Source organism: Podarcis vaucheri (assembly GCF_965113315.1).
Source record: "Podarcis vaucheri genome assembly, chromosome: 14".
NCBI classification, from domain to species: Eukaryota; Metazoa; Chordata; class Lepidosauria; order Squamata; family Lacertidae; genus Podarcis; species Podarcis vaucheri.
Genome location: NC_138752.1, coordinates 16,601,389 through 17,625,894, shown reverse-complemented (window position 1 = coordinate 17,625,894; position 1,024,506 = coordinate 16,601,389). Strand labels below are relative to the sequence as shown.

The window sequence follows — 1,024,506 nt, the reverse complement described above, 5'->3', positions numbered from 1 at the left end:
GGGAGGAATGTGCACACACATTCATATATTAGTGAAATCAACATAACAAAAATGCCTTGTTAAAATTGATTGCAAAAATAGGGGTTTCTTGGGAGAAATTCACATTCAAATGCAGATGAATTTTCACGAGGACTTCACAAAAACAAAACAAAAATCAAACTGATGCGAAATTGAAAAACCGAAAATCTGAAAAATGAGTAATTAGCTCTCGGCTATCACAAAGACCTGAGCTAGAGTCACAGTCCAAAATCACTCTGCTGCTCCTGTTTTCTTCATTTTAGCAGCCTTTTTTTGCGGGGGGGGGGCACCTGTAGTTTAAGCCCTCTACAGTTTTATCTCAAGCCCCCCTCTTTCTCCCTTTCCCATTTACTCACCCACACATTGTGTCAAAACTTTGCTTTTGAACTGAAGACAGAAAACTGAGAAAATGAAGAGAGACAACTGTTAAAAGAGCGAGTTCGCCTAATTCTGTGGCAAAATTTCAACTGGTAGAAAGATCAAGAGGGCGGATGCTGTCCACAAATGGCAGAAACAATAAATACACTGAGTTGCCATGTCCTTAGATGACTCTGCAACTGAAGATAGTTTCACTTTAACTATACTGTCAGCTGCATGTGATGGCAGGGGCCTTGGGAGGTGCAGCTTCCCCCCACCCTGTGCTGAAAAAAAATAATCTTCTGACTGGAGATTTTTCCGTGGGAATGTTGGCAGACCTGGCTGTAAACGGAATTAGCTTAGAAGGTTCTTCTCTCATCCCACCCACCTCCTCTGCTTCCCCAAAAGCCCTAGAGTCAAAGTTAACTGAAAGCAGCTCTTATTTTTAGGCACAGAGGCAGTTTGCTGTGCTTCACTCCCCCCCCTTTGGTAAATTCAATTCTATAAAATCCAAAAGAATGACAGGTGCATGCTTGCTAAAAAGGCCTTAAGCCCGATCCCTTATAGCCCAGCTCAGTAGCTGAAATTGTCTCCTGTGCTACAGAGACCTGATAGGCCTTGTGACGTTACCATATGAGAGTGCTGGAGGTGAAATAGTTAAAACAGGTTACCCAATCAGAACCCAGGGGGTGGAGTCAGAGGGACTATAAAACCAGCTCTGCGAGGGGCAAAGGGAGGAGTTCGTTGGGAGTTGGGTGGCTGGTTGGAGTGGGAGTGAATTGGGATAGAGTCTGTGGGTAGGTTGAGTTAGTGTAGAGAAATAAGCTGAGTCAGGAACAGTTAGGAGCTAGGAAGACAAGTAAATTCTGAGAGGTGGTTTAGTGAGTGAGAGCAGGTAGCGGAAGTTATAGGTCTGGATAGGCACCTCATGACTGTAATTGACCAATACCGTTTATGAAACCACACGCTTGTTAAACTGCAATAAATAAACAGAAGTTTATGTTCCAATTTAAACCTGACTGGACTCAGTATTGTACCAGTTAGGGCCTGGGTGGTGGCGGCGAGAAATCTAGTGCTGGCACAGGGATCAATAGACGGTGAAACGTCCGGGGACCCTGTGTGATCACCACAGGCCTCAGCTAGAAGTCAGTCATTTACTGTTGCTTTGCTTTTTGCAGAGATGCTGCAGGCTTCCTCACGGTTGACTTTCAGGTGTCAAATACAATTTTATGCTTGCACTGTAGTGATCATCTATGTATTTTTAAAATGGTATATGATGTTGAACGCTTCCCCTGATATTTTATTATATAGTGGCATAGAAGTACTTTTATAAAGAACCACCTGGCACCTTAGAATCATAGAATTATAGAATCACAGAATCATAGAGTTGGTTGCAGGAATATGAAGTAGCTGTCCTATACAGTGGAACCTCGGGTTACATACGCTTCAGGTTACATACGCTTCAGGTTACAGACTCTGCTAACCCAGAAATAGTACCTCGGCTTAAGAACTTTGCTTCAGGATGAGAACAGAAATTGTGCTTCAGTGGCGCAGCGGCAGCCCCCATTAGCTAAAGTGATGCTTCAGGTTAAGAACAGACCTCCAGAACGAATTAAGTTCTTAACCCGAGGTACCACTGTATAGGGATCAAATCTGCAACCTTGACATTATCAGCACCACGCTCTAACCAACTGAGCTATCCAGGCTGACCTTGATGTAGATAAATATATTTTCAATGATCTGAAATGCTGAGATTGATTTTTCTAGGCCTTTATTTTCATTTTAGAGGCCCTCATTAAGGGAATCTGAAGTTTCTGTCTCTGCTTCTGCAAAGCTCAGGAGTTCCCCAAGTCTGCTGATACCTCCCTCTTGTGTGTGGGTGGTTCCGTTTTCACTAGACAAGGATCCACATTCAGAGCATGCGTTTGCTTTCAGTACATGGGATGGAAACAGCAAATGGTTTTTTAAAAAATGCAGTAAAACAAGCCACAGCAGAGAAAGAAAAGAAAAGACTAACCTAAAACCGCAGTGCTTGAAAAGCCACTGTGCAGATGCAAAGGTTTCCATATGATGCCCCAAAGAACAATAGAGGGGGTGTCACAACCAGAGAGGGCATTGGGTCAACCCACAATTACGCTCTTCTGCATTTCCCCCCATTTTTCCCATGGACCACGTGTAGGAAGCAACAATGTAGACCTGGTTGCCTCTGCCCTTCATTGATTACAAAGTAATTTGCCCGCTTTCATTACTTCCCTTTTCAGACTGGAGGGCATATTCTTATCCGGGCTGTCTTTGGAAGTGGCCACATGCCAGAGGTCAAAGTGGGTGGAGCAATGCATGTCTGTTTTAACCTTTGTACCGTAGGCTACTTTCTACACACACAAGGACATAGCCCATCCAGGCAAAACACTTAGGGAGGGTAGGAATTAGGGCTGGCAGTGTGTGTGCGGCCTGGAGAGAAGAGGTGTGGCCTGGGGCAAGTCTGAAGGGCCAGACAGAGACACTAGGTATAAATAATTATTCTTCTTTCTTTCCTTCCCATCTGGCTGGGTTTCCCCAGCTGCTCTGGGCGGCTCCCAACAGAATATTAAAAACACGATCAAACATCAAACATTAAAAACTTCCCTAAACAGGGCTGCCTTCAGATGTCTTCCATGAGTCAGATACAGTCATATATTGGGTTGAAGTTGCTTCAGGTTGAGCGTTTTCGGGTTGTGCTCCGTGGCGACCCGGAAGTAATGGAATGCTTTACTTCCGGGTTTTGCCGCACGCGCAAGTACAGACACTCAAGATGACGTGCACATGCACAGAAGCGGTGAATCGCGACCCGCAGACGCGGGTTGTGTTCTGCTCTGGATGCGAACTGGGCTCTGGAACGGATCCCGTTTGCATCCAGGGGTACCACTGTAGTTGTTTTGATTTCCTTGACATCTGATAAGGTGGGTGCCACTACCGAGAAGGCCCACTGCTTGGTTCCCTGTAGCTTCACTTCTTGCAGGGAGGGAACTGCCAGAAGGCCCTCGGAGCTGGACCTCAGCTGAACGATGGGGGTGGTGATGCTCTTTCAGGTATACTGGGCCGAGGCGTTTAGGGCTTTAAAGGTCAGCACCAACACTTTGAATTGTGCCCGGAAACGTACTGGGAGCCAATGTAGGTTGTTCAGGACCGGTGTTATATGGTCTCGGCAGCCAGTCACCTGTCTAGCTGCCACATTCTGGATTAGTTGGCAGTTTCCAGGTCACCTTCAAAAGTAGCCCCACGTAGAGCGCATTGCAGTAGTCCGAGTGGGAAATAACCAGAGCACGCACCACTCTGGCGAGACAGAGAAGGTATGAGGTGCTGGGCTTGAGGTTCCCCACCTCAACTCTACAATATAACACTTAAATCTTCTGTAGTCTGTTAAGCTTGGGATCATTCACTCTCTAAACTCATTTGCACACGTGCAGTTCCCCTCTGCCACCACCCATTCTATGTCCCACAGGGATAAAATGTCCGATTAATTATCCATCAGCCTGCTTTTTCATTAAAAGCTTCTGTGCAATTTAATATGCTTTTCAGTCCAAAGGCAAGCTGGCGTTCTACTTCTAATCCCAGGGTCTCCTGGTGACAAATATTTGTCCTTCCTTTTCATTCTTGGCCGTGCCAAAAAACCCTGTTAGTTAGCAACAGGAAACCAATAGCCTGCACTATCGGGAGACATTTCCTTCACCGAGAGAGAGAGAGAGAGAGAAATAAGTCTGAGTAATGATTTCAAGCAAGGCTTCACCCATTTCCTGTAAAAGAAGGAAAGAATGCCTGCCCCACTCCCTTCGACTTCTCCATTTCCATCCCACCAGTGACGTAATGCCTCCTTGCATATGTAAGCAATCTCTCCTCCTCATCACACACACCTTTTCTGGTTTGATATCCTGTCTTTAAAAAGTGTAATTTAACTCAAGAGCAAAATACATATATGGCAGCTCCATGTAATAGGAAGGGCCCATAAGCTCAGAGCAGTGCCACTCTTAATATACACACACAAAGAAAAGGGTTCTGGGTTCAAGTGTGCCTAGTGTTGTTCAATGTGCGGAATCATAGTTCTGTCCTGTTTTCTGCAGATTTTTTTAAAAAAGACAACTGCATGAAAAATGCATTTCATCAATACACATTTTTGTAAGAGCTTTCCCCTAAAATATGTACAGTGGTACCTCGGGTTAAGTACTTACTTCGTTCTGGAGGTCCGTTCTTAACCTGAAACTCTTCTTAACCTGAAGCACCACTTTAGCTAATGGGGTCTCCTGCTGCCGCCGCACCGCCAGAGCACGATTTCTGTTCTCATCCTGATGCAAAGATCTTAACCCGAGGTACTATTTCTGGGTTAGTGGAGTCTGTAACCTGAAGTGTATGTAACCCGAGATACCACTGTATTTTGTTTGCCTTTGCAACTTAAGATACACACTTTTGCATGCTTCTCTATGTGTTCCCACTTGTAAAAAAAGAAAAGAAAAGGTAAAGGACCCCTGACAGTTATGTCCAGTCACAGACGACTCTGGGGTTGCGGTGCTCATCTCGCTTTACAGGCTGAGGGAGCCGGCGTTTGTCCACAGACAGTTTTTCCGGGTCATGTGGCTAGCATGACTAAGCTGCTTCTGGTGAACCAGAGCAGCACACGGAAACGCCGTTTAGCTTCCCGCTGGAGCGATACCTATTTATCTACTTGCACTTTTTTGGCGTGCTTTTGAACTGCTAGGTTGACAGGAGCAGGGACCGAGCAACGGGAGCTCACCCTGTTGCGGGAATTCGAACCGCCGACCTTCTGATTGGCAAGCTCAAGAGGCTCAGTGGTTTAGACCACAGCGCCACCCACGTTCCCACTTGTACACACACACGTATATTTAAAAACTCAAACTGTGCCACAGAATTCAGAGAAGTCTGCTGTCTGATTGTTAACTGCATCCATGTACAGTGGTACCTCAGGTTACATATGCTTCAGGTTACAGGCGCTTCAGGTTACAGACGCCTCTAACTCAGAAATAGTACCTCGGGTTAAGAACTTTGCTTCAGGATGAGAACAGAAATCGTGCGGCGGCGGCGCAGTGGCAGCGGGAGGCCCCATTAGCTAAAGTGGTGCTTCAGGTTAAGAACAGACCTCCAGAACGAATTAAGTTCTTAACCTGAGGTACCACTGTATATGTCTGGAAACTGCAAATTGAGTTCACTTTAAGATGCAAACCAAGCAAAATACAGTACTACAAGCCGGGGCCATCCAGTGAAGCTGAATTATTATTTGTTAAATTTGTAAGAATATTTGGAAGTAAACAATGAGGGTTGCAGCTGTTGCCCAGATCATTACTCACAAATGCCACCTTTGGAGTTATCTACATGGTAAACAGTTTAACACTTTTTTTTACACACAACAAAGGGGAAAAACTAACTCAAAGCCAGATGCAGGGAAGAGGAAAAAAAATACATTCAAAGGTTTCTTCAAAACATTATCTTTTGGACAGATATGCCATGGAAAATTTCATCTCCAAAAGAGATTTTGACAGAAAGCTGGCGTATGCAAAGATGAAAGTTGTAATGGTTCCTGATTTTTCCAGTTTCCACTAGCAGATGGAAGCTATGGTAAATCTTCCGTTCTGATTTTCATTACACCTATCTTTCTTCTGCCTTCATAAAACTGTCACATTTCCCTTGCTAGTTTTTATTACTCTTCTGGAGAGATACAATATTCTGCTAAACCCATACTTGATTACAGAGAAGGAACCAGAAACTTACACATTTCTTCAAGAAGTTACAGCTTCTTATTTATTTATTTACCTGTCTCCCACCTTTCCTTCAACGTGCTCAGGAATCTGCCGTAACCACTTGTAAGAATCTTACCATATAACACCGGTCTTGAAAGACCTGCATTGGCTCCCAGTATGTTTCCGAGCACAATTCAAAGTGTTGGTGGTGACCTTTCAAGCCCTAAACGGCCTCAGCCCAGTATACCTGAAGAAGCATCTCCACCCCCATTGTTCAGCCCGGACACTGAGGTCCAGCGCCGAGGGCCTTCTGGCGGTTCCCTCCCTGCGAGAAGTGAGGTTACAGGAAACCAGGCAGAGGGCCTTCTCGGTAGTGGCGCCCGCACTGCGGAGCGCCCTCCCTCCAGATGTCAAGGAAATAAACAACTATCTGACTTTTAGATGACATCTGAAGGCAGTCCTGTTTAGGGAAGTTTTTAATGTTTGATGTTTTATTGTGCTTTTAATATTCTGTTGGGAGCCGCCCAGAGCGGCTGGGGAAACCCAGCCAGATGGGCGTGGTATAAATATATTATTATTATTATTATTATTATTATTATTATTATTATTATTATTATTAATCACCACCCACCACCACCACCACCTGCCTTTGCCTATCATTTAGGCTCGAAAAGTCTGAAAAGGGTTTCAAAGCTTTGGCCCTCTAAGAGGCTACACATCAACCGACGGTTATCTGCCCGATCGTGCGTTACCTTCACACCTGCTTTGCTAAGCAAAGAACACAGCCTGAGCTTGATCAGGACAGTCAGCGCAGCCTCTTAAGCACTTTTAAGCTGATTTAGGTCAGAGTAACCCTCTTCCAAAAGGCCTTGTGCAGAGTCCTTGAGAAGAGCACACACGTAACTAGGGCAGGGTTGCCCTGAAACGGAGCCAAGGTCAGTGCTTAACTGAAAAAGTTCCCCACCGTCCCCTGATATGATACGGCTAGAAATAATTAGCAAGGCAGATTGCGGTAAGATGCTATTTATGCAGCTGCTAAGCTCCGAAGGTCCAATTAAATGCATTGACTTTAAATTCATTCTCTTGGGCAGTCACCTGAATAAGTCATAGAAGATGGTATTCTCTCCCCTCCTCCACAATCATTTGGGATTTCTGCTCCCAGTGGGTCTGCTTATTCCACTTACGCCTGTACTAAGTAAGTTTTGAAGTTATCTGTACTGTTATCTGCAGAACCCGTTTGAGAGGAGGACAAAAGCAAGCTTCTTAAATTCCCATTCAATGCTTTTTTTGAAAACGTATTTCTGTAAATGGAGATAATGGAGCAAAATGGAGCAGGGGGGGGCTCCTTTTGCAAATAACATGGATTGATTCTGAAAATGGTCTACACATTTCTCCTGAGGGTGATATTGGTGCTAGGCCGATAGCTCCTCATTTACATGGGGGTTCCGTTCCAAACCTCCTCACGCATCAGTGAAGTCACATAAAATGGGGAGTCACCAGTTGAGAGATACGGAATTCCTCGTTAAATTACAGACATTATTTCTAGATTTGCATCTATACGCACATTGCAAACAGCTGTTAAGGTAAAGGAAAAGGACCTCTGGATGGTTAAGTCCAGTCAAAGGTGACTATGGGATTGTGGTGCTCATCTCGCTTTCAGGCTAAGGGAGCCAGTGTTTGTCCACAGATAGCTTTCCGGGTCATGTGGCCAGCAGGACTAAACCACTTCTGGTGCAATGTAACACCGTGACGGAAACCAGAGCACGGAAACGCCATTTACCTTCCCGCCACAGCGGTATCTATTTATCTACTTGGACTGGCGTGCTTTCGAACTGCTAGGTTGGCAGGAGCTGGGACAGAGCAACGGGAGCTCACCCCGTTGTGGGGATTCGAACCGCCGACCTTTCGATCAGCAAGCCCAAGAGGCTCAGTGGTTTAGACCACAGCCCCACCCGGATCCACACTATAGGCTGTGTACACACCAAACATCAAAATTACATTTAAATCCCATGGCTCCCCGCACAAAGCCTCCTGCAGTTTATTCCTCAGAGAGCTACAATTCCCAGCTCCTTAACAAACTACAGTTCCCAGCATTCTTTAGTGGAAGTAATGTGCTTTAAATGTATGGCACAGAAGCAGTCTAAATCATATTTCCAAGTACTGTAAGTAGAAGACCGCAGAGCCCACACCTTCTCCACTCTGTGAATCCGCCCTCACACCCATAATTAGAATGGGGGGAGGGAATCTATAGCTCTCCATCAACATGCTAATACCCCTTTTCAAATGCAAATGAAAACTTAAATAACCCAAGTAGAAAAGGGGTTATGGATAAACATTGGAGCAGAGCCAAAAGCTTTACCATACATCACTCTGAGGATATTCTCAGACCTCAGGATCCCTTTGAGAAATTAACAAAGGCTCTCTGCCACTCAAAAACCCCCACGGATTTTCAGGGAGCCATTTTTCAGTTCCAGATAAGGAAGGGCTGACATTTTAAATACCAGCAAGTCACTGAAAATGGGTATTACTGATACATGATTTAATCCTACATGCTAAAGGAAAGGTAAGTTGGATGAGGGTTTCATAATTTTTACAGCAGGGGTGTTCACACCAATTCATCTATCTGTGCACATAACTGAGCTGTACTAGTAAATAAGTGTATACATTTTCACTTGTGTTTAGTGTAATGTGTGAACAAGCCTACAGTGCTTTTCATTCTGAAACATCAGTCTTTAGTAGGGTGAAAAATAATTAAGCACAGTTTTGTTCTGTGAAGGCAGAATTGTGTATCCAAGCCATTCCAGTCAGTCCTGCCTTTCAAAAATATGTGTTGGGGGCAAATGAGCTGAAGCAAAAAGTAGCAAGATTGTTCTACCTCATTTATTTAATTAAAGTAATATGAGGCTGTTTTGCATTATTATAATCATCATTATTATTTGTATACTGCCCTTCATCCAAAGATCACTGGGCGGTTTGCAACATAAAAATATAAAAAGAGAACACAAATGGTTTTGTAGGTGTATAATTCAAAGTGGTAGTGGCTTGTTTGCCACCTGTTTTTGAAAGCAGTGTGGAATGGTGATTTAGAGAGTTGGAGCAAGGCTGTGGAGACCCAGGGTCAAGTCTGCACTCGAGTTGCCAAGTTTGCTGGATGACCTTGGGTCATTTGCCATCTCTTGGCCTAACCACCCCAAGAGGGTTGTTGCAAAGATCAAAATGGGTACTATCTGTGATAGTAGGACAGAAGCAGAAGGTTCACCAGTGCATCTCTGTAGTGGTAGATTTATGGCCTGTGGGATCTGCGTGTGGCGGGGGGTGGGGCTGGTGCCTATTCATTTTCCTAAATACGGCCATGTCCAAAGAGAAGAAGAGTTTGGATTTGATGTCCCGCTTTATCACCACCCAAAGGAGTCTCAAAGTGGCTCACATTCTCCTTTCCCTTCCTCCCCCACAACAAACACTCTGTGAGGTGAGTGGGGCTGAGAGACTTCAGAGAAGTGTGACTGCTGCATGTGGAGGAGCGGAGACGCGAACCCGGTTCACCAGATTACGAGTCCACCGCTCTTAACCACTACACCACATTGGCTCTCTCTAGTTACAGGAAGAACTGAAAATATGGAACCAGTAAAAGTGTGTAATAGAGTTATATCTAATGTGGGGTCTGCATGTGGTTGGGTTGGGGGGGCTGGCACCTATTCGTTCACATAAATACGGCCATGTCCAAAGAGAAGAGAAGCAATACAATACAAAAAACCCCCTAAATTACTAAAATTCATGAACGACCATTCATCTTTTGTTGTCACGTTTCAAAGATAGCCTCTCGGTTAATGATGTATGGTAATAACCTGGGGGCACTCAGCTCGGTGCCGGATTTTCGTATAAGCTAAACAAGCTATAGCTTAGGGCCCCACTCTGTTGGGGGCCCCCAAAAAAATTAAAGGGAAAAAAACTGGATGCACATTTCCAAAATATAAGATAAAACCAAATAAAATAAAATCTACATACAGCAATAGTGTTTTGTGTTGTGTAGGCTCCTATTTGTTGTGTGCAAATGGCTTTCGATACCTATTAGGTCCATAAATCACCATACAGTGGTACCTCTGGATGCGAATGGGATCCGTTCCGGAGTCCCGTTTGCATCCTGAAGCGAACGCAACCCGCGTCTGCTTCCGCACATGCGCATGAAGTCATTTTGAGCGTCTGTGCGTGCGTGAGCAGCAAAACCTGGAAGTAACGCGTTCCATTACTTCCGGGTTGCCGCGGAGCGCAACCCGAAAACGCTCAACCCAAAGCTACTTCAACCCGAGGTATGACTGTGTAGCATATATTCAACACAAAAAACAGCGACAATTTGTTGTTGACAAAGGACGGCTGGACATATAAAGGGCCCCATTTCCTTCAGTAGCTTAGGGCCTCATCAATCCTAAATCCGGCCCTGGTCCCACATCTGGGTGTACTGTGCATACAGTGGCATCTCTGTGAGCACCAGATCCTGAGCTGGTTTGTGCCTTGTATGTAGGCTTCCTGGGAGCATCGGATTGGCCACTGAGGGAAAGAGGAATGCTGGACAAGATAACCCATTGGTTGGATTCAGCAGAGCAGTTCTGGTCCGGTTTGACTTCTCTTCTGCCGTTATCGTGACATGTTTCCTTTTCCCAGCTTTAAGCCAGACTTGCAAATAACCTCTTGCTTGATTTCTGGGGGTGAGTAAGAACGGCCTCTAGGTGATAAGGCAGAGGGACTTTGCAAAAAATGGATTCCTTTTTTATTATTATTTTAAGCTGCAAATGACTAATATAGGCCACTGTGTGGGTGAATCAGCTGATTAAATACTGATATGAGTTGGTAATACTTGTTGACTTATTTTCAAGATGGCTTTAGGCTGCTAAAGCTAATTTTATGGTATTCAAGACTCCTCCCTCCCCCTGGGTGAACTATATTCTTTCTACTGCTGCTCTGTTCCGATGGCAGAGAATTTCATTCACCAAACCCTGCCAAATGGGATTGGAGGAGAGGCGTCCTCAGTAAACAGCTTGAACGCCTTATTCATAAAGACTGAAATAGCATTAGATTTCATAACAACAAATGTCAGCACGAAGCCTGTGCTATCGGGATCATATTTCATTAGGTTCTCTGCTGAGAAACTTTGCTTGAAAACAGTACAGTATATATACATATTTTAAATCCTCCCTCTCCCTGACCAGATTAATGTATTCTGCAGAATTCATTCGCAATGAATAAAGCCACAAGAATCCCCCCTTTTTTAAAAAAGCTGTATTTCAAAACATCAGAAGTGACTTTCATTCTATGAAACCACAAACAGCGTCAGATATGCTTTAACCAAAACAGATTACGAACTAATAAGCAGAGAAGTTTCCCACCCTTCCCTTCTTCTAAACTTTGGACAAGTTGCAGTTTTAAAGTCGACACACCCAGCTTGTTATTGCCGAGTTCAAATGTTTAAAAGGTGGGTGCTTTCTATATTTTCCCTTAGCCTTTCGCCCTTATTTTTATGACAACATATTCATGTGACATCTGTTTCTCTGGCAAGAACCTTGCATGAAGAAGCTTACTATAAATAACTTCACTATTAAATGAAAAAAAGAGAGCGGGGGAAGGGGAGAGAGAGAGAGAGAAAACTCTCTTCACTGCCGCTAACCCATACTGAGAACTGAACATTGAGCGCAGTCTTCAAGGTTTTCAGAGCTGGAATCCACTTCTAACCCAAAACATGCATTTGGGAACCCATTTGGTTTCTTTCTCTTTTTTACCAGTTATTTGTATGGTGGTATGGTGTCTGTGGGACATGGGTGGTGCTGTGGGTTAAACCACAGAGCCTAGGACTAGCCGATCAGAAGGTTGGCGGTTCGAATCCCCGCAACAGGGTGAGCTCCCGTTGCTTGGTCCCTGCTCCTGCCAACCTAGCAGTTTGAAAGCACGTCAAAGTGCAAGTAGATAAATAGGTACCGCCTCAGCGGGAAGCTAAACGGCCTTTCCGTGTGCTGCTCTGGTTCGCCAGAAGCGGCTTAGTCATGCTGGCCACATGACCCGGAAGCTGTACGCTGGCTCCCTCGGCCAATAAAGCAAGATGAGCGCCGCAACCCCAGAGTCGGTCACGACTGGACCTAACGGTCAGGGGTCCCTTTAACTTTATGGTGTCTGTGGCAACTCATCTTAGATCCAGATATGACCAGGAAGTGGGTCCTGTTCCACCTGTGTAAGACCTTTAGAGAGCCATTTACAAAAGACAGTTCTTTTATCCGAAGGGCTCTCAGACGACCGACCTTCAAGCAACTGCAAGGGTCAGCTCAAGTTTTCCCAAGTGGTCATTACTGATCTGCTAGAGACGCTGGCGGGGGGTGAAAAGAGACCCAGGGCTTCCAAGAGGGTCAGAAAGGGCTTGGGGGTATAAAAGTTTAGGAGATACAGTGCAAAAAATTAATTGCAATATATATATTCCAATATATATATATATATATATATATATATATATATATATATATATATATGCTTTCGTAGATTTTCACGGGTACAGGAATGCAGGTTTTGGTGTCTTCGGGTGTCTTCCCGTGTAAGAGTCGGGGTGTCTGTGCGACGTTTCGACGAGGTCTCACTCGTCATCTTCAGGCTGGTGCTTTCGGCTTCTTGTTACTGGAACAGAGCAGAGTCTGGTGTTTGAGTTCCTATAAATACTGTTGAGGGGTGTGGTGTATAGCCTCCAACGTTCTGGGCAGAGAGGAAGTTCCTAGATTAGTGTGCCTTTTCTTCTTTTGTTCCTTAATTACTTGAGGGATATCTTGGGTGATTTCATGAGTGATATTCTGAATACCACTGGGTGGGTCATTAAGTGTAGATTAGTTGCTAAAGCTTTCGTGTCTTGACCTCTTGAGCTTGTGAAGAGTTTTTCTGAGAAGATGGCTGTGCTGCATTTAGTTGTGTTCTGGCTTGGCTTCGTGTATAGGGGCGAGCTGTGGTTTTGTGCCTTGTGCCAGCCAGATCTGTGTAGGGATTGCAGGGGGGTGCAGCATCCGGAGGTGCCACTATAGTTTGGCTACTGGATGGAGTCTGTAATATGTCTGTGGAGAGGGTCTGGGTTTGGGTCTGGTGTGGTCAAGTGGTCTTTGTCAGCCAGGCGTTTGGTTCTGGAGATGAGAGTCTTGGCTACGGAGTTTATTTGTGCAGGGTGGACTCTCATCTCCAGAACCAAACGCCTGGCTGACAAAGACCACTTGACAACTGAGTTACAGAATCTCTCAAATGTGTTAATCGCCAATGGATACCAGAAAAACAGGGTTACGAAGCTAATCCAAAAAGAAACACCCCCCAAAAACCAAGACACAGAAGAAAACAATGGCATGGCCCTCCTTCCTTATATCAAGGGCACTACAGACAAAATCAGCAAAATCCTCCATAAACACAATATCAAAACAGCCTTCTGCACCAACCAAAAAATAGCCAATATCCTCAGAAACCCAAAAGACAAAATCCAGCTGGAAAACCAAGGGGTCTATGAAATACCCTGCAAAGTCTGCCCAGCCACGTACATTGGACAAACAAACAGACGAATAAATGCACGTATCGCAGAACACAAAAATGCCGTCAAAAAAGAAGAAAAAACTTCCTCTCTTTTCCAACACATGAAAGAAACAGGACACGAAATTAATTTTGCAGATTCCAAATTGCTCTTTAACATGGAACATCACCACAAGAGAATAATCATGGAAGCCATCGAGATAGAGAAACACCCTCACAACATGAACAAGCGTGACGACACGTCCCGCCTGCCAGACATCTGGAAATTAGCCCTCCCCACAAAAACCGACACCAGAACCAGAGGCACACAGAACGCCGTCACCAATCAACCACACCAGACCCAAACCCAGACCCTCTCCACAGACATATTACAGACTCCATCCAGTAGCCAAACTATAGTGGCACCTCCGGATGCTGCACCCCCCTGCAATCCCTACACAGATCTGGCTGGCACAAGGCACAAAACCACAGCTCGCCCCTATACACGAAGCCAAGCCAGAACACAACTAAATGCAGCACAGCCATCTTCTCAGAAAAACTCTTCACAAGCTCAAGAGGTCAAGACACGAAAGCTTTAGCAACTAATCTACACTTAATGACCCACCCAGTGGTATTCAGAATATCACTCATGAAATCACCCAAGATATCCCTCAAGTAATTAAGGAACAAAAGAAGAAAAGGCACACTAATCTAGGAACTTCCTCTCTGCCCAGAACGTTGGAGGCTATACACCACACCCCTCAACAGTATTTATAGGAACTCAAACACCAGACTCTGCTCTGTTCCAGTAACAAGAAGCCGAAAGCACCAGCCTGAAGATGACGAGTGAGACCTCGTCGAAACGTCGCACAGACACCCCGACTCTTACACGGGAAGACACCCGAAGACACCAAAACCTGCATATATATATATATATATATATATATATATATATATATATATATAATACAGTTTTTCCTCACTGGCAAGGGAAATACACTCTGTTCATGCCCATATCCTGTATTTAATATGATGGTTCCACAATGCAACAGTATTCTCAGACCATGCTGCTTTATTGTGGAAGAAAATTGTACACAGATGCAGAGTTTCACTCTTTTATTTTTATTTTTGTGTCAAGAGAATCATTCTAACACCCCTCCTTCCCTGCCTGAAAGATGCAAAGATATAAAAGCAAGCCGCCTTTCGAAAATTTCAAAGAGCTTTTAAAAAGGGTTTGGAACTTGTTCCACTCCCCCCTTCTTCTTCTTCTTCTTCTTCTTCTTCTTCTTCTTCTTCTTCTTCTTCTTCTTCTTCTTCTTTTACCTTTCATGATTCCTAGGAATGATTGATGACTGATGCAATTGATTATATATTGCTGACTGATTCAAGTTAATTATATATTTGTGAATGAGGCAAGTCGATTTTTTAAGGAGGTGTGGATTAGGTAGGCTCTTGGTAAAATACATATGAAACCAAATTTCACTCCTGTCCCTGCTAAGCACACTTACTAGGAGCAGGGGGCTGACTTCTGAGTAAACACAAACAGGATAGCACCGCCTGACTATTCTGATGTGCAAAAGTTCTCTCCACACACAGAGACAAACTTCGTGCTCATACACAAAAAAACCCCAATCTTAATTATACAAGTGCAATCCTATGCATTTCCATTTAAAAGCAAGTCCCATTAACTCATAAGAACACAAGAGCCCTGCTGAATCAGGCCAGAGGCCCGTCGAGTCAATATCCTGTTCTCACAGTGGTCAACTACATGGGTAGTGATTGAAAGCCCGCAAGTGGGATCTGAGGGTGCTGGGTTCTGACACCAGTCCAACTTAAACTGTGATCAGTTCCAAAGATGGGTGGAAATCTGAACGGATGCCTCTTATTTTGTAGATTTTCTTTTGCTGAATCCCAGTGCTGATGTGTCATCTTGCTGCAGCTACATCTGCTTGTTATCTGAAACAGCCCATTTCTATTATTTGGTGTGAGAAAAAGACAGGTGAGCTATGGGACAACACAAATTGCAGGTTGTCAGGTTAGCTTTATATTACCTTTAGAGAAGGGGTCCTCTGAATTCTGAACCTATGGTCCTCTGAATTCAACTCCCATCATGTCCTACCATCTTGCTCAATGATCAGTGGTGATGCTGGGCCAGTAGTTATGAAACAACTGCAAATGTGAATGTTAAGTCGAAGATTTCAGGAAAAGCCAAGGAAACGAAGAAGGAAAGAGACACTCCACTGCTGCTGGCAGAATCAAATAAACATAATTGAGCTCTGACATTAACTTTTGAATGGAATGTCTTCTCCATTTAAGGAACACTAGGCAACTTAAGGAACTAGGTGACGTCAAGAACTGTTCAACCCCCCAGAACCTAACTTCATTCATTGCACCACAGAGAGCCTTTCAGAAATAGCAGTAAAATATATTTCTCTGGAAGTTCCTATATTGTAGACTCAATAGTTATAACTAGAGGCATTGTGAAATTGCCTGCAACTTTCTCAGAACTTGTGGTGTGCATGCCCACCCCCATCCCTGAAATTCCACGCAGAGGACAGGCAACTTTCTATAGTGTGGACGTTCTTATGAGACGTCCTACGTGGTTTGCTGAATTTAGGGACAAGAAATGAATGACTGTTGTAATGCGTGTCCTGCAAGACCAACATTCAACTACAGGTGTGGACCCTACTCCCCACCAGGGAAGAAGAAAATCTACATCAGGAACAAGGTGGGGGGAGAAAGATTGTCAGTGGGATCTGCTGCCTGCCGCTGTGGATTCTGCTGCCTGAGATGGTCGCCTCACCTGGTCTCATGAGTGGGCTGGCCCTGTTCAACTATTCTGGGAGGGAGGGAATCGAAAGGAGGGTGGTAGTTACCAAATTATGGAAGAGGGGAAAACCTTGGTTTGAACTGCTTTGCTCAAATCTGGAGGAAGCTGATTCAAATATTAGTTTGCAAGCTTTGCCTGCACTGTCGCAGAAAGATGGCCTAGTGGTATTACAGTCAGAATCTGGTGATGTAAATCACCCTGATATTGATGTCGTCATTCTTCTATTAGCACATTTTGCTGATATCAACCGGACACACATCCTGGACAGTGCAAATGGAAAAACCAGGAAACCCATTAATGAGGGCTGGGCAAAAACCAGGAAACTGATTAATAAGATCTGTGCAATCCTATCAAACACAGCCGAGAAAGCATTGTTGGAACGGACCACTTTTACTATAAGAAAAGCCCAGCTTTTTCTTTCATCAAAGAATTTAAGGAGCAAATGTAAGGAACTATAAGAAAACTTTGTTCCATTAGGATTGTCTTGGTAGACAATGAGTCCTGGTAATATTTGTATTTTCAAAGCTTAAGGATAGAAGAACAAAGCCCAGTTTGGATGTTTTGGGAGAAGGAATCAGAACTGGAAAAGAGCAGCTAAAACATTTTTTGTTTTAAAAACATTTCACTCATTCTTTCAAGAGCAATAATAGTTCATAAAAGCATCCCCTCAATTTCTCGCAGATTTTGAGTGAACAAAGCCAGCTAAGAAGGAATGTTGAGAGATGTTAAAGTGAGATCTGCTAGAACTGTCCTATCCCAGACTCTCCACATTCTGTGGCCACTGAACATGTCCAGTTCTCACTGGGATGCTTTTCTTGGGGGGGGGGCTGCCCCCTTAGTTTTCCTCCTGCATTCTGTAACAGAGCATAATGCTTAAGCATTAATCTCTTTCACACACAAATTTCAACATGTTGTGGGTACGGAGGTTTTAACATCTCTGAACTTGCACGTCTTGTCTCTCTGACTTTGTTTGCATATCCTATTAAACCGAAATGGGGTGGTGGAGAGTAACTTCCGCTGAACTCAATAGTGCACAGAATCATAAGTGAAGGTTTTTTAGGACACATGGTCCAACTCCCATCTCGATCCAGGAAACCCAGAGCTGAGCATCTCCCCAGAAAATGGGCTGTCCAAATCAATGGGGAACTTTGCCAATTACTTTGATAGAATATGAACCACCTCCCGGGTTACTGTGATTTTATTGTTTACTTATTTCATCTATGAATTGCTTCCTATGAAGCGCCTCAACATGATTTCAAGATAGAATACTAATAAAAAATCATTGGCAAAACAACTGTGCATACCAAAAATCATTTCAAATAAATTCAGATCCCCATTGAGATAAAAAAAGAGAAGTCCGCTTAGAAGCCTTGTTGGAAGTATTTGTATCAACTTGAGGACCCAATTCAAGGTGCTCAAATGAGTGTTTAAAGCCCTGAACAACTTTGGCCCCAAATATCTGAAAGACTGCCTCCTTCGCTATACACCTGCTCAGGTGTTAAGAGCAGTAGAAGATGCCCTCTTAGAGACTGCACCAGCCTCAGAGATTTGGGGAGGGGGGTTGACCCTAGAAAGGGCATGATTCTCTTTGGCACCCCCTAAAGCTCTGGAATTCCCTCCCCACAGATGTGTGTCCTGGCATCTTAACTGTACAGCTTTCATCATATGCTCTATACCAGGAGTCAGCAAACTTTTTCAGCAGGGGGCCGGTCCACTGTCCCTCAGACCTTGTGGGGGGCCGGACTACATTTTGGGGGAAAATAATGAACAAATTCCTATGCCCCACAAATAACCCAGAGATGTATTTTAAATAAAAGGACACATTCTGCTCATGTAAAAACACGCTGACTCCCGGCCCATACGCGGGCCAGATTTAGAAGGCAGTTGGGCCGGATCTGGTCCCTGGGCCTTAGTTTGCTTACCCATGCTCTATACCTTGGCCTTTGACACACACATATCTATGTACAGTTGTACCTCAGAAGTCAAACAGAATCCGTTCTCGAAGTCCGTTTGACTTCCAAAATGGTTCGGGACCCAAGGCGCGGCATCCGATTGGCTGCAGTAAGCCGTGTCGGACGTTTGGGTTCCAAAGAACATTTGTAAACCGGAACAATCACTTCTGGGTTTGCGGTGTTCGGGAGCCAAAATGTTCGCCTCACAAGGCGTTCGACTTCCGAGGTACGACTACGACTGTATTTATAACCTTTAGAAGACATCTGAATGTGTAATGTTTTATTATGTTTTTATATACAGTGGTACCTCTGGTTGCGAACGGGATCCGTTCCGGAGGCCCGTTCACAACATGAAAAGAGCGCAACCCGCAGCGGCGCGTCTGCACAGGCGTGGGTTGTGATTCGCCGCTTCTGCGCATGACGTCATTTTGCGCTTCTGCGCATGCGTGAGTGGCGAAACCCAGAAGTAACCCTGGTTACTTCCAGGTCGCCGCAGGACGTAACCTGAAAGAACGTAACATGAAGCGGATGTAACATGAGGTATGACTGTATGGTGGAAGCTGCCCAAAGCAGCAGGGGCAACCCAGTCAGAGGAGCAGGATACTGATACTACTACTACGACGACTACTACTACTACTGGGACTCAGTGCTATTTTTCTAGAAAAAGAAGTCCTGGAACTCACCAGGAACACCTTCCTTGTTCTCTTATAATGGCAACGGCACCCACTTGAGTGAGTTCCGGCTGGGGAAAAAAAGCCCTGGACTCACTCTAGCTTTTACTGTAGTTTGTTTTAAACTGTTTTTAAGGCTGTATTTATATTGCTGTAACCCACCCTGGGACCTTCTGGTCAAGGGCGGATTAATATAATAACAATAAAACAATACTTTTGAGATATTAGTACAGATTAATTCTTCTGACTCTAGAGTGCTTTAGCTGATTTTAATCTTGTAACTTGATATGGTTGCAACCCGCCCTGGGACCTTATGGCGTAGGGTGGGTAAGAAATCCAATAAATAACAATGAAAGCTAAGGATGTAGCCGTTCCCTTTCCTTTTGTAGACCCCCCTGCTGCCGCCGCCACCGCCCCCTCCACCACCCACTAAAATAGAAAGCTTAACTGCTACAAATCTTGGAGGTACTTTGCATTTAACCGTAAGCTGTTTATCATAATTGTTTCCACATGCTCATTGACAACTGCTGGGGTGCGGTGGGGGCGACGGGGAGGGTGGAGAAAGAAAAAGTAAAGAAAATCTGCAGAACAAAAGCGAGCTGAAGCTTCCAGGAAGTGAACAGCTCCCTCCATTCTAATATTAGAAACAGGCAGCAGAGGAGCAGGATTTTAAGCATTCCTCGCTGTTCCCCACATAGACTTTAACAGAGTTTGGAAAGCAAAAGCCCAAAGTGGACAGGTGGGATATTATTATTATTATTATTATTATTATTATTATTATTATTATTACAAGGTTTGGGCTAAATTCAGGGCAGCAAGGTCAGTTTAACTGCAGGTTAAAACACGCACACTGTGGATTCAGTTAGCTAGGAAGCAGGGCCTAAGAGGCTGAGTTGGGAGCCAGAAGTTCCCAGTTCAAATCCTGGCTCTGGGTTTGAAGGGGCTGCAGGCAGAATGCCCTTCAGTGGGTTCCTGCTTCTATGGGTGACGGAAGTGCTTTTTTCCTGGGAATAAAAGGTGTCAGTGCCCACTACGATCAGTGCCGGATTTACGTATAAGCTAAACAAGCTATAGCTTAGGGCTCCACTCTCTTGGGGGCCCCCCAATTTTTTTTTATAAAAAAATATGGATGCACATTTCCGAAATATAAGATAAAAAAACAAATAAAATAAAACCTACATACAACAACAGTGTTTTATGTTGCGTGTGGACCTATTAGGTCCACAAATTACCATATAGTATATATTCAACACAAAAACAGCAACAATTTGTTGTTGACAGAGGACAGCTGGACATATAAAGGGCCCCATTACCTTCAGTCGCTTAGGGCAGGGGTCAGCAAACTTTTTCAGCAGGGGGCCGGTCCACTGTCCCTCAGACCTTGTGGGGGGCCGGACTATATTTTGGGGGGGAAATGAATGAATTCCTATGCCCCACCAATAACTCAGAGATGCATTTTAAATAAAAGGACACATTCTACTCGTGTAAAAACTGATTCCCGAACCGTCCGCAGGCCGGATTTAGAAGGCGATTGGGCCAGATCCAGCACCCATGGCTTAGGGCCTCATTAAACCTAAATCCGACCCTTAGTCCACAATTCTCTTCCTCCCTTTTCTCTCTCTCCCATACTCTACTGTTCCCCGCCCCCCTCAGTTCATTAAAGCCCTCAATTAATTAAAACCTCTGCAAAAGTAGGAACTGCTAGCATCTTCCCCTCTTCCGCAGCCCTAACCACCTTTGTGGGAAAAGCTCTGGAGAAAAATAAAGAAAAGGGCGCTCAGACACAGAGCTTTAAATTGAGGACTGTACCTGGAAGGAGCAGAGGAAAGGTAAGTGTGGATAAATCCTGGCACAATATTCTCCACGTCTGAGTGCTCCCACGGAGCTTTAAATAAGGAATTCTTTTGCCTTGCTGCAACCCTAAACTCAAAGCAACTGTGAGGGCAGGCTTGCGATTCCCAGCACCAAAAGGCTTAGAATTCCTGGTCCTAGCTTCTGGAGTTTTGTTTTTTAAATTGTTTATATTTCATTTTACAGATAAAAATTTATAACAAAACCAAATACATATTCATATAAAGAGATTTCTCTGAATCCCAAGACTCCCGCCCCATCCCATCCATGGGGCCTATTGTCAACGGTTTCAACTGCATATTGTTTCATAATCTGTATTTTATATCTCTCCATATTGTCCATAGTATTCGTTAAATTACAAGTGAGATTAAAATCCTGCTCATGTTTTCATCTGCTTGCGGTGGTCTCCTAAGTAAATTATACATTCCCCCCATTCTTTCTTGAAGTTTTTGTCTTCTTGGTCCCTGAGTTTTCCAGTCAGTTTTGCAATTCTGGCGTAGTCTAACAGCTTGGTTTGCCATTCCTCTCTGATAGGGAGTCTCCTTCTTCTTCCCATCTCTGGGCTAACAGCATCCGTGCGGCTGTTGTCACATACATAAAAAGTCTTTTCAGCTCCTTTGGCATGTCAGTACCTACAATTCCTAAGAAGAAGACTTCTGGGTTTCTTTGCTTGTTTTTACAAAAGTTGTTTTAAACATTTCTTTCAGTTCATTATATATCATTTCCCAGAAAGCCTTTACAGTGGAACCTCAGGTTAAGTACTTAATTCGTTCCGGAGGTCCGTTCTTAACATGAAACTGGTCTTAACCTGAAGCACCACTTTAGCTATAGGAGCCTCCTGCTGCTGCCGCACCACCGGAGCACAATTTCTGTTCTCATCCTGAAGCAAAGTTCTTAACCTGAAGCACTATTTCCGGGTTAGCAGAGTCTGTAACCTGAAGCGTATGTAACCTGAGGTACCACTGTATTACTTTACATGACCATCATATATGATAAAAGGTACAGTGGTGCCCCGCAAGACGAATGCCTCGCAAGACGGAAAACTCGCTAGACGAAAGAGTTTTCCGTTTTGGAGGTGCTTCGCAAAACGAATCTCCTATGGGCTTGCTTCGCAAGATGACAATGTCTTGCGAGTTCCTGCGGTTCCCCCCCCTTTCCCCCCTTTTTCTAAGCCGCTAAGCTGCTTATCAGCTGATCCGATAAGCTGATAAGCCGCTAAAAGCCGCTAATAGCGCTAATCCGCTAATCCGTCAATGGGCTTGCTTCGCAAGACAAAAAAACCGCTAGACGAAGAGAATCACAGAACAGATTCTTTTCGTCTTGCGAGGCACCACTGTACCTTCTTTTTCTTTACATTCCCAGCAGGTATTTGTACTTCTTCTTGTTGTTCTTTAACTTCAGCAAGCAGGCATACACACAGCTGCAGAAATGCCCTTCCAGCCATTGGATAAGTAACTTTGAATTTTGTCCTATTTTTCATGTCAACTTTTCATGCTTCTGTTCCTTTTCCTCTTATTTCATTAGAAGAGTGATCTCTTTTTATTATTATTAGCTTAAGCTTAAAGGAATGTGCTAGAATATCTCATTTATTAGTTTGGAACTGAAATCTTATTTTCTTCAGGCTGCTGTAATAAACTTCTTCTCGAAATTGTGTCTTTGATGTGAATTTCTGGGTTCAGAATGTTTTAGACATATCCTCAGGGCAGTGTGTGACTGACCCATGCAAAAGGTTCGCTTCTCACACATGCATGTTTAAGGTCATGTGTGAATTGCATATACACGCATGTTCCTAGACACAGAGGCAACAGAATGCTCTTGGGACAGAAGGTGAAGCGTGTGTGTGAAAGAGAGTGGGAGAGATCGAAGCCCTGTTCACACCACACATTTAAAGCACTACGATTTCACTTTGAACAGTCACAGCTTCCCCCAGTGAATTCTGGGAGTTGTAGTTTGTTGATGGTGCTGAGAGATGTTAGGAGACCCCTATTCCCCTCCCAGAGCTACAATTCTCAGAATGGCTTAACAGTCAATTACTCTTCACAGGCAGCTCTTGAAATTATAGCTCTGTAAGCGGAGGATGGCGCTGTGGGTTAAACCACAGAGCCTAGGACTTGCCGGTCAGAAGGTCGGCAGTTCAAATACCCGCAATGGGGTGAGCTCCTGTTGCTTGGTCCCTGCTCCTGCCAACCTAGCAGTTCGAAAGCACGTCAAAGTGCAAGTAGATAAATAGGTACCGCTCCGGCGGGAAGGTAAACGGCGTTTCCGTGCGCTGCTTTGGTTCGCCAGAAGCGGCTTAGTCCTGCTGGCCACATGACCTGGAAGCTGTACGCTGGCTCCCTCGGCCAATAAAGCGAGATGAGCGCCGCAGCCCCAGAGTCAGCCACAACTGGATCTAATAGTCAGGGGTCCCTTTACCTTTACCTAAGAGGAATGGGGTTTCCTAACAACTCTCAGCAATGATAGATTGCTACTCCCTTTGGGCATTAGAGACCCACCAGGTGAATCCTGGGAATCTGAGAACCTCCTGTTTGCAAACAGTCTGAACAGTGGCTATATGAAATTACTAATATTATGATATTGATGCTAATAATTTGAATATTAGTAATTTCACCAAGATCTCATGCTAAGTCAGGCTTGTGAGTTTCCTTGCCACTTGTCCAAAATGACTCACAACTGCCTCTCTCTCTGCAAACTTCTCAGGCCAGACTCCAGAGGGGAACCCAGTTAGCTACATTTTAGTCATATCGGTGCAGTGCCAAACCTCAGCAAGTGTCCCAGAAGCACAGAACGCTGGCTTTCTCAGCGGTTTGCTGATTTTGTGTCAAGTATTTGATGCAAGGGCAATTTTTCCAGGAATTATATCACACGGGTGGGAACTGGAAGAGAGGGCCAAGTTGGCCGATAAAAAGGAAAAGCAGAACTCCAGATCTGCACTCATACTTTGATGTCGTTCTGGAGCCTACATAGAAATCACAGTGCGCAGACATGATTTAAATGAAGACATGCCCTTTGAACTTTGAAAGATGCAAAAGCCAGTGCCAAGGTAAGAATTCATTATGAATTATATTTATTATGCAAATTCTGCAGAGCGGCATGATTCATTCTGCTTTCGATAGTCATAGGAAGGGCAAATAATTACCGTATTTTTTGCTCTATAGGACTCACCGGACAATAAGACGCACCTAGTTTGGGGGGGGGGGAGGAAACAAGAAGAAAAAAATTCTGAACCCCAGAAGCCAGAACAGCAAGAGGGATCTGGCTTCTGGGATAGCCTTTTGCTGTTCTGGATTCGGGGACAGCCTGCGGAGGCTTTGCACAGCCATCCCCAAGCTAGAACAGCGAGACGGAGCGTTGCGCAGCGCTCCGTCTCCCTGTTCTGGCTTTGGGCTTAGTCTCGCATTCGCTCCATAGGACGCACACACATTTTCCCTTACTTTTTAGAAGGGAAAGAGTGTGTCCTATAGAGCGAAAAATACGGTATACAAAGCACTGACTCTTGGCAGAGCAGCTAAACTGCAGCTAGGAAGCCAACATCATGTACAATACAGTGGTACCTCAGGTTAAGTACTTAATTCATTCCGGAGGTCCGTTCTTAACCCGAAACTGTTCTTAACCTGAAGCACCACTTTAGCTAATGGGGCCTCCTGCTGCTGTCACACCGCCGGAGCATGATTTCTGTTCTCACCCTGAAGCAAAGTTCTTAACCCGAGGTACTATTTCTGGGTTAGCGGAGTCTGTAACCTGAAGCGTATGTAACCTGAAGCATATGTAACCCGAGGTACCACTGTACCGACTCTTTTCTTGAAATTAAAACAATGTTCAAACACTTGTTAAAATATTCAAAAGTGCAGAACGTATAGCTAAAAGAGAATATATGCAAGGTATTTACATTCACATGCTGATCCAAGCATGGGCTTAAGTTTATCTTAGTTGAAGATTACAGCGTCTTCTTTAAACATTCAAATAAACTGTGTTTTTCTCTTTCCAGTACTTGTACTCAACCTTCCGTCCATTACCCAGCCAGGCCATTTGCAGTTGCTTCTGAGAGGTTTCCACTTTCTCCTTCCAGAAGACTTCTCCTTACTGCTTCTTTGGGAGAACATCAACTCCTGTATCTCCTTCTGTCAAGTAGATTCACACAGAAACACTAGCCTTCCTCTACTGCGTTTAGAGAGAGACTTGTCTAACACTTGTCTCTTCTTCAGTGTTCACAGAGATGCAGCCATGACTGCCGAGTCGCTTGCACACAAAACAAAACGGAAAATGCCATGAGATACCTCCCTGTGTGAACAGAGTCAACCAATCGCACAAGAGTTACTGTGGAACATTCCAGAATTAAACACACAGTGACACATCTAAGCATTCCCAATTTCAGTAAATTAAATCACTATACTTAACACAGGCTCCTACCAGAGATCTCCTCAGTACTGTTTCCAAGTGACCCTGCCTGCTCCTCAAGGTCTTCAACTAACAGAGGGTCCATTTTGTCCTCTGAGGGCTCTGTGGATGGCCCCGGATCAGGGTGAGGCATAACAGGTTCCTCACAAATTGGCGAGGCGCACCACTTGGTTTTTGTTGCTATATCCATCCTTGATTGCATTACAGGAGTACCTCGTGTTACATAACCCTCTGGTTACATAAACTTCAGGATGTGAACGCGGCAAACGTTTCACCACACGCACATGCACATAAATGCTCTACCGCACCGCACACATGTGCAGAACAGGCACCTCCGGTAGCAAAAACCTTGGGGTCCAACCGGAGCTCTGGAATAGATCCCGTCCGCAACCGGAGGTATCACTGTACTCCAATCAGCGCTGGATGACTAGGCTGGATGACTAGCTGCCATTTTTCTTTCCCATAATGCCTCAGGGCGACAGTGCTTAAGTGAACAGCCAGTTCTTAGCAGGCATGCCAACTCTATGGGGCCAAGGTGCCTTCAGACCCCTCAATATCCACTGACAGGCGGATGGGCCTCTTCAAAGTTGAGGGGGCAGAGGAGATTGAATGCGGAGCTGAGCATGGAGTGGTTCAGTGGCTGGTTCCTCTTGAGTGCAAGAGAGGAGGAGGAGCCAGCCATTGAAGTCACGCCAGGCTAATCTGGGCTCTGCGCTTGGCCTCCTCCTGAAGAAGCGACGTTGTGCATGCAGTTCACATGGGGCTCCCTCAATTTTGGGCGCATGGCAGTGCCTCTTAGCCATCCAGGTCCAATTAAGAGCATGGCCACTGTCTGCTGATGATGCCATGTGAGGCCACCAGGGTCCATTGATGTAGGAAGAGGCGCACCTGAGGCAACTTTCCCAAGGGCCCGGACTGGCCTAGTTTGGCCACATACCATAGTTGAGGACCATGTGCCCTTCTGCCCTTGTTGTCCTCTTGCTCATCTGTCCCATAAAAAAAGAAGGAAGGAAAACAAGAATGAGTAATGAGAATGGAAATGGAAATGGAAGGTAGCAGGGTGGGAGGCACAGTGAGAAGAATCAGACAGTTCCTCTGATTTCTGTGGTACTTTTATGGAGTTTATGTTCCCAGCTGGGAACTTCAGAGAATGATTTTGCATCTAGGAGGTGTTTTTGGCAGGCCTGGGTGTGTCCTTTCCCAACACTATGAATAGGTGGAAGGCTCAAAAAAAATCCCCCTGATGGGGGACTTCCTGCTCAAGAGGAAGTGGACGGCCAAAATGGGTGTGCAAAGATGAATTTAGCTGACACTCCTCTGCTGAAGGGCAATAAACATGAGCTTCTGCAGTCATTCGGATTAAAAATAGAATTGGTCAGATGCCAGCTCTGTGTATAGGAGTTTCTAGAAAAAAAAAGCCACACAAATAAATTATACATATAAGCTAATAGTAGATCTTTCAGCATTTTATCTCTCTTTTCTTAAAAGCAAAACAAAACAGACAGTGGGGAATAGACCCTGATGGATCCCCAGTCCCCAGATAAAAGATTCAGCTGTCTATTGTATAGATGACCAAATGGTGGCTCTTTATCTATGTTTATCTTTATCTGTCTTTATCTTTGGGAAGTGGGTGGCGCTGTGGGTTAAACCACAGAGCCTAGGACTTGCCAATCAGAAGGTCAGCGGTTCGAATCCCCGTGACGGGGTGAGCTCCCATTGCTCGGTCCCTGCTCCTGCCAACCTAGCAGTTCGATAGCACGTCAAAGTGCAAGTAGATAAATAGGTAAACAGCGGGAAGGTAAACGGCGTTTCCATGCGCTGCTCTGGTTTGCCAGAAGCGGCTTAGTCATGCTGGCCACATGACCCGGAAGCTGTACGCCGGCTCCCTCGGCCAGTAAAGCAAGATGGGCACCGCAACCCCAGAGTCGGTCACGACTGAACCTATGGTCAGGGGTCCTTATCTTTATCTTTATATAGTGATAATGACAATAAATTGGTATTGTATTATTGCGACTTTGGCAGCCTAAGGCTCAGTCATTTTGGCAGGAGCTGCTCTGTCCTCCTGGCCTGGGCATTGCCACCCCTTGTACTCCTGGATCTGATATGAGGGGGCACTGTTTACCAAGGGCAAGACACCCAAGAACCGCCACTGACATCCGCAAGTACAGTGGTACTTAATTCGTTCTGGGGGTCCGTTCTTAACCTGAAACTGTTCTGAACCTGAAGCACCACTTTAGCTAATAGGGCCTCCCGCTGCCACCGCGCGATTTCTGTTCTCATCCTGAAGCAAAGTTCTTAACCCGAGGTACTATTTCTGGGTTGGTGGAGTCTGTAACCTGAAGCGTCTGTAACCTGAAGCGTCTGTACCCTGAGGTACCACTGTAGTTGCTGCTCTTAACTGTTTTATGAGGACTGCAACGTTAAGAACTTGTGCCTGAGACTACCGTTTCCTCTTCCCTGCTCCTCGCGTTTTCCTTGCGTGCCAAATCTTTTTAGATGGTAAGCCAGAGGGCAGGTTTCATCTTACTTGTCTTATTTTTGTAAGCCACTCTGGGACTTTTTCGTGTGGCTAAAGAGCAATGGGTCTAAATGTGGCAAATGAATAATATAGGCTACACACCCTCTTAAGCCACACTCCTCACTAGTCCCGCCTTGTACCGTCCTCCCTGAATTTTCTTCCTGGTTGGGAGTGTTCATGTGGCATGGCTGCAGAGGGATTTGATCCTGACCTTCGTTATACTCTGGCACGCAAATTCTCTCTAATGAGATGCTTCTTCAAGAAGGGAAGGAACCACAGTGGCCAATGTCTTCCCGCAGTCCCCCCCCCCCCCCCGGTGCTGAGCTAATATAGGCAGACGGAGGAGAGAACAGCTGCCAGCTGAAGTTCTGAACACCACAATGTTTACAATGCTGTTGGCAGCTGCAAGGGCCCTTGTCTGCAACACCAAGATTTCCCACTGTTTATTGCCATCTGAGGAGCTGAATCAAAAAGCAACAGTAGGAAATGCCGGGATCTTCCCCTCTTCCGTAGCCCTAACCACCTTTGCAAAACGGATCTGTTCAAGACCCCCCAGGGAACAATGCTGTGTACTTAAAATAGGCATTGCTTGCTGAGAACCTTTGTATTTTATCCCCCTCAGTCAGCCCTGCCAGGGAGCTGAAATGCTTCTACATTTACCTAAGGGTGGAAATCAGACCCTCTTAAATGTCCCTATTTTCCAGGGACATCCTAGATTTACAGAAGCCACCCCAGTTTTTGATTTGATCCCAGAATGTTGGAGGGTATGGAGTTATGTGACCCCTGAGCCAAAGAGATAAGTAATTCTACAACCTTTAGAAAGACATCTGATGGCAGCCCTATACAGTGGTACCTCAGGTTACAGACGCTTCAGGTTACAGACTCTGCTAACCCAGAAATAGTACCTCAGGTTAAGAACTTTGCTTCAGGAGAAGAACAGAAATCACACGGCAGCGGTGCGACGGCAGCGGGAGGCCCCATTAGCTAAAGTGGTACCTCAGGTTAAGAACAGTTTCAGGTTAAGAACGGATCTCCAGAATGAATTAAGTTCTTAAATCGAGTTACCACTGTATAGTTTTACTATGTTTTTAAATGTGTTGGAAGCCACCCAGAGTGGCTGGGCAACCCAGTCAGATGGGTGGGGTATTATTATTATTATTATTATTATTATTATTATGAACATCCCTATTCCATCAGAGAAAGTTTGGAGGGTATGGGAAGTTCTCCTCAACTCTAAACTTTTTTTCTAGACCAGGAAGGGGGAACCTCAGGTTCGGGGGCCAAATGTGGCCCTCTGGGTCTCTCTGGCTGTTGGAATTCTCCCTAGACCACACCCCTCCTCAGCCACATCCGTTCTCATCTCAGCCACCTCTCTTACTGGTCTTGCTTTGCACCCTGCTTAAGGGTTTTTGCCTGGCTGGAATGTGTCTTCAAACTCTGACAATTTCTTGACTCGGACCGTGTACAGTGGTACCTCAGGTTAAGAACTTAATTCGTTCTGGAGGTCCGTTCTTAACCTGAAACTGTTCTTAACCTGAGGTACCACTTTAGCTAATGGGACCTCCCGCCGCCGCCGCGCGATTTCTGGTCTCATCCTGAAGCAAAGTTCTTAACCCGAGGTACTATTTCTGGGTTAGCGGAGTCTGTAACCTGAAGCGTCTGTAACCCGAGCTACCACTGTACATGGAAAAGCAGACATTCTACAGCCATTGCCCATATAGCACCATTCTGACTGTTTGTCGGAATAGTGAGATTGGCATATTAAAATGAACACAGACATGTTGCTTTGGTGATCACATGCCGAACTTTTTCCTGGGTCCTCCCCTCTTAGCTGTCAGGATTCCATGGTCACTGAGCTTGCTCAGAGTTCACTGGACCGTTTGGGGGGCAGGTTCCCAACAGCCCGGTACTTTTCTCCAGTAATTTTTGCTTCCGCCAAGCTTCCCAGTGCCTCCTTTAATGAGTGGATGCGCCACTTAAAGGTAAAGGTAAAGGTACCCCTGCCCGAACGGGCCAGTCTTGACAGACTCTGGGGTTTGTGCGCCCATCTCACATCTATAGGCCGGGGGCCAGCGCTGTCCAGAGACACTTCCGGGTCACGTGGCCAGCGTGACAAGCTGCATCTGGTGAGCCAGCGCAGCACACGGAACGCCGTTTACCTTCCCGCTGGTAAGCGGTACCTATTTATCTACTTGCACCCGGGGGTGCTTTCGAACTGCTAGGTTGGCAGGCGCTGGGACCGAGCAGCGGGAGCGCACCCCGCCGCGGGGATTCGAACCGCCGACCTTACGATCGGCAAGCCCTAGGCGCTGAGGCTTTAACCCACAGCGCCACCCGCGTCCCATGCGCCACTTAGCTATGTATATAAAGCCACATCATTCACAGCTTGGAAAGAGAGGAGTCATCTCTCTCTTTTTTGGCATTAGTATATTACCTATCATACAGAGAGAAGCGCAATTAGAAAACAGATGTGCCATCTTCAAAGTCCAAAGACAAGAAAGCAGCCTTTCAGAAAATATGGTACTTGTCAGAGCAGCATATTAAAAAGAAGACCCAGGCAGATTGCTCTGGTGAGCAGATGCTGAAGAGTTGAGTTGTCTTCCTTTTCCACAGTTATTGAGAGGCCGACATGCTATTCACGTGTCCAACAAGAGAAGGAAAAAAATCCCTTGGATGAAAATATGGCAAGAAAATATCCCTTCTTAGAATCCACAACAGAAATAGGTTTGAAAACAATACATTCTCCCTCCCCCCCCCAAAAAAATTGCAAAATGCTATCTGCACACATATAGACAATGGGTTGTACCAACTATGTCTTTCTATGGCCTTCAAAGATGGGCAATAAACACAACTGGGGTAAGAAATTCTTGGGCTTGCGAATTATGAGAGAGATGGATTTTGCCAGTGGGTTTTATTCTAGAATAAAAAATTATTTTATAGGAACTTGGTGGTTAGAAAATGTTTTCAATATTTTAAGAGATCCAAAGGGAAATGTTAGAAAATTCAGAGAACAGCATCAGTAAAACAATCACAACCATGATAAAATTTACCTCTAAATGTCAATGCCAATTGAATGTCTCAAGTTGTTGCTTGGTTCGGCAATGGATTTTAGCACTCCAGTTTTTCAGTTAATACTCATGTTCTATGGCCAGAGTTATATATAAAGAACATTACAGTTCCATTACTTATCAATAAAGCACATGATCGCAAGTATCAAAAGCAAAGCTTAGAACACAAACATTTCCAGACTTCCCCACCTCCTAAAAATCACCAGTTAATATCAACATTCTCCACATTTCTAACCTTTATCACAAATATGAAACCACTTACGAGCCTTCCATAATTTTGCAAATAAGTTTAACAGCAGGATATAAGCATTTTTTGTGTGCTTTGTTGCAGAACCATGTTGACGAACATAGGAAGTTAATTAAACATTGGTTTAATTGTGAAGGGAAAGGGGAAACGAAAACCCAGAGATCCAGTTGCATATAGCTGGGAAATGATTTAATCAGAAGCAACTTGCCTTTCATGTAGTTAAGTCATGTGCATATATAGCTAAAACATCATCTCTGCAAACATGCTTGAGATAAACCAGACATCCTAATTTAATTAAAACCTTCGATTTTGCAAAGACAACGACAAGAAGTTCACATTCTAAAATGTAATCTCTTTATGATGCCGCGCGGTTTCATGTGATTATTCTAAGATGTTCCTAAATCTACACCATACGTGTTGCTTCCAAAATCCTGATTTGGCAGTTATCAATAACCTTAACCAAAAACTAACGCTTATTCATCCTCTTATATAAGCCGCACAGAGGAGGAGTTTTGCAAACCAACTTTAAAAATGAATTTAGCCAGAAAATGAGTTGACCTAAATAAACCACAAGATGGAGCTATTGTACTAAGGTTCACCCACACAATAATATCAGCGCCTAGAATTACATTATTCAAGATGTGTAAGTTGAACTAAGGGCTCCTCCTTTCATGTCACCTTTCTATCACAGGTCCCACTTAAAGCTCCGAGTTTCCCCCCCCGTCCCCCCTCCTTTTTGCCCCGGTGCTTTCCTTGCAAAACCCCACTCTTAACCTCTGAAAGTAATTCCGCAGAAAACCTGAAATGCCAGTTGTTTCGATACAGTGCGGACCTCTGCCTAGAAAGTATGGGGCAAAATGTAATTGCGTGGACAGGCGGAGTCCCCCCAACAACAGGCGACCCCCGAGCGGAATAAAGACCCAAGACAATGCGCTATGGGATTAAAATTGGCCACAACTTTATTAAGTTTCAGATGTAGGGAGACCTTGGCTCAGGCATTGGGTGTTTATCCTTCCCAGTCCCCAGCCGGGGATCTGGGAGACTTCAGGGTTTTCCAGAATGTGTGGGGATTGGGCTGGCTCTGGAGAACATATGTTCAAGCAGAGAGCCTGCCCCCCATTTTGCTGCCGTTGGAGGGGAGAGCAATGACAACCTCTCGCCGTATGGACAATGCCTCCCCTCAAGACCCCTTTAACGGGGAACCCTGGGATCACCACCACAAGGGGGGCATGGGTCACCGCTTCACCACCACCCCATTTAGGGAAGATAGACTAAAGGATTCCACCCAAGGCCTGAAACCGCCAAAGTTGTGACGTTTTGCTCCGGGAAAGGCAAAACCTGCCAATGCAGGGAAATTCCTTTCCGGCCCTTCAGCAGCGACCCTGATGTAGCAGCACCTGCGTACCTGTGGAGAAGAGATTAACCTGCAAAAGAAGACTTAACTGAGGGAGGGCAGGGTGGGAGAAGCTCTGGAGTCAACTGGCGCTTCACAGGTAGGATTCACCTTCTGTTGTGTGGGCAGGACGGTCCCTCCCCTTACCTGGCCGATCCCCTGGCAATCCCTCCCCCAGGTGGGATTGGTCGATTGGCTGAGGTAGGTGGAGACTTCCAGGTATCCAGCCTGGGGAGGGTGAAGGCAGCCTGAACTATCAGGAGCCGCACTGGGATCCGGGGGGCTGCGCCCGACCATGCAAAAGGCACCCCCCATTTGATGTGGGGAATGGTCATTGTGGATGAGCCCTCAGTGTATGACTTCCAGCATGTGACTGACAGGGATTCATATTTCACGTTCAGCTAATTAGGAAATTCTAGTAGGTTATAGTATGTAAGCAAACAAAGAGGACGAGACATTTTTATTGGCGATTCAGGCCATGCTCTGCTAAGTAATTTTCAAAGCATGTACTTAAAACTACACCCTGCAAACCGTAATGCGGATTTTCGTTTAGGTGTGTGCAAATCCCACTTCCAAAAAGAAAAAAAGGCCAGTCATATATTTTAAAAATGACTTAAATCGACAAATCAATCAAAAACAAATATACATAGATCCATCACTAAAAAACAGGACAAAATCAGTAAAAGCGTTTGATACAAATGTAACTAAACCATGTGTCTGGATAGGCTGGCTGAAACAGAAAAGTTTTCAGGAAGCATCTAAAACACTACAGGGAAGGTGTACTCTCTGTGTGTCTATCTATCTGAATCTAAATTATTTGAATCTAGTTTATTTATTTGTACCCTTTGTACATGGTGGTTCACAGTATAACACGATTTACAGTAAAACAAGGAAACAAGAGTATATAAAATCAACTGGATCTTTATTTATTGTTTACAGTTTTTTTTGTGTGTACACAAATCACAGTCCAAAACAGCACAATTAATTCCATTCTCTTGCTTATAAAATATACGTCCCATCTATGGATGGTCCCAGTTTTGTCCCATGGCTAAAGGGATGGCAAGAGCCCCCACCTCCTTTCTCAGCCATTCTTCCCTATTCTGATTGGCTAGCAGCTCTCCTCCAGCAGGGCCAATCCCAGGGGCACACACAAGGTTCCCATAGCAACCTGTAAACACAGATCATCTTTCTCACAGCAGCGTGTGTACCGCTTTGCCCAGGGTGTTTTGTGGCACCTACCTCCTCGACTTTAAGGCTAGCAAAGTGGCCTACTTCAAAGTAATCCAAAATGTTCAACCTAAGGACTAGCATGAGTGGCAGACAATACAGCCCTGGGGTGTTGATTGGCAACTGGAATGAAGATGTGTGTCTGGAAGAGGTAATTAAAAGCTCTTCCTCCCCTCTTGACTTACTTCGTTTACTTTGTGTCTTTATTCCATTTACTGTTCAGTCCTTTCTACATTTACTTGGAAACAAAGTCCACTGTGTCCAGTGAGATTACTCTCAATTTAGTGTGCTGTCAGGGGTTCAGGAGCAGAGGCAAGGGCAAGGGAGGAAACAGAGAGCGAGGGGGAGGAGGCAGAAGAAAAGATGAGTGATGACGACGACCCAAGATCTCCGAGTCTTTCCAGTGAATCAGAAGATTCACAGAAAGGAGCACCAGTGGACAGGGCAAGGGGGGAGCCTAGGGGGACACCCCAGGAAGATAGAGCCAGAGGGGACTCAGAGGGGAGCAGTTGGAAATCGGGACCAGCGTCACCGCCAGAGAGCAGGGAAGAGGAAGGGCGCCAGGGATCAAGCGCTGGCGGCTCACAACAGGGGGGAGGGCACGAGTCAGGAGTGGCCACACCTCCATCTGGGAGCGAAGAAACGGTCAGACGGAAAGTGGAAGGTTGGGCGCGCGCGCCAAGTTCAAATGCACAGGAAAGAGACGCAGTAGGCAGCCCGGAAAGAGAGCCAGGTCCTAAAGCCCGGCGCAAGGAGACAGGAGGGTCTGGGGGGTCGGCGTCAGAAGAATCCCGGAAGGAAGAGACCCCGGGGGGCAGAGGGACCCAGAGGAGAACAGTCAGGCGGAAAAGGTGGAGCAGGGCTAGGATATTAAGTTGGTGTACAAGGGGCGGAGACTCAGACGGAGCTTCGCCGATCTAACGCATAAGACGTAGAGTTGCACGCAGCAGCTTGAGATTGGAAACTGTAACTCAATAAAGACTTTTACTTAATGATCGCTGGCTAGCGTGATCCTCTGTGAGCTAGGATCTGGGAGCAGCTCTGACATGTGCATTGTCTAATTTCTAATATATGATACATGGTTACTGCTTTTTTCCTAAAAAAAATAATGTTTAGGGGTACTCTCATTTTCCTACTCATATTGAAAGACTGCTCCTCAATGAGGCCAAACTTATAGATTCACAAAATGTTTAGGGGTATGCGTCCCCCCAGAAAAAAGCACTGTACATGAGGAAATGTGTTTTGTCAATAAATTTTGTAGCAGAAGTTATTGATATCAATTACTATGGATGTTTTAAGGAAAATCCCCTTAAATCTATGGATATAGTTTTGTACTTTTATTCTTTATATTTTATGAACTTTAATTATGGCAAATAATTGGTAAATGCTTTGTCCAAAACAAAGGACATTTCTTTTCCTGTATTTGGGATATTAAAGAAAAAGTGCTTCTTGCTGATGCCAACTGACCCAGCTTTTTTCTGATTCTGCTTCCTTTTCTACACCCCTTTCTGGATTTTGTAATCGGCTTTGTGTTTTTCGAACTCTATTTGTGGCCCCTGGCTCAATTTGCGGGAGTCTGCCTTAGTTTTGCACACCTCATAATGGTGAAATTTAGCAGACTTTTATTTATTATTATGTTGTTTTTTATTTGCATTTGCCATGGTTTGCGGTGGCTGGAGGTTGCGCTATTCAGACCGAGTCGCGATGAGACAACGGATGCACGTTAAAATGCCAAGCTCACATTTTAAAAATGTCTTTCCCGAAACAGGAACTCCTGAAAGACTTCTTATGTAAAAGAGAAAGAGGGGAGCTTCTAATCCAAAAATCAAAAAAACTGAAAGAGAACCTTTACAAGAAGGTATGTGATCACCCATTGCATTTCTACATTTCTACCAGCACTTGCTAAGCTTTAGCAAAAGGGCAATAATATGTGCCTTTATCCTATGCCTGTACAGAGAACTTGTGACATTATGAACTTATTATGAACAGATATTATGCTGTTGTTTTCCTTAATCTTGAATAACTGGTTCACATACAGTGGTGCCTCACAAGACAAAAAGAATCCGTTCTGTGATTCTCTTCGTCTAGCGGTTTTTTGTCTTGCGAAGCAAGCCCACTGACGGATTAGCGGATTAGCGCTATTAGCGGCTTTTAGCGGCTTATCTGCTGATCGGATCAGCTGATAAGCGGCTTAGAGGCTTAGAAAAAGGGGGGAGGGAAAAAAACCAGCAGGAACACGCAAGACATTGTCGTCTTGTGAAGCAAGCCCATAGGAAATTCGTTTTGCGAAGCACCTCCAAAACGGAAAACTCTTTCGTCTAGCGAGTTTTCCGTCTTGCGAGGCATTCATCTTGCGGGGCACCACTGTATTATTATATGTTATAATACACACACACACACACACATTATTTATACACACACACACATTTTATACACACACACACCATATTTTTTGCTCTATAAGACTCACTTTTTCCCTCCTAAAAAGTAAGGGGAAATGTGTGTGCGTCTTATGGAGCGAATGAAGGCAGCGCAGCTATTCCAGAAGCCAGAACAGCAAGAGGGATTGCTGCTTTTGCTGCACAGCGATCCCTCTTGCTGTTCTGGCTTCTGAGATTCAGAATATTTTTTTTCTTGTTTTTCTCCTCCAAAAACTAGGTGCGTCTTATGGTCTGGTGCATCTTATAGAGCAAAAAATACGGTATATGATATGCGGTGGCAGCGGGAGGCCCCATTAGCTAAGTGATAGCAGTTCGAAAGCATGTCAAAGTGCATGTAGATAAATAGGTACCACTCCGTCGGGAAGGTAAACAACATTTCCGTGCGCTGCTCTGGTTTGCCAGAAGCAGCTTAGTCATGCTGGCCACATGACCCGGAAGCTGTATGCCGGCTCCCTCGGCCAATAAAGCGAGATGAGCGCCGCAACCCCAGAGTCGGCCACAACTGGACCTAATGGTCAGGGGGCCCTTTACCTTTACTATATCTGACTTCTGCCCATCATGCAGGGATTCCAGTAAGGGTCAACCACCGATAGGGGGAGCCCCGTCGTTGCAAACCAACTTGCGCTCCCCCTGGGTTCCCAACAGGATTGTGGCATGGCCCTAGCCCAGCCCCGGACTTTGGACAAGATCCACACCCCCGGATTCCTTTAACGGAATACCCTTAAGTTTGGAGGGGCAGGTGATGGCCACACCTCCCCTCTCCCATCGTAAGATCAACCAATGCCTAACTGCCAAACCTTACAAAGTTGTGATGATTGCTACGAGGTAGGCGAAAACCACAAGGCCTATGCCAATTTGCCAAGTGGAAAAATTCCTACCAGGCCCCGCAATGGTGATTGAGGAAGTGAGCCAAGAGGAAGCTCTCCGGCTTGTGCCTCAGTTTAAATGGGGCCTGGCCACGCCCCCCCAGCCAGCGGATTGGCTGGCAGGTGAATGACATGGCTGGGAACCTCCGGGGGACGCGGGACTTCGTCCCCCACCCCCAGAGGGGAGTGGGTAGCCACATGGTCCACCGCAAGTCTTCCCCACTGGGAAGTGGAGCAGATTTTTGGATGGCAGCTGCCATCATACCAGATCTTTAGCCATGCTGGCTCTGGCTGATGGGAGCTGCAGCTCCAAACATCTACAGGGCACCAGGTTTGGAAATGCTAGTACAGTGGTACCTCGGGTTACATATGCTTCAGGTTACATACGCTTCAGGTTACAGACTCTGCTAACCCAGAAATAGTACCTTGGGTTAAGAACTTTGCTTCAGGATGAGAACAGAAATCGTTCTCCAGCTGCGCGGCAGCAGCAGGAGGCCCCATTAGCTAAAACAAAAATTATTACAATTTGGAAGACAATTGCAGTTTTTTTATTTTAGTTTTTTATTTTCATTGGATTTGATATGTTAATTTGATGTTTTTATTGGAAAATTAATAAACGCTAAAAAAAAAAAAAGAAGAACGGACCTCCGGAACGAATTAAGTACTTAACCCGAGGTACCACTGTATATACCAATGGGCAGCTCCTTGGGGTTTCAGACAGGGGCTCCTTTTTAAGGATTACCTGTAAAATGCCAGGGACTGAACTTGGAATCTGCAAGAGAAGGATGTGCCATATCACAGACCAACAGACCCTTCCCTGACTTGAGGCTGCTTTTGCCAGATGGGCAGTTTCATCTTCAAGGTTGTGTTTGTAAGGATGCGTGGGAAGCCCATATTTTCCAGTGCAGAATGCAAATAATAATAATAATAATAATAATAATAATAATAATAATAATAATTTATTTATACACCACCCATCCGGCAGCATTTCCCCAGCCACTCTGGGCGGCTCCCAACAGAATATTAATAATAAAACATTAAAAACTTCCCTAAACAAGTGTGGCTTGATCATAAAAAATTATCTTTGGAGACAACCAAAGTGAACATCCAAATCATGCTATAACCATCTGAGATCCCACCCCTTCTTCCTATTCTTTTTTTTAAAAAGGAGCAGCTCTCTATTTCAACAGACGGATTTATTCACTTTGGAGATACGGTTATGCTGGTGAGCCCAGATAACAACAATTCACCTGACAAGGAACCTACCATGAGTGGGAATCTATCTCTGGCTGTTAATCCCAAGGAAACAGACATACTCTCAGAGAATGAACTGACAGCTCCCTGTGAAATGAGCGCAATCAGCAGTGTGACCCCAATTGGCCGGAATGCGTTCCGGATTTTAAGGTGGGAGACTGGTTGAATCATTTTGTAACTTCCTAGAATTGGATCTTTCTTTCTTTCTTTTTCATTCATTCTTTCTTTCCTTCTTTCTCCCTCCTTATTTAGTACGCCAAGACTAGTGCTGCTGTTAGCAGGCAAGTTGTCTGCTTCATGTTTTTCTTTGCCTCCATATTGCCAAGGTGGCGCTGTGGTCTAAACCACTGAGCCCCTTGGGCTTGCCGATCAGAAGGTTGGCGGTTCAAATCCCTGTGACAGAGTGAGCTCCCGTTGCTCTGTCTCAGCTCCTGCCAACCTAGCAGTTCGAAAGCAAGCCAGTGCAAGTAGATAAATAGATACCCCTGTGGCAGGAAGGTAAACGGCGTTTCCATGCGCTTTGGCTTCTGTCACGGTGTCCCGCTGCACCAGAAGTGGTTTAGTCCTGCTGACCACATGACCCAGAAAGCTGTCTGTGGACAAATGCCGGCTCCCTTGGCCTGAAAGTGAGATAAGCGCCACAACCCCATAGTCGCCTTTGACTGGACTTAACAGTCCAGGGGTCCTTTACCTTTTTTAACCCTATATTGCCAAGGTGCCTACTTCAGTTGTGTGCACCTTGTAAACATCCTGCCTTGCTTTGCACAAACCCAGAATCCTTCAGGAGAACCTTGCTTTGGGCTTGGGACTGGGATCAATTTGAATCTGCCGCACACCCCTCGTAAACGATCTGTAACATGTCTTCTGTTGAAATAATGACCTTTGTCTGTTTTTTTAAGCATTGAAGGTGAATGCATGGGAGAGCCACTTAGATTCGGGCAGAATTTTGGTCTTGGAGCATCTGGAGGGTTTCCAGAGAAGATGGTAAGTGAATATATGAAACAGAATACAATGTTAATGACTATAATGTTATGTTACCATAAACCTACACAGGATTAAGGATGCAACAGCTATTTGCTAACTGTTCACCATGCTTTCCAAACTTTTCACATTGGTGACACTTTTTAGAAATGCATCATTTTGCGACATAGTGTATGTGTTTCACTAGTAAACCAGAGGTTAAACTAACCCCTTATAAGAGATACGGACACATATCGTGCAACGCACGTACACGCTACAGCTGACACACCAACAAGTTGCGACACACAGTTTGGAAAGCTCTGCGATACCTACTACAGTGGTGCCCCGCAAGACGAATGCCTCGCAAGACGAAAAACTCGCTAGACGAAAGAGTTTTCCGTTTTGGAGGTGCTTCGCAAAACGAATCTCCTATGGGCTTGCTTCGCAAGACGAAAATGTCTTGCGAGTTCCTGCGGGGTTTTTTCCCTCCCCCCCTTTTTCTAAGCCGCTAAGCCACTTATCAGCTGATCCGATAAGCCAATAAGCCGCTAAAAGCCGCTAAAAGCCGCTAAAAGCCGCTAATAGCGCTAATCCGCTAATCCTTCAATGGGCTTGCTTTGCAAGACGAAAAAACCGCTAGACGAAGAGAATCACAGAACGGATTCTTTTCGTCTTGCGAGGCACCAGTGTACAGTTTATGATTATGATGATCGCCTACTTCATAATTTTAACCTGCTTCTCCTTTGAAGAGCTCACACCAACATATTTGGGACCCTGAACCAGTCTCCCATGCAGGATCTCACTAAGCTTGGACCCCTTACCTGAACAATGTTTGACATGGGTTTATTTATTTTGTAAGCCCTGATGATACATTCCTTTTCTCCACTCAAAGCTGATTTCCCACACACCACTATTGTGCTGCATTATTCAGTAATGTCCTTCCAGATGGCCAATTTGCTTCCGTGATGCTCTGGTCCCTAACTCTGTTCTTTTGTATTTTATTGTGGTGAATTGCATATATGTGGAAGTTCTTGTAGCCAGAAAGTGGACCCAAAATCTTCTAAATAGTAAACAAATATTGAAAATTCAGAAGTAAGTCCTGTTGAGTAAAGACTCCTTCCAACGTTAGTTAAAAGCTTCCTCTTTGTGTTGCTAGTGTGTGAAAACAGTCACGATCCAAGGATACCCAGAAATGCACCTCCAGATGGTGGAGATGTCAGGTGCCATCCTGTCACCTTGGGCATCTTCACTTGGCTGCAAGTGGCCAATAGCCAGGTGGAAATGCACCTGACACCTGGCCAATTCTGAACGTCGTCCAATTCTATCCAACATAGATGAAAACCTGCTCCTTGATCTCAGGGACCATTTCACAAAATTTGGCTATGATATCTTAAGAGGTGCCCAATGAAGAGACATCATCAAGCCGGATGCTCAAAGTTGCCTTTGGTTTCTGTGTGGCTTTGATCAATGTAACTTCAGGTAGTATTTCTGCTTTTGGCAAGTCCTGGGATTTGCAGCTCAGTGTCCCTCATTTCCTGAAGTTTTGCAAATGCAAAGTCCTTCACACCCAACCATTCAAGCCAGACTAGTCCATACAGCAAACTTAAGAACGCAACATGTGATTACAGTATGATGTCAGCGCAATACTGGACCCAGATTCGTAACCGCGCTAATATTTGTTTTGCTTGTTCTTTGGCCTCTGTCAATCTACAACAATGTTTATCTAATTCGCAGACAAATCATTCCCACATGTTTCCATTTCCAGCTATTTATTGCGAGTGACCACAGAAGTTTTCGGAACATGACAAAGAAATCCTCCCTCCAGCCTGTGTTCTTGACCGATGAACTTACCTACTTGTGTTCTTGGCAAGCTACCTATCTGGACCCACAGTTACGCTTGGAATATGAAGGGTTCCCAGTTCCTGTAAGAAATGACGCCGAGCCCCTTAAGCGTACCTTGCCTTTCAGACTGTTCTCTCATGTTCTCCAACCGCCTCTCCCTCCTTTTCCTAAACTAGCTCTGCACAAGCTCCTGTGCTCTAGGAGCCTTTAGCTGTCTCCCATGACTCTTACCTCTTTGGCCTCTGCTATGCCAGCCCATAGGGACGCGGGTGGCACTGTGGTCTAAACCACAGAGCCTAGGGCTTACCGATCAGAAGGTCGGCGGTTCAAATCCCCACGACGGGGTGAGCTCCCATTGCTCGGTCCCAGCTCCTGCCCACCTAGCAGCCCAAAAGCACGTCAAAGTGCAAGTAGATAAATAGGTACCTCTCCGACGGGAAGGTAAACAGCATTTCCATGTGCTGTTCTGGTTCGCCAGAAGCGGCTTAGTCATGCTGGCCACATGACCTGGAAGCTGTCTGTGGACAAACGCTAGCTCCCTTGGTCTATAGAGCGAGATGAGTGCACAACCCCAGAGTCGTCTGCGACTGGACTTAACGGTCAGGGGTACCTTTACCTTTACGCCAGCCCATATTCTGGGAATGGCTCTGCATCTTTTACCCATCAAGCCATCTTCAGACATATCCTTACTATACATCTGAAGCACATGGCTTCCCGCCAAAAGAATCCTTGAAACTGTAGCTTGTTAAGAACGGTGGAAATTGTTGCTCTGTGAAAGGGTGCTGGGAATAGCTCTCTAAGTGGTTAAAATATAATTCCCAGCCAGGGGCACCATCTAAGGAGGCCAAGGGGCTGAGAGCGCCCCCAAAGTTTTCAAGGAGGGGCCTGGGTCCCCTCAGTATCCATGGCCTGCAGAGGGCCTTGCTGAGCCTATTTGTGGCTACAGTGGGCCTCACATCTTCCTCCAACTGTGTGACATCACATATGCATATTATGTGTGTGACATCACTCATGTGTGCTGAGCACCCCCCAAAATTGGTGAGAACCTGGCGTCTGTGCTCCCAGCATTCTTTGGGGGAAGAAATGCTTTAAGTTGATGGTGTGGGCAGCTTTTCTTCACCTTCCGCCTTTTCTGCACCGTTTGAACAATAATTCTTCCTTGCCACACCTCTCTCTGCTTTGCTTTTGATTCCCAAGGAAAATTTAATCAAATTCATGCGTAAACAGAATTTAAGCCCTTCTTTCCTTCAAGTATTTCTCTTTCTCTCTCTCTCCCCGCCCCCATTTCTAGGCAAATACAAAGATCCTCATTGTTCACAGTCATACAAATCAGGCCTTGGCAGTTCCTCGGATCTTCTGGATAAGGTGAGCAACTTTTGTAGAAAGGGCACATCTACACTACACTCCAAATATGCATTGGCTTTACACCAGTTTTGAACCCCCTGCTTACCCAAACAATCCTGGGTACCAGGGACAGGGGATAAATTCATTTCAGTTCAACATTTAAAGGCGATCCATCAAATCTGCACTTTGTAAAACAACATGTGAACCAAGACACAGCCACCTTTCAAAATTCACACTTATCTGAATTTTGCGATGCCACTCTCCAACCAAACAATGCTTACAAGAAGGCAGATGTCGGGGGGAGCTGCTTGCAAAAAGAAAGTGTACATTGGCCAAAACTGCCCAATAAAAATTTCCCGGGGAATTTTGGGGACAGTGGGAAGTAGTGTGAGACTATGCTTACAAAGGCTGGACTTCCTCATAAGTAGCAACCACTTCCTCCCCCTAAACCAAAATAAATGCCTCCACTTCCCCAAGAAGGAAAATTGGCCCTTGTTTCTTTTTTTTGGGGGGGGGATACTTTGAGTAACTGGGGAAGGAATATTGGCCGAACCTTATATAAAAAAGTAATGGGAGAACAAGGCCAACATTTGAGGACTGTAAGAAGGCAACTGGCTAAAATGTTTTAAAAAGATCTAATTTTGGTTCCTCTGTTTTTTGTCAGGTTGATGTTGATTAAATGTTTAGTTCGGGTTGGTGGTTATTTTAATTTGTAACTATAAACTGTTTATTATTGCTATTACTATTATTGCTATTGTTGCAGTTGCTATTAGTTTCTGTTGATTTATTGGTTTGTTTGTTGCTCGTATAGGATATTTTGTTATTTCTTAATGTTTGATGCTTTCTTGTATTTTTATATATGTGGTAAGCTGACTTGATTGGCTAGAGAAACCCAGCAAAGTGGGCGGGATATAAATTTAAAAATTATTATTTATTATTATAAACATAAGTCAACACCACAAAGTGAGCTTCCTGCCCCCACTTCAAATAAATGCAAGGTGTGTGGCGGATTGTATTTTCTTTTCTTTTTTAAGTATAAATCATTTAAATATATGTCTGACTCCCCCTTTATCACATACACAGCACAACAGGACAACAACCTACCCCCTCCATTGCGTATGAATCAATATGGCTAACCTACCCAATAACCTATTCCCAACACACATACAAACAAGCCACACTGCAATCAACTGAGAAATTTAAAATTGTATGTGTGCGGGGTCAGCTGACATTCAGGCTGAGGCTACGGAATGCTTAGCCGTTATTGTTGAATTTCTACTCTCTTCTTTTGAAGGACATACTTTGGAAAGGAATTTGAGGTAGACTGCCACACATACCTGGATACACACAGAGCTGAAGAAGACAAGAATTATTGGCTCATGGTTACCGGGAATCCGAGCGACAAATCAACCACGATGTTTGATAGGCCGAAGCCTCCGTCGGACACGGACAGAGAGCAAAACAGCGAAATCCCCAAAGTAATATGCCCCTGCTAAAGCCCATGCTTTAAAAAGGAAATACAAAAATGTCATTTTTTGTGCTCATGTAAACAGAAAGCGAGAGAGAGAGCGCGAGAGCTGAAGATGTAAACTGGCAGCAGAGCACGAAGGATGCATTGCTATTTCTTCATTTGAGCTGAACAGATAGGTGAGGATGTATTCAAATAGCAATAGAAATCTAACATTATTCTATCCTGTAAAAAATAAATAAAAAATCCAGAATACAATATCAGTACAACAAACTTAGACTCGCCTTAGTTTTTTAAGTACCTTGGCCAACATTGTGTCCTCTCCTATTCTGATCACTAGGTGGCAGCATCTTTTAAAAAGAAAGCCAAACATAAAGAAAACTCTCTCCCACCTCTAGTTTAGGGATCTAAAGGTGGAACTACACCAGTGTGGGCCACCTGGTGTCCTTCAGATGTTGCTGGACTACAATTCCCATCATCCCTGAGCATCATCAACATCATCATTTTGTTTGTATACCACTTTTCCATAGTTCAAACCAGTGTTTTTCAACCTTGGGTCTCCAGCATTTTTTCGGACTACAATTCCCACCATCTGTGACCACTGGTCTTGCTAGCTAGGAATGATGGGAGTTGTAGTCCAAAAACAGCTCAAGACCCGAGGTTGGGCAACACTGGTTTAAAGTGGCTTACAACATGAAATGAATTACATAATTGCAAACATAAACAAATGTAGTCATGAACAATAAATAAAACACAGCAAAAAGCCCACAGCCAAATCAAACCATCTGCACATAAATCATAAGAAGATGTAAAGGTGCAAAAATAATAACAGCAACCATGCCCTCAAACAACCCCACAACCTAAGCATCTGTTCAGCAGCCTCTGCTGTTGTAGCTGGAGTCAGTCAAGCTCTGCAAGTGCAGCTTTCTCCCAATTGAAGTGCAGAGTGTTTGAGGACTGGGACATTCGCAGGGAAACCAAAATGCTTGTTTACAAAGCTACTGCACTACCAACCTTACTGTATGCTTGTGAAACATGGACCACTTACAAACGCCATCTCCAACCCCTTGAAAGATTCCATCAACGGTGTCTGAGAAAAGAATTACACATCACTTGGGAAGACAGGCAAACTAATTCCAGTGTACTGGAAGAAGCAAAGATCACCAGTGTCAAAGCCATGATTCTTCAACATCAACTTTGTTGGACTGGTCATGTTGTGCGGATGCCTGATTATTGTCTTCCAAAGCAACTACTCTATTCTGAACTTAAAAATGGAAAGCGTAATGCTAGTGGTCAACAAAAGAGGTTTAAAGACTCTCTCAAGGCAAATATTTAAAAATGTAGTATAAACACTGGCAACTGGGAAACACTGGCCTGCGAGTGCTCCAATTGGAGAATAGCCTTTACCAAAGGTGTCATGGGCTTTGAAGACGCTCAAACTGAGGACAAAAGGGAGAAACGTGCTAAGAGGGAGGCACACTTGGCAAACCCTCACCGTGATCAACTCCCACCCGGAAACTTATGTCCCCCCTGTGGAAGGGTGTGTGGATCCAGAATTGGCCTCCACAGTCACGGACTCACTGTTATGACCATGTTCATGGAAGACAACCTTACTCGGCTACGAGTGATCGCCATAGAAGAAGACCTTTACTCCTGAAGAATCCTTGTCCATAGTCAGGCACCTCTGTGGATAGGTCAGGTTTAAGGTGTTATTTTCCCCACAGGCTTGGGACCTGTTCAGCCTTGATGACAGAGGCTGGAGCCACCCTGGCAGCAGACCACCCCACCTCAGTCTCATTGCAGAACTCCAACTCCTTGACCCCAGATGGAGCCTGACCCAAGCCTTGGCGTAAGGCCGGGTGATAGAATCATAGATTTGGAAGGGACCCTGTGGATCATCTGGTCCAAGCCCCTGCGATGCAGGAATATGCAGCTATCCCTTACGGGGATCAAACCTGCGATCTTGGTGTTAACAGCACCACACTCGAGCCAGCAGAACTATCCTGGTGGCTCCTCCTGGTCCTCCTCTGATGAGGACTCCCCCAGTTGAGACGTGACCATGTGTAGGGATGGAGGAGGCATCTGCAGAAGTCAGATTCCAAAGCCAACTCTCCTGATTTGATCAGGGCAGGTCATGACCCAGATCAGAGTACGAGTTCCCTTTAGAATCTGCAATCCTGTAGATTCTATTACGGGGTTGGACAGAGTTATTGCTGCAGCCATCGGATTCCCACATAAGCACATATATGCTTGTATGTATCTCTATCATAGTTTTTTGTGTTCAAAGGATTTCCTGTAAAATTCACATGGAAATGAGACAGGGCAGACCTATCCCCATCCCCATGAAGAACTGGAACGGACAAGACATTGATGGATCTGTCCATTCCTAAAAACGAGTAGCAAGGTTCCTTGCACCAGGAAAGTGCACCTCAAACAAGACCATGGCTCTCCCCAGCAAGCCCCCAGACTTTCTAAGCCATTTTGCCAGCTCTAGGAGTCTACGGTATGTGATGCATTAGCAGTCAAGAACCTGGAATGCATTTGTTTTCCAGCTACGCTGCTGCAGGATAATTTATGCAGAGGAGTTCCTGGTATATGTTTGCATACAAACTAGTTGGGGCTTGCCTTCTGACTTATGTCAAGCCCAGTCACACGTGGAATATCAGAGCAAAGCTCAGCGGTCAGACCACCCAGAGCAGGAATCTATGCCTGTTATCTGGCTTTCAGCAGGGCTAGCAGTCCAGTCAACTCTAGCTGAGAGACCGCCTTGGGCAGAAACTATTCTCTTCTCTTCTTAAGCATAACATGGTGTGACACAATGCCTAAGGCAGCACCCAGCATGAAACCAGAGTATTTTCCCCCAAACACTTCCACGCATCCTTTGGATGAATTGCTGAACGAACTTTATTTTCACTCAAAGTGGGGTCTTGAGCTAGGACCGCAAGGGGTGGGGTGGTATGTGCACTGTGCATGCAGAAGGCTTCAGGCACATTTCACAGTTAAAACATCAGCTAAGCACTAGTTGGTGATGGGGAAAACCTCTTTCTTTCTGCTGGAGAGTTGCTGTGAGTCAAGGCAAGACAACTTCGGACCAGGTGGACAAACAGGTTGCAGGTTGATGTGGTATCACTGCACGCCATCACTGGCATCTGAAATGTGCTACTTACTCAGGGTAGACCCATTGATGTGAATGAATCCAAGGTGGACATTTCCAGCAACTACAGTGGGTCTGCTTGTGAGTAGGACTGGCACTGGTAAAAAAACCCACAGACTGCAGGTGGGGGGGGGGGAATGTTCCTGGACAGTTTCATTCCTAAAAGGGGGAGGATCACATGACAGAATCCTCTCTCATCACTAGATACAAGTGTATAACCCCAATGCACACAAATATCCATTTACTAGCCCAACTTTCTTCCTTGATGGTTTGCTTTAAAACGCCTGAGTGATTCTCCCTGTCACTCCATGGGGAGGCATTCAGCTGTATGGAACCAGTACAGTCCAAAAGCAGTTTTACTATTTCATCTTTTGTTTGTGTGAATTAAGCCACAAGTGTGTGGGGGGTGGTTAGAGTTTAGCTGCACTTCAAACGGAGCTTGCAAACACATTCATTTTTTTCTGAGCATCATAGCAGCAGCCGAGATCCCTCCAGCTCCCCCAATAAAATATTTGAGGGGCCAGCCCTCCCCAAGTTGATGGTCATTGCCATTCAAATGGTGTGTGTGTGTGTTACCCAGCTCCCTCAATATTTTATTCAAGTTCGCACCCTGGCTGAGTGTGGAGCCCCCAGAAGAATACTTGTGCTTCTCAAAAGAGAAATCGACACCTCTGTACATTTCGTGTTTCCCTCTTTTAAAAGCAGTCCCATCAGCCCCCTCCCTCGACCGACTTGTGAGTTCAGAGAGCCAAATCTCTTGTTGCCTGAATTCATTTTTAAAAGGCTATTACGGGCAGTGGCGGAATTTTGTCTCCAGGTGTCACTGGAAGAGCGAAAGGCTCTTTCGCATGCTTTGCATAAACACAGTAAAAGAAAGACGCCTCTCCCCCCCCCCCTTTGTGCCTGCTTTCTATGAAATTAAATTAGGAGGAGACGGGGACTTGCCATTTGCACTGTATACTAGCGTGTGCACAAACGTCGTCAACCTTCCCCTGCAAGCAATTATTTCCCCCCCTGAACAAAGCACTCATTCATCACACATGCACACAGACTCTCTCCCCTCACAGCCCCCAGTCCAACTCCAGCAGGGCAAAGTTGATTTATGCCACACATTAGGCCTCTTACACAACCCTACTGTAAGCTGTTTAGTTTCAAGAGCTACACATTATATAAAGACCTCGAGGCAGACTGAAAGCTCTTTTTGTTCATAGCATGTGTGGGCCGGACACGAATCAAGCTCTTGTTGCCTTTATTTTGCAATGAAGTAAGGTCCATTGTATGGCCAGGATGCTAATTTAGAAGAAGAGAGGTGATTAAAGGCCATTTCCCCCAAGAAACATAACATTAAAAAAACAACAACCAGCAAAAACAACACAAGCTGTCTCAGCCTAGGCACACTTATGAAATGACTGACACCTTGGGTACGACCGGGTTTTTCTTTTCCCGAATTGTGAACAGGTCTTGTGTTCCTGCGCGCAACCTTCAGGACATGGGTGTGCGGGTGTGATGGGCCTGTAGTTTTCCATCTCATGTGCACAAACAGGATCCCAACTGCCTGGTATGGAGACGCTGAGGTTGGGATAAGCAGCGACCAGTCAAGGAATGAGCGGGAGGAGCCAGTCTCACCGGATCAAAAAGGCACTTCGGCTGCATCACCGGCACTCAACTCTTGTTAACGCAAACTTTTAGGGAGCAGAATTCTGGAAATCTGAAGACGGGGGTCGTCGTCTCGCAGGTAAGTGACTTGTTTCCTGTTTGGCTCGGCTTGCAATCATTTCTCCCGTAAAGTTTGGTCAATTGAACCGCTACTCAGCATGGGGACAGCCTGCTTTTAATTTGAATTTAGCAAACGAAAAAGAGGGAGGAAGAGCTGAGGAGAAGGCTTGAAGGGGCAAAGGAGCTCATTCCAACAATGGCATGTTGGCGAATTGTGTTTGCCATGATGAACATGTTAGTTTTTACACTGTCTTGAGAGACTTGGTACGTTCTGCTAAGGCTGCATAGCCACCCTTTTGGAGTCTCCTAATTTTTCTCTTTTGTGTGTGTATGGGTATGGAGGAAGCTTCCAGACTCTTGCTGGGTTTTTTTTTTTTTTGGGGGGGGGGGGTGTTCATCGCACACTGGCAAATTCAGGTTGTGCAACTAAAGTGGACTTGGCAGTCTTGCATAAGAAACCTGCCTTCAAACCAAAACCTCAAACCATTTTGTGCTTAAGGAAAGTGACAGGAAAATGCACTGGGAAAGATGGGTGAAGAATTGCTTGGGGCAACGTCATGTACCCCCCCCCACCAAAGCACAGTGAATGTTCAATAAACAGATACCTGGAAGGGACCAGAGTTTGTTTGCAAATGCCTCTAAAGTAGAGGTGAGTGAATCTGTCAATGTTAGTTCTCTCAATTGCTCCTTTTTCCAGTGTTAAATCCGGTTCTCTACATTTTCACATCAGTTTTTTTTTTAAGCACATGAAAATTCATCAAACTCTAAATGTGAATTTCTCCTAATTTCTGTTTGCATGCCAATTTCCCTCATATACAAATTTTTGCAAAGCCATTTCCCCATAATATGATGTAATGTAATATAATAATGTATGCTATTGTCACCAATACAGGCATATTTTTATGCACACTTTATAACCCAATATATGTTATTTGTTTGTGCACATTACATGGCTCTGCAAAATTTAGAGACCTGTGAATTTCCAAAGATGGCTGTGTTGGTTCATGTAATGATTTGGAAAGTGTGGTACGTTAGCCTCTCAATGTGAACTGAAGCAAATTTTCAGGTTGGAGAGCAAGGTTGCAAGTTCTCACAATCAGGTTGCTGCCCGGACAACTCAAAATAGCTGGAGTTCCTCTTCCCTAACTTGCTGGACTCCGCCATCTAAGCAGTCTGTCTTGGACCAACTTCAGTGTTAGGTAATTAGCAGCACCTAAAAAGCAATCAGATGAATGGAACCATATTGAGGGCAACTGCATGTTGGTGGCACCAGGCTTCAAATCTCTGAATGATGCCTCCCAGCAACTCCCTAAAGAGGATGAAAAGCATGGAAGGGACAGGATGGAACCCCATGGGACCCCAGAGCACAAATACCAAGGGGCTGAGCAGAAGTTCCCCTAATGTCACTCTCCACTAGTGGTCCTGGTAGCAGGAGCAGAACAACTATAGTAGTTCCCCCACACCCAAGTTTACAGAGTTGCTCCAGGAAATCATGGTTAATGGTATCAAAAGCCGCCGAGAAGGGACCCAACAGGGTTGCATAGGTCACATCTCTCTTGGTATAGGTCTTTAACCTTGGTGACCTAGACAGTTTCAGTGTCAGAATGAGGTCTAACACCAGGCTGAAATAACCCTAGATCATCTGCTTCCTACAGCCATATCTTCAGCTACTCAGCCACCACTCTGTTAGTTGCTTTGCCCAGGAAAGAGACATTAGTGTCCTAGAATCACAGAATTGTAGAGTTGGAAGAGACGCTTAGGGTCGTCTAGTCCAGCCCCCTGCAATGCAGGACTCTCAGCTAAAGCATCTATGGCAGATGGTCATCCAACCGCTGCTTACACACCTCCAAGAAAGGAGAGTCCACCACCTTCTAAGGAAGACCACTGTTGAACAGCTCTTACCGCCATAAAGTTCTTCCTGGCGTCTAGTTGGAATCTCCTTTCTTATAACTTGAAGCCAAGTTACTGTTGGGGTCCTAGCCTCCGGAACAGCAGAAAACAAGCGAGCTCCATCGTCCATTGTCCTTTAGATATTTGAAGATGGCCATCATAACTCCTCTCAGTCTCCTCTTATCCAGGCTAAACACACCAGGGAGGGTCTTTTAGGAATGGCCGCACCTCCAACTCTTTCAAGGCAGCCAGTATCACACCCTCTTGTAACGACATCTTGACCCCCACATCCCGAACCCATCCAGTGCACCCCTCCCAGCTAAATTTGATAAGCTAAATGCCACCCAAGGACTTCCCCTTTGGATAGATTGCACCCAACAATAGTGATCATTACAGTGGTACCTCTGGATGCGAATGGGATCCATTCTGGAGCCCCGTTCGCATCCTGAAGCGAACGCAACCTGTGTTTGCTCATGCGTGGGTCACGTCTACACATGCGCATGACGTAATTTTGAGCGTCTGTGCATGCGCAAGCAGCGAAACCCAGAAGTAATGCGTTCTGCTACTTCTGGGTCGCCGCAGAGCGTAGCCTGAAAACGCTCAGCCTGAAGCATATTTAACCCAAGGTATGACTGTATTTGAGACTCATCAGGATATTTCAGTGACTTCCATGGTGGCAGCAGGGAAAGGAGGAAGCTGGGAGCCCCACTGACATATGCCCCAAAACAGGGAGAGTGGTTTGGCACAAGGAGATAGCAGATGACATCCTGTGCCATAGGTAAGCGTGAGGCGATGCAAGTCAGACGGGCGTCTGAACTTCATCTATCCACTCACAGGCTGTATTTCTAAGTTAACCACTCTAGAAGAAAAAGGAAAATAGTCTTAGGCGTTACTCTGCACGGCTCAGTGGAAACTTCTGCTCAGCTCACAGCAGTGGTTAAAAAAAAAAAGCAAGCAAAACAAAACATTGGGACTGTATTAGAAACCAGACCAGGAAGAATAGGGTACATTATAAGACTAGCTGCATGGTAAGCATTTAGTTTAATGGCGTATATTGAATGCTGGGTATTTTAAGTTTTAAAAACATAGACAACAAATGTGAGGTAAGGAAAGAGGTGGGGGTGAATACGCAGTGTGGACCTAGCAGTTTGAGGGTTGTAGTCAATGCTAGTCCTACTCAGAGTAGACCCATTGATGAACAGGACTACCTTAAGTTCATTATTTTCAGTGGGTCTACTCTGGCTACAACCCCATGATATGCCTCCTACCAAAGGTACTACCCCCCTCCCCAGTAAAACCCCATACAACCCCCCTATAACTGCAGCAGGAACATTAGAAGCTGCCCTATTCCAAGACAGATCATTGCTCATTTTGCTCAATGTTGTCTTACACTGACCACCCAGGGTCTCAGGTAGGGGTCTCTTCCATCCCACACATTGCCAAGAATTGAACCTGGAGCCTTCTGCATGCCAAGCAGGTGCCCTGGCTTAGTCATCAAAGCATCCGCTCAGTATGCAGAAGGTCCCAGGTTCAATCCCTGCCATCGGCCAATAGGATTGGGAGAGAACCCTGGAGAGTCACGACCCGTCAGTGTAGACCAGGCATGGCCAAACTTGGCCCTCCATCTGCTTTAGGACTACAATTCCCATCATCCCTGACCACTGGTCCTGTTAGCTAGGGATGTTGGGAGTTGTAGTCCCAAAACAGCTGGAGGGCCAAGTTTGGCCAGGCCTGGTGTAGACAATACTGAGCTAAATGGACCAATGGCTTGACTCAGTATCAGGGCAGTCTCCTGAATTCTACCCTTGAACGATGGCCTTTCCCTGTACAATAAAAACAATAGGCAAAAATGCTCTCGAAGACCAGGAGCTTTGGGTCAGCCGGATAGCTCAGTTGGTTAGAGCATGGTACTGATAATGCCAAGGTTGCAAGTTCGATCCCTGTATTGGCTAGCTGTGTATTCCTGCACTGCAGGGGGTTGGACTAGATGATCATCAAGGTCCCTTCCAACTCTGTAATTCTATGATTCTTTTCCATGATTCTCTGAAGTTTTCATCGCATACAGAAGAGGCACACACTACATTCCTGTTTTATTAGAAAACGGATTGGTCTGTAGCTCTGTTGCATTTATCACCACGGAGTAGCTAAAGAGAGCTACGAACCTAGCACAATTGCTACCCAATTTGCTGGGAAGTGGCTAACTCCCAATAATGGCACATTCCAGGTGGAAATATCATGCTGTGGTTAGTCACTAGCCCACCCCTTTGGAAAGCTGCCACCCACCTCCTTAGTTACAAGCGACAGATACATTCTCTCTATAAATAGGGACTAGAACTGCCAGCCTTACGTTGTTTAGTCTCAGCCTAAAGTGAAGCAAATGGGAATCCCATCTGCACAGCAACGGCCTGAAGAGGGTGTGGTTGGAAGCAAGAGTTGTTTTCTCTTGGAGAGCCTGTGCTTTTATAACCAGCTCCTTCAGGATCTGGAGGATGTCACAAGGTCCTCTTGCTATGCCCAGCTACGAAAGCAGGAGAGGAAAAAGTGAACCATGACTGAGTTTTATAGAATGAACAAAGTGTGCTTAGTATTCTCTGCAGAGAGGCGAAAGCTGGCCAAGAGATTTAACTGTTTCCTAGGTGAACCAGTTTTATCTTGGAAGCAGGGGCATTCCTGGGTAGGTAAAAGACTCCAGGGAACAAACTCACCATGCAAATTTGCATCGATAGATGATAGATAGATAGATAGATAGATAGATAGATAGATAGATAGATAGATAGATAGATAGATATAGATGATAGATAGATAGATAGATAGATGTTGTTGTTGTTTAGTCATTTAGTTGTGTCCAACTCTTTGTGACCCCATGGACCAGAGCACGCCAGGCACTCCTGTCTTCCACTGCCTCCTGCAGTTTACTCAAACTCATGCTGGTAGCTTCAAGAACACTGTTCAACCATCTTGTCCTCTGTCGTCCCCTTCTCCTTGTGCCCTCCATCTTTCCCAACATCAGGGTCTTTTCCAGGGAGTCTTCTCTTCTCATGAGGTGGCCAAAGTATTGGAGCCTCAGCTTCACGATCTGTCCTTCCAGTGAGCATTCAGGGCTGATTTCCTTCACAATGGATAGGTTTGATCTTCTTGCAGTCCATGGGACTCTCAAGAGTCTCCTCCAGCACCAGAATTCAAAAGCATCAATTCTTTGGCGACCAGCCTTCTTTATGGTCCAGCTCTCACTTCCATACATCACTACTGGGAAAACCATAGCTTTAACTATACGGACCTTTGTTGGCTAGATAGATAGATAGATCCATATTCAGGCCAACTGCCAGAGGAGAAAAACCAGCAAAGCTCTAGATCCAGCTACCTAGCTAATTTGTATACATAATAAAAACAAGAACAAGAAACACACCAATACCTGCGCTCCCACAAACACATTTAAAAGGAGGCCCATGGGGGTCATTTTACTGGACCCCGAGCTGCCCCCGAACCGAGCTGGCTGCCTGGCGAGTCCCCGTGCGCTGCGCTAAACCAGCACAGCATGGCGCAGGGACTCGCTTTTGCAACACCGGGAATCATGTCTGCGCATGCGCAGACGCTGGAAATCGCGGGTGCATGTGCTCACGCGCACCCACAATCCAGCCCACACAGGGGGCTCCGTGGCAGTGAACCGGCCCAGGCAAGGTCTGCTTGAAGGGGAGCGTTTTCACCCAGCACCTAAAGATGTATGATGAAGGTGCCAGGCGAGCTTCTCTGGAGAGAGCATTCCACCAATGGGGAGCCACTGCAGAGAAGGCCCCATTCTCATGTTGCCACCTTCTGGACCTCTCAAGAAGGAGGCACATGAAGAAGGACCTCAGGTGATGGTTGCAGGGTCCAGGTCAGTTCATAGGGGGAGAGGCGGTCCTTGAGGTATTGTGATCCTGAGCACATTCCTTGCCAAAGGTCAAAGTGCACAGTAACAACACTGATGCTTCTTCTCCCTCAGGAGGTTGTGGACTCTCCTTCCTTAGACGTTTTAAAGCAGAAGCTGGACGGCCATCTGTCGTGGATGCTTTAGCTAAGATCCCTGCATTGCAGGGGGTTGGACTACACGACCCTTGGGGTCCCTTCCGAATCTACAATTCTATGAAGGACGTGTGCTAGGATACTAGAAGGTTCTTGTCCTGCCCTGCTGCACAGCAAAGCAAGTCCCCAACTGAGCTTGAGGCAAGGCAGCATTTGGGTACTGCTTTTGTAACACAGCCCTATGAAATTGCTCCAGTAAGAAATGAGCTGAATCTGAGCCCTTATATAATAATAGCAACAAGTGTAGCAAAGTCCTGCTTTACCTAAAGAGGTCTAAAGGTAAAGGTAAAGGTACCCCTGCCCGAACGGGCCAGTCTTGACAGACTCTGGGGTTTGTGCGCCCATCTCACTCAAGAGGCCGGGGGCCAGCGCTGTCCGGAGACACTTCCGGGTCACGTGGCCAGCGTGACGAAGCTGCATCTGGCGAGCCAGCGCAGCACACGGAACGCCGTTTACCTTCCCGCTGGTAAGCGGTCCCTATTTATCTACTTGCACCCGGGGGTGCTTTCGAACTGCTAGGTTGGCAGGCGCTGGGACTGAGCAGCGGGAGCGCACCCCGCCGCGGGGATTCGAACCGCCGACCTTTCGATCGGCAAGCCCTAGGCGCTGAGGATTTTACCCACAGCGCCACCCGCGTCCCTAAAGAGGTCTAGCCTCCTCCAATAATCTCCTACTGTGACGGACTGGAGGGACCTCTGAGTCAAAGGAGGGCGAGGCTGGTTCACCACTCACCACACGAAGGAGTCTGCCCACTTTGTATGGTACCCAACTCTCACCTTACCTCCATTCAGTAAGTCGCCACTGTGGGTGGAGGGCTCGTAATTTTGTGCAGACTTTGCATGAATGGGCCATCCCGTAATTCTTAATACAAAGATGCAGAAAAGTCACCCACCCTCAGAGGATATTGTTATGTACTGAAGTTCTCACCCTGGGCCAGCAGGGGGATACTGTAGATAGTTCAGGTCCACATATGCAAATAAGGGATCGACAGTGACGTTCAGTGATTGGATAGTTACAGAAAATGGTTACTGTTGCGTTCTAGTGGCGCTCTATACAGTGGTGCCCCGCAAGACGAATGCCTCGCAAGACGAAAACCTCGCTAGACGAAAGGGTTTTCCGTTTTTGCGTTGCTTCGCTAGACAAATTTCCCTATGGGCTTGCTTTGCAAGACGAAAACGTCTTGCGCTTTTTTTAAAAAGCCGCTTGAAGAGGCGCAGTTGCGACGGACTGTGCTTCGCAAGATGAAAAACATCGCAAGACGAAAAGACTCGCGGAACGAATTCTTTTCGTCTTGCGAGGCACCACTGTATAAGCAGGCTGACTGAACCCTTCAGTTCAGTTCTGTTCTGGCCATTTTATCTAAGAGTACCATATGGGGTACTCTTTATATCTATATTCTATAATCTATATTATTATTATTATTATTATTATTATTATTATTATTATTATTATTATTATTATTATTATTATTTCAGGAAAAGGTGTGCCTTGACTATGAGAAACTTAACCCCCCCTATATATATATATATATAATTTCAATTGGTTACACTGTGGATAGGGATCCTGTGGCTCTCCAGATATTTCTGGGGCTGGGATCAAACTTCCCCCCACCAGCCAGCATGGCCAGTAGTTGGAGCTGATGGGAGCTGGAGTCCAGCCATATCTGGAGGTTCACTGATCCCCCACCCCTGTATGCTTGCTTGGGGGATGGTGTGATGCAAAATACAGGTTCTCAACCTCGGTTTTCCATCTGTAAAATGGGATTAACCGTGACCTCATCACACAGGGTCACTGTGAAAACCCCCAGCATATGAGGCTGTAATGCCCTCATGCTTGCTGCAGCCTGTGACAGGCCAATTGTAGCTGGTTGAGGTGGCAGCTGAGGCTGGGGTGGGGTGGGGTGGCGAGAGAAAGACAGCGCGTTTCAGGTGAAGGGCTCATGGGACATTTGTCACTCACAAAAGCCTCCATCTGGAAATACTCAAAAGGTAAGAGCCCTTGCTAGAGGAGGAGGAACTGAAAGCGCATGATCTAAAACAGCTGAATAAACTCTTAAGCCAGCAAAGGGGGAGTGTGTGTGTGTGTGTGTGTGTGTGTGTGTGAGAGAGAGAGAGAGAGAGAGAGAGAGAGAGAGAGAGAGAGGGGGGCAGGGGGAGGGAAGGGAAGGAACCAACAACCAAGGACATTGGTGGCTCCAAAATCTTTGTATTATTGCCACATTATTCTTGCAAAGATCTCAGTGGTATTTAAGTCCACCCTTCCCTCTGCAACTGAGCCCTGCTGATCACTACATGGTTTTCATCCTCCACACACACACACACACCATGCCTTCAACACAAGCATCTATGAAAGCCGTTTTTCACCAAGGCTGAAATGAACGAAGTACATTGGGTCTCCTCACCCCCCCTTCTTCTTTTGGGAAAAAAATAGTAATAAATGAATCGTTTCATTTCAACCTTGGGCAACGGGTTTTTAGGTGTTACATTTGAAATGAACCATGCAATTACATAGGAGCAGCCAATGAGGGGAAGGACATGGATTTAGGAAGATTATCTAAACAGTTGAACACATTTTCCATGAGTGTGTCAAAAAAGCTTGGGATGTTTGGGCTGTGCTCCCCCCCCCTCACCGCCTCTCCTGTTGTAGAAGGGAGTCGGTAAATGTCCAAAACGAAAGACTCAGGTTTTCGATTTCTGTTTGTGGTACAGGAAACTGGCGACGACAAATCTTGGTGGCCGATTCAGTGAAATAACATCTCCTCTACCCACACGGCCAGCTCCATCTCGAACAAGCCGGGCAGGAGATTGGAAGCTTAGCTGACTGAGCTATCCAGCCAGCCCAAAGAGGCAAATCAAAATATATTTTGCTGCTGAAGGAAGTTTTAAACTGAAATGTTACTTCGTGTGCCCTGGACTTACACCAAGGTATCTGAAAACTTTTATGGATTTACAGACTGGTTTTTAGCAACAGAACACAACTTTTAACCACTGCAGAAAGTTATTGCATTGTGTATTCCACATTGATCAAGCCACGGCAATGAAAGGCAAAGGATGGATCTGATCTCTTGATAATGGTGAGTGATTATTTTTAACCAAGCTGTTTAAGTTTCCTGTATGATGTTGTAAAGGCTGGGGCCACCTAACATTTGCTTGAGAGTAAGTATAATAGAATCCAGAGGGCGGTACTTCTAGATGGCTATGTTCAAAGAGGTTTAACAGGCGCCCACACATCTTTTGGTCGCCAAAATGAAAGGACTTCATTCAAGAGGCATAGTGATATATAAACCCACAACAGCAAATTCCAGAATGTAAATATGCAAGCTGAAATAAAAACAAAAACAAAAGCATTCAGCTGAATAAGGGAATACTTGAGATTGTAGCGCTGGACAGCAGCATCAGTTGCCCACAAACATCACAAAGTCAGAGACACTGTGGGAAAATTAGATGGGTGAGTAGATTCAGTCACTAGTCGCTGCTTGAAAATAAAGCAAGGGAGGGCCAGGGCATGAGCAGCAGAGAGCCCTGCTGGGATACTGGTGCCCAGGCAGGTACCCAGGGATGTCAGCTGTTGACAATGGGCTTGGATGGAACCATCTAAGGTGAGGCAGGTGGTGACAAGGGAAAGGGCTTTCTTGGTGGTGGCACCCTGCATGCGGAATGCTCTCCCTTGGGAGAGCAGCCTTCTCTGCTGTCTTTTATCTGTTTTATCTGAGCCGATTTATGCTGTTTTTACGTGCCTCTTAGGAAAATGGAAGCTGTCATTTCCCCTATGTATATCATTGTGTCATTTGTATGAAAATGCTATTGTTACATCGCCAGGATTCTTTAAAACGAACAGATTAACGTAAATAAGCAGGTGCAAGAAGCATTTGTAAGTTTATTCACATCTTCGTTCACTCATATTTACTTATATATTCATTTATTTACATATTCATCTTAAGCTTCTCTGAAAATATTATTTCTGAATCTTAAAAATGAAAAGCATATAGATAAATGGTTGTGCAAATCAGACTGGAACTTCAGTGCTGGGGAAAAGGGAATGAACACCTTCTCCTATGTTGTTTCCCCATCAAAAACTGTTTTGGGTTCCCCCGCAACCTGCTCCCCAGAGGTGCTGTTTTCTCTGTCAGAGAAAACATAGCAGGGACATCTCTCCTTGGAGCTAGATTTGAATACCTGCTTAAGCTGGTATATGCAGCGCTGTCTTCCGAAATGTAAACCTGCTGGGTTACATAAGGGCTTTATGTTGAAATAACTAGCCGTGCCTACTATTAATGCTTAGATATTATAGGGGGGAGGCGGCAATAATAGGCTTTCACATCATGCCGGTTACCTGGGTAAGGAGCCAGGTGGCTGGCCGCAAGAGCTTAACAGTGATAATCTTTGGCAGCAAAACCTCACGTTAAAAATGAAACTCTGCTGACAACTTAGAGGAGTTGTCAGAATGTTGGGGGATCAAGGAAAGGAACGTAAGCGAAGGAACGGAGAGCGAAGGAATTCATCCAAGACCAAAAAAAAAAGGGGGGGAAGGAAAATTTTGAACTGAGCAGTTCTGCCTTTTGCTGGGCACATGAAACATATGACAAAAGACTTACAGAATACTTACAGCTAAATCCTTGCAGCTGAAATAACAACAGCTCCCAAAGATGTTGTGAATTCTTCCGACTCGGCCCCAGACATTTTAAGGGGCTAAAGGGGGCCGGTGGCAACATGCTTCTCTAAGCAATAGAGGGAAGCTGCCCCCCCTCCTGCAACAGCAATATTAAACTTTCGGAAAACCTGAAATGAGCTATATTTAGTCCTTGCCGCTTCTTTGTGTGGGCCTCTTAGTGCATTGGCTTTCAAAGAAGAAGGAGCTTGCATTGACTGCCAAGCCCTACTTCCTAGTAGTGTCATTTCTGTGGGAAATATTAAAACCAGCATCACAAACGCAGAGCTGCAGCTTGGTGTAGATGGTACGGATTGGGCCCAGACTAAGATAGTTGTGCATTGGCCTGCAAGCACTCCAATTAGAGAATAGCCTTTACCAAAGGTGTCGTGGGCTTTGAAGACGCTCAAACTCTGGATGAAAGGGAGAAACGTGCTAAGAGGAAGGCATGCTTGGCAAACCCTCACCGTGATTAACTCCCACCCGGAAACCTATGTCCCCACTGTGGAAGGATGTGTGGATCCAGAATTGGCCTCCACAGTCACTTACGGACCCACTATTAAAACTGTGTTCATGGAAGACAATGTTACTCAGCTACGAGTGATAGCCAAAGAAGAAGAGTTGCGCATTGAATTCTCGCTGGACTATGACTCACAGATAGTCTGGAACTGAACCTGGGAGGGCCAACTGCCATATTATTTTTAAAATATGGCTGGGTGCAATGGTGGGGAAATAGCCAAAGTCGGGAAGATTGTGGGATTAGCTAGCCTGTGTGCTTGCCAAGTCTGCTGTCCACGTGCTAATTGTTGATGCGCAACCTCCATGGCCCCTTGTCCCTTCTTCAAGGTAAAGGGACCCCTGACCATTAGGTCCAGTCGCGGACGACTCTGGGATTGCGGTGCTCATCTCGCTTTATTGGCTGAGGGAACCGGCGTACAGCTTCCGGGTCATGTGGCCAGCATGACTAAGCCGCTTCTGGCGAACCAGAGCAGTGCACGGAAACGCCGTTTACCTTCCCGCCAGAGTGGTACCTATTTATCTACTTGCACTTGGACGTGCTTTTGAACTGCTTGGTTGGCAGGAGCAGGGACTGAGCAACGGGAGCTCACCCCGCCGCGGGGATTCGAACTGCCGACCTTCTGATCAGCAAGTCCTAGGCTCTGTGGTTTAACCCACAGCACCTTAGGGTTTTACAAATCTTTAAACCAGAGTTGAACTGGATAGCTTTCCAAATACAGGTTTCCTTCAGACAGAAGCTATCCTCTGTCAAGTAGGACATAAGATCAGCCTAGAAACTAGTCCGTGATGGAACTGAGTTGAATCTACACTAAATAAACCTGGGCACTGTTCGGCTCCAGTTGTTATGCTCCAACTCCCATCAGCTGCAGCCAGCATGGCCAATGGTCATGGATGATGGGAAATGGAGTTCAAAAACATCTGGAGAGCCACATATTCCCCACTCCTGTTACAGCCTATCTGACCACTGTTTCTATAGTATAAAAGGGAAGGGGTGATAAACCTGTGAAAATAAAGGTAAGAGCTTTGGTTGTGGTTAAAATAACTTCTATTTAGTCAAAAACTTCCATCTCCAAATATTCATTCAGTTTCAAATTCAAGTACAGTGGTACCTCGGGTTACAGATGCTTCAGGTTACAGACGTTTCAGGTTACAGACTCCACTAACCCAGAAATAGTACCTCAGGTTAAGAACTTTGCTTCAGGATGAGAACAGAAATTGTGTGGCAGCGGCGTGGAGGCAGTGGGAGGCCCCATTAGCTAAAGTGGTACCTCAGGTTAAGAACAGTTTCAGGTTAAGAACGGACCTCCGGAACGAATTAAGTTCTTAACCCGAGGTACTACTATATTTTTCATATTACCAGACAACTTTTCCTGAAAACTGGGGGGTTGGGGGGGGGGGTTGGCTGTGTGTCAAATGGTATTTTATAATACCTCCTTTAATTCAGGCATTAAAGGGGTCTTTATTTCAGCCTCTGCTTTAGGAGTAACCACTTTAAAAAGAAGCCAGCTTTTTTTTTTTAAGAAACTAGTATTCAAAATGTAGATGAAAGTCCACAAAAACGATTAAAAAAAACACCAGTCGTGGCAATGGCAAATTGGCAATTTCATATAAATCACTACGGCTCCAAAGCCAAAATAATTTATATGCTGCACAGCAACCAGTTATTAGGGGGGGAAATAGTTGGTCATAAGATCCTAGGATCAAAACTGTGCGCTTTAAAGGCACTCTGCTTGAAGACATATTGCAGAACTGAGAAGAATATGGCAAAGAGTAACTATAGTGGTCACAAGTGTTGTAACATATGGTCCCATTACCGGTAATTCAGGCAAAAGTGACTGGGGTTTTTATTTATATACTGCCCTATACCTGGAGGTCTCAGGGCGGTCCACAGAACAAAATCAAACTATAAAACCACAAAATATGTTATCAAAATAAAAGCAACAACCCAATAACCCCTTTTGAGCATAAGGGGGGGGGGGGGAGAGAGATGAAGGCAGGACTATTGTGAGGCTGGTTCCAGGTCTGAATGAGTTCTCAGTGGGCTCTCCTTCTTCCCCAGAGCTCCCTTCTCCCGCCTATGGCTATTCCTGGCTAAAGCAATAGATGGTATCAAGCCATCATTTAAGATTTTAGATAGTGCCTTCACAGTGCCTGATGGTTCCACTGTTTTGGAGCATTGTGGGAAATATAGATTCACATGCAGCCACTTGGCCCAGGACAAACATCAGCTCCACAAAGCCCTGGTGGAATACTCCACTCCCAAAAGCTGTTTGAGGTGTTTGCATGCTGACCCTGGGGCTTGAATTCAAGTTACATGCAAAGCTGGGCTGCCCATCTAGCAGGTTCTCTTTTTGAGACTTGGGGCGGGGGAGAATTTAGTTCAGTTCAAACTGAAATGTAAATCTACCCAATCCACACTTTCCAAAACAATAGAAGAACTGTGGCACAACCACCCTTCAAAATTTGCAGTTCTCTGAATTTAGTTGGGGAGCTCTGTAGCCAAGTAATGTGGACACAAAAATGCACATACTGGGGTAAAGTGTGCATAAAATGCATATATCAATGAAAATATCATTATATTAGGGGAAACTGTTTTGCAAAAATGTGTACATTAGGGAAAACTGCATTTCAGATAGGTGTCTATTAGGGGGGAAAAAATTAATGTTAATGAATTTTCATTATTTTTTTTTTGGAAAAGCCATCACATCAGTTTGCAAACCGAGCTTAAGCTCGGAAAGATGAAAAACCAAGAGAACACGAAATTGACGGATTCGCCCATCCCTCGTTGAGATTACTATCTCCATTATTCTATCAGTTATGAAAACCAACATATCGGGGAGCGTCCTTATTCCTCCAGACAAGCCAGGGTTTCTTTGCATGATTATCTGCAGGGAGTACACCCATTTGGGAACATTCAAAAGCAACATCCCCACCGTGACCTTCAACATGACATGGAAAAGTCTTTCCCACCCCCTTCATCCTCCTCCAGGTCTGAGGTGCCTTCTGTGTTCAAAGCCACCTAGTGAGGCCCTCTTCCTTTCGAGGTCAGGGCTCTCCTCATCAGCAGGCAAATTTATAATTTGTTTATTTATGCTCCCGCCTGCTGGCCTGCCACTGGGGGTCTGCTGCCCCAGACTTCCCAAATCCCTTTCCTCGCTTATCTGTTTCCTGCCTCTCTGCTAAAGCCCCCATTCCCTTTCATATGGCTGTAATCTCTCCTCTCCTAATGCACCACAGGTGATGCTCTGTTCCCTTATTCTGGCTTTAGTCAGGGTCTTACGCCTGCCTCTCATTTCTTCCCCTGTTTTTTGCCTGCTTATTACCCGGCCCTCGGCTTGTTTCTCCTCCTCCTCTGTTTCATGCTCACTCCCACATTCATGCTCCCGTTCTGTCCTCCATTCCAGTCCGCCCACTCTCACCCTCTCATCTTCACGCCAGGCTGCCATCCTACCTTCCCTCCCACGCTCTTCTTTCATTCCACCTCTGTCTCTCACACGCTCCGATTCATCCTTGATCTGCTGCTGCCTCTTTTACTGCTGCTTCCTTTCCTGTATTTCTATCAGCTCCTGCTACCCCTTCTCTGTATCGGTCACCGGCATCCACACCCAATGCATTTCTTATCCTCCGTCAGGCTAAGCAGCGCTGCTTCATCACTGATCTCTCCCTTGCAACCTCACTTCCAGTCTGATTGGCTCACCTTTCAATTGGATTGTCAATACTTTGATGCACTGGAGAGATGTCCCCCCAACCTCTCTTCACAAACCCTTACGTGAAGGGTCACCTTATCTCACATATGCCCTCTCGATTGCTTCTGTTTGCAGAAGTCCGCTCCACTTCACTCCACCCACTCTCCTCTGGGGGCGGGGGACGAAGTCCCACATTGCCCAGGGGATCCCAGCCATGTCATCATCCAGCTGGCCAATCCGGTGGCTGGGAGGGCGTGGCCGGGGTCATTTAAGCTTAGGCGCGAACCAGAGGGCTTCCTCTTGGCTCGCTTCTTTAAACTCCCTCCCCCCTCCCTATTTTACGGGTTTCTGTTTTATCGGCCTTGCTATGGACCTCGGTTGGTTGCCGTTGAGGGGCCTGGTAGGAATTTTTCCACTTGGCAAAATTGGCATGGGGCCTTGTGGTTTTCGCTTACCTTGTAGCAATTGTCACAACTTTGTAAGGTTTTGCGGTTGGGCATTGTTTGACCTTATGATGGAGGAGGGGAGCTGCGGCCATCACCTGCCCCTCCAAGCTTAAGGGTATTCCATTAAAGGAATATGGAGGTGTGGATCTTGTCTGAAGCCCGGGGCAGGGCTAGGGCCATGACACAACCCCAACGGAAACATCTGGGGGAGCTCAAGTTGGTCTGCATCAACGTGGCTCCCCTTTCTGGTGGTTTACCCTTACTGGACTTCCTGCGCAATGGGCAGGAGTCAGATATAGTCGGGTTCATTCAATGCCTAAGCCAATACCACTCACAGTCTGTAAACAATAAAGTTGTGGCCAAAATTTGCCCAATTAACATTAACGTATTATCTGTGTCTTGGTGTCTTCTTTGCAAGGGGTGGCTGCGGGGTCTAGATATGCAACTGGCATTCCTATGAATGCTTCCTAGTGTTTGTCCTGCACTTGCAAGGTAACTAGCCTTCACTGTAGAAACGCTTACACTCTAGAACTCTCTGCACATTGACATTAGGTAGCACTAGCATAGCATGGGTTGCCAGTGCCCGGGGCCATGCAGAGTGAGAGAAACAGAAGGAATATGCATGCACATTCAACTGCCTAACAGCATCTGCATCACCCAGGAGATCGCAGCTGCAGAGATAAGAAAAGAAGAGTTGTTCGGTTGTCTGGAGAGGTCGCTTCCTGGTTCGCATGCAGAAACTTTTTTCAACAGAGCCCAGCAATAGAAGCGTGTAGCTGTATTGTGGCGGCACCAGGTATTGAGATTTTGTGCCGCTAACAATTTTGCCACAACCACCCCATGCCCCTCCCATGCTATGCCACTGCCAGGCAGGCACCTTGGCTGTATTTCTTCTGGCATTAGCTTAAAAACTTTTATTTGTTTAGGTAAGCCTACCCAGGGGTAAGGGACGCAGGTCGTGCTGTGGTCTAAACCACTGAGCCTAGGGCTTGCCGATCAGGAGGTCAGCAGTTCGAATCCCCACAATCGGGTGAGCTCCCATTGCTCTGTCCCAGCTCCTGCTCACCTAGCAGTTCGAAAGCATGTCAAGTGCAAGTAGATAAATAGGTATCGCTCTGGCGGGAAGGTAAACGGCGTTTCTGTGTGCTGCTCTGGTTCACAGAAGCAGCTTAATCATGCTGGCCACATGACCCAGAAGCTGTCTGCGGACAAAACGCCAGCTCCCTCGGCCTTTAGAGCGAGATGAGCGCGCAACCCCAGAGTCGTCCATGACTGGACCTGACATTCAGGGGTACCTTTACCCAGGTGTATACTTTTGAGCTGAATTTTTATTTTATTATGTATATTTTTAATACTGCCAATTTTACTTACATTCTGATCCTTTCTTTAAAGCTCAGCTTGTTCTAATATACAATTTCATTTGTATTTTAAAATGAGTATTTTATATTGTTTCAAGTGATCCACTTAGTGGCTTTCGATTAAAATTCTGTTAAATAAAGAGCTTAGGGAACTTTATGGAGCCTACGTTTTACCAATGGCAATTAAACACGACAGCTAAATTGAGTTTCCATGTTCAGGTGCAGTTTACCAGAGCTCAGTGACAAACAACAGGGGCAGACTTCATGCCCTGCTTGGGAGCTTCCTGGGAGCAACTGACAGGCTGCTATAAGCAGCAGAGGATTATGGCCTAGGCGGGCCTTCGGTCTGATCAAGCAAAGCAATCCTTAAAGACATTCTTTCATCCTCCTCTACCACCCACCCACAGATGCTCTCCATCCCTGAATACATACTCACTCAAAAGTTTTGTTAAAGTGTAACATTCCTATCAGGGCCCACACATCTTAGCAAAACAGTAATGGTTTCACAGCAGTTGCCTTTCGGGAGCCCCTGCTGCTTGTTAGTCCCTCCTTTTTACACACTGCAAATTCTGAATTCACGGTCCTTGCTCGTCACAAGAAATGCCACAAAAAGGCCAGGGCATTTCACCTACACACAAACTGAATCACAGATCCTTGACAGGCTTCCGAGGAATCTGGCTGGGGGTGGCTAGGAGGCACGAGGAGCACCAATCATCAGCAGAGCTCTTTCGGTAGCAAGTCACAGCTGTCAACATTTCCTTTCCTACAAACCCTTTTGCTGTGCAAACTGCAGCTTAACAAATACGTCTCCTCCATTAGCGCCGGGTCTCTTCAGCATCTTAGGAACATTCCATGTACAGTAGAACCTCGGCTTACATTACCCTCGGGTAACGTAAACTTCGGGTTGCGAAAGCGGAAAACCCGGAAGTATTTTTCTGGGTTTCGCTGCTCATGCATGCACAAAAGCACTCTACGCACGGCGCACATGCACAGAAGCACCCTGTCGCACCATGTGCATGCGCAGAACAGGCACCTCTGGTTGTGGAAACCTCAGGATCCGACTGGAGCTCTGGAACGGATCCTGAAGGTACCACTGTACTGTATAAAGGTAAAGGGACCCCTAACCATTAGGTCCAGTTGTGACCGACTTTGGGGTTGCGGCGCTCATCTCGCTTTATTGGCCGAGGGAGCCAGCATACAGCTCCCGGGTCATGTGGCCAGCATGACTAAGCCGCTTCTGGCAAACCAGAGCAGCGCATGGAAACATCATTTACCTTCCCGCCAGAGCGGTATCTATTTATCTACTTGCACTTTGACGTGCTTTCGAACTGCTAGGTGGGCAGGAGCAGGGACCGAACAATGGGAGCTCACCCCATTGCGGGGATTCGAATCGCCAACCTTCTGATTGGCAAGTCCTAGGCTCTGTGGTTTAACCCACAGCGCCACCACTGTATAGAGAGCCGTAATCCTATAGCTCGGTAGCAGAGCGCTTGCTTTCCATGTAAGAAGTCCTAGTTTCAATGCTCACCATCTCTGACAAAAGGTGGCGGGAAACCCCAAGTCTGAGGCCCTGGAGGGCTGCTGCCAGTCAGAGCAAGGATTGAGCTGGAAGGGCAAAAATAGCTTGACTCAATGTAAGGCAGCTTCCTAAGTTGGAGAATGAATAATTGTTTCATGTGTTAAAAAGAATAATGGCTACACACTTGTCAACCATATGGACTTGTAGCATACCCCATAATACTTTTTGCCTTCCTGCTGAGAGTCACATTCCCATGGTGATCATGGGGTGGGGGAATTCAAGTCAGGTTGCATTTAAAGAACAAACAGGCCCATTCCAAAACAACACATGAAGCAAAATACAGCCATCCTGGGAAATTTTCAATTCTCCAGTGCAGTTCTCCAGCCAAGCAATGCATACCAAAATGATAAATTGTGCGTAAAAAGGTATATACTAGTGAAAATAACATACAAAAATATGACAGGCTACGGTTAGAGAGTTGGGGTTAGGACTTCCAGATATTGCTGCACAACATTTCCCATAATCCCTGCCCATCGACATGCCTACTGGGGCTGATGGGGGCTGTAGTTCAGCAAGTTCTGGAGGGTCATACAGTTCTCATGCATGGTCTACACTGGCCATGAATCTCACAGTCCTGATCCAGCTGAGACCCCATATCTGCAACTTTTAGGGAAAGGAAAATGCACTGGCAAATCGCCTCCTCGATCTGTGAACTGGCTCTGAATGACAAGCACTTCAGTTTAACCCTGACCCTCTCAATAGACAATAAAGATGTCTTGGCAGTATGCTGCCTTCTTTCCCTTTGAGTTTATCGCTCTTGAGGCTATATAAATTGTGATGAGGGAGAATATGCCCCTCCAGCTCATCATGCAAACTGTGTCCACCCTGCTGTGTAGTGCCCTTCAGCCCTGTAGATGTAATGGAAACTGTAAGGCCTAGGAACTGAGGAAGCCACCTTGTACAATGTCAGACCTGTTGATCCATCTAGCTCTCCAGGTGTTTTTGGACTACAACTCCCATCATCCCTGACCACTGGCCCCACTAGCTAGGGATGATGGGAGTTGTAGTCCAAAAACAGCTGGAGACCCAAGTTTGGAAAGCTGTGATCTACACTGTCTGGCTGTGGTTCCCTGGGGTTTCAGAAAGGGTTCTCTCCTAGCCCTACCTAGAGATGCTGGGGACCTTCTGCACCCAGGGCAGATGCCATGCCAATGAGCGACAACCTTTCCCCTCTTCCCTGCCTCCATCCTATGAAACTGCAAGCCTTTGTCAGAAGAGTTAACCCTTTATAAGGTAAACCAAAATGGCAAGACCCTACTTGTGGGGGGTGGGGTGCACTAAGACATCTGGTGGGATGCCCTGGACACAAAAAAATCCACTGGGTTCATTTATCATTTTTCTTCCCCCTGCCCCTTTTTGCGGTTAGGAAACAATAGCTGTGTCCCATAGCCCTGTACAGAATTACTGAAAGAAAGTCATGTGACAGTCGGAGGGTGTGTTTTCAATTATTGCACTTGAAGCTTTCTGCCGGGGCCGCAAAGACAAACAGCCTTCTGAGGGAGTCTGCTGCTGCTTTGTTGTAAGTCCCTTTTAACATTTCATTTCTTAGAATGGTTCTATATGCTTCTCTCCTGTTCCCGCTGCAATAACCCCAGGCTCTGCTAGACGAAGTTATAAGAAAGGGGGAACCTACCAATGGGATAGCCCAAGACACATCGGATCCTTCTCCTTTTATTTATGGGAAAAGCTCAAAAGAGGAGGAGGAGGAGGAGGAGGAGGAGGAGGAGGAGGAGGAGGAGGAAGAAGAAGAAGAAGAAGAAGAAGAAGAAGAAGAAGAAGAAGAGAGAGCTGAACCTTCTCGGCTTCTCATCAGAGTGGATGAAAGAAGTCGAACTACGCTGCTCGCGCCAAACGGCACAGAAACCCTCGTGATCTCTACAGCAAGGAAGAAATCTGGCATTTCCTGCCTTTTCATTAAGAGCAATACTCTCCAGTTCAGTTTTGCAATTGCGCCAAACAGTTTTTATTATATTCGTAAATGCTCTGTTTGGTCATCCCAAATGAAGTGTAAACAGGATGGATACTGTTCCTTGCAAGCACATTTGTTTAATAAAGAACCAAAAAAAAAAAGGTTAGGATAATTTAGCACAAAACAGAGGAAGGGAGGTTGGAAGCGGGTGTGTGTGTGTGTGTGTGCATGTGTAGAAGTGAGACCAGCCAGCCAAGCTGTTAAACATTTGATTTGGATTACAAAAACAACGCAAGACAACTTTGTATCTGGAGCGCACACAGGAAACAGAAGAAAAATCCTTAAGGAGGAGGGTGTGCTTCCTCAGGGCATGTTGGCTACACCGACTTATGACTGCATTGGATTTGGCAGGTGGGCAAGTGTCTACAAAATAATTCTCCGTACGTTAGTTCATAAAACTTGTGGGGCATTTGTATTATTCTTTTCTGCATGGTCGATGGTGACAGTGAATCTTATTCCTTCACCTAGCAGCTAAAAAAGGAGGAGGAAAAACTTAAGAAAGTTTCAGATCCACTCAGCCACATCAGGTAAACCTTCTTTCAGGTAGGAGAGCCACCAAAAAGAAGAAAAAGAGGGGGGAAAGAGGACGTGATTTTTCATGTGTTATATTTAAATGTATAAAGGCACATTTAGAAATACTGTAATTTAGATAGATATACTGTCAGTTAGGGATTTTTCCAGTCTTAAATTCAATTCTCCACATTTCCACACCAGTTTGCACATTGCTTTTTAAACAAGTCCTCACGAAAATGCAAAAGCATCTTAGTGCGAATTTCTCCCAAAAGACAATTTTTTTGTATGCAATTTGGCAAAATATATACAGTTTGACAAAGCGTTTCATTTATGCAATGCACTTTTGTATGTCATTTTCACCAATGCATGCATTTCGATGCACACTGTATCCAAATACGTACATTTTTGTACGCATTACTTGGCTGGAGACCTGAATTGCAAAATTCAGAAAAGTGAGAGTTTTCAAAGATGGCTGTATTTGGTTCATGCAATATTCTGGACAGGGCTAATGAGGGTAAGTTTGCGTTTAAATGCAAACTGAATTGAAGTCCCCCCCATCCCTGAATATAGTACATGTCACCACAGTAAGAAAGACTATGACCAGATGACCCGGGCATTTGCTCAGGCTGCTATCCTGGTGCTAACTGGGGATAGGCAATTCTATTGCTCCCAATGCTCTTGTTTCTTTATCTTTAAACCAGACTTGGGTTGGTTGTTGTTTTTGTTTAGTCGTTTAGTCGTGTCCGACTCTTTGTGACCCCATGGACTAGAGCACGCCAGGCACTCCTGTCTTCCACTGCCTGCCACAGTTTGGTCAGACTCATGCTGGTAGCTTCGAAAACACTGTCCAACCATCTTGTCCTCTGTCATCCCCTTCTCCTTGTGCCCTCCATCTTTCCCAACATCAGGGTCTTTTCCAGGGAGTCTTCTCTTCTCATGAGGTGGCCAAAGTATTGGAGCCTCAGCTTCACGATCTGTCCTTCTAGTGAGAACTCAGGGCTGATTTCCTTCAGAATGGATAGGTTTGATCTTCTTGCAGTCCATGGGACTCTCAAGAGTCTCCTCCAGCACCTCAAATGGTAACTTGGTCACATGACCACCTTAGTTTTAAGCTCAGCACACACACGTGTGGATATGTAGGCAGATGTATTATGTTGAACTCTGGGTCAAAATTTAAAGCACTTCGGTCTACCATAAAAACACTTATTCAGCATTGGCCTAGGAAATCCATCTTATCTATCCCCCCTTGTGCTCTTTTGATCCCTGCTTGTGCAGCTTCGACCTGTGCCTTATTAATCCTTTCCCCGAATGCATTCCTTCCAGGAAAACGAACATTTATCAGAAGGTGGTCTCGAATTCCTTTCTTCACTTATTGAGATTTTCCTTTCCAAGGCGATAGATCATGCTTAAGGGAAGCAGCTGGGCTGTTTTCAACGCCAGGCTGGTTTCTGCTGTAAATGCTTCTGTTGTGGTTGCTGTTGTGGCTCTGATTTATGACAGGGTTAGTCCATTTCCATGTACAGCACAAACCCTTTTAGCCAAGGATGAGCAGGTCCTTGATTACCTGGGGTTTACAGATGAGGCAAAGAGGGGCTAGACACTGCTCCGCAAATTTGGTTCTCCTCTGTTATCTTTCTCAAGAAAAAAGAAAGACACAAGCAAAGCCCAGGAGGGAAAACCCCAATAGCCAAAATTGTGGGTGCATGCTTCAATTCTCTTAGAGCACACAAAAGCCCCATAATTTGGTTGCTTGAGGATTTCAGATGTTTAAGTAAAGGTAAAGTGGCCCCTGACCATTAGGTCCAGTCATGACCGACTCTGGGGTTGCGGTGCTCATCTCGCTTTATTAGCTGAGGGAGCCAGCGTACAGCTTCCGGGTCATGTGGCCAGCATGACGAAGCCACTTCTGGTGAACCAGAGCAGCATACGGAAATGCCATTTACCTTCCTGCCGGAGCGGTACCTATTTATCTACTTGCACTTTGTGCTTTCAAATTGCTAGGTTGGCAGGAGCTGGGACCAAACAACGGGAGCTCACCCCGTCGCGGGGATTCAAACTGCCGACCTTCTGATCAACAAGTCCTAGGCTCTGTGGTTTAACCCACAGTGCCACCCACGTCCCTTTCAGATCTTTAAAGAAGAGCAGACTCCTAGCTTTGATACAACAGAAGGACCTGGGGGCCATGTAATCTATACCCTCTCCATGCAGGATCTAAAATGCAGAATGCAATACAACATCTCTGAAAGGTGGCCTTCCAACTCTCATAATGTTTACCCAAAGGAGAGGCTTTCGGGCAGCAAAAGGTGTTCCTAAGGTTCAGAAGATCTATGGCTAACGCTTAGGGAAAGAGCACAAAGAGTTTCCTGAAGACACCTCTGAGTGGTTGGATGTGGAGCAGCAGTGCTTTTCAAAATGCCTCGCACCATTCCTACATCTAGCAAAGCTAAACTAAATTATGCAAAAACTAATATGACATTATGCACCGTTGACTCAATGTGCATTATTCTCCGAATGCTATACAGTGGTACCTCGGGTTACATACGCTTCAAGTTACAGACTCCGCTAACCCAGAAATAGTACCTCGGGTTAAGAACGTTGCTTCAGGATGAGAACAGAAATTGTGCTCCGGTGGTGCGGTGGCAGCAGGAGGCCCCATTAGCTAAAGTGGTGTTTCAGGTTAAGAACAGTTTCAGGTTAAGAACGGACCTCTAGAATGAATTAAGTACATAAACCGAGGTACCACTGTATACAGTCATACCTTGGAAGTTGAAGGGAATCCATTCCGGAAGTCCGTTTGACTTCCAAAGCATTCAAAAACCAAAGCGTGGCTTCTGATTGGCTGCAGGAATTGGAAGCCACGGAAGTCCTATCGGACTTTCAGCTTCCAAAAGAACATTTGAAAACTGGAAAAGTCAGTTCCAGGTTTCGATCATTCGGGAGCCAAAACGTTTGAGAACTAGCCTGTTCAAAAACCAAGGTACGACTGTACAGCTTAGTTTTCTTTGGTTCAGAAATGAAATAGTTTAATACAGAATACATGTATCAAGGAAGACCTTAGTCACCTCTTCCTTGCTAGGTCTCAGCACCAATCATTCCCTGCTATGAAAATCCCATATCCTCCTTTCTAGGGTCACAATATGTGCAGACGACTTGAGGTTTTAAAGGAAAAACAGCCAGAGCTGGTCTGGTCACACATCATGATTCATCAGTACATTAGCAGAAAAGGAATGAAAAGAAGAGGATACTGAGGAGATTCTGTTTGGTGCACTTCCCAAAATTATATGCAAACCAAAACACAGCTACCCTTTAAAATTCGCAGTTCTCTGAATGTTGTGATGGAGCTTTCCGATTAAAGAAATGTGTACAAAAATGTGTATATTAGAGAGAGGGTACATAAAAAGGGCCTTCTTAGTGGCTGCTCCCAGATTTGCTGGTGCAAAACATATATAGAAATGAGAATTCCTGGATACCAGGATCCAAGTTTGGGACAAGTATTCTTTGGTGAGTATTCTTTGGTGAGAGCACTGCAACAGAGATTTAGAGTCACAAAATGTGTAACAAAGTGTAGAAATATAAGCTGCTAGACCTTTAAAATATGCCCTTCCAAGTAAGTGAGTCCCACTTCCCCTAGCATAGATGACAACACGTTTGATAAGTTAAAATTTGGTTTACTTACAAACTCTTCAAAGGCCTGCTTCATGTGCTTTCCCATATATCTGTCAGAAAAGTTGCACAGGCAGTAAAACTAAGCTGAGTTACAAAGTGGTGAAAGTTCCTAGATTATTGATATAGGAACTCAAAAGTATATGGTGAGAGCCATGCTGTTGAGCTGGAGCAACCAGCTCAGACCTCTTAACACACTGAACTTCTCAGGTAGACTTGGAGGAAAACAATAGTGTTGTTTGCCTATTTCCTCCTAAAGTAAGGGAAGTGACATTGCTAGCCGGGCAGGACAGCTTACTCTATGGTATTAACTCCTTCATGTATTAATTAGACTGAAGTATGTTGATTATGTGAGGCTGGTTATCCCACACTCCCTTCCATGGGAGGCTGGCCTCCTTTTTGGTTCCAACAGTTCTTTGGCTACTAACTGGCTGTTGTGGCAGGTCTTTTGAGAGTGGGTGTTGTAGTGTGTGGGTGCTTTTAAATGGTTTTGAGTGCTTTCAGTGTTGCTGAAAATGACATTCATAAATGTGTATATTATGAGAAATGCACACTAAAAAGCTGATGAGTTTTCACAAGGAATTCTAAGATTGGGAAAATGAGATTCTCAGAGATACAGAAAAGGAAAGATTCATCCATTCCTGGTAAGGATAATCAGATCAGTCTATTTCTGGTCTGTGTCAGTTACATGAGCATTCATTCATAAATTTGGTTTCATTTTCACATCATTTTGTGCCTGCACTTTTGGTACACATTTTAACTTGAAATATTTATCCTAAAATATGTAGTTTGCCAAGCTAAAAATTATATTCTAAAATCTGGAGCAACACAAAAGTGAAAGGAAACTGCCTTCTGGGGAAACTAATTCTTGGTTGGTCTACTTACAAAACCCCAAACCTAACAAAATCCTCAAAAGCATCTGTATGATGCATATTTTTGGCTTTTAAACATGTTTCCTTTGCATAATTTAATTCCACAAGGCGTAAATGTATATGCTATCCAATGAGATCTTTTTATTTAAGCACTACCCTTAAGATGTTAGAAGAGGAAATCATCTTTGTAGAGATATGTTACTACAATAGTTAACTATATGCCAATATAGATAACAGCTAGTGTGCCATGAGAAATAAAATTTAAATCAAACTATTACAAGCTACCATAACTCTGAAGAACTACCCACAAGTGGAAGCTGCCCGTTAGCTCTTTTTGAAACTCCATGCTGTCCTCTTGCTTCCTTTCAATCTGCTGAGGATGGCCAGTTCTGCCTCATATGAGTTTGGTGCAATGGACTTATCCCATTATTCCTCATAGAGACACATAGACCTAACTTAAGAGGAGTTCACCCTCTGCTTTTCTGCATGAGTTACCCTTTTGTACCTGAAACAGTGACTCACACAGAACACAGTGGGGCAGACTTCTCTGAAGGTAGGCAATTCCTACTCTCAAAATACTCTTAAAAAGGGGTGAAGTGAAACCAGGTAGCCGATAATAGCAAGCATCCTGGTCTTTGTGGAACTACCAGCAGTGGTATAGCATGGATTGCCAGTGCCCGGGACAAGGCAAGTATTGCACCCTCTAAATATTGCACTGCCAGCCAGAGTGGACAGCACTGGGCTAGATGGGCAAAAACAGTCTGACCAGGGATCAATCAATTTCCTAAGCGTGCCCAAATTCCCCAATGAGGAAAGGCTACAACATGGCAGGGGGTGGGGAGTAGTTTAGAGAAAAGGCAAGTAAGACGGCGTTACTGGGGTGGTTGGGAAAAGAGACTGTGTGTGCAGTTCCATTCCTCTCCATAGGCAGCTGAATATCAGAACAGGACTACAATCACAGCCAATCCTAGACTTCTGCACATCAATGCATTTATTTGGATACAGTTTCTTGACTCCCTCTGTCCCCATCTGGCCAGCCGCCAGCCCAGAGCTTCCTTTCCTTAAGCAGCTACAGGTGGCTTCAGGCTGGACAGATAATCAAGCTACTTGCCTTCCCCAAAGGGAAAAAAGATACAGGGATCCTCTATCTGGCGTACCTGTATTACAGATGTTTGGAAACATGTGCTTGCCACATGCCCACTTTGATTTTTGGGTGTATTTTTGAGGAGGAAGGGGCACAGGAGGATTGCCAAAACTGAAGAGGACCGATGCAAAATATTTGTTTTGAGTCTTCCATGGTGCTTAGAGACAGAAATAGAAAGAATATAAAGCCAAGAGATGAAGGCGGCGAAGGGGGGGGGTGAGGGGAGACATGCCTAGCACTTCTCTGAAAAATACAGAATTAGCAAGTCATGAGGCATCACGTTGCTGTGCCTGAACTGAAGGCCTGTGCCTTAAAAAAAATAAAAATCGCAAATTTGAAACGGTGTGTTATTTTGGGGTGGGGTGGGGAAGAAGAGATGAAACAGCAATATCTACAAGCCAGCTTTCTCTCCTCTGTATCTCTCTCCTCCAGCAGGATGTACAGCTGCAATAATTGGGACAAGCCCCTGTAATAGGCATGGCAAATTGACGGGAAGCAGCAGATTACTGGGTGGGCGAAGATGGAGCGACAGAACAGTGCAAAGAGTCGGAAGTCGAAAACCCTGCGCTCCATTTCGCGCTCCCTCATCCTCTGCAATGGCAAGAACAGCGACGATGGATCGAGCCCGGAGGAGAAGTACCCCAATCCCTTCGAAATGCAGGCCAACTGGGGTCAAGAGGAAAGCGACTACTGCCCTCGGCTTCAATTAACGTGTGCATCGTCAAGCGAGGACAGCCCTCCTGATCCTTTTATGATCACCAGCATGATGCAACTGAGGGCTGCGGCCAGCGATGGCTGCAAGAATATGAAGAGAAAGTTCTTCATCAAGGTAGGAGGTCACACCTGACCACTGGATGTTTGGTGTTCCCTAAGATCTGGGTAAGAGTTACCCCCCCCCCAGTTGAATATGGGTTTTCTCCTGATCAGAGGTTTGGGAGACAAACCCCAGAACCATGTCCCTTTCCCAAGGCAGCATGAATTTCCGTGCCAAGGGTATTACCCCCCCCCCCTACTGTGTGGCTTGCTCATCCAATGTGCTCTCCGTTCTGCAGCACAGCAGGCTCATCCTACCAGGAATACAGAGAGCATTGCTATGATACAAAGCTGTCATTACAGCGCACACAGCAGGGGTAAGCTGGGGTCTTAAAAGGCACCTCTCATCAGCAAAATGTGGCTTAAAAGCTGTTAGTTGGAGGGAAATGCTGGGAGACAGGTCTTCCGACTTGTGTTGCAAACGTTACGGGTGCCCCTTAGGGATGTCACATATATGCAGAGAGAGCCCCAGGCCGTAGGCTGGAAAGACAGGCAATAATCCTAATGCAGTGGAAGGTATCACTATTCATATCTGTTTCTCTCACCTACTGTTATTCACTGGCAAAGGGGATTTTGAAGCAGTGCGAAAGCCTGCATAGCTTGGAGTGGAGTGGATATAGGAATAACTGCATAGTTAGGGACAGCTCAGTTGGTAGAGCATGAGACTCTTAATCTCAGGGTTGTGGGTTTGAGTCCCGTGTTGAGCAAAAATACAACCTTGGCAGTATCAGCATCACTCTCTAAGCAACTAAACTGATCCATTGAACACTGCAGATTTTTTATTTTTATTTAAAGAGAAACACCAATAAAGCCATCATCACAAAAAGTGCAACTAAGCAGAAATAAATAAACTGCAGGTTTTTAAAAAGGAACAGTAATGTGTAAAAACTTTACACATCAGAGGCTGAAATTCTCCTACATATCAGCAATAACGTTTTTAGAACAAGGACAGGCTCCTTCAGAGACTTTCCTGGGCCCAACTACCAACAGAAAGGGAACTAAAATGAAACGAACTGCTTTGCTGCCAGAGGGCACGTCAAAAATATTGAAATGTGCAGTTAAGTAACATCCCTAAAGACCCACAAGGAATCACAATACCACAAAAGCCATCTTGGCTTTTTCTCCAAATCAAGTAGACCTCGTTTGAGAGACAAAGTACTAACAAAAAAGCTCAACTTTATCAAGGACCACAGCACAAACACCCCACACTATCTGCATACCTCCAAGTGTCCCAATTTTCCCAGAACAGTCCCAGAATTACAGAAGTCATCCCAGTTTTTGGCTTGATCCCAGAATGTCCCATGTGTCTATTTAGGACGTCCCTATTTTCAATGGAGGAATGTTGGAGGGGATGTATCTGCTAAGATGCAGATTCAAAGATTGCATGGGATGGGGAATGTCTTCTGATTTGTATGAATACACCAGCACATCTATTTTTAGGCTATCCAAATGTTATAGCTGGCCTCATGAGAAGCATCAGTTCTTACCTTAAATACCGTTCCAAATCTTCCAAACTAGGACAGCTGCATTTGGAAGCTCTGCATAGCCACAGGTACCGATGGGCTGGGAATTCAAGTCTCCAGGACTCCCAACTGCTCTGCTTTTGGAAAAGAATTCACAGTTAGCCACGTGATTGACGGAGGAGCTGCCCAGAGGTACTTCACATCTTCGCTTAAAGATGATGAATATGAATGTATTTGATTACTCATATTTCTAATTTACCTCTTCTAACCAAGGCTCAAAATAGGCAAAGGACATTAGCATAATATCACAATCCACAGTTCTGGTCTGAATAAATTCTATTACTGGAATTAATTATGCATGTATGTATCTATTTGCATGATTCATCACAGTGCACAGGCTGTGTCGAGGTTTGCAAACACTGATACTCTGAAATTGGAACATTGGTGAACATTGCATGACATCACAGCAGCTCAGCCAGAGCAGTATTTTAATAACACAACACATTGTGTTACAGGTTGTGTTGTTATGCCCCATTCCAGCATCACCTGGTCTGTGCAGTCTCCAAATCTCTTAAGTTACCTGAGCTTCAGGGAACGAAGCAGACACAGGGAAGTGATACCAGTTCCAAATAAATACAGTGCTGTGGGTTAAACCACAGAGCCTAGGACTTGCCAACCAGAAGGTCGGCGGTTCAAATCCCTGTGACGGGGTGAGCTCCCATTGCTTGGTCCCTGCTCCTGCCAACCTAGCAGTTCAAAAGCACGTCAAAGTGCAAGTAGATAAATAGGTACCACTCTGGCGGGAAGGTAAGCAGTATTTCCGTGCGCTGCTCTGGTTCTCCAGAAGCGGCTTAGTCATGCTGGCCACATGACCCGGAAGCTGTACACCGGCTCCTTCGGCCAATAAAGCAAGATGAGCGCCGCAACTGCAGAGTCGGCCACAACTGGACCTAATGGTCAGGGGTCTCTTTACCTTTACCTTGGTTCTCGAATGGCTTAGTTGTCGAACAAATCAGCTCCTGAGCACTGCAAACCCGGAAGTGAGTGTTCCTGTTTGCAAATGTTTTTCCTGGAAGCCGAACGTTTCCTGGAAGCTCCTGCAGCCAATCGAAAGCCGCGCCTTGCTTTTCGAATGGTTTCGGGAGTCGGACGGACTCCCAGAACAGATTAAGTTCAAGAACCAAGGTACCACTGTATTTTCTAACATCAATTATAGTGTGTATCTGATGCTGTTTTTAAAGGGATGGCCGTCTAAGCCCTGGCGACGAACTTCTCACTGTCAACGGACAATCTCTTAAGGAGCTCTCCAGCAAAGAAGCGGAATCGCTCATCCGGTCGGCAAAAGGCTTGGTAAACTTAGTCATTGCTAACAAGGTACGTGAGAGAGACCTCCTGGTAGGAGGACCACAGGTCTGCAGGTGTGTGTGTGTGGGGGGGGGAGACTTTGGCAAGATGCCCTACATGACTCCTCCTTCCTCTTTTCTTTTTTGTCTCTGCCCACTTGCTCCTTCAGCCAAAGGGGAGGCAAGTAGCACTTGTTATTCCTTTTTTTTTTCCAGAGGGGAAAAAGCAGGCCAGTGCCTAGCAATAGCCATAGGAGCACCGAGAGATCTCTAGTGATTACTGTTGTGGGGCCATTTCCTAATAAGAGGCCCTGATATGTCCTCCTGGAAGGACTCTGATGGCATGAACATAAAGTCACACATTCTCATAGCAAATAATTTCAATGTTTCCAGGAACAGTAGCTTTCAGTCTTCAAAGGTCTGGGTGTAAACCAGAATGTTTTGTTTTTTTAAAAAAAAAAATTCCTCCTGGAAGTCAGTTATGATGGAGACAGACACACTTCACCAGGTAGGCCATTCCCCAAAGAGGGGAGCCACCACTTACAAGGCCCTGTTGCAAGTCTCTTCTGTAAATGTAAAAGGAAATTCATCAGACGGCAGCATAAGCCACAAGGCAGAACTATGCGTGGCAGGTACCAATTGGGCAGCACCACAAACAGGACCCAAGGTGGTTGGTATTAGGGAAGGTGTGGCCTGTGGGTTAAACCACAGAGCCTGGGACTTGCTGATCAGAAGGTCGGCGGTTCGAATCCCCACGACGGGGTGAGCTCCCGTTGCTCGGTCCCTGCTCCTGCCCACCTAGCAGTTCGAAAGCACTCAGTGCAAGTAGATAAATAGGTACCACTCCGACGGGAAGGTAAACGGCGTTTCCGTGCGCTGCTCTGGTTCACCAGAAGCAGCTTAGTCATGCTGGCCACATGACCCGGAAGCTGTACGCCGGCTCCCTCAGCCAATAAAGCGAGATGAGTGCCGCAACCCCAGAGTCGTCCGCGACTGGAGCTAACAGTCAGGGGTCCCTTTACCTTAAGGTAAAGGTAAAGGTACCCCTGCCCGAACGGGCCAGTCTTGACAGACTCTGGGGTTTGTGCGCCCATCTCACATCTATAGGCCAGGGGCCAGCGCTGTCCGGAGACACTTCCGGGTCACGTGGCCAGCGTGACAAAGCTGCATCTGGCGAGCCAGCGCAGCACACGGAACGCCGTTTACCTTCCCGCTGGTAAGCGGTACCTATTTATCTACTTGCACCCGGGGGTGCTTTCGAACTGCTAGGTTGGCAGGCAACCTAAAGGGTAAAGACCCTTTACCTTACTTTTACACATATTCAACCTCCACCCCTGTGCCTTTAATACCTGCACGGAAGATAGAAATTAAAGAGGCGTTCTTTTCCTCTCCGTGGCGTGGCCACACTGGGGGGGGGGGGGAATATCTTCTCTTGAATTTCTGCCTGTCCCAGAGCTCTTAGTGGCACAGCTGCCACACTAACAAAAAGTAACCATCGAGAACACTGCAGGAAAGAAAGGTGACTATCAGTCTGGATAGCTCAGTTGATTAGATCATGGTGCTGATAGCACCAAGGTTGCAACTTTGATCCCCGTATGGGACAGCTCTGTCTTCCTGCACTGCAGGGGGTTGGACTACATGATCCTCAGGGTCCCTTCCACCTCTACAGTTCTAGGATTCTGTGCTTTTCTACATTAATCTCATCCCCCCAAAAGTGTTCAATAAGGGGAAGATACCCAGCGACGGCGTTTGAGTAACTTAACAAAAGCGCCCTCTGCTGTGGGGAAAAGGGAAGTCGCCATGTCGTCTTGATGGCAGGTTGCGATGGGATTTTCTGAAAATCCAGATGTTGAAAACAGGAGCAAGTATTCCCAAGGGAATTCCTGGCAGGGGGTGGGTGGGGTGGGGTACATGGCTGCCCTAACAGCAATGTCTATCAATGTGGGGATTGTGGAATCCAGGCAGGCATTCAGCACTGCCAGTCAGTGTACATAATGCTTGGCTATATAGACTTAATGGTATAAGGCAGCTTCCTACCTTCCTATCTTCATACTGAAAAGCGCCACCCTTCTCCTGTTTCTGGCCTGCCACATAGCTGTTAAAACTAAGCTTGCTCTGAGCTGTTAGTCAAAGATTCGTTAACCCTAATTAAAAATTATGTAACATATAGGGGACTCATCATCCAAGTCTGCTAAAGTTTTCAAGAATCTCTTGCATGGGTATGACAAATGGCTCTGCCATTTTGGTGAGGGGTATTATTGGTGTTGCACGCCAAGACAGGAGAGAGCTCCAGCGTATTCAGGCAAGCTCAGAGTAAACATTGCCCCCTTAAAAGATTAAGCTAGTCTTTTTCTCCATAAATCTTCCCACTCCAGGAATCCTCAGTTTGTTCTCGCAAAGAACAGCCTGTTAAACAGGACATACACAACGGCTCCATTCTACAGACAAAAGCAAAATGTCAGAGGACTCGCAGCAATTCAGCCAGTAAGTTCTAGCAGCAATTTATATTTTAACACTTAATGCTGTTATTTCCTCCTCCTCCCCACATCCATTTTCCTTTTGTGTCGTGCCTTCTTAGATTGTAAGCTCTCTCTTTTTAGTGATTGACAAACCTCTCTGGGAGCCTTCTTTAGCTGAAGATCAGCATTTTAAAATCTATCTGAATTCAAAGAACTATATAGCACTTTTAGGATATCGAAAGCAATCCACGTATGTTATCTTGGTAATCCTGGCAAACAACACCCTAAGGCAGAACAGAATAATTGTTGCTTTGTTGAACTGGGTGGTTGTTTTTAAAACTGCATAAGTACATCAGCCGGAGATGTATTTTATGAGGCAACAAGTAACCTGAAAAATAATAATAATAATAATAATAATAATAATAATAATAATAATAATAGACGTTGCCATGGTGATATTGCAGATGGGTGTGCGAGGAGGAAGGACTGAGGCTGAAGATGCCCATGGTGGGCAAGGCCAGCGTCCATAGTGGGTGGAGCAATTAAGGGAAAATTTTACTTTATACAGTAGGCTAGCTTCTACACACACACAAACCTCCACAAGTGCTGGGTGGCACACAAGATTGGGGTGGTGGTGCACATTGCATCTGTGATGTCACACACACACCTTCCAATGCTGTGTAGGCCGGGGCAGCCTTTTGCTAGGCCGCACTGGTCTCCATGGTGACAGGAGATGCTGTGGAGACTGTCACAGCCTGGCCTGAGACTAGCGGAAGGCTGCACCAGCCAGCTTGGTGTCAGGAGTAGCTGGTGCGCAGGCCAGTGTGACTTTGCAGCAGGCCATGCCAGTCCTCACAGAATAATAATAATAATAATAATAATAATAATAATAATAATAATAATTCATTATTTATACCCCGCACATCTGGCTGAGTCTCCCCAGCCACTCTGGGCAGCTTCCAATCAAATGTCAAAAACAATACAGCATTAAATATTAAAAACTTCCCTGAACAGGGCTGCCTTCAGATGTCTTTTAAAGATAGGATAGTTGCTTATTTCCTTGACATCTGAAGGGAGGGCGTTCCACAGGGCAGGTGCCACTACCGAGAAGGCCCTCTGTCTGGTTCCCTGTAACCTTACTTCTCGCAATGAGGGAACCGCCAGAAGGCCCTCGGTGCTGGACCTCAGTGTCTGGGCTGAATGATGGGGGTGGCGACGCTCCTTCAGGTATACAGGGTTGAGGCATCTCCCAACATTGCACAGGCCAGCACAACCTTCTATTGATGCTACGCCGTGCTCAGCTCGGCAGTTCGGCCTCCTCTGCCCCCTCAATATTCAGGGGGCTGAGCCCCCCACTAAGGAATATTGAGGGGACTGCACACCTCTCCATCCTCCATATTTGGTAAGTTTGCACATGGTGAGCCTGCACACCTCTCCATCTTCCAAATCTGCCTTGAAAATGTTGCAGTGCTGCAGTTTATCTTCTGGTCCTTGTGATGCACTCCTGATTGTCTCATACCTTCTCCCTTCTCTTGTGTGTTATTGTTAACAGGTGTGAGTCCATACTGGATAGGGGAAATTGACAGCCCCATGGCAAAGAAATCAGCCTCCCGATACAGACAGTCCCATTCTCTTTACAGCAACAGGAAGTCTCTCTCTCAGCAGCTGGACACCTCAGCAGGAAGAGCCTCTGTAAACGTAAGAGGAAATCCATCAGATGGCAGCAGCAACAAGGCAGAGCTATGCTTAGCAGGGAACAGCTGGTATACAACTTTAAGGCTACCAATTTCCCTCCTGTCAAGGGAACAGTCACCTATTTTCCATCACAGCTACAAGAGCATAGGGCTGTTGCTCCCAAACTGTGTGTGCCAGGGCATTAGTTTATTAACTAATAAAAGGGATGCGGGTGGCGCTGTGGCCTAAACCACTGAGCCTCTTGAGCTTGCCGATCAAAAGGTCGGCAGTTCGAATCCCCGCGACAGACTGAGTTCCTGTTGCTCTGTCCCAGTTCCTTCCAACCTAGCAGTTCCAAAAGACGCCAGTGCAAGTAGATAAATAGGTACCGCTGTGGCGGGAAGGTAAATGGCGTTTCCATGCATTCTGGCTTCTGTCACAGTGTCCCGTTGCACCAAAAGCAGTTTAGTCATGCTGGCCACATGACCCAGAAAGCTGTCTGTGGACAAATGCCAGCTCCCTCAGCCTGAAAGCGAGATGAGTGCACAACCCCATAGTCGACTTTGACTGGACTTAACCGTCCAGGCGTCCTTTACCTTATCTTTACTTTATTAACTAATTAATGTCTCCAATGAACCCAAAGCCATCCATACATGGAGGAGGCTGCCCACAGCATCTCTAAGCATCCAGACATTATCTTCTCAGTCTGGCTGAAACTCGGTAGTAGAGCATATGCATCGTGGTGCATAAGGTTTCCAGTTCAAGCCACACTAGGTAGCACGAGGAAAGACTCTCCTGGTAGGAATAGGGGAATTTAATGTTGTGGCCTCCAGATGTTCTCGAATTATAACTCCTATCAGCTCCAGCCTGAGTGACTAATTGTCAGTAATGATGGGAGCAGTGTTAGAAACTCAAATAACTAATCTAGGCACCAAATGACCCCCTTAAACCAGGGTTACAGTTGCCAAAACGGAATGCCTAATTGCCATTTCGGGGCCAGGCAGCTCAAAAATTGCATTTTCCAACACGCCTTTTTGGCTTGTGAAATTTGTTCCGATTGTGCGGAGCGGGCGCCACTACGGAGAAGGCCCTCTGCCTGGTTCCCTGTAACCTCACTTCTCACAGTGAGGGAACTGCCAGAAGGCTCTCGGAGCTGGACCTCAGTGTTCATACTGTTTCAGAAAGTGTGAATTGAGTAGGTTCACGTTAAAATTCAAACTAAACCCTATTTGTATCCTACCCCTAGTCATAACATCCATGGTCTCCTGTCCTTTCAAGTGGCATTGACCTGTTGCTTTTCGTTGAACATGCAGCCCCTTTCCAGGTCTTCGCGGTCGCTGAGTACAGCCCAGCTGATGCATGCGACGTGTGGTCTTCAAGCCTCTGTAATCTCCAATATTGTTTTAATGAAAGGCCAAGGGAAGGTGAGATGCTAATTTTAATCATGTGTCTCCTCTGCTTGGGCAGGAATGGTTTCCAAGAGGCTGCTAAGCAATACTGCTTAGACTTAGGAGGGATGTAGGAAGGCATCATTAATCGTTCTCAAATTCCCATCAGCCCCATTCAGCAAGGCCAACACATTTTTCAGTAAGACTGGAACTGTATTCTCAGTTATCTCAGAGTAATTACACTGAACTCAGTGGAACTCATGGCATATCTGTGAAATTGTAGGTTTTGTCTATCAGTTCATAAGTTCTCTCCCATCTGTATTTTTGAGGGTTGGGTGGCTAGCATTGCCATACGGAATTTCCCAGACATAGCTGGGATTTGGTAAAATCTGGATGCATGGTAACCCATGTCAGAAGTGCAGATTTTGGCGAATTTCCGTAAAAATAGTTGGAAAACTTTGATTTTTGAGCTCAAAAACAACTTTGGGAAAGCTAAAGAAAGCGACACGGGGGGCGCTGTGGGTTAAACCACAGAGCTTAGGACTTGCCGATCAGAAGGTTGGAGTTCGAATCCCCGCAATGGAGTGAGCTCCCGTTGCTCGGTCCCTGCTCCTGCCAACCTGGCAGTTCGAAATTATGCCAATGCAAGTAGAGAAATAGGTACCGCTCCAGCGGGAAGGTAAACGGCGTTTGCATGTGCTGCTCTGGTTTGCCAGAAGTGGCTTTGTCATGCTGGCCACATGACCCGGAAGCTGTACGCCAGCTCCCTCGGCCAATAAAGCGAGATGAGCACTGCAACCCCAGAGTCGGTCACGACTGGACCTAATGATCAGGGGTCCCTTTACCTTTACCTTTAAAGAAAGCTCAAGAACTTTGGCCAAAAATTAAAATAAAATAATGGCAAGACCTTTGTAATGTGCAGCGTTTACATTTAACTGGGAAAGCCTTTTTAAAACCGCTTCATCAACTAAACATGTTCCCCATGCATTCTCCCCTTAGGGCCTTGGTTTCAGCATTGTGGGTGGCAAAGACAGTATTTATGGCCCCATTGGCATATATGTGAAGACTATCTTTCCTGGAGGAGCTGCCGCTGCAGATGGAAGGCTGCAAGAAGGTGAGAGAACTTTGCTTCTGTATATGTAGACCGGCCTTTTCTTTTTATAACAAGTGGGTAACTGAAATAGAATAAATACATCCTGTTGTGCATTGCATCTTCTTTGCAGTATGTTTGTTTGTGCACACTCATTTATACTGAGTGGAAACTGAAAATACACAATGGTTTTCAATCTTCGTTTGTGACCCACAACCTTTGTTCAGGTTGCGTCATTGGCCTTGCTATGGACTTCAGTTGGTTGCCTTTGAGGATCCTGGTAGGACTTTTTCCACTTGGCAAATTGGCACCGGCCACTTGGTTTTCACCTACCTCATAGCAATCGTCACACCTTTGTAAGGTTTGGCGGTTAGGCATTGGAATAGCGTTGTGTGGGGGAGGTGAGGTGTGGCCATTACCCGCTCAGGGGTATTCCACGCTGGGGTATTCTGTTAAAGGAATCCAGGGGTGTGGATCTTGTCCGAAGCCCAGGGAGGGGCTAGGGCCATGCCACGACCCCAGCAGGAACCCAGGGGGTGCTTGAGTCGATCCACATTGGTGGGGCTCCCCCTACTGGTGGTTTACCCTTACCAGACTCCCTGCAAGGCAGGCAGGAGTCAGATATAGTCTGTTGATGCCAATGCCTAAGCCAATACCACTCACATTCTGTAACCAATAAAGTTGTAGCCTAAATTTTGCCCGTTAACACCAACCTAAAATTCTGTGTCCTCGTGTCTTTATTCTCATGGGGGTGGCATGGGGCTTTGACACACAACAAGTGGGTAACTGTGAAACAGAATAAATACATCCTGTTGTGCATTGTATCTTCTTTGTAATGTGTTTGTTTGTGTGTGCGCACACTCATTTATGCTGAGTGGAAACAGAAAATGCACAATGGCTCTGAATCTTCGTTTGTGACATCTATTGGAGCGATGCTGTTACATATAAACAAAGCTAAGGCTCTCTAACAGGATTATTTCTTTCAATTAACAGGGGATGAAATCCTGGAACTGAATGGAGAATCAATGCACGGACTCACACACCATGAAGCTTTGCAGAAATTCAAGGTTACGTCCATCTCTGAAGTCCTGCCCCTCCCCTTGCCCAACACACCCACTCAGGTCATGGTGCAGAGTACAGAAGGTCATCCAAGTTAGTTTGGCACTCAAGACTAGGGTTGAAACATAAATGTGATCTTATTCACACTTTCTGAAAATAATATGCAAACTGAAACACAGCCGTTCTTCAAAAGTTGTGCATCTCTGAATTTTGCAATGCATTTTGCCAGCCAAGTAATGAGTACCGAAACCTGTATCCGGGGGGGGGGGGGAGTGTGTGTGCATAAAAATGAAAATATTAGTGAAAGCAGCATACCAAAAAAGCATCACATGGGGGGGAGAATTGCTTTGCAAAAATGTGTTTATTAGACAAAATGCACACTAAAATGCTGATGAATTTTCTGGAGGACTTTAAAAAATAAATAAATCACAAACTGACCTGAAAATGTGGGCACTGGAACATAAGATGGAAGGATTGTGAAACAGAGAAAAATATAAAAGAACAGATTTGTCCATTTGCAGTTGAGGCAGAAAATGGCACAAGCACGTTCTCCTGCTTTCCGGGCAGCAAAAAACACAAGAATACTAAATCAAGTAACCCAACAATTTGCTGTCCTTTCATTCCCCCCAATCTGCTCCCTGGGGCAGCTGCCTCACTCTGCCTAATGTTTGGGTCTGCCCCATTGCCTCTCTCTTTATACACATAACACACACAACTCATGTTGCTTCCTTGTTTCTAGCAGGCCAAGAAAGGTCTTCTCACACTCACGGTCCGGACGAGCCTCAGTACCCCACATTCTGCCGCAAGCTACTTATCCTCCCATCTCTGCCGTTCCCTGAGCACCAGCATGTCTATCACCAAGGAGAACAGCTCGTTTGGTTCGGAAGGCACCACTTTCCCCTTGAACTCTGCCAACCCCAACGACAGGATCATTATGGAAGTTTCCCTCAAGAAAGGTGAGTGTTAGAAGTAACGGAGCACAAAGGAACAGAAGAAGCAGCTCTGCGATCCCTTGGAAGGCTTTCCCCAAATCGGTGATCTTTCCTGGGCATTGAATTCAACTGAATTGGGATAGCCAGGGAAGTATCCTCTGCATGTTGTGGACTACAGCTCCCATCAGGCCCAGCCAGCATGGCCAATGGCCTAAAAGACATGGAGGGCACAATGTTGACTACCCTTGAATTCAAGTATGATTTAATTCCACTGTAGCTAACATTGTGCCCTCCAGATCTTTTAGAATACTACTTCCATAATTTTTAAGTCCATCGAAATGAATGGTCTTGACTGACATGTCTATTGATTTCAGTGGGGTCTACTCTGAGTAGTTGGATACAACTCCCCCTTTGGGTGGTGGGGGGTGCCAAGTATTTCCCCCCAAACAGATTTAATAAGTCATAGTCTACTGAGAGGAGTAGGGCAAGGTGAGGAGGAAATTGCCAGTGTTTATAAAGGGGTGAGGAAATCTTAAACCTAATTTCCAAATGTCCGTTTTCAAAATTGGGCCGAGCAACAGATGTGACTCCTTCCTTTATACCAGGCATAGGCAAACTCGGCCCCCAAGATGTTTTGGGACTACAACACCCATCATCCCTAGCTAACAGGACCAGTGGTCAGGGATGATGGGAATTGTAGTCTCAAAACATCAGGAGGGCCGAGTTTGCCTATGCCTGCTTTATACAGTAGACATTCTGGCCATGCAAATGATGGATGTCCCTACATGCACACCTCTCTCCAGCCAGGCAAGCACCAACCTCACATTTCAAAGGCACTTCCAGCCAGGCAAAAAACACTCCAAGCCAGCAAGGAGGCGCCGGGCCACTGAGGGGTGGGATCTGGGAAGGAGGGGTGTGGCCTCAAGTCCCAGAGGCAGGAAGGGATAGAGAGACCCAGACGGTTACATTTGGCCCCCAAACCTGATGTTTCCCACACCCGATTTAGACAGAAAGGGGAGAAACCAATCTAATTTTTCATCTAATGACAGTTTATATAATTCAAAAAACATAACAGATTGTCTTTGTTTTGCATCTTTCTGATATATTTTCCTCAGAGGCTGGCGTGGGTTTGGGCGTCGGATTATGCAGCATCCCTTATTTTCAGTGTATATCGGGAATATTCATTCATGCCCTCTCTCCAGGCTCTGTAGCTCACATGGATGGAAGGCTCAGGTATGTTGAGACCAAATAGCTTCAGCAGCAGATATCTCTCTCTGTGTGTGTGTGTGTGTTTGTGTGTGTGTGTGTGTGTGTGTGAGAGAGAGAGAGAGAGAGAGAGAGAGAATTCACATCTCTTTAGAAGGCAGTCACTAACTGTTTTTCACTAACTGAAAAAAAAATACACGAGGAGATCTAATTACAGAAAAGATGTAGAGAAAAGATGGGCCTATATTTGCAGTCGACTTTCATTTATTTGTTTTAGGCATTGACATACCGCTTAACCGTTAGCATTTCTAAGTGACATACATAAACAGTACGCAGAATAAAACATCAAACAGTCAGCATAAAACTGAACATAAAACGCCTACTGGAATCAGAAAGTATTTGATTTGCACTTAAGTTCAGCAAGGACGGGGCCTGTACAATCTCAGTCGGAAGGGGACTGCACAGGCTTGGTCCACAACAGGGAATGCACAGACTTATGAGTCATGCACCTGAGCCATGGAGGACAGAGACCCCAAGACCTCAGTGATTAGATAGTCCTGAGCCCAAGATGTTAAAGGGCCTTCTACAGTGGTACCTTGGTTCTCAAACTTAATCCGTTCTGGAAGTCCGTTCCAAAACCAAAGCGTTCCAAAACCAAGGCATGCTTTCCCATAAAAGTAATGTAAAATGGATTAATCCGTTCCAGATTTTTAAAAACAACCCCTAAAACAGCAATTTAACATGAATTTTACTATCGAACGCAGGTACCCCCAAACTTGGCCCTCCAGATGTTTTGGGACTACAACTCCCACCATCCCTAGCTAATAGAACCAGTGGTCAGGGATGATGGGAATTGTAGTCCCAAAACATCTGGAGGGCTGAGTTTGGGGATGCCTGATCTAACGAGACCATTGAGTTGTTTGAGTACCAAGGCGTATGAGAACCAAAGTACCACTGTAAATTAATACGAGAACCTCAAAACTGATGGTGTCAGCCCCACTTCCCTTCCATACACATGGCAGGGATAAGGGCATGTCTACACAACAAACTTGCACCGGACTGACTCCAAAACAGCCTCCGTACGTAACACATACACACATTTTCTAGGGACAACAGAGCAACCACTTTCAAACCGCCCTAACTGCCGGTGCTTTTAAAAACCACGTGCACACTTCCTAGAATGGTATGAAAAGCTGCACATTAGCAAGCTAAATTGTGCTGCATATACCATGAAGGGCTTGGACCACATTGCTCTTTCAGCCTTCTGTGCTTGAGCTGGAAGTTTTTAAGCAACACTCACCCCCCTACCCCCAAAGTGAAAGGCCAGGCTAAGCAAGGAGGAAGGAAGGAAACTGTGGGTGCAACACACTTGACAAATCACACACCGCAGGTCTGGTTGCAGCTAAAGGCGCATCAGAAGAAAGTTTGTAAAAGTCACCAAAGTGTGAAGGATGAACGGGTGCTTCAGACCTGCACGACTTCCACACGCTGTGTATTTCGGGGATATTCTCCTGGGCAGGCAGCCCTCTGGGACATAGTCATTTGCAACCTAATTCTATCTCCCTCTGCCCCATTACAGACTGAGAGACCAAAAGGGAGGAAAATAGAATTACTGTATTTTTCCACGTATAAGATGCCCCCATGTATTAGACGACCCCTATTTTTTTTAACCCAAAATTAAGAAATTAAGTTGTTTAGCTTTTTTGGGGGGTGGGGGAGGTCACTTCCACCAATTGCTCACCCGCCTGCCCGCCACTGCTGCTCACTTGCTGCAGCCACTGCCGATCACACACTTCGCTGCAGCCGTCAATTGTCTGCTCGCTCACTGCCACCAACAACCCACCCGCCCACTTGCCACAGCCGCCAATCGCCTGCCCAGTTGCCGTAGCCACAGCCAATTGCCAAGCAAGCCTTGCTGCAACCACCAATTACCCACCCAGTCGCCACTGCCAATCTCCTGCTTGCTGCTGCCATTAATCGCATGCCCCCCCTGCATTCACTATCCGTGTATAAGACGACACCCAATTTTTCCCTATTTTTTTTTTTTAGCAAAAAGCATTGTCTTATACACAGGAAAATACGGTATACTGTAGGCCACCTAGGCCACATTTACACCATACATTTAAAGCACGATAATACCACTTTAATCCACCATGGCTCCCCCCAAAGAATTCTGGGAGCTGTAGTTTCTTAAGGGCACTGAGAGTTGTTAGGAGGCTACAATTCGCAGAGTTCCCTGGGAAGAGGGGTTGATACAAAGCGAATTGTAGCTCTGTGAGACAAATAGTGGTCTCCTAACATCCCTCAGCACCCTTAACAAACTGGAGCGTCAAATTTTGGCCTTGTGGGACAGAACTACCTAAATTGTCTAGAAATTTATTTATGTATGCTATTACAGCAGCAAGAATGTTACTTGCCCCAAAGTGGAAAGAAGCAGAGGTCCCAGTAAAGGAAGAATGGATACAAAAACTTATGGAATGTGCAGAAATGGTGAAGCTTACCGGAAAAATGAGAAATCAAGATAACAAACTTTTTATAAAAGAATGGAAATGGTTTATTGAATATTTACAAATAAATTGTAAACAGATAAAAACATTAGCAGGATTATTGTCACAACCTGCAGTCTTATAAGGGTATATATTTACAGTAGATAATTAAATGAGCAAGTCAAATGAATTTGGATATGCAGAAAATATTAAAAAAATAAATTTAAGGAACTGCAGAAAGAGGGGGAAGGAAGTCAAATTTTGAAATGCGAAATTGATTGCAAAACTAATGAAATGTATAAGTTTGAAAAGTATAACTAAAAATCTTTTTTTAAAAAAGCAAAAACAAATTTTGGTCTTGCTCTTCACCTCCACTGCACAACAAGGCTGTGTGTGGCCCCTAGGATCTGGGTCAAAGTACTGTTGTGGCCCACTTGGTATGAAAAGTTGGACTGCCCTGATTTAGGCCATCAATAGTAAATGCATACCTTCTAGCATTTCCCTGAAGAAAATAGGGACGTCCTATTCAATAATAATAATAATAATAATAATAATAATAATAATAATAATAATTTTATTATTTATACCCTGCCTATCTGACTGGGTTGCCCAAGCCACTCTGGGCACCTTCCAACATACAGTGGTGCCCCGCAAGACGAATGCCTCGCAAGACGGAAAACTCGCTAGACGAAAGAGTTTTCCATTTTGGAGGTGCTTCGCTAGACAAATTTCCTATGGGCTTGCTTCGCAAGACGACAATGTCTTGCGAGTTCCTGCGGGGTTTTTTTTCCTTCCCCCCCTTTTTCTAAGCCGCTAAGCTGTTTATCAGCTGATCCGATCAGCCGATAAGCCGCTAAAAGCCGCTAAAAGCCGCTAAAAGCCGCTAAAAGCCGCTAAAAGCCGCTAAAAGCCGCTAATAGCGCTAATCCGCTAATCCGTCAATGGGCTTGCTTCGCAAGACGAAAAAACCGCTAGACGAAGAGAATCACAGAACGGATTCTTTTCGTCTTGCGAGGCACCACTGTATATAAAAACATAACAAAACATAAAACATTTAAAACAAATGCCTTCATATGTCTTCTAAAGGTTGTATAGTTCCTTGGTTCGGGGGTCACATAACTCCATATCCTCCTACATTTCTCCGATGAAAATAGGGACATCCACAACTGGACCTAATGGTCAGGGGTTCCTTTACCCTTTACCTTTAAGGAAAAGGAGGGCATTCTGGAATCAAATCAGAAACCGGGATGGCTTCTGTAAATCCAGGACTGTCCCTGGAAAATAGGGACACTTGGATTATCAGTTGCTGGTGTTCCCAATAACAGAATGGGGAAGTAGTTTATCTTGTTCATGCTATGCTAGTTTTTCTTAAAAGGCTGCCTTTTGTGCATGTATTCAAGTCTGCTATTTAATAAAACTACTGAACTTCCCTCCACTTGCGTTGCTATTGCCCCAAGATCTCTTACGTTTGGCAAAACAGTATTGAAGTTGCACTGATAAGCTTAAATCCATGGCTTCTGTAAATCCGGGTCTGTTCCTCGAAAACAGGGACATTTGGAGGGTCTGTAAATGTCTGCTAAAATAAATAATCACATCTTGGCTTCCGGATTGAAATATGTAAGTTTTCCCCCCTATCCATTTTGGAAGGTGCGGAGATGAAATAGTGGAAATCAACGAGGCATCGGTCCAAAACATGTCGCTCAATGAGGTCCATGCAGTTTTAAGTCATTGCAATCCTGGCGCTGTGCAGATTATCATCAGCAGACACCCTGATCCTCAGGTAAGCTTGAAGCTTCCGTATTCTGATGGTGCTTGAGTGTCAGGACTGAGCCATGGAGTCACAACTGGAAAGACCTTGTTACCTTTACCTTTACCTTCCTGTCTAAGAGGCCCCAATGGGCAGCCTGGGTTTGGTGTGGCATTGATAGTCCAGCCCTGGTTTTCAACTCTTTATTGCTCAGGAAGATATCCCAACTGCAGTTCTGGTGGGATACAGTGCCAGATTTACGTATAAGCTAAATAAGCTATATCCTACGGCCCCACTCTCTTGGAGGCCCCCCAAAAAATTAAACGGAAAAAACCTGGATGCACTTTGATAAAATACATACAGTGGTACCTCGGGTTAAGAACTTAATTCGTTCTGGAGGTCCCTTCTTAACCTGAAACTGTTCTTAACCTGAGGTACCACTTTAGCTAATGGGGCCTCCCGCTGCTGCTACGCTGCTGCTGCGCAATTTTTGTTCTCATCCTGAAGCAAAGTTCTGAACTCTAGGTACTATTTCTGGGTTAGCGGAGTCTGTAATCTGAAGTGTCTGTAACCCAAGGTACCACTGTATTTTGTTATGTGCAAGTGGCTTTAGATACCTATTAGGTTCATAAATTACCATATGGCATATATTCAACACACAAAAACAGCGACAATTTGTTGTTGACAAAGGGCAGCTGGACATATAAAGGGCCCCATTACCTTCAGTAGCTTAGGGCCTCATCAAACCTAAATCTGGCCCTGGTGGGATGCCATATGGGGCAAGCTCACACAGAGCCCAGAGATCATCAACCTTGGTAGACCGACAACTCCCATCAGATCCCCCAGCCAACTTAGCCAACCGTTGGAGGTGATGATTGTAGTCATAGAATTGTAGAATTGTAGAGTTGGAATGGACCCCCAAGGGTAATCTAGTCCTTCTTCTTTCTTCTTTGGCGATCGCTTGTAGCCGAGTAAGATTGTCTTCCATAAACACGGTTTCAACAATGAGTCCGCAAGTCACTGTGGAGGCCAATTCTGGACCCACACGTCCTTCCACAGTGGGGACACAGGTTTCTGGGCAGGAGTTGATCACAGTGTGGATTTGCCAAGTGTGCCTTCCTCTTAGCATGTTTCTCCCTTGCGTCCTGAGTTTGAGCATCTTCAGAGCCCATGACACCTTTGGTCAAGGATGTTCTCCAGTTGGACCGCTTGCAGACCAGTGTTTCCCTGCAATGCAAGACTCTCGACTAGATCATACAAGGCAGAACGGCCACCCAACCTCTGCTTACAAACCTCCAAAGGAGGAGGTTGCACTACCTTCCAAGGTAGTCGCTCCCCAGATGCTTCAACCCTGTTGTTAGGGTTGCTAACAACATGCATTGGGAACCCCCATGGTGGAGAAGAAGCAAAGGAGCTAAGATTGGAGGTTTTTAAGCAGAGGTTGGGTGCCCATCTGTCATGGATGCTTTCATTGACATTCCTGCACTGCAGGGGGTTGGACTAGATGACCCTTGGGGTCCCTTCCAACTCTACAAGTCTATGATTCTATGTGGCGGATGTGGAAAAGATGAAGCTTCTCTTCTACTGCAAATTGGGTGTTCTTCACCGCGTCTTTTTTTCCTTTAAAATGTAAGTGCTCAGGCTTTATGTACAGTCATTTGCATTTACTGTTTGTCTTTAATCCTCATGAGCGAAGTGCCATTAAGCAGCAGCTCAGATGCTTTACATGTTGTTATCTGGTGGCTTTTAGCTTCCTGGATGTAAAAAAAGAAAGCAGTTATTCAAATGATTTCACTTTAGAATTGTTTCCTAGCAATCTATATATATAAGACATTTTCAGTCTTGATAGCGGGTGGCCAGGAATGGATCTACTTTGAAACTAATGAAGTTTAAGCTTAGGGAGCCCCAATCCTGGAGGGGCCCTAGAAGCAACTTGAGTCCACATTGCTTAACAATTTTTGGTCTAGTAAACCCAGTTTGAGTCTCACATCTCAAACTGATTAACTTTTTATGGTACCTATATATCATCAACAACAAAGTCTGAGAGTCAGTAGTGCAGATGTTGTAAAGGCAGAATGTCGCAGTAACACAAAAACTATAAGGCCTAGTGTTATGTACTGAGTTGAATAGGATCCAAAATGCAGCAGTCTGTTTGGTCCTAGAACAATAGGATCCAAAATGCAGCAGTCTGATTGGTCCACAGGAGCCACCCAATCCAGCTCCAGGTGGAAGTGAATCCACAACCTGATTGGCCTACAGGAGAATCCTGGAATTAGCCAATCACGTGCAGCCCATTGTGTAAATAATGTAGATAAAGCAGATATTGTGGTGGAACTTCCATTCCTCCTCACCACTATGAGCTGAATAAAGAGCATGAAATCCACTCTCGACTCCGAGTATATTTCACCTAGGTAATTTTTATTCACAACAGTGACTTTGACTTGCAAGATAATCCAGTACAGTAGTTTTAATCAGAGATGTGGTAGTTCTTTTCTTTTTTAAAATTGTGACCCAACTGAAGAACATAATGGTGGCTACCCAGACCTTGTTGCTGGTTGTGAAGGGGCCCCCATAACAGTTCAAGTTTCAGGGTCCCCAAAATGTAGGTGGCAGGAAAAGGAAATGCTGTCTGTCACCAAAAGACACCCTCTTATCAAGACAGATTTTTATCTGGTGTTAGTCCTATTCAGAGTAGACCCATTGAAAGTAATAGAGATGGCTATTTTAGTCTCAAAGCTACTAACATGAGTTTGACCAAACTGCGGGAGGCAGTGGAAGACAGGAGTGCCTGGCGTGCTCTGGTCCATGGGGTCACGAAGAGTCGGACACGACTAAACAACAACATTTTAGTCTTATTAATTTCAGTGGGTTTACTCTGAGTAGAACTGAGCTAGATACAACTCTCTGGGTTTTATGTATGCTGCAAGTATCAGGTCAAATACAGTATTAGAAAACCCCAAACCTCCTACATATTCTTTGAGCCAAGCTATGTAGTCAGTGGACCTCATGTGATGTCTCTGTTGCTCTACTGTGCTATTTCAGCTTAGTTCCATTTGTAGAACATGAGACTCTTAACCTCAGGGTTCTGGGTTTGAGTTCCACGTTAGGCGGAAGATTCCGGCATTGCAGGGGGTTGGACTTGATAATCCTAACGGTCTTTTCCAACGCTACAATTCTATGATTCCATGATTTCTGAAGCAAAAAAAAAGGCAATACACTGTGGGCAAAAAAATGAAGGGGGCAAAAGCCGCACTCCACAAATCACAAAAAGAAAATTGATAAAGCGCCCAACAGAGACTTGAGTGAAAAGGGGCTCCTATGTGTAAGAAAGGTATTCAGGAAAAGGGAACCAAATTCAGTCTTTAGCCAAACTTTCCAGCTTCCACAAGTAGCTCTGTGATCTGTGACGTTTTGTAGGTTTCTGAACAGCAGCTAAAGGAGGCTATTTCACAAGCAGTGGAGAGCAACAAGTTTGAAAGGGAGAGGTACCAGTGGCGGACAGAAGGTAAGGAAATCCCAATTGGTTTAGAAATTATTAAAAATTGAATGCAGTTTCTGACACTGGCCCACTTGAATTGTATCTCGAAGTCCATTTTCCCCATTTTCTGGAGGTGAAGTAGCTCCAGATGGTCCTGCTATCATATGTGGTGGGCCTTCACCCCTGAAAGTTCTGGAGTTTGGCAATATCAGATATCAGGACCACCGCTGGACAGAGGAGCATCACTCTAGATCCCAGGCTTTCCCTACGAAACATGTTTGTGGGAGAGAATTTGGACCACCATTAGAAAATCATCCACCTGCTGGGGGATGCCTGCTTAATCACAGCGAAAGGGTGGAAGGAGCCTTAATCACGCCTAGGACCCTCATACCTATGGGACCGCCTCTCCTGGTATGCCCCACGGAGGACCTTAAGGTCCATAAATAGTAACACCCTAGAGGTCCCGGGCCCTAAGGAGGTCAGATTAGCCTCAACCAGAGCCAGGGCCTTTTCAACACTGGCTCCAGCCTGGTGGAATGCTCTGTCTCATGAGACCAGGGCCCTGCAAGATCTGAATTCTTTCTGTAGGGCCTGTAAGACAGAGATGGCCTTTGGCTTGGAATCAACTTGATCCCCTCCCTCTCTTTCCTTTTTCCTTTCTCTTTCTGTGATGGAACTCCTATTTGGGGACTTCCCTGGCTTTTTTCTGGCCCACGTAGGACCAGTCTGGATAGTTGGCCTTGGTGAAGACTTGACGTTTTCATCCCCCCCCCCCAAAGTTTTTGATTTGAGTTCCTACTGAAATGAGGCTGCATTTTAATGTTTTAATGTCGCATTTTAATCTTGTTTTTAAGTTGTATTTCAATCAATTGTTTTTACACCTTGTGTCAGCCTCCCTCTTGGCTGGGGAGGGCGGGGTATAAATAAATTTTATTATTATTATTAATCATATCCCATGATGAACTGGCTCTGTAAGTTACAGATAGGTAGCCGTGTTGGTCTGCCATAGTCAAAATAAAAAAAATTCCTTCCAGTAGCATCTTAAAGACCAACTAAGTTAGTTCTTGGTATGAGCTTTCGTGTGTATCTGAAGAAGTGTGCATGCACACGAAAGCTCATACCAAGAACTAACTTAGTTGGTCTTTAAGGGGCTACTGGAAGGATTTTTTTTATTTTGGCTCTGTAAGGCTCATCAGCTGGGAGTTCTTTGAAGAGCCACTGAGACCTGCCGGACTTTGCAGCAGAGTGTTGTCTTTTTGTCATGTATTTGTCATCAGAGACACCGAGTAAGCAGATCCTTTGAAAGTATGGTTCGGAAATGTTTATAGTTTGCAGCTGTACAGGTTTTTCCTCTGCTTTGTGGGGGGACACTGTGACTGGGCCTGCAACAAAACAAACAAACAAACAAACAAACAAACTTTGTAGTGAGTTTCCCCATCCTTTTTCCAGAAAAAAAGCACTGGCTTTGCCATGTAGGTTTGAAATTTGCAGTCATACAGAGGGTTTGGGGTTGTTTTTATATTTCTTTTATTTAAAGTGCAGCTCATGCAGGGAAGCTGTTGTGGTTTTGGAATAACTCCAGAGCTTCTTCAGGTGCACAGAATTAGTTGTGTGGGTGTTTAGATTCTGGCTATTGTCTTATTCCTCACTCAAAAACTGTTTGTTTGTTTTTTAATGCAGGTGTTAAAAGCCTGGAGAACAGCTGGCACAAGAGACCTCCATGTGAAAAATACTCAGAGAGGAATAATGCTCATTCCAGCCACCGCTCCCAAAAGCTTATGATTCGTTCCAGCAGTGACAGCAGTTACAACCCCAGGCCATCATGTGGCAACGGCCTTCCCTACCAGCTGGCTGATATGAAAGAAAAAGGACACAGCATAGATGTACCAATTACAAGACAGCCTGGCTCCTTGTATTCTTCCTCTAGAACAAGCCTGGAGAAAGATTCCTCTCCACCAACGCTGAAAGAAGCCGGTCACCTCTTGCAAAATACAAAAAGGTCGGCAGAGATCCTTGTTAGGAAACCCAGGTCCTCAAAGCCCAAACCGCCACCGAGGAAATATTTCAAGCAGGACTGCACCAGCAGCAAGCAGGCGAGCAGGGAAGCGAAAGAGAAGCCCAAGCTGCAAGGGGATGGGAGCCCACTTCCTTCCAACGCTCAGGTAAGACAACTTCCCAGGGAATGGAACCAACAGAAATAGGAGTCTTAAAGGTGTGGATTTTACCTCCCTGGTAAAATCCACACCTTCTAAGAGCAGTGACTCTTGGTCTAGGAAGAAGGTCCACTTTCACTGGGCAGAAGTGATGTCAATGGGTAAGCTGGGGAGAAATTCAGTTCGGCTCACATTTAAAAGCAAATTTATCCAATTCACACTTTCTGAAACAGAGATGTCCTTTGAAATTCACACTTCTCCAAATTTCACAATGTACAGTGGATGCGTGCGGGATGCACATCTGCAACCTGCAGCTGCGTGTCTGTGCATGTGTGGGTTGCGATTCGGCGCTTCTGCGCATGCGCGATTGCAAAAAGCCGGAAGTAACCCGTTCTGGTACTTCCGGGTTTCAGCGGTCCATAACCTGAAAAAACTCAACCTGAAGTGTCTGTAACCCACGGTATGACTGTAGTTCTTTAACCAAGTAATTCATAACCAAGTACTCATTTAGTGCGAACTGTCAGGTTTTTAGAGGTGCAAACTGTCAGGTTTTTATTTCTGGTAGCCAGTGGTAATGACAATGCAAACTCTCCCCAAATCATTTAAATTTTAAAAATCTCCTTGGTATTAAAACCTGTTTTGGATAAGGGCGCATAACGCTACCCTATACTGTAGGTCACAAACTTGTCTGCATTGCCAGCAGCCATCTAATTCTTAAATAATCTGATTGACCACCTAGAGAATTCTGAAATGAGTGAAGGACTCTATGCCTAGGTGAATTATGTAAAGGACAATGTAACATATAGTCACAATGTCTTCAGTCTGACCTGATCTGTATTCACAAAGATGGTAGCTTGGTCTCACAACTGTGGATGCCTGGGGCCATGGGTGCTATGCAGTCTATGGTGTTGGCTATTTGTATGTGGGATTTACAAAAAGGCTGATTTAAGCGCAATGTATCCAACTGCCCTTGACTGACTGATTCCCAAGAGAACTGTGAGTGCACGCATCTTCTGGTACATTTGCACAAGTATACAAAGCTTCAGCGAAAAAGGAACTAGTTTTTAGATAGCATGAGCTTAACAATGGAAAGTACCAGGTAGCATATATGCAAAGCAAGCAAAACAAATATATCACTGGTACAAAGTTTTGCAAGAACTTATGAAACGCTGCAGAATGATTTAAAAAAAAATTAAGCGCCAATTATGGTAAAAATTTGTAGGTATGATTTTTTGTCTTCCACCCTTCAAATATGCACCAGTAGCATCCACAGATATTTAACCCTATAAGTCACTGAGGAAGGGTAACCCCTTAGATCAGGGTTTCCCAAACCTGCTGGGTCTCCAGCTGTTTTTGGACTACAATTCCCATCATCCTGATCACTGTTCCTGCTAGTTGTAGATGATGGGAGTTGTAGTCCAAAAACAGCTGGAGACCCAAGTTTGGGAAACCCTGCTTTAGATCCTTCCTCCTCAAACTGGTGCCCTGCAGATGTTGGATTGCAACATCCCTTATCACTGGTCATTCATCCTAAAAAGTTTGTGTAAACGTTCAATCATATTCAGTCTTTATCAAGTAATTCACTTTGATTTGTTTGCAGGGCTGCTATATGACTGTGATTAGTCATCTTCTTGATTTGCTTGTGGAGTGTTTCTAAATCTTCCCACTCAATAATTTGTTCATTCCACAGTTTTCAATGCATATCCCTGTCACTTTCCTAACTGCAGAAAGTCATTTTTTAAAAAAGTGGATTTGTTGTGTTAGGACAGTAGAACAGTTTAAATTAGGCATGGGGAGAAATTTGGTGTGATTGAGATTTTAATGTGCACGTATGTAATTTGCACGTTCCTACACAATATGCAAGCAGGAACCACATCCGTCCTTTGAAGCTGAATTTTGTGGTGCAAACCAAATGTCTACAAAATTTGTGTATATTGGGAGAAGTGTAGATAAAAATACATACATTAGTGAAATTAAAATGCACTGAATTGTGGGAAATTGCTTGCAAAGGCGCATATTAAGAGAAATCCTGATAAATTTTCATGAGGACTTTAAAAACAAATCTAAACTGATGTAGAAATGTGGAGAATTGATGACTGAAGGAATGAGAAGCTGGGAGAAACAAAACAAAAAAGGACTTATCTGTCTATTCTGAGCTATAATCCACTTCAATTGCACAACCCTAAATTTCCCAGAATGCACTGGAATCCTTGTCAGAAAATATTGACAATCTGGGGCATCCTTAATTATCGCTTCATTCTTCCTTAGGAGTCCCAGCGTAAATGTTTCGCCGCCATTCTAGAGAGCAGGGGCCAGCTTGTGGGTGCAGAGAATGTAGTTTTTGTGCAACCGAGCCTCATTACACTTGAGCTTCCTGTTTCTTCCACAGGAAGCAGAAGATCTGCTGCGGCAGAGAACTAAGACAGTTGTCACTCACGGTGCTTTTGCGAGCTCTTTAGTACCCAGAGCTTCAGAGCAGCCAGATGCCTGTGTAGGAGCCTCAGCCCAAGACAGAAAAACCAGCAAAGGTATGTTTCCTTGTATGATGACAAACATCACTTGTACTCACCGCAGCAAAGAAACTGAATTTATTTTGGAAGGAAATTTCTGCTCCATGTTAAATTGTGAATTTATGCAAATGTTAAATTATGAACAAGACTGCACACTTATGCAGACTAGGTGTGTATAGGATTGCCCTGTAAATCCCAGTGGAACAAATGAATTTTGGTGAGCTAGCCAGTGCAGTCCTTCCTATACACATCTGCTCTGAAGTAGTCACACTTCTAAAGGAAGTCTCACTATATTCAGTGGTGATTGCTCCCAGGTAAGTGTGTAGGGAATCAAAGCTGCATTGCTTTCGATGAGATTTGCAGGAGAATCCAATGCATAGAAGGAACTGTGTCTTGTGGGACTTACCTTTGCACAGGACTGCAGCCTTGCTGTGCGATCCTGCACATCTCCCCTGAGAAGCAAGCCCCATTGAGTTCAATGGGACTGGTTCCAAGCTAAGTTGTAACCTGAGTCACAAGCCTTAGAAATCAGGGCTGGATTTAGGTTTGATGAGGCCCTAAAGCTATTGAAGGTAATGGAGCCCATTATATGTCCAGCTGTCCTTTGCCAACAACAAATTGTTGCTGTTTTTTGAGTTGAATATATGCTATATGGTAATTTATGGACCTAATAGGTATCTAGAGCCATTTGCACATGTTGCCGTGCAACCAGTCCATGCAGAATGCAGGCACCCTATATATAGAAATGAGCAAACCAGTGATATTTTAGGGAGCAGATGGGGCTCATTACTTACAGCATAGGAGCCTACACAACACAAAACACTGTTGCTGTATGTGGGTTTTATTTTATGTTTTTTTATCTTATATTTTGGAAATGTACTTCCAGTTTTTTTCCCTTTAAATTTTTTGGGGTCCCCAAGAGAGTGGGGCCCTAAGCTATAGCTTGTTTAGCTTAATACATAAATCTGGCACTGTTAGGAATGCAGCCTTAATCACAGCTAACTTTTGGTGTAGAAAGATAAATGGCAGCAAAAGTGGAACATGATCTTGAGGAATGGACGGCTCATTTATTTTACGACGTGGATATGGTGCTTTTAAGATCTGTGTCGGAGATAGTTCCGCATACATAATTTTTAATATACCTGCTGCTATTTTGATATTTATTTTCTACTCTGCTTCATAAACATTTACTAGGAAGTGGTGTATGAATGCATAAATCTTGGTTTATTTCTCATCCTGCCTTAACCCAAAACACCCAGGGAGGAGCAAAATGGGAGCCAAGACATCTGTGCAGCCATGGTAAGCCATACTCTGGCATACCATGATATATGAACCATAATGTTCTCTCTTTATCCTAGCTCACTACATTGTTCTCATGCTCACTGTTCTGAGGTCCTTAGAGGGCTGTTGGAGTAGAAGTGGCACAGAAAAATCTAAATGCAATTAGAAAAATCTAGACCACTCTCTCTATCCCCCAAAGATACTAGAGCTGTATTATGTTTCTTTAAAAAATAAGTAAAACTTAGAGGAGAAATGCAGGTGTTGCTGTGGTCTAAACCACTGAGCCTAGGAGTTGCCGATCAGAAGGTCGGCGGTTCGAATCCATGCGATGGGGTGAGCTCCCGTTGCTCGGTCCCTGCTCCTGCCAACCTAGCAGTTCGAAAGCACGTCAAAGTGTAAGTAGATAAATAGGTACCGCTCTGGCGGGAAGGTAAACGGCGTTTGCGTGTGCTGCTCTGGTTTGCCAGAAGTGGCTTCGTCATGCTGGCCACATGACCCGGAAGCTGTACGCCGGCTCCCTCGGCCAATAAAGCGAGATGAGCGCCGCAACCCCAGAGTCGTCCGCGACTGGACCTAATGGTCAGGGATCCCTTTACCTTTACCTAGCGGAGGCATAAGCAGCTGAGTTGATATTATAATGAATATTTATTCAAATGAAGTAGCCTTAACTTAGATGCTAGAGGGTATTGCTCATTCAGTAAAATGAAATGGCCCCCAAATGAAAATATATGCAGCGTTCAGGCATGGCACTTTCGTTCATTTCCTCTTGCATTAGACTGGAGGGAGGCCAGTAGCTCAGACACAGCTTCAGAAAACTTACCCTGTTGTAAACTGAAATCTGCCTGTCCCACGGAAGAAGCAGGGCTGAGGGAGAGCTCACCTCACCGCCCCCTTGTGGTGGCCTTGTGAGTTTGTGAAGCCATTTTGTAATAATAATAATAATAATAATAATAATAATAATAATAATAATAATATAAAAAATTGTGATGCAATTTCAAGGGTCACTCAGATAGAATCGGACTGAGATCCTTTCTGAGATCCTTTGATTCTTGCTCTTCTCTCTGGAAAATGCAATGGGCGAAAATTTCAAGCTAGCAGATTTAGGTCTGAGAACCAGAAGAGAGGCTTGCAACATCGTTGTTCCTCCAGCACCTCCTGCATCTCTCACCAGAGACAGGGGCTATGGGAGACATCAGCGGCAGCCACTCTATGAGGAAGTCATGGCTTGCATGGGAAAAACATTTAGCTGCTTCAGTAGTCAGCTCTAGGCCAGAAAACTGGCTGCAGAATGGAGCTTTTGTTGAAACATTGGGGAACCAGGGGAAGAAATATATACATTTTTTTGCCCGGCTTGCATCATTATCTGTTTTACTGTGTTTGCAACTTGGGTTAGTAGATGGGGTGGTGTATAAACAAACAATCTCTTTCAACTCTACAATCATATTGACTCAAATTTAAAAAGAGTAAAGAAAACAAGAAAATCATCTCTAGAATGTATAATTTACTTCTTGAATGGGAAATGAAAGATGAGATTATAAAAGAAACGGCCATTAAATGGTCGCAAGACATAGGTCAGACAATCTAGCTGAATAGCTAGGAAAGGTTGTGGAAAACAGATATAGATTTTACAGCTTGCTGTCTAGTAAAATAAAATACAATGAAAATGTGTTATCGATGGTATCTCACCCCAGTAAAATCAGCAAAAATTTATAAAAAAGCATTCAAATCTCTGCTGGAAGTGCAAGAAAGAGGTAGGGACATTATACCATATGTGATGGGGGTGTACAGTGGTAAGACAATTTTGGAACAAGATGCATGAGGAGATCAAAAAGATCCCCAGGAGGCTCTATTTCAAAAAAACCCCAGAGTCATACTTATTGAGTTTATTAACAAACGACATACCCAAGGACAAAAGGAATATATTTTTGTATATAACCGCAGTCTCAAGAATACTTATGGCAAAATATTGGAAAACAGAAAAAGTACCACAAATGGCAAGTTAAGATTTGTGAGTTTGACAAGATGCCAAAATGATGGCATCAGTCAGGGGCTTCTCCAATCAAAAATTCTATACAGAATGGGAATGCATAGGGGAATACATGAAGAAATATGGTGTTAAAGCAGAACTCTTAATAGGCAATTGTTAAGCGTGTAAGGACAAAATAAGTAATTATAATTTATCAGTTTTCATGTTATTCTATTTTGTTAAAGCAACTAGAAAAAAATATTATGATAGGAAGATCTCACATAGGTGAAGGGAAGCAGTGGGGAAGAGGGGAGGGTTAGGTTGAATTTGGGAAATAAAATAATATATGGGACAGCAAAGGATATGATAGATTCTTATAGAATAGTAATATATTGTAACCAGAATAGAAGTTCAAAAGGGGAAGTAAATGTATTTTTAGTATTTTCATTATTGTAATACTGTAGTTACTATTATTTCTTATCGGTAGAAGGCGATGTTAACTTAGACTTCTTCGTTTTGCTGTCTGTATAATTTTCTTAAGTCAATATATTTTTAAATTTTTTTTTAAGCGTAGAAATCTTATGTGATCATGGCCACAGGTTTATGCAGCAGGGGGACAGGGAAATTTGATTCAGTTTGTGTTTAAAGGCAAACCTAACTATTTCACATTTTCCAAAACAAAACTGAAACGCAGCCATCCTTTTAAATTCGTACTTCTCCCAGTTTTGCAATGCAGTTCTTCAGCCAGGTAATGTGTGCAAAAGTGCATATTCTGGGGGGGGGGGCAAAGTTTGCATAAAAACGCACAGATTAATGAAAGTAACAGACAGCAAAGGATTACATTCGGGGAAAGTGCTTGGCAAAAATGCGCACATGGGGCAAAATTGCATACAGAAATGTGTGCATTAGGAGAAATTCACACTAAAACTCTAATGAATTTTCAGAAGGACTTTTAAAAAAGAAATTGCAAAATGATGTGGAAATGAGAACTAAGCTTGAGACTAGAACAATGAGAAACTTAAAGACAATAAAATTGACTTGTTGATTCCTATCTGTGCGAAATCTTGGAATGAAATGCACATCCCTTCTTCACTGTTAACCATTATGGTACATTTACAGGAATGCACGATGTTCCTGTTAAATCACATTTTTTCCCCGATACAGGGAAGACTCTTTCACCAACTCAACGGCCTTTGCTCAGAAGGCAGGCACGGGTAGATTATAGCCTTGAGGCTACAACTGAAGACCCTTGGGTTCGAATTTCGGACTGCATCAAAAGCTTGTTTAACCCCAGCATGTCAGAAGGCAGCTGCCCCTTAAACCTGCACCCAACCATTGATGCAAATGAAGGGAATCAAACCTCTAGCTGCTCAGAAGCAGCCCTGCAGAGATCAGACACGGAAGAGGGGGACTCAAAGGCACCCAGGTCATCCGATGAAGGCGACTTTGCTAAGAAAGGGCCGCCAGTAGCCCCTAAGCCAGCCTGGTTTCGTCAGAGCCTCAAAGGGTTAAAGAAAGGAAATTCTGATGCAGCAGCCGTCAGAAGCACCACTGAGCACCAGAGCGTCTCTGACAACGAAGTAGGTTCTACTTCGAAGATAACCCGGGCCTCGCCTAGAGGGTCGTCAATAAAGCAAAGAATAAGCTCATTTGAGAGTCTGGGCACTCCTCAGTCTCCAGAAAGAGGAAACAGAAAAGTTCTATCAATGCAGAACGAAAGATCTTCCAGTAGGAGGGAGCCAAACTCGGCTGCAGTTCATCCTAAACAAGTTCCCAGTGAGAGTGTTGACCTTCAAGGTCCTGAACACAGCCACTTTCAGCCCTATCCGGATGCCACTGGCCTAGATTCATTGTCTTGTTCAAGAGGAGACTGTGCCCCGAGTCCAAAAGCATGTAGCAGTATCCCCACTGAATCTTCCTTGACATCAACACCATCACAAGGCACGGAGCCCATCTCACAAGTCGCCAAAGCACCCAGCAAAAGAGCCCGGAGTTTCCCACTTACCACGGCCCAATCTTGCGAGATGCAAAAAATGGACGGGGAGAAATGCAGCAAGATCTATTCCATCAGCAACCACTTCTCATCAGCGCTAATGAAATCGTTGCATTCCCTTCCTCAGTCCCCGCTGTGTTCTGGGAAAAACCCACGGAAGCCACACAATGGGTCACCAACCCCCCAAACAGAAGAAAATGGGACAACTCTCGTGCAGACGCATGAAGCTCATTCTTCAGATACCAGCTTTTCTCTTAAGTAAGACCTTCCTACTTGGTATTTTTAAATGTGTGTTTCTGATCAGTGAGCAATTTCCTGTGTGCCATCAGTTGCTCTACTAGGATTGGGGATCTAGGGCCCTTCAGGTGTATGGTGGACTCTCATCTTCCACCAGTCCCAGCCAGCATGGCCAATGGGCAGGGATGAGGGAACCCTCCGACAACATATGGAGAGTTACAGGTACTTTACAGGTACTTTACAGTTTAGGCCAGAGATGGGCAGATGACAGCCCCCCACAAGCCACCTCTGGGTCCCATATCCTGGCTTGATCTCCCTATCACATTTTAATCAGTGTTTACTCTGAGTTTCATTCATAACGTTTCCCAAACTTGGGTCTCCAGCTGTTTTTGGACTACAACTCCCATCATCCCTAGCTAGCAAGAACAGTGGTCAAGAATGATGGCAACTGTAGTCAAAAAAAACAGCTGGAGACCCAAGTTTGGGGAAAACTGAATATTTTCAGGTTCAGAAGGGGGAGAGGAGTGGCCCACACTTCATTGCCACATCTCTTTGGGGATTTTGTCATTTTGCATCCAATGTTAGCCCTAAGAGTAGATCCGTTTAAATGAATGGCTCTAAGGCCTCATCGGCACTATATATTTAAAGGAGTACCGTACCACCTTAAACAGTCACGGTTTCCTTCAAGGAATCCTGGGAAGTGTAGTTTGTTATGGGTCCTGAGCATCTTTAGAAGATCCCTGTCTCCTTCACAGAACTACAGTTCCCAGAGTGCCCTGGGAAGACAGACTGATTGTTAAACCGCTATGTGAATTGTAGCCCTTAACAAACTACAATTCCCAGGATTCTTTGGGGGAAGAATCATTGAACAAGTGTGAGAATGGATTTTTAAAATAGTAAATAACAGGCACAAGACCCCCAATGCAGATCAGAACCACACACCCCTGCCACATCTGCAGCTTGCGTTGGTAGAAAAGTGCCACATGGACCTATGAGAGAAAATCTCTCCCAATGCAAAGAACAGGTGAAGGGGACTTAATTTGGATCAGGCAGGAGGGGGACGATGGAGGGGTAAAGCCTTCCCACCACCCCACCCCAAGTTCCAATTTGGATCAGGTCCTTTGTGCTTACTTTGATAAATGTAAAAAGTACGTATTTGCTAAAGGAATTTGGACATCGAAGTCATTCTGGGAATGAAAAGCACATTCATAATAAACCCACTGCAGTAGACACAACAGCCTCTGGTGTGTGATGGGTCACAGGGAAAGTTTACTATCATAATTTGGTGTTTCTTGTTTCCTATTCTACAATCGGACAGCCTCTCCGAGCTGAGAGACTACAAGGCAAGTAGGTCAGGCAGCGAAAAGGAGGGAAACATGAGGGAGCGCTCTTCTCCTCAACCTTTAGGCGCCTCCTCAGGACAGGCCGTCATATCGCTGCTCACCCCTGAAGAACTGGAGAAACTCATGGAGGAGGTGAAGTCCTTAGACGAGGCAACGTTAAAGGTAAGTCTTTTGCTATGGACACTTCCAGTTTCCCCAACCCCGTCCATGTTCAGTGGTTTTCAACTATTGGGTTAGGACCAGGGCTGGATTTTCCTCTTACTGTGGAGCATTTCATACATGTTGTTTAGCATAAAATGCATGAGTGTGCCTATTTCCACCAAGGCATAAAGAGCAGGCCTCTTGGAGAACCAGAGGGCCACTTTCAGCTGTTCAGGCAAATAAATAATAATAATGACACAGAAAAACAAAAATAATCTATATGACTTAACAACAACAAAGTATTTTACGAAAGCACATCTCTTATTTGCTTAAATTTGCAGCTCTAAGCTGATAGAGTCTGTCACCTTTTGGACTGACGCACAAGTTGCAATGCTGATCAAATACCAAAAAATCAACCAACCAGTGTTTAAATTGGAGACCTGCTTTGCACTTGAGGCCTAGGCCAAATTATCCTCTACAGTGGTACCTTGGTTTAAGTACTTAATTCGTTCCGGAGGTCCGTACTTAACCTGAAACTGTTCTTAACCTGAAGCACCACTTTAGCTAATGGTGCCTCCTGTTGCTGCTGCACCACTGGAGCACGACTTCTGTTCTTATCCTGAAGCAAAGTTCTTAACCTGAAGCACTATTTTTGGGTTAGCAGAGTCTGTAACCTGAAGCGTATGTAACCCAAGGTACCACTGTACTTCACCCACCCCTTCTCTGATAAGCCCAGATAAAGAGTCTTGCACAAGATCTCTATAGACAAACAGTCATATCAATATCATTCTTGTGCAAGACCTCAGCATTACAAAGTAAATGAAAATAAAACCCCATAGGCTCTATTTTGCCCTTTGGATGCAATCCTAACAACCCCACTTACTTTGGGGTTAGCTCCACTCAATTCAGTAGTGCTTACATATGAGTAGACATGGGACTTTTTATTTTATTTTTAAGGTGCACTTGCACAGATAAAGGAATATTTGTGTGGGTGCCCAAAACAGAAAAAGGAAGGAGGTGATGGGAGAAAAAGTGTAAGGGGGGGGGGAGAGAACACCTCCAGAAACATTCCATGAAGTTCCGTCTGCCCAGCCAAACCTCCACAACAAAAGGTTGTGGCTCCGTTTCCACCAGTGTAGTACAGCTTGTTTCTTCAGCAAAGACACCACTGGGAGATAGGCTGCAGGGATGATGGGAACCTGGTGTCATCCAGACTCCAGTTCCCATCAGCCACAGCCAGCATGGGCAGTAGAGTCGTGGATGATGGGAGCTGGAGTCCACCGTCCCCGAGAGGACCACAGGTTTCCTTACCCTTGACCTTCCATATTGGCAAACGTGGCAAAGCTAAAGCCTCTATGAAGTCTGCTTCACTGGCACCGCAAGGGTGCCCACACACAGAGCAATCTTCTTGCAAAGGAAGGCTCCTGCTCCATTAATGAGCCGAAGAGGAGATTTCAGCCAAAAGAAGCTTGTCACATTGGAGAGCTGCTATGGAATCACCTCCTCCAGCCCGCTATTGAGAGCGTAGGCACTCTGGCTGTTATCGCTCCTCTTCCCATTGTGTGTGCATCCTGCCACTGCCTTGACTGAGGTCCACTTTGTTCTCCCTTTGCACAGCAACTCAGCGACATTCATGTCACAATTCTGCACAAAGAAGAAGGCGCTGGTCTTGGTTTCAGCTTGGCAGGCGGAGTAGACCTAGAAAACAAAGCCATTACCGTAAGTTAGCGGAGGGTTAATTCCCCCCCCCCAACCCAAAGGTCACATTCTCTCATGGATGACCTCCCCAGGGAGCTACATTCCAGTGGTGGGGAGGGCCAAAGGAAAAGGGGTGTGGCCAGTGACAAAAGTGGGTGGAGCTCTTACTTTTGTACATGTGATAGGCAATATTCCGGTTATACAAAACTCAGAGATTTCAACAGGCTCAGTTCAAGGACACAGTCTAGCCAGACAGCAGCATCTGCAGAGGGCATGGTGCACGACTGATGAGGGGTGTGGCCCTGTGGAGATTCCCAAGGGCCGGATAGAGAAGCCTGGGGGCCGCATTTGGCTCCAAGGTCTGAGGTTTCCTACCTCTTCCAGAAGCAATCTTGTTCTGTTAGGTTTTTCATCCCAAGGCATATGAAGAGCTATGGGCATGAAAAACGCAGTTCGCTCATTAGCAAATTATAACATTTCTGAGCATAGATTTCCAAGTCTATGATTGCATCTGACTGTTGGCTGTAGCAAGATCCTGAGCTTCGGGCAGCAAAATGTATTGGGTCAGCACTGGCAGGGACATTGCAAGTTAAATGACTTCCCACACGCTCCATTTTTTTTAATGTGTGGAGATGGGACAGATTTGCTAATTTGGGTTGGGAAGTTTGCAGGTCCCAAGACCTGGATGGCTTTCAAAGATGACCTGGCAAATTCATGGAGGATGCATGTCAGTCTGATATGTCAAATTGAAAATGCCACACATCTTTCTTTTATGCATGCGATTGTGTCGTCTAACAGGTCCACAGAGTTTTTCCCAGTGGGCTTGCGTACCAGGAAGGAACTATTCAGAAAGGCGATGAGGTCTTATCGATAAATGGGAAGTCGCTCAAAGGCACCACTCACAACGAAGCACTGGAGATCTTGCGAAATGCCCGGCATCCGAAGCTGGCAGTCATCGTCACGAGAAAACCCAAAGAGGCTGAAAGGAGCCCCAATGTGTCCATTACATCCTCTGTATCTATAGGAAGTGAAACTTCAATGGAGTCTAGTGAGTTATTTGGTAACAAGGCTTAAATAAGCAGTAGGGTCAGTCAGTGCTATTTTTCTAGAAAAAGAGGTGCCAGAACCCACCATGAAGCCTTCCCTTGTTCTCATATACAGTGGTACCTCAGGTTAAGTACTTAATTCGTTCCGGATGTCTGTACTTAACCTGAAACTGTTCTTAACCTGAAGCACCACTTTAGCTAATGGGGCCTTCTGCTGCTGTGCCGCCAGAGCACGATTTCTGTTCTCATCCTGAAGCAAAGTTCTTAACCTGAAGCACTATTTCTGGGTTAGCGGAGTATATAACCTGAAGCGTATGTAACCTGAAGCGTATGTAACCCGAGGTACCACTGTAATGGGAATGGCACCCACCTGAGAGGTGCCAGTACTGAGTTCTGGTGAGTTCCGGCTGAAAAAAGCCCTGGGATCAGAGATGGTGAACTTCAGCCTGAGGGCCACATTCCCTTCTGGGTAACCTTCCAGGGGCCACATAGTACTGCTGGGGCCAGATTCTTCCCAGGTGTACTTGGAGACGCACGCTCTCTACCACTGAGCTTCAGCTCATCCAAAACAACACACACCCCTCTGACGATATTCTGTCTTCTCCACACAGCATCTGAAGACCTGATCTTCACAGTTATACTGGAGAAGACATCTGCAGGTTTGGGTTTCAGTTTAGAAGGAGGGAAAGGCTCCATCAACGGAGATAAGCCTATCATTGTCAACAGACTTTTTAAAGGTATGTAATGGCAGCAAAATAGTTGAGCAGAGAAGGGACAGAGAACCTGTGGCCCTCTAGATATTGTTGGTTTTTTTTGTCTCAGCTAGGATGGCAAACAGTAGGGGATGATGGGATTGTAGTCCAACATCTGCAGGGCCACAGGCTATCCACCCTTGGCATAGAGGCTCAACCCAGGAATGTATTAAACCCCTCTGACCCTAGCAAACAGCACAAATGTACTCATTTAACTTGAAAACGCACAGAACAGACTTCAGCATGTACTTTCCCCAGGTTCAGTGAACTGTGCAGGACCTGACATGTAAGGTAATGTGCCCTATCAAACTCTTTACCTAGAGAGCAGAAAGGTTTATTTCCAAACATGACACATTTAGGACCGTCTGTCTTGAGAGAATCACAGCGCCTGCTGTGGCTGCAGAGATCAGTAACTCGTAACTGGTCTTGCACTGGTTTGCTGCATTTGCAGCACCGAAGTGACCTCTCCAGGGCAAAAGCCTAGGCAGTGTGTATGGAGGTCTTGGGCTGCCTGGACAAGATCCCCTTCTCAGCCTCACTGAAAGCAGAGTAATACATTTGGCCCCAGCTTGGCTGCAGAAGTTGCTGGAAGGAGCAGTGGCGTAGCGTGGGGGTGCAGGGGGGGGCGGCCGCACCGGGCGCAACATCTGGGGGTTAGGGTTAGGGGGCGCAAATCCACGGGTTAGGGGGCGCAAATTACTTGCCTTGCCCCGGGTGCCGACAACCCACGCTACGCCACTGGGAAGGAGGTGTATAAGGCACCATCCAACCGTCTTATGGACTCCACTCTGGATTTGTGTAGGGTTTACTCCTCAGCCTTTTCTTTTCCCAAAAATGTCCTGCACTCCATTAAAAAAAATATAACTTTGCACTGAATTTCTGGCCCAATAAAAGCTGGAGTTTGCAACCTTTTGTGGCGATCACACAGGGTCCCCGGACGTTTAACGGTCTATTGATCCACCACTGTGCTCCCTTCCCCACTGCCACCAACCAGTTACTCTCTGGTAAAACACTGAGTCCAGTCAGTTGTTAAAAGTGAACCAAAAAACAAGTTTATTTTACAAACATTAACAAGTTTATGGTTTCTCAGATAATATTCCTGTCAGTATCTTAACTTTAGTTTCTTTACCGGCCTATACCTTCCTAATACCTTCTGACTGATTATCTCAACTGTTTGACTGACTCCTCTTAACAGGTTCTCTCACTCTCTCACATCAGACTAGCCCAACCCACATATTATCCCCTCTGTTTCTTCTAACTCCAGACCATCTTCTCAACCACCCTAACTCTAACTCCTCCAAAAGCCCTCTGTGCTTAAACCTTATACCCTGTTAACTCTGCCCCCTGGGGTTCCCATTGGTTAGTCATTTTACAGTAAGTTAACCCTTTCCTTATGAACCCAGTATGATGCCACACACCTAGGAGGGAAAATGCCACACCTTTACACTGGTAACATTTGCAGAATGTCTCTTATGTGTATTTTTGCCTCTGGCTCAATGGTCTCAAGCACAATGGGAATTGTGGTACAATGAGACGTATAGGTCACTATGTTGGCAATCCCTGCAGTTAGGAATGGGAACTACTGGTTGTGCCAAAGGCTTCATTGGAAGAGGTGGCTTGGTTCTCCATGTGTTTGTACTGTTTCCCATATACCATATTCTCATAAGCCGCCTATTGTATTCCTTTTAGGGGCGACATTGGAACACAGCCCCACAGTTCAGCCTGGAGACGAGTTGTTACAGGTGCACACAACCCTGATGCAAGGGCTCACTCGTTTCGAAGCCTGGAACATCATCAAGACGTTGCCCGATGGACCGATTAATGCTGTCATCAAGAGAAAAAACTCCATCAGCAAACCTACGGCATCTCTCCATGGAGAGGAATGACAACGATTTTAAAAAAGGAAAGAACAGAGCCTGAACTGCTGCCCATGTTAAACAATGACCAAAAAAGCTTTCATTTATCACTCCAAAGCCACAGAAGAGCCAGGTGCCCAGCACCAGATGTTCGTTGCGAGCAAAGAGAAAGTTGGCCAGGACTGAGAAGAGGTGTATGTCAAAAGCTTGGTTGGTCGTGGTCCCAGTATTAATAAAGCAGCTGCCGCGAGGGTTACACTAATTAAAAGGAGGCTTTGTTAACAAGCACCTCAAGAGCCAAAACCTGTAAATCAGCTTGGGGGTGAAACAGACGCTGATGAATTAACATGTCTTGATTGCATAATGAGTTGATGAAGCACATTGCTCATGCACCCACATCTGGCAGGGAAGAGTGGCTCATGGAAGTGGTTCTGGACATATGGATCCCCATTATGGATGGGAACCACATGTGTAGTCTACGTGGCACGTTTTGACACGAGCCACCCTCTATTGCTGCAAGATGTAGAAAGTGGGCGCGTGGTGCAACACTGACGGGAACACATGGCCTCATCACTTAAGGGCCGTGCATGGATTGTGGGCATATCTGGCTCAGGGACACTTGATTTAGCAACATCTTTCATCTTTGTTCTATGTTGCCCAAATAAATCATCACTGTTGTAATCACTGTAAGTTTACTTGTAATTACCACCCAGCCCTCTTTAATGAACTTGCCTGATCACTCTAAGCACCATGGCTTTCCAGCCACAACACAAACACACCAGCGACAGTTCAAAAGCACCATCTATTCTGACTATGATTATGATTAATTTACAAGGTACTAACCATCTTATGGGATGCGGGTGGCGCTGTGGGTTAAACCACAGAGCCTAGGGCTTGCCGATCAGAAGGTCGGCAGTTCAAATCCCCGCGACGGGGTGAGCTCCCGTTGCTCGGTCCCTGCTCCTGCCAACCTAGCAGTTCGAAAGCACGTCAAAGTACAAGTAGATAAATAGGTACCACTCCAGTGGGAAGGTAAACGGCGCTTCCGTGCGCTGCTCTGGCTCGCCAGAAGTGGCTTAGTTATGCTGGCCACATGACCCGGAAGCTGTACACCAGCTCCCTCAGCCAATAAAGCGAGATGAGCGCCGCAACCCCAGAGTCGGCCACGACTGGACCTAATGGTCAGGGGTCCCTTTACCTTTAACCATCTTATGGTCCATAAAAAACAAAAAGGGTAGAAGAGTTTTATTGCCTGAGCTATGCGAAGAACCAAATCGCACATGGTGGGGCTGTGAAATGGTGCAGGTAGGAGGTCACATGCTTAAATGCTTCTCTTTCTCTCCCTCTCTCTCAAAAAAAATCCCTGCACACAGAAGACTAGCATGTTAGAGAGAAGGCTAAGCCTGAACTTTTCTCCCTGATACATTGGCTTTCTATCAGCAGAGGTGGGTTTTTGTGTGATGCTCTTACCACCACCACAGACACTGTTACCTGAATGCTGTTTGGTAAATGGGAATATGAGCAAATCCACAGCAAGGAGAATTTGTGCTAAGATTACCGTGGCATGGCTAAGGATGCCCACAAACTGTAAGGCCTTGTAGACCAAACGCCAGATCCAAGTGTGTGTGTGTTTTTATTGACCTAGAGCATTTGGACAAAGGTTCCCAGAGTTGCTTACGCATAGCCATGAAAAACAAGGCAGTTCCTTCCTGCAGGCTTACAATAAAAAAAAAACCCAACAACTCAAAACACAAGGAGGAAGGGAAGAAGGCACAGGGGTACGAAGGTCTTCTCCATTCAGCTCAATGGGGTGGAACTGCCTTCATTGGTCAAGCAAACGAGAGCAGGGATATTTCCCCACAGTTCCATGTGTGCATTGCAGCACGCATGGGATTCTGCTTCAGGCTGCTAGGCTACCCAGATCTTATCGACCTGGATTGCAGCTGACTTTATAGGCAGGCGATCACAAGTTACGTGGTTCCCACCCTAGGGCAGAAGTGTGCAGATAGTTTCCCTTCAAGAGCCACCCCCACCCACAGTTTTTCCTGCTAGCATGTTTTGCTTGTCATGCAAGCAGCACCTGATTCCTTGGTGCTTGGATTGGAAACGCATCATTAGAATGAACGACATTGAGTCTATACAGTGGTACCTCGGGTTAAGAACTTAATTCGTTCTGGAGGTCCGTTCTTAACCTGAAACTGTTCTTAACCTGAGGTACTACTTTAGCTAATGGGGTCTCCCGCTGCCACCACGCCACTGGAGCACGATTTCTGTTCTCATCCTGAAGCAAAGTTCTTAACCCGAGGTACTATTTCTGGGCTAGTGGAGTCTGTAACCTGAAGCATCTGTAACCCGAGGTACCACTGTATAGGCGTCTGGACAAGCAAAGCCATCACTGCAGAGATGGTAGCGCCTCCAGAACACACACACAAATATGTTCAGGGATTCCAGAGGTGCTTTAAAGTGGGATGGGACTCATGACAGCCCAGGATTAAAAAAACTGGAATCAAAAGGGGGTCCTTCGCTGTACTGGAAAACCACAGTTCATAATTATTATAGAATGGCAAAAGAACTAGGACAGGGGTAGCCAATGTGGTCTCCTCCCCACCCCAAATGCTGTTGGGACTCTCAATACAGTGGTACCTCGCAAGACGAAAAACGCGCAAGACGAAAGAGTTTTCCGTTTTTTGAGTCGTTCCGCAAGACGAATTTCCCTATGGGCTTGCTTCGCAAGACGAAACGTCTTGCGAGTTCTTGCGAGTTTGTTTCCTTTTTCTTAAAGCCGCTAAGCCGCTAGGCCGTTAATAGCCATGCTTCGCAAGACGAAAAAACCGCAAGACGAAGAGACTCGCGGAACGGATTAATTTCGTCTTGCGAGGCACCACTGTACTCACCAGCCCAGGATTATACCAAAGTACTGTAAGGCAAGCCCTGATGATGTCAAGGCATCTGTTAAAAATCTTCCCCAACTAAAAACCAATGGGATTTGCAATTGCTTAACTTTGTTTCAATCATGCCCCAAAGCTGCCACAGTTTTGAATCCCACATCCCCACATTACTTGCAGAGGGCAATCACAGAATTCTGTGCGCACACATGTGCAATTGGAGTTTGTTTGTTTTTAATTGCTTAAGCCGCTAGTTTCAACACTGCTTTGGTCAGATTGCTGTAAAAACCGGTCATGCTGCTTGGGAAGAAGGACTCCACAACTGTTTGAGGAAGGTTGCCGGCTAGGTCTGTCTGAAAGAAAGTGAGGAGTTGCGTCTTACATGGCTCTCTGTAGGGAGAGAAACAAACCAAAAAGCCCCAAATAAGTCAGCAGAAATCACCAGTTTTAGCCAAAGATGCAGGAGAGCCCATTCCTGTAGTCCCACCCATGTGGCCCAAGGTCTCTGATATTTGAAGCACTAGGATACCACTTCAAGAAGTCATGGCTTCCCCAAAGAATTCTGGGAGCTGTAGTTCGTTAAGGGTGCTCAGAGTTGTTAGGAGGCCCCTATTCCCCTCACATAGTTGTAATTCCCTGAGTTCCCTGTGAAGAGGGATTGGTTGTTAAATCACTCTGGAAAATGTAGCTCTGTGGGAGGAACAGCAGTCTCCTGACAACTCTCAGCACCCTTTGAAAACTACAGCTCCCAGAATGCTTTGGGGGGAAACCACGCCTGTTTAAATTGGTATCACAGTGCTTTTGTATGATGTTAATGTGGCCATTATCAGAATAGCAGGACATGTGGCAATGTCTCCCATGTTGCATTATAAATTTAATTATGGTACCATTTTAATTATGATACCATTTTAACTGGAATGGCTTCCCTCAGAGAATCCTGGGGATTGTGGCCTGTTGAGGGTACAGAGAATTGCTTGTAATTCCCAGAATTCCTTAGGAAGTGAGATTGATTGCTAAACCACTCTGGGAATGTGTGTGCTGTTTGAGCCCCATACTGCAACAGTGCTCAAAGCCTGCATATATTGGAAATAAGAGGGCATTATGATACTCTGGCTTCAAAGGCCCCAACCTCCCAGAAGCCTTTGCAAAAATGAACCAGGAAGAAGCTGCTCACAGAGCAATCAGCCATTTTACCTGCAGCAAGCTGACTGCATCTCTCAGCAAATTCAGTCTCCTTGAATCAAATCGGCCTTTAGAGGCTTTAGCATCTAGTTGGATGGTGGGCAAAACTTTCCCTAAACTTTGCAACAACTCCTCCCACTCAATGAAAGCAAGAACCCAACAACATGCACCATATATATACAGTGGTACCTTGGTTCTCAAACAACTTGGAACCCAAACAGTGCAAACCCGGAAGTGTTCCGGTTTGTGAACTTTTTTTGGAAGCCGAATGTGCTCCGTTTTGAGTGTTACGCTTCCCGTTTGAGTGCCACACTTGCTGTTTTGACTGTTATACTGAGGTCTGTCTGTTTTTGCTAGTTATTTTGCGTTTTTGTGGCTTTGTTGTTTTGTTTTTGTGACTGTGTGGAACCCAGTTCAGCTACCGATTGATTGATTGATTGATTGATTGTGTGACTGAAGTACATTGTTTATTGCTTTCATTTTGTAGATAAATGGTTTCGTTAGATAGTAAAATTCATGTTAAATTGCCCTTTTAGGGGTTGTTTTTAAAAGTCTGGAACGGATTAATCCATTTTGCATTACTTTCTATGGGAAAGCGTGCCTTGGTTTTGGAATGCTTTGGTTTTGGAACAGACTTCCCAAACGGATTAAGTTTGAGAACCAAGGTACCGCTGTACATGCTTGTGGTACTACAACATTTCCACCCATCTTACCCTGGGGCCGGGATGCAGAAACAGCCGCAGGGATAATTAAGGCCTCTCACGTAACTTGGTTGAAGTTGGCAGAGCGGGTGCTCCACATTGGTTGCTGCAAGGAAGAGATATGAAAATAATGCACAAGATAAAGTCCGTTGAGTGCTTTGGGGGAAAGAAAGCCTTTTCAGTTTTATAATAATAGTAGAAATACAGTTGTACCTTGAATCCCCAACACCCTGGAACTCAAACGTTTTGGCTCAAACGTTTTGGCTCCCAAACGCCACAAACCCGGAAGGGATTGTTCCGGTTTGCAAACGTTCTTTCGGAACCTGAACATCTGATGGGGCGTCTGTGGCTTCTGATTGGCTGCAGGAGCTCTGATTGGCTGCAGAAGCCACAATTTGGTTTTCAAACATTTTGGAAGTTGAACGGACTTCCAAAACGGATTCCGTTCGACTTCCAAGGTACAACTGTAATGAAACAGCAAGAGGAGTGTGTCAGGGAACTGCCATCAGTGCTGGAGGGAGAGAGCAAAAGCCAGAGGGATTATAGAGAGCCTCCAGGGATCGGGAGAAGCAGCTCCTCTTCTGGGGAAGAGAATAAACGCAGCTCCAATGGAGAGGGGGTGTAGGAGTCGGATGTGGCGAGGCGGTCCCACGACTCCTTGCCTGGGACAAGCGGGGAAGGAAGGGGTCCTCCGCTGCCCACGCCCTCTCTGCGCAGAAGGCTTTCGCGCAGAGAGGGAAGGCGGAGACTCGGCGTCAAGGAGCTTCTTTGCTGGAAGAAGTTTAAGAAACGCCCACTGACGGATTCTGCCAGCGATTGAGTCAGCCACGGGTGAGTGGCTCTCCGGACAGATAAAGTTTACATTAGCAGCCAGGGAGAGGTTTGCCCTGCTTGCACACAAGCAACCCCTTGTCAACCTAACAGAGTGGAACCCTTTTAAGGTCAGGGTGAGGTGCAACATTATAATGCAATATCTCGCTCAGAATGAGGCAGCTTCTTATGTTTCTTTATCCATGAGGACTAGAGTCTTACTTTATTTTTAGGGGAAAGTCCACTCTTTGGTAGAGCATGCATCCCAAGGACCATAATTTCCCACTGTCAGTCAGTGTAGAAAAGTACACACCCTAGAATGGACCAACGGTCTCATTTGATGCAAGGTAGCTTTCTAGGTGGCAAGAAGCACAAAGTTTGCAGCAGGGGGTAGGCCAGTGTGTGTGTGTGTGTGTGTGTGTGCATCATATTGATTTGAAATAGCCAGTTAATTGCTTGGTTGCCAGCTTCTAGGAATTTGGTTTTTTGTTGGTGGGGATCAAAACTGAAATTTTCAGGCTGTTGCATTCTGTGCTACGTATGAGATTCTTGGGTCTCTCACCTATGCTGTTACGGAATGGCTACTGGCTTTCAGAGCATCAGTTCACACATGTGAGACCATTGCTTGATGGCAGCGATATCTAAGAAGTGGTGTGTGTGTGTGTGTCATAGCCGTCAACTTACAGATTTGAAGATAAGGGACCAGCAGCCTCGAAAATAAGGGATCAGCAGCCAAAATAAGGGATTTTCCAAGCACAGATATGTTCAACTTCTGAGCCCCTCCAAGCCAAAGGCAGAAAGCCCAGCCACCAGCCAAACAAAGACTCAAGCGGTGGTTCCCACAGCGCAGCAACCTGGCAAAGGGGATGCAGCAAGGAAAACCACCGTCACCTCTCCGCTGGGAAGTGCTGAGCAAAGGCGAGTCCCCAGGCAACGCGGCCGATTTGATCGGCACAAGGCATGCAAGCTCCATCCCCTAGTCGTTCTTAGACTCCTTATTGGGTGAGCAACGCAGCCAAGCAACACAGTTGGAGCCTCCCTCCTCCCTGGCTGGCAGGGAGGGAGGGAGAGGAGCTGCTTCCTTTGAAACCCAGGAAATTTAAGGGACATCATCAATAAGGGACAGCAGCGGGACACGGCGCTGGGATAAGGGAGTTTCCCGCCAAATAAGGGACAGTTGACAGCTATGGGGAGTGTGTGTGTGTGTGTGTGTGTGTGTGATGGCGCATGACAGGTCAAGCACCACAGAAAGAGAATTTCCTGGTTGCCTCAGGTTGCTGCCAGTCCATACACCTAGCCACTGGTATTGAGTACTCATACTAACATGGGCACCAGCCTCTGGGGGCCAATATATTTAGGCTTTGGCCATCTTACCATTAGATGTGATGGTTCCATCCTCATCCCGCTGAATCAGGACGACGTCTATGAACTCCCTCGGAGAGATGATCTTCATAAAAGCCGACGGTGTGATAGTTCTGACTATGGAAACATCCTACAAAGTGCAAACCAGGGTTATGATGTAATATTTGGGCGTATTTGTTGACCTACTGCAGGTACCCCATCCCAGCCTTCATCTGCACCATACATTTAAAGAAGTATCATACTCCTTTAAACAGTTATAGCTTCCCCCGGAGAATCCTGGGAGTTGTAGTTTGTTAAGGGCACCAAGAGTTGTTAGGAGACTCTGATTCCCCTACGGAAGCTGCAGTTCCCAGAGTTCCCTGGGAATAGGGACTTATTGTTAAACCACTATAGGAAATGTAGCTCAGTGAAGGGAATAAGGTTCTCTAACGCCTTTCAGCACCCTTAACAAGCTACATTTCCCATGATTTTGGGGACTGTTTAAAAGTGAAATGAGACTACTTTAAATGTTAAGCGCAGATGAATCCAAAATGTAGCAGCTGCACTTTACCAGTTGACACAGTCCAACTGTGCTATACTTACTTCGCTAATCTGTTCAACGACTTCAATCTCCTTCACGTTTGGATCCCATTTTTCTCGAAGTCCACCCGTCTCTGGTTTCAAACATTTAAAGACATCCTCCGGTTTTGCAGGCATAATCCCTTCCGCTTTGTATCTTTCAGGGGAAGGAAGAACAAAAGGGACATACAGACATAAACAAATAATTAAAAAATTGACCTCATTTTATTTCAGTCTCCGTAGGCAGACCTCTGGTGCTAGAGATGATAGGATCCCATTCCAGACTAAAGATTTTTCAATGTCCCATCCACATGATAAACTCAAATCAAATGCCATGTGTATTGGAAATGCATTATTCATGCCAATGACTTTGCTTTGGTCTTGTACTTAACAATCCACCTGCTCCTACAGGTGACTACAAATTTCATACAGGTATGGGCTGGTGGAGGAAAGATGGATTGCTCCATCCCTCTTTCCTCCAGCTCACTCGGTGTCCGTGCTAGTTGAGGAGAAAGTTCGTCTCCCTACAACCAGGATGCACACATAGTGGGTTGATGTAGGGTGGGGAGTGACAGGTCACCCTGTTCTTCTTCCCATAGTCCACTTGGTAGAAGGCATTTTTAAAAATTAGTCTGCCAGTTGGTTGGAGGCTGTGTGGGGAGGTTGGGGAGAAAATCTGCTTCCAACACGATAAAAGATCAAACATTAAAAACTTCCCTATACAGGGCTGCCTTCAGATGTCTTGTAAGAGTCAGATTTCCTGGATGGGAGGGCGTTCCACAGGGCGGGTGCCACTACCAAAAAGGCCCTCTGCCTGGTTCCCTGCAACCTCACTTCTTGCAGTGAGGGAACCGCCAGAAGGCCCTCAGTGCTGGACCTCAGTGTCTGGGCAGAACAATGGGGGTGGAGACGCTCCTTCAGGTTTACTGAGCCAAGGCCATTTAGGGCTTTAAAGGTCAGCACCAACACTTTGAATTGTGCTCGGAATGTACATTTGATAACTCAGATGCATAAAAACTGAATGGAAACTGCCCGTTCAATCCTATACTCAAGTTATTTGGCAATAGGCCCCAGTGGAACTTATTTCTGAACAGACATATATTTTTATTTATTTATTATTTATTAAATATAGATACTGCCCTTCATCAAAAGATCTCAGGATGGTTTATAGAATATATAGGATTGTACTGCAGATGTGACCAAAGTGGTGGGATTAACCTTATTCCCCAAGTAATTTACCTCCTAAATAAATATGCTAATTTTGGGTGTATGTGTGTACAACTTTACTTACATGTTTCCATGAAACTCAGTTGATGGTCTCCAAGATATTGAAACTTCATTCTAGAAAAATTAAATTAAATCAGTCAAAATCCACTCCTACACTATAACTGTGTCAATTGAGATTATTTTTTTTAAAAAACTTTTTTTAAAAAACTCAGCAGTTATATAGCACTTTAGAAGTATTTCAAGCTCTCTCAGTATTATCTCAGTATTTTGCACAGCGTCCTGTAAGATAGTTAGAATGAATATCCTTTTATATTGCAGGTGGGGAAACATGCTTGAGACAGAGTGTGTGGCTTAAACCAGTGTGCTGAATTAGTTAGAACGCTGGATTAAATTCAGGGAAATGCAGGTCTGAATCCCTACGCAGCCCTGAAATTCACTGGGTTATCTTGTGACAGTCACCAACTCTCTGTCTTACATCTTACAGGTTTGCTGAAAAGACAAATGATTAGTATACGATCCAAGTTGCCTTCTTCTCCTTGACGGCAATGTAGGATACAAATGCACCAATAAATGCACCATTCATATTTGGAAGTCTTGTTTATTTGTTTCAGGGGAATAATGCCAAGGACCAGCATTCAAATAGGGTACCATTCGAAACAAAGAGGTCTGCAGCACTTCAAAGGCTAGCACATTTAGTGTGGTATCAATGTTCATAGACTAGACCAGCCTGTCTATAAACAAACGGAACTGCCTTATTTGAAGTCAGACCATTGGGTCCATCTAGATCAATATTATCTACACTGACTGGCAATACTGCAAATGGCACCTGGGACTTTCTACAGTGGATGTTCTACAGAGCATCATCAGGAACAGAGCCGGCTTCTCCCAATATCTATGGGTGCAGTGAAGCTGTTCATTTCTGCCTGTGTATACACCAGGGGGCAGGGACAAGACAGGGGTGCCTTTACACTATGCCAAGGTATTCACACAAGAGACAAATGAGGAACGCCTTAAGGAGCCCGATCAGTGAGAAGTTGGTTTGAGAAATACACACCAACAGTGATATCTTAAAACAAAACACAGGATACATGTGCATTTTGGGGTCCCCCCCCCCAATTTTTGTTATTCATTTTATAACACAAATAAAAAACACAGACAGAAAAGACAAACAAATTCTTGTCATATCCTTATTTTTCTAAACATTGTTAAGTGGGCTTCCCCAAGTCCCCCCTATCTGATTTTCATTTTACTTCATCTTTAGCAGTTTACCGTACATATATCATAATTTCTAACCATCTTTTTATCATACTTAAAATAACTTCACATTTTATCACTTACAAATAATACTATTTTAAAATACCCTATCTTCTACGTCTAACCCTACAGCCTATATCCACTTCCAAAGCTATTCTAAAGTTTAAACATTAACATATTTTTTTCAAACATTCCTTAAACTTCTTCCAGTCTCCTTCCACCATCTCTTGTGGATTTTGGAGAACGTTTGTATATGTTTTTTATTGAATTGTCTGTTTTACAATTTAAAGTACAGTGGTACCTTGGGTTAAGAACTTAATTCGCTCCGGAGGTCTGTTTGTAACCTGAAACTGTTCTTAACCTGAAGCACCACTTTAGCTAATGGGGCCTCCCGCTGCCGCTGCGCCGCCGGAGCACGATTTCTGTTCTTGTCCTGAAGCAAAGTTCTTAACCCGAGGTACTATTTCTGGGTCAGCGGAGTCTGTAACCTGGAGCGTCTGTAACCTGAAGTGTCTGTAACCAGAGGTACCACTGCACTACTGAAAACAAGTTTGGCGGCTGCAGCTTCCTTGAAACCACATTGTCTCCTCCCAGCTGGCAACATCACACTGTAGCATGTCCTCAGATGCACCAATGAGACGTGCTGATGCCTCCCCCCCTCCCCCTCCTCCTCCAGGCTAAACAATGAGTGTCACATTGCTTGCTTGTTCGGGGCAGGAACAGACGCCAAAGAGCATTCAAGGGGAGAGGGAACTGAATGAATTCCCTCCAACATTTCAGAGATGCAGGGGCCGCGGCGTGTGTGTGTGTGTGTGTGTGTGGGAGATTACAAGCCCCTCTTCACGCACTTGGAAAAGGTTCATGCCCTCTCTCGCCCCTTCCAAATAACGCATTGCTCCCCATTTTCTCTCCAAGGTTTCCTTTTCAGATCACCCATGAATCTGCCCAACCCTATTTAAAAGCCACCGCTGCCTCTTGTGGCAGCGAGTTCCACAGATTTAACTGTGCTCTGGGTGAATTGCTCTCTCTTTATCTTCTAGCGTTCAGCTCTGTCTTATGTCCAATACAGTGGTACCTCGGGTTACAGACGTTTTAGGTTACTGACACTTCAGGTTACAGACTCCGCTAACCCAGAAATAGTACCTCGGGTTAAGAACTTTGCTTCAGGATGAGAACAGAAATCGCGCGGCGGCAGCAGGAGGCCCCATTAGCTAAAGTGGTGCTTCAGGTTAAGAACAGTTTCAGGTTAAGAACGGACCTCCGGAGCGAATTAAGTTCTTAACCCGAGGTACCACTGCACTTCTAGCGTTACGAGAGAGGGGACTTTCCCCTCTCCACTTTCTCCAATGCCAGACACAGTTTTATACACTGAGTTACTACTGTTCCTCCTTTCCAATAACCCGTGCGCCCACCCCACGCTTTAAGGTCCCGGGGGACTCAAGCCAGAACAGATGCCTTCTCAACACACATTCAGCAGCTACAGCAAAGCGTCTCGTGGCCCCGGAAAGAACCTTTTGTCACCAATTCCTTCTGCTGCTGCCAAAGCAGACAAACAGGGATAGATTAGAGGAAGCAGCTTGGTGGCATTTTGCGTCCCTGCGCTGCGCATTAAATGCACGCACGAGGGAAGCCACCCACCACACGCCGGGCCAGCTTCTTTTTCCACCTGCCAGCCCGGACCGGCAGCGGCTCACTCAGGACGAACAAGCTAGGCGCATCGCCCCGTCCATAAGCGGTACAATCCTAGAATTGTAGAGTGGAAGGGACCCCGAGAGTCATCTAGTCTAACCCCCCTTCCCCTGCGTGCGCAATGCAGGAATCTCAACTAAGGCACCCATGACAGATGGCCATCCAACCTCTGCTTCAAAAGGAGAGTTACCAGGATTTTACCCCCCTCTCAGCCAGGCTGCAGCGGTGAGAAGGGGGGCAACCTCTCCAAGCGCGCCGCGCGGGCCTCACCGTGCGCTTGCAGCTGCGCCATCCGCTGCAGTCCTTGCGATAGCTCTGCATGCGCTCCGCAGCCCAGCTGGCGGCCTCCCGGTAGTCCATGTCGCCGAGCGGGAGGGCAAAATGGCTCTGGCGCTGCCGGCCGCTGGCCCAGAAGCTCGGAAGCGGGGGAACGGAGCTGCCCAGGCCGGCCCAGAAAAGGGGCCGAGCCTCTGAGGGGAGGCGCCCCCACGTGGAGGCAGCATCGCAGCGCCGGGGCCGCTCTCCTCGGCTTGTCCCAGGGAGCGCCGCTTGCGCACGTGGGCGGATCAATGGCCCGGAGCGGAGCGACGGTCCCCGTGTAAACGGAGGAGGAGGGAAGAGGTTTGTTGCGTGCCATCGCTTGCTGAATCGGGTGGGAGAGGGAGGGAGGGTGGCTGGCTGCCGGTCTCCCGCTGCCCCCGCGCCGCGCTTTTAAAGGTGAAGAAGGCGCGTGCCTTTCATCCATCCAAGAGGAAATTAAAGCAGCGCACAACATTAGCCCCTCTCCGTAAATGGGTTGCCGGGGTAAAATTTCAAAAATAAGGGGCACTTCGCCACGGGAGTGCCCTATATATGGGAACACCCAGTATATTTTAATTGAAGCGGGAATAAGAGTTGGTACTATAAAATAGAGGCCGTGCGCCCAGGAACCTTTCACAGTTCAGTTTCCAGTCGCGTTACTGGCAGAATTCCAGAAGGCACTAACAAGAACAATCAACAAAGCATCGGGTAGCAACTTAAAGGGTATGCAAGACATTACTGGAGTATGTATGAGTTTTTGTAGGATACAGGCAACTCTGCAAAATGCATGAAGTGTTTATGCTCAGCTGGCACTTAAGCAGGTAAGAAAAGAAAAAAGGGGATTGTGCTCCATGTGTTTGAAATAAGATTTATTTCAGCTCCGATGTGTTTTTTGGAACAAATCCTCCCTTGGGCTAAAACGTGAAGGATTTATTCCAAAATAAGTCAGGCCCGGAATAAATCTTATTTCAAGCACCTGATGTTTTTCCTCTTTCTACCTCTGCTAGTAGTGTGTTCTCCATTTTTTTAAAAAAAGTTATATTGAAGTAGCCAGTGTGGTATCCTATTGTTGGTGGTGGACCACAACTCCCATCATTCCATGGGCATAGCCAAGTGGGTGCAGGGGAGCAGCCCCCCCCCCAAATCAAGTAAATAAAAGTACTTATCTAACTGACCAACTGAGTCGCAGATAGCTCGGCTCTACCCTCCCCCCAACAAAAGGCCTCCCCCCCCACAACATAAATCCTGGATCTTCCCTGACCATTGGTCATGCTGGCTAAATCTGATGGGTGTTGCAGTCCACCAATCCCTGTGCTCTATAGATAGGAAGCTGCCCACAGTTTGTCCCATCTGGTTCAGTACTGTCTACTGGGACTGGCAGTGGCCTCACCAAAGGTTTAGGCTTTGCCATCACTTGATCCTGGAGATGCCAGGGACTGAACCCAGAGCCTTCTGCATGATGATCATGACAACTGAGCTGCAGATGGGATAGGAAAGGGGGTGAAAGTATTACTGCAAAATAAGACCCGAAGACCCAGCTGCAGGAGAGAGGTGAGCCACAGCCATGTCCAATTTGTTTCCACTAATCCTCATGAGAGTCCAGTTTCACCAGCTGTAACAGAATGGCAATTGCGTGGACAGGCTGAGTAACCCCCCCCCCCCGCCCCTGGCGACCCCTGAGCGGAATAATGACTCAAGACAACGTGCTAAATTGGCCACAACTTTATTAAGTTTCAGATGTAGGGAGACCTTGGCTCAGGCATTGGGCATTTATCCTTCCCAGTCCCCAGCCGGGGATCTGGGAGACATCAGGTTTATCCAGAATGTGTGGGGATTGGGCTGGCTCTGGAGAACATCTGTTCAAGCAGGGAGCCCACCCCCCATTTTGCCGCTGTTGGAGGGGAGAGCAATGACAACCTCTTGGCGTATGGCCAATGTCACCCCTCAAGACCCCCTTAACGGGGAACCCTGGGATCACCGCTGCAAGGGGGTGTGGGTCACCGCTTCGCGCCCCTCCCCATTTAGGAAGATAGACTAAAGGATTCTGCCCAAGACCTGAAACCGCCAAAGTTGTGACGTTTTGCTATAGGAAAGGTAAAACCTGCCAATGCAGGAAAATTTCTTTCCGGCTTTCAACAGCGACCCTGGTGCAGTAGCACCTGCGTACCTGTGGAGAAGAGATTAACCTGCAAAAGAAGGCTTAACTGAGGGAGGGGAGGGTGGGAGAAGCTCTGGAGCCAACTGACGTCACAGGTAGGATTCACCTTCTGTTGTGTGGGCAGGACGGTCCCTCCCCCTACCTGGCTAATCCCCTGGCAACGCCTCCCCAGGCGGGATTGGGCAATTGGCTGAGGTAGGCAGAGACCTCCAGGTATCCAGCCTGGGGAGGATGAAGCCAGCCTGAACTACCAGGGGCCACACTGGGATCCAGGGGGGCTGCGCCAGACCACGCAAAAAGCACCCCCCATTTGATGTGGGGAGTGGTCATTGCTAGCACGCAATGGCATATATTGCCTGTTGCAAAGGGACGCTTCCAATCTGTTGAGCTGGAATTCATGTGTAATTTGATATTATCAGATTTGGGCTCAACAGAGACTGGGTGTGGCTAGCCCAAATGTAGAAAGTAAATGTGCCCTGTTTGTGCCCGCTACGAATCTTGCTTTGTCAGCTCATTACCAGCTGGGAAAGGGTTACGCCCACTCCGGTTGAACCTTTTACACTTTCGACTGGATCTTGTTTTCACTTATGCCCTATTTAACACGCCTCTCTCTTTCATTGCCAGTCTTCTCATATAACAAGAAGCCTCGCCCTCCCCACTTCCTGGCATCTGCAGATATGGCTGGGGAAGGCGTCTGTCTGAAACCCCAAAGAGCCACTGCCAGTTGCTGTAGACCAGGGTTTCCCAAACCTGGGTCTCCAGCTGCTTTGGGACTACAATTCCCATCATCCCTGACCACTGGTCCTGCTAGCAAGGGATGATGGGAGTTGCAGTCCAAAAGCAGCTGGAGACCCAAGTTTGGGAAACCCTGCTCTTGACAATATCAAGCTAAATCAATCATCTTCAGCCTTTTCAGACTCAAGGCCCATCATTTCCATGATATATCTGTATGTTGGTAGTGCTGCCATGGTGGCCCAGCTTAGAGGAGGTTGTACTGCATTCTCCTGGTCTCCAGCCGAAGACCAATGAGGCAGATGAACTGAAGGTTTGGTTTGGTTTAAGCAGATTGCGAATGCAAAATGGGGAAGGGTCAGAGTTCTTAAGCTTCTGGGAGGAAAGATGGACTATAGTAATTTGCACAGTGGTATCTTGGTTCTCAAACGCCTTGGTACTCAAACGATTTGGAACCCAAACACTGTAAACCCGGAAGTAACTTTTTTCAGAAGCCAAATGTACTCCGTTTTGAGTGCTACACTTCTGTTTTTAATACCACGCTTCCATTTATAGTGCTATGCTGTGGTCTGTCTGTTTTTGCTATTTATTTTGTGTTTTTGTTTTTACGGCTCTTTTTGTTGTTGTTTTTGTGACTGTGTGGGACCCAGTTCAGCTACTGATTGATTGATTGATTGTGTGACTGCAGTACATTGTTTATTGCTTTCATTTTATGAATCAATGGTCTCGTTAGATAGTAAAATTCATGTTAAATTGCTGTTTTAGGAGTTGTTTTTAAAACTCTGGAACAGATTAATCTGTTTGGCATTACTTTCTATGGTAAAGCACACTTTGGTTTTGGAACGCTTTAGTTTTGGAATGGACTTCTGGAACGGATTACGTTTGAGAACAAAGGTACCACTGTAGTCTCCAAGTTGCCATCAGACTTTTTGCTTCACTATAAAGTTACCCTTGTGGAGTACGTCACTAATAAAATAAGAAGGCAGGGTTTACAGACCAACCCTGCAATCCGTTTTGGCCTCCACCTTCCATAAAATGTGGAAGAACCAGTTTCGCTGCTACTGTGTGTAAACAGATGAGGCCAGCATCTCACCTCCTCTGTGTTAGGGTCAGCCCAATATATTTTGCTGTTTCAGTGAGATTTGTCCTCACCTCTTAGAACAATTAAACTTTAAACTGATTTATAATATTGCAGCCTTAATAATTATATTGGAAACGGGCACCGTGCAAAACTGAAGCAAAGCAGATACTAAACACTGATATTAAGAAGGGAGTTGATCAAACGTGAGTTTTCAACTATGTTCAACTACTGCTTTTAATATTTTATTTAATGCCAGTGATGAGCACTGTATTGTACAGAGTTAGAAAGTGCACTGTTGATCTGGAGGCAGAACAGGCAATGAGGTGCTAAGTAGGTTTGCAATCTGAAAGTGGTTGTCATACAAACTCGGAGCAAGGAGGTGCCAATCCGAGTGATTTTATACAGCCAGGTGGAACCCTATTGGGCTACCTGTGTCACGTGGCAACTGCTGAACTGGAAGATGTAGTACCATCCTCCAGCCATAGGTGGTACCCAAGCATAACAGAGAGCAACTCAGCAGCGCCACCTTCTGGCAATGATGCAGAATGCAATACTTCATGTTGTGTTCTTATACACACTTAACCTAGTAATATGTCCTTTTGAATGCATTGTGGCTTACTTGTGAGTACACTACACCAAGATTCATGAGAGGGTGGAGTAAGCTTCACACAATGGTTTCTGTACGTTTCTTTTGAGTGCTTTTAAATGCCTTTCTCTACCGCTGCAATATCATTTCACAGTAACAGTTCAGCCACGAATGATTGAATATAGAGAATAAGGACTGATTGGTATCTGCTCCAAGCACAATGCAATTGCCTCTTTGCTTCAAAAAAATTTTTAAAGCAGGGATGTGTACCATGTGGCACTCTGGGTATGGCTGGACCCCAGCTGCTATCAGCCCCAACCAGCATGGCCAGTTGGGTTGATAGGAAGCTGTGGTTCACCAAGCCCGGAAAGTGGATCTCAGCTTGCCTGCTTATTTGGCCAATGGCAGGTGGGCTGCGACACCACCCCTGGGGCAGATTGGACTCTGGTCCACCCCATGGGTTTTTATTCCCGTGGCCTACCCTACCCTTCGTCCAGTTTTGAAAAACCTTTACTGCGGCGGGGGGGGGGGGAGAGAGAGAGACACAGTACAGTGGTACCTCAGTTTTCAGACATCTCCATTGCCAAAAGTTTCGGTTTTCAAAAGCCAAATACCCGGAAGTAAATGCTTCTGTTTTCTAATGCGCCTCACAAGTCGAACGGCTTCCGCTGCATGTCTCTGTTGTTTTTCACAAATTTCTCTATTGAATTGGGAGACCGCCCTTTGTGCCTCAGTTTTCGAACGTTTCAGAAGTCGAACGGTCTTCCGGAACGGATTACGTTCGAAAACTGAGGTACCACTGCATTTTCTTTTCTGAAAGGGGGGGGGGGCGTTGTAGGCCAAATAAGTTTAGGAACCTCTGCTCTCGAATGAAGCAGGCTCGTCCCTCCCCACTAAACATTTGAGCATATCAGTTCATTAGCCTCGGCCATGTTCAAGTCGGCACCAGTCTTGGATTTCTTCCTCGTTAACGTTGCTCCAGGTTTCAGGTACTTGTCTTTACTGTGGGTGACTTGGATGTATTGGTCGTTGCCGCTAGTTGGCTGGTCACTGCTCGATTCGGCAGAGATGGAGTCAGACTCCGTCGGGGACGGCTCGGGCTTGTGTTTGGATTTCGCCTTCGGGTGCTGCTCCGGGTAACGCGGATCCAGTTCAATGTTCTTCAGGTGAATCTTCCGGTGGGTGTGAGGGGGCCTGCCAAACGTGAGCCCAAAGCCATCCTCCCAAGATTTGTAGTGCATCTTCGCCAGCGCCTTGCTATTCAGGATCTGGCTGTCAGCACACTCCCCAATGTAGAAGCGGGGGGCTGCTCGGAGATCAGAGAGCGACCGTGGGCGGTGGGATCTATTGGCCAGAGCTCTCCTCAACTCCTCTTCTTCCTCCTCTTCGCTGAAATGAGGGGAGTAGGCCCTGTGTGGCGTCCGAACCATGTACCTCCTGATGTTTCTCGGATACAGCTCCACGATGTCCCCTGACTCGTCCATTCGGAAATTCCTCGGCAGCCGCGTGGTGGAGCGGAGGAGCTTTTTCCGGGGTTCGTGCTCGTTGACAAGGAAGTACCTGGCTGTGTGAGACCTGCGGCCCACAAAAGCAGGGGTGCCGCCAGCGCCGCGAGCCTCGGGGTTGGTTTGTCGGAGGCTCTTCCTGAACAGAGGTTCTGAGTGAACATCTTCTAGGCGTTTCTTGTACTTCACAGGGGTGAAAGCCTTGGCTTTGCAGAGGTCGCTTGCACTTCCATGGGCAGCACTTGTGTATCTACAGAGAAAGAGAAAGAGAGAAAGTGTGTGTGAGAGAAGGCAGATTAATTTAGGGCTTATCCACACTTCCACTTCTCCTTCTTTTCTCCCTGGGGAAAACAGCTCTTTAGCGCTCAATTGGGGCCAACTATTTATGGGACGTGGGTGGCGCTGTGGGTTAAACCACAGAGACTAGGACTTGCCGATCAGAAGGTCGGCGGTTCGAATCCCCACAACGGGGTGAGCTCCCGTTGTTCGGTCCCTGCTCCTGCCAACCTAGCAGTTTGAAAGCACAAAGTGCAAGTAGATAAATAGGTACCGCTCTGGAGGGAAGGTAAACGGCGTTTCCGTGCGCTGCTCTGGTTCACCAGAAGAGGCTTAGTCATGCTGGCCACATGACCTGGAAGCTGTACGCCGGCTCCCTCGGCTAATAAAGCGAGATGAGCGCCGCAACCCCAGAGTCGTCCGCGACTGGACCTAATGGTCAGGGGTCCCTTTACCTTTACCTATTTGGGTTTTGCCTGGATTGCCATTTCTTCCTGTCTATCTAAAAAACGGATTTTCCCTGGGAAATGAGCGATAACTGCTCAGAACCATGCTTTCTAGGCAAGCGGAAGTGTGGATTATGATTATTTATTGAATTTATATACCACCCGGTTCACAGAACAAAATCAAAATATAAAACCACAAAATATATAATCAAAATAAAAACAACAACCCAATAACGCCTCACTCCCAAAAACATTTTTAAAGGGCATAAGATGTCAAACAGATCAACCAAAGGCCTGGTTAAAAAGGAATGTTTTTGCCTGGCTCCTAAAGATGTATAATGAAGGCACCGGCGAACTTCCCTGGGGAGAGCATTCCACAGATGGGGGGCCAAAGTAGAGAAGGCCTGTTCTCATGTTAGTTCTCGTCCTTAGTCTACACCAGTTTGTTATCAAATGGGTGTCCTTCTGCAAGATCATCAGTAATGGCCAACTATCTTCCTGAAAGAGACTTTGCCAAATGCTACCAGCTTTGAGGGTTTTTGCCTACCTAGTAGCAATTGCCACAACTTTTGTGACGTTAGGCATTGGGTAAGCCTTTCGTTGGTTGGAGGGGAGGTTGTTGCCTGCCCCTCCTCAGTAAGGATATCCTGCTAAGGGGATCTGGGGTGTGAATACTGTCCGAAGCCTGGGCATGGGCTAGGGCCATGTCACAGCTCCTATGGGGACCCCATGGGGTGCCACTATCTGACCTAATTATAAGTCACCCCCCTATCAGTGGTTTACCCTTCTGTGGACTTCCTGCAGACAGGCAGGAGTCAAGATATAGCCTGGCTTCACCGCCAAACCACTCACATCTGTAACCAATAAAGTTGTGGCCTATTGAACCCATAAACCAAATATCCCATGTCAGTGTGATTTATTGTTCTCCTGGGAACTTTGGGGCTTGGGTGCCTTGGCGTGCAATCTCATGGTTTGGTTTCCAATCTCAGCAACTAGGCCAGTTCTAGCTGGCTCTTCATACTCTGAGGAATAGGACCTCATATTGGTTTAGAGAGGAAAAAGACTTAGTTCTTCTCGTTGTTTTGTTTAATAATAATAAATTTGCAAGTTAAGTCTCCAAAACAATCCAAGGCGAGCTTCAAATAATTCTTCCTATCTCTATTGGTTATCTCCCGCTTGGACTACTGCAATGAGCTCTACGTGGGGCTACCTTTGAAGGTGACCCAGAAGCAACAACTAATCCAGAACGCGTCAGCTAGACTGGTGACTGGGAGTGGTCGCTGAGACCACATAACATCGGTCTTGAAAGACCTGCATTGACTCCCGGTATGTTTCCAAGCACAATTCAAAGTCTTGGTGCTGACCTTTAAAGCCCTAAATGGCCTCGGTCCAGTATATCTGAAGGAGCGTCTCCACCCCCATCGTTCTGCCAGGACACTGATGTCCAGTGCTGAGGGCCTTCTGGCGGTTCCCTCACTGCGAAAAGCAAAGCTACAGGGAACCAGGCAGAGGGCCTTCTTGGAAGTGGCACCCGCCCTGTGGAACACCCTCCCACCAAATGGCAAAGAGAACAACAACTACCAGACTTTTAGAAGACATCTGAAGGCAGCCCTGTTTAGGGAAGCTTTTAATGTTTGATGTATCACAGTATTTTAATATTTTTTTGGAAGCCACCGAGAGAGGCTGGGGAGGCCCGGCCAGATGGGCGGGGTATAAATAAATTATTATTATTATTATTATTATTATTATTATTATTATTATTATTATTATTTATTATTCCACCTCCTCTGCCACAGGCAGCTTGCCTCTGGGTTCCAGTTTCTGAGATTCACCAGTGGGAAGAATGCTGTTGCATCCATGTGGGTCTCCCATAGGCATTTGGTGGCCACTGTGTGAACAGGATACTGGACTACCAGCAGGGCTCTTCTTATGGTCTGCAATAGCATAACATGAACAAAACAACTGAAGCTGCTTCTTGTGGGCCTCCATTTACTTCCAGAGCTCAAGAGGAGGGTTTTACCTGTTGGCAATTGGTTCCGCTCTCGGCTTCGGTACACTGGGCAGAGATGGCTTTGGAGTGACGGGTGTCGGAGCTATGGGCACTGGGGATGCTACGGGCAAGGGAGCCGCTATAGGCGCTGGGGCCGCAGGAGGAGCATTTGCCGGCGGTGGGCTGACTGGCTTGGCTACTTCAGGCTGTGCCACAGACTGGGAGATGGTTTGTATTCTCCTGCCTTTGGGTGATTCAAAGTTCACCACACTGCCGTTCTTCCTCGGCGTCGAGCACCGGGCTGAGGACTCCTGGCTGATGATGTCACTCTCCTGCTGGTCCGGCCTTATGTCGTTTCCTTCCGTAGTTTGTATTCTGGCTAAAGATGTGGATTCAATCAAGAACATGGTTATAGCCTCTTTATTCATCAACTAGGACAGTTGTTTTCACATCTGCAGACCCTCCAAGTGTTCCTCTTTTCCAGGGACAGTCGCAGATTTACAGAAGCTGTCCCAGTTTCTGGTTTCATTCTGGAACATCCTGCTTTTCCTTAGGACGTTCCGATTTTTATTGAAGAAATATTGGAGAGCCAAGGAGATAACTAACTAACTACCGTATTTTTCGCTCTATAACACGCACCCAACCATTACACGCACATAGCTTTAAGAGGAGGAAAATCCGTAGGCATGCCACCCGTAGGCATTCCCTCCATAACACACACAGACATTTCCCCTTACTTTCTAGGAGGAAAAAAGTGAGTGTTATGGGCAAAAAATACGGTATATAATCTTTAGAAGACATCTGAAGGAAGCCCTGTACACTGGTGGAGGAAGAGGAGTGCGGGGGGAGCGCACCGCCCCGGGCAGCGCGATCCTAGTGGGGTGCCATCACGGCTGCCTCCTGCCCGTGCTGGGTGCCACGCCCCTACAGGCGGCACGCCCTGCCTCCAGGATGTGACCACGCCCCTGTGGGTGGCGCGCCCCCCTGGGACGCATGCCAGCCCCGCCCCCACCTGCTCCCCCCCCCCCGGTGCTGGAGCATGAAGCTTCGCCACTGGCCCTGTATAGGGAAGTTGTTTAATGTTGTATTATGCTTTTATATATGTTGGAAGCTGCCCAGCGTACTCTAATTTAGCAAACAAAGCTAAAAACTTTGAAATTGTCAAGCCCGTCTAATATTGTATTTGCATTGTTAGTCACGAGCTCACGAAACAAATTTTTCAGCAGAACAATAAAGCACTGGACAATTTTGCACCCAACAATATTGATGCTAAGTCTCCCGCTGACATAAATGTGACATGATTTCCTAATGGTTCTGGTGGAAGTAGTTGCTGAAATAGATGGTCTGTGCTCCCAAAGAGCATTCAGTCAAACACAACTAAGTGTTTCTTAGGTTCCTGTTTGTGGATTTAGCATTTCTTCTCACCTGCTGCCATTTGGACCACTTTTTTCTTGTCTTCAGTTCTTTCCTAGAATGCACACAAAACACTTGGGATGACTTAATAGGATCTGTCAATAACAGAAACACCCAGTACAAATTGCTAATGCAGAATAAATATTACAGTTCATCTTCCAGTCCTTGCCCACCCAATATTTTGGTGCTAGGTCCTTTATGAAATGCCACTAAACATGAGAAATAAGAGCTTTTAAAAATTAAAAGATAACAGATACTTACATTCTGGATCTGCATCCTCAGTTGATTGTTAGTGAATTTTAACGACCTAGCAATACTCTGCAGATAATAAATTAGCATGCTGGAAGAGAGAAACACAGGGTCATCACTGAACCATATTGCTCTGGTGCCGGGACAGGGAAATGATTATAACTGCAAACCATTCATTTCCATGAAGATCAGTGAATGTTGTGTAAACTTCTAATCTTGCAGAGTTGCTGAAACTAAGCAGCTGTGGACCTGATCAATAAGCTGATCAATACACAGAATTGAGAGACCACTTACATAAGAGCAGATTAGAAGAATACCAGATAGCCTCCAATCCAAAATACACCATGCACCAATCTTCCATTATCAGTAAGACTTAAATACACATTAAATAGTAATAATAATAAATTTTATTTATATCCCGCCCTCCCCAGCCGAAGCCGGGCTCAGGGCGGCTAACAACACTAAAATAGTGCAACATTATAAAAACATTATAAAAATTAATTAAAATCAAAATTGATGGCAACCATAAACTAAAGTTTTGTAAAGATTGCCAGAGGGGGTAGTCAGGCTGCGCCCTGACCAAAGGTCTGGTGGAACAGCTCTGTCTTGCAGGCCCTGCGGAAAGATGTCAAGTCCTGCAGGGCCCTTGTCTCTTGTGACAGAGCGTTCCACCAGGTTGGAGCCGCAGCCGAAAAAGCCCTGGCTCTAGTTGAGGCCAGCCTAACCTCTCTGTGGCCTGGGACCTTCAAGATGTTTTTATTTGAAGACCGTAAGTTCCTCTGTGGGGCATACCAGGAGAGGCGGTCCCGTAGGTACGAGGGTCCTAGGCCGTATAGGGCTTTGAAGGTTGAAACCAGCACCTTAAACCTGATCCTGTACTCCACCGGGAGCCAGTGCAGCTGGTATAGCACCGGATGAATGTGATCTCGCAGCAAAGACCCCGTAAGGAGTCTCGCTGCGGCATTCTGCACCCGCTGGAGTTTCTGGGTCAGTCTCAAGGGCAGCCCCACGTAGAGCGAGTTACAATAATCCAGTCTGGAGGTGACCGTCGCGTGGATCACAGTGGCTAGGTCAGGGTGAGAGAGGTAAGGAGCCAACTGCTTAGCTTGGCTGAGATGAAAAAATGCCGCCTTTGTTATAGCTGCAATCTGTGCCTCCATGGAGAGGGAGGTATCAAAGATTACACGCAAACTCTTAACGGACGGTGCTGGCACTAATTGCACCCCCGCAAGAGATGGGAGTTGCCCCCTCAATCCCATATCGTCCCGTCCCAGCCAGAGGACCTCTGTCTTCGAAGGATTTAACTTCAACCGGCTCCCACGTAACCATCCAGCCACAGCTTCCAAGCATCTGATCAGTGTGTCTGGGGCCGAGTCAGGATGGCCATCCATCAACAGATAGAGTTGGGTGTCATCAGCATACTGATGGCAGCCCAGCCCAAAACTCCGGACAAGCTGGGCGAGGGGGCGCATATAGATGTTGAAAAGCATCAGGGAGAATATCGCACCCTGAGGCACTCCACACACCAAGGAGTGGCACAATGACAATTCCCCCCCAAGCGCCACCCTCTGTCCCCGACCAGAGAGAAACGAGCGCAGCCATTGAAGGACTGTGCCCTGGATCCCCACGTCGGCAAGGCAGTGGTCCAGGAGTTTGTGATCGACCATGTCGAAGGCTGCTGACAGGTCTAGAAGAATCAGCAGCCCCGACCCGCCTCGATCCAGCTGCCTGCGGAGATCATCTGTTAGGGTGACCAGAGCTGTCTCGGTCCCATGACCAGTGCGGAATCCGGACTGGAATGGATCCAGAGCCGATGTTTCATCCAGAAACCTACCAAGCTCCTGATTCAGACCCCTGTGTGAACTATGATGCACACGATTCATTCTTCCCATTCATTTCACTGGAGAACTTTGTGTACAGATTCCTTTCCAAGCCACCTTCAACTGAAGTGTTCAGCTGAAGTGGACAGGGTGGCCTTATTGTATGTGTTATCCTGTGAACCTCCCAGACACCTGAGGACAACATACATGCACAGATGTATGGCCTCAAACCAGAGACAGCTTGTCACACTAAAACCCCCATTGAAATTAGCAGAATGAAAATAAGTCACAGCTCACTTGTCCTATTGAGCTCAATGGGACATAGACCCAAATCCAGACATGTGTGTGTGTGTGTTTATAAATAGGAAGACTGGAAGCTCCTCCACATTGGGGGGGGGGGGAATCTGGAAAGAGCAAGTCAGGAAGAAAGCTTCAGGTCTAAAGTGTTTCTTTATATGCTACTTTTTCTATGCCTGGGGAGAATTTTTCATGGGAGAGCATATTCCACCATGGTGTCATTCATCATTCTAAAATGATACAGTCTGAGAAGGGTCAAAGGATGTTCTGAACATGTAGGTCAACAGCAGCTGTAATGTTGGCAGTGAAATCGATAAAATAGGTTTATAGACTTACAAGAGAAGCAATAAAGCCGGGAGGACAACTACAGGGCTGCTCACATAAATCATCATCTTGTGGAACCAGACAGGAAAGTCAGCTTGAATGGTTTCGGACACAATGTCATATATTTTTTCTTGTCCGCTAGGGTGAAAAACATTCAGTTGCTCTCTCGGGAGAAAAATAATAATAATCCCCAGCATCTTAAGACACTTCATAGTTGTCTTCTGGTAACAGCCATATTACTGATTGCATTCTTATCCCACATTTTTCTCCAAGGAGTTCAAAGTGATGTACAGTGGTACCTTGGGTTAAGAACTTAATTCGTTCTGGAGGTCCATTCTTAACCTGAAACTGTTCTTAACCTGAGGTACTACTTTAGCTAATGGGGCCTCCCACTGGCACCGCACCGCCGCTGCACGATTTCTATTCTCATTCTGAAGCAAAGTTCTTAACCCGAGGTAATATTTCTGGGTTAGCGGAGTCTGTAACCTGAAGTGTATGTAACCTGAAGCATCTGTAACCCGAGGTACCACTGTACATGGTTCTGCCCTTCCACATTTAATCCCTGCAACAACCCTGTGAGGTAGGGTAGGCTGAGAAGCAGTGACTAGCCCAAGGCCACCCAGTAAGCTTCACAGCCATAACTGGAAATCTTGTGTAGGCGTCTAGGCCTGCGTTTGTTGGGGAAGCGGGGAAAGGACTGGGAGAAAAGGATGGAGACAAGCACATCTGAGTTTTGTCTTTCCGAACTTTGTCAGATTCCTGTGCTGAGCAAGGGTGCATGGGCTAGATGACGTCTAAGTGATTGTCTCGCTGTAGGATTCTCACACAACCACAACAAACCCCAAATAAAGCCTCACTAGCATCAACTCACCTAAACGGCCCACAGGTGAGGGATGGCTTATAGCGGGCAATAGCAAATATGGTTGGAAGCATACACAAAAACAGCATGAAGAGCAGCATAGCCAGGTAGAAGTTATTAGATCTACAAGGAAAGAAATAGTTAATACCCAGTTCTTCTGCATAAAGGGTTCTAGCAACACCCTAACTCATTCACAGAAATTCTTTTGCTAGGGGAATCCTCCCTTGAGTAGGATTTTCCTTCTCCCTGGGCATCTTACCCATCAAACTTGAATTCTTGATGCCAAAGTCTTCCTTCCACTGTATCCCGTAGCTAGGAAGGAAGATATATGGCATTGCCCCACCTCGGAAGTTCCTGTTTTGGTTATTGGGGGGCTATAACCAAGGTCTAGAGGGATGTGGGTGGTGCTGTGGGTTAGACCACAGAGCCTAGGGCTTGCCGATCAGAAGGTTGGCGGTTCGGATCCCCGCAACAGGGTGAGCTCCCGTTGCTTGGTCCCTACTCCTGCCAACCTAGCAGTTCAAAAGCACGTCAAAGTGCAAGTAGATAAATGCACACAAACATTCCAAGGTGGCCCTTACAGCCATTGCATAGCTGCAATCAAAATCAGCAGCCGGCTATCTCTTCTTTTGAGGGACATGGGTGGCGCTGTGGGTTAAACCACAGAGCCTAGGACTTGCCGATCAGAAGGTCGGCGGTTCGAATCCCCATGACAGGATGAGCTCCCGTTGCTCGGTCCTGGCTCCTGCCAACCTAGCAGTTCGAAAGAACGTCAAAGTGCAAGTAGATAAATAGGTACCGCTCTGGCGGGAAGGTAAACGGCATTTCCGTGCCCTGCTCTGGTTCACCAGAAGCGGCTTAGTCCTGCTGGCCACATGACCCGGAAGCTGTACGCCGGCTCCCTTGGCCAGTAAAGCAAGATGAGCACCGCAACCCCAGAGTTGGACACGACTGGACCTAATGGTCAGGGATCCCTTTACCTTTTAGCTCTTCCTCACACCCCTCCCAGTAATATTTAATAAAGCATAGCAAGTCACATGGTGGTAAAAATTCGCCCAAGCAGCATCCAAGGAAGAGAGGAAGGAAGGTGATCACATCATATCACAGGTTTTGCTTTATTAAATGTTACTGGCCGAGAGAGGAGCAGGATGGCTGCCATCTCTGGTGGTTAACCACACAGTTGACTGTTGTGCCCTCACTGCCCAGTTGTTATCTGTGCCTTTGATCTGCCCTCACTGCCCAGTTGTTATCTGTGCCTTTGATCTGCCCTCACTGACCAGTTGTCATCCCTCTGACCTATTCTATACAGTGGTGCCCCGCAAGACGAATGCCTCGCAAGACGGAAAACTCGCTAGACGAAAGAGTTTTCCGTTTTGGAGGTGCTTCGCAAAACGAATTTGCTTCGCAAGACGACAATGTCTTGCGAGTTCCTGCTGGTTTTTTCCCCTTTCCCCCCCTTTTTCTAAGCCGCTAAGCTGCTTATCAGCTGATCCGATCAGCAGATAAGCCACTAAAAGCCGCTAAAAGCCGCTAATAGCGCTAATCCGCTAATCCGTCAATGGGCTTGCTTCGCAAGACGAAAAAACCGCTAGACGAAGAGAATCACAGAACGGATTCTTTTCGTCTTGCGAGGCACCACTGTACTTCTTGGTCCAGTTTGGCTTTTGGCATTCACCCTGAGCTGCCCAGCTCCAATCTTTGGCCGACGGCTCCATCTCCTGCCGAGGTCCCATGTGATCCCAGTGCAGTACAGTCACTTAGAAAATGAACTTCGAACAATTCAATTAACAAAGTGCCATCAAGCTATAGCCTTTCTCTCCCCCTTGCTGGCTTCGAATTGATGACCTGGAGGCAAAGAAGCTGATTTGCGATCTATGAGACCTGGGAGGGGAGGAACTTCTGAACCTCCAGATGTCATTGAGCTCCAGCTTCCTTCAACCATTGATGGGGGTCCCAGAACCTCTGGAGGGCTGCAACAGGTCCCCACCCCCTCGTGGCACCATCAGTTCTAATAAACACACCCCTTCCTTTAAGGCATTTGGAACATTCTCGGGATCGACAGTGCCCTGCAAAACTCTACTTCCAGAGGAAACTGAAGGATATATTAAATGGATGCTTGTCTTTGAGGCATCCTGCTAAGGCAGCAATTACATGCAGGGGAATGGCCAGGGATGACAGTTGAAGCACCCACCCTGTGGTGGCTCCCACCCTGTGGAAACCCTCTCCTGTGCCATGCTGGTGGTGGTGATGATGATGATGATAATATGACATCAAAAACATAAAACATTAAAAACTTCCCTAAACAGGCTCCCTTCAGATGACATCTAAAAGTCAGATAGTTGTTTATTTCCTTGACATCTGATGGGAGGGTGTTCCACAGAGTGGGAGCCACCACCGAAAAGGCCCTCTGCCTGGTTCCTGTGACCGCTAGAAGGCCCTTGGAGCTGGACCTCAGTGTCCAGGCTGAACGATGGGGGTGGAGATGCTCCTTCAGGTATACTGGGCCAAGGCCGTTTGTCCTTTTTCCCAGATGCCTCTTCCCCTCTTGCCCCTCCATTGCCATGGAATGCCCATGCTGCTTTGCTTCATTTTCACCCTCTGAGAGGCAGGCATGACACACCCACCCCATTAGCTGCCCCTCACTGGCTGGCCTTATTTGCATCACTGCCACCCCCCACCCCAAGCTGCCCCGGACTTCAGTCACGGAATCTGCACCTAATGTTGCTACTGGCAATGAGAATTGAGACTGCAGTACCCCGAGAGGGAGGTTAACTCTCTCCCCTCACCCCCAGCTCCTTGGTCCCTGTAAAAATCACACGCACAGCCTCCCCAACTGTGTTTCTGGCATCAGGTCAGACCCACTAACGCCCTCTAGGAAAGGGGGGGGTCTTCACAGTGAAGAGGCCACTGTTGATTTCATCTATACTTTGATGGTTTTATAGATGTCTACGTTAAAAAAAGTTTATTGGTCACTGTTTTGTTATAAATATTTTATTCTATTTCATATAAATTGCTTTGAAATCTTTTTTTCTTAAAAAAAATTAAGCAGTCTATACGTTTTGTTACATAAATAAACTAATGAAAGGTGAGTGATTGAAAATCTGCTTCCCGGATGTGTGTTTCCACCAGCCCCAGCCCCCAGCAGTTGTTATTTTTTTAAAAAAAAATAAATTAAAAGCAAGACACACCCATTGATTTAATATATACAAGCAGAAGCTACTGTTTTCCACCTCGCTAGACTGGTGTGAAGCCAACAAAGTCCTACTTAGAGGAGACCAATCAAAATTAGTGGACCTAAGTTGATTGTTAGTGGGTCTACACAGAATAGGACTAGCATTGGAGACAACCCTATGGCCACCTTACTTACTTACTCACTGACTAACCTACCTTGAGGCTCTGAAGACTTGCTGATGGGGGACATTGCAAGTTAGCACAGCCCAGCTCCGCAGGTACATGAGCCCTATCAGCTTGAGAACGTTGAACGCTGGGAGGCAGGGCGAAAAGAAGGCTCCCATCCTAGGAGAGAAAACAAGCATCGTCCCCGCAAGCAGCGATGAATTTGGGGAAAGGAAGGCACAGCGGAGAGGGGAGATACAGGTAAGCAAGCTTGCCATTGCTCATCTCAAAACGGGGGGTAATTGCGAGCTCTCTCAAGCCATGTACACATGACATTTTATTCCAGAATCAGTGAGACAGACTACTTGTTTTTCCTGTGTAGTTCACACACAATCTAGATCTATCGCATAAAAAGTTATTTTGGATCACTATGAGATTGTATTGAAATGTGTTAACAGTTTGGTGAATTTGTTGGTTTTCTGCCTTCTTTATATGCTGTTGCGCTTTTGATATGATTAATAGTGACTGCAATCTTTGTTTAATTTTTAATGCCATTCTGAGCCACGTTGAGCTCAGTATTGTCAGAATGCAAGTATTGAAAAAATTAAAATAAAATCAATTGCAATTACAATTTTAAAAAAATACAACTCTCACAAAATTTCATATGTGTACTCACCAAATCATCCCTTGATTGTAGACCAAATGCAGGACATTTTCTGCTATTTTGAATTCTCCATATTCTGGCTGCAAAGTAAACAAAAGTACAGGACTAGAAAGCCACTCTTTTTTTCAGAGTAAATATTCATCTATGGCACTCTTAATGTAATAATATGCCACAGCCAGTTGTCAATATAATTCTTTGCCCTAAAGAGAGCAGATCTGGCTGGAACACCAGGTGATGCTTACTGTAAAGCAAAGATGGGGAATGTTGCATTGTGGCTAAATGAAATTATTGTTAACACTCACTTAGAACAGCAGACTTTATAGCCAATTAGCAAGTTAAAACAACAGTGCTTTGGTCCCCAGTTTAGATCTGCCCAATTTAGGAAGCCCCAAAGAAAGAACAACAAGATGGACAAGGTATAGAACCTTAGCTGGGCACTAAAGGATGTGGAACAGCATCATCTATTGACTGGAGGTGTTATAATAATCACAGATATAATCATCAGTAGTGGTAGGGAGACTGTGGCCCTCCAGATGTTGTTGGACTGCAACTCACATCAGCTCCACCAGAGTGACTAATGGTCCAACAACATCTGCAGGGTCCACAGATCCCCCGCCATTGTGTTACAGTGAAAGGGCTGGGTGATGCAATATAGGAATGTAGTAGTCAGCAGCTACCTCCATGTCTGTGCAATGTGCCCCCAGTTTTTACCTCCCATTCTCCTTCTTTACTAATAGTAAGTATATACTCACAAATTTGCTTTCCAAATCCCAGCACCAACAGTCACTTAAGTATCGGACAAAAAGCCCACGGAAGAAGTCAATCAACAGGATGCTCGCCACAGTGAAGAGCATGTCAATAATCGACAGCTTCAACATTTCCTGAAACAGGAAGGATGCAAAAATATCACATTCCAGGGCAAGGGATGCGCCTCTGTACCTTCCATTACTGCCAGGAACAGGGAAAGATGGATCAAACTATTTCTATTCTGTGTTGATGTCACACATGCTTCAGTCATGGGTAGGAATGTCAGAGAATTCCAACAAATGCAGATACGGGAGTAGAAATTGCCTAACAAATTTTGTTTGTCTGTCCCATGTTTGGAATGGAAATCAATCCAGTGAATACAATTGGCCCAGCAACATTTTGAGGAAAACAGAATCCCCATCCCCGATTCAAAAGCTGACATATAAAAGGGCTCAACAGATCTCCACAGTGGAACCATTCATCAATCCTGCTGCCATCCCTGCAAAGACCTTGTCTTTGGGTACCTGCCTGTCTAGTCTCACATAAAGGTCAAACCTACTTGCCCAACATAGGTCTCCCAGCATTGATCTTGGTGGCTCTGAGTGTTGGATTCATAAGATGTTGTCTTGTTGGTCACCATGCTGATGGGTAGAGCGTAGCTTTGAGTGTGGTTGTCAACCAGAAGAAAGGTGCTGGTCCTCATAATGTGCATACTAGGAATGATTGTTGAAAAGTTGTCTTCTCTAACAAGTTTAGTAGCTGAAGTGGTTGTGGCAATCACTGTGGTGCTTCCATTGTTGTGAACTTCAGATTCCTGAAATCATGGAGCAAAAGTCAAACTCATAAACTTAAGCCTTAAGAAGGTGGTGCTTAAAATATCCTGGTTCCAGCCAGTTTGGAGATCTAGATCTTTTAGGACAGAGCTAGGGAACCTGTGGCCAACTCTCCGTCTCTCATCAGTCAACAGCCAATGGTCAGGGACAATGGGAATATGGAGTACACCACATTTGGAGGGTGACAGGTTCTCTTCCAGCCCTTATAACAGCCCTATAAGGTAAATCAGTGGGCACAGCATCTTACCAGCTGGGAGCAGTTCAGAGGAGAGCAACAAAGTGTGAGATAACCAGCCTCATATAGCCAGCATAAAAGGTAAAGGGACCCCTGACCGTTAGGTCCAGCCGCGGACGACTCTGGGGTTGCGGCGCTCATCTCACTCTATAGGCCGAGGGAGCCAGCATGCTTAAGTCTAATTAATGCATGAAGGGGTTAATGCCATAGAGTAAGCTGTCCTGTCTGTCTATCTCTTCTTTATGCATTTGGACCCTCTTAATACTTTTGAAATATTGTTTTTGCATTTTGACTTGTTATTCACCTTGAGTTCCTCAGAAAAACAGATGGAACATTAAAGGCCAAAAACATAAATAAAAAGCATAGATCTTACATCCCAAAGATGGTTGAGATTTGCAACTTACAGCGATGCTCATGCTGTCCACTTTGTCCAGAAGTGCAATGATCAAACTGTATAGATTTCCCAGATATAAGACAAGAACTCTGTCAAAACAAAAACAGAAATGTCAAGTGCAGAAAGCTACCATCAGTTCACAGTGCTATATAGGAAACTGAATTATACTGAGTTAGACACTTGGATCTGTTCCAGCTTCTTCTTGCCTATACAGTGGTACCTCGGGTTAAGTACTTAATTCCTTCTGGAGGTCTGTTCTTAACCTGAAACTGTTCTTAACCTGAAGCACCACTTTAGCTAATGGGGCCTCCCGCTGCCGCCGCGCTGCCACCGCACGATTTCTGTTCTCATCCTGAAGCAAAGTTCTTAACCCGAGGTACTATTTCTGGGTTAGCGGAGTCTGTAACCTGAAGTGTCTGTAACCTGAAGGGTCTGTAACCCGAGGTACCACTGTATACAATCAGTCCAGCCCTCCTTCCCATACCTGGCAAGCTGAAAGCGTAGGGTTGTTCGAGGGTGGTACATCTCTAGTGCAGCAACCAATTCGAAGGCAGAAGGAGCGAGCATTGTGATGAGGGAGACGACAACACTTACCTGGAAAGAAGAGGGACACGTGTGATTTTTAGCAGAGGTCCCTGTGGAATTCTTTTTTTAAAAAAATAGTTTTTATTAAGGATTTCAACACAACAAATTATCAAAACATATCATCTTCCTCCCCCCCAATTTTTTCCCCTTCCCAAGAAGAACCTCCCCAAAAACTTCCCTCAGCTCCTCTCTCTGATGTTTCAACACATGTTGTTCTCTGCATATTGTAAAATTGTAAAAATCTTTAAATTATCTGTCTAGTATGTTAACAACCAATAAATTTGTGTATGTTTATTCAAAACCTGCCAAGGAGTCCAATTCATTTTGTGTGGGTTTTTTTAAATAAATTGTAAAAAGTTCTGATTCTTCTTTAAAGTCACAGTTGTCCTTGTCTCACAGTTTGTACCTCAATTTCGCCAGGGGTCCCTATGGGATTCAATCATTTGCTAAACGGGGTGCAGAATAACTTGATCCACACATCTCGGATTAATGTTCAGATCAAACTGCTGCTCTCTCTTGGATTCCACACTTCTACATAAGCCGTGGCTCTCAGTTCTTGGCTCAAAACCCGTATTCAAAATAAGGTTTAAAAATGTAACCAGGGAGAAGAGTCGGTGGAAGAAGATTGGAGGAAATTTAAAACTTATTTACAGAAATATTGTAAAATTTTTGAATGCTGATGACATTGAAATGAATTGAAGGGGTTCTAGCAACAAGGTAAAATGTAAGATGGGATTGATAATAGATAAACTAATAGGATATGAATTTGCTGAACCAATTCTTAAAAGGGATACAAAAAAGGGAGGCGTGAGGAAGTCAGGAAAATAAGTTAACTAAAGATGAGAAATCAAGAAAGAGGGAGTTTTGTTTTCTTTTATATGTGTTTTTTCTTCTTCTTTTTTGTGTTTAATGTTTGTATTTTGTAATTTTGTATTTTTCTGTTTTTGTATTTTCCTGAACTTTTCTATTGATAAAACTTAATAAAATATTAATGAAAAAAATGTGTATTTTGAGAGAAAATTTTTCAAAACCTGTATTTAAGTGTGGATAGCCCAGTAACAAAGGTCAATGTAATCACCCCCATACTGCAGACGGAGACGAATAGAATGTGTTTTTATTACCTCATTCTTTTCCCAGAGTGTTAGTTCCTTTTTCGTGCGCTCTAATTTCTGGGATCGATCCACTACGAAGTAAATGATGTAAATGCTTCCGGCAAGTGAGAGGAGAACAAGGATGTTGGCGATGATCCTTAAGCTTATGGTCACGGCCCTTTACACGAGGGTAGGACAAAGTATGGATATTGCTTCAGCAAGTCATTTTCATATTGTTTCAAAAGGACAGGAGGAAGACAATTCCACTTTTGCAACCGTGGAACACAGGCTGGGAAATTATACATATACATACATGTTTGTGCTTTTCTTCTTTTCCTGTTCTTCTAGTATGGCTTCCTGTGAAACACAAAAATAATAGCATGTAGCAGGGATGCCAACCTGAATAAAACACTGGGGGTGGGGCACGTAAGCCCCGCCCCACATAATCAATCACATGATGCAGTGCACGCTTACCATTTGAATGGCAATGACCATCAACTTTGGGGGGCAGCCCCCTCAAATATTTTATTGGGGGGCAAAGGGACCTTGGCCCCTAGGAGTTGGCTCCTATGGCATGTGATGAGCTTTGTGGGACTTGCTTCTGAGTAGACATGCATAGGATTGCATTGCTGAGTCAGCCCCCTTTTGAACTCTCCTGTCCCTCTCTAAGGCAGGCATAGGCAAACACAGCCCTCCAGATGTTTTGGGACTACAACTTCCATGATCCCTAGCTAACAGGACCAGTGGTCAGGGATGATGGGAATTGTAGTCCCAAAACATCTGGAGGGCCGAGTTTGCCTGTGCCTGCTCTAAGGTATTAGAGAACTGTTAGGGTGCAAGTCAAGCTTTTTAGGCGCCACAACCCCTTTTTGTTGTTTTTACTACCCCCAGTCAGAAAGGAGAGGCAGACTATTTGAATTCTTATGGATAATAGGATTTAGGTGTGACCATGTGCTGCTATTTCCATGTGCACTTAGATTTTACTAGATGATTATTATTCTCTCTTTAGAAATGCGAGGCTTTATCATTTATTGGCAGGTCACAATACTCTGTAGCTAGCAATCCATTAAAAGAAGAGCTCTTAATTCTTCTAAAGTCATCTATTTCCTTGGGATAAAATAGAATCTTTGGTTTTTTTCACAGATCCCTTTGGGGTTCTGTCTGCTGTTTGCAGAGCTGCCTCTACAAACAATTACCACCAAACAGTGTTACTTTCAAACACTAACAAGAATTGCACCTTTGGAGCATTAATGTCTTGCATTTTTCTTTTCTTTTTGCATTCGGTCCGTAACACATTTGCCTCATGCACAACAATCACAGGCAGGCATCTCTTGTGGCTACAGAGACCAGTCGCTTACCCTGATGCTGTTAACTATGGCAGCTGATTTGCTCTCTGCAGCCTCAGGGTTGCCAATGAGATAATCCCAGGCACAGAAGACCCGCCAACAAAACGTGTAATTTTCATCAGAAGCACTTGCTAGGCTCATTCTTGAATTTTTAGCCATCCTGGATAAGAGCAGTGGAAACGTTGCATAAATGTGAGTTGCTCAAGGGCTGGTTCATACATGCACCTGATCCCCAGTCACCGAATTTCTCCGTTGAATGTATGAACTGACTCCACTCCAAAGCACAGTGTTTGAACAGGCACTGAATGATAGTACTGCTCCGATTGCAAATGGCTAATCGTTAATAATTTTAATACTAATCCTCCCATTGCAGGTACAAGAATTCTGGAGGCAAAAGAGTTAAAGATCTCCCATGCAGAGGCGTAGGAAGATCAGGTGGTACCTGGTGCAGATAATTTCTTGTCCCCCCCCATTGATTATTATTTTTTGCCTGCAAAAATGGTTCCATCTTTTCTTACAAAGGAATAATAATAATAATAATAATAATAATAATAAACTTTTATTTATATCCTGCCCTCCTTGGCCGAAGTCGGGCTCAGGGCAGCTAATATCAGATATGTAACATTGGTATAAAATCAAACAATGATTAAATTACTTCCTAAAAACATGTCAAAATAAAATTAAAGTCTAATTAGGTGGCTTTCTGCAGGTTTAGGGTTGGGAACAGTAAGTGTTCCACTGAATTGAAATTTCAGCCTTCATGACATAGGAAAACGGCCAAGTAAACCGCTATTTTCGCGGAGGAGGGTCAAGATATTAACTGATATGCATGAAATTTCAAATATAGCTATATAATCCCTAGTGTATTAAAATAAGACCTTTGGAGCAAGCATTTTTTAAAAAATGTTTTTTATGAACCGCCCTAGTAGGGCAGTGATTGTTCCTTGATAATTTGTCACCCTCCTCCATTATGGAACCTGGGGCAGCCTGTCCCCCCCTTCCTACGCCCCTGCTCCCATGCCTGGTCGCAATCTCTTTGTCGATCTCAAACCACCCCACTACCACACACGATAAGGGTTTTGTTTTTTTTAAGTCAATTAGAAAGGGAAAACTGCACAGCAAACACCATGTCTAATATGGCCTTCAAGGATGGTTCATCCTGCACATCATGCTCATTGCAAATGCTATGGGAAATGGCTTGCAAAAATGGTTATGTGACTTACCCCCAATAAATCAACATACCTGTCCGGCACAGGGTAACCAAGATGGCAAAAGAGGGAATGGGTTTGCACCAAATTTGCACGTGCAAATTTATATGTGTTGCTGCGAATTAAGAAATTATCACTATAATTTAAACGGGAATGCAAGGTATCTCACCATAATAGAGAAGACTGTGGCTAGGTTGTGTGGGTGCCAGTTCAGTCTGCTGCCCACATAATACCTGCAGGTGAGAAACTTTATGGATCTTCCACCTGTTCCTTATTCTATTGTGATTCATCTTGAAACCGAACTTGGACCAGGCAGTTCTTCAAATAAATAGAGGATTCCTCCTGAGAGACGCCTGTTCATGCTGAAATGGGTATTCCCTACCATGGAATCTCTCTTCTAACTAGTCCTGCTCCTAAACACTGTGTTTTAGCACCAGTAGGGATACAGGTAAAGGTAAAGGTCCAGTCGTGGCCGACTCTGGGGTTGCGGCGCTCATCTCGCTTTATTGGCTGAGGGAGCCGGCGTACAGCTTCCGAGTCATGTGGCCAGCATGACTAAGCCGCTTCTGGCAAACCAGAGCAGCGCACAGAAATGTCGTTTACCTTCCCGCCGAGCGGTACCTATTTATCTACTTGCACTTTGACATGCTTTCGAACTGCTAGGTTGGCAGGAGCTGGGACCGAGAACGGGAGCTCACCCCATCGCAGGGATTTGAACTGCCGACCTTCTGATCGGCAAGTCCTAGGCTCTGTGGTTTAACCCACAGCACCACCCGCGTCCCCAGGTATGGTTCAATAAAACACCACCCAAACATCTTTGCTTATTTATGCCTTTGCTTATTTACACATTTTTCAATCCTAGCCAGTTTGTTTGCTTGCAAATGAAGTAATGTAAGCATGGCGGGGGGAGCAATTCCAGTTGGATAACTTTAGTCCAGTGGATATTTTTTTTGGGGGGGGGTTACAAACAGAGGGTTCGATCCTGCTCGGTTTGACTGAGCGTGTGTGTTCCCCTGCAGTGTGGTGCTGTTTGAAACACCTGCTTGCAAACAAACCCATGCAGTTTTTTCACAGAGGCTGTCTGCCTCTGTTTCCCTGCCCAACTCCCTGCCCCCTTACCACTCTGGCTCGCTTCGGGTGGCCCAGCTCGGGGCAACCGTGACCTGACTTGGACAAAGCCTGGATCCCACCTTGAATTCACCCATCTCTGGATTTGGGATTCAGGCATTGGCTGAACCTGATGCCCAGCCCCTACTTGCCCGTCCTCTCCCACATGCCCCGTAGCAACCATTTTGTGACCGCAGCGCTTTCTCGAAAATCAAAAATGTCTGCCCTGAGCCCCAAAGTTTGGCGACTCCTGCCTTAAGCAAAAGAGCTGCATTACTTCTTTAAGAGGATGATGAAGCTGTAAGCAAAGACGGCCATTCCGACGAGGAAGTAAGCAAGGGGCAGCCGGTAGCCTGCTGTCCCAATCTTCCTCGCCTGTCCGTAGTAGCCGTAGAATAAAACCGAGTACTGGAGGTAGCCCTGTGGAAACACCAAGGAAATAAATCAGCATCTAGCAGGGTAGTCACCCAGTCCATCTAAAGAAAAAAGGCCCAATCAATCGCTGATACGATAATATAATTTTTCGCCTTGCCCCCAAAGACCAGATCGTATCGAGATCTTGTGCAGATTCTTCTTGCCCAGCAGGTATGCTCTTGCTTGGAGTGCTTCCAAAGGGCTCTCCAGCCAGGATCTGTAATAACAAAGCAAAGGTTTAAACAGACCCTCCGGGTGTCCCTATTTTCCAGAGAAAGTCCCGGATTTACAGAAGCCGTCCCAGTTTTTTATTTGATCTCAGGGACTGGACTGAGGAGGAATGGTGGGAGCCCCCCCCCCTGCACCTTACGAGAAGAGGAGAACAGTGTAGATTTAGAAGAGTGGTTTGCAGAAGGGCATAGTTCAGAGGCTGCAGAGGGGAAAAGCTGGGAAATATTGAGAGAGCAGCAGGAAGAAGATGCACCAGGGGAGGGACAGCTGACAGACTCGGTGTCTCTAGAAAGCATTCCCGACTCCCCTTGCCCAGAACCAGGCGTGCATTGAGAGTAGTAGAACAGAAAGCTCAGAGGCAGAAAGCTCAGATTAGCCAGCGCAGGGGTGGTGTAGAATAGGAGGGACTGAGGGGGTGGGACTTGGCTTGGAGCAACACCATTACTTAATAGATACGGTGTTCAGGGATTGTAATTCCCTGAAACCTTGACATTTGACCCCAGAATGTCCTGCTTTTCCTTAGGACAGCCCTATTTTCATCAGATAAATGTTGGAGGGTGTGCAGTTATGCAACCCCCCGAAGCCAAGGAGATAAGTAACTATATAACTTTTAGAAGACTTCGGAAGGCAGTTCTGTAAAGGGAAGGTTTTTTATGTTTAATGTTTTATTATGTTTTTATATATGTTAGAAGCTGCCCAGAGTGGTTGGGGCAACCCAGTCTGATGGGCTGGGCATAAATAATAAAATTCTTATTCTTATTCTTATTCTTATTCTTATGGAATAGGATGTCCTTATTTTCATCGGAGAAATGTTGGAGGGTATGTGAAAACAGCTCAGGACCACAATACCACCTAGATATTTATTGCTTTCAATTTTTAAATTGTATGCAAACCACCTGGAATGGCCCTTTTGAGGGCCAAAATGCAATACAGTGGTACCTCGGGATGCGAACGGGATCCGTTCCGCATGTCTGCGCGTGCGTGGGTCACGTTTCAGTGCTTCTGTGCATGTGCATGACATCATTTTGACGGTCTGCACATGTGCGCATGGTGAAACCCGGAGGTAACGTGCTCAGTTACTTCCGGGTTGCCGCAGAGCGCAACCCGAATTTGCCTAACCCGAAGCGTATTCATCCCGAAGTATGACTGTATATACATGCTTTAATTTATAAATAAATAAATAAAATGCACATACCACTGCTTTTTTTTAAAAAAAAAATACTGGCAATAATAAACTTCTGAATAAATAAATAAGAACTCTCCACACATCCCACCAAGAAATACCATCGAACAAGCATTCCTTACCTCTGGTAAAACAACAAATGTTCCTGTCATGATGGTGAGAACAATATTGATTCCAAATAGCCATCTCAAAAAAATAAAGTAAGAGGCGACTCCAGAGCCAAAGTGACCTTCAACCACAAAAGGGGAAGGGAGTATTAGCATGATTATTCTATTCTATTCCCTTCACCCCCATGGTCCCAGGATGGGTTACAACAATTAAAACACAATATTAAAAAGAGTTTCTAACAACTTGCCCCCACAGAAACAACACGGGCCCTAAAAACATACATCTGAAGTGGCAAAAGCCTGGGTCCTCAGCATTTGAAGGTCTTCAGCATTTGATGGTAGCTGCATAACAAAGGTCCCTCCTGTGGGGAGGGAGTTTGGCAACTTAAGAGGCTACCACAGAGATTGCCCTCTCCCAGGCATTAGGAGAAATTCACAGAATAATGCTGGCGAATTTTCACACCGCATTAAAATCATCATCAAGGTATATCTGGCAGGGCAAGAAGCCAAGAATAAAATATAAATTACTAACAGATGTGAAGGAAAGGGGAGGCTTCGCCCTGCCAGACATGAAATTATATTATGAAGCAGCTTGTCTTTGCTGGTTAAAGGAATGGATTAAATTAGAAAATACAGAGTTATTGGATTTAGAAGGTTTTGATAACAGATTTGGGTGGCACACATACTTATGGTGTGATAAGAAGAAAGTTCATAAAGGATTTGGGAACCACATCTTCAGGGGTTCATTAATAGAAGTATGGGACAGGTACAAAAGCCTCCTGGAGCCAAGAGTTCCACACTGGCTATCTCCGTTAGAGGCTATGAGCGTAAAGAAAATTAATATGAGAGGGAAATGGCCCACATACGGAGAATTAACAACTAAAGAAGGAGGAAAATGGAAATTAAAACCATACGTATATGTTAAAGACTATGTCTATGATTGGTTGCATTACTTTCAGGTAAATGAAATGTTTAAAAAAGATATAAAGGAAAGTGGATATGCAGAAAAAGACTCAAAGTTCCAAACAGAGATAATAAATAATGAATATAAAACTCTGTCAAAAATGTATAAGATACTGTTAGAATGGTTTACGAAAGACGAAGAGGTTAAATCGGTAATGAAACAGTGGGCCAAAGATTTTGGATATAACATTCAATTTGAAGACTGGGAAAAATTATGGAAGGAAAGTTTAACATTTACTGCATGCATGGGGTTGAAGGAAAATGTAATGAAAATGTTTTACAGATGGTATATTACTCCGGTAAAATTGGCAAAAATGTATAAAACATGTAATAAGTGTTGGAAATGTAAAGAAAAAGAGGGAACATTCTACCACATGTGGTGGGAATGTAAGAAAGTAAAGAGTTTCTGGGAAGCAATATATAATGAATTGAAAAAGATGTTAAAATACACTTTTGTGAAGAAACCAGAAGCCTTTCTTTTAGGGATTACAGGAAAAGACATAAGAAGAAAAGACTGTAAACTTTTCCAGTATGCAGTTACGGCAGCAAGAATTCTATTGGCTCAGAAATGGAAACAAGAGGAAATACCGACGATTCAAGAATGGAGAATGAAACTGACTGACTATGCGGAACTGGACAAACTGACTGGGAAAATAAGATATGCCCGAAACCAAAAGTTCATCGAGGATTGGGGAAAAATTTGCAGATTATCTGAAAAATATATGTGAGGTGCAAGCAACGCTAGTGGGATTTCAAGAAGCACTGTAAAATTCTAAGAGGTATTGCTGAAAGTAAATAGAAAAGGAAGGGATGACAAATGGCAATGCAATTAAAGGAATGCGTACTGAAGGGTAAAAATGGATGATTACCAGAGAAGTTGAAGGAAGTCCAAAATTTTGTTGAAATCAGGTAAAATTTGGATAAAATTGTATGATTATATTGAAAAATAATAAAAAATTATTTGAAAAAAATAAATAAAATCATCATCATCATCATCATCATCATCAGGGTTTTCCCCCCTGCCGGAACTCACCGGAACCCAGAACCTCTCAGATGGGTGCAATTGCCATGCTAAAAGAACACGGAAGGCATTCGTGGTGAGTTCTGGCACCTCTTTTTCCACCAAAATAGCACTGATAATCACAAACTGATTCAGAAATGAGACGAACTAAACTTTAGGTTGGGAGGAAAAATGACAGACTGAAGTTGTCAGATTCTTCCATCCCTTCTTCCAAGTAGAAACATGCAAGATTGCAGTGTTACTCTGAGGGAAGTGTGCTTTAGAACCTCAGCTCAAGAATAAGGAAATGTTCATTTAATCTTTTTTAATTGGCTCAATTTGACAAATGTTGGAAGCATCTATCTATCTATCTATCTATCTATCTATCTATCTATCTATCTATCTATCATCTATCTATCTATCATCTATCATCTATCATCTATCATCTATCATCTATCTATCTATCTCTATCATCTATCTATCTCTAATATAATATTATATAATATTTTCAATAAGCCAAAGAGAAAGCCTTATTCCCAGCACTTTGCCATGACAGGCAACATCTTAGTTAATTAGCCTCCCTCCCTCCATACTTACTTTCTATTTTCTTAATTCTCATTTCCCAGGGAATAAAGATGACCACAAAGTTATATGCAAGCCGAATAAATTTTCGCCACAGCTAGGAAAAACACAGACATATTAGAAACAGCTTTAGTTCACATGAAAGGAATACACTCTGTCCACACAAGGGATCGTTCTCAACATTTAGGTCCCATCTGCACTGTACATTCAAAGCAGTATCATACCACCTTAAACAGTCACGGCTTTCCCCAAGGAATCCTGGGAAGTGTAGTTTGTTAAGGGCTTGGAAAGTTGTTAAGAGACACCCCCCCCCAATTCCTCTCACAGAACTACAATTCCCAGAGTGGTTTAATAAAAATAATAATTATTAATTTTGTTGTTGTTGTTGTATTTATACCCCACCCATCTGGCTGGGTTTCCCCAGCCACAACCAAGTCTTCTCTATTAATTTTTAATGTTTGATGTTTTATCATATTATTATTATTATTATTATTATTATTATTATTATTATTATTATTATTCTAGGAGCTGCCCAGTGTGGCTGGGGAAACACATCCAGATAGATGGGGTATTAACAACAACAACAACAACAACAACAACAACAACAACAACAACAACAACAACAACAACAACTTTTGTGTTCATATCATATGTTGCAAGCCACTTTGGGCACACTTTTTGGCAAAACAAAATACAAACAAACTTATGACTATAATGACGCTGGGAACCCCCAATGTCCCCCTCAAACCTGGCCCAGAGGAGAAAGTTCTCTGACATTTGATAACATGTACAGTGGTACCTCAGGTTACAGACGCTTCAGGTTACAGACTTCGCTAACCCAGAAATAGTACCTCGGGTTAAGAACTTTGCTTCAGGATGAGAACAGAAATCGTGCTCTGGCGGCGCGGGAGCAGCAGGAGGCCCCATTAGCTAAAGTGGTGCTTCAGGTTAAGAACAGTTTCAGGTTAAGAACAGACCTCCAGAACGAATTAAGTACTTAACCTGAGGTACCACTGTATTTCTTTTAAAATTCCTCAGACATTTTGCTCATGGAGTAACTCTCAATTTCATGCTGAACTGCGATTTGGGCAAAAATTTCTCATTTGACCCTTTTGCTCCATGGTATTGAGAAAGCAATAACATTGCCGTGCCTATGATGGTTCAGCCCATTAGTCAATCTCAAGAGGCCGCCTTCTCTGGTCGCTAGTTGCTCATGCACAGTCCATTTCTTTCAAGCCAGATTTTTCTTAACTCATGAATAATCAATGCTGTGGTCAAAGCTAATTAATTCCATGGGTCTTCCAAGGCTTTATTGCTGTAAGTGGAAGTATTTTAATTAAACAAAAAATTAACAGATGGCACAGACCTTCTTGATCAATCAGAAAACCACACCAATGGCACAGATAAAGCTTTGCAGGCAATATATTGTAAAGCAGCAAAGTGGCATCTGCTGGCCTCCAGATGTGACTAGCCTACAACTTCCATAGGGTGTATGGGGTGTTAAGGGAGGGTCAGTGTTTTGTATTCAGTGGTCTGTGTTTGCCTGAGCTTGAGTCTGGACTAAGGATTCTGAGCTCCTGTGTTCTGATTCGATACATGATGTCCAATCACAGAACATTTCAGGATTTGGGCCTCTGCCATTGGCCCTTGAACTCGTGAGTCATGATTCGCAGCTTGGAAGTTTAGACAGCCAATCACGTTGGGAGTGGGAGTGGCCCAAGCTGTCAAGAATGTATATAAGCAGTTGCTTTGCCCCTGTTTCCCAGTTATGTGGTTCAATAAAGCTTCTTGCTGTTATTGCTGTGTCTTGCCTCGTGGGAACCCACCTACACTTCAGTAAGTACCTCAGCTCCCATCAATGGTTCCTAGAAGCTCTCAGCATGTGACAGCAGCCACACTCCAGGAACAGCTTTGATTGGTCGGCTAAACCAGGTGACGGTAGCTGATGGGTCTCAAATCCTCGGTGAGTCAGCGACTTCCTCTGCATGTGAGAACAAGCTCTGGTGGATTGAGCGAACATGACCATTAGTGGTTGCCAGTGGCGTAGCGTGGGTTGTCAGCACCCGGGGCAAGGCAAGTAATTTGCGCCCCCTAACCCGTGGATTTGCGCCCCCTAACCTGTGGATTTGCGCCCCCTAACCCTAACCCCCAGATGTTGCGCCCGGTGCGGCCGGCCCCCCCCTGCACCCCCCACGCTACGCCACTGGTGGGTGCAACAGTCAAGAAGGTGGTTTCTGCACATTCTGGAGAGGGAAGTGTGGGGTAGATGGGACTTTTCAATCTGAGAAGGTAGACCATCTAAACCTCCACTGCCTTGAAGGATATCGTCAGGAGAAGAAATGGCTAAGGGGTAAACACTACCATTTACAGTGGTACCTCAGGTTAAGTACTTAATTCGTTCTGGAGGTCCGCACTTAACCTGAAACTGTTCTTAACTTGAAGCACCACTTTAGCTAAGGGGGCCTCCTGCTGTCGCCGCGCTGCCGGAGCACAATTTCTGTTCTCATCCTGAAGCAAAGTTCTTAACCTGAGGTACTATTTCTGGGTTAGCGGAGTCTGTAACCTGAAGCGTCTGTAACCCAAGGTACCACTGTATTGGACATAAGACAGAGCTGAATGCTAGAAGATAAAGAGAGAGCAATTCACCCAGAGCACAGTTAAATCTGTGGAACTCACTGCCACAAGAGGCAGTGGTGGCTTTCAAATAGGGTTGGGCAGATTCATGGATGATCTGAAGCGTATGTAACCTGAAGCGTATGTAACCCGAGGTACCACTGTATTAATTTATAGGGTTTGAGGGATCCCTCCCAAATCTGTAACAATATTTGGGAAAACGGTTCTCGAAAAGTTTGGCTGCCTCTTGAAATATTGACACTAAACTTGGCAGGAGGACTCCTGAGGTGGGGGAGCCAGTTTTTGCCCATGTTGCTGTCTGCCATTTTGAATCAAGATGGCAGACCAGCATGTGACTTGGGCATGACTTGGGGCAATTTCTGGCACGATGGGTCCAAACTCAGAAATTACACTTCTAAAAATTCCTGGGTGGTGACAGACACGCCCCACTAGTCCTTTATATATATATTGTCCTATACAGTGGTACCTCAGGTTAAATACTTAATTTGTTCCGGAGGTCCGTACTTAACCTGAAACTGTTCTTAACCTGAAGCACCACTTTAGCTAATGGAGCCTCCCGCTGCTGCCACACCGCCGGAGCACAATTTCTGTTCTCATCCTGAAGCAAAGTTCTTAACCCGAGGTACTATTTCTGGGTTAGCGGAGTCTGTAACCTGAAGCGTATGTAACCTGAGGTACCACTGTATATATATTGCAAGGCTGTGAAAGCTTCGCCTGCAGAATTTGTGCCAGACAGATACGCCGGCAACCTCTACCTTGCTGCCCTCTTTTTCCCCCATTTAGCTAATAATGATGACTTGGAAACATTTCCCTCTGCAAATGGAAATCCTCAATCACTTTCATGGAAAGGGAGTTCAGGAGCTTGTAATGAAAAGCAGACCAACCTCAGCTCCGGCTGCCTGGTAGCCTCTCGTTCGAGTCAGCCGACCTTCGTACTTCAGTACAATCTCTTTGGCTTGTCTGCCGAGGAAGACAAGAGATTCATTCCGCGTGGCCAAAATCTCATTACATCCCCAGCTCCTGACGTCCCCCTCTCATAAATAACATCTAACGAACTTGCCAAGGAGCGCGAATTACTGCTGCAAAATGCAAGCTGCCTTGTGGACCTTCCCCCCCCTCTCTACACTTATAAGAAATTGGAGCATTGCAACAATGCTAAATCCATACCCTCCAACATTTCTCTGATGAAAAGAGGGATGTCCGATTCAATAATAATAATAATAATTTTATTATTTATACCCCACCCATCTGACTGCATTGCTCTAGCCACTCTAGGTGGCTTCCAATACATATAAAAATTTAATAAAACATTCCACATTAGAAAAAACCCTTCCCTATGCAAAGCTGCCTTCAGATGTCTTCTAAAGGTTTACTTGGCTCGGGGGTCGCATAACTCTATAACCTCTAGCATTTCTCCGATGAAACTAGGGATGTCCTAAGAAAAAGTGAGACATTCTGGGATCAAATCAGAAACCGGGATGACTTCTGTAAATCTGGGGCTGTCCCTGGAAAACTGGGACACTTGGAGGGCCTGTAATTCCACTCAATGTTTTCTCTTAAACAAAGAAATTTAAGAAAACAAAAACTAAGGAAGAAGGGGGTTTAACCACTACAGTGCCTGAAGGAGCCCTGACATAGCCTTCTCGGCAGTGGCGCCCGCCCTGTGGAACGCCCTCCCACCAGATTTCAAGGAAATAAACAACTATCTGACTTTCAGAAGACATCTGAAGGCAGCCCTGTTTAGGGAAGTTTTTAATGTTTGATGTTTTATTGTGTTTTTAATATCCTGCTGGAATCTGCCCAGAGTGGCTGGGGAGGCCTGGCCAGATAGTTAGTATGTATGTATGTATGTATGTATGTATGTATTATTTCCAGGTAGACCTAAGAAGATCACCCTCTGAAATCCTGCAGATTAATGGTTCTACTGTTGACTTACAGAATATTACCTACTGCTTATCACTAGGCAGTGTTGAATGGTTTCTTTAAATGTAAAGGTTCATCATTGTTCCACCCGATGTGTATGTCTTTAAGGGGCCGGAGCAAGGGCCAGAGCAAACTAACGAGACCCAGCTTTACAGCTGTGAAACATAGCAGGTGCTGCTGAGTTGTATTTGATTAAGGTGTGTCAGCATCTGGGTAGAGTATATAAGGAGCAGCACCTAGCTCTCCCATTACCCTGGGGGATGGGTTGGTGGTTGGGTCTGGTTTGTTGATGTATTTAGTGTAAATGGAGTTTTTGTTTTTCTTATTAAAACCTTTTTGAAGTTATTTTTGAGTCCCTTCTTTTTAATGTATGGTCTCCCCAGCAAGCTCTCTGCAGCGTCACTATACTGCAAAAAGCCAACATCTTTGGTTATGGGCCTAGCTGCTGAGTGGATGACTGCATATTTTTGGACTCTGAGAAAGGTTTGAAAACTCCTTCTCCTGTTAGCGTAGTTTTTGTGGGACTGGAAGAGTTCCAGAATGGTTGACCGGGTTCCTGAAGCTGAGAAGGCTCTGGTCTTCCCACAGCTGACAGATGAGAACTATAATTTATGGTCTTTTCGGGTGGAGGCGCTTTTGACCTCTAGAGAAGTATGGACCTATGTAACTGATGACCCTCCTGACCCTGTAACTAATGCTTGGTCGAAAGGAGATGCAAAAGCCAGGGCGATAATTAATTTGGCAGTCAGCGACCAGCAAGTAGTCTATATAAGAAATAAGAAAACTGCCAAAGAAATGTGGGACAGTCTTGCAGCAGTGCATGTTAGAAAAGAGTCAGCGTCTGCATTGACCTTTTTCAAGCAGTTGTACCAGACGAAGTTGCAGCCTGGTGGTGATTTGGCAGCACACTTGAGACGTCTGGAGGCAATACGCGGCGAGTTAATTCGAAGGGACATGGAGATACCTGATATTCAGTATGTTTTTGTTCCCTTAATGAGGACTTTGATGGTATAGCTAGCCAGATATCTGCCATTCCACCAGCACAATTAACTGTGGAAGGGGTAACGGCAAGATTAATGGGCGAGTTGGATAGAAGGGAGGCTTGTGCCATAAGCACTCCTGTTTCCAGAAAGAATGAGGAACGCCATATGCAAACCTGTGGTGATACAACTGCATTTAAAGCTGCAAAGTGTTGTTGGTTCTGCAATAAGCAAGGACATTTTGCAAGGGACTGCAGATCCAAAAGAAAGCAAAGTACTCCCAAGCCTGTTTCTGTTCGTCAATCACGGTTGTCAGCCCAACAGCCGGCATCGTATAGTAGGGACAGAAACGAGCCGCGAGCTTTTCACGCTCGGACTACAGATCGTAAAAGAATTAAAGGTGCCAAGTGGAATTCTTTTATTGTCGACTCAGGTGCATCCCAGCACGTCTGCAACAATCGAAGCTTGTTTATTTCTTTCGAAGAGGAAATTGGTAATGTACATTTAGCCAATTCACAAGTCCTGCAGTCGCTTGGCAGGGGGACTGTTAAACTTGACTCTTTAAACATTACAATAGCGAACTGCATTTACTGCCCGTCAGTGGACAATTTATTGTCAGTAAGGTGCTTTGCTCGTCAAGGCATAACTGTGCGTTTCTTAAAGTCAATGTGTGAGTTTTTCGAGGGGAACAAACGTCTATTGTATGCCCGGGAATCTGATGGTTTATATAGACTGTATTTTCGCACATACTCCCAATCGCCTATAAATTGCAGAGCAGAACAGTTAAGCCAGGGGTTGAGGAATGTAAGACCACATTCTGGGTGTGTCCACATGGCGCACAGAATTCTGGGACACCTGAATTTTGCTGATGTAATTAAGACAAAGAATATTGTCGATGGCCTCAACTTAAAACCATGTAAATTCTTTATGCAGTGTCTATCCTGTTGCAAGAATAAGATTAAGGTTGCACGCAAGGGTAGGTGCTCAGATAGGAAAGTAACTGAGCCATTTGAGCGTGTACATTGTGATTTAGTTGGGCCACTCCCACCATCATTAGGAGGTTCTAAGTACTGGCTTACTCTCATAGACCAGTATAGTAGATATTGTTGGACTTATGCAATAGCTGAGAAGTCCCAAGCATTTGAGAAGTACAAGGTTTTTTGCAACTGGGTAAAAACGCACTTTAACAAACCAATTAAGAACCTGTTTTCTGACCGGGGCGGGGAATTTGTTTCTGAAGATTTTGAGAAATTCCTGGAAGCGCAGGGGACTACTCATGAGTTATCTTGCCCCCGAAGTCCCTGGCAAAATGGGCTTGTTGAAGTTGTGCAGCGTGACCTGCAGGCAGGGGTTAAAACTTATCTGCATGATGCTAATCTGCCCAAAGACTTTTGGGCTGAAGCGCTCCATGCCTTTTGTTATGTTAGAAATCGCCGTTATCATTCTGGTTTAGATGTCACCCCCTATGAGAAGTTGTTTAAAAAACGCCCTAATCTGAAATACCTACGTATTTGGGGTTCAGATGTAATTATGCATTATCCTGCTAAGCAGAAATTGGGTGAACGTAGTGTTCAGGGAAAATTAATGGGCTACCAGCAGGGGGCGTACAGAATTTACATACCAGCAACTGGCAAATTTCATATTACCAGAAGCATGATACAAACTGTAAATTGGAATGGAGTTGCTGTTTTCCAAGATACTGATGGTATAAATGATACTGAGGAAGAAGAGGAAGAAGGAGCAGCAGCAGCAGGAAATGGTGATTCTGAATTAATAGAAAAAGACAAAAAGCCTGTTGAATCTGATAATTTGTTTGATGATTTAAAGTCACAGGCACCTGAGGTGAGGTTAGATTCTCTTGAGTTTTCTGACCGTGAGCTTAGCCTACAGGCACCTCTTCAGTCTGACAGTGATGATTTACAACCTGAAACTAGTAGTTCACTGAGTCCCATTAAGTCTGAGGAGTCTGACTCTCCTTCTGGACTGAGACGTTCAGATAGAAAGAGGCAGAAGCCACAACGTTTCGCAGATGAACATTTTAATACTGTGTATGCCAATAAGGCGGTTTTTGAGCCAAAAAGCTACAATGATGTTCAGAATTTACCTAAGCACCAAGCTGTAAATTGGTATAAAGCTATGAACTCTGAGATAGCTTCTTTAAAAGAGCATAACACTTGGTCTCTCGTACCACAAACCCCAGATATGAGACTTATTGATTCAAAATGGGTTTATAGAGTTAAAATGAATGACAAAATGAAGTTGTAAGGTACAAGGCAAGACTAGTTGCTAGAGGTTTTCAACAAATTCCAGGCGAAGATTATGATTTGTGCTATTCACCAAGTGTAAAATATGAAACAGTTAAGCTTTTGTTAAAAGATGCATCAATTTGTGGAAAAGCCCACTACGCAATGTTTCTCTGCTCTTAAGAGAGTGGTAATGTACCTTAAACATACCAAACATTATAGGTTGCAGTTTACAACATGTATTGACAAAGGTTTTGAAATTTTCTGTGATGCATCTCATGCAGTGGAACAAACTAATTGCTGATGAAATGGTTGTATTTGAATATGCTCCAGGTGACAATCAAATTGCAGACATTTTTACAAAAGCACTTCCAAAGGTTACACATGAAAAACATGCACAAAGTATGCTTTATGTTTTTGTTCCACAATGATGAACCGCAGGGGAAATGTTGAATGGTTTCTTTAAATGTAAAGGTTCATCATTGTTCCACCCGATGTGTATGTCTTTAAGGGGCCGGAGCAAGGGCCAGAGCAAACTAACGAGCTTTACAGCTGTGAAACATAGCAGGTGCTGCTGAGTTGTATTTGATTAAGGTGTGTCAGCATCTGGGTAGAGTATATAAGGAGCAGCACCTAGCTCTCCCATTACCCTGGGGGATGGGTTGGTGGTTGGGTCTGGTTTGTTGATGTATTTAGTGTAAATGGAGTTTTTGTTTTTCTTATTAAAACCTTTTTAAAGTTATTTTTGAGTCCCTTCTTTTTAATGCATGGTCTCCCCAGCAAGCTCTCTGCAGCGTCACTATACTGCAAAAAGCCAACAGGCAGATGCAGCCATTGATTTGTTTCTTGGAAAATGTAAATGATTTGAGATCACAAAACCCACAAGGGTGTATATTTCAGAAATGACTGATGTCGTTGGAGAATTTCCATTACCTTAACGCCCTGAGTTTCTGCCTCATGGGCCAGGGTCTGCAACGGATGTTGGCCATGATCTCCTTCTGAAACTGTATATTCTGGAAGATCTGTTCTGGGTCACTGCTGTCAACCTTCTCATCCCCATTATCTTCATCTGAGTTGCTAGGTACAGCCGATATCCCATGGTGCATGTGCACAGACACACAGCGCAAGGTGAGTTATCATCACAGTGATTTTTCAGCCAAAAGCAAAAGGTTGCATCAGTAAAACATACAGGTTGCATCAGTGCAGATTATCTAGAAACCCCCATCATACAAACAGAGGGTTGGATATTTCAATCCTTGTGACTCTGGTACTTAATTTAGTCCACCTTTTCTGAATGCTTCTGCGCTTTAAACAGCAGACTGACACACACACAGCCCCCAACGCCACAATTCAACACATTTCTAATCAGACATTGCTCAGTTTAATGTGGCTTACTCCCAAGTAGAGAAATCTAGCCCAGGGAGGAAATTCAACTCAGTTCACATTTAAAGACACATCTATCACATTTTCACATTCAAAACAATAAGAGAATAAATGATCCGGCCATCTTTTATTCACAGTTACCTGGATTTTTTGTGATGCAGTTTTCCAACCAGTGTTGACAAAAATGGCATACATTAGGAGAATGTGTGCACAATGATGGGCATGTGAGTGAAAATAACTGAAAAAATTGTAGTAGAATTATATTGCTTGCAAAAATGTGCACATTAGTCAAAACTGTATTAAAAATGTGCCTACTGGGAGAAACCTGCAATAAAACGATACGAAAATTTCCTGGGCAGTTTTATTTTCCTTAAGAGAATCCCAGATTGCTGCAGAAATGTGGAGAACTGAATTTAAGATTGTTAAAATAAGAAACTGAGAGAACCGAAATTGTCCCAGATAAGCAGGTCTACCTGTTTTTCTGACTTCAAGGCTTGACCAAGACACTTTATTTGTAGACCAGGATGGTTAACTTTTTATACCAAGTGGGCCACAAGAGTACTTTGACATGGAACCCACTGTCAAGTTCACTGCATGTACGGTGTTAAAGGAAAATATTATGAAAATGATGTATAGATGGTACTTAACCCCTGTAAAACTAGCAAAGATATATCATAATAGTGATCATCTATGCTGGAAATGTAAAGAAAAGGAGGGTACCTTTTATCATATTTGGTGGACCTACCCCAAGGTGAAAGACTGCTGGGAGAAGATTTATAATGAATTGAAAAAAATGTTGAAATATACATTTATTAAGAAACCAGAGGCCTTTCTTCTTGGAATAATAGGTTTGGAATTGCCCCAAAAAGATGTTAGATTGTTTTTGTATGCCACAACTGCAGCTAGAATTTTGTTATCTAAGAATTGGAAATCACCAGAAGTCCCAACAGTGGAGGAATGGCAGATGAAGATGATGGACTTTTCAGAGCTAGCCGACCTGACTGGAAGAGTCCGCGACCAGAAGGAGGAGGAGTACCAGGAGGAATGGATGAAATTCAAAGACTATTTAGTTAAATATGCTAAGATAACTTAATTGGGAAAACTTGTAAATACCAGATAGGCTTAAGATTTAAATATGTGATGTTAGAGAATAATACGTTTAAAGTCAAAATGAAAACAAAGATGTTAAGTGATTAAGTTAATTTTATGAGAAAATTGGTTTTGGGAAACCGTTACAATGATATAAACTGAAATTCAGCCAGGGGGATTTGAGGAAGTCACTTAACAATGTTACCAAGATTGGATCAAGTAAAGTTAAGATGTATGTTTGTTTGTTTGTTCAAAAATTTTGGAAAATCAATAAAAAAAATTGGGGAAAAAGACATGGAACCTATGGGCTGTACTTGTCATGTTGGGGGGGGGGAGGCCAAAATTTGAGTGCCCCCTGCCCTCATGCTGCCTTCCCAAGGCTGTATAAGTGATGTGGTGGGCTTTGGGAAGGAGGCACAAAGCTCTCCCAGGGTCCTAGAGCCCTTCTACCTTCTTCCCAAAGCTGGGAAAGGGCTCTCTAGGCTCTGGGAGGAAGGATGGGGGACTCTAGGTGTTAAGTTGTGGGTGAACATATCAGACGACACAGCGATTCTTCAAACAGCTCTTGTTTATTCACAGGCCAGAACAGAACTGAACTGAAGGGTTCAGCCAGCCTGCTTATATAGAGCTCCAGTACAACGTAACTGTAACAATTTTCAAAAACTATCCAATCACTGAACGTCACTTTCGATCCCTTATTTGCATAACTATCTACAGTATCCCCCTGCTGGCCCAGGGTGAGAACGTCAGTACATAACACTAGGAAGCTGCCAGAGCCCTCATGCTTCCTTCCTCAAGCCCAGCAACTCTCTTACTTGGCTTTGGGAAGGCAGCACAAGGGGTTTTTCGGAGGGGGGGGGAGTTAAAATGTTGCCGAGGGCTGGAAAAAAGGCCTCGGGAACTACCTGCATTTTGGACCACCCTGTTGTAAACACATGGCTCTGTAGGACTGAAGTGGCATGCCTGCGTTTTCCATTACAAGCGCTCGCTGCACATTTAATTGCAGCTCTGCATCGTCTTCCGTCTGAGCCGCACTGATAACACAGTGCTCCTCTCTAGAAATGTGTGTATGTGTAAATAATAAAAGAATAAATGGCTCAAGGCCATCAATTCCCCAGGACTGCAAATAAAGGGTTCTGCAACCAGATCCTCTGCATATTTAGCCAGATATAGGTCCCCCAACTGGATTTGCTCCGAAGTTAATATGCATATGATGACGGCAACCTTAGTTTTAAAAGAACAATATTATTCCTCTGACACTGAGGCTGCCATCCTATATATTTATCTATTTAAGAGCATTTGTACCCCACTCTTTATCCAAAAAGATTCCCAGAGGGGCAAACATATAATCAAGAGAGTCCCTATCCACAGGCTTGCCATCTAAAAAAATCCACAACACACAAGGGAAAAGGGAGGAGGAAAACAATCCTATATATGCTTACTTGGGAGTAAGCCTCACTGAGCTTTATTTGGGTTCCCCTTACATTAGAGTTGATACACACAGGACTACACTCTGAGGGAAGTAGGCAGCATGTGCCTGAAATTTTTTTTAACCAAGACTCATGGCTAACAATTTCCTGTTGCACATAAGAGGGGCAGTGTGGTGCAGTGGTCAGAGGGTTGGGTTGGAACCTGGGAAACCAGGGTTCAAATCCCCACTCAGACATGAAGCTTGAGCCAGAGTCGTTATCTCTCTTCCTAACCTACCTTACCAGTGGCGTAGCGTGGGGGGTGCAGGGGGGCCGACCACACCAGGCGCAACATCTGGGGGTTAGGGTTAGGGGGCGCAAATCCACGGGTTAGGGGGCGCAAATTACTTGCCTTGCCCCGGGTGCTGACAACCCACGCTACGCCACTGTACCTTACAGGCTTGTTGTGAGGGTGGAATGGGAAGAAGGAGACCTATGTAAGTTGCCTTGAACTCATTGGAAAAAAGGTGGGGTACGCATATAACAATACTACTAGTAGTCGTAATAGTAGTAGTAGTAGTAATATACATTTACTGAATTCAGACAGCATCTAGAGGCATAAACTGCATGGACAGTATTCCTCTTTGTAATGGTGGTTGTGAAGATGTGTGTGTGAAGGAGATGCAGAAGACCACACTTTCCTACATTCATAAAACGAGTCTCCGAACAAATAAACAACCAAAGAGATTTAACCGCTTGCCACCCTGCCAAAATCAATCAATCAAAGCTGGGATCTTTCAGAAATAGAAATGCGCTGCGTTGGAATTCAACACTGGAAGTGCAGAGAAACAGCATCTAAAAATTTTAACATGCAGGTTCCTGCACGCGTCATTTCAGGGCATTACAAAAGGCCAGTTGCAAAAGCAGTGCTTGGGTTAGATTGTTAATTTGGACTGCGCGGCTGCTATACCCAGAATACTGTTCTGAGTGTGTTCATTTTTAAACCGTGTGTTAGACTCCTTGGGTATCTGAGTGACAGAAGGAGGGACATCTATGATTTTCTATTAATAAGAACAAGGAAGTAGATGGGGGGAGAGAGAGAGAGAGAGAGAGAGAGAGAGAGAGAATGAGAAAATCCCCAAAGGGACTATGTGAATCAGCACCTAATTAAATTCCCTCTCTTAGGGCTCCTCCAGACTGTCACTATTTTGCGGCGCATACCAGAAATTTAGCTTTGTGCAACTGAAGTGGGTTGAAGTGTGCTGTCACCCAGGTGCAGCAAAGTCCCTTAAAAAAATATGAATCTGACTTTTTGCAGTTTGGAAAGTGACAAGGAAAAGCACTGAAAAGGGTGGCATGAATGAATAACATGAAGATGTATAAACACCCTGTAAGCAAATCAGGATGAATGCAGGACAAATTCACCCTATAAACAAGAGTACTTAATAAGGACTGAACAGAATCTAACCTCAGCAGCAGCTTTGTGAAAGCAACCCTGAACAGGAGCAGTCTCTCTTTGCACCTGGTTCCCCATAGCCTTCCTATTCTAGCCTATCCTATCCAAAGGCAATCTCTCACCTGTGGGGTGGCTCCTGGTAGGTGTAGATGCTGGCATGGCGCTTCACCGTTTTCGACCTCTTGCAGGACTTTGCTGAAGAAGCACCTCCAGACGACATCTCAGGAGTTTCTGGATGTTTCAAAACTCAGGGTTTGGAAAGGCAGCAGCAACAATCAGATCTCGAGAACATGGGGGGAAAGTGTTGGGTACCACCAGGTATCTCAAAGCAGAACCAGAAGCTGACGGATCTTGACGTGGACTCTCTTACTTCCCCTCTTGATGGCATCTGGCACTCCTGAGTCTGGGAAAGACCAGAAAGCTGGAAACACAGACATAATCTTAAAGGCACAGTGCACCACAGCCTGTAGCATAGTAGCAGCGATGCTTGATCTCCTCCTTCACATCCAAGGGAGCAGCTGTGGTGCTCTTGGTCTGTTGCAGCAAAGGAAAAAGACGACATGTCTCGTAGCACCCATTCATCAAGGCATAGCTTTCCCACGGAAAAGCCTACTGCATTAGACGCACAAAAATCGTCATCAAACGATGCAGCCTGCTCTGGATGCTAGAAATAAATAAAACCCTGAGTCAAGAATGATTGTGGTCGCCATTTTAAAAGGGTAATTTTGCAGCGTTTGCATTTCAAGTGTGTAACACCGGAGCTTCCTAAAGCTGTGCCCTGGGGGAACCTCATGTCTGGACAGGTGAGGAGCCTGTTGGAGGTGGGCTCTGTTCACCCTCCATTCGGGCTCTGCATATGCCCCCTAGAGCACCCACCCATACTCCAGCTGCCCAGTCCACCAGGGGGCAAAACACTTGCCCTGCCCTGGGCACCGGCAACCCACGCTACACCGCTGTTCCACAGTATGCCACATTCCACAAACACACACACACAACCCTCTTTCCATCCAGCGAAGGCATTATCACAGCTCAGAGACACATTTCAGCCAGGCAAAAGCACTTGAGAGTTCAGGGCAGGGCCAGTAAGGCATCCTGGGGAGAGTCCTGAGGGCCAGATAAACATGCCTGGAGGGCCACATTCATTTCTTATTGAGTCCTCTGGTTGAGATTTTGCAAGGATGTGAGGCTTCAGCTGCCTATATTAGGCACCCATGGCCTCTGCACACTTTATACGTCTCCTCTCTCAAGACGGAACATTAAGTTCTCTCCACTAGATTTGTAGCTGAGGGCAGCTGGCTTTTCTTCACACTCCCAGCTAATCTACTGTGTCATTGTTAGCTGAAAAAATGTCCCTTTTAAATGGCCATAGTTAAACCCTGTATGCATTCAGGCAACCAAAATGCAATGGCTGAAGTATTCTTCTCTTACCCAACCCGTTTTGTCGCTCTTTGGTAACCATACTAGGTTTTTAAGTGATATTCTCTCTCATGATTAAGAAACATCAAATGCTTTTAAAAGTGTTGTTTTGAAACCAGTGCAGCTTTGGAAAGTTCATTCCACCATCTTGATTCAAAATGGCGTTCAAATGCATCCAAACAAATGAGAACTTACTCCTTGATCCCAGGAAACCATTGTGCAAAAATATATGGTGCCCAAACCTATAACAAACAAGTTTCATGAACACTTTCTCACACGCACATTCCTGTGCTCGACATGTTTTGTCCTTATTGTTAGAAAAAGTGCACTATAATGATAATAAATTAAGTAAGACAGTTTCCTCATTAATTTTTCTTTCTCTCTCTGTCACCTCCCCTGAGTCACAATCCTACAAAATTGCCTGGCTGGCATAATTGCCAATCAGGCCACAGATTAAATTCAAGCACAAATAAGCAGCCAAACATCACAGATATATCAACTCCAAAATACCCTCCTCCAATCTCTCAGCTGCAAGGCTTATCTCAAGTTCCCAGATGGAATGGGTTAAGATAACTGTGTGGAACATCACAGAAGCCCATGAAATTCTGTTTTGCTCATAAACTGGAGTCAAGCTGCCAGATCGCCCCTTTTCATGCCGGTGCTAGATAAACCTCTCATCTAATGATTTAATGACAATAAAATGGAGCAATTAGATTGGCTGATTGACTGGTCTAGTCTCAAGCATCAGTTAATAATCTTGAGCACCTACTTAGGGATGGGTGAATCTGACTATTTTTGACCCATGCCAAATTAACATGTTATCACTCATAATTCCATCCCATTCCCTGTCCGCATTAGTCTGAAAATTAAATGCATATTTAAATTTGAGTATTTTGACACACAATCATATTTAAATGCAGCTTTCATCTAAAAAATAATCTTTAAATTAATTAATGGGGAACCAATTATTTTGTTATAACCAACAGAAATGTCTAGAACAGGGGTGAGGGACCTGTGGCCCTCCAGATGTTATTGGACTCCATCAGCCCCAGTCAGAATGGCCAATGGTCAGGGGTGATGGGAGGTACAGTCCTGTGACAGCACCCCATTCTTTAGTCTAGAACAGGGTTTCCCAGGGTCTCCAGCTGTTTTTTGGAATACAATTCCCATCATCCCTGACCACTCGTCCAACTAGCAAGGGATAATGGGAGTTGTAGTCCAACAACAGCTAGAGACCCACGTTTGAGAAACACTGGTTGAGGACCTTGTCACCAAGCCCAAGTTCCTGTGTGTGGATTTAAGAGTATGTGAACAGCATCAGAAATGGATAAAATGGAACAAGAACAGCAAACGTTGAATTCAGAAGCTTTTACTTAAAAGGAATACCTTTCTGCAAGAAATAATAATTTCCTTAAACTGTTCCCTTGAAGCATCCTGTGACGCTCACAGCCATAACAGCTCAAGTGGGGACCATTTTCCAGAACTACTTAGACATGATATAGTTCCCTGCAGAGACAACATATCCAGCAGCTACATTAGCAGGGCTCCTTGGAGCTGCCCAAGTCTACCAGACCGGATTCCAAGCTCCCCACCTACTTCAGATTCTGAACTAACTTTGCTGGCTGCCCCTATGAGACTAAAGATCTCAGACGAGCATCAGATAATATACAACCTTCCATGTGCGACTCCAGTCAGACTGTCTTTCTCAGGCCCCTTTGAATGTAGGCTGGATGTCACAAATATATTCAGCCCACCAGGGACTTTTCTGAAAGCGTCTTAATTGGATTATTTGGCATTGAACCTGAATCGCTGGAAACCAGGAACAGGATGCAGCTGAAATGCAGAAGGTAGAAATTTGGAGGCAATTGGCAGAGATACAGGAAAGGGGGTGGCTGACACAAGTGGTCCAGCAGAGCTCCTGCCAGTATGATGAGTGGGCGATGGAAGAAGCAGGGTTGGAAGAAGGGAGCAGTGACCTGGGAGAACCTGTATCAGCCAGGAGACAAGAGGTGGAGGCAAGAGAAGCTGCTGGATTGGAGAGTGAAGCGCAGGTGCAGGAGCAGAGAGAGAGAGGTCTGGCTGGTGGAGAGTCAAGGGCTTCTACACCTTCTCCTCCTATTCCACTGTCTTCCAGAACCAGAAGAGGATTGCAGTGAGAGGAACAGAAATAGGTTACACACAGGCAGGGCTGTCTTAAGCATATGCAGCACCGGGATGCAAAGATCCACTCGGTGGGGGCTCCCCCCAGGTTACCCAGTCCCAGGCTGGCTGCCTCAGCGTCTTGCTGGCTCAGTCGCCCCTGAACTTGTGGCACAGAGCCGCCCACAGCAGAAGAGCCTGTCGCGGCGCTCCGACTGATGGGCGGGCTCTTCCCTAGACTCAACTCTCGGGCCCCGGACTCTTGGCATGGCAGCCCTGAGAGCCCAGCACCCAGGTGCCCCGCACCCCTAGCACCTATGGGTAAGATGGCCCTGCACACAGGCGTAGTCTTTGCCTGCTTGCGCACACCTCAAATAAAGGAGATACATAAGCTAAAGTTCAGGCTGGGACCTCTCTGTTGCAGCAATTGCCTCATTGAGTGCACACCTAGGGACAGCTGAGAGACACAGGACTGATGGTCATGCTTTCCCCTAATGTGTAAGTCTACTTTTGACAATAATGATTTAATTCCTCGCTCTGGGCATTCCTATTATTTTTTAAATGAAATTTCTACCCCACCTTTCCTCCCAGTCTCATTTTGCTGCATTCACTGGTCATAATAATTAGTTCATAAACTGCTGAATTCAGTGGGTCTAGGTAAAAAAGGTAAAGGACCCCTGGACGGTTACGTCCAATCAAAGTCAACTATGGGGTTGCGGCGCTCATTTTGCTTTTCAGGCCAAGGGAGCCGCCGTTTGCCGACAGACAGCTTTCCGGGTCGTGGCCAGCATGACCACACCGCTTCTGGCACAACAGGACACCGTGACGGAAACCAGAGTGCACGGAAATGCTGTTTACTGCGACAGCGGTACCTATTTATCTGCTTGCACTGGTGTGCTTTCAAACTGCTAGGTTGGCAGGAGCTGGGACAGAGCAACAGGAGCTCACTCCATCATGGGGATTCAAACTGCCAACTTTCTGATCGGCAAGCCCAAGAGGGACAGTGGTTTAGACCACAACGCCACCCACATCTCTTCTTATCACATAGAAGCAACCCAGGCATCAAAGAGAAAGCAACGATGTGTATTTTGCTGGAACACAGCACCACCTGAGTCCCACACCTAGGAGTAGCTAAGAGATGCAGGACTGATGGGCATGCCTTCCCCTAATATGCAAGTCTACTTTTGACAATAACGAGTTAATTTCTTGATCTGGACATTCCTTGCCTGACAGTGCTGTGACACTCATTCTTTTATTAATCAAATTTCTATCCCGCCTTTCTCCTCAGTCTCACTTTGCTGCATTCACTGGGGAATAGCCAACATTGGCCATAATAAGTAGTTCATAAACTCTTGAATTCAGTGGGTCTTTTCTTGGTAGGACTCATGTTGAATACCATTCATTCTCTCTTCTCTTTTTTTACTGCCGCCTGTGGTGGTTAGCGAGGCCACGGGTCCAACTTTACAGAGGACAACCCTCTGTTTGAAGGGTGGTTTGGTAAAAGTGTGTGGTTTAGACATCAAGAACCAGAAGAGTGACTGCAGAGGCCTTGAAGTTCCCCATCAGCAGTTAGCAGTACTTGGATCATAGACAGAACAGGCCCATAGGCTCCCTGGTCAAAGTCTTTCGCACTATAGAGAGATGGATTGTGCTTCTGTTGAAAGCAGGTGGAGGGAACTTTTGGCTGTATAGACATGGCTGAACTACAACTCCCACCAGTGCCAGCAAGCATAGCCAATGGCCAGGTGTGAGGGGAGTTATAGTTCAGCCAAATATCTGTGCGATATCGAGCAAGCTAGTGATTAAGCCTCTGGTAATAAACATTACAAAATGAATACTATTGATCCATTTTGCTCCCAAGATAAAACACCGAGATACATAAAAAGCAGTGACAGGCAATCGCTGGCATTTTCGGAAGCAATGAAATATAGTAATATCTCCAGGATGTAAAATTGCTCTGTGACTCGGGCACATTTTGTGTTGGACGACCTTGAAATTTCCTGAGTCATGACCACTTTCCGCCTTCAGTTTCTGATGCCTGCCCTAAATCTCACACCCTGTCATGCTGCTCCATGCTTCGTGCACTTTGTATTTCCCTGCCACGGAAGGATCTCCACATAAATTATAAAGGAAATGGAGCAGAGATGTAATCACAGCGCCCAGTGCTGCCATGGCAGAGAGAAAGCGCCAGACAAAAGGGAGCAAGCAAAGGGGCAGGGTTTAAATCAGTGTCACTCCACTTGGTACAACGGATACAAATGGTGAAACCTGCCCCACTGCTTCCAAAGCAGTCCTAGATTATATCATCAGACAATCATGTGACCTCAGTACTTGGAAGGCAAAGGCTGTTTCTGACCATCAGGGGAATGAAATCCTGATGGGAGACCTCAAATTTATGCTGCTTTTGTTTTTCCCTTTGAAAAGGGTGGTATCCCTACAACCTGCTGGGCAGCCCTTAAAACACTGCATAGGTGGGTGGGTGGTTGCCCATATCTTCCTCCAGTTCTGCTTCACAAGTGGATTCCAATGCAGGATCACAGGCTCATGGGGTATAACAGATGCTGGAGCATGCCATAGTCAGCAGACCCCGGTGCTAGGGACATAGTTAGGGACACGGGTGGCGCTGTGGTCTAAACCACTGAGCCTCTTGGGCTTGCTGATTGGAAGGTTGGCAGTTTGAATCCCCATGATGGAATGAGCTCTCATTGTTCGGTCCCAGCTCCTGGCAACCTAGCAGTTCGAAAGCACGCCAGTGCAAGTAGATAAATAGGTACCACTGTGGCAGGAAGGTAAATCATCATCACCATCATTTTCAATTTGTATACCGTCTTTCTATCTTACAATACTCAAAGCGGTTTACAAGCTGAAGAAACAAAAATTGTCCATCTTATAACAATCTAATGCAATACAAAAATGTGGTAATAAAACCTAACTTTAAAATAAGCAACCTACATCAAAAAGTAACATTCAACAATCATTAGAATAGTATAAAATAATATCAGCATTTAAAGTTAAACAGAAATTCACCCTTAACAGTTACGATAAATAATTTCTAAACTATAATCAATAAAATGACGGCAAGCCACAGTACATAAAATAATACAATGGAAATTGAGAAGCAGAGACTAGAGGTTGGAGCAAGGCAGGAGGAAGAGAGCGTCTCTCCCCTCACAGTACTTCCTCTAGGCACAGCTCTCTTATGAGGAGTCCCGGGGCTGGGGGGTGGGATAAGGCAGGTGGACAGAGGCCTTGCCTGATGAAGTCTTTCCCCTCACAGTGCTCCATGCGCTCTGGTTTCCGTCACCGTGTTCTGTTGTGCCAGAAGCGGTTTAGTCCTGCTGGCCACATGACCCGGAGAGCTGTCTGTGGATAAACGCTGGTTTCCTCGGCCTGAAAGTGAGATGTGTGCCACTACCCCATAGTCGCCTTTGACTGAACTTAACTGTCCAGGGGTCCTTTACCTTTGCCTTAGTCAGCAGAGGTCAGTCAGGCCAGGCACTGGTTTCTTTCCAGATTGTGCAAATCTTTTGATTTTGCTCAGCTATCAAGCCAAAGTCTGCCTGTTTCAAATATTCAGCACCTCTACCACTTTGTCTGAAGAGCAGCTTTGGGGCTGGGAGGCCGAGAGGCTAATCTGATTTCCAGCACAATCAGATTTGGTATCTGTAACATGATCTAATGTGAAGCCACCATATCAATAAGACAAACAGCATTCACCTCTCAGAAAAAGCAGCAGGCCCGGCGGAACAGACACAACAGCTGGTATCCAGGAAACCTCGAAGATACGCCGGGGCTGCTGCATTTCCAAAGGGGACTGAAATTGACATCATTTTATTACAGAACAGCAGATCTGGAAATCTGCCCTGTCTATGCCATCCTTGGGGAGCTGTGCCACTGGCATGGGAAGATGCCATATCATCTACTTGTGCATTTCGCTGCATTTCAAGAATCAGTGTTGCAGTGCAGGCAGGGGAGGGAAACGGATCAGGTTCACCTTTAAAGGAGAATAGACCTAATTTGCAGGGACGCGGGTGGCGCTGTGGGTTAAACCACAGAGCCTAGAACTTGCCGATCAGAAGGTCGGCAGTTCGAATCCCCGCGACGGGGTGAGCTCCTGTTGCTCGGTCCCTGCTCCTGCCAACCTAGCAGTTCGAAAGCACGTCAAAGTGCAAGTAGATAAATAGGTACCGCTCAGGCGGGAAGGTAAACGGCGTTTCTGTGCGCTGCTCTGGTTCGCCAGAAGCGGCTTAGTCATGCTGGCCACATGACCCGGAAGCTGTACACCATCTCCCTCAGCCAGTAAAGCGAGATGAGCACCGCAACTCCAGAGTCGGTTACGACTGGACCTAATGGTCAGGGGTCCCTTTACCTTTAGACCTAATTTGCACTTTCAGAATGTGAACTGAAATGCGGGGCTGTGCACAGCCCCCACTGATTTCCCCCATTGCCCTGATCCAGGAGCCCCTAATCAGAGTGATGTTGCATTGAGTCAACCCACGGACCACCTGCCTCGCCCCAGATCCATCCACAACATGATTTGAGGTTCAGGCTCCCAATGGTTGGGGGGGGGAGGAGCAGGAGGAGACACTGTATCTCCTCCTTTCCACAAAGCTGACTAAGAGTGGCCAGGATTTGATCCTGCAGGGTGCTGCTCTTTGCTCATGAAGTAACAGCAACCAGCACCATGAAGTTGGCAGGCTTGGACTACTGCAATGCTCTCTACTTGGGGCTACCTTTGAAGGTGACCAGGAAACTACAACTAATCCAGAATGCAGCAGCTAGACTGGTGATTGGGAGTAGACGCCGAGACCATATAACATTGGTCCTGAAAGACCTACATTGGCTCCCAGTACATTTCCGGGCACAATTTAAAATGTTGGTGCTGACCCTTAAAGCCTTCAACGGCCTCGGCCCAGTATCCCCAAAGGAATGTCTCCACCCCCATCATTCAGCCCAGATACTGAGGTCCAGCTCCGAGGGCCTTCTGGCGGTTCCCTCACTGCAAGAAGTGAGGTTACAGGGAACCAGGCAGAGGGCCTTCTCGGTTGTGTCACCCGCCCTGTGGAATGCCCTCTCACCAGATGTCAAAGAAATAAACAACTATCTGACTTTTAGAAGACATCTGAAGGCAGCCCTGTTTAGGAAAGCTTTTAATATTTGATGAATTGTTGTATTTTAATATTTCGTTGGAAGCTGCCCATAGTGGCTGAGGAAACCCAGCCAGATGGGTGGGGTACAAATAATAAATTATTATTATTATTATTAGCAACAGGATTCGATCCTGCATAGTGCTGCTTCAGAGCCTGGAAAGAAGGAGAGGTCTGGTAGGAAAGGATGTAGGGGTTGCCCTACAGTATCTTGTGAAGATGCAGTTGTGGTGCAATTTGGTGTTGTGCCTCCTGACAGCCCCAGGTCAATGTGGGACCACCCAACCTGACCTGAAGTGAACTGGGGCCTTCCCAACCCAGCCCAACCCAACTGATGTCCTCCCAATATGCCCAATTTGGCTCAGGCCTGAACCGAATCTGGTGCACAGCTCTACCCAAACACACCTATGGTTTGAAATTTGCATTCCTCTGAGTATTGCAACACAACTATATTCTAGCAAAGTAACATGTACAAAAATGCATTGTATTGCAGGAAATTGGTTTGCAAAAATGGTCATAGGGCAAAATTGCATACCAAAATATGTATATTGCGAGAAATGTGTATTAAAATGCTAATGAATTTTCATGAGCAGAGTACTTTTAAAAAAATAAATAAATTGCACACTATTGTGGAAATGTGGAGAAATTGAACTTAAGAGTGGAAAAAATGAGAAATCGAAACTGACAGATTTTGCCCATCCCTAGGTTTGTGATTAAAAAATGTGGACGCAGCAACCATATCACAAATGTAGCATCAAATCAAAGTTTGCTGCAAGAAAAGAAGCAAAGAGTCTTATGGCATCTATTTTAGATATCCTGCTGTGGAAGTTAAAAGAGAACAAGGAATTCCTGCAAATTGCATAAATTACCCAGGAAGCTGCCTTAGACCAAGATCAGATTGTTGATCAAGGGTTCTGGAAGGGGGACTATTGCCCCTGCTAGGATTGACTGAATATGTAATTTTCTCCTATCCTGATGCAGTCCAAAATGCCTAGAGAACACAAGGCTGCCAAAGGCTGAATGAGGTTACCATTTTTATTTTTCCAAGTTAACAGCCAAGACATTTCAGGACATTCCAGCTTTATAGGTACCACTCACCAGACGGCAGCAGAGACTGCAAGATAGCATAATGGGTCAAACTGTTAACATTATCACTAGACATGAAATAATTTCATACTTTAAAAAATTTGTTTTAAAATAATGGGAAACCCCCCAATGCTTCCTCCTTTGTTCACATTGAGGCTAAGCTACACCCTGCACAGCAGATCTGTGACTAGATCCCCCAGTGATTAATAATAATAATAATAATAATAATAATAATAATAATAATAATAATACCCTGCTCATCTGGCTGGGTCTCCCCAGCCACTCTGGGCTGCTCCCAACAGAACATAAAAATCATGATAAAACATAAAATATTATTACTTTTACATTAAAGCAGCCGCATGTGACAAGCCACCCTTGCTGAAATTCCTCTTCTGTGCAACTATTAACTAGAGAGCAGGGGCCCCACCCTCCAACCATGCCTGGGGAAGTGGGTTTTTTTGGGTGGAGTCAAGAAAACCAGACTAGCCATTTTAATGTTTATTTCTTTAGAGCACTTGTACGCTGCTCTTCAGCCAAAAGTGCTCCTAGGGTGGTTAACATTCAAACAAGACAGTCCCTGTCTGCAGTTCTTACAATCTAAAAGTCATGGCACGAAAGGAAAAGGGAACAGGGAGGGAGGAGGGGAAAAATGAAATAACAATACAGGCACCGTTTCTTAAAGTTAAAGAATAATGGAAGGGAATGACCAGCAGGAATGGCAACACTTCAGCAGCAGAAGGGACTCTTCCCATCTCTCTCACTGAAGCAGGCTGCTAGAACGGCAGTTACCAAGCAACAAGTGAGATAGAGGAGGCCTGGCAGCAGTTGCGGAGGAAGCCGCTCAGGCACCTGGCGTGAGCCGCCCATAGGGGCAAGGTGCACTGTGGGGCTTCCAGAGTCTGCCTGCCTCCTCTCACCCAGCTGCCCTACAGCTGGGGGGGCAGGCAGCGGGCAGACCGTTTGGCAGCGTGGAGCCTGCGCGCGCCCAAGCCATTGCATCGCTCCCAGGCCCCGTGGTGAGTGCCACCCGCCATTTTGTCACCCCCCTCAGTGGTGACACCTGGGGTGGCCCACATCCCCCCCACCCCCTTTCTCCACCGCTGCCTGGCAGAGGAAATCCTTCAGCAGAGCTGATTGAATGAGCCTTGCTTCCTATCTCAAGCGATTCTTGCAGCCAGCCTGGGTGGGATGTTAGTATCCAAAATGCCTATGTAAAGGGTTAATTGCGAGAGCTGCAGAACTCTGTGATGTCATATGCTCTGTGGCCGTTATGGCCATTATTTCCGTTATGGCAGTTAACTGAACAGTCTAAACAGTCAGAGCAACAAGTATGTCATGTTGTGCTGCCTGTCTCAGAGCTAGTTAGTCCGTAACAGTTTAATCTATGGCTGGATTGACACTGACATGAAAAAAATGCTACACACACACACACACACACACACACACACACACACACACATATATATAGTGGCACCTCCGGATGCTGCACCCCCCTGCAATCCCTACACAGATCTGGCTGGCACAAGGCACAAAACCACAGCTCGCCCCTATACACGAAGCCAAGCCAGAGCACAACTAAATGCAGCACAGCCATCTTCTCAGAAAAACTCTTCACAAGCTCAAGAGGTCAAGACACGAAAGCTTTAGCAACTAATCTACACTTAATGACCCACCCAGTGGTATTCAGAATATCACTCATGAAATCACCCAAGATATCCCTCAAGTAATTAAGGAACAAAAGAAGAAAAGGCACACTAATCTAGGAACTTCCTCTCTGCCCAGAACGTTGGAGGCTATACACCACACCCCTCAACAGTATTTATAGGAACTCAAACACCAGACTCTGCTCTGTTCCAGTAACAAGAAGCCGAAAGCACCAGCCTGAAGATGACGAGTGAGACCTCGTCGAAACGTCGCACAGACACCCCGACTCTTACACGGGAAGACACCCGAAGACACCAAAACCTGCATTCCTGTACCCGTGAAAATCTACGAAAGCATATATATATATATATATATATATATATATATATATATATATATATAAACACAATTTACCATGGGCGATGGATTGCTGCTCTACAGCACCCTCTGGTGTCACATTTTTAACGTTATAATTGACCAGTGTAGCTGAGTCCTATTTAAGACGTACAGTGGTAACTCTGGATGCGAACAGGATCCGTTCTGGAGCCCCATTTGCATCCTGAAGAGAACACAACCCGCGTGACGTCATTTTGAGCATCTGCGCATGCGCGAGTGGCAAAACCTGGAAGTAACGTATTCCGTTACTTCCGGGTCGCCGCGGAGCATAACCTGAAAACATTCAACCTGAAGCGTATTTAACCCGAGGTATGACTGTATTAGCAACTTAAGAATCACTTACCTGCATTGTCTCTTCAATCTGCAACCGTAAGTACACTAAGTAAAAGTTAATGTGTTCTTTAAACTTCAAAAGAGAGTGTCTTGTGTAGTTTTTCTAGGAGGGAAAAGAAAACTCATTAAAGGGTTAAATGACCCAGGGCTGTCTTCCACATACTCTGTAAATGGGCACCAAGGTCTAATTGCCACAGCCTGCCCCTTCCCTTCAACCACTGTCATCCCGCCCCCATTTGCCTCATAATGCTTATTCATTGGCTCTGCTGTGGCAGGCCCATAGGAGCCAACTCCTAGGGGCCAAGGTCTCTGCGCCCCCCCCATAAAATACTTGAGGGATTTGATGGGCGTTGCCATTCAAATGGTGTGTGCATTCCATTTGATCAATTATGGGCTTACCTGCCCCCTCCTATATTTTATTCAAGTTGGCACCCCTTGGCAGACTAGCTTCATTAGACCTCCTCTGCCATCTGCTTGCCACCTGGGGGCTGCCATTCCCTCAGACTGCCTCAGTGGGAGAGATAGCAAGCAGGGCTCATTCATTTCTTTGGCTTTGCTGGAGATGATTTTCCTCTTCCCTCCCTGTTCCTTTCCCCTTGCGTGTCTTTTTATTTTATTTTATTAGGTTTAGTGGGGACTGTCTTGTTTTGCTTGCAAGTAAGCCGCTTTGGGGGACGCGGGTGGCGCTGTGGGTTAAACCACAGAACCTAGGACTTTCCGATCAGAAGGTCGGCGGTTCAAATCCCCACGATGGAGTGAGCTCCCGTTGCTCGGTCCCTGCTCCTGCCAACCTAGCAGTTTGGAAGCACGTCAAAGTGCAAGTAGATAAATAGATACCACTCCAGTGGGAAGGTAAACGGCGTTTCCGTGTGCTGCTCTGGTTTGCCAGAAGCAGCTTAGTCATGCTGGCCACATGACCCGGAAAGCTGTCTGTGGACAAACGTTGGCTCCCTCGGCCAATAAAGCTAGATGAGCTGGCAACCCCAAAGTTGGTCACGACTGGACCTAATGGTCAGGGGTCCCTTTACCTTTACCTTAAGCCGCTCTGGGAGCCTTTTTGACTGAAGGTGTACAAATGCTCTAGGTCAGGCATCCCCAAACTCGGCCCTCCAGATGTTTTGGGACTACAACTCCCATCATCCCTAGCTAACAGGACCAGTGGTCAGGGATGATGGGAATGTCTGTTCTAGATAAATAAATAACACTCCTTCTGCTGCATGGAACGACTTCATTGGCATAAGTTACTTCTTTAGCATCTCACTGCTACCAGTTTTCCAGTTATGCTCAAGGCATGCCTCTGATTTCCCCGGCATTCATTTGCTCAGCGCACAGCACATAATGAATGGCCTCGGGTCTGTCGGAGGCGCCAAGAGCTTGCCTTAAACTCACCGCCCTCTTCATCAAGAGCAAGGCTACTGATTTGGAAAATTGTCCTTTTCAAAGAAGCTCACTACAAATGTTCCTTTCGGCTTTATCGCTTATGTATATATTCATGCTTCACGGAGAGCTCCAGCGTTTAGACTTCGTCACATGCTGCAGTTTAGAGCCGGAAATTTGCCCAGGAGGGAAGAGGATTTAGGTTTATTCTGTTTCAGACACTTGGCTCTTGGGGAACTGAGAAGGCAAGTCGCTGATAAGCACAGATTGTTCCTGCCTTTGCAAATGCTGATAATTAGGCTCTGCACATAGGGCCGGCCTCGCCATTAGGCAAACTGAGGTAATTGGCTCAGGCGGTGGGATCCCACTGGGACCCCGAGGTGGCAGATACCACCACTGTACGTGCCTGAGGCCACGCTTTCCCGCCCACTGCTGCCACTGCAGGAGAAACAAGGAGAGGTGGTGGCAGCAGCAGTGGCAGGTTCCAGTGAGATCTCATAAGCCGTGGCAGAGCTCTGTGCAAGCTTTCATCACTGCTGCTGTTTCTCCAATGGCAGGGGCCCCTATTAATTCCTTCCTAAAACATGAAGGTAGCTTCATGAATTCAAAAGGAGTTTCTTGTTGTGCTTCTGTTTTATTTTCTCCATAAAGTACAATTGAAAGAAGCAAACGTAAGCCAGCGGTAGCATATGAGGGATTTGGCTCACGCTGATTTTTGCCAGCCAAAGCAAATGATCCAGACATGACATTTGCAAAGTGAAGTCAGATGCCAAACTGGGGAAGATGATGTGCCCAGCTAGCATCAGCATGCATACAACTACCATCACAGACTGGTTTCCAGTGCACAAGCTCAGATTTCTGAATGGTGTCAAGAGAGGGTTCCTGCCCCCCCCATGCCACCAAGGGTGGATCTACACACAGGAAGAAAACACTATAAATAAGTCAGAAATTAAAGCGTTATAACAAATGGGGGGGTGGGGGAAGCACTATGAAAAATCGCATGGAAATTCTTTTGCTCTCCACCTCCACCTGGTGTTCCATGCTTATAACACATTCAAAATTTTGTTTTTAGACTAATGTAGCTGAGTCCTGGGTGCAGCCAGAATCAAAAGCGGGCAGCACAATTAATGCAAACATTACCTCTGCACAGTAGGTGAGGTTCCACACACCCTCACACACATCTTGCGAGCCTTCGTCTAGGGAAACAAGAGGCATTGTTTCATAGGTTCATAGGTTCAAGGATACATTCCAGCCTGGCAAAAAACATTCAGTATGCAAAGCGGGACCATTGGGTGATGTAGCTTGGAGAGAGAGTCTGTGGCCTGGGGGGTGTTCCAAGGGCCAAAATGAGAATCCTGGAGGGGCCGCATGTGTCCCCAAGGCCTGAGGTTCTCCACCCTTGCCTTCAAACAATTGAGATTAAAGATGAGATTGCCTCATGAACAGTTCACATGTTACTTTCTAAGCGAAAATGCCACTTTTAAGATTGAGGGTGGGGGAACGGACAAAAAAACAACCACCAAAGTAGCAAATAGCAACACTAGTGTTGAATATTTGCTCGGAGTTGTTTTGGCTCGTGTCGTGAGCTGGTAAACCGCATTTCTTTGGACACGAACAGCACATATTAAAAGGCCCCACTGACTTCAGTGCGCTTTGATCGCGCAATCTGAAAGCAAAGAGCGCTTGAGCACATTGCCTACTGGAGACCGCTGATGCAGATGGACGCGAGGAACAAAGAAAGCTGTGTGGGCCTTGCAGATTGTATTTAGAATTCAGATGTACAATAAGGGAGGGGGAAATTGGCACAGGACCTCTGTAAGTTAACACAGAGGGTGCCAAGGGTGGCCTGTGAGAGGCACACAGTTGACAGGGTTCATTTCAGGATATTGAAGCCTGCCCATCTGTGCTGGATTTAAACTGCCGGGATACTTTTATGTAGTGAAATGCCACATTTGGGTGCAGCGAAAACAGTAATGATTGAACAGATCCTTTCAGTGTGCAGAATCTGATTGATGTGTCAATACTATATGTCATCTACGTATATCCTGAGCTGTTTCCTCTGCAAAAGTACAACTACTTATAGAGCAGAAAACTCTGCCAAATGTAATTCAGCAGAGACAAGGGCAAAATTCTGCATTTAGACACACACACACACACACACACGAAATGGGATGGTAGATACTCGGCGCTGTGGTCTAAACTACTGAGCCTCTTGGGCTTGCCGATCAAAAGACTGGTGGTTCAAATGCCCATGACGGGGTGAGCTCTCATTGTTCGGTCCCAGCTCCTGCCATTCTAGCAGTTCGAAAGCACACCAGTGCAAGTAGATAAATAGGTACCGCTGTGGCGGGAAGGTAAATGGTGTTTCTGTGCGCTTTGGCACTTGTCACGGTGTCCCATTATGCCAGAAGCGCTTTAGTCCTGCTGGTCACATATCCCAGAAAGCTGTCTGTGGACAAACGCCAGCTCCCTTGGCCTGAAAGTGAGATGAGCGCCGCAATACCATATTCGCCTTTGACTGGACTTAAAGTCCAGAGGTCCTTTACCTTTTACCTTACTTGGCTTTGCACAACTACATGTGCAAAGGATCTTGGGACTGTAGTAGATGACAAGCTGAACATGAATCAGCCCTGCTCAAGGGTAGAGGACAAAGTTAGGAAAAAAGGGTTTTCAGTGCTTATGCTCACAATGTTAAATAAATAAACCAGAAAACAACACCTGCAACTGTAAGTATCTTATTTTTCCTTCTTTTAATAATTTAAATGTGGGCGAGAGGGGTGACAATAAATTTTCCGCACCAGGTACCACCTGGCCTTGCTACCCCACTGGTCCAACCCACAGGAATGCAGGAATAATGCACCCTTCCCATACAGGGATCGAACCTGCAACCTTGGCGTTATCAGCACCATGCTCCAACTGACTGAGCTATCCACTATGTGGCTCTGAAGGAATGATTATTGTTCACTAAGCACAAAACAAAATTATAGGCTTTCAAGAATGTGCTAATAGATACAAATGGCAAGTGTTCAATCTACCAAATGATGCAGATGCGCATATTGATCAGGCTAACAAATGAGACCATTATGGGATGCAGAAGCTGGCCTGCTGGGCCAGGAAGCTGCTTGAAGATTTGACCTTTTCCAAAGGAATCTTCTTTCCTTGGGTAACAGAGACCCAAAGCAGGACTGGCCTGTCCATGAGGTAGGGTGAGGCAGTTGCCTTGGGCAGTGGAAGCCCAAGAGGCAGTGTCTCCATCAGTGCCCTGCCCACCCCGCTACCAGCAGTGGTGCCAGCTTCCGCTGAGATTTTGCAATCTTTGTGGGTGCCACAACCCAACCCAGCTAAAGGAGGTGGTGGCAATGGGGAGGTGCGGCCGTGGCATGGCATGGTGGCCTGTTTCAGTTTTGTCTTAGGGCAGAGAAATGAAACAAACCGCCCCTAACCTGAAGCCTAACACATATCCTTCAAATTATAGTATACTATAGACTACAGTGGTACCGCAGGTTACATACGCTTCAGGTTACAGACTCCGCTAACCCAGAAATAGTACCTCAGGTTAAGAACTTTGCTTCAGGATGAGAACAGAAATTGTGCTCCGATGGCGTGGCAGCAGCGGGAGGCCCCATTAGCTAAAGTGGTGCTTCAGGTTAAGAACAATTTCAGGTTAAGAACGGACCTCCGGAACAAATTAAGTACTTAACCCGAGGTACCACTGTATTGGGGAGCAGTCTGCCCACCTCTGCTCCCTTCTCCCAATTAACCTCCATCTCCAGCATCAGCACCATGATACTAGCAGGAGCTTCCCAGCTTGACATCATCAGGGTGCCACCTCTAGATCTCAGCTTTCAGCTCATACATTTTGTGGTCAAAGATGCTTCTGACTTGGCAACCCTAGCTGCATCTGAAATCATAGACTACAGTGGTTCCCAACATTTTTGGCGTAGTGACTCACAATTCCGAATTCACTTGGTATGGTGACCAGTTGATATATTAGCACAGGAATGCTAGACCTTGGGTCTTCAGCAACCATTGTCTTTCTGCATTTTAACTGCAGGTTAACCAATTCTACAAGCATTTCTTGGGATATCCAAGCCAAAATTAACTTACCACCCATGAGCATCTTGTTGGGTCCATCATTGAATCTTTTGCCTGCCCCCAAAGAGAGGTTCTTTAACATCAAAATGCAAGACCTGATCCTTTCAGTGTTTGCTTACAAGTGTCAACACAGTATTGCAATATTTTGCAGTATTGCAAAAACAAAGTTATAAAGGTTTTGATCACATGCCAGCTAAAGATTAATTATCTGGGGTTTACTTATAAAGCCCACAACCCACAGGCTTTGTGACCCACTTATGGAGCACAACCCACTGCTTGGGAAATCCTGGTCTATGATGTCAGCTGTAGGCAGTGCTATTTTTCTGGAAAAAGAGGTGCTGAAACTCACTATGAATGCCTCCCTTGTTCTCTTATAATGGCAATGGTGCCCACCTGAGTTCTGGTGAGTTCCGGCTGGAAAAAGCCCTGGGTGTAGGGCGGGTGAATATGACTCTGCCAAAACAGTCTCCTGTGTCAAATGGAGGGGGCTGAATTAGACCCATGGGCCAGAGGTTCCCCACTGGTGGCTTAACCCGAGGTTGACACTTCAAAACTGAGTTGTAATAGTCAACTGCCTGAGTGAGCAAGGAGCTGGGAATCAGGGAGAAGGCCTGGAATACCTTATTGCTGGGACAGCATCCTGACCAAAACAGGAAGTCCTTTGCAACTCTTCCTGTCCAGGATTGCCCAATGGCCAGCCTGGCTGGGCGGGGCCTGTTCTGAGCCTGTGAACTCTTCACCGCCCAGATGTTTGGCCAGCTGTAAGGGGAGAGAGAGAGAGAGAGAGAGAGAGAGAGAGAGAGAGAGAGAAGTTGGCTGTAGGGCAAGCAAGAGCACTCTCTCTGGAATTTGCCCCAGGTGTTGGTGTTTAATGGCAAAATGGGGTGAATCAGCAAGTCTGTTTTATATTGGTACTTTTGGCTATATGCTGCGCTAATGAATATTTACACAAAATCCTCCTGCCCAGCAAACATATGATTGATGATAGTATCCATATGGACTTCTGCTTAGAGTTATGGGAGGAATGTAAACCAAGAAAAACAAATAGCCTCGGTCGTAATTAATACCGTAGGACTGCTGCATGTCTCCCACCCCACCCCCGATCCCCTCCTTCGCCTTAGCCCAACTGCTGAGTGCTTTCTTGGAAAGGGACAAAAAGTGATTGCTCTGTCAGTACAAACCTAAATCCAGAGCAAAGAATGAAAACCTGCCCTTCTCTGCTTTGGTGATGGGCAGGTAGCAATTAGGTCCAGCAATAAGTACAGTGGTGCCTCGCAAGACGAAATTAATCCGTTCCGCGAGTCTCTTCATCTAGCGTTTTTTTCGTCTTGCGAAGCAACCCTATTAGCGGCTTAGCGGATTAGCGCTATTAGCGGTTTAGCGGCTATTAAAGGCTTAGCGGATTAGTGGCTAAAAGGCTATTAGCGGCTTAGCGGCTTAGAAAAGGGGGGGAGCGAAAAAAAATCGGAACACTTGCAAGACGTTTTCGTCTTGCAAAGCAAGCCCATAGGGAAAATCGTCTTGCAAAGCAGCTCAAAAACGGAAAACCCTTTCGTCTAGCGGGTTTTCCGTCTTGCGAGGCATTCGTCTTGCGGGGCACCACTGTACTTCAGTAATGAGTGCTTTTGATCCCTACACACACACAAACTTTTTTGTTGTTGTAAGGTAGGTCAGTAGAGCTGGTTCCAGGTTATTTTATTCTTTTATTTGTTTAGGGTTAACATAGGAGCATAAAAAGAGCCCTGCTGGACCATCCTGTTGTCGCAGTGGCCAACCAGTTGCTTGTTTGAAGCCCCACAGTAAGACCTGAGGGCGCAGCACCCTTGTGATTACCAGCAGCTGGCATTCAGAGACATATTGCTTCTGACAGTGTAGATAACACACAGCCACCATAGCTGCAGAGGCGGTTGCACTAGCAAATGGGTTTTAATGTGGCACAGCAGACGAATCCAATGCAACAGCTGCGCTAGTGGCAACTCAGGCAACAGACTGCACAATCTACTGCACAACAGAGTTACCGCCAACCTGTGTATGCATTCTCCAGTGTAACAACGCTCTCCTGGTGCCAAACATTTTCACTCACAGAGCAAGTCTACCACTAAGTGACTTTAACTGAGCACTATGCTGGATACAACCCAATGACTGAAAGAGTTGAGTATCATATTATAAGGACTGGCTGAATCTTTATATCCCTCCCTGATCACTGATGTCTTGTGGGAGTTGCTGTTGGTGGCCTACCACGGTGTAAATGCAGGGTTCGTATCCTCTAGGGCAGGGGTAGGGCAGGGGAAGGCCCAATAGCCTTCTAAATCTGGCCCGCGGATGGTCCGGGAATCAGTGTGTTTTCACATGAGTAGTATGTGTCCTTTTATTTAAAATGCATCCCTGGCTTATTTGTGGGGCATAGGAATTCGTTCATTCCCCCCCCCCAAAAAATATAGTCTGGCCCACCACATGGTCTGAGGGACGGTGGACTGGCTGAAAAAGGTTGCTGACCCCTGCTTTAGGAGCTGTACATTCAGTACTGTGGGTCCAGTTTTACTGAACTCCTTCCTAGTTGAGATCAGCCAGGTCTGCTCCCTGTTGAATGTCTGGCACTTGGTGAAGGCTTTCTTATTTCTGTGTTTCCAATGGTATGGCTAATTTCAACCAATTTTATCTGTATGGTGTCTCTTTGTAACCTCAGTGTACACGGCTTAGAAACTACGGTGTTACATGTTAAATTAGGGATAGGCAAATCTATCTGTTTTGGTTTCTCATTTATCTAATCTTAAATTCCATTTTCCACATTGCCACATCAGTTTCCAATTTTTAAAAAAACACCAGCATTTTAGTGCAAAATTCTGCCTAGCAGATACATTTTTGCAAAGCATTTTTTACTAATATATGCATTTATGTACATTTTACGTATGCGTGTCAACACACACACACACACACACTTTTGTACACATTACTTGGCTGCAGAACTGCATTGCAAAATTCAGAGATGTGTGAATTTTGAAGGATCCCTGCATTTCAGCTTGCATATGGTTTTGCAAAGTGTGAATTAGGTATATCCGCCTTTAAATGGAAACGAATTTCTCTCTCATCCCTAGTGGTACATACATTGTGAAACAATGAATGAATGAATGAATGAATGAATGAATGAATGAATAGGAGTAGCATAAGTAGAACAATAGTGAGATGCAACACAAAGTTCTTACGAATAGTTGACTCTCGGTCTCTCTGTTCTTAATGGTTTGGGATTCATCCTGTGGCAGTGTGTGTGTGGGGGGGGAATGGAATCTGCTCCCAGTGGCACGTGTGTGTTCTTTGCCCGAGGAAAGTTGTATCCAGCTTCATTAACATGTACAAGGAGCTGCCAGCCTTTCATCCTGGTCTCAGGCATCATGAATGAATTTAATCTCATCTCTCACATGTTTCTCTGCAATACAGCCTGAAGCCCTTCTGGAGCCCTCCATTGTCTGCTGCAGGATGTTGATTAACCTCAATGATTCTGTTTCTCTTAACCTTGCCACCACAATAGGCTCTCTGTCTCTTCACATTGCCTCTTCCGGAAGCTGAGTACTGCTCTCGACAAATCCCTGCCAACCGTTTCTGCAGTGCAGGAAACAAACCTCGTGATGGCAGCAGTGAGCTGAGAAGAGGTCCCAGGACACTCAAGTGAGATCTCTCTCTCTCTCGATCTCTCTCTCATTTTTGTGGTTTAATTGTGGTGAGAAATCTCACAGTACGGTGGCGAATCTTCTGTGCTCATCTGCCCATCTGTCCCCCAACAAAAACAATCTAAAAGTTAACAAATAATTTTGCCAGTCAAAATGGTCTACTTTCAGTTGCACAACTCTTGGTTCTGCAAGACTTGGGACTGTTTGGAACACAACCATGAAAAGTGCACTGGGAGTGCATGGACTCCTGCTTTAAAAATAAAAACGCATTGTGTGTCCACATCTAATCTTGCCCCTTTCTAAAAGTTATTTATTGGTGTGAGTTTTTCTTGTTGTAAATGTACCAAAGAATAGAATAAAACAAAATTGGAATTAAGGGGTTTTCTTAGGACAGCGGAGGGTGTTCATGCTGTGCGGTGGTACTTTAGTTCTCGAACACAATCCATTCCAGAAGTCCATTCGATTCCCAAAACTGTTTGAAAACCAAGGTGTGGCTTCCAATTGGCTGCAGGAGCTTCCTGCACTCAATTGGAAGCCACGTCGGATGTTTGGCTTCCAAAAAAATTTCGAAAACTGGAACACTTACTTCCAGGTTTTCGGCGTCTGGGAACCAATTTGTTTGCCAACTAAGCCGTTCGAGAATGAATGTTCGACTGTATTCTGTTGGTGTAGTGTGAGTGGAAATGCTTTGCTAGGGGGCAAGGAATAGGGTCAGTTGGAGGGCGTACTGGGAATTGTTCCTATTTTCATCTGACGAATGTTGGAGAGTATGCATTCAGTTCTGGGGTGTGCCAGAGGCATAACTTAAAGCAACAACTTCCAGCCATCAGTGGGTGGCTTGCACCACACACATCTAAACAATCCGGTACTTTGCAGTGTGTTAAGTGTCCCTCATTCACATTCCCACCACTGCTGCAGGTGGCTTTAAAGAAACCACTCCCTCTCAACCCACAGCAGATGTAATTACTACATGTGTCACTTTTCCAGTGCATAGAACGTAAAGCAGGAAGAGGAAAGAAAAACTTCGTTTAAGCACAAGAAACCTCCCTATTAAACACAAGTGGTCTGCCAACCATAATAAGCTCGCGGGCGCCACCCCAAGAGCAGCACTTGAGAAAATATACTGGCGAGGTGTGCTGTGCCAATTAAATCTCCCTGGCAGGCTAGGCAAACTTCCTAAAAATAACCCCTGTTAATTCATCAGGAGAGATTATCTTGTTAAAATTTGCTCACACCTTGTTCTAACACATTTGCACCCGCGAAATCCAAAGTAGTGATGTTGCAGGGGAAACCAAGGACACTTCCTTATGTCATAGGAAAATCTTTGGTGACTGGTTTCAGGCTGAATAATAATAGCAATATACAATAATTAAACGCTATTGATCCTTCCTCTCTGTGGTCTCCTCTACTATCAAAATGAGGTAGGCCTCTCTCTATCCTCAAGGTGTTTCCTTTTTTCTGTAAAACTATCTATTACCACTAGCAGTGACAGCAATGATATGGGGTAGGTTTTTTTGTGGGGGCATGTTTCACTTGCAAATTATGTTACTTTGCTTGGGGGGGGTATCAGTTTTCCCCAGACAATTATCTGATGCCCTAGAGCAGACTTCCTCAAACTCGGCCCTCCAGATGTTTTGAGACCACAATTCCTATCATCCCTGACCACTGGTCCTCCTTGCTAGGGGTCATGGGAGTTGTAGGCCAAAAACATCTGGAGGGCCGAGTTGGAGGAAGCCTGCCCTAGAGAGTGATCTCATTTAGCACATTTGTTTGACTTCTATTTAGCTAACAAAGCTAAAAACTTTGAAACTGCCAAGCTTGTGTAATATTGTATTTGCAGTTGGCATCAATTCATTGTTACGAATGAATTTATGAAATGGAAGGTTTTTTCCATGGGAAAATAGGGCATTGGAAAGTTTCCCAGAAAATTTTCCGCCCCACATCACTGAGTGATAGTACACAGCACACCCAAACACACACACACACACGAGAGAGAGAGAGAGAGAGAGAGAGAGAGAGAGAGAGAGAGAGATATGTAGTACCTTGAAAATGAAACCATGGACCAAAGCCCAGCTATCTATAAAATACCACATGAATCTGTGCTTTGACTATAATAGACTTACTCTTCTGGAATTCTGCTACCAACAGATATAGCAGTTCTTTCCCCCTACAACATTAACACAACAACAGTGATAACTGAGAATGGGGGAAAAACCCACAAATGCATTCCAACATATAGTCACAGAAGTAAAGTATGTATAGAAAGCAATGGTAGCCTCAGATATTAGGGATCCTTGGGTAAGATGTCCTTCCTAATCACCCTGGCCCATTTGCCGGCCTTCTTTGGGCATCCTGTTTGTGTGGAGAGATGGTGGGAGAGAGGACCTGTCAATTTCGGTTCTTCAAATATTAAGTTCGGTTCTCCACATTTCCACATCAGTTCACTATTCTTTTAAAAGCCGTCATGAATATTCACCAGCATTTTTGTGTGGATTTCTCCCATTTGCATGATTGTATGCAATTTTGTCCAATAAGCATATTTTTATGAGGTAAATTACTCTAAAAGAATGCATCTGTTTCTTTTAAAACTCATATATACATTTTTTTAAAGCACAGTTTACCTCATCATATGCCTTTTTGAACACATTATTCGGCTGGAGAACTGTGCTGCAAAATTCGGAGAAGCGTGAATGTCAAAAGGATGGCTGTGTTTCCCTTCTCATATTATTTCAGAAAAGTGCATATTAGGTAGGTTCACCTTTAAATGTGAACTGAATTGAATTTATCTACCCATTCCTCCCTGCATGGAAAACCAGTGAAGGAATTTGGGGGGCAAATTCAAGCATGCTAAGCTCTGCCCTGTCACCGCTTCCATCACCTTCCATGAGTGGAAGGCAGTGGCGTAGCGTGGGTTGTCAGCACCCGGGGCAAGGCAAGTAATTTGCGCCCCCTAACCCATGGATTTGCGCCCCCTAACCCTAACCCCCAGATGTTGCACCCGGTGTGGCCCCCCCTGCACCCCCACGCTACGCCACTGGTGGAAGGGCAAAGCTCTGGTGCAGGGAGCTTCCTGTACCCGGAAGCCATGATAGGCAGAGTGTAATTCTCAGCTTTCCCACTCACCCCCCTCCAAGCTTGTTCTTTGCTTCAGTTTGTTTTTAAACTGAACGTTAAATTTTCCATCGTCCTAATTAGCTGCTGGTGTAAAGATGGGGGCAATGAAGGATTTTTAAAGATGCTGATGATGTTTATTATTATTTGCTTAGTGGGCCTATTTACAGGTGGATTAATTTGCCTGGTGGTTTCTAAAAGAGAAGCTGTAACCAGATTATACAAGTTTCATATCATGATATATATTGCTTCTGGCATTTGGGAATTTGGGAAGGGCGTGTTCCCTAGCTGTACAGTTGAGCCATTTTGACATGGCCTCTTATAGGGACAAAGCAATTAACTTTCTTTTCACTTTTCTTTCTGTTACTGATAGTTGGAAGTTAGGTCCAGATAAGCCTCAGAAGATACCCAACTCCAATAAAGTTCTTGTTGATAATTGGTCCCAGAAGCAGCATTATTATCCTTACACAATAAGGATGTGAGCTACCAAGCCCAATTCAAAGTTTTGCTGTTAGAATACAGAGCCCTAAACCAAAGACTGAGAACTTCAGGGTGAGGCCGGATTTAGGTTTGATGAGGCCCTAAGCTACTGAAGGTAATGGGGCCCTTTATATGTCCAACTGTCTTTTGTCGACAACAAATTGTCGCTGTTTTCTGTGCTGAATATATGCTATGTGGTAATTATGGACCTAATAGGTCCATACACAACACAAAACACTGTTACTGTATGTAGGTTTTATTTTATTTGTTTTTTATCTTATATTTTGGATATGTACATCCAGTTTTTTTGCCTTAAATTTTTTTGGGGGGCCCCAAGAGAATGGGACCCTAAGCTATAGCTTCTTTAGCTTATATGTAAATCCAGTGTAATAGTTAGCATTCTGGACTCTGAATCCAGCGATCCGAGCTCAAATCTCGGTGGAACCTGCGGATCTCCGCTTTTAGGGACGCAGGTGGTGCTGTGGGTTAAACTACAGAGCCTAGGGCTTGCCGATCAGAAGGTTGGTGGTTCGAATCCCCGCAACGGGGTGAGCTCCCATTGCTCGGTCCCTGCTCCTGCCAACCTAGCAGTTCGAAAGCATGTCAAAATGCAAGTAGATAAATAGGTATTGCTTTGGCGGGAAGGTAAACGGCGTTTCCATGCACTGTTCTGGTTCGCCAAAAGCGGCTTAGTCATGCTGGCCACATGACCCGGAAGCTGTACACCGGCTCCCTCGGCCAATAAAGCGAGATGAGCACCGCAACCCCAGAGTCGGTCACGACTGGACCTAATGGTCAGGGGTCCCTTTACCTTTACCTTTTAAATCCAGCACTGCTCAGGCCTGACAGGCAAATGTGGCCCTCTAAGACTCACTGTCTGGCCCTTGGAAACTCTCTCTAAGCCACACCTGCTTGCCAGCCACACCTGCTCTTTCCCCAGGCCAAACTCTTCACCATCCCTGCTTTGCACCCTCCTTGAGTGTTTTTGCCTGACTGGAATGTGCCCTTGAACTCCGATAATACTTCTTGCTTGCCTAGTTTCTACGCTAGTCTATTGTACAAGGCAAAATTCATAGTCAGGGCTCTGCTTCTTTTGCCACTAGCTCCACCCACCACTGGCATGTCGGCCTGTGTGGCATGATGCCAGAGGTCTGGGGCTGAACAGGGCTCTTAAGCCAAAAACAGATTTCCCACTTCTGGCCTAAATCAGTGTTTCTCAAGCTATCTGATGTGGTGGACAGGCAAGTCCAACCACCCCAATCTGCCAGGGGCCAGGACCATACTTGTGCCATATTACTGTTGTATTCATATACGCAGGCACATAAGCACATCTGTTCAGAAAAATGTTTCTCCCTCACCCCAGCTCAGTGTGTCCAAGACATGAGTATTCTTGCCACCACTGAGTTCAAAGTCTCTGCAGCAGTTACAGAAACTCTGGGCCTCTCCACCCCTCCTGGCTGTCACTTCCCTTCCTGCAGCTGGAATTCCAGTGTGATTTTTCAATTATCCTGTTGTTTCTTTCTTTCCTAGAAACTCGCTGTAGACTGGCAGAGGATGGCTCGTGGGCTGGCATCACTTTGCGGGCCACCATTTTGAGTAACACTGCCCTAAATGACGTTGGACTCAAGTAACTGGTGTTATGTGCATTTTGATAAGCGGGACAGGTCTTGCTCGTTGTCCCACCTGCAACAGAGGCAACAAAGGTGGTGAGACCAGAAAGGGGATTCTCGGTGGTGGCACCTTCCAAGCATAGCTGTCAACTTTTCCCTTTTTTTAAGGGAAATCCTATTCGGAATAAGGGAATTTCCCTTAAAAAATGGGAAACGTTGACAGCTATGCTTCCAAGTGAAATTCTGTCACGATCTTCAGTAGAAATATTTCAGAGGAGGTGAAATATCTTTTTACAGTGGTACCTCAGGTTACAGACGCTTCAGGTTACAGACTCCGCTAACCCTGAAATATTACCTCGGGTTAAGAACTTTGCTTCAGGATGAGAACAGAAATCGGGCTCCGGCGGCGTGGCGGTAGCGGGAGGCCCCATTAGCTAAAGTGGTGCTTCAGGTTAAGAACAGTTTCAGTTTAAGAACGGACCTCCAGAACGAATTAAGTACTTAACTCGAGGTACCACTGTATTTGGCTAAGGTGTTGGTCCATCAGATGAATTACTTTTGGGGTGTTATTTTACAGATGCTATTGCTGTTGATTTTTTTGTAGCTCGATTAGGATTCCGTGTTTTCAAAGGATGCTTTATACTTGCTTTATGCTCTTTATACTTATCTCTGCTCTTAACCACCCCGTGCTCCAGAGCAGCAAGATATAAATGTCCTGTTTAAATAAAATTAAACAAGTTAAGTAGAATTTGGGAAGGCTGCCAAGTGGCCTTCACTACTTAAACCACAGACCTTAAAACCAAAGCAGTAAATCGGGAAAGCCCCCCTGAAACCCAAAGAAACAAATGCTTTTTTGTGCTCCAAAATGCACCTTTTTCTTCAGAAGAGGAACATGGAGTTTGTACAAAGAATACTGTATGTGTTTCCACTCCACTGGTACAATGCGAAAAGAGGATTCTGCTGTTTTTTTTTCTCCTGCAAACAAATTTGCTGATGTGAAGAAGCCAGAGTTATTGTTTTACAAACTATGATTGAGCCTACGCTTTGAAAATATGCACAAAAATTGCTCCTTGTTGCTTAGGGACAAAAGTCCTGTCTTCCTTTGTTCCTTCAGCAAGAAAGCACACAAAGATTTTTATTTTTTTATTTTTTTGGCCTGTGACTGGTTCTTCCTGGAGGTAGAACTTTTCCCTGTTTCAAAAATAAATAAAGAGAAAATGCTTTCAGTGAAAACCTCCCAAACGCTGCAACTTCACTGGAATAACCCTCATAAGATGCCACTTTGTTTTACGTCTGTAACAAGATACAGTGATAGCATAAGTGAACTTGACCTCACCCTAATCTTTGGGCTCAGACAGTGACCTCTGTTTGAAAAATCTCCCTTTCAAGTGCCAGATCGAGACCAAGACCAATCAGATAAAGGAGCGTATCCTGGAGGCTTACATCTCAGCTGTCCACATATTTAACCCTGGTGACAGAAAATCAGATCCCTTCTTTGTCCGGTGGGGTTAGCGGGATCACGGTTATGACATGGATTTCTTAAGAGGCTTTTGGAGAAGGAGGCCACCAAAATAATTTCCTGGATTTTGTGCCATTTCACACAACGTGCACCGATGCTCACACATCCACCCTCAAGTCCTCAGTGGGGTTGACTGGCACACAAGTATGTTCCTTGCTTACTGAAGGCAACATGAATGGGCCACCCTGATCTGAACATCACAGCAGGATTCCCAAGAGTCCCAAGATTCCTCTGTTTGGAGATACAGCCATACCTCGGGTTACAGACGCTTCAGGTTCTGCGTTTTCGGGTTACGGATGCACCGAAACCCGGAAGTACTGGAACAGGTTACTTCCAGGTCTCAGAGCTCGCGCATGCGCACAAATGCTAAATCGCACTTTGCACATGCGCAGAAGCATCAAATTGCAACCCGTGTGTGCGCAGACACTGGCTGTGGGTTGCGAATGCTGTGGGTTGCGAACGTGCCTCCTGCACAGATCACGTTCGCAACCCGAGCGTCCGCTGTATTCTCTAGTTAATGGTCTGCTTGGTCCATGTTCAGATTAAAAGCAAAGAACCACAAGAGGATGCATCGAAGTTGCCTGTCTGCAGTTAGCAGCAGAGACTGAGCAGCAACGTGGCTGTCAAGCTTCAGGGAATCAGCTTCCTCCCCCCGTGGCAGTAGATAAGCATAAGAAAGGAAAAGGAGTCTTCTTGCCAGTTAGAAACTTTAATAATCACAGCGAGAGAACAAAGAACACATCTCCTAGAAATGGTGGTGCTCCCAATTAAGGATCACACCCCTTTCCGCCCCGATTAATCTACGTCACTCCTATGTCTTGTAATCTGAGTTTGTACGCTCTGTGCTTTCTGTGTAATCAAACAACCATTGATTAATTATTCTATACTATTCTATACTGCTCACTGGGACAGACCCTGAAGCTGAGGCTCCAATACTTTGGCCACCTCATGAGAAGAGAAGACTCCCTGGAAAAGACCCTGATATTGGGGAAGATGGGGGGCACAAGGAGAAGGGGACGACAGAGGACGAGATGGTTGGACATTGTTCTCGAAGCTACTAACATGAGTTTGACCCAACTGTGGGAGGCAGTGGAAGACAGGAGTGCCTGGTGTGCTCTGGTCCAGGGAGTCACGAAGAGTCGGACACGACTAAACGACTCAACAACAACAACAAAATGACTAAACAACATTCTATACTATTCTATTCAAGAAGGTCAGAGACACATTGGAGAGTAAGTAAATGCAAAATTTAGCATGAGACCAAGGTAAAGGGACCCCTGACTGTTAGGTCCAGTTGCGGACGACTCTGGGGCTGCAGCGCTCATCTCACTTTACTGGCCGAGGGAGCCAGCGCACAGCTTCCAGGTCATGTGGCTAGCATGACTAAGCCGCTTCTGGCGAACCAAAGCAGCGCACGGAAATGCCGTTTACCTTCCTGCCAGAGCGGTAACTATTTATCTACTTGCACTTTGATGTGCTTTTGAATTGCTAGGTTGGCAGGAGCAGGGACTGAGCAATGGGAGCTCACCCCGTCACGGGGATTCGAACCGCTGACCTTGTTTGACTGTGTAATCAAACAACCATTGATTAATTTTTCTATACAGCCAAGATAAGGTTAGAGACACATTGGAGATTAAGTAAATGCAAAATTAAGCATGAGACTAAAGCACAGGCTAAAGAAACAGTCCTCCTTTTTTTAAGAAACTTTTTTTTAAAGGCACACACAGAAAACATCTGTGTCTTATAAGTGGTCTAATTCAGCAATATTTCACAAGTCCCACCTGTGTTATATTTCCCTGGTCTCTGCCCATCCGTTCCCTGTCACCAGCAGCAAAGTGAATAAAAAGTATAGCAGTTGGTGTCAAAGTATATGGGGGGGAAAGAGCCGCGGTTTTATTGCCATAACAATTTTCTTCAAGACGTTTTAAATGTCCATCGCAGAGTCCATATGTTATGTTCCTCTAAGGAGGTGCACTGTATGCCTCTATGTATTGCCAAGATAAATGTGAGGGGTTTTATAGAGTGGCAGAGAAAAGGGGCTTTGTAAAACCTTGTAATTTGAGTGCCTAATAAGCTACTCCATTGCCCCAGGACATCAATAGCTTGCAGACAATTGAGGTGGAAATTGCATTGACAAGTAAGAGGCAGAAGTATTAAAAACCCCCACACACTTTGGGGAATTGAGGATGGTATTCTTCCACAAGTACTGGGCATGGTGAAAGTCAAGGCATGGTACACAACATGTAGGCAATATTTGGATTGAGGGTGCAGACATCAGTGATTATAGCTGCACACCAGCGTTACAGAAGAGACCTTTTTTTTAAATGAGCATAAGGCATAACATAGAGGTTGGGGATCTTTCTTCAGCCTGTGGGCCACATTCGCTTCTGGGCAGTCTCCCAAGGGCCACATGTCAGCAGTGAGCAGGACCAGAGGCAAAAGTAGGTGGAGCAAGAAATGCAAATTTTACCTCTGCAAATGATACCTTTGTACAAGGTGAAAGGTAAAGTTTGGCTTTCTGCATACACTTCCTTGGCCAGTATACCTGAAGGAGCGTCTCCACCCCCATCGTTCAGCCTGGGCACTGAGGTACACCTCCGAGGGCCTTCTGGTGGTTCCCAGAAGTGAGGTTACAGGGAACCAGGCACAGGGCCTTCTCAGCAGTGGCGCCTGCCCTGTGGAATGCCCTCCCATCAAGGAAAAGTCAGATAGTAGTTTGACTTTTAGAAGACATCTGAAGGCAGCCCTGTACAGTGGCACCTCAGGTTACATACGCTTCAGGTTACATACGCTTCAGGTTACAGACTCTGTTAACCCAGAAATAGTGCCTCAGGTTAAGAACTTCGTACTCCAGCGGTGCGGCAGCAGCAGGAGGCCCCATTAACTAAAGTGGTGCTTCAGGTTAAGAACAGTTTCGGTTAAGAACGGACCTCCAGAACGATTTAAGTACTTAACCTGAGGTACCACTGTATAGGGAAGTTTTTAATGTTTGATATTTTGTATCGTGCTTTTAATATTCTGTTGGGAGCTGCCCAGAGTGGCTGGGGAAACCCAGCCAGATGGGAAAGGTATAAGTAATAAATTATTATTATTATTATTATTATTATTATTATTATTATTATTATTACTTTCCATTCGAGCAAGCAAGGGGCATTATTTGTCATGGTTGGACTCAGAAGAATGGTGGGAGGAACCAGCTGTGAAACCCCTAAGGGAAGAAGGCTCAGAGTCCAGGGACTGGTAGTGAGATGGCAGTGAGTCGTCAGAGGGAGAAGACTGGGAGGAGGATGGGTCAGAAGCTGAAGAGGTCACAGGGCTTAGTGAGCTGGGAGAGACTGTGATGGAGAGAAATCCAGAATCAGACGCAGAGGCAGAATCCAAGAAGCAGACATGAGTCAGGCTTAAGATGAAGCCAAGGTGTCTCCCCCTCCAGCGGTGACAAGCTCCTCTCACCCCTGGTCTCCGAGAACCAGAAGAGGTATGAAAAGGGAGAAGCAAAGACAGGCAAGGTGATGGAGTCTCAGAATGCTTGGGAAGGACCTGGGGATAGGTGAAGGAGGTTTCGGCAACTGTGGGAAGGGGGGAAATTCTGTCCACATAAAGGCAAGATCTACTAAAATAGGTTGGTGTGCTTACTAGTCCTGGCCTCCTGAGCAAACCTTGTTTCAACTTCACTGATGATGTGTGGTTTATTACTGACCTGCTCCTGACGCCTGCTCCTGACATTATCAGAGACCAAGGACACATTTCAGCCAGGAAGAAACACTTGGAGCGCAAAGCAAGACCAGTGAAGGGTGTGGCCTGTGGAAAGGAGGTGTGGCCTGGGAAAAATTCTGTGGGTAAGATAATGGAATCTGGAGGGCAGCATTCTACCCCCACTTACCAGGGTGGTGAAAGTTGAGCTAATTTAGATCTTGCTCATTGCTTTCAATCATGAACCTTCTTTCTCCCTATTAACATAATCTGCCAAGTATTATGGAGCATGGAATAACTTTTCCAGACATAAAACTACCATGGTTCATTGTTGCATGGTGATCTGTGGCTGTATTCATCTTTCGCCTTCAGCAGAAAGTCAAGCTGGAGTTCTCACGCATGACTCATGCTTACTTAAGGTATGCCCTCCATATGTCTCAGAAGAAACATTTGCTTGGGGAACGGCACTACCTGGTGCTTAAAAGGGAGCCCTTCTTCTTCCTGCCATTAGCACTGTGAGCTATTTATGCCACAAAGCAAAAAAAAAAAAAAAAAAAGGCAGAAAAGTTTAAGCTTTGCAGCTTTGAAGTTGAAACCTCAAGCAGATGTCAGCTTGCTGACCCAACACCCCACCTAATGCTTCATTTTGGCTTCCTGCTTATCCTGTCGCCTGTTTTTCTCATTAAGGAGCCTCTCTGGTGAACCGCAGAATCCAAACGCAGACAATCTGCAACATGAGGGTCATCATCCTTTAACAAATTGATCCTTGATGCTCTCTGGCTCATTCTTAGAGCAGAGAAACGTGGGAAAGACGCCATTTCGGAAGGTTAGGAATATGTGAGGCTCATACAATCCGACATTTCCTTACCTGAAATCGTGACACGTGTTGCTCCCGGGTGGGTCATGTGACCCGTGCCACACTCTTACCCCAAAAAATGTGGGGTGAGAGGAGCGCAGGGTGAAAGAGTGGGGCAAGAGCATGGCGCTGGCACTCTGGGTTCATCATAGTGTCGTATCAGAGTGCTGGACCTTCGACACTCTGCCACGACTCTCCTCATGACTGCCAGAGTGGGAGTCTTTTGGTCCACTGCTCTGGTGCAAGGACTTGCATCAGAGCATTGGACCAAAAAAAGGGGACACCTGGAAATCAAAAAGAAGCTGGGATTGGGTTCTGTGATTCCAGGATATCCCACTTAAAACGGGGCAGTTGATGGGCATGTGTTTGTTCCTCAGAAGCAGTGTTTCCCAAACTTGGGTCTACAACTGTTTTTGGACTACAGTTTCCATAATCTCCGACCACTGGTCTTGTTAGGTATGATGGGAGTTGTAGTCCAAAAACAGCTGGAGACCTAAGATGCTGAGAAGCATCTATATCTAGCTAGCTCATTGGTTTTATATAAGACCATAAGACCATGCTGGACCATGCAAAGACTCATCTCATCCAGCTTTCTGTTCTCACAGCAACCAACTAGATGCCTCTTCTGGGAAGCCCACAAGGTGGACATGAGTTCCACAGCACTTTCCCCACCTGTGATTCTCAGCAACTGGTATTTTATTCATCCAAGAACTTGCCGCAGTTGGAAACTTCAGCCATTTCAGGGGCTGGTGATGAAACACAGAGGCAGTTTGCTGGAACATCAGACTCTGTCATCACTTCTGTTTTACTGGCTAGTGATTCTGGGCTTGATTAAAGGTGTTGCTGGTACTTACCTTGAAAGTCTTCTGTGGTTTGGGATGGAGATGTGTATCACCAAAAGCGCAACACGAGGACACAGATTTGTAAAAAATCTGAATATGCTAATTTATTGGTAGTGATACCTAGGGATGGAAGAATCTGATGGTTTTAGTTCATTCCATTTCTCCTCCTTCCAATTTTCAGTTCAGTTCTCCATATTTCCTCAGCAATTTTCATTTTTTGGGGAAAAAATCCTCGTGAACTCTTCAGCATTTTTGTGCAAATTTCTCCTAATAAGTACAATTTTGTGTGCAGTTTTGAATAACTCAAATATTTTTGGGAGCATTTTCTCACAATATAGTGCATTTTTGTATGTTATTTTCACAGATGTATCCATATTTAAGTACCTAATATATGTGCTTTTGTCAATGCTGGTTGGTTGAAGAATTGTAATTGCAAAATTCCAATAACTATGAATTTCAAAGGATGGCTGTGTTTCATTTCTCACATTGTGCTCTCCATGTTGTCAAGTAATCCCAAGTAAGAGCACAGAAAAATACAGCCTTCACATCTCCTCTCTGGAATAATAATATTAATAAAGCCCCTGTTGATTAAGAATCTCACTTTCAGCGATGCATTCAGAGATCAACCGCGTCCACTGTTAAAATACAGCCATCAAAGTCTGAGAATTCACATATTGCTTATTTTGGAGGGCTTTGGTGTAATTGCAGAAATTTTCAGGAAACCCTACTCCGCTTTGCTATTTTTAAACTTCAGGAATGCAATAAAAGCTGCTCGCCACTTAATGGAAATAAATGATTATTGATTTTCTCACAGTTACTACGAGCCAAGTAAAACAAGCCTTAAATCAGGACTGGGAAAGCGGGACAGTATGGCAACAAAGATCCAAAGATACATAACAGTCTGGATAATGGTTTAACAACAAAGAACTAGCATATGATTGACTAGTACATTAGACCCACAGCTAGATCAAAATAAATAATGGAAGGGTTCACTGCGGCAAACAATATAGACTGCTATTATACCGCTGTATGGATACCACAAAGCAACCGCAAAAATTGTTTGCTGTCATTCTCTTTTCCCATAATGGCAACATTATTGGATCCATCAAGGGCAGGGTTCTCCCCCCCTCCCCCCCCCAAATTAGATTGCCATGCTGGAATACAGGATTACAAAAAAACCTGGTTGGTATCCAACTGAGTCCCCATCTGCACTATACATTTGAAGCGGTATCATACTGCTTCAAATAGTCATGGCTTCCCCCCAAGAATCCTGGGAACTGTAGTTTGTCAAGAGTTATTAGGAGACATCCGCTACACCATTCCCCTCACAGAACTACAACACCCAGAGCTCCCTGGGAAGGAAGATTGACTGTTTAACCACACTGGGAATTGTATCTCTGTGAGCCAAATAGGGGTCTCCTAATGACTCTCAGCATCCTTAACAAACAACATCTCCCAGAATTCTTTGGGGGAAGCCATGTGACTGCTTGCGAGGGACGCAGGCGGCACTGTGGGTTAAACCACAGAGCCTAGGACTTGCTGATCAGAAGGTTGGCGGTTCGAATCCCTGCGACGGGGTGAGCTCCCGTTGCTCGGTCCCTGCTCCTGCCAACCTAGCAGTTCAAAAGCATGTCAAAGTGCAAGTAGATAAATAGGTACCACTCCGGTGGGAAGGTAAACAGCGTTTCCGTGCACTGCTCTTGTTCGCCAGAAGCAGCTTAGTCATGCTGGCCACATGACCCGGAAGCTGTACGCTGGCTCCCTCGGCCAATAAAGCGAGATGAGCGCTGCGACCCCTAGAGTCAGTCACGACTGGACCTAATGGTCAGGGGTCCTTTACCTTTATGTGACTGCTTATAAAGTGATATGATTCTGCTTTAAATGTATGGTGTAGCTGTATGGTGTAGCTGAGGCCTAAACCACACACCAGTTTGAGTCCATTGAATTCAATGGATCTAGAATTTTTTTCCCCTTTTCTCATGGTGATCAGTATTGTTTTGTGTGTGTACACACACACACACACACACACACACACAAATAATGAGTGGTATCCAATGTTCTTCATACTCAGAATAGACTCATGGGAATCACTGGGTGTAAGCAACTTACTGATCTCAGTGAGTCTTCTCTATAATATTGAATATCATCCCTTATCTGTATATTATTATTATTATTATTACTATTATTATTTACACAAAACATATTGATAACCAGGCAAAAAAGGAAATTAAAGGGCAAGGAAGGAGAGTAAGTTTTTTAAAAAAACATTTTCAAAAAGACTGTTTAATACAGTTTAGAACAGGAAGAACAAAAATAAATGGCTTGAATTCTGTACATGCTTTCTGAGGAGTAAGCCCTGTGGACTATACAAGAACTTGGTATTCAGAAGCAGACTACCTCTGAATATGGAGGTTTCACATAGTCACCATAACTAATAGCTGTCAATCGTTCTATCCTCCTCCATAGCTCTAGCCCTCAGCTCCAGCTTGCTGCTTTTAACAGAGTGCCACTATTTTCCTCCTGCCTACGCCATCCCCATCTGCTCAACCCTGCTTCATCTCCGCTAACTATCTCTGTTGAAGGAGGGGCTCATACCCACCTGCTGGCCAACACAGAGTACTTGCTTTGTTAATCTCCCATTACCTTCCTTTTGTTCTTCCTAATGGCTCTTTTCCCAGGCGATTTCCTGAACATGGAAACATGAGCCCAACAATTAAGTGTCTGACTTACAGTCTACCACTTACTTCAATTCTAACACTTACTAAATTCAGGAATTTAGGGAAACCTGGCACCTACAATTCATAACAATCCATTTCCTTGTCATGCAGAAGACCCCAGATTCTGACATCTCAAGGTAAGGCTGGGAAAATCTGAAACCCAGGGGAGTGCCTGTCACTCCATGTGGAAAATACCGTGGTAGATGGATGAACAGTCTGTCTCAGCGCAAGGCAACTTCTTTTGTTTTGAGTATCTCTCTCCAGAATGGTTCAACATGAGCATGACAGCTTGGATTTATTTATTTCTTTAAAGTGAGAGAACACAGGTAAAAACATCCCAAAACACTGGTTTTTTTAAAAAAAGAAAAGGAACAATAGTGTCTCAAACAATACACTTACAAGTTGTATTTCTGTTTCTTCCTTGGAACTGAACCTCTCCTGCCATTCTAATAAGAAGCAGAATGATAACAAATTACACACACACACACACACACACACACACACACCACTTGCCAGATGAAAAGGATCCAAGCTCAAGTCACACTCCCATTTTTTTTTTTTAAAAAGTCATAAAAGCGCCGCATTGTTTGAAGTCGGAGACCCAGCAAGGAACGAGCTGCTTTCATATGCGATCGTTAGCCTCCTTCCTTTTCCCTTTCCAGTTGCCCTTCGGGGCGCTCCCCTTATAAAAGTGACAGGACGGGTTAGATCGGCAGCAACTTCTGATTAGCACATGGCAGGCTCTGCTTCTCATTAAGAGGGATCACTTTGCCGTGAGCCCTCGTCGTCCCAGGTAGTTCCAGCCATTTGTTTCATGAGGCTCATCTGGCAGAGAGATCCCGGTGTCTAGCTTTCCTTTCTGTTTTATGATTGCAAGGTTTTTACACACACACACACACACACACACACACACACACACACACGTTGGTCCTTCTGGACCTTGGTGAAATAAGGATCCTTCAAAGCAATACTGGCCCACCCTTCAGACTGGGGTGTTGAATTTTAGGCCCCATTTAAAGCACTATCACACCACTTTAGGCAGCCTCCCTCCAAATAATCCTAGGAACTGTGGGGTTTTTAAAAGGTTCTAAGTAGTGATGTATGGAAGTGAGAGCTGGACCATAAAGAAGGCTGGCTGCCGAAGAATTGATGCTTTTGAATTCTGGTGCTGGAAGAGACTCTTGAGAGTCCCATGGGCTGCAAGAAGATCAAACCTATCCATTCTGAAGGAAATCAGCCCTGAGTGCTCACTGGAAGGACAGACCGTGAAGCTGAGGCTCCAATACTTTGGCCACCTCATGAGAAGAGAAGACTCCCTGGAAAAGACCCTGATGTTAGGAAAGATGGAGGGCACAAGGAGAAGGGGATGACAGAGGACGAGATGGTTGGACAGTGTTCTCGAAGCTACCAGCATGAGTTTGACCAAACTGCAGGAGGCAGTGGAAGACAGGAGCGCCTGGCGTGCTCTGGTCCATGGGGTCACGAAGAGTCGGACATGACTAAACAACTAAACAACAAAGAGTTGCTAGGAGACCCCTATTCGTCTCACAGACCTACAGTTCTCCAAGGGGTTTAACAATCAAACCTTCTTCCTAGGGAACTTGGGGAATTGTAGCTCTGAGGGGAATAGGGGTTCCCAGGATTATTTGGGGGAATCCATGACTGCTTAAAGTGGCATAATACCGCTTTAAATGTATAGTGCAGATGCAGCCTTGGTGTGGAAGAGCGAAAGGGGCTATTTAGAAACCATATGGGACTTGATGCTTCTTGCATGAATGTAGCAACATGACTGTGGAGCAGTTGCCCTATGGCCAAAAGAAACCTTCCTCTTCCCTGACATAAATGCATACAAATGCTGGCATACAATATGAAATAATGTTATTATTTCCATAATTTATTTATTATGACATCCTCTCACACCCTTTTACACAATTTGAAAAGGATTGCGCACAAATTCAAGCTTATCTTGAAATTTTCAAAAAAATTAATCTCAGTCAGCGTAGGTCATTTGTTCTTTATTTTATGATTATATATTTTTTATGTGCTAATGATTTTATTATGATTATTATTTTATGTGTTGATGGGTTACAGACTCCACTAACCCAAAAATAGTGCTTCAGGTTAAGAACTTTGCTTCAGGATGAGAACAGAAATTGTGCAGCGCGCAGCAGCAGGAGGCCCCATTAGCTAAAGTGGTGCTTCAGGTTAAGAACAGTTTCAGGTTAAGAACGGACCTCCGGAACAAATTAAGTACGTAATCCAAGTTACCACTGTATAGCCAATTACATATATATTATATATATGCATCTCTCTCTCTCTCTCTCTCTCTCTCTCTCTCTCTCTCTCTCTCTCACACACACACACACACACACACACACAGAAAACAACAACACACGTACACACATCAATGGACTGGACTTCCAAATAATTCAGCTGGTCTGAACTTGGAGATGGGGACCTTTTCTTTTTTCCCACTTCCCAAAGCCCCAAAAATAGCACATGAGAAAGATTACAGCCATCTTACTACACAAACAAATGCTTTTGCCAGCAGTTTGACAAGCTTGGCAGCAGCACTAACAAGAAACACTGAATAAAACAGAAACTGAAAAGGGGGAAAGGAGGGGTGGGTGGGAGAGACGCTGATGGAAGTTTGAGGGAGCAACACCAGGTTTATTCACTTAAAATACCCCAGCCATTAGGTAATATAGCTCAGAAACACTTGCTCATTCAATAAATACATGCCTGTTTGCAAAATAAAGAAATAAATTAAAGAAAAGCAGGGAAAGTGTTCCACAGTTCACCGCACTTCATTGTTTCCCTCGTTTTCTTCTGGATTTAACTTCCAGGTGCAGATCACTTTTATGCTTCAAAAGGTAAGATGGAAATTTTCTCAGTTCCCAAAAATGAGGAGTAGGAAACCTCTAGGACACCCAGCAAATTTGATGGCAAATTCTTCTGGTCACACCTACTGTACATTTAAAGTACAGAGCTTCCTCGAATGAATCCTGGGAACTGCCATTTACCCACCACAGGGCTACAACTCCCAGCACCCTTAACAAACTACAGTCCCCAAGATTTTTTTTGTGGGGAGCCATATGCTTTAAATGGGTGCTACAGGTGTGCCCTGATGAGTATGAATCTAGTCAGCACAGCACCATACTGCACGAGAAGGTGATGCTTGCCAGAAGCCCAGGGGATGGAGAAGTACCAAAAAATCCTTTGGAACAAAGCCTAGGGGAAGGGGAACTGGGCATGAAGACTGATCACATTCAGTGAGTATGGGAAAGTAGAAAACTGAGAGGTGGATCTATACATGGGGTGTGTGTGTGCTATAAATAAGTCAGAAATTAAGTAAAGGTAAAGACACACCTGACCATTAGGTCCAGTCGTGGCCGACTCTGGGGTTGCGGCGCTCATCTCGCTTTATTGGCCAAGGGAGCCGGTGTACAGCTTCCGGATCATGTGGTGAGCATGACTAAGCTGCTTCTGGCAAACCAGAGCAGCGCACGGAAACGCCGTTTACCTTCCCGCCGGAGCGGTACCTATTTATCTACTTCCACTTTTATGTGCTTTCGAACTGCTTGGTTGGCAGGAGCAGGGACCAAGCTCACCCCGTCGCGAGGATTCGAACCACCGACCTTCTGATCGGCAAGTCCTAGGCTTTGTGGTTTAACCCACAGCGCCACCCATGTCCCTCAAGTCAGAAATTAGTTATAAAAAAAAACCCTATGGAAAAACGCATATAAAAATTTCCTGCTCTCTGGTGCCATCTGGTGTTGCATGTTTATAGCGCATTGAAATCATTTCTTTACTAATGTAGCTGGGTCCTGGGATTTGGTGGTGGTCGCCATGCCCCTTTCCCAAATAATGCTCCCACAATGCCTGCTCTGCACTCTTGTCAAGTGCTTTGCCCCTAAAGGGCCACTTTGAACTCACTAAAGGGTCCCCTGTGATAATGTTCCTTGCTTGCTAGATGGTGTGTGTGTTTAGAACCATCTGCCTTCAATGGCTGAAATGTAGCCTAAAGCCTGCTACAGAAAAGAAAGTGGCTTCTATGGCTCCACCCACTTTTGTCTTTGGCCCCTCCCACCACTGAGGTGTGGCCCCCAGAAGGTTGCTGATGAGGAAATGTGGCCCTTGGACTAAAACCTTCTGCAAACACTATCTCTCCAGAACCAGGAGAAGGAATTGACCATGCACCAGTCTCCAGAGAGATAATGTTTGCACAAGCTTTAAATCAGAAACAAAATGACGTACTGCAGGTTTAATTTAAGAGGAAATAATTCAGAGAATGAAAACCATTTGGTATCCTTAAATAGTTTCTGGAAGGTTGTTCGTGGGGTAGAAAGATGAGGTCTATTTCTTGTCACTAGCTTCGGATGAATCAAGGGTATATTTAGTGCGGTTATTTGCACATTGTCAAAAAGCGGAAATGCAACTGCAAAAGGGAGAACAGAACAGGACAGATATTTGCATAATATCTGCCTATGCTTATGTATATGTAGAAACACACATTTAGAAACAACGGCTGTAATTTAAATAGAAATACACCTCTCCAGAATGGGGAAGACTATGTTCACACCATATGGTCATACCATGGTTGTCGAATGCCCTGGAACTTGTACGTTTCGGCTCCAGAAGGATCGGAAAGTGAGTGTTCCAGTTTTTGAACGATTTTCGGAAGCTGAACATCCGGCGCGGCTTCTGCAGCTTTGGATTGACTGCAGGACACGCCTGCAGCCAATTGGAAGCTGTGTCTTGGTTTTCAAACAGTTCCAGAAGTCGAACGGATTTCTGGAATGCAGTCTGTTCGACAACCAAGGCACGACTGTGCATTGAAAACACATTGATACTACTGTAACAATTATGGCTTCCCCATAATAATCCTTTGGACTGTGGTTTGTTAAGGGTGCTAAGAGTTGTTAAGAGACCCCAAATCAATCCTTTTTCTCAGAGAACTCGGGGTGTTGTCATTCTGTTAGAGGAATAGAGGTCTATTTTTAAGACCCTTGCTGCGTTCCAAATGTAGCAATGTGTCCGTGTTCCTTGGTCCCTTACTGAAGAATGCTTGAAATATGTCTGTAAGTGCCCCTGACGATATCATTCATAACCACAGTCTTGGATTGCAGAGGAGGGAGAATTCATTTTCCTGATGTTGTGGGACTCCAAATCCCATCAGTCTCTGCCACCATGGCCAATGATAGGGGATGATGGGAGTTGGAGTCCAAGCTTCCATCAACATTCGCAGGACTACAGCTTTCCCACTACAGTGGTACCTCGGGTTACATACGCTTCAGGTTACATACGCTTCAGGTTACAGAATCTGCTAACCCAGAAATAGTACCTTGGGTTAAAAACTTTGCTTCAGGATGAGAACAGAAATTGTGCTCCGGCGGCACAGCAGCAGGAGGCCCTATTAGCTAAAGTGGTGCTTCAGGTTAAGAACAGTTTCAGGTTAAGTACGGACCTCCGGAACGAATTAAGTACTTAACCCAAGGTACAACTGTACTGTCTTAGACATTAAGAAGGAAATATAGATAGCTCCAGGTGCACAGATTCTACTATCTGCAGAAGAAGGGGGGGGGATATTTTGTGTGAAGTGAGAAAGAAACCTATCCCAAACCAACAGCTTTCCGATTCATCGGACTCCTCTTATCTCCCTGAAAAATTATTGATGAGTAAAACAGATGCTTTTGTGGGAGCTTCATGCTGAAATATGAGAGGGACTTGTGTTTGTCTGTGTGCAGCAACCATTCCTGAATTTGAAGCAATTTTTAAGGAGATGGATTTTGATAAGCTGGGCCTCCCAGCTTTGACTGGATGCTTATCAGCTATCTGTTTGCTTGAATTGGATATTAAATCTAGAAAGTGATGCTGCTGAAGAACAGAGAGCTACTGAAATATTGTACTAATATTAATGGTTGCTGTAAACAAGTCGGAGCATTCATTGCCTCTCCTTGGCCGCCACCACCAGCCTCCTCTTTTGGACTGCTTGTAGTGGCTACTGGAAAGAGGGAGAGGCTGTGGCCGTCATAGGCCAGCCCCATGTGACGCACCAGCTCTGAAGGGCAGTCCACCCTAAGCAGGAAGAAAGGGGGAGTACAGTGGTACCTCGGGTTACAGATGCTTCAGGTTACAGGTGCTTCAGGTTACAGACTGCTAACCCAGAAATAGTACCTTGGGTTAAGAACTTTGCTTCAGGATGAGAACAGAAATTGCGCAGCAGCGCAGCAGCAGCGGGAGGCCCCATTAGCTAGACTGGTGCTTCAGGTTAAGAACAGTTTCAGGTTAAGAACGGACCTCCAGAAAGAATTAAGTTATTAACCCGAGGTACCACTGTAGTGGATTTCAAAGAGTTCTGATTTTTTGATTTTTAAAAAAATGCTTTGCACTTCCGCGTCTAATCGTGCCCCTTTCTAAAATTCACGATTGGTGAGTGTTTTACTTTTTGTAAACCTACCAAAGAATAAAATAAAATAAAATCAGGATTAGGGTTGGTGTTGTTGTTTTTTAGGAAGGATGTATTTGCTGCGTCCTGTTGGTGACACTCGTCCTTCTTCGGATAGGAAATGCTGGAGGGACAACGACAAAAAAAATAAATGGGGGTGTCAAGAAGGTTCAGTTGTGGGGGAGTGAGAAATGTCCCTGTTTTCATCCGTTCTCTGTGGCCATCTGCAGGGCGCTTTATTTTGACATAGAAATAAGACACAACAGCACTCTTGGGCTTTAAGCAGGCCACAATGTTATTGTATTGGAAGGTTTCAGTGTAGGCATTGGGTATGTCGCTTAAAATCAACAAACCCACCTACTGGTTGCTGATTGGTGGGCTTGAGCATTTTTACAGATTGCAACCCTCCAGGCAACCCTCCAAGCTCACCATTTAGGGGTGCTATTGCCCATCATCCCCCAAGCCAGGAGTCTGGACAAAAAGCTGCTTTTAAGGGGATACCCTGTTATCATGGTGTGGGAGGGGCCACCACCCACTTCCTTAGACTAAAGATCCAAGCCAAAGCCTTATATGCCACTCAAACTGCCCCTTTCTTGCCCACAGTGGGGGGGAGGCTTGTAAGTGCAAAACAGTCCCCTTGGCCAACTGGTTGGTTTTATAAAATGTTATGGAAAAATCTAGGTGTGAGGCTGCTCTGTCACCCAGCTCGTCGGGCAGAGCCCGCGGGTCCCTGCGTAATAAAGGAAGGAGTCCAGCCACCAACTGGAGCAAATAGCCGTAGATCAGTTTATTGCGCAACAGGTTCAAAGAGGAATTTTGAACCCTGAGGATGGGGTGACAAGTACAGTTAAGTACTGAAGTTCTCACCCTGGGCCAGCAGGGGGATACTGTAGATAGTTCAGGTCCACATATGCAAATAAGGGATCGAAAGTGACGTTCAGTGATTGGATAGTTACAGAAAGTTGTTACAGTTACGTTGTACTGGAGCTCTATATAAGCAGGCTGGCTGAATCCTTCAGTTCAGTTCTGTTCTGACCTGTGAATAAACAAGAGCTGCTTGGAGAATTGCTGTGTCATCTGATATGTTTACCCACAACTTAACACAAAGACTTTTAATACTTCCCCATCATATTCCAGAATACAGTTCATACAGCATCATTGCTACATCATTGCTACATCACTGAGATGTCACAAAAGGGGAGGGGTTAACCTTGGCAAGCATGTCCAGACAAGTCCTTGGTACAAGATTAGCATAAGCAGACATGACAGGGCAAGACTCAGGTATAAAATTAGCATAGACAAATATGTCTTAAGTACCCACCACCCAAAAGTACAATAGAAGTTCCTTTGCATGTCTGGAGCCCGAGACAAGTCAGGTGATGAGATTTGGCTTCCCTTGGCTAACAATGAGCCCAGCAATTGTCACCAATGGGAACTTCCTGGAGTCCTTTTTCAAGGGGAAAATAGCTTTGGCATGGAGGAAACTGGCAAAGGAGTTGATTTTATATTATTTTTAAAGCTAGGTAACTTCCCTGAGCTGTCAAGTTGGAAGGATACATTCAGGCATAATATCTGTAACATTTAACTTTAAAGATGTGCCCCCCCCCCGTAATTTCCGTAACATAAAATCACACGCGTATCTTCAAGACACCCTGAGAGAGTTTAAGGTCACTCAGCAGGAGACCCCGGGTTAATGGACCCACTGTAAGGGTGACACATATCTAGACCAACAAATTGTGTCCAGCAGGTTTCCCCTGCTGGTCCAAAGGGTCTTTACCATGAGCACCCACTTGTTAGTGTTCTGATCTTGTATTAAATGTATTTGTTGCTTTGGCTTTTGAATTATCTTATGCATACGCCTATATTTCAGGACACACACACACCCCTCCGAAAAAAGCCAAAGACCACGATTTTCCGATTGACTTGCCTAAGATCGAGGACAAAGCGCCACATTTCGGAAATTCCCCTGGGCATCAATTCTGCCTTGGAAAATCCGGACGTATGGCAGCCCTAATACATCATGGTGGTTCATAAGGTGATTAGTAAATAAATAATGATGGTGATGTTAAAAAAAATAGTAGCAATAATTTATATCCCTCACTTCAGCGTAAATATTTAGTGGTTAACAGCAGCCCACTTCTTATTCTTGCTCTGATGCATAGCATAGAAAGACACAGCTGAGGAATTTCCAAAGTGGAGTTTTATGCTACACGAGGGGTCTAAATATGATTTGTTTTATTTTATTTTCGGTGTGGGGGGGAACCTTCCTGAGTGTGCTCAAGCCTTTGGACATGTCTTAAAGTAGCACTTTGGGATCTAGCCCAAAGAATCTCATTAGTAGGGCTGATTTGTTTGCAGGAAAAGGTCCCCGTCTCATAAAGACCTGGGGAAAGTACAGGGAAGATTTTGGTCTGGGAATAAGTCCTGATCGTTATTCTTTCCCCTATTAAAAAAACAAAATAAAAAGACACACACACTTTTCTCATGTCATGTGCATTTAATTTCACTGTATAGGGTAATCCGGTGGGGCTTCAGATTGTGCCAAGAAATATTTTCCCTGCTCCTTTTATTTCCTCAGGTGAATAGCGAAAATTAGAAAGACAGGGGGAAGATGAAAAAGGACAGGCAAGGGATACAGAGGTCCAAGAAAGTTAAGTAACACCAGTCTAAACAACGTGGTCTCCCGCCCCTTCTTCTTCCTGGCCCGTGCAAGGAGCAGTGATTATTTATAACAAGGGAAGCATCTGTCTTTGATTAGTATTTTCATGGAGACTGCAGACTGTGGAGAAATTACTATGTGCGAGGGACGGCCGCCATCCTGCAGCCTCACATTCCAGCAAACCAAATTCATCATTCTCTCAGTTTGAATGCCCCACTTTGCCCTAAGTGGAGTACATCACAGAGTGCGAAGTTTGTGCCAGGAAATTCGTCAATAAATACACGAAGCTGACTTATGCAGAGTCAAGCCCAGAGCTGTCCACAATGGAACAGCATTGGCTGTCTGGGATTAAAAGCGAGAGGGTTGATCAGTTCAACCTAAAGATTCTAGGGGTTGGAACTGGGACCTTTTGCATGCAGAACCACCGAACATATTGTGACGTTAAGATATGAGAGTTCTGAAGGTGAAATAGTTAAACAGGTTACCCAATCAGAACCCAGGGGGTGGAGTCAGAGGGACTATAAAACCAGCTCTGCGAGGGGCAAAGGGAGGAGTTCGTTGGGAGGTTGGTTGGAGTGGAAGTGAATTGGGATAGAGTCTGTGGGTAGTTGAGTTAGTTTAGAGAAATAAGTTGAGTCAGGAACGGTTAGAAGCTAGGAAGACAAGCAAATATCTGAGAGGTGGTTTAGTGAGTGAGAGCAGGTAGCGGAAGTTATAGGTCTGGATAGGCACCTCATGAATGTAATTGACTGATACCGTTTATGAAACCACATGCTTGTTAAACTGCAATAAATAAACAGAAGTTTATGTTCCAATTTAAACCTGACTGGACTCAGTATTGTCCCAGGTAGGGCCTGGGTGGTGGCAGCGAGAAATCTAGTGGTGGCACAGGGATCAACAGACGGTGGAACGTCTGGGGACCCTGTGTGATCGCCACACATATAACCATGGGCTTCTCCAAAGAAATTCTGTTCAGGTTGGTATCTTCTTGCGTGCATAGCTGGGATTAGGCCCCAATGAACACAGCAGAGCTTAACTCTGAATTCGGATAGGATCAGATTGTTAACTGATGAAGCAGGGGAAGCAGTGAAATCATGCAATGGTTTCTAGGCAAGCATGACAATTCAAAATCTTTTGTGAGGATACTATGACAGTAAATAAAATTTTAAAAAATTTTTCAATGAGAACAGAGTTGTTGTATTTTTGTATATGGCTTTAAAAGAGCTGAAGGCATTGTTACCTATAGTACAGAAAAAAATATTTTATTAGCATTCATTGTTGCTGCTGCTTTCAATCTGCAAATGAAACACAACGTATGTTTTCCCCCCTTCCATTTTCCCAGTGTTTCCTGGGCGTGGAACAACGTAATGACAGGGGAATTTATGTCATTAAATTATGTAAGTTAGGTAGTTTTTGGTTCAAGGCAAACTGCAGCAGCATGGAAACAGCGCCGCAACTGACAAACACAGGGCAGAAGAGAAAATGATGCCTTCTTACATCCCCCAAGGGTGATTGAAAAATTCTCTGAAATATCAAAAATGCAAATTCTCTAAAATAGCAGTCATCTCTCAAGGCTAGGGCAGAGATCAGGTTTCCAGACCTAGTTTTGCATTTATTTATTTAGCCTCCAGGGGACAAATCCTTCTCCATGCGAACGGAAAAGTAGCAGTGTGCAGGTCGGCTGGAAGACAGAAATTACTTACCTACCTTCTCCCCCACCCCACCACAAATTGCTGACAGCCGATCTTAGTTGGGAGCACAAATTGTAATTTGCCCACTTGGTTCTTGACTTTCAGAAACAGCACCGGAGAGGACATTTCGTAACCTGACAGGCAAGCCACATCCCAAGGTGTAGTTGCCCATCAAAATCCGTGCGACTGACAGGCTTTCTTAATGCGTCTCTCCTTCAAGTCATGGTGAGACATATAGATTTGATGCTCAAACATTTTTGCATTTGATATGGTGCCAGGTGATAGCAGCTTGTCACTGGCAGCAAGTCTCCTGCCTGTCTGCTTCAAATCACCCTGAGCAAACTTGGACTCTGCAGACTTCCTTTTTAAAAAAGTGTGTGGGGGGGAATTCAAGCCCTGGAACCAAATATGGTTCCCTTGAGATCTCTGTCTCTTGCCCTGAGAACTCTCCCAAGACCCTTTCTCACATCCCAAGTGTTTTCTCCTGCCTGGAAGGTGTCCTGGAATGCCAGTAATGTCTCTTGCTTGTCTGGATGGATGAGAGAGAGGAGACTGTGAGTGTGCATGTCGAAACTAGCCTACTGTACCAAAGTAAAAGTTGCACATACGGCTCCACCCACTTCTGCAACTGGCCCTGCCCACCACTGGCTTATGGCTCCCAGAAGGCTCAAAACACTTTCCTTTTTTTCAAATATATATATAATTTTTGTTAGATTTTCTGTTTTACCATTTCAAATACTCATTTAAACATCCTTACAACATCAATGACTTCCCTTCTTTTCTTTCCATGGTTCATTTTGCATACCCTAAATCCCTGCATATTTTACATAAACGAAACCATTCAGTATTCCATTATTACATCCTTATTTATACACTGTTGAATTTATCGTTATGCTGCCAGCATTTTCAAGTGTACACAATTTCCCCCCATATAGTCAATAAGCATTTCCCAATCTTCTTTAAACGTATCTTCTTCTTGTTCTCTGATTCTATATGTTAAGACTGCAAGGTGCACATATTCCATCAGTTTAAGTTGCCATTCTTCTTTAGTTGAGACCTCGCTCGTTTTCCATTTTGGGGCTGCAGTAGTGGCATACATAAAGAACCTTTTCTGACACCTGGGAATTTCCATCTGAATTATCCCCAACAAAAAAGGACTCTGTTTTTGGGGGAAGATACTCTTAAAATGCTTCCCTAACCCTGTTTTAATATGTATAACGGTAACTGGGGCTCTGGGGTTGCGGCGCTCATCTCGTTTTATTGGTCGGGGGAGCCAGTGTACAGTTTCCGGGTCATGTGGCCAGCATGACTAAGCCGCTTCTGGTGAACCAGAGCAGCGCATGGAAACGCCATTTACGTTCCCGCTGGAGCGGTACCTATTTATCTACTTGCACTTTGACGTGCTTTCGAACTGCTAGGTTGGCAGGAGCAGAGACCGAACAACGGGAGCTCACCCCGTCGCGGGGATTCGAACTGCCAACCTTCTGATCGGCAAGTCCTGGGCTCTGTGGTTTAACCCACAGTGCCACCCGCGTCCACGTTTCAGTTTAAAATGTTGTAAATTTAAACAGGGAAAACGGGTAGAGAAAAACGGGACTCCATGTCACCATCTGGTGGCACAATGTTATATCGCATATACAACGCATATAAATAGCTTTTCCTTTACCAGTCTAACTGAGTCTTCAGAGAGTCTTTTAAAAATGAGATTGAATGACATCATTTCCTTGGCTCGGGAATACTTCAGAGTCACTGTCTGAACTGTGATTAACTGGACACTCGCCTGGTTGTCACACTGGAAAACACAACTTAAATCACTCCAAAAGAAGATATTGGAGCACTTCCAATTAATTTGCCCATGCGTGTGCACTGAAAATAGTAGATCTATATGAAAGCAATGCATGAAGATCTGCCTTGATCACTGCAATGAATATCTAATTATTATTGTTGTTGTTGTATAAGATTATTTTATAATCTTCAAAGGAGGTGTGGCTATGAGGGGGAGTGACTGTGATTATTACAAAGGGACACTGAACTTCTGAATTTGCCACTACACTACTGGCCAGAAATGTAGTATATATGGAAAGCTAGATTTCTGAGGCTATGTCTTATAGCAGTACTGGATGAGATGATGTAATTCTGGTGGAGGGACAATTGTGGCACATCAGGATGTTGATAGAGAAGGGGGAAGATACATCTATGTCTAAGTAGAAAACTAGCACAGGAGAGAGAGAACTGGGTTACAGTCTTTGTCCCTGATATCCGAGATTTCTACTTGCAGGGAGTTCTTCTAGATGAGCATTCAAAAACAGGAATTCCTACCTGCAGCCTGAAATGATGCGGTCCATTCTGCCAATGCACTTTGTTTCCTGCATACAGACAATGAATAAGAAAGTTTATAGGACAAATATATATGTGAGTCATTATTTTTATTTTTTTAAAAATCTTTGTTGATGGGGATACAATTGATTGATTTTTATTTTATTTTTTTACATTAAAGGTTTTTGATGAAGGACATTAGAATGTTTCCTAGGAAGCATGGAGAAGTTTTATGGCTTTAATTTCCCCCCTTCAAAAGATGCTTCTAATTTTTATGAGAATAAAACTGAAATATTGCAACATTATTAAGATTGTCTATGAAGGAATAGTTAGCAGCGGTTGTGTCTTTGAGTGTGCATACCAATGAGGCAGTTCAAATCAAGGGCATGTGACGTTAATGCTAATGAAGGGAACCACTCATGTTCAATTTTATTACCGTCTTCTGCAATTAGAATTTTTTGAATTATAAGCCCCAGTGCCTATGAAGAGATCTCCGCAGTTCCCTTAATGCTGGGCTCTCAAACCGCCCAGCTGCATCTGTTTACTAAGTACAATGCCTGGTCTATTGCAGATCTATTGATACCGACTTATGTGCTAAAGTAGCAATGCTGGCTGGTTGTAATATAATAAACACTGGTCAATTATGTTATCCCCTCCCACTCCCAATGCTGATATTCAACTTCGCTGCCTCTACATTAAAACACATGGGAATATTGGAACCGTTAGACCAGATGTGGAGAGTCTTTGGACACCCAGATGTTCTTGAATCACAACTACCATCATCCCTGGCCATTGGGCCAAAGGTACTGTATCCTGTGGGAAGGGTACTCACTGTGTGAGGAAACCTTTGAAGCAGGAGTCAGGAAAGGTTCAACAGCAGCATTTATCTGTGAAGAACAGGTTAACAGGAACAGCAACTTACAGCTAGGGCTTACTCCACATGCCAGATGTCAGGGACTGGTTGGATGATGAGGAATGGTGGAAGGAACCAGCTGGGGAACCACCAAAAGAAGAAGGCTCAGAGTCCAAGGAGTGGTGGTGGGACAACAGTGAGTGGTCAGAGAGAGGAGAGGGGGAAGACTAGGAAGTGGAGGCGTTAGAAGCAGAAGAAGTAACAGGGCTTAGTGAGCAGGGTGAGTCTGTGATAGAGAGTAGTCCAGGCACAGAGGCAGAAGCAGAAGAGGAGGGAGGCGAAGAGACAGTGATGGATCAGGTTTGAGAAGAGGCACGGGTGTGTACCCCTCCTGCTGTGACCAGCTCCCTTTCCTCCTTGGTCTCTCAGAATCAGGAGAGGCATGAAACTGCGTTAAGTGCAGGTAAAAACATACAGGTAAAGGACCCCTGGACAGTTAAGTCCAGTCAAAGGCGACTATGGGTTGCAGCACTCATCTCGTTTTCAGACTGAGGAAGCCAGCGTTTGCCCACAGACAGCTTTCCATGTCCTGTGGCCAGCAGGGCTAAACTGCTTCTGGCACAGCAGAATACTGTGACGGAAACCAGAGCGCATGGAAACGCCATTTAACTTCCCGCCACAGCGGTACCTGTTTATCTGCTTGCACTGGCGTGCTTTCGAACTGCTAGGTTGGCAGGAGCTGGGACAGATCAATGGAAGCTCACTCTGTCGTGGGGATTTGAACCGCCGGCCTTCTGATCAGCAATCCCAAGAGGCTCAGTGGTTTCGACTGCAGCGCTACCATGAGGCCTCATGCACGCATTTAACATCGCATCTAGCTTGACTCTTAGATCCACGCCACTTCATAATGCCAGCTTCCATTACTGACTTGGAGGTAGCTCACGGTCTCCTTGATAAGGCAATCTGATATCAGCTAGAATTGTAGTTCAGACAAACCGTTCTGAGCTGGTCCAGTCAGGTAATAGTCTAAAAGGGAGAAGGAAACACAGAACTAACACATATATGCCGGGTTTAACATTTCAAAATCTTCCTTGCTTTCATAAAAAAAAGGGTGGCATTAGGAAATAAGCCAGGCATGATCAAAGCACTGTTCTGCTCACAATCACTGGCGGAGGAAGAGGGGGTGGGGGGAGCACATCGCCCCCGGCAGTGCGATCCTGGTGGGGTGCCATCGTGGCTGCCCCCCCGCCTGTCCTGGGACCAGGCCCCTGAAGGCAGCGCGCCACCCCCCCCGGATGTGCGCCACGCCCCTGCGGGCAGCGTGTCACGCCCCCTGGGAGGGCACCAGACACGCCCCCGCCTGCTCTCCACCCCCCCCACTGCCAGAGCATGAAGCCCTGCCACTGCTCACAATTTGTGTTACAGTGCTGTGGCATAAATAAAAGAGTAATTTGTCGCAAGCCACATGGCTATAAACCCTGAATGGCGTTTTACGTTTAGCAAAGTCATGGGAGGTCTGTGTAAACAGTAATAAGTCCCATCAGAGCTTATATACGTTGAGGGTCATTGTGTTTTCAGTGTACCAGCCGTATTCATTATGACTATCATTATGATGTAATATTTCCATTAATCCTTTCTGCTAATTGTGTTGTTAATCCATTCTCAGCCTCCAACGTTTCTAGATGGAAGAAAACAAATGCTCCAGCCGGTGTTTGATAAAGATACACATCAGGAATACAATTGCATTCTGTTGTAATTGGGGATTGGATCATAATTAACCCCAAGGGCCAAAATAATGGGTATATGTGACCCCTGTAAGACAAAGTATCAGATAGTGGGCTGTATCCAGCTAAGAGTGTCCTACTCAGAGTAGGCTCAACTGAAATTGAGCTAAGTTAGTCACAGCCATACATTTCGGTAGGCCTTCTTTGAGTATGGTTCCATCTTCACGGTACATTTATAGACCCTACAAGTGTCCCTACTTTCCAGGGACAGTCCCGGATTTAGAGAAGCTGTCCCAGTTTCTGATTTGACCCCCAAATGCCCCGCTTTTCCTTAGGATGTCCCTATTTTCATCAGAGGAATGTTGGAGGGTATGGTGTTAGGTGACTCCTGAACCACGAAGATATGTAACAACACAACCTTTAGAAGACATCTGCATAGGGAAGTTGTTTAATGTTTTATTAGGTTTTTATAGATGTTGGAAGCCACTCAGAGTGGCTAGGGCAACCCAGTCAGATGGGTGGGGTAGAAATAAAATTGTTGTTGAATGTTGTTGTTGTTGTTTAGTCGTTTAGTCGTGTCCGACTCTTCGTGACCCCATGGACCAGAGCACGCCAGGCACTTCTGTCCTCCACTGCCTCCCGCAGTTTGATCAAACTCATGCTGGTAGCTTCAAGAACACCATCCAACCATCTCATTCTCTGTCGTCCCCTTCTCCTTGTGCCCTCCATCTTTCCCAACATCAGGGTCTTTTCCAGGGAGTCCTCTCTTCTCATGAGGTGGCCAAAGTATTGGAGCCTCAGCTTCATGATCTGTCCTTCCAGTGAGCGCTCAGGGCTGATTTCCTTCAGAATGGAGAGGTTTGATCTTCTTGCAGTCCATGGGACTCTCAAGAGTCTCCTCCAGCACCATAATTCAAAAGCATCAATTCTTCGGCGATCAGCCTTCTTTATGGTCCAGCTCTCACTTCCATACATCACTACTGGGAAAACCATGGCTTTAACTATACGGACCTTTGTTGGCAAGGTGATGTCTCTGCTTTTTAAGATGTTGTCTAGGTTTGCCATCGCCTTTCTCCCAAGGAGCAGGCGTCTTTTAATTTCGTGACTGCTGTCACCATCTGCACTGATCATGGAGCCCAAGAAAGTAAAATCTCTCACTGCCTCCATTTCTTCCCCTTCTATTTGCCAGGAGGTGATGGGCCCAGTGGCCATGATCTTCGTTTTTTTGATGTTGAGCTTCAGACCATATTTTGCGCTCTCCTCTTTCACCCTCATTAAAAGGTTCTTTAATTCCTCTTCACTTTCTGCCATCAAGGTTGTGTCATCTGCATATCTGAGGTTGTTGATATTTCTTCCGGCAATCTTAATTCCGGCTTGGGATTCATCCAGCCCAGCCTTTCGCATGATGAATTCTGCATATAAGTTAAATAAGCAGGGAGACAATATACAGCCTTGCCGTACTCCTTTCCCAATTTGGAACCAATCAGTTGTTCCATATCCAGTTCTAACTGTAGCTTCTTGTCCCACATAGAGATTTCTCAGGAGACAGATGAGGTGATCAGGCACTCCCATTTCTTTAAGAACTTGCCATAGTTTGCTGTGGTCAACACAGTCAAAGGCTTTTGCATAGTCAATGAAGTAGAAGTAGATGTCTTTCTGGAACTCTCTAGCTTTCTCCATAATCCAGCGCATGTTTGCAATTTGGTCTCTGGTTCCTCTGCCTCTTCTAAATCCAGCTTGCACTTCTGGGAGTTCTCGGTCCACATACTGCTTGAGCCTTCCTTGTAGAATTTTAAGCATAACCTTGCTAGCGTGTGAAATGAGTGCAATTGTGCGGTAGTTGGAGCATTCTTTGGCACTGCCTTTCTTTGGGATTGGGATGTAGACTGATCTTCTCCAATCCTCTGGCCACTGCTGAGTTTTCCAAACTTGCTGGCATATTGAGTGTAGCACCTTAACAGCATCATCTTTTAAAATTTTAAACAGTTCAGCTGGAATACCATCACTTCCACTGGCCTTGTTATTTGCAGTGCTTTCTAAGGCCCATTTGACTTCACTCTCCAGGATGTCTGGCTCAAGGTCAGCAACCACACTACCTGGGGTGTACGAGACATCCATATCTTTCTGGTATAATTCCTCTGTGTATTCTTGCCACCTCTTCTTGATGTCTTCTGCTTCAGTTAGGTCTTTACCACTTTTGTCCTTTATTATGGTAATCTTTGTGCGAAATGTTCCTTTCATATTTCCGATTTTCTTGAACAGATCTCTGGTTCTTCCCATTCTGTTGCTTTCCTCTATTTCTTTGCATTGCTCGTTTAAGAAGGCCTTCTTGTCTCTCCTTGCTATTCTTTGGAAATCTGCATTCAATTTCAATGTTGTTGAATAGGACGTCCCTATTTTCATCAGAGAAATGTCAGAGGGTATGTATTTAAAGCAGTATCATGCCACTTTAAATAGTTATGGCTTCCCCTAAATAATCCTGAGAATTGTAGTTTGTTAACGCGGGTGGCGCTGGGACGCGGGTGGCGCTGTGGGTTAAACCACAGAGCCTAGGGCTTGCCGATCAGAAGGTCGGCAGTTCAAATCCCCGCGACGGGGTGAGCTCCCATTGCTCGGTCCCTGCTCCTGCCAACCTAGCAGTTCGAAAGCACGTCAAAGTGCAAGTAGATAAATAGGTACTGCTCCGGCGGGAAGGTAAACGGCGTTTCTGTGCGCTGCTCTGGTTCGCCAGAAGCGGCTTAGTCATGCTGGCCACATGACCCAGAAGCTGTACGCCGGCTCCCTTGGCCAATAAAGCGAGATGAGCACCGCAACCCCAGAGTCTGGCACGACTAGACCTAAAGGTCAGGGGTCCCTTTACCTTTACCTAAGGATGCTTTATGCACTGGACAAAAGTAGCTGTTTAATACATGTCAGTGACAAAGGATTAGGAACATTTGAAGAACCTGCTAGAGGAACCTGTTAGATCAGGCTGGTGGCCCATCTAGTCCATCATCCTGTTTCCACGTTGGCCACACAGTTGCCTGAGGGAACACTGAAAGCAGGATCCGAGCACAAGATGGAAGTACAGTTTCTAGCAACTGGAAGCTACATGGAGTTTTTACTTCCCTTCACCCTTCCCCTCAAAAGGCAGCAACCCAACTAAGGCTTTGGCCAAAATTCCAATAACTTTTCTTCCCTGAGGGGAGTGGGCGGTATGCAGACACCTGCTTTGATATTTAATGGACAGCCAATCGTTTGCCAGCATTCCTGTGGAAAAGATGAAGCGCCTTCATTTAAAAGGGGGGGGGGATAATAAAGACCCACCTGGCTTAGCCCCCAAAACAACATTCATAGCTATTCACATAGCAGGTCATTAAAAATAAGCTTCCCCATTACCACTAGGAACCAGCTACAAACCATCCAATACGGGCTGAGTACATTGTATATGTAAAGAACATGAGCTCTCTAGATGAGTCTTGGGAACAGTAGTTTTTGAAGGGTGCTGGGGATTGTAGCTACATGAGGGGTAAACTACTTTTCCCAGGATTCAAAGGGGGGGATTATGTGCTTTAAATTCATACCGCCAAATGTTAACACACTGAACTCACACTTACCTGTGTGTCATACCATAATGAAAGGTTAAGCACCTTTCTGAGAAGTGAAAAAGATGAGTTTCAGAAGAAGATGAAAAGGAATGACTAGAAAATACTATCAATGCAGATGTTTTCTGGGGTTCCGTGAGCTGCAAGGGGTTTTTCTGGGGTTCCTTGAGGTGAGCTCCAGTTGCTCTGTCCTAGCTTCTGCCAACATAGCAGTTCGAAACAACGCCAGTGCAAGTAGATAAATAGGTACCACTGAGGTGGGAAGGTAAATGACGTTTACATGCGCCCTGGCTTACGTCACAGTGTTTTGTTGTGCAATAAGCAGTTTAGTCCACAGGACCCAGAAAGCTGTCTGTGGACAAACACCGCCTCCCTCGTCCTGAAAGCGAGATGAGGAACCCCATAGTCGCCTTTGACTGGACTTAACTGTCCAGGGATCCTTTACCTTACCCTTTAATAAGTCTCTGCTTCCCATGCCACCATTTTGAATCTGGATGAAGGTGGTAGAAAAACAAAGGAAATCCTGAGCAAGCCTGAAATCTACCCATGTCTGCTCAAAAGCTCAATGCTCAATACAGGGCAGGCCCACGAAAGCCAAGATGGAAGATCCAAATGCTCCCTCTCCCCTCCAGTCACAACGAATATGGTGCAACTAATTTATCATGGAGAATGCTGGCACACAGAGGAATGTGTGCCAAGCATCCGGCTACACCATCATGCTTGTTTCAGAGTTCTCAGGAATGCTGACTCCATGTCATTAACAGCATTAGCCGAGAGACACCTAATCACTGCAGGAAGAGACCTTGGCAATACTCCCGGGGCAAACCCACAGCATTCCCAAGAGCGATGCTCACACGCCAAACGATCACTTGCGGCTCAGGATAATTACCATCAGATCCTGAAGATTCCACCTGGGAGGTCTGATGGTAACCACAGCTATGGGGCTATGGTTGTGATGCCACACAGGGGTGGAGAACCTTAGTCACAAGGATCAAATCTAGTCCTTCGGGGTTGTCTACCTGGTTCTCAGGCTACACTTCCTCCAGAGCTGAATGTTGGAAGATTCAGAATACAGTGGTACCTCGTGTTAAGTACTTAATTCGTTCCAGAGGTCCGTTCTTAACCTGAAACTGTTCTTAACCTGAAGCACCACTTTAGCTAATGGGGCCTCCTGCTGCTGCCGCGCCGCCGGAGCACAGTTTCTGTTCTCATCCTGAAGCAAAGTTCTTAACCCGAGGTACTATTTCTGGGTTAGCGGAGTCTGTAACCTGAAGCGTATGTTACCCAAGGTACCACTGTAGACAAAAGAGAGGACTTCTTCATGCAGCTCATAGTGAAACTATGGAATTTGCTCCCCCAGGAGGGAGTGGTGACCACCTACTGGGATGGCTTTAAAATAAGATTGGACAAATTCATGGAGGAGAAGACTATTGGTGACTAGTCATGATAGTTAAGCTCGGGATCCACAGTTGGAGGGAGTTATACTTCTGAATAGCAGTTATAGCACTGGATTTGGCAGGAGAAGACCCAGGTTCTAATCGCCACTCAGTGAAGAAGCTCACTTAAGTGATCTTAGACCGAGTCACCCTCCTTCCCTCTAAGCCAGCGGTTCTCAACCGGTGGGTCCCCAGATGTTGTTGGACTACAACTCCCATCACCCCTGAGCTCTGGCCTTGCTAGCTAGGGGTGATGGGAGTTGTAGTTCAACAACATCCGGGGACCCACAGGTTGAGAAAGGCTGCCATCGTGGAATAATTGTGAGGGTCAAAAGTCAGAGAACCATGAGCTCCTCAGAGGAAATATGAGATATAAACATAATAAGCAATGAAGTTGGGCTCCAAGGGGCAAACCACAGGATATGCATCGTCCAGCCACCAAATGGGACATAATAAGAAACAAATCTGTGATCTAAATAAAGTACGGTTTTATTGTCCAGATTCTTTTTTAAAACAATCCATCCTGGAGGGGAATTAAGAACAAAAAAAAAAGCAAGCTATTTACATACTTGCAAAGATGGAGATTAAAAATGAAGGAGCTGTTTGACTGCCAATTATGCCTAAAGCCCCCCCCCCATGAACATACAAACAAATACATGAAAATGTGCTGCAACTGAAAGGGACAACAGATTTTCCCCTCCTTCCCCCTGCAAGATGTTTGCAATTTAGTAGGTATAAAAATATGGTCCTTTGCAGATCTAGCCAAGGTTCACTAAAGCAATTGAATCAGTATGAAGGGGGTTGGAAGGAAGCCGTTGAGCAGACTCTCAGCAGCGATTACAACCATGGACCCCAGCCCAGCACAACAACCATGGACGGTTTTGCTGCTGCCTCCTGCCTCAGTTGCTCACAATAGTCATTCTGATCTCAGCAGGAAAGCATGCCTGTGTTTGCAAGAGACTGGCTCAAGCTGTATATGAAGTAATCATCTCTTTATTAAATCTTTTAGCTGGCACCTGTCAGCAACAGCTTGTAAGCAGGTTGCAGGCTGGGGGCGGGAGTTTATTTTTCAAACCCAGATTTAGGCAGCGCAACAGAATGCTTATTTTGCAGAGCAATGTCTCTCCCCACTTTGTATTTATTTTCTCTTCATGCGATGAGACGAGCAACCCAAATCTATGCACCAAATCTTTTCCTTTTCCCTTTTAAATAGCTGATGTGAGAGAGGGCATAGGATGACTTTCCCAAGTCCATTCCCAAAGCTGAGCAGGGAATTAAACGGGGGAGTTCTGGGTTCAAGTCCAACACTGATGTTCAACTCATGATCAAAGGGATGGAGCAACTCCTCTATGGTGAAAGGTCACAGCCTCTAGGGCTTTTTCAGTTTAGATAAAGGCAACACGAAAGAAGGATACAAACTGATGCGTGAAAATGGTGGGCGGATCCAGGAACAAAAGCGGGAGGAGCAACACATGCAAATACCAGTCCTGCAGAAACGTCTGAGGTGCAGAGCAGGGCGAGTGAGGGATGTGGTTTGGGGAAGCATTGGAGGGTCAGGTAGAAAGGCCCTTGTGGATTGCATTTGGCCTGAGGGTCTGAGGTGCCCCACCCCACAGGAACCAATACATGACACAGCAGTGAGCAGAGGGACATAAAATGCCACCCAGTTACCAGCAGCCCTTTTGAGTATCTTCTCTGGCAAAGACCAGCCAGAGCATCACCAGCGCTTGATCAATTGGCGAAACCAGGATGTTTCATTACAGCAACAGAGAACAAATAATTTCCACACTTTCCCCTCCACTACAGATGTGCAATTAAATACTAGTATAAAAAGGTAAAGGGACCCCTGACCATTAGGTCCAGTCGTGACCGACTCTGGGGTAGCGGCGCTCATCTCGCTTTATTGGCTGAGGGAGCCGGCATACAGCTTCCGTGTCATGTGGCCAGCATGACTAAGCCGCTTCTGGCAAACCAGAGCAGCGCACGGAAACACCATTTACCTTTCCGCCAGAGCGGTACCTATTTATCTACTTGCACTTTGATGTGCTTTCGCACTGCTAGGTTGGCAGGAGCAGGGACCGAGCAACGGGAGCGCACCCCATCGTGGGGATTCGAACCGCCGACCTTCTGATCGACAAGCCCTAGGCTCTGTGGTTTAACTCACAGCACTACCCACGTTCCTCCACTACAGATGTGCAATTAAATACTAGTATACTGAGTGCCGTAATACACAGTGGTACCGCGGGTTATATACGCTTCAGGTTACATACGCTTCAGGTTACAGACTCCGCTAACCCAGAAATACTACCTCGGGTTAAGAACTTTGCTTCAGGATGAGAACAGAAATTGTACCCCCGCGGCGTGGCAGCAGCAGGAGGCCCCATTAGCTAAAGTGGTGCTTCAGGTTAAGAACAGTTTCAGGTTAAGAACGAACATCCGGAACGAATTGAGTACTTAACCCGAGGTACCACTATATCCAACTCAAACGACATCTCTTTTATTCTCCCGCGGGAAAGCTGCTTTCCCCAGTCCCTCCCACCTTTAAACTAAACCTATAAGAGTTCTCCCCTTCCCAGTAAATGCATTTGTTCTTCTTTTATGGAAATAAGGTTCCAGGTTGATTAATGTATTCTTTTTGTGCACTTCCTTATCATTTCCCCCCAGTAAATAATCTCATTGAACAAAATTAAAACGTAGGTCCAACGAGCAGCATAAAACACAACCCACATATCAAAAACTGATTTTTCTTAACAATAAATAAATAAATTCCTTCCAGTAGCACCTTAGGTAAAGGTAAAGGGACCCTGACTATTAGGTCCAGTCGCGGACAACTCTGGGGTCGTGGCGCTCATCTCACTTTGTTGGCCAAGGGAGCCGGTGTACAGCTTCCGGGTCATGTGGCTAGCAGGACTAAGCCGCTTCTGGCAAACTAGAGCAGCACACGGAAACGCCGTTTACTTTCCCGCCGGAGCGGTACCTATTTATCTACTTGCACTTTGATGTGCTTTTGAACTGCTAGGTTGGCAGGAGAAAGGACCAAGCAATGGGAGCTCACCCCGTCGTGGGGATTCGAACCGCCAACCTTCTGATCGGCAAGTCCTAGGCTCTGTGGTTTAACCCACAGCGCCACTCGCATCCCTAGTAGCACCTTAGAGACCAACTAATTTTGTTATTGGTATGAACTTCCGTGTGCATGCACACTTCTTCAGATACACTGAAACAAAAGTCTTAATTACAGAAGATCTTCACGGGGTTAACAATCATACAAAAATCATGCAGAAAGTAAGCCCTTCCAAAGATATCCGTGCTGGTTTGGGAATGGTGTGGCAAAGAACAATCGTCAGTACAAGCAATTGTTGCTGCACCCATTCTTCCATTCCATCAGAGTTCCTTCCTTCCTGTCCATTTCCTCTTTATTCCCCCCTCCCCCTGGCTTTCTAAAATCCTTCGTTACCTCCCACCCTCTCCTCTTCCTATGGCATTTCAGAACAATGGGAATAGCAATGTTTTATGTGATAAAAAAACCCCCACCACACTACAGTGGTACCTCGAGTTACAGACGCTCCAGGTTACAGACTCCGCTAACCCAGAAATGGTACCTCGGGTTAAGAACTTTGCTTCAGGATGAGAACAGAAATTCTGCTCCGGCGGCGTGGCGGCAGCAGGAGGCACCATTAGCTAAAGTGGTACCTCAGGTTAAGAACAATTTCAGGTTAAGAACGGACCTCCAGAACTAATTAAGTTCTTTTTAAAAAAAAAACAACACTTTTTTTATTCAAAATTAAAACAAAACATATTATCCAGAAACATATCATCCTTCTCTCTCCCCCCCATTTTTCCTCCCCCCCCACCCTCCCACACAAAACCCACCCACCCCCGGCTTCCCTCAGTTCCAGCCTTTGATTTCTCTGAGAATGCTGTTTTCTCCATGTTACAAAGTTGTGTAGATCCTCAAGCTATTTAGCTGATTATTATCAATAAAAAGTTTGTGAATGTTTATTCAAAGCCAGCCAAGTAGTCTAGTTCGCTTTGTTGCTTCTTCAAATACTTTGTAAAGGGTTCCCATTCATCTTTAAAGTCACAGTTATCCTTGTCCTGTAGCTTATATGTCAGTTTGGCCAGTTCTGCACCGTCCATCAATTTTTCTTGCCATGATTCTTCAGTTGGGGTTTCTTCAGTCTTCCATCCTAATTAAGTACTTAACCCGAGGTACCACTCTATGTTTTTTCTCCTAGCTGTCCGAGAACAATGGCTGCTAACCATAGCTGTGATGTTCTACCACATCTGCCATAGGCAGTAGAGCTCTGAATCTCAGTCACTGAGATTCACAGGCAGGGAGAGTGCTGTCGAGCTCAGGTGCTACTCACTGGTTTCCCACGAGCATCTTGTTGGCCACTGTAACAATGGGTTGCTGGCCTGATCCTGCACACTCTTCTTATGTTCTTCATAAATCGATAAGCTTCTGCTGTGTGGGTGTTTGTGTGTTTGCATGTTGTTGTTGTTTAGTCGTTTAGTCGTGTCCGACTCTTTGTGACCCCATGGACCAGAGCATGCCAGGCACATTTGTCTTCCACTGCCTCCTGCAGTTTGGTCAAACTCATGCTGGCAGCTTCGAGAACACTGTCCAACCATCTTGTCCTCTGTCATCCCCTTCTCCTTGTGCCCTCCATCTTTCCCAACATCAGGGTCTTTTCCAGGGAGTCTTCTCTTCTCGTGACGTGGCCAAAGTATTGGAGCCTCAGCTTCCGGATCTGTCCTTCCAGTGAGCACTCGGGGCTGATTTCCTTAAGAATGGATAGGTTTGATCTTCTCGCAGTCCATGGGACTCTCAATTCAAAAGCATCAATTCTTCAGCGATCAGCCTTAAATATGGTCCAGCTCTCACTTTCATACATCACTACTGGGAAAACCATAGCTTTAACTATACGGACCTTTGTTGGCAAGGTGATGTCTCTGCTTTCTAAGATGCTGTCTAGGTTTGTCATTGCTTTTCTCCCAAGAAGCAGGCGTCTTTTAATTTTGTGGCTGCTGTCACCATCTGCAGTGATCACGGAGCCCAAGAAAGTACCTTATTTTTCGCCCTATAGGACGCACTTTGCCCCCTCCAAAAATGAAGAGGAAATGTGTGTGCATCCTATGGGGCGAATGCAGGCTTTCGCTGAAGCCTGGAGAGCGAGAGGGGTCGGTGCGCACCAACCCCTCTCACTCTCCAGGCTTCAGGAAGCTATCCGCAAGCCTTGGGAGCCTGCGGGAGTTCCTGCCGGGCTCCCCCGGCTTGCGCAGAGCTGCCTCTTATCCCGAAGCCCCGGCGCTGAGGAGGGCTCCCACGGCTTGCGGAGAGCAGCCTGTTCCGGGGGCTGGGGTCAGGGGAAGCTCGGGCTTCCCCCGCCACAGCCTCGCACCTGGGGGGGGAATAATTTTTTTCCTTTATTCCCCCCCCAAAAAAACTAGGTGTGCCTTATGGGCCGGTGTGCCCTATGGGGCGAAAAATACGGTAAAATCTCTCACTGCCTCCATTTCTTTCCCTTCTATTTGCCAGGAGGTGATGGGACCAGTGGCCATGATCTTCGTTTTTTTGATGTTGAGCTTCAGACCATATTTTGCGCTCTCCTCTTTCACCCTCCAACATTTCTCCGATGAGTATAGGAACGTCCCATTCCATAATGATAATTTTACTATTTATACCCCGCACATCTTACTGGGTTGCCCCAACCACTCTGCGCAGCTTCTAACACATATAAAAACATAGTAAAACTTTTTTTTTAACTTCCCTATAACTCCATACCCTCCAACATTTCTCCAATGAAAATAGAGACATCCTAAAGAAAAGCGAGAGGGATGTGGGTGGTGCTGTGGGTTAAACCACAGAGCCTAGGACTTGCCGATCGGAAGGTCGGCGGTTCGAATCTCCGCGACGGTTTGAGCTCCCATTGCTCGGCCCCTGCTCCTGCCAACCTAGCAGTTCGAAAGCATGTCAAAGTGCAAGTAGATTAATAGGTACCGCTGCGGCAGGAAGGTAAACAGCGTTTCCGTGCGCTGCTCTGGTTCGCCATAAGTGGTTAGTCATGCTGGCCACATGACCCGGAAGCTGTACGCCGGCTCCCTCGGCCAATAAAGCGAGATGAGCGCCGCAACGCCAGAGTCGGCCATGACTGGACCTAATTGTCAGGGGTCCCTTTCCCTTTACCTTTAAGGAAAAGCTGAACATTCCAGGATCAAATCAGAAACCAGGATGACTTCTCTAAATCAGGGATGTCCCTGGAAAATAGGGACACATGGAGGGTCTGGGTTTGTGTAGCACAATAAAGTCGGAATGGAATTACTTCTACTAGCTTTCCAGATCAGCATCTGTATCTATCTGTTGCATTATATTGTTTTTAATAGACTCATAGAATCAGGAGAGGCATGAAAAGGGGAGAGCAATGGCAGGCTCTACACAGACGCAGTCTCTGATTGCTCAGAAAAAGCCCTGGAGAGGAGGAGACGTAGACGGCTTGGGGAGGTGAAGACCTTTAATCTCAGCAATTGATTTCATGGAGTCATACCTACAGGAAATGAGCTGCTGTGCTCATTAGGCCTGAAACTCAGCCAAGTCTGTGAAGATAGTGTTTTTGTACTAATAAAGAGGTAACTCCAACTTTGAACTGTGTAATTTACTGAACAGCTCACTCTGTGACTCTGATGTAGGACCACATCTGATAGTCCCACAGCACTTCCATACATGCCTACTGAGAAATAAGCTCCATGGGTGCTAGCTAACTGAATTATTCTCAGAGCAATCCCATTGGAATTAATGGACACAAGTGAGTCATAATGGGTCTACTCTGAATAGGACCAACATTGGCTATAACCAATTGGATTCAATGGAACTTACTCCCAGGTATGTGTGTTTAAGACTGTAGTCTCTAATAACTGCATCACAGGGTCAGATTCTAACCCATTAAGGGTAAATGGTTGCATGCAAGAGCAATATATTGTTTGAATAAATGTGTTTTGATCAACAGTGTGAGTTGATGAGGCTACAGTAAGAGCCCTACAATATGCTTCTATGAGCAACCGGGAGACGCAATGGTTTTTAACTTTTGCTGGTTCTGTCCTAATTTATTTCCTACTCACCACCTGTCCTAACTCATTTTCTGCTCAAACCCAGACCCTGCCACCCACCAGGGCCCCAAACATCCCACAAATGCCATTTTGTATATCACAGCAATAATAAACACCCCGCTAGTATAAATTATGGATAAGGGAAAATTGGGATTCCCCACCATTACTGTTGCTAACCCTCCACCCAATTTAAAACCAATAGATTGCTGGGAAAGTCATGTTAAGTGCTGGGTAATCCACAATTGACTCCCAACTGGGTTTCTGTTGGGCCTCTGAAAGCCTGAGTAAGTTGATATCCACATGAAAAGAATTCTTGGGCTGACCCTAACTCTTTCCATTTGGAAGACGGAGCGGGTGTGTTTGAGCATGACCTGCACATCCTCAAGGCACCGGGCTGAAGAAAAGCGAACATAGGAGGAACATATGCAGCTGGATCCAATATCCTCAAATGAGCTATTCATTAAACGTGACGATTTCCAGCTAGACAAGGAAAGATTGAGTCATCAGACTGCACAGGTTTTGTGCTCTCTCTTTTTTCTAAATCAGAGAGGGAAAGGGGGCTTGAGGTGTGTGGGGTGTCAATCAACACAACAAGCAGAGACGCAGAATGACCTTGCGGGTGACTGCATTAGACTTACCGCAAGGGGATTAAGAGAGCAGGTTGGTAGCTTAACTCCTAGCTTGATCAGGGCAAAACACAAGAATTAACCTGGATGGGGTCAAAGTGGAATGTGCATGGTCTCAAAGCACTTCCCGTGCCTCCTTAGGGAAGCCCAGCCAGCGTCTGGAAAACTATGGCTCCTGTTACTCATTTTACAATATAAAGAAAATGAAAAAAAGGGGGTGAGTGGGAAGGGAGAAAAGGGGCTAAGCGCCAGGAGAGCAGAACTGCTTATCTTTACATAAGAACATCAGAAAAGCTCTGCTGGATCCAGCCAATGGTCCATCTAATTCAGCAACTTGTTCTCGCAGTGGCATAGCTGTCAACTTACAGATTTGAAAATAAGGGACCAGCAGCCTCGAAAATAAGGGATCAGCAGCCAAAATAAGGGATTTTCAGAGCACAGGTATGTTCAACTTCTGAGCCCCTCTGAGCCATAGGCAGAAAGCCCAGCCAGCAGCCAAACGAAGCCTCAAGCAGTGGTTCCCACAGCGCAGCAACCCGGCAAAGGGGATGCAGCAAGGAAAACCACCGTCACCTCTCCGCTGGGAAGCGCTGAGCAAAGGCGAGTCCCCAGGCAACGCGGCCGACTTGATCGGCACAAGGCATGCAAGCTCCACCCCCCAGTCGTTCTTAGACTCCTTATTGGGTGAGCAACACAGCCAAGCAACACAGTTGGAGCCTCCCTCCTCCCTGGCCGGCAGGGAGGGAGGGAGAGGAGCTGCTTCCTTTGAAACCCGGGAAATTTAAGGGACATCATCAATAAGGGACAGCAGCGGGACACGGCGCTGGGATAAGGGACTTTCCCACCAAATAAGGGACGGTTGACAGCTATGCACAGTGGCCAGTCAGATTCTTCCAGGAAGCCCATAGACGGGGCAGAAAGAAAGCAGCTCCTCTCTCACTGTTACTCAAAAGAACATCAGAACACCTTTGCTGGATCTGGCCATTGGCCCATCTAGTCCAGTATCCTGCTCTCACAGTGGCCAATCAGATGCCCATGGGAAGCCCATAAACAGGACCTGAGCACCACAGCACTATCGCCTCCTACATTTTCCAGAAACATACCACCTTTGACTGTGGGTGCAGAGTGTAGTCATCATGGCAAGTAGCCACCAATAGTTTGAAAAGTAATTTTCCAGGAATGCTCAGGGTACCTGCAAAACCAAATATTGAAAGGGTTCTTCTGAAGGATTGGGTCATGACTCTGTCTGATCTGGTGGACGGACACACCAGAAAGCAGATCTAGATGCTCCAATGCAACTAGGTGGCTTCTCTGCACCATTGTGGGTCATAAGAACAGAAGATCAGTCCGGTTGGGTCACGTCCATGTGTTTCCATTTAGTCCACTGACCTGATTCCCACAGTGAAGTGAAGACAAGTCCGATCAGAGTATTTCAACAAAAGGCACTATGAAAAGGATTAAGTGAGATTGAAACATATTGATAGCTTACTTCCCCCTCTATGTTTAATGGGACATTCATAATAGTTGGCAATTTGAAGAAAGATAATCATGGGTGGATTCAAATTACTGGGGAAAAGATTCCCTCAGAAGCTCCCATATTTGCAAGTGTATTGAATATAATACTCTAGCATAGTACTGATGTCAGGAGCACTGCTATTTTATTCCCCCCCCCCCCCGTGTGCTAGAATGTATTAACAGGAAGCTGCCCTGGTTAGAGTACAGTTTGGGGGGCTAGATACGTACCGTATTTTTTGCTCTATAAGACTCACTTTTTCCCTCCTAAAAAGTAAGGGGAAATATGTGTCCGTCTTATGGAGTGAATGCAGGCTGCGCAGCTATCCCAGAAGCCAGAACAGCAAGAGGGATTGCTGCTTTCACTGCACAGCGATCCCTCTTGCTGTTCTGGCTTCTGAGATTCAGAATTTTTTTTTTCTTGTTTTCCTCCTACAAAAATCTGGTGCGTCTTATAGAGTGAAAAATACTGTATATATTGTACTGGGCATGGCAGCCCTACCCACTTGATGGCAGAAGACAGAAGGTGCTTCCTTTCCATTCTGACATCCCAGAGTCACTGCCTGCATCAAGGAGGCAGGACCAGCAATATGTGCAGTCATGGTGGGTCCCAATCTCCCCCTTTCTCCATACGTTTAATGTATTCATGGAAGCAGTCTGAACAAGTCTAACACAGGGTTTCCAAACTTGGGTCTCCGGCTGTTTTTGAACTACATTTCCCATCATGCCTGAGCACTGGTCCTGTTAGTTATGGGTGATGGGAGCTGTAGTCCAAAAACAGCTGGAGACCCAAGTTTGGGAAACTCTGGACTAACATGTGAAGCACTTAAACCCTTAGAAACGGCATAAATGTTAGAACTAGGAAAGTACCTTCTCCCAAGTCAGCCCATTGGTCCGTCTAGCTGAGTGTTGACAGCTAGAGATGGGAGTGGGGCAGAATGAAATTTGGTTCACATTTAAAGTCAAGCCACCTAAATCCACACTTTCTGAAAGGGGGCGTGAACTGAAACTCAGCCATCCTTTGAAATTCATACTCCTGCGAATTTTGCAACGCACTTGCCCAGACAAGTAGTGTGTGCAAATGGGCATTTACTAAGTGTGCGCATTGGAATTGTAGACAAAAATGCATTATGTTAGAGGAAACTGCTTTGTGAGGGAACATGCTTGTTTTCTCCTGCTCTGGACGGTAGGACTTGAACCAAAGGCTGTTACAAAAAAGGAGATTATGACTAAACCTTCAAAAAAACTTTCTGACAGGTAAGAGTAGTTCGGCAGTGGAACGACTCCCACAAGAGGTGGTGGACTCTCTTTCCTTGAAGGTTTTTAAGCAGAGGTTGGATGGCCATCTGTCATGGATGCTTTAGCTGAGATTCCTGCCATTGCAGGGGGTTGGACTAGATGACCCTCGGGGTCCCTTCAACTCTAAGATTCTATGATTCCATAAATGTGCATATCAATGTGCATGGTAGGAGAAATGCACACCAAAATGATGAATTTTCATGGGGACTATTTTTTAATTTTTTTTAAAAAAAATAATGGAATCTGTTGTGGAAATGCTGAGAGCTGAAAGTAAGATTGAGGTGGGGGGGGGGGAGAGAGAAACTGAAACTGCAAGAAGCCAGGTTACAAGGAACCCGGCAGAGGGCCTTCTCGGTAGTGGCACCTGCCCTGTGGAACGCCCTCCCACCAGATGTCAAAGAGAAAAACAACTACCGGACTTTTAGAAGACATCTGAAGGCAGCCATGTTTAGGGAAGTTTTTAATGTTTAATAGACTATTGTATTTTAATATTCTGTTGGAAGCCGCCCAGAGTGGCTGGGGAAACCCAGTCAGATGGGCGGGGTATAAATAATAAATTATTATTATTATTACAGATTCACCCATGCCTACTGACAACACTGACTTGCATGGCTCTCCTGGGTCTAACGCAGAAGTCCTTCTCAGGCTTCTTGCAGATGGCAGGAATTGAACCCGAGTCCTTCTTCATCGGGTGGCGCTGTGGGTTAAACCACAGAGCCTAGGACTTGCCGATCAGAAGGTCAGTGGTTCGAATCCCTGTGACGGGGTGAGTTCCCATTGCTCAGTCCCTGCTTCTGCCAACCTAGCAGTTCAAAAGTACGTCAAAGTGCAAGTAGATAAATAGGTACCACCCTGGCGGGAAGGTAAACGGCGTTTCCGTGTGCTGCTCTGGTTTGCCAGAAGCGGCTTAGTCATGCTGGCCACATGACCTGGAAGCTGTACACCTCCTCCCTCAGCCAATAAAGCGAGATGAGCGCCGCAACCCCAGAGTCGGCCACGACTGGACCTAATGGTCAGGGGTCCCTTTACCTTTTACCTTCTTCATCGAGCAAAGTCGATGTTCTACCACTGAGCTTTGACTCTTCCCCAAGCAATTTGTTACCAGGTCAAAGTCTCTAAAAGGCCATCACGTTTTCCTGTAGGATGGAATCTGTATCTTCTGTGTGTCTCTTCCTTCCAGTCCCCTTCCCTCATTCCACCCCCCCCCATTCCCTCTTGAGCCAGCAGGATGAACTTGAAATCTGAACCGTCTGCATTCATTGTGCCTGATAAGAGTGAATGAAAGATCCCTAAAGCCATATACCCAGTGCTGTGAATTGACAGGAGTAATTATAAGCTTAACCAAGACTGCAGAAATGTTTAAGACAATGGGCACTATTACAGATGGCCGGGCAGAGGGCTGGGTGCACCGTAAATGTGATGGAATGAGCTTAAATTAATAACAACCTTCCAAAAGATATTTGCCAAGCGGCCATTTAACAGAACTGCTCTACACTGAAGATTTCAAGCACTTGTGAATGGATTAAATTGGATTTCAAGGTCTCCAGCATCTGAAGTGGCTGAATCACTAATGTGACTTCTCTGGTGTTTGATATTTAAAACAGAGGTTTGAGGAGACATCCACAAGGATGCTTCAGTAAAGGAAAAGAAACAGAGCAAGCACAGTAGAGCAGCAAGCGGAGAAAAATCTATCTCTTCTGGCTTCTTTCAGCTTCTCATTTTATCCAGGCTTAAGCTGACTTTGCCTTATTTCCAGTTTGTGATTATTATTTTTGAAAAAGAAAGTCTGCAATAACTGAGTAGCAACGGATAAGAGGAACTAAAAATGAGGGAGCGATTTGGTTCCATACACTTTTTCTTATGAACCTACCTAATTTTGCACATTCCCAAACAATGCATATCCTACAAAAACAGGACTCCTATGAATTTTGTAACCACATCGCAAAATTTGTAGGGGAAGGTGTGCATAACATGCATGTATTTGTAGCAGTGGACAAATCTATCAATTTCAGTTTCTTATCTTTCAGATTTTAAAATCAGTTCTCTTTCCACATCAGTTTCCAATTTTATTATTATTATTTAAAAATTTGCCAGCATTTTAGTACACATTTCTCTTAATATAAGCATTTTTTTGCAAGCAGTTTCCCCTAATATGATGCGTTTCTATATGCCATTTTGGAAATATTCAGCTGGGATTCAGCGGCAGGTCAACAAATTCAGGTTGTGCCGTTTGAGTGGATTTGGTGTTCTTGTGCAACAAACCACCTTCCAAAAAAAGCCCCAAACTCTGGCATTTTACAGTTAGGAAATTGGTGGGAAATGCACCAGAAAGTCTGGGAAAACACTTTTTTTTTTTTACATAACCTCTCTGGAAACAAATCAGAATGCATGCTCAGTAAACAGTGGATGTTGTATAAACTCAATGCAAACGATCAGGATGGATGCTGCATAAACAGACCATCTGGGTGTGACCTCAGACAATCCCTGGCCTGGATTAATTGGAGAATATGACCAAGGCTAAGAGACCAGATGATGTTATGTATGTACCAGCTCTTTGACTCTAGTGTGCCAATCTATACAATCAGCATTAGTGGACAGGTAAAGCTTTACTTTGAGTGTACCAGTTTGGGTTATGGGTGGAGGCAATAGGAACGAAGGTTTTGTTGGACTGTAGAGATGGGTGAATTTGTCAGTTTTTGTTTCTCTCAGTTTCTCATTTTTCCACTTCTCCACATTTCCACAACAGTTTGCTCTCTTAAAAAAAAGGTCCTTTTTAAAATTCTTCAGTATTTAAGTACTGATTTTTCCTAATACACATGCTTGTATGGAATTTTGCCTAACATACACATTTCCCCCATACAATTTCCCCACATATAATTTCACTGTTTGTATATTATTTTCACCAATATACGCATCTTTATGCAGATTAAACTCTACATACTTTTGTACACATTACCTGCCTGGAGAAATGCATTGAAAAATTCAGTTAAGTGTACATTTCGAAGACTGACTGTGTTTCAGTTTGTGCATTGCTTTAAAAGGTGAAAGTTGGGTAGGATCACCTTTACAGTGGTACCTCGGGTTAAGTACTTAATTCGTTCCAGAGGTCTGTTCTTAACCTGAAACTATTCTTAACCTGAAGCACCACTTTAGTTAATGGGGCCTCCTGCTGCCGCTGCCAGAGCACAATTTCTGTTCTCATCCTGAAGCAAAGTTCTTAACCTGAAGCACTACTTCTGGGTTAGCGGAGTCTGTAACCTGAAGCGTATGTAACCCAAGGTACCACTGTAAATGCAAACTGGATCAAATTTCTCCTCCATCCCTGCTGGACTGCACCATTTCATACTGTAGAGGGAGTGAGCAAATTTCTGGTTTTGTTGCAGCTAAGCCGAACCATTCTTCCCAAAATGCTGTGGGTTTTCTTTTCAAGCAGTGTTTTGCTTTTCATAGCAGCACTATTACTGACACACACCTCAGCAGGGCAGTCAAGGAAGAGTTTCTGACACCAGCTTCCACTTTAAGATCTGTGCTCTTGAATCATCCTTTGTCACTATGAGGAGTTTGATGATAAACAATGAGGATTGATGAGGAAGATAAGTGTCAGAAACTATTAAGGAATGTTCAGCTGCTCATTCTGTGCATGAGTGATAACTGCACAAATGTGCTAAAGGAGGTTTTGAAACACCAGGAAAGGTGTAAAATAGGATTAGGATTTGGAAGCATAAGATTGATAGGGGAAGAATTGCTTAGGAGAATACAATGGACAAGATTTCCAAGTAGACTCACTGGAGGCTGATTTAAGACACCGTGAATTACAGCCTGAGCAGCATGTTATAATGTTCATAAAAAATCATGTTGTACAGGCCTCCCACTTCGGAATACAGGTGAGTAAAATTGCATGCTTAAATGTACTTTGAGTCACCATTCCTCCTCTGCCCAGTCCCTGACAGTAAGAATAGAGTCCTATATCTGTGACAGCCAGGCTTTAATGGGATTTACTTTAAGAGTCCTCCAAAACCTGGCAATTGTTACTCTGGCAAATGGGTAAAAAGAACTTTTATAGGCATTCCTTGAGCATCTAAAAGAAAATAAGATAATAGTGCTATTTTGGAGTAAGTATTTCCTAATCTGGTTTGTGGTATGGAAAACTTTTCCCCGCAAAGGAAACAAATTTTGGACACTACCACCATATGTGTGGTACAGTGATTCAGGAAGTTTACAATCTCGCCAGCATAAAGGAGAGGTATTTTGGCTGATTTTATGCAATTTTGCAGGGTGTTTGCGCCATCGGTGTACCTCTTTAAAAGCGTAAGTGGGGACAAAGCCAACTGAACTAGTATCTTATGTATTTGGGAAATTATTCATTTTCCTAACGGGTTAATGGGGTCAACTATTTGCTCAAAGGTGGTTAAAGAGTATGTAGCTTGAGTGATTGTTTTTGGCCAGTTGAGAAAAAGTATGAGTGGATGGATTTCTAATCATCTAAAGCAGGCATGTCCAAAGTCCGCTCTAGGGGCCTAATCCGGCCCACCAGTCAATTTAATCTGGCCCCCATGGCAGTATATGTCCTGGGGTAAAATCCTTTAAAAAGCTCAACAACTTTGGGGTAAAATTGGGGGAAAAAAGGTCAACAACTTTGGTCGGCCCTCACGCATGTTCACTTCATCAGATCTGGCCCTCTTTGAAAAAAGTTTGGGGACCCCTGATCTAAAGGCTTTGTCTCCTAGTCAAAAGTTTAATTCTGGGACTATAAGTGGGTTGTCGTTTTTTCTCCCCCTTAAGCCATTTACTTAGAAGTGTGTCCTATTGAAATTGTAGCTGGATTTGCTTCCAAAACAAGATAGAGAGTGAGGGAGTAGTCCTAGCACCCAGTCCACATTCCCAGATTAGGCTGGTGTACCCTTTCATTGGCCCCAAAGGATAGATTCTGCATAATGTGCTGAAACTACAAAATGCCCCACTAGGGGAGCACCAGACTGTGGATTGTATCCTACTCATTGAAGGATACTACCATGATTTTATTTATTTCAATGGGTCCACTCTGAGTGGGACTAGCATTAACTATAATCACAGAATCGCATAATTGTAGAGTTGGAAGGGACCGTGATGATCATCCAGTGCAACCCCTTGTAGTGCAGGAATCTTTTACCCAACATGAGACTTGAACCCACAACCTTGAGATTAAGAGTCTCATGCTCTACCGACTAAGCTATCTCTCCCCCCCCCATTTGTTTTTAACTGGAGATGGCAGGGACCTTTGGCGCACAAAGTATTTGTTCTGTTGCTAAGCTGTGGTCCCTCCCCTAGCTGTGAAAACGGTGTCCAAACATTTCAGGCTTGCAGGGTGCTGAAATGCAACATTTACACGGCGGGCGCAAAACTGAGATCAATAGGAGTTGATCAGATTATGCTGGCGCAATCGATCTAACTAACTGAAATGGATCGTTCCGCTTCCTTAACGGGGCTGTCATTTCTACCCTGTTCTATTTCCATTCACTGGACCTTTGACATTACAAGCACTCCTGCCTCTTTAATTACAGGCATTTAAAAACCAGTGGCAGGGAACTTGTCACTTAATGCAGAAAATGAGCGTGCTGGCAATGCTAACACATTCATCTCCTGGCTCATTCCTGGAAGCAATAATCATAGCTCGAAAAAGCATAGAGGGTCAGAGAGAGACGGGAGAAGCCAGAAACAGAGGTGATAGGTGGCTGATAATATCTGTTTTGCTGGGAGCTGCGCAGGATTTTAAATTTCAAAATTGGTTGTGGGGAGGGAATAAATAGAGAGGAGCTATTTCAGCTTCACTGCGGAGAGAGGGGGATGCAGCAAGATCAAGCAAAGCGAGCAACGCAAAGCAAATGAAACATTTTCACACGTTACACCGGTTGAGAGCTAAAAATACATGTGGGCAGCAAAGTCCTGGGTCCCAGTGGAAGGCTGGCCCAGTAGGGCAAATGGGGCACTGCCTTCCAGGAGCCCACGGGACAGTGAAAGGGGTGGTCAGAGGCACAAGTGAGCACAGCAATGCGTGTCAAGTGTTGAGTGTTGAAACTAGTATGTTAGTTTCTATACACTTTCACCCATCTCTCTCTATGCTCCACCCAGGGAAGCAAAAGATGCACTTAAGAGTTCAAGGACACATTCCAGCCAGGCAATGACACCCAAGGAGGGTCATTAAAGGTAAAGGGAAAGGGAACCCTGATCATTAGGCCCAGTCGTGACCAACTCTGGGGTTGCGGTGCTCATCTCGCTTTATTGGCCAAGGGAGCCGGCGTACAGCTTCCGGGTCATGTGGCCAGCATGACTAAGCTGCTTCTGGCGAACCAGAGCAGCGCACGGAAACTCCGTTTACCTTCCCGCCGGAGCAGTACTTATTTATCTACTTGCACTTTGACATGCTTTCGAACTGCTAGGTTGGCAGGAGAGGGACCGAGCAACGGGAGCTCACCCTGTCACGGGGATTCGAACCGCCGACCTTCTGATCAGCAAGTCCTAGGCTCTGTGGTTTAACCCACAGCGCCACCTGCGTCCCTGGAGGGCCATTAGGCCACTCCTAATTTCAACCGTCTTGATCAGGGGTGGGTGTCACAGACTGGTTGGATGGAGAGGAATGGAGGGAGTGGTGCGATCACACAGGGTCCCCGAAGGTTTCACCGTATTGATCCCTGTGCCACCACTTTATTTCTCACTGCCACCACCCAGGCCCTACCTGGGACAATACTGAGTCCAGTCAGGGTTAAATTGGAACATAAACATTTGTTTATTTATTGCAGTTTAACAAGCGTGTGGTTTCATAAACTGTATGAGTCAATTACATTCATTACATCCAGACCTACAACTTCCGCTACCTGCTCTCACTCACTAAACCACCCCTCAGATATTTACTTGTCTGCCTAGCTCCTAACTGTTCCTGACTCAACTTATTTCGCTACACTAACTCAACCTACCCTCAACTCTAGCCCAATTCACTTCCACTCCAACCAACCACCCAACTCCCAATGAACTCTCCAACGAACTCTCTCCTTTGGCCCTTCCAGAGCTGGTTTTATAGTCCCACTGACTCCACCCCCCCGGGTCCTGACTAGGCAACCTGTTTAACTATTTCACCTCCAGCACTCTCTCATATGTTAACGTCACAGGGAGGAACCAGCTGGGGAACCCCCGAGGGAAGGAATTTCAGAGCCAGGGGACTGATGGTGGGATGACGATGAGTGGTCAGAGGGATAAGACTGTGAGGAGGTTGTTGCAGAAGCTGAAGAGGAAACAGGGCTTGGTGAGCAGGGAGGGTCTGTAGAAGAGAGATGTCCAGAATCAGGGGCAGAAGCTGGAAGCCAAGAGGCAGGGAGGAGTCTGGCTGGTCAAGAGGCACAGATCTTTGCGACAAGCTCCCCTCCCACCGGTCTGCCAGAACCAGGAGAGGCGTGAAGAGGGAAGAGGAGAAGTTAGCTTTCCACAGCTACAGTCTCAGATTGCTTGGGAAAAAACCCTGGAGAGGAGGGGACTGGAGAGGCAGGGACCTTCAGTCTCAGCAACTGCTTCATAGGGGGCCCGACCTGCCGGAGATGAGTTGCTGTGCTCACTAGGCCTGCCACTCCTGTGTAGATCCTGGTTTTGCTAAGAGTTAACTCCAACTTACTCAGTGCATTTTTCTGCTGGCTCGCTCCTGTCAGTGGGTGCCCATTGGGATAGACTCGAGGTTTGTTCCTCTCCGGTTCAGGAAAGCAAAAATTGGAATGGGCATTATATTTCTACTCTCTTCTCCCTCCAGCAGTTTCTTGTTAAGCGGCAGCCTCAAGATAAACATTTGGCAGGACTTGGTACTTGTGCAGATGGAGAGTCGTTTCTTCCACCATGTTCTCTTCCTGAGAACAGCCACAGGGGCCAGACAGAGAGGCTCAGAGGGCCGCACTGAAGTCCCCTATCGCTGCTCTTATGTGTGAAATAGAAATCTGAACTTTTCATGCTGAATTGGAGAAGAGATTACATTAGATTAACTCATCCCACCTATGGTGGCCTTTGGGCACTGTGGACAGGTCAGGATATCACAAGGCTTCTTCTTCCACTTGAGCCTTACTTGAGCAAACAGGATACATCTGTGTTCAGACGTCCTTGCTTTCTCTTTGATGCCTGGGTTGCTTCTATGTGATAAGAAGGGATGTGGGTGGCGCTGTGGTCTAAACCACTGAGCCTCTTGGGCTTGTTGATCAGAAGGTCGGTGGTTTGAATCCCCGCACCGGAGTGAGCTCCCGTGTCATACCATAATGAAAGGTTAAGCATCTTTCTTAGAAGTGAAAAAGATGAGTTTCAGAAGAAGATGAAAAGAAACTACTAGAAAATGCTACCAATGCAGATATTTTCTGGGGTTCCATGAGATGTAAGGGGTTTTCTGGGGTTCCATGAGGTGAGCTCCCGTTGCTCTGTCCCAGCTCCTGCCAACCTAGCAGTTTGAAAGCACGCCAGTGCAAGTAGATAAATAGGTACTGCTGTGGCGGGAAGGTAAACGGTGTTTCCGTGCACTCTGGTTTCCATCACGGTGTTCCATTGTGCCAGAAGCAGTTAACTCATGCTTGTCCACATGACCTGAAAAGCTGTCTGTTGACAAACATTGGCTCCTTCAGCCTGAAAGCGAGATGAGCGCCACAACCCCATAGTTGCCTTTGACTGGACTTAACCATCCTTGGGTCCTTAACCTTTACCTATGTGAGAAGATTTCTGGCAAAAGCTACCTCCCCACTTCATGAAATGCATTCTGCCCCCTCTGTGCCCTCCCCATTTTTATGGTATAACCACTGCAGTGACAACTTTTCTATAAATGACAAACTCAAATAACCCACTTCTTGAATATTCTTATTTCAAAGCTGTATTTGAGAGTGCTTAACAGTCAAGGCTATTTTTGTCAACACAGCTATGGTAGAGAAATTTGCACACACACACACACACACCCATTTCATTTTCTTATAAGCGCTATTAACTGTTATACGAGATGCTTATTTTCAAAGCTGCAATTGAAAGATTAGAAAGAAACTCAGTAAGCCGTAATAAGCAAGGAAAACATGCTTATTAGGAAAGGACATGAAGTTCAGCTGGGTTCAGGAGGGGTTGCGGAAAGTCTACTTCAGGTTACATTTGCTAAGTTCAAAAGATTTAAGCAACTCAGAAACACACAAAGAGACACATATACACACCTGCTACACAACCTTACCATCAAAAATTAAGAAATATTGTCCTAGAGAAATATTGTTTCTATGTAGATTAGGGATAGAGGGTCTGTCTGGCCTGCATAAGTTACCAGCTTCAAGCTCCAGATAGGACTGTGAGAGACACCTGTCTGAAACTCTGGAGAGTTTTTGCCTGTCAGGGTCAACAGTGCTGAGCTAGGTGGATTACTGTGTTCCCATATTGCAGGACTGAGAAACTTTTGGCCCTCCAGATGTTGCTGAACTACAATTCCCATCAGCCCTAGTAATCAGGTAACCTTATAATGCTGAAGTCCCACCCAACCAGGAAGTATTTGACCCCTGGCACATGTGCAGGTGTCAGGGAGCAAAAGCTGACATTCCAAGGGAGTTTTCTCTCTGTATGTTTCATTGAACGTCTGCCTGCTATGTACAAGGCCTGAACTAAAAAAAGACAAAACCTTCCTGTTCCTTTCTCCTCAAATAATACCCAGTTTTGTTCAGTTTCCTCAGTAAAATGTTATAAGGATTTCTCTCTCCCCCTCCCATTTGTGTCATTTAAGTGACTTTGCTGACAGGGGTGCACCCTGAGAGAGAGGCCTAGAGGTCCATATTTGGAGTCTCCTTTCTGCATTAATGAAAGGTCCCCTTGGGGTCTTACTGGGAGAACCGAGTGCTACCCATTGGCACAATTCTAAGGGAAATCCGAATGGGGGTTTCATAGCCAAGGTCAGCAGGAACCTGTGAAGAGCTGCCGCTTGGCAGAAGTTCGCTCAGAGCTAACGTGGATTTCCAGGATGCATCTGTCACCGAGATGCGCCGCTCAAGTCCACAGCTGGATTTTTCAAGGTCAGATGCTTGCAGAATACACCAGGAAGCTCATCTCTTCTATCGTGAATTGCCTGAAAGGACTTCAGAGCAAAAGTTGACTCCTGACCTTCCCATTATACATTGTCCAATTTTTAGCGTGGCCTTTTGATTGTGGCCCTGGCTGAGCCGCTGCCAAGCTGCTCTAATCTTTCAACCTTCTCCTTTTGAACTCTGCTGCCCTCTTTGGTCTTCCTGAGCTGCGCTGCAGAGTCTCTTGATCTCCTCTGGGCCATTGCTACCCTAGCACAAACTTTTAAATCTTGCCTTTGTCAAGTCTTGTTTTCAGTCGCTTCTCTGGACGGCAGCCCTTGGTTGGTTCATCATTCCACATCCTCCCACCTGGCTAAAATATTAGGCTTCTATTTTTAAAATCTTTCATTTATTGCTAGCTTTCCGTCCAAGCCCTGTGATGGAGCCAGACACCCTAAAGCAAGAAAAGTTTCTCTGTGCTCCAGAATTCCGTCAAAGAATTAGCCCTTTTAAATGCCAGATATGAAAAGGGCAGCTGCCGCAGGCAGATCATAGAGATGGAAGGGACACCAAGGGTAATTTAGTCCAACCCCCAGCAATGCAGGAATCTCAGCTAAAGCATCCATGACAGATGGCCATCCGGCCTCTGCTTATAAACCTCCGAGGAAGGAGAGTCCACAACCTTCCTGCCTTCTGCTGAATGGAGGTAGTGCCTGATTTATGTATAAGCTAAACAAGCTATAGCTTAAGGCCCCACTTTCTTGGGGGCCCCAAAAAAATTAAAGGGAAAAACAACAAGCTGTACATTTCCAAAAGATAAGAGAAAAAACAAAATAAAACCCACATACAGCAACAGTGTTTTGTGTTGTGTAAGCGCCTATGATGTAAATAATGGGCCCCACCTGCTAGCCTGCTCCCTAAAATATCACTGGTTTGCTCATTTCTATATACAGTGGTACCTCGGGTTACAGACACTTCAGGTTACAGTCTCCGCTAACCCAGAAATAGTACCTCGGGTTAAGAACTTTGCTTTAGGATGAGAACAGAAATCGTGTGGCAGCAGGAGGCCCCATTAGCTTAAGTGGTACCTCGGGTTAAGAACAGTTTCAGGTTAAGAACGTACCTCCAGAATGAATTAAGTTCTTAACCTGAGGTACCACCGTATAGGGTGCCTGCATTCTGCATGTGCAAATGGCTTTAGATACCCATTAGGTCCATAAATTACCACATAGCATATATTCAACTCAAAAACCAGTGGCAATTTGTTGTTGACAAAGGACAGCTGGACATATAAAGGGTCCCATTACCTTCAGTAGCTTAGGGCCTCATCAAACCTAAATCCTGCCCTGAATGGAGGCATGCAAGGTAGCTTATATCCAACATTTTGGAGCTTCAGTTTTGCAAGATTCTACTCCCACATAGCAAGGGGAGGATATAATGTAGATCAGGGGTCAGCAAACTTTTTCAGCAGGGGGCTGGTCCACTGTCCCTCAGACCTTGCGGGGGGCTGAACTATATTTTGAAGAAAAAAAGAACGAATTTGTATGCTCCACAAATAACCCAGAGGTGCATTTTAAATAAAAGGACACATTCTACTCATGTAAAAACACGCTGATTCCTGGACCGTCCACAGACCGGATTTAGAAGGCGATTGGGCCGGATCCGGGCCCTGGGCCTTAGTTTTCCTACCCATGATGTAGATAGTCCACTGTGGATGACTTGCCACAAAGGCAGCAACAGGGGTGAAGTTCCTGCAGCCTCTCATGGGTAATTCCGTGCATGTGTGCGTGCGCATGAGTGCTTTAACAATAATGTATAGATCCTAGAAACAGCCACAAGGCCGCTAACATTCTGGGGGGTGGGACAAAATTGGCAGTAGCTGCACCTTGCACCATGACAGCCGCTTTCGCTGCTAACAATCCAGCCCTACGTTCAAATCTTGGCAGCAAAATTAAGGCAGACTCTACTTATCTTGCCCTGAGGTATTTCACCAGGTGCTGAATATTTAATTTTAATTAGGGTTTGAAATGTGGCCTCTAACAATCTCTCTCTCCCCCTCCTCCTCCCCTCGATATTGGATTTAGGCTCAAAGAGGAACTCAGCAAATTACACCAAGTAAAGAGGCAAGCCTCTCTAGACGTTTTCACACAGCTGGTCGCCGAAAGACATTTCTTTACATTGGGGCTGACAGTTGCTTCACTGAGCACTTATGGCTGGTGGCTACTAGCTAGTCAATATCTCCCCACCAGCTTGGTTGGCAGCAGGGCTAGAGAGGAGGAGTTTCACAGTTAGAATGAAGCCAGAGAAGGAGGATACATCTAGGTGGGAGTTTATTGTGAGACAGAATTGTAGAATTGTAGAGTTGGAAGGGACCACTGGGGTCATCTATTCCAACAACAACAACAACAATTTATTATTTGTACCCCGCCCATCCAGCTGGGCTTCCCCAACCACTCTGGGCAGCTTCCAACAAAGATAAAAAATACATTAAAATGTTAAACATTAAAAACTGCCCTGAACATGGCTGCCTTCAGGTGTCTTCTAAATGTCAGGTAGTTGTTGTTCTCTTTGACATCTGATGGGAGGACGTTCCACAGGGAGGGCGCCACTACCGAGAAGGCCCTCTGCCTGGTTCCCTGTAATCTCACTTCTCACAATGAGGGACCCGCCAGAAGGCCCTCGGAGCTGGACCTCAGTGTCTGGGCAGAACGATGGGGGTGGAGACGCTCCTTCAGGTATCCTGGGCCGAGGCCGTTTAGCGCTTTAACGGTCAGCACCAACACTTTGAATTGTGCTCAGAAACATACTGGGAGCCAATATAGGTCTTTCAGGACCAGTGTTATGTGGTCTTGGTGGCCGCTCCCAGTCACCAGCCTTGCTGCCGCATTCTGGATTAGTTGCAGTTTCTGGGTCACCTTCAAAGGTAGCCCCACGTAGAGAGCATTGCAGTTGTCCAACCTCCTGCAGTGCAGGAATTTTTTGCCCAATGTGGGACTCGAACTCATGACCTGAGATCAAGAGTCTCGCACTGTACCAACTGGACTATCCCAGCAATTTCTTTAACAACCTCCACATGACATTGTTGGTATCAAAATGCCAGTCTCTTGTTCCCCCTTCTCCAGATTAATAGTAATTTACCTTTTCCAGGGAAAATCCGATCCCACTGTCAATAATGGGAAACCGAAGTTAGTTGTGTCCATTGATGTCAATGGGTCTACTCTGAGTAGGACTAGCATGCGCTGCAACACAACTTGTTTATGACTTCTCAGTGGTGTAGTTGCATATCACGCCCAAGTCTAGAAGAACCTGCAAGCAGAGGTCCAAGAGGGTTTTTTTTAACAATTATTGCTTTGTGTGCTAGCTGGCAAGAAGGAGCTTTGTCTGCCTGGTTGGCTCAGTTAGTTAAACCATGGTGCTTATAATACCAAGATTGCAAGTTCGAGCCCTGTATGGGACAGTTGCATATTCCTTCATTGTAGGGGGTTGGGACTACAGTGGTACCTCAGGTTACAGATGCTTCAGGTTACAGACTCCGCTAACCCAGAAATACTAATAATAAGAATAATAAGAACATTTTATTATTCATACCCCACCCATCTGGCTGAGTTTCCCCAGCCACTCTGGGCGGCTCCCAATCAAATGTTAAAAACAGTACAACATTAAATATTAAAAATTTCCCGGAACAGGGCTGCCTTCAGATGTCTTTTAAAGATCGGATAACTGCTTATTTCTTTCACATCTGAAGGGAGGGTGTTCCACAGGGTGGGCGCCACTACCGAGAAGGCCCTCTGCCTGGTTCCCTGTAACCTCACTTCTTGCAATGAGGGGACCGCCAAAAGGCCCTCGGCACTGGATCTCAGTGTCCGGGCTGAACAATGGGTGTGGAGATGCTCCTTCAGGTATACAGGACCGAGGCCATTTAGGGCTTTAAAAGTCAGCACCAACACTTTGAATTGTGCTCGGAAACGTACTGGGAGCCAATGCAGATCTCTCAGGACCAGTGTTATGTGGTCCCGGCAGCCACTCCCAGTCACCAGTCTAGCTGCCGCATTCTGGATTAATTGCAATTTCCAGGTCACCTTCAAAGGTAGCTCCACGTAGAGCGCATTGCAGTAGTCCAAGCGGGAGATAACTAGAGCATGCCATAGTACCTCAGGTTAAGAACTTTGCTTCAGAATGAGAACAGAAATCGCGCTGTGGCGGCACCGTAGCAGCGGGAGTCCCTACTAGCTAAAGTGGTGCCTCAGGTTAAGAACAGTTTCAGCTTAAGAACGGACCTCCGGAACGAATTAAGTTCTTAACCCAAGGTACCACTGTAGATGATTCTCAGGGTCCCTTCCACCTCTGCAGTTCTATGATTTTATGGCTTTGCTTTGCTTTGGGGGGAATGGATGCCGATCTACAGAGTAGCATTGTCTTGCCTGGGCATAATTTCAGAGGAATCCCCCTGTTGGAAAGAGCTGCAAAAGAAGTGAAAACATGCATGCAGTTTGGCAGCGAAACCTCTTTCCATTCCTGCCCCCCTCCCCCCTTTTTTGGATATAGTACAGGAATCCTTTTGTGGGTTCTGCATGGTGAAAACTGATATAAAACAGCTTGGGTTGGTTTTATGTATTCCCCCGCTCTCTCCCACCCCTCCCATGTTAAGCACTGGAACAAACTGGTCAGGGAGATTGAATGTTTATGCAGGAGGACGTCATGCAAGTGGGACAAGCCAATTCTCTCTGAGTTTATAAGGAAGCCAGCCAGACGAGGTCTCCAGTCTGTGCTTTGACCCCTGGTCGCCTTTTAATTTTTCAAAGTTTATCTAGCCCCATCTCAGCAGTGCTTGAATGGAAAGCGATCTGCCTACTCCGGGCTTTTGGCAGAAGGAGACTTCCCTCACATGGAAAAGTGTTTAATACCAATTTAATGGTCTGTCTAGCCGCTGTTACATCCCTTCCCTCTCCATTTCTCTCTCTCTCCTACTGACAAACAACGCTGGAACAATTCTGCCAGGGGGGAGTGGGCCTTCTTCGTCCCCCTCGCTGCGATGCAAAAAGCCACCCACTGCCCCCCACTTAAGCTTCCTTTAAAATTTGTTTTTACAATAAGTTGCGTGGCGAAAGACAAAAATCTGTAAAACGTCTTGAATTAGTCAGCAGTTTTATAAAAATGTTGTGGGCTTGCGGTGAATTTGGGGGAAGAGAGAGAGAAGGGATGGGAGGACAATTTGATTTAGTTCACATTTAAAGGCAAACCTACCCAATTCTCCTTTTCCAAAACAAAACGAAATCCACTGGAAACACAGCCCTCCTTCAAAATGCGCACTTATTCTGATTTTGCAGTTCGATTCTCCAGCCAAGAAATGTGTACAAAAATACATACACCAGAGTGAGAAAGAAAGTAGAAAGTAGAAAGAAAGTAACATTCAGAAATGCTTTCTATTAAGGGAAATTGCTTTCCAAAAATATATGTTTTAGGCAAAATTGCATACCAATCTGTTTATCTTCTGAGAAATCCATATGAAAATGCTGATGGATTTCCACAGGCATTTTTTTAATTAAAATAACACAAACTGATGTGGAAATGTGGAGAATAGAATTTAGGACTGGAAGAAATGAGAAACTGAAATCAACAGATCTGACCGTCCCTAACAGCTAATGATAAAAATTTCTCCCACTTTTTTTTAAAAAAAATTACATTCACACACATATTATCTATCAATTAATGAGAAAAGAAATAGCTTTTGAAAATGATCGAGGGGTGGGACGAGGTGGCAGATTTCAGTGAACTTAAGGAAAGACTCATTTAAGGAAAGTGTATTTTTATGTGTTCAAAAAATGGTTTTAAAGAGAAGCTCAGTTCATGCTGCAGGAATTTTTGGGTGACCAAAATAAAGAACAATGCAGCTTTTAGAAGACAACTGAAGACTCCCCTGTATTGGGAAGTTTTTAATCTTTGGCATTTTACTATGTTTTTATATGTGCTGGAAGCTGCCCAGAGTGGCTGGGGAAATCCAGCCAGATGGGTGGAGCATACATCATCATCATCATCATCATCACCTTTTCTCTAAAAAATCCTCAGTGCTTCAACTTTTCTTTAAAAGGTGGTCTCTCTGTCCCATGGATCATTTTGGGTTCGGTTCTTTCTTTTAAGCAGAGGCTTGACAACCATATGTCAGGAGTGCTCTGATGGTGTTTCCTGCTTGGCAGGGGGTTGGACTCGATGGCCCTTGTGGTCTCTTCCAACCCTATTATTCTATGATTCTATGGTTGCAATTGTTTCATGGTGTCCTGGGCTTACGGAAGTATTGGGTTGGTTTCACAGGTTCCTGCTTCCAATACTGTCACATCTGCAAAACCGTAGAGGCAGGTCTGATGCTGTTTCCAATCAGAGCATGTCCTGTGACTTCTCACTGAAATCCTGAAATCTTCTACACCGCAGATGTTCTTGCATTAATGACACGTTGCAGATACAACTATGTACTTGCGAGGTTGGGGAGTCAGAAGGGGCTCCCAACACACACCATAGGAAGCTGCCTTCTACTGACCAGCGGTCCATCTATGTTAGTGTGGTTAATAATAAATTTATTGTTTATACCCCACCCATCTGGTTGGGTTTCCCCAGCCACTCTGGGCGGCTTCCAACCAAATATTAAAAACAATACAGCGTCAGACATTAAAAACTTCCCTAAACAGGGCCGCCTTCAGTTGTCTTTTAAAAGTAAAATAATTGTTTATTGCCTTGACATTTGCTGGGAGGGCATTCCACAGGGTGGGCACCACTACCAAAAACCCCTCTGCCTGCTTCCCTGTAACCTCACTTCTCACAGGGATGGAACCACCAGAAGGCCCTCGGTGCTGGACCTCAGTGTCCGGGCTGAGTGATGGGGGTGGAGATGCTCCTTCAGGTATACTGGGCTGAGGCCGTTTAGGGCTTTAAAGGTCAGCACCAACACTTTGGATTGTGCTCGGAAATGTACTGGGAGCCAATGAAGAGTTTCAGGTGAGCATCTATCTACCTGGATATGCCAAGGCATTCAACTTGGGACCTCCTGCATGCTCTGCCACTGGATGATGGCCCTTCCTCAATTGGAGAAGCATTGCCAAACAACTAAGAAATAAAAAAGTGATGTATGGAAAGAGCCGTAGCTAGGTGATCTTGCGCCCCTGGCAGAACTGTCCAGATTGTGCTCCCTAGCCACAAATTAGTTCTTCTTTCTGCCTCTCTTCCACCCCCCCCCCTTCCACCCATTCAATTCATCCTCTATTTAAAACCATTTTTTATGAGGCAATAATCGATATTTATATTTATGGACATATCTTTAATCCGATTTTGTGTCCCGCAATCGCCTTCGCCCCTGACGGGGGCCCACCTCACCACCCACTAGCTACAGCCCTGTGTATGGACTGCCCGGTAAAAACCTTCCACTCATGCAAAATACAGCAAAATTGTATTCTGCCAAAGTGTGACCCATTGTAATGAATGCACATGACTAACTTGGATCCGTTCATTTCAGTGAGTGGAACTTAGGTGGATACTACCAAAAAAGACAGACTAAAGACACCCATGTTGCAGATAGTCTTGCAAAAGAAAGGAAAGGATGACAAAAACCCCAAAACTGAGAGCCAGTGTGGTGTAGTGGTTAAGAGCGGTAGTCTCGTAATCTGGTGAACCGGGTTCGCGTCTCCACTCCTCCACATGCAGCTGCTGGGTGACCTTGGGCCAGTCACACTTCCCTGAAGTCTCTCAGCCCCACTCACCTCACAGAGTGTTTGTTGTGGGGAAGGAAGGGAAAGGAGAATGTTAGCCGCTTTGAGACTCCTTAAAAGGGAGTGAAAGGCGGGATATCAAATCCAAACTCCTCTTCTTCTTCTTCATATTTGCTGATAATGTCTTTTTCTTTTTAAAACAAAAAACAAAACTTTGAAAACATTGCCTAAGAGAGAGAAGGCAAGACAGCTCTGTGAATGTACAGTAGTGGTTGAACAGTACTCTCCACCAAGACCTTTTCTTTTCCAGCCACCCCACAAAGTGTTTTTTCCCTACCCTTACTGATCAAAGGGATGTTTTCAGCTGTTTGATGTTCAATGTGTCCCCCAATTCCCCTTCCCCCTTCCCCCTTCCTTTCTTCCTTCTGTTGTCCCCCTTCACTCAAATGCTTCAGCCAGCCTCAGGCTTCCCTCACCTTACATATTCTTCTATAGACAGGAGGAGCAACAAAGTCCTGTTTTGAATCAGATCATGAAGTTCAAATGCTGCGCTTTTTATTTCAGCAGCTCCTGGGCTTACCAGCTTTGACTTTCCGGCTAACTTGGCAACGAATATTGTTTGGTACTTTAAAGGGGAGGGAGAGAGGGTTGGAGACTCACTTGAAACCTTCAGAGTTTTCTAACTTCCCAACTGGTATGTCAGAATATATAATACAGTGTAATTTATCTACTAAATCTAAGGCCCGCCTTTTGGTCTGACAAACTCACGAGATGGTTTACAGTAATCTCTGTGCAAAACCTTATTTTGCAAGGGTTTGGCTTTTTTACGAGTTTGTGGAACATTTTGTGCTGAGGCATTTTTTAATTATTTGATATGGTTTTAATTGTGTTTTATGGCTGTTTCTCTTTTATTTTCGAGTCGCTTTGGAGGGGGGAAATGTTTTTTTAAAGTAATGATAAAGGTAAAGGGACCCCTGACCATTAGGTCCGGTCGTGACCGACTGTGGGGTTGTGGCGCTCATCTTGCTTTATTGGCCAAGGGAGCTTCTGGGTCATGTGGCACTCATCTTGCTTTATTGGCCAAGTACAGCTTCCGGGTCATGTGGCCAGCATGACTAAGCCGCTTCTGGCGAACCAGAGCAGCGCACGGAAACACTGTTTACCTTCCCGCCGGAGCAGTACCTATTTATCTACTTGCACTTTGATGTGCTTTCGAACTGCTAGGTTGGCAGGAGCATGGACCGAGAAATGGGAGCTCACCCCATCGCGGGGATTCGAACCGCCGAAATTCTGATCGGCAAGTCCTAGGCTCTGTGGTTTAACTCACAGCGCCACCTGCGTCCCTCAGAGTAATGATATACATAACTAAAAGAACAAAACATGAAACCTATATGGGGCAGTTATCACAAACCTGGGCTCAAAATTTTGGGTGCAAATGTGCGCTCATCTTCAGCCAAGGGTGTCCAGTCTTTCTTGTGTATATTTGGTAAAATGCTAGTGATTTCCCCCCCCATGAGAAACTGAGAGAAACCGAAATAAACAGACTGGTCCTAACCTGAATCTTTAGTGACTACAATCAGCTGATGATGGGCCCGTTCACAGTTTATTTGTTGTATTTGCTAATAACCTTTCTCACAGGGTGCCCCAAAGTTTAGCAAACAGGTTGGCCAATGTGAGAACAGGATGCTGGACTAGATAGGACACTGGCCTGACCCAGCACGCTCTTCTTATGTTCTTAGACTGAGCAGACCCATAGGTCCCCTCACCTGAGACTTCCCCACAAGGTGAGATGTCTTGTATTTCTGTTTAAGTTATACTCATGCTTCCTAAATTGGCATCTTAGCATGCAAATTTAATGCAAATCTATACTCCCCCCTCTTTTTTATGATGTTGTAGCTGATGTATCGGGACGCGGGTGGTGCTGTGGTCTAAACCACTGAGCGTAGGGCTTGCCGATCAGAAGGTCGGTGGTTCGAATCCCCGCGATGGGGTGAGCTCCTGTTGCTCAGTCCCTGCTCCTGCCAACCTAGCAGTTTGAAAGCACACCAGTGCAAGCAGATAAATAGGTACCACTCCAGCGGGAAGGTAAACGGCATTTCCGTACGCAGCTCTGGTTCACCAGAAGTGGCTTAGTCATGCTGGCCACATGACTCGGAAGCTGTACGCAGGCTCCCTTGGTCAATAAAGCGAGATGAGCGCCACAACCCCAGAGTCGTCCGCAACTGGACCTATGTATGATGGAAGCCATCTGGAGTGGCTGGGGTAACACAGTCAGATAGGTGGGGTATATGTATTCTTATTCTTATTCTTGAATAGGACATCCCTATTTTCGTTGGAGAAATGTTGGAGGGTATACAAACCACATCTGTTGTCGGTACATTTTCTGTCAAACACACACACACACAGAGAAAGAGAGAGAGATGAAACCACTTCCTGACCTGGGCAGAATATGCCTTGCACCATTGCTTCAAAAGTAATCTCTGCTGTCCCTAGAAAACCTCCCATTAATCCACATCAACCCTAAGGCTGCAGAGGAGTCATTTCCTCCCAGCACGCAGTACTGGGTTTTTCAACACGCCGGCCATTTGGCAGCAGGCTCCCAAAGCCACAAAAGGAAGAGAATTAGCCGTGTCAGCATCTTCTCTGCCTGCGGAGTGGAACCCGGTCCCCTTTCCCTTGCCAGAAAGGCATTGTTAAAAGCCTGCGTGAAAGCCTGGAGGAAAGTAATTCTCGCCAGCTGTTACTCTGCCTGGAGCCAGCCGCATTGAGCAGAGCTAGCTGGAGCATGCAGCAAGCAATGCAGCGCTGTGCTGAAGGCAGAACAGAATATATGGGGCCCGTGGTATATTGGACAGACGCCTCTAAGCCAGACGCGTTACAAGGGAGGGGCTACGGGTGAAGTCAGAGGCCAAGGCCACATTCATCCCATCCATCTAAAGCACTATGATGCCCTTTTAAACAGCCATGGCTACTTCTCCCAGAGAATTCTGGGAGCTGCAATTTGTTAAGGGAGCTGAAGGTTGTTAGGAGGTCCCAGTTCCCTTCACAGTGCTATAACAGACCCTCCAAGTGTCCCTATTTTCCAGGGACAGTCCCAGATTTACAGAAGCCATCCCAGTTTCTGATCTGATCCCAGAATGTCCTGCGTTTCCTTAGGACGTCCCTGAGCCGAGGAGATAAGTACGGTAACTCGACAACCTTTAGGAAACACCTGAAGACAGCCTTGTATAGGGAAGGTTTAATGTTTAATATTTTATTATATTTTTATATGTGTTGGAATCCATCCAGAGTGGCTGGGGCAACCTAGTCAGATAGGAAGGGTATAAATGATAAAATTATTGTTGTTGTTATGGAATAGGATGTCCCTGTTTTCACTGGAGAAATCTTGGAGGGTATCCTACAATTTCCAAATGATTTAACACTCAATCCCTCTCCACAGGGAATTTAGCAGGACCCGGGCACAACCGCACTCTCTCTACTTGGGGTTCCCAACAACAAGAATTCAGAGGTTATAGTGTCTCCCAATTGGACTACTGCAACGTGCTCTACGTGGGGCTACCTTTGAAGGTGACCTGGAAACTACAACTAATCCAGAATGCGGCAGTTAGACTTGTGACTGGGAGCAGCCGCTGAGACCATATAACACCGGTCTTGAAAGACCTACATTGGCTCCCAGTACATTTCCGAGCACAATTCAAAGTGTTGGTGCTGACCTTTAAAGCCCTAAATGGCCTCGACCCAGTATACCGGAAGAAGCGTCTTCATCCCCATCGTTCACTGAGGTCCAGGGCCAAGGGCCTTCTGGCAGTTCCCTCATTATGAGAAGCAAAGTTACAGGGAACCAGCCAGAGGCCCTTCTCGGTAGTGGTGCCCACCCTGTGGAATACCCTCCCATCAGATGTCAAAGAAATTAACAACTATCTGACGTTTAGAAGACACCTGAAGGCAGCCCTGCTTAGGGAAGTTTTTTATGACTGATGTTTTAATGTATTTTTAGTCTTTTGTTGGAAGCCACCCAGAGTGGCTGGGGAGACCCAGCAAGATGGGCGGGGTATAAATAAATTGTTGTCGTCGTTATCATCATCATCTCCAATACTGGAGGGAGAACATAGCCACTGAAGCCACCGATAGCCTTATCTTCCATTTCCAATGCTCTTTTAAAGCTAGCCAAGTGTAGGGTTGCCATATTTCAAGTTGTTGAGCTTTCTTTGGGAAAACCCCGAAGTTTGTCTAAAAAGCTTTAAAAAAACCAAAAACCTGCCAACCCCCCCACAAATTTTCAATTGCCTGAGATCCAAGACAAAGCACCACCTTTCGTAAATTCCCTCTGGACGTCAATTCTACCTTTGAAGTCCTGGGGGACTTCAAGTGGTTGGGCATCCACACATTTGGTAGGAACGGATTCTATAATTTAACTCTTTTTGGGTCTGTCTTGTCTTGAATCTTACAACAGCCCTACATTTTGATTCAGTGCAGAGAAAAACAGAAGACAACAAGGCCTCTCCCGCTTAAGTCTTCCTCCCTTATGCTTTGACCAGTGGATCTGGGATCTGTTTTTACTTGCTCTGCTTATCCACTTAATACGCACACTAGAAAGAACAAGAGCATTTTGTAGTGTTATTAGGCCCAGAGAGGATGAAGGCATATAGCTGTCATCTAAATATTTTCCATTGAACCCGTAATTAACTATTTCTAAGAGCTTGGCTGCACTACAAAGATAGAGAGCCAAAGAACGAAAGCATATTAAATTTCCTCTGCTATCAATCAGTAGTTCTCCCTCAAACACAAAGTGTCCCTTTGAGGCGATTCTTGTCTTATTGCTGTTTTGCTCAAAGGAGGTGGAGGCAAAAACAACAAAACAGAATCCGTGGCGTTAGGAGTCCTTTGCGTTACATACCTTGAGAAAGTGCAACGTTTTTAGGAGTGCTAACGGAGCCATTTTGCTAATCCGTTCAGATAATTGAATTTAATTAATTTGTAGGTATTGTGGCTTACAACCCATGCCAAAATTCACCTCTTATTTGGGTGCAGAAACAGCTTAATTAGCACCAGGAAACACACCATTCTGTTCTTAAATTAGAGATGTTATCGCAAAGATCACTTTGGGATAATGTGTTTCTTTCCATCCCCATCTAAGCAAATTGCACTCCTAGATTATATTTATTGTGCCTCTGATAACTCAGCAGTTGCCCTTCAGGGTCCAAACCTATAAGAACATGAGCACTCCAGATCATTATTGTCTCACTTCAACATTTTCCATATGCCACAGATTCATACAGAGCAAGCTGTTTGGAGTTGTATAAACTTCCTTTGGAACAAGGATGGCAAACCAAACCTTGCTGAGGTCATCAATGTTTTTCTGTTTCCACCAGAAGAGTAGATGTTCAGAAGATATAACTTCACCGGGCTGAATTTAATTTGTTATAAAGTTGTAGGAGACATGCTGGACATGGTGGTGGGATAGAATTGTGTTGTTGTTGTTTAGTCGTGTCCGACTCTTCGTGACCCCATGGACCAGAGCACGCCAGGCACTCCTGTCTTTCACTGCCTCCCGCAGTTTGGTCAAACTCATGCTGGTTGCTTCAAGAACACTATCCAATCATCTTGTCCTCTGTAGTCCCCTTCTCCTTGCGCCCTCCATCTTTCCCAACTTCAGGGTCTTTTCCAGGGAGTCTTCTCTTCTCATGAGGTGGCCAAAGTATTGGAGCCTCAGCTTCAGGATCTGTCCTTCCGGTGAGCACTCAGGGCTGATTTCCTTCAGAATGGATAGGTTTGATCTTCTTGCAGTCTATGGGACTCTCAAGAGTCTCCTCCAGCACCATAATTCAAAAGCATCAATTCTTGGGCAATCAGCCTTCTTTATGGCCCAGCTCTCATTCCATACATCACTACTGGGAAAACCATAGCTTTAACTATACGGACCTTTGTTGGCAAGGTGATGTCTCTGCTTTTTAAGATGTTGTCTAGGTTTGTCATTGCTTTTCTCCCAAGAAAACTTCTCTGAGTTATTCAAGCCCCTTCACCACAGCAAGGCAGTGATCCATGAAGGGGGGATAGAATTGTAACCACCCCAAACTTAGGACTCTCCTTCTTCCTAATCCTGCTCAATAGGGTTTCCTAACTCTGTTAATCTGGCTGCATCTCATGTCATTTGACTTAGGGAAACAGAAAGAGGACTTAGTTATAACATCCCTATTATCATGCCAAGAATTACTGCCCAGCATTCCCTGCCCCCTCCCTACCCCAATAAGGCAGTGCTCCATCTGCCATTTCCTGTATTCATTAACTGTGAAATAGCCAACTTCTGTACAGTTTTAAGAGCCAAGTGGGTCTTTGTTCATTACATTGGAAAAAGCACTATTGTCCTGCAAGCTGTTCTCAGCAGTTTACAACAGCCCAGTTTGGATGCTTGTACTACAGTTTATTAATCTGAAATACAGTATGTATGAAACTTTTGCTCATGCACGGAACCCATTGGAGTGAGCTGTGATTAATTTTATTAAACTATATATATAGAAGGACACTGAAAAACTGGAACGTGTCCAGCGGAGGGCAACAAAAATGGTCAAAGGCCTGGAAATGATGCCTTATGAGGAACGGCTAAGGGAGCTGGGCATGTTTAGCCTGGAGAAGAGGAGGTTAAGGGGTGATATGATAGCCATGTTCAAATATATAAAAGGATGTCACATAGAGGAGGGAGAAAGGTTGTTTTCTGCTGCTCCAGAGAAGCGGACACGGAGCAATGGATTCAAACTACAAGAAAGAAGATTCCACCTAAACATTAGGAAGAACTTCCTGACAGTAAGAGCTGTTTGACAGTGGAATTTGCTGCCAAGGAGTGTGGTGGAGTCTCCTACTTTGGAGGTCTTTAAGCAGAGGCTTGACAACCATATGTCAGGAGTGCTCTGATGGTGTTTCCTGCTTGGCAGGGGGTTGGATTCGATGGCCCTTGTGGTCTCTTCCAACTCTATGATTCTATGATTCTAATATATATATATATATATATATATATATATATATATATATATATATGCTTTCGTAGATTTTCACGGGTATAGGAATGCAGGTTTTGGTGTCTTCGGGTGTCTTCCCGTGTAAGAGTCGGGGTGTCTGTGCGACGTTTCGACGAGGTCTCACTCGTCATCTTCAGGCTGGTGCTTTCGGCTTCTTGTTACTGGAACAGAGCAGAGTCTGGTGTTTGAGTTCCTATAAATACTGTTGAGGGGTGTGGTGTATAGCCTCCAACGTTCTGGGCAGAGAGGAAGTTCCTAGATTAGTGTGCCTTTTCTTCTTTTGTTCCTTAATTACTTGAGGGATATCTTGGGTGATTTCATGAGTGATATTCTGAATATCACTGGGTGGGTCATTAATTACTTGAGGGATATCTTGGGTGATTTCATGAGTGATATTCTGAATATCACTGGGTGGGTCATTAGGTGTAGATTAGTTGCTAAAGCTCTCGTGTCTTGACCTCTTGAGCTTGTGAAGAGTTTTTCTGAGAAGATGGCTGTGCTGCATTTAGTTGTGCTCTGGCTTGGCTTCGTGTATAGGGGCGAGCTATGGTTTTGTGCCTTGTGCCGGCCAGATCTGTGTAGGGATTGCAGGGGGGTGCAGCATCCGGAGGTGCCACTATAGTTTGGTTGCTGGATGGAGTCTGTAATATGTCTGTGGAGAGGGTCTGGGTTTGGGTCTGGTGTGGTTGATTGGTGACGGCGTTCTGTGTGCCTCTGGTTCTGGTGTCGGTTTTTGTGGGGAGGGCTAATTTCCAGATGTCTGGCAGGCGGGACGTGTCGTCATGCTTGTTCATGTTGTGAGGGTGTTTCTCTATCTCGATGGCTTCCATGATTATTCTCTTGTGGTGATGTTCCATGTTAAAGAGCAATTTGGAATCTGCAAAATTAATTTCGTGTCCTGTTTCTTTCATGTGTTGGAAAAGAGAGGAAGTTTTTTCTTCTTTTTTGACGGCATTCTTGTGTTCTGCGATACGTGCATTTATTCGTCTGTTTGTTTGTCCAATGTACGTGGCTGGGCAGACTTTGCAGGGTATTTCATAGACCCCTTGGTTTTCCAGCTGGATTTTGTCTTTTGGGTTTCTGAGGATATTGGCTATTTTTTGGTTGGTGCAGAAGGCTGTTTTGATATTGTGTTTATGGAGGATTTTGCTGATTTTGTCTGTAGTGCCCTTGATATAAGGAAGGAGGGCCATGCCATTGTTTTCTTCTGTGTCTTGGTTTTTGGGGGGTGTTTCTTTTTGGATTAGCTTCGTAACCCTGTTTTTCTGGTATCCATTGGCGATTAACACATTTGAGAGATTCTGTAACTCAGTTGTCAAGTGGTCTTTGTCAGCCAGGCGTTTGGTTCTGGAGATGAGAGTCTTGGCTACGGAGTTTATTTGTGCAGGGTGGTGGTGTGATTGTGCATGTAAGTAGCGGTTGGTGTGTGTTTTTTTCCGGTAGATAGTGTGTCCTAGGGAGCCATCAGGTTTTTTGTAGATTAGGACGTCAAGAAAGGGGAGTTGGTTGTTGTCTTCTATTTCCATAGTGAATTGTATTTTGGGGTGTAGGCTGTTGAGATGTGTGAGGAAGCTATCTAGTTTTTCTTTCCCGTGTGGCCAAATTACAAAGGTGTCGTCAACATATCTGAGCCAAAGTTTGGGTTTGTGTTCTGACTTGTCTAAAGCATTGGTTTCAAAGTGTTCCATGTACAGATTTGCGATGACCGGTGAGAGGGGTGATCCCATGGGTGCTCCTTCTATCTGTTTGTATCTTTGTCCATTGTACTTTGTCCATTGGATGGACTTACGTGCATGTAAGTAGCGGTTGGTGTGTGTTTTTTTCCGGTAGATAGTGTGTCCTAGGGAGCCATCAGGTTTTTTGTAGATTAGGACGTCAAGAAAGGGCATTTGGTTGTTGTCTTCTATTTCCATAGTGAATTGTATTTTGCGGTGTAGGCTGTTGAGATGTGTGAGGAAGCTATCTAGTTTTTCTTTCCCGTGTGGCCATGTTCCTTTAACATGGAACATCACCACAAGAGAATAATCATGGAAGCCATCGAGATAGAGAAACACCCTCACAACATGAACAAGCGTGACGACACGTCCCGCCTGCCAGACATCTGGAAATTAGCCCTCCCCACAAAAACCGACACCAGAACCAGAGGCACACAGAACGCCGTCACCAATCAACCACACCAGACCCAAACCCAGACCCTCTCCACAGACATATTACAGACTCCATCCAGTAGCCAAACTATAGTGGCACCTCCGGATGCTGCACCCCCCTGCAATCCCTACACAGATCTGGCTGGCACAAGGCACAAAACCACAGCTCGCCCCTATACACGAAGCCAAGCCAGAGCACAACTAAATGCAGCACAGCCATCTTCTCAGAAAAACTCTTCACAAGCTTAAGAGGTCAAGACACAAAAGCTTTAGCAACTAATCTACACTTAATGACCCACCCAGTGGTATTCAGAATATCACTCATGAAATCACTCAAGATATCCCTCAAGTAATTAAGGAACAAAAGAAGAAGAGGCACACTAATCTAGGAACTTCCTCTCTGCCCAGAACGTTGGAGGCTATACACCACACCCCTCAACAGTATTTATAGGAACTCAAACACCAGATTCTGCTCTGTTCCAGTAACAAGAAGCCGAAAGCACCAGCCTGAAGATGATGAGTGAGACCTCGTCGAAACGTCGCACAGACACCTCGACTCTTACACGGGAAGACACCCGAAGACACCAAAACCTGCATATATATATATATATATATATATATATATATATATATATATGGTTTACAAGATAAAACTGGGAATCCCGTAAATAACATTAGTTTTCCATTTTGTCCCAACAAGGAAACAAACCATGGTTACTAACTTTTGAGAAGGCAGTACAGTGGTACCTCGGGTTACATATGCTTCAGGTTACATATGCTTCAGGTTCCAGACTCCGCTAACCCAGAAATAGTGCTTCAGGTTAAGAACTTTGCTTCAGGATAAGAACAGAAATTGTGCTCCGGCGGCACAGCGGCAGCAGGAGGCCCCATTAGCTAAAGTGGTGCTTCAGGTTAAGAACAGTTTCAGGTTAAGATCAGACCTCCAGAATGAATTAAGTACTTAACCCGAGGTACCACTGTAATCTTTAACTTCAAACCATGGCTTACTCTCCTGACTTGCTCTGGAAACCATGGTTCACTATGGTGAGTTAATCATGGCTTGATCATGCCTTGCAGTAAAGTGAGGAGTGAAGGGTGAGTAAAAATTTTCAAACTTTCCAAAGCAATATGAGAACTGAAACACAGTCTTCTTTTCGAATTTTGCAGTGGAGCTGTCCACCCAAGTAGTGTGTTTTTAAAAAAATGCATCAGAATGCAAATGTCAGTGAAAATAACTTACAAAACTATTACGGTATATTAGGAGAAATTGCTTTGCAAAAGTGTGCATATTAGGAGAAACTGCATAGGAAACTTGTGTATACTAGGAGAAGAGGCGAGTGAATTTTCATGATGACTTTTGCAAAATTCGCAAACTGATGTGAAAATTTGGAGAGCTGAAATTTAAGATTGTAAAAATGAGGAGCAGAGAGAAATTGAAATGCACATTTAAAAATCTTAATAAATATTATATATATATATATATATATATATATATATATATATATATATATATATATATATATATATATATATGCAGGTTTTGGTGTCTTCGGGTGTCTTCCCGTGTAAGAGTCGGGGTGTCTGTGCGACGTTTCGACGAGGTCTCACTCGTCATCTTCAGGCTGGTGCTTTCGGCTTCTTGTTACTGTAACAGAGCAGAATCTGGTGTTTGAGTTCCTATAAATACTGTTGAGGGGTGTGGTGTATAGCCTCCAACGTTCTGGGCAGAGAGGAAGTTCCTAGATTAGTGTGCCTTTTCTTCTTTTGTTCCTTAATTACTTGAGGGATATCTTGAGTGATTTCATGAGTGATATTCTGAATACCACTGGGTGGGTCATTAAGTGTAGATTAGTTGCTAAAGCTTTTGTGTCTTGACCTCTTGAGCTTGTGAAGAGTTTTTCTGAGAAGATGGCTGTGCTGCATTTAGTTGTACTCTGGCTTGGCTTCGTGTATAGGGGCGAGCTGTGGTTTTGTGCCTTGTGCCAGCCAGATCTGTGTAGGGATTGCAGGGGGGTGCAGCATCCGGAGGTGCCACTATAGTTTGGCTACTGGATGGAGTCTGTAATATGTCTGTGGAGAGGGTCTGGGTTTGGGTCTGGTGTGGTTGATTGGTGACGGCGTTCTGTGTGCCTCTGGTTCTGGTGTCGGTTTTTGTGGGGAGGGCTAATTTCCAGATGTCTGGCAGGCGGGACGTGTCGTCACGCTTGTTCATGTTGTGAGGGTGTTTCTCTATCTCGATGGCTTCCATGATTATTCTCTTGTGGTGATGTTCCATGTTAAAGAGCAATTTGGAATCTGCAAAATTAATTTCGTGTCCTGTTTCTTTCATGTGTTGGAAAAGAGAGGAAGTTTTTTCTTCTTTTTTGACGGCATTCTTGTGTTCTGCGATACGTGCATTTATTCGTCTATTTGTTTGTCCAATGTACGTGGCTGGGCAGACTTTGCAGGGTATTTCATAGACCCCTTGGTTTTCCAGCTGGATTTTGTCTTTTGGGTTTCTGAGGATATTGGCTATTTTTTGGTTGGTGCAGAAGGCTGTTTTGATATTGTGTTTATGGAGGATTTTGCTGATTTTGTCTGTAGTGCCCTTGATATAAGGAAGGAGGGCCATGCCATTGTTTTCTTCTGTGTCTTGGTTTTTTGGGGGTGTTTCTTTTTGGATTAGCTTCGTAACCCTGTTTTTCTGGTATCCATTGGCGATTAACACATTTGAGAGATTCTGTAACTCAGTTGTCAAGTGGTCTTTGTCAGCCAGGCGTTTGGTTCTGGAGATGAGAGTCTTGGCTACGGAGTTTATTTGTGCAGGGTGGTGGTGTGATTGTGCATGTAAGTAGCGGTTGGTGTGTGTTTTTTTCCGGTAGATAGTGTGTCCTAGGGAGCCATCAGGTTTTTTGTAGATTAGGACGTCAAGAAAGGGCAGTTGGTTGTTGTCTTCTATTTCCATAGTGAATTGTATTTTGCGGTGTAGGCTGTTGAGATGTGTGAGGAAGCTATCTAGTTTTTCTTTCCCGTGTGGCCATGTTCCTTTAACATGGAACATCACCACAAGAGAATAATCATGGAAGCCATCGAGATAGAGAAACACCCTCACAACATGAACAAGCGTGACGACACGTCCCGCCTGCCAGACATCTGGAAATTAGCCCTCCCCACAAAAACCGACACCAGAACCAGAGGCACACAGAACGCCGTCACCAATCAACCACACCAGACCCAAACCCAGACCCTCTCCACAGACATATTACAGACTCCATCCAGTAGCCAAACTATAGTGGCACCTCCGGATGCTGCACCCCCCTGCAATCCCTACACAGATCTGGCTGGCACAAGGCACAAAACCACAGCTCGCCCCTATACACGAAGCCAAGCCAGAGTACAACTAAATGCAGCACAGCCATCTTCTCAGAAAAACTCTTCACAAGCTCAAGAGGTCAAGACACAAAAGCTTTAGCAACTAATCTACACTTAATGACCCACCCAGTGGTATTCAGAATATCACTCATGAAATCACTCAAGATATCCCTCAAGTAATTAAGGAACAAAAGAAGAAAAGGCACACTAATCTAGGAACTTCCTCTCTGCCCAGAACGTTGGAGGCTATACACCACACCCCTCAACAGTATTTATAGGAACTCAAACACCAGATTCTGCTCTGTTCCAGTAACAAGAAGCCGAAAGCACCAGCCTGAAGATGACGAGTGAGACCTCGTCGAAACGTCGCACAGACACCCCGACTCTTACACGGGAAGACACCCGAAGACACCAAAACCTGCATTCCTGTACCCGTGAAAATCTACGAAAGCAAATATATATATATATATATATATATATATATATATATATATATATATATATATATGAGAAATTGAAATGCACAGCTTCAGCCATCCCTAGCCTTGGTCTCCAAGGTCCTAGTCTAAAATTGTAACACTGGCTGATTATAAAATCATTTACTATTTACCATCAATCATTCTTCGTATAGCTGCCTCTTAAAAATTCAAATCAGAAGCATCATCAGAAATCATTCTTTGCTCATGATCATGACAGAAGTCTTTCTTTGCTCATGATCATGATAGCCACAGAAATATTCCATAGAGGCAAAACATAGCATTCCAGTCCCAATGTTTTCTTTTCTTATTATTCAAAATTGCTACCACCACACATAAGATTCCAAGTTAATGAACTGAATACAGAGGCTGGAGTGTATGTACCAAACATTCTATGCCTGAAATATGTATATCCTGGTGGTGGTGGTGGGACCACCTAATTTTTCCCCTAGTGGCACAGTGACCTAGACAAGTCTGGACCTGCCTGGTAGCCTCGACAACAGGAAGAGTGATGAATGGGTCAAGTATCCCTCTTGCTCTGGCTGAGCAGCCTCTGCCATGGCACCATCCATCAGCATGACACTTCAAGAAATGCTGCTCAGATTTATCGACAGGGCATTCTGCAGGCAGAAGGCAAAGGCATATTTCCCCAAAGCTGAAAGAGGAGATAACCAGTAAGGAGCATTATGCCATTTACTTGTCCGAGAAGTAAATTGACAAATTCTACTTGGCTCAGACAGCTAAGTTCAAAGTGTAAGATTGGAAATGTATGCTTCTGCTTTAGATAAACCACAGTTGTTTGTGTCCTCTTGACCCTAATCTCTGGTTAATCTAAAGCAGGCTTCCTCAAACTCGGCCCTCCAGATGTTTTGAGACTACAGTTCCCATCATCCCTGATGACTGGTCCTGCTAGCTAGGAATCATGGGAGTTGTAGGCCCAAAACATCTGGAGGGCCGAGTTTGAGGAAGCCTGATCTAAAGCATGCTTAGTTGAAACTAACTAGCCAGCTTTATACACTATGGTTTGTAGTTGGTTTGTTTCAACTAACCATGGTCAAGACTAGTCACAGTTTGCCTGGGTTTGGTCAACAGGGAAGACTATGGCTGATGAAAAATAGAAGCACATGCTTCTGATCTTCCCACTCCCTTTCTAGAAAAGGTAAGAAGTGTGGAGTGCACAAATCTAAGGCCCATTCTCATAACCATAGTTTATCATTATGAGCGAACGGGGCCAACATGTCCTTTCCTGCTTGGACATCTCTTACCGATTTATTTGGACCTTAACATTTAAATACCTTTGGTCTTGAGTGTTGTGTTTATAGAATGCATTCTAGAAGCTGGGGCTAGTCCTGGTGTACAAAGCCCTATACAGCTTGTGATCAGGACAGCAAAAAGATTGTTTCATCCCTTCTGTACTATACAATGTGTAGTGGTTAAGAGCGGTAGTCTCGTAATCTGGGGAACCGGATTCGCGTCTCCGCTCCTCCACATGCAGCTGCTGGGTGACCTTGGGCTAGTCACACTTCTCTGAAGTCTCTCAGCCTCACTCGCCTCACAGAATGTTTGTTGTGGGGGAGGAAGGGAAAGGAGAATGTTAGCCGCTTTGAGACTCCTTCGGGTAGTGATAAAGCGGGATATCAAATCCAAACTCCTCCTCCTTCTTCCTTCTTCCTTCTTCTTCCTCCTTCTTCCTCCTTCTCTCTCACAGGGAGCCTCCTTGAACACAAAACCTAAAATCACTACTATCACGGTCACTGCAGTACCTTCCAAAACAAATAAAAAGCCTAACCTTGAAAATAAAGAGTATCTGGAAACCTGAGATACTGTATACAGCCCTCCTCACCTTCAGAATAATATAATCATAGATTTGGAAGGGACCCTGAGGAATATGCAGCTGCCCTAGAAGGGAATCGAACCTGCGATCTTGGCGTTATTAGCACCACACTCTAACCAACCGAGCTATCCACAAGTGTCATGACTCAGAGACCATATGATGTGCAATGGATTCAAAGGGGAGAGGAGCCTTTGACTGAATCCTTTTGCGGGGGGGGGGGGACGACGACGACTTTCAGGACTGTCTTCAGTCCCCTCTCAACCACAGGACACAACCTTGCCAGCTTCTGATAGTTAGTTAAACAGAGGGGAAACAATGCTGTCCAGGGTTGTAAAGACTGCGGAGAGAATAACTGGGTGCACTCTTCCCACCTTGGATCAAATCTATGCTTCCAGGTGCTATAAGAAAGCTGCAGAGATAGCGCAGGATAGTGCACACCCCGGAAATGATCTCTTTCAGCTTCTGCCTTCTGGAAGAAGGTACAGGGTTATAAAGACTAGGACTGGCCGCCTGAGAAACAGTTTCTATCCAAACACAATTTTGGTTTTAAATGCAGTGTAAGGAGTCTCTTGGCCTTTGGTTTGGACTCAGTCTGACCCTCCCCTAATGGTCTTGATATTTCGGCTACTTTTAAAATGAGGCTGCATTTTAAATTGCATTTTAACCTGTATTTTAAATTGTCCCCCCCCATTATGTTTTTATTGTAATTTTACTGGTGTTAGCCACCCTGAGCCCAGCTCTGGCCAGGGAGGGCGGGGTATAAATAAAATATTATTATTATTATTATTATTATTATTATTATTATTATTATTATTATTATTATTAAAAACAGGTAGGTTAAAATATTCAGTCATCAGGAAAACCAAATGAAAAATAGCCCAGGTTAGGTAGACAATTTAGAGAGGAGGAAGGATCCTCATATAGGCCTTAAATCTAGTCTGTTCTAGAGCGCAGTGCTATGTTGTCTTTTATGGGCTGACCATATGGAAATCGAGCTTTTGCTGTGTCCCACACAGCCGTTTTCCTAATCCTGCCTCCTGAACCATTTAATTATACTCCATCACAAAACCCAGAGCTGAGTCTTGACAGGAACAATGATCACCTTACTTCCATTGTGGCCATTGGGGGGGGCATTTCTATAGGCAACCAAGAGGGAGGGGGAAACCACATAAGCCTTTTAGACTTCTGGGGTTGAGGAAGAGAGAGAAGCAAAAGCATTTTATCAGTCACGTCACATCCCCTGCCCAATTCTAAGCCCAAAGAATTGCATGCATGCATATATATATATATATATATATATATATATATATACACACCAACCCTTCTCTGACAAGGATATGTTCACAAAGAGGCCATTCATGGGAACTGTGCTGAGGCGAATGCAGGGCACAAAGGTCAGAGGGCCCCGAACTTTGATCTATGGTTTCGAATTTGGCAGGCTTTGAGAAGGCTCCTGCTTCACTGGCCTTCCTTGATTAACCCAGTAAGAATGGCCGGAGAAGGGTCTGTGATCTGCCTCGGATTAGCGGCCTAGACGGTGTTCTGCGAAGCTTAAAAATCTCATCAAGCAGCATAATGAGAAATCAGGGAGAGAAAGGGTGAATGGGGAAAAGGGAGGAGGGTCTCAGCTTTGGGTTTTAATTATGCAGGCACGGATCTGAAATGGAAGAAGTTACCTGGGAAGTTGCATCTGCGGAACAATCAGGGCATTGTCTGCCTGGCAGAAGTGATTTCTATTATTATTTATTTTTTATTTTAAAAAAAAAACTTGGAAGAAACTAGAATTGGACAAAAGGTATTGATTTGATGGGTATGTCTCACCCATTTCACAAAGGCCATCTCTTCTCCCCACAGGAACACTCTCTATTGTTGATTTACCATTTAAAAGAAAGAGAACGGCATCCCTAAACTTAGGAGGAGAGCTTAAAAGAAAAGAAGATTTAAATAGGACAAAATTCTGCTATTACTTATACAGTGGTACCCCGCAAGACGAATGCCTCGCAAGACGGAAAACCCGCAAGACGAAAGGGTTTTCTGTTTTGGAGGCGCTTCGCAAGACGAATTTCCCTATGGGCTTGCATCGCAAGACGAAAGCCCATAGGGAAATGCTGGCGGTCGGGAGCAAAGACTTTCGCCCACAGCCGGCCTTCAGAAGAGGACCTCTTCTGAAGGCCGGCGGGGGGCAAAAGTCTTTGCTCCCCCCCCCGCCTGCCTTCCCCCCCCTGCCCCGGGCGATCTTAAAATGCTGGCGGGTGGGAGCAAAGCGTTCGCTGCCGACCCCCAGAATTTTAAAATCTCCCCGGGACAGCACAGAAGTCTCTGTCCCGGGGAGATTTTAAAATGCTGGGGGTCGGGAGCGAAGCGCTGCCGACCCCCAGCATTTTAAAACGCTGTTCGAAGCGGGGGGCGGGAACATCTGCCCCATCCGCCCCACTTTGGAACGATGTTCCGAAGGGGGGAGGGGGGCGGGAACATCTGCCCCATCCGCCCCACTTCGGAACGATGTTCCGAAGGGGGGAGGTGGGGCGGGAACACCTGCCCCATCCGCCCCACTTCGGAACGATGTTCCGAAGGGGGGAGGTGCGGCGGGAACACCTGCCCCATCCGCCCCCCTTCGGAACGATGTTCCGAAGGGGGGAGGGGGGGCGGGAACAGCTGCCCCATCCGCCCCACTTCGGAACGATGTTCCGAAGGGGGGAGGGGGGCGGGAACAGCTGCCCCATCCGCCCCACTTCGGAACGATGATCCGAAGGGGGGAGGGGGGCGGGAACAGCTGCCCCATCCGCCCCACTTCGGAACGATGTTCCGAAGGGGGGGGCGGGAACAGCTGCCCCAGCCGCCCCACTTCGGAACGATGTTCTGAAGGGGGAGGGGGGCGGGAACAGCTGCCCCAGCCGCCCCACTTCGGAACGATGTTCCGAAGGGGGGGAGGGGGGGCGGGAACAGCTGCCCCAGCCGCCCCACTTCGGAACGATGTTCCGAAGGGGGGGAGGGGGGCGGGAACAGCTGCCCCAGCCGCCCCACTTCGGAACGATGTTCCGAAGGGGGGAGGTGGGGCGGGAACAGCTGCCCCAGCCGCCCCACTTCGGAACGATGTTCCGAAGGGGGGAGGTGGGGCGGGAACAGCTGCCCCAGCCGCCCCACTTCGTAACGATGTTCCGAAGGGGGGAGGTGGGGCGGGAACAGCTGCCCCATCCGCCCCACTTCGTAACGATGTTCCGAAGGGGGGAGGTGGGGCGGGAACAGCTGCCCCATCCGCCCCACTTCGGAACGATGTTCCGAAGGGGGGAGGTGGGGCGGGAACAGCTGCCCCATCCGCCCCACTTCGGAACGATGTTCCGAAGGGGGGAGGTGGGGCGGGAACAGCTGCCCCATCCGCCCCACTTCGGAACGATGTTCCGAAGGGGGGAGGTGGGGCGGGAACAGCTGCCCCATCCGCCCCACTTCGTAACGATGTTCCGAAGGGGGGAGGTGGGGCGGGAACAGCTGCCCCATCCGCCCCACTTCGTAACGATGTTCCGAAGGGGGGAGGTGGGGCGGGAACAGCTGCCCCATCCGCCCCACTTCGTAACGATGTTCCGAAGGGGGGAGGTGGGGCGGGAACAGCTGCCCCATCCGCCCCACTTTGTAACGATGTTCCGAAGGGGGGAGGTGGGGCGGGAACAGCTGCCCCAGCCGCCCCACTTCAGAACGATGTTCCGAAGGGGGGAGGGGGGCGGGAACAGCTGCCCCAGCCGCCCCTCTTCGGAACGATGTTCCGAAGGGGGGAGGTGGGGCGGGAACAGCTGCCCCATCCGCCCCACTTCGGAACGATGTTCCGAAGGGGGGAGGTGGGGCGGGAACAGCTGCCCCATCCGCCCCACTTCGTAACGATGTTCCGAAGGGGGGAGGTGGGGCGGGAACAGCTGCCCCATCCGCCCCACTTCGTAACGATGTTCCGAAGGGGGGAGGTGGGGCGGGAACAGCTGCCCCATCCGCCCCATTTCGTAACGATGTTCCGAAGGGGGGAGGTGGGGCGGGAACAGCTGCCCCATCCGCCCCACTTTGTAACGATGTTCCGAAGGGGGGAGGTGGGGCGGGAACAGCTGCCCCAGCCGCCCCACTTCAGAACGATGTTCCGAAGGGGGGAGGGGGGCGGGAACAGCTGCCCCAGCCGCCCCTCTTCGGAACGATGTTCCGAAGGGGGGAGGGGGGCGGGAACAGCTGCCCCAGCCGCCCCACTTCGGAACGATGTTCCGAAGCGGGGCGGGGGGGACGGGAACACCTTCTGAAGGCGGGCAGGGGGCGAAAGTCTTTGTCCCCCCTGCCTGCCTTCCCAGGGGCTTTTAAATCGCCCCAGACAGCGGAGAAGTCCTCCGCTGTCCGGAGCGATTTTAAAATGCCGCCCGCCAGCATTTTAAGATAGCCCCGCACAGCGGAGAAGTCCTCCGCTGTCCCAGGGTTTTTTAAAATGCTGGGGGTGGGAAGAAAAGCCCTTGTCCCCCCCCCAGCCTTCAGAAGAGGTCCAGGGACAGACTGTCCCCGGACCTGGCCTGAAGGTGGTTTCCCTAGGAATGCATTAATTGATTTTCAATGCATTCCTATGGGAAACCGTGCATCGCAAGACGAAAAAACCGCAAAACGAAGAGAATTGCGGAACGAATTAATTTCGTCTTGCGAGGCACCACTGTATTCATAACTGACCTGGAAGGAGCTTGAGCTGACATGCAGGCTTGTCCCCTCCTCCCTCCTGTTTTATTCTCACAGCGACCCTTTGAGGTAGGTGAGGCTGAGAGACTGTGAATGGCTCAAGGTCCCCCAGTGAGCTTCACAGCTTCCTTCGGATATGAACCCATGTCCTAGTCCAACAGGGACGCGGGTGACGCTGTGGGTTAAACCACAGAGCCTAGGACTTGCCGATCAGAAGGTTGGCGGTTCGAATCCCAGCGACGGGGTGAGTTCCCGTTGCTCGGTCCCTGCTCCTGCCAACCTAGCAGTTTGAAAGCACAAAGTGCAAGTAGATAAATAGGTACCACTCCGGCGGGAAGGTAAATGGTGTTTCTGTGCGCTGTTCTGGTTCGCCAGAAGTGCTTTAGTCATGCTGGCCACATGACCCGGAAGCTGTACGCCGGCTCCCTCAGCCAATAAAGCAAGATGAGCGTCACAACCCCAGAGTCGGCCATGACTGGACCTAATGGTCAGGGGTCCCTTTACCTTTACCTAGTCCAACACTCTAACCAGCACATTGGTTCAATTATTCAGAGGGAAAAATTCATCACAATTCACATAGCCAGACCATGCCCTGAGTCCTGGCATGGCTGTCCTAGAGTGGGAAAATCTGTTAATTTTGGTTTCTCTCGTTTCCCCCCTTTTACCCATCTTAAGTTCAGTCGTCCACATTTGCATATCGCTTTTAGGTGTCCCCCCTCCTCCAAAGTCCTCATGAAATTTCATTAGCATTTCAGTGCAACATTCTCCTCATATACACATTGTTACACAGCAATTTTATGCACACTTTACCCAAGTATATGCAGTTTTGCACTCATTACTTGCAAAAGTTTGGATTGCAAAATTTGGAGACGTGCGAATGTCTAAGGATACAGTTGAATACTGTTTCAGAAAGTATGGATTAGGTATTGTATTGTAATTTTATCTCGTGAACCGCCCTGAGACCCACGGGTATAGGGTAGTATACAAATTTAATTAATTTAATAAATATTAATGAATAAAGGAATGAGTGAGAACTGAATCAAATTTCTCCCTCATTCCTATCTGTCCCACTGTTGGAACTCAGGGTCTAGTTCATCCTCTGATATTGTGTGTGTGTGTGTGTGTGTGTGTGTGTGTGTGTGTGTGTGTGATTTTTATTAAGCTTTCTATTTTACAATTTAAAATATTCATTAAACAGCCTTAAAATGTCAATGACTTCCCTTATTCTCTTTCAATGGTGCAATTTGTATATCATAAATCCCTGCATATTTTACATAAACTGAACCATTCAGTATTCCATTAATACATCCATCAAAACTTGTTTACACTGTTGAATTTATCTTAATACTGCCATTTTCTTGGGTCTACTTCATCCTTCATCCATTCTTACCAGGGGAAGTCTGCTTTTTAATTCTAAAGTAAGCTGGCGCCAGCCATAAAGAGCAGCCACTTGGGTACTGCAAACCTAAGGCCACACCCACCTCATCCCTATGTTGACAACAGCCTCTGTAGCTTGGTACTACCTGTCATGGTCTGGTTCACGGGCGATCGAAGTCCCAGCAGGGGATGTCAGGACCGGGGGCAAAATGGCAGGGTGGGAGCAGGAAAAGGGGTCCAGAAGTCAGGATTCAGGAAGCCAAGGGTCCAAAAGTCAGGAAGCAAGGAGTCAAGAAGTCAGGGGTCCAAGGATCAAGAAGCAGGGAGTCAAGAAGCCGAGGTTCAAGGGTCAGGAAGGAAGAAGCCCAAGACAGGAAGCATGTTGTTGTGGCAAAGAGCTGAATGGAAATGCTGACCTTATAACCCTTCCCAGCTCTTGCCACCAGGGCTGTGAGTTACCTGGTGAGGTACCTCACCTGTGAGGCCGTGCCGTGCCTCTTCAGAACAAACTTAGGAAGGCCCCAGTCCTGCAAAGTCCTATTGGTCACAGGGCTTGGCTCCTGCACGTACACCTGACACTACCTGTGACCAACACATTCACCTTTCAGGGTCTCAGTGTCCTCCATATGGCTCTTCCTCAATCGTTGGACACTTGCTAAGGTGGGACAATGGGAAAAGCTCTCCTCTGCACCTCCCACCAGATGTACCTCTGAGAATGCTATAGAATCAGCAGGTCCTCATTTGTGGACTGCAGTGACCTTGACAGTGTATGCAATCTCTCAGATAGCTGTTTAGGACTTTGTAGACCAGATCTTGGCTCAGCAGATAATCCCCAGCCAGTGCAACTCCCTCTGTGCTGTTATCACATGGCATTGTAGGAATGCAAGTGGTCCATTGGCTCTGTGATGGGGAGGAGAAAGTCCAAATGGAGCAAATGTTGGCTGTTGACCCATTTTCTTATTTTAAGCATAATACTTTTCAATTTTATTCATTTCAAAACTTGACATGCTTCCCGCTCTTTCTACAGTTCCTTAAGTTTATTTTTAACATTTTCTGCATATACAAATTAACTTAGTTTGCTCATTTATTCATCTACAGTGGTGTCTCGCAAGACGAAAAGAATCCGTTCTGTGATTCTCTTCGTCTAACGGTTTTTTTCGTCTTGTGAAGCAAGCCCATTGAAGGATTAGCGGATTAGCGCTATTAGCGCTATTAGAGGCTTTTAGAGGCTTTTAGCGGCTTATCTGCTGATCGGATCAACTGATAAGCGGCTTAGTGGCTTAGAAAGGGGGGGAGGGGAAAAAAACCAGCAGGAACTCGCAAGACATTGTCGTCTTGCGAAGCAAGCCCATAGGAAATTCATTTTGCGAAGCACCTCCAAAACGAAAAACTCTTTCGTCTAGTGAGTTTTCCATCTTGTGAGGCATTCGTCTTGCGGGGCACCACTGTACTTTAAATATATACGCTCATAAAACTGCAGGTTGGTGGGTTTCTGGATGAAACATCGGCTCTGGATCCATTCCAGTCCGGCTTCCGTGCTGGTCATGGGACCGAGACGGCTCTGGTCGCCCTAACAGATGATCTCCGCAGGCAGCTGGATCGAGGCGGGTCGGGGCTGCTGATTCTTCTAGACCTGTCAGTAGCCTCCGACATGATCGATCACAAACTCCTGGACCACCGCCTTGCCGACGTGGGGATCCAGGGCACAGTCCTTAAATGGCTGCGCTCGTTTCTCTCTGGTCAGGGACAGAGGGTGGCACTTGGGGGGGAATTGTCATCGCGCTACTCCTTGGTGTGTGGAGTGCCTCAGGGTGCGATTCTCTCCCCGATGCTTTTTAACATCTTTATGCGCCCCCTCGCCCAGCTTGTCCGGAGTTTTGGGCTGGGCTGCCATCAGTATGCTGATGACACCCAACTCTATCTGTTGATGGATGGCCATCCTGACTCGGCCCCAGACACACTGATCAGATGTTTGGAAGCTATGGCTGGATGGTTACGTGGGAGCCAGTTGAAGTTAAATCCTTCGAAGACAGAGGTCCTTTGGCTGGGAAGGGACGATATGGGATTGAGGGGGCAACTCCCATCTCTTGCGGGGGTGCAATTAGTGCCAGCACCGTCCGTTAAGAGTTTGGGTGTAATCTTCGACACCTCCCTCTCTGTGGAGGTGCAGATTGCAGCTATAACAAAGGCGGCATTTTTTCATCTCCGCCAAGCTAAGCAGTTGGCTCCTTACCTCTCTCGCCCTGACCTAGCCACTGTGATCCACGCGATGGTCACCTCCAGACTGGATTATTGTAACTCGCTCTATGTGGGGCTGTCCTTGAGACTGACCCAGAAACTCCATCAGGTGCAGAATGCCGCAGCGAGATTCCTTACGGGGTCCTCGCTGCGAGATCACATTCACCCGGTGCTATACCAGCTGCACTGGCTCCTGGTGGGGTACAGGATCAGGTTTAAGGTGCTGATTTTAACCTTTAAATCCCTATACGGCCTAGGACCCTTGTATCTACGGGACCACCTCTCCTGGTATGTCCCACAGAGGAACTTACGGTCTTCAAACAAAAACATGCTGAAGGTCCCAGGCCACAGAGAGGTTAGGCTGGCCTCAACTAGAGCCAGGGCTTTTTCGGCTGTGGCTCCAATCTGGTGGAACGCTCTGTCACAAGAGACTAGGGCCCTGTGGGATTTGACATCTTTCCGCAGGGCCTGCAAGACAGAGCTGTTCCACCAGGCCTTTGGTCAGGGCACAGCCTGACTTCCTCCTTTGGCAATCTTCACAGAACTTTAGCCTAATGGTTGCCATCAATTTGAGTTGAATTAATTTTATAATGAAATGATTTTAGAATGTTGTACTATTTTATTGTTGTTAGCCGCCCTGAGCCCGGTTTCGGCTGGGGAGGGCGGGATATAAATAAAATTTATTATTATTATTATTATTATTATTATTATTATTATTATTATTATTATTTGTTTACAGTTTATTTGTAAATATTCAATAAACCATTTCCATTCTTTTATAAAAAGTTTGTTATCTTGATTTCTTATTTTTCAGTAAGTTTCACCATTTCTGCATATTCCATAAGTTTTTGTATCCATTCTTCTTTTGCTGGGACTTCTTTCCATTTTTGGGCAAGTAACTTTCTTGCCACTGCAGTCACATACATGAATAAATTTCTATACAGTCTGTCCCTATAATTCTCAAAAGGAAAGCTTCTGGGTTGTTGGTGTGTTTTTTTTACAAACGTTATTTTAAACATCTTTATCAATTCATTATATCTCATTTCCCAGTAAGCTTTAATATTGCTACAAGACTGCCACATATGATAAAAAGAACCTTCTTTCTCATTACATTTCCAACACTTATTTGATTTGGATTTAAACATTTTTGCCAATTTACTCAGTGTTACGTACCATCGATACAACATTTTCATAAAATTTTCTCTTAGTCCATAACATGCTGTAAATTTTATATCCATATTCCACATTATTAGCATTATAAATTTAATTAATTAATTGCCCTTCACCCAAGGGGACAGGGCAGTGGCGTAGCGTGGATTGCCAGGAAATAGACTGAGTACGCATGTGCATTCAACTGCCTAACGGCATCCATGGCACCCAGGAAACTGCAGCTGCAGAGATAAGAAATTAAGAGTTGCTCTGTTGTCTGGAGAGGCCACTTCCTGGTTTGCATAGAGAACCTGTTTTCAACAGAGCCCAGCAATGGAAGTGCGCAGCTGTGTTGAGGCAGCACCGGGTGTTGAAATTTTGTGCCCCCTAACAGTTTTGCACCCAGGGCAACAACCCTGTGCCCCACACTGTGTCAGCGTGAGTCACAGCAATAGAAAATGCAGCATTAAGAACACCTTAAAACAAAATCAGTCATGGGAGTACGGTGGGTCCTAAGGCCACTATTCAGATAGCCAGCTGCAAGTACCATGTGTTTGTTATTGCGTCGTACTCTTCATTATACAAAAGGATAAAGGTAAAGGGTCCCCTGACCATTAGGTCCAGTCGTGGCCGACTCTGGGGTTGCGGCGCCCAGCTCGCTTTATTGGCCGAGGGAGCCAGCGTACAGCTTCCGGGTCACGTGGCCAGCATGACTAAGCCACTTCTGGAGAACCAGAGCAGCGCACAGAAACGCCGTTTACCTTCCCCCTGGAGCTGTACCTATTTATCTACTTGCACTTTGACGTGCTTTCGAACTGCTAGGTTGGCAGGAGCAGGGACTGAGCAATGGGAGCTCACCCTGTCGCGGGGATTCGAACCGCTGACCTTCTGATTGGCAAGTCCTAGGCTCTGTGGTTTAACCCACAGCGCCACCTGCGTCCCTTATACAAAAGGATACTCAAGACCTTATAAAGGGGGATGGAGGGGGAGGGAGGAATTGGGAGCTGATGGATGGGAAAGAAAAGGACACATGGGGGGGATCTCTATGAAATCCCAGTCGCGAAAACACAGCCACACAGTCAGCTTCTGTAGTAGTCCCATCCATCATCAGGCTAATCCCTTGGCTTCAGCCATCGATGATGGAAAATATCTGACCTGTAATGCATTGCCCTGACTTCTCATGTATCAGCAAGGGGAAGGTTCCCAGGAAAGAGCCTGAAACTATTAAGGGGAAGAGCAGGGAAAGGTCTCTTGTAGGTGATCAGGGTAGCAACAGACAGCATTGTTCTCATCAAGATGGCCAGGGCTGAACAAAACAGGAAAAGGGGGTGGAGACGCCAAATACCTCTCAGTCTCCATGAGAGAAAAGGGTTTATATTTAAAAGTAACTATTATGATTCGTTGGAATTCACCCTGGAGGACAGGAAATTCCCTGTGAGAAAAGGGGAATTTTCCAATTCCACAACACTAGGCCTGACTGTGTGATGACATCCCTGAAGTCAACTTGTTTTAGAGATCACTAGACAAGTCTAATTGGTTCTTGCTTGGAAAGAAGTCAAGAGCTTATAGCTCCAAGCATTTTATTTTATTTTATTTAGTCCTCTTGCTGAACACATTATACTTTTAAAGCACTATGATGCTGTTTTACATGGCTTCCCCTAAATATTCACGGGAACTGTAGTTTGTTATGGGTGCTGGGAATTGTTAGGGCTTCTCCATTCCTCTCACAGTGCAACAGTTCCCAGGATGACAACTGCCCGTGCCAAGCTTATCTGAGGTCTGGAGCAGGAATCTTGTTAGAATAAAGTTATAAACTAAAAAAAGCAGCCGGTATCTGGTGGGGGGTCCTGATCGGCTTAACCCTCTGAGGTCTGGGGTAACTGTACCCGGCTCCCCACCTCCTCTGGGAATTGCAACTCCATGAGGAGAATATGGGACATCTCACAGCTATCAGTTCACATCATTCTTTGGGAGGAAGCCATGACTGAAATAACCCTCAGAGAGCTGTAATTTTCAGGGTTCCTTGGGAGGAGGGGTTGGTTATTAATCCACTTTGGGAACTACAGTTTTGTGAGAGCAGTAGGAATCTCCCAATGATTCTCAGCGCCCTTAAAAGGTAAAGGTAAAGGGACCCCTGACATGAGATACCACTACACTATTGAGTCATGGTTTAAGTTCCTTATATTTACAAAGCCCCAACAACTTGGGTCCTGGTTATTTTAAAGGCAAAGGTAAAGGGACCCCTGACCGTTAGGTCCAGTCATGACCAATTCTGGGGTTGTGGCGCTCATCTCGCTTTATTGGACAAGGGAGCCGGCGTACAGCTTCCGAGTCATGTGCCTAGCATGACTAAGCTGCTTCTGGTGAACCAGAGCAGCGCACGAAAACGCCATTTACCTTCCCGCCGCAGCAGTACCTATTTATCTACTTGCACCTTGATGTGCTTTTGAACTGCTAGGTTGGCAGGAGCAGGGACCGAGCAACGGGAGCTTACCCCGTTGCGGGGATTCGAACCGCCGACCTTCTGATCAGCAAGTCCTAGGCTCTGTGCTTTAACCCACAGCGCCACCTGCATCCCCCTCAGCGCCCTTAAAAAATGACAATTTCCAGGATTTGGGTGTGGGTGTGAACTGTGTGGTATGATGATGCTTGAACTGCATAGGGTCTTTATACAGTTCTCTGCTTTCCTTGATGAGCAAGAAAAGTAAAAGCATACAAGGATCCAATAGGCCTCGAGGCATTTGCCTAATGAAGCTTGAATGAATTTTCTGCTGGCTGTGTGCAATGAGAAGGTGGCTCAATACCAAAGTGGCGAGGAGGCCAGCGCAGTGCACATGCAATGGTGGAGTCAGTCCACTGCATCTGCCAGTGTGTTTGCACCACACCAACCTCTCCTCCATTAGCCCCTCCCCTTCTTATCAGTAAGCAGCAGCAACTCAGCTATAAGGAGGTCAGGTGAGTGATGCTGTCTCACCATGCAGTCTGCTACTGACAACAAGGATACCATGGAGAGAGGAAAGGGTCTAGCAGGTGAGGTTTACAGGCCTTCTGTTGCATGCATACAAAGGTGCATATGCAGGGATGATCTGTGTATAAAAATGCATATATTGTTGAAAATAACACATACAAACACATTATTATTATTATTATTATTATTATTATTATTATTATTATTATGTGAGTGGGTGGAGCCGTGGTCTAAACCACTGAGCCTCTTGGGCTTGCCAATCAGAAGGTCGGCGGTTCAAATCCCCGCGACACGGTGAGCTCCCGTTGCTCGGTCCCTGCTCCTGCCAACCTAGCAGTTCGAAAGCACAAGTAGATAAATAGGTATCGCTGTGGCAGGAAGGTAAACAGAGTTTCCATGCGCTCCAGCACTCACCATGGTTTTGTCGTGCTGGACACATGACCTGGAAAAGCTGTCTGAGGGCAAACGCTAGCTCCCTCGGCCTGAAAGCGGAGGTGAGTGCTGCACCCCATAGTCAAATTCGGCTGAACTTAACCATCCAGGGGTCCTTTACTACTACTACTACTACTACTACTACTACTACTACTACTACTACATCATCATCATCATTGGAAAATGCTTTTCAAAAATGTCTGTGTTAGGCAAAAAAGCATACAAAAAAGGGTATAATAGGATTAATTCACACTAAAATGTGAATGAATTTTTAGGATGACGTTTTTTAAAAATTGCAAACTGATGTGGAAATGTGGAAAGCTGCATTTAAGATTGGAAGAAATGATAAAATGGTACAGAAACTGAAACTGACAGATTCACCTATCCCTAGTGGAGACCCCCTAGAATTCTTTGAAGATCACCAAAAGAGTCAAGATAATTTATGTCCAAATGCACGTGCAATTACAAGAACCTTCTTTCCCCCCAAGTACTTCCATTCAGAAGCTTCTCCCGACATTTCACGTTTCTCTTTGTTCTTGCAAAAGCTTTCTGCAGGCCAGTAGGTGTACTTTTATGAGCCGTCTTAGGAAGAAAAAAAGTGTTTAATGCCTGCCCTTTCACAATCCAGGCAGGGAGAGTAAGTTCATATTTCAGGTTAAGGCACAAAGGCCCACTGGAAGTCATTATTCCCTGGATGTGAAATAAGAGTGATCTAATCAGAGTAAGACTGTGGAGGAATGGAAATTAGCTGATGCATAAAACTACTTGTGGTTCTTGATGAGGCAATGACATCTAAAATACAGAGCATGGCTATGCCCACGATGTTCCGCCCAATTCAAATTCCATCTTGATTTCTAGTTTGGAACCAGCACAGAAAAAATGTAGTATAACCCCCCCTTCCCCCAAAAATATAGAGGTAGAAATGGATAAGTGCATCAGTGTATTCCCATTCCATGCCCATGTTTCGTGTCTCCATTATAAACCTGTTCTGTCCCATTTTCTGTAGTTTTGCTTTTATATCGCTAGTGATGTTAAATTCTCAAGAATAACCTTTTCTCAAGAATATTCTTGATTAATGAGGTGTGTACATTTAAAGCAGCTATGTAGATGGCACAGGATTTATAGTTTATAGAGAATAGTCTCCGGAGAATTTTCTAGTAGAGAATATTCTTGAGAATATTCCCTATATATCGCACAGACAAAAATTGCATTTAAGTTGTACATCTTTTTGTACTCACTTCCCTTTAAAATATGTAAAATATGTAGGTGTTTTAGTGCTAAAACATGCATTTTAGTCTTTTCAATGCATTTCCCCCCAAAAAGTGTGCATATTGTACACATTTTTTTGATCCCAAACAACACAACTGAATTTGTAAAAGGTAAAGGGACCCCTGACCATTAGGGCCAGTCGTGGCCGACTCTGGGGTTGTGGCGCTCATCTTGCTTTACTGGCCGAGGGAGCCGGCATACAGTTTCCGGGTCATGTGGCCAGCATGACTAAGCCGCTTCTGGCGAACCAGAGCAGCGCATGGAAATGCCGTTTACCTTCCCGCCGGAGCGGTACCTATTTATCTACTTGCACTTTGACGTGCTTTCGAACTGCTAGGTTGGCAGGAGCTGGGACCGAGCAACAGGAGCTCACCCTGTCGCGGGGATTCAAACTGCCGACCTTCTGATCAGCAAGTCCTAGATTCTGTGGTTTAACCCACAGTGCCATATTGTACACATTTTTTTGATCCCAAACAACACAACCAAATTTGTAGACGTGGACAATTTGCTTGTTAACTGTGTTGCAGTCAATATACCGTATTTTTTGCACCATAACACTCACTTTTTCCCTCCTAGAAAGTAAGGGGAAATGTCTGTGCGTGTTATGGAGCGAATGCCTACGGGTGGCGGGGGGGATCTGCTGCAGTCGTGAGCAGAGGATCCATGGTTCCCCTTCCTTCCCTCCTCTGTGGTTACAAAGCATGGATCTACACGGATCCTCAGGATTTTTGCATTGGGCTACTCCAAACTCACTGTCAGATCACATGTCTGTGGCCACAGCATGAACCACAAAAATCATATATCCACTATTTCATTTAGAATATTTTTTTCTTGTTTTCCTCCTCTAAAAACTACATGCGTGTTATGGTCTGGTGCGTGTTATAGAGCGAAAAATACGGTATATGTCAGTGAAGTGCAAATGTGGTTAATTTGCTTTAAAATGCAGACCAAATTATATCCTCCCACCCACATTCCTACACATGGTACCGTGCAACCTCTAGCAAGCCACATGTAATATTGAGATTTAAGGTGGGGTTTGGGGGTTAAAAGGTCATATAGATCCAAGTTTTGCCGCTGCAATACCAGGTAGCAGTCACTGAAAGATATCTTGTAATTTAACTCACCAAAATTGTTGCTCCTTGTAAGAAGGGAATGGCATGAATAATTATTTCTCATTCCCTGTTACAGTGACATACGAAGAAGAAGAGGGGGGAGGTTTTCTTCTTCTTTTTTAAAAAAACAATTTCTAGCCCTGCTGATTACCTTACTTTCCACGGGTCACTTAAAGCTTGGGTTGATTAATCTACTGATGAATCTGCTTAAACGGATTGAAGCTTGCAGCATTGATTTTAAACAGAGCTGGGGAACGTATTTCAGGTTGAGGAATGCTGGAAACCTTCCAGGGGCCACATGCATGTGTTGGGTGGGGCCAGAAGCAAAAGTGGTCAGAGCAATGAAGGTAAACTTTCCCTTTGTACAGCAGGATCGTTTCTACACGCACACAAACATATCCCGTACCCTCCCACATTTCTCTGATGAAAACAGGGATGTCCTATTCCATAATAATAATAATTTTATTTATACCCCACCCTTGTGTTTGGGTTGCCCCAGCCACTCTGGGGGCAGCTTCCAACATGTATAAAGGCATAATAAAACATTAACCATTTAAAAAACTTCCCTATCCAGGGCTGCCTTCAGATGTCTTCTAAAGGTTGTATAGTTACTTATCTCCTTAGCTCGCGGGTTGCATAACTCCATGCCCTCCAACATTTCTCCAATGAAAATAGGAACATCCTAAGGAAAAGTGGGACATTCTGGTATCAAATCAGAAACTGGGACAGCTTCTGCAAGTTCAAGAGTTTCCCTGGAAAATACCCCTCCATTGTCCATAGGGACGCGGGTGGCGCTGTGGTCTAAACCACTGAGCCTCTTGGGCTTGCTGACCAGAAGGTCAGTGATTCGAATCCCTGTGATGGAGTGAGCTCCCATTGATCTGTCCCAGTTCCTGCCAACCTAGCTGTTCGAAAGCACACCAGTTCAAGTAGATAAATAGGTACTGCTGCGGTGGGAAGCTAAACACAGTTTCTTTGCGCTCTGGCTTCCATCACAGTGTCCCATTGTGCCAGAAGCAGTTTATTCATGCTGGCCACATGACCCGGAAAGCTGTCTGCAGACAAACATTGGCTCCCTCGGCCTGAAAGTGAGATGAGCACCACAACCTATAGTCGCCTTTGACTGGACATAACCATCCAGGGGTCCTTTACCTTTTACCTTTACCCATTGTCCATTCAGGCAGGCAAGAAGCATTATCGGAATCCGGTGACATATTCCAGCCAAACAAAGGATGGGATGTAAAACATTCACCTTCCTGTTGACTCAGGAAGGTGTGTGGCTTAGAGGGACCTGAGAGCCAGATGGAGAGACCTGAGAGCCACATTGGGCCCACTGTGCCCAAGGTTCCCCACCATATCTGTCAACTTACAGATTTGAAAATAAGGGACCAGCAGCCTTGAAAATAAGGGACCAGCAGCCTTGAAAATAAGGGAGCAGCAGCCAAAATAAGGGATTTTAGTCAACCAGCTGAAATACGAAATTAAAAGGGACCAGATAATTTGGGAGAGCAGCGCCAGTTTTTACCCCTTCGTTTCCAGAGGTTGCTGCTCAAGACACCAGCCGATGAAACACTGCAATTAAATAACTACAAGCAGCAACCACTTTTCGTGCAAAACGAAGTCAAAGCTATGAAGAAGCTGCTGCAGTTCTGTATCTTTTCTCTCGTGCTCCATCTGCAGCTCTCAGTTCCATCAGGCGGGGCGGGAGGAGGAGGGGGGAAATAGCGCCCAAAGTAAACCCGCAGATCGGACCATCTATGCTCGTCTACCACTACAAATCTATGAGAGAAGTGCTTGCGGTCCTTCCTCCGTTTCCCCCCTCTATGGTTAGCCCTTGGAACACCCGCCCGCGCCTCCGCCTCCACCTCCTCTCCCTGAACTGTTTTCTCTATGGTTGACCTTGATCTCCTCTCAAGGCTCCTCAGCAATTCATAGACCATGCCAGGCTGCCCATCTCATTCGGGTCCTTCGACAGCGCGGCCTAGCGGGAGCGGCGGCAGGCAGAGGGGAGGCCCCAGGCAGAGACGCTCAGTTTGGCGGCCGCAAGGAGGATGGCAGTGGAAGGGCCCGAGGCTCCCACCAGTCCCGGCGAGGAGGGGCTCCCGGGAGCCAAGGCTGGTGAGAGAAGGCCGGAGGGGGGCGGGCCGGGCAGCCAAGCAACACAGTTGGAGCCTTCCTCCTCCCTGGCTGGCAGGGAGGGAGGGAGAGGAGCTGCTTCCTTTGAAACCCGGGAAATTTAAGGGACATCATCAATAAGGGACAGCAGCGGGACATGGTGATGGTATAAGGGAGTTTCCCGCCAAATAAGGGACAGTTGACAGCTATGTTCCCCACCTCTGTCTTAATCAAACATTTCAGTAAGCCTTTTGTATACATGTGACTAATACAAAAAATAATAATAGAGATGGAGCAGATCCGAATAAGGAGCATATTGTACTTCTCAAACAGTTAAGCTGGCAGCTTGGTAAATAGGAACTGTGAAGCAGCCTTACAGCCTGTCCTTGGATTTTCTGGTTTATCGCTAACAAGCTGAGATTTCTGAAAACAAGCCTTTGTAGGCATAGCGGTGCCATCCCTAAGTCCGTGCGAATAAAAGGGCCCATTCCAGACACATCTGTACTTAAATAAATAGGATGCAAATACCTTATATAGTTAAGCAACCTAACAAACTGGCCCATTTGCATCATGTTGGCTCCTTTAAATGCTCTTGCAGGAGACTCTGGTGTTGGAAAGACAAAGAGGAGAGACTAGTCAGGATTATTTTTTTCAACAGGCAGCACAGTTGTAAGTAATCCTCTCTGCACCCACAGTCTTCCTTGGATTTTTCAGTCTAAGGAATTGCCTATGACCAGCCAAGATGACCCACAATGTGTGATTGTGATGTGCTTTTGCATGTTCTGTGTGTCTGCGTCGTCCTCATCACAGCTTGCCAGCTGTTCCAGTGGGGCCCAGGCACCCCCAAAAGCTTGGTGGCTCCTGGTCTAACCACTGCATCACACTGTCTCAATCCGTAACTAAAGGAATAGGTTCTGCATATAGTAACCACTAGGTGGCTTCCTCTGCAAACATTGCCGTACTGGCAGAATGTTTGCTTCAAAATTAAAATGCACATGCACTGCCTTCCTTTGATGCCATGGGTTTTAATGGTGCAGGAAAGCCTTAAAAACTCTTGAAGTGCTGCTCATAACGAAAGCAATGTGGGGCTGCCTTCCTTGATAAGCCTGAATAGACTATAGCGATACACCTGTTCAAAAATGGGAATTAAAAGGGCATATGTTGATTTCCAGCACAGTTTAACTTGTTATATGTGTGGCAAAATTGTTATCTGAAATTTGACATATTCATAGACCTTACCAGATGCACATGTGGGCCGTGTTTCAAGTTATTAGTTTAGCAGATGCATTTTTATAAGCTACAGAATTTCGAGGCTTATTACACCAAAGCCTTTTATTTGACTATTCTCCTTAACTGAAGGGTCTCTCTCTCTCTCTTTCTCTCTCTCTCTCTCTCTCTCTCTCTCTCTCTCTCTCTCTTTCACACACACACACACACACACACACACACACACACACACACACCACTGAACAATAGTGCTTAAAAACAACATGTTAGCTACAATTCCTCATCTGGCTTGCAACGGAAGCGCAATGACTGGGTCTCAATGGACCCAGAGTTAAGAACATAGCAGAGCTGTGTTTATTAATTTACTCAGTTTGAATCTCAGTGTCTTAGCCTCTTCAATACACCAACTCTTTGGCCAGGAATTTGCATGCCCTTAAAGAAAATCGGTACCAGCAGAAGTGCCAGAACCACTCTGCTGATGTGCCTGCAGAGGGCCAGCTACTTTGCCACCTCATCTCTCCCAATAAGTGGCAGTCATTCTGCTGCAAGGAGGCCAGGTGTGGTGGTGACTCCTTCCTGTCACCCACTCTTGATCACATGTGGTCTGAAACACAGGCCACATTCACAGCATATTTTTAAAGTGCTATGGTACCACTTTGAACAGGCATGGTTTCCTGCAAATAATTATGGGAGCCTTAGTTTCTGAAGGGTGCTAAGGGCTAGCAGGTGACCCCCTATTCCCCTCCCAAAGCTACAGTTCCCAGAGTGGTTGAGAAATCAACCTCTCTTCCCAGAGAACTCTGGGAATTGTAGCTCAGAAAGGGGAATAAGGGGGTCTCTTAACTGCTCTCCACACTCTTTAACAAGCCACAGGAACCAGAATTCTTTGGGGGAAGCCATGAACATCAAAAAAACGAAGATCTTGGCCACTGGTCCCATCACCTCCTGGCAAATAGAAAGGGAAGAAATGGAGGCAATGAGAGATTTTACTTTCTTGGGCTCCATGATCACTGCAGATGGTGAGAGCAGTCACAAAATTAAAAGACGCCTGCTTCTTGGGAGAAAAGCAATGACAAACCTAGACAGCATCTTAAAAAGCAGAGACATCACCTTGCCAACAAAGGTCCGTATAGTTAAAGCTATGGTTTTCCCCATAGTGATGTATGGAAGTGAGAGCTGGACCATAAAAAAGGCTGATCACCGAAGAATTGATGCTTTTTAATTATGGTGTTGGAGGAGACTCTTGAGAGTCCCATGGACTGCAAGAAGATCAAACCTCCCCATTCTTAAGGAAATCAACCCTGAGTGCTCACAGTGTTCTTGAAGCTACTAGCATGAGTTTGACCAAACTGCAGGAGGCAGTGGAAGACAGGAGTGCCTGGCGTGCTCTGGTCCATGGGGTCACGAAGAGTCCGATATGACTAAATGATTAAACAACAACAACAACGACTGTTTAAAGCGGTGTCATATGGCTCTAAAACTGGTGTGAGTGTGGTTGTGTCATGAGCCTACCAAGCAAGTTCCTGGCTGAGATAAGAGTTGAAGGCTCCAAGCACACCATCTGTCATAGAACCCATGCAGCCATCAGGGCAAACCTTTGTTGTTTATCTTTCTGAACAACGGTCCACCAGCAATGCTGCCATTTTTAAGGTAAGCAACTCTTGACCTTGCTTCTAAAGACCCAGCCTTCATTGCGCATCCCAATTGCCTGGGCACTAGGGACAGACTGTAAACCGGAGGCAAAGGCATTGCGCCTGTTTGAAGGAAGCTTAAAAAGTGAGCCAGAGACAGGTCTTTCTGCTGTGATGAAAGTTGGCCTACAAACCTTGGCTCGGTGCCGATGGTTGACTGGGAAACTGGAATTGGCAGACACAGAGTCTTTGAAATGAAAGGCAAGATGGAGGACTGAGAGCGTCTCTAAATAATTAATTTCAGGTTACTGTGCAATCCAGGAACCCTGTTGATTTTAAAGCCATTAATTGCTTGTTAGGCTCCATTAAGTCACTGGGAAAAGCACGTTGGATTTTTATTTTTTTTAATGCAGAGATTAAACGGCAGCTTTTGCACTTTGGCTAAGTCCCCCCCCCCCAGGAAAACATCTAAAGGAAAAGGGAAAGATGGTATGCAAATACCTTTGTCCATATGTATGAATTTTGGAAATGACCTATTTTATTTTGAAAATCATATCTGTCTGGGTCCTCGAACATTGTAAAATCAGAGCTCTGTACAAGTGTCCCATTACTTACAATGGATTGCTAGGTGCAGAGCTACAGCCCGAAGCTGCCATCCCATCCCCAGTTACCTGGGAGTAAGCCCCACTGAATTCACTGGAACTTATTTCTGAGTAGATGTGTGCTGCAGCTGCACAGGCCAATTTAAACAAGAGTGGCTGCTTAGAAGCAAGTCCCTCTGTTCAGTGGGGATTACTCCCCAGATTAAGGGGAGAGAGAAGGATTGGAGCCTATATGAGACACTGGAATGTATGAGTGTATTTAATAGGTGTCCAACTCTCTTTTCAGACAAATAAATAAATAAATCCCAAAGCTACTTACCACAGTTATTAAAATTCAAATATGCAGTGCCGGTGGCAAATGTGTATAAATGTTCACAAATGGAAAACAAAGGCATGGCGGGCTTACACGTTCAAAGACAAAGGGAAAGGCGGAAGGTCTGAGAGGAAACGCTAGAGGAGGAATGTGAGATTGACAAATCTAGGATTGGTGAGTTACTTACATCAGCAGCAACAGGAGAGGAGGCAGTCACTGTAGTTCTTATTTCTATCCCAAATTGGGATTCAAGGCTGCTTGTTGTTGTTGTTTAGTTGTGTCCGACTCTTTGTGATTCCATGAACCAGAGCACCCCAGGCACTCCTGTCTTCCACTGCCTCCTGCAGCTTGGTCAAACTCATGTTAGTAGCTTCGAGAACACTGTCCAGCCATCTCGTCCTCTGTCGTCCCCTTCTCCTTGTGCCCTCAATCTTTCCCAACATCAGGGTCTTTTCCAGGGAGTCTTCTCTTCTCATGAGGTGGCCAAAGTATTGGAGCCTCAGCTTCAGGATCTGTCCTTCCAGTGAGCACTCAGGGCTGATTTCCTTAAGAATGGAGAGGTTTGATCTTCTTGCAGTCCATGGGACTTTCAAGAGTCTCCTCCAGCACCATAATTCAAAAGCACCAATTCTTCAGTAATCAGCCTTCTTTATGGTCCAGCTCTCACTTCCATACATCATTACTGGGAAAACTATAGCTTTAACTATATGGGCTTTTGTCAGCAAAGTGATGTCTCTGCTTTTACAACCTTTGAAAACAATACTATAAAATGCAAAGTAATAAAAAGGAACCAGTTGAAAATTAGAATACATTGGAACATTTAGAATTGGCAATTAAGATACAACTCAGTGACCAGCATCCTATGCACCTTGGTTTTCAACGGCCCATCTACATAGGAAGGGTTTAGCCTGCTGGCAGAAGGATAATCATAGAATTGGAGAGTTAGAAGGGGGTCCCAAGGGTCATCTAGTCCCACCCCCTGGAATGCAGGAATCTCAACTAAAGCATCCATAACAGATGGCCATCTGCTTATAAACCTCCAAGGATGGAGAGTCAACCACCTCCCAAGGGAATCCATTCCACTGTCAAACAGCTCTTACTGTCAGAAAGCTCTTCCTGATGTTTAGTCAGAATCTCCCTTCTTGTCATTTGAAGCCATTGGTATGAATCCCAGCCTCCGGAACAGGAGAAAACCATCTTGCTCCATCTTCCATGTGACAGCCCTTCAGATATTTGAAGTTGGCTATCATATCTTTTCTTAGTCTCCTCTTTTCCAAGCTAAACATACCCAGCTCCTTCAACCTTTCCTCATAACATAACATGAGCCTTGATGGATCCAATGAACAGGTCTATCTTAGCCCTGCATCCCATCACCTGATTGGCGACTGTGGCATTTGCCCTCCTAGGTGTGTGACATCATACTGGGTTCATAAGGAAAGAGTTAACTAATTGTAAAATGACTAACCAATGGGAACCCAAGGGGAGGAGTTAGAGTTAGGGTGGTTGAGAAGTCTGGAGTTAGAGAAGAGACAGAGAGGATAAGTCTGTGGGTTGGGCTAGTCTGATGTGAGAGAGTAAGAGAAGCTGTTAAGAGGAGTCAGTCAAACAGTTGAGATAATCAGTCAGAAGGTATTAGGAAGGTATAGGCCGGTAAAGAAACTAAAGTTAAGAAACTGACAGGAATATTATCTGAGAAACCATAAACTTGTTAATGTTTATAAAATAAACTTGTTTATTTGGTTCACTTTTAACAACTGTCTGGACTCAGTGTTTTACCCAAGAGTAATGGGTTGGTGGCAGCGGGGAAGCGAGCACAGCAGTGGCACAGGGATCAATAGACCATTAAACGTCCGGGGACCCTGTGTGATCGCCACAGCAGCCAATCAGGCTTCAATGGAGAGCCTATGGGCAGGACACAAGAGGAACAGCTCCCTCCCAAGTTGTTCCCATCAGTGGCTTACTGCCTCCGAACCTCAAGGATGACTATGGCTAGTTGCCACTGAGAGACTTATCCTCCTCAATGGATCTGCGGATCTGCACACAGAAAGATTTTGCTTGTCCAGAGAAACACAAGCCCCCTGTCCATGGAAGCCAATTTAACTGCTGAATCTGGGCATCTTAAATGAATATACTTAATTCAAGAGCCATTCATTTTATTTTCTTTAAAATATGATGCTGCTTATACTGTCACGAGTGCATCTGCATTTGCAGCTAACCCTAACTTAGAATTCCTGTAGGCAGTCTTTTCCTTGACAGTTTTATTAACATATGCCCTGCAGTGACATAAATCTAATGGTGTTTTTTTTTTTTGGTGTGTAATTAAATATTTATAGTGATCAATAAAGCAATGAGTTGCAAAAAATTACAAGGGGGAAGGCACACATAAAATGGTTATTAAGGGATCTCAGTTTTACTTTCACTCATCCTGTTGTTACTACTAATGAAGAAAATGTTCACCATGGTAGGTTGAAGGAGGTCAAAAACATTGCAGGAGTCTTAATTTGTCCATTCTCCACCCTACAAAAGATGCATTTTGCAAGTTCCCTATCAATTTTCTTTTATTTATTTATCTGTTTGTTTGTTTGTTTGTTTGTTTACTTAGTTACTTACATATAGTCCAAGTCCTGGACACTGAGAAGTTCTCAAAGAGCTATGCAAAAGCTATTACAGCCATACTTCTTGTTACGTTTGGTTCAGGTTACGTCTTTTCAGGTTGCGTCCTGTGGCGACCCTGAAGTACCAGAAAGTGTTACTTCCAGGTTTCGCCACTCACGCATGTGCAGATGCACAAAATGACGTCATGCACATACGCAGAAGAGGCGAATCGCAACCCACATGTGCGCAGACGCGAGTTGCGTTCCGTTCAGGTTGCGAACGGGGCTCTGGATCGGATCCCGTTCACAGCCAAAGGTACCACTGTACTAAGCCCCAACTGTAGAAGCAGCCCACAGCCATCATGGCTTGTAGATATGAATAGCTCTCTCCTCTGGGGGAGCCACACAGCAGACCATAGCTCAGGTCACCTCCCTGACCTTTGGAGCAAGGATGCTGTCTGGTCCACAGTATTCCAGATACTTTTGTGAATGTATGTCTGTTCGCCTGTAATAAATACGTAAGAAGGGTCTGTCTGCTGGATCAAGCCAAAGGCCCATCTAGTCCAGAGTTCTGTTCTCACTGTGGCCAACCAGATATCTCTGGGAAATCTGGAAGCAGGACCTGAGAACAAAAGCACTCTCCCCAGTTTCACATTCTCATAGTGGAGGAAATACGTAGCCATCATGAATGTGCCCAAGCTTCTTTTGAGCCATCCAAGTTGGTGGCAACCACATCATCTTATGTGAGGCATACTGGACCATCAAAGCTGCTCAGTTCCCACAGGTTGCTCGATCTGGGCAGTTAGAAAGTTGTTTTTTAACTACAAAATGGAGGGTTGGGGTGTGATGGCCTGGGACTCGGGCTTGGACTTGGAACCAGAGGAGTCTCAGTCTGCATCAGATCCTTTGCCTTAGGCATCACCTGAACCAAGTCTGGAGCCTGATCCTGAAGAGTCCCAGTCTGCACAGGTTCCCCTGCAACAAATACCAGCTGGGCTGAGTCAGGGGCCTGAGCCTGCCCTGGCTCCAGATGTGGAGATTGCCTCATTGCCTTCAGCTGAGCCATCACTTACAGCTGCTCCACAACCGGTTTGGTCAGGGGAGGCTGAGGTGGCCCCTGGGTCTAGTCACCCACCGATGTCTCCCGAACTGCAGAGACTAAGGTCTGAGAGAAGGAGAGACCTGAGTGCTCGCAGGAGGAGTGCTCACCTTTGGGCGAAACAGGGAGGTGAGTCACCGGGGGATCAGGACCGGCCATTACCCCGACAAAGATAAAAGGCTGTTGGACCCTGCCCCAGGTTGCAGGAGCATCATTGCTGTATGCTAGATCCTGCCTGAGATCTTGTGCCTGTCCTTGCCGGGTTTCCTGCCTCGTGTCCTGCCTTGGCCCTGTCAGACTGACTTCCAGCGGAACCTTCGGATTCTGGACCAGTCCTGGACCACGTTTCATGGGTTACCCCCGGGCCCAGCACAGGGGGATTAAGGTGGTTGGCTTGCAGTTGGGTATCTCCTGGCAGAGTTGGGAAAGTTGCCATTCCTGAAATCCCAGAGCGTGTCAGTCAGTGTTTATAATTCCTGTAGTTGATCTTGGCTATTGAGCTGGGATATAAGGGTTTAAACTGTCCCTAAAATAACCTGGACCCAAGTTGTTGGGGCATTGTAAATATAAGGAATTTAAACAATGACCCAAGAGTGCAGTGGTGTTGTATGTTATTGGCCATGTGGCCCCATCAACAGCCCGGCTGCCACATTCTGCACCAGCTGGAGCATCTAAACCAAACCCAAGGGTGGCCCCAGGTAGAGTGCACTGCAGTAATCCAGACTTAAGGCTACCAACTGATGGATAATGGGGGTCAGTCTATCTCTGTCCCAGAAGAGCCATAGCTAGTGAACCAGATAAAGCTGGTAAATGCACTCCAAGCCACAGAAGACATTTCAAACCATGACAAAGATGCCAGCAGGGCCCCTCTCACCTAGTTCCAACCTTGCTGGAACTACGACTGTCTTGTCTCAGATCCAGTTTGAAAGATCCTTTAATAAGAGATTTTGGAGCATGGCTTTCAGGCTCCACTACCACTGAGCTGTGCTCATAGGACGCGGGTGGCGCTGTGGTCTAAACCACTGAGCCTCTTGGGCTTGCCAATCGGAAGGTTGGCGGTTCGATTTCCCGAAATGGGGTGAGCTCCCATTGCTCTGCCTGCCAGCCAGCAGTTTGAAAGCACACAGGTGAAGGTGAAGGTGAAGGTGAAGGTGAAGGTGAAGGTGAAGGTGAAGGTGAAGGTGAAGGTGAAGGTGAAGGTGAAGGTGAAGGTAAAGGTACCCCTGACCATTAGGTCCAGTCGTGGATGATTCTGGAGTTGCGACGCTCATCTCACTTTACTGGCCGAGGGAGCCGACATTTGTCCGCAGACAGCTTCCGGGTCATGTGGCCAGCATGACTAAGCTGCTTCTGGCGAACCAGAGCAGCGCATAGAAATGCCGTTTACCTTCCTGCCAGAGCAGTACCTATTTATCTACTTGCACTTTGACATGCTTTTGAACTGCTAGGTTGGCAGGAGCAGGGACCAAGCAACGGGAGCTCACCCCGTCGCGGGGATTCACTACCAGTGCAAGTAGATAAATAGATACTGCTGTGGCGGAAAAGTAAATGATATTTCCATGCGCTCTGGCTTCTGTCACGGTGTTATGTTGCACCAGAAGCAGTTTAGTCATGGTGGCCACATGACCTGGAAAGCTGTCTGTGGACAAACACTGCTCCCTGAAAGCGAGATGAGCGCCGCAACCCCATAGTCACCTTTGACTGTACTTAACCATCCAGGGGTCCTTTACCTTTTAACCTTTACCATAGAACATCCTAGCCAAAATCTCCTAATTGATGCAGTTACCCTGTGGGTAGGGCTGGTCAATGAGAATCTGGTTTCAGGGAATCACTGCTTTGCCCTTTTAATTATTATTTTGAAGCCCATGAGTCATTCCTTCTCCATGTGTGTTTTGCAAGACATTCATCTAAACTTTTAACAGCTTTCTAAAATTAAAAATAGGGAGGGGGAAGCAAGGCCTCCCCATCATGCCTTAATGAAAGTTCTCTATTTGCATTAAGATGCAAATTAACCACAGCCTCTGGCATATTGCCAGTTTTATTTCTTGTTGCCAGGAAGGCTGTGCTGTATATAAATCTTGCCCTTAGGAATTCCTTCTCGAGATCCAGACTAAAAAATTCTTCTTTGCTTAATTTAATCTCTTTATTACATGTTATACACTTGATTGGCAATTACCAGCTACTCGGATGACTGTATATTTTAATGACATATTTAGTCTTGTAATTAAAGCAAGAAATTAACATTTCAGTTGTTCACACCTTTTTTATTATTATTGTGTAGGCTTGTGAGTGTAAAAGTATGCCAGCTTTTTCATATTAAAAACAGCAATGATGAAAAGAAATGTGAGTCCTGGTTGCTGTGGTTTGTTGCCTGCCACTTGGCTTGCAGCACCCAGTGGATGAGTTCCGTTTTCTTCTCCTAGGAATGGGTCATAGGGTCATTGCTGTGGGAATTCTGATTCCCAATATCACATAGGAAAGTGTTCTCAACTGCATTCTGTCTGGGATCTGTTCCATTCTGACTGTCCCTTGCTCTTACCTTATGGCTTAGTGACATGGTGGCCATTTGAGCATGGCAAAAAACCCCCGGGGGGTGTGTGTCAGAGAATCATAGAATTGTAGAGCTAGAAGAGACCCCAAGGGTCATCTAGTCCAACCCCCTGCAGTGCAGGAATCTTGGCTAAGCATGCATGACAGATGTCCATCCAAATTCTGCTTAAACACCTTCAAGGAAGGAGAGTCCACAACTTCCTGAGGGAGACTGTTCCACTGTCAAACAGCTCTTAACATCAGAAAGGTCTTCCTGGTGTTTAATCAGAATGTAATGGCAGAACAACGGCAGTGCCTGGGGGTAGAATCCTCTATTTGAAGGAGTCCTCCTTCTGAAGGACTGTCCAATCAAAGCCTGGTTTAAGAATAAAGAACCATGGACAAGACCTGCCCAGGAAAACAAAGAACTTATTTATGTATGCTACAACAGCGGCAAGAGTCTTGTTAGCACAAGGATGGAAGAATGAGGAAACCCCGACAAAAGAACAGTGGCAAGAGAAATTGATGGATTATGCAGAATTGGCGAGATTGACATACAAACTGCGAGACAAGGACAACTGTGACTTCAAGGAAGAATGGGAACTTTTCACAAATTATTTAAAAAGAGAACAAAATGAACTGGACTCCTTGGCAGGTTTTGAATAAACATACACAAATTTATTGTTGATAACGGGATGGGCAGATATGTAAGGATATATACAATTTCATAATATGCAGAGAAAATATGTGCAGCGAAAGGAGGGAGAGGAGCTGAGGGAAGTCCTTGGTGGGGGGGGGCTTTGTAGGTGATTATATGGTTTGATAATTTGTTATGTGGAAATTGAGCAATAAAAAATATTTTTTTTAAAAAAAGAAAAAGAATAAAGAACCATAAGGAAGAGGGGGGACCTGGAAGATGGACGGCCACATTGAGAGACCGCTGGACCACAGGCACACTAGTCTTTAGGCCTTCCCCAATATGCTGAGCTGCGCTGCATTTCTATGTAAATTATAGCAATTATATCTAAATTTGCATCTATACATATAAATCAGCGTGGAGAAATGTTATGCAAATTCATACTCTATTTTTTTTTTTTGTGGGGGTAGGTGGGTGGGTGATAGAATTGTTTTCGCCTGCTCTGGAGTGTAGGACTCGAACCAAGGGCTTCAAGTTACAAGAAAGGAGATTCTCAGTGCTAACCTGGCTTCTGTTTAGCTAGGGGCAGGGGAGGAATTTGATTCAGTTCACAGTTAAAGGTGAATGTCCCCAGTTTGCAAATTCCGAAACAATACGCAAAACACAGCCATCCATGGATGGGTCAGTTGGCTAGAGCATGGTGCTGATAACACCAAGGTTGCAGGTTTGATCCCCATGTGGGACAGTTGCATATGCTTGCACTGCAGGGGGTTGGACTAGATGACCCTCAGGGTCCCTCCCAACTCTACAGTTCTGTGGTTCTATGATCCTTCAGAATTCACATTTCTCTGAATTTTGCAATGCAGTTTTCCAGGCATGTAACATGTAATGTACTAGTGAAAATAACCTCAAAAATGCATTATATTAGAGAAGGTTAATTGGGGGGGTTGTTCTTTTAATCAGGCCAAATTGTGTGCAAAAATGTATATATTAGAAGAAATCCACTGAAGAATTTTCAAGAGGACTTTAAAAAAGAATGACAAATAGGTGTGAAAATGTGGAGAACTGAAGGTTGGAAAAATGGAAAAACAAAATTAACATATTCCCCCATCTCTGCCAGGGACAACCCCTATAAATTCCCTTTTTTGTCCCTAAACTTTGCCTTTTGCAGTGGATTTCGGACACAACTTTTAATGGGTTTTTTAAAAATTAGTTTCTGTGTTGCTACTATTGGCATTATTCCTGTTTTGGACACCACCACCCCCTGCCCTTTAACTCCTGTTAAATCTCTGAGTTGAGACTTCTGTTTTGCCTCCAGTACAGACTCGTGCAAAGGCACATCATGTACTGAACGCTAAGGTACCATCTGTACTATCCCTTTAAAGCAGTGTCTTGCCACTTTAATCAGTTACGGCTTCCCTCAAATAATTCTGGGGACTGGGAATTTGTTAAGGTTACTCAGAGACCCCATTTCCCTCACAGTGCTACAAAGGAGTTGTCAGGGATTGGCTGGATGAAGAGTTGTGGTGGGAGGCAGCAGCCTCAAGGAAGCCTCAAAGGAGGAATGCTCAGAGCCCAGGCTGTGGTGGTGGGACACTGGGGACAGGTCAGGGGGAATGGTTGGTTGCGGAAGAGGCAACAGGCTTTAGTGAGCAAGAGGAGCCAGGTGCAGAATGCAGTTCAGATTCAGCTGATGAAGCACCCCAGGAGCTTGTTGCTCCTACTGTACTAAGCTCCATCCCACCTTGTCTCCAAGAACGTGGAAGGCTATTTGTATAGCAAAACAATGGGGACAGATTCCACCCCAGGGAAGTTAGAGCCTGCTTGGAAAACACAATCTAGGGAAATCATGGCATCACACCCTATAGCAGTGTTTCCCAACCGGTGTTCCGCGGCACACTAGTGTGCCGCGAGACGTTGCCTGGTGTGCCGTGGGAGGGAGGCGGGCGAGTCGGGCGGCGAGAGGCGGGGTGGCGGCGGCGAGGAGAGGCCGCCCAGCGCGGGGCTTTCGCCGTCTGCCTGCCTGGCTGCCTGCGTGGCGCTGACGTCACGGGGCTGTAACGTGCCCCACATAGGCACACGCAGGGCGGCGAGCGAGCGAGCTCCCACATCCCATCGCCGCTCACTTCGGCCGGCCTACTGGGCTGTCGCAGACGGAAGGCCTGCACATGCGCGAGGTTTTCGCGCCTTCGGGATTCCCTTCACGCCTTCCTCCTCCCGGGTCCTTGAGAGCGTGGGAAGCGACAGCGCAAGACCGGCGTTGAGCCTGGTAGGTATTGCGCTTGCCAAGGCAGTCATTTGGGAAATGAAAACTTGCAAAGCAAGCAACCAGTTCAATCTGAAGTACGTGTATGCTTAATATCCTGTATCTGAAACCTGTTCTGCCCCCTCCCCCACACTTGGTGCCATTTTCATCTACACATGCAGCAGAGTAAGTTGACCCAGAATAGTACCAATTCAGATGGCAGATGGGAGAATGACAGTGCTGAATGCTTTCCCATGTAGAACAGTCCCTGCAAATAAAAACCTAGCATATTTGGAAGAGGGATGCTAGCCTAACCATTACCTTCTATGCTGTTACTATTTTTTTATTTTTTTATTTTACATAAGTAAAAAGTGACCTTTCCCCATCTGGCATGGTGGTGTGCCTCGAGATTTTTTTCATGAAACAAGTGTGCCTTTGCCCAAAAAAGGTTGGGAAACAATGCCCTATAGAATAATGTGGGCATTTCCTGCTATTACCCCTGGGCGGCTCCCAATATAACATTAAAAACACGATAAGACATCAAACATTAAAAACTTCCCTGAACAGGGCTGCCTTCAGGTGTTTTCTAAAAGTTAGGTAGTTGTTTATTTCCTTGACAACTGATGAGAAGGTGTTCCACAAGGTGGGCACCACTACCAACAAGGCCCTCTGCCTGGTTGTAAAGACTTACCTTTTTTTTTTACTGGATTTTCCCTGACCCATAACATTGGATTCTAGTTTAAGTGTATGGATCCACTGAATCTGTTTCATTTGTGTGTAGAAATCTTTTATTTTAAAAATCGGTTTTTGATATTTATTTATTTTACTTTGTTTTCATGGATATTGTTTTTCTACTGTACATAGTGTAACTGCATGGAGATTTTAAAAACACTATGTGATTTAGAAAGGGTTTTAAATAAAATAAACAATTTCTCTGCCCCGGTCCCAGACAGATAGAACATCTTGGACCATGTACGGAAAAACAAAATGGCGCCTGCCAGCCAAATTGAGGTCACAGGAGCTCAGTCATTCCAGAGTACGAGTCATTTTGACATACATAATGCATAAGTACGAACAAGTCTTTCCATTTAAGAAAAATTGCACCGAATCTTAACAATAATAGCAGCTCTGTGAATCTGCAAACATCATATGCTCTACATTAAGGGTACCATATTTTACAGATGACCCAACGGGCTTTTTTAAAAAAAGGCATTTGCTGCTCATTCTATTGGCTGTTGCAATGACCTTTCTGCTGAAAAATCTTAATGATGGCAGGGAAAATATTACCATGGGATTCCGAAACCTTTGGGTAGTTGCATAGTTTTCAGAAGGAAGCGCCTGCAATTATAAAGCTTCCAACCACTTTGCAAATGTGAAATCTTAGATTCGTTCTCAGCAAACTGTATTCTGCCCCCAAAGTCTACACTTGCATGGCAAGCCCAAAGATCCAATCACACACACACACACCCTTGTTTATGGGACAGTATACTGATCCTGCTGTTTTTTGCAGGTAAGATATGCATTTGGAGACTGCATCCATTCACTTGCCAGTGCAAACAAGGTATAATCTAATGCCATTCTTGTGGGATTATACCCTAACATTTTATTACTGTAAAGCAGATTTATGTGAACTTTTGGAGTTCATTGTTGATGACTCATTAAAAAAAAGAAAAAAAAGAATCAAGAAACGAGGTTAGGTCAACATGAGATCTAACTGATGTTTTGCCAAATTCTGCTTCTGAAAATTATGACGGGTTTGTGCATACAGATAAGGGGGGGGGGAAAGAAAGAGGGTTGGTGGAAGAGAGAGGTTTCTGGCTTTCTGGTTTCTACACTCAATCAACACAAAGCCAGCCAAACAGACAGATAATAAAAAGCATTAGAAATAAAAGCCACATTGAAAAAGAAGAAAAACCTTTACAGGCTATGTTCCAACATGAAATGTTATTTTTAGTGGTGGTTATAAACCCTAGAAAATTGGAAACTAAAGTCAAAATGCTGGCACTGCCTTCAGTATAATAACATAGAAGCCATCGCAATAAAACCAGGTACAATATTAAATAATGCACTTAATCAAGTGAATTTCTCAAGGCCTTTTGACTCCAGAGAAGTGGAGGCAGTTTTCGTTGTTTGGCTCCTTGATCTCCTGTTGCAAATAGCTGGATCTTCCTCTCAGCATACGACTGTCTGCTAATCTTTTGCTTTTATAGGGTGGACTTTTGCATTCTATATTATCAGGTCCTTGATTTATAGCTATTTTACGACTGTAGTGAATTGCTACAAATTGGTGGGAGTGGGGAGTCTCATGAAATGGCAAGAGACTCCTGTCCTGAAAAGCACAAAGTTAGGGTTGCCAGACCCCCAGGGCTGGCCTGAAATCTCCAGGTTTGCCTTCCCCACTCCAGGTGGCAGGTAGAGGTCTTAAATCTAAAGGTAGACAAGAGCCCTTTAAAAGAAAAAATAATTATGAAGATGGTTGTGCATGCAGCTTACTTCAGCCTGATGACAGCCAGCCGTAAATTACTGCGTAGTCAATAATTTAATCTCTTCCTGTCCTTTCCCCCTCCCAATTAACCTCCATCTCCAAAAATTGCTGCATAGACTCCCTGGGAGCGGTTTGTCCTCCTCCTTTCTCCCAATTAACCCCCATCTCCAGGTCTCAATAGTAGGAGGGCATGCAGAGGAAGAAAAATAACTGGATTGGGCTCAAGAGGAGGAGGGGGTTATGAGTGTGCATGCACACCGAAGGCAAGGGGTAGGGTTCCAGAAGTGAGAGGAACATGTGAAAAGCAGGCACCAAGCCTAGCACACTGCTGCAATTATGGAGCAAGCAGCACACCTACTGTACTTTCCCCTGCTGTGCAGCCGTTGAAAGTTGGAAATACAAACTGCCGAAGCATCAGACATCTTGGTGCATAAAAGAAAAGCCTACACAGGAGTTCCATTAGGGTGCCAATCAAATGCTTAACTCTGGGAATACGGGAAATCTGCCCAAGGATTGTAGAATGATTGTAAATTGTCTTTAATCTGTTTAAAAGAACTCACTCTCTTTTTCCTAAATAGCCCCCTTTGAAGAATATATTACATAATCAACCCAGGGGAATATTTCTGGATCTGTTGTTCTTTGGGAAGAGCATTCAATATCTTCTGTGCGATTATTCTCAAGTGTTTTTAGACATAACCCTCTTCTCCATGTGCAAAGGCTCCTGGCATCTAATGGAGGGGGGAGAGGAATCTTTTTCAGGTATTCCCCTATGGGCAGGTTTTGGAGAGGTCACATGTCACTGGTGGACAGGGCAGAACTGGGTGGAGAAATCAATGCAAATTTTTGCCCTCTTGAAATATACTCGGAGTCGAGTGTGGATTTCATGCTCTTTATTCAGCTCATAATAGTGAGGAATGAAAGTTCCCCCAAAATATCTGCTTTATATACATTATTTACACAATAGGCCGCATGTGATTGGCTAATTCTGGGATTCTCCTGTAGGCCAATCAGGTTGCGGATTCACTTCCACCTGGAACTGGATTGGGTGGCTCCTGCGGACCAATCATACTGCTGCATTGTTCTAGGACCGATCAGACTGCTGCATTCTGGACCCTATTGTTCTAGGACCAATCAGACTGCTGCCTTTTGGATCCTATTCAACTCAGTACATAACACTTCTCTACAGTAAGTGAGTTTCTACACATTCATGCACCTCTCTATCCTCCTTGTGGATAAGCAAGAAGCATTAACCAGAGTTCAAGGACACATTTCAAATGCTCAAGGAGGCTACAAAGCAAGGTCAGGGAGGGTGTGGCCTAGGGAAAATGGGTGTGGGAGGTGAATTTTGAAAGATTGGATGGGTGCTGTGTTTATGTTCATGTATTGTTTCAAAAAGTGTGATTTTGGTAGGTTTACCCATTAAATGCAAATTGAATCACCTTTCTCCTCCCATTCCCTGGCTGGGGCTGGTGGGAGTTGGAGTCCAACGACATCTGAAGGGCCATAGCTTCCCCGTCCCCCCTGGCTTAGGTCAAGGGGAATGGGCAAGAAAAGAGGACTGGGTTAAAATGGGAAGCTCACAGTTAATTCATTGTGGGGCTACCTTTGAAGGTGACCCAGAAACTACAACTAATCCAGAACGCGGCAGCTAGACTGGTGACTGAGAGTGGCTGCCAAGACCACATAACCCCGTTCTTGAAAGAAATACATTGGCTCCCAGTACGTTTCCGAGCACAATTCAAAGTGTTGGTGCTGACCTTTAAAGCCCTAAACGGCCTCGACCCAGTATATCTGAAGGAGCATCTCCACCCCCATCGTTCAGCCCGGACACTGAGGTCCAGCTCCGAGGGCTTTCTGGCGGTTCCCTCCCTGCGAGAAGTCAAGTGACAGGGAACCAGCCAGAGGCCCTTCTCGGTAGTGGTGCCCACCCTGTGGAATACCCTCCCACCAGATGTCAAAGAGAACAACAACTACCAGGCTTTTAGAAGACATCTGAAGGCAGCCCTGTTTAAGGAAGCTTTCAATGTTTGATGCGTTACTGTATTTTAATATTTGGTTGGAAGCCCAGCCAGATGGGCAGGGTATAAATTATTATTATTATTATTATTATTATTATTATTATTATTATGTCTGACTACAACATGGATGGAAAGCAAATGGGATAAAGAGGGTGCATGCTGGTTCCCTTCTCCATTTTGCATGCCATTAAAAGGGGGGGGGGAATTCACAGTGATTTTGTGTGAGCAGGATTTACGTTCGCGGAGCATTCTTGGATTTCATGCTTTGGAACAGTTCTCAGGCTGGGTGAACTTTATGTTTCATATGGGCAAGTATTTTTTTCAGCCAGAGCTCATTGGAGCTCAGCTCCGGCACCTCTCAGGTGGGCACCATGGCCATTATAAGAGAACAAGGGAGAAGTTCATGGTGAGTTCCGCCACCTCATTTTCTAGATAAATAGCACTGCATATGGGCCTGCTGCAGAAAATGGCAAGCCCATGCTGCACTATCCTTCCCCCACCAATTTTATTAAAACATCCCTGTTCTGCTACATCACACTATCTTCCCACCACAACTTCAATTAAAACATCCCTGTTGTGACTTCATCATTCTTCATTTTTGGCCACCAGATGTTTAATCCCAACCTCAGTGTCTTGGGTCCCTGGAGTAATTTTTTTCATTAAGGGGCAGAGGAGTGGGGCAAAATAGGAGTGTGGGTCAGGGTCAAGGCAAGGGACCATCTTTATGGAAGTTGGGGACCTGAGAGTGTTGTTAAATTCAATCAATTTTAGTTTTAACACAGACAGAGCACTCTTTTCTTTTAGTATCTTTGCTTCCCAATTTCTGAAACCAATGAGTTAAAATCTCTGGCGTCTGTTCAAATTATCTCCTCTAAACTGAAGCATATTCGATCTACTGCTGCTTTATAGCCCGAATCTGGGTTATTTTTCTTTCATTACCACAAGCTCAGTTAGCTTTTGAGCATTTTCAAAGCAAATAGATTATTTATGGCTCAAAACGGCTGAGTTTGTAGTTATGCTTAGAAGAGAGTTTTTACGGTAAGTTTTTTAATGCAAATGTACTATATAGGCTCAAATTCTGAAGATGGTCTAGTGAGTTGCATAGTTCCTTCTATATCTCTAAATGCCAGTCCTGGGGTCACATCATACATTAGCATGACCAAGAAACATAAGCAAAAGTTTCCATCCCAGCTTGTATTTGTTACAATCAACACTGTTTCTATTCCACTGCAGTCCAGTTTCCACCAAATACTACCATATTAATCTCACTGTCTGCTATTTACTGTAACACGTTGCACGACTTAAGTAACTTTTTACATAATCTACTTTCATTTCAATGTAAAAGAAACAATGAAATGCCACAAATTACATGTCATCTGTGGATTTAAAACCACCACAACAATGATGTGAATGAATATTTGTTTAACTGATTTCTGTTCCTGACCACACAAGAACACAAGAAATGCAACCGATTTCTGCTTTCTTTTCCTTTTACAATTCTCCTTAGCCACAGTAGTGCCCCAAATTCTTAAATGACTACAAAATGGCTTGGAAAAAGAAGCAGACCTGTCAATATAAGGGTTGTTCTTTGAGAAACTAAACTACTATTCAGAAGCCGCAATACAGTGGTACCTCGGGTTACATACGCTTCAGGTTACAGACTCTGCTAACCCAGAAATAGTACCTCGGGTTAAGAACTTTGCTTCAGGATGAGAACAGAAATTGCATGGTTGTGGTGCGGCAGCAGCAGGAGGCCCCATTAGAGCTAAAGCGGTGCTTCAGGTTAAGAAAGGTTTCAGGTTAAGAACAGAGCTCCGGAACGAATTAAGTACTTAACCCGAGGTACCACTGTATGTTGATAGCCTGAGATCAGAAGCCGGCTCAAATGTTGTCTTAGCACACAGAATAAAAAACTCTGATAATTGAAGGCTTATTCAGGCATCCAGAGAACATATCCGTGGCTAAAGTGTAGGAAGATAAAAACAGAAGCAGAGTCTCAGCCTCAATAGCTCAGTTGGCTAGAACATGGTGCTGATAACGCCAAGGTTGCAGGTTCGATTCCCATAGGGCACGGCTGCATATTTGGGTTGGACTAGATGATCACCAGGGTCCCTTCCAACTCTATGATTCTATGAATCTATGGACTGTCTAGCCCAGGGGTCTGCAACCTTTAAGACAAAAAGAGCCACTTGCACCCGTTTCCGAACGAAAAAAAACTGGGAGCCGCAAAACTCGTCATTATAAAAATAACTTTTTTGTCACTTTTTATTATTTCTTTGTTTGACCCCTCAGAATTACTCCTCCTCATAGAAATAAACGTTAAATTAACAAGTTACCTTTGTGTGTGTGTGTGTTCTTCACTCCCCTTCAAAACAGTGACCAGCGTACATGCACCTTACAATGTAGCAGGCGGGCGGGAAGGCGACGTCAGGACGGTGTGTGACTAACGCACGCACCGCCCCCATGCGACGTCACAGCCAGTACAGCGCCTGCCACAGTGGGGAGTGTCGGGGCGCACAATGCGCCTCCTCCCCTCGCTAGTATCTGCCCCGGAGCTGTGGCAAAGTTGTAAAAGAGCCACATGTGGCTCTGGAGCTGCGGGTTGCAGACCCCTGGTCTAGCCCAACATTCTTTTCTCACAGTGGCTACCCACTGTGAGAAACCCTTCAGCAGGACCCGAACACAGCCACACCCTCCCTGTGGTTGATAGATTCATTCATTTATTGAATTTACGTATATACCCCCCTATACCCGGAGGTCTCAGCTTCCAGCAACTGGTACTCAGAAGCATTCCTGCCTCTAATCATGAAGGCAGAGCATAGCCATCACAGCTAGGGTCTTGAAAGAGTATCAAAGTCGAAATCATAGGTTTCTCCAAGAACCTTCTGGGCATTTAAACCAAAGCTTGAAAACGGAAATGCAAAACTTATACTCTCTCTGCCATCTTTTATGATGTACAGTGGAACCTGTATGATGTATGGAAGTGAGAGCTGGACCATAAAGAAGGCTGATCACCAAAGAATGGATGCTTTTGAATTATGGTGCTGGAGGAGACTCTTGAGAGTCCCATGGACTGCAAGAAGATCCAACCTCTCCATTCTTAAGGAAATCAGCCCTGAGTGCTCACTGGAAGGACAGATCCTGGAAGGACAGGCTCCACTACTTTGGCCACCTCATGAGAAGAGAAGACTCCCTGGAAAAGACCCTGATGTTGGGAAAGATGGAGGGCACAAGGAGAAGGGGATGACAGAGGACGAGATGGTTGGACAGTGTTCTCGAAGCTACCAGCATGAGTTTGACCAAACTGTGGGAGGCAGTGGAAGACAGGAGTGCCTGGCGCGCTCTGGTCCAGGGGGTCACGAAGAGTCGGACATGACTAAATGACTAAACAACAACAACAGTGGAACCTTGGTTCTTAATCCATTCTGGAAGTCCATTCAAAAACCAAGGCGCAGCTTCTGACTGGCTGCAGGAGCTTCCTGTACTCAAGCAGAAACTGCGCTAGACGTTTGGCTTCCGAAAAACGTTCGAAAACCGGAACACTTACTTCCGGGTTTTCGATGTTCGGGAGCCAATTTGTTCATCAACAAAACCATTTGAGAACCAAGGTTCCACTGTACAGGGGAGGTTCTTGGGCTAAGTTTCTATATCCTTATACTGGGAGCAATAGTGGAAAAGTCCTAGGCAGCATGTTGGTAGATTTTTTTTAAAAAAAGGATTTGTGACTGCCATAAACAGTAAGAGCCACTTGACGCAGATCATCTCATCATAGAGAGGGTAAAAAATGTACAACATTACGTCTGAGCACAGTGAGAGCATTCGTTTTGCTAGAAATACACATGTTGGGATAGTGATGCGTGGAAAACCAACTCTTATTATTCAACTCTCAGCATGTTCCTAATTTAGTTGCACCCAGCCTGTATCTACAGCATCATTAACATTAACAAAAACAATGCTGGAGGTAATATACTATCTAATTAACAGAGATCTCAGCAGGAGCGGATCTAGTGTAGAAGAGGACAACTTGAGGGTAGGGGGGAATCTACTCTCTCTTCTCTCGTTGTTGTTTTTGCAGTGTTCAACTATTAAAAGCAGCAGCAATGGTAATTAAAAGGGGGATGATGACAGTGCACACCAGGAAGGTGGCTGCCAGAATTTTAAATCGATACCCATTCACACTTCAAGTAGTGCCTCATCTCATCCTAATAGGAGCATAAGATAAACCTGCTGGATGAGGCCAGTGGTCCACCAGAGGCCTATGAGAAGCTTGCACAGACCCTCCAAGTGTCCCTATTTTCCAGGGACAGTCCCAGATTTACAGAAGCCGACCCAGTTTCTGATTTGATCCCAGAATGTCCCACTTTTCCTTAGGATGTTCCTATCCATCTGTGACTGTATTAAAGACTTTCTGATAGATCGGACACAAACAGTGAGGATTGGACATGTAACATCTAATTCCTTAAAAATCAGCACTGGCACACCACAGGGATGTGTGCTAAGTCCTTACCTGTATTCATTGTATGCATACGATTGTGTATCATCTGACGCGTCTACTGCAATTATTAAGTTTGCAGATGACACCACCATAATGGGGTTAATAACAGGTGGAGACGAATCAGCATATAGAGGGGAGGTCCAAAAAATATCTACATGGTGCCTAGGGAACAACTTGCACCTTATCAACAAGACAAAGGAGATGGTGTTGGACTTTCGGAGGAAAAGAGGAGAACTAGCCCCGCTGTACATCGGGGAGGGCTGTGTGGAGAGAGTGTCTTCCTTTAAATTCCTAGGAGTTTATCTCAGTGAAGACCTTACTTGAGAAATCAGTACAACTCAGGTGGTTAAGAAAGCCCAACAGAGACTCCATCTCCTCAGAGTATTGCGGAAGAATGATGTCAATCAACATTTGATTATCTCCTTCTACCGGTCAACAATAGAAAGTGTCCTTTCATACTGCATCACGGTGTGGTAAGCTGGTTTGACACCAACTGATAGGAAGAGCCTACAGAGGGTGGTGAATACAGCACAGGATATTATCGGCTGTCCAATGAATCCGCTGGATGAAATAGCAGAAGAACGTTGCCTCAGGAGAGTGAGGAAAATTCTCAGGGATGATTCACACTCTGGCCGCCACTTTCTTGATCTTCTGCCCTCATAGAAGCATGATTAGTCACACCAACAGGGTAAAGAACAGCTTCTATCTGTGGGCTGTTCGGCTGCTGAATGAAAAGATAACAACAGGGCAACTGACTTTCGGGTTTGGTGGGTGTGCGTCAGTAAACGAGGAGAATTAAGACCAAGAGAGCTGAGTGGGGGGGGTGCTTGTGTAATCTCACTGTATACAAGTTGTACAAGTGACAATAAAGTATTTCAATTTCAATTTCCATTGGAGAAATGTTGGAGTTATCCGAGCCATTTGAAGGCGACCTTGTATAGGGAAGGTTTTTTTTTTTTTAATGCTTAATGTTTTATTATGTTTTTATATATGTTGGAAGCTGCCCACAGTGGCCAGGGCGATCCAATCAGTAAAATTACTATGATGGTATAGGACGTCCTAATTTTCATCGGAGAAATGTTGGAGGGAATGCCTGCAAACAGGAACCTGGGGCAACAGAAACTCCCCCTCCTGCTGTTTCTAGCAACTGGTATTCAGAAGCACTCTCTGTGCTTGTGATCCCCACCAGCTGTCAGCCAGAGGCATACTGCCACCTACAGTGGAGGTAAAACATAGCATTTTTTCTGGAAACACTGGAAATGCCGATAATAAGAATAATAGTTTTATTATTTACACCCCACCCATCTGGCTGGCTTGCCCCAGCCACTCTGGGCAGCTTCAAGCACATATAAAAACATAATAAAACGTCAAACATTAAAAACGTCCTGAAACAGGGCTGCCTTCAGATGTCTTCTAAAAGTTGTGTAGCTCTCTATCTCCTTGACATCTGATGGGAGGGCGTTCCACAGGGAGGGCACCACTGCTAAGAAACACTCAGACTGCTTCTCTACAACTTCACTCCTCGCAGTGGTGAGGGAACTGCCTGAAGGCCCATGGAGGTGGACCTCAGTGTCCAAGCTGAACAATGGAGGCCAAGACACCCATTGTATCTCAACAGGAATTCTTTTCCACAGAGCAAGGGTGGTCTCATCAAAAGCCAAGCTCTGGGTTAAAGTTAAAGGTAAAGGGACCCCTGACTATTAGGTCCAGTCGTGACTGACTCTGGGGTTGCGGCGCTCATCTCGCTTTGTTGGCCGAGGGAGCCAGCATACAGCTTCCGGGTCATGTGGCCAGCACGACTAAGCCGCTTCTGGCAAACCAGAGCAGCACACAGAAATGCCGTTTACTTTCCCGCCGGAGCAGTACCTATTTATCTACTTGCACTTTGACGTGCTTTCAAACTGCTAGGTTGGCAGGAGCAGGGACCGAGCAACGGGAGCTCACCCTGTTGCTTGGATTCGAACCACCGACCTTCTGATTGGCAAGTCCTAGGCTCTGTGGTTTAACCCACAGCACCACCCGCATCCCTAAGCTCTGGGTTACTATGGGGCAAACTTGGGAGATCTTTGGGATTGAAGAGAAGCTGTCCCATAGAACACAGTACCTAATGCATGTAGATCTCTCAGCTAACCTGATCCTGAGCTGCATAGGCTCCTTGTATTAGTAAAAGGTAAAAGTATAGATAAAGTACCCCAGGATGGTTAAGTCCAGTCAAAGGCGACTGGGGGTGCTGCGCTTATCTCGCTTTAGGCTGAGGGAGCCAGCGTTTGGCCACAGACAGCTTTCCGGTTAATGTAGCCAGCATGACTAAACCACTATTATTGCAATGGGACACTGCAACAGAAGCCAGAGCACACGGAAATGCCGTTTACCTTCCTGCCTCAGCGGTACCTGTTTATCTACTTGCACTGGTATGCTTTCGAACTGCTAGGTTGGCAGAAGCTAGGATAGAACTATGGGAGCTCACCCCGTCATGCAGATTCGAACCACCAACCTTCCGATCAGCAAGCCCAAGAGGCTCAGTGGTTTAGACCACAGCACCACCCGCTTCCTCAACCTTTGTATGATTACCAACACCTGAAACCTGGCAGTCAATTCAAATTCTGCAAGCAGGGTGCAATATGCTGGCTGTATAGTTTGTCTCCACAAGCAAACTAGCTGCAATGTTTTGCACCATCATCAGTCACCAAAACAACCTCGAAGGTAGCCCCACATAGAGCACAATACAGTAATCCAACCTTGAGGTGATCAGTGTATGGAAAACTATGCTCAAGCTATGATACCAACTGAAGCAGGTAAAATGTAGCTACATGCACTTCCAATGTCAGAGTTGGATCCAGGAGCAGCCCCAAACTACACATCTTCAAGTGCAAAGCCACCCAGGACAGGCAATGTACTGGCTTCCTAGGCCTGGGAATATTTACCGTATTTTTCGCTCTATAACACGCACCAGACCATAACACGCACGTAGTTTTTAGAGGAGGAAAACAAGAAAAAAATATTCTAAACGAAATAGTGGATATATGATTTTTGTGGTTCATGCTGTGGCCACAGACATGTGATCTGACAGTGAGTTTGGAGTAGCCCAATGCAAAAATCCTGAGGATCCATGTGGATCCATGCTTTGCAACCACGGAGGAGGGAAGGAAGGGGAACCATGGATCCTCTGCTCACGACTGCAGCAGATCCCCCCCGCCACCCGCAGGCATTCACTCCATAACACGCACAGACATTTCCCCTTACTTTCTAGGAGGAAAAAAGTGAGTGTTATGGTGCAAAAAATACGGTACCCACAGAGCCTCCATCTTGCTAGGATTCATACTCTGTTAATTTGCAGATGTTTAAACCCATTCACAACCAAAAGCGGAAGCTAAACCATAACAGAGTACCAACTAAAAATATATAAAAAAGAAATAAGGCCACTTCAGCAATTGGAGAATTTCATTTTTTGACATCCGAGACATAACCTAAAATGTTAAAAAGAAAAACAACCTGAGAAGTCTGTGTCATTGCTTATTCCTAGAAGATCTGCAACTGAGCCTTGGAGCCATGAAGCCTCATTCCGTCTTATGCTTTCTCCAGCTGCCTATATTGCTTTTAATTAAAACCGCATCCTGGCATGCAGCTGGTCTTCAGGCAAGTCTGCATCAAGATAAATGCCACCGCTGTCTCCATCGGATTAAAGCCTTTACCTCTATGACCTGGCAACACATCCAGATTCTGAGGACCATTTCTTGAAAGCCCGCCCTCAGAGCACCTTCCCTCCATTCCTTTTCTTCTTTTTTCATTAAAGCTTTGCTGTTTTAGCTTTAATTTGCCGTTTGTGATAAGAATATTGAACAGCTTGTGAAATTGGGAAGGAATGCTATTTAGGATTGGAAGTGAGGCCAGGCACAGATATGAATGAGAAGGTCACCTTGCTTGCTTCTGCTTTACAGAGGATAGTCCTCTATTCAAAGGATGTCTGGTTTAAAGATAACAAACCATAAGTAGCGATAGATGGAGCAATGCCAGAAGCGTTGACGTTTCCTATCAACTAGGAATGGACGGACCTGTCATTTTGGATTCTCTTGCTTTCTTGTTTTTCCAGTCTTAAGTTTAGTCTTTTATATTGCCACATCAGTTTGCTTTTTGAAAAAAGAGCAGCAACAACAACTTCTCGTTCATCCGTACAGTCATACCTCAGAAGCTGAACGGAAGCCATTCCGGAAGTCCGTTCGACTTCCAAAATGTTCAGAAACCAAGGTGCGGCTTCTGATTGGCTGCAGGAAGCTCCTGCAGCCAATCAGAAGCCGCAGAACCCGCGTTGGACGTTCAGGTTCCAAAGAACGTTCGCAAACCAGAACACTCGCTTCCGGGTTTGTGGCATTTGGGAGCCAAAACGTTCAACTCACAAGGCTTTGAGGTACGACTGTATTTGGGTGCAAATGTTGCATACTTATTTATTATGACATTTATTACTATTCATTATTATTATTCATTAAATCTGTATACTGCCCTCTACCCATAGAACTCAGGGCGATTCACAGTGTAAAAATCACAATATAAAAAACACAAAATACATAATAAAAACAAAAAACAAACAACCCAATAAGCCCCACCCCCTTCCACAACACATTTTAACAGGGCATCCGATGTCCATCAGCCAAAGGCCTGATTAAAGAAGAACATTTTCACATGGTGCCCAAAGGTGTGTATTGAAAGCACCAGCTGAACCTCCCTGGGGAGAGCATTCCCAAAAAGGGGGCCACTGCAGAAAAGGCCTGTTCTCGTGTTGCCACCCTCTGGACATCACATGGAGGAGGAGCACAAAGAAGGGCCTCAGAAGATGATCTGAGGGTCCGGGTAGGTTTAGATGGCGAGAGGTGGTCCTTGAGGTACTGCGGACCTGAGCCATTTAAGGCTTTATAGGTCAAAACCAGCACTTTGAATTGGGCCCAGAAACTAATTGGTAGCTAGCGCAGTCAGAAGAGGATGCTCAAACTGTCTTGTCCTGGTGAGCAACCTGGCCGCTGAATTCTGTACATTTATACCCAACCTTATCTCCTAGGAGCTCAAGCTGGCCCATGTACTTCTCCTCCTCTCTATTTTATCCTCTCAACATCCCTGTGAAGTAGGTTAGGCCAAGAGACAGTGACTGCTCCAAGGTCATTCAGTAGGCTTCATGTCTTAAGTGGGGATTTGAAACCTGGTCTCTCATGTCCTAGTTGGACACTTTGACCACTACACCACAGTGTCTTTCTAATATCTCCTTATACAGTGGTACCTCGGGTTACATATGCTTCAGGTTACATACGCTTCAGGTTACATACGCTTCAGGTTACAGACTCCGCTAACCCAGAAATATTACCTTGGGTTAAGAACTTTGCTTCAGGATGAGAACAGAAATTGTGCTCCGGCAGGAGTCCACCCCCCGGATCTACCTGAAAATGCTGGGGATTGAATCTGAGACCTTCTGCATGCAAAAGAGATGCTCTGCCACTGAGCTACCGCGCTTCCCCAAATGCCTTGGAGATTGCCTGGAATGATGTGAATACTTTCTCGGGAAAGGATTCTTTACAGAGGACTTTTGACACCAGCTCACTTTTAACCGTCAGGGCGATCAGCTCGTTCAGCAATGAGAAATAGTATGTCTTAAAAAATTGCATTGCAGAAACAGCAGGCAATTCCCCACATCCAGAGGGATGCCGTAAAAGACTTGCCAAGCCAAGACTGAGATCATTTCCTCCCAATTTGTACTCTCTTCCTCCTCCCCACTTTCCCTTTTATTTATTTGCTTGTCAGCCCTTTTTCTAGGTGAATATGTCTGTTGCAGGGCCGGAAATGATAACTTCTGTGCTGTGTGTGCATACATGTGAGCCCCACTACACATTGCATTAAGCCCAAGTTTTTTGTTTTGTTTTGTTTATTTTTTACAGGCATGGAAATTGGGGGAGGGGGGATCCCTCATTCTGCCCCTCCAGCACAATACAGGTAATTAAGCTTCATCCACCATCCCTTCCCTTTTTGGAATGCTCTGCTCAGGTATTTATTGGAAATTCTGCAAAACGAACATAATTAACATGAATGCACATTTGAGTAATTTTTTTAAAAAATGTTGTTAAAATTGAATGACATGTTCGTTAAGCTCCAAAAGCTTTTGACTCTCATCAAAGAACAGCTGTTGCAGCCCTGTGATATTTTTGGTTGCCCTCTTCCAGCTCTACAACAACCTCTTGGAGATGGGAGCCTGTGGCTTTTCCAACATGACTGCAGCTTGCATTGATATAATCTAGCAGTTCTCAGGGCTGATCACCGAAGAATTGATGCTTTTGAATTATGGTGCTGGAGGAGACTCTTGAGAGTCCCATGGACTGCAAGAAGATCAAACCTATCCATCCTTAAGGAAATCAGCCCTGAGTGCTCACTGGAAGGACAGATTGTGAAGCTGAGGCTCCAATACTTTGGCCACCTCATGAGAAGAGAAGACTCCCTGGAAAAGACCCTGATGTTGGGAAAGATGGAGGGCACAAGGAGAAGGGGACGACAGAGGACAAGATGGTTGGACAGTGTTCTGGAAGCTACCAGCATGAGTATGACCCAACTGTGGGAGGCAGTGGAAGACAGGAGTGCCTGGCGTGCTCTGGTCCATGGGGTCATGAAGAGTCGGACACGACTAAATGACTAAACAGCAACAACAAGCAGTTCTCAAACTTTTCCCCCATGAACCACTTGAAAATTGCTGAAGTTCTTGGTGAACCACTTAAAAAAATTGTCCGCCTGTTGTAGCAATTGCAATGTACTGTGCTACATATGGTATGATTTTTTAAAAACTGCATTTCAGTTGCTTTCATTTGTTTATTTTACTGTATTGCAATTTGAATTCCATAAAAATTGGATTGTAAGCGTTCTTCACAGGGACACCATGGACCACCGGAGTGAAGCTTGCAGACTGCTAGGGGTTTGCAGATCACAGTTTGGGAACTCCTGATATATTCCACTAGAGTGCAACGTGCCTGAAACATAGATCCAGATATCTAAAGTTAAGAAAGTAACTCCTTGGCACACACCTCTTACATAGTACTCAGAGTTGATTTTTGCCCGTGGCTGTTAGTACAAAAGCACCCATAAATTAAGAAGGACCCAGTTTTGGGTCCTTATGATGAGAATATAAATTATGCTTTATGTAACTATCAGATACATAATTATGATCTCATTGAGCACCGCGTACACAAGCTATTAGGCAACATTTTGAAAGCTACTGCTTAGTGAAGATAATTTTAATTGACTGCAGGGTATCTCTCAGTGGACGCAAGATGGTTCAGGGGGGAAATATTTCAGGAGAGAGAGAGAGAGAGAGAGAGAGAGAGAGAGAGAGAGAGATGGCTAGTGGTAAGGAGGAGAACGAATGCATTTTAATAACACTCTGCAATTTCAAATGCAAGATGCTCTTTAGGCCTAGAAGCAATTGTGGCAAAGCTGGAGATAGACCAAAGAAAAGAAAGCTTTTGTTGGCTGGTTAGTATAATTGTGCAAGCTGTCTGAACTTCATTTGCACCTGAACTTGGCTGAAGTTTCTGGAGTGTTGTCTAACAGGGCAGCTGTTACTTACAGGATCTCCTTGTTTCTACAACTTGATGTTTGACTTTATATTTGCAGAAGACACACAAACACACACACAGAGAGAGACTCTGGACAGGCATCACCTGCACCCTCAGGCAGCTGTAGAGCCCATTCCTGTGTGTGGCTGATGGTTGTGATGGGCAAGATGCACATATAGTGGTACCTTGGGTTAAGAACTTAATTTGTTCTGGAGGTCCGTTCTTAACCTGAAACTGTTTTTAACAGAAGCACCGCTTTAGCTAATGGGGCCTCCTGCTGCCGCCACACAATTTCTGTTCTCATCCTGAAGCAAAGTTCTCAACCCGACGTACTATTTCTGGGTTAGGGGAGTCTGTAACCTGAAGCGTCTGTGACCTGAAGCGTCTGTAACCTGAGGTACCACTTTACTTGACCTCCCAGCAGGTGAGTCATTCCTGCTTCCCGGGTGTGGGAGAGATGGTGATGAGACCAGGATGGTGCAAACAGAGCCAGTTCAGCACTCCTGTCAGTGTTTTTGCACTCTACTACGAGGGTGTCGCTGTGGGTTAAAGCACAGAGCCTAGGACTTGCCAATCAGAAGGTCGGCGGTTTGAATCCCCGCGACAGGGTGAGCTCCCATTGCTTGGTCCCTGCTCCTGCCAACCTAGCAGTTCGAAAGCACCTCAAAGTGCAAGTAGATAGATAGGTACCGCTCCGGCGGGAAGGTAAACGGCATTTCCGTGCACGGCTCTGGTTCGCCAGAAGCGGCTTAGTCATGCTGGCCACATGACCCGGAAGCTGTACGCTGGCTCCCTCGGCGAATAAAGCGAGATGAGTGCCACAACCCCAAAGTCAGCCACGACTGGACCTCATGGTCAGGGGTCCCTTTACCTTTACCTTTACCTTTACCCTTACCCTCCCCACCACTTCCCCCTTCCCTTCTCCCTTCCGGTAAGCAGCAGAGACTCACCTGCCTGGGGGTCAGGTAAGCGCCTTGGAGCTCACTGCACCTTCAGCCCTGCTCTCCTTAGTAAATGTTTTCCTGGGAGGCTTATATCTCCTCGGCTTGGGACCCTAGCCTCCAAGAGCACCTACAAGTGCCTGACAAAACAGCAGGTTCCTTGTTTATAGATGCCCCCAATGCATGGACAGTTGCAGGCAGGTCTAGCATGGGACGTCATGGCAGTGGGTCTGCCCTCACCCTCTTGCAGGGAGCACCTGAAAAGGCTAAGAATGGTAGGTGTACCCTAATAGGGCCGTGTAACATTTCAAGTCATACTTCAGCTCCTAGTGCAGCAAACGATTTGAAAGCCATTGTTTCAGCACCAAGCAAAGTTGCTGCTGTTGTTTAGTCGTTTAGTCGTGTCCGACTCTTCGTGACTCCCTGGACAAGAGTGCGCCAGGCACTCCTGTCTTCCTCTGCCTCCCGCAGTTGGCTCAAACTCATGCTGGTAGCTTCGAGAACACTGTCCAACCATCTCGTCCTCTGTGGTCCCCTTCTCCTTGTGTCCTCAATCTTTCCCAACATCAGGGTCTTTTCCAGGGAGTCTTCTCTTCTCATGAGGTGGCCAAAGTATTGGAGCCTCAGCTTCAGGTTCTGTCCTTCCAGTGAGCACTCAGGGCTGATTTCCTTCAGAATGGATAGGTTGGATCTTCTTGCAGTCCATGGGACTCTCAAGAGTCTCCTCCAGCACCATAATTCAAAAGCATCAATTCTTCAGCGATCAGCCTTCTTTATGGTCCAGTTCTCACTTCCATACATCACTCCTGGGAAAACCATAGCTTTAACTATACGGACCTTTGTTGGCAAGGTGATGTCTCTGCTTTTTAAGATGCTGTCTAGGTTTGTCATTGCTTTTCTCCCAAGAAGCAGGCGTCTTTTAATTTTTTGACTGCTGTCACCATCTGCAGTGATCATGGAGCCCAAGAAAGTAAAATCTCTCACTGCCTCCATTTCTTCCCCTTCTATTTGCCAGGAGGTGATGGGACCAGTGGCCATGATCTTAGGTTTTTTTAATGATGCTTCTTCCACCCCAAATAAAAATGTCACATTGTCCATCTACGCTGCAGCTAATAATTAAACTGGTTTTGAAACAGCAAGTCTATTACAAACCTGTCTGGAGCAATTTCACGTTAAACCTGAGGGGATACAACTAGGAATTTTCCTAGCTTGCTCAGGGAAATGAGTTGCAATGCTTGGTCCAAATGAACAAGGACAATCTTTCTCAAGTTAAAGAAGCCCAGGTGGCAAAGAAATCTTGAACAAGCTAGGAGAATCCTTTTCTGATGTTGTTGTTTTTTTTTAAAGCAAATTCAGGATCCAATAAAGAAAACGATATTTTAAATTGGCCACAAGTCAACCATTGCAGCTGTACCCTGCTGGAAATCAAATACCCATCGTGCAAATCAAGAATGTGGGCAGATTACAATGCTTGCTGCTTTCTGCATGATGGGTTTGCCATAATTTGTGTTACAACTGTCTATGCTGCCCCTTGTGTGTAAAAAGGATATTATTTCTCAAATGCTTTTATTTATTTTTACTTTATTTTATTTCCCCTTTGATAATGGTGCTTTATGTAACCTGTAATGTTTTGATACGCTTCCTTTCCCCCTTTCCCCTTGATGATTGGTTGTCATCAATATTCTGCTTCACAGCATTGAATTTTATTTTTATTTTTTGAAGTGTGGGCAGGTGTAGAGCACCCCAAAAAGCCCTATGAATGGATAGAAAATGTGCAACAGCAATGAAACAACCCATTTCCCTGATTATTATGGTGCAGGGAGAATGGAGTTATTGAAATCACAGGAGCCAGCACAGTCTTTAGCATATGCGCCGCTGGGGTGCAAAGATCTGCCCAGCACCCCAAAAGTTAGTTTAGCCCCCAAATTAACTTTTATTATGATGTAAGAGTTAATTTCGCATGCACGGCACCGTTGAGAATGACAAGCGCCGTCGTTGAGTCAAGCACCGCCATTGTGAATGATAAGCACTGTCGCTGGCGCGGCGCGTCTTTGGTAAATGAGCACACAGTCGAAAGTCCTTTAGTGAACAGTAGGTATGCATTTTGGTAATACCTAGGTATATATGTGTTTTGTTTTTCTAGCTTGATCACAATTATTTATTATTTCTCCTCCCCCATTTATTTATTTATTTATTTATTATTAATGTTGCAATACATATATCAAATCTTTACATAATGATACATATACATTATATCCGTAAATTCACATTTTCACATTTCATTATGTACCAACATTTATCCATTTCTTATTTCTTGCCCTGTGTCTTCCCTCCACCCGTGCGTGACTTCCTTGCTATTATTTTGTAACTTTATTATTGAGATTGTAATTTTGTTTCTTAATAATTAAACATTCAATCTTATATATCTGATTAACTTAACTTTGTGAAATCAGTCTGTATATATCAATATATTATTTCATCACAGGTAGCTAGTTAAGAGCTTAGGCGGCTTCAGCAGCGCCTTCAGAATTTGGCGCCTGGGTGCCCTGTACCCCTTGCACCCCTGGGTAAAGACGGCCCCGATAGAAGCCAACTCCTAGAAGCTGAGGTCCTTTCTGCAGCCCCCCCAAAAAAAACAATTGATTCAACTTGGCATGCCTGATTGGAATTGTAGCTTTGTGGAGGGAATAGGGTTCACCTTAACAAATGACAGCTCCCAGTATTCCTTGCAAGAAGCAATAGCTGTTAAAAAGTGGTATGATGTTGCTTTAAATGTATAGTGCAGACAGGCCTTGGGGTGCTCAGTTAGGCAGGAGGGCAACCTGGCTGGATAAGAGTGTGTACATCACCTTCCCTTCTCAACAGGGAACAGTGGGTGAGCTGCCCCTATGTATTCTCTCCCTTCTCTAATTTCGCCAAGTATCTAAATGTGCTTTTTGTTAGCTATATCTGTTTGTTAGCTATATATACTACAGCACCACAGTAATACGTCTTCTAATAATTGAATAATATGCCTAAGGTACAGGAAAATCCTTAATGTTATTGATAGCATTTGCTACTTTTTTTGCCGTGTAGTTTAGAGTAAAATGTTTTGATGGATGGTAGTTGTTTTGGGGGTGGCGAGGGCAACATACCAGGTTTGGGTTTTTGTTTTTTTAAAAGAAGAATCAATATTTCATTTACGATGCATGTAATACTTCAGTAGCTACTGTCTTAATGGATGGAAATGGGTCACACCAGGGAGGTCAGAAATCAAATGATGTCATAAATAATGGATCCTTCTCCAAGGCAGTCAGCAGAAAGTCAGCCATGTTAGAGACTTCGGGGGATTCGAAGTGGTCAGTGGTTGATTCATGGGGACAGAAAATGATGAGGTTATTTATAAAATATCCCTTCGAGCAGCACCGGCTCTATCATTAGGCAGAGTGAGGCAGTTTCCTCAGGGGGCAGAACTGAGGGGGAGCAGTGTGCTTTTTCTCAGGTGCAATAGAGGATAATATCTGACCAGCAGCCCAGAAGCAATAGTCAATTATCACTCTCAACAGTTAATATATACTGAAATGGGGAGGAGATGACTCATCCTTTGCCTCAGGTAGCAAAATGTCTTGGACTGATCCTGAGTTCTGAATAATTCTTTATTATCCTTTATTTATTTCATTTAGGAACGTGGGTGGTGCTGTGTTGTAAACCACTGAGCCTTGGGCTTGCCGATCGGAAGGTCGATTGTTCGAATCCCTGCGATGGGGTGAGCTCCCATTGCTCAATCCCAGCTCCTGCTACCCTAGCAGTTCGAAAGCATGCCCAAAAGTGCAAGTAGATAAATAATTACTGCTCCGGCGGGAAGGTATACGGCATTTCTGTGCGCTGCTCTGGTTTCGGTGTTCCGTTGCGCCAGAAGAGGCTTAGTCATGCTGGCCACATGACCTGGAAAAACTGTGGAGCAGACAAACGCCGGCTCCCTCGGCCTGTAAAGTGAGATGAGCGCCGCAACCCCAGAGTTGTTTGCGACTGGACTTAACTGTCAGGGGTCCTTTACCTTTACCTTTTTTTTAATTTAATTTAAAAAAATACGCTGCTTGATTGTAAATAAAAACACACACCCTCAAAGCAGTTTTCAAAGAGAATAAAACAATCAGTAAAAAAACAACTCATTAAAACGTTCAAAACAGGCTCTTCTCACTGTAGATGTTTTGATCTCATTTATATTTTTTGCATTTTAAGGTGTGTGCTTAAAAATATGTTGTGGAGCAGTCCACAAGTCCTTGACCACGCTTCAAGGCCAACTGAGCTGTTGACTGAATGATTCTAGAATCACAACTTGCTGCACCACTCTTAAAAAAATAGCATTAGAATGAGATCCAGCACTGTTTCCTGGCTGACGTTTCTGCAGCGGTATCAATCTTATCTTAGAAAACAAGAGTCCAGGAGTCCTGATTTTGATGGGTTGCTGCCTGACTAAGCTCTTACTGAAATTGGCCCTCTGAATGGTCTGGCAAGAGGAGGCTATTATTCTTGCATGTAACAAACTGGCGGCCTAAGATGTTCAGAAAAACCACAGGCCCTTTTATGTACTGATGACATTGCATTTCTGTTTGCTTGTTTGTCTATCTCCAAACAAGTCTCTCTGCAGCACTCCAGGAAAATCTCAGAATGCAGATATGGCCGTAGACATAATAAAATTACATGTCTATGTGCTTCTTGCCTGAAAAGAGGCTGAAAAGTATTTTGATCTGCAATGGGTACTTATACACATTGTGCACTTAAACACTGGCAATAATTTCAATAATTGTGACCATAAAATTGGGCTGGGATTTGAGCTGGAAGCTTAATGTAGGTTTCCATGTTTCTAAAACATATATTTTGTATTCAATATTGAAACACAACAACTATCTATCACCTACCTACCTACCTACCATATCTATCTATCTATCTATCATCTATCTATCTATCTATCTATCTATCTATCTATCTATCATCTATACCATCTATCTATCTATCTATCTATCATCTATCTATCTATCTATCATTGCTATGGCCGATGGCTGACGCAAATAAAGTTTCTATCATTGATATGGCCGATGGCTGATGCAAATATAGACCTATCGGTCTACATCTATCTATCATCTATCTATCTATCTATCTATCTATCTATCTATCTATCTATCTATCATCTATCTATCTATCTATCTATCATCATCTATCTATTACAAGCAATCTATTGTTGTTGTTGTTGTTTAGTCATTTAGTCGTTTCCGACTCTTTGTGACCCCATGGACCAGAGCACGCCAGGCACTCCTGCTTTCCACTGCCTCCTGCAGTTGGGTCAAATTCATGTTAGTAGCTTCGAGAACACTGTCCAACCATCTCATCCTCTGTCGTCCCCTTCTCCTTGTGCCCTCCATCTTTCCCAACATCAGGGTCTTTTCCAGGGAGTCTTCTCTTCAAAGAGAAGGCCAAAGTACAAAGTACTTCCCTTCTCCTGCCCCTCCAAGTGCCTCTCCAGCTGTCAATAATACGGAAAGGATGGGGAGGCATCTCAGAGCAACAAAGCAAGCAGAAAGGTGATGTGTTAACAGTGCAGTATAAATCCACCACAAATGTACTGTTATTGTCTCAGTGTGGCATTATTGCAGAATAAACCCACAAAAAGAACTACCCACTGGACTGGATGGGCCCTAAGCATCTGCATTAAAGAAGAGGTAGGTTTCCATGCAAGTGCTGTCTAGCTGCCATAGCCCAAGAGGGATGTCATTGGCCTCCAGTCTGGTTCAGCCTCAGGTCCACAATGATACCAAGGGATGTTCAAGGAGCTAGTCGAGTAGAACTGTTGGCTTCTTGCCACCCCGACCTTGAATGGATCATGCCTGTTGTTGTTTGGTCATTTAGTCGTGTCTGACTCTTCGTGACCCCATGGACCAGAGCATGTCAGGCCCTCCTGTCTTCCACTGCCTCCTGCAGTTTGGTCAAACTCATGTTAGTAGCTTCGAGAACACTGTCCAGCTATCTCGTCCTCTGTCATCCCCTTCTCCTTGGGCCCTCAGTCTTTCCCAACATCAGGGTCTTTTCCAGTGAGTCTTCTCTTCTCATGAGGTGGCCAAAGTATTGGAGCCTCAACTTCAGGATCTGTCCTTCCAGTGAGCACTCAGGGCTGATTTCCTTAAGAATGGATCAATTTGATCTTCTTTCAGTCCATGGGACTCTCAAGAGTCTCCTCCAGCACCAGAATTCAAAAGCATCAATTCTTTGGCGATCAGCCTTCTTTATGGTCCAGCTCTCACTTCCATACATCACTACGGGGAAAACCATAGCTTTAACTATACAGACCATTGTTGGCAAGGTGATGCCTCTGCTTTTTAAGATGCTGTCTAGGTTTGTCATCGCTTTTCTTCCCAAGAAGCAGGCATCTTCTCCTCCCAAGAAGCAGGCGTATTTTGATTTTGTGACTGCTGTCACCATCTGCAGTGATCATGGAGCCCAAGAAAGTAAAATCTCTCACTGCCTCCATTTCTTCCCCTTCTATTTGCCAGGAGGTGATACACAAACTAATAAAAATAGGTTTTTATATTTCATCCTCAGTTCAGTCTTTACAGTCCTCAATGAACATTCTCCTCAATTTTTGGGCAGCAACTGCAGATCTCAGAACTTGGTCTGTCATAAATTTGCCAATTTGTCCATTGGTGAATTGTTTGTTCATTTGATATGTTGTGAGCCACTTTGAGCACAATTTTATGGAAAGGTGGCATGCAAATAAACAGATGTTGACCACAAATCTGCATTGTATCCAATGTTTTTCCTACTCAAACCCAACTGAAATTATTTGTTATATTTGTTTAAACAATTTATATGCTGCTTAACCACAAGAGTCTGTAAGCAATGTACAAGAAATACAATATAGTGAAACTGAGTCAGTCATGTCCATTAGCCCCAGTGGGTTTATTCTGAGCAGCACTAATATTGGAAACAACCCACGAATCCAGGCTTGCTTAAAAAACAACCAACAACATCAAACATACCATCTCAGGACTATTTAATTGCTCATCTTCTAACATTGTGTATGCCATCAAATGCCAACAGTGCCCTTCAGCTCTCTATATTGGACAAACAGGCCAAACCCTATGCTGAAAGATAAATGGACATAAATCTGATATCAGGAATCACAAGACAGAGAAACCAGTAGGAGAACACTTCAATCTCCCAGGACATTCTATACAAGATCTCAAAGTAGCTGTCTTATTACAAAAGAATTTCAGAAATAGGCTGGAAAGAGAAGTTGCTGAATTGCAACTTATTACCAAACTTAAAACCATGGAGAGACCTGGTCTGAATAGAGACATTGGATTCTGATCTCATTATACACGATAAAGCTATTTTTAGTCATCTCACCTTGTGTTTTCCTGTAAGACCAACTGCAGTTGTTAACAGTCGTCAACAGGTTTACCACACCTATCAGCCAATCACCCATTCCCACCACCCTTCTCAGTAAGACCCCTCCACACCCTTTCACTATATATAAGAGTCTGGTGACTTCTATTTCAGTGTATCTGAAGAAGTGTGCATGCACACAGAAGCTCATACCAATAACAAACTTAGTTTGTCTCTAAGGTGCTACTGGAAGGATTTTCTTTATTTATTTTATTTTATTTTATTTTATTTTACTTTAAAAAAACAAAGTGTGCCATCTACTATACGGTGGTACCTTGGGTTAAATACACTTCAGGTTACATACGCTTCAGGTTACAGACTCCGCTAAACCAGAAATAATAGCTTGGGTTAAGAACTTTGCTTCAGGATGAGAACAGAAATTGTGCAGCACTGGGGTATCGGGAGGCCCCATTAGCTAAAGTGGTGCTTCAGGTTAAGAACAGTTTCAGGTTAAGAATGGACCTCCAGAACGAATTAAGTACTTAACCCGAGGTACCACTGTATATCTGGTATATCTGTGTTTGTGTGTGTGTGTTTTCAGAGGTTCAGGGCAAAGAAGTGTGGGCTTCGTTCAGTCTAAATATCTGAAAGGGGATTCTAAGTGTGTTCCCCTGAATACATTTTGAATCTTCCCTGGCTTCCCTGCCCTGGGGGAAAATGCTAAATGTATCTACCTGGACTTCCTTAGTGTTTCCCTTCAAACCTTCACACAGCATGCAGGACGTGTATGCTATCAAGAGCGGGTCTTGCGTGCATGCTCGCACACCCCTCTCCCCATGTGTGTTCACCCCAAATTCCTGAGGAGAGCTTGCATGTGTTTATGGTATGTGTGTATATCTATAGCCCTGTATCTTCCTGAGAGGGACTTCAGAATCTTTCCACCATATCCGCTGGGGAACCATTACAGACTGAGGAAAGCCCAAATGTGTGAATGCGCGATGCCGGCTTTATTGAGCCAATGCTACTCATTGAAATTTGGCCCCAAGTTGACCTTTCTGAAGGAGAGCACCTTTTACGAGCAGAGAGAGAGAGACAGAGAGAGATCATCAATAATACGGACATTGGTCCTTTGCTCTCTCTAATCATCTGTGAAGGGCATCACTTTTCACCTTGTCTGGTTTACACGGCCTGTGCAAAGCCTGGATATTCATTGGGTGACCTATTTTAGTATTAGCCAATGGAATCGCAGTTGGCAAAGAACATGAGATGCTAGACAAGGGGAGGGGGACAGTAGAGTGGGTTGGGGAGAGGTGTCATTTTTTTCTGTCTTTCCCACCACCCATCAACAGAATTTTCAATAAAGGTAGCACAGAGAATAGGTTGGGGTTTTTTTGCCGGGGGGGGGGGAATATGCAATGAAATACAATGGACAATGAGTGTATAATTCAGTAGTGTGGCTGTATGAACAGGGATGGAGGCACAGGCTGAAGGCACTGCAATATTAGCAATCCATACTAACCCTGTATTAGAAATGGGGAAGAAATCCAATTTCATACACATTTAAAGACAAACTTATCTTACCCACACTTTCAAAAACAATGCACACACCGAAACACAGTCATCTTTTGAAATTTGTACTTCTCTGAATTTTGTGCTGCAGTTCTTCGGCCAAGTAATGTGTACTGAAGTGCATATAGTACGCATAAAAATGCATATACAATGGTACCTCTGGTTACGTACTTAATTCATTCTGGAGGTCCGTGCTTAACCTGGAACTGTGCTTAACCTGAAGCACCACTTTAGCTAATGGGGCCTCCCTCTGCCGCCCCGTTGCCGGATCACGATTTCTGTTCTCATCCTGAAGCAAAGTTCTTAACCCAAGGTAATTTTTCTGGGTTAGTGGAGTCTGTAACCTGAAGCGAATGTAAACTGAAGCATCTGTAACCCAATGTACCACTATACTGGTGAAAAATAATATCGGAAAAGGAATTCCATTAGGGAAAATTTCTTTGCAAAAAAATGTGTATATTGAGCAAATGTGCATACAAAAAACAGGGAAATGTGCCCTAAAATGCCCGTGAATTTTCATGGGGATTTAAAAACAACAACAACAACAACAACAACAACAACAACAACACAGTCACAAACTGATGTGGAAAAGTCGAGAACTGAACATAAGTTTGGAAATAGGAGGAACTAAAAACTATCTGTAACAGAGAAACTTTTTGTAATAGATAAAAGATATAATGCAGTAGAAAAGGTTTGAGTAAAAACATGGCAGACGTGGGGAGTGGGTCAATTTATGACATAGCTGTCAACATTTCCCTTTTTTTAAGGGAAATTCCCTTATTCCGAATAGGATTCCTCGCAAGAAAAGGGAAAAGTTGACAGCTATGATTTATGAAACTATTTGATATGAAGATTCTTGCAAAAATGTTTGAAAAAATTAATTTTAAAAGATGCTAAATAAAATATTAAATATATACTTTTTTAAAAAAGGAAATAGGAGGAACTGAGAGAAACTGAAATTGGCAGAGTCACCCATCCCAAACCTGTATGAAACATGTTGAATTCTAGCAATCAGCATATCCTATTTGGTATTCCTCAGGGAAGGAGAGTAGATATCATTCTGTCTAGCAAGCAGGCTGAACAATTGGAAGTGTGTGGCGTTGAATTCCCCCAATTGATTTTAAATGGCTCCTCCTCCCCTTTTTCACATCCTCTCTGATACACTGCCGTGAACCTCTTTTTTAATGGCAGTTGATATGTTTTACAGATAAATAGGTAGTAGACATTTTATTATGGGGGGGGGATACCCTCCATAAGTACACTTTCTAGAGGATATGGAGATTGCCCTGCTAGCAGCTCCTGCGCTATAAGCTGACGTGTTTTTGATTTCAAGACTCTCCTTTGCAAAATAACCTGTGGGATATGAAGCAGAGAAGGGGAAGGAGAATGTGGGGAGCAGGGAGAGAATACACCCCTGTCTTATTCATTATTTCCGGCAGATTGTCCATGTCCTGTTCTGGAAAGTGCTCTTGAACACATCAGCTTTTGATAAACTAGAAAGAAAGATCACTTATCGGAATAGCTATTGTTATCCAGCGTCCCTTTTGGTCTGTTCAATGGGCAGACATCTGCTCCATCTGCGTTTCAGTGAAGGAGAAGGCGATAAAGGGGGGGGAGGGGGGAAACCCTGAGGAATATCCCACAGTTTGGCTCGGTGCTTAAGTCTTATAATGTCAGATATGGAGAATGCAAAACAGCAGGGGTTGCCAGGGATATGGCAAGGCTGTCCAAAGGATCTGCCCTAGTTTCTGGCTGAAAACTAGGTCAAAGAGGCAGTGTAATTCAAGCCTGGCAGCACATACGAATGACTAAAAGGATCCCTTCCATGTGCTGCAATTGACCTATGCGCGGCACAACCCACAGGGGCCTTCCCCTGCGCCTGACCCACAGAAGCAGATGGGGAAACACGTAAGGATGCGCCTTGCGTAGCTCCCATTAACTATAATGGGCCTAGAGCAGGAAAGAGCTGCAGGCAGATCCTAGTTTGCAACATCTGATGCCACCCCTCTTTTCATTCAAAGGTGTAGCATAAAGCAGTGTATCAGTTAAACTGAGTCCCAAAATGCAGTACTGTGGTACCTTGGTTCTCAAACTTAATCCGTTCCAGAAGTCCGTTCCAAAACCAAGGCGTTCCAAAACCAAGACGTGCTTTCCCGCCGAAAGTAATGTAAAACAGATTCATCCATTCCAGATGAATGTTATATGGTCTTGGCAGCTGCTGCCAGTTACCAGTCTAGCTGCCGCATTCTGGGCCAAGGCCGTTTAGGGAGTTAAAGGTGATGAAGTGGCCGGTTTGGTTCAAGTGGGGAGAGGTATTGTAGAGAAGGTGTGATACATATTCTAAGAAGGGATGCGTTCGCATTTTAGTCTTGTTTTTTAAGTTGTATTTTAATCAACGTGTTTTTATTGTTGGTTGTTAGCCGCCCTGAGCCCGGTCTTGGCTGGGGAGGGCGGGGTATAAATAAAATTTATTATTATTATTATTATTATTATTATTATTATTATTATTATTCCCTCCCTTCTCTGGCTAGCTCACCTGCCCCTTGACTGAATCTCCATTGCTGCCTCAGATTTTCATAAGCACCTAGCACCAAGTTGCAGCTGTTTGCAGGCTTCCCACAAGTATCTGATAGGCCGCGGTAAGAACAGGATGCTGGACTCGATGGGCTACAGGACTGTTCCAGCGGGCCCTTCCTGGGTTCTTACATTCTTATGAGAAATGGGACCATCCAGCTACCTCATTGCTATGGCTTTCAGAGCCCCAGGGTTTTTAGCACCAGCTCTGATTGGGCAGTTCCTATGCACACAGAGCCCCCTCATGCACAAGTGGCTCCTTCCATGCGCACCCAAGCTGCTGGATTGCGGCCAATGTAAATAATCAACTTGCTAAGCAAATATACTCATTGCTTAGGGACTTATTAGAAACTGGCAGCTAAATAAATCTTCCTAAACAAACAGTGATAATAAAAACAAGCTTAGGCGAACAAGTTTTGTGTGCTGTAATACCCATATAAATCTGTTAAATGAATAAGACTCGGCAGCATCAGAGGCTAAGAAACATCCTTTAATTTCTCTCTCCAGCACACACACACACACACACACACACACTCTCAACATAAAATGTTCAACCGAGTGGCAAATCTGTGACAAGAATAATGTATTCAATTGTGCAGGAATACTACAGGTAAGGTATGCAAATAGACAACGTGCTGCATTGGGGAGAAGTCAAAAGAACAGCTATGCTCATTTATCCTCCTTGTGGAATGGTGGGCCATTTTTTAATGCAAGCATTTTGCATCAACGAAGTGTTTCTGGTTTTGTTTTTTTAAAAAAATAATGTTAATAACTATTTTCTTACACAGTGGTACCCCGGGTTAAGAACTTAATTTGCTCTGGAGGTCCGTTCTTAACCTGAAACTGTTCTTAACCTGAGGTACCACTTTAGCTAATGGGGCCTCGTGCTGCCGCCACACGATTTCTGTTCTTATCCTGAGGCAAAGTTCTTAAACCAAGGTACTATTTCTGGGTTAGAGGAGTCTGTAACCTGAAGCACCTGTAATCCAAGGTACCACTATAGAAGAATTTTGCACTGGGGCCATTTTTTAAAAAATGTTGCCAATAGCAATTATGTGACCCATACAGAAGAATAACCGAATCACCGAACTGTAGAACTGGAAGGGACCATGACGATCATCCCTTCCCACCTCCTGCAATGCAGAGATCTTAACTAAAGCATCCATGACAGATGGCTATCTGAGTTTTCCAGGGCAATCCTATACACACTTACCTAGTAGAAATCCTGTAGAGCTCAGTGGAGGCCCTTATGGTGACAGGCAGGTCAGAAATAATGGGTTGTATCCATGTCCATCATACAAAGGGTAGACCCATTGATACAACTGGCATAGGTTCATTAATTTCAGTGGGTCTACTTGGAGTAGAACTCAGTTGGCTACAGCCCCCTTATAAGTAAAGAAATAAAGTACTTTGCGAATTAAGCCCCTATCTGGAGGGACCCTATAGGTGTTTGGCTTGCATGTTTAAATAAATATGGGGCTGGGTTACTCCTATGCATTCTGCTGCCATATTTCGACTTCCCTGTTGAAAATTCACACTTGGAAGCAAGGTGTGTGGCAAGCCCAGAACTTGTGGCTTACCACCACCACTTCCCTCTCTGGAGAAAGCTAAGCCAGTTGAGAAGAGAGCCCTTATTACGTATGCAATTAAGCCAGCTCTGTTTTCACACAGGATGTCTGCCCTATGGGTTGTGCGTTTTCAGAGTGCGCGTCAGCCGGCAACAGAGCGGCCTTCTTTTTAATAAAATCCAACTTAGCCTTGAGCCTTCCCGTAAATGTGGCATTTACATTTATAGTAAGCCCCTCTCTCTGGGCAATGATAATAAAAAGCCCTGAGTACAAAACAGTGAGTGGTCTCCACTGTTGCAGAGCCACACGGCAGGATAATAGAAGGACCACACAGTCTTTTGTACCGTGGAATCTGCCAAAGCTGATAAGCAGCAGCGAAAGAAAGACAGAAAGCCTTTTCTTGTCATGTTTACATCAGTGTTTACAGTTGTGAAAAGAAGGAGTGGGGAATCAAAGTGGGTCCAGGCAGAAGCACAGACGAGGGTTTGAATGCTTTGCGATAGGCTATTTGAATGCTATGAATTTAACTTTTGAGGAAGCAAGAGGGGGGTTGTGCTGTAAGCCTCCTTGGGGCTTCAGTGGGGTTGAATCCCAGTCCAGTATGTGTGCAAAAGATTGCAAGGACAATTGTATGCAGATCCTCCAAGTGTCCCAATTTTCCAGGGATGGTCCCAGATCTACAGAAGTCATCCTGGTTTCTGATTTGATCCTGGAATGTCCCGCTTTTCCTTAGGACATCCCTAGTTTCATTGGAGAAATATGAGTGGATATGGTAGGATGTCCCTATTTTCATCAAAGAAACGTTAGAGCCTGGGAGATAAGTAACTACAGTGGTACCTCGGGGTTAAGAACTTAATTCGTTCCTGAGGTCCGTTCTTAACCTGAAACTGTTCTTAACCTGAGGTACCACTTTAATGGGGCCTTTTTTTTACAGTAAGGTAGCAAAAAGGATACAGTAGTGACAAAACCAGTTAAAGTCATAAAAGCTTGCTTTAAGTGCGCTCTGAAATAGGTAATAGACACAGAACAGATAGTTTGTGGCTTAGTACAGGGCAGCTTCCTGCATTCTTCACATCTGGAGGACCAGAGGCTCAGTGGCAGAGCATCTGTGGTACATGCAGAAGATCCCAAATGCAATTCCCAGCATCTCCAGGTAAGGTAATGTCTCCAGAGAGCTGCTGGTGGTCTCTGGAGGCAGCACTGAACTAGATGGGCCAATGGTCCGATTCAGTATGAGACAACTTCCTAGAATTACTTCTTTTGGAAAAGATTTGATTTAGGGAACAAACTGGCCCAAGGCTGATGTCTGCTTCATTGTTTTACATCACAGTAATTTTCATCTTCTTACGAGCAGGTCCAAATCTTCATTTGACCCACGCATTCCTCCAGCACCCTACTCCTTTAACCACTTACTAATGTAATGGACCAGATTAAACTGGTGTCAGGATTTGCCTATTAACCACCAGGAGAGACAAGACAGCTTTAACACTTAGGAATCAAAGAGGAGAAGTGGGGAGATGCGCTGGAGTACCGTATTTTTTGCTCTATAAGACTCACTTTTTTCCTCCTAAAAAGTAAGGGAAAATGTGTGTGCGTCTTATGGAGCGAATGCAGGCTGCGCAGCTATCCCAGAAGCCAGAACAGGAAGAGGGATTGCTGCTTTCACTGCGCAGTGATCCCACTTGCTGTTCTGGCTTCTGAGATTCAGAATCTTTTATTTCTTGTTTTCATCCTCCAAAAACTAGGTGCGTCTTGTGGTCTGGTGCGTCTTATAGAGCGAAAAATACGGTAAGTCTTGCGATATGTTTTTCCTTTAGGTGGCCGGATCGGTTATCAGCTTACTTCAGAAAACACTTCCACGCTAGGTGAGCAGAATTCAAGCAGAAACCAACTATAAACTGGAATATTGCTGAAGGGTTAGAGGGAAAGCTCTCAGGGGGGATTAGGAGGGATGCTAATGTATTTAAACCATTGCCTACCTTATAAAGTGGGAAGGTGAGGTAAGCAGCTACCCTAGGATGGCAGAAATCCAGAGGCGCTGTGCTAATGGGGAGAGCTCTGGAAAACACTCTCCCTTTGCTTTGACCCTGGAGATAACAGTGACAGGTCTGTGTAGGAATGGGTGAGAAATTTATTTCCAATTTAAAGGAAACCTACACAGGACTTCCGGAGGCGGAGCGAAACGGCAATGGCGGTCCTCTTCAAGCTGTGAAGAGGGGCTCCGCAGAAAAGGGTCATCCGACCCATCAAGAAAAACCACAGGCAGAGGGAGCCTGTGGCCGTGGGACTCAGCAGGCGCCAGAAGCCCCCCCAGAAACAAGGAAGGAACCCCATAAGGGGCTCCGGAACGTGGAAGGGGGAGCGGCGCTGTGAGTTCATCGCTCTTTCTGCGGAAGCGAAGCCGCGCGGCTGCTGCTGATGAGCGCTGACCTTTCTTCCTGGAACATCAGGCTCTAAACCACAAACCCGTGAGTAGGGGGAATTAAAATTTCGGGACTAAAGTGATTGAATTTGGCTGAAAACGGGAGACGCAACCAGGAAGTCTGTCTCCCGATTGTGCTTAAAAGATCAAAGCAAAGATTTTGACAAGCTGGAAGCACTTTAAAAAGGGCTGTAAAAAACGTGGATTTTCGTGCAACAATTGAATTTGCATTTAAGAATTTAAAAGAGACAATTTTGCTTTATTGTTGCTGGCTTTTGATTGGACTTTTCCTTTCCTTTGTGGATTTACAAATGTCTGAGAAGCCCAAAGTCACAGACTGCCAGGGCAAAAAGGAACTGTCAAATTGTGGAAACTGTTTTCAATTCTGAAAGTGTTACATGTGAGCGTTACAGTTTGGCTACAAACAGGGAAACTGTTTCTTTCACCTTTCTTGAGACTTTGTTTTAACTTGGGGAAAAGATAGGATTCCAGGTGGAAAAATCGAAGTTAGAGACAGAATTGTTAGAACCAAAGACTAAGGTACTTTCAAGAATGTATAGCTTGCTGCTTAAATGGAACACTCAGGATGAGACAGTCAAATCAGCCATGATAAAATGGGCACAGGATATTGGGTATAACATTATGTTTGAAGACTGGGAAAGGTTATGGACCACCGGAATGAAATTCACGGCATGTAATGCCTTGAAGGAAAATATTATGAAAATGATATATAGGTGGTACATTACCCCAGTCAAACTCGCAAAGATATATCACCTGTCTGATAATAAATGTTGGAAATGTAAGGAGGCTGAAGGGACATTTTTTCACCTCTGGTGGACTTGTCCAAGGGTGAAGGCCTTCTGGGAAATGATTTATAACGAACTAAAAAAGGTATTTAAATATACCTTTACCAAGAAACCAGAGGCCTTCCTCTTGGGTATTGTCGGCCAGAAAGTGTTAAATAAGGACAGAACTTTTTTTATGTATGTGACTACAGCAGCAAGAATACTTATTGCAAAATATTGGAAGACACAAGATTTGCCCACGCTGGAAGAATGGCAGACGCAACTGATGGATTATATGGAACTGGCTGAAATGACTGGCAGAATCCGAGATTTGGGAGAAGAAACAATGGAAGAGGACTGGGGAAAATTTAAGGACTATTTACAAAAATATTACAAGTTGTATGAATGTTAAGAAATTGCATCATCTAGAAAAACATGGCTCCAGTATTTTAATTGTGAGATACAGAAAATTAAGTTATAAGTAAGAAAAAGTTAAAATTTAAAGTAATACTATGTTTAATTTAAGGTACAAACAATTGACAAAAACTATTTTAAACTGAGAAATATAACATTTGAAAAGCACAAAATAAGGTATGAAACAAGGTAACAATTTGCTGATATTTTTTATTATAAATAATGCAGGGTAAGGGAGATGTGAGGAAGTCCAGTTGGTTATATTTTTTATTTTTCTTTATTTTCTTTTATCTATGTTGTTTGTAGGTAGACTTGTACTTATTCTTTGGTATGTTACCTTTTTGGTGAAGAGATTTTGTGTGTCTACTTTTTATTTTTTGTTTAAAAATCTAATAAAATATTTTTTAAAAAAAATAAAGGCAACCTACACAACTTGTGCTTTCTGAAACAATATATGGACCAATATACAGCCACCTTTTGAAATTCCCCACCCACATGAGAAGCCAGGCAGGAAGAGGCTTTGGAGAGAGGTGTTTCTGCCCTGGAAGACCCCTCCCCATCTCCCCAAATCCCTTTCCTCTCTAGGAATCTAGTCTGGTTCATTTTAAGCAGGGTGGATTTGATTTAAATCAAATCATTTTAAATCGCAATTAAATTCACAATTTGAATCACTAGTCAGTAAGACTTGATTTAAATCATTATTTTTTTACAGAAAGACTCATTCTTGCTAGTATAATCTTAATCTTTATGACCAGATGAAGGTTTCATTTTTGAAATAATAGTTTTTCAGAGCAGTTTTTACAGTTATATCAAAAATTACTGATTTGGTTATACTCTTAGAAATACATAGACAGATAATTATGAAATTATTACAAAGTTTAATAAGTTAATTGTTTATATTTGGACAACTTTTATGCTGTATTTTATTGGAAGGAGAAAAATAAAATTTCCTCTATAACAATTTAAACAATGTATTTAACTAAAACAAGAACATTATAGCATATGTGTCCATGTTTGTAAACTGATGTGGTTAAACAATTTTTGGAGGAGGAGGAGGAGGAGGAGGAGGAGGAGGAGGAGGAGGAGGAGGAGAAGAAGAAGAAGAAGAAGAAGAAGAAGAAGAAGAAGAAGAAGAAGAAGAAGAAGAAGAAGAAGAAGAAGAAGTTTAGACTGAATTTTAGCACATATGAAAAACTTAAAACAAATCCTTATTTCCTGGTGAACAGCCTATGGACTATACTGTAACTTAAATAGAAAAAAACCATCAGAAATTTTTTTCCTCCAAAAGCATTTTATTTTAAAAATCCAATTTAAATTTTAAAAAATCCAATTTAAATTTTAAAAAATCATCAATTTTTATCCACCCTGATTTTAAGCCATAGAGAGAGTCAAGCTGCAGGACCATAGCTCTCTGCGTGTCTCTCAGAGCCAGAGCCAAAGAGGAAATGGCCACTACAGAAAGAGGTGGCGCTTGCATTCATGGTAGGGGCAGGGGTGAAGGAAGGCGTCGTGACACCCGGGGCGGGCGTCGCTACGTAGGGCGCATGTGCGGCAGCTCTATGTACAACGCATGTGCCATACGTAGCGACACCACACATGCACTGTACATAGCGGTTTGCTGGCAGCGGCACTCCAGTGCCGTACGGATGGTGCCGGGATCCTCTGCTTGAGGCTGAAGCCATGAACGGAGGATCCTCCACATGCGGCTGCGGTGGTGCAATGGCTGCTTGCACTGCTGCGAGCCCCTGCGGGCTGACTTCTTATCACCCCCGCAGGCATGGAACCCGGGGCGCACCACCACCCCCCGTTGCGACGCCACTGGGTAGGGGGAACAAGATGAGGTCAACAAGGACCGTTTGGTTAAGTGCAGAAGTGCTTAAGTGCAAAAGAGTTTACACTGGGCTGGGGAAATCGCCAGGCACATCGTAGTGCAGGCACACCCCTATTCTCGCTGAAGTCACCATTAACATTTGCTTTATTACCTTTGCCGTCTCAGCATAAGTGGGATTATCAGACTCTAACCAGCAGAGAATGATTCCCTTGTCCAACCCAATCCCCAGAGGTGAGCCAAACTAATATATTTACTTAAGTGTTTAAGAAGTCGGAGCTAGGTGGTGGTGGTGGCAGCAGCGAGGGCCCTGCTTTAATAATAATAATAATAGTAATAATAAACCCAGCAGCCATCTCCCTTCACCTCATTTTACATACCACAAAGGAGTGTTCTTCTGTGGGTTGATTCCAGCGGGGCTCTAAGTACACGAAAGGCCTGGCAACCTCGTGAGGAACAAGGAAAGCAATTAGTTTTACATTTCCTAAAACATTGCGGATCTGTTTTATTTTGGGGGGCTATATGGGTTTTGGCTATTAAAATAGAACTATTTGCGTAAGAATGTGGGGGGAAGGTGGCTTGTGAAAGGGAGTCTTGTTGGGGATGGAAAGCAGGCATTTTTACAGGGCCCGTGGTCAGGCCTTCCTGTGTAGGGCTCAGTCAGAATATAGACAGCATTTAAGAATATTTTCCAGTGTGGGGAGGAATTGGCCTGCAGTTGGGCGATGCCCAGGAACACACTAAGGAAGCGGCGTTCGGTAGGATTGAAGGCTCCTGCCCTCGGTCAGGAGGGGGACAGGGGAAGAGACACAGCACCTCCTTCTTCCCCCTCCCAACCATATGTTTAGTTGGGGGTTTCTAATGAAACATTAGTAAGGTACAGGTAAAGGACCGCTGGACGGTTAAGTCCAGTCAAAGGCGACTATGGGGTTGTGGCGCTCATCTCGCTTTCAGGCTGAGGGAGCCAGCGTTTGTCCACAGACAGCTTTCCGGATCATGTGGCCAGCATGACTAAACTGCTTTTGGCGCAACGGGACACCGTGACAGAAGCCAGAGTGCACGGAAACCCTGTGTACCTTCCCGCCACAGCAGTACCTATTTATCTACTTGCACTGGTGTGCTTTCAAACTGCTAGATTGGAAGGAGCTGGGACAGAGCAACCGGAGCTCACTCCGTCGCGGGGATTTGAACCGCCGACCTTCCGATCGGCAAGCCCAAGAGGCTCAGTGCCACCTGCATCCCTGAAATATTAGTCCTACCCCCTGAATGGATTCAGGGCTGGAATTGGATGCAAGCCAGAGGCCTGAATTGAGAGGGCTGTGCACAAGTAAGGCCAGCTCTGTATCTAAGGTTGCCACATTTGGTCAGGTAACATATGGGACAGGCAGTAGACGTTGGCTCCCATAGGCAACTTAAGCCACAGGTCCAGCCTCTTGCCATGTTTGTGTCGGAACAGACTTGAGCACAGAGGAGGAGGAGAAGGAGGGAGGGAGGAGAGGTCAGGTTGGGGTGGCGGAGGGGGCCAAGCGGCAATGCACCATGCTAGACCAGTGTCAGTGGGAGCCAGTGGTTAAGAGCGGTAGATTTGTAATCTAGGAAGCCAGGTTCACTTCCCCTCTCCTCCACATGCAGATGCTGGGTGACCTTGGGCCAGTCACACTTCTTTGAAGTCTCTCAGCCCCACTCACCTCACAGGGTGTTTGTTGTGAGGAAGGGAAAGGAGAATGTTAGCCGCTTTGAGACTGCTTAGGGTAGTGATAAAGCGGGATATCAAATCCAAACTCTTCTGAGGAGGAGGAGGAGTACCAGTGAGAAGAAAGGAAGGAGGGGTTAGGGAGGGTGTCAGGTACCGTGCTGAGGAGGGCTGCACTGAGGCAGAATGGTGGGAGCCACCCCCTCCTCCTGATCCTGAATCTTCCCAGGAGCAGAAGGACAGTGTAGATTTGGGACGCTGGTTTGCAGAGGGGCGTAGTTCAGAAGGCAGAAGCTGGGAAATACTGGAGGGGAAACAGCTAGGAGAAGAAACACTGGAAGAGAGAGGGTTAACAGATTCACAGTCTCTGGACAGCATCCATCCCGCATCTCCAAAGACGCAGAGAGCTCAGAAAATGTCAGAACAGAAAGCCCAGAAGGTACAAACTCAGATTACAAGATGTAGGAGTGATGTAGATTAATAGGGATGGGGTGGGGGGGGAGTGAGCCTTAATTGGGAGCACCACCATTTCTAGTAGACGTGTTATTTGTGCTCTCACTGTGATTATTAAAGAATCTAACTGGTAAGACATTCCTTTCATTTGATCTCTGTTTATTTACTAAGCCAATTCCCTGGAGCCTGACAGAGGGAAAGGAGGTTGTTCCTTCCCCCTTCTCTCTATTATCGCTCACACCGGGCCAGGCTCCTCGTCAGCTGTACCAACAGCAATGCAACCACCATTTTGGGTTGGCCAGCATGAGTATGGGAGAAAGCTGTCCTGTTTGAAGCCCAAATGGGACAGAAGATGGGTAGCAACCCTACTGGAGAGAGTCTTGAGGGCCAGGCAGAGAGACCTTGAAGTTTAGCCCCCAAGCCCGAGGTACCACATTCCTGCCCTAGAACTACTGTCCTCCAAAGCTACTAAAGCCCATCTAAGTCCCATAACCAGGCCAGGATCCAGGTTGAAAATGGTCAAGTATTTTGCCCCAGTTACATGGAGTTGTACCCAATGGTAATCCAACTCAGAGTAGACCCACTGAAATTAATGAACCTAAGATAGCTTCAGTGGTTTGCTCTGACTGGGACTAGCATTAAGTCCAACTCCATGTGTCTTGAACCCCTGCATACTTTTTGCTGCCCATTTTCAAGTGTCTGCCCAATCCCGTTTTGCAGGATATTGCAAATGTGTGTGTGTGTAGCTCATCATAATCCCACTGCTGTCACAGCTGCTGTGCGTTTTAGGTTTGGCAGGCAGCTGTCCCAAAATTGCCCGAGATTCCCTGCCAGTCTTTTTAAATTGCATTATACAATCAATTAAACTTTTCTGACCTTCCTGTCTCCAGATAAATTCAGCCGTTGATGCTTCGAGAAGCAAATCATGCATGCAAATTGGGTCTAATGACAGCTGTAGTTCTGACTGCAGCCATGAAATAAAGAAGTGTAACACAGGGCAAGCTTGGGTAAAACATGGAGCCACATATATTTAGTTTCATGCAATTTCTTTGCTGGGTACCAGTGTGGGAACCTAGCTAACTTTAACACATAAAAGTGGGTGGCTTTAACTTCACCCCCTCCTGTCAAACACACACCTCGGGGTGGGTAGGGAGGTCTTCCTCCCCCATCCCCTTTCAGGGCCCCACAACTCTGAGTGGGGGGTCACAGGTTAGCCCCAAAGGTGATTCTTACCCAGCCAACAGGTCCTACAACCTGGAAGTCTTGGGTCTCACCTTTCATCTTAAAAGTACCTAAAGATGCCCACCAAACTCCACCTTGGGAAATTCCTGCACGTAGCTGCGAAATACATAACACACACTTTGAAGCCAAAATCTGAAACGCCATCTTTCCCAATGCCATCTTCCTGTTTTCTATCATAAGAGCACGGCGGCCATTTTGGTTGCTGTGATCTTGCGTGGTTTTGCACCACAGTTTCCCCCCTGCCCCACAAAAAGCAGGTTGGGGGACATGGTGCCCCCAAATGCATGTTTTAGGGCACCACCCAAGATCGCAGCCCCCCCAAAGTGCATTTTCTGCTAAAAACACAATTATAGCTAATTATACATATTATTAAATACATTATTGTAGTTGTCATATACATAAGTAAGCCTTCCCCCACCCCACTCCTGTGGGAAATATGGGAGGTTGGGAGGGGGGAATTCAATTTCAGTCCTGAGGCTCTAACATCGAGGACATGCAGATCATGCTCAAAAGGAGGCTTATAATATAATACAATACTTTTTGCATTAAATGTTGTACATAATAGCTTTTTTTCCCATGCACAAGTGGCTTAGACATAAGGGGATACTCAGTGCAAGAGGCAGTGGGATACAAGCAAAGGTTCTTCAGGTTGGAACAGACACATTTTATGTATATATGCATTTAAAACACATTCCTTGCCCGTCGCTATTTCTTATCATTTTGATTCTCTTGAGAATCAAGAGTATAGCTAGTTTACAGCCTGTTCTTAATCCTTAGGAGGGGCGGCAGGGGGCTGGATTTTGCAAGGTTTAGGAGCTAAAACCTCAGCTAAGCGTATCAGCAGAGGATGCTGTGATGCTTAGTTATTTGCTAGCCTCTTGTATCCATTTATCTCCACTTGAACTTGCTTGATCCATTAGGTGGCCGGGAGAAAAGAGAGTGGGAGAGAATTAGCTGTTCAATGAAATCCAGCTTAGCGACTGAATGAACTTGACAGACAGCTCCTTTAGGCAACTTTGAATGGGCTTCAAAACAATGTGGGTTCGCACAGGTGATCGTTCTAAGTACCGCTGTCGAGAGGCCATCAGATTGTTCTCGCAAGGTCTTCCGCGTTAAATGGCAGGTTAAAGGAAGTCCAATGCAGGGGCATGTTCTCTGAGCATTGAGAAGTTCTGGCGCCAGAGATCCTTGTGTGTTCCAATTTCTCACAGAGGACAGATCACTGGGAAGTGACAACGACTTTTGCAATTATTGGTGTATTTGCAGGAGTCCAAGTAGCCAGCACTCCTACAAGACAGCAGGTTTGTTAAATGCACATAGCAGCATACGAACAGGGCTGTCTTAAGCATATGCAGTGCCGGGGTGCAAAGATCAGCCTGCTGCCCCCCCAAGATTACCCAGTCCCAGGCACGCAGGAGGGCAGAGCTGGCCAGATGCCTCAGCATCTCACTGACTCGGTTGTCCCCAAACTCGTGGTTCAGAGCCGCCCGCAGAAGATCCCGCCGCGGCACTCTGACCAACGGGCAGGCTCTTCCCTGGCTCAACTCTCATGCCCTGGACTCTTGGCCTGGCGCCCCTGAGAGCCCCACACCCCTAGCACCTATGGCCCTGCATATGAAGAGCTTGCTGGATCAGGCCAAAGGTCCATGCAGTCATCATTCTGTTCTCACAGTGGCCAACCAGATGTAGCGTAGTGGTTAAGAGCAGTGGACTTGTAATCTGGTGAACTGGGTTCGATTCCCCGCTCCTCCACATGCAGCTGCTGGGTGACCTTGGGCAAGTCACACTTCTCTGAAGCCTCTCAGCCCCACACACCTCACAGAGTGTTTGTTGTGGGGGAGGAAGGGAAAGGAGAATGTTAGCCGCTTTGAGACTCCTTCGGGTAGTGATAAAGCAGGATATCAAATCCAAACTCTTGTGGGAAACCTGCAAGCAGCATTTGAGCATAGGAGTATTCTCCCCTCCTGTGGTTTCCAGCAAGCTATATTTTGAAGCATTACCGTCTCCAGCTGTGGAGGCCAAGCATAGCCATCATGACTTGTTGTCATTGATAGTCCTAATTATACGGGCTCTTATTAAGTCCAGGAATTAATTTCAAGGAAAAGCAGGGGTTAACCACTTCCTCCCCCCCCCTCCCTGGCTGTTACTCAATTGTACAGTCCAACCTTGCATTCACCTAGGGCTATTGGCATCCAATAAAACTCCTTGCTCCCGCCACCACTCCTGCCGCCTTGCCGTTTGTTTTAGAAGCTGCCTCCCCATCTACTGCAATGTGTTTGGAATTGGGAGGGGGGAAGAGTGAAAACTTCTGCCTGAGTGGAAGAACAAGACAGGAAAGGGTGGAGGGAAATGCCAAGCGGTGGGAGACGCGAAAAGGAAAGGTTGACTAGGATGCACTCAGCTGGCAGAGATCGGAGCCATATCTGTAGTGGTGCTTGGCTTAAGAGCAAGTTCACCCTTGATTGTTGCTAAGCAATGAAGACGAAGGCAGAGAGAGAGAGAGAGAGAGAGAGAGAGAGAGAGAGAGAGAGAGAGAGAGAGAAGCAGAGCAAGAAAATGAAAAAGCCTTTGAGGTCATCCAGAGCGACTGCCAAATTAAATATAGATGCTCCCGCTGCACGGTCTGACTTGCCGTGAATGCAAAGATGCTAAATAACTCCAGCCTCTCTCCCAGACTATCAGCTGTCAAAATGTGGTCCAGTATCTACATCACAAGCAGCACCTGCAGGCAGAGAGCATGGTCTGTGTCCTAGTATGCTGGGTAACCACATGTAGGGGCCTGAACCGCTGGCACCTGCCTCTGATCCAAAAGGTAAGAATAAGGGTGTGTGTGTGTGTGTGTGTGTGTGTGTGTGTATGTGTGTGTGTATTGTTCTATGTATTTGCTGAATGGCTTGGGGCGGGGAGAACTGTGTCTTTATAAATAATCCCGTCACTTTGTTCTGATGTGGCTAAAAGCTAGGAGGCTTCTTGCAGCAGCTAATATGTCTACATACATAACTGAGCCTGCACATACATGTGAAATGTGGCATGTGCAAGGATGCAGACCCTTTTTATTTGCCCTTTAAGTCAGAATTGTCACTTGGAGGTGATTGACAGCCTCCAGACAGTATCGGAATCAGTGTGGATATTGAGATTGACTAAGCAAGTGGAATGTTTGCAATCATGCATCCTCAACTACAACGAGGGTTGTGTATGAGTGTGAATGTGTTCACATGCCTACACACATAAGTGCGTACCTATGCACAAATACTTGTGCACCTGTGTGTCTGTGTTCTGCCTGGTATTCACAAGTCTCACTATCTGATATTCTCATAGGAGACAAGAGTGCACCTTTTCTGCTTTCTGTCACAGATCAGTTAAACCACAATTACCGTACATTCCCTTTAATTTCACGAAATGCTCCCGAACTGTTATAAACAGCGGTTCTCATTTGTTCAGTGCAATCTCTGGTATGATTGTTGCCTGCGATCGGATTCGAAGCTCATTTTCTGGTTTAGTTTATATATGACAGATTTCAGGACTATAGCCCCCTTCCATAATCATAAATACTTTGCAGTGCTTATCTTCTTATCACTTGGAATTATATATACCATATGCTTCGTCTTTTCCAGAGCTCCCAATCATTTCACAGGCATTAAACTTTTATTTCTTACCTGCATTTTTAACATTTGGTCATCTGCAAAAAGAGAGTAATGTTTGCTGCTGGGTGGCAGATGTCTGCATCCGTAGCAGTGAACCATTCACCATACCTTGTCTAGCACCACAGCACCGGTCAATCACCCCACATGTCTGCATGAGCTTGGTGTGTTGCTGTTTCTTACAATGAAGATATAAAACATCAAAAGCCCCTCTACAAAAGACCGCTGACCTATGGTTCAGAAGACATGAACATAATTGCTAAAAGCCACTTTGAGGATCTGGATTCAAATCCTTGTTTAGCGATGAAACTACCAGGATGGCCTGAGATGGTCACTACCTACAGTGTAACCTACGACACAGGATTGTTGTGATGTGGGAGCAGAGGAACCTTGTGCACTTAAGCTCCTTAAGATCGAGAGCCCGTGTGGTGTAGTGGTTAAGAGCACTGGACTCATAATCTGGTGAACCAGGTTCGCTTCCCCGCTCCTCCACATACAGCTAATGGGTGACCTTGGGCTAGTCACACTTCTCTGAAGTCTCTCAGCTTCACTCACCTCACAGAGTGTTTGTTGTGGGGGAGGAGGGGAAAAGAGATTCTTAGCTGATTTGAGACTTCTTAGGGTAGTAATAAAGTGGGATATCAAATCCAAACGCTGCTTCTTCTTCTCCTCGAATATTTATTTTATTTTCCTTGACTTACTTATAATTTAACTGATCAATTTACTACATAGACTGGTTTAAAAATATGATTAGAGGGGGGAAACTCAAACATTCAGTATTATCATGGGTGGCTTGCATGTGGAGGGTGTGTGTGATTTGTTTGTGGACAGAATCTATTAGAAGGCGATGCTGAGGATCTTTGTTCTTTCTGCCTGCAGACATATCTCAGGCGATGTGACCAGCGACTTCATGATAGACCATCACAAGCTGCCCTGTACTGACTCAGACCATTGGTCCATCTAGCTCTTTATGGTCTAAAGTAGTGGAGCCTCATCTTCAGGATCTGTCCTTCTAGTGAGCACTCAGGGCTGATTTCCTTAAGAATGGAGAGGTTTGATCTTCTTGCAGTCTATGGGACTCTCAAGAGTCTCCTCCAGCATCATAATTCAAAATCATCAATTCTTTGGCGATCAGCCTTCTTTATGGTACAGCTCTCACTTCCATACATCACTACAGGGAAAACCACAGCTTTAACTATACGGACCTTTGTTGGCAAGGTGATGTCTCTGCTTTTTAAGATGCTGTCTAGGTTTGTCATTGCTTTCCTCCCAAGAAGCAGGCATCTTCTCCTCCCAAGAAGCAGGCGTCTTTTAATTTCGTGACTGCTGTCACCATCTGCAGTGATCATGGAGGCCAAGAAAGTAAAATCTCTCACTGCCTCCATTTCTTCCCCTTCTATTTGCCAGGAGGTGATGGGACCAGTGGCCATGATCTTAGTTATTTTGATGTTGAGCTTCAGACCATATTTCACACTCTCCTCTTTCACCCTCATTAAAAGGTTCTTTAATTCCTCCTCACTGTCTGCCATCAAGGTTGTGTTTTTATTATTATTATTATTATTATTATTATTATTATTATTATTTCCCTGCCCTATCTGAAGATGGTGGAGATTAAATCCAGGATCTTCTACATGCAAAATACTTGCTCTAGCGCTGAGCTATGGTTCTTCCCAAACCAATTACACCACAGCATCATTTTTGTTATTTTTTTGTGGAGGGGGGGAGCATCTTTCCACAGCACAGAATTTGCCTCACCAAAATCATCTTTGGGAATTGCAGGATTTATCTAAACGATGCCCCGTTGTCATCCTGTTCACACACCCACACAGCCTCTACAAGATAATCCCGTTAAGCATTTTGAACGTCCAAGTTCCTGAAACAGAAAGTGCACACAGACTGCTTGTGCTAAGAAGATATATAGGCTGTTGTATGTTGCATGCTTGAATTTGCCTCTCTGTCTGTCTCCATTTTATTGCTACAGGGGGGAAAGAAATCCCTTCGCCTATCAGCGGTAACAGGTCTTGCTGCAGGCAGATGATAACTCTGTTCTGCCACCTCATTGACAGCCAACGAAGCTTGACAGACAGAAGGACCAAAGGGAAGCAATCGCTTTTTGCTTTTTTTTTAAGGAACTAAAAAGCACCGTCTGCGCTTGCTGAAATGTCTTCACACCTTGCTTGAATTACACAGAAGCAGAATGAACGACATCACTTGTTGGGATTACGTGAAGCAGGAGGTAATAATACAAAATGCAACAAACAGTCACACACTACACAGTTTTCGAGTTCTTTGTGGTATCTTGCTGTTGTTGTTAGCATCTGGGTGGATAATGTCAGATTCGGAAAGACCAGGGCGAGTGGTGGATGCAGAAGGGATGTCAAAATGGATCCCTGGCTCTCCTAAAGTAGAATGTGCATGGAGACTTGGAGGGGAGAGGCGTGAGGATTTAGGTCAGGCTGGGGAAGGGGGAAGTGCAGAATACAGAATTAGCAGTGGACAAACTTTCTCAAGCTCTCATTGTACTGCCGCAGACGATGACATGCTGTTCCCTCCTCCAAAATAAAAAGGGAAAATTAATAAATAAGGATTCTTTGGAGGCATTCCAAAGTGAACCAGACCCCATCCAACTCCCAATTCAGGGCATTGTTGTTGTTGTTGTTGTTGTTGTTACAAATTGATAAACCATTTCATAGCCTGTGTACAACAGGATAACAATTACCGGTAGCTAAAATTTCATACAACTGTAAAAATAAAGCCATTCCCACAGATGTACAATTCGCCTTTCATAAATGATTGGGTTGCACCTCAGGGAGAAACTTCTTAATCATCTTCAGTAGGCATCTAAGCACCATGATGCTGCGCAACTGTCTAATATTAGTTGGTAACTGGTTCCAGAGGGCTGGATGAGGCTCCAATATCCTTCCATGATTCATCAAACCTTCCCTAATTCAGCTCTCCCCATTTTCAGTTGCTATTGCTCCATAGGCAATCAGAACATGAGGGGGTTCTTCATTCCTCTCTCCCTGATGCCTTCTCCACACCCTTATCTATCTATCTATCTATCTATCTATCTATCTATCTATCTATCTATCTATCTATTTATTTATTTGTAGGAGGAGCCCAATCACCTATTACTGCCCATTAACCCACCCCCTAAACGAAAACCTCACCTTGGTGCAAAGGAGTCTATATAGCAGGCAGGTGAGGAGGGCTCTCTTGAAACAGGTGGGGCCTGCTGGGTTTCTCCTCTTTCCTGGACACAATTAAGTCAAATGAGTGGAGGACCTCAAGGGCAGCATTCCCTGCTGAGATGCAAATTTTAACTTTGTTGTACAGTGGGCTAGCTTCTGCACTCATGCGCCCCTCTTTATCCTCCAGCCAGGGAAACAAGAAACATTATCATTAGTTCAAGGACACATTCCACCCAGGCAAAAACACTCAGGGAGGGTACAAATCAGGGCTGGTGAGGGATGTGGCTTGAGGAGAGGGGGCTGACTGGTGAAAGGTTGCAGTTGGCCTCCGCAAAGGCCTGAGGTTCCCTAACCCTGAAGTAAAGTGATGGCAGCATAGAGATGCTGGAAACATCTTTTGCCTCCAGGGAATCATGGGAGATGTCCTGGCAGCAAAAGACACTCCCAACGTCGCAAAATAGGCAGTGCTCAACTTGTTTCTGTCCAAGAAGCCTCTTCCATCTGTGAAGAAGCCAAGACCAGCTCTACCATTAGACGGAGTGAGGTGACTGCCTGAGATGACAGATGTTGGAGTGGGTGTGGGGGGTTTTTGTAGGTGGAGGGCAGCAGTGCCAACCCCCTCAGCAGTTCCTCCCTTGCTCCTCACCTCTGTCAGAGGAGGACCGAGTTGTTCTGGGTGTCCCACAGCTTGGTCTGCCACCCATAAGTTGACCTGATGCCCTGAGGATGTTGCCCTGTCATCAGTGTTACAGTAAAATTCAACTAAGCATCCAGTTCACTTCTGTATGTGGAAAGACGGCAGACGCACCAACTCTTAGGGGCAAAGGTGTGTTGGGCCCCCTCAAAATCTGCTGGCAGGGGCCAGACCCCGTCAATGTTGAGGGGACAAAGGAAGCTGAGCATGGAGTAGGTTAGTGGTTAGCTCCTCTTGAGAGTGAGAGAGGAAGCCATGCTGGGCTCCACAGTCAATGTGACACCATGCGTGCGCCGTGCGTCATGTGCATGATGTCACACACATGTGCCAGGCCCCCTAATCTTGGGCACCAGATGTTGTTGTTGTTTAGTTGTTTAGTTGTGTCCAACTCTTTGTGACCCCATGGACCAGAGCACATCAGGCACTCCTGTCTTCCACTGCCTCACGCAGTTTGGTCAAACTCAAGCTGGTAACTTCGAGAACACTGTCCAACCATCTCGTCCTCTGTCGTTCCCGTCTCCTTGTGCCCTCCATCTTTACCAACATCAGGGTCTTTTCCAGGGAGTCTTCTCTTCTCATGAGGTGGCCAAAGTATTGGAGCCTCAGCTTCAGGATCTGTCCTTCCAGTGAGCACTCAGGGCTGATTAACTTAAGAATGGATTGGTTTGATCTTCTTGCAGTCCATGGGACTCTCAAGAGTCTCCTCCAGCACCATAATTCAAAAGCATCAATTCTTCGGTGATCAGCCTTCTTTATGGTCCAGCTCTCACTTCCATGCATCACTAGGGCACCAGATATCACCTTTAAAAGAGAAAGGTGCATTCTTATCATTTGCCTCAGGAAGTAAATGTCTCAAACAGGCCCCGGAGGGAGCTTCCTTCTACAATCAACCAGCAGTCATTGGCAAGAGGGAATTTTGAGGGTGAGCAGGATGAAAGGCAGGGAGACCCAGCTAATTCTAGTTTTGCCCTCATCCTCTTGTACTGCTGAGTTATACAGAGGCGAGACTGAGACTTAGGAGGAGGAAGCTGACAACTAGTGCCACCCTCTGGGTTGATTGCAGGTAAGAACGCAGGTAGTCGGGGGCAGAGTGAGGTCGGTGGGGCAGTACCCTTCTTGGACCAGCCTCTGCTAGAATCAAACAAGAAGGTTTTGCTCGCAACAAACAGTGCTGCCTGCGTGCAAGAATTCAACCAGGTGGGCAGCCATGCCTCGCTTCCAAATCTCCCCCCATCTTTGAGGGAAATAAAAATAAAAGTGAAGGCAGGATTCTCTCCCACAGACACAGTCCCATCTTCAAAACCTGCCTTACAGAAGGCGAGAGACCATCTCTTGTGCCTTAAAAGAAAATCACCTATTTTTGAGTGCACACATCAACTCTTCTGCAGCAACCCCGGGCATGTGGCAGAACATCTGTTCTGGAAACACTAGAAAGCAGAACGGAGGCAAGCTGGGCAGCTGCCAACTCTCTCAAGATCTTCTCCCTCCCCTTCCTTGACAGGGCTGTCAATAACCAGACAGATGGCATCCAATGGGCAGGCAGGCTCACTTTGTTAACAACCCCAAATGCGTGAAACGATTCCCAGTTCGTTTTGCACCAGGCGCTGCCTCCTTGTGCTGTATTTGTTAAAATCATTTTGAATGCAAATGCAGCTCGCTATTCCGAAATGGGGAGAAAATGGATTATTATTAGACAGTGTTAGCTGGGAACAATGAGCAGCTCAGTTCTTGTGGGAGCCAATTTGCAGACACCATATTGACACATGCCTAATCTGCTCTAACTGTGCCCTTCAGGCTAAAGGTACAGAAATTGAAGCTGGGATCTAGGTCAGTACATTTATACAGACAGACAGATTTTTATTGCAAATATAACAGAAAGGGGGTGGAAATGTCAGTTCACTGTAACAATAAGAATTATCCATCCATCCTAATTACAACATGTATATTAAGATAAGTAGTTCATCTATCCAAATCGGCATCCACATTCAGGGTTGTAGCTTTGTAGAGGATATCAGCTGATGATGATGTCGCACAATGCAATTTCAAGCCCAAAGTAATACAGTTAGAGGGATTTATTTTTTTCAGCGTCAATACACCCTGATGTGTATCTCGCCCAACACATTGAGGAGGGGTTCTACATCCAAAAGAAGACAATAAAAGAAGTAAATGGTTTTAAGGTGTGAGCCTCCTCTAGATTCCTGCAAAAGCAAACAACTATTTAGAAATACAAGTACAGTGGTACCTCAGGTTACATACGCTTCAGGTTACATATGCTTCAGGTTACAGACTCCGTTAACCCAGAAATAGTACCTCAGGTTAAGAACTTTGCTTCAGGATGAGAACAGAAATTGTGCTCCAGCAGCACGGCGGTAGTGGGAGGCCCCATTAGCTAAAGTGGTGCTTCAGGTTAAGAACAGTTTCAGGTTAAGAACGGACCTCTGGAACGAATTAAGTACTTAACCCAAGGTACCACTGTAAAGGGGTGAGAGTGTGTATGTGGGTGATTGTATTTATTTCCTTATATATATATATTATCATTCATCTTATCACCAGGGATGGGGAACCTGTGGCCCTCAAGGAGAGGGGCTGCCAACTTTTTTGGGCATGTGGGCACATTCGAAGTTTTGCTGAAGTGCTGCAGATGCCAATCAAAAAATGGCTGCTGTGGGGACATGGCGTAACACAAAATGGCTGCCGCATCTAAAAGAGCAGAAAAGGTGCCTGGACCACAAAAGGGCATGGGTATGCCCCCACCTCATTCAGCTGCCCCCTCAAAATGGAAAAAGGCACCTTCATCAGCCACCTCCATGTTCTCTCATAGAGAGAAGGTCTTAGCTAGGGTTGCCAAATGTCCGGAATTTCTCAGACATAGCCAGTATTCGGCCCTTGTAAAGAACGTCCAGGCAGAAATCGCGGAAATGTCCAGGAAAATCCAGGTGTATGGCGGAAATGTAGATTTTGGTGAATTTCATTACAAAGAGCTCACAAACCCTGTGTGTGTGCGTGTGCGTGTGTGTGTGTGTGTCCGGATTTTCACTTTTTGAAATATGGCAACCCTATCTTAGCACCTCTGTGTACCTCTCATCCACTCAGAACTGATACGAGGGTGAGTGTCCACTCTTGGCGACCAATAAATTGTGGTTATGTTTACAGGGGAACGTCCAGTGTGGGAGATACTGAGCTCATGCTATTGGAGCTGAGCAAGAAGATTCAGTTGTGGTAGAGCATCTCTTTTGCATGAAAAAGCTCCCAGGTATACTCCCCCAGCATTGCTGGGTAGGGCTAGGAGACACACCTGTCTGAAGTCCCAGAGAACTGCTGCCAGTCAGGGAAGACGAAACCAAGGTAAGTGGACCAATTTATCTGCCACAGTATAGGGCAGCTCTTACATAATGCAGACGTGACTACCACTGGGTGTGTCAGGGACTGGATGGATGAGGGAGAATGGTGGCAACTGCCTGACCAAGAGCCCCCCAGGGAAAGTACAGAGGGAGAGGGTTTGAATCCTGGATCCTGGAGGTGAGAAATCAGCCACACCCCAGAAGAAGGGAAGAGCTGGGAAGCACTGGAGACTGGGAGCTTGAAAGATGATGAAGAGGAGGAAACAGGCAGATGCCCCAGCACAGGGCAGAGACAGGGATCAGATTTGGCAGTCCTACCACAGAGCCACTCTGACAGCTTCTCTGCTGACAGCCTGCAAGCCCCCTCCCCACTCCCAGAACAAGCCAGCTATGGCATGTTACCGAATAAAGGGCAGAGGTAGAAACAGAAGTGAGGGACGCGGGTGGTGCTGTGGGTCAAACCGAGCCTGGGACTTGCCGATCAGAAGGTCAGCGGTTCGAATCCCCACGATGGGGTGAGCTTCCGTTGCTCGGTCCCAGCTCCTGCCAACCTAGCAGTTCGAAAGCACGTAGATAAATAAAGTAGATAAATAGGTACCACTCCGGCAGGAAGGTAAACGCATTTCCATACACTGCTCTGGTTTGCTAGAAGTGGCTTAGTCATGCTGGCCACATGACCCGGAAGCTGTACGCCGGCTCCTTCGGCCAATAAAGTGAGATGAGAGCCGCAACCCCAGAGTCAGTCACGACTGGACCTAATGGTCGGGGTCCCTTTACCTTTAGAAACAGAAAGGGTCTCTTGGGTCTTGCTGTAGACCAGGGGTCAGTGAACTTACCACGCCTCGGGCCGGTGTCTCCTGCGCTGATTGTGAAGCAGGCCGGAGGGCGGGGGAGCACGTGCTCATATGCGTGCACACAAGCTAATTCCGGCGCACTTCTGGGTTGGAGGAGCACCGGAAATGGCGTGTGCGCATGTGCACGGGCCTCCTCCAACCCGGATGTGCACTGGAAATAACACTTGTGCATGCGCAAATAATGCTTGCGCATGCACACAAGCTATTTCCAGTGCTCCTCCGACCCGGAACTGGCAGCTGCGCAGCGCAGTGCCGGAAAGAGCGGGCGGCAGCAGCAGGTGGCGGGGGTCACCGCAGGCTGGATAAGCGAGTCCCTCAGGCCTTATCCGGCCCATGGGCCTTAGTTTGGGGACCCTGCTGTAGCCAGAGAAAGGGGCCTGACACGGAGGATAGGGAGTTACAAGCCACTTCAGGCAAATGCTTCAGCTAGACAGGAGCAAATCTTAGAAGTCTCTGTGTGTTCTCTGTTCTGCTTCCTTAATAAAGAAACTAACTATAAGTTAAGGGACACAGGTGGTGCTGTGGGTTAAACCACAGAGCCTAGGACTTGCCGATCAGAAGGTTGGTGGTTCAAATCCCTGCAACGGGTGAGCTCCCGTTGCTCGGTCTCAGCTCCTGCCAACCTAGTAGTTCGAAAGCACATCAAAGTGCAAGTAGATAAATAGGTACTGCTCTGGCAGGAAGGTAAATGGCATTTCCATGCACTGCTCTGGTTCGCCAGAAGCGGATTAGTCATGCTGGCCACATGACCAGCTGTACGCCGGCTCCCTTGGCCAATGAAGCGAGATGAGTGCCGCAACCCCAGAGTCGGTCACGACTGGACCTAATGGTCCGGGGTCCCTTTACCTTTACCTAACTGTAAGTTAGCCAGTGTTTCACTGCCTTTCTCTGATCTGCAAATGACCTGTTCTTGTTAGCTCCCTGACAGAGTGGCACCTGCTTCTCCAGAAGGTGAGGAGTCCTTACTCTACAGACCACAAGTGCCTTAGTGATTTCTTCTCCTTTTTCCCCAGGACACACTTCTCTCTTGCACCATCTTGGTGGGAATGTGGCCAGCAGTGCGCTCTTCCCGAGTCCAGCTCCACGTGGTTTCACAAATACCTGGAAATTATCCAACACCAGCGTTTAAGAGGGGTTGTTTCTCCAAGTTGCTTGAAGAGCAGCAGTAAACATTTCCAGCACACATCTGCACCATCAGAGCATGGGTCTTGAGCTTTCAGATAGAACAAAGGGATCATGAGGAGGACAGGGGTGGAAATGGCAACTATTTGTTTTGTCTTCTAACTGGCAGCGGGGGAAGAGCTGGCGAAATTCAATTTGTGGCTTGTGTGCCGAGGCACTTCGGTCCTCATGAATCACCTAGAAGAATCTGTGCCAACTGCAAGACCAGCCAAGGCTTCCTTCGGGTTTCAGATTGATGAGCAGAAGCAAGCGGCCACTTCAGAGCTGACAAAAGAGACTTGGAATGGGTGCCAAGCTTGTCTGGAGGAGTGGGAATCATTTTTACAGGCAGAACACACTTTTTTTCTGGAATGTAGGAAGCTCCCTTGAACCAAGTCAGACCACTGGTCCATCATCGCAGTACTATCTGCTAGGGGTGTGAATCAGCTCTTTGTGGGAGTCAAATGACAAGATGAATTATTAGTCTCTGCAGCTAGTCTCGGGCGCAGTTATCCTCCTGTGGTTTGACTACACCCCTGGGGGTGCATTCCATTGTCCCTTGAGACAGACAAATGCCAACAACAACAACAACAACGCCTATGTGGTTACGTTTAGTCTATTCTGTCTTGAAAGGTAAAGCTATGACTTATTCAGCAGCAGAGGACATCATGTGTTCCTTACCATGATGTAATGTCTATCAATAGACATTAATTAACTGATGTAACCACTGAGTTGGCAATGTCTAAGTTGTGAGGTTTTCGGTACAGCGAACTAATTATTTATCTATTGCGAGAAAGAGTGGCAAGTGCTTGTGGGTGTAAGAATCTCTGTGGAGAAAGATGCTGTTTTAATTAAATCAACTGCTGGCAGACATAATAAGCTTTCGGGCCTATTTCCGTTCTGTAGTAACTGAGTGCCATTAACCAATCATTCAACCTATGGACTGGCTACTCCACTCATCACAAATTTGCACCTAGTGTGAATCATTCAATTTCAGGTCCCCCGCCCCCCTCATTTTTCCAATCTTTGGTTCAATTTTCCACATTTCCATATCAGTTTAATAAATTAATAAATAACTTACTTCATGAACATTCAACTACAGGCCTAGCTTGCCCCATAATGTTCCCCAGTGCCTATGAATCCAAACCCCTCCTCCTGACACCATCGTCTCATTTTGATATGGAGGCCACAAAGCTGAGCCTGTCTGTCTGGCCCTGCACATGGAACTGGTAGCATTTCAGAGAAAGCCATCTTGGAGTGGCACCCAGGGCCTGGTGCAAGATGGAGCATTGTTGAGCCAACTGGGAGCGGACACCATAGTCCTGTTATATTAAATAAACATGTAAATAGCCAATTGCCTAGAAAATCCAACACGGTCACATCTGATTTTGAGAGAGGAAAATCATAGAGTTAAGAGTCTCATGCTCTACTGACTGAAGTATCCCAACAAATGAGGAGACTGTTTTAAAAAAAAGAAAGAAAGAAAGAAATGTTGAAACGGAAGGTCAAGAGGGTCAAATCACTCCAAAATGCTTTTAGCTCCAAACACGCTATTAGATACTCAGCTGGAGTATATACCACAGATTCATGAAAAGTACCATAAGAGACAAGAGGACACTGGCATGATTAACAAGTAGAGTGAGAGAAGCTATTGGAGGCAAGAAGGTTTCCTTCAAATAACTGAAGTCTTGTCCTGATGAAGAGAACGAAAAGGAACACAAACTGCGGCCCAAAAAGTGCAGACAGACAGTAAGGGATGCTTTAGGGGGGAAAGACTTTGAGGAACACGTTACTGTAAAAATAAAGACCAACAAGGAGAAGTTCTTCAAATATATTAGTAGCAGGAAATTATCTGGGAAGACCCTTAGACCACAAGGGAGACAAAGGAGTTATAAAGGAGGACAAAGAGATTGCAGAGAAGCAGAATGATTTGTTTGCATCTGTCTTCACAATGGAGATATAGGGCAGAACCCCGTACCTTTGCAGGAGATGAGTCTGAGGAGCTAAGATGGATAATGGAGACGAGATATGAAGTTTTAGGCCCAACAAACAAAGCTTAAACTGCCAAAACTCTGGGTCCAGTTGGCATCCTCCTGAGAATCTCAAAAACCTCAAATGTGGATATGCTACTCTTCTAATAAAAATATGTAACTTGCCCCTTGGGTCAACCTCTTATACCCTAGGACTGGATAGTAGCCAATGTAACGCCAAATTTAGAAAAGGAATCCAGGGGGATCCTGGAAATTACAGGCTGGTTAGTTTAACATATGTTCCTGGAAAATTGGCGGAGGCTATGAAGGACTTAGGGACGCGGGTGGCGCTGTGGGTTAAACTACAGAGCCTAGGACTTGCTGATCAGAAGGTCGGCAGTTTGAATCCCTGCGATGGGGTGAGCTCCCATTGCTCGGTCCCAGCTCCTGCCAACCTAGCAGTTCGAAAGCACGTCAAAGTACAAGTAGATAAATAGGTACCACTCTGGCAGAAAGGTAAACGGCGTTTCCATGCACTGTTCTGATTCGCCAGAAGCAGCTTAGTCACGCTGGCCACATGACCCGGAAGCTGTACGCCGGCTCCCTCGGCCAATAAAGTGAGATGAGCGCCGCAACCCCAGAGTCGGCCACGACTGGACCTAATGGTCAGGGGTCCCTTTACCTTTATGAAGGACCTATTCACAAACTTGAGTTATCATAGCTAGGAAATGGAAAAGGCAAGGTGGTTATCAAATAGAAGAATGGCATAAAGAAGTGTGGGATATATATGATAAATTAATGTGTGCTATCAAAGTAAGAAGGGGGAAATGGCTTTGAGGAAATATAGGACATATTTGTGGAATTTGTATTGTGAAAACAGAAAGGGGTTAAACCATATCGAGAAGTGCTAAATTTTTGGGAAGCTGGATAATTATGATAAATGAAAATGAAATGAAATGAAGTGGTGGAAAGTAATGTTAAAGATAAAATAACCAAGCATCTAAATGAGCAAGCAGTACTGCATCAAAGTCAGCATGGTTTCCACAAGGAAAATACCTGTTTCACAAACCGATTAGTATTCTTTGAGAGTGCCAACAAGCATATAGAGGTGATGTGGTTGACATAGGGTACAGTGGAAGCCCAGGTTGCGAACGTGATCCATGTGGGAGGCACATTCGCAACCCGCAGCGCCGCGCCTGCGCACGCGCGGGTTGCGATTTGGCACTTCTGCTCATGCGCAAGCGCCAAAACCCGGAAGTAACCCAGTTCTGATACTTCTGGGTTTCAGCGCATCCGTAACCCGAAAACGTACAAGCTGAAGCGTCTGTAACCCGAGGTATGACTGTACTTGAACTTTCACAAAGCTTTTGACAAAGTACCTCACCAAAGACTCCCGATTAAGCTTACTGGTCAAGAGATAAGAAGAAGGGTCCTCTGGTGGATCAGTAATTGGTTAAGTAGCAAGAAGCAAAGCGTAGGATTAAATGGACAGCTCTCTGAATGGAGAGCAGTAGAACGTGGAGTTCCCCGAGGATCAGTCTTGGGGCTTTTTTAATTGTTCATAACCAATCTAGAGACAGAGTGAGCAGTGAGGTGGCCGGTTTGCTGATGATACTAAATTGTTTGGGGTCATTAAAGCAAAAAGAGATTGTGAAGAGCTCCAAAAGGACCTCTCCAAACTGAGTGAATGGGTGGCAAAATGGCAAATGCAATTCAGTGTAAACAAGTGTTAAGCGATGCATGTTAGGGCAAAAATATCATTCACATATCATCGGGTGAAAGGACCAAAAACAAGACCTTGGGTTATAGAAGATAGCCTGATGAAGATGTCAACTCAGTGCGCAGCAGCCATGGAAACAGCAAATTCCAAACCAGGGTTCATTAGGGGACGAATTGAAAATAAATTTGCAAGTATTATACAGATGTTTTTGTGCCCCAACGTTTGGAGCGATGTACAGATAGGTAGCCATGTTGGTCTGCCATAGTCAAAATAAAAAATTCCTTCCAGTAGCACCTTAAAGACCAACTAAGTTAGTTCTTGGTATGAGCTTTCGTGTGCATGCACACTTCTTCAGATACCTGAAGAATATCTGAAGAAGTGTGCATGCACACAAAAGCTCATACCAAGAACTAACTTAGTTGGTCTTTAAGGTGCTACTGGAAGGAATTTTTTGTTTGGAGCGATGTACAGTTCTGGCCACCTCCCCTCGGAAAGGATATTGTAGGGTCAGGAAAACTTCAGAAAAGGGCTGCCAGAATGATCAAGGGAACAGACCAACTCCTCTATGCATTGTTTGGGACTTTTTAGTTTAGAGAAAAGACAAGTTAAGAGGTGACACGATAGACCTTTACAAAAATTATGCATGGGAGGGAATGGATAGGGAAAAGAACACTCTCCAAACACTGGAGCTTGTAGACACTGAATAAAGCTGAATGTTGGAAAATTCAGGACAGGTAGAATTAAGTACCGCATTTTTTGCTCTATAAGACTCACTTTTTCCCTCCTAAAAAGTAAGGGGAAATGTGTGTGCATCTTATGGAGCGAATGCAGGCTGAACAGCTATCCCAGAAGCCAGAACAGCAAAAGGGATCACTGTGCAGCAATCCCTCTTGCTGTTCTGGCTTCTGAGGTTCAGAATATTTTTTTCTCTCCAAAAACTAGGTGCATTTTATGGTCTGGTCGTTTTATAGAGCGAAAAATACAGTACTTTTTTACACGGTGCATAGTTAAGCTATGGCCATGAAGTGAAGGCCATTAAGTTAAATAGTTTTAAAAGAGGATTAGATACATTTATGGAGGATATGGCTAGCAATGGCTTCTATCCATATTTGCTATGCCCTGAAGGCAGCAATGCTTCTGAATACCAGTTTCTGGAAGCCACAGGCAGGGAGAGGGCTCAGTTCCTGCCTGTTGGTTCCCCCCAGGCGTCTGGTTGGCCACTGTGAGAAGAGGATGCTAGATGAAGATGGCCCATTGGCCTGACCCAGCAGGGTCTTCTTATGTCCTTAAAATGGGGTGCAGAGGAAGCACTTGTGATGCCTTCAAGCTTGGAGGTAATGTAGAATATAAATGCAATAAGCATAAAATAAAATGGAAATTCACTGATAGCTTTCTGTATCATTGCACTGGAAAAGATTCACTACCCCTCACTCTGCCTGTTCCTAGAGGATTAGTAATGCATAACCTGATCACGGTATAAGCAGATGTGGACCATGAATAGATGATTTCATTTCCAAAGTCACTACTGGAATAGTAGAACTGATCAGTTACAATGCAGGCCCGAATGGTAGCTGACTGCTCCGAATGTGCATTGCCTAAAGGAAAAGACTTTGTGGGGAGGTTGGGGGGGGGGAGCACCACGTTGTTATATCAAGCTGTGACTCGGAATTGCATTACACATGCAAAATTGAAGAGCTGCCACATGGATCTCTCCAGCCTTTGATCTCTAGTAACACAGGAAGTGTAAACTAAGATCAGGTTTATGCCATCAGTCTTAACTACACATCAAAGTGATGACAACAGCATCACTTTCAAGATAAATTACATACAGTCATGGGTTCCCACTGAAGGTGGGAGTTTTTCTATTTTTTTGTTCGCAGGAGGCATGCACCAATATTTGTCACAGCCTAAACAAGACAACACAGGTATCTTCACCCGGCAAGATCAGCAATATCTGTGCAGACTGGAAGCTGGCTCTCTAGAGATTTCAGGCATGTGCCAAAGACTAAACAGTGGATTTTCTGAGTTTATAGGGTCACCTCTTTTCTGTTTTCCATCTCTCTCTCTCTCTCTCTCTCTCTCTCTCTCTCTCTCTCTTGTGATGGCCTCTCCTCTCCCTGCTTCTACCGCTATTTGTATTATCAAATTTGAGGAAGACTTCAGGAGAACTTAGAAGTTGGATGAAGGAATTCAGGGGGCACTCTCATTATATGTACAGATGACTCCAAACTGGGAGGGGTAGCTAAGGGCACAGCAGACAGACTCGAGATTCAATATGACCTTAACAGACCAGAGAACTGAGCCCAAACTAACAAAATGAATTTCAATAAGGCCAAATGTAAGGTTCTGCACTTAGGCAGGAAGAACCTGCTGCACTAATATAAGATGGTGAATTTCTGGCTTGCCAGTAGGACATGTGGAAAGGATCTAGGGGACTTAGTAGACTACAAGCTTAACATGAATCAACAGTGTGATGCAGCAGCAAAAAAGGCTAATGCTGTTCTAGGGTGCATCAACAGAAGTCTAGTGTCCAGATCAAGGGAAGTAATGGTACCACTCTATTCTGTCTTGGTCAGACCACACCTGGAACACTGTTTGCACCACAATTTAAGAAGGATATTGAATTTAGTTTATTGGATTTTTTTACTTTGGTTTATTTTTGTTTAGTTAGAAATTATAAGAAAAGAGCATGTACAAATACAAGTTTAAATCTATATGTAATAGTGTAATTATTTAAGGCTGTACATGTACCTAAGATTGTGTATGGATGTAAATTAATTTAAAAAATTATGTGCAAAAAAAATAAAATAAGAAGGATATTGACAAGCTGGAATGTGTGCAGAGGAGGGCAACCAAGATGATCAAGGGTCTGGAAACCAAGCCTTATTATGAGGGATGCTTTGGGGAGCTGAGCATGCTTAGGCTGGAAAAGACAGAGGACATATAATCATCATCTTCAAATATCTCAAGGGCTGTCACATTGAAGATGGAACAAGCTGGTTTTCTCCTGCTCCAGAGGCTAGGACCCAAACCAAAGGCTTCAAGTTACAAGATTCCAACTAAACACCAGGAAGCTAAAGCTGCTTGACAGTGGAACGGACTTCCTCAGGAGGTACTGGACTGTCCTTCATTTGAGGTTTTTGAGCAGAGGTTGGATGGCCACCTGTCATGGATGTTTTAGTTGAGATTCCTGCATTGCAAGGGACCATCAGGGTCCCCTCCAACTCTACAATCTATGATTCTATGACTTGTGGCAATTTGATTGGTCCTAATAATAGCATTGGCCTTTTATGGCCAAAAGAGATGTTGGGGGAGGAGTTGAGACATTTTGGTGCTGAAGATGGTTCTGAGCTAAAATTCCCCTCTGACTTCAACATCCTGCCCATAGGTTGCATATGGGGAGAGAGAGAGAGAGAGAGAGAGAGAGAGAGAGAGAGAGAGAGAAGAGGAAGAGGAGGAGGAGGAAGAAGAAGAAGAAGAAGAAGAAGAAGAAGAAGAAGAAGAGGAGGAGGAGGAGGAGGAGGAGGAAGGAGGAGGAGGAGGAGGAGGAGGAGGAGGAGGAGGAGGAGGAGGAGGAAGAGGAGTTTGGATTTGATATCCCGCTTTATCACTACCCTAAGAAGTCTCAAAGCGGCTAACAATCTCCTTTCCCTTCCTCCCCCACAACAAACATTCTGTGAGGTGAGTGGGGCTGAGAGACTTCAAAGAAGTGTGACTAGCCCAAGGTCACCCAGCATGTGGAGGAGCAGGGAAGCGAACCCGGTTCACCAGATTACGAGTCTACCGCTCTTAACCACTACACCAGGCTGGAGGGAGAGAGAGAGAGAGAGAATTAGGAGGTGGAAATGGGAGTGAAGTGGTAGCAGTTGTGATCTTGGTTGCTACTGTCTGCCTTTATTTTATTCAGAAGACACCAAATGGAGGGCAGGACAGTTTGTCCTCACTCTGATTTGGCTTCATAATGATACATTGGTCCTGATAAAGGCATCCTTTTCCTGTTGCTTTTTAATCCCCACTCCCAGGACAAACAATTTTTTGTCTTATGTAGCCTTCATTTTCCCCAATACATCCTTAACCTTAACCCTTTAAAGTGGTGGTGGGGAACATGTCGCTTCCAGATTTTGTTGGACTCCACCTCCCATCAGCCCCAGCCAATAAGGCCAATAGTCAGGGATGATGAGAGTCCTGGTCCAAAAACATCTGGAGAGCCACACACCCCATTATTGCTTTAAAGTATAGGGCTGTGCTGGTCCCGGGGGGCGGGGTTTACCGTGCGGCGTGGTCTAAGTCCGGTCCTAGGTCGAGGGTAAGGAGGCTGTCCGTCAGGGGCTAAGCGAAGGTCCAAGGCGAGGAGTCGGACGTGGTCAGGAAATCAGGAGAGCAGGTCAGGGTGCCAGCAGGAACAGGTTACCAATGGCGTTGCTCCCACAACCTGGGACTGGGCTGACTGGCCTTTATCTCCTCTGAGGCCAGGGGCGGTCCCGGTCCACAAGTGACCTGCCTCTCCTGGCCTTAAGGCAAGCACTCCTCCTGCGAGAACTTAGTTCCCCCCGCCTCTCTGCCCTGAGCCTCTGCAGCTCAGGTGAGGCTGGAGGGTTACCGGACCCAGAGGCAATCTCCTCTTCCCCTGACGGGGCTGAAAGTGGAGCACCTGCAGGCAATGGGTCCTCGATCACCTCCGGAACCAGAGCAGACTCAGCTGGTGTCTGCTCCTGAGGATCCGGCACAGGTGAGGACCCTTCAGGTTCAAGCCCCAGCCCCGGCTCAGCTGGTCCTGGAGGCGGGGACTCCTGTGCAGGCTGGGATTCCTCAGGTTCAGCCTCTGCATCAGATTCCCAGGCCATCACAAGGGCATTGGACAACCCTATGGAAAGCCTCAAGATTGTTTATTTAAAAAACAACACTGAACGCTGGGCCTGAAATTCTCACTTTAAAAAACCCCCACAATTTCGTCTTGTGTTAAAGTAGCCCTGCAGAGATGCCTTGCAGGAGCCAGACATGGTGCTGTTTCACGAATCTTTGCACCAAACCCATTTGCTTGGATGCGGCTTAATTTTAAAGCAAACGGTGTGTGAAAATCCCAGTGTGTGGATGTGTGGACTTGCAAAAAGCACTGGTGCTGAGCAGAGCTAGTCATTGGAATTATATCCAGGTTTGACAGCTTTTCAAGATCAGGAAGGAATTCTGTCATCGCTTTCCACCCCAACTTGATGAGGATTTATTTTTAAACAGCCTACGCGCCGCTTTATTATCTCCTAAGACACACAGGGAAGGGGGGGATTTCTTTGGAGAGAAAGCAAATTCAAACCATGTAAAACACAACTCTGGCGTGCAATGACATTATTAGATGTTGTTGTTTTGAGTAGAATTAGCTGCTCTTCCTTTCGACCAAGCAAGTTTGAAATGGTAATGAAAGGTAAGATCAGGTTGAAATGTTCTGGGAAACCGATGTCTAGCTTCCTAGCTATTACAGTGGTACCTCGGGTTACAGACGCTTCAGGTTACAGACGCTTCAGGTTACAGACTCATCTAACCCAGAAATAGTACCTCGGGTTAAGAACTTTGCTTCAGGATGAGAACAGAAATCGTGTGGCACGGCAGCAGCAGGAGGCCCCATTAGCTAAAGTGGTACCTCAGGTTAAGAACAGTTTCAGGTTAAGAACAGACCTCCAGAACGAATTAAGGTACCACTGTAATCCAAGTCTATTTAATGGAGAGCCCAAAATCAGTTGAGGCTTTGGGTGAGAAAAGATACCTAGGAGTTCCATCTTTCCAGGCAGAGGCATACCTAGGATCCTTTGCAGCCTTCGTAAGGTGATGTGTCAGTGCCTCTGAAGCCAGGAGAGACCATGGACCAGAAACTCAAAAAGTTTGCTTTTCAGCTCCTGCCCCACTCCACCAGTGACTTCCTGTCTTCCTGCCTCCCTCTGCTCATTGCTTTCCCTTCTGTCTCCTTCCGCCCTTCCTTTATCCTCCTCCTGCAACTCTCACCCATTCCCTCCATCTTTCTTCTCTCAAAGTCCTGGGCCCTGCAGGGCTGCTGTGATAGTCCATGCCAGTGACCAGATTCCTCCACCCAGAGGAGCCTGTGCACCTCACCTGGCCACCCACAGCATCAGTGGAGCAGCCTGGGGAGCATGTGGACAGACGGGCGGGCTCCTAGCCACCCAGAGCCAGAGTGGAGGGGGACAATTTTGGTTCCCCCTAGGCCTGCACCCTTGCTGGGGGGCTACCTATCCAACCCACTGCATACGCCCCAGTATCCAGGGCTAAACTCCTAGGAGCTGCACACAAGACAATGCTGCCTCACAAACTATCTGTAAATTGTTTCATACTCTTTAAGGATAACACACACGCATGCACACACACACACACCCCTCTGTTACATCTTGCATGAAATGTTCATTCTGGACTTGCAAGAAATAGGGTTTTTTTTAGTGTGCCACCACCTGTCCTTGGAACTCCCTGCCTCTTGATATTAGGCAGGTGATTTCATCATATTGTTTCTGCTGCCTGCTAAAATCTTTTTTATTTAAGCAAGCTTCCCCAGTCATATACGGTGATTTTGTTATTTACATTTGTTGTTGTTGTTGTTTTATACTCCACCCATCTGACTGGGTTCCCCCAGCCACTCCGGGCGGCTTACAGCACATATGAAAACATAAACGTCAACCATTAAAAACTTCTCGATACAGGGCTGCCTTCAGATGTCTTCTGAAAGTTGTGTAAAATCGGTTGGTTTTACCTGTATTTTGGTAATTATATTATGTGTACAGTTTTTAAAGTCTGCATTGGGCTTTCCCCCTCCTATCAATATTTTATACCAAGAAGGGCATGGCTGGCTAACTGAAACCCTGAGCAGGAGGACTTTGTGTGAGGAGGCTAAATTGGTTACTCCAGCTTAGCTGCATGGCTCTAACAAGCCTCTCTTGAGTTCCTATACCAATAATTAAGGACCTTTCACCACTTTGCAACTAAGCCAAATTTTACTGCCTGGGCAACCTTTCTGACTGATGTATGGAAAAGCACATGAAGCTGACCTTTGAAGAGTTTGTAAGTAAACCAATTTTTAACTTACCAGATGTATGGGGGGTTTTCTACGCTAGATGAAGAGGGAAGTTTTGGAACTCACAAGGGGGTGTTTTAAAGGTCTAACAATCTACATTCCCTCACTTTACTTTGCTGCATGTTTTGTGAATCTCTGCTGGTGTTCTCTCACCAAAAAGTACTTTCCCCCCACATCCAGAAACTGTCCTTCATATACCCATTTTTTCCTGCAACCAACAGGTATGTCAATGCTGGATACATTTGCAAAGGTAATGCTGGTTTTACTTTTTTTAATTTTTAAAGATATTTATTAAATTTTCACAAATTATAAAATCAAACACAATACAAACAAACACACACACACAAGGACAAACAAATATAATTTCAAATCCTTATTCTCTTAAAACTTACTTCACCGACTTCCTCATACCTCCCCTTTCTGCATTCCAATTTCAAATATTTAGTTCAGCAAATCCTCACCCTTAATTTAATCTAATTGTAATCCTTTCTTTTCCTTTAACCTAATCTTTACAGCTGTAATCCGCTTACTTCTATAGCCGCAACATTTTAACACTCATTAATTTTACAATGTCTCTTAAGATAAATCTTAAATTTCTTCCAATCTTCTTCCGCCGTCTCTTTTCCCTGATCCCGGATTCTGCCAGTCATTTCAGCCAGTCCCATATAGTCTATCACCTTCATCTGCCATTCTTCCAGAATGGGTAGATCTTGTGTCTTCCAATACTTTGCGATGAGTATTCTTGCTGCTGTTGTAGCATACATAAAAAAGTTCTATCTTTCTTTGGCACCAATTGGCCGACAATGCCCAAGAGAAAGGCTTCTGGTTTCTTAAGGAAAGTACATTTAAGTACCTTTTTCATTTCATTATATATCATTTCCCAGAAAGCCTTAATCTTTGGGCACGTCCACCAAAGGTGAAAGAAAGTACCTTCAGTTTCTTTACATTTCCAACATTTATTATCAGACAAGTGGTAAATTTTTGCAAGCTTGACTGGAGTCATGTACCACCTATAAATCATTTTCATAATATTTTCCTTTAAGGCATTACATGCCGTAAATTTCATACCGGTGAAATTTAATTTTATTTTTAATGGCCTATTTAAAAGACATGACTTTGAGTGTGCTAGCTAAGAAATCGCTAGATACTTTTGCCCAATTTACCTGGGTTCTATCAAGTGCCTTGGTCAGAGAGGTGAAGCGGGCTTCCTCGTTATCCAGTGACACTGGCCTTTCTCAGGAAAGTCAGGGTCTCTCAGACCAGAAATGGCTATTGTTACAAGGAGCGGAGGTGAAATCCGTCAGGCTGAAACACAAGCCTTTGAAACAGAAGATAAGACGGAGGAAATGAGGGCCCTTTTTCAGCAAAGGAAGGAACATGGGGGTTTACAGCTCCCATTAAAGGATTGCAAGGGATAGTGGGAAAGGCTGGCAAAATGAGAAATCATTTTAAAAAACTGAACCAGCTGCTCTACACTGTGTAATACAAAGACACTGTTTTCCTGCTCCAGTGGTATAAAGGACTATGTTGTCCAGTTGTAGTTTGGTGTGTTTGTGTATTTTTATTTTTTTACTTTTGGAGGCTACCAGGTAGCAGTTTCTTCAACATCTGGGACACCTGCCATAAGACAAGAAGAGCAAAAATCTCAAGCAGCTCTCTAGACACCATGGGATCGCTTTGGATCCTAACTTCCAGCATGTTACCGTATTTTTTGCTCTATAAGACACACTTTTTCCCTCCTAAAAAGTAAGGGGAAATGTGTGTGCGTCTTATGGAGTGAATGCAGGCTGCGCGGCTATCCCAGAAGCCAGAACAGCGAGAGGGATAACTGCGCAGTGCTCCCTCTTGCTGTTCTAGCTTCTGGCTTAGCTGCACAAAGCCTCCAGAGGGCTGCGAGGTGCCTTCATCCCACTGCCCTGCGGAGGCTTCGCGGGCTATCCCAGAAGCCAGAACAGCATGGCTCTGTCCCTTCCCCCACCTTCCAGAAAAGCCCCCAAGAGCCGCGCTCCCTTTAAAGTGTGTGCGGCTCTTGGCTGGCTTTTGTGGGAGGTGGGGGAAGGGACAGAGTGCAGCTTAGCTGCACACAGCCTCTTCCGGGCAGAGGGAGCCTTCATCCTGCTGCCCGGGAGAGGCTTCGCGTGGCTATCCCAGAAGCCAGATCCCTCTTGCTGTTCTGGCTTCTGGGATTCAGAATATTTTTTTCTTGTTTTCCTCCTCCAAAAACTAGGTGTGTCTTATCATCTGGTGCGTCTTATAGAGCGAAAAATACGGTAGTTGTCTGAGGGAAGAACTACATGTTCACAGCTTCCCTGTCCTCCTGGCCTAGATGTTGTTCCTAGCTCTGCTCCTGGATCTGAATTGGGGGAGAAGACTGCTTTCTGGGAGGGTGAGGTGGTCAGGGTGGCATCACTGAGGGTGGAGAGGGCCTCCATCAAGCCAGAATCACAAGTCTCCTGCTTTAAAAATATGGCAGTCCTCTTGTCAACTTCTTTCCATCACCTTTAGGCAGCCTTAACTATGTGATCTTCCAGTTTTCCTCCCCTAAAAGCCAAGAACTTGGAGCAACGATGGGAAAACATATGATGGCAACACAGCCCAAGTCAATCTGCCCATAATGTCATTTGAAGAAGAGAAAGATGGTTGGTGTCCATTGGAACTGGTGGGGTGGAAGGCCGGGAGCCCAACAGTAGGTGGAGCTGTAGCCAATGACAGGCAGAGCTAGTTGCTTCCAGCTTTGTCCCCATCTTCCTCCCTGCCAAGTTCTACAAAGGCAACACTGAGACTAAGGAGAAGGATGACAGCCCAAACCAATGGATTTAAGTTCCAAAAACAGAGATTCCAACTAAATATCAGGAAGAACTTTATGACTGTAAGAGCTGTTTGACAGTGGAACAGACTCCCTCAGATGGTGGTGGGCTCTCCTTCCTTGGAAGTTTTTAAGCAGATGTTGACCTAATTGAGATTCCTAGACTAGATGACATCCTGGGTCCCAACTCTACAATTCTATGATTGTAAGTAAGAAGGCATGTGTCAGAGAGTCTTGATAACAAAAAGAGCAGAGTTAATTAAAAGGAAGATTTATTGCAAAAGCAACAAAGTTCATCGGAGCGGCGAGCACGGCCGTCGTCCATTAATGAAAGATGTCCCTTCTAAGGTAGATGTTTTCGGCAAGGCCAGAAGCAGCCAAACTTATTCTTGTGACGTATTCTGTCTTGAAGATGCCCCATATGCACAGACCTAGGGGAGAGGGAGGCAGCTCTCACCTCTTCCTCATTCTCTGAGAGTTTACTTCCATGCCCCTTCCCACTTTCTAAGCTGTTTTCATTTCTAACTCCTGCATTTTGCTCTTCACTAGCACGCTGGCAAACTGCTGGATGACTCTCTAATACAGTGGTACCTCAGGTTACAGACGCTTCAGGTTACAGACTCCGCTAACCCAGAAATAGTACCTCGGGTTAAGAACTTTGCTTCAGGATGAGAACAGGAATCGTGCAGAGGCAGCGAGAGGCCCCATTAGCTAAAGTGGTACTTCAGGTTAAGAACAGTTTCAGGTTAAAAACGGACCTCCAGAACGAATTAAGTTCTTAACCCGAGGTACCACTGTACGTTGCTATCAGTTGGCATTCCTACGTGTGGGGGAGTTGGCTCATGGCTATAAGCCTCTTGTCTTGTAGTTAACCCTCTCTCCTCCTGGCTCCTCTCTTCACGGAGAGCTAGCTGCAAACTTCTCCTGGGGTCTGGCTCATTCATGACAGCATGTGAGTGAGGGCTGGCTGATAGCAGACTGAGGTTAGGGGAGCAGTGCCTTGTGTGCCCTAATGGACCACCCTCCATTGCTCACCACTCGCGTGCCATTCATGGGGACAGTGGACTGATCTTTCCTAGCCACCTGCGACATGCCTAATTTTGCCCCATGGTCCAGACTTCTCTGATGTGGATTAACTGTCCAGCTAGCACCCTTGAATGCTGGAGCAGCACTCATCAAGACCTTTCAAGTGTGTCAACCTCATTCATCCTAGGCAGAATATTCTTGGCACAATCAGTCTCATTTGTGGTCCTTTTGGTAAGTATAATGGGCTTCTTTGAGGGAGTGAGGAAAGCTTCCTGCAGGCCACGAGAGTCTGAATTCCAGACTGTTTCACTGGCATTATTTGTCACTCACCGGGAAAGCAACTGACATGTGCAATTAAACTGCATTCAGTCGGTGAGTAGTGCATAAGCAAGATACTTTTCCCAGTCCTCACCTTTTGTCAATTATATGTGTGACTCTGGTGAACGGTACCTGGCAATTGGTGCAATCAGTGCCACCATGGTTATAGCATGATGACAAATGCCTTCCCTGGGCAATGGGTGTTTCTTCTAATATCACAGCTTTGGCTCAAAGAGTATCTATTAGAGTTACCAGTGTGCCATAAGTTTGACACTGTTTCTGTGGGGTGTTACAAGACAGCGGCAAAGGAATGCCTAAATCCAAGAGACTGAATAGATGCTGCAGTGCAACATGTACAGACCGGGCTACCACAGTTCTCTCTATATGAAACTGTCTTTTAAAACAATTCAGAAATGCAAAGTGGTTTTTATTTTATTTCTTTTTTAAAAAAAGTAGCCCCCAGGATGCTAGCATGAGCAAGATGGCTAATGCATATTGGAATGATCCCTTGCCAATTTCATTGGTTATTACCAGTTCATTTCCAATTTAAAGCCCTGAACAGTTTAGGCTGAGTGATCTAAAGCAGAACATTGGGTGCCAGTCTTGGGGTTCCGATAGATTCAGATGGTTGCAGGCCCTCCTTTAAATCAGCCTTCCCCAACAATGTGCTCTCCAGACACTTTGGAGTACAATTCCAATCAACTCCAGCCAGGTTCTGCAATGGTGGGAGTTGTAGTGCAAAACATCTGAGGGATACCAGATTGGGGAATTTTACTGATTGGTTTATTGTACCCCACCCATCTGATTGGGTTGCTCCAGCCACTCTGAATGGCTTCCAGCAGGGTATACAAAAACAGAGGAACAGCAACAACACAAACAGAACATCATGGTCTAAAGGAGTTTCCTCACCCAACCCCTAAGATTGGCATCTAGTGCTCTATTCTGTGCCCCAGCATTGCAAGCATTTGACTGATGGATACCAGGGGCAGAGCCTTTTCAGTGGTAGCATCACAGTTGTGGAATTCTCTCTTGGAGGAGATTTTTAGATAGGCTAGGAGAACTTTTTAAATGACTGATCCATTTTAATTCTTGGATTTTTAAGCTGATAAGTTTTACTTGTGTTTTTAGAGGTGGGTGGTTGTAATGGTCATGCTGTTGTATTTACTCGGGCCGTGCACCGAATTCAGACGAAGCCCAAATCAAACGGGGTTGAGTCAGCAGGCCTCGGTGGCTTCAGTGAGCCAGACCCCCAGCACCACCAAATGCGGTGTCTGCTTTCTGTCAAAGCAAGTGGCACCAGAAGGTTGATATGAGTGCTCCTCCATAACCATCTGCTCAGCAGTTAACAGTACCATACATTTGCTTTTGACATGCAGTCATTAAGAAGAGAACTTAGTTCAAACCTTGGGCAGTGAAGCCCATGACCTGTAACTGCTTTTGCATCTCATTGTGCTGTCCACAAACTGCCCATCAGAGCTGGGTGGTTTAATCAGGCCACATGGGATGAAAAAATATTGGGTTGTTAATTTATTCCCATAGCCATCTGGTTGGCCACACTGAGAACAGAACGCTGGACTACATGGGCCATTGGCTTGATCCAATGGCCTTGTCTATCTTGTTATACTGTCTCCAGCCATAATTTTATTTGTTTGCTTGTTTGTTTGTTTGTTTGCTTGCTTGTTTGTTTGTTTGTTTCCCGCCCATCTAGCTGGGTTTCCCCAGTCGCTCTGGGCGGCTCCCAACAGAATATTAAAAACACAATAAAACATCAAACATTAAAAACTTCCCTAAACAGGGCTGCCTTCAGATGTTTTCTAAAAGTCAGGTAGTTGTTTATTTCCTTGACATCTGATGGGAGGGCATTCCACAGGGCAGGTGCCACTACCAAGAAGGCCCTCTGCCTGGTTCCCTGTAGCTTCTCGCAGGGAGGGAACCGCCAGAAGGCCCTCGGAGCTGGACCTCCGTGTCCAGGTTGAACAATGGGGGTGGAGACGCTCCTTCAGATATACTGGGCCGAGGCCGTTGAGGGCTTTAAAGGTCAGCACCAACACTTTGAATTGTGCTCAGAAACGTACTGGGAGCCAATGTAGGTCTTTCAGGACTGGTGTTATGTGGTCTCAGTGGCCACTCCTAGTCACCAGTCTAGCTTCTGCATTCTGGATCAATTGTAGTTTCCGGGAAGAATATGGCCCTTGTGGCTAGTAACCACTGATAGCCTTATCCTCTATGAATTTATCTAATCCTCTTTTCAAGTCATTCAAGTGCATTTACGAATGCAGTCTTAATTAATTAACGTTTCCATTAAAGATTGTGCACATACATTTGAGGACTGTGTTAAATGCACCAATGCAGTTGATATTCGAGACTAGCTGTCTGAAAATTATTTTTTTCCTTGTGAAAGAAATAGGTACACAGTTCAGCAAGCAAGCTAGACTGCATCTGTCTTAGACGACGAAGCACCAGACATTCCAGTTTGCGGACAAAAGAGAGCATGTGCCACAAAAGTAAGGTAGCACGAGGCCAGCCATCTCATAGCCGATGAAAATGTGCAAGTTTTATAAGCTTCCTTTACTGTCATTAAAAGTATCGCCGTTACCTTGGCAACAGCTGCTTCACATAGGACTTGATAAAGAAACCCAAATGTTCTACTGGCACATTTGAAATCAATTTGTGGGAATCTATTGAGTGTGTGCTTTTTAAAATCACAACATTTTCCTTAGGTGAAATGCAGTTGCACAGGTTTGGGTATTGTGTGAGTGAGAAAGAGAGAGGCAGAGAGAAGCAGCAATGTTTTTAACTAGGTATCATAAAAACTTCAGGGGGAATCAAGGTCAGTTCAACTGCACGAGGAGAAACATCCTATGAAAACACCTTCCACAATCTTGCATCCAGGGCTGACTCTGGTTTGGAGGTCAACCCCGGAAAAGTGACCTCTGGTCTTGCCATTTCCAACACTGCCTACTGGTAATTAGGGATGGGTGGTTTCTTGCAGTTTCTCGTTCTTCAGTAAACCACAGAAGCTTGTGATTATATAAACAGCATTTCTCCTAACATGCATATTTGTGTTAAAACATGTGCATTTTGCAAGCAGGTTCACCTAATATAAAACACTTATTAAAACGTTCCTTTCATTCTCATATACCCATGATTTCCCCCACGATAGCTCTTTATGTACACATTTTTGGTTTGGAGAAGTGCAGGTTTTGTTCACATATTATTTTAGGAAGTGCAAATTACAAGCAGGTCCCACTTTCTGAGCACAACGCATTCCCAGGAAACGGTTCATTGGGCAAATGTTCACATAACAAGCTAATGATGTCCCAGGCTTTTTTTCAGCTGGAACCCACCAAAACTCAGTTCCGGCACCTCTCAGGTAGGCCTAAGAGAAGAAGGGAGGCCTTCATGATGAGTTATGGGAGCTTGTTTTCTAGAAAAACGGTGCTGATTGTGTCCATTATTTCCTATGCAATCATTTCTAACCTGTGATTTGTCCAATCTCTCTCCTTACTCTCCTCCCATGGTTTCTACCCCAAATTGCTGCAGCCAACCTGCAAAAGTCAAACAAAGGAAAAACTGAGTAGTCCAATTTCTCCAGCTCCCTGTATTTTTACTACTGGAAAATGGGGCAGGTATTTGTGACAGGTGCCTTGGGCATCACACATTTTGATTTGTTGTGGCAACAGGGTGCCCTTGGCTGCTCCACCTCAGGCAGCAGCAAAATGTCCCGGGCTGGCTCTGTGTTGAACTGAAGGCAGACAGTAGACCTTCTATTGGTCCTGTTCTAGAGGAGCTCAAGGCTCACAGGGGAAGCCAGGTTGTGTCCTGTCGAGAGGCAGGCGTTTCAGACACCTAGGATACCTACAGGACCTTGGAGAGCTCCCAGGGCTCTGCTGGATAGCTTTGCAACCTATAGTTTTTGCAATGCCTAGAGGAGACTCTTGAGAGTCCCATGGACTGCAAGAAGATCAAACCTATCCATTCTGAAAGAAATCAGCCCTGAGTGCTCACTGGAAGGACAGATCCTGAAGCTGAGGCTCCAATACTTTGGCCACCTCATGAGAAGAGAAGACTCCTTGGAAAAGATCCTGATGTTGGGAAAGATGGAGGGCACAAGGATAAGGGGACGACAGAGGAGAAGATGGTTGGACAGTGTTCTTGAAGCTACAAACATGAGTTTGACCAAACTGCGGGAGGCAGTGGAAGACAGGAGGGCATGGCATGCTCTGGTCCACGGGGTCACGAAGAGTTGGGCACGACTAAACGACTAAACAACAACAACAAAGCTTGTATGGAAGCCTATGTATGGGCTGTAGTTCAGGAAGCCACGCCTCCTAAGAGGAACTGGCCGGTGTTAAAGGGCCCTTGCCTTATTCTATTGGCTGCTGTGAGTCTGGAGAGACCAGGGCACCTTGGAATGATTCTTCATCTGAAACAGAAGAAGGCAAAGCTGGGCCTTCCAATTGGGAGGGTCCTGAAGATGGTCCTGGTGGTTATTTCCCTAAATCGGGGCCAGAGCCTAATACTCCTTGGAGCCTTTCACTTAGCATATGGTATCTGGGTTGTTCATGACTAGGGATGTAAAAAAAGGATTCATCATGTGCAGTACTGTATCCCATTTTTCAGCCCAAGAGCTGAAGTTCAGCTTTCTTGAAACAAAACCCCACATTGTTCATCTCATTTATTGGTTGACTATTATGTGATGCCACACCATTCAATTCAATGGAGGAAAATGTTAAGAAACAATATCAATCGCGTTGGGTTTGTGGATGTAAAAAAACCCAACAACCAGTAAATACAATTTTTCCAAGCAAAATTTCCATTCCAGGTGGAACACAAACACCTGAACTGATATGATTTCTGCTACTGATTCCAAATTTATCCAAATTCTCCACCATTCCTAGTCATGACACTATATCTTTTGAGACAGAAGCATGACTCAGGTCAATAGGGAGTCGTACCTTCAGTTTTGCAGGCCCAACTATGGGACTCCATCCCATAATAAGCTAGACAAGCACCATCCCTGGCTCAACTTCAGATGCCTGGTCAAGAAAGTTTTATTTCAGGAGGACATTGCACCATGATTTCTTCTCAGAAGTTTCTCTCTGTCTCTCTCTCTCTGAGATTTTAATGTCTTTCAGTTTTAAACTTTCAAGGTTTCATTTTGCATATTGTATAATTTATTCTTGTAAAGAATAAAATATACAATATGTATCAGTGCCCCGTCCCAGCCATGGGGCTTACCTGGCAACAGGTAGCCTGCTCCCCCCCAAAAGGATTTTAATTACTGAAAATCAAAACAATGGATACAAAATACTCTAAATCAGCAAAATACTGTCAATAAAAATTCAGCCTGATACAATTTCATACTTCATGCAGCTTGCCTTTTAAAAGAGAATAAGAAGAAGAAATAATTAAATTCAAGGGAGGGAGGGAGGAAATCAACATACTAAGTAGATTCAAGTTCAAATTTCAAATCATAAAATAAACACACATCCATGCCAGTTCCCCCTTTTGCTCACAGCTCACAGATGGAAAGGATTTGCTGAGATAATTAATAACTAGAATACAAAAAAGGGAGGTGTGAGGAGGTCGATGAAACAAGTTAACGAAAGATAAATATTTGGGAATATTGGATTTGTTTTTAAATTTTTTGTTTGCTTTTGTTTTTGTTTTTGATGTATTGTGTGTTTTGTTTTTTGTTTTGTTTTTTTATTTACTTGTATTGTTTAATTCCTTTTTTGTTTATTTTTTTCCATTTTTGTTTCTATGTAATTTTTAAATTCTCAATAAATATCATTTAAAGAAATAAAATAAAATATTGAAACATTAAAATATTAAAATGCAGCCTCATCACAGGAAAAAGGAAAAAGGAAAAAGAAAGAGGGGGAGGGAATCAAACTGGTTCCAAGCCAAAGGCCAGGCAGAACAACTCTGTCTTACAAGCCCTGGCTCTGGTTGAAGCTAATCTAACTACCTTAGGGCCCGGGACCACTAGGGTGTTGCTATTTATGGACCTTGAGGCTCTCCGTGGGGCATACCAGGAGAGGCGGTCCCGTAGATACGAGGGTCCTAGGCTGTGAAGGGCTTTAAAGGTCAAAACCAGCACCTTAAATATGACCCTGTACTCCACCGGGAGCCAGTGCAGCTGGAAAAGCACTGGGTGAATATGCTCCCATGGCAGAGACCCCGTGAGGATCCTCGCTGCAGCATTCTGCACCCGCTGGAGTTTCTGGGACAGCTTCAAGGGCAGCTGCACGTAGAGCGAATTACAGTAGTCAAGCCTGGAGGTGACCGTCGCATGGATCACTGTGGCCAGGTCGGGGCGGGAAAGGTAAGGGACCAACTGCTTGATGCGGCAAAGGTGGGAAAATGTCGCCTTGGCTGTTGCTGTAACCTGTGCCTTTAGACTCTCAGCAGCATCCCTTATCTGACACTTCAAAAGATCAGAAAAGAGCAATGTTAGCCTTAGTTTTTGCACAGCCCCAGCAGGCATAAATTAAGAAGGATATGGTCTTGAGAGATGAAAGCAGCCTCTGAGTGTTCTAAGTGCACACTTGGCATTCGCACTTGGTGTGATTGCTAAGACACTCTCCAAGGCACCACTTGGCTCCTGAAGACAGCGTTACCTAGCCAGAAGCAAAAACATCTTGTTCTTCGTGCCAACAGGTCCCTGCCCCCTGACTCCTTTGGGTGGGCAGGATCACAGATGCTATCCAACACCATCTAACACCAGTCCTAAATGATCTTCACTGGCTCCCAGTACATTTCTGAGCACAATTAAATGTGTTGGTACCAACCTTTAAAGCCTTAAACAGCCTTGGCCCTATATACCTGAAGGAGCATCTCCACCCCCATCATTCGGCCCGGACACTGAGGTCCACTTCCAAGGTTCTTCTGGCGGTTCCCTCACTGCGAGAAGTGAGGTTACAGCAAACCAGGCAGAGGGCCATCTCAGCAGTGGCGCCCTCCCTGTGGAACACTCTCCCATCAGATATCAAGGAGATAAAGAACTACACAACTTTTAGAAGACACCTGAAGGCAGCCCTGTACAGTGGTACCTCGGGTTAAGTACTTAATTCGTTCCGGAGGTCTGTTCTTAACCTGAAACTGTTCTTAACCTAAAGCACCACTTTAGCTAATGGGGCCTCCTGCTGTCGCTGTGCCGCCGGAGCACAATTTCTGTTCTCATCCTGAAGCAAAGTTCTTAACCTGAAGCACTATTTCTGGGATAGCGGAGTCTGTAACCTGAAGCGTATGTAACCTGAGGTACCACTGTATTGGGAAGTTTTTAATGTTTGACATTTTATTTTTTTATATATTTTGCTGTAAGCCACCCAGAGTGGCTTTATTATTTATACCCAGCCAGATGGATGGGGTATAACTAATAAAGTTGTTGTTGTTGTTGTTGTTGTTGTTGTTGTTGTTGTTGTTGTTGTTAAACTGCAGGAGGAGGTTGATGCAGTGACTGCTTTCAATTTTGCAACCCACAGTCAGCTCATGCAATGCTGTTTCTGTTCCTCTGCAGTTCAGCTTCTGATGAAAACTGCATTATTCGGCTCACTGTAACTAAATCAGGTTAGGAATCACATTATGAATTGCACAATTATTACTGCCATACCTAAGCCTTGACCTGGGACCAGGCACAGAGTCCTCAAAGGATGAACCAAGTCGAGGACCTTGAAGAGCTGGATTCAGGCGGGGGTGGGGTGCAGCTGGGAGGATCTGAAACTGACTGATCCACCAAACTCTAGTTGGGCAAGATCAGCACACAAGTGGATTCTCTTCAGATGGTATTGCCACCAATACACTGTTATGTGTGGGTGTGTGCCAGACCCTTTCCTACCCATTCTAACCCTTGGACCCTGCAAGTGTTAAAAAATAAGCCACGGTAGTTTCTTGTGTTGAGGTAATAGCCAGGGGCGAGAGGCCATTAAGAGGAGCGGGGGCTCTGTGCCTGACAGCAAATGGGTGGAACCCCTTTTCCAGCTCTGAGATACAGTAGAACCTCGGTTCCCGAACACCTCAGTTGTCATCCATTTCGGTTCTCAAAAGCCGAAAATCCAGAAGTAAATGCTTGCGTATTTTGGAACCTGAGCATACAACGCCGCTTCCGCTGAGGGCAAGAAGCTCTTGCAACCAATGGGAAGCTGTGCCTGGTTTTTTAACATTTTGGAAGCCCAATGAGCTTCCGGAATGGATTTCGTTCAAGAACTGAGCTACCACTGTAGTTAGAAGGACAAAATTGGAGAGCGGAGTTTGCTAGGATGTGACCTAGAAGAAAAAGCTGCAAGCTCGGAAATGCAGGGAAATGCAGGGAGAATCAAGACCTTTTTGGGGTGTTACTGCTGTGAGCCCCTCCATTGTGGGCCCAGGTTACAAATATACATAAATAAACCATGTATCTTAAAGACACCACAGTGCCTCATTCCCAAAAGGAAAGACAAACCCTCAATAAGAGCCAGGGACCCCTGGAATCTCACACTCCTCAGAGATTGGGATGGTGGGCAACCCCAATCTCTCCTGTACAGAGAACAGCATTTCAGATTGCTGCATGTTGACCCTTTACACACAGCTATTTACTTGTTTCCTGACAACTTGCCAGGAGATCATACCCCTCGAAGCGTCTTTGGTCACTGGGTCATTAATTGTTGCTGCTTGGGAATTTCAGAATATCTGGAGCAGTTGGGATAATTAGGTCGTCATTCTGGGTGGTATAATTGTTTCGGAGCTGTTCGGGCTGCCACAAATTGCTTCTGAGTCACTTGACTAAAGAGAGCAGATAGTAACTGCTGTGTTCTCTAGAGGGTGAAGAACCGGCAAGACTTTCATCTCCTGAAACCCAATGTCATTTGGCCTTTTCTCCCTTCGCATGTGTGTGTATGCGCCTGTTCAGTAGGTAAGTGAATAAACCCCACTGGTCTATTAAAAGTACCGTATTTTTCGCTCTATAGGACGCACCAGACCATAGGACACACCTTGTTTTAGAGGGGGAGGACAAGGGGAAAAAATTCCCCCCCTCTCTGCTCAGCGCCCCTTCAGCGAAGCGGCAGGAGAAACGGAGTCCCGCTTGGCTGAAGGGGCACTGCGCAGCTCTCCCTCTCTGCTGAAGCCAGGAGAGTCTTGCTCTCCTGGCTTCAGCGAAAGGAACCTGAAGCCTGGAGAGCAAGAGGGCTCAGTGCGCACCAACCCCTCTTGCTCTCCAGGCTTCAGCGAAAGCAACATGAAGCCTCCGGAGCGCGGAGGGAGCGTTCCCTCTGTGCTTCGGGGGCTTCGCGTTGCTATTGCTGAAGCCAAGGAGCCTGCATTCACTCCATAGGATGCACACACATTTCCCCTTAATTTTTGGAGGGGAAAAGTGCGTCCTATAGAGTGAAAAATACGGTAGCTTTGCAAGTAAGCTTTGCAGCCATCTGAGCACTCTGCACACCCGCTCCAAGCATTGCTGAGGGTCCTTATTAAGCCTGAGCGCATCTGAGCTTTGTAGAGCCTCTTCACAACAAATAGTGTGTTTATACGGCAGGATTCAATCCCACGCTTAGCAGAAGGTGTTTTTATATATGTGTGTATTTTTATTAAAGATTTTCTTGGTTTACAAAAGTATGTGCAATCTCTCTCTCTCTCTCTCTCTCTCTCTCTCTCTCTCTCTTTCCAAGTAACATTTTTTACAAATCAGTTTCATTTGTTGAGACATTAGGAAGAAAATGGGGAAAGAGGGGGAGGGGGAGAAAGGTGAGTGAGGCTGGGGTCGGGTGGTGATGTTTCTATTATACTTAATATATGTGGGGGTTTGTGTCAGTGTTGCTTGTGCAGGTTCTCGGCTATTCACTTGTGTTCCTTTGGTGGTGAGAGCGGTTGGGGTTGGCCTAGGGTGTGGTTGTTTGTTTGTGATTTGTTGTGGTGATCTTTGTTTCCACGTCTGAGTGGGGTGGGTGGGTGTTTTGGATCAGGTTAGCCATACTGATTTGTACGCTGTTGGTGAATGTTTGTCATTGTCTTGTTGGGCTGTGTGTGTGATGAAGGGGAGCCATATCGGGGTGAAGGCTTCTTCAAGAGTCAAGCTGGTTCACATCATTAAGTAGAGATAGAGAACAAGGTGGTAAGTCCTCTCTTTAAGGAGACATCTGAAAACCACTGCAGGGGGAAGCAGCTGCTGTTGCTCCCACTGAGAGTGGAATGTATTCTTAAATTTGCTTTCAAGGGCTTTGATCTGTCTGGGGGGAGGGTTTTCCCCCTGGTGGAAGGCAATAAAACTGGGTCAGCATCTTTCCCTGTGGGGCTTACAATCGCAGCTCCATTGTTTATGCCAGTGTTTCCCAACCTTTTTTGGGCAAAGGCACACTTGTTTGATGAAAAAAATCTCGAGGCACACCACCATTACAGCCCCGTGACGTCAGCACGCAGCGTCACACCGGGAGGGACGCACGAAAGTCTAAGTTTCGAATTTTTTTTCCTCCCCCTTGCCGGGGAACCTCCAAGCTTTGGGGGTGGAGGAGGCAGCAAAGCGAGGCAGGAAGGAGAGCGCGGCTTGGCTGGGTGAGCTTTGGCAGGGGCAGGGAATGAGAGCCGCGAGGCGGGCGCTGCGGACGGAGGCGCTGCCCTCGAGCTCGCAGGCAGCCAGGCAGGCAGACGGCGAGAGCCCCGCGCTGGGCGGCCTCTCCTCGCCGCCGCCGCCCCGCCTCTCGCCGCCCGACTCGCCCGCCTCCCTCCAGGCAACATCTCGCGGCACACCAGGCAACATCTCGCGGCACACTAGTGTGCCGCGGAACAGTGGTTGAAAAACACTGGTTTATGCCACACCAAGCATGAGCCCCAATTCAGGTGTAATCACAGGTATAAATTGTCGGCTTGAATATTAATGCCCTGTGCACTGCGTCTGGCCTTGATCCTGAACTGATTCATGTCCACCTGGAGCAACCTGCTTCTCATGCTGAAGACGGAAGCTGATTGGCAACCACACCTGGGTAAATAGGTGCAAGGGAAATGCAGCCAAGGAATGCATACTCACAAGCCAAATGCCTTTTCCAAAAGACAGGTTTAGTGTTGCTTGTAGGTTTACATGAAGATTTTATGAGTGTGGGCTAAAGGAAGGAGAAACTACACCTTCTGCTTAGCTTGAAGAGATGAAATTGACCATTGACTGGGGGGTGCGGCGGTTATTGCAACAAACAGACTACAGTCTGCCTTTGCAACGCCTGCTTATTCCTTGCTCGTCCTCCAAGCCCCAGCTCAAGCAGGCTGAAACTATTTCTGTGTTGTTAATGGAGGCTGCCTCTTTTAAAGAGTATAGCATCTAGATCAAGGGAAGTAATAGTGCCACTGTATTCTGCTCTGGTCAGACCTCACCTGGAGTACTGTGTCCAGTTCTGGGCACCACAGTTCAAGAAGGACACTGACAAACTGGAACGTGTCCAGAGGAGGGCAACCAAAATGGTCAAAGGCCTGGAAACGATGCCTTATGAGCAACGGCTAAGGGAGCTGGGCATGTTTAGCCTGGAGAAGAGGAGGTTAAGGGGTGATATGATAGCCATGTTCAAATATATAAAAGGATGTCACATGGAGGAGGGAGAAAGGTTGTTTTCTGCTGCTCCAGAGAAGCGGGCACGGAGCAATGGATCCAAACAACAAGAAAGAAGATTCCACCTAAACATTAGGAAGAACTTCCTGACAGTAAGAGCTGTTCAACAGTAGAATTTGCTGCCAAGGAGTGTGGTGGAGTCTCCTTCTTTGGAGGTCTTTAAGCAGAGGCTTGACAACCATATGTCAGGAGTGCTCTGATGGTGTTTCCTGCTTGGCAGGGGGTTGGACTCGATGGCCCTTGTGGTCTCTTCCAACTCTATGATTCTATGATTCTATGAAGGGGATACCATGCATTCCAACATCTCCCCTTCCTTCCTGGGAATGGGCAAATCTGTCAATTGGGGGGGGGATCAGTTCTTCAGTCTAGTTCTCCACATTTCCACACCAGTCTGCCTCCCCCCACCCAGGTTCTCATGAAAATTCACCAGCATTTTAGTTTGAATTTCTCTTAATGTACAGTGGACGCTCGGGTTGCGAACATGATCCGTGCGGGAAGCACGTCTGCAACCCGCAACGTTTGCAACCTGCAGTGCCGTGTGTGTGCATGTGCAGGTTGCGATTCGGAGCTTCTGTGCATGCGCAAAGCACAATTTAGCGCTGCTGCGCATGCGCAACCACCATAACCCGTTCCAGTACTTCCGGGTTTCAAAGCATCCGTAACCCGAAAAAACACAGCCTGAAGTGTCTGTAACCCGATGTATGACTGTACACACATTTGCAGGCACTTTTGCCTAATATATACATTTTTGCAAACAACACTCCCCCTCCAAAAAATAACACATTTTGTATGTTATTTTCACTAATATAATAATAATAATAATAATAAATAATAAATTTTATTTATATCCCGCCCTCCCCAGCCGAAGCTGGGCTCAGGGCGGCTAACAACAATCAAAATAGTCCAACATTCTAAAACATTCATTATAAAATTAATTAAATCAAATTAAAATCAAATTAATGGCAACCAAATTAAAATCAAATTAATGGCAACCATCAAGCAAAATTTTGTGCAGATTGCCAGAGGAGGGGGTCAGGCTGTGCCCTGGCAAAAGGCCTGGTAGAACAGCTCTGTCTTGCAGGCCCTGCGGAAGGATGTCAGGTCCTGCAGGGCCCTAGTCTCTTGTGACAGAGCGTTCCACCAGATTGGAGCCGCGGCCGAGAAAGCCCTGGCTCTAGTTGAGGCCAACCTAACCTCTCTGTGGCCTGGGATCTTTAGGGTGTTTTTATTTGCAGACCGTAAGTGCCCTCCACTTCTCTGCTTCCCAAACCACTTGCAAAACTGACACTTTTTCCTGTTTGTCTGAAATACCAAGCAACACACAGCTGGAGGAGGGGCCCCTCCCCTCCTGGTCTGGCAGTCTTCACTCATTCTTGGGGGTTTCCTTGATGGGCATCACTGGTCTTTGTCTCTGAATGGCTTGCACTCAGCTATTCCTGCCAGGCTAGTCTGGCTCGTTAGCAGAAGCTAAACCCAGGAATTTCTGTGCTTGGCACCGTTTAATCAAACCTTGATTAATTCTGACTTTTATGAATTCTAAGGATTATGGGTGCCTTGCACCCACAAAACTCTGGCACCCCAACACATAACAAACAATGTGTTGAAAGCTGCTAGACACAGCACTGTGGGGAGGAAGTTTGACAATTTAAGGGGTGCCACAGAGAAAGTCCTCTCCTGGATATATCCTTCTATAGGCACACTTTGCCCCAGTATAGACATTGCTTTTCATTTTATTTCAAAGATAGAATCAGGATTCAGGATGGCCTTAACAGACTGGAGAACTGGGTCAAAACTAACAAAATGAGTTTCAATAGGGGAAAATGTAAGGTTCTACATTTAGGCAGGAGGAACCAGCTGTAGAAATATAAGATTGGGGCATGCCTGGCTTGCCAGTGGTATATGTGAGAAGGATCTAAAGGTCTGGTAGACCACAAGCTTAACAGGTCAAAAGCTTGATGCAGCAGCAAAAAAAATTAAAATAAAATAAAAAGCTAATGCTATTCTAGGCTGCATCAACAAAAGTATGGTGTCCAGATCAAGGGAAGTAATAATAATAGCTTACAAGTGTTGTGTACCTGATCATCATTAATTCTTCTAATTCTTCCTTCTAGCTAAGAGGGTCTCCTTAAAGACTGCAAAGGTGCTTTCTGTGAATGGGTCTTTAAAAGCTTAAGTAGGACCAGGCTTACAGAATTACTTAAAGAGGCCTCAGTGGAGGTGGATTTTTCCCATGCAGCTTCTTTGAGGCAATTACAAGAGGCCTCGCCAGACAATGGGCTCTAACAGCAGTTTATCCCTTCAGCCTCTCCATCACGGCAACTTCTGACAAACCTTCCAATGAGCCATTGTATCAGTGACCAACCCATTAGCAGAGACCATTAATGAATTGCGCTCCCTCCTTTAAAATGATTAAAATTATAATGATGATTATTACAAACCTCGTGTAGAAGTACTGCCTGATTTAGTCTGCCATCCCATACATACTTACCTGGAAGTAAGTCCCATTGAACTCACATGGGCTTGCTTCTAAGCAGGGATGAAAGAGAAATTCAGTTTTGTTTGCATTTTAATAAGAAACTGCCCAATTCTCACTTTTCAAGCCAATACACAAACTGAAATGCAGCTGTCTTTGGGAATCCACATTTCTCTGAATTTTGCAATGTAGTTCTCCAATGTGTACACAAAGACATGTATAGGGGAAGCCGTGCATTAAAAATGCATTAATCGGTCAAAATGTCCTATGCATTATTTTAAGGGGGAATTGCTTGCAAATGTGTATTAGCCAAAAGCACATTCAGAAATGGGTTTAGAGAAATTCACACAAAAATACTATAGAGTGGTTGTTTAAGAAAATATGAGGAAATATGTAGAGCTGACCTTAAGAAGGGAGGGGGGAGAGAATGGAAAGGGGCAGATTTTTCCATCCCTACCTCTGAGTAGACATATATATGATGGCATTGTTAAAGATACAAACCAACTTCATAGAGCTTTTGCAGCCTGATTCTGTGTATGCCTACTCAGAAGTAAAGCCCATTGTTTCCAGTGCAGCTACTCCAACATAGGAGATTGCTCAGCAGAGGGCATGTTGTCAGGAGCGGGATTCAAACTTGCAGATGCACATCTCTGTGTGTGAAAGAGCTTTGAGGGGTCAAAGTCACCGCGTTCTGTTTGTAAAACATCACACACATGCAAACAACACACACTGATAAAGTTAGGTAAAGGGTAAAGGGACCCCTGACCATTAGGTCCAGTCGTGACCGACTCTGGGGTTGCGGCGCTCATCTCACTTTATTGGCCGAGGGAGCCGGCGTACAGCTTCCGGGTCATGTGGCCAGCATGGCTAAGCCGCTTCTGGCAAACCAGAGCATAGCACGGAAATGCCATTTACCTTCCTGCTGGAGCGGTCTCTTTTTCAGAGAGAGTGGGGGTGCAGAGAGCCTTTATCTTGCTTGGATTAAGCCCACTGTTCCCATTTATTTCCTTTTTGCCTCCTGATCTCTAGATATGGAGTATGGCCTTTGTCATTTAAATCTGAGACAATATTTTGAAGTGTGATTTATAAAAATAAAAAATAAAGTCTCACCAAATTTTTAACCTTAAAAACGACCCTATTCATATTTTCCTTTCCTCAACAACTTGTCGCTGGGTTGTTTTTTATAAAAATATTAATAATACTTGAATCCGTGATTTACGACACTTCAGAACTTTGAGAATCTGTGAATCAGAGGCTGAGTTCAGAACAAAGGGTTGCAGGGAGAAAGGGAGGTTGTTCCTGTTTTAGCAAATTCTGCTTTCTAGTGACTTCAGAGGGGTTCACGTATGGAAAGAAAGGAGGATGGGACTGTAAAGCCATGCAAACTAGCCCCACCCACTAATAGCCCTGCCAGGGCCGTCTTTACCCGAGGGTGCAAGGGGTGCGGGCACCCGGGCTCAGAATTCTGTAGGGCGGCAAATGTATACCTACTGTATACCTGTCCCTTTTGTTTGTTTGTTTTATAATATTTTATTAGGTTTTATCAATAGAAGAGTTTAGAAAAATACAAAAGCAAAAAGATACAAGATTACAAAATACAAAAATACAGACATTAAACACAAGAAAAAAGAAAAACAAAATTTCCCTCTTTCTTAATTTCTCATCTTTGGTTAACTTATTTTCCTGACTTCCTTACGTCTCCCATTTTTGTATCCCTTTTAAAAATTGGTTCAGCAAATTCATATCCTGTTAGTTTATCTATTTATTAATCCCATCTTACATTCTACCTTGTTGCTAAAACCCCTTCAATTCATTTCAATGTCATCAGCATTTTGATCAACGGCAGTGAAAAGCAATGGAGTGAAAGTCTCCGCCCCCATCGCTCTGTTACTGCATAGCGTCAAATATTCCTGATGAGCCAGGAAACAAAAGCAGTTTTTCCCACTGCACCATTGTTACAGGTGAGCTCAATAAAAGTTAATTTTGGGACACTGGGAGGATCTTTGCACCCCAGCAGCGCATATGCTGAAGATGGCCCCGGGCCTTGCCCACCACCAATTCGGCCCCAACATTGACACATTCAACAGGTGTCAAATGCAGTTCTGCACACATATAGAATTTCACATGTACAGCTTCTGCCAATATCCATTGGATGCAGGGGTACTAACTGAGGCTCAGAGATCTGCAACTTACTCTAGCAAATAGTATGACTGCAGCACATTTGTCGCTGCTATTGTTGAGCAGTCAGAAATCCTTGCCAATCTAAGTCGTTGAAGATCTATCAGTAGATCACAATCTACCACCTTGGTTGGGTGCATTTAAGCAGAGGCTGGACTGGCTACCTGTTGTTGTTGTTGTTGTTTTATTATTTATTGAATTTATATACCACCCTATACCCAGTGGTCTCAGGATCATAGCTGTCAACTTACAGATTTGAAAATAAGGGACCAGCAGCCTCGAAAATAAGGGATCAGCAACCAAAATAAGGCATTTCCAAGCACAGGTATGTTCAACTTCTGAGCCCCTCCAAGCCAAAGGTAGAAAGCCCAGCCAGCAGCCAAATGAAGCCTCAAGCAACGGTTCCCACAGCTCAGCAACCCAGCAAAGGGGATGCAGCAAGGAAAACCACCGTCACCTCTCCGCTGGGAAGCGCTGAGCAAAGGCAAGCCCCAGGCAACACAGCTGATTTGACTGGCACAAGGCATGCAAGCTCCACCCCCCCCCAGTCGTTCTTAGACTCCTTATTGGGTGAGCAACACAGTTGGAGCCTCCCTCCTCCCTGGGAGGGAGGGAGGGAGGGAGGGAGAGGAGCTGCTTCCTTTGAAACCCGGGAAATTTAAGGGACATCATCAATAAGGGACAGCAGTGGGACACGGCGCTGGGATAAGGGACTTTCCCACCAAATAAGGGACGGTTGACAGCTATGCTCAGGATGCTGTCCTCAAAATATTCCTGAAACTGGGCAGAAGGTTGAAATCGATGGCCTTCCAGGTTCCCTTTTGGTGCTCAAATCCTGTGGGTGCTGCCAGTCTACATCCAGTGCAATGCGTAAACAGGAGGAGAAGGTGCCCACATGGCTTGTGAAGAGCCTTCTTCCTCCTGTGCTTCAGGCTATAGCCAAGCACATGGTAGATAGCGGCTGTCATCAGGGGTGACAGGCCGATCAATGTTTCCTGCATCCGAATCTCCTGCTAATGATGGCATGGCGGTTATTTTGCGGTGACAAGAACAGCGCTTCCCGATTCCGACTGCAGTCAAGGGGTTGAGCACAGAGAAAGGTGCAATCAGGCAGTTTATTTCCTGGCTCCTGTGTTAAAACAGTACTAATTGCCATACAAGAGCCCTAAGCGTTTGGGTGAAGCCACTTAATTACAACATCTTGTATATAGTGCTCAATTAAACAGGATGGTGTGCAGGCAAGCATCAGCCAGCCAGCCAGCCACCCTCTTCTTTAAAAATAGCGGAGTTTGGCGAAATTGTCAGTTACATAAACACAGCCTTGAAAGACAAGCGCGTTGAGTGGAAGGCAACAGATGGACCCTTCTGAGCTGACGAGAAGATATGCGGTGTGTGGCAGACTCTTCTTGCAGACAGATCGAGCCTCCTTCCGAAGCTTTGACTGTAGATGTAAAAAAAGTATTCAAAGTGTACTGTAGATGTAAAAAAAGTATTCAAACTGTGCTATAATCAGTGTCTTCCTTTCACAACTTGCTGCCTGGAAAAGAACTTCTTTGCCTATTTGCCACTGAACCACTTGAATTATAGAATTGTGAGGGACCGTGAGGATCATCTACAAAGACCTACATTGGCTCCCAGTACGTTTCCGAGCACAATTCAAAGTGTTGGTGTTAACCTTTAAAGCCCTAAACGGCCTCGGCCCAGTATACCTGAAGGAGCGTCTCCACCCCCATCGTTCTGCCCGGACTCTGAGGTCCAGCACCAAGGGCCTTCTGAAGGTTCCCTCATTGTGAGAAGCAAAGCTAGAGGGAACCAGGCAGAGGGCCTTCTCGGTAGTGGTGCCCTCCCTGTGGAACGCCCTCCCATCAGATGTCAAAGCGGTAAACAACTACCTGACATTCAGAAGACATCTTAAGGTATCCCTGTTCAGGGAAGTTTTTAATGTGTGACATTTTAGTGTATTTTTGGTCTCTGTGGAAGCCGCCCAGAGTGGCTGGGGAAACCCAGCCAGATGGGCAGGGTATAAATAATAAAATTGTTGTTGTTGTTGTTGTTGTTGTTGTTGTTGTTGTTGTTGCTGTTATTTAGTCCAGGAGTTCCCAAACTTGGGTCTATGGATGTTTTTGGACTATAATTCCCATCATCCCAGACCACTGGTCCTGCTAGCTTGGAATGATGGGAGTTGTAGTCCAAAAACCACTGGCGACCCAAGTTTGGGAAGCCCTGATCTATTCCAAACCCCAGCAGTGCAGGAATCTTTCACCCAACATGGGGGTCAAACCCACAACCTGAGATTAAAAGTCTTATGCTGCAGCAACTGAGCTATCCCTCAAGGTTAGTTGTTTTAACTGATTTTAATATTGAAGTAACTCCCCGAGACCTCATGGTAAATAAATCTCATTAAGAACAGAAGGGGAGCCCACCTGGATCAGACCAGCCAGCCTTGTCACAGGTCCTGTTTCTGAAGTGGTCAACCAGATGCCAATGGAAAGCCCACAATCAGTGTGGCGTAGTGGTTAAGAGCGGTGGACTCGTAATCTGGTGAACCGAGTTTGATTCCCTGCTCCTCCACATGCAGCTACTGGGTGACCTTGGGCTAGTCACACTTCTCTGAAGTCTCTCAGCCCCACTCACCTCACAGAGTGTTTGTTGTGGGGGAGGAAGGGAAAGGAGATGGTTAGCTGCTTTGAGACTCCTTAGGGTAGGGATGCGGGTGGTGCTGTGGGTTGAACCACAGAGCCTAGGGCTTGCCAATCAGAAGGTCGGCAGTTCGAATCCCCGCGACGGGGTGAGTTCCCATTGCTCAGTCCCTGCTCCTGCCAACCTAGCAGATCGAAAGCACATCAAAGTGCAAGTAGATAAATAGGTACAGCTCTGGCGGGAAGGTAAACGGCATTTCCGTGCGCTGCTCTGGTTCGCCAGAAGCGGCTTAGTCATGCTGGCCACATGACCCTGAAGCTGTACACCGGCTCCCTTGGCCAATAAAGCGAGATGAGCACCGCAACCCCAGAGTCGGTCTTTACCTTTACCTTTACCTAGGGTAGTGATAAAGAAGGATATCAAATCCAAACTCTTCCTCTTGCTAGTGAACCCCAGAAACTGGGATTGAAAGATGTTTAGGGTTGCCATATGTCCTCTTTTTTTCCGGGACACATCGTGTTTTCCATGGGTAGAGTCGCCATAGCAATCCATAGTTAAAAGCAGAAGTCGGCAAAGGTGTGCTCTTTTTCGCTCTTCAAAATATGGCACCGCTAGCTGAGGTGTTGCAACCAGATGTTGACACTGTCTTGCAAGTGCAGACATTTCACCAAAGATCTGTGTTGCAGAGGATTCTGGGAAATGCTCCTTGCCATACTCGGTTCATAAGCCAAGAACACACTACAGAAAAAGGAGATTGTATTATTACCTTGTTGTTTGCTTTGGAGGGGAGGGGTGGTATAAATAGTGTTGTTGGCATTGGTATTAGTGCTTTTTCGGGGGGGACGCAGGGGGAGGCATACCCCTAAACATTTTGTGAATATATGTTTGGCCTCATTGAAGGACAGTATCTCAATATGAGTAGGAAAATGAGACTACCCCTAAACATTTAAGAAAAAAAGCACTGTTGCTGTTGTTGTTGATGATGATGATGATGATGATGATGATGAAGAGGATAATGATTCCTGATCCTTTGAATAGGAGATGTCCACGATTGAACCTTGGACCTTCTTCGGGCAAACAGGGATCTTGAAATTCCCACAACACATTGTGACTTCTCTCATTCCCACACTTTTCTCTGTCTTAGCTCTTAAAGATTTAACAATAAGGAATGCTCTCTCTCTCTCTCTCTCTCTCTCTCTCTCTCTCTCTCTCTCTCTCTCGTTGTGGTTTTTGTTTCGTTTTTGGTTTTGTTGGTCCTTTGCAAAGTATCTTCTAAAAGCAGTCTGTGCTGCATCTTTTCTTTTCAACCCAAACAAAAAGCCTGAATTATTCCTTTCCCCTCCCTTCTTACCCACCCCCAACCGGGGTTTCACACCAGCCAATTGCAGGAATAATTAACACAGAGATTCCCTGGGGGCCTTTTGACATATTTTCTTAGCTTTCTGGTGTGCAGACAGCCACAACCTCTCTTCCCCATCTTATAAAACTGAGGGGGTGGTTAGAGAGAAGTGTTGAAAAGGGACATAATGGGGTTTTTTGTGTGTTTTTTAAAAAATTGTAAGTCTAAAAAACTCATTAATAAGCATAAAACAAATGCTTTTACTGTAAGCTTAAGTACTGCTTTCTCCCACCTCCTAACAATTAGTCTCCCTAGAGATAGCATTTTCTGTCTTTCCAGACAGACACACTCGCAGGGAGGGTGGGGCGGATAAACAGCTTTTCAAGCGAAGCTGGAAGAATTATTTATGTCAACGGGGGACTATCAGAAGTAGACGCAAGGTGTAAATGTTCAATCCATTTCAAAACATAGCTGGCCTTTGTATTTACAAGCAAGATGGCAAGTTCTTCAGACACAGGTCTTGAAGAACACACAATTAAAATAACAAACTGTGCTGTCACCAGGATATGGCTGCAGGCCAGCAGGTTGGATTGCTTTAGGACAAATTCATGGAGGTACAGTCTATGAATGACTATTAGAGATGATAAGTGGTCCTTGTAACAAAATGTTGCAGCATATCCAGGCTGCTGCCCAATATGCCAGCCTGCCAGTTGTGCCCTATTTCAGAATACTCCATACTCCATACCCCACACCCCATTTCTCTTTTCCAGCTGATGCTCAATAATCTGTAGCTACTGTGCATGCTCAATTCTCAATAGGCGATTTAGTGGGGTTGCCCCCTTTAGAAGAGGTGTTTTTTGTTCTCCTGCAAACCTTGGAGTTCTCCCAAACATACTACAGGGAAAGGACCCCGGACAGTTAAGTCCAGACGCAAAAAACTCTGGGATTGCAGCGCTCATCTCGCTTTACTGGCCGAGGGAGCCGACGTTTGTCCGCAGACAGTTTTTCCGTGTCATGTGGCCAGCATGACTAAGCCGCTTCTGGCGAACTAGAGTAGCACACGGAAACACTGTTTACCTTCCTGCCAGAGCAGTACCTATTTATCTACTTGCACTTTGACGTACTTTCGAACTGCTAGGTTGGCAGGAGCTGGGACCGGGCAATGGGAGCTCACCCCGTCGCGAGGATTCAAACCACCAACCTTCCGATCCGCAAGCCCTGGCTCAGTGGTTTAGACCACAGCGCCACCCGCATCCCCAAACATACTAACACCTCTTGTTTGTTCTTCATTGTCTGTATTTTAGATCCATTTCTGTCTGAACTCAATAAAGGTAAAGGGACCCCTGGCCATTAGGTCCAGTCATGGCCGACTCTGGGGTTGTGGCACTCATTTCGCTTTATTGGCCAAGGGAGCCGGCGTACAGCTTCCGGGTTATGTGGCCAGCATGACTAAGCCGCTTCTGGCAAACCAGAGCAGCTCACGGAAATGCCGTTTACCTTCCTGCCAGAGCGGTACCTATTTATCTACTTGCACTTCATGTTTTCGAACTGCTAAGTTGGCAGGAGCAGGGACTGAGCAACGGGAGCTCACCCCGTCGCAGGGATTCGAACCGCCGACCTTCTGATCGGCAAGTCCTAGGCTCTGTGATTTAACCCACAGCGGCACACCTGAGTCCAATAGTAGAGGGAGTAACATCTATGTGGAACCTCCATATTCATCTCTGAGGCATCTTGGTGGAAAGCACAATACTAAGAGCAGAGTGGCTCTCCTGTTCAGAACCTAGTATGTGCTAAATATACTCCAAACCAAGGTTTGTGTCCAAATGTATGTGTCTTCCAAACCATGGTTTTTGCAATATCCCTTTATCCACGTTCCCTATCCCAAGGAGGAGCCTTTCAGGCTAGAGCAATGACCATAGCCAGGATTGTGATTTCCTGATCCTAATTTGGGTGGTCCTGATGATGGTTTGGATTTGATGGTTTGGATTTGATGGTCCTGATGATGGTTTGGATGGTTTGACAAACCACGGTGTGTGGCTTTTCATATAATGGTTGTGGCTAAACTATTTCTAAGTAAAATTTCACTGTGAAAAGGGGATGGAAGGGAATCCGAGAACTTACTGCAAAAACTCGGGAACTTCCAAAGAAGCTGAGCGTTGGAAGATTCAAGACAGACAAAAGAGAGTTCTTCCCCACACAGTGTACAATTAAACTATGGAACTCAATCCCACAAGAAGTGGTGGTGACCACCAATTTGGACAGCTTTAAAAGAGGATTACAGTGGTACCTCAGGTTACATACGCTTCAGGTTACATACTCCGCTAACCCAGAAATAGTGCTTCAGGTTAAGAACTTTGCTTCAGGTTGAGAACAGAAATCGGGCTCCAGCGGCGCGGCACCAGCAGTGGTGCTTCAGGTTAAGAACAGTTTCAGGTTAAGTATAAACCTCCGGAACGAATTAAGTACTTAACCCGAGGTACCACTGTATATAAATTCATGGATGATAGGGTAAAAAGGTAAAGGACTCCTAGACGGTTAAGTCCAGTCAAAGGTGGCTATGGGTTGCAGTGCTCATCTCGCTTTCAGGCCGAGGGAGCTGTTGTTTGTCCACTGACATCTTTCCGGATCATGTGGCCACCGTGACCAAACCGCTTCTGGCACAATGGTACACCATGACTGAAACCAGAGCGCACGAAAATGTCATTTACCTTCCTGCTGCAGCTGCAGAGACGTAGCAAGGTCAGGTGGTGCGAGTGCAATTGTCGATTGGCACAAACATCGTCATGAAAATCCACCCGCTGATTGCACAAATACGCCCAGCCGCATATTTGCGCAATCGGCAGTCAAATTTTCGCGATCACATAAAACCGCCCTCCAGGGATGCAAGCGCCTTCCGCCAGGCGGTGTCAGGCTGATCGCCAGGCATATTTGCACGATCATTGGGCGGATTTTCATGAGGACAATTGCGCCAATCGCGAAAATCCGCCGGCCGGGGGTGTGAGCACCGCCACGCCGATCCACCCGAGGGGGATTTTGTCACCCTCCCCTCTAGGCATGACACCCACCCTTGCAACACCCCTGTGCCGTGGTACCTATTTATCTATTTGCACTGGTGTGCTTTTAAACTGCTAGGTTGGCAGGAGCTGGGACAGAGCAACGGGAGCTCATCGCAGGGATTCGAACCGCCGACCTTCCGATCAGCAAGCCTAATAAGGCTACAAATCACTGTCAGAGGCAGAATGTCTCTAAATACCAGTTGCTGGAAATCACAGGTGGAGAGAGCCCTGTTGCGCACAGATCCTGCTCTGCGGGCTTTTTGAAGACACCTGAAGGCAGCCCTGTTTAAGGAAGCTTTTAATGTTTGATGCATTACTGTATTTTAATATTTTGTTGGAAGCTGCCCAGAGTGGCTTGGGAGGCCCAGCCACATGGGCGGGGTATAAATATTATTATTATTATTATTATTATTATTATTATTATTATTATTATTAGGCATCTGGTAGGTCATTGTGAGAACAGGATATGGGGCTGGAATCCAACCCATAAGGGCTCTTCTTCTTACTTTATTATGCTACTTTATTATGCTCATTTACCATGGGCTCAGTTCATCCAATAATCCCAAGTATTTGTTAGCAAAGTCACTTAAACAATGCAGGTGGAGCCCAGAGAGAAAAGAAATCCTAGAAACACTTTGCTGAAGAAAACTGAACATAAACAGCGTATGATTTGAGAAGAAATAAACAGAGGTTTTGACTGTCTTAGTTCAGGCCTTGTGCAAGGCAGGGGGACATTTAACCAAACATACAGAGACAGAATACCCTCGGAACTACACAGTCATACAGGGCACATGCTACCTCAGCAAACATTATACCACTCTGCCAGGTTCCTATGCAACTTCCTCTACCGTCTTGGCTAGCTGACCTACGGATGGCAGAATTAACCCTTAAGTTACAGTCCAAATGACCCCTGAAGAAGAACCCATATGCTTTAGCCTTCCCTTCTAGTGTGTCTGAAAGGAGACTAAAAAATAAATAAATGCCATTTTAAAGTTACAAGGCTGCTTGATAAATTTGGAAAGACACAGACTTCACCCCGTCAACCTTCAGTTACCTTTAAGAGAGTGCATTGTGCTCCAGAAGCAACATGACTAAATTATTGCACACCGTTGCTATGGCAGCTCCTAATTTGTCATTGGATAATAGAGCAATACATGTTTAAATAGCCTGAAACTTGCCCCTGAGGTATCTTATAAACAAGCACATTTTTTCATTAAAGGTTTTTTTTAAAAAAAAAATAAAAATAAAAAACTTTAAAAATGAGTTTACATTTTAAATAGAAAGAGCATCTCGTTTTTTTTCTTAGCTGTGGGGTTTTTTTTTAAGACCATTAAAAGTGGTGAGATAGCCATTTCGGGTGAGAGAGTCGAGGGTGACATCGGCAGCATACATTTAGAGCAGTGTAAGACCACTTTTAACAGTCGGCGGCTCCCCACAAGGAATCTTGGGAACTGTAGTTTGTTAAGGGTGCTGAGTGTTGTTAGAAGACCTCTGTTCTCCTCACGGAGCTACCATTCCCAGAGTTCCTGTGAAGTGGAATTCACTGTCAAACCACTCTGAGAACATAGCTCTGTCGGAGAAACAGAGGTCCCCTAACAACTCTCAGCACCATTAACAAACTACAATTCCCAGGATTCTTTGGGAGAATATTGTTTGAAGTGGTATGATACCACTCTAAATGTATGGTTCTGAGGGGGACGTTGAATTTTTCGGCTTTCAAATTCCAAAAACAGAGGGCGCTAAAATGTCTTAACGGGACTCATGAATCCAGAGGATATTTTGGTTAAATTAAAGTAATTTAGTTTTGTTTGCTAGGTAAAAAGTTTGTAAAATCATTAAAATGATTGCCAACTGCTTGCAGTTATAGTGTATATTCATATTTTTTGTTCTTTGTTATTGTTATTTCACATTACTTGCCTTTTTCAGAAGGCAAATTTGTGTTTCCAAAAGCTGTTTAGGTGCTTCTCCATCAAACGTAGACGTGCCAAGCTAAATGTTACCCAATCTCAGAAATAACAGCGGATTTGAATCCCGCGTACCCCTAAACATGTTTTTAAGAACCCTCACTGAAGAAATATGCAAAAATTAAATTTCACCTCCTAAAATGACATACCCTAATGGCACAGAGGGAGCCCGTATATCGACTGACCTGCAATAGTCACAATTACCTGTCAGTTAACCTGCTTGGCATTAAGAGGCTATTGTTTTTGTAATTTTTAAATTTCATATTTCTAACGAAACAGCAACAGAAGAACCCACATCTCTGTGCCAAAGATTCAATGCCATATGATTCAGGACTTTGACATTAAAAGGGGGGGTAGAAAGAAAGAAAGAAAGAAAGAAAGAAAGAAAGAAAGAAAGAAAGAAAGAAAGAAAGTTAGTTTTCTTTCAGATTTCGTGAAGGAAAGAAATCAAGGACTTTCTGGCTGAACAATGGAGCAACGCATCAATGATTCCATTTCACTTCACTTGATGCGAAGGGGTTTTTCCCCACCTAATTTTTATTATTTTGCGATCATTTTAGTGCATAAACCTTGATGAATAATGGAATTTAAGGAAGGGAGCCTTCCCATAGAGGCAGGCTCTATTGACATCTGACTGGTAGTCTAAAGGCCTGCTGGGAAGGTCCAAAGGCTTCATCAGAGTTTCTCAGCAGGTCATTACGAACGTTATCCAATTAGAAAGCAGAGGTGCAGGATGACATTGTTCTCCAAAGAGCAAATATAATTGATTTTCATTTCAACGGGCGAGGGAACCTCTTTACTCAAAAGGACCTTAGCATAATTTCTTGTTTAGGGGGACTTAGAGAGATTTCTGCTGGAGTATTTAATTCCAAGCTTGGGACTGTCCCTGGCAACGTGTATAAATTAAAGGACAGCTGACTTCACTCATTGATACTCAGAATGGGAGAGGGTTTTGTGTTTCTTGTTTTGTCCCTTTTTTTGCCAGTGCTCAAAAATAGCAGGAAGGTTTTAGAGGAGAAGGGCCTCAGAGACTAGTTGCCTAAGCCCCCCCAACCTCTGAATAGTTCACCTGCTTTCAAGGGCTACCTCCCTATGTATTTGAGGGGGGAAATGCAATATAAAACCAACTGTTTCTTTTTTTCTTTTCCATTTAAAAGCCATGCCCTGTGTGTCTCCATCTGCATTGGTACCATTTCTCCTCTTCCCATAGGATTTCACTGTCTCTATTGTTTGGATGGCTGCTTGCACCATTAGCATCACAGAGTGTTCCTCTCCCCCAAAATGCAAGCGTTTAGTATTAGCATCTTAATTCCCTAAGAGGGGGCAGAATAAGCATAAGCAGGGTCACAAAGGACAGGTAAAGTATCTACCTTAAAATAAAACAATAGCAATAATCTCTAAAGCAGAATTCAGAAGTCCTTTTGCCTATTTGGTGTGCAGTCTAGAGATTTTTGAAATAATAATAATCTTTTAGCTGCTGCTTAGGGAGCATTGCCCTTTGAAGGTGGCATACGAAATGAAAGCCCATAGATCAGGGATGTCCAACAGGTAGATTGCGATCTACTGGTAGATCCCCGTGAGGTTTTGGTAGATCACGGTCGATCTCTTGCTCCCTTTTCTTAGTGCTCCATCGCCCTGCCCTCCATTGTTGCTGGATCTGTTTTCATCCATAGCCATCTTTTTGTTAGTGACTTTACCCCTTTTTCCCTTGCCTTTAACCCCTCCCAAAAATGGAAGTTCCTCCCCCCAAAAGTTTTCTTAACCCCTAAAAAAAACTCAACAATTTTGAGCTGAACCCCCAGTTTTTAGTTGTGAAAGTCGCAGTCTGTAGTCCGCTGGCAGTAGGAGTACAATATGGGCATGTCTTTAAGCTAACGCCTTACATTAAAAACCTGACAGTACCAAATTATCGAAGGTTATTCACCAAAGCCAGACTAAACGTCTTTCCTTCTGCAGGGTTGGGTGGCAGGTTGAGAGGAGTTCCCTACCAGGACAGACTTTGCTCATGTCTTTAAGTCTGAGCAAAATGCTTGTTTAACCTGCAGGTAGGCTGTCTGAATTGTGCATTGTTTTGTAATGATTTGTTGGGTCTCTGGACTGTAATAAAGATTGATTGATTGATTGATTGATTGATTGATTGATTGATTGATTGACTGACTGATTATTGTGAAAGTAGATTGCAGTCTCTTGAGAGTTGGCCACCCCTGTCATAAATCTATAGAGTTGTATCAAAAGCTAGTCCTATTCAGAGTAGACGCATTGAAGTTAATGGACATGACTAGCTTATGTTGGTCAACTTCAGGCCCCCACTTTCCCTCTCTCTTCCTAAGTGCCTTTAAATCAAATCTGGACCAGGCAGCCCTTCGAATAGAGGACTGGTATATGTAAAGTAGGGCACAAGGCCACCCCAGCAACTTTTCTGGTGGGGGAAAACATCCCCCCAAGTACAGAACAATTCAATCAAATGCAGACTGGATAGCTCAATCAGTACAGCATGAGACTCTTCATCTCAGGGCTGTGGCTTTGAGCCCCACGTTGGGCAAAAATATTCCTGCACTGCAGGACGTTGGACTAGATGACCCTTGTGGTCCCTTCCGGCTCTGTGATTCTATAATAAAACATCCTCTCTTTATTTATTTCTTTAGCCCAGCAGTGATGAGGCTGTGTGCATTTTCCTGCGGAAAGAGTTACAAAGGTTTGGGGCCACTACCGAGAAAGACCTGCTCCTAGTATGTGATTTATTTTGTGGGGATGGTTAACGTGATAAAGAAAATGAAACTACATTATATATCAGCTGCATCTTATCCCATTCTCTCCCTCTCCCTCTCCCCCCATAGATAGATAGATAGATAGATAGATAGATAGATAGATAGATAGATATTGCTTGATAGTGGAACAATCTTCCTCTGAAGTTGTGGATTCTCCTTTCTTGGAGGTTTTTAAGCAGAGGTTGGGTGTCCACTTGTCATGGATGCTTTAGCGAAGATTGCTGGTTGGACTAGATGACCCTTTGGGGTTCCTTCTGTTGGATCAATCCATCAACCTCTGATGGATGATTTAGAAGAACTGTGTGTGCCAGTATCCATACTCAGCAGAGTTACATCTCAATGAAGATCCTTCCTTGGAAGTGTCTTTGGGGTTGAAGGTACACAGAGTAGGCAATAAACACTCATGGATGCCATAAAGATTCAGTCAAGTGCAGAGGTTTACTTGACAGGCATAAAAGCGTATTGGTAGCAAATATGTGCAGGCATTCACCACTGCTGTGGTCAAGGCATGCTTAGAGTCCAACAAGAGTGCAAGATTCTCTCTCTGCTTCCCTCACCGCAAGACACAAGCAAGAGACTCACAACAAGTTACAACAAATCACGCTGAACCATTGTTATCAGTACTGCCTGTAACGCTACGCAGGTCCAAAGAACAGTTCCCACAGAAAACGTCCTTGCATAGACAAAACAATCTCAGCCTTCTGCTGATTCTTGAAACTGTTCTTTGTTTCTGGAACAAATGATTCTCTCACACACATAAAGAACATCCAGCACACACACACCTGCAAATGCATACCATATTTTTCTGTGTATAACACACCCCCATGTATAAGACGCCCCCTATTTTGGGGTGAGCTCCCATCTTTCAGTCCCAGCTCCTGCCCACCTAGCAGTTCGAAAGCACTCCTAAGTGCAAGTAGATAAATAGGTACCGCTTTATAGCGGGAAGGTAAACGGCGTTTCCGTGTGCTATGCTGGTGCCGGCTTGCCAGAGCAGCTTCGTCACGCTGGCCACGTGACCTGGAAGTGTCTCCGGACAGCGCTGGCTCCCGGCCTCTTAAGTGAGATGAGCGCACAAAGTCAAAGGATTGTTGTTTTTTTCCAGCCAGAACTTGCCAGAACTCAGTTCTGGCCAGGGGCGCCAGGTATATGGCGCAGAAGGAACTTCAGATTCCCCAATATTCAAGTCGGCGCCCCTGGTTCTGTCACCTCTCAGGTGGGTCTCAGGCAGATGCTATTGCCATTCTGAGAGAACAAGGGAGGTGGTTTGTGGTGATTTCTAGAAAAACAGCAGTGCGAAGGAGCGTGCGGTTGCCGATTGCTGAGCGCGCACAGGTCAATGATTGTGTGCGTTGGCGCACAGACTGTACAGTGGTACCTCGGGTTAAGTACTTAATTCATTCCGGAGGTCCGTACTTAACCTGAAACTGTTCTTAACCTGAAGCACCACTTTAGCTAATGGGGCCTCCTGCTGCCGTCGCGCCGCTGGAGCACGGTTTCTGTTCTCATCCTGAAGCAAAGTTCTTAACCTGAAGCACTATTTCTGGGTTAGCGGAGTCTGTAACCTGAAGTGTATGTAACCTGAAGCGTATGTAACCCGAGATACCACTGTACACTCGTTGAACATTAAATGGAATCAACATGTGAAGGCGTAGCTCAACTGTTTGGGTGCTCTGGTACACAGAAAGTACTTTTTGAACGTATGAATCCAGAGGTGAGCACTCCTTCGCACAAACACTTGAACATAGGAAGAGAGGCGGCTTCCACAGCTGTTCATTGCAGCATGTGAACAAGCCTCCGAAGCCCAATGTTTTGAGGGCCGTCTGGTTCAAGTCTGGTTTAAAGATTTAGAGCTAGGAGTGGAAGCCTTGATGTTCCCTCAGGAGGAGTTGTCACCCGGACGAGAAGCTGACAAGCGCACAAGTCACACTCTTCCCCCTTTCTGGCAAGCTGTCTTTCTATTTCAATCATAGCCGTTATTTCAAAATCTGTATCCGTACATATAAAAGCGCTCTGTTTGTGTGGTGCATCCCAGTCTTTAGTACTATCGTCACCTGCCTTCCTGAGCCCTTGGGTTAGGGATGGCGATAAATCCCAAAGTGAAAACACTTTATTGCTATAGCTCGCTAATGCATCCTTTGAAATAAATTTACCGGGGTTTTTTTTTGGAGGGGGGGGGAGAGAAACGGATCACTGAGCACCCTCATTAAAGCTACACCTCTGTAGTCGTTCCTCACCAGAATACATGAAAGGCCTCCCCCCTTCCTCCGCCTTCAAACAGCAGAAGAGTCCAGACTTGCTGAGCTTTTAAAGTTAACTACTTCCAGGTGCAAAGAAAAGAGATATTTAGGGCTGCTGGGATGGCTGTGTGCATGTGGGTCTCCTTTTCCTTCCCCTCTCCTCCCCAAAGCATTAAAGCCCAGCTGCCTTTGTTCTCTGGGAAAGTGTAGCTGTTCCCCTCACTGGATGTTTTATGGCTACAGGTTGCTCTGTATTGCCCAGATCTCGGTAACAGAGCACCAAAGGTCTCTGTTTTATTGCCCCCGGCTTCGCTTTATTGACTGCCATGTTCGCCTCAGCCCACATGTGCCATGGGGGGGGGGGGCCTCTGGCAAATAACATCTCAATTACAAGCCCTGATGCTCTCAGCAAAAGCCACTGAGGGTCTGCAATTTATTAGAGCCACATGCAGATGTTAAAGGGGAGGGAAGGAGGAACTCTCGAGCCAGGGTTGGAATGGCATTTCTTTCCAAAACTGTCAAAAATTGCATTGGGAGGGGTTAATTTCAAAAGTCTTCATGACAGGAAAATCCAAGATTCAGACTTTATTTGCATGCAGCCAATAACGGTCAAGTTGAAACGGAGCACAAAGTTCAGCTGTAGGCAAGAATCCACTTCAACTCTTTAAAAAAATAATTCTCATTTTATTTTATAGGGATTGGATCTCGATTCACTATTGTGTACCGCACAATGAGCCAAATCTGTTTTGGCAGGGAAATGGCAGAGCAGTGCAAGTGAAACTGGCAGTGTCTCTAGAACGCTGTAAGAGCCCATTTAGTCAATATTAAAAACTTATTTAACTTAGAGAAGGGATGTTGGAACTTGGACAGAAAACAGCAATCTTTCCCCCCCTTCCCCCCTCCATTAAATTTATTGTTTATTATTTATTAAATTTGTATAACGTTCTTCATCCAAAGATCCCAAGGCGGTTCACAACAGAAAAACACAAAATGAGAATACAAAATACATAAATGAAACAAAAACAAAGCAATGACGTCTTTGAAAAACTATGGGATGTTTGACTTCAAATCTGGATGGCAACCAGAAACAGGGGACGGGGGAGGGAGAGGGAGAGATTAGTTTAACATCTGAAGAGTAGCAGGTCTTATATCGCAAAACTACAGTGTCAATATTGGGTATGAGCCCAGAATCATGGTTAAAAAAGACTTGGGAGTCTTTTTTGGCCCAGCAAAGCCCACTGATATTACAAACTGTCTTACAGCATGGTGAATACTGAAAACCCCATCCATCAAGTGAGAACACTGACAAGATGGAAAAGATTCAGAGGAGATAAATAAGATGGGATATGCGCCAACAGTGGCACTACCGTGATGCAACTGCAAAGAAGGATATATATATATATATGGCATTCTTGTTCCACTTGGAAATTTAAGCCCCCTTCCTGCCCCCTGGCAGGAGAGTTCCAAGTCATCCCTGGCTGTCTAGCAACCCTAATCTCCTCCCCAATTAATTGTGGGTACTTAGCTAATTTGTTTAACTAATTTTAGCTGAATATAACTTATCGGTAAAATGACTTGATTGAACACCGAAGCCCTAGTAGTTTCGCAAGTCCTAAGAATCAGATTGTCTGCACTGAGATTCATAATACATAAATAAATACCCATGAACAAAATATGAAAGGCATCAAAGTTTGCTGAGCATTAAACCTCCCACTCACTTCTAATTAAAGAAAACCATTCCCCACCCCCACCTTACAAAACAAGGACACTAATTTCACACTGAAGCCAATGTTCTCTACTTATTCAAGAAATGTTAAGTGCTAAGGAGGTAATGCAGTTTTGGTTATTAACCTCCCTATTTATTCCCCATTCCTTGTAGGCAGACAATCAGCCATCTAAGTAAGGGCTGATGGGGGGGGTGTCTGAATAGTTGGGACTGCAATTTTCAGATCTCTCAGCACAGCTTGCAATATTATATGTGCAATTACTTATATATCTTGCATTAAATTGTCAGCTCCTTATAAATGGGGTGCCACTACATACAATTTCTCCTTCCATAGAGAGTCTATAGTTCCATCTAAGTATGGAAATAAAGACAATCTTTCTGATGCTGCCAGACCTCTTGAGATAAAAAGATATACAACTGAGATCTCCTTTCTCCTGCCCCCTTGGGGTAACACACCAGGTTTGGAAAGATCTCAGGAAAAAAATGTTATGTCAAAGCACACAGAGCTATGGAAGCAAGACTGCCAAGTGTGATCAAACCAACATCAGATGCGTTACAAATCCTCATAGCCAACTGTCCCTTTTTAACCAGGGATAGCACCTGTTTTCTGGCCCTGTCCTCTGTGTGGGCCTATTATTCATACCTATTTTGGGCACCTTATTAAAATGTTGGTAGTGTGACCAGGATTTGGCTCCCTCCTCTGCACACTAGGGAAGAGCTATAGCACAGAGGAAGAGCGTGTGCTTTGAATGCAGAATGTTCCAGGCTCAGCCCAGGCAAATTCGCAAAGCAATAGTGGCCAATTCAGAAGTTCAGGGTTCCCTTCGTGATAATCACAGCCATGCCACTTCTGACATTATACAACCTTCTAAGATTATGCAGTAATGTTTCTCCTGTGTTTTTCCAAACCGTAAGTTAAATCTCTATTGTTATTAAATTTCCCGTTTTACAACTGAAAATACTCATTTGACATCCTTCAGATATCAATGAGTTCCCTTCTCTTTCCATGGTTCATTTTACATATCATAAATCCTTGCATATTTTTTTTTAAAAAAACTATACTATTCAGTATTCCATTATTGCATCCATCAAAACTTATTTACACTGTTTAATTTTATCTTAATGCTGCTAGCGTTTTCAGCTGTATACAATTATTTCCCATATACAGTGGTACCTCTGGTTGCGAATGGGATCCGTTCCGGAGGCCCGTTCACAACATGAAAAGACCCGGACGCGGGGGTCGCAATTCGCCGCTTCTGCGCATGCGCATTACGTCATTTTGCACTTCTGCGCATTCGCAAGCTGCGAAAGCAGGCAATAACCCTTTCCGGTACTTCCAGGTCGCCGCGGGACGTAACCTGAAAGAACGTAACATGAAACGGACGTAACATGAGGTATGACTGTATTCAATAAACATATCCCAATCTTCTTTAAATGAATGTTCTTCTTGTTCTCTTATTCTTTATGTTAAGTCTGCAGGTTGTGCATATTCTTAGGCTGAATGTGGTTAGTTAGATGTCCAGCTGCTAAGATTTGATAGGCATCAGGAAGACCCCTGCTCTTTTATATTGGGCCAGACTGTGAAGGCTATGATCCATTGCCATTTTCAGAGGTACTGTGCCTCTGAATACCAGCTGCTGGGAATTGCTGGTTGCATAGTGCTGTTGCGTTCATGTCCATCTTGCAGACTTCCCACAGGAATCTGACTAACGACTTTGAGAACAGGATGCTGGACTAAATGGGCTATTGGCCTGATGCCCTTATGATGCAAACCGAGATATCTTAATTCAAGGCGAGATCGTTTTCTTGAAGTTTCTCCCACCGCTTAGATTATTTTATTCAAGCCTAACAGCAGTAAAGCAAACAGATGTTTCAGCTGTGCAAAAGTTCTTCTAAAAATAACCTGTGATCCCAACACATTACACCTGTTGGAAAAGTTTGTAAAAAAAATGTGAACACACACATTCAGACCCATTACTTCCATGCTTACACGGAATGATCTCGCACGTATAACCCTTGCATAACCAAGCAAAGACACACAGTCTTCCTCCATTTCTGTTATTTATATTTCAGCTGCTTCTCTCTCTCTCTTAGGCCAAGTGAAAAGTATAAACGCACTAATACAAAGGCCACAGCACATCACAGAATTAGGCTTATGTCAGCTCCACTGATTTCAATGTATTTGTATAGTTGTGTGTGAGATTGTGGCCATAAAGTTTGTGGATTTTCCTGCAAGCAATTTATCAAGGAACTGCTCTGCCCGAATACAAAATACAGTTTCCGATTGCAGCATCAGCATCATACAAAAGCCTCTCTCTCTCTCTCTCTCTCTCCCTCTCTCCCCTAAGGTGCATCAGAATGTGTGGAGATCTGGGTACACACTACTAGAAGATGACATGAAAGCCTTCTCTTCGTACAGTAGCTGTCAATCCTACCATATACCAAAACCTTCTTCCGGGTCCCCTGTGGAACAGATGACTGTCAGGAGTTTCCATTCCATATATCCACAGAGACAAACCAGTAACAAGCTACAAATGTGTGAATCGTTGGACTGCCATCATCCACAACATCCCTTTGGGAAAAAACTGCATAGGAACAGAGGAAGCTCCTTTAAACCAACTTAGACCATCGGTCCAAGAAGCCCAAAACTGTCTACACTGACTGGACAGGGTTTCAGACAAGGCGTCTTCCCTACCCTACCTGAAGATGCCAAGGACTGAACCTAGGTCCTTCTGTTTGGAGTGCAGATGCTCTACCACTGAGCTGTAGTCCTTCCTTGTGGTTCTTTCCATCCCTTCTTCATCTTTTTGGGACAGCATTTTGCAAACTCTACTCCAGGAACACCATTGTTCCTTGGAGGTTCATCAGTGATCTCAAACAAGTTGACTTCCACAAAGCAGTCAGAACTCACCAGATCCTATAAAGCCCTGTCACCCAAGTAAGCTCCCTGTTTGTTACTAGCCATTTGTTTCAAGGCTTCTTGTTATGATGGCTAGGTTGCCTCAAGGATCCTGCCTCTGAATGCCAGTTCCCAGAGCTCACAAGTGGGAGAGGGCTGTTCTGCTCCTGCTTGGTTTGTGGGCTTCCCATAGACATTTGATTGGCTACTATGAGAATGGTACGATGGATTAGATTAGGCCTTTGGTCTGCTCAAGGAGGGCTCTTCTTAACCTGGTCATGTAGGTCAATCTCTCGGGTTGAAGATGTGGTGGGATCAAAATTTGCAGCTCTCTCTAGATTACAGGCACTGGGAAGAGTTGTGGGGAAAGCTGCCCTATGAATCCATCTCTGGCTCTGTGAGGAAATTATCTTTGGAATTAATACACAGCTGGTAGCTGATGCCCAAACACAGTTTCTTGACCTTCATCCAGTCCACTGCTGCATTCAGACTCCAACTGAGACCTTTCACAGCTTCTCATCTCCATGCTGAAGCCATGCTGATGTGAACAGTTCGGTAAAGAGTTGTGAAATGGACCATTCTCACCTATTTGTTCTGGTCCTGCCCTCTGGAGCAAAAGAGGCCCACTCTACCTTCTGCAAGACAGCCTCTCAGCTATTTGAAGAATGCTCGTGTTTCCCCTTAATCTTTTCTCCTCCGGGCTAAATAAACCCAGCTCTGTCAACGGTTCCTCATAGGACCTGCTTTCAAAAAACCCTTCACCATCCTGGTCACTGTCCTTGATGGTGTCATTGCACTACCTTATTCTGCCAGGTGAATGTACAAGAAGTCGAAGTGTGTGCCCATGAACATTACCCAGAATCCTCTGTGAGAGACCAGAGTTGTCCTATGGCAGATGCGCAGGGTCAATATGGAAGGTTTCCTTGGAGTTTGGAAATGAGTGGTGATGCAGGAAATGTTGCTTCTCTCCCATGTCTTCCCTTTGCTCGTGCCATTTTCCTCCTCACACAGTCTCTCAAATCTCCCCCCGCCCCCTTTCTCTCCTACCCCCTTGGTCTCTTGTCTCCCTGCCTTCTGTTCAGTTGCTCAGATGTCAACATAAAAAAATTCCTTCCAGTAGCACCTTAAAGACCAACTAAGTTAGTTCTTGGTATGAGCTTTCGTGTGCATGCACACTTCTTCAGGTATCTGAAGAAGTGTGCATGCACACGAAAGCTCATACCAAGAACTAACTTAGTTGGTCTTTAAGGTGCTACTGGAAGGAAGGTATCTGAAGAAGTGTGCATGCACACGAAAGCTCATACCAAGAACTAACTTAGTTGGTCTTTAAGGTGCTACTGGAAGGAAGGTATCTGAAGAAGTGTGCATGCACACGAAAGCTCATACCAAGAACTAACTTAGTTGGTCTCTAAGGTGCTATCAGATGTCAACCTGAGGCTTGGAAAGCACGTAAGAGCTGAACAAGGAAGTGAGAAAGAGTGTTGTTCCTCCAACTTCCTCCCTCAGCTCTGTGACAAAGGGAACAGTGTGCATGGTTTTGCATGTTGAATGGCTTGATGAGATGTTCTCAGTGGCATTCTGTTGGTAACCCTGAAACGAATAAACGCATGTTTCAGAAAGAGGGAGAACGTGTTAAATAGCTGCCAGAGCTATTTTGGGTAGCAAAAGAGTCCCATCTCTTTCCAGCCTAACATTGTCTAGCGCCCCCCCCCCCCCGGCTGTGGTGTAGACTATGAGAGCTGTGCTCCCACCATGTCCTCTTTCTCCTCCACCACAGCTATTTTGTTCAGCTTGCTCCATTTTGGCAGGTACATAATGTGACAATAAGCAGGAATACAGAACTGTACAATAGATGTGCATCTGCATTGCACTTGGCACTGAGTGTATTATTGACATCACATCTCCAGGCATTTGGGGAATGTGTGAGGACAAAGGCATTGTGTGGCACGTTACATTCTCATGGGAGCATCTCTCTTGAAGTCAGCATTTGTGATTTGTGCAAAGAACTAGCTCCTGTGTTTATTTTGTTTTATTTCACTCCTTTAAGCTGAAGGTGTGAAATGCCTTTGTCTCAGAACTATCTACTATCCTTAAAGAAAACCCTCAGAATCTTTGCTTCCCTAAAAACTGGCTGCCATTGACTGAGGTCCCATCTTCAACATCTGACTCCATGGCTGCTTGGGTGCAGTGCTCAGGCCACTCACAGAAGAATTGCTGTGTCTCCTCTTAAGGTCTTGCAAAATGATCCAGCAAAACTTCAGATTTCAGCTGTCTTAAAACTGCAGCCAGTCTTTCTAGTGGGCAAAGGAGTCAAGTTGTGTGTTGTTTTTTTATGTTCGGCATTTTATCTAAACTATAAGCAACACGGCTGAGGAATCTATACCAAAGGCAAAACAGAACAGAACAAAGGCAACATCTTTTTTTTTTCTTTTTCAAGGCTGGAGAGAAAGAGAGAATGTGTTTTGCAGCATCCTTAAAATAGAAAAGTCCTGGTAAACATTCAGTTTATCACACAAAGATCAAATCTTCTCTCCTGAAAGCTTGTTTTATGCCCAGGTGTTAGTTTCTCTATATTCGTCATTTAACAAAATATAACAGCTAAAGACTGTGCTGTGTTGCTTCCTTTAAAATAGGAGTAGAGAACCAATGTGACACGATGATTAGAGTATTGGATTAGCACCTGTAAGAACAGGGTTTGAATCCCCACTGGGAGACCTTGGGCCAGTCACCATCTCTTAGCTTAACCTACCTCACAGTAGCAGTGTAGCATGGGTTGCCAGTGCCCGGGGCAGGGCAAGTGTGGCGGTCCCCTGTTGAACAGAGCCTGCCTTCAACAGGCTCCTTGCCTGCTGCCTCCATCCACCTGCCCACTAGAGCAACCATAGGCCCCTCTGCCTCACAGGGGTGTTGTGAGAATGAAATGGGGGGGAGGCCACCTTCCACACCACCTTGAGCTCATTAGAAGATATATATTGGAGTGGTATATATTGGTATATATTGGATATATATTGGAGGTGGTATATAGTGGAGATGTGATGAGGTTGAGGGTACGTTATTTCATATGTAGTATACCTGTAAAAGGGTAAAAGAGCATTGGGAAATAATTTATGATGAACTGAAAAAAATGTTTAAAAGTACTTTTCAAAAAAACCAACCCCTGACTCCTTTTCGTTGGGGATAATTCAGATGGAAATTCCCAGGTGTCAAAAAAGGCTATTTATGTATACAACTACTGTGGCCCATGTTTTGTTAGCCCGAAAATGAAAATGAGCAAGGTCCCAACTAAAGAAGAATGGCAGCTCAAACAAACCACCTTTCAAACCAAGCCAATAAAAATGGCAACAGATACAGAAAATTAAGACAGGCAAAAAAAGTGACATATTGACCCTTTTTAATGCAATTTTTCTTACAGGCACTTCATACATTCCCTTCCAATTAGTGTGGTGCTTTAATCAAGCTAGTTGAGGATCACACACTTTTGTCAGTTTCTGGAAGTTCTGAGCAATAGTTCAAAACTTAAAGTTTTCTTGACCCATTAAAGTCTACGGCAGCAGCTACTGGCAAAACACGGCAGAGCACCGCCGCTGGCTCACAGTTGCGTTCAGCACATTTCAAGGCAAACATACCTAACTTGCACTCTGTGAAACAATATGTGAAGCAACCCTTTGAAATTTGCATTTCTCTGAATTTTGCAATGCAGTTCTCCAGCTGTGTAATGTTTACATACAAATGCATATACTGGTGAAAACAACATACAGAAAAGCATTATATTAGGGGAAATGGCTTGCATAATTTGTCTATTAAAAGAAATTATCACTAAAATGGTGACAGATTTTCATGAGGATTATTATTATTATTATTATTATTATTATTATTATTATTATTATTATTATTATTATTACAAACTGATATGGAAATGTGGAGAACTGAATTTAAGACTGGAAAAACGAGAAACCAAGAGAAACGGAAACTGACGATTTCACCTTTCCCAGCTCGGTACTGGAGACAACTCCTTTTGGCTCAGTGCTAAAGACAGCAACAATTCTCTTGAGAGTTATGTAGATCAAATAGGATAAAGATTGTGGAAAGAATAAATGTCAGTGGGTGTGGGAGGCGGGTGTCAGGGACTGGGCAGAGGAGGAGTGGTGGAGACCACCTCCCAAGCCTGACCCTTCCAGAGAAGAAGAAGACAGTTCAGAATTACAACAGGGGTTTGAGGGAGGTCACAGCTCAGAGGAAGATGAGCGGGAAAGCTGGGAAATTATGGGACAGGAGGAAGAAGAAGCACCACCAGGGGAGAGACAGCTGACAGACACAGGGTCTTTAGAAAGCATTCTAGACCCCCCCCCAAAAAAAAAATCATGGCAGACCTTGAAAGTAGGAGAGCAAAGAGCTCAAAGGCAAAAGGCCCTTTCCAGCACCCGTAGTGCTGACTCATGAGGAAGTGGGAGAGACGGAGGGGGTGGGGTTTCACTCAGAGCAACACCATTATTCCAAGAGGCTGCCTTTCTAAGCTTCTCTCTGCGAATATTGAATATTGAATATTGAATAAATTCCTTGTCTTGTCTGTTCCTGGCAACCTGCTGTGGGGGTTGGTTCCTCTGCCGCCCAACAGCAGGGTTATAAGCTATTGCCCTTCTTATTTTTAAAAAGCAGCTTTCCATATTGCGGAAAAATGAAATTTGCCCACTGAAACATCTTAACTGAGACTTAACTGATTCAGATAGCTGACCAGTTAAGGCTTCTTCCACTGGGGACAGAAAATCAGAGAGAACATGCCTCAAGAATTTTCTCAAGTACATTTCATGCTGGTCACCTCTACCCATTTTACATCTAAGAGCATTTTTTTCCACATACCATTTTAAAGGTGACACTGGCTGCCCTCATCAAAGCTACCCCATCTCATTTGTATATCAAATGAGCAGATACATATTTATATCTGCATTAAACATTTAAAAAACAAATCCATTATGCTTCAAAGTGCATATTGCAGCTGTGATTATGGACAAGGAAAAACAGGTACTGGGAAGTCGCTTAAAAAGACTTACTGTACAATCCTAGCCATATCTATGCAGAAGTAAGTCCCGCTGAATTGGGGGGGGGCTTACTCCCAAGTACATGGAGTTAGGGCTGTGCAAAGATTTGTGTGTGTGTAGGGATGCGGGTGGTGCTGTGGATTAAACCACAGAGTCTAGGACTTGCCGATCAGAAGGTTGGCGATTCGAATCCCCATGACGGGGTGAGCACCCGTTGCTCAGTCCCTGCTCCTGCCAACCTAGCAGTTCAAAAGCACGTTAAAGTGCAAGAGGATAAATAGGTACCGCTCCGGCGGGAAGGTAAACGGCGTTTCTGTGCGCTGCTGTGGTTTGCCAGAAGCAGCTTAGTCATGCAGGCCACATGACCCGGAATCTGCACGCCGGCTCCCTCAGCCAATAAAGCGAGATGAGTGCCGCAACCCCAGAGTCAGCCACGACTGGACCTAATGGTCAGGAGTCCCTTTACCTTTTGTGTGTGTGTGTGTGTGTGTGTGTGTGTGTGTGTATTTCATAGTCAAAAATTTTTTATTTATGACTATTTTTATTTATTTATTTTTATTTTGGGATTTTTACATACATTATATTATCTCCTTCCAATTTTTAAATTTCCCATACAATTTTTCCTTCCCCTCCCTTCCCACCCCCACCCCCGTATCCATTGGAAGGGTTCAAACAATTATCCTCAGCCACAGGCACAGCATCTTTAGTTTCCACCGAATGTCTTTTGTTCCAGTAGTTTCTATCCACTTAAGATAGGAGTTCCATCTGTTCCTTATTGTGGTGGACTTGATCTTCCACGTTGTTTCCTGTGACATTACTGCGACAATGTCCGACTGAATAATTTCAAACAAATAACTATTCCATGCCTCTACTGTCCATTTTTCTCTATATTTCCAACCTAAAGCTGTTGTTGCCTTTCCTGCTAATACCATAGCTTTGAAAGTAAACTGGTCCCCTTTCTCTATAACTGGATGGTTTTAGTACAGTATATGCCCGGGCCTCTAAGCCATCTATGAGCATAGAAGTGAACAGGTGTGTGCAAGATTCTCCCAAGAGGAAATGGGGACAGAGTGGGACATGCACATGCAAAGTGAAAACAAGGGACTCCTTGCCTCACAGAGATACAAGCAAGCACCTTCTCCCCAGAGATGTGCTCCCAGCCGCACTTTACGCACACATGAAGTGAAACCCAGGGTTCAAGTTCAGAGGAATGCTTGTCTTCTCTTCAAAAGCCGGCAGAATGCCAGTATTGATGGGAGCCACTCCTATTTCAGCAGAGAGGGCATTCCACAATGCTAGTGCCACCAGTGAGAAAGCACATCTCTGTGTTGCCACAAGCAGATGATCATTGTTTACATTCATTGTTCTTATGAAAGGTAAAGGACACCTGGATCGTTAAGTCCAGCCAAAATCAGCTATGGGGTTGCAGCGCTCATCTCGCTTTCAGGCCAAGGGAGATGGCATTTGTCCACAGATGTGGCCAGAATGACTAAACCTCTACTGGCGCAACAGAACACCATGACGGAAACCAGAGCGCATGGAAACGCCGTTTACCTTCCCGCTGCAGTGGTACCTATTTATCTACTCACGCTAGTATGTTTTCAAACTGCTAGGTTGGCAGTAGCTGGGACAGAGCAACGGGAGCTCACCCCATTGCGGGGATTCAAACTGCTGACCTTCCGACGAGACTCAGTGGTTAAGACCACAGCGTCACCTGCTCCCTGTCCTTACCCACCATTGGCATGTGGCCTCTGGGAGGTTGCCCTCAGACGAGGGTTGCCACCCATCCTTAGAAAAACGCAATTGTCCCTTTATTTGAAGAAAAGTACCCCCTGTCTTTATTTGAAGAAAAGTAGCCCCCTGCCCCTAGTGATGGATGGAAGTGAGAGCTGGACCATAAAGAAGGCTGATTGCCCAAGAATTGATGCTTTTGAATTATGGTGCTGGAGGAGACTCTTGAGAATCCCATGGACTGCAAGAAGATCAAACATGTCCATTCTTAAGAAAATCAGCCCTGAGTGCTCACTGGAAGGACAGATCCTGAAGCTGAGGCTCCAATACTTTGGCCACCTCGTGAGAAGAGAAGACTCCCTGGAAAAGACGTTGTTGGGATGATGTTTGGAAAGATGGAGGGCACAAGGAGAAGGGGACGACAGAGGACGAGATGGTTGGACAGTGTTCTCGAAGCTACCAGCATCAGTTTGACCAAACTGCGGGAGGCAGTGGAAGACAGGAGTGCCAGGCGTGTTCTGATCCATGGGGTTACGAAGCGTCGGACACAACTAAACGACTAAACAGCAACAACACCCCCTGTCCTGTTTGGACTTCAAATGGGACACATTTTTTCATACATTTCACATATTGAAGCCCATCATCACCATCCTCAAAACTGCATGGGCAAAGGGGGGGTTGCAGAGGGGGGGTTGGCAGTGCACAGGCCTGCTATGGTGGAGTCTCAGGGTTTGCGCAGGCAGGGGGGTGGCAGGGGGAGAGCGAGAGAGGGAGGTTGGAGGGGCCTGGTCCGGTTTGGGAGAAGGAGTTTTTGCACAGGCAGAGGAAGTGGGGTGGCTTGGACTCAGAGTGGACCCTCAAGGTCCTCTCTAAAATTCTACGGTTCTGTTATTCATGGTACATGTTTGAGGCAGTACAAAGAGGAGTGAAATGTGAGTCAGCTGAGTGCGAATACATCAGGAGCAACATTTCCTCGATCGCATCACCTTCTTCAGCTCTTGGCTAGAAGCAAGCATCCATTCTCTGCTCTCAGAGAGCAGTTCAGCACCCAGATAAAGGGATAATAAAGCACTCGATATTCTGTACTGCAGACTGCACAAGATACAGATTACACACACTCTAGCCTGACCACCAGGGGCAAATGTCTGCCTTAGTTCTTCCATTCAGGATAAAGATTACACAATAAATTGGCTCCTCTGCCTGGGAAAAAAGGCGGGGACAGCATTCAGGTTGCTCCCAGGGGGCTAGTTTAAAATAGCTGCAACAAGACTCATTTTGCAATGGTATTTAGAGCGAGGAACACTAAACTTTCTGTTGCAAGGCAGGACAAATCCATCTGGATACTCCAGTTTTTTAAAAAATCTAATAAATTCCCGAATCGTTGCTAGCATTGTACTTCACATAAATAAATAATCAAGGAAACCTTTTATATGCTTACTGTTTGAACATCTGTTTTTAAGGTTACTGCATTTATTTTTTTGGTTCATAGTTGGCCTTTGTTATTATTCTGTTTCTTATTTTTACAGAGAGGGGGGAATTCTTTCCAGGCTGCAATCCCTCTCCAGACCACCCCCTCTCCTCACCAGCCTTGCTTCTCACCCTCCCTGCGTGTTTATGCCTGACTGGAATGTGTGACAATGTCTCTTGCTCGCTTGGATTAATGAAATCTGAGTCACTGAGTCACAGGAGTTGGAATGTATTGAATCGGCACGATTTCTACACAGCAGAGGTAGAGAACCTCAAGTCTGGGGACCCAGTTCATCTCTCTGTGTCCCCCCTCCAACTTCACTAACTTTATTTTTTAAAACTTATTTATTGATTTTTCACACACACAAAAACTATACAGATTTTGTCATAGACCATAAATTACTTTATCCATTGACTTCCTGTCCCCCCTTTCCATAGTTTCCATATTTACCTTTAAATGCTGCACATTCCACATGTAATATACATCCATTCTAACCTATTTATCTTAATAACTAACGCTGATGCTCATATTTCAAATCCTGCTCACGTTTTCTTTTCTTTTTTATAATATTTTATTAAGTTTATCAATAGAAAAGTTCAGAAAAATACAAAAACAGAAAAATACAAAATTACAAAATACAAAAATAAAGACATTAAGCACAAAAAAGAAAAAGAAAAAACACATATAAAAGAAAACAAAACTCCCTCTTTTTTAATTTCTCATCTTTAGTTAACTTATTTTCCTGACTTCCTCACGCCTCCCTTTTTTGTATCCCTTTTAAGAATTGGTTCAGCAAATTCATATCCAATTTAGCTTATCTATTGCCATTCTTCCAGGGTGGGTAACTCTTGTGTCTTCCAGTGCTTTGCAATAAGAATTATTGCTGCTGCTGTAGCATACATAAAGAAAGTTCTATCCTTCTTTAACACCGATTGGCCAACTATGCCCAGGAGAAAAGCCTCTGGTTTCTTCGGAAAGGTATATTTAAATACCTTTTTCAGTTCATTATATATCATTTCCCAGAAAGCCTTAATCCTTGGGCACGTCCACCAAAGGTGAAAGAATGTGCCTTCAGTTTCCTTACATTTCCAGCATTTATTATCGGGCAAATGATATATTTTTGCAAGCTTGACTGGAGTCATGTACCACCTGTACATCATTTTCATAATATTCTCTCTTAAGGCATTACATGCCGTAAATTTAATCCCGGTGGTCCACAACTTCTCCCAGTCAGCAAACATAATATTGTATCCTATATCCTGTGCCCATTTTATCATTGCAGATTTTACCGTTTCTTCCTCAGTATTCCATTTCAGCAGCAGATTGTACATTCTTGATAATATCTTAGCACTGGGTTCTAACAATTCTGTTTCTAACTTTGATTTTTCCACCTGGAAACCAATTTTTTTATCCAAGTTATAAGCCTCTCTTATTTGAAAATAATGTAACCAGTCTCGCACCTTCTCTTTAAGTTTGTCATAACTCTGCAGTTTCAATTTGTCCTGCTCGCTATGATAGTTATTTAAATACTCAATAGAAGGTCTCCAGTCCTCAAGGAATTTTTCGTCATTTTGGTCTCTCATCTTTGCTTGAGTCAGTCTTGCCAGGTCCGCATACTCTGTCATCCTCACTAAATTTCCCATGCCACCCCACTCTGCTCAGTCTGCAGTCCTCACCAGCCCTCCACTGAGACATCCTCAAGTTATTTCGCCTGGCTGGGACATGACCTTGAACTATGACAACACTTCTTGCTTGCCTTGATGAAGGACGGAGACGGATGCCTGTGTGGAAACAAATCTACTCTTTCTTTGGCGATCACTCGTAGCAAAGTAAGACTGTCTTCCATGAATATGGTCTTAACAGTGTGTCCATAGGTGACTGTGGAGGCCAATTCTGGATCTGCAACGTCCTTCCACAGTGGGGGCATAGGTTTCCAGGCAGGAGTTGATCACGGTGAGGATTTGCCAAAGCGCCTTCCTCTTATCTCGTTTCTCCCTTTTATGCTTCTTCAAAGTCCTTGATGGCTTTGGTAGAGGCCATTCTCTAATTGGTGGGATGCAGGTGGGACTGTGAGTTAAACCACTGAGCCTAGGGCTTGCCGATCAGATGGTCGGTGGTTCGAATCCCTGCGACGGGGTGAGCTCCCATTGCTCGGTCCCTGCTCCTGCCAACCTAGCAGTTCGAAAGCACGTCAAAGTGCAAGTAGATAAATAGGCACCACTCCAGTGGGAAGGTAAACAGGATTTCCGCACGCTGCTCTGGCTTGACCCGGAAGCTGTCTGTGGACAAACGCCGGCTACCTCATCCTATAGAGCGAGATGAGTGTGCAACCCCAGAATCGTCTGCGACTGGACCTATCAGTCAGGGGTACCTTTACCTTTAAAGTAAAGGTAAAGGTACCCCTGCCCGTACGGGCCAGTCATGTCTGACTCTGGGGTTGCGCGCCCATCTCGCTTAAGAGGCCAGGGGCCAGCGTTGTCCGAAGACACTTCCGGGTCACGTGGCCAGCGTGACAAGCTGCATCTGGCGAGCCAGCGCAGTACACGGAAACGCCGTTTACCTTCCCGCTAGTAAGCAGTCCCTATTTATCTACTTGCACCCGGGGGTGCTTTTGAACTGCTAGGTTGGCAGGCGCTGGGACCGAGCAACAGGAGCGCACCCCGCCGTGGGGATTCGAACCGCTGACCTGACGATCGGCAAGTCCTAGGTGCTGAGGTTTTATCCACAGCGCCACCCGCGTCCCTACCTTTACCTTTACATATTCTCTAATTAGAGCACTTGCAGGCTAGTGTTTCCCAGTTGTCAGTGTTTATACCACATTTTGCCTTGAGAGCATCTTTAAACCTCTTTTGTTGTTCAGTTTTGGTGTCATGAGAGTGCACCTTACCCCAATCCCCACCCAACTGTCCTTTATTTTGCCCAAGCTGTCCCATATTTTGCCCGACCAAAGGTGGCAACCCTAGCTATGAGGATCCCTCTCTACGATCAAATCTCATAATTATGTGTTGGTAACCAGCTTTAAGGGACGCGGGTGGCGCTGTGGGTTAAACCACAGAGCCTAGGACTTGCTGATCAGAAGGTTGGCAGTTTGATTCCCCGCGACGGGGTGAGCTCCCGTTGCTCGGTCCCTGCTCCTGCCAACCTAGCAGTTCGAAAGCACATCAAAGTGCAAGTAGATAAATAGGTACCACTCTGGCGGGAAGGTAAACAGTGTTTCCGTGCGCTGCTCTGGTTTGCCAGAAGCGGCTTAGTCATGCTGGCCAAATGACTCGGAAGCTGTACGCCGGCTCCCTCGGCCAATAAAGCGAGATGAGCACCACAACCCCAGAGTCAGCCACGACTGGACCTAATGGTCAGAGGTCTCTTTACCTTTACCTTTAACCAGCCTTTATGACAGCTAAATATGACTTATAGATGATCTCTTTCTCTCTCTCGATCTCTCACTCCATTTTTTTTTTTTTAATTGAGCTGGGCAATTACTTTTAAACTGTGCTCGGAGGAATTATAGCTCACTTTACAAAACCAGCTGTAAATTTCCCATTATGTCTTAGGGGGGAAAACCTGCCTTGGAGCGTTCTTTAGATTAATGATACGTTGCACTGAAAAAGATTATTTTATTTGAAGTAAAGGATTTAAAGGGGGGAAATCAGAGCTTGCAAACGAAGGACTGTGTAGTAGAATGGAAAAATCTCTAGGTGCCCAATTTTCAAGGGTTGGAGAATTTATGGGCCCTTTTCAGCCACGAGGAAACAAAGCCAAAAAAAAATAACACGAGTCTGGAAAGAAATATCCGTGACCTTAAAGAGATCACTTGGTTTTGAGAGACAAACTGAGAAACGACTAACAGGTGCAATTGTCAAAAGATGATGCCCAGATGTAGAATGATTATAATGAATATGAACCTCCTAAAGCAGGGAGGCACAGGGAAATAGAGAGAGAAACTGAAGTGAAGGAAGTCTTTTCATTTTCAAAGAATCTCCACGTGATCTTTTCTATTTATAAAACAGAATGTATTACAGGAAGGCTAACCCATGGCCCATTTTTACTGCTAAAAATCGAAGTTGTAAAAACCTATTTTGTATGGCAAATAAATGCTATTGGGGGGGGACGCGTTCTGGGCTATATTGTTGATTTAGGATTTTTGCATGCATACATGCACTCACCAGACAGGATCATTCCTTGTATAGGTACAGCACCTGTGGAGCCAGGATCATACCCAGGGAGGTGCAGGGAACATGACAAATCACACTGTGTGCCCCCCCTTCCAATAATCTCCTTGCCCCAGTCTGTGCTACTGCTGTTCCTCCCCTTCACTGGTGATGGTGGTGACTCCAATAGAAGGCTGTTTTCAAGCCTAATTGGTGTGTTTTTTTGGGGGGGTGTCTTCCTGGAGACAGCAGCTGTGGAGGGACAGTTAACTCTTGCCTCCCCAACTGCACTCTCCAGGAAGATTCCCCTTTCCCACCCACCCCCGTACCCACTTAGACTTGATAAAAAGCAAGCACAGTGAAACGATTAAGTTCTACTTAGAGTAGGCCCATTTAAATTACATGGGTCTAAGTTACAAGTATTCATTTCAAATGGGTCTGGTTATTTGATGATCAAGGGTCTGGTCTCCTTCAGGAGGTTGTGGACTCTCCTTCCTTGGAGGTTTCTAAGTGGACGTTGGGTGGCCATGTGTCATGGATTCCTTAGCTGAGATTCCTGCGTTGCAGGGGGTTGGACTAGATAACCCTTGGAGTCCCTTCCAACCTTATAATTCTACAATTCCAGGACTTCTTTTTATTTTTATGGTATAATGTACACTTTTAGCTGTACGTTGCTTGGAGACCTTCTTCGATAACAAGCAAACAATAAATCCACCAGATAAATCAGAGGCAGAGAAAGGGTATTCCACAGAACTGGGAAGGATACTGAAGCTCAGTGCACACAGATTGACATTTGGCCCTCCAGATGTTGTTGGACTACAAGTCCCATCAGCCCCAGCATGCATGGCCTATGGCCTGAGTTGATGGGAGTTGTAGTTCAGAAGCATCTGGAGGGCAAAAGGTGCCCTACACCTGCCTTACAGTCACCCTATAGCTTCCCTATTCCACAGCAAGAAAAAAGAAAAAAGAAGGTAGCTTATACATCACCCCGACCATATGAAATCTGCTGTAAGTGGATCATCATGGGGACTGTTTTTCACACGGTGAGCCATTTGCACATAGCGAATGTTTAAATTGATTGCTGCAGGCAGCGCAAATTGCACCGCCCCACAAGCTGCCACAAAATAGCCGCTTGCGGTGGCGCCGTGCAATTTGTGGCAAGCGCAGAGCACCCACCCCCGAAACACAAATGTGCCCAGCAAACTAAAGAAGCAAACTTAAAGGTACTACCGCTCCAGAAATACTCTCTTGCGAGCCAAAATTCTGACAGGTCTGCAATTATCCCCATCAAGCCTTATGAATGATAATGTCTCCTTGTTCCTGTTTCCTGTCATTTCGTGTGTTTTGTCTATTCTTCATTCATCCTGGAATTTGAACAGATCAGTTCACTGACTGCATATGGACCTCCAAGTTAAAGGAAAATAATAATGATAATGTGTACATTACAGACAGCCACAGCTGGGAAAGGCTGTCTTGTAGGAGGCACACTTCTTGCTAATATGGACAACAATCCCATAGGCCAGGGGTTTTCAAGCAGGGTACCATGAATCATGAAGGGATGTGGGTGGCACTGTGGGTTAAACCACAGAGCCTAGGACTTGCCGATCAGAATTTCGGCGGTTCGAATCCCTGCAATGGGGTGAGCTCCCGTTGCTCAGTCCCTGCTCCTGCCAACCTAGCAGTTCGAAACCACGTCAAAGTACAAGTAGATAAATAGGTACCGCTCTGGCGGGAAGGTAAACGGCGTTTCCGTGTGCTGCTCTGGTTCGCCAGAAGTGGCTTAGTCATGCTGGCCACATGACCCGGAAGCTGTACGCCGGCTCCCTTGGCCAATAAAGCGAGATGAGCGCCACAACCCCAGAGTCGGCCATGACTGGACCTAATGAATCATGATCAGGGGTGCCACAGGCAACACTGGCCTCTGTCCCTCTTTTTTCCCCTTCCCTCCTCTGATAGTCTCTCAGATCTCTGTCTCCGTTGGGCCACTAAGGCTGGGAGCATCTTCTTCCCAGGCCCTGGGGAGGCAGCATAAGGAGGCACCTCTATTTGGGGTGGGGTGGGCAGCTCAGAGACTGAAGAGGGGAGAGGAGCCTGAGGGAACACTCCACAAGGAGTTGGGGTGAGGGGCTGCTGGCTCTGCAGGCAAGGCGTGACATAATTGGGCTTCTGAGTTTGAAGCCAATGTAGTTGGTCAAGGGAGATGTAGATTGAAAAAGGTTGAAAACCTCTGCCATAGACCTTTCATATTTCCTTCAATATATTGACATAGGCTATGAGATTAACCCAGGGGTAGGCAAACTAAGGCCCGGGGGCCGGATCCAGCCCAATCGCCTTCTAGATCCAGCCTGCTGACAGTCCAGGAATCAGCGTGTTTTTACATGAGTAGAATGTGTCCTTTTATTTAAAAGACATCTCTGGGTTATTTGTGGGATCTGCCTGGTATTTTTACATGAGTAGAATGTGTCCTTTTATTTAAAATGCATCTCTGGGTTATTTGTGGGGCATAGGAATTCATTCACTTTTTTTTTTCCAAAATATAGTCCGGCTCCCCACAAGGCGTGAGGGACAGTAGACCGGCCCACAGCTGAAAAAGGTTGCTGACCCCTGGATTAACCCCACCCAATGGACCAGTATGTGGTCTAAACCTCCCTTTAAATCCATATCAGCAAAAAGAAAATAACTCACTCTGAAACTTACTTACAGATGGTACCTAACACCTTGGAAACTAGCACTAATACGCCCAGAACCTCACCAAAATGCTGGAGAGGTTGCACCTCCATAGGCACATACTTCCACGTGTGGTGGAAATGCCCCAAAATCCAACTTTTCTGGATATCAATCATACGATAAATATGCAAGATAATTAAGCAAGTATTAGAAGTCACCCCAGATAATTAAGCAAGTATTAGAAGTCACCCCAGATAATTAAGCAAGTATTAGAAGTCACCCCAGAACTGACCCTACTAAACATCTTCCAAGATAATAATGCCCACTCACATCATAAAGAGCTCATAACCCACCTTCTCTCAGCAGCCAGAAGCATCATAGCCAGACACTGGAAAGACTTGTCAGGAGTAAGCATGGACCAATAGTATGGGAAACGGCCTTATTAGAAATACTAACCAATAAACTGAAACTGACACAGAGACAAATAGAAGACGTTTTCACCCCAGTGTGGTTCCCCTTTATCACACAGCCCAACAAGACAACAAGAAGAATCTGCTGACAGCATAAGAATCAATCTGGGTAACATGATCCAAAAGCGTGCACACACACACACACACACACACAAATGCATACCCCCCTACACACAAAAACAAATCTCACTGCAGCCAACCAAAGACAACCAATCATACCCTAGGCCACCCCCAACCTCTCTCACCACCAAGGAAATACAACGAGCGACTAGTAAGAGAACCCACGCAAGTGATGCTGGCACAAAACCCCACACATACACTAAGTAGAAGAATAGAGGCATTGCTACCCGACCCCACCCCACTCACCATTCCCCCTTCCCCTCTGTCCCCCTCTTTTCTTCCTAACCTAACACTGTATGCAACACTAATGTCTCACAACAAATGAAACTGATATGTAGAAAACACAACTTGAAAAAAGAGATAATGCACATATCTTTGTAAATTAAGAAATCTTCAATAATAATAATAATAATAATAATAATAATAATAATAATAATGTACAGTCAAAAGTTGCCCACATGGAGATCCCAGCTGCCTAACTACTTACTAGAACTTGGGTTTGGCAGATTCCAAGGGAGTCAAAGGCTTTGCTTCTGCTACATATGATCTCATACCTGTCCTAGATGGTCTCTCTCCCCCCCCCTTTATATACAGGGGTGGGGTGGAGGGTTACTTTGGGGTCAGCCCATTTTATTGCACTGCTGAGATGTGCACGAAGCGGAAGAGCTATACTGAAGGGAGAGAAAATGCAGGAATGAGAGAACCAGGAGTGCAGCAGAGGGAGTTCAAGGGGAAACTGAAAAATTGTCCTCTAGCTACAGCTGCAGAGAGAAGGGGCAGGTGTGGAAGCAGACCGCCCACAGAATACACCTCCCAGGAAAGGATGCATGGTTGCATTCAGAAGCCATCAAACAGACCAAATTGGAAGGGAGGAAAAAATATCTTCAGGTTTCCAAAGTACTAACATTTTTTCCAATACAGCGATAAAGTCCAGGTTTTTTGTATTGCAGTGTCAGTATACATCAAAGTACAGGACGCGGGTGGCGCTGTGGGTTAAACCACAGAGCCTAGGACTTGCCGATCAGAAGGTCAGTGGTTCGAATCCCCGTGACGGGGTGAGCTCCCGTTGCTCGGTCCCTGCTCCTGCCAACCTAGCAGTTTGAAAGCACGTCAAAGTGCAAGTAGATAAATAGGTACCGCTCCGGCAAGGAAGGTAAACGGCGTTTCCACATGCTGGCTCCCTCGGCCAGTTAAGCGAGATGAGCGCCGCAACCCCAGAGTCGTCCATGACTGGACCTAACAGTCAGGGGTCCCTTTACCTTTACCTGTACATGAAAAAGCCCTCAGACCAGTGGTAATTGTCCGGCACAAATTGTTCAAAAGCATAGCATGAATGGAAGTGTAGACAGGGCCCTAGTCCAACCACTGCACAACACTGCCTGCTCAAGGTTAATAATAATAATAATAATAATAATAATAATAATAATAATAATAATAATTTATACCCCGCCCATCTGGTTGGGTTTATCAACAACTCTGGGCGGCTCACAACAGAATTAAAAGCACAATGAACCATCAAACATTAACAATTTCCCTTCAGATGTCTTCTAAAAGTCAGTTGGTTGTTTATTTCCTTGACATCTGGTGGGAGGGCGTTCCACAGGGTGGGTGCCACTACCAAAAAGGCCCTCTGCCTGGTTCCCTGTAACCTCACTTCTCTCAGTGAGGGAACTGCCAGAAGGCCCTCCGTGCTGGACCTCAGTGTCCGGGCTGAACAATGGGGGTGGAGACGCTCCTTCAGGTATACTGGACCGAGGCCGTTTAGGGCTTTAAAGGTCAGAACCACCACTTTGAATTGTGCTCGGAAACGTACTGGGAGCCAATGTAGGTCTTTCAGGACTGGTGTTATATGGTCTTGGCGGCCACTCCCAGTCAAACTGGAAAGCCTGGGATTCCCCATCGAAGCTCCCTGCTGGCAGACCCCACCAAGTTTTGGTTATATAGCTTCTTTTTCACCCTTGAGTGAAAATATTATATAAAATTAAAATCCATTCAAAACGAGATTTGCTGAGGATTTGCCCTAATGAACAGTGCACTGTAAATTTAGCTTGCCCTGTGAAAAGACACTTATTGTCATGGGCTAAGGCTTCCTAAACTGACTTTCTGATTAGGAGAATAAAAGGCGGCCTGCTTTTAGATGCTTTGTACCCTCTTTCCCCGCTGACAGCTTCCAAGTGGCAGCATATTATTTGGGCCTGCACACCATACAAAGCGTCTTAATTAAAGGTTGTCTAAAAATACAGAGTGCTTTTTCGCAGCCACATCTGCCATTAACTCCTCTGACATCGTGGGGAAGCATTAAACACCAGGAAAAAGGGGGGGGGGGTATTCTTCACAATGCCACAAAGTGCCTGGGGTTGTTGGGTTTTGTTAGTTGGACAGAAAATGTGCAGTTTGGTGGCAGCGGAAAGGGGGGGGATTGCGCAATTGGAAAGCTGATAATGTGCACTTGCAAAAATGGGTGTGGGGGACTAGACACATGAGGTGTAGATGTCTATTAAGCACTTAAATGGCCAACCCATTATAAAAATGCCTTGCTTCTTTTTGGCCTCTGATTCACCTTCAGCTACAGGCAGGTAACACTTCCTCACTTCTTTGTGAATGCTCTTGAAGTACACCTGCTTTTCGGCCTTAGGACTACTAGCTCACAACCTGTGATCCTTCTTCTGTAGCCGATGCAAAACAGCTAGTCTGGGATATGACAATATGGTTGCATATTATAACGGATGCCAAGATAATAATAATAAAAAAATTATGTTTCCACAGATAGACAGGCTGTGCATTTACTTTTGAGGAAAACGCTTGCCTTACGAACTTCTCAACGTCAGCAGTAACATGGTTTGGCAGCAAGCATACAGCCTAGGATCCGAGCAGTGTTTAGGTAATTTGGTGACCCTGTAAAGAACTTGACCTTCTCCCTCAAAGTCTAGGCAAACACGCTCTCAAGACCCTCAGTGTCCAATATTTCATCAGTGAAAATGATATATATATCATTATATATACACATATATATTATATACACATATATATATATGTCAGCGGCTGCCTCAGGTCTCAGCTCACAAAAGACCAACGCCAAGCTCTTCTTATATACAAGGATGTTTATTGCAGTTCATTATTGGTTCCACAACCGAGGCGCGCAGCCCCTGGTCTCTAACGTCAGACATTTGAAGTCCCCTCTGAATCGGTCCCGCCTCTACACCAACTTAAGAGGCTTGTGCTAGACCATCTCTTCCTGTCTTTCCTTTTCCGCAGGGTCTTTCTGCCCCCCTGGGTTCCTTCCCTCCTGCTCTCTCCTGAAGCGGATCCCTCAGCTGCCTGTTCCCCCCCTCCTTCGTGCTTTGGGGCTGGGCTCCTCCTCCGGGCTTTCTCCATTTCCGCGCGCCTCCACATTTGAACTTGGCGCGCGCTCGCTACCCCTGACCTTCCTTTTGACACTTACACTACTCCCTGTACTACTCTCCGCCTCTTCCGGCAGGACGTTCTCCCCCGATCTCCTTCCCCTGTCTCTTTCCTGCTCCGCTCCGTGTGTCACACTGGGAACCTCCCTCTCTTCCCTTCGTTCCTGCTGGGAAGCCGGCCCCGATCTCCCACTCCCGCTCGGGGTTTCCCTGCTGCTTCCCTGCTCCTGGCAGGTCCCCCCCGTGACCCCCCTTGTCCTGACTAGGGGCGCCCCCTCCTGAGAATCCTCCGATTCACTTGAGAGACTCATGGAAGATCTCAAGTCATTGTCATCCTCTTCCTCACTGTCCTGGGATTCTTCCTCGTCGCTCTCCGTCTCCTCCCTCCCCTGTGCCTCTGTCTCTGAACCCCTGACAATATATATATTTTTTTTCTTGGAGGAGAGCTACACTCATCATTTTCCTTTGCAGAAATGTGTGTGCTAGTCAAAGCTGTGTACAAAAATGTGTATATTATGAGAAATTTGCACTAAGATGCTGATTTAATTTCATGAGGACCAGGGGTGCCAACCTGAACAAAATATTAGGGCGGCAGGTAAGCCCTGCCTCACGTAATCGATCACATGACCTGACACAGGCACACCGTTTAAATGGCAGGGCCCAGGGCCCTTTTCCAGCTGCAACTCCATTCTGGCACCTTCAGGTGGGCACCATTGCATAGCTGTTAACGTTTCCCTTTTTTTAAGGGAAATTCCCTTATTCCTACTAGGATTCCTCGCAAGAAAAGGGAAAAGTTGGCAGCTATGCACCGTTGCCATTATAAGAGAAAAAGGGAGGTGCTCAGGTGAGTTCTGGCACCTCTTTTTCTAGAAAATAGCACTGGCAATGCCCAATGACTTTGGAGGGGGTCTGGCTCCCTCAAACATTTTATTGGGGTGGTGGTGAAGGGACTTCAGCCCTTAGGAGTTGGCTCCTATGATGAGGACTATTTTTTTAAAAAAAAATCACACACTGAGAGACCACCTTTATCCCCAGTATGCCCTGCAGGCCACTGCCATTTCCTACAAGCGCCAAAGATCTTAGAAGCCTGCTCTTCAGTAAGTCAGCGCAGGGCTTTCCATGTGTCAGCCCCTCTTCTGTGGAACAGCATTCCTGTAGAGATGTGGCAGGTGTCTGCTAGCCATGCTTTCTGGAAACAGCTGAAGACATTTTTGTTTCAACAGGCTTTTCCAGCTGCCTAAAAGGGTCTTTACCACAAATGTCCATTTGTTAGGGATTTGCTCTTGTTTAAAATGCATTTGATGTGTTTGCGTTTTAAACTGCGTTTTAAAATCAGCATGAGACAGTGGCTTACAAGGCAATCAATAAATCAATGGTAATAATAACAACAATAATCATCAAATGTGGAGAACAGGACTTAATACTGGAGAAATTGGGGGGGGGGGACTGAGAGAAGCCAAAATGGATAGATTTACCCATCGTAACATGAATCAAGTCCCAGGTGGTGAGGACTGACTCACAATAGCTGTCGTGCAACTTTATGCCTTACGGTGTGGCTTTATCTCTTGTTTAGAAGTAAGAAACAGAGCACTTCATCTTGCAGAATACTCAGGAGTGACAAGCTTCCTCTTATCCAGCACTTTGGAGAAGGCAGAGTTGTTTATTTTTATTTTTATTTTTTTTTAAAAAAATGTACCGATGCCTCAAAGTTTGCACATCGCTAATAATGCTTCTCAGTTGTTTCCAATTAAGATAAATGTCAACTATACCATGGCATTGCGTTTGAACTCCATTTAGTTCGAAATAAGTGGATTGAAACAGGAAGCGGGCGGCCCTTTTGATTCTATATTAGAACCAAATGTAGCTCTTAAATCTAATTTGGTATGAATGCTAAAGTCACTATTACTTCATGGAGCCCTTTCTGAGAATTATATATGCCATTAAGTTATATTTGTGATTCCTGCCTTTTCTCTCAGTGAACGCCTCCAGTCCCCAGAAAACCTGCTCCTTCCCCACCCTGTCCCTCCTTTTATTCTAAAAAGCTATTAAGCCAAATTGTTTTCACCACTTTCATGTCAGGCTTCTGCTATAGTTTCCAGGCACACCTTTATAGCTTCAAAGCACACCTTTAAAAAAAGACAGGGGGAATATACAATATCTTGCTTACGGAATTTCAAATGAAAAATGCAACATCATTATTATTATTATTATTATTCTTTCATTTCCAGGGCAATGCTATATATGGATGAATCCATCAGTGGCTAGTAGCCACAATATAGTAGTACCTCGCGTTAAGTACTTAATTCGTTCTGGAGGTCCGTACTTAACCTGAAACTGTTCTTAACCTTATGCACCACTTTAGCTAATGGGGCCTCCTGCTGCCGCTGCGCCGCCAGAGCACAATTTCTGTTCTCATCCTGAAGCAAAGTTCTTAACCTGACGCACTATATCTGGGTTAGCGGAGTCTGTAACCTGAAGCGTATGTAACCCGAGGTACCACTGTACTGAAGATGGCGTGGAAAGCTAGGGCTGAGCAATTGGGGTTGGGGCAAAAGGCCATCTGGAGAGAACATGGCAAAAGCAAGATTCAAATTGGTACCGAGGTACCACTGTAGCTATGTTCTACCTTTACTGTTGAAGGCAACATGCCTCTGAATGTCAGCTACTGGAAACAACAAGTAGGGAGGTTGCAGCTGCACTCATGCCTTGCACATGGGCTTCCCATGAGCATCTAACTGGCTATTGCGAGCCCACACGCTAAACCCTGTCCCCGGAGCCTACCCCCCCCCCCAGAAATGAGACATGACTACAATGTATGGGTTTAAATTAAGCCAAAACTTTATTGAATTTCAGGTGTAGGAACCTTGGCTTAGGCCTTGGAAAGTATCCCTCTCAACCCAACAGGGGCTGAGGATGCACAGGGCAGTCTGGTGTGGTGGGAGGGGGCTGTAAGGCGTGAACGTACGCAGCGTGCCCTCCCACTTCACCAAAGCCAGGAAGTTTGACCTATATGTGCCGCTGCTCTAGGGCCAGTGACTCCCACAATCCACCCTTTAACGGGACCTGCAATGCCACCATGTGGGGGTGCATGAAGATGTCGCCCCTCCTCTCGAAGATAGAGTATAGGATACCGACCAAGGCCTAAAAAGTGCCAAAGTTGTGACGAATTGCTACGGGGAAGGCAAAACCTGCCAATGCAGGGAAGATTCCTTCCTGGTTCTGAATACAGTGGTATCTTGGCTTACAGACGCTTCAGGTTACAGACTCTGCTAACCCAAAAATAGTACCTCGGGTTAAGAACTTTGCTTCAGGATGAGAACAGAAATTGTGTGGTGGCAGCGGGAGGCCCCATTAGCTAAAGTGGTACCTCAGATTAAGAACAGTTTCAGGTTAAGAATGGACCTCCAGAACGAATTAAGTACAGCACTGTACAGCAGACATCTTACGACCATAGCAGCGCCCGCTGACCTAGAAAGCAAGAGAAGACCGTGTTATATTTTAGGGAGGGGTGGGTGGGTGAATCTGGAAGGAAACCAAGTGGGTTGGGTGGGTGAATCTGAAACAGGGGTCAGCAACCTTTTTCAGCCGTGGGCTGCCCTTCATACCATGTGGTGGACCGGACTATATTTTGGGGGGGAAATATATGAATGAATTCCTATGGCCCACAAATAAGCCAGAGATGCATTTTAAATAAAAGGACACATTCTACTCATGTAAAAACATGCTGATTCCTGGACCATCCGAGGGCCGGATTGAGAAGGCGATGGGGCCACATCTGGCCCACGGGTCTTAGGTTGCCTACCTCTGGTCTAGAAGGAAACCAAGTGAGTCTGGGCCAAAGGGCATCAGCCTTTTTCCTGGCCCCTGCCCCACCCCCAGGTGGCAGCCCATTATCCTGCCGAGAAGGAGGCGGGGTGACGGCAACCCTGTTGCAAGGTGGGTGGCACCTGGCCAGGTAAGCCCGCACGGTGTCGCAAACCCCGTCCACCTCTTGGCAGGGGGTGAGCAGCAGTTGTGAGAACAGGATGCCGTTCTTGATGGGCCTGGAGGCTGATCCAGCAGGGCTCTTTGTATGTTCTTATGTCTAGTCCAGGGGTCTGCAACCTTTAAGACAAAAAGAGCCACTTGGACCCGTTTCCAAAGAAAAAACAACTGGGAGCCGAAACACTCGTTATTATAAAAATAACTTTTTGTCACTTTTTATTATTTATTTGTTTGACCCCTCAGAATTACTCCTCCTCGTAGAAATAAACGTTAAATTAACAAGTTACCTTTTCGTGTGTGTGTGTTCTTCACTCCCCTTCAAAACAGTGACCAGCGTACATGCCCCCTTTCAATGCAGTGACCAGCGTACATGCCCCTTACCATGTAGCGGGCGGGCGGGCAGGAAGGTGACGTCGGGACGGTGCGTGACTAACGCACGCACCACCCCCATGTGACGTCACAGCCAGTACAGCGCCCGCCACAGTGGGGAATGTCGGAGCGCACAATGCGCCTCCTCCCCTCGTTAGTATCCGCCCCGGAGCCATGGCAAAGGTGTAAAAGAGCCACATGCGGCTCCGGAGCCGCGGGTTGCAGACCCCTGCTCTAGGGGAATAGCAGAGTGTATGTGCCAGGGGGGCTGTGGCCCTTGGCGCACACTTTTTGAAGGCATCCCAGCGCAGCGCAGCCTGGTACTCCCCTCTGCCCGCCAAGGACCACATCAGCCAGCTGGGCTCCCCCTTGTGCAGGCTGTTCAGCGCATCCCACCTTTGCTCCAATGGGGGTGGGGTGCCTCTGGCGGCGTCAATGGTGAGGGCTGGGTTGGTGTCCCCCCCCCATCCAGCACACACATGCTCCCCCTCTGCCTGGCATGCACACACATGCACGCCCCAGACACCGGCAACCAGTGCTATGCCACTGCTTATGTCTACTTCCTCATGGGTTCAGTGAGACTTATGAGCATAGCAGGGGTGGGGAACCTCAGCCCTGGGTGTCAAATGCGGCCCTCCAATCCTCTTCCTTTGGTCCTCAGAATTCTCCACAGGCCACAAACTTTCCCACAGGCCAGGGCTTTTGCCTGGCTGTAAGGTTTCCTTTTCCCTGCCCGGCAGGAAGACGGAGACTTGCAGTGTGTGTTGAGGAAACACCTGACATTTGCATGGCTGGAACATAACCTGCTGTTCCAAGGTAAGAATCATATCCTTTCCTCACCCCTGGAAAACAAGCAAAGATCTATCATACGAGTGACAATCTATGTTGAAGGTGTAAAGAAAAGGAAGCTACCTTTCTTCATGTGTGGTGGGTGTGTCCCAAGGTGAAAGACTGCTGGGAAAAGATTTATAATGAGTTTAAAAAGATGTTGAAATATACTTTTATTAAAAAAAAACCAGAAGCCTTTCTACTTGGAATAACAGGTTTGGAATTGCCTGAGAAAGACGTTAGATTGTTTGTGTATGCCACAACTGCAGCTAGAATTCTGTTAGCCAAAAATTGGAAAGTACAAGAAATACCAACAGTGGAGGAATGGCAGATGAGGATGATGGACTTTTTGGAGCTGGCTGACCTGACTGGAAGGATCCGCGATCAGAAAGAGGAGGAGTACCAAGATGAATGGAAGAAATTTAAGGATTATTTAGTTAAATATGCTAAGATAATATAAGTAGAATTATTTGTAAATACCAGATTGGCCTAGGAGTTCAATATGTTAAATTGCATAATACTATGGACAGAAGTTAATATGAAAAGAAAGAAAGATGTTAATTGACCAAGTTAAGTTTATTTGATAATAGTACTGGAAAACTGCTACAATGAGTCTTATAGAAACTCCGCTGGGGGATTGGAGGAAGTCATCCAACAATGGTAACAAAAGTGGGATTATAACAGTTAGGATAAATGTTTGTTTTTTTGTTCTTTAATATTGTAATGTTTTTCTTTTTTGTTGTTTATGTCTGTTATAAATTTGGAAAACCCCCCAAAAAAAATCTGAAGGAAAAAAAAGAATCATATCCTTTCCTCTCCCTGCTTTTACATCTGGCGCCGCCACCACTGATGTGTGGCCCTCAGAAGGCGGCACATGAGGGAAGGCGGCCCTCAGGCAGAAAAACAGATTTCTCACCCCTGAAAAATTGCAGGCTAATATCCTTTCTTTCCCATCCCTAGTCAGCACACTCCTTCCAACACCTTGCATTTGCCAGCAGTTAAAGAGGCAGTCTTCCTGTTCCCCTTTAACTTTTGGTCTCCTACCCCGGGTTCCTGCAAATACAGAAAGGAGGAGACAGGGAGAAATGTTTTCTTTCAAATCAGCCGGTGTGATTTGGACCTCTGTAGAAAGTTGAGTAGTTCCCATGCATGTCAGGTGCTGGTATACGGCCTGCATTATTGACATCTGTAAAACAATCCCGCAGCGATTAGTATTTCTCCTAATACAATCCCTGCTCAGCTCCTGGAATTCAGCTTGATGCAATTCAATCAGCTGCTCCAGAGAAGAAATAGCGACCTATTACGCATGCCTCCAAGAGCCTCGCAAATCAATGGGCTGCATGCTGTTTCAATCATCGCCCATCTCGCTGTGGCATGTTTATTGATGGGCCCTGCTCCTCTGTCCCTGTAGCAGCCGAGAGAGGTTGTTGCAGGGCTAAAAATGACAGGCCGCTCTGCTGTGTCTCATAACACGCCACCTTCCATCCGGTCCAGCTTTCATTCTTTTCTTTTCTTAAAAAAAGGAGAGAACAACAATCAGATGGACAAAAAGGTTGACTGGTTGCAAAGGAGGATAGGGCCCCACCTGGGACTCTAAGTAAGGCACAGAGTGGGGAATTTCTGCAGACACAGCTTTTCTCAAAAGATCCTAAGGTTTCTTATGTGCATTGTATCTTTTTTCAAGCTGCATTTTCTACAGATCAATTTCATTTGTTCTGAGACATTAGGGTTACATGCAGTGTTAGGTTAGGAAGAAAAGAGGGGTAAAGAGGGGGAGGGGGAATGGTGAGTGGGGTGGGGTCAGGTGCAATGCCTCTATTCTTCTACTTAGTGTATGTGTGGGGTTTTGTGTCAGCGTCACTTGTGTGGGTTCTCTTACTATTCGCTTCTTGAATTTCTTCGGTGGTGAGAGAGGTTGGGGGTGGCCCAGGGTGTGATTGGTTGTTTTTGGTTGGCTGTACAGTGGTACCTTGGATTACAGATGCTTCAGGTTACAGACGCTTCCGGTTACAGACTCCGCTAACCCAGAAATCATGCTTCAGGTTAAGAACTTTGCTTCAGGATGAGAACAGAAATCATGCTCCGGCGGCACAGCGGCAGCGGGAGGCCCCATTAGCTAAAGTGGTGCTTCAGGTTAAGAACAGTTTCAGGTTAAGAACGGACCTCCGGGACGAATTAAGTTCTTAACCCGAGGTACCACTGTAGTGAGATATGTTTGTGTGTTTGAGCAGTGTGTGTGTGTATTTGGATCATGTTAGCCAGAAAGTGGTGTAGCGTGGGTTGTCAGCACCCGGGGCAAGGCAAGTAATTTGCGCCCCCTAACCCGTGGATTTGTGCCCCCTAACCCTACCACCCAGATGTTGCGCCCGGTGCGGCCGGCCCCCCCTGCACCCCCCACGCTACGCCACTGTAGCCAGATTGATTTGTATGCTGTCAGCAGATTCTTGTTGTTGTTTTGTCAGATCGGACCAGTGCCCTTTCTAGTCCAGCACCATGTCCTCAAAGTGGCCAGCCCGATGGCGCATAGTGTGGGTGAGGCCACGGGGCGGTTGCCACGGACGAAAAATCTTAGGGTTGCAAAATTTCAAAAAAGAAGAAAGGAAGTAGTAATAAAAAAATAATAATAAATAGTGCGCCCTCACACTGAATTTGAGCGTTGCACAGGGTGCCGCTGAAATTTAACAGCCTAAAGACTGCCAGTGGTAGAGGGGGGAGGCGCTCCATCCATTTCAGGTCTCTGGGGTTGTGGGGAGTGAGAAAGTCTTTAACCTGAGCTACCTCCTGTGGTTGCAACCTCAGTCACCTCCTACACCTCCCATTTGCCTAGGGAGAAATTATCCCATTTGCACCCATTGCAGTCATTCATGGACCACCACGAGCACACACATGTTTACAGCTGTGATGCAGGGAACCAGTTCATGCAGGAAGTTTCTCCCTATGTTCCTGGCTGGATCGGGAACCTATCAGCCTTCCAATCCTTCTTAGAAGCAATTGCCAGTAGCTGCATGGAGGTTGCATGGCTTGCTCTTTGAGGCAATGCTAGATAGATGCAGATATAGATGGGTTCTTTAAAACATACTAAAAATAAATGTAGCTTGAAAAGACTGCTTTATAACAGCTGTTGCTAGAAGAGAGTTAATTAAAATGTAATTAGCTATTACATTTTACTCCGAAACGAAACGAGCTTATTACAGCCTTCCGCGCCATTGAGGAGTTCCTTTTTCATATTCATTCCTTGCTTTCGCCAGGAGAGAAGTTGTAGAAGAATGGGATCGTTCCACACAAAATGCCACAACCCCAAACAGCACCCAGCAGTTCCCGTGTACAGAATGCTACCGACCCACCAATTCCATTTTGTTTTTAGCTGGCATGCCCAAGTTAGCAATCTGGCTGCAGAGTTCTGCAGTTTCTGAACCATCTTCAAAGACAGCCCCACATGCAGTGCATTGCAGTAATCCAGTCCAGAGGTTACCAGAGAACAGACAACAGAAGCAAGGGTAGCCCTGTCCAGTAATCAATATAATAACCAAAAGAACCAGAAATGTTTGCAGTGGGTTGGTGCCAGGACTGCAGAGGCAGAAGAAAGTGGAGCGACAGCAGTGACTCTGATTTTTGTACTGTCCGTTGATTCAAAAGTCAGAAGTTCCTATACGCAACCCTCCCCATTCAGGCGAGCAAGAAGCATTTTTACAGTTCAGGGACACATTCAGCTGTGCAAAAGCAGCCAGGGAGGGTGTGTAGCAGAGGCAGTGAAGGGTGTGGCCTGAAGTCCAGGTTGAGATGCCTGGAGGGCCATGTTTGGCCTCCAGCCCTCAAGTCGTAAAGGAAGTGGCTTGGCACAGCTTGACTTTTTAGCCATTAAATGTTTAATTTAAGACATTTAGCCATTAAGGAACCAAACAAAAAAGCTGGTACCTGGGCATTAGACAAGTGTTCAAACTAAAGTCAGAGGAGCCAATTTCTGGAAAAGATCCTGACGTCATGCACACAACAACAACAACAACAACAACAACATAATAATAATAATACAGTGGTACCTCTAGATGCGAATGGGATCCGTTCCGGAGCCCCGTTCGCATCTAGAAGCAAACGTAACCCGTGTGTGCGCATCTGCACGTGCGCGGGTCACGTTTCGGTGCTTCTGCGCATGCGCGTAACATCATTTTGAGCGTCTGCACATGCGCAAGCAGCAAAACCCAGAAGTAACGCACTGTGTTACTTCTGAGTTGCCGCGGAGCGCAACTCGAACGTGCTCATCTCGAAGCACATTCAACCCGAGGTATGACTGTAGCAATAATAATAATAATAATAATAATAATAATAATAATAATAATAATTTATTATTTATACCCCGCCCATCTGGCTGGGCTTCCCCAGCCACTCTGGGCAGCTTCCAACAAAATATTAAAATACAGTAATGCATCAAACATTAAAAGCTTCCCTAAACAGGGCTGCCTTCAGATGTCTTCTAGAAGTCTGGTATAGTGGTACCTCTGCTTACGTCCTTAATTCATTCCGGAGGTCCGTTCTTAACCTGAAACTATTCTTAACCTGAAGCACCACCCCTGCGCGATTTCTGTTCTCATCCTGAAGCAAAGTTTTTAACCCGAGATACTATTTCTGGGTTAGCAGAGTCTGTAACCTGAAGCGTATGTAACCCGAGGTACCACTGTAGTTGTTGTTCTCTTTGACATCTGGTGGGAGGGTGTTCCTCACATGGAACATCATGAGGTGCTGCAGGGTGGAGCAGAATGTAGAGGCAGCGCAGTCCCAGCAGCTGGAGGCCCCTGTCATCCCCTTCCTCCTGTCACACAAGGGGAAGACGGGGGAAGCTGCCCTTGGCGTGTGGCAGGAGGAGGAGCCACCAACCACCGAAGCCAGACCACGCCTGGCTCTGCATTCACCCTCCTCTGCTCTCTGAACAATGGGGGAGCCCTTCAAACACAAAAATAAAAAACACAGGGGGCTCCAAAGTGGCTTGGTCCCTAAGAGTTGGCGCCTATGCTAAGGCTAGTATTCATAGAATCATATAATTGTAGAGTTAGAAGGGACCCCAAGGGACATCTAGTCAACCCCACTGAAATGCAGGAATCTCAGCTAAAGCATCCATGACAGATGGCCACCCATCCTCTGCTTGAAAACCTCCAAGGAAGGAGAGTCCACAACCTCCTGAAGGAGACCATTCCACTGTCAAGCAGCTCTTAATGTCCGAAGGTTTCTTCTGATCTTTAGTGGGAATCTCCTTTCTTGTCACGTGAAGCCATTAGTTCGAGTCCTACCCTACGTTTCCGAGCACAATTCAAAGTGTTGGGGCTGACCTTTAAAGCCCTAAATGGCATCAGTCCAGTATACCTGAAGGAGCGTCTCCACCTCCATTGTTCTGCCCGAACACTGAGCTCCAGCGCCGAGGGCCTCCTGGCGGTTCCCCGCTGCGAGAAGCCAAGTTACAGGGAACCAGGCAGAGGGCCTTCTCGGTAGTGTCGCCTGCCCTGTGGAACGCCCTCCCACCAGATGTCAAAGAGAAACATAACTACCAAACCTTTAGAAGAAATCTGAAGGCAGCCCTGTTTAGGGAAGCTTTTAATGTTTAATAGGTTATTGTATTTTAGTGTTTTATTGGAAGCCGCCCAGAGTGGCTGGGGAAACCCAGCCAGATGGGCGGGGTATAAATAATAAATTATTATTATTATTATTATTATTATTATTATTATTATTATTATTATTACCCTCCAGAACAGGAGAAAACAAGCTTGTTCCCTCTTCCAAGTGACACCCCTTGAGATATTTGAAGATGGCTGTCTTATCTCCTCTCAGTCTCCTCCTTTCCAGGCTAAACAAACCCAGCTCCTTCAACAGTTCCTCATAAGGCTTGGTTTCCAGACCCTTGATCATCTTGGTCACCCTCCTCCGCACATGTTCCAGCTTGTCGACATCCTTCTTAAATTGTGGTACCCAGAATTGGACACAGTATTCCAGGTGTGGTCTGACTCACTGAACTTAATCGACCTAGTTTAGTAATGTTAATTAATTCCAGTGGTTCTTTGCTGAGTAAAAGTTGGTTGAATACCATCCTGAATGTTTACCTGTTCTTTTCTGTTTTCAGGATCCAGAACATAGGTGCCTGGATAGAGTCCTGAGGGTCAGAAAGAGAACCTGGTGGGCCATACTGTATTTGTCCCCCAGACTTGAGATTCCTCTTCCCTATCCACATTGACTGATAGCAGCTCTTCAGGATCTCAAGCAAGGTGTCAACATTTTCAAAACCAGACTACAGTGGTACCTCGGGTTAAGAACTGAATTTGTTCTGGAGGTCTGTTCTTAACCTGAAACTGTTCTTAACCTGAAGCACCACTTTAGCTAATGGGGCCTTCTGCTGCTGCTGCGCCACCGCTGCATGATTTCTGTTCTCATCCTGAAGCAAAGTTCTTAACCCGAGGTAATATTTCTGGGTTAGCGGACTCTGTAACCTGAAGTGTATGTAACCCGAGGTACCACTGCAGAACGTTTCAGGAGACAAATTGCCACATAATGCAACATTTGTGCAAAATCAGGGAAACAGAGTCTTGCCTAAAAGAGTTGTGAATGTTAATGACAACAACAAAAGCTTATAGCCGAGAAGTGGAAGGAGAAAACATGTACCTTGGCAAGAAGAACGTCTTTTTGAAATTGCAGTTGTGCTATGGTGCAAGATGTCTGCATCATTGCTTTAACTGCATGTAACCTGGATGGAATCATAAAACTAGGAGAATTTGGATGTTATAGAGATGCAGGGAAGAAACAGCAGAGAAAGGGAGGCTGGGAAATTCATTCACTCTATATCTGATGCTCAAGGGTGAGTGCTGGGCTTATGCAGTCAAAAACAGCAGCACCCAAAATACCAGCGGGAGATATCAGCTGGCTTAGGGAAAACCTCAAAGTTTTCATATGTACAAACAGGGTAAAGGCAAACCAAATGGGAGGAGGAATGGTGGATCCTGCAGGAGGGCAGAACTGGATGACTAGAATAGGGAACTGAAACACTCCACGCTGCCACCTCATGCTGCAACCTTTTCTTGCAGGTCCCACTTGTGATAATAATAATACTAATTAACATTTGTGGAGTGCTTTCAAGAGTACCATTATTTAAAGCCCCAGTAACGCAATACTAATTTCTCTTTCTCTGCTTTTATTTTTTTATGTGCACTTTATACTGTGCAGGTTTTAATTGCTATTTGCATTATCATTATCGTTTTAAAAATCCTTAAAGAGGCGGTGCCAATTTTTCAGAACAGGAAAACTCCGAGTGTCTTTACCCTCTTTTTTTATAAAATGCTGCTCTTTGTAGAATATATATGTTTAATTCTGCCCTGTTCAGAGCTGATAACCTATACATTTCAAACCGGCATCCAAGAAATAGCTTCTGGCATTGAACAACTGGAGGTATTTTTCTAGGTCTGCACGAACATGCACATATCAAATACAGTGGTACCTCGGGTTACATACGCTTCAGGTTACAGACTCTGCTAACCCAGAAATAGTACCTTGGGTTAAGAACTTTGCTTCAGGATGAGAACAGAAATCGTGCTCCAGCAGCACGGCGGCAGCAGGAGGCCCCATTAGCTAAAGTGGTGTTTCAGGTTAAGAACAGTTTCAGGTTAAGAACGGACCTCCGGAATGTGTTAAGTTGTGGGTGAACATATCAGACGACACAGCAATTCTTCAAACAGCTCTTGTTTATTCACAGGCTAGGACAGAACTGAACTGAAGGGTTCAGTCAGCCTGCTTATATAGAGCTCCAGTACAATGTAACTGTAACAATTTTCTAAAACTATCCAATCACTGAACGTCACTTTCGATCCCTTATTTGCATAACTATCCACAGTATCCCCCTGCTGGCCCAGGGTGAGAACTTCAGTACATAACAGAATGAATTAAGTACTTAACCCGAGGTACCACTGTAATAATAAATGTCTGTATCTTCAGTAAGTCATTTACATCACAAGCCTTCAAACAATGCTGAACCATTCAGATTCCTGTTTTAAACAGTGGCAGGGATAGCAGCATGAAAGAAAGAATCAACCAACCAAGAAGTATGCATGTTATTTACATACATACATACAATATTTTTATCTCACTTGCCAGTTTGCCCTTTGCAATTGAGGGTGCCGTGCAACATGCACACATGTGCACAAGATGCGCAATTTGCTGGTGTCACTCACGCACGCTGTGTGAAATGCTGGCATGTCACCATGCGGTCTGCGCCACTGACATCAGCACAACGCATGGTTGCTGCAGAATTTTGAGGGTGTCTGGCCTTCTCGGAAATTTTGGAAGCCCTTGGCCCCTCAGTCCCCCCTAGATGGCGCCCCTCAACTCACTTATCAGACAATCATGGTCTCCCAGAGTGGCTCATATCCGGAGGGAGGGGGAGAGAGACTAGGAATCTGGTTTACAAACCAAATTTAAGAGGCTGCCTTAGGCTGAGCCAGACCACTGGGGCCATCTAGTTCACTTTGGTCTACACTGGCTGGCAGTGACTTCCCAGTGTATCAGAGGGGAGTCTTTTCACAGACCTACCTGGAGATGGCTGGGATTGAACCTGGGACCTTGAGCATGCAAAGCAGATGCTCTACCACTGGGCTATAGCTCCTGCCCAGACAAGACATGCAAATAAAGGGGCATTGAAGGACACAGTGGAACAAGGAGGCTTCTTTTAGACCCAAGCATAGTGGGGAAGTTATTAAGCATTTACATCCAGTTCAGGCCAGGCTGATCTCTCCTTGTGAATGTTCTTATTTGAACAGCAATTACAGGCTCTTGTTCCCTTGGTCTCTGGATGGGAGCAGAGTTTCCTGTGATCCCAGAGTAATAGGCCCTCAGAGCAGAGTGCTGATCCTCTGACATTTCTCCGATGGAAATAGGGACATCTTATTCCATAATAATAATAAAAAATTGTACCCTGCCCATCTGAGTGGGTTGCCCTAGCCACTTTGTTCACCCTCCAGCATATACAAAAACATAATAAAATTTTTAAAACTTCCCCATACAGAGTTGCCTTCAGATGTCTTCTAAAGGTTGTATAGTTACTTATCTCCTTGGCTCAGTGGTCGCATAACTCCATACCCTCCTATGAAAATCGGGACGTCCTACCATACCCTCCAACCTGTCTTCCAATCGGAAGCCGTGCCTTGGTTTTCAAACGGTTTGGGGAGTCAAACGGACTCCCGGAATGGATTAAGTTCAAGAACCAAGGTACCACTGTACATAAAAACATGATAAAACATTTTTTTAAAAAAATTTAAAAAACCACACACTTCCCTACACAGGATTGCCTTTAGACAGCTCAGGGTTTGGATAACTCCATACCTTTCAACATTTCTCCAATAAAAATAGGGATGTTCTAAGGAAAAGTGGGACACGAGTGGCGCTGTGGGTTAATCCACAGAGCCTAGGACTTGCTGATCAGAAGGTTGGCGGTTCGAATCCCTGCAACGGGGTGAGCTCCTGTTGCTCAGTCCTTGCTCCTGCCAACCTAGCAGTTCAAAAGAACGCCAAAGTGCAAGTAGATAAATAGGTACCGCTCCAGCGGGAAGGTAAACGTGCTTCCGTGAGCTGCTCTGGTTTGCCAGAAGCGGCTTAGTCTTGCTGGCCACATGACCCAGAAGCTGTCTCCGGAAAAACGCCAGCTCCCTCGGCCAGTAAATCAAGATGCGCGCTGCAACCCCAGAGTTGTCCGCAACTGGACTTAATGGTCAGGGGTCCCTTTACCTTTACCTTTAAGGAAAAGCCCCTTCTGCCCTACGGAGGAGGTAGTATTGCAGGCTTCACGGCCCCTCCGCACGCGTGGTGGATAGAGGTCAGCCCCCGCACGATTGGGGGGATTCCTGGCCGCGGCACCCCCTGGCCAACCAATTGGCCAGTTTAGGGGGTGTGGCCTGCCCTATAAAGGCAGGATGCGGCCAGGGATCTCCCTCTTTGCCGCTCATCACGGCTTCTGTAAATCTGGGAATGTCCTTGGAAAATAGGGGCACTTGTTCTGTGAGTATTCTTTCAGGCAGGGAACGGGGAAACGAGCTGCCTGCAGTTGCTCCCTTCTTGGCCGATGAACAGGCCACAGTTGGTCTTCTCCTTGCCTTGATGCTTTTCCTGAGAGGCAATCAGTGAAGTCTCCTCCCACTGGCCCTTGGTCCTACCCATCAGTTCTGCAACCCTCGGGCAGCTACTGCTCCTTTTGCAAGATCCTATGACACAAAAAGCACAGTGCACCACAACTTTCATGGGGGTCATACTGCTGTTGCTACATTTACAGACCCTCTAAGTGTCCCTATTTTCCAGGGACGTCCCTGATTTAGAAAAGCCATCCCGGTTTCTGATTTGATCCCAGAATGTCCTGCTTTTCCTTAGGATGTCCCTATTTCCATTGGAGAAATGTTGGAGTTAGCCCATTCCCCCAAGCCGTCTGAAGGCAATCCTATACAGGGAAGTCTCTCCCCCCCCCCAACTTTTAATGCTTTATTATGTTTTTATATATGTTGGAAGCTGCCCATAGTGGCTTGGGGCAACCCAATAAGATGTATGGGGTATAGATAGTAAAATGATCATTATGGAATGGGACATCCCTCTTGTCATAAGAGAAGTGCTGGAGGGTATGCATTTAAAAGGCATGGTTGAAATGTTGGCAACCCTCTGCCTGATTTAAGGCTGCTCAGCGTGGAGCTATTTACAGCATCCTTGCAAAGGAGAACAGAAAGAAATCATTCAGAGTCCGTGGTCACAATTCATCATCATTTGGTACACTTAAGCCTATTGAAATCAACAGGCTTAAGTGTGATTCTGAGCTGGATTGTGGCCAGTTGCTCCATTACCTGGAAAAGCTCATTTTAAAACAAACATTTTAAAATGTATCCACGGTCACTAGAGTTGTCAGTCCCCCCCCCCACAGCCCTGTTTCTTTGCCTGTAATATCAGCCTCACATGTAAAAATATAGCGAGTGGGGCCTTTTTCTCACTCAGATATGAACCGACAGAGAAAGCTTCTGCTGCTTCCTTTCTGCCTGTCCAGCTGCCGACTAAGAGCCAGTGTGGTGTAGTGGTTAAGAGCAGTAGACTCGTAATCTGGAGAACCGGGTTCGCTTCCCCGCTCCTCCACATGCAGCTGCTGGGTGACCTTGGGCCAGTCACACTTCTCTGAAGTCTCTCAGCCCCACTCACCTCACAGAGTGCTTGTTGTGGGGGAGGAAGGGAAAGGAGATTGTCAGCTGCTTTGAGACTCCTTCGGGTAGTGATAAAGCGGGATATCAAATCCAAACTCTTCTAAAGGAGTAGGTAAAACATGTTGGTGATTCACTAAAAGTTGCTCAGTTTGACCCGCCAAGCAAACTGTTTTTTTGCATGTTTTTGGGGGGAGTTGCCCCATAATCCAAGGCCACATTCATACCATACTTTGAAAGTAATATGATGCCAAGCAGCCATGCCTTCCCCCAAAGAATTCTGGGAACTGTAGTTTGTTAAGAGTGCTGAGAGTTGTTAGGAGACCCCTATTCTCCTTCTGTGGACTGATGTTAAACCACTATGCATAGGAGTCAACTCCTAGGGGCAGAGGGGGCTTCACACACACCCGCCAATAAAATATTTGAAGAGACCAGGCCTCTCCAAAGTTGATGGGCATTGTCATTCAAATGGTGTGCATGAACTACATCATGTGACTTATTATATGGAGGGCTTACTTGCCCCCCCCCCAATATTTTATTCAAGTTGGCACCCCTGCCACTATGGGAACTGTAACTGTGACGAGAATAGCAGTCTCCTAACTCTCAGCACCCTTAGCAAACTCCAGCTCCCCAAAATTATTTAGGGGAAGCTAAAGAATTAAGTGGTATTGTAGTGCTTTAAATGTATGTGGCCCAAATTTCTTGGAATGCTGTAGGAAATCTGTTGTTATAAAAGACTGGCTATTGATTGTTAAACTGGTCTAAAATACAATTTCTGGATATTTGAAAGGTGCAGTCTTAGAGGCTGACTTAGAAATTGTTTTAAATTTATTAGCTGCTGTTAAATTATGTGTTGCTGCCCGTGTTGTTAAAGCTATGGTTTTCCCAGGAGTGATGTATGGAAGTGAGAGCTGGACCATAAAGAAGGCTGATTGCCGAAGAACTGATGCTTTTGAATTATGGTGCTGGAGGAGACTCTTGAGAGTCCCATGGACTGCAAGAAGATCAAACCTATCCATTCTGAAGGAAATCAGCCCTGAGTGCTTACTGGAAGGACAGATTGTGAAGCTGAGGCTCCAATACTTTGGCCACCTCATGAGAAGAGAAGACTCGCTGGAAAAGACCCTGATGTTGGGAAAGATGGAGGGCACAAGGAGAAGGGGATGACAGAGGACGGGATGGTTGGACAGTGTTCTCAAAGCTACCAGCATGAGTTTGACCAAACTGTGGGAGGCAGTGGAAGACAGGAGTGCCTGGCGTGCTCTGGTCCATGGGGTCACAAAGAGTTGGACACGACTAAACAACAACAAAGTCTGGAGGGCGGGGGAAGACAGTGCCACCAGGAACAGACTAGATTGACTATAACAACATATTTGAAAGTCACAAGCATAAGGAAAGAGAGAAATGAGCGGGATAGCAGATCTATAGAAAGATGGTCAATATTTATTACATTTTGGAATGACAAAGTTCAAGTCATCATATATTTTTATAATATATGTTTAATAACTTACTACATGTATTGATCATGTATAGTATTATTTATATACATATATATGCTATGTGTGGATATATACTTATTTGGTTATTGCATCCAAACAAATTCAGTTGTGTAATTTAAAGTGGACCTTGGAGCTCTTGCACAAAAAGCCACTTCACCACTCAAAATCTGACATTCTGCAACAAAGAAAGCATGGGAAAATGCACCAGAAAGTGTGGGATAACATTTGCATGATGCAACATTATCTAACCCCCCTGCAATCAAATCAGAATGGATACTCAATAGAAAGTGGGTATTGTCTAACCGGCCCACAAATTTTGCACAAAACAAATTGGGATAAATTATCCAGTCAACAGCTTGTCTGGAAATGGCCCAAGACTTAATATGCAGCATACATTTAAAGCATATTTAAAGCAAATGGCTTCCCCTAGAGCAGGCATGGCCAAACTTGTCCCTCCAACTGTTTTGGGATGACAATTCCCATCATCCCTGATCACTGGTCCTGTTAGCTAGGGAAGATGGGAGTTGTAGTCCCCAAACAGCTAAAGGGCCAAGTTTAGCCATGCCTGCCCTAGAGGATCCTGGGAACTGTAGTTTAACCTGACAAAGCCCCAGCACCCTTAGCAAACTATAGTTCCCTGGATTATTTAGGGGAGGTTATATGTTCTAAATGGTGCATGTGCAGTGAGATGCCTAACTGATGCACATATACATACTTACCTCTTTGAAACAAAAGGAAGCATGCTTTTTGTCTTCAGGAAAAATGTTTTTATGCACGTGCAAATTCAAAACCAATAGATTAAATTGACCAAAAACCCATGCAATGAAATCAATTCAAAGGTCTTTATTAGGGTTATAGTGCTGTTTTATTCTACTTTTTGCACAATGCCCAGTGTATACTCCCTCCTGAACTACAAATACAGTGGTACCTCGGGTTACATACGCTTCAGGTTACATACGCTCCAGGTTACAGACTCTGCTAACCCAGAAATATTACCTCGGGTTAAGAACTTTGCTTCAGGATGAGAACAGAAATTGTGCTCTGGCGGCGTAGCAGCAGCAGGAGGCCCCATTAGCTAAAGTGGTACCTCAGGTTAAGAACAGTTTCAGGTTCAAAATGGACCTCTGGAACGAATTAAGTACTTAACCCAAGGTACCACTGTATACACTAGCAGCAATGATCTCACCGGATGTTTGACCAAATACACGTTTCTCACATCAAAGAGCTGAGGGAAGCACGCAGGAAGAAATCCCAGTGGCCTAGACGGAAAAATAGAGAACCCAAAGCAAAGCCAAGCAATTGGGTTGCTCTTGTGAGTGACAGTCCTGCGGGGGCACAGCTCTTGAGTAATCTGCCATGGACAAAGAGATACTTGCCTGGCTTCCAAAACCCACCAGAACCTTCAAGAGAGCCATCAGAACTATTAAAAGCCCAGCATCTATCCCAAGGCTGAAGTGGCCGGCCGCAAACCATTCTCCAAAGACTCACCTACATAAGAAGCACACTGCAACCTGCTACTCAGTGGCTTCAGTGCACAGCAAGGAACAAGTTGTCGTTAATGGCACATGTTGTTTCAAGGCCCGGATGTGCACTCCTGCAGCATATATCCTTCATTATTTGTTGTTGTTGTTGTTGTTGTTGTTGTTGTTGTTGTTGTTGTTATTTCATTCAATTACACCAATAATCTGATTCAGTATCAGGCAGCAATGCATACACGTACACACGTCTATGCACCCAGCTGAATGAGGTCACACCTGTGCACATCCACATGGTTTATGGGGGTCGTGGTTGCAGTAGTTGGGCTTAAGACTGCTTCTCAGTGTCAGAGCGGGGCGATCCCAGGCAAAATGCAGTGTGTCTTCTCAGAGGACTCCTGCTACAGAGGAGTCAGGGGTGCTATAGAACTGCCACCCTTTAAGAGCAAGACCCCTGCACCCACAACATGCTGTGTAACAAAATGATTTGCCTTGACAAGCAGAAAGTCACAGGCACCAGAATGTTGACATTCCGCTGCAAAAAGGGAAAAAACACCATCGTGAGGTTAAATAAAAGCACAAGCAATGCTGCGATGTTGGTTTTCTGGGATATTTTCAAGCAACACCTTTTTTTTTCCTTTGCAAATTGAGGACAGCTAATGGTGGAAGGAAATTGCATGACTGAATCCTTCCCCAAAGGGAAGTTTCCCTGCACACAGAAATCTAGTACCTCAGGGAGGAGGATGGACTAGAAGCCCTCCTCTCCCAAACATCACTTTTTAATCAGAGTTGGGTTGTTTAAAAATGCAAGGGCAGGGGACATTCAGTTATGTGAAACTGCCCCTCCTCACTGCAGTCTAAAATAGTATAGTATACAGTGGTACCTCGGGTTACATACGCTTCAGGTTACATACGCTTCAGGTTACAGACTCTGCTAACCCAGAAATAGTACCTTGGGTTAAGAACTTTGCTTCAGAATGAGAACAGAAATCATGCTCCGGCGGCGCGGTAGCAGCGGGAGGCCCCATTAGCTAAAGTGGTGCTTCAGGTTAAGAACAGTTTCAGGTTAAGAACGGACCTCCAGAATGAAATAAGTACGTAACCAGAGGTACCACTATAGTACAGTCATACCTCGGGTTACAGACACTTCCGGTTGTACATTTTCGGGTTGCGCACCGCGCCGAACCCGGAAATACCGGAACAGGTTATTTCCGGGTTTCGGCGCTCACACATGCGCAAAAGTACTAAATCGCACTTTGCGCATGCACAGAAGAGCCAAATCGTGACCCGTGTGTGCGCAGACACGGCACTGCGGGTTGCGCACTTGCCTCCTGCACGGATCAACCCAAGTGTGCACTGTATAGCCTAGGAACAGACTATAGTACAGTCTAGGAATAGCTTTGCCACCTCATCTGCTATCACAACTAGGCCTACAAGCCAAAAGGAATCTGAATGATCTACCCCCAAACATTCTGCAATGTAGACTACTTGAAAACTGCTGAGGGTCTGAGTGGACCACTTAATTATCTTTCTGCCTGATGTAGCAGTTGTAATGAGCTGTGCCATGTAATAAAATAAAAACAGCTTGCTGGAACATAACAATGGCCCATCTAGGGTCATGTAGAGGTTAGCCTGGGAGACACGGGTTCAAACCCCCCACTCAACCATGAAGTTCACTGGGTGACCTTGATTCAATCACTGCCTCTCAGCCTGACTTACCTCACAGGGTTGTTTGTCTACTTATTCATTTATAAAATACTGCTGTATCATAAATACATCATAGCAGTTTACACTAAAGGTAAAGGTAAAGGTACCCCTGCCCGAATGGGCCAGTCGTGACAGACTCTGGGGTTTGTGCGCCCATCTCACATCTATAGGCCGGGGGCCAGCGCTGTCCGCAGACACTTCCGGGTCACGTGGCCAGCGTGACAAAGCTGCATCTGGCGAGCCAGCGCAGCACACGGAACGCCGTTTACCTTCCCGCTGGTAAGCGGTACCTATTTATCTACTTGCACCCGGGGGTGCTTTCGAACTGCTAGGTTGGCAGGCGCTGGGACCGAACAGCGGGAGCGCACCCCGCCGCGGGGATTCGAACCGCCGACCTTTCGATCGGCAAGCCCTAGGCGCTGAGGCTTTTACCCACAGCACCACCCGCGTCCCCGCAGTTTACAATAGAAAACCATAAAAAGTTAAAAGCAAGCCAAAAGCAAAAGAATTAAAAAATAACATCAGAACCGCACAGTAGGTTTATGTACTCTGAAATGCCCACATAGAAAAGTTTTCTGTAGGCATTTAAAAGTTGGCACAGAAGGTGCCCGGTTACATTTCATTAAATTGTCAAAAATTTCACATGTACACTCCAATACATAATAATTTTTTTCTTTTGTTTTGCAGACTTCCCACCCCGTTTTCCACGGTGTTTTTTAATTTATCCCCTCCTTGCTGCACCCTATCGTCTCACTCTTATAACGTAACAATCCTGTAATCTCCCGATTCCTTCTGCTACTCATAGTTCAAATCCTGCTCACAGACCTGATCTACTCTGAGAGCTTGCAGATAATTTCAGTTGTAAATCTATGAATGGGGAGGTTTGGGCTCTCAAAGCATTGTCAGACTCCCCAAGACCCATCAGCTCCAGCTGACATGGTCAGACCACAGAAGACGTACCTCAACAACTCTTGCAGAGTCACAAAGTCTCGCCCATCTGTGTTTCAGATAAAGGTTCTTCTGCAGGTATGTGGCCCAAACTTCAGGGTGGCCTTCAGGGGATGCTGGACTGCAGCTCCCATCAGCTTTGGCCAGCATAACCAGTAGTCAGGGAGTTGTAAGTCCAGAGATGTAAAGAACACCCGGTCAGGAAGGCTGCGTTACATACAGTACTTCTTACAGCTCCAAAGCAGGCATAGGCAAACTCCAGCCCTCCAGATGTTTGGGACTACAACTCCCATCATCCCTAGCTAACAGGACCAGTGGTCAGGGATGATGGGAATTGTAGTCCCAAACATCTGGAGGGCTGGAGTTTGCCTATGCCTGCTCCAAAGGCTTGCATCACTGGGGCTGTCAATGCTGACCGCCTGTTCGAAGGAGATATGGAACTTCTGCCAGCTCCCTCTTCTGCTGCTGCTAAATAGGCAATTGGCCGGATCAGGGATAACAAAGTTGACCTTAAAAGATCAAGCTGCACTTGGACTTCCGGAGGCGGCGCGAAACAAGTAATGGCGGTCCTCTTCGCGCTGCGAAGAGGGGCTCCGCAGAAAAGGGTCGTTCGCTGCGGCAAAGCGACGACCCACTAAGAAAAACCACGAGCAGAGTGAGCTCGTGGCCGTGGGATCCGGCGGGCACCAAGAGCAACCCCCAAAACGAAGAAGGGACCCCGTAAGGGGCTCCGGAAGCGCGGAGGGGAAGCGGTGCTGTGGATTCATCGCTCTTTCTGCGGGAGTGAAGCCGCGCGGCTGTTACGGATGAGCGCCGACCTTTCTTCCTTCTACATTGGATTACAGACCAACTACTCGTGAGTAAGATCTACCTGAGATTGGATTACAAAATTTAAGAATTTGGCTGAAAGCGGGAGACGAGAAAAAGGAAGTCCGTCTCCCGATGGTGCTTAGTGATCAAAGGCAAAGGATTTGACAGGCTGGAAGCAGCACAGAAGGGCTTTAAACCAAGAGAAATCATACGCTTAGAGAAGCTGGAAACTGAAAGGCAAGTTACTTTTATTTCTTTGGGACTGATTCTATCTTTCTTTATGGGGACTTCCTCCTCTGCTAAACTTATTAAAAAATTCTAAAGACTTTAAAAACCCAAGCCCCGGACTTGCAGCGGGACAAAAGGCTGTTTTGCAGATACACTTACAAATCTGAAATGGTTATTTAGAGGCATCACTGTTGGATACAATTTAACAACTGTACTTTGCACCTTTTAAGAGACTTGTGGCAACATTGTGAGAGCTCTGCTTGAGGGAAAAGGTCTTCCCCAAAGACTATTGTTAATTTACTTAATTGCAGGAACTTTAATGGCGACTGAAACTTTGTTTCTTCCTTCCTGAACTGCAACAGTACTCCCTCTAGTGGAGTTTGGGATTTACAATTTCCTGGGAACCAACTTTGCTTTGTCTCTCTGTGGTTTGGTTGTTTACTCCAAGGCCTGCCTTTCCCAGGAAATTTTTGACAGCCTGACCTTGAATCCAAAGACAGGTGGGGAATGAGCGACAGAGTAAAAACAAGAGCTGCGTCGAAGGCAGGGAAAGGCAAACTGACACAAACAACCCTATTTTCTCAGGGACGTAGATCTTCAGTCCCTGCCGTCTTGCAGACTGCACCCTCGCCAACAACTCTAGCTGAAGAAGCTGAACAATTAACAGGTGAGGATATGGCATCTGGAGGGTCTAACACTTTGTTAGAGGAAATGCTACAACAATTTGCAATTTTGAACAAAAAAGTGGATGACCAAACTGCAAAAATTGATTTAGCCACATCCTCAATTACCAAACTTTCAGAACAGGTGGCTAAGCACTCACAAGACATTGGAAATCTAAACGACGCAACATCTGAAAATCGAAAACTGGCGGAGGCTGCGAACCAAAAAGCAGAGGCCGCAGCAAAAGGAGTGGAGGAACTGAAAGGAGAGGTAAGACCCCTCCACAAACATATTACAGACCAGCAGGCCTACCTGTCTTTGGTGGAACTGCGAAACAAGGAAAATAATCTGAGATTACGCTCTATCCCAGAGATCGAGAAAGAGGACTTGATAGGTTTTCTAACAGCAGAACTCTCTAAATTCTGGGGTATTAATGAAGACACAGACTTTAAAATAACAACGGCATTTAGATTGGGAAGAGTTGTTGGAAAGGACAGGCCTAGAGACTGTTTGATCATCTTAAGGACTAAACAGGAGAGAGACAAGCTACTTGACCTACATTTTAACAAAGCACTTGTGATACAGGACAGAAGAGCACAAATCTACAAGGACATCCCTAAGCAATTATTGGATCTCAGATCTAACTATACTGACCTAGCTGGACTTTTGAGAGGTAACGGAATACCATACAGGTGGGAGTTTCCACAAGGTCTTTCATTCAAATACAAAGGAAAGAAGATAAAAATCAAAACGAAAGAGGATAGCCAGAAGTTCCTACACGACAACGGAGAAGACTTGCAGAAAGGAGCAGCAGCTATTTGGCCACCACCTGAGTCTGGGAAAGAGCCACCACCTTCGGATCCGGACAAAAAAGAAGACACCCAATAAAGAGTAACAACAGATCGATACAGGATGTCCCTGCAGCTGTATAGTTGGAACATTAATGGCGCGAATTCCCCAGAAAAACGCAAAAGGATCTTCCATATTCTAAAGAAAGAAAATTTGGATATAATCTGTTTGCAAGAAACTCATGTGACCAGGTTACACAAGAAGGTGTTAATAAATAAAAGACTAGGCCAAGAATTTATTTCATCAGACAGAGTTAAAAAGAGAGGCGTGGTGATCTACGCCAAGGAGAACCTTTCACCAAAATTCTTGTTCAAAGATGAACAAGGAAGAATTCTGGCTATCGAAATATCGACCCAAGGAGAGAAAATATTGATATTAGGAATCTACGCACCAAATGAGGGGAAATCAGAATTTTACAAGAAGCTGCATGAGACATTACTGGACTATCTGGACTACTCTAACATCATTATGATGGGAGATATGAATGGGGTTGTCTCTACTTTTATGGATAAGTCACAGAACCAGAATTTGACCAAAGATGGAAGACTACCAAAAACCTTTTTCGAATTAACTGACAATATGGATTTAATTGATTTATGGAGGACGAGAAACCCCCTTGGTAAAGAAGGAACTTTCTTTTCTGAGGCCCATCTGTCATGGACAAGAATCGACCAAATTTGGACAACTAGAGGGCTGGCACCTAAGACTACAAAAATAGAAATCTGCCCAAAGACATGCTCCGACCATAACGCTTTGAAAATGGAAATGAGACTAACCACTGCCGACTCCTTCAGATGGAAAATGAATGACAATTTATTAAGAGATCAAGAGATTGTAAAGAAGGCCCAAAAAGCTTTAAAGGACTATTTTGAAATTAATTTGAATACCTCGGTGGAAAAAAGAATAATCTGGGACGCGAGTAAAGCTGTTATGAGAGGGTTTCTGATACAACAGAATACGATCAAGAAAAAGTTCTGGAATGGTAAAAAGGATAAGATATTGGAGAAGATAAGGGATGGTGAGAAAAAATTAAGATTAAACCCAAAATCAAAGGAGACTTTAAGAGAAATTAAATTCCACCAGTCACAATATGCGAAACTGATCAATCAAGAAGTGGAATGGAAGATTAAACAAATGAAACAAAGATCCTTTGAGTCGGCGAATAAATGTGGGAAACTGCTAGCTTGGCAGTTGAAAAAGAGACAAAAATTAAATTACGTTACCAATCTAGAAGTTGAAGGAAAGAACATTCAGAAACCGGGAGAAATTAGAAAGTGTTTCCAGAAATATTTTAAAAAATTGTATACACAAGGATCCGAGGATGCGACTGAGATAGAACAATTTTTGAAAGAAAACGGCCTTCCAGAATTATCACAAGAAAAGAGATCAATCTTGAACTGTAAAATAACACAACAGGAAATTGAGGATGCCATTCAGAATATGCAGCTAGGCAAATCTCCAGGCCCTGATGGACTCACCTCCAAATATTATAAGACTTTAAAAGACTACTTGATACAACTATTAATGGAGGTTTGTAACCAGATTATGGGGGGAGGGAGGGCACCAGATACGTGGAAAGAAGCATTCATCACATTGATACCTAAAGTGGAAACTGAAAAGACTCAACTTAAGAACTACCGACCCATCTCACTCCTAAATGTGGATTATAAAATATTTGCGGATGTTTTAGCAAATAGATTTAAAAAAGTATTAAATGAAGTAATTCATAAGGACCAAGCAGGCTTTCTCCCAGGTAGACATTTGTTTGACAACACTAGGAACATTATCGATATTTTGGAACTTTTACAAACAAATATTAATACCAAAGCAGTGTTAATTTTTATTGATGCGGAGAAGGCCTTTGACAACATTTCTTGGAAATTTATGAAGAAAAACTTGGAAGGGATGGGAGTGGGAAGGGGGTTTGAGAATGGAATAGAGGCAATCTATTCAGAACAAAAAGCTAAGTTGATAGTGAACAATGTGGTGACAGAAGAACTTCATATTGAAAAAGGAACACGCCAGGGGTGCCCCCTATCCCCTCTGTTGTTTATTTCGGTTCTGGAGGTTTTGCTGAATATGATAAGGGAGGATCGGCAGGTACAAGGAATACGGGTCGGAGCGAAACAATATAAACTGAAAGCATTTGCAGATGACTTGGTTTTAACATTACAGGAGCCAGAACCTAGTACAAAAAGAGTTTTGGAATTGATTCAGAAATTTGGTCGGGTGGCGGGTTTTAAGTTGAACAAACAAAAAACCAAAGTGTTAGGGAAAAATTTGACGGCTATTGAAACAGAGGGGTTCCAGAGGGAAACGGAACTAAACATTGTTAAAAAAGTGAAATACCTGGGGGTCAATCTGTCTTCTAAGAATTTGAATCTATTCAAAGATAATTATGAAAAATGTTGGTCAGAGGTTAAAAAAGACTTTGAAATTTGGTCAAGACTGAAATTATCCTTGTTAGGCCGAATTGCAGTTATAAAAATGAACGTTTTGCCAAAAATGTTGTTTCTGTTTCAAGCCTTGCAGGTCGTGGACAGAGTGGAATGTTTTGGAAAGTGGCAGAGGGATATCTCTAGGTTCGTCTGGCAGGGCAAAAAGCCCCGAATAAAGTTTAAAATATTAACTGATGCAAAGGAGAGAGGGGGGTTTGCCCTGCCGGACTTAAGGTTATATTATGAAGCTGCGGCCTTCTGCTGGATGAAGGATTGGATCTTATTGGAAAACACTGATGTCCTAGATCTGGAAGGCTTTAACAATTCGTTAGGTTGGCATGCGTATTTGTGGTATGACAAGGGGAAAACATATGGAATGTTCAAAAACCATATTGTCAGGAAAGCAATATATATGGTCTGGAAAAAATACAAAGACTTATTGGAAAGTAAAACTCCGAGGTGGATTTCATCAATAGAGGCCAAAGCTCGGAAAACAGCCAATATGGAGGCACACTGGCCAAAATATTGGGAAATAATAGAAAACATTGGAGGTAATTGGAAGTTGCAGAGCTTTGAAAAACTAAAGGATAAGGTGCAAAATTGGCTACACTATGCCCAAATTAATGAGGTTTTTAAGCTAGATAAAAAGGTAGGATTCCAGGTGGAAAAATCGAAACTTGAGACAGAGTTGTTAGAACCAAAGACCAAGGTATTATCGAGAATGTACAACTTGCTGCTTAAATGGAACACTCAGGATGAGACAGTTAAGTCAGCCATGATAAAATGGGCTCAAGACATTGGTTACAATATTATGTCCGAAGACTGGGAAAGGTTATGGACCACCGGTATGAAATTTACGGCATGTAGTGCCTTGAAAGAAAACATTATGAAAATGGTATACCGGTGGTACATGACCCCAGTCAAACTTGCTAAGATATACCATTTGTCTGACAATAAATGTTGGAAATGTAAGGAGGCTGAAGGAACATTCTTTCACCTCTGGTGGACTTGTCCAAGATTGAAGGCCTTTTGGGAAATGATTTATAACGAGTTAAAAAAGGTGTTTAAGTACACCTTCCCCAAGAAACCAGAGGCCTTCCTTCTGGGCATTGTCGGCCAGAAGGTGTTAAAAAAGGATAGAACTTTTTTTATGTATGCTACAACAGCAGCAAGAATCCTTATTGCTAAGCACTGGAAGACCCAAGATTTGCCCACACTGGAGGACTGGCAGACGCAATTGATGAACTACATGGAACTGGCCGAGATGACTGCAAGGATCCGAGACATGGGAGAAGAGGCAATGGAGGAGGACTGGAAAAAATTTAAAGACTATTTGCAGAAGTATTATAAGTTGTCTGAAACATAAGACGTCGTATGATTGGGAACGTTAGCCCCAGCAATGAAATTTTATTATCTATGAAACTGACAATATTCATGAAAGAATCAAAGTTTAAACGGGTAAAAAGGATATTATGTTATATTTTTAGAGTAATTGGAGAATAAGAGATTTAAACTTAAATTGCAACTGAAAATGTAAAGAAACACATGAAATAAGGGTATAATTTGCTGGCAAATTTTATTATCAAGAATGCACTCATGTGGGAGATGTGGGGAAGTCCAAAGGAAATTTGAAATAAGTTGTCGAAATGGTTGAGATTTTCTGTTTTTTCTTCCTTTTTGTCTTTAGCTCTGTCTTTTTTTTTGTTCTCTATGTAATTTGGAAAAAATGTAATAAAAATTATTATAAAAAAAAAAAAAGATCAAGCTGCACTTGTGGTTTTCTGATCCAGTTGTGCTGACCATGAGTAACACACCAGCACATGAAAGTGTGATACCTGGATTGCAACAAAAGAGTACACATTGAGGAGTTTTTTTATGATACAGGTACATTTCATATGGGACGCAGGTGGCGCTGTGGGTTAAGCCACAGAGCCTAGGACTTGCCGATCAGAAGGTCGGCAGTTTGAATCCCCACGACGGGGTGAGCCCCCGTTGCTCAGTCCCTGCTCCTGCCAACCTAGCAGTTCGAAAGCACGTCAAAGTGCAAGTAGATAAATAGGTACCGCTCCGGCGGGAAGGTAATTGGCGTTTCCATGCGCTGTTCTGGTTCGCCAGAAGCAGCTTAGTCAAGCTGGCCACATAACCCAGAAGCTGTATGCCAGCTCCCTCAGCCAATAAAGTGAGATGAGCGCCACAACGGGACCTAATGGTCAGGGGTCTCTTTACCTTTACCTTTCATATAGTACACACAACAGGTCTTTGAGATCAAAGCAGCCTTAACTGCAGCAAACTCAAGATGCAAACTTCAAAAAAAAACTTTATCAAAACATAGAAAAGGGGGAACAGGAATCCTAGCTACTCTGGGACATTCTCCCCAAAGCCAAAAACTCATTTCATTAGGTCCCGAAAGCTACTCTTAAAATGAATGTGACCTACCATCCCCTGTTGTGACCCTCCAGGCAAAAACTCAGCCCACCAGTCATACATTGTGCTCTGCCACGGGCTTGGCAACCCCTCGGTTTTCAGCCTGATGGGTCAAATGATGTCACAAGCAGCGTCAGGCCTGCAGTCTGCACATACAGAAAGAATGGAAGTTAATATGGGAAGCAATTGGGGCCACTTCACACAACAGGATACACTTATTTGCAAGGTTATGATACACTTATTTTGCAAGGTTGCAAATGCAAGTTTGTTGCATTCTAAGGATTACACTCAAAGCTTCTTCTGAAACACTTCATTTTAAAAAAAAGAAAACCAAAGGGGACTTTTCTGAGAGTGAGGATTCACTAGGGCTCCTTGCCAAACTTAGATTTGGTGGCAAACTCAGATTTTCCCCCAGGCAATGTGCGGAACATCCCTGATAAAGACTTTCCGAAGCAGTAACCTCAGATCAAAGAGACATTGCCTTCTCCCCACCATAAAAGAACGCAATAAAACAACCACCAAAATCTAACCACAACACCAGATGCTTTTCTGTAATATTTTATTTATATAGAAATACTTAAAAAAACATGAAGTAGCACCATTACTTAAGTTTTACCTTTATTATGTAGAACTTTAAATGTCAGAAAAATAAAACTCTTGATACAATTTCAAATCTTGTCTCAGCAAATATAATATTAGTATCTGACCATGAGGTTAAAGGCCCTTTATCATAAAATAAAATATACTTTGTTTTTAAACTTTGCTCAGTAAAGTACATTTAAGATCAAGTAACATCACCTACATATACATAAACAAGTGGTAAACAAATGTATTAAAATAGAAATACTAAACTATAGTGGTGCAACAGAATTTTTTGTAATTTCCACTGAATTCTATTTATACAAATGTTAGAAAGCATCAACAGTTCCTTTTGACTTATGCTTAAACGCTTCCATTTTTTTGTAATAATATAGAATAAAATATGCTTTATATCACTGAATAGAAAATATGCTGGGTGAAGCAGATTTAAAAGATTTCTTTTTTCTGAACCTATAAAAAATCTCCAGCCCAACAGAATACTGTTCAAAGTATTACACATTTTATGGTTTTGCAATTCCATTCACAATTGTGTGATAGTAAAATAATACAGTGTTCTTCGCCATAAGGCCATACCAAAAAATAAAAAAGATTTAACCCAGCTACAAAAAAGTTCACTGAACTTAAATTAAAATACTTGTAAACATCTTTGCAATATGAAATATAATTTTTCAAGTCAAAAAAGAATAAAATACTTCAATCTGTATTAATGCAATTTATCTTTAAAACCTTTAAACGTTTTAATATATATAAGAGATATGTTACAGTTTCCTTTTTTTCTTCTTTTTTTTCTTTGATAAAGCTGCAGTATCATAAGTTCATTATTATTATTATCATCATCATTATTATTATTAAAAATTCACAGGAAAAAATCTTGCCCTTTCGAGAACATTCAAGAAAAGTTATCCATCCATAGATTTATTTCTCAATAAGCAATCTACCAACTACCAGCACATTATACTAACTGTTCACACGCCATCATAATCCATATGCATTTCCTATTTTAATTTGGGGGGGAGGGAGAAAAAGAGAAGAGAGAAGAGAGAGAGAGAGAGATATCATTTGATTTGGAAGCTTGGCCTTAAGAGAAAGTGTAAAAACTAGTCTATTACTAGAATGTCGTTCCTTAATATTTATAGCATGCACCAGGTGTCACAAACATCCCCCTTAAACCCATTCCTAAGCTACGGCACACTCAAGAATGCAAGGAAACAAAAACAGAAGTTATTTTTTCAAAAACCAAGATGGTCATCATCCTGCAAAACGTCAGGTTCCCCCACCCCACCCCGTCCCCCCACTCTGTTATTATTTATATTATTTTTGGGATGTGCGGATACTGCAGCTTTAAAAGCTCGACACAGATATTATATATATTTATATGCATGTATATAGGCAAGTAGAAGACCTTTTGAAGAAGAGGTTGCTTGTCTGTGTGGGGGGGGGGAGAGAGAGAGAGAAAGAGGGAGCATAGGAGCCAACTCTGAGAGGTTGAGGTCCCTTTGCCCCCCCCCAATAAAGTATTCGAGGGAGCTGGGCCCCCCAAAGGTTTATGGGGTGCATCACAGGAGCCAACTCTGAGGGGTCTTTGCCCCCCATAAAATAATTGATGGGGCGGGCCCCCTAAAATTGGTGGGCATTGCCCTTCAAATGGGGTGCATGCACCGCATCATGTGATCGATGACGTGGGGCGGGGCTTGCCGGGGCCCCCAATATTTCATTCAAGTTGGCACCCCATGCCTTGTGATCCATTATGCAGGGTGCAGCTGGCCTGGCACACGTCTACACCCATTTTTTAATTCAAGTTGGCACCCATGAGAGGGAGGGAAGGAGGGAGGGAGGGAGGGAGGGGTCGTGGTTTGGGGACCCTTAGGAAAAGATCCGGATGGCCTGAGTGACGGCGCTGTGGCACACGGGGCACTGGGGCTCCGTCTTCTCGCAGATGCGGTTGGCACACTCCATGCAGAAGAGGTTGTGGCCGCAGGGCACCAGCGCCGCGATCACCTCGCTCTCGAAGCACACGGAGCAGTCGCGGCTGCCTTTCCTCCGCAGCCCCGACGACGAGCACGACGAGCTGGAAGAGGAGCTGGAGGACGAGGACGACGACGCCGACGAATCCGACGGCAGGCCCGGCAAGTGGCAGCCCAGCCCGTTGGCGTACAGAGGGTAGGAGCAGGGCGACGACGACGACGACGGGGCGGACGGCGAGGAAGCGGCTGCAGCGGCCGCGGCGGCGGCAGCAGCGGCGGCCACGGCGGCGGCGATGAGGCGGCCGCCCGGGTCGCTGCGCACCCGCCGCGCCAGCGGGTGCTGCTCCAGCGCCACGCCTCCCGCCCCGACGTGCAGAGGCGGGGAAAGGCGCGTGGGAGGAGGAGGAGGCGGCGGGGGCGGAGGCGGCCCGGCGCCCCGCCTCTGCCCTCCGCTGCTCACCAGCAAGGCCAGGTTGGCGTTCGACGGGGGCGCGCCACCGCCGCCACCGGCGGGAAACGCGACGGCTCCGGGCGACGAGGACCCGCGCTCGAACTGCGACCAGAGCAGCGGCGCGCCGGGCGGAGGCGCCGGCGCCAAGTCGAAGCCGGGCGGGGAATCGAAGGGCGGCAGCTCGGAGGCGCAGCAGTCGGGCGACGAGAGCACCTCTCCGCCGCCATAGACGCCGTAGCCGTTGTTGTTGTTGTTGCCGTTGTGGTGCGGGAAGCTGAGCGAGGGGCTGGGCGGGCTGTAGTCGGCCAAGCGGGCGCTGCTGCTGCCGCCGCCGCCGCTTCCTCCGACGCCATTGCCGAAGTACGAGTCGGTGGAAGCGCTGCCCAGCGAGCTGGAGCTGTCGTTGCGGTAGCTGCAGAAGGGCTTGCGGCCCGGCGTCGGGGTGATGCTGGAAGAGGAGGGCGGCGGAGGGGGCGGCGGAGGAGGAGGGGGCGGCGGCGGAGGGGGCGGCGTGGGCTTGCTCCAGAGGCTCCCGGCGCCGCCGGCGGCCAGCTCGAAGCCCACGTCGGTGCCGTTGGCGTGGAAGTCGTTGTCGTCGGTGAGCTCGATGATGCCGCCCGTGCGCATGGCGATGTGCGCCTCGATCTCCTCCCGCGCGCGGTCCACGTTCTCCGGCATGCCGGTCACCTCGAAGACGGGCTCTTTGTCGCGGCTGGGCGTCACGATGTAGGTGTGCGTCTGCTGCTGGATGCGCTTGATGGTGGCCCCCTTGGGCCCCACCACCAGGCCCACCACCCGGTAAGGGACCCGCACTTGGATGGTGGTTTGGCCCGGCAGGTTGGGCGGACTGGGCACCGTGCCGTTGAGCACGGTGTTTTTGTTCCGGGAGGCGCGGATCATGGAGAAGTGTTCCGCCGCCGAAATGATCTCCCTCCGGGCCATGGCCACATCTTCCTTCCTGCCCGTGACCACGAAGAGCGGCTCCTCCCCGCGGACCGGGGTCTTGATGTAGGTGTTGGTTTTGGCCCGCAACGCTTTGATTTTACAACCTGAGATAAGGGGGGGGGAGGGGGAAGGGGGAGGGAAAGGGAGGGAGGAAAAAAAAGGAAGGAAACACGGTTACATCAACTCCAGCTTTTCGGGGTGCAACAACGGAACGAGGGGGGGGGGGCCACCAAGCCAACCTGCCTCTTGGTCCAACATTTCATCCACGTCGAGTTCCATTTGCAAGTCATCACAAGCACGCCAGCTTTTTGACACAGGAACACACCCATCTCCGCACCTCGAACCAACCAATATTCCCATTGGCCAAAACAAACAAACAAACAAAAGCCCCAAAACGTTATTTGCCCAGCATCTCGGAGATAATAAGTTGCAGGGGGGTGGGGCGGCAGAGGGACGACAATACCAAAACACCTCCCCACACCCAACGCAACCACGCTATGAGACGCGAAGTGAGCGGCCACATTGCATCCATCGCAAGCGGGCAACCCAAATATGCAACGCCCCCTTTATATATATATATATAATAAAATTAATAAAACCACACTCGTGCTCCGCACATTTCTGGGGGAGGGGGTGGTAGCAAGCCCGACGGGGATGACATAGACAGACACACCGAGAAATACAAAAAGGTACCAGCAGCAGCCCTCTTGAAGACACCCGCTTCGTAATGCAGATGCTTTGAACCTAACCCCCCCCCCCCATTGTTCACCTCCTTGCCGTTGCCTGTAAGGAAACACCCATCGATTCCTAACTATTGACAAATAAAGGCGCGCGCACTGACCAGCATCCGCTTGCATTTTTGCGCACACAGAATCAAATCAAAAGGGGTTTTTTAGGGCATAAAAGGGGGAGGGGTTGTGCTGCGAGATGAGGCGCAAACATCTGGATGCGAAAGGCGTCCTCCACCTCCACCTCTGCTCTGCTTCACTTTCTTTGTCTAGAGTGGAAGTGGCGGCGGGGGAGGGAGGGAGAAGGGTGTCGAGAAGAGGCGGCCAGGTTAGCCATCATCACAAACCCTGCAATTTGGACTCGAGGGGGCGAGCCGTGTTGGCATCTCGGAGGCAAAAGGCATCCACAGAAACCCAGGGAGGAGACAGCAGCTAGAGAGAAGCAGCAAAAAACGTCCCCTCGATTCCCACCACACATCTCTCTCTCACACCACACACACAAAGACGATCGTGCCAAGCCCCCACCTTGCCTGCCCACGATCTCGGCGACATGCTCCGAGCTGGGCACCGGGACGCATTCGGTCATGTTCACGCTCTTCTTGCGCGGCTCGTTGTCGTAAAGGGAGCCCGTCTCGTCGTTGTCCAAGCCCAGCAGGGAGAGCTGATCCAAAGCGATCTGAAGGGCTCTTTGGTCATCCAGGGTCTCCCCGCCTCCTCCTCCTCCACCGCCGCCTCCTCCGCTCCCATTCCTCTCCATGTCGGCAAACAAGGAGCTGGGCATAGTCCCGGGTGGATGTGGGGGGATCGCGCCCTCCGCTTCCTTTCCCTCCTGCGCTCTCGGATCAGGAGTGGGGGGCGGGGGTGGGGAGGGAGGGAAGCAGGGAAGGGAAGCAGCACCAACACACACACACACACACCAGGAGAAGGGGGGAGGTGGAAAGCAGACACAAAGGAAACAGCCAAGGCAGATGGCCAGCAAACGGCAGACGAGGAAGCGGTTGGAGAAGCCCGGCAAACAGATCCTGGATGCTGGCTCAGAACAAAACAAAACGGGCAAAAATGCTCAGATTGTAAATTCCTTGCGCGCCGCTTTAAAAAAAGAGAAGAAGCCCCCCTCCAGTGCAATCCGGTTTATAAGATGCTTTCCAAGAAAAGGAGGAAAAATACCCCACCACGACTCCCCCCAAGCTTTTCCCTTTTTCTTCTTCTTCCTCCTCCTCCTTGGGGGGGGCGCGGGGGGGGCGCGTGCAGAGAATAGAGAGAAGCGCTCCGGTGCTTTTGGCACCCCCCCTTGAGTTCCTTTGCTGGCCGCGATGGCAGGCGTTTCTTTAAGGAGCCCCTCCCAGCTTCCACTCACTCAGCGATTTCTCTCTCTCTCCCTCTCCTCCTCTCCCCCTTTCTTTCTCTCTCTCTCTCGCTCGCTTTCTCCTCCTCCTCTTTTCTGTCTGAGCCTCTGCTGCAGCCAGACAGCGCTGGGGAAAGGGGAGCGGGGGAGGGGAGGAGAAATCAGAGCGCCGCAGCGTAAGCGGCCGGGAAAAGCGAGCGAGCCGAGGGGAGCCGCCGACAGCGCCGCTGGAGGAGCCGATTGGCCGGGCCCGGCGGAGGGGGGCGGGCCGGCTGGGCTGCTTGGCCCCGCCCCTCTAAGGCAAGGCTCCTTTTCTTTGTTGTCTAATGCAGAACAATAAAGGAGGGGGGAGAGAGAGAGAGAGAAGATCCAGAAAGAAAGAAAGAAAAAGCAACCCTGTCGATCTGTCTATGTATACATAGGAAATCTTCCGCGCATTCATCAAGTCAACGCGGACCCAACATGACACTTAATGGCTCTTGCGGCATTGCAAACGGAGCGCTTGCAAACCCGTTTCCCATCCGGAAAAGGGGGTTCGTTTCTCCTCGTTCCCCAAGGGATCTCTCTCTACCCATTCGGGGTGCGGTGGTTTTTACGCAGGGATGATAAAATGCTGGCCCCGAGTGATGGGTGGAGGGAGGGAGGGACATTTGCGCCGGCCCAAGGAGCCACGCGCGGCGCTTCCTGCGAGCAGCACCGGCAGCAGAGGGGGAGGCAGGAGGGGTGTGGCTTGGGCTGACAGTGTCCCTTTAAAAAGAAAAAAAAGAGGGTGCCTAACCTTCCGATGGAAAAAAAGAGGAGCAGTCTAAACTGCAGAAGAAAGCGGGGTTTTAATTGCAGCCGGGGGCACCCCTGGGTCCCGCCCCCTCCACACACGCACACCTTTCCTCCTTTTTAATTTGGATGCCTGCAACGGGTGTGTGTGTGTGTGTGTGTCAAGCGATAACCTCTGAGCATGTGCAAAGCGGCGTGCGCTCTCCCCGCTCGCATTCGGGGGCGTTGGGTGGAAGAGGTTTCCAGGTCAGAGGGGCGTGGCCTCTACAGGGGGACTTGACAGATCAGAGGGACGCCTTCTCTTTCTTTCTTTCTTTCTTTCTTTCTTTCTGCAAACATAAACTGCGGCGCAGCGCAAAGAACGCTCAACTTGGAACGCGTGCTCGCACGTGCACACGTGCACAAAAGAAAGGCGAGCTGCGATCGCGGGTTGGCCTCAGGAGCGCGCGTCCAGAACAAAACAAATACCTCCAACGCAGCCGCTTGAAACAGCGGGCACGCCCATCCTTAGTCCTTTGCAGCGAGAAAAAAATGCGAGCGAAACCATTTGCGCCTCATACGAGTCATTTCTGGCGAGCGCTTCTTTGTTGTTAACCAGCAAAAATTCTCAACTTGCAAAGGGGGGGGGGGAGGCGGGAAGCATCCCTAACTCTCCTCCTGATTGGAAGAGTGCCCTTCTGCGCTTGCGCCCCGAAGGGTGTTTTGTATTTTATTTATTTATTTATTTTGTTTCTCCGCGCCTGCGCACAGGTCGCCTTCCTCTCCCACCGTTTGAGGGTTTGTACGGACGGAGTGGGAGGGATGCGCGCTGCTTTCCATTCAAGTCGCTGGCGGAGGAGGGGGCGTGGCTTCCTTTGCCGGAGGTTCTGGCTCCGCCTTTGGGAGCCACGTGCACTTTGGGCTGGCAAAGAGGAGGGAGGAGCCTTTTGGGCAGGGAAAGGGGCGGGTCCTCAGCGACACTTTGTAGCCTGGAGCAGACAAAGAATGCCAGCATCGCGCAGTTGCAGGCTTAGTGCCTTCTCCCCGCAAGCGTCGGATGGTGAACGACTCGCGCTCGCTTCTGGATTAAAGCTGGCGACACGCCTGAGCATCTCACCCTGAAGAATATTTGCTCCTAGGCAGGGCTGAGCTGCAGCTTTTTGTATCTGCATTATCTATTTAACAGATGCATTTCACGAAGTCCTTTCCTGCCTTCCCTGACGGTTCAAAATGACAGGTGTTTTTGCATGCAGGCAGAAGGTCCCTGGTTCAATCGTGGCCAACACCAGAAAAGGGCTATGGAGGATCCCTGCCTGTCAGAGTTCTCAGGATTAATAATAATAATAATAATAATTTATTTATTATTTATACCCCGCCCATCTGGCTGGGTTTCCCCAGCCACTCTGGGCGGCTTCCAACCAAATTTTAAAATACAGTAAAGTGGTACCTCGGGTTAAGTACTTAATTCGTTCTGGAGGTCTGTTCTTAACCTGGAGCACCACTTTAGCTAATGGGGCCTCCTGCTGCTGCTGCGCCACCAGAGCACAATTTCTGTTCTCATCCTGAAGCAAAGTTCTCAACCCGAGGTAATATTTCTGGGTTAGCGGAGTCTGTAACCCAAAACGTATGTAACCCGAGGTACCACTGTAATGCATCAAACATTAAAAGCTTCCCTAGACATTCCTTTCAGATGTCTTCTAAACGTTTGGTAGTTGTCGTTCTCTTTGACATCTGGTGGGAGGGCGTTCCACAGGGCAGGCGCCACTACCAAGAAGGCCCTCTGACGGGTTCCCTGTAACTTGGCTTCTCGCAGTGAGGGAACCGCCAGAAGGCCCTCAGCGCTGGAGCTCAGTGTCCTGGTAGAACGATGGGGGTGGAGACGCTCCTTCAGATATACAGGACCAAGGCCATTTAGGGCTTGAAAGGTCAGCACCAGCACTTTGAATTGTGCTCAGAAATGTACTGGGAGCCAATGTAGGTCTTTCAAGACCGGTGTTATGTGGTCTCAGCAGCCGCTCCCAGTCATTCCTTGGTGGGGGAAATTGTATGCCTTAAATGTGTCCGCAGCCAAAACATCACCATTGGTGCATTATGACCAACAGACCAAAAATGAAGCCATACCATGGTGGTAGTGAGTCTTCAGGCCGAATCAGGACAACCCGTTTGGTCTGTGAGGCCATATCAAATGAGCCACAGACCACGGCACTATAGGATGTTTTCCAAACTGTGTGTTGCGACACAGTGTGTCTGCTGCACTGTGTAAGGTGTGTTTCACGAACACTCCCTACCCTCCTCCCGGGGCTGGAAAGGGGTTTGTTTAACCTCTGGCTTGCTAGTAAAACTGAATTAGGTAAAGGTAAGGAGACCCCTGACCATTGGGTCCCGTTGTTACCGACTCTGGGGTTGCGGTGCTCATCTCACTTTATTGGCCGAGGGAGCTACAGTTTCCGGGTCATGTGGCCAGCATGACTAAGCCGCTTCTGGTGAACCAGAGCAGCACACGGAAACACCGTTTACCTTCCCGCTGGAGCAGTACCTATTTATCTACTTGCACTTTGACGTGCTTTCAAACTGCTAGGTTGGCAGGAGCAGGGAGCAAGCAACGGGAACTCAGCCCGTCGCGGGGATTCAAACCGCCGACCTTCTGATCGGCAAGTCCTAGGCTCTGTGGTTTAACCCACAGCGCCACCCGCTGTGTCACAAAATGATGAAATGTCTAAAAAGTGTGTCGCCAACATTAAAATTTTGGAAAGCTCTGCTGTAGAGTGTAGGGCAGGTAAAGACATGGCTCCTTGCTGAAAGCGGGATTTGCATGCACTGACAGTGGCAAGTGTCGACAGTCACGGCAGCCCTTAGATGGCTGTCTGAGCACACTGGTCACTGGGCGCATAGCAATTTCGCCTGCACAATTTGATTTCTAGTTGCACGAGCAAAGAAAAACTTGCTTCTTGATCTCATTGCCTCACCTACCTGCCAGTGTTGGCCCTCGAGGATGGAAGAGGTCAAGGAGTCAGCTGATTCTACATCCCTGTGTCTTGCATGTTAATCTTAAGTACAGGGCAAAATACGAAGCAAAATATAAAGACCATCAGCTGCAGTACTGCATACCTACAAGATAGCAAGTGGCCTGAGTGGACTCCCTCCCAAAGGATCTTCCCAGCACATAAAGTATCCCCCTTAGACTTTGTTCTCAGTGGCACAATGGGGTGACCTTGGGCCAGCCACGGTTTCTCAGCCTGATCTACCTTGTATGGTAGCAAGGATGAAAGGGCGCCTATTTGCCACCTGGAGCTCCTTGGAGCATTGGCAGGATTAACAACAACAACAACAATTTATTTATTTATACCCCGCCGTCAAACAGTAAAAGCTTCCCTAAACAGGGCTGCCTTCAGATGTCTTCTAAAAGTCTGGCAGTTGTTTTTCTCTTTGACATCCGGTGGGAGGGCGTTCCACAGGGTGGGTGCCACTACCAAGAAGGCCCTCCGCCTGGTTCCCTGTAACTTGGCTTCTCGCAGGGAGGGAACCGCCAGAAGGCCCTCGGCGCTGGACCTCAGTGTCTGGGCAGAACGATGGGGGTGGAGACGCTCCATCAGGTATACCGGACTGAGGCCATTTAGAGCTTTATAGGTCAGCACCAACACTTTGAATTGTGTTGAATTATTTATATATATAAATAATACCTAAATGTATATCATATCATAGAATTGTAAAGCTGGAAGGGACCCAAAGGGTCATCTTGTCCAACCTCCTGCAATGCAGGAATCACAGATAAAGGATGACGGACAGATGGCCATCCAACCTCACCTTAAAAACCTCCAATGAAGGAGAGTCCACCACATGTGTGGAACCAGTTGCACAGAAAAGCAATCCAAGAAAATGCATTTGCAGAGGGGTTTACGTGTTCAGCTGTTATCGCGAAAACTAAAGCTCTTATGGCACCTTGAAAGAACTGACATCTTTCTTCTTGGCGTAAGCTTCTATAGGCTGCACTCTGCTTCCTCAGACGTGTGAGAAGCAGTGCCCTTTTTTTCTAGCAACTGGGAATAAATGGTTCTTTTAAGCCTGGTGTGGCTAACCCTTTTTGCCCTGCCGGGGCATATTCACCCTTGGCCAATCATCCGTGGTCTGTATGCCAGTAAGGGTGCGGCTAAACATATTAAAATATACTCGGAGTCGAGAGTGGATTTCATGCTCTTTATTCAGCTCGTAGTGGTGAGGAGGAATGGAAGTTCCCCCAGAATGTCTGCTTTATCTACATTATTTGCACAATGGGCACCACATGATTGGCTAGTTCCAGGATTCACCTGTAGGCCAATCAGGTTGCGGATTCACTTCCACCTGGAGCTGTATTGGGTGGCTCCTGTGGACCAATCACACTGCTGCATTCTGAATCCTATTGTTCTAGGACCAATCACACTGCTGCATTCTGAATCCTATTGTTCTAGGACCAATCAGACTGCTGCATTCTGAATCCTATTGTTCTAGGACCAACCAGACTGCTGCCTTTTGGATCCTATTCAACTCTGTACATAACGCATCTGGTGTAGCCAGGTGTGGCTGGACTAGAACTCCCACCATCCCTGAACATTGACCATACTGGCAATGGAGGATGGGGGTTGGAGTCCATGTGGATAGCACCATGTTGGCCAAGCCTGGCGTGGCCATTCCATGCACACACTCCTTTTGCAGGAACAGGTACACAGCCAGACCCCCTCAGCTGGTCCATGCCCCCTTCCCACTCAGAAGATGATGGAGCTGGGACTGGGCAGTCTGCATCCCCATCATGGTGCTAGACTGAGCAGGGGTGCTTAAAAGATTCAGAATTGCTTGGGGAGACAGATCTGGGATGTACTACACCTTTTCTAAGACTATCACTTAGGGTTGCCATATTTCATAAAGTAAAAAATCAGGATACCCTGAAAGTTATTAAGCATTTTTTAAAGAAAGACTACAGAATTTTAAAATTGCTGGGGAAATTCCCCAGGACGCCACTTCCACCTTTTAAATCCCGGACATGTGGCAGCTCTACTATCACAACTACAAGATGTGTGGGAATCACCTACAAACAACTTGTGCTTCTTTCTTTAGAAATATTGCCTTAATCACATGCAAGCTTATGTACATTTATGTACATTTTTAACAATAGATTCATTTACTTTCACAAGTACTCAATTTACATTTCTGAAACGGGCTCCAGTCCTACTTTTAGAGTCTGCAAGGGTATTACCTATACTATGGATAAGATTCCAAGATCCCGTTCGCAACGAGAGGTACCACTGTGAAAGGACACATTCTACTCATGTAAAAACACACCGATTCCCGGAACATCCGCGGGCCGGATTTAGAAGGTGATTGGGCCAGATCCGGCCCCCGGGCCTTAGTTTGCCTACCCACGAGTTAGTGAGAACCACTGAGTTAGATGAACTACCCTGGTTAAGGTAATTCGGCTGCAAAGGGATAAAAGGCCTCAACTGAGTGCCAGACTTTGTTGGAACAAGTTGGCCTCTGGGAGCTATCAGAGGCTTAATCCACACTGTACAGTTATATTGATTTTATATCACTTCGTTTAGCTTGCTGGGACTTGTTAGGAGACTCCTGTCCCTCTCATAGAACTACCATTCCCAGAGTTCCCTGGGAAGATGAATAAATTGATAAACCAGTCTGGGAAAAGACATGCAGTTTGTTATGGGTGGTGAGAATTGTCACTGTGTGCTGGTGAAACTACACTTCCCAACATACTTTGTAGGACGTTGTGTGCTTTAAATGCACACTGAATGTTCTTTAAAAGTATGGTGTGGATCTGCAGATAGAATGATGGTCACTTTTTATGATGTTTTGGAATAACAACTTGAAATATACTCGGGAGTGGATTCCATGCTCTTTATTTAGCTCATAGTGGTGAGGAGGAATGGAGGTTCCCCCAGAAGGTCTGCTTTATATACATTATTTACACAATGGGCCCCTCGTGATTGGCTAATTCTGGGGTTCACCTGTAGGCCAATCAGGTTGCAGATTCACTTCCACCTGGAGCTGGATTGGGTGGCTCCTGTGGACCAATCAGACTGCTGCATCCTGAATCCTATTGTTCTAGGACCAATCAGACTGCTGCATTCTGAACCCTATTGTTCTAGGACCAATCAGACTGCTGCATTCTGAACCCTATTGTTCTAGGACCAATCAGACTGCTGCCTTTTGGATCCTATTCAACTCAGTACATAACACACCTTCTGGCATAATATACACCCATATAGTTTATTTACAATGAACTTAGTGATCATGCATTTGTGTATGTATGTATATTTTCAGTACTATGTTAATTCATTTTATAGTAATTTGAGTTATGTTTCTGTTTGCTTGCAAAGTGACAATTGCAATGATGGTGCTGCTGGCTCTTATAGTCCGCACTTGACTTTTCTTTACTGTAAAGAAAATGTATTATTTAGTCAAAAAGATTTCTAGCATTTAATTTCACAGCAGGCACGTGTCGGTCCACTGCCTGTACATGTAAGCATTATGCACTTGCAAGTAATTGTGTATGATAGTTGCAACCTGTTGTTCTTTCCTCAGGATGTTGCCATGTTTTACAAGGTTCCAGCCCGCTGCTTTCCAAAGAAGACATCTCATCAGCCAAGGTAGCCTTGCCTGCCCCCCTCTGGCTGGTTGTTCTGGCAAATTCTGAAATAATTATTACAGTATTTTAAAAATTAAAAAAAAGGTTTGTTTTGCTTATCAGCAGGTTTTCTATCCTCAAAATGATTAGTTTTGCTTATCAGCAGATTGTGTACAGTGGTACCTCAGGTTACAGGCGCTTCAGGTTACAAACTCCGCTAACTAGGAAGTGGTTGCTCCAGGCTAAGAACTTTGTCTCAGGATAAGAACGGAAATTGCACACCAGCGGTGCAGCGGCAGCAGGAGTCCTCATTAGCGAAAGCACGCTTCAGGTTAAGAACTGTTTCAGGTTAAGAACGGACCTCTGGAACAAATTAAGTTCTTAGCCTGAGGTACCACTGTACTGGAAGGGAAATGTCGGTATGTGTGTGTGACTGGTGCTTTTTTTGTGTGTGTGATCATGGTACTCACTGGGACAAAGTACCAGACCCTCCAAGTGTCCCTATTTTCCAGGGACAGTCCTGGATTTACAGAAGCCATCCCGGTTTCTGATTTGATCCTGGAATATCCCACTTTTCCTTAGGACATCCCTAATCTCATCAGAGAAATTTTGGAAGGTATGATAGGACGTCTGTATTTTGATCGGAGGGGATGGAGTTATGCGACACCAGAGTCGAGGAGATAAGTAACCATACAACCTTTAGAAGACATCTGAAGACAGCCCTGTATAGGGACGTTTTTAACGTTTGATGATATATTATGTTTTTATATGTATTGGAAGATTATCAGAGTGGCTGGGCCAACCCAGCCATATGGGCAGGGGATGATGATGATGTAAGTAGCCAGCATTTGTCCACAGACAGCTTTCTGCATCATGCAGCCAGCATAATTAAACCACTTCTGGCGCAATGGAACACCATGATGGAAGCCAGAGCACACAGAATCACCTTTTACCTTCCCACCACAGTGGTAACTATTTATCTACTTGCACTGGTATGCTTTTGAACTGCTAGGTTGGCAGGAGCTGGGACAGAGCAACGGGAGCTTTACCCTGTCACGGGGATTAAAATGGCTGACCTTACAATTGGCAAGCCCAAGAGGCTCAGTGGTTTAGACCACAGTTCTCCCCATGTCCCATTATTATTATTATTATTATTATTATTATTGAATAGGATGTCCCTATTTTCTAGAATATTCCATTCCACCCTTAGATCTAGAGGGTTGCTAGCTTTTCACCTGCTTGCTGAGGCTGTACTGCTGGGGATTAATCCTTGGCCCTTTTAAACATGGAAAGCGTGAGTGCTCTACCACTGAACCACAGTCTTCACAAACCCTCCTTCTTGCCAGATTGAATGAATGGATCTTTATCTTGCCAGATAATTTTCAGCAGTTTCGGACAGAAGTTTAAGAGAGTAGACTGGATTGGTTTCACAAAGCCTTTCCTAATATATATTCTTGGGGTTTTGTTCCATTCAGATTTTCAAGGAACACAGCAAGCTGTTCTGCAAAAGCTTCCAGTGCAACCTTACTTGTGGCTAACAAACAATGTTCCTCAGTAGGAGCTCAATTTGGAATCACCTTAACAAAACCTTTGCCTCTTGGCTCCTTCCTGCGATAGATATGTTGATGAACATGCAAAACATTTTTTTAAAATGACTGAGCGGCTCTGAGATCAAAGTCCCCCCCCCCAAGAGGTAGCCTTTGTCTTCAAAATGCTCATTTATCATTGTCATTGCATGTAGATTCCTCCTCTTTTGCCCCAGTAGTTGAATGTGGGGTGTTTGTGTGGAGAGAAAACCAAGTGTGTTATTTTTTGTAAATTACCCAGTTAATTTTCCAGTTTGCTTCACACAATTTCCTGAAATTGACTTCTGAAAAGCTAATTGCGTGCTTAGTATGCATTAATAACCAGTCAGGTGACTTTAAAGAGTTTGGTAAGCTAAAAAAAAATAAAAAAAAAAATTTTAAGCCCGCCACATTTAATTATCTCCTCCTCTACTATTCACGCTGAGGCCATAATTCAGCCTATGCTAAATAATTTTAATCCTGTTGACTTCCATGGCATTGAAGTATTTATTTAACTTAACTCTTCCATTTAAGTTAATGGGCCATAAATGTGCTCAAATTTGTCCTTTGCTTTCTATAAGTGCAGTGATGTGAATTCTATAAAAATGATACTAAAACGTGAACAAAATTTTGGGAGAGTTGGGATTAGGACCAAAATTTCCCTGTGGATTTTTTGTTTTAATTGCAAATCAATGTGGAAACTGAATTTCAGACTGGGCAAATAAGAAACTGAAATTGCCCATTCCTAGTTGCTCCTGCAGTCATTTGAGGTGTAATTAAATGCTGCCCCCACCACCACCAATGTTCACAATTTGCGCAATGACTCATCAGGACTGAGCCCTGGCATGTTTTGACTGCCAGGGCTCAATCCTAGAACAAATGAAATAAGAACAGATGGGAAAGGCTCCTGAGCATGTTCAGAGTGCATTTCTGTCCCCCAACCACCCGGATTAGATGTGTGGAACAGAGATGCTTAGTTGAGGTACTACTACAAAGTGACGAATCGCAGCACTGTACCAAGTGTGATGACCTTGCCTTGCCATTGTCCTGTCCCTTGGCAGAGGGTTGTTCTGGGCTGCCCAAGACTCAATATAAACAGGAACAGATTTCACATGATCTGAGTTTCAACTGCAAACCCAGAAATAAATCATAATGCTGAACATGTTTCTGGAACTGGAGGCCTCAATTATGGTTAGATCACATGAGAAACCTTTGATTCCACAGCACCGTGCATTGTAAGGTCAGGGGAAAATCTGAAGTAGTGAGCAGTAAAATCTGCTGAATGTAAGAGCATTCAGCCTGGTGCAGTCCCAATTGCTTACACACAACCAGGAGAATACCACAGGTTTGCATGCTTTCACCCCCTCCTGTGCACAAATTCCCACTCCCTTCCTTTATGGCGTTAACTATGGCACACTGTATTCCTACACCAGTATTAATCCTGAAGGGATGCAGGTCGGTGGTTCGAATCTGCACTACGGGGTGAGCTCCCATTGCTCTATCCCAGCTCCTTCCAAGCTAGCAGTTAGAAAGCACACCAGTCGAAGTAGATAAATAGGTACCGCTGTGGCAGGAAGGTAAATGGTATTTTCTGTGCGCTCTGGCACTCGTCACGGTTAAGTCCAGTCAAAAGCAACTATGGGCTGTGGTGCTCATCTCGCTTTTCAGGCCGAGGGAGATGGCTTTTGTCCACATACTGGGTCATGTGGCCAGTATGACTAAACTGCTTCTGGCACAACGGGATACCGTGACAGATACCAGAGCGCACAAAAACTCCGCTTACCTTCCCGTCGCAGTGGTACCTATTTATCTACTCGCACTGGCGTGCTTTCGAACTGCTAGGTTGGCAGGAACTGGGACAGAGCAACAAGAGCTCACCCCATTGCGGAGATTCGGACCGCCAACCTTCCAATCAGCAAGCCCAAGAGGCTCAGTGGTTTAGACCACAGTGGTTTAGACCCGCTCCCTTTTCACCCGCTCCTCTTATAATGGCAGTGGTGCCCACCAGAGAAGTGCCGGAACTGAGTTCTGTTGAGTTCCTGCTGAGGAGAAGCCCTGCTATTATGGAATAGGACGCCCCTATTTTCATTGGAGAACTGTTGGAGGGTGTGCATCATAACATACACACCCTTAATCCAAAATCACAGAGAGAAACGCTACCCTCTTCTGCCCCTTGCTCAGCTGGTAAATGTGGACAGGTGCGCTTCTCTGCTAAAATGTTGGCATAATGACACTTCCCTAGATCTTGAGTGATGGGGAAAATGGGGACAGCCAAATTTTCATATCCATTAAAACCTACTTGCCATGCCACAGGTGAACTGTGGTGCCTTCACTCCAGCTCCCGTTGCTGTCAAGAGAAGGCTGAGCAAAACTTGGCAAGGGCAGCTGAAATATACTCGGAGTCGAGTGTGAATTTCATGCTCTTTATTCAGCTCATAGTAGCAATGAATGAAGGGACGCGGGTGGCGCTGTGGGCTAAAGCCTCAACGCCTAGGGCTTGCCGATCGAAAGGTCGGCGGTTCGAATCCCCGCGGCGGGGTGCGCTCCCGTTGTTCGGTCCCAGCGCCTGCCCACCTAGCAGTTCGAAAGCACCCCTGGGTGCAAGTAGATAAATAGGTACCGCTTACCAGCGGGAAGGTAAACGGCGTTCCGTGTGCGGCTCTGGCTCGCCAGAGCAGCGATGTCACGCTGGCCACGTGACCCGGAAGTGTCCCCGGACAGCGCTGGCCCCCGGCCAATAAATGTGAGATGGGCGCACAAACCCCACAGTCTGTCAAGACTGGCCCATTCGGGCAGGGGTACCTTTACCTTTACCTTTAGCAATGAATGAAACTTTCCCCAAAACATCTAGCCATATATACATTATTTACACAATGGGTCCCGCATGATTGGCTAATTCCAGGCTGCTCCTGTAGGCCAATCAGGTTGCGGATTCACTTCATCCAGGAGCCTGATTGGCTGCTCCTGCAGGCCAATCAGGTTGCTGGTTCACTTCCACCTGGAACTGGATTGGGTGGCTCCTGCGGACCAATCAGAATGCTGCATTCTGGATCCTATTGTTCTAGGATTCAGCTCAGTACATAACAACAGCTGAGCACTTCTGCAAGGACAGAAGCAGTTTGGACCACTGATGATTGTTACTAAAGAACCAAGAAGTGCTTTTCAGGTGCAGATCAGGGCCAGAGAGCCTGAACTGTGCCTCTGCTGGACAAACGTCTGTGTGGTTTGCTTGTTTCTGTTTTTCCAGAAGCCCCACTTCTGACTGCCCCCCTTCCCCAAGACTCTACACTGCAGTGCTAATTTCTTACATGTGAGTGTTGTTGTTGTTGTTGCTGCTGCTGCTGCTGAGACCACCAGGAAACAGAGCAGGCAGCTGGTGGGCCATTCAGAGAGGCTTTGTGGGCCAGTTGTGGCCTGCGGACTGCCAGTTCCCTACCCCTAGGCTTATATCATCTTGAAGATGGCACAGCATGCCATGAGAGCAGGGCAAAGAAAGCTTCAATTTTCACATTACCAAAAACTACAGTTCTTCATTACACACAAACTCTGGGAACTGTGGTTTGTTCTAACCAAAGTTAGTGAAAACAAAGCAGCATCTATTGGGTGCCTCTGCCAAGGATCAAACTGTAGGGACTCCGGAAACTGTGGTTTGTTCTAACCAAAGTTAGTGAAAACAAACCATTCCTGGTGCTCTGCCAAGGAGCAAACCATTATCACACTCTTTTGGTCTCTCTTGTATGTGAGAGAAAGAGCGGGGAACGGATGTGCATAAGACCCAAGGCTCATTCATGATAATCTAGAAGAACCAGTGTGGTGTAGTGGGTATTGGGTCAGACTAGGACCTGGGAAGCAAGGGTTAAAACCCCATTCAGCCATGATGCTCACTGGGTAGATTTGGGCCCATCAGTGTCTATTAGCTTAGCCTACCACAGTGGGTTGATGTACAGGTGAAATGGTATTGGGGAGGACATATCCCACCTTGAGCTCCTTGAAGGAAAGGTGAGATAGAAATGTATAATAAAATTAATTAACTGGTTGTGTGTGTACACCTAGAATTTTGTTTTTTCAGAAAGTTTTTATTTATACTTTTCAAATTTATACTTTTCATTAATTTTACAATCAATTTAACATTTCAAAATTTGACTTCCTTCCCTCTCTTTCTGTGGTTCCTTAAATTTTTATTATCTTCTGCATATCCAAATTCATTTAATTTGCTCATTTAATTATCTATTTTAAATATATACTCTTATGAAACTGCAGGTTATTACAATAATGTTCTTATCTGTTTACAGTTTATCTGTAAATATGAAATAAACCATTTCCATTGTTTTATAAAAAGTTTGCTATCTTGATTTCTTATTCTTCCAGTAAGTTTTGCCATTTCTGCATATCCCACAAGTTTTTGTATCCATTCTTCCTTTGCTGGGACTTCTGCTTCTTTCCACTTTTGGGCAAGCAGCATTCTTGCCGCTGTAGTAGCATACATAAATAAATTTATATACAATTTAGGTACTGTAGTTCTGTCCCAATAATTCCCAAAAGAAAAGCTTCTGGGGTTTTTTATTTAATAAAAGTTACTTTGAACATCCTTTTCAATTCATTGTATATCATTTCCCGGTAAGCTTTAACCTTAATACAGGACCACAACATATGATAAAAAGAACCTTCTTTCTCTTTACATTTCCAACACTTGTTTGATTTAGATTTATATATTTTTGCTAGTTTACTTGGTGTCAGATACCAACACTATATCATTTTCATATAACTTTCTCTTAAACCATAGTAAAGGTAAAGGGACCCCTGACCATTAGGTCCAGTCATGGCCGACTCTGTGGTTGTGGCACTCATCTTGCTTTATTGGCCGAGGGAGCCGGCGTACAGGTCATGTGGCCAGCATGACTAAGCCGCTTCTGGTGAAACAGAGCAGTGCACGGAAACGCCGTTTACCTTCCTGCCGGAGTGGTACCTATTTATCTACTTGCACTTTGACGTGCTTTCGAACTGCTAGGTTGGCAGGAGCAGACCGAGCAACGGGAGCTCACCACGTCACGGGGATTCGAACCGCCGACCTTCCGATCGGCAAGTCCTAGGCTCTGTGGTTTAACCCACAGCGCCACCCGCGTCCCATAACATGCTGTAAATTTTATATCCATATTTCACACCTAGAATTTTGTGCAACCAGTTTATTAATTACTGCTAGTTGCTTGTTCATCTTGGGAATGATTGAGCACATGGGGCATCTGCTGTTTCCAAAATCCTTGGGTCTAGCTTGTTTTCAGCCTATCGTATTTTGGAAGACATCGTCTTTATGTGATCCTGAAGCCAGAACAAGAGAGGGAAAGTTACTGAATACCAGGAACACCAGATATGTGATGGGAAAACATATGGCCAAAATTAACCAAGCAGCTAATTTATAAAGGGGAAACTATGGTTATAAGTTTTGGGTGCCAGAATTTGTGTGTGCAAGTCGCCCATAATTCTTGGGTTTGGTATAAGTGGGAATTAATCAAGGTTTGACTAAACCACGCAGAACACAGAAACCCCTGGATTCAGCTTATGATAAGGAGCCAGGCCAGCTTAGCAAAGCTAGCTGAGTGTGGGTCATTGAAGAACTGAAGGCTGATGATGGCTAGTCATTGACCTGTCAAGGAAGCCATTAAGAGGTCAATGAGGTACAAGACAAGGAGAGGTGGGCTCCCTCCTCCAGCTGTGTGTTAGTGGGCAGAGACAAGAAGGGTTTAGGATTTGGATGATGTTGCCTGGAGGGAAATAGTATCACTGGGTTAGCAGTGAGAAGGAAGAGGAAGGGCAGGGCAGAACACCATGTGGGCGGACTGAGACAGAGAGAGCATGGCAGATTTCTCTGTGTTAGCCCCAAGCTGGCTGCGCCTATGGAACTAACAAGAGACCCTCTGTAAGGGGTGCAGTGCTCAGATCCTCATTCATCAAGACCAGCGTTTCCCAAGCTTGGGTCTCCCAACTGTTTCTGTACTATAATTCCCATCATCCCTGACCATTGCTGCTGCTAGCTAGGGATGGTGGGAGTTGTAGTCCAAAAACAACCGGAGACCCAAGCTTGGGAAACACTGGTCTAGACTCAGATTGCATATATATGTAAATAAACCACATATCATAAAGACACCACAGTCTCCACTGTTCCCCATTTCCAAAGGAAACATAGCCCCTGCATAAGTCCCTGGACCCATGCAATCTCACACTGCTCAAAGATTGGGGTGGCTTGGAACAGTGTGTTTATATATTGGGACATCATCTTGGGAGTGGGAGGGTGGAATTATAAGCCAAAAAAGGTTATGACAGGTAAGTTCCAGTTCAGCTTAAGTGACATGCCTGACGTTAGCAGAATATCTTGGGGAAAAGGCTGTAGCTCGGTTGCAGAGCATGCACTTTGAATGCAAAAGGTTCCAGGTTTAATCCCTGGTGTTTGCAGGTAGGGCTGGGGAAAACCCCTTTCCGAAACCCTGGAGAGCAGCTGCCAATCAGTGTCAGCAATACCAAGCTGGTTGAACCAATGAACTGACTCAGTATAAGGTAATAGTTAAATAAACAGCAAACAGTGCTCAATAAACATGTTGTCTGGACGCAGTCTGTGACCAAGAGACCTGGGTGCCTGCTTCGTCTCCTGTGCTGCTGGTCATTTTCAGAGCTTCTGTTCTCTCATCTTTGGGGTGTTTATCTTTAAACAGGACTTGGACAACCATTTAAGCACAGGACTCCTTTGAATAGGGTGTTGCTCTTTGACAACCTTTTAAATAATGGACTGTCCTCTTTGAAAGGGTGGCACTTGGCCACCCTAGTCACTCACCTCAGCTCCCTTTGCAAATGTTAGGAATGTCTGCGTTGCTTTGAGGGGAATCAAATCTGGATTGCATGCTGGTTGTGAACGGCCATTTATTCTGATGATGATGAAGCTAAAATGAGTAAGCCCCGGCTCCTTGGCATTGCCGCTGCAATCTAAGATCCAGGTTTTTATGATTCAGACTTTGCAGCTGACAAAGGCATGCTGAGAAGTGACATCTCCATTAGCGTTCAAAAAGCGTTGCTCTGTCCTGAACTTGTTGCTACCATAAATCTTAACCCACTGGCAGTGAACGTAGCATCACAGCCTCCTTCTAGAATCCCCGGCACACAGCTTCCGAGATAATTCTGCCCCCTGTGCCCTGGTAAGTGCAGGAAACAGCAGCAGCAGCAACAACAAAACCTTTCCTCGTTTTCCTGCCGAGCAAAATCTAGCTGGCCTTTAACCCTGGGCTACACAAGGCTTAAGTAAATGTTTATGCAACCTTTCCCTCTATCTCCCTTGTTTCTCGAGTCTTCCCACTGAAACTGTCTCTGTTTAGACCATCGCCTCCCACTAGAACCTAATTGACGTATTGACTTCTGTGTGGAATTCCTTCACCTTGTTGGGAGGTAGCGGAGGGGGGAGAATGAGACAGGATTAAAGGTTTCCCAATGTTCCTGTGCATCGAAACACAGGAAGCCGCCTTATATCATGTCATCTGGCCCAGCCTCATCTACTCAGCCAGACGTTTCGCTGCCCTGGGGCAAAGGTCAGCAGACCTCGCAATAAGGCTTTGCACAACAGCAGTGTCATTGCTAACTGGGTTGACGTCCCTCCACCACCACCAGCACCCCGGGAATAATGGGAAGGCTAGACCAGAGCACTTGATCACACAGAGAAGTAGCGGGCAGTCTCCTCTGCAAATGGATACACCGAGCTAAGAGGGGGATTAATTCTTATGAACCACATCAACAATCATCACCATTATCTTCATCCATGGACAGATCTCCAGAGCTGTCAACGTTTCCCTTTTTTAAAGGGAAATTCCCTTATTCTGCATAGGATTCCTCGCAAGAAAAGGGAAAAGTTGACAGCTATGCAGCTCTCTCATGTGACATGCAGGTGTAATCTGACATACAGTTTGGGAATGTTTTAAATATGGTTCTGAATTTTTCTTGATTTTCTTGTTTTATCTTTTTGTAAACTGCTTGAAGTTTGGGGGGGGTGTTTCAAGCAAGTGGTATATAAATTTGGAGGTAAGGTAAAAGGTAAAGGACCCCTGAATGGTTAAGTCCAGTCAAAGGTGACTATGGGGTTGCGGTGCTCAACTCGCTTTTAGGCCGAGGGAGTTGGTGTTTGTCTACAGGCAGCTTTCCAGGTCATGTGGCCAGCGTGACTAAACCACTTCTGGTGCAACGGAACATCGTGAAATAAGCCAGGGCGCATAGAAATGCCGTTTACCTTCCCGCCACAGTGGTACCTATTTATCTACTTCCGCTGGTGTGCTTTTGAACTTCTAGTTGGCAGGAGCTGGGACAGAGCAACGGGAGCTCACTCCATCGTGGGGATTCAAACCACTGACCTTCCGATCAGCAAGCCCAAGAGCCTTGGTGGTTTAGACCGCAGCGCCACCTGTGTCTGGAGGAAACCCCATTGGCTACCCCTTCAGTTAAGTTTAAACAGGTGTGAAATCATAGCAGCAACCACCAGTATCTGTACTTTGAGCATTTCATCCCCCTTTTTCCTCACTGCTTGTAACTCCCCTCACTCTCTGCAACCATGGCTATATAGATTCCTCTCAAGTGAAGCTAAGGCTTAATGCATCTGATCGAGTGGACTGCATTGCATGAAAGCTCAGGCCGTAATAAATGTGCTAGCCTAGAAGCAGCCTTTTTTGTTTTTAATTCTATCAAAAATTAATGAAACAAAATGTAATTGCATGCATATATTTTTTAATGGCCTAGCGGATAGCTAGGACCTTTTGCACTAAAAGGCCAGAATTACTGGGAGGTGATGTCTTTCTCAATAGCACCTGCATATTTAACTTTATATTTCCACCTATAAAAGAGCTAAAGGCTTGTCTTGAAAGGAGAGGCGGATATCCAGGGAATATACCTGAGAGGAGCCTCTGGTGTCACAAGTGAAGGGCTACAGCTCACTGGCAGAGCACCTGCCTTGCATCGAGAAGGTCCCAGGTTCAATCCCCGGCTCCTGAAGGTACAATTGGGAGAGAACCCTGCCTGAAACCCTGGAGAGCTGCTGCCAGCCAGAGCTGACAATACTGAACTAGATGGACCAACGGTCTGATTCTGCTTCCTATATTCCCAAGAAGCCAGGGGGGTTACTTTGGGCACATTCATTCACATCACACATTTAAAGTGCTATGATGACACTTTAAACAGACATGTCTTCCATCCCCCAAAGAATTCTGGGAGCTGTAGTTTGTTCAGGGTGCTGAGAGTTGTTAGGAGGTCCCCTATTCCCTTCCCAGAGCTACAGTTCTCAGAGTGGTTGAACAATCGATCCCTCTTCAAAGGAAGCTCTGAGAATCATAGAACTCAGAGGGGATTAGGGGTCTGCTGACAACTCTCAGCACCCTTAACAAACTACAGCTCCCAGAATTCTTTGGGGGATGGAATACGTGGCTGTTTAAAGTGTCATCATAGCACTTTAAATGTGTGATGTGAATGAATGTGCCCAGAGTGTTGGCGACACATTTTTTAGACTTGCACTATACAATCATTCAGGGATGCGGGTGGCACTGTGGGTTAAACCACAGAGCCTAGGACTTGCCAGTCAGAAGGTCGGCGGTTCGAATCCCCGCGATGGGGTGAGCTCCCGTTGTTCGGTCCCTGCTCCTGCCAACCTAGCAGTTCGAAAGCGCGTCAACGTGCAAGTAGATAAATATGTACCACTCCAGCAGGAAGGTAAATGGCGTTTACATGCGCTGCTCTGGTTCGCCAGAAGCGGCTTAGTCATGCTGGCCACATGACCCGGAAGCTGTCTGCGGACAAACGCCGGCTCCCTCAGCCTATAGAGCGAGATGAGCGCCGCAACCCCAGAATCAGCCACAACTGGACCCAATGGTCAGGGGTCCCTTTACCTTTACCTTTATACAGTAATTCAGTTTTACTAGAAAACCTGAGGTTAAACTAACCCCTTTCCAGCCACGGGGAAGAGTCGTGACACACCCTTTGGAAAACCCTGTCCTACCTGCTCCTGTTTCTAGCATGTGGAGCAGTTCTGAAACTGTGTGTAACCACACAAGGGACAAAAACTGCACATGGGAGGGGGGTGGGAGAGAGAGAGAGAGAGAGAGAGAGAGAGAGAGAGAGAGAGGATGATGGTTAAGTTAAGTAGATCCTTCTACATACAAACAACCCATGACTGGGCAATTTCCAGTTAGATAGCATGAATCACCACCTTCTCTTGTATAAACTCTGTGGGCATAGGCTCTGGAGATGATAATTCTAAACCGTAAGAAGTGGAAAGTCAATGACAAAAGAGCTTTGGCATTTGGTTGTGTTTGCCTCGGCAGAATAAACAGAATCTGAAATCGTTCCCAGCAGCAGAGACCTCGAAAGCGTGTTTCAAGAAACTGGTACATGTTGCTGTGTTATTTTATTATTTATTTATTTATTTATTTATTTATTTATTTATTTATTTATTTCTTGAGTTTATATACAGTCATACCTTGGGTTGAATGTGCTTCGGGATGAGCGCGTTCGAGTTGCGCACCGCGGCAACCCGGAAGTAACAGAGCGCATTACTTCCGGGTTTCGCTGCTTGCGCATGCGCAGACACTCGAAATGACGTCACACGCATGCGCAGAAGCCCCAAAACGTGACCTGTGCACGCGCAGACACGCAAACATGGGTTATGTTTGTTTCTAGATGCGAACAGGGCTCCGGAAAGACCTACATTGGCTCCCAGTACGTTTCCGAGCACAATTCAAAGTGTTGGTGCTGACCTTTAAAGCCCTAAATGGCCTCAGTCCTGTATACCTGAAGGAGCATCTCCACTCCCATCGTTCAGTCCGGACATTGAGGTCCAGTTCTGAGGGCCTTCTGGCAGTTCCCTCACGGTAAGAAGTGAGGTTGCAGGGAACCAGGCAGAGGGCCTTCTCGGTAGCGGCACCCGCCCTGTGGAACGCCCTCCCATCAGATGTCAAGGAAATAAACAACTACCTGACTTTTAGAAGACATCTGAAGGCAGCCCTGTTCGGGGAAGTTTTTAATGTTTGATGTTTTATCGTGTTTTTAATATTCTGTTGGGAGCCGCCCAGAGCAGCTGGGGTAACCCAGCCAGATGGGCAGGGTATAAATAAATAAATTATTATTATTATTATTATCATCATCATCATCATCATCATCATCATTTCTTCTGCCCTGGGTGCAGGCACAGGGCTGGCCTGGAGAACTTCAGTGGCCCTTGAGACTCTCACCAGACCACATCTCCTGCTGGCTTTGCTTCTAACCCTCCTTGAATGTTTTCGCCTGAATGGAATGTGGCCTTGAATAGATGGAGTGTTGTGTGGAAGTACATAGGAGTTTGCAGCATATTTCATTAGGATGTGCACTGAGGAGATTTCATTTGTTTGTTTGTTTTAAAGGCAAGCATTTAATGGATGCATAAACAGAAAGGACATTATTCTCTTTCATTCTCTTTCATCCAACAAAGGAACGAACACTTTATTTCAGATATATACATTTCACTGATTTTGCCATCATTTTGCCAAAACTTGACTTCCTTCCCCCTTTTTCTGGCTTGTGTGGAGAATAGATGGAGCAGCTGGGAAAACCCAGTCAGATGGGCGGGGTATTATTATTATTATTATTGAATTATTGAACTAGATGACCCTTGGGGTCCCTTCCAACTCTACAGTTCTATGATTCAATTCTATCTGGCTGGACACAGTGAGAACAAGATGCTAAACTAGATGGGCCATTGGCTTAATCCAGCAGGCCCTTATGTTCCTGCCTCTCTAGACTTATGGTTGGTGCGGTCAGTATTTGACCTCCAGCATCCATTAGCTCCCTTGCTGGAGGAGACTCTTGAGAGTCCCATGGACTGCAAGAAGATCAAACCTCTCCATTCTTAAGGAAATCAGCCCTGAGTGCTCACTGGAAGGACAGATCCTGAAGCTGCGGCTCCAATACTTTGGCCACCTCATGAGAAGAGAAGACTCCCAGGAAAAGACCCTGATGCTGGGAAAGATGGAGGGCACAAGGAGAAGGGGACGACAAAGGACAAGATGGTTGGACAGTGTTCTCGAAGCTACCAGCATGAGTTTGACCAAGGCAGTGGAAGACAGGAGTGCCTGGCGTGCTCTGGTCCAGGGGGTCACGAAGAGTCGGACATGACTAAACGACTAAACAACAGCAATCCCTTAGCTCCCTACGTCTGACCATTTGGATTCACGAATGGCTCGTTCAGCTCATTGTTTGCACAGCTTGACCTCACCAGGCCGCAATGCAGGTACAACTTCATAACTGTGTTACGGGGTAGAAATGCCTCGGCTAAAGGTATTTTTAAATGAAGTGAGTGTCAAAACTGGAATCTGAGCTTACCTTTTTCTGTTGAAAAGAAGCAAAGTTCTCCATAGGCTATAACAACTTGCAGTCAGCACATGTCTCTCCCGAGAGAGTGAGATGGAAAAAAGATTTGCAGATCTTTAAGCAAGGCAGGGCATTACCCTTTTTCTCAGACCCCTGCTTTCCTTCTCGGTCTTTTCCTGCATTTGCAAAGGCAGGAGAATTCAGGCATTTGAATCTGGTACCAAATGCGATGGCTTCAGGAGCAGCTCCTTACAGTGGTGCCTCGCAAGATGAAAAGAATCCGTTCTGTGATTCTCTTCGTCTAGAAGTTTTTTCATCTTGCCAAGCAAGCCCATTGACGGATTAGCGGATTAGCGCTATTAGCGCTATTAGCGGCTTTTAGCGGCTTATCGGATCAGCTGATAAGCGGTTTAGCGGCTTAGAAAAAGGGGGGAAGGGAAAAAAACCCCGCAGGAACTCGCAAGACATTTTCGTCTTGCGAAGCAAGCCCATAGGAGATTCGTTTTGCGAAGCACCTCCAAAACGGAAAACTCTTTCGTCTAGCGAGTTTTCCGTCTTGCGAGGCATTCGTCTTGCGGGGCACCACTGTATTTATTTTTCTCACTTTGGAAGATTGAGGATGATTTCATGTTTTCTCCTGATGGGGACAGACTATCAGCATCACATAACTCGGGTAAACAAAAGCTTGCATTTGTTCCTGATCTTTTTCATTAGCATGATTTCAAACTCTTGGATTAGTGGCACGAGAAAGGCTCTTGCAATGTAGCCTGCAGTCCCAGTTCATTATGCATAAATAAATAGCTTAATTCTGTGAAATGTACTGCTAGGAGGAAGGGTGGTGGAAACTTTTTTTTTTTTTTTTTTTGCCAGGCAGGAGCCAGAGGCAAAAGTTGAAGGAGCAATGCAAGTGAATTTTACCTTTGTACAGCAGGCATTGGCATTATTATTTCCTAATTTTGTATGCCACTCTTCATTTGAAGATCCCAGAGCAGTTTACAACAGAAAAATACAAAATGAGAATACAAAATACATAATAAAACCAAAACAAACTAAAAAAAACCCCTCCCACAAACACAAAGTCAAGTTCAGTTAAGTTTCCCTTCCTTCATGGAAAGAACAAATCCCAGCAAAGGAAAAATGGATACAAAAAATGTATGGCATGTGCAGAAATAGCAAAACTTACCAGAAGAATAAGAAATCAAGATAACAAAGGTGTGTTTTTTTAAAGAATGGAAATGGTTTATTGAATATTTACAAATAAATTGCAAACAGATTAAAAACACTGGCAGGATTATTGTAATAACCTGCACTTACATAAGAGTATATATTTTTTGAAAAGATAAATAAATGAGTAAGTTAAGTTAATTTGGATATGCAGAAGATATTAAAAATAAATTTAAGGAACTGCAGAAAGAGGGGGAAGGAAGTCAAGTTTTAAAATGTCGAAATGATGGCAAAATCAGTGAAATGTATATATCTTAAATAAATAAATAAAGTGTTTGTTCCTTCAGTTTGTTGGATGAATGAGAATAATGTCCTTTCTGTTTATGCATCCATTAAATACTTGCCTTTAAAACAAACAAACAAATGAAATCTCCTCAGTGCACATCCTAATGAAATATGCTGCAAGCTCCTATGTACATCCACACAACACTCCATCTTTTCAAGGCCACATTCCAGTCAGGCGAAAACATTCAAGGAGGGTTAGAAGCAAAGCCAGCAGGAGATGTAGTCTGGTGAGAGTCTCAAGGGCCACTGAAGTTCTCCAGGCCAGCCCTGTGCCTGCACCCAGCGCAGAAGAAATAATAATAATAATAATAATAATAATAATAATAATAATAATAATTTATACCCTGCCCATCTGGCTGGGTTTCCCCAGCTGCTCTGGGCGGCTCCCAACAGAATATTAAAAACACGATAAAACATCAAACATCACTAAACAGGGTTGCCTTCAGATGTCTTCTAAAAGTCAGATAGTTGTTTATTTCCTGGACATCTGATGGGAGGGGGTTCCACAGGGCGGGCGCCACTACTGAAAAGGCCCTCTGCCTGGTTCCTTTGTAACCTCACTTCTCGCAGGGAGGAAACCGCCAGAAGGCCCTCGGCGCTGGACCTCAATGTCCGGACTGAGTGATGGGGTGGAGACACTCCTTCAGGTATACTGGGTGGAGGCTGTTTAGGGCTTTAAAGGTCAGCACCAACACCTTGAATTGTGCTCGGAAACGTACTGGGAGCCAATGTAGGTCTTTCGGGACCGGTGTTATATGGTCTCGGCGGCCACTCCCAGTCACTAGTCTAGCTGCTGCATTCTGAAGAAAGCAGGAGATCTCCCTTCTCACAGATTCTGCTGATCTCATATCTAGATTACTCAACAGCTTCCTTTCAGCTAGAGTCAAGTGTGGCTCATAAGTTTCGGGCTCCCTCCTGTCCCCAACCTCAGCTCACCCCCTGCAGTTCAGCGTGAGTGTCATCCTTAGTAGGTATTCATTTGCCAAGTTTCTAGTCATCAGCAGGGTCAATCACAGGGTAGGAGCTGGGTGGGCAGAACGAGGAGAGGAACGAGAACCCAGCAGCAGATAAAATCAGTCTTAATCACTGCCGCAAACTGAGTAAGCGTGAGTATGAACGAAAAAAACCACATCTCTCATTCTGACTTATGTAATTGCCATGCACAGCCTTCTGCTCCCTGTTCCTGGGAGAAATGATAGCGTCAGCCTTCCCGAGATACAGACAGACAGACAGATACCCCCAGGGAAGCTCGCAAGCCAGGCAGGCGGGAGATCATCATTCCCCTCCAGCATCTGGTAACAAGAAGCAGGACTTTACTTCGCCGCTGCAAGATCTCCAGATCTTTGTCTCCACTGATAGCTGATTAGGCAGCTTGGCAATAAGAGTTGAACCCACCAATTAAGTCCTAATCAGGTTGTTTTGAGTTTATAACTTTAATCCTGCTCTGGGCCTCCGACAACCTGCACAGCCCTGTATCATAGCTGTCAACATTTCCCCTTTTTAAAGGGAAATTCCCTTTTTCTGAATAGGATTCCTTGCAAGAAAAGGGAAAAGATGACAGCTATGCCCTCTGTTTGGGGGGGGGGGTTGAGTGAGGTTTAAAGCAGGGGGGGTGAGTTGGCAGGGATTCGAACCCTAGGCTCCCAGGTCCTACCTAGTCCAACACTAGATCGATAGATTGATACATAGGAAAGCATCAAACAGAAAGATTGTTCTGGATCCTGGTAGGGTTGTGTTAATCACTGAAATCATATATTTCTAACCATGACTAACAAATAAGATACAGCGTTACCTCGGGTTAAGAACTTAATTCGTTCTGGAGGGCCGTTCTTAACCTGAAACTGTTCTTAACCTGAAGCACCACTTTAGCTAATGGGGCCTCCTGCTGCTGCCGCGCCACCGGAGCACGATTTCTGTTCTTATCCTGAGGTAAAGTTCTTAACCCTAGGTACTATTTCTGGGTTAGTGGAGTCTGTAACCTGAAGTGCATGTAACCTGAAGCGTATGTAACCCGAGGTACCACTGCATTGTTAATTCTTATCACAAAATGTTTCAGATTTCACCTTCATGTGTGTATGTATACTATCTAAAACTGATGTGCGACTGGGGCAAATCAAGATCAGAAAAATGACAAATCACAACGGACAGATTCATTCCTACCACATGGAAGTCAAGGAGGGTAAATTCTGAGTAGAAATATGAAAGAGTGGGCTGCAAAACCAGCAGGTCAATGTTTTTCAGGGGGGAATAATCATGCATTTTAAAGGCCAGGCAGTTTTTGTTATCCTTAACCTCAACAATGCTCTATATGCCCTTTGACCCGTTCAAAGTGTGCGGGTGAGTCCTTGAGAGGCTTGAAGTGTCAACTCACCCCTATCAATTTGACAGTTTATTAATTTGAGTGCTTCTTCGGTTAACAAGGAGTGTGTGCCCTCTGCTGGCTTATCCCTGCACTTTTATTTTTATTTTTTAAAAAAACCTTGACCAAATGACAAATGGCAAAATACTTACACAGTTACTTATCCATTTGATGAAATTATGTTAAATATATCTACCCCCACCATTCCACTGAAGTGTTTGCAGTTACTTATTAGCATTTTAATTTTCTTTTCTCCCAACAGATACACTTTTTCATGCCATGTGGCTAATACACACATTTTTTTTTTTGCAAGGCAACCTCCCTAATATACAGTGGTACCTCAGGTTACAAACACTTTGGGTTAGAGACTCTGCTAATCCGGAAGTAGTACCTCAGGTTAGGAACTTTACCTCAGGATGAGAACAGAAATTGTACGGCAGCAGCAGGAGGCCCCATTAGCTAAAGTGGCACCTCAGGTTAAGAACAGTTTGAGGTTAAGAACGGACCTCTGGAATGAATAAAGTTCATAACCAGAGGTACCACTGTAATGCATTTCTGCATGCTATTTTCATGAATACCTGTATTGTTATGAATCCTTTTCCATAGAATATGAGTTTGTATACTCATTACTAGGCTGGAGAACTGCGTTACAAAATTCGGTACGTGAATTTCATAGTGCAGCTTGTTTCGATCTGCGCATTGTTTTGGAAAGTGAAAATTAGGTAGGCTCCCCTTTAAATGCGAACTGAACCAAATCTCTTCCCGTCCATCTCAACCAACACTACATCTTGTGGAAGAGAGTTCCATAGTTTAACAATGCACTCTGAGCAGCTAGGAGGACGAGCAACAAAAGCAGGAGATTCCAGGGGGTGGCAATAACCCCTTATAGGACACAGGCTTCTGCAGCCGCTCAGCAATTCTGCCACTGAAGCACAAGTGTCTTTGAGTATTTCAAGTGTATGTGAATTGTTAGCATCAGCAATATATAAGAATATAATTATACAGGAATATAATGAACCCCCTTCCACCATATAACTGGCTTTAAAAGAAAACCTCAGGGCTCCATCCTATTTCACAGAGGTTCAATTTTCAGAATGTTTGAACAGTCAATCTCTCTTCCTTGGCAATTCTGGGAATGGGATCTCTGCGAATAGAGGTCTCCTAACAACTCTCAGCAAGGGACGCAGGTGGCGCTGTGGGTTAACCCACAGAGCCTAGGGCTTGCCGATCAGAAGGTCGGCGGTTCGAATCCCCACAACAGGGTGAGCTCCCATTGCTCGGTCCCTGCTCCTGCCAACTTAGCAGTTCGAAAGCACGTCAAAGTGCAAGTAGATAAATAGGTACTGCTCCGGCGGGAAGGTAAACGGCGTTTCCGTGTGCTGCTCTGGTTCGCCAGAAGCGGCTTAGTCATGCTGGCCACATGACCCGGAAGCTGTACGCCGGCTCCCTCGGCCAATAAAGTGAGATGAGCACCGCAACCCCAGAGTCGTCCACGACTGGACCTAATAGTCAGGGGTCCCTTTACCTTTAACAACTCTCAGCACCCTTAACAAACTACAGTTCCCAGCATTCCTTGGGGGAAGCCACAGCTGTTTAAAGTGGTATGATACTGCTTTAAATGTACAGTGCAGATGGAGCCCAAGATGGCTTTAAATGTATTGTGTGGGTGTAGCCATAAATGGAAAGACAGGGTTAACTCTTTTTTTTTGCCTCTGCCAATGAAGGCTACCATACTGCTTCAAATGTATGGTGCAGATGGGGTCCAAAATGTATTAAAATGAATATTTTGCATTTAGAAATACAGACTCAAGTGCTTACCCTACGATAAAATACATGGCTAAATACAAATTCCCATGCATGCTTCTTTTAAATCACAGCAAACGCAGGATGGGGCAGACTTGTGAATGAAGAAATGCAAAATTGGCAGAGGCTGCAAATAAGACCGATCTATTTATCCCTGCTCATAACTGCTACTGGAGAGTTCAAGTAGTAAGTGCAGCTAAAGGTAGGAGGAGAGCTTGAGTTCATTGAATATCCCCTTAATTGGGGGGGGGGAGTAGGCTGGGAAAATGCTAAAGTGGTGCCCAAATGGAATTCCTGGCTGCGTTTTCCAGTGGGTGTCAGTAGCTGAACACAGCCAAGAAACCGCAGCTCAACATATGGCTGCCACTGAAGATTTAAACTACAGCTTGCTGTAAAGGGCAGCTCAGGGCATTTGCCAAGAGAAAAGCCAAATTTAGGATTAAAAGCTGACTTTTCACAGGATCCACTGAGATAGGGTGACACATGTAGCATTGCTCAAATTTCTTGCCGCTCAGATCAGGAGTATTTGGAGACCGGGGACAAAATCCAGAAGAATTCTTTGTATTTGACAGAGATTATTAGCAGCAAGAGGCAGGCTCCAAAAGCTGTGGGGATTACTGACCCCAAATGCCTTACAATCAAGTTTCAATGAGTTTGCAAAACATCCATTTGCTGTTCCATATTCTGCTCCTCATAACGTTTTGATTGTTTTGCTCCAAAAGGAGCGTCCCTAGGCCATTTAAGCTCAACAGGTTATCTCGTGCACTAGATACCTTTTTTTAAAAAAGTAGCTGCTATAGATAAATATTTACACAATATACTGCATGGAATGGGAATACTATCTCCTGACACCATCTTTCTTCTTCCCATGTGTTGCAGCTCAAACAACTTCAGAGATTCGCAGTGCAATGCTAGCAGAATTTAGGAAAGAGCCCAGGAGAATAAAATAGTTCCCTAGGCCATTTAGCTCAAAGGCTATATAGATAAAAATATTTTTTAAAAAATCTAGTGCATAAGAGAGGACCACAATCTCTCACCACCATCTTTCTCTTTTCCTCCTGCTGCATCTGAGAACGACTTCAAATGTTTGTGGTGCAGTGTCAGGATCAAGGCAGAGGTCACCAACTGTTTAAGATTCATTAGCATTCATTCATTCGTTCATAAATAAATGCAGCTGTTTATTATAGCTTCCTGGTCAACAAAGCTCAAAATAGAAAAGCAACAGTATCACCACCTCAGTAAACCCAATTAATAATTATAAACAGTGACACGCTAGGAACTAACCATCATAGCAGGGGTGGCCAACTCTCAAGAGACTGTGATCTACTTTCAGAATGAAAAACTGGCAGTGATCTACCCCCGCTTTTGGGGGGTTCAGCTCAAAACCTCGCGGGGATCTACCAGTAGATCGCAATTGACCTGTTGGACATCCCTGATCATAGCATGTCTAAGAGAGGGCTATTTATTTATCATTCCATTCTATTAATAATTGCTTCTAAAAATATCTCAAAGCAATTGGACAGTAAAAAATGATTGTGCCAGTTTCATTTATCTTGTCGCATGCCACCCTGATCTCAGTGGTGTGAGATTCCTGGGTCCGTGTTTTCTTTAGGGAACGAGACACAGGAGAGACTGTGGTGTCTTTATTACATATGGTTTATTTACAAATATATACAACCTGAGCCTATGCTGGATCCAGAGATTAGAAGCCTGGCACCCAGTTTAATACCCCAAGCCTTGATTAAATTCTAACACTTGCTGGGTCCAAGGATTAGGGAGGTCTGGCACCCACAAACTCAATAACAAGACAAATATAGACTGGGATAAAACGGTCGCACCCAGTTGCTACACAGATTCTCTGAAATTAATGAGAATGACTAACTTAGGTCCATCCCTTGTAATGGGTCCACTCTGAGTAGAACCAGCACCAATCCCCCAATCCCTACTTAAGAAGTCTTGTTGGGAAAGAAACATATTCAACAGACGCTGAAAAGAAATATGGTCTAATATCATAGTGAAAGGGAGTTCCAAAGGGCTAAAAAGCCCTCGTACGACTCCCTACATTTTAAAAGCATATGGGATGTCGATCAGGTCAACCAAAGGCCTGGTTTAAAAGGAACATTTTGGCCTGGCACCTAAAGGTGTACAGTGGTACCTCGGGTTAAGTGCTTAATTCATTCCGGAGGTCCGGTCTTAACCTGAAACTGTTCTTAACCTGAAGCACCACTTTAGCTAATGGGGCCTCCTGCTGCCGCTGCACCGCCAGAGCACAATTTCTGTTCTCATCCTGAAGCAAAGTTCTTAACCTGAGGTACTATTTCTGGGTTAGTGGTGTCTGTAACCTGAAGTGTATGTAACCTGAAGTGTATGTAACCCGAGGTACCACTGTATAATGAAGGCACCAGGCGAACTTCCCTGGGGAGAGCATTCCATAGATGGGGAGCCACTGCTGAGAAGGCCCCGTTCTCATGTTGCCACCCTCTGGACCTCTTGAGGAGGGGGCACACGAAGAAGGGCCTCAGAAGATGATCTCAGGGTCCAGGGAGGTTCTTATGTAAACACTGTGGTCCTGAGCCATCCTGCCCACAAGCAGCCCGAGTGCCACAGTCCTCTCCCCACGTGATTCCCAGTAGATATTACTCAAGATGCATACAGTGGTACCCCTGGATCTGTTCAGGAGCCCCGTTCGCATCCTGAGCAGAACGCAACCAACATCTGTTCGTGCTCGGGTCGTGATTTGCTGCTTCTGCGCATGTGCGTGACGTCATTTTGAGCGTCTGTGCATGCGCGAGCGGCGAAACCCGGAAGCAATGCGTTCCGTTACTTCTGGGTCGCCGTGGAGTGCAACCTGAAAACGCTCAACCTGAAGCAACTTCAATCCGAGGTATGGCTGCACTGCCTCCAATGGTGGAGACAGAAAATAGCCTTCAGGGTTGTAGCCTAGTAGCTGGTACAACTAACAGTGAAGGATATTTTACCAGCTTTCCTCTGATCCAAACAGTCTGGTCGGCCTTGCGGCTGTGGCAGATGCTGGCCGGCTGGCAGGCCACAAACTCCAATTAGCTGTCACATTTCATACAGAGACAAGGTTAGCCACTTACGCTAACAGCTGCCATGCTTAATCGATTGCGCAGTTCACAGCTTCCAGACATCACTCGTGTTCCTTATTGGGTTTTTAAAAAATGTTTTAAAAAAATATATTGAGTGCATTTGTTCTGTGCTTTTCAGCAAAAAATAAAAAAATAAAAATCTCCCAGAGTGGATTATGTACAATCAATTAAAACAAGACAGTCCCAGTCCATAGGCTTAAAATTTAAACAAAACATGATGCTCAAGGGAAATGGGGCAGGGAGGTAAGGGGGTGGAGGGCGAGAAAAGAAAACTGAGGTACCAAATCTTAAACAGTAGTTCTGATAATGAGCAGAAGACACAGAAAGAGTTCAGGGGTAGGAGTTGGTTTTTTGGGCAGAGCTGGTGGAATGAGCCCTGTTCCTTTTTTTAAAAAAAAACATTTATTGAATTTTCACAGATTATAAAATACAAACAAACACACACAAAAACAAGTATAATTTCAAATCCTTATTCTCTTAAACCTTACTTCACCGACCTCCTCATACCTCCCCTTTCTGCATTCCAATTTCAAATATTTAGTTCAGTAAATCCTCGCCTTTAATTTAATCTAATTGTAATCCTTTCTTTTCTTTTAACCTAATCTTTACAGCTGTAATCCGCTTACTTCTATAGCCGCGACATTTTAACACTCATTAATTTTACAGTGTCTCTTAAGATAGATTTTAAATTTCTTCCAATCTTCTTCCGCCGTCTCTTTCCCCTGGTCTCGGATTCTGCCAGTCATTTCAGCCAGTCCCATATAGTCTATCACTTTCATCTGCCATTCTTCCAGAGTGGGTAGATCCTGTGTCTTCCAATACTTTGCGATGAGTATTCTTGCTGCTGTTGTAGCATACATAAAAAAAGTTCTGTCTTTCTTTGGCACCACTTGGCCGACAATGCCCAAGAGAAAGGCCTCTGGTTTCTTAAGGAAAGTACATTTAAGTACCTTTTTCATTTCATTATATATCATTTCCCAGAAAGCCTTAATCTTTGGGCATGTCCACCAAAGGTGATAGAAAGTACCTTCAGTTTCTTTACATTTCCAACATTTATTATCAGACAAGTGGTAAATTTTTGCAAGCTTGACTGGAGTCATGTACCACCTATACATCATTTTCATAATATTTTCCTTTAAGGCATTACATGCCGTAAATTTCATACCGGTGGTCCACAACTGTTCCCAGTGAGCAAACATGATGTTATGACCCCTGTTCCTCATCTTTCCCTCTGAGTCAGCCTGATGGAACGGCTGCTGAAATTATATATGTGCAAGTCGGGCATGATTTTTTTGTCCTCTTTTTCTCTTTCTCCCTTGACACTTTGGTGTGGATAATGGTTCCGTACATTTTACAGTGGTACCTCGGGTTACATACGCTTCAGGTTACAGACGCTTCAGGTTACAGACTCCGCTAACCCAGAAATATTCCTCAAGTTAAGAACTTTACCTCAGGATTAGAACAGAAATCATGCTCCGACGGTGCGGCAGCAGCAGGAGGCCCCATTAGCTAAAGTGGTGCTTCAGGTTAAGGACAGTTTCAGGTTAAGAACGAACCTCCGGAACGAATTAAGTACTTAACCCGAGGTACCACTGTATTTTAACTGGTTGATTCCTTGATTGTATTTATATCCCACCTTTTGTCCAAAGGACTCAAGGTGGCTCCTCATTTTATCCTCACAATAACGCTGAGAGGTATCTGAGGCTGAGAGCTGCAGGGCTGACTCAGGATTAGGGTTAGACTAGATGACTCTTGAGGTCCCTTCCAATTCTACAATTCTGTGATTCTATGATCTAGCTGGCAAATGGGGGGGGGGGACGAAGCTGGACTAGATTCAACTTTGATCCTCTCCAAAAGAGTGCCTCCTGTTCACAAATAGTCTACGTTTATCCACATTTGCCAGGTAACCCCAACATATGCACAGCAGACAATGCTCTCATCATCCTAATCTAACTGCGATAAGAAGCCAAGCCTTGCAGTCTGGTCTGGTTAATAGACGTTTATGGGGCTTACAAGGCAAACATCCCAGCTTCTCATCACAGGTGCATCTGTGATGTGGTCACAGGAAGAAAGCAGCACACCGACATCCTTTCACTAGTCGATTCAGGCTCAACTAAGAGTGTTTGTGATTTAAAGCAGGGCAACTGCAGCTCATTGTACATGGGAACTGCTTTGCTAGAAAGAAAAAAGAAAAACGTAGGTGGGAGAGCAGGAAGGAGATCTGATGCACAGTTAAACCGGAAAAAAAGATAATGCTTTCTTTGCAGATGAACTTTCGAGTCCTGGCTGTTTCTTCCTTGCGGTTGTAAACACATGCAGGGACACAAACTGGAAGTCGGAGGTAGACTTGCCAATATTAAAGACAGTGAAAGAAACCCTCCTTTTATGTATCTTTCTGACCCCTCCTTTCCTTGCAGACTTTTTACAATATAAAACAAAGCAAACCACTGCAGTCATGTGCAAAGGTAAAGGTAAAGCACCCCAAAGGGCACTCATCAATGGTTCCTCTTCATCCTGGAGAAGAGTGACTAGTGGGGTGCCACAGGGTTCTGTCTTGGGCCCGGTCTTATTCAACATCTTTATCAACGACTTGGATGATGGACTCAAGGGCATCCTGATCAAATTTGCAGATGACACCAAACTGGGAGGGGTGGCTAGCACCCCAGAGGACAGGATCACACTTCAAAACGACCTTGACAGATTAGAGAACTGGGCCAAAACAAACAAGATGAACTTTAACAGGGAGAAATGTAAAGTATTGCACTTGGGCAAAAAAAATGAGAGGCACAAATACAAGATGGGTGACACCTGGCTTGAGAGCAGTACATGTGAAAAGGATCTAGGAGTCTTGGTTGACCATAAACTTGACATGAGCCAACAATGTGACGCGGCAGCTAAAAAAGCCAATGCAATTCTGGGCTGCATCAATAGGAGTATAGCATCTAGATCAAGGGAAGTAATAATGCCACTGTATTCTGCTCTGGTCAGACCTCACCTGGAGTACTGTGTCCAGTTCTGGGCACCACAGTTCAAGAAGGACACTGACAAACTGGAATGTGTCCAGAGGAGGGCAACCAAAATGGTCAAAGGCCTGGAAACGATGCCTTATGGGGAATGGCTAAGGGAGCTGGGCATGTTTAGCCTGGAGAAGAGGAGGTTAAGGGGTGATATGATAGCCATGTTCAAATATATAAAAGGATGTCATATAGAGGAGGGAGAAAGGTTGTTTTCTGCTGCTCCAGAGAAGCGGACACGGAGCAATGGATCCAAACTACAAGAAAGAAGATTCCACCTAAACATTAGGAAGAACCTCCTGACAGTAAGAGCTGTTTGACAGTGGAATTTGCTGCCAAGGAGTGTGGTGGAGTCTCCTACTTTGGAGGTCTTTAAGCAGAGGCTTGACAACCATATGTCAGGAGTGCTCTGATGGTGTTTCCTGCTTGGCAGGGGGTTGGACTCGATGGCCCTTGTGGTCTATTCCAACTCTATGATTCTATGTAAAGGGACCCCTGACAATTAAGTCCAGTCGCGAACGACTCTGGGATTGCGGCACTCATCTCACTTTACAGGCAGAGGGAGCTGGCATTTGTCCGCTTCCACAGACAGTTTTTCTGGGTCATGTGGCCAGCAAGACTAAACCGCTTCTGGTGAAACCAGAGCAGTGCATGGAAACACCATTTACCTTCCCACCACAGCGGTAACTATTTATCTACTTACACTGGTGTGCTTTCGAACTGCTAGGTAGGCAGGAGCTGGGACAGAGCAACGGGAGCTCACCCCGTCGCGGGGATTCAAACCGCCGACCTTTCGATTGGCAAGCCCAAGAGGCTCAGTGGTTTAGACCACTGCATCACCCACGTCCCTAGTCATGTGCAAACTGACTGGCTATAATTCAAGATGGGGAAGGTCATGTGCACTTTATAAAACCATGCCCCATTGTTTCCTTCAGTAAGTGGGGGGAACCTCAGGTCCAGGTGGGGTTGTCAGAGCTCCAGGACTGGCCTGACGTCCCAGGTTTACCTGCTACCCTCCAAGTGGCAGAAGCAGGGATTTAATCTCTGGGTGGTGAGTGCCTTATTATTTTTTAAAGAAAATAAGCCCATGTGTGCAGCTTGCAAGTTTCAGCCTAGCAAGAACAAGCTTCAGATTATCGTAGCCTGCCTTCTTCTGCTCCCTTCTCTCCTCTCCCAATTAACCTCCGTCTCCAGGGCTCATTGATGGAAGGGAGTACAGAGGAAAAAATCACCAGGGGCTGCCTCTAGGTCTCAGGTTTGGCCCCCAAAATCTCCTGGTCTGGGATGCACCTGATCTGGCAACCCCAGTGGTTTACAACAATATAAAATAAAACATAAAAAGAGTTAAACCCAGGAATCAAAAATGTTCAAAAGATTAATTAAAATCAAGTGGCAGAAAGAAATAAAACACATGTGATGTCTATATATCTGGACAGGCTTGCCTTGACATAAATGTATTTAGTAGGTGGCAAAAATGTTCCAGTGAAGGTACCTGTCAGTTGGCATGGAGTTCCAAAGTGTAAGTGCTGCCACACTAAATGATTAATTTCTGAAAGCGTTCTTTAGAGGATTTTTAAAGCTCAGGGACCAGAGGATGTGAAGGACTGTCTATGTCCACACATACCTCCTTGGAGGTTAAGAGCCACTTTGGAAGAATGGATTATTAAGATATGGTATATTGTTTGCACAGTAAGCTAGACAGTCTTCCTTTGGTGAAATGCTCTGCTTTCACTGCTGATTGGGGTTACATGGTACAAGATAATGCTGAGCTGTATGAATTATTGGGGATTCATGCTCCATTATACAGTCATACCCTGCAGTGGCGTAGCGTGGGTTGTCAGCACCCGGGGCAAGGCAAGTAATTTGTGCCCCCTAACCCGTGGATTTGCGCCCCCTAACCCCCAGATGTTGTGCCCAGTGCGGCCGGCCCCCCGCACCCCCCACGCTACGCCACTGATACCCTGGGTTAAATATGCTTCAGGTTGAGCATTTTCAGGTACTGGGAGCCAGTGTAGGTCTTTCAAGACCGGTGTTATATGGTCTCTGCGGCTGCTCCCAGTCACCAGTCTAGCTGCCGCATTCTGGATTAGTTGTAGTTTCCAGGTCACTTTCAAAGGTATTCCCACGAAGAGCGCATTGCAGTAGTCCAAGCGAGCGATAACTAGAGCATGCACCACTCTGGCAAGACAGTCCATGGGCAGGTAGGGTCTCAGCCTGCATACCAGTTGGAGCTGGTTGACAGCTGCCCTGGACAGAGAATTGACCTGTGCCTCCATGGACAGCTGTGAGTCCAAAATGACTCCCAGGCTGCACACCTGGTCCTTCAGGGGCACAGTTACCCCATTCAGGACCAGGGAGTCCCCCACACTCGCCTGCCTTCTGTCCCCCCAAAACAGTACTTCTGTCTTGTCAGGATTCAACCTCAATCTGTTAGCCGCCATCCATATATATTATCTCCTGGACTTGGGGGTTGCATAACTCCAAACCCTCCAACATTTCTCTGATGAAAATAGGGACATCCTACGGAAAAGCAGAGCATTCCTGGATCAGATCAAATCAGGATGGCTTCTGTAAATCCGGAGTGTCCCTGGAAAATTGGGACACTTGTAGGCTCTCCAGAGAGTTGTGGCCTCCACAGTTAACTCTGGAAACCCATTCTCAGTCTCCTGGCTGTGTCGTATGATACATAAGAATTTTTGGAAAACAGACAAACTGACTGAGAAAAGGAACCCATCATTTGTCTGCTTCCAGGCCTTGATTTTCAAAAGCAAAAATTTCATCAGAAAGCAATAGGGAGTACTATAAAGTACTCGCAGACCTTTTGGAGTGATGTTTGAAAATATCAGGCCTTGCATGGTCGCCCCTATGCATCTCTTTGCATGCAAAAAACTAAACTTAAATCAAAACAAAACAAGGTTAATTGGTATCAGCTGGTTTGGCGGAGGCAGCTGGAGCTGCAGGTTTTATGGACAAAGCCAAGAGACTCGCCGCCTGCAATTTGCAGATTGGAGGAAAGATGATGTCATCTTAATGTGAACAAGGTTAAAATCCCCAAAGACGCAGTACTGTGACAATAGGATGAGATCATGCCATATATATTTCTGGTCCAGGGAAAGGGCAGGGCAGGGCAGGGCGAGGGAAGAGGAAGGACTAAAATCCGAAATCCAGGGCTAAGGAACACTAAAGGAAAGCTTCAAAAGGCTGCCCTTAATTTAAACACAATGTGTTTGAAAGAGCTAGGGATGCAATTGGTCATCTTTGTTTTAATGGGGATTCCAAGGGACTTTCGCTCTGCCTGCCTGCCTCTCTCTGTCTGTCTCTGAGATCATTAGCAAATACTGAGCCAACTACAACAATTTGGCTAAAAAGAGGAGTAAAAACCAAAAGGGAGAGGAAATAAATGACAAAAACTTCATAGAGGAGGATGTTTTGGGATCCAGAGTGGATTGCGACAAAAAAAATACTCAGCAAAGCCACAAAAAGGAATTTAAAAGCAAATAAAGAACGAACTGCTGACTAAGTGGTTTGTGTGTTTTTTTAAAAAAATTCCTGTACTTTCTGTAAGTAAAGTAGCCCATGTGCCTTTGATGGAGGACAATCCTCTGTTTGAAGCACTGTCTGGTTCAAGCTTAATTTTAAAATAAAGAACCGTATGAAGGGGGAGCAAGAGGTTGCTTGAAGTTGCCCATCTACAGGTAGCAGCATCTGGGCAGCAAACTGAGCAGGTGAGAAGACTTAGCACAGTTGATTACAGCTGTAAAGATTAAGTCAAAAGAAAGGTTAACAATTATATAAAATTAAGGGTGAGGATTTGCTGAACTAATATTTGAAATTGGAATGCAGAAAGGGGAGGTACGAGGAGGTCGGTGAAGTAAGTTTTAAGAAAATAAGGATTTGAAATTATACTTGTATCTTTTTTTTCTTTTTTGTCTGTGTTTGTTTGTATTACTGTGTCTGTTTATATAATTTGTGAAATTTCAATAAATATTTTATAAAAAAAAGACTTAGCACAGTCTTCCCAGTTATAATGAGATGTATTTAAATTGGAGCCAGTCTGTCCAAAATTGCATCTGCACAGACATGTAAATCAGTGTCATCCTGTTTTGGGGATAGGCATTTTGTTGTTTTGCGGGGTTAGCTGAGACTGCAAAAGAGGCTTTCAGTAAAAGAAAGGCTGTCCCTGTGTTTTTAAAAAAGCTCTTTTGAGCTGAACAGGTACATCTTCACTCAAAGGCTGGTGCCCAAACTTTTTTCAAAGACCAAAGTTGTTGACCTTTCTTTTGGGATTGAAGTTGTTGCACTTTTTTTGAGGGTTTTACCCCTGGAAATAAACTGCCACAGGGGCCGGATTAAAGCCAACGGCGGGCCGGATTAGGCCCCCAAAACGGACTTCGGACATGCCTGGCTTAAGCAGACAATGAAATAGATGAAACACTTCTGTTACAGTTCTATCACTGATCTGTGATTTTGGCTTTTATATGGTTTTTAATTGGGCGCATATTTGTTGCATACATATACAGTGGTACCTCGGATTAAGTACTTAATTCGTTCTAGAGGTCTGTTCTTAATGTGAAGCACCACTTTAGCTAATGGGGCCTCCTGCTGCTGCCATGCCGCTGGAGCACAATTTCTGTTCTCATCCTGAAGCAAAGTTCTTAACCCAAGGTAATATTTCTGGGTTAGCGGAGTCTGTAACCTGAAGCATCTGTAACCCAAGGTACCACTGTATATTAAATTGTGGCATGCAAGTATTTTGTATAACTAAATGATAAAAGAAAGGGAGTTCCATAAGCAGAGCTGACAGATCTAGGAGGTGGTAAGAATTATCCACTTCTCTCCTTTTGCATGTGCAACTTGCAGTGGGATCCCGTACTCAGAAGTCCAACCAATGGAACTTACCCCCTTGGTGAGTATAGCTGGTATGAGGAACCTTTGACCCTGCAAAGGCTCCTAAACTACAACTCCCATAATCCTAAGCCATTGGCCATGCTTGCTGGGGTTGATGGGATTTGTAGTTCAACAACATCTGGAGAGTCAAAGGTTCCCAACTTCAGGGTGTAGGATTGCGGCCCAAACTGCACATTCCTTTTGGAACAGGGCATTCTAAATGAGGTTCTAACATTCCCACCTCTATTCTGAAAAATATTCTGAAATTGTTCTGCAACAGATGAGAATCCCCACCCCGCCCCCAAAGAATGATTAAATATTATTTTGGAAGTGAGAAAGATGACATTCACAGAACCATGTACCATAATTTGGGGAAGGGGGAGCGTTCTAAAACATTTTTATTTTTTTAAAAACAGACTTCAAATAAGTTTGGGGGGAAAGCATTTTTAGAATACAGTAGTGTGCACACTTAAGCAATTAAGCAAGGGCTTCTACTTAGCCTCTTTATTCCTATGGAAGCAGTAAGGGTGTACTTTGTTTTTCCACCCATAATTTCTCCATTTTGGCTTTATTTCTGTTAAATAAATCATGACATGATGTAGTATGTTATGTGTTGTTCATCTGAGGTTGTGTTTACTGTATTGGTCCGAATATAAGCCGCACCTCCCCCCCCCCCATTCTGACCGTGAAAAGTTAAAGTGCAACTTAAATTTGCAACCTTACAAAAATTGGCTTTTACGATATCGCTGCTGAAACAGACATACAGTAAAACGGAACAGGTGTGAGTGCCTGCAGAATTTCAAAGGGGCGGCTTATATTCGGGTATTGTCTTTTTTTTCTCCCCCCCCCCTTGAATTTTAAAGGTGCGGCTTATATTCGGTTGCGGCCTATATTCGGGCCAATACGGTACCTACTGTATTTTTCCGTGTATAAGACTAGAGTTTTTTTTATTAAAAAGTTATGCTAAAAATTTGGGCTCGTCTTATACACAGGGCAATCTCTCCCCCCCCCCCATTTTCTCAATTTTTAGTTCAAATAAAGCGTCTTATACACAGGGGCGTGTTATACACGGAAAAATACGGTAATTTTAAGGCCTGCTAAGGAACATATGATGGAACATATGATTGTTATTATGTCTTCATATGTAAAACCACATAATTCAAAGAGGGTGCACTTCCTTGTTCCTATGACTGTATCTCTCTATACATGAGAGAATGAGATAAAATATACAAAGATACCTATCTTTGTTTAATAAAACATATTTCTATGATTAGATTCTCCACTCCAGCACTTTGCTTCTGTGTCTGCAAAGAGGTTCAACCCTCTTGGAGCCTTGGAAGCGAAATCAGAAGACCTGCATGGTTGCGTGTTTCCTAAAGACTTACAACTGTCGTCCTTTTTCCTGCTGAGGTCAGTCCAGCTTCCTCAACACAAGAATTGCTAGGAGCATTGAGAGGGAGATTTAAGCGTTATCCTACAGCTGGAAGAAAAAGATTCTCTCGCTTTTCACAAACATCCTTCGTGCAGAAAAGTGAAGTCATTTCAGATTGATTTAATTTACTTTTTAAAATTTTCTTTTAGCAATGGCATCCCTGCTTGTGGTTCTTCGCTCTTCTATAAGCAAGCAACACAGCTAAGTTTGAAAGTTCAGAACGAACAGGACGGTATTTCATTCAGAGCTTAATCTTTTGATGCAAAAATAGGCTGCAATAAATTAAACTTGACTTGGATTAGTAACTGGAAAATTGAGAGCATTTCCCTTTAACAGTTTCTATACACTTCATGCTAACAAATCTAAACTAGCTTGATACTACTTTTGCAGTCACATAAAGAATCTTGTTGGTTAATGTTAGAAATAGCGGAATTTTTGGGGGGAGGGAAGTGGAATCTCTTCTGTAATTTCCTATCTTGAAAAATCAGAAATGATTCTTATAAAATGTGATCATTATGTTGAAAATAGAAGCTCTGTTGTGCTCCATCCCTTATGCTGCACAACTGACCCTGAGCCCTGGTAGCGAAACACAAAATGCTTCCCCTTAGAAACATAAGCAGATAATTTACACAGATTCAAAACCAGCGTCCAGAGATAAATTCTTCCGGTCTAAAATGGTTGTCTATCAGTTTTGTATTGGTGAAATCCTTGATATTTGCAGATATTCAAGTACTTGTAAATCATATTCCTGTAGTATAAGGATGAAATGCAGGCAGCAAAAGTGTATTTTGTGAGCCTTTATGGTCTCCAAGAGACTTGGAAGGATTTACACCTGCTGTTTGTCTGAGCACCTCACTGTCCAGGCTGCATTTCAACATATTTCCTATAAATGTCAATTTTGTGGGAATACATGTTTGGACATCTGAAGGATGGATAGATGTACTGATGGCAATTATATCCTTAGTGTGACTTGATGCTGTTTTTTGTATCAATATATATTATGTATTTCCTTTTTTCACCTTTTCTGTTAACTTGCAAAAAAACTAAACTCAAAATCACCAATCTGCCTAGCTTACTATTTGTCTAACACCAGGGATAGCCAATGTGTTGCCCTCCAGAGGTTGTTGCCCTACAATTCCCATCAGCACTGACAACAGGGATGATGGGATTTGGAGTCCAACTGCTGGAGGACAGCTTTCCAGGGTCTCACTGTTTCCCAGTCCTAACTGGAGATGCCAGACTTTTTTTCATGCAAATGATGGGCTCCGCCACCAAGTTCCTTGCCTTAAAATATTTATATCTTTATTGGAATTATGAGTCTTCTTCTTCTTCTTTACAGACAGTAAACTCAAAGCGACATACAATTTAAAACAAAATAAAATAAAAATCATGTAAGGACGACAACGCAGACATCAGGCATAAAGTTTGCTCTTAAGGTCTGATGTCCTGGGAGAATGGATTGCATCATGTAATCAAAATTCTCTGGCTTCAAGTAGCTACTACACTTTTCTTCTTGTGCAGAGCTTATTTCTGGAAATGTTATTTTGAGCAGAGGCACACATTTGGGCTCATTTCACTCTGGAGAAGAATCTTTTCTTAAGCCAGAATCGTGCCAAAGCTCTCCTGCACTGGGAAATGCCAGCGAGCAATTAGCAAGGGACCGATTAGAGCAAATCCACATGTGAAGGTTATTTCCCGCAATAACACCATTTTCACGTGAAAAACCTGCACATGCGATACTGCTGTTATCAGGCATTCAAAACGCTATCCCCACAGGGTTTGCTAGCCAATTAAAATATTGGACTCAGTCCTTCCCTTCATTAAAAATCCATTTTATTTCCATAAACAGGAGAGGCTGCAGACGGAGCAATTTAGCAAGGAATGGTGAGACAGATGACATCATTTCTTGGCAGAGACATGGGAGGCTGGGGTATCCCCTCTCTCTCTTTCAGTCTTTTAAACATTTTTTGGGCTATTCCAACCAGGCAAGAAAAAGCATGCTATTGAGAAAGAAAACGGGCAACTGAGGCCATTTAATAAAATGCAAGGGGGAATAATTGGCAGGAGGAGGTAATAATCACAGGGAAATTCCAGTCCGCAGGTGTTTCTCAGAACCTTTGGAGATCTCGAACTATTTCCCAAGCTTCGGGTAGCTGAATCAGTTTCTCCACCTGCCCTAAATTAAAACGGAAGTCTTAACCATATAACACCGGTCTTGAAAGACCTACACTGGCTCCCAGTACGTTTCCGAGCACAATTCAAAGTGTTGGTGCTGACCTTTAAAGCCCTAAACGGCCTCGGTCCAGTATACCTGAAGGAGCATCGCCACCCCCCCCCCATCGCTCAGCCCGGACACTGAGGTCCAGCTCCGAGGGCCTTCTGGCGGTTCCCTTGCTGCGAGAAGCCAAGTTACAGGGAACCAGGCAGAGGGCCTTCTCGGTGGTGGCGCCCTCCCTGTGGAACGCCCTCCCACCAGATGTCAAAGAGAACAACAACTACCAGACTTTTAGAAGACATCTGAAGGCAGCCCTGTTTAGGGAAGCTTTTAATGATTGATGGATTACAGTATTTTAATATTTTTGGGGAAGCCGCCCAGAGCGGCTGGGGAAGCCCAGCCAGATGGGCGGGGTAATAATAATAATAATAATAATAATAATTATTATTATTATTTACTCTTACAACCAAAAAGTGTACAGAGTACAAAAAGGAAGAGTCATCCGTCCTACTGGATCTCAGTACAAGCCACTGTTCTCAAGTGGTATTAGGCATGTGTGGCATTGTGTGTATTTTCTTTTTACACACACACACTGATGTAAAACACCAGGCGCTGCACAACCCCTGCCCCCAATCAAGACTGGAACCAAAGCATGCACGCTCTCATGACATTGCCAAGCTGCATTCCCTTACATACCTGCAGGACACGGCTGGAGCTGTGGTCTAAACCACTGAACCTCTGGGACTTGCCGATCGGAAGGTCGGTGGTTCAAATCCCCGCGACGGGGTGAGCTCCCGTTGCTTTGTCTCAGCTCCTGCCAGCCTAGCAGTTCGAAAGCACACCAGTGCAAGTAGATAAATAGGTACCACTCCGGCGGGAAGGTAAACGGCGCGTTTCCATGCGCTCTGGTTTCTGCCATGGTGTTCCGTTGCGCCAGAAGCAGTTTAGTCCTGCTAGGCACATGACCCGGAAAGCTGTCTGTGGACAAGCACCAGCTCCCTCAGCCTGAAAGTGAGATGAGCGCCACAACCCCATAGCCGCCTTTGACTGGACTTAACCACCCAGGGATCCTTTACCTGCAGCAATGTCTTTTATTTTATTTTCATCCATGGAATATTGATGGGTTTCCAAACAGGATGACTGTTGAGCATGGGAAGAACATGCCTTTACTTACCAGAGCACATACACCCAGGACTTGGATTATAAATATTAACTGAGGCAAGAGGGAGAGAATAATTGCACTGAATGCAGTCCTTTTTTAAAAAAAATAACAACACAAGAGAATGATTTAACAGTAGTCTTCATGCTTTCTTTTTAAATGTATTCAGACAGTGGAGTGGGGGTAAGAAAACACTTTTCCTCAACAAAATTTATAAATAATCTGGAACTAAAAGAGGATCTCAGGCATGGGTGTCCAACCAGCCTTACCCTTGTTTTCCTAAGCGTTCCTTTTCTTTCCTGTTGCTTACTAGAGAGGGCAGATTACAGTGGTGCCCCGCAAGACGAATGCCTCGCAAGACGGAAAACTCGCTAGACGAAAGAGTTTTCCGTTTTGGAGGTGCTTCGCAAACCGAATTTCCTATGGGCTTGCTTCGCAAGACGACAATGTCTTGCGAGTTCCTGCTGGTTTTTTTCCCTTTCCCCCCTTTTTCTAAGCCGCTAAGCCGCTTATCAGCTGATCCGATCAGCAGATAAGCCGCTAAAAGCCGCTAATAGCGCTAATCTGTCAATGGGCTTGCTTCGCAAGACGAAAAAACCGCTTGACGAAGAGAATCACAGAACGGATTCTTTTCGTCTTGCGAGGCACCACTGTAATTTATTTAAGTCATCTCTCTCCTGAATCTACTGCTGCCCATCAATTTCACTGCGGGATCCCTAGTTCCCAGCATATTATAAGAGAGGGAGAAAAACGTCCATCAACTTAATTTGTATCTACAGTGGTACCTCGGGTTACATACGCTTCAGGTTACATATGCTTCAGATTACAGACTCCGCTAACCCAGAAATAGTACGTCGGGTTAAGAACTTTGCTTCAGGATGAGAACAGAAATCGTGCTCCAGCGGCGCGGCAGCAGCAGGAGACCCCATTAGCTAAAGTGGTGCTTCAGGTTAAGAACAGTTTCAGGTTAAGAATGGATCTCTGGAACAAATTAAGTACTTAACCCGAGGTACCGCTGTATACCTGTAGATTTCAGGGCAGTTCACAATGTAAGATGTCCTATGGAAGCTTCCTAAAGCACAGTATTAATTGTCCTGACCCTTTTATCTGAGCACTAATAATTTTGCTCAATTTAGCCTCAACAATTTTAAATCACAAGTGTATCAAACCTGCAGGAAAAAATTTGCTGCAAGGACCTAAATTTTTCAATGACAGCACAAGGTGTTAATTGAGAGAGTAATAATGACTCATTTATGTAAAGCAACTGTTTTCAAGAAAGGTTGGGGGTTTTCTGGAATCCTGACATGCCTGAAAAGCTATTGAAAAGCTTTTTCATTACTGAAAAAGATCAGTAATGAAAGTTTCCAACTGAAGACAGTGGGTGCATATCTCACTTCAGAGAGGGTAACACTGAAGCCAAGATAGCACCCCACATGAAATAAGCTGGCAGTTGCCTAGTTAAAAGAAATCTTAAGCTGCACTTAGTAAGGTACACTTACTAGCAAGGAAACCCTATTTAAATCAGTGGGACTTACTTCCAGGAAGACACAGAAAGAATTGCAAAATTAGTTGATATTATGAAGCAAGCTTCAGCTGATTAAATCTACATAAATTTGAAAAGGAGATGAAACCAGAGTTCAGAAGCAAAACCATGCCCAGTTCTTGGGGATGCAGGCATGTATCACAGAAGACACAGTCTTAGAAGAGTCCTTCCATTTTCCACTCCCACACAGGACAGAAAACCTTTTGAGGTGGCACTTATTAAAATCTACAAATGGTTAAGTACTCACGGTGAAAACCCACAGAGCTCTCAAGACCCGTATCTGTTTTCACTGAGGTATGATTCTTGGGATTGATGGTTTTAGACATTGTCTTCTTACTGCTTTTAATCGTTTTAGGGGACAATTGTTTTATTGTTTATTGCCGGTTTTATTTGTCAGGTGTGTTTTGCTCTATTCCATTTTATTTTGCAAGCCGCCTTGAGGGAGGTTTTGCCACTGGAGGAGGCGCAAAACTATTTCAATTAATAAACAGTGAATCATTCATTCATTCATTCAAAAAATGCTGGCTGATTAATCAGGAGTAGTATTCTAATAAATGAAAATGTTCTACATTGATCCATCTATAGCTGGTTAAAATTAGACCAAATGCTAATACCTATTTGACTCAAGGTATGCAGGGGTTCTGTTTCAGCCCTGCAGGTGTCCCTTGGCAGATGAGGAGATGTGAAAACGGTTCCCAGGAGGTAAGACGCTTGCAAGCCGCTAATATAACAAGGAAGCTGTAGTGTATAATCACAAGAAAAGAAGTTGGAAAGGCTTAGGTTTATTAAAACTCAAGCCACAGACAACTCGCAGTAAGAAAACCCACACAGAATTGTACATCCAAGGTGACTTTTTTTGAATCTCCGGTACAGAAGATAATCCACCTGCACTTAACAGAGAAACAGAATTGAAGGCAGCTATTTGTTTCTGCTGAGAGTCCTTTGCTTCTCAGCATGCTCCACGATTTTCTCGTCTACATAAAGTCCCTTCCGCTTCCTTACAGCATTCATATACTTGCGGGCCTGGTTCTCGGAGTCTGCCTTCTCCCCAAAGTGCAGATACTCTTCCTCTGTGGTTGGTACCCAGTATGGATCATCTGAAATTACCTGGGGGGGGGGGAGGAATTGTGCAAAGAGCTGAATTAATGGAAGGGGCGGCAGCAGTGAACAGTCATTTTTGACCATCGGCTAAAAGCAGACATAGTTGAAATTAGGAAAGATGCACTCAAATCTTTAAAAGGTACCGCTAGTCATCTAAAAATGAATGAAAAATAATTTCTGCTCAGTATGTCCCTGACAATTATTGAAGTACAGTTATTTGGCTCATATCACTCTTTCTCTATTCCATCCCTCTTTTTTTTTTTTTTTTAGTTTTCAGTTCCTTCCTTTCTTTTGTTGATTTGCTCCCTTTTTTTCTGTGGGAGTGTGCTGATTTCCCAGAGGAATCAACAAAGCAGCCTGTAAGAAGTGTAGCTGTATAAATATATATTTGCATTTGCATTTTCAGTTTCACAGGGAATCCTGGTTAATTCTCACAACAACCCTGAGAGGTAAGACGAGACAAAGAGATAAGTTTTATGAAGTTTCCCGGTCAATTTCGGGTTCAGCGCTGTGCATGTGTACACGATTACGCACATATCAGTCACGCATTCACAAGGAGGTGAGAATTATCCCATTTTTAAGCCTTACAATAGCCTTGTGTAGTGGGTTAGGCTAAGTTGGAGATCATTAATGGTCAAATGATTACTCTGGCCTACTGCAAGGGCTGCAGGCAAGGATGTGCTGCAGTATGGCAGCCATCTAAAGATAACAAATAAAATCAGCAAGGGTACAGCCAGGATCATTAACACACCAACTTTACGAAATACTATGAAGGTATCAGAAGTCAGCGGAATCTGTATAGCATAGAATCAGAACTGGATTCCTGAATGTCCAACTGTACTGGTAGAAGCCACTCAATGAAAGCTCCAAGAATGAGCAGATGGAGCTGAAGTGGATTCTATTTTTTTATGCTCAGAGAGCTTTTTTCTGTTGATCTTGGAACCACAGGAGGAAAAAATGGTCATCTCGCAGCCTTGCACTGTGTGTCATTTTTCACTTAAAATTCCTTTTACTAGCTTCCAATGTTTATTGCAGTGAAACCTGATTAGTCAAAAGTACTGTACGTCCACAACAAAGTGCATTGTACCTCTCATTCGTTTACTTTGGAATCAAAAATGTCCTTGATAGATGTCTGCTGTCAAAAAGAGATGGCTGAGAAGACCGTGAATTTAAAATAGCTAAAATACATTCATTTATTGCAGGATGTTAAGAGGATCTTAAGTCAATACTGCAAGCCCAGGTCCCTCCAAATTAGGGTCTGGTTCCTAACACATTGGCTGCCACTGCTGGCCACCCCTCCTTGCTGGCTGAACTGGACCTGTAGATGCCATCCTTAACTGGGCTAAAGGCTCATCATTTCCAGCTGAGCTGCATAAAATGCATTAGGTAAAGGTAAAGGGACCCCTGACCATTAGGTCCAGTCGTGACTGACTCTGGGGTTGCGGCGCTCATCTTGCTTTATTGGCCGAGGGAGCCGGCGTACAGCTTCCGGGTCATGTGGCCATCATGACTAAGCCGCTTCTGGCAAACCAGAGCAGCGCACGGAAACGCCGTTTACCTTCCCGCCGGAGAGGTACCTATTTATCTACTTGCACTTTGACGTGCTTTCGAACTGCTAGGTTGGCAGGAGCAGGGACCGAGCAACGGGAGCTCACCCCATCACGGGGATTCGAACCGCCGACCTTCTGATCGGCAAGCCCTAGGCTCTGTGGTTTAACCCACAGCGCCACCTGCGTCCCTAAAATGCATTACTTCAATGAATTATTTGGGAGACATACACAACTACAACTCCCATCCATATCAGCAAATGTTGCTCCCCAACATCTCAGAAGCTTCCCAGCCAGTTTAGGATGAGGTCTACAAAGCCAATCATGTCTATAGTAAATGCTCCCAGTCACTGGTTCCTCTGGTACGTGGGAAGTAGTGAAGTCTAACACTGAGATATCAATATCCCAACAAAGAAGAGGAAAGGGAAGAGGGTGGCCGGGTGCGGGTCACGTGGTGGCACTCAAGAGTCCTGATGATGTCAAGAGCGACAAGAGCCTGAATTTTAGAACTGGATTCAAGAGAAACAAGCTACTTCCTTGCACAAGCAACTTGGAAGGGGATAAAGCAGTTTTGTTTGTTTGGTAGGCGGCAGATCTGTTAAGACATCCAGAGCTTAGAAGAATTACACAGCGCGTTTTGAACTCAAGTCTGTATTTTCCTCTCGCAGGTCTCTGAAAATGTGGAGCAGATTTCAGACTTTAAAACGAAAAATGCTCTTAGAAAAGGGATGCAATTCTATTCTTTCTATTCCCTTAAAGAATCTTCTCCTCAAAAGCTCTTGATTGTAAATTACATGGTTGGAGAAAAACACAGTTGAAGAAGAAAGGAGAGGAGGCAGAAAACTAAGTGTACAGGTCACTTATTTTATTGCCGCTATCAACCCGCAAAGAGCCTCTGAAGATCCAAATAATATTTGATCCATGGTATCTATTTCAGCATTTCAAAAGATTTCACCTTCCAGAAAGAACGCTTTAAAGAAAGGATCTTTTCTACAAGCACAAAAACACCCCCCTACTGTTTTCCCTGTGTGCTGGTTACCTTGTTAGCAGGCTAAATAAAAGAAAAACAGCTCTGCTGGGTGAAACCAAAAGTCCATCTAATCTAGCATCCTCTCTCTCTTTCAATGGCTAGCCTGAAGCTTATGGGAAGCCCACAAAACACAGGGTATAAATGCCTGCCCCCACTGTTGCTCCCCACCCCAGAAACTGGGGCATTCAGTGGGATACTCCTTCTAAAAATGGATGCTTCTCCATTTACTGTCTCCCTCTATGCTAGGAGTTCCCAAACTGTGGACCAGGGGTCTGCAAGCTTCATTCCGGTGGTTGTGTCTGCATTAAATATCCACGGTGATTTTAAACTATCGTTTTATTGCTTCTGTTATTTCTTGCATTTTAGTCCGTCGCACAATTTGAATTCTATGAAATGCAAATTACAACATAATAAAATATGATGCAAGAAATAAAAGGAGCAATAGAAACACAATTAATAACCATACAGCATCTACTTAGCGCTGCGCATTACAACCGCTGCAACAGGCAAAACAATCATTAAATGGTCCGCCAAGACCCTCAGCAATTTGTCAAGTGGTCCATGGGGGGGGGGGAGTTTGGGAAGGAGTGCTTTACACCAAATATATCTCTATCGTATTCCACCATATATGTCTCTCTTGTGTGCAGAAACACATGTCTCAAACATGGGCCACTTTATAGAGAATGAATAGAATTGTTTTAAAATTGTCCTTCCTTAGTATCTTATTTCTACTCTTTTTCTGTGGCAGAAGAGGAGCAACCAGGAGTAGGAGATGAAGACAACTGCTGCCTTCATGCCCTGCTCACCAGTTTCCCAGAAACATCTGGCGGCTGCTGGATACATAATGCTGGACTTAATGGACTTTAAATTCAATCCAGCAGAGGATGGACCACCCTAACCCAAAACCTATTGAAAGAACAGAATATTGGGAAGTGTGCATTGGAAAAAGCAAATATATAGTGGTACCTCTACTTACGTTCACCTCCGGTTACGTATTCTTCAGGATACGTATGCAGCAAACCTGGAAGTATTTTTCTGGGTTTCACCACGCGTGCATGTGCAGAAGCGCTCTACACGCCGCGCATATGCGCAGAAGTGGCACCTCCGGTTGCAAATTCCTCGGGATCCGACCAGAGCTCCGGAACGGATCCTGTTCACAACCAGAGGTACCACTGTAAAGGCAGATTAAAAGCTGCTTGTATGGCTTGGCTTAGGAAAGAACGGAGCAAATTTAAGTCTTGACCACCATTTAACCTCTCCCTTCCTTTATCTTGATCTCTTTTCCTGCATCTACAAGAAATTGTACACCAGGGCAGATGGGAGTGAATAGAATTTTTACCTCCCAATGACTGAAGACCAGCTGTGGACTGGCTAGGCCACTTGTTCTCTTCCTGATTTCATCAGCGAAACCAAAGCTCTCTGCTACTGGCAACACTGCTTTGATAATAAACACGTCTGTCCCTTCTTTCATCTCTTCCTGCAACACCCGGCCGACTCTTTTAGAGAGGACAGCGTAAACGCGACCTGCAAAGGGAAAAGACCTACTGAGCTTGTTGCATCCTTTTCATCAATTCAGATGCACAATTACTGAACTGGGAGGACTAATTAACACCCGGGGCAAGAGAGGGTCTCGGGAAACAGTCATACAGAGTAACCAGCTACGATTAAATGATGGTGTGAAAAACTTCAGATCTCAGAATATTAAGAAGAGATTGTAGGGACTTCACTCAAGGGTTGGAAGTGAGTTTTACTGACCACACAACTGCTGCAAAATCTCAATAGGAGAACTGGGGTTGTGCGTGATCAGTAACAGGAATCCCACTCCAACAGGAACATATGGAGCTAGTTATCATATGAGGCATTTAACTTTCTTTACCCCTAAAAATAGTGGGCAATGAGCAAACAAATTATTACATAACTCCAATCATACATATATAATTTTTCGTTACACTTTTTTTCTTGACTTCCCATCTTTCCTTCCCTGATTCCCCCCTCCTCCTTAATAGCTGCATTAAAACACATCTACATTTATTTTCTAAGCCCCACAAATCCATTCTCTACATTCCTCCGTTGCTCATATCTCAAATCCTGCCCATGATTTCATACAGGAATGATAATTTGAGAGGTCTACCTTCTTCTATAAAAACATTGTCATTCTGTCCTCTTATTTTAGCAGTTTCTCCTGTGGTTTCCAGCAACTGGCATACAGAAGTACTGACTGTGGAGGCAATGAATAGACGTCATGGCCAGTTGCCACTGACAGCATTATCCTCCGTGAATTTGTTCAGCTCTCTTTCAAAGCCATCCAAGTTGGTGGCCGTCACTAACTCCTATAGAAACAAGTTCCATAGTTGAACTATATTGCAACTACATTACAGTATATTGTAAATCGCCCTGTGATCTCGGATGAAGGGCAATTCAGAAATGTAATCAACAGCAACCACCTGCTGAGTCAACCAGATAATTCCATCTATACCTGGATAACCACAGGAAATAGAATTATTTTTCTTGGTTGGCCTTTGCCAACCGTGCACCCTCCAAATGTTTGGGACCACAACTTCCATCAACCCCAACCTGCATGCTGGACGGGGCTGATGGGAACTGTAGCTAAAAACATATGGAGTGCATCATGTTGGCAAAAGCTGGCATGGCCAAGGAAGTCATTCGCAGTCAGCTTTCTGACAATGCTTTCCCCCTACGGATGTAACATCTACCATGTGGTCTGTTTGTAACTCGCTCTACGTGGGGCTGCCCTTGAGACTGACTCAGAAACTCCAGCGGGTGCAGAATGCCGCAGCGAGACTCCTTACGGGGTCCTTGCTGCGGGATCACATTCACCCAGTGCTATACCAGCTGCACTGGCTCCCGGTGGGGTACAGGATCAGGTTTAAGGTGCTGGTTTTAACCTTAAAAGCCCTATACGGCCTAGGACCCTTGTACCTACGGGACTGCCTCTCCTGGTATGTCCCATGGAGGACCTTATGGTCTTCAAACAAAAACATCTTGGAGGTCCCAGGCCACAGAGAGGTTAGGCTGGCCTCAACCAGAGCCAGGGCTTTTTTGGCTGTGGCTCCAATCTGGTGGAACGCTCTGTCACAAGAGACTAGGGCCCTGCGGGACTTGACATCTTTCCGCAGGGCCTGCAAGACAGAGCTGTTCCACCAGGCCTTTGGCCAGGGCACAGCCTGACTCCCTCCTTTGGCAATCCTCACAGAACTCTAGCCCAATGGTTGCCATTAATCTGATTTTGAGCTGATTTTATAATGAAACGATCTTAGAATGTTGTTTATTTTACTGTTGTTAGCCGCTCTGAGCTCGGCTTCAGCTGGTGAGGGCGGGATCTAAATTTTAAAAAATGATGATGATGATGATGCATGTTGCTGGTTTCATGCTTACCTAGGACCTCAGCCGTTGTCATAATCTCACAGGTGTACATGGCAGCCATAAGTCTCTGTGGCTTTGCTTGCATAGCATAACGGCATGCTTCCTTCATGGTTGCAATCAGTTGTCCAGAGAAAGGGCCATAACAGTCTGCAGGCAAAGCCTCTCCTTTGGGTTTACTGGATGATTTGAGGCTACACTGGTCACCGTCTTGCAGCTCAGTTTCAGAAGCCGATTCAGTGTCTCCAGTCCTCGACACAAGGGCAGTTTTCTCCCCTGCCGATGTCTCCTCTGTAGACTTCCGTTCATCCGAATCCTGCCGGTTAACTGACATTTGCTCGACAAATCTGCCCATGTCCCATTTCTCCACCGAAAAACAGACACCCATAAGTGGTTCTTCACACATTGGTCCCGAAAGCGTGGCCAACTGGAACCCGCTGACAAGACTGTTGTCAAAATCCCGATACACGCTTGCTTCCTTGGGTGGCTTGCTTCCTTCCAGGCACTGCCACACAGACCTCTTGTAGCCTTCACATCTGTTCAGTAAAATGTTAGGCCCACATTTTCGGGGGCCAAAGGACCAGATCCCATCAACGGCATTTCTCCATTTCCTTCCTGGTAGGTTTTCCTCTAGTCTTTTTTTGAACTCCTGTATCTGGTCAAAGGTCTTCGGATTCATCTCTTCTGTTTTCTTACCTTCATTCAGGTAAGAGGAGAATTGTTCTATGGTCCGAATTAAGCCGCTGTTCTTCTCCAGTAGTCGAGTTACCTCCTCAGGAAGAGGCGTTGCTCTGATGCTGAGTGTGGCATATTTGTTTGGCGTCGATATCGTTATCAGCCCATCTGAATCAACCTGCACACCTTCAGGGATTTTGTTCTGCTCTTCCTTACTCTGGTGTATGATGGCAACTTTCTGCTGCTTTCCTATTTCTTCGTTCACCATGTCAACTTTGGGGGGTCTTGTTATGGTTTCCCGGAATGGAATAATTGGTTCCGATGCGCTAATTTCTATCTTGGCAAACCTACAGAAAGCCAAAAGGCGACAGTTAGGCCTCACAGCAAATGAAACTTAAGTCTTCAAGGGTTTCAGTGGCGGGTTAATGCCAGTAATCACATGATGCCAACTTCACATTATGATTAACCATTGCAGCCCGCTGCCTCCTAAGACATTAAGCAATTACTCAATAATGGGAGCCAGGGAGGGAGGCAGCATTCATTCTAGCATACTTAAAGCAACAGGCATCTCCCCCTCCACTGCAACCCGTTATATCAGAGTACAGTTATGAGCCTGTTTTGGATCCCGGTGCATTCCTGATGAGGATATTAGGAAGGACTATACTTCAGTGGCAGGGCAGCTGTTTTGCATGCATAGGGTACCAGGTTCAAGCCCTGGCATCTCAAGATATGGCTAGGAGAGAACCTTGCTTGAGGTGCTTGCCAGCCAATGTAGACCAGGGTTTTTCAAATTTGGGTTCCCAGCTGTTTCTAGACTACAACTCCCATCATCCCAAGCTAGTAGGACCAGTGGTCAGGGATGATGGGAATGGTAGTCCAAAAACAGCTGGAGATCCAAGTTTGGGAAACTCTGGTGTAGACAATACTGAGCTACATGGACCAATGGTCTGGCTTAGTATACAGCAGATTCCTATCTTGATTACTATCTCAACTGCCTCGTACAGTTGCAGCAACAACAGGACTCCCATCCTCTGGGCTGCAACCCAGTGAGTTAGTGTGGAGTGGGAAGTTAAGTCCTGAAATATTATCTGAGAAGGGCAATGGGCACCAGCATTTTTCTCAGACAGGAGACATCTGAGGCACTTAGGTTCATATTCCAGAACATGGAGTTTCTGCTGTTTGAAACCCATCCAATGAATTAAAGTGGTATGAGGATGGAATGAAAACTCAGTCCACAACTCAATGAGTTAGACTAGAGACCCATTCAAGGATCAGGCTCCTGATTTCTGTCACTTGAGCTGAACACATCAAGTCGTGCCTCTTTATACAAAAAAGTCTGCTGTAAAAAAGATGACAACAAACATAGCTGTTGCAGAGCAATCTACTGTTGCACACAGTGTGAAAGCACTACAACTGTGTCCACCAGACATTCTGAGTGATAAAAATGGGCTTTTCTACAAAGAGGATTTCTAGATGGGCAATGGTTGCAAACAAATGATTTGGGAAAACATACAAAAGCAGTTTACAGTTAATATGCAGGGACAACCTAACTCCCAATTCCTTATGGATCTTATGATTTATGTGGAAATTGTTCAATTTATGTGGGTACTTTTTGATGTTTTGTTCATTGTTTATGACGACTTTTGTTATGTTTTGCAGCTATGTAATTTTATATATGTCCTTGAACATGGCTTTAACTTTGGAAAGGTGGTATACAAATAAAATGATGGATAGAAATCTACTAGGAATGCCAGTATGAAAAATCTTTAACTGTGCACCGGCAACAGTGAGGAAGAATTGGGAAAGGATGCTTTGACCTTTCCGTAAGTTAAACCACAATTACACGTTTAACTGTCTTGTAAATGCTGGATTTAATCACTGAGCCTTGAGCAATTCTTCCTTTTCCTCTCGCACCACCTCTCCCTGCCACCAACCTCTCTTTCAAGTCATCCAAACAGCGCTGAAGATGGACTTCTCCTGCTGTAATTAACACGTGCTCCCCTGTCTCCTGGATTAAAACTTGTACACAAGGATCAGCTTGGTTTAAAAGCTTCATGCCTTTAACCAACTGCGGCATCTCACCTGGGAAGACAAAAGCACTTTTAAATGAAGTACCTCCGAAGCGCTTGGATTTCAAAGTAACATACGAGCAAAGCTCAGTAAGAAAGGGAGAACAAGCTGGTGTGAAATACTGAGTACAAAGAATATGAAGTTTTGTTTAGATTTTAGATTTTACATATTATAACAGCACTACAAATCTTAAGAGGGATTTTTTTAAAAAAAGACTGTGGGTGGATCTGTATGTTCTAAGAGACACAGGGTTGCCACTCAAAACAACAGCCCCATATCAAATCCATTCTTCTCCTTCCAGAATGTGTTTCATGTCCTGATGCAATTACTGTTTCCTTGCCCTAACAGTGACATAAAGTGGGAGCTAGCAAATGCAGAGCTCAAGAAAGCCACCATGCAATATAACTTATGTACCAGGGAAGGGGAATTTGTGGTCTTCCAGATGTCGCTGGACTCCAACTCCCATCAGCACCAACCAGTATGGCCCACAGTGAGGGCTGATGGGAGTTGTAGTCCAACATGTTCCCCATTCCTGTTGTACACATTACAGACCAAGAACAAAAAGAAGAAGAAGAAGAAGAAGAAGAAGAAGAAGAAGAGGAGGAGGAGGAGGAGGAGTTTGGATTTGATATCCTGCTTTTCACTCCCTTTAAGGAGTCTCAAAGCGGCTAACATTCTCCTTTCCCTTCCTCCCCCACAACAAACACTCTGTGAGGTGAGTGGGGCTGAGAGACTTCAGAGAAGTGTGACTGGCCCAAGATCACCCAGCAGCTGCATGTGGAGGAGCGGAGACGCGAACCCGGTTCCCCAGATTACGAGACTACCACTCTTAACCACTACACCACACTGGCTGTCATTGCCCCATGTTTCTTGTAACATGCTGACATCCATCCTAGTATGAGTATGAGTGGTTCTAACTTAACATTTCCTTATTAAGTTTCCCAAACTTGGGTCTCCAGCTGATTTTGGACTACAATTCCCATCATCCCTGACTACTGGCCCTGGTTGATCGGAATAATGGGAGTTATAGTCCAACAATAGCTGGAGACCCAAGTTTGGAAAACCCTGCCTTATTGCGAGGCAATCACCATACTACCATTTGCTCAAACACATTTACAACCACTCCTTCCCACACTTGTGGCTTTTCAAAAGTATACTTAATGATTCTGGCTGGATACTCAAGGAACGGAGGGAAGACACTTACTTGGGTGTTTTGGCTCCACAGCAACTCGCACAATTGGTGTTGCTTCAAAGTTGAGAGGGTTAAATGGTGGGCAAGCTGGCGACGATGAGAGCGTTGCCGACTTCAGTACGAATTCTTGCAACCCTCCTATCCCTACAAGGCATTGAAGCATGAAGTCAAGACACACACCCTGAAGTCAACAAAAATATTCAGCTACATGGCCTTCATATAAAAGTAACAGAAACCTGCCAATCATTATGATGGGCACAGCAGATACGGAGGAGGGTCTGCATATTATTGAGAGCACAGGGGAGGAGAGGGGAGGAACTGCAAAGAACCGCTGAGCATGGAGACACGTTGTCTCCTGATGGCAACAGCCGTAGTTGCAAACTACTGCTGCATATACTCTCTCGCAGAATACTGCTCCTTCTTCCAATACAACTAAGTTTCCCAAAGCAACTTGCCTACCTGCCCATGTTTTAGATGTTTATGGGATTTGTAAAAATAAAAAAGAGAGATATGTTTCATTATCCAGAAACAATTCTTATCTGCCATGGGCAATCAGGACAGTGGCTAGTCAGAAGCTTATACTGACCATATTTATCAGATTAGGATAGGGATCTCTTTGCTCAAAAGGCATTACGTTTTTGTACAGGACCACTCTTTTACAACCATGAAGTCTTCACTTCATTCATATCATTGGTAATAACCAAGGTAGAATGAGTTAAACCCCCGATATCCTCAAATAACAAGCACATGTTTTAAGCCACAAACTTCCAGACTGTTGTTCCAGTTTTGATTTGCAGCTGAAGGGGATGAATTGCTGCCAAATCTCCAAAGGAAAAACAGATATATAACTTGTGTGGAGGCCAGTTTTAATCATGGTTTTGAGAAAATGTCTCTGAGCTTGCATCACGTTTGTTTTTACTTGTGGTTACCACTAGCGCTGCAAGGCCAAAATTTAAAAAAGACTTGGTGCTTTGTTGCGTTATTAAAAAGTTATTTTGGTGCTGACCATATTGAAGGCTTTGTTCTTAATTCTTGACAGCATTGAAAAAAAGATAATGAATGTGCAGAATGAGCAGTATCCCAGCACTGTGCATTCTGTTTTCTCTCATCTTCCTTCTTAAAAACAACCTCTCCTTCCTTTTTTCTACTGTTTTTAACACTGGAGATGCAGCCAATATGTCCCGGCCCCACGCGGAGCAAAGGGTGCAAGTTTCTTGCAAACTGCAACCCACTAATGAATGTCCAGGGCAGGGACAGCAGGAAGGTAGATTGGCACACACTGGTAGATTTCTAGTTGATTTGCAGTAAGTTTTCAAACTGCTAGTTAAGGGAAGGGACATTCTGTGCCTTGGCTGACCTTGAACTTTTCACTTTTCTCTGAGACTCATTGCTTACTTCCTGTAAAATATGGTTGCTTGCCTTTGATCATGTCTCTGTACAGTTTTACAAATCTCGTTTTAAGAGCTTTAGTGTTGAATCTCTAATCCATAGTAGATGTAGATTTGCACTTGCATATATAAAGGCTTGTGGTGGTGGTGCAGCAGTAAGCAATTGGCTTTGTGACCCGAGTCACTGGCATGTATCTCACTCCACCTTTATCAGCCTGTATTGTGCATTTCTAGATGGCTAGTGGTCCACTGGGTTCTGGGGAAACTTCCCCTTACCTGAAGCCTCGCCCATCCCTGGCCCTAGAATCAGTTCATCCAACCATTGTTAGCTGTGTGGCTGCTACATAAAATTCTGCGTTCCTCTCCTTCCTTGGACAGCTGACCATACACAGGAAATTTTATGGTCTCATAGTGCCAAGGATACTGGAGCTTGATTCGAACACCTAGTGGCCAGGATCTTAGTAACCTACATTTAAGAGCAGTTTGAAAGCACGTCAAAGTGCAAGTAGATAAATAGGTACCACTCCGGCGGGAAGGTAAACAGCGTTTCCGTGCACTGCTCTGGTTCGCCAGAAGCGGCTTAGCCATGCTGGCACATGACCCGGAAGCTGTACGCCGGCTCCCTTGGCCAATAAAGCGAGATGAGCGCCGCAACTCCAGAGTCGGTCACAACTGGACCTGATGGTCAGGGGTCCCTTTACCTTTACCTATTGTTTGAACGTGGAACTCGAGTCCTTTGTACATAAAGAAGGGATTATGATTATGCCACACTGGCAAGGCAAAAGGAAGTGCCTTTATTCCTGCATTGCAGGCGGCTGGACCCTCTCGGCGTCCCTTTCCAAGTCTACAATTCTTTGATGCTATGGAGTGGCTCTGCCTGATATTAATAGCAGGATCCCAGCTGCAGGACCCAGTTCTCACTTTTAAAAAAGCAAATAAGGGAGACTTCTGCCAGACGTCTATTGGCAAGAAGTTCCACAGGGCAGAGCCTACCACAGTAAAGATCTGGTTCCTGTTAAATGCCAACAAAATATCAGGGGTGTGGGAGACCCTCAAAATTGGTCCAATGTAGGTCCAATGTAGCTTTCTCGGCAAAGGAGTAACATGATTCCTGTAACCTGCCCCAGTGAACAGACTGGCTTCTGTATTCTGTACCAGTTGGGGGAAAGGGGCTATGTGCATTATGGAGTTGGGGAGAAGGGCTGCTGGAGGCAGATAGGGAGTGAAAAAATTTCCCCAAGAACTTCATGTGAATTTAGAAGAATAATCTGATTTTCTGCAACTGCAGTTGGGGACAAAAATCAGACAGTTAATGAATCTGAGATGAATCTCATCTCAGAGAGCTCACTTATCCTTGCTACACTCTTCATCTGATTCAGAAATATGCTGGAAGTAAAAGCAGTTTTCTAAATATTTCCTTGTGCTACAAATAATAATCATATTTAATTTGTTCAAATAGACACACGTTATTAGGAGCGTCATCTGACAGCAAAACATACAGAATCCGGAACAGGGTTTCTCAGGTAACATTAATTCACTTTAGCGGTTGTGCCAATCAAGTACAGATGTCACAGATAAATTAGGCATTTGAGTTTAGCCTGCCTGCTGTGGATACAAGAAGAGTTCCCCACTGTGGAATTTATAGGTTGTGGTTATTGCAAGAGGAATGTAGAATGAAAAACAAACAAACAAACAAGTATTATGCACATTTGAAATCCTAGCTGCGTCACTGAGCAAGGCAGAAGCTAAGCATTGCCAGATCTTCCTCTGTCCCGTCATTCACCTATTTGTAATATGCTACGTGTCTGACAGTATCCTGGGATCGAGAGCCTACTTCTTTTAAATGCTGTTTTGCAGTGCTCTTTGATTGCTTTGAAGATTAATAGTTGGATGTGTGTGTGTGTGTGTGTGTGTGTGAGAGAGAGAGAGAGAGAGAGAGAGAGAGATCCCTATATATAGCTCATATATGTGCATTATTTATTTATAGCCCACTGTTTAGTCAAAAAGGTTCTTACAGCAGTATATGAAAACCAGTATTAAGATGATCCCTACTCACAATTTACAAGGACATGACACACAAGGAAAAAGGAACGGGAGTGATAGAGGAAGGAAGGCAAAAAAACCTCAAGGACACGTTATTAAGGTTATATACATATTATATGTGTGTGTTCTCGAAGCTACGAACATGAGTTTGACCAAACTGCGGGAGGCAGTGGAAGACAGGAGTGCCTGGCATGCTCTGGTCCACGGGGTCACGAAGAATCAGACACGACTAAACAACACACACAAAATCTACACTGCCCACTAGTAATATAGTCAACTTTTCTGTTTAAGAGTGCTAGACAGAGAAAGGATTCCAGTGGCTTTGAAGGCAGGGGGGAATAATTCATTGGGCTTGCTCAACTCACACTGGGTCCCAAATGTCGACAAACTGATTTAAATTCACACCTGTTCCCTTCCATGGTAGATAAGACACTACATCCCACCTCTTGGGCAGCTGTCAATTTAACTGGTGCTAAAAATTAAGGCAGCCTTTAAGGCAGACAATTTGCACATAAAGGTATTTAAAAATTGTTGTCTAGGAGGCTTTGTAATAGAAAGGTTAACCTGCTGTCCTCTAGCTGTTTTGAACTAAAGCTCATCACCCCCAGCCAACATTAATACTTCTGAATTAGGAAAACAATTTGCTTTGCAGATTTAGAAATGAACAGGATCATGCTAAAATCTACATAAATAAAAATAACATTTCATTGGCTATCACACTATGTTAGCTACACTCTAGGATTGGCATACATCCCAGACATACTGCAGTCGGAAGCATTGTCCGGGTGGAAATAGCTCTCATAGGACATAGGAAACAAGACTGATGATTGACAGCTTTGTTGCAAAAAGGGGAACATCATCTTCTCCCCGCGATCTGTCAGGAGCAAGTTGAGCCCTGGGCTCCAGTAACATCTATGTCTGCAAACACCCCTCAACTTTCTCCCACATGGCTTCCATTCACTCCAATGGGGAAAGAACAATGATACTGGCAAAATTTGGGGGCAGACTCCACTGAGAGGATCCCTATGTGGGTTCTTGCAATAAAGAGAGACTCACTCTCCTCCCTACATCATATTGACCCTTATTTTGGTAGTAAAAAATAAATAGCAAAAACCTCTCTTCTGCTAGCTCTCACGTCAAAGGTGCAACTAAATCCAGTACTCTCAGTTTCCATTATTGTAGCAATTGATTTAATTCTCAATATATAATGGAACACAAATGATCTATAGGCAAATGTCTGCCATTTAAGTGGAACACATTGCAGGAATGTTAAGTTTTAGGATAACACCCAGTGAAAATGCCTTACGTGCGTTCTTCACCCATTCATTATTCTTACTTGCAAAATTATGCAGTTAACCAATTAAAACTGAATTTACTAGGACTTGACTTTATTATTCCCAAAGCCTAGGGCCTTCTTTTTATAAACAGTTTCCACCAGTATACATTTTCTTCCAAATGAGTTTATAACAGTTATTGTCTTGCGCCGAAATCTCTATCAAATCTAAAATACCAGCAATAATTAGAAGGTACCAAGCTATTACCTACAAAAATGACATTTTTACCTGGAACTAAGCTGTTTTAAAACGCTGCGGAAATTAACCAAAGTGGAAATTGGAAAGGAACACACACTTCCAGGCCATCAAGCAATAGCATGAGCAGATACTAAAATGCCCTTTCCCAATGTTTAGATTAAAAAATCTTTGCCACCGTGGGTGTGCGAACAGATGGCATGAAACAGAACAATAGGAATGGCTCAAATATGCTTTGCCGTTATCATTCCAAGATGTTATTATTAAAGGCTTGTGTGTCATGCTTTCTAATTTTAACAGCAAGAGTTACTTCCAAAACAAGGTCTATTGACATGATTATCCTAGCCATAATTATTTTCAGCAATGACTTATTGTATCCTATTTAGGCTGAATCAGAGGCCTATTCACATTTTAAACGTAAGAATGTAAGAAGAGTCTGCTCATCCAATCCAGCATTCTGTCTCACACTGGCCAAACGGATGCCTGGGCGAAACTGGCAGGCAGGATTCGAACACGAGAGCCCTCTCCTCTCCTGTGGTTTTCGGCTACTGATATTCAGAAGCACTGCGGAGGAAGAACGAAGCCATCGTGGCTACAAGCCCTTTCATGGTGAGAGAAGAAGGCCTCACACCTTCTTCTTTTAAAATAGTTTATTTGCCACGGCATATATTTCAAACCTTCTCATAATCTGAAAAACCATAAAATAACACATCATGTGCCCCAATCTCATTAAAAGGAAGGAATACTTTATATACGTAACAATTTGAAGGGTTAAAATGTGTACTTCAAAGTACAGTCGTACCTTGGTTCTCGAACGCCTTGTGACTCAAACGTTTTGGCTCCCGAACGTCACAAACCCGGAAGTGAGTGTTCCGGTTTGCGAACTTTTTTGGAAGCCAAACGTGCAACGCGGCTTCCAATCGAGTGCAGGAAGCTCCTGGAGCCAATTGGAAGCCGCGCCTTGGTTTTTGAATGTTTTCGGAAGTTGAACGGACTTCTGGAACGGATTACGTTCAAGAACCAAGGTAAGACTGTATTCCAAACTGTGTTACTCACCCCAAACACTACTCCCCCATGTGCCTCATTACCTGTGTGTTCAATAAAGTCGCCCCCTACTGCATAGAAGTTATTGTTTTTCTTTTGGCCTCTTGCTATCCGCAGTTTCTATGTTAGCTTTTCCAACAAAGCTGTCTGCCAGACTGTTTCATACCACTTATCCACGGTCAACAGTTGAAATGTTTTCCATTGCTATGGTCGTTCTTGCCACGGTCAATAAATAGGTTATAAGATCTTTATTTCTAATTCTTGGTGAGTCCCAACTGTACAAATTAAGCAGTGCCAGTCCTGGGGAAATAGGTACTGTCTGCATTTTAACCAAAGATACCGTATCTCTGCAAATACATTTTCCCAGAATTTTTCCATTTTTGAACACTCCCACCACATATGTCTGTATGTCCCAATAGTGAGACACTCCCTTGAAAACATAGGAGAGCTGTTGGGTTTTATATAAGATAGACATCCAGGTGTTAAATACCAGCTATGTGCGATTTTGAGGGCTCTTTCTCTTGTCATTGCCAAAATAGATTTATACGGGACCTACAACTTCTAGAAAGTCAGCAAGGTGTCTTTTATCAAGTCAGACTAATGGCCCATGTAGCGTTCCTATAAGCATGCTGGTCTAAGGCCATAAAGCCCTTTAAAGCGCAAAGTCAGTAAATTTGGCCCAGAGATGGACTTTGAACAGGTGCAACTGATGTAATGAGATCACAATTCTTTCTGTTATTTTATGATTTTTACACACTGTGTACTTCTTTCCATTGATAGGTTTTTGTAACCTTCCATGTGACAATTAGGTGAAGGGTAGGCTATAAAGAAAAATACAAAATAAATAAGTAAATAGACCACTATTGTCTACACCTGCTCTGCCGCCTGGTCTTGCCATAGTCTTTTGATTGGTCCAATGCCAGCACCAGCAAGTCCTTGCAGGATGAATAAAGGTAGCTGGGAGACAGACGTTCAGAGGGAGAGAAGGGAAGGAATGTCTTCCTCCTTTGAGGGTAAAGGGACAGAGGAGATATTGAAGGAAGTTAGAAAGTGAGAGAAAAGGTTAACGTTTATTTATATATATCATTATTACTGATGATGAACAACTCTGAATAGAAAGGAAAAGGATAAGAGAGGAAAGATAGTATGGGGGGGGGAATGTGAATGTCAAAGGACCAGGGAATGAAGATGAAAGAAACTGGCCATTTTGGGGTGAGGGAAATAAGGGACAAGTTGAGTGTAAAATGAGATTAAGAGAACAAGTCACAAGAGATTAGTAAAAATACTTTGAGAGGCATGCGAGCGGGGAAGAGATAATATATTTTAAAAAGTCTTCTCCATGCAGAGCCTCTAGATGAGCAAAAGTAGAGAACAAAACCAGCAAGTATCAAGTGAATAGGCCTTTCTTTTTTTCTTAAGTCTAAAAAATGTGAAAGTCCAATGCACTCTGCACAAGTCGAGATTTACTGACGTTCTTAGAGGTGTCGGTCTTTAACATTCCCTTAGACAAAGTGCAGCGATAGGAGCTGATCCAGAGATTAGGTAGCTTTGTCTTCTTAAATCAAGAGGAAAACCTGCTCAAGTCTTCAAAAGGATAACTCATGTCCTCAGCAGGCTAGCAAGGAGTCCCTGCTGATACAGAACACACACAGACACACGCACACACAATGCCGTTATGTGAAATAGCCCCAAGGTAAACCGTGACCTCTTGTCCATTTAAGGGTAGAAAGATCAAAACTAGAGAGCCACTTTGGTGTAGTCTGAGGAGCTGAATTTCCAAGGCTGCCAAATGTTTTTTATTAGAGGTTTCCATGACAGAGTCATGGTACTGGGACATGAGCGAACCATTCCCATGTAACTAAACAGGTACTGGGACAGAGCAAACCATTACCATGTAACTAAACAAAGTAAAAAAAGCCCCCCCCCCCAAACAAACCAGTAGTATTCACAATAATAGTCACATCTAGTGCAACCAGAAAACGATGGGACCCAAAGAGTACTCCATGCTGTCCAGAGATGGAAAGAAGACGAAGTCCCTACCAGAGAAGAATGACAGATTAAGTTGATGGATTGTGCCGAAATGGCAAAAATGACTGGAAGAATCAGAAATCAGGAAGAACAAAATTTTAATAAGGAACGGGGGAAATTTATAATTTATCTTAAAAACCATTGTAAACAGCTAAAATTGTTATTAGGATTGGAATAACACTTGTAATTTAATGGTGAATCTTGGGCGTAATGGAGATGTAAAAGATCTGGATTATTATAAAAGATGCAGGAGGAAATGACTAACAATAGGACCCACAGAGGGGAGGAGGGAAGTCCAGGAGATTTTTTGGAATCTTGTTTTTATTTTGTATGTTGGCTATGTGATGGTAAAACTTTAACCTGAAAAACCAAATAAATACATTTACATAGAAAAAAGAACGGCGTCTGTGAAAGAGGAGAGATTTCCTCTAGAAACTGCTTGATGCATTCTTAAAGGAAGCCAATTTCACGTCGAGGAAACCAGGTCTGAGGCAACATCTGACACTGTGACCCCTACAGGCTCTCACCAACTTTTTTGTGAACATGGAACTGAATCCCCCGAGGAGGTTGTGGATTCTCCTTTCCTGGAGGTTTTTAAGCAGAGGCCGGATGGCCATCTGTCATGGATGCTTTAGCTGAGATTCATGCATTGGTCCCTTCCAACTCTACCATTCTATGATTATTACAAACACATATAAAAATAAGAAAGGGAAAAGAGTAAGGTGAAGCGGAGAGCTATCTTGGGTGAGGAACTCGCTGCAAAGATCAAGAGAAGGAGCTTGTTGTGGTTGTTAAGACTGAATATTAGATTATTATGATGGAGAAGAACTGGGTTGAGGTCCCCAGTCAGCCATGAGGCCTGTCAAAGTGACTTTGGGCCTCTCAGCCTCACAGGGTTGTTGTGAAGAATTGCTGGGGTACAGTGGGAAGAACCACATTCTCGATCCTGAATTTTTTTTGGGGGGGAGGGGAGGGCAGGATACCAATGAAATAAATAATTGAAGACTGGGTCTTAAAATAAATTCAAGATGCAGTTGCCAAGAAGCACTGTGCGTTTTTGAGAATATCGTTGCGATTTTCTTTTACATCTCCCTTAAATCGCTACGGCAATGTTATGAACACAAGTCAAATATTGCTATTAATTTTTCATAAAGGACCTAAAACCGTTCGAGCCATGCATAATTAAAACTAAAACGGATCCTTTCCACAAGCTTACAATTTAGATGAGACCCAAGACATCTTAAGGAGAAAAAGGAAAGAAAGGTCAGTTAGGGAATAGTACGCTGCATTCTGTGTCCGCCCCCCCCCCCCCAGCAGCCCTCTTTAAGCAAACAGATTACTATCTTTGGCATGTATATCTAGTTATACACGCCCCATTTACTGTTTATAATGGAGATATAGGAATCCGCTGCATGAGATCAAACTCCCTATCACCTTGGAAGCCCCACCAAGGAGGCCAATATTGATTCAGGAAAGATGAAGATGAGACCCTCCGCTAGAGGTGAGCTGAACTTTCTCAGAAAACCATTTCTGAGAAAAGGGGAGATTTTCCTCTCACCTCCCCTGAGAAAAGGGTCAACAGGATGAATGTTCTCCAAGTACTCCTCACCTTCCGGTTGCAGTTACCAGCCCCGGCCAGCCACATCCCAGAACGTTAATCTACATCGTTGGCCGCAAAGTGGTTGCCAGCACAGCTGCTGGCTGCCGACACCACTTGAAGTGGCAGGAAAGAAATGACAACAAAAAACCCTTAGGAAAAAGGAAAATAACTCCACCCCAAAAAGTTGCTTGAGAATCACCACCACCATTTTATTATTTGTCCTCTGCCCATCTCACTGGGTTGCCCCAGCCACTCTGGGCAGCTTCCAACATACACAAAAGCATAATAAAGCCTTAAACATTTTGATTTCCCCTATACAGTGGTACCTCGGGTTAAGCACTTAATTCGTTCCGGAGGTCCGTTCTTAACCTGAAACTGTTCTTAACCTGAAGCACCACTTTAGCTAATGGGGCCTCCCGCTGCCGGCAGAGCACGATTTCTGTTCTTATCCTGAAGCAAAGTTCTTAACCCGAGGTACTATTTCTGGGTTAGTGGAGTCTGTAACCTGAAGCGTATGTTACCTGAAGCATATGTAACCCGAGGTACCACTGTACAGTCATAGCTAGTTATGTTCAGTTCAGGTTACGTTAGCTCAGGTTGCATTCTGTGGCAACCCGGAAGTACTGGAAAGGGTTACTTCCAGGTTTCGCCGCTTGCGCATGCACAGACGCACAAAATGACATCACATGCATGCACAGCGAATCGTGACCCGCGAGTGCACAGATGCGGGTTGCGTTCCTTTCAGGTTGTGAATGGGGCTCTGGAAATGATCCCGTTCGTAAACAGAGGTACCGCTCTACAGGGCTGCCTTTAAATGTCTTCTAAATGTTGTATAATTTCTTATCTCTTTGACATCTGGGGGGGGGCATGTTCCACAGGGTGGGCACCACTACTGAGAAGGCATTCTCCCTTCTCCCTGGAGCTTCATTTCTCACAGGAGGGAACCGCCAGAAGGCCTTTGGAGCTGGACCTCAATGTCCAGGCTTAATAATGGGGGCGGTGACGCTCCTTCAGGTATGCATTTTTACTCCAGAATCTCTCTGCCACCTGGAGAAATTGGTTGAAAATGTGAACTGCCCTGTGATCTTTGGATGAAGGTAAAGGTAAAGGGACCCCTGACCATTAGGTCCAGTCGTGGCCGACTCTGGGGTTGCGGCGCTCATCTCGCTTTATCGGCTGAGGGAGCCGGTGTACAGCTTCCGGGTGATGTGGCCAACATGACTAAGCCGCTTCTGGAGAACCAGAGCAGCGCACGGAAATGCCGTTTACCTTCCTCTTGCACTTTGACGTGCTTTCAAACTGCTAGGTTGGCAGGAGCAGGGACCGAGCAATGGGAGCTCACCCCGTCACGGGGATTCGAACCGCCAACCTTCTGATTGGCAAATCCTAGGCTCTGTGGTTTAACCCACAGCGCCACCCGCGTCCCTTGGATGAAGGGTGGCATACAAATTTTAAAAAATAAGAATAATGTTCTCTGCCAATTTCTCAGCACACAATTAAGGTGGGGAATCCTGAAAGGCCCATTGCCCTCTTCTGCCCTTCTTAATCGTGGCCTCATTTGCTAGGGTAAATTTCCTGCGGGCGATGCGAAATGTAGTCCAAAACATCTGGAGATGAGCCAGGCTGGCAAAGGCTGTGCAAGGGGCACCTCCGCCTTCCTCTTGCCCACGCAGCATGTGGCCCAAACACCTCCTAGTGCTCACACAACCTTAATTTGTTTCACTGCCTCGCTGTCACCAAAGGCTCCTCTGAAGCCAGACGTGTCTGGCTAGTATTTCTGCTGACTCAACAGCGAGCTTTGCAAAAGGGGTGTCATGTGTCAGCCACAAGGAAACAGCAGCCAGGCAGCATCTCCTCCAAGACGGAGCAAAACACTGGAAGCCAGATGTCAGCTTCTTTCCCCCAAACAACAGAAAATTCGGTCGTTTGCTCCTCCATCTTTAAAGACTGCAAAAAGCCCAGATTGCCCATCTGTCACTCGCCTTAAAAGTTATCACCGTGACAGAGCCATTTTAAAACACAACTTCAGGTTGTGCTGTAACGTTGCTAACCTAGCAGACACCACAGCCTTTTAAATGAATACAAAGAACTAAAGACAAAGAACAGTGGAAAGCGTATGTAAAGATAACGCATCAACTCACTTTTCTCCCCAGTTCCCTTCCAGGAATGCTCTAGGGGAGAACATGTTTAATAAAAAATTAACCATGAGATGCAATCTACAGAGGGCCCAGCTGCAAAAGTCACTTACTGTGGGTTCATTTTTACTCCAGAACCAGAGCTGCCGGCAGCTGTTTGTACTCACTAAGAGATAACAGCATTCAAAAGCACCCCACTCTGGGTTATTTCATAGGATCATAGAATTGTAGAGTTGGAAGGGACCCCAAGGGTCATCTAGTCCAACCCCCTGCAATGCAGGAATCTTAGCTAAAGCATCCATGACAGATGGCCATCCAACCTCTGCTTAAAAACCTCCAAGGAAGGAGAGTCCACAACCTCTGGAGGGAGTCCGTTCCACTGTCAAACAGCTCTTACTGTCAAAGTTCTTCCTGATATTTAGTCGGAATCTCCTTTCTTGTAACCTGAAGCCATAGGTACAAGTCCTACCCTCCAGAGCAGGAGAAAATAAGCTTGTTACCTCTTCCAAGTGACAGCCCTTCAGATATCTGAAGATGGCTATCTTATCTTATGAGGAACCGGGTGGTGCTGTGGGTAAAACCACAGAGCCTAGGGCTTGCCGATCAGAAGGTCGGCAGTTCGAATCCCCGTGACGGGGTGAGCTCCCGTTGCTCAGTCCCTGCTCCTGCCAACCTAGCAGTTCGAAAGCATGAAGTGCAAGTAGATAAATAGGTACCACTCTGGCGGGAAGGTAAACGGCGTTTCCGTGCGCTGCTCTGGTTCACCAGAAGCGGCTTAGTCATGCTGGCCACATGACCCTGGAAGCTGTACGCCGACTCCCTCAGCCAATAAAGTGAGATGAGCGCCGCAACCCCAGAGTCGGCCACGACTGGATCTAATGGGCAGGGGTCTCTTTACCTTTACCTATCGTATCTTGTAACCAGCTCCTTCAACCTTTCCTCATAAGGTTTGGTTTCCAGAACCTTGATCATCTTAGTTGCCATCCTCTGCACATGTTCCAGCTTGTCAACATCCTTCTTAAACTGTCATGCTCAGAATCGGACACAGTATTCCAAGCGTCGTCTCACCAAGGGAGAATAGAGTGGTACTATTCCTTCCCTTGATCTGGACACTATACTTCTGTTGATGCAGCCTAGAATAGCATTAGCTTTTTTCTCAGGCTTACTTTGAACAAATTCCTGTCCCCTGCAGATATCGTTAGACTCCAAACCCTATCACCCCTGACCACTGGCCAGGGTTGATGGGAGTTAGGCATCCAACAGCACTGAAATCCCTTCATCTCAACCATGAGCTCTAAGAAAGATATTGACGGGGTTTTTTTTGTACATGCAGTTCTTTTTTATTTGTTAATATATATTTGAAAATGAAAATAATTTTTAAAAATACCAATGGGTTAATATAGTTTAATATATTAAAAAACAAACTTCACTGCTGCATAACCTAATGCACTTCTTTGCTTTATAGCAGCTGGGTTTCCACAATATTTGGAGTGCATAGGGGAGGCTTACAGTTTAAAACATGAAAATGCTGGCGCAGCTCTTATCACCAGATCTGCCAATACATAAATATGCCAGAACAGATCAATATTTTTAAACGAATATGCGGGAGAAGTGATCACACAAGCCATTATTGGACTTACAAATGTCACAGGGTTCCAGAATTCTGATTCCAAAGATCTAGATAGACACTATATACAAACAAACTGTCCCTCTTAAGAGCTTAACTGCCTGAGATGAGCCAAGCCCAAACAACCTGATTGGTGACATCAGAGCAGCTCAACCAATGAGAAGCTAGGTAAGGAGAAAACCAAGCCATCCATCAGAAGTGAGTTTCAATGACAAGGGCCCACTACTAGCACAGAATTAAGTTCTATAACACAATGGAATGTGCTTGCAAGTAAAAGTGCATGCCATGGGTGGGTGGCTAACCCATGGACCTCCAGATGTTGTTAGACTCCAATTCCCATCATCCCCAGGCAATTTACTTTATACATCTCTGAACCTATCAGTGCCCCTTTCAACCTCATGAAATCCAGCAAAGCATCCAAGTTGCCTGGACTCTGTTGACACCAAGCACAGCAACCATTCCCAACAACAGAAACACACCTCTTCTTTCATTTGCTCAATCAAAAGTTCACAGAATCAAACAAAGCCAGCTTTCCGACTCACACCCAGTCTAAAGTGAGAATAAAAAACACTTTTGCCATTTCACAACCATGAAGCAAGCAAAACAGAAATACCTTGTTTTAATAGTTTCATTGCAGTTTATATTAAAAAGGATACCACACAAAATTTTATCAGTTAAGAATGAATAAATACTAAATGCAAATTGGTTGGAACTGATGGTTTGGAAGAAAACGATGGGTGGAAGTAACCACAGTTTACCTGATTCATACACCGATGTAAACTTTGGTTGTAGTGAACCAGTGAGTGAGTGAATCAGGAAAGTGAGGCAGGCCAAAGAAGGGCATGGGTGAGAGAAGGGCTTGTGAGGAGGTCAAAACTGTTGGGCACCTGCCCAGGTCCAAACCTGAGGAGGGTGCCAAATGTTTCCTAACAGCCGCAGCACAGACCTGACACTGCCAATGACGAAGCCATGGTACCAGCTAGGAAACAAACAAATGTTCTTGCTTTTTTTGTAAATGCTGAATTTAATCAGAAAGTGCAGCCAAGAAGCAAAATAAGGATTGAGAGTTCAGAAAAGGAGCACTACGTTTTCAGTCTTAAAAGCCACAATTCACCAGAATCCCTCTGTCCCTCACCTGTAAAAATAGACAAAACTGATTTACCTAATAAAAGAGGCTGCAGAAAGCACTTGCAGCATCACTACATCAGTAGTTTATTTCTACTGTGCATTATTGTGGTAGAAAAATTCTGAAGGATGGTGTGTCTTAGCTTGAACCAATCCATTTTTTATATATATAAAAAAGTTATATTGGTGGTTGTTTTCTAACACTTTTGCCCCATTTTCTTCCTTCTCTCTTTTTTTTAAAAGAAAGGAAGTGTGGATGAGAAGAAGAAAAAACCTAAAATGTGGTGCTTGAAGCCTATGTTCTGCACTCTTCTTGCCTCCTACTTTTGATGTATCTGCCTGGCTTGCTCTCCAACTGTATGATCAAAGTCAGACCATGCCCTGGGGAGGCAGTATCCAGCTACATCATGCCACTGAAATGCTTGTGGCAAGCGCACTCACGCCAAAGAGGACGACAGCTTTTCAAAACACTGCCTGCTGCCAGCAGCTTCCTCTAAACGGTGTGATGAGGCCAAAACCACATAATCTCTGAGGTCACTCCAGCCTTTGGGACTTAGGTTAACGAGGAAAACCAAGTGCCATACAGTCTGCGGGCTTCTAGATTAGGCTTCTGCAGGCTTATTTTAAAGCTGACATGGTTAAAAACAAAGCATGTGCATGAATGGTGGACACAAATGCATGTGTGCAGATGTTTCCAAATTGCAGATCCAGGGCAGGGGATGAGCTGCACGGGCAGAGAAAGTCCTTGATGCCATTTGGACCCTCCTATTGCAGTCAGAAGGGACACGGGTGGCGCTGTGGGTTAAACCACAGAGCCTAGGACTTGCCGATCAGAAGGCCGACGGTTCGAATCCCTGTGACGGGGTGAGTTCCCGTTGCTTGGTCCCTGCTCCTGCAAACCTAGCAGTTTGAAAGCACATCAAAGTGCAAGTAGATAAATAGGTACCCCTCCGGCGGGAAGGTAAACGGCGTTTTCGTGCACTGCTCTGGTTCGCCAGAAGCAGCTTAGTCATGTTGGCCACATGACCTGGAAGCTGTACGCCGGCTCCCTCGGCCAATAAAGCGAGATGAGCACCGCAACCCCAGAGTCGGCCACGACTGGATCTAATGGTCAGGGGTCCCTTTACTTTTATTGTAGTCAGAACATTTCCTGAGCATTCCACTAAGGGTTGAAACCACTGGGAATATCCCAGAAGGCTGATGGGCTCCCACACAGTTTACCCTTTGCAGAGCCACACTTCCCAGCTCCCTTAAACTACAGTTCCCAGGATTCTCTTGGGCAAGCCATATGCACTGAATGTGCTTTAAAAATATGGTCTGGGTGTGACCAACCTGTCTTCCTTTTGTCAATGTCAACCAGGTAGAACGTTACATTTGCATCAAGTTTAATGCTAATCATGGTTGATTTTAAACCAGAGCTTGAATCTAACCCAGAAACCCTGAATCAGCTGGTTTACAAATTCTGAATACCTTGGTGCAGGCATGAGCAATATGCTGAAAAGGAAATAGTGGAGGGGGGTCTGTGCTGAAGGGGCAGGGAATGGACAGTGTGAGCATGCAAGGAATCCCTTCTCTCCTAACAATGGTTAAATTATCAGGAAAATGGTACACCTGCATTAGGCCTTAGAGGTTTTATACAGCTGCTCACATGGATTTTCTTATGAAAGTCAGCAGCCCCAAGCCTGTGTAGATCGTTTTCTGCACAAAAGGATTTTTGCACATGTTATAAAGCCAGAATTTATTCCCCTTTCAATATTTGTTGGGATTAGTTATCCTTCCTGACAAATATGTAGCAATGCTCAAGACACATAGACATATGTTCACGGGAAGACTAAAATTACTTACAGCAATCCTGAAAGCTAGGCCAGTTTTAACATCTCTACGTTACAAACAGGGATGGGGGCAAGACCCACAAGTTTGAGATCTGAAAGAGGGAATTCCAGTTCTCAAGCACTGGCCTGTACCTGCTTTCTTAAGCCGTTATTCGTGTGTTTTGTCTTATAATTACCTTTGTAAACCGCTTTAATATAGTGTTGTGAAAGTGGTATATAAATATTTTGAAATGCATAAACTAAGGCATGGGAGAGCACCGACTTTTGTCAGGACTGCAGCCTGTAGAAAGCTGAGGTTTAAGCCCTGTCCCACCTGCATTTGCTATGGAAGGGATACTCTCTTCTCACTGGCAGCACTGTGTGACTGACATGTACAGTGGGATGTACCACGACAAGTAGGGTACCTGTTTCTGGCGGCCCCTCTACATAAAAGCCTCCTTACAAGTTATAAAAACTGCACATCTGGGAGAGATGTCCCACTCTGATTCACTTCCTGCTGTACTACTTGTATGTATAGAGAGTTATGTGGGGTTCCCCCCCAATCTATATGCTCTCCCCACCTGCAGCCTAAGGTATTACTATTCATTCTAGCAGGTGACAACAGGAATGGTGGAAGTGACTCAGGTTTCTGTCCCCTGCCCACTGCAATTGGTAGCACACTCAAAACCACTCAGAGAAAGGAACACAACTATGATTTATTCAGGATGATTTACCCAGTGTTTTCATTTTGATTTTATATATTGTGATCTTTTTTGTGAACTGCCCTGAGACCTCCAAGTGTGGGGCGGTATATCAATTCAATATTTTTTTTAAAAAAAACTTAAAACCCCTAATTCTTTCTACCAAATCACAGAAAGGTGCAAAACGCACTAAAATAGAACAACTGCCATCGCAGCAACTGAGTGTAACAGAGAACTTTACATGGCAAATCTAGTTATCACAGCAGTTTCAAATCCCAGCCATCTAATGGGAAACTTGCACATACCTACTACAGATGCCAGCAGGGGGTGGGGGTGTAGGGATGGGAGCCAGGTACAATTTTCTGGTCCTCAGAGGGCTAAACTGGCTGGGGGGTTCCTGCCAGGGACCAACTGGCTTTTTGTTTGAGTTTATAACTTTATTCTAACAAACTCCTAGCTTGGGCCTCAGACGAGCTCTGCATGGGCCTAGATGCCAGTACTGTAAGTGTTGGCACTAAACTGGTGACAATTTGGGCTGGTTTTCAACACTGTGATATATCACCAACTAAACATCGTGATGGGGATGCGGGTGGCGCTGTGGTCTAAACCACAGAGCCTAGGGCTTGCCAATCAGAAGGTTGGCGGATCTAATCCCCACAACGGGGTGAGCTCCCATTGTTCGGTCCCTGCTCCTGCCAGCCTAGCAGTTCGAAAGCATGTCAAAGTGCAAGTAGATAAATAGGTACCACTCCGGCAGGAAGGTACATAGCATTTCCGTGCGCTGCTCTAGTTTCGCCAGAAGCGGCTTAGTCATGCTGGCTACATGACCCAGAAGCTGTCTGCGGACAAACGCCAGCTCCCTCGGCCAGTAAAGCGAGATGAGCACCGCAACCCCAGAGTCGTCCACAACTGGACTTAACGATCAGGGGTCCCTTTACCTTTACAACATCGTGATATACCAAAATATAACCATGTCTGAAATAAGGATGGAGCTATGAGAAGGCATTGGCTGGCTTCACAGTTTTTCCTGTATCATGATTCTTGCATAGCACACAGAGGTTTAGATGCACATAGAGAAACATGTCTGTTGAAATAAACATACATGTCACCATAGTGGGGAAAACTGTAACCAAGTGAGCTATGCTCCTGCTTAGTCTGCTGTCTTGGAGCTAAGCCTACCTGCTCTTCCTTCTTACGGTTCCTAACTTTAAAACAAACTTTGACTGTGCACCCCATTCAAAATAGAGGACATCTTCAAACAGAAAGGCTACCCTACCTCAAATACACTTTGCATAATTTACTCTCGTTTTGAAAGCCATTTGGATGTCTCAGCAACACACGGGATATTCATTCTCCCGAAGAAAGAAGAGGAGAGTCATATTTGGGAACCATCAGTGGAAGCTTTGAAAGAATTCGTCGCTGACGAAAGAACTTCAGAGCCACAATAATGTAAATTCTTCAATCAAATCCCAATTTGGCCATTGTTGTTACAGTACCTGATTGGGACATTTTTTTTCTTTTTCTGTTGGTACTCTCATTGAGTATTCCTGCAGGTAGGATATGTGTTTAAAAAGTGTTAAGAGCTCGTTTAGTATTTTTGGTAATTTTTACATTAGAAGTGAACAGGCCCAGTTTTATCCAGGAAGAAAATACAAAGGTCACCAGCACATACGATTTACCAGCTGAGGGTGACAATTCTGAACCTTCCTCTCTCACCCCTATCTTCTGCAGGGCTAGCTACTCCCTGGCACCCTAAGAATGACCAATAAATGCAAAGTTGTTTGCATTGTTTGGCTGGCTGTAGTAGCCAAATGTTGGTTGAAGGGCAGGGTCCTGGTATTCACAAAGGGCATATTCCTGATATCACACTATCTTAGAAACACGGCACAAGGTCAAGGACAATCCACCAATCTCAACTTTGAAGCTGGACAGAATTGAACTATGGGCGCCTGGTGGTGATATGAGCACCATGTAAATCTGGGGCAAAGGGAGCAAAAATTTCTAGCCATTATGGTTATGGAAATATGGTTGAAAGCATATGGGCAACTGCCTAACGAGATCTCTGAAACGAGAATAAAGGTTTATGGAGAGCAGAAAGGGTTTCTTTTAGTGACCTGTATAGCTCCTTTCCCCTCTCCCATGACTAACAAAATCTGAATTAAGCAAAACTAATAAAAAGGCAGAACCATGCAAATAAATTATGCATTTATTGAATTTGCATAGTTTATACAGGTGGCAGAACTGAGGGTTTGCTTAAGTGCAGAATTTGAATTGCCTTGGCAGGGAACTTCTCTTACACATCCAAAGAACAAAATATGCTTTGCTGTAGTTTTGGAATGACAGCTGTTGCTATTTTGAGAACACACACAAGCACACTCCTAGGTTGGATTTCAATTAGCAAATGAGACCTAGGATGGCAGAAAACATCCCATCAACTTTCTTGTTTGTTTTTTGTTTAATATTTTAAAAAAATACAATGTACTTGCTTCCTTTTAAGACAGCATTCAGTATAACTGATTTCCATCTCTTCCATTCCCCCCCCCCCAACTGAACTGATTCACAAATATGCAGCTAAGTTATTCCAACAATATGGGCTGCTGTGACAGAGTTACAGAATGAGCAGCTTCTGTTGGGGATGGAAAATGTACTGCTCTACTGATTTTCAAGGGCTCTCAAATTTCATGTCCACTGATATTAAGCAGTAAGGTTATACACAGAAATTAGGTACTACCCGAATATAATAAAATACTTGCTACTCCATTTATGCGATGATATTGCTGGGATAGGACTACTATGAAACGTGATCAGCACCACTTTGGACATTTGCCTGAAACTATACAGTGGTACCTCTGGTTACATACGCTTCAGGTTACATACGCTTCAGGTTACAGACTCCGCTAACCCAGAAATATTACCTCAGGTTAAGAACTTTGCTTCAGGATAAGAACAGAAATCGTGTTCCGGCGGCGCAGCGGCAGCAGGAGGCCCCATTAGCTAAAGTGGTGCTTCAGGTTAAGAACAGTTTCAGATTAAGAACGGACCTCCGGAACGAATTAAGTACTTAACCCGAGGTACCACTGTAGTTTAAGAGGCACAACCATTCTTTTTTTCATAACACAGTGTGAAAAAGTTTTCTCTCCACATACCACTGCAGAAAATGTGGGGCACGTAACACATTCTTATATCATTTGTATGCAATTTATTATTGCTTTTAAAATGTACGATCTTATGCAGCTTAGAACGACACACATGGTTAACCTAATAGAATTTGCAGCCACAAACACATGGCAAAAGGGCTACAGCCATGCTTGCAAAATGAGGATTAGACAAATTCAGAATAATAATCCTAACAGTAGCCATGACGCTGAATGCAATCTTGTTCAAAAGTACTATTCCCGGTTCTGGCTCCGGGAATTTGGGGGTCCTTCGGCAGGGCACCTTCCGTGGGCCCCTCTAAACTGGAAGCGGTGGGACACGCAAACTAAAGAGTTTCTTTAGGCTGCCCCTGCTTTATGGATGCTAAGTGGGAATGGCAGGACCCTCTGCTGCCCTTGCTCTGCCCTGGCAAAGGCCCAACTTGGACACCCACTAGAGGTGGTCTCAAGGATACCTCGGGATACCAGTTGCTGGGGACAAACAATGGGTAGGGCTGGGGTCTTCATGGTCTCCTTGCGGGGCTCCTAGCTACATGTGGCCCAGCTACTGCAAAAAAAGGAAGGGGGAAATTATGCTGGACTAGGCGCACCTTTCATCTGACCCAGCAAGGCTCTTATAAAACTACAAAATGCAGATGTAACGGGTATGAGTTACTCATGCGTAAACTGGTGCCTTTCTCGGCTAATTTGCCTTGTTAAAACTTTCTGACTGCACAGCCCCTTCTCATCGTGGCTGCCTCAGTCACTGGCAGAATCCGTCAGTGGGCGTTTCTTGAACCTCTTCCAGCATAAAAGTTGTTTGACACCCAGTCTCCTCCTCCTCTCACTGTGCGGGAGTCTTCTGCGCAGGGAGGGCGTGGGTAGCGGAGGACCTGGGCTCTCCTCACTGATGTCCAGTGAAGAGACCTGGAGCCCTCTCTCCACTTCCCCCGTCTGCCTCCCTTTATTCCCAGTGTTGCGCTGATTGGCTTCCCCCTCTACTGAGCTGTTTCTCCCCCTGCTGCTGGGTCCTTCGCCAGCATCATCTGGGAGCCTCCCCTTCACCTCTCGCTCCAATGTCAGTTCCCTGACAGCAGATATGGTGTGAAGAAAGATGCCTGGTTTGCAGGAGGTTTGACTAGATGATTCTTGTGGTCCCTTCCAACTCTATGTTTCTATGAAAGCAATATTGTTGAAGCTGCATGAGTCTGGTCAGTGCCTGGGTAGACCATCTGGGAACTCTATGTCTGTCTGTCTGTCTGTCTGTCTGTCTGTCTGTCTGTCTGTTTCTCTCTCTATACAGTGGTACCTCGGGTTAAGTACTTAATTGGTTCCGGAGGTCCGTACTTAACCTGAAACTGTTCTTAACCTGAAGCACCACTTTAGCTAATGGGTCCTCCTGCTGCCGCCGCACCGCCGGAGCACAATTTCTGTTCTCATCCTGAAACAAAGTTCTTAACCTGAAGCACTATTTCTGGGTTAGCGGAGTCTGTAACCTGAAGCGTATGTAACCTGAAGCACCTGTAACCCGAGGTACCACTGTATATACAAGCATACTCACTCGCTCACTTGCATTTTGTTGAGGAAAGGCAGGATATAAATGCAATAAAAAGGCAGAGCCATCAGGCATTTCCAGATTCACTAGATATAACTGTTTTGGCATGCAAATACCAAGCAAAGCAATGCAGCGGAGAACAGCCCACTTGTTGGCCATGCAAGCAAATGAAGGACAATCTAAATCTAAGTGAAGAGTCAGCGGCCTAAACACTCACACTCACAAAGTGTCAGCTGCCAAAGATGAAAGGTGAAACTGACACCTACGTGATAATTTTTTATATTTTTACGAACAGATTACAGCCAGGTACAGATTATGAATTGGAAGAGCAAAGCAAAACGAGACAAAGGATGGATAGCGCTGGCAGCGAACTGACGGAGGATGTTCACACCACCAGCAAGGCAATTATGAAGCTTAAAGTCTGTGATACTGACAGCACAACAAAAGCAATGTTTAATTTATCTCTCTCCGTTCTGTAACCAATTGCCAACACACACACACACACACACCCTCTCCTTTTACAGAATTGCAGACCAACATTTGAGCCTCCTTTGTTTCCACAGCCCTCTCTTCTTTGTGTGGCACATCATTGAGAAAGGCTGCCCTCCTGCGTTCATTAGCGCAGGCCGAGCAATGATGCTCTTTGTAGCTGGAATGGCTTCAAGCTGGCTTCTTAAAAATAAAAAATTAACTACCGAGTCACGAGAGCGCAAAATTAGTCTGAAGGTTTACACAGAAGTAAAAAGCAATGCGTGTGTGTGTGTGCGCGCGCGCGCTTTATGTGGCAAAGAGCACTGTTCCTAGATTTTCATATAAAAGTGGCCATGCTCACAGGTTGGCATCGATCCCGCAAAGCCATTTTAAAACGGCACTCATGCCTACAGCTGCTTTCTGCACTAAGTGGAGGCTGCTTACTAAAGGATCCCCGACTGTCAGAAGGAAACCCAAAGCAATTTGTGATGAAAGACTGCCTGTGATGAATGTGGAATGTATTATGGCATGCCCAACTGCAAAAGGGATCGTACTAAACACCGCAAGCTCACCTAACAAGAAAAGGTGATACAGAATCTAATTGCAGTTCAGGGCTGCCTTAACACTCTGGGTTTTTGCAGCTTTTTATTCCTAGACAAAGTAGCTACACGAGCAAACAAGTACGCATGTCTGCCTGCAGTACTTTTCTAGCGTCCTGACAATGCTTGCCCAATTACTAGGCGTGGTTATAGCTACGCACCCTTGGCTGAGGTTAACAGTTTAAGAAAGGACAAAACACTCCTGACGCAGATATGGCGGCTCAGCTCTAAATAGCCACTCCATGATTCTGGAAACCAAAACAGATTTTAGACTTTGTGACCCAGTGTTCCAGTGCCGCAAGCTGTTTTGAAAATCGAGGGGATCAGCAGTGTGGAATGAAGGAGTGTCAAAAAATCAACTGGGCACCTGCAAGGCATCCCTGAAGTATCTCACGACAAGGTTAGAACTGCTGCTCAAGCAGTTAACATTTTCACACTGTGATGTGTCTGTCCAGTCACAGATGTCTCAGCAGTCCATTCTCTCTTGTGAAAATGGCAAATTGTCTTGGGAGGAGTTCATAGCTCAAGGGTACAACATATAGGTGGTACCTGGAAAATCCCAGGTTTAATCCAGGTTAGAAACACCACAAAACTTCTGTCTTGAGTCCTTTGAAAACAACTGTCCGTCTGTGGACAAAGTGGTCTGATTCGGTGTGACTTTAGGCAGTGCTGCATAATGGTTAGAGTGCAGTTCTAGTACTGGGGAGGCCTGTGTTCAAATTTCTGTTCTGCCATGCAACTCATTGGGTAACCATGGGTCATGAACTGTCTCACAATCTAACTGCCTGACTGTGTTCTTGTGAGGGTGCTTATCACTCTGAGCACCTTGGAGGAAAATTGGGGTACAAATTTAATAAACAAAATAGGGTGCAATTCTGCAGGAATGCTGAAAAAGCAAAATAAATGCAGCAGCAGGCACAGAATTCAGCTTCCTGAGAATCTCAAAACTTCGAGATGTTAAAAATAATTAAGAAGCAAGTTTCTAGCCTTTTATCTACAGAAGCCAGTGGTTCTATGCTGGGAACTAAATGAGCTCCAAGCTTCCCTTTGACGTTAAAATTAATGTTGTATGCAGAAAATGTTTTAATGTAGAAGATGATATTTTTGACATTTGGATTTAAGAAAAATAGATGTACCAGGCCAAAATGCTTTCAAGAAGTAGATGCACACAGAAGCTTCCTGTTTTTCTCCCAATTTGCAGGCATGGCCTTGCTCAACCGCTCAGCTTACAAGCCCAATTTATTTTATTTTATTTTTGTTCTGACAAAGAGGACGAATTATGAGTTCTTCTGATTCTCAACCATGAAGGTATCAAAACAATTGTTGCGAAACATGTCCTTTCTCTACTTCTCTCATACTTCTTTCTGCCTTGCAGGATGAGAAATCATTTCTCATATCAAATAACTTCCCCTGCCCCCCCCCCGACTTTCCCCATTTCTATAGAGAACATCTGGCATTTTGGAGCCCTGCTCCTAAAGTTTTGAAATACAATGTTCACATTCTGAAAGAAAAAAACATTGTGCAGGTAAAGACAGTTCCTAATTCCTTCTAAGGTAGGTGCAGACCTAAGGTAGCTACAAACAAACATTTATACCCTACCTATCTGGCTGGGTTGCTCTTAAGCTTAGCTGTGGTTACGATATAAAGACTGCCTACAGCAGGCACAGGCAAACTCGGCCCTCCAGGTGTTTTGGGACTACAATTCCCATCACTGCTGACCACTGCTCCTGTTAGCTAGGGATCATGGGAGTTGTAGTCCCAAAACATCTGGAGGGCCGAGTTTGCCTATGCCTGGCCTACAGGCTCCCCCCCCCCTTTCCCTTTTGATGCAGGAAGTATTATCTCTGGTTAATGCCTCATTCTCAAAGGTTTTAGAGGGCACATACAGCAAAGTCCCTGTGAATAACATATACCATACAGTGGATGCTCGGGTCGCGAACGTGATCTGTGCGGGATGCACGTTCGCAACCTGCAGCGGCGCGTCTGCGCACCCGTGGGTTGCAATTTGGCGCTTCTGTACATGCGCGACTGACGAAACCTGGAAGTAACCCATTTCGGTACTTCCGGGTTTTGGCAGTCTGTAACCCGAAAAAACGCAACCTGAAGCTTCTGCAACCCGAGGTATGACTGCATTTGTAATAATGAAGAGATGGAGTTAAGGGTGAGGTTCACACATAACACTAAGCCGTGGTGTAATGTAAAACAAGGTTTATAAATCTCCAGCAAACCATGGTTTACGAGTATAATTTGTTTGTGCTTAATAAGCCATGCTTAAGTGGCTCGGTCATCTTAGGCCTGTTAAATACAGTGTGGCTCAGTTTTACATACAAACCACTTAGCACCTTTCGCATTTGTAGGAATAGATAAGTGGTGTGCATGAGAGAGAGAGAATGAATGGAAAGAAGGGCGGCAGTAGGAGAGGAGAGGGTATCCCCACTCACTTTGACCCAGTGGTGAAGCTCACTGGAATACCCTGGTCTACTGGCCCCTCCCAACATAACTTACTTCACAAGGTTGTTGTGAGGATAAAATTAGGAGGGAGAAATCCCACACACCACCCTGAACTCCTTGGGAAAATGTGGATAAAAAATGTAAATCAAAGAACAGGCTATTTATTATCCTACTTTTTTTTTGCAGTAGCTTGTAGGATCCAGCTCCAATTAATGTGGATAACTGTTCTAAATGATTTACTGCAATGTGCTTTTATTGGGTACCAGCATACCCCTTTGTTTAACTCTACCAAAGAAGTTTAGACATTTTAAGCTACAAGCAAGCTATACATTGTCAGTGAACACTCTGCTGGTCTGCTATCTGGGTTGCCTATCAGCGTTTCAGATTCCACACGTCTGCACAAGCTTAAATTTGTTTTTGAGAAAGGCTGTATGGAAATGTCTAGATATTTTAATAGGCTTAGTATGAAAATGTAGTCATAGTGAGAATTCCTTCTAACGGTTATCTTGAAGGAGGTGCCACCCCCCCCCCAATACAAACAGGAGGTCGAAGGACAGGGAACATACCTGGGCATTGGATAACACAGGGCAGCCCCCAGATGGAGAAGTGTGAAGGAAAACACTCACGTTTGCAAGAGAAGCATGCAACCCAAGAGTGGCTGCCATGTACTATACCGGATACTAGTATTAACTGGTTTACTCATTGGTTCAGTTACTGTTATATATTAATTTATACCCCACCTTTTCCCATGATAGGACTCAAGGCAGCTCACAGATAAAAACAATCACTGTGAAAAACACTGGAAAAACAGCAATTAAAAAACAATTAAACACCGAGAGAATTAAAACTATATACAGTCGTACCTTGGTTGACAAATGCCTTGTGAGTCAAACGTGAGTGTTCCGGTTTGCGAATGTTCTTTGGAACCTGAACGTCTGGAGCGGCTTCTGACGCAAGCTGCGCCTTGGTTTCTGAATGTTTCGGAAGTTGAACAGACTTCCAGAACAGATTCTGTTCGACTTCCGAGGTATGACTGTATAGTGGAACCTCGGTTCCCAAACGCCTCCGTTGTCGTATGTTTCAGTTCTTGGACGCTGAAACCCAGAAGTAAATGCTTCCATTTTTGAACCTTTTTTCGGAACCCAAATGTGTGACGCAGCTTCTGCTGAGTGCAAGAAGCTTTTGCAACCAATAGGAAGCTGCGCCTTGGTTTTCTAACATTTCAGAAGCTGAATGGGCTTCCAGAAGGGATTTGTTCAATAACCGAGGTACCACTGTACATACGTATATAAAATCTGTTTAAAACATACAAATAATTACAATACGAAACAGCCCAGCACCAGCCCTTTCATTAAGCAGTTGGTTCCCAAAAGCCAGCTGGAACAAGAAGGTATTCACCTGCTGGAGGAGGGACAGCAAGGAGGGAGCTAGTCTAGCTTCTCTAGGGAGTTCCAGAGCCTGGGAGCAGCCACCGAGAAGGCCCTTTCCTGTGAGGGTGGTTGGGACACAAAGAAGGGCTTTCCCCTGAGGATCTCACAACCAGGGCAGGTTCATATGAGGGAATCTGTTGTGAACTGCCCTGGGATCGTCGGATGAAGGGCGGTATACAGAGTACAGTGGAACCTCGTGTTAAGAACTTAATTCGTTCTGCAGGTCTGTTCTTAACCTGAAACTGTTCTTAACCTAGGTACCACTTTAGCTAATGGGGCCTCCCCGCTGCTGCTGTGCGATTTCTGTTCTCATCCTGAAGCAAAGTTCTTAACCCGAGGTACTATTTCTGGGTTAGCGGAGTCTGTAACCTGAAGTGTCTGTAACCTGAAGCGTCTGTAGCCTGAAGCATCTGTAACCTGAGGTACCACTGTAAATACATTTTTAAAAAGGTCTCTTGGATAGTTTGGACCTAAGCCACGCAGCGCTTTCTAGGTCAGAACCAGCACTTTCAATTGTGTGCGGAAACAGAGTAGTAGCCATTGGGGCTGTTGCAGCAAGGGAGTCGTATGCTCCCCATAACCAGCCCCAGCCAACAATCTGGCTGCAGCTCCTTGAGCCAGTTGAAGTTTCTGAGCACCTTTCAAAGCCATCCCCACATAGAGCATGTGGGATGCAACGAAGGCATGTGTCACTGTGGTCAAATCAGAAATCTCAAGGAACAGGTGTAGCTGGTGCACTAGCTTCAACTGTGCAAATGCAATTCTGGCCAACGCAGAAACCTGGGCATCTATGGTCAGGGTTGAGTCCAGAAGCACACCAAAACTCAAGTTATGTATGCCTCTCTTTATGTAAATGTCCGGGAGTTGTTTCTACTCCTGGAAATATAGACTTTTCTATAATAAATAACCCCAAAGTATGTACCAGATAGAGCCCCACTAGTTTCAGAAATAAGACTCTCTTTGGCAATAACCCACATCAAAGCACATCAACAACGTTCTGACCCGTAAAACGGTTTTTAAAATATAAAATTTCTCCAAGAGTGGCAGATCTCTAAAAAGAGTGTAACCAGAATATGCTGCAAATCACGACGACACAGTTTCCCACTGATATGGAGCAAAATTTATAATTTTGCAGTTCACAGAGAATGTGACAAGATAGACCCTGATAAAGGAGGCAGACATTTTTGGCCAAATCACCGCAATAGTTTTATGTTCCAAAAACATTCCATCATCCCTATGCCATATCTTGATGAAAGTATCGTGCCAATTTTTGCTGGATTATGCTAAAACGGTATGATTTGTTCCAATTGCAACACTGGGAGGGAAAAGTCCGAGGACATTAGTGTTTTGGCAATGGCTTGTGGGAAAGGGCAAAGGAGGAGGCAAGTAATCGAGAGGGATGTAGCAGGGCAGGGGTAGCAGAGCTGTACAAGGCAGATATGTATGCGAAAAATGAATATATATGGAGCCATCCCTCATTAATGGAAGCTCTAAGGAACACTTCAGTGGGCATCTGCACATTTTCAAGCTTTTTTTCCATGAGTATAAAGTCTAGCATTTTGTGTTTTAAATAGATAAAGTCAGTTCCCAAGGTTGTCACACCCTGCTGCAGCCCTTGCCAATAACCTGGGGCCCTACAGATTCTGTGCACTAAATTCTCATCAGCCCTAGACATCATACAGTGGTGCCCCGCAAGACGAAATTAATTCGTTCCGCAATTTTTGCCGTCTAACGAATTTTTCTTCTTGCGAAGCACGGTTTAAACGGTTTAACAAAGTCGCAAGACGTTTTCGTCTTGCGAAGCAAGCGCATAGGGGAATTCGTCTTGCGAGGCAAATCGCGAATGAAAAAACCTTTCGTCTAGCGAGTTTTTTGTCTTGCGAGGCATTCGTCTTGCGGGGCACCACTGTAGATGCACTGCTGGCTGGGACTAATGGGAGCTGTAATTGACCCAATCTGAAGGGCGCCAGGTTGGCAAAAGATGCTGTATATGGATGATTGTGAAATCTGTGCATAAGAAAAAGAGAATATCGTTTGGCAGACGGAGGAAGGAGATGCAGGCTTTCTATACAAAAACACCACTCAAAGGTTACAACATACCTTATGAGAAAGAAATTAAAATTCGAAACTGCTTTGGATCCCTTATAACCCATAGAATACAAAACCCAAATAATATTAAAACACAATGAAAAACAAATGTTTCTATTCAAAATCTGATACCAGATCAGCAGTAAGCTTCCCAAAGTTCACTGGTTGGCTTTTAATTCCTCTTGGGGGAAAAAATTCACCACTTACAGATGGTTTACATTTAGAAGACTATTTAATATACACATGCACCTCGGGCAAAGATGTTTGGCATCTCTCCCTGAACCAAATTGCCAACTGCATGGCATTTGTTTGTTCCAATGGCCTAGTTTCTTTCTTTCTTTAAGGAATTAAATTGTGTTAAAAGCTGAACCTATCAAACCACAGAGCCTTGGAGCTGGTTCACAAAATTTAAAAAGACAAACATCAGGTGTGGCGCCCAAAGCCATCTACAGTTACTTTTGCACTTAGGTAGAGATTGTGATGTGTGAATTAGCCCATCCACAACTGTGGCTGCTGCAAATCAGCAACAATTTTTGCACAAAAGAGCCAGCCCTAGGAATTGCTTCTACACAACCACATTTAAGTGCTTTCTTGACCTCTCTGGGCATGTTTGTGCACGGTGCTAAAGCATGGCTTAGCTCACAAGACCAAGCAAAGCACTGGGTTCGCATGCTTCCCCCCCGCTGCCTGCCCAAGAAGAAGTCTGCTGAGTTTAGTTTTGCTTTCAAAGAATCTCAGCTTAGTACAAATAGGGTCCCCTGCCTCTTACCACCCTAGCAACTTCTGCTTTACTTGAGGCTTGTGGCAAATTTATCAGAACAAAAGATGGAGAATAAAATCCCCTGACAATTACTGAAAATTATTTACCAATATTTAAAATACTAGCTGCTGTATAAAAATTACATTTGTCAGGGGCATTACTGAATGAAGTGTTAGCTGTAGGTATGATATTTTGCAGGAGTGTATTTTTAAAAACTCTTTCTATCCAATGAAAAACACTGTGTCTTTGTAGCTGAAACTGGCACCTTTCAAGTCTAGTCTAGAGATGTGGAAGATTGAGATGTTAGAATTTTGAACTGTAACACTGACAACTGCAGACAGGAGATACCATTTTTAAAATACCTCCTCTTCCCCTATGCAAAACACACAAAATTTAACCCACCCTCTTCTCCCTGATGCTTTTTACATAGGGAAGCATTCAAAAATGTGACTTCCCACCTGCAATATGAAGTGGTACGGTAGTTTCTTCCTCACTGTGCTGGTTGAACAATTTCAGACATTGATCACAACAGGACTCAGAACAGATACAGGTTTCAAGTACCCTAGGCCCCTAAGCAACCTTCTAGTGTGTGTGTGTGTGTGTGTGAGAGAGAGAGAGAGAGAGAGAATCAAATTCATCTTACCACAAAGCTCTCAATAAAAATCATACCAACCGTAAGATAAATCGGGGGTTAATTACACCTAAGCCAGTGATGTTTATATTTGGATGATGTATATTTTTGAGAGCTTCCATGGTGTGGTGCTAGCAACCTCTTTTAAAGCAACTAAACCTGCAGTCCTACACACACTCACCGGGAGCAAGTCCAATTGCATTCAGTACGGCGAGGTAAACATGTGCAGGCATGCAATGTAAAATTAAGGCTCAGCCTTTAAAAACTTGGCATTTTGGAGAATCAAGTATGAAGAATCTGTCATTTATCAGGTTTTACAAAACTAAGTTACAGATCTAAGCCATCATGGAAACTAAACATACAAGAAATCAGGACACAGGAAATTTATTTAAAAAAGCAAGAAAAGTTATCCCAAAATGCTTAATCAAAACCAGTTTTGATAAAACAGAGCTCTGCCGATATCCGTCATTTTACCAACGTTGATGAAAAGAAATGAATATCACATGGCTTCTGAGGCAGCATTTTAAAATCAAATGAGTTAGGGAAAGACATCTGGAAGGGATTTTAAGTTTCCATGGTAAACAAAGATTTGGAGGGGAAATTTAGTTTCCCACATCTTTTAGGAGATAAATATCTATTTCTGGAAATATGTAATATTAATGTTGGTCACAAAAAACATGGCATATTTAAAATATGTTAAGAACTGATATCTACTTGAATGTCACCACCAGTGCATGTGCTAAAATCTAACCAAATTTAGAAAACTCTCCAATTCCTCTGTGGTTAATGACTATACAGAACTTCTCAGGCACTGGGTGTTGTTCACGGTGCAAAAATGAAAACACACACATCACAGGATACTGAAGAGTCAAATAGCTGAGCAATTGACAAAGTTACCAAGACAAAACTATTATTCCCTCTTTATACATACGAATTAGAAAATCATTCCTATCTACTTTTCTGAGTTCAAAGGTTCAGAAGAATAGGTCTGGGTGTATTCTTGCTTTAAGAAAGACTCAGACTAAGGAGAACAGCCATCCAAAGTTGCCTTATACGGAGCCAAACAACTGGTCCATCTAGTTCAGTCATTTCTAGCTAGCATTGGTTCTCCTCCAGAGTCCCAGCCCAGCTGCTAAAGATCCTTTAAATGGACAGGTGCTGAACATGGGGTTTTCTGCATGCCTTGCTCAGTGGTAAAGCACAAGATTTGCAAGGCAAAGATCCCACATCCAATAACTGATGGCAGTCGGTGAAACAGAATTAGCGTACCCAAGAATATGTTGTTGGACACCAACATGGCCAACCATCAAGGATGATGAGAGCCTAAGTATCTGGAGGGCAGCAACTTTGAGAAGGCTGGGCTGGATGATCCAACGGTGTGATCATGACAGGGACAAGAAAGTCAACATCACACGATCCGACGACCCATGGAGTCCTGTCTCATTCTATTCCAATTACTGGTGTCATTTGCTAATATTGGAAAACTGCTGGTTCTTAATTCATATTGTCATTTCCTTTATGCTGTCTTTTAACTAGATGGATTTTATTATTTTTGAGTCCCTGTAAACTATACTATGGGAAGCTGTTCTGGCCAAAGCGGGGGGGGGGGGGGAGGTAAAGGGACCCCTGACCATTAGGTCCAGTCATGGACGACTCTGGGGTTGCGGTGCTCATCTTGCTTTATTGGCCGAGGGAGCCGGCGTTTGTCCGCAGACAGCTTCCGGGTCATGTGGCCAGCATGACTAAGCCGCTTCTGGCGAACCAGAGCAGCACATGGAAACACTGTTTATCTTCCCGCCGGAGCAGTACCTATTTATCTACTTGCACTTGACATGCTTTCAAACTGCTAGGTGAGCAGGAGCTGGGACTGAACAACGGGAGCTCACCCAGTTGCGGGGATTCGAACTGCCGACCTTCTGATCGGCAAGCCCTAGGCTCTGTGGTTTAGACCACAGCGTCACCCGGGTCCCTAAAGGGGGGGGGGGTACAGGAATTTATTAAATAAAAGTATTTTCAAATGCGGTCTTCAGAAATAAGGATGTTGCCCATCACTGGCGCAATGGCAAGCACGTTTCAAGAAATGCATCTTTTATATATGATAGCACTGGAGGACAAAATGAAAACAATTAAAAGTATGCTCACCCAGCACGTTCCCTGAAGGCACCTCGTGTAGTTCCTCAAGTCCTCTCCCCATCAATAGGTAGAGATCTTCTAAAGTGCAGCAAGTCAAATGAGGCACTGAAGGCAGGTTATCAGAAGCAGAACATCCTACAGGAAGCTGTGGCCAAATTGAAATGTACGTAATTTAATTTTATAATGTACGTTCTTTAACTGCTGATTTGATTTATATCTTGATTAGCTAGGGCCGACTCGTCTTCCAACTCTGAATTTCAGCAATAATTCTTACGTGTATTTTATTATATGTACACCACTTGGAGGTTTTTACTATTAAGTGTATACAAATCCCACATAAACAAGGAAATAAACATGGGGAAGGAGAGAAAATAGAGCCACTCAGTAATGGATACTGTTCTAGAAAAAAAGTTCTCGACACATTTTTCTGAAAAAAACAAAAAGGCAACATTAAGAATAAACAAGAACACTTTCTTCCTTTACATTCTAAGCTGCAAGGGAAAGCTTGATTACAAGGTTCTCAGAAGTAAAGAAAACGGAATACCACAAATCCCCCAATTATTATTATTTCCCCAAACAGGCAATGCCAAACTAAATTATAGGAAACTTTCCTGCTAATGCCCAAGACAAAAGGAGAGTGTGGCTGGTAGGGTTGATGTTTGCTCCAAATAGACCCAAATGAGAGCCAAATGAGACAGAAGTTGGGATGCCACGCGTGCAAAAAACCTTGAGAGTGATCAGCAGCTGAAGGCACAGGGCCAGATCTGTTTCCATCCACCACCCCAAGTGCCAAAAGTTGTCCATCTCTGGGTGGGGTAGGAGATTGAACTTTTCAAAAGCACACTTTGTGAGATAAGGAAAAGGGGCTTACCTTGTGCAACGACTCAGCAGGATCATATTTTGGTCCAAGAACGAAGAGCTTTTGTCCCCTTCTCACAACTCCACTGAACACCCTTGCAAAAGCCACAAAGGCGTCCTTATTTTCGGCTTCCTGTTTTGCAGCAGCCAGGGTCATCGCCTCCATTTGACTTGTAGGTGGTTGATCATCGCCTAAGGAAGGGTTGAGGTGCAAACATTCACTTCCCTGTTTCTATTCTGCTTCATCTTGCACTCAAGACTGCTTACGGTAACATGCAGCCATTAATGCAACAAACCCAACTTATGCCAATATCCAATCAACTGGATAAAAATGGCAGCATATTTGAATCCAAGTGCCTTTCCTCTGCTCATTCATCTGGTGAGCAGGGGTCAGGAGTGATATGGATCTTCTCTACCCAGCCTAATGCCACTACTGGGATGAAAATCCATGGGTGTTCTGTACTCTTCGCCCCAAATCAGGCTAAGAAGGCTAGAGGCAAAGGTTTGGTGGACTGATCTCGCCCATAGGCTGATCTGCCACGCTTTATTTAAAATGACAAAAGGAACAGCATTTCATCACCAATCATGAATCAAACACATCCACCGAATCTTCTTTCCTGGCAAGCGTTTCATCTCACCTGTCTTTAGAACTTGGTCCGCTGTATTTCCTCCATTTGTCTCTTGTGCCAACTGCTGCTCCTGATTTGCTGCTAACTTCTCAGCATGTCGTCGCCTTACAAGATCACGCCTTTGGGCTATTTCATCTTGTGACAGAGGCCTATGTATCATTTGAAAGAACGTTATTTTTTTTTGGGGGGGGAAGCTTTTCTGGACAGCAGATGCCACCTTTGCAGTTTCTCAAGAACAGTTCAGAAAGTATCCTGGCAGTCTTGTAAAACAATATAAATCGGAGCAATCAAGGAAGACAATTGTCTCGGCTTATGCTGGTGGCATTTCAACAAATTCATCACATCCTCAACTGGAGGAGTATGGCATCTCATTAAAGTGAGCTTCCACTACCACCCAGTTGGGATTATATCTTATATCCTTAGCATAGTGACATCATCATGGAAGTTTTCCTGGCTGCTGTTGGGGTTTCTCTAGTGCAGCAGAAAAAAAGAAGCAGCCTTTCCATTTGCCACACATTAAAGGATGAGTAATTTTTAAAAATGCAAGTCAGATATTCTGGCCAGCTGCTGGCAGGAAATTTATGCAGTAGGAGGCTAAAAATCAACTACCTGGATATCATGCCAATGACGAGCTGTTATTATTATACAGCATCAGTCATTAGTTTGATTGCTTTATAATAACTTATTGGAATTCTGAATTAAAAAAAAGAAAGGGCATGCTTCAGTTTCAACTACGATTAGCTTGTGAAGAAAATAGCTTTTACTTCTATAAGGGTAAAAATTAAGTGTGGCTCAGGGACACTTCCTTTTCAATTGTTTAGTAGCCACTGGACTATTCAAAGACTAACTCCGGTTTAAAATTGATTCCACATGTGTTGGTTGGATCCATGTGTAGATTTATCTTCCCTGCAAACAAAGGCTGCACTTCAAAGCAGCCGCAATAAATGGTTCCCTTCCTCTTCAGAGACCCCACTTTACTTTGTTAATTTCATAAGTAGGTGCTATCCACAAATACTGCCCTGCAGTTCTGACAGGATGTGCTGCTGAACATTGTCCTTGCCCCATAATAGATGGAGCTGCTCAGGGTCAACTTAAACCACCAATGAAGTACAATTCACAGCCAAGGGACTCGGCTGCACTACAACGCACAGCGCCCTTTGATGCAAATTCATGTCGGTATTTATTCAGAAGATCGCACAGAGATCTTTGGGAGCTATAAAAAAAAAATTACATTCATTTGATGACACAATTTGCAAAGTTGTTACTTGACACAGAGGCTGTGTAGCTTACAGATCACTTTAAAAAACATCCTTTGGGGAATAGGAGATTGTAAAAACAAGCGAGTTAAGGGATGAAACACACACACACAAGCCTTTGAGTTGAAGACATGTAAATAAGCTGCTAGCTGAAAAACAAAAGGAAGCAAGAACATGCAGAACTGAACAGGGAAGCAACAATTTCGTGGCAAGTTCTGCTTGAAGAAGTAGGATTTAGGCAGATGAAGGAGAGAAAGAGGGGGGGGGACCTGTTGTGAAATCTTCAGAATAATTCTATTTACTTGTTTTTAGGATTTGTACCCAGCTCTCCAGCCAAACCTCCTCGAGTGGCTTACGAGATTGCTTTTTGTGTCACAATAAAGCCAGCCATAAAACACCACAAAGAAAAGAGCAGAGAACTATAAAAACCATTTCCAGCAGCGCCTGTCAAGAAGCTCATCTATTTGTCTCTGCTAGAGCAAAGGACCGTTTTAGGAGCCGTCTCTTGACTTTCCCTCCTTCAAACCAGGCAGGAGTGATGGGCATTGAGTGCCAAAAGTGTAATAGAGGGGTGGGGGGAGGGACAGTCAGACAGACAGACAGACACTACCACCATCCACGAAGACTATAGACCTATTGCACTCCGGACAGTACGAACTACCCCCTGCGATGCAGGAATCTCAACTAAAGCATCCACGACATGAGAGATTTTAAAGCACAGTTTGGAAGGCCATCTGCCATTGACTAGAGACCCTCGGGGTCCCTTCCAACTCTATGATTCTATGATTCTTAAGCACTCTCACTGTTGAGAGGTAGTGCGCCACTGTCTCCAAAGAGCAACAGTAACAGGAGAGGGCTTCTTGCTTTCATGGCCCGCTTGTGAGCTTCCACAGGGCATATGGTCGGCTGCTGCGGGGAAGATGGAGTCTGGGCCAGATGGACCTTTAGTCTGATCCAGCTGCCTGCTCTTAAAAAAAGCAGGTCCTAACAGCAAAAAGCTTATGATCTTATTTTAGACAGTAAGGAAGACGGGGAGGGGGGTGAGTGGAAGGGGAGGGAAATACAAAGGGCACCGGAGGACAGGTATGCAGAAATGTGATTCAGAGGCTGAAGGCTAAAGGGTTAAGCCAAAAGCTTCACTGAGGAAGCATTCAAAGAGCGTGCGGCAATGCCATGCTGAGAAGTTCCTGGCATAAAAGGGGGGAAAGAGAGCATTTGAATTGCCCAAGCTCTTTGGAGTTGCAGGAAAAAGTTATCTATGCAGTACTACTGCCAGACAAAGCCAACTCAAAGCGCCTCTGCCTCCGTGTCTTAGCAAGCAGATAACTTTTAAAGACGGCCAAGAACAATGACCCCCTGATCATTAAAAGACCATTTAGTGCCAACTATGAGCATGATCCTGCCAAAGGTAAGCACTTGGACTCCCACTAATTTCAGCTGATGAGAGAATTAGACACGTGCTTAAGTCACCCAATGAAATTAAGCAGATGGGGTAGGGGAAGAAACTTGGAGGTTTGTGGAGGGGAATCAAGCTGTTATTAAAACAAAACCAATTTAGGCAGCTGTAGCTGGTTTAAAAAATGTGACTTGATATACAGTGCAAAAAAGGGAAAGGAATCACAGTATACATATAAAGTAAGACTAAAAATACCATATTAAGTATACTTCTAAAAACTTTCTTTTTACTACCTGGATTATTAACAGTTCACAGGATGTAACACTCCAGCTACTCTCTGTGAAAAGCCCTCCACATTTAAGGATGTAAATCCCACAAGTCAAGGGTGGCTAATCTGTGGCCCTCTGGATGCTACAGGACTACAACTCCCTTCACTCTGACCATCTGCCCTGCTGGTTTGGGCTGATGGAAGCTGGAGTCCAACAATATCTGGAGGTCCACAGGCTCCCAACCCCTGCTTACGGATGCCAAGGGACAATCGTCATGGCTATCTACTAAAGTGATCTACCTAATGAATCTTCCAAGTGCCAGGCAAATCAGTTTGGGCCTGAAAGTGAAGGAAGGAACCTTCCAGAACGTATTATGTGAGTGAATATGGGATTCTTAGCTTAACACCAATGAAAGCTCACCAAGTCGTAACTTGAGACTTGCATACCAGCTACCTCTCTATATCCTCTGTCCACATAGAATCATAGAATTGTAAAATGCTGGAGAGGTCGCACAGCAATAGGCACATACCTCCACATTTGGTGCGAATGCCCCAAAGTCCAATCCTTCTGCATATTAGTGCTGCAGGAAATTCCCAAAATAACAAAACAGATAACAGAAGCAACTCCACAACTTGCCCTATTTAATATCTTCCGGGACAACAACACACACTACAAGGAACTTATAAATCACTTACTTTCAACAGCTAGAAATATCATAACTAGACACTGGAAGGACCTATCAGGAATGAACATAGACCACAGGTACCAAAATGTATGGGAAACCGCCTTACTAGAAAAGTTAATCAACAAACTCAAACCAGCACAAGGACAAGCTATGGAGGATGCCTTTACCTCATTGTGGTTCCCCTTTATTACATACACAGGACAATGACCTGTCCCCTTTAAGAACATACAAATCAATATAGCTAACCTGACCCAACAACCTAGCCCGCCTCCCTCATACAAATAAGCCACACCACAATCAACTAAACACAACCAACCAAGCTTGGGAACCCCTAACCTCTCGCAATATCAATAAAAATAATTAAATAAACAAATAAAAGACCTACCCATGTAATGCAGACACAAGTCGCCCACACTAAGAATAGACAATAGATTGAAAGAATAATTTCCCCATCCCTCTCCCCTTTGCCCCGACTGCAAGATGTCTATGGCAAAAATGTCTCTCACCAAACGTAAATGAATTGTGAAAAAGACTATGAACTGAAAGTGGAGACAATAGATGCATTAATCTGTTTGCTTTTTAACATAAAAAACCCAATTTTAAGAAATCATAGAATTGTAGAATTGAAAGGTACCCTGAGGATCATCTAGTCCAACCCCCTGCAAAGCAGGAATATGCATTCGTCCCATACGGGGATCAAACCTGCAACCTTGGCGTTATCAGCATCACACTCTAACCAACTGAGCTATCCAGGCTCATATACCAGTTGCAATCAGGTTTTGTGCCCTATGCCTTCACAGTGTCATTTTAGAAGGGTGACAACAAGAAACAGGGTATTTACTCCAGTGGCTCCCAAGCCTTTGGAACAAAGCACTTTAATAATATGAGGAGTCCATCTCTGTCAATTATCTGTATTTGCTGCAAAGAACTTTTATTTCAGCAGGCATTGGGTTGAAAATATTTGAACACACACAGAGAGACAGTACATTCAAACATACACATGAAATGATCCTGTGTCTCGACAACACTTCATCTTCCACAGAAAGAATTAAAACTACATAAACATAGAACTATCAAGGCATTTAAAATACTTTTTAGTGCTGTAATCCACCCCCACTGCTTGCCACCTCATGATCATGAACCCAGGAAGAAGCACCTGACTCAACCTAATTTCATTCTTATTCATAAACTCCTGCTGCCGATTTGCAGAAGTAGAAGCAAAATCTACGCCTGTCGCTATAAAAATACATTGAAGTCCACTTACAGACAGCTGAATACCACCATCTAGTGGTCTAAATACCCAGTGCTGCTTCAAGTCAAAAATTATTGTGTCTCTTAAATTAGGGTGCAAAATAATGATAATACTCAAGCCCATAGGAGTTCCTAATACTGACCCCGGAGCCCCATCTAACTGGATACAGTTACTTTCAGAGCCCCAATGGCACAAGTAGCAATCTGGAGTGCTCACTGGTGGGAACGGTCCAAGCTTATCTAACCAATGTTTACAGCAAGCCATTTTTGGAAGATGAGGCAGGCAGAGACATCAAGTTGTGGCCTTTTACTGCAGGTACAAAGCCTCTCTCCCATCCCTCCTTCCTTTGCAGTTTTTTCACTGTCCATCACTTTTTTACCCAACTGAGTTCAAGAGGCTCCTCCTGTGCAGAAAGCAACAATTACACTGGAAAATCCTGCATTCACATACTATTTAATGATTGCACGAGGAGATTCTGTATTTACTTGCATGCAGGATGTTATATTGAAATCATTGCTTTCTATCTAGGAGAGATATGAAGGTGAAGGAGTAAAAGAGAGGAACAACTTCTGAAGTTTGCATGGAAACAGAAAGTGATGAAAAAGCTTACAAAAGCACCTGGAAGAATCCATAGCTTCTCCACATAAACAAAAACAAATTAAAATTAACTTGTATCATTTGAGCAAGCTATAGAGATACCAATTTAAGTTTGTAATTCACTTAGATACAATGTCCGTATGTTGACCGTAACTGTTAACTCTTTGACAAAGCATTTATTCTTTAAACCGCAAATAAAACATTGAACAAGTCTGCGTTTACCAACGCTTTCTTGAAAACAGCTGACTTAGTATCAGATAAGGGCAAATAATTTTACCAGGCGCAGATCAGAAGCAATCTAGACTTGTATTAGCGTCTAATGCCATTGAGCAGGAGGAGATCCAATGGCATCATTTTTCTCACCTTGGCTTGTTCTGTGGCAATGTCTTAGCATCCACTGCAAACATTTTGGAAACAAAGACAATGACTGGGGCAGTTTCTTCACTGCTGCATTTCATAAACGCTAAGCAAACATAAAACGAGAGAGTTACATGTTTTCCCATGGTCTGATGAGAAAGTCTCTGGCTTTATATTTTATTTGTTAAATAACGAATTAGTGAGTGAATCAAGGAGGGAAAATTGTATGAGATTTCAGCCTGCGCTTCTGAGCCAACTTGCAGCATGGATGCAGAAAGCTGAATTCTGCCCAGATTGAAAACCAAAACATATTTTAGGACATTTAGCTTTTCAATTAGGAGACAACAAGATTTATGGACTTTTAAAAAACGAGACTCATCTGAACAGGACTTAAGTCGCAATTTGCCAAAATTTACTTACCGTCTTTCAGGTCTTGAGTTTCTTGCGGTAGAGAATCAAATGTTTTCGCTCCAACGCACAACAGTTTTTCTACTCTCTCAGCTGTGATATCAAGAGGACTAGGGAGTTTATTACAGACCATGGCTTAAAGCACGGTGCTAAGGATATACACGTTTAGAAAGGAGGATACAGACAGGAGGCTGTGCAGAAACTATAGGCTAGTATCCAGTAAAATCAAAATACAGACCTTGGACAGGGATTTGCCCAAAGCCAAGACTTGCCTGATGATGCAAATATGAACCGTATCTAAAGCATTCGAGGGGATGGATCCTTGGAAGCACTAGGAAGCATGGGGAGTAGGAAGAGAAGAGCAACTCAAGTCTCTCTGGCAGTGGTTGGGCGCTCTTGACTGTAAGCTCAACTCCCTCCACACTGCAAGTTGACTATGAGATGACTGAAGCAGGCAGAAAGCTACTGGGGCTGATGGACAATACTAGGGGAAGGGCCGTAACTCACAGCCTCTGCTTTGCATACAGCAGGTATACAGAAGTCATCCCCCAACATCTCCAGATAGGGTTGGCTATGTCCCCTGTCTGAAACCCAGTCAATATAAGCAATACTGAGCTAGATGGACCCCTGATTTGACTCAGTGTAAGGAACAGAGGACGTTGCCTGTACAGTGGTGCCCCGCAAGACGAACGCCTTGCAAGACGGAAAACCCACTAGACGAAAGGGTTTTCCGTTTTGGAGGCGCTTCGCAAAACAAATTTCCCTATGGGCTTCCTTCGCAAGACGAAAGCCCATAGGGAAATCTCCAGGACAGCGGGGAAGCGCAGCGCGTCTTCCCCACTGTCCTCGGACCTCCTCCGAAGGCTGGCAGTGGGGCGGAAAGCCCTTCTCCCCGAGCCAGCCTTCGGAAGGCTCCTCCGAAGGCTGGCAGTGGGGAGAAAAGCCCTTCTCCCCGAGCCAACCTTCGGAAGGCTGCTCGAAGGCTGGCGGTGGGGCAGAAAGCCCTTCTCCCCGCGCCAGCCTTCGGAAGGCTGCTCGTGGGGCGGAAAACCCTTCTCCCCGCGCCAGCCTTCGGATGGCTGTCCTGAAGACTTGCGGTGGGAGGAGGGTTTTCCTTCCCACCGCCAACATTCAGAATGCTGTTCTGAATGTTGGCGGTGGGGAGGAAAAACCCTCCTCCCACCGCAAGCCCCGGGAACAGAGGAGAAGCGCTGCGCCCCTTTCCCTCTGTTCCCGTACCTGTCCTGAAGGCTTGCGGTGGGGAGAAAAGCCCTTCTCCGCACCGCCAGCCTGGCAAGCGGTTTCCATAGGAACGCATTAATTGATTTTCAATGCATTCCTATGAGAAACCGTGCTTCGCACGACGAAAAACTCGCAAGAAGAAAAAACTTGCGGAACGAATTAATTTCGTCTTGCGAGGCACCACTGTATTCAGTTCTCCAAACCCCACCTCCCTCACACAAACTGGTGGACTAAACTCTAGTGCATGAGACAGTAGAAGCTTTTAGTAAATGGTAAAAAAGCTATTTCCTTAAGGATACAGAGAACGGCCTCCGATATTGGGAGCCACTGGCTGCAAATGGCATTAAGCTGAACCTTCGGATCTGTGTGGCGCATTTCACGGGCACCAATTTTCAACCCCAGGGAGGAGACGATTTTATCAATTTTCTCCTTGTCTCTACAAAGAAAGCATACACCACGCAATTACAGCACTACATCTGATCATCTTAAAAACAAAAACCACAAAGAAGGCCTTTGGGCAAACCAGCCTGTTTCTGTTGTCACGTAGAAGCTCACCTTCCTTCACTTAGAAATGACCCGATAATGCAGTTGAGCAACAAGGGCATTTAGCATAAACAACAGATCCCCTGCCTGTTGTGAAAAGTGAAATTCTGAATTGGCATTCCCCACCTCTGCCATCAAGAAAATGAGACTCGGGGATGCTTTTTGTTTACCTGTTTGTAACTGCTTCATAGAGGCTCCATATGTTTTCCAGCACCAGATGCACAAACAAAGGCTTCTTTCCTTTCAACTGGAAGAAAGCGGTAAGACAAACTTAGGATGCCCTTTATAACACAGGGGGGAGTTCAATTCAGACAATTACAGGGGTAACACGCACATGTGGACCCATAGGTTGAGGATTCACTATAAGGTCTAACTAACAGACATTTGTCCTCTGACTCAAAGCCACTCCCTTTGTTACTTTAACAACCCATATTTAGCAGGGGTTACCAGGCTGGCCTGGGTATTCCAGCAATGGAATCCGTGTTGGATCAAGGAATTAGAAAAGGGACTCAACCATATAGCCTACCCCCAGCCAAAAAAAGACACCCCCCATAACTGTATCATACTTGCATTACTCCAGATTATCAGTAATTGTTTTTTGGATATTGCTTCTCCATCTTATCATCTACCACAGCTCAGTTGCAACAAGAGCAATCTACCAATCTGTCCTTTCATCCCTGAACTGAAAAATCTTCAAGTACAGCAGCATGCAAGGATTTGCACCCACATCTCTGTCCAATCGTTTGTCAGCTGTGATCATTCCAATCACCTATTGCAGTGGTAACTACACCCGCCACTGCCCTGAGTGCATGTGCAAGGCATTGCACCAAACCGTTCCAGCGAATGGGAGGCTTGTTCATCCAAGGAATGCATTTTGAAACTTCCACACAAAGATTATGTGATCACAGTGAACTGAACTGAATCTTAAAAAGGTAAAGGTAAAGGTACCCCTGTCCGTTAGGTCCAGTTGCAGATGACTTTGGGGTTTCGTGCTCATCTCGCTCTATAGGCCGAGGGAGCCAGTGTTTATCCGCAGACAGCTTCCAGGTCATGTGGCCAGCATGACTAAGCCGCTGCTGGCAAACCAGAACAGCTCACAGAAACGCCGTTTACCTTCCTGCCAGAGCAGTACCTATTTATCTACTTGCACTGGTGTGCTTTCGAACTGCTAGGTGGGCAGGAGCTGGGACCGAACAAAGAGAGCTCACCCCGTCGCAGGGATTCGAACCGCCAACCTTCTGATCAGCAAGCCCTAGTCTCTGTGGTTTAGACCACAGCACCACCCACGTCCCTACGGATTGAATCTTAGATTTGCATAAATAAGATATAAGCATTGGTAACAGAATCTAAGGTCTAGTCTACAGATGCCGTAGAATGAAGTGGCAGAGATCCAAGGTTGTAAATGTACATTGGTGAGGTATATTGAGAATCATCATAGCAACTGCAATATACTACATTTTGCTTGACCGGGGTGGTAAAGATTAAAAACAAAATTGTTCAGAATCCCAGGAAAGTGGCAATATTGCATACTCAGTTGCTGGCAAGTAACTTTTCTGGTAGGGAAAAAAGAAAATTAAAAGCAAGTTATACACCAGTGAACTCACCTGGTCAGTTTTCATGATCTTCTTAGCTTTTGTATTTAGATAATAATCTCCCCACAGGGTTTTTAGCAGTACTGAAGCTTTGATTCCAATCTTTTGGCTATACAGCTTGGCAAAATGCTCAATGCTGGGTAATAAGCAGAAATAATTTGTTACCCAAACGTATCAAAACTAAAGCACTTTTCAAAAGAAGGCATCTGCTTCAACCTACATAGCAATCATTTTACATATTTGACAAGCGTAGCTGTATTCCGTCAGCAGACCAGATGCTCACATAGCATCCTTGCAGTGACAGTGAGAACAATTGGCATGTTTTAAGTCAGATGTCTCAGAACACTCTAGTGAAAGAACAAACACCAGCATGCATGCCTCAAGTTCCTGACCCCACTGTAGGTAGAGGAATTCATACATGAATGGTCATCACTTGATGACAGCAGCACCATCATTACAGTGGTACCTCGGCTTACATACGCTTCAGGTTATAGACGCTTCAGGTTACAGACTCTGCTAACCCAGGAATATTACCTCGGTTTAAGAACTTTGCTTCAGGATAAGAACAGAAATCGTGCTCCAGCGGCGCGGCAGCAGCAGGAGGCCCCATTAGCTAAAGTGGTGCTTTAGGTTAAGAACAGTTTCAGGTTAAGAACTGACCTCTGGAACGAATTAAGTACTTAATCTGAGGTACCACTGTACTTGCTTATGTGAATGAGCCACCACATAAATTAGGGTTGCCATATTTCAAAAAATGAAATTCCGGACACAATAGTTGTTGAGCTTTTTTGAGCAAAGTCGTTGAGCTTTGCAAAATCTCGGAAGAAAAAGTGATGGGGGGAGGAGAAATTTATAATGAAATTCGCCAAAATCGACACTTCCGACATGGGTTGCCATATGTTTGGATTTCCCCAGACATTCAAACGATTTCCACCCAGGCGCTGTTTACGAGGACCGAATACCAGCTATGTCCAGAAAATTCCGGACGTATGGCAACCCTAACATAAATAATACTGCACCAGATGACAAATCAGACTGAACACTTTTTGTGACATTTTATCTCAACATATAAATAAGATCAAAACAAGAAAGCGGCAATTCTATACCCAGTAAAGAAGGATTGAGCTCTGTTGTACTTAATGGGGTCTGCTTCTTAACAGACATAGACAGGTATTGATACAGTTGAACCCTAAAATAAGGCAAACACACAGATGAAGGCATTTTCAACAGTGGAATCTACTATTGCATAATGTGATTCCACTGGGACATCAGAAAAGCCCCACCCCTTGCATATTTTAAACAGGCTTTAAAGGTCTACCGCTTTACTAAACTTTTAACTAACTAACACAAGTGTGTAGTATTTTGGCCATATTTTGATCATTTTATAGTGTGTTCCTTTTAGCTACCAGTTGTTGGGTACTGTTTTAGAAATTTTATGTTGTTTTATAAGATTTTAAATTGCATTCTACTGTATGTTTGACATGTAGCTTGGGAAGAATGTTTTCTTGAAAAGCAGTGCAACAATTAGGTTTTTTAAAAAGAGTATCAGCACAATAGTATGCCATCAGCTATGTTTTGTCAAAACTCTTATTCTAGAAAGCTACAAATAAACTCCAGCTATTTGTAAATGAGTTCCTAATTTCCCTTCCATTTCCAAATCAAAATTAAATGAGTAATTTTACCATCAGCATTTATGCCAACCTCTTAACCAAATCATCTCTGAACAAAGCATCAGCATTCAATTTTGATGCCATTTCTGTTTGGACTATTAAGTTGATCACTAAGTTTTTCTTTTATTTTTCCGGATTTGTATAAGGTTTACTCCGTAGCTTTTTCTTCTCCCAAAGACAGCCCTCAAGAAGAAGAAGAGGAGGAGTTTGGATTTGATATCCCACTTTATAACTAACCGAAGGAGTCTCAAAGCGGCTCACATTCTCCTTTCCCTTCCTCCCCCACAACAAACACTCTGTGAGGTGAGTGGGGCTGAGAGACTTCAGAGAAGTGTGACTGGCCCAAGGTCACCCAGCAGCTGCATGTGGAGGAGAGGGGAAGTGAACCCAGTTCCCCAGATTATGAGTCCACTGCTCTTAACCACTACACCACGCTGGCAGCAGAGGTTTAGGACAAGAATTTTCTTCTCCTAGATGGGCTACCTTCCCAGATTCACGAGCCCCACCTGCCCCTCGCTTCCTTCTACAGCACATGCAGAAACCACCTTCTTGACCCTCAGACCCACTATTGGTCTCATCCATTCAATCGACCCTGCTGTTTCCTATTCAGTGGTACCTCTGGATGCGAACGGGATCTGTTCTGGAGCCCTGTTCGCATCCTGAAGCGAACGCAACCAGCGTCAGCGTAGGTCGTAGTTTGCCGCTTCCGCGCATGATGTCATTTTGAGCGTCTACACATGCGGCGAAACCCGAAAGTAACACGCTCCTTTACTTTCGGGTCGCCGCAGAGCGTAACCTGGAAACGCTCAACCTGAAGCACATTTAACTCGAGGTATGACTGTACACCTGCAAGACAAAAGCTTCTTTCATCCTTTCTTCCCCAGCGTGAAAAAGCAAGAGAACTTGCGACAAGATTTCAATTTCTGGTCATCTATATCCCACTTCTGTGCATATAAGGAGGAGCTGCATAACATTTAATGTTACAACTGCCTTGGCTGTAGCTATCCTGGTGCTACGAAGTCATTTCCTGAAGCAGAAACGTGTGAAGTGAAGATGAAGGCTATTAAATGCTCACCGTTGCACACAGGGAGCTTGACAGGCTACAGCTCAAAGTGTGTTTTCAAGTCGAGATGTGCCTGCCCTTCCCGCTTTACATGTCTGCTGCGGAAAATGCTTCTGCAGCCCGAGCAGCAACAAACACAATTGTTGGGTAAACTAGGAATCAGCTCGAAGATGCAGACAAATGGGAGGCAGTAAAGCCAGGGTTGCTGGTCTCACAGAGCCTGTGCAGAGTGCAAAATCAGACCCCTGTCAACCAGAGATGTATCATGGTGGGAATGACAATAAAATCTGTCAAATTGCCTGTGCTTACTTCCCTGAAAAATATAGCCAAGTAAGAAGTTTGCATTTCGTCATGGAAATAATCAGTTTTGCACTGGTCTGAGCTGGACGGAAGGCCCAAATTTTTGTTCCTAGGTTTCTCGAGTCCCAATATTTTCTCAAATGTGACAATATTTGGGAATGCTTCAAAACATACCTCAGAGAGGCCCCCACTTAGTGTTTTTTGACAAAAACATGATCAGCAAAAAAATGTTAACACTGATCAGTGTTTTATTTTGAAATCTTTGAGATGGTATTTTGGTTTCCTGTTAATTGTGTTGCTTTGACTGTGTACTTTATATTTGACTTTCTTCAGAAATGTTTGATTCTGCATTGTTTTATTGAGGTTTAATATACTGTAAACCACGCTGAGATTTCTCTTAAAAATATAAAGTGCTATAGAAATGAAATAATAATAAAATAATAATCAGATTTAACAACATTAAAATGCCTTGGACAGATGGGTCCTAAGCCCATTTATGTGTTGCCCCACCAGCATGCAATTGACTATTAGGAGGCTGAACAAGCATTTAAATGGTGAATAGCAGATGATTTTTTTGTGGTTTTATTCTTTTTTTGGTCTAAGGTTTACACCTATTTGCAATTTTAAGCACCCAAGGTAGAAACAAGCATCCCCACTGAAATACACATAAGTGTTCCCCGGTATGCTTCTAGCCACAACTCAAAGTGCAAGTTTTAACTTTTAAGAACTCTTAAAGCAGTCTAGACAGAAGGCATCTGAAGGAATGCTTCCTCTTATGAATTCTGATCTGTTACAAAGACCACATTGAAGTAGTTCTTGCAACGGAAGCAGACTGGGAATCTTCAGTGCAAGACTCTCTAGATGGAACCATCCACTCACCTGTGGATTTATTTATTTTTACTACTGGCTATTAAATGATTAAGCTCTGAAAACTCCCCCCCAAAAAAAATTTAGTCTGCGTTGCAGTAAGATGTATACAAAGACAAAACTGAAAACTTCATCCACCCGAATGAAAATATATGATCAAATTACTAATAAGCTTCTATAAACTCACCCAAATCCCCAGCCGTCAATTGCACTAGCAAATACCACGTTCCCCTGATCGGGTGAAAAGTAAAGATTGGAATCATCAGAAAATTCCAAGCCTGCACTCCAGTCATAAACTTGGTCACCGTGGGAAGAATCAGAAGTCAACTGAGTTTCCATTTCTTTCTCCGCCCTTTCCTCAAGAACTTTCGAAGTGAAGAGTGTTGCAGTGATTGCATTCACCTAGAAAGACATTCCAGTTTATTTTCATAATATCCTACCTTCCTGCCCCTAAGGAGAATTTAAAGGCAGCTTACAAGCAGAATTCCTAAAACAAATGTTTACAGCCACCAAAATACCAGAAATACAATAATTATTAAAAACCATTTCAGACAGCAGTTACACTATCAAAATTAAAACAAAAATAATAATAATGGGTGGGGTATAAACAAATATATTATTATTATTATTATTATTATTATTATTATTATTATTGACAATCATCCCAGAGGTTCTCTGGAACCTGAGCTGCTTTTGCCATTTTGCTAAAATCATGAATAAGCTAGTCCTCTGAGCAGTCCCAGAGCTATATATTCCTTCAGAAGATCATATTCCTCATACTTGGGTGTTTTAGCAGGTTACTCAAGAGCAGAGCCTCATCTGATGGCCCAGAGCACATGGGAAATATCAGATAGGAAAAGATAATCCGTAAGAGCCAAGCTGCACATTACAGTTAAGGTATTTTTAACCAACAAGGAACAGCGCTGTCTCTTTAGCAAAGGAGTGAATTTCAGTGGAAAGTGGTACAAGAAGCAAAATTTTAATCCTCATACCATGGGTCCAATCTAGAGAGAAAAAGCAAACTGAGATGTAGCCCTTAAGGAAACAAGATGTAGCTAGCTCTAAGGACACTAGTTAAAAATTACTTACATAACACCTAAGGTATTCTCATTCCAGACTATTTTGGCTGATTAATTTGACCAGAATGCTAACAATAAGCCAGTGGAACTGCTTCAGGTTTGGTGGAATATGTTGTCTGTGACGGACACCATTTAATAACTAGGCAGCTGCATTCTTGAACTTCTGAAGTTTTTGAAAATGCTGTCCTTCAGAGCATTTTGCAGTAATCCAGCCTTCCCCCATCCTGGTACCCTCTAGATGCTTTGGCTGGTGCTGCTTGACAGCTGTGGTCCATCTGAAGTTTGGGGAAGGCTGAAGTAGTCCAACAATGCCTATAGTTTACTTGCTGTCCTTTTCCTTCTACAACTATTGCTGATTACAAATAATCAAGCTATTTAGAACTCTCATACCTGTTCCAAGATATTCTTAAGGTGAGAATATGCTTCCTGAGGGGTAAACTTGAGCTCCATTATGAGACGGTCTATTTTATTAATCACCAGAACTGGACGAATATTTTCTAGCCAAGCCTGCCGCAAAACTGCATGAGTCTAGAGCAAAGGAAAACAAGTATATTGACACCGTGCCATAAAACAGCTGAGGAAAATATGAGCGACTGTATAACTCTGATCTGGTAACTGACCCTTGGTTAGGAATCTGGGTTGTATGAACCTTTCTTCCAAGCCTGCATTCTTCATGTAAACTCCTGGCTTCCTCCCCCGTACTGCTTCAGCATTATGCACAAGGATCCCCAACAGTGGTTAAAATTAAACCAAGTTTGGTTCATTTTGCAAATCCTGACTGAAGTAAAGAGTTTGACCATTTTCCTCTTGGAAGTTACACTGATACAGACATCAGTATGTCGATTTCTACCAGTACACTAATATTACATGGCCAACAAAAATATATTCTTGTGTTCACCTCCCTCTCCTTTGTCACATATTCTGAACTCCATCTTGCACACAACACTGCATTTTAAATTACCAATGCATTCTAAATATTAGCTGATTATTCCATGTACTAGTCGAACAGTGGTATGCCTGAATGAGAATATTTTATTTCCCCCTCTATCTGAAGTAGGTTTTCCTCATTACCTGCGGGCAGACTCCTTCCACAGCATCTACCACAATGATGCAGCCATCACAGAGTCTGACAGCTGTGGACACTTCTGAAGAGAAGTCCACATGGCCAGGGGAGTCGATTAGGTTGATCAGATACTCCTGACCATCTAGAACCAAAGGAAAAAGTGCTTTAAAAGCAAGCATTTTAAGAGTGTGTTTAGGATCAGTTCTGATGTAACATGAAACCATGGTTTAGTACTAAGATGAGGTGTGAACCTTGAGCTAAAGCACTATTCTCTCTCCCCTTCTTCATGAACTGGGGAGGAAGATTAAAGCTTCCATTTGTGAACTGGAACAAACCTCAGCTCCCAATTACATCTGAATATAGGAACAATGCTCTGTTCCAACTGGAGTACATTCAATAACCATCATGATCCTGGTTTGAATAAAGCATTGTTTCCTACATTAGGATGTAATAGGAAAGCACAGTTTGCTCCAAACAGCAAAAATAGAAACATTACGTTTTCTTCTCTTCCACATCCAAGGGGAAAAACACCCAAACCTGAGGCTTAGGTCTCCTCAAGCTCATAACACTAAACCATGGTTTAACACTGCACCTGAACTGAGCCTTACAGCAGGTAGCTTAATAAAAAATAATCAGTATTTTAGATTCCATCCAAATCTTTACACTTTATTTAAGCACTATATTTCAACAACACAATACTTAACAGTTTAAATGCACATACAGAATGTGCTAACTATATTACCTTTTCCAAAATGTAATGAAATTGCGCTTGATTTCATTGTAATTCCTCGAATCTGCTCATCTTCTCGGCTATCCAAGTATCTCAGCTATATGAATTGTAAAAAAATAAACAAATACTCTGTATTCACATTTTTCAGAGACTTTTCTTAAATGTCAGAAAATGTGGATAGAGAAAAAATTCTGGATAATATACTGGAAATGTTTAAGTTGTACCTTGCCTGCCAATCTGCTAGAGATTATTCCGTTGCTAGAAATAAGGCAGTCAGCTAAAGTTGTCTTGCCTGGGGGAAGAAAGGGTAATGAATAGTAGTACACACACACAAAAAAAATATGAAAAACAAGCCCTTATATTTAAGATTAAACATTAAATCCATCCTCCCATGACCACACATCTCCTCCCTTTACAGGGCTTTTCTTACACACCCATGTAGAAAGTTGTCAGAGATGAGTTATTTAATACACAACTGTGTTACAGAGCAACAAGCTGTTCTTCCATAATTGTTTCAGACTGCTAGTGTATTTGTCATGGGATTTGTGTGATATGCAGTTCATAACGTGTCTCTTACCATGGTCCACATGGGCTAGTATACAGATATTCCTAATGAAGTCAGTATTTTTCTGAAGTCCAATCGTCTTATTCAAACTTGCAAGAGCCATGGTTGGATGTTTCGCTGCAAGGAAAATAAATTCATATTGGAAAGATCAAAGTTGTCAGAAAGCTACAAGGTTATATGAAAGCTTTAAATTGGACTAAATTCAGACGGCCAGACAATATGAAGAAAGAGATTAGTACTGGGTGGAATTTTGGCTCTTCTCTTCTCTACCCTCCCCCTGTCCCCAATAAACCACCATTGAAGGAGGACACACATGCAAAAACTATGGTTCTAATAGGAGATCAGCATGAATGCGTCTGTACCAGCACTCAAAGTTAATAGCTACAGTGCAGCCAGGATAAGTATTCCCTAATGAGCCAAACACACCCCAGTCTGTCAAGTACATGGGGAACTAGTGCCCTGCACTGTTGTCAAAAACTTATGTTACTGCCTCATTCAAGGCCCTGAAGAAATCACAGCCCTGAAAACTCACCAAGCTACAGTTTTTAACAGTGCCCAGGAGTAATGATAATGCACATCCATAGTCTGCCTCCACCTCCCCCACCCAGCCATATCAAACAAAAAGCTTCATCCTGAGCCAGGTCACGGCTGGTAATTTTCTTATTTTACTTGCAGTGTAATTAACAGTTAAAAAGCACTGGCTATGCTCGGGAGCTGCTCTTTGGACCTCACACCTTAGTGGCTCTATGAGATTACAACAGCAGCTAAGTCCTAAGCAGCAAAGTGAGATGCAAATGAAGGACAGTGAAGGTAATAATTACAGAAACAACCACTCCCGGCATAAAGCTGTTGTTGAAAGCAGAGCAGCCTGGCATTTGTGAGTGCATCAACATGAATATGGCAACAACTTTCCCCTGATTCCATCCACCAACCACCCAGCTCTCCCAGGAGCTCCAGGGAGGCGCACGTTGTCCTTTCACCCACCCAATGACCCTCCTTTGCTTCTCACCACAACAACCCTGCGAGGTAGGCAGGGCCAGATTTAGGTTTGATGAGGCCTTAAGCTACTGAAGGCAATGGGGCCCTTTATATGTGATATTTTAGGGAGCAGGCTAGCAGGCGGGGCCCATTACTTATATTACAGGAGCCAACACAACACAAAACACTGTTGCTGGATGTAGGTTTTGATTGTTTTTTATCTTATATTTTGGAAAAAACATCCATGGGGTTTTTTCCCTTTAATTTTTTTTTGGGGGCCCCCAAGAGAGTGGGGCCCTAAGCTATAGCTTGTTTAGCTTATACGCAAATCCGGCACTGGAGGAAGGCTAGCTGGAGGGATAGTGGGCTGGCCCTGTGAGTTTGGCCACTGGACCTTTCCCAGTTACTGGCTTCCCTTTCCCAGTGGCAATTCTGCTTCTCTGCCTTCTTCCCGCCCCCCCCCCCTCATTTAGCCGCCCTGAGCCCGGTCTTGGCTGGGGAGGGCGGGGTGTAAATAAAATTATTATTATTATTATTATTATTATTATTATTATTATTATTATTATTATTATTATTATTATTTACTCTTGGAAGGTATCAAGGATACTTCCTGAAGATGGAAATTTGGACTAAGGATCTCGAAAGCCCACCTATCTTCCCCCCCCCCCCGCATTGCCACCGGGGTATGACTCGCGCTGCCTTCCCTATCCCTCTTTTAGGAACGGGGGGGGGGGGGGACTCACCTCACGGAGCTGCCGCCGGCCACTGACAAGAAGGGAGCGTGAGCCGGTTGCAACCGGAAGTCTGCCTCTTCCTTTCTGCGCGTGCGCAGGCGCTGCAGACCGAGGGGGCGGAGCAAAGGAGGGAAGAGGCGCGGAGAAGGAAGGAGGGAGAACCGAGCCTAGGCTCCGCCCAAGGCGCGCGCGGGCGGGCGGGCGCATGCGCACGGACGCCGAGCGGGGTTGCTAGGCGACGGGGCGCTTCCCTAGTTACCCGGCAGAGGAGGAGGAGGAGGAAGAGGTAGAAGAGCGAAGGAGCCGCCGAGGACGGGAGGATGAACGCGCCTCAGTGCCTGTGCCAGATTTGCACCTGCGGGTAAGGCAATGTCCAGAGGGGGGGGGCGAGGGGTGGCGGGGCAGCATGACGTCACACCCACGGAGTTAACCCGCCCCCCATGAAAGGGTCACAGACCCTCCACTCTTGCGACTCGGCTACCTCGCAGTGAAGGCTAAGGTCCCTTCACACGTGACGCGTGCCCTACACGGGTGTGCGCGGGAAACCGAGCGAGGCGCGTCTATTTGCACTTAGCGTGCCCCTGGGCTAAGGGGAGAAATGGGGTTCAAATTAACCCCCCCCCACACACACTGACACATCCCCAACCACAGCCCTGAACTTCCCCGGGAGACCTTGGGCCTGTCACTATATCTCCGAGTGACCTACGTCAAAGGGTTGTTGTGAGTGTAAAAAGTGGACCGGGATTGGGGACACAGAGAATAATGAGCTCCTGGGGCGATGAAGATGGAATAACTATTTGCCAAGCTTTGCAGGCAGGCAGAGTCCCAGGTCCAGCCCCCTGCCTCTCTAGGCAGGGCTGGGAAAGGCACCTGTCTAAAATCCAGGTCTGCTGTCAGTCAATGTATATACAACATTGAATTACGGTAGTTGGGCTGTTGGTCAGAGTCAGTACAAGCCAGCCTTCTGTGTCCCCAATAATGATCCTAACAATGAACTTATATGTCCTGTCCTTCCTGGGGGTGGGAGGGGAGTTACCCTACCTTACAGGACTTACATGAGGAGAAAATGGGTGTAAGGTTGAGAGAGTGTGAGTAGTCCAAAGTCACCCAGGCTGTGTCCAGATTATCATGGTTTTCAGGTGGGTTTCAATCACGCACCAGCAATTTGGGGGTGCACTATTAATGCTGATTTGGAGCTCTTGCAAAACAAACAAACAAACGTCGTTGAAAGGTTGGATTTTTGCATTAAAGAAATTGATTTTTTTTTGGGGGGGGGAGATGCACTGTAAAGTGTGAGAGAGCACTTGATGCAATGTTGTTCAGTCTCCCCACAAACAAATCAGGGTGAATGCTCAATAAGCAGGGTATGTGGCAGTGCCCCCAGGAAGCTTCAGTGGGAAATTGTAGCCTGAAGAATTGATAGTGGGCTGCAACGCCCATGAACCCAGCCAGCATAGATAATGTTCATGGATGATGGGAGTTGTAATCCTCAACTTCTGCAGGGTACCACATTGGCTTCCTTGCCATTAGTCCTAACTAACATCTGAAAGCAGTGTAGTTTTCAGATATGGTGCACTAAGGAGTTCAAAGCCCAACTCAGACATGAAGCATGCCTGCAGCTAGTTCCTTTAATTTTGCTCCTTAATCTGCCCTACAGGTTGTTGTGGGGATAAAAGAGTGAGGGGGGGACCTTGTCTGCCACTCTCAGCTCCTTAGAGAAAGAGCAAGTTAAAAGAAACAGCAACATTGAAGATCCACTAAGAGAGACTCCACAGGACAGCTCCATGCATTACAATAGCTATTGGAAACACTTCTGTTTCTTCACACCAAACTTTACTCAGCGTGTGGGCACAACCCACATAAGCTTGCACATCATTAAGCACCAATGCTCTTGTATATGTATCTGAGGAAACTGGCACTCATAATGTTTGTATGCCCTTAAGTAGCAATCATATTTTTCACTGGCACATGAGTGTTTCCCACCACAAGCACATGAAGTGTGAGCACCTGATGAGAGGTCTCAAAATACATCAGGGAACCATGTCCTCGGCCAGGGTGCAACTGGCGCTAGCAACGGAGAATAATAGCGGAGTGATTTACTGTCCCTCTCAAGGATCTGGCAGTACCTGTTCCATATGGTTCAGCAAATTCCAAATGATGTGTCAGGACATGCTTGAATGCTATGAGAAAACAGCATGTGTGCCATGTGGCTTTGATGAGTATACAACAGTAATAATCCCTGGAAAAGGCATCTGTGTTTTTTCTACCATTTTGGCCAGGGCTCCTCCCACTGCTGGAATGGTAGATCTCTTGCATCTAGTGTAATTGGTTGACATAGACACTTCTGAGCAGATGGAGCAAAATTACTCACCCTCAGAGGAGGCTGCCTGTTGCATCTCTTTGAGTCATCACTCACTCTAGGCTTGCTTCCTTTTGCTCAGGAGGTAGGTCTAGAAATAACAGCAGCCAGCTTTGATGAGCTAACCTAGACATGACATTAAATGTATTTCTGCATTTAATAGGTACATTTGTTAAAATACAAATAGCACATGCTGTGTTGGGGGCTGATTATTATTAGGCATGTGGGTGGGGGAAATTTGCCCTTTCCTCCCCTTCTGTGTTTCTGATAAAATTCCTTTCTCTGAAAGTGCTGTGCGCATTGCGAGAAAATCCCTCATGGACACCAATTCTATTTGCATTTTTTAAAAGTAAATATTCTGGAAGCTGCCCAGAGTGGCTGGCGCAACCCAATCAGATGGGCAGGGCACAAATAATAAAATTATTATTCTTATTCTTAAACTTTAAATGCAAATTTACAATTTAACATCACATCTAGCTATTCAGTCGTACTCTTACATGTTCTAAATGTGAGCCTTCTGATGCATATGAATGAAGCGTGCCTTGCATTTTACACACACAAAGTAAGTATATCTTAGCCCACTAGTGTTCCATGGAACTCAAAACTCCATTTATAAATTTCTCAGCCAAGAGGCATATCTGGATTAGGGCCATTTCTGGAATAACAAAGATGTGTAGTGTATTGCAAACAACCTCAGAAATGTGGCTGTTACTGGGGAAGTGATTGAATCCTGCACTTAAATGGAACATATGCTATGAATTCCTCAAGTGGTTACAAACTTCTCTGCTGTACTGGCATCTATACCACTTCAACTGGCTCCAAGAAAAAAAAATATTTTTAAGCCCCACCTTGAGCCACCTCAGGTACAATCTACACAGCTTTATGAACAATATTTGTGTTTTCATTTTGAGGTAAGTTTATCCTTTCAGTGGATAGTGGTTTAGGACTTAGCCAGGAGGCAGCAGGAGACAAGTCTCTTGAAACTTTTCCCTTGAGCCCAAAGGGCTAGTGTTTCTCTTGACACTAGCCTTCAAGCCACAAGGCTAGCTGTTTTTGAAACAGATGTGCACTTTTGAAAGCAGTTTGGGCGTCAGCTGCTCAAAGAGAGGGAGGGAAGCATTTACAATTTTGAAGTGCGAGCCTAAGCAGCCCTTTGGATCCTGGCCAATCTAAACTTTGGATGACATGACACTGGAGGAGGCAAAGGAGCTTCAAGCCAAACAAAGCTGTTTCCAAGTTCTGCAATGAAACACCACAGAACAAAGGCCCTGTGAAACATGCCTACAAACAAATGGTTTACAAAATGTACATTGCCAACAATTTTGTGGTCAATAAACTCTGAAGCAGATATTGATGTAGGCAGCGAACTGAATTTGCTTTGCTTTTGCAACAGCACTGCAGGTTTCAATGGGAGGACTTGTCGCTTGGATCTTGTTACCTGGGGAGTTAAGCCATACACACATTAGGGTTACCAAGAGGAAAAGAAACAACAGGAAAATATATAGGTGGCTTGTTCTTTTGCTTCTACATGGAGACTCTACTTCTGCCCTAATCCCCAAACATTATAATTATTTAGCACAGTTGGGGACATTGACATTAACAGGATAATGTGTCAGCGCTAAGAGGACTATATTCTTTCATATGATAAACACTAGCATTTACTTGGAAACTGATGAAGGTGTAAGACATCTAGATTTTCTTTTCTCCATGGCAAATGCTTTCTTTGCATAATGGTGATTTAGTTCAGCAGTTCACCACAAACCAAAAGCATACATGTGTGTGGCACATATATACCCTGTGCTCCTATCATTTTATTGCCTAAGCATATCCACATTATAGACTTAGGCTACAAACCCATGCACATTGGCTTGGAAGCAAGCCTCATTGAACTCAGTGGGGCTTATTTCTAAGTAAACTTGTATAGAATTGTACTGTTGAACTAGCTTAACACCCTTCCCTCTTCCCTGAGAACATTTGGAATTAAAGTTTTGTGTTGAGTCTATGAATCCGTAATAAAGACTCAATACACTTTCCCAACTTCAATTCCCATAATTTTTTGTAGGAAAGATATGGCATGGAGCATCAAATAAAACATAGTATACAAGTTAGTGATGTGTGCCTTTTCAGTTTTCACAAATTAAGGGACACGGTACTCCGTTAATCATGCAGACAGTCATGACAATCTGTTATTCTAGTACAGTACAAGACCAGATATTAAAATGTAATCTATGATATAATTACACAACTTTTTTAAAAAAGTTTTTTGTGAGCAGTAAAGGCAGCCAGTTTGTTTGCAGGGTGCAAGGCATGGCCAAAGTTTGCAGAAAGAAATTTCAGAGGCAGGTTGTTTTTTAAAACCACAAAAATGTTCCTGTAACTGCATTTGTGCAAAATAAGTGTTGGATCCCTTACAGCTCTCTTAGGAATATAAATATGTGCTGCCTGGTTTGAAATGATACATTCTGAACCTGAACCAGGTATCAATTACAGCTGAGCATAGGATGTTTCCATAATAAGATGTAAACACTTAATTTATTTTGTGCGTGGTTTTTTTTTAAAAAAATCCCTTATGAGTTGCAGAACTAGTGCTTAAAAGAATAACTCTTCCTTATATGCACAGCCAAGAACTAGAGTGCCTTCACATTACAAATGTCAATTAGACATGCGTTTTGGCCTTTGGAAACACTGAACTATCCAAGCAATAGCTAGACTCACTTACAGTCAATATCCAAGAGCCATGTTTGTTCAGAGATGAGAACACAAAATATATTTGTCTCCTTTTAGTATTTGCTAGCTTCTATTAGTCATACTCCTATCACAGTCACATTGCTCTACATTTTGCCCCTTTCCCACTGATCAGGAAAAAAGATAATGCCCCCGCCGAGAGATGTCTATAAGTCGGGTCTCCTTAGGGACATAAGAATTGCTTGCTGGACCAGCAAAGGTGTCCGTTACCCAACAGATTCTAGACAGATGCTCCTAGGGGTTTCCCCTGTCCCAGCTCTCAGCCCCAGCATTTGCTGTATTCTTTCGGTACACGGCAATCCCATTAACTATCATGGATTTTCCCTTTATGCCTTGACCTCAGTCATTTTGGAGGCCGGAGCAGGGATGCCAGCCCTCGCCTCTCTCCTGCTTGCGGACAGCCTCAATGGAGGCTGAACAGGAGGGTGCAGCCTTGTCACCTAGAACCAGGCACCACCTTCGCAGATGGGAGCAGATCCGTGCAGCCGACGGAGGGCAGGCTTGCAATCTTGACGTTCCCATACAGCATGAGTGAGCATGCATCGTCTTAAAAAGCTGGCGGAAGAGGTGGGGGAAATTGTAGGGACATCTGTGTCACGGTCTTGTCCTGCTCCTAAATCCTGAATCGTGATTCCTGAGCATGTCAAGCCTGTACCATTACTTGCCTGACTAAAGCTATCTTCCTTATAAGTAAGAGCCTTTGTCTGCATGTTCTAGGCAGGAGTCAGGACATGCAAAAACAAACAAACAAACAAAAAAATAACTTACGCATAGGAAGTTAGCATGTCAAGAAGACCTGTTGATTTCTTTTTCATGGAGAAAAACCCCATTCCACATACACTTTTGCAGCTAGATGATCTGAGCAGCGCTTTAGGAAAGCTTGATGATTTTCTAAATTGGCCCAGACCTCGGGGAAGGAGTTTGGGCCATTCACAATGAGGGCTTGCTGGTGTGTGTAGGCGCTGAATATTGGATAAATGTCTGAGGAGGACCTTTGGGACTGGAAGAGCAAGGCAAATTAAATCCTTTGACCTATGCTGGTGGCATATGTAAGAATTGCTAGTAGTAGTAGAAAAAGTAGTAACCATTGGCATTGTGGCAGAAAGGTCACAGTGCCTCACATGAATGGTTTAAAAAAGAGATGATAATAAATTCAGCACATATATTCAGACAGTGCGATAGAACAAAAGACCAGCTAGTCCAAGGCTTTGCTCTCAGGGCCAACTACCGACCAGCCTTTCAATAGTACTACTCTGCAACCCAAACATATACCGTACCTCAGTTAGGGAACATTAGCAGGAAGGTGGCAGCAGAGAGAATGGCTCAAGTGAACTACCGAAGTCACACTTTAAGAGGAAAATAAAACACAGTGTCAAGAGTCTATGTAAATAATTCCCCTGTGTAAAGAACGGAGGGTCTATCCCAGCTATATGGGAACCTCTGGCCCTCCAAACATTGCTGAATTAATCATCCTATGCTTCCTGGGGTTCATGTAGCTCAGCAACATGAGGAGGTCCAGAAATTCCCCACACCTGGTCTATCCTTACTTAATATAATTCATTAACACAACCTTGCAAATTAGCTCACAAAAGTGACTCTAATGCTAATCTGCAGGAAATTGTTACTAGTTCACTTGCACCCCAAACAACAGTTTGAAAAATCAGCTTTGTTTCACAGTACAAATGCTGTTTACCTAGTCACTTCAGTGAGATTTTCATGCATCACAAGCAACCAAATGAACGGTTTCAGCCTTGTTTCATTAGTGCAAAAAAGAGTAATTTTATTTTACAAACCTTAAATACTATTCACACATGGCAGTAAGATGTGTTTTTTCGTGGGAAGTCTTATCCTTTTATACTGGTGTCCTAATTTACAGATAATGATTGCAATAAGATGAAGCATGGCGAGTTACGTTATCACTTTCAAATGGCTCCAAAACGTTAAGACAGTTGGTGGGAAGTTCAATCTTAAAGTGAGATTTAGACTTAAAAACCAAACTGCTTTCAGAAGAAGGTTTTTCAGAGAGTGTAAAAGTGAAAGAGAAAGACAGCAAGAGGAGGAGAGAGAAAGAAAGAAAGAGAGAGAGAGAGAGAGGACAGGAGTAGAAGCAGAGAGATGATGCCTGCTTGACTTCCTTCTGATGTCACAATCCATCGGCTCTCTAACAATAAAGCAAACCATGACAACTGCAGAAGGACAAGCGAGGAGAAAAGGAGGTGAGACCATTTTGACTGCTGAATATTTCAACTCGTAGGTACATAGTAAACTTTTGAAAATGTCTCCTTGAACGTGATTGTAGGCAAACATGGGGACAGGTGAGCTGTCAAGATCCAAAGGCCACAAAATGCATCCCTGTATCTGAAAGGCCACTTGGCCTATTGGGCCAGGAGCCTTTGGGCTTCATCCAATGTTGGTGTCAGGGTTGCGAAGTGACTGCTCCATGAAGGCAAAGAGAAATGGCCTAAAGAACTGGCTTTGTCCTGCCTTCTCAAAGCTTATTAATGACAGGCTTCGGAAGCCGCCACCTTTTCCACTGCCCAGCAGCAGAGACAGCCTTATAAATAAAGCCCAGAGCCTCTAGCTCTAGCATCTTCAATGCACACTTTACTTTGTGTGTTGAAGATGCTTCTCTTGCCCTGGCATTTGACGGTTAAGGTTTTTTGGTTATCTTTATTGTTTTATAACTAATGGTTTTATCTGGTTTTGCCATTGCATACTCTAATGTCAGGATGCGGGTGGCACTGTGGTCTAAATCACAGAGCCTAGGGCTTGCCAACTGGAAGGTCGGCAGTTCAAATCCCCGCAATGGGGTGAGCTCCCGTTGCTTGGTCTGCTCCTGCCAACCTAGCAGTTTGAAAGCACATCAAAGTGCAAGTAGATAAATAGGTACTGCTCCAGCGGGAAGGTAAACGGCGTTTCCATGCGCTGTTCTGGTTCGCCAGAAGCGGCTTAGTCATGCTGGCCACATGACCTGGAAGCTGTCTGTGGACAAACGCTGGCTCCCTTGGCCTATAGAGCGAGATGAGCGTGCAACCCCAGAGTCATCTGCAACTGGGCCTAATGGCCAGGGGTACTTTTACCTTTACCTTTACCTTTACTTTAATATCATAACCTGCCCTGGGTCCCTTAGGGGGAAGAGTGAGTAAGAAATATTACAAATAAATAAACAAACCAGGGTGGCTTGCTTTACAGGGGACAGTCCTCTAACTCTCATCCATTCAAAGAGCTGCCGAGCCCAAAGATAAAGAGCCCTCAGAAGGGAGAACAGGAGGGGGCTTGAAGTTGCAAATAGTTTCTATGCATATAAATTAGCACATGCAAATTTTATGAAAACCGGTCTCTTTTTTATATTTTTTTAAAATTAGTTTTCCAATATATCCCCAATATTAGCCAAATTATATGAATAACAATTAATTCCCAAATTAAACAATTATCAATATGCCAATCAACTTCCAATTAATACATTTTAGTTAAAGTGGCTCCCTGCATGGTGGTTTGGGTTCATTTCCTATCTTATATCACTGCGTTCCACGAACTTAATTCATGTCGGCTACATTTCAGTTATAATAATAATCCCTTAGTCAACTGCTACATAATAAATGATTTCCATTCGTGATGTTACGATCTATAAATTTATAAAGCTTTGAGTGGGGAACTCAAACTATTATCTTTATTCTGCCCTGCATGTGAAAACTGTTAGGTCCATGGAGATTCCTTCTGCCCATGTATGATGTTGTCTCTCTCACTTCCCAGCTGTTGTTTTCTCCCATCGTGGCTTGGGGCGGAACTGAATCTCGAAGTTTCCCAGAGATCTTATCTCTCTGTCCCTTGCTTCGATGTCTCAGAACACGTGGCAGTCTGCTAGAAACCATTCTGTCTCACTAGTAAAACATGTCGCAGACCCTCACCATTTCCCCTTCAGCCTAGGAAAAGGTGGGTTGCCTTCGTTATGGCAAGCAGGACCAGAAGTGATACACAGGTAGCTACCCTAATGGTACAAAGTACTATTGAGACCGGGGAGACCCACATTTAAATCCCCATTTGGCTTTCAAGCTCACTCTCTGCTAGGATAAAAGGGGGGGTGTACACTGCCCTGAGTTCCTTGGTGGGATATGTGGGGTAAAAAAGGTGATTAACAAGTAAAGTAGCTCCAACCTCCCGCCAAGAGACCAGGAAATAGCTCAGGGGAAGACTTCATTGATCCTTGCCCCCCCCCCTCTAGTTGGTTCTAGCTGCTGGCCAAGGAACTGATTGAAAGGGATGTCAACTTTAACATCAAACTGTCAAACTGTACAGTACTCTTGATAATAGTGCTAATATTTCAAGGTTTAATGGAAAGGAATACCGTTTGTAATCTATCCAGCAGTTTTTCAAGAGAAGAAATACCAAGGACTCGACCTGCTCTGATGAGTCATTTATATTCCCCCCTACAGAAGAGTAAATAGTTGCTGACAGGTTAATCTTATTCCTGTCATTTCTCTTTTTAGAAGCTCTGTTGAATTTCCATGGGAGAGGTTTGGGTAGCCATAAATTGTGCTAAATCCTCCTAGGAGTTTTTCTGCTTGTCAGTATTAGGGAACTGAGGTCACTGGAGAAGCAGAAACCCGTCCAAAATACTACCATCCTAATAGATGCATTATTTTCATAAACATAGCAGCATTTAAGGTGGCAAGTAAAAGCTTTAGTGAGGAATATATTTTGTTATCAGAGAAGCTGTCAGGGAACTCAAGTCCTGGTGGGCATTGTGGCTTTTTATAATAAATCTTTATTTGGCTGGTGGGAAATGTTTTGCAGGAATCTTGGGGCCTGAGAAAAACCCACCAGCAGCCTCTCTCTCTCTTTTTTTTGTATCTGTTGGTATTTTTTCACTGCAGTCTATAAGACTACCTTACATTATACCACCTGAAGGCAAGGCACGTCATTGGTGTTTTTTAGAGTCAATAATGTCAAATTTTGGACATTTGGAGGAAGATGTGAGAATGGGACTCTACATGTGTACATCTATATTGTTACTGTTGGCCATCCTACTTTCAGCTGAAAAAGACTCCCAGTGCAGTCTATAAATATAAATGATAAGACAGTCCCTGCTGTCAGGTTCACACTGTAAGAGACATGACACAAAAGGAAAAGGGACAGGGAGGAAGAAGAGGAAAAAGCAAGCCCAGTCATTAGGATTTAGGGCAGGACTGAGCAAAGGGGAAGATGCTTGAAAGTGCCCTACTGTGTAGGCGCCATATACGTGGATCAAGAAACCTGACTTCCCTGGAAAAACAGCTGTCCATGTGTAGAGGCCCTGTTCTCATCTTCCTCCAAACATGCAAGGAGCAAGGCCGGTGAGTAGCAGCCGTCTTCCAATGTACAGTGGTACCTCGGGTTAAGTACTTAATTCGTTCCGGAGGTCCGTACTTAACCTGAAACTGTTCTTAACCTGAAGCACCACTTTAGCTAATGGGGCCTCCCGCTGCTGCCGTGCCGCCGGAGCACGATTTCTGTTCTTATCCTGAAGCAAAGTTCTTAACCTGGGGTACTATTTCTGGGTTAGCGGAGTCTGTAACCTGAAGCGTATGTAACCTGAAGCGTATGTAACCTGAGGTACCACTGTATTTAGTATAGGTGTGTTGGGGAAGATGACCACAGAACTGCCCATGGTCTGTAGCTCAGCCCTGAGCTCAACAACAGAACACAAAGCCTGTCCACAAATCACCTAACAGAAATAAGTAGCAGTAGTAAAGATGGAAATGACTGCAGTTCAGTTGCTCTCGAGTGAGCCTTGGGGACAAACAGTAGGGCATGGGAAGATAATTCTTGGGCGTCTGCTAGGGCAGGATCATATTGGTAACACAAAGTGATACATTCCGGTCCCGCTTGAAGAGATGTCACCATCAGCAAATATCAACGATGCAACCCGCTTTGGTGGAAGCAGCCAAACCTTCATTGAGGATCACAGGAATGCCAAATAAACCTCAATAAAGTCCACAGTCAGCTAAACCAGGTTTGCTCCACTGAGAGACTGGAAGCTATTTTTATCCGGTAATTGGCACATGCCTTGCTCTTCTGGGCCTTTGGTTGTGCTTGTTATTCTTGTAAAAACTTTTCTTTTTTACAAACTTCAGTTTAGTTACAATTCGCTTTCAGTTAACATTTTTATTTTCTTATACATGAGATGCTGTTTGGCACCGATGACAAAGAAACCCCTGTATTTTATTTGCTTTCCCCTACACACACCTATGAGGATCGCATCCAAGAATATGATGCTAAAAGAGACGTTGGTAGAGTGGGACGCATTAAATATACTTCCAGGAGATCCACAAGTCCTGTCCGCCATTAGCACCCACAGTCGTAAACCACCAGGAATACCAGTAGAAAAAGTGAAGGAGGAGAGAGAGAAGGTTGGTGGGATGGAGAGAGAGGTGGGTTTGCAGCAGGAGTGTAGTCTCAAAGTGGAGCTAAGAGTGACGTCGCTTAGACAACATCCCACTTTAGTGGGGCCATAGCTCAGGGCAGGGCATATGCAGCACACCAAATATTCTAGGTTCAAATCCATTAAAAAGAAATAAAAATCTCAGGGCTGGAAAGGGCCTCTGCCTGATATCTTGGAGAGCTGCTCAAAGTTAGACCAACCAAATACTCTCTATCTTTACATTGGTTGCTTCCAGACAAGGGGCTCTTGAGTCCTATTCCCTCATTATGCTTCTGTTGTAAGCTACAAGTGTGACTTTTTGCACTGTATGATTGCACTTCTTTACATGCACATCCCACTACGTCTCATCCACACCTGTGGGCGGGGCATAGTCCCTGTGGGCGGGGTCTTTTGAGGCTTGGCACACATGCACTCTGATTCTGGTACTGGGCACCTTTGTATGAACTTGTTTATTATTTTTAATTGATCTTTTAAGTAGTGTTTGAATGCTTTCCAGTATTTTTATAGCGCTATAACACCCTAATAATGCATTTTTTTAATGAGGAGGGAAAAGTTTGCCTTAGTAATGTGGTTAATGGCAGTGACCAGAAAGGTATCCTTTAATGATTTATTGGGGGTGGGAGCGGAACACCCTAACAGACTGGTGTTGCAGCACCATCCCTCTTTTTCATGAATATCTAGCTGGGAAAGCATTTTGGCATTAAAGGATTAAAATAAACAGGGTCATGGAATGGCAACAGTTGCAAAGGTTATCATTAGCGTGCACTTTTCTGATATGTCACAGCCCATTGCCCACATTAAAATACTGCCCTTTTAAAAACACTCTTCCATTTTTCGGGGGGGGGGGCTGGGCTTTGTGAGGTCTGAGAGTTAAGAAGAGGAAGAGCCGCAAGGAAAAATTCAGTGTGACAGTGACTGGATGACAGTATTGTGAGGATGCCCTGTAAAAAGTCGCGTGGCTGTTCTGCACTAAATGTGAGACAGGCAATGTGTGCAGAACAGCAGGGCACTTCTTGCTTAAAAGAGCTTCAGGGAGTAGTCTCAACTCCGGCAGCTTGAATTGGTTGACCATTATTTCCTTCATTTATCTTTGCTGTTGTTATTAAATCCCAGGCGCCATCGTTGCCCTCATAATCCCACCAGGATTTATGACCGTGTAGGGGAGTCGACCCTCATAACGGAATACGTGGACAAATATCCTCTCTATGGCAATATCCCTCCTGCCCAGAGCCTCAAGCCCAAGCATGAGTATCACACGCACGGAGGGAAAATGGAAGGCATCACAACTTTCAAGTAAATATTTTTCAGTGCTGGATAGACTTTGGGGCTACCAAGGCATCACAGGGAGAAGACAGAGGGAGGGATTAGTCAGATTTTGCTCAGGGGAAGCATTTTGATGAAAAACCGAGTGGCGAAAAATTTGACCAATAGCATTATTAGGGCTGTTGCTTGATTTAAGAAATCACAGCTGACAATATCTAGTTTTCATAGGTCCCTGAAATGGAAATAATATACATTTTTTTATTTAAAATAATTCAGCAGCATTAATCATGACCACCATTTTAATTGCTCCAAATGTTGTAGCCCTAAATAGGCACAAACAGCCACAATAGCTTTCAAATAGTTTTGTTTTTTTAATACTGTTAAGTATTTTTAGTTATATTCATAGCTGTTGGCTATTTAAATCCAGTGCTTTATGCTTCTCCCTGCTTCCAGGTCTGACTACCTTCCATACGATGTTGCAAATCGGCCTGTCCGGGTTCCAGCGGAGTGCAAGCCAGTAACTGGAGAGATGGACATGGGAACCACTTACAGAAGAGATTATAATGCTCACAAAATAAACCCCGTGATAATAGTAAAGCCTGTAGAGAGGAAATACAAGAGAGAAGGCAAAGTGAATACCATACCTACTTACCAAGGTAATAACACACAGCACTTTTCACAAAGTGAAGCGACGGGCAGAGTGGTGGCATGCCATCCTGGAGAGGTGAAGGTGGACTTGGCTGCTGTGATGCTGTTCAGGTGAAATGAGGGAGTCTGTTGGCAGTGGACTCTTGTTAAGTCTAATAAAATGCACACTGTCAGCATCATCCATGGGCTTTGGAGGCAAAAGCTTAATATCTTGCTTTGGCTAAGGCAAAAAGAGAGTCCTAAACTAGTTTACTCATTGAGTTCAGTGGCCCTAACTATCCATTGCTTAGGATTGGCTAGCCTTAAACCATTCCCCTTGGTTTGGGAGATGCTGTTGTGTCTATCCGTGTATCTTGGTGACACTAGACTCTAATCCAGCCCCACTGGGATCAGCTGCACTAAGGAGTTCCTCATTGAGAACTGCAGCCAAGCTGATCGCTGCTATTACAGCAGCGAGCCCCACTTTGCCCAATCCAAACCACACCTACAAACTGACTTCAAAGGACCCTGTTCACTTGTCAAAGTTGGCCCACAAAGGATGGAGAATTAAGGTGCTGGCTCATGAACCAGATCTAGTCCCTCACACCTGCAGTAGAGATATCTAATACAGAATTCTCAGCACCTTCACCAAACTATAATCCTTATAATTTATTGAGGGAAGCCATACCATTATTTAAAACTGATACAGGTAGTATGGGTATTCCTTTACTTAGCAATTTCTGGCCCAGAACGGTTGAAGGCAATCAAATACATGCCTACAGGTGCCCTAAGTATGTTGGCAGGGTAACACACCACTCAAACAGACTGCAACCAATCTATGCTGAGGCCAAGGCTATCAAAAATTAACAACCATAGCAAAATTTGTTAGCTTAATGCTGTTTTTGTCTTAAAGCTGACTATAGGGCCTGGGAAGTTCAAAGAAGGGAGACCAACAAAGTGGAGAACGCCTACCAACTTCCCACTGAAAAGTTTGGGAACAGCACCACATTTCAAGATTCCTTTTTCCCGAGGGAAATCTCCCTCCGAAAAAGCTTTAAGCCCACTGTTATGACCAAGCTGTCAGATCAGCCTTTTACCAGTGTTACAAGTCATCGTAGCGATTACGTTCCTCATCAGCTGGAGCCACAACTGAAGGTGTCAAAAGAAGAATACAAGCCCAATAGCCAACCCTTTGTAGACACCACAACACACCGCTGTGATTTTAGAGGGCTTGTTGGCGAACTTCCAAAAAGCTTCAAGCCTGAACCCTCTAAAGTGGAGGTGAAGGCTCTTTTTGATGGAACCACGGAATTCCGCGATCGTTTTCAACCGTGGGCCATTTCCTTACCTGAAGTTCACAAAGCAAAAGAGTATGTTCCACCCACAGGCAACATGGAGTTGACCACCACAAGCCACCTTGCTTATATTCCACACGACATCAATCCAGCTGTCCTCATGAGACCAGTAGAAAGGAGCAGGAGAAATAATGCCCCCTTTCAAGGGAATACAACAATGAGAGATGCCTTTCAAGCTTGGGATACCCATCGGCCAGAAATTGTCAAGAGGTCCCAGGATATTCCAAAGGCCTCTGGGAAGTTTGATGGCATGACAACCTTCAGAGCTCACTACAGACCACACAACATAGTCCTGACTCAGAGTTGCAAACCTTCAAAGATGGCCCTATCTAGTTCAGCACCTTTTACAGATGAAACCTTGTACCGTACAGAATATACGCCAAAGAAACAAGAGGTCTGCCCAGCAACCTATTCATCCCCTCCAGGATATGTCTTTGTCAACACTGATTCTCATGGTCACAAATTCTTCCGCAGAGTTTCACCAGACGTCACTAAGATAGCTCATGCAAATGGTAATCATATTCCAAAAGAAATAGCAGTTGTATCCTAACTCCTAATTCTAATAGTTTGCACAAAAGTGTTCCGAAAATTATCATTCAGTGGTCAGAGTATTACATTAGCTCTAACCATTCTAAATAAGCCTAATGATTATAATAATTTTTTGGAGTGATCTGAGAACTAATTTTAACAAGACTGGTGATGAAAATTTATATAAGTAAAATTTGTGTCAATATTTCTGTGGAATCTCTTTTCTTCAACTGTATTACAAGACAACTGTTCATTTTAACAAGATGGGTGATTTTCTGGCAATATTTTGATGGTGCATTTTAATAGGATTACCTGAATAGGACTGTGCACTGTTCTTATGTACAGCAAACAAAATTGTCCCGGCTCGCTTCCTTAAAATATGTTCAAAGGGGTTGCAGCTAACAAGCAGAATGTGAAAGTTCCAAGTTGAATTCTTGATGTTTCTTTTTGGAGGATCTTACAGTGCAGGACTGAGATATAGCTCTTCCACAGACCTTGGAGAACCCCTACCAGCTTCAGACAAAATGATTTGGCTAGCCAGGTCAACAGTCTGGTTCTGTATAAGCCAGATGCTAAAGATTACAGTTTGCTGCTGCACCAAGTAGCATCACAAAACACATTTTGCACTAGTTCAATATGTTTATAGTAATAGAATCATAGAATTGGAAAGGACCCTGAGAATCATTTAGTCCAATCCCCAGCAATGCAGGAATATGCAGCTGTCCCATACCAGGACAGCTTAGTTGGATGCTGTTTGGGCTATCTCCATATGTGTGTGTGTGTGTGTTTAAATTATGGAGGCATGCTAGGACAATAAGAACTTCCGCTTTGGATTTTCAAGACATTTCAGCATGTATTATCAGGCCCTGCAAAACCACATTGATAGATTTTTGTATTAAGATGTTTAGTCACATGTGAACATACTTTTTTTGCTGCATACCTCAACAAAGGATGGTCTGGGACTGTTGGCATCGTGTATTGTAAGCCAATATATAAAACCAATCCAGCTCAAACTATGTCCCATTGGAAAACATAGGGCTTCAATATATTTTACCATATTTGTATAGGCAGCTCCCCATTTGTGTGGGATTTTGCGTTCTGAGGTACTGCACACACCGGCGGGACACAGGAAAGACCACCCTGCCAAACTTCCGGTGTCAATAACGGCATGTGCATCAGTGGCCGTGCACATCCCAAATGCACACAAATGAGGAATTGCCTGTATACTGCTTTTCAGCTATAACGGTCCTCAAAGTGGCTCACAATAAAAGAATCAGATGTACAGGCAGATGGCACTGCCCTCACAAGAACAGATCTGGAATACTAGGTAGGTGCCGCCTATTTTTATGAAACAATGGCACCATGTGGTTCCTGGCTCTGTGCTCCTGGAACACAGAGGGTGGCAAAGCAGGGTTGGGCTAGACATTGGGGTGGTGATATTCATCCAAGTCCTCTTTATTACATCAGGTACTCTTACTGCTGCATTGAGCAGATGGTGTTAACAGCTACCAGCCCTTGTTGTTAACTTGTTTTGTGACATCAGTGGGAGGTGCAGTAGAATTCTAGGGATGTTTGTATTCAGTAACAAGTCCCACTATGCTCAGTGGGGCTTATTTCCAAGTAAAAATGCTTAAGATAATAGTCGTAACAATGAGTAACTTTAATTGGATTTGGGACTGGGTTGGGAAGCTCTTTCCAGATTATTTGAATCTATTTCGCCTTAATAAACATGTATGCCTGGGCATATGTATACTACTAAATTTATAATGATAAACTTACATTTCAGAGTATGATTTCAGTTTTGATATGCCTGTAATTCAAGTTGTAAGGTTGGTGCCAATACTTTGAGCTATTGCTCCAGTGAATGCTTCGCATCGTTTTCATTCTCACTGATTGTTTCTTACCTGTGTGTTGCCTTGTACTCATTATTTTAGGGAAACCATTTTATGATTGAAGTGTCATGTAATCCCACGTACTGTATCCCCAAACTACCAATTCAGAGATCGAGATCAAGAACTGAATGGTGTCAAAAGAACACAATAAATCATCCAAAAAAGGAGAGGAAAAACTCCGAACCGCTGGGAATGCTTGTTTTGTATCACTCCCATATGGTATTCTTGGTATTCTCACAGATCAAACTGAGACCTAGAGTCGGATTCTTTTCTTCTTCATCCTATGTAAATTGAATGCTCTAGAATTGGGGGGAAATCAAATTAAAAACAAAAGCTTTCTATTTTGTTTCTTGAAGTATGTTTAAGACTGTCGCTAGACTAGGAATGGAGGTTTTCAGATCTTATGATACTGTATATATACTTTTTCCTTTTGCCATCTGAAATGGACACGAGCCTCTAGTCTGGAGACATGCTCTTAACTATTGTCATCTCATTCTCTGATGGAGAGGAAAGAGCCAGAACATTTTTCTCTTTTCAGTCCTGTTCTTTCCAGGTCCTCTTTTCATATGGCTAGTTCACACAAGTACGTTATTTACTTGATAACCATAACATCAAGTGGATATTTACACATGTAAGTGGGCTGAATCCAGCGGTGTGGCTTTTCCAGAAAATTTTGAATTTGAAAACTGGGATAATTGGCATCAGGGGGAGAAAAATCTGATGACCTTCAGAGTGATTTAATTTAGCATGACAAAACTTTGAACCTGACAAGCTTGCTTAAAGTTTATTTGCTGTTGCTATTCTTGAATTATTACTAACATACAAAACACAAAAATTCCTGCAGAAAAATTAAGCGCTACAAAAATATCTGGGAAAGATTCCATTTTGCTAAGTTTTCCACCCGACATCAGTGAGTGTTGCAGATCTAGAGACTCTGATAGTCCTCTATGTTTCCTCAATTTCCTTCAAATGCAAATTCTTGCCAAGGGTGCCAGCTCAACACATTCAGCTCCCTGGGCGTGAGCATGAGAGAACCAGTTCAGCGGTTAGAATAGAGGCAGGAAACAGATCAGAAATGTGGATTTATGCAGCTGAACTGGCTGGCAAGGAGTCTTTTGAGGGGGCTTCCTATGATGTTGTCCTGGATGGGATTTGATGCTGCTTTGAAATCAATGTCTGGTTTGGGTACTTGCCTGCTCTGCCCACCCTGTCAAGGACATAAGAAGAGCCTGCTAGATCAGCCCAATGGCCCATTTCGTCCCACCATCCTGTTCTCACCGTGGCCAACCAGGTGCCCAGAGGAAGCCTGCAAGCAGGACCTAAGCGCCAGAGCTCTCTCCCCCCTGTGATTTCTAGCAACTGATATTCAGAGCCAATACTGCTTCTGCCTGTGGAAGCTGAGTTTAGCCATCATGACCAGTAACCATTGTCCTCCATTGATTTGTCTAATCTTCTGAAGCCATCCAAGCATAGCTGTCAACCGTCCCTTATTTGGCGGGAAGCTCCCTTATCCCAGCGCCGTGTCCCGCTGCTGTCCCTTATTGATGATGTCCCTTAAATTTTCCAGGTTTCAAAGGAAGCAGCTCCTCTCCTTCCCTCCCTGCCGGCCAGGGAGGAGAGAGGCTCCAACTGTGTTGCTTGGCTGCCCGGCCCGCCCCCCTCCGGCCTCCTCTCACCAGCCTCGGCCCCCGGGAGCCCCTCCCCGCCGGGAATGAGGAGCCTTGAGAGGAGAGCGAGGGCAACCATAGAGAAAGCAGTTCAGAGAGAGGAGGAGGAGGAGGCAGGTGTTCCAAGGGCTAACCATAGAGGGGGAAAGCGGAGGAAGGACCGCAAGCGCTTATCCCATAGATTTGTAGTGGTAGACTAGCATAGATAGTCTGATCTGCGGGTTTACTTCGGGCGCTATTTCCCCCCCTTCCTCCTGCCCTGCCTGATGGAGCTGAGAACTGCAGATGGTGCGCAAGAGAAAAGATACAGAACTGCAGAGGCATCTTGGTAGCCTGGACTTCGTTTTGCATGAAAAGTGGTTGCTGCTTGTAGTTATTTAATTGCAGTGTTTCATCAGCTGGTGTCTTGAGCAGCAACCTCTGGAAACGAAGGGCTAAAAACCGCCGCTGCTCTCCCAAATTATCTGGTCCCTTTTAACTTCGTATTTCAGCTGGTTGACTAAAATCCCTTATTTTGGCTGCGGATCCCTTATTTTCGAGGCTACTGGTCCCTTATTTTCAAATCTGTAAGTTGACAGCTATGCATCCAAGTTGGGAGCACATTCCATAGTTTTAACAATGCACTTCATAAAGAATCTGAAAAATGCCACTGACAAACCATTTCCATATAGTAAAAGCAACTGGGATAGCCAAAAGGAGTGTTTATTTTTGTGAATACCAAAGTTAAGGCAGTGAACAAATAATATTAGACATCTTTGGTTAATGTAGCAACAGTGGAATCGGCTACAGAGGACCGTATCCATCTGCTGCAACCATCACCCACAGCTATGCTTCCCTAGGACATGCATTTATAACCAAAAGTACTAGCAAAACAGAGATGCTAGCAGTTCATTCTTTACAAATATTAAATACAACATAAAAACATTTGGTAAACTTCAGTAAACAAGAAAAAAAGTTCCAAAATCTTTATTACACACTGTACAAAAAATATTGCACTTTTAGATCAGGTAATAAATATATACAAAAGTATATTACATGTTTTAATTTAAAAATGGTATAAACAAACAAGACCCATGGCTGATTTAAAAAGCTTGGGCAGCCAAAGTTAATCATTTTAAAGTTAAGTGCAGGCTCTCTGCACTCCTGCTGACACCAGTGTGTCAAAAGGGACAGTTTATACGGGTAGAATCAAGTGGTAAAACTAACACAGCCATCCTTAAAAACTTGCACTTCTCTGAATTTTGCAGCGCAGGTCTCCAGCTTAATAATGTGTACAAAAAAATACACACCACACTGGGGTAAAGAATCCATAAAAATGCACACATTACTGAAATTAACAGAAAACGTGTCAGTTGGGAGAAATCTGCACTAAAACACTCATGAATTTTCATGAGGGTGGTTTTTTTTAAAAAAATGCAAACAAATGCAGAAATGTGGAAAACTGAACTTGGAAAAATAAGAGAAACTGAAACTGAGATGCTCACCCATTTCTTGCAAGCTCCTCTCTCAGAGCCACCATGTTTGTGCAGTTCTGGTAAAAAAAGTTCTGCTAAAAAAAGTTTGGCCTACCATGTTGCAGAACCCAGGCTACTATCTGCAGGGGTTTTCCCCGTCCTCCTCCCCAGCATTTTGAACATTCAAATATGCAATTCTCCCACCTGGGAAAACTTTACCTCTTGATTCTACTGACTGCTAATTGGCCCAAGGTGTTTAGCCTCCATATCATTACAGTGAGTGGGTATATATCGCTTTTCTTGCTGTCAGCAAAAACCACGGTTACCCACGTGAAAGGTTTTCTGTACAGCAGCATTAGTTTAATTAGCAGTGAGGCAAAACCCAAACCATGGCGCTTTCATTTTTCCTCTAACAGCCTCGGAACAGAAACAAAATCTCTGCTGTTTATTTTCTGGCCCATCAGCAGAGGGCCCAGTTCAACCAAATTTGCCTTTGGGCATTTACGCACAGGAGTTGCAAATAAAAAGCAAGCCAGTTGAAACTGAAAACAGCAAAAACATTTTCTTTTTCTACTAGAGGCTTAACAGTATCAAAAGAGCCCTGATGGAGGCTATCCTCTATCTTGCATTCTGCTTAGTGACCAGTCAAATACCTCCTGGCTACTTTCAAGCAGGGCACAAAGGCACCGTGCTGTTCAGTTCTCTGTGTCATGTGCTGTACACTGCCTCTGAGCCTGAAGGTTCTACAGTGCCTTCCATGCACCAGTGGTGCAATGGCAAATTTTTGAAGTGAGGGGAGTGTGGCGTTTGCCCTCCTAGGTGACATCATGCTGGGTCATAAGGAAAGGGTTAAATGAGTGTGAAGTGATTGGCAAGTGGGAACCCAAGGGGAGGAGTTAGAGTTATTAAGGAGTCAGTCGTGTGTTAGAGAAGAGAGAGGGAGGATAAGTCTGTGGGTTGGGATAGTCTGATGTGAGAGAATCTGTTAAGAGGAGTCAGATAGACAGTTGGGATAATCAGAAGTTATTAGGAAGGTATAGGCTGGTAAAGAAACTAAGATTAAGAAACTGACAAGAAAAATTATCTGAAATCATAAACTTGTTAAAGCTTATAAAATAAACTTGTTTATTTGGTTTAATTTTAACAACTGTCTGGACTCCATGTGTACCCAAGTGAAATGGGTTGGTGGCAGCGGGGAAGCAATCACAGTGGTGGCACAGGGATCAATAGACCGTCAAACGTCCGGGGACCCTGTGTCATCGCCACAGGGAGCTCATCACAACAGCCTCCTTACCTAACCTCTCAAAGGAGAGTCTCAAAATGCACACAGCTGCCTTCATTATATGCAACTCCCAAAGAGCAGTATAATACCAAATTGATTTGGGTCAGCTGACAATCATAGAACAGTGAGCAAGCAAAGGGTGGGGTGGGAGGGTAGAGGTTAGCGTGTTGTAATTTGATGGGGGAGACCTAGGTTTACATCCCCGATCAGCCTGGTGGCAGGACTGCAAAGAAGTAAGCTACACTGAATTCAGTGACACTTAATATTGAGTGCACAGGTTTCACTTGCAAAAGACGCTGGCGCTTACCAAGAGATCTATAGTCAGTCAAAATGCAACTTTTAACTTACCATCAGAAATACAAAAATAAGCAAACAAAGTTTCACCATTTAAACTGCTAGGGTGAAGAAGGAACCTTGTCAAAGGAAAGGAATGAAGTACCCAGCCTTTGATTTTCACCCCCCTCTCTGCCAATCTGTCACAATCCTGAAAGCCACATTATTCATTTGCCAGAGCAAGGAAGCACCATCAGCTGTACTGGCAGGCAATGTCAGTCCTGAGGAAGCACTCCCCTCATCCCCTTTCCTGGTCCATTATGCATCTCCTCCGCCATGACTTTGTCTAATCACTTTGTGCCGTGAATTTGCCTTATCACCTCACATAAGCCAGCGGACCGCAAATTCCATGGGTGAATTCTGCGTTGTGTGATGCAGTGCTTCTTTCCTGTCCTAAAATAATGTCAATCAATTTCAGTGGGACACACTGAATTCTAATATTATGGGAGAAAGACATGTGAACCTTCTGTTTATCCACTTTGCATAATTTTATAAGCATTTGGGGGGTGGGTAGGCAATGTGGTACCGCCCCCCCAGTTGCTGGACTCCAGTTCCCATCAGCAGCGACCAGTATGTCCAATGATGGGAGTTGCAGTGCAACATCAGGAGGCCACCAAGTTACCTAGCTCTCTTCTGCCATGTTCCTCTTACAGTGCTGCTCAATAAATATATTGTCTACTCAGAAGTCATTCCTATGGAGTTGAATGGGGCTTACTCCCAGTTAAGTGGGGTTAGGATTGCAGCCTTGTTGTCCCCCACCCTTTTCTAAATTAAGGGCCTTTAAGCCTTCATAAGAAAAATATTTTGACCTCTTGATCATTTGTGCTTCCCCACCCCATGGTACTTTTCCCAGCTCCAAATTTTCCTTTTTGAAACGGGCCGGCCAGAATGGTATACATTATTTCGAATGTGGCTGCATTTATTTATATTTCCATATTGTTTGTATTTTTTTGAGAATCAAAAACTGGCTTCTTGGCAGGCTTTGCACACATAATTTGCACGGCAGAAAAGAGCTACTTGAGGTTGTAGTTTTGCGAATTTACTAGCATGCAATCACTAAATGTATGATAGTCAGGATGAATGGAAACAAATTGAAACTGATACTTAACATATGTCTGTCTCAATGAAGAACAGCTCTTTCTGTTTTGTTTGGTCCCCTCCTTTTTTCTTTCTTTCCAATGACTGGAAAAGTATATTGAAGGTTTCTTCAAGGGCAATCCACCCTGACAGGCACCCTTGGCTCAGAGAACCACTCTCATTTCTCATCTGACCAAGCAGAAGCGGAAACTTCTCAGACCCCAAACGCAAATTCCAAGCTCCCATGTAGAAACCCTCTTGCATCCAGTTTTCACATTCAATGAATCATGCCCTGGCTTTGATCACATTCCCGCAAGGCTGAAGCAGACGTTTGGGGAATCCGCCCCCCCCCCGCCCCAAATGACGCCTCGTCGATTAGAAAACAATCCCATAGCAGGTCTGAAAACCATCATGTCAGGTACATTGCCTTTTACTGCAGGCGCTTAAAGGAAGGAAGGAAAGCAAAATGGGGATCCGTTCGACAGCTAATCTCAATAAAACAAGACCTGTGACAATGTCCTTTTCTCAAATACTAAGGAAATGCAGCCTCTGGGGGGAAATATTACAGCTACAGATGGCTGAATCCATATACTTTGAGAATTGTACTGATGTGGATCAAACCAGAAAGGCAACAAGCAGATATGAGTTGTTGCTGCATTTCAGTATTTTTGGAATAGTTGTAAACAATCGCTAAACTCGAAGTGTCTTTATGAGGCAGGGAGCATTACTTGATAGCCAATGAATCACTTGCAACCCCATTAAAACTGATGTTTCCAACACCATTAAAGCTTAAGTTGCAACAGAGCTATTGCCCGGTGGGAAGGAGTCGAGGAGAGAAAATGGAAAACCCTGCCTGGACTATCCATAGCATGTTCTATTCATCCATTTCCCCTTCCCCACCACGTGTTCTTGGTTGATTGTCTATATTGTCCAGAGCAGACTGGATTGAAACAACATTCTCTTCACGCGATATCTTCACTGCGACATCACGAACTTCCCACAGAAGGGTATTGCTCTTCACATGACTGACAACACCTTTGTTTGTAGATGTCTATCATGCATAATTTTAGCTGCTTTACAAATGTACAGTAGTGAGTTGTATCCTTGCATTCGCCTTCTGAAAAATACATTGAAATGCAACAAGCGTGAAAAGGGGCAGTTACAGCATCTCATCTCGGGCAAATGCGAATGGGAGACCTAGATAATGTTCACATCCTTCCTCCTTCCCTCTCAGGTCTTGCACAACAACACTATGGGCAGGATAATCTGCAGGCTGCTCTGAACGAGATGCATTCAACGGCCAGGGGTCCAGTCCGTTGTACTAACTTGAGCCTATCTTGGGAGTTGTTTTGCATGTTAGTTCTTCAGAATCAAACCCTTTGCTGAACTGGGGCACGCCAATGTCGCACCATTGCATTGTATGGGAGGGTGGGGTTTGGTTGACGGCTTATCATGTTCATTACGGAACTAAGAGTTCAGCGCCACTGTCTACATGCAATTGCCACAAGCGACCGGAGAGTTCAAAAATGAAAATAAATGTTTACATACTGTCACAAGAAGTGACATTGCAGTGTTTCCAGGACACTGGTCTCTTCCTCCAGGAGCACGACGGATCTCCTACAGGCCTCTTATTCCTCCTGTGTATGCAGCTGACTTGCCGTGATTGGAATCCACTTCCACAATCTACTGTGCACGGTCGCCAAGGGCCTGCCCTCCAATACACGTCACATTTGTCTGTAGAGCAGTTTCTTCTCATCAATGGCCTGCAGAAAGGTGGGGTAGGTGGGAGAAAAGCCCCCAATAAAATGTTGTTTGAGACTGAATCCGATGGTCGATGTTATTTAGGACGTAACGTCACTACAAACGTACTAGAACCCTACAGGCAAAATAATCCTCTGCATAGTTCCAGGTCAATATGTGAAATTCAGTCTCACAACCACCACTCTGGTTCTGAGCTGTCAATGGTAGAATTCCCCTTTCAGTTGGGGCAGTCCTATCATGGGCCATGCTGAGCAAAAGTGACTCAGGTGGCAGACTGTGGCGGCAGCGGCCTGTTCCCCTCATGGAACTACAAATCCCATAGTTCCCTGGGAAGAGGGATTGCTTGTTAAACTGGTCTGGGAAATGCATCTCTTTGAGGCAAACGGGGTCTCCTAAAAACTCCAGGCAGGAACTTCTACCAGACTTTTAGAAGACATCTGAAGGCAGCCCTGTTTAGGGAAGCTTTTAATGTTTGTTGTATCACAGTATTTTAATATTCTTTTGGAAGCCGCCCAGAGTGGCTGGGGAAACCCAGCCAGATGGGCGGGGTATAAATAATAAATTATTATTATTATTATTATTATTATTATTATTATTATTATTATTCTCTCAAAAGCCTTTTTGGTTGAAGGGTAGGGTAAAAATGTGCAAATAGATAATCCATAGCCTGGAGTTTTATTTTATTTCTGCCACAACCCCACTACAAACAATAAATCCTACTGTGTCGTTGGGCAAACTTTGACATTTACCCCAATCCCCATCTTTCTCCATGTTAAATACAGAGGGTATTGGGGTCAAGCGAATTTTCATAGGAGAGCAGTAGCATCTACTCAGCTGGTGTAGCAAGAGGGGCACAATTCCTGGCTTTTGGTTTCAAGAAGAGACAGGTCTGATGGTGGTTAAGAAGGTGAAATATCTAGGGGTTAATTTAACATCTAAAAACTTGAATTTGTATAAGGACAACTATGAAAAATGTTGGTCAGAAATTAAAAAAGATCTAGAAATATGGTCAAATTTGAGATTGTCAATGTTAGGCCGAATTGCAGTGATTAAGATGAATGTATTGCCTAGAATGTTATTTTTATTTCAAACTTTGCAGATTATTGACAAGATGGACTGTTTCAAGAGGTGGCAGAAAGACATTGCGAAATTTGTCTGGCAGGGCAAAAAGCCCAGAATAAAATATAAAATATTAACAGATGCAAAAGAAAGAGGGGGATTTGCCCTGCCGGACTTAAAATTGTACTATGAAGCAGCAGCATTCTGCTGGCTGAAAGAGTGGATGCTCCTCGAGAATACAGATATCTTGGATTTAGAAGGTTTCAATAACGCATTTGGCTGGCATGCATATCTATGGTATGACAAAATCAAAGTGCATAGTGCCTTTAAAAATCACATTGTAAGGAAAGCGTTGTTTAATGTTTGGATGAGATATAAAGATCTGTTGGAAAACAAAACCCCTAGATGGTTGTCACCCTTAGAGGCTAAGGCCCACAAGAAAGTCAATATGGAGGTCGGATGGCCAAAGTATTGTGAGATTCTAGAACAGGATGGAGAGAAACTGAAATTAAAGAGCCATGAAAAACTAAAACCCAAAGTACAAGATTGGCTCCACTATTATCAAATAATGGAGGTTTTTAAACAAGACAGGAAAATTGGCTTCCAGGTGGAAAAATCAAAACTTGAGACAGAATTGTTAGAACCCAATACTAAGAATTTGTCAAGAATGTATAACTTGCTGTTGAAATGGAATACACAAGACGAAACAGTTAAATCAGTTATGATTAAGTGGGCACAGGACATTGGTCATAATATTATGTCTGCTGACTGGGAAAGGTTGTGGAACACCGGTATTAAATTTACGGCATGTAGTGCTTTAAAGGAAAATGTGATGAAAATGGTCTATAGGTGGTACATGACCCCAGTTAAGCTAGCAAAAATTTACCATTTGCCTGATAACAAATGTTGGAAATGTAAGGAAACTGAAGGTACTTTTTATCATCTTTGGTGGACATGCCCGAAGATTAAGGTTTTCTGGGAGATGATATATAATGAAATGAAAAAGGTATTTAAATATACCTTCCTTAAGAAACCAGAGGCCTTTCTCTTGGGCATTGTCGGCCAATTGGTGCCAAAAAAGGATAGAACTTTTTTTATGTATGCAACAACAGCAGCAAGAATACTGATCGCAAAGTATTGGAAGACACAAGATTTACCCACCCTGGAAGAATGGCAGATGAAAGTGATTGACTATATGACATTGGCGGAAATGACGAGCAGAATTCGTGACCAGGGAAAGGAGACTGCGGAAGAAGACTGGAAGAAATTTAAGATTTATCTTAAGGACTATTATAAACTTGATGAAGTTTAGAATGTCGAGATTTTATAGAGAGAAAGGGTTGCAGTAATATAAGATTAGATTAAGAAAGGACTATGATGAATTAGGATGGGAAAAAACATTTATAAGTTGCTATAAAATTTGGACATGAGGATGCAGAAAGGGGAGGTATGGGGAAGTCCGAGGAAAGAAGTCTATGAAAGGACATTATGAAATTATATTTGTTTGTTTGTTTGTTTGTTTGTTTTATGTTTGTTTGTTATAAAAACTTTTGTAAAACCAATAAAAATTTTATAAAAAAAAAAAAAAACAATTCCTGGCTTTTGACTTGCCCTACCTGGCTTGCCATAGGGACGTGGGTGGCTCTGTGGTTTAGGACTTGCTGATCAGAAGGTTGGCGGTTCAAATCTCTGCAACGGTTTGAGCTCCCGTTGCTCGGTCCCTGCTCCTGCCAACCTAGCAGTTTGAAAGCACCTCAAAGTGTGAGTAGAAGGTAAACGGCATTTCCATGCGCTGTTCTGGTTTGCCAGAAGCGGCTTAGTCATGCTGGCCACTTGACCCAGGAAAACTGTCTGCAGACAAACACTGGCTCCCTTGGCCTATAGAGCGAGATGAGCGTCGCAACCCTAGAGTCGTCCGCAACTGGACCTAATGGTCAGGGGTAGCTTTAACTTTACCTGGCTTGCCACGATTTGCCCTGGGGGCAGAGAACATGCAAGCCCACGCCCACAGCTAGGCAGGGCGCCTTGTTATCTCCCTGGGATGACTAAGATGGAAAACTGCAATGGTTCAGCCACTGGTGGCCAAGCAGGCAATCCTTTGTCCTCCTTCTTACCCCCGAATGTATCATGAGGTTTCTCAAGCACTGCTCCTCACTAGATCCAAAAATAAACTGGCCTGGTGGTGACGGTTTATTCCTCCCAAACAAGCTCAGAGCAGCAAACACAACAACAATAAAACTTACTTTCTTTTAAAAACGAAAACAAGTGATCACAGAGCTGCCAGGGAACAGTGCCTCCTGCCATCAAATGCCTCGGTAAACCGGAATGCTCTTAAATTTCTAAATTTACATTTAAGTGTGTCAGATGTTCTGTCTCCACTTTTACAATTTCCCTGCAAGTCTGCTTACCTCTGCAGTAACATTGGCAGCCAAATCACAGGAGAACGTCCACAGTCCTTCTGCTGTTGACCAGGTCTACTTTGGACGGCCAGTGAAGAACTACAAAGAGCCTGGCTAGAATCAGCTCTGCCAAGCTGGAAAAAACTTGACTGTACCCTGCGGTTCTGGAGATAGCCGCACTCTGAGAGATGTTGGGCAAGAGCCGTATGTCATCCCAGCAGATGCCAGGAGGATGGAGAGCCAAGAAAACAGCTATACTTGCCTTCAGGCATGTCAGAATGCAGTCTGTTGGCCACATTCACTTCTGGTCAGCCTTCTGAGGACCACATTCCAGTGATGGGCAGAACCAGAGGTGAAAGTAGGCAAAACAAAGAACTTGTACAGTCGGCACATTTCTACACTCCCTCTATTCCACTTCTAGGCAGGAGAGAGCTATGAGTTCAATGACATATCCCAGCCTGGCAGAAACACTCAAGGAAGGTGTGAAGCAAGGGCAGTGAGGGATGTGGTCTGGGGAGAATCCCAGGATCAGAAAGAGATGCCTGGGGGCTGCATTTGGCCTTCCAGTCTCAGATTTCTGTTTAATTACTGATGTTTTGAGAGCTAATTTTATTGTGTACAGTGGTACCTTGGGTCGCAAAGGGCTTAGTTGTTGGACAAATTGGCTCCTGAATACCGCAAACCCAGAAGTAAGTGTTCCGCTTTGTGAACGTTTTTTTCGGAAGCTGAACACCTGACGTGGATTCCGACTGAGTGCAGGAAGCTCCTGCAGCCAACTGGAAGCAGCACCTTCGTTTTCAAATGGTTTCAGGAGTCGAACGGACTCCCAGAATGGATTAAGTTTGAGAATCAAGGTAAAGGTAAAGGGTGCCCTGACCATTAGGTCCAGTCGTGGCCGACTCTGGGGTTGTGGCGCTCATCTCGCTTTATTGGCCGAGGGAGCCGGCGTACAGCTTCCAGGTCATGTGGCCAGCATGACTAAGCCACTTCTGGTGAACCAGAGCACTGAATGGAAACGCTGTTTACCTTCCCGCCGGAGTGGTACCTATTTATCTACTTGCACTCTGACATGCTTTCGAACTGCCAAGTTGGCAGGGGCAGGGACCGAGCAACGGGAGCTCACCCCGTCACGGGGATTCGAACCGCGACCTTCTGATTGGCAAGTTCTAGGCTTTGTGGTTTAACCCACAGCGCCACCCGCATCCCTGACTGTACTAATATATCCTAATAGATTACTGAATATTACTTTATTGATATAAGGTGTTCCATTATAAAGTTATGTTTTATTATGGCTTTATTACAACTTTTTGTATTGCATCAGATTATTGTAAGGTGTGTGTTCTTTGTTGTATATTTTGTTGCTGCATAGTAATATAGAAAGGTGGTATACAAATTGAAAGTGGAATGAAATGAAATTTCCAGCTTCTGTCATTACTTCAGCTCTTGCAGGACAGCCTGCTGCTAACAGAAGAAGAAGAAAAGGCTCCAATTCTGATTTAGGAGTGGTAGTTATGGCAAGCAGCCATAACCTAACTAAACATCAAAGGGGCTGTGCAAGGGTGGCAAGATGAGGCAGCCATTGACCCAGAACTTCCCAGCAGCATCTGTTAAAAATAATGTGTGTCGCAACATCTGCTGGAAGTGTTAAAAGTGGTAAAGGGCTATTCCTATCAGATGGCAACTGTACCTGCTCGTTTCATCGCACAGTGAGTTCGATACCACGGATCCGTTCCAGTGCTGACACTGAACAAGGCGATGCTGCAAGCCTACTCCGCGACCTGTGCATTGGCCTGTGCACTGAAAAGGAAGGGGATAAACAACACCAGTCAGAGACATGGAGATCTGCACCTTCCGGTACAAGATGCAAATAGTTAAACCTTGTGTGGCAGGTACCCATTGGGGCTGGTACAGTGGTGCCTCGCAAGATGAAAAGAATCCGTTCCGCGAGTCTCTTCATTTTGCGGTTTTTCCGTCTTGCGAAGCAAGCCCATTAGCGGTTTAACGGCTTAGCGGCTTAGCTGATAAGCGGCTTAGCGGATCAGCTGTTAAGCGGCTTAGCGGATCAGCTGATAAGCGGCTTAGCGGATCAGCTGATAAGCGGCTTAGCGGCTTGGGAAAAAGGGGGGGAAAGGGGAAAAAAACCGCAGGAACTCGCAAGACATTTTCGTCTTGCGAAGCAAGCCCATAGGAAATTCGTTTTGCGAAGCACCTCCAAAACAGAAAACCCTTTCGTCTAGCGGGTTTTCCGTCTTGCGAGGCATTCGTCTTGCGGGGCACCACTGTAAGGTGGAAGACAGGGAGCCCAGCAGTAGGGGCAGCCAGAGGCTAAGAGTCAATGACAGGTGAAGCTGACTATTTGTAGTTTTATCCCCATCCCCAAACAGCCTCGGTCCAGTATACCTGAAGCAGCGTCTCCACCCCCATCGTTCTGCCCGGACACTGAGGTCCAATGCCGAGGGCCTTCTGGCAGTTCCCTCGCTGCGAGAAGCCAAGTTACAGGGAACCAGGCAGGGGGCCTTCTCGGTAGTGGCACCCGCCCTGTGGAAAGCCCTCCCACCAGATGTCAGAGAAAAACAACTACCAGACTTTTAGGAGACATCTGAAGACAGCCCTGTTTAGGGAAGCTTTTAATGTTTACTAGACTATTGTATTTTAATATTCTGTTGGAAGCTGCCCAGAGTGGCTGGGGAAACCCAGCCAGATGGGTGGGGTATAAATAATAAATTATTATTATTATTATTGTCTTCCCCAGCTGAATTCTACAAGGGCAACACTAAGGAGGAGAAAAGCAGACAGCCAAGGCCATCCCCTCTCCCCCGGACTTGACGTAGGACAGGCATAGGCAAACTCGGCCCTCCAGATGTTTTGAGACTACAATTCCCATCATCCCTGACCACTGGTCCTGTTAGCTAGGGATGGTGGGAGTTGTAGTCCCAAAACATCTGGAGGGCTGAGTTTGCCTATGCCTGATGTAGGACATAGATAAGAAAGCACATCAGGCCATTGGGCCTTGTAGCTTAGTGTTGTCTGGCCTACTCTGGCTGACAGCCGCGCTCCAGCGTGCCAGTCAGGAGTCTTTCCTTGGGACCTTTTGCATGTGAAGCCTAATGAGTTAAAGGTAAAAGTAAAGGACGCCTGAATGGTTAAGTCCAGTCAAAGGTGACACATGGGGTGTGGCGCTCCTCTTGCTTTTAGGCTGAGGGAGCCGGCGTTTGTCCAGACAGATTTCCAGGTCATGTGGCCAACATGACTAAACTGCTTCTGGCACAACGGAACACTGTAACAGAAGCCAGAGCGCATAGAAATCCCGTTTACCTTCCTGCCGCAGCGGTACCCATTTATCTACTTGCACTGGCATGCTTTTGAACTGTTAGGCTGGCAGGAGCTGGGACCGAGCAACGGGAGCTCACCATGTTGCAGGGATTCGAACTGCCGACCTTCTGATCGGCAAGCCCAAGAGGCTCAGTGGTTTAGACCACAGCACCACCCGCATCCTGGTACTAATGAGCGTCCTTGATGGTCTCTTTACTTCCAGTAACAGAAGTGAATGGCTGCAATTCACTCGTGGTGGGAGGGACCTAACCTGAACCTGGGAGAAATGTCACAATAGCAGCAAGGCTTGTCCTTCCACTGCTAACAGTAACACCTTGGATTGGTGCATTGTGGCACTGCGAAGCAGATGCCTCACCCTTCCTATCTAGCCTAATATTGCCCACTCTGGCTGGAAGTGACCCTCCAGGATCTCAGTTCGAGAAAGGTCTTTCCAAACACCTGAGATACAGCGTCAGAGGTCTTCTGTATGCAGAGCATCATCCATTCTGCCATTGATTGACAGTTCTATCCCTCCCACAGCACAGCCTCTCGCTACTGTTCCAGGAGAAGCCCAGGGAAGGGTTGCTCTTTTTCTCTCCCCCCCTTCCCTGCCCCCCCCTTGCTGGGCTCTTGCTGTCACAATTAATTCAACAGCAATATTAGAAGTCAAATATTTGGCTGTGGTTTCCATGGCGTGGTGTTATGTTATGATTAGCGCTGAAAAAATATTTCAGCAGAATATCTCATCAAAGTAGCTGAAACAAAAGATAATAATAATCTTGGCACGGGCTGCCATCGAAGCACTTTGCTGCTCAGAGGGGAGTTCTCACGGGATGGAGCCAAACACTCCGAGTCGCTGAGTAAGGCCCCCGGACAGCCACTCGTTTTCTGCAGCGGCACGTCTCGTCGCTTCCCCGCGCTCCAAATGGCCAGCTGCAAAGCACCGTGGCCAACAGATACTGTGCAAAAAAACCTCCCACCTGTCTTTCGGCTCTCTGGCTGAGAATCAGGGAGCTACACAGCACAGCTCAGAAGGCCCAGGCTTGCGTCAAGGGCTGCCAGCTGCTCAGTGGCGTAGCGTGGGTTGTCAGCACCCGGGGCAAGGCAAGTAATTTGCGCCCCCTAACCCGTGGATTTGAACCCCCTAACCCTAACCCCCAGATGTTGCGCCCAGTGCGGCCGGGCCCCCCTGCACCCCCCACGCTATGCCACTGCAGCTGCTGAACACCCAGAATAAAGGGCCTGGCTCAACTTTTCCGCGTGCCTTTTGCAAATGCAGCATGAGGATGGGCCTTTTCCAGTGGTGGCTCCCTGCTTGTACAGTCGTACCTCGGGTTACAGATGCTTCAGGTTGTGCGTTTTCGGGTTGCGCACCGCGCCAAACCCGGAAGTACTGGAACGGGTTACTTCCGGGTTTCAGCACATGCGCAGAAGCGCTAAATCATGCTTTGCACATGCGCAGAAGCGCCGAATCGCAACCCGTGTGTGCGCAGATGCGGCGCTGCATGTTGCGAATGTGCCTTCCGCACGGATCACGTTCGCAACCCGAGCGTCCACTGTAGAGTGCTCTCCCTAGAAAGGCTCGCTTGGTGCAATCATTACTCATCTTTAGGCACAAGGCTAAAACATTTCTCTTTTGTCAGGCCTTTGGCTATTGATTATCAATGTTGGGTTGGACCTTTTAATCCAGCTTTTAAAAAACAGAATTGTCTTTTAGATTCTTTAGGTTTTTAAATGCTGGTTAAAGTATATTGACACCCTATGCCCTTTTAAAATGTGTTGTGGAAGGGGTTGTCTTTTCTGTTTTTTATATTAAGATTTTATGCTGTGAACTGCTCTGAGATCTAGGGGTATAGAGCAGTATACAAATCTATATAATACTAATACTAATGTGTTTGTTTCTTTGTTTGTTTGTATACTGTAAAGACTCTCCTCCTGCAAGAGAGGGGAGTGGTTGTGGTCGGGAGCCGGACTCCGCCTCAAGCAGGGGGCATTAGCCCCCTGCCTCCCACTCACCTGGCTGGCCTACGCCCACGGGCAGGCACCCAACCAGGTGCCTGCGAGGGGGCGTGTTTAGCAGCCCAAATTGCTGCGGCACCAGCCTTCCGACCTCACTTTTCGTCGTCCCGTCGCAAGATGCCTTTAATTACCAACATCATTTTATGCTACTTATAAACCTCTTCTGATGTTTTTCTTTTACAATCAAGCAGTGTATAGGAAATAAACAACAACACATTATTCTTCTTCTTCTTATTCTTCTTATTAAAAATCAGGCTTCAAAATTCATAGAAGTTGGGGGAAATACCTGCGTTAGTTGCTATCTTCTAGCCTAATGTACCTCATACGGCTGATGTGAAGATTGTACACAGCCGCAAGTTTCTGGAAGGACTCTTGAGATGTAATGGCGTTTAAGGTATCTACCTCCCTTCCTCCTGAATTTCACCCTGCTTTGAGTCTGGCTTTGAGTGTTGGACTAGGACCTGGGAGCAGTGGCGTAGCGTGGGGGGTGCAGGGGGGGCCGGCCGCACCAGGCGCAACATCTGGGGGTTAGGGTTAGGGGGTGCAAATCCATGGGTTAGGGGGCGCAAATTACTTGCCTTGCCCCGGGTGCTGACAACCCAAGCTACGCCACTGCCTGGGAGGCCATGGTTTGAATCCCCACTCAGCCATGGAGCTCACTGGCTGTCCTTGAGCCCCTCACCGTCTCTTAGCCTAACCTGCCTCACAGGCTTGTTGTGAGGTGAAATGGGAAGGAGGAGAACCAATTAATAAATAAAATAAAATATTCCCAAACACTTTTTCACCTTAGCGTGAGTTGGTCAAATGCCTGGGTTCTAAGCCACTACCTAAACACAGAATGTATCATTGCTTGTCTTTTCCCTGTGATGACGCCTTATCTCTGCCCTCCTTCCTCCAATCTTGATCCTCTTTTTATTTTTCTGCTGAAACGCACTGGGATTGTGCCTGTTGGTGTATTATATTATTATTTTTCGGTCCATCCTGTTTAATTTCCTTTAAAGAAATCCTCAAAAAACCAAAAACAAAACACAACTGCTAAAATACAATAAAACGAGTGCGTATGAATTGCGGGATGTGAAACACAAGGGCAGTCAAGTACAGTGGTGCCTCGCAAGACGAAATTAATTCGTTCCGCAAGTTTTTTCTTCTTGCGAGTTTTTCGTCTCGCGAAGCACGGTTTCCCATAGGAATGCATTGAAAATCAATCAATGCGTTCCTATGGAGACCGTCCGGGGACAGAGGGGACCTGTTTTAAAGCAAGGGAAGGGGCAGCGGGGAGAATCGCTTCTCCCCGTTGCCGCCCCTTGGTTCAAAAGGGGTCCGGGGACAGAGGGGAAGGCCCGCGCGCGCCTTCCCCTCTGTCCCCTCTTTTGAAGCAAGGGGCGGAGGGAAGAAGATCGCTTCTCCCCGTTGCCGCCCCTTGGTTCAAAAGGGGTCCAGGGACCTTCCCCTCTGTTCCCGGAGATTGCGGGGCTGGCAACGGGGAGAAGCGATCTTCTCCCCGCCGCCCCTTGCTTCAAAAGAGGTCCGGGGTGCGGGGGCAAGCTTCGTTTTGCGAAGCAAGCCCATAGGGAAATTCGTCTTGCGAAGCAACTCGAAAACGAAAAAACCTTTCGTCTTGCGAGTTTTTCGTCTCGCGAGGCGTTCGTCTTGCGGGGCACCACTGTACAACATTCCTAGAGTGAACATGTTTACACATGGGGAGGAATGTTTGTCCAGCCAGCAGGTAAACTTCCTGTTTCCTTCTGGGCTGGAACAGACTTCCTCTGCATGTGACTAGAGGTGGGTGTGGCCTCACCTGTGCAGGTAATGACAAAAGCACAGGGCAGGGCAGCCATCTTTCTCTCTTTTTGACTACATGCATCGAAGAAGCAACATCTGCTTAGCCAAAGATGCTCTCTTGGCTCCAGCCAAGTATATGTTACTTTTCTAAGCTAAGTCTGCCTTCTGGGATCCTATTGTGAAAAGAATATGTGAGTAAACCTTTCTATACTTTTATAGAAGACTGTGTCGTGTCTTATCTTTTATGAGGGAATAAGGGGAAAATACCAGAACAGTTATTATAGAGGCTTTAGCGAGCCTGAGCAAACGGATTCGCTGCAAGTTTAAAAGGGGGAATGTTACTCTGCTAAATTGTGAACTTGTTAACACAAGTTGGAAAGGCAATATATCCTCTCCTGCATCCCTGAACATTCCCACATAAAGCGTTTCTGCTGGACCATATTCAATGAGGCTTGTGTAGGAAACCTCACTGGAGGCTGCGTGGTAGGTGTAGACTGAAGTCCACCTATTAATGAGTCAATCAACAGGTAATTAATTACCTGGCCCCATGGATGAATAAGCCATTCCGTACACGAATGTCCCACACAAGGTTTCCTTTCCAAAGGATGTTCTTTGTGTGTGCAAGCAGACAGAGGCAACGTTACAGCAGTACCGTTGGCTCTGACTTGCTTGCAGATTCTCTGCCGGTGGCGGAACCCGTTGCCACATGAAGCCGAGCACTCGGACCAGGCACTCGTCGTCCATCTGCAGAGAGAAAATGTTAAAGCAGAGACAAAAATGCAGAAGTAACAACAGTCACATCATAACAGAGAGCAAGAGAGCACTATGGGCTATCTGCTGTGATGGCTAATGTCCATGGCAGCTATATGGCAAATCCATGATAACTACAGTGGTACCTCGGGTTAAGTACTTAATTCGTTCCAGAGGTCCGTTCTTAACCTGAAACTGTTCTTAACCTGAAGCACCACTTTAGCTAATGGGGCCTCCTGCTGCCGCCGCGCCACCAGAGCCCGATTTCTGTTCTTCTCTTGAAGCAAAGTTCTTAACCTGAAGCACTATTTCTGGGTTAGCGGAGTCTCTAACCTGAAGCGTATGTAACCTGAAGCGTATGTAACCCGAGGTACCACTGTATTGGCTATATGGAAGCTCAGATTCACAGGCCACATCAACAGCACATATTTAAAGCACTATCCTACCATTTTAACCAGTCTGAGACCTGTCATTTGCCAACAGTGATGAGTGTTGCTAGAAGGCCCCTCTTCCCCCCACAGAGCTACAATTCCCAGACAAGTTTTACAATCAATTCTTCTTCATGGGGAGCTCTGAGAACTGTAACTGTGAGAGGAATGGGTGTCTCCTAACAACTCCCGGCACCCTAATAAACTACAGTTCCCAGGATTCTTTTGGGGGGTGGGGAAGCCATTTAAAGTGGCACCACAGTGCTTTAAATGTATGCCAAGAGTGTGGCCTATGACTCTGAATACCAGTTGCTGGGGAGAGGACTACAGTGGTACCTAGGGTTACAGACGCTTCAGGTTACAGATGCTTCAGGTTACAAACTCCACTAACCCAGAAATAGTACCTCGGGTTAAGAACTTTGCTTCAGGATGAGAACAGAAATTGCACGGCGGCGGCGCACGGCGGCAGGAGGCCCCATTAGCTAAAGTGGTACTTCGGGTTATGAACAGTTTCAGGTTAAGAATGGACCTCCAGAAGGAACTAAGTTCTTAACCCAAGGTACAACTGTACTGCACTCCCTTTACCGCCTGTGGGCTTCTCAGAGGCATCTGGCTGGAAGTGATGCGAACCAGATGCTGGACTCAATTGGGTTTCCATCTGATCCAGTGGAGCTCTTCTGCCAGATCATTAGCACACCAAGGACCTGTGGCCCAACTGTCTGCCACAGTGCCAGAAATCTGGTTTAAATGGCTGTACATGCAATGCTGTACAAGTAAGGCTTTGTGTGTGTTTATGTCTATTTGTTGAATGACCAGCACATGTAAACAGCACTGGTGTGTTGCAGGGAGAGGCAGCGGCTGCAGTTTTATGAAGGCAGCTGCACCGCATTCACTGGGGTGGAGTGGGGAGGCCAAGCGATGAGATTGTGGCAGCGTCTGGCAGGTTTGCACACACCTGCAGGGCCACCGCGACCAACCCAGATTTCCCTGGTCCTCGCTGTGTTGCCTTGCCCAGTCCCGTCCCAGCAATCAGAAGTGCTGCTACCAGGATGCTGCCGCCGCCAGCATCACTCTGATTGCCCCAATGCTCCATTGCTGCAATTAACCCTGGTTGAATTTGCTCCTGGTTTCTCAGTGCAGTGCATTCTGCTCTCTCAACAGCTATTAGCCACAGCAGTTAAGAAAATGGAATATCCATGCTCATAAATACTGCCGCTATTAGATGGATTCTTGATTGGGTATCATCATCATCATCAATCAATTGCCTTCCCTACACATCTCAAGTTAATGTACAAAAGTGCAATAAAAACAGCTAAACACAGTTAAAAGCAACACAGAAATTAACAGCAGGTAAATTTAACACAATACCAAGTAAGGACATAAATGGCAGAGACCATTTCATCCAGCTGGGAATGATTGCCAATGTAGCAAATAGGGGTAGGGATATCTGTCAATTTTCATTTCTCATTTTAACAATGTTACATTCTGCTTCTCATGAAAATTTGCCAGCATTTCATTGTGCATTTCTTCCAACACACGTTTTTGTATGCAATTTTGCAAAATAAACACTCCCCCCCCCATTATGGTTTTTTTTTGCATATTATTTTCATTTGAATATTCATTTTCATGCATGCTTTCCCCTAACATATCCATTTTTTTGTACACATTTGTTGTTGTTGAACTGCTTTGCAAAACGCAGAGAACACAAATTTTGAAAGGTGGCTGTGTGCTGTGGTTCCCATATTGTTTTGGGAATTGTTAAGTGGGTATGTTTGCATGAAAATGTGGACCAAGCATAATTTCTCCTGCATCCCTCCTAGCAAGGTACCAAGGGCAAACATTCTATTGCCAAAGCTAATATTAGCTGTAGGTAAGAGGGCTGTTACTGAGACCACAGCAGGGGAGGAAAGGGTAAAACGTCTCTTCTCTGTGTGCCGCAGTCCGGCCTGCTGTGATTGCTTTGTATAAAACCTTGATGTGGTTGCAAAAGACATGTTTAATATCACATGTAGTTTGGCCCTCCCTTTGTGTAGTGAGAAAACACCCAGAACTGATCTGAACTGAGCCTGGTTTACAGTTTCTCACAGCTTTGAGACACAGAATATGATTGGCATATTAAAATTCAACTTGGCTGCGGCTCTGCTGGAAACATTCAGCAGGGGGAGGGGCGACCCGATAGGGATTTGTCCCACTTCACCTGCGGTGTTAGTCCAATTTCCTCCTGGCTGCACAATTTGCATGACATATGTATATATCTGCAGACTGAATGCTGCGTCCTGCTGTCAGTCTTCTCCTTTCCTCCCATGCTTCAGTTTATCTGGCTACTCTTTCCTTCTAAAATTGTTGTAAGCAGCACATTTGTTTATCCATTCGTCCTCTACTCTGTTTAAAAACAGCACTACAGATGTTTTTAAACTGCCTGAAAAATTGCTTTGGGCATCGGCAGGCAGGGGTGGATTTCCGACTACACTGGCACTAGCCAGTGCATACTTTCCAAAAGCAGATCTTCTCCATTAATGGTCCACTGTAATTAAAACCATCTTTTTAAGAGCCCAAATTGGACCTTGTCAACAATGCAGTGAAGTTCCCTTTCCTACCCTTAACTTAGTACACATGCACCCCATATTCTCCTGGTGGCATCTCTAATATTTTGCCACCCCCCCAAAAAAAAACCCCATTTGGAATTAATATTAAGGTTCATCCTTCATTGTTCTGAAGGTTGCAACTCAGACCACTCTATTCCAGCAGACATTTTAAGGAAATGTTGATTAAGAAGTATCTATCTATCTATCTACCTAATAAATGACATTCAGACACTAACATTGTAATTTGATAGTAAACAAAAAAAAGTTGAAACACAAATAAATGACCTTTGTTTTAAAAGTAGATAAAATACTGGAAGAAACAAGAAATGGGAAGTGCATACCCTTTTGTGTAAAAAGGAAAATGAATTAATCTGAGTCATTTGGCTTGGAAGATTGGGAAAACATTGCCTAACAGAAAGCAGATCAATTGGATGTCATTCTAGAATGAATATTTTGAATAAATTCCTTTAGACAGACAGAAAATCGGAAGTCCTTTTTATTTTTCCTCTTTTTATTTTTCCTGTTCTGTTCTTTTTTTTTTCCCCTTTGGTGTTTTCTCTTTCTCTCCCTGTTTTTGTTTTTATTTAGATTAATTTCTGTCATTCACTGTATTATGAAAAAGCTTTAATAAGATCATCATCATCATTATTTTTTAAAGGAAGTGTATACCTGGCAGGACAATCGTGGGTGTTGCAGGACTGGTAATTTACAGTCGGCTTCTGACTCTCGTCACACAATGTCAGGTTCACTTCTTGCTCCTTCGCACCCACACACAGCAGCTTTCGGAACTGGGTTCCTGAGTTCCCACAAGTAGCAGAGCAAATATTCCAGTCACCAAGCTGCCATCTATACTCTATTAAAAGCAGGAGAGAAAGCAACAGGTAAGCAAGAGTATAAGTTACAGGTTGCGCCTCAAATATAACATCAGCTTTGTTGGGTATGAGAAACCTTGCATGCCTCCAGTCAGCAGAGGACAGGGTTGAAATTAATAGATAGGGAAAACACACTTTGTGGTTTCCTGCCCAACTCTCTCTCCTTGTACCCCCTCTTATGAAATAGCCATGAAATTAGCTTCCACCATGTAGGCTTAGAATGTGAAACCATCCTTGTAAATATGAAGAAACTGTAAGCAAAGACTTTACTACTGGAAACTCTGTGTGTTTTATTTACCCTTTTAAGTGATGCTGCTGATGTGAGAATGAGAAGGGATGGGTGGTGGGACTGGATAGGTTCAGCTTCCAAGTTTTAACTCTGCTATAAACTAGCAACCAATCATTTTTTAAAAAACCTAGAACGCTTTGGGATAAGAGGATCTGCCTTATACTGAGTCAGGGTGTTATGTACTGAGCTGAATCTTAGAACAATAGGATCTAGAATGCAGCAGTCTGATTGGTCCACAGGAGCCACCCAATCCAGCTTCAGGTGGAAGTAGATCAGTGACCTGATTGGCCTGCAGGAGCAGCCAATCAGGCGCCTGGATGAAGTGACTCAGCAACCTGACTGGCCTGCAGGAACAGCCAATCAGGCTTCTGGAGGAGGTGAATCTGCAACCTAATTGGCCTATAGGAGCAGCCCAGAATTAGCCAATCACACGGGGCCCATTGTGTAAATAGTGTATATATACCTAGATGTTTTGGGGAAAGTTTCATTCATTGCTACTATGAGCTGAATAAAGAGCATGAAATTCACACACGACTCCGAGTATATTTCACAGGACAACAGTCTCCCAAGGCCAGATCCATCTTCTCTAGAAACAGCTGTTTTCAGATGCAAGTCCTCCAAGGTCTTTTCTACCCTTGCCAGATGAGGTCCTCCTTGGTAGACATGCCAAGAACTGAACTTATAATCTTTCCATTCAAATATGGCATTTAACCTACTACTAAAGCAGTGCCCCTGAAGATGCCCACAAAGTGGGCAGGAGCTTTCACTGAATAGGAAGCTTCAGAGAACATTAGTGTGATCTAATGGCCAAACTAGATCCATAAATAGGACGTCTTGCATTTTGAAAATGACTGATCTGCAGAAAGTAGAGACTGGATCAGGACTTTGGTTCTAACGCAGGGCAGGTTAGTACTTCACAACTGCTATTTTTATGGTTAAAATCTCACCCCACCGCCTGAAGTGTTTAGTTATTCTGTAGGGAGAAACACACAGGAACCATAAGAATGTGTATGTGTTTGGCCCTGCCCAGTACCATCCAGTGTGGCAGCCAGTGTCAGAGCTGTCTTCCTGATACTGGAACCACTGCAGTAGACAGAACAGGGATGAGTCAGGGCAACAGCAAAGTCAAGGCAAGAGCAACAGTTTGACTCACTGCTGCCCTGCCTTGCCCAGGGTAAGGAGACCATGTTGGATGTGGATCCTGAAAGACCTGCTCCCTGCCTTGCAGGCCTTTCCCCACCTGGTCTGGGAGGACAGGGCTCTGATTGACTCCAGCTACAAAAGCAGAGGCTGCTGAAGAGGCCAGAGACAATCTTGGCTGTTTCTTAGTGCAGATCCATGTCACTGAGCCTGAGCTTCCACAGCCGCTGCCCGTCATGAGCCACCACTGGCAGGATTGGCATCAACGGCAGCAGATATGCCCGTAACTTTATTCTCTTGCTAACTATGCTGTTTGAAATGTGCATTTTGTATCTGACTTCCTTTGGCAATGCTTTCTTTTGAAACATTTAAGATAAAAATGATTTTGTTAACTTTGCTGCGCGCTAAATGTGCATTCCGTAGCTGACCTCCTTTGTCGTGCTTTATTTTGAAATCTTCAAGCTAATGTTTTAGTTTCCCATTAAATATGGTGTTTCGAACGTATTCTCTGTGTACCTGACTTTCTTCAGTAATGTTTTCTTCTGGATTGTTTTGTTCAGTGTTTATGGGCCAAATCTAATCCTCTGAATGGTGCCATGTGTGTTAGTTTCTGTTTGTGCCACTGTGCAGAGTCACAAGACTCTGTTTTGCATTCCAGAGATTCCAGGCTATTGGAAGTCTCATGGAAGAGAGGAGACGGATGTGATGTTACTGGTTTCCTGTTCCTTTGTTGTTCAGTTGCTCTCTGCTTTCACAGAGAGAGCATGTGTTTCTTTTCTGTCTGCGTAGTTAGAAATAAAACTCTTTAGCAATGTAGCTCATAAACTTCTCGTTCTTCTCTGTGTGCTGGATACTCTGCGTAATGAGGGAACGTGCCTGGAGTCTCATCAAAGGCTCAGGTCGTTAATCACGTCGGAGGACTCGACCGGAGGAATCGCTCGGTTGAACCCAAGTCCGACAATGTGGAGCCCCTCGATCGTTCCACACAGCCAAAACGTGGGTCTAGACAAGCAACATTTGTGGCAATGGGACCCTGTAGCATGTTAGGGTGGGGGAATGCATGGGGTGTTGCCCTGCCACCATTTTGCTGTTCTGGACAGCTAAGGATGTAAACAGCTGTTCTTTTCCATTCTGTATCCATCGCTTGCTGCAGTTTGCCTTCTGCCGAAAGCTACGTGAATTGCAGTGCATTTTTTTCCTGGGGGTACGCATACCCCTTAACATTTTGTGTATCTAACTTTGGCCTCATTGAGGGGCAGTATTTCAATATGAGTAGGAAAATTAGAGTACCCCTAAACATTTTTAATGGGGGGGGGGAAAGCACTGGTTATTTGTCTCTCTGTCTGCTGTGGCAAGATTTCGTAAACTTATGCAATTTACATAATTAATTGCCACTGCTATTATGTTATTTTATTTCATTCATTTCAGTGCAAAGGAAACACAAAGCAAATGGAGGGAGCACAATCAATTATATATCATTTGCAGGCTGCAAGAAAAGAAAAGCGATTCCCATTCCAGAAGGGGGGCGAAAAAGCAAACATGGGCAATTTCTGCTCCCATTTCTTATTTCATCGAAATTCTCTGACACCCTTATGTAGCACATCGTCATATCACCATAACCAGCTAGCATCATTACATTACTTTTTTATATATATAAAAAAGAATCTGGATTAGTTTAATAACTGTCTACTTAAACAAAAACATTGCTCCCCTATTAATTCTGTGCATTAGGGAGTGACAGTCTCCAGCAAAAAGCCTCTTTAAAAAAACTGGGTTACATTTCAAAATGATCCCACCCTGCCCCCTTTCAGACATAATTTAGAAGATGAAGTACGATGCAATGTTGACAGATTTCTATGCAAGCACAGAAGTCGCAAGGTTGCCTTTTCTTTTTCCTTTTTTGGTGAGGGGGGTGGGGAGTTGGTCCCATAACATCCAAGAATAATTGATCGCTCCCAGCTGTGTCCACAGTCTCATTCCCGCAGCACATAATGAATTCTTTAACTTATTGGGTTTTCAGTGATTCCTTATTACTTCTGGCTTTCTTAAAATAATACAAAAGAACCCTTTTCAAAGCAGAAATGCTTAAAATTTACTGAGTGCAAGTGTGACTGAAATATTGTATTATATTTATTCTGCCATGAAGATACAGCATAGGGGTTCTCTCCAAACACCCACCGTGCTGCAAAAACCACCCTGTAGCAATATTTCAGACACGTAAGATGCTCAAATAATGAATCTCCATGACACATTGCATTCTCTCAAGACAGCCAAAGCCCAAGATTGGGAAAGAATGGGTTTTTCAGATAGTATCAGCCGCAGTCGCCTCATAAAAGAATTCAAGGACTGTACTACACATTACTATTGTTTATGCAGACATTTTGGACTACAAATCCCATCAGTCTTAGCCAGCATGGCCACCGGTCAGGCCTGATTGGAGTTGTAGTCCAGGAACATCTGGAGAGCTCAAAGTTGAAGAAGGCTGGTTTGCCTTTATATACAATCCAGTTTAATGACGGGGGAGGAGACACTCCTAGCCTAACAAGATCGTGCCATAGAGGCTGGTAGTAATGAAGCAATTAGGAGAGAAAGAGACAGAGTGAAGCCAGTCTCAAAGGCAGCCCCGTCTTCTGTTTTGCCCTAACCAGGGACAGCCATTGTGGTGCCCCTCCAGATGTTGCTGGACTACAGTTCCCATCATTCCTGACCATTGGTCATGGCAGTTGGGGCTACGGGGATTTGGAGTCCAACATCTGGAGTGCATCAGGTTAGCTACCTCTACCCTAAGCTATAACACGAGGGAAGTCTCAAAATGCTTACAGCAGATTCGGGTTACAGACGCTTCAGGTTACAGATTCCGCTAACCCAGAAATAGCTAAAGTGGTGCTTTAGGTTAAGACCAGTTTCAGGTTATGAACGGACCTCCAGAACAAATTAAGTTCTTAACCCGAGGTACCACTGTAATTTGGTACAAAGAATCAACAATGCTTAAAGGAGGAAATATAATGAAACTTAATAATTGGGCCATGGAATCTTCAACAAACCTTCCTTCTTGACATTTACCCAGACAGACAATGGCTTGGAACTTGATGATGTCCAACATCTGTATTGTCCACCAAGCTGCTCAGAGATAACGTTCACCTCTAGGATACGTCCCCCAACCAGGCTCCTATGATCAAAGCCTTTCATTTCTTCAATTGGTTGATTTTTGAAGAACCAGCGAATTGTGTTCTTTCTACTGGGATGCACAGGACAACCTAGAAAGCAAGGACATTGTTAGCCTATTTTCCTATGAGATTTGGATTTCTTTAAGAAACAGTCTATGAAGTTACATTTCCCAGTTATTCACATGTGCACCATTTGGGAGGCTAAGTTTCCCACTCAACCAATCACTTTGTTTTAGACCACATGCTCATATTCTTCCTTGTCATCCAACCCTCTGCTGCAAAGCGTCGACTCATGACAAGCTGGCCCTGTTGCCCCGAATTGACACCTGGCTTCCAACACCGACAAATATATTTGGGAGTCATACCTATCCGCAACAGCTCCCCAGGTACCACGCTAATGTTGGTACCAATACCAGATGCCATGAGGACACGCTTTCTTCTACTGTTGCCGTATGATCCATTGTTAGGCTTTTGAGATCTTCGTTCTGAGAGGAAAGAGGGGTGGGGAGAAAGTATTACTTCCTAGTGCATCTCAGGAATAAGTGTTGTGGATGGTTTCGTAAAGCACACTAAATGTTGAGATTTCAGGGTAGAGTGCATAATAATAATAATAATAATAATAATAATAATAATAATAATAATAATAATAAATTATTATTTATACCCCGCCCATCTGGCTGAGTTTCCCCAGCCACTCTGAGCGGCTTCCAATCAAGTGTTAAAAACAATACAGCATTAAATATTAAAAACTTCCCTAAACAGGGCTGCCTTCAGATGTCTTTTAAAAAGAAGATAACTGCTTATTTCCTTCACATCGGAAGGGAGGGCGTACCACAGGGCGGGCGCCACTACCGAGAAGGCCCTCTGTCTGGTTCCCTGTAACTTCACTACTCACAATGAGGAAACCGCCAGAAGGCCCTCAGAGCTGGACCTCAGTATCCGGGCTGAATGATGGGGGTGGAGACGTTCCTTCAGGGATACTGGGCCGAGGCCGTTTAGGGCTTTAAAGGTCAGTACCAACACTTTGAATTGTGCTCGGAAACATACTGGGAGCCAATGCAGATCTCTCAGGACCGGTGTTATATGGTCTTGGCAGCCGCTCCCAGCCACCAGTCTAGCTGCCGCATTCTGGATTAATTGCAGTTTCCGGGTCACCTTCAAAGGTAGCCCCTTTGAAGGTAGCATAAGAACATAAGAGGTGCTCTGCTGGATCAGGCCAGTGTCTCATCTAGCCCCACCCAGCCCAGCCCTGTCTTCTTCATTTTCCTCAGTAAAAGGTAATTCGGATTTCTTTCTCTCTCCAGGTTTCATCTGCATTATTTAAGTGACTTTGCTAACACGGACAGCACAAGCACAGAGGAGAAAGCAGAAGTGTGGTTCAGGCAGAGTCACTGGCAGCTGATGGCACTTCTTGGTACCACTGGGCCTGATTTTGTACTTACCAGCCAATCGAAGAACAGTTGTGGCCATGGCTTGTCCAAGAGCACTGGAGGCTGTGCAAATGTACATTCCAGCATCTTCATGTGAAACATTCCTAAGGATTAAGGACCCATTTGCAACTGAGAACACTTGAGTTCTTGGGAAGCCTTCGTTCTTAAACCAAGAAACCTCAGGTTGGGGAAGACCTGGGGGGGGGGGGAATAATAGCAAAGCAAAACTTATTAACCTTTTATTGCTCTAGTTTTGTTAAAAAGTGCAAAAAATACTATGAAATTGGGGGAAACATAGTCAGCCCTTAACAATTAAAGACTGTGAACCCAGATGAATAATTTTTGATTATTTATCTACTATGCTGTTTCACTAGTAATTGCAATTTGACTACTACCAAAGCCTTTCTAAAATTAAGGAATGAAGTGGGACATAGATTATAATTTCAAACACAAGCTGGCACTCATTGGTGCGGTTTGCATGGAACAGTAAGCCACACACCATGGCTGTATATGCACCACACATTTAAAGCACGTGACTTCGCCCCAAAGAATCCTGGGAACTCTGGTTTACCCTTCACATGATCTGTTGGGAGGAAATCATGAGCGCTGGTTCTTCTTTAATGTTAAGCTAGCACACTGGTCCCTTGGCCCCCAATATGACACAGGGAGGGGACCAGGTAAGGCCATGGCTTTCCATTACAGTGGTACCTCAGGTTACAGACGCGTCAGGTAACAGACTCCACTAACCCAGAAATAGTACCTCGGGTTAAGAACTTTGCTTCAGGATGAGAACAGAAATCATGCGGAGGCCCCACTAGCTAAAGTGGTACCTCAGGTTAAGAAGAGTTTCATGTTAAGAACAGACCTTCAGAACGAATTAAGTTCTTAACCTGAGGTACCACTGTACATGTGAAGTTGTCCTGCTCTTATGAGGAAATAGCATCTTTAACACACACACACATTTACCTTTCCATTACAGATCAGAACCAAACTGTTCTAAACAATTCTGTTAAGTGTCTTCCACAAAGAGGCCCAGGGATTCAGACAGTACTTTCCCCTTTATAGTGGCATCAGTTTTGCAGGGCCAGCCATAAAACAGAGAATTGTGATTTCTTCACTGGTTGTATTCAAGATGTTGGTTTCTTTCCTGCCATTTGGGAGAGTGATGCAGCTGGCTCAGGCCAGTGGAGTTTGTAAAGGACCCCTGACCATTAGGTCCAGTCGTGACCGACTCTGGGGTTGCAGCGCTCATCTTGCTTTATTGGCTGAGGGAGCTGGCGTACAGCTTCAGGGTCATGTGGCCAGCATGACTAAGCCGCTTCTGGCAAACCAGAGCAGCGCACGGAAACGCCGTTTACCTTCCCATGGGAGCGGTACCTATTTATCTACTTGCACTTTTACGTGCTTTCGAACTGCTAGGTTGGCAGGAGCAGGGACCGAGCAACGGGAGCTCACCCCGTGGCGGGGATTCGAACCGCTGACCTTCTGATCGGCAAGTCCTAGGCTCTGTGGTTTAACCCACAGCACAACCCACATCCCTAGTGGAGTTTGTAGGGGGCAACAATAGCACATTTCTGGCCATTATTTTTGAGCCCCTAGGCAGCCCCCACTATATGGGTGCCCTGTCCAGAGCCCCCCAAACTGCCTTTGGGTGTGGTGGTGAAGGATGGCTTGACAGCCAGATTCAACCACCAGCCCAGTTGGCTTCCATACATGGAATCAAGAGGTGTCCCCTCATCCTTTGCCTTGAGCTGCAAATGTCTTGGACTGGTCCTGATATCCAGTAAGATCAAAGAGTGGTCACCACTAGCTGACAATGCTCCTTCAAGCACCATCTAGCCACCTGCACCTTTAAAGAAACGTCTATTAGATAGTTACCCAAAGGAAAACCTAGCGACGTCATCATCAGACAACATAGAACAGCAGCGTTCTGATTCCATTGTCCAGCAGACCATGTATCCAGCGGCGGTTGGTGGGGTTGCATGGGTGGGGACCGCCTTGCTCTCCTGCTTCCCCAGTGCTGCTTAGCAAGAGGGGGAGACATGTGGGAACTTGGAGCGGGGACCATTCTGATGCTCCCACCACTGTGTCTGTACTGCCCCTTCCCTTCTTGGTAAGCGACAGCGTCTTGTGGCATTCAGAAGACGGGAGAGCAAAACCAGCCAACACTGCATATATCCACTAGCTAAGGAACAGGAATATTTTGTAGAGGTACATAGGAAACTGCCTGAGGCTGAGTCAGTATACTTCTTCATCTAGATCAGCTGCTCTGAGCTATAGAATCTCTTAGGCCGAGGAATTTTGCATTCCCTGCTGCCGTGGTCCCTTTTAACTGTGGCTGAACCTGGGACCCCCTAGCTGCAAACATGCGCTCTAGCAACCCTGAGCTCTGTTCCCGCTCCATGAAACCTAATTATTAAGCCAGGCTTGAACACTCTTTTTTTTACAGGTCATTTTGTAAAATTGCTTTTGGGGCAATTTCTCCATGATCCTTGAGAGAGGAAGTTTAGCATCTAAGTCAGAAGCTTAGCACTTTTCTGTCCACACCTCAGGTTTGCTTCTCAGTATAATGTAAACCAGACTTCTTCTTCTTCTTTTGGAGCTTGCTATTTTTATGGAAAATAAAAGTGTCTATCAAAAAAAGCCATCAGAGAAGCGATCAACTCTAACAGGGTTGCCAAACAAGTTAACTTAGCAATTACTGTCTTCAACTCAAAAATCTGTTTTCTGTGTTTCTGTGGGTTTTTTTTTTCTTTTAAAGAAAAAGAAGTCAACGAATTATTTAAAAGGACAAGTGATTTAAATGGCAGGTAGTATAAATGTTGCTGAGAAAGAAGCTTAGCCCTATTCGGAGAAGACCTCTTGAAATTAAGAAGAGATTTTGTTTCAGGCCTGAGCCCCTTTTGCGGTTGCAGCCCAAATACTTTCGGCCAGTGTTTTGGCACCCTCTCATAACTTTCTCAGTCAAGAGTTAAAATTCCTTATACATGCTGCGTTTTCCAAAGTTGCTCAGGAAGTGCTGCTCACACTACACAAAGGCTAAGGAAGCAACACACATAAAGCCACAGCTAAGTGCCTTAGACAAAAATAAGACAAGAATCAACAGCACAATAAACGCTGCAATCCTGTTACAGATTTTATACCTTTATGTCCAGTGACTTTGGGTACATACACACCACACGTTTAAAGCATGTGACATCCCTCAAAGAAACCTGTAGTTTAAGGGTGATAGGAATTACAGCTCGGTGAAGGGTAAACTACAGTTCCCAAGATCCTTTGGGAGGAAGCAGTATGTACTCAGCAGCTGGTCAGCATACCTGTCTTGGACCCCAATCCTAAAAATACATTTACTTGATCCCTTCCCAGGTGCAGTTCAAAGGACTGGCATTGACCTTTAAGGCTCTTCAACTTTCTCTGTATGAGCCTTCTAGTGCCATAAGAACATCTTCAGAGGGCCTCCTTTGGGTTTGGGGTGAGGAGAAGGGATGCTTGAAGGATCTGAAATTTGGGGGATCTAGCAACAGCTGACCTGCTGTGCACCTCCTGGACTAGAAGTTAGTTATCCACCTGCTTTCACACTTCACAAATGTTTTGACACAATTCTTAGCTGGCTAGTTCAAGTCCAGTTACCACAAGGAAGATGGGAGCAGCAACAAGAGCCTTGAAGTCGCCAATCCACAAAAGGCACCTAAAAAGCAGAGTGGACACAGATTGCCTGCACGCTGCTTTTTTGCACTAAGGTGAGATTATTGTATTTCTATTTAAATTACAGTAATTGTTTCTAAATCTGCACTTATACATATAAATCAACATGCAATTTTAATGCAAATTTGTGTCCTTTTTTTGGTCCTCTTGCCTGGTCTTCCTTTTTTTTTGCGGGGGGCGACAAGTTGCTGCTACCCTATTTGTTAACATTATATGATAATTAGCGTGCACATTTTCAAGCACATACAACTCTTAGGGCTGTACCCAATATTCTCTGTGCCCTGGAGCGAAGGCTCTTATGCTAGCAGATAGGTGAATTTTATTGTTGTGCAGCAGAGGAATGAAGCAGCTGCACTAGTGTGAATGGGTTGCACAACAGATTGCACAGTCTATCATGCAACGAAGTTGCCTGAAACCTGCTTATGCATTCTCACGCACAACAACGTTCCACTAGCACAAAACATTTCGCCAGTGGAAGTGTACCATTAAGAAGCTTAGCACTACATTGGATAAAATCGCCATGATATATCTGAATAGTCCTGCTTCTTCTCCAATGTCTGTTTCTACCTTGATTCTAGGATTACCCCTGAAAAACTTGAAATTAAATTTCGAATCAAAATTTTCCATTGTAAATGCAGCCAGTATTCAGCCATCTTTTCTTCCATACTGCCCCAGATCAAATTTGCTAGACATGTCTCTACCTTAACCCCTCCACTCTCCCATCTGATGATTTGCTTTTCAGAGTGCCTGTTCCACAGAAGTGCAATTTAGCTTTGAAACCACAAGGCTTGTTTACTGCTAACTATGTGAGATATTGTTTGCATTTACTGCTGCCTACTGAACTAGACCATCAGCCGATTGGGTTTTGTTCATTTCTCCTGTGAGGTTTCCTACAGTAATGATGAAAGCAAATGAATCTGCCGCACAGCAGAGAGTTGCCAAGTGGGGGAGAAATCAAGAAAGGCTCTTTTTCCCATGAAATAATAACTGGGGTGAGAGCAGACCAGAAGTGTGCAAGATGCTGGAAGTATAAGTAGGGGTGGGAAACCCTGTGAGTTTTGGTTTCTCTCCGATTCTAATTTTTCCAGTCTTATTGTCAGTTCTCTTTCACACCAGTTTGGAATGATGATGATAATAATAGCTGATTAAAAATTCATCATAATTTTAGTCCAAATTTCTCCTTACAAGTTTGTATGCAATTTTGTCGAAGAGGAAAAGGAGTATGGGGTTTGATATCCCGCTTTATCACTACCCTAAGGAGTCTCAAAGCGGCTAACAATCTCCTCCCCCCCCCCAACAATAGATAATCTTTTTGCAAAACAATTCCACACACCCCAATCTAATGCATTTTTGTATGTTAATTACACCAGCATATGCATTTCTATGCACGCTTTACCCCAGTATATGCATTTTTAGATACATTAATTGGCTTGCATTGCAAAATTTAGTGAAGTGGAAATCCCCCCCCCCAACAAAAAAACAACAACCCCGATGTGGAAATTTGGAGAGCCAAACTTAAGACGGGATAAACTAAGAAATTGGGAGAATAAAAAACTGGCAGATTCACTCACTCCTAGTCATGAAGCTTGAATCTGGTGAATCTTGAGCCAGTCACTGTCTCTTAGTCTAACTTACCTCACATAGCTGTGAGGATCAAATTAGAAGGGGGGGGGGAGAACTCAGTACGTCCCCTTGAACTTATTTGAGGAAAACTGGGATAGAAATAGCTGTGCAGAGCTGAAAAAAAAATGCCCCCAGAGCCCCTTCCAATTCCACTGTTGTGGCTGCTTGTTCTCTTGACCTCTTTCCTTTTGGGGCAATCTGCATGCCAGAGGAGAGACTTCTGAACAAGAGTGTGGCATTCGTATGGAGCCCCCGGTCATCTCACAGACTATTGACCCGTACACCACTTATCCACTGCCACCAACCAGATCCTCCCCGGTAAAATCACTTGAGCCTCAGTCAGGTTCTCAATTAGTAAAGGAGAGTGTATTTTATTTCAGACACAAACAAACTTTTACGGCATTCCAAACATTGTTGCTTTTTACTTTCTTAGTCTTATTTTCCTCTCTCTATCTCTTCTACCTCCCCTCATTCAAGAACCCACTGCCCTGTCTCTCTATTACCAACTGCCTACCAACTGCTTCTCCAACTGCCTTTCCCAACCAGCCAACCCACTAAAACCAACCAACTACCCACCAACAACTCCCAACAACAACTAACTCAAACCTCGGGCTAAGCCCTTTTATACACAGGTAGGCTCCGCCTCCGGCTTTCCTATTGGTCTATATTTTTAACCCTATCTCTCCCCCCCCGTTCAAACATTTTCTAAATGAACAGGCAAACGCCACAAAGACATTCTGACAACTAGCCCAGAGTAAAACAAAAAAAGCCAGCCAGGATGGCTTTTCCTTGTGTGGTTGGCAACTGCACACTCAGTACTGAGATTTAATGGTTTTCCTTACCCCCACAATCGTGACAGCAGGGTTCATAATAGATAAAACCCTGACCCTGGACAGAGAAGAGTGGGGGCAACCAGCCAAGTGCCCTACTTTGAAGCAAATTTAATTTGTATTGTTAATGCAGATATCATCTGCTAATAAATATCAAAGCGCGCAACGACATTTCTCAGTTCTAAACATTCCTACTTGAAGTTTCCTTTGTTTTCATAACAGGTTGACTGATGGACTGCAATCCTGCACAGGTCTACTCAGACGTAAGTCCCATTGATTTCATCAGGACTTGCTAACTCGTAAGTGTGTGCAGAACTGGAGTCTCACAGCTCTACCTAGAAAAAAGATTTTCTACCTTAAAAATGCAAAAAGGGGAAAAAAAACCATAGAGGCTGCATGTAGACAGAAACCTGCTTTTATTTCTTCCAGAAATGTGCATTGCAGGGAGCCTATAAAAGGAATGGTGTTTGAAAACAAATTTCCTCCAAGCGTAAAAGCACAGTAAAATATTACACACTGAACATTTTAAGGCTTACTAATTATTCTTAAAGCTTTGACTTCACTACCCCCTGAAAAAAACCAACTGTAGATGTTTGTAGGGTTTTATATAATGTTTTATACTTTCCCCATCCAGGAGCAACTTCAAGCCAAGTCAGAACCAGTGGTATCAACAGAGAGAATATTATTTTGTAAAAGCCTACATTTGGTCCTCAATTGCACTTATTTTTTGGAAGCCTGACCTGATATTCTTCTCATGGAAATATCTTGCTCATACTAAATAGAAGAAGGTAGTATATACAGAAGGTCCCGAAAGTAAACAAGTTGGTTTCTGTGGGAAGGAATCTTTGTGGATTATGGTCTAAAATCAGGAGAAGCAGAAGTGAAATCTGGGAAACCTTCATGAAGTGTCTGAGAACTCTAAAGACGTTTAGAGGAGTTATGTGCACAATTGAATATTAATGTATTTCCCCCTTTTTTGACCAGTAGGTGGCATGCCATACATTATAATATAATATATTATAATGCATTATAATATAATATAATTCCAATTTTCTACGTTAAGAACGTAAGAAATGGCTGTTGGATCAGGCCAATGTAGGGTTGCAATATGTCCAGATTTTTTTTAAAAAAGCTCAAAAATAATTTGCATTGAGATTTCAAAAAGAAAGAAAGAAGGAAGGAAGGAAAGAAAGAAAGCTAGCTCAACAGGGTAAAACTAATAAAAGCTCATCATGTTACCTCCTACTTGCATTTTCTCTAAACTATAAAGTTCCAAATGTTTATGTTTTGTGTATGTTGTGTAAAAAGTTTATGTTTTGTGTATGTTGTATTGCCTGAGAAGGGTTATGTGGGATGTAAAACACTGGAGCAGTCAATTACAACATTTCTAGAGTGTACATGTTATGACATGGGGAGGGATGTCTGTCCAGCCAGCTGGTAAACTTCCTGGGACAGACTTCCTCCGCATGTGACCAGAGGTGGGTGTGGCCTCACCTGTGCAGGTAATGATAAAAGCACAGGGCAGGGCAGCCATCTCTCTCTCTCTCTGCCATCTTCCTTCGAAGAAGCAACATCTAAAGATGCCCTCTTGGCTCCCAGCCAAGAGAGGAGAATCTAATACATAGAATCTAAATGTATTTTACCAAATGCTGTAACCTTTCTTCATGGCGGAGTTACTCCACCCCATTTTGACGTCCCTTTTCCGAACCTTTTCCAATTCTACAATATGCTTTTTGAGGTGAAGAAACCAAAACAATTATTTCAATTTAAAGCTTCTCCCTCTAGCTTTCTAGTTTCACTCTCTATTTCAGAGTTTAGATCTTCCCACACCTCCGATTCTAACAGCAATTGTAAAAAAAGAAAAGAAAACTCATGGATTTTTAAAATCAGATTCAGAGAGAGAGAGAGAGAGAGAGAGAGACGACGAAGCATTTGGATTCAGTGATAGAACGAAAGATCTCCTAACATTTTTTTCGAGTGTCATTGAAGAATGTTTACTGGTTATTTTATCTGTTATGGCCACAGGTCACTTAAAGATTGCTTACTATAATTAGTAGCAAAGCCTTTATTGTAAACAATAAGGGAAATCTTTCATTTCAATGCATTAATAATAATAAAAATTTAAAATCCTGAGGAAAAGCCCCACATTAAGTGGAAAATTTTGGGGCATGAATGGCTTTGTAAGAAATTATTTAGTTGATCATGGGTGAGTTTATGAGATGGAAGGTTGCAGCTGTTTCCCAGACAGTTTCTTCAAAACAAAGCTTTCATTCGAATTTAGTAATCTTAGCAAATGAACAGCAGGGGGTGCTGTTGTGAAAGTCCGCAGTTCCTCCCATGTCCAGTTCAATAAACGATGTGGGGAGAGATAATTAAACCAAACATCTATAGCTGATGTGTGGCAAGTTCTCCTCATCCCCACTTGGCAGAATGATGTGAGCTGTGATCAAAGGTCTGCCTGACTATATGGATGCTCAGAGTGGGGTGGGGGGCGAAGGAAGGCATGAAAATGCTGCCCACCTCAACAGGAACTGAAGGAGGCATGGAAAGCACCAGGGGGACACTGGTGGGGGGCAGGCATGACCCCCCCTCTCCCACACATTGAGTGTGAGCATCTGAACATGACGACAGAGCACCAAGATGAGAAAACTCACTTGGGGCAGTGTATCTGTCCACCTCGGTGCTGTGCTACTAGCCCTTTCCTGTCAATAGTAGAGTAACGCCAGTCGTCATAAATTAAGAATAGGGTTATTGGAAAGGGTGGGAGATGGTGGAAGAAGACGGGAAGCGGGGCTGCATCGTGCACATGCGGAGGAGGCTCCTTCTTCCTAATCAAGCCTCCTAATTTAGCGGCGCCACTCCCTGCCACCCACGCAGGGGCTCCCATCCCGGCCCCCGCTGTCCAGGATTTTGGGAGTCCTCATAAGGGAGCAAGAGACGTGGGTGGCACTGTGGGTTAAACCACAGAGCCTAGGACTTGCCGATCAGAAGGTCGGTGGTTCGAATCCCCGCGATGGGGTGAGCTCCCGTTGCTCGGTCCCAGCTCCTGCCAACCTAGCAGTTCGAAAGCACATCGAAGTGCAAGTAGATAAATAGGTACCACTCTGGTGGGAAGGTAAACGGTGTTTCTGTGCACTGCTCTGGTTTGTCAGAAGCGGCTTAGTCGTGCTGGCCACTGTACACTGGCTCCCTTGGCCAATAAAGCGAGACGAGTGCCACAACCCCAGAGTCATTCGCGACTGGACCTAACGGTCAGGGGTACCTTTATATAAGGGAGCCGGTCCTGGAGGAAGAACTGTGAGGGGAGAGACTTCGTCAGGCAAGGCCTCCTTCCACCTGCCTTGCCCCACCCTCTAGTCTCTGCTTCTCAATTTGTATTGTATTATTTTATGTACTGTGGCTTGCCGTTGTGTTACTGATCATAGTTTAGAAATCATTTATTGGAACGGTTGAGTGGATTTCTGTTTAACTTTTATATGTTATTATTATTTAATACTATTCTAATGATTGTTGAATGTTACTTTTTTGATGTAGGTTGCCTATTTTAAAGTTTTATTATCACATTTTTCTACTGCATTAGATTGTTATAAGATGTACATTTTTTGTTTCTTCAGCTTGTAAACCGCCTTGAGTATTGTAAAATAGAAAGACGGTATACAAATTAAAAAAATGGAAAAAAAGAGAAATGAATCAGGTACTGCTGTGCTTGCCAATGGGCAAAAAGCTTGGTTGCTGAAAATAAGGTGTTTTCACAGGACAGTGGTACCTCGGGTTACAGACGCTTCAGGTTACATACGCTTCAGGTTACAGACTCCACTAACCCAGAAATATTACCTCGGGTTAAGTACTTTGCTTCAGGATGAGAACAGAAATCGTGCTCCGGCGGCGCGGCAGCAGCAGGAGGCCCCGTTAGCTAAAGTGGTGCTTCAGGTTAAGAACAGTTTCAGGTTAAGAACGGACCTCTGGAACGAATTAAGTACTTAACCTGAGGTACCACTGTACAGTGGTACCTAGGGTTACATAAGCTTCAGGTTACAGACTCTGCTAACCCAGAAATAGTACCTCAGGTTAAGAACTTTGCTTCAGGATGAGAACAGAAATCGCGCGGTGGCAGCAGCAGGAGGCCCCATTAGCTTAAGTGGTACCTCAGGTTAAGAACAGTTTCAGGTTAAGAACAGACCTCCAGAACGAATTAAGTACTTAACCCGAGGTACCACTGTATTGGTGAACACAGTTCCATGTAGATGTTACTGTGTTTTGGTGGAATCCAGGGTTTGCCTATACTTTAGACTCCTTTGGCCTGGTCAGAGTGAGAATGTTTTGGCTTTGTATGCATGTCTTTTGCCAACACTTCTCACTCTGTCCCTTTTCTCCCCCCTTCTTGGCCTGCTGCAAGTAGCCAGGAAGTCTTCAGTTAACCATAGCTCTCCATTACTGGAAGCTGTGGTTACCAGGTTTGGAACAAACCAGGATCTTAAAACCAGGTTTGAAGTTAGACCAATTTCTGGCTTGTTCCAAACCAAGTAGAGAGCCAGTGTGGTGTAGTGCTTAAGAGCAGTATATTTGTATCTGGTGAACCGGGTTCGCTTCCCCGCTCTTCCACATGCAGCTGCTGGGTGACCTTGGGCCAGTCACACTTCTCTGAAGTCTCTCAGCCCCACTCACCTCACAGAGTGTTTGTTGTGGGGGAGGAAGGGAAAGGAGAATGTGAGCCGCTTTGAGACTCCTTCGGGTAGTGATAAAGCAGGATATCAAATCCAAACCCTTCTAGTACAGTGGTACCTCGGGTTACATACGCTTCAGGTTACATACGCTTCAGGTTACAGAATCTGCTAACCCAGAAATAGTACCTCGGGTTAAGAACTTTGCTTCAGGATGAGAATAGAAATTGTGCTCCTGTGGCACGGCAACAGCGGGAGGCCCCATAAGCTAAAGTGGTGCTTCAGGTTAAGAACAGACCTCCGGAATGAATTATGTACGTAACCAGAGGTACCACTATAACTGCAGTTGGGACTTAATGGTAATTGTGGTTAACTGAAGATTTCTGGAATTAGCCGCCGAATGCTTGGGAAGGTAAGTTGTTGAATGGGCTGGCGTAAGGTTTGATTCTACCTTGCTCATTAATTAATTTTTATCTTGTTCATTGATCAGAACACACTCCGTGTTGTCCACAACTCTTGGAAGTTACCAGTATAAGCAAGCCTTAACAACTAGGTTGTTGTAACAATAATCCTATGTAAACCACTCTGAGCTCCTTGGAGAAAGGGCAGAGCACAATTGTAATAAATAAATGACACAAGTGGTCTCTACAGTAAACACTGTGCACATGCCAAGCAAATGCTTAATTGCTGATGGGAGTGGGGAACCTCTGCCAGTGCAAGAATCACAGCTTGTGTATTAAAAATGAACAGCGCCCAAATCTGTTGGGAAAACAGTCTTTCCAGCAATTCCCCCGCCCCTTGTTTGCTTTCAGCAGTAATTCTTCAGTTGCCACAATTTATTTCATACACTGAGGAATCTCCCTTCAAAGTGGCCAAAAGAGGCGTGATTAGAGCTGACTTAACAATTATTTTAAAGGCACAAAACGTTTAGGAAGCTTGTGAACTGGGAGTGTTGTTAAATTTGGGTATGCAAGCTGTGCCGCTGGACTAGAACTCCCAACAACCCTTTAGCAACATGGCCCATGGTAAAAAGACAAAAGCCATGTGGCGTAGCCATTCCTGCTACCATTTCCCCCTGCCCCAGTGTTTCCAAAAATATCCCACATTGGAATAATCTGGGTCTATGGGAATAATCTGGGTGATGCATGAAATTACAGTCATTTCTGGTCAAAAGAGAAAGCTGCTTTTCTCTTAATAGATTAATCTGGATCATAGCTGTCAAGCGTCCCTTATTTGGAGGGACAGTCCCTTATCCCAGCGTTGTGTCCTGCTGCTGTCCCTTATTGATGATGTCCCTTAAATTTCCCGGGTTTCAAAGGAAGTAGCTCCTCTCCCTCCTCCCTGCCGGCCAGGGAGGAGAGAGGCTCTGACTGTGTTGCTTGGCTGCCCGGCCCGCCCCCCTCCGGCCTCCTCTCACCAGCCTCGGCCCCCGGGAGCCCCTCCCCACTGGGACTGGTGGGAGCCTTGGGCCCTTCCGCCACCATCCTCCTTGTGGCCGCCGAACTGAGCGTCTCTGCCTGGGGCCTCCCCTCTGCCCGTCATCGCCACTCCCGCTAGGCCGTACTGCAGCTGTGCCGCCAAAGGACCCGAATGAGATGGGTAGCCTGGCATGGTCTATGAATTGCTGAGGAGCCTTGAGAGGAGAGCGAGGGCAACCATAGAGAAAGCAGTTCAGAGAGAGGAGGAAGAGGAGGAGGCGGAAGCGCAGGCAGATGTTTCAAGGGCTACAAGGGAAGGACCGCTAGCGCTTCTCCCATAGATTTGTAGTGGTAGACTAGCATAGATGGTCTGATCTGCGGGTTTACTACGGCGCTATTCCCCCCCCTCCTCCCGCCCCACCTGATGGAACTGAGAGCTGCAGATGGAGCACGAGAGAAAAGATACAGAACTGCAGAGGCATCTTCATAGCTTGGACTTCGTTTTGCGCAAAAAGCAGTTGCTGCTTGTAGTTATTTAATTGCAGTGTTTCATCGGCTGGTGTCTTGAGCAGCAACCTCTGGAAACGAAGGGCTAAAAACCGGCGCTGCTCTCCAAAATTATCTGGTCACTTTTAACTGGTTGACTAAAATCCCTTATTTTGGCTGCTGGTCCCTTATTTTCAAGGCTGCTGGTCCCTTATTTTAAAATCTGTAAGTTGACAGCTATGATCTGGATTTTACTTCCCCAGATGTCAGAACTGAAATTAAACAAAAACTTTGTAAATAAAAAAAGAAAGGGAAGCAGAGTGAGGGGCAGTGCCAGTCAGTTTTCATATAATGAAGCCCTCAAATAGCATACTCAGCTATTAAAAACATTCTCAAGCAGAAAGCCCTTTGTGCCAAAGGCAAAATGATACTAAGAAGGCTAAGACCGAGAACACTAACAATATTTTAACACTGACTGTGTGGCTTAAGGCAGTTGAATGTGAGGTGCTCGTTGCTCCTGTACAAATGGTTGCCAAACTAGAGCTGGAAAACATGACTTCACCACAGCAATACCCTTGGTACGGACGGGGAACAACTGAGCTGCAGGTCCCAATATCCGTCGGTCTGGCGCCACTATTTTTAAAAGCTATTTCTAGAACTATTTGCATCCATATATTTCTATCGTTATTTTTGGTCTTCTAGATGTAGACTTTCTCTCCCTCCCCTCTCCCCCTTTTTTCTGGTAGCAGTGCAAGGAAAAATGTGTGTGTGTGCGTGTCCCACCAAAGAAATGGAAATGGCACCGCCTATTCATTTTAACAATTTGTTTTCAATCGTTCGGAGCTCTGATCCTTTCCAAGTATACGAGTAAGAAATGGGTTTGTATGCACACTTGCTGACTTTGATTAAGCACAACGCACAGCGCTGGCCTATCCCAACAGTTGGCAACTAGTCATTTTCTGTATGCTTGTGTGATGTTTGAGGATGAAGGGAGACAGGCCAAGTCCTTTGCTCAGGTCCCCAGGGCTCTATCTAGGTTCCAAGGCCTACCCCTACTACGCCTCCATCACTTCCTGGTTGCCCTGGTAACAGAGGCAGCCTTTGGCAATCTCCTGTTTGGAGAATGGGGTAGGGGTGGGAATCAATGAAGTCCTGCCTGGTTAACGGCCGGCTCACTTAGGCCCCATGTATCAATGGCTGCTAAACCTGATGCATATGTTCTATCTCCGCTGTCAGAGGCAGTATGTTTCTGAATAATGACAGGAGGGGAGAGTGTTATTGCGCCTAGTATGTGGTTGATCACTGGGGGTCTGGCTGGTCACTGTGAAAACAGGATGCTCAGTGATACAGACCAGATTGGCTTCCTCATCCATATACAGTGGTACCTCAGGTTACATACGCTTCAGGTTACATACACTTCAGGTTGCAGACTCCGCTAACCCAGAAATACCGTATTTTTTGCTCTATAAGACTCACTTTTTCCCTCCTAAAAAGTAAGGGGAAATGTGTGTGCGTCTTATGGAGCGAATGCAGGCTGCACAACTATCCCAGAAGCCAGAACAGGAAGAGGGGTCGCTGCTTTCGCTGCGCAGCGATCCCTCTTGCTCTTCTGGCTTCTGAGATTCCGAATTTTTTTTCTCTTGTTTTCCTCCTCCAAAAACTAGGTGCGTCTTATGGTCTGGTGCGTCTTATAGAGCGAAAAATACCTCAGGCTAAGAACTTTGCTTCAGGATGAGAACAGAAATCGTGCTCCGGTGGCGCAGGGGCAGCGGGAGACCCCATTAGCTAAAGTGGTGCTTCAGGTTAAGAACAGTTTCAGGTTAAGAACAGACCTCTGGAACAAATTAAGTACTTAACCCGAGGTACCACTGTACCCTCCAAAATAGGGACATCCTATTCCATCATCACCATCATCAACACCACCTTCTTCTTCTTCTTCTTCTTCTTCTTCTTCTTCTTCTTCCCCTGCCCATCTGTCTGGTTTGCCCCAGCCAGTCTGGGCAGCATCCAGCATATATAAATACACAATAAAGCATTAAACATTAAATAACCGCCCTATACAGATGTCTTATTTCCTTGGCTCTGCACAGGCCCTCATCATAGTGGAAGTCTTCTTCCAGCTGGGAGGTGAGGGAGGGGTCCGCCTTGGGTGTCAGGTCAGAGACCCTGACTCTTCTGCGGAAGAGGAGACAAGCAGGGCTCTCGTCTCCAGCCTCATGATTTGATTTGGGGTCTCCTCTTGGGGTTCAGTGTTTGAACAGGGGAAGGAAGAAGGCATGTATTTCTCCCGTCACATAACAGATGGATGAACACTTTGAGGACCATGTGTATTTTGCTGTCTGCTTCTATGGCATTTTTGCATTTTAAATCTTTGGAGGCTCTTTTCAGGCTCTTTGGGAAAAGCAGTTAATAAATGTAATTAATCATAGTGAGGATGATGATACAGTGGTACCTCAGGTTACATACGCTTCAGGTTACATACGCTTCAGCTTACGGACTCCGCTAACCCAGAAATAGTACTTCAGGTTAAGAACTTTGCTTCAGGATGAGAACAGAAATCGTGCTCCGGCGGCGCGGCAGCCCCATTAGCTAAAGTGGTGCTTCAGGTTAAGAACAGTTTCAGGTTAAGAATGGACCTCCAGAATGAATAAAGTACAGTGGTACCTCGCAAGACGAAAAACGCGCAAGACGAAAGAGTTTTCCGTTTTTTTAGTCATTCCGCAAGACGAATTTCCCTATGGGCTTGCTTCACAAGACGAAACGTCTTGCGAGTTCTTGCGAGTTTGTTTCCTTTTTCTTAAAGCCGCTAAGCCGTTAATAGCCGCTAAGCCATTAATTAGCTAATTAATTAATTAGCTAAGCCGCTAATAGCCGTGCTTCGCAAGACAAAAAAACCGCAAGATGAAGAGACTTGCGGAACGGATTAATTTCGTCTTGCGAGGCACCACTGCACTTAACCGAAGGTACCACTGTATACAAATAAATACCGTACATGCTGCCATACATGCTCTGGCTGTTGCAGCTCCTCACAGGGGAGGGGCGCACTGAGGGGAAACTAATTCAAGACCCTGGAAATGTACCTGAGGAAGAAATCACCCAAGGGTGCAAGGTGGGAGCCCTGGGGTGTGTATTTTAGGGTTGAGTGAAAAATGAGCAGAAGAATGGCTGCTCTCTGGCTGCTGACTGCTCCAAGTGGCTGGGCTTTCAGCTTTCAAGAAACTCACCTGGCCTCCTAGGAAACAAAACATTCCCTAGGATTCCACAGCTGCTTGTGAGGTCAGAGCCTGGCCCAGGACTGGAGCCAATGGGCTCTGGGCTCCAGGAACACTCTCTCTGCCAGGCCCATGGCACCTAGGCAACTTCAGGCAGCTGCCAAGCGTCTAGCCCACCCCTGCATTGACCCCCAAGCAGAAGGCTCAGGCAGCTGGATCTAGGCTCCGAGTTCCCCCAACCCTTCCAACTTTGCACCCCTCTGGAGAATTGAAGGGAATAAGGCAGGCCGTGACTGTGGTCCAATATCTGGCACCTCCTTTAAACCCACCTGTTTGCCCAGGAGTTGGTTGGCTCGTGGTCCATCATTTGGTCATGGTGTATCATATGTTCCAGTGGGCTGAATGTTCTTTTAAAAAATCCCCCCCCTTCATTGTACAGTGGTACCTCGGGTTACAGACGCTTCAGGTTACAGACTCCACTAACCCAGAAATAGTACCTCGGGTTAAGAACTTTGCTTCAGGACGAGAAAATAAATTATGCTTATTTGTGGGTGCGGCTTATATTCGGACCAATTCGGTAATAAGCCTAATACTTTTTGTCTCCTTACTTGCATCTTGTTGGCTACCAACCACAGGCATATTCTGCAACCGGGAGTCCTTGCAGAACTCTTAAGATAGTTATAAGAATGGGCAGTATCCATTATTGCAGTTCGTTGCCATCTGGACAAACCAGAGCCTCAAAAATCATGAATGGGGGGATGGGAGGGACACTGAGCAGACAGAGAAGGATAGCTGGGCAGCTGAGTTCCTGAGAAACAAAACAGCTGGCTGTGAAGCCAATACTTTTAAGATCGTCTGCAGCTCTAGGGGCTGTTAAACAACGTGGTTAGCCACAGATTGTCTTATGGAAACAAGTTTGTGTGTGTGTGAGAGAGAGAGAGTTAGTCTGAGAGAGAGACAGAGAGAGATTTTAGTGGATGGGATTGGAAAGGAACAGGGTGCATAAGGGAGACATGCCTAATAAAAATACATGCTCCACGATTAATGTTCTGTTGCTTTTTACTAGTAACCTCTTTCCCCTTTTCTTTAAAATACTCTCCAAGACTTCAGATGAACTTTTCAGCACAGCATTATGGGGAGGGAAAGAAGGTGGTGGTAGTAGTTTTGGTGCTTATTTTTCTCCTTACCTTTTACTGGACATTGCAATGTAACGCTCGCTCCTGTTCTTGCCAGAATTGTACCTCCAACAGTTGCAGAAAAGTTCCGAAGCTCAACATTTGTGATGTTTGTTACAGAAAACTGTATGGTGGGAGCCTCTGCAAAAGACAGAATAGGGTGAGGGGAGTGAGAAGAAACAATCATTAACTAGTCTGAGAATTCGGACTCTTAGTCACACTCAGGTGTGACCAAGAAACAATGTAATAAGGGAGGGGCTATGCAGATGGGAGCTCTACACTGGTGGGAGTTGGGGACGCAAGTGGCGAGGGGACACAGGTGGCGCTGTGGTCTAAACCACAGAGCCTAGGGCTGGCTGATTGGAAGGTCGGCAGTTTGAATCCCCACGACAGGGTGAGCTCCCCTTGTTCAGTCCCTGCTCCTGTCCACCTAGAATGCGAAAGCAGGTCAAGTGAAAGTAGATAAATAGGTACCGCTCCAGCGGGAAGGTAAACGGTGTTTCCGTGCGCTGCTCTGGTTTCGCCAGAAGTGGCTTAGTCATGCTGGCCACATGACCCGGAAGCTGTCTGCAGACAAATGCTGGCTCCCTCGGCCTATAGAGCGAGATGAGCATGCAACCCCAGAGTCGTCTGCGACTGGACCTAACAGTCAGGGGTACCTTTACCTTTACCTTTATGCAGATGGGAGCTCTACACTGGTGGGAGTTGCCCATGTCTTACTTTGCTCTTCCTCATTACTACCATTTCTTCATTACCCCTTACCTGTTAGTCTTAATCCCCATCAGTTACCTCTCTCAGCAGTCATGTTTACCTATCCAAGTAAACTCCATTTACCTGTTCTGGCCCCTGTGAGCTAGTTTTTTAAATCATTCAATTTATGTATCATTTCACATGGCCAGAGGAGTTCCAAAACAATTAACAGGGACAATAACATGCAAATATACTGTGGAAACACATTAAAATAAAAGAAATATATGGAAAGTTGAAAAATGTTTTTATATATTCTAAATGCTTTGAAATGTTTTGAGTTGGATTTTAAAATGTTTTGAAACACTTTAAGCATGTTTTGTTTGTTTTAAATTGAATTGTTTTTAACCTTCTGATGTTCGTTGCCCAGGGCATTGTTGGAAGGAAGGGCAGGATATATATGGCAGGATATATATATATCACCAACAACATTAAAAATGCCATTTATTAGTTCAGACCATTAGTTCTGTTCAAATGTCCAAGAGAATAAAAACATCTTCAACCGGCCTTTTGCATGAAATAAAAACAAAAAAACAAATAAATACATGTTGTTTGGGAGGGGAAACAGAAAAAGAAATGGGACAATTGTTCATGGTAAAGAAAGTGGGAAAGCAATTAAATTAAATGCTACCTGAATAAAACAGAGCAGAAGATTCTGTGTCAGAACCAAAGTCATTCTCCACCATGCAGCGATACACACCCATTTCTTTCCTGGTGGGGTTCAAAATTTGGATTTTCCCACTGTCTTCCAAAACAACTCTGCAGAAGGTTTAAGGAATAGACGAGATTTAACTAGAGACGAGCAAAATTCATTTCATTCAACACTGGTCTGCTTTGCATTTCACACTAAGCCAAACTCCCAGGTCATTCTGCTGCTGCACCCAAGGTGTATCCTATAGTTTATACCTAGCTCATGGTTTGCCCAGGTCATTAGTAGGGGCATCCAACAAGCATTCATATGGCTGAGGTTCACTTATTTCTCCTAGCATCAAAATGGAAATCAATCCAATTGTGGTTGTTTTCTGTCCACAATCAATATGAATTTGATCATGGGGTGGGATAATGTAACAACAATGTAACTTATGTTATTAGTTGCATGTGAGTTATGTAATTTTGCTGCAGCAGGCAGTGAGATGAGCGACATAGTTCTGGGTGGAAGATGAACTGCGGCAGAATAGAAGCAGCACTGCATGGGATAAAGGCATGGCAGAATGAAAAACGATGCCTCTTTACATCCTTAAGTCATTGAAGAACAACAGTGGGGCAAGTCTGCATTGTGGGCTTCTCATAGGCATCTAGTTGCCTACTGTGGGAAACAGGATGCTGAGCTAAGTAGGCCTTTGGCATGATCCAGAAAGTATGAAACAGACCAGTATCAAGCTCAAGGAGAACACATGCTTTGTCTTCTGTATGCATCCTGTTCCCCTACAGTCAAATCTTCCTGGGCTTCTCTTTTCTAACTCTACATCAGCCAAAAAGCACCAACTAGGTTTGCATTTCTTCACAATTCTGAGGTTCATGAATATCATACTCTGTTGAGTAAACAACAGGTCAAATTAATCTCCCATTCCCACTATCTTTAGCCGTGTGCCATTAACAGGGCTGGGTTTGAAGTGGACTCTAATTTTGAAAATGTCGATGGCTACCTTTGATGCCCAAAATGAATGCTAATGCAGTAAAATGAGTAAGGAGGAGGGATTTTCACAGCTGATTCCGTTTTTATATTGTAATTATTTGACAGTGATATCACATGACTCACTGAGAACAACCACAAAAAGCATGGATTCCCTTTTACTTACTTCTCAAAGGACTTTAACTCCATTCCATCTTTCGTCCATGTATACTTAGGGTTGCTAACACCAACAGTTTCACAAAGCAAATGTATAACGCGGGTGTCCTTTGTCAAAAAGACCGTACTCCCAATATGTACAGTTTCCGTTCTGTTCCAAAGAGTCTTGGGCCCTTCTTTGCGCCTCACAATAACTGGAGCTTTTTGGCTCATCGTCGATGCATTGTCTTGGGGTTTTGTGCTGAGATTATCAGGCACGTCTGCAGATTTGCCAGGTTTCCTGGAAGGCGACGTTTTGCCTTGAGGTTCCTTCTGCTTATCAGAAGCAGAATGCGGTGGTTTGGACAACTCGGCAATCAACTGGTAGACGAGCTGGGAAGCCAGTTCATCATTGACCTCTCCAGCCTCGACAAGGTGACTCAAATTCTTTATCAGCTCCTCAAAATGTACTGTATCCATACTGTAGGCACCGGGGAGAACCACCGCCTCCAGCCGCTTATTTTTGAATTTACGAGAGCCACGCTCTTCCGCTGAATTTCTCGTGCGAGTTTCCAGGTGTCGCAGAAAAGGCTGGTCGTTCACCTGCCCATCGCCCAGATACTGCTCGCTCTTCTGGCTCCACAGTTGCCACATCTGACTCATTTTGTGCCACTTCGCTCCAAAGCTGTTGGCCTCGTTGCGCTCTGTGCTGCTGCTCTCACCGGTGTGCTTACCAAAAGCGGGCGGTTCTATCAGCTTGTTGTCTGTGCCGATGAGCTTAAGGACAAACGTCTCCTGTGCTGAGCCTGCAATACACTTGTACACCCCGATATCCGAAGCCTCAAGACTGTTGACCTTGAGCGACCCCGATTTAGTGACGCCAAGTCGCTTAGAGATCTGGAGGTGCTGCCCGTCTTTCTCCCATTGGATAAGCGACTTTTGGAACCTCCGGACGGGGCACTTAATGACAACAGATGTTTTCGGAAGCAGGTAAGCTCGGCTTCCGATGGTAAAATTTATGCGCTTCTCTTGCCTTGTTTGTATGTAGACTCTGTGGATGCTGAGGATCTGTGGTCCAAGGGAAGCATATTTCCCAAAAAGTTTAGGTTTCATCTCTGAAATGATAAAGTCATAGTGGGGTGACACATTTGCCCAGTTTCTTTCCCATCGATGTTTGTTTCATTTCTGCAAAACTCATTTACTCAGAAGTGCTTCCAGTCATTGTTTGTCTGAACAGAATATTGAACTTGGTAGATCAATATCCTAATCCCCAGCAAACTTACCGTATTTTTCCGTGTATAAGACGAGGTCCCCCCCCCCAAGTCTAAAATTGAGGGTAGTCTTATACAAGGAATGTTGCAATTAAATACAGTGGTACCTCGGGTTACAGACGCTTCAGGTTACAGACTCCGCTAACCCAGAAATAGTACCTCGGGTTAAGAACTTTGCTTCAGGATGAGAACAGAAATCATGCTCCAGCGGTGCAGCAGCAGGAGGCCCCATTAGCTAAAGTGGAGCTTCAGGTTAAGAACAGTTTCAGGTTAAGAACGGACCTCCAGAACAAATTAAGTACTTAACCCGAGGTACCACTATACAAATAAATACCGTACATGCTGCCATACATGCTCTGGCTGTTGCAGCTCCTCACAGGGGAGGGGCGCACTGAGGGGCCTCCAGAGTCTGCCTGCCCCCTCCCACTCAGCTGCCCTACAGAATGCAGTTCACTCCCCTGGATGTTTGAGAGTGGAGCAGAAAAAAAATTATTTGACTTCTACAGTTCTCGGCCTTCGGGGACATGCTCTCGTTCACACTCTCCCTCATGCTCAGCTGCCTGGCTCCGCTGCCACTCCAGTTGGCCGAGGGGATCGAAGTCATCTCCCCCCTCCATGCCTTGCCCAGCAGAGAAACTGCAGGCCTTGCCACCCCTCCTGGGCAACAGCACGCCACCCGCCCGCAACTCCCGAGCCTCCCCCGATCTCCTGCCCTCTTCCCCCTTCGTTTTGACAGATCGGGGGAGGCAGCGAGCCATATGTTTCCACCCATCACCCGTCCCTAGAAAACCGTGAGGGGTGGGAAGACAGTTCTTCTAGCTGTAGGGCGGCTGAGTGGGAGGGGGCAGCCAGACTATGGAGGCCCCGCAGTGCGCCCCTCCCCTCCCTGCAAGGAGCTCAGTGATGGCACCCAGGGCAGGCTGACAGGAGCAGCCGCCATTACACAGCTTGTCTCGCTGTTTGATGTTTAAAATATTTATTTCTTAATTTTGGGCTCAAAAAATAGGGGTCGCCTTATACATGGGGGCGTCTTATAGATGGAAAAATACGGTACTTAGAATCCAGTCTCACTAATTTCCATGAGACTTCCTTCTAAGTGAGAATTCCACCATTAGACTCAAATATCAGTTCACATCTGGACTATCTGAAGATCTTAGTATATTCATCTGTGATTTGGGTAAAAAACAGTAACATGTGTAGAAAGCTAGCTTTCTTCATACAGGGAGTTTTAAAACAGCAGCAACAGCATGGAAGCACATTAGGAAACACTGTGCCCCCACATGCCTTCTGAATTGAGGATTTCCTCTTTCCCCTCTATTTCATAAAGCCACCAGTGTGTTCTGTGACATCAGCAGCTATTAAATACTTGCCTTCATCTCAGACCTATTTGCATGCTCAGCAACCAACACAACTCAGACCAAGTTTTCCATGCTTAACAGACTTGGAAATAAAGGACCTAATATGAACATGGGCATGCAGTGATGAGTAATAACCAGCACAGTTACCTGCCAGAAATGAAAGTGGGGGACAGTTCAGAATGTGGGAAGAAAGAGATGAAAATGAGCACTCTAACAGAGAGACAGAGAGGGAAGCAAGGAGCCAAAGCATGCAAAGGTAGGCAAAGCATTCTGGGAAAGGAAACTGGGACTCACTTCCCCTCACCCACTCATCTGCTGTATACTTTATTGCCACATTTCCACATGCATTCCCACTATTGACTGGGAATCTCTCTGGTGCATTAATGTCTTGGCTGGTCAGTTATGGCCAGTGAGGACAACAGCTGATTTAAGACCTGTGTATTCATCAAGCCGCAGTCAGCTGTTTCATTTCTGCACAAGAAATAAATTGCCTCGGGTTCTGAGTTTATTGAAAGACGTGCACTTTATCATAATAACGATGCAGTTCAAAATATTTGTCTCAATGGAAATGCTCCAGCATTTAAATTGTCCCCATTTCCATTTCCAAAAGTCCAGAATGCATGGAGAGCAAGTGTGACTTAAAAATTAAAACATGTTTTAGCTGTCCTGGGCTTACTCCAAACTATTCCAACCAAGTATCAATGCGATACATAGCTATGAATATGCACGAAAGCATCGAAACAGCAAAGCTGCTCGGTCATTCTCCTCCCACCCTTCATCCCTTGATTTTAAAGAAAGACAGGGCTGGATTTCTTCTCTTTGGCAAAGCAGGGCCATGTCAGTTGGTAGGTCTACTGCATTTGCACAGGTGGCTTGTATGAGAGAAAGAAAAACACATTCTATTTGGGAAGCAGAAAGACAGGTATTAGGTCTACGTTCTGTGTTGGCAGGTGCGTTGTAACGCCCCATAAAACAACCACTTCTCAACATCTTTGAAAGAGGCTGTGCTTTGCTCCTCGCTGCCATCAGAGGTGCGGTTGGCAGTGATGGGGAACACAGACATCTCAGTTGTAACTCCAGAGTTGTAGAACAAGGTAGCTTGACACCAGATAAGTACCGTGTTTTTCGCTCTATAAGACGCACCAGGCCATAAGATGCACCTAGTTTTTGGAGGAGGAAAACAAGAAAAAAAATATTCTTAATCTCAGAAGCCAGAACAACAAGAGGGATCGCTGCGCAGCGAAAGCAGCGATCCCTCTTGCTGTTCTGGCTTCTGGGATAGCTGCACAGCCTGCATTCTCTTCATAAGACACACACACATTTCCCTTTACTTTTAAGGAGGGAAAAAGTGAGTCTTATAGAGCAAAAAATACGGTAGTTTTGTCCAGCTCACCCTGCAGAACTTCCATGGGCTCAGGCAAAAAGGCCTTTTCTCCATCAGAGTGTATTTTCTCTCTTTTTTCCAGTTATATTTCATTAAATTTTTTTAAAAATCACCTATACATTCCAATACACAATATTTTTTCTTTTGTTTTGTCAACTTCCCACCCTGTTTTCCCGGGTGTTTTTTAATTGCTCCCCCTTCCTACACCCTATCTTCTCTGCCTTAAAACCACAATACACAATACCTCTAATTTCTTCTGTGGCTCATAGTTTAAATTCTGCTCATGAACTCATCATACTATAATACCTCTGTAAATAGTCTGAAGAAGCCTTCCATTCTTCCACAAAACAATCACCATTAAGTTCTCTTATTTTAGGTGTTAACTTTGCCAATTCCACAAAGTGCATTTTTTCCCTTTAAAGTGGAAGAAGCGCAGCAACTGTGCTCTGTATAGGGACAGGCAAACAGATCAATTCCGGTTCCCCATTTTCTAATCTTAAATTTAGTTCTCCATATTCATACATCAGCTTGCAATTATTATTTTTTTAAAAGATGTCTTTGTGAAAATTCACTGGCATTTTAGCACAGATTTCCCCTAATATACATATCTTTGTAAAGCAGTCCCCCCCCCTAATATAACACATTTTTGTATTTTACTTTTGTTAATGCATAATATCTCTTCTACCCTAGTGTATGCCTCACTGTATATATTACTTGGCTGGATAAGTGCATTGCCAAGATTTGGAGAAGTGCAAATTCTGAGTGTTTCAGTGTTCAGTGTAAGGTTTGCGAATTGGATATGCTGGCCTTTAAATTTGAACTGAATCCATTTCTCCCCCTTTTCCTAACTCTGGATCAAGACCAGACACTTTGGAGCTTTTTTGTTTTGTTTTTAATGCCCCTAATATAACAGTGGGACGCGGGTGGCGCTGTGGGTTAAACCACAGAGCCTAGGACTTGCTGATCAGAAGGCTGGCGGCTCGAATCCCCGCGATGGGGTGAGCTCCCGTTGCTCGGTCCCTGCCTAGCAGTTCGAAAGCACGTCAAAGTGCAAGTAGATAAATAGGTACCGCTCAGACGGGAAGGTAAATGGCGTTTTTGAGTGTTGCTTTGGTTCGCCAGAAGCGGCTTAGTCATGCTGGCCACATGACCCGGAAGCTGTACGCCGGCTCCCTCGGCCAGTAAAGCGAGATGAGCGCCGCAACCCCAGAGTCGATCACGACTGCACCTAATGGTCAGGGGTCCCTTTACCTTTACCTTTAATATAACTGTGATATGAGACTTATTGTTCCCTCTGGCTCATCATTATCTACTCGCAGCACCTCTCTAGGGTTTCAGAGAAGGTTCTCTCCAAGCCCTACCTGGAGACGCTAGGGATCGAACTTGGGACTTCCTGCATGCCAGTCAGATGCTCTACCACTGAGCTATGGCCTTCCTTTCCCCTAGAGGTCCTTGTGTCCACTAAGCTACAGGCATTTTGACAGGCTGTTAAGACTGTTTTACACCACCAGGCCTTTGGCCTTGATTGGTTGATTGTCCGCTCTTCAGGGTGTTTTTTAAGAAAAGCCACAACACATGACTGAGCGATTTCCATCTGGTTTTGCTCGTTCTTATTCTATTTTATTGTTTTAGTACTGTCCTTTTACCTGTTTGTAACTTTGCGAGCCGCTCTGAAAGCTGACAGTCAGGAAAAATATAAAAATATACGCAAATCAATACGCAAATCACTGGGGTTTTGCAGAGGAATGAATTAATACAGTACAATGGCATGTAGCAATGATGTCATGGGACAGATCCTTGGCACACCAAATCAGTAATTCTGCTGAATTTTACAGAGCTATAACTCAGGACTGGTCTGACTAGGTAAGCAACTCAATTGGTTTTTAAGACTGGTTTTAAAAGACGTTGTTATTTTTATTTAAATACCCCAGCCCTTGGCCAAAGAGCTCAAGGTGCGATTTGTCCTTCATCCTTACAAACAGGTTATCGTAAAAAATATTTTCTCTGTGCCATCTGCACTACAACATTTAAAGCAGCATCGTACCACTTGAAACAGCTGTGGCTGCACCCCAAAGCATTCTGAGGACTGTAGTTTGTTAAGGTTGCTGAAATTTGTTAGGAGACCCCTCTTCCCCAACGCAGAGTTACAATTCTCGGAGTGGTTTAACAACCAATCCCTCTTCCCAGGGAACTCTGGAAATTGCAGCACCAGGCTGCATCCGTTGGTTCACTGCCCACTAGCACAAGGACGAGTTAGCTTTAATATTCTGCCACAGGGGAATCCAACATAGCACAACAAGATCTAGCAGGATATCATAGTGCAGATCGAGCAATCTATTGTACAACAAAGTCACCAGCAGTGTGCTTATGCATTGTTTTGCACAATGTTTCATTGGTGAAACATCTTTTCAGGGATGCAAGCATACAGTTAAGTAGTTTTAACTTAGCGCTCCTGTCAGGGCCTCAGGAACAGAGGCACAGGGGAGAGAGGAAATGGAGAGCGAAGGGGAGGAATCGGAGGGCAGCGTAGGGGGGTATAGCAGTGACCCAAGAGATTCCATTAGCCTCTCCAGCGAATCAGAAGATTCCCAGAAGGAGGCGCCGATGGTCAGGGCAAGGGGGGCCAGCGGGGACTCCCAGAGCAGCAGCTGGAAATCAGGACCAGCTTCCCCACCAGAGCGTAGCGGGGGGGGGGGGGAAGAGTCCCAGGTGTCAGGGCCAGCGTCTCCTCCAGCAGGGAGAGAAGATGAGTCGAGACTGACCACGCCTCTATCGGAGAGTGGGGGAACGGAGGGGAGGTCAAGTCCAGCTAGCCTCCCCGAAGGGGGAAGCAGTGACAGGAGCAGTGTAACGGTCAGGAGGAAGGTAGCCGGCTGGGCGCGCGCGCCAAGTTCGAATGTACAGGCGCGCGGGACGGCAGAAAGTTCGGATTGGGAACCAGGTCCTAAAGCCCGCCGGAGGCAGGGGGAAGAATCAGGGGATTCAGCGTCAGAAGAGTCTAGGAAGGGCAAGACCCCAGCTGGCAGGCGGACCCAGAGGAGGAAAGAGCAGAGGAAGAGGTGGAGCAAGGCTAGAGTCTTAAACTGGTGTCTGGGGGGGAGGAGACTCAGATGGAGCTTCGGCGGTCTAGAGTTTCAGACGTAGAGTTGCACGCTGCGGCTGTAAAAACGAAAATGAACTTCAATAAAGACATTTGTATATAACAACGAAGTGGCGTTGGTCCTTTGTGAGCTGGGACCTTGGGCAGCTCTGACAGCTCCATTGCATACAACCTCATTCAATGTCCACTGTATTGTTTTTCGTTTTGTTGAAAATTTTAAATTGCTTTAATTGACTGTTTTATCATGTTTGTTAGACACTTTTGGGCTCCAGTAGGAGGAAACTTGGGATACAAGCATCATGAATGAATGGATGAATGATAGACAGACAGACAGACAGACAGACATTGCATTTATATTCCACCTTTTATCTAAGGATCTCAAGGTGGTATCCCCAAAACAGCCCTGTGAGTTAGGTTAAGCTGAGAGGCAGGGACTGGCCACAGTCCAGCCAGTGAGTTTCATGGCCAAGTGGGGATTTGAACTCTGGCCTTCTAGGCCCTAGTCTGACACTCTAACCACTACACCACACTGTCTCTCCATTCACAGCCTAATTCCAGAGCTGAGCCACACAACCAGCCGATTCCCCCAGTCCCACAAGAGCTTGCCCACATGATTCTGCTGGTTGTGCAGCATGGTTCTGAGATAGAAATGAACATAAACCCTTGCCATAAGCAGCTCAAGAAACTGAACTAAGATAATGTTTTCCCAAAGCTTCCTTCTTTTAACAAGACATGTTTCGAACCACCCTCATTTCTGTTTCTCCATAGGACTTCCCTTCTTTCAATAGCAGGAGCTAACCATGTTTCTTTAGCGTTATTCTCCACCAAGCAATGTGCAGACTGGACACACTGCCACGCAAATATCCACAATTAATTAAATTCAGAGAGATATGCAGCTCGAAAATATTTTATTAAATGCCGCGCCAAGGACATTCCTTCAAATCCGTGGAGCTTTATTTAAAGTGGTGTTTTGTACCTCAGGATCTTGGCATGTTAACTGGCAATGAAGTCCAAGAAAAGAGGTTTCATATTATGTATGAACCAATAATTACTCTAGCTCCTATTTTGTTTGGTGCCTTGTTTTTAATGCGGAGTTATGGCATGTAGCCAAGCAGCCACAGAAGGCAATTAAACTCAAGGAGATGCCTGCATTGAGGCTCCACACCTGATCCAAGGAAACTGTCTTCAACCTGTCTCTTAATTCAGGTCTCCAGGCAGTGAGTACCAAAGCAGCTGCACAAGGCCTCTGAACCACGATTGGTTCAAAGAAAACCCTCCTTCCTCCCCATATACTGTAAGGGGCTCTGAGAGGCCATATAGTTAAACCCTCTGCTTAAATTCTGTGGGTTGAAGCCAACGTAGCGCTAAGTTAAAGTCACTTAGCATTTTGCTTGTTTTGCTGGCAAGATATTTTGCGCCGGAGGAATATTGTTGCACAAGAGCAGGTTGCTGGTGACTTCGTTGCACAATATTACTGCGCGGTCTGTTGTGCAATGAGTTTCTGCTGGCGCAGAAGTGCGTTAGGTTCCTCTGTTGCACAACATTAAAACTCACCTATCTGCTGGTGCAAGAGCCCTTGCATTTGCAGACAGAGAATGTTGGACAGAGCCCTGTAACTTTATTCCTGCCCCCCCCCCATTGCAATTTTCACCAATCAAACAGGTCAGCTCACGCCAAGCAAACTACGCCACAAGCAGAGAACAGATTGCTGTAAAATGCTTCGTGTCTTTGTGTGTATGCATATATTTTTTTAAAGAACACACCTAAAATGTAGTGTGCATGCATTGTGCAGGTGCACTCTTCATATTAATACAAGAGTCCTATTGCACCACATGGGACGCGAGTGGCACTGCGGGTAAAACCTCAGCGCCTAAGGACTTGTCGATCGCATGGTCGGTGGTTCGAATCCCCGCGGCGGGGTGAGCTCCCGTTGTTCGGTCCCAGCTCCTGCCCACCTAGCAGTTCGAAAGTACCCTTAAAGTGCAAGTAGATAAATAGGTACCGCTTTATAGCGGGAAGGTAAACAGCGTTTCCGTGTGCTGCGCTGGTGCTGGCTTGCCAGAGCAGCTTCGTCACGCTGGCCACATGACCCGGAAGTGTCTGCGGACGGCGCCGGCTCCCGGCCTCTAGAGTGAGATGAGCGCACAACCCTAGAGTCTGTCAAGACTGGCCCGTACGGGCAGGGGTACCTTTACCTTTACTATTGCACCACACCTGGGGTGACAATCTATTTCCAACAGTGGTCAGTGAGGATGCTGCTGAGAAGCCTATAAGCAGGGAGTGTAGGTGAGAGCCCTCCCTCATGGCTGTTTTATTCCCAGTAACTGAAATTATTCTGAATACGGAGGTTATATTGAGCAATCATCAAGGGATGTGGGTGGCGCTGTGGGTTAAACCACAGAGCCTACGACTTGCTGATCAGAAGTTCGGCAGTTCGAATCCCCGTGATGGGGTGAGTTCCCATTGCTTGGTCCCTGCTCCTGCCAACCTAGCAGTTCAAAAGCATGTCAAAGTGCAAGTAGATAAATAGGTACCACTCCGGCGGGAAAGCAAACAGCGTTTCCGTGCACTGCTCTAGTTCGCCAGAAGCGGCTTAGTCATGCTGGCCACGTGACCCGGAAGCTGTACGTCAGCTCCCTTGGCCAATAAAGCGCTGCAACCCCAGAGTCAGGCGCGACTGGACCTAATGGTCAGGGGTCCCCTTTACCTTTATTGAGCCATCATAGCTAGCAGCTGCTATGACTTTCTCTACGCTTTCTTTACAGCTCTTCAAGCAGGTGGCCGCCACCACATCCTGCAGCACTGAGTTCCATCATTGAACGATGGCATTGTGTGAAAAAGCACTTCCTTTCACCTGGATTGGCTACAGCTCCCTGCTGAGTTCATACTTGGTGCCAAAGTACTTTTGAAACTACGGGAGCTCTCAAAAGGAGATGATGATATAGCATGGAGGAGATGGGGGAGTAAAAAACCAAAACCCCTCCTGATTTGGCCTGGATCCCGGAGCTTGTGTACAATACAGTTTTTGCCAAGTTCTCTCCCATATTAAGTCATTGACATTAAAGCCCTCTCACCTTCTTTTAAAGCACGAAAGGAATACATGGATTTAGTTTGGGGAATTATACATATACATATGCAAGGTAATGACACTTAAGGATTTTTTTCGCAAGCAGACACAGTGGCTGCAATTCTAAATGTGCTTATGCTGGCAGAGCCCCACTGACCTCAGCAGGGCTCTGCGGCTGCCAGAGCAAGCACATTCAAGACTGTAGCCGGGATCTGTTTGCACAAAAGACCAGTCAGATGCCTAATTTGTTATTATTTTACATGTACACTTACCACCCTTGCAGGCGCTTTCAAAAGCAACCGTACAAAGCAAAGTGCAGACACCCTTTTCAAGACTTCTGGCAACAAGGGGAAGAAAGAAAGAAAGAAAGAAAGAAAGAAAGAAAGAAAGAAAGAAAGAAAGAAAAGGCATCTTCTGTCTCCTATGCACACTGGAACACTCTAATAACAACACTAAGGCTGCAATCCTATGCACACTTAATTGGGAATGCAGGACTCAGGTCTGGGCAAATACAGTGGTACCTCGCAAGACGAAAAATGCGCAAGACGAAAGAGTTTTCCGTTTTTTGAGTCGTTCCGCAAAACGAATTTCCCTATGGGCTTGCTTCGCAAGACGAAACATCTTGCGAGTTCTTGTGAGTTTGTTTCCTTTTTCTTAAAGCCGCTAAGCCGTTAATAGCCGCTAAGCCGCTAATAGCCGTGCTTCGCAAGACGAAAAAACCGCAAGACGAAGAGACTCGTGGAACAGAGTAATTTCGTCTTGCGAGGCACCACTGTATATATATAAGATTGGGCAGCCAAGTTCTGCTGAGCCAGGCTTGGAAATTAACTTCAGGGGCTCGTAAAAGTCTCCAAATTCTGCTCAAGTGCAGATCTGAACTGGAGAACAATTACTAGCTTGCCATCTCCAAAAACCTTTCTGTCTTCCCACCACCTGCCATCCAAAACAGGAGCGTTACTAAGCCCTTGAAAGACATTTTCATAAATGCAAATTTAGGCTGTCTTTCAGAGAGCAAAATTTTAAAAAAAGTTAACACTGATATCAAATTGACCGAAGTCTGCTGCTACTGCATGACTGCAGACAGATATTGTCAAATGCTGACTCATTGCAGCTGCATACGGAAGATCAAATATAGAAATGATATTTATGTGTGCAGACAATTTGGACTCCACCTAGGTATAGATGTGTGGCTGTCTGTGGACCTGTAAGTCAGCAAAACCCTTCTAGGAAATAATTTATAATGAGATAAAAAAATGTTTAAAATAACTTTTGTTAAAAAACTAGAGGCTTTTTCATTAGGTATAATTGGGGAAGAGACCCTGAAAGGATTTATGTATGCAACAACAACAGCAAGAATGTTATATATGCCCAAGGATGGAAGGAAGAAAGAACCCCATCGAAAGAAGAATAGATATTGAAGCTAATAGACTATGCAGAAATGGCGAAATTGATTGGGAAGATTAGACATCAAGAAGACAAAAAAAATTAGAAATGAATGGATTAATTTTATAGAATATATGAAGGAGCATTGCAAACATTTAAAAACATTACAAGGATTGGATTAGCACCTGTAATATAATTCGATAAAAGGTATTGAGAAAGGAGATTTTATAGATTGGATAAAAGTATTTAGTAGCAGAAAAGAGAAGAAATAAATATTGGAAACTGGGGAACGGGTGGGGTGAAGTCCGGTGGTTGAAGGAACCCCTATAAAGATAGTGAAATTGTTATGGACGAATGCAATTAATATTGTATGCAAATATATATATATATATAGATATGTTTCTGTTTGTAAAGCATAGCCTACACACAGTATGGTAACAATAATAAATCAGGGCTCTTTTCTCCCGAGCAACCTGGAAAAATGTGTCACTTACTGTTGCAGGCACTCATGTGACATGGCTTTGACAGTGGGTGCACCGGGAGGTCGGCACACATAGATCTGTTTAATGCAACATGCTGGCCTTTGGCTGTGAGTTTCTGGCAGGTAGCCTTCCTCCTTTGCGTCCCGACACCACAGCTTACAGAGCACTGCAAAAGAAATGAAGCAATTGTCGTGTCCCACATGTGCCAACCTGACATAAGGATGTGCACACTCAACGTTTTATTCTAGAATCAATGGAGACCGAGTTCTTTTCTTCGGCCTAGTCTACAACACAATCCAGATCTACTGGATATTTCTTGCTCCTGGAAAGCACAAGAAACGGTTGACAAACGGTTTTCATTCTGAAAAGTAAAGCGCACTGCGGATTGATTCTGCCTTACTCCACAGTGTGTTCATTCAAAAACAGGTGGCAGGCGGTCCCAGCAATGAAGGGCATGTGTATGTGTGTCTGTACCATCACATTGTGAGGGGGCATATACCAAGATAGCAAGAGGAGGTTTTTCAAACGTGTAATTTAATCGAGAGGGTTTCAAACACATTCTCAAGGACCCAAGGATTGCTCAAGCAATCAATCTGGATTGATGAGCAATCAATCCAGATTGAAAGTAAAATGTTGAGAACGAGCATGAATGGTTCCATATTAAGAGAAACCATACTTAAGTATTTTAGACAAAGAGATCCAAAAAAATTCAAGAGAGTTATTCTTGTATGCAACTGCAGCGGCTCAAATACTCGTGGCCAAGGGATGGAAAGATCAGGGGGCTCCAAAAATAACAGATTGGCAAATTAAATTACAGGAATTTGTGGAGATGGCTCAACTGACCAGCAAACTCAGAGGAAACTCAAAGCAAAAATTTGCGGAAAAATCGGATGGTTATAGAAAATATGTTCAAAAATACAATAATAGTTTTGACTCCATGCTAGCATTCGAGTGGCAAAGGAAGTAAAAGGAGGTGGATAACAATGATTTATTATGTTTTCTGAATGTATTGGAAAATTTATATAGAAAGGTTTATTGTTTTGTGTACATTCAGTTGTAAGATAAAACATATGCGAAGGGACTTGACAGGAAGTCAAAACTGAAGAAAATACTTTGTAAGATAAAAGGGGGGAAATATTCAGTTTCATTATTATTATTATTATTTTCATGTGTGTACAGGTGGATGTTTTGAATGAAATGTTTGGGAGGAAATAAGACAGTAAACAACAAATAACAAACAAAATATTGATGTATGTAATTTTGATTTCTCAATTATATTTTGTAGTAGTATGGTTGTAATGTTTTTTGTAACATAAAATCATTCAATAAAAATTATTTTAGAAAAAGAGAGATAAACCACACTTCTGTGCTACAAGCAGGTAACTTGTGTGCACTTGCAGCCTACAGGAGGGCTGTTCATGTTAACTGAGACAGGGGTGCATCAAAAGGCATCTAGTAGAGATCCAACCTTGAATGGAGAGGGCTGTGGAAGAAAGGCAGATATAGGCACACTCTTATTTAAAGATACTCACCTTAGACCATTCTCCCACAATCAGCTGTGGAGGGCAGTCCGTTTTTGCACAGGGTTTCTGAGTGGACAATCTGGATTCGTGGCACCTCTCGTCAGCAAGTTTCAGAAAGCTCCCATCCATCAACAACTGCTGGCAAGTCACTTTGCGATTCTGGGTTCCTCCTCCACACGTGTGGGAACACTAAGCAGAAGGAGACTAACAGAAATTAGGCCTGTGCACAGAACCTTCCTCTTCATTTTAAGAACTTCTTACTGATTGTCTTTTCCTTACAGGTAACGACGACAACAAATGCAACAGCAGCAAAGGAGATTGGGATATGGATAACTCCAATAATACATTACAAAATACAATTTGTCAAACAAAGTGTCTTTCAGGTGTTCCAAAGAAACTGTGTAAGTCAGCATTAAGACCTTGAATTGGGCTTGATAGTGCATAGACAGTTTCTGGCAATGGGAAAACTGCTTTTGGTGCCTTTGCAGAAAAGTGGGCTATAAATGAAATGGATGAATGGATGTTTTTGTGATGGCCTGGGACTCGGGCTCAGACTTGGAATCAGAGGAGTCTCAGTCTGAACCAGATCCTTTGCCTCAGGCATCATCTGAACCAAGTTTGGGGCTTGATCCTGAAGAGTACCAGTCTGCACAGGTTCCCCTGCAACAAATACCAGCTGAGCCGAGTCTGGGGCCTGAGCCTGCCCTGACTCCAGATGTGGGGATTACCTCGTTGCCTTCAGCTGGGCCATCACTTACAGCTGCTCCACTACCGGTTTGGTCAGGGGAGGCTGAGGCGGCCCCTGGGTCTAGTAACCCACCGACGTCTCCCGAGCTGCAGAGACTAAGGTCTGAGAGAAGGAGAGGGCTGAGTACTCGCAGGAGGAGTGCTCGCCTTCGGGCGAAACAGGGAGGTGAGTCACCGGGGGATCAGGACTGGCTGCTACCCCAACAAAGATAAAAGGCTGTCGGACCCTGCCCCAGGTTGCAGGAGCAACATTGCTGTTTGCTAGATCCTGCACCTGTCCTTGCCTGGTTTTCCTGACTCCCAGGGGAACCTTCGGATTCTGGACCGGTCCTGGACCGCGCTTCATGGGTTACCCCTGAGCCCAGCAGTTTTATAACTCTGTTTTGATTTGCCATTCAGCATTTCAGCAATTACATACTGCCTGACCTTCAGTGTCTGGACTGCCTTCAAGGGTAGCCCCACAAACAGCGCTTTACAGTGATCTAAACTGTTGACTGCTGTGGACACTTGGGCCTTTGAAGAAGTTGGATCCAAGTCCTGCAAGCTACAGGCCTGTTCTTTCAGAGTACAAAGATGAAGGCATTTTTCTTTTTTTTAAGCACTCAAGTTATGTGGATCCTGTATCTTGGCCTGAATCAGTACAGCCCAGCAACAGGTTGACCGTTTCATCCATTGTTTATGCGAAACTGGCCTAATGACTGTGGCTTTCACCCAGGAAGGCCTCTGAAATCCACATAATTCATTTCATCTAGAAAGATCATGTGCTGAAAAAGCGAGGAATGAATACACTTCTGTTCCAGAAACAGTGCACTGTCAGCAGCCCGTGAATTAAAAATTGAGCATGAGCTCCGCTGAGAGGTTACTCTAAGTCAGGGAAAGCGGAACATGTCTCCCTCCGGATGTATTTGGACAACTCCCACCATCCCTGGCCACTGGCCATACTGGCTGAGGCCGATGAGAGCTGGAGCTCAGCAACATCTGGAGGACCTTGAGCTCTCCATCCCTGCCTCAAGCCTCTGTTTATTTAGCAACCCCATCATACCTGTTGCCATTCTTCAACGTGCCAAACTGGGGGGCAGTCAATCTGGTTGCAGGCTTGCAAAGAGTGGGGCTTTTTGTCTTTGCAGTTTTCGGGCCCAACAACTGATCCTCCAGGTTGTTGGCAACGCACCTCTCTTGTCTGGATGCCAACACCACAAGTGGCAGAGCACTGCCTCCAGGGACGCACCTGCCACCTGTTCCGAGAGATTATCCAAAGGGCAGACTAAGTAAGCAATGCTAGGAATGATGAGGCAGAAGCGGTTGCTTTGATACTGGATTCCACTAAAGTTTCATAAATGGTTGCTCTCTCTCTCTCTCTGACCCTCCATTACACACAACACTTTTATTCAGTGACTTAACACTTTATGTTCTCTTTTATCCCACTATCAGAAAAGGCTTCGGTTGAGAAAGATCACTGTAAGACAGTCCACACCCGCAGGCTCACCATGTAGAAGACACAGCACACAAGGAAAAAGGGATGGGGAGGGAAGAGGAAAGCATGCAAGCTCAGACACTGCTTCTTAAAGCTACTGCCCTTTTAACAGCCGTCTGGGCTGGAAACAGGTCAGATAGCCCTGAAAGCATGGCGGGCACTAGGTGACCAGTATGTGTATGTGTGCTGGTCTTTCGGCAGAAGCACTGGCATAGCCTTGCTTCCCTTCTCTCTTCCGCAGCCTGGGACTAGGTGAGAGAGGGCCAAAGACAGCTGAGTTGGTCTTAACTAATAACATGACAAACCTAGACAGCATCTTAAAAAGCAGAGACATCACCTTGCCAACAAAGGTCCATATAGTAAAAGCTATGGTTTTCCCAGTAGTGATGTATGGAAGTGAGAGCTGGACCATAAAGAAGGCTGATCGCCAAAGAATTGATGCTTTTGAATTATGGTGCTGGAGGAGACTCTTGAGAGTCCCATGGACTGCAAGAAGATCAAACATGTCCATTCTTAAGGAAATCAGCCCTGAGTGCTCACTGGAAGGACAGATCCTGAAGCTGAGGCTCCAATACTTTGGCCACCTCATGAGAAGACTCCCTGGAAAAGACCCTGATGTTGGGAAAGATGGAGGGCACAAGGAGAAGGGGACGACAGAGGACGAGATGGTTGGACAGTGTTCTCGAAGCTACCAGCATGAGTTTGACCAAACTGCAGGAGGCAGTGGAACACAGGAATGCCTGGCTTGCTCTGGTCCATGGGGGTCACGAAGAGTCAGACACGTCTAAACAACTAAACTAACAAACAAAATAACATTTCAGCATGATCCTTTCTGTGGCCAGTGGTTGCATAGAAGCTCCACTGGGGGTCTTCCATCCAAATGGTTGATCTACATGGTGTGCTTTAACCACACCTCCCCTTGAAGTATTCAGCCCTGACATGGAGGGGGGGTGGGGGGGTGTCTCCTGAGCTACCTTTTGCAGGCAGCAAGAGCATTGGAGATGGGGAGCAGTTATCCTCCTGTACAGTCATGATGTGTTGGGCACACTGCAGCCAGGAGATGAGGACACTTGCATCCCCAGGAGCCAATCAGCAGCAGTTCCTGCAGCCAATCGGAAGCCGCGCCTTGGTTGTCAAATGTTTTCGGAAGTCGAACGGACTTCCAGAACGGATTCCGTTCGACAACCAAAGTACGATTGTATTAGGATAATAAGACTACACACGTTTGTATATGTATGGAAATGTAACGTAGCATTTTTCTTTTAATTCATGTTTTTCCTTTTCTTTCTTTTCACCACTTTTTAATAAATGAATTTCTTCTAATAAAATATCAGTAATAAAAAATACAGGTTTCCACAACGCAGAGTCTTACCTTGGGGGGCAAAGCCTCGTATTGCAAACACGGCTCATTGCTGGGGGTCTTGCTGAGCTGTCGCACAGGCTGTCATTGACAGTTTGCTTTGTCTGCTCATGTAGGCACACTGCAATGGCTTCCTGAGTCCCTAGATTGTTATATATAAATAAATGAGATATATTACACATGAGCAACGTATCTTGAACAGTAAGAAAAAGTTACAAATATAAAGCACATTCTCTCCAGCCACAATCTAAATCAGACGTAGCTAAACTCCAGTTCAAGGACTTAGCCAAGATATTTAAAGCTAAATCTAAAGTTGTGTGATTTATTCAGTGGTTGTTATCTAGTCTTTTATATATTGCATGCGTTTGGATTATCAATGTATTTGGATGATTTTATGATTTTACTGTTTTAACTTACGCCAATAAAGGTTAGTTACAAGTTAGTTAGTCTGCAGCAGTTTAATCTATGTAAGATGTTTTAGCAACTTCAGAAACATCTATCTGCATTGTATATTTAATCTGCAACTGCAAGTACACTAAGTAGAAAGTTATTTGTTCTTTAAACAGAGAGTGTCCTGCATAGTTTTTATAGGAGGTAAAAAAAGAGAACTAATTAAAGGGTCAAACGAACCAGAGCTGTCTTCTGCATATGCCACAAATGGGATCTAGAGACCAGTGTCCAGACTACTGTCCACCTTAGATCCCTGGCATCTCCAGATATGGATGGAAACAAGTGCCCAACTTTTTTAAATATAATATTTATTAAGTTTCCCAATTTAATAATCCAATACAAACCACATTAAAACATTCCAAATTATAATTTAAAAAAGCCAAATATAAATGCCGAATTTTATATCTTTGAGTGACTTCCCATGCTCTGAATTTCACAAAGTGCTGATCATCTAATATCACATTGCATTTCTTAATTAATCAATAAGCCATTCCAATGCTAATCAGATAATATTCATTTACTTTCACAGCCACTGGTCTGTTCAACTTTCGCCTTCTTAGTTCTGTATGAAATGTTTTCTCTTAAGGTTTTCCACAGTCCAGCAATTCCATTTTCAGTTTCTGCTCACAGGAGCCATAATTTGCCACATCCCAAACAAAGAGACGCCATTAGCCCCAGGCAGACATCCGGAATTCCCCTCTGTAATCTCGCTCCATCTCTCAACATGCTGGTACCTCTGCCAATATACAATAACTCCAATCCAGAATTCTTGAATCCTTCCGTTGAGGGCATCCAGTCAATATTATATTATAATTAAACCACAACTGCCCACCTTTAATCTGAAACCCTGGAGCACTGAGGCAACGCCAAGCTAGACAAATCAATAAGGCCACGTCCTAAAACAAGAGTCCCTCGTTTTTGGCTTTCTCTGCGATTAGAGCACAGCCATGCCACCGGAATATCTGACATGGCCTTGAGCAGCGAGTCTCTTGACCTGAACGTTTCGAACAGTATCTGGAGTTGTGAACCTCATCTTATTATATACAAAGCCCTGCCAGAGAACCAAGGGCACAGCTCGTTCCACAGGCTGTAAAGTTGCCTTGGAAATCTCATCTATGTACGGCCCAATAAAACAAGAAGTCATTACCACTGTCATACTGAATGAAATGCGCTGAAGTTCATTTTGGTACTGAGGTTTCACTGGTACTATGAGGAATGGTGGGGAGTGGGGGGTTTCTAATGTGATACGCAAGACCGAAAATGGTCATAGTTCAGGGAACCTGTTTCCTTCCTTCTCAATGCATGTTCCCCTAGAGGCTTCAGAGGGGCTACAAATCTGATTTCAAGACAGCTTAATATTTCTCTTTTGTTAAAAGATTTGCAAGGTTTCAAGCACCTTTGTACTTTCACTGCATTTCCTAATAAAAATCCAGAGCCTTGTTATTTGTGTAGGTAGGATATATTAAAACCCGAGTTTTATTCCTTTTTTTAAAAAAAAACAACAAAAACCTGTACAACAGCTAGACAATTACTGCCATAAATACCTCTTCTCCTAATTCATCATGAAGGCTTTTCTCAACACTCTGTTGGTTACTAAAAAGGCCTGTTTTTATTTTTAGCTGACTCCGTGGAAAAACTCAGGACTGGAAATATGTCCACCCCCCACCCTGGGCAGGTTTAGTCGTGTGTGTTTTATGACTTTCCGTAATTGGTTAGAGCATGGGCGAGGGTTTTTGTTCCTAGATATGAGTGACAAGTGATTTTTATAATGGGATCTCAACCACTTCCATCTGTCCCCAATCATTCAAAATTGTATTATGTCAGAACTGGACATTACCCATGGCATACGAAGGGAACAACCCAAGCCGCAATTTGGGAAAGAGATTTTGGCAGGGATGCCTTGTCCTTCATTAGCAAATCAACCACACTTGATGTTGCGCCATCAATACTGCAGCAACGCTTCTTGAAAACAGCAAAACGCACTTAGCATGATCATCGGAGCAAGCCGATTATATATTTCAAAGAGCTGTAGCTCAGGGGCACTGTGCATGTTTTGCATCTATAGGGGTCAATCCCCAGGTATCTCCAGTTAATGGAACCTCAGGTAGTGAGGCTGAGTAAAGAATGCCGAGTCCCTAGAGAGCCCTCTAGAAGGTCAGTGCTGGATTAGATAAACTGCTGGCCTGACTCCTTTTTGGCCTGCGCATTTCACTCCATTACACATTTTCTCAGAGGATCGAGGGCTGCTTTTCTGCTTGTTTTTAGTTTTCTTCAAGTGTGTTTCCACACACACATGGCACACAGATACATGCACAGAAAACCAATTTTGGAGAGCATAATCCCTGACCGAACACTAAATGAGGATAAATGAAATCAAGGTCTAGGTGAGCTTAATATGTATTTTTAACTTATGCATGCAAGGATTTAAAACTCTATCAAAATACGATCTATGGTTGATAGCCAATAGGATATGCCATAACAGCTAATCTTGTATGGCTTTACAACATTCACCTAGAAACCTAGCGTATTAGCTCACATAAACAAAAATGCTATCGTTGAAACACACCAATTGCAAAAGCTGCACTCCAAGTGGCCTGCCAAACTATTTTTGATTCCAGAGAGTTTTCTTCGGTGGCATCTGTTTAGAGAGCTTCGCTTTGTGCCTGGCCATAGATCAGGCTTCCTCAACCTCAACCCTCCAGATGTTTTTGGCCTACAACTCCCATGATACCTAGCTAGCAGGACCAGTGGTCAGGGATGATGATAAGTGTAGTCTCAAAACATCTGGAGGGCCGAGGTTGAGGAAACCTGCCATAGGTCCTCTTAAAAATATGAACATTATTAACATAACACTCCAGTTTCCCAATTAATAAAAAATTGGGCTTGCCATCCAGCATATAATGTCATCCTCACTTCCATCATTTACACTTGTCACACAATGACTGTAAGGCCCAAAACCAAGCCTTGTATCACATACGCTATATATCATTTCCAGCTGGTCCTTGCACAACCACAATAATTACTGGTAAATGTCAACATTAACCAGAATCATAGAATTGTAGAGTTGAAAGGGACACCGAGGATCAACTCCTTGCAGTGCAAGGAATATGCAGCTGTTCCATACAGGGATAAAACCTGCAACCTTGGCGTTTTCAGCCCCACGCTCCAACTGAACAATAACATATACACAAAATTCAAATTGAATTTTTTCACGCACACCTGTCTTTTCCTTTCACCTACTTAACTGTCTGTTAATTTAAATTCCTGGTTCTTTAAAACATCCATGAAATGAGGCTGGAAGTCATAGTTGCTTATGGGCTTTGCACCACCACCCGTGGATTGTTTTCTTGCTTTTTATTTTGGAAACAGCACATCTTCAGGTCAATATAGTAAACTACTTTTGAAATTCACTTGGGGGGGTTGCCTTATATAGAGTCAGTTCATTGGCTCACCCTGCCTATAAGTCAGTGGCTCTTCAGGGTCTCAGAAAGGAATCCTCCGGACCTCTACATGGGGATTTCAGGAATATTATTGGTATTATTATTTACAAAGTGACTTAAGAACATCCAATAATGATTATTGTTTTAAGGCAGGACAAAAAAAAAAAAAAAGCCACATTGCCACTATTTGAATTAAGGGTCAAAGAAAGCCCAAGGAGAAAATAACAGTCTTTGCCTGATGCACCAAAAGTTGCTCCTAGATAACAATCCTGATATAACACACAACGTGGCCAAATTTTGTGCAGCAGCTATTACAATACGATGTACAATGACTAGCACCCAGGGTTAGTACAACATATTGATTGATGGACACTCCTATGTCAGAAAGGTTTCCTTTCTGACAGATAAATGACCACCCAGAGGGATGCGGGTGGCGCTGTGATCTAAACCACTGAGCCTCTTGGGCTTGCCAATCAGAAGGTTGGTGGTTTGAATCCCCGCGATGGGGTGATCTCCCATTGCTCTGTTCCAGCTCCTGCCAACCTAGCAGTTCGAAAGCACACCAGTGCAAGTAGATAAATAGGTAACGCAGTGGTGGGACAGTAAATGGCATTTCAGTGTGCTCTGGCTTCTGCCAGTGTCCCATTGTGCCAGAAGCGATTTAGTCATGCTGGCCACATGACTCGGAAAGCTATCTGTGGATAAACACCAGCTCCCTTAGCCTGAAAGCGAGATAAGAACCACAACTCCATAGTTGCCTTTGGCTGAACTTAACCGTCCAGGGGTCCTTTACCTTTTTTACCTGACCATTAGGTCCAGTTGTGGCCGACTCTGGGGTTGCGGCGCTCATCTTGCTTTATTGGCCGAGGGAGCTGGCATACATCTTCCGGGTCATGTGGCCAGCATGACTAAGCCACTTCTGGTGAACCAGAGCACTGCATGGAAACACCGTTTACCTTCCCGCCGGAAGAAGAAGAAGAAGAAGAGTTTGGATTTGATATCCCGCCTTTCACTCCCCTTCAGGAGTCTCAAAGCGGCTAACATTCTCCTTTCCCTTCCTCCCCCACAACAAACACTCTGTGAGGTGAGTGGGGCTGAGAGACTTCACAGAAGTGTGACTGGCCCAAGGTCACCCAGCAGCTGCATGTGGAGGAGCGGAGACGCGAACCTGGTTTCCCAGATTACGAGACTACCGCTCTTAACCACTACACCACACTGGAGTGGTACCTATTTATCTACTTGCACTCTGACATGCTTTCGAACTGCTAAGTTGGCAGGAGCAGGGACCGAGCAACAGGAGCTCACCTCGGCACGGGGATTCGAACCGCCAACCTTCTGATCGGCAAGTCCTAGGCTCTGTGATTTAACCCACAGCGCCATATGTGAATTTATATTGTTTTACTTTGCTTTGAGCTTTTAAATTTTGTAATTGGTGTTTTTTGTTTCGATCCTGGTCACTGACCATAATAAAACGACTTGCCTTGAGTAGAAAACAGTGCCAGCTATGCTTCCCTGGGGAGAGCATTCCACACACAAGGGGTACTGCTGAAAAGGCCTAGTCCCACGTTGCCACCTGCTGAACCTCCCATGGACTGAACCTGGCATCTTCCGCATGCAAAACAAGTGCTCTACCTCCAAGCTACAGTGCTTTTCTGGAACACCTAAGATTCTGCCCCAGTATGAATAAGACCACTGATGTACCTAGCTCAATGTTGTTGACACTGGCTCTCCAGAATTCAAGACAAGGGTCTTTCCCCCAGTCCTACCTGCAGATGCTGGGATTGAACCTGGAACCTCCTTCATGCAAAAGGATGTGCTCTATCACTGAGCAATGCTCCAGATTTCTATACATCGAGGGACAAGGGGAACAGGGGTTGTTCCACAGAAAGTGTTACATTCATGGATAACTGGTTCGTCACGCTTTGCCCTTCTTACCACCTGCACAATTGTTTGTAACGTTTGAAAAAGATCTTTTTGACATTCATAGACAGACAATAATACCTCCAGTACATGTAGCAGAGCAGGGAGTGAAGCCAATGTATTCCCAGCCATAGACAACGTCCGCAGCATCTTCCGAAGGTGGAGGTTCCGGGACAAATGGGACAGGGTCACCATCGCATGACTCCAAGTGGCAACTGCGCTCAGTCACCGGTTTGGTGTCTTCGCACTCTTCATCCGGCAGCTCCACCTCCGTCTGAGTAAATGCGAGATAAATACGACACTTCACATCACGCGTCTGAACACCACGGCCGCAAGAAGCGCTGCAAGGGGACCATGGCTCGGGGATAAACCTGCAATGAAACCACAGCGTAAGAAATCGGGACAATAACAATGGAACTATGAAACATTTCCCTTTATTTATCTGAATCAATGACAAAAGAGATTCAGTTTTCTTCTGCCAGTGGACACGGAAAACTGCCACAGACTCTCGTCACTCTACACCCTGGGGGAAGCCACATGTATTTAAAAAGGCATGATAATGCTTTAATTTCATAGTGTGGACGGGGCATTAAATAACTTGGGTTTGAGCTTGCTTTTCCCTCCTCTCTCTCATCCATTTTTCCTTATGTGTCATGTCCTTTTAGATTGTGAGCCTGAGGACAGAAGCAACCTCAGAACTGTGTGTGTGTGAGTACCACTTGGATATCCTTTTTTGGCTAAAGGGCAGGGTATAAATGCTGTACCAATAAACATAAATGAATATTAAAATTCTAATGTTTTATAAATGGTCACACATTAGTGTTACAAGGCAAACATGGAGTTGGGCATTTTGTGCCTCCCTTTAATGTCTAGCTTTGCCATTAAGATTCCTGATCTGAAAGTTCAGTAAGACATCCCTTGAATTCCTTGCATGTACACATATATGTAAGATCAAAAGTAATTGTTGCAGGCACACTTGCAAAGCTGAGAAGGGAACCTATGTACCTTGCTTGTTGAAATTTTAAAAGTAATCGAGTACCTACTGTTTCTTCCATCAATGTGAAGGTCTCAAAAGTCTTTGACAAAATTCTGATTATATATCGAAAGAGGAGAGAATTATCCCAGCTAAACGCAGTTAATGCACACAAACACACATTGCGGTTATCTCGCAATGGCTGGGAAGACATCCCAAATATGTAGACTGCCACAGGTTTAGATAAATGTGAACGTTATTTACAAGAGGACTCCATCCATCATTCCTTTCAATGACATTCACATTGCACGAGTGTTCTGTGAATGGATGGAAGTTGTGCAGTGACAGGGTTTGATGGATTCCACCCACAGGCACTGATGCACAATTTGTTTTCTGCCGGAGAGGTGGAGGCACATTGCTGGTGAGGTTCTCAGAACAGGCACCCACCAAACAGCCAGCCCTTGCCTAAAGTTTTCACAAGGTGTGTAGGACATGGTACATGATGCTACAACCTTGCTGAAGCTAAGTAGCCTAGATTCTGTCCACAGCCTGGATGGGACACCATATTGTCTTCATCCTTGAGCTTCATGGAAGAAATGAGGTATAGATATGTAATAAGTAAGTCATGGGGCGGGGGGAGGGAGGGAGGGGAGAGAAGAGAAGACAAAGGGTTCTATATTCAGTTCCTAGGCTCACAAACAGAAGACTGCCTGACAAAACTGCCTGTACAGACCACCTGTTTGGACAGACAAACCCTATCCTGCAAGGCTAATTCCACAAACAGCTGCAGGTGCTAGAACAGGGGTGAGGAACTTTGGGCCTACAGGCCAGGGGTTCAATGTGGGCCTACAAGGCCATTTCCTCCAAAGCGTAACCCCTGTCCATCAGCTGACATCACTAGGTGACATCAGCTGACGGCCAGAAGAGCAAAGGTCAATCTTGCTGGCGGCTGCTTAGCCAATGCATTCCCTGTGGGGAATGCACTTGTGAAGCAGACCCCAAGCAGTCAACACAAGTGAACCCTCTGTTCACCAGCTGGCGCATGGAGGGATCAGTCCTCAGTTTGGCTATGTGTTCCTGTTCTCCTGCTAGAAATAGGCACTTGCAGCCAAAGGCCAGTGTGGGGCTATTTGAAAGCCCTTTTGCAAACAGCTGTGCACTGCTCTTTAAGCTTCAGGTTTTCAGAGGATATAAGAGCAGAGAGGGCTGTTTGCAAAAGGGCTTTCAAACAGCCCTGAGCTGCACTTTGAAGTCCCAATAACTGGGGCTTTGAAGTGCAGTGTAACCTGACATCACTATGACACCAGATGACTGGCAGATGGGCAGTCAACTGTCAAATTTGCTCTCCAGGACTGGGGAGATAAGGATCACACCAGCTAGACAAGGTTCCCAAACCCTGTGCTAGATGGAAGGATTCTTCCCAAACTGCAGCATATGTTTACATATACGTAAGTGCTGTTGTACACAACCACCCTTGCTAGGTATTATACTGATTCAGGGGTGTGGTACTTAGAGATTTCCAGGCAACGCAAGGATGCCCATGCTTGTTCAGAGCCCTGCATCCTTTCCCTACGTCCACACAGAAAGGACGTAGGTTAAAGAAAGAGCTTGGGAATCCTAGCAACCAGGGCCCAATATCAACCACTTGGGATGCAGAAAGGAGGTAAGACCAAGAGAAGAGAAAGGAGACAAATGGACAGGACAAAGAGAATTTCTGAACCATTGCTTATCTAAACCAAGAATAATATTCTCTTAGCTTTTTGTCATTAAGCAGTGCACCGCAATGCCTTAACCAACGCAAATATTTGACAAAGCTTGAGGAGAGAGAAAATGTGTTGACAGCAGTACACCAGCAGTTCAGAATTTACTCCGTATACAAGGCTGGCGGAACGCATAAGAGGGTCCAAAAATAATGTATGATGAATTCCTTTGAAGCTTTGCATTTTTGTTTGAAAGTCTGAACCACAGAACAAATTCATTTACAGTCAGAGAATTCTAAGCATTTTTTCCTCGACACAGCAGGTCTATATTGTAATTGAGGTTTTCCTGTTGCATATTTAGTGTCTGGGATTTCATAGAGTCCCAACTCCAAGTTCTATTTATTTATTGTAACACAACAACAAGCAAACCTGTGGAACAAGCAACCTAGGGTTGCCATTGGCTAAATCAAATCATGTGATTTTTTTGAGGTTGGTAGCTGCATTTTGTAGGATGAAATGTAAAGTTGGGTGAAAGTGGCCCCCTCAAACCCCTACTTCAATTTTTTTTTCACGCAGAAAAGCTGGGAATAAAGTTCTGCCAACTATTCCCTGGTGGAAGAGTAAATTCTGGAACAGTTTCTTGGAGGCAGGGTTTTCTGTCAGCTGTGACAATGGCACCACTTCTTTCTTTTCTCCTGAGGTTTTTGCTTGTTTGTCCTTTTGCTTCTGCAATAGCAGTGGCAGAATTGACAGTCTGGCGGCCATTTTGTTTTCCCCACAATGCCCCAGCCCTAGCATCACCCAAGGGCACTGTCAGGCAAAAACGGTAGAGAATATTTGGAGAAGGTTCTGCAAAATGGCCCTCTTTTTTCAAGGAGGGAGGGAGTGAAGAAGCAAAGTAATATTTCGATTCACAGATTATTTTACTGATTGTTATGTAAACTGCTCTCTGTATGTTATGTAAACTGGTCATCTATGGTGAAATGCAGTCTGTATACACTGGAAATAAACAAATTCTCAAATATTTTCTCAGAAAAACTTATTTCAAGAAATTTCAACTTAGCTCCAGGTGTTCTAACATAAGGGTTCCCAAACTCATCCATGGACTGCCAGTGGTCCATGTGATCTGTGGTGTGCTTGTAAAGAACAGTAGGAGAAAGGACGTGATAGTGGTATTTCTCATCAAATGTCATGCAGCGTAATGAATAGAAAACACAGGGCGGCTTTTCTGTGGCCCGTTCATGTTGCTTGGCGGTCAAGAGAGACTAAGATAAGGCCTTAAGCTGATGAGCTTCCTCCCCAGATTCCATCGCTGTAAGCTATTGAGCCGGGAGATTTCACGTTCAAGCAAACAGGATTCCCTGACTCATATCTTATGCTTTCCCCACAATGAGGAAAGTGGGTGGGGTACAGGACAGTCTCAGACCCATTCCTGATCTCACTTTGTTTCTCTTTGTGTGTATGTGTGAGAGAGCCCCTACAGATTCCCATTTTAAGGTAAAGGACCCCTGGATGGTTAAGTCCAGTCAAAGGTGACTATGGGGTTGTGGCGCTCATCTCACTGAGGGAGCCGGCGTTTGTCCACAGACAGCTTTCTGGGTCATGCGCCCAGCAGGACTAAACTGCAACTGGCGCACAGAGGACCATGACGAGTGCAATTTTACCACATACGGGCAACTGATGTGTAGTGAAATTCTCCTGTTGGAGGATGAAGGAGACCACCAAGAATGATTTCAGTAAATCTGTATGGGGTGTTATGTGTACATAGAATGCGTCCGAATAGCCCCAGTGTAATAACTCCAACCCAGCCCTACCTCTTCACAAAGCTATCAGCTTCTAAGCTTGGCCTGTTTCTCAAAGTTATGATTAAGAAAGGGGAAAAAGTTGTAAAGCTCTCTTATTTCTTTTAAGATTATTAAAAGAAAAAGGATGTGGAATCTTTTTTTGGAAGGCTTATTGAAAATCCCCCTGTAAATAAAGAAGGCTCCAGGGAAACACATTTACAATAATGATGGGTATCAACTATCATCACATTCCACCAGAAAGAACTAGAAAGGTTATACCTCCATTTTTCTTGGCTTAGTGTTCCAAACAGTCTTTTTTTAAAACACACACACACACACACACACACCATTTTTGTAATATACATTTAAAAAACCAAAAAAACTTTAGAACCACCATTATGCATAATTCAACACTCTTTTCTACACACACACACACACACACACACACACACACACACACACTTGACCACAGGGGCAAAAGTATTTATCTTCCAGATGTTGTCTTGGTACATCTCAATTTGTGGATTTTTGACACACAGCTGTGTTCACATTTCCCTTACTTGTTCCGAACTCAAGCTAAGGTGTGAAGGCACAATGGGCAGTTAAAATAAAATAAAAAGCAATGAACCAGGGACTAAAATTTTCACGTTGTGGCTTTTGTTGAAGGATATAGCCATTGTTAAAGAAGGGGTTGAAATTTACCAAGGGAAACTGCAAACCTAGTCTTAAGCCACAAGTTCACGCTGGCATTCCCTCCCACTCTCCCTATGCTGCTATGGTTTGAGGGCTGTCCAGAGGGATGGTGACAGCCCTGTCTATGGATATTTATTGGTCGCTGTTTTCAGGTCCAGCAAGGAATTTTCCTTGCAAACGGATTGGCTGGATCTGTGGTTTTGTTTTGTTTTCCTACCTCATAGCAATCGTCACAACTTTGTGACGGAAGAGGCATTGGGCTGGACCATCAGTGGGAATGGGTAGAGGAAGGGGCCTCTCCCATCCCATTCCATAGGTGGATCCCCTTAAGGGATCTCAGAGGGCAGAACTTCCTGTCCAGATACCCACATCAGGGACCACAGTGCCCTCTGCCGGTGATCAACTGGGGGTTCCCCGGATGCTGCCCACGCCGCAGGGGGCACCTAAACTTGGCAAACACCATCTAGTCATCAGCCAACACATGCCCAATGGCCACGCCAAACTTGTTTTGTCTTTAATCAATAAAATTGTGGCCTAATTTGAACCCAACACATATCTCCTGTTTTTGTTTGCCTTCCATGCACCCCAACATGGCCTCACTGTGTCTGGATCTGCAAGTGGACTGTGAGCTGCATGTCAATTGCAAAAATCAAAGGTTAATGCACTCTAAAGGGGAAGAAGCATTTATTCTCAGTTATTATAAGGGCTCGAGACAAGGCAAAATTCCTAGGGACATAAGAAGGTAGTATGCTCTTTCTGTCCATTCTAACCATCCATTAGCAGTGTTTTCATGCAGCTGCAGATCGGTTTCTGCAGAAATGCTACATCATTTGCCTTGTTGTATGCTATTTAACATAAGCTACGTATGTAACGGTCGACGTAACTCATTTTCCTTCCAATGTAAAGGAAATGTCAAAACACTGTTTTTAAAAAATCATGAATTATGTATCATTTGTGGATTTTTTTTTAAGAGACTGAACATATTCGCTGATCATATTTGCTTGAGTGATTTCTGCTCCTGACTACACAAACTGCAGCAGTCTACGCCTCATTTTCTGTTGCCATTGGACTTCTCCAACATCCTTAATAATTCCAGGGGCTTTGGGGAATAAGGCAATGATAGTCTCCAGTCGCTGAGAACTCTATCAAAAAAGAGGAACTGCCATCACTGCCAATGACAAGCCCCTTTTAAAGCATTTCGCATCCCCAATAAATCATTTGCCACAAATGGGGTGGCAAACTGGTGTGTGTCTGATTTTGTCTCAGCCCTAAAGAGGGACAATTCCTTTCTGTAGTGAGAAGGTCACTCACTCCCAGTTTCTATTGAAATCTGCAAACGAATTCCAACTCAGTGACTTCATACTGGTCTGTTTCTTAACAGAAGGCAGCATGGCAGTATAAATGTGCAGGATCTATAACACCAGCTCAGGAGGCAATTTCGGGGTTGAGTCAGGTTGGTGTCCACCAATATACACACACCTGCCAAGATCAAACAGGACAAACGAAGAAAAAACAAAGGGGCCATCTAGCCTCATCCATCCTACAACACTTGGTTACTGTGCTCTGAAATGTGCAGAAAGAACGCTGACTTCACTTAAATGCGCAGAGGAAGAATATTCATCTCATTTGAATTTTCTGGCAGTTCCGTATTTTACTTTTAATGCAGAATATAATTTGGTAGACATGCAGAATGCTACAAGGGCATGCCTAAAAATCTCATACGGTCAGTTTTTCCAAGCCAGTGATTTCTTGCAGACAGAAATCTCCGATGTGCATGTTTGCAAGGGCTTCTTCTCCATTCATCGCGGTGAATTACAATCCCATAGATGTAAAAGGGTCCCAATCTGGTGGTGTGAATGGGATATGTACCCAGTGCAGTCCCTTAATTGAAGGCAATGGAGATGCCTCTTTGCTCAGGAGTTGTTTGTTTATTTAATGTATTTCCCTTCTTTCCAAGCAATTACTGTCGTCCCTAGTGGCTCACATCAACGAGAACAAGAGAAAGAGTTTGAGAATACAGAAGTGTGGTCCTTGGAAGGACATTTGTACGGTATTCTACATACACTCACTATCCTCCATCTAAATGAAGGAAAAAGCATTCTGGACCAATGGGACTTTCAAAGACTCTTGAAAAGAGAGAGAGAGTTTGGATTTGATATCCCGCTTTATCGCTACCCGAAGGAGTCGCAAAGCGGCTAACATTCTCCTTTCCTTTCCTCCCCCACAACAAACACTCTGTGAGGTGAGTGGGGCTGAGAGACTTCAGAGAAGTGTGACTGGCCCAAGGTCACCCAGCAGCTGCATGTGGAGAAGTGGAGACACGAACCTGGTTCCCCAGATTACGAGACTACTGCTCTTAACCACTACACCACACTGGCTCTCAGCTCTAGGTCAAGCATACTGGAGCAGCTCTAGGTCAAGCATAATGGAGTAAACCAGTCTAGAAGTAACTAATGGTGCTTCCAGATGACCTGTTCAGCAAACATTCATTCTGATTTGTTTGCAGGCAAGGGTAGATGACGTTGCATCTAAGCAATTGTTGCCCCATGCTTTCTAATACATTTTCCCATCACTTTCACTACTTGTGATGTTTTGGGAAGTGAGTTTGTTGTGCAAGACCTCCCAATCTGATGACCTGAATTTGCGAGTAAGTGATTGAATCCTGCTCAAAAATAGCAACAGTCTGGAAAAGCCCTAAGGCAGGTATAACCATGGTTACATTCAACCTCCCCTGGAGCAGCCAAATGGGTCAAAACACTAAGGCAGGTATAACCATGGTTACATTCAACCTCCCCTGGAGCGGCCAAATGGGTCAAAACACCTCTGCTCTGGGCAAACTCACTCAAGACCTGAACATTGTTTCTTGTTCCTGCAATTCTAACTGAGATGCCCTAGATCTATTGAGGGAAGAACCAAAGAGAGAAAACTTGGACCACCAGAGATTGCCCTATGAACACAGATGTTGGGTACGAATGTCCTTCTTCTTGGCTGCATCCCCACTGCTTGCAAAAATTTGTGGTTGCCATCAGGAGAGCCGTTTTGGAACTCAACTCTCCCAAGCAAGTGCCTTCTGGAGGACAGGAATTTGTATAGCTGGGAAACCTTGATAGCACTTCCGAAACATATAATTTAAATACTTTCTTGGCTCCAGCTGCTTTTGCGTCACTCAAGGAGAACTGTTTGGAAGAATCTGAGAACTGACTTGCAAAGACAGACCCAGCCCAGGAAAATCCAAACGCCAGATGACTTGGCAAGGGAGGCCAGTCTTTACAAACAGTCGGGAAAATGCATCAGCGGCCTCTTCTCTGCCTTAAAGAGAAAGAGAGCGAGTGAGACAGAAGGAAAGAGAGAGGCATGGCAAACTTACGTCGGTTCTTCGGAGACTGCTCTGGTCTCCTCCATTTCGTGCGCTTGCTTGAACCAGGGGAGTCTTGCTTCAACGGGATGTTTCTCTGGAAGAGGAAAATGCACAAAGCATGGGCTATTTATTTATCTCACTTCAGCAACTCCTGGGTTTGAACCAGGAACCTCGTTGTTTTGAACAACCTGGGACTGTGCACTCAGGAATCAGAGCCCTCTTCAGGACAAAAAAGGAAAACACCATTAGTTGTGATACAAGAGAGAGAAAAACATCATTCTATGGTTTATATCGTTGATTCTTCATTTTTTTTCTTTTTCTTATGTTTGCACTTCTGAACAAATCAGTAAAATACTAAGAAACAAAAAGAAGTAACAGACAGCTTTCTGGGTCATGTGGCCAGCATGACTAAACCGCTTCTAGCACAACGGAACACTGTGATGGAAGCCAGAGCACATGGAAATGCCAATTAACTTCCCGCCGTAGTGGTACCTATTTATCTACTTTCACTGGCATGCTTTCGAACTGCTAGATTGGCAGGAGCTGGGACAGAGCAATAGGAGCTCACCCTGTCGTGGGGATTCAAACTGCCGACCTTCCAATCAGCAAGCCCAATAGGCTCAGTGGTTTATACCTACAGGGATTTCTAAAGTGTTTTATAAATTCTACACAATGAGGAGAAGCGCCTTGACTTCTTTGATCTTATTTAAATATTGATTCAGTTTGAACCCAACACTAAGCCAAACCATGGGTTACAACAAACAAGCAACTGTGTGAGTTCCCAGCCACCAAATTCCTTCTCTTCTCTTGCTGCTGCCACACTGCCCAGGGCTAAGCCATGGTTTCACTTACCCTTACATCCAAACCCAGGTTCACGGTTTGTCTCACTGCAGCTATAACCAATGTTTATTCCAGGGGAGGAGTGCAGGGGCTGTAATTTTTGCTTTGGGAACCCACATGTTTTCTCATTTGTGCTAAGCAATAGTTTGGCTTAGTCTTATGTGTGAAATGGACCACTGTTGAAAAATCCATTAACTGCTAAGCAAAACAATGAAATTATTTCTCCCTGTTTTGTTACACTATAGATTTGTTCACCCCACTGTTTTAAATTACATCATAAGTGAAGAAGAAAAAATAACAGGCACACACCCTACTTAGCGCTGATTACTACAGCCTCATAACTTTGCCAACTCTCAAGTTTGTCCTCCAGCTTCTTGAAGAGGTTGCTAGGAACATTTTACTTCAGCTAATAATTCTCTCCCCATCTATACACAAACACACACACACTTGCACAGTCAAAGCCAAATTAATATAATCTGGTCACAGAGAGACAACCTAGGCTGCATGGTATCAAGTAAAAGCACAAAGCAAGTCAATTTACAGAAGAAAAACGTGCTTTCACAAGGTTACCTCCAAATCAGACAAAGTCTGCACCAGAAACAAACAAAAACTGAGCAAAATGCAGGGTGCAGTCTTTGAAATACAGTGGTGCCCCGCAAGACGAATGCCTCGCAAGACGGAAAACCCGCTAGACGAAAGGGTTTTCCGTTTTTGAGCTGCTTCGCAAGACGATTTTCCCTATGGGCTTGCTTTGCAAGACGAAAACGTCTTGCAAGTGTTCCGATTTTTCCCCGCTTCCCCCCTTTTTCTAAGCCGCTAAGCCGCTAATAGCCTTTCAGCCGCTAAGCCGCTAAGCCTTTAATAGCCGCTAATAGCCTTTTAGCCGCTAATCCGCTAAGCCTTTAATAGCCGTTAAGCCTTTAATAGCCGCTAAGCCTTAAATAGCCGCTAAACCGCTAATAGCGCTAATCCACTAAGCTGCTAATAGGGTTGCTTCGCAAGACGCAAAAACCGCTAGACGAAGAGGCTTGCGGAACGGATTAATTTCGTCTTGCGAGGCACCACTGTATTGAACGCTATTTGCAACGAGAGCTATGGTTTAGGTGTATTGAAATGAGAGCCCCTTTATCCTTGGCTCAGATGCTGAGGTTTTAATTAACATCCCAACACCAGAAATAACAAGAAGCATACCAGGGCTAGGGAGATAAAGGGCTCTGTGCTCTTGGTGGGGAAGTGACCTGCATCTCCCCCCTGCAGCTTCCTTGTGTAACATCTAGGGAATGAAGATGTGTGACATGCAGTTTCTATGGTCTGCAGAAGAGGCTGGCAACAAACTAGACCACCAGCAGTAGGGAGGCTGAGGGTGTACATGTTACAGCTACATGTCTTCTTTTCGCTAGGTGTTACTGGGAGACGCAGCAAGGAGGTGCAGCCTAGTGACAGCTATGAATCCATTGGCTTGTCTAGATTAGGCCTCTGAGTTTCTGAATGCAATGCATGATAAGTGTGACGTGCGAATACTGTGTGCAGATGAGCAGGAAATGGGGAGTGTGTGAGTCATCAGGTTAGATTTACTCCATTTCTGAATCGCTCCACACACAGGAAAGTTGTAAGGCGATTTACATGGATGTGTAAATACACATTAAAAACACATTAAAATGAAACAATGAGAGAGAGAGGAAGGAAGGAAGGAAGGAAGGAAGGAAGGAAATGAATAAGAAGCAGGAAATATTCTATACCCAAAATTACATATCCAAGTACTTACAGTGGTGCCTCGCAAGACGAAAAGAATCCGTTCCGCGAGTCTCTTTGTCTTGCGGTTTTTTTGTCTTGCGAAGCAAGCCCATTAGCGGCTTAGCGCTAGTAGCGGCTTAGCGGATCAGCTGATAAGCAGCTTAGCGGCTTAGCGGATCAGCTGTTAAGCGGCTTAGCATCTTAGGATCAGCTGATAAGCGGTTTAGCGGCTTGGGGAAAAGGGGGGGAAAGGAAAAAAACCCCGCAGGAACTCGCAAGACATTTTCGTCTTGCGAAGCAAGCCCATAGGAGATTCCTTTTGCGAAGCACCTCCAAAACGGAAAACCCTTTCGTCTAGCGGGTTTTCCGTCTTGCGAGGCATTCGTCTTGCGGGGCACCACTGTATGTGGCTCTTCACTTGTCCATGGGTTGGATCCAAAGGTTCATTTCCACTAGCAAAAGAAGTTATTCTACCAGAACTGCTCTCCTTCCATTGGCTCCTTTGGATCTAACCCTATCGGCTGTATCCAACGTTATCTGTCTGCTAGCGAAAGGGCTTGTGTCGAGTGAGTTTCAGAGTAGCAAAACAGAGGAATCCAATGTGACAGTTGTGCTAGCCGAAACACATCGCATAACAGGTTGCACAATCCGTTGTGCAAGGAAACCACCACCAACCGGTTGGTGCATTCTCTTGTGCAACAATGTTCTGCTGGTGCACAACATTTCGCCAGAGAAGCAAGCATACCACGAAGTGATTCTATTGCTACATTGGATACAACCCTCTGTGTCTTTAGGTAGGTGCATCAGAGTTACCTTTGGGCTTGTAACAGGGGACCGGCACGATACATTCTTCTTTTATGTGCAGCTTGAGCTGAGGATTGCAGCCGCCTGTGTGCTGCCCACGGTGATCAATGCACAGCACCACTCGATACCGTAACCCTCGTCCACACGTCACGGTGCACTACAGAGCAACATAAAAGCAAAACCCCAGAGCTGTCAACCGATTCAAGGATGTTCAGTCAAATTATTATTGTGTTATTTATTATATATTAAATTTATCCACCGCCCTTCATCTGAGGATCGCAATATAAAAACACAATGCACAACACAGTAGCAAACAAAAACAACACCCCCAAATTATTATCATCATCTGCCTTCAGCTGATTAAATACATTAAACGGAAGTACATGTACAGACATAGTTTTTTTTTTATTATTTACTTTAAAATCTATATACTGCCTTGAAGTTTAAAACTCCATTCTCGGAGCGGCTTGCAAATCACTCCAGTGTATAACAAAGGCAGAGTATGGACGAAAACAGGCATATGAAACAAATTAACCCAAATCAGTCCTTATTATTCTCTGAAACAGCAGCAACGAGGAGGATCCAATAAATCATATAACTTGGCCTTGCTAATGCCATTTCGGGATACATACGTAAGTGTGAGATAACTTACAGTTTAATAAAGAAAAAAAAGCTACCATTGTTGGTCCATCTTCAATATTTTCCTTTTCATTCCCTAATATGGCCATGGACCAGGTCCAAAACAGCCTCAAAAAATAAACAAGTGTTCCCTTAGCTCATAGACCAAGTGAACTATCATCATCACCAGCTCCCATCTGCTCTGCTTTACCATCTGGGACTGGTCTGGGCTCCTCCTTGCCTCAAAGAGGCCAATCTAGATGGAGAAGATGCTCCCCTCCCCCTTATATATTTCTTCTGTCCTTTCTGGCGGGGGAAAAGCCATTTTGCTGAATATTCTCAGCCAGATTTGATGGTAGCTGGGATTCCACACCTATCCAGCCACCCAGTGACAAATGACACTAGGTCTGGGGTACTGTGGATGATGTGATTCATCCAGGGCAGAGACGCAGTTGGCACTGCTGCTGCAACAGCAAGAGCCCTAGGGGGGAAAGTAATGTTGCCACCCCAAGAAACTGTGCCTTGTGTGCAACACAGTTTTAAGCAACGTGTCCCATTAGTGCAAGGACACCAGCTATTTTCCCCTACAGTGTTTTCTTGAGAGTCCCATAGACTGCAAGAAGATCAAACCTATCCATTCTTAAGGAAATCAGCCCTGAATGCTCACTAGAAGGACAGATCCTGAAGCTGAGGCTCGAATACTTTGGCCACCTCATGAGAAGAGAAGACTCCCTGGAAAAGACCCTGATGTTGGGAAAGATGGAGGGCACAAGGAGAAGGGGACGACAGAGGATGAGATGATTGGACAGTGTTCTTGAAGCTACCAGCATGAGTTTGACCCCACTGGTCCACGTGCTCTGGTCCACGCGGTCACGAAGAGTCAGACATGACTAAACGACTAAACAACACCACCACCAGTGTTTTCGCATATTTGGGGGGGGGGGGAAAGGTTTTTGTTTTTAAAAAATGAAGGGTTAAATTCTTTGTGAGCTTACCTGTGACCATTCCAAAGCAATCCATTTAGGGCAATCGTACAGGTTGCAAGCTTGCATGACCCTGGGTTTGGGAGCATACATGCATTTCCACTCCTCTACTTGTAATATCTCTCCATGCATGGTCTCCTCCACACACACGAAACTCCTCCTCTGGATTCCACCTCCACAGGAAACTGAACATGCCGTCCAGGGGTTGTGCTCCCAGCTGGGGTTGGTGTAGGGAGGGAACACAAAAATTTGCATGAGTCCGCCTTCTATATGGTTTCTAGATGCAAGCTCTTATGAAAGCAGTAGATCCATCTTTCTTCTTTGAAAACCAACACTTAATACTGTCAGTAATCAGACCCACAGGGACACGGGTGGCGCTGTGGGTTAAACCACAGAGCCTAGGACTTGCTGATCAGAAGGTCGGCGGTTCAAATCCCCGTGATGGGGTGAGCTCCCGTTGCTCAGTCCCTGCTCCTGCCAACCTAGCAGTTCGAAAGCACATCAAAGTGAAAGCAGATAAATAGCTACCGCTCCAGCAGGAAGGTAAACGGCGTTTCCGTGTGCTGTTCTGATTTGCCAGCAGCAGCTTAGTCATGCTGGCCACATGACCCGGAAGCTGCAAGCCAGCTCCCTCGGCCACTAAAGCGAGATGAGCGCCGCAACCCCAGAGTCGGTCACGACTGGACTTAATGGTCAGGGGTCCCTTTACCTTTACCTAATCAGACCCACTGCTGAATCCTAATTCTCTAATGTCATTTTATCTAAAGCTGATGTACCAATTCTCAAATTTTCAAAAGGGTGTCAAATCCTAATGGATGCTTCCTAGACTACTTTTTGCATGGAAGATAAAACCCCTCCTCACACAACACCATCTCCAGAGCCCTTCAGTTGTGTTAACTCTGCTTAATGTTCTCAGACAAGATCTGCCTGGCGTATCGTAATCGTTGAACGTACTGGGGAAATTCTGGAGAAGGTCCACTAAGACTTGGAATCTAGGACTAGGAGTCCAGAATATTTTGGCCAGGAGTCTAAATCAACACAGATCTGGATGACTTGCAAAACTGTGCCTATCTTTGCTTCCAATGAAGAACTTTAGGGGTGGCTTGGAGATCTGCACCACTCTGCTAACATCACAAAATAAATGCTTTCCCCCCACCATGGAGATTCACCGGTGTGGGGGGTGGCAATGTATAGTTCAGTCCCTTTTGGATCAACATTATATTTTCCTGCTAGCAACTCAAAGCAAGAAGTCCATGCTTAATGTTCTGTTCTAAAACACATTTGGATAGGCAGTGAGAATGCTGCTAGCCCAGAGTGGAAGGAACAAAAGAAGAATGACAGATGAAATTGATGGAATATGCAGAAATGGTAAAAACTGACGGGGAAAATGCGAAACCAGGAAGATCAAGTATTTTCTAAAGAGTAAATTTGTAATTTACTTAAAAGACTGCTGTAAACAGTTAAAATCATTGGCAGGGATGTAAAGACACTTGTAATGTGGAATGGTAATTACGGTTATATAATAGCTAGATAAGGGTAAAAGATGCAGTAAATTTAATCTTAAAGATGGAACCCATGGAGGGAAGGAAGGAGGTCTAAGAGTTCAAAAGAACTCTGTATTTTAATGTTTGAAATCGCTGTTTTATATGTATATCCCCACCCCCCAAAAAACCACATATTTGGATATTACAGTCAGTAATGGCTCAGGAAAATAAATGCAAGCCTGTTGCACCCGCTGCATGGGTTGGAAGCAGCAAGAGTATCCCACTCAAAGTCGTTTGTTGGAAGCAGCGGAGGCACTGTAAAGAAGTCAAACACAGAGCAGATGGAGCAGAAACCTATAAATCCAAAAGGCAAATTTATATAACTGCTCCCCAAGATGCAGGAGGTGACTCAAGAATGCTCCCTGCCTGAAATAATTCACGCAACTCCCCGCTCAGAGCAAATTAATCACCTTATACACAAACCGAACGTGAAACTTATTGTACGCCGAGCGTTGACATTTAAACCAAACTTACATGATCAAAACCAGGCAGCATGGAGCAGATAGCTAATGATTTCACCATCGCCCCTGATAAATGTGCTCATCTGCTGCTCTCCTTTCATGCCGCGTAACCCAAAGGAACGATTGATGTAATATATAACACGCTAAAGGATGTCTAGTTCCAGGGCTAATCTACTGCGAGAGCTAGCACAGTGTAGTAGCAAAAAGGCCATTCAACGTACTGCACGGGAGCAAAATTCTGCAGGGGGTGTTCAACAGGGAGCTGTGGAACAGAAGTGCATGAATTGAAAAATCCCAGGGGGTTGCTGCTGGAAAAAAACCAGCCCCGTTGTGAGTGCCCCCCCCCCCACTGCAGTGTGACCTACAAGTTACCTTGGACCTAACACCATTATGCTGTGACTTGCCCTGGCTACATCAGTGGCAGGAAGCCAAAATGGGGAAGAAGTAGGGAAGTCTACCCCTGTCAGCAGCAGTGTCCGAGCTGTGCAATGTGGTCCACAAGGACACTGGGGGTTGTATCCAATATGAAGAGCAGACCCACTGAAGTCAATCCACATAAGTTAGTCATACCCATTAATTTCACTGGGTCTGCTCAGAGTAGGATTAACCCTAGCTGTCACCCTGGGATGTTTTTATTCTCCTGGCATTTTATTCTGCATTTTTCCTTGCTTTGCTCTGGTTTCTTATTGCTGGTGTACACCTTTAATTGGTACGTGATGCTGGTTTGTTAATTATAAATTGTTCTGTTGGACTCTTCCACTGACTGTGGAGGGAGCTTTAACAGAAAGGTGGCCTTTAGATTGTTAAAGCAAGCAAGCAAGCAAATGCACAGAGTAATGAAATCAGGAAATAGGGTAAGCTGCCTTGCACATCAGGGACACGGGTGGCGCTGTGGTCTAAACCACAGAGCCTAGGGCTTGCCGATCAGAAGGTTGGTGCTTCGAATCCCAGCAACGGGGTGAGCTCCCATTGCTCGGTCCCTGCTCCTGCCAACCTAGCAGTTCGAAAGCACGTCAAGTGCAAGTAGATAAATAGGTACCACTCCAGTGGGAAGGTAAACGGCGTTTCTGTGTGCTGCTCTGGTTCGCCAGAAGCCGCTTAGTCATGCTGGCCACATGACCCGGAAGCTTTCTGTGGACAAACGCTAGCTCCCTCGGCCAGTAAAGCGAGATGAGCACAGCAACTCCCGAGTTGTCCACGACTGGACCTAATGGTCAGGGGTACCTTAACCTTGCACATCATGGAGGGAGAAGTGGAGATGTTAACACAGGGCTGTCATTTGGGGCAGCATCATTCTTCAAAGACACATTTCTATGTCACTGGCATGGGAATTATCCGTTTGGTGCCAGGTTAAGCCATATTTGGCAATGATTTTATTTGACTGACTGGCTAACCTACTCTGTTGATTTTTAAGCTGCCATTGTAGTGTGATGAGCTGTTTTATGGTTTATTGTTGTTTGTGGTCATGGCTGTTTTAATGCTTTGTACCCTGCTCTGGTATCTGTATTGATGAAGGGAAGCTTACAAATGATTTTAATAAGTAAAATAAAATAAATACATCAGGTTGCAGCCAAAGTTAGTCCAAAGCAGAGCCTACCCATTGAAATTAATGGACATGACTATCTTGGGTCCACTAATTTCAACAGGTCTACTATGTTAGCTGGATTCAATCCGTAATGCGCAGTTCTGAACCACAGCAATTCCTGGTTCCCAACAGAACATTCCTGTGCGCACATTTTCACAAATGTGAGCATGTAAAGGGCTGGCTCAGTCCTGATCCACAGCAATGTTGACCCCCAGGAGAAGGTGGTCATCAAACCAGAGGGAGGTCAGCAGGCCCAGGCTGTAGAACAGGGCAGGAGGCAAAGCAAGGAGAGCTCAGGACCTTGGACAAGGACCAAGGTGCTGGTTCAGGACTGCCATTTGAAGCTTAGGCCCAGAATACAAGTAACCCCAGCTGTGTCTGAGAGCAATGGGGCAGGGCTTTATAGGGGGATAGGCCTAACACTGAGACAAAATGGTGGGTGGATTTGCAGGCCCAGCCACCACACAAGCTCACAAGTGGCAAGGCCTAAGCAGGTGGCACAGTGAAGCTAGGGCAAACACCAGCATCTGTGGGCCCTGCTAGGCAGTCTGGCCCCAGGAGCTGCCCCAAGGGTACTGTGTGTTGACAGCAGCCCTGAGTATGTCCCGTCATGTTGCTAATACTTACATTTCAAAGCATACACTGAAAACACATTACTGCATAAATCTAAACAACCACCCACCACAATGTTGTGACAACATGAGCAATCACCTTGTCTTAATGCAGGGGTGGGGAACATGACTCCCTCCAGTTGTTGTTTGGATCGAACTCCCATCATTCCTGGCCATTGGCCATGCTGGCAGAGGCTGATGGGAGTTGGCATCCAACGATGTCTGGTAGGCCACAGGTTGCCCATCCTTGTCCTAATGTGTCGAGAAATCTGTGGCTTCCATGCAGTTGCCCCACTCTCTCTTGCTGTGGCTCCTCTAACCACTGGCATGAGACCCCACCCTCCCCAAAAAAGGTTGTCCACAAGGGAATGTGGTTCTCAGACTTGGAAACATCCCCCTTAGCCAGACCCCTTTCTTTCAGCTCCAGCGCCTCCCCTTCCTGCTCCACCTGCCATGTGGGAACAATAATACAGACCTATTTTGCAGAGTTTCACTTTCTAGCTTACTCATTTGCAGAACTGATGGAAAATGCTTTTTGACAGCCGTTTGCACACATTTCTGTTGTCTGGGGCGGTGTACAAGCAGCACGCCGAACACTTTAAAGCACTGCATTAAGTGCTAAAAAGTTACTTGTTTTTAAAATAATAATCATCGGGATGTAAAGTACATTTAACTGTCGAGTGAGATTAGCGGTCCACGGATTTGTATATGCCACAATGCAAAAGCACCTTATGTGATGCTAGCTGCAGGAAGTGTTTATGGCGTACATTTTTACAGCTGTTTTTCTTTATCTCAGCAATTTAAAATACACTCCCTCGTCCCATATTCCTAGGAGTCAGTTCCAGGTGGGACAAGGGGCCTAGTGGGCCAGGCAGTTTGATAGATACTTTCCAGAGTCTGCGTCTGTCAAGGGATCCCTCAACACTCCTGCAAGCCTGAACTATGCGGGAGCCATTCCAAAAGCCTTCAAAGGTAGAGGTGTGTGTGTGTGTGTGTGTGTGTGTGTGTACAGAGGTGGGGGAACATTTATCCTGGTGATTTCCCACCTCCTTCTTTCAAAAGATTGCTCCATCTGTTAAAACAGTCCGGGAGTGCATTTACAACTTGAGCCACAGCTCAGCTCATTGGACTCCCACCGCTCTCTGCCCCAGGCTTCTCATTTGACTAACGAAGGCAACACAGTGCACTAGACGGTCATAAAGGAAGCTTGCATATGGCCCTACTATTTATAGATGATTGGTGCTCAAGAAACAGCGAGCGAAGTCACAGGAAGCTACCTTTAACCAAGTCAGGCCAGTGGTCCATTTAGCTCACAGGTGTCTACGCTGATTGACAGTGGCTCTCCAGGGTTTTTTTTGGGGGGGTGTACACGCGCCTCCCAGCCAAGATGTTGGGGAATAACCTGAGACTGTCTGCATGCAGCGCATTTGCTCTACTACTTCCCTGCCAAGGTCGGGTTAAGTGGCTTGTCTTAACTTCTGCTGTGTGTAAACACATCAGGTGCCACAGAGCCCATACAAAGAAACCCATGCATCAGGGGGAAACTTCCTATTCTCTGCATCGCAAGGATTGGAGAAAAGAGTTCAAGTTGGAATGTTAAGGGCAGAGGAGTGAATCTCCTGTAAATCTCAAGCCACTCCTTCCCGGGCAGAACTTTCAAAGTGAAACTGAGTCCAGGAGCGACCGGTTCCTTTGATTCTGAAGGAGGAGGTGACTGTGCAGAGTACTGATTGGCTACCTGTTGCAACAGCCCAAAAGCTACTTCCGATCCACCACCCCAGCTGGCTGTGCAGAGTGCAAACTGGTTGGCCGCTACAGCAACTACAAAGCCACTGTTTCTGTTCAGCCAAAGCCTAAAGAAGCAAACATTATTATTTGTTTAAGAGAAGGTGCTGAATGCATGCTGAAATTGATAAACTTAGTGGGCACTTTGTGGAGGGTGGGGAATGTAACCCTCCACCAAGCTTGCTCGAAGCACAGGTGGTGATAGTGGAGAATCAATACTTGAATCAGAAAAGTAATACGTGTCAGTAGAGGAAGGAAGAAGCCACAGTAGTATAATCTACACTCAACTCTAGAAACCTGATCCTCAGAAGGCTTGGAGCTGTAGTGTACTCTTGGTACAGGATAAAACTTAATGGGTCACCATGTAGGAAAGAGATGGGAAACCTATAGATGTTCTTTGATGATATTATTTGTGCTATCATTATCTATCACCTACACAGTCATCTCAAGATAATGTACAATAAAAACAGAAAAAACCAGCTGGTACATTTAAAACAAAACTAAAACAATGCAAAATAGACACTCAGGGCAAAGAACCATTTACTCAGCTGGGAGGAACTGTCTTCAATTGTTGCTGGAAAGCGCAGGCAGTGGGAGCCTATTGTATCACAACAGATATACTATTCCACTAGAAAGGGGCCACCATGCTAAAAGCCCTGCTCAAAGGTACTGTAGAGTGGGCTACTGAGATCTTTGGAACTTGTAGGATAAATTTTCCTGCAGACTTCAGGGATCTATTGGGAATAGAAGGTTTAAGGTGGTTGCTCAATTAACCTGCTCCTGAGCTGTATGAGGACTTGTGTATTCATACCAACATCTTGAATTTGGCCCAATAGCAGACTAGTAACCAGTGCAAATCCCACAAGCAAGATGTTATATGCTGGTGATAGTTTGCCCCTACAAGCAATCCAGCTGCCACATTCTGCACCAGCTGCAGCCTCCAGACCAACCCCAAAGGCAGCCCCACATGGAGCGTACTGTAGTAGTCCAGCCGAGAGGTTACCAATAACAACCCCCATTATCCTCAACTGGTCATGTTGCCATATTGCTGATGGGAGTTGGAAGTCCAGCAACACCTGGAGAGCCACATCTCCATCCCCAATGAAGAGAAAAATTAAGTGTGCCTTAGGGTGGAAAGTGAAAAAAAGGCATTCTGATATTCTCTCAGTCACACAAGAGCTGTTTATTTGCTGATAGGTGGAAAAAGCCATACAAGTCGGTCTCTGCCTACATGGCTGGGTCATTAAAGTATTCCTGAGCTCATTTCAGACAACACAGTTCAAATGGGTGCTTTATAGGAGTAGCATTTGCCAACAGAGACGTGCACAGTCCTCCAACTACTGCTTGTTTGGAGGTTATGCAGGTTTTCACGATGCTCAACCCCTCCCCTCCTACAAAACCCACTTTAACCCAAAATATAGGTGGGGCCCAAATAAACAAATGGGCACATCTTAGGTCAAGTGTTGGGAGCCTCCAGATGTTACTAACTATGACTCCCATCATTCCTAGCCATTGGCGATGCTTGCTAGGGCTGATGGGAGTTGCAGTTCAGCAACATCTGGAAAGCCAAAAATCCCCCATACTTAACCAAACCAAATATTTCCAGCTCTGGAACATTTGGGGACCAGGTATTTGTTTGTTCATTTACTCTTTATGGCTGTTATCACAAGTGTTGGTAAAGGTAAAGGGACCCCTGACCATTAGGTCCAGTCGCGGATGACTCTGGGGTTGCGGCGCACATCTCACTTTACTGGCCGAGGGAGTCGGTGTACAGCTTCCAGGTCATGTGGCCAGCATGCCTAAGCCACTTCTGGCGAACCAGAGCAGCGCACGGAAATGCTGTTTACCTTCCCGCCGGAGCGGTACCTATTTATCTACTTGCACTTTGACATGCTTTCAAACTGCTAGATTGGCAGGAGCAGAGACTGAGCAACAGGAGCTCCCCCCATCACGGGGATTTGAACCGCCGACCTTCCGATCGGCAAGCACTAGGCTCTGTGGTTTAACACACAGCACCACCTGCGTCCCTTGTCACAAGTGTTGGAAAACCCCACAAAACCCATAAACAGAGAGAACAGTGAGAGGAGCCCACAAACTATTTGGCAATGAGGAATCATACTACCTTAAATTCTCTGAGAGTGATGGTGGTTTGGAACGCCCTCTGTCCATCAACCCTCTCCAGACTTGGTCTCACTGAACACATCTGCAGTGTTGAGTCTGGAGTGTTGGTTTTTTAAATCCCTTTGCTAGGACTTGGCTTTATTTAGCTGATTGATACACTATCCTCAACAATTGCTATCTTGCACATAACTTACTAATGGAGCCCATGCACTTGAAGCGGGAAAGTGCATTAGTGGCAGGTCGCGCTCTTTAAGTGCCATGTGCTTTGGTGCGAACTTATCTCAAGAACTCAACGTCATGGGCTGTCAAGCTCAGTCATGCCATCTATGGCAAACAGTTACTGCTAGTCTTCATCTTGGGTAGGCAGGCATCTGAACAAATGATACAAACTAATTGCCGTATTTTTCTGTGTATAAGACGCCCCCTATTTTGGGGGACTCAAATTTAAGAAAATGGGGGGGCACAGTTGTCAAGCTTTTGGGGGGATTGCCCAGAGTTGTTGAGTTTTCTGGGGGGTGGGATTGCCCAGAGTTGAGCTTTTTTGGGGGTGGGGTGCCGGAAATCACTAACCCAACTGAGAACCGCTGACAATCACTCACATTGCCAATGACAACATGTGTCTGCCCAATCAAAAACAGCAGACAGCAATCACACGCCCAATTGCTGAAGCAGCAGCCAATCCAGAGCAACCCTTGCTGCAGCAACCAATCACCCACCCAATTTCCGAAGCAGCAACCAATCCAAAGCAGCACTTGATGCAGCCACCAGTCACCCACAAAATCGCAGCTGACAAGCTCCTACTTGCATCTGCAACCAATCACCCGTGCCCCCCCATGCACTACCCATGTATAAGACAACCCCCCCTTTTTTAACATTAGGGACCCCTGACCATTAGGTCCAGTCGTGACCAACTCTGGGGTTGCGACGCTCATCTCGCTTTATTGGCTGAGGGAGCCGGCATACAGCTTCCGGGTCATGTGGCCAGCATGACTAAGCCGCTTCTGGCGAACCAGAGCAGCGCACGGAAACACCGTTTACCTTCCTGCCGGAGCGGTACCTATTTATCTACTTGCACTTTGGCGTGCTTTCGAACTGCTAGGTTGGCAGGAGCAGGGACCGACCAACGGGAGCTCACCCCGTCGCGGGGATTCAAACCACCGACCTTCTGATAGGCAAGTCCTAGGCTCTGTGGTTTAACCCACAGCACCACCCATGTCCCATTTTTTAACATTATTTTTGAGTAAAAATCCCTCGTCTTATACACGGAAAAGTACGGTACACTGTATTATATTATTAATGGAAGGCTAATCTCAACAGCATCTTACAGAGGCCATACATACCGAGGAAGTGGCTGGAAGTGGTCGTAAGGCATGATTTCCTTGAATCCGTCACTGTGAACAAGACAAGCATTTGGAAAGTTATTTGTGGAACATCAGGATAGGCTTTTCGTTATGTCATGAATATATTCATTTGAACGCCCATGAGAATTTCTGGAAACAACTAGTTTGGGAGGTGGGTATCCCTCGCGCTGCCTATTGAACCCATTCAGATCTTAGCAACTGAACCGGTTTGTTCTCAAGCTTCTATGCAATTCCTGTGAAAGGTCCTAAAAACAAAGCCCTGCTGCCAGGTTTCTAGCACTCCAAGGCAAGACCAGCCCTACCGTTAGGCAGAGCGAAGTAGCTACCGCAGGCAGTGAAAGCTGGGAGCAGCAACAAGATAATGAAGGATAGAGCTGTGTGTGCCATCTGAATGCAAACCCACAAACAAGATAACTTGCCACCCTCAACATCCTACTGTAACTAAGACTAAATATGTGCTATCTGAAATAATCACATAATTCTTCTCTTACTCTGTTGTCTCCCTTGCTACTATTTTTAGAAAAGAGAAAATGCAGTACCCGAAGAGGACAAAAGTGAACACATATCTGCATACAAATGGCATGAGCTTATTATATGCAAATGTGGAAATGAGAAGCACAACTTAAACAGAAATGCAATTCATCTCAACCCTCAAGGCAGAAGAACGAGTGCTCTGCTCAGTCTGCTGTCCATTGCTGTTAACTGTTAATAGACAACTATTTCACTGATCCTCTTGCTCTCCCTTCTGAAGGTTTCTTGATCCTTAAGTCAAGAATGGACCAGGACAGCTCTTCAAACAGAGGACACCTCCCAGGTGAGTGCTGCCCTCTGCCAGCTCTTCAAATAGAAGACTGTCCTCTATTAATGAAATATACTCAGAGTAGAGAGTGGATTTCACGCTCTTTATTCAGCTCATAGTGGGAGGAGGAAAATGAATGTTCCCCCAAAGTATCTGCTTTATATACATTATTTACACAATGGGCTGCACGTGTTTGGCTAATTCCGGAATTCTCCTGTAGGCCAATCAGGTTGTGGATTCACTTCCATCTGGAGCTGGATTGGGTGGCTCCTGCAGACCAATCAGACTGCTGCATTGTTCTAGGACCAATCAGACTGCTGCACTCTGAATCCTATTCAACTCAGTACATAACAAGTAGGTCACATGCCTACCCTACTGGTCAAGAAAGAAGTAGCCTCTGCCAGCTACTCCAGCTCAAGACCTCATCTCCACCTCCAGCAACTGACCTCTGGGGCCTCAACGGGAGAGCATAGACTACAGCTATGGATTTGGGCCAACCTGCCCACAAGCCTGGCTGGGCCCTGACACCCGCAAGGAGGAGGAACGAGAAACAAAGCAGAACGTTCACCCCATAGCATCTTAGCGCCTTGCTTTTATAGTGCTGATATTAATGGAAAGTACTCGTATTACATGTTCCCCCCTACTTATAAAGCTCCCATCCTACTTCCAGAAGGTTCTGTAACCTTTTATGATCTGTATTCCAGTTTTGCCAGAGTGGGTCTGCAGAAACAGGCCTGGTGAGCTTTGAGCATCTATGCTTCCGAGGGGGTCGCTATCGATGATTACGTTCGGCTGGGATTAGAGGAAACAGGACAGTTTAGTTATAGGAAATGAAATCCACCGAGAGCGTTTCCTTTTTCTCCTTTGGATATATCTCCAGGTCTGCCAGCTGGCATTTTAATGTGAGGTTCTGGGCTAGATACTGTAGTGTTATTTTAAGATACTTTAGCAGAGCCAGGAAACAGCACCAGACGATCCAACAGCCAGCGTGCCTTAAATGTCATTGTGCAACTCAATATGGTCTATGTACGCTGCAGCAGCCGCCTTTAGGAACTTGGCAACGGCACCGTGTGGTCTTTGCACCACAAGCATCTTTCCTTTCCTTTCGCATTGCATTCATTTTGTTTCATTGGAGCCTGTAACCCTTAAGGGAAAAAAATGAAAGCGTTGACTGATGAGTGTCTAAAAGGAAAGGAATGCATGTGAGATGCTGGCTTCAGGTAGATCAATGATTCCCAAACTGGGGCACACTGGTGTGACTTCAGAGGGGTTGATGTGTGCCTTTTAAAAAAAATTAAGGAATCCCAAGCAACGATATTGGATGCAATCATCACTCTATGCATCTAGGAGCTGGACATTCATATTATCCTGAGCAGACGGTGGGAGTTAAGGATGCACTAGATGCAGTTTGTGCATGTATGTGACATGTTCAGAGAAATTCCAGAAACATTGCCATTGTCAAGAGCTACTACATCTGTGTGCAGGTGCCCTGTGTGGTAAACTGCTAAACTACAACAGTAAAGTACCTTCAGATCCTGGACCAGGCACAGGCAAACTTGGCTCTCCATATGTTTTGGGACTACAATTCCCATCATCCCTGACCACTGGTCCTGTTAGCTAGGGGCCATGGGAGTTGTAGTCCCAACACATCTGGAGGGCCGAGTTTGCCTATGCCTGCAGACTGACTCTGCCCACCCAGGCTGGTCAGTGGGTCGTTTGGGGAAAGGAGGAGGGCTTCTTTTTTTTCCCAGTTGAGCCTTGCGTGAGCACCAAGGTCTTCCTGAGCTCCGAGTGCCCCTGTAGTCCTAGTTATCATTTGGTCCTGAAATCTGGCTTGTTTTTTGACCCCAACTCTTGGGTCCACACGCAGCTTCTGACTCCCAACTCATGGCTCACCTCAGGCAGCTGCCCACAGCCCAGCCCTACAGATCTTCATTGCTTAGTCCGGGGACAGTCAATATGGTGACTTCCAAAAATGGTGATACAGGGAACCAAGCAGAGGGCCTTCTCGGTAGTGGCACCCGCCATGTGGAATGCCCTCCCATCAGATGTCAAGGAAATAAACTACCTGAGTTTTAGAAGACATCTGAAGGAAGCCCTGTTCAGGAAACTTTTAATGGTTGGGGTTTTATTGTGTTTTTAATATTTTGTGGCTGGGAAAACCCTGTCAGATGGGTGGCATATAAATAATAATGATGATTATTATAGGCTACAACTCTCTCATCCTTGACCCTAGGGCATGTTGTCTGGGGCTGATGGGAGTTGTTGTCCCAAATGTCTGGAAGATACCAGGTTGGTTACTCTTGGCTTAGCCAAAGGCTATCAGTCATATAATAGTTACAGGTAGATAGCCGTGTAGGTTAGCCATAGTCGAAACAAAATAAAAAAAATCCTTCCAGTAGCACCTTAGAGACCAACTAAGTTTGTTATTGGTATGAGCTTTCGTGTGCATGCACACTTCTTCAGATATAATATAATTATATAGTCATATAATAGTACATCATACAAATTATGATGTAAGCAAACACAATCCAGTACAATATCCAACGCCTTTTGCAACAATAATACTATATAAAAAAACTACAGCATTCAATACAGAAAAGACAAGCTCCCACCCATTTATAATTTAACTCAACTCTTTAACAACAAAATTGACAGCCCCCTACAATCTGACATTTTCCATTCACCGTTTATTCTAAGTTGTGTTGCCAGTCAACCATATGGGATTTGACTCATTCATTTTTAATAGACAAAAACCACAACTAGAAAACTAGCTAGGTCAAGTATGTAAGTTTTGTTATATATAGTGGCTTGGGGAGGAGGGCGATGTTCTTTGAGGATTAATCTCTGCCAACAAGTCATGAACATCTAAATCCAAAATATGTTGCCTAACCACTTCCAAAGCTTCTATTCTGCCTGCATTAACAAAAACAAAAACAATAAAAAAATATTCACATGAGGATCCTATCACAGCGGTTCACTTAGTGACTGATTTAACTCAGTCACTGTCTGGGATATAAATCAGTGCTAACTTTGAAAGCTTCTGGCTATTTCCATAGAATAATTTTATCCTTTAATAATGTTACCATCCTGGTATTCAGTGAAGATGACAACTTTGACAGACTAGCTTTGGCTCATAACAAGAAAGGTGGTGTTCTGTTTGGTACAAGGAATACCCTCCTCACGTACTGATTCTGAATGGAATCAGTAGACCTTTGAGATCCGTATTACCTGAAAGCTGAAAAATGTTTCACAGCTGAAAAATGTGAAAGCGAAGGCAGAATGAACTGACCACTTTCTTAACTGTTTGGCTAACATTTTCTCCAGCTGGCTCTGCATTCTCTTGGAAGTATCTGGAACTAGTGGAAGTGTTGCTGCAATTCTTTGCACCCTTTGCTTAATTCAATGAAAACTTCCAAATAATGAGTTGCTCTGGCTTCTTGCATTTTAGCCAACGCTCCCTTCATTTCACACGTAGCATTCCAGAAATATCTATCATCAAACCATGAGTCAGTCTGTTTTCTTCTTCTTCCCCAAAATCCTGATACAGTGGTACCTCGCAAGACGAAAAATGCGCAAGACGAAAGAGTTTCCCATTTTTTGAGTCGTTCCGCAAGACAAATTTCCCTATGGGCTTGCTTCGCAAGACGAAACGTCTTGCGAGTTCTTGCGAGTTTGTTTCCTTTTTCTTAAAGCCGCTAAGCCGTTAATAGCCGCTAAGCCGCTAATAGCCGCTAATAGCTGTGCTTCGCAAGACGAAAAAACCGCAAGACAAAGAGACTCGCGGAACGGATTAATTTCGTCTTACGAGGCACCACTGTATAATCACCAACTTTAATCCCAGTAATTAAAACAAAATTCAAAGTATGTCGCCATGTCTCCAGCTTTCATAGGCAGCAAATGTTACTAATTTGCCTCCAAATCAAGCAAATTTTCCTAAGTCTAAGGAAGGCTACTTCCAGACTATTCAGTATATGGGAGTTAGCTTTATCTATCCAACTCCAAATCAGAAACACTTTTTAGCCTTGTTAATCTCGGAGTCTAATTTCCATCTTTTTAAAAATTAAGAATATTACAAGTTAAAAGAAAAAGAAAGAAAAAGAATACATAAACCATTTTAAAAAGGCAGAAGAAGACAACAATAAATAGGGTTGCCATGTGTCCTCTTTTTCCGGGGTAAAAATTGGGACAGATTGCATTCATTTGCTTTGAATGGCCATCATGGCATCCTCTTTTTTGCTCTTCGAAATATGGCAACCCTAAACGATTATTACAAAAATTATAATTAAGATTACAGAGCTATATAACGTATATGTAAATGGAAGAACTTATTGTTTCCCTTAAATATACATTGATTCATGGGTCACTATGGTTTGGACAAATACGTTCCAAATATAAATAAATTTGTGCATATATAATCTTTGTCTGAAAGTGATCTGCTTAAATTATCCCTTCTTTCCCTACCAATAATGACAAGAACTTTTGGCTCAGCCCGTCTTGTTCAAGAACAGCAGCGGCGAATATAGTGCCATTCGAATGCTGATGAACTACAACTCCCATCAGCCCCAGCAAGCACAGCCAGTGGTCAGGAAGGATGGGACTTGTAGCCCACAGCATCTGGAGGGCTACCCCTGCCCAAGAATAGTGAGTTCAATTTCCAGGTTATACAGACAGAACCCACTCAATCAAATGAACCGATTCACGGTGGGGTGTGCGTGCAAAAATAATACCGGTGGTCACTATTCCTTTCTTTACTGAAAAGCAAAACCTTCCCTCCACCACTGACTCAGACACCCGGCTCCCCAGTGCTCCGACTGGGATCCACCCATCCATTTATAAATTGGCAAGGCAAACCTTGAAGGACAGGGATCCATATTGCACTCCTTCAGCTTAGGCTTTGGTTTCTTATTTTCAGGATAGTAGTGGCAGTACTGATCTGGCACCACGCGCTTTGAACGGATATCCACACACTCTGCAGAGTTCAGCTGGTAACCTACATCGGGGAGAGGAATATGCGTTGCATTTAAGTGGAAACCAACATATAGTCGTACCTTGGCTCTCGAACAGAATGCGTTCCGGGAGTCCGTTCGACTCCCGGAACTGTTCGTAAACCAAGGCGCGGCTTCTGATTGGCTGCAGGAGCATCCTGCAGCCAATCGGAAAACTGTGCTGGACATTCGGCTTCCGAAAATCATTCAAAAACCCAAACACTCACTTCTGGTTTTCAATTGTTCGGGAGCCGAAACGTACCAGTTCCAAGGCGTTTGGCAAACCAGGTACAATTGTATATGGATAGATTTGTGTGTTCTGTGTCCCTTCCTCCTCCACTCTCACATGTGCCCCCAACTCCACAGAGGCAGAGGGCCTTCTCGGTAGTGGCACCCACCCTGTGGAACGTCCTCCCATCAGATGTCAAAGAGAGAAATAACTACCAAACTTTTAGAAGACATCTGAAAGCATCCCTGTTTAGGGAAGCTTTTAATGCTTAATAGGTTATTGTATTTTAGTGTTTTGTTGGAAGCCACCCAGAGTGGATGGGGAAACCCAGCCAGACGGGCGGGGTATAAATAATAAATTATTATTATTATTATTATTATTATTATTACTTCTCACCTTCACTCGTAATGCCCCCTGTGAACATACACACTATTTGCGAAGAACATTCGCATCCCTCTTCCATGCACATGCAAACAATTTCGCGTACTCTCCATCAGTCAGCTAACACTTTGGTAACACCATCTTTTCTTGCTCCACCTCTCCCCTCCAATAGCACGCATTCCCATGTGCCTGTAAGGCCTTGTGCGACGACAACTTTCAAGCCTTCCTAGGGCTGGGAATGTTCATAAACATTTCATAACTCCTCGGCAGCTGAGGCCAATGACTCAAGAGGACTCATTTCAATCGGCTGAGGCCAGCGCTTTCTCAGCCAACAGCGATGCGAGTTTAAAAAAAAAACCGGCTCCCTGTTATCGACCCCACTTGCGCCAACTACAGCATGCAGGCCAAACACTCGTCGCTGGAAAGGTCGCAAACCTTTGGACAGATGAGCAGATTTGCAAACTCTGTGGCACACTTGTGATGGAGAAGCCTTTACGGTCCCTGCAGATCCATTAAAGAGCAGCAGCAGCTGCAGCAGCAGCAGTAACTCAGAAGGACCAGGGAGAGGACATTTTGCACAATTATCTTGTTCCCTTGCCTGCAACAGTGCCTTGATCAGTCACCACTGCTTTTTTTAAAAAAGGTATTGGCTAGCATCCTAAATTTCCTTCTATAACTGTAATGAAGTTTGTGGAATGGAAATGCCCTGCCTTCCATTTCCCTCTATAGCCCTCTGTGCACCACATCTCTAATCCTAGCCAGACATGTAAAGCTGTTGTGTATTTTAATTTGCAATTTTAGCTTACATTTTAAACCAGACATCCCCAAACTCGGCCCTCCAGAAGTTTTGGTACTACAACTCCCATCATCCCTAGCTAACAGGACCAGTGGTCAAGGATGGTGGGGCTTGTAGTCCCAACACATCTGGAGGGTCACGTTTGGGGTGCCTGTTTTAAACTATTGTTTTAAATCAACTTGTTTTCCAAATGAATTTGTCTTTAACGCTGATTTTTATTGACAATGCTGATGTGTATTTTTATATTCTTCGTAAACCGCTTAGAGGTTTTATGTACAGTTAAGCGACACACAAGGGACGCGGGTGGCGCTGTGGGCTAAAGCCTCAGCGCCTAGGGCTTGCCGATCGAAAGGTCGGCGGTTCGAATCCCCGCGGCGGGGTGCGCTCCCGCTGCTCGGTCCCAGCGCCTGCCAACCTAGCAGTTTGAAAGCACCCCCGGGGGCAAGTAGATAAATAGGTACCGCTTACCAGCGGGAAGGTAAACGGCGTTCCGTGTGCGGCTCTGGCTCGCCAGAGCAGCGTTGTCACGCTGGCCACGTGACCCGGAAGTGTCTCCGGACAGCGCTGGCCCCCGGCCAATAGATGTGAGATGGGCGCACAAACCCCAGAGTCTGTCAAGACTGGCCCGTTCGGGCAGGGGTACCTTTACCTTTACCTTAAGCGACACACAATTTCCTATTAAATAAATCAAACATTACAGTGGTACCTTCATTCCCGAATGGCTTAGCTGTTGAACAAATTGGCTCCCAAACGTCGCAAACCTGAAAATAAGTGTTCCGGTTTACAGACTTTTTTGGAAGCCAAACATCTGACGCGGCTTCTGCGGCTTCTGATTGAGTGCAGAAAGCTCCTGCAGCCAATCGCAAGCCACGCCTTAGTTTTTGAACAGTTTCAGGAGTTGAACGGACTCCTGGAACGGATTAAGTTTGAGAACCAAGGTAGCACTGTACCTTGTGGTGAACGCAGAGTTCTGCCTTAGACAAACCACTGCTACCTCTGCTTCACCCTACCCCCATCTATGATACAGAAATACAAATACCTGCCAGTCTTTTAAAGCTATCATAAAGACTACTGAGAAGCACTCTGAAACACATTGTGTAAAACTATGCCTTCCCCAAAACACTAGCTACATTTCCAGTGTGCCTTTGAAACATGCAACTTGTTTTTTTAAAAAAATAGTAGCTACCAGTGCTATTTTTCTAGAAAAAGAGGTGCTGGAACTCATCATGAACCCTTGTTCTTTTATAATGGCATTGGCGCCCACTGAAAGGGGAACTGAGTTCCGGCTGAAAAAAAGCCCTGGTAGCTACACCGAAAACATCACCGTATACTAAACTGGCTGCAAATGTTGGCCTTCTGCACTGCAAACAGGGAGGAGCTCAGTGTTATAACCCAGCATGAATTTATAGCATTAAAATATATATATCTACAGCTAGAAAGCTGTAAATCCACCACTTAAAATCCACAGCTGTACACACTCCCAAGCCACATCCGTTACTCACCTCCTCCACATGTCACAGTGCAGGGGAAGAACTCTGTCTGTCTCCACTGATGACTTATGGGTTGGTAGAAGAAGAACTGAACCACACTGTCTTTGGGGGCAGCATACCTGGCCTAGAGAGAGTCCCATTACAACACATTTGTATAGCGAGGGCCAGCCCTCTATGGCCTGTCACAGAATAATTCATGCGCAAAGCGTAGCGCGGAAAGCGCCGTGGCAAAAAAAAAAAAAGGCAAGGGGGAATTTAGAAACATTGAAAGCAGGAAATCTGGAGTGCTATAATCTAAAGCAGAAAGGGTTTTGCTTATCAGGCACTGTTATCATCTGCCGTTTAGGTCAGCATCACGGCCCCAGTTCACAGGTTATCAGTGGCGCCATTTCTCTTTGCCATGTCTGCCTCCATTCTGTGGCACAGATGGCCACAGAATGCTCCTTTGCTGGCACCCAACTGCACAGGCACCCATGGTTTTGCACCCTTGGAGAAGGGGTTCATATGAACTGGATATCCCCATGATTAGGAGGTATAGTGGATCACCCATTTCATATGTTGGAGCACCTAAATGTTGAAGAAGTGGGCGACATGTGAAGAGAAGCATTGCTTACCATTAAAGGCTTAGAACACATTGGATCCCGTGGGGTGTAGTGATTATTTCTATCATCATCATCATCATCATCATCATCATCATCATCAATTTATACCCCATCCTTCCTCCCAAAGGAGGGCAATGTGGCAAGCAGGTCATTAAAACAACACAATCAAAAACATTTTCAAACCAAAAGCAGCTTAAAACCAACCACATCCTCTCAGACAATGGTTTCAGTATTAGAGTGTTGGACTAAGGTTGCAAACACATTCCATTGAATGCCCACCTAGGGCTGAAGCTCACTGTGTGACCTTGGCTCGCTTCTTCTCTCTTTATCAACCCTACGTTTTAAGATTGTTGTGAGGACAAAATGGGGTCAGCTGAACCTTGTATGCTCCTCTCAGGGAGGAACGGTGGGGGCAGTTCACCCCAGGTGTCAGCACTGAGAGGGGTGACAAAATGTCGGGCAGCACTCATTGTGTGGCCTGCAGGGCGCCTGAGCCACTGTCTCTCCTGGGAGTGATGCGGTGGCTTGGGCACCCATAGGCTCCGCACTGCCCCAAATTTTCTGCCCGCTGCCTCCCCCTCAGCTGTAGGGTGGCTGAGTGGGAGGAAGCAAGCAGACTCCTTGGAGGCCCCATGGAGCGTCCTGCCCTGGCTCGCCCCACCCCTGGGCACAGGACACACGTGCCATCCCAGGTGCCCGATCAGCTTGCTCCACCACTGGTTCCTCTGAGTTCCTTTAAGGTAGGGCTGGAGTACAATTAAAGCAACCTATCAGTCAAGAGAAGGACCGCAGGTGGAGCTGTGGGTTAAACCACAGAGCCTAGGACTTGCCAATCAGAAGGTAGGCGGTTTGAATCCCCGCGACAGGGTGAGCTCCCGTTGCTCGGTCCCTGCTCCTGCCAACCTAGCAGTTCGAAAGCACGTCAAAGTGCAAGTAGATAAATAGGTACCGCTCCGGCGGGAAGGTAAACGGCGTTTCCGTGCGCTGCTCTGGTTGCCAGAAGCGGCTTAGTCATGCTGGCCACATGACCCGGAAGCTGTACGCCGGCTCCCTTGGCCAATAAAGCGAGATGAATGCCGCAACCCCAGAGTCGGTCATGACTAGACCTAATGGTCAGGGGTCCCTTTACCTTTTATCAGTCAAGAGGACACCTGCTCCCATATCAACACCTTCTTTGCCCTCCTTTGATATTGCCTCATTTTCTGAAGCTTAGGAGGTAGTAACAAAGGGCAAAACCTTTCCAGTGGTTGCCCTTCTTCTTGCCCAAGGAAGCTTGCCATGCTACCTGTTTACTGGATTTAAAGCAGGTGGGGGAAAAAGACTCTGTAAAGAGTTGTGTCCAAGCACGTTTTTTTTCTGTTGCCCCAGAGCTTTCCCTGCAAAAGCCTGCTCTTTACTGCTGAATTGGAACAAACGGCAATGTGGATTTCTGTGGATTGAAGGATTGTCAGTAAAGAGCAGGTTTTTCACAGGGAAAGTGCTGAGGCAAAAAAAAAAAAAAGCATTTGGACACAGCACTTCAAAGTGAGAAACTGTGCCTGGAAATGTGGAAAAATGAAGTCTGCTTGAGCCCTTAGTTTATGTAAGCCACTGTGGGAGTCAACAGGTGGGGTTTGATCTCATTCAAAGTCCATGGGTCTTATTTCTAAAGCAACTTTAACAAATGGGATTGAAGCTGTGGTCTCTAACCTGCACTCACTTTTAATCAAGTGCTGCTTGCATTAACTAGGTATAAATTCTGAATAACTTGCTTTAGAATTGGGCTGGGCTCATACAAAATAGCCCCATCTTGCCAGACCAAACTCCTCCTGCAATTTAAATAGGCTACCATATTCTTCCCCTTAAATGTCTGAACTTGGATAGTAAAATGGGCTAAACAATAGTTTCCACTTTTCTGTTTGAGAAGTGAAGGGACTGCTGTATGTACGTTTGCAATGTGGCTTAGCATCTTTGGAATAACAGGTGGTCTATAAATATGAGAATATCCAATGGCTGGCAAACAGCAGGCATTTCTATTAGCTACTAAATCCTCTTCCTGGGTTTAGAACATCAGGATCAAAGGGCACCAACCCACCTGGCCACAAAATACATGTAAGAACTGGAGTAACTCAACAGTCTTTCAGAGAACCAGGCCACATTTACATTCAGGCTCTATTGCACCACTTTAAACAGCCCTGGCTACCCCCAAAGCATTCTGGGAAGTATACTGAGAGTTGTTAGGAGACCCTCTATTCTCCTCCCAGAGCTGCAATCCTTCTTCCCAGAGAACTCTGGGAATTGTAGTTCTGTGAAGGAAACAGGAACCTTAGTGCTCTCAGCACCCTTAACAAACTACAGTTCCCAGGATTCTTTGAGGGGGTGCCTTGACTATTAAATTGGCATAACAGTCTGGCTTTAGGCTGCCTGCTTATGTGACAGCAGCCCACCTGCCTAACTTGGGCCTGAGCATCTGACACCTTATAAATCCTAATTCAGTTGTTCAGCTTCTTCTTCTCTCCCTCCCTCTCTCCCTTTGGCTGCTCTTGTCCTTTTTATACATAGCTGTTTCAACTGTGCCAGATCTTCAGACTGCACGGCCGAGGGAGGCAACATCTTACCTTGATAATGAAATCAGCTCCGAGGGGCCCTGGGATTTTTATCGTTTCTCTTTCTGCGCCCTTCTGAAATTCCACAGTCGTGTTTTCAATAACGAACGTTCCCGGGGCACCAAAGCTGTGCTCTCCGCTGTCTCCCTGCAGCGTCTTTGATTCAATCACTGAAACAGGAAAAGGACATGCCACAATTCAGAGGGTTGTGGAGAACACTTGAAAGGCAAAACTAAACCCCAAAACACTGACATTCTAACAAAAAGTAGATTGGGAGAAGTAGTGACATGGGATACAGTTGTAAAAAGGCAGGTAGCCGGGTGCAATATATTTAGGCGATAACTACAGCTGTCGGGTGACAGGGGATTAACCAGGATTGCTGTTTAATCTAATTCTCTGGAAAGGGAACACATTGCCACACCACATATATTCTGAAGGAGCTAAAATGTATTTTCATACATTAGAAATAAAACAGGTTTAGCACTGGTTCACGGCCAGCAGATAAGGAGAAAATTGATTGTCTTGAACGGCCTTACAACTAAAAAAGACATTAAGTCGAGTCAAGCCTGTCATCCACACTCACAGAATAATGAGCTTCGCTTCACTTGCAGACCTCTCTCCCTTTTCCTGGTCAAATATATTATTGCCACTGAGCTTGAGCAACAAACTGCTTAGACAGGGGGAAGGCTTTAGATCTCAGAGCTAAGTGGTTTTGAGGTATTATTTCAGATCACTGTAACTCACACAGTGGACAAAATATGACCGAAGTTTGTTTGCTTTTGCTTTCATTTTTTAAGTTCTTAGAATTGATGTATGTGCACGGCTATCACAGTGTTTAATATTTTGCACATACACTGTACAAATTCCTTACATTTGCCCATGAAAGATGATGTACAATTCAAAGTGTTGGGGTTTTTTTTGTTTTGGTAGGATCACCTGATTCCACTTCAGCATGTTTTAAAGACTTGTGGAACTGTTATCCCAACTGGCACCCATAATATGCTCCTTTTGGCCCTGTAAAAAGGTTTCTGAAGAAGCTTGCTACTGCTGCTACTACAATATAGTGGGTTGCATCTGATGTTAGTTAGGCCACACTTTCTACATCCCTCTCTATTCAAGTATTGCCCATTTACTCCTACTGTCTGCTTCCTGTCCTAGAGACACTCAAACTCAGAACGCAAGGGAGAAACGTGCTAAGAGGAAGGCACGTTTGGCAAATCCACACCGTGATGAACTCCCGCCCGGAAACCAATGTCCCCACTGTGGAAGGACCTGTAGATCCAGAATTGGCCTCCACAGTCACTTACAGACTCATTGTTAAAACCATGTTTATGGAAGACAATCTTACACAGTTTACGAGTGATCGCCAAAGAAAGAAGAAGAAGCTTTCTGTTCCTTAACTGATCCACAGCAACTCATTGTGGCCAGTGAGTGTCCTTTATAATTTGTGAAATCATGCAGATCCATTGATATGCCCCCTAAAATATTCATGAATGGCCTAAGGCATGAACAATCTTGAAGAGAAACATTCCCCAACTCTGTTAAAAGCAAGGATATAATGCAACAGCTGAGCGAGAAACAACAATATCTTTCTCTGGATAAAGGAATTTTGGTCCAAATTTATCCTTGGTCTAATTCCAATGAAAGCAATAGGGCTGGAAGAGGCATATAATTGGTCCACTGTGTCTAGACAGAAGTGTACCCAAACCCATTTGTTAAAAAAGAGAGGAAATAATCTGTCAGATTTCCTTAAAAACAACTTGACTCATTTAAGTAGGCTCTGGAGCACTCATAATCCTTAGGAGATAAAAACACTTGATGTTCTATAAATAACGCTAGCAATAGCCACATTTATATGTCATAGTAATTGTTACCACAACCCTGGTATGGTGGCATCCACATTCCAGGTGGGGGCTGAGGCCAAGTGATGGAAGTTCATATAAGACCACCTAGTACATTCTAGTACATGCTGAGGTGAGTTTAAAACAGAGAGCTCCCAACTCATGCTCATAATAATAATAATAATAATAATAATAATAATAATATCTTTATTGTCATTGCCCCCTCTCGGGGACAACAAAATTACTTGGCTGCTCCATCCACCCAGGTAGGGCACTCCACACAAAATCAAAACAACTATAAAAACACTAATTAAACAATACAGTATAAAACAGCAAGGAAGATTAGATGACTTTCAAAGTCCAGGCTTCCCATTCAGGGCCGAGATTGCTCTGGGGAAGAAGCTGTTCTTAAGACGGCTCGTTCTTGTCTTCATCGTCCTGTATCTCCGTCCCGACGGCAGGAGCTCGAAGAGACAGTGACCAGGATGCGATGGATCTTTTACTATGTCCAGTGCCTTCCTATGGCACCTTGTGGCATAAATCTGCTCTAAGGTGGAGAGTGGGCAGCCAACAATGCTCTCTGCTGCCTTAACAACTCTGCACAACCCCAACCTGTCCCGGGTAGTACAGCTTCCGTACCACACACATAAGCCATAAGTGAGCACACTCTCAATGGCACAGTGATAGAAGGCAAGCAGCAGTTTCTGCGGAAGATGGTTTTTCCTTAGAATTCTCAAAAAGTACAGTCTCTGCTGCGCCTTCTTCACAAGCCCCCTTGTGTTGACACTCCAGGACAGATCCTCTTGTAATTCAATGCCCAAAAATCTGAACGTTGTTACCCTCTCCACAGAGACCCCATCAATCAAAAGTGGCTGGACATTGCTCTTCTGTCTCCTGAAGTCCACCACAAGCTCCTTTGTCTTCCTTGTATTTATGAGCAAGTTGTTAGCTCTGCACCACTCTGTCAGCCGCTCCACCTCATCTCTATAGTCCGTTTCACCCTCCCTTTCAGAGATGAGCTCAATCACGGTTGTGTCATCTGCAAATTTGACAACCCTATTACTAGGGTGAGCAGCGACACAATCGTACGTGTAGAGAATATAAAGGAGCGGACTGAGTACGCATCCCTGTGGTGTTCCTGTGTTAGTCCTAAGCATACTAGAGGCATAAGGGCCCAACCGAACCCTCTGGGGGCGGTCTGACAAAAAGTCCAATATCCACCCACAAGGTGATAACGGAAGCCCCAGATCTTCCAGTTTAGACATCAGACGTTGTGGTAGAATGGTATTAAATGCCGAGCTGAAATCTAAAAAAAGCAGTCTGGCATAACCCCCCCCCCCCCGCTGCTCCAAATGTGCAAGAACGGCATGGAGGGCAATCGCCACAGCGTCCTCTGTCGATCTTTTCATTTTATAAGCAAATTGGAATGTGTCCAGTCCCTCTGGTAGGCAGGCAATGACATAATTTCGTACCAGCTTTTCAAAGCACTTCATGATTATAGGTGTGAGTGCTACTGGACGAAAGTCATTCAGATCTTCCAGGTTAGATTTTTTTGCTATTGGAACGATAGTAGAGGACTTTAGGCAGGATGGAACAATAGCCAGGGCTAGGGATCGATTTAAGATCCCAGTGAAAACTCCTGCTAGTTGATCTGCACAGTCTCTCAATACCCTTCCAGCTACCCCATCTGGCCCTGTGGCCTTCCTTGGGTTGATTCCCTTCAACACCTTCCTCATCTCTTCTTTTTCCACAGAGACTACTACATTCCTTTGTACTGATGATGGTGATGGTGGCAAGGCCTTCACAGGGAGTGGTGGTGGTGGTGGTAAAGCCTCAGCAGGTGTTGCTGCAGATGTTACTTCAAAACGGGCAAAAAAGGCATTCAAATCCTCTGCGAGGGATGCCCCTCCCTCGTCTGCCAGGGAATCCTTGGATTTATACCCTGTTAATTCTTGTACACCTTGCCACACCTGCCTGGTGTTGTTACTTTGTAGATGATTCTCCAGCCGCTGTCTATACGCCTCTTTTGCTACACGGATACCTCTCTTTAAATCCGCTCTAGCTAAGCTGTACAACGACTTATTTCCACTTCTGAAAGCAGTATTTCTTGCCTTTAGCAACCCCTGAACCTCCCTTGTCATCCAGGGCTTCCTGTTTGGGTAGATCTTTATCCGGCGCCTCCGTGTTACATTGTCAGTGCAGAACCTAATATAGTCCAACACTTGCTCAGTATGAGTCTCTACATCCTGTTGGGCGAATACCTCCCAATCGGTGTCATGAAAACAGTCTTGTAGTTGTTGGGATGCTTCAGCTGGCCATATTGTAATATCCCTCTTAACTGCTACACTATGGCTCAGTCCAGATTATTACTTAAACCATAGCCTCTCTCCCCTTGAAGTGTGTGAACTGTGGACTGCTGTAACCAAAGTTAATTAATAAATCTGTGTCAGAAACCATTGGCCCAACGCCACATCCTTTTACCTTATAAACCCACACTTAGGCCATTGCCAAGAAAGTTGTCCGGCTATTCCAGCCACTGGATTCTTGTTGGATCTAGGAATTAGAAGGGACTCAGGCATACAGCCTATCCCCCCAAAAAAAACCATATCTATGAATATATGAAGACTTTTAGAGCATCTAAACACTGAACAAGCCTTATGGTTCAATGGACAAGCAGGTATGTAGAGAATCACAACCCATTTGCTGGAACAACATCACTCAACGCCAGTGCTGGATTAGACCCAATGCCTTAAGCAGTTCTCTACTAACAGTTATGCAAAGGCAGCCTGGATTTCAGCAGGGAAGCTTAAACCCAGCTGCTCATTTTTTCCAAGTAATTCCATCACACAGAGAGATGAAGATTTGCTCCACAGGCTACCTGTAAGCTCGGCTCCCGTATATTCTCACCTGCTTTAAGCCATTGCCTGTCAATAGCAGCTTCCCTATGGAATGAACACAAAACACTCCGCATGCGTAATATATTTTTTTATAGCTATTTCTTCAAAGGGCAAGGTAATATTTTGCAAACTTAACTGGCAGCCATCTGGAAATATAACAGCAAGCGGCTTTCCAGGCATATTCAGCAAGTGATGGCCTGAAAAGTCTATTTAATTCTGAGTGCAGGTTTACCCCAAAAAGGCAGAAAAGTCGGCATATGGATGAAGTTACAACCTAAGTGGAACAAGGCTTTGTTGCTGTGGGCGAGCATTTTTCTTAGTATCACCCCAACTAACTTTAACTGAAGGGCGAGTATTACCAGCTTCATGGGAGAATAAGGTCTTCAGCAGCCTTACAGCACTCATAATTTGGTCCCTATGGGATGGCCAAAGGAGCAATATTAAATACAAGTGCTTTTGGTCCATGCTTTGGAAGTTTTGGGTCCACCAGCCATGTGTCTTTATCAGATATAAGCCTAAACTGATTGCCAGCTGAGCAAATTTCAGTGCAGGAACCCTTAACAACAGTAGCTGTTTGTATAGTTGGTGTCAGGTCTGGGCTTGGTTTCTGGCAAACTGCAGCGGGGTCCGAGTCTATCAAACGTAGGTGGTGATCAGCTGAACAAGAAGCAGGAGACATTATCATGGTTGGGCTGGAGATCGGATACCAAGGTCATCACAGAAAAACGGGGGGTAGCAGATCAGGCAGGGAAGCTAAGGCAAGAGCAGGACTAGACCAGAGAGGAAGGAAGAGTCTGTTGTCACTCATGGGCAGTGAGCTGGCCACACTAAGGAATTGAGCGTTGAGTGGAGAGATTTTATTAGGCCAGGTGTGTCTTCACTGGCTGGGAAAACCACCTGACCATCTGCAGGTTGCCAGGCCAGCTGATGGAGTGCAGATCAGTACTTGTCACAGCCACTTCCCAGCCAAGGAATGCACACAACACACAGTATACAGTGGTACCTCTGGTTGCGAATGGGATCCGTTCCAGAGCCCCGTTCGCAACATGAGCAGAATGCAACCCGCGTCTGCGCATGCACGGATTACCGCTTCTGCGCATGACGTCATTTTGAGTGTCTGCGCATGCGCGAGCAGCGAAACCCAGAAGTAACCCTTTCCGGTACTTCTGGGTTGCCGTGGGACGCAACCTGAAAACGCTCAACCTGAAGCAAACGCAACACGAGGTATGACTGTGTAAGAGGTATAGGTTGGTTGCTAGAGAGCAATCAGGCAATATGCTTCAACAGACTGTTTTAAAGATTTCTTATCGGTGATAAAAACCTTTGGAATGCAGAGCGCCTCTATTCCGTGTCTTGCTCATTCACTGGCAGAATCTGAGAGTGGGCGGTCCTTAAATCTTCCCCAGCAGAGTAGTTTCTTGACGCCCAGTCTGTACCTTCCCTCTCTGCGCGGAAGCTTACTGCACAAGGAGGGCGTGGGTAACAGAGGACCTCTCTCCTCCCTGCTTTGCTCAGGCAAGGTGTCCTGGCACCGCCTCGCCTCCTCTGAGCCCTGCATCTCCTCTTCACTAGAGGCGTGGCTACTCTTCTCCGCTGAGGAGATGCTGCTTCCCACGATCTTTGGAGGCTCTCTGTAATCCATCCGGCTTTTCCCCTCTCGCCCCTGAGACGATGGCAGTTCCCTGACAGACTGTAATTAGCTCTTTATTATCAAAAGCAAACACTTACAAAGCCTTCTATGACTCTGAATATCCACGCTCTATGAAGCAGTTGCAGCAACAGGGGCCATGCCCCTCCATCACCAGCGCGTAAGCAGGCCAAGACTATCCCTGAGTGGAAGCTGCCTCTGCTCTTCCCACTTCCACTCCTCTCCTGCTTCTGGGAGACACTGGCACAGGAGAGGGTGGGGAAGCATCCAGCCCTTCATTGGCCAGACCTGCCTCTTCCTCTTCCTCCTCTTCCTCCTGTGCTCCACCATCCAGCTCTGAAGCTTCCCCTGTCTCTGGCTCTTGCCTCCTGGCTGGTACCAGTCCCCACGAAACACTGCCCCCCTCTCCTGAGTCAGACTCCAGGCTCCCTTTCCCCAAAGCACACTCATCAATGTCCTGCCAGTCCCTGCCACTACTGTCTTGAAAGTTCTTACTGAGTCCACTAAAAGGTAAAAAGGTAAAAGACCCCTGGACGGTTAAGCCCAGTCAAAGGGGGCTATGGGGTTGCGGCACTCATCTCACTTTCAGGCTGAGGTAGCCGGCGTTTGTCCACAGACAACTTTCTGGGTCATGTGGCCAGCATGACTAAATTGCTTCTGGTGCAACGTGATACCGTGACAGAAGCTAGAGCGCATGTAAACACCGTTTATCTTCCTACCGCAGTGGAACCTATTTATCTACTGGTACGCTTTCAAACTGCTAGGTTGGCAGGAGCTGGGACAGAGCAACAGGAGCTCACCCCGTCGCAGGGATTCAAACTGCCGGCCTTCCGATCAACAAGCCCAAGAGGCTCAGCGGTTTAGACCATAGCGCCAGCCACAGCTGTGAGACCTGAGTAGTGATGCTGTAAGTTGTAAGAGACTAGCTGTTCAACTAGCTGGTCTCTCTCTCTCTCTCTCTCTCTCTCTCTCTGTGTGTGTGTGTGTGTGTGAGAGAGAGAGAGAGAGAGAGAGAGAGAGAGAGAGAAACTTTACACACAGTGACTATGCTCCAGTGGATTCACTCTGTTCTGCAAAGGGTTTGGAGATGTACTGACACTCAAATCAATAAAGTTCTTTGTCATTTTCCTATACAGCAAGAAGACTGCCTTCTCCTGGTTGGAAGCTAAAATATATTTAACCCACAAGTTGAAATACGATCCATCAAAATTCCAAATTGTGATGTACAGAACCTAAGGTCAAGGAGTGAGGGGTTATCAAGATCCTATCTCACTCCCTTAGTAAGCATCTTTAAAAGCCAACGCTTGCAGTTTAAAAGAAAACGGATTTAAGGAAATTAGAATTTTTGATTATAAAAATAGGGAGAGTCATATAGCCCCCCCCCCCAATAATTCATTGTGGTTGGGCTATATAGATTCATCTTGAAATCCTGGCTCTATGTAACTGCATCTCTGTAACTTTTATACTGAAAATACAATGTGTGTGAGTCTGCCAATGTCTGCATGGCTATATGTTAGTTTGTGCATGTGTTCATGACAAACCAATAAACGTTATTTATAAGAAGGAATAAATGTGAGTGTGAGCAGCTATATAAAATCTAAGGGGGCTTCTCCGGCAAAGTGATTATTTCCATTTGGACACAAAAAGAATAGGTAGAGCATATGTGTCTCTGATTTAAGTATAAAATGGTGCAGACCTGTCATGTCGTGTTTGGACGTCAGTGGATTTGAGAGTAGCTTCTCCTGCCAGAAAACCTACCTGCTGGAATTCATGAACTTTTTCCACCACCACCATTGTGTGCATAATTCCCAGATAGGGAACACGAGTCTCGGTTAAACGCACACCTATTTTAATCCCCTCAAACTGTAAGCCACATGTTTTCCTGTTAATATCCATAAAGAATAAAAACAGAATTCACATGTATGGCTAAATGTTTAAAATGCAAGGTTCTGTCATTTAAAAAGTCAGGAATTTAGCATCTTTCGCTTCCCTTCCAGCTAGACTCGGTTGTAAGTTCATGAACTTGGTTATCTAGCATTAGCCACTTGTAAAAATATTAGCTTCTGGTTTTGTTGTTTCTACAGCAGGGGGATTATTTTCAGAGGACTCTGGCTTATTTTGGATTCTGAAGCTCTTAGCAAAACAGCTTCTGGAAAGCCTATAATATATTCCAACACCCTTCCCCCTTCACTTCAACTCCCTTCCTCCCAAAATAAACCATTTCAAATGCCAAATGAAGGGAAAGTGACAATAATAAGTGTGGCCTTATCTGATTTATTTGGGGAAGCCAAGCATTTAAAGGACAACAAGATGAAAACAACAAAGCTCTCTGCAACCCAGACAGCTTCCTTCTCCGCATTTGTAAACAAAGACCCGTCCTAACAGTTGAGCATCTCAAAACAACTAGAACTTGTGAACATCCAATGAAGTGGAATGTTGGAAGATTTTGGACAGATAAACAAAGCACTTGTTTACATGAAGCATAGTTGTCTGTTTATTATGCACTTGGACGCCTCTTAAAATATCGCAACCAAACTTTGCACGATGGTTCCTTAGATCAAAGAGCAAGTTTTAGTTTACATTTGGATAAAACAATTTTTGATTTTGATTTTTTTTTTAGAATTCCTGAGCAGTGCCAGGTATGACACTGCTACTCAACAATAAATTTACATTCATAAGACACATAGGAAATATATCACAAATCAGTAGGCCAGATTAACACATCAAAATAGCTGGATCATTCTGGGAAAGCCTGGGTGAACTGACAAGTTTAAACAGACACGTAAATGCCAGTATTGTAGATGCTTATCAGATGTTCATTGGGAATGTGTTCCAGAGGGCAAATGCCCCTGGAGTCCTACTGGATGTTTGATGAACCCTGGGAGCATACAACACTACTAAAGGTATTTCCCTCAAGAACCCAAGAGTAAAGAATCCAAGAGTCTGGGCAGGGGAATACAAGATAAGGAATTCTCAGAGGTAACCTGGTTCCAAAGTGTTCAGGGAATTACATGCTAACAGCAACATCTTAAACTTGGCCTAGTAGCTTGCTGGAGGGGGAAGATCTGAAGTAGAGAGTCTCTTCAGCAGGTTTCAGCCTCCTCTTTCAATTTTGATCTCTTTCAACCTCTAATTTTTCCAACCTTAAATTCAGTTCTTCACATTTCTGTGTCAGTTGGCAAGTTGTTTTTAAGCCCCCCCCCAATGCCTTGTGAAAAATTACCAGTAATTTAGTGTACTTTCTTCTTCTTTTTTAATATACTCATTTGTGTATGCACTTTTTGCCCGATTTTGGCAAGCAATTTTGCCTACTACGACACTTTTTATATGTTAACTTTCACTAATATCTCTGCAGTTTTGTACAAATTCTTTCAGTGGTGAAACACACCACCACAAAATTCAGACAAGTGTGATTTTTTTAAGGACGGCTATGTTTTGGCTCTCACGCTGTTTCAGAAAGTGCAAATTAAGCAGATTCACATTCACGTCCTACCAGATTTCTACCCCGTTCCTGCATGCACCAGAGTTTTTGATTATGATAGCTCATAGTTCGTAACTGGGGAGGGAGCCTATATAGGTAGAACAGGCTCAGACCTTCCCCCACTCCCCCACAATGTATGGAGCAGGTATGGAACACCTTCAGCCCACCAGAAGTTGCTGAACTATGGGTCCCATCATCCATGGCCATTAGCTATGCTTGCTTAATGTGATGGGACTTCAGAAACATCTGGGAGGACAGAGGTTCCTCACCCCTACAGGGTGGTGGTCCTAAGTGATGTGGATGCAATGGAGGGGACACAGCCACCAAGCACAGCCCCACTCTCTCCATCATGTAATGGTAATTGCATGAGGAGCTGGGCACACCCATAGGACTTCAGGATCAGGCTTAGGCAGGAGAAGTAAGGTATTTCAACTATAGCTCCAATAACCCCCCAAACACCCAAATGGAATACTTTTGTCCAACTTCCTCTCTGTTAGTAATGTGTAAAAAGGTTCATACCAAGGTGTGCCGGTCCTTTCACAGTAATTCTTGCACTGTGGCTCCCATGTGGCACAGCAATCACGGTTTCCTCCCCTAGGAAAATTAAAGGAACAGTTTCAGAAATTAAATCTTGCAAGGGAAACATAACTTCTCATAACAAACCTGATATTCAAAAGAGGAAGAGGGGGAAGGAGAAGAAGTTCACAAAGCATGCCTCAAAAATAAGTTACTTAAAACAACAGGAACATACGCACGTTATTAAGCACATTGTTCCAGGTTCTGCTCTCTGAAACACACTGTTATTAAGCCACATGTGGACTTAGATTGAGGAAAGATTGAGGGCACAAGGAGAAAGGGACGACAGAGGATGAGATGGTTGGACAGTGTTCTCGAAGCTACCAGATTGGGTTTGACCAAACTGCGGGAGGCAGTGGAAGACAGGAGTGCCTGGCGTGCTCTGGTCCAGGGGGTCATGACGAGTCGGACACAACTAAACGACTAAACATCAACAACCAACTTGTAAATCTGTCCAGCTACTGGACAATTATTTTCTGTTAATTAATGAAGTACACCAGTCATTCAATTTGCATCTAACTGTTCTGGTTTTATTTCCTCATAGCTGGAAAGGGTTTAAAAACAGTGGTGCCATGCAAGATTTCCTTTGCAAAAGAACTTCATGGCTGTTTAGCTGGATTTTGCACGCCCCTCATTTCCTGCACAGATCGTGGCTTTAACAAACAGTAAGATTTGCAGGAAACAACTGAACTACCTGGCACTAAATCCAAAGCCTTTACAGACTAGAGAACTGCAAATGAGAATCTCCCTCTAAATACCTGCAATTTGTTACAGAAGATCATTACTTCCATTTAAAAATGGGCTTTAAACAAAACTGATGATGGTGTTTCCTGTTTGGCAGGGGGTTGGACTCGATGGCCCTTGTGGTCTCTTCCAACTCTATGATTCTATGACACTTAGCAAGCTAACCCTCTTTTCTAAATGTTAATACAGCAACATTACTTAGGATTTTTATACAGTACTGCTTGTTCAAGCATGCTTATGTTTATATAAATGATCTTAGTACTGCTTACAATGCTCCAGCATTTGGTTAAATGTTTACAGTGGTCCAGCATTTATTATCTCTATGTTGCAGATGGACAACTCCAGTCAAACTCAGCTTGCCTCAAGTGACTCCATACCGCTTTCCCCATGTCCCACGAATGCATGGAAGTGGAAGGATAATTGGGACTATAATTGCTGTCTCCACTCCCAAAGCCTTTTTTTCACGTTACAAGGAAGGATCGTGTGCTTCACGCCTCCTTTCTGGTGCAGCTGCAAGGAGCTGCATTAGGGATGAACTGTGGTTTAGTGTCGTGTCTGAACCTTAAACTGTGGTGAATTTTAACTGCAGCTTGCAGAAACAAGCCAGCTTCACAACCCATGGTTTGAATTTTGGCTTCTTTCAACAAACCTTTCACAAGTTTGTCATTGCCTTCGGGCGTAGACCTGAGATGGCAGACTCTGGAGGCATTGAAAGAGGAAGAGGGAGGCGAGGCTGAGCAAAGCCTGTTTGAGGAAGTCTTTCCTGGGCAGGAGATAATGCTGGAACAAGAGTCCCAGATGCTTCTTCTCTCTCCTTGTGGATGAAGGAATGTTGTTGGAGCCTGGGAAGAGCTCAGAGCCTAAGCCTGGGGTGGCTGAACAGGATTCAGAGGAGATGGGGTCTGGCGTTGTGTCCCAGGGCTGGGCAACACCTCTGCCATTGGGAACAGATGCACACGCACACCAATGTAGTGCATCAGGCTAGACATTCTTACAAGGCTAATTCTCGCAATTGAGGCTATATTGCTGGATGGATGTTCAACCTGCTAGGATAACTTTGCCACTCTTGTGCAGTTTTGATCTTGGACTTTGGAATTCTGGTCTTGCTCCTAGCTCAGTTAACCTCTCCATCCCACTTGAAGAAGCTCTAGGACTGAGTTAGCTTTCACCTATTGCTGTACTTGCTTTGTAATAAAGGTATTTCTCAAGTAAGGGCCTTCTGCTGTAGTGACTGGGGCAGGAGCCAGGACAAAATCATAGTTAAAATTAATCAGAAATTAGTATGTTTGGATTAGGACATCTGAACAAGCTTCCACATGGATATCAACACTTCTGAACTCCTTCTTAAGGCCACACCAAGGAGCAGGAGAAGTGAAGAAACATACAACCACAAGGTTCACTTTAGCTTATCTGTGTAGCAACAAACCATGGTTAAGCATGACAGTGGTACCTCGGGTACAGAACTTAATTCGTTCCGGAGGTCCGTTCTTAACCTGAAACTGTTCTTAACCTGAAGCACCACTTTAGCTAATGGGGCCTCCCGCTGCTGCCGCACTGCTGCCGTGCGATTTCTGTTCTCATCCTGAAGCAAAGTTCTTAACTCGAGGTACTATTTCTGGGTTAGCGGAGTCTGTAACCTGAAGCATTGGTAACCTGAAGCGCCTGTAACCCGAGGTACCACTGTACATTTGAACACAGCCAATGAGCTCTCAGGAGTTCAGTTCTTACGAAAGAGAAACAGGATTTATGGGTGTAACTCAAAACACCCTAGAGTCAGCTTTGTGTGTGCAATGAGACATTTTAACTTATCCTTCAAATAAATAATTATCTTACCGTAGTACATGCCATATTTTGAGTTTGAAAAAACATTTGCAATGCAGGCAGTGGTGTTGGGGGGGAAAGAGTTGGGTCTTCAGAAGGCTCATTGTGAAAACACATGCCCTAGCTAAAAAGGGCCTAAAGGAACCCTTTAAATTGTAGACTTTGTCATTATTCCATTTTAAAATGAGATCCATTAGATTTAATCCAATAAACCACATAAGTGAGAAATTAAGTGCTCATGTGCAGTTTATGTGATTCACTGGGATTTAAGCAAGCTTAAATTCTTGACCTGTGGTCCATGTTTTTAGATTCCAGACCCCATCACACCTTAACTCTCCAGACTGTATAGCCTCAAGCCAGGTCTGATTAAAGGCTGGAAGTCCTTAAGATTTGCCATAGAAGCCTAGAGGATCATGCATAATTTGGCACTGTAAGGATCTGATCTTTTAAACCCATTTTATCCTTGAGGGGGATCATAAACAAATCTCAAACGTGTATAAAAGTATTTCCCCTAACCTGCGCCAGTTCATAAACTCCTCCAATAAAGGGATCAATTCTTCTATTGTGTTGCAAAAACCACTCCCTCTTTTGTTTTATTTTTGTTTAATTTCAGTGGGAAATGGGGTCAATCAGACCTAGAGACGTGGGAGGGAAAACTATTCTCTAATGGAAAACTATCCACTATGATATTTTTCTACTGGTTTTTTCCCCCTTCTAAGTATGCATAATTAAGAAACAACATATATGGATGGGTCAGATCAATAATGCCAAATATTTTTTTCCCTTATATGGAAAGCCTATCTGGGACACAGTGTAAAAACAGGGTTTCCCAAACTTGAGTCTCCAGCTGTTTTTGGACTACAAATCCCACCATCCCTGACCACTGGTCCAGTTAGCTAGGCATAATGGGAGTTGTAGTCCAAGGACAGCTGGAGACCCAAGTTTGGGGAACCATGGTGCAAAGGCTTGGAGGATCAGGCCATGATGCCCAGTTTTAGGTGGGGAAATATTTACAGATTAGCCATTTTACTATTACATTTGTGAGGGACAAGGGTGGCGCTGTGGGTTAAACCACAGAGCCTAGGACTTGCCGATCAAAAGGTCGGCGGTTCGAATCCCCACGACGGGGTGAGCTCCCGTTGTTCAATCCCAGTTCCTGCCAACCTAGCAGTTCGAAAGCACATCAAAGTGCAAGTAGATAAATAGGTACCGCTCCGGCGGGAAGGTAAACGGTGTTTCCATGCACTGCTCTGGTTCGCCAGAAGCGGCTTGGTCATGCTGGCCACATGACCCGGAAGCTGTACGCCAGCTCCCTCGGCCAATAAAGCGAGATGAGCGCTGCAACCCCAGAGTCGGCCACGACTGGACCTAATGGTCAGGGGTCCCTGAGAGACAAGTAGATAGCCCCTGGCAGGCTATTCTCACCCCCTTACAGCAGGAGGTGACAATGTGGTCAGTAGAATGCTAATATCATCTTGACCAACCTTCTGTTAATGTAGAGCCCATGAACCAACTTTAGCCTGCCAAGACTGTTCCTTCCCCTCTAGCTCCACACCTGGCATCCTATGTGCTGTTGGTGTGCGGCAGGTACCAATGTGGCTTCAAGAAAACAGCTGGGAGCTGCTCGAATTTTACTAGCTAAGAAGTGGAAAACGCAAGAATTACCAACGGTGGAAGAATGGCAGATGAAGATGTTGGATTTTTCGGAGCTAGCCGACCTGACCAGAAGAGTCCGCGACCAGGAGGAGGAGGAGTACCAGGAAGAATGGAGGAAATTTAATGACTATTTAGTTAAATATGTTGTTAAATTAATTGGAAAAAGGTTGCAATTACCAGCTAGGCTTAGGATTTAAATATGTAATGTGATGAATTAATCTGTTTAATGCTGAATTGGTAAGAAAGAAAGATGTTAAGTGATTAAGTTAAGTATTTAAGAATTTTGATTTGGAAAACCGTTAAAATAATATGCATTGAAGTTCAACTAAGGGGATACGAGGAAGTCACTTAACAATGTTAATAATTAAGTTTTAATTAATTAATAGTTAAGTTTTAATAAGGTTATGATTTATGTTTATTTGTTTGTGTGTTTATACGTTTGTGAAAATCAATTAAAAAAATTGGGGGGGGGGGAGGAAACAGCTGGGAGCTTAAAAGGAACTCCCAATGAATCATTTCTTTTCTGGAACAAGGTGCATTCCCCCCATCCATCAACTGATAGGCAATAGAAGCACGCCTTGCTCCAGGATCAGGAAGGAGTTTGCCTTGAACCACCCTGCTAGAATGGACTTCCCCCCTCCCTTTTTGCAGCTGTTTCAATACAAGCCCCTTTATGATCAGGTAGGTCCTTTGGTAAATCTATCTTGCATAGTTTCAGCAAAGTAATGCTTTAAACGCTTGGCAATTATTCAATACCCTTGTGCCTATCTTTATCCCCATTCAACTGGTTAAGTATTTAAGCCCTAGGCTGGGCTGCAAACCACTGCTGCTGATCTGTGACCCAAAATACCACCATCCACAAATCAACCAATTCTTTCTGCCAGTAGTCACAGCTCTTCTAAATATAGACAGAGCCTCTCTCTTTTTACGTTACCACAAAATAAACACCAGTTGCCTTCAAGAAACGGGTAATGCACACTGATTGCAAGAGCGATGTTGGGGTGGAGTTTTCAGACAACCGAAGCTACTGAAATAATAATAATAAAATGAAATTATGCTTGATGCAGAGGGGATGTATAGAAGTACAGGCACCCCCAAAATTGACATGTTTTTCCCCATACTTATCCATTTTTGTACCCCTGCTTGACACGTTTGAAGTGCATCTAACTGACCGCTGTTGAACAATGCTTGCTGGGCTACACAGAGATTTGGTTCGACTCAAACAGCTCTTCTGGGCTTCTTATGCTCCTCTTACACTTTTTTTTTTGGGGGGGGATATTAATAAGCACAATGGGAGCTCAACATGAACCACGATCTACCACCAAGCCTGCAGCTTTAAAAAGGTCTCTAGTCATCAAGTGTACAATCCATACACTTACTGAAACAAAACCCCTTATATTCTTGCAAAGTGGTGCACAGGGGGCCGTTAAGCCACACAGTTCTATTAAATCAATAAGACTATGCTGCTATATATGCATAGCAAAGAAAGTACATTCTAAATTCCTGCAATATTTTTTGAAGGGAAGCAGATGCAACCAAGTCCTACATTTAATAATGTCCTGATATATGGGCATGGCTGCTGCTGCACATTGAGAGAGCAGTGGGGTTTGTGTGACACAAAAGGGGGAAACATTGCCCATTTTTTCCATCCTTCATCTGCTGCAAAGGAGGATTTGGGTTATAAAACACCCACCATTTATTGATTGGTTGCTTAAGGCGACTTTTAGCCTACCCTTCGTCCCAATGGATTCAGTGAAGGGTACAAACCGAAATGCATACAATCATATAACCCCTCACAAACTCAGAACGATACATTAAATAAGCCATGGGTCACATTTCATATGCCCCATCTGCCTCGTGGGGATTGACCCTGTTACCAGGTGAGCAGCAAGTTACATCTACTGTCTGAATGGGAGGTGAAATAATGTGATACAATCTTCATGTAGTCATCATTGAAAGTAAAGGACTATGCGGCCTAGGATCCACATACCTACGGGACCGCCTCTCCTGGTATGCCCCGTGGAGGACCTTCAGGTCCACAAATAACAACCAAATAACCGCAAGGTGGTTAGATTGGTCTCAACTAGGGCCAGGGCCTTTTCAGTACTGGCCCCGACTTGGTGAAACGCTGTGTCACAAGCGACTAGGGCCCTGTGGGACTTGACATCTTTCTGCAGGGCCTGCAAGACAGAGCTGTTCCGCCTGGCCTTTGGTTTGGACTCAGTCTGACCCTTATGTTTCCCTCCCCTTATGGTTTTGATCTATGGGCTACTTTTAAAATGAGGCTGCATTTTAAATTGTATTTTAACCTGTTTTTTAAATTGGTTTGTTTCTCCCCCTCCCCAATTATGTTTTTATTGTAATTTTACTGGTGATAGCCGCCCTGAGCCCGGCTCTGGCCAGGGAGGTTGGGGTATAAATAAAAATTATTGTTGTTGTTGTTGTTATTAAAAATAAAACAAAACCACCATATGCCTAACCGTTTAGAAGTACTGTTGTTTCAGGAATTCATTCCTATGAGAGTGTGCATCCACAATCAACACATTGGGTTACAGCTGCTGGAACAGCCATGCTAGGTGTGGTAATCTCATTACTGCATATCAGGTGGAGTTATAATTTACCCATGATTATTTATGTTCATCTGGAAATCTTTACAAGGCCACTGAATCATGAAAGTTAAACCCACCAAAAGGCTATTAGTAACGCAATTAGAATAGGTTAAGAGTGCAGTGGGCAATCTTTTGGACTCAAGGGCCAAGTTCCTTTGTGGGGAAACAGGTAGCAAGTGGAGCCAAAGCGAGAAGAGGATACGAGAGACACCCTTTCTCTCTCGTCCCATCCTTCTCCTTCATCCATCTGTCAGGCTGCTGTCAGCGACTCCCACGGCCGGTTGCCCAGGAACGTACAAAGACAAGGAGATGATTCTTACCGTCCACTTTTTATTCAGTATTTACAGAGAGAGGCTATAGAACCCAGCCTCTTGGATAATGGAGTTGTCCCGAGTGAATCTCCACCCCCTTCCCCTTCTCTTCCGCTTCCTCATTCGCCAATCTCATCATCTCCTCTATGGGTGCTGGTAGGTGCCCTCTGTCTTTGAGCTCTTTGCTCTCCTACTTTCAAGGCTGGGTCTGGAATGCTTTCTAAAGACACTGTGTCCATCAGCTGTCAACCCCTGTTGCTTCCTCTTCCTCCTCCTCCTCTCCCATTATTTCTCAACTTTTCCCCTCCTCCACCTCTGAGCTGTGATCTCCCTCAACCCCCTGTTGTAATTCTAAACTGTCTTCCTCCTCCCTGGAAGGGTCAAGCTGAGGAGGCAGTCTCCACCGTTCCTCTTCTGCCCAGGCCCTGAAACCATCCATCTCCCATTCTCATACATAAACCCAAGGCATTTTTCAGCCAAAACTCTCCTGAACTCAGATGGGCGCCATTGCTATTATAAGAGAACAAGGGAGTCATTCTAAAAAATGCAGTGCTTTTTTTTAAATAAAAAATAGCACTGCATAAACCTCCTAAGAACATACGAAGAACCTACCTGATCAGATCGTCCCATCTAGCCCAACATCCTGTTCTCAAAGCAGCAGCCCAGATGACTGTGGGAAACTCTAAGGCAGGACCCATTCACAAGAGCACCAGAAACTGCTTCCAGAAACTGGTATTCAGAAGCACTACGGCCTCTGATTGTGGAGGTAGAATATAGCCATCATGCCTAGTAGTCATTGATAACCTTGAATCTGTCCAACGCTCAAGACTCTGAGGGCAGAACCAAACAAGATGGGGAGTCTCTTGCAGCTCAGCCCCACCCCTGTTCATAGAGGTGCTGTCTGTGGGTTTGAGTGTTGGAATGGGCCTGGGAAGACCCAGGTACAAATCACCACCCAGGTGAGGAGTGAGCCAGTCACTATCTCTCAGCCTAAACTACCTGATACGCTTGCTGAGATGATGAACTAGGCATATTTTGCATTCGACCTTCATCTATAATGTTTTATTTTGGTATTTTGCAATGTTCCACCCGATCCTTCAAGTTAGGTTGTGAACTGTCCTGAGATTTTATATAGATAGATATAGATAGATAGATATAGATAATCTCAGTATAAATTTGAGTTAAACAAAGAAATGTACTGTCACATGCAGTCAGTGTTCCAACACCAGAAGCTGTCTTATTCAGACCATTGAGCTATCCAGCTGGCAGCAACTTTTCACAGTTTTTGGGCAACTTTCCAAGGAAATGCCAGAGACTGGTCCTGAGGCCTTCTGCATGCAGTGCAGATCCGCTGCTATATAATAATAATAATTTATTACTTATACCCCGCCCATCCGTCTGGGTTTTCCCCGCTACTCTGGGCGGCTTGCAACAAGATATTCAAAACACAATAAAACACTAAACATTAAAAACTTCCCTAAACAGGGCTGACTTCAGATGTCTTCTAGAAGTCAGATAGTTGTTTCTTTCCTTGACATCTGGTGGGAGGGCGTTCCACAGGGCAGGCGCCACTACAGAGAAGGCCCTCTGCCTGGTTCCCCATAACCTCATTTCTTGCAGTGAGGGAACCTCCAGAAGGCCCTCGGTGCTGGATCTCAGTCTCTGGGCTGAACGATGGGGGTGGAGACGCTCCTTCAGGTATACTGGGCCAAGGCCGTTTAGGGCTTTAAAGGTCAGCACCACCACTTTGAATTGTGCTCGGAAATGTACTGGGAGCCAATGTAGGTCTTCCAGGAGTAGTGTTATAAGGTCTCAGCAGCCACTCCCAGTCACCAGTCTAGCTGCCGCATTCTGGATTACCGTATTTTTCCATCTATAAGACGCTCCCAATTTTTGCAGAAACAACCAATTGCCAGTCCACCCTCGGCACTATCCGTGTATAAGACGCCCCCTAATTTTTGAAGTGCTCTGGTCCATGGAGTCACGAAGAGTCGGACATGACTAAACGACTAAACAACAACAACAATTTTTGACATAATTTTTTGGGGGGAACATTAGTCTTATACATGGGAAAATACGGTAATTGTTTCCGGGTCACCTTCAAAGGTAGCCCCACGTAGAGCGCATTGCAGTAGTCCAGCTGCAGTCCAGCCATTTGCAGCAACTCAAAAAACCTACACATCCTATTTGATTAGAAACAACTGTGGCACAAATATATATGCCAGAGCTATACTATCTGGGAACCTGGAAACTGCAGGCAGCCCACCAGCTCTGCGTGCAAGTGGGATCTCTCTTCCCCACAGAAAGGTTGCTGTATGGAGTGCTTCTGTTTATGGCTCCAGCCCGCCAGAGAGTTATGTGCAATGCAGGCACTGTAAATGACTGCAGTGGTCTGGAGAAGAGTGGGGGCTCGTCTCCCTTTCCTTTGTTGTCGCCTCTCCCCAACTTGCAATGCATACCCCAGCACATGGGCTGAGAAACGGGGAAGAGAGGTGTTTAATGCCAGGAGTTCTCTGCCTCAGACACTCTCTCTTCTCCCCTACGGAAGGTCTCGTGGGATCGCAAGCACGCCGCCAATTCACAAGCAGCGACATACGTTTTGGAAACCTGCTAATACTTCCAAAGAGTTAAAAAGCCAGCACATTCCAAAGTTGGGGGGGGGGAGAGAGAAATGAAGTCATTAAATTCTAAAACCAGCAAGACAGACCTCAGGAAATAAAAAAGGACTTATGGGTCATTAGACAGATAAAATCCATCTTAGCCTGGTGCCACATCATTCAACAGAAAGAAATACCAGAGCTTGCAGCTTATTCTCATTGAATGTGGTATCGCCAAGCAAAATCTCCAAAATTCTGGAGAAGGGGCTCAGGTGAGACCACAGAGGTAGAAGAAACAGCCCTAACACAGTAAGCCTTTTCTGCCCACGACGGAATGCAATATTGTTCCGTTCCCTTATGATACTCATTAGGGCATCGGCTTTCAGCCATAAGCACTTGACTGGTTTGAGGCAAACGTCCAGAGGATCCTCTTGAAACCTTTAAACAACGAGCTGATTTGTGAGATAGCTGCTAAAATAATTTCAAATGTTTCTTTTCCATACAGAAGAGATCTGATAGAGAGGGAGACTCCCTCTCTATAAGACATCTGGAAAGAAAACGCTGCTGCTTATTGACCTGTAACTGCTTTAGGAAATTGCTTAGAAAAGGGAATTCTAAACTCAAAACGCTTTTAATTTACCAGAAAAATAGTAATCACATTTTTATCTATTTACCTGGATCTTTCATTCTCCCTCTCTCTCTCTCTCTTATCTGGCTGCATCACTGCTAGCGTAAAGACAATAGCTTTCAAACTTATTTGCAGTTTACAAAAAAGAAGCACAAATCAATTTTTGTGCTTAAAACTCACACACAACTGTGTTGAGGTTCCACCACAGGGGTCAGCAAACTTTTTCAGCAGGGGGCTGGTTCACTGTCCCTCAGACCTTGTGGGGGGGGGCAGACAATATATATATATAAAATGAACCTATGCCCCACAAATAACCCAGAGATGCATTTTAAATAAAAGGACACATTCTACTCATGTAAAAACACGCTGATTCCTGGACCATCCGCGGGCCGGATTTAGAAGGTGATTGGGCCGGATCCAGCACCCGGGCCTTAGTTTGTCTACCCATGTTCTACCATCTCCACTTCTCCTACCACTTCCACGCATTCTCTCCCACCACATCCCAACTCTCCATTTCTCCTGCCTTCGTTTTTCTGCTGCTAATGCAGCACTGGCAATCTTTCCCCCCCTCTTCTCTGAGGAAAAAAATTCATTTTTCTCTTCAGAGGTTCCTTCCTCAGAGCAAGGCACTCAGCATGAAGGTGGGCCAGGATAGTGCCTGTAGCATTGCTTTGATTCAGTGGCTAATTTTGTTTAGTAACATCACATTTGTAACTAAATTTTTAAAAAGGATTTCTAGCCATGGAATTTCTGCCAGCGCACTCACTTTCACAGGCCACTTCACCCAGAATGCTTTCCTGGTGTAGGGCTGGGCAATATCTGGTTTTCAACCTTGTGATGTACAGTGGTGCCCCGCAAGACGAATGCCTCGCAAGACGGAAAACTCGCTAGACGAAAGAGTTTTCCGTTTTGGAGGTGCTTCGCAAAACGAATTTCCTATGGGCTTGCTTCGCAAGACGACAATGTCTTGCGAGTTCCTGCTGGTTTTTTTCCTCCCCCCCCCCCCACTTTTTCTAAGCAGCTAAGCCGCTTATCAGCTGATCCGATCAGCAGATAAGCCGCTAAAAGCCGCTAATAGCGCTAATCCGCTAATCTCTCAATGGGCTTGCTTCGCAAGGCGAGAAAACCGCTAGACAAAGAGAATCACAGAATGGATTCTTTTCGTCTTGCGAGGCACCACTGTATCATCAGCTAAACACTGCAATATTTTTTTTCTTTACAGCACTGGACTTTCTTTTCACTTCCAGGCACATCCACAGCTGAGCGACCTTTCGGCTTTGGCCCAGCCACTTCATCAGCTCTGAATCTACTTGTACTCATCCTCCGCTCTTCCTCAGTAGCATGTAGGATGCCTTCCAACCTGAGGGGCTCATCTTCCAGTGTCATAACTTTTATATGCCTGTTGTTTTTGTCCATGGAGTTTTCTTGGCAGGGATACTGGAGTGGCTTGCCGGTTCGTGCTCCAGGTGGATCACGTTTAGTCAAACTCTCCACTATGACCTGTCATGGGTGGCCACGCATGGCATAGCTCATAGATATCACCCAACTCATGTGGGAAGGGATGTCAACTGGGGTCTGCAGGGTGGTCACTGCCACTATCTTTCTCTATCCTGCTCCAGGCAAACTTTTGGGACTTGGGCGGGGGAAGAGCAGATAGGGGGCAGCAGTGGCTACTCACAATTTTTGACATGAGGACCTTCCTGAAGATGGAAAAAAACTGTCCATTTTGGTTTCTCTCCATTTCTCTCTCTTTTTTCAATATTAAATTCAGATCACTACAATTCCACATTAGTTAGTATTTTTTGTCCACCTCATAATTTTAGTGCAAATTTCTCCTGCTATACACATTTTATATGCAAGTTTGCCTAATATATGTGCTCCTGCAAGCAATTTCACCCAATATAGTGCATTTTGTATGCTCCTTGCACTAATGTAAGCATCTTTATGCACACTTAACCCCAGTAAATACAGTGGTACCTCGGATTACAGACGCTTCAGGGTACAGACTCTGCTAACCCAGAAATAGTACCTTGGGTTAAGAGCTTCAGGATGAGAACAGAAATCGTGCTCCGGTGGCGCGGCAGCAGCAGGAGGCCCCATTAGCTAAAGTGGTGCTTCAGGTTAAGAACAGTTTCCAGTTAAGAATGGACCTCCAGAACGAATTAAGTACTTAACTCAAGGTACCACTGTACATTTCGTACATTTTACCTGACTGCAGAATTGCATTGCAAATAATGGAGAAGTGGAGATTTCAAAGGATGACTGTGTTCCAGTTTGCCTGAGTTTCACAAAGTTTCAATTTGGTAAGATGCCTTTCAATGCAAACTGAATGAAAGTTGTCCTCCACCCCTAGCGCTGCTTGGGTCGAAAATTGCTCATGAGCAATTAAATAGGGATGTTAACTTTTACAAATTCCTCTGCATCAAACTTCAACACGTATCTAGTGCAAATCACATGCACTACCTCTCTTATCGCTTCCTCGAAGCATCCGGAACAAATCCAGAACTATTTTGCATATGAACACTTGTATATGGGGAACGTTCATGGGGCATGAAGGGATGTGAATGAAGACCTTGTTTTCCCTAAGGGCGGGCGGACATAGCTATTGTCAGATTTCTCCAGTGTGTTTGCATTAGGACATTCACAGAAGAATTGAAACTATGTCAAGAACTCTGGACAACACTCTACAAAGCCTTGTTCAGTTCTTGTCTGCATCAAGAATGGAATATTTTCGGATTATGTTTTGCCAGTCACTAAAACAGTAGAAAAGTCAGAGAGAGAGAGAGAGAGAGAGAGAGAGAGAGAGAGAGAGAGAGAGAGAAGGGAGGAGTTCAACCCTAAAAGCTTTCCAGTAGACAGAATTGATATTGATGCTGATGGGAGTTCCATGCACATAAGGCCTAAGATATTCCACTTTCCCAGAGGTCAGGCAGGTTTTATAACTTATTACACTTTCTTTTTGAATATCATCAGTCAAATGCTTGATCATTTCCCCAGAAAGTTTGGGGGGTGGTGGTTTGGGGCTTGACAACTTACTGGCAGCGTTGCCTTTCTAAAAAGGCGATCAGACTATTAGGCTGACAGCTTACTTCCTATGTTCAAAGCAGCTACTTTTGTGCCGTTTGACCTCACAATTTCAGCAAAACGTCCACTATTCGGTACTTCACCTATTATGGCTGCGAACCAATTCAGGAACCATGCACGTTAACCATAAACTCAGGTGTTGAGTTACGATGGCTACGTGTAGCCAAACAGGACCAACGAGAAAACAGAACAAATGATCAGCATGCTCAGGAAAATGCCAAGGTTTGCAGAAATTAAAATAATAATAAGGGGGAGGGGGCAGAACCCAAAAACAGTCCAATGGCAAATGCGGGGATGGAAGGAAGGGACGTAGATGGGAATGGGAGTGGCAGTGGGATGAAGTACCTTGGCGAAAGGCATGGCTGGCTGGAAGCCTGAAGTGGAGTACTCCATATCCCAGAGTTATGTTTCAGGCCCCACTGGTTTTGATTTGCTTAATTACCTCTTGTGATCTGTATTTGCCTAAACAATTAATTACGTCAAAGCAATCTGAATCTGTTTTGATCTGCAATGTGCTTTTGAGATGCTGAAGTGGTGCAAGGGGGTTATAATTACAGTAATACCTCTGGTTATGAACCGTCCTTACGCACACTTCGGGTTACGAGCTCCACTAACCTGGAAGTAGATGCTCCTGGTTGCGAACGTTGCCCCGGGATGCAAGCAGAAGTCGCGTATCAGAGGCGTGCACACAGCGGGGAACCCCATTAGCGAAGGCGCGCCTCAGGTTAAGAACGGTTTCGAGTTGAGAATGGATCTCCGGAACGAATTAAGTTTGTAACCAGAGATACTACTGTATCCACTTGTTGAAAGGAAAGGCAATATTTTCTTTCACAGCTCCTGTTACAGTCAACCGCCAGGAATACAGCAGTACAGTGTTAGAAACTCAGATATATAAGGACCCCTGACGATTAGGTCCAGTCGTGGCCGACTCTGGGGTTGCAGCACTCATCTCACTTTATTGGCTGAGGGAGCCAGAGAGCAGCTTCCAGGTCATGTGGCCAGCATGACTAAGCCGCTTCTGGTGAACCAGAGCAGCGCACGGAAATGCCGTTTACCTTCCCGCTAGAGCGGTACCTATTTATCTACTTGCACTTTGACGTGCTTTCGAACTGCTAGGTTGGCAGGAGCAGGGACCGAGCAACGGGAGCTCATCCCGTCGCAGGGATTCAAACCGCCAACCTTCTGATCGGCAAGTCCTAGGCTCTGTGGTTTAACCCACAGCACCACCCTCGTCCCATCAGATATATAAACTAGGTGCCAAATGGCTCCTTAAACCAAGGTTACGGTCGCCAAAACGGAATGTCAAGTTGCCATTTTGGGGCAAGACAGCTCTGAAGTCTTCATTTTTCAAATGACGGACAGACTGTGGTGATTATCAGTTAAACATCCGGCTAGTTAAGATGATAACCTTGATCTAGGTGAAGAACTTTGGGTCCTAGCTTAGTTCTCAACCCTGCCTCTCACCTTGTCCTTTGGACCTGGCTTCTGGCTTGCTCTACGACTTCCTCCTCCTGGCTCCTGGCACACCTCAAGGTTAGCCCTGGCACAATGCCTTGTGGTCATGCTCTTTTGCCGTAGTTACTTGGCAAGACATTCGTAAGAGCTGCAAATGTTATACACACCTCAGCTGATGTGGTATCACTAAGAGAAACTATGTTTTCCCATTCCTTTCCCTCTAGGGACCATTTGGCTAAACAACTTCCATATGCTACATGAGCAACAGTGGGGGGGGGGGCGCCGGGGGCAACGTTTTGCTTTTTTAAAAAACTATGCACCGCAACAAGTCAGTGACAAAGAACGACTTATGTAAAATACGACTTTAGGCGCTGTATTGCTTACATGCATTGTAGAGTCACACCTTTCCGCCCCAAGAATGAAATGAAAGATTTAGGCAGGATTCCATCTCGAAACCCCACTGAAGTGGAATGATGAGGAAACCGTGTAACCGTGGCTTTGATCCAAAGAACATCAAGACCAGTGGGAGTCTGCAGTGCGCCGTTTTGCGCCGAGATGCAGAGGGGGATCAGGCCCTCAATAAAGCCAACCATTTCTCAAAGCTTTGTTTGAAGCTCCCATTCCTGGCAACGGTTCAACGTCTCAATAAAATCGCAGCACACTTAGAAACGAGCAAGAAGCTGAGCTTCTTGGTGAGATGCTGTCTCAAGCCAAACTCCAGCTGCTTCCACCTCACAACAGGAGCCTCAGTACTCTCCGGCCTTGCATCAGATTGGCTGCCTCCTCTCTGATCTGTAGAAGTTCCTCCTCCCTTGCAACCACACAGGGCCATGTGCATTCTGTCTGCCCTCTAGGCCATGGGTAGGCAAACTAAGGCCCCGGGGCTGGATCTGGCCCAATGACCTTCTAAATCCGGCCTGCGAATGGTCCGGGAATCAGTGTTTTTTTTCCATGAGTAGAATGTGTCCTTTTATTTAAAATGCATCTCTGGGTTATTTGTGGGGCATAGGAATTCGTTCATCCCCCCCCCCAAAAAAAAAAATATAGTCCGGCCCCCCACAAGGTCTGAGAGACAGTGGACCAGCCCCCTGCTGAAAAAGTTTGCTGGCCCCTGCTCTAGGCAATCCAATGGCTAAACTGAAGAAGTGCAGTCAGAATAAATTATGCAAATCCAGTCAATAAATTGATTCATTATCCGTACTCAATCTGCTTCTAAGGGTCAAGTTTCCAAAAAATTCTTTCTTTCTGACTGTCTTTGCCAATAATTGGGAAATAGACATATCAGAGGCTGGAAACAGATCAAGGCTGAAAAGGAAGTTATTGCAACTACTTGGGTGATCAGTTGTCCAGAGGCTAGTAAACATTGTCTCCAACTGACCGCAAAAACCATTCTTCTTCCACTTTGTGGCAACAAAAAAGTGTGTAAGGTAGTAATGTTTTTTTTATATATAAGTTTGTAACTTTCATGGACACTATCTACAAGGCTGGGGTGTATTATTCTTCCATTTCCCTCTAAGTGTTTCACATACATTATCTCAGTAAACATCAGGAGCAGCCAGCGCAGGAGGGCAACGCCATAGAGCTGCCCTCCAAACGTTTTCATGGCTGCTGCTGACCTGTATGTCTGGTGGCAGGGAAGGGTGGTCATGAGATCAGGGCTCTGTGGGTGCATGGATGGGAGCACCAGGTTGGCTTCACTGGTGCAGCCACACAGCCCTCAGGCTCCACTGCCCAGGTAAGCAGCCTTATTATCACCCCCTCGCACCTGCTGCTTCCGATAAACATTATAACAACCTTGTAAGGTTAGCATAGCATAATCTTATCAAATCTTTATTGCTAGGGATTATGACCAGCAATAAAGAAGCAAAATAAGGAGCACACAAAACACATTATCCTAATTGTATATGGTAGGATAAAATAAAATAAATTTAAATAAAATAAAATAAAAATGCTGCATTTTTTTTTTAAAAAAAATGGACACAAACATTTTAAAACTTGAAGTCGCAAAGAGGAAAATTGCAAAATGTCTTGGGTCAGTTCCTCTTGGGTTTGGCTTGCTGCAGCACAATATTTTGTTAGGAAAACATTCTTTAAGGAACAGATAAAAGTTCCTGGAAGCTTTAAGGTGGTTCCAGAATTTTCTTTAGTGTGTAGGAGTGGCACTCTAGGCTTGATTGGTGTCAGCTGGAGGTGCAAATAAAGGGAGGAAGTTGCAGGCTGCAATTTCTGCACGAGGAAAGCACACGGACACACCATCAGCACGCATGCTCACAACAAGGTTGGAAGTAAGACAATGTGTGCTGCTGATACTGTCTGTTTTGCTGTGTCAGGATTGTTAATTACTGGACTGAGATTACACCTTGCTGGAGAGATAAAGAAGGAATGTAAATAGCTTGTATATAATAGTAACAGAAACGTTTGTGCAATCAGTCAAGCAATAAAGCAGCTCTTGACTGTGAATTTGAGTATGACTTCTGTTCTTGTCCTCTGCCTCCGGGGAAAACTCTTGCTACAAACAGTAAGAAGTGGTTTTACCGAGGTGCCACCACACAAGCAAGAAAGCTCAGCAGAAGTGTGTGGGCAGTAACCTCTGCCAGTGTGGTGTAGTGGTTAAGAGCGGTGGAGTCGTAATCTGGTGAACCGGGTTCGCATCTCCACTCCTCCACATGCAGCTGCTGGGTGACCTTGGGCCAGTCACACTTCTTTGAAGTCTCTCAGCCCCACTCACCTCACAGAGTGTTTGTTTTGGGGGAGGAAGGGAAAGGAGAATGTTAGCCGCTTTGAGACTCCATCGGGTAGTGATAAAGCGGGATATCATCAAATTCAAACAACAACAACTCCTCCTCCTCTTCCTCCTCCTGGCAGAGGATGTCAGGGCCGGGGGCAAGATGGCGGGGTGGGAGCAGGAACGGAGGTCCAGAAGCCAGGAGTCCAAAAGCCAAGAGTCTGAGCGTCAGAGAACTGGGAGTCATGAAGTCAAGGGTCCGAGGATCAAGAAGCAAAGAGTCATGAAGTCAGGGGTCCGAGGATCAAGAAGCAAGGCAGGGAATGTGTTGCTGTGGCAAAGAGCCGAAGGGAAAACGCTGACCTTATATCCCTTCCCAGCTCTTGCCACCAGGTGCTGTGAGTTACCAATCAGCCTCACCTGTGCGGCCGCGCCTTTCCTCTTCAGAACAAACTTAGGAAGGCCCCAGTCCTGCAAAGTCCTATTGTCACAGGGCCTGGCTCATGCACACACACCTGACAACCTCTAATATATCTGGCCACACTGAGAGTGACAGGTGCATACTGGTCTGTCCTGGCAGATTTAATAAAAGAGTATCATTTAGTACTCTCTCTCTCTCTCTCTCTCACACACACACACACACAGCAGATGGGGATGACTGAATAAAAGATGAAACTGCGGGGGGGAAAGAAGGTAGTAGCTGGCTTTGGTTACCCTGTGGATGAGCTAAATGTTGACCCAGGCATGGTGGCAGCTGGTCAGGCCCAGACTTGGGAATGCTGCAAGTCATCCGGCCTTTAAGCCACTCCTGCCTCACCTTCCCTCTGCTCAACACTCACACCTTTCTTCAGCATCCAGACTTCTCAAATTTTGTGGAGACAAAAAGGAAAACAAACAACGGCAGAAGCCTCTCAAAATCTGGTGCTGCACACATGGATGTCATGATAATATAACGGCTTTCATCCTGTTCAACGGTACCTCTGCTTGTATCCCAAACCCATCTTATGTCCACTTCTATCTCATTTTAAATTATGCTGGGGAAATACTGTTGAATAAGGGGATGCGGGTGGAGCTGTGCCGATCAGAAGGTTGGCGGTTCGAATCCCCGTGACGGGGTGAGCTCCCGTTGCTCGGTCCCTGCTCCTGCCCATCTAGCAGTTCAAAAGCACGTCAAAGTGCAAGTAGATAAATAGGTACTGCTCCGGCGGGAAGGTCAACGGTGTTTCCGTGCGCTGCTCTGGTTCGCCAGAAATGGCTTAGTCATGCTGGCCACATGACCCGGAAGCTGTACACCGGCTCCCTCGGCCAGTAAAGCGAGTTGAGTGCCGCAACCCCAGAGTCGGTCACGATTGGACCTAATGGTCAGGGGTCCCTTTACCTTTACCTTTTAAGAGGGACCCTGCAGAAAAATGTTGCATCAGGTTCCATCTAGCCAGCCACAAGCTGTTCCAGGATATTCCATGCCATACACAAATACCGTTTCCCATCACCCGCCACCTCCCGCATCAGAATCCTGCAGCCACTAAGCACGCTCAGTTGTCGTGTGCCACTCCAGCGCCAGATCCCGCAGAATAAGGCTGAGCAGGAGCTGCAGAACCAGAGAGCTCCGAGTGAACCACTGGGGGTTAGAGGATTAGAATGAACGATAATTAACTTACTTTTCTCTGGCGAAAGGTGTGTCTTAGTTTGCCCCCTCACCAGCCTGCACGTTGAGCCATCTCCTGCACAGACCCCACAGTTGTCCTCTTTGGCGTTACTCCCGAGTTGCCGATCACAGCCAACCGCCTGCCAATGTCAACAGGACAGTCAGAAAAAGGGGCAAAGTTGTTACAGGCCTTCCCTCAGTTTCTTTAATAAAATAATAATAATGTTATCTCACTGAAAAATTGAAATTGCAGTATTTAAAAAAAAGAGGACTCAGTTTTGCATATGTGTGTGTGTGTGTGTGTGTGTGTGTGTGTAAGCACGTACTATAGCTAACCACAAAAGCAAATAACAGCACTTCACAAAAGCTTGCACACACACAAACAGCCTTTCTGCCAAGGTACCCAAGGCGGTTTACAATTTTAAACTACTAAAACAAGTAATATAAAATGTAAGTTGGCTGGGCGGAGGGAGGAGACGACAGTCTAGCAGAAGGCCTTGATGTTTTCTCTTGCTTCGCTTGTTCACTGGTCGAACCAGGGTCATCGTCTTCTTCTCATGCACACACACAAACATGTGTGTTTGTGTAAAATAACTGTTTTAATTTAAACAGAAGTCCCAGACTACTCACCATAACAGGCAAGACAGTGAGTGGGTGACCCTGAGTGTGCCTACTCAGTTTAATTCTCATGTACTAACTGCAGATGGGAAACTTCAGAAGTCTTGCCCGTCTCTTATTAGCCCTCTGTATCTTTCTGCTGGACTTTAGACAGAGCAGGCCTTCGAAAACAGAACTGCCCTCTGAAAGCCTTCAAGCTGTTAGCATATAAATGATGTACAGTGGTGCCTCGCAAGACGAAATTAATTCGTTCCGCAAGTTTTGCCGTCTAGCGAATTTTTCGTCTTGCGAAGCACGGTTTTAACGGTTTAACAAAGTCGCAAGACGTTTTCGTCTTGCGAAGCAAGCCCATAGGGAAATTCGTCTTGCGAGGCAAATCGCAAACCTTTCGTCTAGCGAGTTTTTTGTCTTGCGAGGCATTCGTCTTGCGAGGTACCACTGCATATATAAATAAACAATAAAAAGTAATAGCGCATCCTATGTAACGTGGCTGCTCTATAGGTTTTGTCCTCATTCGTTCAAAAGTGCATCTTGATTCTCACATCCGAGCGGGATGGGGACGACGACTTTAAAACAACTATTCTCATGATAGCAGTCAAACCTATTTTGGTATTCCTGTCTCAGAAATATGGGGATTTCTTGTGAGCTGAATGCTATTCCCTCCAATGTAACTCTGAAGATATCTGTAACTCTGTTGTTTAGAGTTGCCTTTCATCACTTACTAACTTCAGAGGCAAGAAAAGCATTAGAATAACCTTAGTTCCCCATCCAAGCAGAATCCTGGCTTCAGATCAAGAATTAAGAACCCTTGGCTGGCTGCAAATCACAGTCCCATCACATACTCCCTTCCGTGGTACCAGTTTATTCAGTAATTTTACCTTTTTGGAAAACATAAGTGTACCAATTATTTTAAATTGAATTTTACTGAACTTTTTCAGACACCACAAACTAATTATATAAACAAAGCACAGCATATTGGGGGGGGGGAGACCATTTGCTAGATGTGTGGGCCATTAAAATGCTTTTCTGAGCAGCTGTTAGTATCTCATTTTTGTATGATCTTACTAGTGAATCCCAATCTCCCTTGCTAACCACCCAGAAATGAATTTGCTCAGCCTACAAGGCCATTAACAGTGTCAAACACAAATTAAAAGTACAGATCATACAATCACCATAAAATGAAATTTCCATCGGGAAAACATTTAATGGCTTTATCGATAAGCACGAATCCCTTTTACAAATCATGGCTTTTTTGTTTTGCAAATACCTTTCCTCAGCTTGCTGGCTGCCGCATTTTGAAGCTCTGCTTGGGCAGCTAAGCTAACCATACATAAGACATTCTTCTGATTTATCCTAGACTGCTTAGGGAGTAAACGCCTTTGATTTTCAATGGGGGAAATTATAAACAATTAAGCTTATGATGAATAACATTCTACATGAAATGCAGAACTGCTGAGCTGCGTCCAGCGTTCTCTGTTGAACCGGTGAGTTTTAATGGTGCACATAATTTCATTTATGAAATATCTGCTACGAAGCACCTCAAAGCGATTTCACAATACAATTCAAAACCAGTGCTATTTTTCTAGCTGGGACACACCATGGTCGCTCCCCCCCCCATTGTTCTCTTATAATGGCAATGGCGCCCACCTGAAAGGTGCCGGAACTGAGTTCTGGTGAGTTCCAGCTGGAAAAATAGCCCTGTACAATCCATGTACAAGACAGGCGCACACATACTAACCAATTAAAACATAAACCCAAATATTAGGCTAACATTTTAGATCTGCAATGTTCTTTCCTACAAAAAGGTACCAGATCTCAGATATACACTGCCCTTGACACGTCTCATGACTCAGAGTAATGAGGAGCACGTCAATGTATTGAGGAAAGATTGAACGGGACTGTGAAGTATAAGAGCCATGTGGAAAGGGGCAGAGTTCAGCCAGAGATCCACTGGGTCGCCCTAAGCATAGCTCACTGCTTCAGCGCTTTCTTAACAATACTACTTAACCAAGTTGAGGGTTCAGAGTGCTTCACATACATAATCTCAGTCATTACAGCCATCCTATAAAGTAGGATGCGGGACGTGGGTGGCGCTGTGGGTTAAACCACAGAGCCTAGGATTTGCCGATCAGAAGGTCAGCGGTTCGAATCCCCGCAACGGGATGAGCTCCCATTGCTCGGTCCCTGCTCCTGCCAACCTAGCAGTTCGAAAGCACATCAAAGTACAAATAGATAAATAGGTACCGCTTCGGCGGGAAGGTAAACGGTGTTTCCATGCGCTGCTCTGGTTCGCCAGAAGTGGCTTTGTCATGCTGGCCACATGACCCGGAAGCTGTACGCCGGCTCCCTCGGCCGATAAAGCGAGATGAGCGCAGCAACCCCAGAGTCGGCCACGACTGGATCTAATGGTCAGGGGTCCCTTTACCTTTATAAAGTAGGTCACTGTTAGGTTTCCTCAGGTGGCAGGCTGATGTCAGGGAAACAATGACTGGTCTATGGCCACCTAGTGAGATTTGAACTGCAGAACTGTTGGCTCATAGCACACATACTTTACCCTCCACGCTACGCCAGTATACATGACATTAAAGCGACAGCATTGCGAGCTTGGAGCTGTCCATCGAAACACCAATACTGCACAAAAACAACCCTACTATATTTCAGCGAAGCCTAGGTTCATTCTGTTCCCACTTAAGTCAATGGGAGCCTTGCCATCAATTTAGCGACAGCAAGATTGGCAAGAAGAAAACAGACCCTAAGCCTAAACAGCCTGCAGTGACAGACTGTGTGTTACCGCAACAATGCAGCCTTTGCAGTGTGTGGCACAGAGCACAACAATTATGGGAACACAGCATTTCCCTTCACCGTTCCACAGCATCTTGGAAAGGGTTTTCTGTGCACACATGACATTCATTACTGGAGGACGAGCGAATGAATATTCACAGCAAAGGGAGAGGCCACCAACATTCCAATATGGAATTTCCACACTTCCTTGAAAAGCGAAACCTCCCATTGCTTAGGCCAAGGTTGGACTTGCTCCGTAGGAGTTTTATCGCAGCTTTGGCCAGTTTCGTTATCAAGGAAGAGGCCACTGAATTTCAGGTTAACAGAAAGGTAAGCAAGCAAACGTTAGTGATAAACTATAGGATTCTGCTAGATGAGGAATTCTGAATAACTCCAAAGTTTGCAAAGTTCTAGATATTCCACAGTTAATTGTCGCATAGCCAGTTTCCTTCATCACTCGCTTTCTTTCCTCTGAACTTGCGAATGGGCTTTGAAATATTTCTATGAAATGAGTTGTGCAATTAGTTGCGTGATCAGCAGATGAGCCTCCAGATTCTTGTTTTTGAAACTAAAAATGCTCCTTTCAAACCGATTGCTTTCTACACGATGCATAGTGGCTGGATTATGTTTAGTCCCAAGATTCTTTGGAGGACGCCTATATAAAACCTTTCTTCTGGGGGCCTTCTCACGCATCCTGAGAGTGTTTTTCAAGGAGTCTGGAAAGCCTGCTGCCAAAGAGATAAACATCTGCAAAGAGGGATTCAAAAAACCACTTTCCTACTTTTCTGCTAGGAGAAGAAGCACAGCACTTTCCCACTCGGAAAAAACAGCTTTCCCAGGGTATCAAAATTACTTTCTTCTTCAAACTAGCTACGAAACATCCAAAGGAGGAGGAGGAGGAGGGGCATTTCGTAGGGACTGTGTTTACAGCGGAAGAGCTACAGAACAAGGTGTGATGGAGATCCTTGACAAAGTGACCTCTGGTGTCCCCTTGCCTCTCACTGGGCCCTCGTGAGCTTACCTGATTTAGGCCTAGTCGACCACAGGCAGTGCCCTGGGGATAGAGGGGATATGATGTCCTCTTGCCATTGGGCAGCTTCTGGCCAGTCGTCAAGGATTGCCCCATGTTGAATGCATTGCAGTAATCTATCCAGGAGATTATTACAGCATAGATAAGGCTTCCTCAAACTCAGCCCTCCAGATGTTTTGAGACTACAATTTCCATCATCCCTGACCACTGGTCCTGCTAGCTAGGTGTGATAGCCTGGGACACGGGCTCGGAACCAGAGGAGTCTCAGTCTGAACCAGATCCTTTGCCTCAGGCATCATCTGAACCAAGTCTGGCGCCTGGTCCTGAAGAGTCTCAGTCTACACAGGTTCTCCTGCAACAAATACCAGCTGGGCCGAGTCAGGGGCCTGAGCATGCCCTGGCTCCAGATGCGGGGATGACCTCGTTGCCTTCAGCTGGGCCATCACTTACAGCTGCTCCACTACCGGTTGGGTCAGGGGAGGCTGAGGCAGCCCCTGGGTCTAGTAACCCACTGACGTCTCCCGAGCTGCAGAGACTAAGGTCTGAGAGAAGGAGAGACCTGAGTACTCGCAGGAGCAGTGCTCGCCTTCAGGCGAAACAGGGAAGTGAGTCGCTGGGGATCAGGACCGGCCGCTACCCCAACAAAGAAAAAAGGCTGTCGGACCCTGCCCCAGGTTGTGGGAGCAACATTGCTGTATGCCAGATCCTGCCTGAGATCCTGTACCTGTCCTTGCCTGGTTTCCTGCCTCGGCCCTGTTGCACTGACTCCCAGCGGAACCTTCAGATTCTGGACCAGATTCTCGGGTTACCCCTGGGCCCAGCACACTAGGGATCACGGAAGTTGTAGGCCAAAAACATCTGGAGGGCCGAGTTTGAGGAAGTCTGGTATAGATCACTGAGGTCAAAGCCTCTCAGTGCAGAAATGGCAGGAGCAAGCAAATCAATCTGAGCTGGGTGTGAGCATGCCTTGCCACCAAGTCCCCCACCAATATCCCAGCTTGTTCTGAAACTGTTAAGCACATTTTCCCAGCTCAAGTGAAATATTATTGAATTTAATCGAAGGCTTTGGTTTGTTTGCCGGTTTGCACGGAAGTGCTCTGTGTGCAGGGCTTATTCACATTCCATCTTATTCCAGCGAATGCTCGAGAAGGACTGCAGTTAACCAGCAGTTAATCAAGTATCCTAACTTAGGAAATTAGCCACTTCCCAATCGACAAGTGACCACACACTAACTGAGATACTAACAAATTCCCCAATGCTAACGTTATTCACAGGTCCACTTCTTTCCTTCCTTCTTACTGTGAAGATAACCAGAAAAAAATCTTAGAACTTTGAGTATTAAGACAAAGTGCTGGTGAACTTTTTCTAAAGTGTTCAGACACATCCCTTTTCCATTAAAAAATGGGGCTGATGGGAGATGTAGTCCAGCAACATCTGGAGGACAAAGCCTGATCTTCCCTGATCTTCAAGGAAACAACCATAGTGGATTGCTTATCTCTCCAGGATAAACCATTAGGACAAGGCTGTGGTCCAGGATCTGTCTTGACTCCCCCCCCCTTTTTTTTGACCTCCTAAAGATAATATTAGCATGTGAAAGAAACAACTGGAGATTGAACGTTTCCCACAAATACCACTAACAGAGTCCATTATACAGAGCGATGTAATCCTACCCTTTTGAGTGCGAAGAAAATGTTAAGCTTTGTTTATCTACACAGAATTCCAAAATACTGGCTTAAGCTCTGCACAATGCTCCCTTCGTGTGCCGTATCTGAGTAACTTATTCATTGTACTGATTAATGTAAGCGGCTGTTCCAGAGATCCTGGGAAGCTGCTAATTACGGGCCAAACTCAGGGACAGGGTTGGTATTATAAGTGATGGCGAGGAAGCCAAGCTCAGGCAACAAATCTGGGGTACTGCAAAGGGCAGCAAATTCTTCACATTTATATGCATTATCATCTTTATTTACATTTTATTAATTTTAGCAGTAAGTGAAAATAAATTTTAAACGGCTGATCCTATCTTAATGTATACATGTGTTTGTGTGTGCGCATGCACACACACTTAATTTTCCAAACCTGTTTTTCTCTCCTTCAGTGCAGCACTGTAAATCTTCCCTAAACCACCCAATAAAAAAATTATGGCGGTTTTATTTTTTAACAATAATGGGACTTTACACATTCAGCCACCGTTCATCCCTTTACGCATGCAATGAAAAGATAACCATTACATAAGCAGGTAAGCCTGAATGAATGGAGGGGGGGAAAGCAAGAGGGGAAAGGTAAAGAAGGAAAACACAGGAGAAAAATAGGCAGGGGGAGAACAATTCAAAGTGTTAGTGCTGACCATTAAAGCCCTAAACGGCCTCGGCCCAGTATACCTGAAGGAGCGTCTTCACCCCCATCATTCAGCCTGGACACTGAGGTCCAGCTCCAAGGGCCTTCTGGCAGTCCCCTCCCTGCAAGAAGGTCAACGGTGTTTCCGTGTGCTGCTCTGGTTCGCCAGAAGTGGCTTAGTCATGCTGGCCACATGACCTGGAAGCTGTATGCCGGCTCCCTCGGCCATTAAAGCGAGATGAGCGCCGCAACCCCAGAGTCGTCCGTGACTGGACCTAATGGTCAGGGGTCCCTTTACCCTTTAATCCTCTATCAATGCTTTGAAGTCAGGTTGTAAACCCCTCTGAGATATGTACAGAAATGAGTTGAACCAATAATAAATGCACTGGAAGTGAGCAGTGTTTCAAAGTCCCCCTTTTGGTACTGGGTGAGCCTGCGTGTGAACTTGAGCATACAACTGTATGCAAATAGATCTTGTTGTCCCCTCTTCTTCTTCACCTTAAGGGGTGTATATACATACAGGCAAAAGCAATCATATCCAATCACTCACAGATGGATCCAGAAACAGTGAACTTGTATTTGCAACTTCTTCTTCTTCTTCTTCTTCTTCTTGATTCACTGCTGAGATCACTGTGTGCATATGTGGTTGGAGAAGACACAGAAAAACAGAACCCTTTAACTCCACAGATGGAGTTAATGAGCAGAGATGGAGTTAATAAATGCACAGACATTAAGTGATGGGCAGGGCATAGCTGCTAATAGTGTTACAAAAAAGCCCGGGACCTGTCCCTCTCTCTGCCAAGCTGTGGCAAGAGCACACGGGATCTAAGACACCCCCACAGGGTCTGTGTCCTTTGGAGAATGGAAGACACGGCGGAGACTGTCGTGCTTTAAGAAATATGGTTCTGTTCACATATTTACACCTTTCGTCTGAATAGAGGAGGTCCAGATCTTACAACATGGCCCAAAGCATTGCAGGCAGTCCTTCCTTCTCCCTTGTCAAGATGGATCTCAGCCTTTCTTCCTCTTTCACCTTCCCAGAAGCCCTCTCCCAGAGCAGTTATCCTGGCAACCTTCCAAATCTCCAGTCTGCGGTCACACCTGGTGCAAGAAATTCCATTGTCTTGTTAATGACCCACAATGGCTCTCTTAACAGCCCTAGTTTGGCCAGGCTACCCAGGAATTTCTTTGCAGCCTTGCAGCCCTTCATATCACAAATAACACAAAACCCTAGCATTTTTTAATGTTAGTGTTTAGAGGGAAACCCCCTCCAGTTCTGTAACAAGAGTTTCATGGATCAGATGCCCCCCAAGATACACCATTGTTAATTGTTTTTTCCAGATCATTATGTCATTATGCCCAGCCCCAATCACATGCCAGGCACGGAAGCCTTGAAGGACAAACTGGGCACCCCAAAGGTCAACGGCCTTGAGGAGCAGGCAGAGCCCCCTGAGTCCACTGCTCAGGATCCTACTGAAGAATGCTGAGGGAGCTCTGGAAAACCCAAGGAAGAACCTCTGGAAATGTCAGAGGAGGTGGAGCCTCTCTTCCAGACCTCAAGAGCACCAGGGCAAAAAGGTCAGAGAGTGATGGCACTGTATGCATCTACCGCAGGTTTTCCCAAACTTGGGTCTCCAGCAGTTTTTGGACTACAATTCCCATCATCCTTGACCACCGGTACTGCTAGCTAGGGATGATGGAAGTTGTAGTCCAAGATCAGCTGGAGACCCAAGTTTGGGAACCCTTGATCTATCGGCTCAGAGTCGGGGGGCTACTTGTGAGTAGCAGTTCTATTCACAAGTAAACAATCCTTCATGGACAGCAGCAGTGGTTAGGATGTGGTTTAGGAATCCAGGGTACATAAAGTCTCCTTCTTGAGCTTTCTAGTTGCTGGAAAAATCACAGATCTTAGGCTTCTTTTTACCCTGTTCCTGGTTCCCAACTTCAGTTCTTCCTCCTTGGTGTGTTATACCTTCTGGAATACCCCATGATACTTGTTAAGTTGTGGGTTGACATAGCAGCCGGCACAGCGATTTCTTCAAGTAGCTCTTTTATTCTGGTAAGCTGGAAATAAAACTGACTGCGAACAGCTCAGCCGGCCTGTATTTATAGTCAGCCGACTGTCAACATTGTAACCATAACAGCTCAGAGTTCCCGCCTAAAATAACGGACGCGGACCTGAGTGAAAACTATCTACAGACCTGAGTGAAAACTATATACAGTATCCCCCTGTTGGCCCAGGGTGAAACTACACTACATAACACCCCTCCCCACCGAGATAAGGCGTTAGTTACAATCGTAATGGTTTCCTTATATACAGCACTACGCGTAATGGTTCAATTAGGCACAAAAGCATATCGGTTACATTTCCCCTACTTAGACCAACAGTGATACCTGTCCAACAACATAGTCCTTTAAATAAGTTGGGCGCTTGGAAACTCTGCCAGACCGCCGGGGACTGGTAGCCAAGTCCGGAGGGCCACACAGTTCTCGCTGAGGCTGTGGTGCGACCCTAGGTGGCGTTGGAACCAACTCCCCTGGATCCGCTGCTGTGGGTGGAGCCTCCGCAAGTGGAGTGGTCTGAGTCTGTTCTGAAACGGCTTGGTTCGGCTCCACGCTGGCAGTTTGCGAGGGAGGTGTAGGTGGGGCCTCGCCATCTGTACGTGTCTCTTCTGGAGCCGCAAGCGCAGTTGGGGGCACCTCGGTAGTGTCCAAGTCCCCAACCCTGCGCCTAAGCTGGTCTATGTGCCGTCGCCACAAGCGTCCGTCTTCGAGTGCCACCTGGTATGAGCGAGGTCCAGTGACTCCCACTACTGTGGCTGGCACCCAAGGGATGTCCCCCACATAGTTCCGGGCAAAGACCTGGTTTCCTGGGACAAATGACCGTGGTGCGTTGGCACAGCCTGGGGGTTCAGCCACGGCAAAGTCTGGGTGTAGCCGGTCAGGCGGTGACCTGAGGCGGCGGCCCATAAGCAGTTCAGCAGGGCTCCTCCCTGTGGCCGCATGAGGGGTGATGTGTTGCACAAACAAGTATTCGGCGACCCGCTCATGCCAGTCTCCCCGGTCCAGGCGCGCCAGTGCCTCTTTTGTTGAGCGCACCATTCTTTCTGCTTGCCCGTTGCTGGATGGATGAAAAGGTGCCGTTAGGGCATGGCGGATGCCCAGTCCCAAAAGATACCGCTCAAACGTGCCTGACGTGAACTGCGGTCCGTTGTCAGAGACCAGGACATCAGGACACCCATGCGTTGCAAACAGGCCTCGCAGCACCCGGATGACAGCTTCGGTAGTGGTGGAGGGCATCAGGGCGACCTCCAGCCATTTGGAATAGGCGTCCACCACTACCATAAAGGTCCGGCCGTGAAAGGGGCCAGCCAGATCGATGTGCACCCTCGACCAGGGTGTCTTTGGCGTCTCCCAGGTGTGTCCCTTAGCTGCCGGTGGTGCAGGCCTCGACTCTTGGCACGCTTGGCAGGCGGACACCCAGGCAGTGATGGCATCGTCCATATTAGGCCACCAGACGTAACACCGAGCCAACGCCTTCATTTTGACAATTCCCGGGTGGCCAACGTGCAGAGCCTCCAGGACGCGCTGACGGAGTCCCTGGGGAATCACGACGCGGTCTCCCAACAGCAGACAGCCGCGATGAGCTGAGAGTTCATGTTGTCTGGTTGCGAAGGGCTGGAACTCCGATGCAAAAGGCCCTTGTGGCCACCCCCTCCACACCCAGTTGAGCACCCGGCTGATGGTGCGATCCTGGGCTGACGCGGAGGCCACAGTGGCAGCCGATACAGGCGCTGTCGGAAGATCCTCAATCAGAAGGAGCGATGAAGCTGGAGCCGGGTCTTCCACAAATGCTGGAAGAGGGCAACGGCTGAGGGCGTCGGCATGGCCCATCGATTTCCCCGGGCGATGGATGAGCCGGTAGTGGTAGGCAGCCAGGAAAACAGTCCATCGCAGCATGCGTGGTGAGAGGACCGGTGGAGTTGGACGATCACCGGCGAGGAGGCCCAGGAGTGGCTTGTGGTCAGTGATGAGGTCAAAAGTCCTGCCATAGAGGTATTCATGGAACCTCTTCACTCCAGCCACAAGTGCCAATGCCTCCTTGTCGAGCTGGCTGTAATTCCGTTCCGTCGGAGATAGTGTCCTGGAAAAGTAGGCGAGCGGTGCTTCTCTTCCATCTGGAAAACGGTGACTAAGGACAGCACCGATGCCAAAAGGTGAGGCGTCGCAGGCAAGGACCAGCGGCCTGGATTCACTGTACTGTACCAGCACACTGTCTGAAGAAAGGAGAGCCTTGACCGCGTTGAAGGCCGCCATCTCCCGATGACCCCAGGCCCAAGGCGTCTTAGTGCTAAGGAGTCGGTGAAGAGGCTCAGCCACTGTGGCTTTGTGGGGCAGGAACATGTTATAAAAGTTCAGCAGCCCCAGGAATGCCTGCAACTCCGTTTTGTTTTTTGGGGTGGGGGCCTGCTGGATAGCGCGGATCTTGGATGTGGTTGGATGAAGGCTGGAGGCATCGATAAGATAGCCCAGGAACTCTACCTGTGAAATGGCAATCTGGCACTTCTCCCTCTTTACCTTGAGCCCGGCCTCCTGGAACCTGGTCAGCACGGCACGGAGGCGCTCGAACAGCTGCTGGTGTGAGTCTGCAGACACCAAGACGTCATCAAAATATGGTACCACGCCCGGAAGCCCTTGCAGGAGACGCTCCATAAGGCTTTGGAAGATGCCAGGAGCCACACTCACCCCGAACTGCAGCCGGCGGCAACGGAATGCCCCCCGGTGGGTGACGATCGTCTGGGCCTCAGCAGTGGCATCATCGACAGGCAGTTGTTGATAGGCTTGGGCAAGGTCCAGCTTAGCGAAGACCTTACCCTCACCCAGGGAATGCAGCAGGTGGTGGACAACAGGAACTGGATAAGCGTGCTGCTGAAGTGCCTTGTTAATCGTGCACTTGTAGTCAGCGCAGATTCTCACCGACCCATCTGGCTTGACAGGCGTGACGATGGGGGTTTCCCACTTTGCGTGGTCAACCGGCTCCAAAACTCCTTGGGCGATCAGTTTGTCCAGTTGTTCGTCCACCTTAGCCTTGAGAGCAAAGGGAACCCGGCGTGGCTTTAGCTTGATGGGGGCGACTTGTGGATCAAGGCTAAAGGAGATGGGCGTACCTATATATTGCCCCAAGGTGCCGTCAAAAACCTCGGCAAAGTCTTTGACCAGACCCTCAGTCTCTGCGTTAGAGATGCAGTTGATGCCGGTGATTTCCAGGCCGAGGGCATCAAACCAGTCTAGCCCTAGGAGGCTTGGCCGCTGACCTTCGACCATCACCAACTGGAGCAGGCCCGAAAAATCCTTGAAGGCGATCCGGAACCGGCCAACGCCTACCACGGGAATGTCGTTTCCCTGGTAGTCTCTCAGGTATACGCGGTGAGAGTCGAGTTGCCTTTTGGACACTCTGGGTACCAGTCTTTTGAGGGTGCTCCATGACACGATGGACAGGGCAGACCCGGTGTCGATCTCCATGTCACATGGAGCTCCTTCAATGAGCACCGTGACGTTCAGCTTGCGTCGCGTCAACGAGTCGGTTTGGCCAATCGTGGTTCCAGACGGGCAGCGGCAGTTGGTGAGAGCGAAACAACTTTCCTTGACAGACTGGAGTGAAGACTTGGACTTGCGAGTCGATGAAGGGGGGGTGTCAGACGGAGCCGATCGGCAGACCTTAGCGATGTGGCCCCTTCTGGAACACTTCCTACAGATGGCGTCTCTGAATCGACACTTGGCACGGGAATGGTTGCCTCCGCAGCCAGCACATTCCGGTTGGCCCTTGGAGTTCTGTTGGAACTTCCTGCGCTCCCGCTTTGTCTGGTGCACATCATCGTCTTCACTGGAGGATGCCTCATCACTGCTGGCCTCTTCATGATGCACCGGAACTGGCTCCCTAGCAAGACGCGGGCTGCTGGACTTGCGGATCTCCTGAGCGGAGCGTTCAGCAGCTTCTGAGGCCACAGCCTCCTCAATGGCTTTCTGTAGCGTGAGGTCTGGCTTGGCTAGGAGACGCCGTTGCAGATGGATGTCCCGGACCCCGCAGACGATTCGATCCATCAGGGCATCGTCTAAGTCTCGGAACTCACAGTGCATTGCAGCCTGTCGCAGGGCGGTGGTGTAGTTGTTGATTGACTCCCCCTCTGCCTGGTTCCGGTGGTAGAACGCATGGCGGGCAGCAATCTTGGACGGCTTTGGTGCGTAGTGGCTGCGGAGCTTCTCTTGGATCGTGTCCCATGGTGTTTCCTGGACTGCTTCAGGCGCAACCAATGCTCGGGCCGTCTCAAACACCTCAGGCCCACAGAGGCTGAGGAATAGGCCCCGCTTCCGATCCTTTGATACTGCTGTCAGCTCGTTGGCTTGGAGGTAGCAGTTGAACCGAGCGAGGTAGGAGTCCCATGATTCAGATGCTGGCGCAAACGGCGGTAGAGGCACAAGTGAAGCCATGATTCCGATGCCGGCGTGAAGGGCGATGGATGGAACACAGTGCTCCAGCCAGAACAGTCAGCTCTGAATTGGTTCTGCTCAGTGATTTCGCTCAGTGATTTTGCTCAGTGATTTTGCTCAGTGATTTCGCTCTGTGATTCAGCTCAGTTCAGAGGCTGGCCGCATCTGGCTGTGCTCTGATGTCCATCAATCCCATCCTCGTCGCCAGTGTTAAGTTGTGGGTTGACATAGCAGCCGGCACAGCGATTTCTTCAAGTAGCTCTTTTATTCTGGTAAGCTGGAAATAAAACTGACTGCGAACAGCTCAGCCGGCCTGTATTTATAGTCAGCCGGCTGTCAACATTGTAACCATAACAGCTCAGAGTTCCCGCCTAAAATAACGGACGCGGACCTGAGTGAAAACTATCTACAGACCTGAGTGAAAACTATATACAGTATCCCCCTGTTGGCCCAGGGTGAAACTACACTACATAACACCACTGACTGTTCCTTGATACTGTTTCTTGACCTTATTTCTGGATCCTGGTTTAACCTTCACACATCCCGTGTTTGACCTTGGTTTGTTTGGACTGTGCTGCACCACCAACCCTGTCTCTACTCATATTTTGGCGAGAAGCAGAAATTTCTGGGACTGTGACAGCCCCGGAGACACACCCACCCACCCACGGAGTGTTACAATAACTTGTATAAGTCTTGCAAATTTAGGGTGACAACTAATATCACAGGCCCTTTTACTTGACAAGACCACTCTTCTCTTTGAAATAGTGGAGGAACTGCGGTCAACCTTTGAGAGGGGAAAAACCCCATAATGACAGAGCATATACCACTGGAAAAGCACACTGCTATTACCATTTGGAGGCTGACCAACATGGAATTTTACAAAACTGTAGTTGATCCATTTGTGGCTAGAAGATCCACAGTACTGAGGTCTATCTGGCCAGGACCAAGTGCATTTGAGTTATACTGTCGGTCTTGGCAATGCTGGAAAGGTATGGCTTATTAGCATTTGGTGTGCTGTAAACTTCCACAGCTATAAATACGCATCATATTTTATTTTATTTTTCATTTTTCTTTCAGATAATGCATAGATTTGGGAAGCTTGGATTCACTCATTGCATGGGGATAGGAGGTGATGAGGACACACCTGATCAAAATGTTGTTGTTTAGTCGTTTAGTTGTGTCCGACTCTTCGTGACCCCATGGACCAGAGCACGCCAGGCACTCCTGTCCTCCACTGCCTCCCGCAGTTTGGTCAAACTCATGTTGGTTGCTTTGAGAACACTCTCCAACCATCTTGTCCTCTATCGTCCCCTTCTCCTTGTGCCCTCCATCTTTCCCAACATCAGGGTCTTTTCCAGGGAGTCTTCTCTTCTCATGAGGTGGCCAAAGTATTGGAGCCTCAGCTTCACGATCTGTCCTTCCAGTGAGCACTCAGGGCTGATTTCCTTAAGAATGGAGAGGTTTGATCTTCTTGCAGTCCATGGGATTCTCAAGAGTCTCCTCCAGCACCATAATTCAAAAGCATCAATTCTTCGGCAATCAGCCTTCTTTATGGTCCAGCTCTCACTTCCATACATCACTACTGGGAACACCATGGCTTTAACTATACGGACCTTGGTTGGCAAGGTGATGTCTCTGCTTTTTAAGATGCTGTCTAGGTTTGTCATCGCCTTTCTCCCAAGAAGCAGGCGTCTTTTAATTTCGTGACTGCTGATCAACCATATTGTCTCCTATTAGGGGGAGGACAATGACTCTGTGGCGCTGAAAACACTACTATTCATTGTTCCAGCGAAGTACAATGCACCATGCTGGCTGTTTTATAGAAAGGCGTCATGATTTTCAAAACTCCATCGTACTTAATGTGTTTAGAAATGCTGCAGTGGATACAGGTGTTTTCCCCTGGTACTCATTGGTGGTGTTCAAATTCCACCATTTCTTATGGGTAGATGGCACTTCTGGAACTGCCAAATGAAGCCTCATGGTGGAAGCCTGGATTAGGCCTGGGCGATATATCAATATATCACTCAGGACCGGAATGAGGAGCAGACCGCGATGTCAGCTTCACTCAGCGGTGTATCACTGGTGAAACCGCCACCACTTCTGAGTCCCTCTGCTTGTGACTTCCTCCAGAGCACGTTGCAAGCAGAGGAACTCAGGAGCGGTGGTGGTCTCACCAGTGATATATCGCTGAGTGAAGCCAACATATCGCTCTGCCCTCATACAACGCAGAGGAAGAAAAGAGCTGCATAGGCGAGGCGTCCATTCAGTTTGTTCCCTCCCTCTGCATCTTTAAAGAAGAAGAAGAGTTTGGATTTGATATCCTGCTTTGTCACTACCCAAAGGAGTCTCAAAGCGGCTCACATTCTCCTTTCCCTTCCTCCCCCACAACAAACACTCTGTGAGGTGAGTGGGGCTGAGAGACTTCAGAGAAGTGTGACTAGCCCAAGGTCACCCAGCAGCTGCATGTGGAGGAGCGGAGATGCGAACCCGGTTCCCCAGATTACAAGTCCACTGCTCTTAACCACTATACCACGCTGGCTCGGCTGAGGAGTGTGCAGTTGCCGCTCCCCTCGGCTGAGCAGTTAAAGTATGGGTAGGCAAACTAAGGCCCGGGGGCCAGATCCGGCCCAACTGCCTTCTAAATCCGGCCTGCAGACAATCTGGGAATTAACGTGTTTTTACATGAGTAGAATGTGTCCTTTTATTTAAAATGCATCTCTGGGATATTTGTGGGGCATAGGAATTCGTTCATTTCCCTCCCCCCTCAAAATATAGTCCGGCCCCCCACAAGGTCTGAGGGACAGTGGACCGGCCCCCTGCTGAAAAAGTTTGCTGACCCCTGAGTTAAAGGATCCCCCAGCCCAACAAAGGATCCCCACTGCTCTCCCTGCCCAGTGGGAGGATGCCTGTATAAAACTTTGAAACGATTACTCAGCAACATCACAGTTTTTTTATCCTGGATCACACATCGTACATTTAAAGCCTTCTTACACTACTTTTAACAGTCATGGGTTCCTCCCACGGAATCATGGGAACTGTAGCTGGCTAAGGTGCTGGGAACAGTAACTTTGTTTGGGGTAAACTAGAGTTCCCAGGATTCTTTGGGAGAAGCCATGAATTTTACAGTGGTATAAAGGTGTTTGAAATGTACAGTGCAGAGGTGACCAAAACCGCATACACAGAGTTTTTCTTTTAAAAGCAACGTCCAGCATTTTTCCAATTTAAGAAAAAATCTTCAGTAATGACCAGAAGTTGAAATATACTCTGGTTTGTCCCAATAGATATGGCACTGCAGGCATAAGTTTCTAAACTCGAGAAATGGTTCATGAGGCAAGGCATGTGAAAAAATAGTGACAGAAGGAAACCAAAGGGAGAAGAGGAAAATGATAAGAGTTAAAATATTCTGTGGCAACTGGCTAGGCAAAAGGCACAAGAGAGAGAGAGAGAGAGAGAGAGAGAGAGAGAGAGAGAGAGAATACTTGTGAGATTGTAATACCAATTTAATAATGTTGTGATTCTGAAATTGAAAGTTCTGTCTTGTGCTTGATAACAATGGAATGTGACAGCAGAAAAACATCAAAGCCAGTTTTCATGGGGCTGGGGATTCCAGAGGCAGGAATCATGATGAACTAAGCTCCTAAGGTGGAGTCTTGCAGCTGGTAAAAAGGTTCTAAGGGGACTCTCACACACTTAAGTCTGCTTCTTACGTTTATTCGGGGAAATGGAATACAGTGGTACCTTGGAAGTCGAACAGAATCCGTTCCGGAAGTCCATTCAACTTCCAAAACATTCAGAAACCAAGGCACAGCTTCCAATTAGCTGAAGGAAGCTCCTGCAGCCAATCGGAAGCCATGTCGGATATCCAGGTTCCAAAGCATGTTCACAAACCGGAACATTCACTTCCAGGTTTGCAGCGTTTGGGAGCTAAAACGTTCAACTCGCAAGGCGTTCGCGAACTAAGGTACGACTGTAAACGTAGCAACTGAAATGCTGAATAAACCTGCTTTGGATTACAATGAACATCCTCTACTGGTGGAATTGGCAACCACTTCAACTTCATCAACAGAGACTGGGGCATCAGTGTGAAGGTGACACTGCTCAGCCCTTAGCAAACAAGCTTAAGACATCTCCAAATGAAAGGGAGGAGAGCATTAGTTTAACTGCAGACTGGTGAATGCATTGTATGGCTCATGAGGAGCAATACTCAAAGCCTTCATATGTGTGTATACTGCTTCTTCTTTCATTATTTAGTAGATCCTTACACAAGAATATTACTTGGGTTTTTACCCCAGGCTCCAAAAAGGTGTTGTTCATGGAGGAGGTCAAGAGGCGATCTTAAACACAAGGTTATGACTTGCAGGGTGCGTGGAAGCAGGGGATAGGAGCTGAAAAACCCATACAGAGGTAGCTTACACTTTGCTTATGTTCATGAGATTGATGCAGATTTTTATCAAAGGGCCATCATTTATTTTCAAGTTGCCACAAATCTCACGAAAGCCTGTGGGATCAACAATGGCAGTCATCTACTTTGAAGCTATGCTTGCTATCTCTCAGCTGGCTCCAAGGTTCTGTAACAGGCAGGTGAAGCACTGACAACTTTGGATTCAAGTAATATTGCAACACACATACACACAAACTCAAAGTGGAGGGCCATCAGACAATCTGGCCAGTCAAATACAGAACAAGGATGGAATGCGACAGGTTATGGGAAGATCTATTATATAAGGTTAAGACTTAAGTTTTAAATTTTAAGGTTTATGCCATTATAGAAAGATAAGAGCAAAATAGTCTAGGGTAATGTAATGACAGAATTTTATGAAACATGGAAAGGAAAGGATTTGCTGGGATAATTAATAACTAGGATACAAAGGAAGGGAGGAGGAGGAAGTCTAAGAAAGAAGGCTATGATAGTTAAGGGTCTGAAAACAATGAATTTGTTTTTAAATTTTCTTAAAGGTTAGGGTTTTTTGTATTTTTGTCACTTTTTTGTTTTCTTATTTTGAATTCCCCCCCCCTTCCTTTCTCTTCTTTTTTACATGGTGGGAAGGGGTTTGCTTTTTTCTTTTTCTTTTTACTCTGTTAACTATTTTTATTCTTTGTATTTCCTTCTGACTCTACTTTGTTTGTTTGTTTTTCTTTTTGTAATATTTTGAAAACTTTAATAAATATCTTATAAAAAAAGGAAGATCTATTATATACAACTAGAGATGGGTACAATCTTCAAGGTGCAAGGAATCTTGCTGGACTCACCCAGAAGTGAAATCAATAAATAATCAGAAGCAAATTGGTTCATTTTCCAAGGCACATCCAAGGAGCTCAGGATAAATATCTCCTCCCTGCCAGCCCCCAAAGTCATGAAAGCCTTGTGGCGGGAGGAGAGGATGTCTTAAAAGCTGGCATCTCCTCAGAAAGTCTCCCTTTGCAAACCCCCAAAGATTGTGAATTATGTTAGCACTTTTTACGCAATGCAATACAGCTTTAATGGCTGGATCAGTAAAATAAAGAACTGGTTGGCCAGTTTTATTTGCTTAAGATCAAAGGTCGTTGCAAAACATGATTAAACGCAACATAAAGCACCAGTCGTTGATCAGTTCCTCCCTTTTGGTGGGGATCAGATCCAAGATAAGATGATCCTCTTCTACCTTCTGGGAAATGGAATCGTAAGAGAGGCAACAGAGGGATTTGTTGGACCTTACATTCTTGGCAGTTCCAACAGATATCACTGAGACTGAAGTCTCCCATGACTACTACGTATATCCCTGCTTTTTGAATGTTTGGTAATCTGCTCTAGGAAGGCATCCTCCAAGTCTTCAGTCTGGTTTAGCAGTCTAGAGTAGACCCCTACAGTAAGGTCATGGTTGTTTCTCTCTCCTACAATTTTTACCCATATACTCTCAAATCTGCTTTCCATGCTCCAGGTCACGAATTTCTTCACAAGTGCAAACATCCTTTACATAGAATGCTACACCTCCTCCCTTCCTGCTTGGTCTATTTCTTTTGGACAGGTAAAAGTAAAGGTAAAGGTAAAGGTACCCCTGCCCGAACGGGCCAGTCTTGACAGACTCTGGGGTTTGTGCGCCCATCTCACATCTATTGGCCGGGGGCCAGCGCTGTCCGAAGACACTTCCGGGTCACGTGGCCAGCGTGACAACGCTGCTCTGGCGAGCCAGAGCCGCACACGGAACGCCGTTTACCTTCCCGCTGGTAAGCGGTACCTATTTATCTACTTGCCCCCGGGGGTGCTTTCGAACTGCTAGGTTGGCAGGCGCTGGGACCGAGCAGCGGGAGCGCACCCCGCCGCGGGGATTCGAACCGCCGACCTTTCGATCGGCAAGCCCTAGGCGCTGAGGCTTTAACCCACAGCGCCACCCGCACTGGTAATATCCCTTAATTCCTACATTCCAGTCGTGGGTCTCACATATTCTTGTGAAAATACAGCATACAAATAAACAAATGAATCAACTGGGGTCATAGAATATTTACTACTCCAAAAGGTGGAGGGCACTTAGGTAGGAACTGGGTCCCCACCCCCACAAGCATGGAGGTTTCTTGAAGTGGAGTGTTTGTGGAATTTGAGTCTAAGAGATTGGTAGAGAATGACTGGGGAGGGGGGAACACTGAGACCAAGGCACAAATTAAGAGAGCTTGTGGTATTCCTAGGGTCCACTATAAGCCCCTGGCTACCAATAGCCACTAGGTAAGTCCACACTTCCCTTAAAGTAAAGTTAAAGGGACCTCAGACCGTTAGGTCCAGTCATGACTGACTCTGGGGTTGCGGCGCTCATCTCGCTTTATTGGCCAAGGGAGCTGATGTACAGCTTCCGGGTCATGTGGCCAGCATGACTAAGCCGCTTCTGGTGAACCAGAGCAGCACACAGAAACGCCGTTTACCTTCCCGCAAGAGTGGTACCTATTTATCTACTTGCACTGGTGTGCTTTCGAACTGCTAGGTTGGCAGGAGCAGGGACCGAGCAATGGGAGCTCACCCCATCGCAGGGATTCGAACCACCAACCTTCTGATCAGCAAGTCCTAGGCTCTGTGGTTTAACCCACAGCGCCACCCGCATCCCTTTTACACTTCCCTTAGTATCTCCCAAAATCACCTGCTGTCACCAGCTACAGATTTACAGAGAGCTGTAAGACTATTCCCTTATTGACCTGACTTTCTAATTCAAAACCAGCACAATAGAAGGGGTGAGATCTTTTAGAATACTGAAGACCAGAACATCCTCATGAATTTAAAAACCAGTACAAATATGTATATAAATTAACAGCTAGAAACAAGTAGGCAGTTGGTAAAAAAAACCAAGCTTTTATAACAAGTTATAGTTTTTATATCCTAACCTAGCATACCAGAATCCCCTTTTAAGAGCTATTTCCCCTGCCATTTACCCCTGCCCTCACTCTCTCCACATTTTTTCAACTACTCTAACTCTATCCAATTGTTTAACTTAGAAGTTCCCCAACTGTGGTCCGCAGATAGCAAGCTTCATTCGGGTAGTCTGTGGCACATCCACCTTAAATATTTGTGCTGATTTTTTTTACTTTTATTTCTTCTTTCGTTTCCTATATTGCGTTTTATTGCAATATTGGAATGGAAACTGTAATGCAACAAAATGCAACATAAGAAATAAAAGAAGCAATAAAAAACACAACTAGATAATTATAATACAGCATCTAGCAGAGTGCATCACAATTGTTACAGCAAGGAGAAAAATAATTAAGTGGCCTGCCAAGACCATAATAATTTTTAAAGTGGTCTGTGGGGGGAGGGAGTTTGGGAACTGCTAGGCTAACTTCAAATCCCTTTCAGGCACTCTCCGCCTGCCACTTACACTTGCCTCTGCCAACCATTCCGTCGTACTCCCATGCTTCCATTCCTCCTTATGCTACAGGGAGAAACAAACCAGACTGGTTGTATCCCATCATGGAAATCCAAGTTACACAAATTCAGAGGCCAGTGAAAAAGCGGCTGCCATACTTTGGGGGGGGGGGGGGCAGGCACTGGCCAGCGCCAGATTCTGAGGCCTAATTTTCTGCAATGGTTCTGGACGAGTTAGGCCAGCAGGCATTCTTCAGAGGAGTTGTTAACAAACAACAAAATTGTCATGAGTTTTAAAACGGGGTGTGTGTAATTATTTATTAAGAATGCCTAGTTTCAAGAAGAGAGCTGAAGGGTTGTAGGCCAATAGCTTATCCGTGCGAACTGCCTCACTCAGCTTCGTACTCCATGTCAGCCGGCCATAAAGGACTAAAGATTTTAATGATTAAGGCATTTGTTCAAGTTAATCTACCCCATATTGTTGGCTATTTACTGAGCAAAGGGATCAACTATAAATATTACAGGCAGATTGGGAAAACATCTGCAAGCTTTTAGGGCATATTCAGAAATAATTATAAGTAGGTGATTTTTTTTTTTTGATTTTTTTGCAGAAAAAGGGACGGGGGGGGATGAGGAAAGAAGGAGGTTGCCTAAATGAAACAAGTGACAGTATTAAAAAAAAGGGTAATGGAAGAATTGGGACTGTATCAAGCTAATAAAAAGAACCATAACGGTGTAACTGTAAGATGTGATAAAAATGTTGTAATGGTCTGATTATTGTAAACTCCCACAAAACGCTAAACATTCTTTTAGAAAGTACGCTGAAGTTCTGACCTTTTATGTGTAATGGAAATGAAAAATTACACTACAGATTTTTGTGAAATGGGTGAATGGTCTCTAATAAACCGTGCAAAATGTATGCACTGATTAAACATCTGGAAGGTGTGTGTGTGTGTGTGTGTGTGTGTGTGTGTGTGAGAGAGAGAGAGAGAGAGAGAGAGAGAGATGTGGAAATTAGTATTCTCTTATCAACTTGTTTAAATCAACACTTTACTGATGTCTTAATAATAAAAAATATATGGCTGAACACCTTTGTCACCCTCCACAACTGAAAGGAAGACTAAGGACTTTGGCAGCTAATCTGACTGCTCTGATGCCCTGAGACAGTAGCAGAATTCCTTCAAATTTCATATCAATGGGATGGAAAATGCCAAAGTTACATGCAGAAGAGGAGCTAAGGCTTCCACTGAAATCAATGAAAGAACAAAACTGGAAGTACTTGCACTTGTGTATACTATTCCCTACCTTATATCCCAACTCTCTGCTTTTACTTCTACCATCAGAATCTACAGGCGGGCGCCTAGCTTTCTTGTTTATATTGCTATGCAAACTGCCATGAACTTTGATGGCATACACAAACAATGCATAAGAATGACATAATATTGTGTACAATGGATTAAGCCAATATGCCCCTTTTTAAACACCCACATATTACAGACATGAAAAAGAACTGTATGATGTACAGGGGTCCTATTGGAGTCAGAGGCACACTCAGGAAATATAAAAGTTGGAGAAAGGTATCATATGTGTCAGAGTTGCTCCCCGATCCTAGCTCACAGAGGATCACGCTAGCCAGCGATCATTTAGTAAAAGTCTTTATTGAGTTACAGTTCCCATTCTCAAGCTGCTGCGTGCAACTCTACGTCTTATGGTTAGATCGGCGAAGCTCTGTCTGGGTCCCCGCCTCCTGTACACCAACTTAATATCCTAGCCTTACTCCACCTTTTCCGCCTGACTGTTCTTCTCTGGGTCCCTCTGCCCCCCGGGGTCTCTTCCTTCCGGGACTCTTCTGACGCTGACCCCCCGGACCCTTCTGTCTCTTTGCGCCGGGCTTTAGGACCTGGCTCCCTTTCCGGGCTGCTTACTGCGCCACCTTCCTGTGCATTTGAACTTGGCGCGCGCGCCCAACCTTCCACTTTCCGTCTGACCGTTTCTTCGCTCCCCGATGGAGGTGTGGCCACTCCTGACTCGTGCCCTCCCTCCTGTTGTGAGCTGCCCGCGCTTGATACCTGACTCCCTTCCTCTCCCCTGCTCTCTGTTGGTGACGCTGGTCCCGATTTCCAACTGCTCCCCTCTGAGCTCCCTCTGGCCCTTTCCTCCTGGGGTGTCCCCCTAGGCTCCCCCCTTGCCCTGGCCACTGGTGCTCCTTTCTGTGAATCTTCTGATTCACTGGAAAGACTCAGAGATCTCGGGTCGTCGTCATCACTCATCCTTTCTTCTGCCTCCTCCCCCTCGCTCTCTGTTTCCTCCCTTGCCCTTGCCTCTGCTCCTGAACCCCTGACAATATGCTTCAAGCACACCAATTTGAGCATTTGGAACATGAAGAGTGAAATCTAGTGAAGACATAGCGTGGTGCAGGTGTTAAAAGGCTGGACTAGGACCAGGGACACCAGGGTTTCAAATCCCTACTCAGCCATGAAACTCACTGGGTGATCTTAGGAAGTCAATATATCCCAGCCTAACCTACCTAACAGAGTGTGTCTGGAGCGGAGCTTTCCAAACTGTGTGTCGCGACACATTAGTGAGTCGGCTGCAGTGTGTAGGTGTGTCGTGCCAACGCTCCGTGCTCTCCTCCTGGGGAAGAAAATGGGTTAGCTTAACCTCCAATTTGCTAGCAAAACTGAATTTCTGTGTCGCGAAAGGATGCGTGTCTAAAAAGTGTGTCAACAACATGAAAAGTTTGGACAGCTCTGGTTTTGAGGATAAACGGGGGTTGAGGTGAAGGCATTTGAAATCTTGAGGGTTTTTTGGAAGATGGTTGGGATACGAGCATAGTAAATAACTCCCCTACACGTAGAGAGAAACGCGGCCGGGGAAGTAAGGCTGTCTTACAGCAACCAAAGATCTGTGAGGTTGCTGAGCAGTTGTTGTTGTTTTTAAAAAGAAGCTATAGTAATTTCTGAGGGACACGGGTGGCTCTGTGGGTTAAACCACAGAGCCTAGGACCTGCCGATCAGAAGGTTGGCAGTAGATAAATAGGTACGTTTTCATGTGCTGATCTGATTCGCCAGAAGCAGCTTAGTCATGCTGGCCACATGACCCGGAAGCTGTATACCGGCTCCCTCGGCCAATAAAGCAAGATGAGCACTGCAACCCCAGAGTCGGCCACGACTGGCCCTAATGGTCAGGGGTCCCTTTACCTTTACCTATAGTAATTTCTAGGAAGAAAAAGCTCCAATCAACAAATAATATAAGAATAAAGTGAATGGGGGCTGGTTCTTGGGCGTCAACAGTCTCTCCCAAAGTTGCTTCCCACATGGTATCATTAGAATGGAAGAGATGGAGCTGACGCCACAATTAATTTTCATGCCATCATAGTCCCACTCCAACCGTCTCCAAGGCTGGAGTTTTGTGGCATGATGAGTAACCGCACTCATGGTCCCTGCCACATAATATATCCAGTTCCCTAATGTTACAGGACTGATGCCACTATCTTCGTAACGACCCTGTGAACTAGGCCAGACTGAGGGATGATGACTGGCCCAAGACTGCCCAGTGAGATTCATAGCTGAGTCCTGATTTGAACATGGGTTCCCTAGTCCTGGTCTAGCCTTCTAAACAGTACACTTACCTGCCTCTGTTAAGACTGAGCCTGGGTTAAATGTATGAGATTTGAGCCTGGGTTAAATGTATGACACACTGTTAAGACTGTGTCATACATTTAACCCAGGCTCAAATCTCTTGTCAGCCTTGAAGTGTAGCTGTTTACATTGGGCCTAACCTATTAAGCAGATATGTGAGGGGAGGAAATGAAAGGCTAAAAATGTTGTCCTAAGCTCACTGGAGGAAGGGTGGGTACAAAATATAAGAATTACAGTGCATCGTGTGTTTTCACTTGGTACACTCACCCAGTCTGGTGCAATATAGAGGAACAAACTCTGCAGCCCTATGTATTGGAGGGGGAAATCTTTTGAAGGGCAATTAAGTAATATTTTAGATGAATAAAAATAAATAATAGCAGTCAACCAGTCACTCTGGCAAGCTTGTCCATCGGTAATAGCCTTTTTATTGAAAAGCTTCCAATAAGCTTCTGAGAAACCCCGTAGTTTTGAGAACCACATAACCCTGGATAGAGGTGGTCCTGATTCCTTCTAGAATGCCTAGACAAAAGTCCATACGTACTTCTTATGTCACCAGGGATCATTGTATATATTGAAAGTTGTATATTCACTCACACTGCTGCTTTAGCAAAGCAGAAAATAATCAATAGTTTTAGTTCTTCCACAATGATAAAGACTGAGCATTAGAGTCAGTAGGTGGCATGCAGTATTATCAATGTGGAAGGGGAGGCTAAATTATTTCTGATGCATTAGAGGGGTTATGGAACTTCATAAATATTTTACAAAATGTAAATCCAGGAATCACCCAAAAAGTTTCCACAGCTGTTTCTATAGTTCTCCTTCCCCTCTCATTTGGACTCGGCTGAGGAATTAGATTTAAATGAAAACCATGAACACAGGATGTTTCATTTCGATCTGTGAAGGTTAATGCAGAACTGGCCACATTCAAGAATGTTCAAGTATGTTCATTTCTTAAGCAGATGGCGGGATTTAAATATCACACGAGAAAAACGAGGGGAGGGAGAGAGAAGTCTGAAAGGACAAGGAATAGACAACAAACCAAACACAACCTGGCCTTTGGCTGATTAACATCTTATACTCCTTTTATATGTGTTTGTGGGAGGGGTGGGGAAAGGGGGGTATTGTTTTTGGTTTCTATTATGTTTTTTGTGTTTTTATATTGCATGTTTATGTTGTGAACCACCCTGATATCTACAGATGAAGGGCGGTGTTGTTGTTGTTGTTTAGTCATTTAGTTGTGTCCAACTCTTTGTGACCCCATGGACCAAAGCACGCCAGGCCCTCCTGTCTTCCACTGCCTCCCGCAGTTTGGTCAAACTCATGCTGGTAGCTTTGAGAACACTATCCAACCATCTCGTCCTCTGTCGTCCCCTTCTCCTTGTGCCCTCAATCTTTCCCAACATCAGGGTCTTTTCCAGGGAGTCTTCTCTTCTCATGAGGTGGCCAAAGGAATAAATATATACATATACAAGGCACAGACCTTGTGAAGCACAGAACGTTGAGAACCCTTCCCTTTGGCCTTTGTATCACGATCAAATGGGTGCATGTGCAACGAGGAAGCCTCCTCTAGAGAAAATCTGAAGCCAGGCAATCCCACAGAATCTCAGCCCACAGGGATGAAATCTGGGTGGGGTGGGTGGGGGACCAAACCAACACAAGACAGAAAGAGTTTGATCTGTCCGTTCCTAAGAACCGAGCGTGACGGTCTTCAGACTGTTTGCTGGAGGCTCGTGGAGAAGATCAACAATGCAAGATAAGGTTTGCACAAATTTTAGCTTACATATCATGACCCACCTTCCCTTGCAACATGCAGCCGCAGAAGGCTAGCCTGAACATTCTGGGGCACGTCCTCAGTTCCCATGGGACAAGAGCGATTCCCAGCAGGCCTAGCCAGCATCTGACATGAACTAAGCTTTCTTTGGCCTGGAGCCATTGGCTTTCAAAGTATTGAGAGTTTGATTTATGCTTGGTGTGTCTTTTGACATCATCATTACACAGACCGCTTACCATGAAACATACTTCAACTCTGAAAGCAATATATTAAATGAAAAGGGGCGGGAGAATAGCATTGCTGTGGGCTCTGAACTTGTTTTGATGTTGAGGAATACCCTAGTTCATTGAACTGCCCCATTTGCTACTCCTGCCTTGCTTCATTAACAACTACCAAAGCCAATGCCCTAGGCAGAGGATAGCTTCCCATAAATAGGTGCATGACAGGGGAAGGTAGGAAGTGTGCTGCATTCTAACACATGTGCTCATTCATTTAAATTTGTATCTCACTTCACATGCACAATTTCCCGCAGAAAGAAGGCAAACTGCACCTTTTGAGGATCGAATGGGCAAGTAAGTCCCTCTTCAACAGCAGTTATTTACCATCCCTAATAATGCTGTGGGACGCAGTTGGCACTGTGGGATGGTAAACGGCATTTTTGTGTGCTGCTCTGGTTCACCAGAAGTGGCTTAGTCATGCTGGCCACATGACCCGAAAGCTGTACGCCGGCTCCCTCGGCCAATAAAGCGAGATGAGCGCCGCAACCCCAGAGTCGGCCATGACTGGACCTAATGGTCAGGGGTCCCTTTATCTTTACCTTACCGCTCATCTTGCTGGAGCGGCACCTATTTATCTACTTGTACTTCGTGCTTTCGAACTGCTAAGTGGGCAGCAGCAGGGACCGAGCAATGGGAGCTCACCCCGTCGCGGGGATTCGAACCGCCGACCTTCTGATCGGCAAGCTCTAGGCTCTGTGGTTTAGACCACAGTGCCACCCACGTCCCTTAATAATAAGGGCACGATTTGGAAATTAAAAATGGTCCACCCCGCCAACTCAAGGAGAGGGAAGAAGAGGAATTTCTTCACACACCTCAATCCCTGAAATCACCCCATCCCTGAAAGAGCCAAAACTCCCACCCCATTTTCATAACCTTCAAACAGGGCCACCCAAAGGGGGAGGGGAGCATTTTTGCTTAGTCTTGCATCATGGGAAGTGATGCCTCTATCATGCCACCTTCGTCCCTCTTTAAGGTCATTGCATCTGGAGCTCTGTCTATTGTACATCACTCCCTCTTTTTCTTTTTGTCCTCATCTGTGAGGCGAAGCATCTTGGCACGTGTGCAACAGATAACAGGGAATATTAAACAAGGCTCTGGGGATTTCTCTTTATGTCAACAGAGGCATGAGAATGAAATTTACCATGGGAAGTTCATGCTATAATGTACAGTTTCCCAGGCATGCTTGGTTTGCTGTAAATCATCTACTGAAGTCTGATCCTGCAACGCGGAGTTGTTAAGACTTCTTCAACCCCTTTTGCCTTTGAGAAGGTGTAAACAATATGTTCATTTTCACGAGCAAGATAAAATATCAGGGAGCAGGCAGACAAGAGAGTCAAAAGAGTTGTGACAATGTTGCCCATGCTACAATAAATGTGACAATTTTCATCTGGTTTTTTTTGGGGGGGGAGGGAGGGAAGCAACAAATGTACACACTGCGATGGGTATTACTGTGCCAAAAAATTGCTCTGCGTTTTTTCACCACTCTCTGCAAATTAATGAGAAAATAATAATATCTGAATTGCATTCAAAATTTATTAAACGGAAGAGAACATTTTAGTGAAAGCCCCATGGGTCAAATACAGGGTATCCGTTTTGTTTATGTTACTTTAGAAGTGACCGAGGGATATCGTGAGTGTCCCCTTTTTCATTTCTACAAATTATCTGCATGTTAGGGGAAAGTACGCAGAGAAATGTGTATGTCTATGAAAACAGTGCAAAAATACACACGTTGTAAGGAACGTACACAAAACTATAAACACATTTTCATGCAGGGTTTTTTTAAAAAAGGAAAATCGCAAACTGTTGTGGAAATAGGGGGAAACTAAATTTAATAGCGGAGAAATCAGAAAGAGAGTGGAATCAAAATCAACTGCTTTGTCCAACCCCCTGCCAGATTTGGGACCACAATCTTTTAAACATGGATGTTAAAAGACTTGCTTGTTTAGACAAGCTTGTGTGGCTATGTATTGGATTTGCTTTGCTTTTTATATAAAGCTTTTGGGTTCATTGCTCCTTTGAATGGGCTTCTGAAACATTTTAGATTGTATTGAGTTGTTCTCCGCTTTAAGAATCATTTTATTGAAAGGTAGGCTATTAGGTTTCTAAACAAATACAGTAAATTTGTAAACTCTCACTCTAGGGTCTGTTTCTTTGCGATATTGAGACCAAAAAAAAGGAACCCAAGAATAAGCTCTATCATAAAGCTCTATCATAAAGTTAAACCAATGCTTGTTATACACTGAGAAGAACTTTAAGCTATAAAGAAACACGGGGGGAGGGGCATTTAATACATAAAATTAACTGCTTCTTAGAAAACAAACAAACAACCTTTCCCTGCAACCCTCCCCATGTATTCTTTTCCATTTTCGGGGACCAACATTTAGAGAATGCTTCCACATTTTGCAAAGCCACTTCCATCACATAAAACAGAGTGCTTCAGAAATATTAAATTCTCATTAAAGAATGAACTGAAGCATGGAGGGGCAGCTTAAGAGATTACAGACCACCTACGAGAGGAGGGTGCAAGTGGGTCTCCTAACCGACGACTGTTATGGATCCAAAACACATACAGAACACAAAACGTCCATTGACTCAAGAGGGAATTGGGTTGGGCTCTGCTGTGGCATGGCTTCTTTTCCTTTTTTTTTTTTAAAAAAGGAAACTTACACAAATGCATAACGAGAAAGAGAGCAACTTAAATTATCACCTGATTTTTCCAATTGTGCACGCAACATTTCCTTTTTACACCCTTTGTGTGGCCCATTTAAACCGCATGCTCAACACCCGAAGTTTCAGAAGCTTTTGCAAACCAAAGTCAGTCCATTCACTGAAATGTTGGCCACACAAGTAGTTTCAAATGAAACCAATATCACCAATGCACATTGCTTCTGCTTACAATGAAAACCAGGCCAAAACACAGTAACCCATTCTCACAATTAAAAAAACCCAAGCCTAACCATTAGCCATATTCCAAAACTCTGAATAAAGGCAGTCATTTTAACCACTGCACTGGCACTGTACCCCAGTGTTTCCCAAACGTTTTTGGGCAACGGCACACCTGTTTACCGGAAAAAAATCTCGCGGCACACCACCATTAAAGCCCCGTCCCGTGACGTCAGCGCGCAGCGTCACGCCGGGAGGGACGCACAAAAGTGAACGTTTTTTCCCTTCCCCTTGCCGGGGTGGGAGGAGGCAGCAGAGCGAGGGACTGAGGGACGGCGGCAGCTGAGGCGGCGGCGGCTGTTGTGGTGGTGGCGGCGATAGCGGGCGGAGGAGGAGCCGTCGCCGGGAGTTGCTGCTGCTGCTGTTGCTGCTGCTGCCCGGACATGCCGGCCTCCTCCTCCTCCTCTGTCTCGCGCTCCTCCCTTTTGCGCGCGCTGCCCCGCCGCTCGGCACCACCACCGCGGAGCCGCCCCCGGCTCGACGAGGATCCTCGCCGCCCGACTCGCCCGCCTCCCTCCCACGGCACACCAGCCGGTGTCTCACGGCACACTAGTGTGCCGCGGAACACCGGTTGGGAAACACTGCTGTACCCAAAGGACAAGGCGGGGCTAGTAACTTATTTTATTTAGAATACTTATATGCCACTCTTCAAAGGAGCTACTAGGATTTTTAAAAATCTTATACCATCTTTTAGGGTCTATAGTTCTACTTACCACACTTTTCCACTTTGCTGCTCCCTCAGACAGTCAGAAGATGAGCCTTCTATTTAACAACTTGCATGGCAGAGCCATAGGAAGGGATGGGGGGGAATTCAATTCAGTTTATATTTACAGGTGAAGCTAACAAATGTGCACTTTCCAAAGCAATATGAGCAGAAAAACACAGCCATCCACCAAAATCCACACCTCTCTGAATATTGCGATACAGTTCTCCAGCCAAGTAATACATTCAGAAATGCTCACAGTAAGGCAGTGTGCATTGTAATGTACATATTAATGAAAATAACATGCATAAATGCATTATATTACGAGAGGTGCTTTGCAGAAATGTGTACATTAGGAGAAATTGCAAACACAAAATGCACATTAGGACAAATTTGCACCGATGAATTTTCATGAGCACTTTTGAAAATAATACAGTGGTACCTCCGGTTACCATGCGGGTGGCGCTGTGGGTAAAAACCTCAGTGCCTAGGGCTTGCCAATCGCATGGTCGGTGGTTCGAATCCCCGCGGCGGGGTAAGCTCCCATCTTTCGGTCCCAGCTCCTGCCCACCTAGCAGTTCAAAAGCACCCCTAAGTGCAAGTAGATAGATAGGTACCGCTTTATAGCGGGAAGGTAAACGGTTTTTCCATGTGCTGCTCTGGTTCGCCAGAAGCAGCTTAGTCATGCTGGCCACATGACCCGGAAGCTGTACGCCAGCTCCCTCGGCCAATAAAGCGAGATGAGCACCACAACCCCATAGTCGGTCACGACTGGACCTAATGGTCAGGGGTCCCTTTATCTTTACCTCGGGTTACAGACACTTCAGGTTACAGACGCTTCAGGTTACAGACTCCGCTAACCCAAAAATAGTACCTCGGGTTAAGAACTTTGCTTCAGGATGAGAACAAAAATTGTGCGGAGGTGGCGCGGCAGCAGCGGGAGGCCCCATTAGCTAAAGTGGTGGTTCAGGTTAAGAACAGGCCTCCAGAACGAATTAAGTTCTTAACCCGAGGTACCACTGTAATTGCAATCTGATGTGGAAATTGAGCATAATTCAAAAATGGATAAACCGAGAAAAAGCGAAAATGATGTATTCTCCTGTCCCTAATGACCAGCACAGTATCTAAGCAGGTTAGAGGAGGGCTGAATCTCCCGTTCCCTCCTCTGCCGATCTGGCTGATAAAAGGCAACTTTTAAATTAGTCTGATAAGAGGATAGTAGCCTACATTTCTATGCGAGTTGCAGGTTTCCTTCCTCCGCAGTCAGTACAGAAATACAGGCTGCTTTCCTTTCAACAGGCTAGTAACTTTTGTATGGTTATTTACAAGGCCGCCTTAGATTACACCCAACAACCATGCTGTAGCTGCATTAAAAGTCTAGGGAAGTGTGACACCTGAGGCACTGCCACTGTGGAGATCCCCACAATACTAACTCAGGGGTTTCTGTGTCTGCTTCCACAAACGGCACCTGCATACCAAGTGAGCTGCTGTTTCACATGAGAGGGAGGAAGGCTTCCTCAGAGAAACTGTGCTGCCCCATGATCAGACAATCTTCTTTGGTGGCAGGGCCAATGCAATATATAGGACAGAAACATCCCGTCACTGGAATGGAGATAAGAATGGTCCTGATGGGCGAGGCTAGTAGCCAGCTGTGTGATGGCCTGGGAATTGGATTCAGAGGCTGAACCTGAGGAATCCCAGCCTGCACAGGAGCCCCCGCCTCCAGGGCCAGCTGAGCCGGGGCTGGGGCTTGAACCTGAAGGGTCCTCACCTGTGCCGGATCCTCAGGAGCAGACACCAGCTGAGTCTGCTCTGGCTCCGGAGGTGATGGAGGACCCATTGCCTGCAGGTGCTCCACTCTCGGCCCCGTCAGGGGAAGAGGAGGTTGCCTCTGGGTCCAGTAACCCTCCAGCCTCTCCTGAGCTGCAGAGGCTCAGGGCAGAGAGGTGGAGGGAACTAAGTTCTCACAGGAGGAGTGCTCGCCTCCAGGCCAGGAGAGGCAAGTCACCTGTGGACCGGGGCCGCCCTATGCCTCGGGGCAGATAAAAGCCAACCAGCCCAGTACCAGGTTGCGGGAGCAACGCCATTGGTAACCTGTTCCTGCCGGCACCCTGTCTTGCTCTTCTGCCAGAGTTCCTGACCTCACCTGACTCCTTGCCTTGGATGGACAGCCTTGATGGACAGCCTCCATACCACACCCTCGACCTTGGACTGGACTCGGACCATGCCGCACGGTAACCCCCCGGGACCAGCACACTGTGGCAATCACACAGGGTCCCCAGACATTTAATGGTCTATTGATCCCTGTGCCACCACTGTGCTCGCTCCCCCACTGCCACCAACCCATTACTCTTGGGTAAAACACTGAGTCCAGACGGTTGCTAAATCTGAACCAAATAAACAAGTTTATTTTATAAACATTAACAAGTTTATGGTTTCTCAGATAATATTCCTGTCAGTTTCTTAACTTTAGTTTCTTTACCAGCCTATACCTTCCTAATACCTTCTGACTGATTATATCAACTGTTTGACTGACTCCTCTTAACAGATTCTCTCACTCTTTCACATCAGACTAGCCCAACCCACAGATTATCCTCTCTGTCTCTTCTCTAACTCCAGACTCTTCTCAACCAACTCTAACTCTAACTCCTCCCCTTGGGCTCCCATTGGTTAGTCATTTAACAATTAGTTAACCCCTTCCTTATGAACCCAGTATGATGTCACACACCTAGGAGGGCAAACGCCACACCAGTCAAATGTCTGTGGGAAGCCTGTAGGCAGGACCTGAGCATAACAGCGATTTCCCCTCCTGCAGTTTCCAGAACCTGGTATTCAGTGGAGATTTTGTTGTTTAGTCGTTTAGTCGTGTCCGACTCTTTGTGACCCCATGGACCAGAGCACGCCAGGCACTCCTGTCTTCCACTGCCTCCCGCAGTTTGGTCAGACTCATGCTGGCAGCTTCAAGAACACTGTCCAACCATCTCGTCCTCTGTCGTCCCCTTCTCCTTGTGCCCTCCATCTTTCCCAACATCAGGGTCTTTCCCAGGGAGTCTTCTCTTCTCATGAGGTAGCCAAAGTATTGGAGCCTCAGCTTCAGGATTATTAGCAGCCATCCTCTATGAATTGATCTAATCCTCTTTTCAAGTTTATGGCCATCACTGCGTCTGCTGGGAATGAATTCCCTACTTTATGTGCTGTATGGAGGAATCCTCCCTTTTCCCCTTTCCTGAATCTTCCGACATTTAGCGTCACTGGGTGTCCACACGTTTTAGCGCAGTAAGAGGGCAGCTCCAGTATCGTCTTGGCTGACTTGCAGCAGCTGTCCAGTGTTTCTAGCTGGGGAAATTCTCAGCCCTACCTGGGGATACTAGGAATTGAACCTGGGATCTTTTGCATGTAAAGCACGTGCTTTACCACTGAGCTATGGCCCCTTTCCTGTTAATTTATTTAAACATATGTTTTTATTTATGCATGCATACCAAGCAAAAGCAAAATGGAGTGTTTGGGGGGGGGGGTTCCAAGCAAGGAGCTAAGAAAAATAGGCCCAAATAAGTAAACAAGCAAGCAATCAATTCAACATATCAAGAGATAAATGAGATGCAGTTTCCACCGGTGGTAAATGCTGACTATATACAAGCCCTTCTATTCCCTTTTTTTTACATTTTGTACCTTCCCTCCATCTTATTCAGACCTGCATCAATCTGCTCTTTTGTAGCAAGGACGTTTCAGCTATCTTTCTGATGAGAGAGGTTTCCCAAAACTCTGACCCATTTTAACATAGGAACTCCTAAATATTTTATTTGGTAACAAGAGTCAGGCAATGGCAGACAAAGTCATGATTGAGTGGTCTGGCTGATCTGAGCCTCACACTCTCAAGGGGACACCAAAATAACTTTCCCAGAAACTTTCCCCTCCTCTGCAACCCCTTTCAGATTTTTACTCCCTCAGTAGCAAAAACTCAGCCCCTTGGAGAGTTTGCATCCATGGTCTTCATTTCCTCTGATAAGGACCTTGTTTGCTTTGAATCCATGTGTGAAGTGGAATGCAAATGACCGGGGGGGGGGGGGAGAGAGAAGAGTTATGGGGATGAGTGCCAAAAAATTACGCACGGTGCCCAAAAAAAAAGACATTCTATTAGAACCAGAATGGAGAGTGGGAGGGAGAACTAGCGATGCGTAGCAAGCCTACCGAAGACCCTTGGATGTTATGAAAACAGATGGAAGTGAAATCATGCTTGTGTTAAAAGGCTTGATAGGTCGCTGCGTGACTTGCCAAAGATTTGGAGACAAGAAACGAGCGAAAGCAGCAGCCATTGGGAAAGAGGGGCAGAAGTCCCATTTCCTCTTTAGCAAATATTTTGTTGCTCCCAGGTACAAAGGCAACTATATGTGCATCGGCAAGGCGACGTGTTTATTTAGACGAGTTAACTTCTTTTTAAAAAAATCTTCGCCAAGCTCTCAGCAGCCAGTGCCAAGTGCCTGTCAGGGCTCAACAGAATAGAGCTTGCAAGCCTTGATTCTGACGGCACTCTGTTTTTGCTTGACTTGCACTCTATGACGGCTGCTGGCCGCCACATTTTAAAAATTATTTTTACAGGAAAGACGATAATATTGATGGTTGAATGCCTCTTTCTAAACTAGGAAAGGTAAACACGCCAGATTCTAGGAAAACTTCCAAGTGGCACTTTTTAATTATTATTGGAAGGAGGCCTGCCATCCCCAGAGGATATATTTTTTAAAAAATAAAATCATTAGCTAGGTCCCATAAAATCACGAAAGACGCTTTATTGTGGCCTCAATTCATAGGTGCCACAAGGAATGCTCTACATATAGTCCAGTCCCTATGCAGCAGGGACCTGTGAGAGATGGGCAGATCATGCAGTACGTTCCCCTGACAGTGCTGAGCCACTGAATAGCACCCGGAAGTGGTATCTTATGGCAGTCATACAGCAGAAGCAGCATGGGTTCTGTAGGGTAGGTCCTGTCTCAGTAACCTAAAAAGGGATCCAGGAGGGATCCTGGAAATAACAGGAGAGTTAGCTTAATGTATGTCCTGGGGAAAGCAGAGACATCACCTTGCCAACAAAGGTCTGTATAGTTAAAGCTATGGTTTTCCCAGTAGTGATGTATGGAAGTGAGAGCTGGACCATAAAGAAGGCTGATCGCCGAAGAATGGATGCTTTTGAATTATGGTGCTGGAGGAGACTCTTGAGAGTCCCATGGACAGCAAGAAGATCAAACCTCTCCATTCTGAAGGAAATCAGCCCGGAGTGCTCACTGGAAGGACGGATCCTGAAGCTGAGACTCCAATACTTTGGCCACCTCATGAGAAGAGAAGACTCCCTGGAAAAGACCCTGATGTTGGGAAAGATGGAGGGCACAAGGAGAAGGGGACGATAGAGGACGAGATGGTTGGACAGTGTTCTCGAAGCTACCAGCATGAGTTTGACCAAACTGCGGGAGGCAGTGGAAGACAGGAGGGCCTGGCATGCTCTGGTCCACGGGGTCACAAAGAGTCAGACATGACTAAACGACTAAACAACAACAATGTCCTGGGAAAACTGGTAGAAAGTATCGCTAAAGACTAAACAAAAAAACAAGCTTATAGAAGATCCAGTCTTGCTGCAGCAGAACCAGCATAACAGGATAAATGATGCAAGAAGGGAAACTGCAGCCCAAGATAGGAAAAGAGAGGTGGTAAGGGAACACCTAGCTACTTTTAAATGAATTCAAATTAGGGACTGAGGAGCTGCACCCAAGGGTACTAAAGAAGCTTGCATATGTAATCTCGGAGCCTCTGTCTATATGTGAGAATTCTTGGAGAACAGGTGAGGTCACTACAGACTGGAGGCAGGCAACTTTTGTCCCCATCTTCAAAAAGAAAACTGACCAATGAGCTTGACGTCGATACCAGGAAAGGTTCTAGAACAGGCAATCAAATGTGAGCACTTAGAAAAGGATACTTGTGATTATTAAGACCCAGCATGGGTTTCTGTAAAGCAAAAACAAAAAATACCTCATGACAGACAAATCTCATTCCGTTTTTTTGATAGAGTTACAAACTTGGCGGATCAGGGGAATGCTGTGGATGTAGTCGTACCTTGGTTGATGAACGCCTTGTGACTTGAACGTTTTGACTCCCGAACACTGTAAACCCAGAAGTGAGTGTTCCAGTTTGCGAACATTCTATAGAAGCCGAACGTATGATGGTGCTACTGCGGCTTCCGATTGGCTGCAGGAGCTTCCTGCAGCCAATCAGAAGCCACGGTCTTGGTTTCCAAACGTTTTGGAAGTCAAACGGACTTCCGGAACGGATTCCGTTTGACTTTCAAGGTACAACTGTATCTTGATTTCAGTAAAGCTTTTGAGATGTGTTTAACATGTTTTAATGGGATGTGTTCTCTGTCTTGAATGCTTCCCCAACTTCTAGCAAATATTCCCCAAACTAATGAACAGGTCAAGTAAATTCTTTTCAGTAAATAGAACTCTTGGCTCCTTAGGAGAGAAACCTCCTACTAGTCACTGAAGGTGTAATGGAGCTCTCTAAGAATTCCAGAGACAGTGCCCAGCACACTCTGTTCTGCCGTTCGCCGCATGTCCTTTGCCCAGCTGGCTGCCACTCTAAAGTCAAAATAGTAGAGACTAAATGTAAGTGCTTCTCCGCACAACACAGAATGCTGCGCCCTCCTACACTTAGGAAAGATGCTATAAATATAGAAGCAAACATAAAGGAATCTGCATTTGCCAAATGCCAGTAGAGACATTGTTTTTCCTATTCTAAAAATGACAGAAGGGGAAATGGCAAGAAGGGAGGGTGCTTTCTCCTTAGGTGCGACATGCTGGCTTTTAAGAGAAGTGGCTGAACTACTGCGTGCCAGAATGATTGGTAGGTATGAGTGAAGAACACATTAAAATCACATAAAACCCTGTGCAATACATAGTAAGGTTGTCGTAATCCCAACGCTAGGCTTTTGCCAAATGTCTCACTTTTTCCCTGAGTGCACACCTACTCTACACATCAACCATGTCAAGTGTTTTTTGAGTTGTGCACGTTCCTGCATTTAATAAAGCAGTAGCTACTTTGTGGAGAGGAGACTAATTGCAAAACCATACACATCCTACGTAAATTCATTCCCGTATAAAAACCAAGAGGGAGAGAAAGTCCCTTTGGCTAATGGGGCACCATCAAGGTTGGCAGACTTGGAATGTGGCTTTCTTCCCTCATGCCTCAAATTCTGCATCTATATGCATGGATAATAAAACATTTTGTATTTCAAGATTGATTCATTGCTGGCACCACATAGTCAAATCTGCATATCCAGTAACCCACTGATCTTGTTTAGCTGGATTTATTGCTTTTCTTCATGTATCTAAATCTGAATAAAATGGTGTTTCCTATTTAACCAACATATTCAGATCTTTCACAGTTTTGCTGGTTTGCCCTGATGATAATAATTCCCCACCTGTCGTGAGGCTCTTTATCCTACCATCATTAGCGGTGAGTTTTTGGGTGGTGTCACAATTTTATATGGTAATCGTATGCAGATCCCATAAATAAAATCACATGGATTGTCATTGCCGATTGAATTAGGAATCAATGTGGGGAAACAAGGTTCAGACTGTAGTTCAATGGTACAGCATGTGGGTTATGGCAAATGCTAGTCCTACTCAAGAGTAGACTCACTGAAATTAATGGACATGACTAATTTGGGATCGTTAATTTAAATGGGTCTACTGTGGGTAGGATTTAGCTGGCTTCAACCCTGTGTGTCCTGTACTGACCTTGACAAAAGCCCACAGGGCATGCATCAACAAGGCAAGCCTATTATTTCAGCACCATGGAAAGCTCCTAGTGAGCAACTTACTCCAGTGAAGTGTAAGGCTCTGGACTGAAGCCTTTGATACTTCCTGGCCAGATCACCCCTTCCAAGCCCTGCCCTTTCTTTGAAAAGTGGATAGCCTTAAAGGGGCAGGGTTTTGGCTGGAACCTAGTACAGTGGTGCCCCGCAAGACGAATGCCTCGCAAGATGAAAAACTCGCTAGACGGAAGGGTTTTGCGTTTTTTGAGCTGCTTCGCAAGACGAATTTCCCTATGGGCTTGCTTCGCAAGACAAAAACGTCTTGCAAGTTTGTTTCCTTTTTCTTAACACCGTTAATACAGTTGCGACTTGACTTCGAGGAGCAACTCATAGAACGCGGTGTGGTAGCCTTTTTTGAGGTTTTTGAAGACTTTTTGAAGCTTTTGCAAAACTTTCCCGACACCGTGCTTCGCAAGACGAAAAATTCGCTAGACGAAAAAACTCGTGGAACGAATTAATTTCGTCTTGCGAGGCACCACTGTACTCCTGCTCCTCTTAGCCAATTCCCTCTAGGCCAGGCATCCCCAACCTGCGGCCCTCCAGATGCTTTGGCCTACAACTCCCATGATCCCTAGCTAACAGGACCAGTGGTCAGGGATGATGGGAATTGTAGTCCAAAACATCTGTAGGGTCAAAGGTTGGGGGTGCCTGCTCTAGGCCCATGGCCTACACTGATGGCCTGACATTGGGATGGGAGTCAGTGTTGTGGAGAGTGCCAGTTCCTTGGGGCATGCAGACTCCAAGGGCACAGTTGTCCTGATTCAGGGGTTTCTGGCTCAAGGCCCTCAATCTGCTGGTCTCCTACTCAGGACTGGGCATGATGCTGTGTCCTGAATTGGTCTCAATCTTCTGTGTCTCCAGTGCTGCTTGTCTGACAGAACTGGTCGGTCCCTCCTTGTCCAAGCTGCTGCTCAGAGTGACAATATGCATTGCAAACAGAAGATTCCAGGTTCAATCTCTAGAATCCCCCATTGAAAGGAACATATAGCAGAAGAAGGTAGTAAGAAAGGCCTGTGCTTGAGCCCCTGGGAATTCTCCGGAGCCAGTGCTGGACTGGATGGACAAATAGAATGATGTGGAAGACATGATCCATAGAGGACAACATGGAGGACAGTATTTTTCCGAACGCCAGTTGCTGTAAACCACAGGAGAGGAGGGTCTCATGTACTTGGGTCCTGCTTACAAGCAACTCATAAACATCTGGTTGGCCACTGCAAGAACAAGATGCTGGTCTAGATTGGCAATTGCCTTCATCCAGCAGGGCTCTTCTTGTGTTCTTAAGCAATTTCTTTTCTTCCAGGATGTCTACCGTAGATTCTGGCATATAAGATGACTTTTTAACCCCGGAAAATCCTCTAAAAAGTCGGGGGTCATCTTATATGCCGGGTATGGGTTTGCTGAGCAGCGGCAGTGGGCGGCAGGCTCCGCTCCGCAGTGGGAGGAAGCCGCCCAGCGAAGCCTGCTTAGCATCGCTGGGCAGCTTCCTCCCGGCGCAGAGCCCGCCACCCACTGTCGCTGCCCAGCGAAGCTGCCAATTTGGGGGGTCGTCTTATACGCCCAGTCACCTAATACGCTGGAATCTACAGTAGCCATTTATTTTCTATACCACCATTCATCCAAGGATCATAGGGCATTTTACAACATACATAGATGCATACAATAATAACTAATAAAAATAATACCCCCTTCCCTACAGTTCAGAAGGCCACAGATTGTCTAACTAGTAAAAATCTCGAGAGAAGAGGAATGCCTTTGCCCAGCACCTAAAGATGTTCAATGAAGGCACCAGGCAAGCTTCTCTGGAGAGAGCATTCCACATGGATGCTGAGGGCAAAGGAGGCAAATGGTACCCAAGAAGCAATTAAACCAAACTGAAAAGCTCAATGGATTATATCCAACTAAGTTATTCTCAGAGTAGAGCCATAGAAGTTAATGAACCTGTTAGTCACATCCAATAACTTCAATGGGTCACCTCTGAGTAGGACTAGCACTGGATAAAACCCAGTGGAGTATTTTTCTCCCCTGTCCTAATTTTGAAACAAGGATTAAAAAGCTGAGTCCTGTTTACTGACCTTAAGAGCTTGAGTTTTATGCATTTTGAAGAAAGAAATACCGTATTTTTCGCCCTATAGAGCGCACCAGCCCATAGGACGCACTTTTTTTGGGGGGGGGGAATAAAGGAAAATAAAAATATTCCCCCCCAGCCCCAAAGAGCAAAGAAGCCAGGACAGCGAGCGGGATGGATCCCGCTCGCTGTCCTGGCTTCGTTTTTAGCCTCGGGGCTGGGGGTCCGGGAGCGAAGGTGAGGTTGCGCAACCTCGCAATCGCTCCCGGAGCTTCCGGGGCTGGGGGCAGGGGAAGCCCGAGCTTCCCCCAACCCCAGCCCCCAGAACGGGTCCAAGAGCAATGGCGGAGTTGCGCGTAGCTTCGCCATCGCTCTCGGAGCTTGCGGGGCTGGGGGGATAGCTTTAGCGAAAGCCTGCATTCGCCCCACAGGAGGCACTCACATTTCCCCTTCATTTTTGGAGGGGATAAAGTGCGTCCTATAGGGCGAAAAATACAGTAAAATGTTGATTAAAACAAGATCATAATAATGTGTGTTTAAGAGCAATAGCCTATCTGTGTGAGTGGGACAAGGGATGACCATGGGGAAGAGACAGGATGAGAAACTGAGTGGCAACTGCTCACTTTAAAAATGCCACTCTGGCCCCCAAGTCAAAAAATAGATTCCTCATAAGAATGTGAGAATTGCCATACTGAGTTGGACCACAAATCCCACATTTTTTCCCTGGAGAGCTAGACTTGTCCCCGCCATACACCAAAGAACAAAACTTTCATAGAATCCCAGAATATCTCTAGATCCCGTTCCCTTGATGCTTAAAACACCTGTTTCCTGGAACTGCTAATTTTAACATGCAAGAGAAGAAGCTTACTCCATAGGAACATAAGGTAATCACAACAACTGCTTTTAGAAATACTTGCAGCCAAGTTGCTACTACTCTATTACGACCTGTCAGGTTTGAGGTGTTCCCTGGAGCACCCAGCACCACTCACAATTTTTAAACTATCGAACGCTTCCAAAGGTTCACAAATTAGTGCAGGGGAGAAAACATGTCACACACAAAAAACCGAACAGTCCACACTGCAAGCTGCGCAGCCATCCAAACAGAAATAAACGCCCTGCTTTAAGGAGAGAATTGCATTCTACAAAATACTGCAGTTTGAGAGTGCAAGGGCCTGGTGACACCAGTAGGCAGCTATACCTGAAGCCTACCTGCGGCAGGTAGTCACCATATCCAGCTCCCTGCAGTCATTTGCTGATGCTGCAGTTGGGGGCTTGATCCAGCGGCCGATAGCTGAAGCCTCTGGATTGCAGCAACATGCAGTGAGATACTGTTTGGTCCAGCAGTCAAAGGTTATACCAGTACAGTTGGGTACACCAGCATATTAGTGACAATATTCACATTTTTGTATGCAATTTCATCTAATATACAATTTCTCCCAAATATACAGTCATACCTCAGGTTACAGACGCTTCAGGTTGCGTTTTTTCGGGTTACAGACCACCGAAACCCGGAAGTACCAGAACGGGTTACTTCTGGATTTTGGCGGTCACGCATGCACAAAAGTGCTAAATCGCGCTTTGCGCATGCGCAGAAGCGCCGAATCACAACCCGTGCGTGTGCAGACGCACCGCTGCGGGTTGCAAACGTGCATCCCGCACGGATAACGTTCACAACCCTAGCGTCCACTGTAATGTATCTTTGCATGCTGTTTTCACTAATACCTGCATTTACACAAGCATGTTACATGAGCACACGTGTTTCTGTACACATTACTTGGCGGGAGGAACTGCACTGCAAAACTCAGAAAAGTGCAGATTCCAAAGGATGGCTGTGTGTCAGTTTGCATGTTTCGCAAAGGGCTGGTTAATTAATCTGGCCTTTATCTGTGAACTGAATCAAATTTCTCCCCTATCCCTGGCCAAAGTTGACCACAATGGGCTGTTCACCTGCGTATTCACCCTATTAAAATGCCTTCCTTTTGCCAGAAGGCAGATAATTATTTGTCACGGCAGGCCGCTAATTATCTGTTGTGGCAGGATCTTCAAAAGATGGGTATTGTACTGCAGAGTATTAAATAAACAAGTAATCAAGTAGGTAAGTGCCATCCTACCTGGCATATGCCACTGATGCACATATCCAGGGATTTGGCATTGCAACGAGTACCATCCAGAACTTTGGGGGCAAGTTCCACCACCAAGGGTTTCCCCAAAGCTTGGCACTTGAGGGCACATGGAGAACCGGGATCATCATAGACCGGGATCCATTCATAAAACTGTCCTTGGTACTTGACGTCATTGTAGGCTGAACACTGCTGAGCTCGAAAATCACCAGCATCTGAAGGGCAGTCCTGGAAAGAAAAGGAGATCAGCATTTTCCTTCAAATCAAATGTCTCATTCCACAACTAAAGCTGCATTTCTACTCTCCTGTTTACCTGCAAGCAAGCCTCATTGAACCAAACTGGACTTACAGTTGAGCAGGCATCTCTAAGGTTGGAGTGTATATTATTCTTTCCCTGACTGACAGAGCACTCCCAGGCAGGTCTACTCAGAAGCAACTTTTACTGAGCTCAGTGAGACTTACTTTTCAGTAGAATGTATATAAGACTGTAGGCATAGGCAAACTCCGGCCCTCCAGATGTTTTGGGAGTACAACTCCCATCATCCCTGACCACTGGTCCTGTTAGCTAGGGATGATGGGAGTTGTAGTCCCAAAACATCTGGAGAGCTGAGTTTGCCGATGCCTGACATATAGCAAAAGAAACGACTTCAAATACCACCAACATGTATTGCTTATGAACAATCCCTTCAACTTTTTTGCCATTATTTATTTGTTTGTCACTTAGGTTAGCTAACAATATACCATAATTCCCATATCTGGTATTTTATAGAAGTTGCATGCAATAAAGCAATTAACATAAATATATATAGTTTATCCAAGCATAATCTGTAACAAGATAATATTGTGGGACTTAAGTCATTTAATTAGCCTTTTCAGATTCTCCATAAATCAAGAGGGAGTGACATGAGAAATAAGACAAGGAGGGGGGGGGGATATGCTAATAGACTTATTTTACTCAAATTACTCTTAACACTGCATGTTGCTGAATTGCATCTTCTACTTAGTCATTACAATAGTGAACAAATAAACTCCACTTCTGTACAAATAATTCACATTGATGCCTTCTTTCTTTTATATTTATAAAGCTTGCAAGCCTAACCAAGTAAAAAAAATCCCATTATTTCCCTTGACGTTATAAAATGTGTCTTCGTTTTATGTCAGGTCTAGCATGGCACTATGAGTAGATTGAGGGGAGGAGAGGGGCAGAGATCAGGGAGTAGAAGCTAGATGACCCAGGTTAAAGCCCAAGTTGGATGAGGGCAGGTGGCCTAGGTGCCTCAAAAGATGTCGGAACCAGCGAGTGCAGAGCAATGAACAATAAGGTCAGGATATAGATCCAGGGGGAAGTATAAGTGGGTTGTCAGAGAAAGGCTCTGCCCCTGCATTGTTTATGCTTTTAAGTTTGCAAACGATGCACAATAATTGTTTTTACACTGTTTTGACGTATCCTTTAAATTGAAATGAATGTGCGTTGTATAGGTTACATAAATGGTTGCATACATTATGTAACTTATGTAATTTAAATAGCATTAAATGAGCAGTATAGCATTCTGTAGAAACTGACCTGCAACAGAATTTAAGCAGACCAGATTGTGACAAGTACACATCAAAACAGAAATCGCTGTCTTCTTATATCTGTTTCTGCTACACGTTTGGCATCATGTAAAAACAATGCAGATCTTGCTTTGGAGATACTCAGTTTACCCAACTGAAACTTTCTGCAAAGCAAATCTATAGGACTGACTAAAATGCACATGGTAAAGGTAAAGGGACCCCTGACCATTAGGTCCAGTCATGGATGACTCTGCAGTTGCGGCGCTCATCTCGCTTTATTGGCTGAGGGAGCCGGCATACAGCTTCCGGGTCATGTGGCCAGCATGACTAAGCCACTTCTGGCGAACCAGAGCAGCGCACGGAAATGCCGTTTACCTTCCCGCCAGAGCGGTACCTATTTATCTACTTGCATTTTGACGTGCTTTCGAACTGCTAGGTTGGCAGGAGCAGGGACCGAGCAACGGGAGCTCACCCCATCACGGGGATTTGAGCCGCCGACCTTCTGATCGGCAAGTCCTAGGCTCTGTCATGTAACCCACAGCACCACTCGCGTCCAAAATGCACATGAGTCGTTGATTAAATAAAATTTCCTCATATTGGGCTGCTAATTTAAGGTCAGTCCCAGGTTGCAGGTTGGGGTTAAAAAATGCAAAAGTCCTGCTGGCTCAGGCCAAGGGTCCGCCTAGTGCAGCATCCTGTTCTCCCATTGGCTGACCAGATGCCTACAAGCTGGATATGAGTACAACAGCACTAGCCAGCTGCAATTCCCATCAATTGGTATTCAGAGGCATAAAGGCAGGTCCAGCACCTGAAAAACTTAGAGGCCCCTGCATTACCATATAGCAAAACTAGGATTTATTCAACTGTTAGTATTCAATTAATGCAATGAGTGCTTGGGATTGAAAAGACACAAGGGCAAGGTATGAGTTTATGCGGAAAATATGGATTAATACAATGTTTTGTTTTGTTTTAACGTATTTATTATTATTTTTGCTAAATGACGGCCAAGTCGTGTTGGCAAATGCACAGCCGGCTTCTTGGCATAGAAGGACGTAAGATTTATGCGGAAATGGCCTAAATAAGTGTGTTTTTTCCCCTATGAATAGGACCCATAAGGATTATCTTAAACAGTTCCATATTCTGCACATCATAGCATTAGAATGTAGCTGTATATATAGAAATGGAAATATAAAACACAGGGCTTAAGAAAGATTGAAAAATCTCATTGGGCACTATATAAAAGAATAGCTTATGTAGTTCGTTTCGCCGAGATACCCATAAAAACATCTTAAGGCATACATATATTTTTGTTTTAAAAGTAAGCAGGTGAACAGCAGTGGTTAATAATCCCAGAAAACGCCTTCGTTGGTAACCGCAAATCCATTTTATGATTGAAATATCATTAATATTATTCTGAGACCTACTTATTCCACTTGACTCTTCTGATCTTTACTATTTATACACTTACAAATCCAGATGAAATCAATTTCATGGTAAAATGATTCTTGTTGTTTTAATAAAAACGACATTTGTATTCTCTAGGTGGGTTTTAGGGGTGTAATGGATCAAGGAGTGAAGCAGTCTTTGCAGACAAATCAATTCTGCAATGTTATATACTACCGCATTTCTCACACAATTCTTTAACTTCGGCAAATTCCAATCAAAGCTGATACCAAATTCCTTATTTGCAAAATGTTACTAGGAATAGATGACAGTGGGGGTGGGCAAACATTTTTTTGCCAAGGGATCACAATCTCCCAGCAGGGATTGCTTGACGAGTTGACAATTTCCACTGGTTCCTAAGGGGCATATTACTAATGCGTTGTCATGGACTGTTTGGACACACAGGAATGGTGCGAGGAACCAGGTGGGGAACTTTTGTTTAGTCGTTTAGTCGTGTCCGACTCTTCGTGACCCCATGGACCAGAGCACACCAGGCACTTCTGTCTTCCACTGCCTCCCGCAGTTTAGTCAAACTCATGCTGGTAGCTTCGAGAACACTGTCCAACCATCTCATTCTCTGTCGTCCCCTTCTCCTTGTGCCCTCCATCTTTCCCAACATTAGGGTCTTTTCCAGGGAGTCTTCTCTTCTCATGAGGTGGCCAAAGTATTGGAGCCTCAGCTTCAGGATCTGTCCTTCCAGTAAGCACTCAGGGCTGATTTCCTTAAGAATGGACATGTTTGATCTTCTTGCAGTCCATGGGACTCTCAAGAGTCTCCTCCAGCACCATAATTCAAAAGCATCAATTCTTCGGCGATCAGCCTTCTTTATGGTCCAGCTCTCACTTCCATACATCACTACTGGGAAAACAATAGCTTTAACTATACAGACCTTTGTTGGCAAGGTGGGGAACTACAAAGGCAAGAAAGTTCAGAGCCTGGGAAGTGGTGGTGGGACAAGGATGAGTGGCCAGAGGGAGAAGACTGGGAAGAAGCGGTAACACACTGCCACTTTGAATTGTTATACCTAAAAAGAGGGTGGGGAACCAATTTAAAAAGCAAGGGGAAAAATAAGAAGGAATCAAACAGGACAGAAGGAATTCTGAGTTGTGTCCACTGTTAATTCCACCCATGGGTAGGCCAGCTAAAATTAATGGGCTGTTCTTTGAGTCGAATGTAGCAGTTTACAACTCTCTCTTAGGATGGAAGAATGAGGCTGGTTCAGGAGGCATCAGGGGCTGCAAAAAATGCAGTGCAGGCTTTGAGAAATAGCTTTCCAGTTTCACCAACATTGATTGAGTCCAGGGAGCACTTCATATTCTCTCTCTCTCTATATATATATATATGCACTTCATATACTATAAACACACACACACACACAAGGTATATTTTAAAAAGTATACACTTAAAAAAATAAAATGTGACAGTGTCAAATAATCACAGCTCAATGTGGAAAAAAGATGGTCCAGACTTGCGCGCGAATGCATGCAAAAGTGGCATCAACCAGAAATACTCCAGTTTTCAACGTCATCCCTGCTTTAGTATAGCAAAAGGTGTACAGAACAGCCACATAAAGTGAACAGTGTGCCATATTCCAAATAAAGAACAAAACATATACAGTGGTGCCCCGCAATACGAATGCCTCGCAAGACAGAAAACCCGCTAGACGAAAGGGTTTTCCGTTTTGGAGGTGCTTCGCAAAACGAATCTCCTATGGGCTTGCTTTGCAAGACGACAATGTCTTGCGAGTTCCTGCTGGGGTTTTTTCATTCCCCCCCTTTTCTAAGCCGCTAAGCTGCTTATCAGCTGATCCGATCAGCAGATAAGCCGCTAAAAGCCGCTAAAAGCCGCTAATAGCGCTAATCCGCTAATCTGTCAATGGGCTTGCTTCACAAGACGAAAAAACCGCTAGACGGAGAGAATCACAGAACGGATTCTTTTCGTTTTGCGAGGCACCACTGTAACCCCCTACCTCAACTAGGCCCTAATCTAGAAATCAGAACCTGACCCACTGCAAAGAAGATAATACATGAAATATACTCGGAGTCGAGAGTGGATTTCATGCTCTTTATTCAGCTCATAGTGGTGAGGAGGAATGGAAGTTCCCCCAGGATGTCTGTTTTATATACATTATTTACACAATGGGCCCCACGTGATTGGCTAATTCCAGGATTCTCCTGTAGGCCAATCAGGTTGTGGATTCACTTCCACCTGGAGCTGGATTGGGTGGCTCCTGCGGACCAATCACGCTGCTGCATTGTTCTAGGACCAATCAGACTGCTGCATTTTGGATCCTATTCAACTCAGTACATAACAATACATTTCTGAGCTGGGGTGTAGGTGGGGGTGCATTGCAAATAACCAAGAATTCCTTGAATATTTAAGGCCTTAAGTCTGTAGTCTGGTTTCTTACAAAAAAATGTATGCCGAACAGTCTCATTAATTTATTCTGTTTTTTTCTATACTCCACTATGGGGGGGGGGCGGGTCTGCTCTCCTGCTTTTGAAAAAGGAGCATGCCAGACTTTCTAGATGCAATACCAAGCGCACTTGGTTTTTCCCCCTGCAAAAATGCTTTTTAAAAATTTGGAACCCCTCCCTGGCCCTGGGGTGGAAACCAAGTGGGCACCCACTGGGCTGGCCACTCGCAATGCTATCCCTGGTGACCCTTTGCGGGCTGCTGGAGAGGGAGTGTAGCACCTGCTTTTCACGTGGAAGGTTCTGGATTCAATACCCGACATCTCCAGGTGGGAGTGAGGAAGTCCTGTCTGAAATGCTGAAGAGATGCTGCCAGTTAATTTAGACAATACTGAGTTAGATGGGCCAATGGCACGATTCAGGAAAAAAACTCTCTCTCTCTCTCTGTGTGTGTGTGTGTTCATGTGATGAGCTGGTCCTTATTGTTGACGTCAGTATCTGATGGCCTCCACTCAGGTCCTTCCCTAGCAATTCCCCAGAACCTGGTTATACTGGTTTTAAATAACAACACTTTGGAAGTCCCGAGCCCCAAGGAGGTTAGATTGGCCTCAATCAGGGCCAGGGCCTTTTCAGCTCTGGCCCCGGCCTGGTGGAACACCCTACCGCAGGAGGTCAGGGATTTGACATCTTTCCGCAGGGCCTGCAAGATGGAGCTGTTCCACCTGGCCTTTGGGTTGGACTCAGTCTAACCCCCATCCCCGTTTATATTTATATTTATTTTTTTGGATGGAACCCCTTATATGGGATCTGTATATAAATTTTTGCTTGGCTCTTTTTGCTGGCCCATGTAGGACCAGCATGGATAGTTGGCCCCGGTGAATATTTGACGTTTTCTCCCCTTATGGCTTTGATCTGTAGGCTACCATTAAAGCAAGGCTGCAATTTAAGCTGTATTTTAAGCTATATTCTAACTTTTTAATCAACTGTTGTTGTTTGTTTTGTTTTTGTTTTTTTAATGTTGTTAAAGTATTTATATTTAGTGTTAGCTGCCCTGAGCCCAGTCTTGGCTGGGGAGAGTGGGGTATAAATAAATATTTTTTTATTATTATTATTATTATTATTATTATTATTATTATTATTATTATTATCAAAGGCTGGAGCAAACTGCACATACACCCTGTCTTGTAGGAAATATGGGTTCCTTGGAGCATGGCATAGTTCCATTGTCATGAAAGAATTCCATATATATATATTTACTCATATGCCAGACATATGTGAATTTTGTGTATTGCCCATGATCTTGGCCTGAGAGTGTATCAGACAACTCAGAATTAAATGCAATGCACAGATGGCAAAGCAGGACGAAATGGAACAAGACAGGTGGCTCTTATTTGCAAAAAGAGGGAGCAATTAGGAATTGTATCCGATATCGGAGTTTTTTTTCATCTACCGGACTTGACTCACCCAAGTGTTTGTTCCACTGGTAGATGCCAGCAGTTTGCTCCATTATGTGGCTCAAGCCTTCCAAAACCCATCCAAGGGAAAAGGAGGAGGGGAGACTGTAGCGACTCAACGTCTTTTTTTTACAAGACTTGTGTGCTGTCTTGGTCGAGAAGCCATTTGGCACCAGCCAGCTTTTATAAAAGTGGGCGAGGAGCTGGCTAGTTTTATGAGAGATTAAAATGATTCAATACATCCACTAAGCAGAACCTCCCACTGGAGGGTGTAACAGTCATATTTCAGAACGGTACTCCACCACCGAGTCCAGGAAACACGCGCTATATTTATAAGCAAGCACTGAGTTCGTGCCATGATTCCCATGGAGCTGCAGAAAAGTCACTGGATGTAACATGGGCTGGAGATTTCAATGTCCTAACCACCTTCAGACCTTTTTAAAAGCAAGTTTCTAGTTCTCATTGTTATTTATTTAAAGCCTGGTTTTTTTAATAATAATAATAATAATAATAATAATAATAATAATGTCAAGGCAGCTAATGCACAGAAGCAATAAAACAGCATCATAAAACTGGACCGCCAAAATATTTTTAAAGTGTATATTCACTGTCTGGTGTTAATTCCAGAATCTAGGGGAGATGTTGACTAAGGCGGGGGGGGGGGATCGATGGAATGGGGGAAATGAATAGTGTTGCTGCAGAGGGCAGTTAATTTGACTGGGGCGCAGCAACAGCAGGGAAGGGGGCATTTAACCCTTTTGCTCTGGTGCTGTTTTCCAGACAAAAAAATAATCCCCTGTTATTTTCTCCCTTGTGGAGCACACAGTTGGGGTGGGAGAGAAGCAGCCTTGATCAGGAAAGCAACTTGGCTGAGAAACCCCTGTATTCCCCATTCCTTTCTGTGCAGTGCTCTCCCTGGGAGATGCTTATGGGGCAATCATTATCAGGCCTCTACGGTGATCTTTTAGTGGAGTAAGGAAGGGCTTGTCCTTCTCATCGTGTTATAGGATGTGTTATAGGACGTGCATTTTAGATACAGTGGTACCTTGGTTCTTAAACTTAATCCGTTCTGGAAGTCCGTTCCAAAACCAAAGCCTTCCAAAACCAAGGCGTGTGTTCCCACTGAAAGTAATGCAAAATGGATTCATCCATTCCAGGCTTTTAAAAGCAACCCCTAAAACAGCAACTTAACATGAATTTTACTATCTAACGAGACCACTGATCCATAAAATGAAAGCAATAAGCAATGTACTGCAGTCACACGATCAATCAATCAGTAGCTGAACTGGGTTCCACACAGTCACAAAAACAAAACAAAAAAGCCATAAAAACAAAAACGCAAAATAAATAGCAAAAACAGACAGACCTCAGCGTAACACTCAAAACAGAAGAGTGCCACTCAAAACGGAGCACATTAGGCTTCTGAAAAAAGTTCACTAACCAGAACACTTACTTCCAGGTTTGTGGTGTTTGGGTTCCAAGTTGTTTGAGTACCAAGGCGTTTGAGAACCAAGGTACCACTGTACTGTACATTTTTTAATTATTATTTTAAAATTGTTTTTTTAAAAAACTAGTCATCTGCATTTACCGTATTTTTTGCTCTATAAGACTCACTTTTTCCCTCCTAAAAAGTAAGGGGAAATGTGTGTGCGTCTTATGGAGCAAATGCAGGCTGCGCAGCTATCCCAGAAGCCAGAACAGCAAGAGGGATTGCTGCTTTCACTGCACAGCGATCCCTCTTGCTGTTCTGGCTTCTGAGATTCAGATTTTTTTTCTTCTTGTTTTCCTCCTCCAAAAACTAGGTGTGTCTTGTGGTCTGGTGCGTCTTATAGAGCGAAAAATATGGTAACTTAAGTTGCTTGGAGAAGTTTTCTGTATAAAGCACCGAAGAAATGTAATAAATTTCAATACCACAAGGGAAATGGACTAATACAACCCTCCCTGGGTCCCACTTCTCTGAGTGGGAGCCATGAAGGCAGCAGTTCCTTGAAATAAAACGTTTGAATCTCCCATATAACATATAATGTTGGTCTGTCCTTTGGGGAGAGAAGCCTGTGCCTGGACTGTCCCACTACAAAACTGCAGGTGGGCTCATAGCAACATGTGAAGCTTGACCTTACACCAAACCAGACCTTTAAGTCCATTTAGTTCAGTATTGTCTGCACTGACTGGCAGCTACTGTCCAGGATTTCAGGCAAGGATTCTTCCCCAGCCCAATTGGAGATGCTGGAGATTGAACATGCGTCATTCTGCATGCAAAACAGATGCTCTACCCAGAGCTGTGGCTTATATGATCAAATCTTCCATTTTTATTTTTTTTATTTTAAAAAGGGCTGCCATGTGGGGGATAAACCCAGATGTCAGGGGGAAAGGATTTTAAGGGAAGGTGAATTTCTGTGTTCAATGATTTATTTATTTTGGTATAAAGTAAAGGGACCCCTGACCGTTAGGTCCAGTCCTGGCCGCTCATCTCGTTTTATTGGCCGAGGGAGCCGGAGTACAGCTTCCGGGTCATGTGGCCAGCATGACTAAGCCACTTCTGGCGAACCAGAGCAACACACAGAAATGCCGTTTACCTTCCCCCTGGAGTGGTACCTATTTATCTACTTGCACTTTGATGTGCTTTCAAACTGCTAGGTTGGCAGGAGCAGGGACAGAGCAATGGGAGCTCACCCTGTCGCGGGGATTCGAACCGCTGACCTTCTGATTGGCAAGTCCTAGGTTCTGTGGTTTAACCCACAGCGCCGGTATAGAGAAGTATTAAATTGTACAGGCCCTTCTCCTGCAGTCTGACAGGACTGGCTTGTTGGACTGGAGAGGTGAAGCAAAAGCAGGCAGTGAGAAGTCAGGCAGCTCATTGGCCCTTTAGGTTACCTGACAGCTGCCGAGTCAGCTGCAGTACCTCTGTCTGGCCATCCGTAGTGGTGGCGCCCAAGGGCAGCAGGCAACAGCTCCCTCTTCTGGTGGGCTTCTTAGCACAGTGGTTCCCAAACCCTTTTCTCCAGGGACCCGTTGACGGTCTTGGCAAATCGCTTCCATGATTTTTCTACCTGCTGTGGCTCATGCACTCTGCTCAATGCTGCACGATGTCTAATTGTATTTTTAGTCCTGTTTTTAAATTTTGTTTTGTATTTTGATGCATTACAATTTTCATTCCACATAATACAATGTAAGAAAAAAGAAGAAGAAGAAATAAACAGTTCAGTTGGTTAGAGCATGGGGCTAAGAATGCCAAGGTTGCAGGTTCAATTCCCGTATGAGACAGCTGCATGTTCCTGCAATGCTAGGGCTTTGGACTAGATAATCCTCAGGGTCCCTTCCAACTCTACAACTCTTATCATTCTATACATTTTTTTAAAATTATGCATATTTAATAGGGGTATGTCATGGACCAGCTGAATGAAGCTCAGATGGCCATGGACCAGTTTGGCACCCCACGGTATTAGGGTCTGAAAATGGTCACCAAGCTCCCTCGTTCAAGACTCCTAGCATTTTTTGCATTAGATCAGCCGTGGCAGACCTCTGGTTGTCCCTGCCAGCCCCAGCCAGCATGGCCAATGCGTGGGGATGATGGGAACTGTAATCCAAAGAGACCTGGGAGGGTCACAGGTGCCTCAACCCGGCACTTGATTGATAGTATATCTTAAAGCAGTAATGATATGGTGTTATGTACTAAACTTGGATCCTAGAACAATAGGCAAGTAGGATCCTAGAATGCAACAACTGATTGGCCTGCAGGAAAAGACCAATCAGGCTCCAGGAGAGAAGCAGAATCAGCCTATTAGGCTGGTAGGATCCTAGAATGCAACAACTGATTGGCCTGCAGGAAAAGACCAATCAGGCTCCAGGAGGGAAGCAGAATCAGCCAATCAGACGGGACTCATTGTGTAAATAATGTATATAAAAGCCTGAGGTTTGGGGGGCAATTCAATCACTGTTTTACAAGCTGCAATAAAGAGCATGAAATCACTACAGGACTCATATGGGAAGGGAGGTTTCTGCATGCCCACCCTCTGTTTTGTCCCCTGGAGCAGCTCCAGTTTGGAACAGTGATCCACTGACGATCCTTGGGGTGTGTGAAAAGGCAATGTACAAGCACTGCTTCAGGGGGGAAGCACCCCAAGGAAGTGTCACAGGCTGCTACTAAGCAGCTACTTTTTATTGTTGAACCTGCACTTCCTCCTCCTCCTCCTGGCTTTACCTTGTGGAACTTTCCATGACTCCTGACACCACCCTAATGCTTTAATTCCTGTACCTGGTATTATGTCTTGTTTCCTATCTTGCTGAGACTTGTTCTCTTGGCTTGCAGTCCTATCCTAGCTGTGGCGCAATCCTTCCCCACCCCCCCAGCCCCAGGCTCCAATCCAGCACACATTCCTGATTCTGACTTTGGATTAATTCTTGGCTTTAGTCTCCTATATTCTGACTCTCTGGCTCTTTGCACGTTTGGCTCCAGAAGGAGAGTCCACAACAATGTGCATCAGTAGAGCACTTTACCAACTAGAAAACAAAGCAGAACCTTATACAAAAGCAACGAAATTCTGGGGGGGAGATGTGGGAGACGATCCACAGAGCCACCACCAGACAGTTTAGCTCTGGACAAGAAGAAAACCGCCAGCAGTTTATTTTACAAACTGCATTTGCAAAGGCGCACAGATCGTTTCCAGATCTTGGACCAAAGAACGCTATTGTTGCATCATAAGAATGACAGCTTTGCTCTACAACGAGTAGCAAAGGGTGCACAACTGTGGAGTTAACACAGAGCCCAGGCACCAGGTTGGAATGAAGCGCAAAGTGAGCTTTATGTTTTTCCCTGCTTCTCCTTGCACAACACTGTCTAGCGTCCCTGGTGTTTCTACATCTAGTATCACACACACACACACACACACACACACACACACACACCCTTTGTAAAGGAGGAGAGGTAACAATCCAACAAACTACGTACAACAAAAAGCCAAAATTAAACAGGAATATAATGAGGATTGCAAAATCCAATGGTAGGCTACCCTGACCTTCAGCTACATGCCCCTGCTGACAAACGGGTCACTATCTCTAAACTATTCTGAGGGCTTCCATATGCTATGTGGTGTCTGAGAAATGCAGATCACAGCTCCCTGTCTAGGCATCTCAGGAGGAGCTAGAACTTGGGCTGTGTTTTCCACAGCTTCTGTTGCACTGGTTTCCTTGGGGAGGCACCAGAGACTCTGAGCCGGATTGTGCTAGATAGATCATTCATGCTGGAACTGCTACCAAAGAGGAGTGAAGGGGTCTCTGGATCCTCCTACCACCTGTATCATCTCTTTGGCATTTCTCCAGACCCGGCTCCTGGTTTCAGTAGCTTCAGGAGTTTAGGGACTCATGACACCTGCAAAGAACATTCCCCCTGAAATATCCTTACCACTGCCAATCTTCCAGACCCTGCAAACACTTGTCTCGAGCCCCGTGAGTAACTTTCTTCCACTCCGGAAACACAGATTGTATGATTCTTGGGGCAGGAAACTGGTTTTTTGTTTGTTTGTTTTTTTGCTTGAGTTGCTCCGTTAAGGGCCATCGATGCTACTAAATAAATGATGCCAATGATGTCATTATGTTAAACATAGCAAGTCATATATAACTCATATTTCAGGGGATCAATATATGTGAACACATGCTAGCTTCTGTGTTTGTTTTTGCTGAGCAGTAACAGGTTAAGTGGAAGGCTTTACAGAATGTGATCTTGACATATTTTGGCATATGGACAAAATCTAGCCCAGGTTAAACACTTCTAAAGCCCACATTGATCCATTAAGGTGTTTAACGTTCTTTCATCAAAATCAATGGGACTTAAATGCTGACTTTATTTGAATAGAGTCACATAAATGCAAGGAGTTTTGTTTCCTGTGCAGCAAAATAGGAAGAAAAATGCATTCATGTTGCACAACTGTTTAGGAATTGCGCCTGCAAATTTTGTCATCACTGCTAGGCAAAAATAAACATTTAAGGCTCTGTCATTCTTTTTAAAAAAACAAACGAACTAAAAAACACTAAGTAGGATGTCTGAAGCTTTACAGCTGCTTTGTTTTATGGCAATTAGAGCAGTCAAACAAAAAGACAGATGAGACTCACATTATTGCTGCAGGTTTTATATCGAATATTCCTGCCTTCACAGTTCCTGGAAAAAAACAAAGTTTGAAAGGAATGACCAAGTAGAGTAACATTAAAAGGCTACCCTTTCCCATAAATAATTTTCTAAAATACTGGATATATGTTACGGCTTCTCAGATTTAACTGAAAAGATGATTAAGTAAGGATGACTGTCTGATGAAGCAGTTACAGCTTTTCCTGTTAGGCTTACAGCTGTGCAAAGTCACAACTCACTGAGACGTTTCTGAAATATTATTCATAAAGCATTATACTGTTTACCAGCAGTCAGTTTTGACAAATGATTTACAGGATTAACAACAAGAGCCCTCCAAATCGCACCAAGCCAGTTATTCATGAGCAAATACTCATCTTATGGGAGGCAGGGCCATAAGGGAAGGCCAGCTAGATGCCTGTGGAAAGCCAAAAGAAAAGGCTAAAGTAAAAGGTAAAGGACCCCTGGACAGTTAAGTCTAGTGAAAGGTGACTATGGGGTGCAGCGCTCATCTTGTTTTCAAGCCGAGAGAATCTGCATTTGTCCACAGACAGCTTTCCGGGTCATGTGGCCAGCAGGACTAAACCGCTACTGGCAAACGGAACACCGTGATGGAAACCAGAGCACATGGAAACACTGTTTACCTTCCTGCCACAGCAGTACCTATTTATCTACTTGCACTGGTGTGCTTTCGAACTGCTAGGTTGGCAGGAGCTGAGAAAAAGCAATGGGAGCTCACCCCATCGCGGGGATTCGAACCACCAACCTTCTAACTGGCAAGCCCAAAAGGCTCAGTGGTTTAGACCACAGCGCCACCTGCATCCCACCATAAGAAGCACCCAAGCACAGGAGCCCTCTCCCCTCCTGTGGCTTCCAACAACTGGTTTTCAGAAGCATTGCTGCCTCCAACCATGGAGAAAGAACATCGCCGTTGTGGCTAAAAGGTAAAGGGACCCTTGACCATTAGGTCAAGGCGTGACCGACTCTGGGGTTGCGGTGCTCATCTCGCTTTATTGGCCGAAGGAGCTGGCGTACAGCTTCCAGGTCATGTGGCCAGCATGACTAAGCCGCTTCTGGCGAACCAGAGTAGCACATGGAAACGCTGTTTACCTTCCCGCCGGAGTGGTACCTATTTATCTACTTGCACTTTGAGGTGCTTTCGAACTGCTAGGTTGGCAGGAGCAGGGACCGAGCAACGGGAGCTCACCCCATCACAGGGATTCGAACCACTGACCTTCTGATCAGCAAGTCCTAGGCTCTGTGGTTTAACCCACAGCACCACCCGCGTCCCTCTAGCCTTTGTGGCTAGTAGCCATCAATAGCCCTGTCCTCCTATTAATGCCATTTAAGTTGGTGACCATACCGCGGGAACAAGTTCCATAGTTTAACTAGACACTGGCTCTCTAGAACAGCAATATCTCAAGGGTCAAAGGTTCCCCCACTCCTGCAGTAAGCCCTTGTATTATTGAATAAGACCATAGTTGCATCCATTTAGTTTTTCCTTTACCGGAGCAGATTTTAATGTAACCACCCCAGATCTCCTGTGTTGGGAGATTCGGCCTCTGAATAACCCCCACCCACCCCCTTCCTGTTTTGTATCATTCGTGACTTCAAAGTGCAATATGAAAGACCAACCTGCCATTTAAGCATCTCCTTAGAGAATAGGATGCTCCTCCTCCGCAAGTACGCGAACAATCGCTCCAAGCACCCCAGGCGTCCCAACCGCCTTCTCTGTCTTCGTCAGACTGGGAAATTCTTGAGGTCTGGAAACACGACAGAAAGAAAAGTAACTCAGCAGCCCAGGAAAGTTGCATATTTTGCAAATCCTTTTAACTGGTTGTTTACCCTGGGGAGATTCCTAGTCTGGTGGTAATAAGCAGAGATTCCCATTCCAAAATAAATTATTATGTCAACAGAACAAAGGAGTGATATATTTGCAACTGGAAAGAATCGGTCCAAAATAAAAGCGGTTTTTCTCTTCTTTCATAACTTCGTTTTCGTCTCTTCTGGGGCTTCTAAATTCAATTATGAGCACCAGGCGTTGAAAAACTCCATTTCCACACCAATCTGCGAAAGTGATGTAAACAGCACACTTCAAGGAGTTGGGTCGAGTAAGAGCTCAAGGCAACACGACAAGCCTCCAGAGTCATTTTGCTTACACTACAGTATAAAGTAGTAATGAATGCCCATGTGCTGTGGAAGTGGCGTCATAAAAAGCACCAATTCCCAAACTGCCAGCGTGCCATGAGAATGAAAAGCAATAAATCATGGATGGGGAACCTCAAGAGCGGCAGCCGGATGTGGCCCTCCAGGCCTCGCTATCTGGCCCTTGAGACTCTCCTCAGCAGGTTGCCCAGAAAGGAGCTGAAAATGTTCCCTGTGCTTGCTTTAAATAAAGTCTCATGTGAGATCAAAAGTGGGTGGACACTATTGAACACACACACATACTGAGGCTGGATCTTGATTATCTGTGTGATTCATAACTGAAAGCTTGGGGTGGCACATCCCGTGGCCTGTGGCAAACGGTAATGTGTTATGCCGCTGTGTCCCCGCAACCTCCCTTAGCTGGGTTGTGGAGCACTATGATGGGTTTTGGCAAGATCTTACCAGAAGCTGGTGGTGGAACACCCAAGGCAGCTGCCTAACCCTGTCTTATGGGTGGGTTGGCCCTGTGAAAGCTTCCATTCAGACCTGTTTAGGCATTAAGATCTGCAGATGAGGCCCTCTTGGTAGTTCTACAACCCTTAGCAGCTTGGGGTGGTGGTTACCCAGGAAAGGGCATTCTCGAGCTTGTGGAACTTCCTCCCCATAGAGTAGGGTCTTGACATCTTCATTATACAACATTAGGCAAATGCTGAAGACACACCTTGGCTTTTGTCACCTGGGAAGTATATTTTTAGGACTCACCTTCTTCCTATGATAGTGGGATGTTCTAAACTGTTTTTAACATTGTGTTTTAATTGTAGTAACATACACCAGGACCTTGGAGTGAAGGGCCAGTTAATAATACAGTGGTACCTTGGTTGTCGGACTTACCGGTAACAGTGGCGTAGCGTGGGGGGTGCAGGGGGGCCGGCCGCACCGGGCACAACATCTGGGGGTTAGGGTTAGGGGGCGCAAATCCACGGGTTAGGGGGCGCAAATTACTTGCCTTGCCCCGGTTGCTGACAACCCACGCTATGCCACTGACCAGTAATCCATTCTGGGAGTCCGTTTGACTCCCGGAATGGTTAGAAAACCAAGGCATGGCTTCCGATTGGCTGCAGGAGCTTCCTGCACTCAATTGGATACTGCAGAAGCCGTGTCGGACGTTTGGATTCCAAAAAACGTTTGCAAACCGGAACACTCACTTCCGGTTTTGCAGCATTTGGGAGCTGATTTGTTTGACAACTAAGCCATTTGACAACAATGGTACCACTGTAATAATAATAATAATAATAATAATAATAATAATAATAATACACATCACAGTATTCCAATCATGATCTTACCTATGTATGAATCACAGCAGCTAAGCTATCACTGTGCAGGAAAGGAGTCGTTGGTTTACCACCTGAAGATGATAATAGGCACTCCTCACTACAGAGATCACATGAGTCTCCAGTGACAGAGGTGGATCTAGGAACACCCCTCAAACTAAGCACCTGTTCCTTCAGAAGGAGTGCAACTTTATCCAGAACCAGTGAGTTGCCCAATTCCCAGAACTGAGAACTTCTTGCCCACAAAGTCTTCCCAAGATTCAAACTCAACTTGTTGGCTCTCATCCAAGCCACCAACCCATCTAGTCCCACAAACGTACACACACACACACAATCAATCAATCAATCAATCAATCAATCAAACAGTGAAATAAATAAACAAACAACCCCCCTGCAATGTAGGAATTACAGCTAAAGAATCCCTGGCAGATGGCCATCTAATCTCTGTTTAAAAACCTCCAACGAAGGACAGTTCATCACCTTCCAAGGTAGATCACTCCAACCTGTTTCTCCAAGGCTTGGAACTTTGCTTAGTCTATTCACTTCCAAGGGAGGAAAAGGAAGCTTCCTTCCCATTCACTCACCCACCCAGGGTAGAAATTGACTAGTCTTCCAGAAAGAGGACCACTTCTAAACAGGACTGGCTTACAAGAAAAGATCTTGGAAGGTGCCAAGTGATGGACTGGAGTCCAACATTCCCGAGAATCTAATCAGAAGAAAGCCTGCCAGCCTACCTCTTTAAATACCAAGCAAGGGCAGCTGACAAATGATCCCTGCTCTCTGTGCATGGGAACTGCCACTCCAAAGTGCTCATCCTTCCATGGACTGGGCCAGTACACCCAAAGTCTGGCCTATGAACCATAAATATGAGGAGGAGGAAGACAGTGCTGGGAACGCTGGCTCTACACGTACTCGTTTCCTAATCTTTAGCCCCAAATCCGGTAACCTAAAAATGCATTAGTGCTGCTGGCCAGTCTAATAATTCAAAAACAAGCAGTAAACTTCTTTTTATAAGCAGTAACTACTTTTCCATAGCACGTCACTCAGGTTTGAAGCAAAGCCACGGCAAACTTTATTGGATACCTTAATTTTGTTTTCACAAAATAAAGTATGTTGACAAAGAGATTTGATCTTGGCCTTAAATGGCTTGGATTAAGTGGTACTGATGCTGCGAGATGTAGCTGCACATAAAGAACACCTAATCATCTGTATTTTCCATAGGATTATGTTTCTGACCTTTCCAGGCGTTTACACAGGTAGCACAGTCATAGCACAGTCAAATGCAAGCAAAATAAAAACGGAGCTCAATGGAGTTCTTAACAGTGATAAAATTGTGCACATAGAAAGCACACGATTGTCAGCCATGGCCCAGAGAACCATGCAAATACATTTGCGCACCCATGAAGTGATTTTCAGGTCCAAACTTGATGTAGAATTTGTCACATATATAACCTTTGGATAGTTACTGTAGGGAAGCCAGATCCGGACATTCGCAAGAGGGCCAGATCAGGACTGTGGCAAGAGGGGCTCTAAACCTTTGTCCTGAGCAGAATGCACTCACCATCACCACCTGCCTGGTGCCTGCTGTCTGAAATGGGAGAAAAGTGTCATGGAATTCTACTCAATATTGATCCAGATCAGATTCCAATGTATAGTTTAGCAGAGTAAAAACTTAAACACGTTTCAGGATTCCCAAAAATTGGACCAGAGGCAATTGTATTGCATCCAGCTGAAGGCAAATGAGCATAATGGTCACAAATCCAATACATCCAGGATTTGCACTGTCCCTAAGAAATCCAGTTGCGTGCTGAGGTCCCCAAAACACCCTGAACCCCAATAACTCACACATCACACATAAATTTTTGTTTAAGGTTTTTGGCATAATTTTGGCCACAACTTTATTTGCATACAAATTGTGAGTGGTTGCTTAGGCATTGGTACGACTAGCTGTCCCACCCGCCTTGGGGACAGCACTGACTCCCGGATTCCAGCGGAAGCCAGTGTGGAGGAACAAGTTCAGGGATAGGCGGAGCTGCGACACAGACCCTCAGCTTCTCCCTGCATGCTCCCAGGGACTTACACGGCCCAAGCCCGATTCCAGGGGCTTGGACGAGGGGGTAGTAAGACCCTGAATTCCTTTAACGGAATTCCCACGCAGCAACCTCATTGGAGGGGCAGGCACAGCCAATCCATACCCCTCCACCAACCAATTTAGACCAATGCCTAACCGCCATTCGAGCACCTTACGCTCGCCGCCAACCACTCACAGCTTCAGACACACCCTCAACTTATCCGCCACTGAACTCAACCACACATCATTCCCAACAGACGACAGATGAACCCCATCCTTCATAAACAATTCAGTGGCTCTAAACTTAATCAAGGGGTGTGGAATCACAAACCCGCCCAGATCAACCACCAACTTGCTGACTGCGGCATTAATCCGTTTTCTGGAACGCTCGGTGGCTTCCACACAAGGGCTACCCCTCCATTTACAGCGCTGTAATAACTTTGACCAAATTATTTTCGTTGGCGGCACCAAGGCCGCCAAATCCCTCACATCTCCCAATATCATAGCACGCAGAACAAAACAAGAATGTGACACCAAATCGTTCTCCCCAAGCTGAATGACAATCGCCGTAGGAGGGCCCTCCAAGAGAACACGCCTCTGGATAAGCGGCAGCAGTTCCTTCCACAGCATTCCCCTTCTGGCGAACCAGGACACTTTCGCTTCCTGCGGAAAGCCAAGATGGTCACCCAAGCCAGACTGACGAGCTCTGCGAGCTGCCCAGTGCACAATACTGTGCCCCACAATCCAGATACGTGTAGGGGCTTGACCTAGGGTAAAACAGATATGTAAGCACACGAAATTGCATCATTTACGCACATAACCCTTGTATGCGTCCGACCTCCAACGACCCAGGTCTTTTATCCTTCTTGCCGATAAACCCCAATGAGCGGCCGTCGTCGCGGCCCCAATCCTGAAAGAATGAGGTGCGAACTCAGCATCCGCCAGGCCGCAGGCCGCAATGGCCTTGCGGAGGACTTTAGAAAACTGGTGACGAGCCAAGGGGTGCCCATCCTTGTGAACAAACAAGGGGCCCCTACCTGGTGGACGCAAGGTTAAATACCTCTGGAGGTCCTTGACTGGACAAGGGCCCTTCTCTCCAGTGGCGGGGAGCCGAATCACCGCTCCCTTACCTTGCTGATCAGTTTTTGAGCTCCTGACGTTGACTTGCACCTCAGACGGAGACAAACTCACGTCCTCTAGTAATAGGCCCCTGGAACCACCACCCCGTTTAGGTTCAAGTACCACTTCACCCACTCTCAGGGCCCCGAAGAAGGCTAAAGAAAAGGCTGCAGAGAACAGCCGGGCCTCAAACTTGGACCAACAGATGCTCCTTAGTTTAACACGCATCCGAGACAACAGGAGAAATGTAATGGGCCGCCTGGGAATAGGCCTGGAGGGACGAAGCCGGCCCCAGCCCTCAAGTGCCTTCCTCACCACAAATTTTCCGCATGGGTCTTTATTGAAGAATGCCTTACTAAAGAAGGATATTGCAGCGGAATGCAGTCTGAGCGTCCTGTTTGCCCGATGCTTCTGGAACAGGTGCGCCAGATACTGGAGCACCTGAGAAGTAGAGTGGGGCTTGCCCACACCTCCCAACTCCGGCTGCCCAATGAACTTTAAAAAATCACACCAAGCCTTCTCATAAGACCGCAAAGTGGAGGGGGCAACAGATGCAGCTACTCCCTGTAAAACTAAGTGCTGCCAAGGTTCCAGAGGTGATCCGGGAAAAATTCCGGACGTTCTCGAGCCTCTGGCGCCAGGGATCTGAACCGCTCCATCTGAAAACGGGACAGAGCATCGGCAATCACATTAGACACACCAGGCACGAAACGGGCAGAAAACACAATGTTAAAACGTAAACAATGCAAAACAAAAGCCCGCAACAGGGCTGAAACCCTGGGAGACCGTGAAGACTGCTTGGCTAGCACATTCACCACCGCCAGGTTATCGGTCCAAAAACAAACTCGGCGGTCCCTGAAATGCTCGACCCACAAATAAACAGCCACTACAATAGGAAAGAATTCCAAAAACGTTAAGTCCCGAACTACCGCTTTCCCACGCCAAGCTGATGGCCAGGGCTCCGCGCACCATCTACCGTCCCAATACAGGCCGAACCCTAAAGACCCTGCCGCATCAGAATGCACCTGAAAATCTGTGCGAAGGTTTAGGGTGTCCTGCCACAAGGACACCCCATTGAATTCCTCCAGGAATTCCAACCAAATCTGCAAATCAGCTTTCACTTGGCTTGACAAACGCACCCTATGCCTCGGTGCTTTCAAGCCTGACATGAGTCTGGCCAAACGGGAACAAAAGGGTCGCCCCGGGGCGACCACCCTACAGGCGAAATTCAGGTGGCCCAATAACGACTGAAGCTGACGTAAAGTTACCTTCTTGAGAGGCAACAGTTCCTTAATCACTGCCTTCAACGCAATTATTTTGTCCGCTGGTAAACTAGACGTCTGGGTCACTGTGTTCAATAAAATACCTAAATAAGTCAACTGTGTAGCAGGACCCTCCGTTTTTTCCGCGGCCAAAGGCACGCCCAATTCTTGTGTCAGCTCATCAAAGGCCTGCAAAAGCTCAACGCAGTGCCCCGTGTCACTGGCTGAGGCCAATAAAAAATCATCCAAATAATGAGTGACACCGCTTAAACCAGTCCTCTTGCGCAAAGCCCAATCCAAAAATGAGCTGAAACACTCGAAGGCCGCACAGGCTACAGAACAGCCCATTGGCATGGCCTTGTCAAAGTAAAATCCCCCTTCGAATTGGAAACCCAGTAACCAGAAGTCATCGGGATGAATTGGAAGCAAACGGAATGCCGACTCAATGTCGCATTTCGCCAAGAGGGCACCTGGCCCAAACTTCCGAACCATCTTGATCGCTTGATCAAGGGAAGCGTACCTCACCGTGCAAAGCTCCGGGGGAATAACATCATTTACTGATGTGCCCTTGGGGTGGGACAGGTTGTGAATTAGGCGAAATTCCCCCGGGGCCTTCTTAGGGACAATGCCCAACGGAGAGATATGCAGATTCGGAAGTGGGGGCTCCTCAAAAGGGCCTGCCATCCGATGTAAGGCCAGCTCTTTCCCAATTTTCCTTCGAGCCACCTCAGGCATATCCAAAACCGACTTCTGGTTCACTGGGTTCCCAGCCACCGGGGAAGAAACCACTGGGATCCTGAAACCTAACGAAAAACCATTTTGCAAATAAGAGGCGGACTTCCTGTCTGGGTACGACTGTAATAACGCCAGGAGCGGCTGCAGCCGCACCGGGGTCTGGGCTAAGGAGTACAGTATGTTATTTGGCTGCTCCGCCTGCCGGAGCCGGGGAAGTGGCCTTTGGGGGCTGCTGAGAGCCCCCGCCCTTCCGAAAGGACCGGCGGTTTCCCGTGCAAGCTGATGCAGGGTGGTTGCCCGAGCACTTTTCACATGTGTGTGAGAACCTGCAATATTGTCGCGGGCAGGTTCCTTTGTTAAAATCCCAGCAAAACAATTTGCGACCCGCCCTGATGGGAATGGCCTTGGCTTTCGCTGGGTCGGCAACCTTCTTGTCGATACGCGGCGCCACATAAGTGGTCCACACATCCAGATCCTTCCGGTCCCATCGGGCCGTGGGAATCTTGGCTGCCCTGCGCCTAAAATTCTCATCATATGAAATCGCGGCCGATTCACCTGCCATCGTAAATGCCGAACGTACGATAGACAAATACACCCACAGGTGCAAAGATCTCCGAGGGTAAGCTGCAGATACCACTCCGGCAAAAACCTGAAAACTGTCAAGCCACCGCGCGAATGTCCTGTCTGCCTTTGCCACCGCTTGCCGTTTTCTAGAGGCAACTGAACCTTTTTCCTGAATATCTTGGCCCTCCAATGGGGGGGCGAGACTGAATATGTCCACGTAACGGCCATCCAAAATCCTAGAGCGGAGTTTGGTAGTCAAGTGGGCACCGGGTATAAGGTCCCTAGCCGAATTGGTAGCCACTCTCACCTCAGGAACCAAAGCCCCATCGCGGCACTCCAAAACTGCCCCATACTTAGCCCTGTGGGAGTTTGCCCTCCGCTCCCAGGCCCATTTTGGAAGTCCCGAAGACTCCCCAAAGCCCCAATAGAGCTTAAGAGAAGGTTCCTCATCGCTACTGGAGCTAGAGGACGAGGTACCTGAAAGGGAGGATGAAGTGTCCCTCCGACTCTTCTTGGCACGCTTCCTGGATTTTTTTCGGCGGCGGCGACCCCCAGAAGAAACTTTCGGGGGGGGGAGCAGGCTGTCCTCCACCGAAGACTCGGAAGCGTCTCCCTGCTGATCTGTATTTAGGATAGGCTGAGAAGAAACAACCAGAGAGTGACCAGAAGCCGCCCTTGCAACCCGCGAGGGTAGCGCACCAGTGGCGCGGGCTGCCCTCCGCCTGGCAGACGCCCTCCTCCTGGCAGTACCCCTAGTTCCTTTACGGCCCCTAGTCATGGCGGCCGGAAGCTCAGGTGAACCCGGGGGCTGACCAGAGGCATCAGGCCGATAGCCTCCAGCTGCTATAAAATCACTCTCATCGTCAGTAGATGAGGCGGCCAGCGATGGAGCGCCTCCAGGAACTACAAGCCTTGCAGAGGAAGTCGATGGAGTTGAGCATCGCTGCAACATAACGCCCATTTCAGCTTCCACACGAGCCAAAGCGGCGGGGTCATTGGCCAATCCCGTGACCATAGACTGTATGCGGCGCAGTGACTGATTCGGCTCGGGTGAGCGCAAAGCTTGGGACGGGCCCTTTATAGGCCTCTTCGCCGAAGACGCCATACCAGGCCTTTCCGACGCCTTCCGTTTTGAGGTCATACCTACTGCTAATTGGAAAATTAAAATTGAAATAAATAAATAAATCAAAATTAAAAATTAAAGAATAAAATAAAGTAAATAAATTGAAATAAAATAAAATAAAATTAACAAGTACACACGAATAAATGCAAACAGTCAAATCCCACCAGACCAGTGAACCACAGGTTGAACACTTTCAGTGGAGTGTAAACATACAAAGCACCACCAGGTGGCGCAGCCTGCAAGTAAACCCAATACAGGCTGCACTTCCACCAACGGCCACTGGGGGCAACCGACCACAAAAATTGGATAGCAGTGAAAAAATGGCGCTCCCGCCAAACTGCTCACCCGCGATCCCCCACCTAGCCCAGCACGTAAGGCCTGTAGGCCCTGGCTGCTAAAACCGGGCGAATTAGCCCTGAATACCACTGGGCGCGGGATGGGGCTCAAACAGCCAGCGGCTCCACCGCGGCGCCCCCACCGTCCGATGCCGGCTAGGCCGCGGCGCGCGCGCCGGAGCGCTGCGCAGCAATCGTCGGCCGCGGCAAGGGGGTCAGGGAAGCGCCGGCCGCCCGCCCCTCCGATGCGCGCCGCCCCGCCGCGGGACCGTCCCCCACGGCCGAAATCCGGCCACCAGGGTTAGAAGGGGGGGAAAGGCCCCAGCAGCCCCGAGCCTCCGAAGGCCGTAACTAGGCCTCAAGACGGGCCGGCAGCGCGCCGAGCCGGGCGCGCCGGAGCACACCGCCCAGCGACGAGGGAGGTAAGAGCCGCGGACTGCCTTTAAAAAAAAACAAATTAAATAGAAAAGAAATCGAGGCTAAATTAACGTTTATTTGCCTAGCCGCCCGACCCAACGGGGGGGGGGGGCAGGTGCCAGGGGAAAGGCCGGGGACCAGTGCCTCAGCCGCGGACCAGGCCGCGAGCGATTAGGGTCGCCCCAACCCCCCCAGCCCCCAGAAGGTCCAGCCAAGGAGGGAATGCGGCCAGGCAAATGAAATTAGAAATGGTAAGGAAATGATTAATAAAGAGATTAAGTACCAAATTGAGGGGGGGGGGGTGAGAAGAAAAGGAAAGGAGAAAAGAAATGGCTATTTAATACAACCAGTCCTTCACTGTGTCCAGCTAGATCCGTTGTCCACAGCAAAAGAGAAAGTACTCTGCTGTGGACCTTCCTTATATAACCTCAGACCCCTCCTCCACAAATTGCAACATCCAACTTTGCCCAACAACACCAACTCCGGCCAAAATAAGCCCCACAAACCAATCCACCTAGACCTACAGGGTGCCTTGTCTGACCCATCCGCAACACGTGCTCTCCTTTAGTGAGAACACGCTTTGCAGCAAACTTAGCTTCAACTTACAATAACTTATAAGAAGTCTGAACCTTAACGCTAAGCATACCATGTACAGAACACCACACCAGAAGGAAAAGAGATAGGAAGTGAAACTCAGGCTCCTTCTGATCCTACTTTTATAGTCAGCATGTCCTTGACTGAAAGAGATAAGAGAACCAGTTTAAGCCAGCTGTACTCAGCTTCTTTGAAGGAATAATCCAAACATCAGGAACCATCTGGCTGTTTCTTTCACACAGAGAAGCTTCCAGAATCCTCTTGAATTAATTAGAATAGGAAAGATGTCTACATATCAGATCAATACTTTCTGCACTAAGAAATGCAAACTGACAAAAAATTCCCACCGATACCAAGAGGGCATCCAGACCTGTTTATGGGGAGAAGATGGATAGGGAAAGAGAGGTGTTGTCTCCACACCAGAGCTGAAGCCAAGTGGCGTTGGCGCAGGCACTCACTGGGCAACCTTGCACATTGAGCCTTGCTATAAAGGACCCCTTTCCCAGAGTGACAAGGCACAGGGAATGCCTTCACACAAAGTCAGCTCTTTGTTGGCAGCCAGTAGGCACGTGAGGAGATAGAGGTGGGAGCAAGTGCCAGTGGGAGGAAACAACAGCCCCTTGGCCAGCAGTTTGAGAGGCAGATGGCATGCAACCTGCTGTCCTTCCCGATTTGCCGCCTGAGCCCAATGACTCAACTTGACTAATGAAAGGGCCCACACACATGTCCTGCTACTCCCCTTCGCCCGTCCTGATTCCAGTTCATCATTGAATGAAGATAATTAATTGAAAATGTTAGGGCCAAATCTAAACTCGAAGATCTGGGTCTATGTCTTTCTCGCCAACCTCAAAGGAGTATGCCTGCCTGTTGTGCTGGAAGCAGACTGACAAGTATATATATATGCTCTTATTTAACCATAATATATTTTAATATTTTTTAAAAAATCTGTATTAAACTTCACCCTATCAATATATAAGGTTTATATATGTTACGTGTGATTTATCTAGTATTTTCAAGATGTAGGTTTCTAAATGATTCTAGGTAGAAATGAGATTTTATGCAGTATTTTATACTGTTGGTTCTTGCACTGTACCCATTTATTTTATATGTGAATGGCCTATGGCTTAAGCACTAATAAACTACCACTATTACATATCTATCATCTATCTGCTTAACAATTTAGATGTAGATTGATATGGATGCAAAAGTAAAGCGTGCTTTGAGTTTTAATCTGGCAGAGGAAGGGGAAGGGGCTGGGCTGCAGGTATCAAAAGTTTGGGAAACATGGACTTAAACCAACAAAAGCCTTAGAAAAGCAAATTAGCAAGCAATCCTCAAGCACAGGCCCTAAACAAAATATTGCTCTTCCGTGCTTGCTTGCGACTCGCTATTGATGTAATGCCTTGCTGCGAACCTTAAGATTCTCCCCGGTTCCAATCATGCCCACTTTGCCGATTTTTCTTCCCCTTATTTAAATTTGGTTTCACAGCGTAGGCAAATATAATATGAAGATATGATGAAAGCTGACAGCTAGTAAATCAAATATTATTTTGCTAGTAAATTACCGGGCCAGCTCAAACTACTTTTAACTCCTTTCCCATGGGACTAATGATTTGGACTGGCTGGAGTTTAAGTCAACAGTGTGGGCACTGATTTAGTCAAATGGTTGCGAAGAAAGACCTGCCAGCACAAATGAGAGGTTTGATCGTTCTCTAAGGCTAATTAGAGTTTTGGAATGGGATGTCATACAGAACAATAGGTCCTTATCTACTCCTAATTTAAATAGCTGAAGAGCGACTGAACATTATTTTGGGGTCTAGATAACATGCAACCTTCAGTAAACAGTAAAATTCACTGGAGCTTACTTCTAAAGAAATTATTATTATTACTACAATGATAACGATGACCACTACTATTAACCCACCCTTCACCCTAAGGTCCCTGGAAAATAAAAACACAATATTAATAACAGTTTAAAACAACTTACAACCACAGAAATAAGGCGGGTTCTAAAAACAGCCATCTGAAATGTCAAAAGCTTCTTCTCCTAATAAACATATTTCTTTTGCAATTACAGTTGTACACTGGTTTTCAAACAGCCTAGGTTCTCGAACGTTTTGGCTCCCGAACGATCAAAACCCTGACGCAACTGTTCCGGTTTTTTAACATTCTTTCGGAAGTCGAACATCTGACGGGGCCTCCGCGGCTTCGGACCTTCCTGCAGCCGATCAGAAGCTGTGCTTTGGTTTCCGAACACTTTGGAAGTCAAACAGACTTCAGGATTCCATTCGACTTCCAAGGTACAACTGTACTTTCCTTAGTATGTATTTCTGTATGCTATTTTCACTAGTATGTGCACTTTTGTGCACACTTTGCCTGAATATGTGCATATCTTGTATACAGTGGTACCTCGGGTTACATGTGCTTCAGGTTACATACGCTTCAGGTTTCAGACTCCGTTAACCCAGAAATAGTACCTCAGGTTAAGAACTTTGATTCAGGATGAGAACAGAAATCATGCTCCGGTGGCGCAGCAGCAGCAGGAGGTCCCATGAGCTAAAGTGGTGCTTCAGGTTAAGAACAGTTTCAGGTTAAGAATGGACCTCAGAACAAATTAAGTACTTAACCCGAGGTACCACTGTACAGAGTTTTGGGAGGAGAGCTGCATCACAAAATCAGGAGAACTGCGAATTTCCAAGGGTAGTGTGTTTCAGTTCACTTATTGGCTGGAGAAGCGTCAATCAGGTAGTTTCTCATTAAAATGCAGACAAAAATCCAATTTCTTCCCCGCCCCAACTCTTTGCCACTGTGATAGTCAAGCTAGGCCTAATGATGCAAGAGATTCTACCTGGTCCATGAGACCAAGGAAGGGGCCCAACCAACATGGGCAATAGTCATGAGTGATAAGAGCTACAGTCAACAATATATTGGAGAGTCACTAATTCTCCAGCCCTGATTTAGCCCCAAAAGGTGATTTACCAAGGTCATGTCCTGTGGAACTGACAGTCTAAAATTTGACATGAGGTGGAAGAAGATGAAAGGAGGGGTCTCCTGGGAAATATGCAATTAGTCTGGCTGCATATACATAGGCTGAACTGAAGTATTGGATGGGGAATTAAGAGACTGTTCAAAGGCCACGAGTTAGCAACAGTGTCATTGTAAGCCAGCTATCAAGAGGCATTCTCATTTCAATGCACTATACCTATACCTATAGCTGTCCAGAATAAAAATGCTTTATTCTTAGATATTAAATAAAATAAGGGTGTGTGTTTGTGTGTGTTTAAAAAAGACCCTGTCCTATAAAAGACTATAAAAATGAGTGGCCAATTTATCCAATTTTCTAAAGAAATTTTCCACAATTTCCATGGGCAACATATAAAAGTACTAAAAATACTCTTGGCAGCCTTTTCACTTGGCAGAATATACTGCTAGCGAAAAGCTTATTCCAAGATAGGATGTCCATATGCAGCAAAATGATAGTTTCTTTTTATAATTTTCTGATAATTCCCTGGTTTCTTGTAAGTAAAGGATTCCCTCTGACCCCATCTACCAGAAACGACAATGCAGTACTAAGATTATTGCACCCTAGGGCGATAAATCACCCAATAAAGCTGGATTTTGCAGATTAATTTTATTTTTTGATTAGCTAATTTCATTTAAGGGAAGGGGGAAAAAGCAGGCAAGGGCTGCTCCAATTAAAAAGGTAATGTTTTTGTTGGTTGTTAAAAATCACTAAATCCAACAGGGCGGAATCACCAAGTTGCTAAAATAAAATGCAACACCATAATCCAACTTTCTTCAACCTGGGGCTCCCCAGATATTTTGGAAACATCTGAAAAGGACCAGGCTGCCATCAACTAGCTTTTATTGTGTAACTTGCTTGTACCCAAATGCACGCCTATGCATATTGTTCTTGAGCCCAAATGTATCTGCACTCTAACAGCAGGTGAGCTCATGAAGCAGGGCCTTGTTTGTGCTGGCACCAAGACACTGGAACACTCTGTCAAAGTTAAGTTCACTTTGGCCCTACAATTGTTCAGTCTTTGAGCAACTACATCATGCTTCCGGTCGGTTTTTAGGCACTGCTTTTAAAAATGCCCCCCTCCCCAGTGCTGTTGTTTGTATACAGCGGTACCTTGGGTTACATACACTTCAAGTTACCTGTGCTTCAGGTTACAGACTCAGCTAACCCAGAAATAGTACCTCAGGTTCAGAACTTTGCTTCAGGATGAGAACAGAAATTGTGCTCCGGTGGCGCAGCCGCAACAGGAGGCCCCATTAGCTAAAGTGGTGCTTCAGGTTAAGAACAGTTTCAGGTTAAGAACGGATCTCCGGAACAAATTAAGTACTTAACCCGTAGTACCACTATACAGAGAGAGAGAGAGATTATGGGGAACGTGGCCAGTTTGGTTGCACTAGGCCAGGCATCCCCAACCTTCGGCCCTCCAGATATTTTGGACTACAATTCCCATCATCCCTGACCACTGGTCCTGTTAGCTAGGGATCATGGGAGTTGTAGGCCAAAACATCTGAAGGGCCGCAGGTTGGAGATGCCTGCACTAGGCACACAACCTCATGGGCGCTGCAGGGGACACCACAACTATGATTTAGAACAGAGCTCAAGAAGTGGGAGGGTATTGAGTTTTGGTGTCACAAAGGGTGCTCCTGAACTTTGAGACCAGAAGGTCCATCACTGTTGTATACACACCCGAATTTTCAATTGTTCCATTTGTAATATTATAAGGTCTGGTGCATTGTTTTCATTCTTGCTATACTTCCTCGCCCCTAAATGTTTTGTATAGAGAGGCAGGATAGAAATGCGAGTAAGTGAATCGAATAAACTATTATGAACACAGCTTTTTGTTTCACGGGTGCTGGCTTTTTTCCGTTTAATCCTCAACCACAGTAACTGTTGGAAATTTCTCCTGACACCTTGTTATACATGTGAATGCTTTCAGGGGGACTGAGAACCATCTCGGTCTCTGTAACATAAATTTTGGATCTAGTGTTATGACTTGCTTAACCAGCCAGTAGAAAACTGTGGCATGAGACAGCGAGGCAACTTGGCCTCCTGCCTAGATGCATGCATTCTGGTGGGAACTTTTGAAGCCAGGGAAGCACATGACTACTTGAATCCTTCTATCGTTTCAGAAATGGACTGTATGTTGTTTAGGGACAGGGGAGCAATTCGCAAGACCAGATTTTAACACAAATTCACAGTTTCCGAAACAATGGCGCTACCAAAACACAGCTATCCTTTGAAATTCAAACTGAATTTTGTGGCGCAGTTCTCCAACCAAAGAATGTGCACAAAAACGAATCTCTTACAGCAGAGCTTTCCAAACGTTCCTGTTCATGACACACTTTTTAGACATGCATCATTTTACAACACAGTACCGTATTTTTCCATGTATAAGACAAGGTTTGTTTATTTTTTTGAAATGCTAAAAATTAGGGGTCGTCTTATACACGAAAAGTGCTGAGATGGGACGTGCGATTGGTGGCTGCCCCGAGCAGGAGATTGTCAGCGGCGGTTGGGGGGGGTGAATGGTGGCTACGGCAAGGTCTGTTAGCAACTGGCTGCTTCTGCAATTGGGCATGCGGTTTTCAGCTGCTGGTGGTGAGCGGGCAGACGATTGGTGGCTTTGTGTGATTGGCAGCGGCGGTCAGGCAGGCGAGCGACTGTCGGCAATCCCCCCCCCAAAATGCTCAACAATCCCCCCGAAAAAAGCTCCACAACCCCAGGCAACCCCCCCCCCCCCGAAAAAGTTAACAACTCTGGGCAATCGTCCCCCATTTCCTCAATTTTGAGTCCCAAAATAGGAGTCGTTTTATACACGGGGCGTGTTATACATGAAAAAAATACGGTAATTCAGTTTTACTAGCAAACCGGAAGTTAAACTAACCCCTTTCCAGCCCTGGGAAGAGCAAGGGGAGCATTTCCACGACACACCTACGCACTGCAGCCGACACAGTAATGTGTCGAGAGACACACAGTTTGGAAAGCTCTGTCTTACGGAAAAGTGTGCTTAAATATTTATGGAAAAATAACAAGCAAAATGCATTATATATGGGGAAATAGTTTGCAAAATTGTATGCATCACGCAAAACCGCATCTGAAAATGTGCTTATTAGGAGAAATTCTCACTAAAATGCATATGCATTTTCATGAGGAATAATAATACCCTAGCACATTGCAGATGCTGCAGCTAGCAAACACCAAGCCAGTGATCTCACCTTAGCTCTAGGTTCAGGGAAAACACACACTTCACCTCACACCAGCCCTGGTGTAAACCTTCCAATTTGCCCAGAGAATAACTTCTGACCCAACTGAACTCAAAACCAAGATACTCATTCAGTGAGGAAAAACTCACACTGAATGCCAGTTGCCGGGAATCAAAGAATCATGGAATTGTGAGTGTTGGAAGGGACCCAAAGGGCCATCTAGTCCACCCCCTGCAATGCAGGAATCTTAGTTAAAGCATCCATGACAGGTGGCCAAGTGGGGAAAGTGCTAATTGAGCTCAGGTTCTGAAGTGTTGGACATGAGGCAGGAGTTGATAATGCAGGTGAGCTGCGCACAGGTGAGCTGCATGCAAGCTGCCGGCCAGCCCTGTGGAGCCTCATTTTATTGAGACAAATATGCAAACCAGGCAGATACATTTTGGGCTGTGACCTTTACACATCTTCCGGTCCCGAGATCGTGGGGTGGTACAAAGTTATTTTGGCACCTGTTTCCACCGCGTCATTTTCCCTTTGCACAGTGTATGACGAAGGAGACAAAAGGTCTCAAAGACAAAGGTTACAGACAGGGCACTGCAGACTACTGAGACCGCAAAAGGTTAGACAGAGGGTACGATGTTCAGACAGCTGTGGATTGTCTGGGGGGGGGTGTGCCCCGCACTCTAAGGTCACACGTTCAGGCAGACTGTGGCTGCCTGCGGGTGGGGAGTGTGCTCCCTCCAGACCCCGCGATCATCCCTACAAGGTTCTACTTTTGGGCTTCCCATAGGATTCTGGCTGGCTATGGTGAGAACAGGATGCTGGCCCCAGATGGGCCATTGGCCTAATCCAGCAGGGCTCCCTCTTGAGTTCTTATGATCACAACCCATGTGCATTAGTTTTATGGCCGCATTAAAGAGACAGGAGAATGGTGTATGAATGGAGGGAAAGCAGCATAAATGACTTATCAGGTGTTCAAAACCACAAAGTATATCTTGTAAACCACTCATAGTATTATTCGGCTACATGATCCGTTTCAGGGACTACAGAATAGAACCACAACTCCACGCACCAGGTTTCACGGCGGACGCCAGTTTTCTGCCTCTCACAATTATATACTTGAAGTTCGAGTGACAGATTACAGGAAATGACCATATAGACTGGGTGATTTATAAACTCGTTTAAACAATGTAACTTTTATCAGTTGCTCAACATTAATCACCAACCTATGAGCAAATATTTTCTTGTATATGATCCTCTCAAGAGTGATTTGCTGAAAGCATTTTTTTAAAAAAAAGATTTATGTGTTGCATGCACTTTCTGTTCGAGCATAAGGATTTCATGCTGATAAGCAGGATCATGTGCATTTTGTGAATAGAGCAGAATTAACTGAAACATATCCCTTTGTGCTGAAAAGCAGGCAAAATGTAGCATGGTTTGCATTTTTAATATCAAAGTTATGAGTGCTGGTGACAGAATAACATAACTCAGATACTGCAAAATAGTATTCTGTTTATTTGTGGACCGTCCTATTTTAAGTCTCTTGAAAAGCTTCCATACTACAACTTCAATCCTCATTGTGCAGTGGTGCCCCGCAAGACGAATGCCTCGCAAGACGGAAAACCTGCTAGACGAAAGGGTTTTCCGTTTTGGAGGTGCTTCGCAAAACGAATTTCCTATGGGCTTGCTTCGCAAGACGAAAATGTCTTGCGAGTTCCTGCGGGGTTTTTCCCTCCCCCCCCTTTTCCCAAACCGCTAAGCCGCTTATCATCTGATCCCAAGCCGCTAAGCCGCTTAACAGCTGATCCGCTAAGCCGCTTATCAGCTGATCCGCTAAGCCGCTAATCAGCTGATCCGTTAAGCCCGCTAAGCTGCTAATAGCGCTAAGCCGCTAAGCCGCTAATGGGCTTGCTTCGCAAGACGAAAAAACCGCAAGACGAAGAGACTTGCGGAACGGATTCTTTTCGTCTTGCGAGGGACCACTGTACCTTAAATTAAACCAGATCCCCTCTTTACTCCAAAGCAGCAGCATTAGAAGCTTAGGTGTTGAAGAAGACCCTACATTAATCCCACTGAAATATATAAAAAAGGTCACGGGACCCCTGACCATTAGGTCCAGTTGCGGACAACTCTGGGGTTGCGGTGCTCATCTCACTTTATTGGCCGAGGGAGCCGGCGTACAGCTTCTGGGTCATGTGGACAGTATGACTAAGCTGCTTCTGGTGAACCAGAGCAGCGCACGGAAATGCCGTTTACCTTCCCGCCAGAGCGGTACCTATTTAACCCACAGCGCCACCCGCGTCCCTAGTACTGAAATGTATAGGAGCAATGAAAACATTACCGCCTTCCTTACATTACTGTAGGGCTCGCACAGGATAACTGGCCAGTGTCTGCTGTGTTTACTGTTCCATTTTCAAGCAAACAATTAATGCAGTGCCCACAAACTAAACATGGGAATATGCTCAGAAATAAGACTTGCAGGCACACAAAAGTTCACATCAATTATTGTTGTTGGCATCTGTCTGTATCAAGAAGCAATGGAGTTTGCTTCTGGAGGTGAAGTCAAACCGTTGTTAGCAGCACCAAAGTGCCCTTCCTGGGATACAAGCCTGGGCAGTGTGTATGATGTTCCTGGGCTGCCCAGACAACAAGATTCCCTCGCTTGGCCTCGCTGATGTGGTCCAAAAGAAAGCAGAGCAATATCTCTGGCACCCACTTAGCTGCAGGAGTTGCCAGAAGAAGGCATAAAGGTAAAGATAAAGGGACCCCTGACCATTAGGTCCAGTCGTGACCGACTCTGGGGTTGTGGCGCTCATCTCGCTTTATTGGCTGAGGGAGCTGGCGTACAGCTTCCGGGTCATGTGGCCAGCATGACTGAGCCGCTTCTGGCGAACCAGAGAAGCATGGAAACACCGTTTACCTTCCTGCCGGAGTGGTACCTATTTATCTACTTGCACTTTGATGTGCTTTCGAACTGCTAGGTTGGCAGGAGCAGGGACCGAGCAACGGGAGCTCACCCGTCGCAGGGATTCGAACTGCTGACCTTCTGATCGGCAAGTCCTAGGCTCTGTGGTTTAACCCACAGCGCCACCCGCGCCCCTCTCAAGAAGGCATACAAGGTGCCATTCAACAGTCTTAGGGACTTCTCTCCAGATTTGTGTAGTGTTTCCTGCTTAGCATTTTCTTCCCCCAAAGATATTTCGCAAGGCAGTGGAGGTTTAAGATCAGTTTGCCTTCTCCTAGGTGGGCTACCTTCCCAGGCTGACAAGGCCCATCTGCCCCTCACTTTCCACCAAAGCACATGCAGAAACCACCTTTTAACCACACACTAAGAAGACACCAATCTATATAATGGCAATGTTCCTTTATCATCAGCCTTGCACCAGTGCTTCCTCCACTGTCAAAGGCAATATGCCAGTTCCTGGGAATCCCAGGGCCATTAGTCTGATCGGGCAGGCTCTTATATTCTCAAGTCTATTGTTTGGAAAGGTTCCTTCCAAGCCCAACATCCCAGCTGCAGCATCACATTGAGTACCCCATAGACTGACATGAGAGCAAATCAGCCAATCACTAGAAAAAGCACTTGCTACACTACCAAATGGGACGCGGGTGGCGCTGTGGGTTCAACCACAAGCCTAGGGCTTGCCGATCAGAAGGTTGGTGGTTCAAATCCCCGCGATGGGGTGAGCTCCCGTTGCTCGGTCCCAGCTCCTGCCAACCTAGCAGTTCAAAAGCATGAGGTGCAAGTAGATAAACAGGTACCGCTCAGGCAGGAAGGTAAACGGCGTTTCCGTGTGCTGCTCTGGTTTGCCAGAAGCAGCTTAGTCATGCTGGCCACATGACCCAGAAGCTGTACGCTGGCTCCCTCGGCCAGTAAAGCGAGGTGAGCGCCGCAACCCCAGAGTGAGCCACGACTGGACCTAATGGTCAGCGGTCCCTTTACCTTTTACACTACCAAATCCCTTAGCCCACTGCAATATAGGTAATGCTGGCTGTATTTATCAGATGTGTGATTTACTTACCATGCTTGGACACACAGTGAAGGAAGCCGGGCTGGCTCTACCATTAGGCAGAATGAGGCATCTGCCTCAGGCAGACGATGCTGGAGAAGACAGCAGCAGCCTCCCTTCCGTGGCTGTTCCTCCTGAGCTACCAGTTTCTTCTCCTCTCCATCCTTGAACAAAGGAGATACATCCCACGGAATTCCCTAAACTAGATGCTGCCTTCATGAGCACTGTAGGAAATTATCCTGTTGCCATCGTTGAAGCAAGATTCAACTGCCCATATAGCTGGCTTCTGACTGTGCAATGTGGGAAAGGAGGCAATTTTGTCCTTTGCCTCAGAGAGCAAAATGTATTGGGCTGGCTTTGGCAGGGAGATAGCCCCCCTATCACAAGACTGGTACATCAACCCTCAGTGCAAAGCCCTTTTTTGCCAAGGTTTTTGCATGGTGAGCAGAAGAATTAGCATGTTTGTTTATGGGGGAAGTTGGCAAACTGAAAAATCACAGAATCTTTCATTTACAGAAATCATCTGGGAACATTTTCATAGGCTTAATGGGTTTTACTTAGCAGAAACGAAACTGATCAAAGCTCAAAGAGACAGAGGCAGAGAGAGAGAGGGCCAGCTACTCCAATAATGCACTGATGAGCAATTCTTGGTTTTCTACTGCTCTGAAGATGCTGCCAAAATTGTTTTGAAAATGAGATACTTGAATGAAACAGACTCAGACACAGAAAAAGCTATTTCAAATACCGTACATCTGAAAGGACTAAACACAGAGAATATTTCTTGGCAACGTTTTGCTTCTAAATTGGTAATAATTTTGCTTCAATTAGGAACCAGAAGATTTCCCCCAATGAAGATTTATTGTTCCTCTGGTTCATTCTGCCCTTTCACTCCACTCCTCCTAAATTCCACTTGAACCAGAAGAATGTCTAAAATTATTTCCTGCATCGAAACATGCACAGTCTGCTACAGCTTTCAGTTTGTTACGCTCATTTCTGTCTTCCTCACCCGACATTACTGATGAAAATGCATACATTAATAAAACTGCCAATAAACTGTACATATAACTGCGTCAGGATTTCTTTCTGCGCATTTCACAGATCTGCATATGCAACCCTGTGCATTGGTAAGTATTTTGATGCTATTATACATACCATTGCACCAAGATTGGTGTTTTGTGTTTTTTTGCAGTGTTATATTAAAGCCCTGGAAACAATGGCTTCAACTAATCAGTTTGGATAACCCAAAGCAAGGACAAGAGAAGGTGAAGTCATCTGAAGAACTTATATACAGACTTATAAGCCCACAGGAAAACCCCCCGCCTTCAAATCAAAGAGTCAAAAGAAAATTAAATGTGCAGGACCATATGACAATCAGCGAGTGGTGCCATAGCAGTTCAACAGGCTGTTTTTCAGCCAACTTGAGAACAAGCAACTTAAGCACTAGCCAATGCAGCAATACAGTGCCAAATCATTGTTCCAGTTGTTTTGTGCCATTAAGCAGAAGGAATGTGACTGTTTCAGAATTCACCATGGAAAAGAATGCAATAAAGGCACACAAGCAATCGCTATACAATTGGCCATTGCCAACCTTGGGAGGTCACAATTACTTGCGTGTGGGAGCAAGCAAACAAAGACGATAATCTCTTCAAAGCAAGCCAGCATGGTGTCTTCATGATGTTACTGAACTACAACTCCCATCAGCCCCAGCAAGCACAGCCAATGATCAAGAATGCTGCAAGTTGTAGTCCAACCACATCTGGAGGGCAGCACATTGGCTATTTGTGGCTTAAACGCAAAGCTTGTCAAGTTAGTTCACCTATTCAGGTACAAGACATCAAGGAAAGTGGAAAAAATGTCTGTGTGGATATGCATTTCTGAATCTAGGCCTTCATCTAAATATTCTGAACCTAAAATTCCAAATCTTGTTCATAGCCCTGCTTTGATTCATACGTCATATATGGGGAAATTCCTTTGCAAAAATGCGTGTTAGGCAAAACTGCATAGAAAAATATGTACAAGTAGGTTAAAATAAAATTTAAAAGCTGATAAATCTTCATGCAGATTTTTTAAAAGTAGTTATTGTAACCTGCTGTAGAAATACGGAGAACTGAACTTAAACTTTGGAAAAATGAGAAACACTGAAGTTAATGTATTTGCATATCCCTACCTCTGCATAAGTGTTATACAAGCTAAACCACTGAGCCTCTTGGGCTTGCCGATCAGAAGGTCGGTGGTTCGAATCCCCGCGATGGGGTGAGCTCCTGTTGCTTGGTACCTGCTCCTGCCAACCTAGCAGTTCTAAAGCATGTCAAAGTGCAAGTAGAGAAATAGGTACCACTCCGGCGGTAAGGTAAACGGCGTTTCCTTGTGCTGCTTTAGTTCACCAGAAGTGGACAAACGCCGGCTCCCTTGGACTATAGAGCGAGATAAGCGCCGCAACCCCAGAGTCATCCGTGACTGTACCTAACGGTCAGGGGTTCCTTTACCTTTACCCCTGACCATTAGGTCCAGTTGTGGCCGACTCTGGGGTTGCGGTGCTCATCTCGCTTTATAGGCCAAGGGAGTTTCTGGGTCATGTGGCCAGCATGACTAAGCCGCTTCTGGCGAACCAGAGCAGTGCACGGAAACACTGTTTACCCTTCCTGCCGGAGCGGTACCTATTTATCTACTTGCACTTTGACGTGCTTTCGAACTGCTAGGCTGGCAGGAGCAGGGACCGAGCAACGGGAGCTCACCCCATCGCAGGGATTTGAACTGCCAACCTTCTGATCGTCAAGTCCTAGGCTCTGTGATTTAACCCACAGCGCCACCCGCGTCCTTTACCTCTACATAAGTGTTATACAAGCAAATCAGAAAAAAAATTGCCTCCAGGAGCATTCCCTTTATCCCTCTGGAGAAAAAAGCAGCAGAGTTTGGAGGTTTTCAGCTGGCAAGCAGCAGAGGCAGAAAGGTTTCGGCAACCTCTCCCCACCAATCCTCCACTCCTGTTTTTAGTCTCCTGCTGCTGCTTTTCATTAGCAATAAAAAAAAAATTAAAGTCAGGAGGAAGAATCATTGAACTGTCTGTCATGTGTAATATGGCCTTCAGAAAAACCTTTTGCCTGGTTTTTTTTAAGGGGAAATGTCAAATCCAGTACTTTCCAATGTGCTCTTAGGTTTTAAGTTATTGTTTTATGTTAGCTTAATGTTTTTTCCCACTTTAAAACTGACAGGTGTGTTCTCAAGCTGACGTGCAATACTAGCCTGCCTGCGAATTAATTAATCCTGCCCACAGAAAAAGAAAAATCAATACATGTTTAATTTTATTAAGATTGCCTTGCCAGAGCAGTAACACACCTCCTGGTTTTGATTCTGAACAGTTGTTTCTAAAATTACTATGGCACCTTGGAGAAGTCTTTCCTGCTTGCAAAGTTTAGCTTTGATTGGTTATTGAAATTCACACCCTTGTACTTTAATACACATCAAGTCCTGGAATAAAACAAATCTACATGTTGTAACCTATTTTTTTCCAAGGACGAAAAAAGAGCCTCAATCAATTATTATTAATACATCAACAGCTACATATCTGGCAGATATACATATCCAACCTTTCCCTAGGGGCTTTTTACAACACTTTGGGGCTTTTGTTAACTTCAGAAGCAGGCAGGTATGGGGAGGAATGACAAGAGGTGTGTAAAATTATCCACTGTATGAAAAACTGAATGGAGAGACTTTTTTCATCTAATCTCGTAAGACGAGAATGTGGGGTCAACCAATGAAGCTTGATGGTAGGAGACTTAAGAACAGGCAAGGCTTTTTTTTCAGCCGGAATTTGCCAGAACTCAGTTCTGGCACCTCTCAGGTGGGCACCATTGCCATTATAAGAGAACAAGGGAGGCATTCACCATTTTTTAGAAAAATAGCCAACAGCCCATCTAGTCCAGCAACCTCACAGGGGCCAAAAAACCTCACAGGGGCCAAAAAATGGCCAGTCCCAAAACCACATTCACAAGCCACATTCTGTACTTTAAAATCCTCTGCTAATTCTTGGCATAAGGCAGAGGCCATTTTTGCCCACCTAGTCCTTTCTCTCGTAAATATTTTCTCGACCCCACTTCCTGTTGAGATGGGGTGGAGAGGCAGATGGGCAGATGAGAAGAAGAAGAAGAGGAGGAGGAGTTTGGATTTGATATCCTGCCTTATCACTACCCTAAGGAGTCTCAAAGCGGCTAACAATCTCCTTTCCGTTCCTCCCCCACAACAAATACTCTGAGATGAGTGGGGCTGAGAGACTTCAGAGAAGTGTGACTGGCCCAAGGTCACCCAGCAGCTGCATGTGGAGGAGCGGAGACGCGAACCTGGTTCACCAGATTACGAGTCCACTGCTCTAAACCACTACACCACACTGGCCACACTCGCCACTCTCTCGTTGGTTCAAGACATGGATCTAAAAGTTACAGGAGAGAATTTGCCATTTGGCTGCCAATTCCTGCATCAGCAATGTTAAGTATTTGTTACGGTGAAACACCATTTGATTACAGTGGTACCTCGGGTTAAGTACTTAATTCATTCCAGAGGTCCGTTCTTAACCTGAAACTCTTCTTAACCTGAAGCACCACTTTAGCTAATGGGGCCTCCTGCTGCTGCCGTGCCGCCGGGGCACGATTTCTGTTCTCATCCTGAAGCAAAGTTCTTAACCGAGGTACTATTTCTGGGTTAGCGGAGTCTGTAACCTGAAGCATATGTAACCCAAGGTATCACTGTATACTTTTAAACGGGATGGTGTCTGTCTGACAGCGTTCCTGAGCTAACGGGCTGTTGCTCACCATGAATTCCAATACGTAAACGTTCACTTGGTGAATACTAGCCATTGCTAGACAATGACAAGACAGAAAAGTTGTACTCAGTTCCTATCTAATGGATCCTAAGTTGAATGAGCAAGCAATGATGAACTGTCTGTGCATTTCTATGTGTGTCTGTGTGCATGCGAGCATGTATGCTAGATGCATATTTTTCTGCTAACATCACAGCGGGGGGTGGAAAGAAAACTGCAGTAGCAAGCCAAGGCTTCAGACATCTATTTTAGGACTGGCAAACTCTTATCTGAATCCTGCTTTAACGGTTTTTTACTTTTCAGCCTCAGCGCACATAGCAAATCTTTGAATGACTTCATCTTCAAGGCTGCAATGAACCCTGCTACCAGTGTCAAGCACATTCTGTTTATAATGGGTATTTGTTATTCGAGGCCAAATACGATTCATTACATTTTCACGTCACTCTTCCTGCCAGGAACCCAGGCTGACATACATGGTTCTTCTCCTTACTAACAACAACTTAGAAAGGTAGGCCAGACGATAAGAGTACAACTGCCTCAAGGTTGGGGAGTGAATTTCCTGTGGAGTACTGATGTCTCTCTTTCGTTATACAGTGGTACCTCAGGTTAAGTACTTAATTTGTTCTGGAGGTCCGTTCTTAATCTGAAATTGTTTTTAACCTGAAGCACCACTTTAGCTAATGGGGCCTCCCGCTGCCGCCGGAGAACGATTTCTGTTCTCATCCTGAAGCAAAGTTCTTAACATGAGGTAATATTTCTGGGTTAGCGGAGTCTGTAACCTGAAGCCTATGTAACCTGAAGTGTATGTAACCCAAGGTACCACTGTACATTATCACATTCCTCTTTACCCACACCTATGGCTATTAAGCAATATGTGGCCTGTGAAAGTGTGGGGGAGTGGACTGTTATTATGATCACTATTTTATTATTAGTTTGTCAGTATGTTTTTTTATGATGTTTTATCACTGATGTTCTATAATGTGCTTTTAATGTTGTACACTGTCCTGGGATCTTCTGATAAAGGGTGGTCTATAAATTGAATGAATGAATCAATGAATGAATAAAATAATAATAATAATAATAACAACAACAACAACAACAACAACAACGCTTTAGCAACTACACCACGCTGGCTCTCCTTAATAAATATGCATTATTTATTAGTGTTTGCTAAGGTCTCCTCAAAAAGCATGCTCCCCATATAATCTAAAACATGCTAAATTCAGTAATCCTGTGGATATAACGAAGCACTAATCCACACACACAAACACTGTGCTGTAACAGTGCAATCCTTTCCTAGAGTTATGCCAGCTAGTCTCTGCTCATGTTACTCCAAATTACAACGGAGTAGTCAAATCAAATCATTGTTAACTGCTGTGCCTTCGTTTGGTATAAGGTATAAGGTGGGGAGGGCAGAGTAGGGAATGTGAAAGTAGGGTTCCTGTTCTCCACCAGCACTAGGCTCTCCTTAACCCACTAATGTAAAGTTGCAACACCAGAATAGCCTAAGGAATCAACAGAGAGCCCAAGATGACTACTACCATCAATGCTGCACAAAGAGAAAGCCATCTTAGTTCAATCAATATGGCACCCATGCCCAAGTGGTAAAGCCAACTTACAGCTGATCAGCTTAATCAAGACAATGAATGCCTTTCCTATTAAATTTCAGCATACCATGTAAATTTGTTATTTATTATAAATCATGTGCATTAGAATCACTGAGCTGGAAGGAACCTTGGAGGAGTGACGGAAAACAAGTCTGCCTCACCTTCTGCATGACGGCCCTTGTTTTATTAGAAAACTACCATCAGGTCTCCTCTTAACCTTCTTCTTCTCTTTGACCTTTGCTCCTAGTACTTGGTTTTCAGGTCTCTTACTGTCCTGGTCATCCTCTTTTAAAGCACTCCAGCTAGCCATAAGGAATGTGGCAAGAGCCTGCTCTATTAGTCCAGCAACCCATAAAGCCCACCATCTTGCTCTCACAGTGGCCAAGCAGTTGTCTATGGGACACTCACAAGCAGGGCATAAGGACTGTGGCTCTTTCCATTTTCGTGGTTTACAGAAACTGGTCTTCAGAAGGATAGTGCCTCCAGCAGAGGAGGCAAAACCTAGCCATCAGGGTTATAGTAACCACTGATCAGCGTTCTCCTTAAAATGTGGTGCCCAGAATTGGTCACATCACTCCCAAACAAGGCCTGCCCCATGCAGTATAGGGTGGAACATGTATTAGTGTTGGTAAGTTAAGCAAAGCCAACATCTGTAACTGAATCAAGAATAGCTGCACCTTTAGAAACACAATTTCACGGGCAAATGGAAAGAACCAACAATGCCTCTGATTTTCTGAGGGAATCAAGACCCGCAGCTCCTGCGTGTCATATTCCGTTCCTACTGAGCTTGTAATAAAAGAGTTCAGTATTGCACTTGAAAAAGCACTGTGCTCCTGACAGCGGTATTTTATATCTACGGTAGAATTTGTTATACATTCTTATACAAAATGGTATTTAATAGATAAGGTGTTGACACTAACCACAGGTCCTCTCTGGTCGGCTCTACAGCTGTTATAACACGATTATTAAATTCCAGCCGAGATCCAAGTACATCCTTCATTTTTAGTCTGAAACTACTCCTCCGGTTATGTGTTTAGCATTATTAGCAACCAAAATGAAAATAATAATAATAAATGAATGGCTCCCCCATATGTTTTAATTTAAATCTCATAAAGTAAACACAGCACAGATAAATGCATGGCTGGATGGGAATTCCGTCTGACGTGAAGAGCACAGCGTCAGACCCGTGCAAATTTTGGTAAGAGGGGAAATGGCAGCTTTCCTGGCCATATTGAAAATGAAGACCAACATAAGCAGGGGTAGAAACCGCAGGCTCAGAGGCCATATGCAGTCTTATATGGCCCTTGAGACTCTACTCTGGCCACAGCCTTCACCAGCCCTGCTCTGCACTCACCCAATGTTTTTGCTTGCCTGGAAAATGTTCTTGCTTCCCTAGGTTGATGAATGCAGACAACCCTCTGACTTTTGTATGGCTGGAATGTAGCAAAGGCCCATGCACAGCTTGTCTGAGGCCCAGGGCAGGAGTCTTGTTAGAATAACGTTATAAACTCAAACAAAAAACAAGGTCCCCTGGCTGGCTTAGCCCTCCAGGGCCCAGGGCAAGTGTACCCAGCTGCGCCCCACCCCGCCCAGGTCTGAGTAGCATACTGTAAAGGTACAGGTAAAGGTACCCCTGCCCGTACGGGCCAGTCTTGCCAGACTCTAGGGTTGTGCGCTCATCTCACTCTATAGGCCGGGAGCCAGCACTGTCCGCAGACACTTCCGGGTCACGTGGCCAGCGTGACAAGCTGCATCTGGCAAGCCAGCGCAGTACACGGAACACCGTTTACCTTCCCGCTGGTAAGCGGTCCCTATTTATCTACTTGCACCCAGCGGTGCTTTCGAACTGCTAGGTTGGCAGGCGCTGGGACCGAACGACGGGAGCGCACCCCGCCACGGGGATTCGAACCGCCGACCATGCGATTGGCAAGTCCTAGGCGCTGAGGTTTTACCCACAGCGCCACCCGGGTCCCTTACAGCATACTGTACAAAGGACATAATAATAATAATGGTTGCTGTGCCAACGTTTGCAGCTAGTCCCACCTACCACTGCCATGTAGATCCAAAAGCTTGCCTACAGGGGAACTCAGTCCTCAGGCTGAAATAATGTTTCCCATTTTTGAATTAACTTTCCATGTCTTGAGCCTACAGTCCATTTGGGCAAGCATATTTGCAAACAAAGCTAGGCTAACGCTCCTATAACCCCATCATGATTGGTGATGTTACTGTGCTGCTGTAGCACTACCATCTCATCCTAATCACATGAATGCAAGCCTCAAGACAGTTATTTATTTACCTGCTTTTATGGCCAAAGGGTCCTCTGAGTAAGGGCCAATTTTCAACCAATTTGTTCTAATAGATGCTTCTCGTTGCTTAATCCATGACTAATATCATGACTTGCCCTAGTTCATCCTCAGCTTTAAAAGTGTGTAATGTTAAAAGTGTGAGAAGTCAAGGGCAATACAAATCTCATTAAAATCTCATTAAAATCTCACATTAAAAGTGTGTAATGGTAAAAGTGTGAGAAGTCAAGGGCAATACAAATCTCACTCCCAATGCCACTAAGCGCCACTTAATGTATGTTGCTCAGTTTTATGACCAAGCACGCTATAAATCTTTCTAAACAAAAGAAATAAATATAAACAGACTTGTTTACCATAATGCATCCTGCTCCAATCCTGTAGAGAAGACAGAAGGGCAAGGAGGCAAGGCAGATCTGTTCATGGTAGTACCAAGGACAGCTCCTAGAGAGCTACCTGCTCTAATTAGGGTTGGAAGGGAATGGAAGCCTTTTGAGCTCTTGCCTCCAGCCTATCTCTCTTAGGCTCCACCCCCTTCTGGAAAGAGTCTCTTATAGGACCAACCCCCTTGCCTGGAGAAAACAAGCACCTGTCCCGGGCTCCAGGGCCTTCTCCCTGGAGGCCATTCAGTGCTGCTGGAGTGGGAAGCACTCCATTCCTCAGGCTTGGGGGACAAGGTGCCCTTGTTCCTCTTGGTTTCCCAATCCTCTCTGGGTTCTGGAGCCACGACATAATGTGCTACCTGCGGGCCTGCATTTGTAAAACCGCCTGGAAACTGCAGTTTATTCAAAACACAAGCACAAGGTTACGAACTGGCTGAGAACAAGTCTCGCCACTGCATGAACAATTCCACTGGCTCCCAATCCATTCCGAAACACAAGTGTGGGGCTCACCTTCAAACCACTACACATCTACCCCCACTTCAATCTATCTGTGTAGGTAATCTTCAGGTAGTCCCTTTCAGCTACAGGCTTTCACCTTGCAGTGAGTCATCTGGAGAGACCGGGGAATTATGTCAGAATAATAATAATAATAATATTATAATAATTTATTACAGTAAAATATCATAGATTAAAAACTTCCCTGAACAGGGCTGCCTTAAGATGTCTTCTGAATGTCAGGTAGTTGTTTATCGCTTTGACATCTGAAGGGAGGGTGTTCCACAGCGTGGGCGCCACTACCGAGAAGGCCCTCTGCCTGGTTCCCTGTAGCTTTGCTTCTCGCAATGAGGGAACCGCCAGAAGCCCCTCGGTGCTGGACTGAAATGTTGTTTATTGATAGCTCAGCTTTTAATACCATCCTCCCGGACATTCTTATTAAAAAACTGACGGATCTGGACCTTTCTTCTACCATCTGTGACTGGATTAAAGACTTTTTGAGGGATCAGACACAAACAGTGAGGACTGGAACTGTTACATCTACCTCCCTGAAGCTTAGCACTGGCACCCCACAGGGATGTGTGCTAAATCCCTACCTGTACTCATTGTACACATATGACTGCATATTATCTGATCCATCCAAAGTAATTATTAAGTTTGCAAATGATACTACCATAATGGGCCTAATTGCAGGCGGAGATGAAACAGTGTACAGGGGGGAGGTTCAAAAAGTATCTACATGGTGCTTAGAGAACAACTTGCACCTAACTATTAGTAAGACAAAGGAGATGGTGTTGGACTTCCGGAGGAAGAGAGGGGAATCTGCCCCGTTATATATTGGGGGGGGGGGGCTGTGTGGAGAGAGTCTCCTCCTTTAAATTCCTGGGAGCTTACCTTAGTGAGGACCTCACTTGGAAAATCAACATAACTCAGGTGGTCAGAAAGGCCCAACAGAGACTCCATTTCCTCAGGGTCTTGCGAAAGAATAATGTTACACAACAATTGATGAACTCCTTTTACCAGTCCTTTCATATTGTATCAGAGTGTGGTATGCTGGCTTGACAGCCACAGACAGAAAGCCTCTACAGAGGGTGGTGAATACAGCACATGATATCATGGGCTGTCCCTTGAGTTCGCTAGATGACATCGCAAGGGTTCATTGCCTTAGGAGAGAGAGAGAAATTCTCAGGGATGACTCACACCCCGGCCAGCACCTCTTTAATCTTCTACCTCGGGCAGGAGATATAGAAGTATAATCAGCAGTACCAACAGGCTAAAAAATAGCTTCTATCTGTGGGCTGTTAGGCTGCTGAATGGAAAACAACATAGCGCAATTGACTTGTGAGGTGGTGTGTTGTTCGATAAGCACACAGAGTGGAATGATATTGAGTATTTGGGTTTGGGGGAGGGAGGCTCAGTTAATTTCATTGTACACAGGTTGTACAATGACAATAAAGGTATTATTATTATTATTATTATTACTACTACTACTAAACTGTTTTTGTGACTGTGGCATTCGATTTACTCCCCAGAGGCGCTTGTCTGGTACCTTCACTGCAATCTTTCCAGTACCAGGCAATGACTTTTACTATTTTTTATTTGAACAGGGCTTTTAACTGTTTCCGATGAGATTGTTTTAATACTGAATATAAGTGGAACATGTCAGCATGCGATGCATAACTGTATCTCGTCTGGTAGACCAAGAGCAATACCTTCAAAGGGAAAAAAACAAGCATCTGAGGAGCAAACACAGTAAATAACTTCAAAGCAAGTCCTTTTTAAAAGATTATTCCCATCAAATTGAGCAGAATGATGGAGGGAGGGAAATCCCAGACATATCTTAAAGTTTCGCAGGATAAGATAAGAGGTTGGATCTACTACAAATATGACTTCACTGTCTTTCTTTTAAAGTTTCAAATCAATAAGGGATGAAATCTATATGGAAGCAAAAAAGATGAACTAGCCAAATGGGAAGGGAAGCTTCTGCAAATTATATTTTGGACACCTCAGCAGGTCTGTGTTCATAGCATATATACTGTCACTGCTGTCTTTCCCTCTGCTGTAGGCCGGCTGCTTGAATACCAAACTTATTAAACTATAACTCTGAATTCATCCACAATATATAACATTCCAGATGTCGTACCAGCTGGGAACAGACCCTTAGGCCATCTTTGCCTGATCTCTTAGTCACTTTCCAGCTTTGGCCAGGCAGCCATCCAAAAATGTGAGGGAAAGTGTTAAAAACAGATGTCAGAATTAATGGTGTCTTTTTTCTGAGTGGTAGGAAATACAGAAAACTTACACCCTACACTTAATACTTCTTCTTTAAACTATGAACTATGTTGTCAACAAAATGTTGGTTTTAAATTAAATCATAGCATGGTAAACCTAATTCATCTGTTGCTTTCCTAACAGGTTATGTGTCCATCAACTTGGGTACACATTTTTGAATTAAATAAAACCACACTGGACGCTTTTGATATTTTCTGAAAACTACTACTGGGTGCTTTTGATTCGCTGAATTTTCAAAACATATATATTTTTCATGGCTACCTTTTTTTGCGGTATCATTCTAAACTAGAAGGACTCAATATGACATCTGCTTAGCAATAATAAACTTGCCTAAGTATCTTATACTTTACTTAATGAGGGGGAAACAGATACAACGCTTCCAATCACATAAGGTGGTGAATAATCTTGTATGTCAGCTGATTCCAAGCAAAGTAGAAACAAGACAAAGGGCTTTAATGAGATACTACTAACCACAATATGCAATCGCTGACTACACTCCCTGTGCCGCCATTGAGAGAATTTCTGTTCCTCATTCTAAGAGGAAGGGAAATGCTAACAAAAAGAGTTCCTCTTACAAGGTACCATCCCCATCCTTCGTCAAGTCTTTGTTTTTCCATCTTCAAAAGATGCATTTTAGTGGGCTTAACTGAAGTCGGGGCTTTGATGTGGGCGAACTTTGGGGGCTGCAATGCATCAACTGAGCTAAAGCAACAAAGTTTGACTAAAGATTAGCTCCAAATTAGGAACGCAGAAAGCTGCCCGTATTGGGAGCATAGGAAGTGGCCAAAGGTTTCCCATCGCTGATTTATTCTACTGGAATGTTGGTTCATTCTGGCGAGCCACAGCTGAAAATTAGGATGGGGGGGAGAGACAACCTCTTAGTATGATACTGCAGGGTGCACATATTCTCTCGAATAGGCATGGGGAAAGAGAGTAGAAAATTTAATCACATCCAAGTCCCTTTTAAAAGATGCAATGAACTCGTTCAGGTTATTTGAGCTGGGAGTAGCGGCAGGGGTGTGAGTGCTGTCCTAGTGCCCTGCTTGCGGCATTTGACTGGCTGCACTTGGTAACAGAATATTGGGCTGGATGGACTAAATCTGGGGTGGGGAACCTCAGGCCTAGGTACTGAATGAATGTGACTCTTCTGAACCTCAGGTCCAGGTACTGAATGAATGTGACTCTTCTGAACCTCAGGTCCAGGTACTGAATGAATGTGACTCTCCTGAACCTCAGGTCCAGGTACTGAATGACTGTGACTCTCCTGAACCTCAGGTCCAGGTACTGAATGACTGTGACTCTCCTGAACCTCAGATCCAGGTACTGAATGACTGTGACTCTTCTGAACCTCAGGTCCAGGTACTGAATGAATGTGACTCTTCTGAACCTCAGGTCCAGGTACTGAATAAATGTGACTCTCCTGAACCTCAGATCCAGGTACTGAATGACTGTGACTCTCCTGAACCTCAGGTCCAGGTACTGAATGAATGTGACTCTTCTGAACCTCAGGTCCAGGTACTGAATGAATGTGACTCTTCTGAACCTCAGGTCCAGGTACTGAATGAATGTGACTCTCCTGAACCTCAGGTCCAGGTACTGAATGAATGTGACTCTCCTGAACCTCAGGCTTAGGTACTGAATGTCACTCTCCTGGCCTCTCTCATTGGGATTTGTCCCAGGCCACAACTGCTCCCCAGCCCAACCCAACAATGGTCCTGCTGTACGGAGGTAAGCATTTGCATTCATTGTCCTACCCACTTGCATCTGGTCCTGCCCACCACTGGCATGTGTCCCCCGCCACCCGAAGAGCAAGCAGCTCCTGGGCTGAAAAAGGCTCCCCAACCCTGGACTAGATGGAGGAAAGTCACAAACTGGGTGTAGGGTAGAAGTAGAGGTGAAGCCGGAGTTCCAAACACGACCCCCCCCCCATCAACTCCCCTTCTGTTCATTTACTTTAAAGCCATAAAACCCCACCCAGGATTTAATCCTGCTCAATTCTAGGGCTGGGCGATATATCATCCCAAACCGGCTTGAAGTCCATATTGGGATATCGTTTTTGACCTGGCAATTTAACGTGAATCATGATGTGTGTTAGGGCTGAGTGATATATTGTCCAAAAACAGGTCTCATGTCTGTATCATGATATTTGTTTCATGAATTTTGACCTGGAAATATATTGCGAATCCTGATGTGTGTGCTATGCAAAAATCACAATGTGGGGAAAACCATGAAGCCAGCTAAAGCCTCTACATAGCTCTATCCTTATTTCAGACATTGTTGTGTATCAGTATATCACGACGTTTAGCTGGTGGTATATCGTGATGTTGAAAACCAGATATTGCCCAGCCCTACTCAGCTCTGTACAAGTCAATCTTCATTCAATTAATTTACCTCCAAGGACTAATTTTCCATTTGGTGTCCAAAAAGAGTGGGGGAGAATAATCCCTATCATCTTTGTAGCCAGTAGTGGGAAAACCTATGACTTCTGGACCTCTGGACATTGCTAAACTACATTTCCCATCATCCCTGGCCATGGAGTCCAGAAACACCTGGAGGACTAAAGGTTCCCCATGCCTGGAACAAATGTTTAATAACTATTATTTAAAAAAATAAGCACGTGACAAAAATGAGAAGGTCTGCTTAATTGGGATTGATTTAACAAAGAGACCTTATAGTCACAAGAGGCAGAAGATCAAGTCTAAATAGGGAAGAGTTCGTCCTTCATAAAACAAAAGTTTCAAATGTTTTCAATTTTCTGAAGTCCATATGGCCGCCTGTAAACACAGATTGACCTTAATGTGTGCTTGCCTGCAGCAAAGGAAAATCAAATTAGCTAGCTATAAAGGAAGAAGTGGTTTTAGCTTACTAATTTGTTGTAAGAAATCCAATACCGTATCACAAGAGCTAGCAATGGGGCCATTTACCATCGGATCCAAACTGCCCTTTAAGTAATACCCAAAGAATCTTAATCAGATTCCAAAGTTCCAAGGACTTTGATATTTTCTGGCTGTTGCACCAGTTCCTCAAGTAATTGAATCACATGCGTAATCTTAAGATTTATTCTACATTCAAGAGGTCTCTGCTAAACCCTACTATTGCAACTTCTTCAATAATAATTCCATGTCGTTCAGCCTTTCAAGCACTTGCGCCCCAGAATTTCACCTTAACAACTCATAAAACCTGGGACCTTAGCAAAGTCAGCCAAGAATTCCCTTAATGGTACACCAACCTGGTAGGGCCAAAGGATGGTATATTTAAAAAAAAAAAAAACAATGTAAGTTGTGTGTCCTTGTTTCTCAATTTGATCCTTTTACGTGGTTTCGTATGTTTTGTGGTATTTTGTGCATTGTGATTTGCCGTTATTGATTATAGTTTAGCAATTCTCCACTGTAATTAAGTGTAAAACTGTTTAATTATTATTTCCTGATATTCAATTTTACTGTTTACTATTATAGTCTAATGGATTATTGAATATTGCTTTATTTGATACAAGTTGTTTATTTTAAAGTTATGTTTTTATCGTGACTTTTTTGTATTGGGTCAGACTGTTATTAGGTGTGTGTGATCTTTGCTGCCTATTTTGTTGTTTATTCAGCTTGTAAACTGCCTTGTGTATAGTAATACAGAAAGGTGGAAGACAAATTAAAAGTGAAATGAAATGAAATGGAACTATAAGATGACCACCCACACCAGCCTGTAAGCCTGGCTACCACAGTAGACCAGAGTACATCAAGGGTTACTTCCAGATTTCAACCAAAGCTCCTAGGTCACATTTGGTCATTGGTTACTTTTGAACAACTACAGCAGGGATGGGGAACCAGTGGCTGCCAGATGTTGTTGCACACCTGCTCTCCAGTAACAGCTGGTGAGATGGAGCAGAGCTACCCTCCCAACACAGACAGATGCCCTAGTGGAGGCAATCTGGTACCCACCCAATCTCACCGCCGACCTGACTTTCCCCAGGTCCAGGTAAGCTACAGCAACATCTGTGTCAGGAGGATGGCTCTGTCCTAACATACCAGTTGCTACTGCTGCTGTCATGCCTGGTCATTGGTCATGCTGGCTGTCACTGATGGGGAACAGGGGGACCAGAAACACATGGAGGTTTCTCAACTCAGGACTAGAGGAATCTGCTTCTGCTGCTGACTACACAGTTATTTTTATGCATGTGCTTCGTTGTAGGGAAACCTCTAAGAGGTATACAAGGAATATTAAAGTTATCAATAAAAACAATTTAAAATATTTTAACAGATGTTGTTTAATTGGGGGAAAGTCATTGTGAACATTTGTTAAACATTGGAAACCTCCCAAAGGTTCATTTTTGAGTGAAAATGAAAAAATGAAATCATGATACCTGGATTTGAGGATCGAAGATAATGTTTGCTTATAGAAAGTGGCTTTGTTGGGTGTTATATTGCATTGGACAAAGTCAATATGAAGACAGATGAAGAAGCGGAAGTGCTTCACTTTCTGAATCTTATTTTTCTCTTCCTTTTTTAACCTCTTTTCTAATCTTTTTTCATTTATTTCTTTGTCTTTCTCTATTTCTCCCCTCTCCCTTTTTGTGTTTTTTATTGTATCTAGATAAAAGTCTTGGTTTGGTTTTTTTAAAGGGAAAAAGTTATTAAGTTTTGCATTTTTCTCTATAAACCTTAATAAAATTAAAATAATAATAATAATATTTTTAAGATACTTAAGATAATTAATGGTAAAAGTGGTTGAAACATGTCAACATTTATGTATCTGGATAGGCTTGCCTAAATAAAAATTGTTTTAAATGGGTGCCCAAAATGGTGCATAGATATCAACAGGCAGGAAGTTCCGAAGTTTAAGTACTAAACTTAAAAGAACCACACTAAAAGAACCACTTCTTGCACGTGGGGAATGAGTATTATGTGGCACCTGTAGCAGTGCTAGTTCCACAAATCAAGGAAGTCGTGTGAGCACATATGGAGGTGAGGCCCATTCTCGTGTCATCACCCTGGTCTGGATCTCTCACAGAAGAGGCACACGAAGAAGGGCCTCAGATGATGAACGCAGAGTTTATATGGGGAGAGGCGGTCCTTGAAGTATTGCGGTCCTGAGCCGTTTAAGACTTTATATGTCAAAACCAGCACACTGAATTTTATCCCATTTTTTTAATTCTACAACTGGATTAGAAATTGCATTTGTGCATGCTTTTATATTTTTATTGTTAAATTGATTCAGGGTGCATCATGGAAAGCAGTTATCAAATGAAATTAATTGACTGTTTTAAAACCTAGTTTTGCCCCAATCCTGAATAAACTGGGGAAATAAAAGGGCCTCATTTTTAGGGTCTTTCTGGAAATTTCCCACAGCAAATGCACAATATGTAAAAGACAGACAAAGATCCCTGAAACCATGGGTGACCAGATCCTGGAGTATGTAACGGGTGCATGCTTAAGAATGCCTGCCTGCCCCTCTGCATTTTACGCATTTGCCAGAGAGGAAACACTGGGGAAACCACAGCAAAATGCAATTACCAGGTGAAGTGTGAAGTGGCTTTTGGTCTGTTTTCATCTCAAGGAACATATAAGAACCCTGTCAGTTTAGATAAATGTCCTGCAAATTTAGCTGGTAAAGGGAATATACAAATCCTTTGTGTAGAAGTAAATCTTCTGATGTTTCAGTTTGTTTTGGCTCTGGAGAAAGTTCTGAATACAGTGGGGGACCTATAGACTCCATCATCACTGCACAAGGCAATCTTTTCTCTTCCCCTGCTACCAGAGTTGTGTGAATGGCCATGTGGAAGAAATTCCTAACGCTTGTTCTGAGCCCCCTAGTACCCTTCCTGTCCTAAGAGTGGAGAGTAAATTTATGGCACATGTTACACGCCATAATGAACCCTCTAATGGAGATAAACACGAAAGCTAAACGGAGTCTCATTCAATTTGTATCTGCCACAAACTGGGGCTGAAGGGAAAATACTTCTCTATGCTGCATTCTTTCAGAATTCAGCTTAAATTAGTTAAGAAAACACAAGATGCCGTTGATTAATGCATAATGAGTTACTGATGGAACTAATTCATTACTAAACTGTTCTGCCTTTCCACAACTTCTCGGTATTGGTTGGACTAAAATACCAGCAGGGTCTTAGGAAAGGGACGTTAAATATTGAGAGTGACAGGCCACAGTAAGCTGAATAATGTTACGTAAGCGCTTGGTACCATGAAATGAAGAACACGAGTTTAGCAAAGGCCCATATAAGAAGTTCACAATGGGACATGAACACAATAGCCCTCCCCCACTGATGTTCTGTGATGTTTGACTGGAAATCAAAGGCATGCTGCCACTAATCCTAGAGTAGCCATTAATAACTTTATCCTTCTTGAATTTGTCAAAATCTGTGAAGAAGAAGAGGAGGAGGAGGAGGGGGAAGAAATTTTGATGTGTCAAGGCAAGCCACAATGAAGGAGGGAAAAGTTGCAAATGTTATTCAGTTGAGAAGCAAAGTAAATCATATAACAAAAAATGCACAAGGGATTTTTATATTCTGGAGCCCTTCAAAACTGATGCTAAATTCCTGAATGAAGATGTATAAGTTGGCCCTTATCTGAGGACAGGCTGCTGTTTCATGGCTGGTCTAGTGTCCAACCTGGCTGTTGTCAGGTGAGAGGCTGGTTAAGCCAAAACAGTTCTAGGTGTTACTCTTCGTATATGAGGTCAGTACGTAATGGCTTGGACCACTTGTGGGATCTCCTTCTCTGTAGTGCAGGCATGGCCAAACTTGGCCCTCCAGCTGTTTGGGGACTACAGTTCCCATCATCCCTGACCACTGGTCCTGTTAGCAAGGGAAGATGGGAGTTGTAGTCTCAAAACAGCTATAGTGGCTCCTGTTTGTGGAATGCTCTCCTTAGGGAGGTTTGCCTGACACCTTCATTATATATATTTTTAGGCAACAGGCAGAAAATGTTCCTTTTCAACCAGGCCTTTGGCTGATTAATATTCAGCAGCCTTTTAAGTGTGTCTGTAGGAAGGGGGTACTGTTTTGTTGTTTTAGTTATTTACTTGTTTTTATCCTGTATTTTCTTCTGGGAACCACACTGAGATCTTATGGTGAAGAGTGGTGTGGATGTGTGTATAATAATCCATTAAAAGGGTTGTTGGAAGAGGAAATGTTTTCAGCTGACATCAAAAAGTCTGTAAAGAGGTCATCTCTCTTAAATGTAGCCCAGACACCAGAAAAATATCAGGCCCTCACATTTCCTCAATTTGTATGGCATTGGGACAAACCCAGGTTAAAATCAAACTGGTCTGCTGCCATTACAACTTGCTTGAGCCTTATGTTGAGTCAGTGAAAATTTTCATCACAGGAAGAGCTTAAATGCATTCAATACTGCTTTTTTATTTATTTGTTTGTATTTCAAAATCATTTGTATACCAAGGCAGTCTGCAGATCAACAAAATTTAACAATATAATCCATATATAAGACATATAAGCCAATACAAGCAGCAAAAACTCACTACCCATTACTGATTACCAAAGTGTACATAAGTTGCACTGCAGCTAAGTGGTTAACAGAAACCCCAGCCAACTGGGAAGCCCAAAGAAAAGTTGCAAAATAACAATAACAACCCCACCTCCACTTTCGAACCGAGGCCACTCATTGTGCTTGATTTATGCCATATCTGCCTATGACATAAGATTGACTTGTAAGCACAAGCAAGAATTTCCTGGCCTCCTTCCTCCAACAGCACAGCCACAAATCAAATACACATTGCAGCTGATTAAGGAACTAATTTCTTCTGACCGTTTGTTCATATTGTTTAACTTTTTTTTCATCCTGCAAAGCAGCTTATTTGTTCGTTCTTTTATAACAGCTTTCAGAGACAGGAAGAATGAGCATTAATTTTTAAAAACAAAAACAAAACAAAACCCCAAAACACTACTTTGCGTTTATATTTTAGGATATGAGCCAGGTTAAAACTAGCAGACTAGCTGACCAGCAGCCTAGTGGCGGCTCAGTTGAGCATGAATATACGTGGGGTCTTGTATCACTACAATCTGCTGTAAACTACCTTGAGGATAACTTGATCAATAAGCGGAGTATACATCATTAAATAAGTATTAAAATTATTAAGACACAACATATGGCCATAGGGACCATTTCAGCCTACAAAATGAAACATTTACACAGAAGGCTTATCTGTATTTACTTTGAAGTAACTCCCGTCATGGTATTTAGTGCTTACTGCATTTAAGTTGCAATCCTAGAGATGCCTAGGTAAAGGTAAAGGGACCCCTGACCATTAAGTCCAGTCGCGGACGACTCTGGAGTTGCGGCGCTCATCTGCTTTACTGGGTGAGGGAGCCAGCATTTGTCCACAGAAAGATTCCGGGTCATGTGGCCAGCATGACTAAGCCGCTTCTGGCGAACTAGAGCACGGAAACGCTGTTTACCTTCGCGCCGGAGAAGTACCTATTTATCTACTTGCATTGGCGTGCTTTCGAACTGCTAGGTTGGCAGGAGCAGGGACTGAGCAACGGCAGCTCACTCCGTCACGGGGATTCGAACCACCAACCTTCTGATCAGCAAGCCCTAGGCTCTGTGGTTTAGACCACAGCGCCACCCGCATCCCAGATGCCTTCACGGAAATAAATCCAGTTGAAGAAACAGGGCTTCCAAATAGGCTTGACTACGATAGGACCTATATGTGATATTGCTAAACATATTCAATTTGATCTTTTATCAAGCAACATAATGAGCCAAGTAAATTTTAAAAAAATAAAATAAAATCAGTGTGCCAATACTGTTATAGATTGGGGGTGCAATCTAGATGTCATCTTCAGGATCTCATCCAAGCCTTTGATTTTAGATCTGCAAAAGGGAAGTATTCAGGAAAATAGTCTGTTCAAAAAAAACAGTAAAACCAGTCTTTTTGTTAAGTTAATGGCTCTAGCCAGGTCCATTAAGTATTTCTTTGCATGACTAATGAATGGTTTGTGTGACTAATGACTGGTTCCTCTACCAATGAGCCACAGCCCAGCTGCCTTCAGCCAACTAGCAAATATTTCGTGCCCTGCAAAGCAATGGGAACTTTTCTAATTAAAAATCGAAGGATATAGAGTTCAGGCCCACGTGCTTTTTAAAATCGCACTCTAAGCCATCAACAAGGGTTCCTTGGTGATAATTGTTCCAAATCAACATTCACAATCCTTTACACAAAAGCTTCATCTTCCCAGGCAACCATTCTGATCAGTGTTGAAAAGCATCAAGCTAACAGCGAAAATCCAATGGTTTGCAAAACTCAAGCTGCATATAGCATGCTTGCAAGCGGGGCTCTAATTCCAGTTTGTAAATAAGTCACTTGCTTGGACATCTGGGGCAGGTAATAATCTGCTCTAAGCAACTAAAGAGAAAAAGCTTCCTCTGCCACTATCATTTTCACATTATCAAGCTGCCACAAGAAAGTAACATAAATTACTTAAGCAAAGGTAGTTTTAAAAAGAAAAGAAAGTCTGTGTGATAGCAACTTCTGTGGATTTATTCAACAGTTCTAGTAGGCATTGCATAGGTAAGCACATTTAATGACATCTATTTTTACAGGATTCACCTAGAGGGTTTTTTGTGACTAATAAACCAAATAAGAAGGAAGATGGAAGTGTTTCACTGCCAAAAACCACTTGCCTTTAAAGTAATTTCCAGTAAAGTGGGTTGAGGCATACTTAAACATGATAAACACCATGAAATTTTCTGTGGCTCCTCACCTAGTTGAGATGCTGTTTCCCTTCAAAGATTGTATCTTTATCCTCAACCGAGTAGATCTTAGCCAGGAAACAGGATGAAAGAGATGCTCTGTACAGGTCTTACCAAACATGCTCTGCACTAATGTCCTTGTTGGTGGTCTGTCATCTGGAATGATTTTATTACTTGGAAGCGGTACTTTTGAGTGTCAAGAAAACTAGAGGATATATGTTTTCCTGTTCTACTAATATTTGGAAAAAATAACTGTTTTCTTCAGGCAACCAGAGGGACAAGAGCAAAAATTAAAAGAGGATGTAGAAAAGAAATAAAAGGATTAGCTATTTTTATGGTAAAGCTCAGTTAGCATATTCGGCTGTTTGAGAGGGGACCCAAACATAAACGCCCTTTCCCAAAATCATTTGGGGTAAGCGGGAAGGTATTTTGTTTCTGGCACAGAGTGTCTAAAAGTCAAAGTACTTCAACACTACAGAAGAATAACTTATGCAACAAGTGAGATATGATCTCTAACAATTCAGTTGAATTTTATTGATATGTATAATGTGCACGCACGCAAACACACAAAGCCGTGAGTGTAGGTAGACACACACATGCTGAATATGAGATTCATGGTTAATGCAAGTTCAACAAAGAATGTACATAAATGCCAAAAACGATGCAGCCACAAAAATGTGTAAATAATGTGCACAAAAACTTATTGTGTGCATGGGGTTTTTGCACCAGATAGCAAATGGCCGAGGCTCAACCAGTAAGCTTTGCAGCTGAGTGGGAATTTAAACTCGGATCTCCTTAACTTGTTGTGTTTAATAGTATTGCACAAGGACTACACTGGACTGGTGTCTAACTGTACAGTCGTACCTTGGGTTACAAACACTTCAGGTTACAGACTCTGCTAACCCGGAAGAAGTACATTAGGTTAAGAACTTTACCACAGGATAAGAACATAAATCGCACGGCGGTGGCTGGTGGCAGAGGGAGGCCCCATTAGCTAAAGCGGTACCTCAGATTAAGAACAGTTTTAGGTTAAGAACAGACCTCTGGAACAAATTAAGTTCGTAACCAGAGGTACCACTGTATTCCTACTATGAAACAGGCCCTACAGAGATACTGCCTTGGCAAATCACTATTACTTCCCCCACCCAGTTATTTGATAATATATGAGCGTGTAGAACTGCAAACCTTTCCATCTGCATGTAGTTCCTTAATACCTACAAGACAGCGTAAAAAAGTTTTTATACAGCCTTGCTTAAAACCATAAGCACACTCTTGCCAGACCAAAGGAGTGAATAATGAACTATGAGAGGAGAACATGAATCCATATGCAACACTGCTACAACAGAACAGAGCACAAGTTGTTCCTATTAATATTTTACTTGTCTCCCATTTCACACTAACAGTAAGTCTTTTAGGGTAGCAAATGCTTTCTGAAAGGTGTGGAAGTAGTGGCATTATTCTAAACAGGTTACATACCAACTCAGGAATGGAAGTCCAGGTTACATTATGTAGAAGCCTTCCCCTTTTCTTAAGCAAAATTGCCATCTTGAAAAAATTATTTAAAATTATAAAATAAAGGAAGTGAATGTTGAGTTGCAGAAATGGCAATATTGAAATGAGAGCGAGGGGGAAACTGCGCAGAAAAGGATAGTTTGCAAAGTCCCTTTTCTGTGAAACTGGGAGTGGGACGAGCAATAGCTGACTCACTCAAATGCTGGCTTTGCAAATAATGTATTTTATGGCTCTGATTTCGCCCCAGACTGAAAATGAAAGAAATCTTTTTTCAACACCTTCACAGGCATTATTGTCCAATGAATCGTGCTCTTTATCTCCTTTCAGCACTGACATATGCTTTGCGGTTTCCAAAGCATGTTTGATTAAATTGGGCTTTATTGCCTCCTCATCCAAATATCTCTCCGTTCAGTTAAACTCTCTTGATCAAAAAGCAACCACTTTTCCTTTTAACAAGACTGTCATAAACGTGGCCCGTATTGCAGCTGCGTTTTACTGCTTGATATATTATTACTTTCCCAGGTGTCTAGAACAGGGTACATGTCATCTGAATCAGAAACACCTAGGGTAAACCCAAGCAAGAAGTACTTTGCTTTTATAACACAACAGCATCTCCAAAAGCATGAGCAGAAGTTCCAACATGCTCAAAGATTCTAAGTGCCCCCTTTCTCCCCAACTGCTATTAATAATAATTAATAAGAAGTATTACCAATTTTAAAACTAAGTCTTTTCTTGCAGCTGTATGGAAAAGCAAATGAATCTTACGTTTGAAGAGTTTGTAATCAAACCATTTTTAACTACCGAAAGTGTGGTCTCTTTCTATTCTAACAAAGTGGGGAGCTTTGTAAGCGACTTAGAGGGGGCTATTTTGAAGGTCTAATGGCTTTATTTTGACGCATATTTCATGATTTTAAATCTCTGCTGGGGTTCTCTCACCAAAGAATACTTGCCCAAATGCTGGATCTTGGCATCCAGGGAATTCTCCTCTTATTCTTTAAATACCAACAAAATACAAAATACCCTGATTAGAAACTGGACACCCTTGTTCCTGCCCTAGCTAGCAATCCAATGCCATATAACCACCCTCTCAACACCACATACTGTATTTTTACATGTACAGTGGTACCTCGGGTTAAGTACTTAATTTGTTCCGGAGATCCGTTCTTAACCTGAAGCACCACTTTAGCTAATGGGGCCTCCTTCTGCTGCTGTGCCGCCGGAGCACGATTTCTGTTCTCATCCTGAAGCAAAGTTCTTAACCTGAGGTAATATTTCTGGGTTAGTGGAGTCTGTAACCTGAAGCGTATGTAACCGGAGGTACCACTGTATAACACAACCCCATGTATAAGACGATCCCTATTTTTGGGAGCCCTCAACAGTTGTCGAGCTTCTTTTGTAAGTTCGCTAAGCTGTTGAGCAGCTTTTCGACGATCCCCCACTCTGGCTGACGGAACTGGTGCCGTAATACACCGCACACTGGCACTCACCAAATACTCTTCCTGAGATGGGAAGAGCAGGTAAGCAGCTTCCTCTCCAACATTTCCCTGCTACGGCTGCAGCACCAGCCCTCGCTTACTTAGCATATTAACAGTTACAGATGGGTAGCCGTGTTGGTCTGCCATAGTCAAAATAAAAAAATTCCTTCCTGTAGCACCTTAAAGACCAACTAAGTTAGTTCTTGGTATAAGCTTTCGTGTGCATGCACACTTCTTCAGATACCTGAAGAAGTGTGCATGCACACGAAAGCTTATACCAAGAACTAACTTAGTTGGTCTTTAAGGTGCTACAGGAAGGAATTTTTTTATTTTAGCATATTAACCCGTGCATAAGACAGCCCACACTTTATCACCAAAAAAAGTCAGAAAAAGGTTGTCTTATACACAGAAAAATACGGTAAGGTGTGAAGAGTGGTCTCCCAACAACAGAATTTCCAGAAGCCAAGATGCTCTGTGATCAGAAATGGTGCTGGGTGTGAGAGACAAACCCTCCTCTTTCACATTGTTCTATAAATCTCTGCATTATTCAGATTGCACTAGCAATGTGCTTTAAGTACCCATGAATGCAGTTCTGATTGTTTTGATGTGGAGTTCAATGGGATTCTGGGACACATTGTGTTATGAGTAAATTTCCACAGCAGGCCACACACTTCCTAGGTTTACTTTAGATCGTCTGCCAAGATTAACAGGGTCCCTTTCATGTTGCTTTCTTTGCCATTATATCTATTCCACATTTAGTGTAATGTATCTATGGCTTCTGGAGTACGCACTGCTGTTTTAATTATAAGAAACATGGTTTGTTATTTTCCAGACTCCCTGCTTCATCCATTACTACCCTCTCTTTACAATTTAACTTTTTTGACGTTCTACTTCAACAAGCTCAACATAAACAAAAACTGTGAAAATGTAAAATGAAAATCTGTTCATTTCATATATAAATTTATCCAGTAAAAATGAACAATTCTCTGTTAAGGAAACCACATTTAGTCAAAATGCTACATAAAAAACAGGACACAAGAATTAGCTTACCATCTGCTATGGGCTGCACCTTGTGGAAGGTGTTTCAAGAAATTCCTTTTCAGAAAAGGCAATTGGCTTTTTAAACCAGGCATTAATACATCTCCTTGCTACACATACTTCATTTTTTTAAATAGATTTTTTATTAAAAATTTAAACAAAACATATTATCTTAAAACATATCATCCTTAATTCCCCATTTTCCCCCTTCCCATAAAACAACCCCCCTCCCCACCCCACCCCAACTTCCCTCAGTTCCGATCTCTGGTTTCTCTATAAAATGCTATTCTCTGCATGTTACAGATTTGTATAGATCCTTAATTTGTCTAGCTGTTTGTTATCAATAAAAAGTTTGTGACTGTTTATTCAAAACCTGCCAAGGAGTCCAATTCACTTTGTTGCATCTTTAAGTACTTTGTAAAAGGTTCCCATTCATCTTTAAAGTCACAGTTATCCTTGTTCTGTAGTTTATGTGTCAATTTTGCCAATTATGCATAGTCCATCAGCTTCTCTTGCCATACTGTACTTTTTTTGTCAGAGTTTCCTCAGTCTTCCATCCTTGTGCTATTAAGACTCTCGCCGCCGTTGTCAAATACATGAAGATGTTTTTCAGCTTCTTTGGCAGGTCTTTCCCTACAAGCTACACATACTTCAAATTGCATTATGAACGCAATCAGATTTTGCCTTCCCAGGATGCTAAACAGGCAAGTGCCAGAAAAGTTGAATGATCTATGACAAGGTCGTCTTGGTACCAAGGGTGGGGAAATCCAAACAGTACCGCCTCTGAGCAAAGTACAATTCAGAAGATGCTCTAGGGCTCAAGCCACATGGCTGTGTGTTAGAGGTATCGGTTGGTTGCTAGAGAGCAATCAGGCAATATGCTTCAATAGTCTGTTTTAAAGGTTTCTTATTGGTGATAAAAACCGTTAGAATGCAGAGCGCCTCTATTCCGTGTCTTGCTCATTCACTGGCAGAATCTGAGAGTGGGCGGTCCTTAAACCTTCCCCAGCAGAGTAGTTTCTTGACGCCCAGTCTGCGCCTTCCCTCTCAGCGCGGAAGCCTACTGCGCAAGGAAGGAGTGGGTAACGGGGGACCTCTCTCCTCCCTGCTTTGCTCAGGCAAGGTGTCCTGGCACCGCCTCGCCTCCTCTGAGCCCTGCATCTCCTCTTCACTGGAGGCGTGGCTTCCTTCCTCCGCTGAGGAGGTGCTGCTTCCCACGATCTTTGGGGGCTCTCTGTAATCCACCCAGCTTCTCTCCTCTCGCCCCTGAGCCAATGGCAGTTCCCTGACACTGTGCTTCTTGCACTCATTTCAAGAGAACTTGCACTAGTCGATGTCATAATAGCTTTTGCACATGTAATTGTGTCCTAAACCTGCCAGCTGAGACGATCTCGTTAGGTGGTAGGACTACCTCTGACTATGATGCAATTTCCCCTTCTATAGTTGTCTATTAAACTGTTGTGCAATATTATGGCCAAACCTTAGTTAGACACTACACTACACTAGCTTTGGTTCCAAAATCCAATTTGTTTGCTGACAGGCAGGAAGAGTATCATAGCACAGCACATGAGGGAAGGAGGAACATGCATACAAATGGCACGTTTAGGAGCACTAAACCATGGTTTGGCACTATTCCTGACCCAATTCTACATACCTTTTTGCATCTCCTGCTTTCCCCTGTATCTTTTCTATTAGCAAAGCTATTTGTACAAATACTTTTCTATATATATTTCGCATTATAACATCTTTGTTTTGCATTAGATTTATAAGTTTTGGCTTTTGCAATGTTGCTCTTGATGCCATTTTTATTTTTTATTTATTTCATCAAAGAATGAAGCCCACAAGTAAAACTAAATACTGCATTTTTTCTGTGTATAAGACTATATTCCCCCCCCCCAATTTTTTAAAGTTTAAAATTGGGGGTCGTCTTATGCACGGAATGTTGCAATTATTTATTTGGGGGGGGGCCAAAAAACAGGGGTCGTCTTATACATGGGGGCGTCTTATACACGGAAAATACGGTAATATTAAAACTGCTGTTTGTCCCTTTATAAATACTGCACCAGACATTAAGATAACAGGCCTGCTTTGAGAGCACACATGCCCCATTGTTCCCTTGGAAAGATTAAAAAGAACTCCGTAATTTTCATATTCAGCAGACAAACCTGATCGTCGTAGCGGTAGGTGAGGAACTGTTCTCCTGTGGTGTCTTCCAAGAAGCTTCCTTGTGGTGATAATGCAAACTCAGGCAAGAAGTATGCACCTTGGGACTGTTCTGCTCTCGTCTGTAAAAGATTAGATGAGATCGTATTACGGCTGCTGAAAAAGGAAAGCCCAACACATTCAGAAGCATGAGTACCCATCTGAAAGACCTGCTATGGCGTGTGACCAAGGGGGAGGCTCTGCAACAGGGGCAGCTGCCCACTGGGGCTGATGGGGTGAAGAACAAGGCAGGGCAGCTTACAATAGGTGAAGCTGGGGAAAGGTGGGGCCAGAGGTCGTGGTAGACTAAAGGTAAAGGGACCCCTGACCATTAGGTCCAGTCGTGGCCAACTCTGGGGTTGCGGCGCTCATCTTGCTTTATTGGCTGAGGGAGCCGGCGTAACCTTCCGGGTCATGTGGACAGCATGACTAAGCCGCTTCTGGCAAACCAGAGCAGTGCATGGAAACGCCGTTTACCTTCCCGCCGGAGCAGTACCTATTTATCTACTTGCAGTTTGACATGCTTTTGAACTGCCAGGTTGGCAGGAGCAGGGACCGAGCAACGGGAGTTCACCCCGTCGTGAGGAATCGAACTGCCGACCTTCTGATCGGCAAGCCCGAGGCTCTGTGGTTTAACCCACAGCGCCACCCGCATCCCTCGCGGTAGACTAGAGACACACACTTGGCACGCAGAGAAAGGCGTACATGGAGCATAAATGGTGGTGGAGAGAGAAAGAGCAAGGCTAGATGCTGGGAGGAGGAAGAGGGAGGTGACGGGAGAGAAATAGCAAGGAGGGAGGAGGAAATGGTCAAAGATTTAGTTGTGGCGCAATGGGTCAGTGCACCTGGTGGTGGTTCGAAGGTTGGGGGTTCGAGCCCACCCAGGGAAGACTGTGTGCAGGATTCCTGCATTGCAGGGGGTTGCACCAGATGACCCTTCGGGTTCCTTCCAACTCTACAATTCTATTATTGGGATTGGAAAAAGCCATGCTAAGGGCTGGGGCAGAGCAAAAACAGAGAGCATGAAGGGCGGAAAGGGGAAGAGCAAGGGAGGTAAAGAATTTTCTGTGTTCTACTGTGATTAAAGGAACCCTTTTCTTCCCATGCGATCAGGATAAATGCTCAACAAATAGGTCTTCTGGAAAATCCCAGGTCTGCAACTTGGCACAGTGGTCCCGGGGTGAAAAATAGGAGTTGTATTCTCCTATTACAAAGCCTGTGGGAATACTTGAATAAATCCTAATATTAGCCCTTACATGAATGCTTCCTGAGAGAAGCGTTGGCTTCCAAGCTTGCAACACTAGGGTAAGTAAGTACTGTACAATACTGTCAATAAAAGTATAAATATATGAAGGAAATGATTTAGGAACAAATGATGCAATTTTTAATGATTTTCATAATGCTGCTGTTACGCTATGCAGGCACAGTCCTGATCAAGACCACAGCATGGGTGAGGGGAGGAAGAAATGTAAACATTTGTCCTCAACATGGTTCTGATCCAGATGAAACCCTCCCTCACACTGCGGTCTTATTCCAGATTTCACCCCACCCCCACCAGCTTCAATAAATCTACCACACGTCACAGCAAATAACTGTATAGCATTGTAACCCAATATGAGATTGAGACAATTAATAAATTGCTTGCATCCTCTCTATCATTAACCCACATTTAAAATATTCAAGACATTATACAGTGGTGCCCCGCAAGACGAATGCCTCGCAAGATGGAAAACTCGCTAGACGAAAGAGTTTTCCATTTTGGAGGTGCTTCGCTAGACGAATTTCCTATGGGCTTGCTTCGCAAGACGACAATGTCTTGCGAGTTCCTGCTGGTTTTTTTTTCCTTCCCCCCCTTTTTCTAAGCCGCTAAGCCGCTTATCAGCTGATCTGATCAGCAGATAAGCCGCTAAAAGCCGCTAATAGCGCTAATAGCACTAATCCGTCAATGGGCTTGCTTCGCAAGACGAAAAAACCGCTAGACGAAGAGAATCACAGAACGGATTCTTTTTGTCTTGCGAGGCACCACTGTAGACTATTACAGATTTATGACAAACTATGCTAGTGCTTTAAAGCAGAGAAGCAGAACACTATAAATGATAAAAGAATGTCACTGACATCAAGTTGAGAAAAGTTATCCATTGCTGGGCAAAACAGCAGCCTATAGATGCAAACAGCCCTGATCCCATTGAAGCCAATGTGGCAGAACTCCCGTTTGTTTTAATAGCTCTGGATTGCACTCAGTTACAGTAATCTGAACTCAGTCCAGAAGTATGGAAAACTTCAACCCAAGAGGTTAACTGTTAGAATGGAAAGAGTTTTGCAATCTTTACTGGCCTGGATATTAAGCACCCAATAAAATATGGGAAGAGAGAGCAAAAATTAAATTTTATAGCAGCAGCAGCCTACTAAACACTACTGAGGGTGAAATATCATTTGGAGCAAGTGCAAAAGCATAGCATTCAACAAACATTTGCAAAGAGCAGCCTTTCCAACCTGGTATCTTCCATATGTCGTTGGACTAAAGCTCCCATCAGCCTTCGCCAGCAAGGGGTGATGGGAGTTGTAGTCCAACAATATCCAGAGGATACCAAGGCAGGAACACTTATTTTATCCCTTTCTTTCTTTCTGATTCGTAGTACAGTGGTACCTTGGTTTAAGAACAGTTTAGTTTATGAATAACTTGAATTAAGGACGCTGCAAACACGGAAGTTGGTGTTTTGGTTTATGAACTTTGCCTTGGAATAAGAACATGTTTCGCTTCCTGTTGAGTGTGTTCCATTTGTAAATTGAGTCCCCCGCTGCTGTGGGAAAGCATGCCTTGGTTTAAGAATGCTTTGGTTTAAGAACGGACTTCCAGAATGGATTAAGTTTGTAAACCAAGGTACCACTGTATATTTTTCTCTTTGCAGAATTTTCAGGATTCTTTACAAGGGTTTGAAATTGTGATGGATGCTGTCCTTGACATATCCTTGTCAGTAGGCGATAACCATTTATTATATTTTTCATCTGATGGCACAGCACCAATTAGACAGCAGTCAATTCAACACAGAGATGGCAAACTAAGATACTTCTAGGTCCATAAAACAAAACAAAACAATTATATGACATGCCAATGCTGCTACTTTAGAACTCATGTATCTGAAGATGTTTCAGCCAGTCGACGGTACTTCTAAGGCAGATGGAACATACTGCTTAAGTTTACTCATTTCTGCACCATGCTTCAATATACGCTGAAACAGATGACAGAACTACTGAAACCGTGTTCTTAGTACAAACTTCCACAGAGCACCTGATAGTATGAGAAAACAGAAAAAAGATGGGCATTGATACAGACACTGGGAATTAGGGAATAGAGAAGGTTAGAAGGAAAGAAGACAAATAGCAGTGTTGAAAGACAAAACCGCAATGAAGCAACCAGTAGAGTTCCTTGAGGAGCAATCCTGGGGCCCTTCTTATACTTTGGTAGTGACCTAAGGAGTGGAAACAGGGATCTACACATAAAATTTACTAATGTGGAATCACAATGGAGTCATATACTGCCAGATCCAACTGTGAAGGATGGGCTGCAATAAAGAGAAACAAATGGAAGTGGAAATAAGGAGGTCACACTCTAGGGGTAGAACAGAATTTAGGGTTTTGAACAAGTGAGCTAGGGGGGCTTGCAGAATCAGATGCAGAGTGACTGGGCCCACAAGTCGTCACCTCACCCCACTCCACCCCACAACTAATCGACTGCAGTTCCCAAACTTTTTTGTACCACCGCCCCTGTGGTTACATAAACTCCTCCCCGGTGCCCCCTACCCTATAAATAGCATTCTTCAGAATGGTGGTTTGCACAAACCACTAAGGAAGTAAATAACCCAATAAAAATTCAAGAGAGTGCACATTTATTCAGAACACATTTTAAACAATTAATCAATTCGACAAAATTGATGAACTTGATCCACTGATACTAGCTTTTCAAGTTGTTTACACTTCCAGCAGCCCCCCCCCAATGTTCACCCTTTGCTTCTTTGCATCCCCCCCCCCCAGGTAATCCCACCTAGGGGAGCTACCACCCACTTTAGCAACCACGGATCTATATACAGGCATTCCCCCACTTAGGCAGAGGTCATGTTCTGGGCATCTGTGCATGTAAGTGAAATTTCGTAAAGTGGGGAGCACGCCACTTGAACAAGGAAGGTGCAGGATGAGGAGGGAGAGGGAGAGGGAGAGGGAGAGGGAGAGGGAGAGGCAGGGAGGGAGGGAGGGAGGGAGACTCAAGTCCACTGCTAGGGCTGCTGCCCCAAGCCTTCCCTCCAGTCTCTCCTGGGCAGCAGCCCCAAGCGAATTCCGGGCAACAGTTGTTCACTTCTTTGAGTTCCTCCTCCCATCTCTGTTTTGTCCCAGCAGCTCTTGTTGCCCTCAGCCTCCCCAATCGGCTCAGCTCCTCACACTCTCTCCCCACAACCCCTCTTCTCTTCCGCACCCCAACCCCATGTTGTCAGGAGATGGATTTGCGCCTCTCCCACTGGCCTGGGACGGTGCAGCTAGTGGCGCACTGGGTCGCCTATCCTCCAGGGTGCCAGGAGCTGCTTTAAGACCCAGCAGCACAGCAGACAGATGCCGATCCCATATGTTCCGGTCCCTTCCCCCTGCCTATCTCTATCGACATAAGACAATATCACTTAGGAAACTATCTTCAAAACAAACAATAAATGTCCATAAAAATGGCAAAAGTAGTTTCTTTCCAAAATAGGTTTTATCATACTTAAACAACTGCAAATGCAGTAAATAAAGAGTGCACTTTTAAATATATCAGTGGCTCAGTGCTAATTTCTTCCCTTTCCAAATTCAATTTTATCTTGAACAATTGCAAATGCAATAATAAAGAGTCCACCTGTGATATACCAGTGGTTCAGTGCTCGGACGTCGTTATGGTAATCAGACGTTTTGTCGCCAAAGGGTGTAGACATCGAGCTTTGCAGTAAATAATATACAAGAGAAGACAGTATGTAAGCAACAGTGCCAGGAGTGGGGATCTGAGGCACAGGTAGGAGCAGCCAATCAATATTTATTTCCCTGTGCCACATGTATATGTGCTCGTACATTGGGGGGGGGCTGTACAGTGGTACCTCGGGTTAAGAACTCAATTCATTCCAGAGGTCCGTTCTTAACCTGAAACTGTTCTTAACCTGATGTACCACTTTAGCTAAGGGGCCTCCCGCTGCTGCCGCGCCGCTGCCACGCGATTTCTGTTCTCATCCTGAAGCAAAGTTCTTAACCTGAGATACTATTTCTGGGTTAGCTGAGTCTGTAACCTGAAGCATCTGTAACCCGAGGTTCCACTGTACTGGGAAAATGTCTGACCTCAGCTGCTTCCTTATAACATAGACCCACTGCATGCTTTTAATAATAAAAAATAAGTCTACCAAGTTGGTACCTGCAAAGCCCTGCCCACTCCCCACAAATGATTTGTGAGTACACTGTAGAGCAGTATAAAAACAGCAAGACTTTGGGAAAGGCAGCTGGAGGTGGGATCCAAAAGTAGCAGAATTATTTCTTCGGCTGTTCTGTGTTCAGCACTTACTAAGCCCATCCCCAGGCCAGGGGAGGACATTTTGAACCCAGCGGCTTGTGGGAGATCCAAGGCTCAAAGCCTTGCTCAGCAGTGATGAAGCCAGTAGGGCTCAACCCTTAAGTGGCTTCGCTTACTCCACCCACAGAGTTCTGCTTGGCTGCACTACTCACCAACCCCGAATGACCCAGGAGCTTTATATAAGGCCTCAGCTGCAGGCATGAGGCTGCCTGTTCACTGCAGCAGCAATTCTCCGCTTGAGTAAATGCTGAATGCTGGATATCTGCCTTGTTTATTGCCTTGAGATCCTGGCTGTATTCCTCATGCCTCATTCTTGCTATTTCCCCTTAGGTCTCACTCCCATCCAAGTCACTCCTACTTCAGGGTTTGACTACAATTATGAGCCCGGCTCCTAGGCTTCTCGTATGAGCAGAGTGTGGGCGTACACTGCCTACGGGGATTTTGATGGCCAAGACTCTCCCCAAAGAAGCAAAGGCCTTTATAAAACTGGTCCAGCTATCTTGACTTTCATTCATATATATATATATATATATATATATATATATATATATATATATATATATATTTGCTTTCGTAGATTTTATATATATATATATATATATATATTTGCACTTCCTCATATCAATGTAATTGGTGGAAAAGACCCTGATTGTGAGAGTCCGTGATAACTCCAGCACGTGCAAGTTGCAAGCAGGAGTCCGCAACCCTGTCCTAATTAATTCTCAAATCCAGTATCACATCTAATGTAAGCAGCACCATCGGTTCAGCCAATAACCCCCCGCTGGGAATAAACGAGTATCAACAGACAAGCTTTAATTAAAATAACTTCAGTGGCTGCATTTCCAGAGAAGTCCAAGTGCAACCCATTTCCAGCAGGGCAAGGGCACACTGCTAACAGACTCTGTTATAATTAGCTGAAAGAGAATTCCTTTTTGCATTTTCTTTCAAAATCACCCTCCCCCCCCAAAAAAAAATTGTATTTATTTTACAAAGATTGTAATTCAGCAACCATCAGGTTAAAAAATATCCATGGAATATCATTGCTGGTCAAGGCTTTCCAAACCACTGAAAGATGGTTGCAAACCACTGAAACACTATTGCCCAGCAGTGATAGGAAGGTGGTATAATAGGTATGTTTGCTGTTTAGATGGCAAGATAGACAATCTACTATCGTCTTTTCTGGCATTGTGCTTAGCAAAGTGGGCAGTTTTAATTGAATATCAGGCTTAATTATATTAAGTTTAACCTTTCCATTACTATTAGCAGCTTTATTACTACTTACGTTAGGTAGTTTGCATGCATAGTAATGTACAAAAGAAGCTGTAAAAAGTTAAAAATAAAAATTGATAATTGCAATGGATTAGCTAATGGTGCAGTCTAGTAGAGTTGTATTTATTTTTCCCCCATTTTTTATTATTAAAGACTTTCTTGATTTACAGAAGTATGTGTAATGTAAAATCACCCTTTTTAGCAAAGGCAACAGCACTGAATGGGAAGAGACTTTTCCCTGTGGCGTGAGAGTTAATTAACTCCTTGCAAGGTGTCCCAAAATCTTTCCACCGGTTTCTTTCCATTATTAAATGTCAATCATGTACCAGATTGGACCTTTGTGAAAAATGCCTTATCACATTCAGGGCGAGGCAGAAAAATAAGCTTTTTCCTATAACAGGGTCACAAACCCTTATCCGTGTTGTTCAGTCTTCTTCCCAGTTCAACTTTTGGGGACAATTTGAAGAGGCTGATTCACACCATGTTTTCTCATGGCATGCCACCCGTGTTACAGATGGCACGAATGGGCATCTTTCTTTTCTTTTTGCTTCAGCAAAAATAAAGATGGGGGGGAGAGAATTGTACCAATCAACAGCAACAACCCCCACAACAAAAACCCCTAAACAAAACCCCAGCCCAAGAGTCAGTTCCGCAGTCTCAAGCTTTTGTAGCTGGAGTCAGTCAGGGTGGGAAAAGGTCTGCAAGGCAGAGAGCAGGTCTTCCAGGTATGTTTGAACTCTGCTAATGGCTCTTCCTTGCCTGGGTGGAAGATAGAGTCCTCCAAGAAAATTAACATTCATTGCTTCACACTCACATTTGTCTCAGAGCCTGCCCACCACTACTGTGTCCGGACTCCCAGCTCCCCAAAACAGCAGGCAAAAGTTCCTTTCCAAAGTTTTTTTTTAGGCTACTGGATGCATAAGCCCCTAAGGTACCGTATTTTCCCGTGTATAAGACATCCCCATGTATAAGACGCCCCCTATTTTGGGAGGAGGGACGCAGGTGGTGTTATGGGTTAAACCACTGAGCCTAGGTCCTGCAGATCAGAAGGTCGGCGGTTCGAATCCCCGCGACGGGGTGAGCTCCCATTGCTCGGTCCCTGCTCCTGCCCACCTAGCAGTTCGAAAGCACGTCAAAGTGCAAGTAGATAAATAGGTACCGCTCTGGCAGGAAGGTAAGCGGCGTTTCCGTGCGCTGCTCTGGTTCACCAGAAGCGGCTTAGTCATGCTGGCCACATGACCCGGAAGCTGTACGCCGGCTCCCTTGGCCAATAAAGCGAGATGAGCGCCGCAACCCCAGAGTCAGCCACGACTGGACCTAATAGTCAGGGGTCCCTTTACCTTTACCTATTTTGGGGGGACTACAAATTAAGAAAGCACCCCTCAGCACTACCCATGTATAAGACGAGCCCCAAATGAAAACCTTTTTTTTTTTTGTTTTGTTAAAAAACCTAGTCTTATACACGGGGAAATACGGTACTTTAGGCAATCCTCCACATTGCTGATCCCCTATTCATTACTACACAATGCAGACTTCCTAGCAAGCTCAGAGCCATAGAAGTTGACCCAACCCTTAGCTCTCTCCTTCTCTGACTTAAGTAGAGAATAGGCTGAATGATGGAGGGGGGACAGGGACATTTCTGCAGGTGCTTTGCTTCACCAGCACAGACTGCAGCCTCTGTTGCTCTTCTCTTCTGGTCCCTCCTGGACCTGGGAGATGGCGGAAATGACTGGCAGAATCCAAGACCAGGGAGAAGAGTCGGTGGAAGATTGGAGGAGATTTAAAATTTATTTACAGAAATATTGTAAAATTTTTGAATGCTGATAACGTTGAAATGAACTTAAGGGGTTCTGGCAACAAGGTAAAATGTAAGATGGGATTGATATTAGATAAACTAAATTGATTATGAATTTGCTGAACTAATCTTAAAAAAGGGATACAGAAAAGGGAGACGTGAGGAAGTCAGGAAAATGGGTTAACTAAAGAGGAGCTGTAAAAGAGAGAGTTGTGTTTTTCTTTTTACTTTTTATGTGTTTTTTTTACTTTTTTACTTCTTTGTGATATAATGTTTGTATTTTGTATTGTGTGTTTTGATTTTGTATTTTTCTGTTTTTGTATTTTCTTTTCTTTTTTCTGTTTCTGTATTTTTTCTTTGAATTTGTTTACCGAGAAAACTTAATAAAATATTTATTTTTAAAAAAGAAAGAAGAAAGGAATGGGAATCTTCTGCTCTTGCAAAGAGAGTAGCCTCACCCGAAGTGGAGTACCAGAACCCCTGGCCAGCCTCCAGCTGCCCCCGGGGCATGTTTGCTCATGAGGGGTTTCTACGGAACAGGAGGATCCAGCAGGAACTGAGGAGGCAGAGGGGCTCGGCGTGGAAAACAGATTGGAGAAACTTCCCTTCCAGGATTCACGTCCTCCCCTTGGATCTCTGCTGGCTGATTCCCTCATTTCTTGTGGATCCCCTACAGTCAGTAAGACTCGATTTAATTTTTCTTTCTTTTTTTACAGAAAGACTCATTCTTGCTGGTATAGTCTTAATATTTACAACCAGAAGAAAGTTTCATTTTTGGAATAATAAATTTTCAGAGTAGTTTTTACAGTTCTGTCAAAAACTACCGATTTGGTTATACTATTAGAAATACATAGACAGATTATGAAATTATTGTGAGGTTTAATAAGCTAACTGTTTATATTTGGACAGCTTTTCTGCTGTACTTTATTGGAAGGAGAAAAACAATCATTTCCTTAATAACAATTTAAACAACTTATTTAACTAAAGCAGTAACATTATAGCAGATGTATCCGTGTTTGTTAACTGATGTGGTTAAACTTTTAAAAAAACAAAAACAAAACTCAGACTGAGTTTTAGCACACATGAAAAACTTAAAACAAATCCTTATTGCCTGATGAATAGCCTTTGGACTATAATGTAACTTAAACAGAAAACTATCTTTAGAAAGATTTTTCCTCCAAAAGCATTTTATTTTAAAAATCTGATTATTATTTTTTAAAAAAATCCAATTTAAATTTTAAAAAACTGATTTTTTTATTAATATTTTTTTAAAAAAATTGATTTTTATCCACCCTAGTCCTCCACAACCTGCTAGAGCTCTCCCCAGGATCATACTCATCCTAACTCAACCAGCCCCCAACACGCTGGCATCTGGCCCCCAGAGTGCTGCCTTAAAGGAAATGTGGCCCTTGGACTACAAATGTTTCCTCAGTCCTAATGTATATAGGCATTTTTTCTTGATGTACTTCACATAAAATCACCTCAGTCATTCTCTCACCATAGCATAGCAAGGTTGCCCAGGGTATAAGGAGCATGTCTAGAGCCACTGACACCATTCATGGCGAGGGTGAAATTTGAAACCGGCATTTTATACCCTTACCCTCCAAACCACTCCCCTAAAAATATTATTTATTTCTGAAATTAAAATTAAAGCATACATGATTTGATCTCAATGCAAGGTACATCTATAAAGCTGTTCCACTATTTAAAAAACACAAATTCACCATCTTAATTATCACCTCCATCAAAAAGTAAAAATGAAGAGTTTACCTATTAGGCTATTATTGTAATTTCAAGCTGCCTAATTACACTGACATCTACAGGTAAACTTCCAGCTGTTGCCATAATTCTGGCATTAAAGGTTACTTCCAAGGTTCACCCATGTTTCATAACATGCCTTCAACCAGCTTCTCTGGATGACTGGATCGTAATTGTTTCATATTTATATATAAATAACCAGAGGATGTCTTTTAATCTGTGATATAAGAGCCAAAACAATGCTTTAGAATTCAACCCTTTTATTTATTTTTGTAAAAAAAGGTTAATGCACCAGGAAACCAACTTGAAGAAGTTACTGGAGCAGAACTCACGGAACACTTGATTTATTTTATTTTGAGTAATTGTCACTGAACTTGTAGACTTCCACTCATGCAAAACATCCGAGCTAGGAATGTTGTAAGAGAATCAAAGAGTGTGGCTAAGACATTAGTGGCATTCGTGACTGGTGCCCACTGGAACTGGCAAGACAGAAGGCCAGGATGACAAGCAGGCGGAACCAGAGCCAGCTTCAGTGGTACCTCAGGTTAAGAACTTAATTCGTTCTGGAGGTCCGTTCTTAACCTGAAACTGTTCTTAACCTGAGGTACCACTTTAGCTAATGGGGCCTCCTGCTGCTGCCACACCGCCGGAGCACGATTTCTGTTCTTATCCTCAAGCAAAGTTATTAACCCGAGGTAATATTTCTGGGTTAGCGGAGTCTGTAACCTGAAGCGTCTGTAACCTGAGGTACCACTGTAGTTCTAATTTTGGGCGCTGCTCCCCCCAGCTGAATTCTGCAAGGGGTCAAGACCGAGACTAAAGGGGAGGAAGCTGGAAGGCAGTGCTACTTTCTGAACTGGCTGTAAGAAAAAAGGGAGGGAGGCGAAGGTTGGCTGCAGGAAGACTGAAGTGGGTGGGGCAATGCCTCATTTGACCTAAAGGCAAGGTAAGGGGACCCCTGACCATTAGGTCCAGTCATGGCCGACTCTGGGGTTGTGGCGCTCATCTCACTTTATTGGCCGAGGGAGCCAGCGTGCAGCTTCCGGGTCATGTGGCCAGCATGACTAAGCCGCTTCTGGCGAACCAGAGCAGCGCACAGAAACTGCGTTTACCTTCCCGTCGGAGCGGTACCTATTTATCTACTTGCACTTTGACGTGCTTTCGGACTGCTAGGTGGGCAGGAGCAGGGACCGAGCAACAGAAGCTCACCCCATCGCGGGGATTCGAAACACCAACCTTCTGATCGGCAAGCCCTAGGATCTGTGGTTTAACCCACAGCACCACCCGCTTCATTTGACCTAGTGGACCGCAATTATCTGTGGAGTACTCGAGGGTTCCTCCAAGAGTGAGGTCAGTAAAAAATGAGACAAGTAAATAAATGAGTGAAATTGCTGTCTGGGCACAGCCTTAATCCAACAGAAGATTTGGAAAATAAGTTGCCACATAAACTAATTAGGATATGGCAATTTTCCCAGGAAAGCTGTTTAGATCTAGCCTTAGGTTCTCAAGAGTTCCTTCTGTTTTGTCCAATTCTTACTTTGGTTTGCGGAAGTACAAGGGCACCTGACAACATGCCCAGAGTCAACCAGTTCAAGACACAAATGGATCCAGGCCATACTTGGCTCCCACCGCCTTTGTTCTCTCCAGAAAACCACAGAGGCAGCACTGGTATGTAGCGCTTCGAGCATTCATTCGGGGGGGGGGGAGTGGAGAGACAGACAAAAGGTGAACAGAAGACAGTGCCAAAAACAGGAAATGCTAAGACTTCCCAAGCCAACAAATAAATGGGCAAGATGGTGGCACAGTTAGAAGATGGGGAGAAGTTGATTCAGCTCGTGTTTTTATGCAGATTTGCCCTTCCTAGATCATTACGCAAACTGAAACACAGCTCTCCCTTGAAACCCACACTTTCTCCCCACCTAGTGATGCAACTCCCCAAACATACAACGCAAACATCAATGTGTATATTAGTGAAAACAACATACAAAAATGCAATATATGAGAGAGAAATTGCTTGTAAAAATGTTTATACTCAAGAAAATTTTGCACAAAGATACCTATTGTGCAGGAAAATGCATATGGATTTTCAAGGAAAATATGCATATATATTTTTTCAAGGGGCAGGATTCACAATTGGGTGAACCAAGCTTAAAGACTGGAAAGGAAACTGAGAAAAGCTGAAATTGAGAGACATCTTTTAAAAAGTTAAGAATTCGGAAAGAAGTGTGAATTTCTCCTCTTAGGGTGGCAAAGCACACACAGAAAAACACAGGCACACACAGCCTTCATCAAAGGCCTCACCTTAAACCAGACTATTAATAAATGAGCTCAGTGCGCTCTCTGTGCGCATAATGTACCCCTCAACATTACTTGTCTCGTGTTTGATCTTCTGCTATGAAGCACCATTCTTCTTGGAAAGAGAATTATTCCACAGAACCTACCACCCAGCCCTTTCTTTACCCTCCCAGTAATCCTCCCCTCCCTCCCGGATGTTTCTACTTTTCCCCAGTAACCCTCTGGCATAACACTCTCTTCCCGTCAGGACTAAACCAAACAGCCTTGATTGTTCAGATCTAGTTTACTATAGGTTTTTTTTAAAAAAAAAATTAGGAGGGCAACGCCTCTCTCTCCACCAAACCAGTGTTTTTGGTTTGTCTTACGGGGAGAGACTGTAGTTTAGTGGCAGAGAATAGGTTTTGCATGACCTCTTGCATAGCATTTGAACTATAATGTAACTTAAAAAAAAAAAATCTTTAGAAAGATTTTTGCTCCAAAGGCATTTTATTTTAAAAATCCAATTTAAATTTTTTTAAATCCTTTTTTTTATTTGATTTTTTTTTAAGTCATTGGTTTTTATCGACCCTGATCAGGAACAAATCAGGAGAGGGGTGGTGAGAAATGTGGAAAGTAGGTCCTGGTGGAGGAAGCATTAAGTTTCTGCAAGGGGAAAAAACACAAAACTACGGATCTCAGAATTACATAAGCATGAGCAATACTTTAAAGAGACAGCCACTTTCTCATTCACTTGCAAGCACAAGTTTGTCAGATTTAACATGAATTGCAAGTCCAGTCAGATACCACCAAAAGAGAGGATGCCTTGATGGATTCTTTACATTTGAAATGCCTTTGGGAGGGGTGTCTGATAGATTGCCACAGCACGCTTCCCGCCCCAGGGGACAAATATAACCGCTGTACAGAAGTCCGTTTTCACATTTCAAGAATTCTACCACAAGGTTGTTGCAGGAAGCTGTCGTGCCTTATCACCAGCTGTTATTATGAAAGGCAGCAGGCAGGCCAGCAGATATAATGAGAATAGAAAGAATAGTAAGATTTGGAAGAGCTGGTGCTATAGAGCAGTCAAGAAAGTGAGCCAGAAGGATCCCAGGACTAATCTTTTCTTGGACATTTAGGTAGTCTTAAAACAAACCGCTATCCACTCAGTTCCCCCCACTCCACCCCTTTACAAAACTTTTATGCATTGCTTTTTCAGCTCTTATTCACAGATTATGTCTCTGAATACCAGCTGCTACGGTACAACTAGGGATGGGAAAGATGTTAGGAAGTCATTCTGCAAAGAAACAGAAAAAGGTGCTTGTAGCTTTAAAGAAGTTTTCTTTAATCATTAGGAGTGACAATCTAGGCTGATTGGTTACAGCTGTGGATGAAAATGAAAAGAGGAGGTTGCAGGTTGCACTTGCCTGCACGAGGAAAGAGTATCCACATGCTTTGAGTTTATACTGTGGTGGAAAGGTGTATGTAAATAGTTTTGTATATAAAGGTAAAGGACCCCTGACAGTTAAGTCCAGTTGCAGATGACTCGGGTTGTGGCCTCATCTCGCTTTACAAGCTGAGGGAGCCGGCGTTTGTGCGAAGACAGTTTTTCCGGGTCATGTGTTCAGCATGATTAAACCACTTCTGGTGAAACCAGAGCAGCGCACAGAAACACGATTTAACTTCCCGCCAGAGTGGTACCTATTTATCTACTTGCACTTTATGGCATGCTTTCAAACTGCTAGGTTGGCAGGAGCTGGGACTGAGCAATGGGAGCTCAGCCCGTTGCGGGGATTTGAACTGCAGACCTTCTGATCGACAAGCCCTGGCTCAGTGGCTTAGACCACAGTGCCACCCGCGTCCCAGTTTTGTATATAGTCGCAACTAAAATGCTTGTGAACCAGCTAGGAAATAAAGTAACTCTTGACCGAGTATTTTGCACAAGTCCCGTAGCCTCTTGTCATCTGCCGCCAGGAAGAAACTCTGCTACAAGCTGTTTAGAGCGGTTTTACAGAGGAGCCACCACACCACCAGCAAGCGCAGCCTAAGTGTGTGGGCAGCAACCTCCAAAAGGAGAAACTTTATTCAGAAATTCAATATTCAATTTGCAATGAAGGCCAAATTACCTAATTCACACTTGCCAAAATAATATGCGAACCAAAACTTAAAACAGGGAACATGAGAAACAGAGAGAAACGGAAACTGAAAGCTCCACCGGTTCCTAGGTACAACAGCAGGAGGGGGTTATTTGAACTGTTGAGCTGGACAACTCAATGGGATTGTATAATGGGCTGAGAGACTTCAAAGAAGTGTGACTAGCCCAAGGTCACCCAGCAGCTGCATGTGGAGGAGCGGAGACGCGAACCCAGTTCCCCAGATTACAAGACTCTTAACCACTACACCACACTGGCTCTTGTTTGTTGTTGTTTAGTCGTTTAGTCGTGTCTGACTCTTCGTGACCCCATGGACCAGAGCACGCCAGGCACTCCTGTCTTCCACTGCCTCCCGCAGTTTGGTCAAACTCATGCTGGTAGCTTCGAGAACACTATCCAACCATCTCGTCCTCTGTCGTCCCCTTCTCCTTGTGCCCTCCATCTTTCCCAACATCAGGGTCTTTTCCAGGGAGTCTTCTCTTCTCATGAGGTGGCCAAAGTATTGGAGTCTCAGCTTCACGATCTGTCCTTCCAGTGAGTACTCAGGGCTGATTTCCTTCAGAATGGAGAGGTTTGATCTTCTTGCAGTCCATGGGACTCTCAAGAGTCTCCTCCAGCACCATAATGGCTCTTAGTATAAACCTAAATGGCTCAGTACCCAAATACTTAAAGGAGTGCCTCTCCCAACGAAGGCTGGAGTTCAGCAAGGAGGGTGCCTGTCTCATATCAGTTGGGAGTTCCACCAGTTTGAGCCTACGAGACTGAATACAATACATTTCATAAAAGCAGTACACATATTTTAGCATTCTGCTTACTGTTTCCCAAACCAAGATTTGTGATGAATCCCTCCTTACTCTTCCAAGTGGTACGACAAAAACAAAAGCAGATCTCCATTGCCTTGTGGCTGCTCCACAGTGCTACAACAACCAAGCTGAAATTTGCAGCTGTGCCAGCAAAGACAACACAGCAGCCTTCAACAGCCATGTACGATCCAGATGGGCATGCTGTCTGGGGGCTGAAGGGAGATGTGAGCCAAAACATCTGGAAGGCAGCAAGTTGGCATCTTCCTTCACAGCTGAGGTCAGAGCCAGTAGCAGGCTAGCAGAGAGTCTACATCAGGCTTCCTCAACCTTGGACCTCCAGATGTTTTTTGGCCTACAACTCCCATGATCCCTAGCTAGCAGGACCAGTGGTCAGGGTTGATGGGAACTGTAGTCTCAAAACATCTGGAGGGCCAAGTTTGAGGAAGCTTGGTCTACATGGGTTGAGTGGTGGGGTGAACAATCCCCTCCCATTGCTGATTCTTGCCTTCAGCCCAAGAATGCTAAATATTCATACCGCTAAATGTTTAAAATGGCCCATTTTAAGAGTCTTAAGATAATGCCTGTCAGAGGTTTTTATGTTATGCCACACTGTTATGGCAGCCACTGGTGACCCCCTTGATGTATCTGAATCACTTCCAGCTGAGAGTGCTACACCTCCTGTGTAACAATAATAATTAAAAGCACCACAGCATTAATAAGACTACCAAGCCAAGCAATAATTCAACTTCCCAAAAGCTGTCACTTTCTTCATTTGAAACATGGCTCCCTGAGCCATTTAAAACGGCATTCCAACAATTATTTCAGCATAATTCCATTTAGGCCTACGGGAGTAGGAATGCAACTCTCACATCATCTAATAATTAAATTATGAACAATTAAGCCACTTAAAAAACGGAGGCCCTGATGATAGTTGAATTGCATTCCTGAAATCTCTTGTACAAGCAGTTCTGCAGTCATTGGCCAGTGAGTCTTTTCCTGATTGAGTGGACTGAGGACTGTGGCCTTTAGAATTGAAGTCTTAATCCCACTAAAATCAATGGCTAATGGGCCAATAGATATGTCAAGTTAAGCAGCTTTCAGATTCCGAATTTCAGTTGAGGTCATTAGGGACCCCCTTCAGCTGGGCTTTTCATTTGGCAAATATGTTCAGAATGAGCCCCTCCACTTAAGATCCCCACTGGTTTATACTTGTCTTTCAATCTAAAGAGGACCATGAATAAGCTCGCCACAGCCACAAACTGCATCCTTAAGCCACACTCTTAACACATGGAAGTAAAAATTCAATTGTTAACACAGTTAGAAACCCACTAGTTAAGATTTTATACCTGCAAATACAACTTCTGCTTATGGCTCACTTGGGTAATAACAATAATAATTTATTATTTGTACCCCGCCCATCTGACTGGGTTGCCCCAGCTACTCTGGGCGGCTTCCAGTATATATAAAAATGCAGTAAAACATTAAACCTTAAAAAGCTTCCCTATACTGGGCTGCCTCCAGATGTTTCCTAAATGTTATATAATTACTCATCTCCTCAACATTTGATGAAAGGGCATTCCACGGAGTGGGCGCCACTACCAAGAAGGCCCTCTGTCTGGTTCCCTGTAACCTCACTTCTCACAGTGTGGGAATTGCCAGAAGACCCTAGTTCAGCGGTAGGCAACCTAGGGGTCGGGGGTCAGATCTGGCCCAATCACCTTCTAAATCCGGCCCATGGACAGTCCAGGAATCAGCATGTTTTTACATCAGTAGAATGTGTCCTTTTATTTAAAATGCACCTCTGGGTTATTTGTGGGACATAGGAATTAGTTCGTGGTTTTTTTCAAAATATAGTCCAGCCCACCACATGGTCTGAGGGATGGTGGACCAGCCCATGGCTGAAAAAGGTTGCTGCCCCCTGCCCTAAGTGTTGGATCTCAGTGTCCGGGCAGAACGATGGCAGTGGAGTCGCTCCTTCAGGTTTAGGAGTCAACAGCTACCAGAACAATAATTCCAACTATATGTCATGAACCACTAAAGTTGTTCATGCAAACTCAAAACACTCCAAATCAGGGTAGGCTACCCGCTGCATCTCTTTGTGATTTCCAGCTGTAGCTCTTCCGCCTTCCAGTTCGCCTCTGCTGAGTTACCGTATTTTTTGCACCATAACACTCACTTTTTTCCTCCTAGAAAGTAAGGGGAAATGTCTGTGCGTGTTATGGAGGAAATGCCTACGGGTGGCGTGCCTACGGATTTTCCTCCTCTAAAAACTACGTGCGTGTTATGGTCGGGTGCGTGTTATAAAGCGAAAAATACGGTACATAATTCTGGTATGAATGGCTTTGTGGGAACATTCAGACATTCCCAAAATAAAAGTCACTGCAAAATCAACTGCCTTCCCTGGAAGCTGTCCACTCTCTAGCCAATCAGGAGGAATGCCTGGGACACTGACGCAAAGAAACACAGTGGTGTTCTCCAAGCATCTTTTATTGACAGGTGATACCACCTGAGTTTGCTATCAAAGGGATAGTGGATATTGTGGATAGTGACAAGGCTGTGCCTTGCCTAAAGTCACCCCGGCAAGATTCAAGAAATGGATCCTTGATTCGTAACTTCATCTCTTCCCCACAATTCTACAACAGCTCTGACATGTTCACTTGGATCCATCTAGAACACAGCTCTTTCGAGCATATTGATGGCATGCATCGATGTGGAGAAACACCTGAGACCTGTGGAAAGTGACTGCAAAACATACCATCTGTGGATAACCAGACAGAGCTTTAGGAGCCATAATGTAGCTCTGGTTCCCTGATGATGTGTGTACGTGGGCGCTTAAGAAAGCGAGTGTGTTGTTTACGTTGAATGCTTCCTATGAGAAACGCTGGCGCAATCTCAGTGCATCTTTAGGAAGCACAGCTGCTACACAAAGCACAAGTACAATCGAGTCCAACGAGTAAGTGTTAGTTCCGGCTTGACATGAATTCTGGAAATGTTATCCAGCGACAAATGAAAAAAAAGTTAAATAGCAGGTGGGAGGGAAAAGAGTTATGGAGTGAGGGAGTGATGAATGATGCTAGAATTAGTGTTACTGTGGAGATGAATGGGAGGTGAGACAAGTTCAAGGGATCCTCTCCCAATTGAAATCTGTCAGGCTCCCTTTTTGTGCCTCTCTGGTCAGAAATTCAGAAAACACTTTGATTTCAACAGGCTTTTTTATGTATCACACCTAGGTTTTATTGTGCCAGTTTAATGTGTAACATGTTTTTACTCTTAGCTCTCACAAAGTCTCTGGCTACCTTTAGGCTTGGGAGATTTTTTCCCAACCGCACATTGGTCTCTGGACAAGAAATATAATGCACAGGGCCTGAAATTGTTGGAATTTGTATTCCAACGTAATTTCTATATCCTTCATGGGAGACCTGTAGACATATCTAAGGGTCGTATGCTCAACTGAACAAACATGGAAATGCTATCAATCGCATTATATACCCTCTTCTTCATTACTTACTTTTGTGAACACTTTTGAAGTGTTAGAACGAACAGAAAACGACCACTTTCAACATCAGTGACCCCCATGTCCTTTAACAGAACACACACCAAAAACCAAGTCTGCTAGACTGTGTAGAGAAATACAGGGTATGAAAAGACTGAAATGATCTCACAGATTGAGAAGCAATAATCAAGAGACACTATATCGTAATCATCTGACAAGCTCGCACCAACTTTTTATGAGCAAATCTCCAAATCTAGAGTTCTTCCAGCAAATCATCACAATACAGAAATGAGCGTCAGAGTAGATTTAAATGGTGATATGACTGATGTTTTTAAAATGTTGCAAGGAGTAAAGCAAGTTTGCATTCTGGCTCCCACTCTTTAATTTTTTTTATATTACAGTCATACCTTGGGTTACAGATGCTTCAGGTTGCGTTTTTTGGGGGTTACGGATGCGCCGAAACCCAGAAGTACCAGAACAGGTTACTTCCAGGTTTCAGCGGCCGTGCATGCACAGAAGCGCTAAATTGCGATTCGCACATGTGCGGAAACGCTGAATCACAACCGTGCATGCGCACACACGGCGCTGCGGGTTGCGAACATCCTTCCCGCACGGATCACGTTCGCAACCCGAGCGTCCACTGTACAGTGGTACCTTGGGTTAAGAACTTAATTTGTTCTAGAGGTCCGTTCTTAACCCGAAACCGTTCTTAACCTGAGGCACGCTTTCGCTAATGGGGCCTCCCGCCGCTGCCCCACCACCGCGCAATTTCTGTTCTCATCCTGGTTCGCAAGCCCGAGGTACTACTTCCGGGTTAACAGAGTTTGTAACCCAAAGCGTTTGTAACCCAAGGTATCACTGTAATGTTTTGGAGCTGTACTTAGCCACTGCAAACTCCCCCTCTCAAGTACAGTGGTACCTTGGTTCTCAAACTTAATCTGTTCTGGGAGTCCGTTCGACTCCCAAAACCATTCGAAAAGCAAGGCGCGGCTTCTGATTGGCTGCAAGAGCTTCCTGCACCCAATTGGAAGCAGTGGAAGCTGTAGAAGCCATGTTGGATGTTCGGCTTCCAAAAAACATTCGCAAACCGGAACACTTACTTTCGGGTTTGCGGCATTCGGGAGCCAAGCCGTTTGAGTACCTAGGTACCACTGTAATTAGGAAAAGATCTCAAAATTGATGTATGCAGATGATTTAGTGCTCCTCTCGCTTTCCTGATTGAGCCTCAAAAATCTCTTTGAAGTGTTCAGCATAAACTGTAAACAGGGAAGCCTATCTATAAATCACTCTAAGACCAATATTATGATTTTTAGTGAAGACAGTCCTAGGTATAAATGGTGGGTAGATGAGCACCACTTATATCTTGGAAAACACCCTGGGAGAAATGGTTCTCTTTCTTTTAAGTGACAATAAAAGCTTCGTAACACACCAAATGGTACTCTATGCACAGGCTGGGGGTGGGAAGAGAATCAGGAAATGGGAGTTAGTTAAAATCACTACAAATTGCTATGGTGATTCAGAGGTTTAATCTGAAATCAAGCCGAATTTGAGTTTGATGCTGGCAAACTGGAATTTAGAAAAACAAAATAATATTAGAATTGGAGCTGTCAGAGATGCACAGTAGAAAAACACTTGGGAATTTGGAAAAGTATTTTTTTATATTATTGGTTTTTATATTATGGATGGATGTCCTATACTATTTTATTAATATTGTTGCCTAATACAAGTTAGTCATGGCCTTTGGCTAGAACAATAAACTTATGAAGTTTTTAACTGTTGGTTGTATTATATAATATTTGCTAGTGCTTTTAGGAGGAAATGTACTTTATTTTATTAACATCATTGCCTAATAAACGTTTGCCATGGCCTATGGCTAGTACAATAAACTTATGAACTCAAACTCGTTAACTGTTGGTCATATTACATGATATTTGCTATGGTTTGTAGGGGGAAATGTACTTTTAATTGATTGTATTATACAGCTCTGTGATTATACTGGACACCTCCCTGTATACTTTTATTAAAAGAGCAGGAAATAAGTTTTATTATACTTATTATTATTTTAAAGTCCCATATAGCTCTCCCTGGCACAACAGCTTGAGTAAACAGGTCCCTAATTCATATACATTCACTTACTAATTGCCTCTTAAGGAGGTAATGCTCTCTTTCTTTGTTGTTTTTTTTAAAGGAATTGACTTAAGCCAGCAACATAAAAGAAAGGAAGAGAGTCCAGATTACTTGGTTTCCAAAAAAATATGAAGCTGTCATTGTCCCAGGCTCTTATAAAAACCAGTTCTCCCCACCACCACCCCACAAATTCTCCTGATTAAATATAAACACATTTGCTTTGGCAAGATGCTACGCTGCAGACTGCAGATCAAATAAATCTGAACTCTTACGGCTCCCCCCCCCCCTCTGCTTTAAAAGAAAATTATCCCAATGATTAAGCTTCTTGGATATTTATCAGCAAATGATTGTGCTCTCCAGATACAGCCTGACTAAAAGATTTAAAAATCTGTGCTAAATGCTAGGGAACAGTGCTTAGCCAAAATACCGTTTGGTTTTTGAAATCTACCTTAACCCCATCTCCAATTCACATTTCCAAAAAGAAATATGACTTGTGTATTCCCTCCAATTCCTTCCTGACCTCCACACGTGCTGTTTTAGGCAGGGTCAAATCCTCTTTATTAATGTGATTCAAATTGAACGCTTATCCCTCAGTCATCTGAGCTCAGGTGCCTGATATTCCTCTTCCGGGAGAAAAATCAATAACAACATCTATTAGGGTCACAGACTCCCAGCTTCTTCAGACACACATTTGCTCCCCTGACACACTGTAATTCCACCTTGATCTAGGAAGAAAGGGTCTCAAAGCAGGCAGGTGGTTTGTTCCAATTATCCTTCCTTGGGTAGGATGTCCAATGTGGTACAGCTGTTAGCGTGGTGTCAGATTAGGACCTGGGAGCCAGCGTTCAAATCCCCACTCGGCTATGAAGCTCAATGGGAGACCTTGGGCCAGTCAGCAGAATTTACCTCAAAGGGTTGCTGAGGGGATCAAAGGAGAAGACTTATGTATTCCGCCTTGGGCAACTGTGTGGCACACGCCTAGTTGACAGGAGGAGGCAATACAACTCTAGTGCATGCTATAGTATAGAAGTGGGGCCCCTGCTCTCCCACTTCCCAAATCCTGTTTGAGTTTGTTCGGTGGACTCGTAATCTGGTGAACCGGGTTCGCTTCCCCGCTCCTCCACATGCAGCTGCTGGGTGACCTTGGGCCAGTCACACTTCTCTGAAGTCTCTCAGCCTCACTCACCTCACAGAGTGTTTGTTGTGGAGGAGGAAGGGAAAGGAGAATGTTAGCCGCTTTGAGACTCCTTAGGGTAGTGATAAAGCGGGATATCAAATCCAAACTCCTCCTCCTCCTCTTCTTCTTCTACATTAGTGCTGCCCAGAGGGGCTGTACGTGCACACTCAGGGACAAAAACCAAACCAGAATACTTTTGGTATGAAAAGTTACAGGATCTCAGCAGGAAGTCACAGGATGTGCACTGATTGGAAATGTAACAGTGTGACCACCCCCAACCTTTGGCAGATGCAAATACCATAATTTTCTGTGTATAAGACTAGGGTTTTTTACTGAAAAATTATGTTTAAAATCATGGGTCGTGTTATACATGGGTAGTGCCAAGGGGTGACGTGGGATTGGTTGATGCCGCGAGCCAGAGATGGTCTACAGCGTGTCATTGGTGTTTTCGGCCATGGGTGGTGTTGATTGGGTGTTGTAGCAGCAGCTGGGCGGGCAATAGGTAACTTCTACTGGCGAGGGGTCAGACATTAGGAGGCTGTAGGGATGCATGTGAGTGCTAGTGTTGGCCAGGCGGGTGAGTGATTTTCGGCAAAACCCCCCCCCCCAAAAAAAAGGCTGAACAACTCTGTGCAATCCTCCTCAAAAAAGCTCAACAACTGCAGGCAATCCATTTTCTTAATTTTTAGTTTCCAAAAATAGGGGGCGTCTTATACATGGGGGCATGTTATACACGGAAAAGTACGGTAGTACTGAAATGGGATCAAATGTGACTGTCCCAATAGCATCATGAGCACAAATCACTAGGAATGTGCAGTAAAAGGACGGTACTGTAGCCCAGGCGGTCCAACCTTTCATATCAAGTGGGCCGCAAGAGTACTTCAACATGGAACCCAACATGGAACCCAACAACTCTGCCTTGTTGCACAGGGGGCAAGGGAGTGAGACCAACATGTGATGCTTTCCCCAGCCCTCACACTGCCTTCCCAAATTCAGCTAAGCAAGGCGGTGGGCTTTGGGAAGGAGTCGCAAGGCTCTGGCAGAGTCCTGGAGCCCTCCAAACACCTTCCCACAGCTGGAAAAGCATTGATTATGCTTTGGGAAGGAGATGGGAAGACTCTAGGATCCCGTCAGAGCCCTTGCGTCTCCTTCCCAAAGCCCACCGCCTCACTTTCCCAGCTTTGGGAGGGCAGCGCGAGGGCTGCGGGAGTGTCAAATGTTGCAGAAGGCCTCCCCAAAAGGCTTCAGGGGCCACATGTGGCCCTTTGGTTCAGGTTGGACCATTCTGCTGTAACCTTTAGTCACCAGGTAATTTCTCCAACCCCTTGATTGGTTGTTCTTTTCTGAACCTTTCCAACTCTACAATATCCTTTTTTTAGGTGAGGGGATTTTGAAAGAGGGGGGGAATGGCTGGAAGGGAAAGGCATAACCAGCTATTCCCCACCCGCCTGTCAGCAACTCTCCCCACTATCTATCACAGCCTGCAAGGTTGCTTTTCATTTGAAAAATGGTATGAGGGGGAAATAAGTATATCACTTCTAGTTTGCTAACCCAAACTACTCTAGTCCACTCTCACTGTCTTTTGTTTACTTGTGGCCACTGTTTATTTTGGGCACACTTGCACTGTCAAGTTGCTGTAAGCCGCAATATTTTTTTTGTCTAAGTAGATTACGCCTCTAAGAAATATTTTTGCCTGTCAGTGGATTGCTTTGGTCAACGTTACAGCACAAAGGAGGAAATGGTTCCTGCAACATCTGGAAATGCGAGAGAAAGTGCCATTTCATTAGTGCATGCTTTCCCCCCAAATCTCAGTGAGACACAGACATAGGTAACTGAAGTCTTCCCAGCACCATATGTTCAGCCCTTCTACAAACAGAAACCCACCTTTATATTATTTATACAGTAACCTAATAATTGGCAAATTGCTGCTTATAAACCAAGACCCCTCAGAATCAGCACGCTATTGCAGAAGTCACTCAGTCCAGCTCTGAGATGGTTTCTTAAAGTCTCAGAGTCTCGTTGGGGAGGGAAGGTGGAGTAATCAAAAAGAATATATCCTTAAGAATCCATACCCTAAAACTGAATGAATGCTTCTGAAAGGTATTTGCTGAATTACATCTCTCTCACAACCATTCTGCGGTTACTCTTTTTTTTCCTTTTTTTTACAATACCTCAGCTAGTCAAAACTGGTAAGTCCTTTTAACATGTAAGTTCAGAGTCATTAAGAAGGTAGAAACAGCCTACAGTGGTACCTCGGGTTAAATACTTAATTCGTTCCAGAGGTCTGTTCTTAACCCGAAACTGTTCTTAACCTGAAGCACCACTTTAGCTAATGGGGCCTCCTGCTGCCGCTGTGCCGCCGGAGCACAATTTCTGTTCTCATCCTGAAGCAAAGTTCTTAACCCGAGGTAATATTTCTGGGTTAGCGGAGTCTGTAACCTGAAGCGTATGTAACCTGAAGCGTATGTAACCCGAGGTACCACTGTACAAGTAAATCTCCAACTGACCACAGAAATTACTACATCAGACATGGAGCGCTATATCCTGATTGTGGCAAAATACTACGAGTCTCCAAAAACGAACTAGCTTTTACTGGCCTCAGATTACCAAAACTATACCCCCAAAATATCTTATCAGGAGTCCAAAGAAGCTCCCTTTCTCGGATAATCCTCTCTGAAATTAACTTTGTGCATGCTCTGAAACCCAATACTAAGCAAGCAATTACCATGTTAAGTTAGATTGACTATTTGTTTTAGTTGCAAGGCTTTTGTGGGGAGGGAGTGTGAGAGGGAGGTTTTGTTGCCTTTCCCTTTTTCTTTCTTTTCGCCTAATAAAATTCTCTATACACTTGAACATTTGGCTTCATTGGTATAAAAATGATTTTCTCTCAAGAACCTTTCCCTCGTGTTGCGCTGCTCGGTGTTAAGCTATCTCTGTGTTTTCCAAAGACAGTTCACACTGCTTTGTTAAGTTCTGTGTCCTGTGGGCTTTAGGGGAGTAAGTCCAAAGCTGTTCTCTCTTGTTTATTTTGCACTAGAGCTTAGCTAAAAGGGAGGTGTCCCTGGCAATAGAGCTCAGAAATGTTGCATGCAGCCTAGAGTGTGTTAGGAGGTTCAGCCCGACTGGTAGCACTGCCTGTCCTAATCATTTTTTGAGGGAAACCCTATACACAAAAAGGGGGTACACCAATAGGGGGCATTTGCCCTCCACATCAGGGACACAGGTGGCGCTATGGGTTAAACCACAGAGCCTAGGGCTTGCCGATCAGAAGGTCGGCGTTTCAAATCCCCGTGACGGGGTGAGCTCCCGTTGCTTAGTCCCTGCTCCTGCCCACCTAGCAGTTCGAAAGCACGTCAAAGTGCAAGTAGATAAATAGGTACCACTCCGGCGGGAAGGTAAACGGCGTTTCCGTGCACTGCTCTGGTTCGCCAGAAGCGGCTTAGTCATGCTGGCCACATGACCCAGAAGCTGTCTGCCGACAAACGCCAGCTCCCTTGGCCTATAGAGTGAGATGAGTGCGCAACACGAGAGTCGTCCGCGACTGGACCTAATGGTCAGGGGTACCTTTACCTTTACCTTTTAACCCCTTAAACAATTTTTAAAATATTAATCAGTTTACAAATGCTCTTAAGTTGACCCGGAAGCTGTACGCCGGCTCCCTCAGCCAATAAAGCGAGATGAGCGCCGCAACCCCAGTCAGCCACGACTGGACCTAATGGTCAGGGGTCCCTTTACCTTTACCTTTACCCTCCATATCTGCATGCCCTCACACATTCACACAAATACTTCAGTAAAGCCATGCTCAGTTACTGTTGTACAGGACCCAGCCAGTTCATTTAAAGGAACCATTGACTTAATAAAAATGCATACACCTTCCCCCCAAGGAAAGATAATTCAACAGTTTTTCCAAACCTGTAGTTTGGTTAACAAGACTACATCACTCTTACATAGTGCTATGCATTGGCAGATCTCAAATTTCCTAAAAGAGATTATTATCTCTCTAGCCTTTATTTACAGTGAAAGTCTGGTAGAAAGGGAACGATGACTCAGAATTTCCTTTTAATTTAAATTATTGAATGTTGTGTTACTGCGATTATTTGTATTCAATTTCATTCAGAGCCTTTCTCCCCCACTCTCCCCCTGCCCCCCAGCCTACCTCAACAGTGATCTAATTTGAACCGACATCGTAACATGCTTTTCATATACGTGGGTTTAAAATTGGCCTCAGGGTCTGAAATTCTCATCCATAAGCTGTGCACACAGGCTCCGCAGCCTTGGCTGCCAAACACCTGCTAGAACCAGACGAGGATCCAGATTTTTTAAGAGGATTCCTATTCCATAATAAAAGCACAATGCAAAGGGAATAAGCAGCACTTAAGGTGGAGGTGACTTTGCACTTGAAAAGCGACGACAACCCGTACCATCATTAGGCATCTGAAGATCGGGTAACAAACACTTGATGTTAAAGCGAAATAAAACCCTTTGGGCGCAATTGGGCATGGAAAGTCTGATGTTACCATATCATTACACTCAAGTGTGCTCATTCACCAGCCAATGATGTAGAGCAGAGGATAGGAAATGCACAATGCGATGATGTCACATCACACAATTCCATCCCTGCATACTCTAGGGAAACAATGGGTGACTCAATGCAGCCTGCCATTTTGCTCTGCCCCGCAGCATTCATTTATCACAGGTTGCATGCTACATGCTTGCAAAGAACATTTCCTTTTCATCTCCCTTTGTTTCTGCAGGAACACCACCACCACAAACCAGTGAGAGACTTATTAAACAACAAAAATCCAACAAACTCTTGGAAACGGGTTGTCCACTCAATGTCTTTAAGAAGTCAGCAAAACGTCCTCATCAACACAGCCCTGCCTTTTTGCTCTTGGCCAAGGTGCCACCGCCTGGTGTGGACATTTGCTCAGACAGTTATCATCACTTCGTAAAGCTTTCTAAAGTAGAGAGGCAGTGACAGCTTTTGAGAAGCCTAAAGCAGATCATATGTTATCAGAGAGCCACTGTTTCCTCAAATCAAGAAGGCTGGATTTTATGTGAGAGCTGCTGCTTCAGTGATGGAGCAGCTCAGATTGGGAATTTTTCTAGGGGCTGGAAGCCTTAACCCTTCCTAGCTCCCAACCAGGCACTGATCCGAGTAGTGCTTGCTTCCCTCTCCTCCCAAGTAGGGATGGACGAACCTGTCAGTTTCGGTACTCTCATCTTCCTATCTGTTCAGTATAAATACAGATAGGTAGCTGTGTTGGTCTGCCATAGTCAAAATAAAAAAATTCCTTCCAGTAGCACCTTAAAGACCAACTAAGTTAGTTCTTGGTATGAGCTTTCGTGTGCATGCACACTTCTTCAGATAGTGTTGCGCACGTATCTGAAGAAGTGTGCATGCACACGAAAGCTCATACCAAGAACTAACTTAGTTGGTCTTTAAGGTGCTACTGGAAGGAATTTTTTTATTTAGTCTTAAATACAGTTATCCACATTTCCACAGCAATTCACTTTTTTAATTTCATGAAAATTTGTTAGCATTTAAGTGTGAATTCCTCCTAATAAAAACATTTTGGCATGCAGCTTTGACAAATACACACCAATTTGCATTTTGTTATTTCTTAGATTGCATATATGTTATTTTCACTAATGCAGTCCATAAACAAGGATATCTGGTGGAATCAGTTGGTCTTTCAGGGTCACTGGCAGTGTGGAAATCTGCCAGGGATCCAAGCACCCCTTGCTCCTCCTCCGAGGAGACCTGAGATCTGAGCAGTGCCAAACACTGACAAGTCTAAAAGCATTCCTTCAGAGAGGAAGCAGTCCCTTTGTTTCAAATGGCCAGCCAGAGTTGTTGATTGGATTTATTTCTGAATGAAAATAAAAAACAGGTGAAAAAACAGCAGTTAAATAGTGAACTGAAAACAGCAGGTTAAAAACAACAAGGTTTTATATGCTTTAATCCTCGGATTTTCAATTTCGTTTGCATTTATGTACTTTTCTGTGGGGGATTTTTATATTGCTATTTATTGATTTTAGGTGGTGTTTTTGTTTCGTTTCAGTGTTTTAATAATAGATATTGTTTGGTTGGTTTGAGCTGTGGTCTAAACCACTGAGCCTAGGGCTTGCCAATTGGAAGGTCGGCGGTTCGAATCCCCGCAACGGGGTGAGATCCCGTTGCTCAGTCCCAGCTCCTGCCAACCTAGCAGTTCGAAAGCACATCAAAGTGCAAGTAGATAAATAAGTACTGCTCCGGCAGGAAGGTAAACGGCGTTTCCGTGCGCTGCTCTGGTTCGCCAGAAGCAGCTTAGTCATGCTGGCCACATGACCCAGAAGCAGTCTGCCGACAAACGCCGGCTCCCTTGGCCTATAGAGTGAGATGAGTGCGCAACACCAGAGTCGTCCGCGACTGGACCTAATGGTCAGGGGTACCTTTACCTTTACCTTTTAACCCCTTAGACAATTTTTTAAATATTAAGCAGTTTACAAATGCTCTTAAGTTAATAAATAAAACTCCATCAAGCAGCAGTGATATCGAGTCTCTTGAGTACATTGTACATTGTACTACAATTCCCAAACTGATTTAACAATCACTTCCCAGGGAACTCCACAAACTGTAGCTCTGCGAGGGGATTTGAGGTCTCCTAACAATTCTCAGCACTCTTAACGAAGTACAGCTCCCAGAATTCCTTGGGGGACGCCAAGTATGATATTGCTTTAAGTGTGCAGTGCAGATAGAGCATTTATTAGATGCATTAGTGAAACTACTGTACTTTTATATAGTTGTGGGAGATGGAGGGGCTTTTAATACAAGGTTGTTTTGCAAATTCGGCCTCGAGCAAAACACTGCTTAATAATAATAAAGAGCATCATTCTCCTTTCCCTGAATTAAGTAAGGTACAGAGAGTATTTTCCCTTTGCTACCATTCTTGAACTTTACATGCAAAAAATCCTATTAGCACTTGAAAGAGCACTGCACGTACATAAATCTTCAATGCAGTTACGGTCTACGGACATTAAATAATGTGCCCCATTAAAATAAATATTCATGTACCTGCCTTGCCAACATTTTGCTGTCATAATTATAAAGCATAGGCAGCCACACATATTATTTGTACTGATTTTGAAGGAACAGTTCTTTTTTAAAAAAAACAACCCTATGGTGGTAGTTCTAAATTCAATAGCCCAATCTCAGAACCCAGTTCAGGGGGGCGGGGGGCGAGTTTTGAGATATTAGCTTGGCAGAAGGGGAGGGGGAGAGAAAGAACCCTCAAAAAAGCTCTTTTATAATTTCCTTTGGTTAAAGATAACATATTGGGTTTAAGTTGGTATAAAATATCAAATACGTTTTATATACAGAGGATCTATTCATAGCACTTTGTATAGGCAACATATGCAGCAAATTATACTATTAAACGCTTAATCCTAATAAAGCTTAAATTTCAGTCCTAACAATAAAGCTTGCATAAAGCTTGCTATGGTTGAAATAGGACTCTGGAACTAACTTATATAATAAAAATATATATATAAAATCTTTAAGTAGCTAAAATGGATACATTAATTGGACGCCTGGGATGCAAAATTAGGTAGCTAGGTTTTGCTACTATGGTTGAAAGCTAGCTGTCAGGATGTTACTTCTTCGGAAAGCTGCATTTAATTTCTTTTAATCCACATTTTAATCCTTTGCCTGGGGCTGCAAAATGTCACGGGCCAGCCCTGTGGCGGTTCACAACACAAAAACTCGAAATGAGAACACAAAATACGTAACAAAACAAAACCCATAACCCACCCCACCTCCCCACACAAATACATTTAAAAGGACATAGAATGATAATCAGCCGCAGGCATGGTTCAAAGGGAACATTTTTGCCTGGTGCCTAAAGGTGTCTAATGAAGGCACCAGGTAAGCCTCCCTGGGGAGAGCGCTCCACAAATGGGGAGTCACTGCAGAAAAGGCCAGTTCTCATTTTTCTGCTCTCCTGGCTTCTTGTGGAGGGGGGCGCCATGAAGAAGAGCCTCAGGTTATGGTTGCAGGGTCCGGGTCGGTTCCTATGGGAAGAGACAGTTCTTGATGTACTGCTGTCCTGAGCCATTTATGGCTTTATAGGACTCTTGAGAGTCCCATGGACTGCAAGAAGATCAAACCTCTCCATTCTGAAGGAAATCAGCCCTGAGTGCTCACTGGAAGGACAGATCCTGAAGCTGAGGCTCCAGTACTTTGGCCACCTCATGAGAAGAGAAGACTCCCTGGAAAAGACCCTGATGTTGGAAAAGATGGAGGGCACAAGGAGAAGGGGACGCAGAGGACAAGATGGTTGGACAGTGTTCTGGAAGCTACCAGCATGAGTTTGACCCAACTGTGGGAGGCAGTGGAAGACAGGAGTGCCTGGTATGCTCTGGTCCATGGGGTCACGAAGAGTCGGACACAACTAAACGACAACAGATCAAAACCAGCACTTTGAATTGGGCCCAGAAACTAAATGGCAGTCAGCGCAGTTGGGCCAGGATTGGCGCTATATGCTCAAACCATCTTGCTCCAGTGAGCAATCTGGCCACTGAATTCTGTACCAGCTGTAGTTTCTGACCCGCCTTCAGAGGCAGCCCCACGCATAACATGTTGCAGTAACCCAAGTTCCTTCTTACAAAACCTGCTATTGCTCCGTTGGAAGCCACAATTCAGAACAGATGCACAGACAAGCAAAATATATCGGCCCGGAGCATGAGACATCATTCTGATCCTTGTGCTCTTTTATCAGCAGCTGTTCAAACAGGTCAAGACATGTAATTATTATGCCTGCAATTTTAGGGGGTTTAGTCTTGAGCAAAACCACTCTGAACCATTAATATACCACACTTGCTTAAGAGTTCTTCACCTTATTATAGATAAGAATCTACCTCCAAGATATTTCACAGTACTTACAATTTAGGCAGCTGTTGCACTATTTGGTTTATATAAGCAAAGAGACTCTTCTATACTGTCATTCCTAAGTATCATGGAGTTAAAAGCTGTATGTAAATGAGACGAAAGCAAGAATCGCTCATGGATTTCAAAGCACTTTAATTATTACTTGGGAAGCTTCGCCCCCACGCCCCCCCCCAGCCATTTCCACTTTAGTAAATGCATATTAACCACCATTCAAAGTTGCTTTGCAGCTTAAATAACACAACTCACTTACCCAAGGTGCTTTAACTACTCTTCAGTCAATAAAATATTCCCAGAGCATCTTACACCATACACCCCAAAAAGACCCCCCCCCCAAAAAAAGGAAAATGGATTGTGCAGGAAGAGAAAAGAAGCAATCTTGGGTACAAGTCCTTAGTTCAAAGAAATGCTGAAGTGCAAATGCAACTTTTGCAATAAAGCACACACACATTTGCACACACGCAAATTATTTGACATCATTGCAGTGAAGATGTAAACCACTGCTGTACGAGGCAAGGATGCTTGGGCTTAACAGTGAAATGGCTTGTATATACAATTGCTCCTTTTTTCTTCTTGTTGTTTCAACAATAATACTCTCTGCAACGGTTGAATATACAGGTTTTGCACTGGAAGTGAACAATCATGCATATATTTCTGGCACCCCTAAAAATTAATCCCAACGTTTTTATGAGCGCAAAGCACTTGTCAGTATTTGTATATTCCACTCAGTTTTTATACCAGAACAGCCTGGTATTTCCTGATTTTATTTGCTGTTGAGCGTGCCTGGCCAAATACTATGAAAGCAAAGACATATTTAAAAATTGACAACTTCCTTTGAAGCACATGCTTTCCAGTAGAAGACGCTAACAGAAACCACAACACACTGTCAATCAACATTCCATCGTTGTGATGTCAGTATTCATACCCCCCGACAAAATGCAGCGTACAGCCAGCAACTTTTCGAGATCTCCATGCACCTGTGTCTTCCTCAGTACTTTCACTGACAGAAGATAAAAATCCATTCAAGCATTCCAAGTGATTTTTAAATACAGTTTTCGTGGCAAAAAGCCACAGGTTTTTTAAAAGTGAGTTTCCATCTTCTGCTTCATTATTTTTTTCCAAAAAAAAAAAAAGGAAGGAAAAAAGGAGTAAGTGTACATGCTTTTGGATAGGTTTTTTGATGTTTCCCTCTGCAGTAGTTCAAGGAAATCTCTGCCAAAAGATAGAGTTTGGAACACCTGATAAAACGCTCTTCAGTGACACACAATAAAAACCGACATTAGCAAATGGAAATCGTTTCCAATTTTGCAAGGCATATTGTGTGTGTGTGTTCAGCAGGCAAATTATCTTTTTGGATAACTCTATTCTTTTTCCTCCAAAAAAAAAAGGGAGGGGAACCAAAAGCAATTTCTCAGAAAAGTAGTGGAAACAGCTCTGCTCTTTTCCTTACACATTTACAATGAAAAAGAGATAAAATGATTCATGCCACATGAAGAGGAAATACAACTAGCCAGTTAGGGCTAAAAAAAAAAATAAATTAAAAAAAAAGAAGCCTGAATTCATCTCCAACAACCAGAGCGAACAAACAATGCGCTCGTGTCCTCCTTCTGACCCCAATAGTCTTTTTTTCTCTGAACAATAAAAACACATTTAATATTTGAACAACTATCTCAAATATTACAACGTTTGGGCCCCAAAGCCTTTACGCCCACGCATGTTCTCACTAAAGTTTTAGAACAGAGCCAACCGTAGGGCTTGGGAACTATGCAAACTCCTCTCAGAACTGCCACTGAATTCACTCAAGGAAATCTCTGCAGAGCTGCACAGATGGAAAAGCCACGGTTTACCAAACTTGGGCAGCAGCCTAAAATGGTGTAGCAAAACATCGTACCACCAGCAGCACAATGGTTCCCAGAGAATCACAGCACCTGGTCTACTCTACACCAAGCCAAGCCATTTGTGAGCCTATGACTGATGTGCTATCACCAGCCAAGTGGTCCACAACCCCGGCCTGAGATTTGCACTCCCAGGTAGGCCGCAAAAACAGAAGTTAAACTTACCCTGACTATTCACAAAATGCACAGGATACTGTTGCCCCCATGTTAAGTTATCCTGCTGTGCTGCTGTACAGTCCCAAGCTTTTCCATATTCACTAAAAACTTTGAAAAACTCAGCACGGCTTCAAGAATGTGTGGTTAGGGATGGCGAAGGCATTCACCAAAGCTCCGATTCCAAAGTGGACTCAACTGATTCAATCCAGATCTATGCCTAACGCCACTTTGGAATCAAAAGCCCTGTGGATTCCTTTACAAGGCGGAACAGGGTGTTTGTAAAACAGAGACAACAACCCTACTTTATTGAGTTTTTAAAAATTCAACAACGGGTATTCCAAATTGCCGCAGCCTAGAAGGCTTTGAATGCAGTGCCATTTACTGCTGCCTGCTTTGAATACAGGTGACTCCCCACTTACATGAGGCCCCCGGGCGCAGAAGCAAAATGTGTGTACTCAGTACAGACTAGGGAAACTTCACACTGGACTTCAAGCATCTGGCATTGTGTGCCTCCCCATTCTTCCTCCAGACTCTGGGTCCTTGGTTTCCAAATGAGATGCAAAAGCTGCTCTCATCAGAAAAGAGATTTTGGGAGCTGGTGTTGGTCCACTGTGCTTCATTAAGTCCAGGGTCAACACAGCTGTCTACCAGGAGATTATGGAGCACTTCATGCTTCCTTCCGCAGATGAGCTTTTTGGGGATGCTGGCTTCATTTTCCAGCAGGACTTTGGCACCTGCCCACACTGCCAAAAGTACCAAAACCTGGTTCAATGCCCATGGGATTACTGTGCTTGATTGACCAGCAAACTCGCCTGACCTGAACCACATAGAGAATCTATGGGGCATTGCCAAGAGAAAGATGAGAGACATGAGGCCGAGCAATGCAGGAGAGCTGAAGGCTGCTATTGAAGCTTCCTGGTCTTCCATAATACCTCAGCAGTGCCACAGGCTGATAGCATCCATGCCACACCGCATTGAGGCAGTAATTGATGCAAAAGGGGCCCAAACCAAGTACTGAGTACATATGCATGCTTCTACTTCTCAGAGGTCCAATATTGCTCTATTTGCAGTCCTTGTTTTGCTGATTTCATTTAATATTCTAATTTTCTGAGATTGTTAATTTGGGGTTTTCATCAGCTGTACACCATGATCATCGCAATTATAACAAATAAAGGCTTGACATATCTCGCTTTGCATGTCATGAGTCTATCTCATATATTAGTTTCACCTTTTAGTTGAATTACTGAAATAAATGAACTTTGCCACGATATTCTAATTTTCCAAGTTTCACCTGTATATGCAAAGTGATGAGGAACTAAACTTGAAAAACTGAGAAACTGAGATAAATAAAAACTGACAGGTTTATCCATCCATACTAGAGGTTAGTATGGTGGCCCCTTACTGGACCTGGGCTCTGGGGCTGTGGTCTCAGGCATTCGTGGTCCGTGCAGTCTCCTCCATCTAAGTCCTAAAGGCCTCTGCCATCCTGGCCATGAGGACCCCTGGGTCAGTAGCAGTGCACAAGCCCTGTGCTTCCTCCATCTGTACTATTGGTCCCTCAGACCCTGAGCTAGTGTCACTGCTGGACTCAGGGCTCAGGAAACCACAGCAAATAAAAATACGTAGCTTGGAATCTTAGACAACAGCTTCTTCCACACAAGCTAATGTCAACCTAAGAGGGTTCCTCACCTATGCAAAATCCACTTGGCAAACATTCCACCATCTCAGCTATAGCAGCAAAACAGTGAGGTCCTCCAAAAGTTATACGATGCTATTATTTTAGGTTGATTCTTAAGGCAACCTTACAAATACTGATTTCTGAACGCTTTTTGGAATTTGAAGCTTTTTCTTTGTAATCTGTGACTACTTCTTTGTTTAATTAAGGTTTTCCTATTCTTATCCTTTGTTGGGTTTTCGGGGAGGGGAAATTGTAGTTTTCATTGGTTTTATTGCACACCACTTTGTGTGTCACACAGTAGACAAATTTTAAAGACCTGTGTTAAGTGAGTAGCGCTCACCCAGTTCCCATTAGCTGTCCATGAGGTAAACACAGAACTGCAGATAGTTTTCCCTTTGAAGCAGTTCTGGTACTTTAACATACATGCATGATAGATATAGATATAAATGACTTTTAAAGGTTGTGATTTACAAACAGGGTAAGCTAACAGGATGTTTGAAAGGCCCACGAGACTCACAACACTAAACAAAATGCATTTTCCTGGTAATTTAATTGCTCTCTCATTTTCAAGGCTATTCCCACTGGAGATGTAAATACACATTAAAACAAACTTGTGGAATTGAAATTGCATTTACAGCTTTCTTTCAGTAAAATACTATCTGCTGCAAAACACACAAAGCCATGCATTTCAGCGGCATATTGAAGCGTTTCAGTCATATATTTATCCGGGCCTAACTAAGACAACAAGCTGGAAAACCAAGGAAATATAATACATTTGGCATCTACAGGATGTTTGGAAGAGCTGTGCACTCCTGATCTCCTAAATGGACCCTTCCTCTTCTTCTTTGCTGCCCTGTATGCCTGTCACAGCCTTCCAGCACAACTACACGATGCCAGGCCTTTCCCCGCCTCAAAGCTTGCATTCAGAACCCTCAGCACCATGCAAAGTTGAGTCCAAGGATACTTCCAGACTGCCACTACTTTGAGGGTGGAATTAAGCTGATATCAATTGCAGCCCTTTTTGGTCAGGGATCGTCTGGCCACAGTGGCCCATGTATTGGTGACCTCAAGACTGGCCTACTCCCGTGTAGGACTACTCTTGAGCTTGCTCCCAAGCCTCCATCTGGTACAAAATGCTGCACCCGGAACGTTGATTGGACAGACTATCACCAGCAAACATCTCCAGTGCTCAAAAGATTGCACTGGCTGCCCATAGGCTACTGGGCCATATTCATGGTTCCTGTATTGATTTACAATGTCGTTAACTTGGGTCCAGGATGCTTCAAGGGCCGCCTAATCCCTTATACCCCTCTCAGATCGCTGAGGTGTTTCGGCGAGTCACTGTTAGTGGTCCCCCATGACTCAGTTGCACTGGTGGTATCCAACCAGGAGCTGATGCTGTCCATTGAGTATTGTGGACCTAATTTTATGGAACTCCCAGTTGAGATCCAACAGGCCCCCTCTCTGCTGAATCTCCACAGAGCCTCCAAGTGTCCCTATTTTCCAGGGACAATCTCGGATTATCCTGGTTCCTGATTTGATCCCGGAATGTCCTGCTTTTCCTCAGGATGTCCCTATCTTCATTGGAGAAAATATTGGAGGGTATGGAGCTATGCGACCCCTGAGCCAAGGATATAAGTCAGTGGTTTTCAACCAGTGCATCGTGGCACCGTGTGGTGCCTTGAAGGATGGTCAGGAGCGCCACGAGCAACACTGGCCTCTGTACCTCTTTTCTTCCCTCCCTCTTCTGATGCCCACTCCTGTCTCTTTGGGGGAAGGGTGAGTTCAGAGACCATAGGCAGCAGCAGCAGCTGCCCAGAGGATTCTTAAGGAGAGGAGGTTGTTACCAACAATAGAAGAATGGCAGATGAAGATGTTGGATTTTTTGGAGCTGGCCAACCTGACTGGAAGAATCCGCGACCAGAAAGAAGAGGAGTATCAAGAAGACTGGAAGAAATTTAAAGAATACTTAGCCAAATATCATAACATAAGATACAGTGGTACCTCAGGTTAAGTACTTAATTCGTTCCAGAGGCCTATACTTAACCTGAAACTGCTCTTAACCTGAAGCACCACTTTAGCTAATGGGGCCTCCTCCTGCTGCCGCGCCGCCGGAGCCTGATTTCTGTTCTCATCCTGAAGCAAAGTTCTTAACCTGAAGCACTATTTCTGGGTTAGAGGAGTCTGTAACCTGAAGCGTATGTAACCTGAAGTGTATGTAACCTGAAGCGTATGTAACCTGAGGTACCACTGTAATTGGAAGCTACTTGGAAGTATCAAAGAGGTTTAGGTTTATAATAAGAATGAATTGTAAAGCATTGAGGTTTAGATTGTCAAGGGAGCCATGGACTCAGAAAGGTTGAAAACCTCTGATATAAGTAACTAGAAGACATCTGAAGGCAGCCCTGTATAGGGAAGCTTTTTAATGTTTTATTAAGTTTTTATATGTGTTAGAAGCCGCTCAGAGTGGCTGGGGCAACTCAGTCAGATGGGCAAGTTATAAATAATAAAATTGTTGTTGTTATGGAATAGGACAGTCCAATTTTCATCAGAGAAATGTTGGAGGGTATGTCTCCAGTGCCTGCCGAATATTTTTTTTTATTCCTGCAGGCACTTTAAGTCTGGTTTTGTAACTGATTCCTACCCTTTTCTTTTATTGTGTTTCTTTGAACCGCTTAGAGCAGATTGTAGTTTATAAATTGATTAAATAATTTACATAGGGGCAAATTTGGTTTGCACGATTAAAGTGGAGTTCAGCTCTCTCGTGCAGCCAATCTGCTTCCAAAAAAACCCACACATAACAGACGTCTTGTGGGAAAGAAAGTGCTGCAGTGATGTTCTGGAAAGTGTGGGATAACACATCTTCATGTAACACTTACGCAAGTGGTATTGCCCCTTTATTACTTAAAGCACCTATGCCACACATACAAAAATGGCTATGACCATGTTAGATTTTACTTTCATTTGGATGTTTGTCTTTATCTTATAAATTGTTTTGTGCAATCATGATAGAAAAAGTAACGCAATATACATGAGGGAATATGTGGATTTCCCTAACCTATGCCGGTTCCCTAAAAATGTTCATCTTGCGATTCCACTGTTCAATCTGTGCAATAACCCACAGTTGTTGCGCTACTGTTGTCAGCCAGCCAACACATTCAGAAAAGCAATGTAAGGTTTTTTGATGATTCTGGGTGGGAAAAAGAAGCTAAAAACAACTTTTAAAAAATGCAAATAGTTCTTCACCTTTAAAAACCAGGTGCCCATATATTTTAGGAGGCAGAATCTTCCTCAAAAATTCAACGTAACTGCCTTTGTTACGCACGTACCAAGACCTCAGATCGCACTTAAATCTTCTGCAGCTGCAGTTGAGTGTTACACCAATAACAGACTACCATACCTGGAAAATGAATGAAAGGGTGGGAGAAACAAACTCAAGTTGCCTAGACTGAGTCCGGAAAAATCCATCTCAATACATCCGAAGTGGGCGTTATTCACATTAGCCTCTCACCTCTTAGTGGCAAGAGCATGACCCGGAGAATTCACAACACAACTTTTAAAAAAACACAACAGAACAATAAAAGCCTTTTTGGAAGGCGGCTCAATTCACAACGCATCAGCCAAACGGGAGAGAAGCCAAGATTTCTGCAACCTTGTGAAGGCTTCCACAAGGTGCAAGCCAAGAAACATTTACTGTAGAGCTGAGCCCCAAGAGAACCCTCTGCTTTATATTTTTGCGTACCTGCATCTCCCTGTAACATCATTATCAGCCGGATTTTATTTTGCATTAAAGCACTCAAAACCAGTGCAATGCAAGGCGCCACATGTGCAAGATGTCCAGGAAGACAACTTCCTTTACTTCTGAGCTGACACAGTAGATGGTGTGGCCAAACGATGGCTTATGAGTCACTTGCAAGACATTCCATCTCGCCCTGTTCCTTTAAACATGACTCCCAGGCAGCTCAAGAAAGGATCCGCCAGCTGTCCTAGATCCTTATATATGTTGGTCTTTCTTAGGTTGTGTTTTAATGTGCATTGATGCCAGTTGTCAGCCACCTTTGAAGGATATGTATCCTTAAAGGCAGAAGCCAGTGTGACGTAATGGTTAGAATGCAGGACCAGGACATGGAAGGCCAGGGTTCAAATCCCTACTTCTCCATGAAGCTCACTGGGTGAGCTGTGGCTAAGCACTTTCTAAGCCTAAATGAGGGTTGTTGTTGGGATAAAATGGGGAGGAGGACATGTAGGCTAGAAATGAATAAGAAAATATTAAAATAATTGAACTAAAGCCATGATAAGGAAAGTGAAAAAGGGGTTAATTCTCCATGAGTTTCCACCGCAGTGCAGCTGCAGGCATCTTGTGGCTGTCTTATCTGTATTACTGCATAACACTGGGTAGAAAAGGACTCAAGTTACAGCATTCATTGCTTGGGAGTACAGAAGAGTCTGTTGGAGACATGGAGATTATTGGAACGACCCTGTGAAAACGTGGAAGACTTTGTGAAGGAAGACCTCGCCAGAGGGATATTGGACAACTTGCAATACTTCAGGGAAGTCTAATAGTTGCAGGAGTTTGTTAGCAACTTTGCACTTCCTGTGCGGACTTTGTCTCAGCAAGGACTTTGTAAGCTGGGGCCCTCTCTGGGCTCAGAGAGTGAAAACTTCTTGTAACAACTGCAAATTGTGTGTGTGTGTGTAGCGTTTGTGTTTGCCAGGTAAATATTATCTCTACTACGCAGTTGTTTCCTGTGGTGAGCTTAACCGCTCAAATGTTGGGCACACACAACACCCAACAAGCTGGGCCAACAACAGGCATCTCTGGGAACTGGTTGTCTAGAGGCAGAAGAGCGATCCTTTACAAAGCCCAAAATGGACTTAAAGCAACATATGTGGGTCACATAAGTTCTGCATCTATAAGAATGTGGGCGGGGGTGCAGATAAGACAAGACAGGAGTTGGCACAACAGTCCAGAGCTCAGTAGTAGAGCATGAGCTTTACACATGGCAGAAGGCTGCAAAGTTAACCCACTGCAGTCTAATGGTTAGAGCGTCTGACTATGACCTGGGAGACCAGGGTTTGAATCCCCACTTGGCTGTTGAGCTCACCAGGGGACGTTGGGCTAGTCCTTGTCTCTCAACCTATCCTACCACACAGGGTAGTTGTAAGGACAAAATGGGGGGGGGGCACGTACACCACTTTGAGCTCCTTGAAGGAAAAGGTGGTGAAATATAAATCCCTGGCATCTCCAGGTCAAAGAATGAAGGTGTAAGTAGGTGATGGGCAATACCGCTACTGGAGAGCTACTACCAGACAGAACTGATGGGCTAGATCAGGGATGAGGGACCAGCAGCCCTCCAGATGTTGGTAGACTACAGTTCCCATAATCCCTGAACATGCTGGCTGGGGCTGATGGGGATTCAACAATATCTGAGGGCCAGCGGTTCTCCATCCTTGGGTTAGATGGACAAACAGGTTGACATATTAGGCAGCCTCCTATGTATCTATTGGCTGGGTCCCAGGAATGGCCATCCATCAGGGAGTCTTTGCAGGGGATTGGACTAGATGACCATTTGGATCCCTTCCAACTCTGCAATTATATGGTAAGCTGGAGGTATTGGCTTGTTGCCTGTGGCCACCAGCTTACCCTTCAGCCTTGGGGGTCTAACATGGAAGGGGTTATAAATATTTCCCAGCCAAACAGGGGCAGTCAGCACAACACCCTCCAGATGTTCTTGGACTCCCACTCCCATGAGCCTCGGGAATTATGGGAGCTGTAGTCCACACCATCTGGAAGCTGGGCTAAGATGTCTGCTTATAGGCGCAAAGGATTCAAGTCGAAGTGCCAAGAGAACTAGTATCTTACATACATGGGAAGCTAGGTTTTTGTTTTTTAAGAACTTCTTGAGGTTTACAAGGCATGTGAAAGTTCTGGGTGTGCCTCTGGAGTGTAGAACTTTGGCTGCTGCTTGCAAGAAGCATGTATGTTAACAACAGGAGAAAACATCCTAAAATCACTTCTACTAACCATCCAGATTTTTGGCAGAGGAAAGAGAAGTACAGCATGATTTCCGCCCATAAACAAACTCTCCACTTACTTAGCCCTAGAAAGCAGCATTATTAAACAATGAGGATCGCCCACATTGACAGTAATGGCAACGGTTAGCATGCATCAGCTATGGGATAATTACCATCTTAAGAGCGCTTTGAACATTGTTTTACAGTTCAGCTGGGCTAACTTGCATTCAGCGAGTTTCTAAGCTGTCCGGAAGCATGACAAACCCAAGGATTTCTGGAAACCAGATTCTTCTAGTCAGCTTTTCAAACGTTGTTTTACTATCCTTGCTACAACATTAAATATAAATCAAACACAGATACAATTCCTCTTCTCAGTTTATATTAATGCTCTTTTGCAATTGTGATTTAAACAACTGTTTTTTTTTTAAAGGGCATTTATCAATAAACAATCACTTCACCAAGCATTTGTTTGCAGGGAGATTATGTGATGTTAGCTATGTAATGAGCATTAATTCTAATTTGTTTGCCGCAGGTTAAATGACAGTTGAGTCAAAGCAGGTGTTAATTCCATGCTTTCCAGTGCATTGTGCTATCACTTTTCTTATCGCAAAAAGTGATCTTTGGGGGAAGTGGGCTTGATGTGCAAACTTCCCAACCACCAATATTTGTGCAATGCGAATTTGCTGCGATGGGATAGCAACAATCTGGGTGCACCCTATGTGACCAACACAGACACACCACCCATCGCAAACTGGCATGTGGGGCTTGCACTTTGGTCCAGAACACACTGCAAATAAGTACTGTCACAATTAAATTAGTAAGAAATAATTATCCAGGAGTGGGGTCATATGCACCCATTATTGTTGGCTGGTTTGCAATCCCAATGCCAGGATCTGAATTCAGATTTACATCTGGAAAATGTCATTCTCGTAAGAGAGTGAACAATACATGCCAGGAGTGGAGAACTTGTGGTCCACTGCTGGACAATGACTCCTGTCATCCTTGACCACTGGTCCTGTTAGTGAGGGATGATGGGAATTGTAGTCCCAAAACAGCTGGAGAGCCAAGTTTGGCCCTGCCTGGTCTATATAAAGTCAGTTCCTGCGTTCCTCTCATGCTCAGGACTGAAACAGATATATTGGTGGCAGATCCAAGCCAATCATGTTGGAAAAGTTTTATCTTAAGATAATTCTTATTTATTCCAATTTATTCTAAGAATGCTACAATTCTCAATGAAATAGTGACTGAAGGAAGAGGAATAAAATGCTGAGGCAAACAGCCTATTCTTGCTATCACTGGTTCTCGGTGTTGTTATTTTGATCAAAGCAAGTAGAATATATAAACAAGCATGTTAGCATAAAACTAATTTTAAAAGCAGTACTACTTGACTTTCTAATATCCCTTGTTTTTTTTCTATCCAAGCAAACTGGGGAAAGCAGCTGTTTGGATCCCAAGAATACTAATTTTTAAAGCTGCCATTAGTCATAAAGCAACTGCAGGAACTTGCATAAGCTTTGCGGTAATGCTGTCACTGAATAGCCATGTCAGAGATAAAACCAAATATTTCATTGAACAGTACGCTTGGCAGATTCGTAAGCATCTCTCCTTTGGGGAGGTTTCTAATCTGGCTTTTAAAGTCTGCGCAGAAGCATAGGTTTGAAGGCAAAGCCACCATTTTACCTCAGAGCTTTCAATTCGAACCCACCATTTTACCTCAGAATTTAGAGCTTAGAACACAAAACCACCATTCTACATCAGAATTATCGCAATCTTGTTGTTGGCATGTCTCTCCCAGGGGTGATGTGGTGGCTCAGGCACCTTTTCCAGTGGCGTGGGGCCTGCGGTCACCCCCCGTCTCCTCTTCAGCCGCCCTGCAGGCTAGCTACGCCACTGGTTCTAACTGATCTTATAATCAGAAGGGGGCAGGGGAGAACAAGCAGCAAATCTTTTATACAGTGGTACCTCGGGTTAAGTACTTAATTTGTCCCGGAGGTCCGTTCTTAACCTGAAACTGTTCTTAACCTGAAGCACCACTTTAGCTAATGGGGCCTCCTGCTGCTGCCGCCACGCCGCCGGAGCCCGATTTCTGTTCTTATCCTGAAGCAAAGTTCTTAACCTGAAGCACTATTTCTGGGTTAGCGGGGTGTGTATTATATATATATATATATATATATATATATATATATATATATATATATATAATATTTTATTAGGTTTTATCAATAGAAAAGTTTAGAAAAATACAAAAAACGAAAAAGATACAAAATTACAAAATACAAAAATACAAACATTAAACACAAAAATAGAAAAAGAAAAAACACATATAAAAAAAACAAAAGTTCCCTCTTTCTTAGTTTCTCATCTTTAGTTAACTTATTTTCCTGACTTCCTCGCGGGGTGTGTAACCTGAAGCGTATGTAACCCAAGGTACCACTGTATAGGGAGATGAGAAATACTAATCGTAGTAATTTTATTGTTTAGCTATAAACCATAAGAAAGATGACTAGGGCCAGCTGTAACCTGAAGCAGATTAAGGCAACCCTGCCAAGTAATGTGTTTTTAAAAAACGCACACACTCGGGGAAGGTGTGCATGCAAATTCATATATCTGTGAAAATAATGAACAAAAATGCATTGAATAAACAAGTATTTTAGAAAAGTGTGTATGTGAGGAAAACAACATCCAAACGTGTGTTTATTAGAAGAAATTCACACTAAAAAGCTGATAAACTTTTATTAAGGCTTTGGGGGTGTGTGTCACAAACTGATGAAGAAACGTAGAGAACTGAATTTTAGATCTAGAAAAATGAAAAACCTATATTGACGGATTCTCCCATTCCCAGTTCGACGTACCATTTAAAGGCAGAAATTTGTTTAAACCATTTCTACCCTGCTCCTTGTCTGAGAAGGTTCCCAGAATCGCTCACAAATCAGCACAGTCCCTACCTACCCCTCAGGCTTACAACCTGAATATACAAAAGGAGATGGGGAGAGAGAAAACAAGAAAACTCAGGCACCCAAATTCTCCATATTAAAATGCATTGCAAGCCTAACCATGTCTACTCACAGAAGGAAGCCCCCTTGCATCCGATGGGGCTTACTCCCAGGTGAGAAGGGTTAGGATTGCAGCCAAGGTTCTTATAATAACCAGACGAGATCTGGAAATGGCCAAATATTTATCTTATAACATTGGGTTGAATCCAGAGGAGGGAAAGCCTTCTTACATGTGGAAGGTGTCTTACGCTCACCCAACAGCTGCTTTAGGCCTAATACCAGAGAGTTGCATGAGAAAGTTGCTCTGCTTTATGAGACGTGAGACCTGCTACAGAACCCGTTGTTCAAATTGCTAGCACTTGAGCAGGTGTAGCAAACATTGTGCCCTCCTCATGTTGTGGACTGCAACTCCCATTATTTGCCATGCTGGCAGGGGATGATGGGAACTGTCTATGACATTGGTGGGGAAGCAACACACAACACTTGCTAACCCTGGGTTTGCAGGAGAGAATTAGCAACTGCTTTCCTTCAACTCACTGTTCCTTCTGTCCAACCCACGATATATTTAACCAGGGCAGGGGGAGTGTTCTGACATTTGGATCTGCCAACACAGGCAACGGAAAAGTCTTAATCTGACCTTGGATTTAGCTGTCTAGTCTGTGGCCTTGCACAGATACATGCGGCAAGGCTAACTTCCGCTTTGAAGGGGCTGCGGGCAAAGTATTCCCTCGTTCCTCTGGAGGGTTTACCCACCTGTAGCACCAGAACCACTGTGTTGGGAGTCTGATACACTGCTACCTCTGGTTGCGAACGTTATCCGTTCCGGAGTCCCGCTCGCAACATGAGCAGAACGCACCCCGCGTATGCGCATCTGTGCGTGCGCGGGTCACAATTTGCCGCGTCTGCACATGCGTGTGACGTCCTTTTGCATGTCTGCACATGCGCGAGCGGCAAAACCCGAAAAGAAACCCTTTCTGGTACTTCCGGGTCACCACGGGGAGCAACCTGAAAAGATGTAACCTGAAGCAAACGCAACACGAGGTATGACTGTACTAGTCACCATTTTAATTTCCCACAATGCCTCAGAGCGACAGCATGCCAGGGGAAGTGAAATTGTGTGACATTAAAAATGGCCACCCGGCTTAGCTGCCCAGTGCTTGGTCACAGCGCTGGGCTAGCAAAAAAAAAAGAAGAAGTGTGCACCAGCGATGGGTCCTGTCAGCTGCGTAAGGGTGCCAGGCATAGCTGTCAACTTTTCCCTTTTCTTGCAAGGCATCCTATTTGGAATAAGGGAATTTCCCTTTAAAAAAAAAAGGAAAACGTTGACAGCTATGGTGCCAGGTGCTGACCCCAGCCCTGCTATATGGACTAGTGGGCAGGGGCAGAGGAAGGGGGGTGCGGTGGGTGTGAAACGCCCCAGGTATCACCATTGAGGGCGGTGACAAATTGCTAGGCAGCACTCACCACAGGGCCTGCAGCACGCCTGAACCACGCATCTCTCCTGAGAGAGACGCGGTGGCTTGGGCACGCACAGGCTCCGCGCTGCCCAAACGGTCCACTTGCTGCCTCTCCCCCCAGCTATAGGGTGGCTGAGTGGGAGGAAGCAGGCACAGCTCCTTGCAAGGCTATTGTACACGTCTGGACTCTAGACAGAGTTTTATCCAACACAGCGAGCTGACTTCTGCCACATCAGGCTATTTGTCCGCCTAGCACAACACTGTCTGCTCTGACTGGCAGCAGCTCTCCAGGGTCTCAGGCGAAAGGTCTTTCCCTGCTCCCAGGTCCTTGTGACTAGAGGCACCAAGGATTGAACGTGGGACCTTCTGAGTTATGGCCAACTTCAGAAATCCAATCTCCATAGCATTTAAATGTCTGCCACTCAGGCCCCTAAAGATATCCCACATCGGGCAGCTTTCCTCGGCCCGCCTCTTGTTCCTACTCACGTGAAAGCTGGGGAATAGCCGCTGCTAGGTGTAGATGAATCTGTCGATTTTGGTTTTCTCGGTTTCTTATCTTTCCCATCATAAATCCAGTTTTCCACATCGCAATTTTAAAACACACACATGAAAATTCACCAGCTTTTTTGGTATGCATTCTGTATTTTTGCAAGCACAATTTACTAATACAATGCCTTTTTGTATACCATTTCCCCTAATATATGCACTTAAATGCACACTTTGCCCTAGTTTATGCGTTTCTGTGCACATTACTTAGGCTGGAGAACTGCTCTGCAAAATCTAAAAAAGTGAGAATTTCCAAGGGTGGCTGGTGTGTTTCAGAAAGCACTAAGCGGGCAAGTTTGCCTTTAGGCGTGATTTAAATCAGATTTCTCCTCCTTCACCCCTAGATGCTGCTATTCGCAATTGCTACTCAGCGATTTGTTATTAGTTATTTTAAGGACTGTGTTATTTTTATGCATTCTTTTTATCTAATACGGTTTTGCTGTAAACTGCCTTGTGGCTTGTAAAAAAAAAAGGCGGAATGTAAGTCGTCTAAAGGAAGGATGGGAACAGCAACAACAAAAATTGCCTTTCCAATTACAGCTGCCTTTGATTCGAACACCAGCAACACGCTAGAGCGCACAGCCCCTCTCAGCGACTTGCTGGGATTTCCCCCTTTCATCTGTAGGATTAATCCATCATCCTATCCGCAAGCAGCTGCTGAGACTGCAACAGCCTCGCCTACCTGTAGATGGGCACAGATGGCGGTCACTGTGAACCAGGTGATCTCCCACGAGAGTCCTGTGGACTTGGCATAAGCCATCCTCCTCTTGCACCTTTAAGGGGGGGGGGAGAGAGAGAAGCTGTAAGCAAAAGAAGAAGGGAAAAAGTCAATGCACCCCGCCAGAATCTGAATGACTAAAGCAAACTGGGCAGTGAATACAACCCGGACTTTGGAAACGGTGCAACCATAACAGCCGAGGTTTGTGCTGGCCAGGAAAGCAGACTCACAGAGAACAGCATGATCGCAGCGTGGAGGCTGAGGTACTCCAATAAGGGCAGGAGGGTGGGGGAGCTGGCCAGAGGAGCAAAAGCGAGCTAGGTTTTTCTCTCGCTCACGAGTCAGTTTATCAAGCCTGCAACCTCCTTCCCCGTTATTCCCCCCCCCTCCATTACCATATACGCACACAGGAGCCAAGAAGAAATTGAACCTTGCAAAGCTATTTCAACACTCTTCCTTTTTTTCCCCTGCCCTGCTTCCCAAGCCAAGGAACCCAACTCTGGGACTTTGGGATCCATAATGCTTCCAGCCGTGTTGGCTACTCAGCCCCGTGGCAGAAAAGCGACAATCCTCACTCGCTTTGGGGAGGGGCCCCGCCGATTCGTGGATTAGAATACGAGGACTGTTAACTGTTTCCATGTAAAGGACAACATTGAACCGCCGTCCCTGCGGCACGGAAAAGCTCTTTGTGTGTAAAATCTCCGCAGATTTGAAACCGCACACAGGGGCTACTGGTTTTTACTGTCCCTTTCTTTCATCCAGGCTATTATTGCAATATGATAAAAGTTGGCCAACTTATCTGGCAACCACCCATGTTCTCAAGACCACAGGGTTTGCAATATCCCTGAGAAGAAGAAACATCATCTCCATGGGAAATCTTGGGCACCTAATTCTGTCAGCCTTCACTGGGGACAAATCACTCCTCCCAAGAAAAATCTCATCCTTCCTCTCACCTTCAGCCAGAATGTGGCCCTCGGGCTGAAAAATGTCCCCCACCCCCCAGACTTGGACCAGCGAGAGCCAAGTACAAATCGCCATTCAGCCATTAAACTTTACTGAGTTGAGGACTTTCAGCCCAACCTACTTCACAGGGTTGTTTTGAAGATAAAACTCAGCTCCTGAGTATGTCACTCTGAGCTCCTTGTGGGGGGGGGGAGGATATAAAAGCAATAAATAATGGACACAACAAGATCAAATTATCCTAAATAGGACAAGGGAAGCCAGGCTATGGTCATTTGTGCTCTAGTAACCTCTTGCTTAGACTACTGCAATGTGCTCTACTTGGGGCTGCTCTTGAAGACTGTTTGGGTGGATCCAATGGCTCAAAACCATATAATAATAGTTCTAAAAGACCTGTACTCACTGCCAATTTGTCACCAAGCCCAATCCAAGGTTTGGTTCTGTTATGTAAAGCCCTGAAAAGCTTGGCATTTGGCTACATGAAGGACTCAGTTCTCTCCGACTACTATCCTGCATGTAGTCTGAGATCCACTCAGGGGTCCTTTTAGTACAGTGGTACCTCGGGTTACATACACTTCAGGTTACATACGCTTCAGGATACAGACTCCGCTAACCCAGAAATAGTGCTTCAGGTTAAGAACTTTGCTTCAGAATGAGAACAGAAATTGTGCTCCGGCGGCACAGCAGCAGCAGGAGGCCCCATTAGCTAAAGTGGTGCTTCAGGTTAACAACAGTTTCAGGTTAAGTACGGATCTCCGGAACGAATTAAGTACTTAACCCGAGATACCAGTGTAGTTCCATCATTCAGCAAAATTCAGGGGTCTGTGACCTGCAAGAGGACTTCCTCTGTAACAGCACCCAAGTTATGGAACAAGAATCCCCTAAAGATCCAGCTGGCATCTATGTTGTTCGTTTTTTGACACCAGCTGAATACTTTCAGTTTGTATCCATCATCAATGCTCAAAGAGTAGACTTGTTGACATTAATGGACCTGATTTAGGATTGTCAATTTTAATGGATCTACTCTGAGTAAAACCTAGTTGGATACGGGCCTTTTGTGTCAAAAATTTGGCTGATCTGCGTAACTAGCCGGTGTTATATAATATGTTAACAGATGGTTGGATTTTAGTGATTTGCTGCTGTTTTATTGACGTGTGATTGATGCTTTAATATTGCAACCCACTCCAAGGTCAGGTGAGAAGGAATTATTTTTGAAAATAAAATACAATAAATGTGACTACATTAAAGAGACTGCCAGATCCATCTCTCCAAGGCTCTCTCTTCGCCACCCAGTTAAAGCAACACCTGTTCCTCCAATAGCTGCCCCTCCCACATGCACACACACACATGCCAGTCTCAATATCTCAGCACAGGAACAGATCTTTCCTGCCGGGCATATTGATAGTGCTATAGCCTATTTCCAAATAAGGGTTTCTAAAACGATGCCGGAATAGTGTTTAGATCTGCAGGGCCCTCCCCGCCATGCAAGTAACTCTCAGGCACTGCGTCTGTGCAGCCTGCCTGCACTCAGCAAACACTGTGTAGAGATTTCAATCTTTCGTTCCTTCAGAGAAAGTGTATTTTCAAACCCAGGACCCACTTTTAACCCAAACATGCATTTGGGGACCCTTTCCCCTTAATCTTTTACCCTATATTTGTGCGGTGGTAGTGCTCTTGCAGCAACGCACCTCGGATCAGGCCGCAACCCATCAGCCGAAGAGCAGAGCTCTGGAGCCCATCCTCTGCACTCCCCTCTGAAAACATCCCACCACCTGCTTCGGCCCATGTGAAAAGGTTGGCTGTCTGAATCCCAGAATGAAACCTGGGGGCAAAGCAGACCTTTGCCCTGGAGTGGCGAGTGAGGCTGAGAGGGCGCCTCTCACAAAGCTGCCAAGCCCCTTGTCGGCACCACTGAGCAAGTTGGCCAAGAGAGAACACCACCCTTTCCTTCATCCCCAGGCATGTCCAAAGTCTGTTTCAGGGGCCTAATCCGGCCCCTGTAGCAGTCTATCTTCTGGGGTAAAATCCTTTAAAAAGCTCAACAACTTTGGTCGGCCCTCACGCATGTTCACTTCATCAAATCTGACCCTCTTTGAAAAATGTTTGGGCACCCCTGCCTCATCCCATAGGTCAGGCCCACAAATAAATAAACAAACAAACACACACACACACACCTTTCCATAAACTTGCTCTCCTTAAGTCATAGCTGTCAACGTTTCCCCTTTTTTAAGGGACATTCCCTTATTCCGAATAGGATTCCTCACAAGAAAAAGGAAAAGTTAACAGCTATGCCTTAAGTTCTTAAATTAATGGGGAAACTAGCTGAAGCTGCCCAGGGTTGATGGAGGGGTCTCTGTGCATGCTCAGAGACACCTTGCTTACCAAGTGCCCATCCAGGGTCCCACTCAGAGCCCCGCGCTAAATACCCTCTCAGGGTACAAGTGGAGCCCCCCGCGCGCCCCTCTTTTCGCGCGAGCGCCCTCTCACCGTGCACCCCGCGCGCGCCTCTCCTGGGTGCAACTTCGGCGCAGCGCGCGCGGGCGCCAAACTCCGCGCGCGCGCGCGCTTTGGGGATACCTTTGGTCAACTTCGGGGCGCAAATCCCTGCGGCGTGGCCACCACCTCACGCGACGGCGTTTCCCCTCTCCCTCTCCTCAGGGGGAAGGGAGCAGGCGTGGACTCGGCGGAGGCAGCAAGGCGAAGCCTCTCCTCCTGTCAAAGCACCAGGGACGCCGACGCCGCATGCTTGCAAAGCGGAGCTGGCAGGCGAACAAGCGCCCGCCCTTCGAGCTTGGCTGGCTCTCTCCCTCCAGGCTCCTCCAGCCCACAAGCCCCGCCAGACCGACTTAGCCGAGGGCCTCGGAGGAAGTGGCGGAGAGAGCGAGGGCGCCGGCGCCGCCGCCACCGCCTCCTCCTCCCGCAGGGCAGCCCGAGCAGCGCGCAAAGCCAAGCGACGGCGCGCGTCTCTGGGAGCTCCCGCGCCGCCACCTGCTCCGCCGCGCGCGCCCTGCAGGCAAAAGGCGCCTCGACGCGGAAAGGGGAGAGCCAATGGGGTGCAAGGAGCGGGGGAGAGTGCCTCTGAGCTCGTGCAGAGTGCCTTTCTTTCTTTCATTCACACACACCACTTGGAAAAACCACCCAGATAGCCTGGGTATTATTACTATTATTAATCAACCTAATCCTATTTCCAAGCCCAGGTTGTTGAGAGGGTTTGCAGGCCAATGGGATGCAAGGAGCGGGGGAGGAGTGCCTCTGCGCGCGTACAGAGTGCCTTTCTTTCTTTCATTCACGCACACCACTTGGAAAAACCACCCAGATAGCCTGGGTATTATTACTATTATTAATCAACCTAATCCTATTTCCAAGCCCAGGTTGTTGAGAGGGTTTGGGGCGATGCTCGGCGTTCTCCAAAAAGTCATGAACTTCTTTTTTTACACAAAACCTTACGGCAGTATTAAGCCCATAAGGTCTTCTACAACTTAGGTGGCTGGAAAGGCGAGGCTGCAGACAGCGAGCAGGAGGAGGCAAAAGGACCCGTTGCAGGCAAAGGCCAACTGCACCATTACAAAAGCAGCCTTGACAGTTCCTTACATGCCGACCCTTAGCACTCTCCCTAGTTAGCACTTTTTCATGGAAGCATGCCTAAAATTGCAGCCACGGTGAAGCATTCCCAAAATCGCCCTCCGATGGGCGGTGTGCAGCGTAAATGTAATAAAAGCAACATCACTGAGTGAGAGGCAGCAATAGTTATTCAAATCAGGCGGCCGCAATGTAGCCCTTTGAAATGCCTGCGCGCAAGTGAAGCCAAGCAGCTCAATCCGACGCACGCCTTTTGCTCGGAAGTGAAGTCCCACTGTGTTCAATGAAGCTTAGCTCCTAGTAAACGTGTCTAGGATTGCAGCCTCGCCCTCGCTACATTTACCTAGGCGTAGGCCCCGGTGAACGCAGTAGGACTTGCTTCCGAGTAAACATACTTCGGGCTGAGGCTGTGAAATTCTGCTTTGCACATTTCTGGCCTCTCCATACTTGAAACCCAGTGAACACAATGGTACTTACTCCGGATTAAAGAGCCCAGGATTGCAGCCTTTATAAATGCCCCCCAAGTCTTCTATCAATATATATATATATATCAATTGGATATATATCCAATTTCTGAGGCTGATTCGTTCCTATATAGACGTCAACCGGATGGGTGCAATATCAAATCACTATTTGCATGTGTAAATAAACTGCCACAGCTCTTACATCGAAAATGGAGCTTTGGTTCCGCTTACCATACATCCGGTGCTTGCCGCAGTCAGTTCACACGTTCAGCTGCCCGCTCTCAAATATACCGTAATCAAACAGAGAGAAATCAAATTCTATGTACTTGCATTCTATCATTTCCACCTCAAAAACAGGGAAGCATTGCGGAAGCGGAATTGTATACCTTCCCGGGCTGGTATTATGTCAAACGTATAATTAACTGGGGGCCAGCTACTCTTTTTCCAAATGGCTAATTTTACGACCCGGGCTTGAGGATGCTTGCGCGCCACGTGGATTACGTGCAGCCTCCCCTATAGCACGTGAGAATGCGCGAAGGAACTCGACCGAGAAACTGAAGGCACATTCTGGCCGATGGAAGGTTTACGTTTGCGTTAAAGCATCGCCTTAAGGAAGCTAGTATAAAACTGTCACGTGTGAATGCAAGTAGGTTGACCGGGATTCTCATAACTGTTTAGCATTCGAAAGGATCATCTTATCGCGAAGAAAACTTATTAAGGGTAACTACTCCTTACCTGCCGCCGCCAGGGATGCGAGTCGTTTAGGAGAGGGAGGAGCAAACTTTCCTCCTCTCTACTGTATCAAAGGCAGCACAGAAGAGTCGGCGTCGCCCGTTGAGAAATACAGGCTTTCAAACTGATGCTTAAACCTTAGCCTTCCTTTGCAGGGCAAGCGGCGCCTTTACGCAAACCCCGTGCGCAGCCATAGATCTCCACGCGTTCTCCTCTCCTTCGAGGTGCGGTTACATCTATCAAACCCCGCCGCTTTCCTTATGCAGTGAACCCACCTCCTCGGGGAAATGTGTCCCCTTTCTGCTGGCAGATAACTCAATAGTGGGCTAAAGGAAAGCCTGGAATGGTCACAGAATCAACAGAAAGCCAAAATGTCTTGCTATTCCATCCGTGCCACTGAAGTTAAAAATACGCACCGAGGAACTAAACATAACCTCGTGAAAGGGTTTGCTGAAATGTGATTGCGCCGTTTCCAACCTGTTGAAAATCAACTTAGATTTCTTCTATAGCTAGGAACGGCGCGCCCTCTAGTGGAAAATCTAGTAGAAGATACAGAGGAGGATATACGTACAGCACTTATTTGTACAAAACTAAACAGGATTCGGCTGTACTGTCTTATAATCTTGCCTTTGCCCGGTTGCACGTTAATGAGAGAACCAACCTGGTAAAAAGAATCTTGTCGCACAATCTATTGCACATCTCCTCAGAAGTAACACCTACTGAGTTCAATCAGCCTTATTCCCAGGAAAGTGGAGTTACTTATCGCGGAGTAAGTAACCCTTTGGCTGCGTTGTCAGTCTTTGAGCTAATTGAATTAAACAGTTAAATCCACATAAATTTACATTGGAGCAAACCGTTAGTTCTGAAAAGGGGGGGGGAGTTATAACCCGTTGATAAATCACTTAAATGTTACTAGCCAAATTTTGGACACTTGTAAGTCAAAAGACCCTTTAATGTATCTTAGAATTGTTCCATTGGCTCCCAAAACATTGTTGTACAAGCTACGGCTATCTTTATATTAGGGAAAGGATGTACTAAGCTCTTAAACTACGTATTGTATACCTCCCATCACTCTGTGGGAGGCTGGTTGTATTGCTCCTATTGAATCCACCCACTCATGTAAATCTGGCCTTTTGGGAACCAGCTGATTATTAAGTCCTGGTGATACAGAATACAAAGCATAGGAAAAGAGGGAAGCCCACACAAACCTTTGAAAACAGAGCAGGTACAAAGCAGATTTTTTTTTAAAAAGGCTGCTTATATGCTGGAGATAATAGGACCCAGAAAGTGTCATTGTGTTCCTCTAGTGAGAATCCTGGTGTTTTGTTTTTTTAAAAAGAAGGCTTGCATTAGAAGCAAACCTTTTGCATCTATTTTCTGCAGTTACTGATTAACAAGCACGATCAAGTCAAGTTCTGCAAGCAGACCAAGAGACTGACTGGGTTTGTGGCTCTGTAAGGGATTTGATGGGTGACGCAGGTGGCGCTGTGGGTTAAACTACAGAGCCTAGGACTTGCCAATCAGAAGGTCGGCGGTTCAAATCCCCGCGACAGGGTGAGCTCCCGTTGCTCAGTCCCGGCTCCTGCCAACCTTGCAGTTCGAAAGCACGTCAAAGTGCAAGTAGATAAATAGGTACCGCTCTGGCGGGAAGGTAAACAGCATTTCCGTGTGCTGCTCTGGTTCGCCAGAAGTGGCTTAGTCCTGCTGGTCACATGACCTGGAAGCTGTACGCCGGCTCCCTCGGCCAGTAAAGCGAGATGAGTGCCACAACCCCAGAGTCGACCACGACTGGACCTAATGGTCAGGGGTCCCTTTACCTTTAAGGGATTTGAACCCAGGTCTCCCAGGTCCTAGCCCAACACTCTAACCACAGCATCACACAGAGAACACAACAGTTCCTCCCCTACAAAAGGGCCAGGCAAGGGGGCAGTTTGGACCAATTACAATGTATGTGGAAGGGTCATAGCTCAGTGGTGGAACATCTGCTTTGCCTAAAGAAGGTCCAAGTTCAACTCCCTGTGTCTCCACGTACATAGGAAGCTGCCTTGTACTGAGGTAAGCCCATTTAGCTCAGTCTACACTGACTGGCAGCAATTTTCCAGGATTTCAGACAGGGATATATGAAGATGCTGCAGACTGAAGCTGGGACCTTTTCAAGGCATAGCCCTTGTTCCACCACTGAACTATGGCCCTTCCCCTGGCAGAGCCTTCCACCTGAAATCCTGGACAACCGCTGTGTTGTGTACTGAGTTGAATAGGATCCAAAATGCAGAAGTCTGATTGGTCCTAGAATAATAGGATTCAGAATGCTGCCGTCTGATTGGTCCCAGAACAATAGGATCCAGAATGCAGCAGTCTAATTGGTCCGCAGGAGCCACCCAATCCAGCTCCAGGTGGAAGTGAATCCGCAACCTGATTGGCCTACAGGAGAATCCCGGAATTAGCCAATCACATGGGGCTCATTGTGTAAATTATGTATATAAAGCAGACATTTGGGGGGACTGGCATTCCTCACTACTATGAGCTAAATAAAGAGCATGAAATCCACACTCGACTCTGTGTATATTTCACGCTGCCAGTCAGTGCAGGTAATACTGAACCAGTGGCTATGTGGCCCCACTTCCTGCAAGGCAGCTTACTATTTCCCCTGTGTTCAGACGTTGCTTTCCCTTTCTCTGGCTGAAGGGTCCTTGTCCTCAGAAGATCATTGCATGCCATACCGGGGTAAAGGTGTCTTCTGTTTGTCCCCGTGTCTCACCGCCAAAGAAACACAAATGAACAGCAGAGAACCTGCACGAGCAACGCTGACACCAAAGCCTACAGACATTAAGCAAAATAGAAACATCGCCACCCGACTCCCTCATCTCTCCCCCCCCCCCCATGTCTCAACAAATGAAACTGATTTGTAAAAATGCTACACGGAAAAAATACGAGAGACATTACACATACTTCTGTAAAACAAGAAAATCTTTAATAATAATAAAAAGATCATTGCGTGCCCCCCTCACCCCCCCCCCCAGTCTCTACTATTTTTACAGATATGCATGAATCAGCAAGCGACGTTTTCTGATAACTGCAGCTGCGGATCAAAACTGTCCTTAAAGGAGCAGTTCCAGTTGAACCCGGAGGGATAAAAGACGGGCGGCGGCCCAATCCTCATCTCCTAAAATATAGGCGATTGCCATCCTAACCCTGTTGACCGGAGAAAAGCCCCCGCTGCATCCAAGAAGGCTCACCTCTGAACACCCTCCACCCTCCCGCTACCCAGCAAAGTTATGAATGAGCAGACGGAGGAAGGCCACGCCCCTTTCCCCGGGGCTCGGCTTCCTTTTGCTGCGCGCTGATTGGACAGAACGGGAAGCAGCGAGAGTTCTTGGAACGCCGAGGAAGAGCGAGGCGGGGGAGCGGTTTGGGATGGACGCGGGGCACAGAAGTTGAATGGATAAGTCCTGCAAGGGTTGCCCGGATGCCCTTAGATACAGGATCCACTCACTGCCCCCCTTCTCTCTTTCAGGCTCTGGGCAGCCCCGCCCCCGCCTTTCTGTCCCCTTCAAAGCGCAGAAACCACCAGACAATTCTCCTTGCGGTCGCTACCAGCGTTCATAATCAATATATAGCAGTGTTTTCGCAAGCCCCTTAGGCGTTGATTCCGCATCTTTATTTTGTTAGAGGGTTGTTTTGGTTTTGTTTTGTTTTGTTTTGTTTTGTTTTGTTTTGTTTGCATAGCTGTCAACCTCTCCTTTTTTGCGGGAAATTCCTTTATTTCAGCGCCGCTTCCCGCTGGTATCCCGGATTGTTAGATATCCCGTAGACTGTCTGAGGGATATCTAACAGTTGAGAGCTAAGCAGCTGATCCCTTATTTTCGAGGCTGCTGATCCGTTATTTTTAAATCTGAAAGTTGATAGCCATGGTTTTTTCTTCTGGTGGCAGACGACAGAACCACGAGACCGGTGTAAAACACTCAAACAAAGGTTTTATTACAGCTATACAAAAACAACAAACACAAAGCTTTGGGTGTCCCCTCTCTCTGCAGGCAAATTCAAACTGCAACATCTCCTTTTGTAGTCATCACCAGCTGTACCCAATCAGCCTAGAAAAGGACACCCAGAACTCACAGAAACACTTCTTAAAATTACAATCAGCTTTTCTGTTTCTTTGCAGAATGAGTCCCAACATATTTACCCCACGCCCTTCCTGCAAAGCGCGGCAGCGTATATATAGCCCTGGCCCAATTCTTTTTCCTCTGCTTAACGCCAGGAAGGGGGGGGGGTGTGGTTCGACCGCCGCTTGCAAGAGTGCGCGGCGAGGTGGTCCCTGCAGCTCGGATGGCTTCGCCGGACAGCGGCCTGGGCGACGACAACTTCTCTTTCCCGCTGCTGCCCGCTCCGCCGAGCATCCTGCAGCAGGAGCTGCGCCAGCTGAATGACCGCCTAGCCGCCTACCTCCCGCGCGTCCGCGGCCTGGAAGCCACCAGGGCGGCGCTGCAGCTCCGCCTGTCCGCATCCGAGGAGGGCAGGCGCCGCGAGGTGGGCGCCTTACGGAGGGCCTACGAGAAGGAGCTGGCCGCGGTGCGCGAGGAGCTCCACGGGCAAGTCCGGCAGCGCGCCGGTCTGCAGGTGGAGCTGGAGACCCTCCTCGAAAAGCACAGGCAGCTGCTGGCCAGGTGAGTCTCCCTGGAGGGCGCGCCTTCCTTCTTCCTGGATCTCGCTCTCTTTTCTTCTTAAAGCAATGGCTCTTCTTAGTCCATAGATTTCAAGTTTTCTGAAGTTAAAGGGGTTCATGGGTGGAGTCGGTGAGGGGGCAGTCGCCCCCCTCCTAAATCAAGTAATTAAATAAAAATACTTAACTAAAAGTAGAAATTGTAATAATAATGTAATAATAATAGTAGTAATAATTTATTATTCGTACCCTGCCCATCTGGCTAGGTTTCCCACACTGGGGAGCTAATAATAATAATAATAATACCTTTATTGTCAGCGTACAACCTATGTACAATGAAATTAACTGAGCCTCCCTCCCCACAAACGCTCAATCTCATTGCACTCTGTGTGCTTGTCGCAAAACACACCAACACCGAAAGACAGTTGCACTATACAGTCATACCTCGGGTTGAAGTAGCTTTGGGATGAATATTTCCGGGTTGCGCTCCGCGGAAGTAACAGAGCGCATTACTTCCGGGTTTCACCACTTGCGCATGCGCAGACGTTCAAAATGATGTCACGCGCATGCACAGAAGCGCCGAATCATGACCCACAGATGCGCGGACATGGGTTGCGTTTGATTCTGGATGCAAATGGGGCTCCGGAATAGATCCCATTTGTATCCAGAGGTACCACTGTATTATTTTCCATTTAGCAGCCTAGAAACCCACGGATAGAATATTAAAAACATCAAACATTAAAAGCATCCCTAAATAGGGCTGCCTTCAGATGTCTTCTCAAAGCCAGATAGTTGTTTATTTCCTTGACATCTGATGGGAGGGGGTTCCACAGGGTGGGTGCCGCTACCAAGAAGGCCCTCTGCCTGGTTCCCTGTTACCGCACTTTTCGCAATGAGGGAACCACCAGAAGGCCCTCGGGCTGAACGATGGGGGTGGAGACGCTCCTTCAGGTATACAGGACCGAGGCCGTTTAGGGCTTTAAAGGTCAGCACCAACACTTTGAATTGTGCTCGGAAACGTACTGGGAGCCAATGTAGGTTTTTCAGGACCGGTGTTATGTGGTCTCGGAGGCCCCTCCCAAAATCCAAAAGGTTTTGACAAATTGTTCTGAGCACTTAGGATTCAAAGGGAAGTAATTTAAAAGAACTGTTGTTGAGACATCTCATTCCGAATCTGCAAGACAGAGCCAGACAGAGGATAATGTCAGGTGGTGGCTACCTGTCCACCTCCTAAAATAAATCCTCGCTATGCCCATGGATTTGTGTTTTTATTGTGTGGTCTCATTTTCTTGCTCTGAACTACTATAGGACGAAGGCTGGGGCATATAGACCCATAGAATGGTAGAGTTGGAAGGGGTCCAAGGGTTATCTAGTCCAACCCCCTGCAGTGCAGGGATCTCGACTAGATCAGGTGGCTATCCATCTTTCACTCTCCCTCCTAGCGATAGAGCTTGTGATGTCCAAATTTGAATCAGAAATGCTAAAAGCCATACCTGTTGAGATGCAAAGCCTCCTGTTTACACCTGCAACCTGCTTGTTCTCAGGAATTCTAAAAATGAGAATGATTTAAGCCTGGCAGTTGCTCGTGTGAAGGACCTCGGTGCTCAGCTCCACTGCAAAGAGGCCGAATTGACGACATCCTTGAGTAGACAGCAAAGCCTGCAGAACCATCTTCAAGAGTCAGCGCGTGAAATCAGCTCTGTAAGGGTTTGTTCTGCAAGATCTAAACTGTCCTGCTGAAACGAAGAAGGTTGTTAATAGATATTCAGGTCACAAGTAAAATGTTCTGTTATTTTTGGGTGTACCATATTTTTCACTCTATAAGACACACTTTTTCCCTCCTAAAAAGTAAGGGGAAATGTGTGTGCATCTTATGGAGCAAATGCAGGCTGCGCAGCTATCCCAGAAGCCAGAACAGCAAGAGGGATCGCTGCTTTCGCTGTGCAGCGATCCCTCTTGCTGTTCTGGCTTCTGGGATTCAGAATATTTTTTTCTTGTTTTCCTCCTCCAAAAACTAGGTGCGTCTTATGGTCTGGTGTGTCTTATAGAGTGAGAAATACAGTATTTTGAGAGGTGAGAAGTTTCAGGGGCAGCAGGGCTTACCTGGATTTGGAAGGTCACTGGGGGCTTATGGGGCCTTGTGATATTTAAGGGCTCCTTGGCTGTCTGGTCATTGCAGTCGCACTCACCTGATGTCCCCTCCACAACGGATAGGAGGTTTGTTTTTACCTCCTCCCATATTGTGGTCCCAATAAAATTTGCCCCCTGGAAGCTGCTCCCCCCCCCCCCGAAGTGAAGTTGCTACTGAGTCTGATAGCAGTTTCCAAACTTGGATGGGAAGGGGCTCTCGCCGTGGTTTCACGCAAAGTTACAGCCCTGTAATGGCACATCTAAAAATGTACACTCTGGCTGGGTACAGAACATGCATTTAAAGCACAGTTCCTCCCTGCTCCCAAAGAACCTTGGGAACTATAGTTTAAGGGTGCTGGGAATGATAGCTCGGTGAGGGGTAAACCAGGATTTTTTGAGTGGTGGGGCAAGTGTATGGTCTGAATGCATCCTAAGACTCGGTTCATGCAGGACAATCGACAGAGCTTTGGGCTGCTTTCTTAGCCCATGTGAATTGAGAGCATAGCCTGGAATACATATTGATCCTCTACAGCTGTTGTAGCAAAAGGCAGGGTTTCAATAAAGCCTCGCATTCGGTTCTTAAGTTGTCAGAATATCTTGAACTGGCCAAATTTACAGGTTTAATAAGAAATTATTCTCGTGAGAAAATAAGGAGAGAGTGGTAAGCCTTTATAAATTATATGAAGAGAACTGATTCCCAGATCCGTACTTGGTTTAGCTTAGAATAAAAATCTCACAGGTAATTAGAATATTTCTCCACAAATTTAATCATTACAGACAACCAGTGAGATGAGGAATAAGGATCCACATAGAGTTGGAAGTCACTTTTTTCTTTCTTTTTCTTTCTTTCTTTCTTTCTTCTTTTTTGGGGGTATTATTTTTCATTCTTTTTCTTTTTTAAAGGAGAATATAATGTTTTATATTTTCAATTGTAGTTTATGTTATTATGTTTATATCCTTGTAAATTTATTTTTGTATTTTCTTCTGTTTTTGTATTATTATTTTTGTTTTATTCAATGCATGTTTCTTTGATGTATAAGGGTTTTTTATTTTATTTTTTAAAAGCCTCGCATTCGCTGGGACATAATCTGAAAGCTATGGCCTAACCAGTGCTCTTTTTTTCCAGCCGGAACTTGCCAAAAATCAGTTCCGGCACCATTGCCATTATAAGAGAACAAGGGAGGTGTTCATGGCGAGTTCCGGCACCTCTTTTTCTAGAAAAATAGCACTGGGCCTTACACAAAGTCTGCACTATCAGAAATCCAAAAAAGGCAGATGCACAACTGATCCATTAACCTGTGTTGCTCTCTGTGTCTACACCAGTCTATCTTGTGTTCCATTGTTTGACTTTTTAACTAGTGGTATGTTTGCTTGGTGAACAATATATGTTATATGCCTAAGAACAATAACATTGCACGATATAAAACCTGCAGTTAATAAGAGTAACGTAACCCCACTTGCAGGCTTGTAATCTAAATGAACATGAGGAAAAGGGAAGGGAGTATGAGAAGATCAGTTTCGAGTTCTGTTAAAACATGTTGGCTTCCCAAGGTTCTGCTACTTTGGGGCTTATCAAACAGTGTAGCTGAACAGGAGTCTTGGAAGTATTTAAGGGTAGCACAAAGCATTTGCTAAATTTCTCCTTTCCTAGCTCAAGGTAATGGTGAATGATTCCAAAAGCCATCTTCAAAATGAGATGTTGAAGAGAACAGCTATAGAAAACCAAATGGAAACCCTGAAGAAAGAAGTAATATTTCTAAAGAACATGCATGAAGACGTATGTACTTCTGCAGTCTTAGACTTCCTTAATTTCAGCTGCTGTTTAATTTAAAACACTAAAATTAAGGTCAATAACTTGGTGAAATAGTTTAATCAGGGGAGGGCCAAAAATGATGATAACCCTGGGTTACTGTGTTTTATTGTTCTTTTTTTGCGCCCCTCTCCTAGCATGAATGAGATAAACAAACCAAAGAGCACAGGCTTCCTGTTGTATCTGAACCAGGGTTCATGGTTTGTTGCTCTCTAATAAGCAATGATCAGTAACTCTGGAGAAATAAGCCACAAACCCGGGTTTGGAAGACGTGCTAAGCCACACCATGGCTTAGCTGGCAGCAGTTTAGCAGTACCAGAAGAGAAACAAAGTGGGCACAATCTTGTCTCTGGGAGCCCATGGTTCTGCTAAGCCATGGTTTGCATTACATGCAAACTGAAGTAGTGTGTTGTATTCCATTCAGTTGTGCACTATGGGAGACAGTTCCATTTGCAGAAGAAAAGAGAAATACAAGGAGCAAACAATAGGGGCTCCAATGTTGATTGCACCTAAAGTTACTGTGCACCTCTTTTAATTGCTCTTAATGCGCCATGGAGGGACGCGGGTGGCACTGTGGGTTAAACCACAGAGCCTAAGACTTGCCGATCAGAAAGTCGGTGGTTCGAATCCCCGTGACCAGGTGAGCTCCCGTTGCTCGGTCCCTGCTCCTGCCAACCTAGCAGTTCGAAAGCACCTCAAAGTGCAAGTAGATAAATAGGTACCGCTCCGGCGGAAGGTAAACGGCATTTCCGTGCGCTGCTCTGGTTCGCCAGAAGTGGCTTAGTCATGCTGGCCACATGACCCGGAAACTGTACGCCGGCTCCCTCGGCCAATAAAGCGAGATGAGCGCCGCAACCCCAGAGTCAGTCACGACTGGACCTAATGGTCAGGGGTCCCTTTACCTTTACTAATGCACCATGGATGATCAATTTCAGGCCAAAGTTTAACTGTAAAGAAATGTTGCATGTTCTTTAATCCAGGGCAGTACAGTACTGATACTCTAATTTGCTTGTCTGCTCAGCTGAGTTGTTTTTAATACAGAGCCTCTTAAATCCTTCCTCCCTGCTGTATTTCCCTTCTCTTCCTAGGAGCTAAAGAACAAGAAGCAGATCTACGAGAGCAGGATTCGAGAAATAGAGTCTCACCATCACCAGGAATTGGAGAGTAAGCTGTTGAATGCTCTCAAAGAGCTCAGACAGCAACACGAACAACAGATTTGTGCGTATAAAGATCACGTGCAGCAACACTTCAGTGCCAAAGTGAGTGGTTTGTCTGTCTATACTGCTGATTGGAATGGGATGTTTGCTGTCCCATCATTCTTAGTAGAGACCTGATCTCTTCTTGCTTCCTATGGGCAGGTCCCGAATAAGGAGTGGCACAATTAGAGGCTGGGTTTTCACTTGCTACCTTATGCTGACAGGAAGTCTTCCAAATAGTGGAAGAGGAAAGCAAAGGAAAATCACTGGTCTTCTAAGAGCTGATGGGACAAAGGCATGTTGGCTCCTCTCAGTGGATTCAGTGGGACTTAATTCTGACTGGATGTGCATAGCTTGCTTTGTTAATGACCGTATTTTTTGCTCTATAAGACTCACTTTTTCCCTCCTTAAAAGTAAAGGGAAATGTGTGTGTGTGTCTTATGGAGCGAATGCAGGCTGCGCAGCTATCCCAGAAGCCAGAACAGCAAGAGGGATTGCTGCTTTCACTGCACAGCGATCCCTCTTGCTGTTCTGGCTTCTGAGATTCAGAATATATTTTTTCTTGTTTTCCTCCTCCAAAAACTAGGTGCGTCTTGTGGTCTGGTGCGTCTTATAGAGCGAAAAATACGGTATATGCTAAGATACCTTCCCCCAACCTGTTTCTAAGGGGATGCTGTATTTTGGTGAAACCCTGTTTGCCTCAGTTTCCCCAGCTCAGCATGTTACCTTCCCATTGTGTCCTCCTCTTGACCCCCTTGGATAATTCTCCTGCACACACCAGTCGCAGCCAGAAGCATTTATTTTTTAATACTAATTTACGTATTGCCTAACCTTCACCTTAAGGTGAACACCTGGAACAATATTGTAGAACATGCTGCCTAAAATGTGTTGGGAAGGGGGTTGTTTTTGTTTTTATTACGTATTTTGTGTTTTTATGTTGTAACTGCCCTGAGACCTGCAGGAATAGGGCAGTATGCATATTTAATAAATAATAATAAAAGTCATCTGAATTGGAAGGAATAAGGCCTAGAATTGTCTAATAATAATAATGAATATAATACAATATGATATAATAAATATAGTAAAGGGACCTCTAACCATTAGGTCCAGTCATGGCTGACTCTGGGGTTGCGGCGCTCATCTCGCTTTATTGGCTGAGGGAGCCGGCATACAGCTTTCGGGTCATGTGGCCAGCATGACTAAGCTGCTTCTGGCAAACCAGAGCAGCGCACGGAAATGCTGTTTACCTTCCCGCCGGATTGGTACCTATTTATCTACTTGCACTTTGACGTGCTTTCAAACTGCTAGGTTGGCAGGAGCTGGGACCGAGCAACAGGAGCTCACCCCGTCGCAGGGATTCGAACCACTGACCTTCTGATCGGCAAGTCCTAGGCTCTGTGGTTTAACTCGCAGCACCACCTGCATCCCAATAAATATAGTAGGTCCGATTATTCCTCCCGAAGGAGCATAGGGTGGCAAACCTGTGTTAAATTGAACTGTTATTCATGTGTGTGTGCACAGAAACACGTTCAAATTAAAATATGCAGTCCTGGTTAGCTTTTTCTTTTCTTTTTTAACCCAATACTATCTTCACAGATGGAAAACATTCAGCGTTCTGCGGCAAGGAGTAGTGATATCACCAAAGCTGCTGAGGAGGAGCTCAGAGAAGCAAAACTGAGAGTTGATTCTCTGATCTCACAGGTAAAACAGGGGCTGGAAACCAGGTAAAATGACGCCTACCTGGAGAGGGAAGAGGCCCTTAAAAGGTCTTTGGGAAATAGAGGTCTCTGCTAGTATGGCTCTGTTCCGCTGTGCCTAACTGTAAAACCTTTCTGTGAAATCTAAGGTTGCTACGTTGGTAGCCAGGAATGGGGATTTGGAGGCCAGAATAAGCACGTTGGAGAACACCATTCTTGACAAACAAGGCTCATCGAGGAGATGCCTAGCTGAGAAGGACAGGGAGATGGACAGAATGCATCAGCGTATGCAGGCGCAGCTGGGGGAGCATGTGAAACTGTTGGATATGAAGATGGGTCTGGATCTGGAGATCGGTGCATACCGGGCAATGCTAGAAGGAGAGGAAGCACGGTGAGCTTGGTGACAGAATTCTGTTCTTGAAAGGAGGCTTTCTTTTCTTTTTGTAATAGAACAGGAGCTGAACTTCTTACCAGTATTGGCTCTCATGGGCAAAGGGCTCTTTAACTCCCTCCTGCCAGTGTGAACAGCAAGAGGAGCTTTTCTGCACCTTTTACTGTACATTTCAGCCACACTTTAATGCCCTCTAATGTGCCAGCTCCCAAAAACACAAGCAAGCTGGAATGAGCAGCTGATGTCCATAGTAAGTGATGGGGCTATTAAAAAGGGAGCTGGTTTTTGCATTGGGGAGGAGGGGGTTAAAAGAACCCTTTGCCCATGTCAACTCACATGGTTGAAAGCAACTGTGGTGCAGTCTTGGAGTCGAGTGTGGATTTCATGCTCTTTTCACTATCCCTCTTGTTGTTCTGGCTTCTGGGATAGCCATGCCAAGCCTCTTCAGGGCAGGGGGAGCGTTCCTCCCGTTGCCCTGAAGAGGCTTCGCGCAGCTATTGCTGAAGCCAGGAGAGCAAGAGGGATCGGTGCGCACCAATCCCTCTTACTCTCCTGGCTTCAGCGACAGCTGCGCAGCCTGCATTCGTTCCATAAGACGCACACACATTTCCCCTTACTTTTTTGGAGGGGAAAAGTGCATCTTATAGAGCGAAAAATATGGCATATATTATCTCCAGTATCGGAGGCCCTGTCCCTCTGAATACCAGTTGCTGGGGAACAACAGCGCGAAAGGGCTCTAAACATCAGTTCCCGCTTGCGAGCTTCCCACAGGCACCTTGATCGCCACTGTGGGGAGTTCGGTTCAGGGGCCAAGTTAGACCAGAAAGACCTTTCTTGACTATCATGCTTTGTCGGGGGCTTTAAAATAAGGCGTTCCCTTGAGCGAAGATGCAAATAATGGATTTGATCGTTAACCACCTTGCAGAGCTTTGCCTCTGCTTCCTAGCAAAGCAAATCATTTTCTGGCTGGGCTGCCTTGCAGGAACGTTGGGCTGTGAAAATGCCACTCAGAGCTCCCTGGCAGAAGGGCAAGATACAAAAGCAACTCAACAAGTCATCTGTATTGGTGTCCTCCTCCCTTGCCCTTCCAATCCTGCAGCAGCCTGTTATGTGAGGCTGGAGAAAATGCACCATGTGATGATCTCACAGCACAGGGGAATGTGGCTAACCTTACGGGGGGGGGGGGTTCCATTTTGCGGGGAGGGCAGCCTTGTGCCAAAGGTTATGTGTAAGCTTCATCCTTGGTGACCTCCCCGTTATCTCTTGGATGACACAGATTTGACTTCATGACGCATGGTGGTGGTGGTGGTGTTTAGTTGTGTCCGACTCTTCGTGACCCCCTGGACCAGAGCACGCCAGGCACTCCTGTCTTCCACTGCCTCCCGCAGTTTGGTCAAACTCATGCTGGTAGCTTCGAGAACACTGTCCAACCATCTCGTCCTCTGTCGTCCCCTTCTCCTTGTACCCTCCATCTTTACCAACATCAGGGTCTTTTCCAGGGAGTCTTCTCTTCTCATGAGGTGGCCAAAGTATTGGAGCCTCAGCTTCAGGATCTGTCCTTCCAGTGAGCACTCAGGGCTGATTTCCTTAAGAATGGACATGTTTGATCTTCTTGCAGTCCATGGGACTCTCAAGAGTCTCCTCCAGCACCGTAATTCAAAAGCATCAATTCTTCGACGATCAGCCTTCTTTATGGTCCAGCTCTCACATCCATACATCACTAGATACCACGGAAATGGCCCAATGTCAAGAGCAAAGAGATGGAGATAGGGTGTTCTGCCACCAGCGGCTGCCTAATTTGAAAGGTGACTTTGTTTTTTAGGTTAAAAAACAGGCCCGGCTCGGAAAGTGTTGGAACACTGGCAACCACTAGTCTGGGCAGCCCCGTCCTCCCGCGAAGGAGAAGGAGGAAGCGGGCACTTTCAGAACTCCAAGTCCACAGCGTTTGCTTCAAAACGGTCCAGCATGCATCATCTTCAGGAAGTATTTCCATAGAACATATTGACAAAGAAGGACAATTTGTCAAAATCAGAAACAATTCTGATCAGGTATTTTTTGCATGACTTAACTCCTTGGGGTGAATACACGGCTAGTGTTGCTGGCAAATTTGTGTTCCCCAAAAACTGGATGCCATTCCTCTACAAAGCAGCTCTGGGTTTGACCCCCTGCTTGACCCTCCCCACCACTGATCTGCCTCTTCATTTCCCACCTGTAACTTCCTTGCCGCTTTTATTTTCTCTCCCCCGCCCCACCCTTCACCTAGTTTTAGACTAGTACACTGGTACCTCGGGTTACAGACACTTCAGGTTACAGATGCTTCAGGTTACAGACTTCGCTAACCCAGAAATAGTACCTCGGGTTAAGAACTTTGCTTCAGGATGAGAACAGAAGTCGTGCTCTGGCAGCGTGGCGGCAGCGGAAGGCCCCATTAGCTAAAGTGGTACCTCAGGTTAAGAACAGTTTCAGGTTAAGAACGGACCTCCGGAACGAATTAAGTACTTAACCCGAGGTACCACTGTGCTTGATGTGAACATGGATCTGGAATCTCCCTGGGGGTGGGTGGAATAGATGTTGCCCAGGAAATAATAATAATAATAATAATAATAATAATAATAATAATATTTATACCCTGCCCTCCCCAGCCAAGACTGGGCTCAGGGCGGCTAACAACCAGTAATAAAAACAAGTTGATTAAAATACAATTTAAAAGATTAAGATGCAACATTAAAACATTAGGATACAGTCTCTTCATAGGAGGAGAAAGGAAAAAGAAAGGGGGGGGGGAATCAAACTGATCCTAAGCCAAAGGCCAGGTGGAACAACTCTGTTTTACAGGCCCTGCAGGAAGAAATCAGATCCCTGGTCTCATGAGACAGAGCATTCCACCAAGCCGGAGCCAGTGTTGAGAAGGCCCTGGCTCTGGTTGAGGCTAATCTAACTTCCTTAGGGCCCGGGACCTCTACGGTGTTGCTATATATGGACCCTTAAGGTCCTCCGTGGGGCATACCAGGAGAGGCGGTCCTGTAGGTATGAGGGTCCTAGGCCTATGATTAAACATACTTGATGGTCCCCTCCTACAAACAGCCTCTTCCTAACATTTCTTTGCAGTTTCCAAGGTTCCTGAGAAGAAAAGGGAGGTGACGATAGATAAGCTTCCTCAGGACGCTTTAATCCGCATTAATTGCACGCCTCAATATCCCAGAATATGCTTGAACTCCTCCCAGAAAATAATGAGACTGGAGGCTCTTAAAAGGCAAAAAGTTACTCAAAACTAGCAGTCTAAAACTGTTAAGCACCGCTTTGCTTGTAGGAGCAGTCACTAAGTGGGTGGACCACAAGAAGGCAGCATGGAAACCAGTCTGAAATAATGTACGAGTTTCCTGCTCGATGTACCCTTGGGGCTGGTCAAGTACTTACAGTGAGTGAAAATTTTCTCTTCTTCCCCTCTAAACTTTAAAATGTCAGTGTTTTACTTTGCTTACCCTTGTAAGAATATCAAACACACCACCTAATAAGGCCCTGAAACTGGCTAAGTAACCTAGAGGGATAAAATACCGGCTTGTATACTCTACAGTGGGACGTGGGTGGCACTGTGGGTTAAACCACAGAGCCTAGGACTTGCTGATCAGAAGGTCGGTGGTTCGAATCCCTGCGACGGGGTGAGCTCCCATTGCTCGGTCCCTGCTCCTGCCAACCTAGCAGTTTGAAAGCACACCAGTGCAAGTAGATAAATAAGAACCGCTCTGGTGGGAAGGTAAACGGCGTTTCTGTGTGCTGCTCGGGTTCACCAGAAGTGGCTTAGTCATGCTGGTCACATGACCCGGAAGCTGTCTGCGGACAAACGCCGGCTCCCTCAGCCCATAGAGCGAGATGAGCGCCGCAACCCCAGAGTCGGTCATGACTGGACCTAATGGTCAGGAGTACCTTTACCTTTACCTTTATACTCTACAGTGTTTTGGACTTGCTTAAAACAATATTGTACTGTGCCATTTATGTACATGGCATGGCTCCAGTTGAAGATACCTATCCATATCTTCATCATAATTCCAACAGCGAGTTCATTGGGACCAGATGTATATAAATTTCAAGTACTATCCTTTCCCTTTGGGGGAACAATGATGGTATTTACACTTGCTACCACAAAGGTAAAATTGAATTCCTGTTGTAACAGTCTTCCCCATTCCACTTGATCAATATAGCTAGAGGTTTTAGTACAAAAAAGTAAAATATACATTTTCTTAAATAACTACAAATTAAGACTACATCTATAGTATACTAGCATGGATCTGTGGTTTGGTTCCATATCAATGCACAGTTAAGTTTGAACATAGTTGCTAAAATAACTATAAATACAAAATAAGTATCACACACAGGAACTAAAAAGCATATAGAACTTTTCTTGCAGAAATACAAATTATTCAATGTGCTAATATGAATGGAAGTTAAAAACATTGTAGCTGTTGTATAATGGATTATGATTAACATTGAAATGTAATTGGATTAAATAAGATTTTGGAAGCAAAATTAATTTATCTTACCTTGAAATCTAGCACGCAGGAGGCTACCTAAAAAGTATAATTGGCTTATCAATTGGTTTATTTTTGAATTGTAATTGTAATTTGGTAATGTTAGAATGTGACTTATTGGATACATGTAACTGAAAGTTAATAAAAATTATTTACAACAACAACAAAAGTTTGAACATAGTTGCTGATCCAGTCATGTTGCTGTAATCAATATTGTCAGAATGCCATTATCTCTGCCTGGCATTTGATGCCACAGATTTCTCCCCACAATTGTCTTTTGTTACAGGCTGACATCACTTGCACAGCCAAGTTTGTAGAGAACTTACAAGAATCTCATCCCAGGGTTGATGTTGCAATGAATCTGACTAGTGGGTGGGGAAGCATTGGACAATTTCCTGTGCAAAGGTGCTTTTTAACCATTCAGATATGAAGATCATCTTCTTTTTTTCTTTGAAGATCTGGGGTGTGAGAGAAAGTTCAAGCCCAGCTCCTGGTATGCTTATCTGGAAATCCCCCAAGTCAATGAGAGGTGGAGACAGCTTTAGGATTGTACTTTTTGACTCTGCTGGAAACGTAAGTACCATACTAACATGTCCTTGCTACAATTTGATATTGTTCTTGAGTTTTATATCAGCCTTGTAAATAAGCCCACAAGTCAGTAGCCTGGGTTTCCCCACCGCCCTCCAATTTACTGTTGTCTGGCAGAGGAAATACACAACTCGGTTCCTCCAGCAGCACTGTCCTGCATTTCTGTCCTGGGTGCAGAGGAGGAATGGAACACCAGCCTAGAATCCCATGTACTCATCTGCCTGCAATTCCTTGTTGCCTATGGCTATTTAACTGCTTAAATATATCTCTGGTTTTGCACATATTTGCCATGTTTGATGGAGAAGGGCTTCTACCTTCTGCATCAAGCAAACACCTTTTCGCTCTCTTTTTTACAATCTGTGTGTTTATTTGTACATAGCCCTTCGCCAAATGGTCCCAGAGCAGATTGCAAGAAGTGTACACTTGACAAAATTAAAATTTACATTGAAAATTTATACAGTAGAAGCACAAAACAGCAGTGTGCAGTGTATAGTATTTCTTGTTCTTCAGACAAGTGGCAGAAACAGAATATTAATGTGTTTCTCTGACATTTTATGGTTATTTTCCATAGCTTGGTAAGTTTTCCGTTTCCTTTTTTATAATTATTTAATGTGGTCTTCATACAGATGCTTGCTGGTGTTTTATTCTTGTGTCCAGAGAATGATAGTTATTGTGTGCCTAATGAATTCTGTAAACAAATTACCTTGCAGCAAATGGCAGAAGGAAAACTCACTTACGTAGATAGAGGAGAAGGTGATGGAGAAATGGAGGTGGCTGCTGGGGAAGAAGGAATGGAGTGTCATACTCAGGCAGGTTTCATACATGAACTCCAAAATTGAGAAATGCCAAATACTTGTATTCATATCCAGCTGAGTTGAACTGTTGCTGCTGCTTTTTAAAATAGTTAATTGATCAAAGCACAGTAATGGTTAACTGCACAGTGCACTTTTTCTCCTGACATGCCACATAAGAAGGAAAAAAATAGATGCTGTTTTTTTGGGTGGCAATCTTGTAAACTTTTACAGATAACTGAAGAACCAGGGTTGTTGCTTTGGCTCCAGCCTCGCTGTAACATTGACCTAGCTTAGCGAGAGAAGCGCTTAGCATTCTCAGAAGAGTTTTCTGGGCCTGAATGCGCAGCAGAACTGCTGTTTTTAGGTCTAATCTCCTGGCACATCTTATCAAGCAAGTTGGACCTAGCTTCATGTTCATCTCTTTCCCTCCTCCTTGCCCGCCCTCTCTCCAGAGAAATGAAAGTCGGACCTGCCTCCTAATATAGCCAAGAGAAGATGGTGAGCATCTGTGGAAGCTTCCTCCAACAAAATGTTGCTCTACATATATGAAAGTGACAACCTGCAGAAAGAGACTCTGTTCAGCGTAGAGCCTTACTTGAACTGAAGACTCCCTAAATGGGACAGGGCAATGGTGGAGGAACCCAGATTGGAGGAACCACCAAAGCCAAAGTCCTTGTCCTGGCAGGGTGGAAGTTTTTGGAAGGGGCATCCCCCTCCCTTTAGTTTTGTTCCAGTTGAGGCCAGTGAGAAGAGAAGTCTTCTAAGTATAGCAGTGCCAGGGCTGGTGTACTACTTCTCCCCCAATTCCAGAGCTATAGGGAGGGGGACGGAATTCACTGACGTACCTTGTAGTGCCCCCATGTTTCCTTCTCTACTGTCTGAGCTCTGAAAGAGGGTCAGCTGCAAAGAGGTACCTTCTGTGAGTAGCCCTCCTGCTCCTTCCCAGGGATCCAAGGATTATTTATCTATACCATCTTGCTCATCCCAATGAATGAAAAAACACAGTTTCAGTTTATTTCTTTACAAATTATTAACAGCCAAATTATTAACTGCATTGTAATCAGAGTGATTTCTTCCCAACTCTGTAGTGTCCACGCCCTGGGGACGAAGAGTTTGCAGACTTGTTGAAGTCAGCTGTAAGATGAAGAGCAGTCTCAAATATGTTTAGATTTGCTTTGTTTGGGATGGGAGTCTCCATGCACACAGATACTGGAATCACATATTAACATATGTAATACCTTAAATTGTGGACAATAAACTTGATTTAGGCTGTGTAAGGACATCTTATGTAAATGAACAGGGGTCCTACCTACACCCACACGCACCAGCATATCTACCCTGCGTACCTCCTTTCCCCTCCACCAACCGCTTCCCTCAATTAACTAAATCCACTGTCTTCCCTTTAGAGTTACCGTATTTTTCGCTCTATAACACACACCCGACCATAACACGCATGTAGTTTTTAGAGGAGGAAAATCCGTAGGCATGCCACCTGTAGGCATTCCCTCCATAGCACGCACAGACATTTCCCCTTACTTTTTAGGAGGAAAAAAGTGAGTGTTACGGTGCAAAAAATACGGTATTCCTCAATGGCTCATTTGGGCCACCTGCCTCAGTCTCTCATCTCTCTTCCCTCCAGCACTGCAGCAACAGTTCTCAGAACATAACATCATCATCATCATCATTTGGCTGTTACCACACTGTGTTTGCTTGGCTGCAAACTGCTGTATGGCGACAGCCTTACCTTTTTATTATATGCAAGATATAAACACAGAAAATAACTCTTCTTCTGACCTGCTTTTTGCTTGTTTTATTATAAATATAGCAAATGGGGGGGGGGAAGAGTAGTAGAGCATGAACAACTGGTGCAAGGCTGCATGTGTTCAGAAAAGGTCACAGCTGGGGAACCACTGAGGTCAACTGGGATTCCCTTTCAGCAATAATGCCAAATCAAGGGGAATAGCTATAGCCCAGCAGATTTAGACTCCATCCCTAACCATGGGGTGGGGGTTGGAATGAAGAGAAGGGGAAGCAAAAGCAAGTAACACAGCGGACACCAGTACAGTATTCTAAGAGGTAAATCTGTATAATACACCTAACCGCCCCTGCAAAGTGACTGAGCAGAATAATAATAATAATAATAATAATTTATTTACACCCCGCCCATCTGGCTGGGTTTCCCCAGCACTCTGGGCAGCTCCCAACAAAATATCAAAAATACAATAAAACATCAAACATTAAAAACTTCCCTAAATAGGGCTGCCTTCAGATGTCTTCTAAAAGTCAGATAGTTGTTTACTTCCTCGACATCTGATGGGAGGGCATTCCACAGGGCAGGTGCCACCACCGAGAAGGCCCTCTGCCTGGTTCCCTGTAGCTTCACTTCTCGCAGGGAGGGAACCGTCAGAAGGCCCTCGCAGCTGGACCTCAGTGTCCAGGCTGAACAATGGGGGTGGAGACGCTCCTTAAGGTATACTGGGCTGAGGCCATCTAGGGTTTTAAAGGTCAGCGCCAACACTTTGAATTGTGCTCAGAAACGTACTGGGAGCCAATGTAGATCTTTCAGTACCAGTGTTATATGGTCTCAGCGGCCACTCCCAGTCACCAGTCTAGCTGCTGCATTCTGGATTAACTGCAGTTTCCGTGTCACCTTCAAAGGTAGCCCCGCGTAGAGCACATTGCAGTAGTCCAAGCGGGAGATAAGCAGAGCACGCACCACTCTGGCAAGACAGTCTGCAGGCAGGTAGGGTCTCAGCCTGCATACCAGGTGGAGCTGGTAGACGGCTGCCTTGGACACAGAATTAACCTGTGCCTCCATGGACAGCTGTGAGTCTAAAATGTCGCCCAGGCTGAACACCTGGTCCTTCAGGGGCACAGTTACCCCATTCAGGATCAGGGAGTCCTCCACACCAGCCCGCCCTGTGTCCCCAAGAACAGTACTTCTGTCTTGTTAGGATTCAACCTCAGTCCATTAACAGATATTCAATATTGGGCTATACTACAAAAAGACTGAGGGTTGTAGGTATAAAAGCTATGAATTGCAACACAAACTGAAGTAGGAAATAGCATCCAACTCAACTAGTAGATGCCAATTATGAATATAATATACAATGAAACAGGAGCTGAGTTTACGTAACCACAGAAGCCACCCGTTCTCACTGTTTCTGCAATGTATTTAATTTCAGTGTAAGTTCCCCTAAGAAGTTTCCTTATTAACTACAGTGAAGTAGTGGATATTATTCTTCCAGCACTTTTTCATAAAACCCACATAAAACACCATATTTTTCGCTCTATAGGACATACTTTTCCCCCTCCAAAAATTAAGGGGAAATGTGTGTGCGTCCTATGGAGTGAATGCAGGCTCCTTGGCTTCAGCGATAGCAACGCGAAGCCTCCGAAGCGCAGAGGGAGCGCTCCCTCCACGCTCTGGAGACTTTGTGTTGCTTTCGCTGAAGCCTGGAGAGTGAGAGGGGTCGTACACACTCTCCAGGCTTCAGGGATAGCTGCCTGAAGCCTTTGGAGTACAGCGCGAGTTCCCGCTGCGCTCTGCAGGCTTCAGGTTCCTTTCGCTGAAGCCAGGAGACCAAGACTCTCCCGGCTTCAGCCGAGAGGGAGAGCTGCGCAGCGCCCCTTCAGCCAAGCGGGAGGAGAAATGGAAGGGGCTCCATTTCTCCTGCCACTTCGCTGAAGGGGCGCTGAGCAGAGAGGGGAAGATTTTTTTTCTCTTGTTCTCCCCCTCTGAAACAAGGTGCGTCCTATGGTCGGGTGCGTCCTATAGGGCGAAAAATACGGTATGTTTTAACTTTTTTCCCAACAGCATCAGTACCCTCCTAGGAAACTGAAGTACAGTTACATGTGGATTATAGACCTCAGAAATTATTGGCAACCAGTACCAGAACGCCACAAGTTCCAAGACACAGTAAATGCGCATTTCCCACAACAGTGTTTATTACATTTGCTCAATGGAGAATCAATTTAGCTGTGACATTGACTTGGCTTTTTTGTTCGGGTACAGCGCACAACAGGTATTAGCTTTTCACAGTTAAGTTGAATGTAACAAAGGTAGCTCACTGAGAACTAGCTCTTACTCACAGCAGCTTCAAAAATTGTGCCCACGAGTAAATTCACTGCAGGTAGAGGGAAGTTTCTGACATCATGCGAGGAAGTAAATGCACTTGGGAAGCAACAGTTGATCTATCAGTAAACGTACAGATCTTCAAGGCACAAAGCAAGGAATTAGGTCAGGGAAATCTCTGTGTGTTTATTTAACAAAAGGGGAGGATTTTTTTATACGAGATATATATATATGTACAAACCACATGAATACAAAATAAATACTTTTTTTTTTTTTAAGACACATACAAAAAAGTCAGTAAGTTGGTCAAAAGAACAAGTCTTTCGTAGAATGCCACACAAATGAAAAGCCACTTTGGGGGAGAGACTTCTTTTCACTCACGAAAATGCATTTGTGACGTGAGGAGGGCAGGCTCACTGAGGCAACGGCACCACAACTTCCACGTAATTGATGGGGAAGAAGCCTGATTCGCCATTCAACATGCCTTCGAACCAGTTCTCGTCGATCTGATTGGTCAGCGTGATGACGTCGCCTTCCTTAAATCCAAGCTCGCCTTCGTTTTCTGGCTCAAAGTCATATAAAGCTTGGCAACAAGGCTGGTCCATATGTGATGAAGAACCTGCCCAGAGTCACACGAGAGAGCAGTTTTTAACCTGACGTTCTGTAGGTTTCGCCCAAGATTATTCATGACCAGTTAAAACAAAATTAACCCATTGTTGTAGTATTATTATGCCGACTCAGCAGAAGGCTACTTCCTATGTTCATAGCAAGTCAATATAGGAAGCTGATTTATACCAAATCAGACCCATCAGTTCAATTAACTGTACTGCCTACTCCGACTGGCAGCTAGATTTCAGGCAGGAGTCTCTCCCAATACCTTAAGGATCACCTCTCCCCATATGAACCGACCCAGACCCCCTGCATGTCATCTGAGGCCCTTCTCTATGTCCTCCATCCCAGAGCGGTTCGGAGGGTGGCCACAAGAGAGCCAGTGTGGTGTAGTGGTTAAGAGCGGTGGACTTGTAATCTGGTGAACTGGGTTCGCATCCCCGCTCCTCCACATGCAGCTGCTGGGTGACCTTGGGCTAGTCACACTTCTCTGAAGTCTCTCAGCCTCACTCACCTCACAGAGTGTTTGTTGTGGGGGAGGAAGGGAAAGGAGAATGTTAGCCGTTTTGAGACTCCTTCGGGTAGTGATAAAGCAGGATATCAAATCCAAAAAAGAAAAAAGAAAAAGAGAATGTGTATTTTCTGGGACATGCTCTCCCCAGAGAGGCTTGCCTACCACCATCATTACACGTTGTCAGGTGCTGTTGCGGTTGCTCGAGAGTAACCAGGCAGGACTCCGAACTGTCATTTAAAGGTTTTTTAATGGTACAGAGGTACCACTGTAATGTGTTTTTAATGTTGTACACCACCCTGGGATCTGATGATGATAACACAATTGTAGAGGACTGACAGTGACTACTAGCCATGAAAGCTACAATCTGCCTCCACAGTTAGAGGCACCAATGCCTCTGAATAGCAGTACAGTGGTGCCCCGCAAGACGAACGCCTCGCAAGACGGAAAACCTGCTAGACGAAAGGGTTTTCCGTTTTGGAGGCGCTTCGCAAAACGAATTTCCCTATGGGCTTCCTTCGCAAGACGAAAGCCCATAGGGAAATCTCCGGGACAGCGGGGAAGCGCAGCGCATCTTCCCCACTGTCCTCGGACCTCCTCCGAAGGCTGGCGGTGGGGCGGAAAGCCCTTCTCTTCGCGCCAGCCTTCGGATGGCTGTCCTGAAGACTTGCGGTGGGAGGAGGGTTTTCCTTCCCACCGCCAACATTCAGGATGCTGTTCTGAATGTTGGCGGTGGGGAGGAAAAACCCTCCTCCCACCGCAAGCCCCGGGAACAGAGGAGAAGCGCTGCGCCCCTTCCCCTCTGTTCCCGTACCTGTCCTGAAGGCTTGCGGTGGGGAGAAAAGCCCTTCTCCGCACCGCCAGCCTGGCAAGCGGTTTCCATAGGAACCCATTAATTGATTTTCAATGCATTCCTATGGGAAACCGTGCTTCGCAAGACGAAAAACTCGCAAGAAGAAAAAACTTGCGGAACGAATTAATTTCGTCTTGCGAGGCACCACTGTAGCTGGAAAACACAGGAGGGGAGAGCTATTGTGCTTGAATCCTGCCAGAGACGTGTTGTTGGCCACTGTATGAACAGGCTGCTGGACTCCATGGGCCACTGGCCCCATCCTCTTCTGCTCTTACGTATCTGGAGATGACAGGGATTGAACCAAGGACCTTTGCTATTTGAGACAGGTGCCTTAACACTGAGTTACAGCTCTTCCCCCATTGGTGCACAATGGCTGGACGAATGGAGCCCACGGTGGGTGGGGAGAGAGAACTGATCTTTAATGCAAGGAGGAAACTTAGGGCACATCCACACCATACATTTGAAACATATCCAACGCATATTTAAAGAAGTTGACTCACCCAAAGAATCCAGGGAACTGTAGTTTGTGAAGGGTGCTGGGAAATGAGGCCCCTTGATGGAGAAACTACAGTTCCCAGGGTTCTCTGGGGGGGGGGGGAGTCATGCGTGTTGGATTTGATTTAAATGTACAGTGGTACCTCGAGTTAAGTACTTAATTCGTTCCGGAGGTCCGTTCTTAACCTGAAACTGTTCTTAACCTGAAGCACCTCTTTAGCTAATGGGGCCTCCTGCTGCTGCCACGCCACCGGAGCACGGTTTCTGTTCTCATCCTGAAGCAAAGTTCTTAACACGAGGTACTATTTCTGGGTTGGCAGAGTCTGTAACCTGAAGCGTATGTAACCTGAGGTACCACTGTATTGTGTGGGTCTGCCTCTACAACCAGAGCATGTTGGTTTCTAAGTGATAATGTGGGGCATATTTTCAGGAAGGGGACAAGGAGCAAACTTAGTAGATAAATGTTACTGCAGGCAGACTGTCTATGTAGGTCATTAGAAACGGGAATGAAGGCAATTTATACCTTAGCCCAGAATGAAGTCAAGGGAAGGATATATTCATTTAGCGAGTTTTCATCTGCTACACATGAAGAGCTCCAAACTTAGTTTTGAGGGTTGCCAGTTTCACAAATGCATGCTCACCTGTGGATTTTATTGATGGACTGAATGAAATCCCATTGTGCTGCTGACCGTTGCTTATTTCAAGAGGTGTCCTTATTACCGGCTTTGGCTTGAATTCACGTCTTGGACGACTTGACGCTATGTTTATCCTGCAAGCAGAGAAGTCAAGGGTCAAAACTCTATGACCCTGGAAGATGCAGAGAGTCACAGCTGGCAGTGTTTAAAGTAGGGGTGGCGAATCTTTGGCTCGCCAGATGTTGATGAATATACCTCCCATCAGCCCCAATAAGCAGGTCTAGTAGTCAAGACTAGGGATGGGGGAGGGATTCAATTTAGTTCACATCCAAAGCCAAATTTATCAGATTTGCACTTTCTGAAACAATATGGGAACTGAAGCACCGCCACCCTTTGAAAATCTCAATTACCTGAATTTTAAGATGCAGTTCACCTACCAAAACGCTCACAAGAATGCATACACAGTGGTACCTTGGATGTCAAACTTAATCCATTCTGGGAGTCTGTTCATCTTCTAGAATGGTTCAAAAACCAAGGCGCGGCTTCCGATTGGCTGCAGGAGCTTCCTGTACTCAATCGGAAGCAGCGGAAGTTGTGTCAGACATTTGGCTTCCAAAAAACATTCACAAACCAGAACACTCACTTCGGGTTTGCGGCGTTCAGGAGCCAGAACGTCTGAGTACCAAAGCGTTTGACAACCAAAGTACGACTGTATTAGGGAAAGTGTGCATAAAAATGAATATATTAGTAAATCTAACATATGAAAATGCAGTTAGGAGAAATGGCTCGGGAAAATGTGTACATTAGTCAATGCGGCATACATGAATGTGTTAATTAGGAGGAAGTGGCAAGAAAATGCTGAAGAATTTTCATGAGGATTAAATATCTCAAATTGCTGCAGAAATGTGAAGAACTGGATTGAAGATGGGAAAAAGGAGGAATCAAGAGAACTGAAATGGACTGTCCCTTCCATCCCTGTCAAGACCGATGGGAGTTGTAGTCCAACAACCTACAGAGGACAAAAGGCTCCCCACTCCTGGTTTTAAGATGAACCAGAGGTAATTCCTGGAGTAATTCTTACCTGTTTTGCAGCTTGCTCTGCAGATCCTCTAGAATCTCTGTAGACTGCTTATGATACTCTACTGCAGCTTCTACAAAGACTAGCAACTGGCTCACTTGCTCTATCTGAAAAGGAGGCAATGGAAAGGGAATTTATATAACAGGCTTTGCACGATGTTCCCAAATCTGAATACACAAAAAGGGGCTTGCATTGCATGACCAGGAAAAAGGGGCACCCAGCAGCCGTTATTGTTGTAGAAGACCCTAGAGCAGTCTTTGCCAACCCGGTGCCCTCCAGATGTTTGGGACAAGTCCCATCAGCCTTAGCCAGCACAGTTGTTGTACAAAAAAATCTGGAGGGCACTAAGCTGGCCTAAAGAAAGGGAGGACGCAAGGAGTAAGAACTGCTGAAAGTAGGCAAGAGAGTGAGATTGATGGTACAAAAAAGGTTGCCACAATATGTGTCCACACTGGTTCTTTTCTTGGGAAGCATTAATATTAATATTATTTGTTGTTGTCGTTTAGTCGTGACCCCATGGACCAGAGCACGCCAGGCACTCCTGTCTTCCACTGCCTCCTGCAGTTTGGTCAAACTCCTGCTGGTAGCTTCGAGAACACTGTCCAACCATCTCGTCCTCTGTCGTCCCCTTCTCCTTGTGCCCTCCATCTTTCCCAACATCAGGGTCTTTTCCAGGGAGTCTTCTCTTCTCATGAGGTGGCCAAAGAACTGGAGCCTCAGCTTCAGGATCTGTCCTTCCAGTGAGCACTCAGGGCTGATTTCCTTAAGAATGGACATGTTTGATCTTCTTGCAGTCCATGGGACTCTCAAGAGTCTCCTCCAGCACCATAATTCAAAAGCATCAATTCTTCGGCGATCAGCCTTCTTTATAGTCCAGCTCTCACTTCCATACATCACTAATTAATATTATTTACTGCATATTAATATTATTTACTGCATTTATGAACCTCTTCCCACGAGACATCCTGAAGTGATTTGCAATGAAGCAACATACACAAAGCAGTTATGTGTAAAAAGTTAAAACAGTTGCAGAATTAAAAACCATTATACACAAATAAAAACAGTTGAAAAACATCGCATACATGAAACCAATTCCATCAAGGCAAGCCAGAAGCATCATCAGAGTCGAAGAACAAACTCCAGACAGGTCATAACACTCAAGGAGGATGCAAAGCAGAGCTGAAAGGGTGTGTGGCCTGGGGAGAGTTCCAGGGGCCAGAATGAGAGACCTGGGGGCCACATTTGGCCCCGAGGCCTGAGGATCACCATCCCAGGTGTAGACAAACCTGAGCTCAGGGAACCAATAGTCAGACTCTGAATAAGGCGTCTTATCAGTGTTCCTGTCAGTGGAAAGGATGGAGTTCTCAGGATGTGGTGTGTCTTACCAGAGAAACCCAGAAATTGTTTCTTACTAAACCACACACGGGGAACTCTGTGATAATCCTCACTTCTCTCACCAGGTGGCAGCCTTTCTAAAGCAATACAAAGAACAAAAATACAGCTGTTTGTCTCTGTTTTAAAGCTGCCATTAGCCATCAACATAAAGCATAGATGATTTTAAAGAAACAGACAGGGACAGGCAAAGGCCTCCCGTTTCCTCTCTACTACAATATAGGACAGGGATTGCCAGACTTTTTTGGATTCATGGGCGCATTTGGAATTTTGAAAGGATGGTCACATCCACACCATTTGGGCCCCATCCTGCACAATTTATTAAAAGTGGTACCATATCACTGTAAACAGGGGTTGGGAGTTGTTAGGAGACCCCTATTCCCCTCAGAGAGCTACAATTCCCAGAGTCCCTTGGGGAGAGGCGCTGGCTGTTTAATCACTCAGAAAATTATAGCTCTGTAGGGGAGAAACAGGAGTCTCCTAACAACTCTCAGGGGACTACAATTCCCAGAATTCTTTGCACAAAGCCATGAGTGTTAAAGCGGTATGGCGCCGATTTAAATGTGCAGTGCAGATGGAGCCTCAAAGCAAACACAGCCGAAGTGAGAAAGTGCTGCTGCTGTTCAGCTCAAAGGGGGTGGTTTTGTCACCACCTTGTGACAAAAGAAGGGCAGGGACTGGGGTGCTGGGATGCCCCAAGGCGTTGCGGCCACCAAGGGAAGCCCTCAAGGGCACCATGATGTCCACAGATACAGTGGCAGAGGAAGCCGCTCAGGCGCCTGGGGCGAGCTTCCCATAGGGACAGGGCAAGGCGCCCATAAGGGCAGGGTGCACTGTGGGGCCTCCGAAGTCTGCTGCCTCCTCCCACTCAGCCGCCCTAAAGCGTCTGAGTGGGAGGATCAGGAGAATGTATTATAGCAGAGCACTGAATGAATCTGGTACTATGGTAATTTTTCTTTATGTGTTCTGGGATTGTAAACATCAAGATCAAGATAATACACGCCTGCTTTTGTGCCACTGTTTACACATCTCTTTTGATTAGAGTTTGTGACTGTATGGCTTAAAAACCTTGATTATAAAAGGTAAAGGTAAAGTTAAATGATCTCTGGACGGTTAAGTCCAGTCAAAGGTGACAATGGGGTTGTGGTGCTCATCTTGCTTTCAGGCCAAGGGAGCAGGCGTTTGTCCACAGACAGCTTTCTGGGTTATGTGGCCAGCAGGACTAAATTCCTTCTGGCACAATAGGAAACCGTGATGGAAGCCAGAGCACACATAAACGCGGTTTACTTTCCTGTCGCAGTGGTACCTATTTATCTACTCGCACTGGTGTGCTTTCGAACTGCTAGGTTGGCAGGAGCTGGGACAGAGCAATGGGCGCTCATCTCATTGTGGGGATTCGAACCATCAACCTTCCAATCAGCAAGCCCAGGAGGCTCAGTGGTTAAACCACAGCGCCACCCGCATCCTACCTTGATTGTACACACACACACACACACACACACACACACACATTAGTAGTTAGGACACTGCAACCACATGGAATGCACACAAACACACCAAATCAGTCCTTGCACTCTCAAAGACCTTAAAATCAGCAAGAGGGTCTTACATCATTTTCTAAAAAGTTGAACATGCTCCTCTCTGCCAGTTCTTTGGATTCTTCGAACTTTTCCACAGCTTGCTTAACCTCCTCATCTGGTATCTTCCCTAGACGCTTCTTTTTGTAATCGTAATCTAAACGCCGGCCTTCTAGTTTCTTCAGGTGGTGCTGTGTTCAAAACAAAAAGAAATCAAATTGCTAAGAATCCAAATGGCAAGGAGCCCCAAATGACGTTTTGCAAGCATGTTTCACTTAAAGACGATATTATGTTGATTTATGCACCTAGGGAAAGCCCCGTGGGATGTCAGCCAAAAAACAAACACCCCTCAACCAAAGAAACCCAGCATCTGTGAACACTCCAAATATTACACAGCAATAAATCCTTTCATGAAGGACACTTCACTCAATGGGGGGGGGGACCTTTAGACTCCCCGAATGAGAAGCAAGCGACTGCCAAAATATGGTTTCACTTTGCATCCTGGCTTTCAGTCAAGTTCTGAATTTATTATTATTATTATTCTGACTGCAATGTGGTAGTTAACACAAGAGATATAATGATAAACCATGGTTAGCACAAGAGACATAATGCTAAACCATGGTTGCATTTGAATATGAAAAGCGGGGGGGGGGGAGGAGCCGATGGTGTTGGATGCCAACCGCCATCAGTTACAAAGAGGAACAGGGGAAACTGGAGAGGCTTAGCAGGGAGAAAAGCAAACCCTGGTTTTATCAGGTTTCTCCACAGCTATTTTATCTCTCCTTCAGCAGCTAATTTTCTCAATGGGTGGGAGGAGGAGAAACAGGGCTCATTCACACTTTTCCTTATCCCATGTCTAGAAAGCATGAATCCAAGCACTTTTGCCTTTCCCCTGGAAAACTTGCTCTTTAGTGCTGAATCGGAGAAAACTTGAACCCGGAGAAAACCCGATTGACATTTGCTCCCATTCAGCAGTAAACAGTGGGTTTTCCTGGGGGAAAGCAGCAAGGAAAGTGGAAGTGTAAATGAGCCTGTAGGGGAAATTACTGTATTTTTTGCTCTATAAGACTCACTTTTTCCCTCCTAAAAAGTAAGGGGAAATGTGTGTGCGTCTTATGGAGCGAATGCAGGCTGCGCAGCTATCCCAGAAGCCAGAACAGCAAGAGGGATTGCTGCTTTCGCTGCGCAGCGATCCCTCTTGCTGTTCTGGCTTCTGAGATTCAGAATATTTTTTTTCTTGTTTTCCTCCTCCAAAAACTAGGTGCGTCTCGTGGTCTGGTGCGTCTTATAGAGCGAAAAATACGGTAGCTGCTAATAACCTAGCTTTCCCCAAAGCTGCTAACCATGGTTTCCCATTTCATCCAAACCAGGAAACGATAGCTATCGGAAGACTTCCTGGTTTGTTTACTTGCTTGTGCGAAGAGAGGGGTGAAGGGATTGCTAATATTTAGGGGGAGAACAGGGATGATTAGCTGCTGTGGACAGAGAAGCCCTGCTAAGGCTCAGAGAGGGAAGATGTTCCCATTGCTCCAAACCAAATAGAGCTACAGCAGAACTAGAGATGCTCACGGTAAAAGTTTGGAGACACTTTGTGAAATTTCTCAAGGGATTAATGTGCCGCACCTCCTGGCACATTTGAAAAGGCAAAACGTGCAAGCCAGAAATAAACTCACCCCAATCTCTTTTAAATCCTTGTCTTGCAACAGCTGAAGAGGATCGATGAAGTTTTGCTTGACGTTGATGTCCAGAGAGTCTTTCACTTCGCCCATCAGCTTCATGCTCTCCCCTGAATCGATTAGGGCAGTGCCTTGTAGGGAAGAAGCAACACTCATTAAATCAAATTAGTACCATATGTGCTGTAGAAGAGGGCAAAACCCCAACAACCTAGGTATTAAAACCATATGCTCCATTGTCACCCTCCGTTCTCATAAATATGAACAGCTTTCCAATCCCCTGTATTTTCCCCTGGTATTCCCCTGTCCTCGTGTTGTAGGCAGGAACAGTTCACAACCCAAGCCCCCCCCTTACCTTTTTGGTGGTGGGGCCACCTTCTGTTTTTAGAAAGCCATAGGCAGGGCTTTATTTCAGCCTTCAGCGGAACTCAGTTCTGGCACCTCTCAGGTGGGCACCATTGCCATTATAAGAGAACATGGTCAGGGGCGGAGGAAGGGGGGCGGAGGGGGCAGTACACCCCGGGTGCCACTCTGGGAGGGGTGACAAGATGGTCCCTACCTCCCCCCAGCTGTAGAGCAGCCGAGGGTGCCCGCAGTCTGTATGGCTGCCGCTCTCACACACTGTCCGTACAGGCTCCCTCTCACACAGCGACTGTATGGGCTGCTGCGCATGAGCACTCCATATGGAATGCTGCTTGTACGGGTTGCCGCACATGCGCACTTTGTACGAGCGTTGCTGTGCAAGCGGCAGCCCTTACAGCCTGCACATGTGTGGCATTCTGTACAAAGTGCGCACACGCGGGAAGCCGCACATGCACAGTCCATATGGGCTGCGCTGCCCCAGGTGCCAGAGAGGGTTCCTCTGCCACTGAACATGGTGCGTTCCGGCACCTCTTTCTCTAGAAAAATAGGTGGGTGTGGTGTGGAGAAAACCACCTCACAGGCCTAATAATAATAATAAAAGTAATAAATTTTATTTATATCCTGACCTCCCCAGCCGAAGCCGGGCTCAGGACGGCTAACAACAATAAAATAGTAAAGGTAAAGGTAAAGGTACCCCTGCCCGTACGGGCCAGTCTTGCCAGACTCTAGGGTTGTACGCCCATCTCACTCAAGAGGCCGGGGGCCAGCGCTGTCCGAAGACACTTCCGGGTCACGTGGCCAGCGTGACATCGCTGCTCTGGCGAAGCAGAGCCGCACACGGAACGCCGTTTACCTTCCCGCTTGTAAGCGGTCCCTATTTATCTACTTGCACCCGGGGGTGCTTTCAAACTGCTAGGTTGGCAGGCGCTGGGACCGAACGACGGGAGCGCACCCCGCCGCGGGGATTCGAACCGCCGACCTTTCGATCGGCAAGCCCTAGGCGCTGAGGCTTTTACCCACAGCGCCACCTGCGTCCCCTAATAAAATAGTGCAACATTCTAAAAACATTTCATTATAAAAATTAATTAAAATCAAATTGATGGCAACCATTAAGCTAAAGTTCTGTGAAGATTGCCAAAGGAGGGAGTCAGGCTGCCTGTCAATGTCTTCTGCCAGTCAAAGATTTTGTACTTTTAGAGGACCGTCTTTAGTATGGCAAATACATGAAATGTATCTGCCTCTGTGAGCTGTACTCTCTCACGTTCATTCTGTCTCAGCCTTGCCTCTCCTCCTCCCTCTATTACCTCCTCCACTGTAAGCTCCATGGGGCAGGGCCTGTCTTCCCCACCACAACCACATGCCACATGCACAGGCCACAGAAGCCACATAGCTGCAGACGCTCACCAAATGCGGAGTCTTCTCCGAGTTCTCTCCCATATCGAAGCATACACTCTCCAAGCAGCCCTTCTGTCTGAGGGTACCCTGTGGCTTTCACTTGCCCTCGTATCTTGGACACGGTATTCAGCATTCCCAGCTTAGCTCTGTAGGCTTAAAAACAAAAACGAAAAAAACCTCAGAGACATTGGTGAGGCATAAAAGGAATACCTAAATATCCGTTTGAAGAAAGACATATATGCTTATTATCCCCACATATTGGAGTAAAGAGTCTGAAGTGTCGTGGCAAATTCAGAAGTGCAGGGTTCCTTCATGATAGTCACAGCCACACCACTTTCTAAGATTGCACAGTGATCTTATAATTATACCACCACCGTAATACAGTGGTACCTCTGGTTGCGAATGGGATCCGTTCCGGAGGCCCGTTTGCAACCTGAAAAGCCTTCAACCTGAAGCACCCTATCTGCACAGGTGCGCAGTGCGATTTGGCGCTTGTGCGCATGCAGCGAAACCCGGAAGTAACCCTTTCCAGTACTTCTGGGTCGCCACGGGACGCAACCTGAAAAGACATAACATGAAGCAAACATAACATAAGGTATGACTGTAATGCGATGTGCATTGCAATGAACAATGCCAATTGCTATGTGTTGCTTTCCAGCTAGACTGACTATTCTATGTGCATGTACAGGAGCAAATGATTTGGAGTCATTAAGGTGTGTTTTCCTTGATGTTCCACTGGATGTAACAGAACTTGCACACCATTTCTTGAAACGGGAGCACCTTGTGTTTCCAGTGTTCCAAAACGTTTAGCTTTGGAACATGCAGAACAACTCTTCAGTGCTCTTCCCATGCACCTTATCCAAAGCGACCCTAGGAGCCAGTCCTCAGTGGCTGTCAGGCGGCAGAGGAACCAACCCCCACAGCAGGTTGCCAGGAACGGATAAGACAAAGAAAAGTCCTTACCATCTGCTTTTTATTCAATATTTACAGAGAGAGGCTTAGGAATGCAGCCTCTTGGAATAATGGCGTTGTCCCGAGTAAATCTCCACGCCCCTTCTCTCCCACTTCCTCATTTGTCATCTCTTCTATGGGTGGCACTGAGGGCCCTTTGCTTCTGAGCTCTTTGCTCTCCTACTTTTAAGGCTCGCCAGGTTCTGGGAGATGGTGGGTCTGGAATGCTTTCTAGCGATAACGTGTCAGCCAGCTGCTGCTCTGGCCCTGCCTCCTCCTCCTCTCCCATTATTTCCCAACTTTCCCCCTCATCTTCCTCTGAGCTGTGACCTCCCTCAACCCCCTGTTGTAATTCTGTCTTCTTCTTCTCTGGAAGGGTCAGGCTGCGGAGGCGGCCTCCACCATTCCTGCTCTGACCAGTCTCTGTTATTGGCTGACTCACCCTCTTTTCACTCTGATTGGATTCAATCAAAGGATGAAATGACTTCTTGGTAGAAAAAACAACAACCGCCCTCTCCTTTCATGCTGATTGGGTGGCTCAGGAATTATTATTATTAAATTATTATTATTATTATTTCATTATTAACATTTGAATTTATATACTGCCCTATACGCGCAGGTCTCAGGACGGTTCACAGGATAAAATCAGAAAATAAAACCAAGTACGTAATCAAAATATAAACAATAACCCAATAACCTACCCCCAGCTGAAAGCTGGGACCCTGCTGCAGAAATAGTAATGAGTCTTTAGTCCTGGACCACTACACCTCTAGAAATAATACTGCCTCACATTATAAGAATATTGTTACTAGGGCAACAATGCTGTCCTCTTATATAGGAATATGATGCCTCTTAATGCCAGGTTCTGGGGATCAAGAGCAGGAGAGTGCAAAACCATGGTTATAAAGGCTGAGATTTACACGGACATTTTCTTCTCTAAGAATTACCATGGGGAAGTGCAACATAAGGAGCAGAGGGGGCTGGCTTATATTATTCTAGTATTGGTTAACAGGCAGTGCCCTGCGGGACTTGACATCTTTCCGCAGGGCCTGCAAGACAGAGCTGTTCCACCAGGCCTTTGGCCAGGGCACAGCCTGACTCCCTCCCTCGGCAATCTTCGTGGAGCTCTGGCCCAATGGTTGCCAGTGGCCTGAATGAATTAATTTTATAATGAATGATTTTAGAGTGTTGTTTATGCTATACTTTTATACTGTTTTATTGTTGTTAGCCGCCCTGAGCCCGGCTTCGGCTGGGGAGGGCGGGATATAAATAAAATTTATTATTATTATTATTATTATTATTATTATTATTATTATTATTAGTGGTTCTCGGAGATCTCTCTCCAACCATCTGCTACCCAAACCTTTTAACTATACACAGAGCCGTCTTTCCTATTGGGTTTACTGGCGTGTTGTGGCAGTAAACCTCTCAGGGGCGCCTCAGTGAGTGGGGAAGCTGTGTGGCTTTGCCGGCGGCCTCCCCTTTCCCTGCACGCCCACCAGCTATGCCCCATCAACCATATGGCTGGCAAGCGTGCAGCTTGCATCCCAAGCCCCCGTGGGAGGAGAGTGGTCCCCACAGAGGCTCGGGAAAAGGTCGACAACTCTGGGAAACGGGGGGAGGGAGGCGCTAGAGGGATCTTTGCACCACGGCGCCGGATATGCTTAAGACAGCCCTGACTATACATCCCGGGGATAGTTACAGCCCCACTCCAATGCTAAGTATTCTTATTATTCCAAATTTCATTGAGGTCAGTGGGTGTTTTCGTGTGGGCCAAATATGCAGGATAAAGCTCTGTTCACCATAGAATCATAGAAACATAGAGTTGGAAGAGACCACAAGGGCCATCGAGTCCAACCCCCTGCCAAGCAGGAAACACCATCAGAGCACTCCTGACATATGATTGTCAAGCCTCTGCTTAAAGACCTGCAAAGAAGGAGACTCCACCACACTCCTTGGCAGCAAATTCCACTGTCGAACAGCTCTTACTGTCAGGAAGTTCTTCCAAAGCAGACCTTTCCCAGCAAACCCTCTGTAGCAAAAAGAGGTTTTAACAGACCCTGCTATGAATGTTATTTGTTCTCAAACTGCAATAGTAAAAGTTCAGCTGATGAGTAACCCCCACCCCCACGCCGCTTTCTCTGAAAATGCACTTAGTTATAGAAAAGGAAAGAAAATCAGGGTGGACAGATAAGCAGTGTGTGCTGGAACCAATAAGAAATAAATCCTTCATTTCTCAGTACATACTACGTCTCATTTTACAGAGATATTACATATTCACAAAGATATTGGTATATGTCAAGAATGGTACAGATTTCCAATCTAGAGGGGAGTTTCTAGATGGGTTTTTACAGGGTAATGTCACAAACAGGCAATGTTTATAACGATTCCGTGACTGTTCTTTCTGAAAATTGCAATTTCATGTGGAAAGCTCTTGACAAAACGGAAGCATGGTTCTTGCAAACATAACCTTGACTTTCACATGACTGTATCTCTCACTCACAAAAAAGGCCAGAGTGCAAACTGTGCAGACAAAAAAAAAAAAAAAAATTCATCCCCAAACTATTTTAAAGAGAAGCGTCAATGGAAAAAAGTCTTCACAAATAAAGCTATTGAATTGTCTCTACATGACAATTACTTTGCCTAGCATTTTATAGATGTTTATCCTATCTTTCAGGGCGTTTTCTGTCACAAGGCAATTTACAAACACAAAATCCCAAATGACTAAAACAACATAAAATAGGGATGGTGGTGTTGCTGGACTCCAAGTCCTATCAACCCCAAACAGCTTGACCAATGGGAATGGACGATGGGAGTTGTAGTCCATCGACATTTGGAGGGCCACAGCTCCCCCACCCCCACAGAACACACAGCTCCCCCACACCACAGAACACCAGCATTTGAACGTTAACATAACATTACAGCAGCAGCTACACATTTGTTAAAATGTGGGGATTCATAACATTAGCCAAATGCAGACTAAATGGTATGGGTTCTGCTGGGGTGACAGGGGCCTTGGCAGCCCCCCCCCCCAAGGATTCCAGCTGATTATATTGACCCAGATCTACATACACTGGACTCTAAGAAGAGAAGAAGAAGAAGAGTTTGGATTTGATATCCCGCCTTTCACTCCCCTTCAGGAGTCTCAAAGCGGCTAACATTCTCCTTTCCCTTCCTCCCCCACAACAAACACTCTGTGAGGTGAGTGGGGCTGAGAGACTTCACAGAAGTGTGACTGGCCCAAGGTCACCCAGCAGCTGCATGTGGAGGAGCGGAGACACGAACCCGGTCTCCCAGATTACGTGACTACTGCTCTTAACCACTACACCACACTGGCTCTCTAAGCACTGTAATCATTATATTGTGCCTCCTCCTTGAGAGGTTCGAAGGGTGGCAACACGAGAACAGGGCCTTCTCTGCAGTGGCTCCCTGTCTGTGGAATGCTCCCCCCAGGGAAGTTCACCTGGTGCCTTCATTATACACTTTTAGGCACCAGGCAAAAACGTTCCCTTTTAACCAGGCCTTGGGTTGATTTGATTGACATCCTATGCCCTTATAAAATGTGGTTCTTTTTTTGGGGGGGTTGCTATTGGGTTGCTGTTTTTATTTTGATTATATATATTGTGGTTTTTTATTTTGATTTTGTTCTGTGAACCGCCCTGAGACCTCCAGGTATAGGGCGGTATATAAACTCTAATAATAATAATAATATTGTTAAGTTAAAATAAAAATAAATAATAATAATAAATTGTCCAGTAGCACCTAGACCAACTATGTTTGCTCTGGTATAAGCTTTCATGTGCATGCACACTTCTTCAGATAGCTTATACCAGAACAAACTTAGTTGGTCTATAAAATGCTACTAGACAAATTTTTATTTATTTTTATTTTTATTTTGACTACGTCAGACTGACACAGCTACCCACCTGAATTATTAAGTTTAAGAGTAATTTAGTGATATATTTGTTGCACTGGTAGAAGATTGTTTCATAAGGGAAAACAGAAGTACAAGGCTCCCGAATGCCTTGGGAGTCAAAAATTTCGGTTCCCGAACGATTGAAAACCGGAAGTTAGTATTCCGTTTTTCGAACGTTCTTTTGGAAGCCAAACGTCTGACGAGGCTTCTGATTGGCTGCAGGAGCTTCCTGCAGCCAATCAGCAGCTGCACTTTGTAAGTCAAGCGTTTCAGAAGTTGAACGGACTTCTGGAACGGATTCTGTTCGACTTCTGAGTTATGGGAGTACATCGCTAAAGGGTGTTATGCAATTGACTGCACCACAACAATCAGCTGTTGCATTGGATTCTTTTGTTGTAGAACCTTCAAACTCTGCCATCCGCTTGCATACGGGCTCTCGCCATAGCAGACCAGAGTGTGTTGATTATGACCTGTATAACTCCTGATGGAAGCATGACATCCAGTGTTTGGATGTTGGGGATAGGAAAGAGCATCCATGGAGATTAAGATGGACTAGCATCATCACCATCCCATGGACGGCACCAGAGGATGAAAAATTGCACAGTGTGTCTGCACAGAAGTGACTGGATGAAACAGAACTGATCAGGATTTCCCTTATAGAGGAGCTACTGGCAGGTAGGGGGATCAGAAATTTCATGGTGCAAAAGCATCCAGCCATGATAGGTCGTTGTGCCCAGAAGCCAAGCAAGGCCTGCATGCAGCAGATCTGATGACCTGGGTTTGCAGTGAAACATCTAGAAGAGGCTATTGGAATCATCTCTATTTACCTGGATTAGGTTGCAGATATTCAGTGGACTTTGACAGGAGTTCTGCCACAGCTTTGCTGGTGATGTCAATCTTCTGTAAGACAAACATATCAAGGCTTTTAAGCAAAATTTCATCGAAATGCCTGTTATCACTCCTTTCAGATGCAGCATAAAAACCTGCGTGTTCTGTGGAAATAACCACAGATGGCACCCGGTCAACTAAGTCAGAGATGGAGAACATCTGGCCTTCCAGATGCTGTTGGAAGACAACTCCCATCAGTCCCAACCATCAAGGCCAATCGTCTAGGAAGGTGGGAGTTGTAGTCCAGTAATGTCAGGAGGGTCACAGGTTCCACATCTCAGAACAAAGTAAAACTGGGACAAGTGGGTGACAAAATGAGATCATGGCAAGATGGACATTTATGTATTCTGTCCAGTAGTAAAGGTAAAAAGTAAAGGACCCCTGGACATTTAAGTCCAGTCAAAGGCGACTATGGGGTTGCGGCGCACATCTCGCTTTCAGGCTGAGGAAGCCGGCGTTTGTCCACAGACAGCTTTCTGGTTCATGTGGCCAGCAGGGCTAAACCACTTCTGGCACAACAGGACACCGTGACGGAAGCCAGAGTGCACGGAAACACCGTTTACCTTCCCACCACAGCGGTACCTATTTATCTAATTGCACTGGTGTGCTTTCAAACTGCTAGGTTGGCAGGAGCTGGGACAGAGCAACAGGGACTCACTTTGTCGCAGGGATTCAAACCACCGACCTTCTGATCGGCAAGCCCAAGAGGCATAGTGGTTTAGCGCCACCTGCGTCCAATAGTAGAGCTGGTAAGAATTCCTAGTTGTTTGAATGGTTTCAGGTAAACAATATTTGCTTCTTTCTATAATCTCACCCCGCACTCCGTAGTTATTTTCCTTATAACATGGTTGGTTTATTTTACTATACTGATATGGTGCAATGGAAGTGAATAGCACTAATTCACGAGCGAGGATCTGCACTCAAGTCAAATATCTATTTCATCCTACCTTGTTGTGAGGGAAAAATTAGAAAGATCCACTTTTGTCACCCTGAGCAACCTGAAGGAAAAACAACAACATACACATCTAACTCATACATAAAAATATAAATTGAACCTAGAACAGGTTCACGTGATCTGAATACTCATGCGGTACAGCCATGTTGGGAGTGTAGACTCTAGACTGGAAAGGAAGGAAGGTAGAGAAACCTTACTTTATCGTCTGGAACCAAGGGCATGTGATTAGCAACAATCTTTGAGCATCTGCTTAGGCTTGTCTTACCCGTTCCATCTCATGGAAATCTTCATCGAGTTTTGTTCCTTCCACTCCGCTGATTTTTTCACTGAATAGCTGCAGGAAAAAAAAGAAAAGCGCTTATATAGCATGAAACAAAAGCTGCACATAAGGCTAGAAAAAATGTAGGAGACCCCACACAAATCCTGTCAAAATCAGGAGTCCCCTTTAGATATTGGAGAGTGCAGTGGGTCAGAGCAGAGGCCCATCTGTCACTCAGTCTATGCCCATGCAAAGTCCACAAGGGCAGGAGGGCAACTGCTCTGTCTGCTGCTGTTCCCAAGTGACTGGTATCCACAGGTATGCCACCTCTCATAATGGAGAAAGCCATCATGGCTGGTAGCCACTAGGAATGGGAAAACCTATCAATTTCATTTTCTCATTCCCCCCCCCTCTCCAATTCTCCACATTTTCAGTTTACAACGTTTTTATTTTAAACCTGTCTTGAAAATCAATTAACTTTTTAGTGCTTACTTCTCTTGATTGCACACAACTTTGTCTAATATACACATCATTCCAGAGCAATTCCCCCTAATATAATGATAGAGTGGTAGAATGATGCAATCACAGTGTTAGAAGGGACCCCATGTAAGTGTGGTAAAAAATGGTTTAAAATTATGATATATGAAACTGCTAAAGATGAGGTAAGGGACGCGGGTGGTGCTGTGGGTTAAACTACAGAGCCTAGGACTTGCCGATCACAAGGTCAGCGGTTCAAATCCCCACGACGGGGTGAGTTCCCATTGCTCGGTCCCTGCTCCTGCCAACCTAGCAGTTCGAAAGCACGTCAAAGTGCAAGTAGATAAATAGGTACCGCTCCAGCGGGAAAGTAAATGGCATTTCCGTGCGCTGCTCTGGTTCGCCAGAAGCAGCTTAGTCATGCTGGCCACATGACCCGAAAGCTGTACACCGGCTCCCTCGGCCAATAAAGCGAGATGAGCGCCACAACCTCAGAGTCGGCCATGACTGGACCTAATGGTCAGGGGTCCCTTTACCTAAAGATGAGGTAAAATGAAAATCAGATAGGGGGGACTTGGGGAAGCTCACTTAACAATGTTTAGAAAAAATAAGGATAAGACAAGAATTTGTTTGTAATGTTTGTATTTCTGTTTGTATTGTTTATTTGTGTTATAAAATGAATAAAAAAAATTGGGGGGGGGGGAGAAGAAGTGACCCCATGGATTATCTAGTCCAACACCCTGCAATGAAGGAATATTTTGCCCAATGTGGGGCTTGAACCCAAGACCTCAGGATTAAGAAGCTCATGCTCTAGCCTGGGACCAATTTACCTGCACCCCTACAGGTATCAAACCTGTGACCTTGGCATTATCCCCACCATGCTCTAACCAACTGAGCTAACCACATTTCTTTAAATTATTTTCAGTAATGCATGCATTTTAATGCACACTATACCTTAGTAATATATGCATTTATATACGTATTACTTGGCTGGAGAACAGCATTGGGAAATACAGATAAATGCACATTTCAAAGGATGTGCTTTGATTCTTGTACCATATTTTCCCATGTATAAGACTAGGTTTTTCCCCCTAAGAAATAATGCCAAAAATTAGGTGTCTTATACTCTGGGCCACCTCTCCCCATTTTCTTAAATCTGAGTCCCCAAAAATAGGGGGTGTCTTATACACGGGGGTATCTTATAGACAGAAAAATACGGTAATTTGGCTGTATCTCAGTACCAGGCGTGACTGGTACACCCAATGTGTAGTTAAAGTAGAATTCCTCACCCCCTGGCATAAAAGACTAGATCAAGTGGAGGGAGGTGCTTAGGGCTAACACATGCCCTTAATCATCTGATTTATTCCCCCCACCACACTCGCGGCTCTAGTCTATCCACACCATACAGAAATTACTGGAAGGAGCTTCACAACACAGTCTGATTACAGAGCCAAAGGCATCAATTAGAGCAAGCGCTCACAGCTGCAGTAACATGACATTCTTCTCCCGTTTTACTGCCTCCGGGTGGCAGCCCTGCTCCACCCAGAAGCCAAAAGGGCTTCTTAAAGATATACTTCAAGGCAAGAAACCTCAGCTGCACTTCCACGGTGCAGGCCAAGCGATAAGGGCACCAACAGCTCACAATCTAAGCAAAACAAGGCATTCCTGAGCACTTAATCTGCTACACTGTTGATATTCTCAGAAAAGAGGCAAGCTTCTTTTTCAAAAGATACAATTTCGAACTGTTTGTGTGTGTGAGAGTTATAAAGCATGTGATATCGGTAACAAAAGAACCATTGACATTAGCCGTCCGCAGGAATGTGTTCTGTGGTTTGTCCCTCCAGGAGCCCAGCCTTCACCACCCTGGTACTGTCCACATGCTTGGGGATGCAATTTCTATTAGTACCAGCCAGGCCAGGACTGATGGGATTTGTAGTTCAAAAGCATCTAGCGGGCAGCAGGTTGGTTAAAGCTCCAAGAGGCAATCTGTGCAAAAGAAAAGAAGATCTGTTGCTCGTTGGTAGAGCATGTACTTTTCCACATAGGGTGTTCTGTGTTCAATTCCTGGAGTCTTCAGCTGAAAAGGATCCAGCAGAAAGTGATATTATGGTCCTGCTCAATGTCTCAAGACTGCTGGCCACAGCAGACAAGGAGCACTTTACTGCTAAATTATACTTCTGCAAAGAAGGCAAGAAAGTCCTATTGCATGTCGCAGGAAACCTCCCCCCCCCAATCATTCAGTTTGTACAAACTTCACACACTTACACACTACATGCGCTACGCTTCTGTTATAAATTCATAGATTCAACCATACATCGGAACTGCACTGTTCCACTTTTATTTTACTCCATGAAGGAAGGACTACAAAATGGGGAAGGTTTGATACAGGCCAGACATAATCCCTTGAGCATACCAGCACATACACAGGAGGCCCTGCCCAGTTGCTATGCCAACCCTGGTGGTCCTAGACAGAAGACCATCAAGATCACAAAGAACTTGCATATGGGAGTGGATTCAGCACGGACTGGAACAAAGGACAAGGATCAGCTCTTCCCTCTGGGGGCAGGAAACTGCAAGCTCCCCTTTGTCACCTGGAAAGTACTCATGGGGAGGGGGGAAGGGGGAACCAGCCAGGTGACAGGACACTCAGGTTACCACCACAACTCCTCCCTCAACTCCTCCTTTTTGTGATGTAGTTGTGATGTAGTCTTAGAGGTGTAGTTTGGGGAATTAGTAACTAATAAAAGTTGGGGTCTTCTTTTGTTCTGGGCTTCCATTTTGCTTCAGCTTGTTGCGGGTGGGAGTCCTGCCACGACAGTATTCAATAAAGACCAAGCCTACAGGCTGCTGTTTTGCTCCAAGTAATCCTGGTTGGTGTCTTTGTCCAAGGGAGCCCTCAGATTTTTCCGTTAGCATGCACAACTGGAAGTTCTTCAGCTCATGCAAGGAGTTGCTTGGTGCTTCTTTGCATGCAAATGCCTCAGGGCTCAATCCTCTCAACCATGCTTTGTAAAACCTACATGAAGCCGCTGGGAGAGATCACCTTCCTGCCCGCTGTCAGATCGTGGCTCCGGAGATATATTTGTTTTAAATGTTGCAATGGTTTTGCGGCTCCCAGTTTTTTTTGCTTCGGAAACGGGTACAAGTGGCTCTTTTTGTCTTAAAGGTTGCAGACCCCTGGTCTAGACTAAGGATTCTGAGCTCCTGTGTTATGATTCAATACAAGGTGTCCAGTTACAGAACATTTCAGGATTTAGGCCTCTACCATTGGCCCTTGAACTCTGAGTTGTGATTCGCAGCTTGGAAGTTTAGACAGCCAATCACGTTAGGAGTGGGAGTGGCCCCGGCTTTCAGGAATGTATATAAGCAGTTGCTTTGCCCCCATTTCCCAGTTATGTGGTTCAATAAAGGTTCTTGCTGCTATCACCGCGTCTTGCCTCATGGGAACCTGCCTACACTTCACCCTCACTGAGAGACATAAAGTTACAGGGAACCAGGCAGAGGGCCTTCTCTGCAGTGGCACCCTCCTTGTGGACCGCCCTCCCATTGCATGTCAGGGAGATAAAGAATTACACAGCTTCTAGAAAACACCTGACGGCAGCCCTATTTAGGGAAGTTTTTAATGTCTGACATTTTTATATACATATATTTTGCTGGAAGCTGCCCGGAGTAGTATACCAGCCAGGTAGGCGAGGTATAAACAATAAAATTATTGTTATTATTATTATTATTTATTATGCACCTCAGGTGGCAGGATCCATGGAGCAGCAGTTCAAGCCTCCAAGCAGGAATCAGCAAACTATTTCAGAAGGGGGGGCCAGTCCACTGTCCCTCAGACCTTGTGGGGGGCCAGACTATTTTTTTTTGGGGGGGTGAACGAATTCCTATGCCCCACAAATAACCCAGAGATGCATTTTAAATAAAAGCACACATTCTACTCATGTAAAATCACGCTAATTCCCAGACCGTCCGCGGGCCAGATTTAGAAGGCAATTGGGCCGGATCCAGCCCCTGGGCCTTAGTTTGCCTACCCATGTTCCAAGGAATGCGGCGCCTGTTCCTGCTGCCGCATGTGGCATCATCAGCTGCTTGGAGGCTGGATCTGTTGCCTCCGTGGCAGCCCCCATGCCACCTCCACAGTGGCCTCTTGGCAAATAGGAGCCACTGCTGGTCTCCTCCCACCCTTGTTCCTGATGCCTATCTTTGCTCAGCCCTCGTTCCCTGACAGGAGGAAAGAGCCATTTTGTGGTTCACCTCAGGTGCCAAAATATCTCGGCTTGGCCCTGCAGCCCATTATAACCAAATGCTTGCAACCTCCAACACTTCTCCTTTTTTTGGTTTGCTTTGCCTTGTCTCTTTTACGACGCTTCCCTACTTCACTGCTAAACTATAAAAAGAGCCTTGCTCCTGTTAAGTCTGCTTGCAAGAGGGTGTTTATTGACCTGCCGTTGTGGCATTCTACCAAACAAGGAGCCTGGGTTATATTTGTTTAGAAATTCCTCTACCTTGAAAATGGAAAATAGAAAATGACACCACCACACAAGGAACTCTAGCAGAACATCACAAGGAAGGAAAAAGATGGCCTGCATTTGTCTGAGAATTAGATAATAAAGGGGGGAGGAGACAGATGCAGAATGATGTGTTGTTACTCTCTTGCTTTCAAGGCAAAAAGCTGGCAAGAAATCTGATTTGATGCACCCGGCGCTCTCCCTTCTGTTGTAGCAAGTGATTTGTTTTGTGTCTCTGTGACCTTGCTGCCTTTTGGTTGTTGAGATATTTTCCCACAGCACCACTGATACATGGTCCAGAGGCCTCAGTAGACTAACCCCATATTTTGCTTGCCAGCAGTAAGCAAGTTTACTACAGGCCTAGATAAAAATCAGAGCTTATGCCCCCCCCAATGTTGTGGGGCTCCAATTCCCATCACCACTAGCCAGGATCGTTACAGGGAACCAGGCAGAGGGCCTTCTCGGTAGTGGCGCCCACCCTGTGGAACACTCTCGCTTCAGATGTGAAGGAAATAAGCAGCTATCCTATCTTTAAAAGACATCTGAAGGCAGCCCTGTTCAGGAAAGTTTTTAATATTGAATGCTGTACTGTTTTTAACACTTGATTGGGAGCCGCCCAGAGTGGCTGGGGAAACTCAGCCAGATGGGCGGGGTATTATTATTAATAATAATAATAATAATAATAATAATAATAATAATAATAATAATAATAATTTAAAGAATTGTGAAAGCTGTGATCTGGTAGTATCAAGAGCAACCTTTCTAAACCTTGGGACACCCCCCGGGTGTTACTGGACTACAACTCCCATCATCCCTGACCACTGGTCCTGCTGGTTGGGATGATGGGAGTTAGAGTCCAACTGCATCTGGGGACCCAAGGTTGAGAAAGGCTGATCTAGATGCTGCCAGATCACAGCTCCCATAATTCAATTTCATGATTCAAAACAACAGAATCTGCACACCCCATCAGGAGAAGAGCGTCAATTCCATGTGACCGAGAGCAAGCCACATTCAGAAAAGGGGTTTCCATGCATTTAGGACCATGTGTCAAAAGGGCCTTTCTTACACTCCTGAAACCAGTATGGTGCCTGGCTCTCTCTTGTGTTAAATGCAGTTAGCTTCTGGGACAGTTACACAGCAAAATTTCAGATAACGCACAGGCAGACATAGAGCATTTTTGTCCACAAGCGAATCAAGTAAAGTTCTGTGACGATAACACAATTTTGCACTTTCCAGGGAAGGAGTCAGTTTCCGCCAGGCTGTGCCACGTGGATCTTTTGGAATAACTCGACTGCTGATGCTTATTCTTCTCACACAACAAAAAAGTACTTTGTACTCTGAAATCTTCAAGACTTCCTTGACAAATCCCTACTGTCTTGCCTGGATGATTTACTATTCAATGATATGTGAAATGGAATATCGCAAAACGGGGGTGGGGAAAAGCGATGCCTAACATTTCAGGAAGTCATTGGTTAGTCATTTCTAGCAAACAGAATTGATGGAGGAAACCAGAAATTTACGCTCTGGCATAGTCTGTAGAAACACACAAGAACTACCTTTCTGAATCTAAGCAGGCCCGGGTCTGCTCAGTGCCTGGACAGGAACCTCATGTTGGTCACTTTCAGTTCCAAATGGCAGCGGATAAACAAATATGAAACAGGGGAACTTAAAGAGAGGAACAGAGAGTTGCCACTGTTAATTTAACTAAAGGAAACATATGAATCTATACGATGGTCCAACCTGATACAATACAATAAGACATTGGCTTGGTGAAGAGTCATCTGGGGTTTGGTTGAATGGAGATTATTATTATTATTTTATTATTATTTATTTCATTTCCATACCACTTTATATTTTTAAGAAAAATCTCAAAGCGGTTTACAGCATATTAAAGCATCAATAAAACAATCCAGAATCAAACATTTCTGAAGGAAGTCAAATATATATAGTCAAAGCAACATAATTCACAGAAAACTAAAATATTATCTTAAAGGTTTCAAAATAAAACATTGCAAAGGTCAACTACAGAATACATATTTAACACAAAGTTAACAAAAAAATCTTAAACATTTAAAAAAACCACCATTGCTATGTGAAGTCAAATATAAAATGCACATTTAAAACAGCATAATTAACAAGAGAATAAAATATTATCACGGCTGTTTGGCAGGCACAAAAAGATGGGGCAAAGATGGAGGCTACTGTCCCTCAAGCCTTTGCTATAGAAGAAGATTAGTGTCTGGAGCCAGCAAATTCATTTCTTTAGGAATACGGTTTTGTGTACAGATTAAGGGCTCCCCCAGACAACCTGCTTAGAATCATGGAATTATATGATTCCAATGATCATTCTAGTCCAACTCCCTGCAATGCAGGAATCTCAGCTAAAGCATCCATGACAGATGGCCATCCAACCTCTGCTTGAAAACCTCCAAGGAAGGGCAGTCCACTACCTTCCCAGGGAGTCTGTTCCACTGTCGATCAGCTTTTACTATCAGAAAGTTCTTCCTGATGTTTAGTCGGAATATGGTTGTGCTGCGCTAAAGTGCTTTAATCCACTTAAATTGTGCAAAAGTCTAAATTTCCTGTATGCCCTTGAATCCATCTTGCAAAATACTGACTGTCTGGAGGCAACCAGAGTTAGAGGCAGTATTGCAGAACAAACCAAAAATGCTCTTTTGGAGACTTGTGCTTTTAATATGGCATGCTGATATTACAATACGTATTTTCAGTGCCAGGTTGAAACCCTCTTCTTTACCCAGGAAGTTCAGATGACATTTTAATCAGTACTTTGCCTTACCCTGCTCTTTAATTTTACATGTTTACTTTGCCTCTTATTTTTGCCTATGCTTATATGTTGTATTTCTGTGTTGGGTAAATAGTTTTATTCACAGCTTTGTACACGACTTAGGAATCTTTTTGATCAAGGTTGGCTAAGAAATATTTTAAATAAATAGTATACACATTCAATTCCCTCCCTGCAATTTTCCTGCTATGCTCTCTGCGCATTGATAATTTACAGAAAGAGAGACTCTCTCCAGTGCGGACCTTATTAAGAGGCCCAGAACTGCTGAAAGACATAGATTTTTGGATCCAGTAATGTAATGTATGGCAGATCGTACATCTAATTCTTAACGAGTTTATGGAATCAAAGAATGCTGGACAGCATTGGAAAGAGCCAGGTGCAAGCAAGATGGTGATTCTTAAAATACTTGGGAACTTGCAAGATCATTGGCTCCCTAACATCTCTGCAACTGTGTTGCATTATTCATGAAAGGCCCTGTTGGTCCACAGGGCATTCTCTGGCCCAAAGATTCATGTTGATTAAGGAACTTTGACAGGTAACTGGAAGCGGAGTTTAAAAAACAAGCTCTACCCTTAACTTGACAGATCCATAAATAAAAAGGGTATAGAAGCAGACATCTGTAAACCCAGCCTATGTCTATTAGTGTTTTTTAACCAAACCAAGACATAGTTGTCGATCTAAAAATCTGACTAGCCAGAACGGAAAATCAGTTGTGGCAAGATGAAAGGGAGAAGCCATTTAAGCCATGGGTGAAATTTAAGTGTCGAATAGTCCTGCTGGATAGCTCAGTTGGTGCTGATAACGCCAAGGTTGCAGGTTTGATCCCCATATGGGACAGCTGCATATTCCAGATGTTGGACGAGATGATGACTCTAAAATGTGCTATTTGAAGTCATGATCCCTGATAGACGCTCCAATATCAAGTGAATAGCTATCAACAGATTTCCATTTTCAAAAAACAAGGAAACAAACAAAAAACCACACACCTACACCAGGATTTAGCGTTTGGGCACTTCCAGACTGTTGCTATTTACTACTGAGACTCAACAATGAACTGCCAAATTCAGTTTGCACAATTAGTTGGTTTGGTGCTCTTCCACAGCACACCCACTTCCACCAGCCTCAAACCCACACTTTTAGCAATACAGAAAGGGCCAGGAAAATGCAGTGGGAACACTGGGGTAGCACAACATAATCTCACCTCCTTGTAAACAATAAAAAGGTAAAGGGACCCCTGACCATTAGGTCCAGTCACGGACAACTCTGGGGTTGCGGCGCTCATCTCGCTTTACTGGCCGAGGGAGCCGGCGTACAGCTTCCGGGTCATGTGGCCAGCATGATTAAGCTGCTTCTGGCAAACCACAGCAGCGCACGGAAACACTGTTTACCTTCCCACCGCAGCGGTACCTATTTATCAACTTGTACTTGATGTGCTTTCGAACTGCTAGGTTGGCAGGAGCATGTAAACAATAGGTGTTCAATAAATAGTCAGCATCGGCCAACAAATCAATGTTCCATTAACAGGTCATCTAGAAGAGACCTATGTAAAGATCAGCTGTTGGCTTAATGGATGGAGTTCAAGCCATGACCCAGGAAATCCCCCAGTTCACCCTAGCTGCTAGCTCCGGATGAATGCCTAGGCAAGCCAATATAACTCAGATTCAGATTCCATCCACAGTATGTAAATACCCAAAGTGGTCCACCTTACAAGATTGTTGTGAGGAATACTAAGAAGCAAAATATTGTGTATTTTAAATTATAACCGAAAGCCAACTGATGGATCTAAACATTGTGCTAAGAAGACCAGTACTTAAAAGGCTCTGATCCCTTGGCCATCTCAGTTGTGTGGCGAGACCCCGCAGCAGCCCCCCCCTCCCGTTGGAAATAACTCACACAAGGACACGGATATTAGGTTTATGTTATTGGGCAAATTTTGGCCACAACTTTATTGAAATTGCAGAATGTGAGCGGTTTTGGCTTAGGCATTGATTGGACCTGACTATATCTGATTCCTGCCCATTGTGCAGGAAGTCCCCAGTAAGGGTAAACCACCGGTAGGGGCAGCCCTGTTGATGTGAACCAACTCAAGCTCCCCCTGGTGTTCCCGTTGGGGTCGTGTCAAGGCCTTAGCCCCCCAGCCGGGCTTCGGACTAGATCAACACCCCCGGGTTCCTTTAACGGAATACCCTTAAGCATGGAGGGGCAGGTGATGGCCACACCTCCCTCCCCCCCACAAGGTCAAACAATGCCTAACCGCAACCCTAACAAAGTTGTGACGATTGCTACGTGGTAGGTGAAAACCAAGCGGCCAGTGCCAATTTGCCAAGTGGAAAAATTCCTACCAGGCCCCTCGGACAACCAAGGCGACCAACCGAAGTCCATAGCAAGGCCATTGCCTAACCTGCAAAATAGGGAGAGAGGGCGGGTGATTGAGGAAGCGAGCCAAAGAGGAAGTCCTCTGGCTTGCTGCTCCGTTTAAACGGCCCCGGATTGGCTGGCCGGGCTCTGACGTGGCCGGGATCCCCCAGGCAACGGGGGGCAAAGTCCCCTGCCCCCGGTGGGGAGTGGGTGGCCACGCGGTCCGCCGCAACTCCTCCCCACTGGGGAAGTGGAGCAGATTTGTCGCTTTCCAGCTCTTCAATGTCCTTTCAACCAGAATTGTGCATAGCATTCCAAGTGCGACACTTTTTCTTAGCTTCATCTTTTGTTACGCCTTTGATCAATCCAGAGTCTTTGTTCTGAGGGTTTTAAAAGAAAGCTCAGCAGGAATCATATGCTTCCCGAGGCAAGCTCACCTTTCATTCTTCCGACTGTTCCTTTTGTGCATTCTCATCTCCCCTTTCAGAATTCACTTCTATTTTGCCAACTTAACTTAAACCGACACCATACATTTGCTTGGGATAACTGGGCATGTTCTGAATAGCTTCCAAGCAACCGCAGAGAAATCTGATTTGTAAACAGTCTTCGAATCTCTTTAATTTGCAGTATGACAGAGGTTTATAAATGACGTTGGTGCAGAGAAGGAAAGAGCCCTTTTGCTCCTCTCAAGAGTAGCCAGAAGCTGAGGGTCATCTAATGGAGCTGGCAGGAGATATAGGACAACAAATAAACTCCTCCACACAGCACATCATTAATTTACAGAATTCATTGGCACCAAAATTGGTGTTTGCCATCAACAAGCACCACCAAGAACAAGCACATATTTCAAGCACAAACGATGCACATTGCTTCCTCAAAAGAATAACATTTAAAGAATCCTGGAAGCTGTAGTTTGTTAAGGGTGCTGAGAGTTGTTAGAAGAACCCAATTCCCCTAACAGAACTATAATTCCCAGAGTTCCATAGGAAGAGAAGTTCATTGTTAAACACTCTTGGAACTGTAGCTCTGGAGGTGTATACAGTGGTACCTCGGGTTACATACGCTTCAGGTTACAGACTCCGCTAACCCAGAAATAGTGCTTTAGGTTAAGAACTTTGCTTCAGGATGAGAACAGAAATTGTGCTCCGGCGGTGCGGCAGCATCGGGAGGCTCCATTAGCTAAAGTGGTGCTTCAGGTTAAGAACAGTTTCAGGTTAAGTACGGACCTCCGGAACAAAGTACTTAACCCGAGGTACCACTGTATAGTGTGAATGTAGCAATATCCATCCTGTAGCTGAGACTAAAACCTGACCGAACGGTGAAACATCCAGTCTACGTTTTTGTACTTTTTTTTTTTCAATTTTGTCCTCATTCCCCATCCACTTTCTAGTTTGTGTAACCTTTCACCTGATGCAGAGTTCTGGGGGAACTTGAAAACTTGCTGCTGCTGAACTAACATCTTCTTCTGTTAAAACAGTTGTTCACCACAGTTAGGAGCAATCGTGGACCCATTTTTCCAACGGAGGACCTTTACATAGATGAATCCTTCTGCAATCCACCTACCACCAGCCTCAACAGCTGCTCCTCTAGAGCTCCCAGATGGCAAATGTTTACGCAGCATCAATGCTCTGCTAGCTTGCAAACCAGCAGGGGGTCAAAATCTTTAAATTGTTTTAGCAGAAGATGCTGCCCCAGTGCGTGGGCCTGCGCAGCAGGAGGCTCAAACCCCCATTGTTTCACATCCCTAATTTTATAGACACCCTGTTGGGAAGAGGTCAGATTTAATCACCGCAAAGGCAATGGTTTTGGTTTTTTTTTAAATATGTAGATACACCCTGTTTCACAGAGTTCATACAGACCAGGACTAATTAAATCTATCATGTAAGAGAGGCTGAGCCATTCCTATTTTGGAAAACAGATATTTCCACAGGCGGCACACGTTCACAGGCACTGTTGACAACTCTCTAGACATGCCGCAGCAGAAATGTTTTGCAGCCGTTTTCACTGCTGTTGATTTTTGGCAAGAATTTCATTCATTTATCCCAATTCAGTAAAGGAGATACGCACATGGGAGGAATTTTTGCTGCAAGGAGTGTGTCTTGATGGAACTAGGTCCCAAAACACATCTCTGTACTGGGATACGTGTTTAAAGATAAGGCATCTAAATGTAGCTCCCTGTCCAGAAGAAGAACATGGGGAGCTCCAAACAAAGTGGGGTGCACATGCTGGGCCTGTCATCAATGATCCAGGAGACCCCACTTTGCATGAATCGAGTTCTTGGGTCAGCAGGGAGATTCTATCCATGCTTGCCTGAATGCTGTTAAGACACTCCTTGGAGATCTCTGTGCTCACCACTTGAAAGGTCAGGAGTGGACAGCATGTAGCCAGCACACATGGAGACTTTGACAGTGGAAAGTGCCCCCCCACACCCCGCAATTCCTGGATACAGTTGAGGGTTTACACGTTCTTTTGAATGTCTAGGAGGGACAGCGTTGAAGGGAGAACAATCCATTGCCATACCCATGGGCATTCATTGTGCATCATCATCATCACCATTGTATTTTTCGCTCCACAAGATGCACTTTTTTATTCCTTGTAACGTGGTTACAAAGCACAGATCCACATGGATCCTCAGGATTTTTGCATTGGGTCACCCCAAATTCACCATCAGATCACATAGCATGTCCAAGGCTACAGCCTGCACCAAAAAAATCACACACCCACTGTTGCGTGGGGCCGCAATGGTGCAAAAACGTGGTTACAAAGAACAGATCCACATGGATTCTCAGGATTTTTGCACTGGGCTACCCCAATCTCACCGTCAAATCACATGTCTGTGACCACAGCATGAATCACAAAAATCATACATCCACGGTTTCGTTCAGATTTTTTTCTTCTTATTTTCCTCCTCTAAAAACTAGGTGCGTCTTATGGTCAGGTGCGTCTTATGGCGCGAAAAATGCGGTGATGCTTGAATTTATATACCGCCCTATACTCAGGGGCCTCAGAGCAGTTCACAGAATTATTACTTATATCCAGAGATAAAAGAACCAATCACACGAAGTCATACAGTTCAGATCAATATTATTCAACCTCCATTGCAAATCAGGTTTATTGTCAAAATTTACAGGCTTTCAGCTGTTTGCAATGAACAAATCAAACAAAAGCAACTAAAATAGCTCAACACATCAGGTGCTTCAAGTGGTTCCCCCAAATTCAGCTGAAATTGCAACTTATACTGGCTTCTCTAATCTATTATTCAACCCAAACAGGTGTTCTCTCCAGCACACCTGATGCAACTGCAACTAATCAATATTTGGGAGTGTGTGAAGAGTTGGCTCCCATACATGCAGCCATCAGGATAAAAAATGACCACCACCCCCTATGGATTTATGGCATGCCTTTCTCTGGTGTCATTACAGATGAGGAGTGAGCTATACACCGTAAACAAGCCAAGGGGCAAATAGCTGCTGAGCCACACCCACCACTGTGAGGCCTGAGGAGGTGATGATGATGATGATGTCTCCCCAGCTGCTGCTATTGGCTGTGGACTTCATGTGATGTCACAAAAGCACATGGCAGCTCAGTGGATATACAAAAGCAGCCCAAGAGGAATGCCAAGGCAAAAGCTTGAGGAGGACACAGTGGACAACAGCTGTGTTATTCAACACTTGGTGCCTCCTTCCACAGGGAGGCGAAGCGGCAGATGGAAGGAGGTAATCATCCATCAATGGGATGCTGTGAAGCAACGAGAAGGCAAGTGGACCTGCTGGGCAGGATCGCGGCGTGAAAGCGGCTGATATCCATGGCTGGGAGCTGGCGATGGACCTGGCAGAAGCTGGCAGTCAGGGGTGTAGGGGCAGTCCGCCCTGGGTGCCCTCACTGAGGGGGGTGACATTCGGCGTGCCGCCCACCCGTGACTCCCAAGCCTACCCTGAGTTGTGGAATTCCCCCTTCCCTCTTCATTTTGATAGCTTGGGAGTTGTGGGCTGACGGTGCACCAAATGTCCGCCATGGATGGCACGCTCCGCCCCCGTGAGTGGCTCGCTCCGCCCCTGGCTGCAGGGCGTGCACCCTAGTGGCTATCCCACGCCCGGGAGGGCACTCTCTGCACCACACCCCCCTCGAGAGAGCGCCTGCCCTGGGCAGCACGGGCATACGCTCAGCCGCTGCTGGCAGTTGTTGCTGGACGGAAGCTGATGTGATTTATATTTAAGAAGAAGAAGAAGAGTTTGGATTTGATATCCCGCCTTTCACTCCCTTTAAGGAGTCTCAAAGCGGCTAACATTCTCCTTTCCCTTCCTCCCCCACAACAAACACTCTGTGAGGTGAGTGGGGCTGAGAGACTTCAGAGAAGTGTGACTGGCCCAAGGTCACCCAGCAGCTGCACGTGGAGGAGCGGAGACGCGAACCCGGTTCCCCAGATTACAAGACTACCGCTCTTAACCACTACACCACACTGGCTCTCTTAAATCTTTGAATAGCTTTGGAAGTGGATATAGGCTGTAGGGTTAGAAGTAGAAGATACTGTATTTTAAAATAGTATTATAGTATTATTTGTAAGTGATAAAATGTGAAGTTATTTTAAGTGTGATTTAAAAAAAGAAGATGGTTAGAAATTATGATATATGCAAACTACTAAAGATGACGTAAAATGAAAATCAGATAGGGGGGACTTGGGGAAGCCCACTTAACAACGTTTAGAAAAATAAGGATATGACAAGAATTTATTTGTATTGTTTGTTGTTTTGTTTGTGTTCTTTATTTGTGTTATGAAATGGAAAAAAAAGGAAAAAAAGGAGTTATACTTCAACACCTTCCATATGCACTGCATCAGGAAGATTTTGGGCATCAATTGGCAAGACAGAGTCTCAAACCAATATGTGCTCTCCCGAGACCACATTCCGAGAATATTCACACTTCTGAAGAAGAAGAAGAAGAGTTTGGATTTGATATCCCGCCTTTCACTCCCTTTAAGGAGTCTCAAAGCGGCTCACATTCTCCTTTCTCTTCATCCCCCACAACAAACACTCTGTGAGGTGAGTGGGGCTGAGAGACTTCAGAGAAGCGTGACTGGCCCAAGGTCACCCAGCAGCTGCATGTGGAGGAGCGGAGACGCGAACCCGGTTCCCCAGATTACGAGACTACCGCTCTTAACCACTACACCACACTGGCTCTCTACAAGTACTTCTGCCTCAACAACGTCTACGCTGGCTTGATCATGCCAGCGTTTCTAAGTTTCATGGCTTGGAAGATGACAGGATCTCCAAGGGAATGCTGTATGGGGATCAGGTTTCCGGCACCAGGTCCATTGGCAGACCAACTCAGCATTACAATGGTACGTCGGGTTACATATGCTTCAGGTTACATTTGCTTCAGGTTACACACTCCGCTAACCCAGAAATAGTACCTCGGGTTAAGAACTTTGCTTCAGGATGAGAACAGAAATCGCACGGCAGCAGCATAGCAGCAGCAGGAGGCCCCATTAGTTAAAGTGGTGCTTCAGGTTAAGAACAGTTTCAGGTTAAGAACGGACCTCCAGAACGAATTAAGTACTTAACCTGAGGTACCACTGTACGAAGATGTCTGCAAACATGACACGAAGGCTGGCAACATCAATCCCCCCCCCAATGTGGAAATCCCTTGCAGATGGCTGCCGCTCCTGGATCAGTCAGGTTGTGTGTCCACAGCAGTGACCAAAGGAGGGATGACCGCTGGGAGAAAGAAGAAATGCCATGGGACGCTTGCATTGCCACAAGCGGACGGATGCCTTCCCCTTCAATTATATGTGATCGAATCCCACCAGAAAACAGTGCAACACAAAGGTTTAAGAGAACAAACGGAGCTCAGACAAGTCTGAGCAGCCTGCTAATTGAGCCCAGAAAAAAAACTTGTCACCAAAGTCATTTGAAACCATTTTACAGGCATCTCTGCCCACACATGCCTATGTTAGTCATTTATTTGCAGTACATTCTCAACCAGAAGGGGAAGGAATGCCGCTATACCAACATGCAAAGAGTTGCAAGCCAGTTCATCTTGTTTTCGCACACTATAGTCCAGAATGGTGGACCAAGATGGGGAAGGCTAAGGTTCAAGTTGACTTTAGTTAAAAGCCTCCTCAGGATTGGATTTGGATATATAAACAGGATAACGAGCAATATTTATCTCTAATCCATATCTCAACATTCTCCCGTTGGTACTATTTGCTGAAATCTAACTACACCAAAGCTCAATTCTTGCAGTCACTTACCTTTGTCTCCCTGAGAACTGCATTTACAGCTCCCCGTTTTGAAACAATGCCTACATCAGTCTTAAGTGGAAGGTACGGAAAAGTTCCAAGACATTTAAGACTTTGTATTTGTGGGGTAGGTGAGGTAGAAGAAATCCCCCATTATATACTCCATTGTCAAAACCCCAGAAAGAGATTTTTGGAACAGATGTTGGCACCGCTACAGGGACAGAACTCTGACATGAAAATATATTATCTGATTGCGATCCCCTTGTCACAAACAAAACAGCCCTATTTGCTAAAGCATTCATGCTAGCTATATAAAAGACAATGCCATCGACTGTGCAGGCAATTCATTAATTTGACTTATTGTAAGTGGATGTATATCTCTGAATTTCTTTTAACAGGCTTTAATTGACTTGTTGGATATGTAATCGAATTTGTAATGGCTTTTAGTCAAACACAATAAATGATTGGATTGGAAATAGTTGACTTTGGGCCAGACAACTATTTCTTGGCCTAAACTATCACAGAACTGGGGAAAACTGGCGTGGGGTGGGGGAGAAGAATCAGGTATGTGCCCTTGAGATCCTTGGAAGAAAGATGGAATATATATCTAATTAACAAACTGTTGGCAAGTTAGAGGTCTGTTTTAGAAGCCCAAGTTTGAAAGGCACTCTCACACTTTGAGCATTTGTGGCCAAATGGTCACATTGACACACAAAAGGTTCAATTTCTGGCATCTCCAGGTAGGACTAGGAAAGAGTACCTGCATGCGACCCTGAAGAGCTCCTGCCAGTCTGTGCAGACATCACTGAGCTGAATAGACCAAGGCTCTGACTCGGTATAAGGCAGTTTCCAACAACAAGATGGACTGGGTCATTTCAAATCACTTTAAAGCTTCACAGCACAACAAATCACCAGCTAAGCATGCTGCAAAGAATTAATACGAAGATACATTTCTCTTTGGCAATGGAAGAAAAGGAAACCAGCCTTTGAGGAAAGAAGGGGCAACTTATTCGTGAAGGGTTAGTGGGAAAATAGAAGAGAGGAAGAGATACAACCAAACATCAGTAAAGAAGAAGATAATAGCATCCTAGCAGACGGGGAAAAAGGTAAGGGGCAGTTAAAAGTCTGTAGAGGATTATGAAGTCCATTCACTAACGTACAACAAGGGTTGTTGTTGTTTAGTCGTGTCCGACTCTTCGTGACCCCATGGACCAGAGCACGCCAGGCACTCCTGTCTTCCACTGCCTCCTGCAGTTTGGTCAAACTCATGCTGGTAGCTTCGAGAACACTGTCCAATCATCTTGTCCTCTGTCACCCCCTTCTCCTTCTGCCCTCCATCTTTCCCAACATCAGGGTCTTTTCCAGGGAGTCTTCTCTTCTCATGAGGTGGCCAGAGTATTGGCCTCAGCTTCAGGATCTGTCCTCCCAGTGAGCACTCAGGGCTGATTTCCTTCAGAATGGAGAGGTTTGATCTTCCTGCACTCCATGGGACTCTCAAGAGTCTCCTCCAGCACCATAATTCAAAAGCATCAATTCTTTGGCGATCAGCCTTCTTGATGGTCCAGCTCTCACTTCCATACATCACTACTGGGAAAACCATGGCTTTAACGTATTTTTCGCTCTATAGCACGCACCTGACCATTACACGCACATAGTTTTTAGAGGAGGAAAATTCGTAGGCATGCCACCCGTAGGCATTCCCTCCATAACACGCACAGACATTTCCCCTTACTTCCCTGTTCAAGAAAGTTTTTAATCTGTGATATTTTAGTGTATTTTTGGTTTCTATGGAAGCCGCCCAGAGTGGCTATTATTATTATTATTTTAGGAGGAACAAAGTGAGTGTTACGGTGCAAAAAATACGGTATACAGCAGGGAGCCTTTTTTAGTCCACCTCTTGCACCCTTAAGCAAGCCAAAGATACCAGGGTTGAAAGCCCACATTTGTTCCAGTCATCCATAAATGTTCAAGGAGGATGTGAGGCAGGGCTGGTGAGTCTTGTGAGGGTTCTGAGGGCCACATAGAGAGGCCAGGATAGCTCAAGGCTGCCCATCTCTGACGTCCAGGATTGAGGGCGGCTGAGAGAGGCAAACAAGACTTCTCTTTCAGAAAAATACAAATCCACAGCAAATCTAAACCAAAAACACAATATCCCCTCCAAAGCACGAAGCACTGGAAAACACACACCACAGAACCTCGTACAAACCAACCAGCATGTTGATCTGGAGATCTACCAACCAACATCATTAGCATATAACGGGCACCGAGCCCAATCAGCCAAGATGGTCTGTTTAATTCCCATGTGTTAGACTAAGCAGGACTATGGAGCGAGGGGTGGACAACACAGAAACATGGGCTTAATGGCATACAAATATAGGACCTAGCACAAGAGCAAGTGAGGCCTGGAAATACAGAATCAGAAATAATAACCACCCCTCCAATGCTATTATGGCACGGAAGATGGAAGGGAAGAATTAAACAGATATAGGTTGCTTACTCAAGAGCAAGTTCCATCATACAATAACAGAGCTTAATCCAGAGTAAGCATGATCACCTCCAGAGGAGGGGGAAAGTTGAATTCCCTGAGAGGGGTTACCCAAGAGCTAAACTGGATATGGCAAAGGAGTTGCTACGTCTGGGAGAGCAGGAAAAGGATTGCCCAAAGTGATATCTGGACTTCCTTTCTTCACCTCTCCCCACATTTTCTCTCTCTCTCGCTCTCTGCATACAACGATGTGTGCCCTAAATACGTACAAACATCCCAAGCTTGGCATTTGCAAAATAGTCATCTGGCTACAGGGGTACATGGGGGACCGGTGACTGGCTACAACTCTTTTCTGAGCAAACACAAATTCTCTCCCACATAACGTGCAAAATGGCCCAGGAAAAGAGCCCAGGTCTAATGTACCCAAGAAAATCTGATAGGGAAATCCAACGGGCAGCACATCCCCCGAGATCCTCAGATGGAGCAATTCACTGGGGATACGCAGAACATCTACTCTGCATATCAAAGGTCCCGGGTTCAACAACACCCAGCATCTCTAGGTCGGATTGGCTGCTGCCAGTCCGTGTAGGCAATACGGAGCTATAGATAAGACCGGACATAAAAGAGCAGGTGATAAAAAGTGCTATGCAATTCCTCCCACCTTGGCACGGGGGTTGCAAGGTTTCCACAAAACAAACCATCTTCCTTGGCGCCTAAGGCTTCTCTTACCTGGCTGGCTTTGTGGAACTGCTTCTTCAGGCCCGCCACCGACATGATCCCTCCGCTCCGGGCGCAGCAAGAGCCGCACGCGGAGGAGTCTCCAGCCAAGGGAAAGCAGAGGCGTTTCCAGGGCCGATGCCCCGGCCGAGCAGCTGGCAAGAGCTTCCCTCCTCGGGCTGCTCTGCCAAGGCAGCCGCCCGCTCCGTCGCCACCCGGGAGAGCGCGCAGGGGAGGACCAGAGCATTCCAAACACGCTGCACGCCCGCCCATTGGCCAGCAGCGGCGACTATGCAAATGAGACGGAAGGCAGCTCGCCCGGCTATTGGTCGGTTCTCTGGAACCTATGCAAAAAAAACCCGAGAGAACTTGGCGGGGACGCCCACGCTCCGTTATCGCTTAGAGACGGCGAGGGAAGATGGAGCTCCGCGTGCGGGAGGCGCCACGTCGGAAGCGAGAGACGCGGGTGCTCGAGAGGGCCGAGCGAGGAAGGCGAGGCGGAGGGCGCCTTTGCTGCTCGGGCGGAGGCTTTCTAGGGGCTTAAGATAGAAGGCTATTCGAGGTCAAGGAGGCCGCTGGATTTTTATTTTTATTTCTCAAATTTGCAAATCAGCAGCAACTGCAAAGTAAGCTCAGGGCCGTTTCACACGTAACGCAGCAGCAAGCCCGGGGTTGCTGCCACGTGTTCCCAGCAGCTGCTGCTGCCTGTTTGGAGACGGCACTAGGGCGGTGCGAGGGTTTCTCACCCGCTGTTTATCGCGTGTCCAGGGCGGTGCAAGAACTGGGCTTCTGCACCCGCTTAACTGTGGCCATTATCCTGCAAAGACCACATGTGACCTTCTGCCGGGAGCGGCCGTGGGTGGTTCCGAGTAGTTACTCACTTCGCTTACTTAGTTATGCTAATGGATTTCTATCTCAACGTTCTAATTCATGGTCTAAAGCAGCTCATATATGTATTTTTAAAAAGCGCATGGCAATATTAAGAGACTGTGACACAAGAAAAGCCATGAGCAACAAAAAATAGGGACAAAATGAGAAGCAATGGAAATCAATTATGATATGTAAGAACAGTGGCGTAGCGTGGGTTGTCAGCACCCGGGGCAAGGCAAGTAATTTGCGCCCCCTAACCCGTGGATTTGCACCCCCTAACCCCCAGATGTTGCGCCCGGTGCGGCCGGGCCCCTCTGCACCCCCCACGCTACGCCACTGTGTAAGAAATTATATAATGTCTGATGTATAGTGTTGGCATATAGTGCTGGAGGAGACTCTTGAGAGTCCCATGGACTGCAAGAAGATCAAACATATCCATTCTGAAGGAAATCAGACGACAGAGGACGAGATGGTTGGATAGTGTTCTCGAAGCTACCAGCATGAGTTTGACCAAACTGCGGGAGGCAGTGGAAAATAGGAGGCGGAAACGACTAAACAACAACAACAACAGATAGTGTTAATGCAAACTGCAGTCACACTCCTGTACACTCACTGCGTTTCCAGTGGTGGGTTTTTAATCCATGTTCACATGACAATGTGTATGTATACAGTCCTTTATTGTAAGGGTATGTTCGCCTTCCCAGCCTCCTCCCCCTTTTTACATCAGCAGGACTTCATTCATTTGTGTTCCTGTTCACACCAGATGGTGTTGACAGGGCGAGGATGCCTTTGCCCCTTTGCAAATGTGTTCACACCTTGGTCACAGACAAGGTAGGAATGGATTAAGACTCCAATCATTGTGAAGGTGGTTTGAGAGACAACAAGTCAAACAGTAATATTTTGTAACAGAGAACAGCACCCATGCACATTTTTTATAATGAGTGAACATGGATTAAAAACTGGACATGCAACATGTAGATTGGAGTCCTTAAACTATTCCAAATTTGTCTCTAGCTAAAGTGTGAATTCGAGCCATTTTAGGCTTACCTTACTAAAGGATCCCAGGATGGTTAAGTCCAGTCAAAGGCGACTATGGGGTTGTGGCGCTCATCTTTCTTCAGGCTGAGGGAGCCGGTGTTTGTCCACAGACAGCTTTCCAGGCCATGTGCCCAGCATGACTAAACCGCTTCTGGTGCAATGGAACACCGTGACAGAAGCCAGAACTCATGGAAACACCATTTACCTTCCTGCCAGAATGGTACCTATTTATCTACTTACACTGGTGTGCTTTCAAACTGCTAGGTTGGCAGGAACTGGGACAGAGCAACAGGAGCGCACTCTGTTGCGTGGATTCAACGGCTCAGTGGTTTAGAATCAGAAGGTTGGCTGTTCAGCCTTAACAGCGAGATGAGCGCCGCAACCCCATAGTTGACTTTGACTGGACTTAACTGTTCAGGGGTCCTTTACCTTTTACCTTTACTAGCCATTTTAAGTTGTGAACCACAGTGAGCAGGGGTGCCAACTTGAACAAAATATGCGGGGGGGGGGCAAGTAAGCTCCTCTTCACATCATTGATCACATGACATGGTGCAGGCACACCATTTGAATGGCAGTGCCCATCAGCTTTGAGGGAGCTTGGTCCCCCTCAAATATTTTATTGGGGGAAGCAGAAGACCCCTCCACTCCTAGCTGTTGGCTCCTATGGCCCTGAGATCTATGGGTATATGGCGGTACATACATTTAATTAATAACAATTATAATACCATGATAATGTGATATTATCAAGATAATGTGAAGACACCCTTAGTTGCCAACATATCCTCGGGGAGGGGGGTTGCAGCAGCATTAATGTTCTATGTATGTGTACCCAGAAGAAAGTCCCACTTACGTAATTCAATTGCGCATACTTCCAAATAAGAGTGTGTGCTTTTACAATCCAATCCTAAATGATGACTAAGCAGCAGGATTAAGACACTTAGTGAACTTTCGATGATGCAAAAGAGAATTTTCTTAGAGTTCTGATTCCCTCTTCTCTCCATCTGCTATAGGTACAGGAACCTAGTCCTCTTCATCTGTCCACCCTAGTAACCTGCCATTCAGCATTGTTGTTGCTATTTAGATGTTTAGTCGTGTCCGACTCTTCGTGACCTATGGACCAGAGCATGCCAGGCCCTCCTGTCTTCCACTGCCTCCCGCAGTTTGGTCAAACTCATGCTGGTAGCTTCGAGAACACTGTCCAACCATCTCGTCCTCTGTCGTCCCCTTCTCCTTGTGCCCTCCATCTTTCCCAACATTAGGGGACCGGCAAGCCAGTCCAGTATCCCTGCCAAGAAAACGCCATGGACAGAAACAACAGACCATGCAGTATAGCTGGCCAGTAACCAGCGAGGCTGCAAATGTCAAGCTGTTTTGATAAGTGAGGACAGTGGCACTCTGGCCCCATCTAGTGACTGAACTGCAAAGTTTGCAAATCTGTTGAGTAGCTCAAATATTGCCCCTATGATTTATTGCAGCCCCCACCTCCCAAACCACTCTACCTTCTGGGAACACTTTTCACTGCAACCCATCTGCTCAAGCCATGAGAACCTTTGCACCTCCTACATTTGTTCAGCTTTTGAAAACCTCATGACTAGTAAGTCTAATAAAGAATAATAATAAACCACCACCCCTGAAAACCCGAAGCGTTAGATGTTCACCCAGGAACCCTCACATATCAAAGAATCACAGACTTGCAGAGTTGGAAGGGACTATGAGTGTCATCTAGTCCAACTTCCTGCAATGCAGGAATCTTTCACACAATGTGGGGCTCAAACTCACAACCCTGAGATTAAGAGTCTCATGCTCTACTGCCTGAGCTATCTTTCCCATGGAGCTCTAGTGGAGGCACAGCCAGGCAACATCTGTGCTATCCCTTTAAAGCACTATCATACCACTTTAAACAGTCAATGCTTCCCCCCGCCTTGCAAATCCTGGGAACTGTATTTGGTTATGGGTGCTGGGAGTTGTTAGGAGACCCCTAGTCCCTTCACAAGGGGACAGTTTGTGGGGCACGACAAACACATTCAAACTCCTGAAGCTCAGCACTGCAGGGCAAGTGATTGTGGGGAAGTTGTCTTCCAAGGGAGGTCGTCCACCATTGTTACTGATCATCAGGAGACATAGGAAACGACCTTATACAGAATCTGGCCACATTGTTTGCATGTACTGACTAGGAACATCTCTCCAGGGTTTCAGACAGAGATGTTTCCCAGCTCAGCCTGAAAATGCCAGAGATTGAACGGAGGTCCGATTTGCTCCTAAAATGGGAGGTAAAGGAGGAGCAAGTGAAGACAGTGATGGTAAAGTGGGCCCAGGATTTAGGGAAAACTATTATGATGAGCGGGACGCGGGTGGCGCTGTGGGTTAAAGCACAGAGCCTAGGACTTGCCGATCAGAAGGTCGGCAGTTCGAATCCCCGCAGTGGGGTGAGCTCCCGTTGCTTGGTCCCTGCTCCTGCCAACCTAGCAGTTCAAAAGCACGTCAAAGTGCAAGTAGATAAATAGGTACTGCTCCTGCGGGAAGGTAAACAGCGTTTCCATGCGCTGTTCTGGTTTGCCAGAAGCGGCTTAGTCATGCTGGCCACATGACCGGGAAGCTGTACGCCGGCTCCCTCGGCCAATAAAGTGAGATGAGCGCCGCAACCCCAGAATCGGTCACGACTGGACCTAATGGTCAGGGGTCCCTTTACCTTTACCAGCCCAAAACGAACAGTCAGACCAATATTTATGTATGCAACTACAGCGGCAAAGTTATTGATTGCTAAAAATTGGAAAAGCAGCAGCGTCCCAACTAAAACAGACTGGTTATCTAAAATGATGGAATATTCCATATTGCCGAACTAACAGGGAGGAGTAAGAGGAGATATGGTACAAAAAGTGAATAAGGAGTGGGCTATCTTTAAGGAATACATCGAAATTTATGTGGAAAAAGTAGAATTTCTGACAGATACTGAGTGAATCCAGAAAATGATTTAGAGTGAAAGGAGAGTAAAGTTAAGATAGAAGAAGAGATTAAAGAAATAATGAATTGCGTTTAAGTAAGTTGGAAAAATAAAGTAGCGTAACAAGAACAGCTGGAAGTCAAGTCGCTTGGTGGGTGTCCGTGTGGGGTAGGTGTGTAGGTATGTTGATATGTATAATATAGGTAGGTAGGTATGTTTTATGTTATGAAAATAAGGTAGTGTGTTGTGTGTGTGTATTGTGCAAATGTATATGTATGTGTTTTATATGTTAATAAAATAAAAAAAGAATTGAGGTTCTCTTGCATGCAAAGTAGGAGTTCTGAGGCAAGGAAGGAAGGGCTACCCCTATACTATTCATATAACCAGTTATCAATAATCAATATATTCAATATATATGCTTACACGAATCAAGGATTACAGTATTTTATAAACCCACTTGAATCAAAAAGGGAAGCTGTGCCTTAGCTAAAATGCAAACTGCTTGGAACAGCAAGTTAGGAACCGACCTTTCCCCTAGAAACATCTGTGCACCCCGGACAAGACATGAATCAGAGATTCTGGTACAAATTCCCCATCAGGAACAGGCTAAATTAATCCACAGAACAGGAAGAGCAAAACCACAAAATGTCCAAGCTCCCTGTCCTGTCATAACTAGGGGAAAGGTTAGACTGGGCGTCACTAGGAGCATTGGAAAGCGGAACTTGAACCCTGTGCAGGACCAGTGCTATACCAGTAGCTAGGAGCGTGACAACTGCTTGCTGATTGGCTGATATTTTGCTGACCAAGTTATGAGTCCTAAATGATTGTCTTATGATCTATGATTTGCTGTGATTTGCTCAGGTATAAAGACCCCTGTATTTCTGTCAATCGGGGTCCCAGTTCTTTGGAAGAGATTCCAACTGGGTCCTTATTGCCTGGCAATAAACTTCACCTTCTTATTCTCCATTGCTGCGTCTGGCTGATCCTTATCCTTGCAACAGTTCCACACACTCACATCCCTTCAGCTCCCTGCAGAGTGTCTGAGAAGCCCTGAGCATCCCTGGAGCAGCTTTGGTTTGTAGCCATTACAGTGCTCCATTATTTTGCACCCTCTTCCTTTATTTTCCCAGCAGATTTTAGCAAGGGGAGAATGTGTAACAGAAGGCAGATTTCACGCACCTTTTAAGAGCTGGGTGGAGGGAACTTTAGCAGGTGCAACTCCCCCCCCCCTGCAGAACAAGCTGCCCCTGTCAAAATTCCCTCTCCTCCAGGAACATTAAAGCTGCAATGCTACACATGTTTCCCAGGATTAATCCCATTGCACAGTGGGGGCTTACTGCTTAGGAAAACTGCAAGGGCCATGCTTATAATGGCGCAGAAGCCTTCACTTATTTCCCTCTTGGTGTGTAGATTTCTTTTCTTTTTAAAAGTACAGCCAGCCTCTCAAAATACATGAGGTGGCTAGGAATCAGTATTACAACAACCCAATAGAAACAGTTCAGATATAGCCTTCGAACCAAAAAGCACCTTTTTTGCAGGGGGGGGGGGGTTTTCAATCTGAGAGGACAGCTTATTCTTCAAGCATGCAAAAAGCAACCCTGTTGCATTTCATCCTGAAGTCCAAGGTTGGGGAAGTCCAAGCACTGTTTCCCAAATTTGGGTCTGCAGTTGTTTTTGGACTACAATCCCCATCATCCCTGACCATTGATGATGGGAGTTGTAGTCCAAAAACAGCAGGAGACCCAAGTTTGAGAAACACTGTTTTACAGCATGAGGGACATAATTCCCTTCTGCCCAACCTGCCAGAGGCCAATGGTGGCTAGAAGCAAAATAGGGTAGAGTTGTCAAATGTAAATTTTAGCTTTAGGCAGATTCCCATTGCCCTCTCTGTCCTCATTCTGGAGAAGGAAAAGGCCTGATGTCAAGGACACATTCCAGCCTGGCAAAAACACTCAGGGTGTCAGTGAAGTATGTAGCCTGGGAAGAGGGGGCGTGGCCTGAGATTTCTGAGCGGCACATAAAGATGATTGAGGGGCCACATTTGGGCAGTGTGCCCAAGATTCCCCAACCTTGCTGATGACCAAGAGAGCAAGAAGAGAATGGTGACCAGAAAGGTTTTACTTGCTAAGTTAAACAAGATGACAGAATCTAGCAGGACTATGGCAATCTTCAGTATACCTGAAGGAGCGTCTCCACCCCCATTGTTCAGCCTGGACACTGAGGTCCAGCTCCGAGGGCCTTCTGGCAGTTTCCTCCCTGCGAGAAGTGAGGTTGCAGGGAACCAGGCAGAGGGCCTTCTCGGTGGTGGCGCCCGCCCTGTGAAATGCCCTCCCACCAGATGTCAAGGAAATAAACAACTACAGTGGTACCTTGGGTTAAGTACTTAATTCGTCCCGGAGGTCTGTACTTAACCTGAAACTGTTCTTAACCTGAAGCACCACTTTAGCTAATGGGTCCTCCCACTGCTGCCGTGCCGCTGGAGCACGATTTCTGTTCTCAACATGAAGCAAAGTTCTTAACCTGAAGCACTGTTTCTGGGTTAGCGGAGTCTGTAACCTGAAGCATATGTAACCCGAGGTACCACTCTACCTAACTTTTAGAAGACATCTGAAGGCAGCTCAGTTTAGGGAAGTTTTTAATGTTTGATGTTTTATCATGGTTTTAATATTCTGTTGGGAGCTGCCCAGAGTGGCTGGGTAAAACCAGCCAGATGAGCAGGGTGTAAATAATAAATTATTATTATTAATAATATTATTATTATTATTTGTAGTAGTAGTAGTAATATGGTGCTGTCAGGAGCTCATCCTACACTCGAGTAGGACCCTGGCAGAGACACATGCCCAATTGGCCTGTTCTCTCCCTCCTGGTTGATCGTTTGGGAGCTTCATTAGCTTTCTTCAGCCCAAATATCACAGCGACCGATGGCAACAGACACCGGCACACTTAGGGATTCGTAGAGTCTTTGCAGCTTCTACAACAGAGCTCAGCAACTCAGCATTTTGGCTAATCCACTTTATTTACATATAAACACACACGGAGCACTGCAACATGGCTCCCTCTCTCTCTAGCATCAGACAGCAAAGAGAATGAACAAAGGACAATAGTCCCACTTCACCCAACACAGTAACACAAACATCCTGTCTCCGTCACTTCCCACTTTGTGGAGTCAAAACATACACCGTCATGTGAAAGACAACAATCCCATGACTGCAACCCATGACGGAGCAGAAATTCTAACAGGTGCCTTGTGTGAGCCCAAAATTTGGTGCCCCCTCGGCTCAGTGTCCTGTACACAGAAACTGCCCACACTGGTGTCTGAGGGGGACCAAACTTGTTGAGCTTTTTGGGGGAAATCAGAGTTGTTTTTAGGGCAGCCACCAATTGCAGGGACAGGAAGTGGCTCCACCCCCCCCCCCGCAGCACCCAAAACACCCAGCAACCGCCATGCCACCCTAAAGCTCCCCTGCTGCCCATAATCCCAACCCCTGACACACAGCAGCCACTGGGCAGCAGTACAGACCCCCCCTGCTGCCCCCCTTGCCAGGTATGGACAGTCCCTCACCCCACACCTGTGCTACTGTGCTGGAGTCCAGAGGGAATCCTACCTTTCCTTCTTTTTTTCCTTTTTTTAAAAGATATTTATTAAGGTTTTTAACAGTAAATCACGAAACACATAAAATACCATCACCCAAATAGTACAAACAAAAAAGAAAGGAAAGAACAAAAGAGTTAACACAGAATGGGAAAAAAACCCCAACAAAATCAAATGTCCAGAAACCATATTTCCATAACCTTTCGGACTTCCTCACTTCCTCACATCTCCCTTTCATGCGTTCCCAATTATAAAATTATGAGCAGCAATCTATCACCTTATTTCAGCTCTTATTTTGTAATTTTCAAATATTATATCTCCAACTTTAAATGTTTTAATCAAATACTTAAGTAGTTAATTTAGACATAATATTAATCCAAGTTTCATCCTTGTTCTTAAACATCACTTATTCTCATATTTCTTTCAACTAAATTACTGGTGCCATGTTGTTTTCTATCCTACATCTTCTTAACATTCATACAGTTTACAATATTTTTGTAAATAGTCCTTAAACTTTTTCCAGTCCTCTTCCACTGTCTCTCCTCCCAGGTCTCGGATTCTGCCAGTCATTTCTGCCAGTTCCATGTAGTCTATCAGTTGCGTCTGCCATTCTTCCAGGGTGGGCATCCTTCTTTTTTTCCAAAGGCTACTACATGCCAAGATAGGTTCCATCTTTGAGGAGGGTTAGGGTTAGGATTAGGGTTAGGGCACGCTAACCTCAGTTGGGCTCTGTCGGTTTCTATTTTGCCCTCTTCCATTTTTATTTCCCACAATCCTTTGGAGCAAGACTCTGTGGGGGCCATTGTGGGAAATTGAAAGGGCTACCCACCCGCAGGTCGCTGAGGTAGGTCACTTCTTAAATGGTCTAGAACAGGGGTCAGCAAACTTTTTCAGCAAGGGGGGATGGTCCACTGTCCCTCAAACCTTGTGGGGGGCCAGACTATATTTTTTTTTTGGGGGGGGGATGAACGAATTCCTATGCCCCACAAATAACCCAGAGATGCATTTTAAATAAAAGGATACATTCTACTCATGTAAAAACACACTGATTCCCGGATCATCCACGGGCCAAATTTAGAAGGCGATTGGGCCACATCTCGGCCACAGGCTTTAGGTTGCCTACCCATGGTCTAGAAGATGCTTCTAGGGCTAGAAGATGGGACAAGCAGGTGGAAAAAGCAATTGCCCGATGAGCAGCACAAAGCCTCTCTTCCCCTCACACTTCTTCTTCTTATAATTTCCCTCCATTTCCTGGATTTGGCCTCCTTGTCTGCAGGCAGCAAGAGACGGTTTAATGGCTGGGACGCTCAATTGCAATCTCAGTCCGGCGCACGTCCACACAAAGCTCGTCTTGCCTCATACTTTGGCATTTTTTCAATCTTCATATTCAGCTCTGCCTCTGACACAGCCACTAATACAGTGTGCGGCAGATGATGAGTGGCCTCCGGTGTCAGTTGCGGAGATTAGGAGGCTTATTCAGGCACTCAAATACAGAAAAGCCCCGGGAGCAGATAACATCTCTCCTGAACTTCTCAAAGCCAATATTGACTGGTGGGCCCCAGTCCTTGCCACCCTTTTCACCAGCATAGATCAAACAGCAATAATACCAGAGGACTGGGGATTGGCAATCATCGTTCCCATATTCAAGAAAGGCTGTAAACTTGATCCAGCCAATTACAGACCAATCAGTCTCTTAAGCATCATCAGCAAACTTTATGCAACTCACTTACGTGAAAAGTTTGCGGACTGGCTAGAACAGGAGCACATCCTAAAGGAAGCCCAGGCTGGCTTCAGGGCACATAGATCAACTCTAGACCAAGGACTGGTATTGCAACATCTAGTGGAGAAATACACCTCAAAGAAAGGAGGCTCTCTCTATGTAGCCTTTATAGATTTCAAATCAGCCTTCGACTCGATACCCCGGCACAGACTTTGGGAAAAACTAAATGTCACAAACATCGATAGACGTCTTTTGCTTCTTATCCGTAGACTACATGAAAATACTCGGATCCGTGTTAGATGCGACCGTTATGGGAACCTATCAAAGGAAATCCAAAGTTCCCATGGTGTCAAGCAAGGCTGTGTTCTTGCCCCTATTCTTTTTAACTTCTATATAAACTCCTTAGTCGGAAAGATGGAGGAAGCAAGTACTCACTCCCCAAATCTAAATAATACACCAATCCCGGTCCTTTTGTACGCAGATGATGCGGCACTTATTTCCTTCTCTTGTGTGGGTCTAAGAAAACTTTTACGAGCTCTTACAGAGTATTGCGAAGCTGAACACCTAATAATAAACTACACCAAATCAAAAATTATGGTGTTCTCCAAGAGAAAACTCCGACATAAATGGAAAATTAATAACCAACCTATTGAGCAAGTAACATCTTTTAGATATCTTGGAATAATTTTCGATGAGAAGGGGTCTTGGTGCCATCAGATTAAGAATTCCATTGTAAATGCGCAAAGATCTTCCAGAGCTATCATAAGATTCTTTTATAGAAAAGGAGGTCAATATGTTCCCGCTGCCTCCCAGGTCTTTGTTGCAAAAATACTTCCACAATTGACCTATGGCACCCAGATATTTAATTGTCAAAAACTCAAGTCCCTGGAATCTGTACAAACTAAATTTTATCGTTCCCTACTAGGGTTACCTACCTGTGTCTCTAACACTGCCGTTAGGCTGGAGGTTGGCCAACTCCCTATTAATGCCAGGATATGGATCCTGAAGATTCATTTCTGGCTAAAACTCATATTTTTCCCAGTGGGAGTGGCTCCATTGACTCTACTAGACCCGTTCCAGTCTAAATGGAGATTGTCGCTCTATGAAAAACTGAGGGGCCTGGGGCTTTCCTCACAAGAACTTATAGCCTCAGGCTTTGAAAAGGCTAAAATGATGGTGAGCCAGCGAATAGGAGATGTAGAGCTTCAGGACCATATGAGCAAGATAGATAAATATCCAGCTATCCAAGATTATGGAAAAGGGTTTAACCTAACCCCATATTTGATGGACCTACAAATCGCAAAATATAGGCGGGCGTTTACCCTTACTAGATTTGATGTATTGCCATCTGCCTTACTAAAGGGCAGATACGAGGGCACACCCTATGCTGAACGAGTTTGCCCATGTGGTCTGAAGGAGGTGGAAACGGCTTCACATGTGCTGTTACACTGCGACCTTTACGGGGATATCAGGTTACTGTTTATCTCCCCTATCGTTCAGAAATTTCCAGGTCGATCTGAATCTCAGCGGCTGAAAATCCTACTAGGAGACAAAAACCCAGAAGTAACATTGAAAGTGGCCAAGTTTTCTGCGGCCGCGATCAAGCGGAGGGCATTAGCTGTAAAAAAGTAAAAGATCTGACCCCTGGATAAGCCCCCCCTTTTTTTTAAGCCCATACATACACTGTAGTGCATACATGAGTATGTATATGTGTGTGTGTGTATATGTGCATTGTTTTTATGTATAATTTTACAACTTTTAACTGACACCACCATTCCCTTGTAAATTATTGCTGCCTTTTATGTCCCCCCCCCCCTTTCTTCTGGTCTATGACCGTAATAAATTTATTCATTCATTCATTCATTCATTCATTCATTCATGCCTCATACTTTAAAAATATTTGTGCATCATTCCCAGCACTAGTGAATATCTGTGTCTCTTGCGTTAACGAATGTTTCATGGCAAGGATGCTGTTTTGCTTTCAGTGAAACTCAATAGGCCTTTTGGGAACTGCCTGGCTTGTACATCTGGGAATCATCACATGTTAGGTCCGCCGATTGGTGAGACAACAGGAAAAGTGTGATGGCTCACAGATGTTAAATATGGAAATGGTCCACAGAACCTCTGGTTCACAAAGGTTCACAAAAACAGGTTTCGATAATCGTCCTTTGCCAAATCTTATTTATTTATTTATTTATTGGGAGGGGGACCCATCTCACCCATAAAACGAACATTGAGATGTATTCTGGGGGTCGGGGTCCCCATAATATATGGAAGCATGCAAGCAAACTCAACTGAATTACACTTTTACTGAATCTTAGATGAAAACAAGGGCAAAACATACAAACCTGCTGGAAAAAGCCAATCTGCTTTAAAAAGTGCTTCCAGAAGGGGTAAGCTGTACTAGCAAAAGAAGAAGTGAAAAATAAATAAAATAAATAAAAAGAACAGAGAATCTTAGACTAAGAAATTATGGTATAATATGAATGGTTAGGAAGCAATTGGATTTGAATTTGTGTTTGTGTGTGATTTTTTTTTATAAAAGTTGATGTTTTTATTGTTCATTTCATCCTGATGTTTCATAGGAAGTGATTTATAAATGAAACAAGCACACACACAAATAACAGGAATGTTGCAAGCAACATTGCCCTTGCCTCCAGCCTTATTTATATTTATTTATTGCATTTATCTCTCACCTTTCCTCTAAGGAGCTCAAGGTGATGTACATGGTGCTCTTCTTCTGCCTCCTCCTCCTCTCTGTTGCCCTAGCAACAACCTTCAAGGTAGGCTAGGCCAGTGTTTTTCAACCACTGTTCCGCGGCACACTAGTGTGCCGTGAGATGTTGCCTGGTGTGCCGCGGCGGCGGCGAGGAGAGGCCGCCCAGCGCGGGGCTCTCGCCGTCTGCCTGCCTGGCTGCCTGCGAGCTTGGCGGGCAGCGCCTCCATCTGCAGCACCCGCCTCGCGGCTCTCATCTGTTTAACCTTGAAGTCCCCCCCCCGGCGCGCTCTCCTTCCTCGGCGCTCCAAGCGGCGCTCCGGCTCCGGGGGGTGGAGGAAGAAGCTCCCGGGCTCCGGCGTGTCCTCCCGGGCGAGCACCACTCGAGAGCCGCGAGGCGGGCGCTGCGGACGGAGGCGCTGCCCGCCGAGCTCGCAGGCAGCCAGGCAGGCAGACGGCGAGAGCCCCGCGCTGGGCGGCCTCTCCGGGGAGCGAGAGGCGCCGAGGAAGGAGAGCGCGTGGGGGGGGGGACTTCAAGGTTAAACAGATGGACGTTGTGACCACAATCAGTTTGAATCCCTCTTTTTTTTCTAAGAAAATAAACATTTTACTGTTTTTAGGTATTCTCGTCTTATACCCATTCATGCAGTCCAGTGTGTTTAAAGAATAATTGGGTAAACAGGGTGGGAGCAAAGCACCCCTTTGGAATTATCCTGTGAGAGGATGTTATTTTAAAGCACCTGTGTGCCAATTTGGGATGTCTGTAGAGTTTATTTTTCCACATTATAAAAATATGATACTCTCTCTTCTCAAAGGCAGATGTAATATTTTTAACAAATATTGTCATGAGTAAAAATAAGCCTAAGGTTTTTTTTTTAAAAAAAGTCAAATTTTCGCCCACTAGGCGGGCGCCAGACTGTGTCCACCCTATTTCCCATCCGTCCTGGGTGGGGATCAGATCGGATGGGTTCGGATGAGAGCGGACAGGCGGTCTGCTCTCATCCGATTCCCCATAGAGAGCAGCGGGGCTCTGACATCTCCCTCTCCGCACACAGTGGTGGTGTGCCTCGTGATTTTTTTCATGAAACAAGTGTGCCTTTGCCCAAAAAAGGTTGAAAAACACTGGCCTAGGCCAAGAGATTGTGAGTGCCCCAAGACCACCCGGTAGGTGTCAGGGCCAAGTGGGGATTTGAATCCTGAACCCTCAGGCCCTAGTCCAGTGCTCTAACCACTGCACCACACTGTAGTGCTCAAGGAGCTACACCTGGCTTACTGCTTTGCAGAGGAGAAAGCAGTAACCATACCTAGTGTGGAATAGTGACCGGAGAGCTCGACTTTTATCAGGGAGATCCGGGTTCAAATGTCTGCTCAGCCACAAAGCTTACTTTGGATCAGTTTCTATCTTTCAAACCTAACCTGCCTCGCAGGGTTGTTGGGGGGAGACAAGGAAAAGCAGCCGCACGTTCTGCGGGGTGGGAGAGATAAATAGGAATGGATGAAGTCTTTCGTTTGTCTCCCTATTGTAAATCAGTGGCAGCTGCTGTTGTTTCCCACCTGCCTGCCCTTTGAGGAGCGCCATCACCTCCCCCATTTACTGAAGGGTAGTCCGGTAAAGGATTCTGGGGGGCGTTGCCTCGTCCGAAGCCTATGGAGGCCAGGGCCTAAAGCGCACCCCCGAACGGTGACCCCGAGGGAGTACCTAGTTGATGTTCATCAGCAGGGCTCCCCCCGCTGGTGTTAACCCTTCCCGGTCTCCATGCAAACAGGCTAAAGCCAGATAGTCTGATACGACCAATGCCTAAGCCAATATCGCTCTTACCTGTAACCAATAAAGTTGTGGCCAATTTTAGCCCATTAACCTAATACAATGTTGTCACGTGTCTTTATTTCCATGGGGGGAGGCAGGAACTTGCCATGCAACTCCAATAGGCTTAGGTGGTCTGGTGGTCTATTCCAGTATACAGCAGCCTTATACTAAGTCAGACCCTTGATCTGCCTACACTGACTGGCAGCGACTCTCCAAGTTTCCAGGCAGGATGTCGGGGTTTCAATTCACATATTGTTGTGGAAAGCACCGGTTTGGTCGGTTCACCTTGAAATGCAAACCGGAGCTAATCTTTCCCTCCTCGCTCTCAAGATCCCAGAGTGCCCCAATAGATTACATGTAGGGAATATTTGCAGCAGACTGTGATACTGACTCTGGGCCACAGGTGGCAGTGACCTCCTATGATTATTGCGCTAGACAGATTTTACGGAGGGGGGAGCCTCAGCACAGAAAGGAGCTGTTTTAGAAGTGCTGTAAAAACCAGCCAGGTGGAGGACGCAGCAGCAAACAATAAAACCTGCTTCTGTGCTCTTATGTTTGTTTCCTTTGGCAAAAGATGGGTAGGCTTTGAGAGAGAGAGCCATCCAATTTAATCGCTGAGTGCAATACTCCATAGACACCAGTCAGTTGTCTAGAAGGACGAGTGCCTCTTAGAGATGAATGCTGATCTTAAAGGCGCGCGCACACACACGAAAATGTCAGAAATGACTGCCTCAGGAATTGCTATCAGGGTGCGTGCGCTTCAATGGGGCAAAGCCGGGTGGTGCATAGTGTGATGGCAAATACTCCCATTTGCTGGCACAGCAGGACTTCCGTTGGGTACCAAACTTGACATAATATTTGGGAAAGCTGCTGCTGGTGTACCCATGGGTTGTTCCAAGCAGCGAGCCCCTCCCAAGCCTACTGAGGAGACCTTGCTTATGGGTGCCAGGGGAATCTGGTCACTATGGCAAGATGGCCTGGAGTGCCTTCCATCAGCTTTTGGCAGTGGCCCAGCTATGCCCCTAACTGGACAGGGATAGCCTAACTACTGTTGTTTATGCTCCAGTAACTTTAAGGTTAAATTAGTGCAATGTGTTATACGTAGGGCTGCCTCTGAAGATGGTTCAGAAACTTCAGCTAGCGCGGAATTCAGCAGCCAGGTTGCTCACCGGAGCAAGACGATTTGAGCATATTACAGTGGTACCTTGGGTTAAGAACTTAATTCATTCTGGAGGTCCATTCTTAACCTGAAACTGTTCTTAACCTGAAGTACCACTTTAGCTAATGGGGCCTCCCACTGCCACCGCCGTGCGATTTCTGTTCTCATCCTGAAGCAAAGTTCTTAACCCGAGGTACTATTTCTGGGTTAGCAGAGTCTATAACCTGAAGCGTCTGTAACCTGAAGCGTCTGTAACCCAAAGTACCACTGTACACAGATCCTGGTCCGACTGCACTGGCTACCAATTTGTTTCTGGGCCCAATTCAAAGTACTGGTTTTGATTTATAAAGCCTTAAATGGCTCAGGACTGCAATACCTCAAGCAAAGCTGTCAACATTTCCCTTTTCTTGTGAGGAATCCTATTCGGAATAAGGGAATTTCCCTTTTAAAAAGGGAAAAGTTGACAGCTATGACCTCAAGGGCTGCCTCTTCCCATATGAACCTACCCAGACCCTGAAATCATCTTCTAAGGCCCTCCTTCAAGTGCCTCCTCCTTGAGAGGTCCAGGGGGTTACAACATGAGAATGGGCCTTCTCTGCAGTGACTCCCCGTCTATGGAATGCTCTCCCCAGGGAAGTTTGCCTGGCACCTTCATTACACACCTTTAGGCATCAGGCAAAAACGTTCCTTTTTAACCAGGCCTTTGGTTGACCTGATTGACATCCTATACCCTTTTAAAATGGGGCTTTTGGGGGGGGGTGTTATTGTTTTTTATTTTTATTTTATATATTGTGATCTTTTCTGTGAACTGCCCTGAGACCTCCGGATATAGGGTGGTATATGAATTCAATAAAGAAATAAAATAAAACAATAAGATGAGGCAGAGCCCTACCGTTATTATTTTTCTGAACTCTAAAATAGCACTATTGCGTACCGTAGAACCGTATTCATCAATTTCCTATCATTCAGAGACTGCCTGGAGTCTTTTCCATCCAGTGTCATAGAGTGTTGGACTAGGACTTGGGAGACCTGCATTTAAATCCCCACTTGGCCATGACACTTCATCGAATTGTAGAACTGTAGAGTTGGGACCAGGATTCATCTAGTGCAACCTTCTGCAATGCAGGAATCCTTTGCCTAACATGGGGATCGGACCCACCACCCTGATATTAAGAGTCTCATGGTAGGGACTCGGGTGGTGCTGTGGGTTAAACCACAGAGCCTAGGACTTGCCGATCAGAAGGTCAGTGGTTTGAATCCCCGTGATGGGGTGAGCTCCCGTTGCTCGGTCCCTGCTCCTGCCAACCTAGCAATTCGAAAGCACATCAAAGTGCAAGTAGATAAATAGGTACCACTCCGGTGGGAAGATAAACGGTGTTTCCATGCGCTGCTCTGGTTCACCAAAAGCAGCTTAGTCATGCTGGCCACATGACCCGGAAGCTGTACGCTGGCTCCCTCGGCCAGTAAAGCGAGATGAGCGCCGCAACCCCAGACTTGGCCACGACTGGACCTAATGGTCAGGGGTCCCTTTACCTTTACCTAGAGTTGTCACATTTCTAGATGTCCAACTTTTCTCCCCAGTAGCTGGGCCTTGGATATCCGATGCATATATATGGGAACTGCTTATGTGTCCACTGTATCTTTGCAATGGACAAGGTTGGGGAGAAAACCAGAATAAGATTATTCCATCTCCAACTCATCTCCTTCAGTTTACATTTCAGGTAGAGTAACGGCAATTTGCAGATTGCTGCAAAATTGTGAAGAACCGAATTCTAAGATAGGAAAAATGAGAAACTGAGATGAGCTGAAATTGTTAGATTTGTTCATCCAGCTAAACAGCAAATGGGATTGATTCTTAATGCAGTTCAGACTGGGTGTTGGGAGACATTTAAAAAACCCAATTCCTGTCAATAGGGTGGGAGACTGCAGCCATCAATATTTATTTTAATGATGCTTCCTTTACAATTTGCTATTCTGCCAAGCTGCCCGCCCTTCCCCAAGGATCAGTTGACTTAACAACTTGCTCTGGAGTGCAAGTTACATGAACTCAAGACACTACTTAAAAAGCATAATATAAATGAAGGCAATCCATGTCGGGCAGAGCGGGGCTGGAATCTGAGCCAGCTCATGTGAATTTCAGGTCAACCAATGTCTAATAGCATCTCTGTAGGGATTAAAAGCATTGCCTGCTAGTAAACTGAGCAGCCAGAAATGCAAACTCACTCATCCATTGAAGTCAAGTTTGAACATTTACTGAAGCATGAGCAGAATCGATACATTGAGTTCCAGGGAAACTTTGTGGCAAAAAGAAAGAAGAAGAAGAAAAGATTGACCAGTCAAATGAATGGAGGCTAATGCCCAGTACATTGTTAAGAGTGCAATTGATAACTTTCGGTCCTGTTTGCTCTGCTCATGGGATGCTCATTTTAAATGGATCTCCAGCTTTGCTTCTACAAATGGGTTTTCTTTTGCTTTGGTTCTTCTGCCTTGCAAGGGACTTGTGGGTTCCAGTCAGTGCTCGAGGCAGGGCTGAATCACATACATGCGTGCACACTGCCATTTGATCTAGACCAGTGGTTCCTAATCTGTGTGATAGGTGATGTCAGGGGCTGGACTGAAGAGGAATGGAGGGGGCCGCCCCTCTTCTCCTGAACCTTCCCAAGGGCAGGAGGACAGTATTGATTTAGAACAGTGGTTTACAGAGGGGCATCGTTCAGAGGGGGAAAGCTGGGAAATACTGGGTGAGGAACAGCTAGAAGCGGAAACACCAGGAGAAGAGACAGTTGGCAGATTCAGCATTCCAGACCCACCTTTGCCTAAGACGAGATGGGCTTTGAGAGTGATAGACCAGAGAGCTCAGCGGCAACAAGCTCAGATTACCCGACATAGGAGTGACTAATGGGGACGGAGGGGGTAAACCTTAACTTGGAGCAACGCCATTTCTAGAGAGAGATGCATTCCTTTGCCTCTCACTGTGATTATTAAAGAAACTAACTGGTAAGAATGCTCCTTTTGTTTGATCTGCTTATTTACTGCCACCGGGGCAGGGATCCAATTCCCCGAAAGCTGACAGGTGTACTCTAGTGTGCCATGAGAGAAACTGAAATATGCCTTGGTAAAATAAGACGAGCACCTTCACCACCCTTGCCCATTGAAGGAGGAAGATCTGTCCATCATGCCTTCTGGTGGAAAAGTCCAATAGGGCAAATGGGGCACCGCCCTCCAACCGTTGCCTGCCCCCACCTGCCTGTCTCCTTACTTAACATCGATTCTAGGGGGTGCGATGGTGCTGCCTGTCATCTTCTTCCTCCTTTTAATACACATTACTTGGAGGGAGAACCACATCGCAAAATTCAAGGAAGTGAACATTTCGAAGGATGGCTCCGTTTCAATTGCACAGTTTTGGAAAGTGCAATTTAGGTTGATCCACCTTTAGACGGGAACAGAACTGATTTTCTCCCCCATCCTTGCCTGTGGTGTGCGCACGCACACACATTTGGGTGATTGGTCAAACACGTTTTACAGGGATTTTGTAAGGATTCAGGCCCCTGCGAAATATGTGTAAAGGGAAATAGCAGCAGGAAAACAGAAAGGATTGCAAATGCCAGGGGTGGGGAACCTGCGGAACTCCAGAATTTGCAGGACACCATCAACCCAAGACAGTGCAGCCAATGGCTAGAGATGGTGGGAGTTGTAGGAACGCGGGTGGCCAAGGGACACGGGTGGCGCTGTGGGTTAAACCACAGAGCCTAGGCCTTGCCGATCAGAAGGTTGGCGGTTCGAATCCCTGCGACGGAGTGAGCTACCGTTGCTCGGTCTCTGCTCCTGCCAACCTAGCAGTTCGAAAGCACGTCAAAGTGCAAGTAGATAAATAGGTACCGCTCCGGTGGGAAGGTAAACTGCGTTTCCGTGCGCTGCTCTGGTTCGCCAGAAGCGGCTTAGTCATGCTGGCCACATGACCCGGAAGCTGTACGCCGGCTCCCTCGGCCAATAAAGTGAGATGAGCACCGCAACCCCAGAGTCGGTCACGACTGGACCTAATGGTCAGGGGTCCCTTTACCTTTACCAGCCCAAGACAGTGCAGCCAATGGCTAGAGACGGTGGGAGTTGTAGTTTAGCCACACCAGGAACACCACAAGTTCCCCACCCCAGATGAAGAGTGTATAATGTCCTATACCCGTAGACCTCAGTGCAGTTCGCAACATAGAACCACAATATAAAAATACTACAGACAGTGATGCCTCTTACAAGCCACCACCAGCTCTGCTATGAGGTTTGGGCCTGTCTCCAACCTGAGGATGGCTGTGTAACCCCTGTCTCCCAGTTTGAGGGAAAGACATGGTGCCAGGGTAGCATCTGTCTTATTAAACCAAACACCCCAAAGCTTCCATTTTACATTTCATTTGTATTGTAATTCCCCAAATGTGGATTATTTCCAATGCTTCGTGGGGCATTTCTTCTACCTCCCTGGCTTCCGAAGCGCTTATGGAGAGGGGAAGGAAGTTCCGCCTGTGATGCCTAGGAAATGCAAGCCTCCCTCTTCCCGTAGCAAGTGACCTCTTTAATCATGGTGGGCAACTGAAACCTTTCTGCCTTTTGTCCAGAATCCACCCTATTTCACCCTCTCGCCTTCAAGCTGTGCCTGTCTCTGCTGCTCCAAATAGGCACCTGATGCTCTCCGGTCATTTCCACTTGGAAAGTATAAATGAAAAATGCTAATTATCTTGCCCCAAAGTTGATCTGGCTGCTTGCTTTCCTTCCCTCTGGCTGCTGAATCTATTACCACCTCCCAACATATCTAATCCTGTATTTTGGCATAGACGAGGCAAAAGTGACTGGAACGGATGTAATAGCATGGCCTGGGGTATGGGTTTGAGAGAGGTGTAGAATACCTGAGAGCAACTCCCACTGACCGCAGCAGGGCTTATTTCTGAGTAGATATTGACCCCATTCACACAATACAGTTGTACCTTGGAAGTCGAATGGAATCCGTTCCGCAAGTCTGTTCGATTTCCAAAATGTTCAAAAAGCAAAGCAAGGCTTCTGATTGGCTGCAGGAAGCAGTGGAAGCCCCGTCGGACATTCGGCTTCCAAAAATAGTTTGCAAACCGGAACAGTCACTTCCGGGTTTGCATTGTTTGGGAGCCAAAACGTTTGAGAACTAAGCTGTTCGACTTCCAAGGCATGACTGTACATTTAAGGCAGGATTATATTTTTAAAAAAATAATATTTATTACTTTTCCAACAATTTAAACACTACAAAAACAATACAATACAAAAACACTACATAACATTGACACATTAAACACATTGAACTAACGAGACAAAACAAAAACAATAAAATAAATCAAACAATTTCGTTATCCCATCTTTCATTCACTTATTTCCACGACCTCCTCACACCTCCCTTTTCGTATTCCACTTCTATTAATTGTTTCAGCAATTCCTTTCCATCTTCCTCTGTTTTCTATCCTATAATTATCTTAACACATTCTAACATTATTTTTTCCTTTAATACTCTATTAATCTATTTATACTTTATTCCTTCATTTAAGGCAGGATCATACAGCCATGGCTACCCCCTAAGAATCCTGGGAACTATACAGTGGTGCCTCGCAAGACGAAAAGAATCCGTTCTGTGATTCTCTTCGTCTAGTGGTTTTTTCCATCTTGCGAAGCAAGCCCATTGACGGATTAGCGGATTAGCGCTATTAGCGGCTTTTAGCGGCTTATCGGATCAGCTGATAAGCGGCTTAGCGGCTTAGCGGCTTAGAAAAAGGGGGGAAAGGGGGAAAAAACCAGCAGGAACTCGCAAGACATTGTCGTCTTGCGAAGCAAGCCCATAGGAAATTCGTTTTGCGAAGCACCTCCAAAACGGAAAACTCTTTTGTCTAGCGAGTTTTCCGTCTTGCGAGGCATTCGTCTTGCTGGGCACCACTGTAGTTCGTTAAGAGTGCCGAGAGCACTTAGGAGACCTCTCTTCCCTTCACAGAGCTAAGTTATTTTGCTGCCTGAGGTGGGGCAGCTAACGGTCCCTGATCCACCCAGTTAGGATTACTCAAGGTTAGCCAAGGTTATTTGGGCCCTTGGGGCAGAACACCACAGAACAACTTCTCTCCCTGAAGGTACATACAAACATGTTTACAAGGAGAAATTCAAACTAAAATGCTAGTGAATTTTCAAGAGGACACTCTCTCTCTCTCTCTCTCTCTCTCTTTTTCTATATATGCTGATGCATATACAGTGGTACCTTGGGTTACATACGCTTCAGGTTACATACGCTTCAGTTTACAGACTCCGCTAACCCAGAAATAGTGCTTCAGGTTAAGAACTTTGCTTCAGGATGAGAACAGAAATCGTGCTCCAGCGGTGTGGCAGCAGCAGGAGGCCCCATTAGCTAAAGTGATGCTTTGGGTTAAGAACAGTTTCAGGTTAAGAACGGACCTCCAGAACGAATTAAGTACTTAACCCGAGGTACCACTGTATATGGATGTGGAGAACCGAAGACAGGGAACATGAGAAACTAAGAGAACCAAAATTGGCAGATCATTCCATCCTTAATACAAACATAAGTATGTAAGGAGAAATTTGCAATGCTGGTGAACTTTCATGAGGACTTAAAACCAAAAAGCCCACAAATTGATGTGGAAATAGTGGAAATATTACACAAGGATGTTTGCAAAGACTCATATATTAAGGGAAATGTGTATATGGGAGAGATTTTCACGAAAACGCTGATGAATTCTCACCTATAAAATAAAAATAAATCAAAAACCAATAAGGAAATGTGAAAAACTGAAGACTGGGGCGGGGGGATAGAAACTGAGAGAATTGAAATAGACGTATATATTTTAGGAGAAATTTGCACTAAAATTCTGGTGAACTTTCATGAAGATGTAAACAAGAATTAATCTGCGAGCTGATGTTGAAATATGGAGAACTCAACTTCAGAACTGAAAAATGAGAAACTGGGAGAAGCTTAAACTGGCAGATTTGTTCACCTGTAGGGAGAAACGTAATTTATGAATACATTTTAAAGAGCTGTCCACGTGAAACAATAATTATTTATTGGGCACAAGAGGATAGGAAGCTTTCCTGCTTAGTTCCCACTTGTTTCTGCAGAGCTTGTGGAGGAAAAGCTCTGAGGGGGGCGGATTCGTGCCCAAGCCAATTAACTGGGATTTCAAACATACAAGATTTACCAAATGGGGCTTTGTTCATAAAATAGTTATGTCCTTTGTCCAAAAATAAATAAATTAAAAAAAATAAGATACAATGCCCTCCTTTTCCCTCCCTGCCCTAAGCTCATGCATTTCTTTCAAACATGAAATAACTTTTGAAAGAGAGATGGCTGCGGTGAAAATCAATATCTTTCCTCTAGCTGGGCGTACTTCAGAGGAAAGTCTCTGCCCTCTGCTTGCATCTTAAAATTCTAGGTTTCATTCCCTGTGGTGGCTATCATAACTATACAGCTACTTCTTACAGTATAGATTGACTTTGTAAACTGTGGTGGTTCTCTGGTGCCTGGATCAGTATGCTGGACTGAGCCTCTTCGTGTGGCAGCGGGAAGAGTCTGACATGTTATCAGATGCTTCGCTACTCATGCTCTTTGTACGGTTTCCTGTGTGTCCCTGGATAGAAAATCAATGGCTACGTATGAAGCATCAGTGGTTATCCATTGCAGAAGTATAGAGACAGTTCCCGTACTCATGAAAAGGCCCTTGGATTTCTCATGTTTGAGATGTTGAAGTACAAAAGTCCATCAGAAGAATAAGGCCTCCTGTTCCCAGGATCTGTTGGGGAAGTCATGGCGGTTTAAAGTGGTATGATACTGCTTTAAATGTACAGTGCAGATTGGGCCTATAAGGGGTTGTGATGCCTGGCAGCCTTGGAGGAAGAAGAGGCACAGTGACAAGCATGACATGAAAGGCTGAAGAAGCCAACCAAAGAGCTTTTTCTTCTTCTTCTTTTTGCTAAAACTATCTCACATGGGGTGGGTGGGTGAGGTTCTGCTCTAAGTCGTTATTCTAGTTGTCTCACCTCAAAAGGGATATTGTAGAGCTGGGAAAGAATATGATTTCCTGACTTAATTGTATGCACCTAGAAAGCATTTGGAGGAGGCGGAGGCTGGAGGAGACTCTTGAGAGTCCCATGGATTGCAAGAAGATCAAACCTATCCATTCTGAAGGAAATCAGCCCTGAGTGCTCACTGGAAGGAGAGATCTTGAAGCTGAGACTCCAATACTTTGGCCACCTCATGAGAAGAGAAGACTCCCTGGAAAAGAACCTGATTTTGGGAAAGATGGAGGGCACAAGGAGAAGGGGACAACAGAGGTGAGATGGTTGGACAGTGTTTTTGAAGCTACCAGCATGAGTTTGACCAAACTGAGGGAGGCAGTGGAAGACAGGAGTGCCTGGCGTGCTCTGGTACATGGGGTCACGAAGAGTCGGACACGACTAAACGGCTAAACAACAACAACAGATAGCATTCAGAACTTCCAGCCCGGCATGTAGCTGGCAGCAGCCATTACATCGGGCAGTAATAGGGGAGAGGAAAAAATGGATGTAGGGACACCAGATGCCCAACTAGGATTCTAAGCTCCTCCCACCATCAACTGTCATCAATAGCTGGAGGACCAATCCTTTGGCACTTTAGTACCTCCTTGCCCTTAAACTGTTTCCATCACAACTGGTCATTAGAAGATCTTGTAACTAAGAACTCAAGTTTGCTTATTTCCTCCTTCCTCTTGATCCACGTTTTTTTTGTGTTGTGTGTTTTTAGATGGACAACCTGAGAGCAGTGACTTTGTTTGTGTTCATCTGTAGCGCACTTCTCTGAGAGCCTTTCCCCTCCTTGAAGAGCAGGCTAAATGAATACAATTGTACCTTGGATCCCAAACTCCTTGGTACTCTGGGACTTCCGGGTTAGCGCCATCGCCGAATGGCGGACTCCCTCCGAGCTCCGGAGGGAGTCGGCTCGGCAGGGGTCGGGTCCTACCGCGCCGGCGACGCGGGGACCCTTAAAAACCACGGGAACGGATCCCGTGGACATGGTGACTCGGCTGGCACCGTTATCGCCCTCCCGGCTCGTGAAGGAGCCTTTTTAAAGGCTACGGATCGGGCGCCGGGGAGTGGCGTGGTGCTTTGAGTCCTCCGCTTCCCCTGCCGGGCGCAGCCGCATGCCATCCGGTGGAGAGCGCTGGCTTCTTCCAAAGGAAATTCGGACAATTAACAACAACCCGTGAGTAATTGGGCAACCGGGTATAAAAGGAGGAAAAAAGAAATTTTTTTCCGGATCTGGCACGAGCGGGAGGGGATCCAAAAAGGAAGTCAGTCCCCTCCCTGATTGTAAACATGCTAAAACAAGGACTGAGAAACCAAGATCGATTTAGAAGTTTATTGATGACAAAAATTACTAACTCCACGATGTGAATTATAAGAACTGTGCTAGAGGAGAAGAGTCGAGGGTGAGAGGAAAAAGGCAACCCCCCCCTGGGAACCGGGGCGATTCGGAGAACCTGGCGAAGAGAGATGGAGAATTTGACAGCTGTCAAAGGAGCTGTCAAAGCTGGAAAATATAAAGAGGACTTTGCTACAAGTTTTTTGCTGGTTAATTTTGTTACAATTTGATATAAATATGGATATAAACTGTCGGGAAAAAGAAACAACAATTTGACTTTTGGACTAGAGGATATAAAGTTATTGCAATCCCCCTAGAGGGGTTTCGGGACATTACAAGTGTCGTATGTGGAAAACTACTCTGGGATGTGCATAGGTCTTATCTCCTGGGAAAGCTGCAGAACTGAAATATTATTTTGTCTACAGAGGTGACCATAATACAATAGAATCTTCTATTGAAGCAAGAAAGGAACTGGACGTAAGTCTTTGTCCCTGAATAACAAACCTCTGTAGAGACACTAAGTTTTGAAACAAGAATGTTTTGACAGCTGAACAAGACAGAAACCTGAGAAAACAAGAAATAAAAGAGTGAATGACTAAATACGACACGGAAAGAACAACGGGAGGAGCAACAAAAGATTAAGGAAAATTAAAGGCCTCTATTAGACTGGATTTATGAAGTTAAATATTATTAAAACAACCAAATCTGAAGAAACCGGCAAGATGGACTGAGAAAAATTTGGCTGTGGACTTAAGATCTCCAGGCCGACAACATATAGACAAATGGACATGGGGAATCAAAACCGGGGAAGGGAGGGGGAATCCCAGAATCCAAAGGCTTTGTAACAAATTTTTTTGAACTTTTCTATATATTTTATTTTATATCATTTATAACTTTGATCCTATATGTTTTTGTTTTTTCTTTTTTTAGAAAGGGGGAACTCGTGGAAGGAATGAGAGCTGATCTTGGGGGGAAAATTTTGTTTTATTATAAGACGAGGAGTGATGTTAAGATTGTGTAAATTTAAATTGGTTTATGAGTAAAATATATTAGGCTTAAATTTGGGGATGAGAACTTGTGGAACCAACTTAGGGAAAGGGGAATACAGTCGGGAGGGGAAGGAGGAAGTCCCAGAAAGAAGGCTATGAAAAGAAGGGTCTAAACTAGTCTCTCTTTTTCTTTTTCTTCTTTATCTTTTTTATCTTTTCTATTCTGTTATTATTGGAAATTTTAATAAATATGATTATAAAAAAAAACAAACAAACTCCTTGGTACTCTGATGTTTTGGCTCCCAAACGCCACAAACCCAGAAGTGAGTGTTCCGGTTTGTGCACGTTCTTTGGAACCTGAATGTCCGACGGGGCTTCCATGGCTTCCGATTGGCTGCAGGAGCTTCTGGCAGCCAATCAGAAGCTGCGCTTTGGTTTCCAAACATTTTGGAAGTCAAACAGACTTCCGGAACAGATTCCATTCGACTTCCAAGGTTTGACTGTAAATGCCAATGTAATGGGGACCTGCCAAAGCTAGATGGCTTTCAGGCAAAATTTCTACGATCTCTGCTGCAGGTACCCAACTGTGTCCCCAACTCCATACTTCTGTTAGAAGCTGGTGAATGCCCAATTTCAACTAAAGCGTGGTGGGCTGCCCTAAAACATTGGCTCAGGATTTCAGTGTTTGATCTAGGGAAGGGTTTGTACCGCCACCTGACCAATGAGGAATTTGTCAGCAAATGGCAGAAAACCACGGCTAAAAAAGCCTCTTCTATTGGTCTGTCACCCCCCCCCAACTGTATTACCTGGGTTATGAAGGCACCCAAAAGATGTTAAAGCAAAGATTATGGGATAATGCACACAGTGACTTGTGATCTCAATCACACGCAGTCTGTAGTCCGCTGGCAGTAGGAGTACAATATGGGCATGTCATTAAGTTAAAATCTTACATTAAAAACCTGACAGTATCAAACTATCGAAGGCTTTTCACCAAAGCCAGACTAAATGTCTTTCCTTCTGTAGTGTTGGATAGCAGGTTGAGAGGAGTTCCCTACCAGGACAGACTTTGCTCGTGTGCTCAAGACATCGATTCCATAAAACATATTTTGTTGCACTGTGCAAAATATGAGCAAGCCAGGGCTGAACTGATACTACCCTTGTCGGTACCTTACCTGTGAAAATCAGAGGCTCACTATGTCAGGTTCCTATTGGAAGACCGGACAAATGCTAGAACATTAGCAGTGGCAAAGTTTTTATCGGTGGTTGCAAGAACCAATGATCCCTATATTCTGAACAAAATGCTTGTTTAATCTGGAGGTAGGCTGTATGAATTGTGTATTGTTGGGTCTCTGGACCGTAATAAAGATTTTTGTTGTTGTAAATGCCAATGACAAAAGATCTCTGGTTGAACCAAAGCATACTGGAGCAAAGAAACTGGTTGGTCTCCATTGGGAAATATAAATGCCCACAGTTATTTGCATTTGTACCAAGCAATGATCCAAACATGCTGCTCTGGTGCTAGTTTCTTATTGGCACTAATCAGGGCAATTCACACATAGCAGAAGCATGTTCAGATATACTCTGAACATGCTCAGAGGCACTTTTTGGTGTCGCTGCCCGTGTGCTCCAAGACAGGGTCGTTGCACTAAAAAAAAAATAGGATCCAGAGCTGATCTAGGAAGCCCCGCATCGAATGGCTACAAAAACCCATTCATAACCCAAGACACTGATTTAACGTAAGACGACACACAGATTAAGCCCCTTTAACATCTAGTAAAGAAGCGCACTCACTTAAGGTATTCTAGGTGTATAACCAGTTCAGTCTTGCAGATGCTAAATGTGCTAACCCCGCCAGATACACACATCACACGGCATGCAGGTGGCAGTCAGATCCTATCACTGTTGTGAAAACACCGCATTAGGAAGACTCAGGGTGACAGTGGAATGGAAGGCCGCCAGTGAATGCCTTACCTGCTTGCTGGCTTCTGCGGCTGTTTCACGCTCTCTTCACATGCTCACAGAAGTCCTGGGCTTTGCGTTTGCTCCGGGCCTCGAGCGTCAAAGTGCATCAGCTCTCTCGCGGAGGCAGCCGGCATCAGGATGACATGTGAAACTAGCCAGTTCCATAACACTTTACACTTCACATATTCCTGTGATATCGAGCCCCGCATTGAGATGGGAGGAGGAGGGTGAATAAATCAAACCCTGACAAACCAGTCCTGATCCTTAAGCCCTTCCTCGGGGATTTAACCTGGCAAGGCCACAGACATTGAATGGCAACGTTTAACACTGCACTGGTGTTGCTGCAGCAGAGGGTCCCTGCCAGATCAGGGCCATGGATAGAAGTCAATGATTTGGGAGCATCTCTCCATGATAGTCTCACAGGCATAATGACATCTGCACATATTTGGGGACATGGCAGCTCATCATAAGAACACAAGAATTGTCCTTCTGGTCAGCCCAGAGGCCTATTCAGTTGAGTGTTCTGTACCCTAAACGGCCAGCCACATACTTACAGGTAGCCCAGAAGCAGGGCGTTAGACAATAGGGGGTTTCTGCTGTCATTGACTCTTCTCCCCCCCCCCCCCGAAATTTATTTATTTGGTTTTTCAGATTGAAATTCTACAGTTACATATCCATACCTTAAGAAAAAACGGGACATTCCTGGATCAAATCAGAAACTGGGACGGCTTCTCCAAATCAGGGACATCCCTGGGAAATAGGAACACTTGGAGGGTCTGCAATGGATCTACTCTGAGTAGGACTAACATTGCATACAAAGCAGAGTTAGGAGTCCCTGACATGCTTACCATTGTAGAAAGCAGCAAAAGCAGTGTTGGTTAGAAGCATATTTGCTTTTATATAATCTAAGCAGGGGGAAAAGAGATGGCTTTTATCCTAGCGGCGCTTTGCGAATCCCTTGATTGCATTGTCGCTCCTTTCTGCCTACAGATTCTCCCTCCTTCTCTCTCTCTCTCTTTCTCAGAATCAATGACTGATGAACAAAAGTATCCTAGGACTTCATCAAGGCCTTGAATTGTTTTTCAGGACAAGCTGAGTGGAACAAAGGCATATTTAGGCAACAAAGAACCTGCAAAACACCAAAAAGGAGAAAGATGTAAGAGTGAAATAATAACCGGCTCAGCTGCCCACCCCCGCATCAGCTGAAGGAGATCATTCTTTTGATCTTTTTCTACAATAGCACCTGACATGAGGTATGTTCTCACGTGCAGCAGAATTAAGTGGTGTAAGGCTTTTCCTGGGCAATGCCATCATCATCGCCATAATCTTATTTCCATAGTTAGAACCGTGTTCAAGGTGGCTTATGACATGTAAAGATTTACGTAATTTAAACATAACAAAAGTAGTGCAAATCAATAAACAAAACACATCAAAACGTATGCAACGAAACAGAACAATTTCCACATAAATCCTAATAAGATTTTTAAAAAATTTAAAATCAATAACAGCAATAACCCCCCTCAAAAAAACACACAAAAAAAACCCCTAAACAATTCCCCAGCCCAAGGGGCTGTTCGGCAGCAATAAATGAAATAAGATAAAATACAAAAGGTTAGAAACTCAGTAAAGTCAAAGCAATTAAACAAATCTATTTCTACAATTTCAGAATTATTATTCCATACAATGATGGGGGTCATGCTTCAGGGAAGGCATTATTAAAGACAAAAATGCCTTCAGTAGCCGTGTCAGTGTCCAAATGCTCGGCATTTGCATAATTCCCATTGGTGATTCATTCCAGGCGGCTTGGGCTGCAGCACTAAAGTCCTGGTATTTAATGCAGGATTAGTGCATCTCTTAGCACTGGTCCATTGGAGAAGCAAAGCTGGCATGCAGGGATATATGGGGCGAAGTGGTCCTTTAGCTCTCTTAATCAGTGTTCACGAGGTGCTAATTTTCTACCTGAAGGTAGAACAAGTTGCTTGTTTGTTGTTGTTGTTTTTGTCCTGGGAACTGCAAAGGCAGCAACACTAGGGTTGCCATATTTCAAAAACTAAAAACCATGACACCTTTTTTAAGGAAAACCCCAGAGCCTAACCCCCCCCCCCGTGATTTTTTTGATTGACTTGCCTAAGATCCAGGACAAAACACCACCTTTCAGAAATTCCCCCCGAACATCATTTCCACCTTTGAAATCCTCGTAATGTCCGGGAAAATTCAGACGTATGGCAGCCCTAGGCAACACTGCTCCCTCTGCCCTTGCAACATCATAGATACCTGTAGTGAGAGGTTTGCAGATATACCCCCCACCCAAAAGCATAATGAGGGCTGAGCACATTCAGTAGTCAAAGAATGCTGAAGAGAATACTGGAAAACTGGGAGAAACAAACAGAAAAACATATGGAGCCTGTGGCCCTCCAGATATTGCTGAACAACAACTCCCATCATCCCTGGTCATTGGCCATGCTTCCTGGGGCTGAAGGGAGATGTAGTTCAGCAACATCTAGTGGGCCAAAAGGCTCCCCCCCCAAAAAAACTGATCCGCTCCTTTCTCCTGGGCTGTGTTCAGAAAGTGGGGGGGGGGGAATGAGTGTTCAGACCCCTGGGCTCTCACTTGAAGGACCAGGTGCACAGCCTGGGAGTCATTTTGGACTCACAGCTGTCCATGGAGGCACAGGTCAAATACATGTCCAGGGCAGCTGTTTACCAGCTCCACCTGGTACGCAGGCTGAGACCCTACCTGCCCGCAGACTGTCTTGCCAGAGTGGTGCATGCTATGGTTATCTCCCGCTTGGACTACTGCAATGTGCTCTACATGGGGCTACCTTTGAAGGTGACCCGGAAACTACAACTAATCCAGAACGTGGCAGCCAGACTGGTGACTGGGAGTGGCCGCCGAGACCATATAACACCGGTCTTGAAAGACCTACATTGGCTCCCAGTACGTTTCCAAGCACAATTCAAAGTGTTGGTGCTGACCTTTAAAGCCCTAAATGGCCTCGGTCCAGTATACCTGAAGGAGCGTCTCCATTCCCATCGTTCTACCCAGACACTGAGGTCCAGCACCGAGGGCCTTCTGGCGGTTCCCTCACTGCGAGAAGCCAAGTTACAGGGAACAAGGCAGAGGGCCTTCTTGGTAGTGGCGCCCTCCCTGTGGAATGCCCTCCCACCAGATGTCAAAGAGGACAACAACTACCAGACTTTTAGAAGACATCTGAAGGCAGCCCTGTTTAGGGAAGCTTTTAATGTTTGATGTATTATAGTATTTTAATATTTTTTAGAAGCCGCCCAGAGTGGCTGGGGAAGCCCAGCCAGATGGGCGGGGTATAAATACATTATTATTATTATTATTATTATTATTATTATTATTATTATTATTGGAGGGAAGGGCTTGGAAGGAGAACTTCTGCTAGGATGAAAGGAAACTTCACTGCAACATTTTTTTTTGCTGCAGATTCCACCTGCCAGTTCTATTCCATATACCTAGTAGTAGCAACTACAGGGCAAAGGCTGGCATGCTGATCAGACCTGGAAGCAAAACGTAGGGAATGAATGTGGGCCTGTGAATAACCTGATGAATAACCTGCTCAGCTGTAATCTGGAAATGGAATACTAGACAGTAGCAATACTAGACACCGAGAAGAAGGAATAGTTTTGCCAGCATTTGATGCAAAAAGGAAAAGCTGCTCATTTTGATAATTTTTCATCCGTTTTCCAGGCCACAGGATAGGTGCCTCCTGCTGGTCTTTTCATAATACAGATTTGCTCTGGCTTCCGAAGATTGCCATAAGGTAATCACTTTCACACTGTCTTCCAGAGAACTCTGGGGTACCTGGAATCTTTTCAGGGATGCTTAGGCAAGCAGCCTGCATCTTCGACTATCTTTGCTAAAATGTTTAACTGCAATCGACTGGGGATAGTTTAAGCCAAGCACTTAGCACACATAGATCAACTGTGAGGCCCAATAATAGACCTAGCCAGTGTCCCGCATACACTGAGTGGGCACCCTAGATTATTTCCTAGGATGCTCTTTGATTTTATTTAATGAAATATTTGTGTACCACCTTTTCAACATCCCAGCTGAGCTTCTATGCAGTTTAAAGCAACGACAAACCATTTAACAAATAAAAACAGCACGTCCTAATCCAAAAGAGATATACAACGAAAGTACAATAAGTGCAACAAATTAATCTAAACAATATAAATTAGCAAAATCACAACATACAAAATCCATTGCACTCGATGGATGTTAGGAATGCCAGCCAATGGATATTAGGAATGCCAGTGGTAAGAAACAGAGGGTTTCATCCACCAAACACCCTCCCACAGACAAGCCCACATTTCATTGGCTGACAGGATGGTACCAAATGCATCAGCCTATGTTCGTAACATTGATGCTTTTGAATTATGGTGCTGGAGGAGACTCTTGAGAGTCCCATGGACTGCAAGAAGATCAAACCTATCCATTCTGAAGGAAATCAGCCTGAGTGCTCCCTGGAAGGACAGATCCTGAAGCTGAGGCGCCAATACTTTGGCCACCTCATGAGAAGAGAAGACTCCCTGGAAAAGACCCTGATGTTGGGAAAGATGGAGGGCACAAGGAGAAGGGGACGACAGAGGATGAGATGGTTGGACAGTGTTCTCGAAGCTACCAGCATGAGTTTGACCAAACTGCAGGAGGCAGTGGAAGACAGGAGTGCTTGGCGTGCTCTGGTCCATGGGGTCTTGAAGAGTCGGACAGGACTAAACGACTAAACAACAACAAATGTTCGTAATCCTAGCAATTTGATATCTCTGAGAGGCAGGTCTCCTGAGTCACATGGGGACAATGCTGTCTCTGGCACACAGCAATGTAGCAGGCGACCTCTGGAACAGGTTCACATTATTTGTTAGACTTGTATCTTGCTCTTCTTTGGCAAATTAATAGCCGTTCCCAAAGGTCTCCCATCCAAGACCTCATCAAGGTCTTCAACAATAAGGGCTGTAGCTCAGTGGTAGAGTATCTGGTTTGCATACAGAAGATCCCTTATTCTACCCTAGGGATCTCCCAAGTGGGTTGAGAAGGGCTATGGCCTGACACCCTGAATAAATGCTGCCATTCAGCACACCAGTGTTCTTCCACCTTGTAGTCTGACAATATCTGGGAACCCAAGGTAGAAGAACATTGTAGACAATACTGAATTAGATAGACCAATCCTTTGCTGATACAATAAATCTACCACGTCAGCATCCCTGATCAACTCAAATCCTCTAATGAAGGAAAGTTTGCTACTGTCCAGTGCATGTTGTTCACAACTGAGCAACTCGTACTATCAGGACATTTTTCTTAAGGTTTCATTGGAATCTCCTGCCTTGCAATTTCAACCCATTGATTTCAGTCCTACCCTAGAGAAACAGAAAATGAACCTGTCACAGCTAGGGATTCTTGTTCTGCTCCATCTTTGTTGCACGCAGCACTGTTTCTATTCCACTGCAGTTCAGCTTCCGACAAAAATCGGATTATTTGCTTTGTTGTCCACTCAGGAAGAAATTTGCATAATTCATTATTGCACACCATTAATTTAAACGCAAGGAAACCCAGTGCAAATGGAGCACAGGGAGACCTGTACTTCAAAGCTGGTCACACATAGGGTTGTAGGAAGGAAGTGCTGTCCAATCCAACTGTATTTGCTGCATGCAACACTGTTTTTTTCTGCTTCAGTTCAGTTTCTGGAAAAAACTGTATGCCTTTGTCCTAAAATTAATTGTGCACTGATTATTATTATTATTCCACACCACTCATTTCAATGCAAAGGAAACACAATGCAAATGGGGGGGGGGAGAGAAATGACTTTAATTACACATCATTTATGGGCTGTTTGACTCATTTCTGTTCTGGAAATGCAGATGAAGAAGCAAATACTGGCAATTTTTCTGCTCCTGTTTCGATCTGAATTCTCCAACATCCCTGGTGCTAGCCCTTGAAAGGATGTAAGATGGTTACCATATCACCACTTAACTGTCTCTACTCTTGTCTCAAAGCCTTCAACCATTCTTCATCTGAAGCAGGTTGCCAGACACCATCTTTTCCGCTCTGCTTTGTGGCAGTCCCAATTAGAAGTCTGGGGAGGAGAGATTTATATGCACAAGCACATTTGTGGTAATGCAACTACATTATGCAAACATCCAGACTGACTTTTAAAACAAGGGTTAACAACGTCCACGATTGCCCCGCTCGGGTGTCTTAAATCCATTCTTTCCATCTGACCTGCAAGAACACACATCTGCTGAGCGTTAGCCTTCCCCTGGCTTTTGACAGTGGCACACACTTCAAATCCTCATCATTTTGATTAAAGCCTCGGTTTTGTTAGGATGTCATGTACAGTATATCAAAGGAGATCAGTAACCAGTCAGAAAGTCAGATGACAAAGAAAACAATCAGAGCATGCACAGTTAAGCAGACTTCCACAAAGAGACAGACCTAATGTAATGAGATATAATTTGGAAAAGTATCTGTGAGCGAGGCTCAGTGCTTGAACCATGCAGACGACATCTTAAGGTTTAGACTCAATTACTGTCCGGTGAACCGGTTACTGATTACAAGAGGGCAGATCGTCTTAGGCAGTGTCCTAATCAAAGTACAAATTGGTGATCACAGGTAATCGACCAATATAACTTTCAGGCTGGAAAAGCTTTGGAATGGTAAGATGTGAATTTGTTTCAGAACATTTGGCAATAATTTATCCACGATGCATTGAGATTTAGCCAGCTGTTCCCTAATAGGTCCCGATTAGGAAATTGTGTTTTATTTCCTTTAATCAATGTATACTAAAGAACATTCCTTTCTGACTTGCACAATTATCCAAAATGTTAATTTCCCTCTCGTTTTGTAAAAGATCCACCACAAGACATTACTAAACTCTACCCAACCTGCTTGGGTTCCTCCCCCCCCCTTCTTAACTCATTATATTTTTAGAGTTTATTTCTAATTTGGATGAGGGGATGTGCCATGTTAATCACTGCCATGCCTCCAATGGCAGGAACCTGGGAAAGTTGAGTTTTCAGACCTACAAGTCCCTGAATCCCTAACAAACCACAGTTCCCGTGGTCCTCTGGGGAAAATTGTGTGCTCCAAATTGATGGTGGTGATCTGCTTTTGTGTTAATAACACTGTAGAGAATTTCACCCCCTGGGCTAAAAATGAAGAAAGGATGTAGGAAAGAGCCTTAACATTTATTTATTTATTACGGCTTTAGTAAGGATCATACCTGAAGAAGGAGTAAATAGTTAACCCAGCTGGGCAAATTCAAGACCATGCCAAGGTTCAGAGTGGACTTCTTCTGGCTGCTGTGCTAAACTCATCGAGAAGGAGCTTCTGAACACAAGCTTTCCGGATTAGTGGGAAGGAAAGTGATGCTTGGCTGATACATTTCCCAGGTTTCCTTTCAGCATCATGTGTGTTTGTTTCAATTTGAGGGCAGCTGAGAGGGGGGGGAGAGAGGGAGAGAGTCCTTTCTGCTGTGGCAACGAGTCACTGCAGAAGAGGACGTAGCAATTTAAAGACTTCTTCATGGAAAATCACTTGCAAGATGAGTCCTGCAGAGGCTCATTGAGGGACAACTTAGGTCTCTGCCGGAGCTAAGTGAGATGTTAACATTGATGTGGTTTTCCTTCCTGCTTGGACTGGTGCTCTGCTCCCATTTTGGAGCTGTAAGCTTTATCTTGCACGTTTGATCTCTGCTGGGCACTGTGCCATGTGGGCATTAGCTGGTATTTGGAAAATAAGAAGTGTTCAGCTGGATCCGGCAAATGGGCCTTCTTGTCCAACATCCTGATCTCACCATGGCTAACCTGATCCCCATAGGAAGACCAAAATAGAAGTCCGATTTTGTTGTCTTGCTGTTAATCCCCATGCTATGGGAATATAATTTAAAAATACACGGACATCTCCAAATATCAAGGGTTTTGCTAATGCAAAGTTGATGCTGACAACTTTGGACCCAAAATAATTTATCACTGGAGAAGCCCACCTCATATGCCTCGGTGAGGCATTCTCAGAAATGCTGAGAAGTGTATCACTTTTCATAACATCGCAACGTGTTTGTTTTTAATTTTCATTATTGAAGTTGAGGACTATAGGGCAAACAGCAGGGTATTCGTGGGGTATTGATAACAGAACGCCAGAAAGTTAAACATTAGTTTGTGAACAAGTGCTACATTATTACATAAGCTCTACCTTACCACCACCTTAAAAAAGGAAAGGGAAAGGTTAATTGCCTAAAGAAATTTGTGGAAATTATTATCCATCTGCATGATTGGGTAAAACATCTCCCTGGGTGACACATTATTGGAGTCAGAGAATGATGTGCTTTTATGCTTACTCTCTCAGCCCTTGTCTTGGCTGGAATGATCAATGGCTAAGGATGTCACTAGAAATACGATATCAAGAGTCCTTAATTACATTTTCAACTTCAGGCAAGTTTTTAAATGCTGAACAGATGGAATACCAAAGAAGACTTGAGAAACCAAAGTTCTAGATAAGTTTCCCACTTCTTCAGAGCAGCGAGTTTTAGAAAATGTGCTCTGGGAAACACGAGAGTTCTTTGGTAACATTTTGGGGTTCTTCGTTGGGAGTGTGGTTTATCTCATCACGGCATGTGTACCCAGCTGGGTTCAACCAAAATGCTCAGAACCGCTACCACCCATTTCCCAGCCATGAGTATCAGCTTAAGTCTACATTATGAGTAAAATAATAAAATGAGGAAAATACTTGTGTTCCTTGTATGAGGAATACCTAAGGGTTCTGTTATGTACTGAGCTGAATCCTAGATCAGTAGGATCCAGTATGCACGAGTCTGATTGGTCCGCAGGAGCCACACAATCCAGCTCCAGGTAGAAGTGAATCAGCGACCTGATTGGCCTGCAGGAGCAGCCAATCAGGCTCCTGGATGGAGTGAATCAGCAACCTGATTGGCCTGCAGGAGCAGCCCGGAATTAGCCAATCAAGCGGGGCCCATTGTGTAAATAATGTATATATAGCTAGACGTTTTGGGGCAAGTTCCATTCATTGCTACTACGAACTGAATAAAAAGCATGAAATTCACACTAGACTCTAAGTATATTTCAGGTTCCTTTAAACAACTTGTTTACTGAGCATTCCTCCTGTTTTGCTTGCACAAAGCTTACACAGAGCTCAGATTTTATCTAGTTTTTATTGATCATTCATTTATTGTATTATTTATTTACTTTATTTATTAAGAAGAGTTTGAATTTGATATCCCGCTTTATTACTACCCTAAGGAGTCTCAAAGCGGCTAACATTCTCCTTTCCCTTCCTCCCCCACAACAAACACTCTGTGAGGTGAGTGGGGCTGAGAGACTTCAGAGAAGTGTGACTGGCCCAAGGTCACCCAGCAGCTGCATGTGGAGGAGCGGGGAAGCGAACCTGGTTCCCCAGATTACGGATCTACCGCTCTTAACCACTACACCACGTTGGCTCTCACACCACGTTGGCTCTCATCATTTGATTAAATGCATGGACTGCCTTTCCTCCCAAAGGAGCCAAGGGCAGCAAACAAGGTAGAAATAAAACAAAACAAAAACATCTTACAGGCAATTCCAGTAACGATTCCCTGAGTTCCCCATGAAGAGGGAATAATTGTCAAATTTTAGAACTATAGCTCTAGGAGAGGAATAGGGGCCTCCTGACAACTCTCAGCACCCTTCACAAACCACAGCTCCCAGAATCCTTTCTGGGGAAGCCATGACTTTTCGAGAGCTATCATACTGCTTTAAATGTATGGCTGGGAATCTGACCACCACTTCCTATGTCCCTATGATTCCAAAATGATAATTAAGGCTGTCATACTATACACACTTAACAGAGAGTAAATTATAATGTGCATCATTAGGGCATACTTCAGAGTAGACATAGGATTATACAGGAAAGCACTTTAAAATGCATAAATGTAGGATTATGCATATATCCATATGGCAGACCATATGTAGATTTTGGCAAAATTGGAAGTGTAGAATTTGGCAAATTTCATTAAAAATAGCTCAAAATAATAATTTATTAAAGCTCAACAACTTTTGTGTCCAGATTTTCACTTTTTGAAATTAGCTAAAAGTTTGCTTACAACACAAACTCAAATGGTTTCAATAGTTATTCCTGCTTTAAGGTATACAGTGGTACCTCAGGTTACATACGCTTCAGGTTACAGATTCCGCTAACCCAGAAATATTACCTCAAGTTAAGAACTTTGCTTCAGGATGAGAACAGAAATTGTGCTCCAGCAGCACAGCGGCAGCAGGAGGAGGCCCCATTAGCTAAAGTGGTACCTCAGGTTAACAACAGTTTCAGGTTAAGAATGGACCTCCGGAACGAATTAAGTGCTTAACCTGAGGTACCACTGTACAGTCTAAAATACATGCCTCAAAAGGGAAAAGGTTATGAGAGAGGAGAAGGAAGGAAAATCCAGGCACTATTTCTTAGTTACAAGTCATTGAAATGATTCTCTGGAACTGCAAGATTTCAGTGAGAGCAGGAGTCAAATGTTTCTGGTCTTTCAGCAAAGCTGAATGATGGTGAGGAAGGAGCCTGATGGAATAGGGATGGGTAGACTAGCCAGATGGAAAGGGTGCCGTCATGTGGTTACGTTCTGACATATTGATCATGGCCTCTCCTTTCACAGGCTATAGATAATAGGGAAGTCGTGGCCTTCCAGATATTGTTGGACTCCACTTCCCACCAACCACAGCAAGCATGCTCAGTGGTTAGGAATGATAAGAGCTGAAATCCAACAGCATACAGAGGGTGACAGATTCCACAGCCAGCTTCATGAGACGGATAAAACAAATGAACTGGGGTAATGAATTTGAAATGTGCTTTTTGGGTTGTTAAAGAAATGCGTGCTTTGAAGATAATAATCTTTTCAAAGTTCTTTGGCCAGGCATACCACTAGACCTCTATGGGAGCATCTTGCTAACTTAAGTGCCACAATGTGAATTTGCTTTGCACAAAGCAGCTATCTTCTTTCCTGCTAATGTTTCTTTTTCCTGCGAATGCAGTTCAAGTACCTGCAACAGCAATGGAAAAGCCAGAGGCAGGGTTTGGATTAATCAGTGTAGCATATTTAATCTGTGTTCCAAGTCATTCATCATTTGATTAGTGCCATTCAAGGATTAATACTTTGATTTCTGGCGATTAATAAATTGAATGTGGGAGAGGGAGGGAAGGCTTTAATTACCGGGTGGGAAAGTTTCAGTGGGGAGGTCAAAAGTAGGATAAGTTAATTATCTGCTTCCAAGGGAAACTGGGAGGCGTACATTTCGGAAGCCTGCTGTTCGAGAAGGCAATGGGCTCACTTATATGAGAGGCAGGTGAGCTGGTCTTTGACCGTAATAAATTATCTATCTATCTTTGAGAGGCAGCAGTGGCGACGGGAAGGAGCATGATGGATTCAGGTTTGTTTCTTGTTGTGGGGTATAGGAGGGCAAGAGCCTGATATGCAGTGACGCCTGCTTTGGTAGCCTCAAGACTTGATTATTGCAATGCACTACTTTTGGCCCTATGAGGGACACGGGTGGCGCTGTGGGTTAAACCACAGAGCCTAGGACTTGCCGATCAGAAGGTTGGTGGTTCAAATCCCCGCGACGGGGTGAGCTCCTATTGCTCGGTCCCTGCTCCTGCCAACCTAGCAGTTCGAAAGCCCGTCAAAGTGCAAGTAGATAAATAGGTACCGCCCCGGCGGGAAGGTAAATGGCGTTTCTGTGCACTGCTCTGGTTCGCCAGAAGCAGCTTAGTCATGCTGGCCTCATGACCCGGAAGCTGTACGCTGGCTCCCTCAGCCAATAAAGTGAGATGAGCGCCGCAACCCCAGAGTCGGTCACGACTGGACCTAATGGTCAGGGGTCCCTTTACTTTACTTTTGACCCTGCTCCAGAGGCCAGTGCAAAATGAAGCAGCTAAACTGTGGATGGGAACAGACTATCGCCGGCACATAATTCCAGTGCTTAAAAGTTTGCACTGGCTGCCCATACGGTCCCAAGCCACTTTGAAGGTTTGTGTATTAATCTACATGGCGCTTAACAGTTTGGGTTCAGGATACCTCAAATATACCTGATCCCTTATATCCCTGCCCAGTCACAGAGGTCTTGAGGGGGAGGATCACTGTTAGTGGTCCCCCATGGCTCTGGTGCATAGCTTAGATGCACCATCACCTGTGCGCATTCAGGATTGTGGGTCTGAGTCTGTGGAACTCTCCTCCACTTGAAGCCAAACAGCCCCCCTCCCTTCTGAACTTCCGGCACCTACCGAAGACCTTTTTAAAAAAAAATCCAGAAGGCATTCCAGAAGCTTGATTTTGTAGTTTCAACTGATTTTTGAAGGTTAGAATGTCGAGGTTTGAGTAAGAAAGGGTTACAGCAATATAAGACTAGATTGAAGGAAAGATTAAGAGGACAGAGGACTGACAGACATATTTAGAGTTGCTAAAAGGACTGACAGACATATTTAGAGTTGCTAAAAACCTTTGGACATTGGGATGCAGAAAGGGGAGGTATGGGGAAGTCCGAGAAACACGGTCTATGGAAAAAAGGTTATGAAATTATACATGTTTGTATGTCTTTATATATGTTTGTATTGTCTTAAAAAAAATTGTAAAACTTGAACTGATTTTTATTTTTACTGCATCTTTGTAAACTCCTGAGAGACTATTGTGGTTAAGCAGTTGCACAAATTGTTAAAATGAATAAGACAATAAAATCAATACATGGCGGTTTCTTGATTTCTCTTTCCCCCCCATTTTTAAATTATTGGTAAGTTTGCCACATTTGCACGTTGGCTGGTGATTTATTTGTTTTTCAGACCTCAAGGAAAAAAATGGCTAGCATTTCAGGGCACAAAAAACTGAGGAGGAAGTGCCTTTTTCAAAAGCTACCTGCATTTTGTTTTGGGAAGCGTAAACAATGCACAAAATTCCTTCTCCATCTCTGTGACTTTATGGATAACTGGCGGTGGAGCGGTTGGGGGTTCAGGGGCTTGGAGGAGACCTTTATGATAAAAGGAGGGCATGGATTTGGGAGGCTGGCGAGGTAATGAAAGCAGAGGGGAGCCGGTGTTACCTGGAAGGAAGTGAACAGAGGTTGCCATTTATTTGTGTATTTATTTATTTGATGTATTTATTTCCTGCCTCTCTCCCGAGCTGGGATTCAAGGCAGCTTTTTAAAAGCACCATTGTCAAATACGAAGTAATAAAAACAAACTAGTAAAAAAATAGTGGTTAAAATGCAATGAAATGCATTTCAAATAATCATTACAATTTGTTGTTGTTTAGTCATTTAGTCGTGTCCTGCTCTTCGTGGCCCCATGGACCAGAGCACGCCAGGCACTCCTGTCTTCCACTGCCTTCCGCAGTTTGGTAAAACTCATGCTGTTAGCTTCGAGAACACTATCCAACCATCTCGTCCTCTGTCGTCCCCTTCTCCTTTGTGCCCTCCATCTTTCCCAACATCAGGGTCTTTTCCAGGGAGTCTTCTCTTCTCATGAGGTGACCAAAGTATTGGAGCCTCAGCTTCACGATCTGTCCTTCCAGTGAGCACTCAGGGCTGATTTCCTTCAGAATGGAGAGGTTTGATCTTCTTGCACTCCATGGGACTCTCAAGACTCTCCTCCAGCACCATAATTCAAAAGCATCAATTCTTCGGCAATCAGCCTTCTTGATGGTCCAGCTCTCACTTCCATACATCACTACTGGGAAAACCATAGCTTTAACTATACGGACCTTTGTTGGCAAGGTGATGTCTCTGCTTTTTAAGATGCTGTCTAGGTTTGTCATTGCTTTTCTCCCAAGAAGCAGGCGTTTTTTAATTTCGTGGCTGCTGTCACCATCTGCAGTGATCATTACAATACCTGATAGCAATTGGAGGGTGGGGGGGTTTACATGTTTTCCACGTGGAAGTTCCCAGATCCTAAGAGGCTCAGGTAGCAGATGGCGGGAAGACCTTTTTGTGAGGCTCTAGAGAGCTGCTGCCAGATGGGGGAGTCAGGATTGGGCTAGATCAGCCTTCTCCAACCTTGTGCTCTCTAGATGTTGTTGGACTCCAAAGTCCTGTCAGCCCCAAGTAGCATGGCCAGTGATTGGGGTGATGAGAGTGGTGGTCCAACTACATCTGGAGGGAAACAGGTTGAGGAAGGCTGGGCTAGATGGACAAATAGTGGTGTGATAGGTCAGGGTGTTTGGCTGTTAACCAGAAGGTTGGTGGTTCGAGCCCACCCAGAGACTGCTGTGGCCAAGATTCCTACATTGCATGGGATTGGACTAGATGACCCTTGGGTCCTTTCCAACTCTACAATTCTATGAAATCTCTTTCCAATGACCTTTACTTTTTTTAAAACCTGGAGCTGTCCTTTTATCAGCAGCTTGAGCTTCAGGAGTTACCAGGTGGTGATGCTGCACTCCATGTCATGAAAAGCTTCACCTGCTCATTTTTGTCACTCAAAACTCTTCTAGGGTGGAGGACAAAACTAAGGGAGCTGCGGGATGGCAGGGATCTTCTGCAACTGCGTACGGTTGCCCTATGTCCAGAAGCAGGAAGTGCTTTTCTTGGGTGTGCAATTCCCCCCCCCAAAAAAAAAGCTTAACAACTCTTGTGTCCAGAATTTTACTTCTTGGAATATGGCAACCCTATCATAGCAGCAAGACTCACTGAGAAGAACCGCTGGACTCACTAGACCTGGCAATACTGAGCAGCCCTGTTTCTTCTAATAAAGAGTTAACTTCCATTAGCCCACTCCTGATACAGATACAGAGTCCCAAGGGCTGGATCCAAGGGGTTACATTTGGCTCCTGGGCCCAGCCCTGCCTTACCATTATGAAGGTCCTCCTAATATTCAGCCAAAGTCTGTTTCCCTAAAATTTCCACCTATTAGTTCTAGCCCTGCCTTCCAGAGCAACAAAGCCTGCTCCATCTTTGGAACATATGTAACTGGAATGAGAGTGTAGGATCCATAACCACAAGCTCTTCACAGAGAAATCTGGTCATTGAAAGGCAGGCTATACATTCCATAGACTGCAAGAAGATCAAAATAATCCATTCTTAAGGAAATCAGCCTTGAGTGCTCACTGGAAGGACAGATCCTGAAGCTGAGGCTCCATACTTCGGCCACCTCGTGAGAAGAGAAGACTCCCTGGAAAAGACCCTGATGTTGGGAAAGATGGAGGGCACAAAGGAGAAGGGGACGACAGAGGACGAGATGGTTGGACAGTGTTCTCGAAGCTACTAACATGAGTTTGACCAAACTGCGGGAGGCAGTGGAAGACAGGAGTGCCTGGCGTGCTCTGGTCCATGGGGTCAGGAAGAGTCAGACACGACTAAATGACTAAACAACAACAAATACATTCCAGGAACAGAACAAATAAATATGACTAGATGAAAGCTACAGAAAAGCACCTTGGGTTCACAGAAAAATATCCCCTGCATATAGAAAGATAGTACATCAGGGAAATGGTTAGGTTCCAGCCTGTTTCATTGATGTGCTACTTTTCTATGCAGATGGTTTGTTTTTGACGATGTTGCCAAACCTGTGATCTCCCACCTGCAATAGTTGGAAGGGTACAAAACAATCTTGCCTTGTCATCTGCAGGAACTAGCTCTTAGAGAATACCAACGCACCAACCACCAGCCAATTCCACTTTCCCAGTCTGGAGAGATTTTACTTTCCTCCTTAGCTAAGAAACGAGGCCAAGGGAGCGCTGGCACATCAAAGGCCTGGAAAAAAATATCATCAATGGCACCTCCAAGCTATTGTGCCTATCAGGCAGAGAGATAACCATCAGGAATAATAAGATGCTGCACACAGAGGTTGCACAAACAGCGAGCTGAAGCAACCTTATAAAAATGTTTCTGCTGGACTGGGCTTGTCCCTTGCTTGGAGGCCACCAAAGCTCCCACAGAATTATCTTAAGAACGAGCTTGCAGCACTTGGAACACTGTGGCAAGAACTCCAGCATGCAAGGGGAATCTTTCCCACTATTGCACACAAAGCAAGATGCACAAAATCGCAAGGCTGCTATTATTTGGAGAAGGAAGCTGGAGTCCAAAGAGAGGCCTTATGCAGTGGCGTAGCGTGGGGGGTGCAGGGGGGGCCGGCCGCACCGGGCGCAACATCTGGGGGTTAGGGGGCGCAAATCCACGGGTTAGGGGGCACAAATCCACGGGTTAGGGGGCGCAAATTACTTGCCTTGCCCCGGGTGCTGACAACCCACGCTACGCCACTGGCCTTATGTGCAGGATTGCCAGGTGTCTCTGGGGATGACCTGACGTTTCAGGGCTGCGGGCTGCATTCCTACATCCAGTACCAGGGAGAAACACCCACTGGGCTTACTTAACGTAAGCAGGGGAGGGTGAATCTCAATTCTGGTTTCTCTCATTGATCACCTCTCCAACTCTAAGTTCAGTTTGCCACATTTCTGCAACCATTTGCAATTTTCATACAAAAACAAGCGCTCGTGAAATTCAACAGCACTTTACTGCCAATTTCTCCCACGATACAGATGTTTGTAGGCAATTTTACCTCATACAGTGGTACCTCTGGGTAAGTATTTAATTCGTTCCGGAGGTCCGTTCTTAACCTGAAACTGTTCTTAACCTGAAGCACCACTTTAGCTAATGGGGCCTCCTGCTGCCGCTGCGCTGTCGGAGCCCGATTTCTGTTCTTATCCTGAAGCAAAGTTCTTAACCTGAATCACTATTTCTGGGTTAGCGGAGTGTGTAACCTGAAGCGTATGTAACCCGAGGTACCACTGTATATGCATATACAGAGCAATTTTCCCAAACGTAATGCATTTTTGTATCTTATTTTGACAAATACGTGCATTTTATGAATAACTTTACCCCAGTATATGCGTTTTGTACACATTATTGGGCCGGAGAACTGCCTTGCAATATTCAGGAAAGAAGAAGAAGAAGAGTTTGGATTTGATATCCCACCTTTCACTCCCCTTCAGGAGTCTCAAAGCGGCTAACATTCTCCTTTCCCTTCCTCCCCCACAACAAACACTCTGTGAGGTGAGTGGGGCTGAGAGACTTCAAAGAAGTGTGACTGGCCCAAGGTCACCCAGCAGCTGCATGTGGAGGAGCGGAGACACGAACCCAGTTTCCCAGATTACGTGACTACCGCTCTTAACCACTACACCACACTGGTTAAGACCGGTTGGATTGCCATCTGTCATGTATGATCTAGTTGAGATTCCTGCATTGCAGGGGGTTGGACTAGATAACTCTTGGGGTCCCCTTCTAACTCTACTGTTCTCTGATTCTATTAAATTTGCCACCCGAGACTGGATTGGCAATTTTAGGCAGGTCTTTATTTTGTTTAGCTCTTACTTAAGGTAAAAGGTAAAGGTACCCCTGCCCGTACGGGCCAGTCTTGACAGACTCTAGGGTTGTGCGCTCATCTCACTCTATAGGCCGGGAGCCAGCGCTGTCCACAGACACTTCCGGGTCACGTGGCCAGCGTGACAAAGTTGCATCTGGCAAGCCAGCGCAGCACACGGAACGCCGTTTACCTTCCCGCTGGTAAGCGGTCCCTATTTATCTACTTGCACTTAAGGGTGCTTTCGAACTGCTAGGTTGGCAGGCGCTGGGACTGAACGACGGGAGCGCACCCCGCCGCGGGGATTCGAACTGCCGACCTTTCGATCGGCAAGCCCTAGGCGCTGAGGCTTTAACCCACAGCGCCACCCGCGTCCCCTAAAAAGCCATTAAACAAGTTTAAATCTGTAATGTAGACCATGACCCTCAACTGATGAGGTTCTCCGTGAACATTTCTCAGCCTATTCGCAGTAGTCCTGCTCAGCTGATATCCTGCTTCCACTTGTGGCATTCTTCCAGTGGGAATCAGGAGGTGAGGAAGCTACTGTGGCCTTCCAGACTCTACCAGACTCTGTGGACTGTATCTCCAATGCATGGCCAATGCCCATGGATGATAGGATATGTAGTCCGGACAGCGTTATCTGGTGGGCCACAAGTTCCCCATCCCTGACTTAGACGAAGCAGCAGGTAAGCCTGAGAAGAGAAAGACAGTGTGATGAGCATGTTGCCATGTCAACAACTTAATACTCTGTGCTTTAATTATTGATTGACTCATGCTCCTCTAGGATATAATGCAAGCATTAACAACACACCACAAAGGCTTCTGAACAGAATGTCCTGTGTCATCCAAGGGTGTGGCAGGTTCTCCAAACAGAAAGAGATCTAAAAGGCGGTGCTTAAGGCAAGTTGCCAATTTGACATGGAGGAGGTCAGGATGTGCCGTCCCTCCAGAAAAATCTGGAACACTTCTTGCTTCCTTCAAAATTGCAGCGGCAGCTGCCCTTGGCAGGACACTCCAATTTTTGCCTCAGCCAATTTTATTTATTTTGAGATAGATTGATAGATATAGATAGATAGATCATACTCTCATACACATAGAAAGGCAGCATACAGTATATAAATGTTACCATCACAAAACAGTGCAGTATTAAATAAACAGTGGCAAGACGAGTCATCCTCACAGCCCTTGAAATTGACCGAAGCCCATTGGTTTCAATGGACCTACTTGGAGTATGACTAAAACTGCGTATCACCCATTGTTTATTTAATATCACACAGTATCAATAAGATTTTATACATAACTAATAGCTGTTAAAACAGACAGCAGATAAATAATTTCTTAATTGTTATTTTTGCTTCTGCTTCCACCCCCCCCCCAAAAAAAAAGACTTGAAATTTTAGTTTAGGCAAAATTTGATAGCGATTCATTCCAGTAAATGGGTTTGCCATTCAGGGGAGTGTAATTATTATGAGAGAAATTATAAAATACTTTCCTATCAAATCAATCCCCAATTATTCTAAGGCATGGGTAGGCAAACTAAGGCCCGGGGGCCGGATCCGGTCCAATCACCTTCTAAATCTGGCCCACGGATTGTCCGGGAATCAGTGTGTTTTTACATGAGTAGAATGACTGCTTTTATTTAAAATGCATCTCTGGTTATTTGTGGGGCATAGGAATTCGTTCTCCCCCCCAAAAAAAAATAGTCTGGCCCCCCACAAAGTCTGAGGGACAGTGGACAAACCTGCCCCCTGCTGAAAAAGTTTGCTGGCGCCTGTTCTAAGATGACCAGGTGTAATTCAGTGACGTTGTGTCATAATAACACAAACAATGCTTTTTTTGTGACAGTATTCACCAGTACAGAAAACAGTTGCCTCTTGTTTCTTGTCTAAGGCAGCCATTTTGTGCTGGCACTCACAGCACTTGTATCAAGATACAAGTTCTGGAACCTCATTGTTTTATTATTTTTACCAAAGAAAAAGCACTGGGCACAAGAAACATCACACATCCCAGAATCCCTTGAGGGTCATATTAGTCAAACCTTTCATTGGTGCAGAGATAGAATAGCTCGCAACAGACAGCTCTCCAGCCTCCATAGTCGAATTGCTCTTACCATCAAAATGTTTCTCATATCACTCAGCTGAAATCTGCAATCTTGCATCCTTTCAGAACACCCTATGCTTTTGCATTTCAAGACGTGGGGTTGCCATATTTTGAAGAGCAAAAAACAGGAGACATTTGCCAACTTCTACGTTTAACTATGGGTAGCTATGACAACGCTCTCCATGAAAAAGAGGATGTGTCCTGGAAAAAGAGGGCATATGGCAACCCAGGCTGTGGTAGTAATATGGGAGCTCCCATATGACCTTGTTTTGTTGTGCATTCATCCTGATTTGCTTGCAGGGAGATTACACAAAGCTGGCAAAAGCGTGGCATAAAATAGCACAAACAAATGCCAGGGAGTAAGGATGCAATCCCAACCCTGTTTACTTGGGAGTAAAACCCATTGAAATCAATTGGGCTTACTTCTGAGTAAACATGGAATAAGGTTGTAAGTCATTCATTCAGATGAGGTTTAGTAGGATATAATACAGTCATAAAGAAGGACCATAAAGAAGGCTGATCGCTGAAGAATTGATGCTTTTGAATTATGGTGCTGGAGGAGACTCTTGAGAGTCCCATGGACTGCAAGAAGATCAAACCTCTCCATTCTTCAGGAAATCAGCCCTGAGTGCTCACTGGAAGGACAGATCCTGAAGCTGAGGCTCCAGTACTTTGGCCACCTCATGAGAAGAGAAGACTCCCTGGAAAAGACCCTGATGTTGGGAAAGATGGAGTGCACAAGGAGAAGGGGACGACAGAAGATGAGATGGTTGGATAGTGTTGTCGAAGCTACCAGCATGAGTTTGACCAAACTGCAGGAGGCAGTGGAAGACAGGAGTGCCTGGCGTGCTCTGGTCCATGGGGTCATGAAGAGTTGGACATGACTAAACGACTAAACAACAACAACAACAACAATACAGTCAAACCTTGGTTCCCGAACAGCTCCTTTTTTGGAAAGTTTCGGCTCCCAGAAGCCAAAACCCCAGAAGTAAGTGCTCTGGTTTTCGAACATTTTTTGGAAGCCAAACATCCGACATGGCTTCCGCTTGAGTGCAGGAAGCTCTTGCAACCACGACTCGGTTGTAAAATGTTTCAGAAGCCAAACAGGCTTCCGGAATGGATTACGTCCGACAACCGAGGTTTGGCCGTACATGCATGTTGCTTCCCACCACCTAAAGATGGCCTGTAAAAACTTTATAGTTATTAATTGTCCTGGCCTGATAGCCACCTTTTGGCTTAATGAGCCATACTCTCCCTAGCTCTGCCACCTCTTCACCTTATACACTTAATCTCCCGAGCAAAGCGTTGTCAAGAGCTTGCTGAACCCGTCTGACTATAACGTCCGCCGTGCATCCAGCTCTGGCAGCGCTATCCTCAAAGAGTTCCAAAAGGCTAGCGAAGCATGACTTTCCTGTCCTGGATGGCAGAGCCTCTCCCTAATCGGGCTGAGTGATGCCTTCACCGGGTTCCACTTGCACTCCTTAATCTGTTAAAATACGTCCTAATACCTTCCCTACAGCTAACAGCAACGTGCAATTTTCAATGCTTAAGCTCTTTATTAAAGCAAGGCCCAAAAGGAACGAACATTAGAATTAGGGGGGGGGGGTAGGGATGAATAATTTGAGAAGTTCTGAAAACACGCTGCTATGACAGATGTTTGTTCAGCTTTTTTAAAAAATACAACTAAAAGGTCGAGGCTATTGTTTCAGGCAAAGCACAGCCATCATTGTGGCTCAGATAATTTATTTGTACTTATTATAAGGGTTGTCAACACTGTGCCCACGGGCACCAGTGTGCCTATCATTGCCTCTTGTGGCACCTACGACAAGGTCTCAGCAAATATTCCCTCAAAAAATGCATGATGCTTGAGAGACTGATCTTTCTGCTCAGTTTCTGTTCTGTTGTCTCAGCCTCTTCTGCACTGAACACTCCCATGTTTCATTGGATGCCAGGATTGGACATCACCATGTCAGTGACTAATATAAGTCACTTTTCCTCACTATGGGGGGGGGGCACACCCACAACATCTAGAGCAGGCATAGGTAAACTTGGCCCTCCAGATGTTTTGGGACTACAACTCCCATCATCCCTAGCTAACAGGACCAGTGGTCAGGGATGATGGGAATTGTAGTCCCAAAACAGCTGGAGGGCCGAGTTTGCCTATGCCTGATCTAGAGGACCACAGGTCCCCAACCCTTGGGGGTAGTCATGTTGTTGTTGTTGTTGTTGTTCTTCTTCTTCTTCTTCTTCTTCTTCTTCTTCTTCTCTGCCCAAATATTCAGAAAGGGATGACATGTCAGAACCAGTGCTTTTTTTCTAAAAAATTGTTTAGGGGTACAGTGGTACCTCGGGTTAAGTACTTAATTTGTTCCAGAGGTCCGTTCTTAACCTGAAACTGTTCTTAACCTGAAGTACCACTTTAGCTAATGGGGCCTCCTGCTGCTGCTATGCTGCTGCCGTGAGATTTCTGTTCTCATCCTGAAGCAAAGTTCTTAACCCAAGGTACTATTTCTGGGTATGTAACCTGAAGCATATGTAACCCGAGGTACCACTGTTTTCTCATTTTGACTCAAGAAAATCACCGGGAAAGGAAATGAAGCTGCCATCGGAGGTGGTAACAATAAAATTGACCAATCACTGTGCTAGATTCCTACTCCTACTTCACACATTAAACGCTCACTTTTGTCTGAGACTCAGGAAACACTGTGACAGGAAATGAGGGGTAGCAACAGAACTGACGTTTCACCATGCTAATTTTTTATTTTTTTTATTTAGTTTCTTCTCCCATTAGATTCACAAAATGCTTAGGGGTATGTGCACCCCTGCGTGTGATCTTTGCCGTCTTATTTTGCTGTTTCTTCAGCGTGTAAACTGCCTTGCGTAGAGCAATTTAGAAAGTAGAAAACTAACAGTGGAATGAAACTTGACATGTAGCAAAGCACCACACACTTGCACAAAGCCCCAATTCTCCAAAACAAAGTTCAGAATTCTCCATCAAGCATTGCTTCAGTGATGATTTTTATTGAGACGTAGCCCCGTGGGTTCATAAAATCCTCTCTGGAGGATTAAAAAAAAGAAAGTGAGATACAAATTTAACAGATTAGCTTTTACCAATAGACACCTGTTTAAAAGTCCCAAGTGTGGGGCTTGAGTTAGTTGCTTTCCACCCGCTCCTTCCCCTCTCCAGAAGGGACTATGATGCCAAGAGGTCACAGGTGAAACTAGTCTGAGGTTGACTGACCTATTCCCACACCTGCCCTGGGGAAGTGACAAGTGAGCAGGTGACTATCAGTGTGTCACTCCCCCCCCTCACCTTGTTGAGGAGGCACCAAACAGAAGTATTATAAACTCAGGGAACTACATGGCTGCCCTGCAACGAGTATGCAAGGAGCCAGGTGTATCCTTACAGCCTTTGAAGGGAACCATCGTCCACCATACGTTCCCAATGGCCTGCCCAGGAAAAGACCTCGTGAGTACTTTTTGACTCAGCTTATTCAAGCTGCAGGACTAAAAGATTGCCTATATGCCTGTTTTTGCAGCATTCAGGAGGGCGTACGTCTGCATGCCTCGTTGGCAAAAATGTTAAAGCCTTTCGCTTTTCCACCAAACGGGAGAGAGAGGAGCTACTAATGGCTGTGAAAACTCTTTTATCTTTTCACCTTGTCTTTACTTTTTACTTCTCCCTCCTTCAGACATATTGTAATAAGCGGGAGTCTTTTTGCTTCAGGTTTAAATTCTGGAGAACTCTGGGTGACATATTATTCTTGTTAAAAGTTTGGTTTTGGGGGGGAAGGAGATGAGCAAGGAGATTTGGGGGTGAAATGGAGACCAAAGTTCAAAGCTCTTGCCTTGGTTCTGTTCGAGACTTGGCTGAAAATGAGCGCTGTATTTTAAGAGCACTGTATTTGTTGCGACCACTTCCATGATACCTTACAGTAACTATAACAATTTCATGGTATGTTACAAAGGCTACGCTGACCCTTGTCTGCATCCTGCCTGGTTAGGTTATTTGGAATGAGTGAAAGGGCCTTTCTGAGTGTAACTCTCTTTCACAGAAAATCCATTGGCTTTCTCTCTCTTTAACTTCCTCCACCAGGTGAACACAGTTTTATGTTGTATCCAACTAACTCCTACTCAGAGTAGACCCATTGAAATAAGTGAACCCATGTTACTCATGCTCCTTAACTTCAATGGGCCTACTCTGATTAGGATTTACAATGGATACAACTGTTGCCCAGGTGAGCTTACTCATTTTAATTATTAGCTATGATGCTTCTGGTTTTTGGCTTCTTATATTTGTAATTGTTTAATTCTTGGTTGTTACATTGTATTTTTGAACGTTGTTAGCTTCCTTGAGCACTGCTTTAGTAAAACAGGATAAAACTAAATAAATCAATGTTACCAATGCAGATCACACCGTTATATGATGGTGATACAAAAGAATTTGTGTATTGACATGCTGGCCTAGCAGACAGAGACATCATGGTTATATTTAAATAGACCTTAGTGTGTGGAGTTAATTAGTTGAACACACAGAGAGGTTTTTCTGAGGAATACTTGCAGGTGGCCCTGAACATGGCAGGCAATTGCCCTCCTGAAATTGTGGGTCAGCAATAGGGCCTTCTCTTTGGAACAATGATGTTGCTTGCTTGGTCTATGTGGCTACTGTAGGGCCAAACCCTGTAAACTGTGGCTAGCAGTGAATGTACCAACCGTCTACACTGGTCTCTGCACTTGATTTATATAGATGCCATGTTAGCGCTGTCTCTGGGCACAAATCAGCCTTTATAATGTTAGTCAATCAAAAACATCCACAGGTGTAGAGGAGAAGATCCCATTATATCAGACATAGGCAAACTTGACCCTCCAGATGTTTTGGGACTACAACTCCCATCATCCCTAGCTAACAGGACCAGTGGTCAAGGATGATGGGAGTTGTAGTCCCAAAACATCTGGAGGGCTGAGTTTGCCTATGCCTGCATTACATCCATAAAAGCTTGCAAAAGATCACACAGGGATAGATGCTGTGGTACAGGGAGAGAGCATCAGATGTATCTGGGTTAGCTGCCTCCTCTAGTGCTTGGGAAGAGGGAAATCTCTCTACAATAGGGGTAGCCAATCTCATGTCCTCCAGTTGTTGCCGGTCTACAACCACCCTTCCCAGCCAACATGGTCAGGGATGATGGCAGCTGTATAGCCCAGCAGCATATCGTAGGCACCCTACTATTTGCCCCTGCTCTACAAAATGCAGCCATTGTGTGTATTTCTGTGTAGAGGCCTTTATTGATTTATCTGCCGGTACCAGGAATGGAGGGCTCCGTGTACAAAGGTTGTACACTCGCATAAAAAGCCAAAGTGATATTTAAGTCAAGTGGTCACTGGCTTGCACAAAATGTTTGATCCTGTTTTTCTTTTCCTCTGCTTCTCTACTTGAACCCCTTTCGTAGAAATGCAAAGCCAACTATTGAGCACATGACTTCAAAAGACAGAACTACTTAAAGCAGGAGATGTTCCTCTAATGGCTGCCTTCCATTTGCTATGTACTTCAGATGGTAACTTTCCTGGTCTCTTTGAAGGTTCTTCCTTCAATTAGGACAGAAGAGTTGTTTTTTTGTTAACCTTAGGGGGATGGCTTCCCCAAGCCCATACTCTTTTCTATGGCTTTCTTTCTTTTCTTTTCTTGAAAAAACATCATTTTATTGCCAGGGAATATGAGGGTCTCTTTTCTTAACCATCGTAGCATATAGCTGCTGTTTCGCTGGGTCCCTCCTCCACTTCAGTCTTTTACAGCCCTCTTTTCAAAAGAGAAGCTAGTGTCATTACCAATGATGTCTTGGTTGGAGGGAGGGCTAGGAAACTAAAGTAGCAGGTGATGGGAAGGATCTCAGCCCAAGACCCTAGAACATGGGTAGGCAAACTAAGGCCTAGGGGCCGGATCTGGCCCAATCGCCTTCTAAATCTGGCCTGCAGATGGTCCGGGAATCAGCATGTTTTTACATGAGTAGAATGTGTCCTTTTATTTAAAATGCATCTCTGGGTTATTTGTGGGGCATAGGAATTCGTTCATTCCCCCCTCTCCAAAATATGGTCCGGCCCCCCACAAGGTCTGAGGGACAGTGGACCGGCCTCCTGCTGAAAAAGTTTGCTGACCCCTGCCCTAGAAAGCCACTACCAGAAAAGCCCAATCAAAATTGGGGCCGGCCCAATACATTTTGGCACCTGAGGCCAACCACAAAATGGTGCCTTCCTGCTCACCAGGGAAGAAGGGGTGAATGAAGATCTATATCAGGAACAAGGGCAGAATAAAGAGTTACATCAGGCTCTGCTGCCCCTGTCGATCCAGCTGACTGAGGCGGTTACCTCAACTTGCCTCATGGGTGGGCTGGTCCTGATCCAAAAGGAACAGCTTCCCTGTGAAGAAAGGTTATCTTTGGGACATGTAAGTTATGTAGAAAGGCAAAAAAGCAAAGTGGGGATGTGACAAAAGTTTAGAAAATCTTGCATATTGTGGGGAAAGGGGATATACTGTGGACTGAAACTCTATGAGACTTTTTTTCTGACACATACAGTGGATGCTTGGGTTGTGAATGTGATCCGTGCAGGATGCAAGTTTGCAACCCGCAGCGGCACGTCTGCGCATGCGTGTGTTGCGATTCGGCGTTTCTGCAAATGTGCAAAAAGCGATTTAGCGCTTTTGCACATGCGCGACCCCCGAAACCCGGAAGTAACCTGTTCCAGTACTTCTGTGTTTCGGCAGGCCTGTAACCTGAAAAACGCAACCTGAAGCATCTGTAACCCGAGGTAGGACTGCATAGGATTGTGCTGCTGGAGGATAAACAAATTGCCTCGTCCCAAGAAACCTCTGCTTTATCAGACCCACCTACTGTCCTCCTTTCTCATGCACAAAAAAACGATTGTTTCTTTGCTTCCTTTTGGAGAGATGTTGGGAATGCGCTAGAGTTCTGTGGGATTCTTTGTATGCAGAAGGCCCCAGGTTCAAGATGGTTCAGTTCCAGGTAGGGCTGGAAAAGATTCCAATCTGAAATCTTTTAGATTCACAGCCAGACAACACAGTTGGCATAAGGTAGCTTCCTGCTGCGTTCTGCCCTGACGGCTGAATTCCGTGGCGAGAGAACCAAACCTTGATCCAAAGGCAATGCACAAAGGCGTCACGTAGTTTTATCAGAAGGTGAGAGGAGACGGCCTCGAGGCAAAGTGTTTCCTCTTCAGAATCTAATGCCTACTTCGCTGCTTCCACCTTTGGCACAAAATGGGAGATTTAAAAGTGGAGCACTTTAAAAACAACACAACTTATTGTTCTGGGTGACTGATAGGATCATCACCGCGAAAGGCCAGAGCAGAGGCTAATTTCCTTAGGCTGGCTATTTCTTTACATAGCTGCTCCACTCCCAGCTTCTAAAGAGACACATTTAGTGTATCTCTATGTGTGTGTGCAATATATATGCATATTTTATAAGTGTGGGTATGGGTGTACAGTTTTGCAGGCTAGATCTTCCTGGAGCAAGTGGGAAAATGTTAATATATTTCTGAAACTCTGCAGGTGTTGCAGTCATGCTGGACGAATAGGTGAATAGGCTGAGTATTTCCAAACGATTTATTCAGCTGATTAGAACGGTCAGAGAACCTCATTTGTAAAGAAGCAATTGGGAGTCTTGATGTTACCTATGAAGGCCTCAGATGCTCAGTTGGGTCCTATGCTGGGCCATGGGTGTAGCCAGGGGCAGGCAGGGGGCAGGTCGCCCCCCATCAAGTACCGTATTTTTCGCTCTATAAGACGCACTTTTTCCCTCCTAAAAAGTAAGGGGAAATGTGTGTGCATCTTATGGAGCGAATGCAGGCTGAACAGCTATCCCAGAAGCCAGAACAGGGAGAGGGATCGCTGAGCAGCGCTCCTTCTTGCTGTTCTAGCTTCTGGCTTAGCCCCTCTGTCCCTTCCCCCACCTCCTGGAAAAGCCCCCAAGAGCCGCGCTCCCTTTAAAGAGCGTGCGGCTCTTGCTGGCTTTTGCGGGAGGTGGGGGAAGGGACAGAGCATGCGGCTTTCCCCCGAGGTGGGGAGGTGGGGGCTTTTCCCCGAGGAGGGAGAAGGGCAGCCCGTCACTGACAGGCTGCCCTTCTCCCTCCTCGGGGAAAAGCCTGCAAGCGCCACACACACGCTCCCTTTAAAGAATATTTTTTTCTTGCATTCCCCCTCTGAAAACTAGGTGCGTCTTATGGTCAGGTGTGTCTTATGGAGCAAAAAATATGGCAAATAAAATAAATACTTAACTAACTGAGGTTCTGCCCCTCCTTACATGAAGCTGCTCCCCCCCCCAACATAAATCCATGTGTTGGGCTTGATTAGACCTGCAGGCCAGAAATTGTCCATTTCCCCCACCCCAACATACACTTTAACAGGTGTCTGACATGCAGAAACCAAGAGGCTGGCACTTTTCCCATGCCAGGAAAACTTCCTCCCACCTCCAAGCCAGTCTGTTCCAAAAAGCTATAGCATGGGCGGGGGGGGGTGTGCCTCTCCTGGTTTTATTTATACATCCTGTGGGGTCAGGGCTCATTTCCCAGCCCACATTCTGAACACAGGGATTCCCACTTTTCTCTCCAAAAGTACTTTTTTCTTTTCCTAAACAAATTAAGCCCAGCTGTTCACTTATCAACCCTTTAGTAGCATTTCACAAAGGCAGGTTCTTGCTGATCCTGCAACGAAGTAGAGCATGGCTTTCCAAACTGTATGCCATGACACATTAGTGTGTCGGCTGCAGTGTGCAGTTGTGTTGTGAGAATGCTCCCCACGCTCCTTCCAGGGCCGGAAAGGGGTTCGTTTAACCTCTGGTTTGCTAGGAAAAATGAATTACCGTGTCACGAAATGATGCATGTCTGAAAAAGTGTGTCACCAACACTGAAAAGTTTGGAAAGCTCTGAAGTAGAGCATCAAAAGTGGCTGATTCTTGAAGAGGGAAACTCCAGTTGCTTCTCTTGTTGGTGGAGTTGCCTGTCTGTGGTCGGTATGGACAATGTAGGCCCTGCTTTGGAAGTGCTGTGTACAGCTCTCTCAGACCCTCGGAGAGTCCCTGCTTTCCAGGGACAGTCCTGCATTTACAGAAGCTGTCCTGGTTTCTGATTTCATCCCAGAATGTCCCGCTTTTCCTTGTTGTTTAGTCGTTTAGTCGTGTCTGACTCTTTGTGACCCCATGGACCAGAGCACGCCAGGCACGCCTGTCTTCCACTGCCTCCCGCAGCTTGGTCAAACCCATGCTGGTAGCTTCAAGAACACTGTCCAACCATCTCGTCCTCTGCCGTCCCCTTCTCCTTGTGCCCTCCATCTTTCCCAACATCAGGGTCTTTTCCAGGGAGTCTTCTCTTCTCATGAGGTGGCCAAAGTATTGGAGCCTCAGCTTCATGATCTGTCCTTCCAGTGAGCACTCAGGGCTGATTTCCTTCAGAATGGAGAGGTTTGATCTTCTTGCAGTCCATGGGACTCTCAAGAGTCTCCTCCAGCACCATAATTAAAAAGCATCAATTCTTTGGCGACCAGCCTTCTTTATGGTCCAGCTCTCACTTCCATACATCACTACTGGGAAAACCATGGCTTTAACTATACGGACCTTTGTTGGCATATTTGATCCTTTGTTGGCATATTTGATCGCTTTTCCTTAGTACATCCCTATTTTTATTGGAGAAATGTTGGAGGCTTTGAAATTATCCAACCCCCAGATCTTCTGAAGGCAGCCCTGTACAGTGGTACCTCAGGTTACAAACATTTTGGGTTACAGACTCTGCTATCCTGGAAGTAGTACCTCAGGTTAAGAACATTACATCAGGATGAGAAGAGAAATTGCATGGCGGCAGTGGGAGGCCCCATTAGCTAAAGTGGTACCTCAGGTTAAGAATGGACCTCCAGAACAGTGGCAAGAGAAACTGATGAGTTATGCAGAACTGGCTAAATTGACATACCAACTGCAGGACAAAGACAACTGTGACCTTAAGGAAGAATGGGAACTTTTTACAAATTACTTAAAAAGACAACAAAATGAATTGGACTCCTTGGCAGGTTTTGAATAAACATACACAAGTTTATTGGTTGATAACATGATAGATAGATAATGCAAGGATATGTATAATTTCATAACATGCAGAGAATAATATGTACAGAGAAATCAGAGAGGGGAACTGAGAGAAGTCCCTGGTGGGGGGGGAAGGGGGGAATAATGTATGTGATTATATGGTCTGATAATTTATTATGTGGAAATTGTTTAATAAAAAATATTTTTTTAAAAAAGTGGACCTCCGGAACGAATTAAGTTAGTAACCAGAGGTACCACTGTATAGGGAAGGTTTTTTATGTTTAATGTTTTATTATGTTTTCATATATGTTGGAAGCTGCCTGGAGTGGCTGGGGCAACCCAGATGGGTGGAGTATAAATAGAAAATGATGATGGAATAGGACGTCCCGCTGTGGGTAAAACCTCAGTGCCTAGGACTTACCGATTGTATGGTCGGCGGTTCGAATCCCCGCGGCGGGGTGAGCTCCCGTTGTTTGGTCCCAGCTCCTGCCCACCTAGCAGTTCGAAAGCACTCTTAAGTGCAAGTAGATAAATAGGGACCACTTTATAGCGGGAAGGTAAACGGCGTTTCCGTGTGCTGCGCTGGTGCTGGCTCGCCAGTTGCAGCTTCGTCACGCTGGCCACGTGACCCGGAAGTGTCTTCGGACGGCGCCGGCTCACGGCCTCTAGAGCGAGATGAGCACGCAACCCTAGAGTCGAACACGACTGGCTTGTACGGGCAGGAGTACCTTTAGCTTTACTTATTTTCATCAGAGAAATGTTGGAGGGTATGCCTGGGATTGTGCTGCTTTAGAATGCAGGTGGGGAATTGTTCATCTGAATGCTTCTGGATGGCAAAGGAAACAAGGGAGAAAGCTGAGCTAGACTCCTTCTCCCTGATGGACTAGGTTTCTATGCATAGCAATGGTGACTACCCTGTGGCCCAACCACTACAGGATGACTCCAGTTCCCAGTAGCCCTAGCCAATATAGCCAAGAATCAGGGATGATGGGAGTTGTAGTCCAAAAACATCTGGCTGAGCACAGATTTCCTGCTCCTGATGCATAGGAACTTCAGAAAACACCTGTTTGGTAAAAACACAGCAGAAATTGTATTGCATGTCATTTCAGAAATTGATCCTAAGGCCAAAGCTGCAAAGTGAATAGGGGTTATACAGCAGTAAGGGAAATTTGCATGCACCCAGGAGAAGTACCTAAAATATATTGGTTTGTAGCCAGTGCTACTCCTACTCAGAGTAGACCCATTTAAATTAATTGGCGTGACTATTTTAGGATTATTAATTAGGTCTTCCCTGAGTAGGATTTGCATTGGAAACAATCCTATGTATTCTGATCCTGGCAAAAAAAAAATTGGACTAAATATTCTGGATCAAATGAACAGTCTGTTCCTAAGTTTGTCCCTCTTACTTAAAAGTATGCATGTTTAAAATGGCAATGGTAATTTATTTACCCGTGTTGCTTCATATGCATTTTACGCTGCCATAGTGCATACCGACACAATGTTTTCCTTCCGGGATCATACAAAGTGCAATAAGAATAATGTTAGCACAGGAAATGGGCAAAACGTTCAGTGCTACTAAATGCAATGCTATAACTACATGATATGCCTTAAGGACATAAGCTAGGAAGCATAGTTGTATTATATTTCATTGTTGAGATTTGGGTAAACAAATATAGGTGTGGGGTGTGTGTGTGTTTGTGTGTGTGTGGTACAGGTGATGGTGTAAGAAACCACAATGGGTTTCTTTGCCATTTCTTTGCCACATTTGTTCTGAGATCTGAAAAATAAACTTGTCCTTGGCTTTCCTTCTTTATTCTCCTCTGCTGGCTTCTGAACAATCGGTGTTTTTCAAACATTTCCCCCCCTCAAGAGAACTAGAAACTCTCCCCCCCCTTCAAAGAGCAATCTGTCCAATATTCTAGTAACAAGAGTATACAGTTCACACAGCAATACAACTCAGGACAGTTTTATCCATGTCTACTCGGAAGTTAGCTCTATTGACTTCAATGGGACTTAAAGGGAAGTGTGTACAAGACTGAAACCTTAGAGCTGCTAGGATATTGGCCTTAAAAGTGTATGTAAGGCCAGGTTATCAATCATTCTGAAATGCGGGCTATACAGGGCCAAAAAAGCTCTCTGCTAGCAGCCTATTGTGGCCAGTTTTGTGGGGCTTAATCACTTAGATGGTTAGTGGATGTAACGTTCCGCCTTGTCATAAGCAACGGTTGCATTAGATAATCTTCGGATCCCTGCCAGTTCTCTGAATTTTGCCGTGCAATTGAATGCTTCGTAAAGTAGTCATCCGACTGCTTCCCCTACTAGCGAGGCAAACAGATTATTATTATTATTATTATTATTATTATTATTATTATTATTATTATTATTAATATGGAACACAGCCAGTGCTTTTTTTCAGGGGGTACTCAAGGGCATGCAGTACCGGCACCTCTTTTGGTTGTTGTTTAAAAGTGTGGCACTTAATGTAACAATTTCACGGTGAGTGCCGGCACCTATTTTTCTAGGGAAAAAGCACTAAACAGAACCATCCTTTGCCATTCACACATCTACAAATTTTGCAGCGCAGTTCTCCAGCCAAGTATTGCGTACCAAGATGCACATACAGTGGTAACTCGGGTTAAGTACTTAATTCGTTCTGGAGGTCCGTTCTTAACCTGAAAGAGTCCTTAACCTGAAGCACCACTTTAACTAATGGGGCCTCCTGCTGCCGCCGTGCCACCAGAGCACGATTTCTGTTCTCATCCTGAAGCAATGTTCTTAACCCGAGGTACTATTTCTGGGTTAGTGGAGTCTGTAACCTGAAGGGTCTGTAAACTGAAGTGTATGTAACCTGAGGTATCACTGTATTAGGGTAAAATATATCTGTGAAAATGCATTAGAGGAAAAGCATTTGAGTTGTGTAAGTTCCCCCCCCCAAAAAAATCTAGCCTCCGCTGCAATAGATAACGGGGCTCTTTAAAAGTGTTCCTTTAGTACAAATGCAAGTACAACAACCGAGGCCGGATTTAGGTTTGATGAGGCCCTAAGCTACTGAAGGTAATGCAGCCCTTTATATGTCCAGCTGTCCTTTGTCAACAGCAAATTGTTGCTTTTTCTGTGTTGAATATATGACATATGGTAATTTATGGACCTAATAGGTGTCTAAAGCCATTTGCTCAGAACAAAATATGTATTTTATCAAAGTAATTGTTGAACTGAAATACAATTAAGAAGTATATTAATAGTGAAATACATTAATAAGAAGTACCATATTTTTCCATGTATAACACCCCCCCCCCAGGTATAAGATGCCCCCTGTTTTTAGGGACACCAATTTAAGAAAATAGGGAGGAAATTGCCCCGTGTATAAGACGACACACAGTTTTTCACATATTTTTAAAGTAACAAAATACAGTGGTGCCTCGCAAGACGAAATTAATTCGTTCCGCAATTTTTGTCGTCTAGCGAATTTTTCGTCTTGCGAAGCACGAAATCCCATAGGAATGCATTGAAAATCAATTAATGCGTTCCTATGGTCAAAAAAAGTCCAAACAAAGCCAAATTTGGTACAACAACAGTTTATTAACTGCTCTTTAAAGTCACACATACTGTGAAGAGCAGTTCAAAAATTTAAGGGAAAATAAATTAACTTTATAAACAAAACATGTCTTTGTTTTTAGTCAAAGAAAAAAAGTCGCGAGACGTTTTCGTCTTGCGAAGCAAGCCCATAGGGGAAATTCGTCTTGCGAGGCAAATCGCGAACGGAAAAAACTTTCGTCTAGCGAGTTTTTTGTATTGCGAGGCATTCGTCTTGCAGGGCACCACTGTACATGGAAAAGTATAGTATATTAATAGTGAAATACAGTAACTATTAAGCTCTAATTTTAAATGATCGGAGGGCCCATAACTTACATCATAGGAGCCTACGCAACACAAAACAAAACACTGTTGCTGTGTGTAGGTTTTATTTTACTTGTTTTTTATCTTATATTTTGGAAATGTACATCCAGTTTTTTTATCCCTTTAAATTTTTTGGGGCCCCCCAGGAGAGTGGGGTCCTAAGCTATAGCTTGTTTAGCCTATACAGTGGTACCTCAGGTTACACACACTTCAGGTTACATATGCTTCAGGTTACAGACTCCGCTAACCCAGAAATAGTGCTTCAGGTTAAGAACTTTGCTTCGGGATGAGAACAGAAATCGTGCTCCGGCGGTGCGGCAGCAGCAGGAGATCCCATTAGCTAAAGTGGTGCTTCAGGTTAAGAACAGATTCAGGTTAAGAACGGACCTCCGGAACGAATTAAGTACTTAAACCGAGGTACCACTGTACATAAATCCGGCACTGACAACAACCCTTAGACTCAGAAGAGCTCCCATGTTCAAGAAAGGGTTAATCTTGCAGACCTTCTCAAGAGACATCTGGCAAGAGCTGTGGGTGTTGGCTGTGGCAGATCCCAGGTCTGTACCAGTCGCTACAAGGGAGCTGTCATGACTCTTGATTTATCCTCCCTCCCCTCTCTCCCCCCCCACCCGCCCTCCCCAATGTCGTGGGGTATGGGATGTTGAAACGGCTGCGGCTCTAACGAAAAATACGAAAAAAACATGACAATTATGATTTAGTATCTTGGGAGGCATGTTGCTGGCCTCTGTTCATAGCTGGCGAATGTACTGGAAGTGACTCCGTGTTTTCTGTTTTAAAAACACTTTAAACATAATTTGGGCATTCGGAACAGGAAAGGAAGGGGGTGGGTTGGCAGTACTGAGAATTTTGCGTATGTTCGTGCATGACAGGGTGTGTGTGTGGTGGCAGATGATTAAATCAAGGCATGTGCTGGAGCTCGGGCAGACTGTAGATAATCTGGGAGTGAAGAGCAGGCAAGGGAGAATCTGTCAATTTTGGTTCCCCCCAGTTTCCCTTTCTTCCACTCTTGTAAGTCCAGTTCTCCACAATTCCAAATCAGTCTGTGATTAAAAAAATTAGCACTTTGTGTGAATTTCTCCTAAGGTATACATTTTTATATGCAATTTTGCCTAATGTACACACTTTGCAAAACACCTTACCCTAAAATAATGCTTTTTTTGGTATGATAATTTCATCAATATAGGGTTTTTGTACACGACCAAAGAACTGCACTTCAAAATGGGGAGATTATTAACTTGCAAGGGATGTGTGTGTTTCAGTTTGTATATTGCTTCGGGAAGTTTGTATATTGCTTCGGGAAGTACAAAGTGTTATGAATCGTGGTGTTTGTGTGCCTTGTTCAGTATTGAGTGTCTTCGCCAAAGCATAACTATTCTCCTTATCTGTGGCTTGATGGTGACTAAATTATATTGTGCACAAGCTGCTGTATGGAAAAGTGCATGAATCTGACATTTGAAGAGTTTGTAAGTAAACCACTTTTAACTTACCAAACGTGTGGTCTCTTTCTGTGCTAAGGAAGTGGGGAACTTTGGATGCAACTTGAAAGAGGATATTTTAAAGATTTAACAGCCTATATTTCCACACTTTGCTGCATGTTTTGTGATTTCAAATCTCTTCCGGAGGTTCTCTCACCAAAGAGTCCTTGCCCCATACCTGGATCCAGGCATCCAGGGAATTCTCTTTTTATTTTATCTTTGTATATTTTCTTCTTTTAACCAAATGAAGCAAGACAAAGTTTTCCTCCCTCAACCTACAGGGACCTTCCACTGGCTCAGACTCCTACAACTCTCTGAGCAAATCGTATTTCTCCTTGCCATTTTCCAATGTACTCACGACACCTACCTTCTAGGGTTGTTGTATTCATGTGCTTCAGAATGGGGCTGAAGCTGAGAGAAAGTGGCTTAGCTTAGCAAACTAAGGGGGGGAAATTGCACTTTCTAAACAGGAAGCTGCTGCTGATTCTGTATGAGTATACCGGCATGATATTAGAGTGTGTGTTAATCACATTGATATTTTAGGGACATGGGTGGCGCTGTGGGTTAACCCACTAAGCCTAGGATTTGCTGATCAGAAGGTTGGCGGTTCGAATCCCCACGGCGGGGTGAGCTCCCGTTGCTCGGTCCCACTCCTGCCAACCTAGCAGTTCGAAAGCACAAAGTGCAAGTAGATAAATAGGTACCACTCCGGCGGGAAGGTAAACAGCATTTCCGTGTGCTGCTCTGGTTTGCCAGAAGCGGCTTAGTCCTGCTGGCCACATGACCCGGAAGCTGTACGCCGGCTCCCTCAGCCAATAAAGCGAGATGAGCGCCGCAACCCCAGAGTCAGTCACGACTGGACCTAATGGTCAGGGGCCCCTTTACCTTGACCTTTTATACTGCATTTTTAAGTGCATACCACTTCTTTTTAAAGTAATTTGTGAAGTGCCCTTAGAATGATGGTGCTTTGGTTTGTTTGTTTGTTTGTTGAACAACGGAGGAGAAAAAATATTTTGGTATTCCAATAAATTCCTTTCTCAGAGTCCTCCTCTGCCTTTAGAACAAAGGAGAGTGAAAATTCTCAAGACTGCTGAAAATTTAATGCAAAAAAAAGAAGCAACCGTAATGTTTATCTGCTCCTGCTGCATAATACTGAGCTGCAGTATTACTGATTTCTGAATACATCCCCTTCTGCTGCTTAAGTTCTGGCAGGTTTGCCTTCTGCCTTAGGTCACATCTGCACTATACATGTAAAGCACCCGTGTACCACTTTAGCTGTCATAGCTCCCCCCCCCCAAATCCTGGAAACTGTGGTTTGTTAAGGGGGTTGAGAATTGTTACAAGACCCCTGTTCCCCCCACAGAACTACAAGTCCCACAGTGGTTTAACCATCAATCTATGCTGCTGCCTCATTCGGCTCCACCCCCTGGCTCCCCGCAAAGTCAGAATAATAATAATAATTATTTATACCCCGCCCATCTGGCTGGGTTTCCCCAGCCACTCTGGGCAGCTGCCAGCAGAACATTAAAAAAACCGATATAAGATCAAACATTAAAAACTTCCCTAAACAGGGCTGCCTTCAGATGTTTTCTAAAAGTCAGATAGTTGTTTATTTCCTTGACATCTGATGGGAGGGCGTTCCACAGGGTGGGCACCACTACCAAGAAGGCCCTCTGTCTGGTTCCCTGTAACCTCACTTCTTGCAGTGAGGGAACCACCAGAAGGCCCTTGGCGCTGGACCTCAGTGTCTGGGCTGAACAATGGCGGTGGAGACGCTCCTTCAGGTATACTGGGCCAGGGCCGTTTAGGACTTTAAAGGTCAGCGCTAACACTTTGAATTGTGCTCGGAAACGTACTGGGAGCCAATGTAGGTCTTTCAGGACCAGTGTTATGTGGTCTCGGCGGCCGCTCCCAGTCACCAGTCTAGCTGCCACATTCTGGATTCATTGTAGTTTCCAGGTCACCTTCAAAGGTAGCCCCACGTAGAGCGCATTGCAGTAGTCCAAGTGGGAGATAACTAGAGCATGAACCACTTTGGCGAGACATCAATCCATGCTGCCGCCTCATTCAGCTCCAGCCCCTGGCTCCTCATAAAGTCGGAATGTTGCGTACATGACATTAGGACGTCACATCAGGCCACCCACAGTGTTTTTGAGAAGTTGGTGCCTCTGCTCCCAACAATTGGGATTCAGAGACATATTGCCTCTGACAGCAGACACAGAACTTAGCTGCTATGGCTGATAGCTACTGATGCCCTTATTCTCCCGTGAATTTGTCTAGTCGTCTTTAAATCCATCTCTGCTGGCAACCATCACGGCCTCTTCTGGGAGGGAATTCCACCGCCCAACTTTGCCCGGTGCGAAGAAGTCTTTTCCCTTGCCAGCCCTAAATCTCCCGACATTTGCAGAACAGTCATCGTGTTTTGTAGCAACAATGGCAGGATCCAACAGCATTTGCATTATAGCAACACCCAAACGATACTTGTGGGCATTTTCTTATGAAAGCCCGTGTGAGTTCAGGCAAGTCGGGACACTTGGAAGTCGCCTGGGGCCGAGGCACAGGTTTGGCTCTCTGCGTGTTAAAAAGAAGAAGGAAAAAAGTTACATGGTTTTAGTATAGACACATGAAACAGGAAATTAATAAAGCGATAAAGTGCAGAAGCTTGCAGAGCAGTGTGCCAGAAAATAATGTTCACGTACCCTTGCTGGCTTGGCATACTGTGTTTTTTTCCCCAAAAGCAAGCCACCATCCCTTTTCTCATATTAGATTCCTAGGTAACTACTTCCAACAATATCTGGCTACATTCAGAAAGCAAAGACTGGCGTCATTAGCATTTTTTCTTTTCTTTTTTAGATCCCCCTTTTCCCATCTCTGGTATTTCCTGATCTGCAGATAGATGGTTTTCCATCTTCTGTAATCATGTTCCAGATGTTTGTGAATGAGCATGTCTGTCTTCCAATTGACTCCTCTTGAACCATTTTGCCAATAAGATCTGTAGAAGTTGGAGAAATAAGAAAGCTGGGAGTAGGGGTGGTTGAAGCTGTCAGTTTCGGTTCTTCTCAGTTTCTTTTTCCAACCTTAAGTGCAATTCTCCACATTAGTTTGCGATTATCATTATTGTCAGGGGTACAGGGACAGAGGGACAGGGAAGGCAGGAAATGGAGAGCGATGGAGAGGAATCCCAGGACAGCGAGGAAGAGGATGGCAATGACGCAGGGGATTCTATGAGTCTCTCCAGCGAATCAGAGGATTCCCAGAAGGGGGTGCCCGTGGTCAGGGCAAGGGGAGCCCCAGGGGGAGAGTGTCAGGAGCGGGGGGCCAGCAGGGGACCCCAAAGCGGCAGCTGGGAATCAGGGCCAGTTTCCCCACCAGAGAGCAGCGAGGGGGGGGGAGGCTCCAGTGTGCCAGGGGAGATAGCTCCGGCAGCAGAGAAAGAGGAGGGGTCAGAGCAAGCCATCATCCCGGAAGGGGAGGAGGGCAGTGACGGGAGTAGTATAACTGTCAAAAGGAAAGTTAGAAGTTGGGCGGGCGCGCCAAGTTCAAATGTGGAGGCGCGCGGAAGTACAGGGAGCCCGGAGGAGGAGCCTGGTCCCAAAGCCCGCAGGAGGGGGGAAGAGCAGTCTGGAGATTCCGCTTCGGGAGAATCTAGGAGAGGCGGAACCCCGGCGGGCAGAAAGACCCTGCGGAAAAGGAAGGAGAGAAAGAGGTGGAGCAGCGTAAGCCTCTTAAGCTGGTGTAGGGGAGGGACTGATTCAGAGGGGACTTCAACCGTCTAAGGCTAACAGACGTGGGGGCTGCACGCCTCGGTGGTGGAACCAATTATGAACTGCAGTAAACATCCTTGTATATAAGAAGAACCTGGCGTTGGTCTTTTGTGAGCTGAGACCTGAGGCAGCCCTGACAATTATTTTTAGAAAACTCCTCATGAAAATTCACCAGCATTTTAGTACAAATTTTTGCTAATAAAGAGATACTTTTGTGTACAATTTCCCATCATATGCAAATACTTACAAAGCAATTTCCCCTAACATAATACATTTTTGTATGTTATTTTTTGGCTCACAAGTGCATTTTTGTACACATTACTTGGCGCTAGACAACTGCAGTGCAGAATTCAGATAAGTGCGAATTTCAAAGAATGGCTGTGTTTCAGTTTGTGAGTTGTTAGGAAGGTTACAAATTACATAGGTAGGATTGTATTTAAAGTACGTTGCTTTCCGTGAGAGATATTTGACTGCATGCTAAAAATGTCTGGTTGTCATCAGCCTTCTCTCGGGCTAGATTATATGCAAATTGCTTTATAATAGTTGTTGCCTTCACAATATGCCTGTGAGGTGGGCACATCATTCTGCACAAGAAGGGCTTGAGTAATGAATCAAAGGCAGAGTCCAATACATTTTTCACCACTAACACAAACTACAGGTTCAACAGTGACTCCAGCTGGGAAAGGAATTTGTCATCATACCAAATATTCTTAAAATTGGTTTGGTAATACTGCATATGTCCTATGTGCTTTTCCTTGTAGACAGCTGTGGCGTAGACAATTCCTTGTGTTTTTTTCTTGTCAACAATTATCCATCGCTTCACACGTTACTAACTCCTTCCAGTTCATAGAAACAATAAAGAAACAATACCTACATCCCGATGACCTACTTGTGAGCTTCGATGTTGTATCTCTCTTCACTCAAGTGCCCATTAATGAAGCCTTGACAGCCATTCAAAACAAATACAACCCCCCCAAATACATCCTGGACCTGACCAACCACTGCCTAACCAACACGTACTTCATCCACAATGGACAAAGATACAAACAGATAGAAGGAGCACCTATGGGATCACCCCTCTCACCGGTCATCGCAAATTTGTACATGGAACACTTTGAAACCAATGCTTTAGACAAGTCAGAACACAAACCCAAACTTTGGCTCAGATATGTTGACGACACCTTTGTAATTTGGCCACACGGGAAAGAAAAACTAGATAGCTTCCTCACACATCTCAACAGCCTACACCCCAAAATACAATTCACTATGGAAATAGAAGACAACAACCAACTCCCCTTTCTTGACGTCCTAATCTACAAAAAACCTGATGGCTCCCTAGGACACACTATCTACCGGAAAAAAACACACACCAACCGCTACTTACATGCACAATCACACCACCACCCTGCACAAATAAACTCCGTAGCCAAGACTCTCATCTCCAGAACCAAACGCCTGGCAGACAAAGACCACTTGACAACTGAGTTACAGAATCTCTCAAATGTGTTAATCGCCAATGGATACCAGAAAAACAGGGTTACGAAGCTAATCCAAAAAGAAACACCCCCCAAAAACCAAGACACAGAAGAAAACAATGGCATGGCCCTCCTTCCTTATATCAAGGGCACTACAGACAAAATCAGCAAAATCCTCCATAAACACAATATCAAAACAGCCTTCTGCACCAACCAAAAAATAGCCAATATCCTCAGAAACCCAAAAGACAAAATCCAGCTGGAAAACCAAGGGGTCTATGAAATACCCTGCAAAGTCTGCCCAGCCACGTACATTGGACAAACAAACAGACGAATAAATGCACGTATCGCAGAACACAAGAATGCCGTCAAAAAAGAAGAAAAAACTTCCTCTCTTTTCCAACACATGAAAGAAACAGGACATGAAATTAATTTTGCAGATTCCAAATTGCTCTTTAACATGGAACATCACCACAAGAGAATAATCATGGAAGCCATCGAGATAGAGAAACACCCTCACAACATGAACAAGCGTGACGACACGTCCCGCCTGCCAGACATCTGGAAATTAGCCCTCCCCACAAAAACCGACACCAGAACCAGAGGCACACAGAACGCCGTCACCAATCAACCACACCAGACCCAAACCCAGACCCTCTCCACAGACATATTACAGACTCCATCCAGTAGCCAAACTATAGTGGCACCTCCGGATGCTGCACCCCCCTGCAATCCCTACACAGATCTGGCTGGCACAAGGCACAAAACCATAGCTCGCCCCTATACACGAAGCCAAGCCAGAGCACAACTAAATGCAGCACAGCCATCTTCTCAGAAAAACTCTTCACAAGCTCAAGAGGTCAAGACACGAAAGCTTTAGCAACTAATCTACACTTAATGACCCACCCAGTGATATTCTGAATATCACTCATGAAATCACCCAAGATATCCCTCAAGTAATTAAGGAACAAAAGAAGAAAAGGCACACTAATCTAGGAACTTCCTCTTTGCCCAGAACGTTGGAGGCTATACACCACACCCCTCAACAGTATTTATAGGAACTCAAACACCAGACTCTGCTCTGTTCCAGTAACAAGAAGCCGAAAGCACCAGCCTGAAGATGACGAGTGAGACCTCGTCGAAACGTCGCACAGACACCCCGACTCTTACACGGGAAGACACCCGAAGACACCAAAACCTGCATTCCTGTACCCGTGAAAATCTACGAAAGCATATATATATATATATATATATATATATATATATATATATATATATATATATATATATATGGTTTTACAAATTAAAATTTACATTCAAAATCATAAGTAATAAAAAAGTTAATAAACAAAGATTTACCTGAATCTCTGGGCTCCCCCCCCCACCTTTCCATGGGTTCCTTCGCTAATCCTTTTCCACTGCATATTTTTACTCACTCCAATTTTTAAGTATTCCATATATCCCTAGTTATTGTTACACTGCAAGTGTTATTCAAATCCTGCTAAAGAGCTAAGCTGTTTACAGTGGTCTCCAAGGTAAATTATAAATTTTCCCCATTCTTTGTTAAAATTCTGGTCTTCCTGGTTTTCAATCTTCCCAGTCATTTTCGCCATCTCCACGTAGTCCATCAGTTTGGTCTGCCATCCCTCTCTGGTGGGAACTTTGTCTTCCTTCCATCTCTGTGCTAAGAGCATCTGTGCAGCTGCCATTGTGTACATAAACAGTCTTTTGTACTGGTATTTCTGCACCTATAATTCCTAATAAAAAAGCTTCCGGTTTTTAAACAAAAGTTATTTTAAACATTTCCCCCCCCAATTCATTATGTATCATTTCCCATAATTGTTTTACAACCTTTACAACCTTACACTTCCACCACATATGGTCAAAGGTGCCTTCTTTTTCTTTACATTTCCAGCAAATATTTGAACTTGTCTTGTATATTTTTGCTATTTTTCTCGGAGTTAACTGCCAGCGACCCTTGTCAACAGTTGTGGTGTGGGAAAAGTCAGTTACATGTGGAAGTGCGGGAGAAGGCATTCCTTATATTGAGTCAGGGGCGGAGGAAGGTGGGGGCAGTAGGGGTAGATCACCCTGGGTGTCATCGCTGAGGGGGGGGTGACATTTGGTGCACTGCCCACCTGCGACTCCCAAGCCTACCCCGAGCCGTCGGGGGAAGGAGGGGGAGCTGCGCTGCTTTGCCAATGGCATTCCCCCCTTTCCCCCTTCGTTTTGGCAGCTGGGGGAGGCTTGGGAGTCGCAGCTGGGCGACATCCTGAATGTTCGTCATCGGTGGCTTGTTCTGCCCCCGTGGGTGGCTCGCTCCACCTCTGGTTGCAGGGTGTCCGTGCTGCTCCATGTACCCTAGCAGCTATCCCGCACCTGGGAGGGCAGCCTCTGCGCCCCACCCCCCTCGGGAGCATGCCTGCCCTGGACAGTGTGGGCATATGCTCCACCACTGTATCGAGTCAGACTGTTGGGCCATCTAGTTCAGTACTGTCTACGCTGACAGGCAACAGCTCTTCTAGATTTCAGGCAAGTATCTCTCCTAACCCTACCTGGCAATATGGGAGATCGAAACTAGGACCTTCTACATGCCAAGCAGGTGACCTGCCAATCTCTCTATGGCACATGCTTACAAAACTGGTTGAAATAATCTTGCCCTCTTCTTTATAAAGCCACCAAAATGTGGAGATGCGTATACATAGCTACATTGTTTAAACCATTAGAGAATCAGTTTGACTCAGTGAGATGTGTCTAGCCATCCACTGATCCTCTTCATTAATTTCTAATAACAATTGATATATATATATATATATATATTTGTGCCTGCAGTAGGTAAACACTACAATGCTTACATTTTCATCAGGATCTCAAAGTGGTTAAAGTCCCATGCTACTGGCTGCAGAAAAATCAACGATAGATTAAATATATATTTGTGGAGTGAAGGTTCTGTGTGTTGTAACCAGAGTTTTTCCAAGAGACTATTCATTTAGGAGCAAGCTACATTGGATTTTTAAAGTATTGCCTTTTGTATGTGTTAATAAGTGCAAGGGGAACAGCAGGAGGGTAACAGCTAGAGTTAACAGTTCACAAACCTTAGCTTGGCATCTGCGCTCGTAGCAGCTGCTGTAGCCCTAGTGTCATAGAAGGTCCTACTGCTTATACCTACTCTGAGCTCCCCTTAAAACCTTTTTAAAAATTAAAACATAGCTTTCTAGTCAGTGCTGGGCAGCTGGGTCTGGGAGCCGTCATTCTGAAGTCCTTCAATGCCCCTGATGTAGCACTGCTGCCGCAAAATGTTTCTGGCTGGAACCAGGGCAGGATTTAGGTTTGATGAGGCCCTAAGCTACTGAAGGCAGTGGGGCCCTTTACATGTCCAGCTGTCCTTTGTCAACAACAAATTGCCACTGGTTTTTGTGTTGAATATATGCTATATGGTAATGTATAGTTTCCCCAGTAGTGATGTATGGAAGTGAGAGCTGGGCCATAAAGAAGGCTGATCACCGAAGAATTGGTGCTTTTGAATTATGGTGCTGAAGGAGACTCTTGAGAGTCCCATGGACTGCAAGAAGATCAAACCTGTCCATTCTGAAGGAAATGAGTACTCACTGGAAGGACAGATCGTGAAGCTGAGGCTCCAATACGTTGGCTACCTCATGAGAAGAGAAGACCCTGATGTTGGGAAAGATGGAGGGCACAAGGAGAAGGGGATGACAGAGGACGAGATGATTGGACAGTGTTCTCGAAGCTACCAGCATGATTTTGACCAAACTGCAGGAGGCAGTGGAAGACAGGAGTGTCTGGCGTGCTCTGGTCCATGGGGTCACGAAGAGTCGGACACGACTAAATGACTAAACAGCAACAGGCATGATCCATTCAAGGTCGGGGTGGCAAGAAGCCAACAGTTCTACTCAACTAGCTCCTTGCATATCCCTTGGTATCATTGTGGACTGAGGCTGAACCAGACTGGAGGCCAATGGCATCTCTCTTGGGCTATGGCAGCTACACAGCACTTGCTATTTTGATACTCTTCTTTAATGCTGATGCTTAGGGCCCATCCAGTCCAGTGGGTAGTTCTTTTTGTGGGTTTATTCTGCGATAATGCCGCACTGACATAATAATAATAATAATAATAATAATAATAATAATAATAATAATAATTTATTTATTATTTATACCCCGCCCATTTGGCTGAGTTTCCCCAGCCACTCTGGGCAGCTCCCAATCAAGTGTTAAAAACAGTACAGCGTTACATATTAAAAACTTCCCTGAACAGGGCTGCCTTCAGATGTCTTCTGAATGTCAGGTAATTGTTTATCTCTTTGACATCTAATGGGAGGGCGTTCAGTGCATTTGTGGTGGATTTATACTGCACTGTTAACACGTCACCTTTCTGCTTGCTTTGTTGCTCTGAGATGCCTCCCCATCCTTTCCGTATTATTGACAGCTGGAGAGGCACTTGGAGGGGCAGGGGAAGGGAAATAATTTGTACTTTGGCCTTCTCTTTGAAGAGAAGACTCCCTGGAAAAGACCCTGATGTTGGGAAAGATGGAGGGCACAAGGAGAAGGGCACGGCAGAGGACGAGATGGTTGGACAGTGTTCTCGAAGCTACCAGCATGAGTTTGACCAAGCTGTGGGAGGCAGTGGAAGACAGGAGGGCTTGGCGTGCTCTGGTCCATGGGGTCACAAAGAGTCGGACGCGACTAAACGACTAAACAACAACAACAAATAGAAAGCTATAGATTGCTTGAGTAAAGAGAGGGGAAGGGGCACAAGTTATTTTATATACATTTTTTTTAAAACAACCCCAAAAAAACCCACATTGTAGCAATCAAGTGACAGGACAGATTTTGATCTCTAGGATCTTCCTGCATTTAATTGCATGCATGCTGGCCCAGCATGTCAAGACTCGAGGTAGGTTATACACCACCTTTCCCTGTGTAATTTTCCCACAGAGAAGATCAGCTTAGAAACCACAAGGCTTTAGCACGACTCAAAAAAGGAAAATAAACAAATGACAAGGGAGCATTTTGTAAGGAAGTGTGTGATTTGGAATGTTATTGCCTCACTTATTCTAATGACTCGGAGGGTCACATGCCAGTGATGGGAGGGGCCAGAGGTGAAAGCAGGCGGAGCAATGAATGCAAATATTACCTCTGTGCAGTAGGCTAGTTTCTACACACACACACCCTTTCTATCCTCCATCCAAACAAGCAAGTGACATTATCAGAGTTCGAGAATGCGTTCCAGCCAGTGCCAGATTTACGTATGAGCTAAACAAGCCATAGCTTAGGGCTCCACTCTCTTGGGGGCCCCCAAAAAATGTAAAGGAAAAAACCCTGGATGTACATTTCCAAAATATAACATAAAAAACAAATAAAATAAAACCTACATACAGCAACTGTGCTTTGTGTTGTGTTGGCTCCTGTGATGGAAGTAATAGTCCCGCCTGCTAGCCTGCTCCCTAAAATATCACTGGTTTGCTCATTTCTATATATAGGGTGCCTACATGCCACATGGACTGGTTGCATGCCAACATGTGCAAATGGCTTTAGATACCAATAGGTCCATACATCAATTTTTCCCAATGTCAGAGTCTTTTCCAGGGAGTCTTCTCTTCTAATGAGGTCGCCAAAGTATTGGAGTCTCAGCTTCAGGATCTGTGCTTCCAGTGAGCACTCAGGACTGATGGGTTTGATCTTCTTACAGTCCATGTGACTCTCAAGCTTTCTATAAAGGTAAAGGTAAAGGACCCCTGACAGTTAAGTCCAGTTGCAAATGACTCTGGGGTTGCGGTGCTCATCTCACTTTACTGGCTGAGGGAGCCGACATTTGTCTGCAGACAGTTTTTCCGGGTCATGTGGTCAGCATGACTAAGCCACTTCTGGCGAACCAGAGCAGCACACGGAAATGCCGTTTACCTTCCCGCCAGTGCTGTACCTATTTATCTGCTTGCACTTTGAGGTGCTTTTGAACTGCTAGGTGGGCAGGAGCTGGGACCGAGCAACGGGAGCTTACCCCATTGTGGGGATTCGAATTGCCGACCTTCTGATTGGCAAGTCCTAGGCTCTGTGGTTTAACCCACAGCGCCACACACACACACACACACACACACACACACACACACACACAAATATATATATATATAAACATGCCAGGCCTGAATCACATTACATACACCTTGTCCCAGCATAGTTTTCTATTGTATTGTATATTGCATTCTGCCTTCTCTAGGGACAAACTCGCTGTCTACTCGCTTCATACGCATTAAAAAAATTGAAGGGGGGAAAAGAAGTGAGATTCTGCAATAATTACACACTTAGGACTTGAGGCAAGTTTGGAATGGTTCTACTGCATAATTGGTAATTTTAATGCTCTGATGTTTTGCGTCCTTTGTAGTTCTGATCTGTGCTTCAGCTCCAGCGTCTTAATTTGAGCAGGACCTCACTTTCCAAGCAAACCCTGACAGCATTTCATCGAAGACCCCTGGCGGGTGTTTAAGGCTAGAAGTGCTATTACGCAATATTGAGACTGTGCAGAAATTGGCAATGGTGGAGCGTACCTTTATTTGCTTTTCAGAAATCAATTGGAAGGACAAAGCTGAATTTTTCCCCCTTCTGTGGTTACCCGTCCCCATTTTTTTTGGAACAGCCATTGATTCCCCTGATTTCTTCCCTTCACAATCACTATGTTCTGCCTCCCTTGTTGGAGGCAGTACAGGGGTGTTGCATTCCTGATTGCTGCCCAGGGTGGCACAATTCAAAGTGTTGGTGCTGACCTTGAAAAGCCATAAATGGCCTCAGCCCAGTATACCTGAAGGAGCGTCTCCACCCCCATTGTCCAGCCCGGACACTGAGGTCCAGCTCCGAGGGCCTTCTGGCGGTTCCCTCCCTGCGAGAAGTGAGGTTGCAGGGAAGCAGGCAGAGGGCCTTCTCGGTGGTGGCGCCTGCCCTGTGGAACATCCTCCCACCAGATGTCAAGCAAATAAACAACTATCTGACTTTTAAAAAAATCTGAAAGTTGCCCTGTTTAGGGAAGTTTTTAATGTTTGATGTTTTATCGTGTTTTTAATATTCTGTTGGGAGCTGCCCAGAGTGGCTGGGGAAACCCAGCCAGATGGGCGGGGTATAAATAAATATATATATATTAATTATTAATTGTTATTATTATTACCACCCCCTAACTCACAGGGTTGTTATTGAGAATTTAAGATGGGGTGTTGTGAGAGAACCATGTGCGTGAGAACCATGTGCGGGGTATAAATAATCAAAATATTATTATTATTATTATTATTATTATTATTATTATTATTATTAGCCTTTGAATCCAAGTTGATGGGAGGCACCAATGAGGAGAGGGCTGTTGTGTTCTTGCCTCAGATGTAGATTTTCCATACACATCCGGCCACTGTGTGGACAGGCTGCCAGACTAGATGGGCTTTTTGGCTGATGGACTAGATGGGCTTTTAAGGCGCCTTGCAATTAACAATTGCATTGCGGTTGCATGTACCCCCCCCTGTAACACTTGGAATTGCTTTGAGGTAGCACACAAACACCCCCACATCTTTGTTGGAAGCCGCCCAGATGGGTGGGGTACAAATAATAAATTATTATTATTATTATTATTATTATTATTATTATTATTATTACTACTACTACTACTAGGTCATGGTGGCCATTCTCATCCGCTTTCCTCCCAGCTGGGTGGTCTGTTGCCCAGCTGTGTGCTCTTTCCTCCCTTCTTCCCAAGAATGCAGATATTTTCACTGTCCAAAGGGCAGAGAGAGGGGAGAGCCAGGAACAGCCTGTGGATGGCCTCAGGTGAGCTGCTGAGCGATGGGCAGGGAGGTGTGTTGTTGTCGGAACGGTCTGATTGCCAGAACAGATTCGGCTCTTCCCAGCCTGCACCATTAACTTGTGCAATCGTGCACATGTAAAGCAACTGCACTTTTTGTGATGCAATGATAAAATACAGCAAAGTGGGGGGTTGGGTGTTGTTGTTTTTTGAATTTTCACTAGAGAGGTTTTCTTTAAAATAGACAGGTAGAGAAAGTGTGTGTAAAATTATGCAGTCATCCCAATTCTGTGCAAAGATTAACTCTGTCACCTTTATCAATTTTTTTTGCAAATTAGAACAATTTGATGATTTTCTTGATTTGCCCTTCTTTATGGTCCAGCTCTCACTTGCATACATCACTACTGGGAAAACCATAGCTTTAACTATATGGACCTTTGTTGGCAAGGTGATGTCTCTGCTTCCGACCTGAGGGGCTCATCTTCCAGTGTCATAACTTTTATATGCCTGTTGTCTTTGTCCATGGAGTTTTCTTGGCAGGGATACTGGAGTGGCTTGCCGGTTCCTGCTCCAGGTGGATCACGTTTGGTCAAAATTCTCCACTATGACCTGTCCATCTTGGGTGGCCCTGCATGGCATAGCTCATAGCTTCTCTGAGTTATTCAAGCCCCTTCGCCACAGCAAGACAGTGATCCATGAAGGGGACCAGCAGAATATCCAAATTAATATTATTCCTTTGCTGCTGAATCAAGTGCAGTGAGGAAGTCACATAGGAAGTGGAGCTGTGGAAGGGAACCAATGGCCCGCCTGATGTTTTTGGACTCCCATCTGCCTCAGTCAGCATGGGCAACGATGAGGAATGCAGCCTAGACACATCTGGAGGACACAGACTCTTCCAAGACCTCTTGACATACAGACCCCTTCAGAAATCAACAAGTTCCGTCCGATTTTGCTCTGCTTGTTTCTAGTTGTTGCAGATCCTTGGCATTATCTTGCCTCTCGCTCATGGTAACCTTCAGCAGTGCAGAGCTGTGGTTAACACATTGTCCATCACCAAATGTTTACTCCCCAAGTGACAGCATGCCCATCTGGATTGCATGCAGTGTTTGATCTGAAGCGCCAGACGCAGCTCACTTTGGACCAGCAGTTCAAAAGCAGGACATGAAATCTTAAATGCTCTTCTGATACCCCCAGCCTGCCTTCGGTAGCTCCTGCTTGAGAGAAACAAACCTTCTGTCTTCATAGCTGCGTCTCTACATGGCCATTGTCATACCCATTGTGACAATAAACAGTAGGGTGTCAGACGAGAACCTGGGACACCAGGGTTCAAATCCCCATTCAGCCATCATCATCATCATCATCATCATCATCATCATCATCATCATAATTTATACCCTGCCCTCCCTGGCCAGAGCTGGGCTCAGGGTGGCTAACACCAGTAAAATTACAATAAAAACATAATGGGGGGGAACCAATTTAAAATACAGTGGCACCTCACGTTACATACGCTTCAGGTTACATACGCTTCAGGTTACAGACTCCGCTAACCCAGAAATAGTACCTCAGGTTAAGAACTTTGCTTCAGGATGAAAACAGAAATTGTGCTCCGGTGGCGCGGCGGCAGCGGGAGGCCCCATTAGCTAAAGTGGTGCTTCAGGTTAAGAACAGTTCCAGGTTAAGAACGGACCTCTGGAACGAATTAAGTACTTAACCCGAGGTACCACTGTACAAGCTAAAATGCAGTTTAAAATGCAGCCTCATTTTAAAAGCAGCCCATAGATCAAAACCATAAGGGGAGGGAAACATAAGGGTCAGACTGAGTCCAAACCAAAGGCCAGGCAGAACAGCTCTGTCTTTCAGGCCCTGCGGAAAGATGTCGAGTCCTGCAGGGCCCTAGTCTCTTGTGAGAGAGCATTCCACCAAGTCAGGGCCAGTACTGAAAAGGCCCCGGCCCTAGTTGAGACCAATCTAACCACCTTGCGACTTGGGACCTCCAAAGGTCATAAACTCACTGGATGGCCAGGGGTCATAGTCACTATCTCTCAGACTAACCTACCTCACAGGGTTGTTGCGAGGATAAAATGATGACACGGAGAGCCACACATGCCACCTTGAGCTCTGGAAAGAGTGGTATTATATATAATAATATAGTAATACATTAACAGGCAAGCTCCTGTCCTTGTTTTCATCCCAGGCTTCAAGCTGCAGCTCACATATCCCACTTACAGAGTAACTCCCTGTTTCTTCAAATACATGAAATGAAATGAAAATAGAAATAACTGGGTGCAGGCTGACTTGCATGGTGCATAATTAATACAATAAGGCATGTTAAATGCAGCTAACAGGTTGGAAATGAGAGTAATGTTCTCTCAGAACATTAATTTAGTGATTGCCAAGGGAATGGAGCTTCAATTGCAGAAAGCGTGTATGTTCCTGAAGCCTTGAGATATGTGCTAGTCTACAGTCGTGTTTCCCAAGTTTTGATACTTGCGGTAGACCTTGTAAGAGTTAGACTTCTGTGTGGAAATTGGAGACATGTTTGGCGCTTGCTTTTGAAGTTGTGTGCTTTTAAACTACATAAGAATAGGGATAGGGGGAAATTATAAACAGGTCACATTTAAAGGCAAATCTACCTAATCACACTTTCTAAAAGACCGCAGCCATCCTTTCAAATTCACACTTTTCGGAACTTTGCAATGAAGTTCTAATATGAGAGAATTCCTCAATGCCAATACCCAAGCTTGGAACAAGTACTCTTTGGTGAGAGAACCCCAGCTGAGATTTATATGCCCATTAAAGTGAGTTTCAAATGTCCCCTTTAAAAGTTTCCCCCCAAAGTTTCCCCCTTCCCTCAGCATAGGAAAAAGATCACACATCTGGTAAGTTAAAAAATGTTTTACTTACAAACTCTCCAAAGGTCAGATTCATGTGCTTCAGAAAGTTGCACAGGCAGTAAAACTTAGCTTAGTTACAAAGTGACAAAAGTTCCTAAATTATTGTTATAGGAATTCAAGAATGGCTGATGAGTTGGAGTAACTACAGTGGTGCCTCGCAAGACGAAATTAATTCATTCCGCGAATTTTTTCGTCTAGCGAATTTTTCGTCTTGCGAAGCACGGTTTCCCATAGGAATGCATTGAAAATCAATTAATGCGTTCCTATGGTCAAAAAAAGTCCAAACAAAGCCAAATTTGGTACAACAAGAGTTTATTAAGTGCTCTTTAAAGTCACACATACTGTAAAGAGCATTTCAAAATTCAAACCCAGAATTTTTTAAAAAAACAGCAGAGTGGCCCAATGGTCACAGAAAATCATAAAAATGCAGAAAAAAACCACACAAGCTTCCAGATTCTTGCAAACCCCTTCCCAACACCAAGTCCTTGAATTCCAAACACCCCAACCCAAAATCCAACCCCCCCCCCAAGTTTTAAAAGCTTAACTTACCAAATGGCTGCAAAAGAAGTTTTGGAAAAGCTTCAAAAATCACCAAAGTCTTTAAAAACCTCAAAAAAAGGCTACTATGTACACTGCGTTCTATGAGTTGCTCCTCGAAGTGAAGTCACAACTGTATTAACGGTGTTAAGAAAAAGGAAACAAACTTGCAAGACGTTTTCGTCTTGCGAAGCAGCTCAAAAACGGAAAACGCTTTCGTCTAGCGAGTTTTCCATCTTGCGAGGCATTCGTCTTGCGGGGCACCACTGTATCTCAAACCTCTTCACATGCTGAGCTTCTCAGGTAGACTGAGGAGGAATGAATTGGCTTGATTACCTATTTCCTCCCAAGGCAAGGGGACATGACCTAGGCTAAAGCTGGCAAGATAAACCCTATGGTATGAACCCCTTCATGCATTCATTAGACTTAAGGACTTTGGTTAGGGTTACCCCACGTTTACGGAAAGTATGCATTTAAATGCAGTGTTTGTGAAAATAACATCTAAAATGCATGATGTAAGGGATAATTGCTGGCAAAAATGTATGTGTGTATCAGAACAAATTGCATACAAGATGAATGGGTCTATTAGGAGATCTTTGCACTAAAATGCTGATGAATAGTCATGAGAACTTTTTAAATTAAAAAAAATGGAAACTGATGCAGAAATATTCAGAGGAGTAGTTTGATAAGGGCACTGAGGGTTGTTGAGAGACACACAAAGCCCCATTCTCTTCAAAAAGCTGCAATTCCCAAAATTCCCTGGCAAGAGAGATTGATGGTTAAACCCACTCTGGAAATTATAGTTCTGTGATGTGAATAGGGGTCTCCAACAACTCTCAGCACCCTTAACAAATGACGGTTCCCAGGATTCTTTGGGGAAGCCATGTAGTATCATACTGCTTTAAATATACAGTGGTACCTTGGGTTACAGACGCTTCAGGTTACAGACGCCTCAGGTTACAGACTCCGCTAACCCAGAAATAGTACCTTGGGTTAAGAACTTTGATTCAGGATGAGAACAGGTGCAGTGGGAGCCCCATTAGCTAAAGTGGTACCTCAGGTTAAGAACAGTTTCAGGTTAAGAACAGACCTCCGGAACGAATTAAGTTCTTAACCCAAGGTACCACTGTATAGTGCAGCTAGGACCACGTTTGCTCATCCCTATGTAAGAGTACGAACCCTGATTCAGAACGCTACTCTTCTGATTTGCTTTTGGAGGAGGAGGAGTAGAGAAGCCCTGAGGAAGAGCTATTGCTGAGCACTAATATGCATGTAGCGCATGACATACACAGAGCTTGTATCATGTTTAGAGTTGACATTTTGCAGGTAACCATGCACTTTTCATAAACGCAAATGACTGTACTTATCTAAAGGAGAGGTCTTTAATTTTCTTTCTGGACTCTAGAGATTTGCACATAGGAGATCTATCACGCACACACACACACACACACACACAAATTAAAAAATTGCAAGTGAGTTCTGTGTTGTTGTTTTTTACCTTGTGTATACCCTTCATTTTGAAAGGTCAGCATTTCACTTCAGTTCAGATGCAGCCAGCAATTAGGGAAAATGTCTTGCACACACACAAAGTATGTTAACCCCTTAACAGTGGCTGTCTGAGACAAAAGTTGCAAGGATTACTAAATTTCAGAACTGGGGGTGGCCAAATATCTCCATTCTGGTTTCTTGTTTTTCCAATGTTAAGTTCAGTTCTCCATGTTTCCACCTCAGTTTGAGATTCCCCCTCCCCCAACATCCTTTTTTTTGTATTTGGTGATATTTAATAGCTGGTATGCAGGAGTTTTTAACTGATTGCATTTGATAGTTGACATGCAATGGCGTTAGGTACAGGCAACGACCCATTTGTGTGGGGGTTACGTTCCAGAGCCCCACGCATGTTGGTGGAGCATCCATAAGCCCGCTCTGCCCTATTATGTCCCGTTCTGCCCCCTTTTCTGGCCACCTCCTGGTCACTATGATTAATGTGTGTGTGGTCATGCATCAATCAGTCATTGCCTCTATAAGACTGTCATTGTATTTAATATTGTTTGTGAACAGCCCAGAAACCCAGAAACCTTATTATTCAGTAAATAAAATAATTAGTATGACACTGTATTTAACCATAGGCCCGGAATAGTATTTTGCATTTAACAATTTCCAGAGAGATAGCCATGAGGACAGTTCATGCATCTAAACAAGTGGGCTCTAAACTGCGAAAGCTTATGTCAAAATAACTCTCTTAGTCTTTTAAGATGCCACAAGCCTTTTTATTATTTTTACAATTGTCAGTATTTGATAGCTGGCTCTTTGCAGTGCAACCCTATGTGTGTTTACTCAGGAGTTTGGTATTCTGCGGATATTTTGACCTCTGAAAATGCATGGTGCATACTTTATCTGTGAATATGGTGCTGCATATGATAGTCCTTTTAGACCTTACAACAAAGTGGTACCAAACACTATTTTTTAAAAAAGAAGAAAAGAAGAAGAAACAGTAACAAAAAAGCATCTTCTCTCTCATGCTAACAAATTGTCTTTTGGTTTTATGGGGGGAAAGAGAATTATTTTTTTAAAAAAACAAACAAACTGGCAGGCCTCACTTAAGATCTGAGATTGAGACAAACCTTTCTTAAGGCAGAAGAATCCCTTCATTAGGACAAGGGTTAGGACTTTTATCACAGGCACTGAGTGAGGCAAACTTGCCTTTGTAGCCTCTAGGGCCTCAATGGAGCAGGTGTGCCTTTGCCACAGACAAAGGCATCTCTCTACAATGGCTATCATTGTCTGCCTTCAATATTCCTCCCAAAACCTGGGTGTTTTTTAACAGATGAGGATGCTTAACAAAAACTCTGCTCTCTCACTGAAGTGGATTCCAGGCGGCAGAAGGGGAGGAGTTTATTTAAGACACACAGACAGACATCAAACACGTGGGGGGGGCACTTTACATCTGCTATTTCAAATGGGAGTAACTGGCAAACGGTGAATAAATTTCATCTGAATAGGAACATGGTGCAGGGCTGGTTTCCCCCAAAAAGATGTCCACTTTTATTGGATTTTCAAAATGCAAGCGCAGAATTTTTTAAAATAAAAAATAAAAATACAACTGTCATTAAAATAAAGAACAGGAGATATGACTTGATCGTACCAGGTTGATTTATGAGGGCTAAGGAGCTTTGATTTTAAAATACAGTGGTACCTCAGGTTAAGAACTTTACCTCAGGATGAGAACAGAAATCGTGCAGTGGCAGCGGGAGGCCCCATTAGCTAAAGCAGTACCTCAGGTTAAGAACAGTTTCTTAAGGCAGAAGAATCCCTTAATTAGGACAAGGGTTAGGACGTTTATCACAGAACGGACCTCTGGAATGAATTAAGTTCGTAACCAGAGGTACCACTGTATATCAGTTTCCTTGTGGTACTGTAACTATATATTTAAGCTGCAAAAGGGGTTCAGAAGGGGGGCTGTATATGTGTGCATATGCGTAGGCCCATGCAGCTGGGAGACACTTTGTCTATGAAATGATTATTAAACAAAGCTGTAAACCTAAGTGAAACTCCCAAGCAATCCATAGCTGGCTCATACCTCTGGTCTTTTAGCTGACACTGACAGCTCCCGAATGGGAGGAAAGGATATCTTCTGTTGCACATGCTTCCACCAAGTACCAAGTGGTACAATGAAAATAAATGTTCATTGCAAGTATTTTTGTGGGGGGAGATTTGCCCCTAATCAAGTGGATAAGGAACATTCGTGGAGTTGGCACTATGAAACTGTAAATATTCCCTGTGCACGCTCTCTCTCTTTCTCTCTCTCTCTCTCCACTCACCCAAAAAGCTTGGATTTGCTTTGATCAGACAGATCACACAAACCTCAGCTTGGGAGAACTAATTAGTGGCCAGATTGCTGGACCTGGTCTGTAGAAACTGAGTTGATCCTTGGGCCAATTCCAATCCCTCCACCAAGCCTACCTCACAAGGTGGCTGAGGGGATGAAAGGGGGGGGGAACTATGGGATTTGCTTCCACAAGAGGCAGCGAGGGCAGCCAACTTGGATGGCTAAAGGAGGATTAGATGAATCCATGAAGGATAAGGCTCTGTTCTACCTACCTTGTCAAAGACAAATGTTGCATCTGGCTGCCTGAAGGGACAATGGAGCGTGCCTCCGGGGGTGAAGTCAAACCACTGCATTAGCAGCACCAAAGTGACGTCTCTGGGGCGCAAGCCTGGGCAGTCAGCATGGAAGTCCTGGGCTTCCCAGATGACAAGACCCCCCTCCACACACTTTGGGGTCCAAAGCAAACCAAAGCAAAGCAATAATAATAATAATAATAATAATAATAATAATAATAATAATAATAATAATAATTTATTTATACCCCGCCCATCTGGCTGAGTTTCCCCAGCCACTCTGGGCAGCTCCCAATCGATTGTTAAAAACAATACAGCATTAAATATTAAAAACTTTCCTAAACAGGGCTGCCTTCAGATGTCTTTTAAAGATAAGATAGCTACTTATTTCCTTCACATCTGAAGGGAGGGCATTCCACAGGGCAGGTGCCACTACCGAGAAGGCCCTCTGCCTGGTTCCCTGTAACCTCACTTCTCACAATGAGGGAACCACCAGAAGGCCCTCGGCGCTGGACCTCAGTGTCCAGGCTGAACGATGGGGGTGGAGACGCTCCTTCAGGTATACAGGACCGAGGCCATTTAGGGCTTTCAAGGTCAGCACCAACACTTTGAATTGTGCTCGGAAACGTACTGGGAGCCAACGAAGATCTCTCAGGACCGGTGTTATGTGGTCCCAGTGGCCACTCCTAGTCACCAGTCTAGCTGCCATATTCTGGATTAATTGCAGTTTCCGGGTCACCTTTAAAGGTAGCCCTACGTAGAGTGCATTGCAGTAGTCCAAGTGGGAGATAACTAGAGCATCCACCACTCTGGCAAGACAGTCTGCAAGCAGGTAGGGTCTCAGCCTGCGTGCCAGATGGAGCTGGTATACAGCCGCCCTGGACACGGAATTAACTTGTGCCTCCATGGACAGCTGTGCATGTTTGGCATCAGCCAAATATGTTTGGCATCAGCCTATCTTTGCTCTGGCCTCTTCATACCTCTTTGGGTTCTGGGAGACCAGAGAGGAGGGAAGCTGGTCACTGCAAGAGGGCGAGACAGCCTGGCAACTCTTCTCTGCCTCTTGGTCATTGTCCTCTACTTCTGCTGCTGATTCTGGACCTAAGGCTCTGGTGTCTTGCCTCTTGTTGCAATGCCCTCTTCATTTCTCTGCGCGTGTTGGGAGACCGGGGGTGGGTGGGAGGGGAGCTGGTTGCTGCAGGAGGGGGAGACCTCTTGGCTGCCTTATCCCTGGCCCCCCTACTCTCCAGCCTCTCTTCTGCCTCTGAGCCTGAACTGCTCTCTGCCACAGACTCTCCCAGCTCACTAAGTCCTGTTGCCTCTCCAGTTTCCAACACCACCTCCTCCCAATCTTTCTCCCTCTTCTCACTCATCGTCATCCAACCACCAGTCCCCAGGCTCTGAGTCTTCTTCCCTTGGGTGTTCCCCAGCTGGTGCCCCCCACCATTCCTCTACATCCAGCCTGTCCATGACAACTAGAGGGCTTGACCTAGGCAGCTCCGTAGGTTCTTCAAGCACACCCACATTCCCTTTGTGATGGTTTCCAGTCCTTCTCCTCTTCCAGTAAGGCTCCCTTTAAGCCGACTCCTTCCCTAATCCCTCCAGATGTGCTCCTGCCAGCCTCCTGCTCCAGCCACACCATTTTTAAGCCCCCAGAGTGACAGGTAACAATGTGCCATTCTGTGCAGGTCCTGGATGTCTGGGTTAGGTCACTCATCTCTCTCTCTCTCTCTCTTAATGGTTTTCCAACCAGCCCCAACTTGCACGGTGGTGACACACATCTGCTGACTGGATGGATCGACGCATTAAGCTCCAGGCTGACTGGTGGGCCATGCTTGAAAGACTTCTGGCATGTGCTGGTGCCTGCATTTTTCACCCGTGACTGCCAGCATATGCTCAGCACAATCGAGACAGTGTTAGCATGCGGGTCTCGGGCAGCCTCCTACACATCTGGCACAAGCTGCCCGCCCTCCTTCCAGGTGAATCATCTCTCTCCCCCCCTTCTTTCTCCTTCTTGGAGGGTGGCTCGCAGCCTTGTGGCATCTGCCGAGTGGCAGGAAGTGTCTGGATTCATCAGAGAGCGATTTTTATCTCCGCGTGCTTTCCCAATTTCCTCGTGCTGCATTCCGAGTGACAGGATGGAACCTGCCAGAGGGGAAAGGGGAGATTCTGCAATGATGAATATGCTATATAAGAGAATATCATACAATATACAACGGTCCCCAAACTGTCCCCCCCACCCTGATTGTTTTTGTTTAGTCGTTTAGTCGTGTCCGACTCTTCGTGACCCCATGGACCAGAGCACGCCAGGCACTCCTGTCTTCCACTGTCTCCCGCAGTTTGGTCAGACTCATGTTTGTAGCTTCGAGAACACTGTCCAACCATCTTGTCCTCTGTCATCCCCTTCTCCTTGTGCCCTCCCTCTTTCCCAATATCAGGGTCTTTTCCAGGGAGTCTTCTCTTCTCATGAGGTGGCCAAAGTATTGGAGTCTCAGCTTCAGGATCTGTCCTTCCAGTGAGCACTCAGGGCTGATTTCCTTCAGAATGGATAGGTTTGATCTTCTTGCAGCCCGTGGGACTCTCAAGAGTCTCCTCCAGCACCGTAATTCAAAAGCATCAATTCTTCAGCGATCAGCCTTCTTTATGGTCCAGCTCTCACTTCCATACATCACTACTGGGAAAACCACAGCTTTAACTATACGGACCTTTGTTGGCAAGGTGATGTCTCTGCTTTTTAAGATGCTGTCTAGGTTTGTCATTGCTTTTCCCCCAAGAAGCAGGCGTCTTTTAATTTTGTGACTGCTGTCAATGTCCCGATTAGACCTCTTGAAAACTGTTGAGAGTCTTGGCAGACCACTTTATGATACCCCCATTTTAGCAACTGTACAGTGCTAGATGCTGTTATTCTGTTTTCATTGCACATGGTAGTCTCGAATGTGGGATATAGTGCTTTAGGAACATTAGGCATTATTGTTATTGTTTGTTTGTTTGTTTGGTGCATTCATTTCCCACCTTTTTTCTTCAAGAAGCACAAGGTGACATAGATAGTTCTCCCCCTCCTCATTTAATCCCCATAATAACCCAATGAGAGTGTTAAGCTAGGCTAAGAGGCAGTGACTGGTTCAAGGTCTCCCAATGAATTTTCATATGTAATTTTGTCTAATATGTAAAGCTCTCCCCCCCCCCGTAATAAAATATGTATTTTGAACAAGTCTTCCTCCCAGGTGTGCCAGAGAAGAGGAGGGAATGCAGCCCTTTAAAAACACAAATTGCACTATTCATTTAAAAATCACAATACTTTGGGGGGTTCTTTGAATTTCTAGTCAGCGCTGGGCAATCCCCACTTGTCTACGCAAACATAATTGCTGCACATTTGGAAAAAGTTGCTTGCTTTTCTGTTGTCTGTTCATTTGGACACCTCTCAAGATATCAGAATGAATTTTTGCATGAAATCAAGAAACAGGTTTTTGACTGTGTTTGAATACAACTGGAGGCCACTTTGAATGAAAATGTCAGACTGAGCCTTTCAAAACAGCATCAATTTCAACCATAGGCTGAGAGGAAGTGGTGTATTGGAAGCTCATAGAATCACAGCTCCTGTTTGTTTGTTTTTGTTGTTTGTTTGTTTGTTTGTTTTAAGAGCAGGAGCAATGAAGCCATCTGTCCAGGGCACTAGTGTGCCGGGCAGACCTTCCCTACTCTAGCAAGCAGATGAGGTGATAACGAGGCTTTCAAGTGTTTGTAACAGATAAGCATAGAGGAAGTTGGATAAAGAAGAACATAATGAAAGCAGAGATGAGAAGCATCTTTCCTTTCCTTTTGATGGGATTCCTACTGCATGCTGGCAATTGAGATGGTAATGCATCTTAAGGGAATCATTTACATTTCTAATTGAAAGCTTAATGTTGCATCTCAGATAGCTGAAGACTTCTGGTTAGGGTTCAGCGCATTTTACAAATTGAATGTAGGCAATCAGAAGTCAGAACTGCTGAATTCAGTGGTGCTTACTGCAAGGAAAGCTATGGATCGCACTCATGCTTATCCTAAGACACTGGGAATTATGCGGTATACTGCTGCCGTCTGGTTTGTGTGCAAATTAATGCATCAAATACAGCTTCCTGTGTTTTTGGACTTTCCTGGGGTATGGATCTGGGGGTAGTTATGATGAGCTCCTGCACTTCAAAATTTGCCACTGCAACACTGATCAAGAGGAGATGAGCATATATTATATTAGGGGCTCCCAATATGTGGTCTAACATACTGGTGAATTTTCTGGAAGACTTTTAAAAAATAAGCATAATAATGTGGAGGCCTGAACTTGAAATTGGAAAAATCAGAAACATGTGAGAAACTGAAATTGACAGATCTTCCCATTCCTACTTGGAGTTGCTCTGTAATAAGTACAATCAGATCCATTATGAGATGAAGCACTCTATTAAATTTAAATAACACTATATTTTATTAAAGGAAATTATTGCTGTGAGTGAGTGAGTGAGTGAGTGAGTGAGTGGCTGGAGCTGTCCAGAGTGGCTGGGGAAATCTAGCCAGATGGGCAGGGTATAAATAAATTACTACTACTACTACCACTACTACTACTACTACTACTACTACTACTACTACTACTATATTTCTCAATTGCAGCTGCTCCAGGAGCCAGCACAGGGTTGTGTGATGTAAAGGAGCACAAGGCACAGGAATTGCAGAAAAGGTTTCAGCACTCAATGTGTTAACAGTGGTTTCTCAGTGTGCGAATTTTAATTTTTAAGAACGTTGGTGTTATCAATACTCAATTGTGCCTCTATTTGCGTAGTGGGAAAGATGAGAAGGTTGCCTATACTGAATCAGACCACTGGTCCACGTGGCTCAGTATTGTCTACACTGGCTGGCAGCAACTGTCCAGGGAACTTTCCTAGCTGTACTTGGAGATGGCAGGGATTGAACCTGACACTTTCCGCATGCAAAGCAGATACTCTACCACTGAGCTACAACCACCTCTCCCAAGGGGCTTACGCCTCACTACTGAGTGACCAAAAGCATCCAATTGGCTGCTGTCAGAGACGGAATCCTGATGGTCTGAGCAATGAAGGCAATGCTTACGCTCTTATCTCCTGGTTTGGTGGGACGCAGGTGGCGCTGTGGTCTAAACCACTGAGCCTCTTGGGCTTGTTGATCGAAAGATCGGCGGTTCGAATCCCCGTGATGGGGTGAGCTCCCATTCCTCTGTCCCAGCTCCTGCCAACCTAGCAGTTCAAAAGCACACCAGTGCAAGTAGATAAATAGGTACCGCTGTGGCGGGAAGGTAAACAGCATTTCCGTGTGCTCTGGCTCCCATCACAGTGTCCCATTGTGCCAGAAGCGGTTTAGTCCTGCTGGCCGCATGACACGGAAAGCTGTCTGTGGGGAAACACCGGCTTCCTCGGCCTGAAAGCGAGATGAGCGCTGCAACCCCATATTCGCCTTTGTCTGGACATAACCGTCCAGGGGCCCTTTACCTTTTTCTTTTCTGTTTTACCTTTCTCCTGGTGATATCTGGAGCCTTTTTTGGAAGAACACATAGGGTGTGCATGTGTTTGTGTGTGTGAGAGAGAAAGGAGGGTGGGGAATGCAAATCGAAGCAGTTTGGTTCATGGCAACCCTCCTTCATTACAGAGTTGCTGATAGGAGTTGTCATTTCAACAGCTGTGAAGCCCACAGCTCAGAGCTCCGCCACCTGGAAAGATTGGGTCCAGCAACTTGTACAGAGGCGGCGAAGGGAGAGTTGCAGGCAGCTGTCCCATACAACAATTAGCATTTTGTCAAGACTAAACAGCGCAGTCAGGCAGACTAATGGTACATTGTGATGAGCTGGAAGAGAAGACTGTGTGACATACACTCCTTGCCCAAACGTGCCCCACTGTCCCACCCAGATTGATATAACCAAGGTGTTTTGTTTTTTAAAAAAATTGTTTTAAAGAACTCACACACTTTGAATGCCGCATGAGCTAAAGCACATTTAAAGCCTTAAGCACAAACAGAGATCAACACTGTATTTCTCTCTGGGTGTGTATTCACCATACATTTAAAGCATATGAAAATAACCCCACAAACTGCAGTTTGTGAAGGGTGCCGGGAATTGTAGGTATGTGGGGTTTATACGACAGCTCCCAGGTTTCTTTGGGGAACAACATGTGATTTAAATGTACCTTGGTTCTCAAACTTAATCCATTCCGAGAGTCCGTTTGACTCCTGAAACCATTCAAAAACCAAAGCACGGCTTCTGACTGGCTGCAGGAGCCAGTTGGACATTCGGCTTCTGAAAAACATTCGCAAACCAGAACATTTATTTCTAAGTTTGTGGCATTCGGGAGCTGATTTGTTCAGCAACTAAGCTGTTTGGGAACCAAGGTACCACTGTATTCAACGAGCGTTTCCTCAGAGTTTGCGTAATAATCTACCAGGACATTCCTGATCGGCAGTCTTCTCACCCCTGGTTTAAGGCATAAAAATAATTCAACAGGGTGTTCTTGCCTTGCTTTGTGTAAGTGAGGAGCCGGGGACCTCATGCGTGGGGTCTGAATGTGGCCCTCCATACCTCTTGATCTGGCCCCCAGGACTCTTCCAGGCCACACCCACTTCCCAAGGTCCCACTGGAATGCACTGCTTAAATTGAGCTATTTTGACATTTTGATGTTTCCTGTCCTAGGCTCCTTTGGGAGGATGAGATAGAAATTTAATCAATCAGTGTCCTGCCCATTAGATATGTGAAAAGGGTATTGTATAATGTTAGAAGAAGAGTAGAAGAAGAGTTTGGATTTGATATCCCGCTTTATCACCACCCTAAGGAGTCTCAAAGAGACTCACATTCTCCTTTCCCTTCCTCCCCCACAACAAACACTCTGTGAGGTGAGTGGGGCTGAGAGACTTCAGAGAAGTGTGACTATCCCAAGGTCACCCAGCAGCTGCATGTGTAGGAGCAGGGAATCAAACCCAGTTCACCAGATTACGAGTCCACCACTCTTAACCACTACACCACCCTGGCTCTCAGTTAGGGTATAGTATTAATGGTGCTGATCCCCATATGGGACAGCTGCATATTCCTTCATTGTAGAGGGTTGGGTTAGATAATCCTCTGTTTCCCTTCCAACACTACAATTCTGTGAATCTGAAAAAAATGATTAAACCCAGCCACAGATTCCAGAACATTTAGTTGGTTGATCGTCTTTTTAACCAGTGAATCTCTTTTGATTGATCAGTTATGTTTCAGTAAATCTGCATGTGGTTGAAACTTTGATATACGTAGTATCAAAGGAAGTGTGTGATAACTTGCAAGCTAATTTAAAAAGGCTCCACTCCTTGTTGGAAGGAAAGATTGTGTTTCAAAATCAAAATAGCCTGCAGCCTTGCTACATGAGCTGCTGTTTTTGGCTCCTGTTCTGATCTGGGGTATTATAACAGTTCTTAGCTGCTTGAAGTCACCGGTTCAAGTCTTGACTTTCTGCTATGAACTCATTAGGTTCCCTCAGGCAAGTCCCTACTCAGCTTCAGTCCCGTCCCTCATCTTACAGTATTTGGCTAATTATGCTTATCTACCTTATAGGGCTATTGTAGAGATATCTGAGATAGTGCTCAGAAAATGCTGGGTTGTTGTTGTTTTTTAAAAATACAAAGCCAAAATGACTTGAATTCTATGGCCTGCAAAATAAACATTGACCCCATTAAGTGACTCTCCAACAATTAATCAACTGGAGGTTTGGTTGATTAATCTATTGATTTAAACTAGCTAAAGCTTGCAGCCTTAGTGTACATGGATGAAGTGCTATGGGCCCACCTGGTGTTAGGCTCATTTCCAGCACATTTCTTGACATAAACAGATTGATACAACACATGGGGCTCCCAACAAAAAGACTTGTTTATTCAGTATTAATCCTGATTAGTTTGCATAAAGCTTATGCAGTGGTTAAGACTATGCCTGGTATTTATTTGGCATTTGTACTGAACTGTATACAGGGTGGTTATATGACAATAAGTGTTCATCCAGCATTGGTTCTGATATGCTTGCAGGGTGTATACATGCCTTCTCATTAATAATAATAATAATAATAATAATAATAATAATAATAATTTTATTTATATCCCGCCCTCCCCAGCCGAAGCCGGGCTCAGGGCGGCTAACAACAATAAAATAGTACAACATTCTAAAATCATTTCATTATAAAATTAATTCAAATCAAATTGATTCCTTCATTTCACATTTTTCAATGCATTTCCACGTCATTTTGCAAACAGCAAGCTGCCTGGTTTTTTCTTTTTTATTACAGACAAAACATTAAAACAAACAAACTGATATAAAACAAGCAAAACGTTCTTAAGATCATGTCAAGAGGAAGAAAAAAGACATGCATTC

General features: G+C 45.1%; 10 protein-coding genes and 9 long non-coding RNA genes across 39 annotated transcripts; 7 read left to right on the top strand and 12 right to left on the bottom strand.

Annotated features, from left to right (window-relative positions):
* The first annotated feature begins 15,508 nt into the window (after positions 1-15,508).
* Positions 15,509-19,286, top strand: LOC309518610. Its single transcript, XR_014213553.1, has 2 exons — positions 15,509-15,612; positions 18,697-19,286. It is a non-coding gene; the product is annotated as an uncharacterized lncRNA (long non-coding RNA).
* Positions 19,287-33,708: 14,422 nt separating this feature from the next.
* CFAP161 (cilia and flagella associated protein 161) lies at positions 33,709-44,216 on the top strand. The gene is made up of 7 exons (XM_082198799.1): positions 33,709-33,919; positions 35,537-35,626; positions 38,244-38,479; positions 39,229-39,313; positions 41,055-41,213; positions 42,423-42,496; positions 43,770-44,216. The coding sequence occupies exons 1-7, from the start codon at positions 33,830-33,832 to the stop codon at positions 43,969-43,971; spliced, it is 936 nt and encodes a 311-aa protein (XP_082054925.1). The 5' UTR covers positions 33,709-33,829; the 3' UTR covers positions 43,972-44,216.
* A 4,495-nt stretch (positions 44,217-48,711) lies between these two features.
* IL16 (interleukin 16) lies at positions 48,712-114,623 on the top strand. Of its 7 annotated transcripts, none has more exons than XM_082198293.1 (22): positions 48,712-48,832; positions 57,474-57,838; positions 75,597-75,990; positions 77,493-77,629; positions 78,679-78,811; positions 81,156-81,264; positions 82,792-82,937; positions 84,227-84,337; positions 85,301-85,415; positions 86,385-86,458; positions 87,190-87,406; positions 88,498-88,615; positions 92,722-92,854; positions 96,239-96,326; positions 97,980-98,461; positions 100,842-100,980; positions 105,374-106,460; positions 107,758-107,944; positions 109,541-109,642; positions 110,420-110,669; positions 111,279-111,404; positions 113,109-114,623. In XM_082198293.1, the coding sequence occupies exons 3-22, from the start codon at positions 75,682-75,684 to the stop codon at positions 113,303-113,305; spliced, it is 4,260 nt and encodes a 1,419-aa protein (XP_082054419.1). In that variant the 5' UTR covers positions 48,712-48,832; positions 57,474-57,838; positions 75,597-75,681; the 3' UTR covers positions 113,306-114,623. The 7 variants fall into 7 exon arrangements, with proteins under 7 accessions (XP_082054419.1, XP_082054421.1, XP_082054420.1 ...); XM_082198295.1 differs by having other exon boundaries at positions 75,594-75,990; XM_082198294.1 differs by lacking the exons at positions 48,712-48,832; positions 57,474-57,838 and adding an exon at positions 68,425-68,519.
* On the bottom strand, positions 48,856-82,896 carry LOC309518587. Its single transcript, XR_014213528.1, has 4 exons — positions 82,759-82,896; positions 77,462-77,571; positions 50,716-50,892; positions 48,856-48,922 (listed from the first exon to the last, which is right to left on the bottom strand). It is a non-coding gene; the product is annotated as an uncharacterized lncRNA (long non-coding RNA).
* Positions 114,624-116,377: 1,754 nt separating the features above from the next.
* Positions 116,378-125,371, bottom strand: STARD5 (StAR related lipid transfer domain containing 5). Its single transcript, XM_082198866.1, has 6 exons — positions 125,214-125,371; positions 122,065-122,114; positions 120,798-120,930; positions 120,228-120,345; positions 118,056-118,149; positions 116,378-116,550 (listed from the first exon to the last, which is right to left on the bottom strand). The coding sequence occupies exons 1-6, from the start codon at positions 125,301-125,303 to the stop codon at positions 116,403-116,405; spliced, it is 633 nt and encodes a 210-aa protein (XP_082054992.1). The 5' UTR covers positions 125,304-125,371; the 3' UTR covers positions 116,378-116,402.
* Positions 125,372-129,430: 4,059 nt separating this feature from the next.
* TMC3 (transmembrane channel like 3) lies at positions 129,431-180,420 on the bottom strand. Of its 3 annotated transcripts, none has more exons than XM_082198333.1 (23): positions 180,294-180,420; positions 168,245-168,786; positions 163,719-163,862; positions 158,524-158,599; positions 155,021-155,102; positions 152,476-152,582; positions 151,058-151,156; positions 150,803-150,945; positions 148,223-148,370; positions 147,178-147,221; positions 146,895-147,042; positions 145,673-145,782; positions 145,199-145,277; positions 144,286-144,540; positions 143,732-143,860; positions 142,992-143,059; positions 142,367-142,495; positions 138,992-139,102; positions 138,133-138,258; positions 135,692-135,770; positions 135,443-135,485; positions 134,048-134,396; positions 129,431-131,555 (listed from the first exon to the last, which is right to left on the bottom strand). In XM_082198333.1, exons 2-23 carry the CDS (start codon positions 168,340-168,342, stop codon positions 130,694-130,696), a joined length of 3,429 nt encoding a protein of 1,142 aa, XP_082054459.1. In that variant the 5' UTR covers positions 168,343-168,786; positions 180,294-180,420; the 3' UTR covers positions 129,431-130,693. The 3 variants fall into 3 exon arrangements, with proteins under 3 accessions (XP_082054459.1, XP_082054458.1, XP_082054460.1); XM_082198332.1 differs by lacking the exon at positions 180,294-180,420 and adding an exon at positions 170,925-171,252; XM_082198334.1 differs by lacking the exons at positions 158,524-158,599; positions 163,719-163,862; positions 168,245-168,786; positions 180,294-180,420 and adding an exon at positions 152,743-152,822 and having other exon boundaries at positions 155,021-155,035.
* Positions 180,421-200,322: 19,902 nt separating this feature from the next.
* LOC309518603 lies at positions 200,323-204,696 on the bottom strand. The gene is made up of 3 exons (XR_014213546.1): positions 204,648-204,696; positions 204,444-204,553; positions 200,323-200,353 (listed from the first exon to the last, which is right to left on the bottom strand). It is a non-coding gene; the product is annotated as an uncharacterized lncRNA (long non-coding RNA).
* Positions 204,697-237,634: 32,938 nt separating this feature from the next.
* LOC309518593 lies at positions 237,635-286,078 on the bottom strand. Of its 2 annotated transcripts, none has more exons than XR_014213534.1 (4): positions 285,912-286,078; positions 274,683-275,000; positions 274,205-274,246; positions 237,635-238,254 (listed from the first exon to the last, which is right to left on the bottom strand). It is a non-coding gene; the product is annotated as an uncharacterized lncRNA (long non-coding RNA). The 2 variants fall into 2 exon arrangements; XR_014213535.1 differs by lacking the exon at positions 285,912-286,078 and adding an exon at positions 278,643-278,761.
* Positions 286,079-339,919: 53,841 nt separating this feature from the next.
* On the top strand, positions 339,920-352,333 carry LOC309518545. Its single transcript, XR_014213476.1, has 4 exons — positions 339,920-340,501; positions 343,312-343,566; positions 348,369-348,560; positions 350,424-352,333. It is a non-coding gene; the product is annotated as an uncharacterized lncRNA (long non-coding RNA).
* A 96,996-nt stretch (positions 352,334-449,329) lies between these two features.
* Positions 449,330-454,605, bottom strand: MEX3B (mex-3 RNA binding family member B). Of its 3 annotated transcripts, none has more exons than XM_082198540.1 (2): positions 454,001-454,605; positions 449,330-452,851 (listed from the first exon to the last, which is right to left on the bottom strand). In XM_082198540.1, the coding sequence occupies exons 1-2, from the start codon at positions 454,254-454,256 to the stop codon at positions 451,251-451,253; spliced, it is 1,857 nt and encodes a 618-aa protein (XP_082054666.1). In that variant the 5' UTR covers positions 454,257-454,605; the 3' UTR covers positions 449,330-451,250. The 3 variants fall into 3 exon arrangements, with proteins under 3 accessions (XP_082054666.1, XP_082054665.1, XP_082054664.1); XM_082198539.1 differs by lacking the exon at positions 454,001-454,605 and adding an exon at positions 453,589-453,987; XM_082198538.1 differs by lacking the exon at positions 454,001-454,605 and adding an exon at positions 452,987-453,578.
* Positions 454,606-496,035: 41,430 nt separating this feature from the next.
* On the bottom strand, positions 496,036-497,904 carry LOC309518619. Its single transcript, XR_014213562.1, has 2 exons — positions 497,131-497,904; positions 496,036-496,395 (listed from the first exon to the last, which is right to left on the bottom strand). It is a non-coding gene; the product is annotated as an uncharacterized lncRNA (long non-coding RNA).
* Positions 497,905-499,902: 1,998 nt separating this feature from the next.
* Positions 499,903-565,024, bottom strand: EFL1 (elongation factor like GTPase 1). 2 transcript variants are annotated; one of them, XM_082198328.1, is made up of 20 exons: positions 564,920-565,024; positions 560,849-560,953; positions 560,496-560,563; positions 560,284-560,368; positions 559,550-559,683; positions 558,869-559,006; positions 557,587-557,801; positions 553,512-553,635; positions 552,078-552,154; positions 551,664-551,800; positions 550,135-550,257; positions 549,721-549,820; positions 543,912-544,051; positions 543,287-543,465; positions 542,425-542,560; positions 510,145-510,276; positions 508,805-508,952; positions 506,211-507,217; positions 504,154-504,338; positions 499,903-500,243 (listed from the first exon to the last, which is right to left on the bottom strand). In XM_082198328.1, the coding sequence occupies exons 1-20, from the start codon at positions 564,942-564,944 to the stop codon at positions 500,055-500,057; spliced, it is 3,447 nt and encodes a 1,148-aa protein (XP_082054454.1). In that variant the 5' UTR covers positions 564,945-565,024; the 3' UTR covers positions 499,903-500,054. The 2 variants fall into 2 exon arrangements, with proteins under 2 accessions (XP_082054454.1, XP_082054455.1); XM_082198329.1 differs by lacking the exon at positions 564,920-565,024 and adding an exon at positions 562,558-562,682.
* Positions 562,800-579,921, top strand: SAXO2 (stabilizer of axonemal microtubules 2). 5 transcript variants are annotated; one of them, XM_082198638.1, is made up of 5 exons: positions 562,800-562,909; positions 575,187-575,366; positions 575,790-575,992; positions 576,877-577,830; positions 579,781-579,921. In XM_082198638.1, exons 1-5 carry the CDS (start codon positions 562,869-562,871, stop codon positions 579,798-579,800), a joined length of 1,398 nt encoding a protein of 465 aa, XP_082054764.1. In that variant the 5' UTR covers positions 562,800-562,868; the 3' UTR covers positions 579,801-579,921. The 5 variants fall into 5 exon arrangements, with proteins under 5 accessions (XP_082054764.1, XP_082054763.1, XP_082054766.1 ...); XM_082198640.1 differs by adding an exon at positions 569,660-569,868 and having other exon boundaries at positions 562,822-562,909; positions 576,877-579,921; XM_082198637.1 differs by having other exon boundaries at positions 576,877-579,921.
* A 2,170-nt stretch (positions 579,922-582,091) lies between these two features.
* On the bottom strand, positions 582,092-867,764 carry ADAMTSL3 (ADAMTS like 3). Of its 3 annotated transcripts, XR_014213399.1 has the most exons (31): positions 867,647-867,764; positions 820,838-820,957; positions 772,743-772,870; positions 771,098-771,143; positions 758,116-758,352; positions 715,685-715,811; positions 696,340-696,414; positions 685,966-686,123; positions 682,779-682,890; positions 679,737-679,875; positions 674,063-674,113; positions 664,628-664,832; positions 663,024-663,171; positions 659,646-659,730; positions 651,210-651,499; positions 645,331-645,460; positions 643,527-643,719; positions 641,747-641,926; positions 640,227-640,380; positions 628,201-629,284; positions 627,033-627,160; positions 625,667-625,795; positions 608,557-608,739; positions 607,480-607,599; positions 606,992-607,204; positions 602,316-602,499; positions 598,423-598,627; positions 592,458-592,567; positions 587,100-587,314; positions 583,623-586,668; positions 582,092-583,585 (listed from the first exon to the last, which is right to left on the bottom strand). XR_014213399.1 is itself a non-coding variant. In XM_082198243.1 (30 exons), exons 1-30 carry the CDS (start codon positions 867,722-867,724, stop codon positions 586,538-586,540), a joined length of 5,358 nt encoding a protein of 1,785 aa, XP_082054369.1. In that variant the 5' UTR covers positions 867,725-867,764; the 3' UTR covers positions 582,092-586,537. The 3 variants fall into 3 exon arrangements, 2 of the variants coding, with proteins under 2 accessions (XP_082054369.1, XP_082054370.1); XM_082198243.1 differs by having other exon boundaries at positions 582,092-586,668; XM_082198244.1 differs by lacking the exons at positions 820,838-820,957; positions 867,647-867,764 and adding an exon at positions 784,794-784,844 and having other exon boundaries at positions 582,092-586,668.
* LOC309518623 lies at positions 610,510-611,296 on the top strand. The gene is made up of 2 exons (XR_014213566.1): positions 610,510-610,657; positions 610,994-611,296. It is a non-coding gene; the product is annotated as an uncharacterized lncRNA (long non-coding RNA).
* A 9,569-nt stretch (positions 867,765-877,333) lies between the features above and the next one.
* LOC309518356 (lamin-B3-like) lies at positions 877,334-892,614 on the top strand. 2 transcript variants are annotated; one of them, XM_082198542.1, is made up of 10 exons: positions 877,334-878,081; positions 879,622-879,778; positions 881,859-881,984; positions 883,106-883,276; positions 884,810-884,914; positions 885,060-885,301; positions 887,124-887,349; positions 888,612-888,719; positions 890,284-890,400; positions 891,662-892,614. In XM_082198542.1, exons 1-10 carry the CDS (start codon positions 877,744-877,746, stop codon positions 891,692-891,694), a joined length of 1,623 nt encoding a protein of 540 aa, XP_082054668.1. In that variant the 5' UTR covers positions 877,334-877,743; the 3' UTR covers positions 891,695-892,614. The 2 variants fall into 2 exon arrangements, with proteins under 2 accessions (XP_082054668.1, XP_082054667.1); XM_082198541.1 differs by lacking the exon at positions 891,662-892,614 and adding an exon at positions 891,126-891,348.
* On the bottom strand, positions 888,911-1,017,845 carry LOC309518592. The gene is made up of 3 exons (XR_014213533.1): positions 1,017,613-1,017,845; positions 996,201-998,106; positions 888,911-888,996 (listed from the first exon to the last, which is right to left on the bottom strand). It is a non-coding gene; the product is annotated as an uncharacterized lncRNA (long non-coding RNA).
* Positions 895,136-932,650, bottom strand: SH3GL3 (SH3 domain containing GRB2 like 3, endophilin A3). 2 transcript variants are annotated; one of them, XM_082198703.1, is made up of 10 exons: positions 932,433-932,649; positions 912,841-912,909; positions 912,676-912,741; positions 911,560-911,632; positions 905,875-906,018; positions 904,108-904,241; positions 902,467-902,625; positions 899,469-899,572; positions 898,394-898,521; positions 895,136-895,903 (listed from the first exon to the last, which is right to left on the bottom strand). In XM_082198703.1, the coding sequence occupies exons 5-10, from the start codon at positions 905,996-905,998 to the stop codon at positions 895,698-895,700; spliced, it is 855 nt and encodes a 284-aa protein (XP_082054829.1). In that variant the 5' UTR covers positions 905,999-906,018; positions 911,560-911,632; positions 912,676-912,741; positions 912,841-912,909; positions 932,433-932,649; the 3' UTR covers positions 895,136-895,697. The 2 variants fall into 2 exon arrangements, with proteins under 2 accessions (XP_082054829.1, XP_082054828.1); XM_082198702.1 differs by lacking the exon at positions 912,676-912,741 and having other exon boundaries at positions 932,433-932,650.
* On the bottom strand, positions 978,363-979,999 carry LOC309518921. Its single transcript, XR_014213646.1, has 2 exons — positions 979,820-979,999; positions 978,363-978,659 (listed from the first exon to the last, which is right to left on the bottom strand). It is a non-coding gene; the product is annotated as an uncharacterized lncRNA (long non-coding RNA).
* Positions 1,017,846-1,024,506: the final 6,661 nt, after the last annotated feature.

Coding starts and splice junctions, on each gene's coding strand:
- CFAP161 (XM_082198799.1), top strand. CDS start 33,830: ATGTTCAACCTAAGGACTAGCATGAGTGGCAGACAATACAGCCCTGGG. Junction 38,480..39,228: donor AATGCGTTCCGGATTTTAAG/GTGGGAGACTGG, acceptor TGTTTTTTTAAG/CATTGAAGGTGAATGCATGG. Junction 41,214..42,422: donor ATGAAGGGTTCCCAGTTCCT/GTAAGAAATGAC, acceptor CCCCATTTCTAG/GCAAATACAAAGATCCTCAT.
- SAXO2 (XM_082198637.1), top strand. CDS start 562,869: ATGAACGCGCCTCAGTGCCTGTGCCAGATTTGCACCTGCGG. Junction 575,367..575,789: donor GAAGGCATCACAACTTTCAA/GTAAATATTTTT, acceptor CCCTGCTTCCAG/GTCTGACTACCTTCCATACG. Junction 575,993..576,876: donor TACCATACCTACTTACCAAG/GTAATAACACAC, acceptor TTTGTCTTAAAG/CTGACTATAGGGCCTGGGAA.
- STARD5 (XM_082198866.1), bottom strand. CDS start 125,303: ATGGACTACCGGGAGGCCGCCAGCTGGGCTGCGGAGCGCATGCAGAGC. Junction 120,346..120,797: donor TCGTTGAACAGATTAGCGAA/GTAAGTATAGCA, acceptor TGCACTTTGTAG/GATGTTTCCATAGTCAGAAC. Junction 118,150..120,227: donor TGGAACCATCACATCTAATG/GTAAGATGGCCA, acceptor TCTTCCTTGCAG/CAACCAATGTGGAGCACCCG.
- ADAMTSL3 (XM_082198243.1), bottom strand. CDS start 867,724: ATGGCTTATGCCAAGTCCACAGGACTCTCGTGGGAGATCACCTGGTTC. Junction 820,958..867,646: donor CCATCTGTGCCCATCTACAG/GTAGGCGAGGCT, acceptor AATCTTTTACAG/ACGAGAGCAGAACAGTCCCA. Junction 664,833..674,062: donor CACTTCCAGCCACTTCCTCG/GTATGTATGGCC, acceptor CACCAACCCCAG/CTGGGAGCACAACCCCTGGA.
- IL16 (XM_082198293.1), top strand. CDS start 75,682: ATGGAGCGACAGAACAGTGCAAAGAGTCGGAAGTCGAAAACCCTGCGC. Junction 87,407..88,497: donor GGAAGTTTCCCTCAAGAAAG/GTGAGTGTTAGA, acceptor TATTTTCCTCAG/AGGCTGGCGTGGGTTTGGGC. Junction 88,616..92,721: donor CACATGGATGGAAGGCTCAG/GTATGTTGAGAC, acceptor CCATTTTGGAAG/GTGCGGAGATGAAATAGTGG.
- TMC3 (XM_082198333.1), bottom strand. CDS start 168,342: ATGTCGTCTGGAGGTGCTTCTTCAGCAAAGTCCTGCAAGAGGTCGAAA. Junction 152,583..155,020: donor GAGAATTAAGAAAATAGAAA/GTAAGTATGGAG, acceptor TTGTGGTTGAAG/GTCACTTTGGCTCTGGAGTC. Junction 143,060..143,731: donor GGGATTTGGAAAGCAAATTT/GTGAGTATATAC, acceptor TTTACTTTGCAG/CCAGAATATGGAGAATTCAA.
- LOC309518356 (XM_082198541.1), top strand. CDS start 877,744: ATGGCTTCGCCGGACAGCGGCCTGGGCGACGACAACTTCTCTTTCCCG. Junction 884,915..885,059: donor TTGATTCTCTGATCTCACAG/GTAAAACAGGGG, acceptor GTGAAATCTAAG/GTTGCTACGTTGGTAGCCAG. Junction 890,401..891,125: donor TTTTTGACTCTGCTGGAAAC/GTAAGTACCATA, acceptor ATTACCTTGCAG/CAAATGGCAGAAGGAAAACT.
- EFL1 (XM_082198328.1), bottom strand. CDS start 564,944: ATGCAACAGGCAGCCTCCTCTGAGG. Junction 559,007..559,549: donor TGGAAGGAGTCTGCCCGCAG/GTAATGAGGAAA, acceptor CCTTTGCTCTAG/ACTCATGCAGTTTTGCGGCA. Junction 508,953..510,144: donor TGTGGAGCCAAAACACCCAA/GTAAGTGTCTTC, acceptor TTGTCTTCCCAG/GTGAGATGCCGCAGTTGGTT.
- MEX3B (XM_082198540.1), bottom strand. CDS start 454,256: ATGCCCAGCTCCTTGTTTGCCGACATGGAGAGGAATGGGAGCGGAGGA. Junction 452,852..454,000: donor CGAGATCGTGGGCAGGCAAG/GTGGGGGCTTGG, acceptor CCCTTATCTCAG/GTTGTAAAATCAAAGCGTTG.
- SH3GL3 (XM_082198702.1), bottom strand. CDS start 932,477: ATGTCGGTGGCGGGCCTGAAGAAGCAGTTCCACAAAGCCAGCCAG. Junction 906,019..911,559: donor ATATCTGCAACCTAATCCAG/GTAAATAGAGAT, acceptor TTTGTTTTTAAG/CCTACAGAGCTAAGCTGGGA. Junction 899,573..902,466: donor TCAACTTTTTAGAAAATGAT/GTAAGACCCTCT, acceptor CCTCCTTTTCAG/ATAGAGCAAGTGAGCCAGTT.